Genomic DNA, 959,429 nt, shown 5'->3' with positions numbered 1-959,429 from the left:
CTGGGTGGCTCAGTTGGTTAAGTTACCAACTCCTGACTTTGATTCAGGTCTTGATCCCAAGGTCTTGGGATCAAGCCCCACATCAGGCTCCCTGCTCAGTGGGGAAGTCTGCTTCTCCATCTCCATCTGCCTCTCCACTCACTCATGCTCTTTCTCATTCTCTCTCTCTCTCTCTCTCAAATAAATAAAATCTTTCAAAAAAAAAAAGAGGATAAAAAGGTTTTTTTTTAATTTTAAAAAAGAGGATACTGTTGGATAAAACAAAAGCAATGAATGAAAGATCCAGCCCTAGACATATTCCCATGAATTTTGCAACTTGGAAGATAAAGAAAACTTTCCAGAGGAAGAGAAAATCAGAACAATTTTATGAAGGAGATTCAGACTAACAACGTCCATTAGATAGGTCTCTTGTCAACAACACCAGATGGTAAAGCACAATGAAGCAATAAATGCCTTCAAATGAAGAGGGAAAAGTATTTTGAGCCCAGAGTGTCACTGTTAATCAAAATATCAATTAAGCACCAGAGCAAAATAAGTCTTCAGACATACACAGATTCTGAAAGTTAGCTTTCCAGAGCCCTTCCTGAGATAAAATGGGGGCAAACAATGAAGGCCTAAATCTAGAAAATAGTGGATCTACCCCAGAAGCGCAAAGAAAGAGCCTTGGAACAATAGTTCCCAGTAGATCTAGAAAAGAAACAATTCAGATTAGAGCAGAAATACAGAAGTCCCCGGAAGCATGGTTTCAGAAAGTGGATTCCCTGCAGCAGTTAGCCTAACTGAAAATCTGGACATTTCAGAAAACCTGTGTGAGAGTAAATGTGCTTTGTTGACAACATGAACATAAAAAAATAAAAATGGAAAGAAGGAAAGGATGAAAGGAGGAAGGCACAGAGGGAGGGAGGGTAGGATGAGAAATCAGGAACTTTGGGAGGTTCTCAAAGAACCATTTAAGAAAATAAAGCTCAAATATGAAGTCAGCTGAAATATACAGCACGATCATAATTTTGAAGAATTGAAGGGATGCAAGAAGAAAATTCATTTTACTTTGATGCTAGAGACATCTTCCTTTAAATGTCACAGGAATGTGACATTCTGTTTGATTCTTTAGAGAAGGAAAATAAATCTTAGCCCATTACGAAGCTGTAGAATGAACCTCAGTTATGATAAGGTTAATGTGGTTGGTTGTTGTTCAGTCTTTAGAATCAAACAGTAAACAAGGTCTAGAAAACTGAATTATGATCATAGAGCAGGATGTACAAGCAAAAGTAAAAATGTATCTGATAAAGATGATGGAGGAAAAAGTTCTATCCTGGAGGTGGTCAGAGAAGCCTTGTCCTCTCTGCAACTCCTCTTGCCCTGTATCTGCTGAGCTGTTTTCCATTGTTGCACAGACCATACACACACAGTTCCCCTGCTCCACACCTTTGGCCTTGCATCCTTCCCTCTACTTCCAGCCTAGCTGAATCTCTGCTCAGGCTCCAGCTCACATTTCAATTTCCCTGGGCTGTCTCCTTTGGCAACCCCAGTCTACAGTGAGATCACTGTACATTTGGGAACTGCTTTACAGTCAAACTGACTTACCAGACGGAGGATTTGAAGAATGGTCTCTTCATACTGCTTATAAAATCAAAACACATGCAAAATGTGGTAGCAAAGGGAAATTTCAACTGTTCATTTGGAAAACTTTCCTAAAAGCAAGGAATCTGATCTATCTTTGAATTCACATTCTTGGTTATTTTCAACTTTTGGAGCAAAGGCAATACAGATCTTTATTCTCTGGCTACCATTTTTTACTAATTACACTAAAACTGGGCACCTACCCCTTTCCTTACTGGGAAAAGAGGACCAAGCACCATTCTCTGTAATCACCTTGATACCTGGTTGTAGAATCAGTGGCCCTCATCCTCGGCTATGTGTTGGGCCACACTCCACATTAATTATATCAAAATCTCTGGAGGTAGGGGCTTGGACATCAGTGTTTTTTTAAAAGCTTCCCAATGATTCCATGGGGTGCTTGGGTGGCTCAGTCAGTTGAATGTCCAACCCTTGATTTCAGCTCAGGTCATGGTCCCAGGGTCCTGAGGTTGAGCCCCATGTCCAGCTCTGTGCTCAGCAGGGAGGCTGTTTGAGATTTTCTTTCTCCTTCTCCCTTTGCCCCCTCAACTGCCCTGTTCATGTGTTCCCCTCAAATAAATTAAAAAAAAAAAATTTAAAGAGCTTCTCAGTGGTTCTAGCGTGCAACAAGGCTAAGAACTGATTTAAAAGCTGCTACCTTTAGAACAGTGACTCTTCGAGAGCTTTGGCTGCATATCAGAATCACCTGGTAGCTATAAGCTGCTCATGGGGGATCCCTGGGTGGCTCAGCTGTTTAGTGCCTGCCTTTGGCCCAGGGCATAATCCTGGAGTCTCAGAATTGAGTCCCACATCGGGCTCCCTGCATGGAGCCTGCTTCTCCTTCTGTCCATGTCTCTGCCTCTCCCTCTGTGTGTGTGTGTGTGTGTGTCTCATTAATAGATAAATAAAATCTTTAAAAAAGATTTTAGGACCCTGCTCATGCCAGGTCCTACTCTAGAGATCCTAATTTTATAGGTAGGAGGTGGGACCTGGGTGTTTGAATGGTATAAAACTCTCCAGGTGATTGCAATGTACTGCCTAGGTGGAGACCCACTGCCTGGCATGTAATACAGCATTAATAGTGAGAGTGAATTAGGTAAGGGACCCCATGGCAGGAGCCAGAGGTAGTGGATGCACAGAGAGGAAGCAGTGGAAACCCCTTCCCCCATAGAAATCAGCCACAAGAGTCTGGATGCAGATACTAGAGATGGACAGGGCAGCACAAAAGCCTGCTAAGGTGAGGAGTCAATGGAAAGAGGGACACAGGGACCAATGGCCCTAGGGTACCCCTTTCCCCTAGACTCAGGGGCCATGGAGCATAGTAAAGGGGAAATGGCTTTCTCCCAGTATTGCTCCTCCTACTGCTTTAAAGGTGAAACCTGGTGGGGATGTTGTCTGGTGGAAGGCAGTAAATGGGAATGACCAGCAACTGTTTTTCAGGGCCTAGGGAGCTGCTCATGGGGCCCATCCTTTCCTACATTGATGGGAAGACTCCTATGCATGATGAAAATGCCCATGATCTTTACCCCTGGAGTTATGTCCTGTAATCTTCTCCTAGTCCGTTTGGGCAGGACCTGTGATTTTCTTCTAGCCAACAGAATATGAAAGCTTGTCATTCCTGTGATTATATGTGTGTGTGTGTGTGTGTGTGTGTGTGTGTGTATCTCCATCTTACAGAGCATGCTAGAGATACTGCCTGCTGACCCTGAAGACACAAAGTGGCATGTGAACTGAAGGTGGAGAAGGCCATGTGCCATGGAGCCACAGAGAGTCTCCAGGAGCTGAAAGAGTGAATATACCAATGGACAATGGCCAGACTGAGTGTACAAATAGAACTCTGACCCCAGCCTGCAGCAACCAACCCAGGAAACCAACCCATCATCTACAGTACCCGGCCCAGGAAGCCAGTCACTGTTTATAAAGCAGACTTGTAAGAAGTCAGACTACGATCTCTAGCAATTGGTCCAGGAAGCCACACAATAGTCCCTGTAATGATGGTCCCAAGTGACCAGAACTTGATTTATAACTGACAGCTTCCTAATTTTGTTCTTGTTTCCAACTTGAGACCAACCAGAAAAGCCAAACATGCGCCCCTAACCAGTCACGCAGGACGCTGTCTGCTAGCTGGACACCTCCAGTTCTCCAGGCCAACAGCCTGCAATCAGGCCACACCTGACCTGAAGACTTCCCTTTTTCCCCCAATACAAATCTTTGCAACTTCTCTGCCTTCCTTTGAGTCTTCACCAAACACAAATAATGGTGACCAACTGCCTTGCTCTAGCAAGTTCTGAATAGATAGCCTTTGCCTTGTCTCACTTGGTTGGGCTTAATTTATTTCCCCAGAACTGAGAGCTTCAGGCACACAGCTGCGAGGAAGTGCATCCTGCCAACAATCACGGAAGCTTAAGAAGCAAACCCGGATAAAAGTTCGGAGGTCTCAGCTGAAGCCACAGCCCCAGCCAATCCCTGGATCGAAGCCTTGTGAGACCCCAGAGCAGAGAACCCAGCCAAACTGTACCAGAGTCTTGACCCAAGGAAACTGTGAGATGATAAACGGGTGCTGTGTTAAGCTACCACATTTGTGGTCATTTGTTATGTGGAAACAGAAAACCAGTACATATATCCTTGAGCTCACAAGAAGCGATAAAGCCTGGAGCTAACCTTTGGCCCTTCCCAATACACAGACCAGTTAGAATAGCCAGTACTCTCAGAATACCATGGATGCTCAGGCCAAAATATTTTTTGTCTGAGGAGTATGGCAGCTGCAAAAGGACAAAATGTAACAACATTTACTACCTGAAGGAAGGCCAGAAGTTGAGCACACAAGATGGAGAGAACCCCAGGCTAGAGTATGAAGACTCTGCGAACCATGAGAAAGAATTACAGAAATGGTGATGCCAAAAAATGTAAATAGGCATAATAAACATATTGAGAACATAGGGGAAGAAATTGGCCATATGAAACAAGAATCAGTGATCACACAAGTGGGAATATTAGATATGAAAGACTATTTTAATATGGAAAATGATAGTGGTGGAATAAAGAGGTGGAATAAAGAACAGACAAAGTCCAGGATGCACTGTGCGGGAGGATGTGATCCAAGACCTCTCCAAGAAGGCAGCTAAGGAAGATGGGAAAATTAAAAGTAACAGAAGACAAAAGTAAACATGCAGATCCAGGTGGCAGGAGATCCAGAAGGAGAGGAGGAAAGACTTGAAATAATGTCCTTAAATTCCCTAGAATTAAAAAAAGATGATAGTCTGCAGATTTAATGGATACCAAGAATACTGTAGAAGAAGAAAGATTCTTGGACCCTATTATGGTGGAATTAAAAGCATTAAAGGCAACACTATTATTTTTAAGCTTCCAGATTACCAAAGCAGATCACCTTTGCTTCCTTGCTTCTTGCTTGCCATGGAGCAAGAATAAAGTTGACCTCAGACTACTCAACAGCAGTCTTAAGCTCAAGAAGACAATGGAATTCTATTTTGTGAAGTGTTCATAAATACAACTCTGAACCTAGAACTTTATAATTGGCCAGACTATGCCTGAACTGTGAGGACGAAATAAAAACATTTTCAGGCATTTAAAGTCTCCAAAGGGGGGATCCCTGGGTGGCTCAGCCGTTTAGCACCTGCCTTCGGTCCAGGGTGTGATCCTGGAGTCCTGGGATCAAGTCCCACATCGGGCTCCCTGCATGGAGCCTGCTTCTCCCTCTGCCTGTGTCTCTGTCTCTCTCTCTCTCTCTCTCTCAGTCTGTGTCTCTCATGAATAAATAAAATAAAATAAAATAAAATAAAATAAAATAAAATAAAATAAAATAAAATAAAATAAAAATAAAGTCTCCAAAAATGTGTCCTGTGCTAGAAGTGCAGATGTGCGAAGGACCAGAGAGAAAACAGCTAGGGCAGAGTCTCTGGGGCTGGATGAGGCTCCGTGTGTTCAAGGAACCAAAAGAAGGCCAGAAGTTGCTGCACAAGAGGGAGTTAAAGAGAACCCCGAGCTACAGTATGGGGACCCTGCGAACCATGAGAAAGATTTTAAATTTCTTCTAAGAATAGTGGAGTAGCTGGAGGGGTGATCAGGAGAGAGACAGGATCCCTTTCCCTTCTAAATACAGCATTCTTCCTGCTGTGCATAAAATAACCAGTAGGGGGCAGGAGTGGATGCCAGATTCCAGGCTTACTGCCTTCCTGCAGTTGATGGCTTGGCCTGGGTTGGGGGCAATGGAGGAACAACTAAAGGGTGACATTATTATCCAGATACAAGGCGGGAGGGGTATGTCACAGAACACGCCCAGTGCGCCCTACCCTCATAGTGCAGGGGAGGCAAACGTTTCCTCTATCCTCTTAGAATCTCTGGCAGGGCCCGAGTATGAAGTCGTCGACATGAGACAGAAGCATACACATTTTAATTTACATTTGCATAGGAGCCTACCCAGGAAAACGAAGCGCCCCCTCTACACCCCCCAGTGGTGAGGCCTAAGTGCTTATACAGTAGGCTGAGCAAATCAGTGCTTTAAAAATAGAGGGGAGAAGAGGAGAAGGCGCAGGGTGCAGGGGTTTTCACACGGTGCAGGGGTTTATAAAACCCCCAAAGCATCAAACATGGTGACAGAAATTAAAGCAATTTTACCAGGTGGGTTTAAAAAATAAAATTCGTGGTATACATTGCTATGGTATACATTGCTCCAAAAGGACTCATCTACAGCAAAATGATGCAGAAAGTTTTACAATAGAGGATAGACAAAAATGCCTTGGTTGAATGCACACACAAAGAAAGCATGACTCATGATAGGAATTTCTGAATCAATCGAAGCAAACACATTGAAAGGAGGTTTATAATAAACTACACAATCCAGGGTGAAAGTACAGTAACAGGAGTATTTAGGTACTGGATGATAGTGCGAAAATGCCAGAATACAAATAATTGTAAGTCGTAATAGATCATACAGGTTGTATTGTAAATGTAAATAGGTTGTAAATTTTAAGAAAAATATCAGAACTCCAATTGAAATGGAAGATTTTTTTAGATTGTATTTATTTTTAAAGATTGTATTTATTTATTCATGAGAGACACACAGAGAGAGGCAGAGACATAGGCAGAGGGAGAAGCAGCCTCCCTGTGGGGAGCCCCATGTGGGACTTGATCCCAGGACCCTTGGATCACACCCTGAGCCAAAGGCAGATGCTCAACCCCTGAGCCACCCAGGCATCCTGATTGTATTTAGTTATTTTAGAGAGAAAAGGAGAGGGAGGATCTAAAACAAACTCCACACTGAGCGCAGAGCCCAATGCAGGGCTCTATCCTGTGACCCTGAGATCATGACCTGAGCCAAAGTCAAGAGTCAGATACTTAACTGACTGAGCCACCTAGGAGCCCCAAAATGGGAGATCTTACACATCCGTCCTAAGTCCATTATATTCCAAAAGGGGAGGAGGGGAGGAAGCAGGATATAAATTAGGAGACTGGCAAATAAAAAAGTAAAAATAAGTGACACCATGAATTAGAATAAATTAAAGGATGAAATGACATTTAATTAATTGGCGTTCAGGTTCACTAATAAACAGTTTTTGAACACCTGCTCTATACTAATTGTAGAACTAGGTTATGCGGTGTTTAATATGCCTTCCTTTCTGATAAATACAGAACTATTTTTCAAGATGGATTATATACTAGATCACAAAGAAAACCTTTATTAATCTCAAAGAGCAGAAATTATATAAGCAACATCCTTTATCCACAATGCAATAAATCTGGAAATTAATGACAAAAATTTAAAGAAGAAAAACCTTAACACTCAGACATTTTTAAACGGCCTAAATAATAAGGTCAGAGGAAAAATTACAACATCGGATAATTATATGTAAGTTCACCTTTACACTTATACTTCTAAATCTCTGTATATCCAATTTTATATATAAAATTAGTGCTTTTTTGATTAACAAAGTAATACACCATTTTAAATTCTGAGGCCTGTCATGTACCTCTTTCTGTGAAGAACCACCTCCCTCTACATGAACTGCATCTTTGGAAAGGGAATTTATAACTACCATCTAACTAATAGATAATTCCTAACACTAGGAATTGGTTAACTATCCAATGGACACTCTCTTTTTTTTCTTTTTAAAGATTTTATTTTTAAGTCATCTCTATAGCCAACACGGGGCTCGAGTTAACAATCCAAGATCAAGAGTTGAACCCTCTACCAACTGAGCCAGCCAGGGGTGCGGACACTCTCTACTTATTTCCCAGGGTGGCGTTGGGGATGGACCAAGCTAATGTCACCCTGTACCAGTGCAGACCCATGAATAAAGACTTGCCATCATTATAAGGATGATTGTTCTAAGGCTCAGACCCTGGGATATAGAAGTGCTCTTTTCAAGTCATTTTCTGTGCAAAAGACACCTCTACTTCTACAACAGAGAAGAGTAATTGCTGAGTTTCCAGCTCTGGGCAATGCTTTCAGAACCAGTGCTGCTGGGTTTACTTTAGAGGAGAAATACCTTCATTACAAGTGACATTTTCTTGGCTAGTGGGTCCCAACTGACCAAAGTGCCCCTAGAGCACTTGTGATCTCTGCAGCTAACTAGAGGGGTCATTTCAGTCCCCAAGAACCTGGGCTAGGAAGTCAAACCTGCCAAATGCGAGATAAGTCCATGAGAGGGTCAAAAGTTTATTTATTTTTAAAGAGTGTATTTATGTATTTGAGAGAGAGTGTGTGTGAATGCGTGCATGCGTGCAAGAAGGTGTGGAGTGGAGGGTCAAAGGGAGAGGGAGAAACAGCCCCCCCACTGAGCAGGGAGCCTAACATGGTGGCTCGATTCCAGCACCCCCAGATCATGACCTGAACTCAAGGCAGTTGCTTAACCAACTGAGCCACCCAGGAGCCCCTAAAGTCTGTTATTTTAATGTTGTTGTTGTTTTTTTTCTTGGAGTTTTTTCTGACTACCTGTTTTTTTTTTTTTTTTAAGATTTTATTCATTTATTAGAGACAGAGAGAGGGGGAGATCGAGAGAGAGAGAGAGAGAGAGAGAGGCAGAGACACAGGTAGAGGGAAAAGCAGGCTCCATGCAGGGAGCTCGACATGAGACTCGATCCCGGGACCCCAGGATCACACTCTGGGCCAAAGGCAGGTGCTAAACCGCTGAGCCACCCAGGGATCCCCATGACTACCTGTTTTAAATTGTAGCCTCCCACCACCCTATTTCTCTTCTAGGGCTAATTCTTCTCCATGGCAGGTATCATCAACCTTGCTACATGTTGTCCTTGTCTGCTTTATTGCCTCTGTCTCTGCATTAGATAGAATGTGAGTTCATGAGAGGATAGCATTTTGTCTGTTTGGTTTATTGTTCTAGCCCCACTGCCTACAATAGTGCTTGAAATATAGTGGCTTACTCAATAGATAGGCTTTTGTTTTGCTTTGTTTTGTTTGAGAGAGAGAGCGAGCACGTGCATATGGCGGTGGAGAGAGGGAGAGGAAGAGAAAATTTTAAGCAGGTTCCACACCCAGCAAGGAAACGGATGTGGGGCTCAATCCCATGATGTTGAGATCATGACCCGAGCCAAGATCAAGAGTTGGACGCTTAACCAACTGAGCCACCTAAGCGCCCCCAGTAGATAGTTTCAGGTGAATAATCTCCAAATCCATCTCTACAGTAAAAGAGGTTTTCTCGAGGGAGGACAGAGCCAAGTAAGCTCCAAGTTTTAAAACAGATTGAGCCTGTAGGGCCATCCATGGGGCCACAAGAGGAAGGAGATTTTCAAGAGGGTGAGGGAAAAGAGAGAAAGGGGAAGGGACGGAAGGAAAGGAGCAGAGGCCATATACCTTTGACATTTACTCCGGGAGCTTTGTATATAAAATGGAATCCTCTAGGGGCAGAAGGGACAGAAGAGGGAAGGACAGGGAGCCAGGTGGGCCTCATTCCACCTCTCTCGTTTACCAATATATTCAACCTCTTAGGAATTTCTCCTGTTGTTCTAACCTTCAAAATCAACAAGGATCCAACTAATTCTCACTCTGTGCACTGCTATGCCCCTGCTCTGTGCAACCTTCCTCTCCAGCCAGGATTATTTCAATAGCTCCTAACTTGTTTTAACTTTGCCCACACAACTGGCTCCCCATATGGCATCAAACTAATCTTTCAGCAATATAGATCAGATCATGCCACCTCCTGCTCAGGCCCTCATGAGCTTCTACCTACCCCCTCAGAGCCCTTGACCTTAATGTTCTTCTCAGGTATTCCTACCTCACCTCATCCAGATTCTTGCTCAGATCCCATCTTCTCAGCCAGGCCAACTGTGACCTCCCCACATATTTCAGTCTACCCTCTGCACCAGACACCAGCACTCCTCAGCCCGCTTATTTTCCTTTTCCTTTTTTTCCCCTATAGCTGACCTCTTCCAACATTCTAGGTAACTATTTGCTGATGCTCACAATTTACCCTGTCCCTAGCTCCTACTTCCCAGGATGTCAGCTCTAGTAGGGCAGGGAGGCCTGATTTGTTCCCCAAGGTATCCCAAACAGAAGAGCAGTGCCTGGCACATATCAGGTGCTCAATTAATTATTGAATGGGTGACTTGGAACATGAAGAGAAGTACAGTGGATTATGATCTCCTGGGAGCTGAGCTGGTTATAAAGGATAAATCTTGGGATTATACAAGGCAGGAATCACAAGAACCAACACCAATGCAATCCTCCTCTCTGGCAACGGGCCTTTTTCTGCTACTATCCCAAACAGGTGTCTGAGGCTCTTTTTGTGTCTCTGGCTACTTCAATAACTCTAACACCATTAGCAATGTCTCCTCACAGTTGCACTCCTTGGCAGGGGAGTGAGAAAATGCAGCAGCTCACCCAGGACAGGCCTGACTCCCAAGAAAAAATGACTGCTGCTTCCTGGCAGAGCACCAACCCACAACTCCCAGGCAGTCCCTGTCGCTGTCCCTAGGATCTAGTTTTGGAATGTTGGTGAGTCTGGAGCCAAGGCCAAGAAAGAATTCTTGAGACATTTTTGGTGCAAAAAGGTGATTTTATTAAAGCATGGGGACAGGACTGGTGGGCAGAAAAAGCTGCTGTCCTGGGGTTTTGAGGGGTGGCTGATTATATACTTAGAGGCTGGAGGGGGTGAGGACTAAGGGGGTGTGTGTCCAAAAATGCTAAAGAAGACTCTCAGGATGCTGGAGCCTGGCCATTGTCAAGCTAACGTTGTTTTTCCTTCTAGTAAGGCACTAACAGGAAGACGGTTGCGAGTTTCCGGGAGGGGTGTTCTACTCTTCCTATCTCAGGTCCCTGTCCATGGGCTTCAGGTCATAAAGAAATTTAATTTTGTTTACTTTCCCTTCTGCCTCTCTGTTTTCTACATCACTATGGAGGGGAGGGTGATGTGAGGGCTCCAAGGAAATTGAGTTTTGAAGATCTGAAAGTTGGGCTATGGGTAAGAATGCTTTTTCCTCGTATTCTCTCTGGCATTGGTGAACTGGTTCCTGTGGGACTGGGGTCTTTATCAGCTAACCACTTGTTTTTCCCTTCCCTTAGTTCTAGGGCAGCCAGGGGCGCCCGGGGTACCCCGCCCGGGGGGGGGGGGGGGCGATGTCAGCTCGTGCCTTGTCCGGCCGACCCTCCGCTCCCTCATCACCTCGCTCCTAAGGGTGGCTGAGACTCGGCTGAGCCGCTCCGGCTCCCGGCTGCGCGGGCTCCGGGGGTCCCGGCGGGGCTGGGCTGCCCTGCACACGCACGAGCCGCCCCGGCCAGCGGCTTCCCGGCGGGGATGCAGCAAACGCGCCGCCGCCGGGAGCGCTTCGGGGCCGGGGACAAAGGGCCGGAGCCCAGGCGGGGTCCCCCCGGGGGCTTCCCGGCCCGCTCGGCCGAGCGCGGCGGGGGGAGCCGGAGGAGACCCTCGGAGGACAGAGCCCGGGTCCCCCCGGGAGCGCGGGAAAGCGGGCGGCGGCGCCGAGGCTCGTCGGGAGCCGCTGCGGCCGAGCCGCTCTGGGCGCGACCCACTCTCTCGGCCCGGACTCGGCCCGGGGGCACTCGCAGGCGCCTCGGGGGCACGTCCCGGGGGGCGCAGGGGCGGCGGGACCGGGGGCTGCGCAGGCGCCCTCCGCGCCCCTCGCCTCCCCCGCAGCCTCCTCCCAGGGCGCCGGGGGCTGGCGGGGGCGGCCGGCGCGGAGCAGGGGAGGCGGGAGGCAGACACAAAGCCCGGCGAGCCCTCCCCCGCCCCGCCCCGCCCCGCCCCGCCCCGGCTCCCCCCTCCCCTCCCCCTCCCCCTCCTCCCGCCCCGCCCCGCGGGGAAACCCAGCCCCGAGCCGGTCGGGCCACCGCGCGCCCCCGCCTCCGAGACCTGCGGGGAGGGCCTGCGCGAGGTAAGGGGCGGCGGCCGCCGAGACCCCACCCCGGGAGGCTCCGGGGCGCGGAGATCCGGCGCGGGGCCACCCGCTTCGGAGGGGAGCCGGGGGCAGAGAGCGAGCGGGCGTCCTCGGGGAGCTGGGCACGGGCGGGGGCCGCCTGGACAGGGCAGGTGACCTTCCGCTGCGGCGAGGCGACCGCGGGTCCCGGCGGGGTCTGGAGCATCCTCAGCCGACCTCGGCGGGGGGCGCGGGGGGCGCGGGGGGCGCGGGGGGCGCGGGGGGCGCGGGCGCCGGGGCTCCAGGTGCGGGTGTGGGCGCGGCGGGAGCAGTGGGCGGGGACCCTGGTCGAGCTCGGCCTGCGGGGTCGCCTGTGGGTGGCGAGTGCGCCCCGCGCCCGGGAGCGCCGGCGGGAGCGGAGGTCGCAGCCCCGGCCCGGGCGCCTCGTCCGTGCACCTCCCCGGCCGGGGCCGCGGCTTCCTCCTCCCGGGGCGGAAGACCCCAGCGGGAGGGGCGGCGAGTCCGACCTGCGGGCTCGGGGCTGTCGCGGGATCGGCGGCTGCGCAGGAGGAGGAGGAGCCCGGGGTTCCTGCCGGGAAGGGCCGGGGCCACTTTCCCACCCCCAGGCCTCCCCGCCCCCTTCTGGGCTCCATCTCCACGCTTGGCCCCGGCTCCCCCCGGCGTGGTGTCCACCCGCCCGCGCTGGGCGCCCCTCCACGGGCCGGGGACGGCAGGATTTGCAGAATCCTGCTTTAAAGCCTCTGATTTGCTGCCAGGAAAGACAGGGCGAGACCCAGCCCCGGCCCTAAGGGGCGCCTTTCTTCGCAGAGATCTCAAATCCTTTGGGTTGTCCTAATTCCGCAAAGGAGGCTGCCGCCGACCCGGGTGCACTGTGGAGTCGCGCTTTCTTGCAGGCCTGATGGTTTCCCGAACGTTGGGGTTTCTTAGGAACGTGCTGTCATCAATAAGGAAACCTCAGAGCCCTCTTCCACCAACAGGACTTCGTGAATATTGAGCAAAAATAAACACTTGGCAGTACTCAGTAATAACATAGTATTTTTAGGCAGTATTTAAAAAATAAAGTTCAATGTAAAAAAATCCACAATCAACAAAATACCGGCATTTTAAATAAAGGCAGCTTTTGTTATGCCCCTGCATTATTGTGCAAGGGCGACTGTGGTTTCCAATCATCCTTGGTTTGCCTGGTCCCCACCTGGGGGTTCAGGAGGTTTGACAATGGCCTGCAGCAGATTAGGCAATACTGGCTTTGTAAATGGTCTTTTTTTTTTTTTGACTGTACAGCTTTTATTAACTTTTTACCTAGTTCAAATATGGGAGAATATTTTGATAGGTGTTACAAACAAGTACACGTTTTCCTTTTGGCCTCAGGTTCCCATATGTTTCTAGAACATCTTTGCATTCCCTGTGCTGGGGTCCTGAGGTGTCTCCATAGAGGGCATCAGGGGTGGGGTGGGGGGGCTGGGTAGAGCCAGGAACAGTAAGGGGCCCTTGCATTTGGGACTGGAGAAGCCTGGTGGTTTACAGGGACTGCCCTCAGCAGTTGGAGGCTGGGGACATGAGAGAAGGGCTCCCTGCCACTGAGACCTCCTTTGTCTGGCGGCATTGTGCAGCCAGGTTAGCTAAGTAGAGAAGGAGACCTAAAGGAACCCACACTTGACCCCTGTGCACAGAGAGATGGGAGGAGCTTCACTCTCTCTAGAGCTCTGGTATGTGCTTTTTTGTGAGAGAGAGCTTCCCAGCAGCCCTTCTATCCCCACTTAAGGCCTCTCCTCCCCTTCTCCAAAGTCAAGGGCCACTACCCACTTCAAAGAGGAGTTCAGTTCTCCAGAATCAACCTCTTTACTGGGCTGAATCCTCTTCCTTGACGTGGAGGAGACAGATGACTTATTTCTCTCTGTGTGAGGGCATGCAGCATGGGGAGGTCAGCCTTAATGGGGCCCATTCTTCACATATTCCCCACCTTATGGCATCTTGGTGTTATGTCCCCCTCTCTGTATATAGCCTGTGCTCCTAATGAATCTTCAAGATTCTAATGGTTTCAGCAGGGAAGGTTTTCCTGACTTCCCTCCTTTCCCTGATAAGAAGACACTCCTTCAGTGCCACCACAATTCCTTGTGTATCACTTATGAGTAGTATGCAGGGGACCCCACTTGCCCGCTGTGAACAGGGTCAAAAGCCAGATCCTAGTCTCCTGTTGCCTAGCCTCCAACACCTGGGTGGGAGTGGGTGTTGAAAAGAATGAACAAAAGTAGTCCTTGGTTAAATGCATAGGAAGAAGTCCATCCTTTGCAGATCATCATATTTTTATAGCACTTGCAGAATGCTTTTATAGATAACACCTCAGTTGTTTTACACCATAGTACTATTAATTCCGTTTGTTAGGTGGGAAAACAGAGGCCTGGAGAGGTCAAAGCACCAGAGCTGGGACCAGGACTCCAGGCCCAGTAGGCATCTCAGTGAACCACAGCTGACTTGCTAGAGGTGGTTGTGCTCCGAAGTACACCCCAGACAGTGTCTGTCTAGAGCAGAGTTTAACCAAGTTTTGTTTTAGGGTGTAACTTTACTAAAGAATTACGATAGATAGATGATAGATATATACATACATAGCCACCTGGGTGGCTCAGTTGGTTAAGCATCTGACTCTTGATTTCAGGTGAGGTCGTGATCTCAGGGTCATGAGATTGAGCCCTAAATGGGGCTCTGCATTGGGTGTGGAGCCTGCTCAAGATCCTTTCTCTCCCTCTCCCTCTGCCCCTCCCTGCTCATGTGGTCTCTCCACCCCTCCCCCTCCAAAAAAAAAAAAAGAAAGAAAGAAAAAGAAAAAAGAATTACTCAAGAGTTACAGTGATAGAATGCATTAGAAAAATGTTAATGTTGAGCAGGGTTTCCTCTGCAGGACTTTTTAGTGCCTTTATTATATTGTGCACTGGGACTCTTTAGGATAATGTCATAATATGGACTGTTGGCCAATTTCATTTGGCCACAGAACACTCTTCCTCATGAAGCATCTTTAGGATCCAGTGTTCCAAGGAATGTACTTTGGGAAATGTTTAGTTCACCCCAAATGCTTTTTTAGTTCACCTTCTGACATCTAAGCAATTTCCAAGGAGCATCAGTGCTTCGGATAGCAAAACATCAATATTCTGGACATTAAAAAGGCACAATAATCCCCTCCTCCCTCTTGTAAAGTGTTGGTTGGCAGCTGCTTCGTGCCTGATTAACAGGAGTCAGTTTTCCAGGGTTTGGTCAGATCTGAGGGAACCGAAGGAGTCGCATAAACAATGCAAACAGGCTGTAGGGAACTTGTCTTCATTCTGCTTAGAAGCTGGCAGATGTAAACCAGCTTTCCCTGAGTGTGCCTTCAGTGCTGCTGGGTATGTGGAATGGCTACATAGGGCGTCTGGAGCTGAGACATATCTTGCTTGATCACCTCCATTGAGCAGGAAGGTGCACCCAGGGTTTTCAGTTGTCTCATTTCCTCTCTCCCTGGGAGCAGTGTGGTGGATTCTGTAGGAGGTCTACATTTACTCTGGAAAGGTAGCTGCTGGATATGGAACAAAGGACTGCTGATGGCAGCCGCCAGCCCACAAATACCCATTGTTTGAAATCTGATGATTTTAAGAAAGAGTTTGCCAGCAACCAGCTCTTCCTCACTTTTCACAGTTGGGTAACCCTGGCTATTCAGGCCTTTTTTTTTTTTTTTTTTTTTTTTTTTTTTTTTTTTGCGCTGAAGGGAGGAGGTGAACAGGGGAAGCTAGAGTTCGTATTTCAGGGTTTCAAGGGAGAGTGGTGGGCTAGCAGGACTAGCAGAGGAGCCCTCGGAAAGGTGACACCACCATCAGAGAGGGCACAGCCACAAGCAGACATTCAAAGGTCTCCAGGGCTGAATGAATTTATCTCAAGATTTGTTTCACAGATGTTTCCAGAGCATGAGAAGGAGGTAGTCTCTAGGACCTCTTGATTAGGGTGGTATCACAGAAGTCAAGGAAAGGGGTGTTTTGAGAAAAATGGACCTATCAAGTGTGTGTGTGTGGGGGGGGGGGGGTGCATGTGTGTGTGCGCGTGCATTTACATACTTCTGCATGTGGGGATGTGGGGCGGAGGGAGAAAGTAGGAGGGAATACCGAGTGTGATTTTTTTTTTTTTTTTGTAATATTTTGAATTTAAAAGTGTTGCAGTGGAAGAATTTCCTCTGCCTTTCAGGGTCCTTCCAGTTGGACTAAGAGTCCAGTAGATGGGTTCTTGTGAACCACATTAACAGGAGAAAATCAAATTTAATTACATATGTATGGGGAATCCACACAGACATGAGATTCCTAAGATAGTTTAGGCAACATGAGGCTAAGAAGAGGGATAGGAGTCTGAGATTGTCCTATTATGCAGGTAAGTTTCTTAGGTACAGAGGCCTCTCTGGTAATAACTTTCTTCCTCGTACCTGCAGGCAATTGAGGGGGAAGTAAAGAGCTTTTCCCAGGTCTGCTGGTTTCATGCCTGGTGGCACATCTTGGGGTGGCCTGCCCTTGACCCCTACAAAAGTCCTGTATGTTATCCAGATAGAAATTTTCAATTAGCAGCTGGAGACAAAGTCATTAGGGCACAGTGGGGACTGAAACAAAGGAGCTGATGAATTTACCCATGAAGAGACCACAGGCCAAGCAGAAGGGGATCAAAGCAGAACCAGGAAGCCCACCTCCAGGAGCCGGGATGGAGTTTGTGAAGTCAGGGATGAGGAGGAAGAGAAAGAACCTGCACCAATGAGCCAGATAGTCCAGAACTTTCAACCTCTGAGTTTGTGGCCAGCATCTATTGTGATTGATCAAGACCCAGGCTGACCCATGTCATTAAGTATTTTTAATATCATTCTTGAGAAGTGTGGAGTGTCAGCTGAGATTGTGAATAGAACCACACAAGTTAATATAGTCACTAGCAAACTGACTCAGAAACATTATTATGTTGACTGAATGCATTGCTTTTTGTGGTGGAAACAGTTTTTGAACTTGTTAATGGTTTGATGAAAGCCTAAACAGAGTCATTTTAAAGAAGACTCTCAGAAAATAAAGCTGGATATGGCAAAGGGGTTGTGGGGATGAGGCTATTGATATTCCATCCTGCGGGACATGTCTTATTCTGGTCAAGAATCTTTGGTGGTAAGGACCCCCCCCCCCCCCCAGTAACTTTAAATACCCCCAAAACTTGTGGGAAAGGTTAGAAAGCTGCATTGATTTGTATTTAGGAAGCATCTGTTAAGAGTGATTCAGATGATGTTGCTGAGCTTCATTAGTATCCAAATGAAAAACAAATGCAGGCGATGTTCTGATTATTGCTGTGAGCTTATTTCTCATTTTTATTTGATTATGCATGTAGTCAAGTGATAGTAAATGGAGGTATTAACCTGTGATCCTGCACTCCCTTGAAATTCTCAAAAGTTGAGTAATTCATAAATCAAACTTGGTGGAAATATTTGTATCCTATGATTTTTAATGAATTAACTGTAGGTTAACATAATAGGTTAACATAATAGGTTAACATAATAAATGAACTAAATGGATACTTTGGTTTTCACATATATGATGTGAAAATATATCATTTCACACAAAGTATAGAAAATTCCTTTCTCAGAAATATAAAGTACCAAAATCCACTTAGCTACTTTAAATAGGAAGCTGAATGAACTTTATTTGCTTTATAAGACTTTTTTTTTCTTTTTCTTTTTTTAAAAATATTTTATTTATTTATTTGAGAGAGAGAGAGCGCGGGAGTATGGGGATGGACAGGGCGAGAGGGAGAGAATCCTTGAGCAGCCACTCCACTGAACAAGGAGCCCAACACAGGGCTTCATCCCAGGACCCCAAGATCATGACCTGAACTGAAGGCAGATGCTTCACTGACCAAGCCACCCAGGCATCCCAAGACGTTTTTTTCTTTATTGATAAAATAGCCAGTTTTTTCCCCCAAATAGCTAACATCCCTTTGCATTTAACTCTGATTTGATTACAAGAATACTTAAAAATGAATGGAGACAGGTAATTTCTCCTGTGTGGTAAGCAAAGGGCACCTTCATAGGTGGGATTGCCCATGAACCTTTGAGTCCTCGGAAATGAGCCAAGGTGTCACACCTCGCAGCAGGGGTGAAACCAGCTGCTGTGTTTTGGAAGACAAGTCTATGTTTTGTTACTTCAACATATGGTGCTAGGGTGAGGTGGCACCTAAACAGCACCCCTCATCTCACTATCCGGACTTTTCTTGTCTAACTACAGAGTGTTCATGACTTTTTATCCTACAAAAAATTCAGCATTTTGTAGAGTCAAATGCTTGTACTTCGCCTTTGGATTTCTTTAATGGCTTTTGTACCCAAGAAATCTTTGTGCATCCTCAAACAACTAACCATTTCCTTCTGACTTTGATAGTGTCCATTTTACAGATCTCTGTAATCATTTGGCAAGAATCAACTGAACTCTTTTCCCCAGTAGTTTACCAAGCATTTGGTGAATAGATCCACCTCCACGTCTTCCCCGGCTCTGTAATCGTGCCGTTTGGCAGGCAAGTCCTCCTCCACTTACCACACCTTTATCTTTCTTTCTCTTTTTGTCCAAATTCTCTTAGCAGTGTTCACCATTCTTCCAGTCAAATTTTATTCTATGGGGTTTGTCTGGAATTATACTAAGCCTGGACACTGATTTGGGAAGACTTGATCATTTTTGCTCCTCTTCTAGTAAATCACAAACTGAACGCAACCTGTAGGTATTGACTGTGCATATTCAGGCTACACAGGCTTCTGGTTTCAGCACTGTTGGCGAGTGTGGGATCCTGGTTGACTTCTGAGACTCCATGGTCCCTTTGGGATCTGAGATCTGACCAGTGCATGCGTCCTTTTTTAATTCCTGCCTCCTTTTATAATTCCTGCCTCCAGGGCCCTCCAGCCTAGCAGGGATGCTTAGGGATGCTAGCAAGGACAGGATAGAGTAGTCAGTGCTTGCCTAGGGAGACAGACTTGTGCCAAATTTGACCCTGAAAACTCCTAATTAAAGTGCTTTGTTATTTTCCTTTGCGATTGTTTTTCCTTTGGCAGCTTAGGGGCCTGAATGAGAACAAATACAGAGGCTCTGTCTTTTTAAAGAAGGTAGGTTTGGGTTTGTTTGTTTGTTTTTTTAAGATTTTATTTATTTGAGACAGCTGGAGTGTGCACTTGTGAAAGAGAGGGGGCAGAGGGAGAAGCAGACTCCCTGCAGAGTAGGGAGCCTGATGCGGGATTCCATCCCAGGATCCTGGGATCAGGAACTGGGCCAAAGGCAGAACTTAACTGACTGAGCCACCCAGGCACCCCAAGAAGGTATTTTCCTTTTTATTAGGTTTTTATTAAATAGACACGGGGTGAGGGGTATATTTCAGAGGCTCCTCTGGACCAGCACCCTGAAGGAAGGAGACTCCATTTTGTGGCTATTTTGTGGCTTCTGAGCAAAGGAGCAGAAGGGAGAGAGGAAGGAAGGGACCAGTGAGATGAGCATATAAGAAGGGCCCTCCGGGATCCCTGGGTGGCGCAGTGGTTTAGCGCCTGCCTTTGGCCCAGGGCGTGATCCTGGAGACCCGGGATCGAATCCCACGTCGGGCTCCCGGTGCATGGAGCCTGCTTCTCCCTCTGCCTGTGTCTCTGCCCCTCTCTCTCTCACTGTGTGCCTATCATAAATAAAATAAAAAAAAAAAGAAGGGCCCTCCAAGGCTGATGAATGTCTTCATGTAGGGTGATTTCCTCAAAGTTTTTAACCCCTCGGTATGACAAAGTTTGATGTAAAAAGTTACAGTCAGACCTGACAGCTCCTTGTTCCTCCCCCAGAGTGGGAGCCATCTCCTGGCCATCTGTCCTTGCCCCACCACCCATTGTCTCTGGATTCTGGGTTTCCTGTCCTGACACAGACTTAACACATACGTGATATTACACACAGTCTTCTTCTGGGCACATCTCATACCCCAATTATGCCTAATATTTTCATCTAATGGCTTTCCTTAAACAGTGTACAGGGTGACCTTGGGCCGTAAGACATTGTAAATAATACAGGCAACCTACATTGTAATGTTGGCTTGAGCAGTCTCTTTCTCTTACACTGAATTTTCACAGGACTCTGGTACCTACAAGGGGTGGGGTCATCAAAGAGTGGGGGCTAGGAGAGGACACAGTGACCTTTTTCTATTCAAGGTTGTTGTGGTTGCATACAGAAGGCACACCTTAATCCTGTCCTGGGCATCAGAAAAGGATTCACAGTGGAGGGGATCAGCCCTGACAGGTGGGTTATTTGGCGATGCTAGTAACCAATAGGTTTCAGGCAGAGGAGTGTCAGGTGCAGAGAATAAGAATCAAGAGGAGGGAGGTGCATTTGGAGAAAGAGCTCTCTTGATCATTTAGCTCCACTTAGGTTGTTAACGTTCCTGCTTGGGCTCTGGAGAGTGTGGAGAGAGGGAAGGGAAGGTGTGGTCTTGATCCTCTTGTGGCCTCAGCCCAGGGAGGAAGGTGAGAGCTGTATGTGTGGGACCTGTGGAGGACAGTTTAGGATAGTGTCATGTCCTGAAGAATCAGACTGAAGAGATGAAGAGAGTCTGAGTCCTTACAGTCTTGTAAGCCTTGCTCTGGCTCTGCAGGGAATTATGCTCTAATGTAAGGTGAATCTCAGATTCCTTGGTCTAATAGGAAATAAGGGGAGATCTTCATGGGAAAGTTCTGGAGACTATGTGGGGCCCATAGAGTGGCTAGATCAGAGGCCAGGAGACTGGAGTGATTCCACCCCTGTGCCGGTCAGTCTTTGGCCAAGGGCTGCCCTGACCCTTCAGCCCTCTTTATATGCAGTCAGAGCAGGTTCCATCAGCCTGAAGCCATCCTCCCACAGAAGTGAGTGCTGCTCTCGGGAGGGAAAATGGTGGAGGGGCCTGAGGGCACACAGGCAGACCACTGGCAGCATCTACTACACTCTGGGATGCTTGTTCTTAACCTCACAGACAGGGGAGGGCACACAGTTGGGAAAAATTAGCCCCCTCTTCATTTCTTGTGATGTTAGGAGGAGCAAGAGTTCCTTCCTAACCCTCTGCCATGAGGCTTATCCCTCTGTGGCCCATGAGTGGGCACACTGGCCCACCAGAAACCATCTTAGATGCTTCCTGGCTGTGCTTACTTCCCACAGTTTTACTGCGGACTATATGTCCTCAGAGCATATTGGAAATATTTGGTGTAATCACAGGATGCCTGTAACTGTAAATGTCCTTTTTGGACATAGTTAGCTCACTGTGTCTACGATCATTGGCTCCCAGTTCCTTGAAGACTAATGAAGTGTAGGATGGAGGACATTGAGAACTGTGCATCTAGGAAGCCAGAGAACATTTACATCTGACAGAGAATTTCTTACATCAGGAAAGGGCAACCTATACCCTCACTGTCCAGGCCAGTCGCATGTCACATTCTTACCCTATAAATACACGTAAGCATCTGAAGGCATATGCGCCTCTCACCTCCATCCTTTCTGCCCCATGACCACCATCATCCTCTCCTATTCTGGTGGGTGCACGACCCCGCCAGTTGGAAGCGTAAGATGGTGGGATATGTGATTTGTTTCAAACTAGCCAATCAAGGATCCCTGGGTGACGCAGCGGTTTAGCGCCTGCCTTTGGCCCAGGGCGTGATCCTGGAGGCCCAGGGCGTGATCCTGGAGACCCAGGATCGAATCCCACGTCGGGCTCTCGGTGCATGAAGCCTGCTTTTCCCTCTGCCTGTGTCTCTGCCTCTCTCTCTCTCTCTGTGTGTGTGTGACTATCATAAATAAATAAAAATTAAAAAAAAAAAAACTAGCCAGTCACAGGCAGCCTCAGAGGGAAAGTGCACTATTGCCAGGGGTTTGCAATGTAACATGTAGATCCTACCGGTGATGTCCCACCAGTAAGAACTCCATGCACCTGCTCTTCTGAGTATGCGGCACCTGGAATGGTGGTTGAGACAGAGAAGTCAGAATAATATGGCAGGACCCTGTGGAATCTGAGGAGACATTAAACATTATGGTTCAGGATCTCAAGAGATCATGATAGGGTGTGATTTGGATGATCGATATAAGGTAAAAATTAATCTCTTTTATTTTTTTTCTAAGGCACTTTTCATTTAGTGTAAGAATCAAGAAACCATTAAAATCGCAATTGCAAGAGGAGAAAATGATCAGCTGTAAGAATGAAAGAAAATGAATAGCACGACGGTGTAACATTTTAGCTACTATTTTACCATGAGTCCATGTAAACTTGTGGACCTTAGCTGGTCTTTTTTTTTTTTTTTTAAGATTTTATTTATTTATTCATGAGAAACAGAGAGAGAGAGAGAGCGCGAGCGGCAGAGGGAGAAGCAGGCTCTGTGCAGGGAGCCCGACGTGGGACTGGATCCCGGGTCTCCAGGGTCACGCGCTGGGCTGAAGGCGGCGCTAAACCGCTGCGCCACCCGGGCTGCCCCCTTAGCTGGTCTTTAATATGGAGGGATTCTTTATCTCATCCCATGAATGATGATACAGCAAAGCTGTGAAAGGCTTCACGGAAAGCTGTACTCGATTCTGCCAGAGAGGAAAGGAGCCTGGTGGTGTAAGAACCAAGACTTCATACTTCTCAGGGCTTATGATGCTTTTATAAGATAAACACCATTCTAGAAATAGTGGTACAAATCAATAAATATAGCAAAATAGCTGTTGAAGGCTGATTGAACTGAAGATACTTTATAACAGTATGATTTAGTATTATTTAATTTAACAAATCTGCCTTTGAGGGACATTTCCTTTTGGTGGATGCTGGAAAACTGACCAGAATATGATACCATTTGCTTTCAAACATTTTAATACACCATATAAAAAGCCCAGCACAGAAGCAAGGAGAGCATCTTCTGACCAATAAAACATTTTCTGATAAAACTATTCAAAAGAAAATCTCTGCCAATGAACGTTGGTGAGGGAACACAGTTTGCCTTGCCCTCAGTCTTGAGGAGGAATTAGGAAATCTTGTTTTCCTTGCAGAGTTGCTTTGGCTCAGCCACAAACATGCTCTGCAATCCATTGGCCCTGCATCCTGGTCACTGCCCCTTATCTGCATCTGTTCGCATCTGTCTCCTTCCCAGCGTGGAATCCATGGTCGGGGATTAGAATCCTTCCTCTGCATATACTTTCATTGTCTTTCCCTCTGTCTCAGAAGACTCCCCTGCCTAAACCCAACCCTGGCTGAGACGCACCTTCCCTAGTCGGTGCCCGCACCAGGCAGGGGGATGTGAATGCTCCATTTTTCTGAGCCTATCCACTCTCCTGCTCAGATCAGTCTTCGACAAACTTTTTTTTTTTTTTTTTTTTTTTATCACATCCATGTGTATATAGGAGTGATATGAAGTTTGGGGAATGAAAGCTTACTATGATATTTCCCATTCCCTCTGATCTGTCCTGTTTCGTTTTCTTAAAATGTCCCAATGGCAACCTTCTAAATCGATTTCACAACCCACTAATAGGTTTTGAAAAAATATGCCTTGGATTATTATTTTATTCAGATTCTTCTCTTCTCAGACCTCCCAAACCCTCAGTTGATGACCTTCTTATTTCACCAAGAAACTAGAATTAATCAGAAGAACCTCCCTCACTCCTGGCTTAAAACGACCACCACACCTGCACCTGCGTCCACATGCTGCCCGACTGCCACAGAGCATTAACATCTGTGCTCCAAGAGGGGGTCCACCCCTCCACTGGTACAGCAGATTCCAACTTCTCTTGCATCCTCAAGGACATGACTCCAGCAGTTGTCCTCCTGTCTGTCCTGGATCATCAGGTCTCCACCAACCCCCTCTGGGTCATTTCCATCCAGGCACAATCATCCTGCAATATTGCCCATCTTTAGAGACGCTACCTTGACCCCACTTCCACCGCCAGCACCTGCCTCCTCAACTTGGCTTTATAACAGAGCCTTCCATTCTTTCCCATGTTCACTACCATGAAGATGTTGCCCGCTGAACTGATCTCATCAGGGTCCCCCACAGCTTCCATATTGGCAAATCCAGTGGCCAGTTTTTGGTCTCCATCTCCTTTGCTTTTCCAGCAGCATCTGACACAGTACCTGAACTTCCTTCTTACTAACACTCGGCTGTGAAGACCACACTCTCTCTTGCTTCTCCTACTTCACTGGGGGACATCTCAGCCTTCTTTGCCAGCTTCTTATTTCATTGATCCCTACATATCAGAGTGCCTTGGGGGCTTGGTCCTGGGTCTCTTCTCCTCCCTACTGATACCCGTGCTAGGTGACCTCATCCTGCCCCGCTGCCTCATGTGTGTGTATGGTCTCCAGGACAGTCATATTTTAAAAACATAAGTTAGAACCTTTCATGTCCCTCTCATTTCCATCTCATTCAGAGCAAAATCTGCAAGGTCCTTTGCCACCTGCCAGCCCCCCTGTGCTGTGGGCTCTCCTGACCATAATTGCCCATCCGCCACCCACAAGTCCAGCCACACCAGCGTCCTCACTTGAGTAAGTAGGCCTGCACCCCTTGTGCCTGCACACTAGCTCTTCCTTGGCTTGGGATGTACCCCTTCCACATTCCCACATGACCCGCCCCTCATTTCCTTCTGGTCTCCCCCAAATGTCCTGAGAAAAGGTGGCCCTGACCTCATAATAAATAGCAAACCTCCATCCCACCCTCCTGACCCATTCCATCCCCATGCCCTGCCTTATTTTTCATCAAGCATTTATTCTCGCACAATACAGATTAGGAAAGTCAAGATGTTGTCTGTTTTGTCCTCCTCAACACCTAGAATAGCACTGGCATATTTGTTCATAAATACTTGTGATGCCACATTTAAGTCAAAAAGATGCCTGATGTCTTGGGCAGTGTAGCTACAGAGGCCAAAATATCTTTTTATGCTAAAAATAAGAATGTGCCTTGTTCTGAGGAAGCCTTCACCAGTTGAAGCAGGACACATTTCACACTCAGTTCCATAGCGCAAGGTCTCATGGCTCACCCCCAAGAATCAGGAGGGAAACAGGCTACGAAACTCCTCCCTCTTTTTTTTTTTTTTTAAGATTTTATTTATTTATTCTTGCGGGAAGCCAGATGTGGGACTCAATCCCAGGATCCCGGGATCACGCCCTGCTTCTCCTTGCGGGAAGCCAGATGTGGGACTCAATCCCAGGATCCCGGGATCACGCCCTGAGCCGAAGGCAGACGCTCAACCACTGAGCCACCCTGGTGCCCCTGAATCCTCCCTCCTCATCCTTTGCCCCAAACCCCAGGAACAATTTCTGCAAGGGAGATTTTTTTAAAAGTACATGTCATATTCAAATTAAGTTTAAGATAAATTTGGAAATTTAAGTGTAACCCACGTCTGAGGGATGGCTCTGGGGGACAGCAGTGCTCTGAAGCTAGCAAAGGGCCAGACTCCTGAGAGTCACTTAACTTCTGAGGAGAAATTGCTCCTGCAAATGCTGCTTGTAGACAGGTTTTCAACCCTCACACCTGGCTGGTGGAGCAAGGCAGGACCAGCCACATTACTTGTGGGCTCAATGCAAATGGAAATGGGAGCCCCTTGCTTAAAAGTAATTAATAATTTCAAGGTGGTATCAGCAGAGCATTAAACCAAGAGTGGAGCCTTTCTGAACACAGAGCCTGTGTGGCTACATGGGTCATGCACCCCAAAGCTGGCCCAGGTGCTCTGCAGAGCCCAGGTTGCATGAGACATAAGCTTCCCCTGACAGGAGTTCCCTGTCAGGAACAGATGAATGACATCAGCTGGGGGTATGGGAGTGCCCAGCATGTGGCAGCCTCTGTGCTCACCTCACACATGCTGACCTCATTTCAGAATCTTAACCAGTCTGCCTGTGAGGTGATCACCTCATGTATCATCCCCTTGGTATCCATGAAATAGTTTTAATATCCCTCATTTTTCATATTGTAGAAACTGAGGTACAGAGAGATTAGGTAACTTATCCGTGGTCACAAAGAACAGAATGAAAGAGCTACAATTCAAACCAGGTCCTAAGCTCTTAGCAACTACCCTGTAATATCTCTACAGATATCTCCATGAAGAAAGATGAAGGTGTTTCCTAGTCCTAGGGCTGCCCTAACAAGTACCCCAGACTGAGTGGCTTAGAACAACAGAAATTTCGTACCTCCTGATTCTGGAGACCAGAAGTCTGAAAGCCAGGTGTTAAAAATAACGTCATGGGGTGTATAAAAATAAAATAATAAAATTATTTTCTGTAGGCATTTTCAATTCCTTCATGTGAAACAGGGGCAGAAGACAAGGAAAAATCATAGCTTTTCCTGACTAAATATTCCTCTCCCATCTTCTGCAATCTCTGGCTCGTGATCTTTTCCCCACTTCTCTCTCTGGTTGCAAAAATATTGCTTTTATCATTTGCAGCTCCAAGAAAAATACAATGTGCCCAGTCCACATTCTTATCTGACTTCCTCTGGAAACATAGGTCAGGGTTGGTTGAGTGCCTTGTGCTGCTCTATGGCTCTATCCTCTCGAGCAATCCCCAAGCTCCCTTTCCTGCTTCAATGAACTCTGCTTGGTGGCTGGGGTCAGGAAGGGAGAAGTGACACTTGAGTTGGGTTATAGATACACTGTTTTAGCTGAATCCAGGAGCATGAGCTTTGCCTTGACCAGTTCTCTGTGAGAAAAAAAAGAGGGGAACCTGCAAAAGCCTCCAAATCCTGCCTGTGAATGAGGGTAGTTATTCTACAGACAGAACCCAAGGGTTAGAACAGAAGAACCCCTATGGAGGCTGGTGCTGGTCAGCAGAAAGCAAGGGCATGACCATGAGTTTCATATAAAACTAAATTTAGGGGCACCTGGGTGACTCAGTGGTTGAGCATCTGCCTTCAGCTCAGGGCGTGATCCTGGAATCCCAAGATCGAGTCCCACATCGGGCTCCTTACATGGAGCCTGCTTCTCCCTCTGCCTATGTCTCTGCCTCTCTCTATGTGTCTCTCATGAATAAATAAATAAAATCTTTTTTTTTAAAAAAAGCACCCTAAATCTATCCCTTTTGAATTCTATGTACATAATGAAATATCAATCATATAATATTGTATAATGCATTTTATTATTTTATTTTTACACACCCCATGACGTTATTTTTAACAGGGACTGTGATCACAGTCCCTTGTATTATTAGGAATTCTGAGGTTCTGTTACTCATCTCCCAAACTCAGTCATCTGGTCTCTGGCACACCCTAAGTCAGCAGGAGGTGAAGCAGTGGCTCATCTAGCACCTGCTTCTCAAGAGGCTCTGGCACCCAACAGTGCCATCAGGAGATCACTGAAACTAGCCACGGAGGTAGAATGGACAGCACATCTCCAAATCAATGGTCAAGGACCACCCACTCTGCCCCTTCTTTAAGCCATCAACGACCATGCTTGGCATTCACCCACTCCTGAGAGGGTGCTAAGGGCTCCCTGCCCTGGCTGAATAGGGCAGCAGAGAGGCATTTCCTCCTACCAGGCACTTAAGTCACGCAGTCAATGATTTACTACCGAGAATGCCTCTCCTGATTGTGTGCCTTGGTCACCATTCCCAGATACGTGATCAGTCTCTACATGTGTTATGGGTTGAATTGTGTTCCCCCCACTCCAAGCCCCACTGGAAAGATCCACAGGAGTCCTAATTGCCAGTACCCAGAATGTGCCTATATTAGGAAATAGGGTCTTTGCAGAGTCAGTCAAGATGAAGTCACGAGGCGGTCCCTCCTCCAATGACTAGTGTGCTTATATAAAGGGGACACCTGGATAGGTGACTGCAGGGAGGGAAAGTGATCTGGAGACACAGGGGGAGAAGGTCCTGAGAGGATGATGGCAGAGGCCAGGAACGCTTAGGTCTATAGGCCTAGGGAGGGCCTGAGGCTACCAGAAGCTGGGAAAGGGAAGGAAGGAACAGTTACCTCTCTGCCTCCTTCAGAGGGAGTTGACCCCTGGCTTTCAGACTTCTGGCCTCCAGAACCAGGAGGCAAGTAATACCTGTTGTTTTAAGCCACTCGGTCTGGGGTACTTTGTTAGGCAGGTCAGCAGTCATCATGTGACCCACCATTGTTTAGGTGGGTGTGGGGCTTGGCATGCAGGAGCTTTCCATCCCAGCCTGCAGCTCTGCTCCTGCCTTGGCTGTAGAGTGATGCCCGGGATCCGGTTTTACAGTTTCCCTCTGAAATAGAAACACTAATGCTAACATGTATTTCTGTGATGTTTATAGTTCATTCAAGACTTTACCTAGCATTCTCAAGCCTCATTCCTTTCTGTGCCCTAAAGTCTACCAGTAATGTCTTTGAGGTTAATTGGTGATAAGGGAAAAGGGGTTTGGGAAGGAGGTAGAAGTGTGAAGGGGAAGGTCAGGGAGGGAACACTCCCCACGCCCCATCTTTTATTTGTAAGGCTCTATTGCTGGTGGACACCAAATTCTCACCTGTTTTTCTTATTTATTTATTTAAATTCAATTTAGTTAACATAAACTGTATTATCAGTTTCAGGGGTAGAATTTAGTGATTTCTCAATTGCATGTAACACCCATTACATCACGTGCCCTCCTTAAAGCTCATCACCCAGTAAGCAACCTAGTTTGTTCCCTATAGTTAGAGTCTCTTATGATTTGCCTCCCTCTCTGTTTTCATATTATTTTATTTTTCCTTCCCTTCTCCTATATTCATCTGTTTTGTTTCTTAAATTCCACATATAAGTGAAATCATATGGTATTTGTCTTTCTCTGACTGATTTCACTTAGCATAATACCCTCTAGTTCCATCCACATCATTGCAAATGGCAAGATTTCATTATTTTAGTGGCTTAGTAATATTCCTATATCTATCTATATCTATATACATATACATATACATATGTATATGTATATAGATGTATATATACATATACATCTGTATATATACATATACATATATATTATATATATACATTTATATCTATATATATACATCTATATCTATAGGAATCTATATCTATATATCTATAAATACATATATACATATATATCTCACATCTTTATCCATTCATCTGTTGATGGACAATCTTGGCTCTTTCCATATTTTGGATATTGTGGATATTGCTACTGTAAACATTGGGGTACATTTGCCCCTTTGAATCCCAATTTTTGTATCCTTTGAATCAATACCTGGTAATGCAGTTGCTGGGTTGTAGGGTAGTTCTGTTTTTAACTTTTTGAGAACCTTCGTACCATTTTTCCAGAGTGGCTGCACCAGTTTGCATACCCACTAACAGTGTAAGAGGGTTCCCCTTTCTCTGCATCCTCGCCAACATCTGTTGTTTCCTAAGTTTTAATTTTGGCCATTCTGGCTGGTGTGAGGTGGTATCTCATTGTATTTTCTTGATGCTGAGTGACATTTCATGTGTCTGTTGGCCATTTGTATGTCTTCTTTAGAGAAATGACTGGTCATGTCTTCTGCCCATTTCTTGACTTGATTTTTTTTTTTTTTTTTTTGTGTGTGTGTGTGTGTTGAGTTTGATAGGTTATTTATAGATCTTGGATACCAGCCCTTTATCTGATGTGTCACTTGCAGAGATCTTCTCCATTCCACAGGTTGCCTTTTAGTTTTGTTGACTATTTTTCTTTGCAAAACCTTTTTATCGTAATGAAATACCAATAGCTCATTTTTGCTTTTGTTTCCTTTGCCTTTGGAGACATGTATAGCAAGAAGTTGCTGTGGCTGAGGTGAAAGAGGTTGCTGCCTGTGTTCTCCTCTAGGATTTTGATGGATTCCTGTCTGACATTTAGGTCTTTCATCCATTTTGAGTTTATTTGTGTATGGTGTAAGAAAGTGGTCCAGTTTCATTCTTCTGTCTGTGGCTGTCTAATTTTCTCAACACCATTTCTTGAAGAGACACTTTTTTCCAGTGGATATTCTTTCCTGCTTTATCAAAGGTGAGTTGACCATAGAGTTGAGGATACATTTCTGGGTTCTCTATTCTGTTCCATTGATCTATGTGTCTGTTTTTGTGCCAGTACCACACTGTCTTGATAATCACAGCTGTGTAATACAGCTTCAAGTCTGGAATTGTGAAACTTCCACCTTTGGTTTTCTTTTTCAACTTTCATTTGGCTATTTGGGGTCTTTCCTGTTCCATACAAATTTTGGGATTGTTTGTTCCTGCTCTATGAAAAATGGTGATAGTATTTTGATAAGAGTTAGCATTGAATGTGTAGATTGGTCTGGGTAGCATAAACATTTTAATAATATTTTTCTTCCAATCCATGAGCATGGAATGATTTTCCATTTTTTGTGTGTCTTCTTCAATTTCTTTCATAAGTGTTCTATGGTTTTCAAGAGTACAGATCCTTTACCTCTTTGGTTAGGTTTATTCCTAGGTATCTTATGGGTTTTGGTGCAGTTGTAAATGGGATCAATTCCTTGATTTCTCTTTCCTCTGTCTCTTTATTAGTGTATAGAAATGCAACTGATTTCTGTGCATTGATTTTTATATCCTGTGACTTTGCTGAATTTCTGTATTAGTTCTAGCAATTTTTTGGCAGAATATAGGGTCATGTCATCTGCGAAGAGTGAAAGTTTGACTTCTTTGCTGATTTGGATGCCTTTTATTTTGTTGTTGTTTTTGTTGTTGTTGTCGGGTTACTGAAGCTAGGATGTCCAGGACCATATTGACCAACAGTGGTGAGAGTGGATATCCCTATCGTGTTCCTGAGGATGATATTTGCTGTGGGTCTTTTGTATATGGCTTTTATGATGTTAAGGTGTTTCCTCTATCCCTACATGGTGGAGGGTTTTTATAAGAAAGGAAGCTGTATTTTGTCAAATACTTTTACTGCATGTATTGAGAGGATCATTTGGTTCTTGTCCTTTCTTTATTAATGATTGATTCGCAGATGTTGAACCACACCTGCAGCCCATGAATAAATCCCACTTAGTTGTGGTGAATAATCCTTTTAATGTACTTGGGCTCTATTAACTAATAATATCTTAAGAATTTTTGTATCCATGTTCATCTGGGATAAGTCTCCTTTTTAGTGGTGTCTTTGTCTGATTTTGGGATCAAGGTAATACTGGCCCCATAGAATGAATTTGGAAGTTTTCCTTCCATTTCTATTTTTTAAAACAGTTTCAGAAGAATAGGCATGAATTCTTTAAATGGTAGGATTTCCCTGGGAAGCCGCCTGGCCCTGGACTCTTGTTTGTTGGGAGATTTTTGATTACTGATTCAATTTCTTTGCTGGTTATTAGTCTGTTATTGTTTTCTATTTCTTCCTGTTTTGGTTTTGGTAGTTTATATGTTTCTAGGAATTTACCCATCTCTTCCAGATTGCCTAATTTGTTGGCATATAATTGCTAGTAATATTCTCTTATAATTGTTTGTATCTCTGCAGTGTTGGTTGTGATCTCTCCTTTTTTTCATTCGTGATTTTATTTATTTGGGTCCTTTCTCTTTTCTCTTTGATAAGTCTAGTTAGGGTGTTTATCAGTCTTATTAATTCCTTCAAAGAACCATCTCTAATTATGTTGATTTGTTCTTTTGATTTGTATATATCATTGATTTCTGCTCTAATCTTTATGATTTCCTTTCTCTTGCTGGACTTAGGCTTTATTTGCTGTTCTTTTTCCACCTCCTTTACATGTAGAGTTGGGTTTTATATTTGAGACTTTTTTTGCTTCTTAAGGAAGGCCTGTATTGCTATATATTTCCCTCTTAGGACTGCCTTTGCTGCATCCCAAAGGTTTTGAACTGTCATGTTTTCATTTTCATTTGCTTCCGTGTATTTTTTAAATTCTTCTTTAATTTCCTGGTTGACACATACATTCTTTGGTAGGGTGTTCTTTAATCTCCATATTTGTGGTCCTTCCAAATTACTTCCTGTGGTTGACTTCAAGTTTCATAGCATCGTGGTTTGAAAATATGCATGGTATGATCTCAGTCTTTTTGTACTAGTTGAGACCTGATTTTGTCACCTAGTATGCATGTGATCTACTCTGGAGAATGTTCCATGTGCACTTGAAAAGAATGTGTATTCTGCTGCTTTAGGATGAAATGCTCTGAATATATCTGTGAAGTCCATCTGATCCAGTGTGACATTCAGAGCCCTCATTTCCTTGTTGATCTTTTGCTGAGATTATCTGTCTATTGCTGTGAGTGGAGTGTTAATGGCCTGCACTATTATTGAATTATTATCAATGGGTTTCTTTAATTTTGTTATTATTTTGTTTATATTATTTCACTACTCCATGTTAGGGACATAAATATTTACAGTTGTTAAATATTGTTGGATAGACCTCCATTACTATGATATAGTGTCCTTCTTCCTTTCTCAGTATAGTCTTTGGTTTAAAATCTAGTTTTTCGGAATGCCTGGGTGGCTCAGCGGTTGAGCATCTGCCTTTGGTTCAGGGTGTGATCCCAGGGTCCTGGGATCAAGTCCTGCATTGGGCTCCTCTCAAGGAGCCTGCTTCTCCCTCTGCCTATGTCTCTGCCTTTCTCTGTGTGTCTCTCATAAATAAATAAATAAATAAATAAATAAATAAATAAATAAATAAAATCTTTTTAAAAAAATAAAAATAAAATCTAGTTTGTGTGATATAAGAGTGGCTACTCCAGCTTTTTTCTAATGTCCATTAGCATGAGAAATGGTTCTCCACCCCTTCACTTTCAATGTGGAGGTGTCTTCAGGTATAAAATGAGTCTCTTATAAGCAGCATATTGATGGGTCTTTTTTTTTTATCCATTCTGATACCCTGTCTGTGTTTTTTTTATTGGAGCATTTAGTCCCTTTACATTTAGAGTGATTATTGAAATATATGAATTTAGTGCCATGGTATTACCTGTAAAGTCACTGTTCCTGTAGATTGTCTATGTTCCTTTCTCATCTCTGTTCCTTTTGGGCTCTCTCTCTGCTCAAAGGATCCCCTTTAATATTTCTTGCAGGGCTGGTTTAATGCTCACAAATTCCTTTAGTTTTTGTTTATCCTGGAAACTCTTGATCTCTCCTTCTATTCTGAATGACAGCCTTGTTGGATAAAGTCTTCTTTGCTGCATATTTTTGCCATTTAGCTCATTGAATATACTGTGCTGGTCCTTTCTGGCCTGCCAGCTCTCTGTGGACAGGTCTACTGCCAGTCTTATGCATCTACCCTTATAGGTTAAGGACCTCTTGTTCCGAGCTGCTTTCAGGATTTTTCTCTTTATCTTTGTATTGTGCAAGCTTCGCTATAATGTATCAAGGTGTTGATCTATTTTTGTTGATTTTGAGGCCAATTCTCTGTGCCTCCTGGACTTGAGTGCCTGCTTCTTTCCACAGATTAGGAAAGTTCTCAGCTATAATTTATTCAAATAAGCCTTCTGCCCCTTTCTCCTTCTCCTTATCTTCTGGAACTTCTATAATACATATATTAATGGAATCACTGAGTTGCCTCAGTCTACCTTTGTCATCTAATAGGTTTCTTTCCCTCTTCTTTTCAGCTTCCTTATTTTCCATCATTTTATCTTCTATCTCACTGATTTGCTCTTCTGCTTCATTCATCCTCATTTTTATGGCCTCCACTTGAGACTGCATCTTGGTAATAGTACTTTTAATTTTGGCCTGACTAGATTTTAGTTCCTTTATCTCTGTAGTAATGGATCTTTAGTGTCTTTTTGCTTTTTTCAAGCCTAGCTAGTATCTTTATAATCGTTTTAAATTCTAGTTCAGACATCTTACTTGTATCCATACTGAGTAAATCCCTGGCAGTGAGTACTACCTCCTTTTAGTTATTTTGGGGTGAATATCATCATCTCATCATTTTGTCTAGGAAAGAAAAGAAGAAAGATAAAACAAGAACAACCACAGAAAAAGGCCAACACAACAAAACACTAGATTCTTTTTTTTTTTTAAGATTTTATTTATTTATTCATGAGAGACAGAGACAGAGAGAGAGAGAGAGAGAGGTAGAGACACAGGCAGAGGGAGAAGCAGGCTCCATGCAGGGAGCCTGACGTGGGACTTGATCTTGGGACTCCAGGATCACACCCTGGGCTGAAGACAGGTGCTAAGCTGCTGAGCCACCCAGAAATCCCCAAAACACTAGATTCTGAATGTGTTTTGATCTGCTTATTAAAAAGAAACTAGAACCCAAAATAAGAAAGAAAAATGTGTGTGTGTATGAACATAAAATAAAATAAAAGGAAATGAAACAAAAAATAAAAAATATGTATGATATACATAAAAATTAAAATTAAAAAATAATTTAAAAAGTAAGAAAATAACTCAAAAAATAATACTGAAAGACTTAAGAGGGTAGCCCAGGTGGCTCAGCAATTTAGCATCTTCCTTCAGCACAGGGCACGATCCTGGAGACCGAGGATCGAGTCCCACGTCGGGCTCCCTGCCTGGAGCCTGCTTCTCCCTCTGCCTGTGTCTCTGCCTCTCTCTGTATGTGTCTCTTATGAATAAATAAATAAAATCTTAAAAAAAAAAGACTGAAGAATAGAAAAGAAAGACAAAGAATGCTATGTACCGTTTTCCCCGAGAGCCTAAGCTTTGCAGCTCTCTGAGATCAATAAACTTGGTGTGACTGAGTTGGTTTTTGCCGGTCCTCTGGGGAAGGCAACTGTTTCTCGCTTATTCTCGCTTATTCTCGGGGGGACTAGCTGCGGTGGAGATACGCCTCCCGCTACAGGGAGGCAGGGTTTGGTGTATGCAGCTCTGACTCCACTAGGTGATGCCGTTTTGTTCCCTGCGGGCTTCCGCCGACAGGCGGGATGGATATGGGAGCACCTGCTCCCCAGCCCCCACTCTTCAGTGAGCCCTCACGGAGGAAGAGCAGTCAGACGCTCCGTGTCCCCAGTCTCCACCGGCACTGTGCGTTCACCCAGCCTGTGCTTGAGCGGTTTTACCTCAGGCACGCTGCTGAGCTTGCAAACTCCAAACTGCGGAGCCGTGCGACCGAGCCGCGCCATCCCTCCCCGGAGCGCGAGGAACTTCCCAGGCTTCTACCTTGTGCCGCACCGGCCGGAGAGCGGTGTGCGAGGGGCAGTGGTTGCTTCGCTGCTGGCGGCAGCACCAGGCACAGAGCCCACGCCTAGACTCGCTCTTCTCAGCCAGCTTCCCGCTCCAGAGCTTGGCCACTCTGCCACACTCAGGCACCCCCACTTTTTGTGTGTGATCCCAGGCGTCCTGAGGCCACTTGTCCCACCTGGGACTCTGCTCTGCTTTGCCACCTGAGTGCCTTTAAGCCAGGCACGTCCCCCACTGTAGCAGACTCTGCTGCTTATAATACTTAGTGGCAGCCTCCTTAAGCCCACTCTCCCCTCTCTGCCGTATCCTTAGAAATATCTCCCCAGATTCAAGTCTCCATACCTCCTACCTTCGAAATGGTGGTTACTTTAATTTTTTTAAAAGATTTTATTTATTTATTCATGAGAGACACAGAGAGAGAGAGAGAGAGAGAGGCAGAGACACAGGCAGAGGGAGGAGCAGGCTCCATGCAGGGAGCCCGACCTGGGACTCGATCCCGGGTCTCCAGGATCACGCCCTGGGCCAAAGGCAACGCTAAACTGCTGAGCCATCTGGGCATCCCCTGGTGGTTACTTTTCTGTGGGTAGAGTTGCAGCATATGTTTTCTCAGATCTCCGATTGATTACTCATGTGTTCAGAATGATTTGCCAACTATCTCCCTGTAATCCAGGGACCAGAGAAACCTAGGGTCCCCTACTTCTCTGCCATCTTAACTCCTCCTCCCGCCAAATTCTCATCTTTTATTAACAAATAATTTCAAATAAAAGACTATAGTTCTTCTTCTTCTTCTTCTTATTATTATTATTATTATTATTATTACTATTTAAGTAGGCTCCACGCCCAGCATGGAGCCTAGTATTGGGCTCAAACTCATGATCCTGAGATCAAGACCTGAGCTGAGATCAAGTGTTGTACACTTAACTGACTGAGCTATTATTTTTAATAGTGACAAAATATAACAAAATTTACCATCTTAACCATTTTTAAGTGTATGGTTCAGTGTCATTAAGAACATTCATATTGCTTTGCAACCATCACCACTGTCTGTCCACAGAACTCTCTTCACCTTCTGAAACTGAAACTCTCTACTCCTTAAACACTAACTCTTTACCTCCTCACCCCACCTCCTGGCGACCACCATCCTCCTTTCTGTCTCCGTGTATTAGACTATTTTATGTACCTCACCTAAGCAGTATCATAGAGCGTTTGTCTTGTCGTGACTGGCTTATTTCACTTAGCATAATGTCCTCAAGATTCAACCATGTTGTAGTATGTGTTAAAATACCCTTCCTTTTTAAGGCTGGATAATATTCCATTGTGTATATGTATACATACCACATTTTACTTATCTACTCATCTGTTGATGGGCATTTGGCTTGCTTTCACCTATTGGCTGTTGTAAATAAGGCTGCTGTGAACATGAGTGTTCAGATAATCTCAAAGAGATTGGACAAGAAGTGGAATTACTGGAACATATGGTGATTCTGCTTTTTTAGTCTTTTGGGGAATTATTCTGCTGTTTTCCACAATAGCTTGCATCATTTTACATTTCTAACAACAGTTCACAAAGGATTCCAGTTTCTACACATCCTCGCTAACATTCATTATTTTTCTCTTTTGATAGGAGTCATCCTAATGGGTGTGACGTGATGTCTCATTATGGTTTTGTTACCATTTCCTTAAAGATTAGTGATGTTGAGCCTCTTTTCATCTGTGTGTTGGCTATTTGTATACCTTCTTTGGAGAAATATTTATTCAAGTTCTTTGTCCATTTTTTAATCCAGTTGATTGTTTTTGTTATTACTGAGTTGTAGGAATTCTCTCTATATTTTGGATACTAATCCCTTATCAGCTATGTGATTTGCAAATATTTCCTCCCATTCTCTGAGTTGCCTTTTCACTCTATGGTTTGTGTTCTTTGAGGTATAGATGTTTTTAATTTTGATGTAGTCCAATTAAATTTTTTCTTCTTTTGTTGCCTGTGCTTTCAGTGTTATACCTAAGAACTCATTGCCAGTTCCAATTTGTATTTTCTTCGAAGAATTTTATGATCTTAGCTCTTATACTTGGGTCTTTAATCCATTTTGAGTTAGTTTTTGTATGCCATGTAAGGTAAGGACCAACCTCATTCTTTGCATGTGGATATCTAGTTTTCTGGACACGATTTTTTTAAAAGATTGTCCTTTGCTCATTGAATAGTCCTGGCACTCTTGTTGAAAATCACTTTGCCGTTTATGCATAGGCTTATTTGTTGGTTTTTATTGTTTTTTTTTTTTTTTTTTTGGTCTATATGTTTGTCCTTATGCCAGTACTACACTGTTTTGATTACTGTAGTTTTGATGTAAGTTTCGAAATTAGGAAGTCTTAAGGGTTTTATAAATTGTTTATTGGATCTAACCCCACATAACCTGGAGATTCCAGGAAATGACTATTTAAAACCAAACCCTCAAGTAAACTGGAGCCTTCTTCACTCACAGCAGAAACATTCCCCAATATTCTCTAACTTTGTATTCGTTTCCAGCTAAAAACTGACCTTCTTTACTATAAGGAGGATTTCCTGTTAGTGAAATCGTTCATTTTCTTTGGTGCAGTTTTCATTCCACATGAATTCAGGTGGAGTAGAACCTTACTCTGTGGCTTCCTTGGGCTTTTACTTTGCTTTTTCTTTTTAAAGTAAAATTTTACTTTTTTAGAAACAAATAACAAAATTGGGTGTTGGGAGGCTTGAGACCTATGATTACAATTAACGGGCTACAATCTAGCCCTACAAGGTGTGATTTTCCTCCAAATGTAATGAAATTCTTAGAAAGGCAAATAATGCTACAAAAGCTGTATTTAGGGACACCTGGGTGGCCCAGCAGTTGAACCTCTGCTTTCGGCTCAGGGTGTGATCCCAGGATCCAGGATCGAGTCCCACATTGGGCTCCCTGCATGGAGCCTGCTTCTCCCTCTGCCTGTGTCTCTGCCTTTCTCTGTGTGTCTCTCATGAATAAATAAATAAATCTTTAAAGTGAAAAAGAAGCTGTGTTTACAATGGAAAACAAAATTATGTTTCTGTTTGGAACCTACCTGAATATATTTTCGTTTATTGGGAAAGAAAAATAAAGTTTCCTGATACAGAAGTGATTAACTTTAGAAATGCTAAGGGTATTGCCCCTAAGCATTTAGAAATCTATAAACTTTCTACACCAGTGTGCTTCACTGCCAGGTGTTACAAAAAAGGGGCAGCATTCAGTGACCAAACAAAATGGTGAATTCAAGTTACATGAGCATTTATGTAGACAGAGAATTTTCAAAAACAGATACGCCCTAAAACTCAATCCTACCACCTAACTTTACAGAAGGGGAAACTGAGTCCTAGAATAGTTAAATTATATGTCCGAGCTCTTATAACTTGCACACTTAACATTTTGGGGCTGCTGTGCTGTGTGGGTCCTTTATTTAGCTGTTGCTGGGGTGAATAACAGTTATGTTTGATTTTAATCTGAAATCATTAGTTGCCTTTTTATTTTCTTTCTGAGGAGAAAACAATCTGATCTGGAAGGAAAACTATTTCATGTGTTTATATTTTTCTGAGATATGTGATGTTGCAAATTATACTTTTATAACTAAGTTATCGTTAGACATTTGGATTATTTTAGTTTGTTGCTCCTAGTGTGTTAGCTGCTCTACTTTCAAACTAATGGTTTTCTTTTTTTTTTTTTTTTCAAATTAAACAAGTAAAAATTTAAGTTTAAAAAAACAGCATCATTTATGCTCTTTTTGCTATTGATGTCATAGGGGATGGTGTTAGATGAATAAAACCTGGCCATAAACCATTCTGAGTAGAATGATCCAGAAAAGTTGGACTCTGAATGGAAGGAAGTCTTAAAGACCTTAAGCAATTAATTTGGCTGGTCAGTTTCTTTCTCTGTGTTTCTTTTTATGCCCAAAAGTGATCTATGATTTTTTTTAAATGTCTAAGTTGAATAGAGCTCTTCTAATGAGAATAAAATACAAAAGCTGTTATTGAAAATAATAGTTCCCACTGTGTTGGGAACTTTATCTACTTTATTCCATTTGGGGCCCCGACATAGTTTTGTGAACTAAGAGCCATGATCTCCATTTTATAGATAGGCAAACAAAGGCTCCGAGAAGTTAAGTCACAAAGTTAGTAAGTGGTGCCACAGCCAGGATTTGCCACCAGGAGTAGCAGTTTGGAAAGCCCAGCTTTTCCAGGACACATCCGAAACATGCTGAATCCACATCCCTGATGCTTAGCTGGGCAAGGAGGACCCAAGCCCCAGGAAATTCACAGGCCCAGTGGCCAGTGCTTGGGCCACACCAACCAATGGAATATGTGTGCTGTGGAAATCTGGCGAAGAACATCCCAAAGAGCTGGGAATTCAGAGGATCCCTTGGGGTGCGAGGGAACCTGAAGCCTAGAGAAGCCACAGACATTGCCTGTTAGAGTCAGGGATTGGGTCCCAGGCTTCCCGACTTTTCTATGACCTCAGGGGTTTCCCTTCTCCCTCTTCACAGCCAAAGACCACCAGTGGAGAATCTGGATCTAGGATTGAGGGAAAGTTACAAAGTCAGAAAGTAGAAACAGCCAAAAGAAAATGGTAAGTACCTTAAAAGAGGAAATCATGCTGCACAGCTGGTCCAATGAGGGCGCTAATGGGAATATTTTGGAGGATCCATCCACTCACATCGCCACAAGGCTGGAAAAGGAGATCTGGTGATGTTCTTTGCAATTCTGCAACCAGAGAAGAGTGTCATGCCCAGGAGGGCACAGCAGTGAGGATTGAAGAGGATCTGATTCCTGGCTTATTTCTCACTGAAATCCTTAACAAATGCCAGCTCTTGTGTGTCAGGCACTCAAAGCCCAGAAAGAAATAACAATAACAACAACAACAACAGTAACAGTAGTTAATCTTTGCTGAGTGTTACCGTGCACGGAGTATTACAGGGGCAAACCTAAGGGTTCATGTATTGTAAGGGATTGGGATAGATTTGGAAAAAGAAAACAGCAAGATCAGATGTTAAGGAGCAGTGTTCAAGGAAGCTTGCAGTTTGTTTTTTCAGACTTGTTTCTAAGCAGAGCCTGGCCCACAGTTCATGGGTCAGTAGAACTGAACCAGACTGGTGTGATTAACTTATTCAGGATCCCAGGACTAAAAGACTGGAAAGCCAGGATTTGCATAAGAAATGTAATTCCACATTCCAGGACCCATGTTGCCTCCTATGATGAAAGCCATTGGGGCCACCCCTGTCAAACTGTAGCTGAACAGGGCAACTCTCTTGGGTTCTGCCCAGGTCATGATCTCAGGGTCCTGGGATCGAGCCCGGTGTGGGGGACTCTATGTTCTGCATGGCCTGCTTCCCCTCTCTCTCCCCCTCTGCCCCTCCCTCCACTCATGCTCTGTCTCTGTCGCTCTCTGAAATTAATAAATAAATCTTAAAAAAAACAAAACAAAACACATATCAACAGCTACTGCTGACAGCACTCAAGTTAATGCAACTGATTTGGTTTTTTATTGGTACCAGCATATCTTGTGCGCCTAGGGAAAGAATACAGCAAAACTGAAGTCTGCCAAAGCACAGCAAAACCAGCTCAATTCTGGAAGTCAGAGTGTTTGTCCTAAAGAGGCAATGTGGCTTCTGTGTTAGTAATAGTATCATTACTGCATAATACCTTCTATTTCTGATTATGAAGGTAATATTCACTTGTGTACAGTTTGAACAATTTAGGAAAATATAAAAACGAAAATACAGAACATCAAAGCTCATGGATTGAATCCTTGGGCCCTAATGTAATGTGATTCAGACCATGAATTGTTAATGAGGGAGATGTTCCTTGAGAAATGTCATTCACTGTGCAGGCGGCTAGGTCACTTGAAAGCTTTGTATGCCTAGAATTCTGTTCAAAGAAAAGCAGATACCTAACTCTGGGAAATGAACAAGGGGTAGTGGAAGGAGAGGTGAGTGGGGGGTTGGAGTGACTGGGTGATGGGCACTGAGGGGGGCACTTGACGGGATGAACACTGGGTGTTATGCTATATGTTGGCAAATTGAACTCCAATAAAAAAATGCAAAGAATTAAAAAATAAATAAAATAAAAGGAAGCATTAAAATAAAACGGTCACTGGGATCCCTGGGTGGCGCAGCGGTTTAGCGCCTGCCTTTGGCCCAGGGCGCGATCCTGGAGACCCGGGATCGAATCCCACGTCGGGCTCCCGGTGCATGGAGCCTGCTTCTCCCTCTGCCTGTGTCTCTGCCTCTCTCTCTCTCTGTGTGTGTGTGACTATCATAAATAAATAAAAAAAATTAAAAAAAATAAAATAAAATAAAATAAAATAAAATAAAATAAAACGGTCACAGTCATAACCTAGGGCTGTTGGCAGAGGCCGTTTCTTGTAATGGTCATGAAATTTGTGGTTTTGAAGAAATAGTGCCTCCCTGAGAGTACACTCACAGGGGGAGATGGTGCTTCATTCTCTTCTGGGGTGTCACGTGCCCTGCCACACTCTGCACTCTGCACCTACTCTCTCTTACAGCAGAGCAGACCCAGTGTGAATGAATGAGGGGTGTCACCATGAGGCCACCATGCATCAGTGCGCTGTTAGGTGAGATGTGCAGTGCTCCAGGAGATGGTGCTGAAACCAAAGACCAGAGCGAGAGGTGGTGATTTAAGTCTATGTTCTAGAGCAGTTGTACCTACACTTGCTTCCTAGCTGTGGTTATCTAGGCAAATTAATGAACCTTTCTGAGCCTCAGTTTCTTCATATGTGAAATGGGAATAAGAACAGCCTCTGCCAGGAAGGAGAGTATCCAAAGAGTTATGCATGTGTAATATCTCACTTTGATTGACATGTTCTCATGATTTGCCCATGAAGTAAGGACAATAATAGAGGTCCTGAAGGGGAAGGCAGGGCTTTTATTCATTTGACTTCATGTCTTCTCCTGCTAGAGAGATGGAAGAGTGGTGGCAGGTTGGTTAGATAGTTGCATTTGTTAGGAGAGACTAAACAATAAACCTCCAACTTTCAGGAACTTAACACAAAAGCGAGTGGTCTAGCCAGTGTGGCTGGGATGGCTCTTCCCCAGGTGGTGACTCAGGTAAAAAGCCTGTTCCCACCTTGTAGAATGTCAGCTGGAAGACACAGTTTACAGGGTCATAGCAGAGGAGAGGGGGCTGGAGACGGCATGGGAGGGTTTTAAATATCATGTGTCGGGGGGAGGTGGCATATACTGCTGTCCACCCATATGAAGCTGGACAGAACCCAGTCACATAGGCTCTCCCGAAATACAAGAGCCTCAAAATAAAAGGCACATGGGGAGGCTTAGTGGCTTCTACCACAGGGGCTACCGTGTTGTAAGTAGTGATGTAGAACTTGCTTATTATATCATTGCCAAGAGCCAAGACTGATCATGACTTTGATTAGGTGACTTTCTAGAGGTTGGAGGAAATGGCATCCTGACTTTGGGGATCTGTCTAAACAGAGCCATGTTGCAGCACTCTGGACACCTTACATCTATGAGGGGTAGAAGCATCTACCCTTCACCATGCTTTTAGGAGGCTTAGAGGACGTGACTACAGAGGAAGATGATGTGCTGTTTGGTTTCTTCCCCAGGAAAAGTATTTCCAAGTACTCATCTGCAGCCAATCTTCCTTAACCCTGTGCTTGCACTTACGATGCTACTTAGAGCTAACATGTACTCAACAAACATTATTGATGACTCAGCTAATCAAAGAAAGATTACATTGTTCCTGATAGATTGGTTTCTTTTTTTTTTTTTTTTTAATTTTCATTTATTTATGATAGTCACACACACAGAGAGAGAGGCAGAGACACAGGCAGAGGGAGAAGCAGGCTCCATGCACCGGGAGCCCGACGTGGGATTCGATCCCGGGTCTCCAGGATCACGCCCTGGGCCAAAGGCAGGTGCTAAACTGCTGCGCCACCCAGGGATCCCTATAGATTGGTTTCTAAGGTAGAGTGATGCAACACATTTTAAATAAAGCCCTGTAAAAAATCTGTTTAGTTCTTTGAGGTTTTAATGCCTAAATGGTTAGCCATTCTTTAAAAAAAAAAAAAAAAAAAAAAAGATTTTATTTATTTATTCATGAGAGACACAGAGAAAGAGGCAGAGACATAGGCAGAGGGAGGAGCAGGCTCCTCTTAGGGAGCCTGGTTAGCCCTTCTTTTCTAGGCTCTGCATGTGACCAGAACCCACAGGCCCAAATAAGACAAAGTAGATATCTACAGGAGAATTATTTATAAAATATCCTATGGATTAATCACACTAGATTGGCTTGTCTTTCTCACTAAACATCTTGAGGGAAGGGGCCAGATGGAGCTTGCCTGTTCCTTGCTGTGGGCCTGGCACCTAATCCGATGCCAGACACGAAATATGTATCTTAAAATGGTGATTATTGTAAATTTAAAAAGTGTAAAAATAGCTGTTGATTTGATTCACTGATCTCTCCAAGAATCCCAAAAAGCAGTGATCCTGCTTATAAATATTCATCTTTTTCTCCTGCAGTCTAAATGGTTCCCTTGGTTTGTATGAGGCATGAACTTTGCATGGCTTCTTCTAAAACATGACGCAGGTCAGCTGTCCTTGTCTTAACCGTTCCGGTGGTGCCCAGCTGGCACACGACTGTCCTTATCTCATGGCCACTGGAAGAGTATTTCGTAAGCCCCGCTGCATGCCCGGGCCCTGGGACGGCACCCCCCAGCCCTTGTGCGCCCTTGTGTGGCCTAGTGTGCCAGCCAGCTTTATGACAAAGTGAGGGAATGATAAGATGCCCTAAGGTCATTTCCACTTCTTCACATATGACCTCTCCTCCTGTGTGCAACCTCACCAAGAATTCACGACAAAGAGGCTACCAGTGGCCAGTGTGCAGTTTTCTAGACCCCCCCACGGTGGCAGTGGGGGGAATTCTGTAGAATTCAGCCCATTCTGCCTTATTTCGTTATCACATCCTAAGACAATAAGTATGTCTATTATATTAGAGTGGGAGTTAGGCCTTCCATGTTTAGCAGGGTTTATATTAATGTGGTTTTCTCAAAATGAATTCCTCCTTGTCCATTCATTCCACAAATATTTACAGAGAAGTTACTATGTACACAGGCCTTGGCCACGGAATACGGAGGGGCCACCTCACCACTGTCCCTTTATAAACTCATCCCAGTGGTCCTGGAGACAGAGAGTCCTCCAGGCCGTGCCCCATTAGGACCTTCATATGTGCATCCCTGGACCCTTACATCCAAGACTCCTCCCCTTCTCACCCTGCTTGGATCAGTGACCAGGATCAGAGAACCAGGCTGCCTTCCTGGCTCTGAACTGTCCATGTGGAGGCTCTGAGAGGGGGCGGTCTCAGGCTGGGTTCCCCCAGGAGCAGGCCCTGAGCAAAGATATAAATGTAAGTAGTTTATTTGGGGGAGGGGCAGCCCTGGGAAGCATCGGCAGGGGCGTAGGGAGGTGGGCTGGGAGGGAGGCAGCCGATCCAGGGTGCATCATCAATCAAATCAGCCCCGTGGATAAGGGCTTACTCTTGCCAGAGCATAAACTGTGAGTCAGTTGTCCTGCCCATTAGGTGGGGGATAAGGGGGCTGGGTATTCCTAGCCGGCTCCCAGAAGTTATGGATGAGGCCTGATGGGGGGTGGGGGGGGAGCAATTCCCAGCACTTGAGGCTAGCTGCGCTCCTGGCACAGGTAGGGTCTAAAGTCTACCATGGCAGCTGGGAGTGGAAAGCCGTATGTCTCTGAGTAAAGGTGGCACCTGGAGCAGGAGAGCTCTGCTAGAGCTGAATTTCAGACTTGAAAATCTCAGGGCAACTTGAAACATGAGAGCTTCTTTTCCAATGACTTCTACTACCTACAGTTTCCCTCTGGATGGCAGACGCTGTCAAGGGCTCTACCCTTTGCTGGTATAGTTGGAGCAGGTTGGCTGTTTTGGTGATGGCTGACGATACATAAGAATAAGAATCAGCTTTGGGTGTCCATTAGGTCGTCAGAAAGTATTTTAAGCATCTGGTGTTTTGTGTGTGAATGCTTGTTCGTTATTACAGAGTTACTTGGTTAAAAAGTTATATATACTGTTGCTCTGAGACATTCCTGCATTGTGAAAAGTAAACAGGTCTGGGTAAAATGGATATATTTTTAATGCAGTAAATAGCATTATTATTTAAACACACAGAACTCCCAAGTTGTAGTAGAATAATGATGATTGCCTACATCCAAATATTTGTATATCTTCTCCCCCAAATCACCCAAATCAACAAACAGAGCAAATAAAAGCATCTTTTTACACATGTCCTCAGTATTACTAGGAGACATCATTTTACACACTTGAAGTTACCTGTAGAGTGAGAGAAACACCCAGGTCCAGCCGGGTGGCTCTGGAGCCCACCCCTGTCAGGACCACTGCATAAACAGTGGAGAACAAGTGGAGAAAAGGACAGGAATTGAGGAGCTTGGGGTGATGCAACCCAGGCAACATCACTCCTAGAAAGTCAAGTCCCATCCCCATTGGAAGTATTTGAACGCCAGTGGGACCCGTGGTGATAAACCTGGGAATGATGAGGCTTCAAGACAGAAGTGGTGGCCTCGGAAGGGCACTTACCGCTTGGAGACTGGGCAATGTGGAGAGAGAAAAATGAAAGCGATAAAATTAAGAGCCCCGCAGAGATCAATGAATCACAAATGCAGAAGAGACCCTCTCCCAAAAGCAGCGCCGTTCCATGAGGAAGCTGCACATCACTAAGTTAACAGCAGAGGGCGAGGTTGAATCAAGAAACCTAGGTAGCCGCCCAAGCCCTGTCCTGACTGCATGAACCCCTTGCTGGTCCAGAAAAGACAATATTGTCGGAGGAGCAGAAAACAGCACACAACATGCAAGCAAAGCCGCAGTTAGAAGAAAGTTTCAGAACTAAGCCTTTCAGAGGATGAATGTTGTCACCCCCTCTAAACATACACACACACACACACACACACACACACACACCCAAAGCAGAAGAAAACAGTATTTTTCACACATATATTCATATGTGTGTATATGCATGTACGCACATATACATATATATCATACATCTGTGTATATATGTACCTACATACACAGCTTTGTGATATATATATATATATATATATTCCAAATCAAAAATTTAAAAAATCAGAACTAAAATGAACAGAAACCTGTAAGATGTGAAATGAGAGTTGGCTGAACTTGGGAGAGGAGATGAAGGATTTCGGTTTGCAGATGCTAATTGGACAGCAGGCTGACCAATAACCTGGCACCTGAGAGTTTCCCTTTTCCGTCCATGGTTCTTTCTCTCCTGAGCTCCAGGCCAAAGTAAGTCTTCCTTGCTGGCAACTGTACTCCCATCCAATGGGAAACATTTTGTCAGACCAATCTTGTTGATAGTTTTAACTTTCCAAGTTCTCCATTAAATATAAGTGTAGGAAATACCCAAAATCTTTCCTAGGGCAATTCAAGTGGTGTTTGTTTGTTTGTTTGTTTTTAAGATTTTTGTTTATTTATTTGACAGAGAGAGTATCAGCAGAGGGAGTGGGAGAGTGAGAAGCAGGCTCCCTGCTGAGCAGGGAGCCCAATGCGGAGCTTGATCCCAGGAAACCAGGCTCACCACCGGAGCTGAAGGCAGGTGCCCAACCAACTGAGCCACCCAGGCATCCCAAACACTGAGTAGGTTCCACTGAGACTTGAACTCAGCTGGATTCAGAGTCCAGAGTGCTAACCATTACACCATGGAACCCCATGGTGGTACTTGTTAAGTAGATAAATGTTTTGAAGGACAGCTTCATCTATCTTGGTAAAACGTCAGATTTTCAGAGAGAGCAGACTTTTCAGAGATGTTTCCAAATTGCAGTGAAACAATAAATATGCCATATTTTGCAGTTCACAAAGTAATTTCTACATACTATGTGATCTTTGGGTTGCATGTTTAAACAAATGTGATGGTTTCCTCCTCCTCCTCTGTGTAACCAGAAACAGCTTAGCAATGCTTTCTCTTGGTTTACAGATCTGAAAAATGAGAATGGCACGGGTTCCCTCATATGTGATATTTGCAGTGCATGACTAACTTTAGACTGTGGGACAGATTGTATTTTTCCAAAGGGGGCTACATCATTGCCCAACCCACATGTTCTCTTAGGCAGCTCCCCATCTAGAGGAAAGACTAATCCCTTCCCCATGGATCTGGGTACATTTGTGTCTCCTTGTAACAACAGAATGTGGCAGGAATGATACTGTATTAGTCTTTGGATCATTTGGAAGGGGTAGCGCAGTTTCCACCTTGTTTCTTGGAACAGCTGGAGCCCTGAGCTGCCATTTAAGCAGTTAGACCATCCAAGGCCACCATACTGTGAGGAAGCTTAAACTAGCTCATGGGAAGAGACCACACGGTCTGAACCTTTAGGAAGCTAGTTGACTATAGGCCAGTCTCCGACTCTGCCAGCTGTGCCTCCCCCACCCCACTGCCCTTTGTTCCAGCTCCAGCTAACATCTGGCAGCAACCACATTCAGAACTCTTGGCCAGAACTGCCCAACGAAGCCCTTCCTCAATTCTAGACCCTCAGAAACCATAAAGATAATAAAATGATTGTTGTTTTAAGTCACTAAGTCTTGTGGTGATTTACTCTGATATAAGAAACAACAATTATGAACGATGCCTCAAAGAATAAGGACTCTTTCTATACCTAATACTCTGCCATAGTTTGTTTTGGATAATTTTTAAAGAGACAGTTGATAGACCAGAACATATCTCTTTTGAGAAGAATTGTGGACTTTTCTAGATTTTGCATATAAGTTAACCCTTCCACTCAGAAACAATTGAATTATTTTCAGGTAATTATCTTTTGTAGTTGCAGAGCTTTACCTATTGCTTTTGGCAAAAGTAAATGATGGGACAGCATTTTAACTCTCTTATATTGATGGAGAGAATATATATTGGTACAAGATTTTGAAACAATGTTTGGCTATGTTGACTAAGCTGAATACACATCTATGCCACAGAGATTATACTGTGAAGGCTAAACAACAGAAATGAGTGTTGTGTCCACATGTATTTATTTATGATAGCCAAACTTCCGTTATCTACATAATGATGGGAAGGAACGAACTACTGACACATAACAACATGGATGAATCTTGCAGACATAATATTGACTTAAAGAAATCACAGAAGTACCTATTGCATGGTTCCATTTATATAAAGTTCAAAACAGGCTAATCTAATCTATGCCACAAGTCAAAACAGTGATTATCCTTTGAAGGTACTGAATAGGGAAGGCTTGAGAGAACCTTCTGGAACGCTGTGAAAATCATCAAGCTATACCCTTAACAATTGTGTACTTTACTGTAATAAGCTACACCTCAATAACATTTCCTCTTCCTTGTCTTTTGTTATGTGACAGTCTGAATTTTCTTCCTGTTCTTTTATGGTCTTTCAAGCTCCATCATCTTCTTTTCCCTCATTTTGCACAAAATTCTTTCCACAATTCCCTTGGGGTTTTTTGTTTGTTTGTTTTTTGGTTTTTTGTTTTGTTTTGTTTTTTGCTACAATATGTGTCTTGGTCATCTTACTTGTGGCCTCACCTGTTTGCTCTCTGTAGGGGACACTCACCCATATATCTTTTGCTCCAGTCTACCTCCTCCCATGGGTCATAGAACTGATGGGGACATCTATAATAGCACTCACCGCCATATGCCTCAGTCCCCTCAATGGTATCCCCTTCGGTTGTTGTCCAGCCTGTGCTTCAGTTTCCTTGATGATGAGGCAATCACCTCAATGCCAAAGTGCTGTCCAGGGAGCCCTTACCTTGACTTGGACTGTGCCTTTCCCTCGTATCTGTCCCTTGGTTCTTACATCTAGCTCTTTCCTGTTACTAGTCAAGTCTGAATCCTCTTTGACAAGATACAAGGAGTCTTCCCTGCTTTTCCTTTTCTTCAAGTCAAACATTCAAAGGTCCTTCAAACTTTTCCCCAAACCATGGTCACACTTTTTATTTCTCTCCTCTTCTGGTCAGACCCCAATTTTATCATCTAAGTATGGCACTCAGAATTAAATAGAAGAGTTCAGGGTGATCTGACTTCTCTAGACCATCATCCCCTTCATTGTAGACGCTCTTTTCTGGATATATTGTTATCCATTTATCTGTGTTGGTGCTCCAACTGCCTGTTGGATTTCTCAACCTGGAGAAACTTCAGACTTGAGAACCTAATACTCACGTTTTGCAAAAATGAACAATAGTACACCTACTCAGAGCAGTGATTCCTCTATCTTATTAAGGCCAGTGGGTCAGGTTGCTTTCTTCCCACACAGGCGATCAGACCTAAGCTTAGCTTTACTAACCCTGAGGGCAGCTGTCAATACTTTCTTACATTTTCTATTCTTCCTTACATTCTCTGTTTGCATATGTGGATTGGGAGAGGGGACTGCTTATCCTGATGCAGATTATGGGTTTGTTCCTATTCATTTTTCAACTGGTATTGAACTTCTCTGCTTGGACTCACCTTATCTAAAAATATAATAATCATGTACCTGCCCACACTAGCCCCTTCTCCTGACTTCCTTATCCTCTGGGTGTCTGTAATGGACGATGCTTCCTTGTATTTAGCATAAGAGCTCTTGTGTCTGGTGCCTTCTTTCCAAGTTGAAGTTTATAGTTCCCTAACTCAGTTCTTGGTTATCTGCCCTAAGTTGTCCTTCTACCTCCAGCATCCACCGAGACAGAGATTTCAGGGGCTCCAGCAGGTTTACCTCATGCAAGGAAGCCCTCCCCTGAGTTCATACCTTGGCCTGACTTACCTTTTCCTCCTAACCTTGTTCCCCTGGGGCCAGCCCGGATTCTCATGCCTTTGCCTCCATACATCCGCTTTTAGCCAAGTGGTTTTGTCTAAACTAAGTGCTTTTCCTTATGCTCCCCCAGTTGAATCTGCACCCATCTTTACCTCCCCTTCAGATGCCTACATCTAAAAACAGATCCCTCTTTGTGTCCTTACAGTGTCCATCTTAGACCTGGAACAAAATTCAGCAAATGTGTGTTAAATTGAATAAATACATGGGTTCCTTGCCCCTTTGATTAATCGGCAGAATAGAAATAAAAATAGTTGAAAATTACCATGGATGTATATGTGTTCCTAGAAATATTAGTCATTTCTTTAAAAAAAAAAAAAAGATTTTATTGGGACGCATGGGTGGCTCAGTGGTTGAGTGTCTCCCTCCAGCTCAGGACGTGATCCCAGAGTTCTGGGTTCAAGTCCCACAACAGGCTCCCTACAGTGGGCCTGTTTCTCCTGCCTGTGTCTGCCTCTATATCTGTGTGTCTCATGAATAAAATCTTTTAATAATAAAAATAAAATCTTTTAAAAAATAAAATTAAAAATTTTTATTTATTTATTCATAAAAGACACAGGGAGAGGCAGAGACATAGGCAGAGGGAAAAGCAGGCTTCCTGCAGGGAGCCCGATGTGGGACTCAATCCCAAGACCTCAGGATCACACCCTGAGCCGAAGGCAGATGCTAAGCCACTGGGCCACCCAGGAGTCCTGAAATACTAGTCATTTTTGAAGATGAGAAAAGGTCTCTAAAATAGTAAACGTATTTATAAGAATATTATTCAAAATAATTTGTGGATCTTCCTTAATTTAATCAAATGTACTTAAACAAAAGTCAAGGTTTTAGATTGTTGGAGGTCAACAAAATTCTTAGCTTGTCCTTTGAAAGAAGACATTCCAGAAGGGAAAGAAAATGATGGACCTGAAAAGAAGATATGCCTCACACATGCATGTGAGTACACAGAAGTGAGGAAAACTTCATGTAGTCACGGCACCTGGCCTCTGGGGGAAAAATCGAGATCACTGGATAAGGAAAATTAGCCAGCGTGTCCATTTTGAAATGATCTGAAGTAATTTGAATGTTCTCCATTGCACAGAAGACTTTGGGAAGGTCATAAAAATATATCAGATCGAATCCTGGTTTTTCACATGTACTCTAATATTTACCAAAAACTGTTATCAAAAAATATTTCTCCAATTGTTGATATTCCTAGAACCATCACCAAGAGATGTTCTATTGGGAAATTTACTATTCTTGTGCAAATATCAGCATTTGGAATGACTTTTCAGTACAACCAGGGCCTTTAGTCTACTTTTATTATATTGTGCCCTTTTCAGACAAGAAATGGGTAAGGGATGGAGTCTTCTAAACTTTCTGGAAATGTGGATGTTTGAGAATCACCCCATAATTCCTATTTTAATTCCTTCCCTCTCTCCCCTATCAGTTTTTCTCGGACACTGTTGCATGGTTAGGGTAGGTCAGGGAGACAAGATCCCCTTTAGGGTCAAGGCCAGAACATAGGACAGAGTCAACTTAACAGTATGAGCTGAAAGAGAGAAAGAGAGAGAGAGACTACTCATTGTAGGTAGAGGAACTGGGCTGGGAGGGTCTTCAGAGATTTCCTCTACCAGAGAGGAAACTGGACTTCTGGGTGCTCTCTTTTGCTTTGCTTTTAGATTCCACCTGTCAGGAATAGCCATCCACATCAATTTAGCCAATTCTTATTTCAGCAACAAGATTTACATTTGTCAAAGGCATGAGAGGAGTATATAATATGTTTAAACATAGAATATGCTACGCACTAATCAAATACGGCCTGATGTCTCAAAGTGTTATTTTCCATGAAGATTTAAATGAGCCAAATTCATCTTGGTCTTCAGAGAGAATCATGCGGATCACACAAAATCGTGATAATGATAATACAGTGCAGTAATCCATGCAGTGAAAAAGGCATATAAAGTAAGATGTATGAAGGAAGTGCAGTGAGGACTCCAGGAAGGGAGGGATACATGTGTTCAGGAACTCTGAGCAGACTTGGAGCGTGATGGCAAGGAACAGCAGATGGGGCAATGGTGATTAATGAGGCAAAGATGAATCTGGGCTTTGCCACTGACCAGCTGATGGTACTGACCATGAGCACCTCTTCCAGCTATAAAATGAGAATTAAATGCTGCCCACTTCATAAAGCTGCTGTGATGGTTTAAGGGAGTCACATGAAATGTACTTAACATAGTGCTTTGCCTGTAATAAATTAGTAATAAATGCCAGCAATTGCCTGCTATAGTTTGAGAGGCTCTTATTGGATGGACAGGATTGTAGCAAGATAGCTGTAGACAGTAAGGTGTTTGGGGTTGAGCAGCCACTGTGTCTGTGTGTGTCTCTGTGTGTAAAGTGCACCAGACAAGGGATAGGGGATATCCATGTGGTGTTAGTGACCAGTAAGGTTTTGAGGGCTATTCCATAAGGAAATGCTGTCCAGTAGAAATATAATGTGATGGGGCACCTGGTTGGCTCATTTTGTTAAGCATCTGCCTTCAGCTCAGATCATGATCTCAGAGTCCTGGGATAGAGCCCTGAGTTGGGCTCCCTGCTCAGCGGGGAGTCTACCTCTCCCTCCCTCTCTGCCTCCACCTGTGCTCATGCTCTCTCTATCTCAAATAGATAAAAATCTTTTTTTTAAGGATTTTATTTATTTATTCATGAGAGACCGAAAGAGAGCGACAAAGACATAGGCAGAGGGAGAAGCAGGCTCCCCAAAGGGAGCCCAACTTGGGACTCGATCTCAGGACCCTGGGATCACGACCTGAGCAAAGGCAGACCCTCAATCTCTGAACCACCCAGGCACCCAATAAAATCTTTTTAAAAAGAAATATTATGGAACTTGGCCACAGTAACTTCTTGCAAGATAAATCTATGAAGGCACGGAAAACAGAAGCAAAAGTGAACTATTGAGACTTAAGATAAAAAGCTTCTGCACAGCAAAGGAAACAACAAAACTAAAAGACAACCTACAGAATGGGAGAAGATATTTGCAAATGACATATCAGATAAAGGGCTAGTATCCAAGATCTAGAAAAAACTTATCAAACTCAACATCCAAGAAACAAAAAATCCAATCTGAAATGGGCAGAAGACATGAACAGAAATTTCCCCAAAGAAAACCTACACATGGCCAACAAGCACATGAGAAAATGCTCCGCATCACTTGCCATCAGGGAAATACAGATCAAAACCACAATGAGATACCACCTCACACCAGTGAGAATGGGGAAAATTAACAAGACAGGAAACAACAAATGTTGGAGAGGATGTGGAGAAAGGAAAACCTCTTGCACTGTTGGTGGGAATGTGAACTGGTGCAGCCACTCTGGAAAATAGTGTGGAGGTTTCTCAAGAAGTTAAAAATAGAACTACCCTATGACCCAGCAATTGAATTATTGGGGATTTACTCCAAAGATACAGATGCAGTGAAAATCCAGGACACCTGCACCCCGATGTTTCTAGCAGCGATGTCCACAACAGCCAAACTGTGGAAGAAGCCTCGGTGTCCATCGAAAGATGAATGGATAAAGAAGATGTGGTCTATGTATACAATGGAATATTACTCAGCCATTAGAAACGACGAATACCCACCATTTGCTTCAACCTGGATGGAACTGGAGGGTATTATGCTGAGTGAAATAAGTCAATCGGAAAAGGATAAACATTATATGGTCTCATTCATTTGGGGAATATAAAAATTAGTGGAAGGATAAAAGGAAAGGAGAGAAAATGAATGAAAATATCAGTGAGGGTGACAAAACATGAGAGACACCTAACTCTGGGAAATGAACAAGGGGTAGTGTTAGGGGAGGTGGGCAGGGGGTTGGGGCAACTGGGTGATGGGCACTGAGGGGGGCACTTGGCGGGATGAGCACTGGGTGTTATGCTATATGTTGGCAAGTTGAACTCCAATAAAAAAAATAAAAAATAAAAAATAAATTTTAAAAATTTTAAAAATTAAAAAAAAAATAGTGAAAGGTATTTAAGGGAGAGGAGGGGAACTGAGTGGGAAAAATTAGGGAGAAAAACCACAAGAGACTCCTAACTGGGAATCAAACAAAGGGTTGTGGAAGGGGAGGTGGGTGGAGGGTTGGGGTAGCTGCATGAGGGGCTCTGAGGAGGGCACTCAATGGGATGAGCACTGGGTGTTATAGTGTATGTTGGCAAATTGAATTTGAATCTTAAAAAATGTAAAAAAAAAAAAAAAAGAAAGAAAAGAAAAGAAGAAAAGAACTATCATGTGAACCAAACTTGTCATTTAAAATTTTGTAGTAGGGGATCCCTGGGTGGCTCAGCGGTTAAGCATCTGCCTTCGGCCCAGTGCGTGATCCTGGAGTCCCGGGATCGAGTCCTGCATCGGGCTCCCTGCATGGAGCCTGTTTCTCTCTCTGCCTCTCTCTCTCTCTCTCTCTCTCTCTCTCTCTGTCTCTCATGAATAAATAAAGTCTTTAAAAATAAAATACAATTTTGTAGTAGTTATATTTTAAAATGTTTTTAAAAATAGGTGAAATTAATTTTAATAACATATTTTCTTTAAATTTTTTTTTAATTTTTATTTATTTATGATAGTCACACAGAGAGAGAGAGAGAGGCAGAGACATAGGCAGAAGGAGATGCAGGCTCCATGCACCGGGAGCCCGACGTGGGACTCGATCCTGGGTCTCCAGGATCACACCCTGGGCCAAAGGCAGGCACCAAACCGCTGCGCCACCCAGGGATCCCAACATATTTTCTTTAATGTGTCAGTTTCAACATGTGAGCAATGTAAGCATTTTTTAATGAAGTGTTTTCCTTTTTTTTTACTAAGTCTTCAAAACTTGGTGTGTATTTTCTACTTAAACACATCTGAATTCAGACTCCCCACATTATAGGCGATCAATAGCCATGCAGGCCTAGTGGGTGCTGTGTTGTACAGCCTGGACATACGAGGTCTTACTCTGATAATAGTAACACAGTTATCTTTGCAGTCTTTCTCTCTGTCCTCCTCCCTAAAAAGAGAGATGGCACGGCCTTTCTCCAATACAGTTAATTTAAGGAAATAGAAAAGAGAGGGAGAAAACACGCTCCAGGTCACCATCTTTCACAGCTGACCTAATCCTGAGATATTCAGTAATAAAAGCTCTTTGGTTAAAGAATTTTGGGAGATACCAAAACAGAAGTTAACCCTTCCAGATTATATTCACATAGAGGCTCTTGAAATCTTGCAACAACAACAACAAAAAAAACCTGTTTTACTTTGTGTAACTCCATGTTTCCCAGTTCATTAGGATTATAGAATAATGTTTTAACACTTTGGTAATATTGTTTGGCAGCCTGTTTTCTTCAATCTGCTTTTACCTTGAGGATTTCAGTTTTTAAATATTTCATAAAGGCTTTAGAGCTTCCAATGAATATCAGGTGTGTGCAATCACACCAAATAGATGCTTAACCAATATTTGTTTAATGAATAGTGGTGATCAAGATACTCTCCCATAAATTTAGCTTTTTCCACAGAGCAATGAAATTAAAACTTAAGACAATTTAAAGTTGTCAAGGTGAAAAACACTTTAGTCTTCCCTAAGAGAAAATCTGGTCGGCTTGGCAACCAATGTAAGTTTGAAATGAATTTGCATTTGTTTTAGGAACACCACCATATTAAAGTTCAATGACCAAGTGAGAACAGAAGCCCTTTGCTGAGGGAATGCCTCTGTACAACCAACACAGCAAGGGTGGGAGGGACAGCTTCCCAGGCCTTTCCAGTTACTTCACCCCCACCAATGAGAAGTGTTCAGTTATACTTTTCTGATACACAGATGATTTCTATATGGCTGGTGTTTTATGTTTCCGTATGTAAGATTTTATATATCCTATATGTCCACCATTAGCTCAGTTCAATATCTATACTTCTTAGGTTTGGTGAGTTACTTTATTTTTCTAAGTCAAAGGCCCTTTGGAAGTTGGCTAATAGCATTTTGCTTGGCAGATGTTTTCCCCCAGAGGTTCAAAACGCTTTGTCTAAGCACTTAGGGATGCTACTGCAGCAACATTAGTGAAAATTGAATATTGGCTGCAACATTTAATTCTATTTTGCCCAGGTGGTGAGAGCACCAGATACCTAAAACCATGGGCTAATGTTCCAAGCATGGTAACTGAGACACCATAGTGACAGCAAATCTCCTTCTTCCAATGGCCAGATGTGTTTGTCAACCTCCCTAGTACATTATTTTGTTAAATCAAAATTGGAAATTTGGCCAGAATGCTAGAACTCAATCAACAGTATTAATGCAGATTCCTACCTAAGGCTCCATATTGTATGATGCAGGATGGTGCATGAGCAAAGAAAAAATTAAGACCAGCACCCCTGAGCTACACATGATGAAACAAGTCATTAAGTTTGAAGAGTGGTAAGTTTGGAGGTCTACAATGTAATCATTTAAAAGTTTTTCAAATGGATGAATACACAGGCATATGTGCATACTAGAGGGAAATATATATGAGGTTGGCCTTTCCTGTTTTGTTGAATGAAAGATTTGGATTATAAAGATTTTCAAAATGGGCATCTGTAAGTATGGATTTATTCTCAGGAGTTCACACATCCTCTTTGGGAATTTTTGAAATATCTATATATTCTGAGGATAGTGTTTATTAGTTAGCTATCCTAGGTCATCTAAGGCAGTGTTTTTCAAACTGTGGGTCATGACTCCCTAAGAGATTGTGAAATGGAATGTTGGGCACCTCCAGCCTTGTTGTTTTTTTTTTTAAGGTTTATTTATTTATTTGTTGGAAAGAGACAGAGACAAAGAGTACATGCTAGTTGGGGGGAGGAGCAGAGGGAGAGAATCTCCTGCAGACTCCATTGAGCCCAGTGTGGAGCTTGATCCCACAACCCATGTCATGACCTGTACCAAAACCAAGAGTCAGATGCATAACCGACTGCACCACCCAGGGGCCAGTAGTTCCACTAGAGAAATGTGGAGGGAGAATGCAGACAGTGGCAAAGAGACTGGGATAATTTGAATTGTGTGAGCATTCCACTTGCCATTCCACTCTGTGAGTGAATGGTCTGGAGTCAGCATGATTTGGGACCGGTGACTGCTGTTTCCCCAGGTGATCCATTTCTGGGTACTTCCCATTACTGCAAGCCTCTCCACACAACAAACTGCACGTAAAGATAATTCGTTTTCTTTTTACTTTTTAATCTTATTTTTTTATAATTTTATTTTTTAATTTTAATTCCAGTAGTTAACACACAAGTGTTACACTAGTTTCAGATGTACAGTAGAGTGATCCAACAATTCTATATGTATATGTACACATATATATATTCATTATACACACACACAAACACAAACACACACCATATCTTTATCCACTCGTCTATTGATGGACATCTGGGCTGCTTCAATAGTTTGGCTCTTGTAAATAATGCTGCTATAAACATAGTTTATAAACATAAACTCCTTTTGAGTTACTGTTTTTGTATTTTTTGGGTAAATACCTGGTTCAATTCCCAGGTCAGAGGGTAGCTACATTTTTAACTTTCTGAGGCACCTCCATACTGTTTTCCACTGTTGCTGCACCACTTTGCCTTCCCACCGACACTGCACGAGGGTTCCTTTTTCTCCACATCCTCTCCAATACTTGTTTCTTGTGTTGTTAATTTTAGCCATTCTGACAGGTGTGAGGTTATACCGCATTGTAATTGTGATTTGCATTTCCATGATGATGAGTGTCTTGTTGGCTTTCCGTATGTCTTCGAAGAAATGTCTGTTCATGTCTTCTGCCCATTTTTTAGTTGGATTTTTTTTTTTTTGGTTGTTGAGTTTTATGTTATTTATATATTTTGGGTACTGAGCCTTTATCAGATATGTCATTTGCAAATATCTTCTCCTATTCTGTAGGTTGCCTTTTAGTTTTATTGATTGTTTCCTTTATTGTACAGAAGCTTTTTATCTTGATGAAGTCCCAGTAGTTCATTTTTGCTTTTGCTTCCCTTGCCTCAAGGGACATCTAGGAAAAGGTTGCTAGGGCTGATGTCAGAGAAATTACTGCCCCTGCTCTCTTCTGGATTTTTAAGTTTTCAGGTCTCACATTTAGATCTTTAATCCATTTTGAATTTATTCTTTGTGTATGATGTACTAAGAAAGTGATCCAGTTTCATTCTTTTGCATGTAGCTGTCCTGTTTTCCCAGTACCATTTGTAGAAGTGACTGTCTTCTCCCATTGTATATTCTTGCCTCCTTGGTCAAAGATTAATTGACCATATGTGGATTTGTTTTTGGGACTTCTATCCTGTTCCATTGATCTTTGTGCTTTTGTTCCAGAACCATGCTGTTTGAATTACTGCAGCTTTGTAGTATAACTTGAAATCTGGAATTGTGATATCTCCAGCTTTATTCTTCTTATACTGATGTAGGGAGTTTGATAGGAAATCTTGAGCATGGAATAAGCAAGGTACAGGATGGCTCACGGTGAATATTTATTTGGAAAAAAAAACACGGGTATATCTGGGTGGGTTGGGAAAGAGAGAGAGAGATTAAATCTTTGAATGCACAGAAGTGATCTGGAAAGATATAATCCCAAATTATAACAGTGTCCACCTCTGCCAAGGATGTGGGCTCCAGTTATGATGGCCAAAAGCCCTTGAGCTTTGACCTAATATTTGTGTCTTGTTTCTATTTGTTTGTGAGCAATTTGACTGCATTTGTGTGCTTAGGTAATTTCTGAAATGTTAGAGCATTGATAAAAAAAAATGAAATAGGGGGATAATTTGGAATTTCATATTCAGGTTGGTCCCATCTCCAAAGTCCTAGACGGGAAGATGGCATGACTCTGTAAATTTGTAGAAGCTGATATGATGCAAGTGGATAATGAAAAAAACTGACACTTAACTGAAAGAGAATACAGCTTGGCTGTTAATCAGCTCCATTTTTTTTTAAGTGAAAGAGTATTTTGGAGTTTTAGAAATCTGAGCATTGGCATGGGGATTTAGAGAACATCCTGGTAGAGAAAGGCCCTCTTTAGGTACCTGGCCCAGAGGTGGGAATGAAGGCCAGAAAAGGAAGGGAAGGCCATTCAATGTTCTCCCAGCTGTCATTGCAGCATCCTTCCAGAACTTGACAAGATGAGTCCTCTATGCGGTTGTTCACAACATTATTAAATTGCTTCCAAAACTCTAAACAGCTGATTCTGTGTGTTGTAGATGGAAACAAGAGATCCAGACTTCTGAACTACTGGAAAAGAGAAAATGTGCAAGCCCTTTGGGACTCTGGGAGGCCAGGGCTGAACTGAAGACAAAGAGGAAGGCAGGGACATGCTGGTGTGAAGGGTATGTAACATCAAGATTATAAGACCCAGCGATTTTTCCTGATTTCCAGGTTCCACTGTGCTGTCATAGAGATTGTGTGCTCCAGCTTGGTTATGTTGGTGTGGGTGTGACTTCTCTGACAGGGGCAGCTGCTTACCTGATCCCAGGTAACTGAGGGATTCAGTATGCTGCATTGGCCACATAAACCTGGATGGTTATGGAGAACATAAACTATAGCTGCTCCCATCTATGGGGCATGGACTGACTACGTGCCAGGTGAGGCTTTAAGCACTTTAATGGATTAATTCATTGAATTTCCACACCACCACCATTAAGCAGGCATGGCTATTGTCTCCATCTTAGAAATGGGGCCACCAAGTTGCACAGAGAAGCTGGTTGCTTACTGAGGGGACATTGAGATGGTGAGACCTCATCCCAACATGAAAGCCTTACTCTCTCTGCTCTCTCCCTTTCTCATACATTTCTTCCTAACCCTACTTTTTACTCTCTCCCTCTCTCTTTCTTTTTTTTATAGGATTGTAGGTGTCTCCATATGACAGGGAATTAGAACCAGAGGGATGTCAGTATACATCACTGGCAGATATTATTTTCCCAAAATGGCTACAACAATATTGCTTAGGACCTTGCCATGCTCCCTCAGACAGGGAAGTCTACTTTCCCTCTCCTGGAGTCTTGGTAGAACTCAATGACAGAGAAGGTAGCAGAAGTGACACAGAGTGACTTCAAAGCCAGATCATCAAAGATAACATGGCTTGTACCAGGTTCTCTCATTCTTTAGGCACCCTTGTCTTTGATACCAGCCACTGTTGGCCATTCCCACAGAAAGGCAATGTGGAGGGGTTCCAGCCACCAGCCCCACCTAAGGCCATGCTGATATGTGACTGAGACTTTGGGTGGCTCTAGTTCCCAGCCTTGGAGCTGCCCCCAGGGATGCCAAGTAGAACAGAGACAAGTTGTCCATAATGAACTAACTGTTCCTGTTCAGCCCTGCCTCTATAGCAGATTCATGAGTAGCATTAACATTGTCATCATTTTGCACTGTCTCACACTCACTACAATACCATTTAAGGTAGGTGGCATTACACTCATTTACAAGTAAGGAAATAGGGCCCCATTTTGATTATGTGACTCACCCAGAGCCACACACTGAGCTGGGTTTGAATCCAGGTCTACTCTACCCAAGCTTGTGAGATCCTCCACTGCCCAGCTGTCTATTCCTTCTGATCAAGAGCTGGGGCCTTTGACACAGCTGCTTTCAGAGAAAAAATTGGCATAAGAGGACAAGACCGTAAAACAAGAGAAGTAGCTTTACATGATCTTGTTGTGACTCTGTTTCCTTAATTTGAATCTCAGATAAATGCTGCCAGTCCTGACTTAGACCTAAGGACGATCTTTCAGAAAGTCAGCTACCTTCTTTCCATGAGCTTAGATTCATTCCATGGGATCTGCTCGTATCACATGAGATACTTTTCCATATCGTGTAAAGTCAAGTCATTTGTATGACCAGATACTTCTATGTCACCAACATTGCTATTTTTTGTTTGACTTCTGGCTGCATGAGGCCAAGGATTGGCCTATCTCCTGTTTACTCCTTGCCTCATGTTTACTAGCACAGATTCTGACTCCCAGTAGACCATGAATAAAGGCATGGGAAATAAATATCACAGAGCATCAAATATGAATTATCTTGGGATGCATGGGTGGCTCAGCAGTTAAGTGTCTGCCTTTGGCTCAGGTAGTGATTCCTGGGTCCTGGGATCGAGTCCCACATTGGGCTCCCTGTGGGGAGCCTGCTTCTCCCTCTGCCTGTGTCTCTGCCACTCTCTCTCTCTCTCTCTGTCTCTCATGAATAAATAAATAAAATCTTTAAAAAATATATGAATTTCCTTGACGATGATGACAGTAGGGTAAGGAAGTACAAAATTCCAGATATAAATACCGATATCTTATCTTGCTGTGAAAGATTTGTGTTTTGAGGTCAGAGGTTTCCTTTTCACTTCCATTGTCTTTCCTGTTAGGTAAAACATCTTCATGTTTGACTTCTATAAAAAAAATAACTTCAATGAAATGCAACAGTCAATTAACAATAGCAGGAACTGGCAGGGCTCTGAGACACTATTTCACTGCGTTGTTTATCCAAATGGAAAATATTTTCAGAAGTGCAACACTGGGGAACTGATTTGGGTGCAAATGTTGAAATATGACATGTGGCTTCTGCTTTCACTCTGGGCAGCCTTTATACATAGGAATGGTGGCACTTGTACTTGTGTCTTTCATCTTGTATTTAGTTATGTGCATGTCATTGCAGCTGCTCATGAACTGTGAATAGCTCTGATCTCTACCTTGCCCAGAATGTCCACTGTTTTACCCTACATTTAGTAGATGTAGAGCTCCAATAATAATGGAGGTGGCAGCAGGACCAGAATATGAGGATTTTTTATTATTATGAAGGATCAATAAATGCATGCAGAATATGAGGCAAGTTTAAGTCTTTAATCATATTTTTATGGCCCAATTCATCAGTTAGCTTTTGCTGCCTTAAAAAAACCCACCACCACCACCACCCCGTGCCAAAACGTATTAGCTTAAAATGAAAACATTGAGTTAGTTTAGGGTTCTACAGGGTGACAGTTTGGATCGGGCTCTGCTGGTCTGGCTGGCTCAGCTGGGCTGACACATGCATCTTCCATCAGCTGCCAGGTAGGACAGTGGCCTCACCTGGGATAACTCACCTCTGTTCTGCGTGTATCTCATTGCCTCCCCCCTTCCCCACCATATATTAAGGATCCAAGAGAACTAATACACCTGGCTTCTTGAGGCCAGGGCTTAGAAGGACACAGGGTCACATCTGCCAGGTTCTGTTGGCCAAAGCAGGTCATATGCCAATCCAGATTCAGGAGAAGAGGAATAGACTCCAGCCCTTGATGGGAGGAACTGCAAAGCTGTCTTACAAAGGGCAGGCATATAGGAAGGGTGGAGAACTGTGGTCATCTTTGCAACCCACAACATCACGTGAGTGCCAGTATTGTGCCGAGGGAATTAACAACATTACAATAGAGAATGGTTGAGAGGAAACCACGTGCATTGACTGACAACTTATGAGAAAAATGGCAGTGGGCTGAGAAGAGAGGACAGCAGGAAGAAGCTGAGATGGACACAGGCCATTTATTTCTCTGTTCCCTCTCGCCCAGCCCTGTAAAAGGGGGATTGAGAGGGAGGTGCGTGTCAGAGTGCAGGGGCCAAGTTGGTAGGAAAGGCTCTTTGCTTTCGCTGTTCCCTGCCCTCCCATTAGCAACTGGGGGGTGGCAGGTGATGAAGGTGTGGCTCTCTCGTGTCTCCCTAGAGGGAGCCAGCAGAGAGGGAGGGGGAAGGGTCAAATGATCCAGTCTCCTGAATCTCTTTGTTCCCATGGAATTTCAGGAGGGCTTCAGTTTATGAACACTTGGCCTCATGAAACTACTATCGAGTTCACTGTCGCATTTCATCGTCACAACAGCTCCATAAGGATGGGATCATTTTTATTTTCACTTTACAGATGGGAAAACTGAGTGCTATGTGGTTAAGTAACTTGTCCTTGATCGCACTTGGACAGTGACAAGATGGGGTTCAAAGCCAGGCTGTGTGATGGCTTCCATGGTGCACTTGGCTGAACCCCCAAACCCTGCGATGCCAACATGGCCTGCGGGTTTGACAGAAATGGCAGCCCCAACAGAGATGTGATCAGAGCACATGGGGCGTACCCCCTTCCCTTCCCCTGGCCTCTGTCTAGATCTCAGACTGAGGAGCATGCTATAGAGGGGTAGGGCTGGTGGGATGACATCACTAGTGGAGAATTTGGCAAGCAGCAAGTAAGCAGCTACCTTTGGGAAGATCCCCACCTTCCCCTTGGGGAAGCATTTTCGAGCCCAACTGGCTGATCCGTCTCCGTCTCCTGGCTGAGTTCCAAGGCCCTAGAGGTGCGGTTTGAGTGCTCTATTTTGTGGTACCCAGAGGGTGCTCTGGTAGGGTCCAGAGCAAGCCTGCTTCTGCTCACCAGGCCAAAATCGTCAGGCCGGCGTGGAGCCCATCTGAAACAGCTCCTCTGCAAATACGTCTCATGCGCTGGCCGGCACACGGAGGAGCTGACTCGTATCTTCCACTGGACCCACTTGTATGTTCTCCAGTTCTCAGGCTTCTCCTCCCTCCAGGCTACAGAATCTCACAAATGAAATATAATCGGTGGAGAATGCCTGTTTTCCCTCTTGCTCTCCTGGCTCACTGTTTAAAAGCTCGTGCTGCCATCCACTGGCTAAGAATTTTAAAGTGGTTTTGTGAAGAATTTCCCTCTTTTCTCGTCATTGTTTTTTCTTTCTCGTATTTTCCTCCATCCTGCTGGTTCTTTCCAACATGCGGAAGCAGCTTAGAAGCCTGATACTAACAAGGATGAGTGAGTCTTGTTGGAAAGAGTAGCATTTCTTTAAGGCTTACTATGAGTCAGGTCCTGTTCTAGGTACATGACCTGTTCTTTCCTCACACATCCCTGAGAGGTAGAGAGGCACTGTCTTTGTCCCCATTTTACAGATGAGAAAATGGAGAGTGGTGAAGTCGTCGATGTGTCACAGTGCCTGGAACATTCGAGGGCTCGATGATTAGTTTTTACTTGTCAAAATGAGCCATATCTTAGCTTCAGTCAAGAATTTGTGTGCAATGATGCTTGGACACACAGTGAAGGAGCGGGTGGGATTGGGAAGGGTGGGAGGCCATCAGGATGTGACCATGAACAGGTGACAGTGAGTAGCTGAGGCTCAATCCCAAAAGGGTTCTGTGACAGATGGTATAGGATGGATACATCTTGGAATTATCTGCCAAGGGAACAGAAGCTGAGGGATTCTTGGAGAAATCATGGGGATCTTTTTAAAGTAATTTTGGACTTCATCCTTGTATCCTGCATGTTGCCACCCATTTGTCCAGGGAAGGAAACCGGGAAAAGCTATTGTGCGTTATTCCCCTTGGCTTCCCATACTTCCCCCTTTGTTCTCTGCCTCAGCTGTCACTTGCAGCATACCACCCCCAAACTCAGTGGAAAATTGATAATATTAATTAATAATACTTAGCTCATGCAACTAAAGGTTGGCTGGGGTTTAGCTTATCTGGGTTGAGCTTAGCTGGTTGACTCGCTTCTGGCATAGGTCCAGCTAGGCCTGACTTCTCTTGGCTGAGATATAGGTTCAAACCTGTTCTACCGGAGTGCATCTAAGTTATGCTTGTGGGCAGGTGCTTCCTGAAGAAGACTCTTCTCATGACTAGACAGGCACAGGGGTGCAAGTGCAAGTGGAAACCCAAGAGGCCTCTTAACGGAGACTTCTGTATTATCTTATTGAGTAAAGGAAGTCATATGTCCAAACTCAAGTTAAGAGGCAGAAAGGTATATCCTGCCTTTACTGGGAAAGTTTCTACTACTCGCCTTGGCTGAGAATCAATAAGGCACTCTACTGTGCTTCCTTTGCCTGCCTCTAAACTGTACAAATACAATGTGAAATTTAAAAGTTTTACCAGTGCCAGTTTTAGTTATCACTTTGGGCAAAATCCCAAATCTGTAACGATATTATAATTTGTTACTAATGGGCGATAACATGGTTATTAAAAGCTGTGCACCCTAAGGTTCCAGAAGCCTCTTTGGCAGTCTCAGACCTCAGCTGGGGATTGTTGCCTTATCTGTACTGTGACTGCTCATCCCGGACTCACAAAGTGTTTGGAGTCCTTGAGCTCTTCTGTCCCAGTTACAATTTGTACCACCTGGCCAGCTGCCTCAAATGGTGAGACCTAGCATCTGCCCCTACCAGTTGCTCAAGCTCAGAATGAAATAAGAGGAGCAAGTGGAATGATTAAGTTGTCAGTTATATTGATGTGTGTATTTTCCTACATTTTAGGAGAAGGCTGGAATCCTGTAAGAATCTCATTTCTCTGCTTTTCTCAGTACCTTGGCTCTCTCATCTGGCATGACTACAATTTGGCTGGAAGGAGAAGAGGCAGAGCTTTTATGTTGGTTGGAATTTGCAGCCATAAATATACAGGACTTTTTCCAAGTTAGCATGGAAAAGACTTGCCGTGTTATGCTTTCTGTGAGTTATAAGTCATAAACCATATGCTCAGGGTGGCTTGACTGTTGTGTTCTTGGCCCTGTGAAGAAGGTCTGCAGGAAAAAACCTAAGCCCTGAATGATTAAACGTCTTTGCAAACACTCATAAGTTATTTATACTGTGTCCACATACTGGGCAAGCAAGTGAACGCAGGCCTTAATGCTAATGTATTAGCCATGGCACCTTATTTGTCCCTTTAGAGCGTTCGGATTAATCCATTAGTGAAATCATGTGCCTCATTAATACTAAATCAAAATGCCTGTGAACTTAGTGGTTTGTTTCTGTCTTTATAAATGCACAAGGGTGGAGCAGAGGGTACCAGCTATGGGAGCCAATTACTAACTGTCATTTCTTAGTGGGAAGGATGGTGGGGGCAGTGGGTAAATGAGACAGGGAAGAGAAAGCAGTTGTGTTAATGGGCAGATTCCCACTGTGGGCAAGGAGGGGCTCTGTCCTGCGGGTTTGCTCTGAGAGATGATTCTACCTCAACTCAGAGTTGTTTCACCAAGTTGTGAGGTCACTGGAGTATTCTATCCACTTCTGTTGGTGAGGACCATTTCAGAGGGTAGTAACTCCCTGGTCTTCTGGTCTACCCAGTGGTGAGTCAGGTACACTACTGTCAGAATCTTCAGCAAGAGTGCCACTGATACTTGCTGTGGAAACTCTAGACTTGTAGGAGGATAGTAGGTGCTGAGGGGCTACGGGTGAGGCACTGTCAGCATCTGCTACAGGGCACTTCACAGATTTTCGGAAAAGGAAGAAGGGGATTTGTAGCTTTTGAAACCAAGCACAGCAGAAGCTAAATACCTCGAAGGCCTTTGGGCTGAATGAGGAAAGGTGAATATTCTTTTGCATGGCTATTTATTTACATTTTGGCACAGCCATATAATGAAACATTATACAACCACTAACAAAAGACGGAGAGCTAATGAGCTGATAGGAAACTCTTTTCAAGTTATAGTTTTGAGCAGGAAAAAAAGCACAGTGTGGAACAATATGTAGAATATGCTGCGTTGGGGAATCCCTGGGTGGCTCAGCGGTTTAGTGCCTGCCTTTGGCCCAGGGCGCGATCCTGGAGTCCCGGGATTGAGTCCCACGTCAGGCTCCCTGCATGGAGCCTGCTTCTCTCTCTGCCTTGTGTCTCTACCTCTCTCTCTCTCTCTATGTCTATCACGAATAAATAAATAAAATCTTAAAAAAAAGAATACGCTGGGTTTTTCATGCAAACACTTTTATTGGTTTATAATTTACATGTCATAAAACTCACCCATTTTAAATATGTAAGTGTGTTTGGGTAAATATATAGTTTTCTAGAAATTCCATGTAAATGGAATCATACAATATGTAGACTTTTATGTCTGACTTTCACTCAGCATAATGTTACTAAAATTATTCACATCATAGTATATGTCAATAGTTTGTTTCCTTTTTACTGTGGAATAGCATTTCATTGTACAGATATATCACTTTTTGTTTATCCATTCTACAGCTGATATATATTTGGTTTGTGTTTAGTTTTATTATTCTGAACAATGCTCCTTAGGAACATCCACATGTAGTCGTTTTTTTAAAAGATTTTATTTATTTATTCATGAGAGACACAGAGAGAGAGGCAGAGACACAGGCAGAGGGAGAAGCAGGCTCCTTGCAAGGAGCCCGATGCGGGATTCGATCCCAGGACTCCAGGATCACACCCTGAGCTGAGGGCAGACACTCAATTGCTGAGCCACCAGGTGTCCCCATATGTAGTCTTTATGTGGACATATATTTTAATTTATCTTGGGTAGGTCCTTAACCAGCAAAATTTCTGGAACATGTGGTAAGTACATGTATAGTTTTTTAAGGAACACCAGACTGGTTTCCAAAGAGACTGTACCATTTAGTTGCATTCCTACCAGCACTGCATGGGGGGCCAGTTTCTCCATATCCTCACCAACAACTGGTATTGTCAATCTCTCTGATATTAGTCATTCTGATAGAAGTGTAGTAGCATCTTATTTTGGGTTTAGCCTTTCCTAGTGACTAATGATGTCAACCGTCTTTTCATGTGCTTATTTTCCATTCGTCTATCTTCTTTGGGGAACTGTCTACTCAAATATTCTCTCATTTTTGTTTCTCTTCTTATTGATTAAAAAGGGTTCTGGACTGTTGTAAATTTTGCTGTAAGGTCAATATTATTTCCAAATAGAAAGTTAAAAAAAGAAAAATCCTATACCCGCATCAGTGTTCCTATGCCCCATCAGAATGGTATACTCAGGAATTGTTCCATGGTGTTTCATCCTCAGGAAAAAAAATTAAAGGGAAGGGAGAGATCAAATTTTCAAGCTTCTGCCAGAAAGTCATTGTCTGGTAAAAACACAATGGATCTTTATTAAATCAAGACATACTTCCTTGACTACTTTTTTTCTATAAATGGGAAATTGGTGGTTTACAAATGTCCAGATGTTAGATAAAGGAGAAACATGAGCAAGCTTATTATTATCTTTCTTTCTTTTGTCCCTACAGAAGTTACTCAGCTTCCTCACCCTTTTCCCTCCATGTATGGGTAAGAGACACTTGTGATATGTCCTCCTGCCAGTGTAGAGCCAGACCCTGGGAGCAGAGGAAAGAGCAGAGCTAGTCCCCACACGGATGTGGGAACTTGTGCGTTCCCCAGCAGTGCTCCCACACTCTCTCCACGCTGACCCTGATTGCTCACAGCCAGTGTATCCATGGAGTTGCCTCTCTTTCACTTCCCACCAAATCCACCACTTCTACAATTTCTCACATGACAAAAGTGAACTAAATACATTCCATAGCCAAATGTATTGAGTTCAAACAGAAATTAATGGGCCAGTTACCGCCGCCTTCAGCCCAGGGCATGATCCTGGAGACCTGGGATCGAGTCCTGTCAGGCTCCCTGCATGGAGCCTGCTTCTCCCTCTGCCTGTGTCTCTGCCTCTCTCTCTCTCACTCTCCCTCTCTCTCAATCTCTCTCTCTCTCTCTCTCTGCCTCTCATGAATGAATAAATAAAATATTTTAAAAATATATGGGCCAGTTACCTAATAGCAGATGATGTAAAGAACAATGAGATGCAACAGAAAAATATTCCAGTCCACCTGCCATCTCCTTGACTTTCAGCATGTTGACTTGTACTTCCTGGAGTACAAGTTTCAGTTTTTCAAATATTTACTGTGTACCAACTCTCCATTCTTTCATTCATTCATTGAATCTTTAGGAAATCCTACTATGCATCAGACACTTTGTGTGGCTAGAGGGGGTTAGTAATAAGCCATCATGACAAAGTGCTTCCACCAGAGTTTCCCACCCTAGTGGGAGAATTAGATAATACATAAGCAAGTAAATACACAACGTATGTCAGGTTATAATAAACATTACAAAATGAAATGAAATGCAATCAGGATGTGGAGACAGATCGGTTCATAAAAATTCTGGAAGGATGTACTACAAAGGATTAATAGAGCTAATCATTTAAATTTATGTATTTTAGAATTTATTTTCGAACTTTCCTATAACAAACTTGTATTGCTTTTGTAATAAAAAGGTTATTCTAAAATTGCAGAAAAATATGAGATTTGAATGTCTACATGGTTAATCAGATCACTTGTATCCTAGTTTTATACCAAAAGTATTGAGGGGATCCCTGGGTGGCTCAGTGGTTTGGCGCCTGCCTTTGGCCCAGGGCGCGATCCTGGAGTCCCGGGATCGAGTTCCGCGTCGGACTCCTGGCATGGAGCCTGCTTCTCCCTCTCCTGTGTCTCTGCCTCTCTCTCTGTCTATCATAAATAATAAATAAATATATATTTAAAAAAAAACAAAAGTATTGAGAACAGTCAACTGGAAAATAACACATAGTCTTTATTATCTGGGGGTGTGGTTTCTGCATACATTAGGAATTTTGATATCTGGAAATAAAAGTTACGAAGGCTTGAACCAGGCTGTTTGTTGGAGGCCCAGCTCCATGGAACAGATGCCAGCATGTTTGGTATGTGGGGGTGGGGGGCGGTGATCACACTGTTGGTTCCTCCTTCCTTCCTCTCTGCGTTCTCTCATGTCAGAGTTCCACATGCCTGGACTCTGCCTTTTCATTGGTTGCTGCCACTTCCCAAAGGGCTGACATTTTAGTTCGTAACATCACACTTAGATCATAACAACCACTGGCGATAATAGTATGGTCACACAACGCCCCCACCCAAGACACCCACCCAAAACCTTCCTGCCCTACACTATCAAATCATTTGATTTCTGGTCCATACCAATTTCAAAATCCATTTGGCCATCTCTGGTGCCAGAATAAATTAAATCCTATCCAAATATGAACTTCATTTTATGTTTTGTATACTTGATCATGTTTTCTTGTAACTAACTAATTCAGATTCATATTTATCTACTTAAGCACTGACAAAGAAACTCAAAATTTATGCCTACACAGATTATTCATTGGCTTATACTTCTAAGTCTAAACTCTATGGCTCTTCTCATAGTTTCTAGTAATTTCCATTGTTTCAAAGTGATTGATCCAAATAGCTTAGAGGCTTGTTTTTTGTTTCTCTGTTTACTTGCTTATTGATTAGGTTCTTAGGGACCCCAACCTTCACTCCCTTATTTTGTATTCCTAGGTAACTCCTTACTGAAAAATCAAATAATGCTGCTACAGAGAATGCTTATAGTAATGAGGCAAGAATTTTATCTACAAAGATAAAGTGTACTTTAAGAAAAGCTAACATCTTAAAGCTTGATAATATTTAACAAAAATTGAAGAAGGTGTCTAAAGGACTATTTGAGATTGAATGAAGAATAATATATTAGTTCCTTTTTTCTCGTAACAAATATCAAGTTCACTAAAAATAATTCATTTCTTTTTATGTAACTACTTTATGCATTATGCTAGTTCCATTTTGCCATAAGTAGATTTATTAGGCCTTGTTTTGAAAATCTGCCCTCTTTTTCCTTCTTTGGATTTTGAAAAAGCAGAAGTTACACTGACATGCTCAGTGTGATATTTGCTGATGTGTGAGTGTGTGTGTGTGGTTTTAATTTTTGTTGGTTTTTTTTCTCCCTAAACCTTTTCTTTTAGTTAATGTGAATCATATTATATTTTCCACTCCTGACCACTGTGATTCATGGCCATCTATTTCCTCCGGAGCTCACTGGCTCCACAGAGTCCTCTGGGAAACTGATTAGTCACCACCAAGCAAGGCACCTTGCGTGCCCCTGGACGGCATCTGCTCCAACAACTATGTCTTTTAGAGAAAGATGAAAGTCGCTATAGCATCTTCCTTTGGGGAAGTAATAGGGCATTAGTTCAGGGGTTTGTATGCACTCCTGGGTTCATCTTTACAATTTTATGGACAGACACGTTGGATATTATAGAAGACAAATGTCTCATTTGTTTAAGAAGCTTTTCAGGCATACTTCTGGCCTCAGGGACCAAATATAAGAGTTGGTCATGGCCCCTTGCCCATAGCACCTGTATATAGTGTTTTTTGGATGGATTGAGTCTTAATATATTAATGCAGTTTTGAAAAAGTTGGAATAGATTCATTTATGTCAAACATATTTTTATCTAACCCACTTGGGTCTAACTTTAGAAAGTTTCAACCAAAGGATTTTTCTTCGTTGGTCAGGCCTGTGAAGACACTCCTAAAGTCAGACCTTAATCATAGCAATTATTGTTTTTAGGTTTCGACTTGCATTTATCATTGCTGATTGACAGTTTGTGGCTACCTATCAGCAGGATACCATTGTGATTTTATCTCCACTTGATACCACCTGACCTAAGAGCACTAGGGCTGCTATCTCTGCAGTTGGAAGAACTTTAATTGTCTTAACCAGAGCAAAGCCTCTTTAAATGTAAGGAACTAGAACGGTTGAAGAGCAGGGACAACTGGTTAACCAGGTAGATAGGTTGAACACAGTGTCAGAAAGTCCATTTCTGGGTTCAGCCCTGGGTGGCATTGGGAAACTACTTTTGCCTTGGTAGGCCTTAGGCTTCCTATGAGTCCATTAGCATGGAGAATTAGAAGTGGAAGTGCAACAGAAAATAGTGCACCCACACAAGGGTTAGACATAGGTGACCTGTAATCAGAACTGGGTCACATGATAAAAAAAATCCTGACCATATATCAGATGAATGCAGAGAAATATAAATCTTTAACCTTTGCTGTAAAAAAAAAATATTGCAAGTTCTATCTACTGAGACCACAGAGCTCTTGTCTGGATATCCCACTCTTGCCTGTCCTATTGATCATTTGGAAGCTCTGGGGGGCATACAGAACATAGTCACCTTCCCATTTGGAATAAAATCTAAGTGTTGGCCTACTGTCAAAGATAGTTCTGGAGAGCCACATTGCACCCCAGCTCTGATGTTGGCCAGCAGTGAGAACCTGGGTAGGTCATTTAGCCTTTGAGCCTCATTTTCTTCATTGACAGAATTCATTTGGGGCCAACTTTACCTGAGGGCTTTGGGTACTATATTGAAAATGGTTTTCTTTTTTTTAAAGATTTATTTATTTATTTGAGAAAGAAAGCAAGATAGAGAGTGAGCACCAAGCAGGAGGAAGATCAGAGGGAGGGAGAAAAGCATACTCCCCGCTGAGCAGGAAGCCAGACCTGGGGCTCAATCCCAGGATGCCAAGATCATGACATAAGCCAAAGGAGACGCTTAACCAACTGAGTCACCCGGATGCCCCTTAGGAAGGGTTCTGAGGTACTCCATCAGGATATGTGACCACAACTGATTATCAGTGTCCATGATGCCAGGGAGAGACTAAGTCGGCTATCTGCCATCCACACATTCAGTGATCCCTTAGCTTCCTCCTGGTGCTAACAGCACTCTGAGATGTTGCGACTTCTGATAGGTCCAGAAGGCCATATTTATTGCTAACTAGCTAGCCTGAACACTGCCCAGAAAACTTTAGAGGCCCAGAAACCCAGGCCACCACAAGGGGAGGCCCGGGCCTTAGATTGTTTGTCCTAATTGGATTCCGAGCTCGGTTTCCTGTGTAAACCACAGTGCCAGGACATCGCTCCACCCCAGGAGCTAGTGTCTGGTAGGAAACTGGAATACTCCCTGCTGTTTGGGGATTTGTAGGCCAAGGAAAATACACTCCTTTTTCCAAAGGTGCTTTGATTGGCTTAGAACTAGAAAGAAAGTGAATGGTCTCAAGTGGTGATTCCCATGGATGACAGGACTGCAGCTGGAGGTCCTGGGTGCCTGACCGGTCCTCTCCACCAACAACCAATTGAGTCAGGGCAACTCCGATAATCTGATTTTCATAAAGCTTTTTGTTTCAGTTTCCATTCCCGCTGCAGTGTTCTGTTTTAATGATCTTGTCACTTCTGGCTCTTACAGTAAGGAAGAGTTTGTTTCCATGTGAGTCAAATAATGTTTGTTCTCTCCAGCCTTTTATTTGTTTCATCTTTTAGACATTTTAGTGGAGCTTAATTTAGGGGACAAACTGGACACGCAGTGAGCTGCTTCCAGAATATTGCTGTAGGCAGAACTGATGGTGCTCGTTTGGAGGAACTCTCTGGCTTTCTACCTCATATTTCATCCATGGCATCCACTGGCCTTGCTGCATACCCCCCACAGGTCTCTGTCTCCACTGCCTGCCTGTGTCTGAGCTGCAGACTCATCTCTCTAACTCTCTCTTGGTCATCTCTGCTTTGAGGACCCACTCCTCAAATTGAGGTGGCCCAAAGTCAAGCTCTTTTGGTCCTCCCACTACACTGGCTATTTTTCTAGGTACCATATTTTGGCGAATTGTACCACTCCACCAGTTTCTTAGAGCTGAAACCTGAATGTTGTCTTAGACACTTTTTCTTCTTCCTACTACCTGCATGTATTAAATCCTATGCCCCCTAAATAGATCTCACATGCATCTATGCTCCACCCTTTATATTCATCTCACACATAGACTACCCTCACCTGGTTGGCTCTCACGTTGTCACTCTACTATTAAGAAGTATTCAGTGGTGCCTTGTCATCACCCACAGGGTCAAACCTAAGTGTGTTTGCATGGCCTACAAGACGCTCTTCTGTCCAGCCTCAGTTCCCCTTCCACAGAATATGTGGGGGCTCTTAGCAATAGTGAACAACACTGGATCTGTGGTTTCTCCAAAGCACAATGCCCCTCACTTTATATGGCACTTCTTGTGCTTTTCTGTGCATTTCTTCTGCATTTCTCTGGAACCCCTTCCAGAGCCTACTCATCCTTCCAGGCTCAACTCAGAGGTTGCCTTCCTTATAAAGCTCTTCTGGTCTCCCTCAGAGGAACTTACACTTCTTCCATTCCTGTTGCAAGGGTCACAAATCTCAATTTTAGCAACGGTCTTGTGAGTGTCTCAGTGCAGAGGGAAGTATTTTAATGGGCCTGTTATTTCACATTGACTGCCTGACTACTTATTGTAGGTACCCAATCGTGGTGCTTAAATAGAAGAATGGTTGAATGACTTGTGGGCCAAGATACACCCATCCTCAGGGCCTAGGTTGGGAAAGCAACACCTAGAAAGGTGAAAAGCAGGATTAGAGTTGGCTCATTCCTCTCTCACGTTTGTGGAGGATATTTTCACAATATGTAGGAACTTGGTCTCCAGGATCTTCAGGCCCACAAAGTCCATTCTATTCTGTGTTCCATCCTTTAAGGTGGACCCAAGTGTATTTTATTCTAGGTGGCCCAGAAGTCTGAGCTTCCTGAGAGCTTTGCAGATGAGTAATGCTTCAGGACAGGTATTTAAAATATGTTAACTAGCACATCAAATTGTGATATCACCATGATTATTGCTTAGGATGGGTTAGATTTATTTGTCTTTAAATAAGTTGATTTTTTAAAAGTGAATAAATAATAGAGCAGTATTCCATGGATGTGGCAAAAAGTAATGCAGGAAGACATAGATTTATGGTATATCTAGTTATAGTCAAGTATCCTTCAAGGCTCTTTTGGTGCCAGAGCCCTTCCAGGGGCCTGCAGGCATTTTGCATTAGTAATTTTGAATTCTTTCTTATAAACGGGGCTTCCAAAATAGAATAAACCTGACACTTGGATCTACCCCTGCATGAGTTGGACTTTATAAAAGTTATAGGAGCCTCTTAGAATCTCAGGAAGAGAGTTGTTTCTTGGGTTTTTGGTTTTGTTATTTTTTGTGTTTTTTTGCAAGTGCTGGCTGTCAGAGACACAATAGGAGTTGAGAAGAAAAATCGTCCTTAGTAGTTTTTTAAAAAAATGAACTCAAGACATCAGAGGGCAGCCCAAGTCACTGACTGGCCAGTAAAAGACAGAGTCAGACTAGGGCTAGACTTGACCTGTGAACACAGACTTGTTTGATCCTTTGTCTTTCCCTACTCCCTTTTCCTCACTCCCTGACAAGACACTGCCAATAAGCCATGTGCACTTGAATCCCCATTTCAAGTGCTGCTTCTGGGGAATCTAATCTAGCACCAACACTTCTTCAACAGCCCCTCCAAATTCCTGAACAGCCTATGCGTGGCCTCCCCAGCAAACAGGGGCTCTCTGCTTCCCAAGGTGTCCATCCCATTCGTAGGCAGACAGTGATCTTAGATCTTCCTTAGACTGAGCCCAGCAGGTTGAACCTCGTTTTAAGAGTGCTCTCCTGCCTGACCCTACTCTCTTTCCCATTCTTCTTTTATTCTGAACATTACCAGGCCATTCAGCTAATTCTATTGTTGCCAGGTTTCTGTTCTTTTCTCACTTCCTGGCTTTTCTCTTTGCCTCAGTCTGGCGAGGCAGAGTACCACTGTTGGTGTCCCCCAAAACTGAGCCCCATGAATTGAGCTGTCATGTTTATACACTGATAGCTGAGGACTCAGAGCAGGACTTCCTTCAATGGAGAAACCACTTTCAATGAGCCCACATAGGATAGGCATCAGTGATTCAGGCGATGCTGCCATCAGTCATGGTGCCAACATTCAACTTTGATCCACATTCCCTTCCACATGTGTTCTTGGTAAACTACACCCTCCCTCACTATGTGCTGCAGCCATGTGTTTTGTACTCTTACTCAAAGGATTTCGTACTTATTTCTGCTAAATTTCATTTTGTGAGGATGTTATCTCAGCCACTTAAATTATATTTTGTATCCCAATCATGTCACCTGGTCCCATTTTTCTGAAGCATGTTACAAATGCCCCTAGAGGTAGCCCAGAAATTTTTTAGGTGGTACTCAGGTGAGCATTTTCTATACTTTTATTTCATCGTTCCTTTTAATCTATACTTTGCAACATAATTATCACATCAAATACATAGCTACTTTTTATATAAATTTAAATTTTTAAAAGCTTAGCCAATTTAAAGAAATTCCTTGGGATCCCTGGGTGGCGCAGCGGTTTGGCGCCTGCCTTTGGCCCAAGGGCGCGATCCTGGAGACCCGGGATCGAATCCCACATCGGGCTCCTGGTGCATGGAGCCTGCTTCTCCCTCTGCCTATGTCTCTGCCTCTCTCTCTCTGTGTGTGTGACTATCATAAATAAATAAAAATTAAAAAAAAAAAGAAATTCCTTAAGCCCATCTGGCACACAGTAATGGAAATTGTTAGGGTGGTACATAAACGACTGATGTTCAGGAAACATGGACTTAGAAGATCTGACATTTCTCTGTACTGTAACCCATTTGTCAGCTTAACCTTCACTCAACCCTTATCCTGGTTCAACTTATTAATAAACATCCTGAGCAGGACAGGCATCCAGGGATCTGCTCCAGTGTGGTTGCAACCCATCAAGTAGGGCTCTCTGTGTGTGGAATTTCACTATTGTACTGTCATCCTCTTAGGCATAATTTTCCATCTTGCTTGAAAGGTGTCATTATTTGTTGGTTCCTTTAATGAAATTCAGCTCCATGGGTAACAGGTTCTTAGTAATTTCCTAGTCTAATGGTTCTGCCAAAAACATAACAAGTATGGCTAAGCTGTCACAATTTGCCTTTGGAAACCCAAGCTGACACTGAGGATGAGAACTTTGTGCCAATAATCCCAACCATAGTCATGAGTAAGATGGCCCTCCATCTTACATCAAACAGCTGCATAGCTGCAAAAGTCCACTGCCTTCTCTGTTTGTGAAACCGGAGGTCAATATTAGCCACCAGCCTTGACCCAGCACCTCTTCAGTTTCCTATGAATGCTTGAAGATAACCACAAATAATCTCACATGCATTTTGTTTTTACTGTAGCCTGGCATGTGATCCCACCAGTTTGGGAAATGGAAATGCTTATGGACTATCCAGATACTTGAGGATTCAGTCCTGCATATTAACGCTGGCTTCTTCATCCCACTCTTACAGTCTTACCTCATTCCTTATTTGTTCATATTACAGGCATTAAATACTCCAGTCGACACAAAATTGAGTAGGTTTGCTTCTCTTTTATTCTGCTGCCAATCAACATTATCTTGTCCCAAACCTTTGAAAAGTTCCTTTATGATTTTATTTAGCTGTGTTTTATTTACAAGATACTCCTTCTTGACATTATACTTATAGATCTGCCTCAGTAGATGGGATTCAGTTATGACTCTGGAACCTGTACCTATATTTTGTCCTTTCTGGTATGAGCTCATTGCAGAGCTGTCTGCGCAAATACACCAGCTTGTCATGATTCTTCTTCCTCTAGTTATGTGCTTACTTGTGTTTGTGGTATCAGAACCCCATTGCCAAGAACTTCCCACCCTACTTGATGTGAAGGAAGACATGTTTTATAAACTCCAACTCACCTTTAGTTTTTGAAGTCTGTGCTCATAACTACAAAATTCCCAGCAGACTAGGTTTCTCCTTCTGAGCTGAATTGAACGTAAGGATGATGTGCGAATTCTCTCTCTTGGTGCTCGTGACTGCTACTTCTCCCAGCACTTCCTCCTTGTGATTGGAAGTAAGACGAGAACAGCACCCCTTTCCTACTGCTTGCCCAACCTCCCGAGGGTAGAGTTTGTCGGTGCGTTAGGTCAGGAGTGTGTTGTGTACAGTTTTTTATCACAACGATGCTATAAGAATGTGGGTGCACAGTTGAATTTCCCATCAGTTTGGTCTTCAATCTTTCTTCCTGATTTCTATAGCAGGAGTGAATTACTCATTTCCTGCATTTGACTGGGGTTGTGGTGTCCTGCTATTACAATAGCACTGTTTTTCATTCATCTCCATTATTTCCCAACATGAAAACTCATGCATGGATGGATGTATAGATTTGTTCTTGACTTACAGAGACAGCTTACTGAGTCTCCAAAACAAAAGAAACAGAATCCATTTCTTACAAACAACACATGACAAAGTATACCCTACCTTTGTCATATTCTAATTCAGAGTCTCATTCCTTGTGGTCTCACTGACTCCTATGAGGTTCTCTTGAGCTGATCATATCCTCCTCTCGCCCTAGATCTGGGTTTGCTTTTCCCTGACTCTGCCCTATGTTGCACCTGGACTAGCCCAGCTGGCCCTGTTTTCTCAGGCCCCCTTTGTTAACTGGCTTCCTGCCAGGTTTGAACAATGTAAAGTCTTGATGGATATTATGGGTGGAAGGAAGGGAAAAACCAGGGCAATTCGTGTACTAGTGACTCAGATATGTGCCTCAGCAAAATTACAGGTTACCTGGAGTCATCACTGGCAAATACTTGCATCTGAAAATGGCAGGCCCATAAATGGTAAGGACTACAGAAATGACCAGTCACAGGATGAAAAGAAGTATTGGTGAGGGCTTCATAAAGGTTATAATTGATCTGGGTCTTTTTTTTAAGATTTTATTTATTTATTCATGAGAGACACAGAGAGAGAGAGAGAGGCAGAGACACAGGCAGAGGGAGAAGCAGGCTCCATGCAGGGAGCCCGACGTGGGACTCGATCCCAGGACTCCAGGATCACACCCTGGGCCGAAGGCAGGCGCCAAACCACTGAGCCACCCAGGGATCCCCTGATCTGGGTCTTAAAGAGTCCATGAATGTTTTCCTGGCAGTCATGACCAACATGCTCAGAAGAGGAAGTGTAAATGAACAGTTATGGAGAAAATTGGGATTCATCAGGTAGGATTATAGAACAGGAGGCGTCAGTCATGAAAGATGAAACAGAAGAAAATATGTTGGGTCCAGCGTGTGAAGGACCCTCTAGAATAACCTTGCTAAAGAATTTGCAATTTCTCCTATAGGCAAATTCCCCGTAATCGTAGAGTTCTAGAATGGGGAGGGACAAGAAGATCAAACTATATTAGGACAACTTCATTTAGAATCTACTTCATGTACCAGGCTTCTACAGAATATCATATATGATGAAAGTGTGTTGTGGCTTAGAAAGTTCCAAGTGCACTGTTGTGGGTGATAGGAATGGTCAGGATATTTTGAGGCATACAACTGAATCGCTTGTGGCTGGCTTGTGTAGGAAGGGATATTGAGGAACAGAGTTCTCAGAATCATAAAAGGGTCAAGAAGTGGGCTTCAGGCTGAGCTTCCCAAGTGACTCACAGAGTGACACAATGGTCAGCTGGTAAATCAAAAGATCCCCAGTTACTCTCAGGGCCACACTAGCTCTGACACTGACACTGACACTGCCTCTGTGCCTGCATCCCTCGGTTCCTAGCAGAGCTTTGCATGAGCCATTCTGCTTGGTGCAACCTAAATCACATGACTGCATCCCAGCAGCAAGGAGGCCAGGAAATGAGGGTTTTGCTTTATTTTCACATTCTATGTTAGAAAAAGACTTACCGTGTAAGACATTATCAAAGGGTGGGGAACCTGGTCAAGAGATTTGAGGCATACACAAATGACAAGTGTCCAGTTTAGGAAGGCACTAATTTTTTTTTATTTTACTTATTTTTAAAGATTATTTGAGAGAGAGAGAGAAAGAGAAAGAGAGCAAGTGTGGGGAGGGTCAGAGGGAGAAAGACTCAAGGAGACTCCACGCTAAGTGTGGAGCCCAATGCAGGGCTCAGTCACACAGCCCTGAGATCATTACCTGAGCTGAAACCAAGAGTTTGCTGCATAACTGACGGAGCCCCCTGCACTAATGTTTTAAAGGGAAAGTGTATAAGATGTCTGTTTAGGCTGCTCTAATAAAACACCACAGTTATAAATAACAGAAATTCCTTTCTCATGGTTCTGGAGGCTGCAAGTCTGAGATCAGGCGCCAGTATGTTCAGGTTAGGCCTTCTTCTGGGTGGGAGACTTCTGTTGTATCTTCACATGGTGGGAGCATGAAGGAGCTCTGTGAAGCCTCTTTTATAAGGATGCTAATCCATTTATGAGGGCTCCACTCATGATCTGATCACTTCCCACCTAGTATCATCACCTTGGGCATTAGGTTTCCAATATATGAATTTGGAGGGACACAAATATTCAGACCATAAGAGATGAAATTTTCATTTAAAAATGTCATTTTGGGATGCCTGGATAGCTCAGTGGTTGAGCATCTGCCTTCGGCTCAGGGATGGAGTCCTGCATTGGGCTCGTGCAGGGATCCTGCTTCTCCCTCTGCCCATGTCTCTGCCTCTCTCTTTGTGCATTTCTCATGAATAAATAAATAAAATCTTTAAAATAAAATAAAATAAATAAAATAAAATAGGGATCCCTGGGTGGCGCAGCAGTTTGGCGCCTGCCTTTGGCCCAGGGCATGATCCTGGAGACCCGGGATCGAATCCCACGTTGGGCTCCCGGTGCATGGAGCCTGCTTCTCCCTCTGCCTGTGTCTCTGCCTCTCTCTCTCTCTCTCTCTCTCTCTCTCTCTCTCTGTGACTATCATAAATAAATTTAAAAAAATTTAAAATAAAATAAAATAAAATAAAATAAAACCCCCTGAAATATGCAGGTGCCAACTACTCTCAACAAGATAACATCCTCGCACTCAGAGGTGGTTTCATTCATTTAAAAACTCAGTGTAGGGGATCCCTGGGTGGCTCAGTGGTTTAGCGCCTGCCTTTGGCCCAGGGCGCAATCCTGGAGTCCCGGGATCGAGTCCCACGTCGGGCTCCTGGCATGGAGCCTGCTTCTCCCTCCTCCTGTGTCTCTGCCTCTCTCTCTCTCTCTCTCTTTCTCTCTCTATCATAAATAAATAAATCTTAAAAAAAAACTCAGGGTAAATTTTATATCAAAAGAAAAAAACTGGAAGATGTTTGACTCTAGTTAATGATATACATAATGAAATATTGAGGAACAAGTACAGGTGTCTATAGTTTTCTCTGAAATATACCAAAAATCAGATGGATTGATAGAAAGATGGATAGATGGATAAATATGTGATAAAACAAGCACTGTAAAATGTTAATGGTAGAATTGCAGTGGTATGTATATAGGTGTTCACTGAAAAAAAATCCTTCTATTTTGCTCTGTTTGAAGTTTTTATTATAAAATATTGGAAAAACAACTAGGTATGGTCTTCCTAAGAAGGGCAGACTTGGGAACTTTTTATGAATTTATTTCCAAGATAAGGTTAAGCCCATGTAGTACTGAAGATCCTACCAGTGTAATTTCCCTGATAACTGGATCCATCATTTATTCAGCATTTACTGAGTGTGTTCTATGAACATGTCTATGCAGATGTTCCAGGAAGGATAAAGAAATATAAGAGCTTTATTCTACAGGGTTTTTTTTTTTACAGTAGATAAAATATACAAAACATTAGGTATTAATAGTTCATATCACATCACCCTTGACATAGATTTTTAAATTGCATTTATTAGTTCTACTATAGAGAAAATATTTCAGGCAATTAATAATAACAATAATAATAGCAGCCACTTACACTGTGCTTGCCTCATGCCTGGCCATGTTCCAAGATCTTTACATGTCTTCATACATTTCATCCTACATTCGTGTGGTCATGAGAAGGTGCCTTACAGACTTCCAACTAATGGGGGTGAGATTGACCAAGGAGTCAACTTCTGCACTTGGTAATCTATCCCTGAATTTCCCAGCTAGGGAAAATATCCCTGCAGGAATATTAAGGCAGGTCCATTCCTAAGAGACACAGAACTCCTCTGACTGCCATCACTGCCTCCATGACTCTGGTGGCCTTCTCAGACTGCATGGTGATCAAGGATGCTCCCCCATTTTCATGGCTCTCCCAACTTCCCCAGGCTCCCTTTCCATCTCTTCCACAGGCATTTCCCTTCATAAAATCTTCACACAATTGATCCTGTCTTGGTGTCTGCATCTCCAAGGACCCAGACTAACAGAATGCTGTCCTATGAGTGGTATTATTATCATCTCCATTTTGCTGGAATTCTGACCTGTGTCTCTGATAACTTATTTCTAAAAAGAATGATACTCTGGGGCAGATCTTAAATGTTCTGAGTTGGGCAGGCAGCATCTAGGGTCTATAATTAATAATAATAATAATAATAATATTGACAACTCGTATTAATAGTGCAGGCGTGGTGCATTGCATAACTCAACCAGTTTAATCCACACACCACCCCACCTTGTGAGTAGGTATTATCTCCACCTGCATCACATACCTGCTAAAATAGCTGGGTCCTCCCTACTGTGACTCTGCTTTAGTATTTTGCTCTCTACTTGAGGTCCAAGCCATAGATACTCATTTTAGAGGAATTGGAAGATATTGGGCACCGTCATGGCTGCCTCACTATTATTACTAATATTTATTGCTTATCCTGCAGATATTTCCCGTGAAGCTTTATTTGTCCCATTTTACAGATATGGTAACTGAGCCTCAGAGAGGTTAAACTAATACTAAACATAAAGCATGTGTGTGCACACACAAGCACACACACAAACCCATGTGCACAAATGATAAATTACAGAGTTGGGTTTTTAACCAGCTGGGGCTTCTGACTGAGTCCAAAGCCTTTACATGTAATAGTCACAAACAAGGAAATACTTGAGAATGAATTTAACTAAAAAACCATGAGGAACTGTTCAAAGAAAATTAAAATGCCTCAGGGGAAAATAAAAGCACTGAAAAATCAACAAATTTTAGCATTATCTCTTTCCTAATGTTGGCTGATTTCATAAGTAAGAAACAGCTTTTCATTGTCAGCCCAGTTTGCATGTTTATACTGGGAAATTTCAACAGTTTCAGATTAACTGCATATCTTTTCTATCCTGTGGCTTTTTTTTTTTCTGTTCATAACTTGTGCAGATTTCACCATTGGGATTTTAGAATTTTTTATTGATTTATCTGAATTAATTAGAAGTTAATTATATTATCTTCTTCACATTCCTAGCAACTGTCAAACCATCCGTTACTTTGCCTTTTGATTGTATTTATGACGTGTGTTGATGTACGGATACTTAATTTTTAATATAATTAGGTTTATCAATCTTTTCCTTTTTAATTCTTTTTATTCCCCCTGGAAGGGAGTATATGCTGACAATGATATCCCCTATTCAGAGAAGAGAGAGGTAAATGTCCGTATTTTCATCTGGTTTTATTATTTATATATTTAATTCTATAATTTCTGGAACATATATAGAGTGGAGGGGAGAAGAAAAACAAAGACTTTATTCAGCAGGCTGAAGCAGTAACTTTACAAAAAAAAAAAATCAAGTTTTGTTTTGTTTTGGTTTGCCAAAAATCCTCAGAGATGTTAGCTTGAAAATAAAATCACATCTTTTTTCATTGGGAGGCTATTTTGGTGTTTTAATATGAAGTAACTAAGACCATTACTTTTTTTTTTAACTTTCAAAAAATTGAGGTATGATCCACATGACATAAAATTTGCCCTTTCACAGCATACAATTTAGTGGTTTTCAGTATGTACACAAAGTTTGGCAACCATGACCACTATCTAATTACAGAACATTTCCATCAATCCAGAAAGAAATTCCATAACCATTAGCAGTCATTCCCCATTTCTCTTTTCTCCCAACAGCTGGCAACCATTAATCTACTGTTTTTCCCTGTGGATTTACCTATTCTGGACATTTTCTATACATGGAATCATATAATATGTGGCTTTTTTATCTGTCTTATTTTGCTTAGCATACTGTTTTTTTGAAGGTTCATCTATGTTGTAGCATATATTAGTACTTCATTCTTTTTTATAGCTAAATAATATTTCATTGTATGAAATACAATGAGCCATCCGGGCTGCCCAAGGAATCCCCTTCTATTCTTCATTTGTTACCTCATTTGTTCAGTGTTTTTTATCATGGATTTGATTTTATCAGTTGCTTTTTCTGCATCTATTGAGATGATTTCTATTTTTGTCATTTATTTATATATTACATTGATTTTTTAAAGATTTTACTTATTTATTCATAGAGACGGGGGTGGGGGCGGAGAGGCAGAGGGAGAAGCAGGCTCCATGCAGGGAGCCCGATGTGGGACTCGATCTGAGGTCTCCAGGATCACCCCCCTGGTTGCAGGCGGCCCTAAACCACTGCGCCACCGAGGCTGCCCTATATATTACATTGATTTTTTTTAAGCTATATTGGGCTATAATTGACAAGTAAAGCTAAGATATTTAAAGTGCACATCACAATGATTTGATATATGTACACATTCTGAAAGGATTCCTCCCATTTAGTTCATTAGCAAGTCTATCACCTTACATATTTATCTTTTTTCTTTTTTGGGGTGGGAACATTTAAGTTCTGCTCTCTTAGAAAATTTCAGTTATACAATACAATGTTATCAACTATAGTTATGTTGTACATTGGACCCTCAGACCTTATTCATCTTATAGCTTAAAGTTTATACTCTCTTACCTACTTTTCTCTAATTTCTTCCAACCCCCAGCCCTTGTCAACCACTTTTGTTTCTATGGGTTTAACTTTTCTTTTTAAGATACTGCATATAAGTGATATGTAATATTTGTCATCTTATTAATTTATCTTAGTGTAATGCCCTCAAGGTCCATCCATGTTGTTGTTGCAGGATTTCCTGTTTTCGTGACTAGTATTACATTGTATAAATAAACCATCTTCTTTATTCATTCACCCACTGAGGGAACTTAGGTTGTTTCTACACTTTGGCTATTGTGAATAATTCTGCAATGAACTTGGGAGTAGAGATATCTCTTTAATATTCTGTTTTCATTTCCTTTGGATATATATCTAGAGGTTGGATTGCTGGATAATGTGGTAGTTCTATTTTCTAATGTTCTTTAAGGAACATCCATAGTGTTTTTCATAGTGACTGCATGAATTTACATTCCCATCAAAAGTGCACAAGGGTGCCCCTATCTCCACATCCTTGTCAATACTTGTACATTGATTGATTTTTTTTTAAGTTTTTTTTTATTTATTTATGATAGTCACACACAGAGAGAGAGAGAGAGAGAGAGAGAGAGAGAAAGGGAGGCAGAGACACAGGCAGAGGGAGAAGCAGGCTCCATGCACCGGGAGCCCGATGTGGGATTCGATCCCAGGTCTCCAGGATTGCGCTCTGGGCCAAAGGCAGGCGCTAAACCACTGCGCCACCCAGGGATCCCTATTGATTGATTTTTGTATGTTGAACTAAACTTGCATTCTGGAGATGAATCTCCTTTAGTCATGGTGTTTAAACTTTTTTATATGTTGCTGGATTTGGTTTGCTGTTATTTTGTTGAGGATTTTTACAGCTATATTTATAAAGGATATTGATTTGTAGTTTTCTTGTGATAACTTTGTTATTGATATCACAAAATGCAGCTTCCTGGAGTAAATTAGACAATGTTTCTCTTTTTTTTGGAAGAGTTTGTAAAGTATTGGTGTTAATTCTTTTTAAGCATTTGGTAGGATTCATCAGGGAAGTCCTCGAGTCCTAGGCTTTTCGTTGTGGGTGGTTTTTGTTTTTCTTTTTTTTAATTACTAATCCAATCTCTTTATTTGTTATAGGTCTATTCAGATTTTCCATTTCTCCTTGAGTCAGTTTCAGTAGTTTGTGTCTTCCTAGGAGTTTATCCTTCCATCTAGGTTATCTAATTTGTTGTTATATTATTGCTCATAGCATTCTCTTGAAATTCTTTTTATTTATTTTTTTAAAGATTTTATTCATTTATTCATGAGACACACACACACACACACACACACACACACACACAGAGGCAGAGACACAGGCAGAAGAAGAAGCAGGCTCCATGCAGGGAGCCCAACATGGGACTCGATCCCGGGTCTCCAGGATCAGGCCCTAGGCTAAAGGTGGAGCTAAACTGCTGAGCCACCAGGGCTGCCCCAAAATTCTTTTTATTTCTGTAAAGTAAATGGTGATGTCTCCTCTTTCATCCTTGATGGTAATAATTTGACACTTTTTTCTTTTTTCTAGTTCAGCATAACTAAAGATTTGTTGATTTTGCTTATGTTCTTAAGGAAACAACTTTTTGTTTATTTTTCTCATTTTTTCTATTCTCTAATTCATTTATTTCTATTTTAATCTTTATTTCCTTGCTTCCATTTGTTTTAGGTTTAGTTTGCTACTTAAAAAAAATTCTTGGGTGCCTGGGTGGCTCAGTGGCTGGGTGTCTACCTTTGGCTCAGGTTGCGATCCCAGTGGGATGGAGTACCACATCGGGTTCCCCGCAGGGAGCCTGCTTCTCCCTCTGCCTGTGTCTCTGCCTCTCTCTGTGTGTTTCCCGCGAATAAATAAATAAAATCCTAAAAAAAATTCTTAAGGTGAAAAGTTAGGTTTTGGATTTGAAATCTTCTATCCTTTTTAATATAACCATTTTATAGCTATAAATATCTTGCTAAGTACTGCCTGAACTGAACTCCATACCTTTTAATACATTGTGGGGTTTTTTTCATTCCTCTCAAAGTATTTTCTAATTTGCTTTATGATTTCTTCTTTGATCCATTGGTTATTTGAGCATATTGTTTAATTGTTTAATTAAATTGTCAATTTAATATTCGGAATTTCCCAATTCTCCTTCTGCAATTGATTTTTAATTTATCTATTGTAATCAGAAAATATACTTGGTATGATTTTAATCTTTTTGAATTGTTGAGGCTACTTTTTATGGACTAGAATATGATCTGTCTCAGAGAATGTTCAGTGTGCACTTAAAAATGAGTATTTCGCTGCTATTGGATGGAGTGTTCTACAGATGTCCATTTGATCTGCTTGGTTCATAGTGTTGTTCAAGTCATATATTTCTTTATTTATCTCCCAATTCTTCTACTCATTATTAAAAGTGAGTATTGAAATATGCAAACTGTTATTGTTGAATTTCTGTTTCTCCCTTCAATTGTCAGTTTTTGCTACATTTATTTTGGGGCTCTGTAGTTAGGTGCATATTTATATTGTATGTCTTCTTGACATACTATAGACTGGCCATACATAGATTGACCATATTATTTTTATAAAACGTGCTTCTTTGTTTCTAGCTGGCAACAATTTTTGTCTTAAATTCCACTTTGTATGATAATAGTATAGCTCCGCCAGCTTTCTTTTGGGCACTATTTGCATGGTTTAATTCCCCCCCCCTTTTTTTTACTTTCAAACTATTTGTGTCTTTGAATTTAAAGTATATTTCGGGATCCCTGGGTGGCGCAGCGGTTTAGTGCCTGCCTTTGGCCCAGGGCGTGATCCTGGAGACCCGGGATCGAATCCCACATCGGGCTCCCGGTGCATGGAGCCTGCTTCTCCCTCTGCCTATGTCTTTGCCTCTCTCTCTCTCTCTCTCTCTCTCTCTCTCTGTGACTATCATAAATAAATTTAAAAAATTAAAAATAAATAAAAAATAAAGTGTATTTCATGGAGATCATATTAGTCAGGGTTCTTCAGAGAGAAATAGAACCAATAAGGGATAGATGGATAGATAGATGATAGATAGATAGATAGATAGATAGATAGATAGATAGATGATAGAAAAATAGAACCAATAAGGGATAGATAGATAGGTAGGTAGGTAGATAGACAGACAGACAGACAGACAGACATAGACACAGCTATGGATACAAAAGGATATTTATTTTAGGAATTGGCTAGTGTGATTTTAGAAGCTGAGAAGTCACAGTCTGCAGTCTGGAAGGTCAAAAACCAGGAAAACTGGTCGTGCAATTTAGTCTTGAATCTGAGGCCTGAGAACAGGGGAGCCAATGATGTAAGTTCAAGTCCAAAAGCCGTAGAACTGGGGGGTAGGGGCAACTTTTTTTTAAAGATTTTATTTATTTATTAATGAGAGACACAGAGAGAGAGAGAGAGGCAGAGACACAGGCAGAGGGATAAGCAGGCTCCATGCAGGGAGCCTGATGTGGGACTCGATCCTGGGTCTCCAGGATCAGGCTCTGGGCTGAAGGTGGTGCTAAACAGCTGACCCACCTGAGCAGCCCAGGGCAGCTGTTTAAATCCAGTCTGAGTCTGGAGGCCCAAGAATCAGGAGTACCAGTGTCTAAGGGTAGAAGAAGATGAGTGTCTTGACTTAAAACTGAAAGAGCATATTTGTTCTTCCTCCACTTTTTGGTTCTATTCAAGCCCTCAGTGGATTAGATGATACTCATCCATATTGGTGAAGGTGATCTTCTTTACTCGGTCTTCTGGTTCACATGCTAATCTTTTCTGGAAATATCGACATACACACATCCAGAAATAATGTTTTGCCAGCTATCTGAGCACCTCTTTGACCAGTCAAGTTACATACAAAATTAGCCATTACAGAGAACATACTTAGTTGACCTTTAAGCAATGTGTGGGTTAAGAGGGGCTGACCCTCACCTAGTCAAAAATCTACTCATAACTTTTGACTCTCCAAAAATTTAACTGCTAATTATTATTGGCCTTAATGATAAACAATTAACACAGTTTGTATATTATATGTATTGAGTACTGTATTTTTACAATAAACTAAGCTAGAGAAAAGAAAATATTATTAAGAAAATCATAAGGAAAATACATTCATGGAACTGTAGTGTATTTATCCCCCACCCCAAAATAATCTGTGTATCAGTGGACCAGCACAGTTCAAACCTGTACTGTTCAAGGTCTGCTGTAGTTGGATTTGTACATTTCTTCTGCCTATCTCTATTTTATTGAGTGTTTAGTCCATTTACAATTAATGTAATTACTGGTAAGATTGGATTTATATCTGCCATTTTGCCATTTGCTTTCTACATGTCTCAAGCGTTTCTGTGTCCCTCTTCCTCCATTATTGCCTTCTTTTATGTTAAATCAATATTTTCTAGTGTACCTATTTAATTCTCTTGTTTCTCTTTTTTAGTTATGTTCTTAGTGTTTGTCCTGGGGATTAAAATGACTATGTTAACTTGTAATAGTCTAGTTTGGATTAATACCACATTAATTTTCACAATATATAAAAATGGTCTCTCCTTTGTACTAATTTTGTCATATATATTACATCTTTATATGCTATAAGCCCATCAACAAAGTTTTACAGTAACAGTCTTATGCAATCAACTTTTTAAATCAGATAGGAGAAACAAATTCAAACAAAAAATACATTTGTACACTCCTTTACATTTTTCTGTATAATTACCTTTAATGGTGCCCTTTATTTCTTTATGTGGACTCAAATACTGTCTGCTGTCCTTTCCTTTCAGCCTGAAGGATTCCCCTTAGTATTGTTTTGTAGGGCAGTTCTGGTAGCAATGAATTCTTTCAGTTTTTGTCTATCTGTAAGTACTTTAACTTCTCCTTAACTCTTGGAAGACAGTTTTACTAGGTATAGAATTCTTGGATGACGGTGCTTTTCTTTTGGAAATTTTGAATATTTTATCCCACTGCCTTCTGACCTGCTTGGTTCCTGATGAGATCATATATCCAGGTCAACAGATAGGAAGTAGCAGAGTTGGCTACTTTCTCATTTCAGTTTTCGTTTCTTCACCTTTCATAAAGAAGGAACAAGAGTCTAGGGATACTCTCAAACTTTAGATGCCTGGAGGAGCCCTGAGTCCTGAAGAACTTGAAAATCTACTGGGGAGGGGGAAACAGAGAGAGAGAATTAATTATACATTAAGGATCCTGCAAAGAGGTATAAATTACTAGAAAGGGTAATGTCTACTTCTTTAAATATATTTAAGAAAGAAAAAAGGAGGGCGGGAGAGAAAAAAAGAGGGAAAAAAGAAAGAAAGAGAGAAAGAACGGAAGAAAAATAAGTTGGGCAACAAAGAATACATACCATATGGTTGCATATATATGAAATTCAGACAGGCAAAACTAAAATATGAGAATGGAAGTCAGAATAGTGGTTCTCTTTGGTGGTGTTATCTGGAATAGGGCAAGATAGAGGTTTCTGGAAGGCAGATGGTTTTTTAATCTTGGTGTGCAGGTGTAGACATGTATACAGATTTATAAAGCTGTCCAATTAAGATCTGTGCATATATGTCACACCAACCCCAAAATTAAGGGAAAAAATAATTTTGGAAAAATATATTCCAAACTATAAATAGTGAGGGGGTAGGAAAAGTAGAAGCATGGGTGGAAACAGGATGAGAAATGTCTCTATGTCCATCTATTTTGAAAAAAAAATTTTTTTGCAATGATTGTGTATAAGATAAAAAGTATTTCTGTTTTGGAAAAATGTTAAATGAATAAGTAAGTGCTGGTGGGGGGGAATGCATCCAATAGGCAATTTAGTGCTAGGAAAAGATGAAGATGGAGTAGGGAGTCTTTGAGGCAGTGGATGCTCTGAAGGGCAGGGGAATTTCACAGCACTTCAGGGAGGACTGTGGTTGTAGTCACTCCTTTCCCACTGGGCATCATCCTGGGGCCTGAAGCTGGCTGTTTCCATTCAGGTCTCTTTCCCCTTTCAGAGGAAATCATACTCCTAAACATGGAAAAATGTAAACTGATGGCCTGGATAAGTCTGTTGCAGGCAGTTTGACACTGTTTGTGGCCTGGGAGAATGAATAACCCAGCAGGTCTTGACACACCTATATTCCAGCATCTGTTTTTCCAATGTGTGATGTAGCTCTGGGTTCAGGGCTGATGCTGCGGGTGCCACCCCCACCCATTCCATAAACTGGATCCTGGGAATCTCCCACAAGCCTTCTCCTCTAGTCCCTGTAGCGCTATCCAGTGACCTGACAACAGAAGCTGGTCAGCTTGGTGGGCCTGTGAGACTTCCACCATCATTTTTTTAATCTGAACATGAGCAGACAATCCTGTTTATTAAGAGCAGGATTCCAGCAGGAACTGTTGGGTGAGATTGTTTTCCCAGCGGGATGGGCCCAATTCTAATTCTGTACTTGTGCCTATACTCATCACCTCACTGATGCACCTGACATTTGTTCTTTTCTGCCCTTGTCTGCTTTAACCAATGTCTCACTACCACATGATTTTCATGGGAGGAACAAGGCAACAGGTGAGGAAAGTTGCTGTGCACAGTCCTTCTGGTTGTGAGGAAACTTGTGAAGGAATACAATAAAGGCAAATATGGGAAGGGGCCTCCTTTCTTGTGACTGTAAAGATAACTGACCCTGTACATGCTTTAAAGCTTGCCCACAGCTTTCATGAGCTAGATCCCTACTACTGTCCCAATCCTGCTTTGAAATAGGAACTATTGTCTGTGTGTTACAGATGAGGAAATAAAAATTCAGGAAGTTTCAGTCACCTGCCCAGAGTCACAAAACCAGTTCAGCAATGTTGCTGGGCATGGCTCCTGGCTCCTGGCCTAATGCTCTTCCTCTGGTCTGCTGTGCCATAAGGAATTGTTGGACTAGAAGAAGCTCTGTTCTGGCTTCTCTTCTAGGCCTTTCTTCTCATGTCTCAGTACCCCCATCCCTCCTACCCTTCCCATTTCTCCTGGTATGAGGGTATCAGCAGGACCCTCCTCTTTGCCACTCATCCTCTGAATGAATGAATCCTCTGAATGAATCATGTATTTTTATAATGAACATGTATTATTTCTTAATCAAGGTAGCAAAACCATGCCACAAACTAATATTTCAAGACTGTCAATTTCAACTTCAAATTTCATAAGCAAAGGTGCCGAAACTCAGACAACATGCTTGGTCCAAGGTCATACAATATGTCACTGATGGAACTGGCTGAGTCCAGATCTCATGGCTTTTGTCCCCATGGCTCTTCCTCTGGTGCTATGCCTTGGCAAGAAAGCAGTCAGGCTTATCAGTGCTTACCTGGGCAGGAGTTTGGAGTTGGCTGTTTCTCTGTCCCTCATAAGGGGTCTGAGTTTCCTCTATGTGACATGGAGCTGGCAGTGTCTGGGGAGACACAATTTGAAACAAAGAGCTGCTCTTGTTTTCTTGTTGTTGTTTTTTTAGATTATTTATTTACTTATTCATGAGAGACACAGAGACAGAGGCATAGACTCAGGCAGAGGGAGAAGCAGGCTCCATGCAGGGAGCCCGACCTAGGACTCGATCCTGGGTCTCCAGAATCACACCCTGGGCCAAAGGTAGCGTTAAACCCCTGAGCCACCGGGCTGCCCTGTTTTCTTGTGTTTTTAATGTACAAACACACATCATCATTCCCTTTCCATAGAAAGCCCTTCCCCACAGTTTCCAGGAATGTTTTGAAATTGTTGACACAGCTCATTCATAGATTCCTTTCAAGGCTAAGTTGCCATGCCCCTTAGTCCAACCCCAAAATACTTATGAAAATGAAAATGCTTTTACATGCCTGGTCACACCTTGAATTGCTAGGAGAGCATCTCCATCAAGGATGGTCAAGACTCAGATCCGTACAGTTGCATTCCCTGTGGCCCAACAGTGCTTTTTCCCTGTAGATTTCTCAAGGTCCCATCGGGGCCCTTCACTGTGCTTGGGTACATCCAAAGCAATCCATCAACACATATCTTTTTGTTTTCTAGGAACTCACAAATTTAAAATCTTAAAATGTGGTTAGGGTATTTTTTTTGTTGTTGAGGAACACCTGGGTGGCTCAGTGGTTGAGCAGACACCTTTGGCTCAGGTCATGATCTCGGAGCCCTGGGACCAAGTCCCCTGAAGGGAGCCTACTTCTCCTCTGCCTGTGTCTCTGCCTCTCTCTGTGTGTCTCTCATGAATAAATAAAATCTTAAAAAAATAAAAACTTAAATTTTTTTTTAATTTTAAAGGTATTTTTTGTTGTTGAGAGTTGGCACATAAGTCAGATTCAAGAGAGTTCTCATCATCTCTGACATGAGACTTTTGGAACACTTCCTTCTTCTCTAGCTCCTCCCATTCCCTAAGAGGTCTGTTCTTCATGGGCATTTGGTCATATGGCCCTATTCAAGCTTCCAAACATAGCAGGCAAGGACTTTTCCTAAAGAACATTATTAGGGTTTTTTTGGCATTGCCACCTTGAACATGAATGGGCTTTTGTTCTTTCAGTTCTGTTGAAGTGACTCGACTGTATGTACCTTCACCTGGAGTTGGGGCTCACAGATGTAGCCTCAAGGGTTTTGCTGACATACAAAAATAAAAATGAAATGATAATTTAAACCAGAAGGTAGAGTTTTTTTTTCTGTACTAGTAAGTGTTCATATTTATCTTAGGTATTTGGCATGCCCTCATTGTGAAGGGGCTTAGCATGTGATGAAGATTTCCTTTACAAAGATCAAAACTTTTGGGAGCTTCCTGCTGTGGAAAATCAGGGGGAGACTCTGCACCTCATGTGGAAAGCAGGGCTCTTAGAAGAATGGGAGCACATGGAGCTTAGCTGGTGTTTGTCAGTACCTCCTCTGTCCCTCTTCCAAGGCAGGGTCCTGTCAAGGGTGTTCCTGTGATGTAAGTGCTGGCATGAAGAAGGGAACCCAGGAGAAGCAGGATGGCACAGTGTTTCAGAAAGCCTTCTGAAGGGAGGCAGGCCTGGAGAAGGCAGTTGACTGAGTGAGGTTCAGAAAAGCAGAAAGGAGTCAGGGAGAATAGAACACAGCACTGTCCAGGGCTGGAGGCACTTAGTAGAGGTGTATGTAGAATTTTTGCAAGGAGAGTGAGCACAGTCTGTGTAGTTCTAGAAGGTCTACCAGGGTACCCTAGGCAATTTTAATGATTGCTTCAGAAACTTTCTAACCTGGAAAAGGAATAAAAGTGTCTCACTCGGCCAATTGTGTTGAGACCAGTTGGGGCTGCCTGTGAGTAGACTGGGGGGGTGTCTCAGCCGAGCATCTCACACCCAACCCCTTCAGCCAACACAGCTTGACTTGTATCTGGTGAATTTCCATCTAGAATTTCACTTGAAAAAAGAGATGTGCTGCAAATAAAAATGTTGGAATTCACCAAGCCATTGTCACACCTTAAATATATGGAAACTGAGGCCCACAGGAGGGAGGCAAATCATTTCTAGATGATACAACTCATCAGACACATCCTCTAGATGAACAGGGCTTCTCCATTGTACATTTGGTCAAAGACAGCTCCTCTTACAGTCGATCTGGGAATCTCATCCAGCCACACCCCAGCATGTTCAAAAATAAAAAGGCAAGCAGCATTATAGAAGAGAAACACTTTCTTTGAGTTTTCTTTGAGAAGAACAAGTCTTGTTAGAAGTAGAAAATTACTCTGACAAAATCCCTTTCAGTCTTCAAGATGTTTTCAAATAAAAGGTGTTGACTTTCTAAAAACTACATTTTTTAGTTCCATATAACATTGCAATGAAATGTCATAGCTCATTTGTAACACTGTGTACAACAGGATTCAGATAAATTAACAAGATGCAGGGTACAAATAGCTTAAATGGGGATGCCAAGAGAATAAACTTAGTCTTTTGATTGTCAATCGTATTTAAACCCTCAAGTATGTCAAACTCCAGTGCCACAATAATTTAAGAGAGAATAACTCCAGAAATGATGTTGATGGAGTATTTTTCCAGTTTGGCTGGTAAGACTGGAAACAGTTCGTAATTGCAATCCTCTGCTCTTGGGAGCTACCCACTAAACACTTCATCATCTCAGATATTTAAAGGATAAAAAACATCACTTGCCTCTGAATCTGGGGTCAATGATTCTGCCAAGATAGAAGCTAAGGATCAAAGCCCCTCAAGATTGAACTGAAACCACTAGAATATAATCTGAAATGTAATCGTTCTTCTGCTAAGTTTTTCTCTACTGCCAATCGCTTGGAACTGTTGCTCTCAACATCAGCCTGTCATAATTCCAAAGTTATGTCTGTGTCTCAAAGTTATGTCTGTCTACTGCAGGATGCACAAGCTCAAAGGCCGGGTAGGCATGTAAAAAGGTACATGACTGGTGTATGATAACTGAGAATGGTAGAGACTGGCCAACTGGGGACCCCCATTCCTTCTCTGGGGGAGGAGACATCTGCTGTTCCATCCAGCAGGCTGTTTGTCACATGGGAATGTAGAACCTGTGTTGCCAGCCCTTGTAATTTTTCAAAAGATGCCAGAAATTCAGATTTGTTAAGTGTCATGTCTTCATTTTTCAACATTGGCAACAATTCAGTTTTTCTTTTGTTTCTTTGTTTTTGTATCACTGGGCAGCCCAGAATTAGTATTCAGCCCTGCAGCCAACCTTCTTTTATTGCTAAATAGAAAAATGACATTGCTGAATTGCCCAAGATATTCTTAAGGGATGCTCATCAAGTCCTCTTTTTTTCTTCTGTCCTTCATCTAAAGCATTGTTTGCAGTTTGTTTTAGCTTGTGTGTTAGCATCATCTTCCCCACTCACAAAAGTCCAAAGGGTTCTGATAGTCCCTCCCCACCAACTCATTCTGCTCTTTCTCATGAAGCTGTGAGTTCAGGCAGTTAATTCTTCTATCTTCTTTGTCCTAGGGAGAAGTTACAAGCACAAGTTGCAAGATTTCTGAATGTGATTTTTATTTCACATGTTAAAGAACAGGGAAGCTTATGCCAAAAAATGCCCATGCATTTGAGGGAGAGGAGCCCAGGCTGGCAGCTGGGATCAGCAAGGGGTTGGAGGTGTTGGGGCTTCAGCTTCGGAGAGCCAGAGGGTGTTCTAGAACTATGCTGTCCCACGTGGTCGTTCCTGGCCACATGGGATTGTTGAGCACTTGGAATGTGGCTTGCACAAAATGAGATGTTTGTTTTAAGTGTAAAATACCAGATTGGGAACCAGTATGGAAAAAAAGAGAACACATCTCATTCTTTATATAGATTACATGTTAAAATTATAATATAAAAAAAAATAGTAAAATAAAATAAAATGATAATATTTTAGATATGTTAGGGAAATGAAATATTAAAATTAATTTTACCCATTTATTTTTGTTTTTTAATCTGGCTACTAGAAAATTATTATATTCTACTATTATATTCTACTGGAGTGGTGCCTTAGAACAGCGGTCTGCCAACGTTTTCTGCAAAGGTCCAGGTAGTAAATATTTTAGGTTTATCAGGTCATAAAGTCTTTGTTGTAACCACTCACTCTGCCATTCTAGTGCAGAATCAGCGATAGACAATATGTAAATGAATAGGTGTGGCTGTGTTGCAATAATCCTTAATTTACAAAAACAGGTGGAGGCAGATTTGCTGCCTCCTGCTTAATGAGAAGATAAATGGGAAGGAGGAGATGGGGTCGCTTCTTATGGTCCGGTGGCTTGATGTTGGTTGGTCTGGATGCTGGTTAAGTGGGTTTGCCAGCTTTTTGAAAGTTCATCAGGCTGTTTATGTGTCGTTTGTGTATTTTTATAAAAAGCTGACTTAAGAGCCAGAGAGATATATCTGCTCTTGTCAATCACTGACAATCCTCCTCCCACTTTAAAAGTGACATCATTTTTGCCCATTCTCCCCTGGTAGTCAACCATTTAGTTGCCCCACATAATCTGGCTTTCCCCCCAAGTATCTGTAACTCTGTCCTACTGTACATTCATTCTGCAAGGCGATCCTACCTTCAAGAGAATTGTACAGGGGCAAAAGTCAAGCCCCTGGCCATTTGGGGAGATGTAAGGGGACATAACTTTTTTGTCATGTAAATATAGACAGTCAGCAAAGTATGATATTTCCTTCTGGACCTCGCTGCTAACCAGTGATCAAGCACTTGTGCGAGCCTGCTCAGATCTAAGGAGAGAGCCGAGAAGACAGGGGTGCCGAGGTGTGGGCACAGGAACTCAACACACACCCAGGTTCCGTAGCTGAGAAAAGATCTTTCTACCACACCCCCCACACCCCCCCCCCCCCCCCCCCCCCCCCCCCGAGCTCTTTGCTCCTGTGCGGCCTCAAAGTTGCAGAGAGAGGGCTTCCAGAAGTGGAAACATTTTTAAATAAATCTTTTAACTTTTCGCCTGTGGATACAGCTGCGTTGACACAAAGCCACATTTGAGGCATGATGTCTCAGAAGCCTGGCACCACAGAGTGTTTTTCTACTGGGACCCGTAATGGCTGGCTTTTAAGAGTGGTCCTGTGTTCAGTGTTATCAATGTGGTGCTTGAACTGGGCCTTCAGCTGACCTCCGAAAGGAAATAGTTTTAAAAGGAAGAATTTTAAGTCTGCCAAGAGTCAGATAATGGCACAGCACAGAAAAAAAGCAAGGGTTTTGTGTGTTTTATATGAAAATACAAGTCTCTTAATGCCTCAAAACAGCAGCCTCTGGAAAATGTGCAGCTTAATATACCAGGCTAGAAATTAGAGTTTTAAAGATCAAAACTTCCCCTCTCTGTTCCTTGTGATTTACTGGAAAGAAACAAGTTCTTTCTTCCTGAACCTCTTCCTACCTTTATTTTTGGTTTTGTACCAGTGACTGTACTCCTTAAAGTAGATTTCAGAGCAGTCTGAAAAAGTCCATGCCATGTGCATAGCCTCATGCCTGAGAAGCTTTTAGCCTGGATGGCCTACGAAAATGTGCCTTGGGGAAAAAGGCCATTGACAGTCGGTTAATTTTGTACAATCAGCTTCTCTGCCACCTGTACATCCTTCTTTTTGCCCAAAGCGTCCTCTAGTGAGGACCCTGGAAAATGAGAGGGTGGGTTTGTTCACCGTCTCAGCACATCAGGCCTGGCTCAACGAGGCCAATTGTTTCTCCTTCAGGGGACCATTTGTAAGGAGATATGCTGTGGACTCCCCTCATCGGTGTGGACTCTGGCTGGATGCTTGGCGGGAGGACAAAAGCCAACATTGCAGATCACTGTAGGGGAAATGTGATCTAGAGTTCTCCCAAACCAGTTGGGCGTGATGGTCACCTTTCTGTTTGTAGCAGCCCCATGAATAAGTGGAGCTGCAGAGAACAGCTCAGGCTCCTAGTAACAGAGGCCTGGGAACCTTGAATTCAGCGGGATTGCCATGCACATTTTATCACCCACCATGTGCACCTGGCACAGTATGTCCAGTTACAGGAAGCTCTCAGAGGGTACACACTGGGGTTCGGAGTGGCTGGCCAAAGGGATTTTGTCTGCACCACAGTCTGACTCTGCACTCCAGGCCTGCTGGGAACTAGAACAGTGAGAGACGACAGTGAAGCAAGGAGGGCAAAGTGTGAGTCCGTGGCAGATGAGATGAAAGTGAGGAAGGGACTGGGATGGCATGGAGATGATACGGGCCACACAGGGTCCAGCCCCAGAAGGAGGAAGGATTTTCAGTTTCAGTAGTTCTAGAAACAGGGATGTTGGAGCCAGGTTTAAGGGAGAAGATTGGGGCAAGTTTCTAGCCACTGGAGAGGCCAGCTCAGGTGCCAGAGATCCAGAGGGACAAAGAACCTTGGGCTCCCGAGAGTTCCAGAAAGGGGTGACTGCATGTAGTTGGTGGGCACTGTAGTGACTGCTGGGACAGTGGGTTAGTGAGTTCTTGTCTCAATAATGCTGCCAGCAGAGCACCATCCAATGAGAGGCGAACAACCACCGGGATTTCTTTCTTGCTCTCCTGTCTGCAGGTGGGCTGGAGCTCAGATGATCTGGGCTGCACTCAGCGGGGCTTGTCTTCAAGCCATACATTGGGTCAGACCCTACATGCATCACTCATCTTCCTGGGCTCTCTGGGATGTGTTCTTACAGCTACAGCAGAGGCACTGGGATACAAATCCAACTGCACACGAGCTTTCAAAGCCAGTGCTCACATCATTTATTCTATTGACCAAGGCAGGTTACACAAACAAGCCCATCAGCAAGGGCGCAGGGAAATAAATATACTCTGCCTTTGCCTCTGCTGAAGGGAACTGCAAAGTCATGTGGCAAAGTGTGGGTAGAGAGAGGGGTAAAGAATTTTGGGAAAAAATCAATTCTTTTCCAACATGTAGGGTTTTTTGTTTTTGTTTTTTTTAAGATTTTATTTTTAAGCAGTCTCTCCACCCATCATGGGGCTCATACTTGTGACCCTGAAGATCAAGAATCGCATACCCCACCAACTGAGCCAACCAAGCACCCCCAGCACATGTAGGTTTTGATCACTGCTCAGGATGGATTCCACTAATGGAACTCACACAGCTTGTAATTATGTGAGAATGCCAATTTAATCATTTGTGATGAGAAACTTAAATATGTTGTGGACTAGTAACTCCTGTCATCCATTTAGTATATTCTTTTCTGATAGGAAAGCTACCTAGAGCATCAAATAATCATTCCAGTTTTGCTTATGAACGTGGAGACAGAGCAAGGGGCATTGATTGGGGCCTGGTCTCCAATGGAGACCTCCATCTCCACTATAGGAAGATTCCTGCCAAAGGGGTAATTGGGAGGATTGCCCCCCTTTAGGTGAAGATGGTGCCAACTTACTTTTTTGCCCTGCTCTTTTCTAACCTCTTCTGTGATCATTAATAACCTACAATCTTTCTTAGGTACAAAGTAACTGACTCAACCATAGCTTTAGAAATGATAATGAAATTATTCCACAGCGACTACCAGCTGATAAACATAAGGAGAATTAAGGCATTTTCCAAGACTTCACAGCCACCCAAGTACTGATCATTGCTTAGGACAGGTGCTTTACATTTTCATTAATAACTCTGAAATTACAATGAGCATTTAGAATATTTGTTGGCCATGTGGTCATGAAGTGTGTGCATACAAACTCCGTCATTTCCTGTGTGCATACAAACTTGTTTGTTATCCTTGGGGGCCTCACTGGATACTGATAGCCTCAACATTTCAGTCAACAAAGCACTTAAGAACCACTTGAGGAAGAAATAAGAGTCTAGCTTGTCTGAAAATCTTCCATTGGCCCTTACACACGATAAAGAAAATGTCAGCATTAGACTCGCACATTTGATGTCAGAAACCGGAGAGAAAATCCAAGAGACAATAATGGAACACTCTTAAGAGATTCTGCACAAAAATGCTCTTCAAAGATTAGGCTCTGGATATGAAAGAGTTTTAGTATTATATTAACCTATTTGTTTATGCCTTCCTTTTAAGGTATGCAGAAAATGATATATAATAGCACTGTGTGTCTAAATAAGGCTTCTAGCTTTTAAAGGCTCGTTCAATAAGAATAAGATAAATTCAAAAGGATTAGAAAGCATTGTGTCATGGTTTAATTGGCAATGTTTGTCCTACTAAATGGTATGTAATATAATGGTGGTCTTAACCATCAATGGTGATTTAGATGCTGTCAAATTTGATATTTTTCCACTAGAGCGTACTGCTGATTGTTCATCAAAAATGGAACTAGAACCATGAATGGAATAACTCCAGACCCGCAGGGTGGCTAATAATGAAGAAACAGGAAGAGAAACCACTCTTTGGCTTTTTAAAGCCTTTACATATACTGGGGTACTTTAGCACTATCCATCCTCGTTTTTTAAAAATTATTTTATTGAGGCATAATTTTCATGCAGTAAAAGTAAAATCTTAGATGTAAAGCTCAGTAAACTTTATGCAGACAGAGTTCTGTAGCATACTACAACTGTAGCTACCACTCAGATCAAGGTGTAGAGTATCTGTATCACCCAAGGTAGTTTGTCAATAGCGCACCCAAATAAGAACAGCCATTATTCAGATATTTGTCATGATAGATTCATTTTAGCTACTCTGTGGCATAAAATACACACACTTCTGTGATGGGCCCGTCTTGCTCAACATGTTTTTGAGATTCACCCATGTTATAATATATATATCAATAATCTGTTCCATTTAATTCCTGGGTACTTATGCATGATATATGAATATACCACAATTTATTTGTCCATTTCCCTATTAATGGATATTTAAGTTGTTTCAGGTTTGAGCTACTATGGGATTAAGATGCCATGAATATTTTTTTTTTGTGTGTGTGTGTGTGTGTGTATATATATATATATATATATATATATATATATATATATGTCTTTTTGCAGACACATGCATTCATTTATCCGAAGTAGCATTCCTTATGACCCTGCAGGCATAGATATCAGTAGACATTAGAGTTTTCTAAAGTAGTTGGACCAAATTTCACTCCCACCGGCAGTGTATGAGAGTTCCAGGTGCCCCGCATCCTTGACAACACTTGATGCGGCAGTCTTTTAAATGTTATCTGTTCAACTGGTTACATGGGTATATCCATTATGGTTTTAATTAAGATTTTCCTGATGAATAACAATATCAAACACCTTGTAATATATTTTAGAGTATATTTGTATGTTTTCTTTAGTGAAGGGCCCATTCATGTCTTTTGCTCCTTTAAAAAAATATCTTTTATCTTTTTCTTACTGGTTTTCAACTTTTTAAAAAAAAACATATTCTGACCATAAGTTCCATGTTAGATGTATGTACTTAGAATATCTTTTCCCATCCTATGACTTTCCATTCACTTTTTAAAGATGTGTTTTGTTAAAGTTTCTAATTTTAATAAAGTCAAATTTATCTTTTTTTGCATGATTATATCCTTTTAAAATGTTGTTGCTGTTTTTAAGATAATTTTTGCTTTTTATGTCCTGGTTAAGAAATCTTTGCCTACTCCTTACTTCCCTGGTCTAATAACCCATTTCCCATGCCAGTTCAGCTGATGCCAAAGTCAATGTATTTTCTTGAGAATAGAAATCAGGTCAGGTTAAATCTGAGTGAAGCAGGAAATGTGCCAGAGGTTAAGTTAGGAAGGTGAAAACAGCAGAATAGATTGAAGCAGAATAGATTGCAGAATAGATTGAAGCAGAAAGAGGCCCAACACAGGTTTTTGGTCTGAAGAAAGATGAATTCTAGAGGCTTTGTGGTTGGGTGAGCAGATAATTTGCTGTGTTGCTGTCCAGCCCATGTTGTATCTCTTAGAGTATTCTGAGAGTCTTGTCAGACTCCTTCGTAACATTAAACTCTTCAATGTTCACAGTTTCTGATTTATTGCCTAGAAACAAAAAAGTTGACAAATTTCATGTTTTAGCGACATGATATTAATGTCTAGTGGCCATAATTTTTCTTCTAAGTGCTCAAAACCCATTATCTTAATAATCCTTTCTTGACCATATTCAGGAAATAAAACCTCCACTTAGAATAACATTTGTCCATCCCAAATCCTCTCACTCTTCTCCCAGTTTTTATAAGTTTTCCTAGGATGCCTGGGTAGCTCAGTGGTTAAGCATCTGCCTTTGGCTTAGGGTGTGATCCTGGAGTCCTGGGATCGAGTTCCACATTGGGCTCCCCATAGGGAGCCTGCTTCTCCCTCTGCCTGTGTCTCTGCCTCTCTCTGTGTGTCTCTCATGAATAAATAAATAAAATCTTAAAATATACATATAAGTTCTCCTAAAAAAGATCAATGTCAATAATTCCATAATCTCATCTGTTTTCCTACAGTCCTGGGTAAATGTTTGGGTTTACTTGTCATAATGAGACCCTGGCAGGTCCTGGACAGAACTTCCCAGGCAGAGAGGGACGAGTGCCAAGTGGAAGTTGGCAGGAAGCACAGGACATGGTGGGAAGAAGATGGGGCAGCTGTAGACTCTGTGGGGGACAGAAATTTATGTCACAAAGTGGGCTTGAGATCAGTAGCAGCAGCTGAGTTGAGACCCCACAGCTCAGGAGATGAGCTCTGAAGGCCATGGTTCTGTGAATCTTTCCTGGGAAGGAAGAATAGCTGTGCGGTGAGAACATATCTCCCTGCCAGCGTATTCCAAGAGTTTTATCCTTAGAATGTCAGGATAACAGAAATGGAGCTGAGTTTCCTAAGTGATAGTAATTGGCAGGATCAAGATGGGAGTAGCCACTTAACATCTAAGAAGGTGAACTGAATGAGGCTGCAGAGATGTCCTTGGCTGTCCATCCTCAAGACACGGTAGATGAGCATGGTGTAGTAGAAAGAGAGGACTCTTGGGAGTCAAACATATCTGCCTCTAATAGTGGCTCTACTACGTGCTAATTGTAGGACACTAGGCAACATGATATTTCTATCCTAAGAATGGCAAGAGGATCAAGTAAGGCAGTATGTATAAAATGCTGATTTTCCCATTTTCCTCCTATTTCTTCCCTATGCACCACCCAATGGATAGCTGTCAGTCGTTTGTCGTTCTTGCCCACTTTGGAGCACTGGGTCAATGGAACAGTCACGATATTTTGAAATAAAACTTTCCCTTGGTTCCCAGGTAGATCACCCTATTATATGATGACAGCCATCATGTTGTATAAATCTGCTAGGGCTGCAGTGGCAAGATACCATAGACATAGGTGAGTTAAACAATATAATTAATCTTTCCACAGCTCTGGAGGCTGGAAGTCCAGGTTCAAGGTGCTAGCAGGACTGGATTCTTCTGAAGCCCTCTCCTGGGTTTTTGCATATGGCTGTCCCCTTGCTGCCTCTTCACATGGTCTTTCCTCTGTGTGAGTGCATCACTGGTGTCTCTCCCTATATGACCTAATCTCTTTTTATAAGAACCTTCTGGGAGATCCCTGGGTGGCTCAGCGGTTTAGCGCGCCTGCCTTTGGCCCAGGGCGCGATCCTGAAGTCCGGGATCGAGTCCCACGTCAGGCTCCCTGCATGGAACCTGCTTCTTCCTCTGCCTGTGTCTCTGCCTCTCTATGTCTATCGTGAATAAATAAAATCTTAAAAAAAAAAAAGAACCTTCTTATAAGGTCAGATGGATTAGGGTCCAACCTGACAGCTTTATTTTAATTCATTTTGCCTCTTTAGAGGCTCTGTCTCCAAATACAGTCACATTCTGAGATGTGGGATTTAGGGTTTCAATATACAAGTTTTCAGGGACAAAATTCAGTCCATAGCACATGTCTGTGCTGACAAATCCCACACTTGTTTCTCCAGCATGTACCCCCCCCTCCTTAAAAACCAGATCCATTGATGTACCTGTTTCCAGATCTTTCTTCCTAGAAGTTCTCCTGGTAATCCAAACCCAAAAATTCTAAAATCCAGCTCATTATATTTCTCAAAATCCTTCCCTTCCTTGCTTACTTATGAATTCATATAAAAGGAGCACTATCTCAGATGAGTCTTACCAATTTGTTGAATCTATTTGAATGGAAACATCAAGAAGAGCAGCAAGGATGTGCAAGAGGAAGGATAATATAAAATGCAGCATGGTTTAAGCGTGTAGCCTCTGGGGTCCTCACTTAGCTCTACCACTTACTTCCTGTTGCCTTTGAGAACATTATTTCACATATTTACACCTCATTTAAACCTTTTTAGTATGCCAGTCTCTTCTGGATGTTGTCAGAATTATATGAGTCTGTGTGCCCAGTCTGATACATTGGGCCTTATCTGTTCAGCTCATACCAACCTGACTTCTGGCTCCTAGCATTTGCATCTCTCTGTCCAAAGAGAGCAGGAGAAGCACTCAATCAATCACTGAGGAGTATTGGTGTATGAATACCCCAGTTCCCTCACCCTTTCAGATGGGATCACTCTAAGGCTTGTTATTGATGCTGTTTGCCAGAGTTTCTCTATGAAATTAAACTCCAGTGAAATTGGCTTGAAAACCATCCTCTCCTTCTGTGTCTCACTCCCCTTTCACCAACCAGTATTTCCTGGGATTCTCTGCCCTAGAAATTGCTTGCTCTGGGATTCTTTCCTCAGGGTTTCTTCTGGGGGAACCCAGCTACAGAAGTATGCTATGCTTAGAATATGTCCTCTCAAAAATCATGTTGAAATCCTGATGCCCACGGTGATGATATTAGGAAGTGGGGCCTTTGGAATTGCTGAGGTCATGAGAGTAGACCCTCATAAATGGGATTAGTGCTCTAACCTAACCCCTTCTTTTATGTGAGAGCTCCCTAACCCCTTCTTTTATGTGAGAGAATACAACAAGAAGTCTGCAACCAGGAGAGGGCCCTCACCCAACCATGCTGGCAGCCTGATCTAGCACGTCCAGCCTCCAGAACTGTGAGCAATAAATTCTTCTTGTTTATAAGAACTATGATACAGACAGTATGTAAAAGCTTGGCTCAGTGCCTAGCACCTAAATCGCTCAGAACTGTTGTTTCTGCCATTATCTAGTTGTTCAGCAATAGAAAGCAAAGATGCCCCTGGTGGGAAAGCAACCTTCTCCATGCTGCAGGGAGAAGCTCCATGTGGCCATCATGAGACTGTCAGAGCCCAGTTGATAATGGTCAGTTTATAACCTGTGCAACTTCTCAGTGGGGGTTCTAATGGCCCCAAGGAGCCAAAGATTGTTTTGGGGGTAGACAGGGAAAGACAACAAATGTTAGTCTTTCTATGTATAAATCACAGATTAACTATGACATAGAAATAAATATACAGTATATTTGTAACATGAAAATTGAATAGGAGGATCATTAGGAAAAAATGTCAGAAAGAGCTCCCAGGAGGGGAGAAATGACAAGGACAAGAACTCTGCTGGTTCTAACAGGCAAAAAAGTTACTACTGATGTTACTCTGGCTGTGGATCATACTGGGTGGCACTGTTTAGTTTGCAGGGTTCATGTCCTCTTTTCTGGAGCAGGGAGTTAACAGTTGAACTCACATAAAGTTGTTTAGTTATGTTTGCCCAGGGAGGCACCACCCTTTTGGCAAAATATCCATCTGTTTGTGGTTAAGATTGTCCTGGTTCTTATTACAACCAGACTTGGTTACATTTCGAGAACCATAAGGCTTGGCTCTGAGGAACAAGAGGACTGGTTTATCCAACATGGTGTGCTTTGAATCTTTCCTTCTGACTTCTCCAAAGCTTCTCCTCTTTGCTGGCAGCACTGAATTTGGCAAGAAGAAAAAAAAGACTGAATTCCTTCATTCCAACTCATGTCTTTTTTGCCAAAGTATGATTATTAAAAGAGTTTTAAAAATATAGCTTTCCTGCAGACATATAATGAACCTGGCTTAAGGATTTATTTCACTTATTGGGAAGGCATCAGCAGCATGGTCAGGCTAGTTCAAGGTAGGATATAAAAGGTGAATATGTATAAATGATTTCATTCAAAGCAAGTCGGCTGAAATATGCTCATCTATCTTAGGTACAAAATTAGTTACCGTTGTACAGGGCAGTCAAACCATAATCTCTGGAGTTGTTCTCTACTGGACAGATGTCACTTGTGAATTATATCTGCATGATTATATCTGGATGTTTTGGGCAGTTTTTCTTAAATTATCATCCAGATTCACCTTGACATTTTCTATACCAGTCTCTATGTCCAACAAAATCTTAACAAACTTCAATTCTTCTATTTTTCTTTTGAGTACCTGAAGGGCTACCTGAAAAACTTGAATTAACTCGTCCCTTTCACATCAAAGGCGCCTGGGAGCTGGGTGCATTCAGTGGTTTCCTGTGTTTACAACACCTTTCTATGCCTAGGCATCTGCCTATTTCCATGGTATAAATGCTCCAGCCATGGGGAATCTCCATTTACCAATGTGATGTCATTGAAGGCAGATTTGAGAAGAAATGTATACAGTCACTGTTGTGAGTCAGTATTTTCTAGTCCCAGTACATCTTTGAGTGTGTACTATGACATACATTTCATGGATTGTGGGCGTGGTATTCAAATTACTTTCCAAGGATGTAGAATTATGGTCACTAAGTAAATGTCTCTGAAGAGCCTAGAAGATCAGCTCATCTGATGGTCCTGAAACTATAATCTCTAGAATGCTAATAATATTCCTTGGGGATGCTTCACAGGTCATGCAAACTTTAATTCAAATTTCTTTTTCAAAGTTATATTTTTAAAAATATAATGAAAGAACATGCATGCATACACATGTAGCAAACATAAAGAAATATGTGGGACTCGTGAACATCAAGTATAGAATTTTTGTAACCTCCTGAGATAGAAAAGAGGATATGATGGTGAAGAGTTTGCAATGGTTGTGAGTACCGAGGTGTGTGATACTATCTTTAATCTTCATTGTATATCTTTTTTAAAAAAGATTTATATATTTATTTGAGAGACAGAGAGAAAGAGAATGCAGGGGTGAGGGGCAGAGGGAGAGGGAGAGAGAAATCTGTGCTGAGTATGGAGCCCAGCGCAGGGCTTGATCTCATGGCCCTGAGATCACAACCTGAGCTAAATCCAAGAGTCAGATGCTTAACCAACTATATCACCCAGGCACCCCAAACTTTGTTGTATATCTTAAATATTGTGTAACAAATTCACAAGACATGCCCCCACAAATACATTTTATATCAAATTTAAAACTTCTGAAAAACACTGTCAAATTCGCTACTGGGCTAAACTTATGTCCAAGTGGTAGAATAAAGCTTTCTCTTGCCTTCTCTGTTTAATTACACATTTTCCAGTGTTGCATGGGGAAGCTTTAATGGTCAAAACGTTAAATTGTCACTGAGAACCTTGTTTTATTTTATTTTGTATAATGAGACTGTATTTGTATTTTTAAGTTTTCAAGCAATTTCACACTTTTCATAAAGATTTACTTATTTATTTTGGAGAGAGTGAGAGAGCGTACACGCACGCCAGTGCACTGAGCCAGGGCACTAACGTGCCAGGAGTGGAGGGAGAGGGAGAGAACTTCAGGCAGACTCTGCGCTAAACATGGAGTCCGATGCAGGGCTTGATCCTATGATCCTGAGATCATACCTGAGCCAAAATCAAGAGTCAGACACTTAACCAGCTGAGCGACCCGGGTGTCCTGAAACAATTTCATACTAAATAAATGTTGCAAAGAGGACAAAAAAACAAGTATGCCATTTATTTATCCAGATTAGTAAATTGTTAACATATTACCATTTACTTTATCATTATCTGTCTCTCCCCTACACACACGCATACACACACACACACACACACACCACCTATTTCTAAATGATTTGAGAGGAAGTCACACGCCTCACATCTCAGGACTACTTAATACTTCTTTGTTTACTTCTTAAGAACCAGGACAGAAAAAAAAAAGGAAAAAAAAAAAAAGAACCAGGACAGATTCTTTTTTTGTTTTGTTTTGTTTTTGTTTTGTTTTGTTTTTTGGTTTTTTGGTTTTTTGTTGTTGTTGTTGTTGTTGTTAAACCAGGACAGATTCTTATGTCAGCACCATATAGTTGTCAAACCGAGGGCATTTAACAATAATGTAATACTTTTATCTAATCTATGGTTCATATTCCAGTTTCCCCAATTATCTCAATAATGCCATTTTATAGCGATTTTATCTTTTACTTTTTAGACTCAGGATCCAGTCCAGGATCGTGCATTGCATTTAGTTATCATTTCTCTTTAGAGCTTTCCAATCTGGACCGGATCCTTTCCAGGTCTTTTAAGACCTTGACATTTTGTAAGAGTTCAGGAGCCTGTTGTTTTTGTAAAGACCTTCCGTCTGGAGCATCTGATGTTCCTTGCAGGTGGATTCAGTTCATGTGCTTTGCTGAGAATGCTACAAAAGGAATGCTGTGCCCTCTCCAGTGCCTGCTATCAGGAGGCCCACATGGTAGGTAACTCTGCTGGCCGTCTAAGGGGTGCCCTCCAGGTTTTTCAGTGGGAGATTTTTTACTAAAATGAGTGAGGAGTCCAGTGCTTATTTAGGCTTTCCTGGACCATAGCTCCACACTTGCTCTGCAAATGTTAGTCAGCGGGGTGAGCCAACCTGCTTTCTAAGCTGTGCTGCATTTTTGTGGCCCAGGGAAGGGGCAGCATCAGCAGCCTGCCATTGCGGGTGCTGCAAAAGCCGTCAGTGTCTGCATGTCTGGCTTGTGGCACCCTGGTGCTCAAAGAGCTGAAGGAAGTTCCACAACAGGAGTCTACACCAAGCTGGGCCTCCAGAATGGTGGCTGAGTGCGGTTGATCCCCAGTCTAGTGATGTCATATTTGTACAGTGTGGCTTTTCTGAGGTTTCCCTACTTTCCCGTGCAAAAGAAAGATGGTCTCTTCTCTGAGCCAGGGCTACTGAAGTGCCAGGCCACAAACTGTGGATGACCCAGCCTGGGACAGTGTGGCCTTTCACAGAAAAACAGGAAATTAGAACATAGGCACTTTCCACGTATCAGCTAAATCATGAGTTTCTCAATTGGTCCATGTGGCTTAAATAAGAGAGTATGATACTTTAACTAATTATGATGTATTTTATTAAATAACATTTATTTTAATGAATTTTATAGTGTTCAGAGCTGTTTTAAGTTCTCGCACAGATTTGCACAGGAATTCATCGCACACAATTTCACTGGGCCAAGGGGGTATGATGGTGTGGGCAGGGCAGATGTTAGAATCTCGTCTGTGTTTTATAGGCATGACCATATTCCCTAACTCTGAACGTTAGAGAACATGCAGGGCCTGTGGGTTATAAAATAGAAACATGGAATTATAATGTCATGGGAGGCTGTTCGAGGGGCTATGGTACCCAGAGAAGGGAAGGCCTTAGGATGCGGGCCAAGGAGGGTTACACAGAGGAGGCAAGGCGATCCTTGGGTTGAGTCTTGAGAGGCAAGGAGCATTTACACAGTGGTGAATGGGGGCATTTTAAACAGAGAGACTTGGGACACCTGGGTGGCTCAGTAGTTGAGCATCTGTCTTTTGCTCAGGTTGTGATCCAAGGGTCCTGGAATCGAGCTCTGCATTGGGCTCCCGGCAGGGAGCCTACTTCTCCCTCTGCTTCTGTCTCTCCCTCTCTCTGTGTATCCCTCTTGAATAAATAAATACAATCTTTAAAAAAATAAAAAAACAAACAAACAAGGAGACTTGCAGAGATCCAAAGCTATGGCAGGTGAGGGTGGCCTCATGGTTTGTGGGGGAATAAAACAGGAATAAAAGTTTGAATCAGGTTGGGGAAGAGCCTGCAGTATACACTGCATTAAAGAGCTTGGACTTCGTGTCCTAAATGTCAGGGTTGGCATCTCATCTCAATTAGATTTTGTGTTTCAGAGCAAGCAGGGTTTCTCAAACATGAGGCAAGGGTTTCTGGGAAAGAAGACCCTCACTCACCCTTCTGAGGGACCTGAGCTGTCTCTGGATATGTAGACGTGGGGGTGTGAAGGCAGGAGCTGCTGCTCTCTTTTCACTACCACGGGGCACACAGAGCACACACAGCCCTGAGCACAGGAAGGCAGAACCAAGACATAGAGACAAGCCAGGGAAACAGGGCCCTGTGGAAATCATGGAACCATTGGATTGGCCCATGCTTCGTGCAGCCTAGACATCAGTATATCCCTTGTACTGCTTAAAGAGTTTTAAGTTTTTATTTTGAAATGATGCCAAACTTCACTAAAAAAGTTGTAAGAAGAGTTCAGACAACCCCTGTTTAACATTTATGCAAATTCACCGATCTGTACCTTTTCACCCCTTTGGCTGTACCAGTCGAGAGCAGGTTGTAGTCCTCCCATCCTATTACTACTTACTACTTCCATAGGCTGTTTTTAATAACAGGGGTGTTCTCTTCATTCCCCCAGTCCGATCATCCAAGACTGAGGTTTAGTCATTGATCGGAACTATAGATACTAATTTTTAGATGTTCCCAATAACATCCTCTATAGCATATTTATTTCTCCAGTCAAGGGTCATGTGTTTTTCAGAGGTTTGCATCTTTTTAATCTGGAATGACTTTTCAGCCTTTCTTTCTTTGTCTTTCATGACATTGATGTTTGTGTAGAATCTGGGTTTTTATTTAATGTCCCTCATTTGGGGTGTATATGCTGTTTCTTTGTGATTGGATTCAGGTTTCACACCTCCTGTTGGAATGCCCTATAACTGAGGTTATATTCTTGGCGCATCACATCAGGAAGAATGTAGCATCTGTCCACCCTCAGTAGGGATTTTAACTCTGATCACCTGGTTGAGCATCTTATGTAGTTTCTTCTCTATATAGTTACTATCATTTCTTATGTAGCTAACGAGTAGTCTGTAAGGAGACATTACTGTTTATTTTTAAGCCAATTTGAATTGTATTTTCTGTTACTTACAACATAAAAGCTCCTCACTGATTCAAGGGCCTATTTATATTGTGGGATTAATTGTTGATGACCTTAAAAAAATAAATAAATAAAAATAAATTAAAAAAATAAATAAATAAATAAAAATTGCTGATGACCTTGGTGAAACAAGCAAGGGATTATGATGAGAAGAATAGGAGTTTCTTAAAAGCTTTAATTGTGGTCAGGTGGGAGCAGAGCTGGACCAAAGTGCATAAGCATCTCAAGAGGATGAATCAAAGTCTTTGACTTTATTTTGGAAAAAAAAATTTGTATCGATAAAAATCACATCCTCTGTAACAAGTCTTTTAATTGTGGGAAATTTGCAACAATTTGAAAATAAGTCTTTCAGTTTTTTCATTAGTCTTAACTGGATAATATTAGTTATACTCACAAAGGGTAGCGGTTATTTATAGGGACACCCAAACTTTATTCAATATATGTGGGGTTTTTTCTGGATTTTATATTGGCAAAAATGTTTCCATTAATTGTAAATTCAGTACCAGCTGAGCGGGATTGCTAAGACAACTAGGGAACCAGACTCTATTTTTTTTTTTTTTTTTTTGGGAACCAGACTCTAAAACAAGAATTCCAGTATAGACCATTTCCTGGGAGGTGATCTCGGGGAATGCCAGTAGACACAGGAGAGATGGGGAAGGAAGCAGTCATTAAAGCGTGTTATTAAGCAAATGTGTATGTGTGTGTGTGTGTGTGTGTGTGTGTGTGCAAGCGCACGTGCACATGTGTTGGTGCTATTATGTGTGGTGTGTGCATGCACATGTGTTGTGTCCATGTCTATGGTGTGTGTATGTTCACATCCATCCATGATTGTCCATGATTGTCTTGGCATGGCTGCCCCCAGAAACAGACAAGGATAAGGATTCAAGTGCAAATAGTTTCTTGGGATTTGGAAGGGATGCTGTTGGCAAGTTTGGAAGTGAGAAGAAAAGATAGTTAGCCACTAAATAGTTTGTTACCAAGCCAGCCCCACTGGGGCACCTGAGGCCCAATCTCAAGAGATACCCCTGGGAAAGAGTGTAGAGTCTACACATCAGAACTCTCCCACCTGAGAGATGAGGGAGCTGGGACAAGGTGGGGCAAGTCACTGTTGCATCATGCATGGTGGCTTCATAATCTTATCCTCCCAGGATTGCCAATTTAGTCCATTTTCAACTCAAGGTTGGACAGTGTGACCAGGAGTGATCACCTGCAAATGTTCCCTGGGAAAATGCTCCGCCAGGATAGGCCAGTGCTAGTCAGGAACGTTCTCTCTCTCCACTCATGTGGGATCATTCAGATCTCTGTTCTGGAGGGAGCAGTGCCAATCTACATACATGTCACTGCTGAGATTAGAAAATTGGGCTGGAAACAGATCAAAAAGGGACCCTGAATACCTAACCAGGGAATATGGATTTTCGATTCTAAAAATTGGCTTGTGAGCAGGGCAGCAGGATGCTGGAAAAGGACGGTCCCTTTGGTATAGAATGTTCCTGTGGCACGGAATGGAGCAGATGCAGACAGTGGGGCTGCACAGAGCTGCAGAAATCATTGAGGCTGCCGTGGCCCAAGGTCTGAGTGGTTGTGGAGAATGGGAATGAAGATGACAGCCATCTCAGCAAGAAGACTCTGCAGAACTGCACAGTGATTGATGTGCGGAGTCAAGCAAGGTTTCACGCCTGGTGCCCTCGTTAACATAAGGGTGTGGGGACTTCAGAGGAACGGAATGTTAAGTGGAAAGTCAGCACTCAACATTCAGAGCTGCATTTCAGGAGAAGAAGCCAAAAGGAGTGCTGCTTCTTGGACTTTTTTGCAGACAGGTATTTCTGAGTTCAGAAAGCAGGAAGAGGACTCAGCAAAGACTGGGTTTTGTTAGCTTTGCTTTTTTTCTAAATTGGAACCAGACAAAATACATAGTTGCAATCTAGAAATAGTGCACAAGTCTGCCAGCTGAATGATTTGACTTCTTTTTTCTCTCTTTGTACACCTTCATGAAGTAGCAAAAGGGATAGAAAATAATTAGAAACAGGGAGCAGGAAGGAGAAGGAAACACTCAGGCCCTAACTGAGCAAAGAAAGCAGTTGGTTCCTGGAGAAGGCCTTGGTTAAAATAGAAGCTTCCAGCCAGAGGGGAGCCTCACATTTGTACATAGAAGTGCCATGTAACATGAGATGTCATAACAGGCAGGAAATGGGGATATATGGGTAAAAACCCTTTATAAATCAGAGTGCCATGTGCCAGCTGGGCCACTGTCCCCAGAGTCATGGGCATTAGCTATGTTATGTCTGGACCCCACCACTTGGGTGAGGCCAGTGGAGACAGAGAGGGAGATAGCTTGGCTCAGTACTGAAGCAGACATGAACTCTTTCTCCTGGCTTTCACACAAAGGCTTTCAGCCATCTAAAGAAGAGCAAGAGGGTAAGGTCTTCAGGGAGATAAAAGCATTAACCTCCACTCTTCGTTTTTGCTGGAGACCTATTATAGCCAGAGATGGAGGTCTTATTTTGCCAAGATAATCAGCTTTGGGGGGATTCTCAGGCATGTTATCCAGTTTCCTATCATCTGCAATAACCCAGAGTCAGGAGAAACTGATTGTAGAAGGTCATAATATATCCCCAAATATACACAGCCCAAAACAAGTGTGCATTTGGAGGATTGATCTCAGACACAAGGCTGAAGTATTTTTCAGTACCTACTGGGTACGTTTGGACCTCCAAGATGACGATGCTGGCAGGGGAAAGGCAGCTGGTTAGAACTGAGACAGGATTGGTGGAGGACCCTGAGGTGGTAGACCCATAGTGAGGGGCTATAGTATTTTAGAATTAGCCAAAGGGAGAGAGAAGGTGGAGGAAGGAGTATAACAGCCAGAATGCTTTTAAGGAGGGAGTGTAACCTCTTAAACTGAAATTAAGAGCTAGAGAGGAATTAGGAAGCCTTAGGGCTATTGAATACAAGCCTGTCTCTCTTCCCAAGTGCCACCAGGGTGTAAGTAGGGCCACTTAGCACTGAATCTTACACTTTTGCAAACCAAGGTCAGGTGAGCGTGGGCAAAAAGATCAAACCAGTAGTGGACTGTGTCTATTCTCTCATTGGTCCTAACATGATCCAACATGCCCAAGACCTGGGCAAGAGGGGCCTCTGTCCTGAGCTATGCATTTTGTTTCACTCCAGCTTCATCACTCCCTGTGGCATCAAGGGTTATGCCAGCCTGGAGCCTACATCTCCCTTCCCTTCTTGCTCTAGATGCACAGCACTCTGGAATCCCTGCCTGCATGCTCCAAGCCTTGTGGCACAACCTGCACAGGTTGGAAGTTTGGACAGGGAATTCAGCATAGACAGGAAAGCTGGGTTGTCCACAGAGCTGTCAGAAGAGAAGGGTAGCCTTCTGGGGTAGGTTCAGGTTTGCCCCATGTCCCCACAATCAGTACAGAACACTGAAGAGTCTGAAAATTTCAAATTGAAGCCTGACCTTCCAAGTCCTTATAAAGGATATTTGTCTTGACAGGAGGATAGAATGCATTTTATTTAACAGTTTGTAGTCTTGATTTATAATTTTTAAAGATTCAGACATATAGTATGTGAGCCTGCGAGCCTATGACCCTCCATTTGTCTTCTTAACCCAGGCAGGCCCCACAATATTCATGCCCACCTAGCATCCCATTAGGAGGAATTAGAGCCCAGACACAATCAATAGCTCAGTGCCTCCACTATCCACTCTAGAATCCTGATCTGTGCAAAAAATGAAAAAGTTGAGAAACATGATTGGATAGCAAATTGCAGAGAACAAAGTGGGTCTGTGTGTGATAGAAAGGAAAGGCCTCCATATCATAGACTCTGGTGGAAAAATCCAACAACAGAGAGAACATATGGGTGGCCTAAACCAACATCCTTGTGTTCCAAAGTAGCATGAAGAAGGATTTATTTCAGTGTGTTACGTGGGTTGACAGCACATAACAGGTGTTTGAGCTTATCTTGTCATTCTTGGCGTTACAGTTCATCTTATCATTTATGCTCTTGATGAAGCCATTTCTTATAAACCCTTCTTTTCAGCGTTGATGGCTTCTCTGTAAAATCTCATGCACTTACTTGTCCAAAAAACTGAGCATATACATGCCAGTCACTGTGTCATGTATTAGAGATACTATACTGAATAAAGCAGTTGGGATCCCCAATGTCTGGTTGGCTGAGGGAAGATCTTTTCTTCTCCTCTTCTCCAACGTGTAAAGAAACAGAGCCTGTTAAGTCTAAAATAACAGCCTAAACATACAGCTTCCGTCAGGTTTTCCTGATGGGATCACTCACCTTGGTTGAGATGAAAGCCAGACATGTCTCATGTCTTACTAGGAATGAGTATTGTAGTTTCATTTCAGTCTAGAGATCTAGTTTCTTACTTTGCTCTCTTTTATTACCTCAGTGTATGAAGAATCAAATGAAAGCAACCTCTTCAGAGACCACGGGGTTTAGAATGGGCCAAGGAGTCACGTCTCCCTGCTCAGTAGAGCTGATTGTCTGATTTTCATGAACTTTGCAAGTTTGTTGATGTTCGGTGGTGACTTGAGATTGGCCGTGATGAGAGTATTTACCCCACAAAATAGGCTAATGCTAAAGCTGGGGGCTTTTAATCCCCCCAAAAATCAATTGTTAAGCATTTTCCAGCACATCCCCTGATTAAAGGGGCAGGTAGGTGTCCTCACAGTGAAATGGAAAGTTTGGAAAGACATCAATATGTACAGGATCCAAATGAAGGAAAGAGAAGCAACTCAGGACAGGAAATTCTAGGCATTATGTGCCCCGGGGGCTAGTTTAATCTATAGGGATGATGTCCTTCTTTTTGTCCTTCAGTGGTGGTTGTCGTGACATTTTAATCTAGGACTATTTTATTTTATTGTGGCAAGAATACTTAACATGAGCCTTGCTTTCTTAAAGACATTTTTATGTAACCATTGAGATTGTGTGTATGTTCTTTAGTAAACAAAACAAAATAGAAGAATAAAGAACATTGAGATTGGAATTACAGTAGTCTATTGCTGAGCAACAGAGTATTCCACAAGTTCAAAGGAGAATTGCTTCCACTTTTCTCACTGATTATCTAAGAAATACAAAGTATCCAGTACTGTAACCAATTCATAATGAAGTAGGTGAAGCGGCACTGAACATCATTTGTTATAGATCCAAACCTGACTTATGAATTCATTTGTTTGGAATTTGGGGAAGTGAAATAAACCTTGGTCTGGGCAAAATTACACTGGTAGGAGAAAACCTTACAAGAGTTTAAACTATGCAAGTCATATTTGTTATTTTATAAAAATGTGCGGACTCATTGAATAATCTTGCAAAATGTGTATTCAAACTTTAACCCAGGGAAATTGGAACTTGATAAAAATTATGAAAATAATTACTGCCACCTTATGGGGCAGGAATGTTAAGCAGTAGAGTTTCATGAAGACAAAATTCTTTTTGCTCAATCACATCTTTAATGTAAAGTTTACAGGGATCCCTGGGTGGTACAGCGGTTTAGCGCCTGCCTTTGGCCCAGGGCGTGATCCTGGAGACCCGGGATCGAATCCCACGTCGGGCTCCCGGTGCATGGAGCCTGCTTCTCCCTCTGCCTATGTCTCTGCGTCTCTCTCTCTCTCTCTCACTCTGTGTGTGTGTGTGTGTGTGACTATCATAAATAAATAAAAATTAAAAAAAAATAAAGTTTACAAAGAGCAGAATTCATCCCTAAAAACCATTTTCCTTAAAATCAAAATTAAATGGATAACCATGTGGAAAAGTAAAGACTCCCAACCCCCTACCTCCCACCATACACAAAAATTAATTTGAGGTGGATCATAGATCAATGCATAAAATCTAAGACTATAAATCTTTGGAATGAAACAGAATATTTGTAGCTTTAAATTCTTAGATCAGAAAAGAAGAAAGGTACAAAATTAAAAAGAATTGAAGAAAGCGGGATCCCTGGGTGGCGCAGCGGTTTAGCGCCTGCCTTTGGCCCAGGGCGCGATCCTGGAGATCCGGGATCGAATCCCACGTCAGGCTCCTGGTGCATGGAGCCTGCTTCTCCCTCTGCCTGTGTCTCTGCCTCTCTCTCTCTCTCTCTCACTGTGTGCCTATCATAATTAATAATTAATTAATTAATTAAAAAAAAGAATTGAAGAAAGCTTTAAACATTTTAACTGTAAAATGTGTAGTTAAAATGTGTAAAAAACTGACCAAGGACTTAAGACGGCTTAATGGAGTGTGCTCCAGAAAATATTTTCTCCATGGAAATGGTCAATATTGGTCATTCCAATTCCGGTGGAAATATTTGTGCTTGTTAAGCATTGAGTTAAAATGTCCTTGAAGACACAAAGACCAGATTAAAATAACAGGGTAAAAACATCTTTACGACAATCCACAACTATTTCATGATTAGAGAAGCTGAATCAATTCCATTTCATTCAACTCAGGAACTTAAATTTTTGGAAAGAGAGAGGTAGGGGCCCCTGGGGTCTCAATCGGTTAAGCGTCCTCCGATTCTTGATTTGGCTTAGGTCATGATCTTGGGGTCATGAATTTGAGCCCCCACATCCAGCTCTGCCCTGGGCATGGAGCTTGCTTAAAATTCTCTCTTTCCCTCTGCCCCTCTTCCCTCTCTATAAATAGATAAATACATACATGCATAAATACATAAATAAATAAAATAAAAGAGAGAGGTAAACACATGACAAAGCCTCCATTCAGCCTTGGAGTGTTGATATAAAAAGTAGAAATGTGCCTTTTGTTTGTTTTCACCCCCAAATTGAAGCATCTTCCCTTTGAAGGTTCAAAGGCTTCCTTGTCCTGTGTTTACCTAAAATGTCCCCACCAGAGGTGACACCAGCAAGTTCTTCTCTGATTTGATAGGACTTTTTCTTCAGTGTGTGCCTTACTTTATTCCAAGATCTTTGGATGAAATATTTGATAATGGGATGCCTGGATGGCTCAGCAGTTAAGCGTCTGCCTTCCGGCTCAGGGTGTGATCCTGGAGTCCTGGGATCGAGTCCCATATCGGGCTCCCTGCATGGAGCCTGCTTCTCCCTCTGCCTGTCTCTGCCTCTCTCTCTCTCTCTCTCTCTCTCTCTCTCTCTCTCTCTCTCTCTGTGTGTGTGTGTGTGTGTCTCATAATAAACAAATAAAATCTTTTTAAATAAATAAATAAATAAATAAATAAATAAATAAATAAATAAAAATATTTGATAAGATGATGAAAACATTTCATCTGAAAACTCATGGTTATCTTTCTGAAGCTATTCTGGTCCAGTATATTTGATGAAAAGGAATATAAATCCACTCAAAGTACTCAAGAAAAGGGAGCATTTATTGTCAAGATTTAAGATGTGTTGAACCTCGGCACTGCCAGGCCTGGTGGGAATTATAAGGCCAATGGCCTTAGGTCAAGATTCTCAGTTGCACATGTGCATTCTCCCTTCCTGGCCCACTGTGAACCAGTAGCCCTGCGTATCTGCTCACTCAGGATATATGCTCTCCATAAATCAAGTAGGCATATGGATGCAAATCCAACTTTCAAGCATAAGCACCTGCCCTGTGACTCTCAGCTCAAAATCTTCAACAGAAGATTCTACTTCATCCGAGAACAGCCAATGAAATAGTAGCCGGGGACAGTTGTAACATTGCCAGTCCAATCATCTGAGGGGATGGGGTGAACAGAATCACTCACACTGCTTATCAGGTACAACATGGGCAATGCAGGTGCTCTACAAGGGGTGTGGCTGGGTGGGGCAGGGCATCTGAATGAGGGGAGTAGAGGCAGTGTGAACTAAAAGAGCTTCTGTCCCATCTAAAGAGAACACTCAGAGTCAGCCAGTTGTGGCCATGCTGAATGACAGCTCAGTGTGACCAGAGAAGCTACATATCTACATTTTATGCAAAATGTCCTGATTTTTTAAAAGTTGCCAGTTGTAGCAGCCACTGTCAAGCTCTTCCCATATCCCTTGGGTACTTACCATTTCCATGCATGCCGGCCTGATTTCCAACTGCCAACTTTGCCTAAGGGCTCTCTTTGGCCACTAGAGCCCATTTTATCCACACTAGAGGCATGGTGGAAATGCTGGTGAATTAAGACCTCCTAGGAGCAGCTTTCAACCAGTGACTGGGCACATTTGGTCATCTCCTCAGCTCCCTTGTCCCTCAGTTGAGACTACTCTGAGGCATGGTCTATACGGGTTTCCAGTGTTCCCCAGAAGAGTTGAAGTCCAGTTGCCCAGTGGCTACATGCTTGGTCATGCACTTTGTATTTGCTGCTCTTCTTCCCCCATGTCACTTCCCCTCCCCACCTAGTGTTTCTTGAAGACACTTCTAATAAATTATTGGACATGAGTTGTTGACTCAGGGTCTCTAGAGACAGCTAATTCAAACTTATTTTTTTAAGTGTATTACTCAGTCCATTAAATCTGCAGTGTAGACTCAATTCAATAGCTGAGCTATGCTCAAGAGAAGCAGCCACTCATTGGAGTAATAGGGATGTCTACAGGGATATGGAAGAGGGGGAGCCAGGAAGCTAATTCTTGAATGGTCCAGGGGGTCAAATGAGGGCCTTGGGTAGGAGGTGAGAGAGGCAGTTTCCCATCCAAGAAAGGCAGGAATTTCTTGGCAGTTCAGCTGCCCACCTATTGCCCAAGGTGGCATGCATTGCCATTGGTGCAAGTGTCCACACCTTGACCATGTGAGCACCAGCAAAACTAATGCAGTGTGGATATTGCGAGAGGCTCTGTGAGGCACCAGTTTTCCAAGGATGGAAGGGCTTGACCTTCAGTGAAATTAGTCTCATTGTCAGGCTGGTCTTACAAGTGACAGAAATGCACCTTGCTTTAAAAAAAAAAAAGAAAGAAAGAAAGAAAGGAAAGAAGGAAGGAAGGAAGGAAGGAAGGAAGGAAGGAAGGAAGGAAGGAAGGAAGGAAGGAAGAAGGAAGGAACGAAGGAAGGAAGGAAGGAAGGAACGAAGGAAGGAAGGAAGGAAGGAAGGAAGGAAGAAAATTATTTTATGATGCTTGGCTACTTTTGGGAAAATTGAGGTATTGAACATTGCCCCCCATTTTATTTAAAAACACAGTTATTAGGGGTACCTGGGTGACTCAGTCAGTTAAGCATCCAACCCTTGATTTTGGCTCAGGTCATGATCTCAGGGTCCTGAGATTGAGCTCTGCATTGGGCTCCGTGCTGAGAGGGGAATCTGCTTTGAGATTTCTCTGTCCCCCTCTCCCTCTGCCCCCTTCCACCCCCCGTGCTTGTGTGCTCTCTCTCTCTCTCTCTCTCAAATAAATAAATAAATCTTTTTAAAAAATGAAAGAATAAAAATACAGTGATTAGTAAGAGGATGGGGAGTATAGTATTTTGCTTTTGATTTCTTCTCACAAACTAGTTTCCCTTTTCAATGAAAAAATATCATAATCTTAAAACTGTTTAATAAAAAAGTTTGACTGTCAACTGAGGGAAAATCAGTGCTGGACAGTGATACAAGGGAAAAAATGCTTAAAGGAAAAACATTTTTTAAAAATTCACATAGGTTGAAAAAAATTCACGTAATTTGATTGGTCAACCCAGAGCCTGGAATAGAGTTTTTCTGTCCAGCTTGTAAAATCCGTGGTAATACAAAGATAATTATGGAAATATTCAGAGACCTTCCCTGGATCCAGACACAGAGCCGCCCCACTGGCTTCTACCTCTTAGTAACGACGAAAAGCATTCACAAGGCAGACCTGCCGTCATCAGAGCCACTTAAAGGAACTGGGCAGAAAGGTGATGTGCACTTCTCAGGATTGGCCTTGACTTGACGGATCCCCAGGGGTGAGTCACTTTATCCTTCTTCAGTCAGTTTGGCTGTAAAATAATTATAATAACGAGATCTGTTTACCAAGAGCTGAAGTCCACTTTGCCTCGTCTCATGCAGCTGCTAGGAAGGAGAAGAAGAAAGGTAGTGGTTAGAAGGCTTTTGCGGCCACCTGTCAGAGTGGCTCGGCGCTGCAAACCCATGCCTTGAATAGGTGAAGCCTCTTCTAATTGTGAGTAGTGGATGCCAGTGCAAGTGTCCTTCTGCTTCTCCTGTGAGTCTGCACTTGTGACCTGAGGCCAATAAGGAGGAAGGGTGGTTTGACTAAATAAATGGAGGGGGGAGAGGAGAGCATGGGAGGAAGGTGGCTACACCACGGTCCCTCCTGTCTTGGCAAGATCTGGCCTGTGGCCCAGTAGCGCAAAAGCTGCAAGAGTGCCAGGGTCTCAGCCCAGCCCCGCTGATCAGTGACCTGGAAGCTAGCCACTAGGTGTCCGTCTGTCTCCCTGTGGCCAGCCTGCAGCCAGGGTCTGGGCGGCGGGGCCTCAGTGGCTGTCCTCGGAGGCTCTCGGTAGAATGGGCTCCACAGCCGGACCAGGCGTGGCCAGGTTGCTCAGTGAGTCCTTTATGCTGAAAATTCAGGACAGACCTTCACATCAGCAGTGGCTCCTGGGGCCACACGAAAAGCCACAGCTAGGTTTACTCCCAAGTGGTGGAGGCTGGTGTTTTCTGGGAGGGATATTCACTTCCTGCCTTTGTCCTTTAGCTTTCTGGAGCCACTCGCTTCGTTTACATTCCTTCGGTGGTGTTATTGAAAAGGCTTGGCAGCTCCCAAATGTTTACAGTGTCCCATTAGGGCTTCCCCCCCACACTTACTTTTTTGTTGTTTTTGGGAAGTTTTGTTTTGTTTTGTTTTGTTTTTTGCTAGCTAAAGCTAGCATCTGGAAAGATCCACTGGATGGACACAATGGGCTCATTTTTCAAGAATCCACTTTACCAGGAAAGGAGCAAGCTCCCAACATATAAATCTGGAGGAATTTTACAACCTCTTAAAACTACTGCCCTCCCCCCCGCCCCCCTTTGGTTTCTCTGTCTAGCCTGTTACTGGGATGGTTTTAGGACTAAATTGCTGGTGTAATACCTCGGGGCAGAAAGGGGTGTGGAACCATGAATAGAAAGAAGTTATCCCTTTAAGTTAGCTTCAATTTCTGTCCATTTTAAGTTAACACATTAGAGGTTATGGTTTAGGAAGGAAACTGTTGCTACAACAGGAAGGACCTTACACCAGAACTTCTTTGGGGTCCTTGAGAGGTTTTTTTATTTTTTTCAATGAGAACAATCAGGAAAGCACTGTCTGCTTAGATTTTATTTAACGGGAAGGACCCACTGTTGCGCTTGGCCACCTGCTCTTGTTGCCTGCTGTCACCTCCCTCCTAGAGCAGCCCTTTGAAGAAGGAGGGAGGCAGCCTGCATTTTCTTGAAGAAATGTGATGGGTCTATCTGCTTCGCATGCACAGAATCCAAACTGGATGTTCCACCGAGGACCATCGGAGGTTGAAGCGCAGGCACGCAATTTTCAGGCAAGCTAATTAAACTGGTAAACTTCTGGAATCCAAGCTGCTCCGTCTCTATAGGCAAAATTCCCTGCCTGTCATGGCTCATCAGAAGGGGTTTGTGGAAATCTTCGGAACAGAACAAAGAGACTTAGGCCTGGATGAGGAATGAAATCTTGGTTCTGGCCAGGCAGCTCCTCCCCTGCTGTATGATGTCAAATCCTTTGCCGAGAAAATGCCTGAAAGGAAAAGAATTACATATGAGGCTTGGTTTTGAGAGGCGTCCTTTGTTGATGTGTGTGCTTCCACATGGAAAGTTAATCATTTGCTCCCCAAGGTTACAGTGTGGCTCCTATTCCCCTCTTGGTTCTGAACACAGCACTATGTTTTCCTTCTGGAGTCGCTCCAATCTGTGGATTTTGCTAATATGCGATGAACTTCAAAGGCCTGGGAGCTGGGGCTGCTTTCAGCTGCTGAGTCCGAGAACCTAATGCTCTGAGGTCAGCAGAATTGCAAAGGAAAGCTCACCAGTCTTCTCAGGAGGCTTTAGAGTGTTGGCCTTCATCCCAGAGGGATAGAGGAGAGAAACACAAGTGGAGAGAAACACAGGGAAGGCACCTCCAAACCTTTAAAGTGACTGAACCTTCACTAATATAGGTGAAGGTTCAGGAAAGAGGGATGGGTGTGCACTGCATTATTATCTCCCTAGATGGGATTCCACAGATCAGTGGAGCCCGCGGTGGATGGGAACACAGAGGCCAATTTTAGGGCCAAAATGAGCCTCTTTCCAAAGAGCATTGCTCGCTAATGCACATGTAGTTCTCTGCTAAGTAATTACACTTTAACACTTGTTGACAAGTCCCTTGGAGCTGCTGGCTCCCTGTCTCCTAGCGCATAATGAGACAGCTTTAGCAAACTGGCAGCAGTGACCGTGGCTTTGGTGCCTCCCCACCCCCACCCCCGCAGTTGAACCCCTTTTAATATTCCTTGATGTGGTGTGACGTGTTTTCACTTTACTGTCCTTACACCGTGTTGGTCATAATCAGGACGAGCTTTATTGTGGGCATGTTGTGGTGAGCGGAAGAGATCGTGAGTGGGCAAACAGTTTTGTTCCTGGCCCAGTCTCCCTGGGTAAGGAAGGTTCAGGAATGCTACCTAGGTTCTCGATGCACACTGCCTGGGATGCGGCCAGCTGCCTGGGTGTGTATGTATTTTACTTAGACGTGGACACTGAAGGCTTTGTAGCCAAGAGGGAGGATTATTGGGGTTTGATGCTCAAGTGAGGGAAATTCCAAGCTGAAATGGCCACAGTTATGATTCAGAATCATATCATGCCTTTACATTTTTCTGTGCATTCCAAAGTGCCCTGCCCCCCACCTTGGGTTATCATGGAGCTGTTTCCGGGCTCTTCCTTACGCAGACTCATCTCTGTCAATGGGGACAACAGGATTTCATCCCCATCTCTGATTTCTAAGGAGAAAATAAAGGGATTTCTTCCCAGTGCCCTTGTGTTGACCTTGCCTGGGGGAGAGGGCTAGCAGAGCTGATGATGACCTCATCCCATTCCAGCAGGATTTCCTGGGACATGCAGGGCCTCATTCTTCTGCCTTCCCTCTGTGTTGAGCCACATTAAGTCCATAAGCTTCAGAGCAGATTACGGTGACATCTAATATCGGTCCCTTTAGGACTCGAGCGTGAGGTCAAGCAAACACACAAAGCAATCATTATACTTTCCGCAGTGCCAGAGACCTTGTGCGTCAGCTGAGGAGCGGGAGGTGGGGCAGCGAGGTGGGGCGCAGGCTAGGGACTGTGCTGTCTGGGGCAGGAAATCAGCCTGAAAGGGGATGGAAGGGCTTTGGTGGGAAATAAATGGCACTGTGTTGTTGACGGAAAAAGATCTTGGCAGGACCGTTGTTGTGAGTGTTCTGTGGCTTAGAAAGGAATTTCCTACAGGCTGGACTAACCATTAATAATGTCTCTACCTTCAGGAGTCTCTACCTTCAGGAGTCCCAGAGTGTCGCTGGGGGAGATGTCAGCTTGGACCATGGGCGCCCGCGGTCTGGACAAGCGTGGAAGTTTCTTTAAGGTAAAAGGAAGCCTTGATTGGGGGATTGCTAATGGGCAGACTCACTCACTTTGCAGGGCTGCATGGGGAGCTGTGGAGTGGAGGGAAGCCTGCTCTGAGCCAGCTCTGGGGGGGAGGGGCAGCGGTGGGAGCTTGCCTGAGCCCAGCTGCGAGCTGTTATGGGGTTTTATAGTTTACAGTAGGTTGGAGGTTTTGTGACTTAGTGCTTCCAAGATAGGCCCAGGACCCAAGAGCTGCGAGATGCCACCCTGTGTAAAACAATCAAGGCGATCTTTGTCAACTGCTCAGCTGTTCTTTTGCTGCTGGATGGTTTTATGATAGAAGCCGAATTTGCAGTCCAGTGAATTGGTGCTATAGGCAAGTGTGTTTTACACTCTGCTTGATTGTATGAGTCACTTAAGTCCTCATTACAAATTAACAACAGTAAAACAGATTCCTGGGTCTCACCCTAGACTGATTGAACGTTATTAGCTGGTGTATTTTATCAAATACCAAGGGGCCTCTTGTGATCAGGCAAGAGAGAACCAAAAGCAGCATGATTAAAACTGTACCACTTTCCAATTTGCATATTGATGTTAATGGGTTAAAAGCACCTTGCTAGCTTAGTGAGTGAGAGAAGATTCTCAGTGGGTGTTTGATGTACTCTGTGTGTATGTTGCAAATTAAGACTCCCTGGTCATTTCAAATTTGCACTTGGGCATTCATTTCCTCTTTATGGCTTTTACTTTGTATCCTTTCACCCTTAAAGTAATGCATACTCATTGTACAAAATTTGGTAAACACAGAATCATGTAAATGACTACAAAATGGAGGTAAAAGGTACATTTGACATCTGTCATAGGCAGGTGTTCAAACACCAGACCTTTTTCCTCAAAGGAGGAATGATATAGAAGCCTTTTAGTTAATGAGGAAAACTGACAATGTTTACTGATTATTCCATCCTGATGAGTTGTAAGTTTGTATTAACTTGCATTTATATGCTTCTCATTTGCAAAAGACTAAACCTGATTTATTGCATCAATTTTGGACTAAAAAAAAAACCCATCAGAAGAGCCTGTTGATATAGTAAAGCTAAATTCAATAAGCTGACTACAGTAATGACAGACATTACCACAATACAGTCCCACTGGGGTGCAAGTGGGAGCACAGGAGGCATCTTTATAGGGTGTATGGGTCTGGATGCTAACCCTTTGAGCTGCATTTTTGAAGAGAGAAATGATTAGATTTCAGCAGAGTATGTGACATCATGGTTCAGGATTGCTGGATGCAGCAAGAAACTGGTCTTGAATAGAGTCTTGGTGAGTTAACTATTGTTTGATAAGCAGGCTTTTCCCAGGTAAGCATAGTGTTTGCCAGGACAAATTGTTTTGTAGGAATTTCCTGCAGCAAACAGCAAAGTGATTTATTAGTTTAAAGCCTTAATATCCTGAGCAAGAATACCCTGGAAGAAATAGTTATGTTAACACAGATGGTCTCAATTCTTCATCCTCATAGTTATGTGATGTGGACTTATCAGTCTCCATTCTTGATCCATTTACTCAAGTGTGAATCAAACCTGTACATCATCCACCCATTTGAGCCAGACGAGAAGCTCTTCAGGTCCCCTGTAGACCAGCTATTAAAACCACCAGGCTCCTGATTCATCTCCAGTTCCTGAATCCCATATGTGGAGATACTTATTTCATCCTGGTAGAAGGGACAAGCCCATCCCTTAACCTAAAGCACTGTCTACATCAGCATAACTATTGGCTGTGTAACTACCACCCTTTGCTCAGGAAGTACGGTGGGCCTGAAATCTTACATAGCAGTTGGATTTTATAGTCAAAACCAAAGGAGAAAATTGAGTATGATCAAAATCGCCTTTGAAAATTCCTGAGAGAGGGTCCACATTGGACTCAATATTACCTGTTAAGTCCATGGTAGCCAGTGTGTCCTGCAGTTCTGGGGGAAACTTTAATTCTTTTTTTTCCCCGCATTGGACAGCAGGTAACAGTTAACTTATATTTCTGGGCTATGTCCTGTGAAAGAATCAATCAGGCAAGAGGTGAGAGGCCTGCCTGACTCCCTTGAGAACAAGTCCTGTTTCATCTTCCTTGAGTCAAATGCCCTTGAGGAAATGGCTGGCAACATGGCTTGTTCTACTGGATTTGGTGTTGTCTTTCTCCTTTTTTTTTTTTTTTTCCCCCAGTGCTTAAATTGTTTAGTTTGCTTAAGTTACATATTCCAAGTAAATGGTGTAGTTACTTTGTACTTCTTTTCTTTCTAGACGTTGTTATTCTTTACTATGGCTCTTCTATCATTAATGATAGAATACTATTATTATTAGTTATTATAATATTAAGTAAATAAATATTGTTAGTTATTATTGATGATTTCATAATTTAGGCATGTAGTTATCAGTAAGGATGAAGTCAGCTGCCCTTTGGACATTTAATGCTGACTCTTTGGAGGTTCATCTTAAAAATGCTAACATAGAGATCAGTTTGCTGGGATGGTTTGTTGCTCAACACCTTCTGGCACCCACTGGCTCTTCTTTCACTTTTCATGCTTCATTTCGATTCACATTTATCAAGCACCTGAGATCAGCCAGGCTCTGTACTAGTCACTAGGGAAATTTCAATCAGAAGTCATCCCTGACTCCATGGAGCTTTCAGTCTGGTAAATGAAAAATAAATGCCTTGATCAAATAATCACAATGCTAAACACATAATAATATCAAAAGAGACAGCAATGCTTCATGTGAGAAGCAAAAGAATATGTACCTCTGAGAATATTCCAGGTAAATCTTCCCTGAAGAAGTGTCCTTTGATTTGAGAGATGAAGTTGACTCCATATTATCTCAGAAGGTGAGGTAAGGCACCCTTGTGTCTTGCAACTTATCTGAGTCATTTCCGTGAGCCACGATAGACAGGAAACCACAAATCAAAGCTTGCCACCAGTGGTTAGCAACTCTGGTTTAAGAACACAAATTAGATAGGGGAAGATAATGATGAAAAAGAGGTCTGGTGGTTGTTTTCCAATTATCTGCACTTTACACAGAATTAAATGAGCCCTAATCAACAAGAAATGGATAATATGCATGTGAAATTCAGCTGTGACTCAAGAATGTAACCAAGTATGCTCACACTTCATGAAAGTGTCCTATCTGTTCATAGGACATCTCTAGTAAATGTGAAGATCAGCATGGCAATAGCATAAGAGAGTCATTCCAAAATTTAAGTCTACCCCACCTCCCCGTGGAGTCAACCTCAGCTTTCAAACCAAAGGCCATTTTCTCAGAAAAGATTTCTCTGGAACATCACATTGGGTTACATATTCCAGAGCCCCATTTGCTTCTCATATAAAGCATTATTTTCTCTTATGACTCATAACATGCTTAATATTATGATTATTTGGTTGGCTACCAAAGATTGAGCATTGTAGGGTGGTTGACAATGTCTGGTGGTTACGGTTCATGCGGAATCACACAGATGATGCTTGTAATCTATCTGCAGTACCACCAAACATATTTATTTGTTTGTTTCCAAACCATTCCATTCATCCACATTGACATTCGAGATCTTCCAGCTATGCTTCCCCCTTCTTCTGCCACCAGTCCTGCCCCTGTGGCATCTTGAGTCTGTTCCTGTGGTCCAAATCTGCCAATGCCCAGACTCCAGGCTTTGCCCATCCCTCCTCCTCCCCCTCTCTTTCCACCTCTCCCTGCTGGGCTCCCAACTACCCTTCCAGGCTGACATAAATGCACTTTATCCAAAGGAACTCACATGGTCTGAGTTGGCATCTACCCTTTTTTTTTTTTGTCTGAAGATAAAATTGTGGCAGGAGGCCTAGCTGTAGTACCAGGAAGTAAACTTCCATTCATAACTTGACTTCTGCCATGAGCAATTTGCTCTGTCCTTTTGACACTGTGTCCCTGACCCTGAGAGGGAGTCTCTACAGCAGAGGACAATTGCAGAAGAGGACCAGTGTGTATTGCCGTCGACAGTCCGATTTCTTCCAGGAATGCCTGGGTGAGCCTGCGCTGCACCACAAGTTGGTAGAGCTCTCTGTTTCTCAGTGATTGCTACGCAGCCTCCCTTTGCCTCTGGGACAGGGGAACAGTTTGTGTTAACTGATCAGGAAGAAAATGCATTTGACAACAGAGACCCTGCCGTCTTGTGCCTCCCAGGTGCTCATTCGTAGGGAGATGCCCTGAGCGTGGGCTCGCAAACCAACTGGAGGCTGCGTGGGCCCTGCTCAGCAACAGAGGCTAAGTTTGAGAGGTGTTCTTTTGGTCATTTGGAATAGTTTGGATAACAGGTGCATCATGTTCGTCTTTTCAGACAGTCCAGAGAAGCCATAGAAGAGAGAGAGCTCTCTGGCACCATAGAGAATAGAGTGTGACTAGCTCTGAAGAAATCTGATTGCTAAAACCTGACTCTACAAAACAGATAAAGCAGGGGTGACGATTACCTTGACTCCAACTCCCTAAGTATCCATCCCTCCTCAGCATTTGAAAAACTATTCTCTTTTCAAAAATTCCATCTGCAGGCAGATTTTTTTTTAAGATGTTATTTATTTATTCATCAGAGAGAGAGAGAGAGAGACACAGGCAGAGGGAGAAACAGGCTGCATGCTGGGAGCCCGACATGGGACTCGATCCCAGGTCTCCAGGATCACGCCCTGGGCTGAAGGCGCCGCTAAACCACCGAGCCACCAGGGCTGCCCTGCAGGCAGATTTTTAATCATCCAGAGCTGCCACAACCACAGAGCTTGGGTGTCCATGATTTCCAGCATTCAAGTTTCCAAACTATTCTTCATGTGGAGAGTCATTTCTTTGCATGCACAGCCCAAGACAGCAATTCACTGTTGGGTGGCAGCGGACAGAGAGAGCAAGGGCTTGAAAAATAATGGATGGAGCCAAAATCACAGTTTAGTCAGTAATTTCATTAAACATATCTTCCCGTGGATCTGTAAACGCTCACAAGCCACAGGCATGAGTGCCACGCCCTTGTCTCCTAGCCTGTGCGCTGAGCAGTGAATAGACATCACCTCACGTGCTAGGCGTCCAGGGAGGCACCATGCCACAGTCTGTAATCACGAAAGGACTAAGCACTGCAGAAAAAAACAAAACAGAGATTAGAGATTCGGTCGGAGTAGATGACGTATTGATAATTATTCATACTAATATTGCATAGCAGAGCTGACGTCAGTATTTGGTGTCTCTTTTATTTTCCTGGACACTTATACCTGGAGAGGCCTTAGAGCAGTGCTGTCCCATAGAAATACAAAGTCAGCCACGGGGGTCTTTCTAAGTGTTCTAGTAGCCACATTTAAAAAAAAAAAAGTGAAAATGATTTTAACACTCTATTTTATTTAACTTAGTACCTCTAAAATATTATCATGTAAATATGTAATCAATATAAAAGTATTAATCAGGTATTTTACAGTCTTTTTTTTTTTTTTTTTTTTTTTTGGTACCATGTCTTTGAAACACAGGATATATTTTACACTGAGCACCTCTCGATTCAGACTAGCCACATTTTGAGTGCTCAGTCACTAAGTGTGGCCGGTGAAGAATTACATGTTATCTGGTCTAAACTGCTTCCTATTACAGATGGGTAAACTGAGGCCCAGAGAGGTTGAACTGCAGCCGGTTAACCTATGGGAAGGAGGGAATTGGAGTTGTCCTCCATTTGTTGTGCTTTCCCTTGAAGCATCCCACCCTAGGTAGCGCGCCCCTCCCCCCCTCCTGGGAGATCCACTCTGATCCCTTCCTGCCTGTTCTAGTGAGATTTACCAGGAAATTCCTTCTGGAGAGGTCGTGGGGACAGTGACCCCTCTTTGGAAAAGCATTTGGCTTTTTTGGGATACTCCGTGCATCTCTCACCATCTGCTCCAGATCCCTCCAGGAAACAGATCAGTCCCTCGGGGCACGACTTTCTAGGAATGTCAAACTTACTGTATTGTGGACAGCAGTTCCCATTTGTGTTTTCAAAAAGCAATGGGTTTCGTGGTTTAATAGGGTAGTTTTTCTAGCACATTCTGGCCATTCATTTCTGATATTAAATATTGCCTTTGGGGCTGCAGTACTTTCTCACTTGCTTTAAGGAACTTTTTTTTTTTTTAATCCAGAATGAAATAAATTTCCCTGGTCCCCCTCAACCATATATTTCTCCAGGCTTACTTGTAACTCTGAGTTTCCGTTATTAGGGAGACGCCAAGGAGGGAGATGTAGATTTGAAGGACTATCACGTCATTGTATAATTTTCAGAAGGTTAAAACAAGACTCATATGTGGAATGATCATCTGTCAAAGCTTTATTCACCCCATGCATTAAAGCAAGAAAACACTATAAAGTGGGTCCAAAGAACACGTTGACAAGTGTTATATCTGTAGTTGACTTAAAAAGTCTTTCTGTAATAAATTTACTGGGTAAAATCAAAACTGGTTAAAGTCCCACAAGCAATAAAACTCTAACCATTTTTAATCTTTATTATTTAATTTTTATTATTATTTAATTTTAATCTTCTAATCTTTTTTTTTCCTGAACAGAAATCCCCAGGCTGACATGTAACCACCCAGTGCCCAATTCCTTCCTAATTAGCACATAGCAAAATCAACACAGATACACACCCCCAGATAATTAAATAACCTTTAGATGACTTTATTAAATAATACCCAAGCATAATGCTCAAAAACCAAAACAAAATTTCCACCTGGAAATTTTAAGACTTTCTAATAAAAAACTCTTGGGTGAAAGGGGAAATACAAAATGGATTTATAGAATTTCCAAAAAAAAAAAAAATCAGAACACTACCTGTCAGAATCAGTGGCATTCACTTAAAGCAGATAACAGAGGAAAATTCACAGCATTAAGCACTTTATCAAAAAAAAAGATATGCGTCACCCACCTTTTTGCCTTATTTTCAAGGGCTTTTTTAAAAGATTTTATTTATTTATTCACAAGAGACACAGACAATGGCAGACACGGGCAGTGGGAGAAGCAGGCTGCACGCAGGAAGCCTGATGTGGGACTCGATCCCGGGACCCCAGGATCACACCCTGAGCCGAAGGCAGATGCTCAACCACTGAGCCACCCAGGTGCCCCTATTTTCAAGTTTTAAATAGTGTTTCTTATTCTGCTGAAACAGCCTATTTCCTACCTTTCTACAACCTTCCTCTTCCCTTGTCCTCAGCTTTTTTCAACCAGGATTTGTACCTTGAAGAGTGAATTTCTTCAGTGAGGTTGTAGAACTATGGGAAAGCTTGTTCTGAGTTGATTGATTTAAATACTGTAGAAGAAAAATTTCCTGTTCACTGAAGAATTGTGTCTGTATTAATAGCACTGATTTCTGAGCTCTTTTTCATAATGTTAAAGCCTTAAGATGATGTTTTGGATACTGCTCTGACACCTAAAGTCACCTCCCAGAGGCTGACAAAATCCTTGCACGTGTGTCTGTCACCAAATTCACCAGACTAAGGTGAAATATATGGGGCCTAATTTCGCAGGATAATAGTCTTTCTAGCTTCTTTCCATGGTAAGCAGAAAATCACCTTCAGAACAGAATGTGAAAGCTGCATTATCTGTTGCTATGTAACTAATTGCCTCAAACCTCAGTGACTTAAAGCAACGAATATCTATATCTCACCATTTCTGCAGGTCAGGAATCTAAGTTTGTATAACTGAGTGCTTCCAGGGCTAGGTTGCTAGGAGATTGCAGTCAGGTTGTTGGACAGGCTGCATTCTCATCAGACTGTTTGAACAGTGGGCACCCTACTTCCAAGCCACCTGGCAGGTCTCCATCCCTCTCTGCAGGGCTGGCCTCAGGCTGAGGGTGCTGGCTTCCCCCAAGGCGAGTGATACAGGAGAAGACAAAAGAGATGATGGCTAGAGTCTATCACCTAATCTTGGGAGTGCTGCCCCATCACTTCTGCTGTGTTCTGCTCAATGGAAGCCTGTCGGGTAGTCCAGCCTTCACTCAAGGAGATGTCATCTGAAGGTGTAAATACCAGGATGCAGAGTTCTCCAGCTATTTTAGAGACAAAAATGTAGGAAAATAATTTAGTCAAAGTCAGAAACCTTCAGGGCCAGACAGAATGACAGGAGTGATGTGAAATGAGTGGGCCTACGTGGTGTTGGGCAGGTAGTTTTTTGGTGGGAAAACAACTGACTGGAGAACACCAGGCCCTGCCGGGAGGGGGACGCTGCTTATTCAGTTTCAACCAGATGCTGACCCACAAGAACGAGTGTAGGTCCTCTGATATTTTTCAAGAGAGGCCAGAAATCCAGATTTTAATATGAGAGAACCCCAAATTAAAAGGTACAGTGAGGGAATGCTTGGGTAGCTCAGTGGTTGATCATCTGCCTTTGGGTCAGGGCATGATACCATGGGGAGCCTGCTTCTCCCTCTGCTTGTGTCTCTGCCTCTCTCTTTTTTGTCTCTCATGAATAAGTAAAATCTTTTTTAAAAATAAATGCATAAAAAATAAAAAGTACAGTGAGGATGGAAGAAAATGCTTCTAAGCACAGACTTTGGCCTGAGGGCTGTCAGTTTGAACTCCTATTTAGTTAGCTGGGAGAAGGATCAGCCAGGTGGAAAGTTCAGTCTCCCAACACTGCTGACTCCCCAGGAGGCCCTGGGGCTGTGCAGGAGAGATGGATACCACAGCTGCTCTTTCTTTTGTGGGCCTCACATTCAACAGTGACAGACTCTATGAATTCTAGCTGAGCCCTGAGAGGCAGGACCAACCATGGATGGACTGAGGGATATTCAGGGAAAGGAGCGGCAAGTTTCTCCAGGCCTTAAGACAGGGTCTTGGGTCAGCCATGATTACCAAGGTATGTAAGGACCTTAAGTTGCAGAGACTCCTCCTGCTACTTTTAGGAGCAACTTCTCATGTGTAGCTGATGGAGTGCTGACAGTCCACTGTCCCAGATGTTAAAGGTATCAAGAGAGGAACTAACATGGGATACAGTCTTCTTTCTCCTTTATCTTATCTTCTAAAAAGGAGAATGGCTTGCCAAAAATACCCCTCCTTCCTTCCTGTAATTCCAACTGGAGACTCATGTTGAGTTAATAAGTAGCACTTAACTGGAAGAATGTCAGATGATTCACTAGTCATTCACATTAGTATAAACTAGGACTTTATGAACCACTAGCTGCAGTCAGCCTAGAGAAGAAATTTGAGTTCATGTGCACTGAGGAGAAGGGGGTTCGAATAAAGCAAATTGGGATTTCTGAGGCAAAGGATGGACCTTAGGGACCCCCTGTGGGTGGATGAGGCAGCATGGGCACCCATCACCCAGAGTGGAGAGGGAAGGGCGTCAGGAAGTAGTAGGTGGAGATACAAATAATCCTACCTTCTCGATAGTCTCCAAACACCATTGCCCTGAACCTGGGGACTGAGTGGTTCCACATGGGCCCTTTATTTAGAATATATCTTTTACTGTCAAAAGAAAATGCTCTGTTCACAAAACTCTGACACCATATGTATGGGCTTTTCCCACACCAGCCCATTCTCCAGTTCTCTATGGACACCAGCTGGGTATCCAAGTGTGACATTAACTACTCCGGGTAAGCACAGACCTCGCAGGTTGAGGGCTCAGGCCCACAAGACTGTCCCTACTTCAAACACCAATCAAAAGCAGTGGGCTCCAAAAAAAAAAAAAAAAAAAAGCAGTGGGCTCCCAGATTCTCCAAACTTCTGTCCAACTTGGCTACAAATCAGTGGTTCCCCCAACCCCTCTTCAGGTTGTTCTTTACTAGATGGGCTCACAGAACTCAGGGAAACACTTTATTTCCTGTTACCAATGTATTATAAAGGATACCGATGGACAACTAGTGATGAAGAGATACATGGGGCAAGATCTGGCAGGGTCCTGAGCGCAGAACCTTATGTCTGTGTGGAGTTTGGGATGCACCACTCTCAGCCTCACCAATCAGAAGCTCCCCAAACCCTTGCATTTAGAGTTTTTAATGGAGACTCATTACGTAGGCATGGTTAATTAAATCACTGGCCATTAGCAATTAGCTCAATCCCCAGCCCCACTTCTTTCCCCATTCCAATACTCTAATCACAGGGTTTGGTTCCCCTGGCTCATCCTGAAGCTACTCAGGGGCTTTGCAGTGAATAACAAGACACTCCTAACATTTCTATCACTTAGGAAATTCCAAGGGTTTAAGGGCTCTGGGTCAGGAGGCCCAAGGGGAATGATAACCATCACAGACAAAGACAAACCCTACAGGTGCAAATCTTTCCCCTTAAGGTGGCACTGCTAATGGGCACATAGGAGTTTTTGATGACAAATCCAGCAATCTGAAAGGCAAAGCTTAACCCCATTAGCAATGTCCTGGGAGATACAGATGCTGACATTATCTTTCAGGCCAGTGTCAGAGTAAAGGAAAGAAAGTGAAGAATGTTTAGTTAAAATATGAAGTCTTGATCTGATGTCTTGGGAGGAAGCAGTCTACCTCCATGGCAGCTGCCTCTCTTCCTTGTCAATTTGATTTGGAGGTTTGCATCATCTGCGCAGGGCCAGATGTCAGGTGGAGCCTTCTTTGAGATGTATATTCAAGGTGTAAGTTCCTGAAGTCTGGCTGCCATCTGAGTAGTGAGGAGGACCTGGTTTAATTCCTTCCAAGGAGATTCAAGGGCAGTCTCTATTTTTACTGATTCCAAATCAGAACAGTAGGAGTAAATTGGAAACATTAGTCTGGAGAGTTGTAACCAGATTTTCAAGGAAACTAAAAGAATTCAGGATCCAGTCCAAATTGTTTTCCTGGACTATTTTAAAAGTTTATCTTATTTACATCTATTCAGTTTACTTGTTCTTCACAATTATGTTTAGACTACCCACAAAAAGCTTTATAAAAGATTAGACAAAGTCTTTATTTCAAGTTATTTTTTGCTGACAACTCTTAAAAATAACATGAATTTATTTGATTAGGAAACCTAGGTAGGCTAAAAGCTGTATGTCTAATTTACTGAAAATTATCGTAGACCACATGAACTTGAAAAACATTAGTATTAGTTCCTATTATATTTCAGAGATTTAGAAATGCTTTATTTATAAGTGTTTCTTTTTAAGTCAAATAGAGCCATTTGCAAAGTAATTTTAATGCCATTCAGAGGTAGAAAATATCACATATGTACAATAGACACACACAAGCATATAGAGGCCTATGGCTATTGTTTTTAAATTGAAAAGGGTATGATCATAAAAACTCAGTAGCTTATTAAAAAAAAAAAAAAAAAAAAAAACAGTTGGATCCAAACTGTTTTCTGGTCAGGGGAATAAGCTAAGTTTACCTGATCAGAAGGCTAACAATATTTGTGGAGAAAACAGGATTTTTCACTCATCTAAATTTTAAATGACCTTTCCCCCTTTTGTTTCACTTCCAATAAGAATTACTTCACTGAGGCTTATCTTTTAATGTTTTCATTTCAAAGTCAGGGAGCAAATGCAGGTTCCCCCAAGAAGGAGCTTGGTTTCCTGAGGCTAATAATTTACAAACCTTTTGAGATAGAGGGGAGGTTTTGGAATTGGTAAAAGGAACAGGTGAACTTTGAATGGCCTCCAAAGCTGCATTTCTAGTTTTGTAAAGATCAGAAAGAGGACAGTTGCTTTTGATTCCTCAGAGAACTGGGGTGTGGCTTGGATGTTAAGGACTGCCATACCCATCAATCCATGTTAGAACGTATTATTGTCCTGGCTTTGGTTTTAGTTTTCCTTTGGCTCTGAAGGGGAAAACCTAGCAGTTATCAGGAAAGCTCTGAGTCTCATTGAGTTTGGGAGGAGTTCTCCGAGGGCCCTCCTTCAAAGGTAGATATGGGAGTGATTATAACGTCATGGCCTTGGTGGACTTTTGTTTATGATTCGATAGAAGCAATTCAGACAGAGGATAACTAGGATGAGTATTCCAATAAAGGAGGATATTAGGTCAGCCTTTTGCATATAGTGTCAAGTACCTCTTGTGCCTTTTTAATTGATCAACTTTCAACGAAGCTACTTTGGAAATTTTGGAGCTCTAAGTGCACCTCTTAAGCGATCTTGTCTACCTGGAATGTTTCCCATTCTGGCCATCGTAATTCTAGGTTGTCACTCCCTTGAGGGCTGGCAGCAGTTTGGTAGGACCCTGGCCGCAAATGAGGCTTAATCCACATTTCTGTGCAGTCAACTGTAGCCTCAGATGCGGTGCGACTCCCATTTCTGTCCAGCCTTATTTGGGGGTTCCTAACCTGACGCCACCTAACCAGTTCTCCAGGACACAAAACAAGCTTAGGAAGATCGTGCCGTTTTTGTGGGTACCTATAGCTGTAGGGCTATAGCCCTTAGATATAAAATAAGCAGGTGTGCTGGACGGCGGCATACTTAGCTCTTCGGATCTTAAAGGATTTCACTTGACCATATGTGATTCGCCCAAGGCCTTCTCCCGGACCCAGTTCAGCTCAAATCGGATCCAGTCGGGCCCTGGACCATTCAGTTCAAGTCCAGCCGGGGACCGCCGCCCATTCTCAGGGTGCCGAGGGCTGGGGCTTCCGGTCGCAAGACCCGGGCGGGGCGACCGGAAGTGGGGGCGTGGCTCGGCGCAGCCAATCAGGTCGAAAGGCTCTCAGCAAGGGGCGGGACTTAACCGGCCTGGGAAGCCTGGAGACAGACCTCGGGCGGGCGGAGGCCGCGGGGCGACCACCTGTGTTGGTCACTGTCCCGGACGCCACAGGAGGTTCCCCCCCCCGGCTCCCATCGCTGCCAGCGAATCTGTGAAGCGACAGAAATTCAGCTGGGTAATCCAAAAGATCAAATTGGCTGTATTGAACGATTCATGAAACAGGTGGCCCCCCTCTGGCCCATCTAAAGGAGCCCCGTGGAGCTGCAGCCAAGGTTTTTCAAGGTAGAGGGTGCGAAGAAGAAGTTACTAGCAAAGAATCCGTTGCTTTAGGCAAGCTTGCCCCCAGCTTGCCCTCCTTAGGGGAACACAAGGGGTCTGTCGGTAAATTTCCCAGTACTGCCCGGAAAAACTTGCCTGTTGACTGGCTGAGGGATACGTCCCGCCAGGGGCTGGGGGTGGGGGCGAGGGGGCGAGGGGGCAGGTGAGGAATCAAGTCTCCATTATATGGGGCCCTTAACATAAGTGACTCCATTTAGGACCTGTCGTTTTCTTTTTTAATAACATACATATCAGGAAATAGTTGGTACTTGAAATATGGCCCCTGGCCGGGCAGCGCTGGCATGGCCCAGAGTTCGATAGAAGGCAGTCTGACTTCTGCAGCGTTCTCAAGGTGTGGTGCCGGCTTCCAGCATCAGCTGGGCCTGGAAACTGCTTCGAAATGCAGATTGTTGGATTCCACCCCAGACCTAGTGAATCAGACACTGGGGGTGGCGTCCAGCCGTCTGTGTTTTAACAAGCCCGCCAAGGGATTTGAGTTTGAGAGCTGCTATACTCTATATTTGAATGAGTAGACAGGACAGTACAAAAAGCATGGAAATGTCTGCATTCTAGAGCTGATTTCATGTTGCTGTCTGGAAAAAGGAGTGTATCACCTTCCCAGCTGGGCTGTGAGCATCCATCAATGCAGACATAGTGTTTTCATGATGACAGTCACACCCCCGTGGTAGGTGTTAGTGTCATTGCCACTGTCTGATACAGGTTCTGGCATTGGGCTTTTTTTGCCTGCTTCCCCACGACACCTCCACATATATTTGCTCCCTCTGAAGCAGCTGCACACAGACACACTAGTGAAGAAGACCCACAGAGGCAGGATGACACAGCCATGAAGAGCTCTGTAACAGACACAGTCGCCCCATCAGGCCCCCCCACACTGGCTGTGGCCATTTACCTGTAGGTTCTCAAACTTTCTCTGGGCTCAGATTCACAGATGTGGGCTCCTCCCTCCTCAGCGAAAGCCTGGGGAGAATGAACTCAAACTGTGTCGTTGGTATGCACTGCCATTTGCCAGAGGAAGAGAAGAACTAGCAGAAGCAACATGACTTTTACTAAAGGCCCAGGATTTCAGGGAAGTCAGCTGGTTTTGTTGTTGTTGTTGTTGTTATTTATTTATTCATGAGAGACACAGAGAGACTGGCAGAGAGAGAAGCAGGCTCCATGCAGGGAGCCCAATGCGGGACTTGATCCTGGGACCCCCGGATCACGCCCTGAGCCAAAGGCAGACGCTCAACCACTGAGCCACCCCAGGCGCCCCGGGAGCCGACTGTTTTGATGCCACTCCATGGGTGCAGCCCAGCCTTCCTCTTTATTCAATGACTTTTTAAACTTTATGTTTCTTTTCAGAGATGGCATTCCAGGCATTATTCTAGGCACTTTACACCCATTCACTTACTTAATCCTCTCGCTATCGTATGCCCATTCTACAGATGAGGAAACTGAGGCATGGACAGGTTATGATACCTGCCTAGGGTCACGCAGTTTGTGGATTCTGTAGTGGTTCCGTGGTGATGGCACTTCAACTGGGAAGGAATTTCAGAGATGGGACCTAGCACCCTTGGGGCTTTAAAGTGCTGACCCTGTGAAATGAGAAATGGGCCCCTCCCCCCTCCCCACTTTTCAGATCATGGTCCCTGTAGTGGATGCTTATTCGTTGAGATGTGAACCCGACTCTGCTTTCAATGCTGCGCACCCACAGCTGTCCCTTTCGGAGAGCCGCCTCTCAGAGTTTCCTGCCTTGTACAGTGAGCATCGTTCTTCTCAGAGACCACCCTGAATACATCCTTCACCTGAATTGGGTTTTGTAACTTGCTGCAGCCAGGGAGAAGACACCAGAAGAAGCATGGGGGTAGGAAGGGAAGTCTCAGTAAGAGGGACTTGGGAGGGGTTTGTTATAGGATTTGGGTTTGTGCTGGCTAATTCCAAGGAACGAAGGGTTGCAGAGGTGGAAAGAAAAATCCAGGATACTTAGCTGAATCTGAATTTCAGATTTAGCATATATAGAGGCAATGCATTTTATGCAATACTGGGAACATGCTTATACTAAAAAAAAAATGATCCATTGTTTATCTAAAATTGAAATTTGACTGGGTATTCTGTATTTTATCTGGCAACCCTGAATGAGGATTTGAGTGTTATCAGGAAGCTAGGACAATTTGGTTGATTGAGTAGCTTAATAATTTTTATCTAGAAGGCAGGAGGAATGAAGGAAGCCAGAGGTAGCTGCGGTGAAGCAGCCAGCACTCAGTGTCGGAAGAGGGGGCCATTTAGTCATTTTTGTGGTTTGGGCATCCTGTGTTCTGTCTTGTTTCAGACCTGGTGGCTAGTGGCCGTGTTACATCCATGTGTTGACATTCTGTGTGCATTATTAATGTTCACTTGGAAACAAGCCAGAGGCATTGCTTACTTTTGCATTCAACTTCCAGATTCTGTAGTTGTTTCAGAATGTCCCCAGATGCTAATGTCTCAAAGATGCAGCTCACTTGAGGTCTGCTCCAGGACAGCCAGTTCAGTTTAAGCCACTTGTTCTCTGAAAGTATTTTTTATAGTTACACCATGGGTGGAGGTGGGACTGGCTGGCTCCCTACAATGCACGGGCTGCCCCCAACAATAAAGAACTATCTGGCCCGAAATTTCCATCATGCTGAGGCCAAGAAATCCTGGTCTTCCATGTATATTAGGAAATAACTCATTTCTGAGGTCTCTCTGACTATCTCTGGGGTGTGCCTTCTGAAACTAAAGGAAACGAAAGCAAAAAAAGTGTGCATGTGTATTTAGCACCCACTATCCTGAATTGGCATCCTGTGGGACTAGCTTGGTGCCTGGCCTTTCTTTAATAGTAGGTGTTCAATAAATATGCTGAATGCATGAAAAATGTGTAATGTGTATATGTGTGTATTATATATGCATTATTCATTTATTCAGCACCCACAGTGACAGGGCTGGTCCTGGGTACTGAGTCTGCAGAGATGGGGGAAACATAACAGAGAAACCTGAGCTTGAAGGATGGGGAGGAGAGGCAGGGCTGCCTGTGCGGATGCTTGGGGAGGACTGGCATGCTGGCTGGACGAGGAGTTGGCAGTTAGTGCAGTTGGACACCATGAAGGGTTTTGAGGAAGGGCAGCCCTGATGGCTCAGCGGTTTAGCGCCGCCTTCAGCCCAGGGCCTGATCCTGGAGACCCGGGATTGAGTCCCATGTCAGGCTCCCTACATAGAGCCTGCTTCTCCCTCTGCCTGTGTCTCTGCCTCTCTATCTCTCTCTCTCTCTCTCTCTCTCTCTCTGTCTTTGTGTGTGTATGTCTCATGAATAAATGGGTGAAATCTTTAAAAAAAGAAAAAAAGAAAGCTCACTTGGGATTAGTGCTCTGTCTGTATTCCATTAACCAAGAAAACAGAAGTGCAGCCCAGATCTTGCCTGGGGTCCCTCAAAGGACCCCGAGCCACCTCCCACTCAGTCCACTTGCAGCTGGCTTGCTGGTGGTACCCTGCACCTTGTCCATGTACCCAGGAGTTCCCTTCCCTCCTCACTCTTTCAACACTCATCCCTGAGTCTCCTGATCCCCTCTGGTTTTCTTTGCCTCAACTCCACCTTCTCATCTTTATTGTGCACAGTGTCTTGGTCTCTCTGGAGTCTTGAGCTTTATTTTCTCCTTTTCAGTACCTTAGTTCGAAACCGCACAGCAAACAGGAGGCTGGAGCTGACACCTCACTTTTAGAAGGCGGTAAAGGAAGAGAGACTGTAAACTCTTACTTATTTGTTGTTAGGCCTGCTCCATACTTTTGAAATAACCCCTGTACCTGAAAGATGTGGTGAGAACTGGAGAGGAACAGCAGAGGAAGGGTGACAATTGGGACAAAGTCAGCAAACTGTGACCCAGCAAACACCTGTTTTGATCATTGGGACACAGCCACACCTATCCCTCTATGTATTGTCTACTGCTGCTTCTGTTCACAGCTGCAGAACTGAGTTCCTATGGAGACTATTGCCTGTGAGTCCTAAAATATTTTTTTCTCTGGCTCTCTATAGAAAAAGTCTGCTGACCGCTGACTTGGGAGATAATTGCATTTTTGCCACCCAATTCTCAAAGTCAATCTTGGGGATGGGTAGCCATGTCTTCACTAACAAATGAACAGATGCATGCACTGCCCATAAGAGCTTGGTTTCTGAGGGCTGGGCCCATTCTCTTTTTTGAATCACACTGCCTGCCTTATATGGGTTGTCAGAAACAGCTAGAATAAATACACCGGAGATTTCAACCTCTGATACATACAGGGGCCAGGTGGATTATGTAAACCAGTAAAGCCAACCCAGGCGAAAGTTGACAAATGGCAACAACAATTTGGCTGTTAGTACTAGGAACACTAGGGAATAGTGGAGACTGCAGCAAACTGAAGAGTAGATGTCCCACACCAAGAGGGTGACATCACCAGGATAGCACAGTGTTTCTAATTTTCAAGAAGCTAAAAGCCTTTGAACTTTTAAACTTGGGTTTTTGTGTAGATCTCCTGATTTTTGCATGAAATACACTTTATGTTTAAACGTTGGAAGCATTTTAACCATAAAGGTAGGACAGACCCATGTGAACAAGTTGGACAAAGCATAGCTGAGTATGTCTGGAGGTCACCAGGGACCTCTGATACCTGACATACACATTGGACTGACCATCAGAGCTTCCTCACAGCTCTAGATAAGGCAGCAGAGGGTTTTCCTGGGCACTCACCAGGAAGAGTTCCGTATCAGCCATCAGCCCTGACTTCCGGTCAAGCCTTCAGCTGGACACTCAGAGCAGCCTCAGACTCCACTTATCTGCAGAGGGAAGGAAGTGCCCACGAGTCAAAGAGGATACAGAAGTCAGGAAGGCTGAGCTCCTAGAGGAGGAAGATGGGTTCTAGGAGAGCCGCAGGGTCTGAGAGGAAGCTACTAAGTTCATCCTGGGTACAGCCAATACAGGCTTAGCAGGGGTGCACATGTCAACCTTTTCCAATGTAATGAAGCCCAGTTTTACTTTTAGTACATCAAAAATGGGTATCCCCTCGATACAAATCAAAATTACAATGGTAATAACCTTACACCATTGGCTACACAGAATGTGTAGCCACACCAGAATGGCTAAAATCAAAAACACAAGAAACAACAGGTGTTGGCAAGAATGTGGAGAAAAAAGAACCCTCTTGCACTGCTGGTAGGAATGCAAACTGCTGCAGTCACTCTGGAAAACAGTATGGAGGATCCTTAAAAAGTTAAACATTACTATTTATACAAAGAATACAGATGCTAATCCAAAGGGATACATGCACCCCTATGTTTGTAGCAGCATTACTTACAATAGTCAAAATATGACAGCAGCCCAAGTGTCCATTGATCAATGAATGGATAAAGAAGATGTGGGGTATATATACAATGGAATACTATTCAGCTGCAAAAAAGAATAAGACAAATACAATATGATTTCACTCATACGTGGAACTTAAGAAACAAAACAGATGAGCAAGTGGGAAAAAAAAGAGAAAGAGACAAACCGAGAAACAGACTCTTGGGGCACCTGGCTGATCAGTCAGTAGAGCATGCCACTCTTGATCTTGGAGTCATCAGTTTGAGTACCACACTCAGTGTACAGCTTATATAGAAAAGAAAGAAAGAGAAAAAGAAAAGAGACTCTTAACTATAGAGAACAAACTGATGGTTACCAGAGGGGAGAAGAGTGGGGGGATGAGTTAAATAGTTGATGGGGATTAAACAGTGCTCTTTTCATGATGAGCATCAAGTGATTAAAATAAGAACTTTAAAAAAAATGGGAGAGGTACTGTGGAAAGGTCATGGGTTTGCAAATCTGAGAATCCTGGCTACCAGTACCAGCTGCTTGCCAAGAGAAAACTCTCAGAGCCTCAGTTTCCTCTGCAAAATGGGACTAAAAGTCCCTGCCTGTCGCACCAGGACTATGTGAAGATTAGATGATATGATGTATAGTATAGTACCTGCTGCAGAGAAGGCCACTCTTTAAGTGGTAGCCAACATTGGCTAAAGCTAGCAAAGTGTATCTCTTTACCTTTCCTGAGGTGTGTGAAATGGACTTGCTGAGACTTCCCCAAAGTTAGGACAGCTTCAGCTTCTCCACCATCACATCCATAGTGCTATCTTTTCAAGACCTGACAAGAGTCATCCAAGGATTATGTTAGGTTCTGTATGTAGGACCTCTAGAAAGACTTTGGACATCAAAGCAATGGGGGAAAACATAACCCACTGGAAACTAGAATAACGCTGTGGAATGAATTTCTCATTCCCAGCATGCAAGTGAATGAGTTTTAGGAACAACTCAAGTAACCCAAAGACATCATTTATGACTAAGTACAAAGCTTTTCAGAATCCAGTCAAAAAGGCAGAAATTACTCCCAGGCAGAAGAGATGAATGTTCCACCTTCCCTTCTCTTGGAGAGATTGTAGTCATTTGTTGAGTACCTGCTGCAGTTGACCCGTGAACAGCTCGGGTTTGAAATGTGCAGATCCATTTATACATGGAGTTTTTTCAATAAGTGTATTATAGTGCTGTAAATGTACTTGCTCTTCCTTATGATTTTCCTAATTACATTTTCTTTTCTCTACTTCACCGTATTGTAAGAATACAGTATATAATACCAAATGTTCATTGACTATGTTAAGGCTTCCAGTGAACAGCAGGCTATTAATTAAGTTTTGGGGGAGTCCAAAATTATACTTGGATTTTCAACTGTGCAAGGGAGTCAGTGTGCCAACCTGTGTTATTCAAGGGTCAACTGTATTCGAAGGAGCCAGACTTGAGATGTGGGCAACAGAAAGAAATACACACAGGGATCACTGTGCTTGCTGCCATGTTTTTGCTAGGAATCTACCAGGGGACATAAAACAAATACACCTGTCACCAGAGCAGTCCATTCTATAATCTCCTCTGGGCTACCTTCACTGTCTCCTCCACCCCAGACACTTACCCCACAGTCCTTTCCTGCCCTACCCCCAAGACCATATTAAATGCATTTAGAGTTTCCCAAATACTGAAAAATTTTGATCCACCACCCTTTATTTGTAATTCAAAATAGATTTTTATTTTTCCCGAGAGACACAGAAGTTAACTCTGATGAAAGAGTTAAATTTCTGATGAAATTTAAATTGTTTCCTTTCTGGAAACATGGTAGCCCGAGTGCTGGGTGAGGCCATCAAAGATGAGCATTTTTTTTAAGTTTATTTCTTTTTTTTTTTTTAATTTATTTCTTTATAATATCTACATCAATGTGGGGCTTAGATTCATAACCCTGAGGTCAAGAGGCCCATGCTCTATTGACTGAGCCAGCCAGGGGCCCCAAAGATGAGCATTTATGAGTATGTGTGTGCTTCCAGGTGTTCCGCGCTGCTGGCCTGGGCTGACTGTGGTTGTGGTTCTCATGCCCACGAACGTGCTGGGCAGCTTCCTTATGCTATTTCCCTTCTATCCTCCCACCAAGTTACCCCTGCCCCTTTCCCAGATGGCCCCATAGGTCCTACAAGTGGGGGGATCCTAAGCTGGCCTTCTTACCAGGCATGTGTGGTTCCAGGGCTCAGCAGGTAGCTCAGCAGGCCTGCCCGGTGGCCACTGCCCAGTTGGCTCCACTGGGGGCTCTGCTGGGTGTGGCTGGCATGCACAGGGGCCGTGGCTCAGCCAGGTGTCCAGGCTCAGCAGCCTTAGACAGGAAGAGGTTCAGTCTGCCTCAGCTAACTTCCTCTGGCTTGTGTTCCAAAGGCAAAGGGTTATAGATTTTTGAGGACAAGGAACATAGCTTACTGAGCTTTCCAAAGGACAGATTTCCCAACAATAAGAATGTGATAGTGAGCTTTGGAGATGTGCTAGCAGGAATTAGGGAAGTGGTTCCTGGCAGCTGGGTTTTCATTCTTGTGTGCATCGTTTTAATATTTTTCCCCCTTCAGGCTAGGTAGAGTAGAAGAAGGAGGTTATTGATATAATTTACAGAAGAGTTGTAAGAGTAGCACGAGCAATTCCTTGTATTATATACTTTCATGTATGTATGTATAATTTCATGTATATATATGTGTGTACTATATAATTTCAAATATCCATAGAAGTTACAAGAATAATACCAGGGACTCCTCTATACCCATTTTCCCAGTTCCAGATTCCCTAGTTGTTTATATTTTGTCCCATTTTCCTGATCACTCTCTTTCTCTCTTTATTCTTTCTTTCTTTCTTTTCTTTTTTAAGTCGGCTCCTTGCCCAACGTGGGGCTTGATCTCACAAACCTGAGATCAAGAGTTGCATACTCTAGCGACTAAACCAGCCAGGCACCCTCTCTTTCTCTCTTTCTACATATATACATGCACAAGCAATTGTATAAATATGTAACTATTCCATAAATATATAAGTTTTGCCTCTCTATATGTGGTCATATATGTAATATATTTTCTGACCCATTTGAGAACTCAGTGGAGACATCACACCCATTTAAACCCTTCCATGTGTATTTCCTAAGAGCAAGGACATTCTCTTACATATTCACAGTAAATGTTCAAAACCAAGCAATTAAACATGGCTACAACACTGCTCTAGCCTACAGTCCATTATCAATGTTTGGTAATTGCCCAGTTATGTCCTTATGGAATTTCTTTTCCTCTCATTCTGGATTCATCCCAGGTTCACATGTGCACTTAGGGGTCATGATTCTTGAATCTTCAAATGACATCATTTTATTCACTTTATTATTATATGTTTAACTTTTTGTTTCAGTGTGACATACATGTAGAGAGTGCTCACATCAGTATCCAGCTTGATGAATTCTCACAAAGTCAACCTGCCTGGTGCTGGTTCTAAATGGCGCTTTATGTATGATGTCAAAAACATCAATCCCTTGGTCATCAGAATAGACGATTCTCAGGAGGTGAGCCCAGTGCATGGATGTGCAGCCAACCATGGCCATGGGGCAGGTGACGTGGGCTGGCAGTGGCATTGATCAAAGGACCTGCAGGGCTCTCTCTTCAGCTCTTACTTCCTCACCCTGCAGATGTCTGTGGCCCCCTGCTCCCTTTTCAGAGTATCCACTTGTATTTTGGTGATTAAATTAAGCTGAACATTAAAAGCAGATTCTAGTGTTCCAGACTTCACTCCAGAAGTCTTCCTCCATCCCTTCCATTAACTGACCTAAACAAAAGTCTGGCCATAGACAACTTTCTCATCTGAACCAAAATGCACTGTTACAAACAGGACAGGAGCTGCAGACATTGCTCATAGACACAAAAGAGAGACACATGGGGTTCCACCCAGCTCTCCTGCTCCAGGCCGATGCTTCTTTTTTTTTTTTTTTTTTTTTTTAAGATTTTTATTTATTTATGAAAGACACAATGAGAGACAGAGGCAGAGACATAGGCTGAGGGAGAAGCAGGCTCCCTGCAAGGAGCCTGATGTGGGACTCCATCCCGGATCCAGGGATCACACTCTGGGCCAAAGGCAGATGCTCAACTGCTGATCCACCCAGGTGTCCCCAGGCCTATGCTTCTGTGGGTGGGCCAGGTCTTTCCCCTTGGGCATCTTAACTCCACTACCTGACCCCAGAAGGCCTGTCCAACATGAGAAAGAATCCCAGGATTCTTTGCTAGGATGATAGTTCCTAATCTATGTGTGTGAACAGCAAGCCTTTCTTGTCCATTCCTGAGTGTCTGGTGTCATCAGGAAACAGGAGATGTCAAGATGTGGAAGAGGCATGGCAGAGGGGGCTGCTTTTTGCGCCTCCCTCCCATCAAGAGGCACCACCTGAATGTGCCTGCACACGGTTAGCCCTTAGTCCATATCTATATGGGATCAGTGAAAACACTGTCAAGAGGGTTACTCTGCTTTACATTTCATGCCTCTCTTGTGCATTGCTTTAGGTGATCGTTACCTTCTTAGGGGAACCCAGAGTTTAAAGAATGCTGCTGGGTTACTATAGATCATTTCCTCCAAAGATGGTTTCTACAGCATACATTTACAAAAACTCTGATACCCAGTTGTCTGACTTTCATAGATTCTGAGGCAAAACAAACACAACATAAAATATACAATTTTAACCATTTTCAAGTGAACAGTTTGTGACATAGAACAGCTCACAGTGCTGCAATCTCATTGTTGTGCCAATATGACTACCATTCAAATCCAGAACTTTTTCATCTTCTGGAGCTGAAACTCTGACCCTATTAAACACTAAGCCCTCCTCCCAGCTGCTGGTAAGCACCATTCTGCCTTCTGTCTCCATGCATTGACTATTCCAGGTATCTCATATGAGTGGAATCCTACACTATTTGTCTTTGTGTGTCTGGGTCATTTCGTTCAGTGCAATTTTCCTCCAGTTGTAACAAGTGTCAGAGTTTCTTTCCTTTTTAAGGAACAAGCACATTCCGTTGTCTGTATATACCACATTTTGTTTATGCATTCATCCATCGATGTCCATTTCGGTTACTTCCCCCTTTTTAGCTCTTGCAAGTAATGCTGCTACAAACATGGGTCAGATTCTGTTTTTAAAGAACATGCTCTTAGTTCTCTCGCCCTGAATCAGAATATTAAAACTTTTCTAATTAGGGGCACACAACCCACAAGGGGTGTGTGTGTGTGTGTGTGTGTGTGTGTGTGTGTGTGTATGTGAAGGGTCCAGGCTAGGGCTGAAGTGAAACCCAAGTCTGTCTTGCAAAATGCAGCTCCCTGTGTTTGCTAGCTAGGAGGAGCCAAGGTCTTTAGTAACAGTGCAACCTATTTAGTGATCCAAAGGGTCAGGTAGGTTATGTCGAGCAAATGCAAGTTGTTGGCATTACTAACGTCTGTGACCACTCACCAGGCATGTGTTCCTGTTCCTTATTTCTGTCTTACCTTCCCTATCACATTGTAAACCTTTTCCGGGACAAGGAAAATGTCTTATACGTCTTTACTTGTCCATTTAGCCCAGTACCCTAAAAGGAGCAGGTCTCCAGTAAATGAGTTGACAGTGACTCACATTTTTACTTTACTTAAATCCAAGTTAGTTAATATATAATGTACTATTAGTTCCATGGGTAGAATTTAGTGGTTCATCATCTGCATATAACACCCAGTGTTCATTCCATCACGTGCCTTCCTAATGCCCATCCCCTAGTTACCCCATCCCACCACCCACCTCCACTCCAGCAACCTTCAGTTTATTTCCTAGAGTTAAGAGTCTTTTATGGTTTGCCTCCCTCTCTGTTCTCATCTTGTTTTATTTTTCCCTCCCTTCTCCTCTATTCATCTGTTTCGTTTCTTAGATTCCACATGTGAGTGAGATCCTATGGTATTTGTCTTCTTCTGACTTATTTCACTTAGTATAATACCCTCTAATTCCCTCCATGTCATTGGTAAGATTTTTTTGATGGGTGGGAAATATTCCATTGTATGTGTGTCCTACATCTTCTTTAACCATTCATCTATCGATGAACATCTGGGCTCTTTCCATACTTTGACTGTTGTGGACATGGCTGCTATAAGTATTGGGGAGCCTGTGCCCTTTGAATCACTATGTTTGTATCCTTTGGATGAATACCTAGTGGTGCATTTGCTGGATCATAGGGCAGCTCTATTTTCAACTTTTTGAGGAACCTCCACACAGTTTTCCAGAGTGGCTGCAACAGTTTGCATTCCCACCAACAGTGTAAGAGGGTTCCCTTTCTCCGAATCTTCGTCATTATTTGTTGTTTCCTGAGTTGTTAATTTTAGGCATTCTAACCGGTGTGAGGTGGTATCTCATTGTGGTTTTGATTTGTATTTCCCTGAGGCCTAGTGATGTTCAGCATTTTTTCAGTGTCTGTTAGCTATTCGTATGTCTTCTTTGGAGAAGTGTCTGTTCATGGACAGTGACTCACTTTTCTGATTTACCTATCTACCCATGCTGTGTGTTGACATCATCAGTGTCCCAATGTGTACTTTCCCACCATCAGGAAGATTTATCTTTGCAAATTTGCACCGAACAGCTGCTGTTGTTTTATCTGTAGCTAGGCAGCTCAATTAAATTAGTGGACTGAATTATTAATATAACAATTGCAAGAATTGATTTCACCAGTATATGTTAGGCATCCCTTATGTGGCCAGTTGGACAAGATGCCGAATATGCTGACATCAAAAGCACTGGTTTTATCCTCTGGGCTCCCATTAGAACCTTGTTCCTTGTATAGGCTTTCAATCAGGCCAAGGAGTTTGTTAGAAATGTGGAATCCCAGGCCCTACCCCAGACCCAGGAGTCAGAACCTGCATTTTAATGAACTCTCCAGGTGATGCATGTGCATGTTCCACTTTGAGAAATACTGGTCTGGTGGATATTTTCTGTTAGTTTTATTTGTAATGGTGATAAGAGAGTTGCAAACCTCTTTATCCGTGTGTGTGTGTGTGTGTGTGTGTGTGTGTATGTGTGTGTTAGAGGAGATGAGACCAGGTTAGCATTGAAACACTGTGTCCAAATCTGGTCACACAAACTAAACCAAAACAGCCTTGAAATCATCTGCACCCCCATATACCCATTATGTGGGAATACTAGGGAGAGGTAAAGGCCCTGAGGGCTGGTGAAAGCACCTGGATGTCTAACGTGGAAGAAATAGCCTAAGAGGTTGTGCTGTGAATTTATAGCAAAAAGAAAAGCATTGGTTGGGTTTTCCAGTAGCAGATTCAGAGACAGTATGTGAATACCAGTAGACTATTTTGGAGGTGATCACAGGGACTCAGGTAGAAGAGTGTGACAGAGAAGGGAAGGCAGCCTCTGGGGCTTGGTCTTAGAAAACTGTGTAGTATCAGTGTAGTCCCTCCAGGGGGAAGAGGCTGGGGTATGTATGAACCAGATGTCACCCTGCTCTGAGTTCCTCTGACCAGAGTATCCACAGGCCTTGAGGAGAGTCTTCTAGGTATTTGCAGAGGAAAGCCATCACAGGCTACCGGAGCAGTGGCCTCCCAGGGTTATGGGCAGGGCACTAACCATACCTGCTAGCATATCCTATCTGAAATCCTGAGTCCAGGCTGCCTCCACGGACCTATGCATCAAAGCTCCAGTTCCAGATGAGGAACAAACAGAACTTTGGCATTTTAACAAGTTTCAAAGCCTCAGTGATTCATTGCCTCAGAGTTATTAATCATCTTCACAAGACCAAAATGACCGGCCTTCACATTTTCTAAAAGTCCAAATTCCCTTTTCATAATCCCTCCACCTTCTTCCTTCCCTAAACTAAATATATGTGCTCAGAGTACATTATCATACTCAATTTACAGAAAATAAGTTTTTAAGGTTCTATTTCAAAATTTTCACTTTAATGTTGCAAGTCACAAATTCATGCTTCCTCTTCAGTTCTCTCCCCTTTGAATCTTTACTCCATGCATTCCTAGTGGCTTTTTCATGGTTTTGTTTTTATTGCAATTAAAACCAAGATTCTGCATACAGCAGTTATTGTCTCCAGAGGCCATGTCAGCATCCTGATAAGTCAGCATTTCTTTAAGAGTTTCTGCAGAACATTGCTTCACTGAAATAGTCATCAGCAAAGAGTAGTAGGGCAGTAGGCCTGTGGAATCCTGCACGCCCCGTTGTTTTCCTGGTGGCCCACTCTGCACAGCAGCATCTTAAAGGTTCCTAGGAGCCCACCATGACTTTGTTCAAGTGAATGTTTAACCTGATTTCATTGGATGCTTCCAGGCATCCAATTTGGAAATCCCACCTGCTCACATCTTACACTGATGGCATTGGGCAAAAAACTCTTGGGGAAGTGCTAATTTGAACATATCCCTGGACTCTCTTGGCATTTGACCTTGGTAAGCACTTGGAATGGGTTGAATAGCAACAGTGGGGCACCGGAAATTATAGCTCAGAGCTTACTCCCTTTTTTTGTAACTAGAAAAAAAAAAAAGAGAGAGAGAGAGAGAGAGAACACTTCCCTATATATAAACTGATGTTTTGGAATGAGGAGGGCCTTCTATTCCATATTGAGGTCAACCCTGGCAGGCAGCTGAGAGGATTCATCAAAAAAGTTTGAATCCACCTACACTGTGTAGGTGTGGTGCCACTCTTCTTGGTAAGGCCCTGGCCTCAGGAAATGAGGAATGTAATTCTGTACCTCAGCCATGGCCATTGGCAGGATATCTTATTTCCTTTGTTTTATTAAGGCCTACACCAACCAGCTGATGTATCACTGGCTCTAGGTTTGGCAAATCTAAGTACCTGTCAGCAGAGTAGTAGATCACAGGGCCCACATGCTCTCAAGAAAATTTGTCTAATTACTGTGCGGTTAACTCCAGTCTCTACATATGAATCCCACCCATTGAATTACTCTTTTACTTCTATTTTTCCTGAAATGAAGATAGCTATTTTTCCTAAGGGAAGAAAAATATGCTTATTGCAGAAAAACTGAAAAATATAAAGAAGGAAGACAAGATTACCACCACTAATTGCTCCATCTGGAAATGAGCCCTGTGTTTATGTGCTAAGGCATCTGGAATCTTGCTCTGTTATATTACACAAATCCATAGATAAATATATTACATAAATGGGCTCAGAGAATACATGCTGTTTTGCATCTTTTCTTCCACTTAATAATTTATCACTATATTGATATACTGACATGTATTATACATATCAATAAATATATAACAGAATCACCATTTTAAAATTTATTTTTGAGATAGAGTTGACATATAATGTTATGTTTTAGATGTACAACATGGTAATTCAGCAATTCTATATAGTACTCAGTGCTCACCACGATAAGTGTAGTTATCATCTACCCTTATATCACATTATTACAATATTATTGACCATATTTCCTATGCTGTGCTTTTATCTTCAGTACCTTTTTATTTTATAACAGGACGTTTATACCTCTTAACCCTCTTCACCTATCCCACCCACCTGTCCACCCACCTCCCCCTGACCACCATCAGTTTGTTTTCTATATTTAAGAGCAACAGAATCGCTATTTCAATAACTATGCAGTATTCTAATATATTGCTATACCACACTTTAACCAGTCCACTGTTGTTAGATATTTAGTCCTTGTTCACTATTATGAATGATACTGCCTCGAACATCCTTTACTATATGTCTGATTATTTCTTTGAATCAATTCCTAGAATTAGAAATGCTGAATCCAACAGTTTTCATACATAAATTGATGATGTATACATTCAGATTGTCTTCCAGAAAGGGTGAGTCATTATTTCTCCTCCACTGCTTGTAGAAAGCCCAGTGAAGCTCAGTAGGAAGCTAGAGGTGATAAAAGGGAAGTGAATGTGACAACATTCATGCCACTGCACCCTGAAATGCACAGAACGATGGCTGGTGATCAACAAGAATTTGAGTCAGAAGAGGCATTAAAAATTCATTGATCTCTTCATTAGTTTTTATTTAAATTCCAGCTAGTTAACATACAGTGTAATATTAGTTTCAGGTGTAGGATTTAGTGATTCAACACTTCCATATGACATCTAGTGCTCATCATGATATGTCACTCCTTAAACCCTATCACCCATCTAGCCCATCCCCCTGCCCACCTTCCCTCTAGTAACCCTCAGTTTGTTCTCTATCAATAGTTAAGAGTCTGTTTCTTGGTTTGCTTCTTTCTCTCTCTTTTTTCTCCTTTGCTCATTTGTTCCTTAAATTACACATGAGTAAAATCAGATGGTATTTGTCTTTCTCTGACTTTTTTCACTTAGCAGTATACGCTCTAGTCCATCCACATCATTGTAAGTGGCAAGATATTGTTCTTTATAACGATTGAGTAATATTCCACTGCATATATATACTACATCTATTTAATGCTTGAGGAAGCTGAATTCCAGAGAGGTTAAGGAACACTTCCTCCCTCATGCACACAGAAAGCCTGGGATCCACAATTGGCCAATGTCTTAGAATGGCCCTCAACTTCAGAGATAATTTCCAAAAGTCAAAACTGTAATTCTCATACAAATACTTAGTGACTGTGTGTCAAAGATTGATTTAAATCATTAAAGAAAAAATCAACAGGATGTTAAAGCTAATTCCAAATGGCAGAGACTGATAAATAGTCATTGGACAAAAGAATCCCGTGTTGAACCAGCTGTTACATCCACTGTTAGCCAGCTCTGTGTGTCTAACTTTGCAAGGTTAGATGTAAGCTTGATACTGCTAATATTCAACAGTTTTTTGGCCTTCAAACAATTGCAATTTCATTTGGCTCAGCCTAATACAAAAATGGCTAAAGATGTCCAGGGCAATAAAATTAAAACCTTTTTTTATGTTTTCTGCCAAAAAAATATCATTTGCAACTTAACAATCTTCCACGTGTTCCGCATCTGACTGTCCAGAGTTTGGGCTTTAATCAAAAGAAAAGAGTGAAACAAAATGACGTTCCAAGTGATCCTTAGGTAGGTTTCTTAACTATGCCTAACTATGACTTTGAAAGAGAACTTTTTTATATTGAGTTTTGCATAGTTTTGTTAACTGTAGGAACAAACCCTTTGTGGCTGAACTGATGTATGGATGGACAAGGTTGATCTCAGTGGTAAATCCACCCAAAGCTCTGTTGGCCTTGGAGGTCCTCTGAATGCTTGAAGGCCAAAAGGGCACCACATTCAGATTTTAGTGCATATTTCCATGGCAATGGGCTTCGACCTTTATGTTTCTCAGCGACCAGGGGGCAGAAGGACCTGTTCAAGATGCAGAAATCTGCTCTTGCCAGGCTTCCAGCCATGGTCAAGGTAGAATGCCTTTCATGAGAGCCCTATCACCTGGACAGGATGCCAGAAGGAGCCCAGAAGGCCTGAGTGCCTGCTGGTCATCTCACCAGCCCCCATTTTGTAAACTCCAAGATGCTAATCCCCCACACAGCAGGTTTGTCACTGATAAGACAGCCAAACAAGCCACTAAAAACCTCAGGCTTCTCCAACTTGAGCTCCATGAAGACATAGATCAGCACATTTGAGTTCCAAGAGTCACTGATTTCTAAATGTATCATCTCTGAAAACATGTGTATGCTACAGTCAGTGGTGTGTCATAATTATAATTGGCAGCTCTTTTTTTTCTTGATGACATATAAAATAAGAGTGTGCCTTATAATTAACAGTACCTTCAATTTGATACAGCATACTATGTCTTTGTTTTTCTTCCCCCTTGCAGAACCTAATGCTTACTACATACTCTATAAATATTTTGTAAAAATATAAAGAATCAAATGCAAAACCGGATTTAAAATACAAATGCTGAAACTAACCAGGACTGTAGCAGACATCAGTGCTGACTCTGAGAACTCTGTCCTTTGTGGCCCTTCTGCCATTTAGCTTATTACTTAACGTTAAAACTCAAAACCACAAGCAGTAGGATGGTGATAATCTGTAACTTCTGAGTCCTTGAAGAATTTAACACAATACTGGTCTCAGTCAACTGACCAAGTAAATTAGGACCTCAGCAGAATGACTGGTCAAGATGTGGCCACACAAGTTGCTTCCATGTTTCATATATTGAACTACCGACACTGTGTCTCTTTAAAAAACTCCCTCCCTCCCTCCACCACAGATACACTAAATTTAAAGTTACATCAGTGTTTGCAGAATCATTTCAAATATGGTGAAAAACAAAACTCAAAAAACTCTGAGCTCAGCCTCTAGAAGTTGCACAGAATGAGCAGCACCTATACCAGCACGGTCCTCCCAGGCTCTCACAGACTCTGTGTACTTGGTGTTGAATATCTGGTGATGTAGAGCCAATTTGGGCTTCTCTTAGATGCCAGTAGAAGCAGTTTACAACTTAGTCATTAGAGGGATCATGTTTTAAAGCCAATGGCTTCTGCTCCATGAGAACTTAACAGTGGATCAGAAAAGAGTGCATTCCAAATTGAAGCCACATAGATGGTTGTTGATGGTGAATGGTTGAAAAAGCTTGGGCAGTGCCTTTTAATGGCTATTACCATGTCAGTCACTTCCCCACCAGGTCCAGCTGAGCTTCTCATGGACTGGCTAGAGCTCCACCCACTCCGTGTCCTGATTTAGCCCTGGTCTAGGAGGAAAATGAACAGGGAAGTTATCAAGAGGAAGGCAGAGGGGGAAGAGCACTCATTCATTCAACAACTCATGTGTGCCAGGGACTGGCCTGAGCCCCAAAGATACAACAGAGAGCAAAAAGATGTGGTTCTTATTCTGGAAGTAACATCTAGGTGGGAGCATCTGAGAGAGCCTCTGGCTCTAGAAATAACCCACAGGCAGGAATATCCACTTCAAATGGTGAAAGAGGCCAAGAGTGAAGATTGGGGGCTATCTTAAGTCTGATTCCTCAGAAATAGGTGCAGAGCTAAAGATTTGTATCAAAGTGGCTTATCAGGAAATGCTCCCAAGAGAAACTCAAAGTGGAGTGGGGCAGCAAAGAGGTCAGACAAGAGTCCATTTCAAGCAAAGTCCCTCAAAGAAAACTTTGGCTCCATCTTAAAGGGAGCTTGGGGACAGTATAAGTCTCACCTCTCAATTGTCTCCATCAGAGGAGAAGTAGCTGGGGCATTTATACCTCAGCACCTATCTGTCATTAGTCAAGGACTGACTCTGGGTCCTTTTTGGTCTCTGTGCGCCAGACAGAGCAGGTTCTGGCTATCTGAAAGCCATGCTTTGGCAAGGGCGTTGGGGCTGGCTGTGTAAGGCCAGGTTCCCTTCTCCCACTCTTGAGAAGCATTAAGGTTCCCCCTCTGGTGGAAGCATTGGTCTCAGGAGAGGCCACAGTGCTGCCTGATATTGGTAGGGGTTTTCAAATCTAAGAAGGTCCGAGAGGCTAAAAGCTATGAAAACCTGATCCTTCAACATCTTGAAGTATACCCAGAAGATACCAATGCACACAAAGGATACCAGGTCTTGAATTTCTTGGAAATCTCCTAATTTCAATTGTTTCTATCCACTTTAAGAACACTCATGCTTGTTAGGCCCCAAGAAACCCCATGGAATTGAAGTGCCCCTAGGGGCATAGCATGTGGACATCTCTTTCATGAGCATTGTACAAGGAGCTGTGTTCCCCAACAGATACAATCAGCCAACACATCCTGCTACCTTAATCCCACTCTGTACTTCCAGTACCCTCTGATTTTTTGTTATGGTGAGCAGTGTAACCTGGTAAGCCTGCTCCCCACCAACAACATTTTTATAATGTGTATCTGGGGGGATCCCTGGGTGGCGCAGTGGTTTAGCGCCTGCCTTTGGCCCAGGGCACGATCCTGGAGACCTGGGATCGAATCCCACATCGGGCTCCCGGTGCATGGAGCCTGCTTCTCCCTCTGCCTGTGTCTCTGCCTCCCTCTCTCTCTCTCTCTCTCTCTTTCTGTGTAACTATCATAAATAAATTAAAAAATAAAAATAAAAAAAATAAATGTGCATCTGCTGTGGACTTTGCTTGCATCACCTCCATGGACTCTTAAACTGCCTCAAGAGGCAGGTCTCAACATATCCTCAATTTACAGATGAGGGAATTTAAAGAGTCAAATGATTTATTCAAGGACACATTGCTTGAAGCTGCAGAGTCAAAGGAATTCCAAGCCAGTCATTTAGCCAAATTCTGCTTTTAAATATTAGATTTGTTCACTTGTGTTTGTTTCCTGTAAGTACTGCTATTTAGGAAGCACAATTCAACTGAGTAAACTTGAAAGTCTAATTGGCCAACAGTTTCTGAATGGGCCAGCATCTTGACCAGCAAGTAGAAAGGAGCTCCAAGGAGCAGTACAACATGGGAGACCTGCAGAGGCAGAAGGGAGTAGGGACAAGGACATGATAAAGAAAAGAAAGATTTGTTTCAGGCTGGGTCACCTTCCTCTTGGGGAAGGGCTTGGGTCTGTCCTTCAGTTTACATTACCACTGTTGATTAGGAAATTGCAGACTGGTTTAAAATACCACTCCTGGGAGAGTTTGGAGCTGCAGTTAGGTTAGGCATTAAGTCCTGGTTTGCGACATGGGGCTTTGCACAAGTGACTCCATTTGGAGCCTCGTATTTCTATTTTTAACACTGCTCTTTTTTTACTTTGAGCTAAAAACAAAAGGTTATTAACATCAAACCATTTGTTTCACTTTACTCAGAGGATAGTATGGGGGTGTGTTGCTTATCACCTTTTTCTGTATGTAAGTATGTGGAGGTATTTTTTTCTCTTAACTCCAAAGTAGAATAAAAAGATAGAGGAATAAAAAGATAGTGAATGTTGTTTTTTAGTAAATAGGAAGGTTCTGTCTATGATCAGGGGATGTTTTGAATCAGCAAGGCTAAGATGAATTATTGCAAAAATGCTGTTGAGTTCATTTGCTCTCCATTTGGAATAAAGAAATCAAGGGCAGAATTCTGTCTTCTGCCTCACAGGTCATCCCTAACCTTTGGGCATGTTTGAAGGTGACAGCCCTCTGGCACATTCCTTAGCCTGTAGAAGGCACCTTGAGGCAGATATAGCCATCCCAGAGTCCAAGGTTTAGGGGTTTGGAGAACTAGCATGGGCCATATTAGAGTTATCCCTCCCCTCCTTGTCCTGACTTCATACCATACAAAAAATTATGCTCCAGATAAATAAAAAAGCCTACTTATAATAATATATTATATGTAAATGGGCAAAACTACATGTCCGTCTCAGCAGAAAAGAGGGGAAATTATTTATAACTTCAAGATAAGAAATGTCTTCCTAGGGGCGCCTGAGTGGCTTAGTTAGTTAAACTTCCAACTCTTTTTTTTTTTTTTAAGATTTATTTATTTATGATAGACCGAGAGAGAGAGAGAGAGAGAGAGAGAGGCAGAGACACAGGAGGAAGGAGAAGCAGGCTCCATGCCAGGAGCCCGACATGGGACTCAATCCCGGGACCCCAGGATCGTGCCCTAGGCCAAAGGCAGGCACCAAACCGCTGAGCCACCCAGGGATCCCCAACTTCCAACTCTTGATTTCAGCTTGGGTCATGATCTCGGTGACCTGGGATTAAGCCCCACCCACATCAGGCTCCATACTCAGTGTAAAAACTGCTTGGGATTCTCTCTCTCCCTCTCCCTCTACCCCTCCCCTGCTTACTCACTCTCTCTCTAAAATAAATGAATAAATCTTAAAAAAAAAAAAAAAAGAAAAGAAATGTCTTCCTAGACAAGAGTCAGTAAACAAGAGCCAAAATGAAAAAATTTTGATTCTACTAACATTAAAAACTTAAGGAGATTAAAAAACAAAAAGAAGTATGAAAGAAAATCTTTTAAATAAAGAGAAAAGCCAAGAAACTCCAAGATGGGCAACAGATAAATGAGGAACAATTACAAATGAACAACAAAAATAGAATCCGAGCAAACCACATTAAAACAATAAGAAGCCACTTATACTCATCAGATTGGCCAAGCTTAAAAGTTGATAAAATTAAACACTGATAAATGAAAGAAACACTTCCAAAGATAATGGAGCAGAATAGTCTGGCACAGCCACCTGGAGAACAATGTGGCGCCACCTCATAACCTCTTACATGAATGGAGCCCAGCGTTTTCTGTGAGGTTCCCCACACAGTACACAAAGATGTTTAACACAGTCTGCTTGTGACAGCAAAACACTGGAAATGACCTAAATGTCAAGATAGAATGGCTACATGGTATATCCTTATTATATCCCCATGTGGTATGCCCCTAAGGTGGAAAACCATTCTCACTTAAAATGAATGAACTAGGCAGAATGGCTAAAAGAACAACTCAGGAAACAATAGATGTTGGCGAGGATGCAGAGAAAGGGGAGCCCTCTTACACTGTTGGTAGGAATGCAAACTGGTGCAGCCATTCTGGAAAACAGTAGGGAGATTCCTCAAAAAGTTGAAAATAGAGCTACCCTACAACAGAGCAATTGAACTATGGGAATACTATTCGGCCATCAAAAAAATGAAATCTTGTCATTTGCAATGACATGGATGGAACTAGAGGGTATTTTGTCAAGCAAAATAAATCAGAGAAAGATAATTATATGATTTCGCTTATATGTGGAATTTAAGAAACAAAACAGGAGTATAGGGGAAGTGAGGAAAAAATAAAACAATGAAATCAGAGAAGGAGAAAAACTGTAAGAGACTCTAAACTCTAGGAAACAAACTGAAAGTTGCTGGAGAGGAGTTGGGTGGGGGGATGGGATAACTGGGAGATGGACATTAAGGAGGGCACGTGTAATGAGCACTGGCTGTTATTATGCAACTGATCAATCACTGAACCCAACCTCTGAAACTAATAATATACTATATGTTAATTAATTTAATATAAATAAATTTTTTAATGCAAAAAAAAAAGAATGAGCTAGGGCTTCACATATCAATGTGGATAAATCCCACATTTCACTGAGTGAAATCAGGGAACTACAGGACAATTCATCAGTACAATTCCACTGGGTAGAAAAAGCACAGAATGATACCATTCAAGAATGGAGTACACAAAACTGCTAATAGTGGTTACCTCTGGGTAGGTGAAAAGGATTATGGGTAATAGTCAAGGGAGATTAGCTTTAACTACAATTTGTGTTTTTCAATGAGAATGTATTCATATATTATGTTTACAATTACAGCTAAATTTCAAAAATATAAATGCAAACACTCTTGGGGGATGTGACACACAAAATTTAGAAAGCAAAAAAATAACAGGGTTTTGAGATGCTCTACCATCATTTTCTAGACAGTCTTCTGCAAGTGGAAGGAAGGAGCCTTCATTATTTTGTTTGTTTGTTTTTGTGGCGACAGTTCCTGGGGGCAGAGATCATCTGAAGGTTCGAAGGTCAATAAGGAGCCCATTAGTGTACAGACTACTTTAGAGGAGCCCCAACATGGGATGTGCCCACCAGACCATGATGCTCCCCCACCTCAACAGAAACAGACAGGAAAGGGATTATTTGGGTAATGTGGTTTTTCATGACCTGGAGGTAGGTCTAATCCCACAGGGTTGATGGGACTGTAAAGGTTCATCACACCCCAAGGCCAAGTTGATGCACTGGAGGACTAGAAATTCCATAGCTGAGAGCTAAACACTTGACTTTTCCTATACCCTAGGTTTCAAGTCTTTGCCATATCTGCAGCACATCCCTTTTCACACCATGATAACATTCCTAGTTCGACTTGCTATTTGAAGAAGGCTGTATCAGAACTTGCTCGGTAAACACTTTCTCCTTTTAATTCAGCTTGGCCTTCAAGGGAATTTTTCTCCTTTATCTAACCCTAAAAGAAAGAACACAAGATTTGGAGTCCCTCCCCTTTCCCTCCCTCCAGCCTCCTGTGCGAGCAGGAATGGTGGCATCAAGACTTCTGTCCCCAGTCAGGGAAAAGAGGCATCTAGTGGGCAGATGTTGAGATTAGAGACTCCACAAACACTGGCCTTTTGTAGGTCAGGTCTGCCCCAGTAATGAAATAGCCTCTTTCCAGGCTAGGAGATGCCTGTGTCTATTTGAAGTATCTCCTAGTATCACTCTGCTTCATGGCAGTGCTCACAGTTAATAAAACAGAATTTAAATAGGACAAGAACTGTGAAGCATTTAGGTGCTTGTCACAGTGTGTTTTCATCTCACCATCCTTTTTAACCCTCCAACAGTGCTTCCCCCGGGATGCCTGGGTGGCTCAGCGTTTTAGCGCCTGCCTTTGGCCCAGAGTGTGTGAATCCTGGGATCGAGTCCCAGCCTGAAGCCTGCTTCTCCCTCTGCCTGTGTCTCTGCCTCTCTCTCTCTCTCTCTCTCTGGGTGTCTCATGAGTAAATAAATAAAATCTTTAAAAAACAAAACAAAACAGTGCTTCCCCCTAGTAGTATAAGCCTTTAGCATCAGGGATCTAAGGTGTGTGCCCAGATACGTCCAGGACCCAACCAACAGGGTGTCAGAATGGGATTTGAAGGCAGCCCAAAGTTGTTGCACTCACCACTGGTCCATGCTGCCAAATAACCAGGCATTTGCTGCAACTAGACATCCTTGAAATTGTACAAAGCTGCTGCTTGCAGTGTGGCCCCTCAAAGGAGGTTCCCTCCTACGGGGAGATTACCAGAATGATTACAAAGTGGTACAAATTAGTGTAGACTCCCACTCTCGCCCGGGACACTGCAGACCCAGCCTTGCCCAGGCAGAGCCCTGGGTGTGATCTCAGATCACAGAGGAAAAGAACCTGGGCCTTCCTGGGCCTTCCTGGGCCTTCCTGATCCCTTCTCCTGCCAGTTGGCCTGGATGCCAGTTAGCATGAAAATCACCCATATGAACCATTCAGGCTTCCTGTGCTTTCTTATGTACCAATGCTCATCTGTGAGGGAGATGGAAGGACAGAGGTTTCTGAGTAGAATGAGGGAAGAGATCCAGATACCCAACTCCTGGCTTGCCTTCCTCTCTCCTGGTGTACACAGCAGCCCTCTCTGTGCCTGTGTGGGGATGTGAGCATGCCACCTCTGCTTCCCTGTGGGAGATAAAGAAGTACAGACAATGCCCTGGCTTTATCAGCGTGGACTCCGTGATGCCTAGTGCTTGTCGGTGTCTGTCATGATTTGGGGACTTCCTCATGACTTGTAGTTTTCTGGAAATGATACAAATACTGTGTTTTTGATAGAACCACTGTCTCACTAATTTGGTGCCTTGGAACCTGGTGTCCTGTCTTACTCTGATTGCACAGAATAAGAGCCAGTTGGCTCTGTGGCTATCTTCCCAAGTGTCCACACATGTCCTAGGCAGAAAAATAGGGTTGTGAAGAGCAGTACTTGCTTGGCAGGTGCTTAAGCAGCCCCCTGTCTTGCAGGAATTCTGGACAGGCACAGGGATGAGGTGGGGTCTAGGCAGATTTGGAGAAATTTCTATTGCAACACCAACTTTGATAAAGTACTTAACATTGAAGCTGCTGTTGTCTTTAACATGGGAAAGCTTAGCTTAAAACTGCCCCCCTCTGTGGGTGGCAGATTATCTCTGTTTATCCTCAAAGATAAACAGCATTAAGAGCATAAGAGATGAGATCAAATATCTATATGTATTAAAAACAAACATACATGTATCTGGGAACAACGTGGGGAACATCTTAAATCCAATCATTCACACCAGGGCAGACCTCAGGGAGGAACAGATGTTTAGGGATGACTTTTGCTGGTGGAGGGGCCTGCTGGGTATAATGACATCATTCAGAGAGTCTGTGCCATCAGATGGGTGAGCTAGGGCCGAATAGAGGGTGAGAGTAGGTGACAAAATCCTCACCCGGTTGGGAAGGCTCTCATAGCCATGCAACCAGGTGCACCCTCTGTCCTCGTCCACCTTTCTATCACTGAACTTCCCTTCTATATTTCAGGTAAATGGTGTTGTTCATCATTTGCCATCCTTGTGCTGCCAAATGAGAAACACAACTGCTAGGTTCTTTGTGTTTGGTTAGGTACACAGAAGGAAGCAAGTATGGCATGTGGAGGTCTTGGGATGCTACTGAAGGTGTCAGCAAAATCAGCAGGCTGGCCAGAGAAGGCTTCTCCTGGGGAAGGCTATTTTTACGTTCAAATAAATATGGTGGCCATGAAGGGATGATGGTGCCTAGAGACCTGTCTCCTTGCTGGGGATGGGAACGCTTGCTCCTAGTTTTGCCTGAGGCTGTGGGTGACCCTCCTGTGTGTGGCTCCCCTGCCCAGGACCATAGCCATGGCCCAGAATGGGAGGGTGACCCAGCACAGAATGAAGAACTTCAGCACAGATACTCAGACTACACCTTCACTCGTCCCACTCACTTCCACCTTCTCGGTCCTTCCAGCCCCTTCCATTTTCATACACATCCACCCTTTTTATTTTCTCAATAATTTTGATTATAAATAAACATACAGAAAATCACAGAGTGCTAAACACATCATCAGCTCTGTCACATGTTATCATTTTGCCATTCCATTTTAAGAAAATCTCAAAAAAAAAAAAAAAGAAAGAAAATCTCACATGTAGGTGGTTGAACCTCTTTACCTATGAACATCTTCATCCATTCTCCTCCAGAGGTAGCCACTATGCTGGACTAAGATTATAGCCCGTATATCACACACTGGAGTAGTCTATGTGTGTATTTATAAACACTATTGAATTATATAGTTTGGGATAGATTTAAACTTTATATACTGGATGTAACCCTTTTCAAGTGCTTTTTCTTCTATGAAAAGTTTTTGAGCATTTAGTTTATATATGTGTTTATACTGCTAGCTCTGGTACATTAATTTTAACTGCTATATAGTATTTCATGCTTCAGTTTACTCATTCTTTTATTGATAGACATCTAAGTGCTTGTAATTTGGTTTCCTTATGAATAATGGTGCAGCAAATATTCTTATAAAGGTCTCCTTGCACCCATGTGCATAGATTTCTCTAGAGAACATATCTAGGAGGTCTGTGTGTCATTGACTCTACAAGACATTGCCAAATTGCTCTTCAGAGGGTGCTCTACAAATAACACTCTTCTAACAGCATTTTGGATTCTTGTTTCCCCACATTCTCAAATATTGTCAGACTTTTAAATTTTTGCCAGTGGGGTATGTATAACAGGGAACTCCTGGTCATTTTCTCTTCCACGTCCCCAGTGCTTCTAGAATGTTCACCTACAGCTTGCATCCCAGGCACACTTTGGGGACACATTAAGCATGGAGGACTTGGCCGGCCCCCCTTCTTCTGATGTCCAAGCTTTGGGATCGTGCAGAGCTATTTGCAGGGACCTTTTCTCCATCTCCACTTTCTCCTCAGATAATCTCTCCCTGTCACAGGGCTTTGGAATGCCAGCACATATGCCAGTGACTTCCACATGTATAAATATCTCCATACTGAATGTTAAAAGCCACTTACCAAATTTATTTAATGGCCAATAAGAAAGTCAAGACTTAACTGACCCAATATCCAACTTGATTTCTTCCTAAAACCTAACCCTTACCTATGTCAGTCAAGGGCACTGCCACCACCTATCTGATAATCAAGTAAAAAAATGTAGGAGTTGAGTTTGATTCCTCTCTTCCTACCACTTCTACATTAAGTCAATCAGCTTCTATAAATTTCTGTGTTAAATTGTTCTCAGATTTCCCCTCTTCTTTCTAATTCTTCTGCTACCACCTTGGTGCAAGCCACCTGGACCACTCTTGCTTGGATCCCTACAGTTGCCTACAAACTGGTCTTGCTGCTTCTCCTCTTGCCCTTACAAACCACCTCTAGCCAGTTGTCAAAATGATCTTTTTGGAACATACGATAAAGAAAATGCCTTTCTCTCCTAAAGCCCTTTGATGGTTCTTAGTGTAGAAAACTCAAATTTATAGATACTGTGATCTAGAATGCCAATGAGCCTCTGGTCCCCACCTGCCTCTCCTGCCAGTGCCCCCCCCCCCCCAGCCTCTGGGACTTTCTTTATATGGAGGGGTCTTCTCTTGATCTTTTCATGGCTCCCTTGTCATTTAGGGCTCCATCACTTCCTCAAAGATCCACCCTCACCATCCCAATCTACCTACCCTAGAGTGGTGACAGCCGAGCTGCCTCGTACAGCATCACCTTGTTCTATTTTCCTTGTTCTATCCTGGCACTTCTCCGTGTTCAAGGCTGTGGTCTCTGCTCCACCAGAATGTCATCTGTATGAAAACTGTTAACTTTACTCTGTGCTTGTAGCATGAATTGGGTCCTCGTAAAGGTTTGTTGAATTAATGAACGAATAGATGTGGTCAACATTTTAGAACAGCCTGTAAGCTCAAATGAAGTTTCTGCCAGAGCCTGAGTGGGATAAAAGCTGCTTGAGACAAGACAACACTTGTCTTTAGCTACAATAGTGATTGTCAAACTTTATGGTCCTAGGATTCCTTTATCCTATTAAAAAGTATGGAGGACCTCATAGAGCTTTGTGTTCATGATGGATTATAGCTACAGATGCTTGCTGTATCAGGAATTAAAATGGAGAAAATTTTGAAAATATTTATTTCAAAACAATAATAAATCTGGTACATGATGACATAAATAATATTTATGTTAAAAAAATCGCTATATGTTTTTAAAAATTAGTGGGCAGCGACATACTTGGAGAATAGCTGCTCTACACATAGAGTGCCTACTTAGCACCAGAAAGGATTCTGTTTGAGGAGTAGTGAGTAGGTGGGCTCAAGAATTTAACCAGCCTTCAGGGACAGATGTGATCTCTTCCCAGGTATGTGGTTAAAGGATGCAAGCCCACATGAGCCTTCTGCAAGAGGAGGACACATCTCCCTCTCCATTCCTCCTATGGTTCACTCACTCTGCACCCCATGCAGCCCTCTCTTTTCCCTTTCCCCTAAAAGTCTTCTTTATTAAACAAAATAAATAAAAAGCAAAGACTAGGATGAGTAGTAAGCTTAATGTCTGGAAATTTATTACAAACTATATATGTATTTTTAAAATGCTTATTTCTGGAGCACCCAGGTGACTCCGTCAGTTAAGCTTTTGGCTCATGTCATGATTTCAGGGTCTTGGGACCAAGCCCCACCCCGGGCTCCCTGCTCAGCAGGGAGTCTGCTTCTCCCTCTCCCCCAGCTCACATGTGCTCTCTCTCTCTCTCAAATAAATAAATAAAATATTTTAAAAAACAAAAACAAATGGGCCTATTTCTGTAGCCAGACAGTGATTATATACATTTTAATTCAGGGAATTCCTCTTGAGTTTTGACTTTAACAAAATGAATGTGGAAGCCTGGTTTTACCCAGATTTGTTTATTCCTCTTTGTATTCATGTTGAGAAACCAAATTTGGTGTCATATCCTTTTTCTTAGGGCAGTACCGAAACCTAAGTTCTTCCTCTTTTTCTTTTAGAAAAAGCTGCTCCCACCCTCTTTATTTTTTCCCCTGGGTAGAGGAAATTCACACAGCCAGGGTTTAAAAAAAAAGGTGGTCTTCTCTGTGCTCCTATTGAAGTGGCTGAAGCTCCCTAGGCTCTGGGCACGCCTCTTTCACTGCCTGACGTCACACTATTTTTGTCTTTGAATAGCTCATTGACACAATCGTCTCGGAGATCGGAGAACTGAAACAGGAGATGGTGCAGACAGATGTCAGCCTGGAAAATGGACTGGAAGCCAGCAAATCCCACAGGTGACAGAGACGATCAGGTGCCGGGCGTCAGATGGGGGCTAAGTGGACCCTAGCAGCTACGAAGACTGTGATCTCAGTGGTTCCTTAGAAGTTTGGGACCTGGGAGCGTGGTGTCCTCTCCCAATGAAGCACTCTGTAGGAGGTGGGAGTGGCCTAGGAACCAGTTGTCTGTTTATTTTAATCACTTTGAAGGCACTTGAACTTTACACCCTCTCAATGCCTCCGGACACCAGAACCCGGAAACCTAAAGTTCTATCTGTTGTATCCACCTACTCACAGTGATGGAAACAATAACGCAGCAGGATCCTCCGCGTGCAAAATAGAATTCAGTGTAGCCCGTGTCAGTCTCCAGAAGGTTTAAAGGGGAGCCCTAAAGAGGATGGACTCATTTTGCGTTCTCAGGTCAGAAAAATCCCTGGCGCTTACCATAGCCATTAGCCTAAAATGTGACCTAGTGTGTTGGAGGTTGGATGTGGTTGTAAATAACTAAGAAAGGGGGGAGGGCAATATGCTATGCTTGTCTAAGCATGACGTGTTATGCTTCGATCACACTTGATCTGAGTAAATTGTAGGCGACTGGCCTTTATCAGGAGAATGGGAGTGCAGAGGTCAGGGTGGGGGTGGTAGGTTGGAGGAGGTCACTCCAACCTCATCTTAGCTCTTGAATGCTGCAATTCTTCGCTAGCAAAAGGCAACAGAATATAATCACTAGAAAGTGACACAGACCCCTGGTGCTTTGGAGGCCAGATGCATTATTAGCTTTCCCCTCTTTCCCAGGAAATGGGTCGAGGCAGCGTTGTGCCCTGTGAGGGTGAGATTCACGGAGTGGCTTTTGCTTGCAAGTCATGAGACATGCAGGAATCCAGCAATGGCAGGCGAACCAGGTGCCGCTGGTTGCCCAGGCAAGTTTCAAACCAGCCCAACTTGTTCCTTGCCTTAGACTGCCAGCGGGAGCAGGCAATTGCCAGGAGGCACTTTGCAGCTAGAAGGTGGTGCTTTAACTCTCCTGTGTCCCTGGAAGAACCCTATTCCTCCTTCGCTGTGGAAATGTGGCAGGCCCTCCATTTCCTTCCCTTCTCTACAAAATGACGGGGTAGACCAGATGGTCCCCCGCTCCTTGCAGCAACATCCTGGCATTCTCTGATTTCCCTGGACCTTGATGACTAATTTTTTTTCTCCACAAACTAAACAAATGCACAGTGATTTTTGTTTAAAGACTCTCCACCTCGCATTCAAAATAATGCCAGACTCCCTGGAAGTGGAATTTTAGCCAGGGGATTTCCCTTTCCCCTTTGCATTCTTGAGCTAAAATTACACTGGGAGTCGGGGTTGGTGACAAGGGACAAAGAACAAAGCTTTAGTGGCTTGATTTCTCCTGCAGCCAGGGAGCACAACACTGCAAGGTAGTCCCCAAGCTCTGCAGATGACAGACACCAGTGGCAAGGCCCAGTGATGTTAGGTTTGCTGGAAGACGTGATGGTATGTCAGGTCCATCACATCACGATCTTGATGTCTGACTGCAGTAGATGGGAGAGTTGGGCTGCCATCTCGTCTTTACCATCTCTTTTTCTTTTCAAATTTAAGAATGACTGTAAGCATCCCATAATAGCTATGTTTTTCAGATTAATGTCACTTATTCTTGAATGCTATGTTGGTTAACAATGAATTTGTGAAATTTCAGACACATTTTACTTGTTTTTTTTTAGTGGGAAAGAAAGAGAAAAGACAAGATTGTCTTTATTGAACAATGCGTACGGTGTTTACCACATGTCAGCCACTGTTCTAAGTGCGTCACAGCTGGCATCTCATTGAGTCTCCTAACTAAAGATAGGAGATAAAGCTAAAGATGAGATAAAGCTTCAGTATGGCCCTCATTCTGCTGATGCAGGAGCTGTATGATTAATGAGGCTGTGGCTTCTGTGCTAGGGTCTCTCACTGATTTTGTCAAAACAGGGAGTCGTGACTTTGCTGCTAATTTGTCTCTTTTGCCTGATGATGTCAGGGTGTCCAGAGATCAGAGAGGTAGGGTAAAGGGGACCTTCCATTGTTTCCAAAATAAAAGTAGAGCAGAACTCTGGCCACAAGGAAACAGCAGGTCAGCCTAGCACAGAGCAGCCCAAAGGGGAAGAGTGAGAGAGCAGAGTCATATCAAGTGAAACCCCTGTGGAGAGAAAAAGCGTTCCACCACCTACCTCCTGGACCTTGGCTGGGTACGTTCTGGTGGCTGCACAGATGCACTGATATCACCTTCCTTTGGGGCTTCCTCAATGAGTGGGAGCTGTAGTAATAGCCTCACCTACCCCAGCCGCAGTCACCGCAAAGTATCTGTGGTCTCTTCATTTGTTGAACACTGGGTTAAGTGCCACACTGGTGCCCTACGTCAGGAGTGTTATCCCTCTACCTTCATTGGCTTTTGGTTGCTCCTTTGTGGTTAATATTGAGATAATCTTTAACATTTTCGTGTGTCATGGACCCCCTTCTCCGAATAATATTTTAAATGCATAAAGTAAAATATGCAGGATGACACAGGGAAAACAATTCTGCAGTAGAATGATAGAATTCTCCAAATGCATGATTTCACAGCATAGGTACTTCTTTATTAACTCATTAAATAACAAAGCCTAGGGACTACTGTCATCTATCTGAAAGCAAAGACGGCCAGAAACAGTACTTCCTCACCAACAATGAAATGTTTGGGGTTTCTGTTGGTGACAGCATCAACAACTACAGGAACTCCTGGGATTTGTTGTCTGCATTCAAAATGGGAGGAAGTTAGCTTCAGAACGTGATTAGTGAAAGTAAAGATGTCGCTTTTCTATCCAAAGGTCAGTTCTTACCTCCTGACCTATCAGCGTCATCCCACACAGTTGATCTACCTCCCCTTCCAGGGACACTTGATTGGCTTGGCTTTGGGACACCATACTCCCTGGTTTCCTCTCTCCTCGCTCGCTGTTGCTGGTGGTCTCCAGCTGGTTCCTTCTCATCTCCCTCCCTTCCTAACCCCATAACACCCAGAGCTCAAGCCGCTTCTCCCCAGCCCCGCTTCTCTCTCCCTCTAACCTTGAACGAGATGCTTAAAAGTCTCTGCGCCTCAGTGAGCACATCGGTGAAATGAGGATGATGATAATAGAGGCTGACTTAAGGGTGGCAAGAAAGATTGAGTTTTTTTTTTAAGATTTCATTTATTTATTCATGAGAGACAGAGAGAGAGAGAGAGAGAGAGAGGCAGAAACACAGGCAGAGGGAGAAGCAGGCTCTATGCAGGAAGCCGGACGTCGGACTCAATCCCGGGTCTCCAGGATCAGGCCCTAGGCTGAAGGCGGCACTAAACCCCTGAGCCACCAGGGCTGCCCAGATTGAGTTAATAGCTGTAAAGGACTTTGCACAATGCTGACAGTGGACAAATACAGCATGCTGTTGACTAAAAAGAGATCTGTAAAGTAATTTCTTAGTTAATCCCATCCAGTCTTGTGGCTTTTATACCCTGTGTATATTGACAATTCCCAATTTATATCCCTGGGTTAGTCCTCTTTTGAATCCAGGTGTTTGCAGCCAGCTATCCATTCAGTGCAGCCTTTGGCATCTCAAGCTTACAAAGACCAAGACTAAGCCCTTGGTTTCCTTTCACAAACTTGCTTTCTCCCTGGTCTTCCCCATCCCAGTGACCATGCCTGCAGGTGCTTGGGCCTCACAGCCATTGCTCTTGCCTCTCAGTCTCTCATATCCATGCTCCATCTCTTAACTCCACACCTTGGCAGTTCTACCTATAAGATCCCCCAGCAGCACCACTACAGGAGATGCCTGCCCAGTGCCTCTGCTTTCATCCATCCTGCCTTCCCTGGGCTGTTATTTAAGCAGCACAGAGAAGGATCTGACTTTCTTCACCTAAATCCAAGTCATGTCACTTCTGTTCAAAGCCCTTTGGTACTTTTTATTTAAAACCAAAGTCATCTGGGATGCCTGGGTGGCTTCAGTTGGGACAGGCACAGGTTGAGTATCTGCCTTCAGCTTGGTTCATGATCCCAGGGTCCTGGGATCAAGTCCCACATCGGGCTCCCCGTGGGGAGCCTGCTTCTCCCTCTGTCTGTGTCTTTGCCTCTCTCTGTGTCTCTCATGAATAAACAAATAAAATTTTTTTAAAAATCACTATGGCTTTTGAGATGCTCCAGGGTCTGACTCCCCACCTCCCCCCTTGCCCTCTTTTCTCACAACCTCTCCCCTCTCTGTCCCTCTCTCCAGCCCCACTGGCTCCTTGGCCAGAAGGATCCTACCCCCTGGCCTTTGCACTTATTGTTCCCTCTGCCTGGAATGCCCTTCCTCCAGAAAGTATTCACCTTTGGACCATCATTTCTTCTGTTACTTTAGCTGACTTCATTTTTCTTCAAAGAACTTGTGCAGATTTGACATATATGTTCACTTGCTTAAATTGTGCGTTTTTTGCCTCCAGCACTTGGAGGGAAGCTCATTGAGAGCAGGGGTTTGGTCTCTGTTCAATGCTGTTTTTTCAGTGCCTTAGAATAGTGTCTGGCATGTAGCATACACTCAATACATATAAATATTTGAATGGACAAATGAAAGATGCCAGCCCTTTGGAGATTCTAAAGGTATTAAAGCATCAGAAGCCTCCTGAAAAGAAAAAAAAAGAAGAAGAAGAAGAAGAAGAAGAAGAAGAAGAAGAAGAAGAAGAAGAAGAAGAAGAAGAAGAAGAAGAAGAAGAAGCCTCCTGCAGAAACATAAACAAGACATTACCCTGTAAAGCAGATAGGGGACCCCAGCTGGTGCATAAAAAAATAGAAATTTGAAAATGTGCAATGGGCCTTAAGTTTGCTCCCTAGCAAAGAAGAGGGACCAGGGCATCTTCCCGCCCTGTGCCAGTGATGCTTTCTCTGTCACTTCTGGGTTATGAACTGTTGTAAATATCTGCCAATAGAGGAGCATCTGATCAGATCTTCTCTATACCCTCTGCTAGTGTTTTACCAAAAAGAAGCTAGGAAGCCAGAAGAGAGAGCGAGGATTTCTTGTTGCTGCTCTCTCTAAAGGCTATTGATTTCCTCCTTCTCTCTGCTTCATTTCCCCCTCAAGACTAGAGTGTGAGGGGGAAAAAGCTTTTTGCTTTCCTCTCTCTCCCCCATGATTTTGCAGTTCACTTTTAGTTGGGGCAGGCACAGTAGGCATGATGTAGACGGTCCTCCACCCTCATTGCCATCTGGACCCATCACCTCTAGGCTAAGACAAATCTCTGAAGCTTCCTTCATTGTCAGGTAGAATAGAGGAATCAAACAAAGCAACTTCATAAGATGAGGCTCAGGCTGGTTTTGCAGGATGTTGGGGGCCTGGTTGGATCAAGTCTTCAAAGGCTGAGGTTACCTTTGTTTGCCTCTTCCTCTCCTACCTTCCTCACTCCTACTGCCACCTCACTAGTACACGCCAGCCTGAGTGGGCCCATGGGGATGAGACAGGGTCTTAAAAGTCTACCCCCAGGGGATCCCTGGATGGCCCAGTGGTTTAACACCCACCTTCAGCCCAGGGCGTGATCCTGGAGTCCTGGGATCGAGTCCCACATCAGGCTCCCTGCATGGAGCCTGCTTCTCCCTCGTCCTGTGTCTCTGCCTCACTCTCTCTCTGTGTCTCTCATGAATAAATAAATAAAATATTAAAAAAAAAACCCTAACTCTATCCCCAGCCTCCCCTCCCCTGCCCCGAATCAGATGCATAGAACTCAAAAATTCCTTGGCCAGTGCTGCCCAATACTATAGTATAGCAGTTGGTCACCACCACTGACTTCTTCTGCAAGGGTCTGTGTCCCCCAGGAAGTTCTCAGCTTCCCAACAGCTACACAATGGCATTGCTACCAAACCTGCAAACAGCTCAGATTCCTGGTCCCTAGTACAACCCTTCACTTTTTCCAGCTGACTGGATGTTAGAACAGAAGGTCAGAAAAGGAGATTAGTGGCTTACAGTCTGGGGAAGAGATGCCCAGTGTTCTACTCCAGTAAGTCTCCTGAAGTGCAGCAGAACTTCAGGAGTGTATGTAGCAAACACTCAATAAATATTTGAATGGACAAATGAAAGATGCCAGCCCTTTGGAGATTATAAAGGTATTAAAGTATCAGAAGCCTCTTGAAGAAACAAGACATTACCCTGTAAAGCAGATAGGGGACCTCAGCTGGTGCATAAAAAAATAGAAATTTAAAAATGGGCAATGGCCTTAAGCTTGCTCCCTAGCAAAGAAACTCTGGAGAAACTCATTCTCATTTAGTGCTGCCTTATAAAAAAAGAACTTTCCACCAAACTAAAACATGATTTAGAAAAAGCACACAGATAAGTATACAGCTAGGTGAATTTTCAGTGGTAAACATACCACATAGCAGCACCCCACAGGTGCTGTGCACCCCAAAGGTAACCCTTCTCCTGACTAGTATTGCCATAGATTAGTTTTGCCTGTTTTTGAACTTCGTTTCACTGGAATCATATAGCATGTGTTCTTTTAACTCTGACTTCTTTCGTTTGATGTTTTGTGTAGTATTTCATTGTATGAACCCAACATAATTGGTTTCTCCAGTCTACCATTACTGGATATTATTTCCACATTAGGGCTATTTTGAATAATGCTACTATGTACATTCTTGTACATGTTTTTTGGTGACACCCCTCAATTAAGAATATAGGAGTGCAGTTGTTGAGTTGTACGATGGTTAAACTTTCAGCATCAGTAAATGGTGCCCACGAATTTTCCAGTTATTATAGTCATTCATTCACACTTCCACCATCAGCTATGAGAGCTCCAAATGCTCTGTTCTGCTGGTCTACTCTTGGTATTGGCTGCTTTTTCATTTTAGCTATTTGGAAGGGTGGGTGGATTTAGAGCTTCTGGAAACATGATGGATGAAGACCGGTAACAGTACCTGTATGTTGTGACTCAAGTTCTGATCTCAGTGCTGTGGGAGTCAGGAATGGGAACTCTTTAGTTTTAACAGAGCATTATTTTATAATTCTTGCATGCTTAAGTTCAAGGCTAAAGTAGTGGGGCATGTTCATAGCCATTTCTTTGGATGATATTTATGGAAAGCATGAAGTTATGGAAAGGATTTTTTGGGAGGAGAAGATGAAAAGATAAAACAATCCAGAAATTATGAGAACGGTGTAAGTACATATGTACCTTTTATTGTTTGTATTTCTGCTTATGAATCTTAGATCATAAACTTGTAGCAGAAAAAAAAACACTAATGAAATTCTCCCCATGTCTTAGATTCTTTTGGTTTATGCTGTACTTTGTTCAGTACTTACATGCGGAAATATTCAACATCTCATGAATTAATTTGGCCAAGGCTATTAGCTGCATCATAACTAAGAAATGTATGTGTATAAATCTAGTAGAGCTATAGTTGGAGTTTTAATTCTTCTCTGCAACTCAGAATACATCTGCATCCAATGCAATTTCCCATATTTAAAAAATACATATGTATTTTAAAATATGTCTCAACTACAGTGACTTCAGACATAGAATTTAATGTCACTTCAAATTATTTCTTTCCATCTTTTCCTTTTGAAAGGAAAAGTGATACAAAGATACACTCAGATACAAAGTGATCATTATTCATTAATCTATACCTGCTTTCTTCTGAAGATTTTGGAGAGTATATTCATGTGGTCATCGGGAAGCAAGGTTAAGTCATCAGATTCAAAAATCAATTTGCATTTTGTCTTCTCACAGCATCTGTGTCATGGGTACTGATAACCAGCAAAACAAATATTTCCTCTTTTGCCATATCTGGAAAGCTGCATGCACCACAGGCCATTGGTTTAGAGCTGAGGGCCCATCCTCAAGTCCCACAGCATCTGAGAGTGGGCCAGTCACACCTGTCACAAAGGTTGGTTTTCCTCTTTCCTATGAGCTCCCATGGGAAGCTCACGATAATCACTGGCTACAGAGTGTTGGATATATCTTGCAGTATCTTAGGTCCCTGGAAAAGGGTGTTTGGTATTATCAAAATTTATGGTTTCTTTGGGAAACCAAGGAAACCTGGCTGGCTCAGTCAAAGAGCATGTGACTCCTGATCTTGGAGTCATGAACTAAAGCCCCATGTTGGGTATAGAGATTACTTAAATTTTTCTATCATGCCCATTGAGGATATTCTGCTATGACTATCTTGATTCATCCCCCAACACGCCCCCACGCCCCCGGCAAAACCCTTAAACTGTTTCTTGATTTGAAGCCACTGCTGAGTGTTTGGAATATGGTTTCAAGGAATTCCATGAAGACTGACCAACTCTTTGCTTATACTTTTACCAGTGTAGCTACAATTAAGTTCAACTTCAAGAAAATATGTATTATTTGTTAAAATACAGTGGAACACAGTGGAACAGTGCAGGGAGAAAGTATTGGTTTTTTTTAAGGCTATTTTTATATATTTTTTTATTAAGATTTTATTTACTTATTCATGAGAGACAGAGAGAGAGAGAGAGAGAGAGAGGCAAAGACACACAGGCAGAGGGAGAAGCAGGCTCCATGCAGGTAGCCTGATGTCGGAGAAAGTATTATAAACAAGTATCATATAATGCAATGAGGACATAATAGTGGAGTATACTAGATATCCTGAAAACTTGATGAAGGAAGCAGGTTATTCCAGGTAGGAGATGGTTTTAGGAAAGATGAGTCCCCCCACTTTAACCTTAAATAAAGAATCAGGTAAGCCTCCAGATCAAAAATTCTCCAAACACCTCTTTAGTCTGTTTTGATTGGTGACATCTATTACATTGGGGAAGGTTTTCAAAAAGGACATTCAAGATTTATTTTTTTTGCTGACCAAGTAGAACATGTACGTTGTAGAAAAAGAGTAATGTCTAAAAGAAAAAGATTACCATGAACCCACTCCCAGAGAAAGAACCACTTTTGATCGTTTGCCTATCGTATTTCTTTTCCTTTGCGAGTATCCCTCCAATGTTTTTCTGTGCTCTTAAATGGCAGATCATGCTTGATTTTCACAGATTTAACCAGGAGGTTTCTGATGGTCCTGAAAATGCACAGCATGTCCTAGAAATTGATTCCATTAATGTTGAGGGATAGCGCCTTCCAATTTAGTCGCTAGTTTCCCTGCCCACAGTACCCTTGGGTGCACAATTTTAAGATGGCATACTCTGGAGTTAAATACATTTTACCTTTTACAGACCTTGCCTCACTATTATATTGGTAGTGCATTCTGCCACGAAATATGTGCTTGGTTAGGATGCAGTTGAGATTTAGTCCAACTAACTAGTTAACTAGTATAACCAAAAGCACTTAAACACAAAGAATTGCAAATCCATGAAATGACTGCCTTTCCCTGAAGCCTCGTGCAGGCCACTGCTCAGGGTCAGAGGTCAGCAGGCCAAGACTTAGAGCCTGCCTGGCTCTTTCTCCTGTTTTCAGCTTTAAAGGCAGCCAGGACAACATGTTCTTTGTTTCTATTTCTTAGTTTTACAGGAACCAGTGAAGGTCCCTGCCAGCATTGGCTCCTTATCTGCCCTTTTCATCTATAGCTGGAGACTGAATGACAGGAAGTTCATAAGCCATAAAAGTCACCAGATCTTTCTCCTCTATGAAAATCGCAGTGCCTCCTCCTGCCTGGAGGCAGACATGCATTTCTGTTCCCATTTTCTGCCTTGTTCACTCCTCCTAGTCCTCAGTAAAGAGAGCTGAAAAATCACTGAAGGCCCTGAAAGTTCTTCACACACGTTCTTAGAAATCCTTTTGAGGAAGCTAAGACCTCCTCTCTCGGAAAGCAGAAGCCCATTGAGTGTGGGAATAAAACCTGCAACCCAAAACATATTAGTCTCTTTTCTTTTAGAGTTTTAAGGGACAAAGAAAGGCCTCAAGAGATTAAAATATCAACTTGTATGCTAGAGGAGACCATATGGGTCAGAGAGCTGAACCCCCATTCCATCAGTGTTTCTATCTAGTGTTTTGACCTTGAGTAAGCTAGAGAGTCTCTAATAACCCTGGGACTCAGATAAACAGGCAGTGATCCTTATAGGGATAGCCTCTCCTCCAAGCCTTCCCCCTCACTTTTCCCATCTCCAGTGTTGGGTAAAAGTTTCCTCAGCTCACCTGGCAATTTTTCTATCAAGCAAGAAATTAGCCAGGGCCCCCATGTGTAGCCAGAATGAATTTGAGCCTCCCTTCCTCTCCAGACTTAAATATTTCAGAGTAGGGGTTTAATTCAGCTTCACAAATACTAACAAAATGTTTTCATGATTGAAAGTAGGATATCGCTGGACATCAACTAGTAGGTATTTTTGAAATGGCAGGTTTTCTGGGAATTTTGCATTTGCTCTATGGGTATATATATGTGTGTGTGTGTGTGTGACAAAAATTGAAACTGGTCCTTGTACCAACAATTCTTATCAGATGGATCTCTTTTGTGTGAGCAGTTGTTTTCTCTGTCTCTCCACAGAAGGGGCCTCTTCTACTTGTATATTTTCAGAAACCATTGATGGCAGACCCCTCACTTCTCTCCCCCAAAGATCAGGGAAGCCCTTGATTCATCTCACACCAAGCCTGGCATGTTGGCCACTGCTTGATATCTGGGGTATATTCGCTTTCCTTTGATATGTAGATGAGGATCTACTTCTACTGTAACAGCAAGGTTGTGGTGGACACAGGGTTCCCAATTTCGTCTGGTCCTTAATTCTCAAGATGATTCCTGCATTGGCCTCTTGTTCCTGGAAGCCTGAGCCTTTGGCAGTGCCATGACCCAGGCTGCACCTTTCTTGCCTTTGAGACCCGCTGAAGCAATCTCATGTGAAGAGGCTTTGTTAGGCTGAAGTCTTCACATGGGCAGAATAAGGAAGGAGGGCCTCCATTAGTGAAATATCAAGAGAAAAAACTTCACCCTTTCTTTTGCCACATCTGAAAGTTGAGGATTGCAAGCGCTAGAGTCCAGGTTGGGACTAGACCCTAATGGAGGATGAAGAATGCACCAGCTACAAGGACCCACCCCAGGCCATCTGCAAGAAGGTTGCCTTTCTTTCTTTTTTTGAATTTCTGGAAATTAGGGGATAGTGAAAGAGACATCCTGGAAACTCTGCTGAACAGAATCTTTACTCATAGATCCCAGGACATTCTAGACTCTTAGAGTCCATTCTTTTTAGACTTTGTTTTAGTAACAGATTCCTTTTTCTAATAAGACTTCATCTTTAGAGACAGGGGAAACTGAGTCTGAGTGACATGTACTGACAAGCCAAGGCCTCACAGATAGGAAGAGTCAGCTGAGGCTTTGATCCCAGCTGACTACAAGTGCTGTTTCTACCAAACCATACCAAACCACTGGAGATTAGAAGGCTGAGGGGAGGCCAGCATCAAGCTTAAACCATGCATGCCTTACAAAACCTAACATCTTCATGTTGATTCACATATGCAGGAAATTCACATGTTGATGCATCCTGACTCCAGGTAAGTGAGAACTTTGCCGAGAACTGAATGTTAAAGTCCCCATAGGTGTGCGTGTGGGGTTACCATTCTGGATTTTTCCATACCTCTAAGAAAGGCAGCTTTACTGCCAATACTCTTTACTCGTATCTTCTCTGTGCTCCACCAGCTGGTACATGTCAACCCATTTTGTTGAAATTAAATCTCATTCTCAGTGTTGGGATAAGGCATTCTGTTTGGGGGAACCTTAAGTGAAGCATGTATCACTAATGCTCTGTGTCAGTGGGCATCAGCTAAAACTCAGTATTGACTTTTTTTTTTTTTTCAGTATTGACTTTTATATCCAAAGCCCACCCCTTGCCAGCTGGTGGGAGGTTGGAGGGCCTGTCCATGAAATAAATTCATGAGCCATGAGGAAAGAAAACTTTAGATTTGTTGTTCTGGAAGGATTTGGGCTGCTTCCTTTTCTTGCCCCAGGCCATAAGATGGCCAAAGGCCAGGAGGATCTTGGTAGCTGTGGTGATTTTTGCCACCCATTTCCTGATAAACAGAGAGACAAGAACCTTTTGTCTTTTGAGACTGGGGCTGGGCAGCCAGATTCTATTGTTGGACCTGGCTGAGGGAAGGCCTGGATCAGATGTTATATATGGGGGACCCAGAAAGAAGCTAACGGAGAGACCTAGTGCCCATGATGTTTCTCGTTGCCCACTGAGCTTCTCTTCCTCATTCACAAGGAATAAACCTGTTGTTTGCAGATGAGATCTGAACCAGTCCCCCATCAGGCATACAGCAAGCATATGATCAATGCCTGCCTAGGGGTGAAGCTAGGCTAGTGAGGGAGTTAAGTGTAATGCAGAGTAAAATGGAGTCAGTGGCCCAGAGGTGCATATGTATACACAGTGGGTGAAGGAATTGAATGTGCCAAAAGATGACTTGCAGCTGCAGGAGATAGGGAGGGAACAGGATCTGACCTTGGTTTTGACAAGGAAGCTGGAGCCAGTATCCATTGGGCACTCAGAGTAGCCTGCACTCAGAGAAGAAGGGAGCTGAACAGTGGCAAATAGATACTTTTAGGGGATCATCTTCCCCCTTGAGTCCAAGAGCAAGCCTTGTAAACATTAACATAGGCAAAATATTATTATTTTTTAAATATTATTTTTTAATCCAGATTGTCTCAGCCCAAATTCCACCCATCATGCCACATTTTTTCTCTTATTCTTGCACCATCTTCCCTATTATTAACGTACCTAACATTCTTCTTTGAATTGACTCACCTTTGACATATATTTTTAAAAGTGTATTCAGTAAACCAGTCATGAAAAGACAAAAAGTGTATGATTCCACTTACATGAAATACTTAGAGGAGTCAAAATCATAGAGATAGAAAGTAGAGTGGTGGTCTCCCAAAGTGGGGGGAGGGTATTTTTTTTTACAAAGCTTGGGTTTCAGTTTTGCAAGAGAAAGAGAGTTCTGGAGTTGGATGGTAGTGATGGTTGTACAACAGTATGGATATACATAACTCCACTGAACTCTCCCTTTAAAAGTGGTTAAGATGGTAAATTTTATGCTGTGTGTATTTTTCCACAATAAAAAAAAATGGGGAAAAAAGTAAATTTAATATCTCTGCATCATTGGGAACTACACTAAATCCAGTAGCTATGTAAGTAAGTCCTGGACATTAAAATAAAAACAGTGCCTCCGTGTACTGACTTGGTATATCCAATATTCTTTGGGAAATATTACCAATTTTAATAAGCCATAGAGAATTTATAAAATATCAGAATTTTCTTACCGAACATGGTTTTGCTTTGTTTTTGAGTTCTACACTTTGTAGCAGGACTGCGCTGTTTGGTAGAGAGACAGACGGTGTGATGAATCTTAAGCCAAATTAAGTCCTGGACAAAAGCACCTCAGAAGCCAAGACTCTGCTTTTGTTGTTTATTTTTGTTTTGCTGTGTATTATTGATAGGGTCAGCATCCTATTGATTATAATTAACCTCACTGATTTGTCATGACTCATTCTAGGACAGTTTAATTAGACACTTACCATGTAAACAAGCAAAAACTATTAGTTTTCTTAAAGATTGGGAAGGTCCACTGGCGACCTTCAGGGACCTGGCACTCAGGCTGCAGGAAGAACACTGAGTCTCCCTCAGGGCTGAGTTATCAGGGAGCATTTTGCTGGAAATCCAGGTAAGACCTGGCTGGAGGCTGCCACTAACTGCTTTGGATCCAAATCTGAGGTGACCTTGGGTTCCTCAGCCCCAAGTTCGTTGCCAGGATTGGCCTGGAAGGAACAGGGAAAGCAAGCACAGGATTCCCCTTCCAAAAGAGAATCACCTTACACACCTTTCTAAAGCCTGACATAGGAGACCAGGGGTGGAGCCTGGAGCCAGGAACTAGGAAGTAGAGAAGGAGACAGAAGTCAAAAGTGAAGCTGTATTATATATATATATATTTTTTTAATTTATGATAGTCACAGAGAGAGAGAGAGGCAGAGACACAGGCAGAGGGAGAAGCAGGCTCCATGCACCGGGAGCCTGACGTGGGATCCGATCCCGGGTCTCCAGGATCGCGCCCTGGGCCAAAGGCAGGCACTAAACCGCTGCGCCACCCAGGGATCCCGTGAAGCTGTATTATAGAAGGTCGTGATAGTCCTTCCTTCAACCCATCCTGCTTACCTCATCATCTAAATGACTCCAGATGTTCCAGTTTACAAGGCCATTCATTCTGTAAGTGGAAACAAAACATAACACCTCAATAAAATATAAGAGTGGCTTTTCCATGAAGGTAGACTGCATTTGGTAGTACCAAATCCCAGGCAGACAGAATAATGTTTGTGGGGAGGCACACATACTCACATATGCCAACATGCTTCTGCATGAACCAGAGAGCCATGAAGTGGTTTAGGAGAACATTCCTGGCTTAGAGTCACTGCCTGTGTTATTTAATTCCAGAGGACTCACCATTGATTTGATGAGAGGTTTTTAGAAGTTGTTAATTAACTAAATCCATCTCTTTTTTAGTTGAACTATGATCTAACAGTCTGCTTTGGAAAGAAAGATTCAGAGTACATTTTAAGTATTTAATTGAAACAGTGACTGTCTTTAAAAAATAATCAAGAATATCTTATCAAAGATGTTGATGTAAATTGTCCATTTAAAAAATATAATTGAAAAAAAAAAAAATAAAATAAAAAAAAATAAAAAATATAATTGTTCAGAGACACCTGAGTGGCTCAGTCAGTTAAGCATCTGCCTTTGCACTCAGATCTTTGGGGGTTTTTTAAAAGATTTTATTTATTTATTCATGAGACACAAAGAGAGAGGCAGAGACACAGGCAGAGGGAGAAGCAGGCTCCCCATAGGGACTCGATCCTGGGACTCCAGGATCATGCCCTGGGCTGAAGGCAGATGCTCAACCGCTGAGCCACCCAAGCATCCCTGCACTCAGGTCTTGATCACAGAGTCCTATGATTGAGCCCCACGTCAGCCTCCCTGCTCAGTGGGGAGTCCACTTCTCCTCTCCCTCTGCTCCTCCCCCTGCTCATGCTCTTTCTCAAATAAATAAATAAATAAATAAATAAAGTCTTAAATTTTTTTTAAAATATATAATATTAAATTAAATAAGTAAATAAAAATTAAATATATAATTGTTCAGCTTAATGAAGGTGTGCTTTTAACATGCACAGGGAAGGCTTGACTTTTTGTTGTTTGTATTTCTTGTTTTGTCCCCATGTGCTGAGCATAGAGCCATCCAGAGCACTGCACCTTTGCTGAGACTCATTAGTCAAATGGAAGGTACCACCATGGGGCCCCTGGGTGGCTCAGTTGGTTAAGCGCCTGCCTTCAGCTCAGGTCATAATCTCAGGTTCCAGGGATTGAGCCCCACATTGGCTCCCTGCTCAGCAGGGAACCTGCTTCTCCCTCTGCTATTCCCCTTGCTTGTGCTCTCTGGCTGTCTCCCTCTCCCTCCTTCTCTCTCTCTCTGTTAAACAAATAAAATCTTAAAAAAAAAAAATAAAAGGAAGGTAGCACATTGTTGCTGGTAATTATTTGGCATTATGCCTTATATCAAGTCTCCTAAAGCTACATTTCTGCTCTTCAATGGCTGAATTAAGATTCTTTACGTACAGAAGGTTGCTGGCTATATTTACTGCACCAGTGTTTTTCCCCACAAAGACAACCTACATCAAAGTTTTATGTAGTTTATATATTGCTTTGTTCTCAATGTCATTTGTTTGAAGAAAGACTGGATTGTAACGTGAAAGTATAGTTCTCCTATGTGATGTTTGGGACCATGGTCATTGGCAGGTGCAATGATAGGTCATGATCCTTGGGAGTTCTGGACTAGGACAAGAAAGAGCATCACTTGGAAACTCTGCTGATTATTGGTTTCTCTGAGGTGAATTTGATTCTGTGTGACTTAATAAAAGTAGATCTAGTATCTTTCTGTCTAGCCTACATTAGAACATGCTTTCTGTAGTCACTTGTTCTTGCCCCTGTCTAGGCTACTAACAGCTGGTGCTAGGAATGAAGGGAATATAACCAAGTGGAAAGGTTGTTCTCATCCCATACTCAAAAGAGCCTTAAATTGGGTGCAACCAGAATGTAGCTGGAGCTGGAGAGCCCTGTCCCCTAGAGTGGGTGTAATATCCACCAAGCTGCTTCAGAGCCACGAGGCCTGGGTCATTAGAATGAGGGCAGATACAGTATGTGAGTTGCCCAGAGTTTGTTCTCTCCCCCTAGAAGCACCCTACATTTATGGGGCATTCTGTGGTCTTCCCAGTATTTTCACAGGTAGATGTGGGTCTTACTGAACCCATACCAAAGCTTTATCTCTCCATGAAAGCAGGCCTAGATGCTTGGAAATAGTAGTACTAGTTGTATAAATAAATGAATTTTATACTCATAAACCCAGGGAGATAGTAGACATTTTCCTCCACCTATTGTTTTGAGAAATTTCAAATGTTATAGGAAAGCTGAGAATAGTACTGTCCACCTAAATTTACCAATTATTGAAATTTTGCCACATTTCCCTTACCTCTATATTACCTGCACTCCCCTATTTTGGAGGGGAATGGGAGGCTGACCATTTGACACTTACTTTCCAACATTTTCATACTTTGACCCTAAATTCTTCAGTTTGCATCTCTTAAGAACAAGAGCATTTTCCTATATAAATAAAATCATCACAGTCAGGAAATTAAACATTAATACAATATTATGTTATATGCCCTTATTCAGAGGTCTGATTGTCCTTTATTGCTTTTTTTTTATTTTGATGCCATATGTCATCAATTCTGTGCACTCAATAGAGTTATCAGATCTCTTTATTCTCCTTTTATAAGAATCCCACAGCCTTTATTTTATGTTTTTTTCCCACAGCCTTTTAAAAATATTTCGTGACATTGATATTTTGAAGAGTTCAGGCCAGTGGTTTTGCAGGAAGTCCCTGAATTTGGATTTGTATGGTTGTTTTCTCTTGCGTAGATTCAGGTTAAGCATGTTTGGAGGCAGGAGGATGACCTCGAGGTTATTATAACCTTCTCAGAGCATCATATCAGTGGCACCTGATGTCAGGTGCCTGATTATTGGAGGTGTTAATGCTGATCACTTGATTCAGATGGTATCTCACAGGGGCGCCTGGGTGGCTCAGTCAGTTAAGCATCTGCCTTCAGCTCAGGTCATGATCCCAGGGTCCTCATGGTTGAGCCCTGGTGTCAAGCTCCCTGTTCTGCGGGGAGTCGGCTACCTCTCCCTCTGTCTCTAGCTTGCTTTCTCCTAAATAAATAAGTAAAATCTTTTTTTAAAAATGGTATCTTGGGCAGCCCCGGTGGCACAGAGGTTTAGTGCCTGCCTTCGGCCCAGGGCATGATCCTGGAGACCTGGGATCGAGTCCCATATCGGGTTCCCTGCATGGAGCCTGCTTTTCCCTCTGCCTGTGTCTCTGCCTCTCTCTCTCTCTGAATAAATAAATAAATAAATCTTAAAAAAATGGTATCTCACAGATTTCTCCATTATCAGGGTACATTTCCTCTTCCTAATAAGTAATCTGTAGGCTGAAAATTGGAGACTGAATATTCTGTTCCACCTACTGATGTTAGCACCCATCAGGATCTGGCTTGTATCAGTTCTACACCATGGTGGAGGTGTTATTTACCACTTGCTGATTAGAAAGACGAAGCTCAGAAGGGGAGGTATGTCTCACCTGCCAGCTGGGGCTGGCTGACCCTGACCTTGTCGTCATTAGAATCTCCTGAATTACATCACAATGATGTCTGGTTTACAGATCACTCATTCCTTGTTTCTCCCCCCATTCGGGATGCAGATATCTGTTTTCAGAATCACTGGTTTCTATTCATCTCATCAGTTTCTGTTTTAGGTTGATTCCCCAGAAGCTGAGCCTCATGTAGTGATTTACTGAAATGGGTCTCAGGAGCATCCTGTGAGGGAGGGAGTGGTGCAGTCAGGGATGAGTAGGAAAGCAGGCAAAGCTAACAGGGCGGGCAGCCCCGATGGCCCAGCGGTTTGGCACCACCTTCAGACTGGGGTGTGATTCTGGAGACCGGGGATTGAGTCCCACATCAGGCTCCCTGCATGGAGCCTGCTTCTCCCTCTGCCTGTGTCTCTGCCTCTCTCTCTCTCTGTGTCATGAATAAATAAAATAATAAAATCTGTAAAAAACAAACAAACAAACAAAAACAAAGCTAACAGGGCAGCTGCAGTGTCCCCTTGGTCTGATCCCACAGGGAGCTCTGCCTCAGGGACAGCACCCCAGAGTTGTCCCACCTTCAGGCACACAGGCCGTTCCTCTATGCCCTGGTTCAGTATATTAGTAGCAGTGCAGCTGCTCCCAGGGGAGGACAAACTTCCCAGATGTGACCGGGCCCGGGGGCAGATGACACCCGTGGCGGGGGGGTAGGGGGGTAGGGACTGGTCTGGTCTGGTAAAGGGGAACTGGGCAGGGCACCAAAAGCCTGCAGTTCACACTCCTTGCCCTCATTAGCTCTTTCCTAAAGGTTGTCTTGTCTCTGATAAAGGCCAAACTGCCTTATTTCATTCTTCCTTTCAAACTATCTTATAATAATATATTATAAACCTCAGATATCTGACTGTTAAAGAAAGGTGTTAGCTTGGTCATTTGCAAAGACAAGATCTAATCTATGGTTGCTCCTTTATGATGCCCCATGAAGCTTATTCACTGTCTTCCTGTCTGGGTCCTGGCTTTTTAGGCTGAGATGGGTTGTCAGGACAAAGACTCTTTACTTCTTGAACAACTGAGGTGCACAGGATGTGCCCTTCTAAGGAAGGAAGACATGGCAACATATTTACTCACAGCACACATGAGTGTTAGGATTGCTGTATTAGAGATTCTAGAATTTTCTCCTGGTAAAATATCACTAGCCTTAGATGGCAGGGATGAAAGGCTTACTTAGGTTTGGAGAATTCTCAGTGGTATGTTACTACCACCCCCGCCTCCCACCAAAAAAACCTCACTGCACTTAATTGGTTCTGAGTTCAAGTACACATTTTGTTCCTCATGCTCCTCAGACTGTGGCATCAGCAAGTCCTGGAGCTCATTAGAAATGCAGAGCCCCACCCGAACTGCAGAATCAGATCCTCTGGAGCTGAGACCAGGAATCTGTAGTTTAACAAACCCTAGGAGATTTCTCTCTCAGGCTCAAGTGCTAATCCAAGGCAACGGTTGTAAACTTGGCTGCAAGTTGAGATTGCCTGGGGAAATTTTTAAAATTCTGATGCCTGTGCCCCATCCCAAAGTGTCTGATTTATTTGATCTCAGGTGCAGTCTAACCATCAAAACATGCTTAAGTTCTCCAGGCAGTTTTGCTTGGCAGTCAGCGTTGAGAATCACTGCTCTAAAGTTGCCTCATTTACCTCACATGAAAGGAATTCTAACACCAGCTTCATTTTGAAGAGTATGTTCTTATAGCTGCAAAGATTCACTTCAAAATACCTAGAGGCCCTGGAATGGCATCTGCACAATGAGAAACTGCTCTTTTTTTGGCCCAGACTCTCCCATCTGGAAAGTTGTAGCAAATGTAAAGGAAAACTTAAAGGGGAAACAAAAATGTAAATCTTGAATGGAAGCACGAGATTCTTCAGAGCTGAAGAAAGTCGAACATGCATGGAAGACATTAGGTTGTGGGTCTCTGCCCAGCCCATGCGCTCTCTTTGTGGGTATTGTTACTGAGCCTGCTCACCCAAGGATGATCTTCTATATTCAACTCCAGCTCTTAGGGGTGGAGTGGGCCAAATGAGAAAGGTACACTTTTTTTTTTTTTAACATTTTCCCACTCTTGGCTATTTGACTTTATCATCATCATTTGCAATGTTAAAAACTTCATTCAGGGATCCCTGGGTGGCGCAGCGGTTTAGCGCCGGCCTTTGGCCCAGGGCGCGATCCTGGAGACCAGGGATCGAATCCCACATCGGGCTCCCGGTGCATGGAGCCTGCTTCTCCCTCTGCCTATGTCTCTGCCTCTCTCTCTCTCTCTGTGACTATCATAAAAAAATAAAATAAAATAAACTTCATTCAGGCCACACATTTGGGTTTCTTTCGATTTAGAAGTTTGAAGACCATTTGAACCCCAATGTGAACTTGACTCTTCAAATGTGAGTGATCAGGTTTGATATTTTCCACTGGCCGCTCCAGGACCGGTGTTGATGAGTTCAAGGACAGCCAGGACATGGTAGAGGAAGAGAGACACCAGAGCCAGGCACTCTTGGGTTGGAATGCCTACCTGCTCACTCTCACCAGAGGCATATACTTGCCTTGGGCAAGTTACTCAAGAAATCCGGGTTTCCCTGTCCCTCTACCCCACCCCACCTTTTTTTTTTTTTAATTTAAAGATTTTATTTATTTATTCAAGAGAGACACAGAGAGAGAGAGAGAGAGAGGCAGAGACGCAGGCAGAGGGAGAAGCAGGCTCCATGCAGGGAGCCCGACGTAGGACTTGATCCCGGGTCTCCAGGATCATGCCCTGGTCTGAAGGCGGTGCTAAACCACTGAGTCAACAGGGCAGCCCCACCCCATCTTTTTTTAAACACTGGATTCCTGGTACCTGCCTTTGGGGGCTGTTATAAAGGAAATGAGAAAATGTTTGCAAAGGGCCTGGCACACAGTAGACACTACGTAGATATGTGCTCACCTGTTTTCGTGATCTTTCTTGTTACCTGCAAAGTTGGAGGGACACCAGACCTCTTGAATTTTTAGCTCTGCCATTTCATGGGTGTTTATAATTCTGGACAGCCCAATGCCTTCTTGAGGCCTCAGTTTTCTCATTCATAAAATGGGATTTAAATACTCAGGCATAGGATTAGTGTTGGCACCAAAGGCAACTATGGGAATCAATATATTTTTAAATTGAGATTTCAATCATACATCATACTTTAAAGTGTGCAATTCAATGGTTTTCAGCACATTCACAGAGTTGTACAACCATCAGCACATCTTGGTCCAGAACACTTTCTTTACCTCAGAAAGGAACTCCCTGCCTATTAGCAACCACTACCCATCCTGCCCCCACCACTAGTCCCAAGCAACCACTAATCTTTCTGTTTCTCTATTTTTGTCTAGTCTCCATATTTTGTATAAAGTGTAGTCATACAATATCTGTGTCTAGCTGCTTCCACTTAGCATGAAGTCTTCACAGTTCATCCCATTTTGGAGCATGGATCAATACTCCATTCATAAAAAGAATGAATGATTATTATGACTGAATAAAATTCCCCTTTTTATTTATCCATTCATTAGGTGATGGAAATTGGGCTGTTTCCACTTTATAGCAATTATGAACTAATGTTAGTATGATCTTACGAATAGCACAGCATTATTCAACTGTGAGATTTTATTACAAATAATATTAGTAATAAAAATGCCAAGATGTGTGAAAAGAAATGAAATCCAGTTCACTTGGGTACAAATGAGGGTGCATAAATGAGTGTGAATGTTTTGGTTTTGCTTTGGTGCATGCCATGGTTGTGCTTATGATATATGCTTCTCGGTCATAGAACCTCGTGTTACCAGATTGAATGCAGCATTTAGGGTCCTGCACTCAAATTGTGAAATGATTTATGCCAGAAGAAAGACTCAGCAGCATTCAATTTAGAACTTTTTGAAAACTGGGTTAGAAATAGAAGGTCTGTTGGGTCTGTGGAGTATTCTGTTTAATAGTATAGACATGGAGTGAGAGCTTATGTGGCATCTACCTTCAGAAAGCTTCTGGGTTAGAGGGGAAGACAAGTGAGGTGGTGATGAAAGATGGCTGATGTGCTAGGACAGGCCTAGCCTAGAGACTGTAGGATGGTTTCCTTGTCAAGGAAATGGGACTGCAGCCATTTGATCCCTGCCAATTCTCTTTCTCCTAGCATGGTGAGACACAAGGATGATGGCTATTCCGAAGAAAAGGATATGAAGACCTGTCCGCGGGACTCTGGCTATGACAGCCTCTCCAGCAGGCTCAGCATCTTGGACCGGCTTCTGCACACCCATCCTATATGGCTGCAGCTGAGTCTGAGTGAGGAGGAGGCAGCACAAGTCCTCCGGTCCCAGCCTCCGGGGGTAAGACTCAGAATCCTGGGAAACAGGTTGAGAGAGGCAGGGCTGCTGCTTCCTTAAAGAAAAAGACTTGGAGTCCCAGTAAGTTCTTCTCAGGCTGTAGGGATCACGGCTTCCAGTATGCACCTGGGTTGCAATGCAAGGGGATTGTGGGATGTCTGAGGTAGCTCCAAGGAAAAGAGCCCTTCATGGTTTGTCTTTCTGTCTTCATTGGCTCTGTTACCAAGGGAGGTCCAGGACTTGGCAGGATGACAGGCATCTGAGTAATGAGGAGGGCCCTGGACTGACGTCTTGGGCCTCAGAACTGAGGATGACCCTGGTTGCCGGGTCTTCAGTTGCCCTTGCTATTTGCATCCTGAGCCCGAGATCCCTGCCAGGGTCCAGCCATTCAAAGAGGCACTTCCAAAGTTCAAAAGTTCAGTGTCGATAGGCTTGTCTTCTCTGGCTGCTGATGTGATCCCATTTCTCTTGGGCTTCATCAGTGGCTCCCCACAGGGCTCACAGTCCAATTTTGTTTCTTCAGCTACTGCCTACCCAACACCCATCTCTTAATCAAGACTACTCCACAACTCTGTAGAGGTTCCTCAAAAAATATCACTCAGTGACTGGTGTATCCTGTGCTGCTCAAGTGGTAGGCACTTGCCCCATGTGGCTATTTAAAATTACATTAATTAGAGGCACCTGGGTGGCTCAATGGTTACGCATCTGCCTTTGTCTCAGGTCCTGATCCCAGGATCCTGGGATCGAGTCCTGCATCAGGGTCCTCACATGGAGCCTTCTTCTCCCTCTGCCTCTCTCTCTGTGTCTCTCATGAATAAATAAACAACATCTTTAAAATTAATTAGTTAATCAATTTACATTAATTAAATTAAAAATTCATTTCCTCAGTGGCACTAGCCACAGATGTCTGGATGCTACCATATAGGATGGTGCGGATATCAAGTTTCCGTCACAGAAAGTTATACCGAACAGTACTGTGTACCACGTCTACTTCCCAAAAAAGAATAAATACAAAAAAAAAAATAATAATAAATACAATAAGTCCACAGATAAAGTTATAACAACTCATGATAAGAGATAGAAACTAAGAAATAGATGAAGAAGCTTGGGGAAAAGGGGGGGGGATCCTCCCTCCATCCTAGCTAGCTGAGAATGTTGTAGCAATTGGGCACAAAAATAAACTTGAGTTTCTTATCAGCCAGAGCCTCTCTGTTATCACTTTTTGACTTATAAGTGAGTCTTTGTTTCTCATCTGACAGAAATAGAGGGGACTGAGACTCCTGTTGGATCATGCTCAGGGTGACGAGGTGCAATATTTGATCATCCTTGTGGAAAGTTCCATGGCCAGCATATGCCCGGTCCTTTCTTGCAGCCTGCATCTGTATGATCAGGACCCACATCTGTGCTGCCCCCTCTTCTTGGAAGTTGAGTTGTCTGCTCCTGCATTTCTGCACAGAAATTCTGAGGAGGGAGGTTGCCCTGTGTTGCCAGGCAACAATTCCCTTCCTTCCTGGCTTTCTTCCCAGTGCCGGGCACATCCATTCCTGCTGAGACCTGTGGGGCACAAGTCAGGAGAATGTTCTGTGTGCCCATCTACTTGATCCCTGGGTGGGACCTGCCTGACGAGTTAGGGCAGGCTGAGGGCAGGCTGAGGACAGGAGCAGCATGGAGCAGGAGAGGCCAGAGTGAACCAGAAGCCAGATGCTGAAGGGAAGGAAAGCGGGTCTGAGAGGAAGGAAGATTTGAAAGTCCAGCCGTGGTGGCATGGGTCCTTGGGGTGCCACCATCCTTAATTCATCTATGTCCTAGGGTAGGAATCAGCAACCTTTCTATAAAAGGCCAAAGTGTAACTATTTTTGGCTTTGTGGGCCGTATAATCTGTCACAACCTCTCAAATCTGCCTTGCAACCACACGCAATATGTAAATGAATGAGCGTGGCTTTGTTTCAATAAAACTTCATTTATAAAAATAGGCAGCAGGATAGATTTGGTGGCCCAAGATTGGTGCTGGGGGTTGGGTTGGTTTAAAGCACGTGTCTGGGGCAGCCCAGGTGGCTCAGTGGTTTAGCGCCACCTTCAGCCCAGGACTAGATCCTGGAGACCTGGGATCGAGTCCCGTGTTGGGCTCCTTGCATGGAGCCTGCTTCTCCCTCTGCCTGCGTCTCTGTCACTGTCTCTGTCTCTGTCTCTCTCTCTCTCTCTCCCTGTGTGTGTGTGTCTCATTAATAAATAAATAAAATCTTTTAAAAAAATAAATAAAGCACATGTCTGAAGACAGTATTAGAACCTGGAGGGAGATTATCACAGATTGGGGTGACTCAGGTAAAAATGAACCTGCAGTTCCAGCGTTGGCTTCAGTAAACCTCAGAGCATACCTCCCCACCTCCCTGATGGGGCAGACATTTTTATCTCCAGCAATAGTTACCCTACCTGGTCTTGCCATATCATCCTGTATTCCAAGAGAAGCTAGCAAATCAGATTTTAATTTTAAAAACCTGCTTTTTCACTCGGAAACAAATTTTCTTTCTTTCTTTTTTTTTTCAAGATCTATTTATTTATTTGAAAGAGAGAGTTAGTGTGTGGGGAGGGGCAAAGAGAAGCAGACTCCACTAAACGTGGAGCCTGATGTAGGGCTCAATCCCACGACCCCAAGATCATGACCTGAACCGAAATGAAGAGTTGGACACTCAACTGACTGAGCCATCCAGGCGCCCCACAAATTTAATTTTCTCTCATAAATATACCCATGAGCCAACTTAACCAGTGAACTCCCAATTCACCTCCTGTGGTTCAGCCATGTTACCCATGTTTAGAATCTGGGTTTCATCAACCATAATGCCCATAAGAGACAAGGGCTAAAGGACATGTAACATGAACTATAAAACAATCAACAAACCAAAAATGCTGCTGCAGACTAAAGGAGCTCTTAGTCTCATGGAGAAGAGTCTGTCAAAGGGGAAGTAGGATTCTTTTGAAGCCAGTTATCAAAAGAAGGCAGCTGGTTCTTGATAGTCCCTTTCACTGGCAATAAAGTGTCCTAGGTTGAGCCTTGCAGTTTAGTTATAAAGGACATTCTTCCCATGGATGTTGGGTGTGCAGGAAACCATATGCCCATATGCCCATGTTCTTCTAGATATTTCCTAAGCTTGAGGTTTTTTCTCCCTCTGCTAGATCTTCCTCGTTCGAAAATCCACCAAAATGCAGAAGAAAGTTCTCTCACTTCGTCTGCCCTGTGAATTTGGAGCCCCACTCAAGGAATTTGCCATAAAGGAAAGCACATACAGTAAGTGGTCACCTGATGGCGAAGTCCTGGTTGATGGGAGGACCTCAGGTCTCCTGAGCAAGTGGAAGTGGAAAGCAGCTTGCCCTTTGCGACAGACAGATATGAGTCTGAGTCCTGGCACTGTTATTTATTCATTCAGTGACTGGGCAGCTAGACTATACAAGGAGCCTTGGTTTTCTTATCAGTATAATAGGGTGATCGCAACATCAGGAAGCTGTTAACAGTTTCATTGAACACAAGCCTGTGTGCAAAGTGTGTAGTCCACTGCTCAGCACATGGCAGGTTGGCTTTCTTGCCCCCTTCCCAGTTAAGTAGAGCATGGATTTGGTTCCTAGGTCTGCTGATGACTAACCACAGGACAAGCCACAACAACTGTGCCTTTTTATGGGATGTCATGCTAAAGCATGTGCCTGGACATCTTTGTGAATAATCCTTGAGCGGACGTGTTGCCTCCAGACAATTGCTGTTCAGTCTTGTATGAAACACAGCTAACTGGAGGCAGAATGAAGCCCTCTGAAAAAAATCAACTGGTGGAAGTTTTGAAGGGAGAGTAGTGGCATTGGTCTTCTCTCTGTTCTGCACATGAAAATGTAAAGACTTGGGAGGCCATGTTTTAAATATAAAAGGGAACACGCAGTGCTGGTGTACTGCGAGCCTCCAAGAAAGGATCCGTGGCAATCTGTGCCCCAAAGGGGAAGGCTTCATTGAAATCACAGGTTAGCAAGCTGAGAAGTGAAGGCCAGGAGAGGTGAGTTTGGCAGCTCATTGACTCTCTGAGACCAAGACTGAGACCAGGATTTTCCCTTGCTTCCTGATTTCCACCTGAGCAAGCCTCAAGCCCTGCATTTGAAGTAACAGAAGGTACTGAAGTCAGTTTAAGGGCAGATAAGGGATTACACTCAACCCAGAGTTCATAGTCTCGCTGAGCCAAATTGCCTTCATGGAGCCTAGAGGAGACGTTCCCCACAGAAGTGAAACCTGCCAACCTCTTTGTCGTCAGCCTCAGATTTGGCTGTGAATCTGGGCCTTGTGATGTTTTTCCTCTGGGCTTCACAAGGTCACTGATCCCGGGAGAACCTCCACGAGTGGCTTATACCAGTTTTATTTGCATTAGGAAGTAATCACAAGATAGATGGCAAAACCTCTGTTCTAAAGACCATGGATCAAATTTTAAGTGAGGGAAGGCAATGCTGAGGTGGCTTTTGGAAGTCGCTAAACACGAAGTGCTAGATATAACTGGTTTTTACATCTCTTCTAATTTCCAAAGTTTAGCGTGATAAATTAGCCTGGAAGCCCCCACTCTCTGCCCCCCTACATTAAGTACAGTTAATATTTGTACTTTAAAGCTTTCTTGGTGTTTATCTTAGATTCCTCCTGGCTGAAGATTTTTCCTCCCTGTTGTGTCAGGACTTGTATCAATTCCCTACTCCTAGCCAGGGGACTTAATGTGATTGAAAAAACTAGTCTGAACAAATCATTCACCTGTAACTAGTCATCACGTCTTGGTCCCACCATGATGGCCTCTTTTTGGCCGAGCTCTGGCTTCTCTGAGAATGGAGCTGAATTGAGAAAGGAAGAACTTACAAGAAAAACACAGATATTTTGTCAGACTGGATAATATGGTTTAGTGACAGAGACCGGCTCATATTTGTAGAGACTACTTTCACATGAATTATTCCATTTTTAAAATTTTATTTTATTAGATAATAAACAGGTTTTACTGGCATAAATGGTATTATGACAATCAAAAGTGCCTTTTGACTAAAAAGACTAAAGGCAAAAGGAACTGCACATGAGTACTCTAGTTATAAAAGTTGCTTCCCACAGGGGTACAGGTTAACAATTCTGAAACCACTGCACATGTATACTGGAGTTTACCAGTTAAGTAAATGATGGCAGGTGGTGGGAGCCGTGTTTCTTACCTTGGACGTGGGGGTTACAGAGCAGTAAGAGCAGGAAACTAGAATGATCCTTGTGGTAAGGATTAGTGTTGGAGACATGAGCGAGAACTCATGTCTCTCTTAGTATGGATAAGGAAGGTTACATATAGGGAATATTTATGTGTTTACACAGGTTAGTATACACACATATCTCTTCCTTTGGTCTGCCAGCTGAGACAGTAACACCTAAAAGAAACAATATCCCAGGAGCGGCCAGCATACCTATTGCCAAGATCTTCATGTTTCTTTGTTTGTTTACTTTAAAAATTTTTTAACTTAAATTTGACTTAGTTAACTTAGAGATCAGTATTGATTTCTGGAGCAGAATTCAGCCATTCATCCATTTACATACAGTTACTCCATTTTTTAAAATTTCAGTTCCCACTCCTACCGTCTGGGAGAGAGGGGAAAGTCCTATTCTTGTCCATTGTACAGATGAGAAAAAGAAGGCTCAGAGAGGTTCACCTACCCTACATCAGTTTCCTCCTACTTAATTCATTAATTGTGCACGTGTATGTTTCTATTTCTGTCGGTCTGTCATGGTGTATGTGAAGAGGCACAGGTGTGTTTAGGGGTGCTACAGAGATACTAAATAAACAAAATAATACAACCTAAGCAAATAACAAGCAACTTAAAATTGATTGCAGAACAGAGGAAATCTTCACAAAGCAGAGGATATTTGAAATGTTTTTGGAAAAGCGGCTGAGTGGCATTTTGGCTGATGTGATGTGAGGAGTGGTTGGCAATTCATAATTATTTGAAGTCAAACTGTTCAGTGTCCTGCCGCGTGAAAGATGTGCAAGATGGCTCCCCATCTTGCCAGAACATGGTCACTGGGAAGCTTGTGCACTTGGTGGTGGCAGCAGTGGTGGGTGGGGGCGCTCTAAGTAAATGGGTTTTAGAATCTTTCATACTGAACTTAAACAAAAGCTAATTTCCTGGAACTTTGTGTCTTCCTCCAAGATTTGTACTCCTTTTGTCTCGTGTCTTAACCAGAGGTGGCCTGTTTTGTAAAAGAAGAATGTGACTCAGTAGGTCCACCCAAGAAGGGTCAAGGGCAGTGAGGGCTTTTTCCCCAGCCCTGTTGTATGTTCATGGCCTCTCATGCCAGCCTGACTGGCCCCTCATCCCCTGCCCAAATTTGTGTTTGAATTTTTTTAAGAAAAAGATAGTTGTGCAATTTGAGCCCATGCTGATCTGTTTACCGAGCACCAGAGCATGTGCTCCCAATGAGTCAGGAGCTGAACTTCAAGGCCACGGACTCTTTACTGGCCTGCTTTCTGAGTGACACGCATCCTCCTCACATCTGGTTCTGATAAGCCACAACAGTAGTTGATTTGAGAGCACAGAGATGGTCCTGCGCAGACAGCAGACAACACCAGAGGGCCTTCCCTTTCCCAGAATAATGCTCTGGGTCACTCAGATGGTTTCCGAAATCTCTCTTTTGCAGCCTTTTCCCTGGAAGGCTCGGGAATCAGTTTTGCAGATTTATTCCGGCTCATTGCTTTTTACTGCATCAGCAGGTAAGACCTCTTCACCTCTTACAAGTTCAAGCACCTCCTTGGTGCATACAAAATGAACGGCCCCAGGGCTTCTTGATTGACGTAGGGCAGAGGGGTCTGGGATGCCTGCCTCCTATGAGATGACTCTGAAAGGATTGGCTACTGGAATAAAATGGTCACCAAGTCCCCTCTGCCAGGCTTCAGATCAAAATAATTACCCTGGCCCCTCCAAATTAATATGCCTGTGTCCTCAAGCTGTTCCCATGGCTCTTTTCACCTAGACCTATCAAGCAGGGGAAACAAACATGCATAGACACATACATGCACACACAGAAAGGGACTCATGATGTAAGCCTGTAACATTTAAAGATCACCAGTAATGTTTCTGAAAACTCTCTGAGGGATGGAGTTCATGCTAGAAATGTGGGCTCCTTATCCCAGCCCATAAGTGTTGCATCACTGTCATACAGGCCCACTTGCGGTGCTCATGCCCTTTTTGTAACTAAAGCAACTGTGTTAGGCTACAAGTAGTTCAGCCCCAAATCACTATGTTAGGAAGCGGTGGGGAGGCTGTGACTTGTTGAAGGCTCCCCCCTTTTCTTCCCTTTCTAGCCATAATAGTTTTTCAAATGGAGTGTTCTTTTGATGATTCAGAATCCATACTCTTCATCTGCAGAACCTGACATTGCCTCCATGTAGGGCCGCAGAGCTCAGTTGGCCTCCTTGGCTTCTCTATGTGCCTGTTGGAGCCAATAGAGCCCAGACAGGCATGCGTTACCGGGTTGTTTCCAAAGATCTTGTCTCATAGCCATCCCAGTCTGAAGCGGTGAAGCTTATTTGGGTTTCCTTTCCTTCTTTTTAATTTAAGGGTCAAGTTAGTTCTCAAAGACTGAGTTATACATTTATTGTACGTGTTGGGTTAGGCCCTCCCAGGGGCAGGCAATGAGCTGTCACCCCAGAAGTCACCTGTCTGGTGAAGCCAGTGGCCTGAAGGTGGAGAAGCACTTCCAGTGGGGGCGTCCAGCACTGATTACCTGGAGGAAGAAACCAAGGGGCTTCATCTAGAGTTGAACCTCGTGGGCAAGAGCCCTTGGCCTGTGTGAGGATGAATATCTGCTGCCCAAAGGGAAAAAGAGGCTAGGGCAGAGGCCCCCACCGTCCCTAGGGATCCACACCTGGTCTGATTTGAGGCCAACCAGTTTGTAAAGTGAATTTCAACACTAACCTGTTGTTCAGAGGTGACGTTGGCCGATGCTTACTCTTAAGCATTGGCTTGTTGATTGTCCTGTTGTTGTGAAAGATCATTACATTTATTAAACAGTATTTGGCATCAGCACACAGAAGATACTATCTCTCCCCTCAGTATTCATAATAGACTGGCATACCTGCTGTCTGGGGATATTTGGTGGTTGAAGGAGATAAAGCACACAGAAGCCTTCTCTAAACTACAAAACATGATACCAATATAAGGTGCTTATGGACACATTGCACATTGACATTTTGTTATCTGAGAGACCTGAGATTCATTTTCCTGTTTGTTTTTCCCAAAATCCAAAGGTTCTTAATGTTTTGCTTCTCCTCTAATGCTTTCGGTTACTCATTTACCTAAATCAGTGTTCTTAGTAATCAGTACTTGATTTGACCCAGTCTCACCACAATATTCTTGAAATGTTGTCCTTGGTTATTGGTACATAAATATATTCACATGGAGAAAGTGGTTGGGTTGTCAGCCCCAGTGATCTCCCCAGAATGCATATGCACAGGTGCACTAGCTAGGGAGTTCATGAGTCAGTCAGCATGTGGTTTGACACATCAGGAAGGTACATGAAGAGTAGGGGATGAGGACACAAATGAGGTGCAAACCTTGGCCACCAATGCCAGGTAGCTCCCTGTCAGTTCGGCATCATCAGTGTTGTGGGGAGCACTGCCTTGCAAACTTTTATGCATGCTAGCATTACCTGGAATCTTGTTGGAATGCGGATTCTGATTCAGGGGGTCTGAGGAAGTGCCTGAAAGTCTGAGTTTCCAACGGTCTCCCAGGGAATTAAGCCAATGCTGCTGGTCCTACAATTATACTTTGATTAGCAAAGGGCGGCTAAAGGAAAATACATTTCTTAATTATCAGTGGTTAAGTATAATTATCATTTCAGGGGTTTTCTATATATATGCCAGGCACTATACATACATTATTTCTGATCCTCATGGCAGCCCTGAAATTAGGATCATGAATACACCATGGCTCAGAGAGTGAGACACTTGGCTGCAATCATTCAATTAGCAGGTGGCAGATAATAGATTTAAACCCAGGCCTGTCGGGATGCCTGGGTGGCTCAGTGGTTAAGCGTCTGCCTTCTGCCCAGGACATGATCCTGGGTCTGAGGATCGAGTCCCACATTGGGCTCTCTACATGGAGCCTGCTTCTCCCTCTGCCTGTGTCTCTGCCTCTCTCTCTCTGTCTCTCATGAGTAAATAAATAACATCTTAAAAAAAAAAACAACCCAGGCCTACCTTGTTGCCAGAGCCCACATTTTGCCATCATACAGTACCCCTCCATGCTCCAATACACCTGGGTTCCTGGCCCCCCCTTATTTCCACGTTAGCTCTGTGAGTGAGTGTGGGGACCTCCCCATCTGTCGTATATCCTGTGCTCCTCATCCATGGAATGGAGGACATCAAGCTTCTTCCCAGGGGCCTGTGTGGGTCCTACAAGAGTTACAGTGCTTGTGCCTTAGTAGGTACTCAATAAAGTCAGTGTTCTTCCCTGACATACAGAGAAAAGTTTAAAAAGTAGATGATATGAGTATTGAAACTCTTGAGTGAAACATTTATACCTAACCTGGCTTTATTTTGTCTGTTACACAGGTTCTAGAATCAGGGCCCCTTCTTTTTTTTTTTTTTAAGATTTATTTATTTATTTATGATAGACATAGAGAGAGAGAGAGAGAGAGAGAGAGAGGCAGAGACACAGGCAGAGGGAGAAGCAGGCTCCATGCGGGGAGCCCGATGTGGGACTCGATCCCGGGACTCCAGCATTGCGCCCTGGGCCAAAGGCAGGTGCTAAACCGCTGAGCCACCCAGGGATCCCCAGGGCCCCTTTCTTTAACAGGATACAGATGACAGGGAAGTGATTGCATGTGTGTGTGTGTGTGTGTGTGTGTGTGTGTGTGTGTGAGAGAGAGAGAGAGAGAGAGAGAGAGAGAGAGAGAGAGAAAGATGCTATGTTATACCCGTAGCTGCTACAGTGGAAGAGGACTCATGTATAACATCTAATTTTCCAGTAGATCAAAGCCTAAAACCACCCATTAGTGAAATACAGGTGTGGTTTCCTGTCATATGTACCATTAAGAAAAATCAACACTAGCCATGTGATGTTTAGGCTCTAGGTACTGCATTAGACAAGGTAAAAGTTGAAAATAAACATAGGTTGGTTTTGTCATATGTGGCTTTCCCCCAAATTGTCTAAAGAAAGAAGATTTTAATTAAGTTTGTACAGCCATAGAAACATATATTTATGTGATGCTTTGGCGTTACAAACTTCTACTTCCCATTAATCTTCCTTTAAGATTATAATCTGAGTCATTGCCTCTCCCGGGTCAGGCAGCAGCTATTACAATCACTGCCATTCCCTGAGGCTCTGCCTGCTTCATCCAGAACAGATGCAAGTGGCCAAGAAGGAGGTGCTCACAACATCTGAAGCCAGAGGAAAGGGTCCCTGGAAACAGGGGGTGACCCAGGCTTGACACCTCAGGAAAGAACAGCCTCTTGACTGCCAACTTCTAGTATTTATGTGAGCAGTATATTAGAGCCTATGTGACAAATTACATTTTATTCATGTTTTGCTCTTTTCATTGACCTTACTAATTTGTTATTCATTGTCAATAGCTTCAGGGGTTCCAAAATTCTCCAGTCATCCAGATTTAATCTGATTCAATTTAGAATGTTGCCTAATCTTACTGTAAACAACAAGTTATTTGGGATAGTCATTCTCTTCAATGGAAATTTTCACAGCATCTTGTGTAGACAAAATACAGGTGGAAGCTCCAGGTATTGTCCCTCACTTACTCCACCTCAGCCATGATGTCCTACTTGCTGTTCTTCATACCTGCCAGACCTTCTCCCACCCCAGGTCCTTTGCACCTGCTGCTCCCTCTGCCTAGAAAGTTCTTTCTTTCACAGTGTACTCCCTGGCCCCTTTTAGATCTTCAGTCAGGCTCATGGGGCCTTCTCTGGCCAAGTCTCACTCTTGAATACTCTTTGTTATTCCCCTTTTGCACATTTTTAAAAATCTGTGGTACACATCCCGTTCTCATGTATTCCACAAATTGTGTGTTTGTTCATTGTCATTTGGTGTCCACTGGAGTGAAACTCCATGCAGGCAGGGTCTTTTGTCTGATTGTTCTCAGCACCTGGGACAGTGTCTGGCACATCATAGATGACCATAAACATTTGTTGAGTGAATGAATGAACTATTTTAAGGATTTGCTTATTTATTTGAGAGAGTGAGAGAGCATGAGCAGGGGGAGGGGCAGAGAGAGAGGGAGAGAGAATCCTCAAGCAGACTCCCTGCTGAGTGCAGAGCCTGATGCAGGACTCGATCCAAGGACCCTGAGATTATGACCTGAGCCTAAACCAAGAGTCAACCGCTTAACCGACTGAGCCACCCAGGCACCCCTGAGTTCTTTTTTGGTAAGACCAATACCATCACTGAAAAAAAAAATTCTTTTTTGATAAGTCACCATTGTTATTTCATATTCATTCATTCATTTATTCAAAACACGCTTTCTCCCTGTCTGTATGAGGCAAGGTGTTGTGAGAGCCCTAGGGTGTGAAACATCAATGCTTATCCCCTGTATATGAAAATAAACAGAATTTCTTTAGGTCTGCTTTTGCCCTTTAGGAGAAAGCAGGAGATCATGGTCCATGCATTTAGTAGTGGTGACACTATGCCCTGGCCATGGAGAGACCCTGGTGCCAGCTCAGCTCAGCTCCTTCCTGTTGGGCCTATTGGTCTGTGATGTTGAGTGTGTGTGTTTGTTGGTCTACACACGGTGCCATACTGCTTGGGGGCAGGGTCGTTGCATAAAGTCTTTCCATTTGCCTCCCTACTCAGAGCACGGTGCAGGGGTGGCAGTAGGAACATTGCCTGGGAGTGTGGCAGAAATGCCTAGTTTCCAGCCTCACCCAGCCTCCTGAATCAGAGTGTGCAGTAAAACAAGACTCCCAGGGATTCGTGTGCACGTTACAGATAGGGAAGCATTATCTGAAAACAAGAGCAAGCTTTGCCTTTAGCACACAAAGAACAGGGCATGGGTTCTAGCTGGAAGATGTCAAAGTAAAACCAACAGATAATGGTTGAGAAGCTGCCACGTGTAAGGAAGTGAGGTCATAAACCTTAGTTTTGGATTACACATTCCTGCTCAGTGAGTTGGGGCCCAGTTTTCAGAACATGCAAATTAGTACACAATGTTTTACATGTATATCCACCAACAGGGAGATTCTGATATTAGTGCTTAGATACGGTATAGCGACCCAGGAGGGAAACTGGTTCTCACTACAGACACCAAAACCAGTCAGCCTGTCTCTCAGGCTGTCCCGAGTGTGTTACCACAGGCAAGAATAGTAACCCTGTGGTCTTGTCCCCAGTAAAGACAGATTCGGTCAGGCATGATGTAGTGTCTCCTTGGGACATTTCAGTTTAAGCTAAAACATCCCTAGGGTGGAAATGCAAACCAGAGATAGAAACAAGACACATAATTACAAATATTCTCTTTTTTGAAAAATCAGGGACGTTCTGCCGTTTACCTTGAAGTTGCCTTATGCCATTTCAACAGCCAAGACTGAGGCTCAGCTTGAAGAACTAGCCCAGCTGGGACTAAGTAAGTGGGTGCCCCCCGGCCCAGGTCTTTCTTGAAATGAATCTATGGGGCATAGTCCGTGTCAGGCTGGCTGGTGATACATTGTTCCATTGAAAAATCATCCCCATCTCCATTGGGAAGCTTGGCCTGCAGGCCCATGAGCTCCCTGATTCACACCTGTCCAGAGTCTTTTTTCTAAGCCAAACATTGATGACACTCAGAGGAAAACACCTTGTTTGCCCCGGTAACCCCCACATCTCCCCAGCATCTCCACCTACCCTAAAAGTCCAAGTCCTAATGGAACATAAACTTTGTCATGGGTCGTGTCTTTCCTTCCTGTGGTGTCTTACTGGGGAAAAGCAGTGCTTGGCAGAAAGGGAAAGCACACAGTACACCTCACGTGCGAGTTTTGTTCTGGAAGAACACATGGGCATTGACAGCACTTCTGTGCTCTAAGGAATTTGACCGTGCAGGCATCTAGCAGAACATCTGCCTCACTTCCTCTCTTGCTGTTCAATTTCAGTCCTGGTGTTCTGGGCCACATCCTTTATCCTGCCATGCATCCTTGCTCTGGCCAACTGGGCACTCGCTACCCCCTCCGGCCCCTTTGTCACCACCTCTAAACACAATATTGTGTTTCTGGACAGTGACTGACAATGGATCAGGACATACAGTTCACCCAATTTCACTTCCTTATCCCATTGCCATGTGGAATTTGTGTGGGTTTAACTTTTGAAAACAAACAAACAAGCAAGCAAACAAACAAAAAAGCTTTCCCTCGAAATTGGAAGGAGCAATTCTCTTAAGATTTTTAGGGCTTCAGTCTTCCAAAAGATTAACAATCAGGGCATAGTATTTGAATGGAAATGTGAGATTCTGAAATGCAAGTACAAGACCTCCTAGGACCTGTGAGAAGCCTGGAGGTAGATTCAGACTCCCTTCTCAAACTTAGATTGCTGCAAGAAAGTTTCCACATGTGTCTGAGGCCTGTCTGACAGGCAGTTAGGTAGTGGGATTGGGAAACCGATTCCTGGTAAAAATACCATGATAGGATAAATGTCCCTTCTGAAAAGTTACGCCATCTCTTGCAATGAATGGAGTTTCAGATGCCTTAGGAGAGAGCTTAAGACGTTTCCCGAATTTAAATGACTATAATCATAGCCTCTTGAGGACCTGCACCAGGTGACCTCGATCCACATAACACCTGGTTCTGTGGTCAGCGTGCAGTGCCTACTTTATGCCAGGGCTGAAGCACCGGAGTATCATGGTCAGCGCTTGTGTCCTGCAAAGATAAACGCAAAAATGCCTTGTTCTGGTGGCCACGGACCAAAAGCAAATGAGGTCTAATTAATATAAACTCAGTTTGTAATTGTCAGTGTACATATTATTCATTTTGTGAAGAGGCAGCCCTTTTGATAATGCTGAACTTCATTTATCTGTCCTTCCGACCAATGTTTCTGGAGGATCTGCCATGGGGCAGGCTCCCCATCGAGGGCTCAGAGGTTAATAGTGCCCGTCCCTCCCTTCCCCCACCACCCAGGTCTATAGTCCATATGGGAGAAACACTTACATGGGAGCTAAATGTACTGAGCGTATAAAGTCTAGTAGTGGTGGCAGTAGAAGCCTAAGAAGGATCCACAGGTGGTGGGAGCCATTCCACCAAAACATACACTGGGGGTTAGAAATGCATATAAGGCGAGGCAATGTGTGATTTCAAATTTTCTAGTAGCCCCCTAAAGAAAATTAAAAAGACAAGTGAAATTAATTTTTATGATTTATTTTATTGAATGTAATACGGCTGAAATATTTCAACATAGAAGCCATATTTTTTAAGTATTAATGCAATAAAAGCAATACTATAAAAACATTCATGAGATATTTTACATTCTTTTTTGTCATACTAAGTGTTTGAATCCAGTACATAATTATCCTCACAGGGCCTGTCTCAACAGGCATTAAATTTTCATCAGAAACACATGGTCTGTATTTAAGATTTCACTAAATTTACGGTTGAAAACTACATTCACCGACCCTAGTTCCAAAACTACTTAAAAGTTAGTCAGTAATCAAATTGCACATCTGTTTTAAAATTTAATTGATTGACACGAAGTGAAATTTAAAATCGAACGCCTCTGACACAATCGCTGGATTTCAAGCACTCAGTGGCTCTTGGGTGTTGGATGGCACAGAGCCAGAGAGAAGGAAAGGAAGGGCAAGAGGAAGCAGCTGACATGATGACAATATCAGGCATATTTACAACACAGAGAGGACAGGACAAGGTCTCCCAATGCTAGTCTCCCCACTGTCCCCCATGGTCAGCCATTCTGGGCCCATAGGAAAGAAACACATTTTAGGCAAACACAACAAGGCAAAGCTGTAGAGAAAGAGAATAGAGCTGTTCCAAATGGAAATCACAACAGAGACATTTACCACCATCACTGTCTCCCACGATTTGTGTGGAAACCCGAGTCCCGTATGTAGGTGACATAGGGCATTGCTGCGGTAAGCCATGTGCACTGCTCCAAAGAGTGTTGAGTGCATGTAGCCAAAGTCAGGAGGCCTAGAATTTAGGGAGTGTGGGCAACTAACCACTAAGATAAATGGTTGAACTTGCACTTAGCGTTTGCATAGGTTGGCTGTCCTTTTTTTCTGCTGATGGGTTCCATCAGTGTATTTTTCCTCCTTTTGGGGTTTTAATGCTGAATGTGTAAAACCCTAAGCAGATTGTGTAACATCCCCCAGGCCCAGCTGCTGGTCCTGCCCACTAAAGGGGGAACTTGCCAGGTCCTCTGTGGAGTGCATCTCCAGGAAAAGTGGATTGGAAAGGATGGTTTGCTTTGCAAGGAGGCTCAGATTTTGTACAGCGAGTCGGGGAGCCGCATGGCCTTTTCCAGGCTTCTCCAGTAACGATTCTAGTCCTTTCTTTCCTCACCTGTGCAAAGCCTGGGCTGGCTTTGTCTGTTGGCCAAGCCTTTTCTCCAGGGCTTTGAAGGTGAAAAGCCCCTGGAACCTTCCTGTGAGCCCACAGCTGGGCCTGGCAGCATTTCCACCCTTTCCAGTAAGGGAGTGCAGTCAAAGAAAAAAAAAAAAAAAAAGAAAAAGGAAACACACACACACACACACACAAAGACAACACCCAAGCGTGGCGCCTCCCCCTCCAAAGACATGTGTTGTCATGCAAGTGTGCTTTTTTTAATTTGTGAAGGAATGGCCCTGAGAGTACTGTATTTACATTCTTGTGTTCACTGATAATGACTTTCAGATTTTTGGAGCTCTCCAGCTGACAACAAACCCCCAAACCCTCCACCTCCCCATAGGCCTCCCTCCTCAGACGGTGTCTGTCCTGCCTCGCGTCAGCTTTGCCTTATAAATGGAGTGCATTCTATAAAAACCAGGACGCCTTCGGAGCTGGAGTGCAGCCAGACCAACGGAGCCCTGTGTTTTATTAATCCTCTTTTCTTGAAAGTGCACAGCCAGGACCTCAGTGGGGGCCCGAAGCGGCCCTGCACAAGGACTCCCAACGCGAATGGCACCGAGAGGCCGCGGTCCCCCCCACCCAGGCCCCCGCCACCCGCTATTAATAGTCTGCACACAAGCCCTCAGCTGTCCAGGGCTGAAACCCCGGCGAGCATGCCAGAAACAGTCAACCATAACAAACATGGGAACGTAGCTCTGCTTGGAACGAAACCAGCCCCCATCCCTCCACCCCGGCTGAAGAAGCAGGCTTTTTTTCTGGACGCGGAAGGCAGCGCGAAGACCTTGACCGGAGGCCGGCCTCGCCCGGGCCAGGAGCGCCCTGAGCCCCAGGAGCCCCAGGCGCCCCAGGAGCCCGAGCCCGAGCCGGGGCCCGGCACAGCTGGCCGGCCAGGTAGGGCCCCGCCTGCCGAGGCCCCGGGGGATTGCACAAGGGCCGCTGGCCCTGAATCACGGCCCCCGTGGCATGGAGGCGGCCAGAGGCTGAGCGACATGAGCCTTTCCACTTCCTCCTCCGACTCGCTGGAGTTCGACCGCAGCATGCCCCTGTTCGGCTACGAGGCGGACACCAACAGCAGCCTGGAGGACTGCGAGGAGGAGAGCGACCAGGAGACCCTGGCCCCCCCGATCAAGTCCAAGAAGAAGAGGAACGGCTCCTTCGTGCTGCCCAAGCTGGTCAAGTCGCAGCTGCGCAAGATGAGCGGGGTGTTCAGCTCTTTCCTGACCCCCGAGAAGCGCATGGTCCGCAGGATCGCCGAGCTGTCTCGGGACAAGTGCACGTACTTCGGCTGCCTGGTGCAGGACTATGTGAGCTTTCTGCAGGAGAACAAGGAGTGCCACGTGTCCAGCACGGACATGCTGCAGACCATCCGGCAGTTCATGACGCAGGTGAAGAACTATTTGTCTCAGAGCTCGGAGCTGGACCCCCCCATCGAGTCGCTGATCCCCGAAGACCAAATTGGTAAGTCCCCACTTTGCCTTTTTTGTTCTCTTGAGACACAAAAAGCCCCAATAACCTCGTAGGACAGTACACCCTATTGGAGTTCCCTTGGATGAAGTCCTCTCTGGACTTCTAAACAACAGCATTGTCCCTGCCCTCCACCGTTCCCTGTGGCACCCGGGGTCCTGAAAGCAGCCCTCACCTTACGCACCTGCCTCTCCGGCTGCAACCCAGGCTTGCAAGTGTTTGAGGGAGCCACTGATGGGAACTGGCAGGATGGTTCTGTTCTGGGATAGAATTTGCCTTCTGAGGGTCCGATTCCCCACCTGATTTGGTGCTGGGTGTGTGACACAGCGGGGGAGCGTTTCCTGAAAGTGCATCCCTGGCAGGCAGTGTACGCAAACAGAAAGGTGTCTGTGCTGTCTTCTGATAGGGTCTTTCTTCTGCTTTGTTTGGGAAGTGTGCTTTTCACTGAGGTATAGCGTATGTTCAGAAGAGTGCAGGCATCACAGCTGTGCAGCTGGATGAGCTTCCATAGTGACCACAACTGTGTGACAAGTTAGAGCACAGTAAGCACAACAGACCCACATCTGGAAGCCCCCTGAGACTACCACCCTGTCACCCTTCTACCAAAAGGGTAACTGCCCTTCTGGCTTCTGATGCCGCAGAATTCCTGAAGCAACACGGTTTGGGAGTAAGGAAAAAAAGGGGGAAAAAAAGGAAAAGACAAGTTTATTTTGTAATCTTTCAAATAAGTAACATATTTGGTGGTCACGTGAAAGGTGTTTTCTCTGAAATCAAGGGGAAATATTTTCTTTGTAACCTCATTGAAGGGCTGAATTGCTAATAGTTACTTTGGCCAAGGAATATTTGAATTTGGCAAGGCATCTTTTTTTTCCAGGACAAGAGGGTTGCAAGGAATTTTTTTTTTTTTTTTTTTTTTTTTTTTTTTAAATTTTAGAAGGTTGACTCTAAAAGGTTCATTTCAGAGACCTCATTCACTGGGCAGCCACAGCCAAAAGAGCTACCCAATATTTCCAGGCAGTTCACAAAGCTAAACCCAGATTTCTTTCTGATTGGGTCTGTTTGTTGAAAGTAGTAAACAGTAGGTGGTAGAGAGTGGTCTCTCTGTCCCTCTCTCCCTTCCTTTCTCTCTTTCTCTCTGTCTCTTTCTCCTTTAAGTAAGTTTCAGCAGCTCTTTGATTTTCTCACAAAGGAATCAAAGCCTTGTTTGTTTTCTCGCGGTTTGAGCCTGGTTGACGGGGCGGGGTGAGGGCTGGGTGTTGCTGAGGAGAGAGGCTGGAAGGAATGCGCCCTGGTCTGTGCTTGGAACTGACAAAGGTTTCTGGGGAGCAGAGTAGCCACGGAGGCCATCCTGTCCCCTGTCCCAGCAGAGCCCGCCCCTCAGGGGACAGCAGCTCACATGCCTTATTGACAGGGACCCTGAACCAGTGGAAGAAGCTCCCTTGAGGGAGCCCGTGGGGGGAGCCAGGCGGGTGCTGATGTCAGCACCGAGCTATGTGGCCACAGCGCCAACCAGCCCACAGAGACCAGGCTCCTGAGGCAGCAAGGGCCTTCCCTTCCTTCCTGCGACAGTAAGCGCCAGAGTGCTGTTCCCGGGACGCTCTTCTGCCAGATTCTTTTGAAGGGAAGCTCAGATACGGTGCTTGCTCTCAGAGCTCAAGGCCTCGTTTTCTCCAAAAACAAACATACGCTTTGCTGCTTTGGAAGGATGCAGCTTTTAATTTAAAATCTAAGGGCAATGACAAGGAGGGACGTTGACACATATGGAGCCTCTAATAGGAGCCGGGGTTCACCAGCGAGGACCCAGTAGGCGCAGCATGTGGGAGAGGAGGCTCACCCTTTGTTGAGACAGCTCAGACTAAATTTTTGCATGGAGATGTGGGTGTGGCCAACTAGGCATTGCCTCCCTTTTTTATTGCCTTGTTTGTTTTGGTTTTTAAACTTCCGCATTAAAGCGGGCACCTCCATGCCTCCAGTGAAAGCATCTTTCTGTGTTGAAGGTATGGTGAGTGTGCTGGCCTTTTGAAATTAAGAAGGTGGAGCAGCCTGGCTGGCTCAGCCGTTTAGCGCCGCCTCCAGCCCAGGGCCTGATCCTGGAGACCTGGGATCGAGTCCCACGTCGGGCTCCCTGCATGGAGCCTGCTTTTCCATCTGCCTATGTCTCTACCTCCCTCTCTCTCTGTGTGTCTCTCATAAATAAATAAATAAAATTTTTTTTTAAATGAGTTTTTTTTTAAGGTTTTTTATTTATTTATTCATAGACACAGAGAGAGAAAGGCAGAGACACAGGCAGAGGGAGAAGCAGGCTCCATGCAGGGAGCCTGACGTGGGACTCAATCCCGGGTCTCCAGGATCACGCCCCAGGCTGTAGGCGGCGCCAAACCGCTGCGCCACCAGGGCTGCCCAATAAAATCTTTTTTTAAAAAAAAAAAAGGAAATTAAGAAGGTGAACCAGAGCAGAGGTCAACCCGAGAAACTCAACACTTGGCCAAATGGAGAGAAAGAGGTGACCCTAATGATCAGAAAGGTGATCCCCTTCAATGTGTAAGTCACTCAATTAGGACTCCGACAAAAAAACTGGACTTAGTCTAATTGGCTGTTTTACCTGTTCATAAGTGAAGTGCTCGCTAGTTTATTGTAGACTTGTTCATATAGTCACTCCTTTGAGCCTCATAACCGACACAAGGTTGGTTACATTTATGTAGATATTGTTCATATTTTGAAAATTCAAGAACAGAGGCCATGATATAAAAACTGACTTGTAGAGGGTTTCACGGCTGATACATAGGGGAGCTTGGATTCAACCCAGATCTTTTCTCAGTTGTTTGCTCATGCCCACCATTTCTTACTTCCTGGAGGAAGTAATTAACTTTTAATGTATTCACTCCAAATGGATTCACTTTGAATGCCATCTCCGGAATACCAAGACTCAAGTTCGTTTGGAACAGGTGTCTGCTAATGCTCCTACAGCCTTTCAAGAATGCCAGTCTAGTCCTGTCCTCCTCTCCCACAACTTCTGAAGGTAATAGCTCTGCAAAAGGAGGTGAGAGTTTACATTTAAAGCCTGCATATACAGAATGTCCATCCTGAAATCATGGCAAATGGAGGAAGCATTTCACTGGCTTAACCCATGTAGAATTAGAGCTGTCGTTCATATGTGAAAAACGACCTTATGAATGTATTGTGTATATATTTAGTATATGGAGGTGGTGCTCATTTGTCTTCTTCAGTGATCTAGAGGAGAGCCAATGAAAACACCAAGCAGCTCCTACTCACTGCCACTTCATCCATGTACTCTTGTCACAACCCATTAGATCAGCACTTTCTAGGTGAGTATAAAATGATAAATAGCCAACCTCAGAAATAAAAAACTACCATTCTAAGTGGTTGTGTCCTAGTATGGAGAATTTACATTCTGTTGAGACTACTTTTTAAAGCATTGTCACCCAAAAGCCCTGCCATTTATTCAATTTATATTGAATAAATATTAGTTAACTGACATCAGCTTCACTTTCCTGGTTGGGGAATGAAGCCAGTGGGGATGAGACATGGTGAGTTCCCGGGTAACTCAGCTCCCTGTTCATTCCAGGACCACATATTGTTTCCCTTCTTGACTGCTCTCCACTCATCCCCTTCCCCCACACCCCACAAAGTGGTACATGAAAAGACAAACAGATGGTTTCACAAAACTGTACACACTTTCAGGTCCTACTCAAAAGTCTCAGGATCAGTAACTTCATCGACAGTGAGGTATACTCATTACTGGTGTGTCCCACCCTATAAAGTAGAGACCAGGTGTGACATTATTCATTATTTCATCATGAGTTCCTCACTGGTAAGCTTACACATCATCCCAGACTTGCTCCAGTCCTTTTCAACCAATAGGACAGATTAGTTCAAGATTTCTGATCATAAAATCTCTGCTCAGTAGAATTGGTTTCATTTTTGAGGTTAGTATTTTGATTTTATTCAAGCAAAAGAATCTTTATTTCTGATCTGATGTTAATCTTGGGAAATCCCTCTGTTTTCAAGTTTGTTTCAAGAAAAACAAAATTTCTCCAACTCCAAAAATCTTGGTAATCCCAAATTTTCTATTTCATTCAAACTGTCCCCCACGGACTATCAACAATAAAAAGAGCCAAGTGTTTGTATTCCTAAAAGCCAAGAGCAAAAAACAAAACAAAACAAAACAAAAAGCAACCAATAGTGTTCTGCTTTAATTGCTATATACTAACACATCTGAAGAACATTTTAATTATTTAAAGAAAAAGTATCTTTAAGCTCAATTCATATTCATGTGATTTTTTTTATACCGAAACAATAATGAAAAGTGGTTAGACAGCAGAGAGTGTAACATGAATGAGAAGGGGGTTTTAAAGTGATCCCCTAGGAGTTAAACAATTACAGCTACTTTGCTTCATAAAGCTGCCTCAAGTTTCAATATCTAGTGAGTGTGACTTGCTTTTTCATTTTTAGTTCACCATTTGGTTCAAGCCCTTGAATTATTATCTGCTCTTTCTTAGATTAAAGGTCATTCTGAGAGATGTGACCAGAACAGCATGTTAGTGCCAAGTGGAGATTAGAACCTTGAATCTGACTTTTGATCTAGACCATGTGACCATAACACCTGCAAGGAAGGAATGTCCTGGTACAGTTAGCAAAGGGCAGAAAGGAGAAAGATTGTCCTCTTGCAAGATAAAAATGCCTACATTAGTTTTGAAAATTAATTTAAATAGAAGACCCCAGGAAGCACCTCTTTTTTCCTATGGGACATCATTTCTTGTACAGTTTTTACTTTAGGGCATCAAAAATTGGGTTAATTGTGTCAACTAAAAGAAAGGTCACCTTGGAGTTAAGGATCTGTGTTAGGAGTCCCTGACTCCATGATACTCTGTGCAAGGAAATGGGTAGCTCAGAAATTCAGAGTAAGAGAGCCCTTGTTAACGAGGTGAGGACTGAGATGGCATCATAAAATAAGGCTCATAGAGATGTCTGCACTAGAGTGTTTTCTGAGTATATCCTGAGAATCTTCCATCTCAAGAGAGAGGTCAGCCCCGACCCCAGGCAGGAAACATCACCAGGCAAAAGAGGAATCTCACAGCAGTTGAGAGCGTGAGCAAGGGGACACTTGAAAGGCTGTGCTAATTGAAATGGAGGCATCAGAACCTTTAAGAGTTGGACGCGTCTTCTGCTACTCCACTCTCGCCAACAGAATGGCCCCGATGGGCTGTCTTACCAATAGATGGAGCCCTCACCATCCAGGGACACCCCAGGCTCGCCTTGCTCCCCCGGTCTGTCTATAGGCCAGGGCAGGAGCACCCCTCACCTGACCTCTAGGGACAGTGTCCACTTTGGAGACTCTCCCTTACTGGCCAGACTTGGAGGCTTCTTTTAGAAACCAGAAGTCATAGCCTGCTCCCTCTGTCAGATTCAAGAGTATGTGTTAAATGCATACTGTGTTTTTAATAGAAGCAAGTGAAAGCCCCCATAATCCCTCACGGGTGTGTGGTTCTTGATGGTTTATGGAGCAACTTGATGCATTGAATCCCCTTAAATCCCCTTAATGCCTTGGGGGGGGGGTCCCATTATCCTCATTTTTAGAGATGAGGAAACAAAAGCTTAGCGAGGTCACGCCAGGGTACAAATGGGACTGAACCAAATCATGTAGCAGGCTTTTCACTTTTCACACCACCCAGGGCAGCTCCACTGCCTTTCGAGGCTGTTTATGAGGAGGGAGGAAGAGTGTGCTGGGGAGGTCACCATAGCAGAGGGGACCTGCTCTCCAGAGGCTTATCATTGATGTTGTTACCCTGAATTTAACAACTTTAAATGCTGGCCCTTCCCTCCACCCCCTCCATTCTCTGTTCTGCAGGAGCAATACACTAAGCACTGCCCACAACCGAGGGGTGAGGCTAGAATTCAGCCTCACCTCCCCGAGGCCAGAGGAGCTACATAAATTATTTAAAATTTTTCTGTAAGGAAGATTAGATGCTTCTCCAGTGCTTTGAGGTTTTTAAAAATATATTAATTTATTTGAGAGAGAGAGACAAGGAGTAGAGGAAGATGGAGAGGGAGAGAGAATCTCCAGCAGACTCCCTGCTGTGCATGAAGCCCGATGTGGGGCTTGATCCCAGGACCCCGAGATCATGACCCGAGCCCAAACCAGGAGTCAGACGCTTAACCTCCTGAGTCACCCAGGTGCCCCCTCCACTGCTTTGGTTTTTACTGTCCTTTTGCTAGAAGGTCCTGAAATCAGGCCAACAGATTCCATACATGAACAATGACATGAACATAACCTATACTTTCCATAACTCCTTTTCTTGAAGCACACCAAAATGAACAAAAAAGTAAATGAGTCACCACTCACCACTGATACCCAGCGCTTGGTATCTTTATTTTGGGTGGGATTTTCCTTGAAATGAGAAAGCACCCTTGGTTATTTGTGGGCCAAAGCTTGCATTACTTACAAAACTTAGAGTAAAACTCAGGTTACAGGACATCCCTGCAGGGTGATAGGAAGCTGTGCCGGGATGGAGCCGACTGCCCCACAGCTGGGGGATGGCTTCATTGCCAGAGTCCCGCCTCCTGTATTCTGCAGAGGTAAGGAGAAGAAACACAATTTTCATGTAGGGACATTCCAGAAGGGTTTTCAGTTCAACTCAAAAGTCACTTTCGGAGCACCTGCTACCTGTAGGCCTCCAGCCGGGGACTGCAGCTGGCTCACGTGACTGCCCCCAAGTCTGGTGCTCAGAGCAGAGAGGTCTAATTTGCTCTATGCCACTGCAGAGGCCTCAGAGAACACCAAGAACCCAGGGAGCAGGGAGGAGGCAGACAGGCAAGGCTGCAGGGGAATCTATGTTGGGAAAGGCAAGGAGCCCACCAGCCGCAGGGAAGAGCATGTGGAAAGGTGCAGAGGTACAGCTGGGCTGCAACACTGTTGCCTTCAGTGAGAATGTGGGCTGCTTCTTCAGGAGGATATGGAGCAAAGAAGGAAAGGCAAAGGAGGGCTGCACCCCCAGAAGCTGAGTCTTCAGGGTGGTAGAAAGCATTTTAGAAAAATCACTCCAGGTAAAGATTGAACTCTTTAAAGATCTCTGTAGCCCAGGTACCAACCAATTGAATCAGATGCCAGCCATAAACACCTGCAGGCCAGTGCAACAAACCAGGAGGCCAGGGGCATAGAGTAGACAGACACAGCAGCACAGCAGTGTGACCCGGCCTTCCCAATGAGTAGATCAAAAACTGTCAGCAATGAACCGAATCCACCCTTCATCTCTCACACTTGCTCATCCGAAATGGGGCTGGGGGCTCTCCAACTCTAACTTCCTCTGAGAGACACACCACTGCCCAAGGTGCTCAGCTCGTCTGTGAGTCTAAGCTGTTAGACAGGGGACAGAGTGAGACTGTGACAAAACAGGCAAGCTCAGGGCGGGCAGGGGAGCCAGACTGCACATCTTCCGCCTTTGTATGTCTCTGGGGGTGTAAAGGGCTGAGGAAGAGTAAGAGGGCATGAGAGAAAGAACAATGTACAGAAAGCCAGGCAGCTTTTCAATTAATTCATCAGTGCTTTCAGTTCCCATTTCAAACCGAGTAAACCACAGTTAACACAGAAGAAAACAAAACCAAACAGACCTGAATCATTAAAAAACCTGGAATCGGGATCCCTGGGTGGCACAGCGGTTTAGCGCCTGCCTTTGGCCCAGGGTGCGATCCTGGAGACCTGGGATCGAATCCCACATCGGGCTCCCGGTGCATGGAGCCTGCTTCTCCCTCTGCCTATGTCTCCGCCTCTCTCTCTCTCTCTCTGTGACTATCATAAATAAATAAAAATTAAAAAAAAAAAAAAAAAAAAAAAAAAAAAACCTGGAATCCCAATCCCAAGATATACACCTTGCATTCAAAAATAACAGGAAGCCAGTGATTCTTGCCATTTACAAGGCGACAGATTCATACGAAGTGCTCACCATGTGGGATCTCACCCTTCCCACCAACAATCCCACTGGGGAGCTGTAAGTGATCCCATTTTATAGATGAGGAAGCTGAGGCTTGGAAAGGTCATCTTCTTACCTCAAGGCTACAGAGTAGAAAAGGGCTCATTTGTTCTTCACATGGAACCTGAGAGCCACTTGAACACCAGGTGGTCCACTTTTTAGGAGTAGTGTGTACAGAGGATTAGCAAAGTTCTCTTGTGGCTGCCTGGGTGTCACATCCCAGCTTGACTAAGACAGAACAGATAAATTTCTCGGCTGAAGGGCAGAAGTGTGTGGTGGTTCAGAGTACATGCTCAGGTGAGACTGTTGGGTTTGCCCAGTCCCAGTTCTGCTGATGATGAGCTGTGTGTGTTTGGTCATGTGTCCTAACATCTCTGTGCCTCCATTTCTTCACATGTAACATGAACTAGACACTGTTGTGCCTGCCTCCCTGACACCCACTTACCTATTCAATTGCCAACTGCCAGGGCCTAAGACATCTTGCCTGACACTTTCTCACGCCACCAGAACTCTTGTCCCAGGCAGGTGAAACAGCTGGGAGATTAATGCCCCCTTCACTCCCACGGAGCCTGAAGGGAGCAGGTGTATAAATACCCCAGCTGCCTCCCCTCTGGTGGGACAGCCCTGAGGCACGCTTCTACACTGTGTCTTGGACCTCCCTCAGGGTAAGCTGGGTAAGCTCCGGCTGCCGCCAATACTAACTGGCTTAATAAAGCATGTGGCATTGGCTGCCTGTGTCCCATCTCACTCCCCTCACGTGCTAACAGCGCTTCCCAGGATCACCTCCCAAATGAACCACTCACACTTGAGTCCTCTTCTCAAGGTTGGCTTCTGGAGAACCCAAGCTGAAACAAATAGGGATTATGTACTCGTTTCAGCTGAAGGGTTGTTTAAATCCTAAATCTGTGTAAAGTATGTAATAGTGCTAGGAAGCTGAATGAACACCGGCAATGTCAGTAATAATCCTGAATCCAATTAAGCACCCAAAGGAAGATGGGTTAGCACAAAAAGAAAATACTGAACTTGTTTCACTGTGCTGGTACAAGGGAGGCCCATGGTGCCACCTGACTTGTTGGCAGCAGCCACCGGCTTGCAGTTCGTCTCCACCACCCACCCTGGGAGCCATTTGACTTCTAAGCCGCGTGTGCATCTTGACTTCTAAGCTGCGCGTGCATCTGCACAGCGAGGGCTAACATACAGTGGGGGCCCACCAGTGCCATCCCCTTGCAGAACTGCAGGGGCGGAGCCCGATACATTGTAGCAATTACACATGTGCAACTTCACAATGTGAAATCTCAAACATGAGCTGCAATTTATCTTTCCTATTAGAAAAAATAAATACCCAGAATGTCAGAACTCAAACCAAGAGGCCATGGGACCTCCTCTTTCATCTTTGTCAACTAACATTTGAACATTAGGTCGTTTAGATTCTGGGTACTGTTAGAATCTCCTGGAGAATGTCGATTATGATTCTGGTTTGGTCTGGCAATCATCAAGGGTCCTGGTTCTGTCTCGCCTTCCTTTGGGCAGTGAGTCAGATGGCAGTTCAGAAGTTCGAGGCAATGACAGAGGTGAAGCGACTTGGCCGAAGCCACTTAGGAAGATAGAGCCCGGCTGGCTGCCAGGCCCCCTGTCGCCCGGTTCTTTGTGAGGCCTGCCTTCTGGGCACTTCACCTTAACCTTCCCGCCTGGCCGCAGTGGGGAAGCAGAAAGAACTCACACCAAACTGACGCATGAGCCGATCCTGTGACGGTTCCCTGTCGGAACTCTGACCTTCTCTTGCGATCCGCTGATCAGCTGATCCTCAGAGCGAAGCCACAGAGACAGAGCGTCGGTCTCCCCTTCCCAGCCGGGGAGGGACGGCTTCACAGCGCTGGCGGGCGGCCCGGAGGGCTTCCTGGAGATGACAGCGCCGGGTCTCCTCAAGGCAGGGAGCAGCGACGCCTCTGGCCATGCTTTTTACCGTCGGAAACAATTGATAGGATCTATATGAATATTTTCAGAAAATGTGCTTCCAGTTTTGGTCATTCAGCTAACAGGGCAGGAGTAAGGAGTAAAGTCCTGGAAAAGAATGTAAAGAGACCAGTCTTATTTCTAAATTATGACCTTTAAAAAGTATACTTTAAAGAAAAAAACCATCTAACACTGGTCTTTTTTTTTTTTTTTTCTATTTTGAATTTTAAGAGTGGATCTGGCAGTGGATCGCAGGTTTTAACTGTCCTATCAAAAGATTTCCACAGCATCATTCCTGGGGGTGGGAGTCTGTGGCACAAAGACCAGTGTCCCTTCCCTGGTGTCAAAGATGAGTTGCATGAGGGTCCCCAGGAGCAGCACAGAACCTTATGTAGATGATTCAGGTTAGTGCTCTGGCTCTGAGGTGACCAGGCTCTCCTTGAAGTTAAAATTTGCCCTTGGGGGTCAAGGTGAAAACCTCAAGCTGATCTCCAGTTGTTTTCGGCTTTATACATGATTACTGTAGCTTGCATTTATAAAATGTGCAAATCTTAACTGCTCAGCCTGGCAGATGTTCACGAATGAGCACATACATGTAGCCCCCACCCAGATCCAGATACAGAACATCTCCATCTCCCCAGAAGGGTCCTCCCACAGCCTCATTTATTCCTAGGGGTTACTGCCATCCTGACTTCTGTCATCATAGATTCAATTGTGCCTGCTTTTGAATTTTATATAAATGAAATGCTAAAGGAGATACTCCTTTATGTCAGGCTTCTTTCACACAGTGTTCCATCTGTGAGATTCATCCAGCTGTATCTGGAGAAGCAGTGTGCTGTTTTTCATGGAATAAATCTTCCATTGTCTGAATTCCATTCTACGAAGATATCCTTGTCTCCATTCCATTGAGATGGGCCTTTGGATGGTTTCCAGTTTGGGGCTATCATGAATCATGCCGCTATATCCATGTTCATGTACAGTCCTAATTAATGATGAGCGTGACTTCTACCCACCCCCCTTTGGTGACCTCATTCTAACAGGGTAGTGGTCACTTAACATGAATGGTGCTTGTGTAACCTTGAGATAGAGTGTAAAAACCGGCAAATGTTTATAAAGCAACCTGAACTTGAGAATTAAGAGGTGATTTACTTTGGAAAGCAATGTGATTGTTTAAAATACTTGGGCAGCCTCAAGCAAGCCATTAGATATCTCCAAATCTCTGCTTCCTCAGTTGTAAAACAATAGTATTGTGCAAAAATAAAAGAGTTGTAAGAATTAGATGAGCTAATAAAGTAAAGCACATAGAGCCTACCCCAGCTGAATGCTCAGGTGTCAATTGCTATTACTGGCTTTTCAATGTAATGATCACTTAGGGTAAAGTCAAAAATGCTAAAACATCACACAGGTTTATTAACACAACAGAACCGTGTAGACCAAGTAGTTCGTTTCAATGCCAGATATCAAATGAAAATGTTGTTCTGTTTTTCTTCTTCCTCCATAACCTCTTTTTCTTCAACCTTGACTTCTGTAGTTATAGAAAGCTCTAAATTTAAGCAGCGTTCTCCTGGATAGAGGTGGAGGGGAAGGAAAAAACCAAAATTGGGCTGGAGAAGCAAATCATTGTCAGCATTAACTTTGACATGAGTGTTAACTCTCGGTTATGGGAAAATCATTTTTGGTGTTTGTGCATCTGGCTTAGATTTCTCTTTGTTCCCGACCTTCTAATAATAGGTGGTAATTTGGATGCAATGTGATCTGATCCAGGGTCAGGAATTCCCAAGGCCAGAGAGATAATTCAACTATTTCCACGTTTATAAGGAAGTAGATCGATGGGCTTCTAAAAGGGAATCACATTAAAGTCTCAGAGATGAGGTCTGGCTACCCAGGTAGCTCTGATGAGGACATGCAAACATTTGAGATTGGAAAGCTGATGTTGAAAAAGCAGAGAGATTGTTATTAAGTCTTCTTGGGTCTGGATCTCCAGATTTTATGGTCACATTACTGTCGGCCAAGAAAGCTACTTCATTGGGCAACCATTCAAAGAAAGAAGGAAAAATAATGCCTTCCACACCTACAGGTATTTCCAAACTCTGACCAGAAACGCATTTCAAAATTTTTTAAATTTTTATTTTGAAATCATTTCAGACATACAGAAAAGTTGCAATCGTGTCTACCCTTTACCCCGATTCCCTGAATGTTAGTCCTTTGTCATGTTTCACTCTTCTCCTTTCTGTTTGCTTACACACACACACACACACACACACACACACATACACCTGCACAGGCTTGGGCACACACACACACACATACACCCTTCTTTTTTTTTTAACTATTGCAGACATTGTGTCCCTTTAGCTCTAAACAAAAACAGAGACATCTTGTTACAAATTAACAGATAAAGTGTTCACACTAGTACTTAACTGCAGACTTCATTCAAATCTCATCCAATGTCCTACTGATGCTCTTTATAGCAAACAAAATAAAGAATTTTGGGTCCAGACTTCAATCTAAGATAACATGTGTATTTAGGCGAATTTATCTTCTCTGGAAATATTTGAAGAAATCTTGACTCTTCCCAATTAGCAAATCTTCCCTTTAACATATTTGGGACACCTGCGTGGCTCAGTGGTTAAGCATCTGTCTTCAGCTCAGGCCGTGAGCCTGGGGTCCTGGGATCAAGTCCTGCATCAGGCTCCCCACAGGAAGCCTGCTTCTCCCTCTGCCTATGTCTCTGCCTCTAACTCTCTCTCTCTCTCTGTCTCTTGTGAATAAACAAAATCTTTTAAAAAGTAAAATAAAATAAGATATTTACTTACCTGTCAACTGGATGATCAGTGGAGGGACTGGGTCAAAAGAATGCCTTTTAGAATATTCACCTGTGCGCATGGGCCAGGGGGTATAAAAGTAGTTAAAACAAATCTATTTCATTGTATTGACTGCAAAAGGAACTGTAAGAATTTATTAGGGAAGACTCATTTTCCTTGGCTTTACCGAAAAATGTGTTGGAGTGTGAGGAGCGTGGGGCTGCTAGGTTTTGCCGGTTGGGCGGGTGTGAAGTTATAACCTGTCTGCCCTGTAGCCAGTACAGAATTGCAGCTGTCTATTCTGAGAAAGCAGACCTCGGGTTTCTTCTTCCTTCAGACAAGGGTCACAGTAGCTGCATTTTCTTTGACAGATGTGGTGCTGGAAAAAGCCATGCACAAGTGCATCTTAAAGCCCCTGAAGGGGCACGTGGAGGCCATGCTGAGGGACTTCCACATGGCCGACGGCTCGTGGAAACAGCTCAAGGAGAACCTGCAGCTTGTGCGGCAGAGGAACCCCCAGGAGCTGGGGGTCTTCGCCCCAACTCCTGACTTTGTGGACGTGGAGAAAATCAAAGTCAAGTTCATGACCATGCAGAAGATGTATTCACCGGAAAAGAAAGTCATGCTGCTGCTGAGGGTCTGCAAGCTTATTTATACTGTCATGGAGAACAACTCAGGTGAGATTACCCAAAGTCCAAGCTCCTTGCACGTCCTACGGGGGCCAGGGACGTGGCTGGTGACATGGCTGGTGACACATCAGGCTTTTCGATTCCGGATTTCTCTTTGTTTCAATCTCTTGGTTTCACCAAGCAGCTCACAAAAATACAAGTGTTAACACTAGTATCTGGCAAATCTGTCACTTGTAACAAGTTGGTAACACCAAGAAAAGTAAGCAATTGAGGCAATAAGATTCTTTTATGATACAAGTTGATGAAAGATTTAGTTCAGGGCAGTAGATACAGATTCAGTCTCTGGAGACTGAATTCATATCCTCCCTCTGTGAATGAATTCATTACCTCTGGGGCTTTGGCAACCTTGATCTACTTCTAAACTGAAGTTTCTACACCTGTTGTTGAAACTGACCCTGTCCTTTATAAGATGGGGATTAGATGAGGCAATGCAGGCATAGCCCCAAGCATGATGGAAATATCAGCAGTTATTACTACATTCTGGCCAGTGATGGTTTGTGTAGATGATCTAGGTCCAGCATGTGTCAAACAGAGCATTCAGTAATGATGTGGCTTCATTACAACTATGTCATTGGTTCTCCCATTTTTGCTACAAGCTGAAGCAATGTAATTGAATTCGCAAAAGAATCACATGGTTCAAAAGTAAGTCCTCGTATTTCCTCAGTTCTGCTTCTTATGAAACCCACGAGTGACTGTGATCCGTAGCTAGTGATTGGGGCCCGTGTAGGTTTCAGTGAGCCTTTGATCAACTTTTCCTCATGGAGAAGCAACAGAATACACAGGCTGATTAACCTCCACTTGGGTAGACAGGAATGTGTGTGCACTTTGCACGCTGTTGGGCAAAGACATTAAAATGTGAGCTCTTGAGCTGGTCATGACAGTGTATGAACATCACCTCTGAAATTTGCAAACATATTTCACATACAAGAAGTATATTTTCTGTAGTTCAGACAAGCATTGGCATAATTCTAAAATGGTGTCTGCATAGGATTATGTTCTTCTGATGCACAGTTTTTCAACCTTAGCACTAATGACATTTAAAATGGATAATTCTCTGTTGTGGGGGCTGCTTCCTGTTTGGAGTTTATTGGCATCCTGGATGTCATTTGCACCCCACCCTCTAGTCATGACAGTGAAAAATGTCTCCAGACAATGCCAAATTCCCCTGGGCGGGGTGGCACAGTCACCCCAAACTAAAAACTCACTTATGTAATGAAAAGTAGCAATAAGGCCAAAAAAATTTTTGTCATATATTAATCATATGTAATCTATTCGACATATACTGAATTTGCACATTTAAATAAATTAACTGTGTGCTCACATTAACACAGAGCAAAGTTTTTTCCTGGTCTGAGCATGTTGATGATTAATTTCCACAGAAACCAGAAGGGAAAAAAAGAAAAAAAAAGAAAGAAAGCAGTAGGGAACACATTAGAATTCACAAAGGACTAAGGTAATAAGTGGATACTTAGTAAATGCTTTATGATATTACTTGCTGAAAGTTAAACTCTTTGCAAGTACTCTGTTCTGTTGTATAACCTGATGCATATCATGAAAGCATGGAGAAAATCTTTCATGTATTCATTGACTCATAGACATTTCATTCTGAAATTGTAGTTTGGGTCGGTCTCTGACATGAGCAGCCCAGAGGGTCACAGGCTGCTTAGGATTCCAGAAACACCCACCTCTGTTTATGAATAGCACATTTCCCCAGATGACTCCTAGCTATCTAATAAAAGCAGTATGCGGGGGATATAAAAGAAAGAAGTGTTGGTAAAAATATTCCCATCTTCCCCTTTCTTCTGATCCCAGGGAGGATGTATGGAGCTGATGATTTTTTACCAGTCCTGACCTACGTCATAGCTCAGTGTGACATGTTGGAACTGGACACTGAAATTGAGTACATGATGGAGCTCTTAGACCCATCACTCTTACACGGAGAAGGTAACAATCACTTGATGACATGGGAGGAATTGGGGTACCTTTTTTTGGTTTTGTTTTCATCTTGTTTTCCTTTTTTTTCCTCAAAGATTTTATTTATTTCAGAGAGAGCATGAGTGGGGGCAGGGGCAGAGGGAGAGGGAGAAGGAGAAGCAGACTCCCCACTGAGCAGGAAACCTGGTGTGGGGCTCCATCCCAGGACCCTGGGATCATGACCTGAGCCAAGGGCAGATGCTTAACCAACTGAGCCACCCAGGTGCCCCTCACTTTTTTTTCTTGAAGTGAAATTGACATAGCATCAAATTGGCTATTTTAAAGTGAACGATTCAATGGCATTTAGTACCTTCACAGTTTTGTGCTGTCCACCACCTCTCTTTTACCCCAAATAAATAAGAGATTTTCATCACCCCAAGATAAAACCCCATGCCCATTCAACAGTCATGTGAGTGCCTTTTTGACATTATAAGGGTTAACCATATTTTTTATTTCTTTTTCGATTTAAAAGAATGTGCTTTTTTTCTAGTTATAAAAGCGATACATATTCATTGTAGAAAATATGGAAAAGTCAGAAAACCACAAAAATAGAACCCACCCATAAATATACTTTACCTAGAATGGTTAATTGCGATAAAAAATACCATTCAATAGAAAAAATGTGTATTTTAAAAAAGAAATGGTTTCCTTAAGAAGGGAGGTATAAACTTTTGTTAGAGAATATTTTCACTACCAGATGAACATTCTGCTGTTCAACCAGTGAAACGGACGAAGGCTGGCCTTTTGTTTTCATCTGTTTAAAAAATGTTGTTTTCAAGATGAAAACAGCATTGATTTTCTTTCTATTTAAATAATTGCATCTGCTCACTGTTAAAATAAAACTGCAGTGGAGTACAATCTGAGCAGTTTGCTTTCAACTTACCTTGTCATTTCAGTCTCCTTGTATCTGCCTGACCCTGACATGTCTTAGCAGAAATTCCTTCTCCTTATACATCGGTTAGGTATTTTATCCTGGAAATAATTGGGATGTTCGCCATTGTGTTGCCCAGCCTTGAAAAGCAGAAATAACTGGGGCTCTTACGTGAGCTGTCCTTTTAAAGGAGAACGAATCAGGGTCTTTGCATTGTGAATCCTGTTAATCCATTTTCATGAGCCCAGATGGACCCTAAGTGGTGCATAGAACTGGTTTCTTTCTTTTTTTTTTTTTCTTTCTTTTTTTTTTTTTTTTTTTCCTTTCTCTGCTGAGTTTTAGCCTGGCCTTGAGTAAAAAGATCCATGTGCTGATAGGCTTCTACAGGGAATGCATCACACTGGTATTTTCCCTGGAGGGAGACTGAAGTATATTGTCACCCCTAGAATGTGTCCCTTAGTCCCCTAAGTCCTCAGTGCTTGGCTTTTTTTTTTTTTTCAGAGGGTCTGTCCTCCCTGGAGACCCCGGAGGTACGACGTATACCCTTCCCACCCCTTGAGGGATAGCGCTGACTCAGGATTAGTGATGAATATTTTTTCATCCTCTCCCTCCAGCCTGAAGAGATATCAATGAACCTCTTTGATCCCTTTACCCCCTCCCCCATCTACCCCTCCCTCAGTAATATTCACCACCCTGGAACCAGACATTCCATGATGACCCACCAAGATCCTGCCTGGAGCTTCCCGGCCTGCTTTGCCTTGGCATTTAAAAGGAGAGGGGAAAGCTTGTGGTTTTGTCCAACGACTAATAGAAGCATAGTTTGTCTCCATGCCCTGCTTTACGTTCTTCTATTGTTGTTCTTTTTTTTTTAAGATTTTATTTATTTATTCATGAGAGACACACAGAGAGAGAGAGGCAGAGACACAGGCAGAGGGAGAAGCAGGCCCCATGCAGGGAGCCCGATGTGGGGCCATATCACACATCCCCGGACCACACCGTGAGCCCAAGGACGCTCAACTGCTGAGCCACCCAGGCGTCCCTCCTTTCTTCTATTGTATTTTTATTACTATTTCATATGCATCTGAGCGTTGGCTCATGTTTTGAGCCCTAATCATGCTTAATTCTAGAAATGAGTACATCAAACTCCTGGAGCTTTGGGGAACGGGCATGTCAGTTTACTGAGAAAGTGACCATTCTGTTGCTGACAATGTATGTTTCGGGCAAACACATGCTTACGTCCTGCTTACGTGTACTTGTTTTATTTTCTTCTGTTTTGTTTTTCACAGCAACTGGAAATTATTTAATGTATTTCATTTTAGCCTGTCTTTATATAATAAAGAGTTGATCAGTTTGTAAATATGTGATTTAAACCATGGTTGACTTACAAATGTCACTGCAATTTTTTAGAAAACATAGTCCCTGATATATGTTAAACACCTACTCAGAAAGCCCGGGTGAGCCAGTGGGCATGTGCTTTGTGTAAAGATGGAAGAAGCAGGGCAATCCATCATTTCTTTCAGGTGGACAATTTACTGTCCTAATAAGGAAGGGAGCACAATGGAAATACACCTGAACTGTTTTATTGCAGTAATTTTTCATATCTGAAATTGTATTATTTAATATTTTGAATAAGATTTTAAAAATAAATGGCAAAGATATTAAAAAAAAAAAAAAGGACGCCAAAGGGACGGAGACAGCCACTTCCTGCCACCGTTCCCAGCGACCCCCCAGAGTGAGGCACTGCCCTGGGCACCGTTTTGGTGACAGATGGGCAGGTGGCTGTCCTCACCTCCAGGAATCACGTATGAAAGAAAGACAAGGACCCAGAGAGGGAACGTAGGGGGCAGCCGGTGAGCTTGCGTTTCAACTAGAGCCTGCCTCCACTTCACTGTGTCGCTCCTTGGCTTCTTGCCTCGGGACAACTGGCGGGCGGACAGGTTGGCGGCGGTTACAGACCGGGCCCGACCGTCAGGGATCTGCAGCTGCGTAGGCCAGGCCGGGAGGAAGACGTGCGTTACCAGCCCAGTCCTCTGCGGCCTGCCCGAAGCCCTCTTTGCTTTTCGGGGCAGCAGCCCACATCTCTTTTCTGCTGTTTAAGCAGCTAGTTTCATTTACAGAAAAGGCGTCATAAAATCCCTCTTCAGTGCACGGCTCTTGTGGCAGGGTTAGAGTTTTGCTGAAATGTAACCCTTCCTCTAATTGCATCCACATGTTTCAAAGTGTGGTCAACTTTGGGCTTCCAGAATTTTAAGCTTTCTCCTTAATGCCCGGAACAGATCAGAGCTATGGAGTCTGAAATTTGACTTCCAGAGGGAACACCCTCCCTCCCAAACTTGACTGCACTTGGTCCCTTCAAGTCCCAGTTCCAATACTAATACCTCCACGCAGCCTTTCTTGAACACTGACGTCCCTGTTGATTGGAAAACCTCTGGAAAACCTCTCTGTAGCATTTAAATTCTGCCCATTGAATTTCACACTCAGCCATGTGCTGATTTGTTCATGGGGCAAATATTTAGTAAAAATCAGCTATTAATACAGAATTCTGTACTAACGTGTGGGAGGTTCCATAAGGAACTTGCATCCCCATGGTTGGGCCATTAGGCTATGCAGGTGACTCTGAGCAGGTATCCCATTGTATGCATGGGACCTGTATTGCCCAGAGTGGGCTAGATGATGCTATGATAAATCATAACTCCCTCATATCTCTGTCAGTGACCTGAAAACCACAAAGGTGTGTTCCTTTCTAAGTTGCATGTCCGATGCAGTTTGCAGAGGGCTGTGCTCATTTCTCAGATGGTGGATCAGTTGCCACCTCAAAAATTTTTTTAAGATTTTTATTTATTTATTCATGAGAGACATAGAGAGAGAGAGGCAGAGACAGAGGTAGAGGGAGAAGCAGGCTTCCTGCAGGAAGTCCGATGCAGGACTCGATCCCAGGACCTCAGGATCACGTCCTGAGCCAAAGACAGACGCTCAACCACTGAGCCACCCAGGTGCCTACCACCTCAAATGTTCTCATTTGTTGACCAGAGAGAAAATTCTTCAGAGTTTTACATTAGCAGCTAAATACTTTGGCCAGTAACAAAACTCATTTAACCACAACTAACTTCGAATCCTGCATGAGTAAACCCACTATACCGGTTTTCTTTAATAAATTCATAAACTTCTGTAAAGCAGGGACTCAGATTCTGTTTCTTACAGACCTACCCCCTGCTCTATACCAAATTTGGGCTCACAATAGAAATTCAGTAGATATTTTGACAAAAGTGTCTCTCAAGTTAAAATATGCTGAGCCCGGGCCCCTGGGTGGTTCAATGGTTGAGCATCTGCCTTTGACTCAAGTTGTGATCCCAGGGCCCTGGGATCAAGTCCTGCATCGGAGCCTGCTTCTCCTTCTGCCTATGTCTCTGTGTGTCTCTCATGAATAAATAAATAAATCTTAAAAATAATAATAATAAAATATGCTGAGCCCAATTAGGGAATTTTTAATAAACATTGGGGGCGCCCCCTCGTGGTCCACTAGCGTGGCATTTACAAGTTCCACCAAAGGCATCTAATTATAGTTTAGGACAAAGTTCTGAACCCACTTACAGGCATCTTATGGTGTTGCAAGTCTTTTAATACTCGCTAAACATAAGAAATCATTCGTAAATGCACTCACTTTCTGTCACTTGTGAATTATTTTTTCCTAAATGTCATGTTACATTAGCCCCCAAGAAAGGGTTTTTTAAAAAGGGAATCAGAAAGGAAGAAGTTTGAAAAACCCATGTTATTGTGAACACACTTGTATCCTGTGCAGTTCTTTCAAAGTGTAGAGTTTACTTAAAACTTAGAATATATGAATTCCGAAAAGGAAAACCCGAAAGTGAGTATTGCCAAGATGTGTGTGGACTCCTGTTCCTAAGTAAATGATTCAGGCCTGGAGTGCTTGACCTCACCACGCTCCAGCGTCTCCTTGCCTCCATCAGACCTAATGCCCTGATCTTTCCCAACAAAGCACTTCCACAGTCGCACTGAAATAAGGGCAGCCCGGGTGGCTCAGCAGTTTAGCGCCTGCCTGGCTTTAGCCCAGGGTGTGATCCTGGAGACCCGGAATCAAGTCCCTCATCGGACTCCCCGTGTGGAGCCTGTTTCTCCCTCTGCCTGTGTCTCTGCCTCTCTCTCTCTGTGTCTCTCATGAATAAATAAATTTAAAATAATAATCTAGAGATTTTGTATGTCTTGCCCCAGTAGAATGGGAATTCCATCCATGAAAACAGGCACCCTCAGCCTGGCCCCACAGCGCCCCCCAGCACTGGCACAGGTGGTGGGGTGGGGTGGGGGGGTCCCCAGTACATGCATAGGATGAAGAGATGCATGGATGGAGGAAGGTAGGAAGGACTTGAACTTCTGGTCCCAGGAGGAAACCCATATGAAGACAATAGGAAGCATGACCTTGCTTCTGCTGTCCTCACCTGTCATCACCAGCATATAAACTCCTGGAAAACTCATTCTTTCTGCCCTTTCCAGGAGGTTATTACTTGACAAGTGCCTACGGGGCACTTTCTCTGATAAAGAATTTCCAAGAAGAACAGGCTGCTCGACTGCTCAGCTCAGAGACCAGGGACACCCTGAGGCAGTGGCACAAACGGAGAACCACCAATCGAACCATCCCCTCAGTGGACGACTTTCAGGTAAGTAGCTGGCAGGGGCGCCTCGGGGCCCGAGTGCCACCCAGTCCTCCAGGGAGGCACACACAGCACAGCGCACGGGGCTCAGGGCGCCTGAGGTCCCCCCTTTGTTAGATCATCCGGCGGAAAAGGGATATTTTAAACCACCCTCTGACCTTGTTGTTTCACTTCTCTGTTTTCTTTGAATTAGAAAAGAAAATACATGGGGGTTTGGTGCAAGTTTTGCTGCCATTAAGAAAACAAAGTCAGGGGGCGGCCTGGGTGGCTCAGCGGTTTAGCACCGCTTTCAGCCCAGGGCCTGATCCTGGAGACCCGGGATCGAGTCCCACGTCAGGCTCTCTCCGTGGAGCCTGCTTCTCCCTCTGCCTGTGTCTCTGCCTCTCTCTCTCTCTCTCTTTCTCTCTCTCTGTCTCTCATGAATAAATAAAATTTATTTTAAAAAAAAGAAAGAAAACAAAGTCAGATTAAGTGGAGATTTCTCTCAGAATGTGCAGCAGGGATGCAGAACACCTGGGCAGACAGGAAGTTAAAAAGAAGGAAGCTCTTGGCTCAGGCGGTGGGTATTTTATTTGATTCGGCCAGTGGAGTGGGAGTGTTAGGCATCGTAGTTGACCTGGTGTCCCTGAGAAGAGGGAGAGGTGCAGAGATGTGTTCTCTATTCTTTTTCTCCATCCGCCCCCTCAGAATGGAAGACATCAGAATCCGATTGGCAGCATCAGCTCTACAACCAGTTAGTTGGGACCAGAGTTTCAGAGTAATCATCTGAGCCAAATCCCGCCTAGATCCCCATCCAGAGTTTTCCATGGCCATGAGCTAGAAGTGTGGCCAAAATGCTGGTTTCTCAGGGAGGAAAGGCAGATTAAGGCTGCAGACTTCTTGCCCAATACAACTCTTGATTTGCTCATAGTCAGTGACATTATGAATAATTTTACAAATGTCTTTGAATAGTACTTTCAAAGTTTCTAACCGAATTATAAAACCTGGCTATGTTTTGTTGCTATGTGTCACGTGGTGAATTTCCAAGCAGGGCAGATTAGTCTCTGTGTCTGGACTCTCCTTTTTTGCCTCTTTGTCTTCTTGATGCTCTGAAAATACTCAGAGGTGTCTCTGGTTCAAAGTCAGCTGATGTGGAAAGGCAAGATTAGCAAGTCTTTCTCCAAGATAGCACTATTCTCAGAAATACATCCCCAAGCACAGAACTGCAAAGAATGCCTGCTGCCTCCCTCCCTCATCCCCTTGAAAGGGTTGTTGAAGAGCTATTCACGTGTCAAGTGATTTAGCTCATGCAGGCTCTTGGGATACTGTGATATGGGCTGGTGTCAGGAGGATTTCTGAGGTCCTACAGCCTCTGAGGAGAAGAACAGAGGACTTGAGAAAAGCTCATGTTTCCATTTCCCCGCTGGCCACCAGCCCCTCCTCCATCTGGAGCTGCTAATGGGAGACACTGGCCTCTGTCCACCTGGGATACGCACACCTTTTTTTTTTTTTTTTTTTAATGGGCAGAACCTTTATTTCCTAACCCACTCCTTGGATCTCTGTCAGAATAAAGAACAGAGGCACAATAGGTAGAATGCCAAGTAAACCCTTCTTAAGCAACCCAGCTGAGACCGCACACCTGTACTCTTCATAGCAGTCCTTTTTCACACACCAGACAGAAGGGGAAGCCCGACAGGGAGGCCCACTTGCGCAGATTCAGGTCTTGTTGGGGATGTTGAGCAGTTACAAGAGGCTCTTCAGAGAAGGTAAAGCCATTCTTAGATAGTCATGCCTGGAAAATAGCTTGCTCCGCAGATCTTCAGGACCAAGTGTCTTGAACCCTTCTTCGGGGTCGTGGGCCACAGCTGGAGCTTGATATAACCCAAGAAAGGACTTGTCAGTGCTCTCCTTGTTTGTAAAAGGGAAAACTCAGAAGCAAAGCTCCACTTGGAACCCCTAAGTCAGGGGCACAGACACACTCAATGGTCTTCTCACACTGGAGAGACGGCACACAGCATGATGGTGAAAACGCCAGAGCACTGGCCTTCCCACTAACGAGGCAAGTTACTTAGCTTTTCTGTGCCGCAGTTTCTTCACTGAGTAAGTGGGGATGGTGTAGACTTCATTACAAAGTTCTCTTCAGGAGTCTGTGGGTTAATGCACACCAAGCGTGTGAGACAAATGTTGGGGGCAGTGGGCTGGGAGAAAATGGAACATGTGTGTACAAATTCAGGTGTTCAGATCCAAGGTTGTCAGAGCTATCCAACATGTGCAGAGCTCACCGTCCTTCCCAGGGGCCTTTCCTTCCATCTGCCAGTAAACCCTCAAGGTAATCCTGTGGGACTCTGGGCTGAGAGCACCTTCCCTTCACTCCTGAGTTGGGGCGCCAGATTTGGGAGAGGGAAACCTTTGTTTTCTGTCCAAGCATTCTCGATGTTATCTGGTAACATCCTCATTCCTGACAAAGTGGAAAGCGAGAAAGATCCCAGAGAGCCTGGCATGAGTGTCGGGTTCTTTGCAGCTTGACCAGGCTCTGTGTGCGTGAGCTCACACTAGGTTTACTGTGTGCCGAGGTGGCCGGTGCCCGGTGCTGTTGGCAGACCCATGCCTGCAAGAATTCTCTTTTATTTCCCTTGCAACAAAGCCTCGTTGCAGAGCCAACATTCTCCTTTGCTGACTTTTTCCACATCACCCTCCCCTTGGAGCCTCGGATTCGTCTGGACCACATGAGGTTGCCACTTGGGGAGGTGAAAAATGTTCAAATATCAGCTCTATCTTGTGGTCCTGTGTAATAGTCTTGGCCTTTGTTTAGGCTTCATTAAAAGTAGTCCAAAGTGAGTATAGCACATGCTCTTGTGTCCTTGTGTTTTCAAAATGTTATCCTGTTGACTTCCAGTGTGGACTCTTCTGCTGGCTGGTTTCCTTTTCAAGCTGGGAATAAACCCGGCACAGGATCTGGTTCCCGTCCTTAACCAGAGCTTTCTTAACCAGGCTCTCCGAGGGGCACTAAAAGATCAGAGCAGGGCTGCCAGATTTCCTGCTCCTTGGATTCACACTGCATCCAAATACAGCAACCCAGTGCCTATAGAAGTTGTGCCTCCATTGTCCAAAATCAGGTCGGCCTCTGTCCTCATCACACCTGAGGCCTCACGTCCTGACGGGGGCTGTCCTGACAGGCCAGGGCCTGCAGCAGCTCACGAGTTAGGCCTCTCCCTTGCATTATCACGCTGGCCTATTGCTCCATCTCACTTCCTCTTCTGATGGGTCTCCAACATCTCTCTTTCCACCTGCAGAATTACCTCCGAGTTGCATTCCAGGAGGTCAACAGCGGCTGCACAGGGAAGACCCTCCTCGTGAGACCTTACGTGACCACTGAGGACGTGTGCCAGCTCTGTGCCGAGAAGTTTAAGGTGGGGGACCCTGAGGAGTACAGCCTCTTTCTCTTTGTTGATGAAACGTGGCAGCAGCTGGCAGAGGACACCTACCCTCAAAAAATTAAGGCTGAGTTGCACAGCCGGCCACAACCCCACATCTTCCACTTTGTCTACAAGCGCATCAAGAATGATCCTTACGGCGTCATTTTCCAGAACGGGGAAGAAGATCTTACCACTTCATAGAAGAGATGAGACTCCCTGGCGGTGCATCCAAAAGGGGAGGTTAGGAACCTTGCCTTCTGGCTTCCACGTGCTTGTGCTTGAAAAGCAGTCACCTCCTCGGTTCGGTGACTGAGCCATCCACAGGCTCACTTGGCCAAGGGCATCATCTTTAGCTGCATTGTCCAGGCAAGGTAGCTGAGGTTCATGAGACAGTAGGATTCTCCTTCAGGGATGGGAGAATTGCATTTGATAGTTTAAGTGTCCCAAGATTGTGTGCCTAACCCCAGCCAGGTTCTAAGTTGGCTCACACGTATGTATATGTCCTGAATAAACATTTAAGGTACAAGCTCTTCTCTTATAATTCAACGGCAGGCGTTTGACAAGACTGTCTGATGCAGTGCATCAGGTATGTCTCAGTTCTGTGGATGACTCTGTCCTTCCTTCCTTCGTTCCTTTTCCTTTCTTTGCTTTCTTCTTTTTTCTTCTCCTTCTTCCTTTTTTTTTTTTTTTTTTACAAAGAGCCTTTGTGTTTTATATATTTCATAGAAATTTTTATAGCAGTTGCAGGTAAACTGTCAGGAACTGGTTTTTAAAATATTTTTGTAACTTTAAAATATTCTATAATTATGCATGTGATTTTAACATTTAATATTCAAAAAAATCTCTTGCTGGATTTGAGAGTATCGCATTTTTAAAATGTCTCTCTTCTGTAACTGGATGTTTTGGCAACTTTGTGGGGAAAGACTGCTGGATTTCTTAAAGCAATGTATTACTGACACTGGCCACAGAATGCCTTTGGAAATCTGATGTACTGTTACCTTTTTCATGCTCAGTGGTATTGTGTTCTTTTGTGTTTTAACCAAGTTATGCTGAGGATCAGGAGAGAAATGAATGTAGAGAGAGGTCGTGACAGAAAAACAGACTCTAACAAAGGACTAAGCGGTGTAGTCTGCTGGTTCAGACTCCTGGAAGGAAGTGGTAAAAGGAAATGGAAGGATCCACTTCCTCTGAAAATACTGTAAATATGCAGTGAGATTTGGCAAAACCTATCCAATGAAAACCCCACGAGGAGGAAAAATAATAAAGAGAACACTTTCCCCACCTTTTCCATATAAATCAAAACTAACAGCATCAAATTATTTGGGGGCAGAAACCATGTATGTATAATGTGACTTCCATTGAATTAAGTAGGATGCTGTTTCAAAAAGAGCTTGCAATGCCACCAAAAAGCCCATCTGTGTTATAAGAATGTATGGTGAAGTTAACCTCATGTCTTATAGACCTGTTTGGGAGTGTACAAAGTATGAGGGTCCTGTATCAATGTGACACAGGTAGTCACAAGAACATGTCATTGTACTGTGTAAAGATGCGTAGTCATCTAATTTGGTTGGCTTTGTACCCTGTACCTTTTTTAGCTTTTGCTGTACATCTAGAACCCTCAGCACACACTGTGTGTTGTACTTCCTTTTGTAAATGATTTTTTAAATGGAATTTTGCACATAATACATTGTAATACTGTATGATAATCATGTGTGAAGACTTTTGAAATAGTGAGTTGTGCTTTTTTGTCTTCAAGAAGTAGAGTATAATCATGCACCACACAATGTCATGCAAAAGTGAAATGCACACCAGTGTTTGCAGTTAGATAATCCATAGAGAGGAAATGGAAAAGTTTGCATTTCTTCAGGAGCCCATATACTGATGTGAGGCAAAAGTCCAGGAGCAGAAGGAAAATATAGTGTTCCAATCTGAAAGGATTTCCAGTGTCATCTAAGACAGTCCGTGGCTTAGTCGGACCTAGAGAAAAATCACTGTTAATCAGAAGGGCCTTCAGACCACCCCCTACCATTCTTATGTGACCTCTGCAGTGTCCTGTCCAAAAGGTGAGTGAGTGCTCTTTCAAAAATCCAGCAGGACAGGCAGTCTTTTTTACCACCGTATTCCTAGTGTTGGAGCCATCCTGGCAGATAACAAGCGCTTGATAAGTCCTTGTTTTTTATTTTTTTTTTTATTTTTTTTTTTAATTTTTATTTATTTATGATAGTTACAGAGAGAGAGAGAGAGGCAGAGACACAGGCAGAGGGAGAAGCAGGCTCCATGCGCCGGGAGCCCGATGTGGGATTCGATCCCGGGTCTCCAGGATCGCGCCCTGGGCCAAAGGCAGGCGCCAAACCGCTGCGCCACCCAGGGATCCCAAGTCCTTGTTTTTTAAAGATTATTTATTTATTGACAAGAGACACACAGAGAGAGGCAGAGACACAGGGAGAAGCAGGCTCCTCACAGGAAGTCTGATGCAGGACTCGATCCCAGGACCCCAACATTATGCCCTGAGCCGAAGGCAGATGCTCAACCACTGAGCCACCCAGGAGTTCCTGATAAGTCCTTGTTGAGCGAACAAACTTTCTAACCCATCAGTAGGATGGATACTTAAAGATCAGAACAACAGTTAAATGAGCGGCCTGCTTTTTATATTTACAATGAATTAAAAATGAGGACAGTTCAATCCACATAGCTGTACTCCCTACCCTCCAAATTTAGGTCACTTCTCCTTGTCCTTAGGAATCAGTGCACAGCCATTTAAAGCAAACCCCAACATCTGAATGGGAGGCAGCCTTCAGTGAGATGAGAGAGAGAGATCAAAATAGGAAAAATTCGTGTGAGCAGAAAAAAACATCACAAGACAGCCCCTGGTTTTGTCATTGGGCAATGCTTCCCTGCTAAAATTACAACATCACATGTGTCTTGACTTTTTTCCCCCCACGCAGACATTTCTCACTTCTCAAATTGCCAGGAAACAGATTTTGGTGAAATTTGGAAGGAATAAGAGGAGAGTAAAAATATACATGATGAGTGGAGGGAGAAGAGAATGTATTTCCAAATCTAAAATTATGTTATAAAAGTTGAATGCTAGCCAGAAGGAAATACATATATATATATATATATATATATATATATATATTTATGTTGTAGGCACTGCCAAATATTCCCCCCTCAGGGACACAGAATAGAAATAGAAACTTGATAAAGCAGTTCAGTATTATGTGGAAGTTACAACTTTAGATCCATAAGAAAACAAAAGGCAGGAAACCCAACCGTGAATGCGTTCATTCATAAATGTGACTTCACTTCCACTGGGCAGCTCTTCTCTTCATCTGGAAGAGGCTAGAACTGAGAGCATTCTGGTTACCAACAGCACTGCGGGGTCACTCCCTGAAAGTGGGAGAGAAATGGCACAGTACATGGGACCCAGTATTTGAATCACCTGGCCGTATCTAATAGTGAAATCCTAAAAATCACCATTTTTCAGACCATGTTCATAATGGTGAGTTTGAAACCAAAAGTGTTGTTGATTATTTAGTTAACCCCAACCACGCTGGAAATGTGAAAAACTTATGTTGCAGATTCATGAGCAGACAATAAGAAAAAGGGAGAGGCGGAGGGAGGAGGAGGCTCTTCAGTATTTGTCAGAGAACAGGCTTCTATTGGGAAAACATCTATTTTTCTCCAATATCAAAGGATGGGCGGCAGGTGGCACAGACTTCCCACGTGAACACCGACTCTGCCGGGAAGATGGACCCGGGAAGTGTTTGAAGATCCTTGGGAGAGATCCGGCGCAGGTTGGATGGAGCCTCGCAGACTGCCCTGAACCCCTACGCAGCGGGGAAACCTGCCCCTGGGCTTGAAGGCAGGCAGCGGGGGGACTGGGGGGCGCGGCGGCCTCTGGTCTGCCTTGTAAGGTGCTCCCGGCTGCGCGGGCCCTGGGGTCCGAGGCCTGCACGCGGCGGGCGTCTGCAGCTGCATCGCAGGAAGGAATCGGAGCATTTCCCTCGGCCGGTGCCAGCCCTTCTGTCCCTGTGACCGCCCTGGCCCTCGGGCTCCGCGGGGAAGCGGCCCCTCCCGCGGGCGAAGGCCGCTCCCGCTCCCCTCGGTGGCCTCCTTGGGGACCACGGTGAAGCCACGCCTGAGGGATCCCATACCGGTGTAGATCAAGACGCAGGCCTGAAGATACAAACACACCTGCGAGAGACCTTTCCTACGGCCGCCCTCACCCAACAGGTGGAGGCGCTCCCTCTTCCCCAGCTGGCAGAAGCCCAGGGCATGGGCGCCTCTAGTGGGCCAGGACTCCAGGGAAATAGGAAGCAAATCACAGGGGCCGCTTTAAATTTTCTAGTAGCCACATTAAAAAAAGGAAAAAGAAATAGGTAAAATGAAGACTAATATATTACCATGCTCTGAATAATGTGTTTGAAAAAGATGGTAGATTTAACTCATGACATCCCAAATGTCAACAATTAATTTAAATATTAAGTTAATATTTTATACCGTCTTTGACATCTGGTGTACATTTGACACTCATTCCGCAGCTCATTTCACACCAGCCACTTATTGAATGCTCAAAAGCCACACGTGGCTAGTGGCTCCCATGTTGAGTAGCGCAGTTCTAGCATATTAACTAGGAGTAGTTTAAAAAGCTAAAAAATATGAGCGTGTGTGTATAGAAAATTTAAAAAGCATCCACCTCGTATCCATTACAAAACACACATGCACACTGTCAAACAAGCACTTCTTACTGGCTGGGGTCGTAACAGCATCCTGGCTCATCCGAGTGCCACCGGCCAGCAGGAACTCATCTGTGCCACATCAGAACACTGCCTGGCACCCACAAGCATATTAAATATTAGTTGCTAATATCTTTACATATCATTAATGATCAATTTCTTTAAAATTTTTCAGTGCTGTTCTTTGTACTTCTCTGCTTCTGTTATTACCTGTTGGCAAGTTTCTTATGAAATAGAATAAAGGCAGTACGCCCGTCTCAAAGGTTTAAACAAAATGTATTGGGGTGAGATGCCTAGCGTGGGAGGAAAAAAATAGAGTGGATGCCATCCTTGAACCTGTTGATGCTGATGAGGGGGGTAGTGGTGGCCACTGTGCGTATGCAGGCACCTGTGTGTGCATGTGTGCACATATGTGTGCGAGGATTGGGAGTGTTTTCTCAGGATTCCCTTCTGGTTCAGAGTATCAACAGGGCCCATAGCCAGTAGGGAATTTTTTTTTTTTTCTTGCCAAGAAGGGTGAAGGGGAGGAAGGGAGGCTTGTCAGCTTCCAATCTGAGTGAGATGCTGAGAGGAACCATCTCTGCCTGCACAGAGTCTACAGCAGCCCTTCCCAGGAAGGAATTATTACTTAAGTAGAAGCATAACTCTAGTCAGTGATTATTTCGACAGCTTCTCCACATTTTATTTATTATATTCACTTGTTTATTTAGATCTTTATATAAGCATGTATATCATTTAACAGGATTATGCCTAAAAGCATTATGCTGTACCCAAAAGAATAAGGTATTTGATGTGAACCTCTTGATCTCTGCTGATCATGTTTCCCATCTCTTGCTCATTCTACAAATCATGAGAAAATGGACTTGCCTATCAGATTGCACTTCCAGTTGATTTTCTCTTCCTCACTTGGTTTCACCTTTGCAGTCAAGAGACATGCATATACTCTGAACAGAAAGAATGAAAACCTGCAAAGAACAATAAACTGACAAAGACTCTTCAGCCAATCAAAAGTGGATATATGTGAACTAGCTAGGACACTGGAAATATTGGTTTTTTACCGGCACAATACTTGGCAAATTACAAAATCTCATTACACAGATAGTTTAACATTTTGCTGCAAAATTATAGTCCATGGGCCAAGCATCACATCTCCTTGGAGCTGGCGTGTATATTGGGCCCCTCCCAGACCTGCTGAAGCAGAACCTGCATTTTAGCAAAATCTGCATTAGTTCCAGGCATGTCTGGGGCAGTGACACTTGTGTAGCTAATACAATTAAACAAATACATTTGTATTGTAGGGGAGGTTCCTGGGTAGCTCCGTTGGTTAAGTGTCTGCCTTCACTCAGGTCATGATCCCCGTGTCCTGGGATCTAGCCCTGCATCACATCGGGCTCCTTGCTCAGCGGGGAGCCTGCTTCTCCCTCTCTCTCTGCTACTTCTCCTGCTTGTGCTCTCTTTCTCTGTGTCAAATAAATAAAATCTTAAGAAATATATATATAAATGTAGGTGTGCTGCTGTTACCACACTGGAGGGAAGAAGAAAATGGCTGTGAGGCCCACTTTATTTTCTTATTTTTAAAGATTTGTTTATTTATTTTAGAGGGGTTGAGGGAGGGCAGAGGGAATCTCAAGCACACTCCACACTGCGCGGGGAGCCTGATGCGGGGCTCAGTCTCATGACCCTTAGATCACGACCTGAGCCAAAACCAAAAGTTGGACACTTAACCAACTGCCCCGCTCAGGTGCCCCTGTGGGGCTCACTTTATAAAAGGGCAAACTAAAATCACCTGCATTATCACAAAAGGTTCAAAAGGCAGATGTCGGGAAGTAGGTATTTACCTCAAGGTCACTTATTAAGTTCTTGCTTTTGTAGGAAAGAGACCAGAAGGGTCTGGAGAAAGACTGAAAAGGAGGTGGGTTGATGAAGTCAAGTTTACTGGTTTTGCTGGTTTTGTTGGATGTTGTCTTCTTTTACCTCTGACCTTGTGGGAGCAAACAAAAATTGGGAAGGCTCTTTCTGTCTGGGCCAGCTGTTCGCACATGTGTGTGTGTGTGTGTGTGAGTGTGTGTGTGTGCAAGGGCAGCATCACGTAGTCCAGAGAATTTAGTCACATTGTCTGCACGTGATGTAGGAAGTTGATGAGCTTTTTTATTCTCTGGAAGGATGGTATTCCTTAGGGGGCCATTTTACTCATCAATTTTGAAAAACGTGGAAGATATATTTAATTAAATATATTTGGTGACCAAGGAGCGAATTGTTCAAAGTGTCTTTGGAAGAGTGAACTCCTTTGGCCTCACCGGCCAGTGATTGCAGAGGGAAAGGACCAGGAGAATTGGAGGTGAAATGTTTGAGGCTTCCATATCCTTCAGATTCTTCTGATCTTCATTTCTCAGGGCAATCATTCCCAACAATACTGGGCCCTCCTGTGCTTTTCTCCATGACATTGGTTCATTCACATGACTTTGCCCTGTCTTTTCTGGGGGAAAGGAGGAAGGGTTTGTTTTTTTAAAAAAATAAACAATGCACAGTGTCAAATATCCCCTGGTATGTAACAGAGAAGCTCCCCACAGCCTGTTTCTGATGCCTCCTCCCCTAAACAACTTCTCCAGCTGCGTCTTCCATTCTTTATCTCCATATTCCTAAAAGCATATGTACATGGATGTTTACTGATTTCTTTTCCAACGTTAGACATTACTCAGTTCCTATTACAACAGGTGAGGATTTTATCTCTTATATCATGTTCTCTCCTCACCATATATACATACACATGCATGTTTTCTTCTCCAACCTCCCCAAATAATAACATAACACTTTGGACAAACTGATGTTTTTTTTATTATTATGACAATGTAAACATTGTAGAACTAACTTACAGTGCAGCTGTATTCCTTTTTTATACAAATCTTTGTTTTTCTTGGAGTTATTTCCTTTTTCCCCCCCTCTGTCTTGCTTACCTTTGATGTACCTACCATTAATTTATCCTTAACTTCTATTCCACAGCTGAGAAATTCCTTTTATTTTTTATTTTTTGAGAAATTCCTTTTAATATGACCCAAGAATTTGGAATAGCCCATCATTTCCTGTTTTATTTTTATCTTTCATGGACATATCTTCCTAGAACTGACTTCTTGTTGTAACATGAACCGTTTGGTCTTCAGGACTCAATAGAGCTGTCACCCTGAGAATTTCCTTTCCATTCTACAGAGTTAAACAGCTTATATATCCCATATCCCTTTTTTGTCTTTTTCTTCACTCATTTTTGTTGTGGTGGTTGTGGTTGTTTTCTTGAAGCACACCATCCAGAAGAATTGGAAGTGAAATATTTGAGGCCTTACATACCTTCTAGTTCTTTTATCCTTACTAGTGCTTGATGGTTTGGCCGGCTGCAGAATTCTACAATTCAACTAGAAATTGTCTCTCAGAATTTTGAAGATTAGAAATCATTTTCCTTCGTTTGACTTCTGGCTTTCAGAGATGCTGTTGACAAGTCTGATACCATTGATTTCTAATCCTTGTTTCTGTCAAGGTACACGTTGTGTGTACCTTACATGGTTGTCAAAATGACCAAAGACAGTCTCTTCAATAAATGGTGCTGGGAAAATTGGACATCCACATGCAGAAGAATGAAACTAGACCACTCTCTTGCACCATACACAAAGATAAACTCAAAATGGATGAAAGATCTGAATGTGAGACAAGATTCCATCAAAATCCTAGAGGAGAACACAGGCAACACCCTTTTTGAACTCGGCCATAGTAACTTCTTGCAAGATACATCCACGAAGGCAAAAGAAACAAAAGCAAAAATGAACTATTGGGACTTCATCAAGATAAGAAGCTTCTGCACAGCAAAGGATACAGTCAACAAAACTAAAAGAACCTACAGAATGGGAGAAGATATTTGCAAATGACATATCAGATAAAGGGCTAGTTTCCAAGATCTATAAAGAACTTCTTGGGATCCCTGGGTGGCGCAGCGGTTCGGCGCCTGCCTTTGGCCCAGGGCGCGATCCTGGAGACCCGGGATCGAATCCCACATCGGGCTCCCGGTGCATGGAGCCTGCTTCTCCCTCTGCCTATGTCTCTGCCTCTCTCTCTCTCTCTCTCTCTGTGTGTGTGACTATCATAAATAAATAAAAATTGAAAAAAAAATTAAAAAAAAAAGAACTTCTTAAACTCAACACCAAAGAAACAAACAATCCAATCATGAAATGGGCAAAAGACATGAACAGAAATCTCACAGAGGAAGACATAGACATGGCCAACACGCACATGAGAAAATGCTCTGCATCACTTGCCATCAGGGAAATACAAATCAAAACCACAATGAGATACCACCTCACACCAGTGAGAATGGGGAAAATTAACAAGGCAGGAAACAACAAATGTTGGAGAGGATGCGGAGAAAAGGGAACCCTCTTACACTGTTGGTGGGAATGTGAACTGGTGCAGCCACTCTGGAAAACTGTGTGGAGGTTCCTCAAACAGTTAAAAATATACCTGCCCTACGACCCAGCAATTGCACTGTTGGGGATTTACCCCAAAGATACAGATGCAATGAAACGCCGGGACACCTGCACCCCGATGTTTATAGCAGCAATGGCCACGATAGCCAAACTGTGGAAGGAGCCTCGGTGTCCAACGAAAGATGAATGGATAAAGAAGATGTGGTTTATGTATACAATGGAATATTATTCAGCTATTAGAAATGACAAATACCCACCATTTGCTTCAACGTGGATGGAACTGGAGGGTATTATGCTGAGTGAAGTAAGTCAGTCGGAGAAGGACAAACATTATATGTTCTCATTCATTTGGGGAATATAAATAATAGTGAAAGGGAATATAAGGGAAGGGAGAAGAAATGTGTGGGAAATATCAGAAAGGGAGACAGAACGTAAAGACTGCTAACTCTGGGAAACGAACTAGGGGTGGTGGAAGGGGAGGAGGGCGGGGGGTGGGAGTGAATGGGTGACGGGCACTGGGGGTTATTCTGTATGTTAGTAAATTGAACACCAATAAAAAATAAATTTAAAAAAAATGACCAAAGAATTATATCTCATTTTGTCTATAACATCAGCTAATCTCCCTCCACCTTGACTATGGACCCAGCCATATGACCTACTTTAGTCAAAAGGACAATAGCAAACATGAGACAAGTAAATGTTTGAAAAGTGCATTGGGCAGGCCCTGTCTTGCCGCTGAGAACCCTCTCATCACCCTTGTGAACAAATCTAGACTCATTTCGTGAGAGTCTGAAGACAAGATATGTGAGTCGGGCAGTCTTAGGCTATGCATCCAGTTCAGACCAAAATTACCCAACCAACCCACAAATTGTTTTAAGTCACAAGTTTATATGGTTTGCTAATTAGCGAACCTGAACTAATACACCTCCCTTCCTTTTTTAAAAAAAATTAAATTCAAGTTAGTTAACATATAGTGTAGTATTGGTTTAGGAGTAGAATTTAGTACTTCATCACTTACATATAACACCCAGTGCTCATCCCAAGTGCCCTCCTTGAAGCTCATCATCCATGTAGCCCATCCCCACCCATCTCCCCTCCAGCAACCCCCAGTTTGTTCTTTATATTTAAGAGTGTCTTATGAAAAAAAAAAAAAAAAGAGTGTCTTATGGTTTGCCTCCCTCTCTATTTTTATCTTATTTTATTTTTCCTTCCCTTCCCCGATTTTCATGTTTTGTTTTTTAAATTCCACATAGGAGTGAAATCATGTATCTGTCTTTCTCTGAATGACTTATTTTGCTTATCATAATACACTCTAGTTCCATCCATATTGTTGTAAATGGCAAGATTTCACTTTTTGATTGCTGAGTTATATTACTGTGTGTGGTGTGTGTGTGTGTGTGTGTGTGTGTACACCACATCTTCTTTATCAGTCATCAGCCTATGGATATTTGGGGTCTTTCCTTAATTTGACTATTGTTGCTGCTATAAACATAAGAGTCTATTTACCCCTTTGAATCAGCATTTTTGTATCCTTTGGATAAATACCTGCTAGAGCAATTACTGGGTTATAAGGTAGTTTTATTTCTAACTTTTTGAGGAATCTTCATACCGTTTTCCAGAGTGGCTGCACCAGTTTGCATTCTCACCAACCCTGCAAAAAGGTTCCCCTTTCTTCACATCTTCACCAACATCTCCGGTTTCCTGAGTTGTTCATTTTAACCATTATGACAGGTATGAGGTGATATCTCATTGTGGTTTTGATTTGTATTTCCCTGATGCCAAATAATGTTGAGCATTTTTTTTATGTGTCTATTAGCTATTTGTATGTCTCCAGTGGAGAAATGACTGTTCACGTCTTCTGCCCATTTCTTAACTGAATTATTTGTTTTTTGGGTGCTGAGTTTGATAAGTTCTTTATAGGTTTTGGATACTAACCATTTATCCGATATGTCATTTGCAAATATCTTCTTCCATTTCATCGGTTGCCTTATAGTTTTGTTGATTGTTTCCTTCACTGTGCAAAAACTTTATCTTTGGGCATCAGAGTGGCTCAGTTGGCTGCGTGTCTATCTCTTGATTTCAGCTCTGGTCATGATCTCAGGGTCATGAAATTGAGCCCTTGTTGGGCTTCATGCTGGGCATTGAGCCTGCTTGGGGTTCTCTCTCTCTCTCTGCTCCTCCTTCCCTCACCCCCAATTTGTATGTGTGCTCTCTCTTTCTCTTAAAAAAAAAGAAGTTTTTTATCCTGATGAAGTCCCAATAGTTCATTTTTGTTTTTGTTCCCCTTGCCTCTGGAGACATGTCTAGCAAGAAGTTGCAGCAGCCGAGGTCACAGAGGTTGTTGCCTGTGTTCGCCTCTAGGATTTTGATGGATTCCTATCTCACATTTAGGTCTTTCATCCATTTTGAATTTATTTTTGTGTATAGTGTGAGGAAATGGTCCAGTTTCATTCTTCTGCACGTGGCTGTCCAATTTTCCCAACATCATTTGTTGAAGGGACTCTTTTTTCCCATTGGATATTCTTCCCTGCTTTGTGAAAGATGAGTTGACCATAGAGTTGAGGGTCCATTTCTGGATTCCCTATTCTGTTCCACTGATCTATATGTCTGTTGTTGTGCCAGTACCACACTGTCTTGATGATCACAGCTGTGTAATACAGCTTGAAGCATCACAATGCATCCTGCTTTGCTTTGCTTTTTCAACATTACTTTGGCTATTCATGTTCTTTTCTGGTTCCATACAAATTTGGGGATTGTTTGTTCCAGCTCTGTGAAAAGTGCTGGTATCATTTTGATAGAGATTGCACTGAGTGTGTAGATGCTTTGTCTTTCCAATTCTAGAGCATGGAATGTTTTTCCATTTCTTTGTGTCTTCAATTTGTTTCAGACGTGTTTTATAGTTTTCAGAGTGTAGATCTTTTAACTCTTTGGTTAGGTTTATTCCTAGTTATCTTATGGTCTTGGGTGCAATTGTAAGTGGGATTGATTCCTTGATTTCTCTTTCTACTGCTTCCTTATTGGTCATTTACTTTGCTTCCATTTTCGAGAATCTTTTTAGAAGCTTTTAGAATCTTCTCTTTGTCTCTACTATTGGGAATGTCAGTGGTGTGGATTTTTTTCCCTCAACTATTATTGGAGACTCCATAGTCTCTTTTACTCTAGAGACCCATATTTTTATTTTTATTTTTTTAAAGATTTATTTATTTATTTATTTATTTATTTATTTATTTATTTAGAGAGAGCGAGAGAGAGGCAGAGACACAGGCAGAGGGAGAAGCAGGCTCCATGCAGGAAGCCTGACGTGGGACTCGATCCTGGGTCTCCAGGATCCCACCCTGGGCTGAAGGCAGCGCTAAACCGCTGCACCACCAGGGTGGCCCGAGACCCATATTTTTAAATTCTGAGAACATTTCTTATACTGTTACAATTATTATTTCTTTCTCTCCATTTTATTTTTCTTCTGGAATTCCTATTATTTGAATATTGGATTTACTAGATTGAGCTGCCTTTTTTAGCTTTAATCCCTACTTTCTGTCTTTGTTTCTTATACTTCCAGGGCAATGCTTGAATTATTGATTTTTTTCTATATAATAACATATTTGCAATATCCAAAAAATTTTTTTACCTCTGAATATAATTTTTATAACATTTTGTTCTTTCCTTCCATGGATACAGTATCTTCTTACCTCTCTGTGAATATTATAGTAAGATCTAATTTAGTGTTTGTTTTCCTGTTTATCCGGTTCTTTTTTTTTTTTTTTTAAGATTTTATTCATTTACCTGAGAGATAAGGAGACATAGCTAGAGCAGAGGGGAAGAGACAGAGAGGGAGAGAGAGAAGCTGACTCCCTGCTGAGCAGGGCTTGATCCCAGGACCCAGAGATCACGGCTCCAGATCATCACCTGGGCTGAAGGCAGACCCTTAACTGACAGAGACACTCAGGTGCCCCTCTGTTTATCTAGTTCTATTTTTGCTTAGTTGTTTGGATCGCTGCCTTTTGGGTTAGAGGCTCTACTCAAATGCTCAGTGACTTAACTATTCATAACTAAATGTAAAGCGCCACAAAATTTGTTGGAAATCGTGTATATTGGGCAGAGCTTGTGAACTGATGTCCCTTCTCTTGGAAGACTATGTGGCACTCTGCTCATTTTGCCAGAGGACTGAAAACAATGTGAATATTTGTGGGGGTTTTCTCTTGGGTCAGGCAGTTTCCCTACCAAAAATTCTCTAATATCCCTCTGGGGGTGGCAGGGCAGGGTTTAGTCTAGCTGCCAGCCTTCTGGGAGCAAAGCAGGCAAAGTGTTCGCAGGGGTTCATCCTTCAGGAAGCTGGGTTTTGCTTAATCCCCGTTGTCGGTAGGGTGTCTTAGCCTCACTCTTCATGCTCGTGCTCTGAACTCAAGGACACAGCTTCTTGTGCCTCTCCAGAGACCAAGGGTCTCCTCCTCTCCCTTTCTGCTGCTTGGCTTGTCTAGGTCCCTGAGCCTCCCTGGATTCTGCCCGAGGAGTTAACTGCCTGGCCTCTTGGCTTCTCCTCCCGCAGTTGCTGTCTTCTGGGCTTTGTTCTAGCTGCTCAATGAGTTCATCAGCATCCACAGCTTTGTTGCCAGTTCTCACTAGCTATTGTCTCTTCCTTCCTTCTTTCTCCTTGTTCTTATGGATTTATACCTTGAAAAACAATTTTTTTTTTGATTCTCACTTTAGTGAGGTGTTGGTAGGGACTAGATGTATACATTCTGTCTTGTTTAACGGAAACCTGTAATCAGCTCTTAATATGAGTGGTGAGCACACTTGAAAACCTGGTTAGCAGAACTGAACACAGATCATTACACTGATGATCAGAGTCAGTGCATCCATCCTGCTCAGTTATTATTTTATAAAAACTAAAATTGTTATCTGAAGGCCACCACCCACCAACGCTGTTTTATTGTCAAGCGCATCGCCTAGGATTCAAGCTACATCTTTCACTATGCTCTTTGTCCTTTCCTCTTGATCTGAAGGAAAAGAAACGAGCCACAACAGATGACACGCCAAGCCATTTTCTTGCTTAGATGCGTAATTCTCCCACAGTGGGTGTGCACCTGGGTCAATACTATTTATGCAAGAGCACGGGTGTTTTGTCTCAATGAGCAGGAAAACATTTTATCACATTGTTTTGTGATACAATGTGATAAAAGCTTGTAGTTGTTTCCAACTAAGCAGTAAAAGGAATTACACAATGTAAAATGATAAATAAAAAGTTCTATGAGTCATCTTTAATGTGGGGAAAATGTGCAGCCAGCACAGAGACAGTGTTTTTCCTGCATGTTAAAAATAAAGTTGAACGCACTGAAATAAATATCAGTAACAGCATGTCCCAGAAGCTCCAAAAACGGTGAGACTTTATGGGATTCAGTGTAGTTCATGCTTTTTATTGAGATGGTGGAAACAATGTACAAACTGCTGATTTTATTTTTTATAGTAAAAAATCTTATGGCAAAATTCACTCTCTTTAGTGTATGTTCTATGAATGTTGACAGAAACACTAATGATCAGTCCCTGAAAACACTCCCACGATTCCCTTCTGCTCCCCTGACCCCAGTCCCTGGCAACCACTGATCTGTTTTCTGTTCTTATAATTCTGCTTTTTTCAGAATGTCACGTAAATGGAATCATACCATACACAGAATTTTGACTCTGGCTTAAACATTTGTATACAGGTTTTTATGTGAACATGAATTTTCACTTCTCTGGGATAAATGCCTGGGAGTACAATTGCTGAGTTAAATGGTAGTTGCATGTTTAGGTTTTAAAGAAACCACCAAACTGTTTTCCAGAGAGGCTGCACTATTTCACATTCTCAGTGGCTCTGTGGGAGTGATCCAGCTTTGATTCTTTTTTTTAATTTCAGTGTTTGCTGAAATTCACTAGGAGATGCAGTCCAGAGTTTCAGGAGGCTTAAAATGTATGCACCGCTAAGAACCTCTTAACTTCTGGAAGCGTTATGACGAATGACACTCCAGCGTAAACTAACTCACATACAATAGGGAAAACAAAAGTCACGTTGGCCTACTCTTTTCCTCCAGAAAGTTTAAACACCAGAAAACAATGGGGTAATGATGTTTACAAAGTCTTCACCTTTAATTTCTTTAAAAAGACTTTGTTTATTCATGAGACACACACACACACAGAGGCAGAGACACAGGCAGAGGGAGCAGCAGGCTCCACGCAGGGAGCCCGACGCGGGATCACGCCCTGGGCTGAAGGCGACGCTAACCTGCTGAGCCAGCCAGAGATCCCAAAGAAAATGTTTCTTGTCCACAGAAATAGAAACGCATCGTGCATGTCCAAAGATGCAATAGATTACCGCTCTGTGGATGCTAACCAGCATCACATTTATTTGTACATTCATTTCAGCATTCCTGATTGCCTTGTGCACTTTAGTTTTTTTTTTTTTTTAATATTTATCTATCAGAGAGTGCTCCAGTGCACGAGTGGGGGGAAGGACGAGGGAGAGAGACTCCTCAAGCAGACTCCTCACTGCACTCAGAGCCCAATCCCAGGACCCCAAGATCATGACCTGAACCAAAACCAAGAGCTTAACCGACTGAGCCACCCAGGAACCCTGCGCTGTGCACTTTAAATCCTAACAACCAACTGGCTCTTTCACTAATTAATGAATGACCATCTTTGTCGTGTGCTCATTTTATATTTGTATGAAAATCACAATTTTACCTTTTCTAAAAATTATCTTTTAACATTCATTCTAAATGGCACATTAGGTTTTGCTGACAGGAAAATGCCTCTAAAATATCTCCCTGTGGGAAAGAAGCAGAATCAGCAGCCGCCGCCGCCGCCACAACAGCCCCTGCTGCCAGAGCGGGAGGAGACTGGAGATGAGGAGGATGGGAGTCCCATCGGACCACCCAGCCTTCTGGGCCCTCCCCCCATGGCCAATGGAAAGCCTGGTGACCCCAAGTCAGCTCTTCACAGAGGTCCTCCAGGATCAAGGGGACCAATGATCCCACCAGTGCTGAGCGTCCCACCTCCTCCCAGGGGCAGAGGCCCAATCTGGGGAGGCCTGGGCCCCAGGTGCAGCCCATATGGTCATGGCTGGTGGGGGGCCAATACTGAACCTCCTTTTCCTGGACCAGGCCATGGGGGTCCTTCCAGAGGAGGCTTTCACAAAGAGCAGAGGAATCCCCGAAGGCTCAAACGTTGGTCTCTTATCAAAAATACCTGCCCGCCCGACGATGGCCCCCAAGTTATGGAAGACAAATCCAACCTCCCCGTCTGCCGACACTTTGCCAAAAAAGGCCACCGTCGATATGAGGACCTCTGTGCCTTCTACCACCCAGGCGTCAACGGACCTCCTCTGTGAGACTGTGCCTTCCCATCCAGGCTGGAAGGAGCCCTGTGACCTAGCGGCCATATATTTCCCCGTGGCCCTGTGACGGCTACTGTGAGGCTGCTCCACCCACCACCCTCAGTCAGTGACACCCACCCCCATCTGCCACCTCCCCCATTTGGGGTCCAGAGTTTTGTGTCATCACTGGTGCCCAGCGTGTGGGCTTTCTTCCGACCCAGCCTCCACAGACTTGCCTTCAGGGCCCCACCTTTGCTCTCTTCAACTGCCTCCTGGATCCTCTTCCCCTTCGCCGATTGACTGCTCAACAGGAAACCTCTTTGGTGCTGGTTCTTGTGCATCTATCTGGCCACCCAGCCCTCGGCACTGCCCTCGATTCCTAAGAGCCCTGGAGCAGTTTCCTACCATTCCCTTCTTCTAGCTGCTTGTTTTAAGTCCTTTTTATGTGACAAACCCTACCCCCAAAGTTGCCAGTTGCTCTGTGAAACTCACCAGGTTGACCTGGAGTCAAGTACGATGACTGGTGCAGAGTTACTCCCTGAAAGGCCACTCTCCCTGCTTTTGGATTTTGTAGATCCTGCATCAGTAGCATGATCCCCACCGCTCTGGTCTGTGATCACTGTGCTTTGTGAAACTGTGCATCCCCTCATACCTAGCTTTCCTCAGGGTCCGTGGCATCATTGTGACTTCCCAACACTAGAGTTAAGTTTTTCTGCCAAAATGAGTGAGGCTCTTGATGCCCTCTAGACTTTCCACACCTCCCAACATGGGAGAATTGTGAAATTTTCTGCAAGACTGCCTCCCTGGTCTCCCCATTCTCCTAGTGTCAGTTTTTCGGGGTTTGACACAAGCCCATGAGATGTCCTCTAAAGCCTCTTACGGGCTATCCGATCTCCTCTCCAGCCCACTTTAGTTAGAGTATGTCATTGTGAGGCCGCCAGCCCCTTCGTCTGAGTTCTGTGAATCTTCACCTGGCCTACCCTTGGGTGGAACCTGGATGGTACTGTCGCCCTCGTCTAACCTTCTCCCCTACATCCCTGGCACCGGTTGTTTTCTGTGAAAACAGCAGTGAACAGGTTCGGTTTTGCACTGGCCCTAAGGAAATGGGTCAGGAGTTGTGTGGGCAAGAGGGAAGGATGAGAGCCGTTGGAGAACTGAGAATGAATTTTTTTTCTTTTTAACATTTTTTTATATTGGTAATAAATGCAGTGGAAACAAGCAAACAAAAAATCTCCCTGTGTAAATACCTGGCAGGCGGTAGATGAGCTCATGAGGTCACCTTCTGCCCTCCAGCGCATTTCTACGACAAGTTTGCATGCTCCAGGATCTGGGACCTGTGTGTTTACACGCACCTATCGTTGAGGTTTTGGAAACAAGGCCTGCAGTTGAGCTTGGATCCTGAGAGCCTTCTGATGGGCCTTTCCTCAGCCATCTGCTCTCCTCCTTCCATGCCTGGCCCACAGCTCTGGGCAGGGGGCTGCTGAAGATCCCCATGGAGCAACTGGCATCCCAAGGCAGTTAGATGTGAGGGCTTTGGAATTCATATCTGTTCCTGAGGAGTTACGTGCAGAGGACCTCTGCAACGTGTCCCTCAAGACCACCTCAGTAATTGCTTAGCAAAGGGGTGAGGGCAAAGAACCTCCAAAAGCAGGCAGGATAGTGGTTGGCCTCTGGACCTGTGCTGTCCAATACGGTGGCAGCTGCTACCCATGGGGCTATTGAGGGCTAGAAAGGTGGCTAATGCCACTGAAGAATGGAATTTTTTTTACTTCATTTGACTTTAACTGATTTACATTTAAATTTGAAGACTGAGGTTCCTCTCAGTTATTTGAAAGCTCAGTATGATTGGGACCATTTGAGTACGCAAACCTACTTTTTGACTGTACATGTTAGGTAGACATTTGATGAAATCTAAAAACAGAAGAAATATTTCTGATGACAAATCACCTCCCGGATTGAAATATGCTGCAAATGTTAAAATGCACACCAGATTCAAAGACTTAGTTAAAAAAAAAAAAAAAACTCCAGTAGTATTTTTTAATCGGTCACACGTAAAATGACAATATTTTTGATATACATGTACTGTGACACAATTCATCTCCCCTGTGTCTTCATGTTTGCAAACGTGGTGGACCAAGACCTGAGATCCCCTGCTGGGCTGGCAGCGCCCGACAGGCCCCTCTGGATCGGGTGCTCCCATCCTGGCCCACTTGCTTCCACATTCACCGCAGACCAGCCCAGGGTCCCGAACCCCGCCTTTCTGCTGTGATTCCCAGGAGATCACACCAGGGGCTTCCTGCAGCCACCCCCGCGGAGTGTTGAGGCTCTGAAGGGTAAGCACACGCCCACCCGCGCCGCGACTTCACAGGAAGGACCCTTCAGTTCCAGATACCGCCGTCAGAGGGCGCCATGCCTCTGCCCTGGTTGCCGAGCAACTCGTGTCCCGGAAGCAGTTCTCCGTCCCGCACCGCGGCGACCGCGCGCAGGACCATTTCCGGCGGGACGGGCGCGGGGTCGCAGGGAGCCGACTTGGGCGGCGGCGGCGCGATGACCACGCTCCGGGCCTTCACGTGCGATGACCTCTTCCGCTTCAACAACATGTGAGTGCGGCCCCCAGGGCCAGTGCTGGTGGCCGCGTCCGCCCCGGGGCCGGGGCCCGCCGAGCCGCCGCCGCCGGCCGTCCCCGGCACGTCCCCGACACGTCCCCGACACGTCCGAGGGGCGGCGGGGCCCGAGCCCGGCGGGGGGCGGGCCCTCCTAGCTGCAGCTTCCTTCCGCGGCGCGGCGTGCGCGTCGGGCGGGGGCAGCGCGGGGCGGCCGCGGCGGCGCGCCGGGGGGCGGGGCGGAGCCGGGGACCGAGCCGGGGGCCGAGCCGGGGACCGAGCCGGGGGGCCGAGCGGGGGGCCGAGCCGGGGACCGAGCCTGGAGCCGAGCCGGGGGGCAGAGCCGGGGGCCGAGCCGGGGACCGAGCCGGGGGCCGAGCCGGGGGGCAGAGCCGGGGGCGGGGCCGGCCCGAGCCCGGCCTGGCTCTGTCGCCTGCGGCCCGGGTCCGGGCGGGTGACTGGGCCGCGCGGCTTCTGGGCGTCGGCGGCCGCCGCGAGGTCAGCATCCGAGCGTTCGCTGAGCGCCAGCTGCGGATGGCTCGTTCCCACGGCCGCAAAGCCCGGGACGCGGCCCCGCCCACCCCCTTCCTGCTGCTGCGCGGAGGGTTCTGCCTGGTTGCTGAGGCCGCGCGTCGGGCCGCGGGTGGAGGCGTGCGCTGCTGCAGGCCCGCCGCGTGCACTTCCCTTAAGTCCTGCCCTTAAGTGCGTGCGCACTTCCCAGTTAGGGCAGGACTTGCGATTTGCAGGTACCAGTTTTTTTTTTTTTTTTTTTTTTTTTTTAAGAAAACATTTTATTAAGGAAGTTTCTGAACATTTAAAAAAGTTGACAGAATTTTACCCATAACACCTGTATAGACACACCGCCTGGATCCCACAGTTAACATTTTGTTATGCTGACTTCATCACATATCGGTCCGTCCATCCATCAAATATCCATCCATCCATCCATCCATCCATCTGTCGGTCCGTCCACCCACCAGTCCAAGATCCACTTTAAAGACGGCGGGGCAGTGTGTGAAAGCTGAGGATCAAGTGGTTAGGACTCAAGTTAGGAGGACGGGAAGAACTTGAGAGGAGATGGCTCTCATCCCCTTTCAGACGGGATAAGCTTTGAAGGATGGATAAAATGTTGACAGTGATGAAGTTCTGGAGAAGGAAGCAGGGGTGAAAGTGAAAGGTTGCATTGTGGGCAGACAAATGCGATGGGAGCCGTGGGTTTCTCTCACTGAGCCATCCGGGGAACTGGTGGGGCTGGACTTTTACTCTGTTGTTGGAGGATTCAGACTTGCCTAGTGGGAAGAATTTTCTAAATTTTCTAATGGGCCTCTTTCAGTCAAAGCAGTGTAACTTGTGGTGCCCCACCCCCCTTGGGTACTGGCACATTTAATCCTCACAGGCTAAGTAGGTGCTCTCATTATCCTCATTTTTTGTATGAGTAAACTAAGGTAATGAGAGCTCAAGAGAATTGCCCCAGGCGTCTGAGCTCCATGGTGGGAGTGAATGAAGCATGGAAGCTAATCCAAGGAGATTGGCCCTACAAAAGTGTTGGTTCTTTAAGACTGGTCCCTGACCACCTGGGGACACTTTGGAAATGCATATTCTCAGCTGTTTAAGGACCAGGGCTCTGGAGCTCGAGCTCCTCACAGTTATGTGAATGTGAGAAGATTACAGGAGTTTTACCAGACAGGTAAGCCATTTAGGATGTCTTGGTAGCAGCCCAGAGATGATGACTTGACAAAGGTTTGGGTTTGAGAGGTGCAGGCCTGGGGAGGGACAGTGTGCCTTGGAGCTTTAAGAGTAGACAGGGCAAAACCTTAGTTTAGTTTAGTTTTGTTTTTTTTAGAGAGCAAGCTCACACCATCCGTGGTGAGCTACCCAGGCACCTGCAAAACGTTGTTTTAGCTGAAGATCTAGGAAGGCTCAACACTTATATGAAAATGAACAGTGTAGAAGAAAATAAGCAGGAATATAATAAAACCTTAGATTTCAAAGAATTGTCTAACTTCTTAAGGCCTCTTCAGAATATGCCATTGGGAACTCTTCTTCCTTCCCATTTCCTCCCACTCCTCTTTGATTAGGGTACTTTCATAGAGAATTCTAGGAATCACTGGATAAGAAGTGATTGCAGTAGGAAGTGAAGATGCAATAGATCCAAATAATTATGTATTTTACTTTTGGAAAAACATTTGCATGCCTACTGTGCTCAGTGCTGGAGACACAGCAGTGAACAAAACAAAAAATGTTTTCTTTATGGAATTTACATTTTAGAGTGGAAAAAAGATAAGGAAGTACAACATATAGAACTTAGTGTTCAGTACAAAGAAAAACATGAAAACAGGGAAGGGAGGGATGCCTGGGTGGCTCAGTGGTAGAGCCTCTGCCTTCAGCTCAGGGCATGATCCCGGGGTCCTGGGATCAAGTCCTGCATCAGGCTCCCTGCAGGGAGCCTGCTGCTCCCTCTGCCTGTGTCTCTGCCTCTCATGAATAAATATATAAAATCTTAAAAAAAAAAAAAAACCCACAGGAAAAGGAAATAGGAATAGGGATTCAGCTTTAGGTAGGATGTTTAGGAAGAAAGACCGAGGGCAGGGAGGGGGTGAGTCCTGTGGATATTGGGAGAACTTGCAGGCAGAGAGGGTAGTAAGGGCACCAGGTACCTCTTTGTGAGGGGAGGCGGCAGCGAGTGTGGGTGGAGTAGTGAGAGGGTGGGAGTGTTGAGGAGATGAGGCAGAGTCAGTGGCTAGATCTTGGAGAGGCCCTCCTAGGAGTTGGGCTTCTCTGCTAGGTGCATTGAGACACCCAGGTGGAGAAGTCAGGTAGGTATCTGGGCTGAAGATCGCAATTGGGGGGGGGGGGGCACACTATACAGATGGTATTAATAAAACCAGGAGGTAGAGGTGATGTCAGTGGTGTAGTGAGTGTGGATAGGAAAAAAGAAGTTCCGGGGTGCTGCCCCAGGGCATCCGGTGTTGAAGGAGACTTAATGGCCCACTCTGGTGGGAGGAAAAGCTGATGGTAGGTCTTGGAAGCTGAGTGGGGAGAGCATTTCAGGTGGAGGGAGTGGGGAGCCGTGTCAGGAGCGGCTTGCTGATGGCTAAGTGTGTCTGCGCATCTACCCCCGGAGGAAAGAGAATTGCGGGAGCAGGGGGCCTGGGCACGTGTGCACACAAGCAGGCGGTGGAGCAGGAGGCACCAGAAGAAGCAGAGAGCCTGACGCGGGGCTCGATCCCAGGACCCTGGGATTGTGACCTGACCTGAAGGCAGACACTTAACAGACTGAGCCACCCAGGTGCCCCAAAGCAATGCTTTTCTTGGTGTTAAATTGTGTTCTTGAAAGTAGAGTGACTTTTTGTTTTTGTTTTTTTTTTTAAGTTATTCATATTAACATGCAATTGATTTATTATTTTATTTCTTTTAAAAAAATTTTTTAAAATTTATTTATGATAGTCACACAGAGAGAGAGAGAGAGAGAGGCAGAGACATAGGCAGAGGGAAAAGCAGGCTCCATGCAGGGAGCCCGACATGGGATTTGATCCCGGGTCTCCAGGATCATGCCCTGGGCCGAAGGCAGGTGCCAAACCGCTGCGCCACCCAGGGATCCCTTCATTTATTATTTTAAAATGTATATTTAAAATTAAATATCAGTAGATATGACACACATAAACAAGTTTTTTGGGGTCCTCAATAATTTTTGAATGTAAAGGGGTTCTGGAACCAAAAAGTTGGAGAACTACTGGCCTAGAGAAGTGCCTTGGTAAGGATCCCAGAGAAGAATTTGCATATATAAGAGGAAGATTTGCAGGGTGGCTGGTTTTGATCCTGGCAAAATAGTGGTTCCATTAATTGAATAGGAAAGTAAGGGGCAGAGCTCTCTGCAGACGGCTAGAGAGGTTCATTTTAAGAATTGCTGATTCAGGAGTGTTGTGATCAGATATGCTGGTGAGACAGGTGCTGAGCAGCCCCAGAGCCAGGTCAAAGAGTTTTCCTCCAGAAGTTAAGGGATGGAGTGGTGGGGAAGAGGAGGTGAGAATGTAGAAGTGTATGGAGCAGACGTACTCAAATGGTGAGGGCCCACACTGAGCAGGTGAAGGCCCAGAGATGGGTGGGAAGAGCTGCTGTCAGACACTGCAGGGAGCTAGTTTTACTTTCTGTGATTTAGATGCCTGGTTGGGCCCCAGTTCCATTAATGATTTCTAAATGATGCCATCTAGAAAATGGAAGGTTTTGATGCAGACACACTAACCACTTAACTATAAAGTAATTTGTAAGGAAGAAAGAGTTAAATGAAAGTGTATAGTATCTTTTTAGTGGCTGTGATGGCCCGGTTTAGCCATTTGGTAGCTGACACCATCTTCCTTAGCCCTAAAGTTGGTTTTAAAGTTGTGGATGTAGCATGTTTTGTTTTCTTTGTGCATATTTTTGGTTTTAGTGGCTTATTTAAACTGGTTTTGTCAACACTGCTTACTATTGACATTTCTTTTCTTTCTTTTAGTAACTTGGATCCACTTACAGAAACTGTATCCTTTAAAAAAAAAAGTTAAAGGCTAAGAGTAAGGAACATGGAAAAACTAAGGAAAAAATAGACTTAAAACTTACAGGCCAAGAAACATAAGCAACATTGAAAGCAATGTAAAAAAACAAACTAGGGATAAGAGCTGTCTTACATCTGCCTGACCAGGTGGTAACAGAATGACGTCATAAATGTACCTTGCAATAGGTAGTAAGTATGGCTCCGTGTAACAGAATGCAGCAACATCAGCTGACTGGAGCCCAGGGGGTGATGGGCAGTCTGTGGTAGTTTCATGTAGTCGTCGGCGACCTGGCTGTGCACTTTAACCACTTCATCACTCCCAAGGTGGCCTTGGCTGCTTTCCTGTCCCAGATAGCTGCCAGAGCAAAGAGCATCAAGTCCATGTTCCTGGCAGGAGGATCAACAGAGGGGAAGGTAAGAATGACCTTCCCCTTCAGGGGTACCTTTAGGAAGTACCACACAGGCCCTCTGTATCCCAATGACCAACATCTGCTTCATGCCACACTCACCTAGCTATAAGTTTGGGAATGAGCCCAGCTTTAAATTAGGGCTTGTTACTTAAAGTTAAGAAAGGATTTGGAGATAATAATTAGCCATATCTGTCATGTTCCCCAATGAAAAATGGACAAAGATATGTGAAGTTGGACGCTCTGGGTTCTGTTGCACTAATAGACAACTCCACATTCTCAGTGGCTTAAAACAAAGTTGGCTTTCTAGCTTATACTCCATGTCCGTTGCAAGGTAGGAGTGTAATATTAACTGATAATCTAACAAAAGAGGGCATATAAGAAGCTAATGAAATTAAGAGTTCAGTCTCACCAGTCAAAAGACGTGGATTAAAACCAAAATGAGATGCCATGCTTTACCTTTCAGATTATTAAGGATTAAAAAAAATGATAAAACTCATGCTGATAAGGGTAAGAGAAGCATCCTCATAAATTGCTAGTGACAGTATAAATTGCTAGTCTTTCTAGAAGGCACTTTGGCAGTGTAATACATAGTAAGTAACCGCATTTCCTACAAACTGAAAGTAATAGTAGAGTCAGTTAGATGTGGGATCAGCAAACTAAAGTACATGGGCCAAATTTGGTCTGCTGCCTATTTTTATTTTTTTTTATTTTTATTTTTTTCCTATTTTTATTTTTGTAAATAGTTTTGTATTTTGTAAATAGGCACAGCCATGCTGAATAATTTACATATTGTCTGTAGCTTTGTCCGTGGCTTTCATAGTTAGAGTAGTTGCAGCAGAGAGCATAAGATCCATCTAGCCTTGAATATTTACTATCTGTCTCTTGATAGGATATGTTTGTTAACCCCCAAGTTAATCATTATAAAAATATTTATTGTAGAATTATCAAAAATTTGGAATAGCATTCATACACAACAATAAGGACATGTTAAATTATACTGTATTCGTGAGGAATTTTAAAAGATTTTTGAGAAACTGAAAATAACCCATATTCACGCAATGGAGTATACTGTACGGTATTAAAAATAAACTTTAGGTGGAGGTAACAACAGGGCTATGTATCAGAAACAAAGCTGAGTGAAAAAGCAAAACACTGAAGTATTCCCTTTGTATTTCAAAAATGACCTTTTAAAGAGCCCTCCATGTTTAAAGAAAAGATTTCTTAATGAGAGAAAAATTTGCACTGGATAGTAAGGTAAAGAATTAGGATGCAAATCAACTTACATGGTGTGTATCTAGTTACACTTATAATTCACAGGAAAAGTCCCATAATCCAAGTGGGGCCATGTTTGAAAGTAACCTGCCAGGTCTTCGTGGTTACTGAGCCAGAGGAGAGGTGGTTATGGTGTGTGCAGTGGCTGAATGACAAGAAGACTGGCTGGCCTGCCATGTTAAGGGTTATGTTGGAAGAGTGCTCAAAATAGTGGCTGTCTTTCAGATGAGAGTGTGAAGAATTTACTAGTGAACAGATTTTCCAGCTTTAAAAAAAAATTGTGATTGGTGGTGGCCCCTCATGGACTTGCATCAGCCGGCTTACAGAAGGAATAGAGGAATGAGCACATGGCAGTAAGGACACTGGGGTTGAGGAGTTACTAACGGGCAGATTATTCAGGCTGTCACTCTTTAAGTCACCTTTTATTTGTAGTACCAGATATGGAGAATTTGAATCAGCACGGGGGAGACACTCAGTAATTGTTGACTCTGGAAGTAATTAACTTCTAAAGTTATTTTCACAGTCACATGGCTGAAGCTAAAGTAGGATAGTCATTAATTTCCTAGTGCAATTACAGGTCAATGTACAAATGTACTGAGCATCTACTTTGTGCCAAGGGATAGAAGCACAGGGATAAGCACCAGGGATAGAATGAACAGTACATGACATTCATATCCAAAAGGGAGAGCGCCAGTAAACAAGTGATAAGTGTTGTGCAGAGATTTAGATACAGTGTGATCAGTATGGATAGAGATGATAGAACTTCAGAGTCCTGGTTCTCTGCTCTGTTAGATGGTGTTGTCTGCACTTATATTTTTGAAGTTACATATTCAGGCAATTTTGTTATAAATTATTAGTGCTAACCTAAATATTTAATGTACTGACTAAATATAGAAATCACACACATGAAGAGCTGGGGATAAAGTAACAATATACTTTTTAAAGAAAACTTTCTTCACAATACTCCTTTTATGAAGAACTCTACTATCCATTACTTTCCATACTCCTTAACAAGACTGTAGTATGGGATTCCTTTTTACTTACAGTACCTCGCCCACTGGCCAGAGTACTTCATTGTTGCGGAGGCACCTGGTGGAGAGTTAATGGGTTATAGTAAGTATAATACCACTAGAATTTTTTTGGGTAGGCAGTTGAGATTTTAACATAGGTTTCAACCAATTAAGTTGATTGCAGAAGTGGAAATACAATCATGATGCCTATAATTTTATTTCCTTTAACCATTAAATGGTTGCTGATGCTATGTTTTAGGCATTGTGCTCTAGGGCCCCAGGGGATACAGCAGTGAAGTAGACAGATATGGTCTTTGGATTCTTGGATCTTTCATTCTGTGTTTATGTTACATTTTCTACATGGTTTATTTGGTACATAATGCAGGGATTGTAGCATCTTCACTGATTAGTAGCATTACTTAATGAAAATTTGAGCTGTGGATTATCTCAGTTTTGTGTATACATACCGACATAAAATGCAGATATTTAAAAAATACATAATCTGGTTCTGTGTTAAAAATCAGTTGTGTTTTTAGTGTATCATTCTTTTTTTTTTAATTTTTTTTTTAATTTTTATTTATTTATGATAGTCACCGAGAGAGAAAGAGAGAGAGGCAGAGACACAGGCAGAGGGAGAAGCAGGCTCCATGCACCGGGAGCCCGATGTGGGATTCGATCCCGGGTCTCCAGGATCGCGCCCTGGGCCAAAGGCAGGCGCCAAACCGCTGCACCACCCAGGGATCCCCTCATTCTTTTTTTTAAAAGAAACCTTTCTCTAAGTGAGATTCAAATAAGAGCACTAATAACTGCTAAGTAGATGACTCTGTTACTTAAAAATTAAAATTTTGTCATTAGTTTCCTCTCTAATAAAAATGTAACCAATAGTCTGTATTCATGTATAAATCCATGTGTTTAATTACTGAGTGTAATCTTTTGTTGGCAGTTATGGGTAAAGCGGAAGGCTCAGTAGCTCGGGAAGAATGGCATGGGCACGTCACAGCTCTCTCTGTCGCCCCAGAATTTCGACGCCTTGGTTTGGCTGCTAAACTTATGGAGTTATTAGAGGAGATTTCAGAAAGGTGAGATACTGCTTTTCAAGTATGAACCCTAACTATTTGATATTTCTCATAGTGAAAATTTTAAGATTTTTTTTCCTATTCAGGCTGAATATTGTGCTTTATTGTTTACAGGATTTCATTTTCTACAGTATTCACATATTCACAGTAGTAGTATTGTCTCTATCTTGTCACTGAGGAATATTCAGGCAAAATGGGTGACCTGCCATGGGCTTATATGTTGGGTAAGAGGTGCAATAAAAAACTAGCCCTTAAGGTTTCCTTTAGTGTTCTTGACCCTGTGGCAGATGTTCCCAAATTTTCTGTTAACATCACTCCTGGCTTCTCAGTGATTTTTTTTTTTTTTCATAGTGTCCCTAAGGCAAAAAAAAAAAAAAAAAAAAAAATCCCTCAGTTTAGATTTAAGCTGTTATGACCTGTTTAGTATTTGTGACCTAACAACCTAGTAGCTGTTTAGGAAAAAAATAAACACATTGAAAGAAAAAATATTTTTATTTCATTGTTAAATAACTGTGCTTACCTACTAATGAGATGTGTGTGCCTTTTTGGGCATTACATGACCCCTCAACCTTGGAAACAGATTGGACACAACCACCTGCATTCTTGTTTCATATTAACTTTCTTGTGGTATTGAGTTTTAATCATGGGACCTGCCAAAACTTGGCTTCATAAAAGATACTCTGTCATCAAAAGGAATGTAACACCATGTAATGCTGCATTTGTGAATTATATCAAACTGGTATTTTGCCAGTGTCTGACATGTAAGGTTTGTGTTTTCCCCAAACGTTTGAAATATCCTATAGCACCTCTAAGAGTTTGGGCCACCTTGGAGCACTCTGGAGCACAGTTTGGGAAGTACCAGCATTAGGGCTTTAAAAAAAAAAAAGACCTGTTGTGTATGTCAAACACCCTCATTATTAACGTGAGATAAAAGTAATATAATTAAGGGATGCCTGGGTGGCTTAAGCATCTGCTTTTGGCTTGGGGTGTGATCCTGGAGTCCCGGGATTGAATCCCACATCAGGCTCCCTGCATGGAGCCTGCTTCTCCCTCTGCCTGTGTCTCTGCCTCTCTCTCTGTCTCTCTCATGAATAAATAAATAAAATCTTAAAAAAAATATATATATATATATAATTAAAAGACTCCTGCCAGCTCCCATTCTAAGAGATTAAGAGATGTGTGTAGAAGTTTAATCAGTTGTCAAGCTGCCACTTATTTTTTTTCTCTACTCTTAAATGCCTAGAAGTATATAGGAAAGGGAGTATTTGCTGAGAAGGGCTCTTGAGGCTTTCCACTTAATGGATTTAAAAAGGTAAGTTTTAAAGAAGTAACCATGGCCTGAAAATGCTCTGGGCCAAGTTGGGGGCAAGATGAACTTGAGCTTATTCAGGAAAGAGAGAAACTTGTATTAGCTGAAAAAGAAATCTCTTCTGGTCTTTGAAAAGTTTTAGTTTATTTGTTAATGGCATTATCTTGTTGAAAAAAGGTATTTGGCATTATTATATAGTGGACAGGGAGTTAAAAAATGGGTTCTAGTTAGCTATCACCCTAGACATACGATTTAATGTATTTATAGATTATCTTACAGTAGAAAACCTCTAAGCTGCCTTCCTTTTCAGTTTCTAAATCTTCCTTTGCTAAGATTTGTGTATGTGTACATATATATACCTATCTACATACATACATGTATTTTTAACCATGTATACATTTAAAAACCAAGAGAGAAAAAGGAAATTAAAGTGGTAAAACAAGCCTGAAATGAGATGTTAGCTATGAATCCAAATACAATCAGTAAATACAACACTAAATGAAAATGAACTAATTACTCCAGTTAAAAGACAAAGACTTGAAGACATTCTGCTAAGTGAAGCCATTCACAGAAAGACAAATAATGTGTGATTCCAGTTATACAAGATAGCTAAAACAGATAAATGTAAGAGTGGAATGGTGGTAGCCAGAAACTGGGGAGAGGGGGAAATAAGTTACTAACCAGCAGGTATAAAGTTTCAGTTAAACAGAATAAATAAGCCTATTTATTCTTAAATCAGTCTGTTGTACAACACTTATTTGTAGTAAACAATAGTGTACACATTTAAAATTTATTAAGAGGGAAAACTTCATGTTAAAGTGTTCTACAACAGTAAAATAAAGACAAAGACTGTCAGAACTGTATTCCATTTGCATGAAGTATATGTGAAGATTAAAGACAAAGATTGAAATAAATTCTTAAAATTATCATGCAAATTATAACCAAAAGACCGTTGATACGCTTAACATAGTCGTATTATAGTTCAGTAATTATCAGAGTAAAAAAGGGTCATTGCTTATAGGTAAGAAGATACAGTGCCATTAGAAGGTGTAATAATTACAAATATTATGTACACAGTGACATAAATTCAAAGTAAAAATGCGAAAATTGATAATACGAGAAAAAGCAAATTGTTATTAATGGGAGAGTTGAACATACTTCTTTCTAATTGATAGAACAATTAGACAAACTGATTAAAGGCAAAGAATAAGGGTGAGTACTTTTTCTGGGGCAGATAAATATTTAGGCTTTAGAGACCAGCTCATGTCTCTAGTGTGTGTTTGTATATGTGTATGTGTGTATATGAAACACCCCTTCAACATTTTAAAAACTGTTCTTAGCTTGAGAGCTGTATAAAAATAGATTTGCAAGCAGACCCATTTCCTTAACAGATTACAATTAGTTGGCAAAAATCTTTCTAGAAAGCTATGGATTCTCTAGCAATTTTACCAACTATTCTAAGTAGTAATGACTATAAGTTCACTTTTACACACAAAAAATTCTTCAACATTTTTTAAGGCTAGAATAACATATAAGAAAACTCAAGCAATATGAGAATGAAAATCTGAAGAAGATCTATCAGTCTACAGATGCAAAAGTCTTAGCATCTAAAATCTTAGCAAAATGGATTAGTGTATCACGGGAAGAAAAGTTTTAACATAAGAAAAATCTTTTAAGTGTATTCCACCATATTAACAGATTAAAGGAGAACATGTTATCTCAGTATGTATGCAAAATGCTTTGATAAAATCCTATTGGTTAAAAACTTTTAGCAATGTAGGAAATAAAAGGGGAGAACTTCCTTAATCTAAAAAAAAAAAAAACCTATCTACCCAAAACCTGTAGTAAATATTAGCAGTGATGCACTGAATGCTTTCTCTTTGAAGAAAGGGATGAGATAAGGATGCCTACATTCAGCCCCTCTTTGGTAATTTACTGGAAATCCTAGACACTACAGCAAGAAAAATCAAAGATATGAGGACTGAGAAGAAACAAAGCTCTTATTTTATACACATAAGATTGTACAAACAAAACCACAAGAAGCTACAAATAAATGTTTAAAAGCTAAACAGTTGTTGGATAGTCAGTATAAATTAAATTTCATTTCTATACAAACAGTAAAATTTAGGAAAAGATGCCAGTTTACAAAGGCATCAAAATACATTAAGCCCTTTGAGAAATATCTGACTTCTCTGTGTAAGACTTCTCTAAAGTCTTTCCTGAGATACAGAAAAGATGACCTATCTTAGCAGACAGAGAATTACCTAAGTGGCATGGACAGCTAAACTGGTATTTGATCCACGGAGCCAGTGTAATTGTAATCAAAATCTCAAGTCTTTTTTGTGAGACTTGTTAAATTGATTCTGAAACTTACAGAAGGGAAAAAGAAAAAAGAAACTTACAGGGGAATGGAAGGAAGTAAGATTGTTTGAACAACAACAAAGTGGGCGGGTTTGCCCCTCCAGATATCAAGCTGTAATGAGTAAGCTCTGTATCAGTGCTGGAGTATTTGCCTAGACCAGTGGAAGAGAACTGAGGAACAGATGCAAGGATACGTGGATTTTGACATACCTCAGAGGAGGCAACTGCAGAGAGGCAGTGAAGGGATGGATATGCTTTTCAGTAAAGATGGTGGCACAACTGGATAGCCACATGGGAAAAAATGACCCAGACTATTACCTTGTACACAAATCCGTTCCAGATTAAAAACCTAGATATGAAAAGCAAAACTCAAAAGCTCTTTTAAGGTAAAACAGAGTATATCCAGGACCTCAGGGTAGAAAAGAACTTAAGCTACTAAGTCTGTAAGGGAGAGGCTCGTATGCAAATTCATTGAAGTAACACTGTTCATCAAATGGTATTAAGTCAGCCCACAAATTGAGAATAGATTTACAACAGTCCTTTACACAATGTCAATGATCCAGAATACACAGAGAACCACAGATGGGGAGAGGAAAAAAAAAAGTGTGAAAGACTGACTAATAAGGACTGAAAAAGAAAAACCTAAATGGCCTACAAAAATATATTTAACCTCATTAATTGACATGAGAAATGTCAATTAAAATGACTCTGAGATACTTAACGAGATTTAAAAAAAATAGTCTGATGTACCAAGCCTTGGCACTCTGGGAATGGAGTCTTACCCTCCTCTGGGAGGGTAAGCTGACTGGAAAATGGGTATTGCCTAAAAAACCTGAAGTTACCCCTATGAACCAGTGATCACACTCCCAGCTGTAGACCTTAGATATTATACCATGAGACAATAAAAATATTCATAGCAGCATAGTTTATAACAGAAACCAGGAATGTTTATCTGTGGGACCATGGACAACTTGTATATCCATCCATACAATGGAGTGCTAAACAAAGGGAAGGTGAACAAGATCTAACATCCAGGCTGACTTGCATATTACTGAGAAAGGCAAATCACCACAGGACATACAAAGTATAACACTTACAGAAAGTTCATAAATAGGAAAAACTATACTAGCTGATGAACCTGCAACAAAAACCAAGGAGCCAATAGAGTCAGGACTTGGAGACCTCTGGATAAGGGGGATGGCTGTCAATGACCAGAGACCCGAGGGCTTCAGAGCTGCCAGTGTCAGGCAGCCAGTGTCCTGTAGTTACACTTGGGCCATGGCTACATGGGTGCTTGCTACTGTTCAAAAACCTTTAATTTGTCCATGTGGGTGAAAATATTGTATCACTAGTTGTTAAAATGAGCATGTAATTTATTGTGATATAAAATATTCAGTAAATTTTTTAAGAGGTAGAATTATGGTTTTAAAGGTTTTAAAAAAGCTTATCTTTTAAGAAAGTACAGGTTTTAAACTGTTAGTATGCCAACAGAAAATCATCTCTTTGTACTGTCATATATCCTCAGTAATAAAAATTGGTATGAGGTAATCATCTGCAAAGTCCTGTTACTAGCATTCTTTGAATTGTAGTCAAAGCCAACTAAAAACAAGTGTTTCTCACATTCTAACTCTTTCTTTCTTTCTTTCTTTCTTTTCTTTCTTCCTTCTTTTCTTTTTAAAGAAAGGGTGGATTTTTTGTTGATCTCTTTGTAAGAGTATCTAACCAAGTTGCAGTGAACATGTACAAGCGGTTGGGCTACAGCGTATACAGGACAGTCATAGAGTACTACTCAGCCAGCAATGGGGAGCCCGACGAAGATGCCTATGGTGAGCTCCCTTCTATGGCAGTATCCCCATAAAGAAGCCAAAACGTGTACATTCATTCTACATACTGAAGTAGTCCTTTTAATACATTTAAAAGAACCATATTTGTTGGACTTAATATTTTAAATTTGAGCTATAATATTTAAGTCTCCTTTAACTTGTCTTTATGAACCTATTACGGATTAACTTACATTAACCAATGGTTAATTACTATCAGTTGTTTATGTTATACGCATGTTAATTTTACTAAGATTTTGTCAAAAGAACATTGATAGGAAGAGCTGAGTACTTGTGACTGGGAGTCTCTCCTAAAAACATGTCTCTGAGGACCTGGTAAACGTGGGGGTGGGACAAACCTCTTATGGGAACTATATATATAAATATATACACACATACACACTTTAATATAAGACATTTTGGTAGTTGGGTACTTATATTAAATTTTGCTTCCTAACAGATATGAGGAAAGCACTTTCCAGAGACACTGAGAAGAAATCCATCATACCTTTACCTCATCCTGTGAGGCCTGAAGACATTGAATAACCATGAGCAGTGGTTCTTAGGCTGATGCTCCAGATATTTTATGGACAGTATTATTTTCATTGGATGATCTTGGAGCTGTATTAGGAGAAAAGTAATTATTTAGGTCTTACAGACTTCAAGAAAATACAGGTTATAAACTTGAGTCTCATTGTTTCCAGTTAGCAATATCATACCTACTAAAGCCTTTCACTGTAATAAAATTCAATCAAAAAGGCAGCTAGGTCAGATGGAAACATTCCACTATTTTGGTTCATAATATTCACTATGTGCTAGGGAAAAAAAACTTGCTCCAGTCTCCTCCTAAATTCTGTGCCTGAGAACCACTGCTGCATATGTATTTTTTATTTTGTATCAAACTGTTAATTGAAGCTTTAAAAGCATATATGAAATGTATAAATCTAAGATGTATAATAAAATGCACTGTTGACTCTCTGAATGTGTTCTGGAAGCATGTTGGTCCTTTATAAAATTGGATCAGGATTGGGGCATCTGGGTGGCTCAGTGGTTGAGCATCTGCCTTTGGCTCAGGTCATGATCCTAGGGTCCTGGGGTCGAGTCCTGCATTGGGCTCCCTGTGCTTCTGCCTCTGCCTGTGTCTCTGCCTCTCTCATGAATAAAATCTTTGAAAATAAAATTATGTTTTACTATTCCTTAAAAATTTTTTTTTCAAAATATAAAAAGATACTGAGATTTCTTTAAAGGAGAAAAAGGACCTAATTCCTACAGAAAGGCCATAAAACTAGGTCACGGGCTATGCTTGTATTTTCATGTATAGTTTTACTTGTAATACATACCTGAAAATATCCAGTGAGTAAAAGAAGTTGCTGAAGAAGAACCCATAGAAATGATTATTAAAAAGCTTTTGCCCCTGAAAGGACTTACTCTGGTGTTGAGGTTAAGAGAAATCTTTTATGTTCTCCCCTGAGAAGGTAAACTTTTTCCTTCATGCATTTCATGCTGGCACTTGGCCAGAAAGTGGTGTTAAGAGGTTACATTGGGAACGTGACCATTAGTTTTTGTTCTTATGCAACATAAATGGGACAGAATTGCAGGAAGACTGATTAGTCACTTATATTAGCATTTTGACCTGCTTTTATCTCACCCTTGGACTCTGCACTTAGCCAAAGGGTATTAAAATCAGAAATGCTCCTCCTGGCCAACTAGACAAGACCTCAGTAGTCCACAGTTAGGACCCATGTGACACCCAGCAGCTGGGGTGACACTGGTCCAGACCCTGAAGCACTGAGGGTGAACACAGATGTGCCTTTGATCCTGGCCATCCTAGTTGCCTCTGCCCTCAAACACTAGCTGACTTTCAAGATACAATTTAGGAATGTACTGACTAGCTTTTTTTATTCCTTTTTTTATTTTATTGCTTTTTTTAAAATTCCTTAACATTTTTGTAAATTTAGTAAGTTTACCCAGTTAAATCTGCAAATAACAAGTTTGCCAGTTGCCCTTCCAGGTGAAAAAATACTCTTGAAGATGACAAATAGCTTGGGCAATTAAACAGGCTTGAGAAATCAGGCCAGATTAAAGAAAATACTCAGATCAGTTATTAATTAAGCAAATATTCTTTGCTTGGTATGAGTAATGTGTCAACAAACATGTTCTCATCTCTCTGCTACTTGGTTTTTGTTTTGTTTTGTTTTGTTTTTGGCACTATAGTTGGGCTATCTTTGGTGTTTTTCACATGTTCTAAACCCAAGGGTAAGTTAAATGTGTCCTGTATACAGTAGCTACTACTTTCTGCTGTAGCACGCTAGGGGATGTCTATAGGTGTGCCAGGCAGCAGTGATTCTCTCGTCCAGTAAGGATGGGAAACACGCCAGCAGCACCACTGAGGGTTCATAATGCACAGCAGCATACCCAAGGTTCTGAGAAGCTGAACTGTAAAGAGATTTGATTAACAAAGCTCAACCCTTAATCTAGGGTTTCCCAAACTTCCTAGAGTAAGTGACACTCTTTTTCACAGCACATGTTTTACTATTCCTTAAGCCATTATGGGGCTCAGCCAGTCGGGGAACCTGATTAAGCCATAACTGAAATTTGACTAAACCTTTTGGTAACAAAAAGATCTTGTCAGAAACACAGTAACTATAAATTATTTCCCAACTAGCGTTTTCAGAAGCACATAGTACCAATGGCCACTGTTAAGAAGGTACAGATATTTAGAAATTAAGCACATTTCAATTCTACAAGGATGAACATGTTTAGGAAAGTGGCTGGAAATGAACATTTTATTGAGCCCTCACAATGTGCCAGGTCTATTCCATTTCTAATGTAATCTTCAAACTGACAGAAGGCCATTTTGTAAGTGAAGAAACTAAAAGGTTAAGTTATAGATCACTAAATGGCAGAGCTGGGAATGAAACTCAAGTCTGTGTGACTGAAGATTCAGAAAAGTTGGAGGTCTCAGGTGAGTGTGCTCTATATATCATTATGAAGAAAAGCATGATAAAACCACCTTAAAAGTTACTGTAGAATGTAACTTGAACATCGCTAGAAAACCACTTTCAAAAGTCTGTAGGTCCATCTAAAATAGCTGAAAGCATTACCTCAATTAGATTTCCTAATGTGTGATGTGGACCAAGAAAAATGTTTAGACTCAGATAAATCCAGCAGTTAGAAAAATTTACTTGCAATCCCCCAACCCCTCACTTACCCCAAGAGCATTTTAAAAATAATTCAAAAAGTAGCTATCAAAGACTCCAATCAATTCGTTACTGGTGAGGTGTAAAAAAACTTAGAGTCACAAGAGTTCCAAATGATTAATTTATAAAAATAATAAAACATTTATCAATATGAACAAGAAAATCAGGATTCAGTCTCATCAATGTCCTTATCTGGGTCTTGCTCGGCAGCCTCCTTTTCCTGTTGTTGTTTCTTCCAAAGTTTGGCCATGGCCAGGAGCTTGAGGTTGGGCTGGTTGGCAGCATCTTCTGGAAAGATGTAATCATAGTACTCTTCCCAGCCTGCATCAGACTATGGGAAAAAAAAAAAACAATGAAAAGATAAGCTAACACGTGACTGAAATACACTGCAGTTAAAGTGCAGAATTTTCACCGCGAAACCCACAGAGTTCTTCAAATTTAACTTACTTTCATTTTACGAAACCACACCAAAGCCCATCTCAGAAGAACCAGGGCTGGCTTGCAAGATTGGGCTAAACAAGTAGCTGTTGGGTGATGGACATTAAGGAGGGCAGGGGATGTGATGAGCACTCGGTATTACAGAAGACTGATGAAACACTAAATTCTACCTCTGAAACTAATTATATACTAGATGTTAATTGAATTAAAACCCAAACAGTAGCTGTTGGGGTTGGGGTTGCTACAAGTGGAGCTCACTGAGAGCTAAAAACCAGTGGAAAAAGATCCTAAAACACAAAGCACAGCTCCTCCTCTTTCATCAACCAAGATATCCCATGTTCCATGTCCACCTTCATCTAGTTTTCTAAGATTTTAAGTTTTTAAAGACTTATTTAATACTCAGTAACCAAAGTCATAAATCTGTGCACTATTATTCTGACTCCTTGCCCTTACAGCCCCACCTCCAATTGGTCACTTATTTGGCTTTCTAAAGACTACCCTAGCTCCAGCTTCCACCATCACTTGCTTTGCTTACAATAGCCTCCCCGATAGGTCCTCCTCAACTCTGAGCCCCTTGGGTATGCTTGCAGGAGATGCCAACCACTGGGTCATGTTATTTTGTGCATAAGGGCCTTCCTATAGCTTACAAAGTCTGTGGCTTGGATCCTACCTAAAAGCTAAGTTTCATTTCCCTTCACTCTGACCTCCTGTTTAATGCTCCAGAAACATCATGCTTCATATAGCTCCCAGAATCAACCATCTCCCAGAAACCTTTGCCACCTGTCTCCCATTCTCCACCCCTGGGTGATCTATATACTCTGCTCTGTGTTTCCACGGTAGACAGACTGCAACCATCTCCTACTCCAGGCTATCTGCTCCCATGTTCAGATTCATATATGACACTTAAAAGTACAAATTTCAAAGTCAGATGCATTTCTGCTCATCTGACATGAGATGACCAGCACCAGAGGCTCAGTTCTTACCCCATCATCAGCCTGGACCTTTCTTCTCTTTTTGACTTTCTCTGGCATGAGTTTGTCTACTCTTTCTTTATCTGATACTGTTCCAAATTCATCTTCAAAGCTTCGCCATGATTCCAGCAACATAAGTCTCTCTTCCTTTTCTTCACAGTTCCTCATGGTTTTGTTAGCCTCTTCATAAATCTGTCTGCATTTAGCCAAACTTCCTTCTTTCCTTGATGATAGCTCAAACTGTGCAAAGCTGATCCATACCTTTAGAAAAATTATTACAGAAGCAAATTAACATGTCACCCAGAAAATGGTCATGTAGTAATGCTAATTCTAGTTAATGACATCTGAACATACTAACATGTTTATCTATAGTATTCCAAAGAACATATTGATTATATGCTTCAATAATGTTGAAATCAGTCTGCTTCTCTAACCAATTAGGTGTTTGAAATAGTCGTAAAATCCTGAAAAGAGTTTAGCTTTTTACTCAATCCTATGATATTCAAGTTATTCCCATGCAGTATAAATACTGACCTGCTATAAGCTTTATATCACAAAGTCCTCTGAGACTCAGAGGCTCTTTCTAAATGCAAGAAAATCATTACAAACCAAACTTGAAACACTTAAAATACAAAAATATGTTATTTCCTTCAGGACTGCTGATTCAACCAAAATCAGAGATAATCTACAGAGTGCAGGGTACCTTGACATGCTGTGTCCGCTGAAGCAATCTTCGGTAAAGATTTCGTGTTCTCTCCGTTTCTTCCTGCTCAATTTCAAAATCAATGTATGATTTCCAAAGCACCTACAAAAGAAAACTTAATAAATCAGCCTTGACATTTAAAGAGCAACACGTCCCTATCCAAAGCTGAGCTTAACTACCATTCCAACCTAGAACACCTAGAACCTAGGAACTTCTATGAACAGTTAAGGAACAGGCAGCATCTGGACACAATAAAACCAGTGGTGTTTACAAGCTGGCCAAAATGTGGTTACCATTCTACATTATGAGATAAAAGGCTTTGGATTCAGGATTCATTTTTGGATTTTCTTTCAGAGTTTTTCAAATGCTAGACTTCCCAAGAAAAGCTCAGAGACTGCCAAGTCTCCTAGACACTGCCATGATCCTATCACATACAACTTGACATTGCCAGAAGACATGCCTAGATTAGCCAGGATATATTCTTCTTACCTCCACTGTAAATTCCTTCATGTCTGAGTACCCAGCCTACTTGCTGGGTACTGCTTGTCAGAGAAAAAGGATGAAGTAAAACATGGCCTGGACGCCTAGCAGTGGAGGCCAGCCGACGGAACCAATAATACACAAAGCCCTGGCCTATGCAGCCCAAGCCACAAAATGAACTCACACTGGGGCAGGACTAACAAAAAAGGCTGGGTGAGTTCAGTGGCTCTCAAATCCAGCCTCTCCGTGGTTTGGCGCCACCTTGTGGCTCAAGTTTAAATAGGGAAGGGATGATTTTAGCTCCTAGGATAGGTCAGGACCTCGGCAATTTAATTTCAGCAATATGGTGGTTTAGACAGAGCTTCTTTTGCTGGCCCGATCTGGGAAAAACTGTGCCAGGACAATCTGGAGATGTGCAGTCTCAACCTTCATCTGCCCTATTCTCCAGTCAGAGCCGTCTGCTGCCTATTTCCTTGCCTGGCCATCCCTGCCCCATCTCCTTTAGTTAGCTTTCTGTTTGTTTTTGTTTTAGCCTTCTATTTGAAGAAGGGAGGAAGAGAGCCAGTCACCAGCCCTGTTATACCCCAACTCATCCTGGTGTCATCCTGGGGCTTTGCTGGGCTCTGGTATCTTCCTAGAGGGCTGCTTCTTCCACCCCCATCCTTCTTCTATTGCCTCCAACAGTTAAGCACTATCTGAGTTGACAAGACTACAGGTGAGTTTATCTTTATACTCTAAAATACACACACATCTAGGTGGTCATCTAAAGCAATACTGGGGAAATATCTAAAACTAAATCATATTCATCTTGAGATCCTCACCTCCGGCATGTCTAAGCGTGGCTGACTGATGGCTAACTCGTAGATTGCCCGGGCTCTCTCAATATCACCAAGGATCGTTTCTAATTCTGCAAATTTAATCCAAGAGGTACAGTTCTCAGGTCCAAATTCCAAGAACTTTTCATAAAGCTTCCGGCATCTGTCAAATTCTCGAAGCTGCAGCTCCAGTTCTATGTAACCTTTAAATAACTTGTTCTTTGGACATTTGCCTATGGAAGTTCCCTGGAAAATAAAACGGCCAAAACACTATGATATGTGGGTTCAACCGGTGTACAGACATCACCAAACTATTCCAACAGCTGTTCTCTGCTGGGAAAAAACATGGCAAGCTATTCTTTCCCTCTGTGGTATCACACTGCCCATGCTGCTTCTTAACAAAAGGCTGACGGAAACCCTGCACTTCACCCAGCTATCAGGAGGGCTGATGCCCGCTGGTGCCTGTTCAGCAAGACAGGGGTTGCAGAACTGTCTCACAAGTACTTTGGATTTTACTTAGTTTCTCAGGGGCACCTAAGAAAATACAGATGTCAGATGGATAAAACGTCCTGTAAGTAAAGTAGTGATCACATAATGAAACCTGCTGTGCTGCCCACAGCCAGGGCAAGAGTGGCCTACAAAAGGACAACTGCATTTGAAGAGTATTTGATCTTATTAAGAGACTTCAGGATAGTTGTTAAGAGGATGGCACAGGTAATACTCCCAGGTTTTGCACAAGATCAGTCTACTAAAGATCTGATTTAAGATCTAATGTGACGTAACATCAGATCTTCCAGTCTGAGAAGAGATCTGGTAACTGGCAACTACAGATAAAGCTGCCAATGTTAAAACAGAGTAATTTAAACATTATCACCCAAACTTCAAAGGCCATGCATTTTCTGACACACCTCAGGTTATAAAGGCAGAACACTTCTGTAGCATTCTTAGTAGGAACTGTCCAACTTATAAGCACTAAGATTTAATTTCCTTCTCAAAGAAGTCAGGAATGCATTTTGATCCTTCTTCTTCTTCTTTTTTTTTTTTTTTTTTAAAGAATTTATTTATTTACTGGGGGGGGGTGAGAGAGAGAGAAAGAGAGAATGAGAGAGAGAGAGAGAGAGAGAGAGAACACATGCAGGGAGAGAGGCAGAAAGAGAGAATCCCAAGCAGATTCCATGCTGAGCATAGACCCCAATGTGGGGCTGGATCTCACAATCCTGAGATCGTGCCCTGAGCCAAAATCAAGAGTTAGATGTTCAACTGACTGGATCACGCAGGAGCCCCCTGAACCTTCCTTTACTTACCAAAGCTCTTCTGGCAAACGGTAAATTTTTCTGTCTTATTTCAAATTGTGCGTACAGTAACCACATCTTGGCAAACGTGAACTAGAAAACAAAAGCACACAAAAACATCTAAAAGCGTTGTTTCAATTACACTGAAGTTAGAAATTTAATAAAAGGCCACATGTAATTAGATTTTCCTAAATATTCAGAGCCAAGACAGATGCATTTTCTTGTTTTTAAGTGAATATGATGATGTTTATTTCACAAAAGTTAGAAAGAGTAATCCAAAGACTTCACTGTACTGCATGGCCCTGCAGCCCCTACTGAGAACTGGCTTTGTTTTGTGGGTATGCTTGTGAGTGGGAGGAACAAGCCACCTCTAGTCTAGACAGTAACTTGGTCAAGTCTCTGCTGGCTTCTCATGCTGGGAAACAGGACAGAGAGAATGTCCCAACTATTTCCAGAACTCGTGCACCCAGTGCTCCCTCACGCACACATGTCCCATTGGATGGCAACAGACACCTGTTTGTTGTCTCCTGCACCTGCTGCATGCTCTCCAGATGTGCATCTTCCGCCTTCCACCCAGCCTGTTCCAATGACCCATCCTCCTCTGAAATTCTACCTTATTCTCTGTATTATTCATTGGTTATTTAACACAGGCTGCCCTCTCAACTAGACTGTGAGGTGTTTTCAGAGGCGAAAGGCATACTTTGTTCTGACAGGTTTTTGCTTGGCAAACTATTCAAACAGTTAAGTATTATTTCACAAGTAATGGAAGCAGGATTTTGACAGTTTGGAACACACCACTTACAGCAAACATACCTTTTTATGAGGAATTAATTCCAAAGAAGCTTGATACACCTGTCTTGTCCTCTCGGGATCCTGTATTAGGAACGAAATTTTCACCACATATTGAAGTCTGTTACTGATGCTGGTTTTGCTAGTACTAGTAAAAATGTACACCCCCACACGGAGTGTTTTCACAGCATGCTATTCTCAAACCCTGATTTCATCATTTATGATCAAGTGTGAACCACCAGGGGCCATCAAACTTTAGTTAAAGAATCACCAATGAGATAGCCATCAAACCCTGAGAGCTTCGCTGTAGAGAAGCTTTTCGCCTGAGAGCAGAAAGAAACAAAGATGAGTTATAGCCTCAGATCAGTAGCAGAAAGCTTATCTTTCCCAATTAATTTAAACACAGCCGATTTCTGAAAACCCCCCTTGATCTTTACTAAAAGCAAAGATGTGTGATCTAGCTGTGATCCCTACTGAGGAGGAAACCCAGGAAACGACACAAAATAAGCTAAAGGCTGCTTTACTGTTCCCTTCCGAAGTTCTAAGTGATAATCCTGTGCCTCAGGTCTGAAACACAAAATACAACAAAATACCTCACCTGGACCAATGACAGGTTTAAGAGTTTGCAAGGCTGCAGAGAGAGTATGTAACTGTATGGCCGAGAATCTAAAGCTAGATTCCTGTTTCAGGGATCGCACATGTCCATACCCACCGCTACCCAAAACAGCAGACTTATACCCGCAGAGGTGACGCAGCCATCAATAGCTGATGCGGAAGTCCACTTTTTACCTTGGCCTCCAATTCTTCATAGAGTGCATAGTTGACCCACAGATAGATGTAACGCTTCCAGTGCCGCTTCTCTTGAATGGGTGGCACATTGGCGATGGCTCTTTCATAGACTTCTCGAACGGTTTCTGCTTCTGCATCACTTTCCACCAAGCGCAAGTAATCAAACCATGCATCATAATTGTGTGGATTAGCCTAAAAGACCGTTTAAGTTTAATGAATAAAAATCAAACCAAGAGCTACACTCACTGGATTCTGTGAGGAAAAAGAACACCCTTGATTGACTGTATGTTAGCAACTGTTTTTCTAGATTTCACATACTAGCTCATTTAAAAATACTGTTCCTGAGATCCTATAAATAGAAAAGAAAAAGGAACATAGAGGACAGATTATTTGCCAGGTGTCCCACGGCAAGGCCGCTTTCATATACAACCACCACCCTCAAGATAGTTACTCAATAATCAGATGCCTAGTTTTATGAATGTATTTGTTTATATATGTGACTGCTTATCATTATGATGTCTAGATTTAAAATTACAGTGCAATCAGAACCATGGCCACAAATGTGAAATCTGCCTTCTCCAGTAAGTCATTTATCTTGAATATATCTTACTGACCTCATTTAACACAGGACCCAGTCCTTTGTTTGGCAATATCCTAATTAATTTGACTTAGCAAAAGCTTTAAGATACACAGCAGATTAGTGAAACACTATTGCCTTTGAATCTGAAACAAAATAGTACATCACAGATAGAGAAGAGAACCATATCTACAGTACATCTTTTGTTCAAGCAGTTAAGCTAAAAGGTAGTGCACAAAGGCTATTTGGCTCAATCTCTGACTCGTCCATCTTTTTCAGAAATGAGTTCAAATGGATTCCCAGTATTTGCTCAAGTTCTACGGTACACAATCAGCAAGCAGCAAAGTGACTTTCAACATGTTGGTGGCAGAGCAAACCCAAGCGCTGCTTGCTGGCCTTTTCTATGAGCCCTGCTGATTCCTGTTGCAGTGGCTGCCAATTACTGCAGACGTATCAGCAAGAGCATGATCCCTGGGAGTCCTTGCTTGCTATTCTTCCCTTCACTGTAGCTGCTATTGGTCAGCATGTTTGTTACCTACAGGGGTCAGCGTCCGCATCAGCACTCACCTTCACTTCTTCCTCATACTGGAATCTTCGTTTGCTCACAATGATGTCTTCAATACCCCGCCTATCACCGAACTTCTTCTCAAAGATGGTATAGTTTTTAAAGAGTTCTTGGGCCTCCTGCTTTGAAATTCTATCCAGGGCATACTTGTAGATCACTCGTACCCTTTCAAACTAAAAGCAGATAGGAGGATTACTTCTCAACACAATATTCTCACCCTAGCAACAACTTGGAAGGTAATTATGACATAATATATTACCTGTAAGATTGTGTGGTTTCAAAATGTCCTAAAAAAGACTTTTTTCTCCCTCCTGTTGAGGTATTTGTTGGGGCACACCAATATTCTTCTTTGAGCTCCACGCCTAATACTGTCTACCTAACACTGCCAGTTGGGTATCGTCTGTGCATCTAGGACTAAAAAGGTCCCAAACTGACCTCCTTTTTCTCACCATCAAACCTGGGTCTCTCTGTCTTCCCAGTCTTTGTAAGCAATACCTACAGTCATGCACTTGCTCGAGCCCCAAACCCCAAGAGTCCTCCTTGACTCTTTTCCTGTCCTCATTCCCCACATGCACTACCTCAAAGAGCCCTGCCACCTCTACCTTTTCAACATGGCTCTTTGTACCCCCCCCACCCCCAAACCATCTCCATTTCTTCCGCAACCACTTCAAAAGTCCCTTTACTTCCATTTTCACCATCGTTTTCCCCAATACAGTCTACATGGATTAGCTAGAGGCCTTCCTTAGAATATAAATCACATCCTACCACTCTTATGCTTCAAACCCTTCATAATTCCCACTGGCCTGACCCTGTATTTGGACCTTAGCCCATCTCTCTCGATCCTGTAGTATCTGAGTTACTTTAAGGGATTATTTCCATATATATTATGGAAGATCAGAACCGATTTATTTGTGGGGAAACCTCTGTTTTCATTCAAATTCTGTTCTCTGTTCTAAAGGTTTCTGTTCTCCAGGTTTATTACCTGTAAAGCCCTTTTATGAGGAGAGCAAATGATGAACTTTCAGTTTACATACAATATTCTCATCATAGATATGAAAGCTGAATTTTCAAAAAGGACAATACAATTAGGACACTTTAGTACAATGTGTAAATTGCTCAGTTTCCAATCTGCAGCTAAGCCACATGTGTGCTGTTCTCTGAGAGATTCTGGAAACATTTTTTCCAAGGATAAGTGAATAAGAAAATGGAATGAACTCCATGTGCACAAGTATTCTTTCCTAAACTGTTCTGCAATATAACTGAGCTCTTCAAGTGTACTTACTTCTTTCTGATTTTCTTCAAATTTGGCAAAGGCAACATAAAGGTGTTCATCCATATGTTCATCTCCAAAGAATTCAACAGCTCTCTCATACACTTTCCGTGCATGGGCAAAATAACCATGTTTTTCTTCAAAGCGAGCATACTTGATCCAGTTCTTAACATCAGGGTGCACGAGAACAAGTTCAGGGGAATTAAGGAAATACCATGTAAGACAACAAGGCTTTAAAAAAACAAAAAAACAAAAACAAACCCAAACCCAAACCCAAACCCCCAACAATACAAACTATAGGGTTTGATAAAACATTTGCAAAGGTGAAGAACCGGTAATCTGTAACCTCTGGCAGGGGGTTGTGTCTGGTTCATCTGTCTTCCTCCAGTGCTTATTCAGTATTTCTGTAGTGGGTACAAATGGGAGTTTTGAGAAATGAAAAAGCTGAGGTCTGTTATAAACCATGCCATCCTAGACAATTCATTTAACTTGCCTAAGACTCGGTTCTCTGTAAATAGAGAAAAATAATACTAACCCAACTCAGTGGTATTATTTATTTATTTTTAAAGATTTCTTATTTATTTATTCATGAGAGAAAGAGAGGGGGGGGGGGCAGAGACACAGGCAGAGGGAGAAGCAGGCTCCATGCAGGGAGCCCGACATGGGACTCGATCCTGGTTCTCCAGGATCACACCCTGGGCTGAAGGCAGCACTAAACCACTGAGCCACCCAGGATGCCCCAACTCAGTGGCTTTAAAGGAGGAAATGTGTGTAAAATCCCTTGCAGCTTGGGGCCAAAAGAATGTGTCCACTCAACAAATGGCACCTACTCTATTACATGCTCAATAACATTAATATTTCAATTAATGACTAAGAAAAAAATCTCACAAAAACAAAACTGCTAAGTATTGGCAAAGAGAAGAATTTTTTAGGTTTTTCTCTTTTCTTATTGAAATATGGTTGACATACAAAAGAAAGTTTTGAATTATTTTATATCTTAATAGATTAAATCGATTTTCATCTACTTCGCTTAAGGAAATCATTAATTCCATAGTAATACGTTCAAATATGGCAACGAAGTTAACAGCTGGGTTCAAAGCCCATTTCCATTACTACCTGAGAGACCCTGGCCATGCTGCTTATTGCGCTCGTGCCTGCATTTACCATCCTGCAGACTGGATTAGCTCCTGCACTGCAGGACTGCCTAGGGATTAAGTGATGGTATCTGTAAAGTGCTTACAACAATGCCTGGCACATTAGCAAGTACTATAGAAGCTTCTGTTAAATTAATCATATTAAAATGGGCAGAAGTAATGGAGACCTTAAAATTGCATAGTAAAGTTGATTGTTGTTTTTCCTGGTAGCTTTGTTCTATTAAGTCACTTAAATAGCAAATACCAAATCACTGTTTCTAAGGGCAATGTGTATACACACACAGACCCTTCATATAGATTTATAATCTTAAATCCTAAAAACACCTAATCTTGGTAGATTTGGTTTTATTTTATAAAGGCAAAATTGAGGTTCAGAAGTGTTAAGTGACTTGTCTGAGGCTGCTCCATTAACAGGTGCCAGAGAAAGGACTCACACCCATCCAAATGGCAAATGGCATTGCAGCTGGAATTTGCTACACTATGCTGCCCTCCTGTCTCTATCCTTTGAATGGACTCCAGTAGTGCTGCTAATGATCAACACCCTAGAAAAACCTAGAAATAAAGCCCTAGAAAAACAGGACTGGCTACAGCAGCCAAAACCTTGCTATGTCACTTTCCACAAGGAATGCCAAAATATAAACAAACCCAAAGTTTCACTGGAAAAAGCTCAATTACCTAGACCACAAACTTTTACTCTGACCACCCTATTCTCTAGAAAAAATATATATAGCTCATAAAGCAAATAAAACCTCTATCTTTGGCTTCTAGGCTTATGTTAATGACTGTCCGTATGTCCAGACTCTGACTATACCTCCATGGAAGCGGCAATAACCAGGACAATACTCCCAACGCATTCAAAGGATATATCGTTCATAAATGGTGCGGGCCCGATCCACCTCTTTGTATCGCAGCTCAAAGTTTATGTAGGAATGCCAGGCTTGCTCCTCAGGCTGCCATTCCATCCAGCGCTCAAACACCTGCCGGGCGCCAGCAATGTTTCCCAACATCTCCTCCATGTATGTGTACTTGTACCTTTAATAAAATCATCCCAAAATATCTGTCTTGGTCAAAATGACTTAGGGGAAAAAATGATCTTTTTATTTATTTATCATTTTTTAAATTTATTTATTCATGATAGACACAGAGAGAGAGAGAGAGGCAGAGACACAGGCAGAGGGAGAAGCAGGCTCCATGCAGGGAGCCCGACATGGGACTCGATCCCAGGTCTCCAGGATCAGGTCCTGGGCTGAAGGTGGTGCTAAACCACTGAGCCACTGGGGCTGCCCGGAAAAAATAATCTTTGACACTTTGTAAAATGTGAAGACTTAGGACTTTATCTTCCCCAAAGGTTAAAACGAACATGTTTCCTTATCAAATATAGACCTGGAAAGTGTGAACCACAGGGAATAAAGATACATTTTTCTTAAAAATCGCTTAGTCCAACAAAAGTTTCTTATGTACAAAAGATCACAACCCAAATTTTAGTTTTGATTATATAGCTATTACATGTTGTGATGACTTAATATACTATAGGACACTAAAAACTACTTATGGTATGTTTAATTTTTTTTTTAATTTTTATTTATTATTTATGATAGTCACACACAGAGAGAGAGAGAGAGGCAGAGACACAGGCAGAGGGAGAAGCAGGCTCCATGCATCGGGAGCCCGACATGGGATTTGATCCCAGGTCTCCAGGATCACGCCCTGGGCCAAAAGCAGGCGCCAAACCGCTGCGCCACCCAGGGATCCCTACTTATGGTATGTTTAAAGAAAAAGTAGAATGTCAATTAAATATATGTGATTACAATTATTAAAATAAAATAAATACACAAAAATGTAGAATTTTTCTGGCCTACAAAAAGCTGCTTTGGTAGTTCAAAAACTTACCAGAACTGGTTGACGCGAGGAAGAGTTGTTATGGCTCGGTCCCAGATATTTCGGGCATGGTTGACCTGGCGATTCTTCATTTCCATTTCTGCATATTTTAGCCAGAGTGTAATATTCCGGTAGTCTACATCTAAAGCACGTTCGTATATGGATCGAGCCCTTAAGAAGGCAGATTTGGAGAATATCAAAAGTAGTACATACAACACATGTGGCAACTATCTCAAACCATCTCCAGTGCCCTGCTATTTTACCAGGTATCCACCATGAGCGCATTCTGGGCATAAAAAAGTGAAAAGACATGCTTTCAGGCAGCTTACAAACTCTTAAAGAAAGGTAGACATGCACATAATTATACTGCAATATAGTCAATGATGTTTGGTGCAAATGGCTAAGTAGTAGGTAACTCCAGAATTAGTGAGTTGAGGAAAGCTCTAGAGGTCAACGTGTGTAGGGAGGAGTGCTCATTCCAGGCAGAGAGAACAGCTGAGTGTAGGGTAAGGAGACACGATGTGTCCGGGAGTGGCAAGTACATGGGCACAGCCGGGGCAGTCGGTATGCTGGGAGAATGTAGAAAGGCTGGGCAACAGGAAGGGCCAGGTTATGATTTTTATCTTGTTGGCCACTGGTTTCCAGTGAACAGTTTTTATTTTAAAAAAAAATTCAAGTACAAAGAAAGCAGATGAAACTGTGCTTCTCTGACTGTAGAGGGTGTGCTGGAGGTGAGACCCATTTTTAGCATCTCCTTCGCTGCTCCTCCCAGGACTCGCCTACCACAGTGCCTCTGAGGTTCCTCAAAGGAGTCCAAGGGTTCCATGGGACAACCTGGAAAATTACTAGCGGAGGCGTGCTCTTTCACTTGTGCTCTAACTTTTCCTACTTTTCTGTCTCTTAACTTATATCTTGACATAGGAAATTACACATTCAGCAATTTTACCTTTGAATCTCCTTTAGACTCTCTTCCCATTGTGCGTATTTTATCCAGTTACTAATCACAGTCCTGTTTTTTCTTATGTTATCTTCAAAAGTCTGGAGGAAGGGGAAAAGGGTCAAACTGAAGGGAAAAATAAATAAAAATGACATCATCCTTTGTCTATTAATCCTGTTCTAAAAGGTTTATTCATTTTGTTGTTATTTAGGAGAGATTACATCCTGGAACCCTTGAGAAATAAGAAACTCGTGAATGAAGGTTACAATCTCAGGTGTTTCTTTTCTTTTGTTTTAAAAGATTTTTATTTATTTATTCATGAAAGACAGACAGAGAGAGAGGCAGAGACACAGGCAGACGGAGAAGCAGGCTCCGTGCAGGGAGCCCGATGTGGGACTTGATCCCAGGTCTCCAGGCTCACGCCCTGGGCCAAAGGTGGTGCTAAACTGCTGAGCCACCCGGGCTGCCCCTCAGGTGTTTCTTTAAAGTCTTACACATGAAGAGAAAAATTTTAGATATAAAGAATTATTAGCAGAATTGTTGGTATTTTCTCTTCTTGCTAATAGCTAACTGACACTTTAATATACTTTATACCTTTTTAAATAAAAACCTGAAAAAAAAATATATACTTTATACTTTTTCCTAGCATGGAAATGTTCTTGACTATTTCTACTAGTCCTCTCAGTAATGTCTCAGAATTTCATACATCACTCTTTGAACATCACTAATAAGTAGATAAAACAGGCTTAGTGGTTTAAAATTATCCTACAGGTGCCTGAGCGGCTCAGGTGGTTAAGCAGCAGACTCTTGAATTTGGCTCAGGTCATGACTTCAGGGTCATAAATACAAGCCCTGTGTGGGTTTCCACACTGAGCCTAGAGCCTGCTTAAGATTCTCTCTCTCCCTCTGCCCCTCCCCCTGCTTACACGCTCTTTGTCTCTTGAAACAAACAAATAAATAAAATCTTTTTTTTTAAAGATTTTATTTATTTATTCATGAGAGAGAGAGAGAGAGAGGGAGAGACAGAGAGGGAGGCAGAGGCACAGACAGAGGGAGAAGGAGGCTCCATGCAGGGAGCCCAATGCGGGACTCAATCCTGGGTCTCCAGGATCATGCCCTGGGCTGAAGGCAGTGCTAAACTGCTGAGCCACCCAGGCTGCCCAATAAAATCTTTAAAGAAAAAAAAAAAAAAAAAATTACCCTAGAGTGAGGATTCTAGGGTGAAGAATCCAAGTCCTCTCTCAGCTCTTTTCCAGGTCTCAATTCTTACCATAAAATGTACAGAGAGAGTACATAATGTGACCTTGGTTAAGACCAGCCCCTTCCAACTGTCAGATGTTCCACTTGTTAAACTTCCATCTTTGATTCTGCACCAAAAATTATGTCTCTGGTGGACTGAATCTCTTTATACTTTAAAAGACAATTCATGGCATATTTTGTAAAGTTCAGCAAAATGCAATTATTTGGTAACCAGGAGTTACATTACTCATGTGGCTAGAAACACTAACCTATTCTTATAGCCTCTCTAACCAATGAGGAATTCTGCAAACTTTGACCTATAAAGTAATAACAATGTTATTAATAGACTGAAAATATCACCCTGACTGACCTTCCTTTTTCTTAGTTTGTAATCATTTAATTCTTCTTCATCTGTGATCTTCTGTTGAGGTGGAGGAGGAAGAAGCTCAAGTTCTCTTTCTTTAGCTTCTCTTAAGAGTTGCTCAGCAGTTATCTGTACCTCAGCTGGGGCTTTGTTTTTCACCTTTTAAGATAGAAGATATTCTCATTTTTAGTAGATGCTCATCACACAAAGTTTAGGAAGCAAAAAGACATTTTTTTAGGATGGGAACTTTGTATTATTACAAGATGCCCTCTTCATATGACAGGTTTTCATTTCTCTATGAAATTAAACAGAAAACAAAGTTTTCTTTCTTATGCATGGTATTTATTACAAAGCCATAGGTAAGTCTTCAGAGAAAAGGTAGCAAAAATAGCAAGTGTTCTCTTTTAGATTAGAATAATAATAAACCTTGAGGCTGCTCAGGTAAATTCTCACTAGAGGTGTTTTATGAAGATGTGTGCTGTATCTTTCCTAGTGTTACACTCTCTATTTACAGAACTTTTCAATTATGCCCCATGTGGATGATAATGCCTCAAACTGTGTTTGGTTGTTTTCATGGCATTTCAAATCAAAGACAGTTCAATAAATTCCCATAATTAGACAGACCATAAGTTTCTTGAAGTCTTAGAGCTGTGCTGTCCAACATAGTAGTCATGAGCTAATGCAGTGAGCCCAAATAGAGATGGACTGTAAGGGTAAAATATACACTAGATTTTGAAGACATAGTGTGAAATAAGCCAGTAAACTGCCTGATTAGATTTCCTATGTTGATTACATGTTCAATTAGCAATATATTGGATACAATGGATTAAAGAAAATATACAGTTAAAATTAATGTCACCTGTTTTGACTATTTAATGTAGCTACAGGAAAACTTAAAATTACATAATGTGGCTCACACTGTATATCTGTTGGACCACTGGTGCCCTGTAACATTTTATGGAATTGGATTATAAGAAATATTGTTTAATGCCATGTGTGGAATGACTTTGATAATAATGACTACAGCTCATATGCAGTCACAGATGCTGTGCTATGTGACTTAAACGGATATGTAAAGGACAAGCTCAAGAGAGCCACCTGGGCTGGAGAGACAGACTGGAGTGAGGGCGTCCGTAAAGGTTCAGGGTAAAGCCCGTCACACATTAAGCACTCAGTGAGTATCAGTCACCGATGGAACTATCATATAATACCAAACTTACTGTTTAATTAAATTAATGCCACTACACAACCCATGCCCTCTCATTCTTTCCAGGCTCAGGGGGCCTAACTCCTAGTCAGCCACCAGGTGTCGGCTTAAACATCACTTCCTCAGGAAAGCGGACTCGGCATACCCCTCATACAAACCCCATCACTCCGCGGCATATCCTACGCCGCCTCACTCGTATTCGGCAAGGTGGCAATTTCACATTGGCTCGTGTCATTTGTGAAAACGGCACATTGCCCGCGTTAGGTCGTAGTTCCTTCCCCAGCGCCTAGCGCGCTGCCTAAATCCTGCCGAATGACCCCACTCCTCCCTCCGCAAAAACACGCCCTAGAAAGAAGGCCGCGCCAACGCGGCGTGGGAAGGGAGCGTCTCCGGGGCGACAAAAGCCTGCGCCCCACCGCCTGCCAACCCTTCCACTCGATCCACACGGGGTAGGATGGCTCTAGGCAGTCTTCCGCCGCGGGCCCCGAGGAGGCTGGGGCAAGCCCCTCTCCGGGGCCTCCTCCCACAAAGCCCTTCGCGGTCTCCTACCTTCGCCACTTTGGGAATCCTCTGCTTCCCGGCAGCGGTGGAGGCCGCCATGGCTGCAGCACAAGACCGCGACTCAACCTGGACCCCAGAAATAGACCCCGAGGGCTGGACAGAATCCCAGGGATTTCCGACAACAAGCGAGATCCCAAAACAGGAAGCGGAAGTTGCTGGCATGACCTTTGACTTCACGCACGCGCCGTGACGCCGGCAACTTCGTTTCTGTGGTAACCGGGCTGAGCGTCCTCCTCGGAGAGCAGTGTCTCGGAGTTGCGGGAGAGGTGGGTAGTGCTGGCTCGCCCGACAGGGGCGCGGGGACGGAGTCCGGGGCGCCAGGGGCGCATCCCCAGGTCAGTCTCCGGAACTGGGAGGACTTGCGAGGATGGGTGGGTCGGTCGAACCGTGGCTCCGGGGAAGGGCAAAAGGAACAAAGCTCCGATCCGGAGGCTTGGGGTCGGGGCAGAGAGGTAGGCCAGAAAACTTCCTTTCCCAGCATGCCAAGGGGCGAGCTGCTGCGTTCCTAGGTGGCCTGGCGCCGCGTTGCGTTCTAGGTTTTGTAGTCTTGGAGGTCTCTTTTTTTTTTTTTTTTTTTTCTGGACAGTTGTGCACAAGTGAAGTAACTGAAGGCATCTTAAAGCCAAATAATAGAAAAAAATGAAAATAAATCATCAAAGTACTAGCAAATAAACCATCCTTGTGGTCAGATAAACAGATGCTTAATTTTTTGTAAATGTGCCTTAATTACATCAATTCTCTTAGCCCCATGGTGCTTAGCTGTGAGACAAAAAGAATAGTATCTATTTTATCATCATTAAGGAGAAAATCTATGTAAAGTGCTCCGTAAATGTTAGCTGGTGTAATTCTTGACCTATCTTCAAAAGAAAAAGCTAATTTTATGCAAGCAAATAGTGAAGAGAATTTTTTTTAAAAAGACTTTTTAAAATAGCAGTTTTAAGTTCACAGAAAAGTTGAATGAAGGTACAGAGAATTTCTGTTTCTCACACCTGCCGTCCCGTTTGCCCCCACAATCGATATTCCCCGTGAGAGTGGTACATTTTTGTAATTGATGAACCTACACTGACAGCTCATTATTCACAAGTTAACATTAGGGTTCACATTCTATGGAATTTAGTGACCTGTATCTACCATCATAGAATGGTAAAGAATAGTTTTTCCATCCTAAAAATCCTTTGTGCTCCATCTATTTATTCCTCCTTCTCCTTTTGCCTCCTATAACCACTGATTTTAAAAAATTTTTAGGGCTGCTTTTTTTCAGAATGTTGTGTCATTTGCATCGGTATGTAGCTTTTTTAGAGTGGTTTCTTTCACTTGTTATATGCATTTGGGCTTCCTCCCTGTCTTCGTGGTGTGATAGCTCACTGGTTAAGAAATTTTTACAATTGCAAGGCTCTTTTGGTATTCAGAAAAAATATTCATAAGTATAAATATATGTGTGTATTTTATGTATTTAAATCTATCTCCGTAAATAGTGCTATTGAGAAAACGTTAACTGAAGTCATTTGTAACCAGTATAAAAATATTTGCCATAGCTCTGTTCTACCTATGTACTTATTTAAATATTTGTAAGTTATCTCACTTTTCAAATTTTAAATAAGTTGAATGAGATTTTATATGACTGAAATAAAGTCGCCTAACAAAATAAACCAATAACTATTAAAATAAAAAAAAAATGTTTCCCTTTTGTGATGTCCCTTAAACTTGTAACTATACTTAACTGATTTAAGTTTAATCTAGCCTCCTTTCAGAAACACACTTAGAATGTTTTATTGCTGATTGTCTCCTTCTATCTCACAAGTTTTTATTGTTTGGTAATTCGATCCAGTTTTTTGTTTTTTAAACAAAATTTATAATCATTATTACTCTTTTTTGTGTGTGCTTTTTTAGATAAACCTGCTTGTTTGCTTTTCTCTCCCTAGCATTTTATCTTATATTTCACTCCCTTCTGATTTTAATTTTATTCACATCTTTTACGGGTTCTTTCAGCCAGGTTCTTGGAGTTATATTTTCTTTCTATCTTTGTTGTAGGTTGTCTTTTTTTTTTTCTTTTTTACTTTCATCTCTTAGTGATTGTTTAGCTAGGTAAGAATTCTAAGTTAAAGACTGTTTTTATCTTTACTTTCTTAAAGATCCTATTCTGGTGATTGGGAAACTGTAGCCCATAGGTCAAATTCAGCCTGTTTACTATTTTTGTAGGGCCCATGAGCTAAGAATTTCTCTTAAGATATTTTTAAGCAACTGAAAACATCAAAAGAGTATTTCAGGACACACTAAATTATATAAAAGTCAAATTTCAGTGTCCATGAGTAGAATATTTTTAAAAGATTTTATCTGAGAGAGAGCTGGGGGAGGAGCAGAGGAAAAAGCAGACTCCACACTGTCTGGAGCCCAATTTGGGGCTCGACCCCAGGAGCCTTGAGATCATGGGCCTGTACTGAAGTCAGATGCTAAACCAATGGAGTCACCTAGGCAATCCTAGAATTTTACTGGAATATAGTCATGCTCATTTGTATTCATATTGTTTCTGGTTATGATGCTATAATAGCAGAGCTGAGTAGTTGCACAAAGAACATATGGCTCATGAAGCTAAAAGATTTCTCATGTGGCCTTTTACAGAGGAAGTTTGCCAGCCCCGGTGCCACTGGCTCTTACTGTTGCTGATGAGAAATACACTCTTAGTCTAATTTTTATTCTCTCATAGGCAGTTTATCTTTTACCTGGTTGCTTTCAGGTTTTCTGTTTTTAGTGTTTTGTAATTTCATTGCTAAATATTTAGGGTTTATTTTTATTTATTTTTATTTTTCTGCCCCTGAGGATTGAGGTCTTTCCTCAGTTCCAAAAAATCATTAGCCATTATTATCAAACAACATTTTATTTACTTATTTTTGGAATTCCTATAAGTTGTAGATGGAATTCCTATACCCATAGATGTTCTTTTTATTCTGTCTTACCTGTGTCTTCATTGCTTTCTATATTTTCTTTCTGTGATTTCGATATATTTCTGTGATTCTATCTAGAAAATTTCTTCATATCCGCCTTCTAGTTTATTCTCTTCAATCTTGACTAATGTTTTTAACCCATCCAGTTAAAGTTTAATAACCATATTTTCCATTTTAAAGTTTTTGTTCTTTTTCATAATTATTTCTCACGACTTTTCTCTTTCTACATTTCTAATAATTGTAAACATAGTTATGTCATCATCTCTTTCACAGATTATTATCTGAAGTTCCTGGGGACTTCCACACTACACAAGTAGCATGGGTTGGGATACACGCTACTTTGGCTTAGGATTTGGACTCCTCACAAGTGGTTTTGTTTTCTTTTGTTTTCTACCCAGAGCTATCGGTGGAGAAAGCTGCTTAACCACTTCCATGGGCTAGTGGGTTCAGTTTTTTTAGTCTCATTTATCAAGAAGTCCACCCCTCTGAGGTCCAGGTTGTATGCATGGCTTTAGTTTCAGTTCTTGGTTTCTGCTCTTGGCATGGAGGGTGGAAACTCTCGCCCTGAGGGCCTGTATCACATTTGATGATTCCAGTGAGCCTCTGTACACAAAGTCACTGCCACCTGGGTGGGAGATTTCCCTTTGCTTCTTCTCTTCCTCCTTTCCTTGTTTCCTTTTTTTTCCCAAAGCTCATTTATCTAATTATGCTTTCTTGTTTTATTTTATTGAAAATTTATATATAATTATAGCATTAGCTTACAACATCATGTTTCACAAACAGGAAGTCTCTTTCCAGTTTTGCTTTTAAGTTAAAACCAAAACCAGGAATGACAATATTTATGGCTAGTTTTGACAAGAATATAGACCTATTAATGTCCCATTTCTACCCAAAGTAGGTAAAAGATATTTGCAAATATGAAAATTTATTGTCTCTACTAATGCCATGTCTTTGTAGAAGGCACCTAATTTCACATCCACAGAGAGTATGGAAAATATTACTGAATACTTAATTGCTCAGATGGTAGTCAGCCAGGTTCTGATTGCCTCCTTTGAAATAATACTGTCATTTTATTGCTTGTTGCTCCTCTCCAATTTGGGAGTAAGGAGCCTTCAGGTGAAACCCTGTATGGAATATCTTCCTCCTGGGTCATTGTGCCCATCCAGCATGTATTGTGTTTCCCCTAACATAGAAGATACTGTCTGAAATTATATACATGCCAAACCCAAAGGAGAGGAGATTTCAGTTGGTCCAAAAAGTTTCACACCAGAATTTTAGATGAAAAAGGCCTGGATATGGGTATCAGTGATGATTGCACAGTGATGTAAATGTACTTAATGCCGCTGAACCATATGCTCAAAATGATAAAAATAGCAAATTTTATGTTTTGTATATTTTGCCACAATAAAAAGTCACAACTTCAGCCTTATATATAAAGTTTTATGTTTTTCACATTGAGAAAGTATTATGCATTGAGAAGATATAATGAAGAATGCATTGCTGTATTTAAAAATACTTTTTAAAATTAAATGTTAAGGAAGATTGACATTAGCGTTAGAACATGAAATCAGCTTATATTGCAGCTGGGCTATGTAAAGCCATCTTAGAAAGGAAATGTTATCAGGTCATCAAAACTTGACTGCCACTTTTTAAAGGTGTATTTGTTTATCAAAGAAAGAAAGTCTGTATTGCAAAGGGGATTGATTGGTCCTATGGTTGTCTACAACATAGAGATGCCCAGGAAACTATGAAGGTGCCACCTAAGCATTAGCCATCTCTTAGTTTCCTTGGCTTGACATCTCTGCAGTTAGATGAAGGTCCCCCAGACCTCAGGAGCGTCAAGTGACTTTTTGATGTTTACTATTTTGAATCCTGAGAACATTCCTGCTCAATAGTAATAATATTAATGATGATATGGCCAATATTTACTGAGCACATGTCAAACACTGCTTTCAGTGTTTTGCATATAACAACTCATTTATAAAACCTTTTACAATATGTGTATTATCTCTGATTTACAGATAAGGAAACCGAGGCACAGAGAGTTAAAGTAACTTGCTCAAAGTTACACAGCTAATCGGGGTTAGGAACTGGGTCTCATCTCTGGTACTCTGATTCCATAGCCATGGCCCCGTGTCACCTTCTGATAGCTGGGCTTTCCTTACAGTTATTCTGTAAAGAGAGAGTGTTATGGATGGCTTTGCCATGGGAAGTGTGGAGGCTAAACCAGCTTAAAGAAATGTTTACGTCTTCAGACTGTGAAGAAAATTTTGATCCACTATTTCTGATTTTGGGGATGTTGTTGTAAATATTAAGGTTTTCTTCCTTTGCAGAAGGTGAAGACCTGCCATTCTGAGCTCACATTTTCACAAGACAACACGAGGCTAGAATTGAGAGTAGACATGCTCCCCGGTTCACCTCAGTTACCCTGACACCAAGGCTGTGAGGCAGTGGCCACATAGCATACCTTGTTCTATCAAAGAAGAGGAAGTCAGACTTGTATTTAGCCTACATGACTTGTTTGTTAACTTACTGGGCTGCAGAAACATCTGGACCATCTGGCTGTTGACTTTTCCATCGTAAATGAAAAATTGGCAGTTTCTAACCCCTCCTTTCAGTTTCTGTGACCTTGGACAACGTAGGGCATCTGCAAGAGCTGCGTTTGCTTTGCAGGTGCTGATGGAGGCCTGCAAAAGTTGAGGGTGGTTTGAATTCACGAAGGAGAAGGCCACTAGATAAGGATTCTTGATGGCCACTTGCCACCTTGCTAAGTCCCCCTGCCTGACCCTACACCTTGCACCCTTAACATCCAACTGTTGATGGCTAAGAGCAGTCAGACTACAGTTCATGAACAGCAGTGGACTATGAGGGCAGGGGACCCTTGCCCACAGAGGCAGCCTGCAGGCTGCTTCAATGGGAGGAGTGCCAGGGGGCTGGACCAGAACTGCCCAAGGTTTGGTTTCTGACCAAATATGGGTATCCTGAGGCACGTCACTTCACTTCATGGGCCTCACTTTGCTCATCTGATGAAGGAGGGGCTTTGTCTCATGCCGTGTCAGACCCCTGCAGTGCCCAAGTTCTTTGGTACTTTGGCACATTGAAAATTATGTAAGGATGTACATATGTAAACAACAACAATAACAACAAAAAGCCAAATGATATAATATTGTGTTTTGAAAGAAAACCACACACGCTATATAATTCCACTCATGTGATACTCAAAACTTGGCAAAGATCATCTATGTGGTAGAAGTGGGAATTGTGATTACCTCTGAAGGGTTGACTGAACTGGGGGGGCCATGAAGCAGCCTTCCAGGGTGCTGGCCATGCTCCATATTGTTCCTAGGGTCAGCACAGTGGTGAATGGTAATGCCTGTTTTGAGCATACTGGCTAATACATAATAAAATGATTTTCCCTAGGAAAAAAAGAAGGAATGGAGGGACAGACAGAGGGAGGAGGGAAATAGAGAGAGAGAGAGACACACACACACATATTGAGACATTAAAAGAGAGATTGAAATCAGTTTGTGGCCTGCTATTCCTGTCAGCAGCATTCCCCAAAGTGTCTTTCTGAAACATTAGATTCTCCACTGTTGGTGTCACTAGAAATTCTCCTCAGAAAAGCTGTGGGAAAGGCTGGGCTATACAAAGAAAGGAGGTACTTTATTATGGAGTTTCTTAAAGACTCTAATGGGCATGGTGGCCCCACAGGAAGGCCATCAGAAACAGCATTTCCTACACTTAATTGACCATGGAACTTTTTTTTTTTTTTTCTGTCTCAAAATATCTCTCAGGACTATTGCTTTTAGGGCTCCAGTTTGGGGAACTCTATTTGGAACATGGGCAGAAGTTGCCAGTATTTCCCCTGTAACTCTTGACCACATGCCATGGTGGCCAATTAAATAAAGAGGATTCTGAATCCGTAAATAACTCCTTTCAGTGTTTTTCAGTCCTATTGTTAGAGTATTAAAGTAGCTTTGTTAGGAACAAAGAGTGTAGTTGCAGAAATTTCTAGATGGGCCAGTTCTCAGAAACATCATTCTCCTGGAGAGAAACATGTGGCTGGTTTGCGATGACAGTCCTCCCACCAACTCCCAAGAGAAAATGTGTCCCACCAGTATTCAAATACCATGTTCACTCTGACCATACGGAAATTGAATTAATGTCTGATTTAGTAAGTACTGTAACTAGATTGGCTTGTCATCTCAAATTAATGGTGAACTCTTTTCTCTCTTTTTGAGACAGAATCAAAAATGTCAGTGCTCACTTCTCCAAGAGGAAAAGTAGAAGTGGTTCATTGCCGAAGAACAGAATCACAGGATATTTATTGTATCAAAAACCTCATTAGGAAATTTACCCAGAAGCTGTTTGGGAAGCTTAATATCATCTATCTTCTGTAAGTATGTAGCTAAGTAAGCCCAGAATGTTTATCAATTTTTTCCCTGGGAAAATAACTTTATTTTCTTTTGGGGTATGGGGAGATGTCTAGTCTCAGAACTTCTGGAATTGCATCTTGATGCCAGTGGCCTTCATGACTTTGAGCACGTGGAAGCACACACACAGACTTACTCAAGGGCCAGCACTCGCCCTATGTGAGTGTCGCCAATCTGGACATCCCGTTCATGTGAAGTAGGGTACATGTGCACAGACATGTTCTTGTGGCATTTCTCAAAGCTGTTGTCCCTTTGAATGTTGTGGAGGTAGTCTCAGCAGTTGACCTGGTTCTATGCACCTTCATCTTGGTTACAAGGTGGATACCAGACAGTATCCACCCTCAGAGGGAGACATTACCAGTAAAGAGGCATCTCTTGTCGATGTAGGTGCCCTCTGTGGCCTCCTTGGGCATCTTGAAGCCAGACTGATGTTTTTGTACTATGGTGGGAGCTTCTCCTTGCCAGTTTCTCCAAGCAGGACCCTCTTCTTATTCTGAAAGATGGTTGGCTGCTTTTGACAAGCATGTTTGGTCTGAATGTCTGCCATCTTCCTGGCCACTGAAAAAAGGCTGTTTATGAATTTTATCACATGTAAGGAGGGACCTCACTCCTTGTCTTACAGGGCTTTATGGTGAGGAAGTGGGCCCCAAGAAAATCTATCCTGCTGAGGAGATGTCCCAGAACAACCAATCTCTTAAGTTTCACAACAACCTGCAAGTTGAAAGGGTTTCTCATGGATTTTTGGATTTAGGCAGACTTGAGTTTTAATCTCAACTGCCCCACCCACTAGTAGAGTCACTTGGAGTAAGTTAATATCTGCTGCTAGTTTCGAGAATACTTTTTCTGTCAGGCTCTATCTATGTTTTGCTAGTATTGTCTTATTTACAACTCTGAGATAGCCACTATCTTGTCCATTTTACAGATGAGAAACTGGAGGTCAAGCAGTTAGTAAGCCACAATGCCCAGATTTGTTCTTAACCATTGCTATTAAAATGGTCTTCTAGGGTAGCCCTGGTGGCGCAGTGGTTTAGCACCGCCTACAGCCAAGGGCGTGATCCTGGAGACCCGGGATCGAGTCCCACAGTGGGCTCCCTGCATGGAGCCTGTTTCTCCCTCTCCCTGTGTCTCTGCCTCTCTCTCTCTCTGTGTGTCTCTCATGAATAAATAAATAAAATCTTAAAAAAAAAATGGTCTTCTAAACTTCAAAATATGCATAGATTTTTCCTGTTTTTTTTTTGTTGTTGTTGTTCACTAGACTGTAACTATTCTATAATCTATTCCTTATTATTTTTGTTGAAAAAGATAAAAAGATAGCTCACTATTTTAGATTTCATAAAGCTTCACATTTAAATCCAGTTGAAATGTTTAAACTAAGAAGCCAGCCTAAGACATTCGAATTTGTGGTTTCTGCTCATCACACTGATTAATGTAATGTAAATAGACATAATTTTGTGGGAGAGCAGCAGGGCAACATGTATAAAATTCTTTAAAAATGTGTATATCAATTAAATGATTCCATTTTTTGCCATTATGGTGGATTAAACACCTTAGTGATGTCCTCTGGATGAAAACAACATGCCGATACACACACGTGAACACAAAAGTTAAGGACTGTACAGAGAATATTATCCAAATGAAATCAGAAACTTTAGGAAAACAGCAGGAATCGATGCCACCTTCTCCTTGAGGATTTTTGCTACATTCTAGAGACCTCCTGCTTCTGTTTTGACAGCTTTGCAAAGAACAGAAGATAAATACTCCCTCCACCTAAGGAGGGAAGTATTAGATCCTTTTGTATAAAACTGGGTTGCTCATTATAAGGATGAATGAGCCAGAAAACCACTGCTGAAGCTGGGACAGTAAGGAAACTAGCCTTTTTTAACTTCAGCATGGAATGAAGGTGGACAAAGCCGTTAAGAATTTGTAAGCATGTGTTCATTTAAGGTCCATACTAATTATCTATGTAATCCCAAAAAGCTTCAAAACCTCCTAGATAATGAGTGCAATTTCAGACAAAAGCTATGTTTGTTTACCAGTCGACTGAATAAAGCAAACAAAGTGGAGAATTTGATTAAAAGTGGTCTCAGATTAGTAGTGTGTCCTGGAAACTGGCTGAAATAACACAAATCAGGTCTGAAGGATGGAGCTTCAACTCAAACTTCAAATAATGCACACAGAGTTCTAAGTGATATGCACTCACAGTCAAAAGTCGCAAGGAAACATGCACCATCACTGAAAACCAGTAACAAAAAATATATAGCAGAATCAGACTCTCAAAGACTTCATATCTTAACTCAGTCAAAGAATATAAAATAACTATGCTTACTATGTCTACAGTAAAAAGATACATTTGAAAAGACCATAAAAGTGAATAGTGATATTTGAAAAAAAAGTCAAACCATCTAGAAGTGAAACTATAATTAAAAGCTCATTGGATGAATTAAATATCATAACAAAGTTGAAGACGGAAGTAGCAAACTGGGGGACCAATACCGATAAATTATCCAAAATTCAGCACAAAAAGACAGAGGCAAAAAAAATAATGGAACAATTAACAGTTACGGTTGGGTCTAATCAGACTTCTAGAAGGAGACAATGGGAAGTATAAGAGGCAATATATGAAGAGATCATGGCTGACAGCTTTCAGGATTGTTGACAACACCAATTCTTAGATCTAGAAAACTCAGTGAATCCCCAACAGGATAAATGCACAGAGAAATCCACAGCTAAGCACATCATAATGAAAGCAAAATGCCAAAGCTGAACAGAGGATCTGAAAAATAATTGGAAAAGGCAAGTTGCCTACAAACAGCTGAAGATTAAACTAGTAATGATTTCTCAGTAGCTACTATGGTAGCCAGAGATAGTAGAATGTCTTCAATATTAGAAAATAGCACCACATTAAAATTGTGTACCCAGGGAAACAGGTGGTTATTTTTTTTTTAAGATTTTATTTATTTATTCATGAGAGACAGAGAGAGAGAGGCAGAGACACAGGCAGAGGGAGAAGCAGGCTCCATGCAGGGAGCCCGACATGGGACTGGATCCCAGGTCTCCAGGATCATGCCCTGGGCCAAAGGTAGGTGCTAAACCACTGAGCCACCTGGGCTGCCCGGGAAACAGGTTTTTAATATCTAGGGAAAAATGAATGCATTTTCAGACAAACAAAAACTGAGCTTATCAATAAACCCTGAATAAAGGGAATTCCCCAGAATGTACTCTAGGCAGAAGGAAGAATATCTCATCTGAAGAGCCAAGATACAAGAAAGTGAACAAATATATGCATAAATAAGTTGGTAGGTCTAAGAAAAAAATCAAACTTGCATAAAGAAGTAATGATAATGACTTATATAGATACTAAATATAAATAGTAAGATATAAGATATAAATAATAAGTTAGGTAAAATACAGAACCAAAACAGATAAATTGGCAAGTGTGCAATTAGAATGAAAATACTCTTAAAAGTATTATTCAAGAGGAAGACAGTACTCAAAGGAACCCCCCTCCCTCCCAGGAACCACATATCCAAGCCTATTATGGGGTACATTATTAAATCTTACTGAACGACATCAAAAAAGACCTAAATAAATGAAGAGGTATACCATGTTTTGGATAGGAATAGTTAATAACATAAAGAAGTCAATTCTCCTCCAATCAATATCCTAATAGGAATATTATTGAAGTTGATAATATGGGTGTGAATTTATACAAGGGGGCAAAGGGCCAGAGCAATTTGAAAGAAGAAAAATAAGGTGGGGAGATTTGCCCAACTAAAGACTCATAGATATAGTAATCAGGACAAGGAATTAGAGATCGCAGAAAGAGATCCACACATTTATGAAAACTTGATGACCACAGTAGTGGGGAAATAGTACTGGGACAATTTGTTAGCCATGTGGACAATAGAATAAATGTAAAGACCAACCTCCTGTCTTTCAAACAAAACAAAAACCCCCCAAAACCCCCCAGAAACGATTCTGGTGAATTTATGCTTTAAATGTACAAAACAGCTAACATTGTTGATGGAATCTCCTAGATTCCAAATTCATTTCTAGCTTCCTGATGGATGTCACCCCTTGGCTACCTAGTAGGTGCTTCCCACCCAGCACCATAATCACCTGCCTTCAAACTACTCTGTCCATACTTTCCCCATCTGAGTAACTCCAGCAACTCCAGCCTTTCACTTACTTGGACCCGAAACCCTGGTGTCACCTTGACTCTTGCTCTTACTTCCTATACCAGCAGAGTTGTCAGCTCCACCTTCAGAATCCAGAACCTGGCTGCTGCTTTCCACTTGACTTCTGCTGAGCTGAGTTGTGAGGCACCGGCATTCTCACTCGAGTATTTCAACATCCCCTCTCTGGTCTTTGCTTCCACCTTGGCATCAACCCTTGCTCATCACCCCTCTCCCGCCCCCTTTCCCCACTGCCCCAGCAAATTATTCTCAACATAATAGCCAAAGTGACACTGTTCACACCAGCTGGATCCTGTTGTGCTCTGCTCAAAACCCTCCACTGGTTTGCCATGTGCTTGCCATGATCTGGTGTAGAGCCCACCCTTTTCCTTTTTGATCTCACCATCCTTGAGCTCCACTGAGTTCTTTAATTTTTCCTGGAACACCCCAGGCAAATGTGTGCCTCAGCTTACAGTTACAGAGGAGTTTCCATCACACCTCAAACACTACCTTCTCTTGGAAGAGCACCTGCACACACCTGCAAGCTTCATCTTCTTCCCCATGTTTTTCTTCACAGCACTTGTCCCCATCTGACATTCTGTGCATTTTAGTTAGGTTTTTTGTTGTTGTTGTGTTTTGTTTTGTTTTCAAAATTGGCCTGTCTCTATTCACTAGAACATCAGCTCCATGATGGCAGGGATTTTTGCCTGTTCCCTGCTGTGTCCCTGGGGCCTAGAAAAAAGATTGGCACTTGGTATGTATTCAGTAAATGTTTGTTGCATTAATGAATAAATTCACCACTAGCCATGTGATTTTGCAAAACCTCCCTAAGCCTTAGCATCCTCCTCTGTGAGATGGACGATTGTACCTAATTTACAGGATGAGTGGGACAGTGAGAATAGTTGTTAAATACAGGGCCATGCTTAGCTCCTAGAAGGTGCTCATAGCTATTCTCCTCCTTTCCTCTGGTTCTGCCTTTAAGGGAGCAAGGACTAGGGTCAGATAGAGGCAAGCTTTTCTATTCTCCCTCCCTTCCTTTCTTATCAGCTAGGCAGTCATAGAACAGGATGAAGCACTGCTTTATCAGTACAATGGAATTTTCTTACATATATATCGTTAAAACAACAATCTGCAGAACATGGCACAAAGGGAGGCATGATTGCCTCTGAGAAGGAAAAGCAAGTGGCAGGGGGCCACTGTATACTGTAATTTACTACATTAATAAATTTCTGCATGTAAATAAACTATAAGCCCCCAGCTCAGTAGCAAATGTGCACGTCTAACTTGCCCCTCCTGGGGTGAAAGTGGATCATAGCTGGCCTGAGCAGGAGGGTATGTGATTGTCCTGTCCATGTGATCACCAGTGATCCATGTGATCAGTTGCCAATGGCCCATCCTTTTAGGGGGTATTCAGACCATAGCATGTGGGATGGAGGTGGACTTACAACTGGGGCCTTTCTACAGATGTTTTTTCAAAAACCTTCCACAGAGTTGTGTTTCCAAATCCTATACACAGCCACATACTAATTACCTGAAAGTTCTTGACAGCCAGTTGTTTCTGAAGATGAGCTTCACACTGCTGCTGGGTCTTGGAGTGGCTGTCAGCGTAGCTCAAATCCACATGTCTAATGTGTTTATGTGTTTTCTGAATTGACAGATATGAAAAGCATAGCTTATGCCATGTGGGAGTAGAGTAGTGAAAGGCTTTTTTTAAAAATTAATGTTGAAATGGGATCCTAATAACTAAAAAGGTTGTGACCTACTTTAGAAGCCAGCATATCTTCAGAAGTAAAAAGTAAATTTACATTTTCATCAGTGTCCTGGAGCTCCCCAGATAGTTGGTACTCAGCCCATGCAGCCTTTCATTTTTCTTTCTTTTTTTTTTTTTTTTAAATTTATGATAGTCACACACACAGAGAGAGAGAGAGGGGCAGAGACACACGCAGAGGGAGAAGCAGGCTCCATGCACCGGGAGCCTGATGTGGGACTCGATCCCGGGTCTCCAGGATCGTGCCCTGGGCCAAAGGCAGGCGCTAAACCGCTGCACCACCCAGGGATCCCGCCTTTCGTTTTTCAATTCAGGTAACTCCCATTCCCTTGGCAGGCCAACCCCAAGGCTTAGAGACCCATTTTACAAGCATTTCTAAATTTGATGGTTTCTTTCCTAGTTTTATTGAGTTTCATTAAATTACCTGCTGGCTCAGTCACAGATGTAGGAATGAATACAACTGACCTCACCTGAAAACCCTGCTAAATGGTAGGGGAGAAAATGAGCAGATTGGGCATAGCAGATGAGTGGGGAAAGAGCCAAAAGAATTGGCCACATCGAGTGCACATGTCACAGTGCAAAGGGCTGGAGGGGGAAGGAAACCATGACAGGCTCTGGGAACACCCAGATCTGTGTCATTTGTGCTGCTTAATAAAGCAAAAAATGTGGATACTGTTTCACCAAGATTTCCGTCAAGTTCAGTTCAATAAAAGGAGTTTTGGCTAAAGGAAAATTCGCTAAACCAAGTGAACAAATGAGACATTACTTTAATGAAAAGAACTGTGATTTTGCTTGCTGGATAATATCCTTGAGCTTTAATGTATTTTGTGTGAATACTTTTAATGTATTTTGTGTGAATATTTTGTGTGAATTTTGTATTTTGGGTGTGTGTGTATTTTTTTATTTGACTTATTCCAAAGAATAATTCTAAACCCAGCTTTTAAAAACAAGCCTCTCCCATTACCTTTTTCCTTCTCTCTCTTCTTTTCCCCTACAATGATTTTTATCTGTCCCAAAGAGGACTCATGTTAAGAGGTAATAAGAAGTGGAAATTATACATACAAAAGGATAATGCTATAAAAGTTACTTTCTTGCACTCAGCCATTTGGAAATTGAAGTGCATTTTCCCATTGAAACGATGTTACTCATGGCTGGCTTCCCAGGCCAACCCACAAAAGCCTATTTAATCTATAATGTCTGTGTGGTATAGTACTGTGCTAATTGTACTATGGAACCCAACCACCACCCTGTTTTCCCATGGATAAATGTGTTTCAAGTTCAAATTGGGATTTCAGGAACACATTTCCCTTGTTTCCCTGAGGGGATGGTAGCTGCCTTGGCCCAGCTCTTGCCCGTTTCCTCCTCCTCCATCACTACCATCATCGCCGGGTCCTGTGCTCTGGGCATTTTCTCATCTGAATTAGAGTGAGGGCTATCTGTGAAGCAGTAAGTCATGGCTGTGGGAGCCTGGGGCAGAGGAGTCCAGAGGACCAGGAGCAGGAGGGAACCACTCCAGGAGTGTTAAGAGGGGCAGGGCTTTGGTGAAGCAGACTGGAGAGGTTGTGGGGCTGCATCCTTTTGCTAATTAGCCCCCTATGTGGATAGTGTATTCTTGGGACCTGAGGGCAGTCCACTATTTTCTTTCCGTGATAGCCAGCACTAGGGCAGGGACCTTGGGGTAGGTGCACCCAGAGGAAGTCCTCTATGGCTGAAGAGTGGATCTCCTGTGAGAGGAGACAGTGGCTGTAGGTGCTGAGATTGACATCCCTAGCATGATGTTTCCCCAAAGTGTCTATACTTCTGTTGGTACCCAAGGTGATTTGTCTAGATACACACAAGAACAAGTTTTGTTCTAAATTGATTTTTTTATGGTTATCTTCAGAACAAGGTATACTGCTTTTCCATTTATGATGTTAGAAGTTCCTATGGAAATGGTCTTATCTAAGCCAAAAGTGAACTAATTTGAAGAAAAAAATGAAGCACAGGAAGTGCCCGTGTATGAGAGACTGCTTTTTGGTGAACGGCTCTAGTAAGGTGGTATGCTGTCAAGTGGGGAAAAAAAGCAGACTACAACGTATGGGTTATGTGATGCCATGTTGAAAAACTTACAAAGTACATTTCATTGTATAATTACTCTCAAAATCTGGTGAGTTAGACACCAAAATATCAACACTGGTTACCTATGGAAGTGGTACGGAGGATGACTTTTCTAATTAGTTTTTCTCTTCTTGTGATTACTTTCTGGTTTTGATTGCAGTCACAATTGTTACTTTAATGATGAAAATATAACTGGAGAGCATCTAGAACTTTCTCTCTGTGCTTTCCATTACCTTTTCTCCTCCTCAGTTACATGCTATCTTTGTCCCCTTACTAAGGAATAAACTTTGTTTTTTGAAAGGATATTTAAGTCTTTTTTTTCCTCCAAATTAAGATACCAGTAGATCTTACCCAGCTGAAAAAATGAAAACTGCATCTCAATTTATATATAAATGGTTCTCCATGCAGTAAACTATAGACTCTCTCTGAGTCAGAGTTCTTGCTATCACCCCAGACAGCATGACAGGGTAGCATTTGAAAGTTGCCTTTGGAAAAAGAAAAAAAAAAAAAAAAGATATCCCTTTGGGACAACCACCAGAATAAGAATTGGAAAACCTGCTTCTCTACCCTTGTCTCTTTTAGCTTGCTGGGTTGCCTTAGCTTAAGCCAGACCCCTGAGGGTCTTCATCCTGCAGGTGGATCAGCTGATAGATACTCATATCCCATAAGAATCCATCAACCCAGGAGGCATGGGCTCAAGGTTTGCAGAAATTGGTTAGGATAGCTGACAGAGGTGAGGCTAAATTTTCGGCTTTTCTGCTTTGCATAGCTGACCAACTCATCCCAATTTGCTCAGGACTTGTATTCCCAATGGCTCCATGTCCTGGGGACCTTCTCAGAATCAGGTAAACAGGAACAGTTGGCCACTCTAACTTTACATGTTTAAGCCAACACAGTGGAATTGACAAGGTGCAAAGTATAGGGAAAATTATAGCCAATCTCCAAGGGAAGGGTATTGGACACTTCATGTAAATACAACGTCTTTCTAATGAAATGTAATTTTCAATAAAAATTTAATTGGTAGCCCCAGATGTCCTGAAAGATGTGCTCTCAAAGTTGCTGCCACATTTTTCCCCTCTTCTAGAGGTTTCATTATGCAACGGTAAGTTTCAGTAACTAGGCTGCAATAACCAAAGGAGGGGATAAAAGTAACATCACCTCATCTACCTTTTGGTAATCTTTGTCATGTGTGCAGTTTTAATCATTTCCACAGGGAAAAGGCAAACCTTGCTGTTACCCTCTGCAATGACAAAGAGGAGATCATGGCCCAGGCTACCTTTGTGGACTATCCCAACTGGAATGTCTCCAATCAGGACAACTGGTTATCCGTGTTCCAGGAACTTGACAGTGAAATCCCGTGCACAGTAAGCAATTACACACAATTCTTATTAGAACAGCCTTAATTTTGAAAGGAAGTCCTACGTTTGCACATATGTCTTATCAGTTTTGAGGCGGAGCAGTTCAAAACTCAAAACAGAAAGTGACATCGTGACAGTTAGAAACAAAGTTAGCTGTTGGAGAGGAAAGGTGAATCCAAGAGCAAGAGGCTGGAGGGGATGCACAAGAGAAGATAATAGATGAGTCAGCTGGTGGCAAGACATAGGTCACACCTTTGCAGATCTAGGAGGGAGCGAGGGTCAGATGTGTGCTTCCCAGTTCTTCACACTGTGCCCCCACTGTCCAAAGTCTTTTTAAAATTTTTTTTACATTGAAATATACTTGACATGCAATTTTACATTAGTTTCAGGTGTACAACAGAGCGATTGGACAGCTCTGTGTGTTATGCTATGCTCATGTCAAGTGTAGCTAGCACCTGTCACTTTACAATGCAATACCATTGACTATATTACCTATGCTGAAACGTTCATCCCTGTAACTTACTCACTCATTCTGTAACTGGAAGCCTGCACCTCCCACTCCCCTGTACCCCTTTTGCCCATCTACCCCCCTCACCAGCTAGTATGGCTGGTGAACATACTAGCCATCACCATATGTTCTCTGTATTTATGGATATGTTTCTGTTTTTTTTTTTCATTTGTTCGTTTGTGTTTTATTTTTTTTATTTTTTATTTTTTTGTGTTTTAGATTCCACACTTAAGTGAAATCATTTGGTATTTGTCTTTCTCTACCTGACTTATTTCACTTAGTGTAATACCTTCTAGGTCCTTTTATGTTGTCACAAATGGCAAAATCTCATTTTTTGAGTAATATTTCATTGTGTGTGTATGTACATAGTATATATGTATATGTATATATATTCTATCCTTCCATCAGTCAGTGGACATTTAGGCTCAGTGTCTGAAGTCTTTGATATGCTGGGAGGGCACCAGACTTTACACCTTTGCCCCTGTAACAATGATAATAGATTTTTGTCTATTATCAGATTCTTGTCTCTGTAATTTTCAAGGTGTACTCTTGGAGTCTGGCTCATTTGATGTCTTCTAGATGTGACCACATTACAACCTGTTGGCAGCTGGACTTGGTATCTGGTGTCAAATCTGAGCTTTCTCTGCCCTCAGCCTGCCAGAGCCAGGCCCGCATATGGCCCCAGTTCTTTAGAGAGCGCCCCAGTTCTGTAGAGAGCTAGAAGCCAGGTCTGTGGGTAGCATGCTTGTCTATCAGTGGAATTCAAGACTGTGTCTCCAGAACCCTAGGGAATGCCAATTGTGTGAATGAGGAAGTTCACCCCTGCCATGTACACATGTATGTGCACACACATACAGGCCCATGTGCACCCCAACATGTTATCCAGCATTTTTAAAAAAGATTTATTTATTTATTCATGAGAGACAGAGAGAGGGAGAGAGAGAGAGAGAGAGGCAGAGACACAGGCAGAGGGAGAAGCAGGCTCCATGCAGGGAGCCCGACGTGGGACTCGATCCCAGGTCTCCAGGATCCCACCCTGGACTGAAGGCAGCACTAAACCGCTGAGCCACCGGGCCTGCCCACAAATCTCTTTAAAAACTGGGAAGATTTAACCTAAAGTCACGTCTGCATCTTGCTACTCTGAGTTTCCAGCTTTCAGGTTTTCTGGATCCCAAGAGTAATATTTGATTCTGACTCTGGGAATGTTGAACAAAACAAGCCATTGGATTCATAACATGGCATCTGCCTTCCATCCTTCAAATTCATAAGAGAATCTTTTTCTTGTGTCACTTGAATAGAGCAGCAGCTGCTGACTCAAGAGCCCTGGGGAATGGGTGATTGTCTTTCACTTGGCATAGACACCCCCGAGGACAAGACTACTGAGTTAATAATCGATTTCACTCCCCTGCAGGCACTTCCCTGCCCAGAGCCCCATTCGCAAGGGCAGAAAGAAGGGCTGGATGCATTGGATTCATTTACAGTGCCTGTTTCCTTGAATTATTCTAGGCTAGGAGGACAGAAGGCAGCGAATGGAGTCAGTGAGATTGCTTGAAAGCTGCCTGAGTGTCTCATCACTTTAGACATAGAATATCACCCCCAAAAAATGGGCAGCTCTGAGCCTGTGGCCACCCCCAAATCCTTCTCCCACCTCCCATCCTGCTCTGATAACAGCCGAAATGCTGACTCAGCCTTCAATCTTGTTTTCTTTCCTTGTGCAGCCTCTGAACACATTGTTCATGCACCTCTTTGTGGCCGTGGATGAGTATTCTGTTGGCTGCTGCAGAGAGATTATTCGGTGAGTGGCTGGGGTCTTGCAGATGGTGACATCAGGGGGCTGGCCGGCAGTCCCATAGACAAAATGCATTAATGCCAAAATGACACGAAAGAGACTATGTGCAAAAGGACTATGTCCTTTCAAAAGACGTGAAATTCTTTGAAATGTTTAATTTGCTTGTAACCTATGGCTGTATTAGAGCATCTATGTTGAACAGCAGTAATATTTCTGAAAGAAAATCTATTTCTTTGAGCACTCCCTTCAACACACATCTTTAACTACCATCATTTGAGGCAAATAGGTAGTGCAGTCATTTAAAAAAAATGCATTTGGGGCGGAAGAGTAAAGCGTCATAGGTTTGGATGTTTCTAAAAATAGTTTTCCTCAATCTTACCTTTAGAAATGTCTATTAACCTGACAGACTGCAGAAGCATCCTGAACAATATGGTGTGTCGAAATATGATCAGGCAGGCTACTGGGTGATGTCTGACAGCCTGCACAGACATTTGGGGGTGGTGGCCTCAGCTTTCAAGTCACTTTGTAATGTCACACCAGACCATCCAGATGCCAGGTCAAAGGTTAATGTCAGTAGAAATATGGTGTGCCACATGAATATGGCACTGTTTATTCTCTGTACCTCCATGGAACAGACAGAAAAGAGTCCGTTTGGAATTTAAGGAGTAGAGAAGGAAAAGAAATTGCCTTGAAGATGTTCTTGCCTTTGCAGGCAAGGAGCAAAGGAGCTTATGTGGATTTATGAATATCTGATGTTTTTAGTGAAGGCATTTTTCTCAAACAGGGCCAGCTAATGGGATTTCTTTGTTATTAACACCTGTCCCACTGTCTCTTCCCCTTGCCAGGACCGTGTATAAGGCAGTGCCAGAACTGTACTTCATATTTCTCATAGTGCCATCCTACATGAGCTTAGGTAAGGTCTATGCAACTACCTCCCCAGCTGCCAATGTAGGAAATTCATGTTTAAAATGGTGCTTGGGGAATGGGAATAAGAATGACTTCCAGGTCCTAAATACATCATGTGCCTGTTTGATCAGAACAATTAAAATACAATTTAGAATGGAAGCTACATTTTGTTCTGAAGTCCTAAAGTTATTCCTTGGTAAAATGAGACCCCATTTCTTTGTCTCTGTGATTTAGGCTCAACTCTCATAACTGTGTTTGAGCAAGTGGGAAACATTCCAAGTCTGATGTATGATGAGGACTTTGCTGTGCATATATGTCACAGGCATCGCCATTACCCTCAGCTGCACATCCGCAATGCCAGGTAAAGCTAGAGCTGTGCCTTTTCCTTTCTAAGTTTTACCTGGACAGTTACTTTACAAAGAGTTGCAAATTACCAGTTCTTATTGTGGGTGATTATAGCTTGGATTAAATTGTTTTATAATACCTATAAATATTACTTCATTTGGAGATGTTTACAGTTTCCCTTACTGACATAATTTACAGGACTAAATATCTAATGAGACTCATTTGGTGCTGTGTGGCCAGCAAAGTTGTGCATTTACTACTTACACATTTCTGAACACACACAATCCTTGGCCCCACACTGGGTGAAATAACTTTCAAATAAACTTAAAAATGAATCTGCCTATTTAGTTTTCCCAATAAAGCCCACCTATTTTCCGACAGTCAGTGAGTCAGGAGCCTATTGACCCCAAAGAGAAGTTTTGGAAGTTGAAGGTCTTTACCATCAGTGGGCCCAGTGACATGCCCCAAAGTTCAGCAGCCTTAAGGAAATGGCTGTGGCAGATTCTATTTTCCAAAAATGGCGGCAACACCATCTTCCATCCTGCAAGCTGTCCTAAAGGTGATCTTGGGAGACCATTGTGCTGGAGAGGCCACATGTTGGCCCTGAGGTCGAGCCCTAGCATGGCTCCCACTTACAGCATCGACTGCCAGCTATGTGAATGAGCCATTGTGGACGTCCAGCCAAGGAGAGTCCCCCCAATATCTGGAGCCCAGCTGACATGTAAATGCAGCCCCAGGAGAGACCCCAAGTGAGGACTGACCAACTCAGTCCTCCCAGACTTCTGACTCACAAAATTGTGAGCAAAATAAAAGAGCTTTTTGAAATAAAAGTGCATATGAAATCATTTCACAAGGGTGGTTGCTTAGTCTTATCAGTGGAGAATAAGCTGTGTCTTGGGTAAACTGTTGCCCTGAATGCTGGATTTCTTTAGAAAGCATTAAAATTAGGGTGCCTGGATGACTCAGTTAGTTAAGGGTCTGCCTTTGGCTCAGGTCATGATCCCAGGGTCCTGAGATCGAGTCCCCCATCGGGTTCCCTCCTCTTTGGGGAACCTGCTTCTCCCTCTTCCTCTGCCTGCAGCTCTCCCTGCTTGTGTTCTCTCTCTGTCAAATAAACAAATAAAATCTTTTAAAATAATAAATAGATTAATTAATTAATTAATTAATTAAATTTAAGTTTTTAAAAAGTGCCAGGCATGTAGTATTATGGCATAATTGTTAAGAATTTACTGTGACAGCATCAGATTTAGATACTGATCTTAATTTGACTACTCACCAGATGGGTTAATTTAAAAAAGGAACTTGACCTGTTCAGGCCTCATTTTTCTCCCTGTCAGTGGGTGTCACGGTATTGTCTGCTGCATGGAATCATTGCAATGATTGGATGAGCTAATGGACGTACTAAGTACTTAACATACTTTCACTTACATGTAAATGCCCAAGGAAATGAAATGATTAAGATTAAGTTAAATAGGGAAGACACACCCAGCTACAATAAACTATAATGCTGGATGGCTTAGGAAAACAAAGGACAGAGAAGGATGAATATAGCTTCATACAAAATCTCTGTGCCTTCTTCCACCCCCAAATCTAAATATCCATCAACAAGTAAATGTTTTTTATATTTACAAACTGGTGCGTCTATGCAGTGGATACCTCTCAGCAATGAAACATGATGAGCTTCTTGTAGACACAGTAGGGCCAATCAATCACTTCATGCTGAGTGAAAGAAGGCTGACAGAGAAACAAAGACCGTAGACTATTGACTCCTCTTGTGTGATGTGCAAATGGCTGATCTGTAGAGATAGAGAACAGATGAATAGTTGCCTCTGGTTGAGGGAAGAGTGAGACTGGGAGGAACACAATGGAATTCTGGGGCAATGGCAGTGCTCTGTGTATTGATTGAGGGTAATGCAGTTGCCCAAACTCACCCAACTTAATACCTGTGCATTTTACTATATGTTACTATACCTCAACTTAAAAAAAATAATTTAAAATTAGGCTTCACAGAGAAGGTAGCCTCTGAATCCAGTTAGAAACGAAGAGCCAGAGTTTAACCAGGGGGACAGACTGGGCAAAGGTGGAGGCAGGAAAGCACCTGGAATGTCTATTACCAGGCAGTAGGCAGGTGTCGTTACTGTTCAAGGTGTGGGAAGGAAGAGCAGGCCACTGGATAGCAAAGGAAGAATTATAGTGAGAAGGCTTAATCCTGAGCCAGCAGGGAGCTCTGATGAAGAGGCATGATATGGGCTGTGTGTGAAAGATAACTAATTTCATATGGTTAGTGCTTATAACGGAGGAATACAGAACAGTCTGGCCAAGAAATGATCCTAGCTGGAATTCAGGCAGTGACAAGTCAGGAATCCAGTTGGGACCAGTGCAAGGATGCAAAGAAATGTTTGATAGGGAAAGTGCAGTTTGGTTGCCAGCTGGATGGAGAAGTTGAAGGATAAGAACGTATTAATGGGGGATCCCTGGGTGGCGCAGCGGTTTAGCGCCTGCCTTTGGCCCAGGGTGCGATCCTGGAGACCCGGGATCGAATCCCACATCGGGCTCCCGATGCATGGAGCCTGCTTCTCCCTCTGCCTATGTCTGTGCCTCTCTCTCTCTCTCTCTGTATGACTATCATAAATAAATAAATTAAAAAAAAACGTATTAATGGTGACTCAGATTTTCAAATATGGGGGATGGTGGGTTCATTAGCTGGGAGTGGAAATAATAGCATTAGATGGACAGGTGGGAGGTGGAAATACAGGTCCTCTCATGAGTGAGGAGGTCATGAAAATGAAGGAGATTGTCTAGTTGAAAAGGAGATTTTAAAGTGAAAACGCAGAGGCCTGGGGCAGAATTTTGAAAGGTGAAGATGAGCTATTAACAATAATAAGGAAGAAAAGTAGAAGAGACGGCAAGGAATCTTATAGAAGTCTGACTCTTAAGGTGACAAATAATGCAGGGAAATCAAATAATTTGAGTACAAATAAGAGGTCTTTGGATTTAGAAATTTAAAGATACAGATGAGTTGAATAAAATTGATGAACTTCTAGCGAAACTGACCAAGGAAAAAGGCAGATGAGTGATATCAGAAATGAAAGCGGTGATGTCACCACAGATCTGACAGGTGTAAAAGGATAAGGGCTCTACAACAGCTCTGTAATTTCAACAATTTAGATGAAATGGGCCAATTCCTTGAGAAACACAATCTGCCAAACTCATTTAAGAAAAAAAAATTGGGGATCCCTGGGTGCCTCAGCGGTTTAGCACCTGCCTTTGGCCCAGGGCACGATTCTGGAGTCCCGGGATCAAGTCCCGAATCAGGCTCCTGGCATGGAGCCTGCTTCTCCCTCCTCCTGTGTCTCTGCCTCTCTCTCTCTCTCTATGTCTATGATAAATAAATAAATAAATAAATAAATAAATAAATAAATAAATAAATCTTAAAAAGAAAAAACATTATGGGGACACCTGGATGCCTTGGTTGAGTGTCTGCTTTTAGCTCAGGGCATGATCCCGATCTGGGGACTGAGTCCCACATCGGGTTCCTGTGAGGATCCTGCTTCTCCCTCTGCCTATGTCTCTGCCTCTCTCTCTGTGTCTCATGAATAAATTTAAAAAAGAATTTTTTTAAAAGAAAAACTATTTTTTTAAAAAAGAAAAAAATTATATTGGAGAATTCTGTATCCATTAAAGTAAAGTTGTATGAACTTTAGGTAAGAAGAAGGGTGGCTCCCTGCCTTGGCACTAGCATATCCAACCCTAACCCTGCCCCATTCTGCTCTTCTTCTCTTCTTTTTCTCTGAACTCTGTCTTCCCAGGACCTGGGCTTCATCTTTCTCTCAATCTCATGCGTTTGGCTTCTCTGTGCCAACAGTGGCCACTTAGTTACTAGTGCCCTACCTTCAGCCCCTTGGTTTGGGTCTGGTTTTGTCCCTCCTTGAAGAGCAGAGTTCGGTTTGGGGAATCCCATTGCAGTGAGCTGAATAAATGAGAGGTAAGGGTGTGAAAGCAAGGGGATATCCATTGCTCTTTAGGGAAGTTTGGTGATGAAGAGAAACAAAGAGAAGGAGGCTGCTGTTGAACATTATGCAAGCAATGTAAAGTGATTTCATTTTTACTTTCTACATAGAACATTTACCTTGCATTCTGAGATCCAGAGACCACATGTCTAAAAAAAGATTGCCAAGAAGTAAAATAAATTGATACAAATTATCTACCTAATTTAGGATAAGAGAGAAGAAAATTCCTCGTAGAAATCTGTTTTTCTTACTTTTTTAAATTCATAGCTAAATACATTATAATTCTCTTTATAAAGCCCTTTTGGTCATGATATAAATGTGAATACAAGCCAAATGCATAAAGGAATTCTGTGAGTGAAATATTTTTTAAAGAATCTTTTTAATTGATTCTCTCATACCTTTCAATTTCTCCTTCCTGATTTATGAAGTTTCTCTTGTTAGTATCAGCACAGGAAAATAGGTCCTCCTACCCTTCAGGAAATTACATTCTTTTTTTTTTTTTAAGTGTTCAATTTAAAAAAAAAAAAAGATTTTTATTTATTCATTCATGAGAGACACAAAGAGAGAGAGGCAGAAACACATACAGAGGGAGAAGCAGGCTCCATGCAGGGAGCCTGACATGGGACTCAATCCCGGGACTCCAGGATCACGACCTGGGCCAAAAGTGGGCGCTAAACCACTGGGCCACCCAGGGATCCCTGGAACTTACATTCTTTAGAGAAGTTTCATTGTAAAAGCATTCACAAGTAGGAAGGACTTTTTTTTATTATGTTAGCAGAAATTTACATAAATTAATGGCTTAGGATCTTGTAAGTAGTCTAATTGCTGAACTTTTGCTTCATTTCATTTAAAAATCTCTCATTTTATTCTGCCATTTGCTAATTAGTTTGGGGAATGGGTTCACTTACTAAAATGAATTATATTTTCAAATTAGAACAATTTTTAAAGTAAAACTACTCATTGCATTCTTCTATGTGAGTATGTAACTATACACACATGTGCAAGTATGTGTGTATCTTTTCTCTGTTTATATATAGAAATGATCATGGGTTCTGTTAATTTTTCATTTAATATAACAGTTCATCATCTTTCCAGATCAGTTTTATTCATTTTAATGGATGAATATTTCAACATGTAGCTCTAGTATCCATTTAATATTCCTTATTTATGAAAATTTGTCCTCATTTTTTTTATATAACAAGTAGTACTGTAGGAAACAGACTTGCACATATATGTTCAGGTACTCATGTGTTTTGTTTTGTTTTTCTTGAAGTATAGGTACCAGAAGTGGAATTTCTGGGTATGAGTGTACTAAATACTAAGATTTAAAAATAGATGCTATTAGATTATTCAACCAAAATATTCATAACAATTTGTATTCTAACCAATGGAGTCTAGTGTCCTTACACCTTCACCAATGCTAAATGTTTTCAGTTGTTAAAACTGTTTCTAGTCCGTTAGGTCAAGCCAATATCTTGTTATTTAATTGCATTTATCTCAATATTTGTGGGTTTGAGTGCCATTTTACAGGTTTTGTTTGAAATAAAATGATTGAATTTAAAATAATTTCAAATTTAAAAATTATCTGGATGGCTGATTAAATGTGTATGTACAAAGTAGACAATTAGAGGGGTAGAGAGGAACAGCATGTGAGGGAGGGACATTTCTGAAAGTATTTTCTTGACTTTTTTCTTTTTTTATTACTAGGTCATTAGTCTATTATAAGAGGATGTAAGTCAGGAACAGTCAGATGGGGGAGGTACACAAGGCAAGGTGTGGGGAAAGGGAACAGAGCTTCCATACCTTCTCCAGGTGGGCCACTCTCCTCAAATCTCCCTATGTTCACCAACACAGAAGCTCCATATTTTCTTAAAGTGTATAGGCAGTATACCAAATATGGACCTTGGCAATTGTCATTTTCTTGAGGAATTTTAAAGCTCAAATACTTTCAGCATACATATTTGGCAAGGTGATATTATATTATTATCTACTATTGTAATAGATAATACTGTAGAATTAATTAGAATGTATAATACAGGGATGCCTGGATGGCTCAGCGGTTAAGCGCCTGCCTTTTGTTCAAGGTGTGATCCTGGAGTCCCGGGATCGAGTCCCACATCGGGCTCCCTGTATGGATGGAGCCTGCTTCTCCCTCTGCCTGTGTCTCTGCCTCTCTCTCTCTCTGTGTCTCTCATGAATAAATAAATAAAATCTAAAAAAAAAAGGAATGTATAAATTACAGAATAGAATATAGAATATAGATATTTCTATAAAACCTATTATTATAATAGAAAATTGTATATAAATCTAATATACTGAAATTGACATGTACAGAGGCAGCATATCTAAAAATCACCTATGTCTTTTACTTTTTAGTAAGGTGACATCTTTGCTAATCTACTCACTGATGCCTCACCTGTCATTCAGGGTGTAGGTGGCTCAAGAATAGATGTAGATTGCGCCCAGCCTAGTGCTGGCTCCTAGTAAGCATGTGGCAACTGGTAGTTTTGAGTTAGTTTCTCTCCTTCTTCCTTTGCATCCCAGCCCTTCCTTCCTTTCCTCCTTTTGTCCTTGAAAACTTTAGAGTCATGGACTACAGCCTTCAAGGGGACAGGTCTGTCCCGGCCTGAACTAAACCATCCTGATTCCTGATGCTGAGGTCTTGCTCATTCAGCCCCTGATGGTGGAATGTCCTTCTTGCCCAGCCTACAGAAAATCTGCAAGTAGCAAATCACAAGAGGCATATAGTCCTAATGGCAAAGAGATGACAGTGGGTACTAAAGACAGTCAGCATCCAGTAGTGAATTCATGAGGGAATGGTGACATTATAATGATTGGTGGTTTTGCTTGTTAGAAGGTAAAGAGGTAAGACTCATTTTAAGAGGCCCTCTGTCCAAAATATTCACATTTGAGTTTTGACACTAGCAGGTGTAGAATTTCAGACATCTGGAAAATGCACTTAGGTAGATCATCTCTCTTCCTTAAGGATGCAGGAAAAAAGATTTTTCAGAAGGTCAGATGATCATGGTGGTGGATCCTCTTAGGCTGCTGCTTTTCTCTTATTTCCCCCACATTGATTTTTTGACATCTGTCTCATCAATAGTTACTTGAACTGATAATTAACAGTGAAGAACACAGTTCTTCAAACACTATACTGGAGAAGGGTTTGGGGATGTAATTATCCTTCTCCTGTTTACCTAGCAACATTGTTCAGAACCAGGGAATTAACACTGTAATCCCCAGTCCCAGTTCTTTGATTCGCCCATGTGGAAAATTGTGCTGGAATCTGCCCATCCACTTAGACACTAATTATTGAAGTTATTGTTCTGTATTTTTTGTAATATTTGAAATAAAGCATAGCTGCTTCTGGACACACCTTTATAATCTATCGTGGGCTTGGTTCATACTCTGGTGGATTTGAGATGTTCTCAGACTAAGAAACTATTAGAATAGTCTTTCTGAGGGGTACCTACCTTTTTCAAGTCCTTCATGGGAGTGGGCGAAGACTTGCCAGATAAGGACTATGTACTGTCAGTGTAAAATAACTAAAATACTGATTTTTGCTGATAAATGTGAACCAAATTGTGTCAGTATTACTGCTATGTAAAATAGGTGAAAGACAGTTGCGGGCTTTAAAACATGAGGTTTATGGTTTTTAGATACTAACTTTTTACCTCTAAAAGCAATTGTTTTTATTAAGCATTTGATAGCCTCATCCTTTTTTGGAATTTACTTAAGTTGGACTTCTGAGCAATTTCATATAAATGAATGTTCTGATGCTTAAGTTATGAGAATTCTAAAGCATTCAGAAAGGAGGAATAGCACGATTAGGGGCTTCACTGTTGCTCTTCCTGAGTCCTGGTAAGTAACCCAACCAGTAAAATCTGGTTAACAATCCAGCTGGAGTGATGGTGTGCCAAGATAGACGTCTGGATCAGATCCTGGTGGTGTAAATGGCAGGGCCTCTTATTGGCCTTGAACGTGCTTTGAAGTCATTTAGGGTTTAAAATCCTCCATCATTTAAAAAAATTATGACATTTTCCAAGGAGTTAGAAACTAAATGGTTCCAAAATCCATCTAAAGTTCTAAAACGCATCATGTGGTTGAGAAATGATGGATTTGATTTTCTTACAGAAGGCCACTAGAGGTCTCAAGAGATCTTGGAAAGAAAAAAGGTGCTTTGTTGTAAGCATCTGAAGAAAAAGACTGACTTTAGGTTCTCCTACCTCAAGTGGAAATGGTAAAACAGTGGTAAAAGTTTGGCTTAGCTCAAATACCTTGCTTTCTGTAGGATGACCACTCAATTAGATTCTTTTGTGAGTTTTTTTTTCCTTCATTCACTGATTCCTTGAAGCACAGGCACATACATATACTCTCAGGGCGTGAAGAAATACAGAATTTATGGCATTTAAAGTAACATCAGCATCACTTTTTCAATAGTACATATTTAAGTCTAGCTAATGAAATGCAAATCCTCTCTGGAGGTGGAAAATCCCGTCAGACAGGAGAGGAGAGGCTGTGCCAATATTATGAAGGCAAAAGTGGCTCGCCCCTGCCACTGTCCTGCCTGTCCTTCACTTGATCTTAGCCAAAAGGCCGAGAAGTGATATGTCCTGCCAGTCCTTAAGTGTGAACGTTCCACCTGTGAGTTTGCAGTGCTTTCTGTGCTGGCAAGGAGATAATACGCATCTTCTATCCTCAAGGGAAGCTAGCCTACAGATTTTCCTCTAGGATTGTAATTATACAGAAGAGTGATCAGGATGCTGAAGCTCTGAAGCAACCCGAGGGTCTCCCTATCACCCAGAGACTGTGCCAGTCAGCTGGGAAAGTTCTGTGGGTTACAGATATCATGATGTTCCTGGAAAGCCCAGCTAACTGATATAGTGGAAATGATGAGTGTTTGTCCTACCAGGAAGCCAGGGAGAGCCCTCAGGTTCCTGTCCTCCTCCACCTTGCCTTCCCCTGGGCTTAGAGGACACCCATACCCCAAATGATGTGTCCTTGAGAGGCTCTTGATTTTCTTATACTTTGGATTCTACTCCCATTTTCATCTGGTACATTTTTCAGAGTTTGATGGACATTTAGGTACCTGAGCAATCAGTCTTTACAGGATGGACCTTTTGTTTCCTCCAAACAAGTTAAAATAAAATATTCTGTATCCATTCACATTAGCAAGCACATTGTTGCCTCCTCCAAGCCATTTTTTGAATAGAAAAAAAACAGTATCATTCCCATTGTACTTTGTGTTGATGAATTATAACCTTACATAGGCATAACCCCTGAAATACTGTGGGTCACGTGCTGGACACGTGGCTATACTGTACTGGACAAATTCACACTGAGTCACCGCTCTCCTATCCCAGAGGCAGGCAGTGCTCATTACCTCAAAATGCTCAAATTTGAACATTTTACTGGATGAATTGTTTTTAGGAGCTGAGGTGTTTTGTTTCTGTATAGCTGGACTTTGTCACATGCCATTTGAGACTCTGCAAGGCTGATGTCATACTTTTATCATTAGCACTGGGGCTGATGCAAGATCATAAATTATCGATTACCCCAAGGAATGCATTTGGCAGAACAAGTTCCACTTTATCCATTTTGGGGAAAAGCTGAAGGGAGGAACTCTTTACAATGCCACAATTTGGATATTTTCTTGTTGTTTTTTCCAGAAGAATTAGTATTGAGAGATGATTATGGATAACTTTGTTAAGGGCCAAAGAGGGCTCATGATCAGACATATGGCCTTGGGTTTATCTGAGCCTTTGTTTCTGATTTTTATATCCATGCAGTGTTATTTTTGTTTCCATCCCATGTAGATAAAATCCCATGGAACACAGTTGATTTTAGAGTTTTCTATATGAGAGGTGTCTTGATTCACTTAAAAGGACTAGGATGTTGAATTATCTTCCCATTACTTACAATGATCTCTAATAATATCAATGTAGGGATCCCTGGGTGGCGCAGCGGTTTGGCGCCTGCCTTTGGCCCAGGGCGTGATCCTGGAGACCCAGGATCAAATCCCACGTCAGGCTCCCGGTGCATGGAGCCTGCTTCTCCCTCTGCCTGTGTCTCTGCCTCTCTCTCTCTCTCTGTGTGTGACTATCATAAATAAATTTAAAAAAAATATATCAATGTAGAGTTTTGTTTTTGGCAGAATGTTTGAAAATGGATTTTTTGGCTTTTCTCTTTTAGAATCTTCTTTCTTTCAAACAAGTATTCAGTACTCTTTTTATGGAGAAAAACCCCTTCCATGAGCAGCACCCTTTTGGCAAGTGGGGAAGTGGGTTCTGGAATGCAATGGGGTGTTCTAGGCTCTTGGAGCAGAGGTCCTGAGTGCTTGCGGGAGCCAGTCGCTGGGGCATTGCCAGGTGGTGTGGATGTGACAGGGGAATGTGAAGTCTCCCCACAGCAAATGCTGCTGAGGTCTTACTGCCTGCAGAGAGTGCTTTATCTCAGTACATTGTACCTTTCCTGCTACCCTTGTCCCTGCCTGTTAAGTAGATGAGAAACTAAGGCTTAGCATTGAAATACCTGGGCAGGTTTCTCAGTCAGTACAGGGCTGTGGGCTCTCTCCCCAGGTGGGTTCCCCCTCAGGCCACATGCCCCTCACCTGGAAAATGGGCTTAGCAGTGGCACCCCTCAGCATTGTCAGTGCCTGTGGGATACCCATATGTCCTGGGAATGTGGTAAGGGCCCTGACCATGTTGGCTGTCACTGTTGCTCCTGTGCTAGGGCCTACAGGAGATGCAGATATCAAAGGTCAACAAAACCAGACTCTGGTTAAGGTAGTAAGGACCAATTTTAATCAGTAATAACTATTACAAGTGGGGAAAAGCAGGCAGTGTGAACTGGAGTCAACTTTGGTTTGTACAGAGGTGACTAGACCTTTTAAAGAGAAAATGAAGGGATTGGGAGAGGGCGGGGAGAGCCACTGTAGAGTCAGGGAAGTGAAAACTTATGAGAAGTGGGAAGTAGGGGAAGTTTCTTGTGAAACCCATCTGAGTTGCTGGCCGGAGCTCATTGAAATTAGGCTCCTGCCCTCCCACAGAGCCTGGGAGACAGGGGCACTACTCTCAGGTGTTGGCTAAAATAATTAAGAAATGCTTTTGGCAGCCTTGCTTTCTCAGGAAGGCACTTCAAGAGGGGCTGGGGTCATCTTAAGTATGTGGTCTTGAGCTCAGAGAAACTATGTGGGTATTTGTTCAAGTCTTTATAAGTCAAGGTTGAAGTCTAGCCTAGGAAAGGGCTCAGAGTGTTCTGGTTAACCTTTGTTTACAGAGAAGCACAGAACTCTGTCTGTGTCCCCAAAGAGCATATACCTTGGTTGGGAACATGCCCTGTGTCAACATTAACACAAAGGTGGGCAATAGATATCCAGTTTTGACCCCGTCATTATGGTTTCCGGGAAAGGAATCTGGGAAGATGAGCCACTGGAGGGTGTGTGTCGGGGGAAGTGAACCTTGAAGGATGCAGGAATTTGGAATAAATGAGGGAGTCACAGTGCTGGGTTAGAGACAGAGGCAGAAGGAGGGAAGATGGTAAGGACCCCTTCTACAGACAATGAGTAGATCAACTTGTGTTATTGTTGGTGATAATGATGGAAAGAGGCCTTAAAAATGAGGCTAAGGGCTCTAGGCTCATCCCAGAAACAGTGGGGGCTAGCAAAAGTTTTGAGTAAGGGAGTGAGGTGAAGAAAGCAGAGGTTTTTTTTGCTTTTTTTTTTTTTTAAAGATTTTATTTATTTATTCATGAGAGACACACAGAGAGAGAGAGAGAGAGGCAGAGGGAGAAGCAGGCTCCATGCAGGGAGCCCAACGTGGGACTCGATCTAGGGTCTCCAGGATCATGCCCTGGGCCAAAGGCAGACGCTCAACCACTGAGCCACCCAGGCGTCCCAGAAAGCAGAGTTTTAAGCCAATTAGCAATAGTGGACAGAATGGGAAAGTTTATACCTATAGTGGCCAGTGGACAACTAGCGCAATGATTCATTCAAGCATCTGTAGTGATAACCTGTTCCATTCCATGTATTGATTATAAATGTTCTTCAGCTGTTCTTATTTACCATTCCTACCTAAGTGTTAGGAATATTAATAACAGTACCATGTCACACATTATTATCTCAACATTTAATTTACTGTCTTTATGACAGATGAGAAAACTATGGCACAAAGAGGTTAAGTGATTTGTCCAAGGTCACAATTATTAAATCCAGACTTTGGCATTCTGGCATCCAGCCCAGGCTTTGACCACTACACTGTATCATTTATCCTCCAATCTTTTCAAAAGAGCACTACCAGCCTTCAATGCATTTATTGTGGAACTTTAGTATTCCCAGCCACAGATGGCTACTGGTAGCTCTCAAAGTGACTGTGTATACACAAAAATAGATGGGCAAGTAGTCAAAGACTACTTTAAAAAATTTGTGTGGCACTGAAATAGCTTGTAAAATGGCTATGGTGTCAGAGTGCAGTCCCATCCATCCTAAGGACATTTGTATTGTCAATATATTTGTTGTATTTGATATATTTGTTTCTGGCCCTGTGTTTGAAGTATATTTATTTAGTTCATCATTATTTTAATAATTCCGGTATAATGAACACACAGTGTTATATTAGTTTCAGGTGTATAATATAATGATTCAACAATTTTATACATTATTCAGTTCTGGCTCCATGTTTTGGACTCCCCACTCGAGAATCCCTCTGATGCCCTGGCATGTAGAATGAGACTGTTGGTTGGTGATGACATCAATGCCAGGTTGATAGTATAAAAAGCAAATATCCTGGTTACTTCGATAAGCACCATCTACTGTCTCTCCCTTCCAGAGGGACAAGAGGTTAAGAATAAGGTTCAACTTGAGGAGTTATGTTTAAGCCCCCCTGGTTGTCATCTTTTCTTTGTTTTTTTGTTTTTTTCTTTCCTATACCATGGTTGGCTGGCTAGCTTTCTCTTTACCTCTGAGGTTTCATATAGCAGAGGCCTAGTTTTTCAAATATGTGTTTCTTCCACCAAGACACTTATTACTGATGAAAAATCAACAATCATTCCAACAGATGAGGCTTTGTCACTAGAAGTAAAGGTTTCATCTTGGAAACAGGGTAGAGAGTTTCATCCAAATTGCATGGAGTTGTCCAATTTAAAGTATTTAGATGTGGAGGGTAGAATGTGATAGGTTTAGGGGAATCTGATCCAGGAGTTGTGGCAGAGCTGGGTGAATCAGCTCATGTTGTTGACCTCTGGCTATTGAGCCAGTCTCCTCTCAGTTGTTTTGCTTGTGTTCATGCTTCTTGCTCCCCATTTTCAAAAGGAAGGTCTAAGTAATTTTCGGAAGTAAATTTTTGAAGTGCATTGTGGGCTTAGTATAATGTGGGACGTTAGGGTCTAAGCTGACCTGAGTTTATAACATGGCTCTGCTGCCAACTATTTCTGTCATCTCAGGCAAAGGATTTCATCATCTCCATGAACCTTGCTCTCCTCCATCTACAGAGTGAAGATGGCAATGCCTACCTCCTGGGGTTGCTATGAGAAGTATAGCAACAGAGATTATCTGGGCAAAGCCCTGAGCTTTATATACATATGAACACTCAAATGAACCTACTATTAATGTCAAAGAGAACATATTAGAAGATCAAATAGGATGATTAAAATGGCATAGTAATGAAGTAGGTAGAAGAAAAGATAAAAATTAGTAGCCAAATCAGAAATATTACAGAAAAACAAAAGTAGTAGAACATTTTAATAAGAAAAGTACCAGGAATTAAGTATAAGAACATCCTGGACAGGCAAAATAGAGTACTAAATATAACCAAGAGTGTATTAAAAAGAAGAAAAGAATGTTGAACACTGGAAGCAAAATGGAGTTCAAGGACCAGCATCACTGTGCTACCATAAACCTGGTTCCTGGTTCTCCCTCTCTTCCCACACTGTTTGTCAAGGTCACTGTACAGAATCCTGACAATGGAAATCTGAGGTGAATGTCTCCAAGTTGGTGAGTAGAGCTTCATTATTTTTAAACCAGCATTTCCCCCTTTATGGGAAATGTAGCAATGTCTTAGGAATAAAAGGTAGACTTCTGGTCCAAGATGGCGACAAAAGAAGACCCTGAAGTCACCTCTGCCATGGACACACCAAATCAGTTACTATTTTAGAGCAATTCCTCCTGAAGAACAGAAGACTGAATGAACAGCTTCTGAATAGCACAACAAACAATAGAGGGACCACAGAGAGAACAAACAAGGGAGGCAGAGACACAGGAATGAAGGGAACCTCCTCAGTTTAAAAGGACAACTAGAATATAAAGGAATTAACCCTAGAACCCTGCCAAGGTAACTGCTGGAACTTTCTCTGAGTCAGAAGGGCTGGCGAGCACCATGGCTTCTGTTCCCTGTCCACCTTGATAGGAATAAAGAGTACCATGGGCCAGCGTTGGGTAAATGCATAAACAAGGTTAAATATTCTTTATGTTACTACTTTTCAGTCTTTAATACATAACTGTGGCACTCCAGAAGGCACCTATACCAGGACATTGTCTTTAGATGGTAGAATTCTTTTGGGAGGGAAGAAGGGGATGCTGAGGACAATGTTATAGAAGTAGCATTCCTTGGAACCCAATTGGAAAATACTGTCCTCAGCTTTTTGTCCTTTGTCTCATGACAAATGCTGCCCTAAGTTCCATACCAAATATACTGAATGTGTTCCCTCTGCCTGGAATCCCCACCCCCCAACCCAGGTCTCTCTACATAGCTCTCTCCCCTTCTGTTCATTCAGGTCTCAGCTCAGATGTCCATCTTTGGAGAGGTCTTCCCTCACCACTTGACCCTCTCCATCCCAGAGCACTTACCACTATTTGAAATGTTTGAAGTGATGTATTTGTTGTATTTCCATTCTGTTTCTCTTACCAGAATGCAAGTTCATGTCATGAGCATGTTGCTGTGTTCCTGGCATTTAGAATAGGCTCTGGCACATAGTAGGTGCTCCACTGAAGGAACAAGCACTGAACTTAATTAAGCCTTTGCATTAAACAGGGTCGAAGATCATGATGATCTCATGCCAATATTTATGCGTCATGACACACTTCTGAAGGAAACTTATGGCGAGTACTTCCTGGCTGAACTAATAGAGGCCCAAGACAAAGAGAATCATGCTGTTGTATGTGAGGTTAGTGATTAATCTGGGCAAATAAATGCATGGAGTTGTCGGATACACTCAGTGAGAGAAATGAAAGAAATAAGTGATGTTGCTCCTGGTTTTTGCCCAGCCCTGCCAGAGCTGCCATCCCCTCCCTGCTTCCTAAGGCCCCTGCAAGTGGTGTGCCAGGTCCACTTCTGAGCAATGACATCACCCTTCTTCCCAGTATGACCTGGCCTTAGGTTTTTAGGATTTTGCAAAGTACATCCAGATATCAGGCTGCTGTAGACTCTTTGCCCTGCCCCTGAAGGTAGGGATGGAAGTTAGGGTGAAAAGGAGAGATTCTTGAGGATGTCTGGGGGAGATTTCTGAGACCCCAAGATCCCAGAGGCTGGAGGTCACAGGCCAGCATCCTGCTGGCACTTGGATTTTGTTTGACTTGGAAAATAATATTTTTTAACTTTTTGTTTTAACAAAAGTTCACACTTACAGAAAACTTTTAAGCACTGATATTCCCTAAATGATAACATTCTACCACATTTGCTTTATCATTCTCTTTGCTTGCTTTTTCTTTATATTTATCTATTTTTAGATATAAACATATATATTTAGGTTTTTTGTTGTATTGTAACCTAAATATATTTATGCCATAATATAAATATTATACATATATGTACTATTTTAGAACTGTTTATTCATATATTTTTTCTGAACCATTTAAGAATAAATTGTGGATATAATGCCCCTTTACTGTTAAATACTTGGTGTGTATTTCCTAAAAACAAGAATGTAACTGCACTACAATGATCAGAGTGAGCAGGTATGATTCTGACAATCCTATTATACAGACCTTATTCAGATTATATTGACAGTCCTTTACAGCAGAATAAATCCACATCATCTGTTGCACTTGGTGTCATATGTCTTCAGTCTCATGTAACCCCAAACTACTCCCCAGTCTGTCTTTGTTTTTCATGACAATGACAGTTTTGAAGAGCACAGGTCAGTTATTTTATGCAGCGCTTCTCAATTTGGATTTGTCCATTGTTTTCTCATGATTTGATTTATGTTATAGATGATTAAATTTTGTTGTATTTGTGGCTAGCATTTAAAAATTAGGAAAGTGGGGATCCCTGGGTGGCGCAGCGGTTTGGCGCCTGCCTTTGGCCCAGGGCGCGATCCTGGAGACCCAGGATCGAATCCCACATCAGGCTCCCGGTGCATGGAGCCTGCTTCTCCCTCTGCCTATGTCTCTGCCTCTCTCTCTCTCTGTGACTATCATAAATAAATAAAAATTAAAAAAAAAAATAAATAAAAAAATAAAAAAATAAAAATTAGGAAAGTGTATATAACAATTTCTAGCTTCTTTAGAAAAATCAGAAGGCCTGCTGTTGGGCCCTAGCGAGTTGGAGCTTTGGAGCAGCTGCCATTGTAGACAGTGCAGGTGCCCTCGAGCCCATCACCGTTCCCACTGTGCCCTGGGGGCTCATGCCCCTCCTCCAGCCATCTTCCCCACTTTATACCAAACTGGCCCTTGTGAGCATTTGTGACCACTGATTCAGAACATGCTCCACTAATATCCTAATTCCACATCATCTGTCCTAGAAGGTTTTTTTTTTTTTTTTTTTTATGATAGTCACAGAGAGAGAGAGAGGCAGAGACACAGGCAGAGGGAGAAGCAGGCTCCATGCACCGGGAGCCCGACATGGGATTCGATCCTGGGTCTCCAGGATCGCGCCCTGGGCCAAAGGCAGGTGCCAAACCGCTGCGCCACCCAGGGATCCCTGTCCTAGAAGGTTTTAGTGAGATGGGAGGCAGAGATGGGAATAAATAAAGATGGAACCCACCCTCTCTGGTTTGCCAGCTGTAAACCCTGTGGGGGGACCTACACCCACAGGAAGTAGGGGGAAGAGACACAGAAGAGAACTGGCAAGCTAGCTAACTTTAGTGTGTCTCAGCTCAAAGCAGCAGGCAGGCTGACCCAGCTCCCTGGGTGGCCACTATGAGCAACTCTGCAACTCTTGAGATTGTCTCTCATTCCGTGGAGGCATTCACAGAGGGATGCTCCTTCCTTACAGAATTTTATTAGCTAGCTGTGGCTTCCTTCTCTACATTTGTCCCCACAAGTTTGATAATAAGGATTCAATCCCCATTCTCATAGCTAAATGCAAGTGTGTTGAGGTATCTCTAGGCCTTTATATTGGTTTGAGCCTGCTGGAATAGGCCTTCCTGAAAAATAGCATGATGGCAGTCTGTCTCACACCACTCTGTCTGAGGCTTTGGGCATTCTTAAGAGTTGAAAATGCCGAAATAGGGATATTCACAGCATCTGCTCAGTGGTATGGAGCATTGTCTGACTGAAGAAAACATGGAGACTCTTAGGGTCTCAGGGTAATTAGGGAATATGTGGTGACTGTCCAGCCATAGGAAGGATAAGGCCATGGCCAGTGCATCTGCTTTATGTGTGTATGAGAAATGTGAGGAAAATATTTTTAAGTAGTAAGTACTCAAACTCAAGCATGCTTTGAAATGACTTCTTGGGGTGATAAGAAAACGGATTACTGGGACCCACCCTCAACATGATCTTGTAGGTCTGTGATGGGCCTGAGAATGTGCATTTTTCACTAGTTCCTGGATGATACTGATGCTACTGGTTCAGGGACCATATTTGAGTACTCTTTTAAAGACCTGAAGCTCCCCTCCAAATGGCTTGTTGTTGATTTGTGTACAGGGATCTTACAAGGTCAGCCTTTTGTTGATAGTTTTAGGAATCAAGAAAAGAAAGCAATTCACATGTGAGCTAAGATACTCTCTTTGCATCACATGAGAAATATAGAGGGCAATTTTTGTAAAGGCCTTTAAAAGAAGTTTATGCAAGCTTGGATTGAAGATTGTTTTGACAAGATAATCTTATTGTGAATGAATTTTTGTGTTGTCTTTGGCATATGAATAGAACCCTTGGGTTCCCAGCCCTATACCTGAATACTTCATTCATACAATCCCAAGGTTCAGACACAGATGACCACAAATTAGTTTTTTTTCAAGTGGTTATTTGACCTTTGCTTTGTGCCAGTTTATTAAAAAGCATTCAAAGGTTTTACTTCTAGGATGATCATTCAGGGATTCTTCATACACTGATTTCTCTGACAAAACTAAAGAGCTATTTAAAGAATATTACTTTTCTTGGAAAACTTGAAACCAAAAGTTCTTTCATTCTGATACCATGATCTGTTTGAGACTTGTTTTTATTTATATCAGTGGTTCTCAAGCTCACTTTATATAAGAACAACCTGGGAGGCTTTTAGACTATCCCCATGCCAACAAACTTGTATCCAGAATATATAATGGACTCATATAGCAATAAAGAGAGAAATTATCTAATTATCTATGTGGATAAAGGATTTGAATAGACATTTCTCCAAAAAAGATATATACAAATGGCCAATAAGCTCATGAAATGACACTCAACACTGTTAGTCATTAGGGAAATACAAACAAAAAACCACAAAACCAAAACCACCTCACATTTGCTAGGATGTTTATAATAAAAGAGAGGGACAAATAACAAGTGTTGGTGAGGATGTGGAGAAAGTGGAACCCTCATACATTGCTGGTGGGATTATAATATAGAATAACTACTTTACAAAACAATCTGGCATTTTCTCAAAAAGTCACGTAGAATTACCATTTAATCCAACAGTTCCACTCCTAGAATTGAAAATGCATGTCCACACAAAAACATGTACGTGAACATTCATAGGAGTGTTATTTGTAGTAGCCAAATAGTGGAAATAACCCAAATGTCCCATCCGCTGATGAATGATTAATCAACAAAAGGTGGTGTAGCTATCCAATGGAATATTTTTAGGACATAAAGCGGAATGAAGATACATGCTACAATGTGTATGAACCTTGAAAACATTATGCCAGGTGAAAGCAGCCAGACCTCAAAGACCATGTATTGTGTGATTCCATTTACTTTTTTAAAAATAGATTTTATTTATTTATTCATGAGAGATACAGAGAGAGAGAGAGAGAGCAAGAGGCAGAGACACAGGCAGAGGGAGAAGCAAGCTCCATGCAGGGAGCCCGACATGGAACTCGATCCTGGGACTCCAGGATCATGCCCTGGGCCGAAGGCAGGTGCTAAACCCCTGAGCCACCCAGGGATCCCCGTATGATTCCATTTATATGAAAGCCTATGATAAGCAAGTCCATAGAGACGGAAAATAGATTAGTGGCTGGAGAAAGAGATGGATAGGGAATAACTAATAAAGGGTATGGGATTTTTTGTAGGGGTGGGGCAGGGGATGAAAATGTTTTGGAATTAGTGGTTGAAAGTATACACCTTTGTAAATATACTAAAAGCTACTGAATTGTATACTCTTTAAAGGTTTATTTCTATGGTAGGTAAGTTATATCCCAGTTAAAAATTCTGATGCTTGGATATACTTAGACCAAGCAGATCAGTCTTTTGAGGTCAGACACAATCAGTATTTTTAAAATGCTCCTCATATGGTTCCAATGTGCACTGCAGGTGCTGAAACTCTTATCTACATGATGGAAAATGAAAACATCTGGTGAAGTACAGGATGACCTTAGAGAGATAAAGGCATTAGTTTCTTTTTTTTTTTTTTTTTTTTTAAGGCATTAGTTTCTTAAGGTGAAAATTGGCCCTAAAAATTAGATTCTGAGGCACTGGTCCATAATGTTTGTTTCTTCTCCACTGAAAGGGTTTTTATTTTTATTTTTTCATGGGTTTTTGCATTTTCCTCTAAGGACTTTCATATATTTTCATTCAGCCTATAGCTTAAGGCTAATGAAAAAAGGAAGAGTCAGAGTTTATTTGGGCCCAACAGCACCATTTTAAAAACTATGTTTTTACACAATGAGACAAATGACTGAAAAGTAACGATTCATGCAGACACCAGTCAGGTCTTTTAGTGAACAAAAGGACAAACCCAGATCCGTCAGGCCTCTTTTTTAGAGAATGTTTTTTTTTTATATTCCAGCTTTATTGAGATATAATTGACAGATTATTAAGGTATACATAGTGTTGATTTGATACACTTCTTTTTTTTTAATTTTTTTTTATTTATTTATGATAGTCACACAGAGAGAGAGAGAGAGAGAGAGAGGCAGAGACACAGGCAGAGGGAGAAGCAGGCTCCATGCACCGGGAGCCCGACGTGGGATTCGATCCCGGATCTCCAGGATCGTGCCCTGGGCCAAAGGCAGGCGCTAAACCGCTGCGCCACCCAGGGATCCCGATTTGATACACTTCTTTTTTTTTTTTTTTTTTTTAAATTTTTATTTATTTATGATAGTCACACAGAGAGAGAGAGAGGCAGAGACATAGGCAGAGGGAGAAGCAGGCTCCATGCACCGGGAGCCCAACGTGGGACTCGACCCCGGGTCTCCAGGATCGCACCCTGGGCCAAAGGCAGGCGCTAAACCGCTGCGCCACCCAGGGTTCCCGATACACTTCTATATTGTAAAATGATTGCACCATAACATTAGCTAACACCTCCATCATGTCACATAATTACCAGTACTTTTTTGTGGTGAGAGGCTTAGGGTCCATTCTTTTAGCAACTTTCAAGTATATAATACGGTATTGTTAAAAAAAAAAAAAATACGGTATTGTTAATTATAATCACCTGCTGTATTAGATCCCCAGAACTAATCACCTTACAACTGAAAGTTTTGTGTCCTTGACTGACATCCCCTATTTCATTCACCTCCCAACCCCTGGTAACCACAATTTTACTGTTACTATGTGTTCTTTTTTTAGATTCCACAAATTAATGATACAATATTTGCCTTTCTCTTATTTATTTTGCTTAGCATAATGCCATCATGGTCCATCTGTGTTGTTGTAAATGGCAGGATTTCTTTCTTTTCCATGGGTGAATAATATTCTATTGTAGGCCTATCTCCCACATTTTTAAATTCATTCATCTGTTGAAGGATACTTAGGTTATTTTCATATGTTGGCTATTGTGAATAATGCTGCAATAACACAGGAGTGCAGATATCTATTCAAGATCCTGTTTTTGTTTCCTTTGGCTATACAACCTAAAGTAGGGTTGCTAGGTCATATGGCACTCCTGTTTTTAATTTTTTGAGAAACCTTCATACTGTTTTCTATACTGGCTACAGCAATTTATATTCCTACAAACAGCACAAGAGAGTTACTTTTTTTTTTTTTTTGAAGATTTTTCTTTAAGTAATCTCTGTACCCAACATAGAGCTTGAACTCAAAACCCCCTGAGGTCAAGAGTTGCATGCTCTACCAGTTGAACATGTACTTTTATTCCATGTTCTTGCCAATGCTTGTTATCTCTCATCTTTTTGCTGATAGCTCTTCTAATAGATGTAAGGAAATTTTTCATTGTGGTTTTGATTTTTATCTCCCGATGATTAGTGAAGGTGAGCATCTTTCCATGTACCTGTTGATAATTTGTATGTATTCTTTGGAAAAAATGTCTCTATTCAGGTTCTCTGCCCATTTTTATTTTTTTTTTCATTTATTTTTTATTGGTGTTCAATTTACTAACATACAGAATAACCCCCAGTGCCGTCACCCATTCACTCCCACCCCCCGCCCTCCTCCCCTTCTACCACCCCTACTGCGTTTCCCAGAGCAGTCTTTACGTTCTGTCTCCCTTTCTGATATTTCCCACACATTTCTTCTCCCTTCCCTTATATTCCCTTTCACTATTATTTATATTCCCCAAATGAATGAGAACATACAATGTTTGTCCTTCTCCGACTGACTTACTTCACTCAGCATAATACCCTCCAGTTCCATCCACGTTGAAGCAAATGGTGGGTATTTGTCATTTCTAATAGCTGAGTAATATTCCATTGTATACATAAACCACATCTTCTTTATCCATTCATCTTTTGTTGGACACCGAGTCTCCTTCCACAGTTTGGCTGTCGTGGCCATTGCTGCTATAAACATCGGGGTGCAGGTGTCCCGGCGTTTCATTGCATCTGTATCTTTGGGGTAAATCCCCAACAGTGCAATTGCTGGGTCGTAGGGCAGGTCTATTTTTAACTGTTTGAGGAACCTCCACACAGTTTTCCAGAGTGGCTGCACCAGTTCACATTCCCACCAACAGTGCAAGAGGGTTCCCCTTTCTCCGCATCCTCTCCAACATTTGTTGTTTCCTGCCTTGTTAATTTTCCCCATTCTCACTGGTGTGAGGTGGTATCTCATTGTGGTTTTGATTTGTATTTCCCTGATGGCAAGTGATGCAGAGCATTTTCTCATATGTATGTTGGCCATGTCCATGTCTTCCTCTGTGATATTTCTGTTCATGTCTTTTGCCCATTTCATGATTGGATTGTTTGTTTCTTTGGTGTTGAGTTTAATAAGTTCTTTATAGATCTTGGAAACTAGCCCTTTATATCTGATACGTCATTTGCAAATATCTTCTCCCATTCTGTAGGTTGTCTTTTAGTTTTGTTGACTGTATCCTGTGCTGTGCAGAAGCTTCTTATCTTGATGAAGTCCCAATAGTTCATTTTTGCTTTTGTTTCTTTTGCCTTCGTGGATGTATCTTGCAAGAAGTTACTATGGCCGAGTTCAAAAAGGGTGTTGCCTGTGTTCTTCTCTAGGATTTTGATGGAATCTTGTCTCACATTTAGATCTTTCATCCATTTTGAGTTTATCTTTGTGTATGGTGAAAGGGAGTGGTCTAGTTTCATTCTTCTGCATGTGATGTCCAATTTTCCCAGCACCATTTATTGAAGAGACTGTCTTTCTTCCAATGGATAGTCTTTCCTCCTTTATCGAATATTAGTTGACCATAAAGTTCAGGGTCCACTTCTGGATTCTCTATTCTGTTCCACTGATCTATGTGTCTGTTTTTGTGCCAGTACCACACTATCTTGATGACCACATCTGCCCATTTTTAAATTGGAGCTTTTTTCCCTGTTGAGTTGTATGAGTTCTTTATGCATTTGCATTTTGGATATTAACCTCCTGTCTAATATTTTGATACATGGTCTACAGATACTTTCTCCCATTTCTGTAGGTTGCCTTTTCATTGTGTTGATTGTTCCTTTTGCTGTGCAGAAGCTTTTGGGTTGGTGTTATCTTTCTTCTTTCTTTTTTAAGATTTTATTTATTTATTTGAGAGATAGTGAGAGAAGGAGCAGGGGGAGGGGCAGAGAGAGAGGCAGACTCCCTGCTCAGCAGGGAGCCTGACATGGGGCTGGATCCTAGGACTCTGGAATCATGACCTGGGCTGAAGTCAGATGCTTAACTGACTGAGCCATCCAGATGCCCCTTGTGTCATCTATCTTATTAATTTTTGCTTTTGTTGTTTGTGGTTTTGATGTCGTATCAAAAAAATTGTTGTATAACTCCTAGAAGAGATCACGACCTGAGTCAAGACCAAAAGTCAGATGCTTAACTGACTGGGCCACCTAGGCACTCCTTTTTGAAAGAGAGAGAGAGAGAGAGAGTAAGCAGGGGGAGGAGCAAAGTGAGAGAGAGAGAGAAACTCAGCAGACACCCTGCTGAGCACAGAGTCCAACTTGGGGCTGGGATCTCATGACCTAGAACTCAAAACCTGAGCCAAAACCAAGGGTCAGTTACTTAACTTACTGAGCCACCCAGATGTCCCTTCAGTTTTGTTCTTTCTCGGGATTGCTTTGGCTATTTGCTGTCTTTGTGGTTTCATAGAAATTTTAGGATGGTTTGTTCTATTTCTGTGAGAAATGCCATTGGAATTTTGTTAGGGATTGTATTGAATCTAGAGATGGTTTTGGGTGTATGAACATTTTAACAATGTTAATTCTTCTAATCCAATTGTTTTGATACAATTGTGAATATGATTGTTTTCTTTATTTCTTTTTCAAGTATTTCATTGTTAGTGTATAGAAATGCAACTGGGGGGTGGGTACCTGGGTGGCTCAGTTGGTTAGGCCTCTGCCTTCAGCTCAGGTCATGTTCCTGAGGAGTCTGCTTCTCCTTCTTCTACCTGCCACTCCCCCTGCTTGTGCTCTCTCTCTCTCTGTGTCGAAAGAAAGAAAGAAAGAAAGAAAGAAAGAAAGAAAGAAAGAAAGAAAGAAAGAAAGAAAGAACAAGAAAGAACAGAAAAAAGAACCGAAGAAGGAAGGACGGAATGAGAGGTACTTCTTCCTCTTCCTCTTCCCTCCGAACTATCCCAGCTAAGAAAGAAAGAAAGAAAGAAAGAAAGAAAGAAAAAGAGAAAAATGCAACTGATATTTTTCTTTCTTTTTTTAAAGATGTATTTATTTATTCATGACAGACAGAGAGAGAGAGAGAGGCAGAGACCTAGGCAGAGGGAGAAGCAGGCTCCCCACAGGGAGCTTTGTGTGGGACCCGATCCTGGATACCAGGATCACACCGAGACGAAGGCAGATGCTCAGCTGCTGAGCCACCCAGGCATCCTGCAACTGATTTCCATTGGTTTGGTATCATGCAACTTTGCAAAATTCATTAATCAGTTCTAACAGTTTTTTGGTGGAGTCTTTAGGATTTTCTTTTTTTTTTTTTTAAGATGTTTTATTTATTCATTTGAAGGAGACAGAGAGGGATAGCATGAGCAGGGGGGAGGGGAGAGAGAGAGAGAGAAGCAGGCTCCCCACTGAGCAGGGAGCCCAATGTGGGGCTCTATCCTAGGGCCCGAGATCATGACCTGAGCTCACTTAACTGACTGAGCCACCCAGGTGCCCCAGGATTTTCTATATGTAAGATAACATATCATTTTCAAACAAAGACAGTTTTACTACTTCCTTTCTGATTTGGATGCCTTTTTATTCCTTTTTTTTTTTTTTTTTTTTTGCCTGATTTCTCTGGCTAGGACTTGCAGTCCTTCGTTGAATAGGAGTGGTGAGTGGGCACACTTGTTCTGTTCCTGATCTTAGAAGAATAGCTTTCAGTCATTCACTGTTGAGTATGATGCTAGCTATGGGCTTGTTATAAATGGCCTTTATTTAATTGAAATATTTTTTTTCTACTGGACCTATTTATTGAGCATTCTTACCATGAAGAGATGTAATATTTCATCAAATGCTTTCTCTGCATCTATTGACATGATCATATGGTTTTTATTTTTCTATTAATGTGGTATATCACTTGTATTGATTTCTGTATATTGAACCATCCTTGCATCACAAGGATAAATCCTGCTTGATCATGGTATATGATCCTTTTATCGTGCTGTTGAATCCAGTTTGGTAATATTTTGTTGAGAATTTTGCATCCATATTCATCACAGATATTGGTCTGCAGTTTTCTTGTAATGTCCTTATCTGGCTTTGCTATCAGAGTAATGCTGGCCTCATAAAATACATTTGGGAGTATTCCTTCCTCTTCAATTTTTGGAAGAGTTTGAGAAGGATTGGTGTCAATTCTTCATTAAATATTTGGTAGAATTTACCAGTGAAACCATCTGTTCTGGGGCTTTTCTTTGGCAGGAGGTTTTTGATTGCTGATTCAACTGTTAATATTCTCTATTTCTTCATTTTTCAGACTAGGTAAGTTATATGTTTCTAGGAATTTATCCATTTATTCTAGGTTGTTCAGTTTGTTGCCATATAATTGTTCACAGTAGCCTCTTATGATACTTTGTATTTCTGTGTTACCAGTTGTAATATCTCCTCTTTCATTTCTGCTTTTGAGTCTTTTGTCTCTTTTTTCTTAGTCTAGCTTAAGGTTTGTCAATTTTGTTTGTCTTTTCAAAAATCAACTCTTAGTTTCATTGCTTTTCTACTGTTTTTCTAGTTCACTTATTTCTGCTCTGATCTTCGTATTTTCCACCTTCTGCTAACTTTGGGCTTAATTTGATCTCCTTTACCAGGTTCCTTAAAGTGCAAATTTAGTTGTTTAAGATCTTTTTTCTTTTTTTTTAAGATTTTATTTATTTATTCATGAGAGACACAGAGAGAGAGGCAGAGACACAGGCAGGGGGGAGAAGCAGGCTCCATGTAGGGAGCCCGGTGCAGGAATCGATCCCGGGACTCCAGGATTACGCCTTGGGCTGAAGGCAGGTGCTAAACTGCTGAGCCACCCAGGGAGCCCCAAGATCTTTTTTTCTTGAAACAGGAGTTTCTTGCTAGAAATTTTCCTCCTCCTAGAACTGCTTTTTCTTTTTTAAAATTTTTTATTTAAATTTTAGTTAACACACATTGCAATAGAATTCAGTGATTCATCCCTTACATACAATGCCCAGTGCTCATCACAAGTGCCCTCTTTAATCCCCATCATCCATCTAGCCCCTCCCCCACCCACCTCCCTCTATCAACCCTCCGTTTGTTCTCTATCATTAAGAGTTTCTTATGGTTTGTTTCCCTCTCTCCTTCTCTCCTTTTTCTCCCCTCCCATATGTTCATCAGTTTTATAGAACTACTTTTTCAGCATCGCATAGGTTTTGGTATTTTGTCTTTCCATTGCTGTTTCTTTGAAGATATTTTTTTATTTGCTTTTTGATTTCTTCTTTGGAACACCTCCAGGGTTGTTCAGGAAATTTTTTTTTAATTTCCACATATTTGTGAACTGTCCAGTTCCTTACTGTTATTGATTTTTAATTTTATAGCATGTAGTCAGAAAAGATACTTGGCATGATTTCAGTCTTCTTAAATTTGCTAAGACTTGTTTTGTAGCCTACTACATGATCTACTACTACTACTACTACTACTACTAGAATGTTCTATGTATGCTGGAGAAGAATGTATAGTTTCCTGTGTTAGATGGCATGTTCTGTCCATGTCTGTTAGGTCCATTGGTCTAAAGTAATATTCAAGTCAAACATTTCCTTGTAGATCTTCTGTATTGGGTCTTCTATCTATTGCTGAAGTAGGGATATTGAAGTCCCCTACTGTGATTGTACTCTATGCCTACCTTCCTATCTTTTAGTATTTTCTTGGTATACTTAGGTGGTCCAGTATTAAGCTTATACATATTCATGATTGCTATCTCTTCTTGATAAATTGACCCCTTTATCATTGATATAATGACCTTCATTGTCTTTTGTTTCTGTTTTTGACTTAGAGTCTTTTTGGTTTCCACTTTTCCCTTCTCTTCACTTTGAGCCTATGTGTTTCCTTAAAGCTAAAGTGAGTCTCTCTTAGGCAGCATTATAATTGGGTCTTTTCTTTTCCTTCCTTTACCTTTCTTTTCTCTGCTTTTTTATTTTTATTTTTATGTTTTGAGAGAGAGAGAGAGAGAGAGAGAGAAAATTTGAGTGGTGGGGGAGGGGCAGAGTGAGAATCCCAAGCAGGCCCCACACCTAGCACAGAGCCCAAAGCAGGGCTCAATCTCACCACCCTAAAATTATGACCTGAGCCGAAGTCAAGAGGCAGACACTTTACTGACTGAGCTACCCAGGTGCCCTTGCTATTTTAAATTCTCTATCTGGTAAGTTAGAGATCTCCATTTCTTTGGGTTTGGTTACAGGAAAATTCTTACGATCTTTTGGTGGATGACATTTTCTGGATTTTCTCATGTTTCTTGGAGTTTTGCATTATTGTCTTCTCATTTGAAGTAGCAATTATCTCCTCCAGTCTTTACTTTCTTCAGAACAGACATCCTTCTGTCAGCCTTGCTAGAGATCCTGAGAAGTTCTCAGACCTTCTATGGATATATCTGCTTCACCCTTCTTCTTCCCTCTTTTGACAGAGTTCTTAAGCTTGTATGCATTCTCTGGATCTTACAAAGCACCAGGTAGAGTGCTGACATCCTCTTTTATTTTCCCAAAGATAGCAGCTCAAGTTTATAGTTTCTCTCTGGCCACAGATGGATTTTCTGCAGTCCTCTCTAACCATCTGCTAAAGTCTACTCATGGTGCTGTTGGGAGTGTGTACAGGAGCTGGCCACCAGGTGGGATGATGTGTGGGTAAGGCACACAGGTTGCTGGGAGTGCTTGTGGGCCAGTTAGGAGGTTTTTGGGCAAGATATTCCCAGCAGGTTGGGCTTCTTGATGCAATCCACAGTGCAATTAAGAACCAGGTTCCTTCATTGCCCTCCAAGAGGGCAATATTTGCTGCTCTCCTTAGCTTCTTTCTGCTAGGACATAAGTCGTGGAGCTCCAATTCAGTCTCTGGATGAGGCAAAATAGAAATGAGTCTCTTTGGAAGCAGCGACACAGCTGAGGAAGCTGAGTGCTCACTCATACCCAGCTTGATATAATGACCTTCCCCATTGGATAAATTATGGGCCAAGGAAGATCTTTTTTGCCCCTAAGCTGTGCCTCACTGGGGATGGGTGAAATGGATAAAGCCAAACTGTTCCTCTTATTCATTTCAGTGTATCCAAACTCATAGTTTTTTGCTCCAATGGAGTCCTGGAACTTCTCTGGAAACTGTAGTTTTCACAAAAGCTCTCTTATCTGTAAATGATTATCTAAGTCAATATTCTCCAAGGGCTTCTAGATCATGGCCAAGATAGGCTGGAGCCAGTTCATAGTCCTCTGCAGGGTTCATAGTCAAGACCAAGGTATGTTTGCCTATTTCCTCATACACAGTGGGCAAGACTCTTCCAGGTTCCTTGGCTTCTAGTGCTGGATCCCACAGCTCCCTCAAAGGCCCCTGTGTTCATGATTGGATGCCAGTATTTGCTGTTGAGTTTGGGGGAAAAATGATGGACATTTTTATGCCACCATGATGCTGATGTGTCTCTGGAGAAGGCTTTTAATCCTTTGATTTTAAGATTCTAGTTTCAACCCAAATCACTTGTGTTAGTACTTATGAGGAGCAGCTGCAGTGACTGCCTCAATGTTCCTTTCCTATCTAGTCACATGTCACAAATTTTCAGTGCATATAACATTAGAGGAAAGTTGGAGGATGAAAATTGCGGTCTCAACCATGCAAGGATCCTATGAGGTCTCTAAAGAGGTGAATGGAGTCCAGCCCAGTTTCTGAGAGGCTGTGTTACCTCAGGCCATCAGTTGCTTCACATTCTGGAGAAGTGACCATGGACTTCAGTCTTTGAATAGAAGGGCTCCTTTAATAGGGCGAAGCCAATCCAGGTCTTGGGATCACATCTCTAGTCTCTACTGAGTACTATCTGGTGTAAGCCTTTTTGAGTTCAAGATCAGTGCTGTCACTCCCCTAAAACCTGCCTCCTGGACCCTTCTCCCAACCACCTGGACTTTCTTTGGCTGGCCTTGTAGCCAGTGGCATGAGGGAACTAGTTCATTCTGCCTCACAGGAACCAAATGTTAAATCTTCAGGAACTTTGCAAGCTGGTTGTTAAACACCCATTATTAAAAATTAAATTATATAAACTTGAAGTGTAATAAGTCACGCTGGAAAACAAAGTTAATACTCAAAACTCATCACTTCCTAATTATTTTATTATTATTCTTTGCTCTTGAGATTATGCCTGTAGTCTCTCTAGTAGAAATAATATATAATAGTGGCTACAGGGCATCCCTTTCCAACTCCCCTGTTTGGTAACATTGCATTGGTAGCTTAAAATTGGCCACAATGGGAATATTTACACCCCAGAGATTGGCTAAAGCTAAATCAGGGCTTTCCCCACCCTAGTTGCTGATTAAGCACTTACATGCAGCATGCCATGCTTATGGGTGACTGCAGTTGACCAGAGATAATGGAACGGTACAGCAAATCTGTCTCTTCCCACACTGGCCCATGATAGTTACAGACCATGCACATAGAATGCCTGGAAACTATACCCGTGCCATGTAGGAAACTCTTGACTAGTAAAGTTTTTAACTGTGCAGATTTTCTTTGGCTTGATAGCTACTTTGGAGGAGTTTTGAGTCATTATTTTGCTGCAAGTTGCTTTTCATAACTTTATCCTGGCTTACCTTGACATCTGGTGTTTACTCCAAACTGAGATTTTAGGGAAGGGCAGTTGGAGGCCAAGGGCGGCTCCTAGAGACAGATGGGCAGAGCGTCTGCTCTGGCATCATCCACAGCATGGGCAGCAGTGGTCCCAGGAGGCACACTGACCTGCAGGTGGGCAGAGCCTGCCAGCTCAGCCCTGCTGTTGGCATGAGGCAGAGGGGATCAAAGCTGGCACTGGTCACAGTAAGGGCACCCTCATTGTGGAGTACTGTCACCCAAAAGGGATGAGTGACTTTTTAGAAGGAAGCATAAATGATATAGTGCACACATGTCTGTAAATGGACCTACGTGTGAAGACAAGGCCATTGCACGTAGGGATTTCTAGCAATCAGAGCTTTCTGTATTCTAACATATATTCTCACAGGAAAAACAAGAACAATAAATAGAACTTTCAATTTTGCTCTCTTACTATAAGATAATTGAAGACACCTTAGTAGTGGAAAGTTATCTCTGTCCCTTGGAGGATAGATAGTAGCCAACAATCAAGCCCTTTTCATTGTTCAAGTAAAGAAAGTTTACTGAATCTCTTTTTCCAGAAAACATACACACAAAGATGCATTTGAATACTCCCACATATTCATATTTCAGAGTGTGTTTCTCAAATCAGAATAGTTATTTGAAGAAAAAAAAAAGAATAGTTATTTGAAAGAAACTCAAAGGAAAAAGCAAACATGTCCACAATATGTCCTTGCTCTATTGCAGTTCATAATTGTGAACTTTTGTGAATTGTCACAACCCAGGATGAATGATGGGAATATAACAGGTTGTAGAATTGGAGAACGTTACATCTTTGTTCCTAATGGCAAAACATGTTTTTTCTCATTTTCATCAGAATGTGTGATCCATGCCATTTGAAATCAAATTCCAAACACAACGAGCCATTAGTGTAATAGCTCATTACTAACAGTGGTCTTATAAATAATACATTCTTATCATGCACATGCAGCTCACTGTGAAGCCAGCAAAAGGTATTTCAGGCCATCGAAGTTTCGTTGCGCCAGCGTGGCTGTAGATTAGAAGGACATCTCCATGTGAACCAAGATGGATGCCAATTTTCCCTGCCGAGAATGAGGCTGGCCGTCTCTTTCTGCACATATGGTAGATGGATTGGTTAATCAGTGTCTGCTGAGTCTTGAGCCTAAAATTGCAGAGAAGCCAGACAACTGTGGCTACGCAGCCTTTGTTCAGGAGGGCAAACAAGACAATCACTTGTTATTTGGGAAAAAAATTAAAATGTTTATTTTGGACTTTTATTAAAGTGTTGATAGCTTTACAAAAACAGCTGTGTCAATCCAGCCTTGTATTGCTAGTATCATTATGGGGTAGAGGTGAGGGGCCATAAAGAAAAGAATATGCATGGAAAAATTATTTTTTAAGAATTTGTCTTGTATTTTAGCATTAGGGAGAAAACAAAGGGAGTCTCACATTTATTTTTCAAACACATGTTTGACAACAATTGATTTCCAACTAGAAGATACATTTGAGAACAAATATTTTAATGCCTAACTTTTCTGTGTGTCATGTAAGAGACTGAGCATTGTTGTAGCTTAATTTTATGCTTTGGTAGATTAAAATATTAACCATTTTCTCTGACTGGCATTTATGGAATGATGCTACATTCTTGGAACTAGGGAATGCCTACAATGAGTTCTGCTTCCTGCACAGAATGGTTGTCTCAAGAAATACTGTCTGAACACTTGAGGGGTAGGACCTAGTAATGGTGGCTTTCAACAAGAGTTGTCAGTCAAATCAACCAGAATTTGCTTAAAACGCATGTTATGATTAACAGGAAGAGTTCTTTACGTACAATTTAGTTTTCGCTCTTTTCTAATTTTAGTGAAATATAATTGTATAACATTATATAAGTTTAAGGTTTACAATGTAGTGATTTGACATATATATGACCTGTATATAGGTATAGATGATATATGTTATATGTATATATATATATATAGGTTTTAATTATATATAAACTAATAAATAATTACCACAGATTAGTTAACTGAAGAACTATGCATTCTTTCTTGCTCTCTTTCAAAATTTTATTTTTTTATTTTTAATTTTTTAAAAGATTTTATTTATTCATTCATGAGAGACACAGGGAGAAAGGCAGAGACATAAGCAGAGGGAGCAGCAGGCTCCTCATGGGGAGCCTGATGTGGGACTCGATCCCAGAACCCTAGCATCACAACCTGAGCCAAAGGCAGACGCTCAACCACTGAGCCACCCAGGTGCCCCTCTTTCAAAATTTTATTTATTTATTTATTTTTTTTTCAAATTTTTAAAATTTATTTATGATAGTCACACAGAGAGAGAGAGAGAGGCAGAGACACAGGCAGAGGGAGAAGCAGGCTCCATGCACCAGGAGCCCGATATGGGATTCGATCCCGGGTCTCCAGGATCGCGCCCTGGGCCAAAGGCAGGCGCTAAACCACTGCGCCACCCAGGAATCCCTCTTTCAAAATTTTAAATGCTTTTCTTGCAGGGAAGAATAACATACAGGATTAATGACGGGGCATCATAAAGAATTTCAGTCACAGATATCTATCAGTGCAGACTATGCTAGAGTTAAATTTCATTGATTTGTATTACTACCAATAATAAGTGTAGATCGGCTAATTATTCATTAGAAGGTAACTTGTTTTCTTAATTTCTAACACTACTGCCACTAAATGTGTAGGGTTTTGCTTACACCAACCAATCTTTCAGCTCCCTGGATACCAACTGGGTGTCCTGCGATTCAGTTCTGATGCTCCCTGGAGTTAGTGTGGACCTCACAGGGTAAGGGCTCAGGCCCACAGGACTGCCCCCACTTTAGGTGCCAGTTATAAGTCCCAGGCTGTCACCTGTACTAACTTACTGGCTATGGATCAGGAGTTCCCACAGCCCCCTCCTTAGGGTGGATAATTTGCTAACATGGCTCATAGAACTCAGGGAAACACTTTGCTTACTATTGCTGGTTTATTATAAAGAATACAACTCAGTACCAGCTATGTGCAAGGGGGGATGCACACAGCAAGGTACTCTAAGCTTCCACGTCCTCTCTGGGCAGGTCTTCTCCCAGGACCTCCATGTGTTCACCAACCCAAAGCTCCTGATTCCCACTGGTTAGGGGTTTTTATGATGATTCCATTAATGATAGATTACGTCATTGGCCAGTGGTGACTGAACTCAATCTCAAGCCCCTCTCTCCTCTCCAGAGGTCAGAGGGTGGGAGCCTAAGTTCTAACACTAATCAATCACATGTTTCCCTGACAATCAGCTGCCATTATCTGGGAGTCACCTCATTAGCATACACATGGGTATTACTCAAAGGATTTTTTTAGGAAAAACAAAGAAGCTTCTCTCAGGAAATTACAAGTGTCTTAGGGGCTTTGTGCCAGGAACTAGGAATGAAGACCAAATATGTATTTCTTAGTATATCACACTGTTCCCACCTGTGTATTCCTCATCAGAGGCCTAAAATCATGAGACCATTGTAAGAGGTTCAGAACCGAGTATCCATTTGGATGCTAGGAAGTGACATATTTGTAAGTCAGACCCACATGGTGAACCAGCGTTGTGAGTTTACTTTGCTCAAATATCCCCACCAAACCTCTTTGCTCACATTTCTTCCCCATGTAACCATCCAATCAAATAATGAATGAATTCAAGAAGATCAAAGTTCCAGTCTGAAAGAATAGGTGACCATGAACAAACATCTCTGAATCAAGGGTCAATTGGATGGAATGATGGCTGATGTTACTGAGACTGTGCATGGTAGAGGGAAGAAACTGCATAGGAAGGCTGGGCTTGTAGTGGGACCATAGAAAGGAAAAGAACCAAGTCTGGGCAAAGAGGGCACATGTTCTTTCCCTCAAGAACTCTAGCAACTTCCCTAAATTATGCATCCACTTCTAGGATTGTTCACAGTGGTCATTCATTGGACATTGTTTTGAGTATGTTGTGTGTGCCATGCATTGTGCTGGATAGTAGAGATTCTAAAGGAAGCTATCATACCCTCCCTTAACTATTTCAAAGCTACGGGTTCCTAGAAGTTTCATGATGAGAATTCATTTGTGTTCTGATAGAGTAACGAGATGTTTTGGATGTTTCAGGTGGAAGGTGTAGCTGTCGGGTTCATGAGTGTGTGCTCAAGAGTGAACATGCAGCTCCTGCATGAGTGTTTTGACTTGGGGCCCTTCCATGGACTCTGCATCCCACACCCTGATGATGTTCTGCAACCACCAGAAGAGCAAGGCATTGAAGGAAGTCAAGGTACCGTGGCTATCACAGGAACATGTCAAGAATGAAATCCAGACCTTCTATACCACTGTGCCTTTTGATGAGTGATGGAACTAGATGGTTTATTTTATATCTCCTTCTCCAATTCCCTTTAAGGTATAGTTTCCATGGTTACTTATATCTGGTGCACATATGTGGGAGCACAAATGGCCAAAAGTGCACAGATGTAGACAGACATAGTGGCCCTGCAGCTTAAATTTCCCTAAATTCAGAATACCTGCCTTCAGAATGTTCACTGTGAAAGAATTGATAGTATTTCAGCATTTTACACACACACACACACACATCAAAATATAATGTGTTTTTTTTTCAAGTCAGTGACTTGAGAAGTTCTGAATGCTGTCAGGTTTTAATCCCACCAATTAGTACATTTGTGTTTGTGTCTTTGACAAATTAGTATATAGTACAAGTCTATTGCAAGTAGTCCTTTTTAACCTGCTTAAGTTATTTCTAGTCATATGAAATGATAAAATTGATTTTTAAATATTGTCTGTATCAAGTTCTTCATGAAGTGAAATTAGGTAATCTCAGACTTTGGTATTTTGATGAGGTCTTGCTCCATCCCTAGGTATCTTTGCAGGTAAAGTGTTTCCATTCTTAAATCGAACAGATGCAAGGTATGTTAATTCACTCTTCTAAACCTGGGTTTCTTCCTTTATAAAATAGAAGTAATAATACCTCCCATATAAGGGAATTGTAAAGTTTCACTGATATTACTCTTGTCAAGGGCTTTACTCTGTCTGTATCTTAAGCAGATTTATGCTTAGTAAATGTTGACCATCATTGTTAGTGATGGTTATTTCTTTGCACTTGGTCTTTGATCTATTTGAGCCTTCTAAGTTTAAAATCAGGACATTTTGAATTGCTCTGCTTTCTCATGTCTGAAAGATGATATCAAGATTGTTCAAAAATAGGAAGAGGAACACACTGGGTGGTGGCAAAGGACTTGTCAAGTGTAAGCAATGGCAGGTGTCTGTCTGTCTGATCTTATCTCCTCAATGGGAAACCACGTGCAAGAATGTACAGAGCTTATCTGAATGTTTGCACTCATTAAAAGAACTTACAGAGCCACAGATGGAGAAGTGTTTCCTTTTTGTACTGACAACAACACTTCCCAAAAGAAAGGTTTGAGGCCATTATTTTTTAATAGTGAAAGCTGGCTTGCCTGTGCGTCTCAGTGAAGAGATACTGGAGTGTTCTACAGAAATTTTCAGTATGATGCAGTCCTGAACCATAAGTTATCTTTGTCACTTTCAAGTGTATAAATTCTTGTCAAAGGCAGCATTAAATAGGTTTTATGGCTTGATTTTCTCCACCATCAAATGGAGATAAAAGTAGTATTGAACCCAAAAAGTTGTTGGGAAGACTAAATATTAGAATCTACATGATGTGCTCAGCTCAGTGTAAGTCCTCAAAAATTTTTTTTTGTTTCTGCCTCTGACTGTTACTGTTCTAAAAAACAAATTGAGAAGATAAAGTCCTTTCCCATGTGTTTCTGAGTATGTTCTCTGGGAGTCACCATGAGGCGACTGATGTTCCATACACAGAGTGAATAGAAGATTCCTATCTTAGAAACATTATGGGGAGAAAAAAATCCAAAATTTAGACTGAAACCTGACTTTAAATATACTTTGAAGCTCAAGGAGATATGGGAGCTGAAGGAAGTCCTACTTCTTTCTACTACTTTTAATATTTTTACTTAAAATTACTTATCTAGGATAAAATGGGAAGTAAAGGAAATAGGAAAACTTCTCTTGTTACCTTCTGTGCCTTGTTTATTTTTGAAAATCCAGCTTTATGCTCACTCATACAAAGATGATTATTAAATTGTCATCAGGGAGCACTATTATAAGCTTCCAAATAACTCAGGGATGGATTCACAAATCATCAACAGCTTATTATATCTAAGAAAAGAGTCATCAACACATTTTGCTACCATCTTCCTTCAACAACAAAGAATGAGACTCCAGAGAAAATTCTAAATGTGCTCTGATCTACCATTCATTGTTTTTCTGATGAAAGTCTCAAGTTAAAAGAAATATAATTTCTCTAAAATATGAACTAAAATTCTTGTTTCAAATGAGCATGCATCATTTTGCCTTGTACCTTTTATTTTGTTTAGTATTTTTTACTTTTCAAAGGATTGTCGTATATTTTATCTCATTTTATCATCATGATTTGATATAGGAGACTAGGACAGGTGTCATTATTTCCTTTTTATACCTGTCCAAGCTCATGCAAGGTTCTCAAGCTCATCAGGAGTGGACGGATCCAGGACTCAGCCCCAGCCCTTTCTGCTTGGCAAGGTGACTTTTTATCTTGAATGTCTTTGACTTTAAACTCCAGTGATGTGTCTGCTGCACTGGATACATGATCAGCTTTCTTCAACAAGTTGTAATGAGTTACTACTTCAGTGAGTTCTCAGTGGCCCACCCATTTCCCTCAGGCTTTTGTGTGTGTGTGTGTGTGTGTGCGCACACACACACTCTGAACGATTTCCGTATACTGGAATCTCCACCTTTATGTCTGTGTTATTTGCCAGAACTTGGAAGGCCACTTGCACAAGAGACAGGCCAGAAGTGCCAGGAAATTAGCACTCCAGGAGCAGCCTCTGCTTCCCTGTCTCATGTCCCTGGCCCCCTATGCCTCTTTCTCAATCAATTCCCAAATAAACTGTTGTACTGGAGTCCTTGCCTCAAGGTCTGCTTCTGAGGAAACCCACACCAGGACCCTGCCTATCTAGTCTTTTCCCATCAGCTATGAAAACACTTATTTTTACGTGACTGCCAAGAGTCCAGGTTTAATATCCCAGCTCCCTCACTTCTCAGGTGGGATAAGTCTGAGACATTAGTTTTGTACTGTTTCCCAAAGTTCCTCTCTGGGATTCAGTTCCAGCTATCCACAATGGTAATCTGTGTAATGACACATGCTTACTAGCTGCCCTTTCTTCCCTTTCTCTATTCCCCAACACCTTACTGATGCTTCCTGGAATCACATCCCAAATAAGTCACTTGTTCTCAAGTTCTTGACTAGGGTCTACACTTTCCCCACTAGCTGTGAAACTTGCAATATCACACCAACCTCAACCCTTCTGAGCAGATTAATGTCAAGGCTCAACATTCTTAAGCTAATATAGTGACCTTCCCTCTTTAGCTGCTTATCCACATTATAATCAGCCTGCTAGCTATTCATTATTTCAGCCATATCACAAGTTTTCATTGGATCTAAAAAGTTTAACTGTGCACATTCAATTTTCATTTTACTTGAGTAATTTGTATATGTTAACATTTTCTAGCTACTCATTTTGTGTACATAACCTACTGTACACGTGTAAATTTTGGTTTTTATTTGCTAAACCTTGGGACTAAACTGGGACCAATAGGAACAAAGTCTACAGATGCAAATTTTTTGTCCCAACATAAAGAAACTCCAATAAAAGTTATTTATTTATTTATTTATTTATTTATTTATTTATTTATTTGAATAGTGGAAAGCCTAGTTTAGAAGTAAGAGGTTCTGGGGCACCCGGCTGGCTCAGTGGTTGAGCATTGCCTTTGGCTCAGGTCATGATCCTGGGGTCCTGGGATCGAGTCCAGGAGCATCAAGCTCCCTGCATGGATCCTGCTTCTCCCTCTGCCTGTGTCTCTGCCTCTCTCTCTATGTCTCTCATGAATAAATAAATAAAATCTTAAAATCTTGAAAGTAGCAGGTTCTCCCAATATTGGAAGAATTCATAAAGAAATAGTAGTCATAGGTGCTTAAGAAAAGGTTTTCTTCTTGTGTGGGACATTATACTAAATGAAATTTAAAATTCCCTAAGATGCTAAGATTCTGTGAAAACTTAGCAAACACACATTAGGATATGGCATATGCCTGATAGCTTATGTGTATTTTCTTCTGGTAACAATAAAATGGCTCAAAACAGTGTTGTTGTTGTTGTTGTTGTTGTTGTTGTTGTTTTTCCAGTTGGCCCCACCACTGGCCCTGCCTAGCATTTGAAAATCACTCTATATCTTTCATTCACTGCATCATTGCAGTAAAGAATTTGGAATTAGAACTGAGCTGGCAAATTTCTTGGTGATGCATAAGACAAAATAGGGCACAGCCAGCATTTCCATAGCTGTATTGGCATTGCCCCGTTTACTGGTTAAACAAACAAACAAAAAAAGCAAAAAGCAACCTTTGTTTGTCATGTAGGTTGGTATGACCTGGGAAGCAGGAGCCTCAGGTTCATATCTGTGAATCTTATTATGCACCCAGGGCCCACTGTACAGAATCTCTGTGGAACTAATGTGTACTTGGCAGGGAGAAACCTAGTTTTATACGACCAGTTTGTGGGCTTTCAAAAGAATAGTCAGTGTAGCCAGTATAATAACCAATATAGTAACCAAACCACTCAGGACGAGTGTTGCTTAGTACATACTTAATCAGCCCTTCCAAATATGATTTTCATAACATGTCCATATAGAACATAGCAATGTTGCCTTTTAAATTAAAAAAAAAATACTTTTTGTCAGGAAACATTTATGTCTTATTTAAATTTCTTTTCTTTGAACTTACATTTGCTTCTTACCTCGGATTCTCTCTGTAGGTAGAAGAACATTTGAAACCAGTTTCCAGTGCCAAAACTAAGAAACAGTGGCTGGATCAAATCTTATTTTGTGTTAAATAACCTTTTTAGCTGCCCTTCCTAAGGTTTCCATTTTATATGCCTGGGTTGCCTTCTATTTTACTGTATTTTTCTTTTAACATGGATTCCAAATATGGATGAAACACTTGTGTTTGTAGCATAGCAGTATTTCTGCCAAAATATTTGCATTGTATATTTCAGAACACTATTTTAACACCCAGTACATTCTATAATTATTTAGTGACCCACTGGGACTCTATGTTAGTTTGCTGGGGCTGCCCTAACAATGTGCCTCAGATGGGGGGCTTAAACAATAGAAATTAATTTTCTCACAGTTCTGGAGGCTAAAACTCCAAGATCAAGGTGTAGGCAAGGTTAGTTTTTCTCTGAGGCCTCTCTTGTTGGCTTATAGATGATGCTATGTCCTCTTTCTGTGTGTCTATGTGGTCTTCTTTTCTCGCCTGTTTGTGTCCAAATCTTCTTTTAAGGATTTTTAAGGACTCCAGTAATACTGGATTAGGGTCTGCCCATATGACCCATTTTACTTTAGTTCTCTTTTTAAGGACACTATCTCCAAACACAGTCACATTTTGAAGTGCTGGGGATGAAGACTTCAAGATATGAATGTTGTGACACAGTCCAGCCATAACACTTAGGGTCCTGTGTTAACAGTCCCCTGGAGCCTTGTGGCCAAGACTACAAGGCTACAGCAATTATGCACATAGTGGCAATGAAGTCTGCTCTGCTTGATGCTCATACAAAGCCTGATACACCAGCTCATATTTATCACAATCTGAATATTGTCTTTTTTTTTTTTTCCACCAAAGTTGTTTTTGGTATATGAAGGTAACAAAATTGTGTTCTTTCAAAGCTTTAGCCACTCTTGCCAACTTTGGTTTTCTAGAATTAACCATGTGAGTTCTGATGCTTTGCTAGAGATGTTGATAAAACAAGTATATAATGCCAGACCTATGCCCAGCTCATGTGATTATCTCCAAGGCTGACTGCGTAAACTCTTACAGGGGTTCTCAAGGTGGAGCCTTTGAACTGCTAACATGCCAGGAAGAAGATGATGCAGACTCGAAATCAGTATTGTTGTTAGGGACACTGCCTCAAAAGTCTTGGTGAGCCTTTTCATTACAGTTGGTCTTTGAACAACATGGTGTTGAGGGGCCTTGTGCGCCCTCCCCCAACTGGGGAAACTTAGCTACTGATAGCCTACTGTTGACCAGAAGCCTTCCCAATAATAAACAGTCAATTAACACGTTTTGTATGTTGTATGTATTATATACTAGACTCTTACAATAAAGTAAACTAGAGAAAAGAGTTATTAAAATTGTAAGGAAAATATGTTTATAGCACTGCACTGTGTGTGTATATATATATTATATATATAAATCCATGTGTACCTGGACCTGTGCAGTTCAAACCCCTTTCCAACGGTCAGCTGTATTTAACAAAACCTGTTGGTGATTTTCCATCTTAAGTACTGGTTTCTGCATCCTTTCGAATGCTCTTAAAAATAGCAGCAACGAATGATGGCAACGAATTATTTTGCAGAGAGCAAGATGACTGGGGACCATTCATACTCTCCTGTTCACCACCAGGAAGGACATGTGTTATGACTGGTTGGCATGCTTGCTACCAGCCAGAATTTCACGATTGTAGAAATACACACACATTTTTATATAGGGCCTGAGGTCTTTGAAAGAAAAGTGGCTTTATTTATGTTGGTTATGATCATTATGTGCTGGGATTATTTTCTCAGTAGGTGATGTCTGTTTTGCCCATATTTATAATGCAGGAAAGAAGGCATTTAATGAATTTCAAGAGTGTATTTGACTGTAAAACACATCTCTCTTAGTATATTCACATGTAAATAGCCCTTTTATTTGTTCTCTTTGGTGACCTTTCTTCTTTTGGGGGTAGATCACAGTTTGTTGTTGTTTGCCATTTCCAAATGGGAGGATGAATGATAATAATGAAAGATTATGCAAAAAATCCACATTTAAAATAATGTTGATATGCCACTTGTGTTGCAGGATAATTATAGTAATTTGGCTATTACTCTATATGGAGTCAGGAGTTAGTTGGTAGAAAACACGGTGATGGGGTGATTCAGGGGATTTTCATCCCAACAGGCTGTTTGATCATGCTGACTTTTCTCTTGAAAATCAATTGCTTGCAGTGAATACTCTGAATTCCCACTTGATTAAATTGGCTGCCGGTTGGGCTGCACCCATTGCCCTGGGGTCACTGTGAGTTCTGTGTCTGTTTACACAGGGTTTTTTGACAACTCTTAAAGTATCATGGACCAAATTTAATCTGAGAAAGCAACTAAGGAAGCAATTACTAAAAATCACAGTCTTTGTAAATAACAAACAAAGGAAAATATATTAATTCTAAGCCCAGCATGAAGCCCTTTTTTTTTCTACTGGGCTGCAAGCCTTTTCTCCACTGCATATTGCTCTGTCTTTTGGTGTTTTCAGTCTTCTAGGAATACATAGCTAGCTTAGTGGAAGACCTGGGACAATCATCTTGGAAGCTGGCTCTGACTTCAGGGTTATCTTTGACAACGTTCCACTTCAAAGTTATTAATATATTCTGATTTTCTATTTCTTTTGAATCAACTTTAGAAGATCAGATTTTTTTTAAAAAAGCATCATTTCATGTAAGAGTTTTTAAAAATTATTAGAATACAAATGTGTATATATATACATATGTCTCTATATATACATATGTCTGTCATGAATAAATAAATAAAATCTTTAAAAAATAATAATAAATGTGAAAACAATCTTAAATTTACATAAAACTTACAAGTACTTTTTTTCTTCCTGAACCATCTGAAAATAAGATGCTGACATCCTACTGAGCCACTTGTGAATACTTCAGTATGAGTTTCCTATAGTGGGACAGTCTCCTTTACAAACCCCAAATATATACATATATGTATATATACACATATACACACACATCCAGTGTATATATGTGTATATATGTATATACATATGTATATATATGTATATACATATGTATATTCACATATACATGTACGTATACATACTATTAAAAATGATTAAAGAAGGCAGACTTCATTTAACACTTCATGAAGTGGATCTTCTCCTTTCAGAGAACTGTAAAATAGAGTAGAAGCTTTTATTGAATAAAGAGTAAAGAACAATGAAAAGAAAAATAAAATATATCTGATGATCTGGGGCTACACAGTTGGCCTTGTTTGGAGTGAGAAGACCCAAAGTTGGTTTGGCTTTTGGGGATTGACTGTGCCTTTCTGGTCAAGTGGAACTTAGAGGGACAAGAAGATTATGTATATTTCAGTTTACTGAGGGAGCATCCCAGGCAGGAACAACTCCATCTTGGGCCTAGAAAATTATATATGTATATATATATATATATAATATTCTATATTCTATGTAATTATTATAATTATTAAGTTATAGGTAACATATTTACTTGATTTTCTGTTTCTCTTTATAGATATGTCTAATTCCATGTGAAAAAAAGACTTTTTTTTTTTTATTGAGTGCTGGTTTCACTATCTTGAAATATTTTAGAGAAAAGAGGTCACAAAGCTAATGATGCAAAAAGTATTATTTATCATAAGTGTGAGAAAATATTCAACTTCCCTATAACTGAAATGCACATAAAACCCCAAGATCTTTTCCTCCCCCTTTTTGCATACTAAGTTATAAATATGTATTGTAATTAAGATACATTGTCCTGGGCAAGGAGCTTGGTAACTAGTACTCTGAATTTCTGACGGATATGAAGGTTGGCTGATAGAATACACTGGAATATGGTGTGGAAATGGTTTCTCTTTGTTGAATTCAATTTTAGCAAATCTGAGGAAATAATCCTAAATCTGCATAGAGATACACATTCAAGACTATTCACTAAGCTTAATAATAATACTAAAAATTAACAATCAGAAATATCCAAATAAATAAGCAAAGAAGTTTGTGAATCCCCAAATCTCCCACAGGAGAGGGGTAGCTAAACTTGTGGATATCCACAGGACAGCTGTGCAGCAGCCTTTTAAAAGGTTACAAGAGTGAAGAGAAATGGTTATGATATAATCTCATGTGAAAAAAAAAATCAATGCAAAACAAATTGAAGTCTGAAATACTTATTATACTTGTAAGAAATACATGCCATGAAGAACACTGAGAGGGAATGAATTAAAATGACAAAATAAACTGAGTCACAGAAGTAACAGGAGGGCAATGCTTTTATTTCCTCCCTCTTTTTTTTTTTTTTTTTTTTTTAATGTAGCCCGGTGGCTCTGTGGTTTAGTGCCGCCTTCAGCCCAGGGATCCTGGAGACCCAGAATCGAATCCCACGTCGGACTCCCTGCCTGGAGCCTGCTTGTGTCTCTGCCTCTCTCTCTCTCTCTCTCTGTCTCTCATGAATAAATAAATAAAATCCTTAAAAAATAATAATAAATGTGAAAACAATCTTAAATTTACATAAAAGTTGCAGGTACTTTTTTTCTTCCTGAACCATCTGAAAATAAGATGCTGACATCCTACTGAGCCACTTGTGAATACTTCAGTATGAGTTTCCTATAGAGGGACAGTCTCTTTACAAACCCCAAATATCCATCAATATTGAATAATTAACTTGAATATGTTACTCCCAACTAATCCACAGTCCACAAACCTTATTCAAGGTCCTCTGTTTGTCCCAATAATGTCATTCTTCATAGCAGAAAGATCCAGTCTAGAATGAAAAACTGCGTTTAGTTACTCTGTTATCTTTCATTTTGGAACAGTTCCTCTGACTTTCCTTGAATATGATGCCCTAAACACTTTTTAAGATGATAGGCCCCTGCCTCTGTAGATTTTACTTGAATCTGTGTTTGTCTGATGTCTCCTCCTGATGAGATTCAAGTTGTGCCCACCTGGAGGGCTATCATAAAAGGGACTGGGTTCTCATTGCACCCTATCTCAGTCTGTCCCATTACTGATGGTATGTGTTTGCTTTGATTACTTGATTAAAGTGACTCTTATAGGTAAAAAATTAAAATTGTTTTAGCTTACTCCAGCCAGTGCAGAAATCTATAATAATTTCTCCATTCCTGATCTCTATATTGATTCTGCCCTGATTCTCATTTGGAATTAGCAGCTTCACTGATGCTATTTTAATCCCCTTGTGAAATTTCAGATTTGCTCTGCCCAGCATCCTAGCATGGGCCCTTGCTGCTGCCACAGATGTCTCCTTGGGTAGATAATGCTCTGGCTGCCCCAGTGAGTCAGTCTGTCTGTATAGGATCTGTCTGTACCTCTAATCCTGGCTGGTGCCTGGCCCATTGCAGGGAAGTGGTTCCTGACTCTCCTTGTAGCCAAAATAGACATCACACTGACGGTCACCACTGTTACCTCGAACTAGGACAATTGAGATCTACATGGACCTGGCTTCCCCATGCCCAGTCTGGAGCTTGACCTACAATTTCTTCTCTACTGTAGCTGTTTATAGATCTTCCTTCTCCTCTTTGCTTTTTAACCTTCTCTTTAAAAAAAAAAAAATAGATTCTTTTGTTTGATTGATCTTTTCAAAGAGCTAGCTCTTAGATTTATCTATAAAATCTGTGGCTTTCTTTTTGAATTAATTAATATTGGTTTTCATTCCTATGATCTCCTTTCTCCTAATTTCTTTGAATTTATTTTGGTGTTCCTATTCTAGTTGTTTGATTCTTTTTTTCTTGTTTGATATAGAAAGCATTTGTTGAGAAGAAACTCTTTTCCTCTAGCAACTCAAGTTTGAGTGGTCAGGGACCTGCAAAATCACTGACAATAGATGGGTTAATAGGAAAAAAAGTTTATTGTGTGTGCAGAAATGCTCTGTAGTGGTGAATAGCTCACCAAGTAGCCAGAATTAAAGATATGTATATCAGTTTAATAATGGGGGGAAGGGTTAGGGTTTCAATGGGAAAATATAGAAGGTTGTATTGTTTTTTAATGCTAATGGATTGTGCCATTGAACTTGCCATGCATGAATGGAGTCATACTGGAACATGTAGACTGTGTAGTTTAGGTCAATGAAGGAGGTCATTGATGGTGACAATATCCACTTTGCCAGAGGTAAAAGAAGCTCTGGTGGAGTGCCTCAGTGGTGCAGTCCACCAAGTGGCTGATGATTTGTTCTGGCTCATGTCATGATCTCAGGGTCTTGAAATCAAGCCCTGTGTTGGGCTCCGCACTCAGGTCAGCATCTGCTTTAGATTCTCTCTCCCTCTCCCTTTGCTCCTTCCACTCATGCTTCCTCTCTGAAATGAATAAATAAATATTTTTTTAAGAAGCAGGATCATTGGTGATTAGGCACTCAATGGCTGAGAAATCTGTTTTCTCTGACCTTCAGCATTGTGTCTTAGGAGTGCTGCTGGCATTGCAGAAGAAAATGTGCTATTGACTTGGGAGGACCAGGGAGCCTACTTGGTTGGAATTTTATAAGAAAGTTTAAATTAGACCTTTAAATGTTTCTTTTTAGAATTTATTTATTTATTTATTTATTTGTGAGAGAGAGAGAGAGAAAGAGCATGAGTAGGGGAAGGAGCAGAGGGAGAGGGAGCAGCAGACTGCACCTGAGCAAGAAGCCTGATGTGGGGCTCCAAGATCATGACCTGAGCTGAAGGTAGATACTTAACCGACTGAGCCACCCAGGTACCCTACACCTTTAAATGTTTCTTGAGGCTAGAATGCCAAGCTAAGCTAAGAACTCACCACCAGATTTCATTTGTAGTATCTATAGATTTGGGAAAGTTCCTTTCTTCTCCAAGTCCCCAGAATATCCTTCCTTAGTCATCTGTAATGCTGAGAACCTCGTCAGCCAGTGCCAGATACCTAAGAGGGCTTTATAAACATTAGGTCCATAAAATCAACCTTACTGGGATACCTAGTGGCTCAGTGGTTTGGTGCCTGCCTTTGGCTCAGAGCCTGATCCCGGGATTCTAGATCAAGTCCCACATCGGGCTCCCTGTGGGGAGCCTGCTTCTCCCTCTGCCTATGTCTCTGCCTCTCTCTCTGTGTCTCTCATGAATAAATAAATAAATCTTTATTTTAAAAAATCAACCTTATTACCTTAAGACTATCTAGTTGTATTTGATTCTATACATGTCATTCTTAAATATGATGTTACAATCAAAGCCTTGGTCATATAAACTAATGTTTCCAGTTATGTCCTGTTTACAAAGAGAACAGATTCTTATTGAACCTGTGAAAGTAACTATATTGTCATGAAAATTAGAATACTCAATAAGAGTTTCCAAATTCTGGAGGGATTAATCAGGGAAGAAAAAGTGTTTTCAAAAGTATAATCTGAATTGTTGTAAGTTAAAAATACCTTAAGAGTAAAAAGAGAATTGTTCCTTAAATCCAGGAGCAATATTTTAAACAAATGGTGTAATATCCTTAATCAGTTAATTTTGTACCATGTAATTAATTTTGGTTCTCCTTGATCTTGGATTAGTAGTTTCATGAACCCATCAGCTTGCCCACTAGAGATCTGTAACTCCTTCTGCAGTCCAGTGGTATGCTTTCAATGTTGGTCAGTGCTACCAGAAGCCTACACCCTAGAGTACCTGGCATTGTCCCTGTGGCTTGTAGCTGATTGTAAGAGCTTTCAGGAAAGATAAAGACAACCAACAACAATCAGCAGATGTTGAAGACGTAACTGGTTGTGGCTAAAGATCTTATGAGAGTTCATTATGAAATTAACACAATTGGCAAGGAAATTTTGTTGTCCCTGTGGCATGCTACATTTGAAAATAATAATTGGAATGTTGATAGCATTATATTATTATTGTGTCTAATATGAGGCAAAGCAGTACCAGGACACATGGACAGTGAGGACATTGACAAATTTCTAGAAATCTTTATATTAATAACATTTACCCACACAAATATAACCTAGGGAGAGTTAAAAATCTCTTCTTATTTGACAGTGCTTTTTATGCTATTCAATGTATCTAATTGATTTTTGATATTTCTCGTTTTAAAAGGAAAAGAACAAATCCCTTGAGATTTTCCAGGGAGCCTTCTGGGAAGTCAGTTAAGGATCAAGATTTTACTTAGGATTTGATTTTGGGAAGGCAAAATACCAAAAGTTGTCAAATATCTTAAAAGGTGTGCACACCTAATTTTATAGAATTACAAGTTGCTGTGAAAAAAATAACTACTGGGCCACCTGGGTGACTCTATTGGTTAAACATCTGTGTTCAGCTCAGATCATGATCCTGGGGATCAAGCCCTGAGTTGGGCTCCTGAGTTGGGATCCCTGCTTCTCCCTCTCCCTATCCCTCCTTCATGCTCTCTCTTGCTATTTCTCTCTCTCTCTCAAATAAATAAAATCTTAAAAAAAAAAAAAATACTTAACAACCTATTTAAACAAAGTAACCATAAAGAATTCAGAAGTAACTATAGGAGGTAACATAGTTATAACAAACAAATTCACCTTAAAACATTTTAAAACCAGTTTATCTATGGGGCACTGTGCTGGCTCAGTCAGTGGGGTGTGAGGCTCTTAATTTTGGGGTTGTTTGAGCCCCATGTTGGGTGTAGGGATTACTCAAAAAATAAAAATCTTAAAAAAATTTAAAAACCAGTTTATCTGATTTCCCACATAAACTTGAGAACTCAAAAATAATAATTTTAAAGATTAAAAAAATTTATTTGACACAGAAAGAGCTAGAGATAGAGTGCACAAGCAGGAGGTGTGGCAGGCAGAGGGAGAAGCAGGCTGCCCACTGAGCCCAGTGGGGGCTCCATCCCAGGACGCTGGGATAAGTCCTGAGTGGAAGGCAAGACACTTAACCCACTGAGCCACCCAGGTGCCCTGAAAAATAATAATTTGAGATCTTGAATGGGATTACTTTGAACCTATAGATCAGTGTGGAGGAGGATTGACATCTTTACAATGTAGTAAAATATCTAATCTATAAATGTGGTATATTCCTCAAATTATTTCTGTCCTTAATTTCTTTTCAATAATGTTTTATACTTTTTGCAATATATGCTTTTCACATCTGTTGTTAGATCCATTCCTAGGTATTGAATATTGTCACACTTTTAGAAATCTATGTTTAAAAATTTTTGTTTTCAAATTGTTTATTGCTGTCATATAGAAATGCAGTTTGTTTTGGATATTGACTTTAATATCCAACAACCTTTGTATGCTGATTTATTAATTCTATGAATTTATCTGCAGATTTTTTTGGATTTTCTCAGTATAATGTAAGTTTTTGTTTTGTATATTACAATCGTTTTTATTTTTACTTCTTTTTCATGTACTGGTTAATACCTTGAATAGAAATAATGTTAGCAGGCATCCTTTTATTGTTCTTAATATGAAATGGAAAGTCCTGAATATATTACCATTAAGGATGATTTTGTGAATACCTGTTAAGGGATTAAGAAAGTTTCTGTATTTGTGGTTTGCTAAGAAATTTATCAAGAATGTTTTCTTAAAAAAAAAATGTTTTTTTTTTATTGAATTCTATAAAATGCTTTTCTATATTTGGTGAGTTGATCTTAGGATTATTTGTCATTCTGTTAATGAAGTGACTTACATTGATTAATTTTTGTACATTAACTATTTTGTTAGCAATAGATATACTATTCTTTTTTTTAAAAGATTTTATTTATTTATTCATGAGAGACACAGAGAGAGAGAGAGAAAGAGAGAGAGAGAGAGAGACAGAGACAGGCCGAGGGAGAAAGAAGCAGGCTCCATGCAGGAAGTCCTATGTGGGACTGGATCCCGGGACTCCAGGATCATGCCCTGAGCCAAAGGCAGGTGTCAACCGCTAAGCCACCCAGATGTCCTGATACATTATTCTTTTTATGCAGTGCTGGATTCTTTGCTGATGTTTTGTTGAGGACTTTTACAGCTATGTTCCATGAGTGGGGGTAATCTGCAATTTTCAGTTCTTGAAACATCCTTGCAACACTTTGGAGATGAGGTTCTGTTGGCTTCATAAAACAATTTGAGGAGCATCCTTCCACTTTTGGAAGTTTAGGCAAGGCTAGAGATGCTTATTCTTTAAATGTTTTGTAGAATTTTCCAGGGAAGCTGTCTAAACCTGGTGGGCTTTTTGTGGGGGAGGCTTTTGATTGCAGTTTCAATTTTTTACATTGTTGTAGAACTATCTTCTTTGTTTGGTAGTTTGTAATTTTTTATAAGGACTTGTACATTTCCTTTACATTTTAAAATTCCTTAGGATAAAGTTGAAGCCATTCTTCATTTTTTCCTATTACACTTTTTAAAAAAAGATTTTGTTTATTTATTCATGAGAGACACAGAGAGAGGCAGAGACACAGGCAGAGGGAGAAGCAGGCTCCCTGCAAGGAGCCCAATGTGAGACTCGATCCTGGACCCTGGGACCATGCCCTGAGCCAAAGGTAGACATGCTGAGCCACCCAGGCATCCCTCCTATTACACTTTTAATGTTCATCAGCTCTGTAGTGACACTGTCTTTTTCAAAATTCCTGACCTTGATTATGTGTATTCTCCTGTCTCAGTCTTGCTAGTAATTTGTCAATCTTCTTAGTCTTTTCAGAGAACCAATTATTAGTTTATTTGGTCCTCTCTATTTTGTGTTTGTTACATATTTTATTTCTGTTCTTTATTTCCTCCTTTTTATTTTTGGGCTTATTTTGATGTTTGTTTTCCAATGCTTTAAGATGATCCTTAACTCATTGATTTTCAGGGTTTTTTTTTTTTTTTTTCTTTTCTTATATGACTGTTCAAATTACAGATATTCTTCTCTGAATTTAGCTGAAACTCACAAGTTATACAATGTATTCATTATCAGTATTTTTGATATTTCACTTTATTTTACTCTCTGGCCCTAAGTTTTCATTTTCATTTTTTAATTTTTATTTATTTATTTTTTGGCCCTAAGTTTTTAAAATAATTATTTATTCTCAAACATATGGGACTGGGATCCCTGGGTGGCGCAGGGGTTTAGCGCCTGCCTTTGGCCCAGGGCGCGATCCTGGAGACCGGGATCGAATCCCACATTGGGCTCTCGGTGCATGGAGCCTGCTTCTCCCTCTGCCTGTGTCTCTGCCTCTCTCTCTCTCTCTCTTTGTGACTATCATAAATAAATAAAAATTAAAAAAAAAACATATGGGACTATCTTTTATCTTTCTATTTAATTTTATTGTGGTTAGAATACTTAACATGAGAACTATCTTCTTAAATTTTTTAAATGTACGATACAGTTTTATTAACTACAGGTACAGTATTGTTTAGCAGATCTCTAGCACGTATTCATTTTGCATAACTGAAACTTTATAACTGTGAGATAGCAGCTCCTCTTTACCTCCTCTCCTAGCCCCTAGCTACTAACATTCTATTCTATGCTTCTATGAATGACTATTGTATAAACCTCATATAAGTGCATTCATGTAGTATTTGTCCTTCTGTGACTGGCTTATTTCACTTAGGATAATGTATTCAAGATTTATTCATATTGTTACATATTGCAGGATTTCCTTCTTTTTCAAGGTTGAATAATATTCCATTGTGTGTGTGTGTGTGTGTGTGTGTGTGTCTGTGTGTGTATGACATTTTCTTTATCAATTTGGGATGTTCTAATTATCTTTTTATTATTGTGTGTTAGCTCACTTGCATTGAAGTCAGAGAACCTACCCTGTGTGATTTTTTTTCCCCTGTGTGATTTTAATTCTTTAAACTTTGCTGAACATATGGTCAATTTTTAAAAATGTTCCTCGAGTCTATGAAAAGAGTGTATATCCTATAGTTGTTAGGGGCAACGTTCTATATAAATCAGTTACATTTGATAATAATGTTGTTCAATATTTTATCCTTATTGACTTCATCACTTGTTTGATCAATTAATGAGAGGTATGTTAAAATCTCCTGCTTTGATTGTGAATGTACTGATTTCTACTCATAGCCTATCATTTTTCATTATATATTTTGAATCTGTGTTGTTAGGTATATAATTTAAAATCATGATATCTTCTTTGAACTTTAAAGAAAATCAGTTATGAAGTGTCCTCTTCATCTTTAGTGATCTTTTTTTGCCTTACAGTCTACTTTCTCTGATTAATATGGACATACCTACTTTCTTTGATTCAAATTGCATACTATATCTTTTTCCATTCTTTTATTTTCATTCTTTCTATTTCCTTATATTTAGTTGTGTCTCTTATAAACAGCATAGAGTTTAATTGTTGTTTTTGATCTAGAGTGCCAACTGCTGTCTTTTAATTATAGTATTTAGTCCATATATATTTAATGTTTTTATGGGTTTATAGCTACTATCTTACCTTATATATGTCTCTTATGTTTATATGTTTCACTACTGGCATCATTTATTTGTGTCTTCTCCTTTTTTTAATCTTACCAGTGTCAATTTAATTAGTATTTTCAAAGAGCCAGCCTCAGGATTTGGTTGATTCTCTCTGTTAACTTTTGTGATTGCATCAATAATCCATTACCACAATAATGCTGCCAACAAACAGCTACAAAACCACAGTGGCATACCACAATAAGCATGTTTTGATGATACAGCTGGGGTTAGTTAGGCAGTTCTTCTGATCTTAGCTGGGTCTTTTCACATGTCTTGGGGTTGGTTGCCTATTGGCTGATTTGGGCTGGCATTGGCTCTGCTGTGTGTGCCTCTCATCCTTTTAGCAGGCTAGATTGGGCATGTTTTTATGGTGACCACAAAGGTGCAGGAGACCAAATAGAAACAGACAAGGCATCTTGAGGTCTAGGCTTTGAACTAATATATATTACTTACCTAAGGCAGGTCATATGGCTGAGCCCAGAATTGGAGGGAGACGATTCTCTTTAGTGAAGTTCCTTTAGTGAAGGGACTAAATATAGGGAGGGTGAAAAATCAACATCATTATTTCAATCCTTATTCACACAAAAGAATAATGCTGATGATTTTTGTCATGGTCTTCTTTCCCTAGTCCTATTAGAGACACAAACTTCAGTTTAGCCTGGAGGAGGCTAAAACCTGTAGTCTCACTTCAAAACAGTGTTATGGGAATTACCAGGGCATGAAACTCAAATTGATAATACTGTGTGGCTTAGAGTCTGCATTGCAGTCCAGATGGGTAGAGCTTCCTTGAAAAATAAGAAAAAAGCCCTTTATCCTCCTTTTATGCAGCTGCCTAGTGTTTTCCTTTGTATTGTTGTGGACTTTATCATCAACTTCTTGCTGTTCATTCAGCCATTCAGTAAATATTGAGTACCTCCCATATACTAGATTTTGGGAGCCTAGTCTAACACTGGTGAGTCTAGTACTGACTAATGGCAGGATAAATAAGCAGGACAAATTAGTTTGCAATGAGAGAAGTGCTAGAAAATTGTGGTGGAACCACAGCGGAATTATACCTAAGTCGTCTTGAGAACATCAGCTTAGAATTCACAGGGAAAAAAGCTTTTGAGTCAGAACTTCAAAAACTAATTGAGGCTCTCTAGGTAAATAAGCAGAAAGATTTTCCTAGCAGAGGGAACAAAATGTACAAAATAAGGAGGTATTAGGAACCATCACTTATTAGGGTAAAGTACAAATTCAGGGTTGCTAGAACATGAAGTGAGGCATTGACAGGAGATGAAGCAGAACAGGATATTGAGGTGATGCGATCAAGGCTCACATGCCTTGCAAAAGTTTAGATTAATCTATTCACAGCATACCTGATGATGTTCCATTGGCAATCCTTAATTAGAAAGGGATCCATGTTCAAGTTCTAGTTCAAAGGAAGACTTTCTACTAGAGTGTCCAGGAAAGAGATGAGGAGGGACTGAATCAGAACAATGATTATGGATGAGCCTGAGAGGTATTTTGGGGAATTAAAGGAATTTGATATTTTAGTTCATATGGAGAAGGTGGGATATGGAAAAGGGAAAAAAATAAAAAATGACTGCAGAAATTAGATGGATAGTGGAACCATTTGGCAAGATGGGAATAATAAGAATGAGTGAATTATATGATGGAAATGCTGTGATTTCTGATTTGGCAGAGTTGAGTTTAATCTTCCTAGTAAGTGCCATCACAAGTTTCCTTATAAGAGAGAGACAGGGGAGATAACAGGAGGAGGCTGTGACCCCAGAGACAGAGTGAAGTGATGTGGCCACATGGCAAGGAATGCTGGCAGTCACTATAAGCTGGAGTACACAGAAACAGCCTTTCCCCTAGAGCCTCTGGATGGAGTGTATCCCTGCCAACACCTTGATTTCTGCTCAGAGATACTGATTTTGACATTTGTGAGCCTTTAGAATAAGAGGGGCTACATTTTATTCATTTACTTTTGAGTAAATGAACAATGCAACTCATTGTTCTCCATTGAAGTTTTGGATGAATGATTTAACTTGAATCTCTAACCTTTTCCCTTCTTGAAATGGAAGGACTTAAGTTCATTTGGCAGCTTTTAAAAAATGATCCATAATATTGCAATAGTAAACAAAAATGACTGCTTTGTAATATTTTGGAGATAGAAATTTACTTTTAGGAATGCCTGGGTGGCTCGGTGGTTGAGTGTCTGCCTTTAGCTCAGGGTGTGGTCCTGGAGTCCAGTGATGGAGTCCCATGTCGGGCTTCCTGCATGGAGCCTGGTTCTCCCTCTGCCTGTGTCTCTGCCTCTCTCTCTCTCTTTGTCTTTCATGAATAAATAAATAAAATATTTTAATAAGAAGAAACTTACTTTTATAACTGGAAATTTTAAAAAATCTTGATAGTATTAGTAACATAGGAAACCATCCTCCTAAAAATATTAAGATAATGCACTTAAAAGTTGAGTTCCCGTTGAACCACATCCAAGCCTGGTTCTTCTCTCTCCCCAGAAATAGCCATTGTAATAATTTTAGTATATGTCTACCCAGACCAACTTTTTATACTTTTCTAAGAAGTCCATTTATTCATAGAAAAAAAACCCTACCATTTTGTAGCAGTTTTTTTTTTTTTAATATAAATAGTGTCTTTAGGAATATGTGATGTTTGAAATTTACTTCTTCACTCAACTCTTTGAGATCTGGCAGTGTTGGTACATGTTGTTCTAGGATACTCCTTTTACCTTCTGGGCAGTATTCTACAACATGGAATGTGTCACATTTGTCCTTAGATGGACATTAAACTTGTTTCTGTTATTTTGTTATTGTGAAAAGTGCTGCAGTAAACATTATAGTGCATGTCTCCTTGGACCCCTTGCCAGAATTTCCCCAGGCTCTATTCCTGGAGTTGTTCTTGCTGGGCTTGGAAATACTCACATTGCCACTAAATATGACCAAACCAGTGGTCTTCCTCCAGACCCTTTCATAGTTCTCTCATATAAGAGTGTCAGCATTTTAAACTTTAGACAATATGTTAAGTATGAAAGGAGATATTGTTTTGATTTTATTTCTCTGAATATTATTGAGGATAAACACTTTTGTATGTTTATTAAGGTCATTTATATTCCCTGGATATTCATTGCCTTTGCCTAATGGGTTGTTTCTCCTTTCTGTAATTAAATTGTTAGTCCATTTTATGTGTGGCAAATATTTTCTCCATGTCTCTAATTTAAAAAAATTTCTTCTTAGGATACTTTTGACTGACCTTTTAGATTCTGATGTGGTCAAATAGGTATGTTAACTAACTAGAATTAAAATAAAAACGTAAAAAATGCCTGGCACACACACACAAATAAATAAATAATATTTTGCTTTTATGACTTCTCCCCTTTTGCAGAAGGATTTTTTAAAAAAATTTTTTTTATTTATTTATGATAGTCACACACACAGAGAGAGAGAGGCAGAGACACAGGCAGAGGGAGAAGCAGGCTCCATGCACCGGGAACCCGACATGGGATTCCATCCTGGGTCTCCAGGATCATGCCCCGGGCCAAAGGCAGGCGCCAAACCGCTGCGCCACCCAGGGATCCCTGCAGAAGGATTTTTAAGGAAGAATTTCTCCACCCCCAAGATAATATTCTCCTGTAATTTCAACATTAAAAAAAATCTTTAGGTTATTAGCATATTTACAGGTGATTCTTATGCAGTATATGAAGTAGGGGCCTAAATTAATTTTTCCCATATGATGAGCCAGCACTATTTATTTATTTGTATAGTTTATTCTTTCTTTACAATTCAAAATGCCACTTTTAACAAATATCAGCAATTTTATAAATGTATGGCTTTTTTCTGGATTCTGTTCTGTTCTATTTCTACTTAAATAATCCATGGTTCTTGTAACTATGGCTTTATAACATGTCTTAATATTCATTAGGAAATTTGGCCCACTCTTTGTTCTTATTTCTTAAAATTCTGTTGTTGACTATTTCTTTGTTCTTATTTCTTAAATTTCTGTTGTTGACTATTTCAAAAAACCATTCTTCCATATTTCACTTCACAAAAAAAGTCCCGTTGGGAGTTTTGATCTGTATTTAAAATAAATGTTAAATACCTGATTGTTTACTATTATTAATTCCTAAAACCATCAAAATGTATTAGTTATCTTTCCCTGTGTATTATCACTATCAGATAAAGAGTAGGGCAGCCCAGGTCTTGTGGGACCTAAAGTCTATACAATTTGAGAACCCTCTTTAAAAAAACAAATGTAAAATTATGAATGCAATAGTAGGTGCTATGTCTTGGGAGGGCCCTTATTAGGGGGGATACCTGAAACTCTATAACATTATTAACTTTGAGGTAAACCCACCCATATAAAGCAGTCTCAAGGGCAGCCCAGGTGGCTCAGCAGGTTAGCCCTGCCTTCAGCCCAGGGCGTGATCCTGGAGACCAGGGATCGACTCCCACATCAGGCTCCCTGCATGGAACCTGCTTCTCCCTCTGCCTGTTTCTCTGCCTCTCTGTCTCTCTCTGTGTATCTCATGAATAAATAAATAAAATCTTTAAAAATAAATAAATCAGTTTCAAGAACAGGGAAAGTCTTAGCAAATAGTGCCTCTACTCCCACTAGTTTGTAACTTCTAAGCTACATAAGTGGTGTTAGTAATAAAATAACAATTAAATGTGTAGCCTCAGTCATGTTTTCAGTTGTGTGTTATATAATGCCAGTGCCTTGACTTCTCCCTGGTATAAGCACCTCACGTTTGAGGATCTCAGGACACATTATGAACATTAACTAATTAAACCTCACAAAACCCCAGAGACACAAGAAAGAGAGATACAGCATCACTTTGCCTAGTTCTGAAATGCAGCCACCTCTGGGGATGAGTGTGGCAGCTGCTTACTAATAAACTGCAATAACCCCACGACAGTTTAACCAAGACAATTAGCTGTTGTAATTGGTAATTGTCTCATGAACATTAGACTGTCAAATAGTGAAGTCACCAGCATTATCAGTTCATTTCAAATCTAATCCATTCTTTAAGGTCTCTTACTTACTTTTTTAGTAATTTTGTCCTAGTATATAAAATAAATATATGTACAATGAAGGTCTAGTATTTTTCTTTTAGTTTCTTCTTTTGGGTAGTCCTTCAGATTTAAAACAAAATAGGAAAATAGCTCTTTTAAAAAATAAAATTGAACTTAAGAATAGGGAGATATTTATATCTATATCTACCTATCTATATATTTTATATCTATATTTTTTTTAATTCAAGAAGTTTACTGCTGAGCAAAACAGATCAATGATGGCAGAAGACAGAAGAGCATCTACCTTTAAGTGATATATTGGCTAGACATGGTAATGAGGGAAACTTCTGGTTGCTGGGAATGCTTTAGCTATTTATTTGGGTGGTTGGTACATGGGAATAGATAAATGTTGAAGTTCATGCATTTTTACTGAATACACATTATGTCAACAAAGTAAATTAACATAAAAAGCACATGGCTCTTGTCATCATGAGAATGCCTAAAACCCCATATAGACTTTATGAAAAGTTTTGCAAGGAGCAGGAAATACTCAGGAACTAAGATGTGATCCATGCCTCAAAGCATGTTTCTTCAGAAGAGGGATTCTATGTCCTGTGCTCCTGTTTCCAGACATTTTCTCCCCATGCCAAAAGAACTACCCATTACCCTAGGATGTAATTCTCTCTCATTGTACTTTCAACATTATATACCTCTTTATTTATGCCCTTTATACTTCCCTGGCCATCCAGTTTTTCTCTTAGAATTTCTTTCTGTTTCACTGAGCTATGTCTTTGCCAGAAGACAGGTACAGGGCATGGGTAATCTGGGGATTTGGGATTAAGCGGTATCTGCAGGAGCCATTGCTGTGGCTGGCACTAGAAGAGCATAGTGAGAAATGAAGGAGCCAAGAGGATACGTAGGAGACGTAGGATAGCCTACGTCTGGTCTATCCACAGCATCTGATATGAACGTTCATTAGAAACAAGAAGATGGAGGGTCAGGCTTCTGCTGGCAGTGCAGAGGGGCAGCATCCTAGGGTGGCTGTGAATAAATGTCATAGCTTAGAATCCTCCACCAGAGCAGACACAAGGTGAGCCAGAAGGAAGAGGTGGGAGAGAGGAAGGAGAGGGAAAGGGGAAGTGAAGAGAGAATGACAAAATAGAAGGAGAAAGAGGGAGCAGAGAGACAGGAAGAGAAATAAGAAGACCCAGAAGAAAGACGAGCTGGAAGAAAGACAAGAATTCAGAAGGCAGAGGGGGAAAAGAGCTTTGTAGACAAAAGGAGAAAGGGGTTTTTTACTGTAATTTTTAGTGAAAGTTAAAAACACAAACACTTACCCTGATACTGACTTTCCAGAATATACTTAAACAGTAATGCTTAGCTGCAGTTCTTATTGCTTAGAAAGTAGAGAAGTACAAATAGTTAATTGTGGTCTTTCCCCTGTTTGGTCTTTAAATCATTTCAAAGCCTACAGCCCAGAAAGTTGCTAATCAGTTGTTGGTAAACTTTAAAGGGGGCTCCTATGAAAGGAGCACTGGCTCAGGAGCCTTAGAGGGTGAGGGCTCCCTGAAGGCCAGACCAGGTTCTAGCCCATTGCTGGCAGCATTTTTCCCCCACAGCTTTCTCGGGGTGGGTATCATTTTATCTCCATCACATGCATATGGGCACAAGAAGTCAGAATTGAGGTAGGATGTGAAGACCCTCTGCTTCCCACCTCATGGAACCACTCACTGCACTGCATTTCTTTCAGATGTGCTGCAGGTGAGAAACACGTTAATTACCATGGTGTCTCCAGTGTCCTGTGTCCTGAAGATATTTATCATCTGTTCTCTGTCTTTATGCCATTCTTTCCTCAAAGATGCTGAGCTCAGTAGTAGCAACCCCAGTTCCCTGAAAACAGTTGAGGAGCCACAGGAACCTCTCTCTCCAGAGGCCATGGAAATCATTCAGGTAACAGACTTCATTTACCCCTGCCTGGGCCCTGGGGGGGCGGGGGAGGGGGCTCTACTTGTGTTGTGCAGTCAGAGGCATGCCTGGTGCTGGTTAATCACTGAGTTCTGATGCCTGATGTGGAGAAGGCCTCACTAGCACTAAGACTAGGGGACAGCAGGCCGGGAGAAAACTCAGGTGTGTGTAGGTGTAATAGACAAATCAGAGCCTCCCCACCAGCTTCAAGAATACAGGTCAGAATGGAGTTTCATCCCTTCTCTTCCTTCCTTAAAACCCATTCCCTGATTTTAGGAGGTCAAGGGAAATAAAGCTGCTCATTTAAAGCCAGGTAGAAAATTCAGACATACCAATGAGACTTACACACTCGCATGAGGCCCTGTTTTTCTTCCTGCCTGATCGGGCTTTGGAAGCTATAGAAATGCCTTCCATAGCTTCTTGGAGAATTGCTGGCCCCACTTGTCTTTGCCTGTCCTCATCAGAAGCCCCCCCCACCTACACCCTCCTGCTACCAGAGTTCCACATGAGCTGCTGCTGCCCTAACCTGAAGAAAGGGGAAACCCACACCAAAGTAGGCCACAGTCATATAATAGATTACTTAGGATTTGGTGGACAAGCTAGCAGATCCAGCTCATTGCTCCAGCTCTGCCGACTTCTGACCACTGTTGGGTTCATGGTAACATAAATGCCCAAATATACTGGGTTCTGGGTCCTTACAGATTCCTGCAGGACCTCAGAGTATGTCTCTTGTGTCTTCTGGAACAAGGCCTCACCTAGGGCGTGGGGCAGGAAAATATGCTCACTTCTAGGCTAATGTTGGCCTGGTCCTACATCAGCACTGTGTGTGGCCAGAAACACAAGATGTTTTCCTACACCATTCCTTCAGCCTCTGGTCTGTCTGACTTTTCCATCCAACTAGGTTCAGAACCCCTCCCTTGAGCCTAGGTTGGGGGGGCAGGTGGTGCCTTCACTTCTGGACTCCAGCCTCTATCTTTTTACCCCTTTGTTTTCAACATTGGACAAAACAGAGTTCCTCTTTGCCATCCACTCATGCAAATGAAATCTTGGGAAAAGGAGGATGGAGGGAGGACCTTTGTCTTAGCACTAGGCCACCTGATTTCCAGATTGTTCTCCCAGATTTTCACATTGTCCCTATAGAAAATGCATTCTTATGCCCCAAGAGGACCCAACCTGTAACTGGTTGGCTATGATATTTCAAGTGCTGATTTATTCTCTCCGTGGAAGTTGGGCACACACAATGGCTAAGCATTCTTTTGTATCTGAGGGCACTCGAGACCAAAACACAACTCCAGTCTTCAAGAGATAGTGACTTGATAGAGAAGAGGAAAGCCCTAATTCAGTATTTGGAAAGGAGGAGGGGAAATATCCCAGAGGAGGGGACTTTTTAAAGAAGGTTGTATGACATGGATTAGGTTAAGGTAGATGAAGCTGATGAATAGAATTAATAAACAAGAAATACTTAGTGCTAAGGGCTTCTGCTTTTGGCAAAGATGGAGTAACAGAGACTAGATGTATTCTCCTGCCTAAAAAAACAAAAAGTGGCCAAAATATATGAGAGAACAATTTTTAAGACACTGCTTATCAGGTTACCAAAGAAATATATGCCCAAGAGATAGGGAAACAAGCCAGGTAACTCCTCTGATTCTCCTGGCCTCCAGCCTTAAGAAAGTTTCAGGCCACAGCACAGGGCAGGAGAGCTCAGTGGGAACCCTGTGGACTCTCTAAGTTGAGGAGGCAGGTCTGGAAGTCCATGGAGACTAAGGCTGATAAAGTTTGCAGGACAGAGTACTAGAGAGGAGAGAACTGCACAGAGAGGGATGTTAGGGATCTCGAGGAAATAGTGAAGATCAGGCTGAGGAAAGAACTTCCCAAAAGGATTTGAGTTCATAGTGCCCAGTACTCATCCAAAGCTGGAGCTAATGCCTGCTTCCATAAGCCAGACTGGAGAATCTTATGACTCACAAAGCACTGGAAGAGCACAGAAGAGCCTTGCATCAATAGTGGGGAATAATTAACTCTAGAGAGAACATGGCACCAGTAATGTCTAACGTATCTTTAGTGCAAGAACCAAAAGGATCAAACTGCTCCAGTGACTGAGTCCCAGAATAGAGTTCAATAATGTGTGTAGGAGTACAAAATTAACTAGCACCCAGCTAGGTTAAATGACAATGTTTGGAATCCAAGAAGATATTACAGGCACTCAAAAAACTGAGATTGTATGATGTGTAAAGTGGAGATAACCAATTGAAACCAACCTAGATCTGAAGCAGATGTTAGAACTAGTGGGCAAAAACATTAACAACAGTTATTATAACTATGTAAGCCCAAAGTTCAAAGAAAGACATGGAAGATATAAAAACACCCCAAATAAAATCTCTAGACATAAAAACTACAATTCATGAGATGAAAAAATACACAGAGGGATCAACCATAGATTAAACATGGAAGAAAAAAAGGGTTAGTAAACTTGAAATGAGAATTAAAAAATTAAATTAAAAATTAAAAACATGATCATTGTATCAGTGAGCTGTGGGATAATGTCAAGTAGCTAATATGTGTGGAGTACATGAAGAAGAGGGAGAGGTTGGAATGGAAAAAATATTTGAAGAAATGATGATTAAACAAATTCTAGATTTAATGAAAACAGTAAACCCACAGACACAAGCTCAATAAATAGCAAGCACAAGAAACACAAAGACACCTGTACCAAAGCCCATCATAATCAAATAGTGGAAAACCATTGATAAAGAGAAAATCTTAAAAGCAGCCAGAAGGGAAAAGGCAACCTGGGAACAGAGGAACAAGGATAATGGTTGTAGCAGATTTCTTGTTGGCACAGGCACAGTGCAGTCCCATCTTTAAATAACTGGCATAAAATAAACTGTCAACCTAGAATTTTATACCCAGTGAGTGTCTTTCAAAAATGAGTAAAATTTTCATCTACATACAAAAGGTAGGTAAATTCATTGCCAGTAGATGCATACTACAAGAAATGTTGAAGTTGGGGATCCCTGGGTGGCTTGGCAGTTTAGTGCCTGCCTTCTGCCCAGGGTGTGATCCTGGAATCCTGGGATCAAGTCCCATGTTGGGCTCCCTGCATGGAGCCTGCTTCTCCCTCTGTCTACATCTCTGCCTCTCTCTCGCTCTCTCTCGCTCTCTCTGTCCCTCATGAATAAATAAACAAAATCTTAAAAAAAAAAAAAAAAGTTGAAGTCCTTCAGGCAGAAGAGAAATGATACCAGATGAAACTCAGGATCTACACAGAGGAATGAGGAACACTGGAAATGGTAATGATGGGTAAATGTGTAAATTGTGCTCTAATTATATCCCTTTAAAAGGTAATTCATTGTTTAAGTAAAATAAAAACAACATAGTGCAGGGCTTGTAGCAAATGTAAAAATGAAATGAATGGCAAGAATAGTATAAAAACCAGGAGGGGAGAAATATAAATATACTACTTGAAGGCTCTTCTACTATACCTGAAGTGGTGTAATATTACCTAAAAGACAGATGTGGTAAGTTAAAGATGTATATCATAAACTGTAAAAAATATTGAAGTTACAAATCAAATTCAGAGAGTTATACTTAATAAGCCTACAGAAGAGAGAAAGTTGAATCATAAAAATATACAAGTAGGGCACCTGGTTGGCTCAGTTGGTAAAGCATGTGACTCTTGATCTTGGGGTTGTGAGTTCAGGCCTGGTGTTGGGTGTAGAGATTATTAAAATAAATCTTTTTAAAAATATATACACTAGTCCAAAAGAAGGCAAAAATATGGAAAAAAAATAAAGAGCAGAGGGACAAATATAAAACAAATAGGGTGTCAGACTTAAATCTAACCATATTGAGAATCACATTAAATGTAATATACGTTGAATATCCCAATCAAAGATTATGTAAGGCCAAAATAGGTTGGATGAAAAACAAGACTCAGTTATATTTAGACCATAAGAATGCACTTACTGAATTCAGACACTTAACCAACTGAGCCACCCAGAGATCCCAAATATGCCCTTTAAATGCAAAGATACAATAGGTTCAAATTTGAAGGATACAAAAAGATACAGCATGTTAACACTAATCAAAAGAAAGCTGGAGTAGCTTTCTTCATTGCATTCAAAGCAGATTTCAGAAGAGGGAATATTACCAGAAATAACAAAGATCATGAGAACATAACAATCCTAAATATTTATGTGTCTAATAGAATTTCAAAACACAGGAAGCAAAAACGGATAGAACTGCAAATACAAACAAATGAATAAATGACTGTATTTGGAGATTTCAATATCCCTCTCTTAATAATGGAAAAAGTAGGATATCAGTAGGAATATAGATTTCTAAGAATATTATCACAACTTTGACCTAGTTGACACTTAACACTCTACCCACAAAATGACAGAATACATATTCTTGTCCTGTGCACACAGAACATTTACCAAGGTAGACCATATTCTGGACCACAAAATAAATCTCAATGAATTTAAAAGGATTTAAGTCATCTAAAGTATGTCTTCTCACAATAAAAGAGATTACAAGAAGCTAAAACTCCAGGTTAATAGCTCTTATGAACATTAATGGAAAAGTCCTAATAAAAAATTTAGTAATTGGAATCAATATATAAAAAGAATAGTACATCATGACCAAGTAGGGTTTATTCTGGGAATGCAAGATTGGTTTAACATAAAAAAATCAATCAAGCATGCCTGGGTGGCTCAGTCAGCTAAGTGTGATAACTCTTGATCTCAGCTCAGATCTTGATCTCAGGGTCATGAGTTTAAGCCTCTCATTGGGCTCCAAGCTGGGCATGGAACCTACTTAAAAAAAAAAAAAAAAAAAGTCAAGGGATATAATTCACCATATTAACAAGCTAAAAAAGATTAGCTATATGTTTCTCTGAAAAATGCAAGGAAGGCATTTGAAAATTCAACATTCACTCCTTGTTAAAACTCTCAGAAAATTAGGAATCAGAAGGAACTTCTTCAATTTGATAGAGGCCATTTGTGAATACCCAATAGCTAACATCATACTTAATGGTAGAAGACTGAAAGCTTTTCCACCATGGTCAGGAACAATGCAAGAATGTCTGCTCTCACCTCTTCTATTTAAAATTATCCTAGAAGTTCAAGCCTGTGGAAAAAGATAACAGAAATAAAAGGCATCCAAATTGGAAAGGAAGAATTAAAACTGTCCTTTATTTGCAGATAACATACTTATCTAGAATCTACAAAACAGCTACTAGAACTAATAAATAATTTAGCAAGTTGCTAATATATACAAAATTAATATGTGAAGTTCAATTTTATTTCTGTGTAATAACAATTAACAATCACAACTGGAAATAAATACCATTTTCAATAGTACAAATATACAAAATACTAAGAGATAAATCTGACAAAAGATTTTCAATACTTGTACACTGAAAACCACAAAACATTTCTGAGAGAAATGAAATGAGATCTAAATAAATGGAGAGATACCTCCTGTTCCTGGTTTTGAACATTTGATATTGTCAATGGGTCAGTTCTTCCCAAACTGACCAATGCATTTCCAGTCAAAATTTCAGGGAATTTTGACTGGAAATTGAAAAAATTGATTCCAAATTCATATGGAAAGGACCTAGAATAGCCAAAACAACTTTGGAACAGAACAGTTGTTGGACTAATACTACTGATTTCAAGGTTTACTGTATAGTTGTCGTTAAGCCCCTGTGATAATGATGCCAAGGGCAACAGATAGATTAATGGAACAGAATAGAAGATCCAGAAATAGACTCAGCCTATAATCTATAGTGACAAAAAGCCAATAATCATTTGTGTGTGGTTGATCGAGTGGTATAGGGTGAAGAGAGAGAGGCACCAAGAAACACAGAAGCTTTGGGGAGTGATGTATGTGTTCATTATTTTTATGATGGTGATATTTTCATGGGTGCATACCTAGGTTAAAAGTTTTCGAAAAGTATACTTGGAATATATGCAGTTTACTGTCAATTATACTGCAATAAAGCAGTTGGAAAAAACTTAGTGCAGCTTTAAGTTACACAGAAGAATAAGAATAATAAAGGAATAACTGACATTTACAGAGAATGAGGAATTGTTACCATATTAACAAGCTAAAAAAGATTAGCTATATGTTTCTCTGAAACATATTTTATCTGTTCTTATTTTATCCTCATAACAACCTTGCTGCTCTTAGTCCTTTTTACAGATGAGGCCACTGGGACTCCATGACTTTCCCAAGTCATTAAGCCACAGAACCAGGATCTAAATCACTGCAGATGTTGATTAAATGTCTTGCCTTTGTCATTTGCAGGGGAGAATTACAGATGAAGCCCCAGTTGACGATCTTTTCTCAGCAGTCCAAAGCGGAAACAGTAGTGAAATGGAGGTAGGGCTTATGTGCTGCCCGGTTGGCCCCAAGAGGTTCTCTACTGTATGCTGAATGTTGGTGTGCTTGGTCCTCCTCCAGGCCTCCCCTGCCTCTTTCTCTTAGTTTACAACTGCTGCCTTCTTTAGCACCTACTCCACAAAGCCTCCCTCAATGAAATCTTCCTCCACTGAGAAATCCTTTATTCTGTATCCCTTGTACAGCTTGGTCCTAGAGGTTATATTTTCTACAGGAATTCTTTGCAGCGACTTCAGTAAATAGTTTTTCCTCCACTTCCCATTGTCCAGCAAGAAAACACTTTGTAGGGGCAAGAGATCTGTAAGAGTCTCCTCTAACTGTGTGTGTCATTGGCACACATATATGCTCTCCTGTACACCTGTATGTATTATTCATTCATATGTGAATGTCAGGTTCCAGTAACTGCTCCCTCCTGTTACAGATTCAGGGGTGGTAGCATCTTCCTTTATTGGTTTCCCTTCTTTAACCTTCTCCCACTTTTACGTGTGGTCCTTTGTCAAACCTCCTTTGTCTGCTCTATTAGAATGCACCCTCTGTTTCCTGCTAGAAACCTAAGGATTCAGGTAGTTTGGCAGGGTTCTGTGGACCCTGCTTGGGATTTTGATTTTTTCCTAAGGAGCAGAGGAAGGCTTTGAAAATTTAAAGTGGGAGATTCACATGATCAGACTCTCATTTCCCAGTGGTGAGCACAGTTCTGAGCTTTTAGTGGATTCCCCAGCACCTCTTACAGATTTGGGATTCAACCTGAGAAGTCTGGAGAGCCCTTGAAGGAACAGGAGGCTGAGTCATCTCCATAGAGGTCCTGGGACACATTAACTGAACACTAATCCCAGACATCAGAATTCTGGGAGAGGGCCAGATTTTGGTACCTTTTCCTTCTCCAGATTCTGAACAATTAGGAAGTCTTCACAAAAGTCAGCTAAGGATAAAGGTGCCACTTTATTTTGGCTAAAGCTGAACTGGAGAACAAAGCATGGACCTGTAACAAGTGGATTTCCTATTTCCCCTACTGAATTCAGTGTACACACCTGGCTGGAGGCAGACTTCACCCTTGAAGCAGGATCTGCCCTCCTGGGCAAAGTGTGTGGAGGACAGGAGAGATCATACAATCAGGAGCAGGATGTGCAGCTAGGAAGAGAGTGCATCGGGCAGGCATGGGTCCATTTTCTGAATCTCACTTTAGCATATGCCTTGGAGCCCCACCCATATCATTCTGGCACTGTTCATTGCTCAGCTCCTAAGGTCGATGACTTCAGGTGCCTGGGTTTTCTCTGATGCTGTGCCTGTAGGCAGGTCAGAATATTTGGAGACCAGCCATCAGAAAATGACTGAAGGGAGTTGGAGAATCACTACCCTAGTTTCTTTGCCTCTTAGGTGGGACGGCTCTGAAATGTATTCTTCAGAGTGTCCCAGGGATCTTTGGGACTGAGTGGGACACTCTGCATTAGCGTCTTTCCTTCCTTGCCTCCCTTTCCCACTCACCTTGCAGAATTTCCTGGCATCTCTCCCCAAATGAACTTAGCTCAGAGTTTGCCTCTGAGAACACCCACACCAGGGCACTACCACGTCAGGCTCCAGGGAGGAGAGAAAGGCATGGAGCAGAGGGCAAGCCAGGCTCTATTTCTAATAGGTAGCTAGCTATTCCTATAGGGCCCCAAAGCAGAATGTGGATGTGGAGGAGGGGACAGGATGGTCCCTGCTTCATTAGACATACTGGAACCCCAGAGGGCATGTGGGTCAACAAGGTGGATTTGATGTCCTATGTTTATCTCCTCTCCTTTATGGAAAAAAAATCATGGAAATGACAATAAAGCAATAAGAAGGGCACAAATCCACAAAGAAAACAAGACTAGGAGAGGAGATATTAGAAAGTGAGCCCTTTCAAAATGTTGAGAATGAAGAAAATCGATGGAAGAGTTTACACTGGCTTAGCACAGTGGAGAAAGGAGAAAGTCCAGTAGTACTGTGAGGGAAGGGACTAGCAGAAAGCAGTGCCCTCTCTCCCTGTGTCCACAAAAGGCCTAGAGCCTGGGGCTTCCGGAAGGCAGGGTGAGGATGGGGCTGAAATGAGGGATCTGACAGTCTGCTATGTAGTGTTGGGGACACTAGAGTCCCTGCAGAAAGCACCTGGCTCCTCTACTGCTCTCAAGTGAAATAACCAGATGGTTGTTCTCTTTATCAATGGAACAGAAGCAGCTCCACATTCAGGTTCAGCCTGCACTGTGTGAGGCTGTGTAAAAGGGAAAGCAGAATACACAAAAGTAAGTGGAACTCTCCGTTTCAAATGGAGAAACCCCTATCCTCTCCTCCCACCATGTTCTCCAAATGCCAGAAGCCAGGTCTTTGTATTAATTTTTTTTATCACTATGGTAACAAATTACCATAAAACTAGTGGCTAAAACAACAGGAATTTATCATTATACAGCTCTGGGGGTGAGAAACCCCTAGCTGCACCGATGCTAAGATCCAGGTGCAGGTAGGACTCTGTTCATTCTGGAGGCTCAAAGGGAGAATCCATCCCTTTGCCTCTGCCAGCTTCTGGAAGCCACTTGTATTCCTTGGCATGTGATACCTCCTCCATCTTCAAAGCTGGTAACATAGTATCTTCCAGTCCTTGACCTTCCTGCCTCTTTTTTACAAGGACCCTTCTGATTATATTGAGCCTGCCTAGATAATCCAAGATAATCTCCTTCTCTTACAGTCTTCACTTAATGACCTCTGCAAAGTCCCTGTTGCTCTGTAAAATTCACAGGTTCTGGGGACTGGGCCATGTACATTTGAGGGGCCACTGTTGTGCCTATCACAGTCTCCAAGAGCTATAGCACATATTCAGAAACGTGAGAGTAAATACCAAAGAAATGAGAAAGTTGAAAGGGCTAGCCCATGGGAAGAGGAATTGGAGGGACAGGGGACTCCAGATTTTCTTTTTAAGGTTTTAGTGCTGATAGTATTTTAGTGTTTGATTAAATGTTTGGATTTAATGTTTGGATTAAAAGAACTCTGAGATGAGCGGCCAGGGTGGCTCAGCGGTTTAGCGCCACCTTCAGCCCGGGGCCTTATCCTGAAGACTCTGGCTGAATTTTTCTATGTCCTAGATCGAGTCCCACATCAGGCTCCCTGCATGGAGCCTGCTTCTCCCTCTGCTTGTGTCTCTGTCTCTCGTGAATAAATAAATAAAATCTTAAAAAAAATAATAAAAGAAAAGGATCTCAGAATGAATCCTTTTCCTGTACTGAGCTAGAACACCTTCTCAGATGCCCCTAAAAGGTCTCGCCAATTGGACCTCCCTGGGCTCCACCTCATCACCAACTGCCCAAATAGTTCCAAGATCCAAAAATTTTTATAGCCCAAAATCACAGTGAAAACACTGGGAGACAGAGGTGTTCTGCCTATGGAATTGCTATGTGCATAATACAACCATACTCTAACTTGTACGGAGTGTTGCAGTTGAAATATGGATCCTATATGAAAGACCAACAAAACCATTTGTTTTCTGACCTTCATGTGAGGACTTCTTTCAATCCCTTTATAAATTTTGAATATTTCATTAAAAGGCCTGGCTCAGGATTATTTGTTTCAGGTGAGACTATAACATCTGTCCTAGGGAGACCATATAATGTAGAGATGATACAACCACTAGCCCATTAAATTGCAGAAGATGAATAGGATTTTCACTTGGATCCTCCTGTCTCCTTGCTCTAGGACATAGAAAAATTCAGCCAGCAGTCCACTGTGGGCGACACAGACTGCGATGGCAGCTATTCGAGCTTGGCATCCATGTTGCTGCCCAAGGAGACCAGCTACTTCCGCCCCACCTATAAGGGAGCCTCAGCTGCTTTTTGTATTCAGCTCTTTTGTATCGAGGAGAAATATGAAGCAAGGCAAGTACTGATCCCAGGTACCATGGCAGGAAGACTTTTCTTACAGCAGTGGCAGCCTAACATTTTAATCTTGGGGAGCCCATGGTTTCCAAACCAGGCCTTGCATTTTAATCTCCTGGGTTTGTTTGTTTGTTTGTTTGTTTGTTTTTTTCTTTAAAGTAGAGATTTCTGAGACCCAGTCCCAGAGGGTCTCAGAATAATATAATTTGGGCAAGGGCTGCAGAACCGGACTGCCCATATTTTGACTCACCTGTGTAACAGTTGGGGATTTGGGAAATCATCACTTTTGTAACCACATGCTGCTCTCCATTCTCTAAAGTTTGCATTTTGGGGGGAGGATGTGGAGTTAAGTGGTTGCTTGTCTGGAGTCTTTTAGTTGCAGGTATCAGATGATCCAACTGAAATGGCTTTTAAAAAACGGAATAATCACTTCATAGAACAAAGGATAAGTGCACTGATGGGATTGATTTTCAATGTGGCTTGATTCAAGATAATCCCATCAAGTTCCAGGTTTCTCTCTCTACCTCCTAACCTCTGGTTCCTTGCTGCTGGCCCCATTCTCAGAGGAGTATACTTTATGAGGGCCGAAAAAATAGATAGTGAGCTCGGGCTGTGTACCAGAAGCTAGTGAGGACTTCTTTATGGTTTGAGGCTGGCTTTCTAGCTAAAGCTCCATCAGACCTGATAAGACTGTGTGCTCATTCCTGAGCTGATAGATGGGGCCAGGCCAGGCCATGGTGATAGCTTAGTCCTTTGTCTCATGCTCCCCTCCAGATTTGGGGCTGAAACCTTACCCAAAAGTAATCTGAGAGGGGGTTAGTGGGACTGAACAACAATCTGTGGCAACTGCTAGAAGAAGGAGGCATGGAGCCAGACAAAGCCTGGGTGCCCACCAGACCACTCAATCTCCCCATTTCCTATCTCCGTGTGTTCAGTGCATACTCCCATCTATAGTCTGGAAGTGGACCTTTGACCTCGATGCCTAGATTCGCATCTCCTTTAGAATTCCCACCTACTCCACCATTTTATTCACAAGATAATCTGGAAAAGGATAAAACTGCCCCATTTTGATAGACCAGGGTTCTGGAGTATATTTTAGATGACCAAGAGTGCTCCCGGACATTTCTTTCTTAGAAAATGTATTTAAACATATTCCCAGTCTTCCAATCTCACTTAGAATTATGTTTTATTTGTACTCTTCTCCTCTTAAGTTTTCAATTTCTTTGGAAATCCTGGAAGTTGAAAAGGGAAATCTTTATTTTACTTATATTACAGACATCTAAAAAGCCTATAAGCCCTCCTAGATTTCTTGTGTGTATTTATTTTTCCCTGTGCATTCAGATATGATTGTGCTTAGAGTATGACTTTTGAATTTTCAGACAGAAATTCGATGATCCGTTATGGTTTGCCTGTGACTATACATCCACAGCTGGCCAGAAGATCTCATGCATGAAAAAGATAAAAAGATCAGAGCTGCTTATAATATACCCATATCTCCCCAAAAAGCTCTAACAAAAGGGAGTGTCACAATGTGTCATAATGAGTATCTTGCTCTTTGAATATACAAATTATTAATTGCTATAATAATGTCTTTAGTTATAGAAAAATACTTCATTACTGAAATATGAAGCTTATGACTTTCTGCTACTTGATTAATGTTCAGCTAAACATAAATTCCAACTAGTGGTTGGCTGTCACTACCTGACAGGAAGAAAACCATCAATCTCCTTAAATATAGATTGATGCCCTTTTTGCTTGCACGTCAGTGACAATGCTTACTGTCTTGTTTACAGGTCACTGGACTTTATGAATTTTGTCTTCAGTCTTTTTCCTGTAAGTACATGCTGAATTTTGAGTAACATAATTGGTTTTGTGAGCTAAAAAAGTTACAGAAAAGTAAAATGCCATATTCACTCTCCAAACATGTATATTGTTATGAATGTTGAGGTTTTAATTGCTTCTGTGTTCTGAAAAATAAGGTTGAGTGACATACTGTGAACTCTTAAAAATATTGTCATTGCTGTTTTAATAGTTCCCTTTCAATGTATAATTTCTTTTAAGGATAGCCTTAACAGTTTTTTTAGTAGAATCAAATCACTAATAGAATGCTGGTAGTACATGAAAATGTCAGAAATGACACAAAAGTGGATTAGACTGCTATCTGACTTTATAGCTTACATTGGCTCAAAGAATTCTGAAACCATTATATTGCTTTTCTGATAGTAGGAAAGTAGGAATTTGTGGCTGACTTTCTGGTTGGCATTGCCCAACACAATCCCTGATGTGTAGGAGGCACTCAACCTACTACAATATGTTTGGTGAATGGGCCCCAGGCAAACAGACCAGTGCAAACAACATCCTCCATTCCTGTCCTCTTCCTCTATTTTTGTTTCATTGTTGTAAAGGGATGGAGATTCTAATCAATTTCTTATCACTTTCCTGGAGGGAAGAAAAGTGGGGAAGGAAGACAACTGAGGAACACATGGATTTTTATAAAGACTTTTTTCCATGCCTCGCCTAAGTCAGTGACTAGACTTCTTCAGTTGGTTAATTCAAGCAAAATATCTATCGTCTTATTTTTCCTGATCCTCTTTCTACTGAGGCAAAAAACAAATATGGTCTAATTATGTTTCCTGAAGCCTATGTGATCATAGGTTGTATTTCCTCATTTTGTTAATATAATGAAGACTTGAAATAATGTTCTCCATTGTAATTTTTTGGGATTAATTTTAAGGCATTTTTAAGCTCATAAAGCAATGTAGATTACCCTAAGGTAGGATTTACAAAGCCAGTTCCCTCAGAGATGCACCAAAGTAATTTCCCTACATTTAAATTCATTCCTATTTTGAAGTCCATGTAAAGGCAGATCTTCAGCATGACAAAAACAGTGCTGGCTTTGAAAAGGTAAAAGACATACTTTTACAGTTGAATTCTATTTTATTTCAGGATCTAAGGAGAGAGGAACAAAATATCTTTATTATTCATCCTTAAATCCTTCAAATCTGAGTCAAAGCAATTCATTTTGGTCTCCTCCTCCCAGAGGAAACCAAACCATTGTATTGCTTTTTTGATAGTAGGAAAGTAGGAATTTGTGGCTGATTATCTGGTTGCCATTGCCCAACACAATCCCTGATGTGTAGGCGGCATTCAACCTACTACAATATGTTTGGTTTGCCCCAGGCAAACAGACCAGTGCAAACAACATCCTCCATTCCTGTCCTCTTCCTCTATTTTTGTTTCATTGTTGTAAAGGGATGGAGATTCTAATCAATTTCTTATCACTTTACTGGAGAGAAGAAAAGTGGGGAAGGAAGACAATTGAGGTACCACTGAGACTTGGTACAGATTCCTTGTTTTCAACTTGAATATTTTCAACAACGTGACTTTCAAGTTCCCCAAAAGGAGCTGTGTTATTTTGCTAGAAAGAAGGAAGATAAGGTCAAACAATGATTCACTTCTTTGGTTTGCCCAAATGTCCCCAGGGTTGTGGATTAGCACAAGTGATGCCTTCACAGGGTTCAGGAGGAGGCGAGATCCCAAAGGGACAAATTAGCTCTGGGAGGAGCAGGCGGTTCCTGCAGGCACCTGGCAGGGGGTCAAGTGCAAAGTTTGGAACACAACATCTAGGACAGCACTGTTCCATAGACAACAAATTTAAGCCACATAAGTAATTCTAAATATTCTAGCAGCCACATTAAAAAAAAAAAAGTTTAAAAAAGTGATTTCACAGAGATGAAATCAATTTTAATAATACATTTTATTTAACTGAATATGGCCCAAATTTAATCATTTTAACATGTAATCAGTATGAAAAGTTATCGAGATATTTAACATTCCTTTTCCCAGTGTTTGAAATCTAAAATGTATATTACACCTGTAGCACATTTCAATATAAATGCTACATTTTCATCAAAAATATATGATATGTGTTTAGATTTCGTAAAATTTACAGTTGAATAAGTAGATTCATATACTCAAGTTATTCCAACATACATAGAACTTTTCCAATAACTGAATTGAGTATCAGTTTTTAATTTAAATTTTAAATTAATTAAAATGAAGTAAAATAAAAAACTCAGTTCCCCAGTCACACCAGGCCACATTCCTAAATGCCCAGTATCCAGATGTGGCTGCTGGTTCCCACTTTGGGCAATGCAGATCCCAGGGGTAAGTGGCAATTCTGAGGACATTTGGATCCTCCTTTGCCTACTAACTAAGCACACTTCCCAGGTTAAACACATCCTTAGATCTGTTCACCTAAATGAGATCATGTCATGATAAAATATGGATGTCCATTCACATATAATACAGGATTTTAGAGAAGAAAGGCCTGGAGCACAAGCCTCTCATCCCAGAAGAGGGGACCAAGGCTGGTGCTCTGTCACTTAGCAAGCCTAGAGCCTTGACTATGACACAGTGCTGCCTCATTTCCTTCAGGGTGCAAGCAAATTTGCCAGCACAAAGGACTTTACTTTCAAAAATGACTTCCACAAAAGAGCTATGCCGAATGGGTCCCATTGTTTACAATACTCATTTATTTAGGTTTCAGTCAGACTTGCAGAGATTTTCTCCATATGCTTATAATTCCTCATCCACTTGAATTTCATATGATCACTTTCCAAATTATCAGAAAGTTGAACTTGAATACCCTGTCCTTTACACATTTTACTCCCTATTTTCCGGTGTGCCCTGGTCGCCAATCATGTTAGGACAAGAACTTCTGCATCATTTCTCTGCCACACCTCACCCCTGAGTTTGCCCTCATCCAGAACTTCGTGAAGATTGTGCCCTTCAACAACTGTACTCTGGAGCAGGATCTCTATGTCTTCCATCGGGCTGGATTGCTCAAGTAAGTGGACATACATTTGGCCAAAAGAAAATCCATGAAATTAAAAAAAGAGAGAGAGAATGGAACAAGGAGCTTGCTACCATTTTAACTGAAAGATTTATTTTAAAAATTTTTTTATTGGTGGAGGGCTTGATCCAGTGAGTTTAACCAATACATTTAGGGAAAGAGTCATATTGAGAAGTTGCTTGTCCAGTCAGATATTTTTTGTCAATAAAAGACCATTTGATACCAAAATAGAAAAACTGACCCCCCCCAAAAAAATGGCCACACTGTTTACATATGAAGAAAAACAAACAAAAAACAATGGATATTTAAAGCTCTTAAAATTGTGTGGCCCTGGTGGCTCAGTGGTTTAGTGCCGCCTTCAGCCCAGGGCGTGATCCTGGAGACTGGGGATCGAGTCCCACGTCAGGCTCCCTGCATGGAGCCTGCTTCTTCCTCTGCCTGTGTCTCTGCCTCTCTCTCTCTCTCTCTCTGTCTCTCGTGAATAAATAAATAAAATCTTAAAAAAAAAAAAAGGAAGTTAAGAAAAAAAAAAGCTCTTAAAATTTATCATTCATTGGGGGAAAGGAAGCCAAAATAAGAATGAGACATCATTTTCGATCAATTGGCAAGATATAAAATAGAGAAACATTCAATTCTAATGAGACAAATGTAGCAGTCATTGGACTGTAATTGACATGAAGTTCCAAAGGGCAGTTTGGCCAGAATGTTGCCAGTGGTTCATATCCTTCAACCTTTTAATTTCACTCTTAGAAATATATCTTAAAAACTGGTTGCAAAGATACAAACAAAAATTTATACATGAGAATTAAAGATATTGGAAATACTATAAATGTCCAATAGTAAGAGAATGTTTAAATACTTTATGGTAACTATATGAAGGAATTATAACTCTGCAATTCACTTACAGAATATTTATTTTATTTTTTTAAGAGATTTTATTTATTCATGAGAGAGACAGAGAGAGAGAGAGAGACAGAGAGGCAGAGACACAGGCAGAGGGAGAAGCAGGCTCCATGCAGGGAGCCTCGATCCCGGGTCTCCAGGATCAGGCCCTGGGCTGAAGGCGGCGCTAAACCACTGAGCCACCCAGGCTGCCCTCACTTACAGAATATTTAATGATTGGAAAATTCTCAGAATTGTAATGCTAGGCTCATACCAAAATATAAAGCAGCATTTAAATATGACTTAAAGGGATCCCTGGGTGGCGCAGTGGTTTAGCGCCTGCCTTTGGCCCAGGGCGCGATCCTGGAGACCCGGGATTGAATCCCACGTCGGGCTCCCGGTGCATGGAGCCTGCTTCTCCCTCTGCCTATGTCTCTGCCTCTCTCTCTCTCTCTCTCTCTCTGTGTGACTATCATAAATAAATAAATAAAAAATTAAAAAAATATATGACTTAAATTTTTTTAAGGTTTTATTTATTCATGAGAGACACAGAGCAAGGCAGAGACATAGGCAGAGGGAGAAACTGGCTTTCTGCAGTGAGTCTGATGTGGGGATCCCTAGGATCCCAAGATCACTCCCTGAGCCGAAGGCGACACTCAATCACTGAGCCACCCAGGGGTCCCTATGATTTAAATTTCTACAGAAAGAAAACACATGAATAAAATAGCGTAAAAGGAAATGTGCAAGTGTGATACTATTCTGTGCCACCCAGACCCCTCTTGTTCCAGACTAAAGAATTCATTTTCTAACTGTGCAATGTGTGAGCATCAGCAGCTTGAAGCTGAGTCCCCCTTGAAAAGAGATTGCCCTGGACTGAAGAGCAGGGTTTTGCCCAACACCTGCCCCTCTCAAGGGCAGCCTGCATCTAGGGACTAGTCTTGGGCAGGAGGAGAGGGAGGACATGCAGTATAAAATGTCACTAGCTCCCTGCCTCAAGGAGGGGTAATTCTGAAGGGTCTTCCCAGGGCCAGAACTCCCAATGGGATCAGCTAGTGTTTGTTGTAACCCTACTGCTTGCAGTCTGACCTCTCCCTGTGTCCTGTCCTGTTTCTGTCACTCCTTACAGGGATGGAAGGTCCTAAGAGCTCACCCCAAGAAATCCCAGCATGTAGAGCTCTGTGTGAGCTGCCTGGCTGCCTCCCAGGGAAGGAGGCCTAGAACACTAGAAGTGGCCAATAATTGACCCTTGGTGGTAGTAGGAGCATCAGGGATGATTTTTAATTCCCTTCTTTACGTTGCCTAAAATTTGGAATTCTATACCTAGCTTGAGTACTGCCTAGGATTCTTTTGCTGGCAAGTAGTAGAAACCCATCCAATTTGCTTAAGTAACTGGAGAATTTATTACTACACAGAGTCCAGTGAAGAATCCATGGTGATGCTAGTTTCCTGGAGGGTTTAGTTAGCCCTGTTTGATCTGTCTCTTCCAGGCTGACCCTTTTCAGACCAGTGGTTCCTCTGTGGTTGTAGGATGGGTGAGGTAGCCTTAGACCTTTTATCACTTCAAGTCCCTTGGGGAAGGAGTGATGGGTATACTTTTGTTCAGAAGCCCCAACACAAAAGTCTGTTTGCCTGTCATCAGTCGGCTCAGATTATGTCCTGTGCTGACCCATCACTGGGCCAGAAGCTGCTGGCTGGTATCATTTAGGTCTATTCCCGGAGCTCAGGAGTAGGAGGGATGCATTGTCAGACACAAATCTGGGGATATTGCTGAAGAAAAGGACAGTTGAGTTGCTCTCCACAGCTCTTTCAGGACAGGATCATCTCTATCAAAGAAAATGAACAGTATTAGTGTGATAGAAATAATATCAATGCTTTGCATTTTCTTTTTTTTGTTTGTTTTCAAGAATTTTTTTAAATAATAAATTTATTTTTTATTGGTGTTCAATTTTCCAACATACAGAATAACACCTAGTGCTCATCCCATCAAGTGCCCCTCTCAGTGCCCGTCACCCATTTACCCCCACCCCCCGCCCTCCTCCCCTTCCACCACCCCTAGTTCGTTTCCCAGAGTTAGGAGTCTTCATGTTCTGTCTCCCTTTCTGATATTTCCTACCCATTTCTTCTCCCTTCCCTTCTATTTCCTTTCACTATTATTTATATTTCCCAAATGAATGAGAACATATGTTTGTCCTTCTCCGATTGACTTACTTCACTCAGCATAATACCCTCCAGTTCCATCCACGTTGAAGCAAATGGTGGGTATTTGTCGTTTCTAATGACTGAGTAATATTCCATTGTATACATAAACCACATCTTCTTTATCCATTCATCTTTCGTTGGACACCGAGGCTCCTTCCACAGTTAGGCTATTGTGGACATCGCTGCTAGAAACATCGGGGTGCAGGTGTCCCGGCGTTTCATTGCATCTGTATCTTTGGGGTAAATCCCCAGCAGTGCAATTGCTGGGTCGTAGGGCAGGTTTGCGTTTTCTATAATTTACCTTTTTCAAGGTAAGGTCTTATACATGAAGTCTTATTCTTACAAGGTATTATAGAGCTCATCAAACTGTGCATTTAAAATGGGTGCATTTGGGGGCATCTGGGTGGCTCAGTGGTTGAGTGTCTGCCTTTGGCTCAGGTCATGATCCCGGGGTCCTGGGATCAAGTCCTGCATCAGGCTCCCTGCAGGGGACAGGTCCTGTCTTTGCCTTTCTCTGTGTGTCTCTCTTGAATAAATAAATAGAATCTTAAAAAAATAAAATAAATAAAATAAAATAAAATAAAATAAAATAAAATAATAAAATAAAAAAGTGCATTTTTATAGAATGTAAATAAGATCTCAGTAAACTTGCTGCAAAATCTTAGGACAAAGGGATTGGTGGAGTAGTTTCAGAGAGCTTTTTCTATAATTCATATAATAGCCTTTTAAGTGAAACTTTGAGAAACATCCTAAATGATCACTGTGTATTTGGAGACTGGCTAGATGAATTTTGGCATATTTATTCAGCACATTACTATGCAGATTTTAAAGAAATAGAAATAAACTTATATATCCTATATAGAATGATGTCTAGGATGGTGAGAGAAGCCAGGAGTCAAACAGTATACACTACAAACAGTAAACACTATAATAGTTATAGTACTGATAGCTTACATGTATGGAAGGTTTGTAGTATTTTGGTCACTTTCTTAATCACTTTCTGTGTATCAATATGTGCAGTGACATTATTAGCTAGGTACCATTATTATCATCCGTATCTTACAGGTTAGGAAACAGACTTAGAGAGGTTAAGTAATTAGCCCAAAGAATACTCAACAGCAAGTGGCAGAGCTCAAATTAAAACTAAGGCAGTTAGGGGCATCTGGGTGGCTCAGTGAGTTAAATGTCCAACTCATGATTCAGCCCAGGTCATGATCTCCCTGGGTTGTGAGATTGAACCCCACATTGGGCTCTGCACACAACAGTGCATCTGCTTGAGATTCTCTCTCTCCCTCTCCCCTTGCCTCTCTCCACCCTGCTCTCACAGGCTCACTCTTTCTGTTTCAAAAAAAAAAAAAAAAAAAACCTAAGACAGTTAGCTTCCAAATTCAACTCATCACCACTTCACATATTGCTCTCTATTGCTCTCTTTACTATGTTTTCAGGCAAAGCAACAGAGAAACCCCAAAACACAGTGGCTTGAGCCAGACAGAAACTCTACCTCTCCACAGGGTAGTGCAGACGTGAGCAGAGCAGCAGCCTTTACCCCATGAAATTACACAGGGCACCCAGGTTCCTTCTCTTACTGCTTCTTCATTTGGTAGACTAAGCGTGTTTACCTAACATCTGCATAATGAGTCAAGGGGTCTGTGAATCTGGATGGATAGAAAAACTTCATCTTTATTTTACTAACCTCAAATTGAACTGTAGTGCATGCTTCCATTGTGAATGGAAGCAACAAGCCTCTGGGGTGTTTGTGAAACCATGACTTTGTAACCATAGAAATCATGGATATTTTCATATCATGTTACAGTTGTTCCAGGTATCTCAAAATATGTATGCACATCCTGCTTTGAAATTTCTCTGGGTTTATTCTAACTAGACCTTGTTATGTAATGCATTAATTTGGAGGCATAGATGTTACTAAAACACACATTTTCAAACATTTTGTTAACTTTATTTCAATATAATTCATTATCTTTTATTTTACATATTTAAAAACATTAGTCTGAACAGGGGTGTAGCATCACCAGACTATCAAAGGGGTCCATGGCATGGCACACAAAATTTCTAGATGGAGCAGACTCTTTTCCTGCTCCATGAGAATGCTTTGAGCTGGCTCAGAACAACATAGCCATATTTTCAGCCCATGGAGAAAGATAGGAAGAAAAATGAAGAAATGCTTCTCTTTCATGGAACTTACATCACTTCTGTGCACAGTCTATGGTCAGGAAGTTGGTTGCATGGCCCTATCTAGATGCAAGGGAGACTGAGGGTCTGTCTCTGACAGGCTGGATGTGTGCCCAGAGTTGGTTCCATTATTAAAAAGGTCGGGGGGGGGGGGGAGATCCCTGGGTGGCTCAGCGGTTTAGCGCCTGCCTTTGGCCCAGGGCGTGATCCTGGAGTCCCGGGATCAAGTCCCACATCGGGCTCCTGGCATGGAGCCTGCTTCTCCCTTTGCCTGTGTCTCTGCCTCTCTCTATATGTCTATCATGAATAAATAAATAAATAAAATCTTTAAAAAAAATAAAAATAAAAAGGTGGGGGAAGAATGCTATGAACCCATCATGTCTAATTTTTATCTCACACATATATAGAAGCTCTAGAAAGGTATACGGGACTTAATTAATCTTACTAATCTCATGTACATAAGACTTCATTAACCTGAGGAGCAGAACCAGGAGGTTGGGTATGCTGGTGACTTACTTTTTGCTTTATATTTATTGGTGCTGCTTGATTTTTCTTTCATTAATAGCCTTTTTTTCAGCCATTTTAGGCTTAGGGCAACACTGAGCAGAAAGTACAGAGAGTTCCTACATACCTCTTCTCTCTCTCTCCCTAGACTCTCCATCAGTTTACATCCCGCACCAGAGTTAGGCCATTAATTACCATTGATGAACCTATATCATTACCACCCAAAGTCAGTTTACATTGGGGTTTTAGTCTTTCTGTTGTACACTCTGTGGGTTTTGCCAAATACATAAAGACTGTATCCACTATTTTAGTATCCTACAGAGTAGTTTCTAAAAATCTTCTGGCTCTACCTCTTTCATCCCTCTCTCTTTCCCTACAACCTCTGGCAACCACTGATCTATTTCCTGTTTCTAGTAAAAAGTTTTGTCTCCAGTTTTGCCTTTTCCAGAGTGTCCTATGGTTGGAATCATAAAGTATGTAGCCTTTGCAAATTGGCCTTTTTCACTTAGTAATATACATTTTAAGGTTTATCCATATCTTGATAGTTAATTTCTTTTATAGTGCTAAATTATATTCCATTGTCTAGGTGTAGCATAGTTTATTAATTCATCCACATACTGAAGAACATCTTAGTTACTTTTAAGTTTGAGCAATTATGAATAAAGCTTCTATAAACATTTGTGTGCAGGTCTTTGTGTGGTTGTAAGTTTTCAGCTGATTTGAGTATATACCAAGGAGCACAAGTTTGAGTGATATGGTAAGAATGTTTAGTTTTGTGTAAACTACCACACTATCTTCCAAAGTGGCCATACCATTCTGCTTTCCACGAGGCATGAATGAGAGTTCCTGTTGCCCCACAAATTCACCAGCTTTGGTACTGTCAATGTTTTGAATTTCCACCTTTCTAATAGGTGTGTAGTGGTAACTTGTTGTTTTCATTTGTAATTGCATAATGATGTATGGTATTGAGCATCTTTTCATATGCTATTTGCCATTTGTAGGTCTACTTTGGTAACATCTGTACAGATCTTTTATGTATTTTTAAATTGAGTTGTTCATTTCTGTTTGATTTTTGAAAAATCATGGGCATGCATTACTTCTATAATAGAAAATCTAGTTATTTTTATGTATACTGATATTTAAATTTTTATTATGACTCATGTAGAACTTTCATTAAAATGTACTTTATGTTGTCTACATTCTTAAATAGAGTGTGTTGGTGACATTTCCTTATGACTTGGGATTCTCTCTGAATAAATACACACTGGAGATGGAGGAAAATCAGATGACTCAGGGTCATGAATGGGTTATGGGTCTGGCTGTAGTCATGGCCTTGTTCTCAGTGGCTTCATTACTTAATTCATATTCTTTTTTCTCTCTCTTCTGCTATGACTTATTTTGCTTTTATTAAAAATTTAATTTAATTTAATGAGACTTTCAACACTTGCCTGGAAATTAGCTGTGGTTACAGCAAAGCCCTTGTTTCTCCTTCTACTTTGTACCCATTTGCAGTGTCAGCTTCATTTTTTTAAATCTCTCACATATGAAGTTGGAGCTAGTCATGTACACCTGGGTTCCTTTCTGGAAAATTGAAGTCTCACATGCCAAGGTAGTTTTTGTATTCTTAGAAAATCATGATCTTTTGTCACTGTTCCCATCTGAACCCTCATCAATAACCTTCCTCTGTTCCTCTGTGAATTTTGTAGCCAACCAGCTGCCACTCTACACTGCTTCTCAGCTTGTCCATGCATGTAGCTCCTTTGTGCTATTCCTCTTGTTCCCATATCCCTTTCCACATAGAATGTGTTCCTGGTTGTGTGGGGACAGACATCCCTCAAAGCCCACATGTTTGTCACCATCACCATGTTCCTTTTGTGGACATGGCACCAGACCATGGTTTTCTAGAGAAAGCTTAAACCTTTTATTTTTATTTTTTCATTTTAATTTTAATTCCAAATAGTTAACATATAGCCTCATATTAGTTTCCGGTGTACAATATAATGATTCAACAATTCCATACACCTGGAATTGTTGCTCATCATGACAAGTACCTTCCTTAATCTCCATCACCTATTTCACCCCTCCTTCTGCCTCCCCTCTGGCAACCATATGTTTGTTCTCTATAGTTAAGAGTCTGTTTCTTGGTTTGTTTCTGTCTCTCTCTTTTTTTCTTTGCTCATTTGTTTTGTTTCCTAGATTCCACGTAAGTGAAATCATATGGTATTTGTCTTTCTCTGACTGTTTTGCTCTAGCTCCATCCATGTTGTTATACATTCAAGATTTCATTCTTTTTATGGCTATATAATACTCCATTGTATACTACATCTTTATTCATTCATCAATCGATGGACACTTGGACTGCTTCCATAGTTTGGCTATTGCAAATAATGCTGCAGTAAACATTGGGGTGCATGTATCCCTTTGAATTAGTGTTTTTATATCTTTTGGGTAAATGCCCAGTAGTATAATTACTGGATTGTAAGGCAGTTTTATTTTATTTTTATTTTTAAAAAGATTTTATTTATTTATTCGTGAGTGACGGGGTGGGGGGGGGGCAGCGGGAGAAGCAGGCTCCATGCAAGGAGCCTGACATGGGACTCGATCCCAGGTCTCCAGGATCACACCCCGGGCTGCAGGTGGTGCTAAACCGCTGCGCCACCGGGGCTGCCCTATTTTTACTTTTTTGAGGAAACGTCATACTGTTTTCCACAGTAGCTGCACCAGCTAGTATTCCCACCAGCAGTGTAAGGGGGTTTCCCTTTCTCCACATCCTTGCTAACACCTGTTGTTTCTTGTGTTATTGATTTTAGCCATTTAGATTTTTTCTTTAATTATTTATTTTAGGGACACCTGGGTGGCTCAGTGTTTGAGCATCTGCCTTTGGCTCAGGTCATGATCCTGGGGTCCTGGGATCAAGTCTTGCATTGGGATCCCCACAGGGAGCCTACTTCTACCTCTATGTTTCTGCCTCTCTTTCTGTGTCTCTCATGAATAAATTTAAAAATCTTTTAAAAATTCTATATTTTAACTAAATTATAAGCACAAAGAGCTTTTTTTAGAGAGATCACACATTTAATGTTAAACCTGGTAGTTTTGCCTGTCAGGATTGCTAAGCTCCTACAGGGAATATGATCTCAAAAGCTTCCTTCTTTCCTATGCTTTAAAATTTTTTAATTGTTATTATTATTTTTATTTTTAGAGAGAGCAAGAGCACGTGTGCACATATAAGCATGTGTGGGCATGCAAGTCGGGGGTGGGGAGGGGCAGAGGGAGAGAGAGAATCTTAAGTATTCTCCATGCTGAGTGTGGAGCCTGCTGTAGGGCTCAGTCTCACAGCCCTGAGATCAAGACCTAAGCTGAAATCAAGAGTCAGACACTTAATGGACTGAGCCACCCAGGCACCCCATTCCTCTGCTCGTTTTAAAAACCCCTGTACTCAGGGCACTTAGCTGACTTGGTCAGTAGAGCATGTGACTCTTGAGCTTAGGATTGTGAGTTCAAGCCCTATGCTGGGCCTAGAGCTTGCTTTAAAAAACACAAAAAAACTGAAAGCAACAAGGATATCCTTCAACAAGTGAATGTATAAAAACCCCTGCAAGCCCTTCAGGCAGCTAAGCTTGATTGGATGAGAAGGAGGAAGCCTGCCTGAAGATGTTTCTACAAAATATGAAGGAAAGACAAACTCACACTCTTACCCCTAGGAGATATTTGTATTTTTAAAACATGATTGGTTTTAAAGTATGAGTTTGGAGGAATTTCATATCTTAAAAAATGCGGTTCAGAAATGTGAGTATGGGAGTGACCTCCCCAAAATCCAGCTGTCATCTCTAAATAACCCCTGGCATCAGTTTTCCTAAGGTGATGCTGCCTTTCCAGGGCTTCCCTTTTCTGCCCCTTCTTTCCCAGAATATTCTCTAAAAATTCCAGGATGTTTTTATTGTCACTTCTGTGCACTGATGCCTGCACCTCAGCCAGGAGTACAGGAGGGGTCTGGGGGGCAGCACCGATGTCCCTGTAGGCCTAGGCCTGTGCGGTGAAGCTCTGTGACACATGTCCTTCTTATCTGTGACAGGCTCATTGGGCTTTTAGTATGTAAGGATTTAACAAGGGTTTGTTTGTCCCTGTTGTCGAGAAGACCATCCAGGGGTGGCTGGCAGCTCCACAAGGCTGGCACAGACATGTCATCTTGCACCCTCCACCCCCCTGCTAGCCCCACAACACATTGCTTTCCATGTCAGATTTACCTCAATTTACTTAAGGGGAACTCTTATTTCATATGCTGTTCAGTTCTACTTCACGCACGGTCCGTGGATCAGCAGCCTCTACATCCATGGAGAACTTGCTAAAATGCAGAATCGCAGCCCTGCCCCAGGCCTCCTGACTGTGTTTGCCTGGGAATCTGTGTTGTTATCAAATGGTCCACTTGATTTTTATGTACATTGAAGTTTGAGAAGTGCTGGAAGCACTTCCGTTTTTTATGAATACAGCTTTCCCTACTATCCCAAAGGAAATTGTTCCCATCAAACATCTATACTGAAATGGCCTACAGAGAGCGAAGAGTATTCCCAGCTTTCTGAAAGCTCACGTTGCTGCCACTTCACTTTCTGAAAAGACCAACATTAGTATGATTATGGATCTCTTTGTAAAAGTAAAAATCTTCAGATTTCTTTCTGTCAGCAAAAATGAAGTGGTAGGACGTGGAGGGGCCATGTATATCATTTGGTGGGAAAGGATAATGATTCTTCTTCTTCTCCAAATACAGGTTTTCTGGAACCATGTAAGCCACAGCTACGTTAAACCCTTTGTTATCTGGTAATTTCTGGTTGTGTTGGGACATGAAGGCCTTATTTCATATTTGTCATAGACCCTTGGGCCAGATCTTATGGGAATATATGAACCATGGCAGGCGTGGGATTTTATCTACTTATACCAAGTGAAGATGACTTCTCGTATCTCTTCCCACCCAATCTTGTTCTTTCATACACACCCTGCCTTAACCTGAGTTTTCCTAAAACCATGTTTTCAGATTTCAAAATGTAGATAATCAGTGAGAATGCTTCCAGTCAGAAATTAAAGAAAACCCAACTCAAAATGGCTTCAAGCATAGGGCATTTATAGGCTCGTATAACTGGGAGGTCTGGAGACAGGCCGGACTTCAGGGTTTGAATCTTCGGGTTTTGGGTTTCTTTCCCTTTTCCACTCTGCTTTTCCTGGTGTCAGCTTCAGCCTGCAGCTGGCTGCTGTCCCATTGGCAGGATGGCTGCGGCTGTTCTGGGCTGACATCTCTGCACCCCTGCAGAGAGGGAGGGAGCTGGCTGAAGGCCAGTGCTTTCTTTCCCAGAGGCCCCAGCATGCCTCCTTCATTCATCCAGTACATCATGTTGACTGCATGGTGTGTGCCAGCCCTCATTCCAGGTGCTGGGCAAGCAGAAGCATCTCCAACAGACAAAAGTCCTTGCCCTCATGGGGCCTGGATTCTAGTTAGAGGAGAAAGACACAAAGGGAAGAGATAAAATACATAGTGTGTAAGTGATGAGGGCAAATGCTCAGAATAAAGCAGATGAGGAAAAGATGATGTGCTGGGCTTTAGGGTATGGAGGGAAGTCCCCTGGGGAAGGAGGTGAGGGGGGAGTCACACAGGTCCTTGACACCTACTCTTTTTATACCTTGGTTTTAGAATATGTTGTGTTCTTCCATTTTTTGCTTCACTTCTCTTGACATTTGGGATGGATTGTTCTTGCTCTTAAGTTTGGTTACTTTAAATTTCATGACCTCATGTTCTGGTCTCCCACCCAATCTCATTCTTCTTCCCTTGGGAAATTATATTTGTGTCTCTCACCTGCCCTCTGGCCATGCTGGTGAGCCCTGGAACAAATCAGTCATTCAGTTGTTAGTGATACTTACCTCTCCTGTCAACAGATTCCATGCCAAGGTTCCCTGTCATTTCACTTCCAACTTCTAAAGTAAATATGTTTATGTTAACTTTCCTTATAAATGTATATACACTAAATACTTTTTACCTCTTTTTACTTCATATAGTGATTTCTAGAAAGTTTCCAAACTTAATGTAAGGTTAGAATATGGGATAAATGATTATTTTTCCTTTTGCTCATGCTTGCCTAAACTTAGCCTTCATACAGGCTTTTTCTTCCACTTGTTTATTTGTGAGTGGAGGACACATTTGGATGAACTCGCCACCCATTCCATCTTCCTGCCCTTCCAAATCATGTTTCTCTGAAGTTTGCCATTTTTAATTTGGGGGAATATGTTTCAAACTTATTGTACTGGGAATTCTTTTCCTTTTTAAGATTTTATTTATCTGAGACAGAGAGCGAGAATGAGAGTGAGAGAGAGAAAGCAATCAAGCTCAAGCACAAGCAGGAGGGAGGAGCAGAGGGAGAGGGACAACCAGACTCCCCACTCGGTAGGGAGCCCGATGCAGGGCTCCATCCCAGGACCCTGAGATCATGACCTGAGCCACCCAGAAATTGTTTTCTAAGAATAAACACGTACTAAGTTAAATCATACTATGAGTTGTCAACTTTGTTCATAAATGCAAATGCCTCTAGGTAGCTGGCTTTTAAATGACTCGTCCCCTCAGTGTTTTTCTTTTATTTGCTTCTCTGTCAGTGACTCACTTGTGCCTGGTTGTCATTTCTTCTAGTGTGTCACTATTATACCTATTTTGGGCCCATGGGTCATTGAGAGTGTGTTAGTGATAATGGACCTGGTGCTTTTTAAATCAGCCTCCTTGAATAGAACCTAAAAGAACATTTTATTTTGTTGTTATTGTTTTACTTTGTTGGTTGGCTGGTTGAAACTGAAATATGGGTGACTGTCAAGTTGTTTTATGTTTCTGTTAACATAGATCACTCCTTTGGAATTGGGACAGACTCAGCTTTTTCTTCTTTCTATCATTTTGGTTTCATTTGCTGGCATCAAAAAGTTGTCCTATATCCTCCAAGGCTCTATCCATGCACACATATCCATGTAGGTGTCTAAAACCATTCATTCAATTAAGGCTTAAAAAATTAACTGTTAAATCCCTTTTCCTCTACTTTTATATATGATTTTCTATTTTGTTATGTGTACAGTCTCAGTACTGTAAATTCTGACCTTTGAGGTCAGAGTGTATAAAAATGGGACAGGAAGAAAAACTCATTGGCAAGCAGGTCCAGGGCTGCCAAACTTTCAAGCCCCAAGAAGGAACCAGTGGGCAGGGGCTTCACCATTTCTTCATGGAGAAGTGACATTTCCTGGGGGATCATGGGTTTGGGCATTTGAGTACATTAGACAGAAAGTGTAAGAGAGAGGTGATTTGGGAACTTGAAGGCCTATGGGGAAGGGTTAAGAAACATGATAGCCCCACATAGGACCCCCAGGAAACTTGATGGAGGAAACCATAAGAATAGGTAAGGAGAGTCCAAGCTGATCTGTCTCTCTGATTCAAAGTGGCTTTAGAACCAACCATGCCTAAACTTTGGCAAAAGAATGGTTAAACTGTCCTGGTTATTGAATATAAGTTCACTTCTAGAAAAGTTGGGCAAGATGACATGCAGAACAGGTAGAGGGAGGTAGGCATTCCCCTTCCCAGTTATATACCATGAGACAGTAGGAAGAGCCTAGCATAAAGGTGATCATGAAAAAATGAAGATCAGAAACTCTTTGTTCGAGACTTGTGAAGAGGTGAAAATAGGCCTACATTTAGATACCTCCAGTGGACCCACCATCTTTTGCAGCCCTGCTGGGCCTAATTTGGACTGGTAAATGCCAAAATAAACTGTGTCTTTTTGGATATCCATTGAGCCCATTAAAAGTTCATTCCATGGAAGGGCTTGATATCATTTTATAAACCTTCAATGAATTTTCTTTATCTTTAGATTTATCTGAAAATATTTTAAGAAATAAAGATAACTGCTTGCTAATTCAGCCATAAATACAATCTCCCTTTACAGTGTGTGTATGTATGACATCCATATATATTTTATGATGATTTCATTTTTTTTTAAGATTTTATTTATTTATTTATTCATAGAGACACAGAGAGAGGCGCAGACACACACAGGCAGAGGGAGAAGCAAGCTCCATGCAGAGAGCCCGATGTGGGACTCCATCCTGGGTCTCCAGGATCACACCCTGGGCTGCAGACGGCGCTAAACCGCTGTGCCACTGGGGCTGCCCTGATGATTTCATTTTAATTAAGGATCACACGTGTTGAGAATAAAACACTAAACATCCTTACACCTTTGTTTTGAAGTTGTTTTATTTTTCGACAGTTTGTTTTTAATTTTTTAAAAATTTTTATTTACTTATGATAGTCACACAGAGAGAGAGAGAGATTGAGAGAGAGAGAGGCAGAGACACAGGCAGAGGGAGAAGCAGGCTCCATGCACCGGGAGCCCAACGTGGAATTCGATCCCGGGTCTCCAGGATCACGCCCTGGGCCAAAGGCAGGCGCTAAACCGCTGCGCCACCCAGGGATCCCGCAGTTTTCTATAACTGAGACACAACGGTGTGAGTTCTCCATAACTCCTGGTCCATTTCTTTTTTTTTTTTTTTAAGATTTTATTGTTTTATTCATGAGAGACAGAGACAGAGAGAGAGAGAGGGAGGGAGAGAGAGGGAGGGAGGGAGAGGCAGAGACACAGGCAGAGGGAGAAGCAGGCTCCATGCAGGTAGCCTCATGTGGGACTCGATCCTGGGTCTCCAGGATCACTCCCTAGGCTGAAGGCAGCGCTAAACCACTGAGCCACCTGGGCTGCCTATTCCTGGTCCATTTCTAAACTCATACATCATTTAAAACTTGAAAAAATTTCAGAATTATTTCTTGGAAGATGGTTCTAGAATCAACAGGTCAACTCCACAAGGGCTGGAATTGTGGCCTGTCTTGTTCCCCAGTGGATTCCCAATACCCAGAATACACCACACATGCAGCAGGTGTTTAATCAGTATTTGTGACTAACCATGAACCATTCTCAATAAAGCCACTTTAATAATTGATTTTTTAGGAATACATCTTGATCTTATGCATATTCATTTTTTTACTTTTTCTGGGTGCTTCTGTCAATTGCAGTATAAAAGCAAGTACCGTGTAACTATTGCCACATTTGTATTTCCTGTCTGCTGGCCATAGGTCCCCATCCTCTCATTCCAGATAAAGGCAAAACAAACAAGTTGCCATCCCTCACACCTGATGTATGAGCAATCATATACACACTGGCCATTTGCCTCAAAGCCCTGGGTGAAAAGTCACCTGCAGAGTAAACCTACATTTGACTTTTTGAGCTAAGCAAGAAACAATGGAAAAATTGCTCTCAGAGTCAAACACTAGGGAACAGAGAGCAGCCTTGCCGAAGAGAAATACAGGGTGAACCACGTATGTAATTTTAAATATTCTGATAGCTCTATTAATTAAAAAATTTTAAACTGGGTAAAATTAATTGTAATATTATTTAGCCCCTATATCCAAAATATTGTTTCAACATGTTATTGCTATAAAAAGTATCAGTAAGATACTTTACATTCTTTTTTTTTGTACCAAGTCTTTAGAATTCAGTGGGTATTTTACACATACAGCATGCCTCGATTCAGAGATGCCACCTTTCAACTGCCTAGTAGCACATGGGGCTTGAGGTTCCCATATCAGACAGCATAGCTTTAGAGTAGTGCACAAACATATTGCCCGTTCCTCCCCGTGAAAATCTGGAAACACATGAAGACCATGAGGTGCTCCCCTTTGGCAAAATAAATAGTAGAGATGAAAGTTTCACAATGCAACACAAAATGGTTGTGCCCTCTAATCAACAACATATTTTCATGGACAAACTGGAGAAATTATGTTTGTTTTTTTTTCTAATACTTGGCAGTAAAACACTGTGATATTCCATTGACTGTTATTGCGAACTGCTGTGGGTGAGGACGAGCCTTGGTCTTTCAGAGTGGATCATGAGGTCGCCCTACCTCTGAGCCTTGCCAAAGAGAGGATGCCACATCCCAGAAAGCAAAGGATAGCATAATAGAGACATGGAGAAAATGTCACGTGCCTGTTCACCCCCCTGGTTCCATAACACTTTTGGTAACTGTTGTAGCACGGATCATAGACAGAAGCATGTGGGAAACTCTCTGGCCATCTGCATGCAGGCTGCATAATTCATTAGATATTTATTGAGTTCCTCTCTGGTTCCAAAACATTTTCATCACCCCAAAGGATACCCTGTACCTATTAGTAGTCACCCCATCCTTTCCTTCACCACAAGACTCTGGTGGCAGCAAATCTACTGTTTCTGCCTATTCTGGACATTTCCTATAAATGGAATTATATAATATGTGGCCTTTTAAAAAATATTATTTATTTATTTATTCATGAGAGACATACAGAGAGAGGCAGAGACACATGCAGAGGGCAAAGCAGGCTCCCCCTGGGGAGCCTGAAGAGAAGTTCCTTATAGATTTTGGATACTAACCCTTTAATCAGATATGTCATTTGCAAATATCTCCTCCCATTCTGTAGGCTGCCTTTTAGTTTTGTTGATTGTTTCCTTCACTTTGCAAGGATTGGTATTAAATCTTCTTTGAATGTTTGATAGAATTCACCAGTGAAGCTGTCTGGTCCACCAGACAGCTTTTGTTTGTTTAGAGGTTTTTTTTTAAATTAGTGATTCAGTTTCCTTACTAGTAATCGGTCTGTTCAGATTTTCTATTTCTTCATTATTTGGTCTTGGAAGAGTGTATGTTTCTGGTAATTTATCCATTTCTTCTAGGTTGTCCAATTTGTTGGCATGTAATTATTCATAGTAGTCTCATGATTCTTTGCATCTCTGCAGTATCAGTTGTAACTTCTCCCCTTTCATTTATGATTTTACTTATTTGAGCCCTCTGTTTTTTTCCTGGTGAGTCTAGCTAAATGTTTTTCAGTTTTGTTTATCTCTTCAAAGAACCAGCTCATAGTTTCACTGATGTTTTCTATTGTCTTTTTTAGTCTCTATTTCATTTATTTCTGCTCTGATCTTTGTTATTTCCTTTCTTCTATTAACTTTTGGCTTCTTTTGTTCTTCTTCTAGCTCCTTTAGGTGTAAATTAGATTGTTTAAATGAGATTTTTCTTGTTTCTTGAGTTAGGCTTGTATCACTATGAATTTCCTTTAAGAACTGCTTTTGCTGCATTCTATATATATAAGTATGTTATATTTCCATTTTCATTTGTTTCAAGATATTTTTTGGTTTGTCCTTTGATTTATTTGTTGATTCATTGGTTATGCAGCAGCATGTTATTTTATTTAATCTCCATGTATTAGGATTTTTCCAGTTTTCTTCTTGTAATAACTTTCTTGTTTAATACCATTGTAGTTAGAAAGATGTTTGATATGATTTCAATCTTCTTAAATTTCTTTAAATTTATTAATTTATTATGTGGCCTAACATTTAAACTATTCTGGAGAATGTTCCATGTGCAGTTGAGAAGAATGTCTATTCCCCTGCTTTTGGGTCGAATGTTTTGTATATCTTTATATTAAGTCCATCTGGTCTAATAAGTCATTTAATGCTGATGTTTCCTTTTTAGTTTTCTGTCTGGATGATCTATCCACTAATGTAGTGGGGTACTAAAGTCCCCTCCTATTAATGTATTGCTATAAATTTCTCCCATTTAGGTGCTTCTATGTCAGGTGCATAAATATTTACAAATGCTATATATACTCTTGTTAGATTGATGCCTTTATTGTTATTTAATGCACTTCTTTGTCTTTTATTATAGTCTTTGATTTAAAGCCTGTTTTGTCTAATATAGCTGTAGCTTTGCCTGGTATAACCCCAGCTTTTTTTTGGTTTCTATCTGCATGGGACATCATTTTCCATCCCTTCACTTTCAGTCTGTGTATGTCCTTACTTCCGAAGTCTTTTATAGACAAGATATAAAGGGACTCCTTTAAACTGAAAATAATGGGCACTAGTTATATATACATGTTTATAATATACATATATATAATATAAAATAGTCTATTTTAAGTTCATTGCATCTAAGTTTGAACACATTCTATTAAAGATTTTATTTATTTATTTATCACACACACACACACACACACACACACACACACACACAGAGGGGGGCAGAAACACAGGCAGAGGAGAAACAGAATCCATGCAGGGAGCCTGACATGGGACTTGATCCCGGGTCTCCAGGATCAGGCCCTAAACCGCTGAGCCACCCAGGCTGCCCATGCTTTGTGTTTTTGATATCACATTTTACATCTTCTTGTTTTGTGTATCCCTTAACTAATCATTGAAGTTATAGTTATTTTTACTACTTTTGTTTTTTAACCTTCATACTAGCTGTGTAAGTGATTAATCTACTACCTTTGTTATATATCTACCTTTATCATTTTTACTTTCATATGTTTTCTTGTTACTAATTAGTACACTTTCTTATATTTCTTGTAAGGCCAGTTTAGTAGTGATGAACTCCTTTAGCTTTTGTTTGTTGGGGAAACTTTTCATCTCTCAATTCTGAGTGATAGCCTTCTGGGCAGAGTCTTCTTGGTTGGAAGTATGTTCCTTTTATTTTTTTTTTTAAAGATTTTATTTATTTATTCATGATAGTCACACAGAGAGAGAGAGGCAGAGACACAGGCAGAGGGAGAAGCAGGCTCCATGCACCGGAAGCCCGACGTGGGATTCGATCCCGGGTCTCCAGGATCACGCCCTGGGCCAAAGGCAGGCGCCAAACCGCTGCGCCACCCAGGGATCCTTTTAGCACTTTGCATGTATCCTGCCACTCCCTTCTGGCCTATAAAGATTCTGCTGAAGTCTGCTGGTTTAGGGTGTATGTAGCAAGTTGTTTTTCTCCTACTGCTTTTAAGATTCCCTCTTTATCTTTAACTTTTGGCATTCTAATTATAGTGTATATTAGTGTGGATTTTTAAAAATATATTTATTTATTTATTTGAGAGAGAAAGACCGTGAGTGGGAGGAGGAGCAAAGGGAGAAGCAGACTCCCAACTGAGCAGGGAGCCCAATGTGGGGCTTGATCCCAGGACCCTGAGCCAAAAGCAGATGCTTACCCGACTGAGCTACCCAAGTACCCTAGTGTGGACTTTTTTGAGTTCATCTTATTTGGAATATCCCACGCTTCCTGGATCTGGATGTCTGTTTCCTTCCCCAGGTTAGGAAAGTTCTCAGCCATTGTTTCTTCAAATAAATTTTTTGCCCTGTTCCCTTTCTCTTCTTCTGGGACTTCTATAGAGTGAAAGTTATTCTGCTTGCTGTTATATTATGGGTCCCTTAAGTTATCTTCAGTTTTTACATTTCTTTTTATCTTCATTGCTCTGTGTGGGTGAGTTTCACTGCCCTGTCTTCTGGATCACTGATTCTTTCTTCTGCTTCATCTAGTCTGCTGGTGAACCACTCTAGCATATTTTTCAGTTCAGTTATTCTTCAGTTCTGTGACTTCTGTTTGGTACTTTCTATGTTATCTGTCTCTTTGTTGAAGTTCTCACTGTGGTTATTCATACTTCTTCCAAGTTAGGTGAACATTTTTCACCATTACTTTGAGCTCTTAATCAGGCAAGTTACTTATCTTCATTTCATTCAGAGTTTTTTCTGAGGTTTTGTCTTGTTCTTTCATTTGAAACATATTCATGTTTACGTATTTTGCTTAACTCTTTCTGTGTTTGCTTCTATGTATTAGGCAAAATAGCTACCCCTCCCAGTCTTGAAGGAGTGACTTTGTGTAGAGGAGGAACCTATTGTTAAACCTTGCCCTAGCTTTTTGATTGTCTCTTGACCCTGTGTGGTTGTCTAAGCAGCCTGATTTATTCTTGATATGTCCTAGTTGTTGAAGGTGTGCCAAGGCTGTCAGTGTTCCAAACGGAGAATTTATTCAGTGACAACTTTCAGGCTGATTGGAAGCCAGACCCTCAAGTAGCAGCTTTCGAAGTATGCAAATATATATAGTTCTGTGGGACTTCAATCAATCATCAGTCCTACTGGCCTCCAGATAATCTGGAGGTGTCTCTTGAGTGACATTTATAAAATTTGGGGCTTCAGATGAGGGTATAAGTTCTTTTCTGGGAGTTACTGGCAAGCTGCAGCAAGGTTAAGGGAGAGCACAAAGATAGCATCCCCTGGCCTCCTCTCTTTGAGAATACTCTCTAGCTGCTATATGTGTGGCAAACCTGAGGCCTACCCCTCAGGCTGGAGCTCCATGACAAGTACCTAGGCCTTTTTCACAGAAAAACCAGTGTGTGTGTGTTTAAGTCCACTGTCAGTGCCAGTGCCCTGGGGGTGATAGCCTGCCAAGAACTGTCTCTGTGATGGTTACAGTTCCATTGGACCCAAGAGCACAAGCCTTCCTGGATACCAGAGCCAGGTGATCAAGAGAGACCTCTGTGTGGGCTGCCCATGCCTGAGAATTTTAGCAAGGCAGCAAAAAAGTGCAGGGCTGGGTGTGCCTGCTGTCCTTAGTGGGCAGCAGGAGAGCATAGGGCCACATGTTCCTATTGGTTGTAGTGGGGTAGTGGAATAGCACAGGGACTGTGTGTGCCTCCTGGCACTAGCAAAGTAAAGTGGGAGCATAAAAATGACACCTTCCAGGGCCTCTGTTCCTCGAGAGAGTTCCAACAGGCTCCTTCCCCCTCCAGTAGATGCTTTAGGATTATAAATGAATCTCCTTTACATAATGTAAGTACTTTTCAAACTGCTGCTTGTACACTGGGCCCCAAATGTGAGTGAGTATGCAGGCGAGCACTTCAAGAACAATATCTTTAGGTCTCTTCAGCCCTTCAGGTTTCTGCAGGTATGTGCCCCAATGGTTTTCAAACATAGGCGTTTTAGGGGCTCATCTCTTTGGTGCAGGTCCCAATGGTTGAAGTATCTGATGTGGGGCACAAACTCTTCCCTCCTCAAGGAGAAGCTCCATATTGTGAGATCTCTCCCAATTGTGGGTCACTGTGCCAGGCAATGGGTGGGGGAGGTTTTTGGCAAGACTGCGTCTCTGTCTCTCCAACCATTTTTAGGCGGTCCTTTATTGCTTGTTATGAAGGAGCCATTCAGCTGGTTTTGAGGTCTTTTTCAGAGGGAATTATTCCACATGTAGCTGTAGATTTCCTGTGTCCATGGGAAGAGATGAGTTCAGGATCTTTCTGTTTTTTTTTTTTAATTTTTATTTATTTATGAGAGTCACACAGAGAGAGAGAGAGAGAGAGAGAGAGAGAGAGAGAGAGGCAGAGACATAGGCAGAGGGAGAAGCAGGCTCCATGCACCGGGAGCCCGACGTGGGATTCGATCCCGGGTCTCTAGGATCGTGCCCTGGGCCAAAGGCAGGCGCCAAACCGCTGCGCCACCCAGGGATCCCAGTTCAGGATCTTTCTATGTCTCCATTTTAGATTGCCCCATCTTTCTGCACATTTCAAATTAAATGCACTTAGACTATAACTTTAACTTTATATTGTCTCTGGTTAATGAAAGTATCAGTGATTTTTACCTTGTTTGTACTGTTTTGCATATGTTTTACAAATTTTCTAGAATGATATCAGTTACTTCTATAGTTAATCAAACCCTAGTATTATATAAACATACCTTACTGGATATTATTTTATGTATATGTGGTATTTTATAATTTTGTCTTCATTTGGTTGAGGGAGCAGGGAGGAATACAAACTTTAGTACTTTAACCTAAAAAAAGTCTCTCTCCTCATCCAGGTCTATTAACATAAGATTAGCCACTTTGTTGGATACTCCTGGTGTTGAAAACCTTGTTAGCACCCTCATGCTGAATAAAAGTATATTGGCGGATTTAAAGCAGTACAATGAGGCTCGCAGAGACCCTGTAAGTACTTGCTATCATCAGATGGCTTAGGGCAGTGGACCGCATTTGACCCTCCTGGATGGTGATTTTTTTTTTTGAGCTGCTTACATCCTCAGGGAATGGGTGGGCGGTCAAACACCTATATGACAAGTGTTGGGTTCTCTTTTTAAGATGAGTAACTCTACTATACTTTTGTCCTGGCAGAAGGCAAGCTGGCAGTGGTCCTTACGTTAATAGTGCTTTTTTAAGGACCATGGCAGTTAACTTAACCAGACATGGAACAGTGTATGTCGTTTCAGAAATGCTTAGTTACTTTTTTCAGAAATTTTATCTTGAAAAAAGTTTTATTGAAATATAATCAATAAACAGCTGATAGATTTCCCTATTTGAATACACCATGTGATTAATGAGCACCTGTTTCAAATAACAGACTAACCCCAGCCTAGCTGAAGTCCCCCTCATGCTCCCATTCAGTTACATTCTCCCCAGGTTAATACCACCTTTGATTTCTAAGATCATAAATTAGTCATACCTGTTTTTGAACTTTGTTTAAAAGGATCACATAGTATGTTTTCTGATATCAGGCTTTTTTTTTTTTTTTTTTTTTTTTTGCTCAACACTATGTGAGATTCACCCATATTATGCTGTAAAGTATTTCATTGCATGAAGATACCACAATTTATTTTTTCTTTCTACTGTCATTTGGGGGAATTTCCATTTATTGGCTCTTTTGAATAAGCACTGTAGTTAAATTTTAAAGTCATCAAAAGAGAGACACCACCTAAACACAGGGAAATATTTGGTATTTTATCAAGGTATCACATTAAAATAAAACTTCTCTCCAGCATGTGCTTTTTGTTTTGGTTTGTCTTGATCTTCTGGTTTTCCTATTTTTTTGCTCCTTCCCATACTGACCTATCAATACAGTATCATGTAGCATTAGTTCTCAAAATGTGGTTAGGGGTCTCTGAGACAAATTTTCAGGGGAGGTCCATGAACTAAAATCTATTTCCATAATAAGAACAAGAATAAGAAACAAAGTTTCCATTTCCACTATATTGATACTCAGGCTGATGGTGCAAACACAATGGTGGGCAGAACCTTGAGAGCCTCAGTGTGGGTCAGGGCAGTGGATGCCAGATTTCATCAGTTTCTTCATTGCCATTCACTTATAATAACAATAGGACAAGAGAGCCTAGTGAAGATAGCACTGCACTCTTTTTGTTAAAACAAAAAGAGCAGCACCACTAAATGCTGGGGAGGACATGGGGAAATAAGATCATTTATATGTTGCCAGTGGCAATGTTAAATGATACCATTACTCTGGAAGACATTTTGGTGATTTCTTAAAAAAACTGAAATGCAACAATCATGTGACCTAGTAATTGCATTCCTGAGCATTTATCCCAGAGAAATGAAGACTTGTACATGAATGTTCATAAGCAGTCAGAATCAGCCCAGATGGCCTTTAACAGGTGAATAGGCAGACTGTGGCACATCCATGCCATGGATAATACTTAACAATACAAAGGATCAAATTGTTGATTCATACATCAATTTGGATTTATCTGCAGGGAATTCTGCTGAGTTGGGGGCTTGGTGGTGGTGGTGGTGGGGTTATTTGACATTTTTGAAGTACACAATTTTAGAAATGAAGAAGAGATTATTTGTTGCCAGAAGTTAAGGATGAGAGTAGAGCAGAGAGTTGATGGATGTGGTTATTGTAAGGCAACCCAAGGGATCTTTGTGTTGGAACTATTAGTATCTTGACAGTGGTGGTGGATACATGAACCTATAAAGAGCTTAAAATTGTGTAGAACCTGATGCACATACACACAATCCCATCAATGTGCAGTCCCTGTTTATATTATACTAGAGTTTTGCAGAACATTACCATGACAGGATACTGGGCAACATGTATAAGGAATTTTTCTGGGGGCAAGGCAAGACGATGGGACAGCAGGGTCCCCAAGTCACCTGTCCCCACCAACTTACCTAGATAACTTTCAAATCATCCTGAAAACCTATGAATTTGGCCTGAGATTTAAAGAGAGAACAGCTGGAATGCTACACAGAAGAGTTTGCACTAACAAGGTAGGGAGACGGAAAAAAAATAAATAAAAAAAGAATCCAGTGGGGGAGGTGGCCCCCCCCCCCTCCCAGGACAGGAAAGCCCAGTCTCGGAGAAGCAGGAACTTTAAAAATCTTCCCGGATGGAAAGGTGCTCGCAGGGAACTCCAACAGCATCCCAGGAGTGGCAGTGGAACCTCCAGGTTCCCGGGGTCACTAATAGAGGAAGTGTGCCCCGGGAGAGAACGAGCCACACACCACAGGCCGAGCTCCCTAAAGGGCTGGAATGCACCCCCGGCAGGGCCTCGGGAGAAGCTCAGGCGGCGGCTCCAGGTGGACGGGACTGCGCGGCCCCAGGAGCGTGAGTCCAGCGGCACAGGCCCTGGATCCCAGGGCGCCAGGGACACAGCCCAAGATCCTGCGCTGCCCCGGGGCAGGCAGAGGACTCCTGCCACCAGGATCCCCGAGCTGTGGAAGCATCCAGGCATCCAGGCATCCAGGCCAGTGCGGACTGGGAGACTGTGGTAGTTAGTGCGGGAGCTGACTCCAGGGCTGGAGACCTGACCACTGCCAGTGTTGTCGTTCCTCCTGGTGTCGCCCTGTGCCTGGGATGGAGCGGGACTGCCAGGGAACAGAGGCCTCAAGGGGTAAACAGCTCCACTGAGATGTGCACCTGGTGAGGGGGGGGGGGCAGCTTCCCCAGTTGCACACACCTGAGAATCAGCACAGCAGGCCCCTCCCCCAGAAGACCAGCTGGAAGGATGGGGGGATGAGCAAGTTTTGACCAGGCAGCGCTGGAATGCTCCAGGGGAAGTCGAGGGATTTACACTATATAGAACCAGAGGATACCCCTCCTTGGTTTGTTTTTGTTTTTTGTTCTTTGGGGTTTTTTTCCCTCTTTTTTTTCCTTCCTTTTTCCAGTACAACTTGTTTTTAGCCACTCTGCACTGAGCAAAATGACTAGAAAGAAGAACTCACCACAAAAGAGAGGATCAAAAACAGTACTCTCCCACAGAGTTACAAAATTTGGATTACAATTTGATGTCAGAAAGCCAATTCAGAAGCACAATTATAAAGCTACTGGTGGCTCTAGAAAAAAGCATAAAGGAACCAAGAGACTTCCTGACAGCAGAATTTAGATCTAATCAGGCCAAAATTAAAAGTCAATTAAATGAGATGCAATCCAAACTGGAGGGCCTAATGACAAGGGTTAATGAGGTAGAAGAAACAGTGAGTGACATAGAAGACAAGTTGATGGCAAGGAAGGAGGCTGAGGACAAAAGAGAAAAACAAAAGATCATGAGGAAAGGTTAAGGAAATAAATGGCAGCCTCAGAAAGAAAAATCTACGTTTAATTGGGGTTCCAGAGGGTGCCGAAAGGGACAGAGGACCAGAAAGTGTATTAGAAAAAATCATAGTTGAGAACTTCCCTAACTTGGGGAGGGAAACAGGCATTCAGATCCAGGAGATAGAGAGATCCCCACCCCCCCCAATCAAATAAAAATGTTCAACACCTGACATTTAATAGTGAAACTTGCAAATTCCAAAGATAAAGAGAAGATCCTTAAAGCAGCAAGAGACAAGAGATCCCTAACCTTTATGGGGAGAAGTATTAGGTTAACAGCAGACCTCTCCACAGAGACCTGGCGGCCAGAAAGGGTCCTAAATGAGAAGAACATGCAGCCAAGAATACTCTATCCAGCAAGGCTCCCATTCAGAATAAAGAGCTTCCAAGATAGGGAGAAACTGAAAGAATGAACAGAAATTTCACACAGGAAGACATAGACATGGCCAACAAGCACATGAGAAAATGCTCTGCGTCACTTGCCATCAGGGAAATACAAATCAAAACCACATTGAGATACCACCTCACACCAGTGAGAATGGGGAAAATTAATAAGACAGGAAACAACAAATGTTGGAGAGGATGCGGAGAAAAGAGGAACCCTCATACACTGTTGGTGGGAATGTGAACTGGTGCAGCCACTCTGGAAAACTGTGTGGAGGTTCCTCATAGAGTTAAAAATAGATCTGCTCTACGACCCAGCAATTGCACTGCTGGGGATTTACCCCAAAGATACAGATGCAGTGAGACGCCAGAACACCTGCACCCCAATGTTTATAGCAGCAATGTCCGCAATAGCCAAACACTGGAAGGAGCCTCGGTGTCCATTGAAAGTTGAATGGATAAAGAAGCTATGGTGGGGCAGCCCAGGTGGCTCATCGGTTTAGTGCCTGCCTTTGGCCCAGGGTCTGATCCTGGAGACCTGGGATCGAGTCCCACGTCAGGCTCCCTACATGGAGCCTGCTTCTCCCTCTGCCTGTGTTTCTGCCTCTCTCTCTCTGCACAGCCCCCCCCACCCTTGTGTCTCTCATGAATAAATAAATAAAATCTTTTAAAAGAAAAAGAAGCTGTGGTATATGTATACAATGAAATATTACTCAGCCATTAGAAATGGCAAATACCCACCATTTGCTTCAATGTGGATAGAACTGGAGGGTATTATGCTGAGTGAAGTAAGTCAATCGGAGAAGGACAAACATTATATGGTCTCATTCATTTGGGGAATATAAAAAAATAGTGAAAGGGAATAAAGGGGAAAGGAGAGAAAATGAGTGGGAAATATCAGTGAGGGTGACAGAACATGAGAGACACCTAACTCTGGGAAATGAACAAGGGGTAGTGGAAGGGGAGGTGGGCGGGGAGTTGGGGTGACTGGGTGACAGGCACTGAGTGGGGGCACTTGACCAGATGAGCACTGGGTGATATGCTATATGTTGGCAAATTGAACTCCAATAAAAAAAATTAATTAATTAATTAAAAAAGGTATTTCTCTGTATTATACAGCTATCTCAATATAAATTTCCACAAAAAAAGGAAAGGAAAAGCCAGTTTCACTTAAAACAGTAAAAACTATAACGTTATTACATTTCAATCCTTATTTACTTGTATTTTCAGTATTCTGTTGTGGCAAAATGAGAAGTGCACATAAAGCCGCTCTGCTGTAGACTAAAGTATGTTGGTTGTTTCAAGAAAAAGCATTTCTGTGATTGTTTGTTTTTCATGCTGAACCAGCCACTGTTCTCATGGAACACCATTTTTTACTTAAAAGAACAACTGGCAGGCAAAATATGGTGCTTCGGTCTTGAATAGTTGGCAGACATTTTCCTAAAAATGAATCAAGTGAGGCTGTCACTCCAAGAAAACAACTGACATTTGTTCCTTCTGATAAAATGCAAGCTTTCAATAAAAAATTAGAATTTTGGGAGATCAGTAACTTTCATCATGAGCTTGACAGCTTGCAAAAACTTTTAAAAAATTTCTAATGAGGTTGATAGTGATATTATCAAATGTGATGCTTTGATATTTTGTCATAGGTCAACATGTGGAACATCTGTGTAAGTTTGGTGAGATAAAACATGATGTTACAAAATCACACATAGGTAAAAGATTCATTCAAACTTCAGAATAGACTAATGAGTTTTAATGTAACAATGCATGCAAAGTTTATTGATAAGGTTTCAGATTCCATGTTGGAGCTATCTTCAAAACAGTACCACTTGTTGAGTTTTGGTGGAGCATCAGAGAAGACTATCCATAATTTTCTGAAAAGATTATTTAAATACTTTTCTGTTTTCCAACTCTGTATCTTTGTGAAGACAGATTTTTTCATATATTTCATCCAAAATAACATATTGCAACAGATTGAATGCAGAAGCAGATATGAGCATCCAGCTGTCTTCCATTAAGCCAGACATTAAAGAGATTTGCAAAAATATAAAACAATGCTACTCTCCTCTCTAAATATTTTTGTCAAATTTTAAATTTTGTCTTAATTAGTAAATTAAACATAAGTGAATAAACAAAAATTTTCTCAGTTTTAATTTCTAATACAGAAACTAGTGATAGATATTACACACATACACCACACTTTTTGGAGTCCTCAGGGAATAGGGTTCCTGAGATCACAGTTTTTGAGAGCTGCTGATGTAGAGCTAAAGAAAACAGATTCCAAGTCAAAGGGACCATGATTTGAATCACAGATTCATCCCTTACTAGCTGGAAATATTGGCAGGTTACTCAGCCCCCCAAGCCTTATTTTCTTGTAAGTGAAATAGAGGTAGTGATAATATTTACCTTGAAGGAATGAGGATTCAGTGAACACAGGGAAGACATTTAACTTAGTACATGGTCCAAAGGTAAGTACTGATGGATGTTGGCTCTGACTCTCATTGTCATTAGGTGACCATGCTTAAGGTCCACTACTGGTTGCTTACAGAAACCTTGATAATTATATTTTAAGGGCCCTAAAATACATGCTTATCTTTTCAGGATGGAACATCCATGAAAGCATTTGTAGCTGAAGTTGCAGAACAAATAGTCGGCATTGCAGTGATCAGAGATGAAATGGTAAATTATTAAATAGACATTGATTTTCTGGATTGTGCCTTTTCTTTTTTTTTTTTAAATTTTTTAAAATTTTTTTTTATTTATTTGTGATAGTCACAGAGAGAGAGAGAGAATGAGGCAGAGACACAGGCAGAGCGAGAAGCAGGCTCCATGCACCGGGAGCCCGACGTGGGATTCGATCCCGGGTCTCCAGGATCGCGCCCTGGGCCAAAGGCAGGCGCCAAACCACTGCGCCACCCAGGGATCCCCGGATTGTGCCTTTTCATTTTTATTTTTTTCTAAGATTTTATGTATTTATTCATGAGAGACACAGAGAGAGAGAGGCAGAGGGAGAAGCAGACTCCCTGTGGGGAGCCTGATGAGGAACTCAGTCCCAGGACCCCAGGATCATGACCTGAGCTGAAGGCAGATGCTCAACCACTGAACCACCCAGGTGCCCTGGATTCTGCCTTTTTAGATCATGAATTAGCACGTTTCATTTTTGTGTATTTATTATGAATACCTTTTTTTAAGGCTATGAATTTTTGGGGGGAGGTTATAAATCATCATCTCCTTCATCCCAATTGATTGACTTTCAATTTCCCATTTCTTTTTCAGTTTAAAATATTATCGAGAATACATGAAAACATTCACATTTTAAAAATTCAAATAACCTTCCATCAGGACCACTAAAAAAAGTCTCACTGCTCTTACCAAAGGATTACTACTATCGATAGTTAGGCATCAGTTCCTTCCTACTTTCTTCCTTGCACTTAATTACATGCAGTGTGTGTGTGTGTGTGTGTTTGTGTGCGCATGCGCGCAGTCAATTGGACAAGTAATTTTATTTTTTTCCTACTGTACAGCCAGTTCTTCCTGAATATTTATTGCTGAATAGTTCATTCTTTTCCTGATAATTTAAAATGCCGCCTTTACATGATTAAATTTCCATGTGCCTGTGTCTATTTTTAAACTCTGAAAAAAAATAATAAAAATAAATAAATAAATAAATAAATAAATAAATAAATAAATAAATAAATAAACAAACAAACTCTCTGTTCTGTTCCATGGGTTTATTTGTTGATAACCTGTGGTATTATCATGTGCTTTGATATCTGGTAAGGGAGTCTTCTCTTGCTTGTCATTTATATATATATAAATTATCTTGCTTTTAATTAGATCTTTCCGTTTCCAAATAAGCCTTATAACACTTACTATGAACTTATTTGTACCTTCGTGGGTTTTTTTTTTTTTAGAATAATTTAGGCAGAATAGATAATTAAAATACTTAGACTTTCTAGGAACATGGCTTCCTGTAATCGTGGTAGTGGTGGTGAATTCTTTTGAGTTCTTCAGCAAAGTTTAATGGCTTTTAGCATATAGGTTTCTTGTGCTAGGTATTTTGTTTGCCTCTATAGGTTTACCCTCTGCCCTGCTCTGTTCCAGGGAGCCTGACCTGGTGGGCAGCATCATGGTTGCCTTTACCCCTCCACCTCTAATTGGGTGTGGCCAATGGGGAACCCTGAGAGAAGAAGGGAGGAGAGTGAGGTTGGGATGCCATGAGCTGGCTGGTGTCTCCATTCAGTTCCCTGACCTTTTCAAGGTGGCCTCTTCTCGAGGACTCTCTCATTTTGGATTCTAGTAACAAGTACCTCCCATGCCATCCACCTAGAGTGGTGATAGCTTGCAGTTGCTGTTACACTATCCTTACTGATTTCCCTATGCCCTGCCCCTCCTTGTAAATAGTCTCTTTGTTAAACTCACCTCCAATTATCCTAATATGAACATGCCATCTGTTTCTTGCTGAAACCCTGACTAATACAGTCCTGGACATTTATGATTTATTTCTACTTGTTTTATATCTTTCTGAGTATTGTGAATAGACACTTTTTTCATTGTACTTTCTAAATATTTATTTTGGTGTGTGAGAAAAATGCTAATTTTTGTATTGTGATCTTATATACAACCACCTTTCGGAAGTCTCTTATTAGCTCTGAGAATTTTCAGTTGATTCTCTTTTCTGGCACGGCATCATTTCTACCATATTCTATTGGCCACAGCAGTTACAGAACATGCTCAGATTCCAGGGATGGAGAAATGGACTCTACCTCTTGATGTGGGTGTCGCAAGGTCTGTCTACCAAATAGTGTGTGGAATGCAGATTACTCTCATGGCCATCTTTGGAAAATAGAATCTGCCACATCTCTTTTTAAAAATATTTATATTTTATTTCTTTTTCCAGTTTTATTGTATGTTTAGAATACTGGTGAATAGTAGTGTTTATAATGGGTACTATTGTGGTTTTCTTGATTTTAGTGGAAATGATTCTATATTTTTCTCCATTTAGTATATAATATTTGCTGCAGTTTCTGGGGGTATATCCTTTATCAAGTTAAGGAAATTCTATTTCTAAAAGTTTGCTAAAAGTTTTTATTCTGAACGAGTGTTGAATTTTATCAAATGTGCTTTTGGTATTTATTGAAATGACCATATGGCTTTATTCCATTAATGCATCCTATACTCTCTTTGTTCTTGGATTTATTACTTTTTTGGCTCAGTACATCTTTGAGTAATTTTTAAAGAAATAGTAGTAGGTGCATACATACATACACAAGAAGTTTTCATTTTGTTCTCACCCTTGAATACTCATTAGGCTGTATGTAGAATTCTTATTCCAACTACTTCTTAAAAGATTATTGACATTTTTACTCTCATGGTCTTCCAGTGTCACTGAAAAAAATGTGATCTGACATAAATAAATTTTGCTTGTTTTCTGTCTTGAGAATTAGTTTGTTTCTTTTCTATCCCTGAAATTCTGAAATTTTACCAAAGAGTAATTTATGCCTCTCCTGAGTCTTGGGAATATCTTTCTTCTATGATTTCATTATTCTTTCCCTTTTAATTTTTTCATTCCCCTCTTCCTAAATTCCTTTTAAGATGGATGTTGGACCTTTGGAATTGCTCCTTCATTGTCTCTTAACTTTCTTCTCCCTTCTTCATCTCTTGTACTTCTTCATTCTAGGAGACTCCCTTGATTTTGTCTTCTGGATCCCTAATTCAATCTTCAGCCATGTCCATTCTATTATACAGGCCTTCTATTGGAATTTTCTTTTTTAAAGATTTTATTTATTTATGAGAGAGAGAGAGAGAGAACACAAGGAGGAGCAGAAGGGGAGGGAAAAAGAAGGAGAAAGAATCTCAAGCAGACTCCATACTTAGCTTGGAGCCCAACATCAGGGCTTGATCTCATGACCCTGAGATCATGACTTGAACAGAAACCAATAGTTGGACTGAGCCACGCACGTGCCCCTCTATCTGAATTTTCATTTCAGGGTTCATATATTTAACTTCCAAGTCTCTTCCTTGTTCTTTTCTTACTCCTTTTTTATAGCAGCTTATTTGTTATGTTATATGCAATATCCTTCTTGGTATCTCTGAGAACACCAAGTAGAATTTTTTTCTAAAAAAGCTCTCTTTTCTTTCCTAACTGACCTCTTTTCCCCCTCAAGTAAGCTGTAGTTTCTCTATTCTGATCTTTTGCATTTGTCAGTTTTCTCGAAAGTCATGAATGAAAGATGATAGTATCAGTATGGTTGGCTGGCATGTGTATCCTTGACAGTTGTGCTTCTTGCTTCTCCATTCCATCCCTCAGTCATTGGAAGGGCTGCCCATCCCTCTGTAGAATTGGGAAGGGGCATCAGTTGTCTGGTTTCCTCTTGAAGCTTTGAATGTAGGTGGTCCTGGCAGGTGGTAAGCAGTGGCCTTTAAGTGGCCCAAGGTAAGAAGGTGTAAGCTAGGGATCCCTGGGTGGCGCAGCGGTTTGGCGCCTGCCTTTGGCCCAGGGCGGGATCCTGGAGACCCGGGATCTAATCCCACGTCAGGCTCCCGGTGCATGGAGCCTGCTTCCCCCTCTGCCTATGTCTCTGCCTCTCTCTCTCTCTCTGTGTGACTATCATAAATGGATAAAAATTTAAAAAAAAAAAAAAAAAAAAAAAGAAGGTGTAAGCTAGTGTTAGAGAACTTTGACATGTTTCCTTCCAAGGTAAGACTAACTTACTTTAAAAAAAAAAAAAAAATTTATTTATTTATTTGAGAGAAAGCATGGATGGGAGAAGGGGCAGAGGGAGGAGAGGGAGAAGCAGGTTCCCCTCTGAGCAGGAGCTTGATGTGGGACTTGATCCCCGGACCCCCAAGATCATGACCTGAGCTAAAGGCAGACGCTTAACTGACTGAGCCACCAGGTTTCCAAAGACTACTTTACTTTTGTTTTCCCCATCATACCATCTCATTATTTAAAAATAATTTTTTTGTTTTTATTTTAAGGGATTTGGGGTGGGAGGAAAATTAGGTGCACATGGCCCATATGCTGTTTTGAGCTAATAACCTCTGTAGGCTCTTTGCTTTTTGTTTTTCAATGGTTTTCATCCTACATTTTTTACTCATTTTATTTTATAATGAAGGATGCCTTCTTGGTAATTAAAGAAAAGTCTTAGAGTGTTAAGGCAATCAATAGGGTCAGTGCAGATGGAAAGGTCAGGCATTGCCTGAATTGCCCTCAGGTACCACCAATGGGCCTGGTTTCTGTGAGCCCGCTTTCCTCTGAGCTATGTGGCAGAGGCTGTAAAGACAAAAGACCATGATGGGCTTGGATGTAAACTTCAGTTTCTTGAATTTTCTAGTACCAGCTTTGCTGATCACAGAGCAAATCAGATTCCTTGCATTCTCTAATTCCTCTTTTTGAAAGTGTGCCTTTAGGACAATTCTACCATGGAAAATAAGAAGAAATATAAGTAGGTGCTTTGCAATGTGTGATAGTTTGATTTTTCCTGCATATCAGGTGTGTTTACTGCTATTCTTTTGAGAGAAAGTCAGAGTCACTCTGGATGGCACCCCCACCCCATGCACTACTGGGCAGTAAAGCAGGACGAACTGACTCAAGTGCCCAGTTATCGTGGATGAGCCTCTGCTTCCCTGCCCCAGTGTGGGGGACAAGGAGTGGTGGGTAGAACTGGCCCCACAGAAGCAGGAATGGAATGCCTGATATTTTCTTTTATAAGTAAACACCAGTTCTTTAAATCACTTTCCACAATGTAACAATAGAATACTTGTGAAACATAAAAAGTTTAAGGAATGCCTATGGACGAGGCCCAGCCTTGTGGTTTTATTGTACGCCAGCCCAGCCACTCGTGCCAGTCAAAGTGTATTACCTGTGAGATGGCACTGCCCACCCTAATGGGTGAATAGAGAATAGTCACCTGGCCACTAGCAGAGACTCCAGGCTCTCGGTGTTTTTAGCAACCATGGCTATAAGGAACAAACTCCAAAGCTGTGTGGTCATCCTTCAGAGCCAAGCCATCAGAACTTTCAGGAAGTGTAAGTTTGGGTTTTAAAAAGTTGAACAATGAAAATGAGGTAGTAAATTGCAGGAGAGAAAAGCACATTTATTACTCTTGTACCTAAGCTAATATTTAAAAGATTTTTATCACAAAATGCTGGCCACTTGTTTAAAACATTCTTAGATGTCCTTACCCTCCTCTTTTTTAGGACATAGAGTACATCCGGTCCCATTACAACATTGAGGATTTCATCTACTTTAGTCACCACCAGCGCGAAGAACATGGGCACCTGTATCATTTTGCTCTGAACCCTATTTTCCGGCACTACACCAAGTTTTTTCTAAAGGAGATCCTCCGTTTAGGCTATAAGTCTTGTCTCTACTACCCTGTTTATCCGCAGCTCAGGGAAGGCAAGGTAAGAGAATGTCGTGATTCATTTTTCCAGCATATCCATACTTGTGACCTCTTTTGTGTTGTGTACTGTATTTTATTGCTTCCTTGCCGAATGGATTTGGATTATAACATGGCTCTGAATTTTAAAGGGCCGTATCAGCCCTTTTATTTATGACACTGTAGTGAAAGTCCAGAAGACTGACTCTCTGAAACATTTACAACCATTATAATTAGTAGAACAATTTGATGGCTTTTTCCTATTGACAAAACAGAGACTGAAAAGTCTGCAAAAATGCCCTAAGGGACATGAAAGTCAAATGATTTCTTATGTGCATTAGTGAAGTGCCAAAATGGTCCTGTTGTGTTCTCCAAACAAAGAACATTTTCATTTGAACTCATAGAACAAATCAGTTCAATCCTATAAGGTTGGTGTGTTGTCACAACTTTGCAAATAAGCACTATAACCACTGCCATGAAAGTGATGGATAAAAAGTAGAGATGTATGAACACGATGTAGCCTTTATGTCATAAATACCTCTATAGCTCTGCCTAAGACTGTTATACTTATGTAGAGTAATCCTTCTGTAGTAAACACTCTAAGGTGTAGTAGCCATGATATATACTTGCACGTACACACAGCAAGCTCTTCATCTGCTTCCTCTTGCTTTCATTTCATTTATTTCATTATTTCATTTCATTTATCTCATTTATTTCTCATTATTATATCTCATTTTTTCATTATTTCATTTATTCTTCTTAGTCTTCAGAACACTTTTCACTAGCTAAACTATATCTTTTACCACAAAAGCAGAAGTGTTCTTCTGTCTTGTTCAAATCTGCGTCCCAGTCCAGTGTCTAGAAGAGTCACATACATGTGTGCATGCACACATCAATGTGTACACACACACACACACACACACAGCGTCTTGATTGTGCCACAGGCAAGGATCTCTTCAAGCTGACTTCTCAAGGTATTATTTCTGGCAAGTCGATCCATGACACTGACAACTGGTCCTCTGCTCCATGTGGACTTCAGAGGTGATGAGATTCAATCACTCGGCCAGCTAGAAGTTGTCCCATCACATCCCATTCATGGCCAAAATCTTTCTCATGCTCTGCCCAGAGTCCAAGATGTTGTCACACTTCTGTCTTACCGTAAATGAACTAAGCAGATCTTAAACATAATCTTATTTACTAAATTTAGAAATGGTCTAAAGTCTATCAGTACATTCCCACAACCAGTAATTTTGCCAATGTTTCTTATTTAACAAAAGCCTTTTGGGGAAGTACAGAGGGAATGAGGAAGAAGAAAAAAACATGGAAAAGATTTTCAGTGAGATGTAGAATATGCTCTACTAACGATTTTTTCCTTTCAAAATGCATGCGATAGCCATGTGAATGTCCTACATTTGAACTTAAGGAGATGGAAAAGTAATGGTTTTGCTGGAAAATCCTGGTCCCGCACATTTTCTTTTTACTTTGCATTTGACCAGTCACCAATGTGGTGACCTTCAGGATGTGATATTAAATTCTTACTTTTTATTCATGACATTGCCTGCATGTATGTGCCCAATTGGTCCAGAAAGTCCTTTTGCATCTGTAGTAAAAAATAGTATCTTTGACATTTCATTGAATGTTCATATACTAACCTCAATCATATAGAGTCTAGAATAAACTATGCACTGTTTCACATAGGATATAGAAACACATTTGGAGATAGATTTTTCCTCTCACTCTGCACTTTCAAGAGATTCACACATACACCTTTAAACCAGTGTGGGAAGTAGAAACAGATAATTTAGGTAAGAATTTCCAAAATCTGCTATAAATAGCAGATTTACTTGACTTGACTATTTACTTTTACTTGACTATAGTAAAAGTGAACATGGGGCTCACATCATGAAGATGATTTTCCTTATCCACTCCTGCTAGGACATTTACTGAGAGATCCTCCAGGCATAAAAGCAGAACTCTAGTTAGGAATTCCTGGGTTCTATTTTTCAGTGTGTAAAGTGAGGGTGTCAAGTTCCATGGTGAAAGATTTTAGAAATCCCTTTTGGAAACTCTTAAAAATGCCTGGGCCCAGGTGTGTGTGTGTGTGTGTGTGTGTGTGTGTGTGTGTGTAGTGGGGTGGTGGGGTTGGGGGGCAGGGAGGTGGTTGGTTTCAAAGAGCAGAAGAATCAACTGTAAACCATCTTATTTATTAAACTACACCTAGTTTTAGTTGAATTTTACTTGCTTCATTTTCCAGTTTGAATTCCATAAATATATCATTACAGACTTTGGTGTTACTTTTAAGGTTTAAATGGTTGAAATACCCTGAGTTAGTTTCACTAGAACCCCCTCAGATTGCATAAATGTGAAAGGAATAAAAATCACCATGTTCAGTTTTCTCTGCCAAGTTTTAAAAATGGGGTAAAATGAATATTTAACACATTCTCCTAAAATATGATTTATTGTAGTCTGTTACGGTAAGCATAAATCCGGCACATAATTTAGCGTTAATATAAATCAAAATAATATGATCCAGTTTCCCTACCCCCACCCCACATTCCGGTTTCATCTTTTTGTTTTAAAGCACTTATTTTATCAACAAAGGTCCAGTCGAAGTAGCTGTGACTTTCACAAACAGGAGGATTTCCACTTCCGTGCTCAGCCTCCCCACAAATGACATTTTTATCTCCATGCTTTCTTAAAGCAGCTTGTGCCAAACACGCAAAGGTTAACAGGACGCAGATAACACAGCTTAATGGGGTCAAATCAAGCTGATTCATGATCACTATGGAGAAGAATATCCTCCTGGGGAAAATACTTGTATTGAAAAATCCCATAAACCAAACCACTTGTTTATCTGTCATTCCCACAGAGATAGTAATGTAATTACTCTCGTAATTATCTTCATTAGTGTCAGGCATTATCTACAATTCATTCCTCTGCTCGAAGAGTATGTTTGTTTATTTGCTGATTTTTCCCCCCTCTCCGATTTGGCCGAGTTCAGACTTTTGTATTTGTAAAGCCGCACACAGGCATCTGTGCTGCGCTGCTCTGACATTCTCTCCCCTAAAACAGAGATTGCTGTCTTTCAGTTCCAGAGCTCCTCTGCCCACTCCCTGACATCCGCCCTTCATTACTTGGTTCCCGTGCGGCCTCGACGACAGATTGTCTATCCTCTGGAAAAGCTTGGCATCCACGCTCCATCAAAGGCGGTCTCCAAGGATCCGGTGGGTAGCCGGGCGGCAGCAGGCAGGGAGGCGCCGTGCCAGCGCGCGGGCGTGGCAGATGGGGTGGCAGCACTCTCTTCTCGGGAGCAGGCTGCTGCTTAATTACAGGGAGCCTGGAGCTCACGCCCTGACGGGGTGCCCTGTGAGGCACCCCTGCTGCCCTTTCCCTTAGGTGGTTATTTCACCGAAACCTGAAACAGGAGTGGCCTCTTGATCCCTGGATGACAGACACCACAGGGACACTTTATGGGCTCAGCTTCATCTCAGCATAAGTGGCTTGGAGTCAAACTCTCTGCATATTTCTGCTTCTTTCTTCTTCCTCAAAGGCAGCTTTCCCCTTTCCACTGATGTTTTGTCCGCCAGGCAAAAGTGGTCATTCACAAGTCAGGCAGACAGAGAAAGTAGAGCTGGCTGTCTTTGACATGTTTGGGTCCTAAGCTGAGTTTCTTTTAACTCCTCTGTGGGGAGTCAGGATGATTAACAGGATTATATTAGCTGCCCTGGTGGTGGCACGGGGCTTAACCTTAAAATGAACCACCCTGTGATGCTTTTACTACTAGAACAGAAGAAACCAAAATAGAACCTGGATTGCACTTTCAATGGAAATATACATGTGTGTGCACACAGGGCCGTGTTCAATGTATTAACTGGAAGAAACATTTTTTTGTCAAGTTGACTGACATATGTAGGCTTATAGTATTTGTATACACTCCTGTTTAAATAAGGCAGAAAAAAATTTCCTCAGTGTGCTGACATTTGTCCATTGTGAGAGAGGGAAGAGGAAAATTGGAAGGTTTAAGCTCTAAAAGGTAGCCAAGGAGTTACTAGATATGGTGCTCAAAGAAACAGCGTGGGCCTTCATAGAGACTGAGAAGAAGCAGTCTGAACTCAGAAGTTCAGAAGTCCTGAACACCAGGACCTTCTCCCTCACCCCAACCCTCAGTGCTGCAGGAAGTATCACCCTACTGCCCCAGGTCCCACTCTGCATATGGCTGCCCTACGTGGGGCCTGGTGACACCTGCTTGCAGTAACCAAGGCTGCTTAAATTCAGATTCATCTTTACATTTGTAAAACAGACAATGCATTTATATTTCTTTCCTGATAAGTTCTAAATTTATATTTGAGTAACTAAAAATCAATAGCAGTCCTTTCCCATCCTCTTTATTGTGGAAAATGTCAAGCATGTACCAACAAAGTAGAGAGAGAACCGGATAAAACAGGGCTTCTCATACTGTCTGTGCTGAAGGACCTTATCTTCTTTTTTATAAATGTACAATCCATCATAGACTAATAGTTTTATAACAGGTGAATTCCTTAAAAACGAGTTTTAAAACAAAGAGAGACAAAATTCAAGTTCAATTATTTTGTTTTTAGACTTAACAGACACAGAATTACTCTGTCCAATTGTTATAAAAGCTGCTGAATGGGGATCCCTGGGTGGCGTAGCGGTTTGGCGCCTGCCTTTGGCCCAGGGCGCGATCCTGGAGACCCGGGATCGAATCCCACATCAGGCTCCCGGTGCATGGAGCCTGCTTCTCCCTCTGCCTGTGTCTCTGCCTCTCTCTCTCTCTCTCTCTCTCTCTCTCTCTCTGTGACTATCATAAATAAATAAAAAAATTAAAAAAAAAAAAAAAGCTGCTGAATGCTTCTTCTCAGTCTCTATGAAGGCCAATGACAATTTGCAGACGGGCACCTGTCTTAGACCACATGTTGAGCAGCACTGAAACTTCCAGATACTTGGCACTGAGCTTCAAAACTTTCCAGTTGTAATTCTTGGCCAATTTTGGATCTTCTGCACCTCCACCCACTTCTCCTCCCTTCTTATCATTTTGAAGCAATTTTCAGATACAAATATTTCATCCAGGATCAGAGGTATGATCTAGGTAGCAGGACCCACAACATTGCAGCTCACGCTCTGTCCATGCTAAAGGTAAGAGTGCCCGAGCCCATCTGGAGGACCTTTGAGATGGCCACCAGATGATCTGTTTTTGTGTACAGATCCTGGGATTTGACTCCTTTGGAATGAAAGCCAAGACTCATAGGTTTGGCACAAAAAGAGTGCCTTGAGGTCAGAGAGGGTGACTTCTTCTATTGCTCAATGAAACATAGCTCATATAGAGTCATGCTGATACCAGGAGAAGGTGCACCCTACACAAGGATGCAGCTTCTATGACAGATCAGGGTAAGGATAAGAGATGCTGCCCTTATGCAGACACTGCTGAGCCTCTTTCAAGGATGGATAGACCATATTACTGGGTGAGGAGAATCCCTCACATGGGTCTGGCACCTTAAGCCAGTCCAAGGAAGGGGAGGAATCTAGAGCTGTCACCTGGTTATGAAGAGCAGTGTTTTCCTGAACACCAGGACCTTCTCCCTCACCCCAACCCCCAGGAGTCTTCAGAGCCTAGAGCTCCAGGTAGGGAGAAAGCCAGAGAAGACATTTTGTTTCATGCAAAACCATCTTATCATTGACTTTCCAGGTTGTGAGTTGAAATCATTACTTACATTTAGTAACCCTTTCTGTGATGACCTTGGTGTGCTGTGTCCCACCCCCCCCCCCAAAAAAAAAAGCCCTGGCTCAATTCAAGGCACAGCAGAAGATGTATTGTTTAAATCACTGGTGCAAGAAGATAGCCACTTACCAGCTGGGTGGGACTGATGCTCGGTACCTGCTGTGTTGTGCTGCATTGTTTATTGTATCAGTGAATTTTGTGTTCAGTAGAAGTGTTTCTTCTGCTGCCATTTATTGTATTCCTCCTTGAGAAGGTTTCAGTAAGGATGTAGATTTAGCAAACAAGATTTAGTAAAAAAAATTTAGAAATCTTAGAAGTCTGATCACAGGACTATCAAGACTATAATCCACATGGGTTGGGCCTGGATATTCAAAAGTTAAATTGCTATATTATTTTAAATTAGTTTTTTCTTTTCAACATTTTAGGTGGATTTAACATTTTAGGCCAATTATCTGAGACAAGGAGAGCCAAATAAAAATTTTTTAGGAGGAATTTCTATACAGTCCTAAGAACATTGTTTTCTTAGCAGAGCAATAGTGTTGCAGCCATTGAACTTTGTGAAATTGAGTGACTGTCATTACTAAATGAACTCCTTTTGTTTTCCCTTTAAGTTTGATATCATCCCTAGCACATGGTGGCTATATGGCTCCCTCACCATGTCCGCACATTTCTCGGGCTGGGCACTTGCCTTTCATACCTTTTATCCTACTTAAGCCATTTCAGAGTGACCATCCATTCCCTTGCTCTCTCCTAGGAAGCCAGTCTTCAAGGGAACAGATCACTCCAGGCATGAGTAATGGGATAGAGAGTGTTTCATCTCAGTGGGTTGCCAATTTGAATCTGGCACAAGCCAGCAGTGATTGAAATTCATCACTGGATGGCAGGGAAATATGCCCCCACCCCACCTCAAGGCTCTGGTGGTTTCTGCCTGGTTTGGATGATAGGTGTCCTTGCCATAGTATCTTCACTACTGTTATTATTAATTGACAGCATGCTTCATGTTGGGAAAACACATAAGTGATTTTCATCACACATTACAGAAGTAATATTTTAAGATTCGTCATAATATCTCCAAAGATTCATCATATCTCCACAGTCAACCAGGGCTGATTCATGGATAAGAGAGAAGGCTTTTTCCTGACCAAGACCATAACCATGACCAAGTCAACCAGGGCCAATTCATGGATAAAAGAGAAGGCTTTTTTCTTCCAAGACAGGCTTCGAGGACTCATTTCTCAGCTTGAATTGGCCATCTTGGCCTCACATTGTGAGAACTATTGTGATGAGAATTTTTATTAGATGAATCAGCATATGGCCCACATGCATGAAAACTGTGATCAGGGAAACACTCAAAATTCAGCTGAATTAATTGAATGTCCATATTAATTAAAGACTGTGAAGCAATTTGAGCCATGTGTACTTTGGAGTGGCTCTGTTTTCTTTCCTTTCCTGCTCCTATATAGGGATTCAAAGATAACTATGACCCCTGCCTTCTGGGAGCTTACAGGCTAGTGTCAGTATTAATGCGGGACTGGTTGGGCCAGTTAAACTAGGGACAGGAGAAGGCCACACTGGCCCATGTATCGAGAGGCAGACTCGGGAGGAGTAGCCACATTGGGGTCTGCACAATCACTTGGTAGGGAATGTGTTCCAAGGCACCGTTTCCTTTCTAAGACCATGATTGCAAATGAGTCTTATTTGTGGTATGAAATACCAGAAAATCTGCTTGGAACTGAAACAGCTCCTACCCTTGCTTCAGTATCATAGATGCTCCCTATCATCCACTCCAGTGTCTTTAGTTCTTCCTCCTGGTTTATAGTGTGAATTAGTTCTTTCTTTTCTTTTCTTTTCTTTTCTTTTCTTTTCTTTTCTTTTCTTTTCCTTTCTTTTCCTTTCTTTTCCTTTCTTTTCCTTTCTTTTCCTTTCTTTTCCTTTCTTTTCCTTTCTTTTCCTTTCTTTTCTTTTCTTTTCTTTTCTTTTCTTTTCTCTTTTCTTTTTTCACAAAATTTTTGGGACCGAAGCAAGCCATCATCTTTCAGATGATACAGGAATCCTACTTTCAGGGCAATCAGTACCTGTTGTTATTTTTTGTGGTGGTTTATTAGCAATGATCTTTTTAAATCTTGACTAATGAATTCTTTGAGGCTTCCATTTTCCTTTTGTCCTTCTACAAAGGAAAATGACGGTTTATTTAACCCCCCCTTCTCCAAACTAAGTGCTGGCCTGCTTTTTCCTGGTATGTGATCTCTCAGGAAGATGTCACTCACTGGCATTCAGTTACTCTTTGAATTGTCCCTTTTCATCTTGGCTGTTCTTCCCCGGTCCAGCTATAATTACCATCTGATGGACTGTTACTGGATACTGTTTCATTTGTACATCTGCTCCCCTAGGAAATTGCATTATTCTCCCAGCACCTGCTAGATTTTCCCCAGCCTAATTGTTCCCCAACCCCTTCTTCAAACTTGGAAACTTTTGCTGTCTGTGGGTTAGACTTCCTTGGTTGTACTTGTGGTCAGGGTGCGTGGGTGTGTTTTAAAATCAGCCTGTTAGCATCTCCTCAGTAGAGGCTGCTAAAAACACATATATGTGTTTTTCAACATCGTATATGTACTGATCATCTTAAGGTGACCATGGTGATAGTATCTTGAAATGAAATTAACGCACTTTAAATCACTTCCCAGGAGTAAAGTGTGCTTTTTTCAAGCCGTTTCTTCAGCTGTTGGTGCTACCTATAGGAGGTGTGTTTGCTATTTATGGTGAACCCTGTACTCTGACATTTTAAAGTAATTCTCATAGATTCCTTCATGAGTTCTTTTTTTCTTTGAACAGTGCAAGTTCCATGGTCATTTCATTCCAATTCTCTGAACATTATCTAGTTTAGTATAATATACAGTATATACATCTACATCAGCCTGACTTGTTCTCATTATTCTCATAATTCTTTCCTCTTAGAAAGGTTACAAAATAATAACAACAGCAACTACTTCTACTGACAGTATTGAACTCTTACTAAAGGCCACCCGTGAATCATCCCATTTCATGCTCACATCAGCACTTGTAAATAGTAACTTCTACTTCCCTCTTCCATGTACCTAAAGAAAACAGGCTTGCGGAGGAGGGTAAATTACTTGTCCAAAGACTAGTTCATTGACAGAGTTTCAGATCCAGGCAATTGGATACCAGAGCACCTGCCTTCAACCATATATATATGGCATATATATACTCTGACCTAAAAAGTAGAAGTGCTGCTACCACAACTCATTGTAGGAAAGCCAAACCACAGAGCTTTTGGGATTTCCCAGATCTTTGGCACCAGCTACCTAATCAAAAGGTGACCCACAGATAATTGGCTTTTCCCTGGAGAGGTTTGGATTTTCCTCCTGGCTAAGTCCTTCATTCTTGAGTCTGATTCCAGGCCGGCCTGACCCCAACTGAGCTCTGTTGGGAAGGAGCAGATGCACAGGGCCAAGTTGGTGTGCCGGGGTCAATTTATAGACACCAGCTGATCAGGCTGTCAGCACTTCTCTCTCCAGCTTATTGTTGCAACACATTTGAAATTATAGTGGCAGCTGTTGGGAAAGGAGGGAAAAAATTAGGATCCCATTCATAGGTTATGTTGTTACAAATTTCTCCATATTCAGTTCCATGCTACATGTGACTTCACAGTGTTCTTAGAAAGTGCTCAAGTGGGGCAGCCCAGGTGGCTCAGCGGTTTAGTGCTGCCTTCAGCCCAGGGCCTGGTCCTGGAGATCCCAGATCAAGTCCCACGTCAGGCTCCCTGCATGGGCCTGCTTCTCCCTCTGCCTGTGTCTCTGCCTCTCTCTCTCTCTGTCTCTCATGAATAAATAAATAAAATCTTAAAAAAATAAATAAAAAGAAAGTGCTCAATTAAGTGAACTCAAATGAGTTCTTCAGGGTGTGATAAGCTAAGAAACTGTGAAAAGTAAAGTTACTTCTTAACAGACTCAGCATCATCAAAAATCAATCCTACATCTTATCCTCATTTTCTAGAATAGATATTGTAGGAAAATCAATATCTCCTTCCCTCCCTCTCTCCCTACCTCTCTTTCTCTTTTTTTTTTCTCTTTCTCTTTAACAGCTTTATTGAGACCTAAGTCATATACCATACAATTCACCAGTTTAAATTGTACAATTGATTGGTTTTTAGTATATTACACAGCTGGGTAACCATCACCATCTAATTTCAGAAGTTTTTTGTCACCCCAGAAAAGTCACTCCCTATCCACTCCTTCCCCTAGGCAACTACTAACTTACTTTCTGTTTCAATGAATTTACCTATTCTGGAAATTTTGTGTAAGTAGAATTATACAATGTGGCATTTTGGGACTGTCTGCATTCACTTAGCATGTTTATAAGGTTCATCCATTTTATTGTGTGTATCCGTACTTGTTTCCTTTTTATTGCTGAATAATACTCTATTATATATATAATATTATTATATTATATATTATTAATATATATACTACATTTTTATATGTAGTATATATAGTATATATATACAATTATATATATTACATTTTATTTATACATTCATCAGTCAGTGGACATTTGAGTTGTTTCCACCATGTTGAAATGAACATTCTTGCACAGGTTTATATGTGGCTATATGTTTTTATTTCTCTTGGGTGTATATTCCTAGGAGTGGAATTGCTGGTAACTTTATGTTCATATGGTAACTCTACGTTCAACATTTTGAGGAACTTTCAAACTGTTTATACAAGTGACAGCACTTTTTTGCACTCTCTCATTCTTGGGTTAGACCCAACATTCCTGCTAATAAGTGGTGAAGTGATGGTCAACTCAAGGCCATGGGTGGACAATGTACCTAATTACTCTTTCAGTCCAGAGGTGGGCCTTTCCCACCACTTCTGGAGAGCATCATGCTTGGTAATGTACACCCATACTAATAACTTTAGTTATTTTGAAAGCAGAAATTTTTCTAAAATCTGATTTCTCCTGATCTTACCTTCCTTGCCTTACCCTCTCTGACTCATCAGTCTCCCGTTAGCCTGCTTGCACATTTAGAAGAGCTCCAGCAGCAGGGGGGAAAAGTGTCCATCCAAACCACGAGAGTGAAATGGAGGACTTCTGATTTTTAAGCCACCAACATGTCCTTTGTTTGAGTCCACTTTTACTAGTGTTACTGCTTTTAAAACAGCTCTCAATAGCAAAAGAAGATCCTGAGGCTTTCCTGGATGCTGATCGGGTTCTTACCACAACCTAGTAGGAAGAAAAAAAATGCAATCCGTTCCCTGCAGAGCCAGAGTAATGAATTCCATGGAGGTCCAGAAGCACCTCAGGGTACATCAGCTGCTTGCTGCAGCGCTCTGGAGGGCCATGGCCAGCCAAAGCTCCTGGGTGGACCTGCACTCCCTGGGGCAGGAACTGGCCTTCACAGCTAAGTGGCTTCTTCACAATCTGCCTTCAGGGAGGAAAGGCGTGGCAGCATCAACAGGAGGCTTTGCTTTGTGTATTTTAAAGTAGCTAGGGATATAAATTGACAAAGGGGACAATTAGAGCTGCAGATGCTGACTTAGGAACTGACATCTTTTCCTCTTGACTAAAAAAAAAGTGTCCTTACAAAAGCAATAAATTTTTATGGTTGAAGCTTTAGGAAAAATCAATAGAAAGAAAATCTGTAAAAAACTGCAATTATCTATCTCCAGATTATCTTTTTTAATATTTTGTTTTTACTTTTAGATTATTTTATATGAAAAAAGTGTGATTAAATCTGGTATTTCTTTGAAACACACTTTCACTAAATATATTATGAATGTCTTTGCACATTACTAAGTATTCCAAAGTGTCCTTTCAGTGGTTGTGCTTGCTATGTGACGAGCAACCCTTAACGGTCCATGAGTACTTTCTGTGCCAGGCTCTGTGTCACACACCTGCATGGATTGGCTCACGCCGTTCTCACAGAAATTGGGGTGTCATTGTCTCCATTTTGCAGTGAAGGAAACAGGTTAGGAGAGGTTTGGTTACATAACAGGGCATTAAGCCCAGCAGGACTTGTGGGAATAATGATGAAGCCACTTGATTTCTGTCTTCCGTCACTCTGTAAATATGCTCCCCATGGTGGGTTTTCCTCCATACCCAGGTGGAAAATGGGCAAGGCCTGTGACGTTTATGGTCAATTTTCGGTAACAAAAGTTGTGTGGGTTGCTCCAAATCACAAAACCTCATCTTCATTCCACAAAATGTCCATCCAGTTTCATTTCCTGTAACAATCAAAACTCAATTTTCATCCAAATATTAGAGTTCCCCTTTCTGCTGCTGAGGCCCGTAGCTGGGGAAGGAAGGTAGAAAGGTTCTCCTCTCTCTAACTGATCATGCCCCCTACTTATTTAACATCTGTTTAGCTCATTATATATAGTTCAGGGGTTTGTTTTTTTAAGCTTGTTAGTTTCCTGTTATTTAGCTATATTCCTGGTTCTTTTGGAACTGGGGCCAGGGCAGGGAGGAACAGCTGGGGGAACAGGCACATCTGTACTTGACTGCTACTGCAATTGAATAGCTCCCGCTTTGTGGACTGGACCCCTCTTCTCATTGGGTGAACAGGCACATCTGTACTTGACTGCTACTGTCATTGTTTAGCTCCTGCTTTGTGGACTGGACTCCTCTTCTCATTGCGGGTACTTGATTTCTTCAGAGATTCTGTAAATAGGGGCCTCCCACCTGCATCCCATACTGCAGGCAGTGCACCCTCTAGCTCTGCGATCTGAATCTTAATTTTCCTTTAAGGTGGCTCTATAGGAAGAACCTACAGTAAAAGTTCATACCTGTCAACAGATTGCCACTGCAGGCCACCTTTCCTTCATCACCCAGCAGCAGCTGGCCTGCCCATTGTGTCCTTCAGATCCGTAGGGCAGAAAGTACATACCAGTCCACTGTGGCCACTAAGTGTGGAAACTCACATGAGGATCTCTGAGGGACCCCAAACCCTTGTCTTGAGATATAAAGTGAAAGACGAGGCCATCCCTCTGTCTCCTCTTCAGGGTAGAGCATATCAATGTTTCTCATTGAGGCAAGCTCCAAAAGAATCTTCTCTTTTATCTGTTCTTCTTACCCTTTTATATTTTCATTGTGAATGAGGGGTTTAAAAGTCATTTAACCAGTACTTGCCCACCTGCTTTGACATTTTGTATAAGAGGAGCTTCTTTGGAATGCAGCATCCATTGTCTTCATGCTTGTGATATCTTGTGTGACATAACTTACCCGAGGCCAGAAGCTGCTAGGCTCAGGCTTTGGGATTGCGTGATCCTCATGCCAGATCCCAAGATTCACTCACCACTGTTGTTTGTAGACAATTCCCTAATGTTGGTCATTTCAGTTTTTTCCCAAATTGCAACATTATGAACAATGCTATCATGTCCATCCTTATTTTTGAGCACATTCATCATTATTTCCTTTCAGTAAATTCCTAGGAATTGTTTTTGGGAGGTCAAAGGTAAAACTATTTCTTTAATTTTAAAAAAATCAAGTTTTAGAATTTGAAAATGAAAGTTATGATTCCTCACTTTAAAAAGATGATTTCTCTTTTGCATTGTGTTTGCTTTATCTATGTAAATCATCAACATGCTGGAAACCCTCTTTTTTATTGTCAGATATAAATGTTTCAAGTCGGATAATGAGGTCTATAAAACGGCCATCTTCCATTTTCTCATTTTCTTCTGGCTCAACTGAATCTCTGCTTGGAGTCTCAACTCCACCTGATGGGAGAAGCAATCTCCAATTCCAAGTAAATTTCACCATTTAAAGTGTAAATGGCATCTATTCAGGAATTTTCCCTCTTATTATTTTGAGTGGGGAAGACATCACAGTTCTCAGGAACCTATGAAGTTTCATGGCATCATGGATGGCATGGAGGGGTTGTGGGGGCCATTGTCTGGTGCTTGGGTTGTGCCTGTCCTCACAGGTATCCATAAGGTTTCAGAACTTCAGCTTGTCCTCAGTCCGTCCCTTTTCACATCCAGGTGCCTAGCTGGCACTTATTACTTGCAGTGGAACATTCCCTCTTCATGGCCTTGAGAACTCTTTGAGGCAGGCATGGTGTTGGCTGGAGTGTCCTCTTTCTCTCTTTCTCAATATATATCCCTCTTCCCTACACCCCTCTCTTTCTTCCCTTCACTCTCTCTGCTTCCCTCTCTGCCTCTCTTCCTCCTGCACCCTTCTGGGCTTTGAGAAGCTCATGACCTGCCTCATCTTTTTTTCTTGACCTGGCACCACCCTCAGCCATCTCCACCCTTCTCAGAACAGGTGGCAGGGGCATCTCTGTGAGGCACAGATACCTCTGCTCCTCTATTCTCCATAAGCTCTGGGAGGATCCTTTTATTTTCTTCCACTTTTATGGCTTTAACCAGAGGGAAGGAGAGGCCTGTACTATACTTGTCTGGTTTTTCCTCCAACTTTCCTCCTCCTTCTAGTTTTGGGACAACAGACTTTGCTGTCACCATGTGTTCTTTTGAAATCTGTCATTTGAGGCATCAACTCGGACTTCTGATACTCAAAAGTCAGGCTTTTTTGACACTCAAAGCCCTCTCAATCTGCCATCAGTTTTGAAATGAAAAAATGAAAAAATAAAAAAATAAAAAAGAAATGAAAAAGTAGAGAACTGGCCTACTTACTCTCCTATGGCATGTCAACCCAATGGCCAATGTCCCTGGCTGCTGCCTGAAGGATCAGGAGAGGTCATGAGTCAACAGGGACTTGGCAGGAATGAAATGCATCTGTTAAAATTAAATAGTCCACCCCTCATAATGACCAAGAAGGCCTCTGTAGGGTTGGCCCATTCCCTCAGGCCCTAGGAGGAATTATAAAAACACAATTCCATTCATTATGAAGTGATTTTATGTCAGTGGATGCACATATTCTAAAATATTATACATCTGACTTTTAGGTCTTTTCATGAAAGCTTTAGATGTCATATCTTATTTTTTTTTCAAATATTTTATTTATTTGAGAGAGAGAGAGAGAGCACAGAAGGAGACTGGGAGAGAAGCAGACTCCTCACTGATCAGGGATCCGATGTAGGGCTCAATCCCAGAACCCTGGGATCATGACTTGAGCCGAAGGCAGACACAACCAACTGAGCCACCCAGGAGCCCTTTTTTTTCCTTTTTAAACTATAATTTATTAATGAGATACAACATCTTTGGGTGCCTGGGTGACTCAGTTGGTTAAGCATCTGCCTTCAGCTCAGGTCATGATCTCGGGGTCCTGTGATGGAGACTCATGTTGGGCTCTCTGCTTGCGGGGAGTCTGCTTCTCCCTCTCCCCTCCCTGCTTGTGCTCTCTCTCTTGCTAGCTCTCAAATAAATAAATAAATTAATTAATTAAATCCTTAAAAAAAAAAAAGAAAAAGAAAAAAGAGAGAGAGACAAACCAAGAACCAGACTCTTAACTGTAGAGAACAAACTGATGGTTCCCAGAGGGGACTGGGTTAAGGGAGAGGGGGAGGGGGATTGGAACTTACTATGATGACAAGAAATAAATTTATTTTAAAAATGAATAAATTCTAGTTTTTAAAAGTAGGATATCCTTTCTTGAAAGACATGAAAGACTAGGGAAACAGACAAACCAACCAGGAACCTAGAGAGGTTTTACATTCACATTGAGCTTGGGTGGGTTAAAAGTTTTCAACAATTAATTTCTATAAAGCCGTCTAAGTTGAATTGTCCTTATTTACACACTCAACTTGGAAGGCAAAATGGCATTTAGGTATCAGAGGCAAAGGAGTAAGTGGGCCTTGGGCTATCTTCCTTCCCCGCTCCGGGCTGCCCCAGGTTGCTGGCCCATGCTGCATTGGCCCAGGGAGCCCGCTGTGCTTGCTCCCTGCACGTTGCCCTGGTTGCAGGAGCAGCTTGAAGCCTCAGTCCTCACATGGCTCTGTTCTCTGGGGTCGAACCTCTTTAAGGGAAAATAAAAACCTTTATCCTGTATGTTGCCTCAAGACCATTAAGCTGAGTCAAGATTACTGATGTCACAATATCCATGGTAACCAACTTAATAAGCAAGAAGAAAAAAAAAGGGTAGAATAAACAGGTATGGAAGTAGCTTGGGAGCCATAAAGGTTTTTTTTATTGCTAGTTGTTTGAGATCTCAAACATGACTCAACTACAGTGCAGGCAGGCCTGAGCCTCTCAGGCGGTTGAAACTCCTGGTAATAAACATAAATTACATACTATACCATTGCTCCTACTTCTCACAATCTTCAATCATGTCCCAGCTTTTGTTTGTTCTGTTTTTGTAATATAATTCAGCACATTGAAATTATCACCATGGTAGTTGTTATAACTGAGTTTTTTTTATGGTAGTTTATGTGTTTAACTCCAGGGAGCCATGCTGCCAGGGAGCGGGTCTCAGGCAGCACTCTCTGATCGCTGTGGTGAAGCTCCACTGGCTAAAACCATCCCCATTTTCACCACTACATTCACTGACCCTCAGTTTGGTGCTCCAGTGAAACCAGAGATAATTGCTGATTTTAAAAACTAAACCAGGCATTTTCTTTCTTTCTTTCCTTCCTTCCTTCCTTCCTTCCTTCCTTCCTTCCTTCCTTCCTTCCTTCCTTCCTTCCTTCCTTCCTCCCTCCCTCCCTCCCTCCCTCCCTCCCTCCCTCCCTCCCTCCCTCCCTCCCTCCCTCCCTTCCTTCCTTCCTTCCTTTCTCTCTCTCTCTTTCAAATAGCTTCCATGCACAGCATGGAGCCTAACATGGAGCTTGAACTCACAACCCTAAGATCAAAACTTGAGCTGAGATCAAGAGTTGGATGCTTAACTGACTGAGCCACCCAGGCACTCCCAGACATTTTCTGTCATCAGTTTTAATTTGTTGAGTAGGTCACAAATGATATCTGATAGTGTCCCATGGAATTATATATAATTGGCAACTATTTTAATTAGTTTGCTTGACAGCCTCCCTTCCCACACATGGGGTCTGGGGTCACTCTGTGTTGATAGGACCCCGGCTAGTGGTCCCCTGGGCCATATGACTTCTAACAGCTCACTCCTCTCTTCATGTCATCAAAAGGGAGATAGATAGATAAACGCTTGGGTGATCCGACTCACCCCAAAGGCAGGAGCAAATGCCAGACTCTGAAGTAGTTTGAGTGGCTAGGTTCAACTCTATGCCCAGTGCCCTGCCCATGACCTTGGTTTGTCATCCCTTTTTTCTTGTCAGGTGCAGGCACTTTACTTTTTCTTCATGGGGATGTTCCTACCACTTCCCCTTTCCCTGTGTGTTTTGCTGTGGAAAGGCTGTTTGCTCTGGAGAATTCTGCCTAGGGCTCAAGAACCCATGGCCCCTGTCAGGGCAGCCAGGCTGAGATCCAGGTTCTCTTGAGCATGAAGTGAGACAAGACACAAGTGGCTTAGCTTCTTTTTCCCAGCATGCTTGCCTTCTAGTAACCTACCCTATGGGAAAGCAGATGGGGGATACAGCCCACCAGTCCAAATTCCGAAAGAATCTCCAGGCCCTAATGCATCTTTTTAATTTTGTTATTTAATTAGGGATTTATTGCAACTATATAGAAATATGCATGCAGGGGTGCCTGGGTGGCTCAGTTGGTTAAGTGTCTGCTTTCAGCATAAATCATGACCTCAGAGTCCTGGGATCCAGCCCCAAATCAAGCTCTCTGCTCAGGAGGGACTCTGCTTCTCCCTTTCCCTCTGTGTGCTCTCTTTCATGTGTGATATCTCACTGTCTCAGTCTCTTTCACTCTCTCAAGAAAATATATAAAATATTCTTTAAAAGTGGAAATAAAGGCACCTGGGTGGCTCAGCAGTTGAGTGTCTGCTTTTGGTTCAGGTCATAATCCTGGGGTCCTGGGATCGAGTTCCTCATCGGGCTCCCTATAGGGAGCCTGCTTCTCCCTCTACCTGTCTCTGCCTCTCTCTGTGTGTCTCATGAATAAATAAATAAAATCTTTAAAAAAAAAAAGTAGAAATATGAACGTGTATGAAAAAAACAGGAAGGAATACATACAAACAAAAATAGTTCTGCTACTGTTAGAGGGAATTTTTTTTAAAAGTTCTGAATATCATCCTTTGCAAAATAAAACATAGCAAAACATTAAATAATTCAATAAAACTGTTCAATTGGTCTCATTATATTTCTCTGCAAATAAAAAAAAATAAGCGAAAAGTAAGAAAAGCCAAGCAAAGTCAGGAGAAATGCTAAGAAGAGTTGACGTTTGTAAGTGTTGTATGTGAAAGGCACTATTCCCCATTCTTTTGTTGTTGTTGTTCCACATTCTTTATAAGAATGAGCTCATTTAATCCCCACAGGCACCTATGGTGTAGGAGCTCTTTTTATTGAGCTCATAGTTAGGTTTCAAGACCATCTTCTCAAATGCTTCTTATGAACCAATCTCTGTCTCTCACTCTCACTCTCTCTTGTATTTTCTGTCTCTTTCACTCTCTCTATCACCCGTGTGCACACACACACACACACGTATGTGGTACACATAGTCAACATCTAAACATCCTAGAGAAGTGCTGGAATCCCAGGCGCATCTACCATACAGAATCTGCTCCCAGAGCATAGTGGATAAACCACCGCCTAATTCTGGAGTCTTGTTCCTCACCCCTGTCCCCTCTACCCCGGCTCTTCCCCCAGAGCCAAGTGGGTTTGTTCTTCCTGAGCCTGCTTCCCTACCTCAGCGCATCACTTGTCCAGACTCTGATACACACTGTGGTTTGCACGTATCATTCCTGGAGTCACCCCTGCCCTGCCTGGTCAGACTCCTCTGCCTAAACACAGGTCCGGCACCTGTTCTGCATCTCTGGTTTAGGAGGCTTGGAGATAGAGACTTAATTTATGTCATTTGAATGTCATATCAGTATTTCCTGTGTGCTGACCACGTGGTGGGTCCTGCTCTTGGCCCTGGGGCTACAACACTCAAGTGGACAATTTCCTGGCATCCAGGTGCCTATGTTCCGGTGAGAGAGACATACAATGGACAGACAGACAGGGATGCCCTGTGCCAGGTAGTGGCAAGAAGAAAGCCTGGGATGGGGTGGAGGATGAGGGGTGAGGTAGAGAAGACATGTCTGGTAAGGGTCATTTTTAAGCAGTGACCTAACCCAATGGAACAGAGGGGTGGGGATGGGGGTCCTGGAGGAAGGAGCTCATTTCTCTTCTTCATACCTGTCAGACACCTAGGCTGGCCCTGGTGTCTGCTTCTTGGCCCCCTGTGAGAATGCCCCCACCCTCTTGTGGGGACACCCAATGACACAGCACCAATGCTTTGCCTTTAATTTCACAGTTATTTTAAATGAATTGCACTGCAAGAAGCCCAACAGATGCAGTTAAAATGTTTCAAATTTTGTACTTAAACCTGTTTAACCTTCCATAGCTTGCTCAAAGCAGAACCAGAGCTATGTGGAATTATAACTCCCCTTGAAACAGTGATTTCTATTTTTAATTAAGGGGGAAAAAACCCAACTCAGATAAGAGTTTAGAATTTCAGGTATCTAAATGTTTGGAAAAGGTTCAATATTTTACCTAGATGGCAGTTGGCCTCCTAGGAATTCCTAGAGAGGGTATTGTATCTGTTTAAGAAAAAAAAAAAATGACAAAGTAACTGCTATTTTGAAGGCTCTACTTAACAGATGTGTAGAGTATAGAAATCTATGTATTATCAAATAATTCTTTATAATATGCTCAAGAATAAGCAATTTGTAAGCCTGTTTACGTTCTCGCCATCTGGGTGCATTCTGTCACCCATCTGTTTCATGTAATTATGTAATTATCAATATAAGGAAAGAATAGGTGATATAATTAACAAGAAAAACCGATCCACACTGAAGAGTAAAAATGACATGCATCTGTTGAATTGCTTTTTGTTTCTCTTCCTTCATTGTTAACTGTTTTTTCATTTCACAGTTGCATTCAGGCTGTCGGCTTGTATCACACCCTCAGGAGAGCTGTTTTTGCCATGATGTGCTCTCGAATGCACGCTCTGCCCAGCCCCCAAGGAGGCAGAGTGATTAATAAAGTATATGGGAGCTAACATAACTTTGAAAGAAATGAGCAAGGCCTTCTTGGTGTTATTGTTGATTTCCTACTGCTGGGAGAGCCCTGATAGTCATTTCCAGAACGCATAATGTGACAGCTAGAACTCTAGGAAATATTTAAATTAATTAGTGACAGATGGAAGGACCAGGACAATGTGTGGCCCTCACATAGGATATTGGATAGAGAAACCGCTTTAGAAGAATTCCCCTACTTGATACTTTTAATGTCAAGGCTCAAGCAGGATGTGTTATTTCATGATAGTACAACAATCCCAGTGGATTGGGTTAAAGTCTGCCCAATCCCGCTAGTTAGTCAAGCAAGTAGTTCCTTTGTGTAATGGATGAAATAATGCAGGGCAAGTGGCCACTTGCTCCTCCCTCTACATAGGCTGGGCCCTTGATGCTCTCCCTCTATGACTTGGGACCAGTGGAAGGTGCACTGTGTGTATTTGTGGAGGTGCATTACAGGGATCTCTACTCCTGTTCTCCAGACAATGGATGCTCCCTACAGTTCTCCCCAACAACCAAGGAAGCTCTTATACTGACCAAAGCTTGGATTTCAGTTCAATCCTCTGACCCACTTAGGTGGCAATCATTGCTGGAAATGAAGACCTTGAAATCTCCATACTTCTTTCACTGATTCAGGATCAGGAACAGGCCTCCTGGCCTGCTGTGCAGACAGTCTTGCCCTTCCTTCCAGGGCTGTCTCCCCACTCCGTGTTCTGGGTTTGTGCATGGTAGGCAGAGGGAAATCCCAGTGCTGCAGGCCCATGACACTGCAGCATAGCTCTCACCAAGGAGTTAAGCCTCACTCACAGGCTGAGCTAGAAAGCTCTAATTCAGTCCTTTCTTGACTTCTGCCTAAAACTATGTTTTTAAAAACAGTGCCGCTCACCAGACATAAAGCTGACTCTGTTTCCTCTTGCTAGGTGATCATTTTACGCGTAGAGATGGTGGTGTTTTAACAGTCTGTCCTCCTTGTTGCATCCCGTGACAGAGCCTCTTGGGCACATTGTCTCAGGCCCGGCCTGGTTTGCTGGTTGACCTCTGCACAGGAGGCTTGTGTAGGAGCAGCCACTGACTTCCCGCCTCCGCTGTTCCATGATCAGGAAGAAAAGAAATAACTAGTTCCCACTTAGGTTCCTCTTTGTTCTTTGAACAGTTTTCTTTGATAAAATCTCCATAAAGCAAATAACCATCCCTCGGTCTATTTGTATTTTGAATTATTACTTCTGTGGATTTTTTTAAGCCATGCATACCTAATGAACAAATAAATATATAAAGGAAAATCACTAGGCACCCCATAGGGAAAGTATTTTAAAGGAGTAAGTAATGGGGACAAATGTGGCTAGATTACTCAAGGGATTTGATGGGTTTTCACTTAATATTTACTTATTTCCTTAATTCAAAGTTAAAATGATTTAATTGCAACCATACTGACTAATCCATTAAGGATTTTAGGGAAGAATGCCATCTGATTCCTAAAGAACCTTTTATGTGTCATTCCTAGTTTTGAAAAGGTTTTAACAATGATTTTTTTTTTTTTAAGAAACATTTCAGCTTATATTTTTGAGTCTTTTTTTTTTTTTAACAAAAGAGCATGGGGGGGTGTTTCCTCAGGAGAAAATTATTGTAAAAGAGCTATTTACATATATATCATATTCAGCTAAAAAATGGAAAAAAAATCATTGTATTTTATACCAAACCGTATTAAAAATCATTAAAGCTTAGACTAAATGGTTTTCATTTAACCCTCAAAAGTGGCATTAATTTTTCAAGTGGTAACTGTTGCTGAAGATGCTATTGTGCCTGTGTGATAAATGTTTAATGATTTGGTAGTACATGCATGGCTTAAAATCCATTATTTATTGCACCTTCACTTGCCTGGCAAAGGTGATGATTTTATAGCCCTAGCAGTCATGCAAACACATTTATACCAAACCGATGACTGATAATAAATTTCCTTACTGTAAATGTCAGTGGGTTTCATGTGTTGCTGCCATTACATCTTGTTTGGAAGCCGAATGCTACACAGTTATGGGAGGCGCCAGATGGTGTCATTAACACGAATGCTGGGACTGTTTACCACTGACGTGCATGTGAGAAATTAAAAGTGCGGGCCTGTCTTTGCATTGAAACATGATGTCAGTGGTGCACAGGTGTAAAGGCAGGGCAATATGCTTGCCTATTCCCTTCCATCCCACAGAGAGGGATTTTAGGGGATTTCTTTTTTTGAAAATCATATTGTGTTTGAAAATAGAACAGAGTAAAGCAAAGGGGAATATTCTCCAGAGGACTTCTGCTTGATTTTGTGTGTGTGTGGCATCTTCAAGCACCCTGAAAGTCACACCTGCCATCCCATAGGTGGCACATAAGTGGCAAGCCAGCTCCCCTTCCAGGCATGGCAAGCCCTTTTGTACTAATTAATTATGGCAGGATTGTTACTGCTGTGTGTGTGTGTGTGTGTGTGTGTGTGTGTTTTAATTTCAGATATTAAATGCTTATTTAGGAAAAGTTTCTGTTGAGAGCATGAAATTAGGGGTTCTAAAAAGTGTTGTCAAAATCATGAGGAATTGATTCAAAGAATGAGAAGGGAAGTGGAAATTTTCTGCGCTAATTTCTTCCATTCAATGGGCTCATCATTTCACCAGAATTAGCAGTGGGACCAAGATCTCTGCTTTCTCTGCTCTGATGTATCTGAATGACTGAAATTACCCTCCCGTGTTTTATTAAAAGGTATCTCTAACTGGGCAGTGGCTACTCCCATTTTTTGTTTGTCAGCCTCTTCTTGGCTGCTTCTTCAGGTGGAGGTTTCTGCTTAGCTCCCTTCTTTTCAATTTCAAAAGAAGCTGGATTTGTTTTCTTCCTTCCTCTTGAACCAAGAGGCTGTCCCATTGATTCTGACCAAATGCTTTTGAACTTTGCATTTAACCTTTGCATTCTCCATAGGAATTTTCAGAAAGGCGTCTTCTCTCAAAACAATCCTTGTGCATTGCCCTCACCAAAAAAGCCATGAGAGCAGCTTTTGGTGTGCAGTTGTATGAAAAAGAATACAAACAATTGTTTGCATTGAGATGAAAGAGATATACTTAATTTCTTCAGACTAACTCAGAGATATAATTGAATGTCAAAAGGAATAATGAGCCTAATTGAAAGACTGAAAGTGTGCTTGAAGGCACACCTTCCAAATGAAAAAGAGTCAGGCATTTTAGCTTGCTTCCTGAGTCATGAAAACATGTTGCAAATCACCAGGGTTGAAAATAAAAAAATGGTAGGGAGACAGCAAGGTTTAAAAACTGTATCTGTGGAACAGCACCCGCTTGGACAGAGGTGCTCAGGAAAATGACTTCTTTTCTTCCATGGTTGTCATTTTCCCAACAAAGGAACCAGAGGTCTAAACCAGCAGTGCAAATAGCCACATATGCGACCTGAGCTATCAACCTATCCCCTAGGAGGATGGGAAGTTCTCATCTTATTCTGTGCCCAGAGGTGGGAGATGGCAGCTCGAACATAGTAACACAGCTGGTGGTGGGCTTTCTCTCCTAGGCTTCTCTCTTGACCCCTGCTCCACTACCCCCTGGATTGCCAGGCAGGACAGCATCTGAAAAATGCATTTATGAATACTGATCTGTGTTTCAGTGAGAGGTGTCACCCTTCCAGACTCTTGTTCTAGCTTTTCCCTTCTCATCCAGAAAGTTGTTCTCTCCCTTGTCCTTCTAAATCCAAATCAGCTGGCACTTTCTCCTGAAAGACTTCCTTGCCATCCTAGGACACCCAAACACCCAAAGCTGTGATTCCACAGCTTCCCAGCTGAGTCCAGAATTGCCTAGCTCTGCACACCCTATACTGCCAACCCACGGTATCATGGAGTAAGGAATGTTCTTTCGGTATTGCTAAATTTTGGATTGGTTTGTTATACAGCAATAGCTTCCTAACACACTACCCTTATCACTGCATTTTATATACTGTGTTTTATTTGTTTATAGATTTGTCATCTGACTTAATGAGATTTAAAGATGGGAATCATGCCTCATTCTTACCTCAACACATAGACCAGTGTTTGGCAAGCAGTAGATGCTCAATATGTATTTGTTGAGTTGACATTGTTGCATTAAGTTCTATGTTAAAATTTTGATGGCAAAATTTCAGACATCAGGATACTGAATGGGTTTATCCTAATGCCTTCAAAATCATTCCACATATCCACTGCCTTCTCCACCAAGTTACACTGGCTTTGTTGCTAGAATATTGATTTCATATAAACACTTTTTCCAGTTGTTTCTCTGGGGATGTGACAGAGTGACATTGTAGCTCTCTGCTATGTATTTGTAAATTGCTTCTATAGGTATAAGGACAGATTCCAGTCTACTTCCAGGATATTAAATGGAAAATATTTTCAAGCCTGTGGCTAAATATCAACTGTTTGGGCATCCCACCCTGCACCACTTGTCCCACCCTTTATGATGTGGGATGGAAAGAGAAGGAGGTGTATTTCTTTAAGTAAGTAGTAGTCAGACAGATGATATCCCATACATTCTCCATAAACCTCACTCTTACTTTTTTCAAAAGGGAAAATAACCAACAAAACAACTTCTTTTTTTTTTAATTTAACAAAAGTCTCAAGAAGGTAAATTTATCACAAGTTATTTCATATGCTTCTGAGTCCTTACATAATTATTAATACATTCAGAGTTAAATTCTATATTGTAAACACATACATGCATGCATTTTCATTTCACACCCAGAGGACCATTTTTATCTTCAGATACCTGTAAGAGAATGCCATCATTTCAGAAGGGCATAACTTATAGAAGAGTGCCTTCCATCACTTCTGAATTTGACTGTGTGCAAAACCTTTGAGGCCATACCTCATTTTATTTGATCACAAGTGGGTCTTTCATGGGGATATAGGAATTGAGAATGATTAAGCAGCAATTAAGTTTTTCATGAGATACATATGTAATGTATTAGTATTTTGTGCTTTGAGAACAATACAGAGTCAGGTCATTGATCCTGCAAACCATTTCCCTGCCATGGATTTGCTTCATTCTTGCCTTTCCCTTTGTATTCACACTAGAGAAGTCATTTCTTCAGTTTGTTGGTGACACTGTAATGAAGATGATACCTGGAGTGCCAAGTAGCAGAGTCAAACAAGATTCAATTAGTGTGATGCAGAGGTTCCCAGGACATTTCTTTCTTTTCTTTTTTCTTTCTTTTTTTCTTTCTTTTTTTTCTTTCTTTCTTTCTTTCTTTCTTTCTTTCTTTCTTTCTTTCTTTCTTTCTTGATATCCTTTCAACTGCTTTTATTTTATTTTTAAGATTTTTTTAAATATTTATTCATTAGAGACACAGAGAGAGAGGCAGAGACACAGGCAGAGGGAGAAGCAGGCCCCACACAGGGAGCCCAATGCAGGACTCGATCCCGGGTCTCCAGGATCAGGCCCTGGGCTGAAGGCAGGTGCTAAGCCGCTGAGCCACCCGGGCTGCCCTCCCAGGACATTTCTAAACACTTGGCTCACAGAAGGAAGGGAGGGACAAGGAGCCATTTGAGGTTATCTTGGTATACATGCCAGCATGTCTGACATTGGGGATCAGTGATAGGTCTCTGTAAAGCCAGCAATGGACCTCCCTTGCAAATGCTCATGTAGGCATCAAAGCAATCATACTTTTAATGATTTTATGAGCTGCTTGTTCAAGGAAGTTACTTAATTAATTAAAAACAAGTGAGTTAATCAACTTTATCAAATCTAAGACACCATCATTTATAAGGTGTACCTTTATTTTATGTACCAGGAAGAAAAAAAGTGGCAAATTAAGCTGTGACATAGTGTTTTAATGGGAGTCCTGAACAGAATATGAATCAGTCATATAAGTCTTATTGCTTTGAAATTTCTTTCAACTATTCAGAGAAGAGAGGCAATTTACATTCCCTTCAATTGCACTGTTTTCTATGTGATGGGAATAAAACTTTTGCATGTGTCTCAGTAACAAAATGTAACATGGGTATCTACTTGTGGGTATCTGCCATCCTTAATTTGCTCCTATAAAGCACTTGATTGTTGCATTGCAAGAAAATACAGAATTACAGCCATTCCTCCAATGACTAATATTTGCTTCACTGATATCAAATTCGCACCCTGCTGCTCAGTTTCTGGGCCTTTATGGAAACACAATAAGTATTCATTTTAATGCCAAATCATGTTCTAATCTTTTTGAAAACATTGTCAGTAGCAGTTAAACTCAACACATGTTGTACACATAATGCAGAGGACTCTCCAGAAGTGGCGCCAAGGAATAGCCATGACCAAGCCATCCTTGCTCAGGAAGGAATTATGTCACTGCTGCTGCATGGCTGACTGCAGTGGTTAATATGACATTGACTGCAAGGTTGATTTCAAGAATGCCAACATGTGAGAAATATGTGCATCCTAGAATTGATGAAATCCAGTAAAGTCACTCAACTACTTCCAAAACATGTTTTTTTTTTCTAATATAAATGTATAAGAATGGTCACAAATGAGTGTCAGAGGGTGGCAATAACTTTCCTTTTAATAATGTTTGCAAAATAGTGATAATATCCAGATGAGGAATAAGGGTATATGAAAGATTGGTACAGAAGGAGTTGATAAGAGAAATATAAGAAAAATACAAGTTGAAGAAATTTACTCAGTGAATTATAGTGGCTTCAGGAACTATGGCAAAGACCACTGGTTGCTTCCAGTATCCATTCCTCCCTTTAGCCTTAATAATAGAACTTCGATTTTATTCAAGGCAGCATTGGACCCAACTAAGATATTTCCCAGCCTCCCTTGCATCTGGCATAACCAGTTTTGGCACTGAGATGGAGGTAGAAATAGTTGGCATGGAAATTCTGGGAAGGCTGCTTAAAGGGAGTGACTTAGCAAGGAGGAAGGCTCCTTTTCTCTTTCTCCTTTCTGCTGCCTGGAATGAGGATATGATGTCTGATCTCCAGCAGCCATCCTGGGCCATCTGTGAGGATGGAAGCCATGTACTAGGATGGGGAGTTAGGTGTAGAAGTCTGGGTCTTTGATAAGTTCATGCACCTGCCTCAATAACCCTGAACTATACATATTTACAGATTTCCTTTGTATAAAAGGGAAATTATCTTCAGTCCTGTTTAAGCTATGGTTTTCTGTTTAAGCTAGGTTTTCTGTTGTATGCAGTAAAACCCAACCCTAATTGATACAGGAATCCTCTTTCTTCAGCTAGGATTCAATCTATGTGGGAATATGCCACAAAAATCTATTATACTCCCACCGTTTGCCCAGGATAATGGGTAAAATGTAGAGGAATTAAAGGCATATAATTCTTTAAACAACAGTTCTTCATGGGTAGTATATTACTAATAAGTTTGCAGAGGTAAAAGTAGTGCTTCAAAAAAAAAAAAAAAAGTAGTGCTTCATTTACCTCCTGAATATTTCAGGAGTGTCTAGAGTGTACCTGGAGCAGATCCTGCCCTAACCACAGCCCACTTTGCTCACATAGCATGATTTTGGGTATGCTCTTTCTTGTGTTAAGAATGCAAGCCAGAAAGTGTCGTTGGGTCATCATTGCTCACAGCAGATACCATAGGCAGAAGAGTCAGCATTTTTCTGGAGTGCTGGGGCTACGAAAAGTATTGGGAAAGTTAAGAGAATCCTTCATAAGGCAAGGTTCAAAGTCATGGCATCTTCTTCACAGCCTTCTCTTGCTCTGCCAGGACAGCAACATTGGCAACATTGGTGTTTATAACATACCCTTGAACCCTTTTAATGATTTTTAGCAGAGAGGCTTTTCGAGATCATATTTTGTATCTGTGGAAGTGATTTCTAACTTTTTAGTTCTTTTTTACATGTCTGTACCTCTCTACCCCTTCTTTATTTGGTAAATATTGCAATACTTTGCCCCAAAGAGCTCAACTTGTGAACCTGGAACTCAGAAACTGACACTGATATCAATCTGTCATTTGTTTCCATCCAATTGAGAAATGGAGGGCTTCTCAAAAAGAAAAGAGAATGGAGAAGCATAAGAAAAAATTACATTTATAAAGCAAAAGTGGACTTATTAAGAATTTCAGAAATTCTATTCCTAATGGCTTTGAATCTCTCCATCTTCCATTTTCTTGCATGAACAGAGCTCCCTTTGAAGTCTCTGGAAGCTTTCTGTAAGAAAAAATATATATACATGGGTGTGGAGCTGAAAATTGAGCTCATTGTTTTGCCCTTTTAAAATGTGTTTTTCGAAGATTTGCCTTTCATATTGCAGATGGGAGAGAGGATGTGCAATTTTACCTTGTGTAACATCTTTGCCTGAAAAGCTCAAAGTATTTGTAGATGTTGTTTAATGAATAGTTCCCATGTTTGCCTGCTGAGGAAGGCAGAGGTTTGTGTAATTTACTTCCATTTTACACCTGAGGAAACTGATATTTAAGGAAGAGAGGCTCAGAATTTCAACCAGTAGCAGAATTAAGAAAACAAGCCCGAACCTTGCCACTGGGCTAATGGTGCTCAGTCTAATGATCCTGGAGGTTGAAGGTAATCTCCCAATGAAATGGTATCATTAGAAAAAATTCACCATGGATATTGTCATGTTCCATTTTAGTATGAACCTTGCATTTATTATGTAGGATCATTTATATTTATTTTGACTGCTTCCTAGTTTATTGGCCTATTTGTAATTTTAGGAACTTCTGATTTGGGGCTTATTACTGAAATTGAGTTTCAGGAATGCTTTTGTACTCATTCTAACTCATTCTAAGTACCTAAGAGAAACCAAACCAGATGTCGAATCACAGAACTAAGATCCATGCATATCACATAAAATTACATTTTGACCAATTTTTGGTACACACAAAAAGTAAATATGCATAAAACTCAAAACGATGTATTTAAGGTTTCTTGGTAAATGTATGTGAATCGGGCATCACTTCCACTGACTGTGTACATCAACATCATTTTTACCAAAAAAATCAGATTTAATCACAAGCAGTTCTAATTATATCTAAGTCATTTGTTTGCTCATTTAAGCAACTGGCAAAGAACCAGCTAAAATAATTTGAATCGGTGGAATTATGTCAACATTCTTTAAGAAGGGCTCATGAAAAAAAATATATCCATTCTTTTGCCGTTTGTTTTACCTCCAAATATATAGCAGAAATTATTCAGATTAAATACGCAAAACAAAACCCAAATGAAACAAATGTCTCAAAAAGCAAAGATGTCGTTCCTGACCTCAGGAAGCAAGCAGTCTAAGTGGAGGGCAGTGAACAAACCAACTAAATTAATAAAAGCAACCGAAACCTCCTCTAATGGCTCATTCACTTACAAGTCTGTTTCAGAAGCTCACAGGAAATTACAGATAAATAGATTATGACTTAATCTTGTGCTCATTTCTATTTCCTGTTTTCTCATCTCAACTCCTATCCCTCTCAGCCTGACCTTTGTTGTTATTTCCCTCCCCCACTTCAAATTCCCCAGCTCTAGAATTTTCTAACATGGATATCACATAATATCATTCTTTCCTCTCCAGTATAGGATTGACTGAATGATCTTTCCATTTTAAACTCTTTACTAGACTCATCGTCAGTTTCAAGGACCACTTCTTTTAGCCTTTACATACCATGATATGTGTTTTATTCCTTCTCTCTGGGATGCATGTTGATCTCTACATTTAAAATTACCCCTTGGTCTGGAGCACCTGGGTGGCTCAGTCGGTTAAACATCTGACTCTTGATTTCAGCTCTGGTCGTGATCTCAGGGTCTTGAGATCAAGCCCCGTGTCTGGCTCCATGTTCAGCAAGGAATCTGCTTCAGGATTTTCCCTCTCCCTCTGCCCCTTCCCCAGTGCTCACTCTCTCTCTCTCTCTCTCTTAAATAAATAAATCCTAAAAAAATAAAAGTATCATTTGTCTAAAAACATTAACTTAGTGTCATTAGAAAAATAAGAATTATAAGTATCTTCACAAGACATGGGGGTAAGAATCTGTTTTCTCCCCCATATTGTCACTTGTTTGGTATGTAGTTAAATAGCTTAACATAATTTCATCTCTATTATCTTTGAAATAACTTCCTATCACAAGGCACGTTTAATTTATCTGTAAAATGAGTCAGTAGATAAAGCTTTATTTTTACTTCGCTAATAAGGAAATAAACAAAAAACTAGTGGGGGACATTTTTGGTAGATATTCAGACCAAGAAAAGGAAAAGCAAACTTGACTCAGAGGATCTTCTGTATCTGGTGGGTTTTTTGTTTTTGGTTTTTTGGTTTTTTGGTTTATTTCTCCATGAAAACCTGTAGTTTGTATATGTGCTGCTGAAGCAAGCACAAAAACCTGTAGTTTGAAGGAACTTGAAGGAAATGTTCTGCTTTCCTTCAAAAATGACTTGTACTCCTGCGTATGAGCAAAATAAACCCTTTATAAAGCAGCAGAAGCAGTCTTCACTTGAAATTGTCACTAAAAGACATTTCCAGGCTGGGAAGAATTTTTTTCAAGGTATTTAAAAACCATCTATCCTAACAAAAGAAAAATATGGTTTTTTCAGGTCACTTCATCATACCTGATGAGGAATATGTTTTTAATTAAAGCCTGGACATAAAATTGGTTTACTGAAAATCATTGTGATGCCTAATTATTCTGCTGAGACACCCACCATCATTGGTACTGAAGGCTAACTCTTGACACCCCGAGGCCACTTTGTGTATTCAGCAGTTAGAAAGGTGATTTCTGAGGCCTGGCAGCTGTTGGTGTTAAAGCTATTGTGTGGGAAACAAAAGCCATTCTGTTCTGTTCCCCAGCTGCCTTTGTATCATTGATACAGGAGCTGTTTCATAAATGTGGTATAATTCTTTACCAGGGAATTTCATTACTGCCTATGCTTCAGTGTTCGCGTGTATTTCCGGATAGCAAAGGGAAATGTCTGAACATATCTCCTATGGAAGGAATCTTGGAGTTCTGACCTCTATTAAGATGCTGGCATTTTAAGTCTGTTAATTAGACCTGTGATCAGATGCCATCATACTAACATCTATGTTTCTAATCTTCCTTGCTGTAAACCACCAGACCCAAGACTGGCTAGTGAATCGGCTGCCACCCAGCTTCTCTTGGAAATTAATCAGAATACGGTACATGGTGGCACTGACATATACCAGAATTAACTATCTTTCTCAAAAAATTCCTCATTGGCACGTCTCGGGAAATTCTTATAGAGCAGATTGGAGTAACATTTATTGGAAGAACAGATATTTTTAAACCCAAAATGATAGATTCATTATTGTCATTTAGAAAATGTGTTAGGTTAGGGAATTTTCAGTTGGATATAAAAGAAATAAACTATCCTAAACAACCAAGGAAGTGGGGTGGACTGTGTCATTCTCCCCAGCTATTCCTCTTTCCTTGGACTGTGCCCTTGCTGGGTGCCTTTGAGGTTCCTCCCATTATAGGCAAGTCTACTTGCCCATGTTGTGGGTGGTGGGCTCAGCCACATGATTTGCTTTGGCCAGGCTGAAGAAGTATTGCGTATCCTTACTTTTTGCATTTCTACCATTGCCATAAGAACATTCACCAGCTATCTTTCATCAAAATAAAGGTAAAAGACATGTGAGGCCAAGCTGGAGCCAAACCCAGCTGAATCCAGCCTTCAACAATGTGCTTCCAGTTGGCCCAGAGATGCATGACTGAGAACAAATGACAGCTGTTTTAAGCCAATGCCTTTTGTGGCAGTTTGTTATACAGCACCATTGTGGCAATAGTTAACTGGTATTTATTGTTCATATAACTGAAGTCTCCAAAGGTAACATGGGCTCTAGATAGCCTTTGAAAGGAATTCCTATTCCACTTTTTGGTGATTCTCTTGAGGCTTCAACCCGGATGGTTTCCTTCTTGGTCTTATGGTTACTGTACATTTCAGGCTTTTCATCTATATCCTAATATTAACTAGAAGGCAAGAGATTTCTCTTTTTCAACCATCATATAAGAGTTCTGGGCTTACTCTGGAAAAGAGTATGGAGATCCCTCAAAAAGTTAAAAATAGAACTACCCTGTGATCCAGGAATTTCCCTACTAGGTATTAACCAAAGGAAACAAAAATACAAATTTGAAGGGGTACCTACACCCCAGTATCATAGCAGCATTATCAACAATAGCCAAATTCTGGAAAGGGCCCAAATGTCCATTGACTGATGAATGGATAAAGAGGATATGGTGTATGTGTATATATATTCCATATATATGGAATATCACTCAGCCATCAAAAAGAATGAAATCTTGCCATTTACCATGACATGGATGAGACTAGAATATATTATGCTAAGAGAAATAAGTCAATCAGGGAAACATACTGTATGATTTCAGCCATATGTGGAATTTAAGAAACAAAACAGATGAACATATGGGAGGGGGGTGGAAGAGAGGAAGAAACAAGCCATAAGAGACTCTTAAAGTTAGAGAACAAACTGAGGGGTGATGGAAGGGGGTAGGTGGGGGATGGGCTAGATGAGTGACGGGTATTAAGGAGGGCACTTGTTGTGATGATCACTGGGTGTTACATGTAAGTGAGAATCGCCAAATTCTCTTGCAGACACAAACATTGCTCTGTATGTCAACTAGAATTTAAATAAAAATTTGGGGAAAAAAAAGTCCTGGGCTTCACTCTGATTAGGCCAACACAGGTCATGTGTCTATCCTGGGCCAGTTGTTGAGCAAGGAAGATGGGATTATTCAACTTGGTTTATGTCACTCAGATTCCCCTCTTAAAGATGGAGGTAAGCTCAATCTCTTCCAAAATCCACGGTGTGCCTCATTAAAGGTGGGAACATGCTGAGAGGCATCAGTAGCATTAATTATGGAGAAACTAAAATCCCCAGACATTACATTATTTGGGTCAAGACTGTTTCTACTTCCATATTGCTAGGCTAGATAGAGCTAGAGAGAAGAGGATAAATTTAGCGGATAAATCCTCTAAATTTCACATGTTCCCTTGTAAATGGTAAAGCATGTGGCCATACTCATGCTACTTCAAGCACCAGAAGGTGCTTTACATAGGACTTTGCCATTAGCCCACTGGATTCCCAAACTCCTTGTAACTCAGGTTTTAAGAAAAATGGAAAATAGATTTGGTCTATTGGAATTTGAAGATCTCTGACCTGTGGAATGAATTAATGCTAATGTAATGAGAATTTAACAGAGTAGGGTACATTGGTGTGGATATCATTTTACTGCCTTCTGGCCTCCGTTGTTTCTGAGAAGTCAGCTGCAGTTCTTGCAGACACAGAGTAAGCAACAAATAAAAGTGTGTGTTGAATCAATGAATTAAAGACAGAACCATGGTCTTCTGACACAATCTAACATTCTTTCAAGAATACCCCACCATTGCTTTGTAAGACCTTGTACATTTACTGCTTCCACTGAATCCTCTGAAGGGAAGTGAATCAAACAAATCAACTCAGGCAAGTTTTTCAACCATGGACATTAAAATGATCACCAGTTACTTTCTCTACTTTTAAGAGTCCTCCCTGACCTCAGATCATGTGCAAGGTTAAGTAACCCTTTTCATCCAATATGTTTTTGTCATTCAACTAAGGTTGGTTTTTCTGTGAATATTACTGAACACCTATGCACAAGGCACTATGTTAAGTAGTGTGAGGGATGCAGAATGGAAAGAGTTAATACTTGCCTTAAATTACCCAACAATTGCAATCTAATTGTTCAAGTTTTCAAGGTAATCTTGGACAGAAGAACCTTTCATGAAACTCCAGATCTCAAGGAGCAACTTGTCGTCTTCTTGTGGGATGATTTTTATCTTATTGTTTCTAATCATGGAGTCCTTCAGTTCTATAGGAAACATCTATCAGCAATAAGGCAAAAATGATGTAAACCAAGAGTTTTGGTGTGAACCAGACCAAGTATTAGGTATATTCTCATATTTTTACACTAATGTCTTAAAAATGCCTTTCCATTAATGTCACCATGGCTGTACATGGGCACTGTTCAGTCTGATTTCCTGGGATAATGTCCTGGTTAAATAACTCTACTTAATTCAGTCTGGGAGCCTAGACTCAGTTACATTTCCCTCAAGTCTCTTTCTCTTTGTGTCTTTTCTTCCAGTTAAGTTATGCCTTGAACCATACAAACAGAAAACTGACATTGGAACCTAAAATAACTGTCAATGCCAAGATTGTTGTGGTTGGTGCATCCAGTGTTGGAATTTCCTTCCTAGAGACATTGGTATTTTGGTGAGTTTGTTCTACTTTATTTATTTCTTTGTTTTTAAAGGGGCCCTTCTCGCTCATTTACACCTGAGATGGCTTTCTAAAAAAATTTTTTTTAAGATTTTATTTATTCATTTATGACAGAGAGAGAGAGGCAGAGACACAGGCAGAGGGAGAAGCAGGCTCCACGCAAAGAGCCCAGTGTGGGACTTGATCCCGGGACTCTGGGATCATGCCCTGAGCTGAAAGCAGATGCTCAACCGCTGAGCCACCCAGGTGTCCCCCCCACCTTTTTTTTTAAGATTTTAATGAGATGGCTTTTTGAAAGAAAAGACCTGAGCTTTTTTTGTTACCCCACACACCTTGTCTAGGTGGATTAATGAATCAGTGAAATATTCTAGACCAAGGGTTTGCAAACTCTAGACTCTGGGTCAAATGTGGCTTTCTACCTGCATTTGTAAATAAAGCTTTATTGGAACACAGTTACAGTCATTTATTTCTATGTTGCCTCTGTTTTCTTGATAAAATGGCAGATTCGAGAGGGTGTGACAGAGGCTATTTAGCCTGTAGTGCCTAAAATATGTACACTCTGAGCCTTTCCAGAAATTTGCCAACCCCAATCTATTTAGTGTTTTCCTTATTAGCTGAATCAGAAGAATCCCCTAGAGCATTTGTTAAAGATGTAGGTTCCCAGCCCTAGCACCAGACATACAGAATCAAAAACTCTGCGGACAGCTCTGAGAATCTGTATTTTAGCAGATGCTCCATATAATCAGGCAGGGTTGGGAACCACTTTTGACATTTCATATCACAAATAGGCTTTCAGAAATGGCAGAGGGGCCAGGACCTTTCTTCCAACTCCTGCATTTTGGGTGCCAGAGAACAGAGGGAAACCCCACTGGGAAGACTAAGATCTGTGCATCTTCAGCGCTGCTCTGTTACCCTCACAGCACTAAACAGGTTTCCTTTCAGAGCCCATTTTCCTGATAGGGGATTCCCGAGGGTTCTCAGCTTCCCCTGTGCAGCTCTCCATCTGCTCACTGAATTCAGCCCCTCTCTGACAAGGAAGAGTTATTGTTCAAGAACTTAGGTTCATGGCTTGGTATCACCGCCACCTCATGCTGAACCCTAGATATGTCACCTCACTTCTTTCAGGCTTGGTTTCCTTGTTTATTGTTATTATTTTTTAAGTCTCAGGGACGTCTTAGAAGACCCTGGCTTTAGAGACCCACAGACTCCTGAATCAAGAGTCCACTTTTTCCTAAATCTTTTTCTAAGGATCATATGAGAAATTTTAGCTCCTGTTCAAAATTTTAGATGTAAAGAGATAAGTGGAAGATGGGAAAAAGCAGGAAAAAGCATCCCTCCCTGCACCAACTCCTCTAGAAGCCTGCAAAGTTACCATCCCAAGCCATGAGGCCTTGTGAGGGGTTAGACAAGGAAAGGGATGGAGGAAATGACCCCTAACAGGTGTTTGTCCCTGGTTGATAAGGAGACAAGCTAATCCTGAAGGGTTACTTTGCTAATTTGACATCACATTAACCAGATAGATTTTTTTTCACTTTCCAGCCAATTTGTTCAATTATCTAGAACATACCCCTTGTTAATCAGAAATAAGTTTCATGTCATTACTGAAATTAGCAACAAAGCTCACATACTTTAAATATTATGGTCAGTCTATAGCAATCTTTGACCACAAAGAAGAAATAATGAGAAGCATACAGGAATATCCATTTTCAAGTATACACCACACTACAGTTAGAGGCCTCTCCTCTTTCTCAGGGGTCTCTTCTCTAAGACTCCAAACAGCAAGTCATGTCTGAATGATGAATTATTGGTATGGCCTTGTGAAATAAGAGTAGTCAAGAAGTTGTTAGAAACAGGTCTGAAAAAAAAAAAAAGAAAAAGAAACAGGTCTGAAATCTTCATTCAGTATGTAGGTACCTACATAGTCATTATGTCTTTTGTAAATCATTATATTAAGATATATACTTAGAATTTTCTTTTTGTGGAATCAACTTAGATTTAATAAACACAAGTATAAATGTAGATATAAGTTCTTAGTTGATTAAATTCCTCAATCAGACCTTTTTAAAGCATTTCAAAGCACTCCTAGGTCTCTGTCATCATTATAGAGATTACAGACACTAAAAATAAACCAGTATCAGTTTACGGATCTTGAACCTTTCACAGAGGAAATAGTTTTTCTCATTATTTTCCCTAATTATTTTAAATTAGCAATCACCATAGTAACCTACTGCATATTTTACTTTACCAGCTTGACTGCCATTTGAACTAGATATTATAAATGATTTGACCCAAAATGAAATGGAAATGATCCCCAATCATTGGTCCCCAGCGAGGATTAAAACCACATTTTGGAGGCAAGATTTAGAGAAATTGCCCTCCTGATGTTTCTGCACTGCACTATCGACTCAGCTGGGGCACTGTAGTTCATGGAAAGCCCATTTGAGACCCAGTACAGCAACCTCTTTTTTCCAGAAAATCTCATAATCCTGTCATCTGGTGACAGAACAGACAACTCTTTATCTTCATATTATATACATGCAAAAAAATTACAAAGCATTTGTCCTCTTCAAAGGACACCAAAAGCAGTCCTTGTATAAATTCTCTTCCCTTGTCATGTCCTTTCCTCAAGTGCTAAGGTGCTGCTGGGATCGCTGAAGGAATTTGCCCTAAGTCATCAACTAATACAATAGGACAAAGCTCCACATGTTGGGGGGAAGTGAGGGTGATGTTTAGATTTTTTTTTCTTTTAGTACAACATTCTATCTGGTCCCTAGCTGTTACTCATCCAGTTGCATCTGCAAAGACACACCTTCCTGTCTTTGGTTGTCAGACCTGTGGGTCACCCTGCATCTTCTCCTTCCTAGGGCAAGGTCTCCTGGGCCCTGTAGTTCCCAGTGACGTATGACAGCTGTTTTCCTAGGGACACATACCAGCATCCCTTGGGGTGCTCCTGTCCTCCCAGTCCTATTTGGTCCTCCAGTGCTGGCCAAAAGAGCAGCAGGCCTGCTCTCAGAGCGTCTTGCAATCTCCATCAACCCTCCTAAGGCTGCTGACTGGCTGATGGAGGTGCAGGGTAATGCAGGGTCAGGGTGAGGCTCATAATCTGTCCCCCACCACCCAGGCCATGAACATTTGTCTTTAGAGAGTGCTGTGTCCAAGAAACTCTGAGAAGAGCAGAGGAGGGAATGTGTTCAGGCCTTATACCTCCACCCTATGGCCGTAGGGGCTCTGGCCACATGTGTCTCCTAGCCTTTCCCCATTACCTTTCCTGCCAGGGCATGGGCCCCCATGGTGATTACCAGAAGCGGAGCAGGGAACTAATAGCAGGTGTGGGGTCAGGGCCAGGGGAGCTTTCTTGGGGTAGGGTGTGAAGAGGAGGAAACCCTTGCTCATCCTATGGTGCAGAGGGCAGTGAATCGGAGGGGAAAACAGCCCTTAAGACATCACATTAACCCAATAAATATTTTTGTGTGTCATCTAGGTTCTTCAGCATCCCAAGACATTTACATCATGGACCTGAGCTATTTTTAAATTATGGTTCTCATGATTGATAGGTTGGGTTCATTCAGCTCACCCAGTTCTGTGGGACTGAAAGTTCTTGTCTTGGACAATATAAATATTTCATATACATTATCCTTCTCAGTACTTCTAGTGGTAAGACTTGTCTATAATTCCAATCGTGGGAAAAAGCAGAAAGAACCTGGCATCAGCCATCAGTCCCCCTCTGCTGCCAACCCGTACTGTGACCTGTCCCTCTTACTGTGCTGAGAGGGTCATGGCAGGGACCCCATGATCCTGCCAGCCTCAAGGTACTGTCACCCTAGGAACTCCACCAATTGCATCTGAGGCCTAGAGGGAACTTCCTCTTCTGGGATCCATAGCCAGAACTGGAGGTGAGCATTGATCATCTGTCAAGGAAATACTGTCTCTCAAAGAACAGCTTTGCAATGAAATCTGAAAGCTCTTTTCAGAAAGCAGGAGGCCCTTTCCCACAAAACTTTGGGAAGTCATATTTTCACCAGCCACTCCACCGACCAAGTCCAGCTCTGCTGAACTCCCCAAATGTCATGCTTTGAATACTTCAGGCTTTCCACTAAAGTACTCCAAAATCATTTTTTAAAGAGAAATAGAGAAATGCTATGCCAAGAGAAGGGGCAGATTTCTGCTCAGGTCATGATCTCAGGGTCATGAAATCGAGCCATGCTTTGGGCTCTGTGCTGGGTGTGGAGCCTGCTTATGATCTTCTCTCTCCTCTCCCTTTGCCCCTCCCCTACTCACAATGCTCTCTCTAAAAAAAAGAAAAGAAAAGAAAAGAAAAGAAAAGAAAAGAAAAGAAAAGAAAAGAGCAGAAGCCAAATCTGTGAACTCATCTTAGTGTTTTGCATCCTTTTTCCTCCCAGTATGGGCTGTGAAGCCCCAGCAGTACCCCCAGCACCGAGGAGCTCGCCAACAATGCAGAACCTCAGGCCCTGCCCCGCACAGTGTCCCAGGTGATTCCCTCCTCCCTGAGCCCCAAGAACTATACAGGACAGCTTCTTTGCTTCCTCTTGGGCATTGACTTACTGATCTAAAACAGTTACGGGTTTATTCTCTTGCAGCTTGTGTGTCTCTCTGCTTCTGTGCATTGTGTTATTTACTCCTAATTATGGAGCAGTGCCTTTTAATCCATTATTTTAAAATCCTTCCTAATTAAATTTTGAGGTAAGGAATCTCTTGAGGGGCCTGCGGTGGCATCCTGGGGTGACGGTGATTGAAAGCAGCCCTGGGTGGCATCCTGATGACCCTTTGCGTGCCCAGAGAAACACAGACTTGGATTCACAAAAAGCACAGGCAAGCGCCAAGGCCAGGGTTCACCTTTTCTTCCACTCCCACCTCAGGCAGGCGGAGAGTTTTCTCAACAATACCAACCAAATAGTCTCACCAAGGGATGAAATCTCTGGTTTGCTACCTAAACATTAACCCCTCATCTGGTTAGGTGTGTTTGGGGGCCTGAGAATAGCTCAGACCGAGGAGGGCACATTCGTCAACCCGCCAGGGTGGCCGGATGACTAGAAGTCCTGTGATGGGGCCACATATCCGGCGCAGCTGTGGGTCTGGCAGCCTCCAGCCCAGTGCTGGCAGCTTAATTAGACTTTTTATCTCTCCATTTGTCTGAGGACATCTGAAACCTTCAGTGTGGCCCGTCACTAATTAGGTGACTAATTAAATAGTTAGTGCTTACTTGCTGATCTCAGAGCTAAACCCCAGTGAACAGGTTGGGGATCGTCATTGTTCCCTCCTGTTGGTCTCAGCCCCACGAATGGAGGGACATGTGCTCTCCTCAACTGTCCTTTTGATACCAGGGCACACGCCGTGTGGTGGCCAGGCCTGTGGTGCACAAGGTGCTGCCTCTGCTTTGCCTGGGCAGCAGGCAGAGCTTAACGCGGGCAGGTCGCTCTTGCCTATTGTTATGTTGGCCTCACAGTGGGCCTGTGTGGGGGGGGACACACAGAGGCCTGTCTGCTGGCGGGGGTGGGCGGTGGGGGTGGCGAGGGGGGACAGCTCTGTGTCAGGCTCAGAGGTCCAGCCTTCCCAGGCAGAAGGACCTGGCATTCTGCCACCAGAAAATAATGACTGAGATGCCCTGATGTTGCTGATCACAATTGTGTTTCCTAATCTGATTCCAAGATTTAAGTGTGACTAATGTTAAATGAAAAAAATCTTCATTTACTGAAATGACCCATTCCTGCTCATCTCAGGATAACTTCTCTCCTACTACCCACTTTAGAGATCCCAGAACAAAAGAAAAGCAAGATTCTTTGAGCAAAATTAGACCTTTCTTGGGACAAGTTTACTGTCATTTTTTGTGTGGGTTTTTTGTATGTGTGATTCTTTGGGGATAAGTAGGGAATGCGTTCTTCACGATCAAAGTACAAACCACATATGCAAACTGAGTAACAGACTCACCCACTCTACACCCTCTGCTATCAGACCATTTTCAAATGATGATGTCGGCACCTGTCGTGGGTTGCCTTCCTTCAAAAGCTGAAAACGAAGAACTTGGGTGCAAGCAGTTTATTTGGGAGTGATCCCAGGAAATTCCCCGAGACCGCAGGGTGTGGGGTGGGAAAGAGAAGTAAAAACAAAAAAACAAAAACAAAAAGCATTGGTCAGGAGCTTGCTGTGGGCAACTGAGACTTAACCCCATTCTAGGCCCTGGAAGGGGCACGAGAGAGTGGCCCCTCTTCACCCGAGAGAGGTGCTGTATTTACTCACCAGTTACCATCCTTCTGGTGGCATGGTCACCCTTGGCTGTTTATCCAGCCTGTCCCTCCATCTCCCCTGGTCAGAGAATGCCCCCAGGCAGAGAGGAGCAGGAAGGCTTTGGGGTGGGAGAGCCTTTTGCAGGTGATGTGGGTTAGGCTCTTCAGTTTGTTCTTTCTTAATATTCCATTGTTTTTTAGCAAAGCATGTGGGCAGATATGGAGGCAGAGAAAAAGTGAGGCTAGATGAAAAGGCTGTGGTGAGAGGATTTCATGGCCACCTCTTTTCCCAGGCATTCTTGTATCTCTGAAGAGGACCCAGTTCAGCTTTACCAGAAACCTTTGCTGGAAAAAAAGACAGCCTTGGTGGGGAACCATCTTGACAAATACTTTCTTTTTACTTTGGGACAGAGGTAAAGTTAGAGCAATAGTTTTCAAATTGTGGTCTGTGGAACAGTGCATCTGCATCACTGGGCACCTGCTGGAGATGTGGATACTCAGGTACCACCCTGTGAGAATTGAATCAGAAATGGGTGGGTGACGGGGGTAGGGATCTGTGTTTTCACAACCCTCGGAGGTGGGGGTAATGGGTCCAAGAACCACTAAGTTAGGGTGTGGTGGAGAGAGTCAGTGTTCTGTCATGACTGATGGGGCCCAGGAAAATCCTCCAACATCTGTGAACCTTACTATCCTCTCCTGTACGATGGGGAGAGAACCCAGAATCTCTCCACCTCACTGGCACGAGGGTTAAATGAGGTAATACATACAAAGCATGTGGAAAAGCCTCGTCCTGAAAACATATTAGACTGACATCACCCCACTAATTAAATCTGCATATCGAGTTCCCCTATGGCTGCCTCACATTGTCTCTCATAGGAGGAAAGAGACTGGGGAGGTAGAGCCTTAATATGGAAGATGCTTTCTTCTCTGAGGATTAGGGAAGGATCACAGGGGTTTCCTGCCTGCGTATGTGTCTGCTCCTTGCAAGAGTTCCCAGTCTGGCAAAGACCTCCTCTTGAAGTTCAGTTAAAATGGCCACCACCATTGGTGGTTTAACATCAGGAAGGCCAAAAAAACCGACCAACACTGTATTGTCACTACTTTGCAAAGCTGCTTAACTATGAAGAAAACTGGAGTTGTGCCCAGCTCATTTAGCTGTCTACCTAGACTCTAGGATAGATAAATCCCTAAGGCACCCAAGACTCATGGTCACAGGGACTACATCTCTGGCTCCCACTAACTTTCACTGCTTTATGGGCTGCCAATGGATGTTTCTTAGGCCCTTTCGTGATACTTGGATGCTTTGCAAACCTTAATCTGGATCTATTTTGGGTCCTCTATTTTTCCACTGACCTTAAGTTTATCATGTAAGTCTTGGGGGTCCCTGAGTGCACCCTCCACCCCAAATCTAGGAGTTGTACTACATTAAAAAAAAAAGGCTGAGACAAAAATTTCAGTCTTTACTCATATGTCTTAGATATTTAATGGGATCATGTATTTCCTTCATTGAAACTTATATTAAACTCTACCCACTTTTCTTAAGCACCCAAAAACTCCTGGGAGCCTCTCATTTTTCTCCGCCTAGAACACAGGTTCTCAAAATGGACCACCAGCATGGACATCATTTGGGAACTTGTTAAAAATAGAAATTCTCAGGTCCCACCCCAGACCTACTGTATCAGAAACCTGAAGAGTGAGGCCAGAGATCTCTGTTTAACCAAGTCCTCCAGGGAGTTACTTGGACTGCCATGGCACTAGTTGATACTATCTATCTCCATCCTACTGTCCCCACCTTTCTCATATTCAGCCTCACTCCCCAAAGACAAAGGACACCATACATTCTAAGTCAGACTCCCCTGACCCTGCCTCAGCTCTGAATCCACTAGTCACTTTTTTGCTTCCCTATATCAACCCTCAGTTGAATTCTGTGGACCCAGTACAAGCAAATAGAAGTAGCTACAAGCACTCTGAGGGATTAAGGAGGTGTCATACTGGTACTTCTCTTACACCATTTGATGTTAGGTAGAAATCTGGAGGAGAAGCCTGGAAATCTGGGAATGGTCCTTGTGTAGAGGTGCTAGGTAGCCATAGCCATCCCCTTTGGAGAACTGGAGCACTTGGAGCCGCTGTGTGAGACCTAGATCAGGCAAGGCCAGCTACTGGGCACGTGGCCTCTGGAGACCATGTTATTCTCTAACTGGAGTTCCCTGAAGATGATTTCTTTCAAAAGGATAACCAGAATCTTCCCAATATACCAGCATAGTAAGGCACTTGGGTTTAAAAAAAAAAAAAAAAAAGCTGCCTTGAATTTCCTTGTGCTTTGAGAACTTGTGATGGAGAAAAGTGTTGTGATCAGGTTCCTAGACATGAGGTTAATGTTGAGTAACTTTTTCTATAAGCAACAGATTATGAAAATTCCAGACTCAACTAGTGGGCACGGAGGTAGGGGTGGAGTTGGAGGTGGTACTTATAAAGAGGGTTTTCTGGGCCCTTATTGCTGTGGCTATAATATCCAGGATGGCATGGGTCCCAGGAATATGTATTTTTAAGACTCCCCACATAATTCAGACATGCACCTGGGTATTGTAACCATTTTTGTAGACGTTTCCTCAAAATTGGCAGTCTTATCTATAAGGAAACCTACTTCCCCTTGTAATTGCCCTTTGTAATTTTTTTGAGCTTTTATGAGCTTGTTTTCCAAACCACATGTTCTAATTCTCAACAAATCCTAAACTTCTAGGTCATATCATTACTTCAGAGCTTACCAGGCATAATCATTAACTTATTATTAAAAATGACATAGCTGAAGTCATTAGCCCATATCATTGTATTTACATGCTAAATTGGACCTAGTAGAAAGCATTTCATACACTTCATGCATAAACTATTACCATCAAGAATAAAGGTCCAAGAGGATATATCTGACAAGCATGAGGAAACCTGCCCATATGGTGTATGTAATCACCAGCATTTGCCCCAAACATAAAACCCATCCTCATCCCCACCCCCACACTTCCAGAAGTGATCTCACTCACTTTTGAATCCCCACAATGCTTCATTCCAGTCTTAGGGAAGTGATTGATCAGCATCTTATATTTCACCATCTCTTGTGTACAGAGGCTTTCCAGCTGCTCTTTTCTGACTTCTGTCTTGGGATTACATCTTGTATGTGCCCCATGTATATAAAAAATATATTCAAAGTATAAATGTAGAACATTTTTACTTCATATATATAATCATTTCCCATAAATTATAAAGCAAAATTCAATTTCATTTGTTCTGCCCGGACTTCCAAATTTTATTCTTATTCATTCAATGACCATTTCAAATATTACATTCATTTTCATTTTTTCAGTAAGGATTTATGGTTTACTTTTATGCAGAGATACACAAGCTAGAGGATCTGAGATCCTCTAGTCCCTAGACCCTCTCCCTAGTCCCTTACCCTGGGACCACCCATTTCCCCTTATGGGTCCCTGGAGAATCTCCAGAGCACCTATGTTACTCCAGGCAGGCACCCAGACCTTATTGCTGGGTTCAATGTTGATTCTAGATCCGTTGTCCTAGGACACAAGCCTGGACTCAGGCAGGTATAAGACTTGCTCCTTGGGCCTTTTCTCTGGGCCCCATGCTGGTTCCTACTGGGGCTTCCATGAACAGGGGAGCCATGAAAGATGGCACCTAAGAGAAGAGAGAAAAAGCGTTAGGGAGATAACTTTAAACTTCTTCCTCACCCTATGAACACTCTACTCACTTTTAGCAGTGCTCAGAATCCTTGACCCCACCCTCTTTGGGTCTCTCTTTCTTTGGTCTCCCCCTGGAGGTCCGAGTGTGCCATTACAGACTGCTAGGTGTGGCCATGGATGCAGCTGGGTTTTTACCAACACAACAAAAATGAAGTAGCCAGGGGCATTGTCAAAAAAAATCTCTTTTGTGATCTAAACAAAATGACGTTGCTGAAGAAAGTTAAAACATTTTTCAGGGAAAAACTGGTAGATTTTCTTAAAAACTTACCATAAATATTTTGACTTGTTCTGCCATATACTTTTCTCTCGGTATTGGAAGTTCACATAACTCCCAACTTTTAAGTTCCATCTATAGCATTTCATCATTAATTTTGTGACATTGGTGATATCATTAAGACTAAGTAGATTGGAGTCATTCTTTGACCACTTAAATAAGCAGTTAGGTTAAATACCTGTCTTGAGCTAGGATTTACTGTAATTTGGCAAATATTTTTGTCATTGTTTTGAACAATTCAGAAAACAAAGATTTTAGTAAATTAAATGGTAACATTTAGATTGATGTGGGATATTTTCTCTCTACATTATTTATTCAAATAAAAGCATTAATGAAAGCAGTTAATTAAATCATTGGCTTTGGTTGACCTTGCTATGCCAAAAGAAAAAAAATGCCAAGAAAAAAATTACAAATAAAAATAATAAACATTCACTTGGCAGGCTGACAGCTTTCTATTATTGCCCAGAAGGGTAAGCAACATGAAAAGTTTTATGTTTCTTTTATCATGTTCACAATAAATTGGCAATGTGACCCTCTTTATTTGAAGGATAAGGATGTTTAGACCTAATTTTGTAGCTGTCCTCCTGAAGCATGGAATGAAACGCAATACCTTTTACTTATTTCCCTAGATACTCTAATCCCTCCCTGCTTTACAAGTATCTTTGAGCTGTTCTTCCCCTTGTATCCACAGCAACATAAAATCCCCACTGGAATTATCTGCTGCAAAAATGCAGGTGCACTTGTTTAATGTTTCATTGGCTTGAGCACTTAACTTGAACTTTTTTCTTTTTTTCCACGACACCATGACCTTTGATTTTGGAGCAGAGGGTTCACAATAATGTTAGATATTGTTTATGTACATGAAGCTAACACCATTAGATCTGAGAACCGTGTTTTTTTCTGTGGTCCTGCTGTTCCTGCCATTTTGTTGACGTCGTACCCAAATCCAAGACGTACCCTGTGACTCACTGTTCTATTTGCAGGAACTTTTAAAATATTCATTGGTCATCGCATTAAAAGCCTTAAACATTTGGTCTTCATATTTCATCTTCGGAAGAGCCAAACCTACTAAAATTGTACATTACAAACTTTATTATTTTGGAACAATATTCTTAGATAGTTATAAACTTAAGAAACTAAATATTTGGATATTTCTGAATCAGATTAAAAATGAACTAAAAAAATACAAGGTTGGAGGAAAACATGGACACATTCATATAAAGGCATGAAAGAGTCATGAAAGGGAATTTTGGCTGGTTAGCAAGATGGTTAATGAGGTAAGGTTAGGCCCTGGTATGAAGGCCTTACATACTATGCTCATGAATTTGGATTTGATGTTCTAAATTATTTTAATTAAAATTGTAATTTATTGCAAATGTTAGATGTAGCAGGCGATATTCTAAACATTTTTACAGATACTATCATGTAATCCTCACAGCACCCCTGTAAGGCATTAGGTTCTTTTATTACCATTTTACAGACTAGGAAACTGAGCTGCAGAGAGGTTAAGTAAGTTGCCACTTTCCCAAGGTCAAGAAGCTAGAAAGTCCTGCAGCCTGGGGTCCAACTGAGGCAATCTGACTCTTGGGCCCATGGTCTTAGCCACTCTGCTTTGCTGCTATCAAAATGGTGAGCAAACAGGGAAACTTAAAACCAGGGATAATTGAGATTTGATTTAATTTGAAAAGAGGTTTCCAATGACTATGTGGAAGATGGGCAGAAGAGAGAGAGACTTGTGCCAGAGAAACTCACCTGCGACTATTTTGGTAGGCAAGAAGGTGAGCTAAGGCTACGTGTCCTGGGAATGTCGGTGTGGCACATTCAAGACATGTGGACCAGGTAAAAGTGATGACATGGTGACCAAATGTGGGAAGTGAGAAAGAGGGTAGCAGTCTGAACTTGGCTCTCAGATTTCTAACTAGAGACGTGGTTAGTTGGTCATGCCTTTCATGGAGATAAAGCAGCAATGGAATAGGGCTCCAAAGACCTTTGTGTAGACACATAAGGAGTTTGGGATGCCTGTGAAGCAGACCTGTTAGGACCTGTAGGCATTTGGAAATTGGGTGTCAAGTTCAGAGGGAAGTTATGGTGCAAATATGCGAGAGGAAGTCATGGCAGTAGAGAGCATGGCCCAGGTTACTGGCACAAAGACTAGGGAGCTTGTGAACAGGGAAAGATGGGCAAAGGAGGAAGAACTGGTACAAAAAGCAACCATAGAAGAGAACCTTAGGAGAATGTTGTCCCAGACCATAGGTTCTATGGCTGCAGCTTTTAGCCAGGGTCTCCTTCATGGCTCCGGCTGTCCCCGTTTCCTCCATTTACATCGGAGAACCTGTCTTCTGAATTAGAGGGAATGGAAGAACACTCTTGTAGATATTACTGGAGGTAACAAGAAGGGAAACGGGGTGGGGATGCCTGGTGGCTAGTCTCTGTCTTCTTTTTGATGTGGGAGACGTACTCACTTGAGAATGAGGAAAGGAGATCAGAGGGAGAACAAGAAAATTTAAAGTAAAAAAAAAAAAGAAAATTTAAATTCATGGCCTTGAAGACTGGATAAAGGGCCAGAGCAGACAAAGTGAAGAATGCAAAAGGAATTTGGCTAAGGCTGAAGAAAAGAAATGGGAAGCTGGTCCCCTTATAGATAAAAATCCAGAAAATGTACTGTACTCAAAATCTTTTGAAGTCTTTAATTGCACAATTGCATAATTCAGGACATTACAGTGTGGCAATTTGGCAATTTAGAAGTCATTTGATCCATGTTGTTAGATCATTCAAATTATTCAGTGCCAAAGGGATTGTTTTTGTAGTAAAAGATATAGCTGGATAATTACTAAGCCGCCTGTTCACATAGAGCTATAAAAACAGCCAGTATATAATGGTATTATTAGTACAACATAAACCACATTTCCATCACACAGGCACCAAAGCCAAAATAAATTTTAACTTCATGTGAGTATAAGCATGTATTATTATTTGCATTTTCCGTTAAATGGAACTAGATTAACGACCTGTCATCAGTGTGCATTTGCAGACCAGCAGCCCTAAGTAGCTGGGGTTAATTGTGACCTTTATGTTATTTGAACACATCCAAAAAATTTTATTCTGATTATTAGAGGATAAGATGTGGTTGGTTTTCTTAGTATCAAAAAGAATATTCATTCTTAAATGACATGCATCCTTTGAGACTTTAGAGCACAACCTTTCATAATATTTAGCTATTTTTAAATGTCAGGTGCAGTTGAGTATTACATTGCTGGCCCGTGCTGTTACCAAAAGTCTCCTGCTTTTAGTGCTACTTATCAGATTGTCAGTAAATTGATAGCATTTCCACATTTGGAAAATTTCCAATTTCCTCATGGAAAAGCAGGGCAGGTGTTCTCGAACCTGGTAAAGGTTTCTTTTGTGGCATCTGGTTGGTTTAAGGGGAGGTGTGAACTAAGAAGAGATTTTAGAGAGAAATATCTTTCTCACCATCCTATGAAAAGATCAACTCACCCATAAAATTTTGCTGACTTTAGCTGGAGGGAAAATTTGCAGCAGTAGTATTTTAATATGTAAGGGGAAACACGGAGCAAGTCTTGAGCACACCAGTTTTCCAGCAGCCTCTGCTTTTGTGCTCCGGGTGTGCCACCTAACATCACTCACAGGACTCAGAGGACACTGCTGGAGGTTGGAAGACATGTGGTTCTCACTTCTGGTCCTGCTGCCCATGAGCTCTGGGACCATGAACAACTTACTGGTGTTTCGTTGATTTTCCTCTGTATGAAATGCACATAATAGCAACCTGCCCCCTGACCCTGGCACAAACTGCTTTGAAGATTAATCTCTATGATAATGCCTATGAACATGCTTTGGGCCCTGGAAAGTCTGATGCAAATATAAAGCAGTTTTGCTTCTAAAAGGAACCTTCTAGAATTTTCTCCTAGGTGATACTCTGATTTGAGTAATTTATATATATATATATATATATATATATATAGAGAGAGAGAGAGAGAGAGAGAGAGAGAGATTAGATATATTTGAAAATAATATATATTTTTATAGTAAGTGCAAGTGCACCATATAATATATACATACATATATATACACACATATGTATCAGATATGTATGAAAATAATAAAATTAATGTTGACTGATGGGGATTAGATGATTTTTGGATCCTTGTCAACAGTTTGGTGTCTACAAGGCCATAGAGACAGAGGTTAGGTGAGTGGACACTGGAGCCAGATAGCCTGGTTCATGCCCTGCCTCCAGACTCCCCCGCTGTATAGTCTTGGGCAGATCACTTTGCCTCAGTTCCACATAATAAATAGGGATATTTTTACTGACCTAGTGGTACTGCTGCTTCAAGGACCCAATGAGGGACGCACGAAGCACTTGATGGTAAGCACTCAGAAAGTGTTAGCCTTAGTGGTTGTGATCCCAAGCAGCTTCTTAGGAGTAGTCTGAAATTCAAACTCTGCATTAATTTACATTCAGTTTTTCTCCTTTCTCCTGCTGTTGGGTTGTATTGTGTTTTACTCTGAGAAGCAACTTTTTAAAAAAATGAAATAGTGCCTGGCATAACAGTCTGTTGTAGCTTCTGAAAGTTTCTGCAGTTAGCTGCTCCAGGGCCATCCTCCTTCTTTCCCTGAAGTGGTCGGTTCGGTTGGAAGGTTTGTGCAAAAAATGTTGCTGAAAAGAAAAGTTCAACAATTGGATGACACGTGAAATAAGGTTAAATGGAATTATAATGAACTTTCACTAAGTTGAGTTTTACCTCCCTTTTCATGTATTCTCTTCTCTCTCCTTAGCCCTCACCTGAAGTTTAGTAATCTCACCCTGATTTCAACCCATGGATTCCCTGGAAAAAACCTTCTGGGCACAGAACAAAGGAAGTTTTTAGCGAGCGAGTAAGAATTCCATTGCTTTTTCATTCTGGGGCCTAAATGTCCTCATTTGTGTGCATTTTATGCTAAATACAGTTGACTCTTGAAAAATACAGGAGTTATAGGGGCGCTGACCCCCATGCAGTCCAAAATCTGCATGTAACTTTTCACTCCCAAAGTCTTAGTCAGTAATATCCTGTTGACCAGAAGCCTTACCGATAACATAAACAATCGATTAATATTATTTTGTATGTTACATGTAATATATACTGTATTCTTAAAGTAAGTTAGAGAAAAAAAGTTAAGAAAATCACAAGGAAGAGAAATAATAATAATAATAATACTGTACTGTATTTATGGAGAAAAAAAAAATCCATGTGTAAGTGGGTGCAGTTCACACCTGTGTTATTCAAGGGTCAGCTGTAGCACATTTCAGACTGGAAAAAGAAGGGTGGCAGGCTTTTCTCCTGTAGTTCAAACTCACTTAGAACATACGAGCACAAACCTGCTAATGAGGGAATGGAGAGTTGGGCTGTCATTTTTTATTCATGGGCTCATGTCTGCCTTCTTCCAAACAACTGGGATGGAGCCTACTGACACAGCTACCTCCTGCACTTGGCTTCTGAGTTACATTACAGTGCAGGGAAGCTTGGTGACTTCCTGAAGGTTCAGAGTTGGGAGATAAAGATGGGCACTTCACTGGGGTGTGGGTTTCACACCCCTACCCTCCCCCCCCCACCCACCGCCCTTTGTCATGTGGGGCTGATCATGCTATGACCTTCTTGCTGGTCTGGGCAAGCTTCATTGTTTGCATCCCAGTAGAATCACTATTTGTCAACATTTGTTCTAGAAAATGCCATTTCATTATCACACAGCTTGCATTAATTTTCATTTCCTGTAGCAAAGCATGGGCATATTAGGCTCCCTGCCTCTAGAAACAATGTCCCAATTTTTCCAACGGGGGAGAAGGAAATTGTTCCCTCTTAGGGTGTTCATTTTAGAATCCAGGATGAAGAGATCTTCAAACAGTGAGAAAAATGGCAGCTTCCTTGCCAGCAGAACCTTCGTCAGCTCACGTTGACCTAATACTTTTATCAGACTATGAACTTTTATTTGTCTTGAAGGACATCATCAGGACAGTTAAAAAGTTATGGGTTTTGAGCCAGATGGATGCGGATTCAGGTGGATGCCCCTAATCCAAAGGGGACTGCATTTCTCTGAGCTTTGGATTTTTTGACTGTGGAAAGTGTATGATAAGGCAACCTTGCTGGAGTATTTATTTATTTATTTATTTATTTATTTATTTATTTATTTATGGTTAATATTGCTGTACCAGCAAGTTCTGACAAAGGGTAAAGGATCAACACGTGCATGTCTCCTTCCATCATTGCCTGTCTTCCAAATTACAGGATTCCCAGGAAATGTTGGTCTTATTGATGAACATCTCATGAGAACAATCTAGTCAGCTTGACAAAGGTTTCTGTCAGTCCCCATGCTAGGTATGCTACTGGAGAGAACAGCTAGCAAATGACTTTCTGCTGGTGTGAATTTGCATGGGATCTGTGTGTGGCTAGGTTGAGAGTCACCTGGTGGCCCTACTTCAGTCCTTGCCCCTCACATTCTCAATACAATAGCCAGAGCAATGCCACGTAATGTAAATCAGATCATGTCAATTACTGAACGGCCTCGAACTGCACTGTCCAGTATGGCGGCTACTAGTTACATGGAGCTATTTTAATTTAACCTCAGTAAAGTTAAATGAAATTAAAAATTTGGCTCCTCAATTAGGTTAGCCATATTTCAAGTGCTCAGACAGCTACATTTGTCCAGGAGCTGCCATATCAGACAGCACAGCAACAGAACATTTCCATCCTCACAGGAGCTTCTAGAATGCTCCAACCTAAAATCCATCCCTGTCTACTTACTTCTTTGACTTTGTCTTTTACCATTGTTACCCTGGTTCTCTCCACTCTAGCCATCATAGCCTCCATGATGTTCCTGAAACACAGCGGGCAGGTCTCCCCCTTGGAGTCTTTGCTTAAATGTTGACTTTCCACACTCCCACACACTCCAGTTCTCCTTCCTCTGATCTGTTTTTTTTTTCTTGCTACAGAAATTTTTCTAAATATTACAAAATTTGCCCTTTAAAATTATGTTTATTCTTTATATTCTGCATACTGTAAACTCTTTAAGGGCAGGGTTGTTTGTTTTTGTCTTGTTCATCAGCATGTCCCCAGCATCTGGGGCAGTGCGTGACACATAGCAGGTGCTCGATAAATAATGTCAAACAGATGAAAGTTGCATCCAAAAGTACCTGCAAAAGTCCTCTCAATCAGAACATAGACAAGGACTGAATAACACAGCCAGATGCCTCTGGGTGGGTGACCGTGTGTTATCATAATTCTTAAAAACCACAAAATGAAATGTAAACAGGATGTTGCCTTTCAAATGGTCCTCCTATTCCATCAAGGAAATTATCTCTGGTCATGGAGTTTAAAAATAACTAATGCATTGACATCCATAAATTTAACAATATAAATTCCTCATTCTAAATACAAATTTTGAACTTTGCCTTAACCAGTGTTTTGATTATTGTTGTTACTAATTTTTGAACAAGCATTTTTTATCTTCCCCTTGCTCCCCCACCAACCTGAGTCCAGCATCTTATAGAGGTGCTAATGACATGCCGGGATACAGCAGAAAGGAAGGCAGTGGGAGCAGAGGAGAAACAGGAAGCAGGAGAAATCGACTAATTGGACATTCAACCCTGAATAACGAATGTTAGTTGTGATGCTCCTTCTTTGGAGTGTCACAATAAATCCTTTATGAAAACCTCTAAGGTTCTTTCCAGTTCTGAAGGGTTCTAGTTTCATGAAGTGCATGTCTCTACCCTGCTTGTAATCGCTACCGTGGAGTTTACTTGTCATTTTGCACCTAGAGTCTTGGCCTAAATCTTCTTACCTTTGGGTGTGGGGGCAGGCTGGCCACTCTTTATAAGTTCCCTTCCAGAAATTTCCCTGTCCTGCATTTCTGCTTTTTTCTCCTCCTTATTACCTGTCTCCAGAATGTTCTATGAAGACAAACTTTCACATTATTTTTGAGTCAGGGTCAAGCTCACTTGAGAAGCATGAAGTTTTATTGATGTTCCTTCTTTGGTTCTTTGTCTCTCTTCCAGAGAACTTAAGTGGGGATATTTCTCTTGTCATCAAGCCATGAGATAGCCCCTGCCATGTTAGAATCCCAATGCTCATTAACTCTGCTTAAGAAATAATTCTGGAAAAATATCATCAACAGTCTCCAATGTCTAATTTCTTTTTAAAAAAATTTTAAAAGATTTTATTTATTTATTCATGAAAACACAGAGAGAGGCAGAGACACAGGCAGAGGGAGAAGCAGGCTCTTTGTAGGGAGCCCGATGTGGAACTCAATTCCAGGACCCCAAGATCACGCCCTGAGCCGAAGGCAGATGCTCAACCATTGAGCCACCCAGGCGTCCCTCCAGTGTCTAATTTCACCTACCTGATGGGTAAATTAAAGAAGACCCAGAATGGACAGTGACCACTTACACGGTGATACTTTAAACTGACAGATGTCATTCAAATATAGTAACAGACGTAATGCACTTGGTAACAAGAGAAATAGTGCTTCTGAAGGTTCCTAGAAAACCACTGTTCCTAGTGCCAGTTCCACTGGATGGAGCTTCAGGTTTTAACTCTGCAATATGCATTCTGACATTGTCAGCATTACTGTCCTGCTGTCATTAAAAATAAAACTGTCTTAGCCTTCCCCAAATTTCCCCTGAGAACTTTTATCTTTGAGCAAACCTTCATAAGACTAATCCCTGTACACTAACTATATTTAATTTTGCCTCACCTTGGATGACTGACAGTACCATTCCTATTATGAAGAGACCATGTAGCAAATAAGGACAGTCCTTTGTGGGCCTCTCATGAATGTGTGAAATCGGCAAAGTTTCCTGTTTTCCTGTCGAGCTACCAAAATGGTTTTTCGAAAGAGAATTTCATCCTGCTATTATATTCTGGTGACAGGCCAGTCCCTGATTTTCTTTTCTTATAAAAAATAAATTTTCTTGTTTTTAAGTGTTGTTTCGTGAAGAGATATAAAGCCCAGAGCCCCGTTTACAGGCCCTTATAACGGGGTCTAATGTGCATCCATTACAAGAATTCTTTTTGTGTGGTGAGAGCAGGCTCGTGTGGATCAAAAAGAAAAAATGTCCTCCCATTACCACTTCATATTCCTGTTTGCCTCCAAGGAGCATAAACAGGATTATGCATCATTAATATTATTTAGGATAATACCCTTCACATATGCATCCCACTTGACAAAACAGCATCTTTACATTTTCATGTTGTACGATGAATCGATGTACGATGTACAATGATCAAGGCATGTGAGGAGGGCAGTTACCTCATGTTGAGAGGTCAAGAAACTGAAGTATTTAAAGGGCATGCAGTCCCCAGGTTGCAGTCTCATTGGTGACAAATCAGGGACACAGACCATGGCATAGCAAAGCCTAGATTTAAATTTAGATTTAAGTGTTGAGGTGCCCAGGTGGTTCAGTCAGCTAAGCATCTAATTCAGGTCATGATCTCAGGGTCCTGAGATTGAGCCCCATGTTAGGCTCCATGCTCAGAGTGAAGTCTGCTTGAGAGTCTCTCTCTCCCTCTCTCTCTGCCCCTCCCTCTCTCACTTTCTCTCCCAAATAAATAAATTAAAAAAAAATAAGCACATATTGTTCTGCCACTCTATACTCTGGGTCTTCAGAACAGGATCAAAAAGGGTCATGTACATGAGATCAGACCTTTCAGAAAATTCTAGAAACCACCCTCATAAAACTCTCCAAACCCAAAGCCACCAAAACCCCACTTTTCTCACATTAGAAAGCTCAAACTCAAGTGGAACCCAGAGAAGAAAACCTGAGCGCCCTGGATGCACTGTTTGCAGAAATACCAGTTGGACATAAATCACCTTTGCCCCACAGAGTGAATCCCAAAAGTCTCTAGGGACTACCCTCGCTGCAAACGTAATTCCCTAATTGACATCTTCTCTAAAAATGTATAGGTGTTTTGGCCTGAATCCATATGCTAATTCTAAGAATGAGTCATTTTTTGAAAGAACACTAGCAAATATGAAGTGTTCTCAATATTCAGGACCTTGACCCCTGCCTTTGGGAACCCTCAGCAATGTCACTTTCTTCTTCCTTATTCCATTTGAGTCTGTGGTTCACATGACAATTCGGCAGTTAAAGTAAGCATGGCCCCACCATGAAATAAAAGCAGAAGAAAGAGTATATATATTAATGATTTCAGAGACACAGATGCATTGCGAGCATGTGCCCTCCCTGTGTAGACCGGCCTATGCCAGGTGCAGCGATTTAGCTTTAATGGGACGATGTCAATCTGTGACTACGTGTCTCATAACAAAAAATACCCCAGAATCTAGCCGAGGTCCTGGTAAACTCACAGCAAGAGCACAGACTTGGCCCACTAGGGGACTTGCACTAGCTCACCAGATGTCTAATTAATGCCCACTGTCAGCTGCTCAAATGTCACTGATGGAGCTTTTCTCTCTGCAGCCACTGTTTTAATGATAAAGATTATGCCTCGATGTCACTGTGCTCCTGGGTCAATGTGGTGGTTGGTAGAATGACTGCCATAGACCGAGCAGCCAAGCACGTGGTGGTCTCCAAAGAGGAAATTGTGCTCTACGATCACCTCATCCTCTGCACCGGGCAGCAGTACCAGGTGAGGCCACACACAAGATCTCAGTGATTAATAGTTAATGTGTTTACTGGGGCACATGTTATAGGGGGTGAGAGCAAGCCTTCCCACCGGGACAGCTGCCACTCTATTCATAAAAGCACCCACAAGGCCTGCACACATGACCAGAATTATGTCCAAAACCTTTCCTGGAAATCCATTCCAAGAAAAACATTCTGCTCAAGGGTAAAAATCACAGCAAGTTGGAGAAATGTCATTCTTTAAGCTGTTGTCCAAAAGTCTAACACTTACTGCTCAGCAGAGCAGAATCCAGACACAACCCGGCACGCATTTGTGGTAAATTAATTTATGCCTCAAGAGGCTAACATTTGGCGGTGGTGACGGGCTCATGCAAAAGTATTTCAAACATGTGCACCTTCTGTCAACCCTTATTTTATTTTGTCTCTCAGTTATAAAACTAGGAAATGTGACTGATTGATTACCCAGTGACCATGCTTTCCATTTGTATTAAATTCTAAAACCACATTTGAGGAAAGCATTGTGGAAACAACAGAAGCTGTCCAATGTCTTAGGGAAGCGAATTTTAATATTTGTACTTTGCAACACACATTAGTATTTCATGTGGTTCACAAAAATAGGGCATTTCTTTAATTAAAGGAGATATACTGGGACACCTGAGTGGCTCAGTCAGTGAAGCACCTGCCTTCAGCTCGGGTCATGATCCTGGGGTCCTGGGACCAAGCCCCGCATGGGCTCCCTGCTTGGTGGCAGCCTGCTTCCCCCTTGTACTCTCTTGCATGTTCTCTCTCCCTCAAATAAATAAATAAAATCTTTTTTTTTTTTAAAGAGATTTATTCTGTAACTCAAAAATAGGGTCTTTTAATTACATGTTTTTCCAGGAGCCTGGATAGCCCTTCCTATAGGGGTTTGTTTCTGACAAGCATGGAGTAATCCACCCCTACCCCAGGCACTGCCATGTTTTCTCTGGTACTGTCTTAGGCCATTTTGTGAATGGTCATGGATTTAACAAGGGGAAATGTGGGCAGGTTTTCCTTACAGAGCCCAGCCAGGAGGAGGCAGCAGGTGGTAGCGGTGGGGGCAGACAGCTTAGCAACTCCCAGCATCACTTACTTAATGTTCTGAGCCTTGGCTACACATTGACACTTGAGATACACCCATGCCTAGGTCCCACCTGCCAGAGGCCCTGTTTTAATTACTCTGGGATGGAGCCCAGTGATCAGCATTTTTAAAAACTCCCAGATGATTCTAAGTTAAGGCTAAGAACCAGGACATGAATTTACTCGACCTAGAATCTCTCATCCATACCTTAGAGTAGCACTTCTCAAGCCTTAACGTGTGCACACAGCCCCTGTGCATCTCATTAAAAGCAGGTTCTGAGCAAGGGATGGAGGCGGCTCATATACTGTGGCTTTAACAAGCTTCCATGTGGGGCCAGCACTGCTACTGAGCGGGCCACATTGAGTATGGCCCAGCCTCCGAGTGATCGCTTCTGGTTCTCCTCCACCTCTTCCTCCTCCTCCTACTATTGCCACCGCCTCTAGTGTTGCTACTAAAGAAATACAGTTTTCACAGTGTAGAAAAGGATTTATTTTTCTGGTTAAAGGATAAACACAAACTGGAGGAATATCTTCTTTGGATAGTTAAGTATTCCTCTTTTTAAACATTAAAATGAAAAAAAAAAGCATTAAAATGAAAGAAAACACTGTGCATCCCTTAAGTTTGCCCCCCGCCCACCTGCCCCACTGAATTGCCCCCCTCCCCACCTGCCCCATTGAATTCCAGCTGCAGCCTGGGACCGTGGACTTTGGAAAATGTGAGTGGAAGACCCAGCCAGCTGTCCAGAGCCTCGGGCATCTGCCCATGTGTGTCCAGCTGCCCCTGCAGCTTTAGTTTGTGGCACGTTAAGCTCTTGCCCTTTTTACAACGGGAAAAATGAAATGAAGAAGTGATAAAAGGAGTTCCAATTTAATTTTTCCAGAAGGACCATACAAATTAAAGGTACATAGAGTGATACAAAAAAAAGCTGCTGAATTCATTAGGCAGGGCTTCCAGTTCTTATTCATTTTCCTATTTCCTTCTCTTCAACTCTCCCATGGTTCTGTCCCAATTTTGTGATTTAAATAAAAAATGTTTAATGATGAAAATAAAGCTTAAATCCAAAGCAAGAAGACAACCTGTTATAAAATATCATCACAAACTTTAACCTCTAAATAGAACCTTAAATGGCATGAATCATTCTAAAATATTAAGCAATATTTTTGATATCCAAATACATATCATTTAAGTTTTTAATCAGACAACCCATGCACAAAATAAAAGATTACACTGTGCTGCGGGGCTTGTGTCTTCCTCCAAGCCCTCTCTCTAGGGGCAACCACTTGGAGGGATTTCTGTTGTTAGTTCCTTTAGGAGTTAACCCAAGAACTCCAAGTAATGTATTTAAAGAAGTTTTATTTTTGACCTGTCAACTCCTGATAGTATCTATGACCTTTCCATTTTGGAAGATGAAGCTTTGTCTAGCTCATATTCGGTACCCGCTAACCCCCCTTCCCACCATGCCTACTGATTGGGTGGGGTTTTTTTTGGTGGGCACATGCCAGTGCTCATGCACAAGCTCTGAAATAGCTTACAACTGAGGTCTCCACAGCTTGTGGGGAGCCATGGAGAGACAGACAGATGCCTCCCCGTCCCAGGTTTTGAGTCCTCTCAGCAAAAGGAAGAATAAAAATTTGTTAACTCTCGAGGACTCTTAAAGGGCTGATGCTCCCTAAAAGCCAGCAGGTGGGGCGAGAGTATCCCACCAGGCAAGAGAGTGAGTTGGGAATGTTAGTTATGTTGACCTTGATGTGGGTCAGCAATATGATGTGGTCTCCACAGAGGCTAATTATGTCCTTGGTGGGGTAAAAAAAGCAGGGCATCCAGAATGGCGCAGGCCCAGGTGAGAGCTGCTACAAACAGCTAAAAAGAGAACTGCATATGCCACTTTGGCTCTTGTGATGTAAGAGCTGAGAGGTACCCCCAATGTCCTAGAGCAGCACTATCATGAAGAGACCTCACTGTGTTTGGGATGATTAAAGGGGAAAAATAACATCCCAAGAGATGGGGTCTGCATTTGTTCCCCTTGAATCTGGGCAGGCTTGTGACTGTCTTGATTGATGAGTACAAGGGAAATGATGTGGTGTGACTTCTGAGGCAAGTCAAGGGCCATGCAGGATCTCCTTGTTTGTGGCAACAGTGGCTCCTAGAGCCCTGAAAGGCCATGTAAGAAGTCCAGCTGCCTACCCTGTGATCATCACATTGGACATACCATGCATGGGTTCTCCAGCTGAGCCCAGCCATCCAAGCCATCACTGACAAAGCACCCACCACATGGGTGAAGCCACCTTGGACCCTCCACCAGCTGAATATCACCAAGTGACTTCTGTTGTTAACAGATGGAATGAAGGAATTGCCCAGCCAAACTCTACCCACATTTCTGGCCCACAAAATCATGAAAAGTAATAAAATGGTGTTTGCTTAAGCCACTGTTTTGGTGTGAGTTTATTGGGTAGCAAGAGGCTCCTTGAACAAAAGAATAATGTGAAATAAGAGAAAGGGAACAACATCTGAAAAAATCAGAGAAAGAGCATACTCTTCTCAATATTCCAAAATGCATGATTCACACACGAGCACACACACACACTGTAGGCATGGTTCATCCTCCTCCGTACAATTTGATCACCTAGGCTCCGAAATGGGGGCTAAAGCCATCTGAAGAGCAGAAGCTGAGCTGAGAAGGCCACAGAATTATTATATGGAAAGGAAGATGGGAAAGAAAGGGTTGAAATTAAATCCCTATCAACTTGCTGACTAATATTAAATGCTGAAGACAAACCACCAAGCTCCCCTGGAGAGCAGAGGCAGAGGGCAAAGGGCAAAGGATACATTTGGCAGAAGAGATGAGAAGGTGTGATCAACATGGAGACAATGTATATTGATCATTGGTTTTCTCAAAGAAGACACCATGGCAAATGGAATAGAGACAATAAAGATATGCTAGGAGAAAAATTTCCTTGCCTAAACACCGTATTGTCCACTTGGGCACATTCCAGGCAAAATCAAGAAAAATTTTCTCAGCTAGTTATATTCTGATGAAATTTTGGTTCTGTGGGAATGGTAGGGAAAAACAAATGAACAAATTTCAGGAGAAAAAATAACAGACTACCGACCTTCCCCCACAAAAAGAACAAAAAGAAGACAGGCACCTCAACATTACCTTTCCAGGAAGAAATAGCATAAGAACATGAAACTAGCCACAGAATTTTGAAGAGAATGTGGTGATTCAATAACTATATGCCCACCAAAGTCTATTTGAAGACAGCAAAAAGCTGTTATTTTGTGTGTAAAGCCTCAGAAGAATGGTCTTCTGTCTGTGTTCTGTAATGTGTACTCCAAATAAATGAGGCAGAAAGGAAAATGTAGGACTTCATGGTAATTTAAGAGATAAGTGACAAGCATTGGTCACTTATTTAATTTAATTATTAAATTAAAAGATAATAATTTAAAAGTTTGTAAGTCTGTTGGTAAGTCTGAGAATAAATGCAAAGTGAGTAATAATGAACACCAATCTAAATCTAATTAAGACTAATCTAATTAAGACTAAGTTGTTTGAAAATAGGGAGAGAGGTGGCCAGGGAGAAATAAGAATTGTCTGAAGTAGAGGAACCCAAAGGTAATAATTTAATTTTCTTATATGTAGAAAGAATAAGATTAACAATGCTTTTGAACAGCATGAGTAAATTCACCTTATGAACCCCAAAAGAGATAAGACAGGACATTCGTGTGACCCCAGGGAAGAAAACAAAGAAATAGCCACAGTGCTTTAAACAGTATAAACCAGAGTGGCATTAGAAAACATAACAGTTACAATGGGGAATGCCATGGTTTTAGTGCTTGTTACAGCAAGGCTCTGTGTTTGTACCAAATTCAAAGTATAAGAGAAATACCAAATGAAATTACACCCAAGGTTTCAAAATGAAATGATAGTGAAAAGTGCACCAGCAAAAGGTATCAATGCAAACAACAATATTATATCCAACAAAGCAGAATTAATTAGAGAAAGAAAAATACTAATGTCAACAAAGGGTACAATTCGTGACAGCAATACAGAGGTGAGGAGCTCGTTCCATGTTGAACATGATCATGTCAAAGAACATATCACAAAAACAGAGGTGCCCTGGAGTATTTGTTTCTTGGAGTCACATTTAAGATGGGAAAAATCAAGCTAAAGCACATCCAGAGACTCTCAGTCACCCCAGATGTTTAGCCACAGGGGTGAGGATTCAGGATGGCACTCCTCAAATACTTGAAGGGTGTGTGCATGCAGAAAACAGATCAGACTGGTACATCAAGGCCCTGGGAAGCCGATTGAAGATGGACCACCAGACATAATTGGAATACAGTGCTTATTCATCCTACAAAACAACTTCCTAAGAGTCAGGGTCTCCTCCAAGGGGGAATGTCCTGCCTTCAAGACAGCGAGCACGCCATGGCAGGGCCCTTCTAAGGCAGTAGGAACACCTGACAGAGGTTGAGGGACTGCCACATGTGTTAACTCACATAGTTCTTGCAGGAAGTCTCCAAGGTAAGGTCCATGCTGCTTGCATCCCCATTTAATGGATGAGGGAGCCAAGGGTGCAGTGAAGCTGAAGTGATTTGTCTAGGGTCAGATGACGACAAAATGACAGACTGGGACTTAAATGAGGGCTCTAAACTGAGTTCTTTACTATTGTCCCTGTCTCTCTCTTCTCTTTCTCTTTCTCTGTCTCTTCCTCTCCTTTTCTCCTCCCACCCTCCTTCACTCACAGTTGTGATTTGGGAATTATACTTGGTGGCTTTTAAAGTCTTTACAACACAGACCTACCTTTCTTTCTTTCTTTCTTTCTTTCTTTCTTTCTTTCTTTCTTTCTTTCTTTCTTTCTTTCTTTCTTTCTTTCTCATTAAAAATATTTGGAGAAAAGCAATTCAGGTGCGGTAGGGTGGCTCCCTGATGGCATCAGGAACTCAGACCCTTCTATCTTTTGTTCTTCCATCCTTACTAAATGGCTTCCATTCTCAGCATCTTGTGGTGACTGCTGTGGCTCCAGCCATTCCATTTGCAAGAGGTAGGGGGGAGGAAGGACAAGAACAGAATGACTTTTCCAATTGCCCCACCCAAGGACACCTGCTAATAAATTTCTTGATACCTGTTAGGTCACTAGTTTGGAAATGTAGTTTTCCAGCTAGGTGTATTTTCAGGAGCCTGTTACTAAAGAAAGAAGGGAGGGAGGGAGGGAGAGAAAGAAAGAAAAAAGAAAGAAAGATGTATATTGAGGGGGCCACCAGCAGGCCCTGCCACCATAAGTTATTAACTTGCTAAGGGAATGGGGGGCTGAAGGGCTCTCATCAGTGAGGGCTGCTGGGCTGTTCAATTCCAAACATCTGATGGGATGGTCGACAAGTCGCCCACTACTGGCCAGTCATTAGCAGCAGTTTAGTTAACAGCAGAACACTCTAGTATGTGAAATGCACCCATGCTTTCCTATTAAATTTTATTCACTCCCTTACTTTGATGAAATAATATGATTTTTTTCCATAGGTTTTTTTTAATTTACTGAGTTCTCAGTTCTGTGTGGACAAAGTAATTGGCCTTGGGATTTAAAATCCTAGTTTCAGTTTTGCCTAGTTTTGCTTAGTGTGTGAAAATGCCATTGTGTGAATATGAAAACTACATTATCCCATTAATTTTCCTTTAATTTCTAGAATTCTTTAACTTAGAAGTGTGCAAAAACACTTCTGCATTCTAGGTACACATGAGAATCATATGGGTTATCAGAATGCAATTACATTTTAGGATGGCAGTAGGTAAGCTGATTGTCATTTTGGACCTTATTCTTTGCCCCTCCCCCTTCCTTGTTTTTTCATGAAAACGTTTACCATTAGGAATGATAACTCATTGAAAGTTTTATAAATTGAGTAGCTCTCAATTTGTTCTTCAGTGCTGCCATTTTCTACCAAGGACTTTCCTGATTCATTAAAGCATGACCTGCTAGATGGGTGTACTATTACCTAAATTTCATTTTCTTTTATACTACAGTGCTCACTGGAGTTCTGATGGGGTTTTGAACCTCCAAAGCTACAGCATTCAATATTATGCATATGAAATCATTTTCTGGAGCCTTATGTGGACTGCTTTATAATACTTATGAATATGAAAATGCCAAAATTTATTGTGTTTTTGCTAATAAACAAATAATATTGCTAATAAGAAAATTTCACCTCCACAATTGTAATTGCAGTAAATGACCACTAATTCCTGAGTTGTTCCTTTTTACTAAATGTAATTTTACTGCAGGCTCTTTAAGAGAAAGGACATGTAGCTTTAAAAATTGATTTTTTAAGCTATTTAATCCTATTTGAAAATGAATAAAATGCATCACAATAATCTACAAGGCTTATTAAGGAAGGACATAACCAAAAAGTTTCCTAAATGTTATCTGAGATTTAGTGAAGCCTGGTTTCTTCAAGCACCAGCCAGCATTCACATCTACCCCATATAAAAGGCATTTTCTGCACTTGTCAAGGGAGAAAGAATCTCCTCTATACCCACAGAAGTTTCTATTGCAAGTGAAATTTTTGCCCATCATCTCTGTAAAATGATCCCTGACTCACAGCCAGTGGGCCTTACGACACGAGTATGCAAGGCAGCTGGTGCAGGTCTTCTCACAGAGCCCTTGATTGCCTTTAAGTCTCGCTCCAGGTACAGGCCCCTTCTCTTCCATTTAATCTCTCCTGGTCACCAAATAAAAATCAGAGCAGTGAGTTGCTGGCCCATAGGGCAAACTAATGCCACTGTGCTATTTTACTTGGCTTTCACGATGGCATTTGATTCTAATTTGAACCAAAATGATGAAAAAATCGAGTCCACATTAAAAAAAAGTATCTGGCATCTCCTGAGAAATCAGATCTGGCCACACTGAACCCATACTCTACCGTGGCACCAAGTGTATAGAGTTGAGTTGTGGCCAAATGCTGGCCAGGGCCTGGGCCTTCGAGTTTGCTAGAGTACCTTCAACACTAAAGACAAGCATCAGCCTTTATGTTTTTACTGTTGCTTTTCCTATACACGAGCAAGTGTCTGCCTCCACTCGTGTCTGTGTCAAAAGGGAAAGAACAGAAGTTTTCCTCAGAGGGTTGTGTTGAGACAGAGACAGAGAGGAGAGAGAGGGAGGGAAGAAGAGAGGGAGAATATTTCTCTGACAAAGTGAAAAATAATTCTATACTTTTCATGCCTAAATAGTAGTCCACTTCTTTCATTTTCTTTTCTGCCTATCCCCTCTAGGCACTTGGATTTCAACCCCTGATATAATTGCCTCTGTGCAGACTTTTTGACCAAAATGGCTATTCCAAATCCTGTTCCATGTGTGCTTCCGTGGCCCTTGCCACTTCTGGCTGAAGAGATGGATTCTAGGGTCCCTCCCCCTGATCCTGGCCAGGCTTTTATGATGACTTACATGAACAGGACATGGTAGAAGGGACACTCCTCCATTTCCAAGACTAGGTTAGAAAAAAACATGGAGCTCTTTGTACTGGTTCTCTCAGAACACTTGCCCTCAGAACCCAGACACCATGTTGTGATGAAGCCCAAGCCCCATGGAGAGGCACATGTGATGTTTGTGCCAGCACTCCAGCCAAGATCCCAGTCCGAGGTTAGCATTAGTTGCTGAACCTATAGTGGCAACTTGCTATCATTTTTTAATACCTGGCATGTTTTCTAGAGGGAAATAAAGGAGTGAGATGGTTTATCTCCAGATGAATCCAGCCCCCAGCCATCAAGTCACCTGCAGCCTATGAGTCTTCTCAGCTGACACCTCCACCTTGCCCTTGTCTGAATTACTGACCTACAGAACATATGAGCCTAGTAAATGGTGGTCTTGCACCACTGGATTTTGGAATAATTTGTTATGTGGCATTAGATAACCAGAGCAATGCCTTCTGAGAATTGTCTCTGAGTGGTCATTCCACCTGGTTCTTGCTTTTTCTTTTTCAAGTAAAACCTGATTGTATCTGAGGACAGAAAAAGGCATACCTATGCTAGACATTGCTATGGTTATTTAATTAAATTAACTCATGTATTTATTGCTGTGTCAGTGCCTCACTTACTACCACTGAAATAAGCACGTCTCTGTAACATACCTCAGGTCCCATGCCCTACAGGGGCTGATATTAATCAACACCCGACAAACAGAGAGATTCCAAACAGTGGGAAGCAGCGATACACCGATAAAGTTCCTCGCAATCATTTCACTCTCAATGATGAAGAAGATTGCTGTAAGGCCCTGAGTTGGATAAGGAGCAACTCCATCATCACAGAAGGTAAGGATGTTGGTAACTGTGCATCTTTGCAGAATCGCTTTTTATTTTTATAATGAGTCTCATTCTTCATCTAGTTCCAGTATATAATTAGTGCCTAATTAATTCCAACCGAATCATTCATCTGTCATGCTTTGTTTTCCAGATTAATTTACAACTTGTTGTCATTTTTGGATACCCCGCATGTTTGCTGGGGAAAAGAAAAAGGCTTGAGATAGTTTAATTATCTATAATTATTTTATTACACAAAATGAATATCCGAAGAGCAAAGCATGGCTAAAATCATTAACTAATTAAAGAATAATTTAATAAGCAAACATGTTTAGCAATTATATGGAAAATATGTCTCCTTTTGTGAAGCCGAAAAGACCTAGGAAGAAAAAGAAAGGTCTGCATTGGAAGGGCTCTTTTCTTCCCTTCCTGATCCATTGTTCTCTTTCTTGGGGTTTTGTGCACAAAACACACATATTCGAGTTGTATGCCACTTTGTGAATCGAAATGAGACAGTAAAAGGTTTGAACAAATGCCTCTGCCACTCAAAAGTGTTTTCTCAAGCATCTTCTTCTCTATTGCTTGGATTAAATTGAAATTGTTTGACTAGTATAACAACCAAAATAGGGCCTGGCTACCTATTTGTCCTTAATTGAAATCTGGAAGTCAAGTTTTGAAGATGACAAAGTGCAGCCCCTTTGTTTTAACCTAAATCACTGACCCCAGGGAGGTTGGGTGACTGGGTTGGCTTATACAACTACCCATGACAGCCTGTAGTTCCAGGTGATCCACGGATGTGAAAAAACATTAAGTACTTATCATCTGGGGATCAATATGTAAAATTAAATGTATTAATTTTAATGTAATTATTTAAATACAATTTAATGATACTAGTTAATATAATTAATATATTCAAATTGAATATAATTTCTCCTGATTTTTGGTGGAAGATTTAGGGATTAATTAACTTATTGTTATGTTACTACACTTACTCCATTAGAAATTGAAAAAATGGGTCTCGAGTGACACAGTACATTACTGGATTCAGTACATTACTGGATTTGCTAATATTTTATAGGCTATTTGATCTAAATGTAAGTCAGATTGGCCTACATTTTCTCTTATAAGCTTTACATGTCCAGTAAAGGGTATGCTAGTCTCACCAAGTGTTTTTTTGGAAGCTATCTGCATTTTTCTAGGGTCTGAAATACGTAGTGTAACCTAAAAGGTAGACAGAAATAACCCATAAAACCAAGTGGGTCTGGAACCTTTGGGCAGAGGTGAGATACATAGATATACACTGGACTCAGATTTAAAACTTCTCAAAGTCTTCTCACATTTGCCTCACAACTTGGTATTGTTTTCGGTTTTGCATCTGTATGTGTTTAAACCGGTTTCAATATTTTAGTCGTTTTTTTAAATCACTGCCCTATGATCCACATAGACTTAAGGAATTCTTAATTTGGGGATCTGCAAACTTTTACAGTAAACTTCAGATAGCAAATATATTGGACTTTGCAGGCCCTGTGGCCTCTATCCACCCACTCATTTCTGCCATTGCAGCAAGAAAGACAATACATAAATAAATGGGCAAGGCTGTGTTCCAGTAAGACTTTACAAAAATAGATGATGAACCATAGTTTGCAGAACCTGCTTTTATGCATAGGATTTATGACAAATCATTACCATTTCATCAAGTCTGGGCCTCAAATTGTAACTTAAACTCCCTGAGAGCTCAAAAGTCCATGGTTCAACACAAAATATGCAGTGTGTTTTAGGACTATCACCAATCCCGCAGTGTTTTAACTTTGAACAGTTGCCTATTTTTGACATTAGGGATAAAGAGTATTTTGGCCAAAAAAAGCCCCTTGAAAGTGGCAGTGCAGGTTCTTTAGGTTGAACGTTTATGGCAGAGAATTTAAAAATCTCCAAACAACAAGCACTGTGCTCTCCTTCAGATGCCTATTCTTTCATGCTCTTGGTTGTTAGATGGGGGAAGAGCATCTGTGCTATTCTGATCACTTGACTAGTTGTCAGGGATGGTGTTACTCAGAGGCCCACTTAAAGGGAAATAAATGCTTTTGCAAGATTTAAGAATGTCTTTCATCAACCACTGCATAAAACCCCTCTGAGTGCCTGTTTTGTCTATTGAACAACCAAGATAAGAAGTATATAGAAATTAGTTTCTTGTCTTCTATGTAGGCTATTTTCCCCAAGTTCAGTGCTAATGACATTCCCAGGGCATCTCTCAAGAAGGTGCTCCTAACTCTCAAATGCTGGGCCCAGGCTCTGGGAGACATTTGAGAAACTCAACCCTGCCACATTAATTCAACTCTGTGTGGTGCTTCTTTTCCAATGACTTTTCATATAAGAAAAGTTAGGAAGAAAAATGTTAACCTCCTGCTTGAAGGAAGCTCTTTCTCTTTGTAGCTTTTCCACAATTAGAGTCCTATCAAACTTGAATTTAATTAGTCCCATTCCAGATCATATCTTCCTCATATGGGTTGCTGTGAGGACTATATTTCATGCCCAACTCAGGACAGTGTGCCACACATAGTAAGAGTTCAGTAATACAGGCTGCCATCTGCATTATCGTTACTACTGCTAGGTGCCACGAAGTTGTTGCCCTGCACTGAGGGTTACCCAGAGTGTAGTCTCAGCCCCTGATAATAGCACAGTCTAGGACACAGTCTACACAAAAAATGGGAGATCCGCGTATACCAGGGATCGACCCAGCTGTAGTGAGACACAGGGTCCTTCACGAGAGCCCTAGAACAGCAGTTTGGAGAAAGAGGACTGAGTTCAGCCTTAAAGAACAGCAGGGTAACTAAACAGAGAGACAAGCTGGGGGAGTGGGAATTGTCCCGGACAGACCCTTAGAGGGCAGCAGGTGGAGGACAGCAGGGCCCAGCTGGTTTAACTGATTACTTTTTTAGAGGTTAGGGAGCTAGTGAAGGGGGATAACCAGTGCACATGACAGCACTTGAGGAAGGTGAACCTCCTGTCTGTGGCACCCATCGGGTAGAGAGAAAGCCATCCAGAAGGAACAGGTGGGAGAAGACTGTGTAGCCCGCTGAAGGTGGGTGGGCCGTGCATGCAGGTGAGGGCTGCTGCCGCCACTTCTAGCTCATATTCAGATCAGTTATGGGATGATGGGACCTGAAGCTAGAAACTAGAATCCTGGCACTTCATGAAGAACCAGCAGGACTGCACTCTTGTACACACTGCCATCGCTCCGCCTGCCAGCTCTTGCTTCCTCTTCTTGTCACTGTAATGACACAGGGAAGAATGTGGACATCTTTCATGATAGTTGGCTTTTGCTCCCTGGGTGCTCATCTCCTCCTTTCTCAATAGTTCAGGGTGGGGCTGGCGAGAGAGGGCTGACAACAGGACCCTTCCTACAAAAGTCGGAGAAAAAAAATCTCCTGTGTCTCAGTGGCTGTGACTGGGTCACATGTCCATCCTGGAATCCCACATCGGATCCTGGGACACACCAGGCTTGACTTGGTTGAAGTACCAGGACATGAGGGGTGGGGCTTGTTTGTTGAGGATGGTAAAGGGATTGTTCTAGAAAGACAGGTGAATGCTGGGTAGCAGAAGCAATGGATGGTAAGTAGGAGAGGTCAGCTCTGGAATTTCTACCCATTGAAACTACAGATACAGCATCCCCACTGCCCGCAGCACCCCCCATCCATAGGTTGCTTTATCCTGCCTGCCTCCACTTCCAAAGGAGAAATGGTTGATCTGTGATGGAATTAGCCCAGTCTGAAGGAAATTGTTTTCTGGGCTCTAGAGTTGGATAGGTTTATAGATGTAAATTATCCTAAACTATTAGAACTGCTCCAGTGTTGTTGAGAATAGGTGACATCACCAGCTCAAATGCTGCTTTCAACTGCAAACAAAACCTGCAGGTTTCCGCCAGGGGTTTCAGATGGAACCCAGCAACCTAATACATTACAACAGTTTATGGCATTAATTGAAACTAATTGAAATTCATCTGCTATTACCTCTGTACTTTCCATGAAAATGAAAAGTAAGATGAAAGTAAAGTAAAAAAAATAAATAAATAAAACGCCCTTAATGGCCCAAAATGGATCAATTATTTTCATCTTTAGCTAAATACAGTTTACTGCCTTATTAAAAGCATGTTTGTTAGGAAAAGTATAACATTAAAATTCCAATGCATGAATCACCGAGCAAAGGCTTTGTTATGTTATATTGAATATGATCTTCCCTTTTTATTTGGCAGAGCAAAATGAGACAGGTCAGGCTTGGGTCATGGAAATCTTATGCTTTGACTAATAAAAAATAAAAACATTCTCTCATCTATTTATAGACATTATATGTTTTTTACATGAATGTTTATTTCATAATTTACTAATATTCTATGATATCTATTTTAAATTCTTTCATTATCTAGTTATTTGCTAAAGTTAATTATATAGATTAAATGCCAATTAGAAATATGTTACATGTCCATTTGCAAATATAGTGTAGTTGTATTAGCACTCTGAAACCAGACTCGGCAGGTCTGAGTTCTGCTGAACCACCTACTTGCTGTGTGACCTGGAGCTAGATCCTTAGCCAATCTGTCCTTAGTTTTCTGGAGAGCATAGTAAAACATATCTCTTGGGCCTGTTCTGAGGATGAATGAGGTCATAGATAATTACTCTATGTCTCTTTTGAAGTGGAAAAAAGGAAATATAATTCTTCATTAAAATCCAATGGAATATATAAATATACATAGACATAATTAAAATACATAAATTATAAAATATAGCATATAGTTTTTGTTTTATCTGGCCTTAAACATATACTAACTAGGAAGAAAAATTCATATTAATATCAATGTGCATAAATTTTGGATTGATTTCTTCTACAGACTGCATCATACATTGAGGTGTGATTTCATGGCCGGACTACCAAATCCAGAAATCCCTTCCTTTTCTTCATTTCACTAGATGGTTTTCATCCTGGAGAATCCTTCATCTTTAGAGTATTGAGCATGATAGTGAAATACATACTTTCTAGGGGGTTAAAATTAAAGCACTCAATTCAAAAGAATAAAATACTTTTTTAGCATCTACTAAAAAATTATTTAAAGGTTGTTCCATCACTCTTAGAGCAAATCCATATCTAAAAAATTTGAAACCATATTTTGTTTTTTGAACTTAACAGGGAGGTCACCTTAAGCATTTCATTTCTCTAAAGCCATGGTACTTTTATTTATTTTTAAATCTTTTATTTATTTATTCATGAGAGACACAGAGAGATAGGCAGAGGGAGAAGCAGGCTCCATGTAGGGAGCCTGATGTGGGACTTGATCTCGGGACTCCAGGATCACACCCTGGGCCAAAGGCAGGTGCTAAACCGCTGAGCCACCCAGGTGTCCTGGTACTTTCAAATAATAGTAAATTTTGGGGGTGCTTGGCTGGCTCAGTTGGTTAAGTGTCCAACTCTTGATTTCAGCTCAGGTCATGATCTCATCATCATGAGATTGAGCCCCACATCAAGCCCCACACTAGGCTCAGATCTCAGCGGGGAGTCTGCTTGAGATTCTCTCCTTCTCTCTCTGCTCCTCCCTGCTCTGCACAGTCTCTCAAATGAATAAATAAATCTTTTAAAAAATAAATAAATATTAGTAAATTTTGTAGCCTCTGAAACTTATTTATCTCCTCCAGGAACTGGGATGATGGAACTGGCCTCATTTCCCCTCTGATTAAGATAAATTGAAGAACCTCCTAAATCTGGGTCCATTATGATAGTTGAAATGTTAGAGGGTCTTTGCCTTACTTTGGTGGTCACAATCAAAGTTGCTAGTGTTTTCATTTATATCTTCAAAGAGCACGTATCAAAAAGCAAGAAGATCACCTTTCCATTTCTGCCAACATTTTAAATGACAAATCTTAGTGCTTTTTTGATCTGAGATGGAGAATTGACAGCTTGCAGAGGGTGATTTGAGACCTCACTGCCCCCCCTTCTCCCCAGTTGGGCTGTCAACACTGAAACCCCTCTCTCCTGTTGGCAGCTGCCTTGCACATTTCACCAGGAGGGTTGCTGCAGGTTAGCCATGAGGGAATGAGTGAGTGCTCCCCTTGCCAACCTTCATTTCTGGAGCTTTCATATGGTCCTCTCTGTAATGATGCCTTCCTTGTGATCTGCTTCCCATTTCAGATCTGTAATCTTAGTAATGCATAATTTATTCCCTAAAAGGAGCAACCAAGATTGGCCTACCATAAAAACTGCTCTGATTGTATTCTATTACCGTTTATTGAAAATTCACCCAGACTGCTCTAATCATCAGTTACCGTTTGCCATTTCAAAGCAGGGTAGCCCACTGTGGTACCTCTGTCACCTATCCGATCAAGTGCAAAAACAGGTCATTTCTTATCCTTAGATTAACTGAGCTTTGGAGAAGACAGTGCCGAGATTTTCTAGCATAAAACTGATAAGCAGGGGAAGTCCCCAGCTTTCCCACTCTATTTGCATCATCTATGTGTAGAAAAGTCAAAAGAATATATATGATATCCCAGTTATGTGAAGGAGGGCCCTGCAATGTGTTACCCTCCTTATAACCATTTGCAGAGACTCCATGAGTCATAAAGAACCTACATCATGGAAATATGTCGATTAAAGTAAATCTTTGGCTAACTAAAGTTGTCTGGCGTTAAAAGCATGCCATACATGAATATGTATCAGGGGTCCCACATAACCGGGGGCTGGCTCACCCTGTCTGTTCAGTTGTCAGGGTGTTCAGCACCCACAGAACCCCATCTACCGCATCTTATCTCATACATTCTGGCTATGATAAAGCTGTCAGACCCAATATCTCCCTGAGGCAAAGCCCTTTCTTCTGTTACTATTCATGGCTGAGTTCACCCATCCTCTCCCCTCAGCCTGGAAACCACTTTGTTTCACCTACTTTTAAACTCTCTTCTCACCTACCCAGTGGTTGAAGAAATCTGTATCTCCAAGGCTTTCTCTGTTCTTCTGTCTCTCTGCCCCCTCTGTTTTCTCTCTACATTTCCTTTTTCCCCATCTTCTTTCTTTGATTCAGCTAAAAATTGACCCAACTGTCACAACATGATAGTTATACAAGGGTTAACTTTCTCATAAATCATTCTCATTTCCTTGGGTTTAAGCGCGTACCAATATGGCAGAAGTATTACTTCATGCCATTGTGTGGTAGGCACACGCAATTTTGGTTACATTTAGGATTAGGTAGGATTTTGTGGGCCTTAATTGGAAACCTAATAACCAAATCTAACATTGTGAAGGGGAACATGCTTCTGTCTTAAAAATCTCAGGTATACAGCTTATCTTATGGTTGGATGAAGTAGCGCCAACATTATAGTGAATACCAAGTAGAAATATGTAGTAGGAAAATCTGGCCGCAAAAATTAAAGCCCAATTAACTTACGGTCAACTGTATGATAAAACCTCAAACATTCATCTATGTGTGCAGTCAGGAAACATTTTATTACACCCATAGTAGGCTAGGTACTATGCAAGGTTCCAGGGATAACATGGCAGGCAGGGCAAACTTGAAGTCATCTCACAGATAATCTTAGGCATGTAGACAGGGATGTGATGAAGGCAGGGAAGAAAGGTAGAGACAAGACTACCATGGGCGTCCTGGGGCTTCACCTGGCTGGAGGCTGGAATGTCTGCTTAGATCAAGGCACAACCACAGGCTGTAGTAAGGTCTTGACCCAAGGGCTTCGAAAGTACTTGTTCTATCCCATCTGTGCTAGAAAATTATTTTGACAAATATAAGTAACCATATTTTTGTGTCTAGGTTGTTTTGTCCTGAAATAAATTAAAAATCAAAATCTTTGTCTACTAGTTTTATTCTGGGGGAGGCCCCAAAATATAAGACTTTGCTTAGCCTATGAATGATTTCCATGGTTATCTTTTTGCTGTTAGCTTATCAAAAAATTATTTGCCGAGTGTGAGGAAAAAGGCCTGGCCCGCGTCATGTGTGAGGAGGACCCAGGCCGGCCCACGGGCCGTCTGGGGCCTGGTCCGGCCCGCGTGGTGTGTGAAGACAGGGGCCCGGTGCGGCCCGGCGGAGGGCGAGCTCAGGGGAGGGGCCTCGTCCGGCCGGGCCGGTGCAAGAGGACTGGGGCTCCAGCCCCGTGCCGCTACGATGGCCCAGCAGCAGATGACCAGCTCGCAGAAGGCCCTGATTCTCGAGCTGAAATCCCTGCAGGAGGAGCCGGTGGAGGGCTGCCGGATCACCCTGGTGGATGAGTCCTACCTCTACAACTGGGAGGTTGCCATCTTCAGACCCCCCAACACCCTCTACGAAGGCGGCTACTTCAAGGCACACATTAAATTTCCTATTGACTACCCATATTCACCACCTACCTTCAGATTCTTGACCAAATGTGGCACCCCAACATTTATGAGAATGGAGATGTATGCATTTCGATTCTTCATCCACCTGTAGATGACCCACAGAGTGGAGAACTGCCCTCTGAAAGGTGGAATCCTACTCAGAATGTCAGGACTATTCTGTTAAATGTAATCTCATTGCTCAATGAGCCCAACACCTTCTCCCCAGCCAATGTGGATGCTTTGGTTATGTTCAGGAAATGGAGGGACAGTAAAGGAAAAGACAGAGAATATGCTGAAATCATTAGGAAACAGGTTTCAGCCACTAAAGCCGAAGCAGAAAAAGATGGAGTGAAGGTCCCCACTAGCCTGGTGGAATACTGCATCAAAACTAAAGTGCCTTCCAATGACAACAGCTCAGATTTGCTTTATGACAACTTGTACGAGGGTGACATCGATGATGAAGATGAGGAGGAAGATGCCGACTGCTATGATGATGATGATTCTGGGAATGAGGAGTCCTTCAGTGCCCCATACTGCCCTGCCGACTCAGGCCAAAGGGAGGGGAGCAAGTGGGGACCTAGCGGTGGCCCCTCAGCAAAAAACCTATCACTGGGGGTGGGAAAAACAAACATGGCTCCTCCTGACTCTCCTTATGGATCTCAGTTTGCTTCTTTTTATGGACCTCTTAATAGAGAGAAAGTAATCCTCCACAGAATGTCTGAATTCTTGCATTCTTTATCCTTCCATCACTATATTGATTTTTTTTTTTCCTTCTTTAAACCCAAACTCTTGCCTCACTTCGTCTCTACAGAGTGTTCACAGCAAAACACGTTTGGTCTGTTTTTAGATTCTTGAAGAATTAAATAGTCTTTCATCGAGACATTTAATGTGTTTAAAGCTGGGAACTCATTTTCCAATGAGTTCACAAATGCTGCATATGCTGAGTAGCAAAAGAAAATGGAAAAAATATATATAAAACCCCCACAAAACAAACATTTTTAAAAAAATTTGCCAAGGTTTAGCTGCTCATTTACATTAGTGTGTGTGCATTCAATCAGCCCCATGGTGGTGAATTTTATTTCCTTTCCCTTCTTAAGGCTGGGATACAGTGGGCGTCAGGGACTTTGTGCTATAAGCCTGATAAAATGTGTTCTCTAAGGGCACAGAGCCCCTTCAGCCTCCAGGAAATCATCCTAACACAGGGGGCCTCAGCTACTCTAAGGAGAAAAGATCAGATTTTGTTTTTTGAAATCGATTGGGATCTAAAGCCTGAAATAAATATTCATACTTTACATAGAAAAAAAATTATTTGCCAGGCATTTGAGTGAAGCCAGTGTTATTGGTAACAGCTCTAAATGTTATTGTTTTTCTTGTTTGAGTACAATTGATACACAAAATGTTACATTAGTTTCAGGGTTACAACATAGAGATTCACAACTCTATACCTTATGCTATTATTACTGATGATGATGAAAGTAATAATGCAATAATAGATGGTGTAGCAAAGTGCCTGGCTTTGTGCCTGGTGTGTAGGAGTCACAAGATAAACATGAGTGGACTCTAAAAATTCTTTACAAAGTAGAGTGAAAAATGATATAGAAAGATCTCACAATTGCACAAATATCTTGGAAAGAATAATCCCCCTGAGAGTGCAAATATTTAAAGATTTTACTTTTTAAAGTAATCTCTACACCTAATGTGATGCTCGAACCCACAACCCTGAGAACAAGATTTGTGTACTCTGCTGACTGAGTCAGCCAGGTACCCCAAAAGTGCAAGCATTTGAAAGGCAAGAGATGGAACTGGCAAAGCTGACTCTGTCACATGGGGTTTTGTTATATTTGTGAAGGGATGTGGTTTGACCTGTGATGTATTTTTATTTATGTTGTACAAAATTATATTAAAATGAGACTCTACTATATTCTGTGGGTATTGAGAGGAATATATGTAAGTAATTTTATAAAACACGTTTCAATGAAAACTTTTAGATGGCATTACATAAGCATTTATTTACTATGACCAGTATGACTGTAATAGTTTGGACTATTGTTTGGCAAATATCCACACCCTTTCCCCTCCTACAGTGGGCAGAGTATGCACCTCACTCCTTTGATCGTGTGGATGGCCGTGTGACTTGCTTTGCTCAGTGGAATGTTAGTGGACCCACTGCAAGGAGAGGCTTGAAAAGTGAGACGTTGCTCTTGCCCTCCTGTCCTCCTGCACCTTTCCATAAATAGAACGTGCCTCAGGTATCTCTTGGTCCAAGGAGGATGCAAGATACATGGTGCAAACCTGATACCAACCACAATGTGGAGCTGGTTGGGCTGACGTCAGCCAGCCTGCAGATGTGCAAGTGAAAAACATTGTCTTCTTCAGCTGCTTACAATCTGTGGGCAATCCTTGCTAGACAGTATCCAGCAACATTGCATGGCCCTGGGTCCCCTGAGCCTATAATGAAAAAAGCCCATCTCACAGTATAGTTACTAAAACCTAACATAAAGAGACTGAAAAAATATTCAAATCTGAGTTGTGTGGAGGCCTAAACACTCAAATTTGTTTCTCTGAAAATGAATGTTGTTTTGACATGCTTATTTTAAAAGGGCAGAAGACCTCGAACCTTTGACAGTTTCAGGTTCAAGTTTTGGCTTTCCTGGCAGGCTGATTCTTTGTTGTGCCAGACAGCTAATATTCATGTTTCACAGCAGGTGGAAGCCTCAATAATTTAAGCAAAATGTTGGCTCTTTCAGCCAAGGAAAATGCAGCCCACCGAGGAATGTTGCATTAGAGCATCTGAATAGAAGGAATCATAGCCACAAAATTAGAGGATCTAAGTGAAGACAGGAAGAAAGGACCCCACTCCCTGGCTTCTATGCCTTCTTGTCATTCCGTGTTTGAGCAACAGGCAGTATGGGAGAACTTTCTAGATGCTGTTACCCTCAAAGAAGCAATCTGAAAGTTATCCTAGTTCCTTCTTTTCTCTAAGCAAGTAAGACAAGCCATTACATTCTTTCAGTTTTGGATGGAAATAGATTTTTGCATCTTTTATCCAACCAAATTGAATAAATACACTTACCATTTATTTTGCCTTGTAAAATTTATCTTAATACGATTTCATAAATGAGGAAAAAAAGATTTTCAATGAATCATTTTGTCGTAAAATTGTTACATGTTGCCCGACAAGTGAGTCTACAGCAGTTCCTTTGTAAAAAGGTAAAAATGCCAATTCAAAATAGCATATACATAGCATGTAATACATTTCACTCATTTGATAGTTTGATCTTAAAACTGATGAAATTAGTGGAATAACATATGTAATTACCTCTGTAGTATTTTTTAAAATATAAATATGTAGTTTAGATTGTTACCATCTAAATGCTCTTACACAGGGAAATTTTTCAAGATTATGTTGCGATTTCATTCTTATGACTGAAAGAATACCCTGCAGTCCCTTTTGCCTAGTCTTGACACCTTACTTCTAAAAATCAGATTATGAATCTTCATAAAATTATCCTTTGAAAGGTAGAATGTTCTAGTCTTTAGTTCTCAAAAAGGGAAGGAGTTCTTTGAAATCAACCCAGTTCAACACTTAAATACTTAAAACATCTGTACCATCACAGCCATGACTATGTGGGTTTGTTGGTGTGTTTTTTTTTTTTTAAACCAGTGTCCTTTTTTCATCGCTTAGGAAAAATTTGCAGATACTGCAAACTTTAGTATTTTTTTTTTCCTTAAGTGTAATGACTAGGGAACCGAAACAAGATAAAATGTTTTATTCCAGATGGTTCCATTGAGCATAATTTCAACTTTCAAATTACAGGCCAGTAGATGAATGTCCTATTTCTGTATTAAAAGTACTTGACTTACTTTGTGGGATGTTTTGTGCCAATTCTTTACTAAATTATCTTTTGGTCATCGTTGCTAGGTAACACTGCTGGCTTCCAGCAGCTGAAAGGAGGAGGAGGTTATAGGGAACAATTTGGCATTATTAGCATTTGACTAAGAAGGTTGTTGGGTGTTGGGTTTTGTTTGTTTGTTTTTTCAACCGTGTATCTCAGCATTTACCCCCTGTTCCAGGGAATATAATTGTCTATGGGAATACAATTGACACTTACACCACAGTGGAGACACTCTTAAACGTCGGTGTGAGGGGCTCCTACATCCACCTGGTACAGCCCCCGCCCACTTCCACCGTCACCTGCATCAACAACTACTCAGTGGAAAGCGCGGTGGAGGACGCGCTCAGAGCCGTGGGGGTGACCATCCACCGAGACGCGCTCCTGGCTCAGTGGAACGACGGCAGGTACCCGGACCCCATTCAGAGCGCTTGCTTCACCACGCCCACCAAGCCTTTCAGACTCACCTGCTGCGTAAGTCAGTCCCCAGGAGCTTCACTCCCACTTGTGGAGAGCAATCACCTGCTCCCTGCTCACCTGCCCTGCTCACCTCCCCGGGGACTTCGGGTCTGAGAGATGGCGGCAGGGGGATTTCTAGCTACAGGTTTTGGCTCTTGTTTTCTACCAGTTCAGAGGACCTATTGCTGAGGGACAAGCCACCCCAAACTTAGCAGCCTAAAACATGAATGATTTATTTATTCATTATTTTATCTCTGGTCCTAGGGTTTTGAGGGGGGCCAGCCGGGCAGTTCTCACTTGAGGTCCCTTATGGGGCTGAAGTCAGACTGTGGGTGGAGCTGGAGTCATCTTCATCCCCATGTCTGGCTTTTGATGCTAGATCAGCTGCAGCTGAGATTTTGTCCAGAACACTTCATCTTGGCAGGGTGACCCGGTTCTAAGAGTGAGGGGGAAAGAGAGGAAGAGTGAGAGAGAGACTGTTTCACCTGCCTATATCCAAGGGGAAGAGAAGTAGACCCTGCCTGTCCCTGGAAGGAGTGTCAAAGGTTTGATGAGCACTAACGTTGACAGAGTCCTCGCCATGCTGCAGGCACCACGCTGCATGCTCGCAGTACAGGGTCACCTGTAACAACAGCTCTGTAAAGGAGAGCATCCCCATTTTACAGATGAGAATGCTCTAACTCCAAATCAGTGGTATTCTGGGCTCTCAACCCAGTTCAGAAGAGCCCCAAAGTCTGTGCTGCTGCTAACTTTCTAAGACTCTGGAAACAGCAATAGGGGTTCCTCCCCCATGGAATAGAGACTTGGAAGACCTCTCTTTCTCTCACTTTCCCTCTCTCTCCTATCTATCATCTATCTATCTATCTATCTATCTATCTATCTATCTATCTATCTATCTATGTGTTCTCTCTCTCTCTCTCTCTCTCTCTCTCTCTCTCTATATATATATATATATATATATATATCTTTGGAGAAAAGAACTTTTTTCTCCGGTTATATAATAGCTTGACTTACAACCTGTGCCCTCAGATTTGCCAGTTCAGGAGATGAGCAGAAGCCAGCAGTGGATGAGAGAGGGATGGGGCCAGTCAATCTAGCAGAGAAGAGGGGAGTCTGAGTTTGGTGTGAGTATGGAGCTGCGTATGTAGGTCAAAAGCATATGCTATTGGTGTGGTAAAGAATGCTAGCAGCATTTAGTGGGCACACTGGTTTGGGGAGGTCAGTGGGGGCTCATAGCAATCCCTTACCTAAGTCAGGTCTTCTGACTCAAGTGCCCCCACAGGTAAATGATAGTGATCCTCATTCCCCTCACCCCCACCCCACAGTCTAGACAGGAGATCAAAGCAGAACCACCACCACCAAAGAGTCTTCTCTGGAATCCTTCAATTTATCTTGATAATCTATGGAAATTTTGCATTCTGCTCCTTCATATATGCGTTTATTCATTCATTTAACAAATATTCATTGACTATCTGCTAGGTCTTAGGCTCTGTCCTAAGTATGAGGGACATATCAGTGAAAAAAACAGAAACAGTTCATCTTATTTTAATGTAGAAGTGACATGTCACAGTACCTATTTAAGAAGAATCAAAATGTCTTCACCCAAATTTTCTCCCCAAAATGATGATCCTGGAAGGTGTGCCAAGCTTATCCTGGAGAACTTCTGGAGCTAAACACATACCCTAAGTAGGAAGCAGAGGTATGAGAAAACCTCCCCCTAGTAACCAGTTGAATGCAGGTTTTCTAGAGCCCCCTCTGGCCTTTATTTCCCTGTTTAGATCAAAATTGAAATCATGGCAAAGACATTTTGCAAATACTCTCAACTGCCTTGGATCTAACACACCTTCCTGTTGAAACTCCATCCTAAAGCAATTAAGTCTCCTGCTTCCCCAACTGTGTTCTTCTCCACAAGGAATGGCCATGTGGTAGCCCTGGCTGCTCACTGACCCTCTCTGGTGTTTGGCCAACAATAGATACTGGCAGGAGATTAGATACAGGAAGAAGGAAGAAGTCAGGGGATTTTTCCCCTCTGCTTTGAGGAGCATCTCTGTCAGGGAATTAGGAAACTTTTGGTGGGGGTGAATACATTCATTATCTTGACTGTGGTCACAGTGTTGTGGGTTGAATTATGCCTACCCCAAAGATATGGTCCTAATCCCCAGTACCTATGAATGTGACCTCATTTGGAAATAGGATCATGTTAGATCTTATCAACTGAAGAGAAGGTCATACTGGATTGGGGAGAGCCCTAAATGTAATGATGGGTGCTTATTCATGGAAAGAAAGGTTTGATTCAGAAGAGACACTTGGGGAAAGAGGCCATATGATGAAATGGCATCAGCTATGAGTCATGGAGCAGCAAGGATTGCTGGTGACCACCAGACACTAGGATGAAACAAGGAAGGAGTCTTCCCTAGAGCTTCAAGAGGGAGCATGGTCATGGCAACATCATGACTTTAGATATCTCCAGAACTGTGAGAGAATAAATTTCTGTTGTTTTGAGCCACCCAGCAGCTGTGTGGTACTTTATTGTAGCAGGACAGGCAAACTAAAAGTGGTGTCACAAGCATATGTACCTGCTTAAGCTAACGTTTTTATAACTGGCATCATACATTATATACTAGTTTATATCTGGTCAGTGCAATGGCATTGAGATTCATCCATATTATTCCGTTTGTCACTGGTTCATTCCTTTTCATTGGTGAGTAGTATTCCATTGTATAGCTGTATCACATTTGGTTTATCCATTCAGTTGCTATGTACATTCTCGAATGCATCTTTGTGTCGGCACACTTTCACTTCTTGTAGCTGTACATCCAAAGAATGGCTAGGTCATATGGTCAGTGAATGTTTACCTTTTCAAGAAGCTGCCATGCTGCTTTCTAAAGTAGCAGTGTCATTTCATATTTCTACCAGCAATGGATGAGAGTTTCAGTTGCTCTATTCTTTCAAGGACTTGGTATTATCAGTCTTTCTCATTTTAGTAATTCTAGTGGGCATGACATGATGTATCATTGTGTTTTTAATTTGTGATTTCCTGATGATTAATGATATTGAGCATCTTTTCATGTGCTTATTGGCCATTAGTCTATCTTCCTTTGTGCAGTATCTGAGCTATTATAAATGGGTTTGTAAATTTTGTTTTCCAACTGATCGCTACTAGTATACAAAATGCAGTTGATTTTGTATATAAACATTGTATCCTGAGTCATTGCTAAATTCACTTTTTAGTTCCAATAATTGCTTTCTAGATCCAATTAAATATACCAGTGGCAAGTAGGAACTGTTTTACTTGTTTCCCATGTTTAGATCTTTTATTTAATTTACTTGCTTATTCTGCTGGCTAGAACTCCAGTGAAATGTTGACTGGAAGTGCAGGAAATGGACATTCTTTCCTTTTTCCATATCTCAGATGATAACTTTAGGCCTTCACCCCTTTATATGAGGTTACCGGTATAGTTTTCTTTAGTGCCTTTTATCTGACTGAGGAATTAACCTTTCATTCTTAGTTTGCTCAGAAAATTTATCATGAATAGCAATTGAATTTTGTCAAATATTTTTTCTTGTCTATTAAAAAAGATCATATTCTTTTCTCCTTAATACTATTGACAAGATGAATTACATGGATTGAATTTCAAATTGTTCAGCAAACCTTACATTTCTGGAATAAACCCTGGTCATTCACGATTTATTATCCTTCTATATATTGTTGATTTGATTTGCTAATGTTTAAAGAACTTTTGAAACTGTTTTACAACTATATTCATGAGGGTTCTTGATCTGTAGTTTCCTGGTTTGTGTAATATCCTTATAAGTTTTCAGTATTTGGGCAATTCTGGCCTCATAAAATAATTTAGGCAATGTTTCCCCCTCCTCTGTTTTCTGAAAAAGTTTGTGAAAGATTGTTATTATTTTTTCCTCAAATGTTTGACAGAATTAACCAATGAAACCATCTGGGACTGGAGTTCATGTTATGGGAAGATTTCTGATGAATTCAATTTCCTCATTAGCTCTAAGGCTACTCAGATTTTCTGCTTCTTCATATGTCAATTTTGGTTATTGTATTTTTCAAGAAATTCATCCATTTCATTTAAAGTGGTTAAATGTTGGCATTAAGTTGTTCATATGCTCTCGTATTATCTATGTAAGGTCTAAAATCTGTAGCATAGCCTGTATTTCATTTCTGGTATTGGAGAATTGCTTTCAATCTCTCTTTCCCTGCCAAACTGATGAGAGAGGAGTGAGACCCAGAACTGTCTAAAGTTTTCTGTCTAGCTAGATGTTTGCTGACTTTATTAACCCTTTTCAAAGAACCAGCTTTCAAATCTATTAATTTTCTTTTGTCTCAATTATTTTCTTCTGCTTGCTCTGGATTTCCTTTGCCCTTTATTAGTTCCTTAATGTATAACCTTAAGCCATTATTTATATATATACACATTTAAAGCTAATTTCTTTTGTGTTGCCTGTATCATATAAGTTTTAATATGTTGAACATTCATTATCATTTAGCTCAAAAATATTTTCTAATCTCCCTATCATTTCTTTTTTGACCCTTGGATAATCTAGAAGTGTGGTGTTCTTAGATGTCATATTTTTATTGCTTTCTCATTTAATATCATTGTGGTCAGAGATATATTCTTTATGATTTTAATCCTTTAAGATTTATTGAGACTTGTTTTATATCCAAGCATAAACATATAAAGAATATGTAGTTTGCCATTGTTGAACGTAGGGTACATAGCAATTTTTTAAATTGAAGTATAGCAGGCACACAGTGTTACATTAGTTTCAGGTGTTTCAGGTGTAGTTATACAGTGATTCCACGTGTAAGTTACAATTCGTTCAGTGTGGCTGATTGATGTTTGAATCTTCTTTGTCTTTACTGATAGTTTTTGGTCTCGTTCTATCAATTGCCAAGAGAGAGACATTAAAATCTCTTACTATTATTGTGGGATTTTCTATTTCTCCCTTTAATTCTGTTACTTTTTGCTTTATCTTTTTGAGGCTCTGTTATTAAAAACATGAACATTTGTAATTGTTATGTCTGCCTCATTAATTGTCCTTTTTATTGTTATGAAACATGCCCCTTTATCTCTAATAATATCCCTTATTTTAAGGTTCACTTTATCTGATATCCTTCTTATGTTTACTGTTTGCATGGTTTATTTTTTCCATCTATTTACTTTCTGTGTCTGTATATTCAGTGTCTCTTATAGGTATCATAAAGTAGATTTTGTTAGTATTTTTATTGCTGCATAACAAGTTATGACAAACTTAGCAAACTATAATAGCATCCATTTGTTAGCTCATAGTTCTACAAGTTGGAAGTCATGATGTGACTGGCTTCTCTGCCCAAGGACCCTCAAGGCTAAAATCATAGTGTTGGTCAGGCTGCAGAAGCTTGACTCTGTGGTTGAATTTAATTTATTGCAGCTGAGGACCCAAGGTCCCTGTTTGCTTGCTGTTCAGACAAGGTTCACTCTCTGTTCCGAGAGACCATCCACATTCCTTGCCACATGGCTTTTTTTGTCAAGCCAGAACAGAGTGTTTTTCGTGTCAAATTCCCCTCACACTTCAAATCTTCTTTGGGAAAAATCTACTGTCGTTAATGGCTTACCTGAATAGGTCAGAACCACAGAGAATATCTTAAAGTCAGCTATGCCATAGTTCTATCAGGGTGTGACCTCCCATCACAGTCCCATTTCATGCTCATACTCAAAGGGAGGGGTGGGAATCTTGGAGACAAGCTTAGAAATCTACCTACCACATGCTCTTTTATTCTTTCTGCATTTTAATTGCTTAGGCCACAAGTGTTTAATGTAATTATTTATATGGCTAGCTTTAGGTCTACCATTTTGTTATTGGTTTACTGTTTGTGTCCTCTGTTTTTTGTTTTCTAGTCCCCTTTGCCTGCTTTTTAAAAGTTAGAATTATTTTTTAGTATTCCATTTCAATTGGGTTTTGGTGTATATCTTATTTTCTTTTTTAGCAGTTTCCTATGGATTATAATATACATCAGTAATCTTTTACATTCTAGTTAGTGTTGATGTTGTATCATTTCACATAAAATATAAAAACCTTGCAACCGTATAGCTCCCTTCTCCCCACTTTCTGGACATCCTTTTCTGTTATATTTGTCATGTATCTATACACATTGAAAAACCAACAAAAGTATAACTTTTGTTTTAAATAGTCATAAATACTTTAAAGAACTTAAGAAGAAAAATATACTTCTGTATTTACCCACATATTTTCCTATTTTATTGTTCTGCCTTCATTTCTGAAGATCCAGATTTCCATCTGATATAATTTCCTTTCACCCTGATCAACTTTCTTTTTAAAAAAAAGATTTTATTTATTTATTCATGAGAGATAGAGAGAGAGAGAGAGAGAGAGAGAGAGAGGCAGAGACACAGGCAGAGGGAGAAGCAGGCTCCATGCAGGGATCTTGACGTGGGACTCCATCCTGGGTCTCCAGGATCACACCCTGGCTGAAGGTGGCGCTAAGCCGCTGAGCCCTCTGGGCTGCCCCAACCTGAACAACTTTCTATAGCACATACAGTTGCAGGTCTGCTGGCAGTGGTTCTCTAATTTTCCTCTACCTGAAAATAACTTTATTTTACCTTTGTTCTTAAAGGATATTTCTACTGGATATAAAACCATGGCCTGACAGGTTGTTTTTTTTTCCTTTCAGCACTTTGAAGATTTTTTTTTCCATGGTCTTCTGACATTTTTGAGTTCTGATTTTTAAAAAATCTGTCATCATTCAAGCCATTGTTTCCCTATATTTAATGTGTCATGTTCCCCTGGGTGCTTTCAAGATTTTCTCTTAATGTTCAGTTTTCAGTTTATGCTGTGAGTTCCATATTTATTTTGTCTTAAAGCATAGTTTTTCTTGAATTTATCTTATTCAAAGTTCTTCACTCAACTTCTGAATCCATACACTTAACTTTCACTACATTTTGACAAAATCTTGGCCATTATTTTTTTGCCTCATTCTTCTCTCTTCTCTTCCTGGGACTCTAGTTATATATCTGTTAAACTTTTTCTTTTTCTCTCATGAGTCTGTAAGGCCCTATTCATTTGCTTCACTCTCTTTGTTTCTTCTCTCTCTGTTTTTCACATTGAATAATCTCTATTGATGTTAACTTCAAGTTCACTGACTCTTTCCTCTACCATCTTTATTCTTCTGCTAGTGAATAAACTGACTACAATCTATTCTCTTTCCACCAAAATAAGAGAAATTACCTTCATTCTGGTTATTGTTCCAAATTTCTACTGTCCTCCACCATTTATCTCCTTTTAAATGCTCTTTGGAATTCTCAGATAATTGTTTTTATACTTCGACCAGAGTTTATGGTTTTATCAGTGAAAGGATTAGTCTGAGAGGATTATACCATTATACCAGAAGCAGAACTCTTGAGTTGGTATTTTGAACTCACATCAGCACCTTGCTTCCTTCTGCCCAGTGGTAGAGCCTCCTGGGTGCCCACCAGATGCTCCAGCTGGGATATTTACTGAATGACTAATTTCCATGCCAGAGCAGGAAGGCACAAGGTAGGAGCCCAGAGCTGGGAGATACTGAGGCTGATGGGACTCTCCTCCTTACTGAGGTATCCTTCAGGGACAGGATTTCTGGATTTAAAAGGGCAGGAACAAGGGGTGCCTGGGTGACTCAGTTGGTCAAGCAAATGCCTTCAGCCTAGGTCATGATCCAGAATCCTGGGATTGAGACCCTGTTGGGCTCCTTGCTCAGCTGGGAGTCTGCTTGTCCCTTTCCCTCTGCCCTGCTCGTGCTCTCTCTCTCAGTCTCTCCCACTCTCAAATAAATACATAAAATCTTTTTTTTTTAAATGGGGAGCAGAAACAAGGCAATCTGATGACTCAAGACTGGTTGTGGTGACTCCAAGAAGGAACCTGGAGAGACCTAAGTGTTGGACACAGGAAGAAGAAAATAGAGGCTGAGATAGAACTATTTAAAGTGTAGGCAAATGAAGGGAAAGCAATGTCTCTATGGATGTAAATCTCCTTACAGGGAAAAAAAATTACTTTTCTGAGAGATACTCCATCACTTGGCATTCTTCTCTCCAGTGGATATCCAAATTGAGTGATTACAAAAAAAGGTGATACTAGATATCTTAATTTGTTCTTCATACCAAAGACAGACTCTCTCCCTCTGTCTCTCTCGCTCTTTTCACACACACACACCACCACCACCACCACTACCACTACCATCATTATGACATTTTAGTAGATTAAGCATTGTTATTTTTTTGTTTTGGTTTTTTGTATGCCCCCAGTAATAAGGTGCTCTGGAGACTATTCATACTCTTGAGAATGTAAAATGAAGTGTGATAACTGAGTAATAACATGAATGTTTGCTTTGTAGATGTTCTTCAGCTTCTGTGAGAAGAATGTGGATTATGAAACATTTAAAGCACTCAATGATGCATGTCTTGTCTATGATAGCCGACTTGTGATTGATACCAACTTCCACACCAACGACGTAGCCATCAGAGCTGCTGGTTCCCTCACCAAATTCTCCAATAAATATTACTCAAATGAATGGACTCATAGCAGCTTCAGCTCCAAAGAAATTGGCTTCCAGCTGGCAGCAGCTATGCTCAGTCTCTTTGATCCAACCCTTGAGCCTGTGACTGAACCACCAGCTGATCTTGACCGACTCATCCCCATGTACAAGGGAGCCAAGATCCAAGGTGTGTATTAGGTCACCTTCTTTCCTTTGATGAAGCCACTCATTGGATCTGGATCAGCGCTCAGAGCAACCCCCCATGTTTCTCTTAGGCTTGGTAAGGAGGCTTCTCTGTCTCTCAGTGGGTTTGCACAGAGACAGAGGAGGGCTCAGTCTCATTTTTAAGGATTTATTATGGACCTGGCATTTTATCATGGTCCTTTGTATTTTGAGCATGTATTATGGATCACATCATAACTGTGGTCCCCATTTTACAGGTACATGAAGAGAGACTAGGAATAATCAGTAACTTACCCAAAGGTCACTCACAACTGGTTAGTGAGACAATGCCCGACACCATGCTAAACTTTTGTTCTCACTATAAACTTGGAGATAAGGAGACCCTTCCAAATGTCCTAGGCCTTGGCTTCTTATCTAGATGGATAAACTAAACCATTCACAGCTGTAATGGTTGTGAATATAAGGAGATCACTGTACGAGTAATATAGGATTTTTTTTGTGTTTGGCAGATGAGAGATATCTTTGAAAGTAGTGTCTTTGAATGTTGTGGATTTTCTATCACAAAAATGCACATATTTACAAAATTGTAAGTTCATTTCCAGGAGGTTGATGGACCAATCTTTAAAGCCATCATGGACCCTTTAAGGTATCCATGGACCCTAATCCAGTAAACAGAGCATGAACTAAGGAGTCACAAGTCCTACATTCCAGTCCTTGTAATTTCCTACCTAACTAAATGGACTCTGATAAATCCTGCTCTGCTTCTCATTTTGGGTTGAGAACTTAGGAAAGGTAATGACCATGGGAAAAGAAGAGAAGGAATGGGAGTCAAAGAGCAGAGCTATATCAAGCTCATTCTATGGGATAAGCTTGAAATAGTAAGAATTTCATAATGATAATTGTCTAAAGTATTGAATAAGAACTTTGTTGATTTTCCTTAATAATACCCACTTTAATGTTTTGGTTACATAATGAAAGAGTGACAGGGAATGGGATTATCACTGCAACATTTATTTATTTATTTATTTATTTATTTATTTATTTATTTATTTATTTATTTATTTCACTGCAACATTTAAAGCCTCTATAGGTCTTGGTCTGGCTTTGACAGGCATAGATTAGAATGCCAGGGATTATGGGAAATCATAGGACACACAAGATTAGCTTGGCACATCTTCTGGAGCATTGCTGGCTATATTATGGGGTACAATGGCACATTTACATTGATTTTGTTTAATAAAATCAATCTCACAAAGTTTCTTGCTAATACTTGTACTTGGGATAGTTTGAGTAGCATACACCATGGTAAGCATCTCTTTGTCTATGTCTTATGTGCTATATACAAATATATCAACTCCATTACCACTTCATTAACAAGTAAATTAAAATGTGGAAAACTTTCCATTTCCTGTAGGAGGCATTCTTCCTGGTTCTTACCACTATCTGCATATTGCCAAACCTGCCATTCCAACTCCCTTAGAGGTACAAATGGCCCAGCCTAGTTTTGTAAGTATTATTCCTAAATTTCATTTTACTTTCAAATATAACACTTTCTTTACAGGGGGATGAAATTCTTTATTCAGAGTCTTTAGTATAATGTACTGTTCATCAGAAAAGCCACGTGGTAGCCAGCTCCCAAGATGGCCCCGTGATTCTTGCCCCTTGGTATTCATGCCTTTATGTGGTCCCCACCCAAACAGAGTAGGGCTGACCTATGTAGCCAACAGGATATTGTGGAAATGACTGTGTGTGACTTCCAAAGCTAAATCATGGAAGATATTACAACTCTAACTTGTACCCTCCTGGATCATTTGCTGCCATGTTGTAAGGTCAGCCAGGCTGCCCTGTACCAGCCATTAGCAATTTGCCAGTCATGTGAGGGAGCCACCTTGGATGTAAATCCTCCAACCCCAGTCAAGGCTTCAGATGATGTGGCCCCAGCAGACATCTTGACTACAAACTTATGAGAGACTTTGAGCCAGAGTCCCACAACTAAGCTGCTCCTAACTTCTGACTCCCAAGCATCGAGGTAATAGTTTATTGTTGTTTTAAGCCATTAAGTGTTTTTAATAGAATATTTTTTTAGAGCAGGTTTAGCTTCACAGCAAAATTGAGGGGAAAGTACTGACATTTTCCCATGTACCCCCATCCCCATTTACACATAACCTCTTCTGTGATCGACACCCCCACCAGAGTGGCATATTTGTTACAATGGATGAACCTACAATGACACCTCATTGTCACCCGAAGTCCACAGTTTAGAGTTCTCTCTTGGTGTTAAACATTCTGTGGGTTTGGGCAAATGTATAATGAATGGTATGTATCCACCATTATAGTGTCATACAGAGTAGTTTCATGGCTCTAAAGCTCCTATGTGCTCTGCCCATTCATCCGTCCCTCCCCACGACCCTCAGCAACCACTGATCTTTTCATGGTCTCCATTGTTTTTTCTTTTCTAGAATGTCATATAGTTGGAATCATACAGCATGGTTTCAGATTGCTGCTTTCACTGAGAGATGTGCACTGGTTTCCACCATGTCTTCTCATAGCTTGATAGGGAATTTCTTTTTAGTGCTAAATAATTCCATTGCTTGGATGGAATGCAAATTATTTATCCAACCACCTGTTAAAGGACAATAAGTTGCTAAGTTTTGAGGTAATCTGTGATGCTCCAATAGAGCAGTATATGGCAGTATACAAATACATTGTTTAGAGTCTGGGATGTCCATCCAGAACACATTGTTCTCCTGTCCTGCCTGAATTATCCCAGAAGGGCCATCCAGGAAAAGCAAAAGCTGTGGGGTGGGACACCCCCTGGGTTCAACGAAAGTAGAAGGGACACAGTGCAGTTGGTCAGTCAGCAACCTGCTCAGATTAGATCCTCTGGCAGACGGTCCCAACCTGATGTTTGATGTGTCATGTTTGCTTTTTTTTGTCTCTGAGGCAAACACTAGAAGTTGCCTGTTTTCTTATCCTGAGTATTTTTGAGGGTTAATAGGCTTCCCAATGTAAAATAAACGTATTTCCCAGATTTCCATGAGAATAGGGTTGGCCATATGGTGGGTTTTGGCCAATGAGATGTAAGTAGAAGCTTGGAACATTGGAACATTCCTTTAAGGGAGGCAGACTCAAAATGGCATAGGCTATTTGCCTCTCACCTTTCTCCCTTCTGGAAAGCAGAATCCCAGCTCTTCCATGTACTTCCCATGGTCTTTGAACAAATTACCAACTTCTCTGTATTTCTGGTATTATTAGGGATCACATATAAAGTAATAGTGCCTTTAAGGAAAAAAAGAGGTAACCAGTCAGTGGTGGATGTTGTTGTTAATTATAATTCCAGATAAATAATGAAACCAAGTTCTTGCAGGGTAGGATAGATGTATTTAAAACTTATTTCCAGAGGAACTTGTGTGGCTCAGTGGTTGAGCATCTGCCTTTGGCTCAGGTCGTGATCCTGGGGTCCTAGGATCGAGTTCCACATTGGGCGCCCCTCAGGGAGCCTGCTTCTTCCTCTGCCTATGTCTCTGCCTCTCTCTGTGTGTCTCTCATGAATAAATAAATAAAATCTTAAGAAAAAAACCTTATTTCCTTTGGGCTTCTCCCAGAGTCTTTGAGGTATATCCTTTATACATGGTCTGATTCCAGATTTTTCTTACAAATAAAAGATCATAGAGAATAGTGTTTATGGTATCTGTTGCTATGTAACAAAACTGAGCAACATGAAATAGCCATTTGATTCTGCTCACAGATTCGGTGGGTTAGGAATTTGGACAGGACACAGTGGGAATGGCTTGTCTCTGCCCTTTGGTGCCTGGAGCCTCAGCTGAGGAGACTATAAGATTCGTTGTGACTCAGTGGGTGGATCAGAAGGCTTGAACTCACCTGGGCTGGGATGACTCAATCACAGGGAGTGCTGACCGAAGCATCACACCCAGGCTGTCCTGGTCACCTGGGTTTTCTCACAGCACAGCAGCCTCAGAGTAGTCAGACTTCTTATATGATGACTCAGGGCTCCAAGGGCATGTGTCTTCATTAACAAGCTGGAAGCTGCAGGACCTTTTATGACTTATCCTCAATGGTCACACAGTGTCACTCCCCCACTTCATCTGTTGGAATAGTCACAGCCCACCGGGATTCAAGGAGAGAGGACATAGAGCTCATCTCTCAATGAGAAGAGTGTCAAGGTCAAATTGCAGATGAGTATGTGGGATGGGGACAAAATATTAGACTTGGTTTCAGACAGAACCAGATTCTTCAAGAACACTGTGGTTTCCTACATGCAGTGTCATTTATTTATGAACCATGGGCCCTCCCTCTGAATAAAGTCAGAGAAGGTTTTGAATAAAGACCCCCTTAAAAGGGGCTTTTTTTTTAGATAATTAGTTTTAATAAGAATGCAACTTAAATAGATTCTTTGGCTGGTGCTATGACAGTATTTGAACAGGACCCCTGACTTTAATTAACCATTTTGCCAGGTGGGCCTCCTTTTTAATTAGTACAGATTTAAACAGATTTTTATCCATTTTATTCTCCAATAAAAAAAAATGTAGGATGGTTCCATGGCAATCTTTTGGGGTTGGAATTAATTTAAGTAAAATTGTTGCCAAAATGGTCAGACAGTCACCTAAATATAACCAATTGATTGAGAATGGAGCCCATTGAATAATATTTCACTAGAGAAACTGAACTGCTATTCTTATAATAAATGTAGTGCAGATGAATTTTACCAGACTTCTATAGCACTCACTAATTAGAATATTTAAGTAAGAAGATACTTTAGTAATTCATGAGCTTTCTGAGAGGTAACCTGACAAAAAGAAGAAAGGAGACCCCTACATAATAAACTAATTTACAGATTCCAGTCCACATGCTTTGTTGGCTTATACACCACAGAATAAAGAAATTTGTCACAACAAATTCTGCCTTGGATACCATCAAATTTAAAATTGTGTGTTCATCATGAGAGCTGGGGACTTGATTTCTTGCACACCAAGTCTGATTACTCCTGTGTCTTCCATTTGGCATGAATTCCAGAGCCATTTTCCAACCTTTGTCAAAATCATAAAGGAACTCGAAAGGATAATTGTATTCAGGGAAGAAGGAAGAAGGAAAAATACTACACCAGAACCAGTTACTCCACCAAAATCTTAAATTCAAGATCCACATTTCAAAAAAGAAAAAAAATCCACATTTCCTAACAATTTACTAATATACTTAAAATAAAGGAAGCAACTAGACACATCCCAAAGAGTTGGAAAGTGTATGAAATCATCATCATTACCTCAAAACCCCTTACGCGGTGGCAGGGCTAGAAGCTGCCTAAGTTATCATTTAATGGAGTGATTTTCTGTGAGGATAGGCAGAGAGAGTTCTGCTCTTCATTGGATTTTCTGAGTCTATCAGTAACTGTGACTAGGAATGACCTAAGAAATTCAGATGAGTCTGCCTGGCCGTACAAGAGTAATTTGTGTCTGAGAAGCCCATCTGTAGATGGCTTGTCTTTAATGTCAATGCAAAATATTTCGATGCATTCCACATTTCCAGAACGGCCCCCTGGTTATGCTAACACAATGCCAAATCACATTAAAATGGACAAAATTATTTCATAGTTGAGATCAGCTATCTTACCACAGCGTGGTCATTTTTTCCACTACAGCATGGCCACTTTCTGCAATCTTAAAGCCCTCATAGCTATAATGTGCAAAAACATAGAGGCAGCCCAAAGATTGTAATTCAGTATTTAAATTATAAAGAAGACCACCCCCACCCCAACAGATACCATGAGGACAAATCATTGGAATCGATGCTGACTATATCACCCTTCTGGGACAGGCTGACCCTGGAGTGCATGTCCCGCTCAGACTCTTAACCAGCAACCTAGCCAGGCTCTACAAATAGGTGTCAAGACACCACCAACCAGGATGCCTGGGTGGCTCAGTGGTTGAGCATCTGCCTTCGGCTCAGGGTGTGATCCCGGGGTCCTGGGATTGGATCCCACATCAGATTCCCCACAGGGAGCCTGCTTCTCCCTCTGCCTGTGTCTTTGCCTCTCTCTCTCTCTCTGTGTTTCTCATGAATAAATAAAGAAAATCTTTAAAAAAAAAAAACAAAAAAAAACAACCAACTAAGTTACTGTGGCCCAAGAATTGAGGTGCTCAGCCTTGGCCAAATCAGTCCCCCTAAGCACAGAGTTCTTGTGAGCAGAAGTGAAACACTTTGCAAAGTCAAAGTCTGTCACATGTGTGGATCACAAGCTGTGCCCCTTGATGCCTGGATTCCCTGCCTTAATCTCCAAGTTTAAAGAAATTTTAAAGAGAAGGTGGAAGAGCCAAGACCTTGTGGGATTGTGGACTATGCCCTCCAGCGAGCCCTGGGGAAACCTGGCACTAAATCTATGCTGGAGCTGTTGCCAGTACCCCCTCTTCTGGATGCCCCGCCCCCCAGCTGCCCAACCACAAGGGCGCGGGAGCGGCCCCATCTCAGAGACTTACTCGACTTTGCACTGAGGCATCCCTCCTGAGAAAGGCTGCCCGCCACCCATTGGGAGGGTGGGGGGGCAGCTGAGCCTAAAGCTGCTGGTGCCAAACTCGAATGGTCTTTAAAGTCTTGTATTTAATCTTAGAAACACACTTGGCAGGCACATTCTTCACTCTCACAGTGCCATGTGTATTTAATTCAAAAATAGCCTTTGCTACGATGGGCTGCCAGGTAAATGTCTGGCATGTCAGACATGCCTGTGATGTCACATGCCTCACTCTGGGAGGTGTTTGTTGCTCACTCTGAGAAGTCAAGACGAGGAAACACACCTGATGGAAGAAAGTCTGTGGGGCTATCTAAGACTAGAGAAATTCTTGCGACAGGAGCAAAGGTGAAGGGAAGATTGGGCAAGGAGAGCAGGCCACCTGCAGCTAGTGCTCAGTCCTGGCCTTTCCAGACTCAATTCTTGAGTCCAGACAAGCCCCACTCTTCTGCACCAGACTCCTCCCTCCCACCATCTCTCCTTCCGTCCTTCTCTCATTCCCTCCATCCCTCCTTCCCTCCTTCTCCCTTGCTGCTTCTACTTTGTTTCATTTCTCTTTCACTCCTGTTTGTTCATCAGGAGTCTGATTCTGTGCCACAACACAGCCACTATATTTTAAACTAACTTTTTATCATGTTAGAAGTGATAGTCATTTTAAAAAATAGGAACAATAGATGATCAAATGAGCAGAAAGGGAAACACTAAAAGTGATCCAGCCTATAGACCACAGAAATTGACCATATGAACAGTTTTGTTAAAGTGTTGATAGAAAAACAAATAGAATGATACTATGTATGTTTATAAAAATAGAATGATGCTGTGTAAGTTATAAAGCATAAATTTATACTACTATAGTATCAAATGTGCTGTAAATGTATTTTCCTGTTGTGAAATATAGTTTACCAATGATTTCTATTGGATGTGTTGATCCCATTGTGTGGATGTACCATTGTTCTGTTGGTTGATGCTTTCCACGCAGCTGTGGAGGTAGATTTCCCGTCTGCATCCATCCATCTGTGTAAGTGTTGGATGACTTGCACCTCCCTCAAGGTGCCACCTCCAAACCCCCTTCCTAAGCCACACCTGCTCTCTCCCTGACCCCTAGATAACTAGTTTCACACACACATGTGGGGTTGGCCCAAGGTTTACCTGATATCCCTCCTATACATCTCACCATGTGCCCTTTCCATCGGCAGATTCCTCCCCAAGCCTTTGCCACGTGTTGCCCAAACACCCATAAGGTGTTTCAGTTTATTTAAAAATTCAGTTAAACCTTAAACCTTGTGTCCTTGTTTAGACAAAATCCCCAGGGGATGTCCAGGACTAAGTAAATGTTTGGGATCAGTGTAGTCCAACTTGCCTTGGATTTCTAAAATGCCACATTCAAGTGCAGAGCAAAAGCTTAAATCTATATGCACTCAGGAAACCTTTATTGAATATAACTGTGTGCTAAGTTCAGAGTCTAGGGGCAAAGTGCACTTTCAGCCATCACCAATAGAACCCATGTTTTTCCACTGAGGGTTCTCGATTTGATTGCCTGAGCTGGTGGGGAGCATGTCTCCAATTGGTAGGTCGGTAGCCATTAAGGGCTGAAATAGAAAAAGTGGATGTGACATGGGATTTATCCTTTGGGTTCATGCTGCAGTGTTAGCCAGCTTCTAGGGGACACAAAGCCATCCATCAACACCTCTGACAACGTACAAGCTAACAAGAAGCCTGCAGCACATGCATGTGTACTTCCTTCCCATGAACTTGAACCTTCTTCCTGGGAACAGACCTGACCAAACAGCTGATCTCTCTGCATCCAGCTGGCAGGGATTCACCTTTTACTTATTCCTTTTGCTTACATAAACTTTTTTAAAAACCTGAAATTCTTTCCAATCACCGTTGACTAGGAAGTTTTTCTCAAAACAGTGCTGTGAAAAAATTTTAAAAATTAACAGTCTTAACACACCTCACAGAAGAGAATAAACCCAGTTCCTTGCACTAGCTGTGTGAGGTATTGAATAGCACAGAATTGGTTGTAACCAGGCAACTTATTTAGAAACGCAGAACAACGCAATCACAGTTTAAAATATCCTGAGGAACATTTAGTCATTAAGTCCAGTATGTGGTTTCTGAAACTGGGTTAGCTTCTGCTGAGTTTAGTCAATATTTATTACTGTTATTTGTGATGTGTGATAAGGTATAACCTGTTATATATTAAAACTATTTTGCTAGGATAAAGTTCCCAAACTCCAGAAATGTTTCTAATGTTGTTTTTCTGATTCTCCTCCCCATTCCCCCCCTACCAGGGTTCAGAAATAGTAACAGGGAATGCAAAAAATGGGACTTACTTCCGAATACATATTAACAAGTATAAAATGGTGGAAACCATCACGTGCCTTTCTAAAGAGCCTTTCCCTGCCTCCAACTACATCCGCTTGTTTGGCCAGCACGAGCAACTTCTCAACAACCTATGTGCTCGGTATGAGGACAAGCTGATCCCAGATCTCTACAGGCAAGTTGAACATTACACTTTACTAAAAGGAAATGCAAGCATTTGTAATATCTTGTGAATGAGAGATGTGTTTTTGCGATGCACAGAAAGCAACACGGGGACCCGTGGGAGAAGCTAGAGTGGCAGAAAATTTATTCTAAGATAATGAAGAGTATCTGACCACTAGCATTGGCCTGAGAGTGGAGGGTCACATGGAGAAGTGCATGGGCTCTTGGTGTGTCCCAATATTGTCCCCATGGCCACACACAGGCCTGGATCCCAAATGCATCCAAGTGCAGCCTCTACATCACTAACAAGCCCAGATGAGATGATATTCAAGTCACTTTCAACATGGGCTTCTAAAAATAGTCAGAAATTGAAGAGGTGGGTTTGGGAGCAGGATATGGGAGCACTTGGTCTTGGTGGGAATTCCACAGCCACAGACAGGCTACTTGTGACCCCAGCCTTCCTCGCAGTATGTGCACAAGCATAGGGGTGAGGCCATTTGTATGGGATATTGTTACGGGAATTCTGCACAGCAGGGTGGTTAGACTGGGGGATCTTGCCTCTGTCTTTTCAAATGCTAAGACACTTTTTCATCCTATACCTCTGGGAGGGCTAGAATTTTAGAGTAGAAAGCTACTCCTGAACACAGCCTGTTGCTTGGAAAGATTAGGAGAACTTCCTTCTCTGCACAAAACAAGATGATGACAGAGTCAGTATCAGATACAGATGTAGGACATAAGTCATAGAATTCCAGGATCCTCAGTATCCATGGTGGTGACTTCTAAGATCAGGAGCAATTTCTCTTACCTCTCTCTTACCTCTTAAATTGGGGTGCCTGGGTGGGTCAGTTGGTTAAGCATCTGCCTTCCACTCAGGTCATGATCTCAGGGTCCTGGGATTGAGCCCCACGTCAGGCTCCTTGCTCAATGGGGAGTCTGATCCCCCCCTCCCCTCCTTCTTCACCCCTCCATGCTTTCTCATAAATAAATAAATAAATAAATAAATAAATAAATAAATAAATAAATAAATCTTTAAGAAATATGTTTACATTGTAGAAGGCATCATACAAACAAAAAGTATATAAACCATGTATGTACACTTTAAGGGATAGTAGTACTAGAATTCTGTGTCCCTCACAGAAATTCATAAGAAAGAATTCTGGGGTGGGGGGGACACTTGTTTTTTTTTAAAGAAAATTCCTTATTTCAGGATGTTTGAAGCTCTCTCTCATCACATTCACAGTACGTCCTTGGAGGTAACGACTATCACGAGGATTGGTTAATCACTCTTTTCTTTCCTGTAAAGCAGGGATCAGCAAACTTTCTCTATAAAGGCCAAATAGTAAATATTTTCAGCTCTATGGGCCATACAATCTTATCACAGGAATTCAATTCTATGTTGCAGTGTGAAAGAAGCCACAGATAATACATAAGCAAACAGATGTAGCTGTGTCCCCAAAAAACTTTGTACCAGAGTAAGTGCCAAGTCAATCCTTGTTCTAAATCTAAAGGTGTACCACATACATATGATTTCCTAAATAATAAATTCATTTGTTTTGCTTACTTTTGAATCAATTCTGTGGCTGACTAGAAGAAGTAAACACTTGGGGCACCTGGGTGGCTCAATTGGTTAAGCATCTGCCTTTGGCTTATGTCATGATCCCGGGGTTCTGGGATTGAGCCCAAGGTGGTCTCTCTGTTCATTGGAGAGTCTGCTTGTCCCTGTCTCTGTGCCCCTGGCCCTGCTCATATTCTCTCTCAAATAAATAAAATCTTAAAAAAAAAAAAAAAAAGAAAGAAAGAGAAAGTCAACACTCTGTTTAGCACCATTTGTGAGGCCCATCCACGTGATGTATGGAGCTGGAGTCCATTTGTTTATCCTGCTGTATAATATTCTCTTATACTATGGTCCCAGCTCATTCATGTTTGATTGATTGATGTTTAAATTGTTCCCAGCTCGATGCCATCACAAACAATGCTATGGATATTGTGGGCACATGTCACATATGAGAACTTCTCTTACCTGTACCTGGTGGTGCTGAGAACTTAAACTCCCCCCAGCAGTACATGAAGATGCCTCCACAGCCCTGTCCATCTGAGGCACTGCTGGATTTTAACATGTGGTCCTTCTTATGGTGTGAAAAGGTATCCTCCCGTGGTTTTAGTTTCCATGCTCTGTTCAGTAACACAACTCAGTGTCTTTTCATTTGTTCATGGGCTGCTCATGATAGCTTTGGGGAAATGCCTGTTTATGACATTTGTCCACTTTTCTTATGGATTGTCTTCTTACTCATTCACAGGCATTATTTATGCACTCTGGATACACACTCATGTTAGTTATTTTTAACATTTTGAGCCTTTTCACTTTATGGTGTCAATTAACAGAACTAAAATTAAATTCTTAATTTTATATTTATTCTATTAATCTTCTTCAGGGTGTCTTGGGTATTTCTGTCCCTTTGCTCTTCCAATAGTTTTATAGTATACTTGTGAAGCTCCATGAAAAACCCCACTGGATTTGATAAGAAATGCAATAAAACTTAGTTCAGTGAGAATTGACATCTTTGATATTAAGCCCATATGTTATGCTGTAACATAACATAGGTCTTAGTCTATTTAGGTCTCTTTAATATCTTCCAATAGAATTTTAAAATTTTCTCCAATGATGGCTTCCCAAATTTTTGTTTGCTATAATCCAAAGTGTTTTATATTTGTGTTGCTCTTATAAATAATCATTTGCTTATTGGTTTCTGCCGTAATAGTGCATAGAAATACACTTTTTGTATGGGTTTGCATTCTGCAAATTTGCCAAACTCCCTCACTTACTCAAATAATTTCCCTAAATATTGTTTTAGATTTTCCACACATGAAAATTATATCATCTGCAAATAATGACAGTTTCCTCTTTTCTAATCTTTGTAACTTTTATTTCTTTTTCTTATTTGCTACACTGGCTAAGCTTTGCAGTGAAAGGTGGGACAGAAGTAGTGAGAGATGGCACCCTTGCCTCATTCTTAATCTTAAAGAGAATGTGTTCAATATTAGTTATATGACATTTGCCATACATATTTTTGTCGATGCCCTTTATCAAGTTAAGAAAGTTGCTTTTTGTTACTGCTAACTTGCTAGGTATTTTTTATCATGCATGAATGTTTATTGTTTACCAGAAAGAGTACTTAATTTCTGAAACCTTTTATATATGAGGATATTTTCCTATATGCCCCCAATTATAAACTATATTTTGATATAATACCAAATTTGGTAAAGTATCACATTTCTTAATCATAGGCTTTCCCTTCTCAAATCTTTGTACTTTTGACTCCAATATTTATTTAAAATAAAGAAAAATACAAGTATTTAAAAAATGAATGCATTTTTTCCTTAGCTTGTAAATAGGATTTTATTGTTACTTTAACCTTATCCAAAATATTGAATTAAAAAGCAATCAGTTAAATTTGAAGAAAATTTTTACTCAGGGAGGAGGAATATGTCAAAAGTCTCCTCTGAAAAGAAAATGTTTTTGCATTTGACCAATTTCAGAAGCCCTAGCTGATTTGTTTTTCCCTGAGAAGAAGGTGGTATTGAAAGAGACAGACTCTGTAAGCTTGGGACCACTAGTCAGGGCGCAGCTGTTAACTGATGGTAGTAATAATTTTAAAAGTTAATTTGATTTGCTAAGAGTGAATATTTGGGATGGCAAAATGAGGCAACACTAGGACGTGCCATATCAGGACGTGCGAATTGACATCTGTAAGAAAGAAGCAAGGCGGGCAGGAAGATGGTGGCTGATCATCAGAGGTCACTGGTCATGGTTAAGTGATGTGCTGAGGCCATTGCCATGCCTCGTCAGTCACTCCCACATGCGTGTTGGTGTGTATATGCAGCTGTGGCCACGTTCCTTTCAAGTGCCATGAAATGCTGCCAGGCCTCAGTGCTAATTCTTGGCCAACCACTGCCTGCCCTGTCTGTTGTCAGACAGTCTGGCAAGGTTCTTTGCAAGCAGGAAGGGCAAATGGTTTCGCTTATTTTGGCCGCAGTCTGATTCCCGATTATTTCCCTGACCTTGGCAGCACTGGCAATATTCTTGTTCGAACCCAGGCCAGTTTCGATCCACCACATCTAGAGCCACCATCCTGCAAGCTGGGGGCGGGCTGACCATCAACCAGCCGCTCCGTCTTCTGCAAGCTGGACGTGATGTCAAGATCAGGTTCCTCCTCGGGTCCAAAGAACCCCCCAGAACCCCTTCTCTCCATGTCCCTCAATCTGTTCTTGCCCCATCAAGGGCCAGGACAGAGCAGGTACTGACAGTGCCAGCGGGAACGGTGGCAACTACGGGGGCAGGTGCTGTAGCAGGCGAGGCCTCCTGAGCAGTGGCTCTGGCTGCCTATGGAGGGGCTTGCTTGGAGCCATTTGGAAACACGAGGTGGTGGCTGAGCAGTCAGCCACTTGATCTGTAGTGGGACAGCTGCCACAGGACGGCAGTGTCACTGAGGATCTGGGACCCAGGCTGGCTGCGATTTTATTCTTTGTTTTCATCTTGGAGTGCCAGTAGAAATCATTAATGATGAAGAGAACAAATCCACCACCAGAGACTCTGTGTGTATGTGAGTGTGTGTGTGCAAGACAGAGAGCAATAAATTCATCAACTGACTGATTTACCATTTTGGAAAAAGAATGGAGCCCATCTTTATCATGTGCTCCTTCCTGAACCAGTCAGCAGTTAAAGTCACTTAACAAATGTGTGACTAGGGGGTCCCTGGGTGGCTCAGGGGTTTGGCGCCTGCCTTCGGCCCAGGGCGAGATCCTGGAGTCCCGGGATCGAGTCCCACATCGGGCTCCCTGCATGGAGCCTGCTTCTCCCTCTGCCTGTGTCTCTGCCTCTGTCTGTGTCTCATGAATAAATAAATAAAGTGTTTAAAAACAAAAACAAACAAAAAACCCCAAATGTGTGACTAGAGAAGCTGCATCTGGCAGCGTCTCCTGTGCAAGCACACAGATGCCTCTCGCAAACCTTGCAGACCCCTGCCTGCTGGATCCCAGGACAGTGACAGTGTTTCCAATGAGCAGCCCCTGCACCTGCTGATACTGTTCCCCCCTGGAGACATGGGGCGGGGGTGCAGAAGGAGCTTCTGTGAGGGTGGTGAGAAGTCACAGAGTGGGAACTTGGGTTTGAGGGGAGAGGCGGGGGCGAGGCTGTTTCCCCGAGAAGCCTCTGCTGCAGGGCTTTAACAAGGCACATCCCTTGCCTACTCCTCTTTCTTAACTCTGCGTCATCTTCATCTACCCCACTTATGGATGGCTCTGCAAAAACAAGGTCTTGCCTACAGAGTCCCTCCCCTCCTTAGTATTAATTAACAGTCTGTAGCATCCTTTATCCCGCCCCCCCCCCCCCCCCCCGCCCCGGGGCAGTGTGAATAGGTCTTGCCCTGGCTTCTTTGTGTGAGCCCATCAGATGCTCGGAAACCTTGATTGAATCACCTCTTTTCACATCTTCACATGCTCAGCTCTCAAAGACTGCCCTCACGTGGCCCTCGCCTCCTGCGAGCACCGCCACCCTCAACACTTCCTCAAACACTCGAATGGCCTATTTTTAGTGGGTAAGTGCTGCTGTGCACAATATTCTAAATGGGATTTGAGCAAGCCCTTTAAAAGGCCTCCATTACCTTTTGAACTGTGACGCCCCAGAAGTTACTCCCTTAGGAAGCCAGGACTGCCATGTGCTGTCTCTGTCTCCTGAGCCATTAAGCAGGACTCTGCCAATGCACATTGTCTCCCAATGCACTTATTAGACTCCAACTGGAGTCATTTAATCATGACTTAAATATTTTTCTGTTCTTCTGTAGTCAGTGGCCGTGCACTGTGTCCAGTAGAAAAATCACACTCTAAATTCTACGTGCCCTTTTCCCCATTCTTATCCAAATTCCATGAACTATGACTGCCCACTCCAGCATGTCAGTTTTTTTTTCTACATACCTAAAAATTGCCGGATAATCATTCTCTTCCCCGTTGGCCACTTCTGGAGTCATCCACCTGCCTTTCTGTAGACTAAAGTATTCCTGTCTGTTTCATTTCAGGTGCTGCCCACTCCATTTGATAGCCTTATAAATAGAAATCCTTTTTCTTCAATGAAGAGAAGAGAAATCAAAGTCTCTTCTCTTCATTTTGCTCCCTGGTCATTTAATTACAATCTTTTTCTCCACCCTCTTAAAGGTGATTTTGAATGGGCATGCTCACACACTCCATCCGGGGCTCCTCGCTGGTCATTCACTGTTTCACTTGCTCTAACGGGCATCTTCCTGCCCAGTGCTGTTTCTCTTATGATCACATGGCCTTGAAGCTGAACCCACATTCTTGAACATTCCTCATTACTGCGATGGTCAGTCTTAGATCTGGAAGTATAGACCATCGTGGAGACCGAACTCCATGTGACACAATATATGTTCATTTTCATCCGTAATATTGCTCTGATTAAAAGACTAAGGATTTTTTCCTAGTATATGTCACTTCCCTCCTTCCCACTGTGAATTTGGGTAGAATTAACCCTTCCTGGGATGAAGGACAAGATTGGTTTGAACCATCCTAGAATTATAGCCAGTACACATCCCTTCAGATATCCATGCTAAAAATTATAATGTGAAAAAAATAAACACACCCATTCACATAGTCAGGAATGAATGTTAAAAGTAATGAACACTATAGAGCTTTGCATAAAGTATGGATCTTTTTTTTATCAGTATAACTGACATACAGTATCCTCTTAGTTTCAGGCGTACATAATAGTGATTGGATATTTTTATACATTATGAGATCACTCCCACTCCCACTCCTTGTCTAGTTGGCATCTGTCACTATACAAAGTTATTATAATAACCATATTCTCTGTGCTGTACATTACATCCCCATGACTTCCATTTAATATATATGCCACATCTTTATCCATTCTTCTGTAGATGGATACTTGGGTTGCTTCTATATTTGGCTATTGTAAATAATGCTCCAATAAATGTAGGGATGTGTATGTCTTTTCAAATTAGTGTTTTCATTTTCTTTAGGTAAAACAAAATAGTGTAATTGGTGGATCATATGATAATTCTATTTTTAATTTCTTGAGGAACCTCCATACTGTTTTCCACAGTGGCCACACCAGCTTGCATTCCCACCAACACTGCATGAGGGTTCCTTTTTCTCCACATTCTTGCCAACACTTGTTATTTCTTGACTTTTTGATTGTAGCCATTTTGACAGGTGTGAGGTGATATCTCATTGTGGTTTTGCTTTTCATTACCCAGGTGATGAGTGATGTTAAGCATCTTTTCATGTGTCTATTGACCAATGTCTTTTCATGTCCTCTGCCCATTTTTAATAAAATTATATTTTGGTGTTAAGTTGTAAGTTCTTTAAATATATTTTTGGATACTAATCCCTTATCAGAAATATCATTTGCATATATCTCCCCCCGTTCAGTAGGTTGCCTTTTTATTTTGTTGGCAGTTTTATTTTTAAGATTTATTTATTTATTCATGAGAGACAGAGAGAGAGAGGCAGAGACACAGGCAGAGGGAGAAGTAGGCTCCTTGTAGGGAGCCCGATGTGGGACTCGATCCCGGATGCCAGGATCACACGCCCTGAGCCGAAGGCAGACGCTCAACCACTGAGTCACTCAGATGTCCCTTGTCGGCGGTTTCATTCACTGTGCAAAACCTTTTTATGTTGCGGTAGTCCCGGTAGTTTCATTTTGCTTTTGTTTCCTTTGGCGAAGGAGACATAGCTAGAAAAACGCTTCTGTGGCTGATGTCAGATAGATTACTACTTATGTTTTCTTCTAGGAAGTTTATGTTTTCAGGTCTCATATTTAAGTCTTTAATCCTTTCTGAGTTTATTTTTGTGGTTGGTGTAAGAAAGTGGTCCGGTTTCATTCTTTTTCATGTAGCTGTCCAGTTTTCCCACACCATTTGTTGAAAAGACTGTCTTTTTCCCATTGGATATTCTTTCCTGCTTTGTCAGAGATTATTTGATCATAAAATAATGGATATAAAAGGCTATCTGTTCTGTTCTATTGATCTATGTGTCTATTTCTGTGCTAGTGACATACTATTTTTGATTACTACAGCTTTGTATTATATCTTGAATTCTGGGATTGTGATACCTTCATTTTTTCCCTCTTTCTCAAGACTGCTTTGGCTATCTGGGATATTTTGTGGTTCCATAAGATTTTAGGATTATTCTAGTTCTGCAAAAAATGTTAGTGTTTTTGATAAGGATTACATTGAATCTGTAGAATGCTTTGGGTAATATGTGCACATATTTTAACAATATTGGTTGCCCCAGTTCATGAGCATGGAGTATCTTTCCATTTGTTTGTGTCATCTTCAAGTTATTTCATCAGTAGTTTATAGTTTTCAGAGCACGAGCCTTTCACCTCCTTGGTTAAGTTTATTCCTAGGTATTTTGTTATGTTGGGTGCAACTGTAAATGGGATTGTTTTCTTAATTTTTTTGTTGGTACTTCATTATTGGTGTATAGAAAAACAACTGATTTCTGTATGTTAATTTTGTATCCTGTGACTTTACTGAATTCATTTATCAGTTCTAGTAGTTTTTTAGTGGCGTCTTTAAGGTTTTCTCTATATAGTATCACATCATATACACATAGTGAAAATTTTACTTCTTCCTTACCAATTTGGATGCCTTTTATTCTTTTTTTTCTTGTCTGATTGCTGTGGCTAGGACTTGCAGTACTATATTGAATAAAAGTGGTGGGAGTGGACATCTTCGTCTTGTTCCTGACCTTAGGGGAAAAGCTCTTGTTTTTTTATAGGAAGGTATAAATTCTTATTTCAGATGGCTCAGTCTTATTCATGTTAGTAAGAATCTTTGCTTTGAAGATAGTGCTTATGAATGAATGGAAGAGAAATGAGTACCCCATCTTACAGCCAAGATTTTTTTTAATGGTAAAGGCTTTTATTAATCAGAATTTAAAGCCAGCAAACTCAGTACCCATTAACATCAATATAACATGGGAGATGAAGTGTGGGGGCTCACATGTATTAATGGATCACTCTTCACCAGCTCTCTCTACCCACCTTATCCAAGGTGAACTCCCATAGTCCTTGTATTACCCCTTACAAGTGGGCATTATTACCTCATAAAACAGAGGAATCTGATAGTCTCCATACTACAAAAGAAAACCAGTGTTTTCATTATCTGAAAGGAAATGTGTGTATGTTTAAATCGCATGTTAATAACCAGGGAAACAATTTCAGTGTAAGGATGACTGTCCATCCCAAAAGGCTGTGCTGCGTGTGAGCTGTACATGAATAAATCATGTAAAGTGTAAGACATAACTCACATACATGTCTGTTGGGTCACATCTACAATATTATTTAAAAATTCAAACTTTTCACCAAGCTTTATAAAAACAAGGAAATATCTTTTGGCAAGACCACTGCAGCCACCTGCAAGTTATCCGTAGTCTCCATCTCCATATCTGCTTTGCTGGCCACCATCTTTGTCATGCTGTACCCGTGTACTTTTGGCATATATATTCTAAAAAATTTTAGTTCAAAAGTGTTTAAAAGTGAATTATTACTTCTCTTTCCTTAGAGTGCAAAGGACACTAAGCTAAAACAGAGGGTTCAGTTCCTGCATTGTTACTTATTAGTTTTGTGAATTTGGACAAGCCACCTTACCACACTGAGCATCAATTTCCTCATTGATGAGGTGAAGATGTAATTTATGATAAACTTTACCACATCACAAGGTAAAGGTAGATGATGAGTGAAAGTATTTAAAAGTACAAAATGTTGCAATTACTTTAGCTCAAGTGTTTACATTTGCTACAAGTTCATATTAGCGTTAGTGGAAAGGAAGACATTTTCAGGCTTTTATGCAACATTTCTTCTCCCTTCAAAATTAACATAAATTTGGGAAAATTTAGTGCTTCTTTTAAAAATTCAAGTTAACAAATGTTTTCAAATTGCAGCAATAAAAAAATAATAAAATTGCAGTAATATATGCACTTGCTATATTTCATTTTTTAAAATTATGTATCTGGAGGTACCAGTGAGATTTCATTTCTTTTTTTTTTTTGAGCCATACTCTGAGGAAAATATCTACTCAGGGAGAGGTTGTTACCAAGAATTTAATAAGTGTGAATCAAGTGCTTTCAATTAGTAATTCAATTAGTAATGTATGAAGACTAGGCTCAATAGTGTACCTCCCAGGGTACTTTATAGCAGAGGAATGGATCAAATGTTTCTACATAAGCAATGCTTAAACACATTTCATTTCAAACCACTGGCACCAAAAGCAACCAAGTAGGTTTGGAATATCATCTAAAGTTGAAACTGAACTATTTGAGTTATCAAGGAGGTCTAGAATCTAATACCATACAGTTTTAAAAATAGCTTTGGAATATTGTTTCACACATTGTGAAGAGTTACAAATACCTTAGAGGTGCACTGTCCAAAATGATAGCCAATTGTCAGATGTGACAATTTAGATTCTTATAAATAGAAAGGTTAAATAAAATTAAAAGCTCAGTATTGCAGTCACACTTGCCACATTTCACGAGCTCAGCAGCTCCATGTGGCTAGTGGCTACACTGCACATCACACAATAGATGATTTCCATCATTGTGAAAAGTTCTCTTGGACAGTGCTGCTATAGACTAGTCACACTCATGGAGTTTGTAGTCGGTGGTGTTGGGCCAGTCTACAGAAATCCTTTCCTAAAATGCTAATCACCAGCCCCACTTGGTTGTGAGCCCTTGACGTGCAAATATGGTACTAATAGATGGGTGTTCAGTGAAGGCCAGTGGGTAGAAGGAGGAAGTGATTTCTGTCTATACGTACTTTTGTAGGGTCAAATGGAAAGAAAATTCTCCCCAGATCATGTGCCAAAGGTGAACAGCTGAGGAGAGAGGCTAGCATGGTAGAAGGGTAGCATGTGGAGCAGACAAGCTTTCTGGTGTATTTGGTCATAGTATAGGCAAGGCAAGGCAAGGGGCACCATATGTACTTCCTACCCATTTATGCTTGTGTACAGCCCAGCTGGCCAAACCCCAACCAGCTGCCACTTCCTCACCAGTTATGCTTGGCAGCCTCAATGACTAACATCCCATCCTGCTGTCAGATTGCACCTCTGAGTTTGGGGTTCAGGAACCAGACTGGTATGTTCAGAACTGAATTCTATCCCTCTGAGCATCTTTGTAATATCACTTTTCAAAAATTTGCTGCAGGAGTTAAAGTTCTTTATAGATTTTATTCCTCCTCATCTGGCAGCATGTGGGTTGAGGTTATTATTTATGAGTCTAAAATAATAACTGATGAGCCAATAGTTACCTATAAGGCTACTAAATTGATTTAGTATAAATACCTCTTTACCAAGATCCAGGAAGCAACTGAGTTGCCCTATTGTTATTGGAATTGTTAAAATACATACATTTCAGAAATCATGTATTTTTACTCTGCTGAACCATGAGAAGAAACTGGCCTGTCTGCCTGAATTTTTTATGGAAAACTAACAATTGCAAAAAGATGCTTTGAAGCCAACTGGCTGGCATGGAGTTATCATGCATGAAACATTCTCATTCCTTTCCTCCTAAGACTGGATCTTTTTATGTTTCTTTTTGAAGATTATTTTGTACATATTTGTTTGCCTTTTAGTATTTTCCATTACAAAAACAATACATATTTATTATAGAAATTTTAGAAAAATATTTTAAAAGCTAACTAGAATACAAAACCCATTCTAATCTCACTACTTAGAGCATATTTCAAATGATTAAGCTATTTAAGATGAGAAGAGCTGAAGGATCACTGCTGTTTGCTCCTAGAACAAAGACCAGCAACAAGTTTATGGATGGTATGACTTGCCTCTCTTGGAACCTAGGTCCTAGGAAAGACCTTACTTGCAGACCAGCACACTTGCCTCATAAATGAGAAGCCCAGAGTGACAGGGCTTGCCATTGGTCTCAACCAAGCTACCAGCATCAATAACACTGGAACTACAGCCCCTTTACTCTCAATTGCTTTTCCTTTATACAGAGACGAGAGGAATATGTTTTCCCTTGTGCAGTGACATCCTTAGAGAAAGCACCTGCTTGGAACATGAGAATAATGTTTCTTCTCTGACAAAATACTGCAGGAGATGCCCAGGATAATTCATGTGTGCAGGAAGAAAATATTAGAACCTTTATTTGTATTTTTTTTAATTGAGAGGAACCAAACTTTATTCATATTTGAAGCATAGATACAGCACATTCTTGGGTCAGATGAAAGATGTGTGTCCTACAAGGACTGAACATATCTAGGGTTGCAGGGAGATGTCACAGCACAGAGGGATCAACCTAGTAAGGTGCATTAGTAAATGCACTTCAGAATGTACTAAAGCTTTTGTGTATCTGATTCTGTGGATTTATAGATACTCTATGGTTTTAACTAAACTAATCTCAGCAACATGGGCAAGATCATTTAAAGGACTCCTCCAAAGAAACCATAGGTTGAAAATCCTGGTAAAACATGCATGAGCAAACCAGGAAATGGCAGATTTAATATCTCTTACTCCTCAGATAGGCTTTTTACCAGGCTCATTAGGAGGATGCATAAAGATTAATCTATCAGAGTTCAGTTACAGACAACAGAATCCTCTCTGGTTCAGTCAAACGAAGTGAGATAGTGAGGTACTGTTAGTTATGGGTAGTTTATAAAAATTCCTTGAATGGGCTGAAGGCATTGATCTGACTTCCAGGAAAATTTTAGAAAATGCCTTTACGGGGACTCCTGGGTGGCTCAGCAGTTGAGCGTCTGCCTTCAGTTCAGGGCATGATCCCAGGGTCCGGGATTGAATCCCATATCGGGCTCCCTGCAAGGAGTCTGCTTCTCCCTCTGCCTATGTCTTTGCTTCTTTCTGTGTATCTCTCATAAATAAATAAAATCTTTAAAAAAAAAAAAAAGAAAAGAAAATGGCTTTACATATCTGGCCAACCTCTGCCACAGTGAGGTCCAGCTCTGTGATCATGCCTCTCTGCCACAATCCACACCAGTAAACAGGTACCCTAAGTCCTGCCTCTTGCTGATTATTACAATTCTGCTACAGCCAGTGTCAGACAGTACCATGACCAGGCTTGCCAGAAAGGCAAGGAAAATAGTGGAAGCAGTGTCTCACCTCAGTGGAGTTGACATCCACCTTCCAAGTCTTCCATGAAGGTGTTGGAGGAAGCTTGGTCCTGTGTAGAATTCAGATTGTAGACTCAGTTCCACATAGAACCCGCATTGCCACTCTCTGGGAAATGTAGTCTTTCATTTTCCTACATGTGATATTTTGGGTAAGTCATGCTACAAAGGGTCTGAGATGTGGCTAGCTGAGCGAGTCTGCATTACCTCCAATAACTAGCTAATCAAACTTACCAGAAATTAGTCCCCCCAAATGCAAAACTATCATCAAGAAGACCACTTATAATTTGGGTTTACATCTATTATCAGTAAGGATGAACTTTGCCCTAATTATATACAGGTTGACAAACCCTTATCCAAAATCCTAGGAGCAGATGTTGCAGCATTCCATTTTTTAGAAAAATTCTTTATACTCAAACAAAACAAGGTAAAAAAAGAAAAAGACAAGAAAGAAAGAAATTATTGGGGGGCGGGGGAGATTTACCCTCTCACTTGGAACAACTAAAAACTGCATAAAATGTTTTTAAAAAGCATTAAATAAAGGATACTGGATATAAAGCAAAGAAGGACAGTGAACTCTGAGAAACTGGAAATAAACCAGATACACCATCATATGATCCAGCTTGCTGCCTTGAAAAAGTTTTGAGACCAAAGCAAAGGGATGGACCCAGTGGACTCCCTGCATTGAGGAATGGACCTGTGAGCCTGGGGGGTGGTAGGTGGGGCCAAGGTTGCTAGAGTCCTCAGTACTGGGTACTGGGGAGGAGAGAGCTACAGAGAGACAACTATGGAAATCTGCAGAAGGTCCCCCTGGAGAATCTAGTTGAGTACTCATCAATGTTTGCAGGTGAGGAAACTACCCCAGATCACTCAAAAGGATTAAAGGTCACAGTGCCTGGTACTCACATAGGGCTGGGGATGGTGCCTATTCCCACCAGCCACCTTGAAGAAGCCCCAGATTCATGGAGCAGTGGGTGGAGTACACACTATGGTCTCCCCTCAGTAGTGAGAAAAAACCAACAGGCATCCAAAGAAGCAGGAAAATACAACCCATCATGAAGAGAAAAATGAACTGATTGAAACTCAACAGAACTGACCCAGATGTCAGAATTAGCAGACAAGCAAAGTTACTATAATTATATTCCACACATTCAAAAAGTTAAGTAGAGTTGTAGTCGGTATCTGTATGACCCAAATCAAACTTCTAGAGATGAAAACTATAATGTCTGAGATGAAAAACTACCTTGGATGGGATTAATGAAGATTAGACCCTGCTGAAGAAAAGATTAGTGAACTTGAATACATAACAGTAGAAACTACCCAAAATGATGGGCGAAGAGAAAATGGGAATTTAAAACAATGAGCAGAGGGACACCTAGGTGGCACAGTGGTTGAGCGTCTCCCTTTGGCTCAGGGAGTGATCCTGGACCTGAGTCCTGAACCAGACTTCCTGTGAGGAGCTTGCTTCTCCCTCTATGTCTCTGCCTCCCTCTCTGTATCTCTCATGAATAAAAAAATAAAATCTTAAAAAAAAAAAAAACAATGAGCAGAGTGTTAGTGAGCTATAGGACAACTTCAAATGGCCTGAAGAAATAATGACCATTTTTTTTCAAATTTTTCAAATCTAAGAAACTCAATGAATATCAAGCATGAAAAACATTACATGAAGGCATGTCATAGTTAAATTTGCTCAAAACTAATGTTGAAGAGAAAGTCTTAAGCAAAAAGAGAAAACAGAACTACTAATAAGAATGACAACAGATTCCTCATCAGAGACAATGCAAGCAAGTCAGTGGAGCAACATCTTTAAAGTACTGAAAAAAAATGTTTTTCAAAGATTTATTTATTCATGAGAGAGAGAGAGAGAGAGAGAGAGGGAGAGAAAGAGAAAGAGAGAGGGAGAGAGAGAGAGGTAGAGACACAGGCAGAGGGAGAAGTAGGCATCCCACAAGGAGCCCGATGTGGGACTCGATCCAGGATCCTGGGATCACGCCCTGAGCAGAAGGCAGACACTCAACCACTGAGCCACCCTGGTGTCCCTGAAAAATTTTTTTTTCACATTCCAGAACACATTTATTACTTATTTATAACATCTCCAACATAATACATGGCATAATGCCCCCCTCCTCATATTACATGGACCACCATATCCATCCCCAGCCACCATCTCTGAGTCATTCTCTATTCCTAGCCTGTTTAACTTCTCCATTGGTTTACTCTCCCTGCTGATAACTTCATTATGACCCCGGTACTCTGGACTGCATTGTGTTCCCCAGAATTCATATGTTGAAGCCGTAATCCTCAGTGTGACTATCTGGAAATAAGGTCTTTAGGAGGTCATTATGATTAAATGTGTCCTTATAAGAAGAGGAAAAGAGAGATCGATCTCTCCTTCATGTGAGGACACAGTGAGAAGACAGCCATCTGCAAACCACAAGAAGTATTGCCAGAAACTGACAACTGTCGAAACCTGGAAACCATGGCACCCTGATCTTGACTTCCAGCCTCCAGAACTGTGAGAAGTAAATTTCTGTTCTTTAAGACCCCCTAAACCAGACTCCTGGTTTGGTGCTCTTTGTCTCCTTGCAGTTCACTGGACTGCCATCCACTCAGGTGGAAGATTTTTCTGCTTCCAACAGCTGCTGGCCACGTTCTCCTTGGGGTACTCTTGTTCAGCCACCTGAGAATGACCTCCATGTCAGCTAGCCCTCGGCTCTGCCCCTGCTCTTGCCCTCACACCAGCCTCAGGTTCCTTACTGGGGCATAAAGGGACTGTCCTGGTTCTCACTGGGTGGTCCTCACATGCAAAGACACCCAGGGGCTTCAGACCTTGCCTGCCAGGCCAAAGCATTCCTCTGAGCTCCGTTTCCCTTACCTGTGAAAGGGGGCTCAGAACTGCTTCTCGGGTTGCTGTGAAGGCCACATGAAGTGAAGTACAGGAACTCTGTGGCTCAGAGCCTGACCTGGAGGAACTACTCCCCATGTGGTCACAGGCTGTGCTTCTCCAGGAGGCCCCCAGTCCTGGAGTCATGCTGCCACAGGCCCTGTGCACTCCCAGACCTGGCTGTGCATGTGCCACCCAGCGGTTTCCGGTGCCCACTCAGGACAATGCTGCAGAGAGACAGATGGCAAAGCCCCAGCATGGCCCCAGCCCCTCGTCCTTCACTCCACAGACACTCTCTGTCACCCACCCAGCAAACTCTGAGCTGTGTTTTGTGACTTATTATTCCCTCTATCTGGTAATTTGGGGAGAAGAGAGCACCAAGTGCCACTGATGATGTCCGCACCGCTGCTAATAGGAGCCACTGTTTGGATCCCACGGCACTGCCTTGGCCCCAGCGGCTGTGACAGCTGCCCAAGCACTGTCTGCCAGGCCAGGCTACGTGCTGCAGGCTCCAAGCACAGAATAGAGCCCAGCACAGTCACGCTGGGATCCCAGAGGCTCGCAGCATTAATAATCTATAGTTCAATCATTAGGAGCAAATCCAAGTGAAATAGGAAAATATATACCACGCTGGAGGCCGCAAGGCTGCTGGGAGGTGGCTTCGCTGCTCTGTGGCAGGCTTAATGATTAGTTCCCAGCCACTAGCAGCTCCAGCTGACAAGCGGCGCCTGCAAGCTGTAGGCTTCCTGCACATGATAATTGAACAAAGCTAGGATTCATTCAAGATATTAACACAGACCCTCTACTAGAGAGCTGCTGGGCTTGCCAGGCCCCTGAATTGAACTCTCTAAAGTGCACCCTTGGAGGGTGTTCATTGGGTCAATTATTGCTCTCTGGACAGATTTGCAAGTGGATCTTTCCAGATTCAGGGCCCAAGGCTCCTGGGGTCCTGGCAAGGATTTAATATATAAACTAATATAACTCCACCCTGATTTCTCCAGTTATGCCCTGGGCCAAAGGGCTAACCTGGGCCTTTATGGCAACACGTCAGCCCCTAGCACTCTTAAGTAGGAAGATATTTGAAGTGGGAAAGCATTTTTAATATCAGAGTTAAAAAATTAATTAATTTCAAGTCATTATTGGATAAAAGGGTTTTTTTATTTTAATTAATTAATTTATGATAGTCACAGAGAGAGAGAGAGAGAGAGAGGCAGAGACACAGGCAGAGGGAGAAGCAGGCTCCATGCACCGGGAGCCCGATGTGGGACTTGATCCCGGGTCTCCAGGATCACGCCCTGTGCCAAAGGCAGGCACCAAACCGCTGCACCACCCAGGGATCCCCGGATAAAAGGTTTTTTAAAAAGGCTTTGTTGATATTCTTCCTGGTTATAACCATTAGTTGGGAGCCTCTGTCCGCAGGTGACAGAAGCCCAGCTCAGACTCCGTGAAGTCCCAGAAGAGGCTAGGATGTTCTGCAGAACTGTAGGAAGCAAGGGGCTGGTGGCACCAGAGCCAGGGCATCCCAGAGCCAGGATGTGAAACCCCATCAGAATTTGGCTTCCTGTCCCTGTATGTTGGCTTCCTTCTCTCAGACTGGCATCCCCCTAGGGTGAAAGTCGTGACAAGCCTCAGCCGCATGCACCTCGTAGCTTGGTATTTAGAGAGTAGGGGCCACTTTGAAACATTCCAGGCGAAGAACTCAGAGAGCTCTGGCTCCTGCAATGAGCCCATCCATTCAGACCATTAGCCTGGCCATGTCTCAGCCTCAGCCATACGACCTTAGGCTCTCCCAGCTCACCAGTGCCCCTGAGAATTCCAGCTCCTCCTCCCACTTGTGGACTTGGATAAATCCCTATGCCACAAGCCATGGGCTCTGGTTTCCCAAGCAACTGTCAAAGAGGCTGCATGATGCCAGGTCTAAAGTGCAGGGGCCTAATTCTCTGTGGAGAGGAGGGAGCCAGAGAAGATAAATCCCCTTTCTCTGTCTCCAGTGGACTATCCCAGGACCAGGTTTCTCCAGATAGTCTGTCCAGAGACATCCTGCAGGGCTCAGTGGGTGCCCCTAGCCTGAAACAGTGGCTAGCACATAATGCATAATCCTGCACAGCTCCCCATCTTTCCCCACATCAATGCCCCTTCTTTTTTCTCTGGCTGCTTTTGAATTCTACCTCCCAACTAAAACATTAACACAATCCTTGCCTGAGGCTCTGTTTCCTTGAGAGGACAGGAAGCACACTAGAATAACAAAAATGATGAAAATCACAAACAAAGTTTTTAAAAATTATTATTATGCCAAAAGCTCCCAAATCCATGGGAACAAAGTACTCAGGCTGATCCGGAGACAGTGACCAATAAATTTGTCTCAGAATGAGGATTCCACTAAGTTAAATTTAGATCAAAGTTTAGTGAAAAGGCTTCCTGTTAAGAATGTATTGAAAAATAATTTAGGGGCTTCTGGTTAAATATGGTGGACTGAACCTACAAGCTTACCACCTCTCCCTCCTGAAGCCCCCCTAAGATGAGAACAAAACAAGCAAAGAAATGTATAAATCTACCCATAAGGAGAAATAAAACTGGAGAGGAGATATGGTGGATGAGAGATGACAATGGATTTTGCAAAGCTTGCTGGAGCAGAGCAGAGGAAGCTGCAATTGAAGTGCCTACGGAGGGAACCCTGGGAGATACAAATAATGACAGAGTCTGAGATGAGGCAGGGGACTGAAAACAGAGCAGATTTAAAGCAAATAATATGCCCCTTCCCCCAGTCTTCTCCCCTTCCTGCAACAGCCAAGCAACTGCTCCTCCCTCTCTCCTCCCCATAGGTTTTTCCCTGGAAAACATGACCTGGACAGACTCCAGATGTGGGGACACCAGATCCAACAGAGGGAAAGTGTGAGATGTGGGGCTAAAAGGAGGGGAAATAGGATGAGAGCCGCAGTACTGACCGGTAGAGTCCCTGGTCTGCTTCTCCTGCCCTTTGCCCAGAATGGTGGCAGCCAGGAGCAGAGGTATTGGTAAATGGGCAAGGAAATGTCATGAAAAAGAAAACAAGGCCCTCTATCTGACTAGTGAGAATTCCAAAAAGAGAGAGCAGAGAAAACAGAGTGTAGGAATCTTTTAAAGGCACAATAGAAAAAAATCCCCAGAACTGAAAGACATCATCACCAGGTCAAAAAATCCCCAATAAATGACCAATAGCCCAAAGGCATTCTAGCATGAAATTCAAGAACACCAGGGGTAATGAGAAGCTCCTCAAATCCAGTGAGTAAAACGTGTCACTAGATATGTTAAAAAGGAACTAGGATCAAAATGACATCAGGTTTTTCAATAGCAGCCTCAGAACCTAAAAGACAATGGGTCAAGGTCTTCAAACTTCTGAAAAGAAATCATTTCAAGCAGCATTTCTGTGGCCACCCATCAAGGAAGTGCCAAAGGGATAGAACTATGGCTGCTCATAAATGAAGGAGGGGTGGGGTGATTAGAGCATCACTGTTTTGCAACTCCTGGTGGGTTAAAGGGCAGAGATGTTGACACAGAGAGACAACCAGATACCATGTGCTTCATGGTGGGGAAGCGCCACCTTGAAAAAAAATTGAACCGAATCTGACTGGGACCTTAGATCCACAACCAGGCTGTGGGAAATAGAGGAGACAGAGGAACATGTTAAATAATACTGCAGAGCTACAGTCCACAAAATTCAGTGTGTGGGAAACAGCCTAAGCCCTTTGATAAGTAAATTGTGAGAAATGAAACCAAATTGGAGGGGGAGCCTATGGATTAAAACAGATTTTAAAAATATAACAACTTATTTTGATCCTGGTTCAAACAAGCTATAAAAAAGAAATGATGCCACTTCTGGCTTTATTAAAAATCTGAACACTGTATATTTGATGGTGTTAAGGAATTATTAATTTTTTACATGTGAAGACAGTGTTATATATATTTATATGTATATATATATTTTTAACAGAATCCTTATCTTTTAGAAATACATATTGAAATAACAAGGATATGCTTTCAAATAACCCAAGGGGAAGAAGAGTATATGGAGCTAAAGGTGACATAAGATTGGCCATGGGTTGGTAACTGTTGGAACTGGGCGATGGGTAACAGGAGCTCAGCATGCTATTCTTTTTAATTTTTTTTTTTTTTTGTATACTATCCTTTTAATGTAAGCATTTTCTTTTTCTTTTTTTAAAACAATTTATTTAAACTAAAAACAGAAACAGTTCACTCATTTCTCTCACTGCTTGCCCTCTGGCAATCATTAATATGTTCTCTGTGTCTATGAGCTTAATGACTTGTCTTGTTTTGTTTTGTTTTGTTTTGAGATTCCACATATAAGAGAGACCAACTGGTATTAGCCTTTCTTGCTCTGACTTACTTTGCTTAGTATAATGTCCTTGACCATATTTAAATTTTTAAGAAAACATTCTTTTGAATTTTTCAAAAACATATCTTAAAGTTATGCATAATAAAGCATTATTTTTTAAAAAGCAACCAAAGTGATAAACAAAAAAGGAGTAAAGCAAGGGCTCAAACACTGGAGAACAGTAGGAAGTCCCAGTGGATCCCAGGGGACTACCAGCCTACCCAAGCAGGAGCAACGAAGGAATGATCCTGGGGAAAAAAATCATTTATTTTGATCATTTGATAGGTTTATGTGGAAGATAAGGGGGGGCGTTTTATTTTATTTTAAAAGATTTTATTCATTTATTAATGAGAGACACACAGAGAGAGGCAGAGACACAGGCAGAGGGAGAAGCAGGCTCCATGCAGGGAGCCCGATGCGGGACTCAATCCCAGGACCTCGGGATCAGGACCTGAGCCAAAGGCAGACAGATGCTCAACCACTGAGCCCCCCAGGCATCCCAAGGGGGCATTTTAAAGAACTTCCAGAATATTTGGGGGGGGGAAATGTGCTAGATACATTGAAAGTAAGAAGAAAAAAAACAGTGCAGTTATTATTTCCAAGAAAAGCAAAAAGTTACAAAAAAAGAAATGTGATTAATATTTGCATTGTTAATATAATCACAGATACTGGGCAGCCCCAGTGGCTCAGCGGTTATCACCACCTTCCGCCCAGGGTGTGTCTCTCTCTCTTTCTCTCTCTCTCTCGAATAAATAAATAAAATCTTTAGAAAAAAAAAAAAAAGGATTCATGATTGTATCTCATAGGAACAAAGGGCAGAGCTATGGCTAGGCCTTGACAAGGAACCAGAGGCAGGAAGGACAAGGCAGCTAGTAACCAAGCAGTGGTGGCTTCTTCCTCTCTGTGGACTGGCCTTCTTGGCTTGCCCTTCACCTCCCATGCTTACCTGTTCCAAATCCCAAACCTACAGAGACTAACCAGATGCAACTCTATCCCGACTGCAGATTTCATAGAGAGTGATTGGCTGGCATGGCTTGGTGTGCCAGTTTCAAACTAAGACTGCAGATGATTCAGCATTCCTCCCATAGAGAATGTAGGGTCTATGTCCCCTCCCCTTGAGTCTGAGCAAGCTTGTGATGGCCCTAATCAATGGAGTATGGCAAAAGTGAGGTCATATGACTTTCGAGGCTGAGTTATAGAAGGCCACACAGTCTCTGGCTTATTTTCTGGAAGATCCTGACCTGTCATATAAAAATTTCAACCATCCTGAGGCTGCCATGCTGTGAGGAAGCCCATGCTATGTGGAAAGATCATGCAGACACTCCAGCAAGAATTTCAGCTGAGCCAAGCCTTTAAGTCTTCCCAGCCCAGGTGCCAGACATGTGAGTAAGGAAGCCTTTGGATGATTCCAGCCCCAGCCATCTGAGTGGCCCCTGGGCATTTATCTTCCCATCCAAAGCCCCTACAGTCACAGAGCTGAGCCAAGCCATTGTGAGCATAATAAAATGGCTTTTGCTCCATGCCACTAAATTTGGGGGTGATTGTTGCATGTCAATATCCAATGCCTGCATCAGATGACTGTCCCTGCTGCATGAAATAATGATCTCACTGCTGGAGACCTACCCCCAGGGAAGTAGAGACAACAAAGAGTGGAGCAGATCACAACAAACGATGGCTTGACAAACAACCCTTAGGGAGTTCACTACATTTCTTGTCCTGGTGTCACAGAAGCCCATTGCCTCCCTAAGCAGAGGGAAGGTATATGGATTGAGAACTCTTGACCTCTTGTATTTGAGCCTGGTTCTCAGTTCCTGCTCTCCCACACATTGAGGCAATGAAAAAGAGGGAAGAGTGAAGAGGTGTATTTGCCATGGTAAATGGCACCATAAATTCCCTTCTCTCCCAGCCCCACAGTGGTCTTCCAGAAGAAATAGTTGCCAAGAAATGGGAAATGTCCTCAGAGCTCTGGCATCTTCCCTTTGTGGCCTCTCAAGTACAGAGGAGATCATTAGAGGGTCCTCGTGTTGCCTAGCAACTCATGAATGCTGTTTGCTATCATGTCATTAATATGATATGAAAGTGTTTCATAGAAGATATTCATCTTGCATTAATGAAAATCAAATTTGCTAATATGACACAAAATCTGTTCTTCCTTGTGACTTTCTATACTCAAGTAGCTTATTTATTGAATTAGACTAAGAGTGGTTTCAGGCTTGAGACTGTTAAAGTATCATAATAATGACTTTGTTTTCAATAATATCGGATGGCTGTTAATGATGTGATTACGCAGCTACAACCCTGCGATCACCATCCTAGACAAAGCCTCCTCCCCAGAAGCCCAACCCCAATGCCAGCTAACTATTTGCCACCCATCTTCTCAACGCCAAAACCTCAGCTAGGAAAGGATTCTGGTTTGAACCGGTAGACTTTCCAGATTGTCCACACCTTTCTTTGGAGCTCAGAGATAGAAGACCAGAGGAACATCTGTTGCTTGAAGAAGGCTCCAACGAATAAATGGATCCCATATCATCATAAGCATGAGAGGAACTACCAGAAGTTCTTCAGACATCTGCTGCTCTCTAAATAAGGGTAACAAAGTATATTAGTCACTAAAAGAGGATAAGAAATACAGGCAGTGCCCTACTTTCAAACACAATTTCTGAAAACAGGAATGGAATTCAAATGTACAAAAGCCAAATAATAGACTAATATCTTACAAGGGTAATTCCCTTTCCAGAGAGGACGTGCTCAAAATGTTCCTCAGTATTTAAAAATGTCAATTCAGCACACAGAAAGGAGTTTTAGGGTATCAATGGCTAAGATAAGAACAGATAAGCTGTATGTTGTTATAGTCAAATACACAGAACCAACGTCTGTAAGTCAAGGGCTGCTCCTAGAGGCATTCAGAAAGAAACTTTTCAAAAATCTAAACAGCAGAGTTGTATTTCTAGAAATGACTTTTTACAAAACTTTTCTTTTTCTATTTACAAAAATAATGTATGATCATTGCATAAGTCAAAGAGGGTAGGGATAAAAGGAAATCAAAATCATTCATAAACAATCACCCAGATACGACCACATACATTTTTTGGTGTATGTCCTTCCAACATTTCATCTCTGATCACGTAAATATTTATATATGCTAACAGTATTTTAACATGCTAGTTTATAGCTTGCTATTTTGGTTTGTTAGGTTATTCTGAACACTTTTCTGTTTCTTGAGGTATTATTTCAATGGCATTATGTCTAGTGAATGAAGAGGGTGTGCCACACCACCGTGTCTTACTAGATCAGGGTGCTTCTGACTTTTTGTTTTGATGATTGATACTGCAGTGGACATCCTTAGTGATACAGCTTTTTCATGGCCCTGATGGTTTCCATCATAGGCTTTTCAGTGTCCTTAACTCTTTTCCATTCACCGTGCATTTATTGAACACCAGTGTGCCGTCTGGGTACAGCCACCAACAAGAAAGCCAGGCTTCCCTCTTTCACAGACCTTAAAATTAAGTAGTAGAAACAGAAAATTTCAAATGGCAGTTAAAAAAAATTCTACCACCACCCAAGTGAGTGTTCCCCTTCTCCCAATCCCACTCTTGTTCCTGGCACTGAGTGCATTCCAGATGTGTAAATGTGTGTTTCTCATGCTGACTGCACATAATTTTCTTCTTTCACTTGATAACACGCATTGAAGATCTTCCTGCATCAGGACGCATCAATCCCATTGTTCTTAATGGTGTCTTTATATTTCATAGAACGGCTAAATCCCAGTTGACTTAACTATTTTCCTATTAATAAGCATTCAGTTTGTTTTCCATTTTTTCCATGTTACTATGAGTCACATGTTCATTACTTTGTGTGCACCATCAGTGGAATTTCTAGATCAATGGGTATGCACATTTAAGTTTTGATCAAGAAGAAGTATATACATAAATAAATTTTGATCAAAACCTTAGCTTAAATTATCCTCAAGAAGGGTAATTTCAATTTATATTCCCATAAACAGTTATGACAGGGCTTGTTTCTCCCCTTCCTCCTCAACAGTGGCTATATTCCATGTTTTAATTTTGCCAACCTGCTGGAAGAAGAAATAGAAAAAACACGTTTAATTTCTTCAGTGTTAAATTATTTGTTCCCATCCTTTACCCATTTTCCTACTGGTTGCCTTTTTTAAACTTATGAGTGTTTATAACAACATAAGGCTAATAATGCTTATTTTATATATTGAAAAAATTTTCCAGTATATCATTTTTAAGGTAATAAGCTACTTTTTTCAGAAAAGTTCTAAGTTGACATAAAAATTGATCATGAAGTATAGAGAGTTTCCATACACCCTTCCCACCTAACACAGTTTTCTGTTTGCATTTTTATTTTTTTAAGATTTTATTTATTTAAGACAGAGAGAGAGCACAAGTGGAGAGGAGGAGCAGAGAGAGAGGGAGAAGCAGACACCCCACAGAGCAGGGAGCCCCATGCAGGGCTTGATCCCAGGACCCCCGAGATCATGACCTGAGCCGACAGCAGACACCTAGCCCATTGAGCCACCCAGGCATCTTGTGGTTACATTTTAATTAGTGTGGTTTTTTTCTTACAGCTGATGAACCAATACTGCTAGATTATTATAAAGTCCATAGTTTATATTAGTTTATTCTTTGTGTTGTACGTTCTATGGTTCTTGACAAATGTGTAATGAAATGCATCCATCATTACTGTGTCCCTGCCCTAATGGTCTCTTGTACTTTGCCTACTTATCCGTCCCTTCCTTCCTACTCCCAAACCCTTGGCAACCACTGATCTTTTTACTGCATCCATAGTAGCCTTTCCAGATATTGTATACTCGGATCCGTACAGCATGCAGCCTTTTCAGATGGGCTTCTCTCCCTTAGCAGTAAGCATTGAAGGATCTTCCATGTCTTTTTGTGGCTTAGCAGCTCAATTTTGTATCACAGAATAATATTCCACAGTTTGTTTATCCATTCACCTATCAAGGACGTCACGGTTGCTTCCAAGTTTTGGCAATTACAAATAAAGCTATAGACATTTGGGTGCAGGTTTTTGTGTGATCATAAAGTTTTCAACTCATTTGGATATAAACAAAAGGGTTCAATTTGGGATTGTATGGTAAGCATGTGTTTAGTTTTGTTAGAAATCTGCCAAACTGTCTTCCAAAGTGGCTGTGACCATTTTGCATTCTCACCAGCAGTGAAGGAAATTCCTCTTGCTCCACATCCCTGCCAGCATTGGGTGTTGGCAGTGTTGGGGTTTTAGCTATTCTAATAGGTGCATAGTGGTATTTATCCACAGGACTTCTTACCAGTCTTGCTTCCTGGCAGAGCAGATCTATGTGTGATTGGAATTGCTGGGCACTCATTCATGACAATGTCAGGTCTGATCTGGCCTGGGTGAGTGTTTGATCTTTTGGTGGTCATCCCGCCTTGTCCTCAGACACTGTCTGTCTCCACAGTTATGCTGAAGCAGACACAGGCAGACCAGACTGGTTTCATTGCTTTTGCGCTTTGTAAAGTAAGCAAGTCTGTTGTAAAACCTGGACTTTAAAGAATCACTTGATATATATATATATATATATATATATATATATATATATATATATATATGAGAAACACAGAGAGAGAGAGACAGAGACACAGGCAGAGGGAGAGGCAGGCTCCATGCCGGGAGCCCGATGTGGGACTCGATCCGGGACTCCAGGATCACACCCTGGGCCGAAGAAGGCAGGCACTAAACTGCTGAGCCACCCAGGGATCCCCCACTTGATATTTTAAATGAACCCCCTGGGTTAAATCTGCTAAACAATCAAAGCCAGTTTGTGTATGTGGGTAGAACCCATGTAACAAAACAACTGAGTGTGTTTCCAGCAGCCATGAGGGGACCATATTCCTGCGCCCACTGAGCTCACTGCGTTTGCACTGGGGCAAATTACTACTGGGTTTTCCTGGTCCCTGAGCCCCTCCGGACAGGAACACATCTTCACCTGGGGATCCCGGGCACCTGGTGTGGGGCTTGGCCCACAGTTCTGGACGTCAGTGAATGTGTGTGGCTGACACTGACCTACTGTGTCTGTCTGTCTGTCTGTCTGTCTTGGTCTTTGGCTGCAGGAGTGGACAATTCTCATCTCATTTTACTCATTTTAACTGAAGCTTCTCCCAATTAAGATTCTAATGGTCTCTGCATGACCTGGTACAGTACAGTTTTTGGTCTGTGATTTTTATTTACTCATCCATTCATTTAGGAAATATTTATCAGCCACCTGCTGTGTACTATGTTCTGCAGGTATAGTTGTGAAGAGGACTAAAAAAGTCTGGCCCTTCTGGATTTTATAATCTAGAGGAAGACAGCCGACCACAAACAAGTAAATAAATATGAAAACAAGACCATATCAAAGAGCAATAAATAAAACAAATAAGAAAACGTGGCAGGAGTTGAGGTGGGTGGGGAGACACTGTGAGGAGTGAGTATCTGAGTTGAGTGCTGCTGAGATACAGGCAGGCACAGAAGATCTGGAGGGAGAGCAGGCCAGCCGGAGGGACCAGCAGGTGCAAAGGTCCTGCAGTGGGAGAAGTTTTTGGTGTATCTGAGGGACAAAAAGAAGCCAGTGTGGCTGTGGAAGAGTAAATGAGGGTCAGAGGAGCTGCATCGTGTAGTCTTGGGAGGTGGAGGTTTGGGCTTTTGATGCTTGTTTCCGTGTGTGAAGAGCAGTAACATGCCAGCTCGTGTTTTAAAAGTTCACTGCAGCCTCTGTGGAGAATGGACCGTAGTAGTTATGAGGAGGCTCCTGCCTCTATCCCAGGTGAGAATCGGTGCTTTGGACCAGATGGATACAGGGTGATGTGGTCATATTTGAGATGTATTTTAAGCAGCAGAGTGCACAAGACTTGCTCCAAGCAACATATCCAACTGCTGACTCGACCCTCAAACTTAACGTGGCCAACCAGAACTCATGCTCCACCTCAGAGCTGGGCACTGTGGATGGCCCACCTCACCCCTTCCACCAGTCCATTGCCTGCATCCCCGGGTATGTGAATGCTGGTCTGTAACTCCCAGCTCCCATATGGGGAGCGAGGAGCCACCTTGCCCTGAAAGGGACACTGTCCGTTCTCGAGACCACAGCTAATGACAAATATGGGCTAAGAGAGGTCCCCTGGCCCGAGGTCCAGCCACCTCGGTGGTGTAGTTTCACACTCCAGAAGTCCCCTGGGCCCAGGCTGAAGCCCCACTTCCTTCCTTGAGACTCCTTCTCACCAGCCCCTCCCCTGCACTTCCTGCTCTCTTGGCCGGCCTCCTGTCTTCCTGTCCCTCTCATGAGTGCCTCAGGAGACAGTGACTTCAGAGTAGAGGTGAGAGACGAGAGTGTCCCAACATTTCAACATCCAGCAGGAAATGTGGCTCAAGAAGTAGAACATGATGTGGGATTTCCCAGAAGCTTCCAGGGAGAAGTAGTGCCTAGCTGTGTCCGAGTCCACTGTGGAGCTAAGTTGGGGACAGGGAATTGGTCACCGGAGCTGGCTCTCACCAGAGCCACTTCCAAGGACGTGGGGGGGCTGGAAATAGCTCGAGAGATAGGATGTGACCCGAGGAACTGGAAGTGCAGTGAATAGGGCCAAGTTTTGGCAAGCTGTGCTCCAACCGAGACCTGGGGTATACGTGGCCGGGGCCAGGAGGAGAGACGACGAGTGTCTCAGTGATGCAGGTGAAGGCGGGACGGTGGCGGAGCCCGGACAGCTGTTCTAACACCTGCAGAGGCAGAGGCACAAGCACGGGAGAGAGTGGGCAGGTCGGGGCACTTGGGGGCGAGAAGACGAGGCGGTGCCTGCCGGAGGCAAAGTTCTGGGCTGAGAGCGCGAGCAGCAGGGCCTCGGAGGCTGAGGGAAGAGGAGTCCTCTGGGCGCGGAGTTGGCGCTGCCGGGGCTCGCAGGGCCGGGCGGGGGCAGGCCCAGGCCGGGCCTTGTGTGAGGCTTGTCCTGTCCCCGCGGCTCCTGGCGCGGAAGAGGCCGGCGACGGCAGGTGCCAGGAGGGAAGGGGCGCGGCCGAGGGCGTCGGGGAGCGCCCGGAGCCCAGGAGAGTGAACACGCGCCTCCCGGCCAAGTCCCCGAGTGGCTGCGGCCGCGGGCTGCGGCTCCCCGGCCCCTCTCCCGGCCCCTCTCCCGGCCTCGCCTCGCCTCGGCCTCGGCCTCCTGCGCGGGCCGAGCGGTCCCCAGACTCGGCCACGGGCCGGCCCTTCACCCCGCCCCCCGTGGGGCCTGGCCCGGCGGCAGCCGCCAGCTCCCCTTACCCAGGCCCCGGAGCTCCGCTCGCCGCCCCCTGCCCGAGTCCCCGGGCCCCGCGCGACCGACGGTGCTGCCCGCCTCGCCCCTGCCCCTGCCCCTGCCCCTGCCCCTGCCCCCGCGGCCCCCAGGAAACACAGCGCCCCGGTCCGGGTCTGTGGGGCCGCTCCGCCCCCCCCCCGCCCCCCAGGCCCGTCAGCCCGGGCTGCCCACCGGGACGGCGCGTCGGCCTCGCCCTCCGGGAGCAAAGGATCGGCCGCGCCTTCCCCCGCCCCCGGCCTTCCCTCCCGTGCACCCCCACGCGGCTCCCTCAGCCGTCGCCTCTAACCGTTTCGGCGGCGCTTTGCAGGCCCCCTGGCCTCTGGCCTTATCCTATTCCGCGGCAGATCTCAAACGTACATGACTACACACCTGCTCGTTTAAGACCTTTCCTTCGGGCGCCTGCGTGGCTCAGTGGCTGAGCATCTGCCTCCGGCTCAGGGCGTGATCCCGGGGTCCTGAGATCAAGTCCCCGATGGGGCTCCCCACGAGGAGCCCGCTTCCCCCTCTGCCTGGGTCTCTGCCTCTCTCTCTCTGTCTCTCATGAATGAATAAATAAAATCTTAAGAAATAAAATAGAACCTTTCCATGGCTCTGTATCATCTAAGCAGTGGAAGTCTAAGACTCCCAGGCGGGTGCTAGAACCCAACTACCTTCTCCCACAGGGCGACCGACCGGACGCTAGAGCCTCAGACCCTTGTGGGCCCAGAATCCCTGTGCAGCCTCCTGCCTCTCCGTTCCCCTGCGCTCTGCCTCCAGTACCCTCCGCGAGCACCAATCCCTTTCCTGCTTCTGTAATCAGCTCCCTGTGGGTTATCAACAGAGCTTGTCCATGCTCTTATGACACTTGTCGCCCACTATTACAATTATTTTTCACATGTCTGTTGCCTCTTCTTGTTGGAGAACCTCTGGATGTAAGGCTCATGGCATATTTGTCTTTGCATTTGGACTATTTCTCATGGTAGGCATTTAGCAAATCCTTGCTTTTATTTTTTTTAACTGTAGACCAGTGCTGTCCAGTAGAAATACAGTGAGCCACATATGTAGTTTTATCTTTTATAGTAGTCACATTAAAATCATAAAGAAAAAAGAAATTAATTTAATGGTATATTTTTATTTAGCTCAGTATATCCAAACTGTTGTCTTTTCAACATTTAATACAAAAATACTGAAATATTTTATGTTCTTTTTTCTTTATACTAAGTCTTAAAAATCCAGTATATGTTTTATACTTGTATCCCGTCTCGGTTCAGACCTGCCACACTGCAAGCGCTCATAGTCCCGTGTGGCTGGTGGCTGGTCGCCCCTGGGCTGGGCAGCCTGGGTCTTGGCAGTTGCTGCTCTGGACCTCTGCTTTCTTTACCTACAAAACGGGAAAGCCTCCAAGAACTGTAATCTCATATCCCTTACAGTTCAAAAAAAAAGAGGGGGTGGGAAGCTCTGGTATTTCATGATGTAGTGAAGACAGTGTTCCCTCTCAGAGTGAAAAGTCTTTCCACCAGCGACTAAATGGACTGGCCATTTCTTTGTACTCCCCTGTCCCTGGGCTCAGTGCATGGCGTACAATGCCCTTGGAAGTATGGTTCGGCCATGGAACTCCTGTGGGCTCAGATCTGGAAACTTAACTCCTTGACCATTTCTTTACTAAGAGTGACACCACAAAGAGGCTAAAACAATTCGTGGTTTATATTTAAATTTTTTTAGAGATTTATTTATTTGAATGAGAGAGAGAGAGAGAGAGAGAGAGAGAGAAAGAGAGAGAGAGAGGGAGAGGGACAAGCAGGCTCCTTTCTGAGCAGGGACCCCGGGATCATGACCTGAGCAGATGCTTAACCCACTGAACCACCCAGGGGCCCCTGAAATTTTTATATCAAAATAATTTCAACTTCCAAAAAGTTGGCACAAATAGAACAAGTAAAAAGCTGCATACTCTTCACCTGGATTCCCTAAATGTTAACATTTTACTATCCTTGCTTTATCATTCTTTCTCTCCGACTCTCTGTTTTCACACACACACGCGCACACACACACAGATGGGAAGACATGAGTCTTTTCCTAATGTTTGAAAGTAACCTGCAGAGACACGATGTCCTCTAAATCCTTCAGTACGCCCTTCCTAAGACTATGACAGAATGCAGTTGTCAACACTTAAAGATGACGTGCATGAGAGATAATGGACTCTTCAGCCATTCGGAGCTTGCCAGTTGTCCCGCTGCTCTCTTCCTACTGCTCCACGATCCTACACGACAGTTAGTTGTTGTGTCTGCTGAATCGTTTCCAATCTGGGACAGTGCCTGAGCCTTTTGCCTTCGTGAGCCTTCCCCTGTGAAAAACACAGGCCAGGTATTTTGTAGAACGTCTACCAGTTTGGGTTTCTCTGATGTTGCCTCGTTATTCCTGTCAGGTGAGGCCTTCTTGGCAGAACCGCAGGAGTGCTGTTATGTTCCTCCCAGGGTATCCTTTTTTTTTTTTTTTTTTTTTTAATATTTCACTTATTTATACATGAGAGACACACACAGAGAGGCAGAGACACAGGCAGAGAGAAGCAGGCTCCATGCGGGAAGCCTGACGTGGGACTCAATCCGGGGTCTCAGGGATCACACCCTGGGCCGAAGGCGGCGCTAAACCGCTGAGCCACCCGGGCTGCCCCCAGGGCATCCTTTCAGGAGGCACACGGTATGGACTCACCCCAACACTGTACTGTTGGCCAGGGCCGCCTGGCTGGGGTGGATGCTGCAGGTTTCTCTGCTGGAAATGTGGTGTTTTTTGTTTTGTAATCAATTAGTGATATTTTTGAACTATGTAAAGATTCCATTTTTCAATCCTTTTCTCCACTAGTTTTTGCATCCATACACAATTCTTGCCAGAAACAGCTGTTACTAGGGAGCCACGGGGAGATTTTTGCAACTCCTTCATTCATTCTACACTTACTAGTTAGCTTTTGACTGTAAGGAAGAGCTGTCCCTACTCCTCCATTTGTTTATCCACTTGTCCATATCAGTGGGGACTTAGGGATTCTAGTACCATCTCATGGGTTATAATCCGTTGCCTTCATTACTGTGTGTGAGAGAAGTAAGAACCAGGAATGTGTTAGTTGTTTTGTTTTTAATGTAGGTTCCACGCCCAGTGTGGGGCTTGAACTCATGATCCTGAGATCAAGGGTCACGTACTCCACCGACAGAGCCGGCCAAGCATCCACTGCTTTGTCGAATTTTAATACTTGATTTCTGGAAACTGCAGACCTGCAAATATAAGAGTGACAAAGAAAGTGAAGGAACAGTTTGTGGCTTGTCGTTATATTTAGTAAAAGCCTCAGTTAAAAAAAATAAACACGTTAATTAGAAAAGCCTGTTATGAAAGCCTTTCTTTTTTAAGGATTTTTTATTTATTTGAGGGAGAGAAAGAGAGAGAGCACACAAGTGGGAGAGAGGGAGAAGCAGGCTCCCCGCTGTGCAGGCAGCTCCCATGCAGGGCTGGATCCCAGGACCCCAGATCGTGATCTGAGCTGAAGGCAGACGCTTAACCGAGTGAGCCACCCAGGTGCCCCTGAAAGGGAATTATTCTAAACATGTGTTAATTATTGAATTACTATAAACCTGTATTAAACATGCTATATACCCTGTACCAGTGAGTGATATTTCTACTAAGCACCCTTTTAAAATTTAAAGGGCAATTAGTTTAACCAAAGGAATAATGAGGCAGCAAAATATCTTGCTTCTCTGGTGTTGGCTAGTTCCTGTGGCCTCGGTCTCACAAAAGGTAATTCCACCTGGTTCCTTTGTTTCCCCCCCACCCTCGGACTTGTGGGGGTTTATACGTGCATATAAACACTTTTTTTTTTCTTTTCCTACAGAACATAGAGAGGAAATGGCCATGGCCGTAAGCGTGGCTGAGTGGCTGAGTGGCTGAGTGGCCTAATGCTAGGCTGTGCTCGCTGCAGCCTAATTAAAGGGAAATGGTTGTGCTTTCTATGAAGAGAGACACAGAATAACAAGAAGGGACGACTCAGGAAGGGAAGCTGAGCCCTAAGAGCTTTCCCTTTGCTGCAGAATTAAATGCTAACCTTGCCTCAGACTCTTCGGCCTGAATTTATGTAACAAATCAATGTAAATAGCTGGATGACTCCCAGGGCACTAGATTTATTGTACAAATTCAATTAATGCACCCCCTAATAAACCAGCAATGTGCAAGGAAATGCCACAGATGGAAATAAAAAGGCAGATATGTAGAGCTAGGTAGCAGAGACTCATCCCCGTGCTCTGACACCGGGCCGAGGGCCACCAGACCCACTTACTCCCTGCAGTGACAGGGCCGCTGGGCTTCCACTGGTAAACTTAAATAGAAGGTCAATTCTTCAGTCTATAAAAATATACTCTTTCTACAAGAAGACAGGTTTGCTCTGGCAGGTCAGCAAGAAGTCAGGTCAGAAGAAAACATGGCCCAGCTGGGCCTCCAGAGGCGTGCACCTTAACTGTGGCCAGTTTTCCTCATCGCCCTCCTGAGACGGCCCAGGAACCACTGGGATGACTGTTTTGCCTTAACTGCCTCGCTCTTCAAAATAAACCAGCAAAACCAAGGCACTCTGTCTTTCCTCTTTTTATTTAACCTTCATCAATGCAGACAAAAAAATACATCGAGGCCTCAGTTTAACCATTTTTATGTTATTTTTATGGATTCCTACATAGCTCTTTGGTGTGTGGCAAAACATGATGGAGGCTGGTTATGAAGTCTCTCTTAACTTTCGTGCAGCTAAAATTAATAGCTGCCATAAAACTGTGGCTAAAATAGTTTATGCAGACACCCTTGAATGTAGAAAAGCAATCCCCATGGACAAAAAATTGCAGAGTTGTGCCAAAGAAAGACTGTCTTCCAATTAAACAACAAAGTGCTTATCTTAATTATTTCACCTCTAATTCATACCACAAAAGATCGGAGGTAGTTTACACAAATGTACACTATAAAATATAATCAAGGATGGGGCACCTGGGTGGCTCAGTGGCTGAGCATCTGTTTCCGGCTCAGGGCGTGATCCTGGAGTCCTGGGATTGAGTCCTGCATCGGGGTCCCCGCAGGGAGCCTGCTTCTCCCTCGGCCTATGTCTCTGCCTCTCTCTGTGTGTCTTTCATGAATAAATAAATAAAATAATTTAAAAAAAAAAGACATAAGAACAATCATCATCATCACCATCAAAGCAACACAAGACCTGTGCCGGTCATAAAGGCAACCTTATTCCTGGACTGTCTCATTATGTCCTGATAGTAAATCTTTGAGGTAAGGACCACTGTTCTCCCCATTTTACAGCTATGAAGGCTGAAGCTGGGAGAAGTCAAAGCTAACTAGCTCGAGAGTGCATTAGCAACAAGCAGTACGGCTGGGATCCAAAGAGAAAGGCTTGGGTAAATGGGAAATGAAGGGCAGGACAGCCGTGTGAGAGGCTGAGCTGCATGCAGAGGCTGGGTATTTGAGCACAGGTCTTTATCTAGAAAATTCACAGCCTTGTCTTTGAGTTCCATCAAGGTCAAAGTAGAGAAGGAAGTAGCATCAGTGGTTGGATTTGTGAGGGTCATAAGATAGATGTATTCTGTTTTCTCAGGTGAAGCAGCTTCTCCTGGTCTAAGTATCCAGGATTCAGAGAAACAAATGGACAGCAGACAGACCTTTCAGATGATCCCGTATGAATAGTTATTTCTGAAAACCAGGACCCTAGGGGCCAGGGAGGCAGGAAGTCTGTGCTCTGTCCTCAGCCCCACCTGGGTGCTGACACTTACTTACTCAGGATAAATGTGCTCCAAGAATCAGTGTCCTTTAAGACACTGTGAATAAAGCCTTGGAAGATTTGTGCCTGAGAGAGAGCATGGCCTCCCCAAGTCAGTGTGGGGGTGCCAGGGCCCGTGGGCTGATCAGGATCTCCCTCTGGAGGCAGTTCTGCATGTGTCCAACTCACGGACAAGTGAGTCCAGGCCGTGCTAGAGGCCTGCAGCCAATGGCAGCCTCCGAGTCCCCCCAGCCCCCCGACCCCCCACAGCCCGACAAAGGCTTCCCGGACCATAGACACCAGGCTTTAGGCGGAGCTGGCATCTGGCTCTAGGGTGCCTCCAGGTAGCTCGGCGACCGGCACCCCGTGCATCCCTGAGCCTAGAGCAGTAAGATGGAGGCAGTTCCCAAGCCCCTTCTGCCCAAGATTAGAGTCTTGGTTCTAGGGCTAGTGCGTCGTAAACCATTTTTCCTTAGAGCAGTAAACCCCCATTATTGGTTGGGGCCAGTTCCGGACTGTGACAGCAAGATCATCACCGATCTTTAGCAAGTGACAATTATGACTGGTTGTCAAATGACTAGTTGGTTTTGCTTTCAAAATCATCAATCTTACCTTTCCAGAAATGCCTCAAAGCAGGAAATTGACCACATAGAGCTTCTAGCAAACTCAACTTGGGCGGGAAATATTCATAATCAGACTTCCATTTCAGACTTCAGGGCTTGTTTATTTGTTTCTGGCTGCCCCTGTAATACGTGGCATCCCTGAGTAAACTCCGCTGCCCCAGAAATGTGTAATTTAATTTCTGAGCAAACCTAGGGTTAACTGGAAATACTTATTTGTTCCTATTATTATTTTTAAAAATTGTATTGAAATGCATGAATCCACTTTCTTCCATGGGCAGAATAAAATGACAATACAATCTTCCAGCACAAACACAAATCATTGCCTGTTCTCTGTCTTTCAGCCTCCATGGGCTAGCTGGGGACGTGCAGGGCAGCAGGGCTCTCCCATGGGCTTGGAGGTGACAGTCACATACGGAAAACGTTTTGTGTGGGATTTTTTCCAGATTGTTTAATTTGGGGACTGGATTGAATCTAGAGTGATAGATACATTCTGGTCCCAGGAACATTAACAAAACACATTCTTCCAATTTTCATGAATGTAACTGTATGAAAAGAATTTTGTTCAACATAGATGCTACAGGGTCTTTGGGCTATTTTAGAAGACAGAGCCTCCATTCTCTTATTCCTCTTCAGAAACAGGATCCTGATTTATAGCATGATACATTATACTTAAAGGACAATGATTCCCAGCCTCCCCTGTAGCCCAGGAAGCCATATGACCAAACTTTGACCAGTAAGACATAAATAGAAGTGCTATATGAGATTTCTAGGAACCGTCCCTAAAAGAGAGGGGAAGGGCCCTCTTTTTCTCTTTATCCATCTAAGAACATGTATGTGATAACTGGAGCTCAGTAGCCATTTTGCCCCATGAGGCCCAATGCCCTCTGAATAGTACTATGCTCTGAAGTCTGTGGAATGACCCTACCCATCCTGGACACTCCACCTAGCCTTTTTTTGTGTGGGAAAAAAATACTTAAACAATTTTTACAACTGTAATCAAACTTAATCTTAGATAATGCAGGAGATACTGAGGAAATGGGGGTGATTCAGAAAGTTGCTAGAAAGGCTCAGGAATGAGCATAGGGAAATGAGACTGGGTTGTGCGGTTGTTCAGAGCATGAACTTTGAGATCAAGCAGAATTATGGTTAAGACCCAGCTCATCCCTGTATGACCATGGGCAAGCTGTGTGGCCTTTCTGAATCCATTTCTTCATCTGGACAATGGGCTGACAAGTCCCACTTTAGAGGATTGGAATTAGGATGAAGTGAGATAACGCACAGAAACGATTTAGCACAGTGTCTGTGGGTTACTGTCCCTGGATGAACACAACACACTTCACCATCAAGCTGTCATGAAAAAGGACTTGCCCAAGAGTGTAATAAGCACCTGCCAGGTGTGTGACCTTAGGCAGTAGACCATATTCCTTACTAATTATGGAATAATTATAATAAGAATTAGAAAAAGTATACAAGCACATCAAATCTGTGATTTGGCAGATATCATGGCTTAGGACAAGGGAGAAGTAATTATTTCTGGGTTTTTTTTAAAAGACTAATCAATCTAAGGAAAATTTTTGAAGTAATGGGTAATTTCAAAATTACCCTGGAAAATTTATGGGTTCCCAAGTGATTGAAGCTTGGTGAACAGTAGCCAAAGAAAGGTGAACCTAGAGATGCAGTGACAAAGACCTGAGGACAAGCAAACTGGGCAACCTCACTCCTGCTGAAGCCCCCTCCAGCCTTGCCCTCCCACAATGTGCCCCTCTGTGGCCTGCACATGCCTCAGTTTCCCCAACACTATTCCCTCTCCTGCAGGGTGTGCTTCTGGGGAGGGGACCACACTTGCACAGTGGTTTCCTCAGTGCCCAAAAAGTGTCTGGCTATGATTGATTAATGGCCAAGAATGACCCCTTCCTTCCCATTTTATAGCCTTGGAGGTCAGGAGCCCTGAAAGACACCGAGGTCAGAGAAAAGAAAGGAGAGAAAAGTCCTCGTGGGAGCACAGTGGGGAAGAAATGTGTATTCTGTGAGGAGTGGTTGAGTCAGCAGAGAACATAGAACCAGAGCAAAACAGGTGCTAGAAATAAGGAAACAGGGTTTTGAAAGGCCTCCTTGGACCTGCTAGGATGGACGGATGGGTGCATGGCTGGCTGGGTGGGTGGGTAGAGGGATGGATGGATGGATGGATGGATGTCGATGGGCAGGAGGATGGAAGAAGAAAGGAAGCTAGGACATAGCATGTGTTCTTAGCACCCATACCAGGATGGAGAAGGAGACACAGGGCGAGTGGCTTCCAAAAACCTGTTTGCAGACCTGCCTCCATCTCACCCAGACCCCTTTGCTAGGCTTTGCACAGCTGCATGCCTTCTGTAGCCCACAGGTGAATGACACCGGCCAGGCTGCTAATGACAGTGACAAGCCATGGGTGGCATCGAGTGAGCTCATGGCTACCACGTGACTACGAGGACCCAGCATTGCCAAATATTATTTCTTTTAAGGAAATGCCCCAGATCAAATTTCCAAATCTTGCTCAGTCCCAAGCAGCCACATCTGTAGGTCATCCTAGCCCCGAAGGTGTCTGGGCACATCCTCGATGACATACCCTGACATCTGTCACTTTTTGCATTCTTGGACTGTAAATGGAAGAGACACGTCCCACCAGCCATGCTCTAGCCCATGGATACCACAGGCTGAGACTCGCTGTGGGCGTGACCTACAAGCAGGTACTGTGGGAGGTGTCTGTCCTCCCCCCTTGAACCTAAGATGCTGTCAGTCAAAGAAGGGACTTTTTTGAAGTGAGAACTTCACTCCCCAGGAAAGCCTACAGCCCCCCACTGCCCCACCCTGTATGGTTCCCCTCTTCTGGGAGAAAAGGCAACCCTTAGGGGAGCAGACCTCTGTGCAGGTGTGAGTGGTAGCTGGGGATCCTCTTAACCAGTCTACAGATTTTATTTATTTGAGAGAGAGAAAGAAGGAGAACAAGCAGGGGGAGGAGCAAAGGGAGAAGCAGGCCCCCCCACACTGAGCAGGGAGCCCCGCGCGGGGCTTGATTCCTGGACCCTGGGACCATAAGCCGAAGGCAGATGCTCAACCGACTGAGCCACCCAGGCGCCCCCATAACAAGTGTAAAAGCAAAAACTATTATCAGTCCAGGATAAAATTACAATGATTTTCATTTAAAAAGAAGAAAGATCTCGGAGAAAGGTATGCATTTCTTCTCTGCCCACCTGCCTCCTTTCCTCTAACTCTTGCGTAGCTGAGCCATTTCCAGGTGACCCTCAGCGGGCAGGGAGTGCAGCCTAGCTCTTCGGCCTCTCTCCTCTCCTCCCCGCCCTCCAGGGAGGCCTTGCCTTGCAGTTAAGGTCCAGGACTTGAAAGATCGACATCCTTTGCCCACTGTATTCTTTTCCCTTAGACACACGGCACTTTCTCCTAAGGCCAGTGAATGGGACTTCCTCCAGCGTGTTGGCGGAGTTGCTTTTCTCAGCCTTCAGTGTGGCCAATGGGCTAAGCTAGTTATCAGATCCCCACCTAGCTTATGTGATTTTGTCGATAAAATTGGCTGATTGACCAGATGAGGATGAACTCTGGACAAGTCTGATCAATTGCTTAATGATTGAGCCATATCGACCAGTAATGGCTAATAGAGTTCCACAAGTCGACATTTCCCAGGGATTCTGAGAAAAGAGTATCATTTGCAAAAGTGATGGAGAATTTAAGTCCCCACAAAGGACTTAGGGCCAGCCATTGGCAAGATGAAAAGAGACAATAGCGTCTTCTGTTGGCGCCCTGGATAATTTGTGTAAACTTTTTCTCACGGCTGTGTAGAAATGATTTGTGTGATGTTCACACCCAGATCCACACAGCCACTGACAAGTCACCTTGTTGCTGTGTTCTTACCTGACATTTGCTCCTGAAGATTTCTAGGCAACCAGCTATGAATGTTACCTAGTTAACGTGGCTCTAGTTAGTCTTCCTTTTTTGAACATAAATTGGGAAAGAAGTTAGTATTTTCTTGTTTGTAAAAATCCAATATTCAGGGGCTTCTGGATGGCTCAGTCGGTTAAGCAGCTGACTCTTGATTTTGGCTGAGGTCATGATCTCAGGCTCATAGGATGGAGGCCCACATCAGGCTCTGAGCTGGGCATGGAACCTGCTTGAGATTCTCTCTCTCTCTCTCTGTCCCTCCCCCCCCCCCCACTCACTCTCACTGTCTCACTCTCTCTCTCAAAAAATTTCAGTATTCATGGAAATACATGTTTCCTGAAAGCTTATCCCTAATACTGAGTATCCATAGCACTTGGGGCAGTCAGTGGCGATGTGACCACAGCCTTGGCAAGGATTCCAGATGCTCCTTTCCTTTCTCTGGAGAAGGAAAGGAGCGAAGGCACAGGAGCCATTCAGTTTGTAGGGAGAAAACTAGACCTAACTCTTCTCATAAAGCAAAACTTCCTTCCAACATCCTTAAGCAAACAGAGATCACCTTTGTTTGACTCTGTGTTCTTACCAATTACAAAATGAGTTTGGTTAAATCCATAGCTTTTCTAATTTGAATAATGAAGCCTGCCATGTGTCTAGGGTGACTTAAAGGATGCCCATGGGGATCCATGCCTCTCTAAACCCCCTCTTACTCAAACTGGGAGCTATGAGCTGGTGCAGAAGCTCTCCGTCGAGAGGAGGGAGGACGGCTGGAGTTGGACCTCTGCTCCCACCTGCTCCTTCAGTCTCCTAGGGACCAGGCTGTGCCTGATGCTGTGAGGACCCAGAGCCCACAGTGAGTAAGAGACCTCCTGCCATTGGGCTGCTCTCAGCCACGATTGGCCTTGTCGGATTAGGGTTTGCGAATTAAGATTCCCAGCAACCTTCGACCACGACAGATTGGGTTTGGAAATTCTCGGGGAGCAAACCTCACTCCAGCATTCCACGTGTGCTTGCTTTGGTTTGGTTTGGTCACAGAGCATATGGATTTTTAACAAGTAGATTATAATGCCTCCCTTAAAAATGTCCCCTAAAAGGTCTAGCTCCCTGCAATTTATAGAAAATAGAAATCCGAATGGTTTTCATCCTAAACTGATGCCCACATCCAACACTTTAAAAAACCAAAGCCTCAAGCCACACAGCCATCTGTGTGAGGGGTGACTGGCAAGTTTGAGGGCATCGTGTTCTGTGATGGGAGACTATTACTCTACTTCTGAAGGAAATACTGGAAAATTTTTTATAAAATTGTTACACAGCCCTATTTTCTCTGTCAGTTTCCTTTTTTTTTTCTATGTCAATTTCCTAAAGTGTTAATTTGCACACAGTTCAGAGGGAAGGAGGGACAAAGCGGAGCACAGGGGATTCTTAGGGCAATGAAACTGTTCTGTATGATGCTGCAGTGGAGGACGTGTGACATGATGCAGTTGTCAAACCCACAGAATGTGCAACATGACAAATGAACCCCAGTGTAAAATGTGGACCTTAGTTAAGAATAATGTATTGATATTGGTTCATCAGCTGTAACAAATGTGCCTTACCAATAATGCAAGGCGTTAACAGGAGAAACAGAGCGGTGGGAGCAAGTGTACGGGAACTCTATTTCTGCTCTGATTTTTTCTGTACATTTAAATCTGCTCTAAAAATAAAATCTTCTTTAATTAAAAAAAAAAAAAGTTAATTTGCCAGAAGCAAACAAGGTCTGGGGGAGGGTGGAAGTGAATTACTGACAGGGACAGAGCTACGTAGGGCTATGGGTGGTAAATGACCAAGGACTACAGCCCGGAGCGTGAACAAAGAATGGGTGTCCTCATCATAGTGGCCACTCTGAGGTCATCTGGTGAGCCCTTAAAAATCACTACCAAAATAAGCAGGTTCTGTAAGAACTGGGGAAGAACCTTGCAAATGAGATTCTTCTCTGGGTAGATTTTTTAGTATGTTTTTTCCTCTTAGTCAAAAGGACCCATTCCTTTTCACCACTATCTAAAGCACCTTATATCTAATGCCTGCCCTACAAAATAGCAGCTACTTCATCTGACAATGGAGTTGTGGCTAATTATATCCACCCCGACTCAAGAGCCTGACCTGAATCCTAATTTAAACAGAGCAGACGGAGAGCGTCTTGGAAACTGCAGATTATGTGCTAGTCATCTTCTTCTGAAATCCCATTCAGTTCTATATGCCACCTGGTGAGAGGTGCAATTGCAATGTATGACCTTCCAGTGGGGACTCCTGTTCAGAGACTGACCTGAGTCTGAAGTTGTTGTTTTACCCTTGGCTAAGGGTGTCACTTTATGCCTCTAAAGAGGCAATCTGGGTGGCAGGCTCCGAGCAATCTGATATTGTGCAGAAGCCGCTCTCCAGACAGGGTAGGCACCCACACGCTCCTCTGGGCAGTGCACCAGCTCGCCCCTCCTCTGGGAGGGTTAGCATTTCATGATGCCGGTGTCGGTCACCCCTATAGGGGCTGCCACTGAGGCTGCACTAAAATTGACAAGGAGCCTTTGGAAGTCAACTTCTTGGTTTAGCTTCTAAGGTATCTCTTTTCATTATACACTTCGCTTTAATGAAACCTGGGAGTTCTTTCTTGAGAGACAAGAAACATCTGAATTGAATTCTACAAACTTTTCTCTTTTATGAGTAAAAATGGCTGCCACAGACGAATTCCAGGAGTATAGGTAACAAATGGTTTGCTACAGATATTGTCACCTTCTGGATGAGGGTCCCAAAATGTGTTCCCATAGGAGACAGTGCTAGGAAGTGTGAGAGAAATAAGATTTCAGGTCTCCCACATCACTGGTCTGCAAGCTGTTCAGTGTACTGTGATGAGAAGAGAGGGCATCAAATAGCCAGGTGCCCTTTCTGCTGGACACTGGCATGAGATGCATGGAGAGTTGCAAAGGCAGCAAAAGAAGAAATTTGTAAAAACATCCAACTTCTTTATGCTCCTCCACCCTAATCCTCACCTTTCCTCCTGTTTGCCGGCAGGCACTGTGCAGAAGGGCTTAGCAACTGTATTCTCAGAACATTAAGGGTCACTTCCTTCTCCAGCCATCAGTGTTTGGCTTTGTGGACAGAGGCAAAGGGAATCGAGGCATTCAATAGTGGGCCAGAGCTGGGGGTGGGCAGGTTGTGACCTCAGGGAATGGGGTTCCCCAAAATTCCCTCTGTAAAGCAGATGAGGAGGAGGACAGGTAGTTAAGACTGCCTGAACCGTGCCTGGGTTGTGAGAGCAGGGCCGTGCTGGGGTGAGGAAGGCAGAAAGATAGAAGATGTGGCACCTAGAAGGATGTGGCTGTAGATCCCTGAAACCAAGAGGTTGGGAACCCCTGATGGTGCTATGGAAACAGACAGCAAAGAGCTCAGCAACTGACCAAAAGTACCCACAAATTTAAAAGGGCCCATTGGTGAGCGCCTGAGTGGCTCAGTTGGTAAAGCCTCCCACTCTTGGTTTCAGTTCACGTTGTGATCTCAGGGTCCTTGAATCAAGCCCTGTGTCAGGATCCACGCTCAGTGAGGAGTCTGCCTGAGATTTTCTCCCTCTCCCTCTGCCCCTTCCGCCCCCACCCCATGTTCTCTAATTAGACATAAATAAATAAATAAATAAATAAATAAATAAATAAATAAACATATAGCCTAGAAAACAATAAATAAATAAATAAATAAACATATAGTCTAGATAGAGGGTATAATTGATGTTTTTGTCCATGAAGCTATGCTTTGAGGAGATGTGTCAAAACATCGCCCCACTGTGCCCATCCCTGCCAAGATGGCCACTGGTGTCTTTGCTCCAGGAATTAGATGGCTGTTGGATGTTGGCCAGGGTTGTAGGGGCCCAGAACCCCATACAGAATGCCCATCAACTCAGCTCCTTTCACTAAGGATTAGGTGGCCTTGAATAATTCCAGAGGCGAGCAGATTTCCTCTAGCACAGGTGCCCTTCTGATAGCCTCAGCTTTGTTTGCTGGGGGAGGGGCTCAGTGAGACCATCCTGAAATCCTGGTTTCACATATGGCCTTCCCACTATTCCCAATGAGGCTCTCTTTTTCATAATGCTGTGCATCTTGGGACACTTTGTAGAGTTTTGTCACCTATTTATTTAGCAGAAATTTATTCTATTTGAAGGAAAGACCAATCAGGGTCAGGCAGTATACACAAGTGCAATGTACGTTCTTTCATTCATGAAGATCTATAAGATGCCTGTTGCTTGCAAGTGCTGTACTAGATGGCCATGGAGTGACTACAGTAGCCGCCCCCCCCCCACATTACCTGAGGGAAATATCTTCCAAAACCCCAAGTAGATGCTGCAAACCACGGGTAGTACCGAGCCTTTATATATACTGTGTTTTCCTATGCAGACATACCTACAATAAAGTTTAATTTGTAAGTTAGAAAAAAAAATTTGTAAGTTAGGCAGAGTAAAAGATTAACAACAATGACTAATAAGAAAATAGAACAATTATAGCCATATACTTAATAAAAGTTATGTGCATGTGGTTTCTGTCAAAATATCATACTATACTCATCCTTCTTCTTGTGATGATATGAGATGCCCACAGGATGAGATGACGCAAGATGAATGACGTGGGCACTGTGACATAGTGTGAGGCTACTACTGGCCTTCTGACCATATGTCAGGAGGAAGATCACCTGCTTCCAGACCACAATTGACTGTGGGGTAACTGAAACCACTGAAACCATGGAAAGCGAAATCTAGGATACAGGAGGTGCGGGGGGCGGGGGGAGGACTACTGTACACAACAGTCCTGACTGGACTCCTGCTTCTAGGAGCATCTGTCCCACCCATCACCTTCCTGAGGTCGCCCTGTCCCACTTCTGCTCTTATCTCCACTCCGCATCCCCAGGTGCTCTGTGCAGGTATTCCTGCCTCCAGGTGTTTGCATCTGCTGTTCCCTCTCTCTGAAGGGCACTTCCCCAGATCTCCATGTGGCTCTCTCGCTCCCTCCCCTGCTTGAGCCTTCCTTTGGTGGCCCCCATCTTTGCCTGACTTGTGTTTTCTCAAAAGCAGTTCTCATTACCCAACGCACCGTATGTTTACTTATTTATCGTTTGAGTATCAGTTTCACAGTGGCAGGGATGCTTGTCTGTTTTGATTCCTAGTGTTTTCCACCCCCAGACCCGGAACAGTGCTGAGCACATAATGGATGTTCAGTAAATATTAGTGGAATTAAGAGTTGAATGAATAACAACAAAGGAGGTAACTAAGCATGAAATTCGGTCATATTCTGGTCTAGCAAATAGGTGATAGGTAATAACTGATACACTGAATGCCGTGCTGATTGTAGCACAGAATCTTGTCATTACACTTGTCCTTTAAGGCCTCAGTGGTCCCTGGGACTCATCACCTCCTTCCCTAAGAATTACGTTTGGGAAAACAGAAGGTGCTTGTCTGCACGTGGGCACCAGTTTTTCTTCCCCTGTGCACACACATGGCATCCATTAGCAGTAATAGGAACGACAAACTCACATCCGGAGAAGAGCGAAACCCACATGATCAGCGTGTCTCCAGCACTGAAGAAGTGATGTTTCTGGTTCCAAGACATTTGGCATTAAAATAAAATATGAGTTAAAATACCAATAAATGCTCTTGGTTCTCCTAGAATGCATCAGATTTTCCAGTGATCATCTGTAAATACAGGATGACCATATTGTTCTCCATGTAAGAAAGCATTTATTCAAACAGTTTTCAGTGAAAAGTTAGCCAATATAAACACCAAAAGAGCTGCTCTCCTAAAAAGAGATTCAATTAAGCATCAGTGCAATTGTATGGAGACCATGTTGCAACACTGAGGTGGCCTGTTTTTCTGGTCATTATTAATCCAGAAACCTTAATGATGAACAACATTTGTGTTATTGTCTACCCAAATGTAATTTGTTTATGCAGCAGTTCAGTTAATCCTGCAATCTGTTTTTCTCAAATGAGGGCAGATAATGGAGACACCGTTCTTTACAAGTCTTCAGGCTTTTAAATTCTGATAAAATCAGGATTCTTCACTGGGTCTTGCCTCAGCTCTGAATTAAACCACTTTAAATGTAATTATGGAACCTGGCCTTACATCAGGAACATCCATTTAAAAAATTGATTGACCAGGCTGTTCCACGAGGCATTTTATGAGCAAACGATTGCAAAGGGGCCAGAGCTGTAATTTATAAAGGCAAAAAAGCAGGTAAATACTTTATTAGTGGTAATGAGAGGGTTTCCAGCTAACTGAATCTTTTCTTTCCTCCCTAGCTACTTCATGGAGCCATGGTGCATGGCCCTCTTTCACGATCGTTTTATTGATCTCAGGAAAGAGTTACGCCAGATCTTGACCTCCAAGGAGGTAAGAGTGATTAATAGATATGTGAGTTATCCCTTGCAAATCACAAGCAGTTTTTAGTTGTTGATCATTTCGACTTTTCATTCCCCCTTTTGGTTCTACTTTTAAAACCAACTATACTGCCTATAAACAAGCTATGAACTATACGAACATAGACAATATTTCAGGAAAAGTGGATTATTTAAATCCTTTTATGAGAGGCAGGTTTCTTTTTCCTTGTTACACATAACTGTATTTTCATTATCAGGTAACAGGCAGACTTGACTGGAAACTGGATCTGAGTTTTATCTACTTGTTTTCAAGAATGAACATTGCATTCCTTTAGTTTCTGCCCATACTTGCCAGCCATTCACTAAGTGTGTGTGTGTGTGTGTGTGTGTGTGTGTGTATGTTTTATAAAAATGTAAAGGGAAGACAATAAGTATCCAAAAACACCTCTTTAATAACCAAAATTTCTTTCTCAAAGTGAGACTAATTGGAAGTTAGGCTACATTTCCCAAAGTCTCCCATGTTCAAGAGGAAATGTGACTCTGCAATGTAAATAGTGAAATATTTGTGAATTTTAAATTAAATTCCTTTTTTCAACACTAGAGTCTTTATCAGAGTTGTGGAAAGTTAACATCTATGCTCAAAAAGTGGTCAGATATCCATCCTAGATTCTCCCTTGCCCCAGTCAGACAAGGGCTGGGGCACAGCTTAGTGTCACCATGTTTTACTGTCTAAATGGGCAAGTCCTGTGACTCTTACCACTTCCACTTGAGAGCACCCAGACCTGTCAAAGGTTCCCATGGTGTAGGCCACCATAGGGCAGCACAGCTGCAGATCATGTGCCAAGTCCCTACTGCATGCACCACTTGGCTCAACCAGAACAGGAACCCTCCAGGACACACTACAATCATAGTTTTGACTTTACCAACAAGAAGGCTAAAGAGCTGAGAGATTTTAAAGGACCTGCCATTGGTTACACAGTCTATGATCAGAAAGCTTTAAACTCAAGGGTCTCTCATTCCAAAGCCAGGCGCATAGGCCCTGAGCCACATGGACTAAACTGTGTGATTTAGTATCTTCCCTACATTGTCCGTCTCCTTTTTGGTTTTATGCCTGGAGTCCAAGATGGGAAATGTAAATAGTTATATGAATCCAAAGCAGATTCAGATTGGGGGGAAATAGGTTTAAAATATGAGCCAAACTCAGTTGTCTTTAGGATCCACACAGATAGGAAGCAGGCAGGTAAATGTACATGAGGGAGGCAGAGGATACTGTGACCATACAAAGGTCATCCACTGCTTAAGTCACTAAAATTTGAATAAATGCAACAGATCTAATGGGTCCCTGCACTTTATGCTAAATCTGTAAGGGAGTCAGCTCAGGTTGAATTATGAACCTGAGTTGTAAGCCTGGTGCTGCTGAATTTCACTCTATTCCTTAGGTCCCTCTCTTCCTCTCAGACTGTGTTCTGCAGCTTATGATTGACTACACCGTAGTAAAGACTCATTAGTTTTCCAGTTATCTCATCAAAACTCTCTGCCTAAACCCTTCAAAACTCCAGAATTGAGCTCCTCAGTTAATATTTGCACAGAACCAAGGGGGTTTAGCATCAAGCTTAAAGGGGAAGCTTTCCTCACTCTTCCAAGTAAACTACCAAACCCAACAATAGTCACTTTTCATGGCCCTCACCAAGATAGCCTCAACCTTTTATCCATAACAAACATTTGGGGACACCTGGGTGGCTCAGTGGTTGAGCATCTGCCTTTGGCTCAAGTCATGATCCTAGGGTCCTGGGATCGAGTCCCACATCAAGCTTCCCACAAGGAGCTTGCTTCTCCCTCTGCCTTGGTCTCTGCTTCTCTCTGTGTCTCTCATGAATAAATAAATAAAATCTTTAAAAAAAAAACAAACCCAGACATTTTCTCTGGGTCAGTTTGTTAAGTATGAAGTCAGGTGGACAACAGGCCCTTTCAGTAGACCAGAAGTGACCATGAACATTTGTGGAAGACACACTCCTTAGTGTAGTGGCTCCCCCACCATTCTTGTAGCTTTTTAGATTTCCAGAAAGTGAAATTTCTGGAAGAAAAGCCTCCACTGGAGTCTTGCTCTGCTTTCTGCAACTACATTTGTCAAGAAGGAAAGGCCAGAAGAAGAGGTGGTGCATGCAGTGGTGTCTGCCTGCAACTCAGATCCTTGTGGAGCCATGGGCTACCTGTTTCCATCTCAGAGAGCAGTGGGAGGACTGAAGGAGGGAATGTGTACAGGTAAACAGCACAGAAGAACAGCTCCCAGTAAGTGCTGTCCACCCCCACTCCCTCAAGTAACACTGGTGGAGACCTGCTGTGGTGGAAGCAGTACTCATATAGGTAGATATGCAGGAGTTCATTTAAGAGTCTGGCAATAGGAAAATGAAGATAGCTTTCACTAAAGAATAATGGTAATTCTTTTTCTCAGAAATTGAGATGATATAACCCATGTCATTTCACTTTCTAGCTTGTCTATAGGAAAGTACAGCAGTCCAGTCCCATTAACTATGATATCCTATAGCTCTCCCTCCACATGAAGAGAAAGGGAAAAAAGACTATTACCTTTGACTGTTATTTTGAGTCATCTCAAATCTATGTATCATTTATTTTAAAACAAGCTCATTGTAATACCTCACAAGTCCTTTTGTGGAAGTAAAGAGAACAGGTTATAAATCTACTAGCATTTCATTTAGCTTTGGCTTAAGCCAAAGAGTCACAGACCAAAGTGTAATTTTGTATAGTCAAGATTATTCTTCAAAAGGATAGTAATTATAAACATATATGCAGGGGCACCTGGGTGGCTCAGTGCTTGAGTGTCTGTCTGCCTTTGGCTCAGGTCATGATCCCGGGGTCCTGGGATCAAGTCCTGCATCAGGCTCCCTGTGGGTTCTCCCTTTGCCTATGTCTCTGCCTCTCTCTCTGTGTCTCTCATGAATAAATAAATAAAATCTTTAAAATAAAATGAAGTCTTTAAAAATATAAATAAACATATATGCACCTAACAACAGAACTATACATATATATCAAAAGATGATAGAACTAAAGGAAGAGTAGTTCTAAAAAGCTGGGGAATTCAGTATCTCACCTTCAATAATGGATAGAACAACCAGATAGAAAATCAGTAAAGAAATAGGGGACTTAATGCTATAAACCAAATACACCTAACAGATACACACAAAACACTCTACTCAACAACAGCAGAATGCACCTTGTTCTTAAGCGTACATGAAACATTCTCCAAGAGAGGCCATATGTTGGGCCACAAAACAAGTGTCAATAAATTTTTAAAAGATTTAAATCATACAAAGTATATTCTCCATCTGCAATGGAATAAAACTAGAAATCAAATGCAGAAGGAAAAAATTCACAAAACTGTAGACGTTAAACACAGACTCTTAAGCAACTTCTTTGATTTTAAAGAAGAAATCAAATGATATATATTAGAAATACTAGAAACAAATGAAAACAAAACTACAACATACCAAAAGTAATGGGATACAGCTTAAGCAGTTTTCAGAGGGAAATTCATAGCTGTACATGCCTACAGTTATAAAAAGGAAGTATCTCAAATCACTAACCTGATTTTATACCCTAAGGAAATTATACTAAATATGATACTAGCAGAAGGAAGGAAATTATAAAAATTTGAGTAGAGATAAATGAAATAGGGAGTAGAAAACCAGCAGAGAAAATTGGTGAAACCAAAAGATAATTCTTTGAAAAGATCAACAAAATTAACAAACCTTTAGCTAGACTAAGGATAAAGACTCTAATTGCTAAAATCAGAAATGAAAGTCGGAGGGTTGCCTGGGTGGCTCACTCCGTTAAGTGTATGACTCTTGATTTCAGTTCAGGTCTTGAGATCAAGCCCCTAGTTGGGCTCTGCATCAGGCGTGGAGCCTGCTTAAGACTCTCCTATCCCTCTCCCTCTGCCTTTCCCCCTTCTCTCTCCCTCTCTTAAAGAAAAAGAAAGAAGAAATGAAAGTGGGAACATTTCCACTGATCTTACAGAAGTAACGAAAAGATTATAAGAGAATATTGTGAATGACTGTATGCCACCCAACTAGATAACCTGGATGAAATGGACAAATCTCTAGGAATACACAAACTACAAAACTGATGCAAGAAGAAATTAAAAAAAAAAAAAAAAAAAACCCTGAAAAGTAAAGGTATTGACTTAGCAATCAAAAACCTCATAACAAAGAAAAGCTCAAGACCAGATGGCTTTGCTGGCAAATTCTATCAAACATTTAAAGAAGAATTAACAGTAATCCTTCTCTAACTTCTCAAAGAAATAGAAGGGAAAGGAGCACTTTCCAGCCCATTCTTTGAGGCCAGTGTTACCATGATACCAAAGCCAAAGACATCAAAAGAGAAGAGAACTAGACCAATATCCCTTATGAATTTAGACACAAAAATACTCAACAGAATATTGGCCAACTAAATCCAGCAGTATATCAAAAGAATTTTACACCATGGTCAAGTGAGATTTACCCCAGGAATTTAAGAGTGGTTTACCATATAAAAATAAACCAGTGTAATATACCACATTAATAGAATGAAGGGAGAAAAAAATGCTGTTATCTCCATTGATACAGGAAACATATTTGACTAAATCAAACATTATTAATGGTAACACACACACACACACACACACACACACACTAAAAATCCTAGGAATAAAAGGGAACTGCCCCAACCTGATAAAGGATATTTATGAAAAGCCTACAGCTAATATCACACTCAGTGAAAGACTGAAAGCTTTTGATGTGAGATCTGGAACAAGACAAGGATGCCCGCCTTCACCACTTAACATTCAACATTGTACTGGAAGTTCTAGCCAGAGCAATTAGGCAGGAAAAAGAAACAAAAGGCATCCATGTTGGAAAGGAAGAAGCAAAACTATATTCTGAGATGCCATAATCTTATATGTAGAAAATCTGAAAGAATCCACAAAATGTTAGAGCTAATAAATGAATTCAGTGACGCTACAGGATACAACACATAATCATCAGTTGTCTATATTAGCAAGGAAAAATTCAAGAGTGGAATTAAGAAAACAATTCTATGTATAATAGCATCAAAAAGAATAAGATACTTGGGAATAATTTAAACAGGAGGTGTAAGATTTGTACACTGAAAACCTCAAAATATTTCTGAAAGAAATTAAAGCAGAACTAAATAAATGGAAAGACATGTGTGTTCATGGTTTGGAGACTTAATATAGTTAAAAATGGCAGCACTCCCCAAAGCAATGTACACATTTAATGCAATGCTCTCAAATCCCAATAGCATCTTTTGCAGAAGTGGAAAAATTCATAGGAAATTCAAGAGACTCCAAATAGCCAGAACAATCTTAGGAATAAAAAAAAGTTGAAGGACTTCATACTTTGCAACTTGAAAACATACTATAAATCAGCAGTGACAAGGACAGCATAGTACTTGTGTAAGGACAGATAAATAGGTCAATGGAATAAAACTGGTAATCCAGAAGTAAAACCATTGACATGGAAAGATTTATATCATTAATCATTAGGGAAATGCAAATCAGAGCTATAATGAGATACCACTTCATACCCACTAGGATGGCTATAGTAAAAAGAAAAAGGAAGTAAGTGAGTTGGCAAGAGATGGTCATACCGAAGAGGAGAGATGTTCACATGGGGGGGTGATGGTCACACAGAGAAGACACACTATGAGACAGATGCACAAAAATCTGTTTATAATCTAGAGCAGTATTTGTCTTAGATAAACTTAAAAGCTCCATTTTGTGATTTTTACAGTATTTACCCCATTGTCAGAACAGCACCAACATGAGTCCCAAATTGTCTACAATTATTGTGAAGTTGTTTTTGCTTGATACAATTCTCTGAAAAACTGGGGAATATTATGGGATATATGCTTGGGGACATGCGGACAACACTCAAATGTTTCAGCACCTCTATTATTAAGTCCTGGGCATCAGATGCATTTTTCCCTGTCATTGTTTTGTTGAGCTGATTTAAAGCTGAAGTCTTCTGAGCCCCACTACTGTTTTTCTAAGCGATGTGTGTGTCATCTCCAACACCTGGTAGTGTCTCAGTTAAATAACCCAATGCTAATTCTGTTATACTTCCATATCGTTTGAACCTATATTCCTATCTATAAAATTCTTAACTATTAATAAATAAATGATCCATTAGAACTCTGCAAGTTACCTACTTTTTTCCTGTTCAAAATAAAAATTATTGGACATTCAATAATGAATATACCATCAAAGTCCCCGTGACTCTTCTGTTAGGGTTATTTGGAGTTACTGCGGTGTTCAGAATGCACACAGCTCAAATCTTGGTGAAGTGCATTGTATAATAACCTCCTATCAATGGGCAGATGTATATGAAGCAAATAGGATAAAAGGTTGCCCATAGAACCCAGTGGTGTATGCACTGGTGCTTAGTGTAAAATTCAACTTGCCTCGATGTTTGAATATTTTTATAATAAAATGTTGGAAAAACCACTACTATATTACAGATACACACTGTGTGATTCTCAACTTTAACTTTATTCTCTCTGAGCCTTATCTTTAAAGATGTCAATAAAATTTGACTTTACTAAGAACCTAACAGGGCTGTAGCCACATGAAACATCTAGAAGTTTTCATGTAAAAATGTTTAATCGCTTCTTATTTTTAAAACGCGTGTGACCTGCAGATCATTTTTACCTGTATTAAGAACGTAAAACTGGGGCAGCCCGGGTGGCTCAGCAGTTTAGCCCCATCGTCAGCGCAGGGCCTGATCCTGGAGACCCGGGATGGAGCCCCATGTCAGGCTTCCTGCATGGAGCCCGCTTCTCCCTCTGCCTGTGTCTCTCTGTGTCCCTCTGCCTGTGTCTCTCCCTCTGCCTGTGTCCCTCTGCCTCTCTCTCACTCTGTGTGTGTGTGTGTGTGTGTGTGTGTTGCTCATGAATAAATAAAATCTTTAAAAAAAAAAAGGAAAAGAATCTAAAATTGCTGAACCTTGAGAACACTATGCCAAGTGAAGTAGGCCAGTAACAAGAAGACAATATTTGCCATTTGATCGCACTTATATGAAGTCCCCAGAGTAGTAAATCCATGGACAGAAAGTAGAATGGGAACGGCCAGGAGCTGACAATGGTTGTACAATGTGAATGCCCTCAACATTAGTGAATTGTACACTTTAAAAAATTGTTAAAGCGCATGGTGTGATGAGTACTGGGTGTTCTAGAAGACTGATGAATCACTAAACTCTACCTCTGAAATGAATAATACACTATATGATCATTAATTGAATTTAAATTTAAAAATAGAAAAAACAAAATTAAAAAATAAACTCTTGTCACTCAAAGATTTCAGGCTTTAAGGGCAAAAGATTCTCTATTTTTCTTTTCTATAGCAATTGACAAAATACATGGTGCAATTCTGTTTTCTTCATAATTGGATGACTTTCTTATATGTGTATCCTGGGTTACTACGTAAATAAATTATCCTTTATATTTAAAAAAAAAGGTTATAGCAGTAAATCTTATGTTTATTTTGCCACAATTAAAAAATGAGAAATTGGGCACCCTGGGTAGCTCAGTGGCTTAGTGCCACCTTCAGCCCAGGGCATGATCCTGGAGACCTAGGATCAAGTCCCACGACGGGCTCCCTGCATGGAGCCTGCTTCTCCCTCTGCCTGCGTCTCTACCTCTCTCTCTGTTTCTCATGAATAAATAAATAAATCTTTTTAAAAATTGAAAAATTTAGGGGCATCTGGGTGGCTCAGTGGTTGAGCATCTGCCTTCGGCTCAGATCATGATCCCAGGGGTCCTGGGATCGAGTCTCACGTCGGGATCCCTGCAGGGAACCTGCTTCTCCCTCTGCCTGTGTTTCTGCCTCTCTCCCTCTATGTCTCCCATGAAAGATAAAATCTTTTTTACAAATGAAAAATTTTAAAAACTAGGGGGGAAAATGACCATCCTTGGGAAGACGAGCACTCTTTTTCAAATTTTAGTGAAACTGTCCTCTTCTTGTCCAAGTAATTTCTTTGATGTGGCCTCTTCCTGCATTTTCCAGGAGGAAGACTTTCCTTCCATAGAACAGTTAGCCCGGCAGATAGAAGATGAGGAAATCAGCCTGAAGGAGAAACCCAGGAAATATCTCAAAAGAGTCTTCCAGGAAACCATCTACAAGTCGCTGGTGGAGAAGAGCATTCTGGACTACCTGCACTATAATCACTACCACCTGCCCATGTACGCGTGGCCAGGCATCATCTAGCTGTGGCCCGGGTCTCCCTTTACCGTCTTCACTCCCGGAGCTCCTGGGGGTGAGGAAACCCTTCTGAGGCCCGGCGCCACCCGGGAGCCCCCGCAGGGTTCTGTGGCTGCTTTTCCGCCTGAAGTTTTCTATCGCTCCAGTAGGCGGCGCACGGCCGTGGGTCTCTATCCTGGGGCAGGGAGCCGCTTCTGAGCACCAGGCCTATTACAGGGCAGAATGATCCGCAATAAAGTGGGATGTACTACGTGAAACTCGTTTTTTTCGTTGGGTGTGATAGTGATTTCCTGAAATGCCCTGCCGCCAATTGTGGTAGTTCCTCACCTGCTTACCCAGTAATACTCCTGGGTGATGAAAGAAAAAAAAAAAAAAAGAAGGAAAGGAAAGGAAAGGAAAGGAAAGGAAAGGAAAGGAAAGGAAAGGAAAGGAAAGGAAAGGAAAGGAAAGGAAAAAGGAAAGGAAAAAGGAAAGGAAAGGAAAGGAGGAAAGAAGGAAGGAAAGAAGGAAGGAAGGAAGGAAGGAAGGAAGGAAGGAAGAAAGACAGACTCTGCCTAGTATGGAAAACTGGTGAAACAGATGATAGGAAATTAGCCCTCGTAATTCAACATAGTAAGAACTCATTGCCTAGGAGTTTATGGGAACTTTGAAAACGACACAGCTGCTGTCATAATTTCTGTATTTTAACCTTGTGGGTTAGGAGAGCGAAAACTCAAAGATCACACAGGCCCACACGCAGGTTTTAGATCAGAAAATAGTAGTGGGGAATCAGTTTAGTTCATTTCCTTTGACCCTTAGCACTGTTGCTCTGCTCTGCAGAGCCTCTGGCACATGTCACCTGTAATGTGGCTCCAAAACCCTCTTTCTTATAAATAAAGCAATGTTAGTGCCCACTAGAAAACATGAATGCAGGAACAGTAGTTTTCGTTTATTTGGATCTCTTTTAATAGATAGCGTGACCCCGTTCATGACTGAATTTTTGGTCAGCAGGACTTAAAATTGTTTTTATGGATGGAATTCCAGTTTTTTCCTTTTTTTCGTATTTATGTTAACATCTAGCAAAAGTTGGCACATTACAAGGGTCACACGGCCGTTAGGAGGAAAACTCAGAGTTGGTGATGCAGAATTATACACCCATTATCAAACTGATATGTCTCAAAAAGAACACTGTTCCAGAAAACTGGATTCTGATTTTTCTGCTTCAATCAAAGGCAAGCAATGAAGTCTGCTAATTCCTTCACGCATATGTTTTACCCAGATGCATGGGTCATTTAAAGGGAGGCCCAGCTTTGGCCATAGGCTACAAGCTGTGAAACTGGAATGGATAACAATCCCTACTGGTTGGTTGGCTCCTGAAACTGCAAACCAACTACACACAGAACCCTATTTCAGGGGCTAGCCAATAAGGCAGCTTGAGGATCTGTCCCCCCTCTCCCACCGCGCCCCCTCCCCCAGGGGAGGTCCTGGGTCAAATTCATCAGCAAATGGAGTGAGTTTTCTGTGACAGGCCCTGGAACCCTTGGGTGGAGATTAACAGAACAATTTCAATGATCAACAGTTAGGATTTCTTCGACCAAGTATTACCATTAAAAGCTTTTGAGTCACATACATGTGACCCCACATGGCAATGCCAACCTTAAAACTTAACTATCCTATGTGTGATAGTTTTTCTTTGCTTTTTAAAAAGTAGGCTTGGATTTGAAAATGTCCACAATGGGTCTCCAAAATGTCTGATGAGGTCATTCTCACCATCGGCCCATATTCACAAAGTGAGTAATTTCCTCAGTCTAGGCATCAACTTCAGCCCATATGCGCGGCCTTCAGCGCGTTACCACCGCGGGACTACTTTTGCCAGAGTGAGCGAAGAACCCCAGAGTCATCGATTTGGCCTTGAAATTGACCACGTCTAGGGCTTGGAGAGAATAAAGATCCTGACTCTTCGGCAATGATAGAGCCTGGCAAAAGAAAGGGTGGCGGCGAGGGAGCGATATTGGGACTTCTCTGTGCGTGCCCCCACACGGATGCCGTGGACAGGTGAATGCGTGAAGTCCCTGCATACGTATGTCAGCATTTGCAGTTGAGCAGGGGACCTCTTGGGCTCTAGGGCTTATCTTGGAATTCCGTAGTTTTGAACAAAGCACAGTGACAGAAAACACCCAAGTTAACTTCCCCAAGTTTTAGTCCCGCAAATCACAGGCCTCCGCGGCTGGGAGGTGGGTTTGTGATGAGTACACCCACCCCCTTTCGGAACTGGCTCCTCGCATTAGACCCAAACGCGGCAGGAAGGCCAAGGGAAAATAAACGATGAGCTGGTGGAGGACAGGGAGCGCTGCGCCGAGGAGAAGCGTGAAGCCAGCCAGTCAATATTTACCCTTGGAAGAGAGTGTGAGAGGGGGAGCGAGACAGCGCGCCGGCACCGGGTGAGGAGCGCAGGCCGGGAGCTGGGAGAGCGGCTGAGGAGCTGCCGATTGTTCTCCGGCTGAGACGAGGGGACGGCGGGGCTGGGCTGCGGAGCCGCGGGCGGGCAGCTGTATGCTAATGCTCGCAGGCCCGAGCCTCCGCATTCCCCATTAAGGCCGGCGGCCAGGAGGCCACACATCACTGAACAAATAGGCTCTCTCTAGACAAATAAAATAACACACGTTGGCCTGCGGGGAGGGGGGAGAGCCAGAGGGGGGGCGGGGGGGGGGGAGGCGGAGGGAGGGGGGAGAAGGGAGGGAGAAGAGAGGGGGAGAGGAGAGCCAGGGGAGGCGCGGCCGGGCCGACCGGAGGGAGAGGAGGGGGAGACAGGCGGGAGGAGGGGGAAGAGCTGCGTGGGGGAGAGGCGGAGAGAAAGAAGGGAGTTGAAGGTGGGAGCCAGCCGGGGGTGTGTGAGTGTGTGCGTGTGCGTGTGTGTGTGGTGAGTCGGGGTGTGAGAGACTGGAGGGAGGGTAGGGAAGAGACAAGGCGGGGGGAGGGGAGGACGGAAGGGACGGGGTGGGACGGAGGAGGGAGGCCAGAGATGGGGTGGGAGAGGGTCAGGGGGCACGGCCAACGCACACTCACACCCAGACCCCAAAGCAGCTACGGGAAAGGGGGCGCCGAGGCCCAGATGCTGTATGCACCCCTCCCCCCCCCCCCCCCCGGCCCAGCCACCGCGGGACCCCCTGGGGCGGGCGGGGGCAGGAGGGGGACCGAGGCCCCGCGGCCCTCCCGGCCAGTGTCTGCTGCGACGGCGGCGCGGGGCGCGGGGCGCGGGGAGGGCTGCCCCGGCGCCCGCAGTCCCCCGTTCGCCCCACGTCCCAGGTCATCCGGGTGCGCTCGGGGCCAGCCCAGCGCTCTCGGGCACGAGTCTCCGCCTCCGGCTGTTCAGTGTTTCCCGGCGTGGCCTCCGCCGGCCCCGGCCGACAGCGCCTTCCCGCCGCGGGGCCCGGCAGCCTCCGGCCCCTCCCGTCCCGGGGACCCACCCGAGGCGGAAACAAACAGCCCCGAGGGCACTTCACGGCGCGCGCCGCGGCCCCGACGGCACAGCCGCGAGGATAAAAGAGGCGGCCCGCCACCCCCCGGCCCCGGCCCCGGCCCCGGCCCCGCCCCGGCCCCCGCCCCCGCCCGAATAATGGGTGCGCAGCAGATTGCCGGGGGCGCTCCAAACTCCGAGGGAGGCACACACTCGAGCGCGGTCCCTCCCCGCGCCCCGCGGAAGGCGCAGCCTCGCGGATTCCCCCTTGTTCGCTCTCTTTCATGCGCTCTCCTTTTGTGTGGAATTATTTAAACGAGAGATCCAAGGCAGCTTTATGCTAATGTGCCGAACAAAGGCGACGGCCCGCGGGCGGGGGCCCGGAAGGTGCCTGGAGGCCGCACCGGGCCGGGCGGGGCAGCGGGCGGGCGGGCTGCGCGTGTCTCTCGCGTGCCCCTGGGACGGACTCACAACAACCCCTCATTCCTGCGAACACAAAGCCTCTCCCAGGCTCGGGCCCCGCGCTCGCCCCGCGCACTGGGGCGCGGGCCCCTCCGGGACTGGCGGGCGGGCGCGGCTGCGGCGCGGCCCAGGCCGGGTGGGCGCGGGGGGCCCGGGGTGGGGGCTTCTGTGAGCCCGGCAGCTGGGTGCCCGGCAGAGCGGGGACCGGGAGCGCCGCGCACCCCTCTCGGCCCTCCGGGGGTCACTAAGCGCGCCGCGCAGCGGGACTGCGGACCCGCGCGTCTTCGCCTCTCAGGGGCCCAAGGGCCGCCTGGACAACTCGACACCCCAGGGGCAATTCCTAGGCCCAAAGTCCCCGCTTGGACACCTATTTTATGTTTGCGCTTTCGAGAAACTCCTCGGAGCTAGACTCCGAGCCGGGTTCCCAGTGAGCCCCGGCGCGCTCCCCGACGGCTACCTGGGACACTAGTACCAAAAGAAAAAAAAAAAAAAATCGGAGCGCCCGCGGCCTCCAGCCCTGCAGCCGTCCAAGGAAGAACCCGCAGCCGGTCGGGGTCGGCAACGACGAGAAGCAGAGAGGCTGCCGAAGGTCTGCGAAGCGCGGCCTGGACCGACCCCGCAGAAGGGGAGGAGTCGCCCGCGGCCTGGGAAGGGCACTTGGCTCTCGCGCCTGGCATCCCTGTGCTCGCCGACTCCCGCGAAGCTCCTCTGGAGGCCGGCAAAGGAGGGCGCGTAGTTTCCCCCACCCGGCTCCAAGCGGCTCCCACTCGGGATCGCAGCGCGTCAAGGCCGGCCGCCCCGGCGCAACGAGCTGGTGCTTTGCCCTTCCCAGAAGACAAATGTTTCCACCCCAAGTCCCCATCCCTGCAGGCGCGCAGATTTTGAGAAATGAGATCACTCAGAAGACAACGGAAACTTAGGACCAGGTGCAAGGCTGTACTTACTTGCAGGTCGCTGGTGTGCGCGCGCCCTCAGCCTAATTCTTGCCCAGTCCTGAGACCTCAAATTAGTTTCTGACACTGGCACCTTTCAAGTTTCCATTTATGTTGACCGCACTCGTCTTGAAGTCAGATTTCCTCTTCGCTGGCAAGACTAAAAACCACAAATTAAGCAAAAGATCCACTGAATCTCAGTATCTCAATAGTGTTCAATAGATTCTCTAGGCTTAATTCAGAACCGGTTTGAATTCACTGCATTCAGGCAGGATTTTGCTTTGGGTGTGTTTTTTGTTTTTTGTTTTTTGTTTTTTTTGCTTCCCTACACCCCCTCCTTTACAATTATGAGTGTTGTTATTTTTAAAGGATTCACAAGGTGACTAACTCCCTGTTATCTGTTCAATGAAAGCAGTGTTACACAGGCAAGACCAAATACCCCTTAGTCAGTTGGGGACGGCGGGCTGAGCCCCCGCCCTATTATTCCACAATCCAGATGGGTTTCGTGATTAGAAAATAAAATTGGCCAAAGCTGTCCCGGAATCTGTCTACTACTTCTAATTTCATCAGCAGTGTTAATCAGTGCTCAAAGGAGCAAGGAAATAACATCAGTTACTTTTAGATTGAAACCTATTTATGAATTTTAGATAAGCTCATTTTAGAATTTCTGACTTTTTTGAGGACTAGCATTCACCACAGTTAGAATTTTTAAAACGAGGGTGAGAGCTTTCAAAATATATTCCATTATATGTATTCTTCTTTTAGTCTGAGTTTAAAAAGATCACAAGCATAAAATCACCAGCTTTCCTTTCGATTAACCAGCTTGATTAACCCTTTGATTAACTAAGCCTAACAAATGTCCTCATTACAACTTATTACTCATACAGATTCTTAAAAAAAAAAAAAAAACTGCTTAATTTCTCCGCCAGGATATTTTCGGATGGAAAACACAAAAAGAATTAAATACCTTCAGTGGCATTAAGCATAAGCAAACCCAGCACAAGCTTTCCAGGAAAATGTCCGTTTCCTTTTCTCTCAATAAAGTGACATTTTCCTCCCCACATAATGACATTTTCTGCAGCTTTACTATTAGTTCCCTAGTGATGGGCGATCAGGCCCACCACGCACTCTTGGGGTTCCGCCCCGGTCCCCCGGACATTCTGCCTTTTGTGTTTCCCAGGGCTGGGCTGGGGAGGGACGCGGGCTAGGGCCGGATCCGGGTCCTACGGGGCGGCCGGGGGTGGGGGTGGGCAGGGGTTGTGGGTGCGCGGATCTGCGCTGTCGTCCTTTCCTGGTGGCCAGGGGGAGGCCGCCGCCCGCCTCCGAGGACAGATTGCCCCCGCCTCCCCCGGCCGGCAGCACGCGTCTCTTTTGCGTCCAGATTGGCCGCGACCGGCGCTCAATAGCGGGAGGTTAATTTCCTTCACAAAGGTGAAGGGGGCACGGCTCCGGGAGAGGGGGTGCGCCAGACCGGCGGCCCCTTTATTCCGCTGCGCCTTGATTGGGGCCCTTGATTCGGCGCCTGAGGTCAGCCGGCAGACAACGAGCCCGGCTCCGAATGAAAATGCATGAGGCGGCGCAGGGCGAGCGGAGACCGACTTCGGTGCGGCGCACGCGGCCGGCCGAGCGCTCCGGCCTGCGGCCAGCGGCTCCCGAAGCAGCCCGGCCGCGCGCCCCGCGGACGCCCACCGCGGCCTCGGCCGGGCTCCGCTACGGTCGCCCATTCTCGAGCCTCGGAGAACTTAAAAAAAAAAAAGTTCAGAAATTCAAGTTCCTGTCGGGGCCCGGCCCAACCTGCCCCGCGCCCCGCCCCGGCGCCGCGTCCGCCGGCGATTCAGGCGCGGGGCCGACCGTCTCCAGACAGAACCTCCCGGACTGCGCGGCGCACCGCGTCCGCCACCACGGGCCTCGCCCTGGGCGGCGGCCGGGAAGCCGATCCTCCACCCAAGTTTGGGACCCCGGGGTCCCGCGGCCCACCGGCCCGGGCTGCCGGCCGCCTGCGCTCGGCCGCTATTTTCGGTTTTCGATGACTTCCCAGACGCCAGGAGGAGTCCCTGCGCCTCCCCGACCCCCCCGCCCCCGCCCCGCCGAGCCGCGCTCGGACCGCCCCGCGCCGGCTGCTGCCCCCGCGGCCCCCGCCCGGTCGGCGCGCACAACCTCCCCCTCCGCGCCGGCTCGAGGGCTGGACCCTCCTGACATATTTGGGGCCATTCTTCTCCTTTGTTGCTATTTTGCTCGCGACCCGCGGGTAATCCCCGCGCGGGAGGGGGCGTGCATTGTCGTGCTGACGGACGGGCCCATTTGGCGGCTCCGCGCCCCCCGGAGGAGAGACACAAAGCCCAGGCACGTGCGCCTCGGCATAGAGGAGCAGCAGACCGTGAAGGGAGGCGGGGCCGGGCGTGTGCCGGGGCCGGGGCCGGGGCCGGGCCGGGCGGGGCGGCGGCGCCGGGCGGGGCGGGGCGGGGCGGCGGGGCGCGCGCGGGGGCCCCGCGCCCTCAGGTACATCTGCCGCACCTACCGGGCGACCCCCGAGTCCCGGCCCCCTCGCCGCCGCCCCGTCGCCCTCCCACCGGCCGGGCGCAGGAGCTGCGGGCGCGCTGATTGGCTCCGGGGGAAGCGGGAGGCGAGAACAATGGCCCCCTCCCCCCGTTAAAAGGGAGCGGCGCCCGGGCCCGGGGACTGGGACGCGCGTGCAGGGCGCAGAGCCGGGCCGAGCCGCGCCAGCGCCACCGCCACCGCCACCGCCACCGCCACCGCCACGCGAGTCCCGCAGCCGCCGCGCCCGGGCCATGGGCCGGGGCCACTGAGGGCCGCCGGGGCCGAGCGCCGAGGGGGGACCGAGCCAGCGCCTCGCCCTCGCGCCGCGCCAACATGCCCCGCGGCTTCCTGGTGAAGCGCAGCAAGAAGTCCACGCCCGTGTCCTACCGGGTCCGCGGCGGCGAGGACGGCGACCGCGCGCCGCTGCTGTCGCCGGGCTGCGGGGGCGCCCGCGCCGAGCCCCCCGCGCCGAGCCCGGGGCCGGGGCCGGGGCCGGGGCCGGGGCCGGGCCCGCTGCCGCCGCCTCCGCCGCCGCCGCCGCCGCCGCCGCCCGCCGAGCGCGCCCATGCGGTGCTCGCTGCCGCGCTCGCCTGCGCGCCGGGCCCGCCGCCCCCGCCCCCGCCCCCGCCCCCGCCCCCGCCGGGCCCGCGGGCCGCGCACTTCGGCAACCCCGAGGCCGCGCACCCGGCGCCGCTCTACAGCCCCACGCGGCCCGTGAGCCGCGAGCACGAGAAGCACAAGTACTTCGAGCGCAGCTTCAACCTCGGGTCGCCGGTCTCGGCCGAGTCCTTCCCCACGCCCGCCGCCCTGCTCGGAGGCGGCGGCGTTGGCGGCGGCGCGAACGGCCCGGGCGGCGGCGGCACCTGCGGCGGCGGCACCTGCGGCGGCGACCCGCTGCTCTTCGCGCCCGCCGAGCTCAAGATGGGCACCGCGTTCTCCGCGGGCGCCGAAGCGGCCCGCGGCCCCGGGCCCGGCCCGCCGCTGCCCCCCGCCGCCTCCCTGCGGCCCCCGGGCAAGCGGCCCGCGCCCCCCGCCGCCGCCGCCGCCGCCGCCGCCGAGCCGCCCGCCAAGGTGGCCAAGGCCCCGGGCGCCAAGAAGCCCAAGGCCATCCGCAAGCTGCACTTCGAGGACGAGGTGACCACGTCGCCTGTGCTCGGGCTCAAGATCAAGGAGGGCCCGGTGGAGGCGCCACGGGGCCGGGCGGGGGGCGCCGCGCGGCCGCTGGGCGAGTTCATCTGCCAGCTCTGCAAGGAGGAGTACGCCGACCCGTTCGCGCTGGCGCAGCACAAGTGCTCGCGCATCGTGCGCGTGGAGTACCGCTGCCCCGAGTGCGCCAAGGTCTTCAGCTGCCCGGCCAACCTGGCCTCGCACCGCCGCTGGCACAAGCCGCGGCCTGCGCCCGCCGCCGCCCGCGCGTCCGAGCCTGACACCGCCGCCAGGGCCGAGGCGCGGGACGCGACAGGCGGCGGCGGCGGCGGCAGCGACCGCGACACGCCGAGCCCCGGCGGCGTGTCCGAGTCGGGCTCCGAGGACGGGCTCTACGAGTGCCACCACTGCGCCAAGAAGTTCCGCCGCCAGGCCTATCTGCGCAAGCACCTGCTGGCGCATCACCAGGCGCTGCAGGCCAAGGGCGCGCCGCCCGCGCCTCCGGCCGAGGACCTGCTGGCCTTGTACCCGGGGCCCGAGGAGAAGGCACCCCAGGAGGCGGCGGGCGACGGCGAGGCGGCCGGCGTGCTGGGCCTGAGTGCGCCCGCCGAGTGCCACCTGTGCCCGGTGTGCGGGGAGACGTTCCCCAGCAAGGGCGCCCAGGAGCGCCACCTGCGCCTGCTGCACGCCGCCCAGGTGTTCCCCTGCAAGTACTGCCCGGCCACCTTCTACAGCTCGCCCGGTCTCACGCGACACATCAACAAGTGCCACCCGTCGGAGAACAGACAGGTGATCCTCCTGCAGGTGCCCGTGCGTCCGGCCTGCTAGAGCGCGCCCTCCACCCCGCCCCCCGCCCCCGAACTGTGCCTTCTCTCGGAGACCCACGAGGAGAGAGCGCCCCGCGCGCCCCGACCCCCCGGCGAGGGTGTTGTCTCCGCTTCACCCCGAGATCCTCTCGTTGTGACTCCTCCTGGACCCCCCGCCCGTTTTGCGTTGTGTCCCCTTTCCCTCCTTGGCGCAACAGGAGCCGATCTCGTTCTGTACAAGAGAGAAAAGCTGTACGCGTTTGTGTCGTGCTCGGAAGCTTCCCCCCGGAGCCGAGAGCCGTGCTTGCTAGTGTTCGCTGTGTCCATGGTCTAGAAATGCGGTGTGCTCTCGCCTACCACTCTCTGCTCTCTATGTATGTAGCGTACGGGTTGTTTTGGGTGAATCTTGAGGAATAAATGCCTTTATATTTCACAGGCTGTAAATTGAACTTCCCACACGATTAGCTTTATTATGGCTTGTGAACTGCTGGAGTCTGGCTTTACCTTTTTGTATGTGAACAAATCAAATTGCTTAAAAAAGAGTTTTCTTTAGCATAGCCACAAATGCCTTGAACTGTTGTCTGTTTGGGATTGTTTTTGGGGGGAGGGAAGGGAATTTTCAGAAAATGCTGTAGAAACTGCCTCAATATGTCATATAAGACTTTGGTTTGATCATCTTTGTTGAGGTAGGATTATATGAGTTCTAAATGTATATGTTGATTTATGAGTAATTGTTATTTATTCTTTATTTATTTATATTAATTATGAAGATTATGATATTATTTGATTGCAGATCTTTTTTTTTGTACGCTCCCCCCCCCCCGCCACTCTTGACATTTCACTGTGCATTTTAGAAGACAGCCTTTTTCTAAAGGAATCTGTTAAAAGTTTTAACTTTTATACCTATCTGAGCAAATTACAGACAACCTATCATTTTATTCTGCTTGAAGGGCCCCTGAGGCCCTTGTACAACCGACAGCTCTTACTTTTAAATGCAATCTCTTTTCTACATACATTATTTTCTTAATTGTTAGCTATTTATAGAAAGCTTCAATAGAACTGTTTCAACTGTATAACTATTTACTATTCAAATAAAAGTATTTTCAAAGTCAAAGTAAGATGGATTTATTTTGCTTCAGTAAGGATTTAAAATGGTTTCTTAAATGTCTGACTTTTATTTAAAAAAAAAAATCCCACCACCTTCACCAGGATCATGGGTTTTAGAGCTGAGCCTGAACCTCTGGGTTCTGCCCTTCTGGTGGTTCAAGGGTGTCGCCTCAAAAAATAGCCAACTGGAGCTGAAGGTGTGTCAGGCACCCTCAGAAATGCAGGGGAAGATGGGTTTAGAATAAAATCTGTGGAGTCTTTTTCGGGGAGATCTACCTAAGTGCCCACAAGCATCTCTCCTTTTGACCAGAGCATGTAGAGACACTGCTTTAACTTAGCGGTCCCTTCATTTCTGGACAATTTGGGGCTCAGTGTAACTGCAATTCCTCAAATAAATAAGGTAGGTGGTCGGGGGTCCTCAAGTATCAACTAGGAAAAAGTAGAAATGATTTCATGGTCAGATTTCCAAAGTAAGGGAAATAAACCGGATCACATGTGGATACAACAGGAGTTAAACAACTGGGTTTGGGACAAGGGCTTAAAATTATTTTTCAATCAGGTGAGCAGTCTGCTTTTGAGGGAAAAAAATGGAACACCATCTGTTTGGGGTATTAAATTTAATAACCGTTCATTACGTTGTTTTCTGTTATGTGTCACTCTGCTCTTTCAAGAACAGCTCTGATACTCACCAGTTAATATTTCGAGTTGTTTTCCTCCCTTTGAAACAGTCCATCATGGAGCCGTGCTCAATGTCCCAAGTGTGTATTTCCTTTTGTGGTGTGTTTTGCTACTTTTTTCCTGAGCCCCCCACTAAATTGAAGCTGTGCCCACCAAAACGATTTCAGAAATCTGTCTGGGAAAGGGCTGCCTGTCTCAAGGGTTTAGATAGGATGAGGGAGGGAAGGAGGGTCCCTGAGAAACTTGGAAGGAAGGATTGGAAGAGGTCATTTTTCAGATTTCTGAGCCTCAAGTCTCCTTCGAGAGAGGGTTTAGTAAAAGGACTCAGCTGTCAGGAGCACTGAATATTCCTCCCTGTGAGGGCCTTGTGACAGTCTCGGAATGACAACGAAGGAGAAGCCACTGCAGGTGAGTTGCTTCTGGGACAGACGCCTGTTCCCCTTTATTGTGATGACTGGGTATGTACATGGTCAGTTGGGGAAAATACAGGAGGACAGAATCTCAGTGTCTGCACAGTATGAAAGTAGGAGGACAAATGAGTATAACATCCTGGGAACTTCGAAGGAAACAAAACTCAAATTTGCGGGCTGTTGGCTGTCCTCTCTGAGCGACACCAACACTAGAGTTTTTAAATGTCCCCTCTGTGTCACATTGTCCATTAAAAGGTTCCTCATACTGAAGGTCAGGGTATGTTCTCTGCCAACAAATTTTCCTGGAAGACCTGATGGTTGGCCACACACGACAAATAGAGGCTCATCTACAGGAATGGTCTCTTGTCATCTGTGTTTGGTCCACTGATCTCTCTTTTTCATCGTTCCCTGGGTAGTAAGTTCACAGGGGCTTCTGTTCTGGAACACCCAAGTGGAAATGTGCTCACCTTCTTTATCAATATGCAAAAGATGCTGTGGATATCCTGTGGATCTGAGGTTGCTCCAAGCTTGGACAACCTTCCTTGGGGCCCCTGGGGACGGCCACACACCTCCACTGTTCCCCAGCAGAGGACTGAGGCCCAGAAGGGGGGGGGCTGGGGAAAGGGATGAGACACAGAGCGAGGAGCTCAAAGAGGGGGCCCAATAAAGGAGAGGATTTTCTCTTTGCCAGTGGTCTGCACACTTTTTCTATTCCCACGTGAAGGTGGTATAATCCAAGCAAAAGTCTGCTCCGGGCTCCCCAGTTCTGAGGTGAGCCTGCAGCTTTGCCCCCTGCCCCAGAGTTGAGTGTGTCCTCTTGATTTGCGATTCCCTGGAGGCCTGGAGAAGTCAGGGCTCCTCCAGCCCTCAGGGTCAGAGCAGGCCCTCCCCTCCCCCGACTGAACCTCCAGGCCTGGGCCGCCTCCCCAGAGGCCTCCACTGTGGAGGTCCAGTGCTCCTGCATAGCACCTTTGACTGGGCGCTCCCCCTGCCTTCAGAGGGTCCCAGGGCCCACCGCTGGTTCAGGCGGGGAGCCCCAGGTCGCACGGGTATGCCGGGGTGGCTTGTGAGCACTGGAGGCCAGGCCAGAGGCTCCACAGCTGCCCGATGACCAGCCAGGGGCTCGAACTGAGCCCAGAGCCTGGCAGGCTGCTGGCCCCTGCGGGGATGTGGGGCGCCCTGTGCCAGGCGCCGCCGACCGAGAGGGGCCACCGCTTCCCGTTTGCCCCCGTCGCTCTGCTGCAGGCTCTCGAGTGGAGCCTCTGCCCCTGCTACCTGCCACCCCGTCCCGCCCCCGGACCTGCTTCCCCGCCGCCCAGCAGGCCCGCCAAGAGTCCTCCTCAGGCCTTGGGAGCAGGCTACGGCAGCACTCTTCAGCCACCAAGCGTCTTTTGCAAAAAGAGAAAGGGTCTGAAATGCGCCTCAAGCAAGTCCTCGGCTGTCCTGGTCCCTCGCTCAATGCCGGCCTCTGCCTCCTCATCCTTCAGCCAGAGACACTGGGGCTCCGCGAGGCCCAGGAGACCTTCGAGGAGGCTGTGAGACGAAAGGCAGCAAAGACCCCAAAGGGAGCAGGCATCCTTAGTCGCGGGGGAGCCATCCTCACGCAGAGCATGTGCTTTGGTGTTTAGGACCAGTGATGAATCTCTGGTCTGTGGCAGGCAGGCTTTGAGCAAGACGTGCTATCTTCTCGAGGAAGGGACATTTTGGTCTTGTGGACAAAATTTCTAACCCACCCCTAGTATGTGGGGTCAGTCAGAATGACATATACATACAGAGATGTGTCAGCCAGCAGGGTTCTCATGGCAGCAGGTTAAGCTAGAGAGGCCTGGATCGTTCTGTGGTCGAAGGTACAAGCTGTGAGGTTTGGAGAAGGTCAAGAGGGAAACTGAGTTGCAGGAAGCCTCCCCCGCCGCCCCCCGCCACGGGGGCAAAGAACACCAGTGGGGGAGAGCGAACTGCACAGCACACCGGGGCTCTGTCCCCCTGATTGCCAAAGACGTACCAGCGCACGGAGTGCAGTGTGGCCGTTTTTTAAAGACACTTAGGATTCTAACCCTACATCAGGGAAACATTTAATTAATGTTTTGGCGATATAACTTGATACCCATTCCCCGAAGATCCCACCCTGCTGAGAAAACCTTCAAATGCATCTTTGAGTTCTATACACCTTATATATTGAAAGAATCCTATTGCTTCTTTATTACCGATCTGCAGCATCAAGCAACCGATACTCACAGGGAAAGTCTGGGCCACTCCTCACTCCTGGGTTCAGCACGGGGACCATGCCTACCAGGCATGTGTATCAGCTGCACAAAGAAAGGTTGAGATGTGAGATCTGGTGAGGGGGCCTGCGATTACCCCCACCCAATGCCCTAGGGAAGGGAACTACTCCCAAACACCCAGAGTCGGAAGGCCATCCTCTGAGGGATTGCTCAAGGTCCTGGAGCTTCCTCCTGCCCCCTGGAACATTGGTCAGGCGACTGAGGCCAGGTATGTCGTCCACGGGAAGAAGGGGTGGAAGAAGACAGCACCTGCCTGCCCGGCCAGTGATTTCCATAAATAGGAAGATCTCCTTTTCACCAGGAAAATTAGGGAACTCTTGCTTCCTTCTGAGGTTGCTAAGGAAACATAAATAATTTTCAACCGCTCCATCAACATCACAAGATAGGCAAAATAACCAGCCACAGGTTTGGGGGTCACCAGGGCAATTTCTCCCCAAAAGGATTTTCTGCAGGCAAATGAATCCTATTTCTCTGGACATTCCTTATGAGGAACTGCAGGAGGAAAGTACTACATGCCAGATTAGATCTGGAAGTGACCAGTGAGAAGTGTCACCAGCAAGGCACCTCTGACGGATCTTCGTGGCAGAGAGAATTGATTTTTTTACAGCGAGTGAGATAAACAACTTGGTTCACAAATTTACCATCTACAACCATTTCTTCTTCTTCTCTTCCTCTTCCTCCTCCTCCTCCTCCTCCTCCTCCTCCTCCTCCTCCTTCTTCTTCTTCTTCTTGTCATTAAGGCCCAATATACTTCTCAGAATCATAGAACATATTTGAGCATATGACTTGAAGTCAGTTAACATATTTTCACTAACCCAAACACACATCCCTTCATCTCCTAAGCCCCAGCTGTCATCATTTGTGTACCACATACTTTTATTGTGGGCTCAGTCTGTTGCATCTGGAAAGTGAAATGTTCAAGATGTGATGATCCCTCTGGCAGTATGTATGGCGAGTAAATGGGTTGCAGGGTAAACGTGCTTCTATTTGTCTTATTTGAAGATTTCTATGCTGTGTGGATTTCTTGGTGGCATTTCCACACAAAGCATCCACACTGCTGTTTTTTCCCTAGCTCATGGCATGAGCCTGCCCTACTGCAATTGGCCATCCTCAGGACATCATCTCCTGGATTGAAATGGAACCTGTAGAATATTTACTACCAGTCAGAGCACAGTCAAAGGCATGACGATCGGGAGCTCATGTTTCGAGCATGTCAGGTTCACACCGTGCAGCGTTCCCAGCATATATAGGAAGCTTGTCCACATGGTTTGTGTCCCTAGTTTGCCATGCTGCTTCCCTCCCCACAACCCAAGTGTTCACTGTTCCTTCCACTTGATTTGAGCCAGTAGACTAAGCATCACGCAGCAGGAAACAATGACGGCAGAAACTTCAACCTGAATCCATTATTCTCCTTTTTCACTCCTCAAAAAAGGCCCTTTTATTTGAATGCAACATCTGCTTCATCTCCGTTGTGCAGGACAACATTGCCCTGATGCAATGCCCCTTCTCAGACACCACAGCCAGGTGTCACACCTGACGGTAACAGGAGGGATGGACTGAGCCAAGAGGCCATTGTTTGTCAGATCTGATAGGAAGCAGAGGAGGTGTTAGTGCATGGAAGGGTTTCAGAGAAGGCTCTTTTTACAGGAGGGGAACAAAAATTAGGCTACGATTTCTTCCAAGCACAAAGAACAGAAAAGGATGGGGAACCTGGGCTGAGCCCCACGTGTCCAATATTGCCGTTTCAAAGCTTGTCACACCAGTGGACTCCAGTTCTTTTCTCCTGCTATGTGTTCTACTGTCTTATGTAGAATGAACCTTGATCATTCCAGGATGCAGCCACAAAGAGGTTATTATCAGAGGATGGGCAGAAACCGATAGGAATAATGTACATAAAGATGAATGTCATGGACACAAGACGATGGACCAAATTGCAATCCCTGGGTGTCCAGATCCAAACAGAATCATGTTAGATCTCATCAAATATATTACACCCCAAAGGAACACACTCTTTTTCGCTCATCTCTTTAATAAAAGATCTTTATTGCTTCTTCTGAGCAGCATTACTATGCCTGATATCTTCTTGAGGGATTTCAAATGAGTATCTTGATAATTCATCAAACACCAATTACAGTTTTAAATCATGTGCAGAGAAACATTTGCTTACTGAAGATTTCAGATTTGTATCAGAAAGCTTTTTACCTTATTAACCACATAGAAATATCATGATTTCCCCTTTTTAATTTTCAAAATTTGTTAATTCAGCTTAAAGAGAATGTAAAACAAATTAAACACATATTATAGCTGCCTTGACATGTTTATTGTAGTGACTGAGATCTTAGACCTTCTAAGGTTGTACTGAGATTCCAGAATTATTGCCTCTATTGTGGTACTTCACCATTTCTACCATTATAACAGAAGAGGCCAACCCAGGGGTCTGCTGACAGAATCTGGCCGCAGCCTGTTTTCGTAAATAAAGTTTTATTGGAACGTGGTCACACCCATGCGCTTACTATTGTCTATGGCTGTGTTCATATCTCAGTGGCAGAGTCTTGGCATCTCGATAAAGACTCAATGGTGACCAAAACCTAAAATACTTACTAATACAAACTAGATAAAGTTTGCTCACTCCCAGACTAGACAATAGGGTTGTACAGTAATGTATACAGATCTCCTACATGCCTGCCCTTGATGAGATGGAAACGTGGTCCTTGTGAGATTTGGGGTTGCCTTGGTGTGCCTTGATTGCCACAAATCCAACCACTTAGCACACATAGTCTTAAAGATTGCAAAGGGCACCTGGGGGCTCAGTCAGTTAAGTGTCTGCCTTCGGCTCAGGTCATGGTCTTCGGGTCCTGGGATCAAGCCCTGTATCAGGCTCCCTGCTCCACAGGGAGTCTGCTTCTCCCTCTGCCCTTCCCCCCCTGCTCCTGGTCTCTCTCTCTCTCTCACTCTCTCTCTCTGTCTCTCAAATAAAAAAAATCTTAAAAAACAAAAGATTGCAACATTGAGGGGGTCACTGCCTATTTTTATAGGTATCATTGCTTCAGGCACTACTTTCATTTTTTCAAAGACTTTAGTTTTGAGTAATCTCTACACACATCGTGGAGCTCGATCAAGATCAAGAACCCCAAGATCAAGAGTTCCATGCTTTGGAACTCCAAGATCAAGAGTCCCGTGCTTCACCAACTAAGTCAGCCCGATGCCTCTAGGCACCACTTTTAGAACCCCAAATGTTTAAATGAGAAAGTTATTAAGTAGGATGCTGCCTTCAAGATAGTTTTTGTAATGCTGTTCATGTTTGTCACATCAACGGTAGTGACTCTCAGGCCATACATACAACTTCTCATCTGTTATCCACAAAAATCTAAATGGAGGAGGAACAGTGTCCTCTGGTGTGAATGGTTTTTTTCCTCACTGCAGTAATGGCTGAATTTGTCGAGTGAAGTGGCAACTGTTAGATGGAATAATGGTAAATTTTACGTTTTTATTGGTAAAAATAAGAAGTTTAATATCAATAGTTTGTATGGTTCAACCTACCATTTCAAGGATTTGGATAGTCATTGGTTTAACAATTTGAGTTAAAGCCAGAAGATAACTTTAATTCAGCATTGATTTGTTCTAAAATAATAGCAATTAAAAAATAGTAAGCACCTTCATGACAACTGCTGACCTCATTTAATTTTGCAAATATTTGAGCATTTGGGGATTTAGATCAATGTCCAATAGCAGGAAGTCAGCTCTGATGAGCAGTTCCCAACTTCTACTTGAAATGTTTTCTAAAGCAGTTTTCCGACCCGGCCCCACAGGTGTATCAACTGTGGCAGCAACAGTGCAGAACAGTCTTTGTATTTTTCAGAGCCTGGAGACTCAGAGGCTATAGCATCGGTGCACCTGAGAGCTAATTAGAAGTGAAGAATTGCAGGCCCCACTCCCAGCCCTCCAAATCATAAGGTGCATTTTCATAAGATCCCCAGTGGATCTGTGCACATGTTGATGTTTAATCTGTGCGGTAGAGAGTGTGGGGTGTTGGTCGTATGGAGTGTTCCCAGTTGCTGGTCACTGGCAGTAAGTCTGGTCCAGGAAGAGTTGATGGCTTGAAGTCCTAACTGGAAGCCACTAACCCCCAATCAATGGTGGATTTATAACAGTAATAACAGCTAAAATTCTTTGAGCCCTTCTTACTCACCTGCTCTAATGCCTTAATATGAATTACTCATTGATTTCTCACAACTACTCTATGAGGTTGTACTGATTACTCCCATGTCACAGAGAAATGGAAGGCCCTAAGTAAGGTAACATGACCAGTAAGTGGGGATATTTAGTTGAGAGCAAGAATGAAACTGGCTCAGAGATAAATAAACCTCGAAGGGGATGAATGCATCAGTGTAGAGAATTCAAATGGATAGTGAAATACAAGAGTCTTGACTCCATCTTCCTGGGGATACCAAAGAATGTAGCATGACCTGGTGGCCTAAGAACACATAGGGTTCTAATCTCTAAAGCATGGAAATGCCGAGTCTGTGTTTTGGCAATTTTTAAAAAAATTTTATTTATTTATTCATGAGAGACAGAGAGAGAGAGGGGCAGAGACACAGGCAGAGGGAGAAGCAGGCTCCATGCAGGGAGCCTGACGTGGGACTCGATCCGGAGTCTCCAGGATCATACCCTGGGCACTAAGCCGCTGAGCTACCAGAGGTGCCCGTGTTTTGGCAGTTTAACTCCAAAGAAATAGCCTGGAGTTTCCACCTCCGTGAGAGGAGGCACCTAGGTCATCATTTCAAGTTATCCCTTTCTTGTACATTGGAGAAATGTCTTATTTCTGCATAACCCAACCTGCAAACAGAAATAACCAGTACTCATGGGAAACCAGGTGACTTAGCACTCCATGATTGTACCTAAGGCCCCCCACACACATGTCTGTAGGACCAAATGCACAGATTCCAAACCACTTTTGCTTTGCTTTAATAGACTGAAGATGAGAACTGTAAGAGGGAGAGTCGGTTGAATTCATTTTAGGAAGTAGCACAGTGAAGACATCACTTGGGGCTAGCACACCCATGTGCCTTCTAACCATTCTCTACCTTCCACTTCAGTTCTGAAAGCACTTGGGTGTGGAAATCACATCTCTACACCAGCCAGCAAGTTAACAGGCCGTCCCAGAACCATGGCAACCAGCAAGAGTGAGGGAAGGAAAAATCCCTAAGCATACATTGTTAAGCACTCCCTGCTCAGCTTCAACCAAGTGCAGGCAGAGGGACGCCGAGGCTGAGGCAAAGAGGGGCCAGTCCCAAACCCCAAATCTGAGACTCACACTTGAGTCACTTTGAAGAAAACTTTTCAGTTAAAAAAATCTAATTTTGTGCCTCAATTAAAAATGTAGTTTCCAAGTAATGGATCCTGATAAGACTAGTAGGCACTCACTCCTTTTATCCTCCCACCAGGGTGGGATTTCATAAGCTCACCTGCAGTGGGACCTTGTTTCTTCTCCAGCATGCTGGGGCTGGCAGGTGCCAGGGGCTTAGAGCACAGATGCCTGCTTTCATCATCTTATTTCTACCATTTAAGAGCTACATGGCCTTGGGCCAGTTAATCTCTCTTTGCCTGTTTTCTCATTGATAAAACAAGGAAAGAATAGTGCCTACCTGTACTGGACACTTATTACGCTTTCTGCAAACCCTGTACTTTTTGAACACTCTTCCTATGTTCAGATGATCTCCCATCCCATGAGTCCTGGCTCCCCAAGGCAGGACCCAGAAATTACTTTTTCCAGCCTCCTTTGCAGCTAGGCTTTTCTTTTCTTTTTTTCTGGAAGAAAAGAGAAATGATCTGTGTCCTCCAGTGAGGTCACCCTCACAGCCTGGGGCAGAGGTGTTCAACCTCTGATGAGATGTTCCTGTGCGATGTGGATAAGAGACGGGACAGAGGTGTGCCGGGCGCAGTCAGCACGGGTGAGGGGCATGGTGGGGCGTTTGCCTCTCAGCGCCATGGTGTGAGCTGCAGTTGGACTTGTCCAGCAGGGTGATCTGGGCATTGTTCCTGATTCTTTCAGCCCCAAAGCCTTTTATGCGGCCCTTCTGGATGGTCTGGGAGGTAGCCAAGAGCATTTAATAAGTTCTTTATCTACTTCAGTGGGCTAAAGTGCATTTAGCCATCTACAGTTAAGTACCACGTGAGGTTGTTGTTGGGACTGAGATATTCAGGCTGAGCGCTCATGAGAACTCATTATTGTGAGTTCCTTGGTGTCTATCACATCCATCCACAGGACGTGAGAGAATACGGATTCTAAATTTCATATAATGTCAATGCCACACGGCACAGGTTTGAAAACTCTGACGTGCCTTCCATTGAGAGAAGGAGTCTGTGTCCCTCCCTTGAAACTGAATGAGCTTTGTGACTGCTCCTCACACAAAATGCAGTGGAAGGGACACAGTGTGACTTCCGAGACCAGGTTAGCAAAGGCCATGTGGTCTCTGCCTGGTTCTTTCTTGGGGATCTTGTCTCCATGCTGTGGGGAAGCCCAAGCTGCGTGCAGAGGCTCCGTGCAGGTGCTGTGCCGACGGCCTGAGGCATGATGTCCGGGGCTGGCCAGGACTGACTCCAGGTGAAGCAGGTGAGCCTCCGTGCCTCCGAGGTGACGCCTGTCCCCTCCACCACCTCAGAACGTGTGTGTGAGAGCCCAGGGGAGAGCAGGGGAGAGAATGTAGTTAACATAAGGTGCGATATTAGTGTCAGGTGTACACTATAGTGATTCATCAATTCTTTGCATTACTCAGTGCTCACCGTGGTATGTGCTCTGTCCCTGTTTTAAATCACCAAATTTTGGGGTGATTTGTTATGTAACAATAGCTGTCTGGTTTTCAGAGTATTTCTCTATTTGGTCTTCATATCAACCCTGTGTGGAAAGTCTTCTAATGCAGTAATTTGGATGGGAAGACCTACATCATAAGGCTCTTCATCTAAGGTGTGAGGAGACCGGGTCGCAGGCCTCTGTGACTCTTTCTATAAAGTGACGTGGTCAGGGTCCAAAGGACTAGGGTCTACACTCATCTTCATCACTGCTCCACTGAAAGTGCCATTAGAACGTGCTGTGGCTGTGTGTGCCTCTTGCAATGTTGTCCTCACTTCATCTTCAGATGGCCATTGGGTCAATCATCACAACCATGTAGTGGCAAATCACCCCCAAACTGGGTGGCTTACAATGGCAGTAGTCATTTACCAAATTACTTGCTTTCTGTGGGTTAGGAATTCTGAAGCAGCCGGCTGGTGGCTCTGGCTTGGGCTCCCTCCTGAGGGGCTGGTGACCTGTTAGCTGGACCTGCAGTCCAACAAAGGCTTGACTGGGGCTGGAGGATGCATGTCCAGAACGGCTCCCTCCCACGGCTGTCAGCTCCACAGCACTGCTTGAGTGTCCTCACTGCCCAGTGCCTGACTTTTTCCAGAGCAAGCAATTCAAAAGGCCGGGGTGGGAGCTGCATTACCTTTGTGGCCTACTATCAGGAGACACACCCCATCAGTTCAGCTGTAACTTCCTGCCCCCATAGATCATCCCTGAGTCAGAGTGGCTGGGACTGCACAAGGCTGTGGATGCCAGGGGGTCTTGGTCAGAAGGGCCACCTTTGAGGCTGGCCACCACAGTCAGTATTTTGACCCTAATCCACAGGCCAGAGTCAGGATGGTTAGCACTCAGGGCTCCAGGCCACACTGCAAGTGTGTGGCTGGGATTTGAAGCCACCCCTCCTGCCTCCTGAGCCTTTGTTCCTCTCCATCTACAATGAAAGGTGAACTTAGAGTGTATTTTGATGCATTTATTTTATTTTATTTTATTTTATTTTTAAGAAATGTCTTCAAAATCAGGGAATTCTTCTGAATGCTATCATGGAAACACATGGAACACGTGGGTTGGGCCAGCTGAGGAGGCAGCCTCACTGTCTCCCACCAGCAAATGCCTCATCTTAGTGTGGCTGAAATTCTACCTTCCATCTGGGTGCCCCTCTTAACAAATATTTTTCTTTTCTTAAGCTGATGGGTAATTTAATGAATTCCCAAACATGGTAAGATGTGAATCCTAGCTTCGTTTTTTTAAATGCAACTCCAAAATTGGCTTTACAGAATTCTAAAATGATCATAGAGCCTCTCAAGGCTAAAATGACACAAACTTCTGACTCAGTAATTTCAGTTTTGGGAATGTATCTTTTAGAATTAAAAGCAGTGGTATGTCAGGCTATAGGTATGATGGTGTTTGCTATGGGGACATTTGTTCTAAACAAACATTGGAAACCACCTGAATGCCCACAGATGGGTTAGCAAAGGTCCATCTATTCTGAGGAACAATATGCAGCTATTAAAAAGGATAAATTAGGAGAACAGGTGCCCATAACACATTGCAAAGTTTAAAAAAGAAGTTATAATGATGTGTAGTGTATGATGCTACTTCTGCAAAAAAGAAAGCCCTGTATCTTTGTGTTTACATTCACCTGGACAGAATCTGCTTATCCATTGGATGGAGGGGGTTAGAATGAGGATAGATCATCAGTTTTAGAAGGAAAAATACAGAATACATGGTGTAAAGTACAAATCTATACTTTGGCTGTTCTATTAACATCTCAGTGGTGATTAGTGAATAAATCTTCCTGACCTGTGTTTTCTCACTGGCATTCTGCCCTCTTCTTCAGGATGAAACAGTTCCAGGGGGCCACTTTTCCTGGTGCCTTAGAATGAAGGTGCCAAGATTTCCCTGAAGGTAGGCCATAGAAATAGCTGTTTCTAGTGCTCATAATCAGCCATCAACATGGAAGACAAAATGGGGTGACATGTTTTAAAGGGAGGAGAAGATGATGCCATTAATGTGCCGCCCTGGCTGGTTCAGACCGTTCACGGCAGATTTGCAGCAAATGCTCTGCAGACTTGGCGGGAGGGAGATCTGTTATTGAGGCCCTCTGCCTGCACTTAGCCCAGCGGCCATTTCTCAGGGAATATTGATCAAAAGTACTCACCTCCACCGTCTCAGGAGCATAATGCAGTCCCTGAGTATTCATGGGAAAAAAAAGCTTTTCTTCACCAGGCTATTTTCTGAAGTCAAAAAGATCCTTTCAGGAGCTATAATAGCAAGCCCCTTCCCACTTCACACCCTCGGTGAGAGGCACACTCCAATTTTCAGACCCCCAGGACCCCACGTCAAGGTGGAGGCTGACAAATGTGACCTCTTTATGTAAAATATTCTCTGTCAAACTCAACAAACATTTTGCTGGAGGGACAGGTGGTACATACAAGTGGGAGATTAAAAATTACACGTGGACACCTGGGGGAAGGGAACCCTTGTCCCAGAGAGAATTTACTCATTTATTCTTTCTTTCCCAAAATAATGTTTTAAATAGAATTTTTGATTACAGACACAATGTCCTCTAATATCTGAGGCAGGAATATCTTGGTGTGAATGTAAAAAAAAAAAAAGTCTAGTTAGTGTTTTTCTTGCCAGACATGGGACAAAAGGGAGGATGCTGACTGGGCCTCCCTGATTTCTCTTTGTTCTGTAAGGGGCAGAATCTTCCAGACACATATTTCTTTTTTTTTTTTTTCTTTTTTTTTCAGACACATATTTCTTAACATGAGAGCTTGTTATAAAATCTCACCTCCTTCATCTTATCCAATTTAATTTAGGATAGTAAAGACTTGAGTATTCATCGTACCTTTAATTTCAAATGACAACAATAAAAAAGAAGCAATCTCCAATTCTAGAAAATTCTTTTCTATTACCCAGAAAGAGTATCCCAATAAAGAAAGTACCCCAAAAATCATTTCAGAGTTCTTGCTGTTTTGGTTGCTGTCGTCTGCTTTTAGGGGCACATTTAAAAGCATATTTAGGAGAGAATGTTACTCTTGTTTAAAATGCCCCTGGTTCTTGGGGCTGTCAGCTGGGTTTGTTACGTTGTTTGGGGGTGAAGAGGTGGTTTAAGCTGCTGTAGGCAGTGGGCAGAGACTCTGACCTCAGTTTCAGGAGCAAGTCTCCTTTTGTTTCACTCAGGGGCAGTCTTTGGGGCACAGGACACTGTTGTGTCTCTACTTAAACTCCTGAAACATAAAACTTGTCTCAGGAAACACGAACAAAATATTGTGGCCCAACTACGGCAATCGCTCTGTGGATCTGTGTGTACAGAGTGCAGGGAGAACCTCTGGAGTGTGGCACGTACCACCACGTATGATCTGTTCTTTCGCCATAGTCCGTTTTTCAGATCTGAAGATATGAGCCATTTTTCTTTCCAGAGATGTATTATCCAGAGGTTTCCAGAGTAATAGAGAAAGGTCAGTAAGAGCATCATCTTCTTTGCTCTTTGGAAGAGTATCCCAGTAAAACAACTCCCCAGTGCTGGGAACCCTTCGTCTCTGTTGTGCCTGCTCCAAGTGAGAGAAAGGTCAGGGGGCCTCTGACTTGGCCTCAGTGAAACTTTCACAGTGGCCAGAAGAATCATGGAAACTACTAACAGTCGACACACTAATGAAGAACTGTGATTGCTGCTGATCAGAGGTGTGATCCAGGAAACCTAGCTCCTGTCTGGAGCTCCACTCTCAGCTGTGAGAACCCCAGGGCATCATCTTTGGGCCAATAGTCCTGGGCAGACCAGCTGCACAGGGATAAAGTTGATGGTGTGTTCTATCTCCACAACCTTATCTTTTTGATTTAAAAAATGAAATGCAATTAAAACCATTTCTATTTACAGAAGGAAGAACAAAGGATAATAGTTCCCCTTGACATAAACTGGTTAATAAGTCAAAGGGGCCTCAATTTAGTATACACACACACACACACACACACACACACACACACAGAGGACAATAACACTAGCTCAAATGTGAACAAATATTAATGTCTGAGTCTTACTGCTGAGAGGTGCTCTGTACTGCAGCAAACGTAAAAAACTCTGGCATTTTTCCAGTAACAGAGCATTTTCCTATGGCCAGGGTGTACCTTAAGGATATTTTTTCTTTACACTCTGGCACCTGGCTAAAGGCAAGACAGGTTGGAGAGCATTACTTGTAGCAACGTTCCTTTTGGAACCATAGAAAGTTTGATTCTTTTTGGAATTCTGAAGGTCTTGCATGATTTGGCTTACGATTTGACGAGAATTTTTTGAAAATGACTGGAAGCATGATGACTGGAACACCCTCCCCAACCCCTCCCTATATTTTTGTTATAAATAAGACAATAAACTACTTTATGAGACTTAACAACACCCTGTGAAATTTAAATAACTATTTCCAGATCTGAAAAGAATCCATAAATTAACCTGGGGCCATCTCCAAAGCGGAATCATTAGAAAGGACAGGACACTACACGAAGCAGTTCCTAAGGGCATCTTAGCTCTAGTTCCCTGCACTCCAGGGCACATGTGTGGGATGGGGAGTAAGGGCTGCCCAAAGCATCACAGTGGGTTTGGTTCAAGTGTCTCAATCCAAATCTATCTGCAGGTTGGGATCCTCAAGGGGCCATGGGAGACTTTAAAAATTAGATGCTGAGGTTCTATCCACATGTGGTGGATCAGAATCTAGGTGGGGGATGGAAGCACCTACAAAGCTTCCTGAATGATTGTGACACATGACAAGGCTGGGAACCACTGCTTCTAGGAAACAAAGCTTTAAAAATGCATCAAGCTGCATTCTATGAGGAACCAAATGGTAAAAGCACTTGCTTCCAGCCCAAAGCTTAAAAAAGCCACATCAATTCAGGCTCTTCTTGGCTCCTGGACCCTTTCTGAGGTCACTGATAGGTCTTCTAAGTAATAAGTACTCAACAACTATTTGCTAACTGGAGCAATGGGTGATCTGTAGGCAGCTCAACTGTCCAATATATTCAAAGTTCCCTGGTGCCCAGAGCATGGGAGTAGCTCAGGACACTGGTTCTGAGACCACCTGGCCAGGCTGTCGGAAGGGGATGGTTGGAGCCTCGGCCACGCCAAAGGGGGTGTTACATTTTATGTACCACTTATACATGAAGACAAACCCTCCAAGTCAGCCTCATGCTCATCAGGGCCAGGGACTCCTGCTTCACTGAGGGGTCAGTTTCACATAAACAACACATTTGTAAACTTCCCGGGATTCATACTGGCTACCATTTTGCATACATAATTAGGCTTTGGTTAAAAAAAATGCTTTTGAGCAACTCTGATAAAAAAGCAAGCTATCTTTTGTTAGATGCCAGGGTAAACTTTATTTTCCCAGAAACTATCATGAAAACAAAGGAAACATAAGTGCTGTTTTTCTACTTTATTAAGTCATCACAGTAAATCAGAATGAAAGAGAAAAAGAGGGTAAACTGGAGAGTCGAGCGGCAGTCAGCAGTGTAGCTGTGTGCTTTTCCGGGTGTGGCACACACACCTGCAGAAGTAGGTTGTATGGAGGGGTTTACCCCACTGAGGCCTAAACCCAGATGTGAGGCATTAGGCAAATTAAATAAGAGCAAAAAAAAAATATGACATACTATAACTTAATATACCATAGGTATCAATTCTTTTTCCTTATTTACATGTACTAAATGTTGTAGACCTGAAGCCATAAGAAAACATTCACTTACTGTGCATGTCATACACAGATACGGAGGGCAGCTAGAACAGTGGTTGTTTCATGTTGCACTTCCCTCTGTGTGTGGACATTTCCCCTCAGTAGATATAGTCATGACACGGTTACATATAAGACGTCACAGGAAGTTTTAAAGGATCCCTTAAGCCTCCAGATGATACAAACACAACAGGAAGTGAAGTGCAGGTGGCCACACCGGAGGAAGGTCAGGAAGACGTGATTTGCACAGTCTGTGGATCTGCATGGTCTCTTGTTTGTAAGGATGAGGGTTTGGTCAGCCCCTCTTGTGAAGGCAAGGCTTAAATCTCCTTCCTCCCTGTGGCTCTTAGTGGCTGCAGCCTTGACTGCTTGAAGACACTGTGACAGTCACTGATCCAAGCTAAATTTCCTCACTACTGTCTACTTCAGATTCTACTATTTTAAAAAAGTCATCATTTTGTTTTTTTAAAAGTACAAAAACCTTCTCAGTGAAATTATGGAACATCAACTTTGCTTTGGATGGAAATGGGTGTGCAGAGAAGTGGGGATGCTGGCCTGGCCCTGCCTGGGAGCTGGCGAGTCCTACCCATTTTGGGGGCTGATCAGGGCCACTTTTGAGTCCAGATGGCTGACCTACTAATATGACAAGTCAGCACTGTGACTCAGATGGGTCCCCACTGGATAAGTGACCCTCCATAATTTTGCTGGAAAGGCATTTATTGCAAAAGCACAATATTTGCTTTTCTAAGTGGAAAAAAAAGAACTTGATCATTTCAATTTTCCACCCCAAATAACAAGAACGATTCAGGTCCATGTGATTGTAAGCAAACCTGGTTGCTAGATTCCCTGCTCCCCTATTCCAAACCAATGCTACTGCTGACAGTGGACTTGAAGCAGCTCCAGCACCCAAACCACTGGCTGGAGTCTGGGGTCCTAGAGATGTTAAAATCTGTAGGGTTACAGGAGGGTCTAGGTATTTGCTGCCTACAACTGAACTTCCCACTTGCAGGTTAGAAGGACTGGGTCTGGGAGATAAAATGGAATCCTGGAGCACAACAATTAAGTCCAGGGGAGTTCAGTACAACTTCTAAGTCTTGACACTTCATCTAAATCCAAGAATTCTGCATCAGGGATTTCTAGAGCCTGGAAATGAAATATTCTGAAGCTATCTGCTGTCAGAGCCTACCTGGGACTCTGGGGCCCAGGCACCTGTGATGCCCTCCCCACAGGAATGAGGTCTGGGCACTTTGTAAATATGCCGTGAAGCAGCTTGAACACCAGCCTGGAGTATGAGCGATAGGAGGCAAACCGTGCTGACCAGAAAGTCCAAATTATTAAAAAGGTGGGGATGGGCGGGTGGGGTAGGGGTGGGGAAGATGAGAATTGCAGCATTTGCTGACACAACAGAACATGCTGTGACATTCAGTCACCCATTAGTGCCATTAAGCCCCCAGTGAGCAAACCAACTGGGCCCCTTTACAGAACAGCCCAAAGCGACTAAGGCTTACTTCTGTTTCTCTGAGGTTTGGGTGGCTCCCAAGCTGCTCTGCCTGTGAGCCTGGGCCTCTGGCCCTACCTGCAGTCCTCTATAAAGCTGAGAAACAAATTCTAACTTAGGTGTATCCTTGCAATAGGAATTTCTCAGTCCTTCTTCACTTGTTCCCAGAAGCAGGCCTGGCTCCTTCCTGGATCTGTTCATTTCTCCTGCAAGTGTTAGGTACCAGCCAAACCAACCCAATGGATGATGGAAAGAACTGGCTGGTCAGTGAAAACAGCCACTCTGATGCGCTGAGGGGGCTCAGGAGACTCACCAGAGGTGACCAAAGCCCCTGGGGGTAACACACAAGTGGGCACAGAGCAGAGAGGCAGACAGTAGAGGGCAGGCACCCTTGCATGGACTGATGTTTCTGGGGTCCTTAGCGGTTGCCCCATGCTCTGAAATACGGGCTTACTCCAGAGACAGGCTGCAGGCTGAGGTGAGACACAGAGGGCCAAACAGGTCTTCCTAAATGATTTTTCTGTTGCTGACACCCTCAGAGCCACAGCAAGGATGCTGGGCAAGCACAGATGGAAGGTAGGGCTTTTCATATCTTCTTCTTCTTCTTTTTTTTTTTAAACAGGCTCAACATATCTTCTTTGGAGCCAAATAATTAGAAATCCCCCATTTGTGCCGTGGCCCTCCCTGAGCAGGGAGAAGCTTCTGGAGGCAGATGGACACCACGGGGGTGCCTGTCCCAGCCTAGGGCCTGTGCTGGTGTGCACCTCCCGTGTTGACATGGCGCTGTGCTAAGCTGGGCCCTGGAAGCTTCCTGACTTTCACGGGGACAGGACCCTGTTTCCAGAGGCATCTAGGGCTTCCAGGATGGCCAGGAAAACCTCTCCCCAGTTAGTGGGCATCAGGCACCAGGTGGAAAACACTCAGCAACTCAGATAAAACTTCTCCTGGGCAAACAACTCTAGGGAAAGCCAATTTCCATGATGATGAAATTTTTGAGTAAACCATAAATCCTAACATAAGAACTAAAGAAATCAATGCAGAGAAAATTCCTCAGTTTAACAACTGTTTTTGTCGGTTCTTCTGTGAATCTTGCTTAGGTTTATAAACAACGCGGGGTACAGAAACCAGCTGCCCTCCATCCCCTCCCAAAAGCCCAGAATCTTCTTCTGCCATCCCTGCCTGAAGCAGCCACATCAACACTCTCATCAACATGAGAGTGGGTTTGTCACTGGTTGTTGGTGACTTTCCCCTCTTCCTCTTTGGAAGCCCAAGTTGTGTGAGATTCTAGGGTCAGATGACGTGGCCTGGAGAGAAAGTCCAACCCAAGACATTCTGGTGGAGTTCACCTTTAACTTCAGAAATCCGTTACTGGGAAGCTATGTTGAGGGCACTAGCAGAGCAGGGATGTTCCCGGAGTCTCTGTGTTTGGGGGTTGAGGGTGGGAACAGAGGGGAGTCTCATTCATCTCCTCCTTCCAAGAGGCGCTGTGAGGTAGCCACTCAGGCTGGCAGCCAAGGCCCTGCAGAGGAAGCAGAGAAAGGCCGAGTCACGGCACGAGGGGACACATCGGTCTTCTTGGACAGATCCGAGAAGGACTTGTGGCATGCAGGAGATGGGAACCACATCCCCAGAAAGGCTTTGATGACCTCCCCTTGTCACAGTGCAGAGAGGTTTGCTGAATGAATCAACATGTGAATGCCTTTCCTCCAGGTCTTTGCTCTGGACCTTCCTGCAGCATAAAACTATGAATCTTTTCAAAATTCACTTGGCCTTACCATCCAATCCGCAAGTAAAAGAATAAAGAGAAAAGACATCTGATTGCAGTAAAGGGGAGAGGAGCAAGTAAAGGGAATGAAGCAACAGCATGGCTCAGAGTCAAGGAAGCAGCAAATAAAACTTGATGGACAGCTTTGGGGATCCCTGTCGGTGTTATTATTTACACGTATTTACATATTGATATTTCACCTGATGAGTTACAACTCGATTATTTCCCCCAAGGATCTGAGAAAGGGGTCAGAACTAAATTGCTTGCCTGAATGAGTGCAGATGAGCAGAGCGCTATTTAGCACTGGACGGAAAGGGAGTAAAGCCAAAGTGTGCACGTCTGCACTTCTCCCCTCCCCAGGGCTGCTGCGAGGTGCTCAGAGGAACCCAGGAATGCCTGTTGCAATACCCAGCCCCTGTTGCTGCTACAGTCTACTCTCCCCTGGGACCAGGCTGCGAGGGAGAGGCTTGTTTCATCACCCCTCCTCCCCCATAAGCTATTTTTCAGCTGGCTGTGTTATACCCCAAGCTTCCAGGTTCTGAACAAACCTCAGAAACAGGGTTTCTATCTTCCTTCCAGCATACTTCACTTCCAAGGCTTTTGACATTTTTATTATTATTGGCATTTGAAATTAATTTATGTAAGTCATCTTACTCACAGACAACATCTTTTCTCATTTTCTGACCTTACCTTATTGTTTCTAGGAAGAACCTCTGAAATCAATACTCACAAACATGCTTGGACCTGAGAAGACAGCCTGCCCCAGCGTGTCCCCAGTCTCAGCACCCTCAGGTACCTGCTGCTGGAGCCCTACCGTCTTTGCCCTGCTGGTCCCCATAGGCTGGCCAGACAGGAAATGTCCCAGGCTCTCTCCTGCTAGTCTTATCTTTAAAAACTGGCTGCTTTTGACGAAGGCAGCACAGCTAGACCATTCTCCATGGCAGAGACGGCATTGGCAAAAGGTCACCCACCCTCTGCCCCCTCAGAGCTGGATGTGGGGGTGAACAAGCCTAATTCAATCCTGGATAATACTCTGTTTTGAAATACCTACACTTCAAATTGTCTAAGACTTCACATTACTCACTAGGAACCACTCCACTCAGTATTGTGATCAGATCGATTGGGAGAGAGGAAGGAAAAAAATAAAAAGCAGGCAAATGAAAGAGATAAAATGATGTTCAAAGACAGAACATAAGTGAAAGAGTAATTCTAGATTAGAAAGGAAACACTGAACCCCCCCAGCCAGGGAAGGCAAGGAGGGAGAGGAGGGGTGCACACTGCATTCCAGCAGCAGGGCAGGATGGCAGGCAGCTGGAGGGAGGACAGTGGGAAGGCAGGCAGGTGGTGGACTCTGGGGAGCTGCACAAAACTCTGCAGCCAAGTGGCCCCATGCACCTCGAAGCAGCCACCTCAACTGCTGGGGGCACAGGGAAGGCCCCCCCCTTGGCTGGAGCCTGCACAGCAGCATCCTCTGTGTTCCTCCAGTCCCCCACTTCCTGCGGCACATCCCCAGCCTGGGATGGCTCCTGCTGTGCCCGCTGCACTGTGATGGATGGGGAGGTGGCAGCTGGGGCATGGACCGGCGGGCCACGAAGATCATTCCACTGGCAAGCTGTCGGCAGTCACTCCACTCATTCAGCCTTTTCCTCCTGCTGGAAGCCGGTCTTCCCACTTCAAGCCCCACTTCCCACTCTGTAGCAGGAGGGGACACATGGATACGGGGTCCCCACAGACCAAGACTCCTACAGGAGGCCCCCTGCTCTGGAGAGGACTGTACAGCCTCGCCCTACTTCCCCCAACATGAGCACCCGGGCTGATGGGGCATGGTACCTCTGGGGGACCCTGGCAAGTGGAACCGGTTTGGAACCATTCTGGGACGGGGCCAAAGCTGTGGCCAAGGGAGAAGAAAGGGCAGCTGGGCTGGAGGGGCGGCTTGCTGTGGCAGTGGCTGCTCGTCTGCCCTTCAGGTGGAGGAGGGTGATGTTTGGGATGAACCCAAAAGTCTATATACTACCATTCCACCTGCATGTTTCCTGAGACTGGAAACTGACTGGCTCTGCACCACATGTTCCTCTTGGTGACATGCTTAATAAATGACAGCTTACTAGTGTCCTGCAGTATTATTATTGTTAACATCATCGCCATCTGGTCTCCCTTCCACCTGTGAGCCCACGGGTCAGTGCGGCCTGGGCCACACTGGGCCACAAGGTGGCATAGGGACAGGCCTGGACCCCAGAGCCAGGGCAGAAAGGAGAGGCCCACGGAGGTCACACCTGCCCTCTGAGTCCTAAACTGTAGCCCATCCCTGGGTTCTTTACCCTCTGCACTCCCCCAGCTTTTGTCTGCTCTTCCTACCCCAGCTGTTCCATTCAGCGGCCCCCCAGAAAACCTGCCCTCCCTGAACTGAGGCCTTGGAGGCCCCCATTAAGGCGAGCGGTCAAAGGCCGGCCCAGCACGTGCCACATCTTATCGGCCCATCTCAAGATCCTGCTCCTCCTGGCTTGGGCAACAAAAAAGGGGGCGGCCCTGGGTCCACTGGCGCCCCATGGCCCTGCACACAAAAGGGCGGGCGACAAAGACATTTTCCGGGATGGCAGGTGTTGGTGTCAGATTCCACCCGGAGTGCACGGGCAGAAGAAAGGCGATGCTGGGTTTCCCCGGGCAGCACAGACATGCAGGGGCAGGAGTGTGGGCAGGGTCCCTCGGGAGAGAAGGTGGGAGGCAGCAGGAACTCGAGGGGACACTGCAGCACGGCGTTAACCATGGATGGAGGCTGGTTAGGGAATTTACATCCAGCTCCCCAAGAGCAGGGTGGCTGGGCAAATCCAAAACATCAGTCTTACCTTGCTCCAACATTGCAATGAGGACTTCTCATATTTTAATCTGAAAGGAAAGAGCATAAAATCAAATGACTACAAGCCCAGCACACCCACAGCTGAACCTGATAATGAACACAGTGCTAACAATACATTTATCCCTGGGCTGCCTGGGTGTTGTCAGGGCTTTGCAGATCACTACGAACCGAAAATTCACTTAAAATTCTACTTGGAAAAAAAATACTAATAAAATTCTACTTGGCAGGAGAGAATTCTAGCCGCCATCACATTTATACACGTGAAATGAGAGGGACGGCAGCGTTCCTAGGATGTGCTGTGCAGATGCTGTTGGGAGCTCTATAGGCACGGGCGGCTCTGACTACCACACCCTCTTCCTGTTCTCCCATATTTGCTGATTTGGTCTATTTGGAATTCAATGGATGACCTGAAAAAAATACTGGACAGGCTCTAAGCGTGCAAGTTTATGTGCCTCTTCGTTTTGTAGATTTCTGAGTTGTACACAGCATGTTAATTCAGTACTAGTGTCACCTGTGATGTGACAGTCCCCAGGGAAGGAGCACGTAGCACGCTGTGTAGACGGCGGCCCAGAAGCAAACCCTGTCGTGGTGAAATCGGACTGCAGGCTCACCCTCGCTCACAGAGCAGAAGGACCTCAGCAGTCATGCTGACCTCGGGAGAGGCTCTGAGTTGTCCGTACTTTGTGACAGGTTTTCTCGACCCCTCGCCCCTCCAGGGACAGCCTATCTCCTAGGTGGGTTCCCCTTGGCAAATTCCCAGCCTCATTCTGCATTAGGCGTAGCTCCTCATGCCAACCCCTGCCGCACTCCTGGACTCAGTGTCACTAGACCATCACATCCGGACAAAGGACATTCATCAATGACACGGACCGTTGTCTGCACGGCCACAGTTGTCAGCCTGGACTGTCTGCTGACCCTCTGACATGTTCTTTAGTTGGGCTCTTCGGAAGAAATGTGCACTTCTACAATCTACTGAAAATTCACCCCTCTGCAGAATTATTTGGTATTAGGAATTCAGGATAAGTAACTGCGGATAATCAGTCTTCCTTGATTTTCAACCACTGTTACCTGCTCCATGTCCGTACGTCAATACTGCTCTACACCACAGGAAGTGCTTGTGACTGTGTTGACTGTTGGTAACAGACTAGAATGTTTTTCATGGATCCCGGATAATACGATGGTCTAGATTTCTTGTTTTCTCCCAATGCCCTGGGCTGTGGCGTCCCATTTCCTCTTATAGAAGATGGCAGACGTACAACGTCTCTCTGGGGGTCTGTCTTCCTTGAGTTGGGGAGGCCTGGATTTTCAGGGCACCATACTACCTACCCTCTCCAGTGTGAGCAAAGGGCCTCTTCATGAAGGGGCTCCTTGGCCTCCTCCCTGCAGCCCCTTCAGCCCTGGTTATGCTGGACGTACCAAGAAAGCAGATGGCGCAGCTAACAATGGAGGACTTGTTTGTAATTGCTGATGAGGACTGGTTTGCTCTTCTCCCTAGTGCATCCCCAGATGCAGCCTGGTGTGGTGTGGTGGACCAAATAGAACGTCTCAGTAACTGCCAGTCCATGGGTGAGTTAAGGAGATGCAAAGACAGAGACAGTTGGGGGCTTCCTTAATTATTCCGTGGGGCACAAATGTCACTTGCCCTTGACACACAGGCAGTGCTACCAAAGGGTGGGGGCCCACACTTGGAACAGAGGAGTAGGCTGTCAGCTTCCTGATACATCCCTGGGGGTGAGGTACCAACTAGCCTGGGCAGTGCTGGAAGGCACCATGGTGCTTGGAGATGGGGGCAGGGGGAGAGAACAGGAGGCACATGATGCTTAGTGGTGTGGGGGAGAGACACAGCATAATTATTTCATCTTTTCATCAACTGGGCACCTGAGATGTGCCAGGTTCTGTTCCAGGCTCTTGGTTACAGATGTGAATAAAGCAGATGAAGCGCCTGCCTGTGGGGCGCTTTGGTAGAGGAGTTACAACATGCATTCTGATATCAGAGTGATATCACCCCTTGGGAGACAAAAATATTTTTTATACATAGAAAGCCCAGATATAGGTATGGTAAATAAACAGATACACAGTATTTCTGGAGTGTTTCGGGAGATGACAAATTAGGAAAGTGAAATGTCTTAGGGACTTCCAGGGTGGGTGATAGTGAAAAAGAGGTCAAGCCACATTGGGTTGTAGGGTTTAATGTGTGCATTAAATTCAAAATTTTTCTTTCTTTCCATTAAACTCAAAGTTTTTCTTCCATGTTAGTGGTGCTGGGACGCGGGAATAAGCCCCGCTCACGTCTAAGAGCAGCAGAGTGGGACCCCTCTGGTGAGAATCCTCCAGTATCAGGCCGACACCAAGGGGCCGAGCCACAGCCACTCAGTGGCTCAGACACAGAGCCGAAGCCCGGAGGATCCAGAAGTCATGTTTAGAAAACGACATCCTACTTCTTGGGTCTCGTGCAGCTTCTTGAATGCTCCGGATGTCAGCAAGAATTTACCAAAACCCTGGAAACAACAGTCTTGATGGGATATCTACTGTGTTCCACACAGGTCTGCCTAGTGGAGGCTGTTCAAGAACTAGTAGGTCTTTTTGTGGCATGTGTGCTCTGGCAGGACTCACTGGGAGAGCAGAAGAGCAAGGGTTTGAATGGAGCTTCTTATCTCTGAGGAAAGGCTGCCACCTGGGATAACACTGGGCAGGGTCAGACAGGAAAAGTGGCTGCTTCTCCCTGGGTCCTTGTTACTGAACAGTCAGTGTGGAAAATGATTAACTGGTCCAAGATAATTAGGGAAGGGAATGATTTTGAGAGCTGGCATGGCTGAGAGAGAGAAACAGTGGACTGCAGTTCCAGCTTTAGGCGAGCACTAAGTATCCTCCCAGCAGGAAGGCGGACAGAGCGGGAGATCAGAACGCTGTCTGAGCTATTCAGCCCCCTTGGAATGACTCTGAGGAAGGGAACAGGTGCAGCCGGGGATGGGGTAAGCCTACATGCTCAACTCAACACTGGCAACTCAAGACCAGTGGGAATTAGCCAGCTTAATTAACATTTCCAAATGGCCCAAGGATGGCTTCCAGTATTTCCAACTCAGCAGCAGTGGCTGTGTCCTGGCCCTGGCCCTGGCTCTGGGCTTCCTCTTTCTGGTCGTTGGTTTGCCCATCAGCTTTGGTTCTGAATCAGAAAGCTGGGACAGCTGGACCGAAAGGCAGTCAGGCAGAGAGAGTGCATGTACTGTGGGCCTGCACGTGCATATGCACCTGTGTGGGGGGCTAAGCAAGCAGGTGGAAGGCTCATGAAGTTTTCTGGCATTCTTCTCTTTCCCTTCCGCAACTATAATGTATTTATATGGCTCTATGGTGAAACTGAATCAAGTTATACATTTAAGATTAATATCTTGGTTTCAATTTTTCTGGTCAGGCCCTCATGGAGACAGAGGTCTGTAGACCATCCTTCTATCTCACTCACAGAACTCAAACACTAGGATCTCAGTTACCCCTTAGCCATGACAGGGCTGTTCGTGGTACTGGACTGAATTCACATCTCAAAAAACAGCAAAAACAGTACAGACATGTTTATAGCAGCAATATTTCTAATAGCCAAGAGTAAGAATAGCCTGAATGTTCATCAACTGATGAACAGACAACCAGAATACGGTTGTGTCTCCCCTTACACTGGAAGATCTGGAGATATCAGCTACGACATGGATGAACCTGAGGACATGCAGAGCAAAAGAAGCCAGTCACCAAAGACCACATACTGTGTGATCTCACTTATATGAAATGTCCAGAATAGGTAGATCCACATAGATGGAGAGTAGACTAATGGTTGCCAGGGGCTGGAAGTGGGGGGAGTGGGGAGTGGGGAGTGGGAATTGACTGCTTGTGTGTTTATGGGTTTGTTTTTGTTTCTTTGTTTTAGGATGAATTAAAAAGTTCTCAAATGAGACTGATGATGGTTGTACATCTGCCTAGCAAATGCCTGTGAATATGAAAAACGTCAAATTATATACCTTAAATGGATGAACTATATGATATGAGAATTATATCTCATTAATGCTGTTTGGAAAAAATGGCAAAAAAGGATAGAAGGTGGACTGGGCAGCACTGCTGTTACTTCCTTTCCAAAAGGGACATGACAGAAGTGGCTACAAGTTCTGGGGAAAATCAAATCCCCTGTGGGCACCCAGGGAGCAGAGGGACAGGGGCACTTAGGAAGTTAGCAGATGCCAGCAGCAACTCTCCCCATGTCACACCACAAACTTCCAGCCATCCTCAGAGTGAAGAAAATGGGGCTGCCTTTTGGGCCACACACTACTCTTTCCTTTGAGGTTCTCTTGGGTTTAACCTAACTCGAGTTCATTTGTCCTATAAGCACCCAGGAGTGGCTTTGGGTGGCCAGGTGAGATTACAGTGTACTTCTCCACAGGACACACTAGGATTTTGTGTGCCACTCAGGACTACATTCTCTAATCAACTGCTCAAGAAAAGGTGGCAGTTATGTCTGTGGTGGCTTGTGAGGAGACAGTGAGCTCAAGATATATGTCTGAGGAAGCATCAGAGAAGCAATAGAACTGTCTGGTTGTTTCACTGTCCTGTTGTCTGAAGACATGAAGGAAGCAGTTTTATTCCATAATTAAGATGTTTTCTATGAGTGAATTCTTTCTGTGGTGCTTCACTTGCCTTCCAAGGTAGGCAACACTTTGGTTAACTTTCAGTTACATTTCTCGGTGATCTGTGTCTAAGTGGATGCGCATTTGCTACTGTACAAACTATAGAGGTCATAAGTCCCATAGAGTAGTCCTTTCCACCTTTGGGGAGGAGCATTTTGCCTTTGCCACAAAAGAAGGGCTCCCCCTGCCACAAGCAGGCACCGAGAACCAGGGGGCCTCTCCGGATGGGCAGTGAGTCTCATCTGGCTAAGCACCTGAGCCCTGGTCTCAACTGATAATGAGAAAACCAACCCTCCTCAGTTCCCAAACTGCCAAAGAGATGAATCTTGCTTTGTGGAAGGCTGGCTGTGGGGAGGGTGCAGGAACATGATTTCTACACATAGGTAAAAGCTTTACTACTCATGGATTGCTCTAGAGACTTTTCCTCCGGGCAAAACAATGCCAAGGAACCTTACTCTTGTATCCTAGCTCTTGTGATCATGAGTCCTTTCATGCCTCTTCAAACAGTGTTCTGTGTACTAGGGATGGTCATCTACCATGATTCTTCATGCTAGCCCACGGGTGCCTGCCTGTGCGACCCTGGTGGGAGTCTGGCGGGGGGAGTCTGGGGGGTGGGGAGGACATGTGGCTGCAGGTCAGATTTCTGCCCCACCTGCTTTCACTTCCTTTCTCCCACCATGCAAACCTTCCCTTACAAGGACGGGGTGTCCCCACGCTCGCCTAACTGGTACAGTCCCAATTAGGGGCTGCATTCTGTGGCACTGGAGGCCCCTCTAGTCCCTGGACATGGGGAACGTTCAGGTGGAACTTCTCTTGGGTCATCACAACGCTCATTCATTAGTCAACATGTATTCCCTGCCTGCTGTGTAGCAGGGGATGGGAAGAGATGGAGAACAAAATATTATCTAGTCTCTCTCCTGCCTTTCCCCTAGAATATCCTCCCCACGAGACACAGTGATCTTTTTAACTAAGAGTCTCATCATGTGACCCCACTGACGAACACCCTCCAGGAGCTGCCCAGCTCGCTAGAGGAACAGCCACGGTCTTTCCCCAGGCCTGTGAGGCTGTTCTGATTTCCCTCGTCCTCCTCACTCCCTCTACCTTAACCATGCTGTGCCTCCCACTGTTCCTCAAATGTGCCAGAAAAGCACCAGCCTCAGGGCTTTTGCACCGGTTGTTCCCTCTGCCTGAAGTGCTTTCCCCCCAGATTCTAAATAGCTCACTCCTTTAACCTCCTTCAAGCCTCTCTTCAAATGTCACCTTCTCAGTGAGGCCTTCCTCATCCCCCATTTTAATTTTCAAAGATTTTACTTATTTGAGAGTGAGCACAAGCACGCATGTGCCTGAGTGCAGGGAGGGGCAGAGGCAGAGGCAGAGGGAGAAGCAGACTCCCCGCTGAGTTGGGAGCCTGATGCAGGGCTCCATCCAGGACCCTGGGATCATGGCCTGAGCTGAAGGCAGATGCTTAATTGACTGAGCCACTCAGGTGCTCCCCCAACACCCATTTTATTTTATTTTTTAAGATTTTATTTATTTATTCATGAGAGACACAGAGAGAGGCAGAGACACAGGCAGAGGGAGAAGCAGGCTCCATGCAGGGAGCCCGATGTGGGACTCAATCCTGGGACTCCAGAATCACACCCTGAGCTGAAGGCAGGCGCTAAACTGCTGAGCCACCCAGGCATCCCCCCAACACCCATTTTAAAGGGCACCTCACTATAGTGTTGCTTCTCAGTAACACTCCTGGTCCTCCTTCCCTGCGTCTTTTTCTTTTTGGCATCCCCCAGCTCCTGACAGGAGTCCAGCATCTTTCTCATCCATCTCAAAGATAAGTCTCAAGGAGGGTAGGGCTGCTGTTTTGCCCATTTCTGCACCTTCCCTATTAGTGCACAGTAAATGTTTATGAAATGAAAGCCCAACCCTTGTGGGGCTCATGTGATGATCCAAGGACAGAAGCCACAGTTTCCATCTTCTTCGGCTGTACCAAAGGTGTGTGTATCCTTGCAGGACTTGAGATGGACTGAGTTTTAATATCTAAATATGGATTCTAGCAAGTCACCAGCTTTGGGTAATTGCAGTAAAGAGCAGAGTCAGCCTAGTGGCCTACAGAGTTCCCTTTATGGCTTTTTCCTTTCTTCTCTGTGGTTATCCATTTCCTCTGGGGCTCTTGCCCTCACGTTGCTGGGCTGGCCAACATCCCTGGTCAGAAGAGCCTGGACTCAGAAAGCTGCATGCCCAGATATTACACAGGGCTCTGCTGTTAACTGGAGTCAGGCTGTTTCTCTAGCTGCTTCTTGGATCCCTGGGGACAGAGCTAGAGCGCAGGGTTTCCCTAACTACCACACATGGACTCTGGGACGCGAACCAGCTGCAGGGTCTGCCCGGACATATCTCGGCAGTAACGGCAAGAGAAACTGCACTCTGTGGTTTTGCATGATATCAGGGTAGGGGAACAGGACCCTGCCATGTGAGTCCTGGAAGACCAGCAGCGGAAATCTCAAGACTGGATGACCCTGCTTGAGAGAAGAGACAGGCTGGGTGACTGTGTAGGCCGAGGGACCCTGCCACAGGTAACGGCTGAGCACTGGAGTGGGGGGGAGGGGAGAGGGGAGAGGCTGGGGGGCCTGACGTGGGGACACAGGCAGGTGTATGTGTCCTCTTTGCATCTGAGATTTTATTGTCTTGTGTTCCTGAAGTGGTCAAATAATAGTTTTGCCTTTTCTTTCTCTCTTTGCACTCTTTACAGAGATGCTGTGAGGTTTCTTAAGTGCTGAGAAATTAATTTTGGCCACATCAATGCTGTAAATATATTTTATTTTATTTTATATTTTATTATTTTATTTTATTTTTTTATTTTAAAATTTTATTTTATTTTATATTTCATTTCATTTCATTTTATTTATTTTATTTTATTTTATTTTATTTTACCAATGTTGCCTGGCATGTTTCCCATGTTTTAGGGATTTTTTTTCCCCACACTGGCCTTTTGAAGGCCTTTGAAGGTTAATTGAAGAAAAGCAACCCGCTTTTCTGTTTATTATGCTATGTAGAGGTTTACTTCCTGGTTACCATCATACATCCTTCTGGAAAAGGACAGTATAAAATATTCTGTCTTTTTTCCACCAGCAGACTTAAATGCTAATAAGAGAGCTTCCATTTGGCCTGTGCTTTGGTTTGGTTGTTGCTAATTAGAAATTCAAGCAAAACCATGGAGTTTTCCAGGAACCCACACTCCTGGCTGTGGTTTGCACCTGTTCTACCTGCTAGAATCAGGAGAACATGAGGGTCATAGCTATGGTTCACAAGAAACATAACATAGGGGGTCGGAAGCTCTGGAAGTTCCGGGTTCTTCTGAAAAAAAAAAATCCTCAAGGTTATTTGAAATAAGCTTTAATTAAGAATCATTTCCAAAAATTGTTTCAGAAAAATTCTTGGTACCTGCCGGCTATCTCTTGGCAACTGTAAAAGTGTCATGGGAACTGTAATTAGCAGTTAGGCATGGAGGAAGATGCCACTTGCATTTAAAACCCTGTCAGGACTGAGAAATCAGAAGTAAACTGAAGGTGGCATTTCACAGAAAAGGCAGCATCTTCAAGTTCTTCCAAAGGAACAATTTAAATGTGATGTCAATACTTTAGGAGGAACAATCTTGGGTCCCTTCTTTTTCTGGGAATCTGTGAGCGCCCCTAACCTGTGCACCAGCTCCAGGAGCAGGAGGGTCCCCACACAGGCTCCGAAAGGAGTCATTTCTTCCTCTGTGCTCTTCCTACGTGGACTGTCCCTCATTTCATGCTTCTTGTCCATGGCCTTCCAGTTCTCAGACATCTTAATTCTTAGCCAATGTGGCAAAGTTAAAAACTGACTGGCAGGAGACTTAGAGTGTATCTAATACATATTAGGTAAGTTTCCGTTCTCTTCCAGGCTCACAAGGTGGATAGCACAGCTCAGGGAAATCTCAATCCAACTGACCCAAACCATTGGCTCACTGCATCTTTCTTTCTTCCTTTGAACTGTGTCTTTTTAATATAGGGTAATGGTTTGGAGATAACTAATGTGGGCTTACAAATAAGTAGCCATGTTTTAGTGGTTCATGAATACCTGCTCTTCCCCAACAAGACTGCAAGCTCCAGAAGGGCAGGGGGAGATATTGAAAATGAAGCTTCCAGAGCCTTTGTGTTGCCTTAAGGTGCTTATTAGCACAGTCTTAGGGGTGAGGGAAGGTGGGGCCAATTCAGAGATGGCAATGTGGGACAGGTAGTACCATCATTTCCTATTGGAACAAATGCTGTCTCATATTTCTTCCTCCTCCCAGAGTGGACACAGAGAATAAAAGAATTTTAAGAGGAAAAAAGAGATGAATAAGTGTGAAGAAAAATCTGGTACTAAACAGGGCAATGAAGAATTCTCTTTAAAACCCACAATACGGGAATCCCTGGGTGGCTCAGCGGTTTCGCGCCTGCCTTCAGTCCAGGCATGATCCTGGAGTCCCGGGATCGAGTCCCACATCGGGCTCCCTGCATGGAGCCTGCTTCTGTCTCTGTGTCTATCATGAATAAATAAACAAAATCTTTAAAAAAATAAAATAAAATAAAATAAAACCCACAATACCAGGGCACCTGGGTGGCTCAGTAGTAGCCATGATCCCCTTCTAGGAGACAGGCCAATTGGCAGGCAAGTGGTATATTCCAGGACAAGAAAGGAAGAATAGGCAGGTACACGTTCTAAGACGAAGACAGGCTGGAAGAGGTAGAGGGTTACAGAGGACGGAGTGTAGAAAAATATGGGCAGACACAGTGAGTGAGTGTGACAGCCCAGCAAACACTGGCTGAGGGGTCCCTATGTGCCAGGCACTGTGCTCATCTCTTTACACATACTAACTTGCCAAATCCTTACAAATATCTTTTAAGGAAAGTTCTTATAAGACCTATTTTACAGAATCAGGCTGAGCCACAGAGTGAAAGGTAACTTGGCTGAGGCCACATGCTGGAACACAGAAGACACTGGCTATCTGGCTGCAGAACCCAACCTTCTCAGGGGAACCCATCCTCCCTGCAAGGAGCCCCCAAAGCAGCTGGGGAGGCTAGTGCCAGGTGGAAGGTTCTGGCCAGCATTGAGCAAAAAGGATAGGAAGACAGTGGGATTTGAGATATGTGAGGAAGAAGAGCAAAAGAAGGCAAGCCTGGTCTATATTAAATACTGAGGGAGGAAGATTTGCAAATGCTGGCAATGGTGTATGAAGGGTCAAAAGTTCGCTATGGCTCCTGCCATCTGCCTTTATTCCAGGGTTTGGCAGTAGTGTGTGGGTGCATGGACTCTGGGCTTGGGTCCTGGCTGTGTTCCTAGCACCCCCAGAATATCAGAAGCTCCTCTAGGTCTTGGGGTGGCTTGCCTGAACCCTTGGGGACTGACCTAGCCAGGGTACGTGGAAGCCTCTGATGCACGTTTGTTCATTACATGAAATCAGAGTAATTCTGGGCTTTAGTTCCCTCATCTGTTCCATTTGGTTGGTTAGAAGGGGGAATGAGAGAACTCCTGGAAGGGTTTTGTAGCCACAACTATGAGGCTGCCCCAGAGACTGGCACAGTGACACGAGTGTGCTGGTATAAATGGTCACTTGACTAACCAATAACCACAGCATCATATACTAATAGTTCAGTAATCTGAGTTTCTGCGATTTATATTTTCAGCACTATCACTTTCCCAAACTTCATTCTTCTCTTAAGAAGACTTTTTGGGGCAGCCCGGGTGGCTCAGTGGTTTAACGCCACCTTCAGCCCAGGGTGTGATCCTGGACACCCGGGATCGAGTCCCACGTCGGGCTCCCTGCATGGAGCCTGCTTCTCCCTCTGGCTGTGTCTCTACCTTGTTTGAAAAACACTGATATAGTATTGCTTCTCTCCTCTCAAAGAGGTGACATTGGGTGTTGTACATTGAAAAACTCTTATAAGTGGCTGGTTAGGAACTCTGTGACCAGTGTAACTAACCACCAATTTTGGTGACAGCTTACCAAGTAGGGGATGGTGGTAATTATCTGAGTCTTAGATGATGTCACTACCACCTGACTCCACTTTGGGAAGAAAAGAGAACGTGGAACAAGGGGTGAAGGCCCCACTGCCAACTTGCCCATGGCCTTTGGTTGTCCCTTTATGGCTCTTCAGCCAACTCAAAATGAATGTGAAAGGGATCAGCTTGATATCTCCTGAAGTTTCCTCTAACATCTTACAATGTTCTTTGCTGGTTTCAGCAAATTTATGGGGACGGTGAATATATAAGAAGGGCTATCAATCAAAACCTTATGAAGAGCACTTTAATGTGGAGGGAGGAAGGGAAGGAGGAAGGAATGGAGGGACTGAGAGAGACAAAGAAAGAGACTAAATGAATCTGTAACATGACCACTCTCAGTGAATGGGGAAAATATGTCATCTTTTGGGGGACCGTAGTCTGTCTGTCTGGTGCAGTTTCTAGGGATTACCTGATTGCCGACCACCAGCAAACTGGCCACCCTGGGATCTGCGTGCAGAAGGGCAAGCCTACCACATCCCGGCACATGTAAGCAGTGTGCGTGGTTTGGGGTCCGGCAAGTGGAAGTTGGGTGTAGCTTTACTCCTCTAGCCAAAGGTTGCTGAGTTACACAAGCAGTCTGTGTGGCATCTACTTGCCAGATTCACTTTGGGATCAATACACCTACAGTCTAAGAGGGTCACAAGAATGACCCAGTGACACCAGGCAAGTCTTCTGATAGTTTCTATGAACTTAATTCGATTTTGTTGTAGGAGAAAATAACAAAAGTCTTTTACTATCGGGTAGGTGAGCATAATAATCCTTTCCAAGAGGACACCCGTGCACATTGTGCACGTGACTGATGAAAGCTTACAGTTTTGTGCAAGAGTCGTGGTGGCAGCAGCAACCTCAGACCAACTCAGACTAATATGGGTTAAGCTCCAAATATGACCTACATTAAAAGTGGCAGAATCTGGTGGAGCCTAGTGAGGAATTTCCTCCCACTTTTTAAAAATCCTGAACTTTACAATCTAGCCTATTATGAAAGAGGAAGTATTTCTGACCATATCTTGGAGAAATCAAATGTTTGTATAGGACTCACAAATAAAGATTTGTGCTCCCTCTGCTGGCTCCCTACAGCAATATTAAAGTAGAAAGGAACCCAAAAGAGTGTTGGCATGTTCAGCAAACACAGTTGATTTGCATATACTGATAACTCATTTAATTTGATTTGGGATATTCTTTGAAAAAAATCAATCTTTATGAGGTCCTGACTAAGGCACTTGGAAATTCTTTAAATTAGATATTAAATTGGACATACCTGTAGTCCTCTACTACCAAATTGCTAGCTGTGACTGTAATAGTGATTTGGGGATTCATTTATCAGCAGACACAAGTGGATTCCTCCAAGGTTTTAGGGTCCAGACACAACCTTTAAAGCAGTTCTGGGGATAAAAAAAAATCTCAGGTCCAAGCTAAAGTTTCTCTTTTTCTCCTCTTGTTTATAAGATCAGCTTCCCAAAAATAAAGATTTATACTATTTATATCCTTTCTGATAATGTCAAAGATTAGACTTGATTTTCCAAATCATTAGCATGCAGAAGAATGACCTCATGGTGAACAGATGCACTTGGCTGTGAGCTGCAGCGATTACATCAGTCCCGCCCAGCAGTCGAGGGTGCCCACTCTAGTTAACCCTTTGAAGTCCTCTCTGCTGGCCTCCCTTCCTTGGAAACATGCAGGAAAACGCAAACTGAGTCCCTCACCCCAACATGTGTACGTGTATGTGTGTGTTAAATGCATTTATATACATGCATAAACATATATATGTATATATGTGTATATATATGTTAACACACATATGTTACACACACGTGTGTGTGTAACTACAGCTAATACTTTCACACTGGCTACCTTTCAGAAGTTGCTGGCCAAAAGGGAAGGGATGAAAAGGAACACCAATTACAGTGCTAAGAAAGAGGCAGGCAGTTCAAACAGCTATTATACACTGGGTATTACTAATACAAGCAGTGGATAGAATAGGTATGAGGTAGGTGGCATTTTAAAATAACATTTTCTGATTGGGAAAATATATAGAGATATATATTTAAATCTCTTTTAAAAAGCTGAGTACCCATCTATGAGCCTACGCACTGCAGATGCTCCATCTGCATCAGTGGCTGACAGTGAAACATGAAGAGAAACACATGTACTTGGCCAATGTGCCCCTCTATGGATTCCTTGGGTGACATCAACAGCACTGGGACAGGGGGAGTCTGAGGAGAAGCATCTTTGGGCATAAGCCCCTCTCACTGAACAAATTTCTTTTTTACGTGTAGGATTCCAAGGCTTATATTATAGGCCTTCCCTCTAGCAATGAGGGTGGCTTGCAGCTACAAATACAGTGTGCAAGGAATACAGGGTTCAGGTTATTCTCCCTCTGCATTAACGACAAAGCCCCTTGCAGAGAGGATACAAAGAAAACTGGGGAGCCCCTAATTCCTCAGATTGTGCATATGCATGGGAGCAGGAGCCCAAGGACCCGCTTTGATGGCACTGCTGGCAGAGAGGGTCTGATTGGGTCCTGAGTGCACTGTGGGGGCTTAAGCTGCTCAGGGTCAATTTTTCCAGTTGGCTTGCTGCTCGGAAGAGCAGAGTCCACCTCTGTTTCTTAGTTTCAGTATGCTGGCTCATCTGGGTCTGACTGTCCTTGTCCCAAGAAAATTGAAAACACTGAATAAATGAAAACTGTTTTCATCTGTAAATGTGGTGACAAGCTGGGACAGAGATTCCTCACAAGCAAAACTGGCCTGCGAAGGAGGGGAGATGTGCTTCTGAAACGTGTCTATGTATGGTCTGGAGATGCCCCGCCCCCACTGCACTGCCCCCAAATTTCAGGTCACATCTAGTTCCTTCCTAATCTCAGTTGTGGGCATACAGGCAAAGTGGTGATAGAGAACATGGTGCCCAGACTTAAAATCACACTCATGGATTGGCGTGATATGTGTACCAAAAATTTTATCACTCAACACCAAATGTCCTAAGCCCTGAACATTATGAAATGTCATACGGATGCTAATAACGAGGAAGAACCAGCATTTGTCTTGATAGCTCATCTTTGGTTTCACGTTCCCTTTGTATGGGTTCCAGCGCCCACTCATGAGCTGTCAGTGACTGCTAAGTTACTTTGGCAAATGTGGTGCTCTTACAGAAGCCTGTTAGCAACTGCCTCCAAATAGCAGGTCCTGGAAAACCGTAATCACTTCTGGAGACTCCCTTAAGAAGTTACCTACACACTACCTCATTTGAATTGATTTAAGTAAATCTTTGGAAAAGATCAAATTAATTTATATAGATGCTAAAGTATGCATAGAAAACAAAGTTCATCAATATTTGTTTCAGGAACATCTTAATCTGGAGCCTTAGGAGCATAACAGCTAAGGAATGTCAATATCTAGTTATTAGTTTCTTCTAATTTTAAGAAATCGAAAGCTTTCTCAAGAGTTAAAGAAAACCCCACAAAACCCTGCATAGAAAAATTAAGTCCCAGTACCTCATGAAGATGAGAAAGAACTGAATGAGATCTTTAAAAAATTAGCTTTGCTACAGATCCTTCATATTCTTTCACCTACACACTAGAAATGATTTTAAACCTCTAGCCAGAGTGGTGTGAAATCTTCATTTCCCTTGCAACCGATTTTTTTTTTTTTTTTTTGGTTTTAGATAGAATGTTGGCAGAGTGTATAAAAGAATTCAATTCACAGCTGTTCTTTTTTTTAATGTAAGAAACATTAATCAAAGCTTTAAGTTATAAGCTTTCTCATGTTGTTTAGTATTCCAGTTCAACAAAGATCAATAGAGGCCATCCCTGTGTTTCTTGACGCCTCACCAGGAAGCAGAGGCGTGATTATGTAAATCACATGGGCTCCCGGCACCTCAGCCAGCTCGCTTATCTCTCAGGCCTTCTGCCTGCTGCTCCTGGCTCCCTGTGCAAGTGCGAGCCTCTCTCTCTTATCTCCCAACAAAGCTCGGAGAGGCAAGGATTGAAGCCAGTGGTGTTAAACAATGATGCATGGTTGATTTTATTTGTAAGTGATTTATTTCACTGAATTTAATTTTTTTTACTTTGGGTGTAAGATATTTGTTAACCAGTCAGAATTGGAGAAGTAAGGCGGTGTTCAGAGACAACTGACACAGGTTAGAAATCTATTAAGCAAGCTAACAGTTGTGTCTACACTGGTGGAAGAAGAAGGAAGCCCCTCATTGAGAATTTCAACATGCATTGACTAAATATCCCATTTACTTTCTGAAAGGCAATTAATCTGTAATTACATGAAGAAATTCACAAGTAATTCTATTCTTTGGGGAAAAAAACCCCACAGTAATCATATAATCAGTTTAAGTGGTAGTAACCATTTTTTTAAAAAAATCAGAAATATAAAAAGACTAAAACCAAAAAACAGGGACATTCATGGAAATTTTTGAAATTTTCCATTGGCGTAATAAATGAAAATGACTGAAAGCCAGTTGCTAAACAGGTTCCATGCCAGGTGCTGCTCTGGTCGGCAGCTTGTGCGTGTGACACAGACCACTCCAGAGAGAAAGCGTGCATGCCATTCTGCTGTAATGACGGACCAGGGGACACTGTCCTTCCATTTCTCCTGCATTAATCCCTGACCCGAGTATCTCGGCAGCATAATCCCCATTTAGCATTAGTAGCAACGGCTTCGACTGTGAGGAACACTTTTTTGATAAGTAAGCACTGATTCGGGCATCGCTTTTAAACAACATATTCCCAGCTCAGCAAGAAACCCACACTCCTGAATGAACCAGAGCACATTACTGAGAAAAAGTTCATTAACCTTGCTAGATTCGGGGGTTAACAGGATAGCTGAAGAAAAGCACTGAGTGAACAGCTCGGATACAAAACAAATTAAAATGAATGTCATCATTTCTTTTGATATTCATTAGTTGATTCAGAGGGAGAATGCTCTTCTTAAATTTGCAAGCATTTATCTGTGAAAAACAGGTGTACATCTGCTGCTCGAGTGCGTCCTAAGCGCGGGAGGGCAGACTAATGCAGACACTCACCCATTCCGCTGAGGGAGGGGCTGGGCGAGGGAGAAAAGACTTGGGCGGCGAAATCCTCAAACGTCATGATTTCTCGGTGGTTCTGAATTATTGCTTCAAGGTACAGAGCCCGCTCTTCATAGCTGCGGTCACCAGTCAAGGAAGCAAGTGCACATGTGGAATGACATGCATAACAATGACACAGTTCACTTTGGTTTGAATACACTTCTATAACTTTTATGAGTGGGGAGAAAAGTACCCTACAAAGTCTGTTAACATCCTGCCAGGAAATTAAATATGAATCATAATTAACAGGAAGATTCTGATATTGAGACCTAAGATTCTCTTAGACTTCAGTTACATCCAACACCAGTATTCCTGAAAGATTATGTACATCAATAGTTACAGAGTCCCAGCAAAAGATTGTTAAGGTTGATCCAAACAAAAACAGAGGCAATGACTGTGGACACATCTCTTTCCACTGACAGCTGTGGGACAGTGCTGGATCTTCCCTTCCCAGGTTAGTGGATAGAATGTTCTTTTCTCTCTCCTATAGAATTAACTGACACTTGAAGCAAGAATTGCTGGTACACTTAAAAAAAAAAAAAAAAAAAAAAGACGCATGTCCCTGGGAAGAGGGAAGGCAGAAAGGTATGCTGTGAAGGGGTACTAGAGTCTCAAGCCAGGATAGGCTAGAGCATGAGAAAACAGGAGCTAATAAGTGAGAGACTCTAGCGGAGAGTGCACAGTGCAATTTAAAAAAGAAAAGACTATTGCCTTTTAATTAAAACTGCAGTCTGGAACACACGCATTCAAATGTGTAATCAAAAACCAGTCACCAATAAAACTTACAAGCGTAACACGCTGAAGCAACTTTCCAGCTGTCTTAATAGGACCCCTGTGTGTGGCAGCCTTTCACAGGGCAGAAAGCAAATCTTCCCCTTTTGTGTATGGCTTCTGTTTCCTCAGAAGGTGAATCATGCACTTCCAATAACAGGATAACGTCAGAACAATTCGACAGCGGATGGAAGCACTGCATGTATGACTTTATGAATTAACACTTGGGGAAGTCTGCATGATGTCTCATTTTCCCCTTCCTAGTTATCAATGCAAAAGTTAAAAGACGTGTTTTAGTCATTTTGAAAATCATGCTAATTCCCCAGGAACACAGGGAACGTGGATCATCATCAATCAGTTCATTATTTGCTGCTCTGGAAGAGCAAAAGTAATTTGAGCATTTCTCACTATATTTTAAAACTATCTTTCCAAAATGGCCAACCTCATAAATAAAAGTTGGTGAAAATGATGCTTTTCTAATTAGCTTTCAGGAGTATGCATGTGATCGAAATATTTTTCTATTTTCCTTTATCAAAGTATGCATGAATTTCCCAGGGAAGGTCCTTCCTCTTCCTCCTCCTTTCATTATACTCAGATTTTTTATACCACGAGACCAGAGGCATCCTGAGGCTGTGCTGTCCAATGCAGCAGCCATGAGCCGCATGTGGCTATCTAAATTTAAATTTAAATTAATTACAATGAAAAAACAGAAATTTCATTCCTCTGTCCCACTAGCTTATTTCAAGCACCCAGCAGCCACATGAGGCTGGGGTTACTGTGCTGGATTGCACGGATGTAGAACATGCCCTTTGTCTTGGAAAGGGATACTGGGCAGCTCTATTCCAGAATTTCTCTTTAGGCTTGCTCTCTGCAATTTAAAAAAAAAACAAAATGAGTTTGAAGATGTCAAAAGTGGCCCTCTGATGGATTCATAATGTGTTGTATAGATGGTCACCACAGCCTAAGGCCTGGGCAGTGGGAGCTTGAACCAGCTTCTCGAGTGCAGGCTGAACTCCCAGTGACTCACCCTGATGAAGGAACAGGCTGCCAAACTTCCACAGTGAGAGGCGTCCTCTCTGGCCCAATTCTAGAGGGATCCACTAATGCCATTCACGTCTCATTATGAACACGCTTATTCTGCACAGCACTTGGCTGTCGCGCGGCTCGGCCTTCCATGCGCGGCCCCAGCAAACCACGGGTCCAGGGAACAGCAGGACGTTAGGCCTGAGTGGCCGTCTGGCGAACAGGCACTCTGACACTAAGCTGGCACGTGCTGGCCCAGCAGGGGCCGAGCGAGGCGTGACAAATTACTCAAAGAGCTGAGCTAAACTTATGGCTGACAACCACCTGAGCCTTAGGACAGCCGTGGCCCGCTGTCAACGCACAATTCATGGCTACCCCTTTCAGACCGCAGTCTGCTTGAGGGCCTGGGTTAGAGCAGGCGCAGCCCTCTAAAGACCTGTCATGCTCTGTCTAGAATGGTCCTGCTGTTTCCTGAAAGGCCCCACTGCGTCCAACACATCCACATACAGTGCTTGGGACAATGGTGAACAAAATAGAAGTGCGGATGCATTTTGCTAAATATGCTCTGGAAGCCACATATCTGGAAGAGTGGCTGCTATGTTAATCAAGCTCACAGGCAGCCCTACAAAGAGATGCTATGCATAATAGCACGTAAGTTGACCTCAGACAGCAGCCTGTCATCCTCATCCCAGATAGCCAATTCGTAAGCTTGTCCTTGTCAAGTTCAAGAAATCTGGGCTCCTAAGAGCAAGTCCAGCCCTAGAGTTACAGGGTAGTGATAATCAAGTTTTGAGATTCTCTGGCTCAATGAATATTTATGGTCTGGCTCCTAAAAGAAGCCACTATGGGAGACAGCACAAAAAGATGCTTCCAGAACTGGATATTAGAGGAGAAAGTGTTTACCTCATGGAAGATGCCCAATTTCACATTCACGTCCCCCCCCTCCCCACTATCACACGTGGCACATATTCCCCAACCCCCAGACTGGTCCTATACTGTCACCGGAGCGTTAACAGCGCTAAACTGGGTGTTGTCATTTAGACAAACATCCATTAGGGACTGTGGGGAGACCAGGAGATCACCAAAGCATTTTCACTAGAGGCCCACGCCAGGGCATGTAAACACCATGACATAAAGAAAACAAACACCACCCCAATCCTGGCAGCGTTGAGAACAGCCAAGGAGCTCAGGGTGCCAAAAATCATTTCTTTTAGTAGCTTTAAAAAACGTAGCTCTGGGATTTAACAGAATTTATTAGAATTATTAGCAAGGGTAATTAGGAGCAGTATCACCTGACATTTTCTTATGTAACATCTCCAGGGCTTCAGTGTTGGTTACTTTCTATTAAAAAGAAGCATTTATTAACTTAGACACCATAAGGTCCTTCTCATGTGTAAGGCATATTAAGATATGAACTGAATGCTGTAATGATGCCAGGCAGTGGATGGTCAGCACCTCTGGCTGAAAGCAGGTACCTAAAGAGGGTCCTGTTCACAAATCCAATACTTGTTTTAACACTGGCCATTGCCTTATTGTTCTCTTAAAAATTCCACTCACAAATATAAAACTTAAATTCTGTTCTGAAGTACTATCTCATTCAAAACCACACACAGGAGTGCCTGGTGGCTCAGCTGGTTAAGTATCCGCCTTCTGCTCAGGTCATGATCCTGGGATCCTGGGATCGCGTCCTGCATCGGGCTCTTTGCTTTGCGGGGAACCTGCTTCCCTCTCTCCCTCTGCCTGCCACTCCCTGGGCTTGTGCTCTCTCTCTGTCAAATAAATAAATAAAATCTTAAAAACATACACACAAAGTAATTTTTAAAGAGAAAAATTACCTCTTGACTACTCAATTCAGAGAACATCCATCTTGGATTTTAGATATTTTGAGCTTCTTCAATGGCTCACTGTGTCTATGTTTTCATGGAAGAAGTTTATGAATTACCAACGTTCCTCTACTTGAATAAAGAGGCTGCATGTCTTCGCTGCTTACAGGTTATCAAAAACTTCCAAGATAACTTTCTGAGACCCTCAAGACACATTCAGCTGGGTCATAAAAGCCCAAGAATCCAAACCCAATTCCCCAACTTTATTCTGATGATTATTTGTTTTTACGTTTAGAAGTGACAGCAGCAGCCTGACAGGAAGGAGCTTGCCTTAGGAGGCAGACAGGCCTATGTGTGAATTCCAGTCCTCTCCCCCACTGGCTCAGGGACCCAGGGCAAGCTGCTCTAATGCCCCCAGTCTCGGTTGCCTCATGTGTAGAGCAGAGATGCTGACATCTGCTTTGGGGGCTGCCCAGAGGATCAGATGGAATCACATCATGAAGCCTTGACCCAGGTTCCAGCTCACAAGAGAATTGATGAGGATTGTCTGCTCCTCTTCCTCCCTTGACGTGGGCTTCTGGGTTTGTCTTCCAGAAAGTAGGATAAAGTAGGGGGAACCTTTGTGTCAGGCTTTAGGACAAGCAAGAACCCTTTCTGCTAGATCCCTGTGAGCTGGGGGAGTGCCATGGCCCCATATTACTGATCAGGAAGTGGAAGCAGAAAGGGTTCAAGTGATTTTCCAGAGTCATAGTTACTTGATGGTGCAACTGGGAGTAGAACCCAAGTCTTCCAACCTTTACTGCTTTCCGTTAATGTATCTTGATCCTAGAGTACATGGGATTAAGTTCAGGGTTTTGTGCAAGGTTGGGAGCTAAACTAGTGGTGAGGATAAATCAACCCCCTTAAATATATGTGGGTATGAAACTCAACCTGAGTCCATAGGTTTAAGCTGACACCCATAGACCATTCTGACTTTATAAATTGAGAAAAATAACAATTACTTCATTTTAATTTTTTACTTATTGAGGCTACGTGTTTGTTGACTGCTGTCTAGGGCTTTCAATTTCTTCTCTTGGAATAACTCCTTCTGTTTTTTTGTTTTTAAAGAAAAAAGGGAATTGTCTGAAAGAGTCTCTATTGCAAGTTGTATCTTTTTACAACCCTTGAAACCCTCCTTGCTGGGACCTTCTCTAAACTTCCGAGGAATGGATATCAGACCCAGCCTGACAAAGTAGCCTTGGATGAGGTTGCCTCCCGAGGTCTGTGTGTATATTCTGCAGTGGTTTCCATACCTATCCCTGGTCTTCTTTCTTAACTCATGCAGCCCCTTATCGCTGACACAAGCCTGTCCAGAGCTGACCACTCTTGTGACTCTGAAGACTACTTTACACGGTGGTGGTCTACAAAGGGAGGGCAGCCAAGATTCGGCACTGCCTGGGAGGCTTTGGCCAACCCCAGGCCCCTCTGATAAGCTGTGGCACTTGCAAATTTTGCCACCATTACTTGGTCCACGACAGGGGAGAAAAGAGAACCTCTGGTTATAGTACCACGTAGGACTGTCTCATCCTAAACATCCTTGTATTAGCTTCCTGTGGCTGTTGAAAGCCACCACAAGCTGGGGGGATTAAAACAATAGAAGTTTATTCTCTCACAGTTCTGGGAGGCCAGAAGTTCAAAATCAAGGTGTCAGCAGGGCCTTACTCCCTGCAGAGGCTCTAGGTGACTGCATCACTCTTATCCCCATCTCTTTGGCTCATTGCCTCCTCCTCTTCTCTGTGGGTCTCTTACCAGGACACTTCCCATTGGATTTAGGGCCCATCTGAATAGTTCAGAATGATCTCATCTCAAGACACTTATTGAAATAAGTTAACATTCACAGGTTCTGGGATTAGACATTATCTTTTCAGGAACCAGCACATAGCCCACTATACTTCTTGAGTATGAGTCAGGGTCATCCTTACATTACTTGCTACCTAGCTTATATGTGCTTTACACAATATTTATTGAATGGATAAAGGATTGCCTAGGATTTGTGCCCACTATTATGGGCTGTGACACTGCTAGGTATATCCCAAGCAAAAGCAGTTTATAAGGAAAAAGTAGAGAGTTTTCAATTTGAAGTAAAATTCTGCATAGATAAAAGAAAAGTGATATAGAACTTCTAGAAGTATGGGGCAAAATCTTTAATCTTGGGATATGAAATACTTTATTAAACACAAAACAAAAAACATGAACCATAAGGGGGTTGACTGTTACATCTGGGCATATCCAAATTAAGAACTACTGTCTACTAGAATATCATAAAGAAAGTGAAACTACAAGGCATCAGGTGAGAGAAGTCTTCTGCAACACATAAATGACAAAGGGCAAGTGCACAGAATATATAAAGAACTCCTAAAAATCAATAAAGGAACCAAATAATCTATTAGAAAAATTGGCAAAAAACATTCCAGAACATAAACTATGAATGGCTGTTAAGGTGTTTAGAGACAAAATGAGATACCATTTCATACATACCAGACTGGCAAAACAAAAAAAATATAATAATGCCAAATGTCAGAGAGGATGTGGGGCAGAGGAACTTGCAGAGCCTACAGGTAGGAGATAATTGGCCTAACTTCTTGGGAAGGCAATTTAACATTGTCCAGGAAAAGGCAGCAATTCCACATGTAAGAGTGGTTATAGTATTCTTAGACAGCAGGAACGTCAAAAGAGACTTCTACTGATAGATGTCATCACATAGTAGAACACTACACATTAGTGATAAACTGTAGATATGTGTTATTAGTATGGATGAGACTTAAAACAATGTTAATGAAAAAAGGAATTCACTGAAGATCATGTACAGCACAATTCTAACTACATACATTTTTAAAAAATAAGCAAAGTGAAACATATTGCTTTAGAATACACACATCTGCAATGAAACTATAACCCAGATTATCTTTGGGATGGAGGAGGTGGTAGTGTGGAAAAGTCACAAATATATTGGTCGGTACACATGGGGGGCCAGTATGGAGGCATGTTCTATTGTTCTTTAGAACTTATGTAAATCTGGGCAGCCCGGGTGGTTCAAAGGTTTAGCACTGCTTTCGGCTCAGAGCATGGTCCTGGAGACCCCAGATTGAGTCCCGTGTCGGGCTTCCTGCATGCAGCCTGCTTCTCCCTCTGCCTGTGTCTCTGCCTCTCTCTCTGTGTGTCTCTCATGAATAAATAAATTAAAAATCTTAAAAAAAAAAAAAGAACTTATGTAAATGTTAGATGTTTTCTAGTATGTATAAAATATTTCATAATGAAAATAAGCCATCTGGTGAGAATCAAATATAGTACTAATCAAAGGGATCTTTCCTCACCTAATCAATGACAGAATAAGCTTCTTTAAGCCAAAGGCAGATATGAAAGGTGAAAGTTGGTTAGAGATAACAATGACAGACAGGTCTGTCTGATTCAGACACAGAAAAGGCAGAAAGGAGGTAGTGCTATTTTTAAGGCCTTAGTTCCAGAAACAGACCAAAAAATGAGAGCTCAAAATTTTCAGAAAGTTGTGGAAAACTTTGGATACAAATGCCATTCATGAGAAAGAGCATATTGCTCCAAAAAAAATTGGTTTTTCTAAAAAGATACTCTTGCTGGAATTTTCGTACATTAAGAATGACAAAATGGGCTGAACTAAAGAATAATCAACATGATATATATATATATATATATGGGCCTGTGTGCACGGTTTCTGTACCGCATCTTACTCTACTCAATACACTTGACCTCAAGTGAATGCCATTTTCAGAAAGCAAGTCTGTTTTCACTCAAACATTCATCCATTCAGAAAATATGTGCTGAGTGCCTACCAGTGCTTGGCAATGGGCACACAACTGGGAAATGAGACAGATTCTGCCCCTATTCTTGTCAGGCCCACATTTTAGCAGGGACAAGAGCACAGAATAAGGGGAATTGTTCTTACATCAGTGCCAGGTAAGAAAGCAGGAACCAATAGGGCAGTAAGTCTCTGAAGAGGTGGCCAGAAAGGGGTTAACCAAGAGAGGGTGGGGGCAGGCAGTGGTAAGAGCATTTCAGGTGCAGGGAGGCATTAGCTGGAAGGAGCCCTGAGGAGGTTCAGGAAGTGAGACTGGAACATCAGGGTAGGAAGAGGGGGCAGGAGGTGTGGTTAAAAGACTGGCTGGAGCTGGGTCACAGAATTGTTTGAGGCAAGGAGGCAATATGGCTTCACTTAGGCTTCCAGAGCACTCTGAGAAGATCTGCCATCACTAAGGAGAGTCTAGAGTGCCCTCAAGTTTGAAGAGATCAGTGTTGACTTGGTCTACATGATCAATCTATGGGCTATACAAATGTCTCAATTCTTTATACTTGTTCTTTGCCTATTTCCAGGACATATATATTTTGAGCAAGTGGAAATGGTAAGAGGACTACTTGCAGATTTGAAATGACCATAACCTCTGAGAATGGTCTTGACAGAGAAGGGGTCTGGTTGGGTAATGTGCCTGACTTGGAGGGAAGAGGAAATGGAGCACAGGCAGAGCTGTAAGCAGCCCTCCCAGGAAAAAGAGAGAACTGTTGCAGACAAGATAGTAGGCACATTCCTCACATGAGGACAGATGCTGTGCTCATAGAAATCTGGTAAAAAGGAGATTTAAGACAGCTATGGATTGAGGAATGCTACCTTGAATCAAATGCTTAATATATATCTATAGATACACTTTAAACCTAGCAAAAAGATGCATTAACAGTTGGAGAATGTCTGAGCTCAGAGAAGGGACAAATAAGAATAATTTAAAGACAGGAAACTAATGAGCTGATTTTCTCTGTTGGTCCCACTACCAGGGTTTAGAACAGGAGATGCAGAGGATGATGATCACACATTTACATTTCTTGGGCAGTGTTCTGAACAGTGATCAAACAATAAAGCTTTTAAGTGCTCACTAGCCTCAGATATGACACCAAAAGTACAAGGAACCAAGGGAAAAAATATGAAAATTTATCAAGAGAGTGAGGGGACTGGAAAAAAAAAAAAGTGAAGAGACAACTTACAAGTCGTTCTGTGGTAAATATCTACAAATAATTTATCTGATAAGGATCTTGTATCCAGAATATATATATATATATATATATATATATATATATATATATATATATAAAACTCTTGTAATTCAATAATAAAATGAGAACTCAATTAAATGATTTGAATAGACATTTCTCCAAAGAAGATAGATACTTGACCAACAAACATATAAAAAGATGCTCAACATCATTAGCTATTAAGGAAATAGAAATTAAAACCCACCAAGATGGTTATGATCACAAGAATGAACAACAGAGGGAAGCCTGGGTGGCTCAGTGGCTGAGCATCTGCCTTCAGCTCAGGGTGTGATCCTGGGGTCCTGGGATCAAGTCCCACATCGGGCTCCCTGCAAGAAGTCTGCTTTTCCCTCTGCCTATGTCTCTGCCTTGTTCTCTGTATCTCTCCTGAATAAATAAAAAAAAATATATTTTAAAGAATGAACAACAGAAAGTATTGGCAAAGATGGGGAGGAACTGGAATTCTCATACCTGCTCATGGAAATGTAAAATGGTGGAGCTGCTGAGGAAAATAGTTTGGTAGTTCCTCAAGAGTTAAACACATGATCCAGCAAATCTACATTGAGGTATATACCCAAGAGAACTGAAAATGTATGTTCACACAGAAATCTGTCTACAAATGATCACAGCAGCATTATTCATAACAGGCAAAAGGTGAAAACAACTCAAATGTCCATAAACTGATGAATAAACAAAATATGGTGTTTCCACACAATGGAATATTATTCAGCCATAAAAAGGAATGAGATATTGAATGTGCTACAACATGGATGACCCTTGAAAACACTGCTAAGTGGAAGGCAGCAGATACAAAAGGCCACATATTGTGTGACTCCATTTATATAAATGTCCAGAATAAGAAAATCCACAGAGTCAGAAAAGAAATTAAGTGATTGCCAGGGGGTGTGGGGAGAAGGGGAATGACGAGTGACTATCAGTGGATACAGGGTTTCTTCTGGGAGTTATATGAACATTCTGGAATTGGATGAAGCTAGTGGTTGTACAATCTGGTGAATATACTAAAAAACACTGTATCACACAATTTAAAAGGGTGAGTTTTATGGCATGTGAATTATATCTCAATGGAAAACTGTCCCCCCAAATGCCTATTGGTATATAGCACACAATACATATTGTGGGGAGGGTCTTTGAATAAAAAGGTCCTCACTGACCACACTCTGGAATAGATGGACAGTGACCTGGCAGAGAACAAAGTACCCCAGGGACTATTCCTGGATCATTTATTCATGAAAGACACCTGAAAGGGAGCAGATCATGTGCCAGGGATTGTTCCAGGAGTTTGAGGGGAGCAAGATGAGAAAGACTACAGCATTCATGACCTATCTGGGAAGACAGACACCCATCACCTGTGAGCTGGTAAGTATCCCATGGATTGCATGGACCCAGATTGTGTGTGAATCCCTGTGGATGGAGAGTGGTCTAGGTCAGACAGCAAAAGGCCTGTCATGGCAGGAGGAATGACAGTCTCTAGCATCTGGGAATCACTGGGGGTTTTTAAACAGATGAATAGCAAGCTATGTCTGCTACTTGAGAGATAATGGTGAGGGAGGGCATGTGTGGAAGGGCCCAGAAGGGACAGAGATTGGAGGAAGAGAAACTAGTCAGGGAGAGAGATGTGATATGGGCCTCAAGAAAGCAGGGGTGGAAGGAAGGGAGAGGAGGCATTAGATTGTAGGGTTGCTCACAACTGGTGGGCTCAGATGATCAGAGGAGTCTGAACGGCCCAAAGGCATGCCAGGGGAGAAATACTGGGCAGGTGACAACTGTGTCCCAGCAGAGAGGCTTGGGCTGCAGATAAGGAGTGATGAGTCACAGGTTTGGAGACAGTTTTGAAGGAGAAAAGGGGAGCATGCAGTGCTGGGAACTCCTTCCAGCCAACTTCCTAGTGATGGTGGTGGTGGTGGTGGGAGTATATTCACAGGGAAGGAAGATGGAGGAGGGAGCCATGTCACAGAACCCTGGGAGGGCATTTCTGGAAGGAGGAGTCTCTGCTCCAATGCACTTCTCTATCCTTATCGTCCCTGGTATCTGCCACCCAGAGGAATATTCCATAGGTGGGCTGGCTTGGCATTTCATAGTCCTAAATAAATGGATGAAATTCCATAATCATCAAGACAGAAACAGATGCCAGTTACAGCCTTGAGCCATACATCATTTTTTACAGGGATTCTGTTTGTCTTTCAGTATAATGCAAATTTAAATTCTAAGACTGTGTAAGACCCCAAATAAATGAATCATTCAAAGTAAATGTCACAGCCTGGTAAGGGATGAAGAGGATGACTTTACTGAACAATGTAACCAAATAAAATGGATGTTCGGGAAAAAGGAAATTAAACACATGGAGGTATAAGATATTAGATTAGGTTTCAAACACTAATGATACACTCCTGGAGAGGAAAACAGTCCACTTCTGTTAAGACAGAAGAAAATACCCATGTAACCAGGTTTAAGAATAATTCTGAGGAAATGACAAGAGTAAGTGGAAATGGGACAGAAACAGGTTTGCTTCAGGCTATTAGATTACAGACTTTTGGAGTTCTGCTCCCATATTCCCACATCTTTCCGGTGCATTGAACGGATGGTCTCCCTCTCAGGATCTGAAATGCTTCAAGGGTGCAATGGATTTGATCTCTATTCAAATCAGCTCTGTTCAGGGGACTGATTTGTGAAGGAGCACACCCATTTCCATCTCCTCTGGTGCTGTGAGTACACCCCACCTTTGGTAAATTACCAAGAGAGAAAGGACCCTACGATACTGCCACTCCAAGTCTCATGGTGGTAAAGACATCAGTGACGAGAAAATCAGCCGTTTGGCCTACTTAACATCTGGAGAACAAGCTGTCAAGTGAGCGAGCAAGGATTCTGAAGACTGCTTTGCTGATGAAAACGACCCAAGAAGTGATGAATCAATACAAACAACAGAGAAGCCCAAGGGCTCTGCCATGCTTATGCTAATAGCATGGTTTCTGGGAGGAAGGGAGTCAATGTCACCTGAACTCTCTTTCACAGATTTCCATTCACCCTAAATATATGACATGTGAACGGCTAAAAATGTACTGTTGGCCTTAGCTGGAGAAATGGCTACCTCTGACATTCTGCTGGCACTCAACATCCATGTAAAAGTCACAACTAAATGTAAAACAATTAGAAATGCAGAAGCGGCTCTTAAAGTCTGGAATCTTCTTTGTTGCAAGGTATAGAAAGGGCAGACAATTGAAATAGCAGTAAATATGGATTTTTAAGCTCTAACTTTATCATCACTGACTGTAAAAGGAAAGCTATTATGAATACATTAAAGGTTATTATTTAGTGCAATGTGATTTGAACTGAATCATCCAATATTTATGCTTCAAGCACTCTTGCTTTGGATGCGAAAGCACATTCCATGTGCCCTAACAGATTAGTTTATTCCTAGGCTGATTCTAAAAATAAAACAGGGGACGCCTGGGTGGCTCAGTGGTTGAGCATCTGCCTTCAGCTCAGAGTGTGATCCTGGGGTCCTGGGATCAGGTCCCACATCGGGTTCCCTGCAGGGAGCCTGCTTCTCTCTCTGCCTGTGTCTCTGCCTCTCTCTCTCTCTCTCTCTCTCTCTCTCTCTCTCGTGTCTCTCATGAATAAATAAATAAAATCTTAAAAAAAAAACCAGACTCATGATGATATATGACAGACAAGAAAAGAATAAAGTCAATAAGGATAGAAAAAAATCTTCTTCGGCAAATATTCTGGTTATCTTTCTCTTGAAATATTCTCTGTGGTTGCCCATCAACAACCCACTGGGCCCAAATGAACTAGGACAGGGCTCAGGCATGACAGAATTAAATTTTCTCACCCAAAGTATTTGTACCAAGCTTTATACAGACTTTCTTGATTTTTCATTTCTGTAAACAACTTGGATGAAATATTCCATTTTATGATGTTTATAAGTTTGAGCTATATTTGTTTTTTTCTTTTTAGCATTTAAAAAACACAAATATATCTGAAAACAAAAGAATACTTCTATATTGCTATAAAAATAATTATTAAAAAAATAATTATAGTGGCTTAATGGCATCTGAGTTTTCCAGGAAGATATTCATCTTAGCACCAATTATCAGATGACAAGGAGAAACTCCAAGAAAAGTTAGGGGGTTACCAAAGGTAAGCGACCTAGAAACTAAAGATCAGCTCATGTGAAGGGTGCCAAGGGGCCTCCTCTGGCCTACGCAGACTCTGTTTTACTGGGTAAAATAGGGCATCACAGCACACCTGAGTGATAACCATCACTGCTGACTGACACTCGAAACTCAATATACCCACAGACTTATCAGTTGGAGCAAAAAAAGACTGCCACAATTATCCAAACCTAACTGGAAATTTGGGGAAATTCTAATACTACAAAGCTCTTCCATGATCAGAAGTAGCAAAACTATGTTTGCCACTTGCTACTAAAGTGACTGGTTTCTGGCAATTGAAGACAGTGTACAATGCAAATGGTTCACTTAGGCAGAAGCTACACCAAGTGGACACAAGAGCCGAGCTGTCACACTGAGCGGCACTAGGTGGGGGCATACATGGATGCAGCGTACGGTAGAATGGCTCCAACCATAGGCACAACCAGGCCTGGTGACAGGTATGGGCTCTGTCTAAACTTCAAGCGGTCAGATGAGTACAGAGAAAAACTAATTTCATTAATATTGTGACTGTGGAAGGGGTTTTGTGCAGCTGGAAGGCAAAAAGCACCTTCTACTCCTTTTACAACTGTTTCAGCAACTGGGTCAGTGTTAGGTTTAAGAAGCCAGAAAAATATATAAAAGCTGAATAATGTAGTGGGAAATTTTTATGTTTTGCTTTCAAGGTTGGTCACAGAAATTCCCAGGGGTTGATGGAATGACTGATTTTGTGTTAAAAATTGTTGGTCTGGATGAAGGTCTAGTTGCTTGACACCAACAGATGTCTTTGCATGGGTGTTGATGAAAGCAGCGTGGAGAAACAACCTTTTCCATTGGGCCCAGGACCCTGCATGGTGGTGATTGTGCCACTCCTAGTTCTTGGGGAGAAACAGAAACTGCCCATAAGGAAAGTGGCAGAGATCTCAGAGAAAAGTCCAACATGAGGTTTAGGCATGGTGGCCACATGGTCTCGGAGACAGACAGTTGGCAACACATAATGTACACGATGCCCTTTTACAAAAGTACTCCGACGTGAAAAGTCCCTGTTCGTGACAGCCCTCTGGGTGAGGTGTTTCTGTTTATGGCCAATAATCAAACTGCATCCTGAGTATAAGTTAGCCCCAGCCCCAAGGCACCTCTGCTGATGTGGCAACAACTATAGGTTGATATTTAGAGAGTGATGCCAACTAAAATGATCATGTGCTTTCCATAGGCCATGCACTGTGCGAGGGGTCTTATAGGCTGTTAAAACATCTCTTCCTGGCAACTACCTGTATGTTTTTTTCTATTACTCTTTTCCTTAGGGAAGGAGACTAAAGTGCAGAGAGCCAAACTCCAGGCCCCTCGGATGGTAAATGCCAGGGCCTGGACTCAAGCCCCAGCAGCCTGACTTTGGAGCCCCCACTCTCAGTCGTGGCTCTGCCTCTTGAGGTCAGAATTCTCTGAGGAGAAAAGTCCAGCGTAGCCACAACTAACAGAAGGCCCAGATCCAGGCCCAAGAACATTCCATGTTTTTATGGAAACCTAAGGGAAGAAACGGAAACCCTTTTCCTATATCCCCCAGTTCAGAGACTATTCTCCAACACCTTAGGAGAAAGAAAACTTGTTGCATTTCCAAAGATGTTTCCTACTGCCAATTAAATAAATCTCAACACTTGGATATCAAGTAAGTATTTCCAGGCATAACATGTTAGAGAAATTCCTGTGGGTTCAGGCAGGGACAGAGGGACTTTTTCACTAACCCCTATTAGTGTGCAATTCCTTGTCTGCAGCATGGGACTTCTGTTGCAAGGGCCCCAGGTCAGGCCACCCTTGCACTTGCTTCTGTCACTCGTTCCTTCATTAAAACTACCTCCCACCTTTGGCAGGCTTGCCCATAGGCTGGCGTCCTCATACCCCAGTGCCTGGCACCCTGTATCTGATGGTGGACAGTATGGGGTGACCACTGCATTCTCTGTGCTTCTGGTGACGTTCCTATTCACCTGTGGTGGTGTCCTCCATGGCTTTTACCTGGCACCTGACAGTGTCATACCAATGACCCCACAAATTGTCAGTTACAGGAAAGCAATTTTCTCCACGAGCTATGGCTGAATCTGGCTCAGGGTAAACTGTGGGAAGAAAGATTTTTGTCTGTGTGTTTTCTTTTGTACTTGGACAATATATGTCATCAGGTGCAGAGTGGATATTCAATCCCATTTGAGTCTGACATTTGGATAACAGATTCAATACCTATACTACATTTCAGTAGGTACTTTCTAATATCTAGAATTTTCCATTTTTCAGAGTAATGCAAAAGGAAATAAACAAGACTGATCCACTGGGAACAAAGATCAGAATTAGAAATTCTCTCATAATAGCTCATGCTTTAAAAAGAAAACATACAGGGATCCCTGGGTGGCGCTGCGGTTTGGCGCCTGCCTTTGGCCCAGGGCGCGATCCTGAAGACCCGGGATCAAATCCCACATCGGGCTCCCGGTTCATGGAGCCTGCTTCTCCCTCTGCCTGTGTCTCTGCCTCTCTCTGACTATCATAAATAAATAAAAATTAAAAAAAAACATACAGATAAAAAATGATAGGAGTCTGTATCTTGATTTTAGATGTCATTATATTATTCCACTTTGCACTTTAAATGAAAACTGCCTGCTTTTATATTTTATATGCAAAATTCCCTAGCAGAAATCCTGTTCATTCTGACTAAAATATATTTGTCACATTACAAACAGGAACAGTTATGAATGCTGTTGAAGATCAAATTCCCAACTCATACAATTCTCTAGGACTTTCCATATTTGGGTCTCATAAAGTCACTATCATCTTCATGACAAAAAATATAACTACAGTATTACTTAAAGTTATAATCAAATCATTCTTTTGCAAATTAAGATACTTACTCTTGGAAAAATAACCAAATTGAATTAGGTGTGTCTTTTCTTGAGAGATCAAAAGCAGCTCCATTAAATCACCAGTTTTATATTATTAATGGCATGAGACATGGCCCAGATTAGGAAAATGTCCTTTGGAACCACTTTGTATTTTATTTAAAGAGAGCTGGAGATGTTCTTCACAATTCAAATGTGAAGTAGAATTGTATCAGATGTTCCCAGATCAGGAAGACAGATAGGATCCCAATGAAATAGACTCTACCAGAAAGCCCAGGTTCCTCTTCCCTCAGTTCCTTATTACTTGTGATTATTGTGCCTGTCATTCACCCATCCATCCAGCCAGCCAGCTAATATTTATTTAAATCTTACTATGATAAATCCACTTTTCTTCCTTCGGATGTAAAAAACAAAACAAAAAAACCCAAAAACTTTCTTGCTTCATAATTCTCTTGTAAGTCTTGAGTTCTAGAATATATAATACTCAACCATCACAGTGTTATAGTATTTTGGGAGGATTCTAAAACACATTATTGCTCTGAGTTTACATTATAATTAGCCTGAGTTCTAGTAGGGCAATACCACACTTAGAATAAAAGGCAATCCTTGTGAAATAAACAATAACCTGCCCATTGCTGGCATACCGCTCTGCCCTTTTGTAGCTACGAACCCACAGGGTCCTCTTGGAAATCTCAAACCATAGATGCTGAAGCAGAGACAGGGAGCAGAAATGATCCTTCTGAGACTACCCAGCGAGTACTCAGCAGGGCTTAAACTCAAGCCCAGGCCGATTTGTTTCAAATGCTGGCCCCTTCTACTCTCTTATGCTGTTTTAGTTTAATTTGAATATTATTTTAGTTAAGAGTCTGCAGTAGTCATGCAAAGTCAATTCACAAATACTATTACTTGCTGACAGGGAGGGTGAAATTAGAGAAATTAGATCCTTCTCTCTTCCTCCAGAACCAAGAGTAGCACATAATAAATTGGCAATTTTTATAGCTAAACTAACATAAATGGTGACTACCAACCTGAATTATTATCTGTATTATTGATGTAAAAAGCCAGAATTCAGAGTAATAAGCTGTATTAATTCAATTGTTTCATTTATGCATCAGGAAGGGATTGGGAAATTTAAATGAGTCCATTTAATGCAAAATTAATCTTACTTTGATTATTCCTCATCACATCTTTAAGACAGTCGGTATATCATTCTAAAGTTTAGCTTTATTAATTATTTTGAATGGACATTTTCAATGAAAAAATAATTTAGCATCATCATATATGTATTTTGAAGTTTCAACACTGGAGAACAATGCAGTTTTTCATTGCAAGGCCCATTCGGCTTTTGCGTCACAATCAAAACACTGAGAGGCAAGAAGACGGGATTGCTATTCTTCAACTGTTATCTTTCTTGGGCAATAAAGGTCTGGCAAATCCTTATTTTTAAATTATGTGCTATTTAGTGTCATTAAAAACCACTATAGGGGCTACACTCATCTTTGCAATGACTTTGAGCAAGAGGGATGAGAGACACAAGTCTGATATTCCATGTACTTGTGGCAGAGAGCATGGTCTAAGCTGACCCTTAAGGGACCCATTTGGCCCTAGGCAAGTAGCTGGCCTTGCAGAACCCCAGTTCCTCATCTGAGAGAGGGGTTCAGGGCTTAACTGTAAGGCCATGTTGCCATATGGGTGCTGAGCCCCGGGGCCAGGTAGAATGTTGCTCATGACTGCAGCAGTATCCCTATTAGTAGTTGTTGGTAAGGGATAACTGTGGGGTGGGGAGGCTAGGCATCACAGAGCAGAGGATGGAAGGAAGGATGGCACTGGGGCTGAGGACTGGTCAGCACCCTGTACAGTGGCCAGACATCTGGCCCAGAGTGGTGGGCCTTGATGAGTGTTAAGGCATCTCCTTGTCCCATGGCCTAAAATTGCTTCCCCCAACAATGGAGAAACATTTCAGGGGAAATGTTCTTCTCAACTAAAAACTGAAACAGGAGGACCAGGGACTATGATAATCATCATTTTAGATGATGGAAACTTGAGTGCTGCCTACAGTGGATTCTGAATCTCATCAATTAAATGGGCGATTTACTTGTGAATTGATGATTCTGACTATTCTGGCCCCTGACTTCTTAGAAACGTCATTTTAGAAATTCCCTTGGTATTTCTCTACTGCTCTTACCCTCCAGACTTCTCCATACTCACATGCTGATCATAGAGATGGGGTCCCACTACTTTCATGGGACATCACATATGCATGCCCCGGGGATCCCCTGTCCCAGTATGTGTTTGACTTGGCCCCTAAGGGTGAAGGAGAGTGCATGAATGAGAGGGTGTTAAAAAAAAAAAAAAGTCTACATGTCCTCAATCAGGAGTAATTATTTTTTTAAGTTCATGGAGACTGTAAGACATCAAACTCATGGTCTCTGCCTGTTCCCCAGTTTACCACTGGTGCGGCATGACTGACTACAGGATACGCTTCCCAGGGCTTCTAGGTAGTGCATATAAATGCTCCAGGGACTGAGAACTGGGACCTGGCTGGGCCCTTTGAGGTGATTGGGATACTCTGTTGGGTGGCTTCTTCCTGCAGCACAGCTCCAAGACTTGGGTGGAGTGTGTATATGCAGGCAAAGAATGATGGAGGAGGGGGTGGGGAGTGCCGGGGCAGAGAAGACCATCTATAGAACTATGGATAACAGGGCTCCTTAGGAATAGGACTGGGAGAAGTCTAGATGTGAGCAGCAGAAGGTGTGGTGGCCCCTGAAGAGGGAAGCCTGACTGCGACAGGCTGCGACAAGGTGGGTCTGGCTGAGGGGAAGGAGAGATGACACAGCACAGGAGCCTGACAAAGAAAGCCCCTGACACAGCCCTGAGGATGCCTCTGGGTGAGAAAAATAGCAGGGCCTCGGAGAGGAAACCAGACAGGTAGAGGGCATTCAAAGAGCACACAGGCCTTGAGGGGTACCTGGCAGGCTCAGTTGGTAGAGCATCTGACTCTTGATCTCAGGGCTGTGAGTTTAAGCCCCACATTGGCAGTGGAGCCTACTTAAAAAAATAAAATGTTTGGGGCGCCTGGATGGCTCAGTTGGTTAACCATCTCATTCTTGATTTTGCCTTAGGTCATACTCTCAGGGTTGGAGGATGTAGCCCAGAGTCAAGATCTGAGCTCGGTGGGAAGTCTACTTCTCTCTCGCTCCCTCTGCCTCTCCCCCTGCTTGAGCTCTCTTTCTCTTTCTAAAATAAATAAATCTTAAAAACAAACAAACAACAAAAAAAACAAACCAAAGAGCAGACAGGTTTAACGGATGGTACAGAGAAAACAAATTTAATCATACAACACATTTTATAGTTTTTAAACGTTTTACTGAATTTGCAAGACTATTCTGCAAACTGGCAATAGATTACTCTAAAAATACTCTTGAGATAGGGGATAGAAATATGCAAAACAATTTTAAGCATCTTTGTTTCTGAGATACTCAAAGTGAGGTGTTGCCAGGTCATAATGTCACATAGAAAGCACATGTGCACCTCTGGGTGGGGCAGCAGTTCCTGATATAGGACTGTGTCCTGGGTCTTCCCTCCATGTGCAGTTCAAGTGGAGTCTACCTTTAATGTAAAGTAGCTACTAATGTCGCTCATACAGATTTAATAAGAGATAAAAGGATTAACTTTTAACTAATAAATTACATGTAGCTCACTAAAATCATATATCTTTTTGAAAAAGCACTTGCTAAGCGGAATTCTAAGGGCTTGGAAGAAGCAGCCATTGTTGCAAAAGGGTCAGGATCACTTGTCACTGTCAGAAGTCACCAAGAGAGCAAGCCATTTTTCCCCCTAGATGATCTGACCACTACAGAGTAAGATGCCTGGGTCATTTTCTATAGGGATGGTCCAAAAATGTAGGTGATTATAATTAGCTGCCTAGTGTCACAAGCCAGGAGATACCATTAGACAAAAACTGGGGGAAGGTCAAAAGTTTTCCCCATGAGTTTTGTGACAGTGCTAATCTTATTATTAAAGGTGAGCAATAAGCCACCTAAAGAGCTTTTACCTTTGGACTTCTTGAAGGACAAATTAAACACATCTACTTGGACTTTTTATCACTTAGTAATGCTATAAAATTCCCTTCACTAGAAGAGAATTGAAAATAAAGGCCACTGCATTTTCTTAGAAAACAGTTATGTAGAGTTAATGAGTTAAAGGAAATGAAATAGCAGACTAGTTCACCATTTGAAAATCGACTCCACCACATTACACGTATATGGGAAACCAAAGAATTCTTTACTTACTTAGAATGTCTTATTTTGAAAGAATAACCTCTGATGTCTCGCCAAATAGCCTCATCCCTGCGTGTTTTGTGTTTTGTTGTTGTTAGCTGGCCTCCTGCTTCTGATAGGGAGGATCATTATCATTGTAAAGTGCACAAATTCCTCAAACTGCCCATTTTTGGAGTTGCCATATGAAAAGTAGCTGCTCTCTGCCAGGGCCTTTCCAGTAGGGCATGGCCAGGACCTCTGCTCCAGCTCTCTGGAGACCCACATCTGGCTCGCTGCTGTGCCTCCAACATCGGCTAGTGCTAAAGAGCCTGTAGTTTAAGAAAACACCATTCACATTTAGTGACAACCCATTTGGCCATTTTCACTTCATGCCAAGAAGACAGACATTCCTATCCATCCATCCATTCATCTGTCCGTCCACCCATCTGTCCATTCACAAACATAATTATTACTCCTATTCTGTGTCAATCATGTGCCGAAATTATTTGGAAAAATTCTCAGGAAATTCTCTGAAGATGTTGGCTATTTTCACTTCAAAGGTGAAGGAAGCAAGGTTCTGAGAAGTTAAAGATTAGGCGAACATTGGCAACTTCATGGTATAACCTAATAATGTGTCCTGAGCCAGAGGGAAGGGGAGGGAGGGAGGGGGAGAGAGAGGGAGAAAGAGAGAACAAGCACACAAGTAAGGGAGTGTAAGACTGCATTCTTCCCACAGAATAATTTGAAAGAGGTGGAAGGAACTAGAAGAGATATTTAAACCCAACTGGGGGGCTGGGAGAAGCCAGGCGCACATGGGAGACCACCTCCAGCGGCTGTTAGTCTGTGAAATCAGGAATAAGCCCTTTGATGTAAGCAATAAATGCAAATTCAATTTTAACAATCTGTACATTTCTGTACAAGTTGCACCACCCATGGTTTGACTTACCTTACAAGGTTAAAATATTTCTTAGATGAGGTCTGGCAACTGTAAATATTCATGAACAAACCCACTCAGCCCATTTAAAGCAAGCTCTTACTAATCAATTTTATAATTAATGTGTTCTCACTTAAATCTAGTTGGCATCATGCACCCAAAGGGCTACAGAGACGAGGTCACCCGAGAAGTTACATGGTCTGGATATTTGCTTGAGAACAAAGACAATGTTCATAACAAAATTGGACAGGGATTTCTGTTTCAAAGTGTAATGGGTAAGTGCAAAAACAGTTTAGAAATGCAGTCAACACTGATAAAATTCTGAAACTTCAGAATAGATAATAGATTAAATAAGAAATATAATATTCCATAACGTGCATTTTCTATAGTAAAGTACCTCTAATAAAAATGTACATAAAAGTTTTATGTTTTTGAGCAAAAAAATGTACTCCGTTTTAATAACAGCTTCTCAGACATAGCTTTCAGCTGGAGAGTGTCTGCTGTGGGAAGAAGAAAGAGAAGGGAAAGAATGGTGATGTGCTAGGTGGAGAGAAGGGTGTCTGGAAAAAACTCCCGAAGACCCAAGCTTTAGTAATTGAGATCAGGCAGTGAGAAATAAAGTGGCTATATGCAAAATGAAAGCAACAAGGAAGGCAAATTTTAATAAGGTGGCTAGCCTCCCCCAGACAAAAGTCACTTACATCCCTGCACAGGCCTCTCCTGAGGATTCACTCTCCTGTTGGACAGTCAGCAACAGGTCCTGGCTTTTAAATGAAAAGGTTCAAAGCCAGAGTAGATGGGTAAGAGTAAAAGCATGTACACATAAGTGGAGATGCTTTCAGCCCCTCTGAGTTCTGCGGGGCTGTTTCAGTTGTACCCGAAATCACTGAGAGCAAGTTGCAGACATCCTAACACAAGACACAGAGATGTTTTAGGCTAGACGCTCTGAAGTGAAGACAAAGCTGGGGAAGGCCATTTCCTAGATGGGGTGCACTTGTTTTAAAGCAGCGTGTCATCTTTTATCTCATACCATCTTATGAGGCTAGAGTACTATATTTACATTCCTTCTACAGAGAGCCATTCAACGTGAACTCACAAGAAATAATTCCACAAGTTACTCTTCTGCTATTTTTACCCTGTGCCCAGAAATTAGAAAAAAACATTACAGAGAGATGGCTCTGCAGGTGGCATCAGTTACACTTCCAGAATTCTATCTGTCCCAACACTTGAGGTGCAAGGGGATGCACCTAATACCTGGGAGCAGTGGACACTGCAGCCCCATTTCTTTGCAAGAAGGCTGACGCCAGGGTGCTGTGCCTTAATGACAGATGCTCTTACTGCTGTTGGAGGCTGCCGACACTCAGCTCAGCCCCAAGCTGAAGGAGACAGTCCTGTGAAGTGGTGCAGTGGGAGATGAAATGTGCAAAAATATGAAACTGAATTCCATGATGGAGAGGCAGACGTACAACCTGCAAGTGTCACATGTTCAGTCATCCCTGAGCAGGCACCGCTGGGAGGGATGACAATAGGGGTGGACAACAGCCCCTGCTTTCACTGGCTCCATCTTTTAGGGAGAGAAATATACACCAAGGACCTAATGCTGAGCAAAAGGGAAAAGATGGTAAAGAATAAACTTTTAATCAAATGTAAGCTCACTAAATGATATCTGAGGGAGAAGACTAGGGAACTGAGGTCACCCTGCTCTAAAGGCTGTTGAGGCAGAGGGCTGAGCACACTCTCCTTTGCCAAGGCAGAGAGGAGGGGGAACTCTGCAGGAGATGTGGAATGGTACCATTTTTAGCACAGAAGGAAATGGGCCGGTGGTGGAGCTGTTGAGAGGCTGCCAGAGTCCTCTGTGGTGAGACCAGGGGTGTCTTGCTCAGGGGAACAGGGGACCCCAATGCTAGAACAGGTGTGCAGAGCTCTCTATGGGCAGGGGCTACATTGTAGTCCCTTTCCAGGGACTGCTCTGGATTGAACTCACACGGACCAGAATCAAGATGAAGTCTGTGGGCACGATTAGTAGGAGCTTTTGGAGATTTCTTGCTTCAAATTCTGTGTAAGTGAACAATCCCCCCAAAAACTGTATTGTAGCTCCTGAAGTCTGAAAATAGGGTGACTTAATGTATTAGGTCAAATCATACAAAATGGCTGCAAGATTTTTGGCCTACAAAAGTGGAAATTTCATGTGGTCACTGATTACTCTGGAAAGCACACAGGCCACATAAAATCCCCGAGTAGGCCTGGGCCACAGCCCCATTGTGGGTACAGGCCACTGGCTCACCAGGGAGTTGGATGGCCCCCAGCATGCAGTGCTTTCCGAATCCTTGAAACTGCCCCATGATGGAGCCTCAGGACTACTAAAATCCCCAGTGCTTCCATGTCCTACCGAACCAATTCCAGACCTTCATCTCTTTCTAAAGAGGCCTCCATCAGTTCGTAAATACCACCCCTACTATGTCAAATGACTTATTAAGATAGATCTTTCCTAGCTCAGAGGTGATATTTACCTATTCCCTCTTCTGACACAGTTCCTAACATGAAGGCAGAATGAACTGGTGGCTGACAGAGAAGGTGTACTCAAGTGTTGCAACAAAAAATGAGCAATGGGGCAAAACATCCCTGCCCAGCGCACAGAGGTACAGAAACTGCTGCACGGCAGCTGAGGGCATGGCCTATCCTCCCCAGGGAGGCAAACACCAGTATGGCTTGCAAAGATTGCAACTGATTGATCCTGTTGAGTCTGTCACCATAAAACTGGAGGTGGGAGAGTCATCCGAGCAGAAGGAATAAAAAGCCCTGGCCTTGTTAGGGTTGTTGGGTCCAGGGAAGGAGGTGAGTCTGTGCCCCGGACCACTGGAAGGGTGGGAGCAGTTCCTTCCCATGTCATGACGGCCATGCCAGACGCAGCCTGTGAATTTGTGCGTGAGCAAGGAGCCAGGCAGGGTTGCCATCGGTTGGAGACGTCCTGGACAGCTCATTGGAGGCTCAGGATTCTGAATGCTCTCTGCAGGACCTTGGCAAGGTCCTTACCCTCCCTGAGGCCCTGGTCACCTCTGTAAAGTGGGTATATTACAGAAACCAGCTGTTAATGTATGTGTAATATATAACATGTACAATGTTACATTAGCTAACTGCTGGTTATTGTTATGAAATAGATGCTTACCTTCTACAAATAAGGAAATTAAGTCAGACTAGTGAGCACCAACTGCTTTGAATGTCTCAAAGACCTGGTGACTTAGAATACCCACGACTCCACTCCCTCCCACACGCTATATCCCATCTGGTAGCAAATTCAAATGTGTCTAGAACCTGACCACTTGTCACCACTACATGCCACCCCTGGCCAACCCAGGGCCTTTGTCCTTGGATTGCAGCTGCAGTCCCCTCTCTGCTTTGCCAGCCTCTCTGCACCCAGCAGTGGGGGTAATGATGGGACGGTGTCCCTCTAATGGCTCCCATCTCACAGAAAAGCAAAGTCCTTATGGCATTTGGTGAGATCCCACCCTACTGGGCCCCTGCCATCAATCACATCTGACCTGTGTCCTCTGCCTGGAATGTTCTTCCCAGAAACCCCCTCGCCTCCTTGTGAGCCACCCCAATCCAGTCCCTTCTCTTTCCTCCATACTCCTCATATCTTATTGGGCTCTGCATCTTCATGATTTGTCCTTCTTGCTGTGTGCCACTGCCTACTTGAATGAAAGCTCCAGAAGGGCAGGCATTGTGGTGTTTTGGTCAGGGTTTCATCCCAGGCCTCCTGCTTATAAGCGTTAGTACCAACTCCTTGTGTGGCTGGCTGGCTGGCCGGCTGGCGGAACATGGCAGTGATTGATGCTGGCTTTTTACCCTGGTTCAGAGCACTCAGATGAGGATAGGATGAGGAGTCTGCCTCCATGGTCCCTGTGAATCCTTGAAGGAGGGTTTCTTAATCTATGTCTATGGACAGACCCCAGTGGTCTCTTTCAGGTGATGATCAGGATTCAAGGAGACCTTGGACTTCTATGGTATAAAATACATCCTTATTTTCACTCCTCTAAGTGAAATTAAGCAATTCTTTCCATTATAAATATGGACAATGAACTATAGTGGTACTACCTGTGACTCTGTCACCAATGGAAATTACAGATGTTTTCATATCACATTATGGTGCTGCCAATGTCTCAAAATATTGGTTTCACTCATCATTGCTTCAAAATTACAGTAGTTACAATGCCCACTGCTAGAGCTTAATATTTAATGCATGCATAACAATGGCCATATACCACTAATGGGCTTGATTTGGAAAGCATTTCACTATACCTGAATTACTTTGTAATCCTAAGCCTTTTCTACATTTATAAACATTTTGAGAAGGGCAGGACGTCCACTGCACAAAGGAGTTTGAAGGAACCTGCTGGTAGGACAGCCAGTCATTAAGTTCTAGGGTATGTGCTCAAAATTAAGTCCTCAGAAGGAGTATAAGGGCGACACCCCTGGGAACCACTAACAGTATGGTTCAGTTGCATCTGCCCAACCTCCCTATCCATGGCCAGCATCAGCTTATCTTACAGATGTGGAACCAGCCAGAGAGAAGGGATATTGCTGAGGTCCAACTGGGAACAGGATTCAGATCTGGTTTCTAGTTCTAGAATCCTGAGCCAGTGTTAAGAGGGGCTGCCAGTAAGTCTCTGCAGTTTGAGCAAAACAAAATGGACTTCCAAGCTAGAGTGGCACACACACACACATGCTTCTTGTCCAACAACTAAATTTAAATATATTTACTTTGTTCTTGCAGAATACTTATGTAAAATGGAGCCTGAAAAAAAATCATTTAGGAAAAAGGGACATGATCTGGGTCATTTTCCATTGGAAAAGACACAATATGTGGGAAGGAGGAAAGGGATTACACATATGAAACAAACTCTGCTGCTGCACTAATAGCTTTTCACGTACCATTGTATTTGTTATCCCCTTTCACAGATGTGGAAGCTGAGGCTTGGAATAATGGCCTGACTTGGCTCAGGTGGCTCTCCCATTTTACAGCTAACTGGCTTGACTGCCATTTGATAATAAATATAATGAGAAACACCCAAGACCTAACACGTGTCCTTTTTTCTTTTTTAAAGATTTTATTTCTTTCTTTGAGTGAGGGAGAGAAAGGGAACGCAAGTGGGGAAAGTGGTAGATGGAGAGGGAGAAGCAGGCTCCCGGCTGAGCAGGGAGCTCAATGCAGGCTCAATCCCAGGACCCTGAGATCATGACCTGAGCCGAAGGCAGACACTTAACTGACTGAGCCACCTGGGTGTCCCTAACACCTGTTCTTCTAAGCAATCCTAGTAACTCTTTACAATTAGTTACCATGAATCAGACCCAGTCCCCTGCTAGAACTGTTTCTTTCATTTTGGGTTTTCTAATGATAGCTACTGCCCTGGGGGCAGGGGTGGGATTCACCAATAGAAAAGCTCCAGGCAACAGTTACAGCCCCTCCGAATCAACAGCCACACGCACAGCTTCAGAGCAACACAAAACAGGTAATTTAATTTCATAAAAGGATCTTTCTACAGTTTGTTTTTTTCCTCCCAGCCTATTGAAATGTACACACCACGAGGACAAAGTACAAGGTGCTGTTCGGCTGTAATTTTACTTCTGCACATATTTAATGTGCTGCTGGGGATGAAACATTTCATGGTTCCTGTGCTCAGTAAATGAAATAAATCAATGTGTTTAAGAGAGAGCGATTTTTTTTTTCCCTTGCTGCTTGGGGGGAAGAGCTCTTTACTTTTCTATTAACATGAACTTAATGAACCATTTCACATTCAAAACCCCTTAGAAAGGTCATAATGCCTATTTCCTAATTAAATTTTTTTTAATTCAAATAATGCTAATTTTCTTTTATATCTCCACATGGGGAGCAGTGCCTTATAAAAAAAAATTAACTGGAACAAACAACAGAATTGAGTGAGGACTACTTCAGTGAGTTAAAGATCGATGCTTGTAGGGCTTCATAAAGGAAGACAGAAAGAGGAAAGGCCTGGCCCAGCATTTTAATAAATATAACCAAAGAACCTCAAAATTTGGGTTTCTATGGAATTCAGGCCTAAATAAAGTTTATCGTTTGGGGACAAGTTGGTGTGATGCTTCTAAATGAGCAGCCACAAAGCCAACATGCTTTAACCAACAATGGTTACTCTGATTTAGGTGCTTTTGCTCGGATTTCCTTTACGTTGATGCCGAAATTTCACAGCCTGTATTAAAAACGCTGAGGCTTCATGTGATGCAGAAACAGGTACTTGAGGCTCACTTCATTCTCAGGCCAGTCTGATTTTTTTCCCCTCCTAATTGCAGCAGACAGCATCAGAGCTTTGTCAGCGTTACCTGCTCTGAATAGAAGCACTCTTGGACCGCCTCGTCAAAGACCAGGGAAGAAAGCAGGCTCTCTGGCTGGCAGCGGTCTTGGATTCTCGCCCCTGGCCATACTGTGCAATCACGCTGTTTATTCCACTGTAACAATCAGACGGCGCGAGCGGAGCACCTGGTCCTCCCGGCCGGGCCTTCCTTGGCAGCTGACGGGCAACCTCGCTGCCAGGTGGTCACGCTTCAATTACATTAGCTAGCCATTCTAGGGTTAACGAGGACCCACTTTCTTCAGAATGCCCCGGGAAAATCAGTTCTTCATAAAGGACAGTATGCCTTTTGTTGATCACTGAACAATGTTGCTGAAAATCCATTAAATTAAATTCTCTTTATTGGACTGCATAATGCAGTCGCGATAGCCCCAGCGAGAAGTTTGCACGTTTATTTACCAAATTTCTGAATAATTTATACATGGATCCTGGCTCTTCTTTCATTTAGTGGCCAAATGTTTCTTCGGAATGGAACAGTGTGGCTTTGCCTTCATTTTACTATGGGTTAATGCTTACTCGCAAATAAAAAAACAAACAAAAGCAGAAGTGAATTGAAAACTGGCCAGAAGAGTTAAGTCTCATTTTAACTCAGAATCCATATTCCAACTTTCTTTCACAGGAGGACTTTCAAATATATTGGCATGAATTTACATAATATGCTTTAAAAAAATCTTTCATATCACCATTTTTGTAACAGAAAATGGAAGAGATGGAAACAAGAGTGGGGAGGGAGAACGGTCGCTGAGCTGTAGGTACGGGAACTGGGGCCGAGGCTCAGGTGGAGGTGAGTCTGGGTGGAACTGCACACACAATCGTGGAGTTAGATGGGCAGCTAGGGTGCCGCCCTTCCACCCACCGGAGCTGCTTCCTGCAGGCCTCATGAGGCGGGTGGGCAGAAGAGCAGCAAACTGGTGCCTCCCTGCCCTCTTCTTCCTTTGCTTTCCCCCTGGAGGAGCCCTTTGCTGTTCTGGGGGGGTGCTTAAGGTTTCTGATGGTTAGATACCCTGGCCGGCAGCTTTGAATACACGGCTACACAGTTTGAATGTGTTTTAAGAGCTTGAAGTGGAAGAAATATAAGGAAAACAAAGGCATAGAAAGATTAGTCATTTAGATAATATTTTCCTAGGAATTTAGCCTTAGCTGTTTGAGAGATAAATAGGATAGGATTTAAATAGGATTTTTGTTTGTTTTTTAATTCAGAGGAAGCATTAACAGAAACAACAACAAAAAAAGTTAGATTCTCCTGAAGTACATATTAGGTACCAAAAGAACATAAGCCAAGCAAAGAAAAAATTCTATTGAATTTCACTTTCATTTAAGGTCGGGGGAAAACCCTACCTACTTTTTTTTTTTTAAGAGACGAGGAAGAGTATCACAATAATTTAGGCAGAAAGGTGTACATTTTAGTTCGTATGCATATTCCAAGTACTGTGTGTGAATATCTGTAGCAATTAGTGACAGCACAGTCGGAGGTGGAAGGCACCAGAAAACACAGTGCTTAGGGGGAGAGCACTGGCCTGGGTGTGAATACCTCTCCACTTACTGGCTGAGATGCTAGGGCAAGTCCCTGAACTTCTTTCTGAGCCTCATTTTCCTCTTATGGAGAATGGGGCAACAACCCCCTTCCCTAGTTACAATTAAGTGCACATGAAGCAGTGTTTGTTGCGTTACACGTATACCCCCAGAGCTCACATAAGGATGACTGGCTAGTAGACATTTTATTAGAACGTCATCAACTTCCAGTTAGCTGAGGCGCCTCCACTCCGTCCTCTGTCATTCTAGCCTGATTCAAGCTGGAGGCATGCACGCAGGCACTCACTGCCCTGTAATGTAACCACTTCATTGATTTCCTTTGCAGTCAAACCTCCCAAGCAAAAGCAAATTAGAACCCAGTGCCAGAATAACGCAAGCACCAAAGAATAACCTTCCGTTATATTGCTGATGAAATATCAAGAGCACAGATTACAATCGGACATTCAGAATAAATGTTTTAGTTTTGCTTCCTGATCATTTTTGATAAACGCTTTGGCTTTGCCTTGGCATTTATCTTTCTGAGGCAGGCTGGTGTCTGGTCACAATGTACGGTTCTAGTAACATTATCTCTGAATTATAAGATCCACCTTGAACAAGGCTCCAGCACAAAGGTATTAGAATGTGCTGGTGACAAGCAGACACTCTTTTGCAGCTCAAAAACAATGGCTGACGCTTCTGTATGAATAGACAGAAAGCACATCAAAGGCAGTCTTTTATGGAGAAAAATTGTGTGATGTCCACTTTAATCTCTCTCAAAATCTATGCACAAACTGAACCCAATTTCATTTTTCACATAAATGCTGAGGCTTGATAACAAGGACATCTCTTTCTTTACAGTTAAAAGACAAGGAGACAAAGATATGCTAGTATAGCCTTTGAACTTTTTAAAGCTATATCAATGGGCCATGATACTTAACCACTGATACAGGGCAGAGATTTTACAATAGCTGCATTTAAAGCATTTTGACTAAAGGAAAAAAAAATTAAAAAAATAAAGCATTCTGACTAAAACCATTCATTATTATAGATTAAAGAATAGCATTAATATCTAAGCTTTCTCTAAAGCTGCATAGTTTTTATACTTTTAACCCTTTGATCAATTCACATAGGTCCAGAAAGGTAAGATGGTAGGTAATATCACAGGATTTATAAAAACACAGTGGCACACGGATGTAATTTGAAGGGGGTCACATTCATTTCCTGGATCAGAAAGGATGCAGAAGCAGCACATTTTGGGGTAGAAATGGGGGAGATAGTTCTCTGGTGAACAGATTCCTTGGAATGGAGACAATCCAGGCAGTGACTCTTCCGACCCTGAGTTATTTGGGGGGGGGGGGGGGGGGAAGAACTATGAAATGGTGTCTTCAGATGCTTCCCCATCTCCACTTTCCTCTCCTTCTGCCTTCGGTGTCCCCTAACAGGTGCCCTAATTGTGAAGTTGGTGCTGATTGTCATTCATAGTTTCCAGCCAGCATCCCAGAGTCCCCTCCTGCTGTTCCTCATCTCACACGACATTCTTGTGGGTGGAGTCTGGGCTCTGTGGTCAGACTGCTGGTGCTCCAATCCAACCCCATCATCACTACCCATCCAGTTGTGCACTCATGAGGAAGTCACTCCACTTCTTTGAGCCTCAGCCTCCACATGGGTAAAGGGTGAAAACAGTGATCCTACACACCGCTTAGTAGGGTGCCCAGCACAAGCTAAGCCCTAGATAGATGTTTGCCACTACCTGCCACTCTCGGCTTGGAAAGAAACCATGGAGGTTCCTGACCCCATCTCCCACCATTATCCTGCTAATGCCTTATGGCAGCACTGCTCATTCTGGGCCACATGTGAGAATATTCTGGTGGTTAATCAGCATTGATTAAGCCCCGCTGCAAATCAAGTCACCAGAATCTATGGAGCGGGTCCTGGGCTATCCTGCAGTTCCCCATGTGATGCTAGGGTTGAGAACCAGGGCTGATGCCCATGCAGCACAAGTATTTCCCCTGGAGGCCTCCCCTCCCTGCACAGGGGCACAGAATGGGAGGGGGGCACCTTCAGGGGTATGGAAGTTGGGCCTGAGGGACTGGCAAGCAAGAAATATGTTCAATTTCATATCTTAAAAACAACTCAAATTCCTGGCGTGTATTTATGTTAATAAAAAATGTTGTCAGTGATTAAACACCAAGTACTGCTGCTGATCCTACAAAGATGTGTTAAGCTTCTCATGGGACCCAACTATAACTGGCTCACCGCCTGGCTTCCCAATTTGAAAGGCTCTAACATAATGTCTGGTTATCCCAGGAGTGTCTGAGTTTTAAGAGGAGGTTCACGAAGACAGAGAAGTCCGTTATATTCAAAGGACTGAAGTCAGGATGGTGGAAGGGCAGATGACAGGACAAACATCGGTCAGAGGTTCGCTCTGGGTAGGAGGGCCACTGCATGACATTTGCTACTAGAATTGGAAGGGGGGACTTTAACCTAATCCTGGCTCTGGCTCAGCTTGTGGCCTTGACTAGTCCACATCTCCCAGAAGGGGCTGCTTCTGAAAAAGCTTGTTTCAAAAATAAACCCAAAGCAAAAAGACCAACCACCAACCCCTCTTCTCCACCAGGGCTGTGACAGCCGATACATGAGAATAACCTTTCAAAGGAGCCTCCCCGGCACAGCACTGAAACACTCCCATCACTTGAACTATCAAACAGGTGTTTAAGATTCACTCTTCAGTGGGATTTTAGTTATGAATAGCTTTTATTAGTTTGTTCAATGCCTGTACCATTCTTAGAACTAGCCTATAAGCAGTATACTCTTGAAAAGAAAAACTGGCAAAATCTAGCAATGGCTTTGAAAGACACTCTAAGAAGGTCTGAATTTGTAGGCTGAATTTATAGCTGAAATCATGACACAGTTGAAACTAATGGAGCCTACTGGCCCTGAGCAATGTATGTTTTGAAAAAAAAAAAAAAAAGATTTTTAATGACTGGATTTACGAGTGAAGTCCATTTTCTTCTTAGAGCCAAAAGTATTTCTTCTGTTGAAGGACTTTTCCCCTCCTTTCAACAAGAGCTATGGTCAGTAAAAATTTTACATTCTTATTTAACAACAAGTTCATAATAGAAATCAAACCTGTGAACTCCTCTGACTGTTAGGTCTCTAGTTAGGAGGGGAACACAGGTAAAAATGGAGAGCTACAAAACAGCAAAATCTGAGATTTTTGTTTCCTTTCAATTTCTCCATTTTGAGGGTTTCACTTAAAAACAACTGAGAACCATTTACAGAAATGAAAAACAATTCTAAACTAATTTTACATTAAACCACATATGGTGGCGGGTTATAAACCTTTTTCTGGAATTGATTTTTAAAGCCCTTATCACAAAACAGGGTTGGAGACACTGCATATAATAACAATAATAAAATAACACTTGTTGGGCACAATGCCCAGAGAAACCAGCTATGCAAATACAAGGCTAAAGGAAAATGATGGTCTCAGAGAGAGACCAAAATGGTTCAAGATACAGCAATGTCGACACTTGGGGCTTCCATGGAACGAGCAGCCTCCCAGACGCAGCCCTGGGCTCTGGCAGATGTCCTGTTTGGCAGTTAAACCCTCCTCACAGCCCACCCCACCCACCGCCACGCATGCAGATTTCTCTGCACTGTTAATGGAGTTCATGTTCATATGTAATACACATTTTGAGGATCCAAAAAATTATGTTTAACTACATGAAAATGCCTTTTTGATTGAGCCCCAAATAGTCAAATATTAGTAATTTCATTTAATTCAAGCCAATTTAAAGCAAGGAATGGGGGAGCTCATCCCATAATTGTGTCTTATTTTTCATCATCATCAAGCTGTTTTCAGAGTACCCCTAGACAGGATCAGGTGGGACAGTTCTCATTCAGGCCTCATCAACAGAAACAGAGGATCCCTGGCTCTTACCAATGGTTTCTCCAAGAAGGGTACCCCGACCTTGTCTACAGACTACATTCTGCTCAACAAAGGTTTGGGGAGGGAGAGAAAAGGGTGGTGGTCTTCTAAAGGTCTCAATCCCATACATTCACATGTGGGCACCCTATGGCAGCATTCTAGCTGTCTTTTGCCACAATTATTCTTCTCTTAATCCCGTTTGTTTTTATGCTTACCGTGCATGGGGTACTTAGTTTGGAATAACTATAACACTGATTTTCAAATTTATCAACTTTATCATCGTTAAATGGGAACACAAACACACCCAATACTTTACACTAATTCTGATGGGGTAGGTAGAAACAGTCTCTGAAGGAAGCAATATTCAGACATATTTTACCATTATAGGAATAAGAGTTAATATTGTGATGAAGAAATAAAAGCTGAATGTGGGAGACTATCCTGTGTTAGTGTAGAAAGATATTCTGCAATTTGGGAGCACCCGACATGGCAGAGTGGATTTTAACTTCAATATTAAATAGTTTTTAAGAGGGACGCCTGGGTGGCTCAGTGGTTTGTGGTTTAAGTGTCTGCCTTAGGCTCAGATCATGATCCTGGAGTCTTGGGATCAAGCCCTACATTGGGCTTCCCTGCTTGGCAGGGAGTCAGCTTCTCCCTCTCCTTCTGCCCCTTCTCATGTGCTCTCTTTCTTCCTCTCTCAAATAAATAAATAAAATCTTTAAAAAAATAGTCTTTAAGAAAGGACACATGAACCACAGGTATTTTTGAAAACTGGAATTAAACAGCTGATCTTAGTTTGTAATAGATTTTTTGGCTAGATTTACACCAGGTATCATAAAATATCAAATTTATCAGCCCTCTGAATAGATTTGTTATTACAAATCACCTCTAAGTTCAGACAGAATTTACAACACTAAAAATCAGATAATGAAAAAAAAATCAGATAATGGAAGTTTAAAAAATATTTTTCTTGAGTGTTATTTTCCCAGAAGAAACAAATTCAATTGTTATTCTGTTACTTTTAATAAAATCTATGCTATAAAATTTCTTAGGCAATTCCATAAAGGAGATACTGGAAAACAGTAATAACATTTTATCTTTGACATTCAAGCATTTTTAGAACTTTAACTTCAGAAGGGAAAAGCTCAAATTAACAGGTATATTTTCACTGCATTGAAAGGAAATGTAGCTTTTTAAAAAATTTGAATCTTTACTCTCACCGAAGAGAAAGAAATTATAAAAATGAAATATTCATTTACTTAAGAAGTGATCTGACTTTGGGTTTATGAATATATAATGAAGGAAAAAGTAAATTTGCTTTCAAGTTAAGACTTAACAGAAGTTTGTTGAGTCCATAATTAGCACCTACCAGGGCGGGCTTTCTAGAATCTCAACAAGGAAAAACCTGGAATGCAAGTCCCATTCAACAACCTGAGAAGACGGAGCGCTTTTCACAGGCAAAGAACACATTACGAAGTTCATTAATTAAACAGTGCGGGTGGAGCAGATGGATGCTACCTACGCTCGAATGACGCTAAATTGGGACAGAGGTTTGCAGTCCTTAATGAGGCTCTATAAAATGAATGATTACATAGTGATCACAAGTAAACAAGCCTGTAAGGAGAGCTGGATTATCAGGGCAACAAGTCCTGCAACATGGTAACAAGAAGACCAACAGGAGTGGAAGTATCCAATACACAAAAACACCTCTGAGGTCATTCAATCTCAGGACCATTCCAGGAGCCGAGGAAAGTGGAATGAGTCTAAAAGGGTTAAGCATGAAATGACAGCAGGGCAATAATATGAAAATGCCTGGCCATGGAAATGAATGAGACAGAAACCTTTTTGTCACATATTAAGTGTATTATTGAGAATGAGACTCTCAAGATTCCTTTTATCTTTACAGAAAAACAGAGATGCAAAATGTCAGGTACTTGGGCTTTTTAAACTAAAAGGCTTAGCAGAAGCAGCTATCCAGAAGACCTGGGCATTAAGATGATTTTTTAATGATATTTTTTTCTCTTATCACTAATTAATTTTTTACTTTTCCAGCTATGTCAAACCCTTAATTTTTTTTTTTAAGGGGAGCTCCTAATTAGCCTTTGCTGCACATGGACTTGTATACCCACTCAAAAGAAATTTTTTAGACTCAGAAGAGAAAGTTATTTTGATATTAAAAATTTGCTATCAATATTTGTTGTTGTCTAAAACTTAAAATTTTGAAATGAAGAATATATTTTAGAATGATCTGTTATTTTTCCAGTTTAGACATAATATAATCTCATTAACAGTAATTGAGAACTTTGGAACAAGGGTATCCAGAGAACACAGGGTAGCTATGTATTAGTAGCTCAGAGGTTGATACTAAAGGGGATCCTCTGCTTCTGTCCTGTGGCCCCCACTGGGATGCCCCGTGTTGTTTGCCTGATCTGTATTTCATTGGGTTTGATTTTCTCAGTACACATGTCCTTTACCGTAAGTTTCTTCAAATCCAGTTTTGAAAGAGGTAGAATATAAATAGATTCAACATATACAAATCAGCATCTTGCTTGCAAGAACAGAAAAATCACCATGATGGAACTGTGTTTTCAAATATTCATTAAGGCAAAAGCACAAGGAGTCACACCAGTCAAGTCCTTGTTTTGAGTAAGACTTTGTTGTGAGCTATGACGACATTGAGAATATTTATACTATTTTCATTGCTGTTTAATTTGGAAGCCACATGTATTTAGGTATAAGTGATGGACGTGTGGTTTCAAAATGGCATCCTTTCCATTGCAATTTACAATAGTTTTGTTTTCATCTTTATTTCATAAAATCGAGGTTGAAGGGGCTAAGATTCTCTTGGTAAGAATAACCACAAGTTAGGCTAAAATGGAGTGGAATCACTTCACTTTCTCAAAACTGTCATTTTGATGGCCAGGTCAAAAGTGTGGACCCATGAGAATCAGTGGTTGGCTGGGGCTTCATCCTGGCCCTGCCCAGGCTGTGAGGCCGTGGCCAAGCCCCGTTTCTTCAAGCTTCACTCTCTCCATCTGTGATATACTGCAGAGCTGTCACCAAGAGTGGGAATAATGGACCAATGGCCCTCCTCTTTTGTGTGTCTTTGGCCTGTGCTTCTCTGCATGTTACACACCGCTGTCCCTAACTGCCCTGTGGGTGCCGAGTGTGGCCTCCAGTCTATCAGCTAATGAGAGAGCATTTTATGGGTCATGTGCAGACACTGACTACTGATGGAGAGTTCAGTCTCAGTGGTCTCCTCACTTCTATCCTCAGGCAACTATTCAGATATTCCACTGCTTTTCACCTACATTTCATAACAAGGAGTGGGAATAGAACACTACTAACACACACAGTTCTCAAACTCATGGCAGTGGCAGCACTGGAAATCCTTTACTTGGTAAATTCAAGTAAAGTTTATTTGTTTATTTATTTATAAAGATTTTATTTATTTATTCATGAGAGAGAGAGACAGAGAGAGAGAGAGGGGCAGAGACACAGGCAGAGGGAGAAGCCGGCTCCATACCGCTGAGCCACTGGGCTCCCCAAGTAAAGTATTTTTAAAACTTCAGTATCTGTTTAATTTTAATTTACCTGTTATGGTGAATATTAAAAGTGTCTAATGGATTTTTAGGCTCACGGAACGTATACTAGCTGACTTCCAGTGGCAAAGGGCAACACGCTGGAAAAAAGAGCTTCAAACATGAGGATCTTTAAGTGAGGCACATTTAGGAATTTTACATATTTTGTTTCATTATCTGAAAACAGAATACCCTCTATAAGAGATAAAATGTACATTTGAATTCATATCTGTTGATAAGGAAGCAAAAATTCTGGATTTGAAAATGTATTTAAAATGAAATATCAATATTGAAGATATGAGTCTCCAGTCTCCTCCCCCAAATAAATCTTTCCAGGGTACACAAAGTAATCTGTTAAAAAAAACTGTATTATCCTCCTAGGTTGAAGTTCCTTTAAAAATTTATGTATTCACCAAATTCTGATTGCAAAAGCTCTCATGTGCCAGACTGACTACAAAACACTTAGTGATTAGGTCCATAATTAGAAACTGTCTAATCATTTTGTTGGCAATTCTTGACTCTGAAATGCTTAAATAAAATGTTCAATAAAGGATTATTTATAAAAGAACCAATATTTTGATCACAAATTCAAAGGGAAGCCTGATTGTACAAATGCAGATAACTGTCTAAATCTCAGATTGAATTTAGACATCTATTAGCACAACTGATCCTAAATAAGTTAGTAGGAACATTTTTTTAGAGGATCCCCATGCATTTACTTCGTAATTTGAAAATGTTCATTCTAATGTAAATTTATAGTCTAGATTTGTTTGGGTAGATTTATTTAAATGAGCCATGCATTTAGTACACTAGGAGAGACTATGCAATATCTAATATTCCACAAAAGAATCATCGTTCTTTTATAGCTTTAAAATATTCTAACGTGAGGAGCTTGAAATGCTCTAAAATTGAGTTGATATATGATCAGGCAGTAGTTTCTATGGAACTTTTAAAAGAGAAAGCTACCGTTTAACTCACCCATTGTGAGAAAGAGATGCAGCATAAACTTAAAAATTCCCCTTCTCTGAAGGAAAAAAAATGATCCAGAAATTTAAAATAACTTCAACCCAAAGTAAAGCAAGCCATTTCATATGCTTTCAATAAGTGTAACACATTTTATATAATGATCCAGAAGCCACCTTTCTAGAGCCTTGCAACTAAAGACTTTTTAGCTGGAGGGGTTAAAAGTATGGGTGTGGAAGTCAGCTTTTGTTTGAAAAATTAGCAATGCTATGAGTCATCATGCATTAGCAGCAGAAGAGTTTTGCATCTTGTACGAATCCAGACACCATATGCCATGCGAAGGCCTATTACTTTATTCGGTGCCACCGCTGACAGGCAGCCACGTGGGTATCCCCAGTGGAAGGGCTGTCTCCTCCCGGCGGCGAGGACAGGAACCCAGTGAGCTGAACACATCCGACATTGTACGGAGCAGCAGGAACAGCTGGTAAGCTAGCAAGCAGCAACGGCCAAGCCGAGCGCGGATGCTAATGAGCCTGGCGACAATGACGGCCTTCAGAGGGAGGACTGCAACGTCTGCATGTCCCCACAACAGCCTCAAGAGTAGAATCTGCTCGCTCATGCCTTTAGTCTCATTAAAACACAATACTGGTATTTGGTTTATCAAAACCAGTTGTAAGTCACAACTTTAAAATCCACCCAACAGATTTACCATGCTTTAAAAGTTGCATTGAAATTTATGTACAATTTCAAAAGGCATCTTTACATATTGCAGGGAATTGGGGGCAGTGGAGTAATAGCTCACCCGGAGCAGCTGCTATTGGATTTGGGTCCTGGCTCACCCCTAACATGACTGTGTGGCCTCAGGCAAGTTATTTAACCTTTCTGGGCCTCTGTACCCTCAACTATATTTTTCAAATATAATAAAATACAGAATAAGTTACATAAGACACTGTACTATATTTGCATCACATAGTGAAATAGGATAATAACTGTATCTTCCTCACAGTGTTGCAGTAAGGATCAGATGAGTGACAACATGTGTGAGGCTCACAGGCCTGGGACAGAGCAAATGCTGTTGAAGCTAAGCTAACCACTGGCTCTCCAGGTGACCAGAGAGTTGAGCTCCATTACTCTTCCTGAAACCGAGGCAATGGGCAAGTTCCTTAACCTCCTAGCCTTGCTTCTCTCACTACATAAGATACAGCACATTTCCTTAAAAGTGAAGGGCCCGCTAGGTGGGGGTAGGGAGGACAACTGGCAGATACAGTATGATCAGACAGTGGGGATGAGGGAAGTGAGTACAGAGGTCTTTGAATGCCAGGTGTGATACCTGCAGTCACAGCTGGGGCCCCTAGACCAGAGATCCTTGAAGGTTCCAGGTTTACTGAGGGTTTTGTTCTGCTGAAGGGAGCTCACTTCTCTGAACACTCCTTGCTTTGACCAAGTCCCTGTAGCTCCTACGGACTCTCCAAATGCCAGGCGGAAGGCCCCTGCTCAGGGTTGAGTATCTTCTTTCTAGCCCTGGGCTGAGCTCTCCATCACAGCCATTACAAAACTGTATAGACCTCTCTTTTCCTTATGTTTTCCATACTCAACAAAGGGCCCTTTGAGGATGGGGACCGTGCCCCCTCCATTTGTGCGCCCTCGGCAACAGCATGGTTCCCGGCATACAGGAAATGCCCAATGGATATTTGGTTGAGTGAATAAACTATTGAAAAAATGGCTATTAGATTTGTCATTTTCAGAACTGGTGTCTGGGAGTGTGAATGAGATGATCAGAAACTGCTGATCACTTTTTGTCAAGATTTTCTTGAAAGCTCTAAGAAAAGACGCTTTACTGAAAGATCATCTCCAGCTGCGAATGCACTTTCCATCTCTATTCCTGGGGTTGGGTGTGTGTAAATACAGTGGAGAACTGTCTCCTTGAAGTCTTCCTGCAAGCTAAGCTCAACTTGGGGGATGTCAACCCGAAGGTGACATTGGTACTTTCTGAAAAATAGAAAGTGTGCCATTGCCTACAGAGTGCAGAGCAGTGAAATCACTGCCTCAGAGCTTAAAAGACAAAGACTGACATAAAGACCATATGCCAGGGGAGAAAAGCTTGAATTTAAAGAAGTACCACGATAAACCTCCTGAGGAACTTTGTGTAAAATACAGTGGAATTCATGATGAATTCAAGCATATTTTAATTTGGAAAACTCCGTTTCTGGAGGAAATCTTAAGTTCTCTGGCGAGCAGCTGCTGGGATTCTCACATGCAGCAGACCCCTGGCTCTGTTTCCCTGGCTGTCTGCTCCTGGTAGGGTGGGCTTGCACAATGGTCAGTCCTGACCCTGACTTGAATTTGTTGTCTCCTCTATATTTGCTTTCTTTATAATCAGCTCTCAATTTTCTGTTGCATCCAAAATTCCACAGACAAAATCAGGATTACTAGACATGTTAAATAAGGATTGGAAAGCAAGGTGGAAAAAAAAAAAAAAAGGGAAAGCAAGGTGAAGAACTGGAAGGGGCTTTTCCTGATTCCCACCCTGCTTACAGGTGATGCACAGAAGCAGTATGCAGCAGACCCTCAGGCAGAGGCACTCCAGGCCTCAGTGGTCCTGAAGGGCCAGGTCTTTAACCCTGAGTCTCTCACATGGTCAAAGCCATTCAAAGAGGAGAGTGACACACAATGTTTAGTTTCTTCCACCGATTTTTTTTGTGGGGAAGTAGTTGCTAGAATAAGAATGATCTTTAGTCACTAGGATTTCAAAGATTTAAAAAAAAAATCTGTAATGGTTAAAAATATTCGGAATAGAAATACTTACAGCACAAGGCTCAAGAGTAGATGAAACTGCCCAGTATACAGTTATGATCAGGAGCAGCACAAAACAAAGCTGGTAGTTTGAAAAGTAAGTGACGTATATGCCTGAAATTGACACACACATGTCCCAAGCAGTCTATTTCCCTGAATCAAGTTTCAGAGGAATGGTGATCCATGCAAGAGATGATAAGACACACACATTACAGATGGAATGTGCCCCTAGCAAGGGTGCTATGAATCTGAGTCATAAAGCTGCCGCCTCTACAGTCCCGTGTAATGTCACCTAAGCGCTCTGCCTTGCATGACTTGCTGCAGGCTGCCAGAGATTAGAGCTATCGATCGCTCCCTGCAGAAGGGTCTTGCTGTGCAAAGGGAAGGTAAGCGGCAGAGACAGACAGCTTTAGTATTGATTGGTTCCAGCAGGGGGGCTGCGCTTCCAAATGAAGGTCAGCACTCCTTCACACCACCTAGGAGAGTTACTGTGATGTGCATCGGGCACAGAGGGATGGGGGAACCAGGCCAAATGCCGGAGTCTCAAAGCCACCTCCTCTCATGTTAGCCAGTCACAATACCTCTCAGAGAAGCCAAAGATGCCACATAAATCTCAGGCTTTAAAAAAAAAATAATGGCAACAGAAGCCTAGGATCAGCACTGGTGCACTCTTCCAAGACAGACGGATCACTGCCACAGAGAACTGCCAGAGGCCACGTCAAAAAACTGTCAAAGCAATGTGTATGCAGCTTCAAGAATGTCCCTCTAGTGTTTGAGAGGTTCACTAAAGCCAGAAGGACAGCTCTTATTATAAAAGACAAAAACCTTTTGCCCACTACAAGTTGACCGCTCTTCCCCACTTATTGCTTGAATATTAAAAAAAAAAAAAAAAAAAAACGGCCCAAGCTGACATTCTATTTAAGGAAGTTTCAATTATATAAATGATTCTCAAAAGATTTTCATGGAGACAAACTTCCACAGCACAAAACATAAACTCATCTAGAGAGTCAAGTAAAATTATGAGGTACATCACAGTTGTGATTCTTGAAGGCAACGTAAAATTAAATAATTAATGAGGGCAGATTAAAATGAAAATAAGGAACCCAAAGAAATTAAGCTAAGAACAAAATGTACCCTTTAAATGTGTGTTTCTGTGGACCAGGAAGCACAGTGAACTCAACTTTACTGCTTTTGTGATTAAATTCTTAGGTCTAAGAAGTCATTATTTAAGTCAGTTCTCTCTTTTTGGTATCCATTATAAGTCGTTTCTCTCATGCAGGCATAAAGACATCTTATGGTGTAATTAAATAAATGATGCTAGAGTCTATTTTCCCTTAATTAAAAATTCCTTAAAATGTTTGCATTTCAGATTTTAATTCTAGTAACCCTTACTGAGTTCTTACTATGTTGGATGTAGGGGACTGAAAGGCAAGTAAGGTGAGTCTTTGCCTTCAAGGAGCTCACTATCCAGCAGAGAGGGCAAGTGCATCAGAGTGAGCCCTGCCCTGTTGTGGTCAGCACCACACCCACTATGAAAGACAGAGAGAGGTCCACCAGCCTCCTCCCTTCCCGGCACAGCTAGGTCGCTGCTGCTCCCCTCAGCAGGTGGATTCTCCTCCCTCAAATCTGGGCTGGCCTTGGGACCTGCCTTGGCCAACAGTTCTGGGACTTCCGATGTTAAACTGTGAAACCTAGTGTCTTCCACCTGGGTCTCTTGGAGCCCAGAGTAGCCATGTATGAAGTGCAATTGCTGTGGGTTACTTTGCTGTGAAAATACCCAAGCTAGCCAAGTGCAGAGGCTGCCGAGGAGTAAGAGATGTCCAGGAGCTTGCAGCTGCTCCAGCTATGCCCATGCAGGTGCCACACATATGAGAGACCTGGGTGAGAACCACCCAGCTGAGCCCACAGTACCATGGGAGGTCCTCTCTCTACCACCTCTCCTTTAAAAACCTCTGCATATGGGGTGCTTGGGTGGTTAGTTGGTTGAGTGTCAGACTCTTGGTTTTGGCTCCGGTCATGATCTCCTGGGTCACGGGATGGAGCCCTGAGTGGGGGTCTGCCCTCAGCAGGGAATCTGCTTGGGATTCTCTGCCTCAACCCCTCCCCTGACTCATGCATGCTTATGCTCTCTAAAGAAAATTAACTAAAAAAACAAACAACCGGGATCCCTGGGTGGCGCAGCGGTTTGGCGCCTGCCTTTGGCCCAGGGCGCGATCCTGGAGACCCGGGATCGAATCCCACGTCGGGCTCCCGGTGCATGGAGCCTGCTTCTCCCTCTGCCTGTGTCTCTGCCTCTCTCTCTCTCTGTGTGACTATCATAAATAAATAAATAAAAATTAAAAAAAACAAAAAACAAAAAACAAAAACAAACAACCCTCCCCCCACCAAAACAAAACTCAGCACAAGTCGTTTTAGACTTTATCCTATAAATCTCCAAATTGGGAAATGAGAAGACAATGTTTGAGTATCTATACCTATGTATTTTTTATATCTAAAATTAAGAAGAAAATTCGGCTTTACTGAGGCTTGGTGCCTGGCACCCTTCTTGTTCTTGCTCGGTCATCTATCAGACTCTCCCAGATCAGGGTCAGTCCTAAGTGAGACAGGGGTGGGGTGGGGGCTCCCTCAGTCACTCTTACCACTCTGTGATGTATCGTGGTTTACATGACCCTTCATACTGAAGTTCTGAGTTTTATTATCCTATAAATGGGATCATCTTTCAAATACATTGTACTGAAGCAGGTCATGACCATGAAAATGTTTCGTACCACACAAACATTTGCTCTTTATCTCACAGGAGAGTTCTTATAAAAGCTCTTCAACATAAAGATGAATTACTCATCTTTTTTTTTTTTCATAGAAAGACAAATGTTCTAAATTTGGTGACTCCTTCTGTGATGACAGAAGCTGAATTTATTCATTCATTTAAGAAGTATTTATTGAACAAATGTTTACTCTGCGGCAGGTGCTGAGGGTGCATTCAGGGTTGGTATTCACCTGGAAAACACCAGCATGGGCAGCATCCTGGCCAGTGTCTGCTGCTGCCCTGGTGGTGCCCAAAGTTAAATATTTCAACTATCATCCTTGGAGTCATCAGGGAACAAAACAGACAGAAATCCCTGCCCTTATGCAGGGGGCACAACAGGAGTACAATGAGTAAGTGAATTATATAGTAACTTAGTGGACAATAAGGGCTTGTGGAGAAAATAAAAGATGCAGGTGTGCTGCAGGAGGCAGTGGGCAGGTGTGTACAGGCGTGGGGCCATTGTGCCCCAGGGAGGCTGAGGGCACCGGAGAGGAGATGAAAGGAGCCTGGTGGACATCTGGGGAACAGTGTTTCAGGCGGAGGACACAGAGCATTTGGGCCTTTACTGCAGGACTCTGGCCTTGACTCTGAGTGGGGTGGGGGCCCCTGGAGGTTGTGGGCAGGGCAGCAATGTGGTCTGACCCATGTTTTAGCAGGTTGGCTCTGGCTGCTGTTCTGACTGTACTCCTGAGCAGAAACAGGGCCAGAAGCAGGAGACAAAGTCAGGAGGCTATGGTTGGTCAACAGTATACCCTTAGCCATCATCCTATGAAAAATGACATTACCATTCCCTCAAAGTGACATTTGGACATCGAGAGAGTCATTGCTTATAAAGGAAACATGTCATGGAGAGAAGATCTTGCAAAGAAATGCTGGAAAATGCTGCCTGCAGCCTGGTTTACTGTTGAAGATGGCCTATGTTTCCAGAAAGCTCTCCTATCTATACCACCAAACCTTCACAATTTTGTAAGCTGTTTCTAACTTTCCCAATGAAGAACTTACTACATTTTCAATCTCTGTTGAAAAAAATATAATCAACAACTCACGGAAGATGGAAATCTCCTGCCAAATGCCAATAAGAACCTTCAAAGAACTGGTGGCTAAGAATGAGCATGAGTGTCAGTAGGCCAAGATCCTCTGCCCCCGTAGGCCTATGTAACTTTGCAAGGTTTTGTTTTCAGCTCTAAAACCAAGTATTAAAATAAACTGAGTTTGGAAGGACTCCTTAAAATCACTAAATCACAGAACTATTATGAAATCAGTTATAAAAATTACATTTAATCCCATTGCTCTCACTAAAACACTATATCTTAATAAAAGCAAAATAATTTTATACTATTAAATATGAAATATTTCAAATTGTTTATTTAATCTTTAGTACATCCTCTCAAATTTTCATTGAGTACACTTTATAACGTCATAAAATAATGGGATAGTAGAACCTATGTATACTTTAAAATAAATACATGTATGTTTGAATGGCATGTTTAAAAGTTTCTTTTTTTGTCTTTTGATGGGGTATATAGTAAGAAAAAGGCTGGAGGTGATGGGGGTAGGAAGTAGGTTCGAGGTGGGTGTCCCCAGCCACCCAGTTAGGACTATTCGGGTTGACCTCCACCCTTGCTGCTGGGATGGACTGAGTGGTAAGATGCATGTGTTGACAATGAAAGGCTGCTCACAATGAACCTCACACACTGAAAACCTGCCTCAGCACCTTGAAATAGTCTACGGGCATTTATGTAATCAATTCTAATTAGCTTATGGCTATCCTTCTGTAAAACAAACAACATGAACAAAACTGTGCAATTTCTGGCCTTGAGGTATAGACGGCATACACATGAAGAGATACACAAAAATATGTGAACAATCTGAAGGTGCAACCAGAAATAAACTTCTCCCATGACCTTCTGATTTTTTCTTCTGTATTTCTGTGACTCCACAAATGCCCACTGGGCACTAACTGCATGTGTCTCCTACAGCAAGGGTCAGGTTCCACCCTCTGTCACAGTTACTATGGCCATACTGGCTGGGAAGCCTCAAGGGCAAGGCTGCTCATCTCTGCACAGGACAGGACTTGCCACAGTCACACCACCAATGCTGGCTGAGGGAGGAACAAGGAACAACGAACACCCTGAGTTAACAGGTGTGTGCAGCAGGCCGGGATCTGACTTGTCCTCCTGTGCTGGGAACGAGGCGCAGCTGCTTCTGGATACAGAGAAGGTGCAGGGTGCCGGCCCTCCCTTTCAAACCAAGAGATGTGCTATCAGTTTGCTCATGCAATGTGGATGCACTTCTCCTGCATGGTCTCATCCTGGGCTCTGGGGTGGAGGAGACAGCAGGGAACAAAACAAAGATCCTGCTCTTGTGCCTTTTACATACGAGTGAGGGGAAGAGACATTAAGTAAATGGTAAGTGCTAAGGAGAACATGAGTGAGACCTCCAGGAGAGCTTGCTAACAGAAAACTTCCTGATGAGTGACTGCTGAGCAAAGACCTAAGGGAAGGGAAGGGCTGAGCTGTGCAGATGTTAGGGGGAAGAGGAGGAATTCCTCACACAGCAAGCAGTTCCTTGAGGCTGGCACCTGTTTGTGGATCCTTGTACGGATTCTGGGTTTTTCTGTGGGTGAAGCTCTGGCATGTTCTGATTTTTCTTTTTTTTTTCTTTAAATACTTTATTTATTTATTCATGAGAAACAGAGAGGGAGAGGCAGAAACACAGGCAGAGGGAGAAGCAGGCTCCACGTAGGGAGCCATATGTGGGACTCAATCCGGGGACCCCAGGATCATGCCCTGAGTCGAAGGCAGACACTCAACCGCTGAGCTACCCACACGTCCCTCTTTCCTTCTTTTTTAAAGATTGATCATTCATTCATTCATTTAGACAGAGCATGAGTAGGGGATGGGGAGAGAGAGCAGGTTCCTCACCGAGCAGCAGGCCCTATGCAGGGCTTGGTCCCAGGACCCTGGGATCATGACCTGAGCTGAAGGCAGATGCCCAACCAAGTGAGCCACCGAAGTGCCCCACATGGTCTGATTTCTCTTTCAGGAAGAAAGCTCTGGCTGCTGGAGTATTCCAGGTAGAGCTGGAAGAAGCAGGGAGACTGCCACACTGGCTCAGGAAGGGGGTGCCTGGACCAGAGGGGGAGTGATGGAGAGGTAAGGAGCAGCTGCACTTCTGTTTTGTTGTGTGAGCTATTAATTTTTTTTATATATATATGTGTATATATATATATATATTCATTCCAGAAATCCTAATAATAATCTATTTGTGAGAGATTATGGTCCTCATATTACAGATAAGGAAACTGCCAGAGGTAAAGATACTTGTTCAAAGCCAAAGAATCAGTTATTGTTTAAAATAAAATTGAAATCAGTTAAGGTCTGTCTGAGGCCAGCGACCATGCATCACCTGCTAATCTCAGCACTACAACTGAAGTACACACCTTACAGTTTATCTGGCACTTATAGAAAAATTGCTGTTGAAGAGGGAAAAGAATGTCCTTGGATGCTTCTCAGTGAGATGGAAGCTTGACCAGGAGTGTCCACTGCTACTGTGTCACTGGTAACTGCCTCATGTAAATTCTAGAAAAAGGGTTTAAGCTGCTTTCATGTGGCTTCTAAAAAAACATAAATAAAAGAGGGAAGTCTGATATCCTTTATCATTGGTAGAAGTTTAGTTAAATGACTGGTCAATATGACAAACCCCTGAGTAAATCAGGGGGGCCAGGGCATGGCACTGGGGCAGCTCCAGAACTCAAAAAGCACAGCTGATCTGCTCCCTTATCTAATCTTTATGGCCTAACATGTGATACCTGCGGCTAATGAATCCAGAGAAAGGAGAAAAGGAGCAATGAAAAGATTATGAAAATTTATCTCAGAGGAAGCCAATATATTAAAAGGTAAGAAGGTCTCATCCTGATCTGATGTGAGCTAAAACCAACACTTAGAGAAGTCTGAAATTCTACAGACATTTGCTTGACAAAATTATAGTGCGTAAGCACAGAGATAATCTTCATTCAGATAACTTAATGCTGGTTTCTGACACAGACCTCTGATGCGCATATATATTATTATATGCAGAGAATGTTTATCCTGTTATGCCTAAATTCTGTTTCCCCAAATTAATGAGTAGAAACTATTTCTAAGACATTCTAAAGAGGCTCTCCTTTATTCAAAGGAGTCAAAAATCCTATGAAAATACCACTTAAAGTTAAAACTAATTTACATTTCTTCTCATATTCATATTAAAATTGGTTTCTTGGTAGTATAAATTTAAGTTCAATTCATTTAATTTTAATTCATTTAATTCTGAATATATGAAGAAAACACATATCCTATTTGTTTATCACAGTGAAACTGAACTCTCACCAGGAAAATATAATGTGAAGACAATTTCATCTTCTGGGAGAACGTTATGGTTCTGGGATGTTAAAAGCAGAACATAATGATAAGTAGCAGCAGCTCCCCCATCAATTCCACGCCTTCTTTAAATTCCACTGAGGATGGCAGTTTGGATGGAGACCCCAAAATCTATTCTGTCCATCTGTTTTATTATTCTTAGAACAACTGTCAAAAGTTGCCCAGGGATCAAGTTGCAAACATACTAATTTGCCTTTGAAAAGTAGGCCCTGAGGGAATTCTGGAACTCTGCTTATAAATTCAGAATCCCATCAGCTAGCGAGCCTGCCTACCCTTTGTGGAGGTATGAGACTTTGCACTTCCAGGCACACATCTGCCTCAAAGCCAGGATGCACTGATATACTTACATCCCACTTCATAGGCAAATGAAGGGAAAACCAAAGGGGCTTGGCATCTTCAGGCTGGCTTGTCCCATGACAAGCAGACACTGAGTTTTTATAAGGCAGCCCCTTCACTGATCATTCATGGATTAAGACCGAAGCTTTGTACTAGAGAGTCTAAGTGAGTGGGCACAGCAGAAGGACACAAATTTTGTACTCTTGTATGTCCTAGGACCAAATTAGTAAGACTGAAGTGTTAGAAGAAATCAGCTGAAGATAAACATCATAAGCCTCTAAGTACTGTATTGTTTCATTTTTGTGATTCTGATGAATGTGACAAGATGATGTGGATATACATAATATTGGAGGTGGGTCTGTAAGTAATAACGAGCAGTGTCCTAGGAGTGTCTGTTTAAGATACTGGCATTTTGGAAACATGCCACTGTTGGAAACTAAAGCAGCTGTGTACTTCTCAAGTTGGCTATGTTAAAGGCATGTGCAAAATACAACGTAAACATTAAAATGAATCTTTACTCTCTAGTGGCTTGCACACTGGACACCTGATCACAGGGGTGGGAGGGGAAGAGGAGGAGAAAAGGGGTGGGCATTAGCACTGATCCTCTGAACTCCCATCCTTCCCCTACCCGGGCCCCAGTGGTCTCTATCAAGTCTCAGAGAATAAAGTCAAATGCTTTCAAAGCACAGGACCCGAGAAACATATTTAAAGCACAACATTCAAAGTACCAATTTTAGAGTTTGGTAAAATTCCACAGTAGCAAACTAGAAAAAAACACCCCTTTAAGGCTAAATAATGATGGCATTTGGGTTGTACTCACCCACGGGTTACCAAAAAAGTATTCTACTTTGATTAAAAAATTTACTTGAGTGTGTTGCAAATTACTGTAGCTCAGAAACCTGCGGGGAGCTTACTGCATACACTAAGGCAGACGGGCACAGAAGGGATCACCATTTGGACTTGCCTGCTTTGTCCTTCTTTGGCTTTGCACAATCTCTTATTATAATAAGGCATGTATTATCCTTTTTGGAGATTTGAATAACAGAAAGTCTCACTTTCAAATATATTGCTTATAATCCCAGAGTCTACTAAATGTTCTGTGGATGCTGTTTATGGCATTATGCTCCTTTCAAAATGGGACTGATAATTAGTAAACTGAAATTTGATTAATGTTGGATTAAGAGGTTCTGATGTCTCGCTGGTATGTGTTATTTCAGTCTGTGGGCACTGGAAGAGATTGTCCTTAGGAAACTTGTTTCTTTCCCCTTTCCAAAGTGGGAAGATTAATTTAAAATCCTGATTTAAAAAAAAAAAAAAAAGAATTCAGTTTCATTCAACAGTTTGTAATCTAGGATTCAGTTTTTTCTCACTCTTCTTTGTTTTCTCACTTTGAAGCTGGAGCCAATGAATTAATAACTATTTGAGAGAGAATAAAATAAACTAGAAATAAAAGTCTTCCTCTAAAAATGCCAAGGGTGACCCCTTCCTGGTTATGGCAGAGTAACCTGGCATAGATAAATGATTCAGACAATCTCAGCTCTTACTAGATTCAAGTACAAAATTCTGAAAATATGATGAACTTCTCTGAAAACAAAGGACCTGTTTGGTGTAATATCGAAGGCTGTGAAAATAACCACTAGATAACATTTGAAGGAAAAAATTTAAATTGATACTGTGATGTGCTCTTTAAAGTTCAGGTTAGGGATACCTCTTTTAGTTTCCACAGAATTATAAAAAGGGCTGTAATTTCCAGAATTTTTTCTGTGCTCCACGGCCAAAAGATTCCATGTCTCTTCCTTGCCTGTGGATTTAAATCCATAATCTTGTTTGCCTACTACTGAAGAGTATGGGAGAATCAGGAATAATGGGCTCCCTTTGAAGCTGTGCCATTCCCAAAGTAACCATCTGAATGCTAAAGAAATATTGTCATTTATGAGATGACCTTTTGCTCTTTGAATAGTCAGACATTAACAAATGTTAAATGCCTAGAAACTGGAGCAGCACTATGAAAAAAAGTAAGTAGGGTCAGCAAATACCCTCTCACATGCTTTTGACATGATGACCATTTCCACTTTTCTAACAGCTTTCTAATAGCAAAATGTATTTGGGAACAACAGTGGAATTTGTGTCATCATGACCAAATGATTACGGTGCAAACCCGAGATTCTTCTGGGGCCCAGCAGGCTTCTGGTCCCTATGGAAACCAAACCTCAGATATTGTCCTCCACTCAGCTGGAGGACTGAGCGAGGGAGGCTTTTGTGCTGGGTGAGATTTCTTCCACAACCTTCCAGCACCAGACCCTAGTGCTTCCTCCCGACTCTTTTCTAATTGAGATGCAAATTGATCTCTCTGGCTGATTACACTTCCCTTAAAGCTACTGACAAATGCAGCTGTAACCAGAGTTTGTGGACTTTCCAACAAGTGACTTCAGCTGTCAGTATTTGCATGTGCAGCCAAGGCCCAGCCTGCTCCATGTCTCAGACATGTGGAGAGCTTCCCTTAGGCATTGCAGGCGTTTTATTTACGTGTATAAAATTTACATACAATTAAGAATTAAAAAAAAAAAAACCTACAAGTACAACCCTAGGATTTAGAAACAGACTCTGGCACCAAACGTTATTTAAGGCCTATCCAGACACTTCTTTTTTCCTGAGACTGGAGGGGCACGCCTCTCCTGGGAAGGCATGGCTTTCCTGGCAACATTGTTTCCTTCTCACTTCCTTCTTGTCTGTAAGTTTTCTGACTTTAACACTATTTGAATTCAATCTGTCTCTCAAAAACTAACTAAATAAACAAATTTATCACTTTAGGAAAATGGGATAACTGAATAGCCTTTACTTTTCATGCCTGTCAGTAAGATTTAATTAATTTCAAGACCAAATATAAAATCACCATTCTCATTGTCAGAATTTCTACACGAATGTGGTTCGGTAACTTTTTGGGGTGGTGATGAATGGATTATTATTTAGAATGCAATAGAATATAAAAGTAATATGCACAAAACACTATCATTCAGTATAAAGAAAAATACACATGGAATATAATTTTTCAGTAAAAATTCTAACACCTCGTTTTTCTTGAATACTATCATGTACGTATTTTTGCCAGTATAGTTCACTCAAAAACTACTGAGTACCCACTATGTGCCAGGTGCTGTTCTGAGTGTTGGGGATCCAGGTATGAAGTGGAATAAAAAGGATTTTGAGACTATATCAATATATACATATGTAAATATGTACTCTATTTGTAAAACCATTATTTCTTGGATAAATGAGGTTTTCAATTTTGAAAAAATTCAGTTTTATAAATACGATTTGCTTTTGTCTCTGTTTACCAAAAAAAATTTTTTTTTAACCAAATCAATCTCTGTCCCTTCCTCTCTCTCTTTATACATACTCATATTCATAATTTACTACGAGGTACACGAGACCAGGGTATCAACCAAATGGAGACAAGGCCCCTGTGGAGCAGCTCGTAGTATAATCAGGAGACAGAAGAGGATAGAGGGAGGCCCCGTCTGGCTACGAGAGTCTCACAGGGCTCGATGGCTGTGGGAGGGTGAGCAATCTGTGTCACAGGAGAGACCCAATGGGAGTGTCTGGGGTCAGCAGAGCTCACTGTTCCCAAAGGTCCCACTGTGGGAAGGAGCACCGGCCTGTGAAGAACTGGCTCTGAGATATTGTGACCCCAGAGCCATGGACAGGAGAGGGGCAGAGCAGAAAGCTGGGTTGCTGCTATTTCCCTAAGCAGCAGCCACCAGCCTGGTTTCTGCACAGATTGTGAGATTTACACTAACTTTTCTGGAGGGGATGGTCTTTTGTCTCATAGCAAGAAGTCACTTTACAGCAAAGGAGTACAGAATGGTTTCTTGCTCCCACTCCTTGAAGACTTTGCCCATACCATGTGCTCTTCCCAGGCTCCATCAGGCACCAACGGAGGAGGGCAGCCCCAAACCCAGGGAGCCACACCTTCACACGGAGAGGGCCTGCCACATATCATGGAGGGAAGACAGTCTCTAGCCTTTAATACCTGTAGATGGGAGAAAGGAAGTACTTCCCAGACCTAAGTCCACAGGTGAGTGGTTCCAATTTTGAGAACACAGGTTTAAAACTCCAAGCTGGTGAGATGATAAAAATAACCAGGGTGTCACGGACTCCTCACCAAAGACTGCATTGTGTTAACCTGCTTGGCTCACTAACCATCTCACTAACCTGCAGAGGGAGGCCAGCTCAGGTAGGGTGGGTGCTGTGATGGTGGTGCTGAGTACCAGGCCTCAGCGCTGGAGGCACATGGACTGGGCGAGCTGTGGTGACAGGAGAGCACACAGACTGTTAGGAAGCTGACTGCTGCCAGCAAGAAAGGGGGCCCAGTGGGGTCAGAAGCTCTGATTCTTGGAGAGAAGTCAGAAACCTAGATTTCTGAAAATGCAAAATCTTCTGATTTTTCAAAGAGGCTGACACACTCAATCTTTATAAGTAACACTGGAGGCCAACTGCACTTCAAACAAAACCCATCTGGGGGCTAGATTCAGCCTGCAGGCAGCTGGTTTGTCAGCTCTGGTTTTTGAACATTGGCTTGACTTTGAGCTAAAAACTGCTCCTTGGTTGCCTCTGTTTTTTGGTCCCAGTTCTATTGCCTTCTTTAAAAAAAACCCCAGGCTTCTGAAACAACTTCTTCTTGGTTTTAATGGCTCCCTGAGACCTCTAGGTATAGCGGTCACTATTAATCTGGGCATGTTCTGGGTTGGTCAAGGTCTCTCCTTACAGTGTGGGCCCTGAGCAGAGCCCCTTTCACAGTGTGGCCTGAGGCTTCAGGAGCAGAGGCTTGATGCCTTTGTTTCGCTTCTGTGACCCGCCCCTCAGGGGCCTCAGGCTGTAGTCTAAGAGAACAGATAGGTCCCTGCATCACCTCTGGTCTCTCACCCCAAATCTATGCTTAACCAAAATCCTCAGATGTTTCCCAGGGCCTGCTGTCACATCCCATCATCCCCATCCTGTCCACACACCACTGATCATGTAAACCCAGGCACATGGGTCTACCCTGCTAAATCTCACCTTGTTGGGTTTGCGCCTAAAAGTCTCATCTGTTGATGTAATCCTAGTTTTTGATTTTGCCTCATGTCAACTAAGTTAACCCTCTTAGCTTTCTGACCAATGGTAAACATGTTCTAGACCTTTGTGAAAGTTGCTGATAAAAACATTGTTGTGTGGTAGAAGGGTTGAGCAAAGCTGTGGTGCACATGCAGTACCAGAGACACAAAGGCCCAATGGACTGGTGGTCCATGAATTAATGCATTGTACGTCTGGCTAGAGTGAAGTCACCCAACTCCCCTGGGTCCCTATTTCTCTCTCCTATTTGCCAGATGACTGTGATATTTTATCTTGCGGTTTACCAAAATTAAGATTCTAATTTAAAAGCTTTCTCTAATCTCTGAGCTTTCTCTAATCTCTGAAGATAGTTATCTTATCAAACACAATTAATGTGTTTGGGATATTTTCTTCTTTGTACAGTCATTATTTTCTGAAAGCTCACAGCTATTTAATAATCTAGCATAACAATTTTATAAGAGGTCCATGCAACATTCTAAATCCATCCTTATAATCCTATTTGAAAACAAGGAAAACATTTTCCTGTTTTCAGTTCTGGGTGCATCCTTTATTTTACTTGATTTTGGGGCAGGGGGTAGTTCTTCTGGATCTGAGACCACTGTTGGAAATCTGTTCTACAACTAGACATATAATGGCCTTAAAGGCTAGACCTTAATTTCAGGGGCTGGTTCTTTTTTCCTTTCTTCCCCCCCTCTTCTTATAATGTTCTCAATGATTTGAGTTTTAATTCAAACTCTTTCACACAGTTTTCTGTCCCTTCCTATATGAAGAATATGGAGGACAAGTGGAGTAAAGGTTAATGTGACAGCCTTCTGTCAGGGTGGCATGGAGCTCTCTTTCAGTCTTGATGCACCCGTGTTGAATGTGCACTCATCGGACCCCACCCTGGGCAAGCAACACTGGCTGCACTTCCATGTCTTTCCTTCTCTCTGAGAGACAGTTGTAATTTTATAATAAAAAAATCTCTCATTTCTTATTCCCTTTTATAGTTTCAACCCACCCATGGGAATATGCCATTTCTTGATCTGAACTCTACTTTTTGAAACATACTTCCCAAGTGTCAAGGTACAAGTCTACTCGTTTTCCTCCCATTCTTACATGAATGCTAGCACAAAGTTATTACCTCTGCAACATTCACAGTCACAAATCCAAACCTTTCAAATTGCTAAGGAACAGATCCAAAATAATAGTTCCCCTCATTTGCTTCCTCTGTCTTCTGAGAAAAGGATATTGTTTGTCTGTCAAAAACTGATCAAATGCTTGTTGCCTTTAGTAGAATGCGGGGTGGAGCTGACACTGAGTGGCACCAATCCCTGTCACAATGACATTTTGCCTCTGCACCTGTTTAGAAGCGTGGACTGGGAAAGCACTGTGTGCGCCTTCCCAAATGGAGCAGGGCTTCATTCTGGTGGCTGCCCTAAGGTCTGTCCCTCCATGCACTTCCCATTCTCAAGCACTTCCATCCCACCCAGGAGTGTCTTCTTTCTTTTTGGTGCTGCTATTATCTGATGTGTTTGCCTTTCCTTTAAATAATTCAGTCCTGGGTCCTATCATACCCAATGCTCTGGGTGAAGACATGAAACTGCTACAATCAGCTACGGACAAGACTTCTCAGAAGAGTATGTCCTGTGACCACTGCTAAAGTAACCCTTCATTTTTCTGCTCCTCCTTTTCTGTGACACTATTTTCTCCCTTTACTCTGCCTTCCTCTCTACTTCCTCCTCCCAAGCTACTTCTCAAACATGATGCCCTGGAGAGGTCTGTTCCTGACCATCTTCTCATTTCCTTGCATAGCGCAGCAGATCCAGCAGGTCCCACGCTGAATTAATCTACCTGGTTTATGTAGGGATCCAATCCATTCCCCTGCCATTGCCTTAGATCAGGCCTTCACCTTCTCTCAGAACTCCTCCCACTGCCCCCTGGATGCTCCTGTCACTTCCATCTTCACCATGTGTGCATGTGTATACTTCTGCTCTGCTGTATGGAAGCTTTTGCAGTTCTCAAATGTCATGTGCATTTTTAGAGCTTGGTCGCTAAGCAAACACTGTCCACCACTTGGAATATCTTATTCATATTTCTACTTCCAGGGGCTAAGTGCCTAGCAAGGCGGCAGTGAATGTTGACAAATGCAAACTGGTTCTGCATGGCAAAATATACTACATAGTACTGTCTGACTCATTTTCATACACTTTTCTTAAGCATATAGAGACAAACGGAGGAAATTAAAGATCATCCCAGGAATAAGAACCAAGATCCTACTGGAGAAGTTAGAAATGGGGTTGTTATACCTTTAGGGAAGAGAGGCCACTTTTGAAGGTATATAAATTGAGACCAAAACTTAGCAATGATATTAGGAAGTCATAAGTCTAAGAGAGAATCCATAGTATTATCCACTATATCCATTAATTGAAAATGAAACTAAATTTCACTTAAGAGGTACAAAATTACTTTTCCTTAGGCAGCCCAGTTCTCTCCATCAAATGCTGATAGTTCCAGAGAGGAGAGATGGTGAATGCCATTGTGGCTATTGTTCTATTGAAGTGGACGTTTATTTTAAAAAGCCACCATCTGTTTGATTCAGAGCGAGCTCCTCCTAATGGGAGTGCTGCATGTTATGTGGCAACCTTTTCCCTGAAACAAGTTAGCTGAGGAGGAGAATGAGAGAGCCCTGGCTCTGACGATCTGGGGAACTTCCACCAGCCGAGCATGGTTTGATTTTGGAATTTTTAGTTGGCTTGGGAACCGTAAACATAACATGTGGCAAACTTCCCATTTACAACACTCTAGGCATGGGAATAGGCCCCCTGATTGCCCATGAGGGATAGAAAAAGCAGATGGCAGGTGAGTTGGCCCTTGTCACTCAGAAAAGCAGTGGCCACGGGACAAGGGCTCCACTTGACATATTAGATTTAGCCTGCTGAGGAAGTTACCAGAAAACCCAGGAAGGACAAAGGGGCTGGACTGAACTGTTACTGAGGGTGCTTTCCAAACACATCCCTACTGTGTTCACTTTTTGATCATGTACGACAATGGTATATTCTTCAGTCTCATGTGAGTCTTCACCACACAGTTCCAACTGTTTGATCATTTAGCCAAGGGTACCCCAAACAAGAACTCCTTTGATATTAATTCTAAGCTAGATTTACTGCTCAAAAAGATCCCTAGAGGCAAATCCATTCTAACAATATGCCCACCTTTCTGTTTCATAAGAAATGTTGTATTTTCTTAAACATTACTGAACAAACTTGATGTGTTTACTGCTCACATCTCTACTTCTAGTTAAATACTGTATAACACTGAATCACAACTGACACTATTTTAGGGCACTGAAGTGTCAATCATTAGGTGGGCAGGGCACAAGAAATGCAAACTAACTCCACTGGCTCTTTTCTTCATTTGTCATCAAGCTCAATGCTTGGCTATCTGTGGTCAATACAAAAGAAAAACAAAAAACAAAACAAAACTAGTACTTTCTCTCTAAAGGATTGAAAGAAAGTCTGAAGTAAACAACATGTCCTTTGTTCATACAATAGTCATTCTGATACCTGAGTGACATTTGGAAGCAATGAACAGTTTGGTGATGTTCTACTTAACAGCTGTAACCTTAATATTAGAAACAAAATGGGGACACACAGTTGCCCATATACAATGGCTGGTGTTGACAAAGAAATTTCCCATTCTTCGTCAGCACCCACTACTATACCTAATATCTTAGGGCAACCGGAAATAGCAATGTTTTCTCAGAAATTTGGTGTCTTCTAGGGCCATACATGTAAGCTGCTATATTCCTTATCGGGTCTTGGTTCATATGCCAATAAAAGTTGCCAGGGGATATACTGTCAGGCTTTAGGAAGGAAATAAAATCTAATAAATACCCAGGAAGAGAATTCCCTAGCTCCTACTGGGGCAGGGGGTGGGTAGTGGTGGTGATTGGGATGGGTTCCTGAGAGGGCTTCATGGGCATGTGACCTGAGCAGCTGCACAGTGCTTACAATGGGCCCTGCTTGGTTTAATACTCTGCTGTTGCTCTCTTGATGTTCTTAATAATTTTATCTTTGATCTTGTGTTTTGCACTTGAAGACTGATGAGAGAATGGAGCATGCATGTGGGCAAAGGAAATGCACACAACATGTGCTCTGCTGGTTCCTTGCACATAAACCTTAGCAGTGCCCCAGGAGCAGGACTATGGTGGAGCCATAGTGCCTGGAAGGTAAGAGAGACTCAGAGGGAGCACAGGGGAGTGTTACCACAAGACTGAATAAGTGGGAAAGCAGACTATTCTGAGAGGCATACTTTCCACCTGAACCAGAACTTACTTTGAGCACAAAAAGCAGTGTTGTTCTAAGAACAATAACCAAGAAATCATATATATCCTTAGTTGTGTTACTTCTCTGTGTTAGCCAATAATTTACTCTGAAAATGATGTCAGAGAAGGAAAAGGAAAAACAGAGGGACTCATAGTTCCTTTTCCTATCAGCCCTTCCTTACTCATCCATGAACTGAAAGAAGTGTTGGTATAGTATGTACGTATGAAGAATGAGAGAAAAATAGGTAAGTTAGTTTTGTGCAGTCTTTTCACTGTTAAGAACAGAACATATCCCTGTACAAGTCACAAAAATATGAGCTATGTCATTGTGGTAATTCCATAGGCATTCCATAAAGTTAAATGCTTTAGCATTAGTATATTAAACAATATAAAAACTGATAAAATTAATGCTAATAATCTAAATTTTTAATATTTCTTGACTTAAAGTGACATTAGATAGCAAATAAATACACCATGACAAGTCGAGAGAAAAAGCAGAAAAAGAACGGAAAAAACTTTATATTGTAGCATGTTTAAAAACACTTTCCAAAACACCTGGGTGGCTCAGTGGTTGAGCGTCTGCCTTTGGCTCAGGGCGTGATCCTGGGGTCCCAGGATTGAGTCCCACATTGGGCTTCCTGCATGGAGCCTGCTTCTCCCTCTGCCTGTGTCTCTGCCTCTCTCTGTGTGTCTCTCATGAATAAATAAATAAAATCTTAAGAAAAAATAAAGACACTTTCCTTGCTTTTTGAATGAGGGGCCCTACATTTGCATTCTCTTCCAGGACCTCTTGGTCCCAAGCCCTGGTTTTAGATATGTCCAAAGTAGTACTAATTTTCTCAGTCCTTGGGGGAACTTACAGAGGCTTGAGATGGTTGCCCCTGAAATCAGGCAGCCTCGACTCTGTGCTAAGATTAGAATTTTCAAGGTGGACCATGAAGTGACAAGGTTGGGAAAGCTCAGCTTCCTAGAAGCTTGGTTTTGTGTCTATCACACGTACTCTGTACTCTGATGGGCCTGACCATGCATTAAATGCTAAAAATCCCAAGTTTACCACTCAAAAACACTCGGACTCCTGGGCTTTCTATGGTGTCCTGTCTGGAATGCCATCCCTCCTTCCTGGGGACAGCTTCCCTCTCATCCCTCCAACCTCAGCCTACATGATTTCTCTGCAGAGAGATTTTTCCCTGGTCCTGTTTCACCAATCCTCTATTGAGTTGCTTTATACCACATTCGTGTCTTCTCTGTGATGTGTGGGGTAAAAACCCTATACCTTGCTCCCTGTGTATTGCAAGCTCCTGCTGCTGGGCTCAGCAGTTTTCGAGTCCACACTGTTTGTTTGCTAAATGAGAATGCAAGGAGACATCTGTGATTAGGATGTGTTAGGTTATTCAGTGTTTTTCAAAATTCAAATCTAAGACTTATCTCTACAAAGCAGCAAATTCCAGACATCAGCTGCTATACAATCCAGTTTAGACTTTTGCCCAAGCATGTGAGGACCATGATCTTTTAACAAAATGTTAAGGGAGCAGTTAAATATTAATAGCCTAGGCGGACATCTATAATTATTTAAAAAGTATAATAATTAGTAATTTAGTAATGTTTTAAAAAGCAGAAGTACAGAAAAAAAACCCTTTTTTCTTTTTTTCTACTTTTCTCAACGTTTCTTATTATACGTTTGGTTTCTGGCCTATATTAGCACTTTGCGTAGGCAGAAATTAAACAATAGAGTAGTTAAGTGATTACAAAGCTTTCCCTATTGATTACATCTTTATAAAAATTATATATAGAATTTCATTTATTTTATTTTATTCATTTTTAATTTTTTAAAAAGATTTTATTTATTTATTCATGAGAGACACAGAGAGAGAGAGGCAGAGACACAGGCAGAGGGAGGAGCAGGCTAAATGAAGGGAGCCCGACGCGGGACTCAATCCAGGGCCTCCAGGATCACACCCCGGGCTGAAGGCAGCGCTAAACCACTGAGCCACCCAGGGATCCCTCTCATTTCTTGTTTTAAATAACTTATTTCAACAGCATGAACTGAATCTTCTCAGGATATAAAAGAAAAATACTTAAATTTTTATAATGATCAACATAATAGGTTTTGTTACTTTCCCTTTCTTGATTTCTATACCAAGTTGTACTCTGAGATGTCAACGTGGTTATCTTCTGAGACACTGGACAATATAGCATTTACTAACCCACATTAGCATCAGTAGCCCTGGCTGGCATCCACATTAGTCTAATGTGATTCATCGAAAAGTTTTTCAAGTGACACTGAATCTTATTCTTTGAACTTGTAACAATATTGTTTTCCCTAAACCTGATTATTCTGATGCTATATTCATTCTTATTTGAGAAGGCAGTGTTGAACAAAATAACAAAGCATGTTCTTTGTAATGAGAAATTTGATAAGTGGGGAAGGTGACGTGCCAAAAATCACAATGGACTTATAGGATGCAGAGTTTTCTTGTTTGCAAATGATTTTTCCCTGCCTTGGTCCAACATACTTGACTGATGAGTGTCCAGCTCATCCTAGTTGACATGCAAACTGACAAGCCAATCGCTGAATAGGTCTTTCTCATTTCTGCCAAAAACCTCTTTCAAGCTGTTTGTGAAATAAAAACCCCCATGCTGAAGGCTGAATTGACACCAGCTCTAAGATTAAGTCTAGAGTGCTGTGGATATCACTTCAGAGAATGCCATCTTCCAAACACACACCACCAGCCTGGACAAAGTGCGAGGGAGCACGCAGAAGGGAATAATGTTGCCCTGGCCCCCGGGGAGGGACCAGATGGGACCTAATAGCTCTTTTCTACTACTAATTTCTATGATAATTCCAAGTTGCCACATGGCATATGTATTTTTTTTTTTAAATCTAAAGACAGAATATCAGTCAATACAGTGACCAGGATTTTAATGAATGGTATTTTTCATGAACTGTATCTATTCACACATGGTATTTCTCACCCACTCTCACCCCCACCCCTTCAGCAACATATCACTTATGGTTGGAGTGGGAGAAGTATAGACAGAGGTCAAACACAACATGTTTATACTCATTATCAATACCAGTTAGAAACAGAGAAATTTTAAGTTTTACTAGGAGGTCAGATGCATTTTGTAGCAATTTTATGATGTCACCTTAATTTCTTTTTCTTATAATCAGACATTATGCCTAGACTTATAAAGTGTGCTGACTGATTTTTTTTTTTCTGAGAAAAAAAAATTACAAAAGTGAAATTTCTTCTGGTTTTAGAGAGAAGATCAAGGGTTGGTGAAGATTTGGGAAACATTACAAAAGGACTTTTAGCCATTCTCACTGATGAGTTCCAAAGCAACTTCACTGAGGATGTCTTTCCCTGTCCCCCAGCCAGATGCAATTGCCCTCTCCTCTGACCTCCTAGAAGGCCATTCATACTTCCAGTGGCACTCATCACATTCTTTGATTGATTAGATTCATTTCATTTGTTGTTGGCTTCGGGTAGGTACCCTGGGTGACCCCACTACATTTTCCTCAGCATCTCACCTTCCACACACAATAGACTGCAACTCACAGGGATGGGCAGAAGGGAACCCAACCTCAGGCAAAGCACCGGGAAAGGATGAACCGCTCTTAATGGTCACAGCTTCTTGGCACAGACTTACATGACTACATTATGAACATAAACTCTTCTGGGGTTCGGTGAAGCACAGTATTATTATACTTAATATAAATTAATAGATGGTTTGAAGATCACACAATGTTATTTTCAACACATACTGAAAAACGTTCTCTATTCCCTCTTCAACCCAGTGAATACTTACCTCTCATGGCAAACTGCTGAGAATCAGGATTTGGGGATAGTTAATAGGTACATACTCAAAACAAAAAGATACAAGCTCTGGTAGAGTGGGATGAGGCACTTCACGGCCCTGCTGGCATTGATGCACGTGGCACATATAAGGCTTGGCAGGAGCTTCCCACTCACTATGGCTCCGTCAAACAGAGGCCCAAAAAACGGAACCTGTTGATTCAAAACAGAAAAACACTTACTTTTCAAAACCAGTAAAAATCAAACTAGACATGAGAATAGCTGGTTGATGTCTCAGACCTGTCATGACCATGCAGACCATCACCCACAGAAGAGATGCTAACCTTAGCATGATATGATGGAGGGCTTTCAAATCAAGCAACACAGGTCTGCTCTACAATACTCCTCCATTATGAACTCATCAACAAAACTGCTCATGACAAATTCTCACTGGGTTATTATTTTTTTTCCTTGTGTTGTCATTTACAGAAATAGCATTATTCTTTCTAAGTGCCTGCATCATGTGGATTATGCACAATACACAGCCATGTCTCATTGTACACCTCCTAGTCTTGCAACTTTCTGAAACCAGTTTGGAATTGGTAGTGTTTCTGCATGGACCCTGATGTGTACTGACTCTTAAAGGAGATGATGACTATCACTGTTAGCAGCTACAAGGTCCTACTTAGAGTCCTCGTTCTTCTTGAACCTTCTTCCCTCTGCTTCCAAGATAATTGTGTTATCCTCATTTCTATCTACTTCCTTATTAGAGGCATGGCTTTCCTTCACTGGACCCACTTTTATACCTGGGCAACCCATGAAGTTCTAGTGCATGTCTTTTCTCTCTCTCTATTTCTCTATTTCTCTCTATTATGTGACAGACATTGTTCTATTCACTGAGGACACAGCAGTGAATAATAAAATTTCTTATTTCACTGAGCTTACAATTTACTGGAGGCTTAAGAGAATGAACAGTATAAATACATTATATATATATATGGTACTAAAAGCGCTAAGGCGGAAAATAAAGCAAGGAAGAGTAATAGGACTCTTTTTAAAGGGAGATGTCCTCCAATTTTAGATCATATGGCCAGGGAGGGCTTTAAGGAGAAGATGGTTATTTCAGTATAAGCCTGACAGAAGTGAGGGAATGAACCTCATGTTATATGAGGACATCTGATGGAAGAGCATTCTAGGCCGAGGAACACCAAATAGCCAGCCCTGTGGTGGGAGTGGGACTGCTATGGTTAAGAAACAGCAACTAAGCCACAGAGGATGGAGCTGAGTGAGCAAGAAAGAGAGCAGAATGCAATAAAGTTAGGCCTGTCCTAAGACAGGCTGTAAAGGGTTCTAGATTTCTGCTCTGAACAAGATAAAAGCCTTCTGGAGGGTTTAGGGAAGTAGGAGAGCTGATCTCACCTATATTTTAAAGGTATGTTCAGGCTGTTGTGTTGGGAAAATTGCAAAAAAGTAAGCATTATGGAAAACAGGGAACTAGTGAATGATCAAGGCAAGAGATGATGATGGCTTGGATCAGAATGATGACCAAAGTGGTGAGAAGTGGTAGGTTTCTGGATATAGTTTGAAGGTAAACAGGATTTGCTGAGGATTACTATTGAAGTGGAGAGAAAAAGAGGTATCAAGGGCAATGCCATGGTTTATGCCGGACAACTGGAAGACTGGAGCCACCTTTTCCTAAAATGGAGAAGATCAAAAGGGAAGGTCACTAGTTTAATTTTAAACTTGCTAAGTTTGAGATGCCTATTAGATATTTATAGTGATGTATGGGGGTGGCAGCAGATATACCAGGCAAGAAGTCAAGGGACTTCCAGTTGGAAATTCATAAGAGTTATTTATAGATGATGTTTCAGCCATGAGATTGGATGATCAGATGAGAAGGAAAGAGGTCCGAGGACTAATCCTGTGGCCCTCCAATATTTACAGGTTGGAGACGTGAGGAGGAATTAGCAAAGAAAACTGAGGAGGAGATGATGGAGAGAAACCTCCAGGTACTTGGCACAAGGTTGGAATGCAAATAATGCCTGAATGGTTGAAACTGATTGTTATTTTAAATAATTTAAATAATTTAATAAATGCAGGTCTCCAGCATGGGTCTTTTTGCTTGTGTCAAAGGCCATCTATTTGTGGAATATCTTTTTATCTTTTTTATCTTTTCCACATGGTTGGAAATGGGAGAGGGGCTAGGGATACAATGGTAAAAAGAAGACTATCTCTGCCCAAAAGAGTGGACATGAGGAACAACTGACATAAGAAATCTACAAACTAGGGCACCTGGGTGGCTCAGTGGTTGAGCATCTGCCTTTGGGTCAGGTTGTGATCCTAGAGTCATGGGATCAAGTTCCGCTCCCTGCAGGGAGCCTGCTTCTCCCTCTGCCTGTGTCTCTGCCTCTCTCTGTGTGTGTCTCTCATGAATAAATAAATAAAAATCTTTAAAAAAATAAAATAAAAAATAAAAACTGGGGCACATGTTCATAACAGAGATATGGCTAGGATTTCTGCACCCTGTTTTTTAGCACTACCTTTATCATGCAAAAAGTGGGTGACAATGCAGAGATCCAGTGTTCAAGTTTCTGCTGGACTCCATATGTATGCCTGTAAAGTGTACACAATACGTATGCACAGAGCCACACAAATGCAAACAGCCTTTCAATAATAAGCATCCACATACGAGTGTGAAAATAAACACTTTTCTACTCCTAAAGAGGCTGAGACTATTGGGATTCAAATTCTGGACTTGGTTTGGCTGCTAAGAAACCAAGTCCTGTGGTAACTTACTACACTTACATTCAAGGATGTATTTGGAGCCCAAGAGAGGTGTGATATGCCCTACTTCCCTCGCAGAGTGGCTAAAATATTCAGATGCAATATACATCCCTAAGGTGGGTTGCAAATAGTAGTGTCCTAATGAGAGACAAGGTAGAAAAACCATACAATATTGAGATCAAGGGTAAAAACTTTAAGAGAAGTATAAGGTATGTTTCTGAGAATGTTTATTTCCACATATTTTAATCTTTATATTGTATGGATACATTCTCTAAATATCAGAAGATAATTTTGGGGAAAAATAGATAATTAAAGGACTCTAAAATTTTGCTTGAAAATTCTGAAGAATACATAGAATCTTTCTAGGTAAAAAGGGAAGAGATTTTAGATTTTATCTGTTTAATTGTTATGTATTTGCCTGCTTTGATCCACACCTCAGTAAGGGCGAGAGAGGAATACAGAGGTAAATATGTCAGAACTCTTAGGCATAAACAGTGTGCAGGGGGATTAAAATATGTATTCAAGAAGGCAAAAAAGAAAAAATGAAAAGAAAAAAAGCTTTAGTTTGGGTACAGATATAATGTTCTGGAGCTGTGGAGAATCTTCTTCTAGCTGAGAGCAGCCACAGAAGTCTTTGTGTTGGAGGTGGTCATGACTGTGGGAAACCTGTGGGAAGAGAGGAGCACTCCAGGCGAGTGGTATAAAACAAGAACAAAACAGTGAGGTGGCACTGGCTCTCTTTGCTAAGGCGGTGTCCCCAAAGTGTATTCCATGAGCTACTAATCTAGCCAAGCATTAGTTAGATGTGTTAGATGCATCACAGGTGAATAAAGAGAAAGACTGTGGCTGGAACAGGGCAAAGGGCTGCACACAAATGCTGAGGGACTTCCTATATCACAGTGGGAAGTCAGAGACAGGGCCACTAAAGGGAGTAACACAGGAGATGAGGCTGGACTGCACACTTGGGAGGACTGGAAAGCTCTCCAACAGGTATCTAGGGAAATCTAGGGAAATAATGATAAAATCATTATCATTTAGAGATAAATGAAAAGACTAAAGAACAGTCGTGGGGACCTAGCTGACCAGAGCTGGCCAAGGACAATCCTCCGGAGAAGCTTGACTCTAGTTACTCCAAAGCCAGAATCGCCTTCAGTAAGGAATTCTCCATCAAGAATTGATCCGTATAAGATCTATGGAGCCACAGAGCACATGAGAGTGCTTAGAATTTAACATATTTTATCCTTATAAAAATTTTAATAAAATTTTCAGTTATGGACTCTTCAGTCTTTCTGGCAAATAATATAATTGCTATTTTTTTTTCCAGTGGGAAATTTATTGTTCTTCAATGCAATTCTTGAACTGATTTATCTGTCACTCATTTTGACATCTCAAGCATAATTTTATGGGCCCAAATATACTCTTTCAGTTCGTAAATTCATACTGTGGGATTGAGAACTTCTGGAGAGGGAAACTGTAGCAGGTCCTGGAATCCTAGATGGCAGAGGTAGAAGAGCCCTTCAAGATCATCTGTTTTGACTTTACTGATGCACAGATGTGGAAAGGGGAAGGCATGGCAGTGTTCTCTGGTAATGTACAATGCCACAAGGTCACTAGCAGGGCGATGCTCTCCGAAGGGGGGCCAGATGGAAAACAGCTCACTGGACTCGGGCTTAGTTTCTTGAAAGATAGATAAGTGCGAATAGACTTAAACTCTATTTTGCAGAGCCTGGGGTAGACACAGAAAAGAATTTCCAAAGAGAGAGAAAGTCCCTTTAGGAAACAATCATGGCATCTCCATGACTGTCTTTTAAAGTAGGTTAATGGATTAAGTAACTGGGCCTATAAGGGATTCTCCTGTGACGCCTTTACAGTCTGTAATTCTTAGTAACTGGAATGAAAGTAGTATACATAATTAATTGATCTATTTTGAAATAAAGAGGTTATTTTGGGCAGCCTGGGTGGCTCAGCGGTTTAGCGCCGCCTTTGGCCCAGGGCCTGATCCTGGAGACCCAGGATCGAGTCCCACATCCGGCTCCCTGTGTGGAGCCTGCTTCTCCTTCTGCCTGTGTCTCTGCTTCTCTCTTTCTGTGTCTCTCATGAATAAATAAATAAAATCTTTTTAAAAGAGTGGTTACGTTAAGACAGAATAACAAAAGACTCATAGAACAGGGGTAAAGGAGTCCAGGAATATTTGATTTTTGATGATGAGCCCAACGGCTGTGGCTACTGCTATAAACTCCCTATGCTGGGCCAAGGTTCTGAGCTCAGCGCTCACAGGCCAGTATGTAATTTCCACAATTCCATGAGGCTGACACTTTATCTTTATTTTACAGAGAAAAATGTTGTCAGACTGTCTGCCTTTCTAAGCTTATCAAGATCAGAGTCCTCACCTGGGGCCATGGACGCTCTCAGCAACCTCAGCCTTCCTCTTAGCCCCCTTTCCCCCTTCCTCTTCCCCTCCCCTGCCTGCATTAAGTATCCTTCCTCATTCTTAGTAAGCTCATGCTTTCTGTAAGGACTTTGCTCTTGCTGTCCTCTTTGTGTGATGCTTTTTGGGGGCTTCGTCTCCTGCTCCTTTCGGGTCACCTCCTGGGGCGTGTAAGTATCACCCCCCCCCCCAGAGCTTTCTGTACCCACTAATACCCCCCTTCATCCCTGGTAATTTTCCTTGCTCTGAAGTCAGCTTTGTCTGGTATTAATACAGTTAGTCCAGCTTTCTACTTATCTGTGTTAGTGTGGGATATCTTTCTCCATCCCTCTACTTTTAATCTGTGCTTTTATAATTTAAAGTATTGGTTTCTCAGGATGTGTGGGTGGCTCAGTGGTTAAGCAGCTAGCTGCCTTCCGCTCAGGGCATACCTGGGGTCCTGGGATAGAGTCCCACATTGGGCTGCCTCGAGGAGCCTGGTTCTCTCTCTGTGTCTCTGCCTTTTTCTGTGTCTCTCATGAATAAATAAATAATATCTTTAAAAAAATAAAGTAGGTTTCTCACAGACAACATACAGTTGGTTGTTTTTATTTTTTAATCCACTGACAGTCTTTTTTCTTTTAATTGGTGTATTTAGACTGTTGACATGTAATGTAATGACTGATATAGTTAGATTACGATCCATCAGGTCTGTTAGTAGATTTCACTTGTTCCTCTTGTCCCTTCCTATTCTTTTCCTGCTTTCTCTGATTTTCTTTTTTTTTGTGTGAGAGAGCGCATGCATAAGTGAGGAAGGCGGACGGAGGGAGAGAAAGAGAGAATCTTAAGCAGGTTCCCTCCTGCCTGACATGGAGTGCAATCTCAAAACACAAGATCATGATCTGAGCTGAAACCAAGAGTGGGAAACTTAACTTACTGTGCCACCCAGGCACCCCGTGCCTTCTAATTTTAATTGAGCATTTATATAATTCCAGTTTTTCTCTTTTCTTAGCATATTCATAACTTTTAATTTTTTAATTTATTTTTTTACTTTTTTTAATGACTGTTCTTGAGTTTGACATATACATTTGTAACTAATCCAAGTCCTCTTTCAAACAGCACTATTCCACTCCACAGGTAGTACAAGTACCTTACAATAGGGTATTGTCAATTCTTTAATTCCATCCTCATAACATGCTGTCATTCATTATTTATCCAATCATTGAATACATGGTTGCTATTATTATTTGGAACAAACTGTTATCTGTTAGATCAATTAGGAATAAGAAAAATTAAAGATTCCATTTACCTTATTTCTTCTCTAAAACTTTTCCTTTTAAAAGTAGATTTGTGTTTCTGATCTATATCATTTTCCTTCTTTTTGATGAATTTATTTTAACATTTCTTGCAAGGCAGCTCTACTGGCCACAAATTTCCTAAGTTTTATTTGTCTGAAAAAATATTTTTTTCCTTCACTTTTGAAGGATACAGAATTCTATGTTGGTTTCTCTCTCTTACCACTTTAATCAAATTGCTTCTTGCTTCTATGATTTCTGAAGAGAAGTCAACGGTAATACCTATCCTTGCTCCTCTATAGTTACTATAAAACTCTGGTTTCTTTCAAGGTTTTTCCCTTTGTTTTTGATTTTTGGTAGTGTCTTAATCTGTTTGGGCTGCTATAACAATGTATCATACATTGGGTAGCTTATAACAACAGAAATTTATTTCTAACAGTTCTGGAGGCTGGGAAGTCCAAGATTAAGATGTCAGGAAACCTGATACCTTGTGAGAGCTTGCTACCTGGTTCTAGATGGCTGTTTCTGTGCCCTCACTTGGAGGAAGTGGTCAAGGGAGTGCTCTGGGCTCTCTTTTATAACTAATTTCTGAGGGCTTTACCCTGATGACCTAATCATCTCCCAAAGGCCCTATCTCCAAATACCATCATACTGGGGTTATGTTTCAAAAAATAAATTCTGGGGACAGGGGCACCAACATTCAGTTTATAACACATAGTTTGAATGTAATATATCTAGGTATAGATATTTTAGAATTTATCCTACTTGGTATTTTCTATGCTTCCTGGAGTTATAGTTTGGTATCTGTCATTAATTTGAGAAATTCTCATGTATATTAAAATTACATATTAAAAATACATAACATAATTATAATTTCAAGTATTTCTTTTATTCCTTTCTTTTCCTCTTAGTATTGCCATTAGGTGTGTATTATACCTTTTACAACTGTCCCATAGGTCTTAAATGTTTTGTTCATGTTTTTCATCCTTTTTTCCATTTGCATTTCATAGGTATTACCGTTGACTTCTCTTCAGAAATCACAGAAATCAGGTTTCTACTGATTTATCTTCAAGCTCATAGTTCCTTTCCCCAGTTGTCCAGCTGATTGATGAGTTCATCAAAGGTATGCTTCATTTCTGTTTGAAATTTCTAGTGTTTTTTATTTCTAGCATTTCCTTTTAATTCTTTTTTTAAAAAAATATTTTATTCATTTATTCATGAGAGACACAGAGAGAGAGGTAGAAACATAGGCAGAGGGAGTAGGTTCCATGCAGGAAGCCCGATGTGGGACTCAATCCTCGGATCCAGGATCACACCCTGAGTGGAAGGCAGACGCTCAACTGCCAAGCCACCCAGGCGTCCCATCCTTTTAATTCTTTCTTGGGAGTTTGCATCTCTCTGCTACACTAGTCATCTCTTCTTGCATGCTGTCCACACTCTTTCTATTGTAACCCTTAACATGTTAATCATAGTTATTTTAAATTCCTGATAATATAATAAGATAATTTCAAAATCTCTGCCAAATCTGGGTCTGATTCTGATGTTTGTTCTGTCTCTTCAAGCTGGTTGTTTTTTGTTTGTTTGTTTGTTTGTTTTTACCTTTAGTATGCCTTGTAGTTTTTTGTTGAAAGCTGAACATAATATACCACATAAAAGGAACTGAAGTCAATAGGCCTTTAGTGTGAGGCTTTATGTGTGTCTCTCTTGGAGTTAGGCTGTGCTTATTTTCTGATTCCCATGTTTTTGTCTACCTTGTTGTCTCTCTTAAATAAGGTCTTAGATATGTAGTTCTTTCAGTTGTTACTTTACAAAAGTCCTTTTGATATAGTGATATGGCATGGGAGAGAAATTCCACAGACCTATGATCTGATCTATGATCAGGTCTCAGTGTTTCAGTGAGCCTGGATCTCTAGGCTGTGACCTTCATAAGTGCTTCTTAGTTTTGTTTTTCTGTGTCCTCCCACTTTCCCTTTAGGTGAGAACAGCAAAGCTAGAGGGAGCTTAAGTTGGGTGCTTCCTCTTCCACTAGGTAACAGCTCTGGTAAAACACTTCCTCTTGAGGATAGGGCTGGTTAAGAACAGAATGCTCCAGGTTTATCTCAAAATGGCTTCTTTCCCCACCCTCTGCTGAAGCACGAGGGTTCCTCCTGCCCCATCCTGCTTGTGAGAAAGTGGTAGGGCTCCTTGAGGGAAAACACACAAAAGTATGTGTGTGTGGGGGTCTCCCAAAGACCAGGCCCCTCTTGACTCTAACTCTCAGATTTGTGTACAGGGAGCCTCCAGCAATTGATCAACTACTGTTGACATTTTCCTACCTTGTTATTGGTTCCCAGGGGTTTCTGTTCCTGGGCTTCTACTATGGCAAGTTATGATTCTGTTATCCGTCTGTCTCTTCTGTTTGGGGGGTGGCAATTTTCTTTTTAACTTTAAGTCTCTGATGGCTCAAAGAAGAGCTGCTGATTCTCAGTTTGTTCAGCTTTTCATGTCATTAGGATGGTGGTGATGACTTCTAAGCTCCCTACATGCTGTACTGGAAACAAGGATTCCCCTTACCTGAATTAAAGCAGCTTCATTCTTGTCCATCCTATCACTCTGTTTTATTTTCTTTATAACACCAAAGCTCCTATCTGAAAGTCTCTAGTTCAACCATTTATTTACTTACTAGTTGGCTGTCTCCCTTAGTAAAACTCCCTTAGTAAAAACCAGGAGTATGAGACCACAGGTCTTTGCCACAATATCTGGCATGAAGCAGCCTCAATAGATGCATTGCTTGAATGACTGAGAGAAGGCCTCTGGCTCCCAAGGCTCTGACCACAGGACACTAACCAAATCTGTTGTCCCCCTGCACATTTCTAGAATAAAACCTGTCATGATGGTCTGTCTTTTCGCTTCATGGAGATGCCTGAAAGGCCAGGATGAAAGGGTTAACAGTGTGGTCCTAGGGCCCTGAGCAGGCTTCTGGTGCTACACCTTTTAATTCGTTTGATGTGTTTGAAAAAAGGTTCCACAGTTAAAACAGAGAAACATAAAACCTGCAAAGACTGACTAAACCTATTTTGAGATTAGCACCTAGAACACAGAGGAATAGTTAGACAAGGAGCAAAGAAGGATGAAACTGTTACTTTTACTAATTATGAAAAATAATGAGCATCTCCCCCTTATGACAGTACTCCTGGCGTCGGGGTAGAGAGGAATATCAAGGAGCTATTCATAGTCTAAAGTTATTCAGAGTTGCCTAATCTAGGCAACAATGACAACCAACAAATAAGAAAGAATAACCCCTTCTTCCTATCTTAAAATAGTAAGTGCATTTCTTCCTATGACTTACCCTAAAAGCAGTCCATAATCAGTGAGATGAGCTACTTCTAAGTACACATGAAGAAAATCAGACAACAAAACCTCCACAACAACAAACAACAACCTAATGGATTTCAAGTAACACAAAGTATACCTTTCAGGAGAAATTCTCAGTGGTGGACAGTGGGCCTTGTTTCCTTCTCACAGAGGAATTCTGTGTGCTTCTGACACCCTGATGGAACAATCAGGAGAACACACCCTGTCTCTTGGCCAGAAGGCCCTTCCTACTGAGGCAGCTCAGAGGTAGAGGATGAGAACGGTCCTGATTTCTAACACAAAGCGAGCTCTACCATTTGCCACTCAGTGTACATTTACACAGGCTGGCTCTGACTGCCAAGGGAGGGAGGATAAGGCGAAAAAGAGAGAATGATCTATATATCAAAGGCCAACTGAAAAAAAAGGAAAACAATGTCAACTTTTGAGGCAAATCAATGGAGAAAGAATTCTCAAAAGCCAAATTGTTGTAAAGGATAAAACGGGAGCTTGGAGTTAATAATAGGCTATAGATTTTTTTTTCCATCTGTATTGGAGCTTATCTTATAAATAAATGTTCTTTATTATTCTTTGGCAACTGCTTGTAGGTGACTCAGTCTTTCAAAAACTGGACAAAAGAAATAATATAAATCCCTTGTATCCAGGGAATTCCTTTAATTAGGAGTGGCAATGAATTAGAGAAGAAATTTGTTTTTGATATAACATCTGCAGATGACAGTTGCCTTTCACAAAGTTCTTAATGTCATTCCTTTACTAAAAAAAACCTCCAATAACAATAATAATAAATTCCCAAAACAATATATCTCGGCAATACATTTTTGATAACATATTTTTTGGGTACCTGGCTGGCCAGTCAGTAAAGCATGTGATGACTGATCTCAGGGTTTTAGGTTCAAGCTCCATGTAGGGTGTAGAGATTACTTAAAAAAATAAAATCTTAAAAAAAAATAATGCCTTTTAGTAAATTCTGGTTATTCAGTATTTTTGATTATCTTTTAGAATAAATGATTCTTCACATATTCAAAAGTTAACAATTTACTTTCCCTGAGAATTTCCCAGAATATTTTAAAGGATATGCCTTAATCTGAAAAAGGTTATTTGGTTGGGGTCGAGATAAATAGGTAAGAAAATAACATATATGAAATAAAAAGAAATTTCCATAACCACACTGAGGTCAAACATACTCCACATATAATGAAGCCACACTAGTAGAAGATTTCCTTTCAAACACAGCTGCCAATACTGGCTACTCTTTGCCTTACATGGGCAAATGCTTTTGTGATTTCTGGTACATCAGCCTTAACCAGCATTTCTGGGCACTGGCTCCAGGTGAAGCTCCTGGGCTAGTGGGCACACACACACACACACATACACACACACTCACACACTGACACACTTGCAGTAGTTGCTGAGGCTGCAAGGGAGACAAATACCACCTTGACAGCAGCCTGGTGAGTTGGGGTGGCTTAGGGAGGAAAGGAGGGGCATCTAGGAACAGGAGAGTCAAACAGGCCATTGTCTTAAAGGGGCACTTAGAATTCCTGAAAAGGACAGCAGAGGACTTAGGCCCCAACCCGAATGCTACACCTGAGGAAATAAAAGTCCAAAGAAATTAAGAGACACCCATACCCACTGTGGCAGCACAGTGGTGTCCTGCCTTCTATCCTAGCATTCTTTCCTGCCTGCACTTCTCAGAAATGACTGAATCATCCATTTTTTCTCCCAAGCCCATATCTACCACGGCCAAGTAAGGAGAGTCTGGAGGATATTAACATGTCTTTCACTTATAAAACTGACATTCTGGTGGAGGTGACAAGGAGGACTCTTAGCTTCTCTTGTCTTTACTGCACCCAGTCAAGGCTGCTTCAGCATATCTGCCCTGCTGGACGGTCGGTCACTAATGTGCCTGCAGGTAAACACGACAGAAACACTAAAGCCTACCTTCACAAATTCATAAAAGCAAATATTCTAATCCCCCAGATTGTTTTTAGTTGCTGAAAAAAGAAAAGCAACATGGCAATATGGAAGCTTTATGAACCCCTTTTCTACAGAACTGGGCATTTAAACAAACCGTTTCAAGCACTCATGTTCTGCTCTATATGCAAGTCTTCCCTGACTACTGACTTAGTAATAAAAGTAGAAATAAAAAATCCCTAGCAATCTGACAATAGCACATTTCTTTTCCATGACCAAAGGCTGTCAATATTTACAGGGACGAACTTACTTTTGAAAATAATTTCACAATGAAATCATGTCACTGAACACACTAATATTTATTTTATACAAAGGTCAATAAAAACCTCAAGAAGTGAGCAGATGCTCTCAGACGTGAGGGTTTTCTGTGCTCACACAGCAAACCCACATTTCTTCAACATACCATTTCGCAAATGCTGTGTATTATTAAGAGGAGGCGGACTCTGCCAGGCACATGATTTGTATATTTAAGGGAGGTGTATGGAATGAGAAAGCGAAATATGTTAAATTTCAAAGGACTTGGAAGCAATGCTGCCTGGGAGCTTGTATTACAAATAGCCCTACATTATTACATACGCTATTAATGAGGCGGAGTGAATGAAAGTACAATTTGAATATGCATGACTCTATCCAATGAGCAGGACTTTTGTGTACTGATGAGGTTTCCCCCCCCCCTCCTAAAAAAGGATTAAAATTATTCTCAGAGAAGTATGGCTGCCCAGAGACCAGTAAAATAAATGTACTTAGACCAGAGTCATACTATATTCAGATGAAATATACAGGTGCTAAAAGAATGCTTTTGACTCTACCTATAATTCACAAAACTTGTGCATAATCCTCTCCTCCTCCAAAAGAATATTCCCCAGCTTCAAGCAGCTGTGTCACTACAGTTTCTAAGCAAAAATAATGATTTTAGTGGAGATCCCTAAAAGTAGGCAAGGTTAAATAAACCTTTTGAGTGCAAAGCCTTTACTTCCACAGTGAGGAGCACTAGTTAAAAGACTGGGGAATGGGTAAATTATTGGACCAAATGGCTGAGAATTAATCTCTGCTGACTAGCTGTAATCTAACGAGGCGTCTGTGTCCCAGGGAGCCCGCAGCATGTCCCTGGCGGTATGTGCAGTGTGTCGAGTCTGCGTGGCACCCTTTGTCCTCGCTCACAGGCGGCCTTTCCCCTCATTGTCCATAATATCCTCATGCATCTGGGACGCGTGGAATGCATTCATACTAACAGACTTACCATTGTTTTCTCTCAGAAGCTTTGTTGAGCAAAGACTGCATCACGGTTACTGATAATTATATTGCTTAATTAATCAAGACAAAAAAAATTTGCAAATCATTGCCTGGTTGCCAAGCAGGGAGATAAAAAATGACAACAATACAAGCTGAAGCAATATAACAAAAGTAACAGCTATCTGATCAGAAATTCTTATATAATGAAGCTATTAATGCTAAATCGGTTAATGTTAACATTGCTCCAGGTGTCTCTACTTAGATGCAAACAAAAAGGCTAACATTATGGATATAAAAGGCCAAATGTTGCCATGGATTCTGTAACCTGATAGAGAGGACAGCCTTTTCATTTGATTAGGGAATGCAATTTAAATACCAGGGACTGAAGCCAAACAAACAGACTTTCCCTCCACAAGCCTCTTGCATTCACCCTGGGGTCAGTGGTTGGTGAACAAAAGGTCAGCCACACTTGCCCTGGAAATGTCTGGATTAATTTTATTACATTGTAATGGTTTGTACTTTAAATGTGGGGATAACACTAAATTTCCAGTTGGCCATTATTCTCTTCTTCCCTTTAGGCTTTTTGAATTGAAATATTAAGACAGCGATTTGCTCAATTCATCTATCAAAATTTATGACCAAATTTATAAAACTTACATACATTTTCTAAAGAAATTTTGAAAAGGTATGTTAATACTTGTTTAATGCGTTAAAAGTGTAATATCTTTTAAAAAATCATTTTTTAAGAAAGTTAGAAGTGTCACTTTTCACACTGTGAACTAAAATACCTTTCATGTTCTTTACTCATTACAAAAAATAAAGGTGACATTTTTAGGATGGTAAGTGACATTTTAGAGGGCCATGTTGAAAATGAACTAATAAAGCCAGTTAATCCATACTAAATATTAAAGAACCACATTTTGCAGATTTGGAAGCTATAGGGCACTAAATCTGTTGGTTGTCTAACATCAACATTTTCAGCTTAATTCTTAAAATTAGTGTTCTTCCTGGACAAACACAAATGTTATTAACACTCAAAGCCATTTTCTTACACGGGTGAAAACTTTACACATGCACAAAGACATGAATCAAAGATAACGCAAATATTTAGTATAAAGAACTTGTGGCTTCATCACTCCACTCCCTAAAAAGAAAAGAGGGTTCCCTTTATGTCAGGCTTCTCACCAGCCAGAGTGGGGCTTTTCTCAATTCAGGAGGTGACCCACGCTATGCCTAGTCTGAGAAATGGCTCATTATTTATTCTATTTGCATGGTAGTGACTGTAACCAAAAAGGTACTAGTAAGAGTAATATAACAACACAACAATTACCACTTAAATGGCTTTTATTCTGAGCCAGCCACTGTTGGCTGAAAGTGCCTTTCACTTCTTAGCTCATTTAATCTGCAGGACTTTAACACTTTAGATTTTGTTATAAATCCCAGGAAATCTCGGTTATCTATTATTATTATTATTATTATTTTAAAGCTCAAAAATAGAGAGTATTTAGAATAGTAACTTTTAGCTCCTTTGAGAGAGTAATTTGGAATGAAAATGAAAATTACACTTAATATCAACCCAGAGCACAAAGTCATTTTCTTGAGGAGTGACTTAACTATGCTACACATTTAATTAAAAACTTAGAAACAAACCCTCCTATTAATAATTCCAACACAAAAACAAGTCACTATATAAAGCACTGCTGAAATACCACTAAAGACATGGCAAGGATCAAAACCGTAGCCATAGCCAATGTAGTACATGGCACAGAACCACTGGATTGTTCCAGCCATTTCCATGATCAATACCAACTGATGTGGCTGCACTGATTCTGTGGCAAGGTGCTTCAATTGTTAAAAATCACCACATGGGCAGGCTGTGCTGCAGAGGCCTAGCCTTCTTCACGGCCATGCCCGCAATCCTTCAGGATTGACCCCTATTAGCGGCAGTCGGAGGCTCAGTGAGCACTGCCTGTCTGTCACGCAAGGTCAAATTCTATACCCACAGCCATCCACAAAATGCTAGATGTGACACAGGGTTCATTCAACTCTTATTATTATTAATCCATGTGTTCCAAATTTGAAATTACCATTTTAAAAAATTAAATTTAAATTCAAAACATTTATAATACCATTAATGTCTTCACACTATAAATTCCAAAGAGTCTTGTAATACAAATACAGAATTCTGTACTCTTGAGGAAAGATACTCTGAAAATCCCAATTCATACTGAATTTCCATATAGCAGGTGTAATTCAGATACATGTGAGACATGCACCAGTTGGAAAAAAGTCCCCTTTAACATATTTATAACATCGTTTTTCAAAAACAGTTAATCATATGGCAAATGCTATATGTCAGGGTGTACCTAACAGGTGAAAACGTACCTCAGGTTTCTTTGTGATTGCGATAAAGAACATGTGATTCTTCACTGGGTAAATAATGATTGAAACGTCTCCAAAGGCGGTCGGGATAATGCCCCTGCGGTAATCCCTGGAGTGTTCAGACCAGACGATGTGGACCTCGTCGTTCCCCAAGTGACGGAGCTGCAATGGCCAATTGGCTCTTTATTAATCAGAGTGATAACAGCAGTTTATGAGGGGTCGTGGCTTACAAATTGAATTATAATACTCAGAGGCAAAAATATTTCACTACTAGAAAAAGGTATGATACCACTGTCTTCTATGAGGATTTAAAAGACACAAGCACATGAAAACACTGCTCACTTTCTATGAAATACACGGGCACTGAGATGATGCATATAAACATGGCAGGTACATTATGGCGGGAAGGGGTCAAGACCTTTTCAAGAATTTTTTTAAATTAAATTTTACTCTTGTATTAAAGCCTTTTGCTTTATATTGCTGAGCATGTCTCCAAACAATTAACGAGTGACATTAGCCTTTTATTCCATATTACAATAGGGCTTCATAAGACTCTTTAATTCAATGGTTATTAAGAAAAAAATATGAATATGAGACCAAATGTTACTTACCAAATGTATAAACACTAGATTTGTGACAAAGCTTTAAGAAAAAGTGTGTATTAAATTACCTTTGTCTAAGAAATAATATTACATAAATTTAATAAGAACACTTGATTAGCATTCAGAGAGTGCCTTACTAAATATAAAGGATATTCACATGGATCGTTTCCTTTAATCTTTCCACTAACTCTTAGGCAGATGACATCATCTTTGTGTTATCTGACAGGGAGGAGATGGGTCTCAGGAAGACAAAGGCACCACCTGACCAAGGTGTGAAATCAGTGAGTAGCAGAGTGGGTATGGAGATCTGGGCTGGGACTTCTAACTCTGTGCCATTTCTCCTGCTCATGGCCATCTAAGTCATCCCCAAAAGCCAACTGTACTGTCACAGCTCAAATAGGGTAGCCCATTGTTTTGGTCATTTTATTGATAAAGAGGCCATAAAGTCCAAAAACAAGTCAGAGACCTCAGCGGGTCTGCGGAGGGCTTAGCATGCCTCCAAGGAAGAGACTCTTTGAGACTTCCTCCCGGTCTGAGCTTTTCAGATGCAAGAACACTCTTGCTGAAGGTCCTGCATACCAACTGAACATCCTGAGCTATAGAAATCCACACATGAAATTGTCTGGTAAGCCTGAAAGTGTGGCTAAAAGAAAGTAGGTTACAAACATTAAAATGTTGGCCAAAATTGAAGTCCTACAACCATAAAAGCTGACTGGAGAAGGCCCTTTAACACCTACTGAAAATCTGAGGTCTGGTTCTCTCCCATGCTTGAGAAGAATGCCACCATGAAAAATAATTTCTTACTTCTCATCTTATTTAATAGATGAGCCCTAAAAATGACTAAATTCAGATGCACTGTTAATAAAATATGTTGTACCAAAGGTAATGTGGTTTTATATTAAAATACAAAAAAAAGGATTTTTTGAATATCATGTATTTAAAACATGTTAGCATAAATAAAATTTTCTTTACAGACTATTTGACCACAAAAGAAAAATCTGAGGGGACCCCAACATGGCCTCCTTTCCATTTACAAGGTTACAAAGGAATTTGGTTTGCTGCAATGCTTTCCTATTCTTCACTCTTTCATGCTTCTGGGAATGACTGTGTAAGTCTATTTTTTTAAATGGCTTATATTGGTACCCTTGTACTATAGTGAAGTGCATGTGCAGTTGCAGGTAACCCCTACAGTAGGAGGCACACAATTCACCCATGTCTGAACTTGGGCTCTGGGATAAAGGCAACTCTGTGTGTTGAGCACAAGTCATATGATCCAGAACAATTTAATGGTGTCTACAACATTCTCAATGTAAAATTACCCAGTATATCTCTTTTCTTCTTTTTTCTCTGTCACATAAAAAGGCTAAAAGGGTAGCAGGGAAAAGGTATAGCCAAGAAGCCATTACTATCCATAAATAGTTAAAGGAAAGACACCAAGTTCTTACAGCAATACTGCATGAATGTCTCTATATTTCTCTATTTCCACCTCTCTTTCTTTTCTCTTTTCTTTTTTAATAAAACATGCCAGGCTCTCTCAACACACTCCTAAAATTCAATCGTTTTGGAGTAAAAACATGGTAGTCAGCATTATCAGCAACACAATGAAGGCAGGTTTTCAAGGGAAACAGGAATTATATCAAATTTAAACTTTTGGGGGGGAATTTAGGCCAACAGAAGATAATTGTGACAGTGGGGATACTGTCATCCTGTAAAGAGGGGCAAACTTCCAGGTGGTTTTGTTGTGCTCTTTGATAAGCCAGCACAAAAGTCGCAATGGGAACAATACACCTACTAAACACCCTACAAATGTGGTAGCCCACCTAATGCTAGCACCTTAAAACCTGTGAGGCTCCTTTCAATCTAGAAGTGTAAGTTGCTTAAGGCATTAGCTCTGAAGTAATACAGTGATTACTGAAATTTTGCAGTCACTCTCTCTTTTCTCAATTAGGTTCCTCAATTATATAATCCAAATAAGTTTCTTCTAATTCTGTTTGGACTGTGTTCTCAGAACCGCAGCAAGGGAGAACAGTATCCCACTGACAGACCCATCCCCCCAGTGTGGCATTTCTGTAATTAAGGAAAAGCTATTTCTGTGTGGTGATGATATAATATTCATCATCTCAAAGCTGCTTTCAATGTCATGTGCTCCAGATCTCTGGACAAGTCACAGTTTAATTAGCTAACTCTCAAAACTAAGAGCTAAGGCCACGGGACCCACTGACTGGTAGATCTGGAGCAAAGAGCAGAAACATGCCCTCTTCTACCTCAGACAAGAACCCAAGCCAGTGAAACAAGTAAAGCTAACTCAGCCAAGATGTCCACCATGTCAGAACATGAAGGAATACTCTGGAAACTTCACTGTGTTGCTCAGTTTAAAAGGGGATTTCATTACAAAGATGTCATTTTGTAAGTTCTGGAGAATTCTGAATAGAGGTTCCCAAATTGAAATCCACCAGTGAGTTTGTTGTGTGCGCACAAGTCAAGCTGGTATGACTCATGTATAATGTGGGAGAGACTGATGAATCTCGTCCTGGGATGGAGCTGTCATTCATGCCAGCAATTGCTTCAGTTGCACAACAGGCTCCAGAATGTGCGGATGCCTAACAGGCTCGGAACAAATGCTTGGTTCTTCAGTCTTAAGAAATCAACCCCATATCCTGCCACTTCTCATCCTGACAGAGTTTTAAAGTTCCTCCGCCCGGGCCATTCTGCCTGCTGCTGCCAGGCGGCATGCACTGGTGACACTGGTCATGGTACACACCTAATAGGCTGACCTCCTTTCTCGACTAATTGCATTACATCGCCAGCTGGCTCCAGAAGGAGTCGTCTGTTTGATTGAAGAATTCCTGCTCCTCAGTGGGCCCGGCTGCTACTTTTACTAAGTAACAGTCAGGCCTGACATCCCCATTGTTCAGCTGACAGTGTGCCCATCCTAAAATCTAAGTTTTATTTGTAAATTAACCAAGAAACTTCCTGCCAGAACAGTGCTGCCTGGAGACTGATAATGTGGGCCTTTCATCCCTTTTCACTTGTACTGTATCACTGCCAATTTGTTTTTTATGCGGCTGGCCAGCCTGAGGCTATAAAAGCCTTGTAAGACATAAGTGCAATTATAGTCCTGGAGTCAAATGAATTGGACAAATCCAATAGCACAGCTCTGTCCCCACTCTGCAAACCCCTACAGCAGTTAGATTAGCTGTGAAAAATCTAATCTAGCTAGAGCTAACAAATTTCTGCAGTGAAGGATCAAGAGTTCAGTATGGGGTTGCAACCGGATTGCAGAATTGAAAAAGTACCCCCATGACAGGGGCAGAAGAGAGCATGAATCACTTTAGAATTTTGCAGCTCATTTTTAAGCTGTTAGGGACAATTTAGTTAGAATAAGACAAGGAACTGTGGGCTGCTGTTACTGTGACTGATTTTTAGTCTGGCTGTGAGACATCCTGATAAAGAGAGTTTGTCACTAATGATGCTAAATCTCAGAGCTTCAAAAGGTATCAGCTGAATTTTGATTATTACAGTAGGGAATCTTTCAACCAAGCGAAGCCTTGCAACATTATTTATAGCAAGGCGTTTTAACAAGAAAACATGATGTCTTTTCTCAAAAAAGAAAAAAAAGAAGAGAAAGAGAAAAAAATAAAAGAATCCTACCTAGGAAATAATTTTTAAAAAATATTTTAAATAAACCTATTAACAAAATAGTTCTTGGTCATAAAAAAAATCATACAATATGGCAACACATTTGTGGATTAGCAGCAATTTATGATGTACTACAAATAAAGAGGATGTCAAAGCCTTCCCTAAGGTCTTGGTAATCTGAAAGAGAGCAGGGTCCCCTTCAGTAAGAATGTTGCCACCAGGGTGGCCACCAAAATCTAAGACATGGAGGCAGCTCCTCTATGGCCATCATGCTTTGCACAACCCAGACACTTAGTCACTGTGAAAGCTGTCTGTGATTGTGCCATGACCCAAGTTCTGAGATCTTATGGACACCACTGCCTACAATATAGGTGGTCTAGACATCTGGGGCTGCAGTGATGATAAAGCAAAACTGCAGAGAAAAGAGATGAGGTGGTAAGAGCAGGGTCTACTGGCCAGTACCAGTCACCCTCTCATAGGGCAGGTAAGAAAAGATTCAATTAGACCGTGGGCAATGACAAGGGCTGACATTAGCGATCTTACACCAGGCACCATGCTAAGCAGTTTCACGGGCATTATCCATTTACTTCACAACAACCCTGGGACATAGGCTATTTTTAATTTCATTTAGTAGATGGGGAAGTTGAGGCATGGGCCAGTAACTGGATATACAGTTGAGCCCAGGTTCTGCCTGTCTCCAGACTTTGGCTATAACCACCATACTGGATCCTTCAATGGCAGCCTTAGCTCCTAAATGAGCTATTTTCCCACCCATTCAGGTGCTGTCTGCACTTGTCTTGCATCCTTATAGAAAGAGAGTGGGTGTGAGGTAGGGATTCCAGCCTACCCACCACCAAGCTAGTTGCAGTTGTTCCTTTCATCTGGAGTCAGATTTCTAGGCTTCCTTCCCAGACTAAAATTCTTCTTCTGTTAAGGTGCTCATCACCTCTAACAGAGGATCACCTGAGGTGAACATCCTGTAGGCTAGAGGTTAAAGGCCATGTTCCCCTGGGGAGGTCCTCAGAGGTGAAGGAGGTTTCCTCTGGATTCTAGAGAAAATTGCCTCCAGGGCCCAAGTTGGAAGAGAAACAAGGTTAGTACCAAATGTGGGACCCCTAGGCAGGAGCTCACCTGCACCTGTCATTCTCATAGATATTGCCCAACTGCCCCCAGCAAGCCTGAGAGATGCCTGCTTTCTCAGCTCTCTGTCAGTACATGGTCCTTGCATGTTACGACCTTTGCCAACTGAGAGGTCAACAATGTTATTTTCTGTCAGTTAACAGTCAGGTGAGGGAAGATCCAAAATTAATAACTATGAAGACCCTTCCTTTTCCTAAATCTTAATCTCAGGATTTAAGGCTTAAATGATCTGATTGCTTTTTCATTTCCTTCTTTGTCTAGTTTGTGCCAAGCTAGATATTTCAGATTAACTACAACTGTAGCTTGAGAAGAACTACACTGAAGTTGCATCCAGAGGAAATCAGTCTTGGTGCATGTTATGCCAAGGCCTTTGGTCTGGACTATGAGAGCCCCACCTACAAACAATGGCAGCTTAGGATGGTCCTCAGAGAGGCTGCTTACCTTTTTGGTGAGTGAATCATCTGAGTCTGATGGCATCCGAGTTGAAACATGGAAAATCACTTCCACAGTCGAGGTAGCATAGTAAGGGGCAGTCTGCCCTGTGCTGCCGTTGCGCTGAAGTCCACCCATGAACCCGCAGTGGGTTGAGAGATCCACCTGATGCAGGCAACAAAGAGGAACGAGTGAGGGTCAAGCCTGAATTGTCCTCATTCACCAAGCAGGAATGTCTGTTTTTTAAGAAAATCTATTTTCATTTTATAGCTTTATAGCTTTCTGATAACAAACAAATGTAATACTAAGTTAGATAAAATTGAAACATCAAAGAAACATTAACATGAAAGTGCTCCAAAATCTTATCAACTTAAGAAAACCACCATCACAAATGTACTGCTTATTTTCCAGTTTTTTTCCATCCTATATGTATGTATATATGTGTTTATATGTTTACATGTGTGTATTTATGTGTATTTATGTACACACATACAGAGTTTCCCTACTAACAGATTTATGGGATTATCTGCTTTCCCAAACACTGCTATGTGGTCAAACCATAAGGAGCATTCAAAGGAATGTTTTGGTAGGATGTTGTATTAAAGGGTACAGATGGTTTAAAATTTATTTATTTATTTATTTATTTATTTACTTACTTACTTATTTTTTATTTATTATTTATGATAGTCACAGAGAGAGAGAGAGAGAGAGAGAGAGAGGCAGAGACACAGGCAGAGGGAGAAGCAGGCTCCATGCACTGGGAGCCCGATGTGGGATTCGATCCTGGGTCTCCAGGATCGCGCCCTGGGCCAAAGGCAGGCGCCAAACCGCTGCGCCACCCAGGGATCCCGATGGTTTAAAATTTAACGGTCATTGCTAACTATCATTCAAAGGAGTTGTTCTGATTTACACCACTAATATAAGTTGGAATTACTCTTTTTCAAGCTATGGTGTGAATGCTCACTTGTTAGTGCCAAGGACCCTTTTTTTTTAATTTAATTTTTCATTTTTTTTTCAGTAAAAGCACCTGTTGTAGCATGGTGAAGAATCTCTTTTGTGCCAAATACAATCAATATATACACTAAATTAATGTTCGAGTCTTTTCTTAAAACTCTAGTTAGGAATGTGTGGCTTAAAAAGAATATTAGTTAAATGATTAAATATATTCTACAGCAAATAATAAGTCACTTTATTAGTAATAAGGATAATTTATTGGAGTACAGGAACTCTTTTAGACTATAATTTACTTGACATTTTATAAAGTACATGGTCTTTTCTTTTTATTAAAATATTTGATTTTTTTTAAATTTATTTATGATAGTCACAGAGAGAGAGAGAGAGGCAGAGACATAGGAAGAGGGAGAAGCAGGCTCCATGCACCGGGAGCCCGACGTGGGATTCGATCCGGGGTCTCCAGGATCGTGCCCTGGGCCAAAGGCAGGTGCTAAACCGCTGCACCACCCAGGGATCCCAAGCACATGGTCTTGACCTTGATATAGGCTTCTCCTGTCCCTATCTCCATATTAGTTTCCTTGCTTAACATTTAACTATCAGAGAGAAGTCTTATTTATGCCCCCAGAGAGTTTCCCACAGCACAGATAACCAGGAAACCAAAACAAAAGTAAGGAAAAGTAAGAAAATGACTTCAGATATGCTGATTTCCATTATAACTACTCTGAGTTCTTTTAGATTCTGAAAATATATTTTCCTTTAGGTTTATGTTCTTAGAGACAGATGGGTGTGCGTGTGTGCACGTGTGTGTATAAATGTATATGTCCACCTGTCAAAGTATCATTTAGTAGAGAAAAAGCACACTCTTTCAATATCAGTCACTCTGGGGTCTCCCTTAGGGAAACAGGTTGGCTGCTAAACCATCATGGCTACTCTGTTCTATTTTCACGACAATTTGTGACTTCATCCAGCTCTTTTTTCATGTTTTCACTCACCATGTCACTGATTTATTTTCTAATCTCCATATGATAGCCAAAGCCAATGCCTCTCTGCCCATATTTATCTTCTCATACCACAAACTGTCTATGGCTGAATAAGCCAATCTGATTATTTGGTACAGATAAAAAGCAAATGAAATAATACTAAAGGGAAAGTTATAGGAAACAAAAGTTTATGTATGAAGTACTGAAAAACAACTAATAGAAGATGTCAAACTTAATACATTCACTAACTCCAGGATGTTATCTATACTAGATTTGAATGTGAAAGCTTATATAATTGATGTCCAGTTTACATATATATCCTTAAATAGTGCTGGTCAATAAACAGCTCCTAAATGAAATTAATTACCTCCCATCCAAGTCCGGCAACAAAGTCTTCATATGCTTGGCTTCCTCTATCATTGGAAAGGATTGAACACTTGTCTTCTTGACCTTCAGCAATGTAAAACACTGCAATTTTGTGCGTTTCACGGCTATAAATTTTTAAATTTAAAGAAGTTAGAAGTCTAATATTTAAAATTTTATTTCACTACAACCACTAGCATGACTCCTGATACAGAGCTTACATTTATGGAGAATTTACTAGGTAAGGGTCGGTCACTGTTCCGAGGAGGTTTGACTCACAGTCTTATTTACTCCCTGCAAATACTCTAAAGAGACAAGTAATTATCATCACCTCCCTCATAGAGGTGGTTGAAATAAGGAACGGAAAATTAAACAAAAAGCACCCATAGCAAGCAGGAGACCAGAAATTGAAGCAGGGCAGTCTGGTTCTTGAGATCACTCTTTCAGACATGTGCTATATTTAACAGCATGTTAGAACACACTCTCCATTTTTGGTGCAAAAAAGTATGTGAAAGCACTTCACACAGATAACAACTGAGACTAGATCTATGTGACTGCCTATATTTTACTTAACGCACTTTGAGATAAGGATATTGGATAGCTCCCTGACTAGAACCGTAGAATGTGCCAACACTTTATAAGAAACAGAAGCTTCTTCCCAGCAGAACACACATAGGTACTTTCTTTGTGGAGAAATCTACCCACTCTGTGCTCCAACTAATCTGAGGTAACTTAGTAGGGTGGACAGATGTCCAGGGAAACCTCTTAGGCCATATAAACACTTCACCCACTTCCTCCATGATGGATTTTGGGCATTTTGCTATTAAATCAAGTAACTGTGATGTGTAATTTGAGGAAAGGAGTCCTGCCTTTTGGCCTTTTGTAAAAGGCAAAAGGTACTTGACATATAGCAGCTGCTCAGTTAAATCTCTGTTAACCAGAGACCCAATGCTATTATATAAATATTTTAATGACCAATTTCTAAAAATTATACCCTACAGTGTAAAGTGTCAAAATCACTAGACTTTTACCCAGAAGTTTGGTGATTGTTTAGAGATGGAGACACTGTGCTAATTCAGAGCTTCCATTAAGAACTACTCATTCCATGGCCCCATCACCCAAGAGTTTTTACTCTGGTCTCTATTTTCTAAAATTTCGGATTACCACCTTCATAGCAGTTCCATCTTTATTATTATTTTTGCATTGCATTATGAAAAACCTCATAGGAAAAACAATCAAGTGCTCAAACAATACAGAAATGTTACTATTGTCTTAATTGTTCAACATCTCAACAGTATAATCTGATTAGACATCTACTGGTGGAATATGGATTCCATATTTTAACATATTTGTTTTTTTTGTGTGTTTTTTTTCTTTAAATATTTTATTTATTCATCAGAGACACACACACACACAGAGAGAAGCAGAGACACAGGCAGAGGGAGAAGCAGACTCCATGCAAGGAGCCTGATGTGGGACTCGATCCTGGATCTCCAGGATCACGCCCTGGGCTGAAGGTGCGCTAAACCGGGGGTGCTCTATTTTAACATATTTGTAAATATTTCCTTCTGCAGGAGTTATGTTTCTATTTAATAAGCAGAATGAAATGAAATTCAACTAAAAAGGTAATAAAAATTAATCAAGGAGGAGAGTACTCTCCTTCTATTTACCTACGTAGCCTATTCATTCCCCCTATAGATTACGTAAGAGAAATGCACTTAAGAGGAAAATTAGAAAATATAGAAAGAGAAGAATAAAAAATTAACTTACATTCCTTGCTTTTATGTTGAAATTGCAACTGTTATCATTTTTGGATGCGTTTTCAAATACCATCGTGAGAAGCTACTATATCCTGTTTTACAATTGATCATTTTTACTTAAAATATTTGTGAACACTTTTTTATTGTGTATTTTTATTGTGTAAAAATGCATCACACAAAAGTCACCATTTAAACCATTTTTGAGTGGGATCATTTTTATGTCATATACTTGTATGACAAAGCTATTAATAGTTGTGTAACATTCTAGTATATGAATACACCTTATTCCAAATCCTCATCATCACACATTTAAGTTGCTTCCAGTTTTAAATTCAGTGTGCTTTATCTTTGATATGTCCTTAGAATACATTCATAGGAAAAGAATGTTAATCATTGCTCATTTTTAAGGGTTTTGATAAGTACTATTCTGCTGCTTCTAGAGAAGGTGGACATCCTGAATGCCCTGACTGGTATGGTATAAGCACACAGTTGAGGGTACCTCTCTTAAGGGGAACAGTTTGCTGGGAGAAGAGGGAAGTTTTGTGGTGATGGGTTCCAGGGACTGATGCTCTAGAGTAGAGATCTTGTGCTCTCAGACTTTCAGAAAGCCTGTCCTCATGCAGCATGGAGCCCTGAAACTGCCACACCATTTATTCCCTGAATAAATGACTGACAGGCAGGAAACACTGGCAGTCTAGAATCTGAATAGTTTATTCTAAGAGCCTCTAATTTGGAGGCTAGGATGATGACAGTGTCTGCAACCTATGACCTGAAAGACTGTCTCTTTCAACAAAAGGAAGAAAAGTATAGTCACTCAATTTCTTTCTGCAGCTCTTTCTGCATATTCAAAAGTCCTCGGCATGTGATTATTCTCTATTTTACACACATTCATAAATATATCAAGACCATCTCAGGTCTATCTGAAACATTTTTGTTGACTCTCCTCAAAGTCCAAGCTTTTTATATTTTAGCTGCTCACAGGTCCTTGAGTCCTCATTAACTCAACATGGGAGCATAAGAGCTAAGCCCCAGTGACTGCCTGACTAATGTAGGTGTGAGGAAAGGTGACCTTTAGCTGTAAACATTCATCAAATTTCACATCCTCCAAAATGTTAGCACCACAGAGAGCCTGCTAAGATCAGACGCTGTGTCTGGTCTTATTAGAGCCAGGCTTTTGAGATGATAATTAGCAACAGCACTTCATATCCATAAGCTGCACCACCAATGCATGAAGGAGCAGGTAACTCAGGAACACATGCGCATAAAATCAACAATTTCCTCTTCCTCATTAGAATGCATTTTTCTTTCTTATAAGGAATAGACTAGAATAGCTCAGTTTCCTTGTGCTGTCACATTAAAAAGCCAAACAAAGAAAAAACATGATTTTAACTTTCACCTTACCATGTGGTGACAAGAGGTATTAATATTTAAAGGAGCCCACTGTGATTTGCATGTATGTTCATCATACTTTTTACATCTTCCCTATCTTCACAGTATAGAGATGAGAGTTGCAAGACAGTCTCTACTTTTCCTAAAAACATGGTAGGCAGGAACTATACCTTAACAGCAGGGAGATAAAGTGGTATCAGAAATAAATAGAGCCACTGTAACTAAAAGTTGAGGACAAAGTATGTTCCTACCTGTTCAGTGACCAATACATGGGACAGTCCAATACCTAGAGTCCCCAACCCATTTCCATTTTTTCCCCAAAAAGAACCTCAAAAACAACCTTTATAATAAAGTAAGTTGATATATTTTTTATTTTTTTTTAAATTTTTATTTATTTATGATAGTCACCGAGAGAGAGAGAGAGAGAGAGAGAGAGAGAGAGAGAGAGGCAGAGACACAGGCAGAGGGAGAAGCAGGCTCCATGCACCGGGAGCCCGATGTGGGATTCGATCCCAGGTCTCCAGGATCGCACCCTGGGCCAAAGGCAGGCGCCAAACCGCTGTGCCACCCAGGGATCCCTTGATATTTTTTTTAAGATATTAAGAAGATGCTATATCCAGGAGTTGGGGTTTTAAGCGAAGGTTAATCAAGGGACAGAAGATTGGCTGATCAGCTCTCCAAAGCCATATTTTACAGCAACAGCACCCCAGGGAGCTCATTCAATTGTACCTCATGCAACTAAAGTGCATTAACACTCAACAAATTGGCCACAATTACAAGACACCAATGTATTCACTTAATTCTAAGAAGCATGGAATAATTCAGCATAAGCTTGAAAAGCCAAGTTTGGAACCCAAGTGACTGCTTGTTTAATACTGGAGGACAAGAGGGAGAGAGAAGTAAACCCCTGAGTCCTTCACAAGAAACCCCTCGCAGAGTCTCCACAGTGAATTTGGTCTCTATTCCTCTAGAGACAAAGCAGCATAATAACAATTGGGAAACTGAATATGGTGAAGGGCGATGTGAAGAATAATGGCTTCAGGTTTTTCATCTGTAATGAGCTATCTAATGATATTCCTGCAGAGAATTAAAGGAGGACAAAAAGCTATTTTTTAGAAAATGAGCTTTTTAAAAACTAAGATTAAAGAAGCAGTTGATTCATGACTTTTAAGCACCTGTTTTGTACCAAGCACTACACTTACTGTTGCCTGAGATGGTGTTGGAAGCACACATTTCCCCACATCAAAAACTGGTCATGAGTTTATCTTTAGAATTGCTTCTAAGACTGTACAGAAAAGGGGCAGAGCTGAGATTTTACCAGCTTTGAGAATAAGGCTCACTACCAGGGAGTTACTAACTGAAACGCACTGGTTTTAAGCTTGCCAATGTTGCAGAGCAGGGACTACAGCCAGTGCACGGGCACACAGCACGGGCTATGAAGTCAAACTCACTTGGTTTGAACAACATGATTACGTGTGAACACAGGTAGGCTGTTTGAGCTAGGTAAGCCTCTAATCCTCCCTAGAGAAAGAGGTGGCTGCAGAAATTAAATGAGAATGAATGTCCACTGGCTGCCAAATGAAAAGGTCCTCAACCACAGACACAGATTAGGTGGAGGCAATTACCTCTTCTATTAGCATAGCAAGCATGTATGGTTATCTTCAAGGATAGAAATACTAAAAGTATGGCATGTGCAGATCTCACCAGATTCTAGTTACAGAATGACCTTTGGGTGACTCTGTAAGTGGACTCATTCCCGCAGCTCTGTCATCCAAGAACACACAATGACAGACAGGAAGGAAGTGATCTAATATACTTTCACATACCACTGACGTGAGTCCAGATTTTTTAGCTCTCTCAATAGTTTTGAATTTTTCTTCAAAAGATGGAAATTCTTTCTATAAAAAAAGAGATGGAAGAAAAGCTGAATAACCACAGACCAATAGTGCCCTTTCCAATCAATCAATTAACAAACTTACTGATTCATCCATCCATGTACCCATCCATAACCCTCCTCATTCATGAAATATTTGTGATCTGAGCCCACAATATGAACTCCATTCTCCTTAAGACATTCAAAGGCACCAAAATTCCACAGCATCCCATGACTATCCATTGGCACTGATGGCTCTGAGGTGAATGAGTGTGTCACTGATGTACATGAGCCTGTGCCTGTTTTCACTATCAGCTCAAAAGGAGAATCCCTTTTCCCTACTTCTGTCCTTAGCAACTCCACTCCACAGTCAGGGTCCAGCTCAAATCCACCCTTCCACAGAGGTTTCCTCACCATCCCACATTTTGTATCAGTTTAACTGTTCCTCTTGGACTCCTGTGTCATGCTATCTTTCATCAGAGTTGTGCCAAGTCTACCTCCTTCACCAGATCTAACATGAGATGGTGGCTTATTCATCTTTGTAGTCTATCCGCATCTTTTGTGATGACAGAAGCAATAATGGACAGAACAGTAATTAAAACACACATGCACACAGAAAATGTCTGATATCCTTTAAAATATACAAGAGATGTCTGAAATTCAATCTCTGCCTTAGTACGGCACAATTAGTTCCACCTATAGCTTTAACTTAGCAGCACAAAATAAGCTGTAAATGCAGAAAGAAAGATCTCCATTTGTATTCTCTGCTTCCCAAACTTCAAATTGAGAGCAAGAACAAGCACCCCAAAATAATGATAAAATAGGTGAAAGTCTAGAGAGGATTGTTACCTTCTGTCCCAAGAATTCATCCCCAAGTCATCAAGCAACAACCTGCAGAAATAAAAGGGTCCTGGTGGCTCCACTGGGGAGGGCTGCTCCTGGCTGGAGACTTTCATGGCCAAGTCAGAGTTACACCTCTGGATATAGTCATCTTCTTGGGCCTTCTGGCGCAAAATGACCTCGATGATTTCCTTCTCCTGGTCACGGTTCATTCCCCGAGGGGGTGGGGAGGGCTCATTTAGATTTAACTGTGATGGTAAAAGGCATTCCGGACTCGTGTGGCCAATGTTTTCAAGTAATTTGTCAAGGACATCATCTCCCTCCTCAGTTTGAGAAAAATCTTTCTGAGCTCCCAAAGCTTGAGGTTGCCAGCCCGAAATCAGAAACGCTGGATTTGTGCTGCTGGGTGCTAAGCAGCCCTCCAAAGGTCCATACAAAACCCTCCCATCCCAAGAGTACTTCCCTGAGATATCCCGCACAATTACTCGGACGTCTGACAGGGTGCCCCCTGGGGAGCCCCCCGCAGGCCCTTCGGAGGGTGTCTGAAGGTAGGAGATGAGGGTGCTGTCGTTAAGCACAAAGAGCTGTAGGTTTGGGCTCCGGAACACCTCGGAGGACAGCTCGGGAGCCTCCGCATGTACGTTGTCGTGGTTTTCACTGACTAGGCTGTGCAGCACGGCAGGGCCCCCACGCAGCGGGAAGTGGCCCAGGTGATTCACCAGGTGGGCCATCACCATGCGGGCGGTCAGAGGGATCAGCTCCAAGCTCCTCCTCTTCCGCTCTGGGAGCCAGGGTAAGGCAACAGACCAGACAGTGGAGAAGGAAGGTTAAAATCTGTACTTGGAATGTTGGATTTGTTTTAGTCTGGGCACTTTTTCCATCTGTTTTTTGACACTAATTCTACCTGAATAAAAGTACAATTTAAATAGATTACTAAAAGAACCAACTTTCACAAAGATCTCATTCTGAAAGGGATACTTAAAACCTGGAGATACAGCAGTAAACAAGAGAAAGTTTCCTGTCCCGGAAGGGCTGGTGGTTAAGGAAGTTCTGGGAGTTGGAAACCTGTAGCTGGAGAGGATCTGGTGGGAATGGTGGTGGGCTGGGGGTCCAGGCCCCAGGGGTTACCCTACACTCCCCTCACCAGGGTAAAGGCAGATTCTGCTATAGGAATCAATCAAGCCTTGGTAGATGGATTCAAAGCAGTTGGCTTCAAGATCTTTGCAAGAATGTATGTTTTGTTGTTTGGGAATTTTAAATATTTAACAGAATCTGATATATTAATTAACTCATGGAAATAGGCTTTAACTGAATTTGCAGTTGATGATAAAATGCCCAAGGGCAACTGACTTACACAATTTTTAAGGCTTCAGGGGCACCTGGGTGGCTCAGTGGTTAAGTGTCTGCCTTTGACTCAGGGCCTGATCCCAGGGTCCAGAATCAAGTCCCACATCAGGCTCCCTGCAGGGAGGAGCCTGCTTCTCCCTCTGCCTATGTCTCTGCCTTTCTCTGTGTGTCTTTATGAATACATAAAATCTTAAAAAAAAATTTTTTTTAAGGCTTCAAATATGTAGAAAGACGGACACTAGCATGTAAAGGTGGGCTCGGTGAAATGCTGGAGGTATAAGGGAGAAGCAGAGAAATAATCTGTAAGCATATAATGAAACAACCACTTAAGCTTCAGCATGGTCAGGGAAATTGTAATCTGCCAAAGTTAGAAAAGAACTATGTATTAATCCAAGTACAAGTGAAAACGAAAGTTTTAAATTTCAATAAAAAATATCACTAGATATTTAAATACAGTAAGATTTACACTTTGGGCTTAAAGATTTAGGAAATACTTGATTTCTAAATTCACAACAGAAAAATCTGATATTTAAATACAAATAACTATAAATTATGCTTTCTGAGCTAAACACCTTCCCTCTCAGACATTAACAATTCAATGGATTTACCTATACAACATCAATTATACCACAATGTATAAACCTAGCAAGAAACTATCAAATCCTAGAATGTAAAAAATTCGGTGTGATGACTGATGAACAGATTGTCCTGACTTTTCTTGAATTTCTTCTTAATTCTTACTATTCTGTGAATAAGAAATTGCTGTATTCAATAATGTAAAATAAAATTTCACATGAATACTTCAGTTTTCATAGGCAGAGGTCATGTACATCCATCTCTGACATTAAATTCTCCTTTCTGACCCTCATACAAGAGCGTATGATTTCCATACAGCTGAGAAATTTAAATACCTCAACTAATTCCCCTGAAATCACAGTTATGAATGCCTTTGCTTTTGTGTCCATATTAACTTTTTCAAAAGTTACAGATGCTTTTTATTCATGCTTATCATTCCATACGAATATACACTCTGTCAGAAATGTTAATGCCCCAAACAACAAAAGCATGGCCAGCTGGGGGTTCAGAGGAATATAGTGTAAGACCCAGTGGGGTGATGACATGATGGAGCAGGCTATGAACTAATGACAAAGGTCCGATTTGGTGAAGCCCAAAGCACACAATTACTACTAGAAAACCAACTTTCCTCTGCTTTTACCTATGTAGGTTGTGCTTTCAATTTGAGATACATAAAGATTTGTATTTTAATGAATGTGTTTGAATTCTACAATGGGAAATTAACTGGAGTCACACTAATCAAGTCAGAGACCGGAACACAGCCAGTAAAAATTCTAAATATCTTTGGTATTAAGAATAAGGAAAGGGAATATTTGTGAAGTCAAAATTGTTTTTCCCTGGCAGCCTTCAGCAGCATCAATTGCCTGTGGTTCCCTTAAAAAATAAAGAGAAAATCTAGACTCCATTGATGAGAAAACAATCTCATAACTTCTACAAACTATGAAAAAATATAATCCAAATATTTATCCTATTTTGCTAAATTTAGCGTTAAAATAGAAAAGCAGTAATTTTAGTTTGTCTTTGTAATTTTAGTCTTTCAATCTTTAGTTTTTAAAACTCCCCTCTTTCCTTATTATTATTTTTTTTAAGATTTTATTTATTTGACAGAGAGCACCAAAGAGCACACACAAGCAGAGGGAGCAACAGAGGGGGAAGGAGAAGCAGGCTCCTTGCTGAGCAGGAAGCTGGCTGTAGGGCTCCATCTTAGGACCCTGGGATCATGACCCAAGCTGAAGGCAGCCGCTTAACCAACTGAGCTACCCAGATGATCCTCTTTCCTTCTTTTTAAAGCAATTAGGCATTAATAATGAGAAATCTGAGCACCTGTACATACAATCAGTGGCTATTCCTTGAGCTGGGCCAGCAGCCACCTCAGCTGTAGGTAACTGAATGTGTCTATTCCCTGTAACTATTTGAAAGAAAGTATTTATATCAAATAGTAGGCAATACCGTATGAAAGAGTCACTTGAAAATATTAGATAAAAATATAATATTGTTTCCCAGAAACGTGAGAAAAAAATAGTTTGGTGATGAATGATGACACTAAATGAGAAAAAAAAAAAAAGACTTCAGCTATCATCTTTAATTTTCCTCTCACTCTTAAGGGTGTACCCACTCACCAAGAGTGTCTGTGCATGCCAGTGTATTTTTACTGCTTTGCTTTTTTATTAGAATGTTAGTGAATTTTAAAACTCCTTTGCCACCAAAGTTCAAAGTTATTTTTAGTACTACAGAACTATGTTAGGACATAGTTCCTGCATAAGGTCCTGAGGTTTTCTGGAGAATATAGCCAAAGACTGTTGTACATCAAAAGCAAGGTGGTACCAAAATTTAAATGTGCATTTTTAGGTTTTTCATTTTGCACTAACCTTTCAATTTTCTGCTATTTTCAAGTGACAAGTCATAATGTATGGTGAACTTATTTTAGGGATAGCCATGTGCAATGAGTCTAAATTAATGGCTTTCAGAAAAAGTAAGTTACTTTCCTTCAAAGACATAAACTGGGTGGTAGGAACCAACAAAAGAAATTGATCAAGGGTCATTTTGATAAGATATGGTTTGAATTTATAACCATGGTGGGGGGGGGAATCAAGAAAATATTGCAATCTAAAAGAGTGGAAGTCCAGAAAGACAACTAAATGATTAAGCAAATGGAGGTCAATTGGGAGGACAGTATGAAAGTGTGCCATGTACTGTCCACCAGCACAACTAAAAGTTAAATCTATAGTCTACTCAGTGGAAAAAATCTCAGAGTAAATACTATGATATTCCTGAAACTAGGTTATTACATCTTCAATTCAAATTTCACCTTTATTACTTCTGATTTATGTACCCTTGGGAAAATCCCTTCACCTCAGATGCTCAACCTATAAAATCAGGACTGGCCAATTCCAGAGCCTTTTCCCCTGACTCGTGCCCCACTTCTGTCCTCTTCATCATCACCTCACCTGTCCCCTTCCTCTGGGCCTAAACCATACTCCAGACTCTGCAGTCTTGCAAGCATCACCCTGGACTCTGTGCCCTCACCTGGCTACTATCCTTCCTTTGTCCACCAAGGCCCTACAAGAAGAAGGTCTCAGGGTTCCAAAAAGTGATCCCCAAATCACATGCTCAGCCTATCTAGCTATAGACTAACGACCCATACCTAAAGTACTCAGCAAAACTCGCCACCAAATGCTTAGTTGGGAAATAAAACAGCTCCTGCTTTGGCCCCACCCTCTCTGATGTTTTTGAAGCACCTAGCACCACCAAGGACCTTCCATGGTTCCTTTTCCCCTTTCTTACCTTGACTTCTCAGCATGGATTCTTTCTTGTTTTTTTCCATGACTTTTCTTTCCTGGTGACATTCCCTCATTCCTTTTTCTTAAAGGGTCTTTACCCCCAAGTTTCCATCCTTGTGCCTAGGTTTTAACTTGCAGAGTCCGTAACATTTTTATGGATCTAACACTCCACACCCACATTTTTTTTTTTTTTTTTTACTTTTAACTTAGAGACAACTGAAGATTCACATGCACTAATAAGAAATAACACAGAGTTTGCAAATATCCTTCACTTCCTTGGTACTACCTTACATAGCATAGTACAGTACAGTATCACAATCAGGAAATTTTAACATTGATATGATTCATCAATATTCAGAGTTTACTAGTTTTATATACACTGTGTGTGTATGTGTGTTTGGTTCTATGCCATCATTTCACATATACAGATGATATACCTACCTTTGGATTCACATTTCAAGGCCCAGAGATAGGCTCTTATAATTTCAGGAAGAAGGGTGGTTGAGGAAGACATATAGTAGTCCCTAATCCTGACAATATGCACATTCTAAAATGGTACCTATGCCATTAGCAGAATGACCCTCAAACTGAGGGATGTAAATCCCCACCTCTCTCTTTACGATGCTCTCTTAGCCTGTAACCCTTGACTAGATCCTTTCAAAGTCTGCCCATCCTTCTATCGTCTGACTTAGGCCCTTCCCCAGGGGAAGCTCCTAGGTGCTACTGTTCCACAAACAGTACACCTACATTAATTCTGTCTCTCCAGTTGCATGTAAAATTCCTGAGATATAAAATGAGCTTTTTTTCTGTGGGTCTCATAGGTCTGAGACATATAAGTCCTAAATACAAAATTCAACTAAGATGAGAAAAGAGAGAGAAGGTGAAGAAACAGAAAAAGAAAAACTAGGAAGGCAGAATTTGCTATCACAAAGGAGTCTAGAAACCAGAAACAACTAGATTTTTAAAAATAACACAGCAAGCATGGACCAAAGGCTATAATCTTTCCTATTCTCACCCATGAGAATTAATATTCTGAAGAATCTTACCTTCTTCAACTGTGAGCAGGTTGCCCAAATCTGCTGATGCATGATATTGGACTGGTTCTGAATTCTTCACATTCGCCAGTGGTAAGAAGGGGTCATAATCTGGGGATGACAGGTCGGCTAGGGTCAGTGTATAGTGACTCTGTTGGGTGTATGTGCTTGAGCCACAAACACAGCAGTGCAGGACCTGTGAAAAACAGAAGGGAATGTGTTCCAGGGATGCAACTAACCTGTTCCCTGACAATCTGCCAAACTACAACAGCATTTAGAAGGTAGGTAACACTTGATAGGCTTGGTAATACTTAAAAAGACATAGAATCCCTTCCATTCTAAAACATCTTGCTATCTGCAAATTTATTTTGCTCCTTCTACATCAATGCCAATAAATATATGCTCAAGACAAAAGGAAAGTGAAGGTTAAAAAGTGTTTATTTTGCCACCCTTCTGGGTGGTTGTACACACCTAAGTCCTGCTGTGGTCCATCAGAATATTCATAGAACTTCTTTTTATGGTCCCAAACTCTACCGCCCAAATTTCTATCAACAATAGAATAGATATATAAATCATGGGCTTATTTTCACTGTGTAATACTAAATAGCAATGAGTGAAAAATCTACAGCTATTCACAATAGTATGAATGACTCCTTCAGAAATAATGTTGAATGAAGGACGTCAGACACAGAAGCATACACTGTGTAATTCCAGCTATACGAAGTACAAAAACGATCTATACTGTTAGACAGATTGGTGGTTACCCCACGTATGTGAATGGAGATAGTGACTAGTAGGGAGGCATGATGGGGGCTTCTGGGATACCAAGAACATTCAGTTTCTGCAGCTGGGATCTGGTTTCACAGGTGTGTTCACTTTGTAAAAATTCATCAACCTCTCACTTATGATTGATGCTGTTTTCTGGATGCATATTATACTTTAATACAAAGCTTCTTTTAAAAATACAATAATGGGGGATCCCTGGATGGCTCAGCGGTTTAGTGCCTGCCTTTGGCCCAGGCATGATCCTGGAGACCCGGGATCGAGTCCCACATTGGGATCCCTGCATGGAGCCTGCTTCTTCCTCTGCCTGTGTCTCTGCCTCTCTCTCTCTCTCTGTCTCTCATGAATAAAAATAAATAAATAAATAAATAAATAAATAAATAAATAAATAAATAAATAAAATAAAAATACAATAATGTTATTCAATAAATTTGTGAATTGTGTTAACTAGGAGGTAACTTTTTTATTGCTAAAACAATTTTAAGAGAAATCTATTAAGAAAAGAAATACTAGAAAAGAGATAAATTTAAGTGACTGTGGCTACTTTACTTGGCTGAGCCAGGGCTCACATAGGTTTATAAGCCACAAAGATGACAGGAGTATCTAATTAATCCTAACAGAGTTATTAAAATTTTGATCACTAAAGAAACCATTTAAAAATACAATAATACTTTATAGTTGAATTTCAACCATATTATCTTTTCTTGTATTTAACACATTTTAAAATAAGGCAACACAGTAATAAATTAATGAGTTGCAATATTTTTTAAAGGTTATTAGTAAAGGTGTGTTACTAAAAAAAAAATAAACAAGACTGTCTCTAGTAATTATTCAATGGATACACAGTGCTAAATTCATAAGTAAGGCTTTCATAGGAGGGACTATAAAGCCAATATGGAAGGGATAATACAAAGGGTCCAGAGCAAATATCACACCTAGGCATCAGTAGGAGATGATATTCTAATATTTTAAATACTATAAAAATGATGACACTAATATTGTAATGTGATATATTTCCTTAATTTATTTCTTAAGATCTTTTGAAGCAAAGAGATTACTGAGACCTTTATACTTTTTTCTTCCTTTGATGAACAGATTTTGTCAAACTAAGGCTTATAAATATTCCTATAATATAAACAGTTCTTTTTAAAATTAAGTACAGATAGACCATATCACATGAAAACTGAGGGGGGTGGTGATGGTCAAACTACAGTTGTTTAAAGATGGCAGTCATGTGAAATTGTAGGCTTTTATTTGGTAACCATTGTATCTCTACAATAATACCTGCTCTGTTTTCACTCCTTAAATTATTCATTTCTTTTAAAATGATTGAGCCCCCATATATGCTTTTCAAAAGGGTATAGTTAAATAAATAAACATGTAGAACATATTTTGGCAATTCTGTGATGCTTAAGTCTATACTCTATGTCCTTGAAGCTCAAATGGAGACTCACCCTATAGATATAATCCAGCAAAGGAGCTCTGGATGCATGCTGCTCCTCCAGGGCCACCGTGGACACTGGGTGGAGAAGGGTGTTCACTGGCAATGCCATGCACCAATCCAAAAGGCAGAGTAGCAAGGACACAATAAACTGGAAGAGGAAACAGGCCCAGTACCGCACATTGCAGAATTTCAAACTTCACTACATGTAATAGCAAACAACAGAACTGTCTCTGCACAATAATAATTATTTGGTAGGTACAAAAATGCAAAAGAAATAAATGAATAAATATAATTTTCACAGGGAAGACCATTAGGACCAATACAGAAGAATATCATAAAGGATATCTCTACGTATGACATTATTTATCATTTTGCCTTATGTTAAAAAATAAAACAAACTCTGGAAAAAACTTAGCAGATGTGCCACCTACCTTCTTATCTGTTTCCACCGAGGAGTACTCTGCACTTGGTAAAAGAAAAGCAATTGTGGCCACAAGGATCTGTATAAAAGATAAATCAAATCCATAATGAAATAGAGCATAGCAATAGTTTGGGAAACCATATGATAAGAGTCCCAAGATAGCCGTGCACTAAACCCAGCTTAGTGTCAACTCACTAGGGGAAGGTGATAAAAAGCTGAGTTGCCTGTGATCCTGAAAATCGGAAAAAGTGATAGAGCCATGCCTAGTCTCCATTCCACTCTGCTGGTGCTGAAACTGGGAGCCCCTGATGAAGGGACATTTCTCTCTGTGTGGTCACTCAATTCCCTTCATCATCCACACTTTATACTATGAAAGTAAAAAAATATTTTCAAAAAGAACTATGAAAATGTTTCCATTTGATTTTCTTATAAACCATCTAGGTCTCCATCTGTTGTCCTGGTATAAAAGCATCTCTTGTATTCTCAAAGGCATTCCTCTTTCGATGATAAACTTTAAGTGACCTTTGAACAATTTGGGGATTAGGGGTGCTGAACTCCCTGAACCTGCACAGTAAAAAAAATAAAAAAATCCATGTATAACTTTTGACTCCTGCCAAATTTAACTACTAATAGCCTACTAGTGGCTGGAAGCCTCGTCAGTAACATAAACAGTGGATCAACACATATTTTGTATGTTATATGTATTTTATGCTGTGTTTTTAGAATTAAGCAAGCTAGAGAAACAAAAATGTCAAGAAAATCATAAAATATATTTACAGTCCTCTACTATATTTATCCAAAACAACCCACATATAAATGGACTTCTGCAATTCAAACCTGTGTTGTTCAAGGGCCAACTAAACACAGTTGCCCTACAATACAACTTTACAACTTGCAGCATCACATATTCCTGTGTCCAGGGCTCTGCTCCACTCTAGGTCACCTAAGGTCTCTGAGAGAACAAAGTGATCTCACTGGTGAAGTCTGTCTAGGCCTGAGAGAAAATAAATCAGAATCACTTATTCTCTCCCTGTAACAGCACACAGAGACAAATCAAATTTCCTTGACGAGTTACCACTGGATATATGAAGAACAGGACATGCTTTAAAAAGTGTAGCTTTAAAAACTGACAGGAATGGATGGGCCTTATATGCAGGCACCTACAGAGGTGAGGAGGGTACATGCCTGTGCACAACAAGCATCCTCAGATGTAACCGACCTCCAGGATATTATCACTGGGACGATTCTTCCCGCTCCTTCTGTCCCTGTCTCCTACCAATTACCACCCCCAGAGGGTATTCCAGTAGTAATCTCATTCCAGCTGGGTAGTCACGCAATGGCAAAAAGCGTGATCCGGGGCTTCAGTCTGGGAGAGACTCCTGTTTCCTACAAAAGGTCCCCCCGCCCCCCGCCCTGCTCAGAGGGCATCATAACCAGCTGCCTTCTCCTTGTTAGCACCATCCAAATTACTCTAAATGAATGAAGCTCAATCTACAAAAGGTCTCTTTGTTGTGGTCATGTCTGCCTTTCAAACTTCCCAAGTGTAAGACTGTACCCTGGAACACTGGTGGCTTCTTTACGTAGTGCCTGAAATCACAGCTGAGAAGAGCCAGTGTGATTTAGTCTTAAAATGAATGACTCATATAGCAACGTAACAGACGGTTCTTGAACAATCATTTGAGTATCTGTAATTAAATACCGAATACCGAATATAAGAGGGAAATGCTTATGTTTTAGCATTACAGGAAAAGACTTACTTCAGCAATTTTCCGAGGCAGAGAGGTTTCAAACATCAGAAGCTTTTCCCAGTAGGAAACCAGCAACTGAAGAACATCACAGGCCACCTGAGCCACGATTTTGTTAGAAAACTATAAAAGGAAACAAAACCCCCAACTAAAGGACTGAACTTAACATGTATTCTTGTCCTAGGAAGAAAAGAATAGGTATTTCTTTCCAGCAATGTTTAGGGATACATTTCCTTGTTTGGCATTAATTGTTTGAAAAATGTGTCCTGGTACCAGGTAGTTTGTAGATGATCACCATCCTGTAACTGCCTCTTGTCCAGCCAGACTAGTTGTATTAACATTCTAGAGAAACAAGTAGCTGTCATTCAGTTATATGAAAATTAAAACAGTGATTTCAAATGCCTCATGCAGATCACATAAATCATAATTTTGACAATTAGAAGAAATTAAAATGTAGTACATTACTAAGTATTCCCTATGCGCTGGACCTTTACAAAAATTTTCCTCATTTTCGCATTGATAAATCTTCATTAACAGCTCTGCCAGGTAGATGTGATCTTCATCTTACACTTGGATAAATGGAGACTAATCAAGTGATTTTCTATATTATAAAATTAAACGGAACCCACATGTGTAATGTACTAAGAAATGTGAAACTTTGGGGACTATGAGAACATAATTCATATGTTATGGTGTATTCAATTACTTTGAATATGTTTTCAGAGTCTGGTGTGTGTCCAAGGTCACACTGGATGCTCCCATTTCTTGTTAGATGGCATGTTAATGAGGAGGGATGGTACCTACAAGGTCCACTGGCTGGGGTGGATGAAATAGTTGAAGACACCCTGTGCCTCTCTCCCTGGCCAGAGCCTGGGGCTACACTGCTATCCATACCTCATTATCTAGAGAAGAAAGGCTTGTCACTGATTTTGGGTCCCTGTTTAGGGAAACCTCTTGATATGAAGCTTAGTTATTTCCATACCAGAAGCTCCAAGTCACATGAAACAGATACCAATTGACCTCAGCACCACAGAGACACAGAAAAGTCAACATTTAGCATCTCAAAGTAAACGCACAGAACAAGAAAGAAGGTGAGGCAAAGGGGATTAATTTGAATTCTATAGAATAAACACTTCCTGACTGTCCTGACTGGTGCAAAGTACACGCGAGGCATGAATATCTGTGCTCAAGGCACTCTTCAGAGGGGGCCTCTAGGCTTCAGATGACCTTATGCTCAATGGCTCCTTTCAATCCCTCAAGCACTCTGGCTTGCTTCTGCCCCAGGGCCTCTGTACTTGCTCCCTTTTTTACCTGGGACATTCATTCCCCAGGTCTGCATGTAGCTGACACTGCCACATCTTTCAGACCATGGCACTAAAATGTCTCCTCAATGAGGCCCCCATGCCCATCCAGAGGAGTGGCAGCCCACCTCCGCCAGCTCTTCAGCTTCATCCTTTTTCCCTCTTATAGTTTCCTTATGGCATTAACAGCTATCAAGCTGATCTTTTGTACTTGTCTGCCTATTCTTTCGTGTGTTTAATTTTTCCACATCTTGTTCACCATTATATTTCTAATGCGTTGCATAGCCCTCTGAGGAGTGACACATGGTGAGTTTGAGGTGAAGATGGAACTGAAGGAGTTAAGAACACAAGTAGGTACTGGATGTGTTTCTGCTGCATCACAGTGGTCAAGTCATGAGGTAGAGCCAGAAGGCTGGCATGGCTATTAAATCTAGAAGCTAGAAGCACACAAGAGGACTAGGAGAAAATGAGAGCTATGATAGAGCAGACAACAAGCCTCTAGGGAGAGAGGGGTGAAGTGTGAGGGTGGGGCAGACAGCAGAAAGGCCACATTGTGGTGGGAGGGAGAGTTGAGCTTAGTCTGGAAGAATGCAGAAGGACAGTGTCTCTTTCCAGGCAGCAGGCAGCAGGGCACTGTGGCAGGCAAGGCTGGGCTGGAGGGGATGCAAGTGGGGTGGGATTAATCACACCTGAATGCTGTGGGGGATGCGGGGGGAATAAATCACTCATGTACTCACTCAGCACATACTCATGGAGTAATGACCACATGTCAGCACTGATGGTGACAGATGGTAGCTATACTTGTGGTAGGGATGGCAGAAGGTATAGGTTGTTTCATCACTGTTGTACACCTGAAACTAACATCACACTGTGTCAGCTATACTCAAAAAAAAAAAAAAAATGTAATCAACCTCATCCTCTCAAAAAACAAACAAACAAACATACAGGGGAAAAAATTCTGGGAAATGTCCGGATTTGGCTAAACTGACAAGTACCAAGGCACCAGCCACCATACTGCCCTGACACTGCACTGGACTCCAATACACCAACATCTTGATCTTTGAATATATACCAACTCATTTCTACCTCAGGGCCTTTGTACTTGGTGCTCCTTCTGCCTGGAGTGCCCCTTCCCCAGACACTGCCTAGCTCCTTCTCATTATTAATTTCTCCACTCATATACCACCTCTTCCCACTTAGAAGAGTGGGATTGCTCCTGGATGCTCTCTATAGTGTACATATGTAGTTGCTTGGCCAGTATCAATTCCCCTCTCTCTCCTTAACTAATAGTAGATTTTTTTTTCTAGGTGCCTTCCCTCTCCTGTGCAAGTCCTCTCTCCCAGCTCCAGGAGTGTGCCTGAACTGGCTGAAAGCAATCAGAAGATTTTATTCCCAGCCTCAGTCTTTGGTACATGGATGAGCGAGAAGCCGTGGCTAATGTGTCTTAGTACCCTTTACCAGAACGCTGTGATGGAAGTCCTGCTGAACATAAGCAAGGACACAGAGGACCCTGACTCCTACTGGCAGACATCCTCCAACCCTGCAGACATCCCACCCTAAGATGAAGGCACTGTGGACTATGGAGCAGAAGAGCCAATTAGATCAGTGTTGACACTATTAATCTCCTGGATCAACCAACCTCAAATTCTTCCATACCCATGTATTTTCCAGCTATATGAACTAATACATTCCCATGTTGTGTAAGCCAAAAAAAAATAAAAATAAAAATAAAAGGGGAAAAAGGCAAAAAAACAAACAAACCCAAACCCCAAAACAACAGCAAACAACAACCACAACCACAGGGCACAAGATGAACAGGGCAGACACAGTCCCTACTCTGAAAGACTGACACAGTCCTGGGAACAGGCAGGGACCTGTTGGTGTATGTCCCTGAATGCCATGCTCTAACTCTGTGGTGACTTGGTCAGGCCTCGTGCAGATAAATTCCTCTGGTGGCAGTATGGAGGACAGATCTGTGGGGGCCAGACTAGAACCATGGGGTTGCAGAGCACCAGGAAGCTCAGTTATTGGCAGAGGGAGTCAGCCCCAGTGAGGGATGGCCCTAGGGCAGCAGAACTCTATTGTTAAAGATGGTGGTGGGGTGAGGAAGGGGAGACTGTCCATGATGTCTCCTAAGATGGGGTAAGAAAAGGAGCAGCAGGTGTTGCTGAGGGTGGGGGCTCAGGCTGGGCTGCCTGGAAGGCAGGGTTGGCAGCTCACCTGAGCCAGAGCTGAAGCTGGCACTCTAATGCCTTTGGCCCACATCCTGGATGGGACACCTAAGTCTGTAACTACAGTTCAGACTTAGAATACTCCCCTGCTCCCCTGCCACCCCTGTTGCCCACCAGATACAACTAGCTAGGTGGAATTCTCCAGGTGCCTGTGTAGTGCACTGCTCTCATTTATTGCTGAGGCTGTAGGCTGGTTTTCATTCATACCCTCTGGGGAGCATTTCAGCCTTCTATGACCATGTCCTTCCCACATCCGAGGGAACACTCAGGTCAATCTTGACAAGTGTTCCTGAAGGCAGGGTCACAGCAGAGTGGTGCCCAGAGCCATGTGGAATCCACAAGGCAGGAAGCCCTTCCAGGGCTCAGGCTCCCTGTGCTGCTGGGGCTGGGCATCCTCCTAGCTGAGCCTCGAGGCCCCTCTCCTTAGAATTGTTTGTTTGTTTGTTTGTTTATTTATTTATTTATTTATTTATTAATGATAGTCACACACAGAGAGAGAGAGGCAGAGACACAGGCAGAGGGAGAAGCAGGCTCAATGCAGGGAGCCCGACGTGGGACTCGATCCCGGGTCTCCAGGATCGCGCCCTGGGCCAAAGGCAGGCACTAAACCACTGCGCCACCCAGGGATCCCCTTAGAATTGTTCTTAGTGGCCATGCCTTCCCTGCTAGGTCACCTCCTTCAGTAACAGTACCAACTGGCACAGGAACACAGGCCTCAGAGAGAGGCAGGCAGGGAGCTGTCCCATCCATGAGTTTCCCTCTGCTATTCCTAATGGGGAAAGGGAGGCTGATTTGGCTCATCTTAGCTCTCTGATTTCTTAGCAATTCAAGCTGGAGTGATTTCATCGACCTTCTTTGTTTCCAACATGGGGCAAGCAAGAGTATCTACAGGGGTGCAGGCTTCAATGGGGCAGTCCTGCCCTGTGCTGGGAGGCCCCCATGGACTATGGGCTTCATGCATTCTTCTGGTGCCTTATGGTTTTCCTTATATTTAGAGAAAAACTAAAGAAATGTTTGAAAATGTGGAGAACTACAATGAGAAAATGTAAGCCCTCATATCCTTCTACTCTTGTTATCAATTTCCATCTCCTTTCTATACTACACAGTGCCATATAGGTAGAAGGATAGCTATAGAGACATATCTACATATCTCCTTCATTCTTAGACACCACTGAATTCTTAACAGTTTTTCCAGGAAAGGGGTAGAGGTGGGAAAGACACACCACGTTCAATATATATTAATAGATTTAAGAAAAAACTAAGACTTGAAAAATAGATCTTAGAATTGAGAAAATAGGATATTAAAAAAATTACACTCTGCATATATAATTGATATCCAACTTTTTTTTCCCACTTTAATAGTTATATATGACTATCTTCCTATAGCTTTTGCAATTGTGCAAAAGGCCAGACAAGCCAGGGTATCTTGGGTTTGACTCTGGCCAACTCTTTACATCCCCATCAGCTTATTTTCCACATCTGTGAAGCGAAGATGGCAATAACCCTTCATTTCATATGGTAGTTTTAAGGATTAAAAGCAACAATAAAGGTCAGTGCCCTGCTCCTAAGTATCTTGATTCAATCAATTTGCTCTTCCTCGCCACAGGGATCAGCAGCAAGTGCTTTTCTAACTTTCATGATATAACTGGCACCTCCGGGTGTTGTGGAGGACAGAACGACAGGACAGGGCAACAGAGGCAGGCGGTCAGAGGGCATCAAGCTTGATGAGGAAGGGGAGTGGGTGAGGAGGGTTGCTGTGAAATCAGGCTGCAAAGGCAGGCAGAGGCGCGACCAGAGGGCTGGATGCCAAGCCACGGGCTGCGGATGGCCCTGACTGCTTATCTTGTGGGCTGAAGCACAAAGAGTGGCACAGGGGCTTGTCAATAGCCTGGTGAGGACTGTCCTGGGGTCAGCAGCACATGACAGGCAGCAGAGAGGCGCAGGCCTGAGCCTGGATGCCGGTATCGGGTGAACAGTTCGAAGTTTGAACTTTGGCTCAGCCAGACTCTAGAGCCTGGAATGAGAGGGTCCTTAGCTCTCCTGCACTTCAGTTCCTCTACTGTAAAATGGGAAATTGCTTCACACCTAAGAACTTCCACAAACCCCCAGCACAGTGCCTGGCAGGGATTAGGGGATATAACGACAGCACTGCTAATTATTAGCACCATTTCTAAGCAGGAGCCAGAAAAGGACCTGGCAGGATTTGAGCTCTGGTCTAGGAAGTGGCAGTATGTATAAAGGTTTTGTTTCTCATGTTACACGGATCTGTTCTTGGTGCATATTCTATTACTTATACCTGCATGGCGGTGGGCTCATGGCCTGATTTCTCTGGGCCTTGCTTTCCTCTGATGTGACATAGGAACTGTACCATCTACCTTGCAGAGCTGCTGTTGTGAAGATTATAGAAACTTTATCATGAATCTGGCCCAGCATGACTGTCCAGTGAATGGCAGCTCTTCTTTTCTTTAAGAAAGCAAAGGAAGAAAGCCATCCTAAAAGTAACAAGGTCCAGTCAGATAGTGAGCATTTAGGGCTGTTAACTAGGAGCTATCAGGTCTCTCCTGGTCCTACTGAGGAGGCCAGGACATGAAATCCCACTTTCTTGTCACTATTACCAGCAGATGACAGTTGTGTTGCTTGCCACAGAAAGTGCCCAGCTATCAGAGGAACCGCATATGGCTGTAGGGTGCTTGGTCCAGAAATGCTCAGGCTATGGTCGGCCAAGATGCAGCCACCAATGGGGAAGCAGCTGTTGGTGGCCTCCCTTGGGAGCCTGACAGAATGTTCAACATGGCTCTTAGAAAAACAATTTTTGATTAAAAATCGCTCATGTAGGGGAAAATAACGATGGGGCTAATTCAAACTAGAATGGGTTGAATATCTGGGATACAGCTTATTGTCAAATACATATCACAAATTGGTAATACCTTCAAAGTGACACCTATCACGTTGATAGCCTCTTTCAGCTGAGGATGGCTTGTACACTGTGCAAGTTCTTCGCATATCCAGACTCCGAGGGAGCAAATAGCAATGCATCTTTAGAAAAAGAAGTAAAAGAAAGGAAACTCAAAAAATTTAATATATTTTCTTGGTATTTTCTAGTGACAAAGTATTTTAAATCTTTTTTACAAAATGGCCAAAACTACAGACATGTTAACAGAGTGTCTTCCTGAGAAAAAAGATAAGAAGCCCTCAATAGGAAAAAAAAAAAAAAAAAAAAGGAAGCCCTCAATAGTCCAGTTTTCAGGACACATAGAAATATTGATATTGGTTAGTAATTAAATATTTAATGAAATAAATGATCTATTTCCTGTTAGTAGTCACAGAGCACATATCAATTATTTTTGTTGACATTTTTAATTACATTGTATTGCTTCAAGATAGTTTTGAGGAAGAATCAAAAACATGAATCTTAGAAAATGATTGGAAACCGAGTTTTTAATTGTTTTCCTTACAGTAAAATGCACATCTACTACATATTTCATTATAAAGAATACCTGAATACAACTGTCAGAATCAGCTGCCCTGCTATTGCTTTTAAGCAATATGTTAAGACAAAGCCTTCTTCAAGTTGCACAGTCCTTTAAAAATTACCTTTTTCAGTTATAAATCAATTTTAAGAGGTAATTCTCTGTGAAATTGATATATTCTACTACCTTTCTCAATGATCAAAAAGTCATATTCCTGTTAATTTTTTCTGAATGCCCACATATAAAATTAAAATACTTGCTCCCAAACCTGTTCACTTTCAGAACAAAAGAGGGTTTTCAAGCCTATACTCAGAACCAGATGTTATCCATAATATGTATATGTTGTTCTTTGTACGAAGACGTCATATCCAGAGCTAATAAACTAAACGTACTGCTCCGCTCTCCACAATGAAAGTTCTTTGCATTGAATATAATTCAGCAATTAAAATTAATATATTTTGAGGCTTTAAAACCACCATGTTTCACTGGATTCTTGCCTCTTTAAATTAGGATAGGATAAGTGCTTCACAACAGGTTTATTAAAAGCACTTGGGAAACTATGCCACCTACCAAAGTGCACTCAGGGAAAGCACGTGGCCCAGTTTACAAGTATACGTGGTCTTTTTTGATTCTCTGACATCAGTATGATACAGGAGCTTGACACGGTTCAAACTCTCAACTGAGCAGTCACCTCTTGCCTGATTCCAACATTTATTCTCAGTCTACAAAAGCACTTTATATTCTTAGTTTGTACCTGTTTGTCACATGTTCTGTATGACACAGAACAGCCTCTTTATTTTCCCCCAGCTTAACTCAGACTCTGATTTTCAACCCACTAAAATCTATCCAACATGGAATTAAACGCTAAGTCATATTTTTACCACTTTAAGAGCCTCTCTTCTTTTGCAAGCTTGCATGTATGTGTGTATATAAATACACATTTTTTTTTACAACCCATTAACCTATCTGCTAAATATAATTCATTAAGAGTAAAGATCTCTCATTTCTTAGGAACATCTCCATTACCCCGTAACTATTAGCTTTGCACACTGGAGAACATTTTTGATCCATAAAATGGTTTCATAATGTGAACTACTCTCATCTGCCTTGAGTTTTTCAGCCACACTAGTTTATAAGCAGCTCTTCAATGCCATTTTCTCTTTGAAATTTATCATTTACATTCCCCATTTAGCATCTTTACTATTCTAACACTCTCAATTATTCCTTATGCCTTTCAGTTTCTGTCAGAGTTAAGTTCTCTGTATTCCAAATATGTCTTTTGTGATCCCAAAAGAGTTCTATTTCTCAAGACTTTTCTTTTAAGCTAATGACAGTACCACCTTCACTCTCCTTTAAATGCCAACACACTCTCTGGAGACCATTTGCTACTTTGCCATCTCACACCATTCTGGTTTATGTAACAGAAACTTAGTATTTTTTTCTTAACTTTTCTACATTATTATCACTCATGACTATAACTATCTTCTCTTGTAATTAGCCTCCATTTATTTGAAATCTTGATCATATTTCTCCTTACATCCACTTGCATGATCTAAATTTCACTAACTCCATGTTTCATACACAGCTAATTAAGACTGAACATATCATACACATTTCTTTTTTTTTTAAGATCTTATTTATTTATTCATGGGAGACACAGAGAGGAAGAGACATAGGCAGAGGGAGAAGCAGGCTCCCTGTGGGCAGCCTGATGAAGGACTCTATCCCAGGACTCTGGGACCTTGCCCTGAGCCAAAGGTAGATGCTCAATCACTGAGCCACTCAGGTGTCCCATCATACACATTTCTATTCGATTTTTCACTACAGAGAAATTTGGCTTCCTACGGTAAAGAAATAATGGGGGGAAAGGTACTGCCAAGACATGTTAAAGGTCTGAATGTCATAGGTAAATGAAAAGGACAATTGAAGGATTTTTCCCAAGTTTCTGGATCGAAAATCTGGGTAGAAGATGGTGCCCTTTACTGAGATGGAGTTGGAGGGACAGCCAGGAGACTAAACGGTTCAGTAGTGGTTGTGTTAATTTTGCATGTGTTAAGACATCCAAGTTGAGATGTCAAGTAGACAGCTTAATACATAAGCCTGAATATATATAATGGTTCACAGAAGAGGCCAGTCAAATAAATTCAGTATCATCAGTATCAACAATTCAATGGTATTTAAAGCCTGGTTACAATGAATAAGAGAATCTAGGAGAGTCATAGAGGGAGAAGAGGACCAGCCCTAAATCTTGAGTCAGTCTAACATTCAGACATTAGGTGGAGGAGGGAGACAGAACAGGAGCAGCTGCAGTGATATAGGAATAAAATCAGAAGAATATATTCTAAGGAAATTGCATTGTTCAGGAAGAGAGGAAAGACAGACTAATTCCAGAATTAGGAAGACAAGTATGCATATTAAAATTCCTAAGGTAATGTCTAAAAAAATGGAGTCTATGATTTCTACAACAAGAGAGACAATAAATGGAATGTGGGGGAAAATCATCTGAAAGAAATGAAGGAAGAAAAGGAGAGGGGGAAAATGAAGGCAAGAAAAGGGACAAAATGAGAGAATACTGAGAAGGACCAATAACAAAGTATGAAGGCAGATAAAAGAAACACATCCAAATGTGTCAGTAATTGCAGTAAATGTAAATGAACTAAAGATTCAGTTAAAAGATCAAGATCAGACATGATAAATATATAAAATAAAGAATTGCAATTTTTGCTAAGGCATTCTTTTTATTTTTAAGGATTTTTTACTTATTTATTCATGAGAGACACACAGAGGCAGAGACATAGGCAGAGGGAGCCCCAATGTGGATCTTGATCCCAGGACCCCAAGATCATGACCTGAGCCAAAGGCAGATGCTCAACCACTGAGCCACCCAGGTACCCCTTTGCAAAGGCATTTAAAGAGAAGAATATAGAAAGGTTAAATTTAAAAGGATAGAAAATATTATTTTAAAATATCTGAATCGATATGAGACAAGAGGTCTTTAAGAGAAAAAAAATCATCCTTAGAAATAAACAGGGTCAGTACATAAATTAAAAGAGATATGATTCTCTATAGAGATTTGATAATTCTATACTTCTATGCAGCTATTAATATAGCTTCAAAATATGTAAAACAAAGACTGACAGATAATACAAGGTAAAATAGATGCACCATAATAGTGGGAGACTTTAATACATCTTCCACAGTAAATGATTAATATGGTGAAAAAAAATTAGAAAGGATGTAAAATATTTGAAACACACGATTAAAATATTAATTGAATGCACATATCTAGAGCAGTACACCCAACAACTGAAGCAATGGTATATACATTTTTTTAAAGACTTTTATTTATTTATTCATGAGAGACAGAGAGAGAGATAGAGAGAGAGAGAGAGAGAGAGAGAGGCAGAGACACAGGCAGAGGGAGAAACAGGCTCCACTGCAGGGAGCCCGACGCGGAACTCGATCCCAGGTCTCCAGGATCACACCTTGGGCTGAAGGCAGCGCTAAACCGCTGAGCCACCGGGGCTACCCTATACATGTTTTTCAAGCCTACACAGGGAATTTGCAAAATGTGACTATATATTGGACCATGGAGCAAATCTCAATAATTTCAAAGACTGTCATTTGGCAGATAACATATTTGATCTGTGATGCCTTTAAGACATCAGTAACAAAAAGATAAGTAAAAATAACTATATACTTAGGAATTAATATATTTCTAAATAAATCATGACTCAGTGAATCATAATGGAAACTGAAAGAAATCTGTAGTGGAAAAATATTACATATCAAAACATACAGAACTCAGACAACAGAGCACCTAGAAATAAACAAATTTAAATGCTGACATTTGTAATGAAGAAAGGTTGAGTTAATATGCTGAATTAGGATACTATTATATTAAGATATCAGAATTAATATACTGATAAAAAAAGAGAAGAAATGACAGAATGTAATGACAGTAGAAGGAAGAAAGAAAAAAGAGCAGAAAGTAGAGAATAAAAACAAATTAGAATAAAGAGGCTGAACAAAAACAAAAGTATGTTCTTTAAAAAGACTAACTAAAGTGACAAATCTTTAGCAAGACTCTTGAGAAAAATCAGAGAATATATAATAAGGTCAGGGATTAAAAAGTGTATATAGCTACAGGATGAAAGAGATACTAGACAGCAAGAGGATAATGGAGGCATCATGTATACCAGCATATTTCAAAACTTAGATGGAATGGACAGAGTTCTAGACTAGTTTATCTAAGCTGTAAAAAAAAAAGAAAAAAAAAGAAACCTTATTATTCCTAAAATCATGGAAGAAAGTCAATGGTTAACCTTCTCATAAATAAATGACCAGGCCTGAATAGTTTACCATCAAGGTCTAAATACACAGGAGTACAAACTCTAATTTTACAACAATTCTTGCTAACTACAGAGAATGAAACAATACTTCACTCATTCTGTGAGAATATCTAACTCTGGAATCAAGCCTGACAAGGACAGGATGGGGAAGGAAAATTACAGGCCATAAATATAAATGCAACTTTCCTGAACAGAATGTTAGTCAAGTCAGATCCGGTACTGTATAATGCAATTAGAGTTTATTCCAAAATTCAAGAGTTTATTACCAAAATTCAAGGTACCCTAATATGAACAAATTGATAATGAATTTATAGCTGCTGGTAACAGGAAACTAGAAAATATAGACTAAGTTATCCACCAAAGACCACTGAAGAAATTAGTCAAAATACAAAACAAAACAAAAAACAAAGAATCCACCCCACTCCAATCCAGAAAGCCTTAAAATCATCAAAAGAGCTAACAAAGCAATGATGGTTGGTAGGCTGCTAGAGAGAGAGCAGGGCAGGAGCTGAGTCCTTGGAGGCGGCAGTAGGCTGAGCTGGGCTTCTGGAAACCTTGAGGTTAGAGGCAGAGGATGAGAAACTGATGTTCCCCTCCACTGCTTTAGCCCACTGCTCCCAGCTTGGGCTAAAAGGGCGGTTGCAACTATTTATTATGTAGGTGGCCCAGAAAACCTCTATATTGGTAACAGACTGCTAGCAACCTCAGACACCTGGCAGAAGCAACCAAAATATTTCCAGGCATTGCTAAATGTCTCCCTGGGTACAAAATCACCTCTGGTTGAGAATTACTACCCTATACATTATACCATTTTTATAAGTTTTCAGTTTATCCTTCCATTTTCTTCTTCATTAAAAAATAACAGAGGATATATGTATATATTTGTAATCTTATTTTTTAATTCTACAAAATGTAGCATGCTATGATCTTCTGCACCTTACTGTTTTCACTTAATAAAGGCACACTTTAAAGAAATTAAATAAAGCATTTTCTTGACATAATTCTTACTATACCTTTTATGTGTGTATGAGTAATGTGGAAGTGTTTTTTTTTAAACATTAACTGTTTACACATAAATTTGTATGTATCTTAAAATCCTAAAATAGTTTACCTTTTAGTCAACATTTACCTTGCACATTCATTTGGTTCCTCTGTGGCATTCTTCAGTAAAATATTTATGAGGTAATGCTAAAAACACAAAATTAAGTTAAATAAAAACTTTGTTTAGTAGTTGGTTTCCCACATGTTCTGACTGTGTTCCAGGCAGTCAGGAGTTACTGATGGACCAGGATGCTCTGGAAAGGCTCCCATCAGGGAGAACCTGAGAGGAAGGAAACACAGGGCTCAGGGGAGCAGCCTGGTGAGGGTCTTAGCCAGGGCCTCCTGGGCAAGTAAACCAGCCTGGAGAAGAGGGCTTCTGGCCATGCAATAAAAACCTAGCAAAGCAATTGAGACTTCAGATAGGAAAAGCTCAGTTTTTTTTTTTACTTCAATTAGATTATATATTGTACGTTAAATAATATATTTTAATTATGTACCATAAGTAAATAGATAGATTGATTCTGAGATTTGAAAAGCATTTTTGTTTGCCCCAAAGTCAGTTAAGGAGAGAAAAAATACTTTACTTTTATTCTCTAAGGAATTAATAACTTGACATTTCAAACTATTAGTAGTATTTAATCAGGCTAACAATGGGACTGAATATTTGGCTTACTTCAATTATTTCTTATAAACTCATTTGATGCACTAATGCAGCACAATTAGACCTAAATTTACTACAAACGATGATTCATTACATAATTACAATCCATAGGCATGATAAGCAGATCTAATAAAATACACCCAAGGAACATATCAGTTCTAACTGCAATATGCTCTGAATCTAATACATTTAATATCCCCCTAAAACAGCCTTCCAGAAAACAACAACAACTACTGAAAGATTTAAACAATAAAGCAGAATTTTCAGAGATAAGTAGATCAATGTATGATAATGGAAGAGATAACCACAGAGCTAGAATTGTAAAATACTAAACTTGAGATTCATTCAAATGCATGAGGTACCTTGACATCTTCGGTTCCTGTGATAACTTCCTTAACTTCCGGCACAGACTGTAGTAAAGGGATGTCCCGGTAGGTATTTGGAAAGCAGACAAGAGAACCGAGAATGGTGAGAGCTTCTGAATGAGGTGTCTGCACACACACGCACACACATACAAAAAAAAGGGAAAACACTCATTTTTTTCTTTTTCTAAGTCATAAACTTTACATAAGCAACATGCTTTGTTTCATGATTTTGGGAGAAAATCTTTACAATTATTTTATCCTAGATAAGAGGTATTACACTATGCCGGGTTATTTTCCTCCAGGTGAATATTTAAGTAAGAGAGGTTTGCCTAAATGAAAAAAGTTCCAAGGAATGGAAAATATCACTATACTCATATAAAACGCATTGTGAAAACTGGTCTGCAGATACATTCAGAGTCAGAAGAGCAAATGACTCAATCATGATTTTTACCTTTTATTTTTATTTATTTTTTAGTCAATGTTCTTGACAAAGCAAGGTAAGTGATATCAACTTAATATTATTAAGACAGTTAACAAAAATTCATAAGGAAGAGGGGTTGGGCTCAATTTCAGAAAGCAGAGAAAGAGAGCAGACACCACCTACCAAATTTCCTGTCTCATCAAGAACTACTTTGCAAAATAACACATAGTGTCTGATATCTAGTGAGATACAAAATTACTTGTTTGTTCATTATTGGAATTAGGTATATATTAAAGGAGACACTTTTTTCTAGATTTCAATCCAGCTAACACTTACTGGCAGCTATGATTAGCCAAGAATGGGGCAGGCACCAGGATAACAAAGGTATGCCATTCATCCATCTACCTTCTGTCTCTCTACTATTATCTGATAATTGTAACAGTAGCAGCTAACACTTATAGTGGTAGGCACTGTTCTAAATGCTTTATAAGCGCTCTTAGAATACCCTCAACAGGGACGCCTGGGTGGCTCAGTGGTTAAGCGCCAACCTTCAGCCCAGGGTGTGATCCTGGAGTCCCAGGATCCAGTGCCGCATCGGGCTACCTGCATGGAGCCTGCCTCTTTCTCTGCCTGTGTCTCTTCCTCTCTCTGTGTGTCCCTCATGAATAAATAAATAAAATCTTTAAAAAAAAAAAGAATACCCTCAACAATCCAATGAAATAGATACTATTATCATTTCCACATTACAAGTGTGAAAACTGAGGCTCCGAGAAATTAAATGGCTTTTCAAGTGACAGACCCTGATTTGCACTGAGGCCACCTAACTCCAGAGTCCCACTGGGCCTATTTTGTTAAGCATCTGAGGGTAGGAAAGTAAAGCAGAGATGGCAGTGTGGCATGTGGGGTGTGGGAGAAAAGGCAAATAGCACTGATACACAACACAGTGATGTGGCTATGAGAACCATATACTGGGGATATTGTGGGAGCCCAGAACATTTTTTACCTCTCTTGGTTCTCATCAGCACATGGGTCCAAAGACAATGTAAAACACGCAGAGAGATACTCTCTGGGAACCAAAATGAAGTAATGATTGGCTCTGCTCAGGACAGTTAGAGACACTAAGACAACCTGCTGCTAAAAGTCACATGGTGCCAGAGGAGCCAACCAGGCCAGCAGAGTGAGGCAGTGAGGTGAGGGGCAGGAGGCCTGTGTGGGCAGTGGGAATGGAGAGGGCAGAAGACCTGGGGCACCCATGGACCTGTAAAAGGCCCAGGAGCACAGAGCCCAGAGGCCATGTGGGCATGTGCTGCAGGAACTGGGGGCTCCTGTAGGCAGAGACTGAGAAAAGCACTGCAGCTCCCAGGTAGTGACTCCCAAGCCACATAGCACAGTGCCCACCTCATTCCACCAGCAGTGGCGCTATCAGTACGGAGCAGGAGTGTGAGGTGATGATGCTTTCAGGGAGATCAGAGTATCAGATGCTTACTGAAGCCAAGTGCAGGCCAAAGTGATGGGCAGCTCTATAGCATCAGGGATGAAGTTGCTATATCATTAATGGTTTATCTCATTTTTTTCTTTAAATACAAAAATTTGAAACCACTAGAGCAAACTGAAAATGCTAAGACTTGCCAAAGTTGGTCAGTGAGTACAGCTTGTTATGTGATCTGTACCACACAAAGTTCTGTGGTCACCACCCAAGCCTTTCCTCACCTGGCCCCTGGATGCAGGTACTAGTTCCCTTGGGCCTGGAAACACTTCACCAATTGGAACACCTTTCTTGGTTCCTACAGCGATCTGACAGCCTCTGCGCCAGAATGCCTCATTTCCTCTGGATCCAAACTGTGATGCCGAGTGTAGTCCTGTGCCCCCTTCTCCTTCAGATCTGTACTTACTCGCAAAGGATATTCCAGATCTATGATTTCAGTGCTTCGTGTATGCTGGACTCCCTGACATTTCTCTCTAGACCAGACTTCCCTCCTGAAGTCCAGGTTTGTATGTCATACCCCCTCAGGGGTAGAGAGGCATCTCACATTGATGAGCTCCATCTGACCTGAGTTCTGTCCTTCTCTGTGATACTACCCCACACCTCCATCAGTCTGTCCCCTCATTGGCTGCCTTTTCTTTTCCTTTATTTTTAAGTTAAGAAGATCTTTAAACATAAAAGGAGAGTGTTACAACTATATACCCAATACCAAGATTCAAGATTTTACCACTCTTGGCTCATCTGTATCCTTTTCTTTTCTTTTTTTTTTTTTCATTTCAATATTTAAAATTCACTAAGAAGTTTCCACTTTCAATACTTTAAAGTGACTTGAAGACATTATGTCATTCCACCATGGTCCCCAGCACCCCTGCTTTGTTTTTTTTCTTTGCATACATCATTTTCTGACACGTAATATAGTCATTTCATGTTTATAACCCCAACAAAGACAGGGGCTAGATGGTTTTCACTACTTCTCTACCCCAGTGGGTGCTCAATAAGTATCTCAGGATAAGGGGTGCCTCCTGCTGTCCCCATTTATCTGATGAACACTCACTGATGATATTTCAGGTCTCTGCTTTAGCATCATTTCTCCCATGAAGATCTTTCTAGATTTTTCTTTTTTTTTTTTTTTTTTTTTTTGAAGATCTTTCTAGTACATGTTTTCCCCTCCACTTCTCACCACAGAACTATTCTATTGCTGTCCCTCTGGGGTCTGCATGTGATTCTATCGTGGCTGCTAGAAACTCACGCACAGATATTAACACTATATCCTGTGAGTTTCTTCAATGTTGATCTAAATGCTTAAAAATAAATGTGAAGGTTCTTTGAGAATGATTATCCTACAATTTTCTTCAGAAATAAAGAAGAATAAAAATTTGTCATATTCTTTACCAAAAAAGTTGAATAAACTCAACATTTTTCTTTTTTTCTATCTTTCTTTTCTTCTTTCATCCTTCCCTGTCTCTCCTCTTTTCCCTTCCTTTTGCTTTTTACTTTATAAGAAGAAGTTAGCACATAAAAATACCAGCGTGAAATGCCAGCTATATACAGTATTAAAAAACAACTTAATTTAAAATCCAGGTTTGGATTTGAATTTACCCTGAACAGGAGAAATAAGTAGAGTGAAAAAGTAAAAACATGTCAAATAAAATTTGCATACCTAGATACTCATATTGATTTCAATACAAGTCCCTGGCAAACAGTAAAGCTTATTTCACTTATGCCATTTGCAAAGAAAAACAATTGAGTCTGAACAGATAACAGTTGTATAGAGCACAAAAATGAGAGGCCCTTTATTTTTTATTTTTATTTTTTTTGTTTTTTTTTGAGAGGCCCTTTAAATTTAAATGTATAAGAGTATTCTCTCAAAAGGCATTAACACATTGCCCTAATAGTGGAGGTAAATGTGGAAATTGCAAATAATTTCTTTTTGCAGCCCTGAATGTTCACTTAGTCTATTTGATTCTAATTTTTTAGTACAAGAATTTTGCCAGTTTTATTATACATTAAAAATATCTATTTATTATCTGCTTAAAATTTAAGTGTTCTAATATTTCTAACATTTTAAAAATATATTTTCTATTAGACTTATAATAAGCAAGATAATTATTTTAAAAATTATTGATAAAATAAGGGATAAATTTCTCTCTTTACTGCAGACATCTCTCTGTGCCACCATTTACTGGAAAATGCTAATAGACTCTAAGACAAGTCCTGCTTGTGACTGTGTAAATGTGCTGAAATATTAGTGAGGATATGATTTTTCACACTCTGGCCTTTTGATGAAACGCCTTCCCAATACCAGTGTGTCATCTTATCCTACAATTTCACACATCAGCTGCCAGGGCATCTACCCGAGAGCCCAGTTTCACATTGCACTAATGAGTCAACACCTGTTAAGAGTGGAGAAATCTGAACCTTGTTAGTGATTGCGAAGCCTCCTGGGAGTTTGGATGCTGAGCATTGTCATACTCACCGCTGGCGTGTCTGTACTGAGGACCCTGGCAGCAGCTGTGATGAAGTCCCCTACCAGCATTGAGAAGCCAGGCAAACCCAAGGAGAAGAAGCGGGGTGGACAGTGCCTTATAATGGTGTTTAAGATATCCTTAAAAAGGAAGATAAAAAAACACAACTGTAATTTTCAATAACAAAGCAAGTATACATATGGCCACTGTATGATAATCTGAGGGAACACAGGTCACAGAAATTTTTCAGTAAAAGGCAAACTGGGAGATGAGTTAGTTCAAGGGCTATTGTACCCATTTTACAGATAAAAGAATGGACACTAAGTTGTAAGATGACATGCCCCAAATCTAAATCATGGCGTTGGGACTAGACACTCCTTCTTTTACCTAAAGGTGAGCTCTTTGGACAACCTATAGGAGTGCTGAGGTAGGTATACAAATAAAACCTGCAAACATTTATCATTTCTAGTAGTCTTCAACTTTCAAAAGTTAAAGCACATTGTTACGTGAAAAAGTCACAAGTAGGCTAAGAGATGGAAATTTTCACTTTTTGGATAATTCTGTGTTAATCAATGGGAATGAATGGAGAGCAGTAATATTCTAAGCTCAGGCAGTTGGGATGGCTCTGGGTACAAGTGTGATCATGATGCAAAAGTGCAAATACAGCAGTTGCCTTTTACATGGTGTGCAGTGTGAATACCATCAACTGCCCAGACACCTGGTGTTCTTGTGACTGGAATGGCCTGTTTGTCCTTGGTGGGTGGGAGGCTAGCCCCTGCCCACCAGCTCTGTTGTGAGGCAGCCACCACATTCCAGCCTGTGGCAAAGCAGGACTCCACTACTGGGCAGCATTCCTACTACCCACGGCCAGGACACATCTCTGTAACCATCTGTGCAAATGTGTGTGTACATGGGGGATTAGTCAGAAAACCACAAACTTCTTTATGCAGTTCTAGACCATGCACATTAATCAAACCTACTGACGTACTAGACTTTATATGTCTTGTAGTTATTTAACCTATAGTTAGTCTCAAAAAACAAGCAAGAGGCATAATGCAAAAAAAAAAAAAATCTAGTTTCTTTTCTCAGATTTCAGTGTGGCTATTTAAGAAACTCTTTAAAATAATCCTGATTTAATTTGCTTAAGTTAGAGCAAAGTAGTAGCAACATGCCAAATTCTAATATGTTAAGTCCTTTGTAACAAAAATAACCTCATTTCACAACATGTAATCTTGAAAGAGAATTTTTATGTGTTCTCAATACATTTTTTCCCAAGATTTATTTTTTCCCTTACATAGTGGATTCATTTAGTTTCTACAAATTGTGTTGTTTATATCCTTAAAATGACTGTACAATGCTTACTCTTTTAGAGCTCAGATATGGTAAATAGTTTAGCAAGTACTAATTTAAAGTTTTAGCATTTCAGAATTTGTCCTATACCAAAAATAGATAAACAGACAGAGGAAGGAAGGAAGGGAGGGAGGGAGGGAGGGAGGGAGGGAGGGAGGAAGGAAGGAAGGAAGGAAGGAAGGAAGGAAGGAAGGAAGGAAGGAAGGAAGGAAGGAAGGGAAAAACCTGACCCACACTTCTCCCAGGTTAATGTTTAACCTGACTTTAATCACGTCCTTTGATACACTTTAGGGTCCATATCAGCCAAGGCAAACATTCTAAGGGGCTCAGCAGATGGATGCTGTAGTTTAGAAAGTGTGTAGTAAACTCATGTTCCAAGAGTGGAACAAAAGATCCACCTTTTTCATAATTAAACCTCTGATTAATGCCCTGGGCTCCTCACCACACACCTGTAATTACTCACAGAGGTACGCATTGTGCTGGGCCTTGTCTCGGAATATCAGGCATCAAGCTACCCGGCAGCAGATGGAAACACATTTCTGTTGACATATGCTGCAGTGAAAGGATTCATGCAAACCTGGCCAGCAAGGTAGCAGAATGCCATGCATCTGAAGATTAATAATGCAAACAACCATGATGTTAACTTTGTTATGTTTGTGCTAATTCCATCTGTTGAGATGAGGAACTGAGCTTTGAACTCTGTGGATTTTTAAAAATATTTGGCATATAACTTAAATAAGCCAATTTCACCACTGGAATTTAGAGTTTAACTTTTAAAAAATGCTTTTCTGGGACAAATTTGTGGGAATTATGAACTGAATTCTTTAAGAATCTAGGGCTCGAATTTGTACATGAAATCCATTTTGCTTCACAAGATTTATCTGCATAAAGGTAATGCTCTGTAAATGGGGCATTCACAAAAAATTACTAAGTTCCCATTGATGCTAAAGACAGCAGAAATGCATGGAGCTGAGATAAAGTTCCACACCCCCTGGATCTGGGCCAGTCACTTCAACGGAACCTGTTTCTATGGGCAAGAAGATTGGAAAGAGAGGGCAAAGTAACAGATGGCTAGCCTACCCAACCCTGCCACCCACGTAAGACAGAGCCCTGAGGAGAAGCAGGGCCTGGGTAGTTGTCGCCAGTTACAGTCAGCACTGGGGTAGGGGTAATGTGGGAGTCAAAGAGGGAACTATATGGCCAGTCAGCCAAATTATGGCCATATGCCTGCTTATTTTGCTTATCCACACTGAAATGGAACAACCCAAAGATTCTATCTTTGTGGTAACATGTTAAAATTAGGAATAACTGTGTGGTGCTCAAAAGAGCAGCTGCATGTTCCCAATAAAGGCACATCCACCAAAGGCTCTACTCATTTCTAGTAGAATCTTTCTTTCACCTTCCCTTCCATACAGTAAAATCACAGCTATGGCTGGAATCTCTGGAAAAATAAAAATCTGGAAACTGTGAAAATTTCCACACACTTTCCTGGGCTTCATATGTAGAGAAGACAGGAAGCTGCTTCCCAAATGTTAATTATTCATGTACGACGTTGTGCCTTTTGCCATATCCATGTCCAAAGTGAGCATTATTTGTCTGTTTTTGAAAGCAACTCACTTTTTTTTTAACTTAAATAAGATTATTCTGGAAAACTAGTATCCTACATCACAAATAAAAAATAAGCTTTATTTTTTTTATGTATTTCTAATACAATTATGGTAAAGCAAGGCTACCAAATTTCTGTTAAATAGCACTGACAGAGGCTCCCCTTGTCATAAAGGGGAGCTTGATCCTCAGCGTGGTGTAAAAGCTCTGTCCCTGCTCCAGCTGGCCTACCTAAGAGTCTCAAGGACCAGTGAAGGTGAAGAAAAAGGCTGTCGTTCTTACTGGGTGACTGGATGCTATTTAGTGAAACCTCCATTTTTGTGACCACAAGTGGGAAATGCTCCTGCACACAAACCCTGCTTGATGAAAAGAGATCTAGGACTGGAGCCTTGTGGCTTGGGTTCAAGGCCTAGTGTATTTGACTATGGGCTGATCATGTCATGCTTAGGGCTTCATGCTTCATGCTTCTCTTCCATGAAAGATGGACACATATATCTTCATATCTGAAGTATATATGTGAACACATGTCCTTCTAAACTGAAAAGGGCCATCAAATAAATACAGTAACAATTTTTTTTCCCCAAAAAGGTAAGGACTCTGAAGGATTTTACTTTCTAGAATTTACTTTGTGGATTTACTTCGTAGAATTCAGTGTTGATATTCAGAAAGAGCAAAAGATTCAAAGGTGGCATAAATAAGCCTCTCAGATTACATTAATTCAGATATTAAAAAACTCTAGAAATTAATACTCTCAAATAACATTCTTAGCAAAGCATTCTAGCAATTAGCTATAATGTATATAGAATTTCCACGGCAAATAATAAAATAAAAATAGGAAAATGATATTTTTAGATTTTCTAGCTTTCATTCTAGAATTTATAGGAGTTACAGAATTTACCCAAAACAAGTGAATCTGGTAGCAAAAATTAGTTTCTTTTCCCACACTCTAAACAGGCTAAAAACAATTAAGTAAAACAAGAAGTCCAATGAAAAATGGACTCTAAAACAGGAATCAAGTTTATTCTTGAAAATTGACCAGTATGAAGCACAGACAAAACTCTTTTACACGTTTTTGCTCAAAGGAAATAAACTTCATTCTGCAATATACTGCAATATAGCAAACAGACCACCAAAGTAGTATTCTCTCCTGTTTTTGGTTAAAGGTCCACATGCATTGTACACATTGAGTGCGAAAGTGGATTGTAAGATGATAATTGTGAGTTTGCAGCTTATCAAAAGATTCCGGCTTATGAGAAAGTAACTGGCGAGAACATCTGCCTCTTATCACTGATCTTACAAAAAATCAGGTAATTCAAATAGAGGCGTGTTGTTTCCTCTCCTCCAAAGCACCGTTCTATAAACACAAACCACATTCAGCCTGGTAAATGAATCGCTTTAATTGAATGCTATGTACACAGTAACTGGAAAAACCATAAGTGATAAGAAAAACATATGGTGATGGCAATAGAAATTGGTTTATTCATTTTGCATAGTGTTGTTTCTTTAGTTCTCTTATAATTGACCTTTAGAACGATAAATGTGTAAAATAATTTTGTTTATTATGGCTCCAAACCTTCCAACAATTACACAAAATGAAAATTTAAAAGGAAGGATTCATTCTGGAAGCATTTCCATTGTCTACATAATTGCACAGCTATAATTTAGTGCTCGTGTTGTTATGGAAAATAAAAAAAGGGCCATTACAGGCCATTTCAATTCAAAATATTGCACAGTGGTGTCAAAAATGGGGGAAAATGTTCACTTTAAAGCAGTTTAAAATGGATTAACCCTGTAAACAAAAACATTTCAATATAGTATTCTATGAAACACAAATGTTCAAGAAGTAGCCATCATTCAAATGGAATTAGAAATGTTGCAACTGTACTTTCACACCAATTACATATATATTATTCACTTAATATTTGCTCACGGCCCAGCAGATGATGGTTGTAACACAATAGCCGACCATCTGTCTCCCTGCCTTTCCTCAGCGGACTCGTGCCTGCTCCTCAGGAGCAAACAGATCCGGTTATTCCACCTAAAGTCACACAGACCTTCCAGGAGGCCAAAGAGAATTGTTAAGAAATAAAATTCATGTATAGAAAAAAATCACTAATCTCCTTCTTAATTTTTTACTTTAAGAAAAATAAAATGCTACATAATGAATAATTTCACTATTTTTCAAAGATACCTGCCTTTTATCTAGAAAAATCTAGAGGGAGCTCTTTTGTTTGGTAACAGGCATAATGTTCAGATCTAGTTATCTCATTAATCTGGTTAATGAAAAGGTTCAACTCATTTCACACCCAAATAGAATTTCTAATTATCAAAATATTTGAATGCAAAAGGATACTTTTAACACTAACCCTGGATATAATTTAAACTTTGACAATTAAAAAGGCAGCTACAAACCTGCAGTACCTTGAGGACATATTTGAAGTATCAATTATCTATTAGCCAGCTCAGAAATGCCGAGTGACAAAAAAAATTTTAGTTACTGGAAGAACAGATCCCTCAAAGTCCCAAGGCCTTGGCCCCTTTCTTCAGCTAGTAGGTCTCTGTGCCTTCAGCTCTGTGCAAAAGACACCCTTTACATACCATAGCTGCAACCTGGCCTCTTCATTCTCTACATTGGTTCAGATAGGACTTTTTACGTATAAAAATAAAGTGGTTATTATTATTCTGGCCTTTAAAAGAATCTCAGCAGATCATGTCATGAGCACTGTGCTTCTGGAAAAGTCACTGAAAATAAAAACACAGCAGAAGAAAGCTAAAAATTCCTTTCAAGATCTGAGTCAAAGAATATGCTACATGTTATCCATTAAAAGGGCCAAATATGGTTATGATCTGTTTGGAGAAAAAGCAGAGATTTTTGTAAATGCTGGACAAATGTGACCTCTCTGGGTGTAACTATGTTACCAAGGCCAGAAGAAATATGACAGGACAGAGTAATTGGGTCAGAGTAATTGGGTTCTGTAGCTAGAAAAACAAAGTCCCCTAGTACTTCTCATCATGAAATATGCTGTGGAGAAGACACTGAGCTTCCCTGACAGCAGGATGCAAAGGTAAAAGGGAGTGAGAAACCTAAAATGAACTTCTGATGGCCACAGGAACTGCTATGGCCATTTGCATGGAATCAGGATTTCAGGAGTGACCGAACATCAGGCAGGTGGCAGAGAAAGTCACTGCAACCCTCAGCCCTGAAGAGAGCCTTGAATGCTTTTATGATTGCTTGTAGTTAATCCTGCATCTGTGAGGAAATATTCTGCTAGCTTTCAAGTGGAGAGACTGTCTGACTGCTTCAGGAAAAATGGGGGACTGACTGGTTGATTAATTGATTTTAAGAAACATTATATGAATTTTATTTTATATTGAAGTTGGTATGTGACCAGGTTGTCTTGATTGCTTCTCTTTCTTATCTGTAAGAGTGTTATTGAGAGTGCTAAATACTAACCACTAGACCACCAGGGAGAGCTTTATTGAGATATAATTTACATGTAATAAAATTCACCCTTTAAAGGGTACAACTCAGGGGCTCCTGGGTGGCTTAGTTGGTTAAGCATCTGCCTTTGGCTCAGGTCATGATTCCGGGATCCTGGTATCAAGTCCCATATTGGGCTCCCTGCTCAAGTCCCATATCGGGAGCCTGCTTCTCCCTCTGCTCATGTCCTCTGTTTCCTTCTTTCTTTTTTCTTTCTTTCTTCCTTTCTTTTTCTCTTTCTCTCTCAAGTAAAAAACATTTTAAAGCGTACAACTCAGTCGTTTTCAGTAGATTCATAAAATTGTGCACTATCACCACTAATTTAAAACTACCTTCATCTCTCCAAAACGAAAACCCTCTACCCATTAGCAGTCATTCTCCATTTCTGCCCACCAGTCAGCCACTCACCTACTTTTCTGTCTCTGTGGATATGCCTGCCCTGGGCTTTCCAGAATATAGACTCATACACTATGTGGTATTTTTTTTACCTGGCTCTCACCTGGCAGGTTTTTCACAGTTCATCCATGTTGCAGCATGTAGCAATACTTTATTCCTTTTTATGGCTCAGTAATATTCCACTGTGCTGATACACTACATTTTGTTTATCCTTTCATCTGCTGATGGACATTTGGGTTGTTTTCACTTTTGGTGATTGTGAATAGTGCTACTATGAAAATCTGTGCACCAATTTTCATTTGAATACTTACTGTCAATACTTCTGGGTATATACCTAGGAATGGAATTGCTGGTTCATATGGTGATTCTATGTTTTAACTTTGGAGGAAGTAACAAACTGTTTTCCGTGGCAGCTTTACCACTTCACATTCTTACCAGTAACATATGAAGGGTTCTAATTCCTCCACTTCTTTGACAACACTTATTTTTTGTATGTTTTAAAAAGTATGATAGCCATTCTAGTGAGTGTTAAGTGGTATCTCTCTATAGCTTTGTTTTTTTTATTTCCCTGGTGACTAATGGTGCTGAACATCTTTTCCCATGCTTGATGGTCATTATATCTTCTTTGGAGAAATGTCTAAATCTTTCATCTATTGTCTTTTGGCTACTGAGTTATAATACTTCATGTATTCTGGGCACTAGACTCTTCTCAGATACAGGATTTGCAAATATATTCTACTATTTTGTGGGTTGTCTTTTACTTGTTTGATAGTGTCCTCTGGTGTAGAAAAATTTTTAATTTTCATGAAGTGTACTTTTAGCATTTTTTTCTTTTGTTGCTTGTGCTTTGATGGCAAATCTAATAATTTCTTCTAAGAGTTTTATAGTTTTAGTTCATATATTTAGGTCTTTGGTCCATTTTACATTAATATATTTGATCCATTTTGTGTTAGTGTCTTTTGTGTTAATGGTGTGAGGGAGGAATCCAACTGCATACTTTTGCACAAGGATATTCAGTTGCCTGAGTACCGCTTGTTGAAGAGATTATTCTCGCACTTAACCATCTTGGCCCCCTTGTCAGAAATCTGTTGACCAGAGATATAGGAGTTTATTTCTGGACTCTCAATTCTATTCCATTCATCTATATATCCAAGTTTTTACTAGCACCAACACCATTTTGATTACAGTAGCTTTGTAGTGAATTTTGAAAAGCAACTGTCAGTCCTCTAGCTTTGTTCTTTTTCAAGATTGTCTTAGCTATTTGAGATTTCTTGTAATTGCCTAAAAATTTTAGGATAAGCTTTTCCATTTCTGGAAGAAAGGCCACTGGAATTTTCATAAGGATCCTATTGAATTTACAAATCAGTTTGGGGAATATTGTTATCTTAACAATATTAAGTATTCCAATTCAGGGATATGGGACATTTTCCCATTTATTTTAGTCTTCTTTAATTTCTTACAGCAATGTTTTATAGTTTTTAGTATATCTTTCATTTCCTAAGTTAAATTTATTACTAAAACATTTTGTTCACTCTGATACTACTGTAAATTAAACTGTCTTAATTTTATTTTCATATTGTCCATTGTGGTATACAGAAACACAGTTAATTTTGTATATAGATTTGGTATCCTGCAACTTTGCCGAATTCATGTTTTCATTCTAACAGGAGTTTTTTTGTGATTGTGGGAATTCCTTAGGGTTTTCTATACAAGATTATATTATCTGTGACTATAGAGAACTTTCCTTCTTGCTTTCCAGTTTGGATGCCGTTTATCTCATTTTCTTACCTAACTGCCCTGGCTGTAATCTCCAGGACACAACTGAATATAAAGCTGTGAGAGTGAACATGTTTCTTCATCTTAGAGAGAATGTGGAGGTTTAAAATGGAAAGGCCTGTTGTTTCTGGGGTGGGGAAAAAGCCAGAGCCTATGACATGGCATTCAACCTGTTCTCAAAATATTTTTGGAGCTTAGCAAATTAGCATAAGGATGCTCAGGGTATTCGGAGATCAGATGCTCTGAGAAAGAACTTACCCTCTGTCATATGAATTGAGTTATTCTCTCACCTCTAAATCCTCAGCAACATGAAGGAAATTAGAGCCCCTTTTACTCTGACCAACAATACCCTGCTTGCAGGCCATGGATCAGGAGGAGCTGCAGTCACGTGTGTTTCTTTTTTTTTTTTTAAAAGATTACATATTTATTTATTCATGAGAGACACACACAGAGGCAGAGACACAGGCAGAGGGAGAAGCAGGCTCCATGCAAGGAGCCCGATGTGGGACTCGATCCCAGAACTCCAGGATCACGCCCTGAGCCCAAGGTAGGTGCTAAACCGCTGAGCCACCCAGGTGTCCCTTATGTGTGTTTCTTATAATGGGCATTTCACAGCTCACTAGGGGAGACTACCACAGAGATGGCAAACCCATCAGGAAATTCCAGCACATTTATGATTCCGTAAGATGAAAAAAACTGTTGGAGGGTCGTAAAGAGATTTGACTTAGCAGCTGCAGCAATCATGCCTTGAAGACACCATGGCCTGACTATGTAATGACTGTGTTAGTTGTGACCCTGATAGCCTTCAATCTACAACATTACAGTTTGTACAACAGGCTGGTTTAATGAGGTTGATGCAGATGCTCAGAGCAGTTATTAACTCCTGACAATGGGACTTCAGCAAATGAGGCCTTCAATAAGTTGCTGCTGGTGAGTGATGACAGTGAAAGTGTCAAGGCTGCAGCAGACTCCTGCGTGCACAAAGGACGCTTAGAGTGCTGGAGATAGGTGCAGCACTCTGAAATAGGACCAAAGCTAGTAGACAATGCTGGGGGACAAGTAGACGCAGAAAGGCATTTGTATACACCCCAAGCATTTATAAGGGCCTAGGAGCGGGATGGATGAGGTGAGACAGGAGGATATTCAGGATATTCTGAGGCAGCCAGCTCAAGTCTCTCCACTAGCTCTTCCTCCCCACTCTTCCATAGCTTTCACGATGTTCTGGCACAGAAGCAAAGGCAAAGAGTCACTGCCTTCACAGATTACAGATTAGAAATGCACTTATGGAGCATAATCATGCAAGTAATACCATTAATGTAGGAATTACCGCAATGATAGCAACATGCCCTCCTAGAATTAATATAGGTCCTACAGCCACAGGCAGCATACTGTTCATCCTGTTTCAGGAACGCATCACCTAGAAATATATTTTCCTGAGAATATTAGTAAGAAATTCTTGGATGAAACCATAGGTTTAATACACTCAGGTGCTGCCTAATGCCATGGCTGCAAGGTGCAGTGAGGTTCAGTCAATATTGCCAATGTCACCAAGCAGAACACTCATGTCACTCTCGGGGTGGAATCCAAGTTAGGGTCTGACCGCACACCTGTATTACTTTAGAAAAAGTACAGAAATTAAGTAGGGAAAATGTCTCTGTACTGAATTTGGGTAACAAGGATATTTAGTGTATCCCCTTGGAATCTTGAAAACCTAGAGAAGAAAGATCTAAGAGAGCATCATTCAGTGTTTTCACTGACACACATGGAGTGGGAGATCAATGAAGGCCAGAAATTGTCCAAAGGTCTGGACACAAAACCCAAGCATGTTCCCCTTCCTTAGGAAGAGAAAATGTTAATCCAGGGTCAGTGAAGCACCATTTGACATTTGTGAGTAACAGGCCTCATATGTAGAGCCAGAGCATTATTCTAAGGATGTTACTTAAGTCTGAATACAATTTATTCTTTCATCCCATTCACTCTGCCGAATAATCATTTATAAATGCAAATAACACTATTTAGAGCTATACTTTCAAAAAAAAAAATAGAGCTATACTTTCAAGTGAAGTCAATAAATGCTCTGGCTTAAAAATGTGCTTCCAAAATATACACATATCAGTCTCACAGGAATATTAACAAATGAGGGCATTAGATCATAAAAGGCTATCTTCTAAATAGAAATGAGCCTCCTGCCAAAATATTCTTAGGAAACTGCTAGATGAAAATTAAAGTTGTGTGTGTACATATGTGTACACTTGGGCATGTGCATGAAGCACAGGCACTGTATGCCTAGGGGTGGTAGTTAGAACAATTCTATGGAAAAACACCAAGAAATCTCCCAGAATTCCAACAAGAAACCAGGATTCCTACTTTTCCCTCAAAAGGAATACTAGAAAACCCACATCATTGTGGATTCTGTGTTCATTTAATGCTGCTAAAAGACTTAGAGCTTAGGATGCTGTTAAAGACAAGTGTCTGGTGCACTTAAAAGTGTTTCTTTCTCCTTTGCTGAAATCAAGAAGCCTGGTTGTCAGGTATGGATGAAAGTGTGCTGCTTGGTGGCATGGAGTTCTTCAGACTCTTTGCTAGGCCATAACCAGGAAAAGGGTAAGAGGAAAGTCTCTTTCTGTTGCAGCCTCGCCTGTCTTCTGGAAAAGAAATATACTTTGGAATATGATTATTATATTTTCTTTTCATTCTAGGATAACATAAAATGCATGCTCTCTATTTTGTTTCCTTGTAAGTAAAATTACTCCACTGGCATGTGGGAGCAAAATCAAAGCTCCATATTTTTCCATATTTTATGTTATGTAAAAAAAAAAAAAAAAAAAAAAAAGAAGAAGAAGAAGAGAAAGAGGGGCTATGTGCTGGTCATTTGATTCTAAGACTCTACAAACGCATCTTACCAACATTAGATGGCCATCTAGAATGATATGGAGAGCAGTTCCAACAGGCAACATTTTTAGTTTCATTTTGGGCAAAAGACTTACATGTTCTTCTTTTTGTAATGTAATATGTGTCTGGACAATGAGCTCCCAAGAACAGCTTAAATCAAAGAGACAATTCCAAAGGGAGCTAGCTCTGTCAACCCACTTCTGAGGAAACCTCAGGCTAGAACCACTAAGAAAGTGACAGTTTTGGCAAGTCTGAGGCATTCCCTAGCCTGCCTGTTTCTGTGATGGAGAACTGAGTGGATGTGAATCCCACCACAGGAGGACGAAAGAGGTAAAGGTAAGGAATTAGATCATCTAGAATAATTAAATGAGCTCTGACAGGTCAACAAGTGGCTTGCTGCTTCAAATTCTAGGAATATCTGTTTAACATTTTGGTTTCTGATCTACATACAATAAAATTCACCTATGGGGCTTAAAAAGCACTTTCTTTACACAAAGTTGCTTTCAGGCAGATGTCAGAGAGGAGGAGGAAGAAGGAAGAGAAAGGATTTGGATATAAGACTCCTAAAAGATACCATTACTTTGCTCTCTGACCTTGGTAGGTACATGGTCTCCTGAGCAACAATTTCTTCATCTGTAAGATGGGAAAGAAAATGCAACATACTCCATAGTGCTCTTACAAAAGGTGACAGAGACTGACTGGAAAGTATTTTGTAAATTCCAAAGCCTCATACATCATTGTTTATATTAAGTTACAGCAGGATTTTTAATTACAATCTTATTAAAATATGAATTTTTCTAGGGTCACCTGAAAAAGAAGACTCGAAACAGATCTGATTTCAAATCCGCTCATTAGGGGTTCCTGGGTGGCTCAATCAGTTAAGCATCCAACCCTTCATTTCAGCTCAACTCATGATGTCAAGGTTGTGAGATCAAGCCCTGTGTCAAGCTACATGCTGGACTGGACATGGAACCTGCTTAAGAGTCTCTTTTTCCCTCTCCCTCTGCCCCTCCCCTGCTCACACTCTCTCCTAAATAAATAAATAAATGAAAGTACTTTTGCTTTAAAAATCCACTCATTAAAAAAGAGTCCAAAATGAAAGCCACATCATTCTGATAATCCCCTACAAAAACATTCCACAGTAAGTTGACAAAGTTCTTGAGTGCTAACTCGGTTGCAGGTACCATGTCATTGCTGTAAGGGGAATGATGTGGAATAAAGCATGGCCCCTACCTTCCAGCAAAGACCCCTCAGGCGTAGAGGACAGCTCTGCATAGCCTTGAGTGAGGGCAGGCCAAGAGCAGAGAGCTCCTGGAGAGGCATAGCCCAGCACTCATGAGAACCCAGGAGGGAAGCAGAGAGGCCCTGATCTTGAAAGAAGGACCATGCTGCACACATTCATGGCAAGACTCCGGTCAGGGGAGGAGGGGTAAGGTAGGTATTTTATTTTAATGTCTTACTACTAAAAGGTTCTCTTCTAAAATTTCTCTAGCCCACAAATACCTACCAAAGAATATTTTTCCAAGGAAGAACAAAAGAAAAACCGTTGTTTATTGTTTCTTCAAAAAACAATGTTCTCTCTAAAATGTGTTCCAGTAAATAGCATTAATAGCTGAACAGTCTGCAATTACCACACTCCCACTTATTGTTATGTATTAAAAAGGAATCAAAGACAAAAAGAGATTATTCCCCACAAGGAGAGCATTCTCTCACAGAAACAAAACTTGCAATTTAGAATGCTTTTCTTGATGTTATTTCCTTGTATCCAAATCTATCCTTTATGGGTTATAAACCACAGTCATGATTTAAAATCTCTTATATTCAAAAATCAATCCTTTCCACACAGGAGTTAAGGCACACCCCTCCTCAAGTAAAAGAATTTGCAATGCTTCTAGAAGTCACCTCTGTCTCTCAGTTCTTCTCTACCTGAAGAAAAATGTGAATTTTCTTAAAATCTTCATAGAATTCTAAATGGGAAAAGAAGCTCTTCTTGCATGTCAAAAAGTGATTTTCCAAACAACAGGGGAATCCCTTCTGCAGTGACCCTACTAGTACCTACTGAAGGCCTACTGCTCATTTTCCCAGGGCCCTAAAGAGAGCCAGTACAACCCCATTTCACAGAACAAGTAGCTCAGGCCAGGGGAGGTTATGTGGCTTCAAAAATTGCTGACTCAAGCAAACAGCAACTTCAGCACAAAGCCAGGGCTCAAAGTCTGGAGTGGATGGCCTTTTTGCCTAGGCTGCCAGGAGGCAGCCAGACCAGCGGCCATAGACACACACGATAGAGCTTGAGAGGCTTACAAACCCCCCAATCAATCACTGGCCATGTCTGAACAGAACAACTGGCTAGAAAGTGCCTGTGATGGTGAGCTGGAGTCTACCATCAGTCCCCACTCTGGAGGTAAGACAGCCTGATCTGTCTCTGCTCACAGGCAGGACTCCAGACATTTGAAGGAAGCAATGATCTGTGCCTGTGTGCCAACTCCTCACCATGCAAGCTGTTCCCTTGCCATCCTTCTTCCTCTCAGCCACTCGGCAGCATGCATGCAGTGTGCAGGCGGAGCACAGCCACCCTGAGCCCCTCTTCACTTCCCCTCACACTTGCAGTGCCTTAGGCTCTGTCCACAGATTTGGCTTCTGACAACATGCACCTCAGCTATTTGTCATGTTAACTCTGAATTAGTGTGATCACTCCATGCTTGAGTTCTTAAATTGCTTCTCCTTTTTAAAAATAAATTGGGCCATATGAAATTGAACCCCCTCCCCCTTTTAAGAACAGTCCACTACTGGCAATTTTCATTATGTTCAACCTAAAAATTTGCCTCTCTTTCATCTCCCTAGCTAAATTTTTGTAGGGTTTAATTTCCTTGATTAGGTTCAGAGAACTAGTCTTTCATACTTGTTTTGATTGTTGGGTTTTGTCATTTAGTCTGGTGTCATCTGCCCAGGTACTATTCTAGGGCAGGGTTCCTCAACCACAGCACTACTGACACTGGACTGTAAAATCTTTGCTGTGGTCCTATACATTGCAGGATGTATAACAACATTCCTGGCCTCTACCCACTAGATGCCAGCACACCCTCTCCCCTCTTGTGACAACCAAAGTATCTCCAGCCATTGCCCAGGGTCCCCAGAGGGGAGGGGGCACCAAACACCCCTGCCAGCCTGGGAATCAGTGTTCTAGGGTAACAAATGATGGCTAGATCACCTCTATAGAAAGACAAAAGTTCATGTCAGCTCTGAAATTGATCATTGGAGCCAAAGCCTCAAGCAGAATGGTTTGGCTAAGTTACTTGGTCATCTATTCTTCCCCATGATGCCACATGGGTTTGAGGAGGCTGACCTTTTTTTTTTTTTTCCTGCTAGTTTTGATCAATTGACATATTTATTGAGTGCCTATTCTGTCTGGGAAAAGACAGGATGCACTCCAGGGATTCTATAAGGAAGATTCTGGTTACTTGGGCCTTGTTAGAGGCCACTGTAGGGTTTTCTTCCAAAGAGACTTGGCACAAAAGAACATTTTTTTCTACTGAAAGATGTAGATCAGCTTATACACTTTACCATATGGTAAGAGTTTAGTAAAGACAAAATCTTTCAATTTTCCACATATATTGAGTTGCTATTATATTGCATTCTTATGCTTTATTTCATGTAGCATATGCTTATTAAACACGTATGGCTATGTTCATATTTAAATTCAGGGCACCTGGGTGGCTCAGTGGTTGAGCGTCTGCCTTTGGTTTGGGTCATGACCCTGGGGTCTTGGGATCAAGTCCCACATTGGGCTTCTCACAGGGAGCCTGCTTCTCCCTCTGCCTGTGTCTCTGCCTCTCTGTGTCTCTCATGAATAAATAAAATCTTAAAAAAATAAATTCATAATTCATATTCTTCACTGATAATGTCATTTGAAAGAAAGCCTTTATGCCTTTAACTCCAAAAAGGAAATCAAACAAAATTCAAGTTTCTGGCCTCAGGTAAACCTTTCCCTCTCCAGGTCAGCCTCCCCTGCTATCATCTTACCTTTCTAAATCTGTGAAACAAGTTCACTGCACACATGTTAAATCTCCTAACTGAAGCCTCTACCATCTGTTACCTTCTACATGTTTCTATTTTCCTTATTTAGGTGTATGAGGGGTAAGTGGGTTCAGTTTATAGCTTAATGAAAATAATTATTGCTTTCACAGCTGCAAAAAAACAACAACAAACAAACAAACAAACAAAAAAAACCCTCCAGGTTGTTATTTTGGTGTAGTCATCTGTCTAAAGTCTCCATGGTCACTGAAAGGTAAGCAAAGTCATAATAAAAAATTTTTTGGTAAAACTTGACCAATCTGTGGTTTGTACATTCTCATGAAACCTTATGGGAAACACTCAGAAACCACTGGATGCTACCTAGTGGTAGAACACTAACTATGTGATAGAGTCTACATTGCGTCACCCTGAATGTGATAAAATAAGAATTACTATTAATTTATCAATACATGTTAGGAGAGGATTCACATATATCACCTATCTTTGTAAATATTATTCTTCCATCAGAACTAAGCCAAACTTGAAAGTTTTATTTTATGTATTGCTGTAGTAAACCCTTATATTCAACAAAATTCCATTAATTTTTTAAAAAAGTAAATTCAAACTCATAAATAATATTTTTAGAAAAATAAGGGAGGCTTTTTTTTAAGTGTCAAAGTACTTTAAAAAATGAATAGTAACAAAACCGGCTAACAAAGAAATAAGATAATAGAGATCTTTAGAAATTCTAAATAAATTTACAGTTTGGAGGTCAACTGTTCAAATTCCAACAGGGTTAGACAATGTGTTCTCTTAAGTGGAGAGGAAATGTGCTTGGAAATCTTTCCAGGTAAGAATTCTTTAGGGACAGCCCTCAGTGTATCCTCTATACATCTGCTTTGCCCGCCTCTGTGCTACAGTGACCACGATGAAGAGACAGGTCCCAGTCTACCTTGCCGCCCACCTTTTCTCAATTCATCATTGTGCTTTCTGAGTTGACCTTTACTTTGAGAGACAGTGGGAATAGTGCAAACAGGCTCTATCTTCTCAGGGTACTCACCACTCACCACTATATCCAATCTACCAAAATATTTCTCATACACAAAGAAATGCACAAAATACATAAAACCTATATATGCACATGCACAGAAATATGCACATATAAATAAATGAATTTATACATTATACATTTATACATACAAACTCCATCTGTGTTTTAATCCTTGTTAGGCCCTCATTAGCTTGCCTCTGGGCTCTTACAACAATTCCCTCTCTGTGCTTGTTGCCCTCATTCCTTCCTGATTATAATCCATCCCACATAACTATGGTTTAAGTGTCTTAAAATGCTTTTTGGCAATGCTGAATGTTGTGCTCCAAAACGTTCAATGGCTCCCCATTAGACATGAGATGAAAATGATGCTGAATCAAGGTTCCCTACAGTGCTGTCTAGATTCATGTCCGCACATTATTTCCAGGCACACATTTGGCACTAATACAAACCATTCTGGTCACTCTTCCTAGGCCTGAGAAGGTCTGTATCTCTGACATGTGAAATTCCTCCCTGTTTCTTGTCCTACTATTTAAGTCCCATCCTTCCTTGGTAGTTCTGCTCAAATTGACTCTACTTCCTCTGTGAGCGGCTTTCAAATTAACTTAGCTAGAAGGGTATTCAAATCAGTTCAATTCCAGTAACATGTGTACCACTTGCTTGGTTCTTTGCACAATCTGATGGGTACCACAGATACTCATGTGTTATCTTAATGCCATATATGCCCTCAGAACCTGACTAGGTTGTTACAATGGTGAGGGAAAATATTCAACATGAAAAGATTATTGAACCTTTTGCTATATTAGGAAAGAACAATGTGACCCTAATAATAAAATGTCTAAAAATGGATCAGAGGATCCAAGAAGGCTCAGTAGGGGAGGGCTGTAGAGGTTCTCTGGTCCAACTCACTCATTGCTCAAGGAAGGGCCCCATGGCCAGTGGGTGACAATGGTGAGTCTCACTCCCAGGTCTCTCATCTCCTAATATGTGGCCTGCCATCCATAAAAGCCAAATGTTGAATATACTTTGAAGCCATCTTATATCCTGATGTCTTGGAAGATACATTTCCTCATTCTTAAAAACCTCAGGAATAAGGCCCAGGATTAGTCCTGTTTTTACTCATTGTACAACCCTATAGTTTTAAAAAACTGTTTTAAATGATGCTCTTAAGCTGGCCTTCTAGAGTTCCTCCACTGATACACATCGAGGCTATTATTTAATCCTCTAACCATCAGTTAGACCTTTAAATTTATAAATATGCACTTTATCCTGGTAGTACTACATCAAAATCCCATGAATTTAAACCTTGATAACAATCACTTGCTGTACAGAATAAGCACTTTAGAGATATATTAGAATTACTTCCTTGGATATGAGATTAAAAAGTTTCCTAATTTGCCATCTTAACTGTACTTTTCCTTAAACTGAGTACTCATTTATGTTTAGCCTTAAATATATTTATAAATTTATGTGTATCTAACACATGGTTCTAGTTATAAGTCTAAATTTTCAGCAAAGAACAATTCTTTGTCTGCGAAAAGGTGATGCAATTATTACATATCACTGCATGATACAGGCTGTCTGGGGTTATTAAAAGAGTCAGGTATGGCCAATTTACAAATATCACCCCTGCACCTTGCTTTCATAGCTCACTGCGGAGTCTTATGCTCACTGAGAGGCCTCTTGGGATCTTTTTACAAACGACTGTTTATTATTATATTATTCCATCATATACCTCATGAGAGGAGGTTGTAACATCCGTTAAGAAAATCAGGAGGTATTTTGACTTCTAAGAACATTACTCTATATATAATGTTTAAAATTTATGTTTTCTTTAACATTGGTATGGCAAAAGGCTCACTATAATATGAAATTAAATGAAAGCAAAAGGTTCCTAAAACATGTTAAACATTCTTGGCAATAAAACAAGTGGCTAAAGGGGGAAAAAAGAAACACTACAAGTGCTTTTAGTGACGAAATATGAACTATGTTGATCATGTATCATCAGCGCCCAGGTTGGTACCTTGCAGAGTAGCCACTACTGTCTGAGCCAGGTTCTTACTTGCAAGCAACAGAATCTACTTTGCTGAGATGAAGACGAAAGGGATTTATATCGGGGCATTAGATGGTTTATAGAGTTTCTAGAAGTATCGGGGAACCAAGCATGAACCCTCCACAGCCAGGAACAAGGTGGCAAGCATCTTGTCTAGCTGTGTGCCACAGTGGTTGTAGCAGACATGCTGCTGCCTGCCCTTATCACCATGATGCAGGTTCCTGAGCAGAACCTCCCGACAGCTGCTGCCTACCACTTCCTATGTGCACTTTCCAGCTCTGCCATGTATGTGCCTCTGCTGGAAACCTGGGTGGATGTGGACTCAGCTACAAGGAACTTGGGACATGTATAGTTTATCTTTTTAGCTCGCATCATAGAGAAGGCACAGCCAGTGGTGGGGGATACACAAAAATATTTTTGAATCACAAGAGGGTTAAATAAACATTTTACTTAGGTTTGCCCCACAGCATAGAGAGTGGTTACTCCTCCACCCGTGCTGAAATTCCACAATGCCCAACTCTTATCTTTCAGTCAAACCATTATTTTCAAAAGTAAGAAAATATATGGGGAAAGGAAAACATTAACCATCCTAAGATATCAGAAAATAAGATACACTCAGTTACTCAATAACGGCTGTCCTTTCCCTCATACTCTTCAGTCTAATATTACAAGGGCTCACGCTTACTAAGGGGCTGTTGTGTCCAGGCTCTGAGTTCAGTGCGTTACATATTTTATCTTCTCAAAGTCTCCAAACAACCCTTGGAAGTAAGCACCACAGTTTCCTACATTTTACATGTAAGGGGAGCAAGGCATACTGAGGTCAAATGACTTGGCTAATAAGAGGAATAGCCAAGCCTGGAGCTCAGACAGGCTGTCTTGAAGCCTACACTCTTAACTATTACACCATATCACACCATATTACATTCAATCATGACTTTATATTGTTATGATTCAAATTTGTCACTTGATGGTTACCTCCAGGCTGAACAATACATATTTCTCTACCTGAGAGAGGCCTCATGCTTTTCTGGCATATTACAAAATTATAGATGAAAATGACAAAGACCTACATCTCCCAAAATTTCTATATGCAAATATGTAACAATAATTTTACATTAATGTAAGCTTTTCACTTAAAAGAGAACTTGACTTTATATTTTTTTTGAGAATTTGACTTTAATGTGTAACTGCATTAAGACATTAAATCTGTAAGTCATTATTAAAAAATAGCTTACTTATTTTAAGCAAATAAAACGTTCTAGTCTTTGATATAGGTTCTTAGGAACATGAAAATAAAATTCCTTTCCTCAACTGTCCTTTTCCATTTCTCACATATTGATTTTTCCATGTGTTTTAAATGATGATGAAATTAATAGGAACTGTTTTTAATAAACCCAAATCATGGTGCTTTTCAAGTCCAAATATTTTGGGAAGACCGAGGTGAAAAAGCTGCTTAAGCATTAGGAACTAAGAACAACCAGGAACAGCTTTTGAAGGGCAGCTGAAAGCTGGTGAGGAACTGGGAAGGCAGCTGTGGAAGGCTGTATGGGGCTGGAGGAGGGCGGGGGTGCTTCAATCAAGACAAGTCTGAGGGGATCCCTGGGTGGCCCAGCGGTTCGGCGCCTGCCTTTGGCCCAGGGCGCGATCCTGGAGATCTGGGATCGAATCTCACGTCGGGCTCCCGGTGCATGGAGCCTGCTTCTCCCTCTGCCTATGTCTCTGCCTCTCTCTCTCTCTCTGTGTGTGTGACTATCATAAATAAATAAAAATTAAAAAAAAAAAAAGGTCTGAGGAGGGGGACCAAGGCCCAAGCCCAGGTCAAGCAAGATGGAAGGAGAAACAATCAAGGACTGACTGACTGGCCTGTTAGCTGTGAATTAAGGAGGAATACATACCCTGTGGAATAAGCCAAGGCTTGCCTATGAATTCTAACAGCCTTTTAACGTGTGACCCTGGGCAAAACTTCTCAATATTTTCTGAACCTTTGTTACTATACAATGGGTCATGATACTAATCTAACTGAATTGTAGACAACTGGTAGGACAATGTCACACAGGTGCCAGCACAGAATCTGGTACTATGGGTGCTGGGGAATCAAAGACTCCTGCCAGCCCACCAGACACTGGGCGGATGGAATGCAACTGGAAGATTCTTCATAGGCAGCCTGGGCAATTAGTCCCACGAGTCACCCCAAACTGTATTCAAAATGTAGAGTTATTCTGAAACAGAGATTTATGATACCCCTGTTTTGTCTTAGGATTCTAGATATTGGGTTCACTGCTAGCAACAGGCCAACAATTAAGATTTACCTATTTTACAATGAACTACAAAAGATCAAACTTAATCAAACATGATATATGTTAAAATGATTTTAAAATGAAAATGATTTGAAGTATAAAATTTGAAAACTCTCTTTATACACTGTAAAATCGTATTTTTTTAAAATTATGTTTTGGGTATTCAAACTCTTACTTCCCCTCATTTTATTGTTTCATTTCTCCCCCATACTGTAGAGGTATTTTGATCCTACTTATTTTCTAAACCAATAACAGGATAGATTTTTTTAAAAATTCAGACTGGAAGAAAGTTTACAGCTTTTTCAAAGCGTTTTCTCAATCATACTAATAAACCATAAACTCAAACTGCACATGTACTTGAGAAAATACTAATTGATAAGGTCACTGTTTTAGCTATTTAATTATTAAGTTGTTAGAATAGCTAAACCTGACCCAAACAAAAAGGTTGGTTTGGGAAGTGCTACATTTTGGCTGTTCAGTCTATGTATTATTATTATTTTTTTAAATACAGAAAGGACTACATTTGTTTACATAATGAATTGGCTACCATATTAAATGAAACCATGGCTTTATCTGATCATATCACAAAACAGTCTGTGAGACATCTATTTTACCAATAGGTTTTTTTAATAAAATTTTAAAAATGTCTTCAATTACTATAAGCACCCTCATGTCTGGAAAAAAAACTTTTAACATCTTAGAACTTATTTCCGATTCAACACTTTATTAGTCACTACTGACATAATTTTGATATTCTCATATTTAGGAAAGCATGTGTAAAATGACTATGCCACACCATCATGCTCACAGGACCCTGGGCCTTGTGGCAGTTTTTAAGGCCCACAGTGGCCGTTGAGCCACAAGGTGAGAGTTGTGCAGACAAGTGTGCCACCTACAGGTGAAAGGAGGAACTTAACCCTGGATTGTATTTGTAAGACAAAACTAATAAATGTTATACCATTTTAAATTATTTGCTATTACTTATCTTACTAAGAAATATGGAAATTTTTTATAAAGTTCCATCTGCAGTAACAAAGGCTTTTAGTGGCAGACTAGTGACTCTTTGAGAGCTCTCACAAGAAGGAAACAAGCTCTGAGATGGTACTAATCACAGGTGCACAGTTCACCAATTAAAAAATTGAATTTAACTGTATTCTCTATAGTAAGTGCTTTGTCTTTTTATGGTTAATATAATATCTGTTTCCAGAAGAACATAAAAGTTCTGGAACAACCACCATGATCCATTTAGGCATGTGGACCAAAAGCTAAATTAATTATCAGAGACATTTCTTACTTAAATGAGAAAACTTTCTTTCATTAGGAAGTTTTCTATGTAATATTCTTCTGGAAAAGAAATAAAGTTTATTTAGAGTAATTCTGTTTGGCAGACAGTCAGGACTTCTAAAATATATACCAGCAATTGTTAAGGTTACAGCAAAACTGCCAATTCTATTAACCATGCATAAAAATTCAAGCGTCTAAAGGCTAGAAAACAGGCTGATTAAAATACAGAGATTTATAATATTCCTGTTTTGTCTTGGGGTTCTGGATATTGGGATCACTGCTAGCAATGGGCCAACAATTAAGATTTACCTATTTTACAACAAACTACAAACGATCAAACTTACCAAAAACATGACATATATTAAAATGATTTTTAAAGTGAAAATGATTTTAAGTATAAAATCTGAAAACTCCTTTTTCTACCCTGTAAAATCGTATTTTTTGAGACTAGGTTTTGGGTTCTTAAACTCTTATTTCACCTTTTTTTGTTTCATCTCCACTCCAACAGCCTTTAAAATAGAAAGGTGATTTTAAAGCCTCATCCATTTATGTGACTTTCTAGAAAACTCATTCTAGGAATGCTTTTTGCTGCTAACTTCTAATTTGTTTTTATTAAATTAGAAAAGTCTACAATTGTTTATTATTTCCAAGTAAATTTTTTCCATGCAAAATATCTCTTTATAAAGTATAGTGTTTAATATTAACTAACCCTTTGTCTCCTCTATCACTGAGGGATTTCATTATCTGTGATAATGTCCCTTCCCTATTTATATCCCTGAATCTTCGATACACCCTCAGTTGCATCATTCTGTGAAAGATGCTTTCCCCTGTAATGATGGCTACAAATACCTGAGAATGTAGTACAAACATTTCTACTTTCACATCTCTATTTCTGTATTTATTTAGGAAATAAATGAGACTGGTCCAAGTCCACCTGTTATATAGAGATGTCCTCTATGCACTGCTAGCATTGGAGCAAATATGACAAAGACTACTCAGTAGGACAGTATGGTTATTAGTTCAGATAAAAGCTCAATGATGAAAGCTCCAAGTGTGTATCACGGGATGTACTGCAAGAGTTTTTTTCTTTTTTTAGAGATTTTATCTTTTTATTCCTGAGACACACACACAGAGAGGCAGAGACAAAGGCAGAGGGAGAAGCTGGTTCCCCATGGGGAGCCTGATGTGGAACTAGATCCCAGGACCCCAGGATCATGACCTGAGCCAAAGGCAGACTCTTACCAGCTGAGCCATCCAGGTGCCCCTGCAAGAGTTTTAAATAGGGTTGAAGGGTCAAGTAGCTTCAAGAAGCACATTCTGATGCAACAGAGAATAACTGGCTAACCTCTTACATGTACCCTGAGGTATCAAAAAGGTGTGTCTGTATTATACATTCAAAGAATAAAACAAATATAGAAAGGACAACTACTTCTTAGTTTTTGAATGACTCAAGGTCACTGATAAGTACGTATAATTTCAAGGGTAAATTCTGAAACATTCTTCATACCTCTAAATGGTCAAGAAGACCTAGTAATAACATGAAATGTTTTGAAATTTCTTTTTTTTTTTAAATTTCTTGAATCTTTCCTATTTCTTCTTCCTATTCCCAATGCTCCCATCTTAATTCTGATCATTTTTAAGTTCTATATTCACTTAACCACTTCCTAATTAATCTGTCTCCAGGCTCAATCTCCCACTCTACGCTACCACTGCCACATTTTCAAATCCATCCTCCAAACTGAGTCCAAAATAATCTCTGTAAAGTACAAACCAATCCTATCACTTGCCTGCTTGACATTTATACAACAAATCAGTACCCAGAGTTCCTGTTCCCCTCCTTGTCCTCTGCCCACTGGCAGGAGTCTTCCCAAGGGAGGAAAACCAGGGACAGGCCACATCCAGGATCTACAGGGATGGGCTGTCACTAGCAGCTCCTTTAACCTTTCTGTTTCAACTTAACCACCAATCATATTCCTTTGGAAGAAATTAAGATGAGGACCCCTAATTTATAAGTGAAGTCTTGTACAAAAACATCTTAACTACTAAAATAACAGTTTTCAAACATTTTTAAATGACCAGAATAATTTTCTTCAAATAATATCTACAGCAGAACTCCAACAAAAAGTGGTTAAAACAGTATTTTTCAATTTGATAAGATAGGCTGAAGTTTGATCATATAGCCCTATGTAAGCCACAGAATAAATTCAAATTTGGTTGGCACAAGGCAAGGTCAGCAGAGAGAAGTAGGCATGTGATGAAATCCTATTTACATTTTTGAAAGATCAATGTGGTTGTTGTATGTAGAAGAGATGAAACTACTGAAAATTTTAATGTGTTTGATGTATTTTCATGAACCCCAATTTAACCTGCAAAAAGTGATATGCACTTTCCACCTTCTGGGATACCATACCATGATATGAGAGTCACAGAATACCTGATCCTCGCTGGTTAATCCCAGGTGCATCACAAGGTAAAAATGCACCAGGAAGTCCGAGTTTGGTAGAACGTCCTGGCGTCTGGTCATCATGGCACATATCAGTCTGTAGGCTTGTAGCTTGCCTTCCTTATATTCATTTGGCAACGTTGTTGCCTGTCAAGTAGATGAAGTTTAAAGATTTAATTAACTCCAGATGCGGACCATTTCGACATTTCATTTACTTCTCAGTATTCCATAAGAGTTGTTTATAGAGTGAGGGTTATAGTGGCTTTAGTAAGATTCAGCTTGTCTTCAAAATGTGCAGTCTTGGGCAATTACATTTTTTAAACTCGATTTCAGTAAGGAAGAGGAAATTGCAATGAAGGAATAAACACATATCCACTTGCCTTAAATAGCCATGATGCAAACATTCTGAGTGGTGGGATCAGGACCGGTGGAGAGGGAGAGGACTGGTTATCTAGGCTTATTGCCAGATTATCCCGTATCTAAATCACAAGGAGGAGAATTTTAGGAAGGCCATGCTTAGCTTATCCCAACAATATTTCAATATTGTGTTCTGTGGCCAAATAGCTGCTTCTCATTAAATTTCTACATGTTGAGTGAAAACCTATAACATTTACAATTTTTTCTTTTATTGTGAGGTCTACCATCATTTTGAATTCTATGACTTTACTGTACATGGTTTTAGATTTAATACCAAACTAGGGCATTGTTTTCCCTTGAGTATCTGCCTGGGGAGGTCCTGAACTTTACATGGCAAGGAATGGTTTAGCAAATTATACTGTATAAATATAAATAATTTTTGAAAAACAAAATTAAAAACAAAAAACTTAATAGCCTAGGGAAAGCGTACATTGTAAGCAAAAACCAGAATGAAAATTATATGTATTCTAAGATTCTACTTTTGTAAAATATGTTTACCCACATAAATAAAACTGTATTATTTATACTGGTTATCTATGTAGGATGATGATGTTAACTTTTTCTTATATTTTTCAAATTTTGTACAATAAAGCCAGTATTACTTTTATAAAGAAAATAAAACTATTCAGTACCCTATCCTTTAGTGTCCTATAGTAATATTCTACATATGCCTCAAACAAAATTACTCTTGTGCATTTATAAAATGACCAACCTATGTTATTTATATTTATTTTTTGACAATGAAACATACTTTCTCTACACACCTAATCTGTGTTCAGAACATGTTAATTGCAACAGTTTTTATGTTAAATGATAAATCAATCCCTCCCCCCCCCCATCAGAATAAAAGGTAACACAGCAGGACGTACCTTTGCTAGTTTGTACCAGAGTTCATAGAGATAGCCAAATACTTTGGCATGAATCTTGGGTGACTGGATATTATTCACATCCCCGAGGATTCCCAAGACTCTTCGCCATAACACAGCAGCAGAGTCGGGGTGCCAACCAGTGAGGTTCCCTCCAGCAATTATACTACAGTCATCTGCAAGGCACTCACTGCTATCTGTGGAGAGAAACATGTCTGTAAACACAATCTTGATTTCATCATTACAACTTTTTCTCCTATGTTTTTTTTTTTAAAGATTTTATTTATTTATTCATGAGAGATACACAGAGAGAGTCAGAGACATAGGCAGAGGGAGAAGCAGGCTCCCTGCAGGGAGCCCCATGTGGATTCCATTCCAGGACCCCAGGATCACGACCTGAGCCAAAGGCAGATGCTCAACCACTGAGCCAGCCAGGCATCCCCAGCCTTTTCTCTTTAATGCAAATTACCGATGCTTGACAAGGTAAGTATTCAGAGTAAAATAATTATGATGAAAAGTGTGCAATGGCTGACAATTTGAAAGGACAGAAAAGCTGAATCACTGAAGAAAGATCAAATGACTTTGATTCTTTGAACTAAAAGGACAACAACCTAGAGATGATAAAACAGTTTCTGGAGCTCCTGTGAAAGGTTTTATAAGGCAGGGGAGGGGAAGGAGAGAACCTTGAGCAAGATGAGTGGGGAAGAGGGCTATGAAAAATAGTAGCCAGGAAAGGCCTCATGGCTGGGGTGACATTTGTAGTGGCTGGTATTAACTCAGGTTTATTGGGGTATAATTTACTCATGATAAATTTTATCTTTCTTACACTCAAAGAGTTTTAAGAAGTGTATACAAACATGTAACTGTTACCACAAACTGCCATGAAAATTGATACAAGGAATAAGCACTTCAAAAAGGCCCTTTTATGGTGAGTTTCCTCCCCCTATTCTTTGCCCCTTGCAATCACTGTTGTTCTCTATCCCCATAGGTTCACCCTTCCCAGAATATCATATAAATGGAATCCTACAGTATGTATCTTTAGTCTCAGTGCTGTCACAGAGCTGAATGCGTTGGAGATTCACCATGTGGTGGTTTCTTCTTATTGCAGATGAATATTCCAGTTTATGGATGTATCCTACTTTGTTTATCCATTCACCTGTTGAAGGACATGTTGAAGGCCATGTTTCCTGGTTTTAGTGATTACAAATAAGGCTATAATAAACATATGTGTGCAGGTTTTTGTATGAATGTATGTTTTTAGTTCTCTTTTTAAAGACTGGAATCACAAAATGACAGTATTTCTTTGATATTTCTTCCTGTTAGCGAACCATATCCTCTAAGGGTGCCTGAAAGAGGGGCCTGTCCCTACATATCTTCAAGTGTCTGATCCCTGACTTGGTAGTCCACAGTTTGGTTTGGTATAGAATTCTGTGATGGAAAAGCTTTGCTCCAATTTCTTATCATTTCATTCGTGATTTTAAAGTCAACAGCATTCTAGTGATTGAAATTATTTCATGAAAAATTATTAAGCCTGCAAAATTTTAGGATCTTCTTCTTGTACCTAGTGTTCAGAATCCTCATCATGTGCCCTAGCTACTGTATTTGCCAATTCATTGTCATTGGCGCTTTCAACCACAATACTCAGGTGTTATATTGACTTCCACTGACTTGATTTTATTTCTACTGTTGTATTTTTAATATTCAAAAGCTCTTTCTTGTTTTCTGTTCATTTTTATACTTCTGATCTTTGTTTCATGGATGCAATATACTCTTATTTCTCTAAAGATATTAATAGCTTTTTAAAATTTTCTTACCCAGAATATTCTTTTTTTGCTTACTATAAATTTAAAAAATTTTAGTGTTACATTAGTTTCAGGTGTGCAATATAACAATTCAACAATTCTATACATTATTCAGTACTCATCAAGATTAAGTGCACTCTTAATCCCTTTGGTGGAGAAATGGGTGAAAGACTTTTTTTTTTTCAGACTCCTTTTAAGATCTGCTCCACCTTACTTCACCCCATATTCTTATATATGTCTCATATGCTTCATATTAGACATCCTCTTCAAATGCCTGGGGATCCTGGCTATCTGTTCATATTTAAGAAATATGAAGGAGCTGAATGGAAGTATAATGCACAGGTATGATCTTTACTGAATCTTACCATGTTCTCAGAGAACTTCAGACATACATATCTTTAGGGTTTGGGTTTTTTTTTTCTCTAGAACTCAAATTCTAGGAAAAAGACACGCTATTGCTCAGAATAAGCAAACTCTTTAGTTCCTTTGTTTTTTTTTTTTTTAATTTTTTTTTTATTTTTTATTTATGATAGGCACACAGTGAGAGAGAGAGAGAGAGAGAGAGGCAGAGACACAGGCAGAGGGAGAAGCAGGCTCCATGCACCGGGAGCCCGACGTGGGATTCGATCCTGGGTCTCCAGGATCACGCCCTGGGCCAAAGGCAGGCGCACGCCCTGGGCCAAAGGCAGGCGCACGCCCTGGGCCAAAGGGAGGCGCACGCCCTGGGCCAAAGGCAGGCGCTAAACCGCTGCGCCACCCAGGGATCCCTCTTTAGTTCCTTTGTTTTCAAGATAGCATCTCTACAACTTAGCTGAGTATTGGTGATTCCAGGCCCGAAATCTTCTAATTTATTTGCTCTTTTTTCTGGAATTAAGTTCTAACATCTCTTAAAAGGACTTACAAAAAAAAAAAAAAAAAAAAAAAAAAGGACTTACAGTCTTCCTGCTTTTAGCCCCACCATTACCTCCTACTTCTATAGCTACCTCTTACAGACAATTTTCTAACACTTTTAGGGAACCTATTTTTTATTTTTTTATTTTTATTGTATTCAGGTTGCTTCTTGGCTTTCCCTAGTGCTGACACAGGATTTGGAGTTCTCAGGTCTGCCAATGCCTTGGTCATGTTGGTCACTATTGTCTTTTTTTTCTGGTATCCTTGACCTTGTGGATTTGTGTCTAACTTAATATTAGACAAATGTCTAATTTAACATCCCCTATTTGCTAACACCTTATGCAAGTATGGTACATCTGCTATAATTAATAAGCCAATATTGAGGCATTGTTTATATAAAGTCCATACTTTATTCAGATCTCTTTAGTTTTTAACTCAATGTCTTTTTTCCTGTCCCAAGATTCCATCCAGGATACCACATCACATTTAATTGTCATGTCTCCTTCATCTCCTCTTGGCTGTGTCCTTGTTTTTGATGACCTTAATTGTTTTGAGGAGAACTGATCAGGTATTTTTGTAGAATGTTCTTCAATTGGGATTTATCTGCAGTCTTTCTCCTAATAGGCTCTCTCTCTCTCTTTTTTTTTTTTTTTGCACTATTATTTGCTTTTGCATCTTTGAAGTGAACTTCTCTTAGTTCTGATGTATTTATGATTTTTTTTCCCAATATTCTTGGACTTCGTTTGCTAATACTTTATTTAGGACTTTTGCTGATATGCTTTTAAGTGAGATGGACTCTTTTTCCTTTTTCAATACTGACCCTGTCTGGTTTTATTGTCAAGGTATCACAAGGTAAGTAACAGAATTTAGAGGGCTTCCTTTCTAATCTCTGGAATAGAAAATGATAGTTTTTCTTTTATTTGAAGCTTCAGTAAAACAGGGAATTGTCTTTTATTTTTATAAATCTATTCAAATTAACCTACTGTATTATTTTAAAACACTTATATTGTTTTTATAGTTCTGTTCCCTTTTTACTCTCATTATTTTTTCCTTGATTAATCTTGTCTTATTGATGCTTTTAAAAAGTGTTTTTTTAAAAGATTTTATTTATTTATTCATGAGAGACAAAGAGAGAGAGAGAGAGAGCGCCAGAGACACAGGCAGAGGGAGAAGCAGGCAGAAGGAGAAGCAAGCTCCATGTAGGGAACCCGACTTGATCCCGGGTCTCCAGGATCACACCCTAGGCTGAAGGTGGCGCTAAACCGCTGAGCCACCCGGGCTGCCCTATTAGTTCCTTTTTTAATTAACTTCTATATATCATTACTCTGCCATTCTTTTCCTAATTTTTTGAATAGGACACACAGATCAATAATTTTCTCTTTTCATATACGCACCTAAGGCCATATATTTTTCTCCATATAAGCCTTCAGCTACAAACTAGAGATTTTGGTATGTAGCCTTCACTGTAGATTTGTTTGAAATATTTTCTAATTCACAATTTAATTTCTTTTTGGGTTTAATTTATTTGAAGTGTAGTTTTTAATTTCTTATGTATTTTTCTTTTATCTTTTTGTCCTTAATTCATTTTATCATATTCACAGGATGTGGTATAGTTTCAAAGCATGTGGTGTTAAGTTTTCAAAGCATAGACATGTTAAGACTTAATGATCTAATTGGTTAATTTCTGTAAATGTTCCACGTGCTTTTAAAAATCACATATTTTTAATTTAATTTCAAAGTTTTTATATATATATCCATTCATTTTTTTTTATATATATCCATTCAATTAGGATTAATTGTATCATGTGTGTCTTCTCTATTCCAATATTTTTTCTGCTTAACTCATCAATTAATGAAAACTCATTAAAAATTTTCTACTATGATACGGTTTTATCAGTAGTTCCTTGTTATTCTGTCAAATTTTGCTTCATGCATCTGAAGGCTATGAAGTTCATATAAATTCAGAATTATTGCTCTCACTAATAAGTCATTTCTGCTTTAAAGTTTACATGACTGACACATATAGTTAGCTCAGCAGTCTGTCTTTCTTCCTAGCTACCCATGTATTTATTTATTTACTTAGGATCTTCCTATACATTATGTATTAGGGTTACCTCCTGTAAACATCATATGGCTAGGTTTTATTTCTTTTTTAAAATATTTATTTATGAAATTATTTATTTTTGATTTATTTATTCATGAATTTATTATTTATTTATTATTTATTTATTTATTCATGAGAGACACAGAGTGAGAGAAAGGCAGAGACACAGGCAGAGGGAGAAATAGGCTCCCCACATGGAGCCTGATGTGGAACTCGATCCCAGATCCCAGGATCATGCCCTGAGCCAAAGGCAGACACTCAACCACTGAACTACCCAGTCATCCCAGGTTTTATTTCTTCAATCTAATTTAAGAGCTTCTGACTTTAACTGCAAGTTTACATGGTTTGTATTTATTGTAGTTGCTGACTTTTTAAATTTTATTTCTAACATCTTACTTTCAGCTTCCTGTTTAAGTCACTTTTGCTTTGTTTCTCTCTTTTTAAGTTGATTGATTTATTTAAGCAATCTCTACACCCAATGTGGGGTTCAAACTCATGACTGGACCTTAGATCAAGAGTCAGCATGCTCTTCCAAATGAGCCAGCTAGGCACCCTGCTTTGCTTCTCTTTTGAATCTTTGGAAGGAGTTTAAGAGTTGTGTCAAATCTCCACCACTAATCTTCTTCCTCTATTGTCTTACAACATTCCCAAAGTTCTGTTCCTCACTCCACACAAATGAAGACAGACTAATTTTCAGGCACTTATCACCACCATTATCAATTATCATCAACATTTTGAGTATATAAGTTGTTGGTGTTTTTAAAGCCTAATCAAAGAAATTGAAGCACAATCTATGGATGTGAGGAACTCAAGTAGAGAAATGACAAGAGCCAACAAGGAGCAAGGAGTGAACCTGAAAAGGAGCCAGGGCAGATTCAGAAACAGTTCTGTATGCTTCCAACACTGCACCCACAGCAGCTGCTGATAGCTTATTATATTATTTATGGAAAGATCCCAAAACACTGAACAAAGGATTTAATAAGGATGGTGCATAGTGTTATGGAAAGGCCTTCCAAAACACAGCAGCACTGTTCGTTCTTAGAGGAAAACACATCTGTATTTCCCACAGTGGTATCATATAATTAGTTGAGGAGACACATTACAATGTGCAGATATAATCCAAGCTGAAAATCCTACATACTGTGCCTGAAAGACAGGAGGTAGAGACAGCAAAAGCCTAGTTATGGGCCTTCTAGGTTCATGACTTTTGTAAAGCCTCAGAAGAGAGACAGCTTCTCCTAATGTTTAATCAATATAATAAGTGCATCTGTCAGTCTGAGAAGTTATGCTGAAGCTTTAATGAATGCTTATAAATCAATATAAGCCCCCAACTGAACAAATAGCATAATATGGTATTTATTTTTCTCATAAACAATGTTCTGATGTCTTTAATCCTCTGAGGGGTTAAAAAAAAAAGTAAGGGGATTAGATGATTCATAGGTTTGTTTAATTCCCTACCACCACCCAAATTCAGCCATCCAGAGAGATCAGCTCCCAGCATTCCAATCACACTGAAACTCAGGCTGACTAACAACTCCAAGTAACTGTAGGTCACATACCTCACCACCTATATATCCCTGCTACCTGCCAACTAATAGAGTCTTAGTTATGAAAATATCCCATGTAGAAATGTCTGGAGTTTTTTTGTTTGTTTTGTTTTTAGATTTTATTTATTTATTCATGAGAGACACAGAAAGAGAGAGAGGCAGAGACACAGGCAGAGAGAGAAGCAGGCTCCATGCAGGGAGCCTGATGTGGGACTCAATCCCGGGACTCCAGGATCACACCCTCAGCCAAAGGCAGGTGCCAAACCTCTGAGCCACCCAGGCATCCCAGAAAAGTCTTTCTTAATACTGCTTTTCTCTTAGAAAAATCTATACCCCAATGATAAAATCCTAGGAAACATCCTTCACCACATTACCAAAATATGTTGAGTCCTTTAGAAGTATTTGAAATGACTGCCTGCCCAATATTACTGTGAAAAATTTTTAAATGAATTGACATGTTTTTGCCCAAAATTATTCCACTCATGGCATAAGTAACAGAACAGATGCTGACATTTTACATGTAGATGGTTCCTCAGTGAAGCAGCACTTAATTAAATATGGGGATTTGAGAGATTTCAGAAAATTTTGTGTTCACCCTAAAAATACCAAGTATTTAGTTTATTTTCTTTTTTTATGAGGAAGCTAGCATGCTAGCCTAGTATCTTTCTGTTTCATTATTTTTAAATGCTACAGACATTTTAAATTTTTTATTAAAAATTTTTTTAAAAATTTATTAAGGTGGGAAGTCTCACAAACAAATAAAATCATATCATCTTCTCCAAACATACATGATTTTAGCAGAGAAATCTAAAGTATAGAACTTTGCAAATATGCAAAGGATTTTAGCATGAAATGTCTTGGTAATTGGTAAAACAAGGTCCTTAGAGACCAAATGGAGATTTCACATGGCTGCAATTTTATGTAGACTTCGTAGAAGAAGAAACATAGCTAGCACTTTGGAAATGAGTTACCATTCCAGTCTGAAAACTAAATGAAAGGCACAAACCCAAAGGCTCGACTGAAACACCTTCATTCTGGGACCAGAAAAATCAGGCCTGGATTTTGATATCAAAAGTGGAGAAGTAGCTGGTTGGCCTTCTACTGACCACCATTACAGCCTGACTCCTTTTCTTCCTCATCTGCTTTCCAAACATACACTATTCATTTTAAAGATTTTAGAAGGTGAGCAACCAAGCCCATAGTAGTCTATTACTGTTAAAAAATATTTCATGTCTTCCAGGTAGGTTAAAGCCTAGTGAAAATGCTGAAAATGTGCACAATGGCAGAGGACACCTTGTTCCTGCCAAGAACAGTTTTGGTGGCAGGTTAACAGTGAATGTAAATTCACATACACAGCTATTTGGAGGCAGGACTGTGATGAATACTCTAAATGAAAGAGATTTTGAAACTGAACCTTATATATTTTTCATTCTTTAAAAAAGGTTAAAATTTAATTGCTATTTTTAACTAAATAAAACAGTAGCCTGCAGCTTAATGCTTATTCAATTATTGATTTAAGTATTTATTGAATATTCTCTCCTGCTATGCACCATCCTAGGAGCCAAGAATCTGCTGTGACCACAACCGACAACATCCCTCTCCTAAAGCTCATATTCCAGTGAGGGAATACCAATAAGTCTCCTCCAAATAAACTAAGATGTTTGATACAATATCTTATTGAACCTTATCTTAAAATGTATCACTGACCTGACAGGAACCTGGAAAGGAAAGAGCATCAAAGCTGGCTTGTACCCTTTGGAATTCTGCAAACCCTTAGAATTCTTAGTTTTTCTGATAATGAAAAAAATTTAAAATATGCTAAAATTGAATTAATGATTGATATTAATTTTTTAAAATTTTTATTTATTTATGATAGTCACAGAGAGAGAGAGAGAGAGAGAGAGAGAGAGAGGCAGAGACATAGGCACAGGGAGAAGCAGGCCCCATGCACTGGGAGCCCAACGTGGGATTCGATCCCAGGTCTCCAGGATCGCGCCCTGGGCCAAAGGCAGGCGCTAAACCACTGCGCCACCCAGGGATCCCTGATATTAATTTCAATCAATATTTCTTATTGATTATTTCAATCAATATTTCTTATTGATTGAAAGCTTTTTTTTCTCCATCTTGTTTAAGAAAATCTTCCCTAACTCAAGGTCCTAGCTACATTTTTAGGAAGTGTTTTCTTCCAGAAGTTTTTAAATCATTTCGCATTTCAGTATTTTATCCATCTGTGAGCATGGTGTGATGTAGAGATTCTATTTCATTTTTCTCCATATGGCTAAATACCTGTCCATAGGCATCTGTTGAACAATATATTCTTTGTCAGATCTGGAATGCCAAGTCTTTCATATATCACAATTCCATGCCTGTGTGGATTCAATATATATTTTCTATATATTCCATTCCATTAGTCATACTGTCTATCCTTGTGATTAAAACTTTAAGAAACTCTAGAATCGGGCAGCCCAGGTGGCTCAGCGGTTTAGCACCGCCTTCAGCCCAGGGTATGATCCTGGAGTCCCGGGATTGAGTCCCATGTCGGGCTCCCTGCATGGAGCCTGCTTCTCCCTTTGCCTATGTCTCTGCCTCTCTGTGTGTCTCTTAAGAATAAATAAATAAGATCTTTAAAAAAAAAAAGAAAAGAAAAGAAACTCTAGTTATCACACTGTTTGTGGCTATCAGGATAAATGTCTTCTATCTTCTTGGTAAGCTCCTAAGTCAGTCATGGCTATGACTTACTCATCTTTTTATTTCCTATAGCATCAATATCAGTATTTCTAGATTGTAAATTTATATACTAAATAAGAGATGAGGTCAACAGCAATACTGCTTCCCACTATAAAGTCATAAATACCCCCCCTCTAAAATCATTACCTTAAGAGAAAAAAAATTATGTATTAGCTATGTTTTATTATTTTCTGTATTCTTGATGCTCTGCCATCTAGGGTTTTCCTGACCAGGAAGAGACCACTCCTCCGAGGATTAGCTAACTCCTAGAGATAGCAAACAGTTCATGTGTCTTTTATATGCAAACCCACCAATCCAACACTCATATGTCCCAAATATCTCCTTTATCCAGCTGTTACACATCAAGGCCTAACCACTCCAGGGCAGGTACCAGGCAGCTGGTCAATGCTCCAAAGTCAGTTGAATTTATTCAAACTAGCTAATCTTAAATGTGCTTCATCGGCCTTGCCTTGAAATGACAATAAAGGCTGTTGCCTATGTTTTCTTCTCTCTCTCCCCCAACTCCTTGTGCTTCTCCACGTGTTCCCTCTTGCCCCAGCATGGATCACCATGGCCCTATTTCCAGGGACCTGTGAGTATAAAATTTTACCCTCATAGCAATTATTTCTATGTCTTTATGTCTTACCATATTTGATTAAAACAAATTCTTATTTTTAAAGAAGAAAAATAAAGTTAGCTGTTATTTTCAGCAAACACATAATAATGTAAATGAGAAAACAAATACAAAACTATTAGTTTGCCAGTGATGAAGGAATTCAAGAATTTAGAAGCAGTTTATTATCCTAATTGGTAGGCTTGCTTATTCAATGAGAAAAAAAAGATACACTCAAATTGTTTGATCATTCTCTTTGCATGTCCTAAAGATCAGGCTAACATGAGTTTTATTCTGTATATTTATGAAGAAATCGTTCTCTTAAGAACAGAAAGTTAAATTCAGAACAGTGATAATCCTTAAACCTTATCATATTACAGTTTGTCCTTTTCACAGATTACAAGATGAACTATTGAACTGAGTGTACTGATTCTCTATATTAGTATTTCAAAGAAGAACTAAGTATTTGGAGGAGTTAATCACAACATAGAGTGCATCATATAAGATTACCTCACACAAGTTTATTAAATTGACCTGTCCCACGCATACTCTGAAATGGGATCTAAACTAATCTTTCCAAAGGACAGACAAAAGAAGTAGGCACCCAATTTTCTTTCTTTTCAATAAAAATAATTAAAGCTAGTTCTTAAGTAAATTCAACTTATTGAAAAGTCATGATTGCCCTTGACAGTACTATAATGATGATTTCCCTTAGATAATCTGTATACTGGATCCAAAGAAGCCATTTATTCCATAAATGTATAAATAATTCTCAAATAATTTTAAAGGGGTTTGCAGTAGTAATTTGAACAGCAATGTAGTAGAAAGGAGTAGACATAGCACTGCACTGGAGTCAAAACACTTTGGAAGCCAGTTCCAACTCTGGCAATTACTTTCTGGCTAGATAATATGATTTCTCTGGGTCTCAGTTTCCTCATTTCTAAAATAGCATTTATAAGACTTGGCCTGCTTGCCAAACAGAATCAGAGAAGATACCTTAAGTCTTTGTAAATGGTTATATCTCTTATAAATTCATAGTATTATTTAAAGTTATTATATATATCTATGTATCATTATATGTAAAGAATTTAAAATAATTTTTAAAAGAATAAAGTTTGAGAAGCACCAATTGCTACCCAACAATTTATAAAACTAAGCACATGATTTTGCCAATCATTTTCTCACTGACTCTGAAAGGCTTCTACCATTGGCAGCTTTGAAAACGTAGGCCAAAGATGTCCACTGTCTTTTGACAGCACTACAGTATCATAAGGCAATGCATTATTCACTTACAGTTAAATGGTTTGTTTTTCTTTGTTCATGAATTTATTCTAAATTAAAATACACATTAAAGACACATTAAGATCATACTTCTTAGTCTTATCTACACCAGTTTTCTATGTACATTTTATTAAATTTTGATATTACTCCATCAGCAATTTCCAAGAATATTAGAGATTGGTTAAATATTATTTCATATTAATGAAAACCAAACTTTGCTTGGTTAAAAGAAAAAAAAACTAAGCCAAAATTTTAGCCTTTATTTACAATTTTAAAATGATTTTTAGCAATTTGTGCTTTCTAGTTTGCTGTTGTTTTCTTAAAAGGGATCTGCACATAAGCATGAATATGGTAGGCCAGGAAGGACTTGTGTGCGTGTGTGTGTGCGTGCAGGTGTACAGCTAAAATTGCACAATGCTTCCACATGCACTGTACTGGTCACCTGACTTACGTGTTTACATATTTATTCCTCCAACAGCCCTATAATAGGGACTATTATTACCCACATTTTACAAAAAAGAAATTATAGAGAGATTAACTTGCCCAAGGCCACCCCAAAATTCATTGGCAAAGCCTGGATGCAGCTCCAGAAAGTTTGCCTTTGTAATCTATTCAGTTATCTTTTTTTTTATAAATTTATTTTTTAGTGGTGTTCAATTTGCCAACATATAGAATAACACCCAGTGCTCATTCCATCAAGTGCCCACCTCAGTGCCTATCACCCAGTCACCCCCATCCCCTGCCCACCTCCCCTTCTACTACCCCTAGTTCATTTCCCAGAGTTAGGAGTCTCTCATGTTCTGTCTCCCTTTCTGATATTTCCCACTCATTTTTTCTCCTTTCCCCTTTATTCCCTTTCACTATTTTTTTTATATTCCCCAAATGAATGAGTCCATATAATGTTTGTCCTTCTCCGATTGACTTATTTCTACTAAAGCTGTTCAGAAAGATAGAAAGAGATGGAGTACTTCCAAACTCGTTCCATGAGGCCAGCATCACCTTAATTCCACAACCAGACAATGACCCCACCAAAAAGGAGAATTATAGACCAATATCCCTGATGAACATGGATGCAAAAATTCTCAACAAGATACTTATCAACAGGATCCAACAATACATTAAGAAGATTATTCATCATGACCAAGTAGGATTCATCCCCGGGATGCAAGGCTGGTTCAACACTCGTAAAACAATCAATGTGATTCATCATATTAGCAAGAGAAAAAACAAGAACCGTATGATCCTCTCAATAGATGCAGAAAAAGCATTTGTCAAAATACAGCATCCATTCCTGATCGAAACTCTTCAGAGTGTAGGGATAGAGGGAACACTCCTCAGCATCTTAAAAGCCATATATGAAAAGCCCACAGCAAATATCATTCTCAATGGGGAAACACTGGGAGCCTTTCCCCTAAGATCAGGAACAAGACAGGGATGTCCACTCTCACCACTGCTATTCAACATAGTACTAGAAGTCCTAGCCTCAGCAATCAGACAACAAAAAGACATTAAAATCAGACAACAAAAAGACATTCAAATTGGCAAAGAAGAAGTCAAACTCTCCCTCTTCACCAATGACATGGTACTCTACATAGAAAACCCAAAAGACTCCCCCCACCCCCCACCAAGATTGCTAGAACTCATACAGCAATTTGGCAGTGTGGCAGGATACAAAATCAATGCCCAGAAATCAGTGGCATTTCTCTACACTAACAGTGAGACTGAAGAAAGAGAAATTAAGGAGTCAATCCCATTTACAATTGCACCCAAAAGCATAAGACACTTAGGAATAAATCTAACCAAAGAGGTAAAGGATCTATACCCTAAAAACTACAGAACACTTCTGAAAGAAATTGAGGAAGACACAAAGAGATGGAAAAAATATTCCATGCTCATGGATTGGAAGAATTAATATTGTGAAAATGTCAATGTTACCCAGGGCAATTTACACGTTTAATGGAATCCCTATCATGAATTCTAAGAATGTAATACTCAGAGGGGGAAAGTAGCAAAAAACACAGAATATATCATTTTTTGGAAGTCTAAAATCTAAATTATAAAGAAATAATACTATAAAGAAATCAAGAAAATTGTTATTGAACAAATTGGGACTATGGTGACAGGAGGACGAGAGAATAAAAGGGATTGGAAAGGGCCTAGAGAGAACTTCACTTGTGTGGGATCCATCTATTTCTTAAGTTGGGTAGCAGGCTTACTGGTGATTATTTTATTACTACACCCCATCATTTACATGTAGGTCACAATTTACCTTGTATGTGTCATTTTATTGTAAAAATTAAAGAAAATATTAATCAATAAGATATTCAAACTCTTTGTGATTTGTGATACATGTGGGTTGGATAAATTATTTTTCTCTGTTTCCAGAGTCAAGCAAATTTGGTCAGGGATGGCAGAGGCTTGGCATGAGTATCATCACTCCCTCCCATGGTGGTCAGTGGTCATTGGGATGGCTTGCTTCCTCCCATGTCTGACCACTGTTTTAGGATTTTCTCCACACAGGAGTCTGAGAATTCATGACTGATTATGAACAGGTGGTTGGGACTGCCACATCAATTTCATTGGAGGTAGCATCCACATTATCATTGTGTCAAAGGATTCCTAGAATTCTTGCAGCCAGGTTAACTCTGGGATTCCCAACTGGTAACACTGATGCCTCTTTTTCAAAGATGCAGTTACCTGTTAAGTTGGAAGCATCGGTGGGACTCAGTTGTAACCAATGGCGGGCATCGGAGTCAGTCACAACATCTGTGGGAGTGTTCAGTTCTGGGTCTTCCTCACAGGTTGACCATGGGCTCATGGACAGCTCTGCCTCATTGCTATAGCCCAGAGCTGTGTCACTGCTGATACTTTCACCTGGTACAATGGAAGAACTGAAGTATGAGATAACAAATAGCTGGAAATCAGAATGCTCCCCATTACCAACATGCAAGTGACTGAACAGTTGACACAGCAGGAATAGTTTAGGGGATAGTGGCTCAAAAGCAGACTCTGTGGGAATCTTGGTCAACAAAATAAAGCTCCCAGGTGCAGGCCATTAATCGTCATTAGGAGCTCCCTTACATCTCACCAAGGGACATTCTTTTCAAGGGAGTTTTCAATTCAGCTACCCCATATGCCCAAAAGATGACATCAAGTCCTTCAGCTTTCTACTGCAACTTACTCCACTATGAAATGGGCATGGGTGGAGGAAGGTGTGGGAATGTCTTTCACCACAAATGCAAATTTATCCTACAAGAGCCTAAGGATGCTTTTTACCTTGTGGTTCAATGTTTAAACCCAAATTCAGAGTGAATTATCAGGCTCACTGGGGGATGAGGTGTCCAACTGCAAAAGATTTTCTCCAAAAGAAATTCTCCCCTTTAAACACTAAAAAGTTCTAATTTGTCATAATACAATGATGCTTTCAAAGGCGATTAAGCCTTATAAAGCTATTTAGTCTGACACAAACCAAACCTAGACAGTCTGCTCCTCCAAGTTTTCTACTTCCCAACAGTGCAAAGTTGCCCCCTGTCTGCTCACTCTTCTGTCTGCTCTTTTTATTTGCTGCTGACAGTCCCTCAGCCTTGTTGCTTCTAATCTGCTGTCCTCTATTCACGTGCCAAGAACTGCCAGTTGCCCCAGTAACCAACCTGCTAGGTCCCTAACTTCATCTGCCGCAGAACTCCAAGCCAAAAGAATCTGAAGGTGAAGCCTAAGAAGAGCTCCTCTGCCTCCACCAAAACCACCCTAGATCTGGAGGAGATGTTTACTGTGCTTCTGAGAAGGGGGCAGCCAGGAAGCTGGCTTCAGAGAAGCAGATTATTAGGGCTATAGTTTATGGTATATAATACGTCTAAGGATTTGAACCAAATTTCATTTTTTAAATACTTATACCATTGACTTCAATGTCTTTCTGAGGCATTTTGCTCCAAGTCTGTATGAACTTTCTGGGAAGATCATTCTTCCTTCTGGGTCTGTTTGCTCACCCTTCCATTGACCTTGGTTGTGCCTCTCAGCTGGAGAAAGGCCCAGGGTGGAAGGACAGGCCTCTATGACACACAGAATGGACTGATCTGTTTTACTATACCTGTGAACTAACCATCCATCAATCCTGGGATTCCAGGAATAAAAATGTCCCATTTCACAACCATGTCTCTTCAGAGGATATCATACAAGTCAGAAAGTAGAAGAGAATAAAATAGATTGACTCAAGTTAGACAAACACAAACCGCATTTCCTGGAACTTACTCTTCTGTCTTTCCCTACATTTTCCTTGTGTCTGCTGCAAATCATCTTTTAAATCCAATTCAGCAGGACTGCTGCTTCTTCGAACTAAGATCTTTAGACAAAAAGAAATAATGCATTTGTTACAGGAAAGTTCTGATTTTTATAAGACTGTTAAGTTTCTAGTCTCCATTTCTAAAGAAAAAGAAACAAACAATAATAATAGCAACAAAAAAATTGAATGATGTTTTCCATTTGAAGGATATGTGTTCACAAATTATTGTAATTGAAAAAAAAAAAAAAAAAAAAAAAAAAAAAAAAAAAAAAAAAACAAATTATTGTAATTGAATTATAAATTACTCAAGGTCTGAAACTTTTGGCTTCTCCTTTGTCAAGTGGCATCCAATTAAGTTGATCTACTGAGAAGAGATGCCAATTTCTATGGAAGTAATTTAAAGTTTTATTTGTACCTCTCCTTCAGCACACATACATAGTGAAACCAATTCTGCAGAAGGCTAGGTTACCCAGGAATGGTGCCGGCAAGGAAGGCGTAAACTCTACCCAGACATCTAAAGGTCACTTTGTGCCTCCTTGTTAAATGTGCAGCAGACCTTCTGGGGCAACTCCACACTAAAACATCGGAGAACTAAAACATTTGGAGGCAATCTGTATACTCTAAAATGTATAACTTGCTTGGAGACAAAACACACATTACACAAAATGATTACAGTGTACATAAGCAAAATATGCTCTCTAAAAGGTATGCAGAATAAAGTGTTACCTTAATTGGCTCACAGTTACAGGAGAGCTGTTCAAGAAGGCAACAGACATGAAGTGGTAGAGAGAAGGCAGGAGGGGATTCAAGGCAGGAAGCACTGAGTGGTAATCAGCAAGTTCTATGTGCAGGAAAAGAAGCTGATTATATAGCAGGCCATGCAAGGCAGTCAGGTGAAGAAGGAAAATGTTAAGAAGAAAATGCAGACCACCTTCTAAAAGAGGTAGCTGCCAGGGGGCCTTCAACATCAGGCTACAATTTCAACCCAATATTGACAAAATGAACAACTGTGTGTCCCAGACAATAGTTTACCGTGATTAAAATATAACTAGAAAGGTAAGTCTAGTCGTCATCTGTGGGATAGATTAAAATTAAGAAGAAAACTGCAATGGAATTGTAGTGATTAAGGAATGAAAGGATATAGCTTTAGATGGTAGAAAAGGAGAAGAAGAGACAAATAAGAGAATGCTGCAGAAGGACAGACAAGAGCTTATATGAGAGCTATATATGAGAGTGAAGGAAAATTAAATCACAAAAGGATATGAATCTAGGGGACCATGAGAACGATGATAACAAAGGAAGGAAGGAGAAAAGGAAGGAAAGAAGGGTGGGAGGAAGGAAAGAAGCAAAGAAGAAAGCATAAGAACAAAGAAACTTTAGAAGATTTCTGATATTTTAATTTTCATCTTTGAGCTAAATGCTCAAAGCAAAGGTACTGTAAGCAGGTAACAAAAATCCAGGACTAGCAAGATAGAGGAGAAAGTCAGGAATGAAGATGTAAATTTAAGGTCCTCCAGTGCAAAGTGTATAGAAAACCTGGGGTTCAAGGAGTCAACTAAAAGGAAGAATACTAAACAAGCAAAGGAATGAAAAGGAAGGGCTGAGATGTATAATTAAAAGAATAATTATGAAGCTAAAACACAAAAGTAGGTCATATATGAAATATTCAGAAGACTAATAGCACATGAAAAAATATTACCCAGCCTTAAAGAAGGATGATATATATACTTAATGTGATAATAGAAACATGCCCAGGATCTTTCCTTAACTAAAAAGCAGAATGTGGGCACTTCTGCTTCTGACTATACAAGACTGAATTTCTTCCAGCTATAGAACTAGATTTAACATAAGAATTTCAAGCTCACAGGAAGTAGAATAAACCTCCCAGTGATCCACACTCCCCTCACAAACTAAGCAAAAACCAGAGCAGTGAAATAGGGCTGTCATAAGGGTAAATCTAGTATTACCACTGCCACGAGCAAAAACACTGAAAGTCCAGGACTAAAGTAGCACTTCTTGGTTCCTGGAAGAAACAAATGTACGTGTTGTCCTGGTGAAACTCCATCACCTCATACATCCAGGTTTTCTGTAGATGAAGACCCATCAGCTAGGAACTCACAATCAAAGATCACCAAACATCCAAGGAAATAAATCATCATGTTATAAGAGTCTCAAAAACAACAAATACCAGATTTGGACCCTATTGCCACACCCAAGGATTTCAGATAATCTGAAAAAGAATTTAGAATTCTAATTTGTGATTATTTTAAAGGAATAAAAGATGGGAATCACAAAAGTGAGCAAGCAACAAGAAATTATTAGAAATTATAAGAAATGCCTGAAAAGAATTAACCTGAACTTTTAGAAGCAAGAGTTATAAATTATTGAACTAATAAAACTCAGTGGAAGTATTAAACAGCCAACTCTATATAAGAGAGTAAAGAGAGAACTACTGAACAAAAACATATCTGATTAATTACCCAGAATGTAGAAGGCGGCCAAGAAGAGAGGAAAATATGAAAGGTGACAAAAACATGGAAGACAAAATGAGAAAGTCTAAATGCATTTCTACCCAAATTCCAGAAAAAAAGAACTGACAGAACAAAAAAGGTAGTATTTGAAGAAATGATGACCAAGAATTTTCCAGAAACACTGGAGGAAGAAGCATTCACAGATGCATGGTATACGGCATACAGCATATACAAAAATGACAAATGTATAAGTCAAAAGAAAATGCACCTAAATATAATGCAAGAAGACTGATGGACGAGGACAAAGAACAGCAAAGAACAACAACTGGAGAGAATGGACAGAATGGACAGAAGAACTCTCAATAACAGCAATGGAAGACAAGACAGTAGAATAGCTTCCAATAGAAGGTGGGAAGAAGGGAGAAAGAAGTAGGGCAACTATTAATTAAGATGTTGTACTTATTGTCCAGAGAGACAAAGGAACCAGTGAGTCAAGATAAGTATATAAGAGAGAAAGGTGTCATCTGAAAAATCAATGAAGGAGAAATGAATTAGATAAATGGGGTTATCCATGTGGGAAAAAATAAAATTAGATCCTACTTCACTCCATAAGCAAGAATCAATTCCAGATGGATGAAAGACCTAAATATGTACAGCAAAACTGAAACACTTATAAATATTTTTATGCTTATAGAGTTGGCATTTTAAGATTTTCATAAAACCTAACCATAAAAATGTTGAACAAAAATACCAAAATTAAGAACTTCTGTTCATCAGCAGACATCTTTAAAAGAGTAAAAATATAAGCCACACGTTGGAAGAAGGTATTTGCCAGAAATGCAACCAAAGTAGGATCAGTCTTCAGACTACATGACGAATTAGTACAAATAAAAGAGGAAAAGACAAAAAAAAATCAATAGGAAATGGCATGGCAAAGACATAACAAGAAACACACATGGTCAATCAACATGTGGAAAGATTTTAAACTTTATTAGTAATTGAAGAAATGCAAAATAAAACGAGATCCCATTTTCACCCACCTGACTCAAAAATTTTTAAATCTGACAATAGCAAGTGTTGGTAAGAATGTGGATGAATGGGAACTCTTAACACATTGCTGGCAGAATTATAAGTGGTGCAATCCCTTCAGAAAACACACATTCTCTTGTAAAAAACATTCTTCTACTTTAGATCTCATTAATTCCACTCCTAGATAATCACCGTAATGAAAATCTCAAACATGTAGATCTTGAAACATATACAAGAATATACATAGTTATATTTTTCATTAAAAAAGTTGAAACACTCTAAATATCCATTAACATGAGTATGAAAAAATAAATTGTGGCATATTCATCGTGGGTTGTCATACAGCAGAGAAAACAGGCTATATGCCATTGTTGATAAATCTTATAAATACGTAACTAAGTGAACAAAGCAGTATTATCACTTTAATAAAGTTTAAAAATAAGGAAAACAAAAGGAATATTGTTTGGAAATACATATATATAGAGCAAAACTACAGAGCAAAGCAAGGATGTGATAAACACAAAGTCAACATAATGCTGCTTTCTGAAGGGACAAGGAAAGAACTTACAGACCAAAGCAACAGCACTGGAAAATGTCTAGTTCTTAAACTGGGTGGTGGGCATGTAGGTGCTTATCTGATTGTTGAAATATACATATATGTATGGAATATATGTATATATTGTTGAACTATACCTACACATATATACAGAATATACATACATAAACTGGTATATGCCCTTTTAAAAAATACAGAAAAACTTCACAATGGTTATCTTCTGGGGAGGGAGGGCTAGGGAGAGGGTTTCTGTTTATTTTGCACCTTTCAATAATGTTTGAGTTTTTATTATATATACTACATTTTTTTAAATGACTAAACAGGAGTTACCTGCATGTATGAGATATGGGTTATTTTTTAATTTTCATCTTTATACTTCATATTTGATCTAAAAAAATGATAAATGCTATTTTGCATTTTTCTAAAAAAAGAAATTATAACTGATCTTTGCAAAAATTCATTTATCTAGCAACTTGTGTCAGGTAGAGCATACTACCTAAAGCAGTATTAGGAACAGGGAATGTGAATATATGTATGACAAGCAAGGATGCATGCTTAAAAATATAGAGTACCATATACAGACCAGAAGGTAAATTCCACTTTAATGCTAACTTTTTTCTACTTTTATAATGTGACTGTAATTTTACACAGAAAGCAGGAAAGCCTTTAAGAGATTTCAATAACCAATAACCAATTGCCAATAACCCATCTAAATGGAGAAATGTTTTAAAAGGCAGTATCGCTGCCACTAATACATTTATTTCGCCAATAATTTATATGCTTATTTTTAATAACAAAGTGATACAGTTTAAAAATATCTTACTGTTATTCCTTCATGTTCTTTCTTCGCATGTCCTTTATTTTCTTGAATAGGCCTGGACTCTGAAGAACTCAAAGTCTGTAAGTTTTCTACCTTTGGGCCTAAAGATTTGGGAGGGAAATTTACAAAATAAAATTTCAGATGATAAAATTGAAAAAATATTTTTACATAGAACTAATCAAATTTAGATATCCTACAATCCGTAAAAACAGGAGTTATGGATCTGGCAAACTGGTAGCCTACGGATTAAATCTACTCTATAGAATCTTTGACCCACAGAGAGCTTTTAAGAGAGTGAATTGAATGCTACTCACTGTAGCATAGCACATTATGTTAGCACAGGGGAGGGCAACAAGACCTCTCCTTAGGGGCCTTCAGAAAGGGATCTCAGAGGAAAGCCACAAGGCCAGGTGAGCTGACAGGAAAATAGAGCAGTAATCTGGCTCAGTATTACTCAAGAGTAAGGACTGATGAAAGAAAGCACAAATAACCAGAATCAGTGATAAAAATGGGAATATCACCACAAAGCCTGTAAACATTCAAATAAGGGCCAATAAATTTAAAAAAAAAATACTCGAATGGAACAAACTCCTAAAAAAACACACACACACAATTTAATCTGAATCCAAAAAGGAAAAGAAAAATCTTAATAGTCTTAAAATGACTTATTAATTTGAATGGTACTTTAAAATCTTCCTAAGACTCCAGGCAACTGATGGGTTCTACCAAATATTTAAGGGGAAGAAAAATAACAACAGTCTTACACAGAACCTTTCAGAGAATAGGAAATCTTTCAGGTAATACATATCTCAAGTTATTTCTTATTGTATTTTCTTATTTCAAGAAGATTTCTAAGAGGGAACACTTCCCTACTCTTTCAATGAGGCTATAACTTGTTGATAAGGAAGTTGGTTTATTTCTCACTTAACTGATGAAACTAGAACTAAATGATAAGCATGCTCATTGGCACCAGACACGACTGAAACATGCACTTTCCCTGAAAACCACATTGTTCACTGTTTACGTTTAGTCATCTGCCTCTTGGCTTTCCATGCTCTGTTGTTGCTGAGAGGTGTCAGAGAAATCATGTAGATGCATGCTATCACAAGTTATTGTTTCAACCTCAGACCATCCACAAGCTGCTAGTAAACTTTTTCACAATTCCAGCTAGCCCTCCATGCTCACGGCCAACCTTTAGCGTTCTCCTCACACAGCCCAGCCCTTTCCCATATACCCCTCCCCTGCCTCCTGCCTCATTCTGCTGCCCTCCCTGACTCTATACTGCAGCCTTCTCTGCTTCCCCGCTGTTCCAGCTCCTCTGGACTTCTCTCCAGTCCTCAAACAGGCTATTCTTAAAGAGGTGCACCTAACTATATGTAATTTAGATAAATGTATTCAAATAAACAGTGACACTATTTCCTTGCCAGAAGTCACATCCTTGCAATCAACTTAAAAAGAAAGTTCCCTTACAATAAATTAAGTAGGATTAGGATTAATGTAGAAAGCAATATGGCATGCAGCTCCTTCTCAGCCAGGATATGCAGTCCTGTATTAGTAACTGCAGCTACTTCGTACCCTGAGAAGAATCTGAGTGCAGTGGCTCAGTGACATCAGGTGTGCTGCTGCTCCGAGTGATGTGCTGCTGCTCCACCACCAGGCAGCCAGATTCAGCTGCAGGTGCATTTTCTGACTGCTGACATTCTTCCACTTCTGTGGGCACAAACACAAAACATGCAGAGGTGTATTTCAAGATTTTTAAAAATAATTTCACCACTTGAACAGATTCTAAAAATGTAGTTTTAGATACTTTTTTTCCCCACAAAAATTATATATTATATTCTGCATTTATAACATACAGTTTCTATACTTATTAACAGTAATATTCCACTCCAAGAATACATTTTAAGTTCTGCAAAGCATTTTATTTTTCAAAGTGAAGAAAAAAAAGCTGCAGAAATGGTTGAGACCTGTAAAAGTCACCTGGAATTTAACGGACAGTAATGCCAAGGAACGAGAGAACCAGGAGATACATGGAATAGGTAAATTTGAGAGTAGAAAGTCACACACATACCCCTCTCTAGGAACATAAAAGGAAATGGGAATTTCAATTCTATTACTCTTTTTAACAGATAAATGCACAACTAAATAAAATACTTTAATTACTTAATAACTTATGCCATCAAATGCAATGTTGAATTAATCACTAAGTACAAAAATGATCCACTGGTATTTTTAGAGAACCAATACATAAATGTCACAAAATAGAAAACCATAGATGAGTACTGACCATTGGGGAGTAATAGCTAGCATTATTACAAACTATATTCTCCTAGAGAATGAGTTCGTTACTATGTGGCTCCAGAGAGTCCCTCTGAAATAAAGATCTGCCTGCACCAATTGTCTCCTGCCAAGGTTTTTTGTCACTGTACAGTCAAGCCTGTGTTCTTCAGCAAATAAACCACTCCATCTGACCTCACCCCATAGATGTGACCCCCCACAGGAGCTCTCACTCACTTTAGTCTCAAGCAATCCTAGCCCACCTGCACCTGTTACTATCTCCTTTTGGCTGCTCACTCCTCCATGCTAATAGAACTGTTCCTGCCTGCCTCCTTGCCTCCCGAGCTACCTGGACACCCCTCCTAAAGGACTTGCCTGTATATAAACCTGCCACTGCATCCCTCAGCACTCATGCACAGAGTCATGAAACTTTACATCTATAGAGCTGTAACATATTTTCCAAAAATTTTAATTAGCTGAAGCTTTACTCCTTCTAAAATAAGATGGATCAAAATTCAGCTTGTATTATCTTACCTAGCAGTGTTACCCACTCCCTCACCTGAAATGAAGCTCGCTGCCCATGTGCCATCCTCAGTGTAACTCTTTACTCTGAAGACAAGCCAAAGTGCTGGCTCTTCCTAATCAAGAAGCTGTATGTAGGAAGATTCTAAATGTAATACACTGGACTTCAAAAAATGGTTGCTGCTTTATTTTTACTATCCAAATAAAAATTCCAATTTTTAAAAATAATAATAAATTTATTTTTTATTGGTGTTCAATTTGCCAACATATAGAATAACACCCAGTGCTCATCCCGTCAAGTGCCCCCCTCAGTGCCCGTCACCCATTCACCCCCACCCCCCGCCCTCCTCCTCTTCCACCACCCCTAGTTCGTTTCCCAAAGTTAGGAGTCTTTATGTTCTGTCTCCCTTTCTGATATTTCCCACACATTTCTTCTCCCTTCCCTTATATTCCCTTTCACTATTATTTATATTCCCCAAATGAATGAGAACATATAATGTTTGTCCTCCGATTGACTCATTTCACTCAGCATAATACCCTCCAGTTCCATCCACATTGAAGCAAATGGTGGGTATTTGTCATTTCTAATGGCTGAGTAATATTCCATTGTATACATAAACCACGTCTTCTTTATCCATTCATCTTTCGATGGACACCGAGGCTCCTTCCACAGTTTGGCTATTGTGGACATTGCTGCTAGAAATTCCAATTTTAAAGTACACTTATATAAGTTATGAGACTTCAAAACTATGAAATTTGTGTGATGCTTCACTTATAATTCAGAGTACTGGGCCACAGTCTAAATGTAGACACTGATGGTAGGAAGCTGAATTTGAGGCACAAGCAAACAAAGGCCAAAGTAGTAAGAATACACAGACCCATTAAAGTGCATCTTTTCCAGCTTGTCTTTGCCCTTCTCTTCTCTTGATGAGCCAGAACTGTTCATTGTCCCACAGAGACACAAGATGTACTTATCTGTGATCTCCCCACAAATCCCCATGAACAGACTAGGCTCTTTTCACAGGTCTGCTTCTAGGCTCTTCAGCATTAGGCAACAGAAGCCAGAGGATACTGTGGGACCAGTCCCTTCCGGTTGTCTTCAATCATTGTTTATTCTAATTATGCAAGACACTGAAACCTTCTGGGTACTGTTTATATTTGTTAATGAACCTACTTGTTAATCTAATATCAGTAGAGGGAGCCCAAGAGTTTCCTAATTCTCTAAAAAATAATTGGAAAATGCCAGTTTTTATGGACAGTGGGAAGAGTGGGTTTTATTCACTTAAACTTGATGCCAAAAACTGGTAGATGGTGGTTTCTGGGCTAGGAGCAGAAACAAATAAGAGGAAGGCCAACACTGGCAGCATCTTTTTAAAGATAAAGAACATTGCCATCTGGTGGGATACAGAACAGTCACAGCACCATAGCTTCCAAATTCAAGAGTCCCCACTGGTCCTCAACACAACAGACAGATGAAGAGCCTGCCATCACCAGCTGGTATGCCTTCCCAAAAGACTGGCCTAATGCAGCTGTAAGGCTTTGTTTTTGTAAAACTGTTGGTAGGGACTTCTCAGATGGAGAAAGTCCAAGACTGCAGAAATCACCGGAAGTGGTAAGGATGGGAGCATCTGTGATGAGGGTAGAAAGGAAGAGGAGAATCACAATGTCAAACATGCTGTCAGGGCTGGTGTGCTACTGGTGCCCTGTGCTATCCCTATAGTTGACTATTAAGTGATAGAGTGTGGAAAAATAAATTCTCCTTATTTCACAATTAAAACCCAACCTGATGTGCAAATGTTCATTTTTTGGCACACTCACACTTTAAGTGTATATCAATATATGTCTTGCATAATTAACAAATGAATGCAAAAAATATTTTGATACTTTTCTTTTCTATTTTAAACAGTTCTTGGGCTCCCTCTGCTGGCTTCTTCTTTGTTAAGAAAGAGCTGCTTGTAAATGGGATTGACTCCTTAATTTCTCTTCTTCAGTCTCATTGTTAGTGCATAGAAATACCACTGATTTCCGGGCATTGATTTTGTATCCTGCCACACTGTCGAATTGCTGTATGAGTTCTAGCAATCTTGGGGTGGAGGCTTTTGGGTTTTCTATGTACAGTATCATGTCATCTGCGAAGAGGGAGAATTTGACTTCTTCTTTGCCAATTTGAATGCCTTTTTTTTTTTTTTTTTTTGAATGCCTTTTATTTCTTTTTGTTGCCTGATTGCTGAGACTAGGACTTCTAGTAGTATGTTAAATAACAGTGGTGAGAGTGGACATCCCTGTCTTGTTCCTGTTCTTAGGGGAAAGGCTCCCAGTGTTTCCCCATTGGGAATGGTATTTGCTGTGGGCTTTTCATAGATGGCTTTTAAGATGCTTAGGAATGTTCCCTCTATCCCTACACTCTGAAGAGTTTCAATCTTGGATCGAAATGGAATGGATGCTGTATTTTGTCAAATGCTTTCTCTGCATCTATTGAGAGGATCATATGGTTCTTGTTTTTTCTTTTGTTGATATGATCAATCACAGTGATTGCTTTATGAGTGTTGAACCAGCGTTGCATCCCAGAGATAAATCCCAGTTGGTCATGGTGAATAATCTTCTTAATGTAGTGTTGGATCCTGTTGATAAGTATCTTGTTGAGAATTTTTGCATCCATGTTCATCAGGGATATTGGTCTGTAATTCTCCTTTTTGGTGAGGTCTTTGTCTGGTTTTGGAATTAAGATGACACTGGCCTCATAGAACGAGTCTGGAAGTACTCTCTTTCTATCTTTCCGAACAGCTTTAGTAGGATAGGTATGGTTTCTTCTTTAACCGTTTGATAGAATTCCCCTGGGAAGCCATCTGGCCCTGGACTTCTGTGTCTTGGAAGGTTTTTGATGACTGCTTCAATTTCCTCCCTGCTTATTGGCCTGTTCAGGTTTTCTATTTCTTCCTGTTCCAGTTTTGGTAGTTTGTGGTTTTCCAGAAATGCGTCCATTTCTTCTAGATTGCCTAATTTATTGGCGTATAGCTGCTCATAATAAGTTTTTAAAATTGTTTGTATTTCCTTGGTATTGGTGGTGATCTCTCCTTTCTCATTAATGATTTTATTAATTTGAGTCTTTTCTCTCTTCTTTTTAATAAGGCTGGCTAATGGTTTATCTATCTTATTGATTCTTTCAAAGAACCAACTCCTGGTTTTGTTGATCTGTTCCACAGTTCTTCTGGTCTCTATTTCGTTGAGTTCTGCTCGAATCTTTATTAAACTGTCTTCTTCTGCTGGGTGAGTTTCATTTGCTGTTCCTTCTCCAGCTCCTTTAGGTGCAAGGTTAGCTTTTGTATTTGAGTTCTTTTCAGGTTTTGGATGGATGCTTGTACTGCAATGTATTTCCCCCTCAGGACTGCTTTTGCTGTATCTCAAAGATTTTGAACAGTTGTATCTTCATTCTTATTAGTTTCCATTAATCCTTTTAATTCTTCTCTAATTTCCTGGTTGACCCTTTCATCTTTTAGCAGGATGGTCTTTAACCTCCACGTGTTTGAAATCCTTCCAAACTTCTTCTTGGTTTAGTTCTAGTTTCAAAGCATTATGGTCTGAAAATATGCAGGGGACAATCCCAATCTTTTGGTATTGGGTAAGACCTGATCTGTGACCTAGTATGTGGTCTATTCTGGAGAAAGTTCCATGTGCACTGGAGAAGAATGTGTGTATTCAGTTGCGTTTGGATGTAAAGTTCTGTTAATAACTGTGAAATCCATCTGGTCCAGTGTATCATTTAATGTTCCTGTTTCTTTGGAGATGCTGTGTTTAGAAGATCTATCAATTGTAGAAAGCACCGTATTCAAGTCTCCAAGTATTAGTGTATTATTATCTAAGTATGTCTTAACTTCAGTTATTAATTGATTGATATACTTGGCAGCTCCCACATTCAGGGCATAAATATTCATGATTATTAGGTCCTCTTGCTGGATAGATCCTTTAAGTATGATATAGTGTCCCTCTTCATCTCTTACTATAGTCTTTGGGATAAACTTTAATTTATCTGATATGAGGTTGGCTACCCCTGCTTTCTTTCAAGGACCATTTGAACGGTAAATGGTTCTCCAAACTTTTATTTTCAGGCTGTAGGTGTCCTTACATCTAAAATGAGTCTCTTGTAGACAGCAAATAGATGGGTCTTGTTTTTTTATCCAGTCTGAAACCCTGCAGCTTTTGATGGGATCATTAAGCTCATTCACATTCAAAGTTACTATTGAAAGTATGAATTTCGTGTCATCATGATACCTATTCGGTCCCTGTTTTTGTGGATTATTTCCTTGGACTTCCTCTTTATTTTACAGAGTCCCCCTTAATATTTCTTGCAGAGCTGGTTTGGTGGTCACATATTCTCTCAGTTTCTGCCCATCTTAGAAGCTCTTTATCTCTCCTTCTATTCTGAATGAGAGCCTTGCTGGATAAAGCATAAGATACCTAGGAATAAACCTAACCAAAGAGGTAAAGGATCTATACCCTAAAAACTACAGAATACTTCTGAAAGAAATTGGGGAAGACACAAAGAGATGGAAAAATATTCCATGCTCATGGATTGGAAGAATTTATATTGTGAAAATGTCAATGTCACCCAGGGCAATTTACACATTTAATGCAGTCTCTATCAAAATACCATGGACTTTCTTCAGAGAGTTGGAACAAATCATCTTAAGATTTGTGTGGAATCAGAAAAGACCCCCATATAGCCAGGGGAATATTAAAAAAGAAAACCATAGCTGGGGGCATGAAAATGCCAGATTTCAGATTATACTACAAAGCTGTGATCATCAAGACAGTGTGGTACTGGCACAAAAAAAGACACATAGATCAATGGAACAGAATAGAGAATCCAGAAATGGGCCCTCAACTCTGTGGTCAACTAATATTCGACAAAGTAGGAAAGACTATCCACTGGAAAAAAGTCTCTTCAATAAATGGTGCTGGGAAAATTGGACAGCCACGTACAGAAGAATGAAACTAGACCATTCTCTTACACCATACACAAAGATAAACTCAAAATGGATGAAAGATCTAAATGTGACACAAGAATTCATCAAAATCCTAGAGGAGAACACAGGCAACACCTTTTTTGAACTTGGCCATGGCCATGCTACTTCTTGCAAGATACATCCATGAAGGCAAGGGAAACAGAAGCAAAAATGAATTATTAGGACTTCATCAAGATAAAAAGCTTCTGCACAGCAAAAGAAATAGTCAACAAAACTAAAAGACAGCCTATAGAATGGGAGAAGATATTTGCAAATGACATATCAGATAAAGGGCTAGTATCCAAGATCTATAAAGAACTTATTAAACTCAACAGCAAAGAAACAATCCATTCATGAAATGGGCAAAAGACATGAACAGAAATTTCACAGAGGAAGACACAGACATGCCAACAAGCACATGAGAAGATGCTCCTCATCACTTGCCATCAGGGAAATACAAATCAAAACCACAATGAGATACCACCTCACACCAGTGAGAATGGGGAAAATTAACAAGACAGGAAACTACAAATGTTGGAGAGGATGTGGAGAAAGGGGAACCCTCCTGCACTGTTGGTGGGAATGTGAACTGGTGCAGCCACTCTGGAAAATTGTGTGGAGGTTCCTCAAAGAGTTAAAAATAGATCTGCCCTACGACCCAGCAATTGCACTGCTGGGGATTTACCCCAAAGATACAGATGCAGTGAAACGCCGGGACACCTGCACCCCAATGTTTAAAGCAGCAATGCCCACAATAGCTAAGCTGTGGAAGGAGCCTCGGTGTCCATCGAAAGATGAATGGATAAAGAAGATGTGGTAGATGTATACAATGGAATATTCCTCAGCCATTAGAAACGACAAATACTCACCATTTGCTTCAACGTGGATGGAACTGGAGGGTATTATGCTGAGTGAAATAAGTCAATCGGAAAGGGACAAACATTATATGGTCTCATTCATTTGGGGAAAATAAAAATTAGAGAAGGGGAATAAAGGGAAAGGAGAGAAAATGAGTGAAAATATCAGCGAGGGTGACAAAACATGAGTGACACCTAACTGTGGGAAATGAACAAGGGGTAGTGGAAAGGGAGGTGGGTGGGGGGGTTGGGGTGACTGGGTGATGGGCACTAAGGGGGGCACTTGGCAGGTTGAGCACTGGGTGTTATGCTAAATGTTGGCAAATTGAACTCCAATAGAAAACTTTTTTTTAAAAGAAAGAGCTGCTTGTTAAAGCTGCTCCCATTTCAGTGTCAACTGGAGCAGTTGCTTTTTTATAACAAATTAAAACATTTTAACACTGATATGCAAATATCAAGATACAGGATTATCTTATAATCATACAGAAATGAACAATCTAAGTTATATAAAAATTACATTATAGATTCTGGTAGGTCTAATCAATTCTCTCTTGAGTATCACACAATTTGCTTGAATTACTTCAAAGAGCAAATTCTCAGACTCATCAAATCATTCACTTTCTCTCAAATATTGCTAACCTAATAACCCAAAGTTTAAAAGCACTAACCTTCTAGCTTCTTGATACTATAAGTTATACCACACGACCACTAAATCATTGCTTTCCAAAGTCAATTCAAAACACCAGGAAAATACCAAAGTAGAATTACTTCACTTTTTTCCCCCACTGAGAGAAAAATTCACATGATTAAATTAAGTGTGCAAAGTCTTTAGAAACTTCCATGTAATCCACACGTTTGACTACTTTTCAAAGTACTTTAACTACTCTTTAATCTAAGGCTTCCTTAATCTTATTAAATGAAGTGAGACTCATTCTTCAATTACCAAAATTCTGGATTCCATTTATCCCTTATACAGGGTTGCAAAGGCAAAATTAATAGTGTAATTTCCTTTTAAAGCATTGTACACAATACTGACTTGACCCTATAAAAAGCAGAAGACATGGAAGCCAACTCAACATCCGAAGTTTCTCATGAGGTCTAAAGATGAACCTGTTCAAACCCTGACAGTAATACCTAAAAGCCTGAGAACCAGAGGCAGAAGCAGCTAAATAAGGCTTTCACTTAGGTACCAATGAGATGCTTTCAGAATGAGGGAAGATCACTGATTCTCTAATTACTACTATCACAATGGCCCTAAAACAAAATCTATAGTCTGCATAACCTATAAGCACTACAGATTGATAAATATCCCAACATAAAAGCAATAAAACAGCTGGAAAGAATTATTCCCACAAAGGAGAAGTAGGAAAGTCACTGAAACTGTCAGTTCTATCTCTCACATGTTTGTTTATATAGCTATTCATATAAATGGAATACAGGTGGTTATTACTTTCCCAAAATTCTGATGCCACAAAGCAAGTGTCTTTACGGGAACAGAATAAATACAATAATGGCTGAAGGTAAGTAATTCTCTATTTCTTATATTATTAAAGCAATTTTGGCATGTTGTATAGTCATATAGACTAGAAACAAAACAAGAAATGTTAACAAATGAAAACAAATGAGCAATCATTTTTCTAGTAAAGAACTTGTGGCCAGAAAGTCAACATTATAAGTATCTACACTTAGCAACAGGTAAGCAAGATATGCCAACACACAAGGATTTAAATTAGAACACAAATTCCATGTTCCAGTATGCCAACCAGTGAGAATGTGCAATCTAAGACAGGACTGATATGCACTGCTCTTGGCAGGACAGTCCCAAAGGAAAATGCCATCACCTTAATAGTAAAGAACAAATGGAATAGCAGATTGTTCTCAAGGTCACTACATTGTTAAGTCCCTTTTATCCTTTGTGCTTTAAAACCAGGAATAAGGATGGCAAAGGCAGGAAAATACTGGCTCAGCATTTCCTGCTTCATTTCACTCTAAATCAAGTCTCCCAACCTCAGCACTATTAATACTTTGGGTCAGATAGTTCTTCATGATGGAGCTGTCCTGTGCAGCCACTAGAGGTTGTTTAGCAGCATCCACTAACTAGATGCCAGTGGCACTGCCCCATCTGTGACAACCAAAGATGTCCTAGACACTGCCAAATGTTCCCTGGGGGGCACAATCATCCCTAGTTGTGAACCACTGTTCCAAATCATATTTAACTTCTGTTGGAACTGTGTATGTATAAATGGGAATCAAGAATCTGAGTTAACTAAAATGTAACAGTGAATGAGAAAAAAGTTTCCAAATGAGATTACAAACAGAAATAGGCTTCTTGTGAGAAAATATTCTGGACAAACTAGTAGAAACCTTTATGAAAGAGAACAATAAAAAAAAGAAAAAAGAAAGGGAACAATATGGGGTTAAAATGGACTGTCAAAAACAAAAACTTTTCACCATGAAAAGAATTCCTTTTGGGTATATATCACCCAAAGAGAAAGCAAACTATTTTCAATACTTTATTAATCACCTCTAGGCAGTAGCACTTTTTTTTTTTTAAAACCAAACTATCAAGTAGTTAATGCTCATGAGTAATTTAAATAACTGGTGACCATCTTACCATTCTTACTGTATTTCACCTTCGGTATTTACTAGAGAAAAGTATTTTCTAAGAAACATAATCCTTAGTCTCAATAAAATGAACTTCTTCCTTCATATTCTGTTAACTAAATAATATGATATCTTACGTATTCATCAGGGAAATTAAGATTTGATTCTACTTTGCTACACCATAGTATATGATTTAGTGCTACAGAAAGCCACAGCAGACTATCTATAATACTAAATAACTACTAATCTACAATACCATCTTTCTGAAAATAGAAAGAATATGAAAACATGTCCCTCTTTAGCGTGAAGATTCAATTCATTATAGAATCACTGAAAAGTAACTAGACTTGGGCTTAACTATTCATTGTAACGTAGGGCCCTTTGTGCCAAATAACACTACTTTTGGTGCCATAATGTCTTAATAATCCAGAAAATACACTATGTGCAAACCACATGTGGCTAAACTCAGTTTTAATTGGCTGGAGCAGAAGACCAATGTTTCCTTGCTTTGAAAATTAGCACTTTTTAGCATCATTTTTTTAACTCAAATCTTAATAGTTGTTTTGAATCTCCATAAACATTTTTACTTTATACAGGATTATAATTTATTAATTCAAAGGAGTTCTTATCTACATGATTTTTCCTGATATTCATTTTGGGGAGGCACAGCAAGCATTCTGACGCTGATATTCTCAAAACTTTGTTCTGCTGACATCACTGTTAAAAACTACGGGCCACAAAATCCTATATCCTTTGTAATTGTGAAAGCAAAGACCAGTGGTGTGAAGAGGTTTTTCTTGGCTGTCTAATTGCTACTAAACATCTAACTACATAAAAACAGTTATTAATATTCATTGAAAATAAACGCAAACTGCAATGGCCAGGCATGCATGCATGGTTGGGGTGGGGGGAGGGTATTGACAAAGGAAGCAAGGCCCAGAGGCAAGCAGGAGAAGCCCAGGGACATTGACATTGATGGACAAGAGATAGCATTACAGTACCTGACAGCCTGTGAGAACAAGAGGAGTAAGACAGACCAGGTAAGAGAGCGCTCACGGTGTGAAGGAGGAGCGGGACGCTTTTAGTGGCAGGCAAAGCCTCAGAAAGGTGGACACAGTTGCTGATAGACTGGCTTCGCTTAGCTTCCAAGAGAGATAAAGTAACAGTTATGTCAGAAGCACATCAGGATCTTTCACTTTTTTTTTTAATTACCATTTTTCTGGGCTTCCTTTCAATATTTAAAGGAGGTCATTTTATACTTTAAAGAAATCAGTACAAAGCAGAGTATTTAGCTGTAGTCTCTAAATACAGCTTACCTTCAACCATTCTGATGCCATGGGAGAATGGACAATTCACAAATAATCAATCTTATTTTAGAATGCTTTACATGTTTAGCCTTCCTTTTTTCCTTACATTTGGGTTGTTTATTTGGGCAGACACTACAATCAATTTTCCCTTCCTAAAGGACACACATATGAAAAGACCATAGGGAGGGAGTGAAAAATCTAGCCTAAGATTAAAATTGTTCTATAAATAATAAATAATTCAAAAATTGGTTTGCTGAGAGGTGACTGTATTCAAGCAAATCACTTGGTAAATTAAATATCCTAAAACCTCAGGAAAACATTAAAGTCAAGATAACATTAAAAGATTTGATATTGAGGAAAAAAAAGGCAAAAATCTCCATGAAACCCATCCTTTTATAATACATTTCATGCTTATTGAATCTATAATTTCTTAGTATGAACTTTATGATGTTCTTAAGTTTTCAAAAGACTGCTAATGAAATGAACATTTGAGAAAAAGGATAAATGCAGGAAGAGAATACACCTCATATATATGTAACTACCATCAGTAAGATCAGTTTTACACCTTAAAATATAAAAGTTTACTTGTTTGTTCTTACATAATTTTATTTTGCAGTAATGAAATACAAATACAAACGAGAATGACACATTTGCAAAGGGCAAAACAAACCTTTTACTTCTTTATTATGCCTCTTCTGGCCCCGTTCTCTAGCTGTCAAAATTCCCAGTTCTAATTCCCACGTCTAAAGGTCTATCTGTAATGTGATTACAATACACTTCACAAATGACTAAGATAATATTTAAGGGAAAATGACTTCTGTGTCAATGTCAAACTGACTTACTTCAAATTTCTTAAAAGAGGTGTTCATCTCTCAATGTCAGAGGTGTTTGAAAGAGCTTTCCTTTTATAAATCAAATGATTGCATTTTTTCAAAACTGATCACTAAATATTTTAGAAATAATAAAACTTAAAAATTTTTTTTGTGTGTAGAAATTGACTTGCTTTAATCACTCATTTTAGACATTTAAAATTTAAGCATCATTCACAATCAGAGTTTTCCTTTATAATTCTTTGGAAGACTCTCATCAGTTTTTTTTAAGTTGCAAACTAGTTCATTCTGTTAAATTATCATTTCCCTACTCTGCAACTGCTTATCTTATTATTTCCATCTTGCCACCATCACTGAAATTTTCTCAATCTAAATGTAATCTGTGAGGCAAATTATAATAATCTTAAATTACTCTTATACTGGGATTAGGAAAAAAAGTCACTTTCAATGGGTCTTCCATAATAAATACTTTAATGCTAAAAGTGGCAAAAACTAACTTTCTGAGCTACTGTTCTCTCATTAAGAGGTGGCCTTCACACAAATGAAAATCTACCATCAAAGTATTCTGAACCTTTCTAAAAGATGGAAAGGTGAATTATTACACAATGTAAAAATAAGAGAAATGAGTAAAACTAATAGTCTATATAAATTAATTTTATAAAACAGCATGATATAGTAAAATCTTCAGAGACTTGTTTTCACAGGCAACTAAAAAGACAAAAATGTAAAATAAAATAGGAAATACACTACAGAGTGGAGCATGCAATTCTTGATCTTGGGGTTGTGGGTTTGAGCCCCATGATGGGTATGGAGGTTACTAAGAAATAAAATCTTTTTTTAAAAAAAGGAACTATGAAAAAAAAGGAACTATGTATGTGCAAAATACATGAAGTATTACCTTAGATAGATCCATCCAACTCAATAGCTCTTGTTATCTTTTAAAGGTTATGGTTCCAAGTGTTTTTAATTTAATTAATCCTACAAGGCCAGATTTATGACTTTTAAGTGACATAGTCTAAGACACCTTTAAAACAATTTTGTAGAAGTTCTTAATGATGCAATACAATGGCTTTTCAGACACCTGAGAACACTTAAGCACAGAAGCTCACTGGCATAAAGACATCAAGGCTTACTGAGAGCACTATGGGTGCCACTACCATATTGTTGTTCTAAAACACCTGTTGAATAACTAAAATGCAATCTCTTCTAAGGCTGTGTTTTGGCCAAGTAGGGAATAAGGAGCATACAGTATATAATGGTTTGCTGTCATTATTATTTTTTAGATTTTTATTTATTTATTTGACAGAGAGAAAGCACGAGCAGGGGGATGGCAGGCAGAGGCAGAGGGAGAATCAGGCTTCCTGCCAAGTGGGGAGCCCAAGGTGGGGCCCAATCCCAGGGTCCTGGGACCAAGACCCCAAGCCAAAGGCAGATGCTCAACCAACTGAGCTACCCAGGCACCCCAGTTTACTGCTCATTAAACGTGAAAGGAAAGTTCTATACAGTGTTTTGAATGATCACTTTTATTATCATTACAATTCAAAGGTTGTAAGGGGTATCAGAGAGTCTGGGCAGCTCAGGCAGGATGCCACTTTGTCACAAACTTCTGCTCTGATCCAATGGTGGAAGAAAGGGGTTTTTAAAGAGTTGGAATGAGAATAGAAATCACTGAGTAAGCCTTCCCTAAAGGTGCCTATTATCAGTAACTGAGTCTCTCCTCAGGGGAGAGGATGAAGGAAAGCAGAAGAGGTGAATGGGAGGTGAATGTAAATAAAGTGATTATTACCAACAAATGCTATGGCAGACAACATTAGATAGGGTTACAGTATATTTTCATAAGAACTCCAACAGGATTCTAAGCCATCTGTATGAAGCCTTTACTGAGCACTGTAAACTATGTTGAGTGTAAATGACTCTGGTTTATGACCAGAAGATATTGTGACTTTCTGTAGTCAACATGCTGAATATTGATTATAACAGCATGATATTACTGAAGTGAAAAACTATGGGAAGCTCAGATAAATTTATTTTAAATGTAATTATAACCTCAAATTCACTGGAGGGAAGGGGAGTGGAATTTTAAAATTTTTTAAATATTTTATTCCTATAAATCCATTTTAGATAGCAACTAGACCTTAGAGAAATATTTAAGTAAACATTTACCGGTTGCTTTTTGGCGAACGATATTTCTTGCTTTCTCAACTCCTGGTGCCCCAGATGTGGTGGCACTCCTAGATCGCATCGGCTCAGTCACATCTGGGTGGCTCCGCCAGCTGAGAGAAAAGGACCTCCCCACAGTGGTTCCTTTCTGAGAATCCAGAACACAGCCTGATAAGGATAAGACAAGAAAAATAATCTAAAAGCTGGATTTGTTATCTTTCATTACACAGCCTGTGTTGCTCAGCAAATTTCATAAATACAACTATATGTAATTAGCAGATTTTCTTGTTGCAAAATTAGGTACGACTGGGGCATCTGGGTGGCTCAGTGGCTGAGTGTTTGCCTTTGGCTCAGGTCATGATCCTGGGGTCCTGGGATCGAGTCCCACATTGGGTTCCCCACAGGGAGCCTGCTTCTCCCTCTACCTGTGTCTGCCTCTCTCTATCTCTCTCATGAATAAACAAATGAAATCTTTTTTTAAAATTAGGTACAACTGGGGGATCCCTGGGTGGCGCAGCGGTTTGGCGCCTGCCTTTGGCCCAGGGCACGATCCTGGAGACCCGGGATCGAATCCCACATCGGGCTCCGGGTGCATGGAGCCTGCTTCTCCCTCTGCCTGTGTCTCTGCCTCTCTCTCTCTCTCTCTCTCTGTGACTATCATAAATAAATAAAAATTAAAAAAAAATAGGTACAACTTCTCTGCTTTCTTCTTATATAGCTCTGGTCAAATATTTCAAGTGAGTAGTTAAGGATCCAAAATAAATACACGGGAAAAGAGAATGAGGCAGAGACTTCTGCACAGGTATGATGTGGCCAGTGGCTATTATCTATGGTTCATTTTCACACCCAGGTTCCTGAGAGTGTATTTTGTTTCCACCAAGTCCAGTGTGTAGAGGACAGGTATTTCCATAACAAATAATTAAATCACTTTTTATATTCCTTTCAATATAATAGATAAATCAGAAATATCTGCCATAATCATTAAATAATTAAATCCATTCTGTTATCGTTCCGTAAATAGTGTTTCTCAAATTTTTTACCTCCCTATAAATAAAAACAACCTCTCACAGACTGCAACAAAGATACTATAAGAATCAGTCACGTCAATCACATGTCTGTATGGTTAAGTAATCATAAGTGGTTCACATCTCCCCACATTCACATCCTCTGTTGTCCTCTCCCACAATGACCCTGGGCTTCATCACATGACTTACTCTGGTAGCAAAACTAAGCAAGCAGAGATTTGAAACGCACTTGAAAATCTAGGTTTGCCCTATTACTGCTCCTAGAACCCCTTACACAAAAAGCCTGAGCTAGCCTGCTGGGAGATGAAAGGTACACAGCCACGTCCTCCCCTCCATCTTCCACTGCCAGAGCTGCCTAACTGATTATTTCACAGCCTAACTGACTGCAAACACAGAAGTGAATCCAGCAGAAGAACTGCCCAACTGAGTCCAATCCAAATTGCCAACTCATTAAATCATGATCTAAACAACTGGCTATTACTTGAAGCCACTATGTTTTAGAGTGATCTGTCATACAGGGAAAGGGAAAACTGATACAATCTATAATAAGGCTATTGTTGGGGCTATAGTCTACCACAGCAAGCAACATACACTTTATGAATCTTTTTTTTTAAATATTTTATTTATTTATTCATGAGAGACACAGAGAGAGAGAGAGGCAGAGGAGGGAGAAGCAGGCTCCATGCAGGGAGCCCAATGTGGGACTCGATCCAGGGTCTCCAGGATCATGCCCTGGGCCAAAGGCAGACGCTCAACCGCTGAGCCACCCAGGCGTCCTCACTTTATGAATCTTTGGAGGAAAAATTCCTCTCAGGTCTTAGGACCAGGAAAAGCTACGTACCACCTAAACTGTGGATTATTTTCACCTTTTGCAATTTGTGATCCTCTGCTCTGTGAAGATCAGAGTCAAATCTAATCTTGCCCCACCTCCCACCTCCCCAGCAAATATATGAGGCTCTCCGGCATTCATTCTGGCATTATAACCTCTCCCGCAATTCCACCCCCTTTAATTTTGCCCCAGTGTTCTTATGCATTTTATCTATTGTATTGCAGGAACTTCTATGAACTGCCTCAAAATCTTTACATAATAGATAAGAGTACAAGTGAATTAATCCAAGGACTATGTCACAGCCTTAATAGTACTGAAGACAAATTGTTGTCCCCAATAGAAACCACCAATGACATTTTCCACCTTGATCTCTCGGTCTCAAAACAATTTTTACCCAGAAACACAAAAAAGCCAAAATGACTCCCATTTGAAACATTCAGAATGTTTCCACCTTTCCTAGGCAGGCAGTGAATACGTTTTTCTAGGATGCTGTCTTGAATTGGAACTTGCCTACCTTTTATTTCTGGCTTTCCCACTTCTTAGCTATGTACCTCGAATGAGTCCATCACCATGGACTCTATACTTCAGTTTCTCAGTCTGTGATACTGGGATGGTAGTATCCACCTCAGAAGTTACCATGAGGGTAAAGAAAGAGAATATATTCAAGCATAAGATGTTATTATTGTTGTTGTTGTTGTTGCTACTACTGCTACTCTCCTTCATCTTCCTTCTTCATCCACAGCCTCTTCATAAATTCGTCATTCTCTTTAAGAGGACAGAGTGCTATGAAACACAATTCAATGCCACTATTAAAAAGATACCACCTGTATGGCTGGTTCTTTTTACCATGAAATTCCATGCAATAATTGCCTATGTGTATAAACACACACTCCTCCTCAGTCTCAGATATCTGGTGTTATCTTGCAAGAGAGAAGTACCTTTGCCTCGCTGCTTCTTTTCCTTCTGTTCACTTAATTTGTCCAGAGGTAGGTTTGTCATCTCAACTCCGTAAACAGTTCTCGCAAGCACTGCTGTCAAGGAGTCCATGATGTTGGCCCACTCATTTATGAGTTCTTCCCATTCCGTGAGGGAGGACAGCACCCTAAGGAAGTCATCCCAGAGCTCTCGAGAAATGTACACACAGAGGTTTGCTCGGATCCATGCCACCATAAGTGTCTAAAACCAACCAACCAACAAGAGAATTGAATTGCCCTCATTTGGAAGAAGAATGGTCTTTCAACAAAATATTTTAAATTACTATCATTAAAATGAACTTTAAAAAGTACTTGATCTTGTTTTTTTTATTTCTCACAATTCATTTGATCAACTGTCACTAGAATCTGAGCTACTGAGAAATCAGTCATGATTATGAACAAAGCTACTGATTCAAAAATCCCTCTAGTGCCTGTGGCTAGTCCTGGACATAACTGGGGCGAAGACAAAGCTCTTAGAACTATTCTATTTCTTTTTTTAAAAATATTTTATTTATTTATTCATGAGAGAGATAGAGAGAAAGAAAGAGAGAGAGAGGCAGAGATACAGGCAGAGGGAGAAGCAGACTCCATGCAGGGAGCCTGATGTGGGACTCCATCCTGGGTCTCCAGGATCACGCCCTGGGCCAAAGGCAGATGCTAAACCGCTGAGCCACCCAGGGATCCCAACTATTCTATTTCTTGCTCTCTTTCTCTACAATAGCTGCTTCTAGCCTCCTTTTCAATATGTAAAACTCCAGCCCCACCAAATCCTCCCTGTTTTTTAGCAGATGAACTCACTGCAGACTTGAGAGAAAACAGAACCCATTAAACAAGAATGCCCTCAACTTTTACTCACAAGGCACAGGTGTTTGCCCAGCTTCTCTTTCATTTGCAGGCTGTAAGTAGAGAGGGGCTCCCACTCTTCTATGCTTGTTTCTCACCTCTGCTCTGAGCCTCCTCCTTGACCTTTGTTTCCATTAACCCTGCCTCTCCTTTTCCTTCAGTCTATTCTACTTCTGCAGCTCCTCTCCATCGGTATTTAAACATGCTCCAAGTCTACCTCATCTTAAAAACAAACCAAAAAGTTCCCTTGAGCCCAGATCTGCCCCACCTGCCCCCAACTAGAACTTTTAAAGCCAAATTTCTTGAAAGAATGTTCCACGCTCACTGTGTGTGCACCTCCTCATCTCCCAGTCAGCCAAGTGCTCTAGCTTTCTACCTTCCTATGCCACTCCACCTCTGCCAGGGTTCTGGTCTCCACTCTCATGGCTCCAGTTAACATCTATATATGGTTGACTTTTGAATCTCATGTTCAGCCCAGACCTCTTTAGTTTCCTGACCTTGTCTATCTGCATGCTAGACAGCTCTACTTGCATGTTCTGCAAGCACTTGTTTACATAGCATAATAGTAAAAAGAATTCAATTCTTCCACTGAGATTCTTTCAGTCTCTCGACCTGGTCTCTCCTGCTCCTGGACTTTGCATGCAGTCTTCATTCCTCGCTTCCCTTTCTTTTTTGCCTCTTTAACTCCCATTCTTCAGGTCACAATGTGGACATTATTTCCTCCAAGGCATCCCTAACTGCCACCCCACCCAGCTTCCAGTAAGTAACCTCCATTCCCACAACTGTCTCCATCTCCCTATCAGAGCACTTTCCATAGGAGTCCATTCACTTCTCTATGTCCTTCCTCTAGCCTTATGGTCCATGGCACTATGAGTAGCCACATGGGCAACCCTACCAGACAATTATGCATATATTCTATGTATTTCCTTACTTTTGAAACTGCCTAGTTCCTTACCTCTGCCAAAATACTTCACATCCTTTAAAATTCAAATAAAAATATATCTGCCTTGAAAGAAGTGCCAAGTCCATCTCAGGTGAGCCCCAAGGGCTTTCCTAATCTTACTACAGGGCAGAGTTAACCAAAGTCTATATAACTTCCCTGATCTGTTGTCAGAACTAAATGTTCTCTTTAAAGTGCCAACCTGCAAATATTTCTACCCACCCTAGATGCAAATAGACTCCCACAGTCGATGGGAGCTGTCCTATGCATGGAATAGGGGCAAATTGGCTTTTTAATTACAAGAGAAATTTTTCTTTAGCATACACATAGGAAAACTTTGAGAAATAGAAAACAGTCTGTAAATAGGTCTATTCTGACCACTGAGAAATCATATTTAAAGTGACCCTTATGCAATATATCTGTTTTCTATGTTTCAATTCACATTTACCACACTTTTTGAGAGGGTAAAAATGTGAAAGTTGAGCTAAAATCATTAAATATATTGAAAACAAGGTTTTAAACATTCATACTTAAAATACAATTCTAAGATGGATTAATGCGAAAGAACAATGCAAAAGAAAAAGCTAAAATGATTTTATCATTTCTTATTACTAAGACCTTATATATATTTATTATGACTAAAATGCCACCTCCTGTTTATTCTACTTTACATTCCTGTTTTCAAAATGAGTTTAAAGGCATTACCATAAAGTACATAGGCACAATAAAATAAAGAGTAGATCAAAAAGAGAATCTTAGCAGATTAAGAGGAGAAAGGAGAGACCGGCAATGCTGCCAGCGGTCAGCCTAACTTCTGGTTACAGCACTAGCCTCAGGTTAAAAGCAGAGTTTTTGTGTGGTAGAAGATGCCCTGTCCTGAGAATCTTGCACTGGTGTCACTTTACTAATTATAAAACAAGGACAGAACAGACTTCTTGCAGCTTATTAAATTCATCTTAGCAAATCTCACAAACATACACAGAGCTGACGAATCATTATCATCATCCATAAGTCACAGCTAACAACACTTGAACCTAGAGTAAAACTGTTGACAATTAGTGTGGGGCAGATGGGTGATACATTTTTGCCCATGAAGGCAGGCTGCTCTCTCAGTAAATGAGAGGAGGTTTCTCCTCTCATCTAGGAAGAGGGAAAGAGAGAGCTCCAGACCTTGGGTTCTGTCACTAATTTGATGTATGAGCTGGGCTATTTACTTGGCTTTTCTGGAGTCATTTTTTGGTTAAAAGCAAAAAGCTGAATAAGAGCATCTCCAAAGTTCCTGCAGCACTGAAACTTATGTTTTATCAAATATATCCTGGCAAATAAGTTGTATAAACAAATATATCTGTTCTGAAAGCACTCCTTTTCTTTTCATATGTTTCCTAATCAACCACTTGCTACCTCTCTTCACCACACCTAGGGGACTATATAATTCTAAGTACTGCGAGTAGAGGGACCCATAGTCCAGGTTTCCTAATATACTGTCAGAGCTTCAAGCATAAGATCCTATTTAGCACTGATAACAGATTTAAACATCGCTTATGGCAAAGAGCATCATCTGGCAGATATTTAAATAAAATCCAACTATCATTTGAAGATTTGCCAATTCAAGTTATCTACTGAGAGAAGAAACTAAATACTAGAGGATATTTTTTAAAAAGATAAAAGGATAATGGCAGCTCAGAACTTCCTGTCCCCTTTAATAGATTCTTTATTCAAAAATTTTAAAAATCAAGCATCTGGCAATTGTAGACATTCTACATGAACAGATAATAATTTAAATGGCACATTTAATTTTATATGAAATTCAGATGATGCCCACTTGATTTCCTGGCAGAGCTATCCAGACCTTTCACATTCTTTCTCTTTTCTTGGATCTCACAAAAGGGCTTGGGGAGTTCAACATATGATTATAAATCCCAGATGAACCTGCTCTGATTCTTATGACAACTCTGAAAGGTCAGAAGGACTTCTCTCCTGATCGTGATAGATTAGGAAGAGACTTAGAAAGGTGAAGTGACTTGCTCAAGGCTGCACAGCCAGGATGTACCAGAGGATTCTGCATCAAAACTCAGAATCTGTCTACTTCCAAAAAGGTCATCCTCTCTCCACTATTTTATGGTTGCTTCTTAATTTAAAGATTATTTTTGATCCATCTAACCATTCCAAAAGAAAGATGACATCAAAATAATTAATACTCATAGACTTAAAACTAATTTTTCAAATCTGACAAGATTCTCCATTAATAAGGGTATTTTTCTCCCAAACCAAAACTAACCAAATAAACCAAAAAATAACAACTCCACAATAGATTCTTGCTTAATTTGGTGACAAGTTCTTGCTCTAATTCCATCACAACCCATAGATGCAAGGCCAGACAACTGGTGATGAATGAGGCCCAGGCACCCAGTAGCCAGAGCCTGTCTTTAGTCCATGTCACTTGGCAGCCCCAGTCCCAGCAGGGATAGAAGAAATGAGAAGGTGATCATGAAACTTTCCAGGAGAGTCAGAGCTAAGTGAGCAGAGTGTCTATACTCCAGGAGGGAAGCAAAGCAAGTGGTCAGTACCACCCTTGAGGAAAGGCTGGACACACACAAAATGATGTGTAGACTACTTCCTTTACCTAATAACTAGGCAAGGCAATCAGAGTTAAGAGTGATTCAATACTACTCAGGAGGCAAGTGAGTACATACCAATTATTTCTGCAGCCTCTCATATATTTTTCAAGCCAAGATCATTTGATCATGTTAAATTATTAAAAATTAATATGAACAGTTGGGTTCTCTTGTGTTACAGTGGGAATATACAACCTTATTTAGAGAACTAGTTTCTCTTTGCGTCACCCTCCATTTTCTACCTATATTCTAGATATGCTCTTAGTATATATCCTCCAAAACTACCTTCAAGTCAACTGAAGGGGGGAAGTTGACTTCTCCTCCCTATAACTGTCACTTCTAGCTCATATTCACCATACTATCTTCCACCAAATTACTCAAAGCCAGCCCATCTATTGTACTATGCCTCTATTTGTATAGAATGTTACACTAAAAAAAAAAAAAAAAAAAAAAAGAATGTTACACTTTTCCAGAGTCCTTTCACACTGCTCTCTTTCAGAAATGCTTTATTAATTCTGTGTATCCCATAAATGCTAGTGCTTTCCAGAGCAATGCTGCAAGAGGCTACTGCACTCAGGACCCTTTAAAACTTCTACTTCCTATGCAGTTAGTTCATCATCTGCCTCCTGTTCTCTTCCCCTCGGGATGATGCCAGACTACTTGGGTTCTTGACCCTTCTCACTCTGTGAGATGTAAGAGAAACAGCCATCTCCTTGGCTCTCTGCTTCTACCTGAGGCCAGCCCAGTCCCACTTACCTTATCTAGGACTTTACTTCTGTAGTTCTCCTTTCTCTCCCCCAGGCTGTCCTTACTGGACCCTTCTCACTGCAAGCGAACAGACTTTAAAACCACTCACCTAAACTCTGGCTTCCATGCATGCTGCCCACTCAACTATCTCCCCTTCCCCTCCTCTCTCCCACTCCATAAAGCCTTAACTATACTTGCTATTTCTACTGCCCAGCTCTCATTTTCTCTTCCATCCACTCCAAGGGAGCCTCATTCACCTAGAATATTCTCAACCATCAACATCTTGTCAAAGCCAGTGTCAACCAGCCATTCTCCTCTTGCCCAATCCTTATCTCCAGTGTGCAGACACATGCTCCTCTAGTTTCCCCCCCCAGTTCCCTGGCCAACCTTTCTCACCATCTTTGGATGGTTCCTCTCCTCCACCAACCATGGAAATGGCCTTCTCCTCTTTAGGACACAAAATCTCTCCATGGTGATCCCATCCAGTCCTGTGGCTTCAAACACATAGTCCAATATACTAATGACTCTTACACTTTTATTTCCAGCCTGAATCGCTCCGTGACCTTATCCCCATCCCTGTGTTTCCATTTCCTTTTACTTCCTCAAATCCACCTGGCCCTCCACCAAGGACATCAGTTTTTATTGTCTTCCTAACTTCTACCAACCTCGAGGAAGTAAATGGCAGACAGGTGGGAAGGCCTAAAAGAAGCCAAGCACTAATAGTAAAAAGTGAAAGATTTATTTGATCTGAAGAGAAACCAGAGTATAACTAACCACTAATAGTAAAGAATAGATTACAACCTTTAAGACAAAGCTAAAAAGGAAATTTTAAATGAAATTTCAAGAAATCTATAGTTTAATTTTACTCTTAAAATTCTCAATGATTAAAATTATTTTACTATAAAATATGGTTCATTTTTTGCATTTGCAGTGTTTTAATAAAATAGACTTACCCTAAACAGTAACCCTGCCAAGCTCTGAGCAAACAAATCCTTTATTTGTTTATCCTTTGGCTTCTGCATGACAGCTTCTGTTATCCTGAGTAGTATTTGCAACATCTGTTCCCTGGGCCACCCAAAATAAAAGCTCACGTTATTAATCACGTCTCCGACTCACTTTAATTTATAGATACAAGAAATTCTCTTATGAATTCAGCAACAATGATAATCATGTATTACTCAAAAGTATTAATAATCTGAATGCCAATTACATAATGAATGCCATATTTTATCAAAATAAACTACCTTATGTCACCGAAGTTCAAAAAACATGTGACTTAAACTCACATCAATAAACAGGATAAAACAGGTAGGGGGTTTGGAAAGGTCACTGTTGGTCATCCTGAGGCACAAAGTTTGGTGCCTGGAAGATGCTTGATCTGCACAAGGGCACTGAAGACACATTAACACCGCTAATTATGTTAATAGTAGTAAGTTCTTCAGCACAGCTGAAGGGGCAATTTTATTTCTCACAGCTAAGTTACATTCTTCACATCAGAGTGTTTGCTTATCTTTCCCTTTCTTGAATTCTATGCAAACCAAGAACACATATCTTTTGTATGTAAGAGAGGTCTGTTTGTTTTGAGGGAAAACACCCCCTGTAACTTCCCCTTCGAGGCCTTGTACACTAACTGTTCATTCATCTTTGCAACTTTCTCCTTGGCCTACATGCTCGTTAATGATAAGACTGGGGACTGGACAAAGTAATTCAGTCCAGGTCAGATCATGAGATCTCCAAAATCATAGTTCCTTCACACTTTTCTCGTACTTCCACATATTGAAACAGTATTTTCTCTTAACATGACATTGAATCTCGTTAAGCTTCTCATGGTACAATGATGTCTACAAATAGGGTTTCCTACCCTATTTATAGCTGACCCCATTTGATTTTCCTCCCAGTGTTATCTGTTAGCATACATTTGGAACTTTGTTCTAGTTGTTTGCTTGTGCTGTACACTGTCGATGGGCTCTGGAAGCATGGAATAAGAAAAGCTGTCAAGTCATGGGAGATGTAGGCACACAAGAATGGAGCAGACAGCTTAGAGGAAAATGAGGGAAGAAATGGTGCAGAGCTGGGGACAGCATGTCTCTCACCCATTCAGGGTACCCAGACCTTTATCTAGGCCTTGGCATCAGCACTGCCTGCTCATATTTACATGTGCTTCAAACAACAAAGGACAGTCCTTTCCACATGAATGGTTACATACCCATCTTATGAACATGATGAAAACAAGAGACGTAATAATTTTCACATAAAACCTCAGTCATGGGAACTGCTATCAAAAAACGCAAACTTGGGGGCATCTGGGTAGCTCAGCTGGTTGAGCGTCTGACTCTTGGTTTCGGCTCAGGTCATGATCACAGGGTTGTGGGATTGTGCCCTGCATCAGGCTCCACACTCAGCAGGGAGTCTGCTTGAGATTTTCTCTCTCTCTCTCTCTCTCTCTCTCTCCCCCTCCCTCCACCCCTCCCACCCCTCATACACGTTCTCTCAAATAAATAGGTAAATAAATCTTTCTAAAAAAATGCAAACCTGACCAAAGCAATAACGACAAAGACACAGGGTTAATTTAATCTCTGAACCTATGAAAGCTTAGCAAGCCATGAAATCGCCACATAGTCTTCTGGAAGAAAATGAATTTGAAAAAATCGTCTCCAGTTTGGAAAAATCTTTCCCAAAGGTGTTGACTCCAGCTTCTTTCTTTTTATTTTGTGAAACATTGATTTTTGGTCCCTTCTCCTCAAAGAACAACTGCTCCAAGAGTATAAAACTTCCACAGGAACACAGGAAATTATGCATATGTGCTATCCCTGCACTAAGGAACAGGATTTCCTGCACTCTTTATTACAGACTTTGTCCCCTTCTTTTCACACAGGCAGTAACCATTCACACAATGCTGCCGCTCACTATTCCAGGACTGCTTCTTAGCACTTTCCTGGCTACAGTCTTAATCTAAGTTGCCATCATCTATTGCTATGGATTTTGTGCACCAACCCTCACACCCAGCACCGTCTCTCCTCCAGAGGAAGCCAGAGAAATCTTCTGGAAACGTAAACTGGATTGTGTCACACTCCTGTGCACACACAGAAGAGTAGCTGGTGTCCGTCCTGCAGCCTGCGAGGAAGGCCCCACACAAGCTGGCTCTGGTTGGCCCCAGTTCCATCCCCTCCCAGTCTCCCTCTCCTTCTCTAACTGGCCTAGAACACATCACACTTGCTACTTGCTTTTTTTTTTTTTTTAAGATTTTATTTATTTATTCATGAGAGATACAGAGAGAGACAGAGACATAGGCAGAGGGAGAAGCAAGCTTCTTGAAGGGAGCTCGATGTGGGACTCGATCCCAGGACTCTGGGACCATGTCCTGAGCCAAAGGCAGATGTTCAACCACTAAGCCACCCAGGAGCCCCGCTACTTGCTGTTCCTTCTATGAGAAGCTCTATGCTCAGATGTCCCCCTGGCCCCTCCCTCCCTGCCCTCAGGGTGCTATTCAACCCCTCCAGGGAAGACAAAGGTCTTCCTGGACACCTCGATATTTCCTCAAGCCACCACTCTGTACTCTTCCCCAGCTTCACTTAAACTGCTTCTATGTTCATTCTGTTCCTCAGTCTGTCTAGTTCACCCTATATCCTCACAGCAAGAGCTCAGTAGTCATGTACTGCATGAAAGAAGGGAGGAAGAGAATTCAGGGATTGCCTGGCACAAAAATGCATACAATAATCTGCTGGGGAAACAGGTTACATCCCTTTCTATGTGCTACTATTTTTTGGTATTTTCAAATATTTCTATAAACTGGGGTGGGTTTTTTAATACTTTTACCTGGAAATTTCTGAATTGTAAAAGAACAGAGACGAATTGCTTAATTTTGTCTTAGGATTTTCACCAAAAAATTATCAAAACTATCAAAATACTACTGATACAAAAGTGAACTGAATTCATAGTTTTCAAAGAAAAAAAAACATCAAAAATGCTATTACTGTAACTATACTATCAAGAAGCAGATGCTTCTGTTGTAAGCATACCAGCATTTCTCATTACTTTCAATGTTCTGATACAGCATTTAACTCTGTTTAAATCATATTGTTCATCACAGTAATATTTCCAGCTTTAACTGCTTCTTGGCAAGAAGTCCTATGTTTAAAAGTCTGCAAAAGATGACTCTAGAGTTTACACCTTCAAATAATTATTTGATTCCTGTGGTTTCTGTACCAGTGAACCTGCTGTCTGACAGGATTTCTTGAGGCCCACACTCCCCTCAACTGAGAAAGAAACAGGCTGGACTCCACAGCCCCAGAGGCTCTGGCCAGCTCAGTCCTATCTCATTTGCACGCTTTCAGATGCACACACAGAGCTTTCCAAAGCACCCCCAGTGCTGACTCAAAGATATCCAGAAAAAACATCCAGAACCCAGGCTTGGTAACGGGGCCCCACCGAGGATTTCCATGAGAGAAGGGGCCACCAGTGCTGGTCTGCAGCAGCCCTGTGCACTGAGCACAGAGGCCAAAAATCACATCCTGACAGCAGGGCTGAGCCCAGCCAGGCCGCTCACAGGCCGTGCCAGCTGGGAGAAACACGCAAAGGACAGGCTGGAGAGGCATTTTACAACCACAACTGGGGGACATGAAGAAAGAGGAGTACAGAGCGGCTCTGAGGTCTCTGTTACTGAGAATGTCTGAAAAACACCTCCTAAACTGGAGTGATGCCTTCCTTATGGGACAGGGCATGGGAAAAACCTACTGCACTGTTTACTTTCAGGGATATTCTAGACACAGACACCAAACAAAAACAAAGGATAAAAAAGAAAACATTTCTCATAAGCACATTTTCATGACGCCACTATATGTTTGACGGTACTATTTATTTAGCCATTCTGACAATGTCATTTAAAAAATAATTGTTTTTCCAAAGTGAATTTAAAACTTCAAATTTGAAGCAATAAAAATCAGTTAACAGCATTTCAGAGCAATTAACAACTTCTCCTGGGCTTATGAAGAACGATATTATAAAACACCACTTTTATTACTTTTCCACAAAGCAGTCTGATGACAGTTTAAAATGGAAAAATCTACTATTAAGTAATATGACTACTTTTAATTCAGTAACATTTTTAAAGCCTATAATAAAAATAAACCATCAAAGTACTGGATACTTACCTTCTTCAGAATTCACAGAAACTGTTACAAAAGATTGATTATCATCTTATTGTTAACTTTATAAAGCCATCAGTAAGTGGAGGCTTTAACATTTTAATTATTATGTTGAAAAACAGAAACATCTGTTTTACAGTATTAATTTGAAATAAACTTACCATGTCTTTTTATTCATTGTAAGCTCCATTATCATGCGCCTAAAAATAATCAAAACAGCTTTACAAGCATCGACTTGTTCTTTCAAGAGCATGGGAACTTCAGGACATGGTTCCAGCAAAAAGACGTTTGCTGCGTTTGTCAAAAATACCTTGAAAACAACACATTTTACATTAGAAAATTTAAATTAAACATATAAATCTGAACAAATTTTTCTTAAAGATAATGGTATTAATTTCCTTCTACTGAGGGATCACCTTTGAGTTATTTCAAGTAAGGCAAGTGGTACCAACACATACTCAAGATTTTTTTTAATTGATTCTCTTAGAATTACCTGAGATACCTGAAAGAGCTTTCTTAGAAAAAAAATTGATACATGTTAACATTGCAACTTCAGAAAATTTATGAATCAGAAAGCTTTTGAAGATTTCTTTTTGACATTCTTCAAAGGAAAAGGGGGAAAGCAGTGAAAGGCTCACTGCTTCTGGGTGAGAAATTTTGGGGTGGGGGACAGGGGAGAAGAAGAAGAGCAGTGGTCTACACTGAATGGAAAAAAACATCTGATTATTGTTGAATCTCCCAGCATATGAAGTTTGCTGACAGAAAGCACCACTGACACCCAACAGGGGTGTAGATTCCTAGGGAGCCTGGAAACAGGCAATGCCACATGATCAACACTGCACAGCTTCCATGAGCATATACTTTTAATAGGAGAACTATATTATGCAATAGAATATAAACCTAAGTGAATTTTTGGGATAAAAACAGATTTTTAAAAATTTTGATAGTCAGCTGACTGCTCTATACTCTACCTCAGACCTTTAGGATACAAGTTCACTGTCCTCTACTGGCAGGGGCATTTCAGTAGAAAACTGAGAAGCCCGAATCTAGTCTGTTCTGTCCTTGTGCTCCAAGTGGGACACAGGGCAGGGACTCCTGCATGCACTTCTCTGGTGAGGGTATAGATTTTACTAATAACAGGCACCAAAGTTCTTTGAAACTAGTCAAGTAAAATCATCTTGATTTTAATTTCAGATTATTTGCTGATTTTCACTGAACAAGAAAACTCAATAGTTACAGAGTATTAAACTGCTAATGAACCTGAATGCAAAAAGGATACCATGACAAAGAATCTTATCGAGAGACCGATGACGTCACTGAAAACTGGGCAACAGGCAAGCCATCCAGGACTGGCTTCTGTGTGGGAGGCTAGAAAAGTGGATATGAGGTGGAGGGTGGGGCGCCAGGGAGCAGGGGAAAGAGGCACTCTGTTTTAGGCACTTACAATCCTAATAACCTTCAACCTAGATGGGAACCAATAGGTTATCAATTTCCCAATCCCCATTTTTGAGATAAAATCCTGAGGTCTGGGAAGATTAAGTGATCAGCCAAAAGTTCTTTCCAATGTTCCCAAATGGCACTGGTTCTATTTTATATGCCCACTCAGATAAATATTTTAAAATTAGAGCATTTGTAATCATTATTCATAAACAGGCAGTTTTTAAGAATATTCCCTATAAGATCATATAATCATCATGCCTGTCTTGCAAATTAGAGTCCAGGTGACTAAATGCCCATATGTGTTCAGAAGATACTTTTCAAGATTTGGATCTCAGTAATTTCACATTCGATGCATAATAATCCCTCTCAGAAAACTGCAACCATCTCATAGGTCCCCTTTGACTAGAAAAAAAAAATCTTTATAAATTGAAGGTGAGCAGTCAGGAAGAAAACTCAGAATGAGAACTGACAGATCAAAATATCAATGTATTTTATATGACATGATCACAATAAAGAAAATGTTCAAATTGACTCCAATTGGAGGTCTTTGTGTCTCTGGCTGGCCACTACCTGCAGCATAGCCTGGGCTCCAGCTTTCACGTTCTTATTTTCCTCTTCTGTCACACATCCTCTGCTCACTGCACTCGTGAAGGAGTATGTTCGTCCCCAACTGGAAGATCGCTTATGACGAGAACTTTCAGATGAAGTCTTTAGAATATAAAAATCAGTTAATGGAGGGGGGGAAGTACATGTTTACATAGATAATTCCTTACACTCACCAAAATTCATAAGAATATAGGTTTTAGGAGGGGGGGTCTTTTTTCAATTTTGTTCACCATCTCCAGCACCTAAAATAGTGCCTAGTGTTTAGTATGTGCTGAATAAACAAAGGTCCAATGACTGAATGAGTCTGTAACACAGACCTTTAAAATGTGAGCTTTACCTCACCAGGACTGAAAGTTCCATTCCAACAGCACTCACTCTGAGGATACTGCCCACTCTGCAGTGAGGCTTTATTAATGGAGATAGCACTTGTTATTGGTGTAGACCTTGCAAGTGTGTAACATCCTAACTGCTCTAGAATAGGCCACTACATAAGAATAGACTGCCAAAACATGCTAAATTTAGTTTCTCAAATGCTATTTACTTAAACATGTCAATCCTAAGATAGTGACATTTTCAGTCTCATACAGAGCCGTGTAAAATACGATGGTTTATAAAACAACTCTTCTGCAACAGTGAATAATGAAGCTGCAATGCACATATGTACCTACCCTGAGGTTTAGGAGGTAACCAATGATCTTGAATAGAGCCCAGAAACAGCTTCACTGAAGCAGGTCCTCACAGAACTCAGCAACTTGAGAGCATCACATGATAAAAGAGACCCACCTGCCCATGTCCCACTGATTGGCACCCTTGACTGACTGTATACTTTGCTAAAATATGTGTACAGAAACAACAATTGATAACACACTACCTCTTTGTTGTCAGTTTCTGAAAATCCTAATTTTTCAGCATCTTCTTGTTCAATTTCTTTTTTATCTGGTTCTTCCATGAACACAGGTTTGTCCTGGAGGATCCACTTTCTATACACTTGAACTACCTTCCTTGTTACAGCTATGTCACAGGAAGGCAACAAAAATGCCTAAAATAAAAAGAGAAGGCTCCCTTGAACTCCACACCTGTTCACGTCACTATAACAGACATATAACAGACATTTCCAATCACCATCACCAATTGCAGACTTTCCTTTGAAACATACAGGGCCAGACAGGTTTTGTGCACACCAAATTGTCTGAGGAAAAAAGGCATTTTCAGTTGGGCCAGGAAATGTCATGCAATTTAAAAATAACTTCTTCATTCTGAATGATTTTTTTTTCACAAAAATAGCCGTATCTGTACCTATACAGATACTTTAATTGGCTATATAAGCAATAATAGTTTTACAACTAGGAATGAATTAGACGTGATCATGAATGAATTCAATGAATTAGAAAGTGATCATAAGACAACAGACACACTACTGCAGCCAGCTGCAGCCAGCTGTCCTGCCTCTTCCTAACTCCATGTTCAGGGATGTCATGCAGGTGACAGAGGGAGGATTTACCGCAGAAGTTGGCAATGCTACCAATTGGAGCCTTTTTTATCTTTGTTTTATTTTTCCCTTTGTTTTTCTCTTCCTTCCTTCTTTTTTCCCTCCCTCCCTTCCACCTTACCTTCCTTTTCAGAGAGCCAACATTCACCAGCACACAAGTGAGTACAGACACCAACAATAAAGAGAGCCCCTGGCCAGCTGTAGCATTGTACATATTTACATGAACTTTTGTTTTAAAGGTTTTTAAAATTTATTGGAGAGAGAGAGAGAGAGAGAGAGAGAGAGAGAGAGAATATGTGCACAGCAGGGGAAGGGGCAGAGATCGAAGGAGAGGGAGAAGTAGACTTCAGCGCTGAGCACAGAGCCTGATATGGGGCTCAATGTAACAATACTGAGATCACAACTTGAGCCCAAACCAAGAGCCCAAGCCTTAACCAACTGAGCCACAAAGGCACCTCATAAACTTTTTAACATTAAAGAAGGTCTTTACACACATGCACGTAAGAATTTTGATTTAATAAGATTCCAAAAATATAAACAAAAAGGTAAGGGAGAAATGTATTTGCTTTTTGAGTATCAGCTCTAAGGAATATTTCTGTCTGAGGGGTAAATACAAAGGAGAGGAACTCAATACTATAGCAAATGCTGTCATTCCACAGATGAGGAATTAAGATGAGGCTTAGCACACTTGAGATCTTTTTCAAGGTTCCAAAGTTAGTTAAGTGATGATTCTAGGTCTTGATCTCAAGGTTCAGAGATTTAATACTGTCCTTAATGTTCATACCACAGCATCCAATTACAGGCAGATTTCAGTATAACAAGGGTTCAGGGTGGCCCCGGTGGCTCAGGGGCTTAGCACGGCCTGCAGCCTGAGGTATGATCCTGGAGACCCGGGATCGAGTCCCATGTCGAGCTCCCTGCATGGAGCCTGCTTCTCCCTCTGCCTGTGTCTCTGCCTCTCTTTCTCTCTGTGTCTCTCATGAATAAATAAATAAAATCTTAAAAAAAAAAAAAAAAAAAAAAAACAAGGGTTCACACAATATACAAATTTCCATTGATGGTGGTCATGTCACATCGAATTCCACAATAGAGGAGTCTGTGTTCTAGCAAGACTGCAATGTATCAATGTAACAAATATTCTGACTTGTATCTCAAAGAAGATCAACAAAGACAAGAAGGGTATGACAAAGTACAGTGGTGTCCCACTCTGATTTTATTCCAAATTTTATTACAAATACTCTCACACATACAAAAAAGTAGAAATACTTTTATAGTGCATATTCACATACCACCCCCTAGATTCTACCATTAGCATTTGCTAGATTTGCTTTACCATATATCTGTCAATCCACCCCTATTTAGCCTTGTTTCAATCCATTTTATTTTTGATGCATTTCAAAGAAATTTGATGCAGACATCAGTACATTTCACACCTAATTATTTCATACCTAATGCATATCACTGACTAGAGTTCAAAATTTTTTATGGTACTTAACATAAAATTTATAAATAATGAAATGCACAAATCTTAAGTGGACTCATCTCATGATGAGTTTTGACAAATATAGACAATGAGGTAACCCAAATCCAAAATGAAGGTATATCATGTTACCCTCCTCCCAGGAAGCAAACAATTTTTCTCTGTAGGAAAATAATAGTAAAACACAAATTATTTGTATGAACTGTCTGATTAATATGTAGCATATTAATTTAAAAATCAGAAATAAAAAAATAAAAATCAGAAATATGAGAAGAGTCAATATTAACAAAATCACAGTAAAAACCAGACAATACTTTAAACACATAGGTCAGGATAAAGAAAATTTCAAAAAGAAATGTAAATGGAATTGAAAAATAACCAAAATTAAAAATCAGTGTTTATGGGTTGACAACAGAAAGGACATGGCTGAAAACTGGATGAAAAATCAAAAGGAAACACCCAGACTGAAGCACAGTGAGATGAAAGGATGGTTAATTCAGAAGGGAAGGCAAGATATAGAACAAAATGAAAAGCTTATTCTATGCATGGCTGCAGATGCACAAGGAAAGAAGATTAGCAAAAGGGGGCAGAAATAGTATTTGGGGAAAGAATAGCTGAGAATTTTGCCAAAATTGGTAAAAGATATCAATCCACAGGTTCAAGAATCACAAACACAAGCAGGGTAAATACAGAGTACATTACAGTAAAACTGCTAAAAACCAAGAACAATCAGAAAATCTTAAAAGCTTCCAAAGGAAAAAAGAGACATTTCCTCCAAAGGAAATGACCTCACATGACTTCTCAAAGAAACAATGGAACAAATATTCAATGTGCAGAGAGAAAACAGCTGCCCATGTAGAATTCAGTATCCAGACAAATGCACTTGAAAAACGAAAGCAAAATAGAGAAATTTTCAGATAAAAAAAGAAAAACCACGAGAAAATCTTTTACCAGGTGATCTGATCTAGGGGAAATACTAAAAGTTGTTCTTTAGGCAGAAAGAAAATAATCCTGGATTAGAGATTCAGGAAGAAATAAAATACAATAAAAGGGTAATTTTTTGGATAAATCTAAATTAATAAAATGTATATATGAATATATATGAATACTAAGAATAAAACTTGATAAAATAATAGTTCTGAAAGAGATGATATATGTATATATATAAATAATACATATTATACATATATTCATACTATGGATTTTAAATATAGACGGTCCTCAACTAGGAGAGCTATATTAATGGTCCAACTTAGAATTTTTTAACCTTACGACATTACGAAAGTAATGCATATTCAGTAGAAACTGTACTTTCAATTTTGAATTTTGATCTTTCCCTGAGCTAGGAATATGAGAGTAGGACACTCATGTTGAGGGGCAGTGGCAGTGGCTACAGCTCCCGGTCAGCCCTGGGATCACAAGGATAAACAACTGATAGACTTACAACCATTTTATACCCATATAACCACTCTGTTTTTCACTTCCACTATGGTATTCAATAAGTTACATGAGATATTTAAGACTTTATTATAAGCCAGGCTTTATGTCAGATGACTTTGCCCAATGAAGGCTAAAAAGTAAGTGTTCTGAGCATGTTCAAGGTAGGTGAGGTTAAGCCATTATGTTTGGTAGGTGTATTAAATGCATTTTTGACTTATGATATTTTCAACCTATGATGGGTTTATCAGGACGTTAACTGCATCATGAGTTGAGGAAAATCTGTACATAGCAGGGGCATATGAACGGAGAAGGAATAAATGGAACTAGAGTGCATACTTACAGGGTGAAGGTTGAAATTAATGCTAGATTTTAAGTTAGGGATGTTAACAATTAAAATATGACAGATGAGTGTAAAATACTAAACTAGAGGAGAAAAATGGGATGCTAAAAATAGTCAGCTTGAGAGAATTCAAGATAACTAGAAAGATAGTAAACTTAAACACAATTACAGTACTTGTTATGCCAAATGTAAAGAGAATAATTCTCCAATCAAAAGACAGAAAATTTAAGGTTTGATTTTAAAGACTTAAAAAGACCGTATGCCATTTATAAGAGAACATCCAAAACATATGGATATGGGAAGATTAAAAGTAAAAAGTTAGAAAGTGATATATCCCATGCAAACACTAACCAAAAGAAAACTGGTAGAGCTATATTAAGAATAGGGAAGACTAAAAAAAAAAAAAAAAAGAATAGGGAAGACTGAGGCAAAAAAAAAAACAAAACAAACAAACAAAAAGAAAAAAACACCATACTAAAGATAAAGAGGAAAAATTCTAACTGATAAAAGATTCAATTCAAAGGACATAGAACATTTGTGAATCTGTACTGAAACTAAAAATTATAAAATATATATTTTTATATATATTATGTTTATGTATGTGTACATATCAAATACTGATGGACTTTAAAAAGAGAATAGACCAATCCATAGTCATAGCAGAATAGTCTCAGTAACTTCCAGAACAACAGACAAAAAATAATGATAGAGAATAGAACACATGCTTCCTACCTTCTCACTGTATTTACTCTCCATGTCTCAATCTCTCATATTTTTCATCTTTGTCTCTCTGAGGGACCCTCAGGATAATTTCTTCAGATCTGTCATCCCATTTATTCTGTCCTCTGCTGTACCTAATCTGCTATTAAAGTTACCACTGAGGTTTTCCTTTACTATTTCAATTATTAAATTTTTTTCATTTCTAGAAGTTCTATTTTTTTTTATTATTTACATCTGCTTAGTCATGTGTTATAATTTCCGGTTTCCTGGAAACATTTTCAAGCTTGTCTTTTATTACTTTAAACATGTTGAAGGTATCCATACTGAAAGCTCTAGAAGTTTTAACTTGCAAATTCCTAATTGATAAAAAGAATGACTTGAAATTATTATATCCAGCTAAACTGCTGTTCATGTGGAAAGGCAAAAGGAAAATATTCCTCATCATAAAGGAACTCAGGGACACCTACTTGAAAACACCCACTCAATGATAAAATAAGGCCATCCAAGAAGTCCATTAAAGCAAGCATGTTAGGACTGAGGACAGTGAGGAAAGCATCTCTCTACATTCAGAACCAATACTAAACAACTCTGCACATTAGGATTTCAAAACTGACTGCAAATAATGGTAAATTTAGGCTATAAATTTACTATAGAATAAAATAAGTGGATGGGGAGAGGAGGCTTAGAAGGCTGATAATTTCTTCAGATTTGTTAAGAAATTAGTAAGTGCTATCTAAAATTATACCATGGGGCTAAAAAGTGTTTCCATCACCTTAATGTGATTATAATCTTCTCATTATAGATAAAACTTTTAGATGTTAATATTTCCTGTGATAAAGGAATGTTTATTTGAATTTTGAGAATTCTGTTTCACTTTATTTTCTTTTCTTCTGTTAAATTCAAATAAAATAAAATTCAGAGCTCTTCATTAAAAATGCACTAAAGAAAAAAAATGCAGTAAAGAATCTTAAGAATTAAAGAATCCACTGTCAGTCCCTCATCCTTACCCTAGCACTTCCATATACCCGCCCCTTGCCACTGCCTTCACCTCAGTCAACCTGTCTGGTTTTACATCTACCCATCCATGGCTGGCTGGCTGCCTGTCCGCCTATAACTGTAGGCCAAATTCTCTGTCTGCCTATCTGTCTGCACCTACATACCTGTCCATCTACACCTCCCTACTCACTTCCACCTCTGCCAGCTGGCCTGTTTACACCCACCTGTCTGATGTTCCATGCCTGCCTGCCAGTTTGTTTTTGTCTATCAGCTCATCTGTAAGCCCTACTGTCTGCCAGGCCGCTCCCTGTTTATATCCTGCCTTACCCACCTCCACTCTGCCAGTCTCTTATCTGCTCATCTAGCTAGCCAGGCCAGCACCAAATATACATACATAGAAATACCTGGAATGAGATTCTCCTAACATTGATAGTGGTTGTGTAACAGTAGTATTTTGAGTGATTTGCTTGAGACTGTGTTTACCTAATGAGTACTTTAAAAATATATATATAACATTATTCTTTAAAACAAAACCAACAACAAAGAAAACAACCTAATCAACAACTAATGCTCAGAGCAGTATTTTGAATGTTTCAGACTCATAACCTAAGTAAGACATTTTACAGAAGCATATATGCATCTGTATACAGATTATACATAAATAAATGTTTTAGAAGTTTCACAAAGAAATGCTAATCCTTACAACATACAGTGCACTCTGAAATGTTTTGGTCTATTCTATTTTATTCTATTCAATTATTTTTTTAAAATACTGGCTTTTGATAAGTTGATTTCATGACCTACAACAAGTAGTTGGAAAAACACTGGTAAGAAGCCAAGTTTCCAACAGGGCAAGGCAACCCCGAGACCAAAACTGCCCCACCTGAAGCCTCTAGCACTCACTGCTAATCTGCGTGCTGATGGCAGCAGTAAGCTGAGGCTGCCCTGAGTGCCAATGAACCTCATATCCCCTCAGTTATTTCCACTGCCTGCAACTGACTGGGCCAACCAGTCCAAGGAGACTTGCACGGTCAGCCCCTGTCATGAGCCTCTCTGCCCCTGGGGCCCCTCATCAGCATTCACTCCCACATCACACACATGGACATCTCATCTTCTGCCATCACACACCGCTCTCTGGTGCATACACACACATCTTACCTCTTCACTGAGAATATGCACTTATGCAATGTACATTTTAAACTTTAATTGCCTTTAGGCCTAAATAATAAATAGTCTCTGAATACTTTAAAATCAAAAAAGAAATCACTAGAAATTACGTTTTTGCCATCCAGAAAATAAAAATTCCTCATTGACCACAAGAGGGCAATAGAACGCAATGTTAAAATCCATGCCCCTTCAAGCATCTCTACTTAGTATTTTAACATACCCCCCCAAAAAAACATACCCAACATTCATATTTTAAATATTACATATATGCTTTCAAATTAGATTTGATGAAAAATAAATATAAAATTTAAGTAAAATGTTTTTTGGCTTCACAGTGCAAAGATGTCTAAGAAGTTCAATCATAAGTAGTCTGCAGTTACCTACATGACCCAAGCTACTTCAGAACAGAATTTAGATTGGATTTGGGACTAAATGGAATGCAGAATATAGAGCATGCTCTTGGCAAGTGTGCAATGCAATAATGGATACAGACAGAACTGTTAGTATGATAAATTAACAATTTACACAATAAAGGTAAAACCACATCAATCTAGCATGTATCTCTTGTGCAAAATTCATAAGCTTTGTCAGTCATATCTAGTCTTGTAGTAGGCACTGGCATAAAGAATTTAAAACACTACTACAGGGGATCCCTGGGTGGCTCAGTGGTTTAGCGCCTGCCTTCTGCCCAGGGCATGGTCCTGGAGTCCCGGGATTGAGTCCTATACCAGGCTCCCTGCGTCTCTGCCTCTGTGTGTGTGTGTCTTCATGAATAAATAAATAACATCTTTAAAAATTAAAAAAATAAAACACTGCTACAGATCAGGGTCTGAAAACTATGGCATATCATCCAAATCCAGCCTGCCAGGTGATTTTCAAAAATAAAGTTCTTTAGGAACACAGCCATGTTTCTTTGTTACATACTGTCCATGGCTGCTTTCTCATTATGAAGGCAGAGCTGAGCAACTGCAACAGAGCCCACGTGATCAAGGCCTGAAATATTATCTGGTCCTTTACTCTATTAAGTATATATGGCCTCTACTCTCTATTATATGCCCTCTAAGACCTAAGACCTTGATGATTTCAACTCAAATTAAATAGTACCAAGTACCTTCCATGTGTACAACAGGAACACAATAGGGCAACATTAATGGAGAGAATAGGGTAGATTTTTAAATCATGGACTCTTGATAAACGAATGTTTGGCAGCATGACATATACAGTATAGTTCATAAACAGATGACACAGATGTGGGGCTCCAGGGAGCATGCTGCTAACCATGGTCAAAGGAAAAGGAAGGAATGGGAGTAAGAATACCCCCACATGACTTGCTCAGTGACCGCTCATAGGAGGAACAGGAGATGAGGAGCACAGGAGGGCTAAAATTAATATGCACATAAGAACATGAGTATCATTAAAGAAGTGGTCAAGTCAGGAGAAGAAGCTGATGTTAGAGAAGAAAATAAGCTAAACTTTGGCCTCATTACCCTTAGGTTACCACTATAATGTGAGATAAGATCAAGTGGGCATTTTAAAAGGCAAGTATGGAAGCAAGGTCTGTACAAAAGGCTTGAGTGGGAGTCTTATGCCACAGTGACTCCTGGCTCTGCACAAGCAGTTGATATCCCTAAGGAGGCAAGTGTGGAGTTACAGAAAAGGCTCAAGTCCAGAATATTGGTCAACCCTTGGAATTTGGGGTTAAACAAAAAAAAGGGGCCAAGAAATGAGACAGAGGGGTGCCTCGGTAGCTCATTTGGCTAAGCACCTGCTTTTGCCTCAGGTCATGATCCCAGGGTCCTGGGATAGAGTCCCATGATGTTGGCATCAGGCCTCCTGCTCAGTGGGGAGTCTGCTTCTCCCTTTCTCTCTCCCTCTCCAGCTCTCTCTCTCAAATAAATATGTTTTCTTTTTAATGAGACAGAGAAGACACAGAGATTGAGAAGAACTAAAGCAGTGCTAAGACACAGAACCAGAAAAATAAGGAGAATTTTCATTGAAGCTTAAACTAATTATTTTAAGCCAAACACACTTTTACTCATTAAAATATGGTAAAACCTCCAGTTTGCTATGGATTATGCTGGGACTCTGATTCTTGGTTGATTTTTCTTTAATGAAAGTCTCAGAAATGAGAGAGTTAATCACCATCTAGAAGTCTTGCACACACACCATTCATTTGTGTACAGGACTCCTTGTTGTCTCCTCTCAGACCACGGGTTTCTGCTAGTCAAGGGCCTCAACCTCTGTGCTCACGTGTGGACTAAGCTATTTCCCCCAAATAGGCACATGCTCACAAAGGAGCCAGGCTCTGCTTCCCAGGGCACAGGTACCAAGATGCAGATGGCCAGTGGCTCCACCCCACACCACAGAGCTACTATTCTCTCCACTGCACTTTGAGTTCTGCTTCCCCGATCAGAGTTTCTTCACAGCAGTACTACTGACATTTGGGGCCTGATGTTCTTTGTCTTGGGGTAGTAGAGGCTCTGTCCTATGCCTATAGGATAATCAGGCTCCTACCTACTAGATGCTAGTACCACTGCCCTCTCCCCAGGTGTGACAACCAAAAATGTCTTCAGACAATGCCCAATGTCCCCTGGGGGGCAGAGCCAGCCCCAGGTGTCACTCAGAGCTTCTAATCATTGCCCGGCCTCTGATCTCTACAGTCTTCTTCCTCACTTGCACCTACTTTGTTTGCACTCCCCTCTCTTTACACCACCACAGTGTCCATCATTGGTTGCTATATCAGCATCTTGGCCTAAGCCCTTGCTTTCTTTTTTAAAAAATATTTACATACAGTAAATATACAATATATTACTGCCAACATATAGTATAACACCCAGTGCTCATCTCATCAAGTACCCTCCTTAGTGCCCGTTCACCCAGTTGCCCCATCCCCCCACCCACCTCCCCTTCTGTAATGCTTTGTTTCCCAGAGTTAGGAGTCTCTCATGGTTTGTCTTCCTCAAATTTTTCCCCACTCAGTTTCCTTCCTTTCCCTTATGGTCCCTTTCACTATTTCTTATATTCCACGTATAAGTGAAACCATATGGTAATTGTCTTTCTCCTATTGACTTATTTCACTCAGCATAATACCCTCCAGTTCCAGCCCATCAATGTAAATAGTAGGCAGTCATCCTTTCTGATGGCTGAATCTTATGTCATAAATACTTCTATCTCACTTGCATGCCATGTGTGTTTGCAGGGAAAGTACAATCATTTGCAGAAACCTCCAGAGAGCTGCATAAGGCCCTTGGAACACCACTAGTCTGGGGCTCCTCTTTGCAATATTCATCTGTTGATAAGTATTCAGCAAGTGCTTTCTAAGGGCTTTCTTCCCACCTACTCCTGGGTTTCAAGTTTCTTATGGAAACATGACAGTATTTGTGGGATGATCTGCTCATGTAACAAATTTCTTCTCCATGTGTAGGAATTTTACAAAAACCAAATTTTTAAAAATCATAAAAGAAAAAAAATTGCAACACTCCACATAAAAGCATGATTAGAGGGATAATTCAGTCCTGTAATGTAGCCCAATTCATCAATAGTATTTCTTGCAGGACTATGAGCAAAAGAACAAGAACAAAGTTCTCTTCAGTTGCATGAACTTACACAAACAAACTAACCTGGCGAAAGACTTCGTTCACAAAGTTGACATAACCTCGCGTTGACAAGAGAATCCGCTGTACCATTTCATACACAGTGCGGTGCTCTTCCTCAATGCTACAAAGGCTGGAGTTGCTGAGTCTTCGGTCAGATAAGGTGCTGCTGTTGGAATGGTTTTTGTCCTGCTCTGCAGGCCCGCAACCATCCAGCTCCGGCGCCCTCTCTTGACCCACACCACCACCAACAGTCTGGAAGAAAGTCATGACCACCTCTGAGTGAGCCTCTTCGACACTCAAGAATGCCTAGTGAAACTGAAAGCTTGCTTTATGTAAAAGAACTCTGATTACTATCAACTTCAAGGCCAGCTAGACACCAGCCCTGCTTGAAGCACAAGGGGCTCCAGAACCTGTACTTACCAGTTTTCCAATTCACCAGCTCAGTTACTTTAACAGGAAAATACTAAATTATTGCATGAAGGGAGGCTGTGAAATTTTATCAACCTAGAAACTTTAACTTACATTTGCAAAATCATAGAACAAATTGTGTTAATGAATTTATACTATGATCACCTTTGGGCTCTAAATTCAGCACTTACTCTATGGTCACAGAGATTTGAAAGTTCAGTGCAATTTTTGTGGCCACAATATTGGAAAGCATCATTTGATTCACAAGACTTAGTGACACCTGATGAAAGAGTGTCTTGATCTTTAGAGGGTATTTTGTGAGAAGAATCTTGATCTGAATTTTATATTCAGAATCTCAAACTTAACTGAAATATTTACCAAATTTTAAATATTTAGAAGACTTTAAGAGCACAAAGAAATAAAATAATTCATGTGATGACTCACAAATTTTAATATGGATTTCTGCTCTCATCTATCTACCCATAGAATTAAAGGTTTCCTCCAAATATAATACATGTATAATTTTGCTTCGTTTTTGCAAATGCCACTATTATTTAAGTGTCAAAAAAGTATAATCCAAATACCATTAAAATTCTACCCACTGTGAATATTTTTTACAAAAAATGGTAAGATATGAGAGGTGCAAAATAGTAATTTCATAACTACCAAGGACAGTTTGAAAGCAGATACCCAAATAGCAATCTCTAGGGAAAAGTAATGGAAGATTATATTTATAATAATTTTTCTCTTCATGCCTTAGCTATTAAGTCTGTGTGGCTTATCAAAGGCACTGTCATATTTTGAGATGAGTTGTCCTATAGAAATTATTTCATCCTTTTGATGCATCAACTATCTTCCACAGAAAAATAAAATTTTACTCATTTTTACTGATATATATATATTTTAATATGTAAAGCATAGAGGTTAGATTAAGTCTAATGTCTCTTGTGGCTCAATAACCTATGACTTTTTTTTATCAGTAACTCCCATCTTCCCCACAAGCCAAAAAGGAAAAAAAAAAAACCATGTACATACTAAGCAAATCAAAAATGATCACAAATTCTATGACCCTCCTCTTCCCTTTGACCCACACGGAATACAGTGGAAGAGACCTGTGCCACCTCCAGGCCCAGCTCCAAGAGGCTGACAGTTACTACTTCCCATCTCTGGGAACCTTTGCTATTGGAGCTCTGAGAAGCCAAGGAAGAAGTCCAATAACCCTGCTACAGAGACTGCATGGAAGGGGAGGCCCAGCAGCACCCATCAAAGTAACAGGAATCTGAATAAAGTCATCCAGAGCCCTCTAGACCAACTAGCCTTGAACTAAAGAACACCACCCCCTGACCTCAGGTAATGCCGTTATGAAGCACAAGAACTGCCCAACCAGATCTTGCCCAAATTTCTGATCCAAAGAGTATAATGTGTAATATGACAAAAGGGTTGTTTTAGGCCACCAAGTTTTGAAGTCATTAGATAACTAATTGGGTAACATAGCAATTAGGTAGCTAAAACAATGTTAAGTAAAGAGGTATGTTTATGGGTTTTAATGTCAATTAATGTTTATAGAACTGGTAAAAAAAAAAAAAAAAGGTCACTGTTGAAATTTTAAAATCACCACTCTGTTTCTCTAAAGTGGGTTGAGGTACTTTTATTTCATACAAAAATGAACTACTAAGGACTAAATAATACTTCACGAAAACATTTTCAGCTGAAATGATACACCAAGAACAGTTTTGCTCAGGTTGATGCTGTTGTCAACACAGTATATGGGATGTAAGAGCAACTGTATTTTCGTTCTCCCATGAATATCTGTTATACCAGATTCTCCAAGTAGTAAGAAACTTTAGCCTAGAAGATATATTAATTCCTCTCCTCCCTGGTGAAAAATACTGTTAAAGGTATTAATTAGTTTTAGATCCAGAGGCAAATTCACTTTGGAAAAAAACACACCAAAAAATCCTCAAACATGATCTTTAAAATAATATTGGCAAAAGTGTAAACTCTATTTGGAAATAGCACTTAAAATATTGTTTTGAAGGGCTTTTACAAGAGTAATAAATCCTTTGAAAAGAGATTTTCGAATCAATTGACTTATAATATTCACTTTAAATAGGCAAAATTATATTAAATTTGAGATTCCAAATAAAAACTTTCAGGAGACAGGGATGCCTGGGTGGCTTAGCGGTTGAGCACCTGCCCCTGGCTCAGGGTGTAATCCCACCGTCTCAGGATCAAGTCCCACAACAGGCTCGCTGCCTGGAGCCTGCTCTGCCTATGTCTCTGCCTTTCTCTCTCTGTCTTTTATGAATAAATAAATAAAATCTTTTTTAAAAAAAACTTTCAGGAGACAAATGAAATTATATGTGCTTTTATTCCTGCAACTCAGTCTCCAAAATGTAATATTCAATTGTTTAAATTGCTTTTTCTCATGCACAATGAAGATGAAGAGAGGAATGCAGCAGACACATGTGAGATGAGGTGGGAAACACAGCCATAAGGCATGGAAGGGAGCACAGGAGGCAACTGGTCACCTGAATAACGACGACCCCCACCCCAAAGATGTCCATGCCTTAATCCCCAAAACCTCTGAGTATCTTACCTTACTTGGCAAATGGGATTTAGCAGGTGTGATTAAATTAAGGTGTGAGAGGGAAAGATAATCCTGGATTATCTGGGTGGTCCCAGTGTAATGACAAGGATCCATAAGGAGAAAGGAGGACCAGACATAGAAGGCAATGTGTAGATGGAAACAGGGAGGAAAGGTGACGTGATGAAGAGCCACAAGCCAGGGAATGGATTCTCCTCTAGAGCCTCCAAAAGGAACACAGACCTGCCAACACCTTGATTTTATCACACTGACACTGATTTTGGACTTCTGACTTCCAGAACTACAAGATAATAAACTTCTGTTGTTTCAAGCCACTGAAAGTTTGTGATTTGCTACAGTGGCACTATAAAACTACTATAACAACTCACTGTGAGGCATACTGAGAGTCTAAACAATGGCAGCAACCATTTTTAGGCAAGGCCATCTGCAGGGTGGTAGCCCTGGGCCTGGACAGCTGTCTGCCCAGCATCCATTCCCCCACCCCAATGGAACCCCAATGCTCCCTGTACCTCCTCCCCTGCAGCCCAGGTGATTCACAGGAAGCTGGCCCTATCCACAGTACCAACAAAGTGTTCTGTTTCTTGGAAGCCAGTTATGTGCCTCCTGGGTCATAGCCAGCTGTAAGTCAGTCAGTGCCTTATTACTGTTCCAGAAGGTAACCTAGATTGTCCCAGACAAAAGGGAAGGGCTTTGTATCTCTGGGTTGTCTCTGAACATGAACAAGGAAGGCAGTGCCCCAGCTGTTGGCAGCCATGTTATATTTGGCAGGGAAGCCAAAAACAAACTTGCCAGAGGGAAAGGGCAGAGTAGGGAAAACTGTAGCAAATCATGGAGAGAGTGTGAATAAACCATATGCGCTGCCAGCCCTGCCATGAGCTCCTTCTTTATGAGATTAAAATACTTCTTTTTTTATCTTTAAGACAGTTTGAGTTACAGAGTTTTTTTCTGTTAGGATGATACAACCATCAGAACTGATTCAGGAGGTCAGACTTTTATAACACTAAGAAAATCAGATAATAAAAGTAGAGGACTCATGAGCGTGAATAACCAACTAAGGAAAAAAACTAGAATCTTGAATCAGTGGTTAGTTTGCTATTCTCACCACTTCTCATCATCCAAATGTATTTTTCAAGAATGAGAAACTTACTTTCAATAAATATAGTGACAGTTTTCTGAAATTTTGAAACCAGGTAGGAAGAAGTCATAGCCTCTAAATAGACTGTTTTGAATGTCTTAACATTCACACAAGATACAATGTAAAACTTATCAAAGAGTGTGACTGAGTTTCTTATATGTGATTTCATACAAATTTGTGTCTACCTGATGATTTTTAGTTTTTGTTTATCTGATGGGTGAATAAAGGTCTCTCAATATGGCCCAGAATCAACAGTGTTCCCTGGCTCATAGTGAAATCCAGGGTCATTTTTATTTCCCTTTCTGTGAACTTGTCTTTCATCTCCTTTTGTCTGTTTTTCAATTGGACTGTTTGTCTTATCAATTTGTAGGCCCTCTCTACATACCAGAAGCATGAACTCCTTTAACAGCTTTGATGTTATAGATGCTTTTCACAGTCTGTTGCCTGCGTGTGGCTTTACTCGATCTTTTTACGTAAAAATCTTTTCAAAATTTTAAAATGAAGTGGAATCTCATTTCTTCTATGGCTTGTGGGTCTTATCCCTACCACTTCCCAAACTTATACCTTCCCCTAGATTATTTCCTAAATTCTTTATCATTTTGTTTTTATATCTAGGCCTTAAATCAATTTAGAAGTTAAATCAATCTGACATCTGCTTCCATATGTAGCATGAAGCAAGGTTCTGAAAAAGAGAGAGAAAGACCCATCAACAATTCTTTTAGCTCTCAGGGTTATAGATTAGATTTGATATTCAATGCTACTCTGTCCCATTTTCTAGAGGGAACTTGTAGTTTCTGTCTGGAACTTTGATAATTTCTTCTTAATCCCTGAAAGTCAAATAGGTTTATGTCTGTTCAGGTTTTTTGTCTGTTTAGCTAATTCTTCCTGGGACTTGAAGGCCTTTTTAGTCTAAGGCATGACTTTTTTTGCTGAAAGAAAGTAAATTTTGCATGTTTAATTTCACATCTGATTTTTTCTCCTTTTGCCCTCATGATACTTGGAAGGTGGATCTGGACCTGACCTCTGCGCTTATTTATTCATTTCCGATTTCTAGTGCTTTGAATTTTTTCTCAGTGTTGTGGGATATTCCTTTGGAAAATCAATTTTGTTCTTACCATCTCCATTTTACCTATTAAAATCTTAAACTAATGAACTTAAGGTTTTTTAAGGCTTTCTTTTTTTTAAAGATTTTTAAAATTTATTTGACAGAAAGAAAGAACACCCTTGATCAAGCACAAGCAGGGGGAGTGGCAGACAGAGGGAGAAACAAGCTCCCTGCTGAGCAGGAAGCCCAATGCAGGGCTCAATCTCAGGGCCCTGGGATCATGACCTGAGCCAAAGGCAGACGCTTAACTGACTGAGCCACCCAGGCACCCCAAAGCTTTCTTTTAAAACCTTCAGTAAGTCTTTTGTTGCTCTTACTACAATTGTATCCCCCTCAGATTTCTTTGAAAATAAGTTTCTTTAGTTAGTTCTTATCAATGAGGCCACGTGCTCTGGACCTGCTTGGTGCTCCTCCATCAACAGGCTAATTGTCACTCCAGTGTGTGTACTCTTTTTTTTTTAAATGTTTTTTTTTAATTATTTATGATAGTCACACACACAAAGAGAGAGAGAGAGAGAGGCAGAGACACAGGCAGAGGGAGAAGCAGGCTCCATGCACCAGGAGCCTGACGTGGGATTCGGTCCCGGGTCTCCAGGATCGCGCCCTTGGCCAAAGGCAGGCGCTAAACCACTGCGCCACCCAGGGATCCCCGGTGTGTGTACTCTTGAGCTCAGGCCTAGTCATGCTCTAGGAACTCCAGGCCATCAGCAAACCTGCTGTGAGTGGACCACATTTTCTGCATAAAACCATGTCCTTGCCATGAAGCACTTGCTCTCAAACTTCCCCAAGTGCTCCTGCTCTATGCGTGCAAACTCCCTAAGCAACTCAGCCTGTTGGGAAAGCTCCATTTGTCTGTGACCAAGGCCCACAAGAGAGGGAAGATACACCATGGGCCCCACACAGAAAGAGGTCTTTACTGAAGACCTCAGAGAGAGACAACCTTCTTTTCTCGGGATCCCATCATGGCACCCCAAAATCCTGAGATGCTCTTCTACTCCTTCCCCTGAGATCCCAAGAGGGGACTTAGCAGTCTCACAGGCCCTTCCCATGGCCCACCTGCATGTCTCCTGAGGGCCTTCTTAGTGCTGGGGATTGGTAACGGCAACACAGGTCCCTGGTCTTATGCTCCGAGGTCACTGGTACTTGAGCAAAAGGGGGAAAATGAGAGGAAGCCAGGAGTGTGTGCACAACAGCCATCTTCTCAGAATGTCTCCTTAGCCCCCAAGATTGCCTTGTCATGGCAATGTCAACAGAGCACTGCAAGTGCTACCTCAGAGCTCTCTCTGATACTTCAGCAATACAGACAGAGCCCACCAATAAAACCAATTCCTATAACTAACATCCTTTAAGAACCAAAAACCCTAAAAATTACTTTGGTATGTGTTAGTGAACTTTTACCTAAGTAAAAGATAAGAAGATGAATGACATACCTGTATAATTTTGGGTAGTACATCAACTCCATTTTTAGTGTTTTGTGTTGTAGTTAGATACTTTTTTTCCAAAAAGAAAGTTACAATCCATTTAATAAAAACAACACGAGCTGCCATGTATGGAATTTTTGTACTGTAAATGTTTTCACTGTCTCGAGTTGTAGTAATATACACTGGCTTTGGTCTCAAATGGGGGATGTCTGGAAGAAAAGAACATATGATTAGGATAGTGAGTGTAACCCCCACAAATGGCACAACTGGTTCAGTTTCTAACTAAGCAGATATATAATTGGTGTCTGAATAGCAAAATTAAAGAGCCAGAAATTATTTAAAATGACACCTTTTGGTAGACGTGCTTCTTTCTGATTCTGCCTCGCAATCTGACCAATATGGGACAGTGACTACTGTTACTGTTTATTTGTTGTAACTATGACATACAGCTATGGAAGTACTCAGATAATAACTCTTTTTAACAAATTTGAGAAATGATATGAGATCATAATAAAAATCTTTTCACATACATTATAATTAAATTAATCTTATTTTATGGCTGAAACAAATCTAAAAGCATCTTTGGACATTTTTCATCATTTAAGCTATTTTATTATTTTAATCATTTTAGGTATTTTAACATCCAATACTTCACTAATCAAATCCATGGGACTTTAGTTTTATATCCTCTTCCCTTTAGATGAATCCAAAGAATAGAATCAGTATAATCTACTTTATGTCTGAAAGAATTCATCTTTGAGGTGTCAGATACCACCATTTTCAAAGAATTAATAAGAAGTCCCTTTCTCATTCTTTAAATTCCATAATCAATACCAAAAAAATTACACAGTATTGGATTTGAGATACTACTTGCTGCATGTTCACCTCTCTTACTTTTTACATACCTGGAGGTACTTACATGAGGCAGACAAGTTCTCAACAAATAACTTTTAATTTCAGCATATTAAAGTATATTGTGTTTTTCACAGTGAATATAGACTATAAAATCAGAAACAAATTCTGAAAAAAATATCTACATATATATAGCTAACAAAATACATATCTATCCCAGTACCTCTAAAGGTTAGTATTTCTACATCTTTCAAAATGCACCAAGCTTCTGCTGTTTCCCCTTTATCCAAACATGCACGTGTGTGCGTGTGCGTGTGTATGTGTATAAATCCCAAAGACAATTGAATTAGTCCACATTCCCCAGATGGATTAATGTCTGTTGTGACCTCTTCCCCTCCAAAATTGTTCCTGATTATTCATTTTAACTAATTTCACTACTTTAAAATAATAAGGAGAGGAAAATTTGCCTTCGCCACCCCCACTCCTCTGCCACCAATCTAAGGGGTGCTTCTGTCTGTGAGCCTTCATTTATCATACAAGAAAAACTTTAGCAGCTAAATTAGAAATTCCATTATGTTTCCTTCCTTTCTGAGGCTTACTGTCCATAGGTTGCCCAGTTGCCCAAACATCAGCATCTGTTGAATGAAAGATCCAGTATAAAAGAAAGGGCCTACTGTGGGCAGCTATATGACCTAGGCTGGCCTGCCTCGCCACTGAGCAAGGTCTGGAGTCATCACACCCTACCATTCATAAGAGGAAATGCAAGTTTTATTTTAACATTAAAAGATTTTAAATATTACTACACCAAAAAATCATGACACATGTCAAATTTTTTCTGATTACAGAAGCCACAGTTCCCCTTTATCGCTATAAGTTGAGGTACCCCTTAGTCTGTACAAATAGGTAAAGTCATCTATTAGGAAATAATTTATTAGGAAACCTTAAACCTCCTACAATAATGTTACCATTAAATTTAGGAATAAAATGACTATTTTACTTAAAAATAATCAAAGGTCACTTTGAAAGAGACTGGACAGCTTCCCTGTGGACATCCTCTAGACATTGTGCAATCAGTACTTACCAAGTATGGGTTTGTAGATGTTTGTTAACTTAGTAAATGATGGAAATAAATGAGGAAGATAATACTTTCGAAACAATGTAAAAAGAAATTTAAAACCAGTATCTTGATTCTCCTTATTCTTCCACTCCAAGCTTGCAGCCTTTGGATAATATGTGGGAAAGAACATATGTACATTTACATTTCAACTTAATGTACACTAAACTGAAATGCTGTTATCTTATAAAAATTCCTACCCTAAATTAAAAAAAAAAAAACTTGACCAAGTTAACAATCACATAATGAAATCATGTCTTAAAAATCAAATGATGAGAAAAATGAATACTTCAAAACACAATGGTAACCATGTTAAAGACGTTTTTACTACTTTTAAAAAGTCACCCAATGGTATGTTTCTAACCTTGCTCTACTCATCATTCCTATAGTTTTTTCCACATGTTCTCTATAATGATTTAACATTCCTTCTGCCCTTAAAACATTAAGTCAGATGTAATGTAGTACTTTAAAAAAAAAAAAAACTGGAAAAGGGCCATTTATAATAATCAGGAATTAAGGAAATAATCCCTTACAAGGATTTCATCTAATGTTACCTACATGAAAAATCAGTATCATCAGAAGGCAAAGGTACAGAAACTTGGAAAGTGTACTGTCCTTATTAAAAGCAACCCAAGGGATCCCTGGGTGGCGCAGTGGTTTGGCGCCTGCCTTTGGCCCAGGGCGTGATCCTGGAGACCCGGGATCGAATCCCACGTCGGGCTCCCGGTGCATGGAGCCTGCTTCTCCCTCTGCCTATGTCTCTGCCTCTCTCTCTCTCTCTGTGACTATCATAAATAAATAAATAAAAATTAAAAAAAAAAAAAAAAAAAAAGCAACCCAAGAGCTAAGATAAGCAGATCTACCAGTCCAGCTACACCTGTCACCGGTTCTTGATACTTGTTAAAACACAGCACTCTGAAGCAAAGCTTTCCAACTTCCTTCATGACACAGCCCACTTAGAAAATCGAAACATCTGTGCAGCATCTGAGTTCAAGGGATGAGGGGCTTTGGCTGCCCTAGGGGCAGAGGGGCTCCGTGTCAGTAACCTGTCAGAAGTTCTCAGGGGTGAGCTAAGGGAGAAACTTGCTCTGAGGACTCAGTAGAGAGAAGGGAGGGAAGGAGAGGGGGATGAGCATGCACAAACAATTCTGCACATGATTCAGGGGTTTCACGGTCTCCATAAAAATCCCTACCCTATATCACCAGCATCCTTCCTCCAGTGGGATTCTGAGAATTATGTGACATCTGAAGTTGCACGGCTCATTACTGACACATCTAGAATGAGACTGAAGTGCCCCAACACATCAAAGTTCTCAATATTTCATGCTGATCTCCAGGGACAGATGGAATGCCCTACCACTTCTGAGCAGATGGAGTTAGAGATGCAGGTGGCCCCAACAGGGCCACAACGTGCAGCTTCCAGAAGACAACACAATACCACAGTCTGCTCTCAGGATTCTGGAGTCCTTATGTTTCTAGTATAGGCTAAAGGAAATGGGAGAGGAGAGCAGACAAGATCGCCCAATAGGACAGAGTAGTCAGAAAGGGAGGTAAGTACTGAATCTTGAAGAACAGCAGAGAGAAACAAAACAGTCCCCTAAAGAAAACTGGTAAGAGAAAGGGAGGAGGAGAGAAGGAAGAAAACACTATGGGGGGAGAGACTATCACGAAGAAAGTATAGTCACTGTTGGATCATTTGAAAGATTAAGTAAGGCAAAAACTAAAGTGTCCTTTCTCTGCACTTGACCACTCAACCTCCTTCATGGCCTTGGGCCTCCATCTTAGCAGTAACAGGGCAGAGGCAGGCAACAGTGAGTGTTGGATGAGGAAGTGGACCGAGCAGAGATTAGAATGTCAACAAACTTGGTTGAGGAGGACACAGAAACTGGACAGAGAGTTCCCAGGAAGAACTCAGGACTAGGGACAAGAAAAGTGTTCATGAGAGAAAAGAATTCAGTGGTGTGGTTTTTTTTTTTTTCTCTGAACCATATCAGAAATGTAGACTAGGAGACAGGGATCACCTACTGAAATCATAACTAATGATATTAACTCTGTGTTCAGTTAGTAAACATCAGAGAGAAGGACATGTGACATCAAGGTGGCCTGTGCTGACAGCACAAAGAGATACCTCCGTATGCTTCTGTCCACATCTTCCTGCCTGCTCTGCCTGTTCCTCATCTGCCCGCACAGCTCTGAGCCTACCTCCTCCTCCATCCTGCCTTGCTAGCACAGAAACCAGGGGTCAGGAAGGAGCAAAGAGGCAAAAATAGGTTAATATACTATGAGATAACAGAAAATACATATGGTCTCTGCTCCCATTTCCTTGCATAGAGCCCCTAAAACCCTTGTAATTTCCTAAGTGATAAGGGCACTGGGAACATCTTTTGTTCTAATAAAACAACTCTGGGTGGGCTCCCAGAGGACTCCTAAAAGCTGGTCACCAGAAAGACCACGCCATGATTAGAACTTGGAATTTTCAGCACCTCCACCCCAACTCCTCCATTCCTCTAGAGAGGGTAGAGGGGCTGGAGACGGTATATGTCTATGTGAGGCAGCCTTACATAAAAATCCCAGTAGCAGGGGTTTCAGGGAGCTTCCAGGTGAGTAAACATATCTGTGTGCCAGGAAGGTGATGAACCCCAACTCAGGGGCTTGGGCCCTCCCAGACTGTGCCCTTTATGTCTCTTCATTAGTCTGTCCATCTATATCCTTTATCATATCCTTTAATAACCTGGTAAATGAAAACAAACGTTTCCCAGTGTTCTGTGAGCCACTCTAGCAAATCAGTTGAACCTGAGGAGGAGTTGTGGGAACCTCTGATTTGTAGCCAAGTTGTACAGAAGCTATGGGTAACCTGGGGCCCTCCTACTTGTGATGGGTACCTGAATGTGATGAAACAGTCTCATGGGACTGAGCCCTTAACCTGTGGAATCTGATGCCATCTCCAGGCAGACAGTGTCAAAGCTGAGTTAAACTACAGGACACCCTGCTGGTGTTGCAGAGTCACCTGGTGGCAGGAAAAACCCATACACTCGGGAACCACTAGTGTCAGAAGTGAAGTGTTCCGTGTGAATGTGGTAATAATATGAAAGTAGATGGAGAACTGAGTTTTTTCCTTTACATACGCACTCAAACAAAACAGTACGTATGCCAGGTCTTTACTGATATCATCTGGCACATATCTATTTCTAGTGGTGTATCATCTCCTCAAAGAAAAAGCAAAGATAGAAAATATGGATGAGCAGGAAGAAAAGAAGCCATGTTTTCTCTTTCCCACTGAGAGTAAGATCTTTACTGAGCTATCCACGATTTTGCTCTTACCTGAATAACCATATACTTCAACAGTATTTGAAGAAAAAAGCATGTTTGGTCCTCAGCAATCTTTTCCCCTGATATGGCTGGCAGTAGTGGAGTGATTTCTTCTGGATATATCTTTGCTGCAGAATGGAAAACAAGAAGAGCTCTTTCACCACAGTTAAAAGGGGTTTTTTTTTTTTTTTTTTTTTTTTTTTTTTTTTTTTTTAATGGCCTCTATTAGAATACATCTATCCCTCCACTGGAACTGGCTCACACTATACTCCAGGTCAGTGTGCATCAAGGGTTTAGAAATACTGTGTAAATGTCCATGAAGCCACCTCTCTCTCTGAACCATTCTTTTCTCTTTCAAATTCTGCTTTGGTCAGCCTAAGATCAAGTGACTGCCACTGAGCAATAAAGTGATATGCATTAATAAATCAATGGCCCTAACCGGCAAGTTTCTTGAAAACTCACAGGATATAACTGGCTGCCATTAATACTCCCAGGAGGCCACTACTGTCCCTCCATGAATGCTGCATGAAAATACACAGCTGGCAAAAAAGAGCATGGGTGAGCAGACCAATGTCCACTCATGAAACAATCATGATGAGGACAATGAACAGTAGTTCTGGATGGCAGATTTAAATGTCATTAAGAGCCATTAAAACACTCCAGACGCACCATGTGTCTCTATTTCCTGCTATTGCCAACATCTGTCCGCTCCCTTCCATTCCTGTTTCCACTACTTCAGTAAATTTCTCCTGTCACCATTTCATATAAGACAGGCTCTGATAACTTCAATTCTAATGTCTGTAAGACTTCACTGTGAATATGAACAGGTAGTAATTCCTCCTCCAAACAAACCCATCTATGAAATAAAGATTTCTATTCAAGGTAATGACAAACAAAGGAATTCCTCAATGTAACTTCAAGAATCATTTCAACCTGTAAGGTCTGCTAATGTTACTCACCATCCGCTACACTAGGGCTAGGATTGATGAGTGTCTCCAGCGTACAGGGACCTCGGGATGACATGATCGCTGGGAAACCAGGCACAAGGCAAGCAAAAATTAGCACCTGCTCTTCTGCACAGTTTGTCTGAAGTGCTTGAAGCCACAGAAGAAACAGCCTGATTCCTTCACATCTTATCTAAAAATAAAATTAAAGGCAACAAAATTAAACACTGACATGTTTACACAGAGATGTACTGCAATGCAGAATCGGTTCTGAGAAAGTAAAACTAGAAGTTAAAGGTACTGTTAAATTACTACACCAGGTTCCTTTAGTGACAAATAAGCAGGCATGCTGCAATAAGCACAAAGGTTAAGAGCTGGGGGCTGGAGCCTCAGTGACTGGATTAGAATGCAAGTTCTACTACTTGCTGGCTTAGCTATGGCCAGTGGAGAACCACTTAATTTCTCTATGCATTAGTCTCCCCCTCTGTAAAATAGGGATGATAACAAAATGTACCACAAGGTACTGGTACAGGGTTAAATGAGTTACAACAGTACCCATAACATTAATAGTCAATTATCCACAAAAATAATACAAAGATCATCTTTCTCCAGATTTACACTGTGCTTTGAATAGAGTTTTTGTCATGTCTCTACAATATGCACATGTATAATGAATGTAATGTTCCTGAAAAATCTTAGAACTAAATCAGACTTTGAAGACCTGGCTGAATGGGACAGGGTAGCTCTCCAGCTTCCCTGCCTTATGTCCCTACTCGGCTCTCTCCAACAGCTTCCCTGTGCTCTGAACCACCAGCACTACTTGGTGGGATACATCAATACAGGCAGACGGGCCCTTTGTCCTCTTCTACACGTACTTTCAGCTCCATCCCATTCCTAGAATTCATAAACACAGGTATGCAATTGTTTCTACCTTCCTAAATGGCTGGAAAGATAACACCAATAAAATTAAGGAAAAGAGATGAAAAACCTCTCATATGAAGCTGAAAGATACAGTGAGCTCCAAATGTAGGTAACTGAGAGACTGCCTGATCTCTCAACTACACCAAGGTGGTGCAGATTCCTTAAGCTTAAGGGTTTAAGCCAAACATGAGGCTCTGCAGAAAAGCCAAAAGAAGGGAAGGGAAGGGAAAGGAAGAGGAGAAAAGAAGGGAGAGGAGGGGGTTGGAGGTAGAGGAGGAGGGGGAGAGAAGGAGGGAAAAGAAGGATAAGGAAGGGGAAAGGAGGGGAAAGGAGGGGAAGGGAGGGGAAGGGAGGGGAAGGAAGGGAAAGAGCAAGCTTAGCTGACTCCCCAAAGAAGCCAAACACACCAAGACAGATATACCCTGTCTGGAGATAGTTCTACTCTATCAACAGTGGATTCCAGGACACACTCTCAGACATGCCCATGGACACACCACTGCTGTGCACAAACCTTCATGACCACTCACACCCGTCCTCCTCTCCCCAAGCAGGCAAAATAAGTGGTGGCACTGCTGAATACACAATAGACAAAAAAAATGACATGGCTCTATGTATATCTAACCAAATTATATTAAATTTAACAGGAGGAAAGTTTCTATAAAATTATATCATGTCTCCAACTTTTTATGTTAACTATCTTTAAGTTAATAATATATATATACAAGGCCAGTAATAAACCTGAGGTCACAACCTGGTAAGTTTTAACTGTAAGATTATTAATATTAAAATAGGAAGGATAAAATATGGAATCTATTGTGAAGCTATGAATAACTCACCTCCCTTTTTCAATATGTAAGAGATACTTAACAGCAAATTTAAGTGGCTAAGAGTGTTTAGACTGTTATAAAATAAAAAATATATGGGGAACTTATTAAAAGCACATACATAACTTGATTAGCTACAAGTGAATTACCTTCCATAAAATACATATTCCAGGCTGGCTTCTCTTGCTATTTATGTTTTAGGGTCATCTTACCTAGCATCAAATGTTATATATCATCATAAAAGGTATGTTCATTTTTAAATAAGCCAAAGGTAACCTGAAGTACAAGATCAATCTGCGGCAAACAAATAAGTAAAATATTAAGAGTAAGGCTCTGCTGCTCTTCCCCCGACAATGGTTCTCAAAACCAGCAAAAATAATTCAGATGCAACTATAATTTTAACAAGATTACTGAGGTGAACAGAATTCAGCACATTAACTCTGAAGCTTGGAGAGGAACTGGTTCAACCCCTTCCCTTTCCTGATGATAAAACTAGAGCAGTTAGTGCCTTGGCAATGGTTCCCTGACTACACAGCAGAATCAAAATTAGAATTCTGAATTCCAAACTCTGAATCGCAAGGTCTTTCTCTGAATAGTATCTAAAATGTGTATCACAGTAAGTTATGATGTAAGAACAAAAATTCTAACAATATTTGCCATATAATTTTTTTTAAGATTTTATTTATTCATGAGAGACACACATAGAGAGGCAGAGACATAGGCTGAGGGAAAAGCAGGCTCCCTGTACGGAGCCCGATGCAGGACTTGATCCCAGATCCCAGGATCACACCTTGAGCCAAAGGCAGCCACTCAAGCACTGAGCCACCCAGGCGTCCCGCCATATAATTTTCAATTAAAAATAAAAAGTTAAAAAAATAAATAAATAAAATAAAAATAAAAAATAAAAAGTTGAGTGGTTTTTAAAATTTTTTCCCCAAAATAGCCTAATTTTGTCACTTTATGGCATTAATAAATTTAAGAACAATGCAAGATGCCATTGCATATTCACCTAAAATAAATACCTTAATAGAATTTCCAGTGTGTAGAAGCTTCTTTAAAGTTGAGCCTGGAAGTTTAAAACACTGAGTTAGAAATAAAGTATATAAATTTACACCCACACACAAGAAAACCTCAAAATGTATATTTTAAAAGATTAGTTGGAAAGGAAATATTTGCTGATGACAAAAGATACAATTTTTAAAAAATAAAACTGACCTTCAGAAACAAAGCAATGTCACAGGAGAGATATCTTTAAGATGAAAGTACTTTAAATATGAATGAACTTCTTCAAAACTCTTAAAAGAGTCAAAATAACTGATATTAAAGTAACATATATGCCCACAGTGGATTATGTGTAAATATCTTATCATGTATAATATACATCATTTTTTCTAATTTCTAAAGGTAAAAATAAAACTACTACTCACAAAACATTTTTATAAGAATATTTTGCAAATATTCTAGACAGTGTGTTTCTTTCTTTTCAGTGACAATCACATTTAGGGGTTCAGTCCATCAAGAAGTCCTCTAGCAGAAACTTTGGTCATTGTCAAGGAGAAGGAATCAAAGTTTACTCAGAACTACACCAGTCAACTGCAAAAACTTTGGTGCTGCAGCCCACTTCAATTAGAAAAGTTTCTCTTATGAGGATGGAAATATATTACCTACATTCTATAAATGTGTTCATATCTTAGTATGGAGATGGCTTGGCAACCCCACCTAAATATCAGATGTAGGCTCTAAATGGGATCTTAACCTCAAAGAAGGAAGTAATCTTTAAAAATAAAAATATATTGGAAGTTAGGCAACAGAACCTTTCCTCCCAAATTTTTCTGGGAAAAAAAATTATATAGATCTGATTCGAAGTTTTATGCAATAATTAAAACCTGGACATCAAATAACATTTACTCTACCACTGTATTTCAAAGAGATGTTCCACCAAGAAATAGGGCTAGTCTCAACAAATTTCCACAGGTCATATTTATGTGGATATAGATACATGTGTGTTAGTTAAATGCATACAATTTTTTTAACTGCTGTGCTATTTATAACACTCAACACTGGGGCTTAGTGGAAATGACTACATTACAGCATTAAATCACCAACAGATTGTGAATAAGTAAGGGAAGTCAAAGTACCCTCTTCCCTCTACTTCTCCTGTCACCAAACCATATCCAGTAATTTTTAGTCTATCATCAGTCTATACTGGGCTAAGCTCTCTCACAGCCACGGTTCAAGCGTCTGTTCCCATGGGAGTGTTTTATCCCATACCTCCCCTTAATCTGGGGCCTGTCTCTTGCTTCCATGTTTATCCATTCTTAGACAAAGTCTGGTGTGCCTCCGTTTACTTTTATTTTTTTATTTTTTAAAAAATATTTTTTTATTTATTCATGAAAGACACAGAAAGGCAGAGACATAGGCAGAGGAAGAAGCAGGTTCCCTGTGGGAAGCCCGATGCAGGACTCAATTCCAGGACCCCAGGATCACGACCTGAGCCAAAGGCAGACACTCAACCACTGGAGTCACCCAGGTACCCCTGGTGTGCTTCAGTTTAATATTGGCTTAATTTGCCCATGAGGACCTCATGTGGTTGGCAGGGTCAATAGACACTCCACTTCCCAAGAAATTTGAGATCAAGTCTGCAGACACAGCTCTCTTCCCAGACATCTGGGAAATCCTTTATCTTGCAACACATTCTTGGAAACACTTTCTCCCGGTCATTGCGTGTGACCACTGGGGCTTATCAGCCCTTTCTCTTCTTTGAATGGGTCCACAGTTTTACTTTTAACATCTGATCTACCCATAGCTGCCTATATCCACTCATTTCTACACAGAGAGAAGAAAAACACTTACAGAAAGGATAGCCTTTACAAAAAGACATACAGAATGTCTCACCCATTTCTGCCAATAGCCCTTGACATTTTTTTAAAATTAACCTGGCAACTTGTGAGAACAGCAATAGAAAACTAGTACATATATATTTGATTTATCCCATCTTGTTGTATTCAGAAACTCTTGTACATGTGAAGCAGTACAGCTTGGCGGATGCAAGCCAGAAGTCAGACTTGCTAGGATTCAAATCTAGGCTCTGCACTTACTGTTTAACCTGAGTCAGTTACTTAATCTCACCATGCCTGAGTTTTCTCATCTGTTAAATGGGATACTAACAGTGCCTACCATAGTGGATTATTGATAAAGTTTAAATGAGTTAATATATACAAATGCTTAGAACAGTGTCTGGTACATGAAAAGCATATTTTCCCTATAATATAAGGCATCAATTATTCTCTAAGGCACTCTTTTAATTTTTTAAATTCATTCTTTATTTTATTTTAAAGAGGCTCCATGCCCAAACTTGGGGCTTGACCTCACAACCCTAAAATCAAGACCTGAGCTAAGATCAAGAGTCTGACCCACTTAACTCACTGAGCCACTCCACCGAGGTGCCTATTAAGTCACTCTTTTTAAATATGAACAACATTATAAAGAAGATTTGTACAGTAGGGGCACATAGCATAGTATTTCAATATGAAAATAGGTAATAAATACATGAGAGCATTGCCTGGCCACTTTAGGTATTTCTTAAGGTCCTAAGTTCACAAAGATATTACTACTGTAACTACCATAATGAAATCCTCTTCATTTTAATTTCAAAAAGTTTCTATGTATCATACCTACTTGGACTTTTAAATACCACCCACACTATGATTATACTCATCTTTATCTCTTTTAGGTGCCTCTTCAACCCTACTGGTTGCTACTGTATTGATTCATGTGAGGAGAAGATGAATAAATGAGTAAATAAAATCTATTAGTTGGACTGATTCTATGAACTTCTAACTTCTATTCGCTAACTTGTATTTTATAATACAAGTTATTCTTAGAATACAAATATTCTTTGAATGTGAGTCTTACTGCTTTTAAGGAAGGCTGGATTTAGGATGAGAAGGGTAAGGAGGGAGGAGTCTAGACAAGACTTAAGGGGGCACCAAAAACTGAGTAATCAAAATAAATAATATTTTAATACAATAATTTCTAAAAATCAATTATTGCAATTAATGCAAAAAATCCATGATGAACATTACTGGTCAGTAAGTACCAGTGTTCAGCTGAGGCGTACTGGAGCCTATGGTAAAAGGAAAAATGTATACCACTCTAGATATGCTTTTGTGTATTTTTAATGGTTAATTTTTTTCCAGAACACTTAAGCACTGAAAAACTATTGCAAAAAACAAAAAGCTCAATACTGAACAATCAAAAAGTATAAAGCTCATCATTAGTTTAAATATTTTGTTTCATAACACAGAATATATTATAATTTCACTTTCCTGGCTTTAATGGAACAAATTCAGCAAGATTTTCAAAATCTTCTTTGCTTATCTCCTTTTCAATTGTGAGAACTGCAATGCTTGACCATTTCTCCTGACAAAATAACAATCTTGTAGATATCTTTTCAAAGCCACTAGTTCACAAAGATAATTCTAATCTATTATAAAATGGATTCTTACTTAGTTTTAATTTTTTAAAAACTGTCTCTGTATATCATGCGTCAAACCAATTAATAAGCAAAGGCAGGATACCACACCAGGGAAGGTACAAGAACACAGAGAAATACCCTTTGGGGTGCTGATGTGCAAGATGCACTGAAAACTGCCAGTGGAGCAGGAACACAGAACTTTCTGGCACTACAGTGTCTACAATAAGAACACAGGAGAAGGAGTTCCTGGAGGAATTTGAAATTAATCTCAAAAGGAATCAGGGACCTAAATGTGAAACATATTAATTACAGAATTTATAGAAGAAAACATAGAAGATCTTTGTGATCTTGGGTTAGGCAAAGATTCCTTAGGACACCAAAAGAACAATCCATAAGAGAAAAATTGATAAACTGGACTTCATCAAAATTAAAAACTTTTACTCTTTGAAGGACATAACTAAGGGAATAAAAAGACAAGTCAGAGATGGGGAGAAAATATTCCCAAGTCACATATCTGATAAGGTACTTAAATCTGGAATATGTACAGAACTTTTAAAATTCAATGTTAAGAAGACAACTCAATCAAAAAAAAATGGTCAATCGATTCAAACATATACACTGCCAAAGACATACAGATGGCAAATAGCACATGAAAGATGCTTGAGATCATTAGTCATTAGAGAAATGCAAATTAAAACCACAATAAGATATCACTACCATTAAAATAAAAGGACTGATCATACTAAGTGTCAATGAGAATGTAAAGTGACTACAACTCTCATACTGCTGGTAAGAATGTCAACCACTATGGGAAGTAGTCTGGCAGTTAAACATATAACTTTATATTATTTAGCCATTCCATTCTCAAGAGACAGGAAAGCACATGTGCACATAAAGGCTTGTTTAAAGAAGCTTCATTTATATCCAGATACTATATCCAAATCCAAAAACAGCCCAAATGCCCATCAATAAGTGATTGGATACACAAACTATGATATATCTATACAATGGAATATCATACTACTCAGAAATAAACTATTAATATATGCATCAACACAGAAGAATCTCAAAATAATTGTATTGAGCGAAAGAAGCCAAACAAAGAGTACACACTGCATGATTCTACTTCTTTAAGATTCTAGAAAATCAAATTAATCGATAATGACCAAAAAGCAGATGAGCAGTTACCTGGGGACTGGGTAAAGGGGTGGGAGAAGGGCACGAGGAAACCTTTGGGGATGATGGCTATGTTCATTATCTTGATTGTAGTAATGATTTCACAGGTATACTACCTATATCGAAACTATGTCAATTATAATCCCCCCAAAGAGCTGCTTTTGTAAAAAGAAGAAACAGAGCATATGGCCTGAAGTGACTAAGTGAAAGAAAGATCAGGAAGACAGAGGTGTGCTCAGATTCAGGTCTGCATGATGACAAGTGTACAGAGTCAGGAAGCCACAGAGGGTGAGGGATCGAGGAGGTAATGGGTAACTTGGCATGAAGGGAAAGAATTGGGAGATAGCTTTAAAAAAAAGCGGGGGGGGGGGGGGAATCCCTGGGTGGCGCAGCGGTTTAGCACCTGCCTTTGGCCCAGGGCGCGATCCTGGAGACCCGGGATTGAATCCCACGTCGGGCTCCCGGTGCATGGAGCCTGCTTCTCCCTCTGCCTATGTCTCTGCCTCTCTCTCTCTCTCTGTGTGTGACTATCATAAATAAATAAAAATTAAAAAAAAAAAAAAGCCGGGGAGGGGGGAGGTAAGCTGGAGATCAGAAGACATGGTGGCAACAAGGAGGGACAAGGCATAGTCAAGGGAGAGGTTTCCACAGAGGGGGTGTGGAGGAGGTTTGGATGAGCCTTGGAGAAAAGAAAGACCATGATCTCACTCCCACAGCCTTGAGAGAGACAAAGAAACCTGAGAGAAAAGCCAGGTTTCAGATAGCCAAGGAGGTGACACCAAGAGGCTGAGGCTCTAGGGCTGTGGCTTAACCTATAAGAGGATTTCTAGAGGGCTGAGTACAAAGTGGGAAGGAGGGCTAGAAATGCAGGGCAATGATGATGAAAGCACCCCAGAGAGGAGCCTGGGAAGACACAAAATGGGCCAAAGGGGAATTAGGCTCAGCCATCCCCTGGTGGACACGAAGGCATGCAGGGTCCCTATAGCTTAGCCTGGCTGCAATGCACCTCTGAGGGACTCCTACTGTAAGGTGCACAGGAGACCTTGTTTCCTTGGGAAGAGAAAGCTGTGGTGTCCTGACTATGAGGGACCCAGGGAAGGCTATCAGGCTCGGGGTCCCAAGGAGTAGTTAGAGCTCAATGAGCTGTAGAAACTTTGAGAAATAAGGCTGCTTGGAGGTTGTGTTCACATCCCAAGCACTGCCAGGACACAGGGTAGCCCAAGGCATAAAGCAAGGAATACTCTTAAAAAGTCATAAACCAATCTGTAGTTTAATAAGGCATTGTTTCTTATATCATGTGTAAGAAGCTGGTTGAGCAAACTAGATTAATAATGACTAGATTAATAATTAATTAATGGTACTGTGTGAATTTTCCACCACTTGAGCCCACTCCTTTAAGCCCAAGGGCTATTTATTTTGAACACTTTTGATATAAAACATCTCTAGTACAAAATAAAACCTTCCACTCACTCAACAAACATTTATTGCATATAGGCACAGCCCTATACACTGAATGGAACAGGAAATCTGCTCTCTAGAAGCTCATGAGCAGTAAACCCTCTTAAAGTGAACACAGATAACTTGAGTTCTGTACTGATAATGCATGGGCACATGGAAGAGGGCCACAGCCTGCCCCTGCAGCAAATATCCTTGCTTTACTGATGTGCCATTCTTTGTCATCTCCTCGCATCCTGTCAGCTCTCATTACAGAAATAAAGCTTCAAGTGGCCACCCTTGTCTACCATGATTTATTGGTCTAAAACTGACTTTAGGAAAAATCTTCCCATTTGTAATTAATAATGGGAATTTACATTTGAGTAGCAGGTTGGCATATATCACAGTTGGTGAGTTGGTGAGTATTTTGTTGCCACTTCCCTAATCTTTTTACTCTCTAACCCTTGCTTGAAGCAGTATCTTTAGGTGCCTGGAATACTGGATGGTGTTCATTTCACATTACAAAACGTAGAGTTCATATAGGCTTCCTCATTCAATGGCTTATATATAGCAAGGAACCAGCCATAAAATCCTTAAGCAAAGAGAAACTTACAGAGTATTAACTCCCTCCAAAACCAGCTTTGAGAGAAACCGAACCTCTCTCTTTGCTACTGACAAAACAAGATGGCAGATAATATACAGACTTCAAACACTGTGGCAGTTGATATTTCAAATTAATTTCTTCTTTCTCTGTATAAAACCTGGCATCTAGAGATGGTTGAGAACTTTTTTAAGACTTGCAGAATATAGGAGTTGCTCTTATTTTAGGTTTGTATACACTGAGGGACATTATTTGTAGTGTGGGGCAGGAAGCATACCCAATCAGTGCTGTGTAAATCCAGCTTCAAGGCTCGGACCCAGTACTTTGGCCACTACTAGCCACAGTAACATTTTATTAAGAAGTTTATACAAAAAAAAAAAAAAGAAGTTTATACAGTAGTATTCTTCATTTTAGATACGAAATATATATACAGGTTATAAAACAGCTAAAATAAGGAATATTAGATACCTAGAATGCCTGGCACCAACTATTGATAAGCTTCTTGTCCTAGCCTCAAGGGGTTTTGCAGAAATCAAGACAACACTGATGCTATGGAAATATTTAAGGCACATTCTTTTCCCTTTAAATCTGGTGTTTCCTTATAGTTTCTTAGTTTTTGTAACTAACTTGGTCAAGACCTTGAGTGACAAATGGTAACCATTTTAACAAATCCAATAAACTGAGAATAATGAGGTCTGTTAAGAATGAGGTCTGTTAAGAAAACGTGTAGAGTTACAAATCCATAATCCACTACTGGCAATTTCCAAATCCAAAAAGCTATGAAAACTAAAGCTTATTGTGCTTAATTTACTAGTGGACAGGACCTGATCTGAATCTGAACTCACGTGGTGGCAGGCCCCGACTAACCTGAGACTGTTGGATTTAGTTATTCTACTGATGATGAATATTCATATCTTAGCCTAAGAGATAATACATAGATATATCTCTTATATAATTCTTATATAAGAATTCTCTTGGTTACAGGGTACTGTCCAGTCTCCTGGGTGTTATATATGGACATCAACACTGTATTAATGTTTGCTGAACATCAACACACCACAGTGCCATTCTAAAATCTGAAAGGGCAGCCCGGGTGGCTCAGCGGTTTAGTGCCGCCTTCAGCTCAGGCTGTGATTCTGGAGACCCGGGATTGAGTCCCACGTTGGGCTCCCTGCATGGAGCCTGCTTCTCCCTCTGCCTGTGTCTCTGCCTCTCTCTCTCTCATAAATAAATAAAATCTTTTAAAAAATAAAATAAAATAAAAAATAAAATCTGAAAAACTCTGATTCCAAAGTACATTTAGCCTGAAGATCATCATAAAGGGATGTGTATCTGTCTAACCACCAACTTCCACCCAGTTTGATATATCATGAAAAAATACATTTATCTGAAAACAGCCTGTTTGATTCAAGTATTAAGTATATAAGCATCAATAATAAGGATGATTTTATATGCAAATGCTCATACTGCAGCAAAATGAAACATGAATCATTCTGTGTTATAGAGTCAGTTTATTCTATATACTAGATAAAGTAGCTTATTTTACACACTAGATAAACAGCACCTGCTCTTATGCTGGCTCAGGGGACTAGTACTCTGCAACCCCAATCCAAGAGTCACTGTTCTTGGTCAGACACTATTAAACTTGGTAAAAAGTTACTTGTACCTGCAATCTTAACCAATCCATGTGGTAACAGTAGCCAGAATTAAGGTAATACCATACACCCACTAGATGCACAAATTTCATAATACAAACGGCAAATAAATTTCTATGCCCAGTTCTAGTAAGTTTATTCAAGCTGAGGGTGCCAATCTTCAGACATCTTAAAGTACTCTCTGTAGAAAAGGAGTATCGTTTTCATACATATGGCATAAACAAAATGGATTATATCTAGCATAAATAAAAAATACCACACGCAATTATTTATCATTTTCATCCATTTCTGCTATACCATAAAGCATTACAAATCCCTACGATTCCTCTTCGGATTATACTTATCATTTGATTTTTAAATTTTTACTCTAAATACATGGTCGAAGTATCAATTAACAGAAATGCTATCAATTAACAGAAGTTAATTAACAAGGTCGAAGTATCAATTAACAGAAATGCTATCATTAACTCTATAATTTAAAGGAAAACCTTCTTTATGTGTTTGAAAGATTTAAAGACCCCATGGTCATCTACCTTTAAGTAATGATTTAATCATTCAGTTCAGCAGATGTATGTACTTATTACACATACTTACTTAAAGTTCAGTTTATAGAAGGTTCAGTTATATTTTTCATATAAACAATACTAAATTAAATTTGGGATTCTAAATTTTGAAATATCCATCAAATATGTCATGTTCTTTCAGGTCCCAGGTCTTTCACATACTGATCTCCCATCTAGAAAACCCTTTCTACACTGGTATTTCAAGGCTCAGGTAGAGATTATCTGTCTTGATATCTTGTCAAGCCCTGTCAATAGAATTATTCAGCTTTTATTTGTTGCTACTGTTACACTTTTCATAGTGTAATTATATTTTTCTCAGCTATCCCCCAGCCCAGCAATCAGCTTATACAAGAATGGTGAGTTATTCTTTGTTTCTGCTCCAGAACTTTGTGTCTCCCTCAATAAGTATTTGAATGAATGAATGATCAGAGAGTTAAAATTCCATTATGAAGTTATGCTCTCCTCAAATATGATCATTTGGCAAGAAGGAAAAATGGGAGAACTGTCAGTTATCTAAGGTGGAAGGACCAAATCAGACACGCTTTAAACAGAAAGGATTCACAGTTGATACCACAAATTACATTGGTTGTGCCATGAATAGTAAATTGAGAGGAGGGGCACCTGGATGGCTCAGTCAGTTAAGCATCTGCTGCTATAAGCTCAGGTCATGATCTCAGAGTTCTGGGATTGAGCCCCACATGGGGCTTCCTGGTCAGTGGGAAGTCTGCTTCTCCCTCACCTTCTCCCTCTGTGAGTGCGCTCTCTCTCTCACTCTCTAATAAATAAATAAAATCTATAAAATAAATAAATAAAAATAAAAAAATAAATTGAGAGGAAACATTGTTCAATGTCAAGAGTGGCACAGAAAGGGCAGCCATGGTAACTTCACTATGCCTCAAGTTCCCTCCTGCTGCCACACCCTAATGCACTCAAACAGAATAACTGAATCAGTGATAAAGTCTTGAAGAACAAGATATTTTTGTAAGAAAAAATGAAGTTACTTAAGAAAAATACTCCAGATCAAGTGTTTCTCAATTTTTGTGCACAGGAATCCCCTGGAGTCCTTGTTAAAAATGCAGACTGTGATTTGGTAGTTCTGGTTGGGGCCTCACATTCTGCATCTTCTAATAAGCTCTCTGGTGAAGCTGATGCTGCTGGTCTATGAACCAATCTCTGTAAGTAGTACTTGTACAGCAAGGATAGATATTATATTTTCCTCCAAAGTCCAGGTTGGACTTGTCTTACTTTTACCTAGCATATCCTTGTTACCATTCCTCAATGGTGCTAATTATATTAAACCTTACTGAAAATTCAGTTGGAAAAAATCTGTATCACTTTAGAAATCTTTAAATTGTTCTTACCTATACTCTGGTAATGCCATCGAAAGAAAATTCGTTCAGGTAGAAATTGCAGTATTTTCTATAAAACAAATTTAAAAATTGATAAGATATAAAGAGAAAATTATCTACACATTTCATAATAATACTATATATGTGTGTGTATATATACATATATGTGTGTGTGTGTGTATATATATATATTTCAGAAAAGAAAAGAAACTATTTGTAATAACATAAGTAGCACACTTGACCCTGTAGCCCATGGGACAGCCTTTTACTTGCCCCAAGCAACCTTCCTTCCCTGAGTGCCTTAAAGGGATCACTGTCCTAAGTTTAATTCCACCTAAAGGAAAACAAGAAAAAGGAGGAGAAAAAAAACCTAAACTGATCATTTTATCGTTAATTAAATCATAGCCATTGCTTAAGTTCATATTAAAAGAGTAATTTCTCAAATGCCAGATTCCCCAGGTTTCTGCTTTTCCACCTTCCACTTACCCTCTCCAATATCATCATTATTAGTCTCTGGACAAAGGCCAGAGTTAGGAGGAAAAGATGAACAACAAAGAGGATAAGACCATGAACATACAGTGAAATAATAAAATGAAATTACTGCCAAGAATTTCTTGAAATTAACAACTAAAAATAAGTTTAGGATCCCAGTTAGGAATTCACCCCCTTCTCCCCACACACAGTGAAAGACACAATAATGAATTTATGATATACAAGAGTATTTGGCTATTAAAGCAGCTTTAAAGAAAAAAAACCTAATGACCTTTTTCTTTTCTTTCCCCATTCTAAACTAAGTTTTGGCACATTACTCTTGGGTCATAAGATTCTTTGTACTTTATCTGCAGCCACCGTTTTAAGAAATACGGAAATCCAAAAAGTATCAAAATATATTTCTTGGTATTGGATAACACATCACTCTTTTACCATGAAAAATCCTCATCCTAGGTTTATCTAGGCTAGTATTCTAATATTTTGAAAGATGAAGGTAAAAAATTTATATCCAGAGCCCCTGAATAAGTATATTTCCAGGTAGCTAATAAACTGCCTCCTCCATCTGAGCCAGCCTGAGGTTTTGTTTTATTTCACTGAATTTTCTTGTCTTAACCTCCCAACTGGGTCAGTTAACATATATATTACTTCATTTGCTCTCATTTGATAATAATGAACATGTAAGAACGTCTACTGAGAAAAGGCTCAACAGGTAAACTTCGTCAAATGTGGGTGACTTTAAATGGCACATACTCCTTGAAGGGTCTAGATGTTTTTCCACCCACAGACTTTTTTTTTTAATAATAAATGTATTTTTTATTGGTGTTCAATTTGCCAACATACAGAATAACACCCAGCACTCATCCCGTCAAGTGCCCCCCTCAGTGTCTGTCACCCATTCACCCCCATCCCCCGCCCTCCTCCCCTTCCACCACCCCTAGTTCGTTTCGCAGTTAGGAGTCTTTATGTTCTGTCTCCCTTTCTGATATTTCCCACACATTTCTTCTCCCTTCCCTTATATTCCCTTTCTCTATTATTTATATTTCCCAAATGAATGAGACCATATAATGTTTGTCCTTCTCCGACTGACTTATTTCACTCAGCATAATACCCTCCAGTTCCATCCACGTTGAAGCAAATGGTGGGTATTTGTCGTTTCTAATGGCTGAGGAATATTCCATTGTATACATAGACCACATCTTCTTTATCCATTCATCTTTCGATGGACACCAAGGCTCCTTCCACAGTTAGGCTATTGTGGACATTGCTGCTATAAACATCGGGGCGCAGGTGTCCCGGCGTTTCATTGCATCTGTATCTTTGGGGTAAATCCCCAGCAGTGCAATTGCTGGGTCGTAGGGCAGGTCTATTTTTAACTCTTTGAGGAACCTCCACACAGTTTTCCAGAGTGGCTGCACCAGTTCACATTCCCACCAACAGTGCAGGAGGGTTCCCCTTTCTCCACATCCTCTCCAACATTTGTGGTTTCCTGCCTTATTAATTTTCCCCATTCTCACTGGTGTGAGGTGGGATCTCATTGTGGTTTTGATTTGTATTTCCCTGATGGCAAGTGATGCAGAGCATTTTCTCATGTGCGTGTTGGCCATGTCCATGTCTTCCTCTGTGAGATTTCTCTTCATGTCTTTTGCCCATTTCATGATTGGATTGTTTGTTTCTTTGGTGTTGAGTTTAATAAGTTCTTTTTTTTATTTTTTTATTTTATTTATGATAGTCACAGAGAGAGAGAGAGAGAGAGAGAGAGAGAGAGAGGCAGAGACACAGGCAGAGGGAGAAGCAGGCTCCATGCACCAGAAGCCCGACGTGGGATTCGATCCCGGGTCTCCAGGATCGCGCCCTGGGCCAAAGGCAGGCGCTAAACCGCTGCACCACCCAGGGATCCCAGTTCTTTATAGATCTTGGAAATTAGCACTTTATCTGATACGTCATTTGCAAATATCTTCTCCCATTCTGTAGGTTGTCTTTTAGTTTTGTTGACTGTATCCTTTGCTGTGCAAAAGCTTCTTATCTTGATGAAGTCCCAATAGTTCATTTTTGCTTTTGTTTCTTTTGCCATCGTGGATGTATCTTGCAAGAAGTTAATGTGGCTGAGTTAAAAAAGGGTGTTGCCTGTGTTCTCCTCTAGGATTTTGATGGAATCTTGTCTCACATTTAGATCTTTCATCCATTTTGAGTTTATCTTTGTGTATGGTGCAAGAGAGTGGTCTAGTTTCATTCTTCTGCATGTGGATGTCCAATTTTCCCAGCACCTTTTATTGAAGCGACTGTCTTTCTTCCAGTGGATAGTCTTTCTTCCTTTATCGAATATTAGTTGACCATAAACCACTTCTGGGTTCTCTATTCTGTTCCATTGATCTATGTGTCTGTTCTTGTGCCAGTACCACACTGTCTTGATGACCACAGCTTTGTAGTACAGCCTGAAATCTGGCATTGTGATGCCCCCAGCTATGGTTTTCTTTTTTAAAAGTCCCCTGGCTATTTGAGGTCTTTTCTGATTCCACAGAAATCTTAAAATAATTTGTTCTAACTCTCTGAAGAAAGTCCATGGTATTTTGATAGGGATTGCATTAAACGTGTAAATTGCCCTGGGTAACATTGACATTTTCACAATATTAATTCTGCCAATCCAACTCTTCAGAGTGTAGGGATAGAGGGAACATTCCTCAACATCTTAAAAGCCATCTATGAAAAGCCCACAGCAAATATCATTCTCAATAGGGAAACACTGGGAGCCTTTCCCTAAAGATCAGGAACAAGACAGGGATGTCCACTCTCACCACTGCTATTCAACATAGTACTAGAAGTCCTAGCCTCAGCAATCAGACAACAAAAAGAAATTAAAGGCATTCAAATTGGCAAAGAAGAAGTCAAACTCTCCCCCTTCACCGATGACATGATACTCTACATAGAAAACCCAAAAGACTCCACCCCAAGATTGCTAGAACTCATACAGCAATTTGGCAGTGTGGCAGGATACGAAATCAATGCCCAGAAGTCAGTGGCATTTCTATACACTAAAAATGAGACTGAAGAATGAGAAATTAAGGAGTCAATCCCATTTACAATTGCACCCAAAAGCATAAGATACCTAGGAATAAACCTAACCAAAGAGGTAAAGGATCTATACCCTAAAAACTATAGAACACTTCTGAAAGAAATTGAGGAAGACACAAAGAGATGGAAAAATATTCCATGCTAATGGATTGGCAGAATCCACCCACAGTCTTGTATGACGGTGCCACTTCACCATCCAGCTCTCACTGCTGGTGCCGCCTCCCCACAGAGGCCTTCCTGGGCACCACCTCACCACTGCTCTGATGCTTTCTCTACTGCCTGTTCTGTCATCTCTAAGCCCTCACGGCTAGCTGAAGTTATCTTCAAGTTCACTCATTTGAAGGCAGTAATCCCTCCCCAAAGGTGTAAAGCCCAGGAGAACAAGAACACTTCTGTCTTTTCTCTGAAGTATCCCCAGTACCTAGAGCACGGCTGGCACATAGCATGTACTTAAATAAACACTCAGTTGAAGAATTATGCATGCTTTTTACTTGTAAAACTGTTTTGAGTTTTACAAGTATCCTAATCTTTACTATGGTCTTTTGTTCACATTAGCATAAAATATACCTCATCTTTCCTTACAGGTCATTGACTTAACGACAATATTTACATTAAAATACATTAAAATGTGTGGGCATTTTTTTTAACCCTGAACTTAGTAAAGAAAACCCAAACAAAAATATAAAAGCTGTATAATTTAAAAGAACTAATTTTTTAAGATCTGACATAGGTAAGAAAATATAAATGCATTTAGTTACAGTAGTTCTTATAAATTCTTCACACCACCCAACTATACAGATGAAAATGCTATACAAACTACATTGAAAACTATTTCTGATTATATAGGTTAAAAGCAGTATGTGGCTGATCTCATGCAGACAATCACTAACAGGAGTTCTCACCTACCTTTCCACTTCTGACTTCCTCTAGAACATGTTTGCTTGGTATCTCATGAGCACAATACACTAAAGAGTTTCTTACATCTTGTTTTACTATGTTTTAATGCTGACATATGCTCAAACACACTTATACACAAAATGGACACATTCATTATCAAACCTCATTTAGTGAAAAATATTTACACACTTGATACCAAGCTTGGCGCTTGAAATGTAGAAATAAAATAAATATTCATAAAATACTTGTTCTTCTAAGCATGATGTGATTAGTGGGCAAGAAATAAAGTATCATTCAGGAGAAGAAAAAAAAGGTCTGACAGAAGTTTGTCTGAGGGAGCTATGGAGGTGAGGGGGAAAGCACCTCATCTCAGTAGAAACTTCAAGGAATGGTTCTCTCTTTCCGGGGAAAAGGACACTTGAGTGGAGGCTTATAGGATTAATTATATTAGTCTAGTAGAGAACAGGAACAGAAACAACAGCATGTGTGAAGGCCAAGAGGCAAAGACAGGTTGATACCTGAAAGTAACGGCAACAGCAAGAAGGCCCACTTGGCTGGCAGGTAGGTGAGGAGGGGAGAAGGGACTGGAGAGGCAGTCCCTCCATGACCTCATGGAGCACTGTGCAGTCACTGAACAGGTTCCAGCTGGAAGAGAATTTAAGATGGCTGAGAAGAGAGGCAGAGAAATCAATGAAGAGATATTGGTAGCTTTTCACAGGAGGATTGAAGTAGCCTGAACAAGGTCAGCAAAATAAAGAGGGTAAGCATATAATAGAGATATTTAAGAGGTAAAACTGTCAAGATGATGGTCAGACAGAGCAGTTGTGGTGAATGGAGGACTTAAGAATGACTCCCCAATGGCTCAGTCGATGGTAATACTCTTATCTAAGATATCAAATCCAGAATGAATCCCAGAGCTGAAGCATGCCAAGTTTGGTTCTGGATATCCTGGAACTGGAAGTGTCAAAGGACTTCTTAGAAGAGATATTCTAAGCAATTAGATATATGGGTCTGCAGGGCAGAAGAAGGATTTGGATGGTTAACAGGATATAGGTAGCAGCTGAAGATATGTGTATATAAGATCCCTCTGAGAGACCTTAAAATGAGATGAAATGAAACCTTAGAGACACTGGTGCATGGAAGTTCTTTCTACAAAGGCAATAAAGATGAAGAAGGAAGAGCAGACACTGGAGACAAGTGGATACAGGTCAAAGAAGAATTCTGGATGTGCCAAGTGTCTGAACATTTATTTGTTTTAAAGATTAAAAATAGGGGATCCCTGGGTGGCTCAGCAGTTTAGCACCTGCCTTTGGCCCAGGGTGTGATCCTGGAGTCCCAGGATCGAGTCCCACATCAGGCTTCCTGCATGGAGCCTGCTTCTCCCTCTGCCTGTGTCTCTGACTCTCTCTCTCTCTCTCTCTGTCTCTCATGAATAAATAAAACCTTTAAAAAAAAAGATTAAAAATACTTGTAACTATTTATGTATAACCAGTTAGAAAAAGTTAAAGATGCTGGAAAATATAAGAAAAATGATGCCACCTAATAGTGACTTCAGTATTAAATTAAGTGAACTCGACATTATCTGTTGCTGGAAGAACCCATAACCTTTGTCAGCCAGACATCAAACACCAGGCAGGATCAATCAATCTATAAATTGTTCAGAGGCAAGTAAATGGGTCCTTAGGGGGGAAAAATCAAAGTAAGTCTTTACCTTGCAATATATACCAACGTGTGTTTTGGATGAATAATACACAAAAGGAAGGAAGGGTAAAAACGAGGTTATTTTTTAAGATCTATTATACTAAAAGAGAATCAGAAGATGTAAAAATAAGTCAGTTCCCTATGGAATATTTTAATATGAACCCATGCAAGCACTATCCTGCTGGAAGAATATAAACATAAATATGCCCATGAGCTGTAGACAAGAACACAGAAAAGAGTCTAAGACCCAGAGAGCTGTCCACAGATTATGGGAAAACATCACAAGCAAAGAGGTTTGTCTGAGAAAATCTGACTGTGGACTTGAGAATAAGGACCAGGGTCTCAGCTGGCTGCTGTAAGCCAAATGAACAACTCTAGAGCCCAGAAAAAGCTGCTGCCAACCAAATGAACAACTCTAGAACCCAGAAAAAGCATGACCTGGGGATGGGCTAGGATGTCTACAGACTGAAGAGAGAAAAATGGCCTCCACTTACATCTAAGTTTTATGGTTCTAACTCATACTGTTCCTTCACAAAAAATTTATTGCAGAGGCTAATTCGGTATGTTTGATAACAAATTGAAAAACACTCGTTGTAGGCTGGGTTCTCTGGGGATGGACACTGTGGTGGAGTTAGGAGTACCCTGGTTTACTAAAAACTAACATCTGTGGAAGAGAAATAAGGAAGTAGGAGAGGACAGGGAGCCTCAGACCACCATGCAGAGCTGAAAGTCTTTGCCAGCCTAGCAGAAGCTCCAGAGCAAAGAGGGCGCATTACAGGCGTCAGACATTCCTGAAAATAGCTAGGTCCTTGTTGCTGGCTAGCGATGAGAAGAGGTGAGGAGAGGGGACTACGGCTGGAGAGCTGAAGGCATTTATAGCCTCAGGCTGCCCTAACCCTGCTCTTTGCAGCTGGGTAGCAAATTCTTTCTTGAAGGGCAATGTAAGCAGCACTCTCTCTATCTACCACAATAATCTTCCAATTATTAATTAGAATATGTTCATCACATCAAGAGGCTGAAGTACTAAGAGCAGTGCACCCTACCTCAGGGATACCATCTCTGCTGGCATTGTTTCTTGTCAACGGGCTGCTGCCTCATGTTACTGAAGCTTAAGCCTGTTGAGTTCTTCCAGTTCTCTTTCTGCCTTCTTTTTCACTCTTCCTGAGTGAATGGTACAGCAGTGACTCAGTGTCCTACTTTCTCATGTATTCTGCACCAAGGGCATGGGGCACCCCAGCTGCATTCCAGCATCATCTTCTGAACCCATCCTACTACTTAATTTTAAAACATCATATAGAAGATGCTAAGAGAATTACTCCACAGAGTAATAGATCTACTGGACTAGATGAATGCTTGGCATGCCCACTGTTCTTCAGACCTTTACTTTAGTCAGGAAACCAATTTGGCTCTGAATCATCCTTTTCAACTTTCCAAAATGCTTATCTGTCTCCTTGATTTGGGTTTCTTTTCTTAATGAGTAATAGAGAAAAATGTCTTTTTAATATAAAGAAACCTAAAAAACACAGCAAGATGATGTGTGTCTAGATGCCTGGATATTGCCATTCACCACTAGTAGTCTGCAACTTGTTCTGAGGTCAGGCCTATTATCATCACCACTTCTGGATAAAAGTTTTCAGATTTATAAAGTGGATGTACTTTAAAGACACTCGAAAATAAACTCTAAGGTTTGGATATGAAACAAAATGCCCAAAGTCTGAGCTACTAAAAACATTCCCAAATGGACAGAATCTTACATAACTCAAAGGTGGAAACACCACCCACACACTGATGCTTCTTTTTTGTACCCAAATATTCCAAGGACCATTTTTTATGCATTAAAGTCTCTGAAGTCAATAAAAATAAAGCCCCACATGCCAATCTGTGTCCAAATGCTAAGCCTGTCCCACAGATAGTCCCAGATGAAGCCTACCTTTACTGAGACAAATACATTATGGCATTTCTACTGTAGCCGATATTCTAAGTTACAATACTGTGAATGCTACATAAGCTATTGATATCTTGTTTGTAGTTTCACTAGAGAGTAAAATAAAAAAATTTCAAGAAAGCCACACAGTGTGAATAAATATTACTTTTCTGAAAAACACATGGCTCTGTTTAATGCTCAGTGCTCAGCTGCATCTATATGGTAATCCATTATAGCACACTTGAAATCAAAATTAGGTATTACTACTGATCGGCACATCAGGGAATCTGTCATTCTTTTAACTGATTATCCATAGTTCTTTTTGCTTCAGAACCTACTGCATGACCAGGAATAATGTGAAATGTAAGCTGGAGTTTATACAAGATGCTATAGTGTACTTTAAAACTGCTGATCTTTGTTTAATTTGTGTGGGAAACATTTTTTCCCCAAATTATTACCAGATGATTGCAACATATCCCAGTAGATTCACACTGATTTTGATTCCACTTAGAAAGGTAGGACGATGAAGAATGAGGACAAGATTATATCCTAACTCATGTAAGGTAATCTACCAAAACAATGACCAACTAAACTTGTTGTGTCCAGAAATAGGGAGCACAGGGTGCAACTCTCCCTGAAACTAGCCACATGACCTAAGGGTTCAAGGTAAAGGAAGTACTGACTGGGGAAAAAATAGGGAGTTTGTTTTAAAAGGACATTAAGTCTTAGTTACTTGATCTTTTGAGTTATAAATGGTCAGAAAACTTCTGACAACTGGGCACTTAGGTCAAGACGACACCAGGCCACCAGGACAGTCTGGTTTCAGACAGACTCATGGGAGGTGGAGGCTGGCAGTGCTGATGCTTCAGGATAGACCTACATGGAGGGTAATTTGTTCTTTAGCCATCATGGGTCTAGCCACACACACATCTCTTACTAACAATGACTTGATCTTCCAGTGTGAACAAAATATCTGTATTAAACTCTGGGTGTCAACACTTGTTTGATAACCTAAAATTTAAGAGAAATGAGTTAAAAATAAGAACTGCATAATGTTAAATATAAGATGGCTATATTTTTAGCCAAAACGGTAGTGCTTTTTTTCTTATATGGCAATTTCTTGCAGAACAGTGCATTATCTATCTAATTGCTAGCCACATTGTTACAGGGCAAGGAAAGTACAGCTCATCTCATTATATTCTTTTCAGTCTTTAAGACCAAACTGAACCATTACCTCTTCAGAAGGGCCCACTTCAACCATACATCTCACCTAACCCCTCACCAGCATGCCTCTCGGCTAGATGAACACAGGGCCTACCCCATTGCTAGGTGCTAGATTCCTTGAGAGAAGGGACCCTCTTGTATCCCCAACCCAGAACAGTGCCTGGCTCATCATGTTTCTTAATAAGCACTGCATACACAAAGAGACGAATGAGTGAAAAATGAAAAAGCAGAAGACAATGGGAATTCTGATTTTAGTTCACATGTACAGGCAGACACAAGGAAATTCTCCAGTTTAAGGAAGGTAATACTCTAACATGGTAGAAACCCAGAAACTGGCAAATAGGCATTTGATAAAGATAACTGAGCATGCAATTGTGCTTCTAAACATTACAGTAAACCTTAATGCTTGATTACATCATTACTTGAGAGGCAATACTTTTCTCAGCTAAGGTAAAAATGAATGAAAATATTTCAAAAGAGAGACTAAAATACAGGACAAAGACACTTAAAGGATATATGGAATGTAATAAAAATGGAGGCATATTTAATTTCTCCCTCTTATATTTTAGAAAATAACCAATATTAAAATGGTGAAAACCTCATTAAGCAATTAAAATCCAGAAAGGGTAAAGGATCCAATCTATAACCAAAACTTAGAGAAATTACTGCTTAAAGCACAGATGAAATTGCTAGGCATCAGTCATTAGGGTGAGTTGGTGCCCCTCCCATGAAAGTAGAACATAGCCAGAATATGTAGTAAAGGAGGAGACTCTCCTAGAGAGAAATGGAGATTCCTTCTTTTGAACAAGAGATCTGCTGAAATAGGGTAAATTTTTTTAGAATTTGAGTCACGTTCTTAAAAGATCCAGGACACTGAATCTTTTTTAAAATCTTGGAAAATAAAGAAAATGATGATGCACAAATAAGCAACATGCTGAAATCAGAAAATATTACATGGAGATGCAAACACAGAAAAAATGAATCTACAGTTTACCACAGGGTCCCCCAAGTGTAACGCTGTGCATCACAAGGCCTCCCTAGAACTAAACAGGTTGAACAGAGATAAATACCAAGATACAGTACGTTTAAAGTTGTAAATTCAGTATAACTAAAAATCCTACAGAAACCTACAAAAACGGGCAGCCTGGGTAGCTCACTGGTTTAGTGCCACCTTCAGCCCAGGGCATGATCCTAGAGACCCAGGATCGAGTCCCACATCAGGCTTCCTGCATGAAACCTGCTTCTCCCTCTGCCTGTGTCTCTGCCCCTCTCTCTCTCTCTCTCTCTCTCTCTCTCTGTCTCTCATGAATAAATAAAATCTTTAAAAAAAAAAAGAAACCTACAAAAACAGAATATGTATGAAAGAACAAAAATCAGACTAATCTCAGTTTTTTTCCTCTGCAACATTAAGCTTCAGAAAACAGTAGTCAATGTTAACTGTAAGCCAAGCCAATGGGCACCAGAATACCACCAATACAGAAGTCCCAAAGCAGACCAGGTACTTACATAAGAATCCAGCACATGATAAAGATAGCTAGAGTAAACTATAACTATTTTAAAAAGAAAACAAAATTCAGAATTTTGAGGAAAAAAAGATTATTATTCAGAAAGTATATAATCAGCTATATATGTCTGAAGCTAAAAGAAAGATATTCTATAGCTGGAAGTATACCTGCCACATATCTCCCTTTCTTGACATACTAAGCAAATTCATATTCCAGCAAATACAGAGAATAATCAAACAATCCAAAAACAAAGGTAAGGGGTATAAACACTGTGACAGTGAACTAGATTTATATAATAGGAGTTAAGGTGGTTATGAAAACTAGAGTAAATCTTCAAAATGATTAACCTAAGAAAAATAACATTCTAAAAATACTATTTTTATTTATTTTTTTAAAAGATTTTATTTATTTATTCGTGAGAGACACACAGAGAGCACAGAAAGAGGCAGAGACATAGGCAGAGGGAGAAGCAGGTTCCCTGCAGGGAGCCCGATGTGGGACTTGATCCCAGGGCCCCAGGATCATGACCTGAGCCAAAGGCAGATGCTCAACCACTGAGTCACCCATATGCCCCTCTAAAAATACTATAATAAAACAATCTGTACACAAAATATTTAAAACAGCTGAGAAGCGAGAAGTACAAAAGATACACAGGGTTAAAGTAAAAGCATAGAGCTATCATCAAGTACCGCTTTTTTTTCATATAAGTAATTAGAAGAAAAAAGTTTTGAATAGTATTTTGCTAATTTAAATATAATTATTGGAATGATAGAAAATAGAAAGTAAATTTTCCAAATCATAAAGTATATTCCATAAAGTGAAAGTGACCTCCCCCAGAAAACAAAAGAGGAAAATACCCCAAAAATGTTGATTATCACATACAAAAATCATAAATACAAATAGATTAAATTCCTTTACCAAAGACCAAGTTAGCCAGAACTGGCTTTCAAAATCAGAAAGGTTAACAATGAAGTACAGAAAATAACATATCAGGCGTGCATGAGCACAAACACACAGCAAAGTAGTATCACTATCAAGTGAAAAGGCTTTAAGGAGGACAACAGGAATCACTTCAAATAGATTAAAAATGTAATTCACAATATACTAATACAATCCTTTGGGCAACCAATAACCAATAACACAGTATGAAAAAAGTACATAAAAATAGAACACATGCAGTAACTGAGGAGAAATACATTTAGGAGATTTTAATGTATTCTATCTTCGACAGATAAAACAGGCCATATAGTGTAATACAACATCTTTGAATATAGTGAAGAGAGTGGTTAAATATATATATGTAGAGAGATAAAATTTCACTTCACAGACAGAAACATTCATGAAAATTTACCAAATTAACCAAAATTTATTTTTCTAAGCCATGTGAATAAACCCTCAAAGTAGGAGTTGCACAAGTCACAAGCAAACTCCATGTATTGCACATCCACCTTTGAGAGTTTAAACTAAAAAAATTTCCAAGCACTTGAGGGATTTTAAAACATTCTTGTGAGCAACACTCAGGTTTAAAAAAAAAAAAAAAGACTGTAATTACAGACAAAAGATCATCAACAATGTGAATGCTATATAGAACAAAAACTGGTCAAAGCTGAGAAAGAGGCAAATCTGTAGAGTTTAATTTTCTATAATACCAGAATGAAATAAACAAAAATAAGTTTTCAACTCAAAAAGTTAATAAAAGGTGATTTTTAAGGAAGAAATAAATAAAAAAGAAAAGAAAATTTCACAACAAAAGCATCTCCAAGTACTGCAAATCACTAAGCTATTAGATGGAGATCTGAATTTGTAGTAGTATAGGTAATTAAAACAAAATTTTCTCTAAATCAACCATTTATTAGACTCATTAATAAGTATTGTTAAGTGTCCCTTTTGTGCCAGATACCATGTAAGGGATCAGAGATAAAATGACATAGGATACTGTTCCTGCTCTAAGTGATAGTCCTGAGGGGAAAAGACAAGAATATCAGGGCTGTCAGTACATGTGCAAGGAAGTGAGCACAGACAAGGCACACTTCCAAAGGGAGATCACCTTTGAACTGAATCCTCAAGGGTACACTGGAGTAACCCAGGCAGTAGGGGGCATTTTAGGAAAAAAAAAAAAAAAAAAAAAAAACAAAAAAACCCTGCTGCTTTGTGACCAGTAGGAGCAAAAGTAAGGTGCGTGACAAGAGATGGAGAGGCAGGCAGACGCCAGATCGAGGGCCTTTGAACATCTTGGTGGGGGTTCAGTCTTCATCTTAAAGGCCACGGGAATCAGAATTACATTTCACAAGAATTCCAAGTAGGTGAGGGAGACAGAAGGGGGCAGAAGATCACAGATCAAAAGACTAGTTAGTTAGCAGGATACTCAAGTAGGAGGAAGAGTGATGCTCTGCACAAAGGCTGAAGTAGTGGGAAAAGAGGGTATTCAAGAGCACCAGCATAAGACATACAGACCATGGAGTGGATAAAAGTACTATCAATATTGATCAAAATTGATAGATACAGATCGGAAACTATTTTCATCATACTAAAAATGCAATATTCCAAAACACAGAAATGTAGGCACTTGGTCGGTTGTTTTTTTGCTTTGCTTGAGATCATGCAAAGGTCTAGTATCTTTTTAAAGAAAATCAAATTGCACTAGACTCTACTTTTAAGTAGTAGCTATCCAGAGATCTTCACAAATCTCCAAATTAGTAACATGTAATTCTACACATGATATATGGTTTCATTCTGAGTAAAATACTCATCAAAACAGATTCAAGAGAGGTCTTCTTTTCATACAAGGATCTTACATGGTAAATCTCAGGCACAAGCAAACATGCTATACTTTTCTTCATTTCATACAAGCTTCTATTTTCTGGCTAAAAACTGTATTTTTCAGGTCTCTTCAATTTTGGGACCAGCACAACCAGTTAGTTATCTTTTCTGTGCCATTTTTTTTCACAAAACAAAACAAAAAAAATCACTTCCAGAGAGTTTCCAGGTAAGTAATGAGTAGAAATTAACAAAGTGTCAGTTAGATGCCACCTTATAGTTTCTGCCATCCTGGAATCTTAGAGGATTTAAACGTTTGCCTCAACGCAATTGGCTCAGGACTGGCCACTCCGCCAAGTTCACTCAGCAAATGCCCAAAGTCTGCAAGAACAGTTGGTGCACTGCACGCAGACTTTATAAGCCAGAGTCTCCTTCCAACCAGGCCAGTGTCACAAGCACATCAAACACTAGATGTCACTCTGTACCAGACACCACACTACACATCCAAACAAAATAAGCCATAGAAAATTTATACCATATGTTTGTACAAGTCTCTCCTAAATTTATTTAAAAAAAAAAAAAAACAACTCATCCAAACTGTGTTAACACACTAATTTCAAACCAATTTAAAGGGAGAGGAAAAGCTCCTTACATATCTTCTGCTATTCTAACAATAAACACAACATGCTATTGTGAATTTTCTATATATTTTGCCCTGATGCCATTTCTACCATGTGCCCTTAAAAGGATTCTTGGAATCATCTGTTAGTGCTGCCTTCCAGGGGCCCTGTTCCCTAGGGTATCAATTACCAATGAGTCAAGTAGCACACTACATGAGAGAGGGGCGGGCATGCCAGGAAGCTCAGGGCATCTGGGCTGCAACAGATAATCACCAGAATGTAATTTCAGACTTCCACAAACATGTCTCCAGTTTCCTTTCCCCCAAGGTGAATTGGGTAATTCAATATATCCTGTTGGGTCAATCCCAACTTTCTTACCTATAAGTTTCAAGGCATAAGGAAAACTGTAGTCTTAAATATTAAATTTAAAAGTTAAAACATCCATTGAAAATTTTCAACTTAGACACTTGTAGTCTAATTCAAATTATTAACATGCTATAATAAGGTAATCAAATTTTAACCACAAGCAATGCATTCAAAGAATCCTCAGAAAAGACTGGATGTTTATATTTTGTTTCCACTTTCCCATCTGCAGAGATCATAAACATTTCATGATTCAAAGCGGACACCAGTATAACCACAGGCTATAGAAACAAAAGGCCTGGGCCCTATGTTTTATTATCCCCCCAGTATCCATTATAGGGCACAGAACGGAGGAGTGATTTCTGAGCTAACTCACCACCACTGGCAACCCGTGAGACAAATGAGAAGGGGCATGGCGGGCCATACGGGCCTCTACTGTGTGCCTGTAGAGGGGCCTTAAGGATTGTCATGGAGCAGATCACACTGTGCCATAACAACACTGCCATCATCTGGAGCTGTTCCCAACCATGGGCTCAACATTAATAAAAACAAGTATGACTAACGTTATGAAGCCAGAACACTTACATACATACCTCTATTATCATTTAAAATATATAAAACACATTAAAATATACCCCTGATGTCATAAAAAGTGACCTAACATTCTGGTCAAGGTAACCAGTGGTACTGACTATGCTTGTCAGCTAGAATTCAGGACAGCTTTGAGGGTTGGAGATGGGTGTCTCTACTGGCTCAGTTCTTTTTAAAATGTTCTCCAGGAAATGTGAACTAACACTAGGTTTGTTTTGTTGTTGTTGTTTTCCAATTGTAATCAGTCATTTAGAATTATTGCAGTGACCCAGGAGCTGCATTCAAAGTTGGCAGCATTCTTAAAAAAAAAAAAAAAAAAAATCCATGGATAAGCACCCAAACATTTGAAATCCTCAATAAGAACTTAAATTCCAAGGATTTAAGAAGAATCTGTTTTTCTTGTTCATTTTATTTGTACTTGTCCCTCCTCCACTCAAAAACAGTAAAGTGGTCCTTGTGGGAAAAAGAATAAAAAGCAATAACAACATGAGAGGTTTGTGGAAGGAAGTCCTTCACCTCAGCATGAGAAGGAGGGAGTAGTGTGGAAGTATTTTTGCACACTGGACAGTCTAAAATAAATAATGACAAATAAAGCAAAGGAGAGCAGGGGCTGTGGAAACTAGTTAATTGCAAAACTACAATTCTGCTGCCTTGCTATGTGGTATTTGCTTGTAAGAAAAGGCGTTAGCCATTGTATAAAGAAAACAAAAGGATTGTGACTTAATACTGCAGGATACCTGTCCTGAATATGTGGATTTGTCTATAATTCAGCCCAAGCTTTTCCACTGAACCTCTGTGGGAGCTTTGGATTCATTTTCATCTGCAGAGTTACAAAAGATACGCAGTTCCACCAAAAGAAGGAGAAAGAAAGCAGGGGAAGGAAAATGAGGTGGGGGGAGGGGCAAGGAGAAATGGAAACAAACACCTCAGCATTTTTTTTTAATCCTATGATATTCATAATTCTAGTTTTTCTTCAGGAAATTTACCTCCATTTTCAATATCTGAGGTAGGATGATGCTATTAAGTGTGAAGTTATAAATAATTTCCATCTATATTGGAAATAAAATCAAAACTCAAATTATTAATAGCAAATACAAAGCAATCCTACAGAGAGTGAAAAGGAGCCATTCGTTTCACCTTCTTTTGCACGACTCTGGGCACTGCACTAGATCCAGTAGAGGTATTATTATCAGAGAAGATAGCAAAAATCCTTTCCCCCTATTCTGAGGAAAAGAATTAGAGACTCAATCTATTTATAATCTCACTTGGAGCAATAAAGAACAAGAGACCCAGTGCTGAATTCCATTAAAGTAAGACAACTTCCACTATAGCCCTGGTTTCACTGCCAGTCAACTGTGACTCCCAAACTAACTACTTCCAGCAAGACTCCATGTGCATGAGTCCTGTCTCCAATCCAGCGTTACTTCCACACCAGAGAGAGGGAAGGGAGATGGTAAGACAAGAGGCCTATAGTAAATTTCAAACAACCAAACTTCATCTTTAATAGTAAAGGAAAAACAAACACCAGTGACCATAGTATATTATTCCCCTTTCTCTGCCCCTGAAGAAGCAAGCCCACAGTTCATCGGCACTCTCTGGGTAGCTCCCCTGCTACAGTTTGTCCCCAGTGCCCATGCCTCTTCAACCTGGATGTCCTCCCACTGAAGCAAGGGAGAAGCAGAAACAGCATACAACATCCTGAGATGACACTGTGTTTTCTTTATCTTGGGGTGAGGAGTGTGGGTGCAGGGAAGGTGGCAGCTGTGACGGGGAGATGAAGTACTACTTAATTTGGCCATTATTTAAAGTATTATTTTCATCCTAAAACAAGGATGAAAAGAGTAGAATGAATCTGTGTGTGGCTTTTCAAGTTTGTGTTTGTGTACGGCCACTCTGGAGCCAAGCTTCTCCAACTGGAGGAAAAGGCACATTCCACCTAGCCAAGGGCACTTTGGTCACAGTGCTTGAGAAGCCCAAGGAAACCATCTCAGTAAAAACCTAAACCTTAAGTCCCCTGTCCTACAAGGACACAAATGTGCAACGTGTTGAGGATTTCACCAAGTGTTTAACAAGGCAAAATAAGCCTTTCTAATGAGGCAACAAAGCTCTGTTGATAGACTATTGAGCTTCTCTGTCTAATCAGGGGCCACTAGGCATATGAGGCTATTTAATTTTAAATTTTAAATCAAATGAAATTACTTAAAATTAAAACTTCAGTTGGTCACAGCAGCTACATTTCAAGCACTGAACAGTCCACTTGGCTAATGGTTACCTAATTGGATAGCATCGATAAAGAACATTCCCATCATTTCAGAGAGTTCTATTGAACAGAGTTGCCCTAGAGAAAAAGCAACTGAGATGTTAAGATCTGCAAAGGCTAGTCAGAGTTAAGTCGACTTAATATTTAAAACTAAGTGGAAGCGTGAAATTAAATTTCATGCTAAAAGACTTGCCTGTGAATTTCCTGATTTGTAGTGTTGTGGATTGTTAGAGCTGGAAGAAACCTCAAGGCTATCCAGTCCCACTCCTCCACATTACAGACAAGGAAGCCAAAGTAAAGAAAGGGCAATACTATATGTTAGCAAATCAAATTTCAATAAAAACAAATTAAAAGGAAAAAAGAAAGGGCCAGTACCAACCTCAAGGCCACACAGCTTGGCAGTATCAGTGTCTGATCTAAAGCTACTTTCTTCCTATTTCTTTTATCCAGAGAGGTTTAGGTGAGAAAGAAAGATGTTTTAACATAAAAATAACAAATAACTCCATGGGGGAAGAGAATTTAAGAGCCTTTAATCCAACAATAAATATAAACAGGTGCAAATCACTGCAAGGGCTACAAAGGATTATACCTAATGGTTGCTGGCCTCAGGAACTTTACAGTCTTACTAAGAAGCTAAGACACAGCCACCTTCAGGGAAAACTAAGAACATCCAGCTACAATGAAATGGTAACTAGCAGGAGTCTATTATACAAGTTCACAGAAAAAAGTGGGCACGTCTAGCTGGAGTTGCCAAAAGAATCAGTGAATCTGAACAGAGCCTGAAAGTATGGGCCAGATGACAAGTAGAGCAAAGGGCAATCCCTGAAAAGAGAATTGCATAAACCAAGAGGCAGATGTAAAACTATGCAAAAAGAGGTAAAGGGGCAATAAGCAAAGCAGTATGTGTGTGAGAGAGCACTTCCACAGAACAATATCCCCAACAACACGTGAAAGAAAAATATATGGGGACCTCAGAGTGACTCAGAGTGTTAGCCCAGCTTGGGCCACATTTTACAGGTTATAAAGAACCTATTCAGGTCTCTAGGAAGGAAAAAACAGGGCTTATTTAATCTAGTGGGGTAATATTGGATAAATCTAAAACTAAGGAATCTAGAAGTCAAGTGTCCTGTATATCTGTGATTTCTAACTCTGTGATATTTGAAAAATATATAAATGAGTAGCATTCAGAGGCCAACATGTGTAAGCTTCGAAAATTAAACCTCTTCTGTCAATGCATATTTTAATAAGGGGGGAGGGGAAGGAAATGCCTTGCTATCAAATCCTAGAATTTTCTCAACCATATATGAGTAACTCCAAACTACTGCATTTCTGTACTAAAAGGAAATGGCATATCACATGGAAGACAGCTCAAAACAATATCTCTGTTGTTGTTAATATGCTCTTATTGTCTATATTTTTGATGCTCTGACATCTAGGCCTTTGCTGACCTCAGAGGGACTATCCCTTCCAGGGTTAGCTAAGTCATACACACAGTCAGCACCTCCCAACATGCCTTTAACAGGCAAATCAACCAATCCAAAATTCAGTCCGGCAACCACCTCCTTTGATAAACTCTGATACGTGGGACACTATCCTCCTGCTCAAATCACCTGGGGACTAGGTACAAGACAACTAGGGGCCACCTCTACAGCCTAGAGCCTGCCAAAATTATTCAAACTATCCAATCCTAAATCTGCTTAGCTTGCTTACCTTGCCTTGCCCATTACTTCCCTCAAAAATCACAATAAACATCCCACTCTCAGTTCTGTGTGCTCTCTGGTGCTTTTCTCCATAGCCCTGCTTGCATGACATGCCTACTGTGCCTATCTTACCATAACTGATTAAAACAAATCCTATGTACCACTAAAACAACTTCTCAACTACTGAATCCAGACGGTTCTCAGAGTTAAGTGAATTATTTGACCTTGAAGTCCATTCACCAGATGCCTTACATTTCTACATCAGCCCTCCTTCTCCCCTATGCAAGTAGCTACCTCAAGGGCTGCCACTACAGTATCACTTCTACAAAGGGACACTTAGAATTTTCTGTGACTGAGAGTTATTCCTGGAGCTCTGGAATAAGTTCATTGTTACCAGTGGTAACTTCAGTTAGCATGAAATGTTACATATGCTGAATGAGGGCATGGGGTTCTGTGTAACCTGTGCACTGCCATATCTCTAGCACCTAGAAATGTGCCTGAAACACAGAGCTGGCACCCAGTAAATGTGTGTAATAAATGAATGAACTATCCAAGAATAGATACATATTGGCATACATGGCCTGTAGAATACAGCTTCAAAAGCAGAATATTGAGACTTCTACATGGTAGGTGGCATGGCACTGAGTTAAGAAAATGGGTTCTGCAATTAGACAAGAGGTTAAATTTCTATCAACCATTTGATAGATGTGCAATCTTGGGCAAGTCACCTACAACAACAAAGACCTCACTCTTCCATCAATAAAAACTAGGAAGACAGAATCTACTTCAGAAGGAAAGGATGACACAAGATGGCCATTTAAAACACTTATATTGTGGTCAAGATGGCAATGTAAATTAATTTTAGGAGGTTCCACACCATCATCCACCCACTGCCATTTGAAACACACAGCAATGACAGATGAAATACGTTTTTTAAAAAAGTAAAATTAACAAGTGAATCTCAGCTAAAAAAAAAAAAAAAGACAAACATCCCCATGAACCAGCAACCACTGAAACTCTAAGTGATGCACAGATTTGCAGCCATAGGCAAAGGTGTCTAGAGGTCAACTTCAAGGAGTATAAGGGCTCCCACTGGAGATAAAGGCAGATGGAAAGGTCTGTCCACTGCCTGAAACTGCAACTTCAACTGGACTGGCAGCCTTGATTGCACACCACTTGCTTCATCAGAGCACTACATCGTTACATCTAAACACTACTGCTTCCTTTTACAGAGGTTCCCTTCCAGATTGCCCCTGACTTACAGAGATAGGCTGAAGGTCTCCCTACACGCTCTCCTTCCAGACCTTCCAAACTCTCTCATTTCTCTGCTTTCTTCCAATCTATTTTTTATTCATAGGCTATCTTTACATGATAAGCCCTCTGTGATTTAACATATCTCAATAATTCTACCTCTTGTAAAGGAAGCCTTCCCCAATTATTTACACCTTGATAAGTATTTACCTCTGAATCCTCATAAACCATCTCTTTATATGGCTCTAACTTGTAGAAATAACAATGAAGTTACTTAATTTTCAGAATGAACCATACAAATTAATACCTACCTTCTAAAGCCAGAGACAGAAAGAGAACATAAGCATAAACAAAAGTAATGCTGGTTCATTATTCATTCATATTTACTATGCAAAATGAAAGTTTTATGAAGCTCTGAATAATATATATTTGTTGTATTATATAGGCAACTAATCCTCTGTAGATGGTAATGTAACTGTAATAACACCCTTCCTAATCTAGAATTTCTGGACATAAGAGAGTATTAAAACCTCCTCTGTGGGAGGGAGAGGACTACAGTCTCTGATGGGCTTTCCTGCAGCAGGACAATGAGACTTGCAATTAGTGACAGTAAGGGTAATTCTCAAAACATTTCTGGGCTTTAGATGACACTGGGAAACTAACAAAGGACTGAAAAAATGGTAGGAAAAGGAAGTAAGAAGAAAGAAGGTGGCAGGAACAAAGTAAGCCAAACCCTGATTTGTAAGCAACAAGCTCAAGAGAAACAATTCAGGATTGTGAAAAAAAAAAAACTCTGCCAGAGAACTAACGCCAATTTCACTGCAGGATCTTTAGATGTCTGTGCCCTCCAGACCCCAGTTCCCACCACACAGTAAGTTTAAGGAACTGAACCTGAGATTCCATTAATAAATCAGGACCCTCAAATGAATCCAACGTGGTCCCAACCAAGAACACTCCCAGCCTCCTGGCAAAAGAAAGACAAACCCTCTAGAAAAACACAGGACTGAAACTGATTCAATCTATGTTCAATTAAGCCTGAACTCAAAATCCCATCACAAAGTATGCAAAAGAAGAAGCCACTATGAGAGACAGCAGATTTAGACAACCGAAGACTTTAGATATTGGAATTATCAGATACAGAATATGAAATAGTAGGTGTCAAATGTTTAAGAAAACAAAAGAGATCTAAAAATGAAGGATCAAGCACCTATCAAAAACAACAGGCCAAATATGAACACCGAACTTAAGGAAGTTAAAACATGAAACAAAAATCACTGAGAGGCAAAACACTGCTTGGAAGAAGTGAAAACATTCCCTAGAATGCAGCACAAGGCAGCGGGGCGAGGGGGGGGGGTGCGGGGGGGGGGGGGGTGCCGGGGGGGAAGAGGGTGAAAGCAATCTTGAAAGACGTGGAGAATAGATGGAGGTTTAGATAAGAATCCTAGAAAGTATACCAGGACAGAAAAGAGTCAACATTTGAGAAGATAGCAGCTGAGCATTTTACAGAAATGATAAAGGATCTGAGTCTAGAAATACAGGAAACCCACAGACACCAAGCAAGACAAGAAATCTTCAACTAGACATTTTGTAGTGAAGCTGAAGAACACCAAAGACTAGGAAAAAAGATTTTAAGAGAAGCCAGAGAGAAAAGGCATTTAAAGGAACAATCAGATGGAGAGCAGAGTTTAAAGCTGCTGCAATGGCAACTAGAAGCTAGTAAAATGGTATCTACAGACACTTCTACTGCCACTACTGTAATGCTTTGTCTAACATACATAACAACTGAAGACAATGAAGCTTAATCTGGAGCAAATAGAACTGAAAAAATTATGACCCTCAAAATAAGGGTCATGCCAATAAATTTTAAAACTCTGGTGATCAGAAATTCTTAGATACTCCCTCTTCGCCGATGACATGATACTCTACATAGAAAACCCAAAAGCCTCCACCCCAAGATTGCTAGAACTCATACAGCAATTTGGCAGAGTGGCAGGATACAAAATCAATGACCAGAAGTCAGTGGCATTTCTATACACTAACAATGACACTGAGGAAAGAGAAATTAAGGAGTCAATCCCATTTACAATTGCACCCAAAAGCATAAGATACCTAGGAATAAACCTAACCAAAGAGGCAAAGGATCTATACCCTAAAAACTATAGAACGTTTCTGAAAGAAATTGAGGAAGACACAAAGAGATGGAAAAATATTCCATGCTCATGGATTGGCAGAATTAATATCGTGAAAATGTCAATGCTACCCAGGGCAATTTACACGTTTAATGCAATCCCTATCAAAATACCATGGACTTTCTTCAGAGAGTTAGAACAAATTATTTTAAGATTTGTGTGGAATCAGAAAAGACCTCAAATAGCCAGGGGAATTTTAAAAAAGAAAACCATATCTAGGGGCATCACAATACCAGATTTCAGGTTGTACTACAAAGCTGTGGTCCTCAAGACAGTGTGGTACTGGCACAAAAACAGACACATAGATCAATGGAACAGAATAGAGAACCCAGAAGTGGACCCTCAACTTTATGGTCAACTAATATTCGATAAAGGAGGAAAGACTATCCACTGGAAGAAAGACAGTCGCTTCAATAAAAGGTGCTGGGAAAATTGGACATCCACATGCAGAAGAATGAAACTAGACCACTCTCTTGCACCATACACAAAGATAAACTCAAAATGGATGAAAGTTCTAAATGTGAGACAAGATTCCATCAAAATCCTAGAGGAGAACACAGGCAACACTCTTTTTGAACTCAGCCACATTAACTTCTTGCAAGATACATCCACGAAGGCAAAAGAAACAAAAGCAAAAATGAACTATTGGAACTTCATCAAGATAAGAAGCTTTTGCACAGCAAAGGATACAGTCAGCAAAACTAAAAGACAACCTATGGAATGGGAGAAGATATTTGCAAATGACGTCTCAGATAAAGGGCTAGTTTCCAAGATCTATAAAGAATTTATTAAACTCAACACCAAAGAAACAAACAATCCAATCATGAAATGGGCAAAAGACATAAAGAGAAATCTCACAGAGGAAGACATGGACATGGCCAACACGCACATGAGAAAATGCTCTGCATCACTTGCCATCAGGGAAATACAAATCAAAACCACAATGAGATCCCACCTCACACCAGTGAGAATGGGGAAAATTAACAAGGCAGGAAACCACAAATGTTGGAGAGGATGTGGAGAAATGGGAACCCTCTTACACTGTTGGTGGGAATGTGAACTGGTGCAGCCACTCTGGAAAACTGTGTGGAGGTTCCTCAAAGAGTTCAAAATAGACCTGCCCTACGACCCAGCAATTGCACCGTTGGGGATTTACCCCAAAGATACAGATGCAATGAAACACCGGGACACCTGCACCCCAATGTTTATAGCAGCAATGTCCACAATAGCCAAACTGTGGAAAGAGCCTCAGTGTCCATCAAAAGATGAATGTATAAAGAAGACGTGGTCTATGTATACAATGGAATATTACTCAGCTATTAGAAACGACAAATACCCACCATTTGCTTCAATGTGGATGGAACTGGAGGGTATTATGCTGAGTGAAGTAAGTCAATCGGAGAAGGACAAACATTATATGTTCTCATTCATTGGGGAATATAAATAATAGTGAAAGGGAATAGAAGGGAAGGGAGAAGAAATGTGTGGGAAATATCAGAAAGGGAGACAGAACAAAGACTCCTAACTCTGGGAAATGAACTAGGGGTGATGGAAGGGGAGGAGGGCAGTGGGTGGGGGTGAATGGGTGACGGGCACTGAGGGGGGCACTTGACGGGATGAGCACTGGGTGTTATTCTGTATGTTGGTAAATTGAACACCATTAAAAAATAAATTTATTATTAAAAAATAAAAATTAAAAAATAAAATAAAAAATAATAAAAAATTAAAAATTAAAAAAAAGAAATTCTTAGATACCTCAAATTCTTAGAAAAATATATACTTTACGAAACCTGAATCAAGAAAAAAAGAAAACCTGAATAATCCTAAAATGACTAAAGAAATTGAACAAGTCATTAAAATCTTCCCATTAAAAATAAAACCAAAAAACATCAGTTTCAGAAAATTCAGAAAACAAGGAAAGGAAATTTAGGCCAACCTCAGCTGTGAACATAGATCCAAAATGCAAAGTATGAGACTCTAAAATTCAGAACTGCAATTCACCACATTTATATTCATGAAGAATCATCACTTAGTTATCTCAGCTAATGCAGAAAACATATATATATATTTGGAAACTTTAAAATCCATCTATGACTTTTTATAAATCTTACCAAACTAGAAATAGAAGCGCACCTAATCTGATAAACAGAAAACTTCATTAAGAAAACATCGGGGGGAGGGGCAAGATGGCGGAAGAGCAGGGTCCCCAAATCACCTGTCTCCACCAAATTACCTAGAAAACCTTCAAATTATCCTGAAAATCTATGAATTCGGCCTGAGAATTAAAGAGAGAACACCTGGAATGCAACAGTGAGAAGAGTTCGCGCATCTATCAAGGTAGGAAGACGGGGGAAAAGAAATAAAGAAACAAAAGGCCTCCAAGGGGGAGGGGCCCGCGAGGAGCCGGGCTGAGGCCGGGGCGAGTGTCCCCAGGACAGGAGAGCCCCGTCCCGGAGGAGCAGGAGCTGCACCGACCTTCCCGGGCGGAAAGGGGCTCGCGGGGAGGTGGAGCAGGACCCAGGAGGGCGGGGATGCCCTCGGGCTCCCTGGGACAGTAACAGCAACTGCGCGCCCAGGAGAGTGCGCCGAGCTCCCTAAGGGCTGCAGCGCGCACGGCGGGACCCGGCGGGACCCGGAGCAGCTCGGGGGGCTCGGGCAGAGGAAGAGGCTCCGCGGAGGGGGTTGCGCGGCCCGGGAGCGCGAATCCATCAGCGCAGGCTCCGGAGCACAGGGCGCCGGGACACAGCCCAGGATCCGGCCTCCCCCCGGGACAGGCAGAGGCCGGGAGGGCCCAGGACAGCAAGGACACTCCTGCCCGGAGCTGGGCAGATCAGCGGCCCCGCCCGGAGCCTCCAGGCCCTGCAGACGGAGAGCTCCGGAGTTCCTGCGGGGGCTGAATCCAGGTTTCCAGAGCTGGCCCCGCCATTAGGGCTGTTCCTCCTGCGGCCTCACGGGGTAAACAACCCCCACCGAGCCCTGCACCAGGCAGGGGCACAGCAGCTCCCCCAACTGCTAACACCTGAAAATCAGCACAACAGGCCCCTCCCCCAGAAGACCAGCTAGACTGACTGACAACTTCCAGAGGAAGCCAAGGGACTTAAAGTACACAGAATCAGAAGATACTCCCCCGTGGTTCTTTTTTTTTTCTTTTCTTTTTTTGTTCTGTTTTGTTTTGTTTTGCTTTTTGATTTGTTTCCTTCCCCCACCCCCCTTTTTTCTCCTTTCTTTCTTTTTCTCTTTTTCTTCTTTTTTTTTCGTTTTTTTTCTTCCTTTTTTTTCTCTTTCTCTTTTCTTTCCTTCTTTCTCTCCTCTCTTTTTCTCCTTTTCCCAATACAACTTGCTTTTGGCCACTCTGCACTGAGCAAAATGACTAGAAGGAAAACCTCACCTCAAAAGAAAGAATCAGAAACAGTCCTCTCTCCCACAGAGTTACAAAATCTGGATTACAATTCAATGTCAGAAAGCCAATTCAGAAGCACTATTATACAGCTACTGGTGGCTCTAGAAAAAAGCATAAAGGACTCAAGAGACTTCATGACTGCAGAATTTAGAGCTAATCAGGCAGAAATTAAAAATCAATTGAATGAGATGCAATCCAAACTAGAAGTCCTAACGACGAGGGTTAACGAGGTGGAAGAACGAGTGAGTGACCTAGAAGACAAGTTGATAGCAAAGAGGGAAACTGAGGAAAAAAGAGACAAACAATTAAAAGACCATGAAGATAGATTAAGGGAAATAAACGACAGCCTGAGGAAGAAAAACCTACGTTTAATTGGTGTTCCCGAGGGTGCCGAAAGGGACAGAGGGCCAGAATATGTATTTGAACAAATTCTAGCTGAAAACTTTCCTAATCTGGGAAGGGAAACAGGCATTCAGATCCAGGAAATAGAGAGATCCCCCCCTAAAATCAATAAAAACCGTTCAACACCTCGACATTTAATAGTGAAGCTGGCAAATTCCAAAGATAAGGAGAAGATCCTTAAAGCAGCAAGAGACAAGAAATCCCTGACTTTTATGGGGAGGAGTATTAGGGTAACAGCAGACCTCTCCACAGAGACCTGGCAGGCCAGAAAGGGCTGGCAGGATATATTCAGGGTCCTAAATGAGAAGAACATGCAACCAAGAATACTTTATCCAGCAAGGCTCTCATTCAAAATGGAAGGAGAGATAAAGAGCTTCCAAGACAGGCAGCAACTAAAAGAATATGTGACCTCCAAACCAGCTCTGCAAGAAATTTTAAGGGGGACTCTTAAAATTCCCCTTTAAGAAGAAGTTCAGTGGAACATTCCACAAAAACAAGGACTGAATAGATATCATGATGACACTAAACTCATATCTCTCAATAGTAACTCTGAATGTGAACGGGCTTAATGACCCCATCAAAAGGCGCAGGGTTTCAGACTGGATAAAAAAGCAGGACCCATCTATTTGCTGTCTACAAGAGACTCATTTTAGACAGAAGGACACCTACAGCCTGAAAATAAAAGGTTGGAGAACCATTTACCATTCGAATGGTCCTCAAAAGAAAGCAGGGGTAGCCATCCTTATATCAGATAAACTAAAATTTACCCCAAAGACTGTAGTGAGAGATGAAGAGGGACGCTATATCATACTTAAAGGATCTATTCAACAAGAGGACTTAACAATCCTCAATATATATGCCCCGAATGTGGGAGCTGCCAAATATATAAATCAATTATTAACCAAAGTGAAGAAATACTTAGATAATAATACACTTATACTTGGTGACTTCAATCTAGCTCTTTCTATACTCGATAGGTCTTCTAAGCACATCTCCAAAGAAACGAGAGCTTTAAATGATACACTGGACCAGATGGATTTCACAGATATCTACAGAACTTTACATCCAAACTCAACTGAATACACATTCTTCTCAAGTGCACATGGAACTTTCTCCAGAACAGACCACATATTGGGTCACAAATCGGGTCTGAACCGATACCAAAAGATTGGGATTGTCCCCTGCATATTCTCAGACCATAATGCCTTGAAATTAGAACTAAATCACAACAAGAAGTTTGGAAGGACCTCAAACACGCGGAGGTTAAGGACCATCCTGCTAAAAGATGAAAGGGTCAACAGGAAATTAAGGAAGAATTAAAAAGATTCATGGAAACTAATGAGAATGAAGATACAACCCTTCAAAATCTTTGGGATGCAGCAAAAGCAGTCCTAAGGGGGAAATACATCGCAATACAAGCATCCATTCAAAAACTGGAAAGAGCTCAAATACAAAAGCTAACCTTACACATAAAGGAGCTAGAGAAAAAACAGCAAATAGATCCTACACCCAAGAGAAGAAGGGAGTTAATAAAGATTCGAGCAGAACTCAACGAAATCGAGACCAGAAGAACTGTGGAACAGATCAACAGAACCAGGAGTTGGTTCTTTGAAAGAATTAATAAGATAGATAAACCATTAGCCAGCCTTATTAAAAAGAAGAGAGAGAAGACTCAAATTAATAAAATCATGAATGAGAAAGGAGAGATCACTACCAACACCAAGGAAATACAAACGATTTTAAAAACATATTATGAACAGCTATACGCCAATAAATTAGGCAATCTAGAAGAAATGGACGCATTCCTGGAAAGCCACAAACTACCAAAACTGGAACAGGAAGAAATAGAAAATCTGAACAGGCCAATAACCAGGGAGGAAATTGAAGCAGTCATCAAAAACCTCCCAAGACACAAGAGTCCAGGGCCAGATGGCTTCCCAGGGGAATTTTATCAAACGTTTAAAGAAGAAACCATACCTATTCTCCTAAAGCTGTTTGGAAAGATAGAAAGAGATGGAGTACTTCCAAATTCGTTCTATGAGGCCAGCATCACCTTAATTCCAAAACCAGACAAAGACCCCACCAAAAAGGAGAATTACAGACCAATATCCCTGATGAACATGGATGCAAAAATTCTCAACAAGTTACTGGCCAATAGGATCCAACAATACATTAAGAAAATTATTCACCATGACCAAGTAGGATTTATCCCTGGGACACAAGGCTGGTTCAACACCCGTAAAACAATCAATGTGATTCATCATATCAGCAAGAGAAAAACCAAGAACCATATGATCCTCTCATTAGATGCAGAGAAAGCATTTGACAAAATACAGCATCCATTCCTGATCAAAACTCTTCAGAGTGTAGGGATAGAGGGAACATTCCTCGACATCTTAAAAGCCATCTATGAAAAGCCCACAGCAAATATCATTCTCAATGGGGAAGCACTGGGAGCCTTTCCCCTAAAATCAGGAACAAGACAGGGATGTCCACTCTCACCACTGCTATTCAACATAGTACTGGAAGTCCTAGCCTCAGCAATCAGACAACAAAAAGACATTAAAGGCATTCAAATTGGCAAAGAAGAAGTCAAACTCTCCCTCTTCGCCGATGACATGATACTCTACATAGAAAACCCAAAAGTCTCCACCCCAAGATTGCTAGAACTCATACAGCAATTCGGTAGCGTGGCAGGATACAAAATCAATGCCCAGAAGTCAGTGGCATTTCTATACACTAACAATGAGACTGAAGAAAGAGAAATTAAGGAGTCAATCCCATTTACAATTGCACCCAAAAGCATAAGATACCTAGGAATAAACCTCACCAAAGATGTAAAGGATCTATACCCTCAAAACTATAGAACACTTCTGAAAGAAATTGAGGAAGACACAAAGAGATGGAAAAATATTCCATGCTCATGTATTGGCAGAATTAATATTGTGAAAATGTCAATGTTACCCAGGGCAATATACACGTTTAATGCAATCCCTATCAAAATACCATGGACTTTCTTCAGAGAGTTAGAACAAATTATTTTAAGATTTGTGTGGAATCAGAAAAGACCCCGAATAGCCAGGGGAATTTTAAAAAAGAAAACCATAGCTGGGGGCATCACAATGCCAGATTTCAGGTTGTACTACAAAGCTGTGGTCATCAAGACAGTGTGGTACTGGCACAAAAACAGACACATAGATCAGTGGAACAGAATAGAGAACCCAGAAGTGGACCCTGAACTTTATGGTCAACTAATATTCGATAAAGGAGGAAAGACTATCCATTGGAAGAAAGACAGTCTCTTCAATAAATGGTGCTGGGAAAATTGGACATCCACATGCAGAAGAATGAAACTAGACCACTCTCTTGCACCATACACAAAGATAAACTCAAAATGGATGAAAGATCTAAATGTGAGACAAGATTCCATCAAAATCCTAGAGAAGAACACAGGCAACACCCTTTTTGAACTCGGCTACAGTAACTTCTTGCAAGATACATCCACGAAGGCAAAAGAAACAAAAGCAAAAATGAACTATTGGGACTTCATCAAGATAAGAAGCTTTTGCACAGCAAAGGATACAGTCAACAAAACTAAAAGACAACCTACAGAATGGGAGAAGATATTTGCAAATGACATATCAGATAAAGGGCTAGTTTCCAAGATCTATAAAGAACTTATTAAACTCAACACCAAAGAAACAAACAATCCAATCATGAAATGGGCAAAAGACATGAAGAGAAATCTCGCAGAGGAAGACATAGACATGGCCAACATGCATATGAGAAAATGCTCTGCATCACTTGCCATCAGGGAAATACAAATCAAAACCACAATGAGATACCACCTCACACCGGTGAGAATGGGGCAAATTAACAAGGCAGGAAACAACAAATGTTGGAGGGGATGCGGAGAAAAGGGAACCCTCTTACACTGTTGGTGGGAATGTGAACTGGTGCAGCCACTCTGGAAAACTGTGTGGAGTTTCCTCAAAGAGTTAAAAATAGACCTGCCCTACGACCCAGCAATTGCACTGTTGGGGATTTACCCCACAGATACAAATGCAATGAAACGCCGGGACACCTGCACCCCGATGTTTATAGCAGCAATGGCCACGATAGCCAAACTGTGGAAGGAGCCTCGGTGTCCAACGAAAGATGAATGGATAAAGAAGATGTGGTTTATGTATACAATGGAATATTACTCAGCTATTAGAAATGACAAATCCCACCATTTGCTTCGACGTGGATGGAACTGGAGGGTATTATGCTGAGTGAAGTAAGTCAGTCGGAGAAGGACAAACATTATATGTTCTCATTCATTTGGGAATATAAATAATAGTGAAAGGGAATGTAAGGGAAGGGAGAAGAAATGTGTGGGAAATATCAGAAAGGGGGACAGAACGTAAAGACTGCTAACTCTGGGAAACGAACTAGGGGTGGTGGAAGGGGAGGAGGGCGGATGGTGGGAGTGAATGGGTGACGGGCACTGGGGGTTATTCTGTATGTTAGTAAATTGAACACCAATAAAAAATTAAAAAAAAAAAAAGAAAACATCGGGAGGGAATCCCTGGGTGGCTCAGCGGTTTAGCGCCTGCCTTTGGCCCAGGGCGCGATTCTGGAGTCCCAGGATCGAGTCCCACGTCAGGTTCCCAGAATGGAGCCTGCTTCTCCCTCCTTCTGTGTCTCTGCCTCTCTCTTTCTCTCTATGTCTGTCATAAATAAATAAATAAATCTTTTTAAAAAAAAAAGAAAAGAAAAGAAAGAAAACATCGGGGGCCTGAGGGAGCCTCAAATGATGAAACATTAGCAGAACTCTTTAAATCAGAAGCGGGATGACCATCTTTACCACGTCTATTTGCCTATGTACTGGGGGGCCAGGCCAGAACTGTGAGACAAGAAAACAGACTAATTGGTGAGCCTGTTATAATTCACAATCTGTCCACCAAGGAAAAAAGAAAAATTAGTAGACAAAATGCTGCAATTAAATAAATCATACATATTCACTTGCTCCAGCAGTAAGAATGGAATGAAAGAACTTAAGCTAAATTCAAAATCATGGATAAATCTCAAAAATAATGTTAAATGTAAACAGTGGGCAGCCCGGGTGGCTCAGCGGTTTAGTGCTGCCTTCAGCCCAGGGTATGATCCTGGAGACCCGGGATCGAGTCCCACGTTGGGCTCCCTGCATGGAACCTGCTTATCCCTCTCCCTGTGTTTCTGCCTCTCTCTCTCTCTCTCTCTCTGTGTTTCTCATGAATAAATAAATAAAATCTTAAATAAATAAATAAATAAATAAATAAATAAATAAATAAATAAATGTAAACAGCAAGCCACAGATAATTATGTACCATGTGAGACCATTTTTATTATACTCAAAACCAAACAAAACTGCACAATGCATTGTTTAGGAATACAAATACTTGTGGTAAAACCATTTTTTAAAAAGAAGGGTAATGGCATAATGCAGAGGAGTGACTGCCTCCAGAGGAGAAAAAGAACCATGAACAAGGATAAGTACCCAAGTACTTTCTAGTTCTTAAAATGAGGGATGGAGAGGGTGTTAAGAGAATGGACTTCAGCACCATGCTTTAAAACTTGCATATATGTTATAGATTCTTTAGTAAGTTTATCAAGTGCTACATAAATCATTTAAATTAATGGATAGTTCAAACAAATGATGGTCATTAGAGAACCTATTTATGTGACAGGCTTAATCAAAGCTCCTGTTAAAAAGACAGCTCCTCTGTACAGATTTCATTCACAGGAGGGTTACCATAGGAAACACAAAAACCACCATAAAATATACAGTGAATCAGTCTCTTACTCTGGGGAAGTAGGACAGCCCTTAAAGGAGAGAAAGGGGAACCATAGTCACTGAGTGCCAGCCATGAGTCAAGTACTGGATGGGAGGTCTTCACTTCTGTTTTATTCCACAAACCCAAAAAAGTCCATGCAATCTCACTAGTAGTCAGGAAAATATATATTAAAAACACTGAGTTTTTAACATGTCAGTTTGCATATGTATATGTACTTATATATATACATACATAAAATCATCAGTGTTGGTTAGGGCAACTTACACACTACTTGCATTTAAGTTTCCATATAAGTTTATATGACTTTTTCAGAACAGTTTGGCAATATCGGTATTTTAAATGTGGATACATTTCCATCTAATAATTTCACATCTAGGTAACCATACAGGAAAAATTCTCCTACATGTTTGCAAATAAAAAAAAAATCACAAGATTATTCTTTGCAGTACTATTTATTAAAGTGGAAGGAAGAAAATACATGTTCATCATTTTTTATCTTCAAATGAAATTAAAGATCTAAAATACCACATTTTCAACAAAAATTTAAAAGTTAAACAAATTTAACAAAAACTTACTTCAAAAAGAAAGAGGATAGAGTCCAGCTCCTCTCTTTGTGATTTATTATTCCCTGGAATATAGGAAAAAAAAATGTGTTATCACAGCAATGTGTAAATTTTAGAATATTAAAAATTATCTTAAAAACATTTAAGCTTCAACATACACTCATTTATTCAAAAAAATACCAGGAGATAGCATTGAACCCATGTCAGGAATGTAGACAGACACCCAAGCCACACAGCCTGAGTCCGCATCTAGCAGGACTGCTCCTCACTAGCTGTTTAATCACGGCTTCCACATTTTCCAAGTCACTGTCAATCCGTGGAAGGCAATTTATTCGTTTCTCAGTTTACTTATGAGCTCAAATTATGATGGAACGCATAGAAGAAGCAAAGAAAAAGTTGTAGTTTTTTTGATGTGAAGAGGCACAGAACTATGAAAGCCATACATGTCTTTAGGCAACTCACACTGTCCTTTTGATAGTTACAATAACAGAAACTAGAAAACTATATAGCAGCTAGTTACATTTATTGTGTGGTCTCTATGCAGTAGACTCTGTGCTAAGTGCTTGTCATTCAGCATGCAACTTGGGAAGCAGCAAACTTTTTCTGTCAAGGGCCAGACAGTGAATATTTTAGGCTTTACAGGCCCCTCTTACAACCACTCAACTCTGTCATAATGTTGCGAAAGTAGCCGTCGGTAACATTTAAATGTTATGTGTCCAACAAATTATTTATAAAAACAAGCAGCCAGCTCTAAATTGTGGACTCCTGCTCTAACAAAATCCCCACAGCTCTAGCAAGTAAGATAAGATAGCACCCATTCATTGAACAAGTACTAAAGAATGTCTCTGGGTCAAGGGATTCTTTCAGGCCCTGAGGATACAGGAGTGATACAAAACACAACAATCCTTGCTGAGGAAGTTTATATTCTGGCAAGAGGAGGCATTCAGTAAATGAAAAAACCAAGACAGGGGGATCCCTGGGTGGCTCAGCAGTTTAGCGCCTGCCTTTGGCCCGGGGCGCGATCCTGGAGTCCCGATCCTGGAGTCCCGGGATCAAGTCCCGCATCGGGCTCCTGGCATGGAGTCTGCTTCTCCCTCCTCCTGTGTCTCTGCCTCTCTCTCTCTCTCTCTCTGTCTATGTCTATCATAAATAAATAAATAACCCTTAAAAAAAAAAAAAAAAAGGAAGAGGAAGGAAGGAAGGAAGGAAGGAAGGAAGGAAGGAAGGAAGGAAGGAAGGAAGCCAGCCAGCCAGCCAAGGGGGAATGTCAAAGGGATGGAATTCAATTTTAACCAGGGAAGTCAGGGACCCCCTTGCTGATAAGATGCCATCTGAGTCAATATTTGAAAGAAGGAAGGGAAGGAAGACACATGGACATTTGGGGGTAAGGAAACAAGCGATATGGACATTTGGGAGAAATTTGTTCCAGACAGAGGAACTGGAAAGTGAGAAGTCCTTATGGCTGAGCAAGTCTATCATGATCAGGAAACAATGAGAAGGCCCTTGTGCCTAGAGAGAAGGGGGAGAATTGCCACAGGTGGAGTTAGAAAGTGGGTAGCTTAAAGGCAGGCAGGTAGGTGGGGTCTAAGGCCATTGTAATGACTTCCAGAATTGAGAAGCTATTTGGGGGTTTAGAGTGCTGAGTCATGATGTGACATATGTTTAAAGCATCACTCCAGCTGCTCTTCTGAAGAAACTCTGGCAGAGGCAGAAGGAGGGGGCACAAGTGTGGAAAGGGGAAGACCATATCTGAGGCTACTACAAATGCAGGTGAGGATAATGGGAGCACCAGCATTACCAGCACAGGCAGTGGGAAGAGACCATTCTGGATGTATTTTGAAGGTAGAGTCAATAAACTCAGGTTTTGGCCTAAATGACAGAAAGTTGAAGTTATCACAAGATGATTTCATTATTCATAGCAAACATGTCCCTTTAATCTGTTGTTTTGGTACACTTTCTTCCTGGTACTCCAATCGAAACACAGGTTGTGTTAAAAGAAAGAAACTTTGAAATCTCACCCAATTTTTATTAGTTCTTCATTATGATTCTTTGTAGTAGACTGCAAGAATGCAGAGTTTTCCCTCTCCTATCAAGAGATGTCTATTTCTCTATTTGCATCTGAGATGTATGTAACTTGCTCTAGCCAGTGTGACATTAGCAAATGTGAGGCAAGCACAAGTTTGAAAAGCCTTATGCACTTGCTGAGCTTGGAACCCTACAGCCAGCATGTAAAGGAGTTCAAAATAGCCTGCACACATAGAGTGTCCCAGTCAATAGCTTGCCCACCACAAGACATGTAAATGAAGCCATCTTCCACCAGCTGATGTGAGAGGCATGCACAAGCCTAAACTAGAACTTCCCAATAACCCAGAAAATTGTATGCTAAATGATTGGTTGTTGTATTAAGGCACTCCGTTTTGGGATGGTTTGTAATACAATTTGTTATGCAGCACAAACTAACTGATACACTCTTGAACAATTATATTTTTCTAAAAGGACAGAGAGAGCAAAAGTGGGGAGGAGGGGTGGAGAAGCCTTTAAAAGGGGTTCCTTGGTTATAGGGCTTTTTTTTTTAAGACAAGGGATTTTAGTATCTTTCTTTTCTATTCTGATTACCCATTACATCACACCTTCTCCCTCCACATACCTGTGATAAGAAGTTAAGTGGGGCAAAATTAGAAAACAGGATAAAAATCAAATTGTTTCATATCTGAAATATCAATTTTGGGCAGCCCCAGTGGATTAGCAGTTTCGTGCCACCTTCAGTCCAGGGTGTGATTCTGCAGACATGGAATTGAGTACCACGTGGGGCTCCCTGCATGGAGCCTCCTCCTCCCTCTGCCTGTGTCTCTACCTCTCTCTCTCTCTCTCTCTGTCTCATGAATAACTAAATAAAATCTTTAAAAAAAAAAAAGAAATATCAATTTGGAAAAAAATTAGGCTCAAGATTTACATCAACCTATAATTCAAAAAGGAAAAAAAAAAACAAGCAATTCACTGAAAAACAAAAAACAAAAATAAAAATCCTTGTTGGCATCTTTGGGCACATGCCCATATTTGATTTGATGAATACATCTAGCACCTATGCTAGATGAGGATGCTATAAGACTCTGAACCATCTGGTATGTGTCCTAGACCACCACATTCCTTCCCCTCGGAGCCTGACATCTGCCTCAGGTTCTGCAGAAGCAGTCAATAACTCCTCTCTGTATCCTCTTCTGTATACCTGACCCCATCTCAACTCACTTCCCCCACCATCTTGCACCATCAGTAATACCCCTTTAGTTAGCCTGCAGACAGGCAAATGTAGCCTTTAGAACCCTCCCTTGACCAAGCTTACGCCTTCAGCTACAATCTTCTGTCTTCAACATCAAACTGTCCAAAAGGGTATTCTTGTGTGTAGCCTCCACTGTCTCACCCCCAGTCCCCAGTCACTCCATCTCTCTGGCTGGCTTAAGATCCCACTACTCACCTAGACTTTTCTTTCAGTACTCAGTGACAACTTCCTCAATACACAACCACTTCCTAATCCTGCTGCTCCGCAATTTTTTGCATCATCAAACATTGCTGACATTTCATTCCTTGAAATTCTCTCTTCTCTGGACTTCTGTGACAAAATGCCTTCCTGGCACCAAACCCCCTTCCCAGCTCCACACTACTCCCCTATCTTTCCTCTTTATCTGTCAAATAAATGAAGGCATTACACCAAATCCTTAACTGTCACTCTTTCTACAAAGAACTAGTCCCTTGTCAATAGCATGATTGCACCTCTCTTTTCCCAAGCTCCCATCCTTATATTTTTACTGCCCAGCCAGAACCTATACCTGGGTGTCCCACAGGCACCTAACCCAGACTGTCCAAAACTGCACTCATCATCCTACCTTCTAAACTTGGCTTCTCTCAAGGGTTCCCATCGCTGTTGTGGCAGTTTACAAACCAGACTCAACATTCTGAAAGCACAAATGCACCCCTATGCCTACTGCAGCATTACTGACAATAGCCAAGATATGGAAGCAGCCCAAGTGCCCATCAATAGAAGATGAAATGGTATATACATAGAACGGTATATTACTTAGCCATAAAAAAATGATGAGATCTTGCTATTTGCAAGAACATGGATGCACCTAGAAGTTATTATGCTAAGTGAGGTAAGTCAGACAGAGAAAGACAAATATCATATGATTTCACTCATATATAGAATCTAAAAAAAAAGAAATGAAAAAGCAAGCAAACAAAAAGCAAAATCAAACCTATAAATACAGAGAACAAATTGATGGTTGTAAGAAGGAAGAGGTTAAAGGGATGTAAAAAATGGGTGAAGGGGAGTGGGAGGTGCAGGTTTCCAGTTATGGAATGAGTAGGTCATGGGGATGAAAGGCACAGCATATTGAATACAGTCGGTGGTACTATAATAGCACTGTATGGTGACAGATGGCAGCCAGATTTGTAGTGAGCATAACTTAATATACAAACTTGTAGATCTGGGGCAGCCCCAGTGGCTTAGCGGTTTAGTGCCACCTTCAGCCCAGGGCATGATCCTGGAGACCCGGGATCAAGTCCCACATCGGGCTCCCTGTGTGGAGCCTGCTTCTCCCTCTGCCTATCTCTCTCTCTCTCTCTCTCTCTCTCTCTCTCTCTCTTCCCTTCTGTGTATCTAATAAATAAATAAAATCTTTAAAAAAAAACAAACTTGTACATCTGAAACTAATGTAATATTGTGTGTCAACTATACTCAAGTAAAAAATATTTTGTAATAAATAAATAAAACTGAGGTAAAAATAAGTGTGTTAACATGTAAGGATTTCCAAAATAGATTACATGTAAATAAGAAGGTGATGATGGCAGCTAATATTTACCAAGCACATACTACGTGCCATACTCTGCCTGAAATCCTAGGATATATGTTAACCTGTTTGATGCTGACAGGAGGAAGCTGAGTCAGAGAGAGGTGAAGTAATTCGCCCAAGGAGAAACAGCTGGAAGGAGAGGGCAGGATCCAAACCCAGTCTGGCTCCCCAGGCTACACTATCCAGTCACCTAAATACAGAGCAGATTGTGCAGTGTGACCTTATTGGTTTGATTTTTCAAAGAATATTTTATATAAGTATATGTGTGTGTAATATACATTAATAACACATACAGAAAAAATACATGAAACTTTTAATAGTGGTTGTGTTCAGAGTAGGATTGGGGGTCTGAGCAAAACATAAGGTTCAATTTTCATTTCAAGCCCTTCGGTGGAGTTTGAATTTTTTTTATAGTGTGCAAATATTATTTTTATGTCTTTCTTTTCAAGTAAACTATTCCTATGGAACTCATGCCTCCTTTGGGTTTCTTCTTCCATTTTCTCTGTAGCCATTTGTGGTTCAATTAACACTGTAAAGAGAAAGTTCCAGGGAAACAAAGATGCTAACCACTGCAATCTCCCAGCTTTGCTAAGATTAGTCTGGCAAGAAAGAAAGCTTAATAGCATATAACTTGGGGCTCATGACACATACAACCTTTAAAGCTTTCTGAATGTTAAAAAAAAAAAATTTACATATAAAAAAGTTCCTTTTGTAGAAGTGCTTACCTTTTAATTTCAAACTATTTTCCAGTGTTATAAAATTTTCATAGAAGATAAAATATATCTGAGAATAGTTGGTCTCAAAAAACTGCTTAAGATCACTTGCATCCACATTATCTGAAAAGAAAAAGTTACCATTATAACAATAATCTTATACAATTATCAGAATTCACAAACCTTTTCAGAAGTAAAGGAAAGTAAGAACTAGTTTTATCCCCCTATGAGATAAAACCAAACAATGAAAATAGTATCCCCAACCATTTGTTCTCCACTAAGAGATCTTAGTTGTCCTGGGGCCTCTCCCCCACAGGCAGATCCCTGCAGGGGACTGATTCCAGGGCATCAGAGCCACAGGGGCACAGCACTCACAGAACAGCTAGAAGTCCAGGGGTAAGTACAGGTTGGGAAGAACAAGATGCCTTCCTGTTGGGAGTGGGGAATAGAGGTTCACAGAGGAGGTGACTTTTGACATAGGCCATAAAGAGGAATGGGTCTGTACATCTGAAAAAACAATTTTGCTGCTGGATTCCTACATGGCTCAGTTTTTCCTCCCTCCCAGCTGACCTGAGACCAGCTCAACAGAACTGGCTGGCGCTCCCCAGCACACCCACCCTCTTCCACCTGGGCCACTGGTCAAAGCCTTCCCTCCAGCTCCTAGGTGAGCTGTTCCACTCTCTTTGAACACAGAGAGGCCTACCATGTGTTTCTAGAGTTGCCCTGAGCAGTGTTTCTCCCTGTTGGACCAGGACTGCTCAACCAAGAACTGTGGCTAGAAAGGTTATGCATGGAACTTAGCTCAGCCACCTGCTGGAGCCCAGCAGCAACAGAGCCTCTTCTTCCAGGGACCCAATTATCACTCACAACTCTGGTCAGAGTACTTATCCACTATCAACATGCCTTTGTACATTTTCCTTAGCAAACAGGTTATTTGTACCATTTACACAAACAGGTTGTTTGTGCCTGACCAAGGTGTTAGCTCTTGAGAAGAATACACTAGACATCTCAGGAAAATTAAAAACAGCTTCTTTAAATTCTGCAAGGATTACTCAAGAAACAAATGTACTGCTATTCACTCTATGATAAAGTAGATCCAATTGCTTTTGGGGTCCTAATACTATGTCTATATGTGAACACATCCATTACTATATTTAAGTTCTATAAACGTGACACTAATGCTGGTGAATCAAAGGAGTTGTTTTTCTCCTTTCCCTCCTCCATAGGGGCTTTTCATGGGAAAAAAAAAAGAAAAATCTGACCTGATTCTTTGAAATGATGCACATAATGTGTTTGTAAAGTCATATCAGCAGCCAATTTCACACTCTGTTCTGCCCCCAAATAATACCACAAAGCCCTAGAAGTTCCTAAACTAGTTACTAAACTAACAAATTTACCAGTGAAACTAGTATTATCATTCTTATGAGCTACATAATCCTGCCAAGGAATCCTTGAGTGCCTTCCACAGAACGTGTGGTTCCAAGAAAAGATTCTGTTCATTTTCACTCCAACACAAACTACTGGTCCACCCCCAACTAACTGTTCCCCCTGAAACATACTTCACCTGCTAACTCCTGTTCGCACTTACTGGTAGCTGAAACATCCCCAGCCTACCCCAAGACTAGGTCAATGACTCTGCTAGTGCCCCACCAGCTGGTTCTCCCTGGTCAAAAAACATATCTATTGCTTTACTTAATTCCTGATGGAATCCCTCTCGAGAGAATTCTTGACTTAATTCTGAAGGAATGATCTGTCTTCTCTGTTAGAGATAATACAAACCCTACAGAACCTCTAGTCCATCCCATGCATCATTATGTCTCCTGCATCTAGCACAGTATTTATCTAGCTCAATATTTTCTTGAATGAGTTGAACAAAAGAAATGTCCTAAAACATATATATATACACACGTGTGTGTGTATATATATATGTATATATGTGTTAATATATATAACAATGACAGGATAATGGCCACCATATGTAAACCATTAATTAGATCATATGCCTATAGGAAAGAAATGGCCTAGCCCACTTTCAAATCCTGCGTACTATCGAGAAAGAGATTTCACCCCCTACTAAAAACTCCAGATTTCACTCCACAAACCTACCGCCAGCTGGATTTCTCCACGTGAGGGTCTACAAGGCTCCTCAAATCAAACATGTCCAAAGAAAGTATTGTTCTCTCCTCAAATTCTGTTCTTGCCTTAGGCCCTGCCACCCACCCAGCTACTCATCATCCTGGGTTCTTCTCACTCCTTCACAGCCCATCTCCGAGGTGTCAGTTCCACCTGCAACATGCTCCAGCCCTGGGTCCTTCATGTCCTCCATGGCCCTGCCTACTATATGTCACCATGAATCCTCACCCAGGCTGCAACCATGCCCTCTGCCTGGGCTCCTGTTTCCATTACTCCCCTCCACGGTCCATCCTCCACCATGCAGTCAGCAGAAAAACTCAACACTGTATATCAAACCAGGTCACTCCTTCACTCAAAACCTCCCAGTGGCCTCCAGTAGTACTTAAAATCCAAACTCCTGACCATGGCCTACAAGGCCCTGCAGAATTTCCTCCATTCGATGCCAACTTCATTTCATAGCACTCTGTCCTTCACACCCTACACTTCAGCCACTGGGCTTCTTTCTATCCCCCAGATTTCTCAAACGTGTTCTCCATTTGGGCTACCTCTAGTATGGTGCCCCCAACCCCAGAGCCCCATATAGCTCATTCCCTCTCATCCTTCAGAACTGGGATCACACATTACATCTTCAAAGAAATCTAAAAGTGCCACTGTGTCACTCTTCATATGTCATCTGATCACTCTGCCTTCTTCCTTCATAGGCTCTGCAATGGATGGATGCCTGACTGCTCACCAGTAAACAGGTCTTGGACATAGAATGCCATAAGCAAGCAAGCAATTTCCCTGGCATTGAGGGTGTGAGTGTACTGACACAGCAAGATGGCACTGTGAGGTTATTGGATGATTGATGACTCCCTCATCTTCCCTGGGCCCCCCTTGGTCTATCAGAGATACTTAAATAGAGCAACCTGAACAAAGAGGGTTCTAGTCAAGGTTGAGAAGCACTCATACAGACTGAGGTGCTCTCGTGAAACCAGAAGTCCAGGTAATAGCCACCTTCCTCCTCAACCATTTTCTGTCTTTCTTGTGGATGAGGCATGGATGGGACAGAGCTCCAAATACTCACCATCAAGACCATTAGATACTTTTCAGGTAACCTGAAAACTAAGAGCATAACATAGGTAACATAATCAGTTTTATTTATAACATGAGGACTCTCCTCACTGGTCTAGGAGTCCTCTTCACATGATTCCTTCTAGAGCACTTAAGATTAGTTGAAATTATCTCATTTATTAATTTCCTTCTTCACTGACTGACACTCCACTAGAATGGAAGCAGCATAAGGGCAGGAATCTCATCTGATTTGTTCACTGTTCTATTCTTAGCCCCAGGAACTGAGCTTGGTACCCTAAAGGTACTCAGGAATATTTGTTAAATGAATAAACAAACAATAAATATTACATATTTTATATCTCTAATTCAATAGCTGAAAGGACTGATTTGTCTTATTTTTTAAAAGCAAGATTCATCAGATGAATATTTATAAAGTAAGCCCAAATCTTGGAGAAGACCACAGATCCTGGAATTTAACATCCTGCAAAAGGGAACACAAGAAAATAGCCTGATTTTTAACAAGGCTAACTTCAAGAAGCATGGAGATAAGGAGTAAGGTTTGTTCAGAAAAAACAATGAACAACAAAAACAAAGTAACTATGACCAGAAACATCCTTTAGATAGACATTTTCTTTTAAGATTTTTTTAATTTATTCCTAAGAGACACAGAGAGAGAGAGGCAGAGACATAGGCAGAGGGAGAAGCAGGCTCCCTGCAGGGAGCCAGATGCAGACTCAATCCTAGGATCCCAGGATCATGACCTGAGCCAAAGGCAAACGCTCAACCACTGAGCCACCCAGGTGCCCCTAGATAGACATTCTTTACCCATTCATTCAAACATTACTGAGCAAGTTCCCATGCCAACTAGCCTTGAGCTAAGTGCTAGCAAATTCAAAGAAAATAAGACACAGGGTCTTCAAGGGTTCAGTGGTAAACAAACAAGTAACACAAAAGGCACCATGACCATAGCTTATGCAGAGCATCAAAGCAGGAAGTAGACAAAGCCACTTGGGGAGGTTGAGAATATTAAAAATGCTATACATTTATGCTTTAAAGATACTTTCAAGAATTTCTTTTATTTGACCCTCACCCATAACCCTGTAAGGTAGATGGGCAGGTATGATCAAAATAAAGAAACCACAGGTTCTAGATCTTATGTGACCTGCCCAAGGTGACACAGTCAGAGATCTGGGCAGAATTCCTATCTGGTGTCCCAACTCAAATCTGAACCACACAAAGGCCTCAGAGACAAGGAGGAATAAATCAAAACCGGAAATCAGGTCAGGAATATATAAAAATCATCATCACCTTGGGGATGTAAAGAAGAGCCAGATAAAAAAATGAACAGGAAGATAAGTAAACAGATGAGAAACGAGGGGTATGCTACTCAAGCCCCTCATTTCATGAAAATGGGAATTGCCGATTTCCCCATTGAAGGAGCTCATGCCAGTCCCCTTCACAGCACTATCAGTGGCCAGTAAAGAAAGGGAGGACAAATACTGAACTACAGAGCCCAGGCCTTTGAGGTGAGGATTTTCTGTGTGTTTGGCAACAGACATCAGCACACTGCCTGACATAATCACAAAGCCCAGAGAAGTACATTCAAACTAACCACAGAGAAGCAACCAGTAGATAGCTTTATGGAGCTTGGGGTTATTCCTTAATTTTCAAAGAAATCTTTAATTTCTCACTCTCCTTCACCACCAACCAAGAGCCAATAAACTGTTTCTAGTATTTGCCCATTTTATTTCAAAAATAATCTATAAGCCACACCAAAAGCTACACTCCCCCACTCCTCTGTCCAGCTAAAACCTCTGGTTTGCCAACCAGAGGCAATCATTTCTCCCCATCTAGCTGAAAGGCAACAGCAAGGCTGAGGGTGAAAACCTCTGGAGAAGACTGCCTGAGTAAAGTCCAGAAGCCACAGGGACTAATGCCCTCCCTTTTCCCTTTCCATATTCACTCAAGAGAACCCCAGTCTCAGTTTTGACTTTGAATCAATTGAATGTATTTATGCGTGCATAGGCCATGTGCTACACATAAAAAAGGATTTAAATTGTTTTAAATATTGAATACATGTGAAATAAGTTTCATAAATATGTAACTTGTGATATATAATAAAAAATTAAACAGTTTAAATCCACCCATCTAACCTAGTATCCAAGCCAATTAGGCTTTTGCCCCACCATTGAAGTGAGCCTCATCCACACTGTTAATCCAATTTTCAGTCCTCTTCAGGGCCAAGAGCAGATACACATGTGCCTCTATGCCCAAGCACCACCAGCCTGACCCAAGAGAAGAAAAAGGCCCCTAGAACCCACGTATAATGATTCTGGAAGCATACTGGGGCCTAAACTACATTCCTATTTGCAGAAAGTGGACCAACTCATCTTTAACTTTGTTGATAGTTTTGTTACAGCCATGTTGTATATACCAGTTATAGTGCAAAATTTTAAATTCTTCCATTCTTCCCTAAAACTACACACAGGTATTCAAAATTTCACCATGACTGATGATTTACTTTCACAGATGCTCTCCACAGCATTTAAACTAAAAAGCAAGAGTGGCCTAGAGAAACACTATTGGTTTCCCTCCAGCCTCCCACCTCATCCGCTCCCACAGACAGACCTTTTCCTCTTCCAAACAGAGCCCCTACTTGTTCAGGGCTCATCCTCCCCCACAGTCATGTCCTTCATGAGGCTGACCTATCCCCAGCCCCAGGAGGTAAGACTTGATGCTGCTGAGCCAATTACAGTGCCAAAACGCCCCTTGCCAGTGATATGTTTAGGCTCAAGTCTATGACCCAACACTGGTCAATAAGAAGTGAGAAGAATTCTGATGGAGATGTCTGGGAAAGGTTAATTGGTTTTAAAGAAACACAAAGAAGTATTTCCTTTTTTCCTGCCTCTAGATGTTGTTCTGAGTGCAATGCTTGTAACGGCTGCAGGCCTTTTGCCACCTTAAGAACAAGCCAGCCACACTGAGGACACTAGGGATGACAAGGCAAGGAAGCAGAAAGAGTCTGGACTGTCAACATCACAGAACTGCTGAATGAATTAGCTGATTCTGGATTGACCTGCCCTGGGGCTGCTTTTATAGGAGGAAAAAAAGTTCCTTATTATTTATATTTATATTTGTATTTTCTGTTACCTGCATCCAAAACATCCTTGTAAATACCAAAATGAAATCTGACAGCTGAACAGGAAACAATTAGTAGTACGACTGAAGAGGTTGTAGAAGATATCCATCCTACTAAAATGTATTATTTTCATTTCTCTATACCTATAAGGTAAACTAGATGTAGAAAGTAAAATTCTTATAAGTCAGGAAGATATTAACACTTAGTTACCCAGGACTGACAGTCCACATGTGAGTAATTCTGTATAAAGATGTACTCCAATTACTTAATGCTAAAGTTTTAAAAAGCAGAGCTACTTTATTTAAACATTTTGACATACATTTCTCAAATACAGGATTCTAAGACTTTGTTTTTAACCAATATGAAGTACCAGTATAGCAAAACATGCATATACACCAATGAAATACAATGTTTAAATCAAATGTGCTTTACATACATTTTAATATACTAGACTCAAGTTTCATCGGACTTTTTAAGTCCATGCAAAATGGCTACTTTTCTTGATCTGAATTGAGGCTAGCCTATATTACAGTCAAAACCACTCACCAGGGAGTCAGAGATAGAAATAAAACAGATAAAATAGTAGCTAGCTGGTAACCTCTACCCACCCCCATTGCCAACAACTAGGGAGGCAGAGAAGCGGTGATGAAGGCAGAGAGCCATCTTACTTACATCAAATAATTATTATTAATAATTATAGCAACAGCTTACAAGAGAGTTTTGAATATATTAACTTAATTAAGCCTCTAGTAGCCATAGGAAACAGGTACTGTCCTCATGGCCAGTGGAAGGTCAGAGAGATTAGGTCACTGCCTGACTCAAAGCCAGGCAGTCAGGCTCTCACACTGCTCCCCTAAATCCAGTATTAACAGGTGCGACAGAGGAGGTACAGAGAAGCATAGCGGGAAACATGACTTTTTTAAAAAAGATTTTATTGATTCATTTGAAAAACAAAGAGAGGATGAGTTGGCAGAGGGACAGGAGAGGGAGAGGGGAAAAAGACTCCCTGCTGAGAGAGGAGCCTGACATGGGACTTGATCCCAGGACCCTGGGATCATGACATGAGCTGAAGTCTGATGCTTAGCTGACCAAGCCCCCCAGGTGCCCCTGGAAACACGGTACTTTTTTTTAAGCACACAGATCTGGTAGAAGTCACAAAAGAGTTACTAAACCTAAAACTGGAGCCAGAAGTTAGTTTATTTAGGACACCAAAGTTAGCCTGCAAGTGAAAGGACTTCCTCCTCCACAGGTTAAAAAGGTGGTCTTCCTATGAAGTTACCACAGGAAAAGCTGAAATGGCCTTTCCCAAGGGCCTCTCTTTACCTCCGGAAATCCATCACAATGTCCCTCACCCTCTCAGCAGCCGTGAACACTAGTCTGCTGTATCCCTCACACAAGAAACCAAAGGCCTCTGGTCACCGGGCAGCCATCTTGTCACTCCCAGGCTTCAATGTGATGGCAGCATGAGAAGACCAGAAACTATCTGAGGAATGGGTGGCAAGATAATTTGTTATATGGACCCAATAGAACCTAAGGTGGCCACTGAAGTATTATACAAGCCTTTACTTACTCGTGTGGAAAAATGTCCAAGGAGTGTTAAGTCAAAAATCTAGGGTTAGGGGCACCTGGTGGCTCAGTGGTTGAGCATCTGCCTTTGGCTCAGGTCGTGATCCTGGGGTCGAGTCCCGCATCAGACTCCCCCACAGGGAGCCTGCTTCTCCCTCTGCCTGTGTCTCTCCCTCTCTCTGTGTGTCTCTCATGAATAAATAAAATCTTTAAAAAAAAATCTAGGGTTAGACCATGCATAAGGACTATTCATGTAAAACTATGTTTATGCATGTTCCATAACGCAGAGAGACAGACAGAGATTGGGTGAGAGACAAAAAAACAGAGAGAAGAGGATACATGTAAGCAAGAGCAAGCATAGAAAACATTCTTACCAAAATTCTAATGATGCTCATTAGGGGACTGCAGAATTTGAAGAGCTTTCTTACACTTAAATTATTTTTTATTTTTTGATTTCTACCATTCAAATGTTTATAATGAGTACATTAAATTTCATAACCAAAAGAACTATGCACAACAACATGTATGGACCTTAAAGGCCTTATGCTAAGTGAAGTAAATTAGAGAAAGATAAATATGTACTCAGTGATCTCACCTGTACATGAAATCAAAAAAAAGGAAAAAAAAAGCCAAACTCATAGAAAAAGAAATCAGACTTGCAATTACCAGAGAGGGGAGGTAAGGCAGGAAGGGAAACTAGAGGAAGGAAAAAACAAAAAACTATAAACCTATTTTTCATTTTGGAAAAAAGAAGTTGCCACAGTGTTTTGGAAAGAGATCTTTTTCAGGTATTTTTCAAAGCCTGACTATTTACCATAAAAAAGAAAGGAACAACTCTGCAGACATGACACCAGACTATAATGTTCTCTAAACTTGTCTTACTCTCCAACTTTGAAGTACATTCAAGACCCATACAATATATTAAACACTATCTTTACCAAGACCAAAAGGCCCTAAAAACAGCAAATAACTTAAATTTCCTGTCCAATGCTATAATTAAACTTATACTATATAGCACATATGTTGCACATGATGCCCTGTAATGACCTCGTTACAGGGGACTTTGCTATCTTTAGGGAAAATGGTGTTTCTCTAATTGTCACTTACCAAGAAATGCAGAAAAATAAAAAGCCAGACAAGAAGAAATTATCTCTGTCCAGCCACTCAATAACTTACACTGAGTAGGGACAAGCACATGTGTGACACCCTGGAATGGAAAAAGTGATGACATTTCCAATCATGATAAGATTCATTTACCTTGTAGCCTTAGCATATATTAAGTCACATTTCTTCATTCTGTGTAAAGCTGGCACTGACAAGCAACTGCTAGAACAGATTCTCCATCAGTGCACACTCAACTAGCAACATCAGTTCATAAAAAGCACATCTCATCAATTAACACTGAGCCAGAGATAAGACTCCCCCAGGCCTTTCCACTAAAAAACATGATATAAAGTACAAATGGGGCTCTAATTTAACAGGTTCCTGAAACAGAACCAACCATTGGTTTCTCTTCGCAATCATTGATATAGATAAATTAATATTACACTGACTAATGAACATTTTCCTGTGGTCATTCTTTTTCAGCAGCTGGTAGATTTATCTCCATTTTTTGTCAACATCAAGGGTACTTTTTTAATATTAAGAGGCCGAGACAGAGAGAGACGGAGAGAGACAGAAAGAGAAAGAAAGAGAAAGAAAGAGAGAGAGAATCTTAAGCAGCCTCCATGCTCAGCACAGAGCCCAAATTGGGGCTCTATCTCAGGACCCTGAGATCATGACCTGATCCGAAATCAAGAGTTGGACACTTAACCTACTGAGCCACCCAGGTACCCCAGGGGCATACTCTAATGTATCTGCTTCTTGCCTCTTACTGGAATTTGGGGTAACCTAGCAAGCCCACCTCCATCCTGTTACATGCCTGAGCTGCTGTGTGCACCCCATCACATGACCCCACTGCAGTCTAGCTCTCCTGTCCCCTGGGCTGCAGTGTTACCTGCCTGTCTTCTCAAAACTACTCACTGATGCAATAAGGACAGACACAGGCCACATGTTCCCACCTTCCTCAAAACCTGCACCTGCCATGGCTTCCACAGCTACTCACTTCTCTAGCACCACTCCTTTCTCTCACCTCTTCCCCTTTCTGCCTCCAGCCACTGCTCAGTATTGGGGCAAAGGATCAGACTTTCTAGAAAGTAAGCCAAAAGAAAAGAAAGCTTTCCTCACAAAGGTCCTAAAGGTCAGCTCGGGTCACTCCCCATGTCACCTTACTTAGAGAAAAATCTGAAGTCCTCACTGAGACCTACAAGGCCCACTGGTCCTACCCTTTCCTCTCTTGCCCACAACTCCTCCACCTCTACTGACTTCCATTAGATTCTCAAGCCTGTTTATGACTCAGAGCCTTTGCACTTCCCTCTGTTGAGAACACGACTCCCGTAAGTAATCACCAAGCTGTTGCCTGCTTAACTCAGATCTTGACTCTAAACCCCCTCAGAGAGATCTTCCCTGATCCTGCTGCCTAGACCAGCATAAACACACCCCCATCAAGCCTCATATTACTATAATCATTACCTGAAATTATATTCTACATTTACTTGTTATTTATTGTCCATCTGCCCTAAAGGAATCCAAATCTCATGAAATCAGAGCTTCATTTGATACACAGCAAGCCCTCAGTGTCTCCCTGTGGAATGACTTAGAAACAATGTATATTGTCTAAGACAGAACTCAAAGAGTGGTAAAGCCATTTATTAAAAGGAAAATCTTTACTTCCCTCAACTTAGATAAATCTTCAAATATAACTCCCACAGTCTTAAGTAAAACTTACAAAATGTCATGTAAAGCTTTCTCCATGACCTAGGATTATCAACACAAAAGTCAATACCCTTGGGACATACATGGGCATGAGCCGAGATATAAGCAGTACTGTTTTGTGTGGCAATGTATCAGAACACCTTTCCAGAACTACTTTCTCAGAAATATATGAGCCAAAATGAGATTCAGTTTCTAGGAACAGGGCAAATGATATCCAGGCTGGCCAATCAGAGTACCCCATCTCTTACAAGAATGGGCACATAAAAAAAAAAAAAAAAGGGCACAAGACCTACGTAAAGCTAATCAGAGTATTCTCAGGACCCAGGGTCCTAGGGAGACCATACTCTTCTCAAGGGTCACTAGCTTTCAGGGACCATCTCTCCTGCACCAGGCAGAGTCAGCCTGAGGATGAGGAAGAAGCACAGAAAACAAACACAGAACCAAGAGTGGAAAGGAATATTTTTCACAAGAGGGAGGTCAAAAAGAAAGTGGACATGAGAATGGGTGAGTGTCTCTGGACTCCACTTATATTTCTGTCAGCAATCATACATACCTAAAGCCAAATGTTCCCCTAGAGTAGTTATGTGTATCATTAAATCCCCCTTTTAAGTTAGTTTGAGTTTCTGCCACTTGTAACCAAGAGTCCTGACTAGTATAAATATGCTCAACATATACAGCTGACCTTGTGAACAAGCAGGGATTGGGGGTGTTATTCCCTGTATCTTCTGACTCCCCAAAAACTTAACTAGTAACGGCCTATTGTTGACCAGAAGCCTTACCAATAACATAAACAAAACGTACTTTGCATTTTCTTTTTTCTAACTTGCTTTATTGTAAGAATACAATCAAGTTAGAAAAAAGAAAATGCAATTAAGAAAATCATAAGGGGGGATCCCTGGGTGGCGCAGCGGTTTGGCGCCTGCCTTTGGCCCAGGGCACGATCCTGGAGACCCGGGATCGAATCCCACATCGGGCTCCCGGTGCATGGAGCCTGCTTCTCCCTCTGCCTATGTCTCTACCTCTCTCTCTCTCTGTGTGACTATCATAAATAAATAAAAATTTAAAAAAAAAATTTTAAAAAGAAAATCATAAGGAAGATAAAATACATTTACAGTGCTGTACTGTTTTTATCAAAAATAAGTAAATAAATACATATAAGTGGACCTCCACAGTTCAAACCCATCATTCAAGGGTCAATTCTACTATCACTCTGGTGGAAAAGAATGATTTTAAAAAGAAAAAAAAAATCTCCCAGCTGGTTAAACACACACACAGGTGGTTGCCAGGGGCTGGAGGGAAGAGAGAATAAGTGATGGCTCAATGGGTACTAGATTTTCTGTTGGAGTGATGAAAATGTTCTGGAACTAGATAGAGGTGTGGTGACTGCACAGCACTATAAATGTACTATATGCCACTGAACTGTTCACTTTAAAATGATTAGTTTTAAATTATGTGAATTTCAACAAATAAAATTTTAAATGTGAGAACAATGCTGCAATGCATTTCTTAATAGTCTTTAACTATACCTATCACCATTTCCTAGAAAAGGGAATCAAGTCAAATGATACATACATTTTTAAGACCAGATACCAATAAATTACTTTCCAGAGAGATCATATGAAATTATAATCCTATCAAAGGTATATTCAAAAGCAAACACAGATAACCAGGAAGAATCATTAAGGGAAAAACACACAACAGCAACTTTGCTAATATAATAAGTAAATACATTTTTATTTGTAAGTTTATATATCCTAGACAACTTAAAAGTGACATTTAAAACATTGGTTCTTGTCATTTTTTCATTTGTGTTACACATATATATATATTTTAAACTTCTGTTATACTTTTTCACCTTAAAATGTAGGAGCTCTCTATGTACTGAGGATATAACTATATCCTCTCCTCTAAGTTTCAAATACCTTTCCAGTTAATTATTTACTTTTTACTTCAGTTAAAATGATGTGTCTGTTTGTGTACATATTTGTTTGAGGAGCAGGAAGAGAGGAATGGAACCTTTCTTTCCAAAATAAACAGCTGCAATATGATATACACACACACACACACACACACACACACACACACACACACACACAGAAAGACAAGGTGATATTTTACTTCTACTCTGGAGTTCAGCATAAGCTCTACTACCTCAAGCCTAATTAACTCAAAGACATCCTTATCTTATTATATATAAAATCCATGGAAAATAGTGGTCTACATTATCTGTGGCAGAAATAAGACCAGAAATAAAACATGTTAATCCCTCTAAAAAGTTGTAAAGAAGCAATATATGTCATCTGTTCCCCTTCTCCAAGCAGTCTTGAAAATACTATCAAAGATTTCATTGAAAGAATTTTTGCTAGTTATAATCGGTCCTTTTTGGGGACAGTGACTGTTTTGGTTTTTGTGTATTTAAATTTTTACAATAAAGTCTCTGCAACTTTATTTCCATGAAAGAATATCTAGGATACTTGCCTAAGCTTCACTTAAGCCTATCCTTACCAACAGCCCTCTGGTCCTGCTGCCCTCTCCCCAAACCTCTTTTCCCAATCTCTTCTCAATCCTTTTGTCCATGCACAGTCCCCTTTTACAGCTGTTCACCTTGGGATGAGAGGGGTGGGTCTGATAATGAGTGCACATACACAAAGGAGAAGGTTGGGGGGCTCTTTCAGGAGACCTTAATTCACAGTCTTGAATCATTACTTTAATCATGGGAACATGTGGTTTGTGAAAACAATCTCTGGGGCCGAAAGGCTTTCAGAAATTTTTCAAAACATCAGGTGGCTGCTACGCCCCCACAGACTTATATCCATCTATTTGGAAATCACATTTTGAGGTCTGTTTGCTTTTTTTAATACTTATTTATTCTAGACTTGGATTGCAAGCTCTGGCATCCCCAATGCTGTATATAGCACCTGGCATGTGTCGTGTGTGGATAAAAAATAACTGTTAAATGAACAAGGGAGCTCTGGAGCCAGCTACCTGGGTTCAAATCCTGACTGTCCCTTACCAGCTGTGTAACCTTGGACAAGACTCTTTTTTTTTTTAATATTTTATTTATTTATGACAGATACAGAGAGATAGAGGCAGAGACACAGGCAGAGGGAGAAGCAGGCTCCATGCACCGGGAGCCCGATGTGGGATTCGATCCTGGGTCTCCAGGATCACGCCCTGGGCCAAAGGCAGGCGCCAAACCGCTGTGCCACCCAGGGATCCCCTTGGACAAGACTCTTAACCTCTCTGTCTCATCTGTACAATGAGGATAATAATATTACAATATCCCACTTGGGAGGATTACATAAGTTAATGCATGTAAAAGTATTTCTGGCAGTTTGGCACATGAAAAGTGCTGATTCAATGCTAATTATTATGGTTACAAATATGGAAATACATTACCAAAAGGAATCAGGATGAACAAGAAGCTCTTCATGTTCTCAACGTATTTATCATTTAATAGGGGAGATTCACCAGACACAAAGCCAAAGGCCATAAATGTCAAATGAGAAGTTCAAACTGCTATGGGAATTCTGAGGAACGATCATTTTAGGGCAAAGGGACAAAGAAAGTTTACGTGGAGGACATAGTGTGCTCATGCTGTCTCCTGGAAGGGTTTTGGATGGTAGGAATGGCTACACCTTCTGGGGAAAAGGGTGGTGTGTCAGTTTGGGCTTCCTGAGAAGTAGACACCAAGACAGAATTTCACATACAGGAGATTTATCAGTGCAACTGTCTGTAAAGGGGAAAGGGGAGAGACCTGAGAAGGCAGGGAGAGTTGGCTTCAACCACATTGCACATCTGACCCCTGTGAAGGAAAGGGGGAAGGAAGGAGGGTTGGGGAGGAAGAGTCTCAGACTCCAACTCGGTGGTGAAAAGGTCCTTACCATACCCATGGGGAGTCCTCAAGCAAAAAATCATTCTTCAGGGCCATCGGGATCTTGCATGAGTGGACCACAATAGCACTCCTGCTTACTCAGTAACTCCAAGTAGTCCAAGAGAAGCTCAGCTTTGGCTAAGAAGTGGTGGTGAACATGAGGGCAGCAGCTGGAGCCACCAGTCAGTCATGACCCTTACAACAGAGATCTGAGTGCCACATTCTTGGGGCTCCCACAGGGGGACACAAGCAATGTCACTAGTACCTATGTGTCCCTGAAACCACAGTTGAAGTTCAGTGAATATGTGTCATCACTTAAAATCAAGCACAAGAAAATATCAAAGGGCTCCTTATCTTTATCAGCTAAACCACAGTTGTGATAGCAAAATTACATATTTGCAGTTAAAAATCACAATTACTTTTAAAATACCTTTCAAAAAAAAATTTAAAAAACCAATAAAATAAAATATCTTTCAGATGTGGTTTCAGTTTCTAAAACAATACAAAAGGGGCAGCGGGGTGGCTCAGTGGTTTAGTGGCACCTTTGGCCCAGGGTGTGATCCTGGAGACCTGGGATAGAGTCCCACGTCGGGCTCCCTGCATGGAGCCTGCTTCTCCCTCTGCCTGTGTCTCTGCCTCTGTGTGTGTGTGTGTGTGTGTCTCGTGAATAAATAAAATCTTTAAAAGTAAATAAATAAATAAACAAAACAATACAAAAGATATAAAAATGGTGATGAAATATCTCTTTTGTAAAAATCACACTTAAAGATTTGAAATGGGGATTCAGAACTAACTCAAAAACAAGGTTTAAGAATCTAGAAGGTGAAGTCCTTTCTGAACTGGTAGCATAAGGCAGCACATTGAACCAATGAGAATATGAGAAAACATTTTGCAAAAGTGTAAGGTGCCACATGCATATGAGCAATCAGTACAGTCAAGTTACATCTTATCTGAGGTTAAGCCATATTAAAGGCAAAAATGGAGATGAGCAAAATTACCCCTAACCACTAGAACCACACCCAGTAGGTCAAATGGTTCCACAGCCAGAGGTGTGAAGAAAAAAAGAAGACCACTGAGAACACAGCATTTCCCTGGTCCCATCTGCTGCCAATCTGGGACACATGGTCACCAAGTGGAAGGCCAGATAATATCTGCACTACCTAAACTGTCCTTGTTTTACATATGTACATTACCCCCCCTTCTGGCCAAGCACTGAATATATAAGTTAATTGCATTAATAAGATCGCTCCCCAAAAGAACAATAACAACAACAAATCTTACAGATTACAATATTTCTCTTATTTTAAAGGGATGCATGGCACAGGAGAGGGAACAAGACATCCTCAGTTCCTATCACTACACCAGCAAGAAAACTGGCTCAGCAGCTCTACCTACCTCTTACCTTTGCCAGGAAAACAGAAGCCATGGTGTTAGAGCTCCCTCCACATTTAGCACCCCATTCCTACTTCCTCCAAGTGGCCTTACAAGAAGCGGTGTCCCTCTTGTCAAGCCATCTGATCTCCTGCCCCACACTCTTGATCTGACTGCAGACCACACCTTTCTCCATTTTTATTCCCTCTCCTTCAGTTTTGCTCTTGTATTAGTTCCTTCATATATATTACTTCCTTCATATACATATATATATACACACTCAAATTTGCTCAGCTTTTAAATATAAAAAGTATCTACACATGTGCACCTACCCACCCATCCCTGATCTGGGATTTCCCCCTCTCTTCCTGACATATTAATCTGTACTCTTTCCATTTCAAGACTCAGAAATATAACTTAAGCTAGCTAAAGCAAAAACAGGGTGTTACCAGCACCTTAAGCAAGAAGCTCAGGAGTGGAGATGGCACAGACATGGCTGACCCTTTCAGCTCACCTTCCATCTCTCTGTCCTATTCCCTCCTGATTATGAATTCAATTTGAGGCAGGTTCCCTCCATGCTGGGGAAAGATAAACACTGGCAGCCCATGCTATACCCTTAGGGTTTGCAATCCAAAAGGATGGGAGCTCTTACTCTCCCAGCACCCGTGTTTTAAATCTCAGGGCATCTGAGCCACTCACCAAGGTGACACATAGAATTTGGCTCCTATTCTCTACTTACGTCTTTCTGATTCCAAACATCTACCTATACCACAGGATAAAGGCTACTGTACATTTAACTCCATGGTGTCCACACCATTACCTTCACGCAAGTTTCTCTCTGCAGTCCCATCATCCCCAACTTGTGCACCTGGGAAATCCTGTGTTCGTTATTCCAAACCCACCTCAGACCTTCTCCCCCTTCATGAAGCACTGGAGACCTCTCCCAGAGGCCTCTCTGCTGGGCCTCTGCACCATGTGTGGCCACCTCTACAGTTTCATCCCCTCCACTGAGATGGGAAATGCAGTTATTTATGTGTCTACCTCTCCTATTAAACTACAAGTCCTGGGCTTCTGCCTTAAGAATATCTGAATCCACAGCCCTCCTGAGCAGATAGACATACACACACACACACACACACACACACACAGACGTACACACATATGCACTCACCCATACACTCTTGAAAAAAATGTCTGTGGAACTGAAATTTTTTAAAACGCAAAGACAGGATAGTCGTTTATCACATTTATATATTATTCCTAATTTTATAGTACAATAACATATCTCTCCTTTAAAAAATTTTTTAAATTTAAATTGAATCAATTTGCTATTTTGAAAGTGAATTTTTTTAAATAAACAATTCTCTACAGTTTTATCTCTGGAAAAATCAGTACTCTAAATAGCTAGTAAAAGTATTTATTCCCTGTTGCAAGTAAAGCACTTACAAACAAAATAAAAGTACAAATTACAAAAGTTTACATCAAACTATTCTGGATCTATCAATTCTCTCTCTTCCCAGAATAAAAGGAGGAAGCTAGCCTTTTCCAGTTGTCCCAAACAAAACATCTGAGCTCGACTGGACTTTTATCCTAGGTCCACCCTTCTTGCCTCAGAAGTCCAGACATCCCTGAGCCCTAGAGGCAGGGATTGGTGTATTTGTGTTACACGTACTTGAGTCCAAAGCTCATCTTACATTCCAGAGGTTACAGATATAAAATGTTAGTAACTGATGAAAAATTGGCAAAGGGAGCATTATGGCAAAATGACTTTGCTTCAAACCAGGTTAAAAAATAAAGAACATATAAGACTACCTGAAGAGCCTGAAATTACAGCTCAGGCTTTGCTCTGGTTGGCACTAATGCCCATCCAAATATTTTACCACCTGCTAAGCCCACCAAGGGCAGAGAGAGGCCAATGAACACAAAAGAAGTCTTTTTATCTTCTGCCATGCTGCAATCAAGTATTGTCTCAAGTCTCCCTAGAAGAATCTAGTAAAACAGACCAGGAAGAGAGCAGCACAAGTCCCAGCAACATTTTGGGAGACATGCAAAAATCCCTGGGCTTTTGTTTATATGTTAACATTCACTGTGGTGTGTAAATATATTTTCTGATATATAAATATACTTTTGAGTCAGATAACTAGTAGAGGCAAAACATGGGCTTTATAATCGGGAGTCCCAGCTCTGCCACTTATCAACTGGGTGCTGACAGACAAGTAGTTAACTACTTGTGAGCTTAAGCTCACTAAGCCTCAGTTTCTTCATCTATATATAAGCTGAGGGTAGGAACACTATCTGCATCAGAGGTTGTGGGGAGATCTGATGGAACCAGATGCCAATAAACAACCATACCATAGCTTTCTATCCTCTTATTAATCTCCAGACCCCATGTCCAACAATCTCTTAGACACTCCCACTTGAATCTTGCCCTTTTCTCAAACTCAACACCCCTAACACCAAACTCATCTTCCCCTATCATTGGCCAGGATCTCCTCCCAACTCCTCTGGCCCTATCCCTGACACCTCCATCCTCAAAAATGCCTACCTCCAATTATCAAATTACACAAATATGTTTATTGCTAGCCAGACTAGAGTGGAAATTCTTGCTGCTAGCAGGCTCATTGGGAGCAACACTTAGGAAAGAGCACAGTGAATCAAGTCATAAACATGTTTAAATTCAGCAGTTTGACTTCAGTGGAATCTGTTCTAAGGAAATAACACAAAATATAGAAAAGCTGCTTCCCAAGATGTTTAGAGCAGTATTATATCAGAGAAAGAAGAAAGAGAGAAAGGAAGGAAACAATTTAACCATTCAGGAAATGGCAAGCTAACTTACAGTACACAGTTTCAACAACTGTTTATAGTTAATAAAAATGAGAGGGGAAAAAAAAGGTAGGAAAATGCTAATAATAAAATGAGTTTAAATGGCAACATTTAAAATTGTAAGTGAACTTGTCCCTACCTAAAGTAACAGATGCTTAAAAAGAAATATACCAAAATGTTCCACTTGACTCAGTATATACAGAGCATTTGTGAGAGACTGTTCTCTCCACTCTGGGTCCAAATATTTGGCCCAAACCCTGATGTCACATGATTTGACTTGACTATGGCCTCTTATCCCAGATCTCTTCTCCTTCAGATTGATCACTCCTCGTCTGGCTTCTGCGAACCTCAGTTTCATTACTTCACCGAGACAATCACTAGTTCCTGCTGCATTTGTCCTTTGAAATCCCACCCCTCCTCTCCATTTATGGAGCATCTTATTTCAGACTCTTGTCATTTGTCTGTTCCTTTGCTGTCAGCTGTGTCACTCCCCTCAATCTATTTTCCTGGCTCTGCAGACAGAGAGGCAGCTCTCAAATCTTATCATTTGACCTACTAAGAGTTCTTCCAACAGGCCCTCTCACATGCAAGGTAAGATATGAGCTTCCAATTCAGACAAACAAGACCTTTTCTGATCTGACCCCCAAAGTGCCTCAGCTTCTGCCACTCAGGCCACCACTCTTCTACCCTCACCAAGATCTCCCAGTCCAACTCATTCTCCTGCCCCTACATCTGGCCTACACAGCACTCTGGTCACACATCTGACACTGTGAACACCCACAGGGCAAGAGTTCTAGCACTCCACCTCATGACTAACATCACCCCGTGACTCCCTCATTGGACAGGAGGAAGATGCAGATTAGTGTTCCTCACCTTTCTATATCATTGCTATGTGTATTTCCACTATCAGCTCCCATCTCCCCTTGCTCAGAGCTGCCCTCCCCCTGTCCTAACCTTGCTCTGTCCAGTATGCAGCCACTAGCCACATGAGGCTACCGAGCTCTTAAAACGCAGTTTGAAATGAGATGTGTTAGAAGTATACAATACACACTGGATTTCAAAGACTTGGTATGAAAAACAGAATGTAAAAAATATTATTATTTTATATTGATTACCTGTTGGTATAATTTACATTAGATCTGCAGGATTAAATAAAATGCATTATTAAAATTAATGTCAGCTGTTTCTTTTTACTTTTTTAAATGTGACTACTAGAAAATTTTAAGTTACATTAAACTTGTAACTCAGATTATATTTCTACTGGACAGAGCTAGTCTAACCATCCTTCAGGGACCAGAATGAGTAAAACTTCCTTCAAGATGCTCTTCTGTTTGTACCATGCTTAATGATCTTTTTTGACCCTTTGAAATCCTATAAAGAAGTCCACAATATAAGCCACTATCTAATTACATACCATACTATATGCTTACTATTACATTAATTCTTCCTGCTACATCAATACCATTTCTATTTAGGGACTCATAGTAAGCACTTAATTTTTAATTAAACATGGAATCTAAAAAAAAAAAAAAAAACATGGAATCTTTGCTAGAACAAGACAGCAATACACAGATTTTGGGTGGATTTCTATTTTGTTTTGTTTACTCATTTACTCTCCCATTGATGATTTCAACAACGCAGGGAGAACTGGAAGTCAGGGGACCTGAAAGATCTTTGCTCTACCTGTAAGTAACATAATACATACAGACCATTTAGTCCATGGCTTGGCCCTTGTAATGTCTGCCTGGGACTCAGTCTCCCACTTTGTAAAATAAAGTTGGGGCACTTGAGTGGCTCAGTGGTTGAGCATCTACCTTTGGCTCCAGTTGTGATCCCAGGGTCCTAGGATAAAGTCCCACATCATGCTCCCTGTGGGGAGTCTGCTTCCCCCTCTATGTCTCTGCCTCCTTCTATCTCTCATGAATAAACAAAATCTTAAAAAAAAAAATGAAGTTAATAATATCAAGCCAATCTACAATACAAAGCAGGATGAAAGTAACTAAGCAAGTTCTAACTGGAGCCATTACCATGAATGAGAAATACTCTACTTTTTTTTTTTTTTTAAGATTTTATTTATTTATTCATGAGAGACATAGAGAGAGAGAGAGAGGCAGAGACATAGGCAGAGGGAGAAGCAGGCTCCATGCAGGGAGCCCAACGTGGGACTTGATCCTGGGACCCCAGGATCACACCCCAGGCCAAAGGCAGGCACCAAACCGCTAAGCCACCCAGGGATCCTGAAATACTCTACTTTCCATGGTTCACTGTGTGTTTCTCAGCCAGTTGTCTTAAATACGGACTAATTTTTATAAAGAGAGAACAAATTAACAGGTATAAAGGGTGTGTGTGGGGGGGGGGGGAATCCCTGGGTGGCTCAGTGGTTTAGTGCCTGCCTTTGCCCAGGGCGTGATTCCAGAGACCCAGGATCGAGTCCCACATCAGGTTCCCTGCATGGAGCCTGCTTCTCCCTCTGCCTGTGTCTCTGCCTCTCTCTCTCTCTCTCTCTCTCTCTGTGTGTGTGTGTGTCTCATGAATAAATAAATAAAATCTAAAAAAAAAAAGGGGGGGGGGAGGAGTGGGAAACTACCTATCAAAATACTTGACCTATCCTATTAAGGATGGGAGGCAAGTAATAGGAGAGGAAACTGTTACATGCCTGCCACAAGCTGAAGTAGTTTATACGTTATACTCGCAATAACCTTTACAAGGTAGTCATTACCATACTCATTTGACAAAATAAAGAAACTGAGGTTCAAAGACAGGCTATTAACCAGCCAGAGTGACGCAGCCACAGGCAGCAAATCTAGGTCAATGGTATCATCTTTGTATGTAAAAAAAAAAAAAAAAAAAAAAAGAACATCTTTATTATCGCTTGAGGACAAAATATGTGCAAAGCTAGAATATTACATAAATATGCAAATAAAAATACAATAATAGCCATTCATTTCCTTCAAATAGTTTTCTTGATCTTGGCTAATTCCTATCAGATCAAGAGGCCTTTTTTTCTAAGTAGGCTTTTTCTTAAGTAGCAAACAAATAAGGTACATGATGTGCTAGGAACTGATACATTAATGTACTGTTTTTCTTTTAAAGTCTTTCGTGGTTAGCGAAACTTTGTTAGGCATTATGAATAGAATTCTTCAGACACATTTACAAAAACCTAGTCCCTATGGATAAAAATTACAGCAATAAAGGACCCTGGGTCATTCCACAAACATATGTGTCCACAAAAAAACCCCACAACTTAATATCAAAGAATCTAAGCTACAAAACTGAGATCATAATGAGCTCAATGACATGAAAAAAAAAAAAAAAAAGTTCCTCAATATAAGACAATGCACCCTAAAGTGAAACCACACACAGCCTTGAAAACTACTTTCTCAGAATGGTAACAATGTACTGTGCATCTCTAAGAAACCAAACTGATCTAGGTTTAATGATTTTGCCTTTACAAAATGTAGCCAATTTAATCCTGCAGACTTGGACAGAACAAAAGTTCAAATTCTCTACCACAGAAAGTCCCAGAGTCTCAAATGCTTTAAAATACTGTTCAACTCTCCTTTATCAAAAATGTTCCTGCAGTAGGTGTTAATCAGTCACTACTAAGAACTCTGCACAATGCAACCTGTGTGTGCATGAGATTTTACTACAGGTAGCAGACAGTTCAATTTACCAAGGACAACTACCCTTCACTTCCAAAACTCTTGAAAACTAATCCCTGTAGCAATAAGTAATTAATTTACATTTCATTCCAAAGTGAACAACAGTATAAATCTCAAGGAATCTGAGACCCTAAATTTGCTTGGGGAACCAGGTAGGTGTGTAGATGAGTAGGTGTGTATGTGTGTTTCCTCAGAGGTACTTCACAGAGTATAAATAGAAATAATTAGCAACTTTTAATCTCACGAACAAGATTTTCATTTAAAGTTCTCTCGTATAAAATGAATTCTTTTTTTCGTATTTCCTCAAGTGAACAGACACATTAAGACTATGTGATTCCTGCTCACTTTAAGAATAAAAATATATATAGAAGAAACAAGGTGTCCTTTTCTTAGCCCCCCCTCCCCCCCCAAAAAAAAACCACTAGAGACTGCACAGGTGTTTGGTCCTAAACAAAACTTCAGACTAGGTAGGTAAGAAAACAGAAAACAAAACAGCCTAGCAAAGCAGCTAGAGATCACATGCAGCGGGTGACAGGAAGCCCTGTGGACACTTCGCAGCCACAGGATGAGCTTCATCACAGGTCAACGGCAGGCCCCGAGGCTCCACGGAACCTCCCCCCAGCAGTCCCTAACAATGGGAGAAGGCGAAGGGCTATCGCCGTCACGCGGGCAGCCTCTTTGACCCCAGGAGAGCCACCCCTCCTTGCCAGCACACCGCAGGAGCCCTCTTCACCCCAGCACACAAAGAAACACAAGCAGCCAGACCCTAAATAAAAAATGAAAATAAAAGGAGGAGCATGGGGAGAGGGAACAGCTAACTCAAATTTATCTTGCGAGCACTTCGAGTCCCAGTCTATTTGAAGACTCCGACCCAAAAGTAAAAATAAAATGTAAGGGGCGGGGGCCCGCTTAAGAGATGACAATTCAGGAGATGCTGGGCACACCTGGAGACTCAGTCTACCCGGGGCGTCAAACCCCGAAATCACAAAACGAGCGAGGAGGCGGCCGCTGTGCGTGTGCGCAGGGCGCCCGGAGGGGAGGGGCTGGGCAGGGGTCACGGCGCCGCCGGCCTCGGGTGGCCCCGCGCGAACCCGGCGACAGCCTACACCTGCCCGCGGGAACAATGCTGGGCCCCGGGGAGGAAGGTCCTCGCCGCCGCCGCCGCCGCCGCCGCCCCCGCCCCCCGCGCCCCGCGCCCCGCGAACCACCCGCGAGCCCAGCCCCGCGCCCCGCGGCGCGCCTCACCCAGCAGCGCCCGCAGGTGCTTCAGGCGCGTCAGCACGTCCTTCTTGGGGTCCAGCACCTTCTGCGCGGACTTCTTCACATCCCCGTGGCTCCTTCGGGAGAACATCCCGCCGCGGGAAACCCGGGCCCGCCGGCAGCACAGGAGGCGCCTGCGCCGCGCGAGTCACCGCATACGGGCTGGTTCGGCGCGTGTCGCGCGAGCCCCCGCCGCCCCCCGCCGGGCCGCCGCCGCCGCCGCCGCCGCTTCAGCTGTGGCTCCGGGAAGGAGGGGCGGGCCGGCCTCGGCGAAGGGCGGGGCAGGAAAGCGGTGTAGACGCGGAACCGGCGGCCCCGCCCCGCGGGAGGTGCCGGCCAGCCCTGCGGGCGCGGCGCACGCGCACACGGTTTGGACCCGCCTCTCGGGGGCGCGCCCGGAGCGCCGCCTCGCCGCCGCGAATCGCAGAGAAGCTTGACCCATAAACACGCTGTACTACAAGTCCCAAGATGCACTGCGACACAGCCCTCCAATCAGGCTGGCGCGTCTTAGGCACGATGAGAGTCAATAGGCTGGGTCTGAGCACGTTTTTCCTCACCGGGCTGTGGGCCGCAAGGCCTCCAGGGAAATGTAGTTCTCCAGTGGGGGGCGGGTGCCGTGACAACTTCGGAGGGTACCCCAAGCTGCTGGACAGCATCCATCCGCCTACTTCCCCAAGAGGCCCTGAGCTCGCAAACCTTCACTCCTTGGTGTATATTACCAACCCAGTTACTTCTAGTGCAATGTGAACCACAAGAACATCTCAGTAAGAAAAGTTTCAAGGCTCCTAAAGTGCAAACCATTTTTCGTTTTGACTTCTGAACTCACACCAGGGAGGAAATTGAATTCCCTTTGACCATGCTAAAATCGGACCTCCACTAAAATTAATGGACCTTCACACTAAAATTAATGGCTTTGGCAGCAGGAAGGGCATCCCTAGACTCTGGGTAAGGAGTCCAGCCAATCCCCTTGGTCCCTGAGATCCAACTTCACTTGGGTTATGAGGTTCTCTTACTCAGAGGGCTCCTCAGGATCTTGTTTCTTTCTTTGTAGGAAGTGCACGTTCTCTGTATTGTGCAAAGCCACATAGCAATCCAGGAGCAGAACCAGAAATGGAACCTGAGGGACCTGACTCTCAAGTTGGTATGCTTTTTAAGGTTAGGTGCCTGTAACCTCGAGCAAAACTCTTTGGAAGATGGCCTGGAGGTTTCTTACAATAGATCTATACGATAATTTACTGGCATCTGGATCCTTCCATGCTCCAAATTTTGACAATATTTGAGAAAGTGCTTATGCTGGCTTTTTAAAATCATGTGCTTCCTCTCCAATTGGAACAACACAACTTTTTCTCCTCCAAGGGAAACCTGTAACTTGGGGTGAAAGCCAGAGATTTACATAGCTTTGTATTCTCATAACTGGCATAATATTTGACCTCTAGAAGCACTCAGTAAAAGTTTGTTAAATAAAATGGAATAAAAGCTAAAATAGTCCTATTTATCTCATCCAGGCATGCAAAAACATATCTTCTAGTTGTTAGAGCCTCTCTATTTTTAGAGTTGTCAAAATAGCCTTGATAGCACTAGGACATCTTCATGCAAAGAAATATTATTTAGCTATAAAAAGGAATGGACTACTGATAAACCCAGTAACATGGGTGAATCTCAGATCTAGATGAATCTAGCATAGGAAGCCCTACTCAAGATGATGCCAGCCTGGGTCCCCAGATGACCCCTTGAAAAGGGCCACAAACCCTCCAAGACTATTGCAAGAGAGAAATAACCTTTTCCTTTAAGCCATTTTGGGTGCTATCATCACAGTACTTAGCCTGTACCTGGTTATGCATAGTATGTCACAGTATTCACTGCCCTGTTCCCTTAGAAGAAGACACCTTTAATTGAAAAAATAGGATGCACCTGTCTTAGGGAATTCAAATTGTCTATCATACAGCAACCTGTCATTGTCATCAAACATTTACTGACCTATGTGCAAGGCATGAATCTAAACCTTGGAGATAAAAAGATGTATAAGATGTAGTCTCCTGTCCTCCAAGGCTTTCAATCTAGTTGAGGGACAGAACAACTAAATAAATGAAGAGGTAAGGGACAACATAAAGTAAACATGTGACACTGTGAAAAGTTGGTAACACCAAAAACAGGCATTCATGCTTTGAATGCATCTCATCCATTATACCTAACCTTTGCTTACTGATGAAAATGTAGAACTCCAGGATTTCTCTAAAAAAGCAAGAAATATAAATCATTACTTCGATGCCTATAAACCCATGTTTAATATTCCACATGAAACAAAAATAAAAGAAAAATACTTGTCATTTTCTGTTGCTTTCAAAAAATCATTCCTACAGAACTGTGAACTCCTTGAGGACTTTACCATCTTTGTAATTAATTCTTTATTTCTGGAGGTTCAGAGTGCCAAGCATTTTTCAGACACTTACATGCTGTTGAATTAATGTCCCACTTTCACCAATAAATGAAGATAATTAATAAATGATAGATAAACATAATAAAGTTTAAAACTTCTGAACTTAAGAACTATGAGAAAATAAATTTCTGTTAGTTTAAGCCACCTAGTTTGTGGTAGTTTGTTGCAGCAGTCGTAGAAAATGAATGCCACCAGATGCTGGAGAGAACCCACTGTGACTGTCTAGCAAGATCAGAATGAATGATATTAATTATAACACTTTGAATACATAAAATTCAGGAATCCATAATGATATTCAAAAGAATTTTTTCCATGTCCTAGGTGAGTGTTTCAGGTAGAAGACATTGCTTGGGGCAGACTTTTTTTCTTTTTTAAGATTTATTTATTTATGATAGAGAGAGAGAGAGAGGCAGAGACACAGGAGGAGGAAGAAGCTCCATGCTCCATGCACCCGGAGCCCGACGCGGGACTCGATACCAGGACTCCAGGATCACGCCCTGGGCCAAAGGCAGGCGCTAAACCACTGAGCCACCCAGGGATCCCCTGGGGCACACTTATTTTTTTTTTTTAAGAGTTTATTTATTTGAAAGAGAGAGAGAGTGAGAGCGCGCACGCAGGAGCAGGGGGAGGGGAGGGGCAGGGGACTGGGAAGGGCAGAAGGAGGAGGAGGAGAAGACTCCCTGCTGAGCCTGCGGGCTCCAAACAGGGACACCGGGATCAGGACTGGAGCTGAAGACACACACCTAACTGACTGAGCCAGCCAGGAGCCCCCAGGCGGACTTTTCGTAAAAAAGAAAAGAATGTAAGAGCCCTCAGGTGGCTAAGACCCTTTCTCAGTAACAAATGCGGAACCTGATCTGAACTGGGCATGTGTTTCAAGAATCTAACAGGGAAGAGTGAAGGGCTGTAGAGCTTTGTAATTTCCTCCATACATCACTTACCAGAAAAGCATCATGTTTTCCTGATAACAGTAAATTGAATTCAGGTGTTCAGGAAGACAGAGCCCAAGTAACCATGACAGAGTGATGGAAATGAGAGACCAAGAGCTCTTTATTCCCAAAGAATAAAGAGAAACACTTGCCAATTCCTGATGTTATCTGTAATAGAATTTTAGATTTTAATTTTGTTTTTGTAAACTATTTACATAAATTCAAACTAACACATATTTACTGAACAATAGATATAGCTAAATTGTGATGACTGGTTTTGCACTTCCCATCCTTTTCTATTTTGCTGAAAATTGATCTTTCAAGGACCATGTGAAAATTGCAATTCCTACCATCATTGATGTTAAACACTTATCAAACAGTTCTATAATTCATCATTGTTGGACCTATGCCCAGCATAGGGCTGGTGTCAGTATTCAGTCAATATTTGTTAAATAAATAAACTCATTCATTCATTTCTTCATTAATTTCTCAGTCAGGATTATTAGGAAATGTTGTTTAGTGCAATGTTTTCAATTTAACTGATGTGTTATATATCCAAATTTTAAAAGTCTACCCTTCTTTCCTCAGAAATATTTCTAAAATATAAATAGACTTCTCTGTCTTCTTTAAACAGCTTATTCATGGTTTATGAAAACATATTTGTCCCCCCCCCCCACACACACACACACTGTGATCCCCTTCATTGCCTCCTAAATTGGTGTTGCTGCAGACACAAAGGAAATGCCTAGTAGATCTTCTCCCCCAATTTTGACCACAATTTTCCCCCAAATTCAGTCATTGCTATCAGAAACAATTTGTTTGTCTTTTTAACTTCCATAGATGGAATCATTCTATATGCTTAGACCTGCCAGCTCTTAGTTTCCAGATAACCTAAATGTTAATATATTTTACTTTCTAGTTTTCACTTATCAGAGTTTTTCAATTTGGAAGGATTTGGGTTTGGTTTTTTTCAGATTGACTAAAATATCTTGTGCCCGCACATTAATCCTAGTTGTCATGAATATTATATTAATTTTAGTATATGGAAAAATTCAACTTTTAGCTGCAGATTTTCCTATCAGATAAGCTCATTGTGCCTGTACTCAGGAGTAAGATCTTTTAGTATGTCAGACATACTGCGGAACTTCATTTAGATTCTGTTGCCACAGAGAGCCAACCCCTTGTGACCAACCCCCCCCCCCCCCCATGACAGTCTATTTTGATCATTGGAGTTTTGCATTCTTATTTTCTTAAAAAAAAAAAAAAAGCTACAATCTAATAAATTCAAATTTTCCTTATATTGGCTTTTACCCTGAAATATTGACTTATTCATTCAATGTGCATGTTGTGACCCTGAAAACCTACACCTATCTAAAATTCCTAAGAAATAAGGGGTGGCCCTTCATAAGAATGAAATGCCAAACTCAATGCTTGAGATACAAGAAACCCAATGTCCTCGTTTTCCAGATGATATATTACTGTAGAAACTGAAAATATATTTTTTCTTCTCCAGAAATATCTCTTAATAGTTTCTTTCAAAATATCTGTCAAATGAGGAGATTTAATATTTAACTTTAAACTTGACTATAAATCATTTTATATGAGAATTTCACTTCAGGACAGACATGAAAAAGTTTTTGAAAAAGTACTAGCTGTTTTGATATGTCTGATGGACGCTTGATAACAAAGCAATGCCTTAAAGGGAAAAAACATCATCATGTTTCTAAATTTAGTCAAGCAGATGTTTTCACAGTTGTGTGTTTAAACCACAATGTCATCTGCTTTGGATATTTTTTTTTTTTATCATCACAACAGTATTAACATTGCAGTGGTAAATTGTGGAAACATGTCAACATTAGAAAAATATAAGCCCACAAGTAAGTATCATAAGAACTTTTATAAATTAAAAAAAATGTATCTTTGAATAATGTTGGAAAAAATCAAGAATCATGGAAACTATCTAAATAGTAAATCAACTTGAATAGAAGGATGATGCACAAATGCTAGAGAGGTATAAAATTTCATGGGTGAGAAGCCTGTGAAAATGTGCTCATTACCTCACCTCTTCCTCCAATACACAAAATGCCATTAGGTTTAATATTAGATAAGATTTACTCCCTAATTTAGGACAAGGTGCTAGATTTTCTAAAAATGCATGTAGATTATAGAATTTCAACAAAAACTGCTCGTTCAAAATGGAGGAAATCCATCACACAGTTTTACTTATAAATTCCTGTAATTTTCTAGAAAAAAATCAATTTCAAAATAATTCTTAGAGAACAACAATTCTTATCAACCACAAAGCAAGAATACAAATTATTTTACTAGTCTACATGTAAATGTATGTCCTAAATTGAGACTGATTTTACTTGGTTTTTCAGACAGCATTCTCAGTTTAAGCAATAGAAATTGACTGGCTATTTAGGTAATTATGATTCATCTAAAGAATGCCAGGCTCTCAAATCAATGGAAGGTTGGACTTGGAAAATAACTAGAAAAATAGATACCAAGGGAGGTCTGTGTTAAGTTTTTTTAGTAACTAGATGGAAATGAGACCGCCAAGGCAAGCGAGGGTCCAAGAACAGATTTTATTGCAGGCACCCTCGGGCGAGGTTCCACGACTCCCCGGGGAAAGAGAGTGAGTCGAGGAAGTCAGTCGCGCCAAGACAAGGTGGCCGGGGGTTTACATAACGTTGTAAGGCAGAACGGTTTCCTATTGGTTGGCTCATATGCAAAGGAAGGATTGCAATCCAACCAGAGTGACCCTCACTATGCAAAGGAAGGATTGCAATTCGACCAGTCAAAGGTGACTTCCTCCTCTGGGGTTTGAAGGGCGTTGGGTTCGGTTGGGGAAGTCCAAAGGAGAGGTGTAAGGGTCTGCTCAAGCTGTCAGCAGGTCATTGGTCCATTGGCGTCCCAAGTGGAGGTGGTGACAGGAACCTCAGCCATTTTGGCATATCCGCCATCTTGAGGAGTTTCCCTTCCCGCCTGGCCCCAACAGTCTGGGAGGCCCAGACAAGTCATAGAGCCGAGCACATGGGTCAGTATGCCAAGGCTTCCTTGACAATGAAGGACCTCCCACCATCCTGAACATCTCCAAGTTCAAAGTCCCAAGAACATCCAATTGGCCAAGCCTTAGATGGATGCCTACCTCATGTGTCCACCCACCTGGCTGCCCTGAATCAGGAAATCTGAGGTGCTAGCCCTTTTTGTAAAGTAGGAGGTACCTACCTCCTACCAAGACTATACAGAATAGGACATACCCCCCCAAAACAGTGAAGTATATTATTGGAGGAAGGGATGTTGGATGCTGAGTAGCTAAAATAACAACAATAAATAGTAAACAATAACAAAAACAGTAACAAAGCAAATCATCATCATTTCTGATTCACTTGACATAAATTAACAGGTGTCCTGGAATATGAAAATGACCATCCATTTAACTGATTTATTTTTTTTTAAGATTTGTTTATTTATTCAGACACACACACACACACAGACACACACACACACGGAGGGGGAGAGAGACAGAGAGAGGCAGAGGGAGAAGCCGACTCCATGCAGGGAGCCCAACGTAGGACTCGATCCCGGGTCTCCAGGATCACACCCTGGACCGAAGGTGGCGCTAAATCACTGAGCCACCCAGGCTGCCCCACTTAGCTGATTTATAATTAAGATCTAGTACTTCAGTAAGATGATTGGAAGACACGGTTTACTGCTTTCAGTAAATCTTAAAGGAAGAATTACATCTGACAGTTTTCTTCCCCAAATTTTATCTGGGAAACCCCTGATGTCACTTAGACATAGGATATGTGCAAATTATACAATTATTAAAATCATCATACTGAATAATTGGAAGGAATTGAACCATATTGTTGTTTCTGTTTAGCCAACACCAAAGAATTTAAATGTCACAGGAAACATTACTAAGTATCTCCCTTTCTATCCTTTTATTTTCCTTCTTTTTTCTGAATTGAAGTACCTCTCCATGGGCCACACTTTTATCACATTTTAATGTCCTTCTTGGTCAAGTACATCAGGTGTGACTCAGCAGTAGTCCCAGGGCATATTTTACTTCATCGGGTTCCTGTTAGACCAAACCCATGAATAGTTTATGGGTCCTTTCAAAAGCGAAAGTCATAAATCAGATTATAGCACATCGAATTCATAATTTCATTCTAACAGTCATAAAACAACAAAAGTAACACCCCACAGTGTGAAAGGTTTGGTTTAAACAATCTATCCAAAAGATGTGAATTGAGATTTTTCTCCATTACTTAAATGTTCACTTTTAAAATCAAAATAATAAGCCTCTTTTTTTGGAGCCTCTTCATTATCTGAGGACTTTCTGTGTCATTCAACTATTCAAAAAGCATTTGCTGAGTTTCTTTCTGCTGGTCATTTATTTTAGTCACTGAATAGATAGAGATTTAAAAAAAAAAAAAAAAAAGACATGACCCTTGTTCCTGAGATGCTCACTATCTGGTTGGGTAAACTAACTGAAGATGACCCTTACAAAATAAATATGAAGCTGTGTTTATTTTTAACTTTCAGAAAGTATTAAGAGAAGCCCCTCATTTAATTTGCCTTTGTATAATTCTGCCCCACTCCACCTCAGCTCTGGTTGTGATATTGCCTACTGTAAATGTAGGCTAAATAATTTCACCTAACTGTCAAGTGTTATCAGCAAGGAAATCCTGGAATCATAGAACATTTTGAGAGTAAAATGTGCCTGGCAGATGTATTCCCTCATCAGAAAAAGGAGAAATAAGAACCAAAGTTGGCTAGTGATTGGTTGTCACCAGAACTAGGGATGGAAACACTTACCTAAATCTGACATGATGGTGCTTGTGGCACTAGGATGACTGGACAATGCCATCTCATCTGAGTACTATTTTGCAAAGCAATTTTGTGCACTTTCTCCCATTCAATCCTCGCCACACAGCCCATGAAGCTGGGGGTTTTATCCTCATTTTGTCTAAACTAAGAGAAGTTGTGTGGCTGGCCCAAGGTCATCCAGCTCACAGGAAGCAGGTCAAAAGGACAAATCAGAATAATTTAGATCAACAAAGCATAGGAAGTAAATAAATGACTTAGTTGGTCTCCTGCAACTGCAGATCAAGATAGACCAGTTCAAAAAGAATGGGAAAGACTTATGAAGGAGAATATAAAGACTTGCTGGAACTGAAACCTACCAAGACTTTATACTCTGCCTTTAGAACCAGAGGTTCCTTTAACATTTATCTGGACAAACTTCAAAGATAGGCGACTTCTCCAAATCTCTAGTTAATTAATAGTCAAGCTATGTAAGAAGTTCAGGTCTCTTGATTTCTAGGCCAATGCTCACCTTAACCACATTATTTGCTGGCTAGAAAGGTCAGTGGAAGCTCATTCTTTAGTAAAAACGAGTAGGAGGGTGGGCTAATCTTTTACAATGGTTATTCTCAATGAACCATACTCTTAGTGTTTGTATGCCCTTGTATTTTTCTTTTCCCCTAGAATCTGAGCTGATTCTATGATCTTTTTTTAAAAAAAGATTTTATATATTTATTCATGAGAGACACAGAAAGAGAGGCAGAGACACAGGCAGACGGAGGAGAAGCAGGCTCCATGCAAGGAACCTGATGTGGGACTCGATCTGGGAATCCAGAACTACACCCTGAGCCAAAGACAGACATTCAACCACTGAGCCACCCAGGCATCCCTATAATCTTCCCTAACCAATAGGACATAGAGGAAATGACAGGGTGCCAGTTTCCATTGTAAGCCTTAAGAAGGCCTGGCAGCTTTCATTTTTGCACACTGGAAGAAGCCAGTCACCATGTAAGAGGTTTGACTATTCGGAGACTGCCACCCTGTGAGATGTCTAATCTAGCCATGTGGAGAGACCACATAGAAAGGAACTGAGGCCTCTGGCTAACAGCGTCAGCTGAGCTTTGAGCCAACAGTTAACACCAACTCCTCAGCCATGGGAGTGGCACCATCTTGCAAGTGTACCCTTCGGCCCCAGTCAAACCTACCAGCCATGTAGAGCAGAGATGAACTGTCTCAGCCAAGCCTTACCCAAATTATAGGATTGTGAACAGATAAACAGAAAGGTTGTAATGAGCCATAAGTTTGGAGATAATTTGTTACATAGCAATAAGTAGCTAAAAGAGAGAAGTGTGTGCTGGTAGCCCCAAGGATCTGGAACTAACAAATCTTGAAAACTTATCTCCTCAGCTAGACAAAGCCATACATACTGCATCCAGTGGCTTATCTCTGACATCCTTCTGGTTCTAAAATTCTCTGTAGCTCATCCCTATGACTCAAAATAAGCCTGATATCTAAATGATAAAGAGATTTTTGCCCCCAGAAGGTGACTGGCCTGACAGGGATTGCTTTTCTCACCAAGGATTAGAAATGTAGGTGACAGGAAGGGAGGGAGAATGGGTCTTCCAGAAGTAGAGGCAGACAGAAGAAGTAGCTCCAAGAGTTTGGGTGCTGGCAACAAGGAAAGAAAACTTGGTTTGTCTCCATAAAGGACACTGGGAAGTATTTACAGACTAGGTAACTGAATATCCATAGGAAAAGCACCAAGCAAGCCTGAGATAGGCAGGTCACCAGAAATTGACTTGAGAAATTAACTTTTCGATTCATTATTACAGGAAGCACTTAAATATGTACTGAACTTGTAAGTAGTTACTTGCAGCTGGTGAGCAGGCAAGAACATAGATGGAGTCTCAAGAAAAGTCAGGAAGAGGGCAGATCAATTATCTATACCACCAAGGTGTTACATGGCAACTAACCACAGAACTTCAGTGCTGTACACCAGTACACATTTATTCATCTCTTGGGTCTGTGGGGTTCGCCCAGTCTGGGTTGGGCTTGGCTGCTCTTGGCTGAGATCACTTATCTCAGTGTTCAGAAGCTATTAGCTGACCTAGTGTGGCCTTTGATGGAATGACTGAGGCAACTCCACCATGGTCCATATTTTTCTCATCCTTCTCCTGAAACCAGTGGACTAGCCTGGGCATGTCCTTCTGGTGATGACAAAGGGCAGAAACGAGCAAACCCAACCCAATTGCACAAGCAGTTTTAAGCCTCTAATATGACCATTAATGAATCTACCATGGAAGTTATTTTGTAAAAATCAACCATGACAGTGGAAAAGGGAATTTTTTTGAAGGAGCTATCAGTACCTTCTGTCTGATTAGGCAGCATTATTAGCCTGTGGGGACTTGAAGCACAGGAAACTTGCCTCTTCAATGAGGAGAGACTGCTGCTCCTCATGATCCTCAGTCCCTTTGTGACATTGTTGTGAGCGTGCTATGAAGGCACACACACAAGCTGTGTCTTTCCCCAATGTCAGCTTCATTCAGTCATAAAGCAAGATTAACATAATTATAAAGTAGGTTCAATATTCCAAACTCGATGACATTTCATCACCTATGTTAACTTAGCTTCTTACATGTTACAAAAAGCAAAGCATAAGACAAGTCACACAACAAACAAGATAGAACAGGGACAAACCAAATGCAAAGTCAGCCTGTGAGCATGCAGCTGAAATAAGTCCTCCGTCTGGTCTGGGTCAGCTCTTGGCATGTGCTGCCTATTATGTTTTGGCAGTAGAGGATCTCTGTTACATTCCGAGATCAATTGGGCAGAGTATTTGGCAGCAGCTGCCTTTGTGATGTCATAGATATGAAAGGGTCAGTGTCTAGATAGTCAGTTTGCTGTAAAAATCTTCCCTTTCTAAAGGGATTTAATGAGTCTTGGGCCTTTGGAGATGTCCTCTGGCTCTTCTGGTTATCAGTTCTGGGTGATGCCAGCTGTTGCTGGTTTTGACAATATCTGGTCTTAGCTGCAATGCCCTTGGTTGCTGGCATCACTGCCTGACATAAATTATGGCTTGACATAAGTGACTCCATCTTACTATCTACAAACTTTAAAGGATTTATCTTTCTGCCTGGTTATTCACATAACTATCCTTTGGTGACCACCCTTCAAGAACCCCTGCCTTTTTGAAGGCATATAGAAACCACTGGACTTTGGAGTCTGGGGAAGAAGGCTGTCCTGAGGGTTAGGGAATAAACGAGCTGTTGGTGATACTAGTGGATTTTCCAAGTCTCTGCTACAAGACCCAGGTGTATTCTTAGGAAAGAATTGCTGAAATGAGAACAGTGTGATAAACTCAGTTATATTACACTTCCCCTACTACAAAGTAAAAAGAATGTGGATGATTGATTAAAAGGCAAAATAGGAGGCACCTGGGTGGCTGAGTGGTCGAGCATCTGCCTTTGGCTCAGGTCATGATCCCGGGGTCCTGGGATCGAGTCCCACATGAGGCTCCCTCGAGGGAGCCTGCTTCTCCCTCTGCCTGTGTCTCTGCCTCTCTCTGTGTCCCTCATGAATAAATAAATAAAATCTTTTAAAAAAATAAAAGGCAAATAGATAGTAAGATATTGCCAATGTTTATCTAGGAATCCCAAGGTGGGGGTGGGGGGACAGAGCACCCGTCTTAAGTCTCATGATTATCAAGAAGAAGACTGCTGGAAGGTGGGACGTATCATTCGAGAACTGCCAATTCTCAATTCCCAATGCTCAAATTGTCCCTGACTTCGTAAAGTCTTTTATGAATTGTGTTTTTTGGTATGGGCTACAACAGAGCAGATGTGGTAACACTTGAGTTTCTGGACCCGAATAGCCAAACTCCAGAGATCAAACTCACAGCGATCCCACTGATAAACTCAGATTTTAGCACTTCTCCTCAGCTGACACATTTCTTTAGCTACAAGATGCTACATTAGATGAATGCCTAATGATAGAGTCCCCACCCTTTAGAAGCTTTGACGCTGGATGTGTGTTCAGTATCCTGATGCAAAGGAATTTTTTAATAAACGTTCAGCATTCAGGGCACCTGGGTGCCTCAATCAGATGAGCATCTACCTTCCGCTCAGGTTATGATCCCAGCTTCCGAGGATGGAGCCCCACTTCAGGCTCTCTGCTCAATGGGGAACCTGCTTCTCCCACTCCCCCTGTTTGTTGCCCTGCCAGATTCTGCTCATTCGTGCTTTCTCTCTCACTCTTTGTCAAATAAATTAATAAAATCTTAAAATAAAAAAAGAAGTGTAGCGTTCAAAGCACTACTTATATGGGTGTATATGATTCTTGCTTTGGAAAGTGAAATCTTAGGGAACAGCAGCTTGTACTTAACTGGCTCTGGTAGACCACAGGCTAAGTTGGAACTTGGTTGGAAAATACTGGCAGACAAAAAACTTCCTCTAGTAATCTTCACTCAAGAGCTAAGCAGATGTTTGAGGTGTTCCATCCACCCACTCCTGCACTTAGCCTCTACACCTGAAAGCCACTTACTGTGAAACACTGTGACAGTCTGCCTGAAAGACCTTTTTTCATTATGGGAGCATACTTGATCCATGCCATGGATGTGGCAGAGAGCTAATGCTCTCAGAAGCACCCTCAACCCGTGACACCCAGATAGTTGATGGGTAAAGAGTCTGGTTCCCTCACTTTTGGAGTAGAAAAACTCTGAAGAATGTACTGGTTCCCTGCTTGATAGTGAATCCTGTCAGGCCACCTTCCCTACCCTGTCTCACGTCCCTGTTCCCCTGCCAGTGTTTCCTGGGATATCCCTTGCCCCTGCCAAATTCAACTGCTTGCTCTCTAATCTGTGTTTCAACCCAAGATAGCACACAGTCTCACGAGAGAACACAGTCCAAATAATGAGCTAAGGTTTTTGCAGAATAATACCTAGGGTTTTCATAGCTTGTCTTTCCTAATGTTGAATTCAGCAAACTGGCATGACAGGCTAAATGAAAGTGAATTAAGTTTATGATACTCAATAAAGACAAACCCTAGGGCTCCTAGGTAAGTGATATAGACCGTCTTATTTTAACTGCTTCATTGTAATGAATACAGTACAATTTATTGATTCATTCTCCTGTAGGTGAATGATCAGACTGTCCTAACATTTCATGATTGAGCCCATGCTGTGGCAAACATTCCCATCTGTGCTTAGCCCCCCGTGTGTGTGCATGTATATGTGTACACACATAGGATTTCTAGGACATGTGTGTGTGAACGGGCTTGCTGGGTAGAAAACACCAAATCCACAGGAGTGGTCATCTCTGGTGGAGAGCATAGTGACAGCAAAGTCCTTAGAAGAAGTGCAATTGCTCGATGGTCATTTGTCTCAACTTTGCTGAATATGTCTTTGTGCATCTGAAATACATTGTTCATAATTTTTAAATATGTGAATGTATTCTGGCTTTGAATCAGTCAAGAAACAAAACTTTTCTGTCTTTACTTTGTTACCTGTACATATTAAAATTTTTTCTCAAGCACACTGTAATTACTGCCGGCTCTAAGAAGCCTGCACTAAACAATCAATCTCATGCAGACTTTGCAAAATGAAATTATTTAATCTGTGGCTGAGAAAGGTTTTCTCTGGTTTTGTTTTTTCTTTGTCTCCCAACTTTTCAAAAGGTCCGTTTCCAGAATATTGACTTAAGTATACAGTCATGACTTTTTGGGAATTCCAGAGTATGCCTTATGCACTGGGCACTGAAACCAAGCAGCTTTGTAAGAAAAGTGATCTAGGTCATTTCAGGCTTTCGTCCTTTGTGATTTCAAGTCAATAAAAATAGTTGGCCAGGAAGGTGACTCAGGATTTGGCTTGCTCTGTCTTACTTGATTAGAATAATAGCAGGTTGATTTGGTTTATTTCATTCCTTCTCACTTCTTTATTCTTGCTTAAAATGAGATAAAGTGGCTATTATTCTTTTCCCACCTCCAATCAGTTAACTCCAAGCAAAAAAAAAAAAAAATATATATATATATTTTTTACCAAATTTATGTGATCACATGCAAGATTTCTGAATTAAATAGCCCTGATTTTTCCTCACTTCCTCACCAAAAATTCCATCCATGAAGGTATATTTCAAAAATAGAAAGTGAGCACAATGACCATGTGAGTTTCCATTAGGAGGAATCGGGGCTATGATTCAGCTGTTTGGCGGACACTGATTACCTAATCAAGACAACGTCTGCTGCTATTTAGAGGTGATACCCCGAAGAATGTAATCTTTTCCTTTTTGAGTGACCCTTTAGTTCAGTGATCTCAAAGTATTTTTTTAAGATATGAATGAGATCTGAAGGCACTTCTCTACTAGCAGTTATCAGGCCATCAATAGTTTATCTTACCCACCCAAAATAAATAATACTTTAAAAATATGAATAGTTAAAATTCACAAAGCACATAATATGTATGAAGCCCTAAGTGTGGGTTTTTTTAAAATGTTATTTTGTTTAATCCATATAATGTTGTTAGGAGGTAGAGATTATTAGTATCTCTATTTCACGGATGAGGGGGATGAGGTACAGAGAGATTAAGTAATGTGCCTAAAATTTCACAGCTGATAAGTGTTCAAGCTGGTATTTGAACCCACATGGTCTGGCCCTTCACTTCATATTTCTGATTCCTTTGCCATCCTGAGGTTCAGAGTGAGCAGGTAACTTGAAAATGGTCACACAGCTATGGTATGGTGGAGCCAAGGTTTTAATTCATATCATCCTGTGAAGCCAGAGATGTTAATTATTGCTTTTCTGGGAGGGAGTCCTTATTCAAGGTCCTTCTGTAGATTTTTGGCAATGCATATAAGAATCCCATTTCTCCTAGTTACCAAGCTACCTCTGAAGCATTAACTAACAGTTTCAAATGATTTATGGGGCATGGATTTTATATATTTAAAGACTCTGCCTAACACAGAACTAAGGACCACCTAAAGATCAAGTCAGTTACAGAAGAGAGGTAAAATATGTCCTTATGCTCCCAAGAAAAAAACAAAATAATCAGCTGTCACTGTGTGGCTTGGAATTAGAAATGATCCAGACTTTTCTGCTTTTGAGCAGAGAAAAGAAAAGCTAAGTGAGAAGCCACTGGAACAGATGCTGTAAATAAGATGCTTTAAGAACCTAGGTTCAAATGATACTTTTTCTCTAGCAAAATCACCAGCTCTCTTAACATGATCGAGAGTGATTTGTAGCAGAGAAGGCATCGTCGGTGAAATCCCAGCTTGGGGCCACAAACAGAAAATGGGCCAGTGGGGGAGGTGCCAAGATGTCAAGATTTAGGGGGGACTCACCCTCTCCAGGACTGCACAAGTGACAACCTACACCGGACTGAATTTGCATAATTTTTCCAACCCAGACTCTTGAGTGCCGGTAAAGGGCCGTTTCCATGAGGTCACCAGGGCTAGACAGAACAGAGGTGGAGAGAGAGCTGAGCTAGGTTCTGGAAAGTGCTCTGTGGGGATGTTAACACAAGGGCACTGCCAGCGTCTCGGGCTCATCCCAAATGGACCTGTGAAGAAGAGGCCAGGTGAAGGGAGGTGGAGAAGGGTAGGGGCCCCCCAGGTAGGCTGCATCTCTGGGGATGCTTCCTCCTGCCCATGAGGAGCTTCTAGGCTGTAAATACCACATATGGCTGCAGAGTCCTGCATGTCTGACGCCATAACCCCTCGCAAGTTTTTCCCTGCACTCTCTCCCTCATCTGCCCCACTTAGTCGATGCTGATTTTCTTTCCCTAGAATGTTCCCACCTCGTGGTTTTACACCTGCTGTCATTTTGGCAGGAAACCAGTCCTAGTTCTCCACACAGCTGCCTCCTAGTTGTCCCATCTCCTCTCTAGCATCACCACCTTGGGGAGTCTTCCCAGCGCCCCCCCAGACTAAAGGAGTGCTTGGGGAGCTTGATGTGATACTTGATCCCAGGACCCCAGGATCATGACCTGAGCCAAAGGCAAAAGCTCAAACACTGAGCCACCCAGGTGCTCCTCCCATGATGACTTTTAAGAAACATTTAAGCTTTCTTTTTTTTTTTAAGATTTTATTTATTTATTCATGGTAGACACACATACAGAGAGAGAGGGGGGCAGAGACACAGGCAGAGGGAGAAGCAGGCTCCATGCGGGGAGCCTGATGCGGGACTCGATCCCGAGTCTCCAAGATCATGCCCTGGGCCAAAGGCAGGTGCTAAACCGCTGAGCTACCCAGGGATCCCTATTTAAGCTTTCTGAAAGGCTTTTTGGTCATTCATTTTCCAAAACATGAATCTACAGTTCTGAGGAAGCAAAGAGCATGTGCAGGTTCTTTTGTTTCCAGTGTGGACAAAGTATAATGTTAATTACCAGTTTAAAAAAGAAAAATTTTAGTATTCTTTACGAAATGGTTGTTAACATAATTTACTTATAAAATAAAATTAGACCATTTCTATCAGAATAAGTTCTGGAGCTGGTAAGGAATTAGTTGTAAACATTGAAGTGATTTTAACAAACTAGAAATACATGTGGGCAAGTTTTGTAAAAGCCCAGTAAATAAGTTTAAAATCTGATGACAGGCAAGAGAAATATCTGTGATGAATTTGATAGGTCAAATGTTTCTATTTCTAGGGTATATGGACCCATACCATTGATAGGAAAATTACCAAAATTCCAATAGAAAAATGAGCTAATGCTATAAACAAAAAATTTCATAGAAGAAACACAAAAGGAACTATCAATCTCACTACCAGGCAAAGAACTACAAATTGAACAAAATTGGGATGCCATTTTTCTCCTAGTAAGTAAGCAAAATGGTTTTTAAATGAGCAGTTAAATGAACACATTGAAACATCACTGGTCACAGCATAAATTCAGACAGTATTTAATAAGAAACTCGGCCTTAAATAAGTCTATATTCTTTAGCCTCATAATTTCCCATATAGGAATCAACCTAAATAAATAACAGGAAAATTTAAATATGCATGTAGATACCTATCACAACATTTATGTACAGCTTTCATAGCACTGTTTAATAATGTTACAAACTGTAATTGGCTCAAGTGTTCAATGGGAAAAATGAAGGGATTATAGTATATTCATTCAGTATCATGTATTTCACTGTATGCAGCCACTAAAATTATTTTACGAATATATCGTGACAAGGGAAAATATTAACGTTTAGGGGGAGAAAATGTTAATATTATAATACCAGATAAAAAAGATTAGGAGATTATATATATGCAATATAATGCAGATTTTACAATGCTATATAAATACATGCATGCATCTGCTATTCTATATAATGCAAGAAAAAAAAGAAGACACAAGACCCCAAAATGTTAACCTCGATTTTATGCAATGGTATCTATTTTCAGGGCTGTGCCTTTTCAGATTATTACAGGAGCATGTGTTACTTTTGACAACCAGAAAAAAAAAAGTCACTTAAAAATAAAACACATGAGAACTTGAATGGCATCCTCTTAAAGAAACAAAAGAATTATAAGAGTAAAGCTTGACTTTCTACCTGGATTATTCAACTTCTTTGTTAAAATATTTTCATTTTCAAGCCTGTACAGGCCCATAAAGCAAACTAAACACTTCGGACCAACTTACTAGAGAAATTAAGTGGACACTAAGATTTATGTTAATGGCTGCTGACAGGAGGTGTCATGACTAACTGTCAACAGGGTAATAAGAATCCCCTCCTCTGAGGCAATTGCTTCTGCAGTTTAGCTGAGCTGGTTATGCTTGGGTTCCTGGGTTCCCTCTTGAGGCGGTTGAGGAGTTCACCATCATGGAGGCTGTCTAAGAAGGCTCATTAGGTATCCCTCAACTAGGTTGGGTGACATAAGCCCCTTTTTAGCATTTGAGCTGCACATACCTATGATAGCTTAGCTGGATGGGACCAGAATCACAGGAAGCATCTCATCTCCAGTTTCTCAAATTGAGGGGGTGGTGGAGGTTAAGAAAACCAAGTGCCATCTTCAAAGGGCTATGAAGCATAAACGTGACATAACATGAAAACCAGGGGCACCTGGGTGGCTCAGCTGGTAAGCATCTGATCCCAGGGTCCTGGGTTGGAGTCCCACATTGGGCTCCCGCAGTGAGCCTGCTTCTCCCTCTGCTTGTATGTCTGCCTCTATCTGTGTGTCTCTCATAATAAATAAATAAAATCATTTTTTTAAAAAGAAGAAAAGAAAAGAAAAGAAAATAGAAAATCAGAAGCGGCCCATTCCATCAGAGACAGAGAAAACCTAAGGCATGTGTTTATGTGCAATTGGTAGGAGATCCCCTTGTCCCGTTGTTTTAGTCGGGGAGACCCTGAAACTAGGATTTAGATGCAAGAAGTTGATTTAGGTCATTCCAGAAAGCCCAGTGAAGGAATATGACTATGATTAGGAAAGGGAGGCCACCTGGTAAAAGTAAGGTATGTCAGTGAGCAGGTTATCACTGCAGGCAACAGGAGCTCAATCCTACTGCAGACCCTCTGAGGAAAAGTGTAAAGAATAAGGCACTATTGTCCTACTGAGGGGCAAAAAGCTGGGATAGTTATTTACCAGCTCCCATCCCTCAAGGGGTGAAAAGTATGCTTTGGGTATTAACTCCAAATCTCTGGTACCTGCAAACTACCCTGTGCTAGTTAGACACCCTACTAGCCAGAAAAGACTATTGGGCACAAAGATGCAGAAAGCTTTGGAAGGAACTGGGCACCTGGGTGGCTCAGTGGTTGAGCATCTGCCTTCGGCTCAGGGCGTGATCCTGGGGTCCTGGGATTGAATCCTGCATTGGGCTCTCCACAGGGAGCCTGCTTCTCCCTCTGCCTCTCTCTGTGTCTCTGCCTCTCTCTCTGTGTCTCTCATGAATAAATAAATAAAATCTTTAAAAAAGAGAGAAAGCTTTAGAAGGAACTGTTTGCAGGTGAGTCGGGGGAAGTATGTGGCATCAAAACATAAAGCCATACCTCAGACACCTCACAGTACTTCCTGGGACTTGTTCCCCTAGTTTTTCCCCTCAAGAGCCACACCGTATAGTCTGAACTCCTTGAGATAGGCCCACTTTGCCTCCAAATGGTGATGGGTTCTCATTAGCCTCTTCCTTTGACTTCTGGAGTCTTCTAAATGGCTTCTTTCCCCTGGTCTGGTTTCCTCAGTCTGGGTCTCAGGTCTGCCTCAAAGGTCAGATAAGAATATGAATGGATAGATGGATATTTCCTTGGCTTTATCCATCTATCCATTCATCCATCCATCCATCCATCCATCTACCCACCCATCCATCTATTTTGATTGGAAAAGATGGGAGAGGTATAGAAAGAAAAAGAAAATAGGACAGGGCTGTAGCTCTGAAAGAAATACAAAAGCAGAGAAGGAGAGAGAAGCTTCAAGATATTATCATGTAAATAGTTGTGAAATCTGCTTCCATACAGTAAATTGGAATGAAGAGATGGATCGTGTAATGAATGGACAGAAACAGTGTAAAGTCACCACCTTTGCCCTTTGGAATGGATAATTGTCTTTATAGGAAGGTACCTTGAGGCTATGCAAATAATTGGTTGTTGTACTTTGCCACCAATTTTTTTTTCCTGTTGATGTTTCTTATTTGGAACAATTATCACTGTGGTGTTTGCCAAGTGGTGATTTTCTAATTCCATTCTGTCTTCTACATCTATGAATTGGAATTTCACTGTAATAAAAAGCTTTCCCTCCTCCATTTATTTATTTCTCCAATTATTTTTATTTATATCAGTATGGATGCCTGGATACCTACTGTATTCTATAATTATGCATAGCATGATTCATTATTATCCTTCTTTGGTCATTCAAAATGTCCCAGACCTCAGGACCAGAGTTTTCAAGTCTATTTGTCACAAAATGCTGTTTTCCTGGTTTCCTGCAGTTTAGAGAGAGATACAAGTCCCTGCAAGGTTGAAGGAAAGAGGCACTAGGATTGTTGAGACAGTGTGAGCTGTACAACTGTATCCTTTCACACTCAAAAGCAAGATTTGGCTGGAATAAATCCGAAATTATAGGACAAGATCACTTGATTATTTGCATATTTACCTCTGTGCTTCCTTTGCCTTTGACAGCAGACTTCTGACCCAGTCGAGATATTGATTTAGCAGAAATTATAAACAGCAGTTGAATCCTGAACTCTCTGCCTAAGGCATGGGGGTCTTCAAAGATGATTGTGGTATGGGACTGGCACAGGGGCCATCTCACTCACCAAAGTCAGCTGGAGAAGGGCGACATGGATAATGAGGGGGATTTTTAAGTGTGATATCCTCCCAGGAAGACAACAGATGAAATCTAAGTCAAGTCTGTAGTTTGACATTTTCAGAGTCATCTATAGTGAGTGACAACATGTTGAAATTACTTTCTTGAGCAGAAAGTTGGCCTGACAAAGACACTGAGGGTTCCAGACTACTTGTCACCAAGAAAAGAATAAGTGTGGGCAATATCTAGAGCTCAGCATTCCGGGGTCTGAGCAGGGAAGGTACAAGGCCATGGACAAGTCATGGCAGAGTGCCTTAGGCCACGAGCTCCAGAGACAAACAGCCTGGTTCTGAATCTTCAGCTTTGCCACTTCCTAGCCTGGACTCATTACTGAAACTCCATAAGCCTCAGTTGCCTCATTTTTTCCATGGGCATTTTATATGGAGATGACAACAATAATAAGTATGCTGTGTGGGTTTTTCTCCATTTGCTTCCCTCGATCCACTCTCCACTCCTCTCTGTCCTGCTCTGTGCCCAGGAGACCAGTCTCTCTGGGCAGCATCACCATAGGGGCCAAGCCTGCTAGCTGGGTGCGACCAATAGGAGCCATTCATAGGAGATTGGAAGGTGGTAGGAGAGAGGCATCAGGGATACTTATGCCTTTCCCCCTTCTCCTACCCTTCCACCCATGCTCCCTTTAGGATCCTCCCAAAGCCTTTCCACTACTGCTGTTCCCCTGGTATTTCCCTTTCCATGTTAGTTCCCTAGACCTGCCCTCACCCCTGTATATATCCCTTCATTTGAGCTTTTGAGTACCACCTGTTACTGGCCAGATTCAGACAGACATATGGAGCACAGAGCTGCTGGCAAGATTCAATGAATGTCCCTCCAAAGTATGTGGCATGCTACCCTAGACGTCACAGGTGTGCCTTAGAATGTTGTAATAATATATCATAGCCTCCCCCATCACTCTTGGAAGCTGGTGACAAATGCATAGTTGCTTTAGAAGGGAGCATGGAAGGGTGACATTCTGGAGCAGAGCAGGATTAGAGTCAACAATGGAAGGAGTTCTGTCCTGGCACTCCAGGCACCATGTCAAAAGCAGTGAGGGCAAATGTAGTTGCCATGGACCCAAGAGCCTTAATGGTGATATCACGTTAACCTGATTTATGAAGAAAAGCCCAACTGAGTGATTAAAACCTGACCTTTTAACAAATAGTAATTTGTCTGTATTCTTACCCAGAAACAACAACAACCACAAAAATCCAGCAGAAACCCAAGTAGTGGCTTCTGTTCCCTAAAATAACAAACACTTTAGTAATACCTTGCTGGTTCAACTTATTTCCCAGAACCAGTTTTGGGAGGTAATCCTGCAGCTGTGGTGATAGTGGGCACACAGAAATAAGGGGTGTGGCACAAACACCCTACAGGTCACCTCAGTGAATTATGGAGTACAAAAAACAAGTTCTCATTCAATCACCTTGCTACCATGTTTTTTCCAGACATGGTATGGAATGTGCATGCATTTGCAGTATGATTGCCATGTAAGATAAAACTGATATGATTGGAACCAAACCACAGGTAGAAGCTATAGGGTCTGAAGGATAATTTGAATTCACTAATTTAAAAATATCATGGATACAAGCAATTCAGCATTCATTAACCTTGTCTGGGATGTGGAAGGGGAAAGATGCACTCCACAGAATGCCTCTAAAGACCTCTTTGTTTGTCAGTGTATTTCTGGAACTGAAACAAGAGTCAGTGCTGGGAGGTAAGAGGAGAAGTTCTGTAAAGGAAGATTCAGCATCTCAGAGACTTCAAAGAAAGGTCACCTTGTTTGTTTGCCAACGAGAGAGGAAAGTAGGTCTATGCACAAAGGTTCTACTGAAATAAATTAAATAGAGGTGAAAAATTTCAACACATCCACCTTGCTCACCTTGTGTCAAACAGGAAACTATACCCATAGCAGGTGACAAACACCCAGTATCTTGAGTCAGTACAGAATTTTGTAATATTATTTTATTTTTAGTATTACTTCATTTTTATTTTTTTTTAAGATTTTATTTATTTATTCATGAGAGACATAGAGAGAAAGGCAGAGACATAGGCAGAGGAAGAAGCAGGCTTCCCGCGGGAAGCCTGATGCAGGACTCGATCCCAGGACCCTGGGGTCATACCCTGAGCCGTCGGCAGATGCTCAACCACTGAGCCACTCAGGCGTCCCATATTAGTTTATTTTTAAATAATGTCATGGATGAAATGACTTGATTTTAGAGCTTGGGGGGAAACTGTCAATGTTTCGTCTCAATTTTTGATTTGTAAAACCAAAGATTTTAGAGAGAGTACCATAGGAGAGGAAGATGTGAGAAAGCAACAGAGACAGACAGAAAGAATGACAGAGAAATATAGATAGAAAGCAGTTTAATGAGTAGATCTGGATAGTAACTGGGGTTTCCTGGCTCGGTCGCTCAGCAGTTGTAGGTTTAAAATTTGAGGCAAACTAGTTTTCTTAGCCCAAGTGTCCTCAAATGTCACATGAGACAGTGATAGTAAAGGACTGCCCTGGGTGGGGATGGCCTGGCACATAGAAGGGGCTCAACGCACAATGTCTACTACCGGTGTTGTCGTGACAGCTGTGATTTTTCCCTGCAAGCCCTTTCCCCTTCAACATGAGCTGCAGACGGGCCTCTGGCCCTTGCCTGTTGAACTTACCCTCATGAAAAGTGACTATTCTGCCAGTAAAGGAAATGGCCCAGAGCCCTCTTCTCAGACACTGTTCAGGACACAGGAACCAGTACTTACGGTGTGTTTACTCAAGTGAAAGGGTTCAAACTACTTCCTCTAATGTTCAGAGAAGGGCTAAAACTTTGTCAGCTGAGCATTCGTGATCTGGCTGGCTGGGAATGAATAATTAAACTCCTGCCAACACTAAGTGCCCTGTAAATTCCTTACAGCAGCCTCCTGCTCCCTCTGTGATACATGTCTCCCCACCCCCCCAAATAATCATATCTGTGTTGTTTAGCTGGGAGCTCACCTCGGAAGGCTTACATACTCCCCTTTCCCTCTTGGGCAGTTTCTCAATAGCAGTTGTGTGCCAGCTTGCAGGGAAGCCCGGGCACCCTCCCTCAGATCTAGCCGAGAGGGGCTGGATCCAGTCCACCCAGCTGAGGCCAGCTCCCATCCGAGCAGATTCAGGAAGAGCTGCTCCAGCAGAATACAAAGCAGAGGGGACAACCAGTGTATCCTCCTGGAGGGACGAGCTGGCCTAATCACCTAACATCTTCGTCCTGGAGGGCCAGTACTCAAGGGTGGAGAGGTGGTACTTTGAAACAAAGCGCACTCTTGAAAATGTGCTGGGATTGAAATACAAGCCTGTTCAGGAGACACTGGACTGTGCTTCTCCGCTCTGCCCTTCAGGGGCTGGCCTAGGATAGTTCTCCAAGGTCCTTGATCTTAAGGGAATTGGCTCCTACCGTGGTCACCTGGGGTTCAATCCCGCAGGCTGCTCCAATGGAATCATATGTTTTAATGCACAGCATTAAAGGAAGCCTCCTCCACTCGTGAGCAAGAGAAAGCAATTAACTTTTATTCTGTCAATCTGATCATTTCACTGTCTCATGAGGCAATGCTCAGTCTTTCAGATTTCTCCCTCTTCTGCTTCTTTCCCAGAATCCTTTGCAGGATGTTTATTTTATTTTGTTTTCTTTTGATGTTGGGGGAAAAGACTTAGTGTCCTTGGGGATGATATCCTCTTGCTCCTTCTGGGGCCAAAGTCCCTTTGAACCTCTAGTTCTTACCTTGCTGGTCTTTGGGGCTCCCACCTGTGGCTGGAGGACTAAGGGTCAGCCTCCTGCTCACAGAGGATGTCAACCAACTTCCTCTGTCTGCTCAGCATCACCTCAGCTCTCCTTGATGGCAGACTTCAAACTATGCCAAGTCTGCCAAATCCTCCAGCAGCCTGGTGCCTGAGCACCCACTCCGATCTCTGCAGACACATTCCTCTTCCCACTTGGCAGACCCCCAGATTGTTCTTAATTCAGAGCTCTCAATGCATGGGGCCCACGAGGAACCTGTGAGAACTGCCTCTCAGGGCCCCACTAACCACAGTGACTCAGCTGAGCCCCTGACACAAGTTCGTGAGTGCAAAGCATTTCTTTGGGAGGTGGCAGTTGGAAACCTGGGCAGAGAGTGAGGAAGGAAACAGCAACTGGAGAAGCCATTAAAGCTAGCATCATCACACAAGTTGCCACTGTGGGCAACTGGGGCTTCATCCCCCAGAGGAACACTGAGCAACAGTGTAGAACATGCCTCGGAGTTATGGGCATGTTAATAATTCATAAAGATAATTGTGAAGCAATTACATGGAATGTGCATGCAAAGCAATTCGCACAGAACCCAGTACATAATAAGGACTCAGTAGATGTGAGCACATCCTGCTTCCCTACCAGTTCTCCTATTTGCCAGTCCTTTCCATGGCTTCTTTGGCTTTTAGTTTTTTTCTGATGTTTTTGATCACTTCTTCTGTTCCTCACTCATTTTTATTTTTATTCCCTGAACCCAAGGCAGGTATTTCCCAAGGTCCAGCTTGAGCTTTCTACTCTTTTCCTGTATAGTGAATCCATCCGTATGTGAAGGTAATAGGAAAAAATACTCAAGTCCCCCTTCGATGTTAAAACATAGATGCCTCTAGAGTACACATTCCATCCTACCCCCAGCCTGAATCAGTTTGTGTTAAAACAAAACTTTGTCATTTCAAATGTTTTAGAAAATAGTAGAAGCAAATTCATGAATACTGATAAGTCTGATAATATGAAGTGTTATAAAGTACTGTGGGGAAGTGAATACTCTCATACCATTTTGGTGGAAGTCCCAATTTATATGGCCACTTTAGAGGACCTCTTGATAGAGATTATGAAAGCTGAAAATGCAGAGACAGACTTCTTACCACCCAGCCATTCAACTTTTGCATATCCATCATAGGAAACTCATTCAAAAGCATACAGCAGAGGTGCCTGGGTGGCTTAGCAGTTGAACGTCTGCCTTTTTGGCTCAGGACGTGATCCTGGAGTCCCGGGATCAAATCCTACATCAGGTTCCCTGTGTGGAGCCTGCTTCTCCCTCTGCCTATGTCTCTCCTCTCTCTATTTCTCTATGTCTCTCATGAATAAATAAAATCTTTAAAAAAAAAGCACACGACAATATTCATTAATTTTTGCTACATCAGCAAAATATTGGAAACAACTTAAGTGTCCATCAGTAGGGGAATAGATAAATGAAAAATAATATATTTATACGATAGAATAACTAGCCATTAAAAAGGAATAAATCCGAACTCTACATATCAACCTGAATAGGACTATAATAAATTGAAAGAGAAAGCAACTAGCAACAGCTGATATGTTTTCTCTCCCTACAATTTTGCCTTTTCTGGGCAGGTGGCTGCCTGGTGGCAGCCAGTGGTTTAGCGCCGCCTTCAGTCCAGGACGTGATCCTGGAGACCCGGGATCGAGTCCTACGTTAGGCTCCCTGCATGGAGCCTGCTTCTTTCTCTGCCTCTCTCTCTCTCTCTCTCCATGAATAAATAAGTAAAATCTTTAAAAATAATAATAATAATTTTGCCTTTTCCAAAATGTTGTATGGATGACGTTACACAGGGTGTAGTCTTTTGAGTCTGGTTTCTTTTACTTAGCTTAATGCATTCAAGATTCATCCATATTGGTACAGATATCAGTAATTCCTTCTTATTGTTCAAATATTTTGCCTAGTTTTTTATTGGGCTGTTATATATATAACACTGTTTTAGTAAATAAACAATTTTTTTTGGAAAGGTAGAAACCAAACTCCCAATTATAAGCTCAGGGAGAATGGAGGGAACCAGGATTGGAGAAAAGAATGGTTAAAGATTAAGTTTTATCTGTAACGCTATCATTTAAACAGAATAGTGGATTTCTATCTTAACGTGCATAATTGAAAATTCAGCTTACAAAGGCAGCAGATGAAGTTGATAACAGCACTGATTATTAAGGGATCTCTATTCTTAGATAATATACACTGGAGTCTTTAGGAGTAAAAAGCTATGATGTATACAACTTACCTTCAAAAGGGTTAGGAGAGAGAGAGAGAAAGAGATTAACTGAGAGAGAGAGAGAGAGAGCACTTGAAGTGGAAAGGGAACCACCTTCTAATTGTTTAAAAGCTTGGAGTTTGGGACTCCTGGGTGGCTCAGTGGTTGAGCATCTGCCTTTAGCTCAGGTTGTGATCCCGAGGTCCTGGGATCAAATCCTGCATTGGGGTCCCTGCATGGAGCCTGCTTCTCCCTCTGCCTATGTCTCTGCCTCTCTGTGTGTGTCTCTCATGAATAAATAAATAAAAAAAAAAAAAAAAAAAGCTTGGAGTTCATGGAGCTTCCTTAGATACAGGCTGCTAGTTGAGATAATAGGGTTGAGGAGGCCAGATATTCAAATTCTATGAAGAAGGAAAAGAGACCTACTGGGAACAGCATCTATGTTCCAAATCAACAGGAAAACAGAGAAGAAGAAAGGAAGGCATTGCTCCTCCTGAGATATTGTGGGGATGCAGTGGGCTCCATGTGAAAAAGGAGCAAGAGGATGAATCATTCTGAACTACCTCCTCAGGGGTCAGGTCTAAGCTTATGAAAGAATGTATGCATAAGGGGTTGTGAGGCTTTCAGCCTGTCCTTCCACCTATGACAGTTGGCTGTGTCCATGGCTTCAAATTCATTTAAACCTGAGTGATGTAAATCACACTTAGGAGATACCTTAGTGATATAACCATATTCCCTTAGCCTTGCGACCAGAACAGTTCATGCTGGATGATGGAGGTCAGGTGTGCAATCAGGGAGCCCACTGAAGAACTGAGAAGAATAAGGGTAAGAACTGGAATTTCATGGCTCCCCCTACCATCCCTGTACCATTCCTACTCTGCCATTTCACTCTTGACACATGAAGGTGAAGAGCAAACCCAAGGTGGTCTGGGAATGTAGGTAGGGACCTCGTCGGCATCGCTGTAGGATATCAACTCTAAACAGGGGACTTACTCTTCAATGTTGTTTTACCTAACCTCTCACTCCATCTCTTGACCCTTCTAGATAATCCTACCAGAGTGCCAAGTGTTAACTTATACTTATTCTGTGTGACATTAGGCTTCCCTCCCAAGCTAACCTTTCTTCCCTATGTCCCCATCTCTGTCAGTGGGCCCAAAGATTTCAACATCCACTTCTACTCTATACTTTCTCCTTTTCTTCTCAGTTGAAACTTTCACTAAAGGTGAAGAGGTGTCCTCTTCTTTGTGCCAGCATCCACCAGTCCAGCTGAGGAAGTGACTGCTGTTTAACTGACCTTGCCTCCCTCTGCTCTCTCCCTGTGTGCTGCTTCTGCCCACTGCTCTCAATAGTCCCCACTCCTCCCCCTTGCCTCCCCAGAGCCCTCAGCAGCATCCTACTGTCCATCTCTTTAGTCCACTTAATAGTCGTCTTTAGCTTAACTTCCAAGAAGTCACTGCCCTTTAGATTTTTTCCTTCAGATTGTCTCACATCTACTCTTTTCCCAACATTTCCATTGCAGCCCCAGTACTCGTCATCTATGAACCCAGTAACCATTGGCCTCCTTGATTTTAGTTCCTCCACTTTAGCCTACATGCTACTTTTGCAGTTATCTTGTTTAAACATCATTTCACCAGGCCACGCCTCTGCTGAAGAATGCACAGTGGCTTACCACTTCTTATCACAACAAATCTCAACTTCTTTGTCTGGCTGTCATCATCAGGCCCTACACCCCAATTTTACTACCCACCTCTACCTTTTTCTTCTTCTAAGCCAAGATTCCTCCACCCTCTCTGCTCTGTCAGCATCCTATGCCTAGTCCTAATTGCACAGCCTTGCTCAGACTCATCTCTGTCCAGTCAGAAACTGTTTAACTTATTAAAATCTATGGAATCTTTCATGGCTATCCATCCACTCCCATCCCATTCTCTATCAATGTTAGAACCAGGGTATTGGGAGCAATAGATCAGATTCTACATGGACAGGGTGGGACTGAGAGTCCATGAAACCCCACAGAGGCAATTGGGTTCCAGGACCCTAAACATAGGCCAGAGAGAGAGAACCCCTTACACTAAGGATAATTTTGTGGGACTAGGATGCAGGAGTTAGTCAACACCAGAAGACTTTCAGTCCCTGGAAAAACGCAGGCATCCTACATTTAGAATGCCTTCAGAAATCAGGTTCAGTTCACACAAGGGAAGAACAGGTGGGAGGAAAGACAAAGAAAGGAGACTGGTGGCAGAACTGGTAGCAATGGCTCTGGCAGGCTGACCCACATAAAGATATTGCATTCACCACACATCTTGTGCATTTGCTTGAGTTCTGTGGTAGATAGTGTCCAACAATGGCCACCATAAATGCCTTCCCTCACCTTTATGCACATGTCACTCTGCCATTGAAAGGTGGCCTTTGTTTCTTCTCCCTACGCAGCCAGGCTGTCCTTGTGACTGCTTTTGTCAATACACTGTGAAGGACAGTGATATTCTGGGACTTCTAAGCCTGAGCCATAAGAAGCCTGGTGGCTTCCAGTTTCTTATTCTTGAAACACAGTCACCACATGGTAAGGAGACCAATCCACATGGATGCACACTGAGATACCCAGTCTATGGTCCTAGCACAGTTCCCAGCCAAGAGCCAGCATCAAGTACCAACCATGTGAGTGTTCCATTGTGGACATCCAGTTCCGTCAAGCCCCCACATAGTTGGTTACAGTCCTGGCCAACATTATGTGAAGCAGAAAAAACACCCAGCTGAGCCAAGTCAACCCACAGACTGGAAAGAGAATGAAATGATTGTTGCTCCTAAAGTACTAAGTTCTTAAAAAATAAATAAATAAATAAATAAATAAATAAATAAATAAATAAATACAGACATACATACATACATACATACTAAGTTCTGGAGTGTTTTTTTTCCTATTATATATAACTAAAACAGACTGTACAAGTTTTTTGGCTTCTGATGAGATCTTTCCTTAGCCATCATTCATGACAACTAATATTCCAAGAGTCCAGAAGGCAAAGAGCCTGGCATGTCCTTGTGGGGAGCCAATTCCACGATGACTTGAGTTCATATTAATAATTCCCTTTTTTTCTAGGTGTAGCACAGATGATCTCATCTATCAGTTGGATATAATCCATTTTTATTTTTTAAATTATATTTAATATTTCTGTTTTATCAACAAATCTCATATATTTGAAAAACAAAGCTTATATTTGTATCTTTTTTCTCCCCTTGCTTATTGCAAAATAAACATGCAACACATATTATTCAGTTGAAAGTTCATTTCCAAATATTCCTTCATGCATATTGAATTGTCTTCTAAGTCTAGCTCAAGCTATCAAGAGACAACATTCATCTTAATTCAACTTTATGTGCAATAAATTAACCACTTGAAGCTTCCTTAGAAAATAAAGCACAAAACTGCATATATACTTAAAATACTAAAAATTTGCTAAGATAAATTCAGAGGAAAATAAGAGAATTTTTAATCAGAGGTTTATAATAGTGAAAATGCATAATGACCAGTGACATGAGTCAAAACCTGTTCCAGAAAGGAATCTTGACTTATTTATAATGCCAGCATACTTATTACTTATTGATAAAAGCTTCAAACATTCTATTTTTAGCACTGTATTTGTTTCCTTTGTTCATGTGCCTAATGGTGGGGGGGGGGTGTCAAGTTTGACAAGGGGCCATACGCAATGCAAATGAGGTCATCAAGATTCCACAGCTTTGTCTGAGACCATTCAAATCCCCTGAAACATAGCCTTCTTCAGAATCAAAATATAATTAGAAGGTTATTATATTGCCTGTAGAGAAGTGTTAGAATTTTCAGTTCATGGGGACATCATATGGTGACTGCAGGATAAGGATTGAGACATGAGTAATGCTCAACTTAATCTAAATACATTCAATTGTTCATGAGATAAGGGATAAGCAAGTTCTTCTATAATAAAAATCAGCATACTTAAAAAATTTAGAGAGAGAGAGAGAGCATGAGTGCAAGTAGGGGGAAGGGCAGAGAGAGAGAATCTCAAGCAGATGCCCCCATGAGTGTGGATCCCAACACAGAGCTTGATTCAGGGACCCTGAGATCATGACCTGAGCCAAAATAATGAATTGGCCACCTAATTGAGTTGAGACACGCAGGTGCCCCCAAATCAACATACTTTTGAACTTACAAATTATAATTAAATATAGCTGAACCTGTTTGGTCAAAGAATTAGCCCAAATACTTGTCAATTCTTCAAACCAAAATCTAATGCTTTGCTGGGGATCTTCTCTTCTCACCATAAGAATTAAGGTATTGCTCCTGATGGTCCTTAAATGATTGGAAAATTAAAACCAGTATCTATAGTTCCTCAGAACTTAAAGATGTCTCAGATCAATGAAAAATGAGATTTATGTCATATTAAGGCCCTAGTGTAACCTAAAAAAAGCAACTAGAGTACACAGAGACCCACACTCCCGGGTTTCTGTAGCTGGAGAATTCCATTGATGGAATTAGGGTCACAGAAAGCGTGAGAGAGACTGGACAAAATAGGAGGTGGTCTGTGAGAGTCATGAGTATGCTCTGGGTCAAGATGGTCTAGAACACTCTTCTGGAAACCAGTGTTGAGGCCTTGGGAGGGTAGACAAGCCACCTACTCCACTGAGTCTGTTTTCAAGTTTACTTAAGTAGAAAATGATGATAATGCTTGTCCTGCTTACCTCACAGGATATTATGAAGTTCAATTGAGATAATGTATGGTAAAACATGTTAGAAACAAAGTGTGAAACACTATAAAAATACAACATTTCAGGTATAATTCCAATGGGGAGGCATAAACAAGAACAGAAACATTGAACCAGAATGCAAATCAAGTACTTGGATGAATAAATAAATGTGTGATTGATATGATAAGCATATAGTAATGTGAGTCATTAAAATTCATGGATGATTTCAGAGGAAACTTGATATGTAAACTATATCTTCTGAATAAATTGTAAAGTCTTCATTGAGGAATTGGAATTTGGAGACCCATGGGAAGGATGAATGGATGAAAGGAACCAAATTAGCTGGAATGTAGGAGACATTCTGAGCACTGTGAACAAAGATAAGGAGGAGATGGTGGAAAGAATTAAAGGATAGACTGAGGAACAAAAAGTGACAAGATGTGCCAATTGTGACCAACTAGATACTTTTTCATACTTTGTCTCATTTAAGCCTCATTTAAGCCTCACAAACCACCCTGAGTGGTAGCGTTACCTTCTCCAGTTGATGGAGGACAAAACTAAGGGTAAGAGAGCCCTATCTGGCTGGAGGCTACTCCAGTATATGGAACTGAGATAAAAACTCCGGTCTTTTCTGAGGATTAAACTTAATGTTCTTTTTCCTATGCCTTGGATCCATATTTTTAAAGTACAGGGAGGTCCCAAAAGTCCCATTGGAGGTGGGGGTGGAATGGTGGGATGAAATGGGAGAAATATAGTCCAAGCAATAGGTAGAGAAAAGTCTTCCTTCTCTACCACTTCATTTTGGTTTTGAACGACCTAATTTTCTTCAGATTACTTTAGTATGCTCATTTCCTGAATCAGAGAATTTATCTCTTTCCCTCTCTCTCTCCCATCTCCCTCTCTCTTTTTCTCCCTCCCTCCCCCCAAAGAGAAGATAATTAATTACCTTCAGGCCAAGCTGCCCTATTTAAAAACAGAAGAAATAACCTCTTAGCTCTCCTCTTCTTCCCCACCCAAACCACCTCCTCTGGAAACAAACACATTACCAATGCCAGAACAGCCACACAACCAGAATTACAGGACAATCAACAGTAGGAAATGATATTGCAAATACAATTGAGAGCATACTACACACGAGAGCCTTGTCAAACCCCTCTTACAAAACTTCCTCTTACAAATATCCTCTCATAACTGTGGTGTGATGCCATCAGCCCAAGTGTCTCATCAGGGCTTGAAATAGAGAGCCCCCTGGTTCTCATTATAATTAATTGGCTGTAATAGAAACTTTAAACAATTGGGCTCAATTGGGCTCATGATGTAATTCCAACACTGGCTTCCTTTGATGAAATCTTCCATGGGCTTCAGGAAATACCTCAGTGGGGAAGGATACATGTGCCAGTCACACAAGATGGATTGAAACTACCAGTTTTAGTTTCTATACCTGCTTGCCAACTCTTTTTGCTGCACTCCTGTTCTCAAGAGAACTTGGTTAAGAACTGGTTTCCAAACAAAATAACCATGAATCTTTCAAAAAGCACACAACATAATTTCACTTGGGACTTAAAAGCAAGGTTTCAGGACACAGGGGATTGCTCCCTAAGATTTCTCCAGATCTAGTTTGGAGCCCTGGGTGACCATCAACACCATCTGCATAGACCCTCAACTCCCTTGGCCCTCTCTCTTGGCAACACTATAACTCCAGTTAAGTCCCATGTCACATCTGCTTTGTGCTTTCACCCAAGCCAGGATTGTGCCTGGACAACAGCATAACCACACTATCTAGTCTACCTTTAAACTCATGATTATGAAACTCCAGTGGGCTGCAAATATTGCTCAGTAAGCCAATCTCTTGCCTCCAGCCACTTACCCTCCCACTAAGAAAACGGAAGCACATAAGTCAGAAGTTAGGCTTCTTCCCACCACCGTGTTCATCTGCTTACCTGCATCTGTGCCCATAGACTCTGCCTCCCCTTCTGCAACTATGAATAAACTGCTTATGCTTGAGCTACAGCCACCCCTTCCACCTTTGTCACGGAGTCACAGACTCCAGACGTTCTTATCTCTTATGGAAGTGGCTCTAGCAATTTTCTTTCTCTTTTATGTCATTCATTTCCCCCTCTTTACTAAATCATTCCCAATAGCACACATACTAGTGCTTCTCCCACATCAACGAGAGCCTGTCTCCTGACCCTGCTTTCCTCTCCAGCTAGAGCCTCATTTCTTAAATTTACTTTTTCCAAAACTCCTTGAAAGAGTTATTGTGACTGGCTCACATTACAATTCAATTCTCGTTCTTTCTTTAACCCACTTCATTTCAGCTCTGCCCTTGCCACTTCTCAGTGTTTCCCATGCCTTTTTACATTATGTTCAGTGGTCAGTTCTCAGCCATCATCTTATTTTACTTATAGCAGCTTTTGACACAAGTGAGAACTCAATTCTCTTTGAAACTCAGTCTTCACTTTGTGTTCCTATTACTAGGACAGCATAACAAATTATCTCACAATTTGATCACTTAAAACAATGGGGATCCCTGGGTGGCGCAGCGGTTTGGTGCCTGCCTTTGGCCCAGGGCGCGATCCTGGAGACCCGGGATCGAATCCCACATCGGGCTTCCGGTGCATGGAGCCTGCTTCTCCCTCTGCCTATGTCTCTTTCTCTCTCTGTGACTATCATAAATAAATAAAAAAATAAAAAATAAAACAATGAACACACCTATTTTGCTCATAAATCTGCAAACTGGACAGGGCTTAGAGGGGACAACTCATTTCTACTGTACTCTGTGCTGGCTAGGGGGACTCAAGGGCCAGGGACTGGAAGCCTCTGAGGCTCATTTACTCACAGGCCTGGTGCCTGGGCTAAGAAGACTCGCACATCTAGCTGCTGGAATGCTTGGACTCCTCTGGCATCTGTCTGTTTCTCTCTGTGGTCTCTCCAGCATGGCGGCATCTGCATCAGAGTAGCCAAGTGTCTCACATCCTCAAGCCTCACAATGTGTGTGTTGTCAAAGACTGAGAGCGCCAGGCAAAAGCTGTATTGCCTTTACCATCTAACCCAGGAAATTCTAGTTTCACTTTGGCCATAGTCGGGTACAGGGTAATTCTGTACCCTACCTGTCGATGGTACAGAATTAAGATCACATTGTAAAGGAAACAGGGCTGAGGACATCTTTAGAGAATAGGTCCACCAAACTTGGCTTCCGGGGTACTACATCCTTCCAGGCTTTTCTCCTGTCTCAGTAGCACCTGCTTCTTAGACTCACTGGTTGCTCTTCACCTTCTTTACTCCTTAAACTTGGAGTCCTCAGAGCTTTGCCCTTGGACTTTTCTTTTCTTATCTTTTTGAGTAATATCAGAGAGTCTTATGGATTTACTTGTCACCTATATTCTAATGACTCAAATTTATATTAGACTGGAGATCTTCCATGAACTGCCTACCCTATCTGCTCGGATGCCTGATAGGCATCTCAAAGTTAATATGTCAAAACTGTGCTTCACTCATACGTTTCCCCATGGAGTTGAGCAGTTCCATCCTGTTGGTTGCTCATGTTCAAACATGACCTTCTGTCACACCCTCCACCAATTCATTAGCACGCTGTTGGCCTTACCTTCCAAAACCCCGCCCCGGATCTGACCACTTTTTTCATCTTACTTCGTTGGTCTGGCTTGGACCAATCACTGACTTTCTTTGACTTAATGCTAAAACTCTCTGTTTGCTGCTCCTGTGCATTCTGCCATAATTTCAATAGTCAAATTGAGAACAAATTAGAAAACATGACTGTGTGGTATATACATTTTAGACCTGTTCCGGTTGTCTTGATTTGCTTTTCCTTTCCAGTCCCTAAGCCGCCTCTGATGGTTTGTAGTAATCTCTTATCTTGTGTCTTGAGGCTGGCATGGCAAGAGGCTAGATCAGGGTGCCCCCACCCTAGTCGAAGGCTGTATACCATGTGAGCAAAACTGGGACATTCTATTGCAGGGATTTTTAACCCAATTCTGAACATGAGCCCATTTGAGAATCTGGTAGAAGCCACAGACACCCTTCCCCCAAAGGTATGTATGTATGACATAAGAAAAGAACCTGAGGAGATCCATGATGAAATTCTATCATCCATTATTGTATATGTGCTGCAAAGTGAGCACTCTACCATCCATTCTTGAATTGTGTCTGAAGATCTTGGCTAAATACTTGGTTCCATAAAGACCATGAAGAAGGGCCATTTATTGGGTCAATTATTTTCATTTTTAAGATTATTCATTGATTTATTTGAGACAGAGATAGTGACAGAGATAGCAACAGAGAGCACAAGCAGGGAGCAGGAGAGGGAGAAGCAGGCTCCCTCCTGAGCAGGGAGTCTGACACAGGTTCAATCCTAGGACCCTGGATCCTCACCTGAGCTGAAGGCAGATGCTTAACCGATTGAGCCACCAGGGCAGCCCCCATTTTCATTCTTTGACATCACTGTTAGCCTTTTTTTATGGGTATGGTTGAGGAACAGGGAAAAAGAACTGCCCCTAAGTTAGCAAGGTCTCACTCTTCAGAAAAATAGTGTGTAGCAGTGATTAATAACCTAACTAATAACTGGTTCTGTTTTAATTTTTGACTTGTGAGAAAAAAGCATCATGTTAGAATGGCCCTGTTTTTGCATCCTATTTTTAGGCATGCCACACCTGTTGTAATCTCTAGGATTTAGCAATTACTTGATTGGTTGATTATTTCTAAATACAGGACAAAAGCAGAAATTGAAATTGTTTACCCTAATGGTTACTTATCTAATTATTCCTATTATTCCAGGGAGACTTAAAGAGTGACTAAAAAAGTAAGAATTTCCTTTGATGTTAAAAATTACAAACAAGATTGTTGAATAAGGTCTCCTGGGCTCAATAAAACTGAAACAGGTAGCCAATCATCTATGTTAAGGGATATTGTGAATTCAAGATCACTCCTTGTAGAATGTTTGACTGTGGTTCTCCAAAAGGGTCGAAGTATTTTTCACTATACATTTCCAGTTATGCACATGGAGTGAAAAATGGGCAAGAGATCTAGTTTATTTCTTAATTACCTATATTTCAAATGCATGAGTAGTGATGTGTCACATTATATTTCAACTAGCTATGCTGCTTTGTAATAACAGTGCTTTATAATAGCACCAGACTTGCAAGACCTTGATAGGAAGGATTTACATTTATACCTCCAACCCACCAGAGGTAAATTTGGTAAGTAGCTTACAGTTCCAACACTTTTGCACTACAAGCCATTTTAAAGTTATATATAGTCAACCATGCTGTGGTATACATTTGGTGCTAACACTAAGTTGACAGCCCAAAGGTGCTGAGTGTATAAAAGGGAGTGTGGGGGAGTTAGAATTGAATTCTTACAAGAATAAAAAGAGATTGGGGGAAAAATAGTGATGGTGAGCAGACCTCAGCTCCTGTACACCTTCAAATCTTGATGCTGATACAGCATTTGTGAAACTTACATTGTGGGTAACAGGGTAGGATTTGGGGTCGGTCATGTCTTAGTTCAGATTCTCCAGAAGCAAACTCTAAGATGATGATTTATGTGAAAGGGATTAAGGAAGTACCTCTAAGGAAGTGGAGGAAGCAGTGGCGGGGACAGGGGGAGCAGAAAGAGAGGGGACACAGGGCCTGGGAAGGTCCTGCATTAAGTGGTTTCAGCCTGATCCTGCAGGAATTCAGAAGGATAAGTGACACCTCAGAATTTGTTCCAACCTGAGACAGTCTGAGAGCTGAGCTTCCAGAGTCCTGCCCCCAACAGTTGCTGGAGGGGTATAACTTCCCAGCTCTCCAGGCTGTCTGCACATTTGGGCAAAATGGTTGCCCAGTAGCTAGAGAACCTGCCCCAAATAAGAGCTGTAGGTCAGGCTGTTGGAAAGAAAAGAACACCAAAGTCAGAGGAGGGAGCCAGAGAGGGGGGTATGTAAACATAATAGAAACCATGCAAAGAAAGCTGGGCAGTGTGCCAACAGTGTATGCTCCAGATCAGCTTCAATCTTTTAACTTTGTGGCTTAGGAAGATGAGGACAATCCATGTGGTGGAACTCATCCAAAAACAACCACAAGCAAGAATTTTTATGATCTCTATAGAAAAGAATAACCCCCTCAGCTCTAGACTCTATCATATGATTTTTATCAGTCCCTTCCATGTTTTCTCATATGTCTGAGATTTATCTAGTGCCAGCTCTCTGGGGTAGAAGTTAAAAAAAACAACTGGAAATAGTAATTGTGTGTGCAGTTGAAAATAAACATAAAACTGCCCAGCATTTTCTGGTAATTCAGGGGCTTGATATTTCTTTTATTTCAAATGGGTTGCTGCAAGGGAGATTGCAATAATTATAGCTTCAAGATTAATTTCATAATTTGTCAACATTTTTTCCATCTAACGACTGGCAGAACACAACAAATAGATTCATTTTTAGCAACACAGCTGACATTGTGCAGAAAACCATGTAAAAATCTTTGAAAATGTATTAAAAGAAAAATGTTAATCAACCTATTCTTCACCAGATAGTATCTGAGCAAATATACACAAGCAAGTATTACAGGATATTTGTAATTAGACAAGGACATTTTTGGATGATAAGGTAATTAAAATGTATAACATCCTAGAACATCCTATATGACCCAAATCATCAAAATCAAATAACTTTGGCAGTGAGATTACTATCCATGCAACTGAGAAATAAATCATGTTTAGTAAAGACTGTCCTTAATTATTGTTCATCCTGAGAGATTCATATAAAACAAATTGATTTATTAATTACCGAAATCAATTGTTTTCTAAATATGGCTCAAAGTAATTGCGATTCTCTTTGTTTTCATAATTCCTTAAAATAGTCGAGAATAATTTTAAATTATAGACAGATTATTTGCAAAATAGTAGTCATAAGCTACCACTGTGTGCCATGCGGTTTTTACTCAATTCTTTGATTTTTTAACTTTATTTATTTACTTTTTAGTTATATGCAGCAAAGAACAAAAATAGCAAGTAGCTATTGATAACTTTTACATATGTCTATATTCACAAAAGCATCAGAATATGGAATATTTCAAGCACCCAGAAGACTGTCTCATGCTCTCCTCTATAACGCCTCGAAGCAGCCACTATTTGACTTCTATCAGAACAGGTCAGCTTTGTCAGTTTGTGAACTTCATACATGTGGAATCCTACCATATACAGTCTTTTGTGTTCAATTTCTTTTGCTCAGCATTATGTCTGTGAGACCCATCCATGTTGTATTTCTCGCTTCTTTAACTATGTAATTTCCTCTTAAAGAACAAAGAACCTTAATAATTAAGGCCTAATTTTTTGTGTTAGACAAAAACAGGAGAGCTGAAACTATGCTAAAAATCCCATGCCTTGATTGGCTTGCTCCAAAAATCCCACCATAGCAAGTTGTCAGAGGAAAATATAATGTTTTTCAGTAACATAAAAATTTTTAATAATTCTACTTGCAATTTCAGTAGTGTTCTCCATTTATTATTAAATCAGATTGCGTTTCTACTTCTAACTAGAAGACGGATGAGAAGCTACATGGCTAAATAAAAACTTCATTGCATAAATTCACTGACTTGACTGAGGCTGTAAATGCCAATTTAAGTTCAGCCTTATTTAGCAAAAACTTCCATGTGTTGATATACAAAGATGTTTTTTTCAGACACCAATAACTCAAGTGCAGTTGATAAGAGGATAATACCTTGGATGGTCCCAAAGCCATTTGTCTGTTGTGCTGCAGAGAATGACCTAAAGTCTTCCTGAGGCTCTTTATAAATGAAAGTGACCTCAGGATCATATCTACAAGGAAGATCTTCATGCACAGATAGGAGAAACCAGAGCCATGAGCAAGGTCACTCAAAGCTGGCCATCATTCTGTATGGGAGTTGGCTGATGCACTTGGCCCTCTGGGTTTCCCTTTGGCCCTCTATTAGGCAACACTTCCTGGCATTGAATTTCTCTAGACGGTATGACTTTTAATGAAACATTCAAATATGTGCAGAAATCAAGCCTATCACTGAAGCTCAACGAGCAGTCTCCACAAACACAAGGCCAAAATAAATCATTAATCAACAAATAGACCGTGATCACACAGAATAAGTAACGAGTAGGGAAGTAACAAGTAGATAGTAAGTGGTAGAACTCACTTCGTTCAAGTTAGCTTAAACAAAACATACATACATACACGAGGGGTTCTTTCAGGGAAATATCCGAAAGTGAAATAGCTGGATCATCGGGTGTGCATGTTTTAGGTTTTAATAGCTACTGTAACATTTTGCAGTGATGTTGACACTTCTGTTTGACCTTCCTTCATTGGTTAGTATATAAAGCTGGAGCTCTCCCTTTATTTTTGGTGTCTCCACCTTATGCTTTACGCCACATCAATCTTCCCTGATCAGCCTGCCTTGTATCTAGACAGCTATCTGCTGGAAAAGGATGGAATTTCTGAAAGCCAGAGTAGCTTTGTCATTTATTTCTCACTGGCACACTTTTTAAGGAAGCAGAAAAACATTTATAGGTGGCAATGCAGGTTTATGTAGGGGAGGGTTTTTGCTTTTTAAAGATTATTTATTGATTTATTCGTGAGAGAGACACACAGAGAGAGGCAGAGACATAGGCAGAGAGAGAAGCAGGCTCCCTGGTGACTTGATCCCAGGACCCCAGGATCATGACCTGAGCCAAAGGAAGACACTCAACCACTGAGCCACCCAGGTGGCTGTAGGGGAGGTTTTTAATTGCCACCTTGTTGTACCTAGAAACCTTAGGCCATGGTTTCCAAACCCAAACACCTTTGGGGACTGTATAGCATAATAGGAAGTGGTGAGGACCTCTGAGGACCTGGCTAGCCCATCCTATGAAGATGGCAGGACCTGGAAAAACACAATCTTGAAACTAAAAGGAAAACTATAGACTACTTAGGCAGAGCTCCCCTTTACAAATGAGGATAATGAGGTTCAGAAAGGCTACTTCTCTTCTCCAAGACACAGAACTAGTGAGTGCCAGACCCCAGAGCTTCTGGGACTGTGTTTTCCCCCACACTTCTATACCTGCATGCACTGCTTAACCTGTTTCCCCCATCTCAATCCCCTACGGATCCACTCCACTTTCCTTATTTTCCTTCTCTGGGTCCTGAGTGCCTCATCAGTGCTTGCTTGTTCTCTAGACTCTGGTTGGATTTGGCCAACAGCAGGCCCCAGCAAGGGAATGAAGGGCGGGGAAGACAGAGAGGTTAGGTATCTCTTCCCCATTTCCTCTCCATCTGGACAATATTTTATGGCAGTGACTATAGCCTTCCACAATTACAGCTTATGCCAGAAGGTCTTCCTCCCTGGAGCCATCCTCACTGGGCTTTTGGGAAACTGTTCCATCTTTTTGCCTCTTTAGGTCTAGGGTGATATGGCTCTTCACTCCTGTGGATCTCTGGGATTCCTTGGTAGCCTGTTAATCCTACCTGCACCACTATAGAAATCCCTTCACTAATCCATCTAAGTGAGATTGTTTCCCAACAGCAAGCAGATAATACACCTGTGTGTGTACACCAGGATCAAAAATTAAGCAAAAGCAAAAGCTTAGTTTTTTGTTTTTAAATATTTTATTTATTTATTCATGAAGTACACACAAAGAGAGGCAGAGACACAGGCAGAGGGAGAAGCAGGCTCCCAGCAGGGAGCCCAATGCAGGACTTGATCCAGGGACCCTTGGATCATGACCTGAACCGAAGGCAGATGCTCAACCAATGAGCCACCCAGGTGCCCCCAAAAGCTTAGTTTACATTTTTATTTTTTAGTGGAAATGTTTCTTCTACGTTACTTTATATTGCACAAGCAAACACTCCTTGGAAATACTAAAAATCTGCTCCCCAAGTATAACTGAATGGTCAATGAACATATGAGACATGCTCAATTTAATTAATTCATTAAGGAAATATAAATTACAGCCACCATCAGAGTGGCTAAAATAAAAGTATAGATGATGCCAAGTGTTTGGTGAGGATGTGGAACAACTGGAACTCTTAGGAATTGCTGGTGAAAGTATAAATTGACACATCACTACCTTGGAAAGCAGTTTGGCAGTACTGAATAAAGCTGAACATATACATACTCTATCACCCAATAATTCTACTTTAGGTGTATTCATTAGAAATGAGAATATAGGGACACTTGAGTGACTCAATGGTTGAGCATCTTCCTTCGGCTCCTGTTGTGATGCCGGGTCTGGGGATCGAGTCCCACACTGGGCTCCCTGCATGGAGCCTGCTTCTCCCTCTGCCTATGTCTCTGCCTCTCTCTCTGTGTGTCTCTCATGAATAAATAAATAAAATCTTAAAAAAAAAGAAATGAGCATATATGTGCATCAAAAGTCATGTATGTACCAGAATGTCCATTAATAGTAGAACTATTTGTAGTAGCCAAGCACAACAACCAAGTTGCCAGCAATAGTAGAATAAATTGTGGTCTATTCATATCATGGAAATACAGGTCTCTACAGCAATAAAAACGAAGGTCTGCAAGTACATGCAACCAGGGATTGATCACAAATATGATGTTTAGAAGCCATACTCAAAAAGTATGGAAATAGAAAAATTAATCTAAGCTGTTAGAAGTCAGGATATGGTTCCCTTGCTGGAGAGTAGTGTCTGGGCAGGAGTTTGAGAGGGATTTTGGGGACTGCAAATTTTCTGATTCTTGCTCTGGGTGCTAGTTATAAGGGTGTGCTCAGTTTAAGAAATTCAGCAAACTACTTACTCTTGGCATGTACTTTTTTTTTATACTTCAATAGACATTTTTGTCCTTTAATAAAACCCTCTTTTTCCCTTCAAATCCATACTCTGGCAACTCCCCAAATCGACATGACACGTGTTCTAACCAGTGATGGTGTTTAGATCTTATAGAAATGTCATAAGAGATTTTGAGCAAAATGCAGTGTCAATAGCTGATAGCTTAACCATAACTGTAGTGTTTTGCTGGGATTCAGGACACAGTACCTCAAAATATAGCTCGTTGCCATATTGGATATTTTGAGAGGATGACAGAAGCAGGAAGGTCACTCCGGTTTCCTCTTCCAGCCCTTCTTTCCCAAAACAGGCCATAAAACCCTTGTGTGAGGTGTCCCCTTTGCCCAGAGGAAAGGAATCTCCTTATCTCTGAAGACAAAGGGACACTGAAAGAATCCTAATAAGCAGGACTTGCTAAGTTTCCTACAGTTTACTACAATTGCTTCATACTTCTTACCTGTCATATTCCTTCATGACAATCTACTCTCCATCAAACCTAGTGCAAGGGTACAGAGATCTTACTGCTTCTTTGGGTCTTCACTTCCTTATAAAATTTCTTACGTCACATAAAATTTATATTAAATAAACGTCTGTGCTTTCCTCTTTTTAATCTTCATCAATTTATTTTTTAAGTTTATTTATTTATATTTTTAGTAATCTCTATACCCAATGTGGAGCTTAAAGTCACAAACCTGAGATCAAGAGTTGCATGCTCTTCTGACTGAGCCAGCCAGGCACCCCTAGTCTTCATCAATGTAATTTCTGGACCCAGCCAGGAAGCTTAAAAGGATTGATATATACATACTCTATGACTTGGTGAATTCCCCACACTGGAAAATTACTCAAAAATAGAGACACCAAATTGTTTCTTTCATAAACATCTGGCTATTTCAAATCTTGTAGTAAGTGTTGTTGCAAGTAAATGGCTATACTAGAACCAGTGTGCTATTGGGAATGAATCCAGTTGCAACATTTGCACTGTTTATAAATTGTGGATTCCACCACCAGAATAAATGAAATTTATTGGATCCGTTTGCTCATTGGTTGTGCCTATACAATTCCTGCTGTGTTCATTGTATACAAAATGGTGACTATGTGGGCTTAGATATCTTTTTTTTTTTTTTTTAGAAGAAGTGTTAAGAGTTTGGTCTAAATACCTAGAATATTCTTTCCACTGAACTGGGTCACCACTTGGGCAGGAGGAAGTTTGTGGAAAGTTGTGTTGGGGATCAGAATGAGGGGTGGGCAGGTCATGCTGCAGTTACAACAGTGCAATGGCTATGTTCCCAATGGCGAGGACACTGGGGTACAGGGGTAGCCTCTCAAACACATAATTTTGTTAAAGATAGCTCTTAGCAATATTTAATCCAAATCACAGTCATCTATATGCCCGCCATGTCCAACCTCAGAACCAGAGAGTGAAGAAAGGAAAGACAAGCCAACTTGGCTCAAAACAGAGTAGGAACTATGTAGCTTCTGTAGGAAGGCCAAAAAATGATTACAACCACACGCCTATGCCAACTTACACTGGGATCTATTTTTTACAGCTATGCTTGGAAGCAGAGCCACACAACAGTTACACCAAAGGGTGAGTTCATGGCTGTGGTTCTGGGACACAACAGTTCATTAGGAGAACACTTCCAATGACCATTTTAATTAAAGCATTAATTAGTGATGGAGCCTCATTATATTTTCCCCAAAATCTTGGTGTAGCTTTCCCACATTCCTATTTGCAAGAGAACAAAGCCTAAGTAAGAAAAGCAAGGCAGGAGAAGAAGGACAAGAGAAAATATATTGGCGAGTGTAAGTAATTGCGTTTTTAGCTACAGAAAATTAAAAAAAAAAAAAATTACCCAGTATAAACTCTCAATAATTTAAGTGTTTGGAGAAATATGGTAGTATGAGCACAAGTAACTAATGATTCTTATAATTTTTAGTCAGTAATCAAGGGAGGGATGGAGGGGAACAGGGAGGGAGGAAAGAGAAATAGCCATAAAAATCTCCAATTGTTATATGGGAGAATCTTATTAGATATTTATCTGGAAAAATAAAGATTCCATAAATTCGATCCTTCTTTACATGCATTTGGGACACTATGGTGACTTGGTTAGTAGATCAAAAATCTTTTGGTAGTGTGATTTCAACAACCATCATTTGTAGTACTCCTGGCAATCTTTTTGGACAGCAAGTTTTACAAAATTCTTATAGAAGGAAAAATTAATATCCTGAGTGAGAGTATAAATTACTTCACCAAAATATATACATTGAATTATTTGGAAGTAAATGGCAGCCTTTGCATAGGCATAATCACAAGTGGACTTAAGTATCTTAAACTTTTGATTTTGCATGTTAGCTCAGACTTCTTTACAAATCATATATTTTTACTCCCCTTTCTAGTTAAAAATAACTTTAATTCCTTCCTTTGACATTTGTTAGCAGGAACTGTTCATTCATTACCTTTGCGGAGAAGTGTCTGAGGTTGTTAGAAGGGTGTTAAAATCACGTGACAAGGAAAGGTGACCTTTGAAATTCCTGTTTGACTAAATTTCTCAAGAGAAAGAAGGAAGGAGGAAAGACAATATTGTGTATCTTTGTCAGTTTAATTTGCTGACCACTGGTGATTACTGCCAGGAAATTGTTATATTGTTCTCTGGAACCTTGAAAGGGATAGAGTGACTCAAAGTTTGCCCTCCCACATCAAGGGAGCCTTTGCAAATAAGACATGAGTCTCAGCTTCCAAACACAGAGGAGAAGAGAGCAGACCTTCAGGGCTGTCCAGAATCTGACATTCAAACTCTCTAAAACTGTCAGTTCTTGGAAACTAGACTTTCTTTGGTAGCAAGGAATAAATAAGAAAGCTAGTTCAAATAATTCAGAAAAAAAAGTACATTCATAGTGACCACAGCCCTGTGATACTTTTGTAATATGATCCCTGTTACATTTTTATCATTCTTATGTTCTTCCTGCCTTTTTTTTCTTGTCTATTTTCCTAAAATGCATCTTGGTGAAAGAACAGATGTTGGTGAGGATATGGAGAGAAGGGAACCCTCTTATACTATCGGTAGGAATGCAAACTGATGCAGCTATTCTGGAAAGCAGTATGAGTTTCCTCAAAAAGTTAAAAATAGAGCTACTCTACAACCCAGTAATTGCACTACTGGGTATTTATCCAAAGGATACAAACATAGTGATCCAAAGAGGCACCTGCACCCCAATGTTTATAGTATCCATGTCCACAATAGTCAAACTACGGAAAGAGCCCAGATGTCCATTGACAGATGAATGGATAAAGAAGATGTGACAGGGGCAGCCCGGTGGCCCAGCGGTTTAGCACCGCCTTCAGCCCAGGGGTGATCCTGGAGACCCCGGATCAAGTCCCATGTCGGGCTCCCTGCATGGAGCCTGCTTCTCCCTCTGTCTGTGTCTCTGCCTCTCTCTCTCTCTGTGTCTCTCATGAATAAATAAATAAAATCTTTAAAAAAAAAAGAAAAAAAAAGATGTGACATATATACATATAATGGAATATTACTCAGCCATCAAAAAGAATGAAATTTTGCCATTTGCAACAATGTGGATGGAATTAGAGGTTATTATGCTAAGTGAAATAAGTCAGTCAGAGAAAGACAAATACCATATGATTTTACCATATGTGGAATTTAAGAAATAAAACAGATGAACTGAGGTGAAGGAAAAGAAAAACAAAATAAGACGAAAACAGAGAGGGAGACAAACCATAAGAGACCCTTAACTCTAGGGAATGAACTGAAGGTTGCTGGAGGGGAAGGAATGGAGGGATGGGGTAACTGGGTGATGGGCATTAAGGAGGGCACGTGATGTAATGAGCACTGGGTGTTACATGCAACTGATGAATCACTAAATTCTACCTCTGAAACTAATAATACACTATATGTTAACTAAATTGAATTTTAATTTAAAAAATCTTAAATCCATCTTTGTAATTGTGGCATGTGTTCAGGTTTGTATTTTGTTTTCTTTTTCACCAGAGCATTTCTTATATTGCTACAAAGTCACAGTCATTATTTTTTTTTTCACAGTCATTATTTTAAGTAGCTGTGTAAAATTCCATTGGTGGATTATCAAAATTTAGCAGACAGGAAGGTGCTTCATTCAGGGAATCTTTCTTCTTCACTGCAATTGGCCAGAGGGAGTCAAGCTCATGGAAATGAAATCCAAAGAAAAGTTCCCATTGGAACCAGCTGGATCTACTCCTCCTGCCTAAGGACTGGTGAACACTGGGTGAGGATGGGGATAATGAGTATCCATATCTTTATATTCCACTCCTGAAGAGCTTTGGTGGCAAGGAAAAAGCTCTGTGAGTTCCCAGCCCAGAACAACTTATCAAATACCAATGTCCCCTTTCATGCTAATTAAAGAGAAGATTTTATATGTATTGACCTTAAAAAACAAAAGAGCTATATTATAGGAAAATGAATTTATTCTTGAATAGCAGAGAATTGCAACTGGGGACAAGAAAACTGGTGAAGCAGAGGTTTAAGTCTGGAAAACAGAAAGAGGGTTTGTTTTTGTAGAGGAAGAGAGGAAGCGCTGGGAGGAGGGGCTATTACGGATTCTCCTTGGCTAAGTGTGGCAGTTTCTCACTGGCTAGGCTATTGCTGGGCAGGGAGAAATTTTTTCTTCCTACTGCTGGGATATATAAAGTAAGCGTCTTCCAGTTGAGTGATGCAAGTTGTGTTTCTTAAGGTGAGGGATAGTCTTAGAGCTCCCCCTTCAGGGATTCCAGACTCCATTTTCATTGAGGTTTCCTTTATTTTCACACGTGCAAGCAGACTAATTAATTAATGTGTTTTATAGACTATTTTTTGAGCTATAAGTTCACAGCAAAATTGAGCAAAAGGTACAGAGATTTCTCATATATGACCCACACATGTATAACCTTCCTCATTATCAAATTTCCCACCAAAAAGTTACATTTGTGAAAATTGAATTTATATTGACATGTCATCATTATTACCCAGAGTGCATATTTTACATTAGGCTTCACTCTTGGTATTGTGTATTCTATGGCCTTGGACAAATGCACAATGGCATATACCTCCCATTACAGTGTCATGCAGAATCTTCTGTATTCACCTGTTCATCACTTCCTTCTCCCTAACCCCTGGCAACCACTGATCTTTCTACTGTCTCCATTGTTTTACCTTTTCTAGAATGTCATATAGTTACAATCATACAGTATGTAAATCTTTTCAGTCTGGCAGTTAAGTTTTTTCCATGTCTTTTCATGGCTTGATAGCTCAATTTTTCTAGGCTGAATAATATTCCATTGTCTGGAGCTACCACCATTTATCTACTCAGCTGCTGAAGGACCTCTTGGTTGCTTCTAAGCTTTAACAATTATAAATAATGCTCCTAAATGTTCATATACAAGTTTTTATGTGGTCATAAGTGTTCAGCTCCTTTGGGTAGATACCAAAGAATGTGATTGCTGAATCCATATAGTAGTAATAGTATATTTGACTTGTTTTTTTTAAAAAAGATTTACTTATTTATTTATTCATGGGAGACACACAGAGAGAGGCAGAGACATAGGCATAAGGAGAAGCAGGCTCCTTGTGGGCAGCCCGATGTGGGACTCGATCCCAGGACCCTGGGATCACGCCCTGAGCCAATGGCAGACGCTCAACCACTGAGCCACCCAGGAGTCCCTGTATATTTGGTTTTGTAAGAAACTACCGAACTGTCTTCCAAAGTGGCTCCTCCATGTTGCATTCCCACCAGCCATAAATGAGAGTTCTCACTGTTCCACATCCTCACTAGCACTTGGTGTTGTCAGTGTCCTGGATTTTGGCCATTCTAACAGGTCTGTAGTGGTATCTCGTTGTCTGAATTTGCATTTCCTGATAACATATGTTGTGGGGCACCTTTTCATATCTTATTTGCCATCTGTATATCCTCTTTGGTGAGGTGTCTGTTCAGGTCTTTGGCTAGTTATAAAGCTATTGTCTCTCACTCTCTGGGACTATGTATGTGGACTGGAAACACAAGTGCCAAGAAGTATTTGTGGGATAGGTTCCTAATGTAAAGGAGTCCTCGACTTTGAATTGTACCTCTGGCCAGCTGTCAGAAGTTCCTTCCATTATTACTGCCCCTAAAATGAGCACACTCAGAATAGCTATTATATTACTCTTACCTCTGCCCACTGCCCCCCAACTCTCCTCTCCAGCCTAGCCTCTTCTCAACTCAGCTGCCATGTGTACATGTTGAAAAGGAATTCATATCATACCACTCCTCTGCCAAAACTCTGCAGCAGCTCATCCCTGGCCACCCTGCCCTCTAGTTGCAGCTCTAACAGGTCAGGCACACTCTTACCTCAGGGCTTTCACATATGCTTTCCTCCTGCCTGGACCAGGTCTAGTGTGACCTGCCTCATTCACACTATTGAAAGTTACGGCTCCCAACCTTACTCCATCTCGCTCTTTGCCAGCTTTGTCCTTTTCCATCACACTTACCATCATCTACTACCCAATGTATCCTTTTTATCTATTCATTGTCATGACACTTCCACCAACGCAGGAGTCTTTGTGGGTGTGGCTCACTGCTATATCCCTAGCATAGAGACTAGAGCTCCGCTATTACAAGATTCTCAACAAATACACGTTAAATGAATGAATATTTAAGAGGTACTTGGATGGCTTGGTGGGTAGAATATGAGCCTCTTGACATCAGGCTCATGAGTTCAAGCCCCACATTGGATGTGAAGCGTACTTAAAAAAAAAAAAAAAAAGAACAAGTATTTGAAACAAGTGATTTAGTCATCATTTTGATACTGCCATACTGGGTCATATCATGTTTAGAAATACATTAAATTTGCCCTTGAAATCCACATCATTGAACCATCTTTTAAGTGATACCATACAAGATGTTCTGATTTTTTCAGCTATAGAACTTCTTGACTATGACCTCAAATACAACCAGTAAATCACAGTCTATTCTATAAGAAATACAATTCTTAAAGCTCCTCCCCTCTCCCCTTTTTTTTTGCTCTTATTTGCTTAGGACAGCCGTGTCTGCTTGCAGTGAGTCATCTCAAGCAGTGAAGAAAGGCATTCATATGAAATACATGGAGCTACTTTTTCTTTTGTCTAGGGTAATTGAAGCTGAAGCCAATTTACCAGAAGTTAGGAGGTAACTTCGTGGCTGTGTCCCCAAAGTGTCCACCCCCAGGTCGGCTCTACTAAGGGGAGGATATCTTCAAGTCAGAGGATTCAGGTCACCTAGGTCTGGGACATTTTAGCAAAGTATTGGAATCAATTCAAGTCAAGCAAAAACAATATCATTGCCTTTCTTTGAAATACCGACAATAGAGGTTTACAAGAAGAGGAGGTTAAACAGAAAGCTGAGCAGATAGCTGTGGTCTACACTGGGTGCCCTGCTCTCCATCCTCTTGACCTCCCTACTTCATGCCCATTGGCCTCATTTTCATGTGGCGCTCATTGCATTTCCATTGAGCATTTCCTTGCTACAGAGGAGAAGCACTAGAGGAATTAAGACCCTGAGGGAGCAGCCATGAAACAATGGTTACCATAAGTAGATGTATAAATAGGCTGACTCCTTCTACTTCAGGTGAGATCATTCTGATGTGGGTCCTCCACACAAGGCCTAAGCTCCAGCTGCCCACCATGCTGGGCAAAGATGGTAGCATCTTTGATTGACACCCCTCCCATTCTGGATCACTTCCCTGCTCCCTCACCTTCACTTCTCACGTCAATCCTTTGCACTCTGATGCTTATCCTGAGTCAGCTTCTGAGAGAATCCATATTAAGACAATATCCATTTCAAAGGGCATTTACCTGTGCCAATGTACACTTTCAAAAAAAACCTTTTTTCTTGTTGCTTTCAGTCTCTTCTTTCCTTCTCTTTCTCCTTTTCCTTCTTTTCTCCAGATTTCTTTTTTTTTTTTTTATTTTGTTTCTCCAGATTTCTAACCCCCACATTCTTCTTTCTCTCTGCCTTTTCTCATCCTCTCAAGGGACAGCTCACCTATCTGATTGCAAACCCTGTGTTGCTGCTAAAAACCAAGTGGTTATTGTTATAGAGCTGTATATCCCTTTGGTAGGCCATTGAGAGGTCTTAGAGGGATTAGAACATTATCCATATATTCAGACAAGGTAAAATATGATCTCCTTGCCTGTGGGAGCCTTAGCTTACTGACAGTATGCCAGGGCAGCCTCTGGAAACTTGGCACAGCTGCCTTTCAAACTGACGGTCAGTCTTGGGAAGACAGGGCATATGACAGCTCAATAAGCAAGTCGATAAACCAAGGGCAAAACTGCTCCCTGGTAGCACATTACTCTCTACCAAATGCTGCTAATGAGCCCAGACAATCTTTGCCTTGGGGCTTCCATTTGCATTGTCTTGTGGCATCCAAGAAGCTAGGAGTGCCAACCCAGAAAGTTTTGTGGAAGTTTGACAACACAAAGGGAGGTGATGAGCCAACTACTACTTGATCTCTGTATAATCGAACAAGAATGAAATAACTTAAGCCTAGAGCAAAATATTACTCACCCTCATTATGTGTTGCTTGGGTTCACTGCACTGCAGGATCTACGCTTTTAAAGCCACTCTTTGGTAATTCATGTTTTCAGAGCCTCGGATTTGGGTGGGATGGAAACATATAGAAAGGAATTATTGAGGGTAATAGTGATTATCAGAAGTGTAGATTTGATCATCTATATGCTGATTTCATGCACTGTATCTTTCTAAAGACATAGATGGTCGCTAGAGCACACACTCCCTCCAGACACCCCATCTCTCCTCAGTACCCCCATCTCTGGACATGCCAACCTAAAAACTTCCACCTATAAGCCCCCAAGGACCTTCTGGGGCTTCTGGAGCCCCTGAGTCCTCAGAAGTAGCCCTCCACCCATGGCTGATGGGAACTGATGAATAAGCACCCCAGCAACCTAGCTCACTGGCTAAGGTAACTCTGAGGTGTGCCCCCACGAGCTCCAAAGTCCCCATTAGGAGTAAGCTGCGCATCCCCTTCACTAACCTGCTGGATCACCTGGCTTCACTATTTTCTTTCCTTGTCCCTCTCCCTCTTTCTCATCTGTGTTACCTGAAGTCATCTCGAAAGTAAACACTTGCACCCTCATCCTTGTCTCAGGGTCTTTTCTGGGGTCGCAGGCTAAGATTGACACAAAACTCAGAAGTCTATTGAACATTGAAATTATGCTAAAAATTAAAAGGTTAATGCTGGAATGAATTCAATAAAGTTTGCCTGATACTTTGGTTTGAGCTTAGATGCATTCTGTTCAGGGACAACCCAGGCAAAAATGGGAAGCAGCAGGAAAACTTTGTTTTACAGGTGTCCTTGTTCTCCTTTTAATGATGCCAGGCACACAGAGTCCTCATCACTATGGCAACTGTCTGGTTGTATTGAATGCCCTCCTCCCTTCCCAGACCCCTTTCTAGTTCCTAAATCATATTCTGGGTCTTCTCAAAACTCCTTCCAATGCAGTCAACATTTGCCATCCTGTATCTATGAGTCCCTTGGACAGAGCAAAATGTGTGAATCTTCTTAGACATTCATCCCCTCCTGCAGCCCTTGAGGCATGGGATGTCTGGCCACAGCTTCTGTTCCCTGGTCCCCTAACATCTCTGGTTGTCTCAGTACCCCCAGATGAGACAGTCTTCATTAGAGGCTCAGTCAACCCACCAAGGGCAGGAACCACAGCAGGTATGGAACCCAAGTACAGTCTGAACCGCTTCCTCCTGTCACTACTGAATTCCAAAGAAGTATTATACCATATACAGTAGGTTAAATATCTATCTATCTATCTATCTATCTATCTATCTATCTATCTATCCATCTATCATCTATCTCTCTATATATATCTATTTATCAAAAGTTAGAGTCTATCTCCCCTCTCCATGATTCTCAGCTGGCCTTTTTTTTTTTCAAGAGCATTAAATTTTAATAAGTTACAGAACAAAGTAGTTAAGCATATTGTACACTTTTTAGAATCACATAGAAATGGAATAATTCAGAATGTGCTCCAAAATTTTGTACAACTCTTTTAATGCAGCAAAATGCAACTTTATTTATTTATTTTTATTGAAGTATAGTTGACACACAATGTTACATTAGTTTCCTGTACAACATAGTGATTCAACCAACAACTCTTTATGTTATGCTGTGCCACCACAGGTGTCAAAATATACACTTTGAATAGGTGCAGTTTGTTAAATAAAAATATTAAATGTAATTATATTTTAGTTATATAGCTGAAAGGAAAAAGTGTAGTGGAGCACGGCTGTGGGTAGGATCTAGAGCACTGATATAGCTTATTCACATTAAACAGGGATGATAGATATACCTCCTAACTTGAAAGGGAGGATCTATATGGATATAGGACCAATGAAATTAAATTAAGCAATCAGCTGGCCTTGTGACTTTTTTTTTTTAAGTTTTATTTATTTATTCATCAGAAAGAGAGAGAGAGAGAGATTGAGGCAGAGACACAGGCTGAGGGAGAAACAGGCTCCATGCCGGGAACCCCATGTGGGACTTGATCCCGGGTCTCCAGGATCACACCCTGGGCTGAAGGCGACGCTAAACTGCTGAGCCACCAGGGCTGCCCTTGTGACTTGTTTTGACCATAGAATGTAGCAGAAGTGATGTAGGCAAGTCCTAACCCTAGGCCTCAAAGGCTTTGCCTACTTCCGTTCTCACCATCTTCCACTGGCCTCTTCCATGGCTTCATCTACTGGGGTGAAGATTAGGATAAAAGACACCAGAGAGGGAATTCCAGTCATACCAGCTATCACAGCTGAGCCTTGCCTTGGACAACCTGCTGGCTGAATGTGGCCACATGAGTAAGTCCAGTTGAGGCCAGCATAACTGCCCAAAATTATTTTAAAAAATCAATTTGTTCTTGTTTTAAGCTCCTGAGTTTTAGGGTAGATTGTTAGAAGCAATTAATGATTGAAATACCATTGGATGTGGGATTTTTCTTTTTCAATGGACACCTAGGAGGTCAAGATAAAACCACCCAAGAATGCAGAGGAATTAACATTTTGGGAGGGAAATGTAGTTCACTGAGAAAGAAGAGATGAAAAGGAATCACAGTAAATCCTTCTCCTTTCTTCCCCCTAACAGACTGTACCAAGGCCAAGTGTACTTCCCAGTTTCTCTGGGAAACCACCAGAAAGACTGAGCAGTCAGCTGTGTTTTCTTAAGAAGCTATGATTAGGGCAGCCCGGGTGGCTCAGCGGTTTAGCGCCACCTTCAGCCCACGGCGTGATCCTGGAGACCCAGGGTGGAGTCCCACGTTGGGCTCCCTGCATGGAGCCTGCTTCTCCCTCTGCCTGTGTCTCTGCCTCTCTCTTTCTGTGTCTCTCATGAATAAATAAATAAAATCTTTAAAAAAAAGAAGAAGAAGAAGCTATGATCAGCTCAGTAATATCCCACTGGGTCTTTCTCCTCCTTGTCCCTCACTCTTGCTGCCTTGTGATTGCACCTCCCAATAAAGCCTGGGCTCAGGTCTGCTTTCCAGAGAGCCCCCGCTAGGACTTCATGCTGTCTTTTCCCCTTAGGATGCGAGCGAGCTACTATGGGGCACCCTCCAGGGCCCTTATGCCTTTTATAGAGGCAATCTCAAACAAAGACACTACCCCCAAAGAGTGATTGTAACTGCAGTGCAACACTCTAGAGACACTTCTGGCAGATGTAGTCTTTTATCATTTTAATCACCATAGGAGGCTATTGACTCTGCTCCTGGGACTAGCTTAGCCATATTGTTTTTATGTGCAGTTGAGCTTAAAACAGCAGAAGAAGATTTGGATGTGAAATAACAAAATAGTCCAAATTTGTTTAAAACACATGCATGTGTTCGTGCACGTGCACACACATACACACACACACACACACACACACACACATTTACTACCCTTAACAAAGAAACTAGTTTGTATTGGTTGTGTAGGGTTGCCCTAATAGAATACTGCAAACCAGAGGGCTTAGAACAACAGAAATTTATTCTCTCACAGTTTTGGAGTCCAAAATCAAGATGTTGCTGGGACCATGCTTCTGAAACCTGTAAGAAAGAATCCTTTCTTGTCTCTTCCTCATATCTGGTGGTTTGCTGGCAATCTTTGGTGCTCCTTGGTTTATAATAAGCATTATTCCATGTCTTCACATAGCATTTGCCCTGTGCATGTGTTCTTCACATTCTGTACCCTCTGTGCATATCTGTCCACATATCTAACTTACTCATTTTTGTAAAGATGTCTGTTGGATTTGATTAGGGTCCACCCTAATGACCTCATCTTAACCTTTTCATAGGAAGTTTAGTATCCACTTGTTCGTTCCTACAAAAAAAGCCAACTGGGATTTTTATAGGGAAAGCAGTAAATTAGTTGTTTTTTTAATTTAAAGATTTATTTATTTATTTAGTTAGTTATTCATGAGAGACAGAGAGAGAGAGAGACAGACAGACAGACAGAGACATAGACGGAGAAGCAGGCTCCATGCAGGCTCCCTGATGCAGGACTCGATCCCAGGACTCCCGGGATCACACCCTGAGCCAAAGGCAGACGCTCAACTGCTGAGTCACCCAGGCTTCCCTGAAGATTAGTTCTAAGGAAGATGGCCATCTCACTATTTATATTTCTAATTCACAAACATGGGATACCTCTCCATTTATTTATGTCTTCTTTAATTTCTTTCAAATATGTTTTATGGTTTTCAGTGTACAATTAGCTCTAAAGGATGTGTGTGTATGTGTGCTGTGTGTTCCTTAGGATTTTTTGTAGTAAAGATCATGTTATCTACACATAGATATAGCTTACTTTTTCCTGTCTAACAGGAAATACCATTTATTTCCTTTTTCTTGTTTAATTGTGCTGGCTAGAATCTCCAATACAATGTTGAATAGAAGTAGCAAGAGAATATATCTTCGTCTTTGTCTTTTTTCTGACTGGGGAAAAGATTTCAGCCTTTCATCAGTAAATATGGGGCTAGATATTGTTTTTTTTTATCAAGCTCAGGAAGTTCCCAGAGTGTATTTTTAATTTGTTTGAAAAAAAATATGCTTTATATAAAATTCACATATCATTTTGTGTCTGGAAACTTTGCACATGGGAAATCAGACATTTGCCGAAATGTCCATGTAATGTAATCTTCTGTCTATGAATTCTTTGGGGGAACCCCAGTATTACAATGAGCCTATGGTCAACCAGCTCCGATTTCAAGGGAAGGAAGTATTCTCCTAGGTTGCCTGGCAGATTTGGAGGGAAAGGGACTGGAGACTCTGACTCCCTGAGGAATTCTTCTGGGCTTCAGAATTCAATAGGCAAGTCCATGTTTCAGTAGCAAGTTCTGAAAAGAGCGTCAGTGGTCTTTCTTTTTTTTCCCCCCCAGAGGAACCCACGGTTGTAAAAGGGCTTCATTTATGAGTTTAGCATGAAAGCGCTTTGTGCTAAGTATGGAATAATGTTTCTTTAGGAGCCACAAGGGATAGGAATTTTGCTTAGCATTGGAATAGATTTACATAAGACTTTGGAATTAAATGAGAAGTGTGATACCCATATCTTAGACCTCAGGAAATCCCAGCCAAGAGCAAGCATGTGCTGAGATTTTGGGTTTTTTCATTTTGCCATCACAGAGAATGCAAGATGCAATAGCCATCACTGAGTAGCCATATAAAAGAATTCAAGATGTCAAGCAGACATTACTTATGGACAGTATATGTGAAAGTGTGGTATTCATATTACTGGTGGAGGCAAAATCTAGATGTCAAACTACAAGAGTAAAAATGACCAAGAACAGCTGCTCAATGCTGGCTTACTCAGCTGAGCAATTAGTTAGAAACTTCTTTGAGATGGAGGGTTGCTTCTCAGTCATCACTTACAGTGGTCAAGTTATATTGACACTTGGCCATTGGTAGATGTCAAATACTTTTGCCTTTGAACTGGTTGGATTTTTGTTGCTATTTCAGTTCTTTTCAGAGTGCCTCCATACTGCTCCCAGGAATAGGAGAAAACCTTGAGTTTAAATATAATAGATGTGACTAACTTACTTGTATAGGGAAACATGGAGCTAATACTGCACATTGACTAGTAACTAATGGTTCCCATTACAACATATTGTCTCGCTCATAGCTTGAGCTGATAAACCCAGTAATTTACTGAACAGTGATAAAACCGCCCAAAACATTGGTTTATTTCCACTTCTGACAGTCAGAAATATGCAGGATCACAGACTCTACAGGTCATTATGCAAATCGCTACAACTACTATATAAGAGAAGAGAGTGTATATATCTGTGGATTGTGTCAATATTTCTGAAAATGTGGTATTTATACTACTGACAGTGTAACAGATAATTCTAGGAATTCAGAATGATCAGCATAAAAATTTTAATAGTTATATGTTTGTGCTAATCTATATTTAATATATAAATAGCACATAAAGTCTATGTTTCATGATTGTTATAGCTTATCGTAGAGCTAAAATAGGAAACTAGGTTTTCAAAGTGAGCCTATTTAAAAAAGTGACAATGGGGCAAAAAATCAAGAAAATTGTTAGTGAATGTCCAGTAAGATATTAACAAGTAGTAACTATAAAACAAAACATGCTCGGTGGCATACAAGAATAAACAAGCATTTCCATGTCTCATGTGATCATCTGGGGTAGTCCTATGTCATGTTTCTCGCTGTGCGGCACGTTTACATGGGGCACAGTTTTCTTAATACAAAAGTTAGAAGGTCCCAGAGGGATGAAAACACATAGGTGTGAAAATGCATGATGCCTTTTGAGGCCTCGCCCTGGAACTGGCACACTGTCACCTCTGCCCAGTTTCACTGATGCAAGCAAGTCACACGGCTGTGACCAACATCAGCGGGGTGAGGAAATATGCTGCTCCCAGGCCTCCATGGAGGTGGGGGGTGAACATATACTAAGCAATAATCTAACCTAATCTAACCATCAGAGTAAATTATTGAGCTGTTAGGGTAGCTGGGTTTGTGAAATTCATCAACTTAATTAAGAAAGCATATCAAAGTCATACCCTCATTAAGTGCTGTTTTATACTGGAATAGTTACATGTTTTAAAAATTATAAAGGAATATTTTATTGTAGCAAAATATTTAAAAAGAAGAAAAAACACAAAAGAGAAGGATTGTATATCTCTCTTTATTTTACTTTTCTAATCCTATTCCCAAGTAAATCCCTATTAGTTCTTAGTGTTTTCATCCAGACTGTTTCCAATGCCTATTAGTTTGTTGTTTCCCAACAAATGTGAAGTGATACCATACCTATCATTTCTAAATACTCTTTTTTTTTTTTTACTTAACAAATACATTATGGATATTTTTCCATGGAAGTACACAGTATCAACATTATTTTTAATGGCTGCACAGTATGTCATAGTATAAACATAGCATGATATATTAAACTACTTCTATGCTGATACTTAGGCGGTGTCCAATTTTTAGTAAAAACACAAACAATAGCAAAGGAATATTTCTGTACGAACATTTTTGTATACTTAGGAATTTCTTTTTTTAAAAAAAAGATTTTATTTATTTATTCGTGAGAGAAGAGAGAGGCAGAGATACAGGCAGATGGAGAGGCATGCTCCCCGCGGGGAGCCTGATGCAGCACTCGATCCCGGGATCCCAGGATCACGCCCTGAGCCAAAGGCAGATGCTCAACCACTGAGCCACCACGTCCCTGTACTTAGGAATTTCTGTATTATTATTCCTAGGAAAGAGTTGCCATGTCAATACACATTTAAGACTGGTGGATATTCATCCTTTCTAATGGCTGAGTAATATTCCATTGTATATATATGCCACAACTTCTTTATCCATTCCTCAGTCAATGGGATTCTGAATACTTTCCATTTACATGACATAGATGGAAGTGGAGGGTATTATGCTGAGTGAAATAAGTCAATCAGAGCAAGACAGTTATCATATGGTTTCACTCATATGTGGAATATAAGAAACAGCACAGAGGATCATAGGGGAAGGGAGAGAAAATTGAGTGAAGTCATCAGAGAGGGAGAAAGACCATAAGAGAGTCTTTACTATAGGAAACAAACTGAGAGTTGCTGGAGGGGAGGTAGGTAAGTGGATGGGGTAATTGAGGGACAGGCATTAGAAGGGAATGTGATGTGAAGAGCACTGGGTGTTATACGCAACTGATGGATTACTGAACATTACATCTGAAACTAGTGATGTACTAGTATATGTTGGATAATTGAATTTAAATTTAAAAAAATAAAAATAAAACTTTGGTGGATACCTTTGAATTACCCTTCCAAGTAGCTGCACCAATTTCCATTCCTTCCACCACATTATGATTATTCATAGAACACACTTGAGACTTAACAATAATTACATTTGAGTCTTCCAATATTAAGTATATAATTGATTGAATCCAGAAAACTTTTCTACATACTTAATTCTGTAGGAAACAACATTTGCCTAATGTTGAGAACGTATTTATAATGGCTATTCCTTCTTCTCAGCTTATAACTTCTGTTTTTCTCAAAAGAATTTCTGGTCCCCTGGAATGGCAATAATAAAAAAGATGCAGAAAACCAAAGCTGGCAAGGAGGAGGAACAATGGGAACTTTTGAACACAAATGGTGGAAGTGAACATTGCTACAGCCATTTTAGAAAATTATTTGGTAAAATCTACTAAAACTGTACATATGAGCTAATAATTCAGCTTCTAGATATATACTCAGCAGAATTCAGGACATGTATTCATGTAAAGACATGTACTAAAATGTTCACAGCAACACTATTCATATTAATCCAAACTTGGAATAATCCAAATGCCAAGCAAGAGTAGAAGAATAAATAAATTGTGGTAGTCATAGAATGGAGTATCATACAACAATGGGAGTAAACATTTATAAGTAAAAATACAGATAAATCTTAAAAACAGAATTTTGAGTGACATAAGCCAGATGTAAAGGGATTTGTCTTGTATGATTCCATTTATATGAGTGTCAAGGAGAAGTAAATTTATTATCATCATTTTTAAAGATTTTATTTATTCATTTGAGACAGAGAGAGCAGGCACAAGTAGGGGGAGCAGCAGAGGGAGAGGGAGAAGCAGACTTCCTGCTAAGTGTCAGCCCCACAAAGGGCTCAATCCCAAGATCCCGAGATCATGATCTGAGCTGAAAGCAGATGCTTAACCAACCAAGCCACACAGGCACCCAGAAGTAAAATTATGTAATGCTATTAAAAGTCTAGATAGTCGTTATCTTGTGGTGTGTGGAGATCGTGACTGGAGGTGGCATGAGAGGGTTTCTAAGTGTTCTATTTCTTGACCCGGATGCTTACCTAGAGGTATGCCACTTGTGGCATTTCATTGAGGTGTCCCAGTAAAATTGGTGCGCTTTTTTCTGTACATGCCATATCTCGATACAAAGTTTGTTAAGAAGGACATCTGGTGAAAATCCCTGTCTCTGTTTTTTGAAGATTTTTCTTAAAAATTTGATTGTATCTTTGAACCCTACAATTTTTGAATTAGAGATGATGTAATGGCTGTATCTACTCATGCCCACCCAGCATACAATGAAACCAGCAAGAGTGAAGCAAGGCACTGGGCGTGTCCTGGGCATGCCCCTTCTCGGTGCTGGCAAGATCCTTTCCAGGTTTGCAGCAATCCACCCTGCCTGATTAAATACTTGTGCCGACAGGATGCTATCAAAGCCTGCACACCAACGTGGAACTGGAGCTGAGCTGCGTCTGTATTAGAATGTTGAGAAAACTTAGTTCCAGAGCAAAGTGGTGATGAACAAAAGCAGGGCTCAGTCCAGAAGGTGTTTTCCATGCTCCCTGAATTGGAGGTTTGCAGACACTATGAAAACACTGATCACTGTAATCAGCTGAGGCTTCCTCATTCACCATTACTCAATGCCTCCATCTGACCCAGTTTGCTCACTCATTTCCCCATGCAGCCCATCCCTGACTTCATTGCTTGCCAGGCCAAGCAGAGTAGAGCAATCACTTTTATGTCAAAGGGGGGTTTCTGCAGAGCTATTGCTAAAGCTTGGCCAAAGCCTTCAGGCTTCTTTGTCATCCCCCAAGTTGCCAAATATCTGGAAACTCACCTCTTAAAATGGCTTTAAAAAAACAGACAGGTTTCCCTTGGAATCTTTTTGGGGGGAG

General features: G+C 41.6%; 7 protein-coding genes, 4 long non-coding RNA genes and 2 pseudogenes across 43 annotated transcripts; 7 read left to right on the top strand and 6 right to left on the bottom strand.

Annotated features, from left to right (window-relative positions):
- The first annotated feature begins 11,890 nt into the window (after positions 1-11,890).
- On the top strand, positions 11,891-230,657 carry RIN2 (Ras and Rab interactor 2). 8 transcript variants are annotated; one of them, XM_038571459.1, is made up of 14 exons: positions 11,891-11,979; positions 59,050-59,175; positions 123,580-123,677; positions 165,501-165,601; positions 165,881-166,003; positions 187,400-187,592; positions 190,761-190,872; positions 194,263-194,335; positions 200,099-200,190; positions 203,432-204,604; positions 217,727-218,032; positions 219,857-219,988; positions 225,399-225,562; positions 228,829-230,657. In XM_038571459.1, the coding sequence occupies exons 5-14, from the start codon at positions 165,981-165,983 to the stop codon at positions 229,150-229,152; spliced, it is 2,592 nt and encodes an 863-aa protein (XP_038427387.1). In that variant the 5' UTR covers positions 11,891-11,979; positions 59,050-59,175; positions 123,580-123,677; positions 165,501-165,601; positions 165,881-165,980; the 3' UTR covers positions 229,153-230,657. The 8 variants fall into 8 exon arrangements, with proteins under 8 accessions (XP_038427387.1, XP_038427382.1, XP_038427386.1 ...); XM_038571452.1 differs by lacking the exon at positions 165,881-166,003 and adding an exon at positions 107,675-107,760 and having other exon boundaries at positions 11,897-11,979; XM_038571453.1 differs by lacking the exons at positions 11,891-11,979; positions 165,881-166,003 and adding exons at positions 39,517-39,584; positions 107,675-107,760.
- Positions 128,265-180,100, bottom strand: LOC111092136. Of its 3 annotated transcripts, XR_005377499.1 has the most exons (6): positions 179,870-180,100; positions 179,690-179,738; positions 141,325-141,410; positions 139,011-139,133; positions 131,309-131,689; positions 128,265-128,771 (listed from the first exon to the last, which is right to left on the bottom strand). It is a non-coding gene; the product is annotated as an uncharacterized LOC111092136 (long non-coding RNA). The 3 variants fall into 3 exon arrangements; XR_005377498.1 differs by lacking the exon at positions 139,011-139,133 and having other exon boundaries at positions 131,562-131,689; positions 179,870-180,091; XR_005377497.1 differs by lacking the exon at positions 139,011-139,133 and having other exon boundaries at positions 179,870-180,088.
- Positions 230,658-244,669: 14,012 nt separating the features above from the next.
- On the top strand, positions 244,670-245,529 carry LOC100687912 (annotated as a pseudogene).
- Positions 245,530-247,955: 2,426 nt separating this feature from the next.
- NAA20 (N-alpha-acetyltransferase 20, NatB catalytic subunit) lies at positions 247,956-262,875 on the top strand. Of its 6 annotated transcripts, none has more exons than XM_038571446.1 (7): positions 247,971-248,101; positions 252,597-252,621; positions 252,960-253,049; positions 255,364-255,430; positions 256,271-256,406; positions 261,754-261,899; positions 262,354-262,875. In XM_038571446.1, exons 1-7 carry the CDS (start codon positions 248,049-248,051, stop codon positions 262,437-262,439), a joined length of 603 nt encoding a protein of 200 aa, XP_038427374.1. In that variant the 5' UTR covers positions 247,971-248,048; the 3' UTR covers positions 262,440-262,875. The 6 variants fall into 6 exon arrangements, with proteins under 6 accessions (XP_038427378.1, XP_038427376.1, XP_038427379.1 ...); XM_038571449.1 differs by having other exon boundaries at positions 247,985-248,101; positions 252,950-253,049; XM_038571450.1 differs by lacking the exon at positions 261,754-261,899 and having other exon boundaries at positions 247,956-248,101.
- A 2,323-nt stretch (positions 262,876-265,198) lies between these two features.
- Positions 265,199-281,288, bottom strand: CRNKL1 (crooked neck pre-mRNA splicing factor 1). The gene is made up of 14 exons (XM_038571445.1): positions 281,111-281,288; positions 279,361-279,513; positions 277,761-277,852; positions 276,827-276,985; positions 275,802-275,968; positions 273,795-273,973; positions 272,515-272,685; positions 271,371-271,562; positions 270,606-270,665; positions 269,805-269,885; positions 268,507-268,746; positions 267,206-267,307; positions 266,515-266,763; positions 265,199-265,424 (listed from the first exon to the last, which is right to left on the bottom strand). The coding sequence occupies exons 1-14, from the start codon at positions 281,282-281,284 to the stop codon at positions 265,257-265,259; spliced, it is 2,187 nt and encodes a 728-aa protein (XP_038427373.1). The 5' UTR covers positions 281,285-281,288; the 3' UTR covers positions 265,199-265,256.
- On the top strand, positions 271,915-275,992 carry LOC111092080. Its single transcript, XR_005377494.1, has 3 exons — positions 271,915-271,951; positions 272,227-272,748; positions 275,705-275,992. It is a non-coding gene; the product is annotated as an uncharacterized LOC111092080 (long non-coding RNA).
- CFAP61 (cilia and flagella associated protein 61) lies at positions 281,235-557,214 on the top strand. Of its 11 annotated transcripts, none has more exons than XM_038571435.1 (29): positions 281,235-281,388; positions 288,310-288,460; positions 297,733-297,901; positions 300,122-300,198; positions 301,038-301,105; positions 301,333-301,459; positions 316,478-316,610; positions 335,531-335,690; positions 359,558-359,649; positions 365,977-366,051; positions 369,772-369,950; positions 371,744-371,783; positions 374,660-374,799; positions 396,273-396,399; positions 402,782-402,859; positions 408,383-408,589; positions 411,654-411,788; positions 442,437-442,564; positions 446,971-447,060; positions 449,106-449,225; positions 457,627-457,725; positions 463,298-463,466; positions 472,682-472,856; positions 485,259-485,551; positions 493,926-494,253; positions 495,664-495,755; positions 503,064-503,269; positions 548,608-548,698; positions 556,763-557,214. In XM_038571435.1, the coding sequence occupies exons 2-29, from the start codon at positions 288,318-288,320 to the stop codon at positions 556,961-556,963; spliced, it is 3,942 nt and encodes a 1,313-aa protein (XP_038427363.1). In that variant the 5' UTR covers positions 281,235-281,388; positions 288,310-288,317; the 3' UTR covers positions 556,964-557,214. The 11 variants fall into 11 exon arrangements, with proteins under 11 accessions (XP_038427363.1, XP_038427365.1, XP_038427364.1 ...); XM_038571437.1 differs by having other exon boundaries at positions 281,236-281,388; positions 297,751-297,901; XM_038571436.1 differs by having other exon boundaries at positions 281,304-281,457; positions 297,751-297,901.
- LOC100683452 lies at positions 288,556-289,044 on the bottom strand (annotated as a pseudogene).
- Positions 480,994-483,541, top strand: LOC119877458 (ubiquitin-conjugating enzyme E2 R2-like). The gene is given in 3 exon segments (XM_038571388.1): positions 480,994-481,228; positions 481,231-481,883; positions 483,422-483,541. Coding segments are annotated over 3 exon segments (1,008 nt in total).
- LOC111092081 lies at positions 524,497-532,801 on the bottom strand. Its single transcript, XR_005377495.1, has 3 exons — positions 532,374-532,801; positions 526,970-527,179; positions 524,497-526,262 (listed from the first exon to the last, which is right to left on the bottom strand). It is a non-coding gene; the product is annotated as an uncharacterized LOC111092081 (long non-coding RNA).
- LOC119865610 lies at positions 533,477-562,120 on the bottom strand. The gene is made up of 3 exons (XR_005377496.1): positions 561,800-562,120; positions 546,624-546,718; positions 533,477-535,243 (listed from the first exon to the last, which is right to left on the bottom strand). It is a non-coding gene; the product is annotated as an uncharacterized LOC119865610 (long non-coding RNA).
- A 2,538-nt stretch (positions 562,121-564,658) lies between these two features.
- Positions 564,659-567,395, top strand: INSM1 (INSM transcriptional repressor 1). The gene has a single exon (XM_038571358.1). The coding sequence runs from the start codon at positions 564,659-564,661 to the stop codon at positions 566,297-566,299; it is 1,641 nt and encodes a 546-aa protein (XP_038427286.1). The 3' UTR covers positions 566,300-567,395.
- A 15,605-nt stretch (positions 567,396-583,000) lies between these two features.
- On the bottom strand, positions 583,001-910,065 carry RALGAPA2 (Ral GTPase activating protein catalytic subunit alpha 2). 9 transcript variants are annotated; one of them, XR_005377488.1, is made up of 42 exons: positions 909,838-910,065; positions 875,608-875,718; positions 870,048-870,100; positions 837,321-837,378; positions 827,076-827,119; positions 824,324-824,501; positions 823,377-823,492; positions 820,023-820,161; positions 818,099-818,298; positions 811,437-811,664; positions 801,056-801,223; positions 800,149-800,286; positions 798,300-798,448; positions 793,948-794,059; positions 787,814-788,051; positions 785,025-785,189; positions 781,726-781,866; positions 771,037-771,171; positions 769,465-769,562; positions 764,555-764,645; positions 763,004-763,180; positions 749,345-749,538; positions 748,439-748,537; positions 748,050-748,205; positions 723,434-723,562; positions 719,051-719,179; positions 718,116-718,174; positions 712,092-712,200; positions 705,645-705,755; positions 703,898-703,966; positions 703,477-703,614; positions 701,252-701,435; positions 695,512-696,283; positions 694,616-694,687; positions 689,645-689,768; positions 687,353-687,508; positions 681,534-681,692; positions 666,190-666,317; positions 605,176-605,297; positions 601,406-601,529; positions 589,413-589,452; positions 583,001-586,323 (listed from the first exon to the last, which is right to left on the bottom strand). XR_005377488.1 is itself a non-coding variant. In XM_038571432.1 (41 exons), exons 1-40 carry the CDS (start codon positions 899,379-899,381, stop codon positions 589,448-589,450), a joined length of 5,760 nt encoding a protein of 1,919 aa, XP_038427360.1. In that variant the 5' UTR covers positions 899,382-899,497; the 3' UTR covers positions 583,001-586,323; positions 589,413-589,447. The 9 variants fall into 9 exon arrangements, 2 of the variants coding, with proteins under 2 accessions (XP_038427360.1, XP_038427361.1); XR_005377487.1 differs by lacking the exon at positions 909,838-910,065 and adding an exon at positions 899,276-899,497; XR_005377490.1 differs by lacking the exons at positions 781,726-781,866; positions 909,838-910,065 and adding an exon at positions 899,276-899,497.
- Between the last annotated feature and the right edge of the window lie 49,364 nt (positions 910,066-959,429).

The sequence above is a fragment of the Canis lupus genome, chromosome 24, assembly GCF_011100685.1.
Source record: "Canis lupus familiaris isolate Mischka breed German Shepherd chromosome 24, alternate assembly UU_Cfam_GSD_1.0, whole genome shotgun sequence".
Lineage (NCBI taxonomy): Eukaryota > Metazoa > Chordata > Mammalia > Carnivora > Canidae > Canis > Canis lupus.
The sequence above is the reverse complement of the archived record's forward strand: the minus strand, read 5'-3'. Positions and strand labels throughout refer to the sequence as shown.

Excerpts from the sequence above, each read along its gene's own strand:
- RIN2 (XM_038571452.1), top strand. The coding sequence starts at position 107,688 with ATGTGCTTTGCTGAGAATGCTACAAAAGGAATGCTGTGCCCTCTCCAG. Across the intron at positions 165,602-187,399 it reads GAAGCCAGCAAATCCCACAG|CATGGTGAGACACAAGGATG; the intron begins GTGACAGAGACG and ends TCTTTCTCCTAG. Across the intron at positions 218,033-219,856 it reads TGTCATGGAGAACAACTCAG|GGAGGATGTATGGAGCTGAT; the intron begins GTGAGATTACCC and ends TTCTGATCCCAG.
- NAA20 (XM_038571446.1), top strand. The coding sequence starts at position 248,049 with ATGACCACGCTCCGGGCCTTCACGTGCGATGACCTCTTCCGCTTCAAC. Across the intron at positions 255,431-256,270 it reads TGGAGAGTTAATGGGTTATA|TTATGGGTAAAGCGGAAGGC; the intron begins GTAAGTATAATA and ends TTTTGTTGGCAG. Across the intron at positions 261,900-262,353 it reads GCCCGACGAAGATGCCTATG|ATATGAGGAAAGCACTTTCC; the intron begins GTGAGCTCCCTT and ends GCTTCCTAACAG.
- CRNKL1 (XM_038571445.1), bottom strand. The coding sequence starts at position 281,284 with ATGCCAGCAACTTCCGCTTCCTGTTTTGGGATCTCGCTTGTTGTCGGA. Across the intron at positions 268,747-269,804 it reads CGTTTGCCAGAAGAGCTTTG|GGAACTTCCATAGGCAAATG; the intron begins GTAAGTAAAGGA and ends TTTATTTTCCAG. Across the intron at positions 266,764-267,205 it reads AGCGGACACAGCATGTCAAG|GTATGGATCAGCTTTGCACA; the intron begins GTACCCTGCACT and ends ATTTTTCTAAAG.
- CFAP61 (XM_038571435.1), top strand. The coding sequence starts at position 288,318 with ATGTCAGTGCTCACTTCTCCAAGAGGAAAAGTAGAAGTGGTTCATTGC. Across the intron at positions 300,199-301,037 it reads TGCTGCAGAGAGATTATTCG|GACCGTGTATAAGGCAGTGC; the intron begins GTGAGTGGCTGG and ends TCCCCTTGCCAG. Across the intron at positions 359,650-365,976 it reads AGGCCATGGAAATCATTCAG|GGGAGAATTACAGATGAAGC; the intron begins GTAACAGACTTC and ends TGTCATTTGCAG.
- INSM1 (XM_038571358.1), top strand. The coding sequence starts at position 564,659 with ATGCCCCGCGGCTTCCTGGTGAAGCGCAGCAAGAAGTCCACGCCCGTG.
- RALGAPA2 (XM_038571432.1), bottom strand. The coding sequence starts at position 899,381 with ATGTTCTCCCGAAGGAGCCACGGGGATGTGAAGAAGTCCGCGCAGAAG. Across the intron at positions 712,201-718,115 it reads GAACCAAATGAATGTGCAAG|ATGCATTGCTATTTGCTCCC; the intron begins GTAAATGTTGAC and ends CTTTTTCTAAAG. Across the intron at positions 703,967-705,644 it reads TGCCTCGGAAAATTGCTGAA|ATCCTTGTGGCCACAATTGC; the intron begins GTAAGTCTTTTC and ends TCTTTTATACAG.